This window comes from Lineus longissimus, chromosome 16 (assembly GCF_910592395.1).
Source record: "Lineus longissimus chromosome 16, tnLinLong1.2, whole genome shotgun sequence".
In the NCBI taxonomy this organism is placed as follows: Eukaryota; Metazoa; Nemertea; class Pilidiophora; order Heteronemertea; family Lineidae; genus Lineus; species Lineus longissimus.
The window spans coordinates 12,982,331-13,965,832 of NC_088323.1; the positions used below are offsets into that span (position 1 = coordinate 12,982,331).

At 41.1% G+C, this 983,502-nt stretch overlaps 15 protein-coding genes and 1 long non-coding RNA gene across 18 annotated transcripts; 8 read left to right on the forward strand and 8 right to left on the reverse strand.

Moving 5' to 3' along the window:
- Window positions 1-56,482: 56,482 nt before the first annotated feature.
- On the forward strand, window positions 56,483-63,470 carry LOC135500422 (uncharacterized). The gene is made up of 6 exons (XM_064791881.1): window positions 56,483-56,591; window positions 57,089-57,103; window positions 60,728-61,061; window positions 61,701-62,080; window positions 62,552-62,717; window positions 62,923-63,470. The coding sequence occupies exons 1-6, from the start codon at window positions 56,537-56,539 to the stop codon at window positions 63,074-63,076; spliced, it is 1,104 nt and encodes a 367-aa protein (XP_064647951.1). The 5' UTR covers window positions 56,483-56,536; the 3' UTR covers window positions 63,077-63,470.
- Window positions 63,471-82,846: 19,376 nt separating this feature from the next.
- Window positions 82,847-137,807, forward strand: LOC135500090 (beta-1,3-galactosyl-O-glycosyl-glycoprotein beta-1,6-N-acetylglucosaminyltransferase-like). Of its 2 annotated transcripts, none has more exons than XM_064791253.1 (4): window positions 82,847-82,942; window positions 121,728-122,803; window positions 123,764-124,023; window positions 125,404-137,807. In XM_064791253.1, exons 2-4 carry the CDS (start codon window positions 121,737-121,739, stop codon window positions 125,745-125,747), a joined length of 1,671 nt encoding a protein of 556 aa, XP_064647323.1. In that variant the 5' UTR covers window positions 82,847-82,942; window positions 121,728-121,736; the 3' UTR covers window positions 125,748-137,807. The 2 variants fall into 2 exon arrangements, with proteins under 2 accessions (XP_064647323.1, XP_064647324.1); XM_064791254.1 differs by lacking the exon at window positions 82,847-82,942 and adding an exon at window positions 111,664-111,715.
- A 16,065-nt stretch (window positions 137,808-153,872) lies between these two features.
- On the forward strand, window positions 153,873-163,775 carry LOC135500287 (uncharacterized). Its single transcript, XM_064791644.1, has 3 exons — window positions 153,873-154,142; window positions 158,171-158,244; window positions 159,894-163,775. Exons 1-3 carry the CDS (start codon window positions 153,966-153,968, stop codon window positions 160,108-160,110), a joined length of 468 nt encoding a protein of 155 aa, XP_064647714.1. The 5' UTR covers window positions 153,873-153,965; the 3' UTR covers window positions 160,111-163,775.
- Window positions 163,776-174,093: 10,318 nt separating this feature from the next.
- Window positions 174,094-175,569, forward strand: LOC135500411 (uncharacterized). The gene is made up of 4 exons (XM_064791869.1): window positions 174,094-174,109; window positions 174,340-174,507; window positions 174,625-174,985; window positions 175,457-175,569. Exons 2-4 carry the CDS (start codon window positions 174,389-174,391, stop codon window positions 175,523-175,525), a joined length of 549 nt encoding a protein of 182 aa, XP_064647939.1. The 5' UTR covers window positions 174,094-174,109; window positions 174,340-174,388; the 3' UTR covers window positions 175,526-175,569.
- Window positions 175,568-176,655, forward strand: LOC135500412 (uncharacterized). 2 transcript variants are annotated; one of them, XR_010449441.1, is made up of 4 exons: window positions 175,568-175,718; window positions 175,958-176,129; window positions 176,286-176,423; window positions 176,567-176,655. It is a non-coding gene; the product is annotated as an uncharacterized LOC135500412 (long non-coding RNA). The 2 variants fall into 2 exon arrangements; XR_010449440.1 differs by having other exon boundaries at window positions 176,289-176,423.
- On the reverse strand, window positions 176,440-178,028 carry LOC135500410 (P2X purinoceptor 7-like). Its single transcript, XM_064791867.1, has 3 exons — window positions 177,742-178,028; window positions 177,204-177,449; window positions 176,440-176,929 (listed from the first exon to the last, which is right to left on the reverse strand). The coding sequence occupies exons 1-3, from the start codon at window positions 177,906-177,908 to the stop codon at window positions 176,749-176,751; spliced, it is 594 nt and encodes a 197-aa protein (XP_064647937.1). The 5' UTR covers window positions 177,909-178,028; the 3' UTR covers window positions 176,440-176,748.
- A 6,978-nt stretch (window positions 178,029-185,006) lies between these two features.
- Window positions 185,007-930,861, forward strand: LOC135500409 (ankyrin repeat domain-containing protein 50-like). Its single transcript, XM_064791866.1, has 20 exons — window positions 185,007-185,252; window positions 223,886-223,970; window positions 227,648-227,822; window positions 228,022-228,148; window positions 229,336-229,428; window positions 229,724-229,816; window positions 230,112-230,204; window positions 468,569-468,649; window positions 470,100-470,210; window positions 489,804-489,902; window positions 533,602-533,700; window positions 563,656-563,754; window positions 596,961-597,059; window positions 726,267-726,365; window positions 762,995-763,093; window positions 792,840-792,938; window positions 812,423-812,521; window positions 885,004-885,102; window positions 920,288-920,386; window positions 920,983-930,861. Exons 2-20 carry the CDS (start codon window positions 223,952-223,954, stop codon window positions 921,070-921,072), a joined length of 1,872 nt encoding a protein of 623 aa, XP_064647936.1. The 5' UTR covers window positions 185,007-185,252; window positions 223,886-223,951; the 3' UTR covers window positions 921,073-930,861.
- LOC135500847 (putative nuclease HARBI1) lies at window positions 193,527-194,575 on the forward strand. The gene is made up of 2 exons (XM_064792512.1): window positions 193,527-193,704; window positions 194,075-194,575. Exons 1-2 carry the CDS (start codon window positions 193,563-193,565, stop codon window positions 194,569-194,571), a joined length of 639 nt encoding a protein of 212 aa, XP_064648582.1. The 5' UTR covers window positions 193,527-193,562; the 3' UTR covers window positions 194,572-194,575.
- On the reverse strand, window positions 194,767-197,357 carry LOC135500611 (myb/SANT-like DNA-binding domain-containing protein 4). The gene is made up of 4 exons (XM_064792162.1): window positions 196,734-197,357; window positions 195,505-195,612; window positions 195,199-195,282; window positions 194,767-195,031 (listed from the first exon to the last, which is right to left on the reverse strand). The coding sequence occupies exons 1-4, from the start codon at window positions 197,212-197,214 to the stop codon at window positions 194,790-194,792; spliced, it is 915 nt and encodes a 304-aa protein (XP_064648232.1). The 5' UTR covers window positions 197,215-197,357; the 3' UTR covers window positions 194,767-194,789.
- On the forward strand, window positions 241,374-244,021 carry LOC135500608 (uncharacterized). Its single transcript, XM_064792159.1, has one exon. The coding sequence runs from the start codon at window positions 241,887-241,889 to the stop codon at window positions 243,102-243,104; it is 1,218 nt and encodes a 405-aa protein (XP_064648229.1). The 5' UTR covers window positions 241,374-241,886; the 3' UTR covers window positions 243,105-244,021.
- Window positions 332,493-334,922, reverse strand: LOC135500764 (uncharacterized). The gene is made up of 3 exons (XM_064792415.1): window positions 334,792-334,922; window positions 334,114-334,393; window positions 332,493-333,695 (listed from the first exon to the last, which is right to left on the reverse strand). The coding sequence occupies exons 1-3, from the start codon at window positions 334,920-334,922 to the stop codon at window positions 332,493-332,495; spliced, it is 1,614 nt and encodes a 537-aa protein (XP_064648485.1).
- On the reverse strand, window positions 334,896-336,551 carry LOC135500898 (uncharacterized). Its single transcript, XM_064792616.1, has 4 exons — window positions 336,506-336,551; window positions 335,712-336,093; window positions 335,328-335,439; window positions 334,896-335,041 (listed from the first exon to the last, which is right to left on the reverse strand). Exons 2-4 carry the CDS (start codon window positions 335,983-335,985, stop codon window positions 334,933-334,935), a joined length of 495 nt encoding a protein of 164 aa, XP_064648686.1. The 5' UTR covers window positions 335,986-336,093; window positions 336,506-336,551; the 3' UTR covers window positions 334,896-334,932.
- LOC135500310 (uncharacterized) lies at window positions 375,812-379,944 on the reverse strand. Its single transcript, XM_064791699.1, has 2 exons — window positions 379,840-379,944; window positions 375,812-379,358 (listed from the first exon to the last, which is right to left on the reverse strand). Exons 1-2 carry the CDS (start codon window positions 379,927-379,929, stop codon window positions 377,478-377,480), a joined length of 1,971 nt encoding a protein of 656 aa, XP_064647769.1. The 5' UTR covers window positions 379,930-379,944; the 3' UTR covers window positions 375,812-377,477.
- LOC135500765 (BMP and activin membrane-bound inhibitor homolog) lies at window positions 438,079-446,908 on the reverse strand (the record flags this gene model as incomplete). The annotated part of the gene is made up of 3 exons (XM_064792416.1): window positions 438,079-438,629; window positions 446,286-446,588; window positions 446,848-446,908. Coding segments are annotated over 3 exons (861 nt in total), but the record flags the coding sequence as incomplete, so codon positions are not given.
- LOC135500766 (uncharacterized) lies at window positions 768,393-771,884 on the reverse strand. Its single transcript, XM_064792417.1, has 5 exons — window positions 771,759-771,884; window positions 771,227-771,338; window positions 770,691-770,940; window positions 770,013-770,292; window positions 768,393-769,595 (listed from the first exon to the last, which is right to left on the reverse strand). The coding sequence occupies exons 1-5, from the start codon at window positions 771,882-771,884 to the stop codon at window positions 768,393-768,395; spliced, it is 1,971 nt and encodes a 656-aa protein (XP_064648487.1).
- Window positions 930,862-932,821: 1,960 nt separating the features above from the next.
- Window positions 932,822-940,890, reverse strand: LOC135500362 (uncharacterized). The gene is made up of 3 exons (XM_064791793.1): window positions 940,817-940,890; window positions 935,773-935,890; window positions 932,822-935,292 (listed from the first exon to the last, which is right to left on the reverse strand). The coding sequence occupies exons 2-3, from the start codon at window positions 935,878-935,880 to the stop codon at window positions 933,412-933,414; spliced, it is 1,989 nt and encodes a 662-aa protein (XP_064647863.1). The 5' UTR covers window positions 935,881-935,890; window positions 940,817-940,890; the 3' UTR covers window positions 932,822-933,411.
- Window positions 940,891-983,502: the final 42,612 nt, after the last annotated feature.

A 983,502-nucleotide genomic window follows, 5' to 3' on the forward strand; every position in this document is an offset into this window, starting at 1 on the left:
TGCTTATGATTTTTATGTTATTTTTCATTCTACATGTAGTTGATTTTTGTGGGGAGAACGACCTGGTTATTGGAGGTACAATCTTCCATCACAAGCTCATCCACAAACAGACATAGACATCACCGAATGGTAGAACGACAAACCAGATTGGCCACATGGAAGCACAGATTCAAGACACTATGAATCCTAGATCTCGTATTTTTCTCGTAGATTTCGATCGTATTCTGTATCAGCATCGAAATCTCTCGTGAAACAGTAGAGGTTTCTAATCGCCTTAGACTCCCTGCGGCTAGAGATTCTCGTGGTGCAGATGTTGGCAGCGACCATTACCTAATAGCCGCACGTACACCACCTGAAAATGGACCACCAATCTTGGTTTGCGAACCAATGCCGCACCATCGAAAATCCAGCAAGCGTGTACACCAGCGCTGCAGCTAGTTATAAAATCCGGCAACAGATGGCGCGCAAACAATAAGCAGAAAGCGCCATTTCGAAAGCGCCGCCTGTCGCCGAACCATCTAACTAGCTAATTGCCGATCCATTTGCGCGTACACCACAACAAAGCCGAGCTTTTAACAAGCCGGGCAAATTCGCCCGGCAATTTGTATCGGCAATGGATTGCCGAACCAATTTGTCGCGGCAATGTGGTGGTGTACGTGCAATTGGTCCACCAATATTTCGTGGTGTACGCGCAGCTATTGATTGCCGAGCTTAAGTTGAAGCTTAGGAAAGTAAAGACAGGTAGTAAAACCCAGCCAAGATTTGACACTTAAAAGCTGAAGAACCCATTGGCAGCCACCCGACAGCGCTTCTAGACTAGCCTGAGGAAAAGTTTCAGGATCCTCCAAAATGAAGCGGAGATGTCTACTGGATTTCAACCAGGCGATGGAACAAACAGGGAAAAAAAATTGGGTGCAGACGATCAAAGAAGGGAGAATGGATATCTCAGTAGACTTTGGACCTAATGGGTGAGAGAAAAGACATCAAGAGCAAGATACTAAAACATTAAACAAAGTTTGAATCACTGTAATCAATGTATTTCTCATAAAACATACCGAATTTCTTGCTAGTGTCGTAGAGTTGGATATCCTTAGGGTAGTTACTGAAATCGAAATGGTCCTTAAGATTTGTCAGGTCTTTCATCAAATCATCAGTCTTTAACTTTAAGACAGAACTGTCAGTATCAAGATACAGTAGTTCCAAGTTCTTCTCACCAAAGTAAGGTTGAAGAACTCATAGTAGAACTCATACATTAATAACTTAGACAATTCCAAGACTGAAGTACCCATGTAAATTGGTTTGTTGAACCTCATAGATGTTTTCCTTATGCTAATAGCTGCGTTCTGTTCATCAGATATGCAAATTGAGGAAAACCTAGGATTGGCCATGAAGCTCCTGGCTCTTTCTCCGTCTGTGACCAATTCAACTTCCATCCTGTTCCTTATGTTTTCACTGGTCTTGCCGTAAAAAGAATTGTTCATCAGTTTACAATAGACTTTCTCGAAATTAGTAGTGGAATCCATCCTCCTTTTAGTGTTAAAATCAATGTAGGACGCCAACCACGTTGACTGCTTGAAACTGATCACAGAATTAACCTTCTTAAGTACCATTACTTTTTAAGTAAAACTGGAGCATCCTATAAAATGCACTATGTAGTTGGTTTTATCTGAGGTACAGTCAGTACTGACTTTTCTACACGAGATCTCTTCTCATCACCAAGTAATTCTCTCTGGTAAGGACTTAATTCCTCATCATCGATTGAGAGAGATTCAGGACAGAATGGAAAGTTCTTTGATTTGAACTTGTTGTTTTTCGGGATAAGCCAAGCCAACCTCTAAGAAGTAGCCTACTTCACTGTGCCTAGGAATTCCTAATACATGTACTAGTATATCTTCTGCAGTAATGTATCGAGCGAAGCTCTCTTGACTTTGTCCTGATCTGTCTTTAATCATCTCAAAACTGCCATAAGGCTGATGTTCCATCATTGCCCAACCATAAAGGTTATTTGAATCGATGTAAAGTAGTTTGTGGCAATCATCAGCCTTAACGTGTCTTGTTCCCATCACTCCTGAAATACCACCTCTTATTGCCTTTTCAAAAGTAAGTATGATGTTACTGTCTGTAAGAAGTTCGAGGTTTATCTCAGTGTATTTCAAACCAGCTTGCCAGGTTAAACCGGGTGCTGAGTAGCAGTGACAAGGGTCGATCTGAAAGTAGCTCAAATTGATTTCCCTGAATTTCTCAATAAATCAGCTAGAAGTAACACATCAGTTCTGAGGTACAAGTCAATGAACTCTCTGTGATCTCTGATTTTAGAATGATCCCATATCTTTTTTGCCTCTTCGTAAACTGAATCTTTCAACATTTCATTCTTTAACTCATCAAAGAACATAAACTTCTCTAAGTAAGTAACGTGGTAACTTTCATGTGATGTGTAAAAGGAATAAGGAACTGATCCTTTCTTTCTCAAGAGTTTGAAATCCTCATTAACAGGGAACATCCGTCTTGTTATTTTGAAATCATCGTCTGCCATTGATTTGGTTATGTTGTCTGAACTGGACTGAAGGAATCTGTAAGAGTCTAAAAACCTAAAACACCCAAATTGAAATGAAATGTATTCCTCTGCTGTTTCAGCAAGTATTTGAGGTTTCTTATGTTCAGGAAGTTTAGTCATTAATTCTTTAATGAATAGGTGTGAAACGTAATTACTGAGATTGTGAAAGAACACTGGAACAAACATGGCTCTCTTTTTATTCAAGTTACAGGAGTTGTGAGCAGCTCCTCTGAAACTACCATTGTAGTGATCATGATCCTTGACCTTGTCGTAACCTAGCAACTGATTGCAGTAGTAACAGTGCATTTCTTCCTGATATCTCTTCCAGTCGGACTCTGTCATCATTAAAGGAACCCCTTTTTTTTGCATGATAGATGCTTTTAGCTGATTCATTCTGTAACTTAAAAACATTAAGCTTGAGATTGTTGTCTTTCTCGATCTTGGAGATATCCTTTTGAATACATACAGGAAAGGAGTACATTTTGATACTACCGTTATCTAGTTTGGCTAGAGCTTCAGTTGTGACTATGACTTTGTCAATTGTGACTTTGTCAATAGAGCTATGCTCGACTGGTGTATCTTTGTAATATTTAGCAGCCAATAGACTCCATAGAAAACGTTTATGATCATTTGATTGTACATTGATTACAGCTTTTGTTTTGAATGGTAATTGAGTGTAATGCCCACCTTTACACTTTTTGTATGAACAGATTGTAAGGCCACAAGAATTTATCACAATGACAAACCATTTCCTTGAAAACACTTCTACTCAATCTGAGCCTTAATGTTATTTAACTGATTGGTTACGGCATAAATTGCCTGATTCCTTGAAATTATGCTTTCCATTAGAGACTGAATGGGATGAACAACACTTTGTCTGGATCGAACTCTGTTCTCTGGACTTTGTCCTGATCGAGCGAAGCTCTCTGGACAGTGTCCTGATCTCATGAATTCAGTAAAAACCGAGATACTAATTTTGTGATGGTAATCATTGAGTTTGAATAGGACCTCTTCCAACTTGTCTCTGTACTCATAAACCTGTTTTGCTTCTTTGTCAATGTTCAGGCAAATGGTGACAACAGGCTTACCGAATTCTTTTACCACTTCGATATCCTTAACTTTCCTTTTATTAACTAATTCTTCTGTTTCAAATGCAAGTTTCTTATTCAGTGACTTAAGACCTGAGAGAGGGTCATACATCTGAGGACCCTGTTGATGGCCCTGTTCCAAATGTTGCATTAATTTTGTCTGTTTATCCACTGAATTTGTCTTATAACCCTTGGTTTTATTTTGAGCTGCCATATTGCTGTATGAACTGCACTTGTAACACGTAACACAATGAACTTTCTGGCTTCTGGCCATTCCATTAGATTAAAAAGATTTATTTAATTACTAGAATCAATCTAGAAATTTACTAATCTGGTGTCGAGCTATGCTAGAGCGAAGCTCTCATGACGAAGTCAGGCTCTCTAGACGAAGTTTGTGTAAGGAGGTACTGATGGTAACTAATATTGACCATGGAAGTGATAGTTGTAAATGTATGTGTTTCCGTTTCCAGGTACTGACATTCCAGGAACTGGCATCACTGACATTTCAGTTTCTCTAACATCTCTGTATGTGCTAGTTTTTTTCTTCTTCTAAAAAAGTCTTCTTAAGTGACTCTACGACGACATTGGAACTGGTATCCCTTTGTTTCTTTCTAATGGCATTTTTCATGGAAATGTACTTCTCCTTCTCCTTTAGAATTAAACTGAATTCCACTGTAGACATGTGTGAATCTGTTAATGCTTTGCTAAATAAATCATTGATAATGTTAAGTTTGGATATGGCCAGCATACCTATCTTTTCATGTTTTTTCTATTTTCTTAAGAATGTTCTTTTTCTCCCAACTCAGACCTGACGAAACAAGGGCACTTCCTATTGTCACACCACCCAAAGCTAAACCTATCAGTGCAGTGATGACACCAGCTAATGCTGAAAAACCAAAAGAGCCTGCAGCCACACTGGTGATATTCAGGAAATCGCTGATGCCAGTAATCACGTCAAATGCTTTCTTGTATTTTGAAAATATCTTTCTTCTGCATTCAATTTTATCTTCAAAGAACTTCTTAACATCACTGATTTGATTGAGTCTGAAACACTGAGCTTTCAAGTTTTCCTGGTCGAGCCTGACTTTGTCACGCTCGAGCGAAGCTCTCTGATCATAGTTCGGGTCGCGCGAAGCTCTCTGGACATAGTCCTGGTCGGGCATCTTCAGATTATGAGTACTCAGATTTGGATAAAGCGTATTGCCTTCTTCCATTTAGTTAATGAGAAAAACTAGAATCAATTGTTCTAGGTTTGCTCTCAGGACGAGGTTTGTTCTCAGGACGAAGTCCGCTCTCAGGACGAGGTCACGTTCTATCAGTAATTGGTTTGGACAACGGTTTAGATAGTGGTTTGGTTACTGGAACGCTATATAGATGAACTAGATCCCTGTAAGTCAGGTTTGTCTTCTTCAACTATTCCAGTTCTTTGGTCTCTTGGTGTACCCCCAAGTTCTGTTCATTTATTTAGATAAATGATACCTACATCTGAAGGCTCTTTCTAGGTCTTCTGGTGTACATAAATTACTTTGAATTCAATTTCTTAATTCAACCATTAAATTAACAGTTTTAATGCTTATGCCATTTAGATACATTTCGTTGTTTAAAAGCCGTATCTGATTAAGTAGAGAAGCATTTTCATATTCAATGTACATGTAACCACCAAAATACTGATAAATGACTCTTTTCCAATCTGTTAACACATTCTGGTCTCGATAGACAAACCAACCTGAACTCTCGATTTCATACATGAAATTAATAGACCTATCTAACTGTTATTTAAAAAGACTCTAGTCTACTGTAGCACTCTTCTGTCTGTTTTCTTCCTTAGACATATGTCTCATGTTAAACCAAGAGAAACATAGTTCGGGGTAATCCTTAAATTCCTTTATTAGTAATACATGATCTAACTCTTCTTCAGTTATGGGTGCAATAGATCTTTGGTAGTTTAACCATTTTCTGAAGAAATCATCAGAGCAACCTAAACGTAATCCCGAATATGACTTCGTCACAAAGCTCGAATTGTCAACACCTTGAACTTTAGATATCCTATTTAAGCCAACTCTCACTTTATTTCTGTCTCTGTTGCCACTCTTGTCAAGGTAATCTTTGTAGTTTGAATTGAAACAAGACCTACATTTGCTTCTCTTACCATCTTTAGCGAATTCACCATCACCTAGTAATTTCTCTTCACCACATTTAGTGCATTCTTTGCTAATTTATTCGCCACATACTTTACAGTAATCTACTACTTTCTTTCTTCTATTCTTTTCGAATTCGCTCTCAGTCTTTGTTGTAAAACATTTTACCCAGTCCTTAGTCGAACTTTGCTCTCTTGACGAAGTCATAGTAGGGCATGACATAGTGTCCTGACAGGCCAGCAGAGCTGGGTAAACATTGACTGTACCATAGTTTGTAATGCTTATTTGACTCTCAATTTAATAGATGAAATGTTTTTTGAATTAAATTTTCAGAGACTTTATCTCAGAAACTGGTAACCATTCATTGAATTTGTCACTGCAACCCTTCCACCTCACTAATCCGTATTTCTCACCTTTACTGGTCTTGTACCTTAATATCTTCTCGATCTTGTACTCTAGCTGGTCAGGATTAGGAATGTAACTCAATTCCTGTTCGTAGAAGTAACCTTGAATTTCCTCTTTTTGATAATCTGAAAGATTGTAGACGATATGATGAGTGAAGATGATCTGTTTGATTTGGAATACACTGTACTTCTTCAGTGTAGTTGGGCAGATAACCTTTACCGAAAATAGACCTGTACTTCGAAATTCTTACACTGTCACCTACATTGTACTTTGGTTCACCGAAGGTTTCTTTGAGGTGAAGTCCGTAAAGGTTGTACCATACTGCTCCTTCGTTTTCCATCTTTCTGGCGTCTGTATGTTTCATACCTTTTGATGAGTGAAATGTATTATTGTAACCACTGACCAAATCATCCAGAACATCAATCCGCTTGTCGGTCTCCTTAGCAGTGAAATACCTCCACATTTTATCCTTTAAAGTTATGTTAAAAATTTCTACTACTGCTGCCTTCTTACTTGAAAATGTAGAGAACCATTCTATGTTATTTTCTGTTAAGAGCTCCTTGAAGTGTTTGTTGTAGAATTCAGTACCATCATAGAATTGAATCTTTTCTGGCATTGCCTCTCTGAAGATAACTCTAAATGCGCCTCTTATTTCTTCTCCTCTCTTATTCTTCACTGCCAGAGCCAAATCGTGAGAGCTGAATAAATCGATTACTGTCAGTATGTATCTGCATCCTTTGGTTTTACTCTCAAACTTCTGCATGTCAACCAGGTCGGCTTGCCATTGTTGATCGACGTAAGATACCATTGTCTTTCTAAAGGTGAATTTCTTAATGGCCGGTTTACGTAGTTGATGGGTTGGCATGCAGGGTGTATAGAAATTCTTTCACATCTTTGTACTTAATAAGTTTCTTCGACCCCGGACTACGTTCAGAGAGCTTCGCTTGGCTATGCTCTTGTCTATCTTCCTTTACCTTTTTCCATATTTTACTCAATGAACCGTAAGCCACATGACTTTCAGGGTTGTAGTACAAATCCCTCAGATACTGTTCGAACTTTGTTCTCAGGACTTTGTCTGGTTGATCTTTTTCAATCATTTAATAGATCTGAAATGGTTAAAAAACTGCTTATTTACGAGCCACATAACATGCTAATCTCTGGTGTAACCAATTGTGGTAAGACACATTTTGCTCTTGATACCAAAGAGATATCGTAATAAGTTCCAGAGCATAGTAATTTTCTGTCCAACATATTTCAGCAATAAGACATATGACAGGAAATGGATGCACACAGATAAAAATGTCTACATAGTTAATCCAGCAGCTGTGTCAAGTGACTTGAAGCTTGTGCTTAAATTTGCTACATTAACCTTTGAAGGATCAAGTACGTTATTCATTATCGATGATTGTACCAACTTGAGAGACACAAAGTAGAATGTTTCAGAGTTATGTCATTTAGCCTTTACCAGTAGGCACTTCAATCTGTCTGTTTGGTTACTTGTTCAGAAGTACAATTCAGTTGTTAAGGACTTCAGGGAGAACATCAGGATTTTAGTCCTGTTTTTTAACAAGGATCAAGGAGCCATAAAAGATGCCTTGGAAGAAAATAGTGTCATCCCTTGAGATAAAAGGCAGTATAACATAGAAGAAGTTACGTTGAAAAAGGGATCAAAATTAATCATCAGGTTGCAACATCCCCTTGGCTTTATTCATGTTTAAACTGAAATTTAAAACGATGAATGAATCTGACTACGTCATAAGAGCATGACTTCGTCAAGAGAACAAAGTTCGGCAAAGCTCGATCTAATTTAATTTAATTTGATTACTCTTTTTACCCATTAAGTAGTAAATCCCTAACCCTACAACACTTATTCCTAGGATAATCCAGAGGTACTCGTATTTCTTCATTTCATCACTTGGCTGGTAGTAGTCACTTAATTGAGGTCGTTTAGGAATTGTTACTGACTTATGTGGGTTCAAGTAATTGTACAATGAAAGTGCAGAGTCAGTATTTCAAAAATCTCCAGCAGCCTCGTTTTCTCTCTTCAATTCAAGGTTAACGAAGTCCATAATGTTTTTCTATGCTCCTCCCACTCTGCTCAGTCCTTCTGTAATTCTTCTTGAGCTTTATCATGTTTTTTTCATTTCAGCTAAGGAACCATCCTTGTCTAGTTTGTTAAAAAGGTAACTAGATCCGGTGAACGCGAATGCATTGATCACAGTAGAGCCAAGTACCATACCAAAACCTGCCATTTGATTCAATCTAATTTTACCTAGACTGGACTACCAATTGGTACTGTACATCAAAACCATTAAGCTCGATAATGTCACTGTGTTCATCTGTTAAGCGGATATCCAACTTGTTGAATCTCGATTTGTATGGTATCTCTATTGGTCTATCAAAGCCGTATGCTATCATTCTCCAAGGCTAGCTTCCTTAATCGGTTTTGTGGCTAGCACACCCGATGGTTCCCCGTTACTAAGTTCATACTAGAATTGATTATGTCACAGTTAAAAAAACAAAAAAGTTCATTGGTCTTAAATTGATTCGGGTATCGCTTATGAGCTCACCATCAAGTGTAGAATAAGGAGTTTAAGAATGTTCAAAGCCAAATAATTCATTGCTTTTACCCATAAACATAATTTGGTACCAATGATTTCTTTTCTTCATTAATTGCATGATAGCCTTACCAGTGGGTTCATGTAGATTAAATCGAACAGCACTTTAACTTACGTTCTGTTCTCTCAATTTATCTGCAAACATTATTGAAAAGCTTTCTAGGTAAAAGAGGTCATTGAGTATCGTAATTTTTTTCAACAGATGACAAATTAAGACCTTACATTTGTTATTATCCCTGACCTCAGTGATGTTGTAAAATGAACAAGGTATTCCCGCATACGTTATACTGATGCTACATGCATTCTGAATTTCGGTGCTGAGATTAACAGTTAAATCGCTTGAACTCTGTTCTGGGTGGTCTCTAGAATCAATGTTTAACACAAATATCATTTAATTTAAATTAATAATTCTATTTAATCTATTTCTTTATGTTTGTGGGTAAGATACCTTGGTCGTAAAGGTACTCTAATGTTAAATTACCAACAGCTACAGTTCCACCAAGTTTCAGAATCTCTTCAAGGTTGGCCTGACTTGGTGAACCAATGTAACCAATGGTTGTTGTTGCTAATAGTACACTTTGATACAGAGTATTGATGATGTCTTTCTTCCCTGGAGTATCCATTTAGGTAGAAGGAAATATAATGTTTTAAAGAAACAATCTGTGAATTCTGGATGTTAACTTGAGCATCAGAGACCACGAATGTGTGCATTTTGTATGGTCCCTTTCTTGTTTCTTTTGTTATCGATAATTGTATTCCATCCTTTGTGTTTTGAAGCTTTTTACCTGAACCATGGAGACGGTTGTCCTCTGTTGTTCTCAAGTCCAACCACAACCCGTAATGATCAGAGTCACCATAGTATTTCTCAATTGTCATGTAACAATCATAATATAATAATATAATACGAGTCTTATATAGCGCAGTATCCAACCATTATATAACTGGCCGCTCAAAGCGCTTGATAGGCCTCTTTAAAAAGCAAATGTTTAAGTTGTCCCTTGAAAGATAACAGAGAGCTGCAGTTCCTAACAGTTGAAGGAAGTTTGTTCCACAGCTGAGGGGCTCCAATTGAAAATGCTCTACCACCGACTGACATGACATTGGCCTTTGGGATAGACAGAAGAACGTATGCGTATTCTTCAAATCTTTAGACATGAAGTACTTCTTGATCTCCGCCCATCGTTCCATCATTCTCATTCCTTCAGAGAACACTTGATTCGAAAACCCTCCATTGTAATCTGTACTAGTGATATTAGGATTTTCGAACTTCTCAGCGTCTCTCGCACCACCAGCATAATCTGTCACGAATAGAAGCAAGATGCCTTTGATGGACATCCTTGGAAAATTGATGTTCTCGTTAATGAGGGTTTCATTGGAAGTAACATTGACCGTCTTGAAATGATCTATACAATCTTGATAGATTGAGAAGCCAGAATTGTACTTGTTACTGAGTTGACTTGCTATTGTCTTGTGAGTTACTGTGTTGTATTCAAAACAGATGATTATTTTCAAGTTTGTAGTTCATGGCTACAGTTGTGCCTGTTACAATGATTTCCTCCTTGGGTGCTAATGTAATCTCAATAATGATCACATCCTCGTGCATTTGAAACTTGTAAAATGGAGCATGAGTTTCAAACAATTTAATATCTAATGGATCTTGTATTTATTACCGAACACTTTCTTCAGTGTCTTTTCATCACTAGTTTCACTGGTAACATCAGCCTCAGCTACACCATATCTTAACTCCATTAGATTCTTTGATTGAATACCTTGAAACACCCTATCGTTTCTTTCCTCCTCTTTTAACCACAAATATTTAAATGTCGAATAATGACTGTATTTGTAGAGATCAAATATCTGTTCTGTTCCCCATTTAATCACCTTCTTGGAGATCAAGTTTCTACCAATTTCCTCAATACATATTTACCCCCAGTAGATCCTTTAATTGTTGATCTAGCTAGAAGACGACCATTCCTGTCCGTTATTTTAACCCAAACTAGTTCTCCATTTTTATCCTTACCAAGCATGAAGAGATCATTCTTAATATGTTGTATCTTCTTCTTCAGCGTTCGCTCTGCACTTGGAGGGGTCATTCTCCTAGGAGTAATCCTCCTCCAAGGCGGGATGAGCGTATCCTGCGTGCCACTACGGTTAGGCGTCAATTGGGTTTATTGGCCTAGTGGTCTGGCTTTGGCGAGAGAGATAGAGTCCACGCAAGCTACTCATGTTCCTCACTTGGTGGGGTCTTAGCTTGCCCTGGCATAGACACCACGTACAAGGAACCTCGGTTTTGAGTCTCATTCGAAGGACTGTGAAGAGCCAGGAATTTTATTTCCTTGAAAGCCACGCCGGTTCATCCAGACATACGATCATGGGTTCTCCCCGCGATCGAACCTGGGCCCTATTGCGTGGTGGCCAGCAGTGTAAACCACTAGGCCATGAGGCTCCTAAAATATGTTGTATGAATTCCCGATTTCCAGTTTCACTCATTTCTGCTAGAGTAAAAACGAGTTTAGACAGATTCTTTAATTGTCCGGGTGTAAACTTATATTTGCTGCCCTTTAGGAATTCAGGAGATCTTAGAACTTCCAATTTTTCGTTTATTGAAGCTTCAGCATCATAGCCCGATCTTGTCTTTCAATTCATTTCTAATTTCATCAGATTCGGTCTCCACTTCTCTCAACCAATTTTTACTAGGATCAGGATTACCACTGAATTCATTACCAGGTTTTAGTTTATCTAATAATTCTTAATCTAAATTTGTGTTGTATCTTACGTCAGTTCCTTCACTTCCATTTGTGTTCAATGAAGTTTCATTAATCTTCTTCATCAGTTTCCGATGAAGAAGATTAATGAAACTTCATTGAACACAAATGGAAGTGTGACTTCATTGAACACAAATGGAAGTGAAGGAACTGACTGGATTTTTAAAAAACATTTGACTCTCAAGATTAGTTCTAGTTTCATAAGCTTCTCTGTACACCAATGGCATACTTTCCTCTCCTTCTACTTCTCCTTCAAATATATTTATTTAACAAGTTAAACAACCAAACTACCAACCACTGTGTACAATAGGAATTTAATTGTATCATGTGTGTCATCTGGTTTATCAGTAATAGGGTTACCTTTAACAATAGTCTTGGTAGTAACCGGAGTCTTACCAGGAACAGTACTGTGGTCAGCATGACTGTGATCAACACTACTAACCGTTTTCTTCATAATTGCATCATTAGTCTTCACTCTTATTTTCTTAAACTCACTCAATAACTGTCCTAGTTTATTACGATTTATGTTATTGTTAACTTCGTTGAAAATTGCTTCACCTTTTGCTGGTATCTCTAGGTTTTTCATGATTTTACATATTTGATAATATGCATGAAATCTGTCAAATGATTTGATCATTGGATCACTGTGGTTAAAACGGTCTTTAATTGAAATCCCACAACCAGTTGTTGCAGACCATACAGCCGGATTTAATTGATTCTGGTCAATAATAAATAATAATGGGTTATTCATCAATCTTAAACAGTCCTTTCTATTTTTCAATCTTAATAACCCAGGAGTTATATTAAATTCTTTTAGAGTGAAAAAACTATCAGGGGTAACATAAACATCAAAAATAAAAACGTCACATATAAACATATCCTTATGTTGTGTTGTTAGTGGGTAATAAATCATTTATCTTGTGTTAATTTTACTATCAGTAACATAAGCTTTACCAAATGTACATAACAAGAATCGATACTGTGTTAGTAACGTAACCCATTGTTGCCGAGAATGCTGTTTACAGGGTGTTGTAGAAGGGTAATTGTGGTGTTTTGACAAGTTGAAATATGTGTGATTTGTGCAAGAAAACGAAGTTTTCTTAGGCTATTACGCAGATATTATTCGTATCAATTGTACATCCATTACCCTTCTACTACCACACTTTCACACTAAGGCAGATCCTGGAGCAATGCACTGAGTGGAACAGCCCAATATACACCATCTTCGTAGATTTCAGCAAAGCCTTTGACAGCCTGCACAGAGAATCGCTCTGGAAGATACTGCTGCACCATGGGATCACGACGAAGATGGTCAATGTCATCAAGCTTCTCTACCAGGAGATGCAGTGCCAAGTCATCTGTGATGGTAAACTCTCAGACAGCTTCGAAGTCAAGACAGGGGTGAAGCAATGATGCATCTTTTCTCCCCTCCTTTTTACCCTAGCTGTTAACTGGCTGATGACAGAGACAACCTAGAACTGCAGAAGGGGCATTCGCTGGACACTCACTTCTGTCTTAGAAGACCTGGATTATGCAGATGATATAGACCTCCTGTCGTCCCGACACAAAGATATGCAAGACAAGACCAGCAAGATGGTAGATACAGGTGGTTAAATTGGACTTGCAGTCACAATCCCCAAAATAAGATGATGCGGAAGAACCATACCAACCAAAATCTCATCACGATCAACAACGAGCAGGTGGAAGAAGTCAACTCAGCAGTGTACCACGGGAGCACCATGACCCCAGAAGGAGACTCCGAAAAGGATGTGGAGGCAAGAATCATCAAAGCAAACCAAGCCTTTCTGGTGGAGCAAGAAGATCAGCACCACGACAAAACTCATGATTTACAAGAGTAACGTACTCAGTGTTCTCCTGTATGGCGCCGAATGCTGGAAGGTGATGAGCAATCTCACACACAATCTTGAGACTTTTCGAAACAAATGCCTACGTAACATTTTGAACATCTACTGGCCTAAACACCATCAGCAATCAAGAACTGCTTCAGAGAACCAGCTGCGTACCAATGACCACTGTGGTAAGAAGGAAGCGCTGGATGTGGATTGAACATATCTGCCGTATGCCACCAAACAGCCATACAAGGATTACCCTACGTTGGACATCTGACGGCAAGCGGAAGGCAACTGGAATTACATGGGACAACATCACCACATTGGCCGAGGATAGGGGGAGATGGCGGGCTCGAGTGGATGCCTTATTCGCCAATGTGGCTCAGAAGTCAAGAGGATAAAGTAAGCAAGTATGGACTCTAAGATCTCTTGTGGTATTTTGTTCCAGACTGGTACTGATCTAGGAATGCAGGAATTCTTGAAGGTGTTCGTATTCGCACGTAATTTTTGGTTATATTCCGCGTGGTTGGTTGCTCGTGTTTTGTAGTTGATATATTCAATTAATCGATTCAGTTCGCCGGCACAGCCACCATCTCCTTGCTGATCTTGAATAGAAGAGTCAGGCGCTGCTCTTCCCTCCTTGATTGAAGGGTCCCCCATCCTAGGTCATTTGTAAGTTTCGACACACTTTCTCTTCTTTGTTAGCGGTTAGTTACAAACATTGCCGCTCCTCTTTGAACCATCTCTACTGATAAGTAACCCACAGGTGCCAGGGAGAATATGGATTCTTTGAGATGGTTTGTTAGAATTCAAAAAAATCTTCGACTTACCTTATGGATACTCCAGCATCGATGTAATAGATGCTTTCAGTGTTAACAAAAATAACGAAGGGAACTCTAATATCTAATAGATGCTTAAATGCTTGTAGTGTAAACAGAGAAAACGTTAGCATCTAATATATGCATTCGGTTTAGAAGGTTAAGAAAGACAATAAAGGCACTCTAGCATCTAATAGATGCTCTCGGTGTAAAGACGAAAAATAAAGGGAATTTTAGTTGCTAATAGATGCCTTTGGTGTAAAGGAAATAACAAAGGAAACTATAGCCTCTAATAGATGCTTCCGGGGTAAAGAAAAATTAAGGAAACTCTAGCATCTAATAGATGCTTTTGGTTTAAAGAAAATAACAAAGGGAATTCTAGCATCTAATAGATGCTTTCGGTGTAAAGACAAATAACAAAGGAGACTCTAGCATCTAATAGATGCTTTTGGTGTAAAGACAAATAACAAAGGAGACTCTAGCATCTAATAGATGCTTTTGGTGTAAAGAGAAATGATAAAAGGAAACTCTAGCATCTAATAGATGCTTTTGGTGTAAAGAAAATAACAAAGGGAATTCTAGCATCTAATAAATGCTTTCGGTGTAAAGACAAATAACAAAGGGAATTCTAGCATCTAATAGATGCTTTTGGTGTAAAGAAAATAACAAAGGGAATTCTAGCATCTAATAGATGCTTTTGGTGTAAAGAAAATAACAAAGGGAATTCTAGCATCTAATAAATGCTTTCGGTGTAAAGACAAATAACAAAGGGAATTCTAGCATCTAATAGATGCTTTTGGTGTAAAGAAAATAACAAAGGGAATTCTAGCGTCTAATAGATGCTTTTGGTGTAAAGAAAATAACAAAGGGAATTCTAGCATCTAATAGATGCTTTTGGTGTAAAGAAAATAACAAAGGGAATTCTAGCATCTAATAGATGCTTTCGGTGTAAAGACAAATAACAAAGGAATCTCTAGCATCTAATAGATGCTTTCGTGTAAAAAGAAATGATAAAAGGAACTCTAGCTTCTAACTCTAGCATATAATAGATGCTTTCCCTGACAAACCTCAAAGAGTGCATATACTTTTGTTTGTGGAAAAGTACCAGAAGATTTTTCAAACAACTATAAGCAACGTAATACGGTGTTGGGCAACAAATAACCAAGCGCACTTTCATGTGCTAAAAGAAAATTGCCTTACTATTATTATTGCAATGTGTTGTGTTACCGAGCCAAAAATAACTTGCAGGATCTAGCTTTAAATAGTCTAAATCTAATATGGATTTTGACCGTAAAAATAACCGTTTGATATCATTTGATATGATGCTGTATATGGAGGAGACATTATTTCTGATTATCTTGATTCATAATAATGGTGCGTTATTTCAATGTGCCTGTTCGATCAGTTTGTTGTTGGTTCCAGACACACTCTCGCACCAGGTCGTGACTAAGGACCAATCCACTCGCCCGATTTCATACCAATAGAAGAGCCACTGTCTAATCGTTGTTATTGTCGGCTGAGATAAACCCGTAGACTGCTCCTGCAAAGGTCTTTGAAAAAAATCAACACGTCCCCACTTGTTGTCGTATGAACACAGCCTCGCAGTAAGTAATATAAAGACAAATATTAAGGTAAAAAGATTTATTTTTCGTACGAAGAATATAATGGATCCACTCACCAATTAGATCCCAAGCCCGACAATACCCAATTTCTACTACTGTCTCGATGGGTAGAGCCTAAACAACCGGGAATTAAGCAAAGGAGGTGGGATATCTTGTCTTCGTTTCTTTCATTATTGGTCTTTTATTGTTATATGAAAAGTTCCGCTGTAGAGTCATGACTATTCATGACGATTACGTTGTTAACCCTTGAATAGATATCCCACACCTTTTATTGCTGCGAAAGGCCTACTATTGTGTTCGACTGTTTAGACACTACCAATCGAGGCGGTGGTACAAATCGGGTATTGTCGGGCTTGGGATCTTATTGGTGAGTGGATCCAGTATATAAATCAAGAAAAACAATACCTGACTGTTTGTATAAACCATTGTAAGGTTTTTATCATGTGCACTCCTTCAGTATAGATCTTTGAAAAATAAGTTATATTTAAGTTTGTCTCGTCAAACATTTTTTTATCTTATTATCCATTATCTTATTTTCTTTATTCTCAAAACATAATCCGTCGGTATACAATAGGACTGGACACATTTACCAGGTGGACGTTTTCTCATTCTACACCGGATCTCCAGCAATACTCTATTAAAGGCCCATTTCAGTAAGAAAAATTGTAAATAAGTCTGAGACGTGACAATGAACAAACATTTTAAGACTTTCTTTCTCGTCGTCTGCCAGATCAACCAGCAATTCGCCACACCAAATGCTACAAGATTGTTTAGAATTTCCTTTAAATTTTTTATTCGGCTTGACTACTTCTGAGTCATAAAAAGTGGTCGTTTTATTCTGTACCATCGGTCGACAAGTGAGTAATGGCCGGCATTGAATACACGTGGACGGAGTACAGCCAGAGTGTTGCATCAGGGGGTGGTCTTGACATCCTCATATATGCTATTGGCTTCTTCAGCGGTTACGTCATGCCAGCGATCCTCACACTCGGCATATTAGGAAATATCGGATCATTCATCATCTTTTTCCGGGCGAGGAAAAGGGCTGACGCGTGTGTTCAGTATCTCAGCTGCCTGGCACTCTCCGACACCGGGGTAATACTGTCAAGAGGTGTGGTCGAATGGTTTAACCGAGGACTGGGACACCTCACAGATGGAGGAATTTCAATTAATCTGTTTATTTACAGCTCCCTATCATGCAAGTTAGTTTCATTTTCCCAACACTTATTTATGTGTGTCTCCGCTTGGATAATTGTCTCGTTTTCTGTGGAGAGGACCTACGTCGTACTGTTCCCACTCAAAAGGAGGAACGTCACTTCAAGAAAAAGAAACATCGTCATCAAGTGTGTTTGCTTAGTTGTTTTGATACTTTCTCTGCATCAGTTGGTCCTCAACGATGTCAGGAGAATCAACCGGAGGTTCTCTACGTGTTATTACCAATCCATCGGACCCCGGGCAGCTGGAATCCTTTACCAGTTTGATGTATCTCTCTACATATACACACCATGCGTCATCATATTCGCTGCTAATATTCTAATAATTTTAACAATATTCAAATCTAAAGACCAGGACATCGGTCGTGTTGGTGAAGTTAAGCACAGTGAGGGTAGGGTTCTTCTTTCGCTGTTGCTGGTCTCAACTCTCTACGTTATTCTTCTTTTGCCATATTCCGCAGTAGCCTTATTGATGTTTAATACGAGTTCGAGGGCCAAACTTCTTACCAACTTAGCCAGACTTTTTACGCAAGTTGGCATGTTGAATTACTGCATTAATTTCATACTCTATGGTTGTACGCTGCCTTTTTATCGTGCAAAAGCACTGAAAATGCTTAGCTGTAAGTAATTCAACTGAAGCAATTGGTCACAAAGTCAAAGTCAGGCAGTTTAGTGACCATGAGGCCTATTTGCTTATTTGGAACAGATAGATATTTGTATGCTTACCCATACTACCCATTGTGTGCGTATAATTGTTTGCACAGATAGCAGAATATACAATGTTAGCCTGCGACGCATCTGCAGTATTATTGTAGACTCACTGATATAAGACCGTTTTCGAATATGCAAGCCAAGTCCCCATAGATATAATACCTTTTGTCGTTCGATGCCATTTAACATTGTTCAATTGAGATAGCCAAAAGCATAAATAGGGGGGGGGGGGGGGGGGACACAAAGCTATCTAACATTTCTGATGTTCATGACATCATGTCCTGCATGCCCTTGGCGTTTTTGTTTTTTGTGTCGATTTCTTTAAACTGGAAGGACAGGGAAATCAGGTATGAAGGGGCCTTGGCCTTTTCAATTCTTATTGTGCTTGGGGCGGCCATGCCCCGAGATAATGAACCGGTGTGCAAGGGATAGTAGTCCTAGGGCTGATAGTCCGTGTAACAATAGCCCGCATTGCTAAATGTTTTGGTTAGGGTTAGCGGTACAATAGATCATGCTGCTTAATTGGTCAAATACAATGCTACCGGACTATGACTCCAGGGGGACTATATCCGCTGTCACACCGGTGTTGGAACGGTGAGTCAAGAGTATATCATAAGCTTGTAGCCGGGTATGGGTGCAGTTTTTCAAAGGATGCACACAATGATCATTCAGTCTAGTAATCGTATACAGAACCCTCCGGTAACACAGCATTTGGTAAGCTACGGACGCAGATCTTTGCGAATTTTCTAAAAATATCATCCTGAGGAAATCAGAGGTTAATGTTCGCTTTGTGTGCAGGGCCGGAGAAGCAAACATTAACCTCTGATTGCCTCAGGATGAAAAATATAGATGATCGGATTAACGGAGAACCACAGATTTTAAGAGTCTCATAGTAAAAAGCTCCACGTTGGGCCTTTATACAGTGCAGAGTAACTACTACCAAGGATTCATAAAGACTAAGAATTTGGAACTTCAGAAATAAAAAAGGCAAGTTTTTTTCAAGAAGTTGTGTAAAAGTTTCCTGAACTCAGATACTAAATGTTATTTTTTCATTGTAAAGATATTACGAAGAGGAACAAAATGATACTTTAAGATAAAAGGAAATACAGAGCATTTAGTCTAAGAAACAAAATGGATTATTTAATTTCCCGTGCTATGGCGTGATGGTGGGCATTCTTTGTCTTAGAGGGGATTTAGAACCTTGTTGAAATACCATTTCCTTATTAGCCTAATAATCGCTTCTAAACGAGTTACACTATTTGAGTCATGCATTTTGTGACAAAAATCAAGCAACAACCAGTCAATAATAGTGATAGCCATTGAATAGAAGACGAATTATCTTGCAAAACCCCCTATTGTCTACATTTGGAACCTAGCGCTAGTTAAGATGCTGTAGTATTGGTTCCAAATTCTTAGTCCTTATTTATTCTTGCTACAGCCTAGTGCGAATCCTGAATGAGAGGAAGCTGCACGTTTGATAGTGGTGAAACTATCTGGGAATTTCAGTTTGTATGTTTGCGACTTCAGAAATTATGCCAGCTGATTTTCCCATGATAGCGGTTCTCAGCTATCTTCTGCATTGTCATTATGGAAGGTTACCATGCTGTAGATTTCAGATAAAGACAACCAGCTTGCCAAGTTTGTTCATTATTTCACCATCCCGTCTATGTCACACCAGAGTCTATCAGATAAAATTGTTTTGAAAGACTCTGGTCACACTGATGTTTTCTGAGTTCCAAGCGTATCCTATTTACCACTTTTTTCTTTTAACGTATCGACATAAGAGTCACAACTCGATACATTCTTGCTTGTGGCCCTGCGAAAATATAAAAATATAAATCTAAGTTAGCGTTTATCCTGAACCGTCTAAAAAATCAGGGCTGTTGTCAACATCAAAGGAAGTATACACGTCACCATGGCTACGATCGTCATGTTTATAATTACTACTACAATGGACGTAGACGTGTAATAGTTTGTAATCTACCTCCTCCGTCAGTTTAGATCGAGATTGATACAGAGTATGTCTTAAAATCTATAAGTGGTGTGTGGCCTGCACAGTCGACAGTCGTTGTTACGTCAAATCGTGACAACTGCGATACCGTGGCGAATTGTACTGCTTTCGGCCCATAAAAACTCATTTTATGATTGCTGCATCATTTTTTTAGTCGAAAATAGTGAATGTACTCATCAAAATGACACATAAATTTACCAGAAAGTATTCCCAATATAATTTTTTAGGCAGTGAATTGGCATGATCACTTTTTTAAACGATGTTCCCAATCAAGTGTAAATATCTATTGTTCTGACATTTTAGAAACACATATTGTGTAGATCTAAAAAGATTCATTCGCTTGGTGTTTTAGATTGATAAAATGTCTTTTATCACAAGCAGACGTATTTACCTTGTAAATATTTCGTCCTTACACTAAGGACTTCTATCGACTGACAGAGGTTGCACATATTGTGTGGTCTGGATGATTTTTAATGTGGTTCTGTATCGAAGATTTTCGGATCATGATTTTGTCAACTCCAGAAAACTGATTGACACATTCATATATATCTGGTCTTATTTTCTATTTATTGGTTTGACTTCTGAGGTTCTTGATCAGACCACGTGGCTCATCAAGAAAACGATGACGCCTGAGTTTGGAAATGGTCTTACTTTGGACGAGGCACTCTCTGGCGATTGGCGAAAACGGAACGAAGTTTAGAGATCGCGTTGTGGCATTGCGATGGATAACGTGTTATATGACGGTTGACATTTATCAACACAACATATCAGAAACCAAACCCTCCTGTAAAATTGTTATACTTGACACTCATACTTGATAGTTGTTTGCCCTGTATCTGTGAGGCTCGTGATGAGCATAAGGTAAGCGCCTATTAGCGTTTAACCGGTTGCTTTATTGGCTACACACCACCAATAGATTTTAAGCTATTTTCCTTTATACATCAACTGCCATTACTATTTCAAAATGTCTCACTCGAACCTAATATTTGCAGGGCAGAAAGACCTCACGCAGGGCATAAAATAAATCCATCGAATTTTTGACAGGTCATGACCATGATCATTTCAGGGTTTGGGGGGGGTCTGAAGTTTTTGGGGTCGTTTTTGTTTTAATTTCACGCATCCAACACGTTTCACAGCACAGCGAGTTAATTGGATCTCCAAATCCAGGCTGGTGAACATATGAGGCTCAAAGTTCATCAGAATGTTCGCCAGAAACAATTTAGAGAGAAACTACATTCTGATTGCACAGATAGCACCCCTACTGGACAGTGAGACCACGCATTGATTTCTTAAAGTACTACCTTCCTCGCGATCTACGCTGATTGGTCAATTAGTGATGCGGAGCCTTTTATGTCCCTAGAGTGATGAGGAGAAATACGTAAGTAAAAAAGTTGCACAGGAGGAAAATCATTACGTCTGTTATAAAAAATTGCTGATAAAACCAGCGCCTAGTGATCTATACTAACATTTTACGTGATCAGCAGAACTTAATATTGATTTAAAAAAAATTTCAATGCTCATATTGAATTCGAAATTAATGAATACCAAAGTGAACAATTATTATGAGCTATAGTGATATTTATGTTGAGCATGCCGCTTTCAATTCATTACCTTATAATCAATCACGTCAATATCGCCAGGCTGATCAGTTATGAGTTCCTGTCAAATTCTATGCATTCAAATAGTGCCAAAATCATGCTTGGGACTGATTTCAATTTATAAAGAGGAATATCATGACTTTTAAAAACGTCACCTAATGTGAATTCTGGAACTATTTTCGGGTCTGCGGGCGTCGAACTATGGTAGGTACTTCAAGCAAAGATACATCACATATGCTACGGGTTATTTAGTTGACCTTATTTTCACGGTCACAGAGGTCAAATGGTGTAATAATAATAATAATAATAACAATAAAATAATTTATATAGCGCCGCTTTAAATTAAATTGTCAGCGGCGCTTCACAATACATACATAGATATAAAACAATTTAACCATAAAACACATTGAATATAAAGCACTATCTAGTGGAAATATAAGTATGTTAAAAAGGTGCGTCTTTAAACATTTTTTAAAAGTTGCCATTGTTTTGAACAATCTAATTTTTTCTGGCAATTTGTTCCAGAGCTGTGGGGCGCTGACACTGTACGCCCTATCTCCGGCTGTCTTCTTCTTGGACTTCCATTGAGTAAGTTTCGGTGCCGCTCCTGCCCTGGTTATAGGGTCGAAAGAGGCGGCAGCTCGATTGTAACTATGGCACGTTTCTTAACCGCTAAAGCTATGAACTAGAAAATAGGTACACGTGACTCCCTATGTTATGTAACCTCTGACACCGAATTTCGGTTCGATCTGATTCTTGCCTTGGCCACCAGGGGGCCAGAAGTGGAAACCAAAAAAGTGTGATAACTCTTTGAGTGACTCGTTTTCGATAAACTTTTTATGGTAGGTTCTCCTAGCAAGGATACATCACATATCATACGGGTTTTTGATATGATCATTTAACCACCATACAATAGATATACATGTATATATATGTCACACAGGTTTTTAATTTCACCTGCTTTTCACGGTCACAGAGGTCATATAGCGTAAATTGGCCGTCAGGTTGTAACTATGGCAAGTTTCTCAACCGCAATGACTGGGTCTATTCGTCACAAATTGAGTACACATGTACGTTATTGCTTGGTCTACATCAGACTTAAGGGTTGACCATAGGTACCGCCATTTTGCAAGACCTCCAAATCCTAAAGCAATTAGAACTCTTTCAAAACGTAGTGAATGCTCATTTCAAGGGCGGGAGTCTGTTCTTTGTTTTCCAGAGAAAATATGATATAATTTCATACAAAATGGAACTTAATGAATTCATAAAGTTTTAATTTGTTCGATACGCCACAATGATTATTTGAAATCGCTTTTTACGGTCGCCATGACTCGCAATGAGGGCATGAAAACTGGTCTGTAGGGACAGTTTAGTTCAGTCGGTAGCCGTGCACAGCGCTGTATTACCGTACCTCCTTTCGTCTTCAGAGTTCAGGCATGGCGACGATCATCGCGACAAATACTGACTTTTCCAGGTGATTGAAGCCCAGAATCAGCTCATTCCGCTTAATCCGCTCATTCGGCTAATTCTACAAGGCCGCGGTCTTCAACGTTAGTGACCAGGTCAGGAAGAAGGAGTCCATCACAAAGCCACTTCTGCGTCAGAAAGAACCTGATGAGGGAGCTGTTATAAATAAGATTTCAGTTACATACATAACATTTCATAATAACATTGTTAAAATTAACATTTCAGTTGCATAAACTGGAGCATACTATTCTTCATTCTTTGCAGCGAGATGTCGAACCCATGGCTGCTCAAAAAGAAATATGAGATGTCCCAACTGGTGCGGTCTTTCCTCACACTCGTTTGTCTGTGGCAATACAGGCCAGAATGGGCAGAAGGAAAGGGTCATAATGGTCTGGCTCCAACAGGAGGTAATTTAAAGTTTTATGGTGCAAATCTTTGATGATTTGGCAGATATGTATTTTGTTCGTTATTCTATATTTCTAAACGCAATCATTATCCAATTTTACTTTTACCTTCTGATATGACTTAACACAGCTTGGTCAGGATTTACATTCAAACAATGGTTTTATGATTAGTATTAATAAGCATGTTATAGATGTAGGATTAGTCACTCCAAAACATGTTACTGTTTACAATTGTTTTGCATTGTTTGTATTTCTGTCTCTAGGTAATTTATGTCGTTAGTTACAAGTTTTCTTGGTGAATGTAATGTTATTGTGGAGTAATTCAGGCTTGGACTCCAAACTGGGAACACACATATTTGGACTTCCAATCTGTGTTTGTAATTGTAACTGTCAATGTTTTGCTTTCATGAAAGTTTATTGAATTAGAAGAAGTGAACAGAACCTACAGGACTCCAACTTATTTCTACCGCTAGTCTCTTTTCCCCCTCCTTCTGCTATGGAATGAGCTTCCAAATAGTGTTCGTGGCCAGAGTACCCTGGGTCGTTTTAAAACTGCACTAAAAACTCATATTTTTAAGAAATTCTTTTGAATCCTTTGCACGTTTTTTTTTTTTTTTTTTTTTTTTTTTTTTTTTAGTAATGACTTTTATTCTATCATGTATTAATGTTATGTTTTATTATAAATTGTAAAGCGCTTAGAAGTTTTAACAACGTTAAGCGCTATAAAAATGTTTTTAATAATAAAAATAATAATAATAAAAGCATACGCACTGAAAGAAACTACCATATATATACATATCATGGGAGTATATACATGTTAAACATTACCTTGAGAAGCTGAATTTGTTTCTAGAGAATACGCAGCGCACCTCCACATTGCTCTGTGAGGTTGAAATCTTGGCATTTTTGTGTGCATGGTGGACTCCATACAGATCATTGCAAGTATGAATTCACCGTTGAGGTATCGTTTGTCCTTGCCTGCAAGCGCACACCGTTGCAAAATGTCTTGTTTCGGTAAATACAAATTACATTTCGGCCAATTATTAAAAAGTCACCGTCCTTTTCATAAAACCACAAGGCACAGACAGTCAATACTAGCAGAAAATGTCATATCTTCAACCCACAAACATGCGTGTAATTTTATTTATTTATTCAAAATCCCCATAACTGAGGACATCACAGTAACAATAGCAGGACATACAAATATATATACAATCTTTTAAAAACCAGTTAAAAACATTGTACCCAACACCCCAGGGCCAACCAGGTGTGGCGGGGATAGTAGTCCTAGGGCTGATAGTCCGTGTAACAATAGCCCGCATTGCTAAATGTTTTGGTTAGGGTTAGCGGTACAATAGATCATGCTGCTTAATTGGTCAAATACAATGCTACCGGACTATGACTCCAGGGGGACTATATCCGCTGTCACACCGGCACAAGACATGACCATCGTAGGCCTATGAGGCCTTTACAAAGAGACAAACAAGCTTATGGTGCAGTGATGCTTTACGGTTGTAACTATCAGAGAAAATAAGAGACCGTATGGAATCTTCAATTCCATTAGGAGGTGAGGCTTCAACTTGATTATTATTTATGCCGAAAATAAGATCCAAGGGAGACTGACCACTTCCAATAATTCTGCCAAGCAACGTGTGAGGGTTGAACTGGCCAGTAATAAGCATGAAAACTATATTTTACCTTAGTATTTGTGTCAGGCATGTAAAATGCCAACTGTTTCACTGTTTCGACAACCAGTTGCTCTGGGTTGCCTGTACTTTCCGGAAAGTTGGAAACCTGGAAACCTGAAAAGTTGGAAACCTGGAAACCTGGAATGTGAACTTGGTCTTCCTGCTAGGTGGCGCTTGTCATTCAGCTGTATCATTTAAAGGGCTCCCTGGCTGGATGGATGATGTAACAGTACCCGCTAGACGGCGCTTGTCATCCAGCTCTGTCAGTTAAAGGGATCTTTGGCTGGATGGAAGATGTAACAGGGTACTTCCTGCTAGGTGGTGCTTGTCATCCAGCTGTATCATTTAAAGGGATCTTTGGCTGGATGGAAGAGGTATCAGGATACCTGCTAGGTGGCGCTTGACATAACAGGGTACTTCCTGCTAGATGGCGCTTGTCAATAACCTGTGTAGGTTAAAGAGATATTTGGCTGGATGGATGATGTAACCAGGTACTTCCCACGTGCCAAGTGCTGGGGGACCATCTCAATCATCACTGTATATGTGTGTCTATCCATATATGTGTAGGAACAGAACTCCCAGAGAGGAGAGTTTATGTTATGTAATGATAGGTGATAAAGATGTGATCCTTTGGCAAGACACTTTGCTGATGGATCACGGAGATAATTGTATGGGTCCTTTATTAGCAAGACCATTGGCAGCCAGATGGTTACTAATACTTGAGTAAGGTGTTGGGCAAGCGGCGGGTAGAAAGAAAATGCATGGTGCAGGCAGTCCGCAGAGCTGGGGTTTTCTCAAGCGTCAATAAAGGTCAAGGTCTGGAATTAAGGGACCATTTCAGCAGTTGCTTTTTGTTAACTTTTTTTTCAATATTGTTATTGTTTGTCACCTTGTTCCTACACACAGTTTTATTATATCTCAAATTTTCTTTTTCAAAGACACCTACTAATTAAAGACATGTGCCGTTCGTTAAAAAGTACGTTTCATATTGGAAAAGTCCAATTGCGATAATAGACACTGAATTTCAACTTCAGCATTACCGTTGTGTAGACTGATCTACAAACACCATGAATACCAAGTTTCAGCAAACGCATACGCATAATAACTGCACTACGGCATTGTGCACAAAGCTACTTATGTTTTATAGTGGAGGCAGGGGCGAAGTACAGTTGTAACGGTCGTCAGTGCCGAGTGTTGGCCTGAGTTCAGGATGCATTACTCAAGCACAAGTGCTGAATGCCAGGGTAAATCCATCTTGTCGTGACTCAAGTCTTTATTTTCGCCTGGCTGAACGTAGTAAAAAAACTAAATTTGAGATTACTTCTTATGCAGTTCATTGACTGGAGTCAGTAATGTTATGCAACGTTATGCAATGTTAGCCAAATGCACAGCTCGCATCATCGACTACCTAGCAGCTACTCCTAATATTTAACAAAGGAACAAAGGAAGCTTTATTCCCGCCTTAGGTTTTCACCGGAGCCGTTCAAGATTTATTACTGCCTGGCTATGTTCAACGGCAGTATAAGACCATGAGGTTCAGGATGGGGGTAAATCTGATTAAAAGGGCGTCTTTAAGGTCACATGGTTTTGGGCCGATGTAGAAGTTTAAAATGTCCTGGGATAGAATGTCCGGGAAACAATGGATTCTATTATGCGCTTTAATCTCTGAGCTATTGGCGGTCATGGCCTCTATAGAACCAGAAAGCGGAATACAATAGGGCTGGACACTTTTTCCAGGGGGACATTTTCTTCTTTTACACCGGGACGGCTTGTTGCGATTAGAAACCATTGGCAAGGGGGCAGATCGATGTGATGTATACGGCGGGTACAAAACGCAGGACGCAGGACGTCCTGCAGCGTCCTGCAGGACGGGGCCCATCTCAACAGCTGTTGAAAAGAAATGAGGCATTTTAGGATTCATCTCAGTAGTGTGATCTCGACATATTCAGAAAATGAAGCAATGAATATCGGGAACCATCTCAGCCGTGTGATCTGATTTTTACAGACATATTTTTGGTTGTTCATCGAGGAGTTGTGTACATAAAGGAGTCTGTTTAAAGGGGAGTTGTGTTGAGGGGATTGCTGGTTAATGCGAGTAGGCCCAGTGTGCAGGGCTTTGCTGAGGGGTTGGGTTTTAAAGGGGAGTTGTGTTGGAGTTGAAAGCAACACCCCCAACAGAAGTCCCAATTTAGATACCTAACCCTTCAAATCAGCTCCTCTATCAAACCACTAAACACAACTCCTCTTTAAGTACCAAACACCTAAATAACCCCCTTTAACGTAACTTCCCTCAACAAATCACCCATTCATACACCAAACCCCTGAATTCGAACATGACTCCTCCCCTCAACTCAACTTCCCTTTGATGTAAAACCAAATCCAGAGACAACCTTTTAGGTACACTACAGCTCCCTCATGAACAACCATGAAAAATCAGATCACAGATGGTCCCTAAAATTCCTCATTTCATTTCCTGCATCTGTTGAGATGGGCCTCGTCCTGCAGGACGCTGCAGGACGTCCTGCGTCCTGCGTTTTGTACCCGCCGGTGACGTATGCGTGCGTGGTGTTGCAAGTGTGGGGATAGTGTTGGTTGTACCCATAACACTCTCCATGAGTATCCACGGGGGGGGGGGGGGGTCAACTAAGTGAGGGGACTGTGATGGGAGTACACATTACAAGGCAATCAGATCAGGAACATTTAATTAAATTTTGTACATGTATTTACTTTTAAATTTATGACGCCCAACACAACAGGATATTATTTTGTAGCGAAGAATATAATTTGAGCGGGCGCATGATTAAGTCAATGATCTTTTTTTTTCTGATACACCACGTGTCAAACTTTCGTCAAGCCATTCCAGAACCCAGCCACTACAATCAGGCATATCAGGGAGCCTATCATTTACCACTGAATACTGGCTGGCTTAGCTGTATCCTTGGTATTACCGTAGAAGGGATTAAACTTTCATCGGAATTACATCATCATAATTACTCATGACCCATATCCTTAGCCGCAGGCTATCTCATTCTTAACTTCATGGTAAAAAAAACATTGCGGCCAAGATGGGCTATCGAGGAGCTATTCTAAAACCTAACATGTGGATGCCCTCATCATTCTGATGAGCAAGCAATTTCTGGAGGACATACCATCAGATGATACAGCACGTGGCTGGTGGCCCAGTGACACCAACAGCAGGGGGTTCATAATTATAATTACAAATGTATATAAAACATTTTTGTCAAGTAAATAAGAGTAGTCTGCAGTCTGCATTTGTCACGTGGTGACCGCTCGATCAAGTGTTGATGACGTCAAATGGCTTGCCATACATGTCCAATTATAAGGACTTTTCATGGGAGGACAACTTAAAATTAATCCAGCTAAACATCCCTTAATAAATGACACTGCTAGATGTCAAGCACCAAGTACCCTGTTTCATCATCCATCTAGCCAAAGAGCTCTTCAAATGACAGAGCTGGATACCAAGCGCCACCTAGCAGGAAGTACCCATCAAGCCAAAGAGCCTGTTACATCATCCTTCCAGTCAAAGATCCCTTTGACTGACACAGGTGGATGACAAGCGCCACCTTGCGGGAAGTACCCTGTTATGTCAAGCGCCACCTAGCGAGTACCTTGTTACATCATCCATCCAGCCAAAGATCCCTTTAACTGACACAAGTGGATGACAAGCGCCACATAGCAGGAAGACCTAGTTATATTCGAGGTTTCCAGGTTTCCAGGTTTCCAACTTTCCAGGTTTCCAACTTTCCGGAAAGTACAGGCAACCGTTGCTCTGTGAAGAAATCAAGCTATAATATGTAACGTGCAAGCTCTAGTGAACTCACACAACTTTTTGCTGCTTTGTGTGATTATTATATAACCAGAGGTGTATAAACAAGCCTAATTCTAAACAATGCAGTCTGTGTTACCCCAGGTAGAGATTGAGGGTTTCTTTTCTGCAAGTTGCAAGTTGCAAGTTAAAAATGCAAGTTGCAAGTTAAAAATGCAAGTTGCAAGTTGAAAATGCAAGTTGCAAGTTGAAAATGCAAGTTGCAAGTTGAAAATGCAAGTTGCAAGTTGAAAAAAACGCAAGTTGCAAGTTGAAAATGCAAGTTGCAAGTTTCAATCAATCAAATTGAAAATCTTATGCAATGTAGTACTCAAAGTAGATTGCTTATGCCATGTTACTGGTAGGCCTACTCGAGGTAGACTGTCTATAGATTGTCTATAGATTTGGAACCAAATGGCAGGAAAAGATCTGGTAGGCCAGTATTGGGTTTCTTCAGTAAACTCTTTAAACCCACATTTAAATATTGACGTGTCTATTCCATTTTCTATTCCATGGTCATTGTGAGGTGAACATGTACTGGGTTATTTTCTATGTTGTGTTCTCCATCTATCTATACTATTAAAAGAATAGACTACGGGACTTTGCGGAAATACCAATGGACCTGTGCTCATGAAACTTTCCCAACGTGTCAACTTGATAGGGGGTTGATACTGTGCTCTCGTGTTTAAAAAGGTCTAGCAGGCTTGGTCAAATCAATCTATCGTATAGTATGTACACCATATTATCAACAAGATTGGCGTATGATGCATATCTGGATTATAAGATGGCCATTGACGCCTTATTCTGTGACTCTGGCATGCAGTTCACCCTCCTAATCAAGGCAGCTGGCAACTTTCAGCATCTGAACACTACCCGTTAATCCAGTCGTCTATCCTCGCACCTACTCACACAAACAGGGGATAGAATGGGTTTTGCGGTGACCCCAGACTGAATTATTGAGTCTACTGAACACAGACTGAACAAAATCATGCAAATAATCATTTTTCAGTTTCCCTTTAGAGTAAATTCCTTGGATCTTCAATATGATTCCAGTGAAGAAACTGGTTCCTCGATTTAAAGTAACAGGAAGTACATGTACATACAAAAGAACAGAGCCCTCTCATAGAAATGACCCAAATATCCATTTGACCCCCATCCCCAAGGTACTAAGAAATTCAGATCTGTTTATACAAGGGTTTAATTCTAGAATGGATACCACAGTATGGTTACATAATGTAAGCATTTAATTGCCAAGATCAAATAAGATTAATTACCAGTATATATACTCTGCTAAATATATAGATCATTGTTTGGTGTAGCTAGGACTACTCTGACTGGAAGCATGGTTGATTTTTGAAAAGAGTGACTTTGATGAACAGAAATTTTACAAAAATTATAAAAGTTATTTTGTTCTTAGGACGCTTTCTGTTTGGGCCAATTTGGTTAGAACTTTGACAAACTGATTATTAGGTCTGTGACCACATGAATATATGAGCAACTTTTGCAGTGAAATGTCTCATCTTACAAAAAAGGAGATTTGTAAGCACTCTCTTACAATTAACCTACAAAATATAGTGTAAAACAAGCCTCATTCTACACAATACATTCTGTGTCTCCCCAGGTAGAGATTGATTACTTGTATGTATACAATACTTAATACATGTACATACATGTATATACATGTAGTTTTTTTAGTGTAGCTATAGGACTACTCTGACTTGAAGCATGGTTAATTTTTGAAAATAGTGACTTTGATGAACAGAAATTGTACAAAGATTATAAAAGTTATTTTGTTCTTAGGACGCTTTATGTTTGGGCCAATTTGGTTAGAACTTTGACAAACTGTGGCAACATGAATATATGAGCAGTTTTAGCAGTGAAATGTCTCATCTTACAAAAAAGGGGATTTGTAAGCACTCTCTTTGCATTAATCTACAAAATATAGTGTATAACAAGCCTCATTCTACACAATACATTCTGTGTTACCCCAGGTAGAGATTGATTACTAGTATATATAAAATACTTAATACATACATGTATATACTTTAATACCTTGCGAATAAGAACCAGCGGCCATTTTTGTCTGGGCAGATCCACCAATGTCATAATGCATACGACAGCCGCCCTTGCCATTCATATGCATATAGGCGAGACCAGGCCTAGCACCAGTTATTGCGTGACACAATCTGTGGTTTCTTCTGTGATGCAATGAGACATGTTAGTTACTGACATGCTGAAATGGTTATGTGGACCAGGATGAGAATAAAAGGAAGGGTAATTCTGGGATTGTCTGTCTGCACTATGGCTGAACATCCTAGAAGACGCAGGCGCTACACTCTGCGCGAAAAAGTAAAGCTTCTCGCTGACTTCCATGCCGGTAATGAAACCGTGGGAGCGTTTGCCATCACAAACCGTTTGCCAAAATCTACAATGATGAAATGGTTAATGAGTGAGGATGACATTCATCATCATAGAGCATCGTCAAAAGCCAAGGGTTCAGAATTAGCGTGGAGAGAACGTGGCACTGGTAAGTCTAGGGAACCATGGCAAAGCCCCCTGAACATTAAGGGTACAGCTAAAGTGAAGGGAAACTGAAGGATGCATTTTTGCATGGAATGTGGCAAAGAACAAATTTAGTGATTTACTGACAGAGTAAAATGAACTGTTATCTTTTAGGCCTATACGAAGAGATGGAGGCAGATCTAGCTGATTGGCTCGATGAGAGGCGTGCCCTGGGAATGGCGATATCACATCACAACATCAAAGATGCATCGAGGGAACTGTATCAACAGTGGTGGGTTGGATTGGCTATTGCAGAACAGACCCGTATATTGAACGATTACCCACGGAAATCTCACTTTACAGCATCAAATGGCTGGTTATCAGGGTTTAAGAAAAGGTACAGCATCTCCCTTAGAAGGAAGACCAAGGACAGCCGACAGGTGCCAGATAATGCTGACGCCCTAGTAGCTGCATTTAGGGAAAGCGTGCATGAACAGCATGAACATTATGAAGATTATCAAGTGGCAAATGTAGACGAGGTTTTCACCCTTTTTGACAACCATGGCAGTTATACCTACAACCGAACAGGGGCAACGCAGATTGATATCAAATCTTCGTGGGGCAATCCTAGGCTGGGATGTACCGTCACTTTAGCAGTCACAATGGCAGGGGGAAAATTACCCCCGCACATCACCTTCAGACGTCCAACTGCAGCCGCATGGCAAGAGCTTCAAGACAATCTGCCTGAAGATGTAGTCGTGGCACAATCACCAACGGGGTGGATGAGAGCAAATGTTATGTTAGATTACCTCGGAGAGGTGTTCATCCCCTTCATGCATCAGGACCAGGACGACCAGGAAGACGGGTATCTACCTTTCCTTCTCATATGGGATCGCTGCCGTGTGCATCTTACAGAAGAAGTTGCCCTTCTCATCATTGAGAATGGCGGTGTTATTGAGTTTATTCCACCAGGTTGTACCCCCATTGCGCAGCCCTTGGATGTTTCTGTCATCCACAGCTTCAAAGTCCGTCTTCGGCTGCTATGGAGATTGTGGAAACAGGAACACACGACGCCGGATGGAAATTGTCCAAGGATTTCAATTTTAGAAGTGACACGCCTTGTCCGAGACGCATGGCAGGAAGTACCCGAACAGGTGGTGCAAAATTCATTTCATGCTGCTGGTATTGGGCGTGGGGTTCCACTGGTTGGGGCAGAAGATCTCGAACAACCTGCTGGGGACGTCGATGAGGGACTAGAATTTTTTAACCTGCCAGAGGAAGACCTTGTCGAGGACCCTGATGAATAACAGGACCTGCAGGCTTCTTGAAGCCGTCTCATGCCATTACCTTTTTTGGGCTACCCTGTAGAAGTGTTCATTTTGCCATTAAATGACCACATCAAATCTTGTTTCTAGCAGGCATCCGCAAAACTTGCTTTTTTCTTAGAGGTTAAAATGCATTCAAAATTCCTTCACCGACGTCACCCTGCCGAGCATAAAATTGAAACAGTGTGTAACCATCTTTCCCATTATGGTATACTAAGGGTTAACATGGTGGGATTTGACCACAAGTCAACGACATCGATAAAGAATTCCCCTTTATGTCAATTCCCGAAGCCTATTCATGTAGTCAAATCAAGCACGCCTACTCACATGTCGTGGGCGGGACAAGTTAGGCCTCACTGGTGGCCAGGATCGGTTCTTATTCGCAAGGAATTAAAGTACACCGTAGTTTTTTTGGTGTAGCTAGGACTACTCTGACAGGAAGCATGGTTGATTTTTGAAAATAGTGACTTTGATGAACATAAATTGTAAGCGCGCAGCAGAAAGCCGAAGGCTTTTCTGCGAAGCGCTACTATGGTTAACGTGCATACGACGTATCCAATGTAAACAATGTCTCTCAAGTCCATGGATTCGTTTCAAATGGCTCAAATTTGACTTAAAATGGCCGCCAGAAGAGATAAACGCGCGAATGAAGCAACTCGACTATTCTGAGCTCCGAGAGAGAACCACATGAATATTCACACTGTTTTTTAATCACACTTCAATTTCAGAGGGTTTACCCCCCGACATATGTGTTTTGATTTTTGATACCTTAATGATAATCCAAAAGATGCTTAAAATGGATATAATCCCGAAATAATGAAACAAAAGACGGGCAGGCGTTTCGAGAAAAAAATTTTATTTTGAGATTTCAATAAACCTTTTGAACGAATTCCACATGGGCCGTGGTGGGATCCGAAGACACCTTAAGGAGGAATGTATGTTTTATGGGGTACCATTGGTTTTGCAGATCTTCTGGTTTTTTCTAAAGAATAATCAATATTCGCTAGCAGGCTTTTTATGCTCCCAGGTATGAAGAGGGTTCTATGTTCCTCAGGTTCTTTGTTCATCAGTCTGGTGTTCCTCAAGAGTCAAGTGTCTTCAAGTCTCTTGGCCTGCAAAAACCCGTTCCAACCAATTTTTTATGCATTAACCATTCGGCAACATGTTGGTGGGGGAAAACCTGATCCCTGACCCCTTGAATTGGTTGCCCAGGTACGACCACAAGCAATTGTCTCAAGGAAGCCACCAGTACGACAGTTGCCGACAGATGTCGACAGTTGCGTGAGTTCAATAGAGCTTGCGCTTTACATTAGAATCTGCCAGAGTGCCAGACTATCTAGTCCGGACACCTTTCGGGGGGGGGGCATTGTCCATTTCTTTGCCGGCTATTAATGATGATGGAGTTGAGTTACTGCTAAAGAGATACACGGAGAAAACTGCCTGTCAAATTAAAAAAATGGCGGAAGGAACTATTGCAGGTTCCCAACCAGGGGTTTGGGGATTCCCCCCCCCCCCAACCTAAAGGCGCTGCGCGCTTACTAGGGCACTGCACTGATAATATTACAAAGATTATAAAAGTTATTTTGTTCTTAGGATGCTTTATGTTTGGGCCAATTTGGTTGGAGCTTTGACAAACTGATTATTAGGGCCGTGGCAACATGAATATATGAGCAGTTTTTGCAGTGAAATAGCCCATATTTTGCAGCGAAAATCTCTTGCTTTTGGCTTGAAATCCCTGTCATTATTGCCATTTTTCCACAGAGGCACTGCATACAGCTTGGCCCAACGTACGTGTATACCCCGTGCAGTTAGCACTTATCATAATTACACCTGATAATCACACGTCTGGAATATTTTTTTGCTTAATTATTGCTCATTATTATGTTATTGTAGCGGTAAAACGGCTTATATATTTTGTCACCGTATAAACTTCACAACTCTTGACTAGAACCCAAAGACTAAACCAACTAAGATATATATTTACATTATTTATTATCCACGTCACTCTAACTTCTTATCTACAACCGACACTGAAACATTACAAAATTATGTGCACATCAAAGTATCAACAAGAGTTCATATAAAATAATCTTACCATACTATAAGGTCAAGAGTGAAGTCAATTAAATTGCTCTGGCGCTTTTCAAGAGAAATGTCTTGTTTAGCTTCAGAGTGTGAAGGCTGCTTTTCTGGATCTGCCAGAACTTACTTGAAACATCTTAACATCATCATTTATACGTAGTTACACACACCCCTAATGGGTAAATAGCCTAGCCCAAATATCAGGCTCTGAGCCAACTAGCACTCAGTAATTAAAGAAACAACCAATCAGCACACAGCTGTATTAATACAAGATTATCAGACATGGCCTAGGGCAGGGGCCTAGTAACCAGCTGCTAATCAGGAAGATCATAAAAGGGGTCAAACAGCCTTAGAGATAAAGATTATAAAACAATGGAAAGGAGCAATTAAGAAGGAAGGTGTTGAAACTTATAACGGTTAACGATCCTGGGTGTCTGGGTTCACCAGGGCTAGAGGGAAACACAGAAATAATAATTACAGATATAGTAAGCAATTCCTAATATTGTCTCATTATATAGGATACATCTGCACTACATTCCCCATACACTAAGAGCTTAGAGTCAAAATAGACAGTTAAAGTTTTCTTGGAAAAAAATTCTTCACTCGCGAAAACATTCTGCCGCTAATATGTCCATCGAGAGGCATTTGCGAAAATTTCATGCCGCGAATATTTTCCGTTCTACAGTAACAACTGCGCTCGGCAGCTGAACACGTTTGAATGATCAATCTGGATGCACAAAACACTGCGACTTGCTCGAGGCGGTACGCTAACTGATCGGCAAAGCCGCGGCGTTTCGTCAAACGATGAGAACCAGGCGAGATCGACAAAAATGCCTTACTCTTGTAGCTCTAAAGTCTTTATTCTTCAGTCAATTTTTCAACTTTCTGAGGAGAGAAATTGCATGCTTGTTAACAAAAATAATCATCTGCTTCAAAGGACTAGCTGCCCGGCAAGTGTGGAAATGAACAAGCTGTTGTGTTTTTGGGCCAGCCCCGCTTTGCCAGTTGCCAATCATTCCCGCTTCCACATTTTAGGTTGCTCCCAAGTTGAGAAACATAAAACATTGTCAATGAAAGAGATTATCATTTCAATAATTTGGCGTTTGATTAGTTTTTTGTAAATGTAAACTTCGGGGCAAAAATACCAACATTGACCTTTTTCGTCACGTCTTGTCCAAATCATACTTCCCCCTTTTTTGAATTTACCTTTCCGTCGCCACCGCAACTTGCTCCAGACGCTACCGGTACTTCGGTGTATTCCTTCTTTGTGTATTAAGAGGGGTGGGAGGGGACGGTAGCAGTGCACGAAATACCGGAGCAAGATTTCCTAAGGAGCTCCGAAAAAGATTTTTAGATTCATGGACATATGGATTAAAAATGAATTTTGTTTACATTTATGTACATGCACGTAACCATTAGACTCACACCTGGTGTGTGAGTTAATACTTTCATACCCAGCTGATGAATTACAGTGGAACCTCCCTTAGCGGATATTTCTCTATTGGGGACAACCTCTCTATAAAGAACACGAGTTTTGGTCCCAAATTGGTACTTTCCATTCAATGTCAGTCCCGAGGGTGTCCTTGATAGAGAGGTTCTACTGTAGTTCGCATGCTCTTTCAAATGTTCCATTGGCATGCGTCGGCTGTATTTGCGGGTGCTTTCATCATGGCCGCGCCTGTGATCGTTTAACGTAGGACGTTGTTCGAATGTCTTGCAGCGATATCACTTAGCCTACTCAATGGGAAGGATAAGAATATCAGGTAAGTTTTTACAGGTGCAATGCCATTTGCTAAATCATGCAGGATCCAGTTAGCAAACTAGGCCAATATACCTGTGCGTCCGATTAGCCTTTCATCCGTATTACCATGATCGCAGGAAAAGGAAAATGACGTTTAAATAACATATTGTTATGGACTTAGAATGCGTGTCTTGTTACGCGGGTCGATCACCTAACTAGTCATTGTGTCTCAAAAGTATGTCAACATGAAATTTTCGACATACAATAGTCGTGTAATTCTCTTTGTGATACATTTAGTCGCCTCGGTCATCAAATGAATGATTGCATCGAACAAAAAGAAATATATGTACTCATTGTCAATTACATGTCAAGTGTTCCCCCAAACTTGGTCACATCATAGTTTGATAAATATGCACACTTCACTTTCTAGAATTGCCGTGAAGCACCGAGTAAAATTCGTCCAGTGGGCATCATATTTAAGTCGGGTGTTATGGTTCTACCGCCGGCATCACCAAGTACGGTTACTCTCCATTGATCTCTCAAAGTATGAACGATTCTCGATTGCCGTTTATGTGCGACCGCAAACATTGGAGCTTAATTCTTTCAAAGCAATATTTTACACGCACCAGGAGAGCTTTAACTTTATTTTATGGATTGGACTTCACCGTCAAATAATTTTTAATTATTCTTTTGATAAAAGGCGGAGTTTTGCATTAAGTGGGTTCGAAGCACCCAAGCGTTCAATTCGGCCATGGAAATGGAGTTTTATAGTTGTTACTGCTGACCGTAAATGGGATGAACAACAGTTATTTATCAACGGTGTTAAGAAAAATGTTGAAAAAAAGGGGAAAAAAAAATGGTGGTGTCCAAGATATCATATATCAAATATTGGGTGTTACCAAAAACACGCCCGCACTCTAAAAGACTACTTCATTGGAGAGATGTCGTCTTTTCTGATCTACCCGTATATTCTGAATGCACTCCAGGTTGAACGCATGTACAGGGAAGGTATGTCAAACACATTTGCTTATGTGACGTGTCAAAACGTAACAAGATGGAGTTCAACTAGCAAAAAGAGAGTTTCTTAGCTTTTAAAATACTTTTAGGGTTTTTTCTGCCTACACAACGCACCCCCATAAAGGAGTATGTTTATCTGTTACCAAGCCTTCTTATGTAGGATAAAAGTGAGTTGCACCACTGACTACAGAGATAATCAATGAAAACAAGCATAGATTAATAAATGCCTGATTAAACACGTAATACTTTTGAAAAAATAAACTGCGAAATAACTTTTGAAACAAACAAAACGGGATGTAACTCGTAATCCGCCAAAATTACAATCATGAAAATCATGGAAAATGATTATAAAAAGGCGCGGAAATGCTGCGGTGTAGGCGTACAATACTAGTACATGTAGGTCAAATCGGATTATGGCATCGGTCAATGTGAACTGTGTCAGGTGATTGACCCTTTATCACCACATCAAAGGACTGTGTTCGTCGACGTGTATATCGAAGATTTAACAGTCGCACAAGTATAGTGTTGTGCGCATAATAAACGGAGTTGGCCAATATATCCATGGCGCCGTTTCGTACTTCACCAAAACATCGAAAGAAATTCCTACGAGCGCCAGAAAATCGCTGGTCCTGCTATTCCGATAATCCCAAGGCATCAAAGATTTTTCATCATATTTTTGAGACAGATCGCTATAATCGGTATCATTATTATTCGAGTGCATCAGGCATCGCCGTCAATTCGTCACCGGTGACGCGTCTCAACGTGCCTCAACGTGCCTTAACGTGCCTCAACGTGCCTCAACGTGCCTCAACGGGGTATTCACATTGACCGCTGCATACATTGTCAGTAACCAAAATAAAAATAGAATGTCTCCTCCACACCACAAACTATGGAGGGGACGTGCTATCATTCAATACACTTCTGCTTTCCAGAATGAAATGTTGGTATTTATTGTCAGGAGGAATATTTTTTCTTTGAAAAAAGATATTCGAACCCAGATCTTTTATGTCAGGGGATTACGCAAAGATGAGCGCCTCCTTTCCAACAAGAAATTCAATGAGGACTCTTTCAGCAGATACTTGAGGAGCCTTGGAACAATGGAATCGAGGACTGATTGTGCAAGGCATTGCCCAGCCGAGCGAGATTTCAAGGACACCTATATCTACGGGAGGCCGGACACTCACAGAATGTGAAGTCTATGATCTCGTGCTGAGCTGGTCAAGCCGGCTTACTGGACTTTGCGCAATATTTCGCCAAAAAAGTATTCTACGCAACGGTCCCTAGGTGACTTTTCCTATTCATAATACACAGCCTGTCCATCCTAGATCGTGGTTACATGGGGAGTAATCGTTGTAAAATTAGGCCAAACGCAAAGACAGTTTACCCGAATACCACTATGTTTACGATGCGAACAAGCCGTGTAAGCCATTATCCAGCATTTTTTTCATTGAACATTTGCGGGTACAGCGTCACAGGGAGCAGCATTGAACGGTAAACAGGTTCACAACTATTCGCTTGCTGAGAGTATACATTACGCGCATACATTACATTCAGACATTTGAGCTTCCAAGCTTTGAGAAATAACAGGTCATGTGTGAATTTGGCATGTAATTTTGGTAATTTACGTGAGTACATTTTCAACCCCGAAAAGTGTGATGAAGTTATGCTTTTATTTAGTAAAAATCGGTAGGCATGGCCAACAAGACATGTGTTTCAGCTGCCTGGGTGGGTGTGGGTCATCACCCCGGTCATCACTGAAAAGTCGTTCTCTGCAATGCATGCAAGCACTGCGTGTGTGTTTGATTTGTGTATACAATGTACATTACCCTCTCTACTTCAAATGAATGAACCTCATAAGGGTTTGATTAATTAATTGTTTGTCGTACCTTCTTCGATCGAGGTCCGAACAAATTTTCAGGCTAGAGTACCGGGGTAAAACATAATGGTCGCTCCCCCATTTCGCTCGTTTCGTTTCGTTGCGCAAAGTCCAGTAAGCCGGTCAAGCCGGTCACGAAGTCGATTTTTTATTTATTATACCACACATCCCCATAAATACCTAAAAAATGACGACCGTCGTGACTTCACGTCGTGGCTGAAAAAGCAATATTCTGGGTAAATTATACTTGATGATGGATTATTAAGACTCATTAGTTAGTTCTGATCTCCGGTTTGGATTCAAAAAAGGTATGAGTACTGCTAGCTGTAGTAATGTGATTGATGAGATCGTCAATTATTACTCTCGATAAGAAAACCACACTCGTGTGTTTCTTGAGTGGACAACCACTCATGTGATATTTCCACTCAAGAAACACACGAGTGTCTTTTTCTGTTTATCACATGCCACTACGGCGATTTTTTGAGGGATTTGTAGCTCGTCGAATCATCCATAAATCCAAGACCAAAAGTGCGCCTTGCGTCGCAATGACGTAAAATCCATGACCGCAATGACGCGATGACGTTACCACAACAGCGACAACGACGTCCCCCCGACCACCGTAATGTCAAGACCTCAACAATGTCGCGTGTCGTCACAGAGTTCACCCGTGTGATCCGTCCATGTGATCCGGTAAAATATCACACGGCTGGGTGGCACGCTTGACAACGCACAGAAACCATCGAATAAAGTTGTTTTGCCAAGTCTGAAATCGATTTTAATGGTGTTCAACCGAAAGATCATCAAAAGATCTAGGGTTTGGTCATCCTGAGGTAATCGGTGGTTTTAAATATACTCCGCCTCTCGATATTTCAACCCTGATGAAACCAATTAAATTTGCCTTTCTGTGGGGAGTTAGCGGAAGGAAAAAAAGCGCCCAATCAGAGCGTCGCTCTGTATAAAAGCGGATTTCGCTCGAGCAACATGCACAATGCCCTTCCCACGCCAGAATCATTATCAAAGCGATCTTAGACCAACCGTCATCAAGTTAAACGAGAGTTTCTGAGTGGAAGCCTATTGTCAATATGATCTTTCCTTGCTAGAGTAAGTGATCTGCACCCGAATTTTGAACAGGAATACTTGACTTGCCAAACTCAGCTCGACGCCGAACTGCAGCGCCACTCGCGGAAAAAGATAAAACAACTCGACATTTTTTTCACCGGTTTTCTCGCTGCGCATGCGTACCAGCGTCATCTTTTGTTGATTTCCGCTGGTACGCATGCGCAGCGAGAAAACCGGTGAAAAAAATGTCGAGTTGTTCTATCTTTGTCCGCGAGTGGCGCTGCAGTTCGGCGTCGAGCTGAGTTTGGCAAGTCAAGTATTAAGTGGGTACATTTTTAACGCCCGGGGAAAAGTACGGTAAGCTGTAGTATGGCGAAGTCCGCTTTTAAGCTTTAGTTATAGAATGCTCTCGCTTGAATTGCGTGTCCCCCGCTGCAAGTTTGTTTCATTTCGTAATAAATACACAATAAAAAGTATACCCCCAATCTGAACATAAACTCGTCAAGGTGTGAGAGTAATCGGAACAGCCACCCTTCCCAGCGGATTATACTGGATTTTCTAAGGGTTTTGTATACGAATTAGGAGTATCAAAAATCTGTATCTCAGGATGGGAGTTTGATATGATTTTCTGCCACAATTCATATCAGATTTGATTTTGAGACGGGTTTTCGCAAAACCTCGATGACATCTTGGCATGGATAGAAAATAGTACTCCTGTTTCTTGATGCGAGCAAGGCCTTCGATCGGGTCCATTTCGTCAAACTTTTCAGATTATTGCTCAGAAAGGACATTTTGCCCTTTGCTGGCTCGGCTCTTAACCATCCTCTAGAGCTCTCAGTCTGTTAATGTTAAGTGGGATGACTACATTTCCCCATATTTCAATGTTAGCAACATTGGTGTTAAACAAGTGGGGTGTTATCTCTCATTCTGTTTAATATCTATATCGATGTGTTACTGGAAAGGTTCCGTGCAAGCAGAGTCGGTTTTCATATTGGTGAGCAGTTCTGTGGAGCCTTAGCTCATGTCGATGATATCATTACTCTCACTTAACATGATGCTCCGTATAGCCTCGGGATACTCTATCGATTATTTCATACCTTAAATGAGAGCAAATGTAAGTTTCTTGTGCTTGGATTACGTATGAAGGTATTGAAATTGTTTTTAGTAACTCTATACTGCGAGCGGTTCCCGGGACGCGCATCTTGGGATTCCCTTGGGACAAGATATCGGAAGGACAAGAATTGAGGTCGCAATGAACGACCTTTACAGAAGGACAAATGTTCTGTTGTCACTTTTAGATATGCTAGTGTCTCTGTAAAGTAATCTATGTTCAAAATCTATTTTATGCCTTAAAACTCTTGCCAGATTTGGGACATATCTAAGCAGCAGTTTGCTGATTCCCTCTCTGTGGCAATAGCTGCGCGTACACCACGAAATATTGGTGGACCAATTGCACGTACACCACCACATTGCCGCGACAAATTGGTTCGGCAATCCATTGCCGATACAAATTGCGGTTCGCCCGCGGGCTTGTTAAAAGCTCGGCTTTATCGTGGTGTACGCGCAAATGGATCGGCAATTAGCTAGTTAGATGGTTCGGTGACAGACGGCGTTTTCGAAATGACGCTTTCTGCTTATTGTTTGCGCGCAATCAGTTGCCGGATTTTATAACTAGCTGCAGCGCTGGTGTACGCGCTTGGTGGATTTTCGATGGTGCGGCATTGGTTCGCGAACCAAGATTGGTGGTCCATTTTCAGGTGGTGTACGTGCGGCTATGGAGAAAATGACCTAATTCCATTTACATTCAGTGACGGGGATATCATTCATCACCTGGAGAAAAGGATTATCAAATTCCAATTAGGACAAGCTCCATGATATGACGTTCTAAACAACAAGACAGTTGTCAATAAGTGTTTCATGAAGCTAGACCACTCATCGAATACGTAGATCACATGGAAATGTGCACATTTCTTCGTTCAGATTATAGCGAAATAAATCGTTTTTAATAATAATACATGTACATTCAATACAAGGCTATGTTGGTCATGACATGACGACATGTACAACTGTATATGTATATGGGGACCATAATGGTAGTTTCTATGACATCGGGTTTGTGTAACGGTATGCCTGATCAGGGTATACCTGGTCTAATGAGCAGTTTCTTACACCTAAACATTGAAATGTTGCAAAAAGCGCGAATCAGACATGAAGAAGCTGCGTCTCAACTTCCTTCGTTTTGCAAGAAACTGTTGCACACATGCTTTAGAGGCATTCGAAGGTCTATGCATGCTTTTTAATACCGCCAAGGCATGGTTGCCTACTTCACTATTTATTTATATTCCAGTGGAGTACAAGGTCCTCTGTGGAGCCTCATTAAAGCGTGCTACTCGGATATTGAAAGCTGTGTGGTCGAAAACTGTGTACCATCTGATTGGTTTAACGTTCGCCAGGACGTCAGACGGGGGGGGGGAGGCATTCTGTCACCATGGCAATACATATTGTACATTAACCGGTTACTCGACAATTTAGACATCCTAGGTGACGGTGCTCAGCTCGGCGTAATCAACTGTGGATCTCCGTGTCATGCGGATGTCCTTGATCAAATACGGAATGGACCGCATGCTTCGTGCAGTTTACGATATTCGTTAAAATGGAGATATGACTTTAACCATGATAAATGTGCAATACTAGTTTTCGGTGAATCCCCGCAACAGTGGGCACGATCGAAAGAACTCCGTGCATGGTATCTGGGACCTAAGTCTCTCGCTGAAAGCACGTCCAGTGTGCACCTGGGAATAACACTGAATAAGTATCCGAAGGCGACCAACGTCGCAATATCTGCCGCTCAAAATGAATCAGTCCGGCACGTGCTGGCCGGGGCGCGTTACGTGCGCTTGAACAATTTTGACGGGTTTTGCCGAGGCCGAAATTAGGCCTATAAAAAGCTTATATACCCTTCAGTAAAACAAGGGTAACGGTGGTTTTGGTGAGAGGGAGGGGGGGAGCAAGCTTCAGGCGCGGCAAATCCATAGAACAAATCATCAACATCCTTCTTTAGTAACGAGCTAAATGATTGGATGTTAGTGATTATAAGAACTCACCCAATATAAAGGCCTAATGCCAATCGTACGGTGTATTCCTGTTTCGCCTATTCCTGTTCCGCCTATTCCTGTTTCGCCTATTCCTGTTTCGCCTAATTCCTGTTTCGCCTAATTCCTGTTTAGCCTATTCCTGTTTCGCCTAATTCCTGTTTAGCCTATTCCTGTTTCGCCTAATTCCTGTTTAGCCTATTCCTGTTTCGCCTATTCAAATGTATTGCTAACCTCCCCACAGACGTAGGAATATGAACCGTCCCTTACTGACCGACCAAACCCGAGGAGAGCCACATATGTACGCATTGACGAACGCATGTTACGCCTCAAAGAACAATACGTCAATGGAGAGAGGGACATAATGAGTTACGTTGATGCCATCAGTTACCTTGTCTGACATAATATCATGATATGTATTTTCCACCTTGTTTGACTTTATATGTGCTGTACCTACATGTATATTATGACATGGGTTTTACAGCTGATTTTGATCAAATAATTATGAGAATGTACAATATTATGTATTTTTATCAAAAACTCATGAATTCAGTTTTCATAAAATAAACGACTGCTTTACTCTACTTAATCTATTAGTTTTTACTGTGTGTCAGTATGGTCCTATGGTCCTATGGTCAAATAAGTCCCGGACTGTCCCCGCTTTCAAGGTGACTCTTTCAAAACGGTCATGGCATGGTTTGTTAACAAAGTTGATGGCATTTGATTAGTCAAATTGTCATCACATCGTTAACATCATCCAATTGTCCCCTCACATTTTCCCCATAAAATGGACATGCATCCCTAAGGTTCCCCGTGGGAGAGTCGATTTATTGTAGGGGTACTGGAAAGTAGGCGAAACAGGAATAGACGAAACAGGAAATAGGCCAAACAGGAAATAGGCCAAACAGGAAATAGGCGAAAAAGGAATAGGCGGAACAGGAATAGGCGGAACAGGAATAGGCGAATCAGGAATAGGCGAAACAGGAATTTTGTAGGCGAAACAGGAATAGGCGAAACAGGAATAGGCGAAACAGGCATAAACCAATCGTACATCATCAACAACCTGATTCAGTTGTGGTGTCCCGAGCGACCCCAGTCTGTCTTCGGCCCGTGTTGCGGCCGGGGCGAAAACGGTGCATTGTTGTTGTTATTGTAGTCGACGGGCGAGACGAGACAATAAAGTACGAGTTGAATTAAAGCCGATTTGCAAGTTCATTAGTTCACTATATCATGTATATCGAGTACCAAAGAAGGCAAATCAAAGGACATTACAGTGGTGACAGCGTATAGGATTTAAAAAGAACCCAAATTAAAATTTGAAGGCAGGAATGGTTGTGTCATCGCGCTCGGTTGCCGCGCTCGACCCGCGTATTGTGATGCAATGCATGTAAACATAATGGGAGACCACAGCTAGATTTGTCCTGTTTGTGCCGTCAAATACAATGAAGCAACGCGTATAGAAACTTGCTTACGGTAATTTAGCATGTGTACATGATGTGTAAGCTAGTTGCAGACTCGTGACAGCAAAAATAGAGCCGAAAACTGCGTTTGTAATTGTACGTGCGTTCGTATTGACCAACCCATGCTCGTTTTTGTACGGAGGCCGGTTAGGACAAACTGTTTTTGAACCCCATGCTTGTTTTTGTACGGAGGCCGGTTAGGGTGAACTGTTTTTGATATTATTATGCACTGTTCTGAGATCGTGGTGACCTAAGTTTCCGAAGTGAGTTCGATACGCTGGCATGTCGTCACAGATACATTGATAGTAGTATAGTGTGTCAGTGGGGAGCAGATTATTGCAAGATCAATAAATAAATTTTGGTCAGGTTAAGTCCACTGAGCTGTGGTTGCAGGCCTATTTTGTGGGAGTTCACAAGTCTGAAGGGTTTATTTTTGGAGACAGAAAGTGTGTTCTGTTAGAAAGTAGGTCTATTAGTGTGATTATGGATACTCCAATAGGACGTGGAAGGGGGGCGACTACCCCGAGGCAACTGATGAGGCCAGGTGGAACCCCTAAAGGGGCAGAGGCTAATCCTGATGCTATGACAGAATTTTTGGAAACATTCACCAACCTGATGAGGACCAAAATGGGGCCAGAAACAGTGAAGGCAACTACAGCTTCGACCACCGCCGTAAATGTGAAAATTCAGGCACCGAAAAATTTCCAGTTAAATCAAAACTTCCGAATTTGGCTGGAAAGGTTTGACAACTTTGTGAAGTTAGCCAAGATCCCTGATGAACAGCGTCGGGAACAACTCCTTTCAAGACTAGAACATCAGGCTTATGTTGCGGTCAACAATTTACACCTTGAGGAAAGCCTATCCTACGAGGATTTTTGTACTCGACTAATGAAGCGATTTCATAATACCTCAAGGGAGGATTACAAGTTACAGATGAGGGCCAGAGTACAGCGTGGAAATGAAACATATGAGACTTTCTCAGATGCCCTCCAAGAACTTGCCCTTAACGCGTACCCAAGTAGTGGGTTCGAACTACAACAAGAAATGGCCCTTGACCAGTTTCTTCTCGGAGTTACAGCAGAAGATGCAGTCAAACAGCAGCTGCTAATGAGTTCACCCGCCACCCTGAGCGAGGCCATTCGCAAGGTTAGGCAACTAGAGGCAGCCCAACTAGTGATGAAAAAGGGGGCAAGTGAGTCGAGCCAGCAGGAGGTGGCCAAGCCAAAACAGAAAGTGGCGAGCGTTGCGCCAAAGCCGGCGGAGAACTCCGATATGTCCGATATGTCCAAGGTATTAGAATTGTTGAGCACCATGAATGAGAGAATCTTGCGATTGGAAGGCCAAAAGGGAAACCACAGTACCAGTAAGGGAGATGGTTGCAAAACCTGCGGCGGTGATCACAGATTTCGGCGATGCCCTCAAAACGAGTGTTTCATATGCCACTTGAAAGGCCACATTTCCAAAGATTGCCCCAACAAGCAGGGAAACGAGGCGGCGGGATTGTCGGGGGGCAGCACAGTCCCGAAGAAGCAGTAGTGGCCCCACATGTAGATTCCGTTGTCCAAGAAGAAAACAAGGTTAGCCCAGCAGAAAATTCAACATTGGTGGAGAATTCAATGTTGAACCCCAAGGCGACAGTGTTTGAGCCCAAGCCTGGGCATTCACACGTCACTATTGGGAGTATACAGCTGGCTGACAGCAGCCTCTATTTGAGTGGTAAAGTAAACGACCAGTCAACGTCCATGCTTTTGGATACTGGAGCAGCAGTAACACTGATCAGTAGTGATTTATGGGACCGTCTCGATTCGGCCAAGAAAACCCTTGAACCTGCAATGGGATCCCTGATGTCAGCCACCGAGGAAGACTTGCACATTATGGGGATGGTTGATGCCGATTTACAGATTGGATCCAATGTTTACTGTCATCCAGTGGTGGTGGTCAAGAAGCTATGCCACTCGTGTCTTTTGGGAAGCGACTTCTTTGCAAAGCACCAGTGTACCATTCGATATGAAAGTGCTACATTGGAGGTTGGCAATGAAGAAATCCCATTGCGTCACCAAAGAGATGAACTTAAGATTTGTCGAGTCATCCTTGGGCGATCTGTGAAGATCCCAGCACAGACTGAGATGATTGTGCCAGGAAAACTTGCTAGGGGAGGTGAAGCTAGTCATCTGACACCAGGAATGATTGAAGCAAAAAGGGGCCCGACATCGTTCACGACAGGGCGTACTTTGGTGAAGTCAAACCATGGCAAACTCCCCATTCGTGTGGCCAATTTCACAGATAGCCCTATTAGGATGAGGACCAATCAGACATTGGGATGGTTTCACCCAGTCACAGAAATAAGTGGACATCAGGACGACAAACATGTAGGGGCCAGGGAGAATAGAGAGGAACAGGAACACTTGGCTGCAGCTGATATGGCAGCAACCAGTGCTGGGACGCTTTGTACCCCAGACCCTGTATACTCTCCCATACTCGGACAGGGACAATTGGCTGCAGCTTCCATAGCAGTAACCAGTGTTGGGACGCCTTGTACCCCAGACCCTGTCCAATCTCCTTTGCAATCAGAAAGACTTGGAAAACTGTTGGAAAAATTGGAAATAGACGAGATAGATCTGACTGGGTCACAGCGTGCCACGCTGATTTCCCTCATAGCGGAATATCAGGATATTTTCTCAATGGATGATCTGGATATTGGGCACACCACAGTGGTTGAACATCGGATAAACACCGGAGATGCTGTCCCGATAAAGCAGAGGCCGCGGAGGGTACCACCCCACCAACAACATTTTGTTGATGAGACAACCAAAGACCTCTTGGACAAAAATCTCATAAAGGAGTCTACTGGACCATGGAGCTCGCCTATCGTACTGGCTAAGAAGCATGATGGGAGTTTTCGCCTATGTGTAGACTACCGAAAGCTAAATGAGTGCACTGTGAAGTCAGCCCAACCACTGCCAAGAATAGATGATACACTTGGAGGACTGGCTGGGTCCTGTTGGTTCAGCAGCCTTGATTGTGCCAGTGGCTACTGGCAAGTGGGCGTGGCTCCCGAGGATCGAGAGAAAACAGGATTTGTGACAGGAGTTAAGCAATATGAGTGGTTGGCCATGCCATTTGGTCTGACTGGAGCCCCAGCAACTTTTACCAGGCTCATGAACATCGTGCTAGGGGGGGTAGAGTACTGTCTCGTGTACTTGGATGACATAATCGTACATACACCATCGTTTGACCGGCATATTCAGCAGTTACGAGAGGTTTTTGAGCGCCTCAGGAAGGCCAACATGAAGTTGAAGCCAGTGAAGTGTAAGTTGCTGCGACGGAGTCTGAAATGGTTGGGACATGTTGTGTCCAAGGACGGGATCGCCACTGACTCTGAAAAGATACGTCAGGTCCAAGAATGGCCAACTCCAAAGGATGTGGGTGAAGTAAGATCTTTCATGGGCTTGGCTGTATATTATCAAAAGTATGTCAAGAACTACTCAGAGATAGCAGCCCCACTTCACCAGTTGACTGGAAAGAATGCAATTTTCGAATGGACAGAAGCCTGTGAACAGTCATTTTCCAAACTGAAGAAAACATTGATTGAGGCACCAGTCTTAGCATACCCTGACTTCTCCGAAGATGCGGGTCTCTTTGTCTTGGACACTGATGCCAGTGACTTTGCTGTAGGTGCCGTTTTGTCCCAGCGTCAAGAAGATGGCTCTGAAAGGGTGATCGCATACGGCAGCAAGAGTTTGCAAGGTGGAGAAAATAATTACTGCACCACACGGCGGGAAATGTTAGCTCTCGTGAAATTTGTTAAGCATTTCAGGTACTTTCTCCTGGGAAAAAGGTTCTTGGTCCGAACAGATAACATTGCGCTCCGGTGGCTGCTTAATTTCAAAGACCCATCCGGACAGGTGGCCAGATGGCTCGAGTGCCTAGCCGAGTTTGATTTTAAGATTGAACATCGTGCAGGAAGGCTACACGGGAATGCTGATGCCCTGTCTAGAAAGCCCAGTAGAGTCAGACAACATGGAGATTGCCCATCATGTGGGCCCACTGACAAAAAGAGAATCGATCAGCAAACGCCAATGGACAGAAAAACTCAGTCGGTGAACCTAGCAAGTGTAGCAGTGACCCAGGCAAAACCAAGTGCAAAGTCCAAGCCACAGAGAAAAGTACCAACCCTAGTGGAACTGCCTATGGATTGGACCGCTGAGAAAATTGGACAAGCTCAGGTCAATGACCCTGAAATCAACGAAGTTTATCAGCATGTCCTTTCCAAAGAGACAATAATTCCACAAAGTGTTTTGCAAGGATGCAGTACTCGGACACGGGCAGTTTGGGCCCAGAGACAATTGTTGGAACTAGAGGAGGGAGTTTTGTATTTCAAGTCTCCGGATCAGTCAACCCAAAGCCGTTTGGTTCTCCCAGTAGCATTGATAAAGCCAGTCTTAGTTCAAGCTCACGAAGGCTTTGCTGGTGGCCATTTGGGAATGAGGAAGACCTATGCCAAACTTCGATCTCGCTGCTGGCGACCAGGCTTAAAGCGTTTAGTTGAAGACTTTGTTCGCACATGCCCCAAGTGTCAGAAATGCAAATCACCACCCAAGGGAATAAGAGCCCCCTTACAGAGTATTCCAGTGGGCAGACGAAACCAAAGGTTGCATATCGATTTTGTGGGGCCCATTAATCCACCCTCCAGAAGGGGAAACCGTTATATCATGGTGGTGGAAGATGCGTTCACCAAGTGGCCCGAGGCATGGCCAATGAAAAATCAGAAAGTCTCCACCTGTGCAAGAGTTCTAGTCAACGAATATGTCTCGCGTTTTGGTGCACCCGAGGGTATACATTCCGACAAAGGGGGGAATTTTGAATCAAAAATCTTCGGAGAGATGTGCAGCTTATTAGGCATTGAGAAGACTAGGACAACTGCATATCACCCGCAATGCAACGGTCAGGTTGAAAACCTGAATAAAAGCCTGAAGAAAATGCTAACAACCCTTGTAGATGAAAAGGGACGGGATTGGGATGACAGATTACCATCAGCACTCATGGCATATAGGTCCAGTATACATGAGTCAACAAAGGAAACTCCTTTTGCAATGACTTTCGGAGCTGAAATGCAAATACCTCTTGACCTTATGATTGGAACATCTACATGTGGCTCTGCTTCCCCAGAAACAACAGTATATGTGAAGGATCTCCGAGAGAAAATTGAAACATCATATCGAAATGCCAGGGACAACCTGAAGACGGCTCAGAGGCGACAGCGACAGTACTATGACCAGAAGATGAAAAATTCTTCTTTTTCCCAGGATGATTTAGTCCTCTTGAGAGACTATCATCTTCGGCCAGATGAGGTTAACAAGTTCCACAAGCCATGGAAGGGACCTTATAAGATTAAGGAAAAGATATCAGAGGTGAACTATAGGATTGTCCCTCTCGATGGGAACACCAAGCAAACAAAAGTGGTCCATCTGAACAACTTGCGGCGCTTCTACATTAGAAAGGAGGATGAGCCACGTCGGGTGGATGATCATCCTAATAAAACATCAGAGAAGAAGGATTTCATTGAGAAACTTGAAATGGAGTCAGCTGCTGAGAACTCTGAGACTGAGTCTGAAGAAGAGGTAGAAACTATGCCTTTAGAGTTTTTGAAACTGCCTATAGGAAGGTCTTGCGAAGAAACCCCAGAATCTCGTGGACAAGACAAGCTGATGTCAAGACCAGATTTGAGGGACCCTCTTGGTGCTGCTTTAGATACACCAGAAGGGAAGGGCCGCTTTGGTACCCCTAACTCTCAATCTGGTTCCCCCGACGTGCAACGTCCAGGGATGGGACCATCAGATGGAGCAGTAGATCCACCAGATGGGGAATCTGCAATAGATATTCCAAACCCAGACCTGGATGGCACCGCCTCTTCAATTGATTCATCTGTGTATGATCCAGCAGACGAAGTACCCATGAACAAATATTGCTTAAGACCACGTAATGATATGCAGAGGCCTGCACGTTTCCGTTTGTCAATCGATTGCGCCGCGCGTGACACAAACCAACGCGATTCCGCATCAATGCAACAGAACAAAATGCGATGGCTCAAGCGCGCCAGAAAGTTAAAATTGAACCGCATCTCAGCAACGACTTAATACTGAAAACCTGTTTGTAGCTTTAAACAATCCCTGTAAGGGAGATTTCCATTATAATCAATCTCTTAACTTTCAGTTGACAACAATGGATGGGGTGGTGTTGGATGCCCTACCAGATCAGGTAAAGGAGATGAAGAAGAAGGCCAGTGAAGCAGTCTTCACCTATATTAGATCGGGCCTACAGAGCTGCAGACAATGTACCGTACCAAGGACAGTCATCCTGGAGTTATGTCAAACATGTGAAGCCAATCTTGTAGACACTGGAAGGATGATAACCTCTGTTGTTATCCAAGCTCTAAAAATCTTCATCTTCCGCTTCAGGAATTCATGGAGGCCACGGAAAAGTAATTTGGTAACTGTGAAGGAAAAACTAGTCGAGTTAGTAACTAGTCATTCTAACTCAAGGGAAAATATTCGTGATTTGTTAAATTACTGGAACAGACTGACTCTGAAAATACAATCTTCGGATAAAGTATACCCAATTTTACTTCTTGGAGATTCCATGTTCAAGCAGTGCAAGCCATCCATTGACATTTACCCAATTGCCCATTCGGGAGAACGGATTGAACATGTAGCTGAGGCTGTCAATATCCTAAGTGTTAAAGCAAGAGCGGTTGTCCTGAATCATGGGTTAAACCACACAAGGAACTTAGGAGAACCACAAGAGTTGAAGAAGATTACCTCAGAATTATACCAGACACTCCATGCCAAGTATCCAAATCTGACATTGTACCATCTGCAGCCACCCATACCCCCATCCTTACGAGATAGGCAACACCAAGTTGAAAATGTGCGACGAATCACCCAAATGATGATAGATGCCGGGTTTGTTCCGATTCCACATCCAGATCTCCAAGGGAATGATTTTGGAGGTGATAGGTTCCACTATTCGAAGAGTGGATTAGCGAAGGTTTGTGAGCACATCATCTCATCTCTTCGTCCGAGGTAACTTGTAACCTGGCACCCCTATACCTGGGACGCTCTGTACTCCGGGAAGGGAGAGGTGTAGATTTACATTACCTCATGCCAGGGTACTAAGGTGCCTTTGATCTGCCGCTCACAGGAGGATTTTCGTTCTGAAGCAATAAGGACTTAGTAAATGGATAAGAGACTTTTAAATTCATTTAGTAGTGCACTGAGGGAAGCCTATAGAGACAATCTGTTCGTTTAGTGTGTTTGATCAACACATGTTAAGACTATTTTTGGATATATTTGTTGTGTTTGTATATCCTTGTTCTATGCAGAGAAATGGACTCAGGACTCATTTCATGTACTATTGCGTGTACTTGGATCTATAGTTTTGTGTATTTTATTGCTCAGGATCGGAGCTAGTAATGGTTTTTTTTTTATATTTGATAATTATAAAATCATTTCAGTATTATTATTATCATGATTTTGGAGAAGACAATACTGAGGATGGACATGATGGAGGATAATCCCTACCCAACTCAGCAAGACGCTAACTCTTATTAGCTCACCTCTTAGCAGAGGTGAGCTTATCCCATACCGTGGCGTCCGTCGTCCGTCGTCGTCGTCGTCGTCGTCGTCGTCGTCGTCGTCGTCGTCGTCGTCGTCGTCCGTCGTCCGTTAGCAGGGCACGTTTCGTAACTGTTAGAGATATTGAGTTGAAACTTGGTACACATGTACCCTTATGTAATGACACCTTGGAGACCAAGTTTCGGTCCGATTCGTTTCATGGTTTGGCCACCAGGGGGCCAAACGTTAAAAGTGAAAATATGCAATATCTCCCTTAATAGTAGTCGGGAAATTTTGAAAAAAATATGGTAGGTACTTCTAGCAAAGGTGCATCATATATCCTCCGGGTTTTTGATTTGACCTCCTTTTCAAGGTCACAGAGGTCAAATGGTGTAAATTGGCCGTTAGGATGTAACGATGGCACGTTTCTAAACTGCAATGACTATTGATACCAAATTTGGTACACATTTACCCCTTAGTCAGGTGATCTCAGGGACCGAAGTTTGGTTCAATATGATTCACCACTTGACCACCAGGGGGCAAAATCCAAAAACCTTAAAAATGTGATTATTCCTTAACTTCTTGCCCGATTGCCACCAATTTGATATCATGGGTACATCTAACCACCATACAGTATATGTCACACAGGTTTTTAATTTGACCTTCTTGTCAAGGTCACAGAGGTCAAATGGCGTAAATTCGCCGTCAGGCGGTAACTATGGCACGTTTCTTAACTGCAATGACTATTGATCACAAATTAAGTACACATGTACCCCTTGGTCAGGTGATCTCAGGTACCGAAGTTTGGTGCGATCTGATTTGCCGTTTGGCCTCCAGGGAGGGGGCCAAATCCTAAATTCTTCAAAATGCCATTATTCCTAGTAATGACTTGCCCGATTGGCACCAATTTTATATCATAGGTACATCTAATTCTAACAACCATTCAATGTGTCACCCGGGTCTTCTTTGATTTGACCTACTTTTCAAGGTCACAGAGGTCGAATGTACTGTAAATTGGCCATTTTGGGGAAATTGTAATTGCTTGGACCTACATCAAACCTAACACTACATGACACAATACCATGCTCTTTATCCATCTTTCCTTCACCTGAGGTGAGCACAATGGCCCTGGCCATTTCATTATTCATTTTTGTGTTTTATGTTTGGGTAACATATGAAAGCCCTGTTATGTTAGTGAATTGAATTCTGTAACATTGTGGTCAGTTACACACTGACCAAATTTTGTGGGGGATGGTGTGGTGTCCCGAGCGACCCCAGTCTGTCTTCGGCCCGTGTTGCGGCCGGGGCGAAAACGGTGCATTGTTGTTGTTATTGTAGTCGACGGGCGAGACGAGACAATAAAGTACGAGTTGAATTAAAGCCGATTTGCAAGTTCATTAGTTCACTATATCATGTATATCGAGTACCAAAGAAGGCAAATCAAAGGACATTACACAGTAACGGGCTTAATGTTTCGTCGAATACACACGTAATAAAGGACAGATGCCTCCTGATCTGGAGGATTCTACGTTTAAAAGAGAGACATGTGAGTTTGAAGGGGCCAGAAAGCCTATGAAAACCTCTTCATTAGGATACAGCTTTTAAACAGGGATCGGTAACGCTAAAACGAGACAAAAGTACAGTTGACATAATTTCATCAAGTGCCTAGTATTGTTTGGTTTGAATTGATCGACAACTTCATATCCTATATTGATGCAAATGATATATATGTATCAACTTCAGTTTGGTCAACTGCAGCTGCTGAGAGTAGACAATAGACAGTAACTGCCCAAAATGTGAATGCGTATTGAATTGGTGTCGAACTCCAAATCTGACAATCAGTCGGCAAAACGCTAGTATGTAAATGTCGAAACGAGCCAAATAAAAATAAGCCAAACTAAACGAACCAATTACACAATCTAAACATGAAATTGAAGATCACGTTTAAATGTAATATGTTTGCAGAGCGTTACGTTGATATTTGCATGAATGAAAAAGCACTTTTATTCACTCGATCAGGCCCGCTTAATTTGACACGTTTAAGTTTTTTAACAAGCCAATATGAACGAGTGAATGAAACGTTCGATAGTGCACCTTGCAAAGCTTAAAATGAACAAAATTGAATGGGACTTTGTGAATAATGTTATATTTCATGCCATAAACATACTTGCCCGAATCCTGCAATGAATATTACATTCAAACTTGATCTATTAGTTCAGGTTTAAAAACGTTTATAATTTTGGATCGTTTAGTTAGGCTTGTTTCATTTGGCTAGTTTCAACATTTAGGGTAAAATGGGGTATTTGTAGCCCCGCCTAATTGTAGCCCCTGGCAATGGTTTTGATTCATATTCCGGTAACCATGGCATTATTCAGCCAACCCAAGCATGGATATGAAAGAGGTGACTCTTGAGTATCACAACATAAACAGTTTTGGATCATGCAACATGTTATATAAGAGCTTTAGCTATAAGAAGTTAACAAATCAGACACATGCACAAAAAATGTTGGGATCGAACGTTTTATATGTCTGAATTTTCCACACTTGCAGAGCATTAATATATTTGGTTCAGGTGATCAGTATTGAGTGTAGAGAATGTTTATGGGGAATTTGATGTCATTATTAAAAGTAAATATTTCAGAGACACTTTTCTGACCAAGGTACCCTCGGGGTATTTGTAGCCCCTATAAATAGCTCAATGTATCTTGTCATAAATCATGAAAATGTTAGTTTTTTAAATTCTTATAGTACATGTATACCCGAATTAAATTATTTGATTATAAATCTATCCGAATTAGATAGGTACAATGTTAACCCTTTATGTACCAACAATGATATATTTGAGGTTTCATACTAGAGGTTTGACTAGATAGCAGCATTTCTCATTGAACATTGCATTACCATTAAGTGGTGCGAGCTACAGTTGGGGTTGATACATGACCCATAACAAACTAAAATTGGGCACTCAATAAGTCCTTCCGAGACGTGACGCTTACCCCGGGGCGATGGAGCTAAACCCCCAGACCATCTTGATGGTACAGCCCATTAGTATTCTTCACACATTAACACGGGCGAGGAAGGGGAACCACTTTGATGGTACCCTAACCCCAACCCTCAATCATCATTATATACCGTTCATTTTCACGCTATTGCTAACCTCAACCATAATCCTTCCTTTTCATGCTATTGATAATCTCAACCATGACACGTCCTTTTGGCAGGATCTTCTCATCTGCTAACTCCTCAGCTGATTCAGCTTTAACCCTGTGAATGTGACAGACGAAATACCTGAACTAGTGTCACCCATAGTGTCACCCACCACGGATCGTCTCAGAATAACCAAGGATGAAGTCAACTTGAGTTTGAAAATGAATGCCCCCCCCCCCCCGCCCAAAAAAGTGTCTTTCCCGCAATTTATGGTGACGGAAGGTATGGTTGTTATACAACCTTTTTTTTCTTCGTAGATAAAATCCATTTTCCAGGGGACATTTAAAACTGTTGTACCGTACTATTTGTAGTTGCAAAGGACTTTATTGGCTTGGTAGCTAAAACTACTGAACCGAATTGAGACATCTTGATATAATATTTCCCCCAGATGGTTGGCCAAATTTCAAATTTCATAACTGAATTGAAACTGAAGTTGATAACTCATACACAAGGAGACTTTGATAACCCTTACCGACAGCTGTGACCAAAGGATGGAGACAGAAAACGTAAATACTCCCGAGTGGATCTGTCGGAATACCGCTTCAACGCAAACTTCAGGAGAGGTGCGGGCTGTCACAATGGTGTACGCGGAAATCGAAATGTTCGAAAGATAAAGCGGTTAATTTGAAAGAGTGGTACTTGTTGATTCTGTTCAATAGCAATTCCAAACAGATGTGATGGAGCGATCAGTCTATATTTACCCAGGTGAAGCATCACCGCTCACAGACCGAAAATATACCAATTCAAGCGTTTACCTCATATTGTGCCCCAAATCCCACGAGATGAAGTTGATGTTAGGTTCTTTGGTGTTTTTGGTTCTTGCGGCCGTCATAGCTGGTAAGTAATGCCAAATATATTTTTAGATACGCGATGCTAAGCAGATAACTTGTGGGTCATACGTCTTCACTGCGGGTAGCTTTCGATTTCACTACCCCCTTGATACTGCCGCTTCCTTGATTGCGCATTACCATACCCAGACGATCAAAAAAATTGGAGTAATCTACTCAGGGCACTGAGCAGAATACGATGCAGCTATAACTACTGAGAAAAGCAATGTTAGGCCTATTTGAGTATGGATAATCGAAAATCGCAATATTCGACAATCTGCCATGTTAGACATTCTCTGGGTTACATTAAGACTATAGCCTTTATTTTATTTCTAATCTTGGTTAAACCTGAATGATTTCTGGCGATAGCGAAGATTTAAGATGGATTGTTTCCCTACTAGCCTATTGAATGTCAACTAAAGAAGAAAAACAGAAAAAAAATCCCGATTGTTGTTTTAACACTGTGTGATCCTTTGAAATAATGGACATCTTTATCTCATCCAACAGCTGATTGTCCAGCCGGTAAGTAATTCATTTTATTCTTCATGCCACCGACAAAAATCGGGCGCATTATTATTACAACTGTCTATTTTGAGAACAACGTTTCGTCTCATGATTTAGCTTTTTTTGTTTGAGCTGGGAGCGACTTGGGAGTGGTTCCATTCAATCGAAAATTGGCGCGATTTCCAGTGCTTTTGGAGCTTTTCTTAATGTGACATGCATGGGGTCATAAGATGGATCCACGGACCAAGATTGAAACAAATTGTGGTTAAAATTCCTCCTGGTAACTGTATGATTATCAAAATCGAATTAGCCATCACCTAAGCCGATTTGCTCATCCTAATTACGTAGACTGAGAATGTCACTCCCATTGGATGGGATTGGCCAATTGCAGGTTGACTCCCAGTTAAAACTTGCTCCTGGGTGACGAGAATCTCCTCACACATAATTTAGACAGCTGAGATCCACCAAGCGTAAAGATCATAGTAAAGGGGATTAGCGTTGAGCCCCCCCCCCCCGGCTGATCAATTGCAAAAAATGATGATATACCCCTTTTATCCTGGGATTTTCGCCTTACTCTTATCATACAGAGGGTGGTCTTTTGGATAATTACTGAAGTCGAAAATGTTCCTTCAGAGTTGTAAGGTCCTTTGTCAAATCGTCAGTCTTTAACTTTAAGAGAAAACTTCCAGTGTCGAGATAGAGTAACTCCATAATTTGTTCACACAAAATGTGGTTGTAAAATTTCTTAGTAGAATTTATACATAAGTCATTTAGATAGTTCTAGAACTGTAGACCCAATGTAAATTGGTTTGTTGAACACCATACTTGTTTTTCTCATCAGAATTGCAACCAAATCCTCGTCGAATATAATTTCCGAATCGAACTTAGGATTGGCGTGTCTCCTCAAGGCAATGTCACCAACTCAACATCCTTCCTGTTCCTTATGTTTTCACAGATTTTTCCATAGAAAGTGTTGTTTATTAGTTAGAAAAAAGTCGTTCTCAAAGTCTGTTTTGGCCACCATCCCTTGTAATTTTTTTTCAACACCATTCCTTGCTTGAGGTAAATTGTAGAATCCTGGTTCTGGGTCAAGATAAATTTCTCAACATTAGGCCTCTTCTCATCCCCAACAACTCCTTCTGGAAATCACTCAATTCCGCGTAGGAGATAAATGACGATTCCGGGCAGTAAGGAAAATTCACCGACTTAAACTTTATTTTTTTCTGGGTACTCAAGGCCGACTTCAAAATAAAAACCTCTTGGAGAATTTTCAGAAATACTCAATATATGATCTTCTGTTATTTCGGGTATTTCTTCATAAACTCTGAAATCAGACTCGGGCAACATTTGCATCATAGCCCAACCGTAAAGATTATTTGCATCAACATTCAGAAGTTTGTGTTGATCATCTGCTTTAAACTACCTAGTTCCCATCACCCCAGAAATGATTTTTCGAATAACAGAAAAGAGTCAACTTCAGTTAGTAATTCGAAATTGATATCTGTATATTTCAACCCCGCTTGCCAAGTGAGTCCAGGAGCAGATTGACCTGCGAACCACGGAAGATAATAATTTACATGGCAATTGGAGGGCGCTGCAAAACACAAAAGATGAATCCAGTTGGCTATCACAAGGTCCATACAAAATGCATATCTTTATTGTCTCAGATGCACAATTAAATGTTCATATTTCTCAAATCATGAGCGTCATGCACTAATAACGTTGTGTTAGGCGCATTGCATTTGGTGAAGCACGAAACCAGTACTAATTACATCACCTAATATTTGCGGTTTATAAACGGAGACAATAGACAAGAAAAATATTGTTAATATGATTTACAGAAGTTTTGTTTTGTCGGGAGTGACGATTGGTTACAGCGTTGAGATAAGGAGGTTTTTAAAAATGAAAATTGGTGATCCCAGCCAGGCAGATATCAATAAATTTCTAAAACTCGGTTCGGTGGTTACGATTGGTAATTTATTCGCTGAGTATCTATACAACACTGGTTTCATACTATGAAATCCCATGAAATAAATCCCTTTGATTGGCTCGGGTTTGGACTGTATTTTAGCTCCACCCTCGAGTGTCTTGGTAACTCAACCAAGGTCCGAAGCCGAGGGTTCAATTTCTATTCTAAAATACCTCAAACTTAAAAAGACAGGCTACGAAAATAACTTGAATATGTGCGAATTTGGCAAATTCCATCCATCGCCGGCCCAGAGCGCCGGTAGCGCCGTTGTTTACATTATGTTACGGCAACGTTACAGAAAATGAGACATGTACATTTTGTACAGCGCGCATAGGAAGTCCGAATCGGCTCGCTCAAGTGATGCTAAAATCCGCGCAAATGCGCAATTTGGAGCGTTTTTCTCGGCAAATATGTGTAGTGCTCATTAAAAAACTTAGGGTGGTTGATGCTTCCTTGGCTGATTTGTGTTTGAAGCAGTGTTTTGAGAGCCTCAAACTTCTGAAGTGAGCTGAAATTCCATTGACGTGACGTGTGCATGGCTTCCACATTTTAGTGCAACCCGAGGGAACTTTGGTAGAGTATCTTGGTTGCGTGTCCAAAACACTCCACTCTCAGAACGAGGCTTATGCATTTTTCATTAAAAAGTTGACTTTACGGTACCAAGGTATTTTAGAATGCAATTTCAGATCTCTTAAGAAAAAAATAAGTCATCTAAATTGATTTTACGTTTAGAATTTCCAAGATAATTTTTAGTTCTTAAATGAGCAGAGTAGTGGCCTCAATACCGACTAGCAGTCAGACTAGCAGTCAGACGAACAATCAACGAAAGTCAACTAAATATCAACTAAATCCGACTAGGTACCAGGCAGCTAGTCAAAACCCAGTCGCTCCATTTCAAGTCTTGTCCGAACAAGGTACACACGCAAAGGGAGATCTTGAGGGTTAAGTTGCCACTGGCAAGCCAAAAGAATTCACTGGGAGGAAATTCACTTTTAACGACCTTGACTATATGTCAGAAAAAGACATCTTAAACTCTCACAGGATCTATCAGAGTACTTTAGCCTCCAGAGTAGACGACACATTTAGCAAAACGGCCATCAAGGCTTATTCGTCCTTAGTGGGTTGGCTTTTACCAAATTGTGACAGAGATAATCTCTACGAGGATCTCAGGAACGATTACATCGTTATGAATGAGTTTGAGCGGTGGACTGGTGTTCTTAGTTTGAAAACGGGCGGGCTGATGGTAGTGGCTACCACGGGTTTGCTTACACTTAGCAACTGCAACAGATCGTCAGTTCCCACAGATAGCCAACCATTAAATTTACAGGAAATAAATGCAGAGTAGAGCGGACAACCTGCAGGAGACAACACCCCAAGAGAAAGATGTAACAGCCTCTGAACCGAATCGAAATGAATCGAATCGAACTGAGTCGACCGCGCGTCAGCTCCCTAAAAAGCAGAGATCACCTGAGGAGATCGCTTGGACGAGGGAGTTGGGAAGACGCTCCGATGCATTAAAAACAAAAGATGGATCGTATTAATCGAAAACTGGTAAAAGAAGGGTACATGGAGTTTTAGATAGAGCATTTGCTAGGTTTATTCATATCACCCATTGTGTCATTGATCTCCTGCCTAATCATTTAAGACTAAAATATATTATCCGACTATTTCAGCAAAGGGTTTCGAGGGCAAACCGACCGAAGCGTTTATCGCCTGCAACGCCACCTTTTGTAAGGATGCCGGAGACGTTTTGCTCGTTCCTGTAGGTGACGTCAATGACGATGGCTTCGAGGACCTGGTCTGCCACAAGGGCTCTGGTCTCATCCACGTCGCCTTAAATACCAAACAAGGCGGTTTTTCCAGCGATGGTAACCCTGCTGAGGGCATAGAGAACGGTTGGTGCAAAGGACCTAAGCAGGTGGTATTTGTGGGTGATTTTGATGGTGATAATAGAGCCGATCTGCTATGTCACAGCTACCAAACGGGATCTAAAGATGTCCGTTTAAGGTATGTCGTTGCTGATTTCACAAGCAAAACAATATGCCATTTTACCGAGGTCGAGGTATTGGCACCAAATAGCACGAGGCTGAAACTAAATGTAAATTCTTGGCCAAAACTAATCAGGGAGGCAGTTGAGGTTTTGGTGACCAAGATGACCAATACCGAGAGTGAAGTTGGGTATTACTTTCTGTTCTAAAACAAAAACTTGCTCTAGTTTTGGCATAATCAACCATGGGTCTGATTTTGAAACATTTTATACCAACCCATGAGTTAATGATTTCATCGGATTAACCTATGTGGTCAAAACGAGGCTCTACATAATCCATTTTAAAAACGATTCATTTTAGCCAAGGTGCTTTAGAATTATTTACCTAGATATCGGTGAAGAAACATGCATCTGCTTTTAATTATTGTTCGAAGGAGACGAATTTGAAGTTTGCCGATGTGACCACAAAATTATTTTATCCTGAAGCGCTCATGATCATCATGGCTCTTACATGTATGTACATGTGCTTCAGTGCGTCACCATTATCGTCACTAAAGCTTGAGGGGATGTGAAGTGATTTGTCCGGAGCATTTGCTTTTTAAGTACCATGGCTATGTAGTTGCGAACAATGTATGGTAATCCTATCGATTTCCTTGTAGGAACGAAAGTGGGAATTCCTACTCGAACCCAACGGTCGAAGAAGCAACTCTTGTTGGGTGGTGTATACTAGCAAATGCAGAACTCCATGTGGCCGACTTCGATGGTGATGGAAAGGCAGACCTCCTTTGCCATCATAACGGTACTGGGGCTAAGTGGTTGGCCAAATCAAAGCTGCCCCAAAATGGCTTTGTTCAAACGCAGTACGCCCCCATTGGTTGGTGTTTCCACGCAACGTCAAAACTCTACGTGGCGGACACTAATGGCGACGCATCCTCAGATATACTTTGTCATGATGATCAGGGCACGACCTGGATCATCAAATCAATTGAATGCAGCGACCAGACCGCCGCCTGTAGCACACAGTTTGATACCTCGGATGGTGAGTATTAAGGCGTGTTTAATTACATATCATTAGACAGGATTAGCAGCCCCCCTCCCCGAATTTTCTGATGTGTAGTATCCTCAGTTCACATATGGAAAACAAAAATTGTCCGTCACTGTGGTGGAAATACGTCTGAACTTGACCTTTCACCCCTGACCTTTATCGTGTTCGACTAGTTCCCTCGCGAAATTGTGGTGGCTTCTTGCATCTGCGGTTCGTTCATGAATCAATCGTGGATTCTTGTTTTATCTGAAAAAATTTCTTCGACCCAACAGGTGGCACCACTCTGCACTCGAGTTAATTTACCATCATACCACATGCGTACATTTATTCCCATGTACAAAACTGTGCCCCTGAGCCGCAAAAAAGGAGTCCCATCACATTAGTTTGAACATTTGCTCCGAAAATGGTCTAAGACAAATTTAAACTCAAGACTTGTCTCAAAATTATGGAAAACGTTGATTTCAGCACACACAATTAAAGGCCATGGGATTTGCCCCGGCAATACCTTAGGCCACATGCCAAGATACCACTTGATCGACTTCAACGGGGATGGGGAGGCTGATCACTACTGCCACAAGACTACGCCGGAACAAGACAACTGCGTTCTCACCGGCAGTCTAGCGGGATCCGGGTAAGGGTTTTTTGAGTGAAGCATTACGTTTATTTTTTTTTTCCGAATTGAACTTCTGAATTCAATTTTTTTTTGATTTTCTATTAACCAGCTTTAATCTACAGCCATCATGTAAGTGGACATACTATAGTAGAATAGTAAAATCGGCTGTCAACGACGAAGTATTGTTTTCAATTGTTTTCAATCATTTTTTTATTTTTTCCAGTGCAAATGAAGATTGTGCTTGGCAATCCGGTGCGAACTACTGCAACAACGAGGGCGACTTGCTCATCTTTGGCCATTTCTTCGGGACGAGACGAGACGATATATTGTGCGTCCGTGGAAATACATATCATCTCCTACGCAACCACGGCCTATAATGGGAAAGTTGATGCAAATTATACGCATTGTGTTAGAAAATATGTCTAATGGACTCTTCTGCTCGGTCATATGTCTATCATCTACACAAGAAGATCAGAAAATTGGGAACCACAGCTACCAGCCTCGAGAAAGAATTCTCAAAAGCATGTAAAAAAAACCCAATGAAAATAATGAAATTTTGGTCAAATAGGCATTTTCCTTATATGGGGGGGGGGGGGATCTTGTTTAAAGCATAACACAATGTCCAGTGTATGTGTTTCCATTGATTTTCAAGCATTATGCATGTGTAATCTGCCTTCATGTTCCTAGGAAACCAGACCCCCTGGAGAGGGGCATGTAACGATCGAAATTCTTTGCGTTATGGATTGAATAAAAATTTAAAAACTTATATGATGTATGTATTCAAGAGTTTTTGTGCATAATTGACAAGTGACTCCGGCTCCGACTCCGAGCAGAGTGAGGGCGACTCTCTCATCTTTGGCCATTTCTTCGAGACGAAACGAGAAGATATATTGTGCGTTCCTGGATATGCGTACCATCTCCTTCGCAACCGAGGCAGAGCCGAGGTTTGGCCAACATTTTAGCTCCACCGAAGCGGATTTGGTGAGACAATCAAAACCGACAGTAAGGGATCAATTTCTATTCTAAAATATCTCAAATTCAACAACTAAAAATGTGTTTTTTATTCGAATGCTTTTTGACGGCTTCCACATTTTGCATTTACCCAAAAATTATGGTTGCCTCACCATAACCGCTGAATTCAAAACGAGGCTTCGTTTGCGCATTATTTTAGAATATTAATATTCATCTGAAGCCTCGGAGACATGTAGGTACACAATCTCACAAAGACACTAACTTCCTGTTGCGGTATTAATTGGGTATTGTCATCATAGACGAGGCTAGGTGAGGTACAAATTACAACTGAAAATGACTATATTTCCGCGAACGTTTTAATTTTACGGATTTCGCGAATTGGAGATTTGTGATGATAGAAATTGCAAAAATAAGGAAGCTAATTTCATTTTCCGCTAAAACAAAAAACGTTGACGTTTTATGATATATATTTGCACAACGCAAGAGTAGAATTCAAGTGCAATAAATCACAGTGTATTCAAGTAGAATAAATCACAGTAGAATTCAAGTAGAATACATCACGTTTAATAAATGGATATTCTGAAAGTATTCGTTTCAGAAGAACAGAGTTTCAGCGGCATCAAAGTTCTAAACCTAATAATAAATAAATAAAATACCAGATATTATAGTGCTTCGATCATGCATTGCATGCTCCGAAGCACTTTACATAAATGTTGAAGGATTATGTATATATTATTTAAAAGAAAAAAAAAGAAACATTGATGATAAAAGATTATATAAAACAGTAGGCCTAGATGAGGAGATAAAAAAATATATAAACACAAGTAAGAGCGACTGTCCAATAGAATATGTCTAAAGAATTGACTAGATACCATAGGTGTTCTTTAAAAGAAAAGTTTTCAAAGCACGTTTAAAAGGTCCTATGTCGTGAATATCTTTTAAGTAAGATGGAATGGAGTTCCACAGTTTTGGGCCAGCCACCCGGAAAGACCTGTCGCCATACAGCTTTGTTTTGGACCGGGGAACAGATAAAACAACGGAGTTGGAAGATCGTAATGATCTGGTTGGTTTTAAAATGTCGATCATGTCGATGATGTAACCAGGTGCCTGATGATGTATGGCACGGAAAGTGTGTAAAATCAGTTTAAAATCAATGCGTGCTTTAACCTAATGTCCTATGGTTTAACATTTACGAAAAAGGGTGAAGTAAATAGGTGGTTGGTTAAGTGTGATATGACATACTATCAGAATCAGGTGAACTTTGCTGTTTATTGGGCCACAACGTTGTCTCGACTACCGGATGTGACAGAGGTTAAAATCTCACTTGTCAAATCCATCTACCAATTTCATGTTTACTATCAAGTTAGGAAGATACTTAAGCAAATGGAAGTACCCTACCCACGGAGGATGCATGTAACTCTGCTAACAATCACTACGGCATAACAGAATTCTTCAGATTATGTAATGAATTTGATGTATCTACAGACTTTGATTTTAGAACTGAGAAAGGAGACAATTACGGTTTAGGAACAGAATATTTACGGGGTGCTCTTCATGGAAATGGATTCTTAGATCATAGAAAGCACTATACTTTGCCTGATAAACATTACACCTTACGCTGAATCTTTACACATCGCTAAGATAGAGAGAATGGTTCAGAATGATGATGGTTGGAAATACTTCATTAAGTTTATTAAGAGAAGCTCTGATAAGAAAAACTCGGATAAGAGAAGTTTGACTGAGCCTAGAATTGTTAGACTCAACGACAGCATAAGAACTTATGTTTACTGTATTTTAGGAGCACAGGCTGAAGCAAGAACGTCGATAATAGGTAGTTTTGGAAATGAATTGGACGCACAGAAGCAATTCTTAAAACCCTTACAAGACTCAGTTGATCAACACGTGTATAGCCCAACTTCAATTGCAGGTACCAGAAAGCATTGTCTGACACTCATACAAAATGAGACTGTCATAGCCCGGGGATTGGATCTGACATGATCCTTAAGATTGGTAAGTTCGAGAATTACAATAACAATATCTTAGTTGCTCCTAGTCACTTAAAATCTGGTAAGAATGACATTATGATAAAAAGACTTTGCCTCCTCCAATGATTGAAGGCTCAGGGGTTAAGAAAATAAGAGTGAAGACAAATGATATCATTAAGAAGTCAACTGAATTAAAGGAACACAAGACTGTTAGTAGTGTTGATCACAATACTGAGTCTGGTAAGACTACTGTTACTAGTAAGACTGATGACTCACACGACACAATTAAATTCCTACTCTATTCCATGGTTGGGAGTTTGTTTGTTTTATTTTAAGTTAATTGTTTGTCCTGTTTTACCAGTGTAATTAATGTCAAATAAATATGGATGTAGAAGGAGAAACCCTCGAAACAAAGAAAAGTGAAGGAAATCCAACTATGAATGTTGATTCTATGAATCCGGATGAGTTGGAATTTGATGATTATGACCCAATGCCAAATTACGAAACAAATGTTGGTGAAGGAAGTTCAAGTCGGAATTTTGATGATGTGTTGGGATCATACCCCAAAACGCCACAATACAATACAGGGCAATCTAATCTAACACTCGAGAATGAATTGGCTGATAATCCTGATCCTGGTACAAATTGGCTGAGAGACATCGTGACTGAATCTATTGAATTTAGATATGATTTGCAACAAAAGCAAAATGACTATGATGTTGAAGCTGAAACAAACGAAAGATTGATAGTTCTAAGATCTCCTGAATTCCTAAACCGTAAGTTTAAGTTTACACCCGGACAATTAAAGAATCTGTCTAAACTCGTTTTTACTCTAGCAGAAACGAGTGAAACTGAAAATCGGGGATCCATACAACATATTAAGAAGGTTATCCTCATGTTTGGTAAGGATAGAAATGGAAAACTAGTTTGGGTTAAAATAACGGATAAGGATGGTCATCTTCTGGCCAGATCAATGATTAAAGGATATACTGGGGGTAAATATGTATTGAGGAAATTGGATGACATGAATATAAATTTTGAAAGTACAGGTGACATTGCTGATAGGAAAAAAGTACGAGAAGCTGAAGCTCAGAAGAATGAACAACCGAGAAAAGATGCAGCTGATTTCCCCAATGGACTAAGTGGTAGAGGTCATGAAACAGAACCAGAACCACTGCAGCAGTTTAAAATGCATGAGATGGTTCATGAATTACGACCACCTTCACCAACAAGAACCCGAATCAACAAGCCAACACTGCATAGATCAAATGTAATAAACCTAATCGAAGATACAATTAACAGTGATGATGGAATCAGTTCAGACCAACTAATCAATAAGTTGATAGACGCAAATGATGAAGAATTAAGAACACTAGATTTCACGGATAATACCTTGAGAGAAGTCAGAGCGTTAAAAAAGGTGGGAGATGAATAAGCAACAGTGAAGATGGATAAGAGGAGGAAAGAAACGATAGGTGTTTCAAGGTACTCAATCAGACAGTCTCAGGAAGTTAAGATATGGTGTAGGTGAAGCCCATGTTACCGATGAGACTTGTGATGAAAAGACACCGAAGAAAGTGTTCGGTAACAAATACAAGATACCATTAGATTTTGAACTGTTTGAAACTCATGCTCCATTTTACAAGTTTCCAATTCACGAGGATGTGATCATTATTGAGATTACATTAGCACCCAAGGAGGAAATCATAGTAACAGGCACAACTCCAAACATGAACTACAAACTTGAAAATATCTGTTTTGAATACAACACAGTAACTCACAAGACAATAGCAAGTCAACTCAGTAACAAGTACAATTCTGGCGTCTCCATCTATTACGATTGGATTGATCATTTCAAGACTGTTAATGTTACTGCCAATGAAACCCTAATTAACGAGAACATAAATTTTCCAAGGATGTCCATCGAAGGCATATTGCTTCTATTCGTGACAGATTATGCCGATGCTGCGAGAGATGCCGAGAAGTTTGAAAACCCTAATATCACTTAAGTACAGATTACAATAGAGGGTTTTCGAATCAAGATTTCTCCGAAGGAATGAGAATGATGGACCACTGGGAGAAGATCGAGAAACACTTCATGGCTGAAGATTTGAAGACAACATGACAATGGAGAAATACTATGGTTACTCTGATCATTACGGGTTGTGGTTGGACTTGAGAACAACAGAGGACAACCGTCTTCATGGTTCAGGTAAAAAGCTTCAAAACACAAAGGATGGAATACAATTATCGATAACAAAGGAAACAAGAAGGGACCATACAAAATGCACACATTCGTGGTTTCTGATGCTCAGGTTAACAGCCAGAATTCTCAGATTGCTTCTTTACAACATTAAACATTTTAGCTTCTATGTAACATTATATTACTTTCTAACTAAATGGATACTCCAAGAAAGAAAGCCATCATCACTACTCTGTACCAAAGTGTACTATCAACAGCAACAACTATTGGTTACTCCTACTTACTAAGAAGGTTTTTAAGAATTAACATCGGTTCCCCAAGTCGGGCCAACTTTGAAGAGGTTCTTAAACTGGATGGAACTGTGGCTGTAAGTAATGGAACATTAGAGTACCTCTATGATCAAAGTATCTTACACAGAAACATAATGAAGTAGAGTACCTTAAGTCGAGCTTTGTCGAGCTTTTCTCTTGTGACAAAAGTCATAGTCATAGTTTTAACTTAAATAAAATGAAAACTGTGATAAACATTGATTCTAGAGACCACCCAGAACAGAGTTCAAGTGATTTAACTGTTAATCTCAGCACCGAAATTCAGAATGCATGTGGTATCAGTTAAACTTATTCAGGAATACCTTGTACATTTTAGACATCAGTGAGGCCAGGAATAGTAACAACTTTAAGATATTAATTGGTCGTCTGTTGACAGAGATTACGATACCCGATGGCCTCTGTGACCTAGAAAGCTTTTCAATAACGTTTGCAGATAAATTGAGAGAACAGAACGTAAGTTAAAGTGCTGTTCGATTTAATCTACATGAACCCACTGGTAAGGCTATCATGCAATTAATGAAGAGAAGAAATTATTGGTACAAAATTATGTTAATGGGTAAAATCAATGAATTATTTGGCTTTGAACATTCTGAAACTCCTTATTCTTCACTTGATGGTGAGCTCATAAGCGACAGTCCAATTAATCTAAGACCAATGAACTATTTTGTTTTTCACTGTGACATAATCAATTCTCGTAATGTACTTAGTAACGACGAGCCATCAGATGTGCTAGCCACAAAACCGATTCAGGAAGCTAGCTTTGGAGACACGATAGCATACGGCTTTGATAGACCATTAGAAATACCATGCAAATCAAGATTCAACAAGTTGGATATCTGCTTAACAGATGAACACGGTGACATTATCGATCTTAACGGTTTTAATGTACAGTACCAGTTGGTAGTCCAGTCTAGGTAACTACCTGATTGGTTCTGCTGCAGTCAATGCATTCGCCGAACGAAGCTCTCTGGACGTAGTCCTTGCTCGAAGAAACTTAGCGAACACAGTCCTAAGAGCATAGCTCTTATTAAGTACAAGAAGTGAACTAATTTCTAGCCATCCTGCCAAATACCAACTACACAAACCGGCTATTAAGAAATTCACCTTTATAAAAACAATGGTATCTTACGTCGATCAACAATGGCAAACCAACCTGGTTGACATGCAGAAGTTTGAGAGTAAAAATAAAGGATACAGATACATATTAACAGTAACAGATTTATTCAGCCGTTGCACTTGGGCTATACCAGTGAAGAGTATTAAAGAGAGGAAAAGAAATCAGAGATGCATTTAAAGTGATCTTCAGAGAAGCAAAACCGGTTACGGCAAAACCAGAAAAGATTCAATAAATAATAAATAATAATAGTCGGCGCTTATATAGCGCTCGAATTACTCAATTCGATGATGGTACTGAATTCTACAACAAACTCTTCAAGGAACTCTTAACAGAAAACTTCATAGAATGGTTCTCTACATTTTCAAGTAAGAAGGCAGCAGTAGTAGAAAGATTTAACAGAACTTTAAAGGATAAAATGTGGAGGTATTTCGCTGCTAAGGAGACCGACAAGTGGATTGGTGTTCTAGATGACTTGGTCAGTAGCTACAACAACTCATTTCACTCATCAATAGGTATGAAACCAGTAGATACTAGAAAGATGGAAAACAAAGGAGCGGTATTGTACAACCTTTACGGACTTCAGCTCAAAGAAACCTTCAGTGAACCAAAGTACAAAGTAGGTGACAGTGTAAGAATTTCAAAGTACAAGTCAATTTTCGGTAAAGGTTGCTTGTCAAACTTCACTGAGGAAGTATTCTAAATTGAACAGATCGTCTTCACTCATCCTATCGTCTACAGACTTGAAGATTACTACAAAGAAGAAATTCAAGGATACTTCTACGAGCAGGAATTGAACTACGTTACTGATCCTGACCAACTAGAGTACAAGATCGGGAATATATTAAGGAACAAGACAAGTAAAGGTAAGAAATGCGGATTAATGAAGTGGAAGGGTTACAGTAACAAATTTAATGAGTGGTTACCAGTTTCTTAGATAAAGTCTCTGAAATAAGAAAAAAACATGAAAAACTTAATTTAAAAAATGGAGAGTCAAATAAGCATTACAAACTATAGTACAGTCAATGTTTACCCAGGCCCGCTGGCCTATCAGGACCCCCTCAGGACACGATGTCAGGTTCGGCTATGACTTCGTCAAGAGAGCAAAGCTCAGGTCATATCAAAGGGTCCACTCTCTCAGGTCTTCAGTCACTGGTTAAGAAACGTGCATTTAGTTTACATAAGAAAAGTCAAAGATATCGAAGTGGTAAAAGAATTCGGTAAGCCTGTTATCACCATTCGCCTGAACATTGACAAACAAGCAAAACAGGTTTATGAATGCAGAGACAAGTTAGAAGAGGTCCTATTCAAACTCAATGATTACCATCACAAAATTAATATCTCGGTTATCGCAGAATTTGGCAGATCTGATGAAAGTGTCACCGATCCCATTCAGTCTCCAATGGAAAGCATAATTTCAAGGAATCAGGCAATTTATGCTGTAACCAATCAGTTAAACTACATTAAGCAAAGCTCGAATACTATCGAAGTGATCCCTGTGATCCATAAGAAAGTCAAACAGACTCTGAAACTCTAGCCAAACTAGACGACGGCACTATCAAAATTAACTCATTTCCTGTATGTGTCCAAAAGGATATCCCCAAGTTCGAGCACGACAACAAACTCAAGATTAACGTGTTTAAGTTACAGAATGAATCAGCTAAAAGCATCTATTATGCACAACTAGAATCACTCTCAGTGGGTTATAACCATTAACACCAGTGGATGGAGAATCTTTCATGAAGAAGATTGATTCCAAAATCGACCGATTCCGTTCAGCAGTTTTTGTCGTAGAGACGTTTTTGTGAAGTAAGGTTGGAGTCCCTGGGCCAGGTTTAATGCAGAAAAACAGAACGCTTCTGTTGTAGGTTACAAACATCTCGGTGGTGTGCTGCGGCCTGGCCATGCTTTCACGATCATTACTCAGTTGCTAATGGTCACTCGGAACCTTGTCGACATTATCTCATTTCCGTATTATTACCTAACATTTAATCCACCTACCTACCATTAAAGTTCATTTACCGGCACAGTTTGACTTATCCCATGCCAGAATGAAGCCTGTCTGCTTCACAAAACGCCGCTATAAACAGCCAATGGATTTATTAAATGAGGGATTGTGGGATATTTCAGTTCGTATAGCACCGGTGCTATATTTTGTGATTGGATGTTTGGATGAAGATTGTGATAATTTTTTTGATATCTGCCCTTCAATACCAGTGGCCGTAGAATAAGGACACCGACCATATATCGTATCGAACTGGATAGAGCATTTTAATCCAACTACTATATTACAGATCTTGACTGGAACCAGATTCTAAGAGCTCAACTGGATTCCAACAAGTGTCATACAGTGTTCTTGAAGGGAGTCTTTGCAAAATTCTCACAAGATCTTGAAACATGTTGCCTTATTGGATATATATTAGGATATCATGATGAATCTGATCATGAGCATCTGATCAAATTTAGGAGTTGGCAAATTGGAGCATATAACTTCCAACGATGTAATAACACTATCAGAGGAAATCCATTTCAGTACATTCGCTTTAGGGAATGGTCTATATTTTGTGCAGTATGAATAACTTGCTTTTGAAGAAAGGTGTCTATTACCGTGATTTCTACTTTGATCCACCAATATTGATTTTAGTTTCATCATTGTCCTTTATTGCACATATCTCCTATAAATCATTGAAGAGCGCCGAATCGCCATGAAATGCTATATCCATGTTTGCCCATCACGTTTATGACAAATTGCTTTAACATAAATAACGAGTTTTGACGATCAACCGTTCAATTTTGATGCATTTTGAAGCATTTCAGTGTGATTCACCAAGAAGGATGCTGCCTGACCATTGTGATGATAACCAATGTCAATGATTACACACATTTAGCACGTCAGACGAATTAGTTATTTTGTAACCATTCGTGACCTGTGTTACATGTACGTTATGAAGGACAATCACACATACAACAACACAGCAACACATCCTTTCAGTGCAGAGGAGGTACTGGACGATGACCAATCGTTTATGTTGAATGTGATTGGTCAAATTATGACATACACCAACAAGTACGTGATGGGATTCGTCATAATAATCGGCATACTGGGAAATATTCTATCCATCATAGTTTTTGCAAGATGCAAAAAGCGAGATATGGTGACCGTCATGTATCTAACACCCCTTGCCTACGCCGACCTAATGACTTGCCTCTACGGAGCCTACTCGTGGGTCATAACGGGAGTGTTAGAAGAATCATTCGGCTATTTCTTCATTGAGGCCCGCTTCTCTTTAACTCCCATCGTATTGTGCAAAGTTTTATACTACGTTTACCGAACTTTTTCATGCTGTTCGTCGTACCTTCTTGTATTGTTTTCTTGCGAGCGGTGCCTGGGCGTTTGGCGCCCTATAAAAGTCCACCAGTTCGCTACGAAAAGGAGGCGAATTTTGGTGATTACCCTGACAATCATCCTCCAAGCTTTTCTAAACTCTCCTATCTTGATATATGTTTCGTTGTATATAATCCCTAATACAGATGTTATCAGCTGTTTCTACTACACTCCACATCTATCCGTTGTGGAGAAATATTGTCTCGTTAAGATCATGCATATGGTCATACCTCACGGCCTTCCCTGTTTGCTAATTCTGACATTGAGTATCCTGATTGTAATCGGCCTCCGCCGGGCCCAAAGAGAGACCGCTGCGGTTACGGGAGAAGTCCGGAGTGACCGGAACAGCTTGGTGAGTTTATTGCTGATCTGTCTGCTGTACATCGTGAGCACCATCCCTTATGTCTCAGCTTGGGGGTACTATGATTACGTCGAGGACTTCACCAGCCACACCCCACAGCAAATGTTAGTCCTATTCAAGGTTGGGATGCTTACTACGTCCATTTCCATGATGAATTACTGTTTTAATTTTCTGATCTACTCATTTACTTTGAAGGTATACAAAGAAGAGCTAAAATCGTTAGTTTCATCAGTCAATCAGTCCAGAACTCGACTCAAACAGTCAAAGAACCCAATGCTAAGGTTTCAAACTGGATTCTGAATAGGGCACGTGTGATGCTAATGGCCGGTGTAAAAGTAAAAAATGGATGTCCTCCCCGAACTTTTTTGCTGTCTTATTAGGGGGGATCCGGACATTTTAAACGGGCGGACACTTATTACTTCTACAGTTACGACAGTTGTAACTGTCCGCATAAAAAAATTGTCCGACTACGGATTCCAGATGCCGTGGTCTAAAAATAAATCCTTAATATTTTGGTGGTCGGTCAACGTCGGCTGGGTAGTGTGGTGGTGGAGATACGGGGCTTGTAAACCGAAGGTATGGAGTACGGCAATATTAATTTATCGGCCATCACATAATCATTAATATGCGAAATGACTTTCTCGATAGCATTAATATAGTTAACGAACGTGTCCAGTCGGTATTAGTATCAAGTACCCAGTGTATACTTCATTCAACGATTTGTGAGCCAACACCCAAAATGACACTAACACTTTAGGTAAAGGAGACATTTGACCTCTCCCACTACGATAGATTGAGAGACTGCAGAGTGACACCAGTGACGCCAGTAACCAGTTGGGACCATAAACTGGTCGTCTGCCAAGAAATAACGGCATCGTTAGTAACAGAGTGTGACAGACAAAAATCGACCTTCGATATATGAATTTTACAATGACCTGGATATCTGAAAACTGTCGATGATGCCATTCGTATCTTGTAAAGTTATATGCTAGGTTTTAGGTCGACTTTCCTCGGTTTTCGCTGCGAACAGGCACATGCAAGGCGTACGCACACCGACACACAACAGGCGCAAATACGATCTCACACATCTTATGCTCATTTACATGTAATATAGCACACCTTGTTTTTATCCCACAGCCAACGGCATTGCGTCTGTCTCCCCTCAGCGTCTAGTTGTCCTTCAGCCGCCCATCAAGACGACCGTAACGCTCTAACTTGAAACTACTTCGAGATGTTCAGTTCGAATGGTATGTCGTTTCTTTAGAATGCACACTACGAACACAGCTTCATCCCCGATCAGCTGATCTTTTTTACACGCATCCACAAAAAAATGTATTCATTATCAAAATATCTCAAACTTCAACTTTTCATCACCCACCTGACCTTACCTTGGGCTAAGGGATATCAGGTGCGAATAATCACGCTATTTGTTTACTCTGCATAGACTTTAAACGCTGATACATCGTGGAAAGATCGCAATATTTAGATTCTGTGAGTCACCTGGAACAAATCTAGCATCAAAATGACTAACAAAATGTCAAGATTAGCCAAATGGACACCAGTAGGTTAGCAGACCAAAACAATCTTAGTCAAAAGAGTCTGACGTCACTCGTTGACAAAAGTTGCAGAGGTCTGCGGACCAAAACTGATGAATGAACATTATGGTCAATAAATTGCCTAACTTGAACTTTGTGAACAAATACAGATCTTTTAGTGCTTACAGTTGAACATTTTTCGTGCTTCCGCGCGATAAAAAGGCAGCGTACAACCATAGAGTATGAAATTAATGCAGTAATTCAACATGCCAACTTGAGTAAAAAGTCTGGCTAAGTTGGTAAGAAGTGCGGTCCTATCAAGCGAACTGATATTAAACATGAATATAGACAGCGTAGAATAGGGCAACAGAAGGATAACATAGAGAGTCGAGACCAACAACAACGATACAATAATTCTACTCTCGCCCTTCTTGACGAGAGTAGCCCGACCGACATCCTTGCTTCGAGATTTAAGTATTGTTAAGATGATTAGAATATTAGAAACGAATATGATGACGCATGGTGCGTATATGTAGAGAGCTATATCAAACTGGTAGAGGATTCCAGCTGCCCGGGGTCCGATGGATTGGTAATAACACGTAGAGAACCTCCGGTTGATTCTCCTGACATCGTTGAGAATTAATTTAGGCAAACAAAGCAAGGTGATAGCTAAGCAAACAAACCCGATGACGATGTTTCGTTTTCTTGAAGTGACGTTCCTCCTTTTGAGTGGGAACAGTACGACGTAGGTCCTCTCCACAGAAAACGAGACAATTATCCAAGCAGAGATACTCATAAATAACAGTTGGGAAAATGAAACTAGCTTGCATGATAGGGAGCTGTAAAAAAGAAGATGAATTGAAACTTCCCCATGAGTGAGGTGTCCTAGTCCTCGGTGAAACCACTCGACCACACCCCTTGACAGTATAACCCCAGTGTCGGAGAGTGCCAGGCAGCTGAGATACTGAACACACGCATCAGCCCTTTTCCTTGTCCGGAAAAAGATGATGAATGATCCGATATTTCCGAAGATGCCGAGTGTGAGGACCGCTGGCATGACGTAACCGTTGATGAAGCCGACAGCATGTTCCAGTATGATCAAAGTACCTCCAGGTGCGGCACCCTGGCTGTACCCCGTCCACAAATATTGAATGCCTGCCATAACTCACTTTTAGGATTCACCCGAGTAAATTTGACCTGAGATCACCGACTTAAAATTGACATTTTTACATAAATTACGAGCGTTATTAATAGATAATGGGCCGATTTGTTCAGAGTTGTTGGTTTTTCATAAATCTAATTTTGGGACCAAGAGGATTTTCAGGTTTCAGTTCCTAAAGGTTACGATTTTTTTCTTCTATATGTACATGTGTTATAAATACATTGACGTAGCGCATTGATTTTGATATTTTCTCAACTGTGTACTGCTTACTTTTGGACGAATTGTGATGAAATCAGGTTACATTTTTTTTTATGTATGTACATCTTCAAATTTGCCAAGTTCCATTTAAAAATATCCGTAAAAAGACTATCGGCCCCTGTGTCCAGAGCCCCCAAAGTCGAGGGCTAAAAATAGTTTTTAATTTGCATATCTCTCACCTGGAAATTGCGTTTAGTCGCATAATAGATTGAAGAAAAAACAAACTTTGTTCCCATTCAAAAGTATCGGGTTATGTGGTTATTGGAGTGATCCTGAAAATCATGGCCGTGATCTATAACGTGTCAACCTTCTTGGCGAGATATTTATGCTCAAACACACTCGTGCACCAATGAGGACAGGTCCATTTAGAATTAGATTTATGGTCAAACGATGCCCGGCTATCAACTGTCCACGTTTATTACAACTTATCTTCTTTATTATCTCATCACGTAAAGACATCGATGCTGACAATGGTACTGGTGTACGTGCGAGATAACCGATTCACAACCTAGAAATGATACTCGAATGAGCTATTTTCTGGCCGGTGGACGTGGATATTCAAGTCAAGCCCTAGCGACCTTTTTCGTGCGAAATCACCGTATCCACGCGTGATTAAAGCGTCAAAACAGCTCCGTTTTCTACTTTCTAAAAAGGAAGATGATGACTTCACACTTAAAGGACCAATGGCATCATTTAAATGCATTATTGCCAAGCTGTCGTCTGTCGGAGTTGCGCAGTTGAAACATCCGCACCTGTGTTCGATTTCCGATCGGTCCCAGTATACTCGTGTGATAAAGAGGACGACTCTCTTCGACAGCGATGGGTTCCTCCGGGATCTCCGGTTTCCTCCTAATTATATTTCAATCACCCGAGCTAATAATGTCCTACCTGATGCTCAGCTGTCGATTCGATATTTCATTGCGTAGCTGTCGGCTGCCGAGTCACCTTCCATTTACAGTTGTACAGGTTCCCATCATTAAATAACACAAAGAATTGAAAAATTAAATAAACTGACTGAATAATCACGCTCTTCCGATTTTGATTCCAACTGGACCCGAGTGAGGCCTCCATGCAGAGATCATTATTGTGAGGATCGCTGCAAAGTGACGCGCAGCTCGGAGACGAAGTCGCGCTGTTAAATTGGCGCTCAATTCTGTAGCCCATTACTGCGGCGCATGGCGGGTGACATTATTTGTTATTTGGTGATAGGAACTGCTGGTGTAGAATGGACGATGAGCGGACAGGTGACAGCTTGGTGATACTGCCCTTTAGTAGTCCCTTGTTCCTTTAACTGTTCCCCTTTCGCTTCGACCATATCTCGTCCGTTACACCCACGGCAATATCCGATAGTGGCTGGTAACTATCCAATACCAGTCCGGTGATTGTGAGTTTCGTCCGCTGAATATTAGTTGTTCCTCTGTTCGAAAGGTACGGACAGGTTACGGACACGACTTCCATTATCGGCCCACTACCGAATATTCTTCTTTCTCGCTTCTTCCGTTTAAGGAGTGAGCCGTCTATTTCAGTATATGCTTGTTTTTCTTCTTCTGTTTCGTGACGGGAGCTGCTACTGTAGAATGGAAGGTGACTTAGCAGACGACAGCTTGGTAATAATGCTCTTAAAAATGCCATTGGTGCTTTGACGTAATCTAGCCAGGTGTGACTGGTGCTTAAAGAGCTGACACAAAATTTGAAGAAAAAAACAGTTCAATGCGACCAATGTCATATATGCCAAGGACAATAACGACAGTTTGGAGAGGCCAACCACCCCTCTGCTCGTAGCGTGGCATGTCATCACCATCACACAGGGCGAGCTCAAGACAGTCAAGTAAAATAGTGGCCTATACACCCATCGATATTTTTTCTCAGTTTCGGGGGGGGGGGAATCGCATCGTCTCTCAATTTGAGTCAGACTATTTTCAGATGAAAGTCTGAGTAACCTACCTGCTCAGCGCGGAGGATACTTCGGCAATGCACCACCGGCTCTTTAGCTGCGATGTCAAGTTGATACTCGTGCGGCTGTCGCGCTCACACGTTCGGACACGGCCCAGGTAACCGATCACGCTAGTGTCTGGAACCAACAGGGATATCAATAGAACACATCATACATCTGTACATGTATCGTTGCGAATCGTGATGTCTATAAACGTTGTCTTCTCTATTTCTATATCCAGAATATCGGATGATAACTTTTCAATCACAATCTTTATCTAAGTTAGTCTTTAAAAAAGCTTGATCAGTGATATTCAGATATCGAGGCTTCACACGAATCAATCTATATCTGCCATTTAGAAAGAGGTATTTTTGGCATTGAAACACATCAAATAGTACGTTATTCGTTTTAGTAGATGTATAGAGAGAGGGACTTTCGTACCCTTGACACTCCTAAAATAAAGGCTTTTGGAGCTTTTGAAAATTCTTATAGGGTGTTTCAACCAACAAAATTATGCAACCGCTAGAGGCTTGCAAGGAAAAGGAAAACACTTTTTGAGGTATCGCACACGCTCAAAGCCTTTAAGGATTATCCATTTTTCTGTAAAACCTTAACGGGTGCTTTATTTGTGTTGGCTAAAAATTCTGAATATTTTGCTACCGATGAAGTGTTATTTTCTATGAATTTTACACTCCGCTTTGTCTTCGCCGCAGTGGTTATTTGGTGTCGCAAATGTAACCATTTGGATTGGTACGAAATATGGCACCGTCAAAAAGCAGTTAAATCACATTTCAGTGGTCTGTTTGAGTGAGATTTATACGGTGTCGGTGTTTATCGTCCCACCAAACACCACTCAAACCATAAAACCTCGGCAACGGAGTCGGCTTGGACTTGGCCTGCATTATAAACCCCCTTGCGGTGTTTGGCGATTAATCAACAAAAAGTCTCAACGTAAGATGACTTCGCACAATTAACCGGTCGTACACTGCAGCATGAATGACTGCAGTGATTCGTCGTCGGTGTTCGTGAGGTCACCTCGCTAATCAGATCTGCATTCTGACGGGCGAACGCCACACTGACGATCTGCCAGAGTGATGATTTATATACACCACATGGAAAATGTTCTATGAAGTCTCATAAAATCGTATTGTACTGGAAGAAACTATTGTATCTTGTAATTTGAACGCTTGTATTCGGATCTAGGGAAGATTTGACACGCATTCATCCCTTATTCAGCCTATTTGATGGGATAATTTGCCAATTTATGGTCATTCAAATGATTGTGGATTGTGCCGATTTAAAATAAACAAATCAGTCTTATCGATCTTTGAACACGAGCATGCTTTTTGCCGTTATCTACCTTATTACTGAATCAAAATGTTATGTGTAAGATGTCAACCTCTTGGCATCCTCGGCACCCAGTGGTTTTCCATATGCTCCAGCTCTCGCTATTACAAACCCCTGGGGAAATCCATGCCCTTCAGACGGATTGTAGCGGTAGAAAAAAAAGCGCCCAATCAGAGCGTCGGTTGTATTTGAGTCTCGGAAATTCGTAAACCACGGACCCAGAAATGAATGCTCTCAGATGCACTATCAATTGTATAGTCTTTTGCGCCATAGGGCTCGGGTCCAAGGTAGGTTAGTTAAATTTCAATCAGCGCCATGAAACGCGTATTTTCATTAGCTGCTATTTTTAGAACATCCGGGTATTTATGAAAATTCTGAATTTTTCAGTGCTGTTCCTTCGTATTGCGCGCACCCCGCTGCAAATTTATTTCATTACTTAATTAAAACACAATTACACGTCTACACAATGTTTAACAGCATAGAATCGATGAAGTATAAAACGATTTAACGATAGGATTATCTTAAACTTTATTCATATACATTTTATTGTCATATAAAACACTATATATACATACATTACGCACAGTGTATCAGGTTATCAGAACAGCCACCCTTCGCTGTCGATTCTAATGGATTTTCTCAGGGTTTTGTACGGGACGTAGGAGTATCAAAAACCTGAAGCTCAGGATGACCTCTTGGTTAATGGTCGGAGATCCGAAGAGAGGCATTAACTGAAGAGGACTGTATGATGTCTGGTGTCCCAATAATTTGAGGATATCATATTACATGATGGTGTAAAAACCCAATATAAAACTGAAAAATCATGCTTTTTCGTGTTGTGTTGAAAGAGGAGTTGTTACTCTAATATTTTAACTGGTTGATTAAAGTTTTGTTTGAATATCAATACTTCTATCTTAATTTTTTTGTTTTTTTTCAAAGTGTCCCAATATTTTTTTTGCTAAACTGTATGTGAATAGCACAACGTGTCTTGTTAGCCTAGATACGGCTGGCTGTAATAGCATTCCGCGAAGTTACTATTTATAGCTCACAAGGTCATTTGCATAAGATATTGATGACGTTTTAGTCACGTGACAGTCGGACACTTATTTCTACGCATTTGAGCTTATTTCAAAGTCAATTATCTTTGACCCTGCATTGTTTTTAGCATGAATGATACCATAGAGTCAGAGAGAGAAATATTCAGAACAATTATGTAGTATTTCCAACACTCGGACATGTGCCAGATTGAATCTAACTGCCCTAGTTAGAAAGCCTGAATCCATTACGAAACCGCATGTTTGTCCGACATTGCCTGTAATTCAGCGATGGGGAAATAGAGGGCAGCAGCTGCAGTGACGTCATCTTCGCGGAATGTTATTGGAATAGATGAAACTGTAATAAACAAATATACACTATACACAGATGCTTTTGAAGAGACAACTTGCGCGTGGTAGTTACCTGGCCAGGAGGATAATGACCTTGCTTGACACCATGCGCCGCCACCAGTAGTATTATACTGATGACATTCTCTGATAACGATTTTCGCCAGTGTTGGAAGGCAGTATTGGGCATGGCTTGCGAATTTCAGGCAGGCCTAAGGTTACACCCCGTTCTATTGCAATGTTTATTGCAGTTCAAAAGTTTTCATTAATCCTGTTTGGAGAAGTTGCGGTCCTGTCGGAAGCCGTGTTTGTACAAAAAACCAACATATATTATGTCAAAGTTGGCCCTTTAATATTATATAGTGCTAACCCTATTCTTACCCCCAGCCCTAACCCTTACCCTAACCTTCCTGGGGTTGAGACGGGGCTGGGTAATCAGTACATCTTACCCACCGTGCGCGAATTTAGTTAATTATACGGCGCGATTATACGCGCGCCCTCTATATATACTATGTTGTAATTAAAAGTTACTGAGCTGTGATTGGCTAATTGATGTACACAATGGTACCAACTTACCTGTAAAAAAATCACGCAAACTGACACGTGCAGATAAACGCGATGTTCGCCACCGCTTGATCAACATGGGTTTTGATACGCATAACTATGTTGTTAACTTAACCAACACCAGATGTCTCTACCGTTGATCCAAAAACTGTTCTCGGGCAACATCGCGACAGCACGGTGTCACATGATTATTTTCTCTTTAAACATGAAAAACATTTCCTGAAAATATATCCATCGATGGACTTCATTACCTGGATCGATCGAGATATCATATCGCGATCGGTAGATCTATAGATAATCTATTTACATGTAGGCTATAGAGAAAGACTTAGCAGGGATTTTACGCGCCCTGTGAAGAGCCTTTTCGTATAACCAACCGATCTTACGATGTACATGTACTACAGGGTGGCAATAAAAAGTGATCGAAGCCAATGCCTTGCAGGAAAAGGGGTGGGGGTCGGTATGCCATTCCCGACGCCTCGCTTGGCTGATTTTGGAGTTTTAGAACGGTCCCACCGCCCTGCACAGCACAACAAATCAGGAGGGGGGGGGGGGGGGCGCAGCTAATACACTCATAAAGAAATTTTGCTTCAAAAATGAATACTCTTGTGTGGAAAAATATTTCTCCAGATCCCAGAAAAAGGTCAATCTACATGTACCCCATGAAAATAAAAAAAATTACTGTAGTTATATAACCTTCTTCTCCAAATTGCTTCGCGAAACAACCCCCCCCCCCCCGGCAGACCAGTCTACGCTCTTGCAAATCACTATGTGGAGCACCAATAGTTTGTTACCTAACTCCTCCCGTCAGTTTAGATTGGATTTCAACGAAACATAGCCTCAATCTATCGGGGGGGGGGGGGGGGGGTGCAAATGTCCAAAGACAGAGTATCCCAGGATTCGATTATGCACTTGCAATATGCCATGCATGCTGGATCTCGCGATACCAACACATCAGCACACTCGGTTGACTGTAAAAAATAATCAGTGTAAAAAGGAGCCTGCTGACCAAGGTGCGCGGCATATTTACATCGTCTCATATCGGACCAATTAATATACAACAGCACGTACGGGGGTCTGCGAACAATTGGTCTGTTTAAGTTCTCTCGGTCCCTTTGATATACTGAATTAGATTAAATTATTCCAATTCAATCTTTCGGCCCATGCAATTCAAGGTATAGCACATTTGAACCTGCCTGCGCTATGGGTATAATATTATAGATATATCGTATAGATCAATCCACACTTGGTTCAGGAGGACTATAGGCAGGAGCAGCAGGGTTGAATTGGCCATCTTCGAGTGACTAATATCCATAGTAAGGGCACTAGGTCATCTTAGATACAGCACTAAATATATTCATTGTACAAGCGTGATTAGTTTTGACGTGCTGTGAGATTGGAGAGACCCCTATTGGCGACACTGTGTAACTTTATCTTGCCTACCTAGTAACTGCCTACAGTGTCCCTTTGATAGATGAATATCAAGATAATAGCCAAGGACACAAAAGCTTGTCAGAATCCGCACACAAAGAGATCTTTCTCAGCAAGAGCTGCCCTCTATGAAAGCCGCCAGGAGCGGTCTATTCCACAATAGTTTAGTACGTGTAGGGGGCGGAGGATAGTCGTGGAGGATACACGGGGTTTAGGAAAAGGCTTGTACATGATGTGGCCTTTGACGACAAGCCATTTTAATGGATACTATGCTACGAGAGGGTAAGTTAGATTCTCTTCAAATATATCAAATTCTGTCTTTCAGTAATGCACTCACTGTCGTACGGCCTTTTTTGTCATTACAACCGTCAAATAAATCTCCTTCCATATTTAATGCTGCCGGCGCGGCTGTCATCGTCAAAGAAATGCGTATGTCCTAATATCAGCTTCTGCTCTCCACTAGAGTCCTGGAAGTCTTTATTGGAGCACAGTATTAAGATTATTATAGCCTTGACTCTTCTCCCAAATAAAGTCGCCACTCGATGCTTCTGAACTGCTTATTAAACGAATGGTTTATGCTAATAAATCGGTCGCGGAACAATATTACCGACTACAATGTATCCTGCCTGATCATTGGGATGGAGTTGCCAGCAGCTATAATATATATAGTCATGATGCTGGAGTCTGAAGTACACATGTACTGGTGGTATACTGATGTCTAGTAAGTGCATTTGCTCCATACAGTTGCTTTAAATAGCACACTGCATTTGCACGGTACCATTGTTTTTCAAGGGGTACGCCGTTCGTGATCACTGGCGCTCCAGGAAAATAGAAATGCAGTTAGACACAATGCCGTAGTCGAGTTACTATGCATATGAATTTGCTGAAACTCAGTACTGATGGGGGGGGGGGGGGGGGCGGTAGAAAAATGTTTAAACCCTATTGAAGAGGGGATTCCAAAAATAGTGAAAAATATGTGAAAAGATTGTATTTCATGAGCAACGCCCCCCTCCCCATCATGAGAAATTTTAGATTCTGAAGAACAAGAAATACTGACAAAATTATAAGCTCATATCCGGGTTAGGTTATGCACAAATTAAGGTCAGAAAGCTACAGTTACAAGTAAAGAACATCGCCAACGTCGTCAAGTTGGATGCCGAGTACGGACGTTCCTTGGGCTCACACTGGCATATAATGTAGGCCTACTTGAAGCCCGGCGGCGAGTCTATACGATAGAGCAATGTCCGGTGTCGTCGTCGTGAATACTGGCTGGTCTGATTCTTGAGAGGGCCGAAACTCCTGGAAACTGGAAAGACAAAAAGAGCTTCATAATTGGTTCATGACAAAAATACCGGCGATTCGGATTTAACCTATTCACAGAGTTGAATCGCTCAGGGTATGGAAACATCTTTGTGTGCATGATCTGCTTGGGTCAGATGGCCTCTGACAACGAGTTTCGCTCAGATCCTTTCAGCGGTGCCGCAGGAATTCTGTAGCCGGCTGATGGGATTGCCATAAGACTGACGCCGCACTGGGGCTCGCATCACCAAACTGCAGCCTCATCCCCTGCATATAGATGACTGAATATCGATCTGACTGGACCCGTATGAGAACAGTTTCTGTCGATCGAAACATTGTGTAGTATGTAGTGTGCATTACGGAATGCCCTTTAACATTCATGCGACGCAAATTGTTGTTAGCTGTCGAGTCCTCTGCCTATCCGCGCAGTTTAAATAAGAAGTAGCGATTAGACACGAGTTACCAGTGTTTCCTGTCCAGTCGGACCTTCTTTAAGGATGTTATTTGCAAGTTCTTAATCACTCGATCATGTCCGTAAGCTGGAGTATAATATATAAATATTGCACGTCAACCCATAGAATAGTCAACATTATTTGTCCGGTAAAAACATTATTTCACGAGGCTTTTGAGGTATGATAATGGGGAATATCCACATGATATGATTATCTTCCCAATCTGAATCGGTGTTGGACTCGAAACTTTTAGTCCGGGAGCTCAGCGACAGACAGACATTAGAGTGCTTAAACGCAATCAGCGGCTTTCTAAAGGTTTTACTGAGTCTTTTAAAACTGCGGTTACAATTGACCTCAGATTTAGTAGCCTACCCATGCACCTCTTGCTTTAGGTAACGGCAGGGATCGAAATTCGGTTCGATCTTATCTTATTGACCTCTTGGCCACCAGGGGGCCATATCGGGAAAACTCATTACTTTCCTTGTGAACTCTTGTCGGATTGTCGCTTGGCCTACATTGATTGTGACGAACTTGACATCATGGCCAGATCATACGTCATGTCACCTACTGACCTAGGTACTCGATTAGTTCATAGCCACTTTTAAGGTAACAGAGGTCATGCATTCTAAATTCAAATCTCTGGATTCATTATGAACCGCAGTTTAGAGTGTAAATGCACTATGCGCCTACCGTGCCTCGTGTTGAATTCAGCGGTTATGCTTAGGCAACCATAACCGATTGGGTTGGTGCAAAATATGGAAGAAGTCAAGAAGCATTTAAAAAGACCACATTATTCGTTATCAAATTTGAGATGTTTTAGAATAGAAATCTGTCGGTAATGATTGTCTCACCAAAAAACGCTTTGGTGAAGCTAAAATGTTGGCCAAAACCTCGGCTCCGCCTCGGTTTTGGTCTGCATTTTAGCTCCACCCTTGCGGTTTCGGTGAGACAACCAACACCTCAAGTTCAAATTGCCTATGACATTAAAACTATTAAGATTGAACACATATTCCTCTAAATACACCCTCTATAACAAATAACACAGCAGCTGAGCAGCCCATGTTTGGAACTATCATTATGTATACATTATTGAGGACGCGATATTGATAAGTGCTTATATTAATCATGAGTCAGAACAAACGGGAAAAAGTCATAAGTGGTCTGTTTTCGATGCAGCTCGATACTGTGATAACATGTACAGTCCTACCAGAAAGTAAATGTCCTCATGTTTTTTTTTCAATATCCCGTACAGATATAGAATAAGATAATTGAATGCGATTTTCAGCAGACAATGGTATTATTTAGTTGGTAAAGTATCTAGTTGTATTTGTGCCCAGCTAATCATGCCTCTTCATCCTGTAACAGGCAATTTTAAAAATGTTCAAAAGCTGACTTTTTATTTTCTTTTATGTTCGTTCTTTTTCGCAATGTATGAATGAACTATGTGTAACAATATCTAAAAATAGCATTGTGCTGTTATTCTAAGACTTGAGTGTGGTCCGGTAATGAAACAAGGACTCTTTGACTGTCAGTGTTGTGACCAACAGCTCTCAAAAAGAGGAGGATGTAACAATATCTAAAAATAGCATTATGTTAATTAGCCTGATGGGTTGAGGTGACTCAACTAAGATGTACGAATTGGTAGAATACATTATGACGTTATAGAAGTAACTCGTTCTCTCCGTGTCTGCCTTTGCTAAGGTCTTATAAACGTACTGGACAACTTTTACACTATGATGCAACAAACGTTTCTTTTGGTTTCATTCGAAATTCCTGCTGAATTCTTCATTTGTGAAGATTAGTTTTAGGTCGCTGTGGACGATTGCTTTTTCAGACAGCTGGTGACCTTTGCGAACTCCCTCGTGGTCAGCAATGCAGTCAGTCAGGGTCTTTATGTGTATTTGTCACTATCGAACACATTCTATGGAATTGCATCTGCCAAAAAATGATGGTCATAAAGCACAGTTCATAGACTTGTGTGAATTTTTGAAAAAACACATGAAATGGACCTTTTTTGAAACGTCTGTAACATAACGAGGGGATGGAATTAGGTACATCCAAATACGACAGATATATGACCAACTAAATATATTATTCTCTGCTGAAAACCGCATTCAAATATATAATTTTATCTCTGTGATATTTAAACGGTAGACATTTACTTTCTGGTAGGACTGTACATGCTGCACTGACCCCACCTTATTTGGCCAAGCTAGGGATGCACATGTTCATGCATGCTGCACCAGTCCACTTCAAGTTGGCCCAAAACTCTAGGCGTGTTGGACTGACCCGCCTGAACCAAGTGTTCTTGCTAAAACATCGAAAGAATAGGGGTGTGTACAAAACTAAGACCTAAGAACTAAGACCCCTCTAAGATCCCTGAAGTAAAAAACTAAGACCCATAATTTTTTTCTTCAAGTTTTGTGGCATGGATATGTTGCCTTTAAAGTATATGAAGAACTGATATATGCATGTAGGGGTGTTTTATTGCTGATGCGAACCACCAAGGAACCTGATTGATTGAGGCAAGTGTGACAACAAAGGGATCGGGAGCCGCTAGTATTTTCGGTATCCGCGTATAGAAGCACGATCATGTAATAGAGTCAGCGCCGATTGATGACGATGACAACATAGAAGCATGAATAAGTCTTGTAATGGGTTTTGTATTCAGCTAAGGTCCGCGTATAAGAATGTGACGGGTTGAACGCAAAAAATGACCCACAAAACCGGTGGTTTTTCTCTGTTTTATGGGTCGCTGTTGGCGGTGGTAATTAGGTATGAGCTAGTATGGTTTCCTTTCCTATTGGAGCTGTGTTATCTCAGACGTGAGTCAACAGCCAGAGCATTTTAATCCAGGCTGGAAGATTCGACTTATGTAGGGTAGTAGAATGGGGTAATTGTAGCCCCAGTTTATTTGTAGCCCCTGCATTGTTTGATGCATGGGGATATCAATCAGTATCATAGGCAGGGGCTATACAATCAAATAGGGGCTACAATTACCCCATTCTACCTTACAACTTATGATGGGAAAAAATCAGTCCCAAAAAATCAGTCCCATGTCTTATTTTGCAAAAACTATAAGTATACGTATGAGTTTTGCTATAAGTTGCCGATCTCAAACTCTCTAATCACACCAAAGTCTGTTATCCACGGCCTATATCTGATTATGACTTTGTCCTAAAAAGACCTGTCTGTGGCAATTTAATGGAAGTTAACACCTCTCATCCAGTGCAACATAGCAGTGATGAGTATTATTTGTTTTGTCATTCCATTACACTAATGGTCATTGTACTCAGCTATAGACCAATTTTTGAACATGTTGAAGGGATAGGATGTATTCGGTCCTTATTTTCACAGCCCATGAAAATGCACTTTGTCGAGTATTTGAATGGGGTAATACATATCTTACATTTTCGCCCGGACCCTGGTAGAAAAGTCGAGAAGGTGTTTAAATAATCAACATTTGTTGTACATGCACAAAGATTTGTTTTATATACACCAAAATAGAGACAGGTCTTGTTGAGCTGAACCGAGGTAAATAAGCATCCAGTAATCAAAACATTTCCATATATTTTTAGACGATTTGCCCCCAAAGTATTTCTTTAACGAAGTGTATCGCGTTGCAAACCTGGTGAACGAAGATTTCGAGAGAGTACCATTGAGCTCACATACTGAAGCAGAAAATGTGAGGTTATCAAGACACGAATCAAACAGTGCACCCTTTCCTTAAGATTTTAGCTTCCTTTATAATTGACGCATAGCCTCGCCATTTTTGTGGAGGAGGCCTACATGGCTAAATGAGCTAATGAATTTTACACGGACTGGTCTAACATTGATTCTAAAATCTCACAATGTCTAGTGTTGATGTGAATAACTCAGTTTGAGAGAGAATGAAGTATCTCTGTTGGAAATCTTAGAGGCTTTTTTTGACATTTTCCTTTTTATTACAGTGTATATTGTGACCGTGTATGAGCCTTGGCAGTCTACGAGTAAACTAGGCCAGAAATCTTGAGCATGAATTTTTTTTCGTACGTTGATGTACTATTTAACACGCTGTGCATTGCATTGTTGGGGATTCCCCTTTTCCAGTTTCAACCGGTGATGGGATTTTTTGCCTTGGTGTGTTTTAGTCCGTGTTTTACCCCTTTTATCTCTCCTCATCAGCCATCATCAGCCTCACTAGCTGCGACCCTCGAAGCCAACGGGCTTGTATTTTGTTTTGAACGAAGATTAGATCAGAAAAATATTCATCTGGCCTACACGATTGTGTTGTTAACGTACACTTCAAACGAATATTAGAGCTGATAAATGGGTGTACTTGGCCATAAGCAAGATGTCCTCATCGTAGCCATGTGTTTTCAAATACCCTACACCTCATATCAGAGCGGATAATATGGGTCAATCTGGACCAAGAGTCATAAAAGAACACCTGTCGCGAAACGCTTATAAAAATCGGAAGTTTTGAACGGCCCGGTTAAAACCTAAGGCGGGAATAAGCTTCCATTGATAAATCTTAGCAGTTTCGAGTTCCCCCAGGTAGTTGATTATGTGAGCTAGGCATCTGGGTAACATGGCATAATGTTGCATAACATTACTGACTCCAGTCAATGAACTGCATAAGAGGTTATCTCCAATTTAGTTATTTTCACTTCGTTCAGCTAGTCTATTTATAAAGACTTGATTAACGACTGGAACTCTTCAAACACGCCTCAAACGAAGATTAGGGCGGATGATATGGATTCATCTGGACCATGAGTCTTAAATACACCTCTAACGAGGACTAGAGCAGATAATATGAATTCATCCGGACCTTGAGTCTTAAATACAACTTGATCGAAGACTAAAGTGGATGATATGGATACATCTGTACTGTGAGTCTTAAGTACACCTCGAATGAAGATTGAAACGGACAAGATGGATTAATCATGCTGGATCGACGATGAGACTTGTGACTTTAGAGTACACCTCAGACGAAGATGCTTAGAATGTGAGAGATAGGTTTTACACTTGTTTGTGACAACCTTTCGCATTATTGAATTCGTTGCATTAGAAATCCATGAAATCCCCCGAAGCTAACGGCATCCTGGTCGTTGTACCTTACGTACCGACCTAGTGTTGTTTGTGATAATAATTGGCAGGTTGATCCGTCAACCATAGGTGAACATGTCAGCCGAAAGATTTGTTAGGACGGCATGCATGTCCTGGACCGAAGCAAGGTCAGTCGCCACTCGAAATGATACATGGATATAAAGCGATAGCGGTGTCTAACAATTTAATGCGCTGTGTAGTAAAAAAGCACTTCTTGTAGTAAAATTATAAAAACGACGTGCATTTCAGGTACACGGTACTTGATTTCACGTGTGATCAACATATTTCACCTTACATATTTGTAGCGAGGGTTGCTTGTTTTTCTCTACAAAATGACTTAGACTATACGTTTATATGAAAGGCGGTAGGCGACCAATATCATACATTTACGGCCGATAAAATGTCCGTCGCATACCTTCCGCAAAATCACGCAAATGTTTACCGTTAAATCTCCCCGTAAAATTCCGTCTTAGCCAATCAGGAGCATAGGACGCTTATAACTCACACAACGTAGTGAGTGTAATGGTTACGTATACACTGTATGTAAAGTGTAAACAAAATTCATATATCCATCATGTCCATCGAATCTGAAAAAAAATGTGCAGACCCATGACAGTACTTCTTCCGGTACAGTTTTGTCGCATTCCATATGGGCCGCGCGTTGGCCGATCCTGCATTCATGACGCACCGCACCCACAGTATTACGACGTCGGACGTGAATCCCATCTCTTCCTCGTGACGCAATTATTAGGGGGGGGGGGGGGGGGGCTTCACGTGATTTCTAGTAACTCTGCCAAACTCGACCCATTGCCGGAACTTTGAAGTAATAGAGGAATTCCCTGATGTAGGTCACGTGGTCAGGGTGCAGGTTTTCCCGTACCGCCTGGCTATCCGATTCAGCATCTACCGTGCCGGAACGACATCAGCGCCTCTAGTGTCAAGATTGTAAATTTGACATTCTTTATTTTGGCGCCAAACAAATAAAAAAAAACGCGTTTAAAACAATTAAGAATATACACAGTTGGGCAAAATGGTTGTCACCCCTAAAGAAAATTGTGAGTTTCAGGTTTATATCCATATTTCTCCACAATCATGGTCAGGTTTCTTTCATTCTTAGATTGAAATTGACATGAGTGACCTAATTCAATTTCGTCACAGGTTATGGCAGTCGTGTGATGTAATAAGACACAATAAAAGGAGTGTTTCTGCTGACCATGTCCTTTCGGCCCTATGCCTAGTCCACAGCCGACTAGGTGTTCGTGCATTCTCCTGGTTAACCAACACAATCCTATTGGATTTTCTTGACCAGCCAATGCAGAACTTGTCATGCCCGGCCCATACAGCCAAATTCAGCGAGGTGAGGCCATTGGAAGGTGGCGCAGCGGGCAAGGTCCTGGCGCCATTGCCGAAGTGATGGGACTTTCGAAAAGGACGGTGCAAAGGTGGATTTCGAAGTGGCGACAGGACGGTAATGTTAACGTTGGGGGATCTACTGGTCGTTCTCGCATCTCTAATGAAAGAGACGACCGTCATCTCTTGCGTCGTTGCCGTGCAGATCGTAAGAAAACGACGACACAGCTGCGCAATGACTGGCACAACCTGGATAATGTTGACGCTAGTCGGACAACGGTAATCCGTAGGCTGATTGCTGCCGGGTATTATGCAAGAAGGCAGGTAGTCTGTCAAAAATTGACAGATGCGGCAAAACGTCGACGACTTCTGTGGGCGAGAGCGCATGCTGACGTGCTGGACGAAATGTGGCGCCACATCGTCTTTGGTGACGAGTCCCGTTTCTTGCTGTTCCGTGTTGATGGCAGGGTCAGAGTTCGTCGATTACCAGGCGAGCAGCTTCGGGAAGACTGTGTAGGTCTGCGTGTTTCATTTGGAGGTGGTTCAGTCCATATCTGGGGCGCCATTCATTATCATGGAAAAACTGCAGTCCGCGTCCTAGAGCAAAATGTAAACGGTCTCCTCTACTTGGAGATCCTCCGAGATCACGTGCTGCCAGAAGCAAGGGCCCACTTCGGCAACAACTGGACACTAGCAGACGACAACGCCAGACCCCACAGAGCAGCAATAGTGAACAATTTCTTGCACGAACAAGACGTCAACCGTCTGGACTGGCCTCCTTACAGCCCGGATATGAACCCCATAGAGCACCTTTGGGACCATATCGGCAGAGAACTCGAAAATTTGGACCCTCAGCCTCAGAACCTTGCCGACCTTGGTGATGCAATTGTCCGTATTTGGGGCGAAATCCCCCAACGAAGGATACAAAGCCTCGTTACAAGCATGTCCCGACGAATTGCAGCGCTCATTGCACCCGATATTAGGTATGCAAGCAGTGAGAAATTACCCAATTGTGCAATTCCTATCAATTTGGACAATCAAATCTGGTCAGATGGAGAGAACAGAGTGAAACAATGACAAAGATGTTTTCCATAGTTTAGGTCCCTGATGAGCCTCCGTAGATAAAATGTCAATTAATAAGCAATTGATGGCAAACATGTGCAAGTTTGTGGTCCAAAAACACCCGCTAATACCATGTGTGTACAACTGCAAAGTTTCCACTCATTAATGTTTACCATATCAAAATAAATAAAAAATGGATATGAAATCATATCTGCCATCGCAGGGGTGACAACCATTTTGCCCAACAGTGTATAAGCTACCAAAATTTGTTATTAACTAACTGGTGAAGAAAGGGGGAGGGGGTTTGGGGGACTCATCCCCCCAATGTACTGGCTAAATATGTCAGAAGGACGGGGGTTTGAGGGGGGGGGGCTCCCCATGTCTAGCAGTTGTGTGAGTTCACTAGAGCTTGCTCTTTACATATTATAGTGTGGAAGGCGATAGGGGATATAAATCAGACAAATATGGCCGATTAAATACGTGCCGCAAAAACCTCCCGCAAAACACCTCCCGTTGCGGACAGTGTGATATTGGGTCAAAATCCCGTTTTAAAGGAATTCGGTGGAGACTGCACGGCCGGCGCGGATAACGACCAAATGAGTAAAATATCGTGCCCTATTGGATGACTAGCCTAATGTGGGCAGCTGGACTAAAATTCAGTAAATCTAACTTTGCTTGAGCAGAAGTGGACTGATGTATACAAACAGGAACGGGTATTAGTCGAAAACTTAATGAGCTTAGATTTAAAGGGAGTAAGACCAAGATGATGTACTGGTTTTCTAGTTTGAAAAATATGCCGCTCCGCATTTTCCTCACGGTTACTCACGACAAACAGATATACCGCACATCCCGACCACTCCCGGTAGAACATGCTTTTCGGAAAGAAGTCAAATGTACACTTATTTGCATTAATGGTTGATTTTTGGCGCTATTGACATATGGTGCATTTGGATGACATTGGTGATGAATGATATTTACTTGACCGTGATACAAGGTGGCATGGAAAGAGTATGCAACAATTTTAGCCGCGTGGTGTCCAAGAAGGATGGGAGAGCACCCAATTATCCACAAGCGTTCGTGTAAGGGAGGCAGTCTTACATTAGAGGGGTACTGGGGACGGCGAGGTTAGGGGACAGACGTAGTCTCTCTAATGCCATTCGACGTCGCCATTACGAAAAAAAGTCACTAAATGAAGATTGTGACGAGGTCGAGCACGTGGCAGAGTGAATTGGCCAAAATCTGTCCGGGTGCTCTAAAAGAAAAACGATTACCAACTCTGTTAATCTGTCCGGGTGCTAACTTTTTTTCCGGGTGCTAAAGGTGGGAAAATGGTTCTGTCCGGGTGCTGCGCCTGGACAAAAAGCATAGAGGAGAACCCTTGGCACGAACCCCAGTGTTTAGTTACCCTCTCGAGATTACCGACCCACCCGTCCATCTCTTCGCGAAACGAATATTTGACCGGAATTTTGTCTCGCCTATAGATCAGTACTAATATATATATATATTTGTGGGTGTGGTGCGCATCATATGAATATCAATCATAGAGATCGTTGTGCATTGCAGTATACACTATACACACAAGTGAAATCAGATGGCGTATCGCGGGGTTCCGGTTATAACCCATCATGTAGTATTATCAGTGCGCTTCATCATGACATTGAAACAAACCGTTTATAAAATGACGCTATACTGACATTAGATTAGACAACTCAATTTGGAGAGCGAGGAGCAATGCCCGACTGTTATGTTGCCACGTGACGGGCTGTCGTGGTGAGAAAACAAATAGTCATTAAACTTGAAATTTCAATTCCTCAAGAGCTTTCGCCCGAATTTCTTTGATATCATGCCTGTCACATTTCACATGAAATTCCGACCCTATGTCATCTGAGGTACAAAATGAACAAACTCGTTTTTCCCTGGGAATATTTTTCCTTCATCCAGACTCAATACCAAAGTTATGATCTAAAACGAACCTTAAAAATGGCTCTTCTAAAGTTAGCGTTAACCACTGAATCTTAATACCGTTCTCTTCCGAAATTGGCCTTAAGAGAAGAATACAACTCCAACTTACTTTGGCATTTAAGTTCATCAATCAAAGAACGTTTCTAACGAGTCCCTAATCTTCAACCTCGTTTTCCCCACAAACGAAGTGTTGATTGCATTTAAATCTTAATCTACCACGTCACCCCTATTAACTTAAGTATACCAGCTGGAAAGTCAAAATAATTGGATATTCGACATTACAAATTATTAAACTCAGCTCTCATAGGTAACTGAGCTAACTCATATTCTTTAATGTAATATTATGTATCAACTTTAAAACTGATACAAAAATAGTATAAGATAAATGAAGCTCAGCAAGAACAGCAACATTACACGTTTGACGCCGGACTCCTAAGACTGACTTAATACAAAACTTCATATGAACCAATTCACAGACAAAACGGCCACCAAATACCTGCTTTCTAATATGGTCAACTGTGAGCTTACGACAAAGATAAACACCCCAAACTTCAGAACCATACAGAAGTTGTGGTTTATTAAAGAATCAAATAACTGAGGAGTGTCTTTACTTCTGTACCCTGATAAATGTGAAAATGTTTATTCAATTGGTAAGCTGCCTGCTTTGCTTTGATTGTTAATGTTTGCTCTGCTTTCTTGAAGGTTCCAAGATGCTTAACAGATTCAACAAAATCAATGTCCGCATCACCAACTCTGAGGGAAAGACCCTATTTTAACATTTATTAAAACATATTGCATTTGCTTTCGATATGTTGACAACCAACCACCATCGCTTGCAAAACGCGGACACTTTGTCTAAAGCTCTTTATAAACCACTCTGAGACAAAATTAAGAGGTCACCCGCAAACAATAAACTAGAAACAATTCTCCCTTCAAATATTACTGGGTCCGTATCTGGCGAATTCAAGTAATCGGGTAAGTCATTAATGAATATATTAAACAATAATGGACTCAAAATACACCCTTGGCGGAGGCCAATATTCTGTTTAAAAAGATCTGAGAGTCTGTCATCCACTTTAACACAAGAAACATATTTCTCATAAATATCCTTTATCACTCTTACAAATTTCCCTCTTATTCCATATTTTTAGAAGCTTATAAAACAGGCAAGTATGATTTATCCGATCATAAGCCTTTGAAAAGTCTACAAAACATGAATACAATGGAAGATGCTTTCGCTTAAAACTTAAACGATAGAAGACAACACGAACATGTGATCAGCGGTTCTAAACGTCACACATTTAATCGGTCATTTAAAACCCCTGTAAAAACTTTACTCAAACAGCTTGAAACTGTCACTCCCCTATGATTATCTACCTCGGTGAGGTAACCACCTTCATGAATTGGGATAACAATACTCGTCCCCGAGCAGGGATATGATTCACTCTTCAACACAAAATTACAAATTTTCGTAATAGCCTCAATAATAGCTGAATGACTTGATTTGATCATTTCATTCAAAACCATGTCATTACCAGCCGCTTTACCGACTTTCATTTTCTTTACGAGTAGAATGAATAGAATGAAAGCGAACCCAGGAAGTCTCTTAAGTCAGCAGTCATGCAGAAGATGCGGAAGTAACATGTTCAATGCTATTCATCATGAACGCCCATCTTTAGTATGTGACCATGGCTGGGAACTCCCCTAGTACATTGGCTGTGCGATGTACACAGATACACATCAACCAGGTGAAACTCAGAACGAGGCTCTTATCAGTGAGTTGGGATAAGATTTGACTCGGTGTAACAGTAACAAATGCCCCCCTGGAAAAAGTGTCCGGCCCTTTTGTATTCTGCAATATGGTTCTATAGAGACCCTGACCGTCAATAGCTCAGAGATTGAAGCGCATAATAGAATCCTTTGTTTCCTGGGCATTCTATCCTAGGACATTTTAAACTTCTACACCGGCCTGTAGACTGCATGTACTCCATTTCAAGATGAAATGGCACAATGATTTCGCACAGAAAATGAAAAAAATCATACATCTGAAATTTCGATGTCCGAATTATCTAAATATACAGTTGTACTTACTTTGCCAGAATTGTACAAAGCAAGACCAAGAACGAGCAATTTCAAGCGAAAGACTGACACACTTTCCCAGCGCGCCATTATAGGCTAGACTCCCGGGGCAGTGAATTGCGTAATCCAAATTGGGTATCCTTATGTTGAGGAACGAGGCCGGTCCAAAGCGTCCGGAGTGTATTTTAGGCATGTTTTGCATGAAGTGCCATGTTTTTCTCGTGAGATTGGGTATAGTTTTGTCTGATCGCATAGATTTACCAATATCAGCAGATATCATTGTAATAATAATTAAGATGGGCCTGCCCTCAATGAGTTGAAGTGGTATTTACCCACAAAACACATGCAGTCGAACAATATAATAGCTACCGTTCTTCATGATCACTGTCATAACCTTGGTAAACAAGGAGCACAAATTACCTCGCCCTCCATTGTTGAATCGCACTCCACGAATACAACAGGTGCACGGAGCTGGTCGATACCCAGCACCATAGAAACAGGGTCCTGCTGTAATTTCCACGTACTTTCGTATCCAAATCATTACGTGGGAACAAGGTTTCGTTTTCACAGATGCCTGGTCGAATTTCAGCAGATCTTCAACTATTCGATTATTTTCATTGCATCAGTTTTAGAAAGAACAATTGTATTAGGCCTGCAGTTTATGTGAATGACGTTGACGTTTTCTCAACTTAGGTTACCTCGGAAACCTAAATAATTCAGTTACTTTGCGACTATGGAGGATTATTTTGTCACACTATCACAATTCAGGTAGGATTTATATTTATTGCAACATATGTTAAATAGAGAGGCTCAGATTTGAACCGAGAACGAGAGCCAAAACAAGGTAGGATTTGGACGACAATGGTCGTGTTGCCTGTTGTCGGAAATGCTTCGTGGGTCTTTGCTGTCGCGGACAGACAAAATCACCCCGTTCTTTGTTCTCGAAATAAAATCTGAGCCACTCCAACAAGGCGAGTAACCAATTACAATTATTACCTAACTGGAAGTGTTGGTTGTCTCACTAAACTAAGAAAGGGTCGAGCTGAAAAGTAACCCAAATATCGAGGCACCTGGCCGAGGTTTTGGCCGGCAAAATAAGCGCACAGACGAGCAGTGAGATAACCTATAACTCGGATGAGGTACCAATTTATTTTCAAAAACACCTCAAACTGAACAAAGAGGTGTGATTTTTGCTTCAAAGTTTTGCACCAACCCAAGTGATTATGAATGCCGCTGTCGCCAAAAGTGAGGCACAGCGCTTTATACACTGTCAACGGTGATCAATTGATAGCAAGGTGTTTTAGAATTTCACAACTTTGTGCTCGCATAACGATCAAATGACTTGTTAGTTAAGTACTCAGACCAGCGATTGAAGTTTCGGACATTTTCTTTATGAAATAAACTCATAAATGTACATGAGACATGGAGAGACATGATATTCTCCCCGGGCAAGTACCACTGTGAGGCACCTTCCCGATAGAGGTATACGGTATACTACACTATACGCGAACAATGGCTTCACAAAGGGTGCATGACCATGAAACTATTGTTCGCGTATAGTATAGTATAGGGTACAGCTCTATGGAATAGGTGCCTTTGGCTTTACAAAGGGTGCATGAGCATGAAACTATTGTTCGCGTATAGTATAGCTATACCCTATACTATACTATACTATACGCGAACAATAGTTTCATGGTCATGCACCCTTTGTGAAGCCATTGTTCCGTGAAGCCATTGTTCGCGTATAGTGTAGTATAGTGTAGTATACCGTATACCTCTATGGGGAAGGTGCCTAATGCCCAGAAAATCTATTGTCAGGACCATGAAACAAGATACGATGGCAAAGGAAACGCCAGCTTTGCTACCAATATATTTTGTCGACGTTCTGTCGTTTTAACTGCATACGGTATATACGTAAGGAGCGGCCCATATTGTTTGGTCGATAATAAGTGGGCCTATGCAGTCATGAATCAATGAAACGCACCTGTTGGTTGGAAAGACACTTGTAACTAGACGTTATAGTGTAGTTATTGTGATCAAATCTCTGGAGGCTGTAGTCGCTCGTCAAAAATGTGAAGTCTGTAATTGAATTTGAAAGTTTCCAATTGCGTAAAATATACCTACCGAATATAAATCTCGACATTGGCGTCTATTGTGCATATCTGTACATGACGATTCAACAAAGTTTGATGCATAGCTGGACTACTGCATAACTGAAGTTCTTTTTTCCTTACTCACGATTGAATACGAACGGCGTTCCTCTTCAAAGGACCAACTTGGCGATAAGATTTGTTAGTTTTCAATACAAAACTGGCTTCTAGCAGGACCTCTCCAAATATGAAAAATCATTGAACTGTAATAAATAATTCAATAGCATTCCGAAAAGATGACGTCACTGCAGCTGCTGCCCTCTATTTCCCCATCGCTGAATTACAGGCAATGTGGGACAAACATGCGGTTTCGTAATGGATTCAGGCTTTCTAACTAGGGCAGTTAGATTCAATCTGGCACATGTCCGAGTGTTGGAAATACTACATAATTGTTCTGAATATTTCTCTCTCTGACTCTATGGTATCATTCATGCTAAAAAACAATGCAGGGTCAAAGATAATTGACTTTGAAATAAGCTCAAATGCGTAGAAATAAGTGTCGATGTCCGACTGTCACGTGACTAAAACGTCATCAATATCTTATGCAAATGAACTTGTGAGCTATAAATAGTAACTTCGCGGGATGCTATTGAAGGAGGTGTAGGCTTAGGCCTGCCTGAAATTCGCAAGCCATGCCCAATACTGCCTCGCAACACTGGCGAAAATTATCAACGAAAATCAGCATTAGTGTGACGATACAAGTAGCGGCGCCTGGTGTCAAGCAGGGGTATTATCCTCCTGGCTAGGTAAATCCCATGCCCAAGAGTCCGTTAAAAGGAGATCTAGATGTTCCAAATCTTTACTGAAAATACCAAAATTGAACAAAAGCAGTTTTCCTGTGAGGCAAATACAGGCAAATTGACCTGTGTATTGTTTCCTAACGTCAAAACATCCAAGGTCCAATGGCTCTAATTATAATAGGTATCTGTTCATGTTTACTAAAATAAGGCGCAGTGGACACCAAATGTATAGGTATCATTCTTTGCCAACTGATTACAATAATCACAAACGGGTAATAAACGATGATAATGAATAATAGAAAATATTGGCCATTTTCCAAGTTGACTCATTGATGACGTCACATCACCGGCAGCCAATGATGTATCTGATCACGTTACTAGCCAGATCTGCTATAAAACCATCAAACAGATTTGGGCTGATATTCTTGCAGTTAAATCTTGAGTTTTTGTTGTTGTTTTTTTATGATCCCGAGGCTTTCAATCCAATAGTTACTGGAGTCACATTTTTAAAGAAAATAGTATATCCTCACTGATACTGTGATATTTGAGGCGTCCTACAAATGTCTTCACAGTGTATCAAAATAGCTTCAATAGCCACTGTGCTGAAATTTACACGCCGTATATAATTAAGTTAAACACGTAATCAGAGATGGATAAATCTTTTGACATTTTTTGTCTGTCCATCTCTTATACAGGACTTTAAAGGCAGACAGTTTTTTTCTGAATAACCGATATGATTGGCAACATTGTATGTGAAGTTTAAAACGATGTGACCGTGCTCGTACTGGTGAAATGTAAAACACAAACGTTCATATAATTAGTGTTGCCGCAATGAAAGGCATCCCAATGCTAGTCGCAATACTAGCCTAGTCAGTCAGGATAAGCAGACTGGCAGACAAGTCACCTGCTGGTAACCATGGCAACGTCTGTAGACAACTGGTCCAATTAGTTTGGTTCGATATGAAGGTCGCATGTTAAGTGGCTAAGATGGATGTTTGACTTTCATGGAAAGATATTAAAGCGGATTTCGCACAACCAACGTTTCTGTCAACCTTTTGCATTTTTTCGGGCGGTGAAAATGAACCTTCTCATTTCCTATTTATAAGTCTGGCGCAGATCAGTAAGCTCGACTCAACCTGATGAATTCCAAAGCTGAATTGTGGGCTCCTCGTCTCCGACGCATACGTGATACCCAAAAGCAACACCATATCGCTAACCGGATTTATTTATCAGTAACACATTACAGCTTAGAGATGACACTGACGAGATTTGTGTTGGCGAGAAAGATGGAGCATGGCAGTTTCCATGGTAACGTAGTACTTGTTAAAGGTCCAATCCGTCTTGCACGGGAATGTTGCATTGAGATGGGATTCCTTTGAAGTGTCGAGTGTGGCAAGATTCTGATATAGAAGATGTGATATTTGTCCATACTGTAGGTAGATTACTGAGGACATCACAATGTTACGCATACTACAATATACTTTTGAGCAGTACACGTAGAATTGTATTATCAAGCCATTTTCAATGGTTGCTATTGAAGACCCTAGACCTGTCTAGTACAAACAACATTTTACCTCCCTCATACTTGATATTACGGAAGCGTCAGAGATTTTTGTAAAAGGGAGTAAATTATGCAAATTTAGTATTCGCTCATGCTATAAATTGGTCACATTTTGGGCACGCGGCCTTTTTGATTTTTTCAAACAAATTAATACTTAATTGGCATGATGAACACATTATAAAGCTGGTCTTCAAAAATATAATTTGAATGTAGGAGCAAAATCGGTAGATGTAGATCGTAACCTTCCCGAGATTGACTACCTGGTGAAACTTATGGTTTTGTTGTACGCAGATGATACTGTAATTGTAACTGATTCTAATGAAGACCTTCAAGTAGCCATCCATGCCCTAGAAGTCTACTGTACGCAATGGAAACTGCATGTTAATCCTGAAAAAACTAAAGTCAGAATTTTTTCCAAGAGGGCCAAAGGGAAAAACCTTGAATTTATATTAAACGGCAATGCTCTCAAAATTGTAGATACCTTTATTAAAGTATCTTGGTGTTGTGTTCCAGAGAAACGGTTCATATAAAGAACATAAGAAGCATGCGTGTGATCAAGCCAGAAAAGCAATGTGTAGCGTTCTCCGTAAACAATGGTAAAGGGAGAGGACTTGCCTTGCCCGTTGATGTATTGATACAACTCGTTCTTTCTATGGTGGAACCAATACTCCTGTACGCATGAGAAGTTTGGGGAGATAATAGGTTCAATATGCACCAAGTTTTCCATCTAAAATTCCTAAAACAAGTGCTATAGGTTTGAGGTATTACACCGTCATGCATGGTGTATGGTAACACTGGGATAATATCCTATGCCACTTTCCATAAATGTCTGGATGATAAATCTTTGAGCAATTGTTCCTGGCCGTCAGGATAAATATACTTACGTACCTTATCTATAAGTGTTTACCCGAAGGTTTTTGATCGGGCCATTTTGTATCCCCCTGGCTTAACAAGATAAAGGAAATCCTAGATGAAGCAGGTGACACTGTGATTTGGTTAAACCAGACAAATCCCATTTTTAACACCACTTGGCTAACGGAGACGGTAAAAAGGACACTTGGAGACCAGTGGGTGCAGAAATGGTATACGGATATTCAGGAGTCACCTATATGTTTAAACTATAGAATCTACAAAGAGCGTTTTATCTTTGAAGACTACCTTAAATGTATTTTGTGTAATAATGGTGATGGTGACGAGTGTCATTTACTGCTTGAATGTAATAGCGTTACAAAAATTAGAAAAAAATGCCTGTCAAAGTATTATTGTTCTCGGCAACCAAAAGTCATCAAAATGAAAAGTTTGGTCAAAAGTATAAATTTTGTAAAATTAGCCAAATTCCTTCTGGCGTGCCGTAGACTGTTTAATATAGTGTGACTTCAAATCTATATCCCAAACCCCTTTACCTGTCAACCCTTGATCGACTATGTTGTGACGTCTTCCACCATTGTATACTATATCCGTTAATGTGTTTTTCTCTGTACTTTTAACTAAGTGGAGAATAAATAAAATTCAATTGAATTGAATTGAAATGGTATAATCTTTTACGTGTTAAGGTCAATAGTTTATTAATTAGAGCTAATTTAACAGAATGCTCCCTGTACTCATAATCACTACTAAGCGCCAGTCTATCTGGAACCAATTACCAGATGTTTTAAAATCCATAGCTAACATCAAAACTTTTAAGTCACACTTAAAAACATATCTTTTTAGGAAGCACTTTTTTTCGGTGACAATGCACTCTAGAATGTTTTATAGTCATCTTGTCTCCAATTGTCTTACCTAATGTCTTATAGTCTCAGTTTTATCTATTATTGTTTTACAGCAAAATTATTGTATGCAATGAATTTTTTTTTGTAAAGTGCCTTGAAGTGTTTTACAAAAGGCGCTATATAAATTGTTTTAATAATAATAATAATAATAATAATATCTAACCAACTCATAGCTACATGTAATTGGTAAATATTCTTCTTATCCACACTTGATATTATGTATATGGGATGTTAGAAGTATGTAAAATGTTTTTTATTTCTTGGAACAATTCTAGAAATCAAGGTTTTTCAGCTTTGAAAAAGCTGTAATGGTATTTCGGCCGACACAAACATGCCCACGTAGAGGTTTCTCAACGCAGTGAAAAACCCTTGACGCTTTCACAATCTCTAGAAAACAATTTATTTTTTTGATCAGTACCAAAAAAAACCTATGGGGTGCATATCTGAGTTGGTCGAAAAAACATGTAGGCCTAATGGATTTTTAGAAGCTCACAACATGTAGCTACACATTGAGCGATTAAACTCATGTAATAACGGGCGGGTAGCAGACACAATAGAGAAGATAAGATTATGGTCCGAGAACAAAAACCAGAACGAGAACGAGAACGAGAACGAGAACGAGAACGAGAACGAGAACGTGAACAAGAACGAGGAGTTTTTTTCTCTGGTTGATGACGTCATCAAGTCAAACTGATTAGTTTTTATTATCGTTTTCAGGCATACCAGGCATTACAAACACACACTGTTTAATTTCATTTCTGTGACAACAGGCAATACGGTATCTATCGTCAAAATACCACCTCCTCGTTCTCGTTCTCAGATCGAAAATCTTAATTAGAAAACAACGCCTGTTCTGTTACATGATAACATCAGAATCACTGCTTAGCTCTGGCTCTATAGTCTGATGGTTAGCTATGTTTGACATCGTTGACTTCTCTTTTCTTTGGGCACTTTCCTTTTTGGGAGCTGTTGTAAAAGTTCGAAATGTTCTCGGATAGCAGTCCGGGGAACAAGGATTCTTTTATGCGCAACTGATATCTGGGGTATTTTTATTGGCAATCATAGCCCCTATGTAGAACCATCCTGAGGAAATAAGGGCTTAATGCCCTGCACTCAAACCCCTGTGACCTTAGCCCTCCTTTGGTACATTCGAACATTGTACTTCTCTGGTAGCGTACCTGGGGACGGAAAAAGCTGAGGTTATTGACGTATCCAACTGCCACCACCAGGTGGCTCTGTACACAATTAAATCTGCTATTGGGTCAGTGTTCATTCTGTATACATACATTTTCGTGATTTAAAAAAAATCATTGCTGAGATTTTCATCAAACTTTGTTGAAGTGTAGTCCTATATCTTGTCAATGTCGTGAATGAATTTGAAAAAGCTCCAATTATTCTGAATAGTTTTATTAGCAGAGATATGTCAGAATTTGACACACAATACGCGGCCGTATTTACTGCCTGTGACAGAATATCTTTCCAACCTGTAAAATCTAGAAAAGGAGTTCCTATTTCAAAATCGACCAGAATTCTGTTAGTTGATATCATTCATTAAAGAAAAAACAAAATGATGTTTGCAAACCAAATAAACATTCCAGGCCGTATTTAGGCATGACAGGGCTTTCTAAGCATTTTGTCATTTTATACCACTCAACAGTTAATAGTGATCTCAGCCAGAATGCATCACATCAAAATGCTACGGACACTCCTGGCCGAAAAAAATTGGTCAATAATATCGACTGAATCATCAACAGGTGCATCTGACGTCGTTTATTGATACATTTCCCGATAATAATAGTTTCTCAAGAATCAATCACCTGCACTTTAGTCAATGTTCAATAACATGTCCTAAATTCAAGTGCGTCACGTACACATTTGTGCGCGATAATGAATTGTACTGAGACGGCATGATTGTCGATTTATTTATCAATTGATCTAACCAGGTTGTGCTAAACTGTTTAACACAATGGAATGCTCAAAGCACAATCCGTTGGGTTAATCATATTCCACCTCCCCCAAAATCAGGACAATGTACGCGTATTTGCAGTGTACATGATGCAGTTGGCAAATGTTTCTATCCTTGAATCATTGATGGGCCAATGATAGTTATCACTAACCACGTTTTACATCAAATCTCCCAGATAAGTTCAATGATGGGAATTTCGTCATAGATTTTATGACGTTGAGTCCGTTCATACTGCGCGTTAACATCGACGTATATTCTCTCCTTTACACATTAAGAGGTCAGTCCCAAGAGTGTGCAGAAAAGGCTCATGATGAAAGACGTTTGATGAAAGGCTTCTGATGAAAAACTTAAAAATGTACAGTGTACTCAAAATTGTCCCCCTCTATGTAATTCCGTCTGAGATGCATGCGTATGTATGCACACGGTCAACACAGTCACCATCCCCTAACTGTACATGTTAGTAAAATAAAGACTACCAATTTCCCCCCCCCCCCCCCCAGCCAGGCTACCTATAGTCCCTTTAAGAACAAAGTGGCTATTCTTACGACCAGTCGTAACTTAGGATTTAGGCGATTTCGGAGATTAAACTGAGGATTTAGGGAGATAAGACTAGTGTAAAGGAAGGGTAGGGTTAGGGTTGGCGCTAGGAGTAAGTGTTAGGGTCAGGGTGAGCGTCAGGGTTAGGATTAAGGCCGAAAAAGGTGAAAATGATCGTCGTAAGAATAACCAGTAGTTTGTATGTAAAATGCATTAGGGATCGTCGTAAGAATAGCCGCGGCCCTTTAAGAAACCCTCTTCAAAACACCGGGAAAACCCAACAAGTCCAGGAACCACTCACGTGCATTTTTTTGACATTCGAACTGCGCACGTGCGTTTGTTTACAATTTCATTTTCCGCGAAATCTCAACGATCAGGTGACCTGCAATCGTAGATTGAAAATAACATCCACCAAGAGGGGCGGGAAGGGTAGAAGCTAATTCCCCAAAGCGCCAGGGACCTTCATTAATATTCATGTCTGACGTCATATTAACTTTTACGCTGTCAATGAGATCACGTGCCATTTGTTTACACCCACAATGTCACATGGTCCCTGTTACTGCTATTTTTAGAAATCCACATGGATGAAGTACTATAGTATACTAAAGTAGTTATCTATGTTTAAAAGTTTGGGGGTAGCCAATGTTTTTTTAAATTTTCTTGTGGAAAGATTGACTGGTCATCTTAGTACTTTGTTCGCAGGGTAAAATAGTGGTTTAATTCTTATATCATGGGATACTTTGGGGCGTTTTGGGTCTGCCCAACCACAGGGAATAATCTTCGACTCCTGATCTGGGTATGGCCCAGTGGTAAGGTATCCAGAACTCAAGGCCTTGTAACTGGGAGTAGAAAGGTGTTAGGGACCTTAAGTTTGACACCAATTTTTACATCGGGGTTACTGAAGGCAAGTTGGGATTCAAGACTTGTTGTAACTCGAAAAAAAACAACAGTTGGTATTATATCATTGAATGCAATTTATTCCAACAGTTCAACATTCATTACTGTGGTCACTTTTCATAGTTTGATCATGTCGGCAGTATTCTGAGATGCAAATATAGATATACGATATAAATCTGATAACCAGCAAATAAGGCCCACAGAGTTTTCATGACTTTTAAAAACCATGCAAACCCCTCCGAAAAACAGACCTAGACCCTACAGTACAGGATTGGACTTCAGCAAGCTGCGTCTTGTGCAAGTATCAACCCCCCCCCCCCCCTCCGAAATCCACACCTCATCACTAAAATGCCAAAACAGTCCGTCAGAGCAGCGACAACTGAAAACCATGCAACATGTACAAAGTAGCCAATACACAAGATTTCGAAATACCATCACCACAAGTATTGGAAAGATTGTCAGAGTCACCAACCAATCATGGGGAGGGTAAAGATACACGTTGATACTTGCATATGCATGTAGGATTCAACAGATATACAGATCCAGAAGAATCCATTAATCATTGGATTGGAATATTTGCACAATATTGATGATACAGAGAATCACATCTGTCACACGCTCTAATCCTTTGTCGCTGTCCTTAGGAGCTGTCGAACTGGTAGTGTCAGCCATGTTGAAATTCCCGCCGGTGATGTAGAATCACATGATCTATGATTAATTCATGAATATTAATGAAAGAAAGGTCCCTGGCGCTTTGGGGAATTGGCCTCTACCGGGCGGGAAGCGAAATTTTTTTCTGCAGGATACTTCTGCCACAGTGTACATCTGACAGCCAATCACAATTGGCGCGATCTTTGACGTCACACTGTTTATTTATGCATGATAATTCAAATACAATGGACGATACCGAGTCGCATGCCGAGTGCCACTTCAACTGTGAATGTGACAATAGTTCATTGTCTGACCCCAATTATGCTCAACTCAAGGTTTGTGTCGTAGTGTTTAGGAATGAATTGCACAGATTCATTGTAAAATTGATGATATTATGCGTACGAAAGAGGCATCAGCTGATCTGATCGCTACATTGCAGTGCATGCATTGATTTGTGAAATTTTAAGGGGCAGTGACACTGACAGTGTTGCCAATGTTGATAATTATTAAAGGGACAGTGTATCCGATGTCTGCTGTTGAAGGTATCAGGCCTATTTTGGTAGTTTGAACATTGTTGAAGGGCCGTTGTATAAAACACACTTTGACAAGCAAACAAAATAAATTGAATGATGGCGCCACCTATGCATATACAGCAGAACTAGTTACACGGTTGACAGATAAACATTCAACCTCGGCTATTTTGCCGAGCACAGTGCGCCTTTAACAGACAAGTCCAATAAATACAGTCCACTCGACAATGAAAATACATGTTAAGATACTGCAAATAAATATATTTTAGCTAATATACTCCTCTAACCATTTTGCTAACTTGTTCTTTCCAAGATTATCAGAACACGTGGCATTGTTGACATTATTGCGCCATGTGGAAAGATGATGTCAACAAAGACACGTGCTTGCCTTGAATTCTGATTGGCTGTCAGATGTACACTATGGCAGAAGTATCCTGCAGAAAAAAATTTCGCGGGCGGGAAGAGGCTGCGTAACAAAATAAATCCAAAATCGAGATGAAATAAAATATTTTTTTCACAAACATCAAAAAGTTTAAGAAACGCGTGAAAATAACACCCAAACTTCATGCTTTATTATAAATCACTAAAAAATATTGTATATTTTGAGCAACCTTACGATTTTAGAAGGCGAAAGTATTTCATTACATCTCTATTTGGGGTTTGATCTGTTACCATTTCATTTTGGTAAAGGTTGTCTGCAGACTCCGGCGTGCGCGTCGGGCGTGATCGGGTGTCCGGGCGTCTTTCATCACAAATCATGATTAACAGGTAACACACCCCAATTTTATGTTCCATTAGCTACTAGAATTGTACATTTCCAATGGTGGTCATTACTAACAGGTGGTTATTAATCTTTTGATTGACCCTGGAATTGTACATGACATATCGGGCTTAATATTGCGCCTATATTGGTATATTTCCAATATCAATAGCGGGTGGTATTACCAAGTTTACAAGGACTGCTCCATGAACTCTTAATGTGTAAAATAGAGTATATAGATTAGAGTTACCATTAGAGCCACAGTCTTGACATTTCTGAGAAAGCTATATTATTAAACCCTTCTATGCAGCACATCAGAATATGTATAAATTATTCTGCTTTTTAAATTGCTCAAGCAAAAGTCAAACTAAAATCTGGTCTCAAGCCACCCACCATTGCTACTAATGTATCAGGTTTGCGTTTTGTTTGTGAAATGCGTTGCTGAGAAGACCCAGGCGATACGGGAGGCAGAACTTATCCGTGTTACAGAACAAACTTATTAGTGCTGTCTGATTCTTATCCTTCCCCTACCCCAGCTATCTTTGTCTTTTCTCTGTCCTTCCTCTTTTCACCATCTGGTAAATTCAGTCTTGTTTTGTAATCACGACAAACTACTAGTTTAAGTGAATAAAGGCATTATTGTTATTAGAAACAGTCAAATAGAATACATCACCGAAAAGAAATTCCCTGTACCGAAAGGGCTTTACACTTAGTCGCAGAAACTAGTGTCAAAACATGATCACCTCGTCGGGATATTGTCCCCACCCAATATCCCCAGGTCAATGACTCCATCAGTGGTCTTAACGGACACCGAAGCCTGTGTATTTCCCAACAATTCGAGGGGGGGGGGCAGATTATAAGTACTAGTGTACTCGTTATCTCTATCTTCGATCAGAACACATCCTAACACGTCTTCGTCAAATCATTGACGTATCAGTGACACCTAGAATGAATCATTGATAACTAAAACATTGATATACATACAATTATGCAGTCTAGCACAAAACGATAAACTTTCTGATAATGAGCCGTGCGTTAGTATGTGAGTACGTCGGTCACTTTAACCTAGTAGTCCAGTTTAATTAGTGCCTTATATTTCACCGAAGGAAAGTAGTTCATCGAGCTTATCCAAATTTAAGTTGACCTGATTGGACGAACTCGTCCCAAAAGTTGTTCCGGATGTAATTTTTGAAAAAAACTCACTTCTTCATCAAATCATTCAATGGTAGGTGTTTTCTTATCCAGAAATATTTCATTTTTGTTACATAAACACCACGTAGTTTCTTTCAGCGCTCCGCAAACGAGCGATACCAACAACCGTTCGTTTGCGGTGGTCATCGCAGGCGCATTCCTTTGACTAGTCGTAGAATTGGTGATGGTACCGACCTCGGATCAATATCAGCCAAACGATTACCAATTTTGCTCGTAGACGAATGATATTTTCGTCGCACAAAGCAGTGATTACATTTGCAGAGAGCAGCGACAAAAGTCACACGTTTGCGTGGCGCTCTAAAAAATGGTTCTGGCGTTGAGTGTTTCCAAAGAGCAGCTATTTCCTATTGCACCTTCTAGTGAAGGACGCCCAAAAAATGTCCCATCGGAGTTCAGTGAGATTGCAGGTATATGACCTCGAGGGATTGAATTTGTAATTTTCTTAGGTGTATACTTACATAAAAGGAAATTGCAATTATCGGAATGGGGCGTTTGAAAACATTGAGTGAGAAATTGAGCAAGTCATTGGTCGGCAGTGCAGAAATTTGTCGAAATAAATATTTATACAATGTACAAAGAGATAGCGTGTACATTCTCCATGTACCTACATGTCAACTTATAACTCCCAGATGTAGATTTGGTCATTGATATCAAGAGTTCATCGTGCAAGGAGCATGCATTTTATCTGTCGGGGGGCGTCAGAATGGTCGGAATTATGTAGTAGAGTGTTCGGCTCATGGGGCAGAGATTTATCAAAATTTAGTCGGTCCCCGTTATGGGTCTTGGGTTAGGCAGACATAAGGTTTATCCAGGCGCGGACTTCTGCCAGGCGGCCTAAGTACGTACTTCTGGAGCTCGGTATGCTTCCAATTGCAGTGAATTTACACCTCGTGCAATGGTCAATGATACAGGTTTTGGGTGTAGCTAATCCGCCTACATGGGTCCTGCAGCAACAGCTCATGTTTTAACACGGTCTTATTTTGTTGAGGAAACCTTGAAACATTGCAATTTGATACAATTAGCCCATGTAATTCAGCGTACAGCCCACGTCAATGTACATACATGACGGGTAATTTGCTAGTATACGTACAGATACTTCATACAACTTTTATGCATCGATCTATTAGTATGTGTTCATCTCGAACAACGGTTGGCACATATAACTGGGGGAAAGTTAACCACAGGCAAAACTATTCACGTTTCCTGCAAGTAGGCCCCGATGATTGGGTGAGCCTTGATCATTATGGTAATTTGACGAGACAGATTTGCCTAGCACTTCGATTTTGTCGGTCACCAGGACATTTCCAGTGCTCCTCCACCTCACATGCATAACTTCTTCAACCGAATACGAGGTATTCACATGACTCCTATCCTCGGTATGTTAGTGTAACATGTGATACGTGGATGGTAACATGACTGCATGCATCCTACCACACGACTGACGAAAGTCCTCTTGACCTCCATGTTTGACATTGCCTTCGATGACTGGAACATTAACATCCTGTTTGATCACTCTTGTTCGTCATCCACTTCGAATATAAACCCGGAAGGAATCATTCAAGCTATAATGGGTCACACCGTCGATACAACTGTCAGCACGACACCCTCACACAATAGACCAGTAATTAGGCGTCTATCTATCTGTCCCGCAGTCATGCGGCCATTGGGGCGACTCTGTGCAGTTGACTACATGGAACCATGCCGTCTACCCTCTGCGAGGCGGATCAGGTCTCCGGTCAGGTCTCCTGAGTTGGTTATTCTAGGTTTCTTTATGTTTTTGGAGGTGATATTATTGAGTAAATCGGTCATGAATTACTAAATTTATGATTAACTATATTTAAATGGTCAATAAAAAAAAGAGTTAAAATGCAGTGGAATTGCATGGAATGACATCAACTTCCATGTCAGGGTCTATAATGCTGGATAATGTGGCCGGATATAATTCACGGTTAGCTATCCTAATTACTCCAGGTAGGCCATCCGGCAAAACAGTTTTCAACTGTTCATGCATTGACCACATTGACCATAAAAAAAGTTTGTTTATTATAGTGTCACCCCTAATGCCAGCCAGCTTTTTGGCTTATGAGACACTCTTCACTTCCAAACTCCTATCTCTAATGCCTGGCGAGAAGGCAGTTTGTACCCTATATTTAACTAGCTGGCGGCTAACCAACCGGCCGCATCGGAAAGAGGTTACCAGCGGGCCTCGAACCTTCGACCTTCCGTTCACGAGGCGGGCGCCTTAACCACTAGGCCATCGAGATCGGAGCACAGGAATGGTAAAAAGACACCGAACCAACCCTCTTTATCTTGGTTCTGACCCTGATCGGCAATGACCATGTCCCTTAGCTAGGCTCTATCGGTAACCAAGATTCAACCCCATTCCTGTTATTTTGCATATCAGATACTCATTAACAAATAATAATGTAGCCTCTATCGTATTTGGGAAACGAAGATGGAGCCCAGGAAACATAGGAAACATATAGATCCCGGGGAATTAAGAAATACCTCCATAGAGACACTTGCCGCAGCTAAACCATTAGAAGTCAAGATGGATTATTGAGTGCTTCCTTGTATAATGACTTGCTCCTATCACATCTGTATCTACTCAATCAGATTAATACCTTGTAGAAGAAAAAACATCTTGTCAAACGATAGTAAGCCGGCGAGTAAACATGTACATGTATCAACTCAAGTGCGCAAGGCGCTTAGTTCTCCACACAATATTATTACTGTCTGATCGATGCAACGAGCTAAATCAATAAAACCGAGATGCTGGGAGCTACTCGGTATACTTGACCTTGACATTTGTGCGTCAGATTAGCATGGGGCCGCATGCACATCAGTTGGATGCAGAACAAGCGCGAGCCTGACCGGATTAATACAACGCCTCATCATTTTCAAAGACTTCGTCATATTTTATTCTCCCACGAAACTACTACTTGGCAAGTTGTGCGAATGCAGCGGTTTGAGTATTCAACTCTAAAAAGGTTAGTTAACGTTCCAGCCTTCTTACCAAATTGAATATCCTAAATTCGAACAGAGGGCCGGGCTTGGCAGTTTTGAACCGAACATCTGGGTGGGCCGAGAGAAATCGAGGTGGTGAAAACGAATGATTGAAAATTTAGCTTCCAAACCTGACCAGGGTCAAAAATCTTAGTCCGCGAATTATTACAACTAGTTTTACTACAAACTTCATGTTTTGCTTTACAATATTCACAATGGTTGATATACGACTTCTCTGTCTGGTTCTCGTTTGTAACTTTTGTTTTACTCTCATCTAAATACGATTTCTCTATCTAGTTTTTACTCAGTGCAATTACGAACTTTGACTCCAAATGGTCGACTTACAACTCCTCTCAGAAGTTCAATGGTTGATTTTCTTTTCGGTTTGAAGTTACTGAAGGAGTGGGCGAGAATGTTCAGCTGATGTAGCACATGCATTCGTGTAGTATGCACAAGAATTCTCGTTACCTGCTGGGGTAAAACCAGGCATACTCGGAATTCCACTTCACTGATTAGTGGTATACATTTGTAATGTCTGATATCTCATATCAAACAAGGCGGCAATGTTTAGTGCAGCTGCACTTGGTTAACAACTTGAAGTATAACCAGCTTGAAATAGCCATCTTCTGTTGACAACATGAAATATCGAGAAGCAGAGTACATTGAAAACCCCTGGTTTTCCACAACGGAAAACACTCATGAAATAATACGCGGTGTGTGTGTGGGTGTGTGTGGGGGGGGGGGGGGGGGTGGGGGGGGGGGGGGGGTGGGTATTGAGCTCTTATTTTCACATGCCTGTGGTTTTACGAGAGGGGTTGACGACATGGGCAGCAGAGAATCTCAAAATAGCATCAAAAGGGCAAGCGAAACACTTGTATTACGTAAAGCCATGACTAATAAATGAGAGAATTCGAAAGCCATCTATCTGATATGGGCGCATTGATCCGGTTCGTAACATCAAGACAACTAATTAACATTAACGAGGTCCAGATGTTCTATTTCTGGCTGTGGAGGTTTGTGATGTTCCACAGCTGCTGACTTTTGGGAGTAATTAGAATGGGCAGGAATGTGGGCACTGACCAAATTACTCTGTGTAGCGCGTCGTCACATTGCAATACCCAGTCTGCGGACGTGGTATATTGTCGACGTTGATTGGTCCACAGGACTGCGATATTTTGCCGAAAACAAATCCTGTACAACTGCGCGTACTGCTCTCAGTAAGTTCCTTCAGAGAGGATAATGATATGGCAATTTCGATGACAGTTATGGAATCTTAATCATCCTTCCCTTTAGGCTAATAGCATATTACTGTGTTTTTATGCACCAATATCTGCTTTCAATCGTTGCGAGACAAGATCGGGTGAAATTGCCCATGGAGGCAATGTTAGGCTACTTTTGGCTCCGCATCACTGATTGACCAATCAGCGTAGATCGCATAGGAAAGTAGTACTTCAAGAAATCAATGCGTGGTCTCACTGTCCAGTAAGGATGATATCTGTGCAATCAGAATGTAGTTCCTCTGATGTCATGAATCAAAGTTGTTTCTGGCTAACATTCTGATGAACTTTGAGCCTCATATTATGTTCACCGGCGCGGATTGGGGATCCAATGAACCCGCTGAGCCGAAAAACGTGATGGACGCGTGAAATTAAGACAAAAACGACCCAAAAAACTTCAGACCCACAAACCCTGAAATTATCATGTTCATGACTTGTCAAAAATTCTCTGGATTTATGCACTGGTTGAGGTCTTTCTGCCCTGAAAAAGTTATGGCGGTTGATGTCGATGCACGATGCTGAGCACGAATCGTTACTCGTGTGTTCAATCAGAGAAAGAACTCTGAATTGTATGCACAATATGATACACCTGTGACGATTATTTTTATACGCACATTAAGCCATGGCCTCTAAAAAAACCTTGGTTGGGAATGAACCGCACATTACAGTGTAAATGCACTATGCGCCAATGAAGCCTCTTTTTGAATTAAGTGGTTTGGGTTTGGCAACCATAACCGCTTGGGTAGGTGCAAAATGTGGAAGCATTTCAAAAGCATTTCAAACCACATTATTCGACATTTAATTTGAGATGTTTTAGAATAGGAATTGATACCTAATTATTGGTATTGATTGTCTCACCCAAACCGCTCGGGTGGAGCTGAAATATTGGCCAAAACCGAGGCGTGGAAGTTTTGGTCTACATTTTAGCTCCACCCTTGCGGTTTGGGTGAGACAACCAATACGTCCAGTTCGGCATCAAATCCTTAACCTCGGTGTATTCGAGTTCGCGTTTAGCCTAACTTAGGGCTATCGATTCCTGATCTTGGCTGCCGTTAGAATGATGTCTTAACCTCTTATATTGAAGTGATGTTTAGAATTTCTAGACGAGTCTCTCGGACTGGTATAGATCTACTGTTCAATCAGAAGTACTGGATCCACTCACCAATGAGATCCCAAGCCCGACAATACCCGATTTATACCACCGCCTCGATGGGTAGTGTCTAAACAGCCGAACACAATAGTAGGCCTTTCGCAGCCATAAAAGGTGTGGGATATCTATTCAAGGGTTAACAACGTAATCGTTATGAATAGTTATGACTCTACAGCGGAACTCTTCATATAACAATTAAATACAAATTGGAAGAAACGAAGACAAGATATCCCACCCCTTTAGCCTACTATTTATTATGCCCGGTTATGTAGGCTCTTTCCATCTAGGCGGTAGTAGAAATCGGGTATTGTCGGGCTTGAGATCGATTGGTGAGTGGATCCAGTACTATTTAATTCTGCATTTTTACCAGTAGCAACAAGTCGACAAGAGCCAATCCGCTAGCGCTACTTCGTAGAACATTACTTTTACAGGACAATTCAGGGCCTCCCAAGATTTGGCCTTATAGATAGTCGAGCATTACAATGGGGCATCAGCTCTCTGGGTTAGATAAAACGATGGACAGCGCGCGATATGAGCAACACTGGTCAAACGTAATAGTTACAAACTCGTTATTTTTCAATCACTTCTAAATTCTAAAAAGCTATTGCATTACTGTCTAGTTTTAAAAAGTATCGCAGCAAATTATTTGACCCTTTTTTCGTGACTGGACGATCACACAACTGATTTGCTTATCTGAGAATTATGAGACAAAATCTCGATAATTCAATTCATACCTTAGAGCTGTACGAATGGTACCGTTAACGTAATGAAACGTCCCGGGGTCAGATTTGGTAAAGGGAAAAGGGTGTACAAGCTCTCCCGACATGCTCGTCGACGGGATCGAGTACAAATATGTTCGGCACACAAACACGCGAACTGGCAGTTACGTCGCTAAACTTACTGGCAATACGGATGATCAGTTATTCAATAATCTGCAATAGATTATTCATAGAATATTTAGGGTTCGTCAGCTGTTCTCCCTTGCATAAATTTGGTGTATAAATAGGGGTCTACTACTTCTGATGTCTACATGTCGCAGTTTTAAGGGTGACCGCAGGGAACTACAATTCTGGCTCGAGCTTGAAATCCTTAGCACCTAATGTTCAGAACTCCTTCAAAATGAAGCGAATGCCTGAAATGTCATTGTGTGCACTGCATTGTGGCTGCCCTTGGCTCTCCAGAGACATGAAAGGTTTCTGTATAGGCTGGGCAATAATCTTATATTGGTGATGTGTATGGCTGGCGCGAGTGGACAAAATTCAGAATTATGCCACGGCATTAATAGGAATTGTGGTGCACCATAAATCAACCAATCAAAACATCGGATCTCGTGAATTATGCCGCGGCAGAATTCATAATTATGCCACGGCATAAATAGGAATTGTGATGTGGCATAATTAGACCAATCAGAAAGTGGCAATCGTTTTATTTATGGTGCAGCATAGATCGCACTTCCGACCACAATTCCTATTAATGCTGCGGCATAATTCACGAGATCCGATGTTTTGATTGGTTGATTTATGGTGAACCACAATTCCGATTTACTTCCGTCCTCCATAAATGACACTTCCGTCCGCAATTCCTATTCATGCCGCGGCATAATTCACGAGATCCGAGGTTTTGATTGGTCGAACTATGATGCATCACAATTTCGATTTATGCCGTGGCATAATTCTGAATTCTGTCCACTCGCGCCAGTCATAGCCGTGGGGTATAAAGTGTAAATCTATATGAATGACTTTTCCTCTATCATTGTTGATAAATCAAAGGCTGAAAATGAGTCGCTCACATTCAGAATGAAAAAGGTTCGTGTCGTAACGACTAGGCAACTTGATGTTTGTCAGTCACCTGATGATACACCGCGTGCCCCCCCCCTCTCTATGATTTTCCCAGTATACACGTATTTGTAAATTGATGAGCCTCGCGAGTGTCGCGTCATTTCATTATATACTACGCAAGAACAAAAGAAATGATGTTTTCATTAATTGCATTTAATGGAGTATGATTAATCTAAGTTTACATTATTTGATCTGATTTTTTTTCACTCGCGAATCTTTGACCAAGTGAAGTAATACATGAAGATAAGTACCGGTACATTATACATGATGCGTCATATATACTCAATTTGCAGTCAGTAGTCGATCTTGATCTGCCGGGCGTCCGACAAAAGTTAAGTCGGCAACCCTGCACCCGAGTTATGAAACAATCCAACAACCGTACGAACCAAATACGGATAGCGTCTTACGAGAGAATAGACGAAGCTTTGAATCATGCTGTAATATTGCGTTCGATAAATGCTTAAAATTTGAATAGTTAAACGAGTAAGACTAGCCAGTGGGTTCTCTGAGCTCTGAATGCACTCGTGTGGAGGTTTTTCAACGAAATAAACAACAAATTGCGGCACTTCACAAGCTAAAAAGCCTAGTGCCTGTTTGTGTGGCTGAATGCACTCGTGTGGAGGTTTTTCAACGAAATAAACAACAAATTGCGGCACTTCACAAATTAAAAAGCCTAGTGCCTGTTTGTGTGGCTGAAAAATCCTAATACATTTTTGAAAAGCCCCGAACCCGTATCTTGCAAGAGTGTACGAGAGATTTACAATTTACGGACCGGCTGAACTTTCCATCCTCTTGAGACCACTGTAGTCACACACGGTCACACCAACATGTCTCTTGTCATACGCTGAATCTATTGGCTATGCACACCTGATGTATGCCGATTGGAATAGAGGCGGCTGTGACAGAGACTACTGTGAATGCTCTCTGATGGTATGTAGCTGTGTGATTAATAATCGATAGACACAAAGTGATAGGAACATTGCGGTATCTGTTCTAACCGTTCGAATAAGTCACGAGTGGCGTGTACAAACCCGAGGTACAAACAACAGCTTTCATGTAGATGGACTCCCCAGTCGTCCCACCCGGGTGCCTTAGACTTGCCATTGTACTTTACGCCTCGATCAAATTTGGAACATCGCGTTTCGAATCACGAATTTCGAATTTGTTTGTTTGTCGCATTCTGAATTTCGAATCGCGAATTTCGAATTTGTTTGCCAAAACAAGGTGACAAACTAGGTAACATTGCCAGTTTACTTAGTTAAGATTTGGAATCTGATTGTTCCGCGTCGTAGGTAGGCTCATCTGGTGATAGGACCCGACTAAATTCAGAATTTCGAATCTCCCCGGTGTCTGGGGTTTCGCAGTCGGCTGGACCTAAAAGACTGCATGTCACTAAAATTGCTCAGGATATTCTCCCCAGCGTGATTAATATAAATTATTAATACCTCCATGGTTGATCCACTCACCAATAAGATCCCAAGCCCGAAAATACCCGATTTCTACTCTCGCCTTGATGGGTCGAGCCTAAATAACCGGACATAAATAGTAGGCCTTTCGCAGCCATAAAAGGGGTGGGATATCTTGTCTTCGTTTCTTCCAATTTGTCTTTAATTGTAATATGAAAAGTTCCGCTGCAGAGTCATGACTATTCATGACGATTACGTTGTTAACTCTGGAATAGATATCCCACCCCTTTTGATACAAATCGGGTGATACAAATCGGGTATTGTCGGGCTTGGGATCTTATTGGTGAGTGGATCCAATATCTTACCAGAATTCACTCTTATGTTATCAAGATGGATATCAACCGCAATGTTTGCCCGCCCGAAACGGCTGCATCGAGTTGCCTGATCATAAACATGTACTTAAAATATTGGCGAGAGTGAGCCTCTGGCCTGAAATAAGAATTTCATTGATCTCTACGGAGTTATCTCACGCAGTGAATGCTTCTGTTGAGTCCTTTAGCTTGTGCCGGGGAACATTATCTGGGTGAAGATGTACACACTGGACCGATTGGTAATGGGTGTAAATTGACGAGTGTGTGAGTCACTTCCCGATAATTCAAGGTCGACGCAACGCGTTGCCAGGTCGAGATCGATGAATGCCACTCTTGCTTCTGATGAAGTGACTAATGAATTACCCCCTTCAGAGCACATGTATTTTCCAGATCAAATACTTGTGCGGCTTATTCTGATTTACAGTATAGGCCTACAATATACATATGTGGCACGGATTTGTATCATCCATTACATCCCGTATATTTCAATTTATTTATTTCATCTTGTTAATGCCCGTGGGGCTGTTACAGATATATATGAATAGAAGACATGCAATGATACAAAGCAGTGAAAGGTATATACACATTAATAGGGGTACATATCATAAATATAAGCAGCAATGCGAACAAAAGCAGGGGTGGAAATACAGGTTAAGAGATATTTAAATTTGTCGATGTCGGGTAGATTTACAAAGCTTGTATCAACTGTAGAAATATATTTAAACGTTGCTTCCCGAGTGACGGAGTGCTGTGTGCAAACAATTAAAAAATGAAATTCATCTTCGACGTCATCTCCTTTGCAAAATTGGCATTTTCTTTGTCATGTACCAGCAAATTACGTGTTTTGTGGGCTTGTTGCTGATCGTTGAACTTCATTGGCTATAATGGTTGTCGAGGTTAGAAAAACAAGTGACTTGATCATAAGGCAATGAAACCTCAAAAATGATTGGCCCTTCAATCCTAGTATATACTCTAAATCCTCGAATACAAGAAATGAGGCTCCGCCTCCATTCATTACAATCACATCATTACAACGACACAATGGGTCTCTTTTATAAGAAGAAATGGGTCCACTATGACCAGTGGGGTTGATTTCGTTTCATTGTTAGTGTCAGCCAAGATCAGAGCGTGAATAAAACACATGCGTCTCCATTGGCCCATGCCATTGATAAAAGAACAATATCTGACTTATTGGCCCGTCCCATTCAAAATCATTGTAATGATTGGAGGCGGAGCCTCATTCCCTGTATTCGAGGTTTTAGAGTATACATTATGTTGCATTATTGGGTTTGGTAAAGGTGTTGTAATACAAGATGCTTCCGTATGTGGCTGGCGCGAGTGGACAGAATTCAGAATTACGCCACGGCATAAATCTGAATTGTGGTGTGGCATAATTCTCAATTATGGTGCACCATAAACCAACAAATAAAAACCTTGAAGGCGATTCCCGCGCCTCGAAGGCAAAAACGATCAACTATTGGTAGTAAAGTTACATTTTAGATTGGGAATTATGACTGTCTGGGCCATTATTTCCAGTGAAATGCGATGAATAGTTTTTAATCGTTGGAAAATATAACCCGTACACTTTCAGTGTGTTATGTTGCTAAACCAGTGTACAGTAGTATCGCTTAACACCGTACACTTTCATGTAGTCAAGATATTTTTCGGTGTATCTCCGCAATGCGAAATGCATATTACTTACTACTTCGTCAGTCTTTACTGTTGACATTGCAGTATAAGATAGCCCTGCAAGAATGGCGTCAATTCGAGAGGCTTCGCCATAAAATGATGTCTTTGAACATCATATCATGTTCACCTTTCAACGTGAATATTAGCTCCGTTTCTCGAAGTTACATCCGCATTGGCATACTGATGTAAACTACAACGACCGATGATGTATGCGTCAAAAGTAGAGCCGGTTTAAACAACAGTAACTTACCGAAAATTGTAAAAATATGTGCTACCTTGAAAATCATGGCAAAACGGAAGTTCGTTGAACCGTACACAGTGGTCGCTAAACCGCTACGGTTACCCACCGTGTAAACGCCAGGGATAAATGCTTCGATATTGATGTCAGATAGTCAAAGGATCAAAACTAGCTTCCGATTATCAAAAGGGCTTTGAGGGTCAGTGAGGTGAAATGTAGCTCGGAACGAGGTCGTTTTATTGAAAAAATGTGTCTCCATAACGGTCACGATTAATGAGAATTATTGCATGGCGTAGTTCAAATTATGGTGACCCCTAAATCAGCCAATGAAAACCTCGGCTATCCTGAATAATGTCTCACCATAAAGCTGAATTATGCCCCGCTGTATAACCTGGGCTTTCCTTTATTATGACATATGATCTGTCGTCCGTAAATGACACTTCCGTCCACAATTCACGACATGAGTACAATCGTTCAGTGGTCTCCGCTTTTCCCTCGGGTTGCCAGTGAGTGGGTTTGATATTACAAAAAGAAGATTTAGTAGCCGGGCAATCTTTGCAATACATTTATTTCGAAACCAGTAGAAGCTTATCGATCGTCAGTCTTGAAAAAGAGGCATATCTTCCCAGATGCCATTCTCCAATGGCAAATGTTCACAATAAGAGCATTGATACACACGGAGGGCCACGTAGAACGCATTCCTTGCAATGCTGTCGTGGAATTCTGCTAACATTCTTCAAACTGTAGGTACTCAAAACGTGCACTCGAATCATCTGCAATCGTCTTACGCTTCATTGGCGAGTAAGAGATGATACACCAGACTACTGGCCGCATCAATCTGATCAGCTTCTACTTAAGCAGTGCAGGCAGTTGCCATGGCAACAAGATTAGATATTCCATAGAAACTACCTAACGATTTGTTGATGAAGCAGCGTATTCTGTGAGGCTGTCAGCTGGGATTGATTCATTTCCTCTCAATATTTCTATCTTTTTCAGAAGTGAAGTTAATCGTGTACGGCCAGAATTTCAGCAGGAGCTCACTTGAAGCGGCCATAGTTAAGGCAATTCAAAGTTAGGAGAAATAATTGGGGCTCTTAAAATAATGTCAGTTCGGTATATACATGCATGATAATAACGGAAATCTACGAAAGCCCAGGAGGCTCATTCAAAATTCAAAATTCAACAAATATTGAACTTTGAATTTTGAACTGTGCTCTTCTGTGACTTCAAAATTCAAAATTCAACAAATCGAACTTTGAATTTTGAACTATGCTATTTTTTTACTTCAAAATTCAAAATTTAACAAATATTGAACTTTGAATATTGAAGTCAACCAATTTGCGTCTTCACAATTTTCAAATTTCAAATATTGAATTTTGAAGTCAGCCAATTGTGCTACTTCAAAATTCAAAATTCAAAAGTGTACAATATTGTTCTTTGAGGTACCACTAGATGGAGTACAGGGGCGTTACTCTGAGCCTCATCAGCATCATAAAATGGCAGCTGCCAAGATAACTGTGTACAGTGGTGAAAAGTCTTTTTTTTAAAGATGGTGAATTTTCTTTGAAAGACCTAGGTAAATTCAATATTTAAATTTTTTGAATTTTGAATTTTGAATTTTGAAGTCCATATATATTTGGTTGACGTCAAAATTTAAAATTCGATATTTGAAATTTCGAATTTTGAATTTTGAAGTCAAAGAAGAGCCTATTTCAAAATTCAAATTTCGATATTTGTTGGATATTCCGAGTTTTGAATATTGAATGAGCCTTCTGGGCTTTCGTAGAAATCTCCTTCAGTCACGCGAGTTCCAATTAAAAAGAAATACATGTGATGCCAAGGCTAGCTTATCAGCTCTTCTTTAAAACCATTTTAGAAGATCAACTTCACAACACAACGCTGCGTCCGATAGTCATGATGCCGTTACCTATTGAGCTACTGTCATTTCCCAAACCCTTACATGTACATTTACATGACTGTATTATCATAATAGTGCCTGATGCCATTTTGAATTTAATGTTCTGCAGGTGCTGAAAATGACGCACGCGCAGGAGGAGAGCGCCCAGGACCCAGAGAAAATGCCTCACCTATGCGACGAGGCCACAATCCAACTGGAACCAAGTCAGGACCTACAGGGAACATACAGAATCCTTATAAAAAATGACTCAATGAAAATGCCAATACTTGGGATAGGTCTACAGAAGAAAAAATTCATCCAAAGTTCGGTTCTTGTACTTTGTGTTTTGGTGCTTTTACTTTATATGGTGTTCACTTTTAAAATGAGCTTCGTGGCGCGGGCCCCAAAGATGTGTGAAAAAGTCAATGGGGACGAGATCATTGGGACGTTACGAGATTTTGCGAAAATATTAGATAAGAATTTACAACATTTAAAAGGAACGCAAAGTATAGCGGAGGAAACTAGGACGTTTTTCAATTCTGAATCAAAAATTAGGCGACATTTATCCGACCGGGATTACAGGATTCGTAATTTTTCCTATTCTAATATTTTGGATTACGTCCCAGAAATTTCGGTAAAGCATATCAGCTGTCCTAAACTGTTTAAAGGGGAAAAGGGTGAGCAGTTAAAAGCAATTGAATACATGCAAGATCATCCGAAAATGCCGATACCCGATCGTGACTACGTTTCCATGACAATGAATTGTGAGGACTTTAGGAAAAAGCGCGGTTACATCACACACCCCATGTCAAAAGAAGAAGAAGAATTCCCTTTAGCTTATAGCATCCTCATGTACAAACAAGCCGAACAGGTCGAGCGGCTGCTACGGGTCATCTACAGGCCTCAAAATTATTATTGCATTCACGTGGACAAAAAATCCTCGCAGGACACCCACGACGCGATGAAAGCTATTGCATCATGTTTCGACAATGTCTTTATTGCCTCGCGTAGTATAGACGTCTGGTGGGGGTGGTTTTCGGTTTTGGAAGCTGATTTAGTGTGTATGCAGAATCTCTGGCAGTATAAAAAATGGAAGTATTTCATCAACTTGACGGGGCAGGAGTTACCATTAAAAACAAACGGGGACCTTGTGAAGATCCTGAAGACGTATGCTGGTGCAAATGACATAGATGGAACCGTCAAACAGTAAGTTCATTACAACATGTTTGGTACTGGAGATTCTCAAAACAGAGAAACAGATTTTTGGTATCCGTACTTAGCTTGGTGAATTCTAATATTTCACTGAAACTGTAAAATCAGTATTTCCAAACACCGATCTTTTCGGATAATAGGTTATTCGAAATTTCGGTAAGACGCTAACAGGTAACGTTTGTTCCGAGGGAATGAGTGAATCGGTACTGCCCGATAAGGGATCACCTGTATATTTGGTACAAATGCAATGCACTACATGCAATACTAGGTCTCTCCTGTTAGGCCAATGGTTTTGCCCGTCTGGTATTTGTGTTTCATCCTGCTTGGAGAATCGGAGGAAGGATATCCTTTTTTGTACACGGTGAGTGCATTCCGGGCTGGGAACGCCCCCTTTAAAGCTAATAGCACGAAGAGGTATGAAATGCCTGCCTGTCATTTCGCTGAGCACATCTGGCTGAAGTAAAACCTATACTGCGTACTGTGTAGGCCTATTGTGAAAGGGCCATTTTGAGATTTCCAAAATCTAAGCATTTTAGCAACAGTCGCGAACATTGTCTGCGTTCCTTTTTTTGGTCATGGCACGAAGTGAGCATACCCGGTATCCAATATAACTGAGATAATCTCTGTGAGCCAAAATAGTGGGCGCTGAAATTTAAGAGCGATTTCTCTGTATTTCACAATGATCGCCCGCCAAACATTGAAAAAAATTATTGTCGCAGTCATTGAGAGGAGGTTAATTTGATGACATTGTTATTGGCGGATCAAGTAGAACCAACCCGTATGACGTCATCACAGTACACCACATTGCGCGATGGGATTCCCCGTTGGCTTCATCAGACGATCGGCTCCATCCACACAGGTTTATGGAGCCCACTCTGAGATCAGCTCGCATATGTGATCTCGCAGAGGTATATCTCTGTAAAGTTATTGACAAGTAAGCACCATTTCTTTCAGACGCAGCAAAATCCGCACTTCAGTATTCCACTTCGGTATGTGGCCAACCCCCATCTGGAAACCACCAACGTCCATCAACGTGACACTAACGAAAGGTGCCGTGCATATCACTGCCTCCCGTGCATTCGTCGATTATGTCCTACATAATGCAACTGCTAAGCTGTTCCTTGATTGGGTTAAGAATACGGGTATACCAGACGAAACGTTCTTCACATCGCTACACCATAGTCCGCAACTTGGAGTCCCAGGTGCTTTCAAAGGTCAGTATAACCAATGCTCTAGATAAAAGAGATATCTTAAAACTTCGCATTTTATGCTTGTATCTGTTAAAGGAGCATGAAGAATGGTCAATGCACCGCACGTGCTAATATACGCCTGGGGTATTGAAGGTTGAGAATATCGAGTTGAAAGATGAGCGTCAACATTATTAAATCTATAAACAGTATTGGGCGATTTTAATGTAAGTAGGAGGAAACTGGAGACCCCGGAAGAAACCTACGCTGTCGAAGAGAGTCGCCCTCTCTACTACATGGATTGAGGGCACCGGGACCTTAGAGGTGACAGATGCTGATCTTGCAACTGCGCCACACCGACAGCCCAAGGTCGTAGGTCTCGATTGAACTATGCCTTAATTCTTTGCCATACATGAGGAATGGATACATTTTCCTTGGGGAGATTTTAAAACTAACTTCTACACCATATCTTAGAACGCACTACTCTCGATTTGTGATTCGAGCGACTAATATAATTGATATGATAAATATGAATATGATAGGTATATCGATTTCAATGAAAATACTTGCAGCATCACGACTGCGTAATTTTGACTATTGATTGTAACAGATACAAAACAGTGGCAGCATCATCACATGGAATATCACAGACACCAGAATACAGATGATCTGATATCCGTAGTAGTAGTAACCGATATTGATCAAATTCAGCAGTGGTCTTTTTTATATGTGTATAGATTACTGCTCGACCAAGAAATTCATAATTTTACTCACTTTGTCTACATTTCTAATTTATTTGATGTGCTGTTACACGCGATGCAAAACAACATGTCTGCCGGCGTGAGTTCGTTATCAGGAGTTGCCATCACTACGATGACTATGTATTGTTTTAAGTCTAGTAACGCTTACATAACTGTACATTTTTATTACCTCGGACGAAGACCAACATTAGAAACGTGTCTATTCTGAAATCCCACCACTTCAAAACACTTGTTTGCTTGGCTTGTCGTCCTGATCACAGGCATCGTGCGGTCACCACCAATTCCGCACAACTCGAAAAAATGCTCTCCGTCTAGACTTGTGAGGACCTTTTAGGTCCCCGTTCACTGGTAAACGAAACCATGCTTTCCGTCTTGATTTGTGACGACCTTTTGTAGGTCTCCGTTCAACTGGTATACGAAACCATGCTTTCAATCTAGATTTATGAAGTCAGATCGATGATAATCGCAACCGTAGTTGATATCAGTCTTGAATAAAAGACCGAGAAAACCACGACTAGCTTTGTACCAACGGCCTCCATAGCGTTAGCCAATATCATAAGGGTAAGATGTGTTGATGGTTGTGGCACGGAGTCTGTCGATGCCATTCTTCCATTTGGAAGTTTCAAATTGTACTCTATCATTCCAGGGGAACCCGAACCAGACCCTGTCAACCACGCCTATCTAACCCGCTTTAAAAACTGGGGCTACTGGCCGTACGACTATCCCTGCGCCGGAAAACGAGTGCGTTGGATTTGCATCTTTTCTACAGGTGACCTGCCGCTGCTGGCTTCTCGATACGAACTATTCGCAAACAAATTTCACATGGATTACGAGCCGTTGACGTATGAATGCATGGAAGAGTTGCTCTTTACGAAAACCAGGGAAGAATATTCGAAGAAGCGGACGTTTAATACAACTTTTTATTCCCAGTTGCCTTTCGTGAAAAATAGTTACCAAGTACCGGAAAATTACTCCGCCTCCGCTTCATAGCGTTTCTCGATCCTGTCACCAGGGGGCTCTCCGCTATGAGAGATACCTGGTGTCTGAATTGAGGGTTTATTTGGCTTATTGGTTCCTTCTTGTCACGCCCGCTACCTAAAGTTTGTGAGGAGTAACTTCAGATGGTCATGGAGGAACGAGGGAAAGGAAACAGCTAACTTTTCTAACAGCTGGCTCATAAATATGTGGTGCTTAAGTTTGATGTGGTTGTCTAGGCAACGATGGTGTATCACTACCACTGTTGCCCGAACTATGCGTTTAAAGAATTCCTTTAGATTTGTCGAATTGTGACCTCATTAATGTACAGCAGAACCTCTCTATTAAGGACACCCTTGGGACTGACATATGCTGTCCTTATTAGAGAGATGTCCTGATTACAGAGGTCATTTTGAAGGAAAATGATAGGTTTGGAACCAAAGCCAGTGTCGTTTTTAGAAAGGGTGTTCTTAGTAGAGAGGTGTCCGCTAAGAGAGATTCGACTGTACAATTGGGGATTTAGGTGCCATATTATGCTGTCATTAGTTCATCAAAACGGTAATATAGTGTAGATGCACTGTTAAATAAGTCAGCACGCAAACCATCAGTTGTTATTGCATCACCTTTTGTAAAAAAAGGTATTCCTTATTGTCGGTTTCAGAAGTTTTTACATAATTCTTGGCGAAGAGACCACATCAATATTTCATCACTATGTCAATTTTTTTTGTCTTAGCCTTGAATGGGAACTGGTATTTGCCAGTCGAGAACCAAATACTAGAATTCAACCTCAGTCCGTGAATATTTGTGTTGTTGTAGGGTGTTTTCAACTTTTTGAGAACACGTTTTGTCATAATGAGTCCCATTGAAAATTGTCGGGTGGTTCTGTGAGAACAAAACATTTATTGACAAATGAAAACTTGCACAATGGAATGTGTTCATAGCAAAAATATACTTGATTATTAGGTCGATAACTTATTGTCGATAAAATACGCGAGAGAAAAAAGTAAAATGGAAATGAAAACATGCTTTATAGAAAACAAATTGATTGAAACTTTAAAACGTTTGCTGGTAGTGAGGTGAACATTTACTTCTGAAGCCGACCATAAATCGCGATGGCCTCCGACCAAATTTCCGGAGCCGAGTTTACCCTGATAAGACTATCAGATCTGAGGTGGACAACTGGGAGAATAGTTTAGTGCAGTCCAACTGATTGTTGATCTAAACTGTGCCCATGACCTCTGGGTTGGCCGGTCATTGTATCAAGATTCGATCTAGATACTTGGGGCCAGTTTTTTTGGCCATATTTTTGTTATAGCTGTTACATGTCTTGTATACTTCTTATATACATGGTATATGCATGTAGCTTCGTAGTATTCTCTCTCTTAAACAGTACACACATGTCTGTACATTCATTATGCATATCAAGGTCAACAAATGTTGCTCTCATCAAGGTCAAAGTTGAATGGTCGAAATTCAGATGAAAACCGACCTTCGAATTCGTTGGCCTGAGACAAAATGTCCTTAGACTGTTACAGACCCTTTACTCTTATAACTGATGATAGTCAATTGTGTCAGTCTAATCAATATACGTTTCATGATGGTTGTTCCATCTTTTGCTGATTTTAGTAACTTCGTTGCCATATCTCTTATCTGAGTCTATTTTTCTTTTAAATTATTGCATTTTCAACTTTTTAATTTTCTTTGGCATACATGTATAAGTCATACATTTTATGATTGACCGTCATTTGCAAGGTTCCCAAGCCCCTACATCTTTGTTTTCAGGTAAAGCGTTAAATTTCAATGTCAGATGACACTGTTGACCCGTTTTACAATCATTTGAAGTTGTTTCATGATAAGACATGAAACTGCACAATCGGGATCGGCCTTAAAACTAGCACATTGTCAACACGTAATGCATCAGTGAGTAAATTGCGCACTTTACGGGATTTAAAGGGAGAGTGCACGGAGTGTTACCTCATATCGACTAATTTACCCGGTGTTTACTGTAATTAGTGTAGTTAGGGTTTAGAACCAAGTGTGCGGCAAAACTAGTTTCTAGTTTCGGCAAATGTCCAACATCGAAAACTGGTGTTGACAGCCAGACACCGAGTATCTGTGTTAAAAAGGGGTGTATGAAGAGCTTGAACAGACACAATATACTTAAAGTGTCTGTCCCTGCTTGGAAGGGAACCTTGCTGTTTGACTGGAGGTTAGGGAAAGGGTTTAATCTAAGTGCTAAGGCACACGTACTTGCTTTTTTGCAAATGTAGCTTACAGGTAAGCAGCGCATTTTATTACTGCCGTACTAAAGCAAAAAGCTGTAAGTATACTTTATTTTCGGTTTTAAACGACCAGTCCGTTGGCCATGCCCTGGCAGTCCACGATTATAATACTGCATAGTCACATTTATGAATGTAGGTATGTTTTCAAGCGCGAATTCTGTCTGGATTGGCTAGTTCAGCAATGAATGACAGATTTGTCGTAGGCCTAACCGGCTGGTCATCATTATGGTCTTCTGACCAATCACCTGTAATCGACACCATTTCTTCAATAAGCGGCAAAGATAAGATTACACACTGCGGGCCTATGCTCCGGAGTGGCCTGAGCGTTTTAGCAATGCTAAATAATGACTGCCTCATTGTTCAAAAGGGGCTGGACATACAACGTGCTGAACTGGTCGTTTAAAACTGAGAATAAAGTATGTACTGATATTTGCGCAGTTGAATTTTGAATTATGCACGTCTCTTGATTTTTATTGAAAAATATGAAGGAAGAGAGTTTCTCCCTTTCATATTGCTCCAACATTTTCAGAACCAAAAAGTTTATCGATAAACAAAATATTCAGGAAATTCAGACAATCGGTAGTTTATTATAATTAGGTTAGTATTTCGGCACTCTTCGTCTGCCATCGGGATTGATGACGGAAAGACAGAGGAACTGCCTAACTTTACATTCGCGACTATCATGACATCTAGCGGTTAACATCTAGTCTATCGCTGGGCTCAATTATCCCTCATTTTGACCCAAATGTTTGTTACTGCATTTTGCTTCCATTAGTAGAGAAGAGGAGGCCGATATCTTTTATTTGTAATTATGAGGGTTACGATCATCATATGCATGTATACAATCCTTTTCTTGTTATTTCCGATTACGCCAAGAAAAAAACACACTGGAGTTGAACTAAATCACTCCCTTCACGCCAGGTTTCTAAAAATACAAATAGTTGGTAATTTCTGGCTGTGCATCTCCATGAACATTGTGTCAATTTGTTTAAATGACCAACTTGGGCGTAATATGTGTTTTTCACACAAAAATAGCTTCCATCAGGACCGCAATTTTTTAAAACAGGATCAATGAAAAGTCATTGAACTGCAATTAACAATGCACTAGAACGGGGTGCCTGAAATTCACAAACCATGTCCAAAACAGCCTCGCAACTCTGGCGGGTATCATTATCAAGGATCAGCATATAATAAGATAGCATAATACTACTAGTGGCAGCGCGTGGTGACAAGCAGGGGTATTATCCTCCTGGCTAGGTTAATCTCACGCCCAAGTTGACCCTTTAACACTCAAAAAAGGCAACACTCGTTATACCAGTTGCTCTCGGGATGTGCATGCCATGTTAATTTGGTGCAGGCTGTTGGAATTGGTGCTATTTTTTTATTGCACATTTTATTCCAAATTATACTTGTTTAGATTTGACAGGGATCGTTTTAACGTTGTGCGATATTGTATCAATACTTGTGCCGTATATCGCCATTTACGTGATATACGATATCGCGCAACGCTAGTCACCCAGAAACGAACTTTTTTGAAAATCCTCACATCAATGAAACAGCTATCGTAATTGGCCCAACTGAAGTGCTTATACCTGAGTTTAAAAATGTCAAAACAGGACTGATGAATGATCATTATCATTCAGAATTATTTGAATGGTATTCGTGAGGAAAGAGTTATCAAAATCGTATTAATATTTGGTTTCTCTCCCTCTTAGGGTTTTATAACAATTCTGCCAGTGTTTCCCAGGCTATAGAGAAGTATTAAAAACAATATAAAGTCAAAATATTTATTTGCTATCAATATTCTCATTCTGTTTATCTCCCAGTTCCCACCAAATCGTCATGGCTGGAAACGGTTTATACTCATGAAACGGGTGAAGAACATTAAAGTTAAAATCTAACTTACTCCTTTAAACAGCAGGCACTTGGCCTATAAATAGTGGGGCACGCTAGATGTTTGCAAATGGCTGAATACTAAAAGAGTAGAAAGAGCTCCTTTAGAATTTGAGTGAATTTTTTCATTTTCTTTTCATTACTATCCCCTTGGATCTATAGATTTGTCACAAGTGTCATGAATGTACCACGAAACATACCTGGCATTGCTGGATTTGATGTTGAAGATGAAGTGGCATATTTGATTGGAGAAGTTTGTTGCATTAGATTTTCAGTTGGGGCATTTGAAATTAATTCCTTGGTCATGACTGACTGATAGGTGGTGTCACATTTGTGGATTGTGTGTATACTAATTAAAGCCATAATGTGCTTTTTGCTTGAAAAGGACAGGATGGAAAGTGGTCATGTAATTAGTAATATATATCCAAGCAGTTATGATTTTGATTCTTTATTTAGATGGGTCCTACCTTTCTTGGATAGCTATTCTCAGTTAATAATAATAATAGGTTTTGGATCAGGATAGTACAAGGGTGAAATAACAATTTAGTTGGTGTGTACTACTCATCACTTCCGGTATTATATGGGTGAGTTAAGCCGTTAGAAAATGAAAGAGTGCCGATCAGGGAGATCTGATCATATCAGGACAGTGGCAAGAAGCCATCAATAAAAAAGTGCAAAATGTGAAAGAACTGTGGGACCTGAAAATGCTATTGTTATTGTTAGGATGGAATCCGTTGGGGGCATGGCCGGTGTGACAGCGGATATAGTCCCCCTGGGGTCATAGTCCGGTTGCATTGTATTTGACCAATTAAGCAGCATGATCTATTGTACCGCTAACCCTAACCAAAACATTTAGCAATGCGGGCTATTGTTACACGGACTATCAGCCCTAGGACTACTATCCCCGCCACACCGGTTTAAATATCAGCTGCCCGAGAGACCATCTTCTTTCCCGAAAAATAGAAAGCGAGATTATATAAGTGAGTACTGATAGAATTGCAATATAAATTAGGGACAAATTATTGAGCAGCTAAGCAACTCTAATAGAAAGCGAAAATAATGATAATAACATTATTATTTAAAGTGCTAACAGGGCTACTCTATGGTAAAGCCTTTCTAAACGCTGTACAATAAGTTTTACAAAACATCATGATGACACTGTAAAACATTGTGCGCAAATTTACAAAGTGATTGTAAACTTTTTTTGCAAGTTACAACAGGAAAAAATGTGTAGAGGTCACAAAATAGTTCCCATTGAAGAACCCGTCTCAAAAAACTAAAATTGACTCTTACTGAATAATGGTAGATAGTACGTGTTATACAAAATAGAATCCCTAGGTAAAACATTGTCTGAATAAATGCGTTTTAAGCGACTTCTTAAAATTGACCATTTCTGTAACGCCTTGGATAACGCCTCTCATTGGAATCGTCAGAAAGCCAACACTAGTAAAAAATTACTCATCTGAAGTAGACATGGTATGTCAAAGTTAAAAAAGACACTTGTTTTTCTCAAGGAAATCTCTGACAATTGACTCCCACGATCTGGAAAACACAAGTTTTTCCACTTCAGAAACAAACATTTTCAGCCTAAATGACACCATAAATTAAACCATCACCTCATCTGACCAAGCCATCCGATAATAGTTGATGACTCTTCTTCCTGATATCGACAAAAAACAATTACCGGCCAGAAATGTAACCAATCTGACTTGGTTCTGTTCAGACAATACCAAACACGTGGATTTCTCCCGCCATTTATTAATGAGCTTATTCATAGCACTATCACCAGCCACTCAGCGGTAAGTGTGTCAGTCAGTCTGCTACATTGTAGCTAATAGAATGATATCTACCCCATAATCCTGGGAGTTTAACGACTTAAAGGGGGACTACAGGCAGGAGCAGAGGGGCTACTTTGGCCATCTTCAGGTGGCTAACATACACAGCAAGGGCGCTGGGTCATGTCAGATTCAGCACTATATGTAATCCTCGTACAAGCGTGAATCACTTCGACGTACTGTGAGATGTGATACACCCCTATTGGCGACTTTGTGTAACTTTATCTTTCCTGCCTAGCTGCTGTCTATATTGTCCCTTTAAGAATGGCCATGAAAACACTGCCACACATCGTAGTAAGGTAATAAGGGGGAGAGTAACCATATATAAAACTGGTATATTATCATGTAGGTAATTTGATTTCATATTTTCAATTGTCAACATGCTGCAGTTCAGTTTAAGGTCAACACATTTCAAAACCAATTATTTATTTCTTAAATAATCTTACATTTCAATCTTAATAAGTTCACTCATAGACCGACCAAATTGGGCGGAGTTTTAATTGATATACTGATTGAAATACTATTGACCCAATAATGCCCGGGTCTGGCCGAGTACTTTTCTGGGCACCCAGTTCTACGTTATCATTGTAAATAAGGCCACATAAAAAAGAGTTGTTGATCGTCCCCGCCCGCCCCTACGGAAAAGGCCCGCCCCTAAGTTTGTTTTATTTTTCATAAAAAACACACATTAAAAACGATCTGTTTTTGCATTCAAATTGAACGAAATGATAACCCCTCTTCCTCATAAACCTCCTCCCGTTTAATTTACATGTTAATCTCATGAAACAAGTCCTTTTCCCCTAAAATATAAAACCATTCCACGTCGCAAATGAAGAGCTGGCCGACCGGCCGCCTTTGATCAACTCCATGTGGTTTGAGACAGCGTGGCCCAGATTCCTGCGGTATATTGATTCGGTGAATGATACCATCACAGAATCTACGGTATCTCTCACCTTTTAAGTCTCGCGCAGTAAAATACCAATGTGCATCAATTTAATGCATCATACTACGCATGCTTTGCTCGAGACTGGGAGAGATCGGAACAATACCAGTGATACTCGTCTCCAAGATAGGTTTGCGTGCATTGAATGCAAGTACTGGGTGGGTATTCTACACTGATAGCCGAGGTTGCTTTTATTTTGTCGTCTGCGGAAGAGAGAGATCGAGTATGTTTGCATTGTATGCTATTGTGCGTAGATTTTCCCGCATTGTCCCCAAACAAAACTCAATTAATTGCATAAAGAATAAAAATAAAAACCACCCACCCACCCCAAGATTTTTGAAAAAAAGGACGCTCAACAATTTTTATTTTATGTGGCCTAATGGTAGTGCACTTTAATACTGTTCAGAAACCGCCAGAATGCTCTCCTGTTATATTCATAACTAAAATGTGTTTGCAATATTTCAAGTGGGCCTGGTTAGCTTTATACTTATATCTTATATGTATCCCATTTAAAATGGTAACTATGTCTTTTTTATCATAATATATGAGTTGTACGTCATACGGAAAAATATTTTATACTAGAAATGAACCAAATATGTAGTGAAGCTGTCCTATGTTACATTTTTCATGTTCAAAGGCATGTTTACCTTTGTCAAATACCTACTGACAAAGTTCATAGCCAATACAGTTTCATAGTTTGTGTTCCTTGGAATGGAGCTTTTTAGACAGGGAATTATTTTTCTATCTAGAATAGCATTGTTGTTCAGTATATGTTGTTTGTATAACGTTAGTTGCTCCTTACCGCGCAGTTAAAAGAACTTAGGCCTAGCTCAGTGCACGGCCTATTGTCTTAAAGCCCGCTCGCACCGAGGGCGAAATTTCCAATGTTTTACGATCTTATCAACCGGTTATCACAGTTGATAACATCGGCCTTTCTCGAAACGGCTTTCATGGGGTTCGAGATACCATAACCGTCAAGAGACATGAACGTAATGCAACACAATTAATCATGTGATTCTTTGGTTAAAGAATTTGTGACAATTAGTACTCCTGTTTTGGTACAGATCAGCGAATGCGCCGATTCGTCCTTAATGTATATGGTATGTAATTGTTGTATCGAAGAAATCTGTAGGGGATTTCTAAAATCGGAGTCGCTGCCACTATTTGTTGATTCCATGCCAACGCGCCTTCTACAAAAATACAAAAGGCGTGTATAGGCTCGTGTGAAGAGAATTAATTTCAATGCGTCAAAATGGCGCCTGATTGGGTGATACTGGTGCGGTACCTAATGACATAGGCCAGGCAGGGGAGAAGCCTATTACCAGTAAAACATCAAGTGTTAGAATATTGCAAAATAGGAGGCGGAGAGATAGTTTCATTTCAGTTTGATTATGCGATCTGTAGATGGCGCACCTGGACGTGTTTCCTCCGAAGCAAAGACCGTCTCAAATAGACTTGAGCCAAATGAAACTGAATATTTTCGTTGGAAACCAGAAGGAGAGTCTTTTTTTCATATCGTGATTTTATTTTTTTGGATACCTTTTGGCATCACTTATGTGTGCCTTGTTAATTGTGTCTATCATATACCTTTTGTATCAGGTTTCCTGGTTGTTTGTTTTGAGCATGCATCTGCGGAGTAGGGCCAATGTGTATGTTTCGTTACCAGTCACTTGTTATCAGCCAAAACACTCTAGTTTTAGTTTTCGAATGCTAAAGAGATAGGGTCTATGTATGAAAAAAAAATTCCTTTCGACTTCGGTCACTTTTGAGATGATCCCTAAGACCTTTGGTAAAATGCTCTGTGTAGCTCGGTTGTGCGCTTTCTCATCTCGATGAGGTTACCTATATGCACAGTTTGATAATAACTGACAGCAACTTATAATTACACAGTATTACGTTATGTGTTTTGTACATGGATGGTGCTGAAAATGTTTCTTATTTCACAAACCCGCGTGACTCGAAATAGATAGATATCTTTATTTACAAAATGACTGACGTCACGCAAAACTTGAATTCTCCGTGTTCGCTTGCGCATATGACGCTTAACAGAGGATGGTGTGACGTAAAAATATCAACGTCGCGCGATTGTTGTTGGTTTCACCAGAGTCTTGTGTCGTCAACCACATCATAAAACATTCTGTGTATTCAATACATTCAGCTCGTCTGTAAATGGCACCTGGTAAATTGGTACTGGGCAAATTAGTACAGGGGTAATCGATATCCTTAGACGTCCGAGAATAAAGTGTGTGGGAGCAGATGAGTCGTACTTTATTGATGACGTATTGAGGTCATTGGTCTTTCTGGAACTACTTCTTAATCCACCACCACCTTGTTTTTCTATGCCTTTCAAGAACTTTCAGCCGACTTTTAGATGCTTTCAAGAAAAAGTGCCCATACTGCAGTCGAAGCTGTGCGATAAGTGAACGCATTCGGTTTGATAGATTGCACGCCTTATTGAAAAGTGCGTCTGCCCGTTGGACAAAAGCTCGTGGTTGTTATACAGTACGAGACAACTTCTCAGAGCTTGTCGTTTGCAATAGTATTATATGACGAGGTCTGAGACATTTCTTGCAACATGAATTTCCAGAAGATGCAATGGGAAAATACTCAATTGCATCAAATTTGTCGCCATATTACATATTGTGTGAGTATCTCACTGGAATCAAAAACTGTGCCATATAATATGGACGCGCTTATTAAATTTTGTACAAGCCTGTTCTCGCAGATTTACGTTCTGTCAAAAGTAAATATTCACCATAAAAAACAAAATTATTCATTCACGGTTTGAAAAATATGCATACATTGAGTCTGAACTCTTAGTGTGACATGTCCTCTAGCATGGAACTAGCCTAATATACTAGATATTGACTTGGTGATGATATTTTTAAAACGTGATGTTTTCACGACGATAATTTTTTGTCAATCATGTTTTCCATATAAACATGTCTGCAGCGATTTATTTGATGAACATGTCTCGTCATTACCCGAGAACAACGAACTAAAAATACAACCCACAGGCGATGTCACTATTCTGCAAAACAGAAAAACAACTGACTATTTATTTTTGACGGGACGGCATTACTCTTATTCCTGTTGGTGCTAAGTTTGGTAAATACCAACTATGGATGATGTCAGTTTCTGGTATAAGATTACGTAAAGTTTGCTCATTCGGAATTGGTTTTGGACAAGGACGACTTAAGAGACTGTGCTCACGTCAGTGTGGTAACTGCACGTGTCAAACCTGCATGAGTTCTTTCGTCATTTGATGTGTCTTTAACCCCCTGGAACATGCTCTGGTGTTAATGTTGCGCCGCAGTCTCCCGTATATAGGAGCTACTGACCACCAAGCCTCACGTTTTGTACATGTTTACACGGTAAATATATTTTGAACTGGCACTTCAGTTATATGTACATGTAACTGGCACTTCATTTCTCTTTCACTCATAACATTTATTTTGCCTCTATCCAAGCAGTTAAGAAAATACAGTCTTAGCCCAAATACACTGGCTTTTGTCTTTAAACAATGTCTGCTCGCACCTAGGTCTAATTTCCCTTTGCTCTATTGTCTTATGAAAGGGTTATCAGGGCATATAATCATGATATCGACCCCCACGTCACAGCTCTCATGGGGTCGATAATCCTTAACAGCCAGGGGAAAATAGACGTATTGATATTCAACCAAAGTGAATTGAGAGTTCTAATACTAAGTGATGAATCTTCACCATCTTGACTCGCGAATCGTGAAATTTGAGCGACTTCAACTGGCAGTAGGGGAATGCATAAATTCCAAAACCTATTCTATACCGAGCTACTTACTCTCAAGGTACTCCTCATGTATCCATTGTACTCCAAATCGGATTACAAATAGTCAATAAAGCACACATTTATCCCGAAACACCAAAGAAAGTTTATCGGGCGGCCATATGCATGAACACATTATGCTGTGACGTCACAACAAACCAGAAAGGTAGAGGTACAGAAAGAGAGCGTGCATGATCCATTTTGAAACATCGACGCGTATTCTCTGGTATCTTGGGATAAATGTGCGCTTTTAATGACATTTGTGATCCGATTTTGAGTACAATGGATACATGAGGGGTAACTTGAGAGTAAGTAGCTCGGTATAGAATTGACTTTGAAAATTATGCATGCACTGTCTGCCAGTTGAAGTCACTCAAATTTCACGATTCGAGAATGAAGACGGTGAAGATTCATCACTTAGTATTAGAACTCTACGGTGGCCCATAGAGGACATGCGTTTATTTTCAATATATTAGAATATTTTTTTTTACAATGCGTTTTTTTTCTCTCTAATTACAACCGCCGTCGGATTTATTTCTCACCGCCGAAAAAATAATTCCCACCGCCATGTTAAAAATAATAATTCCCACCACCGCCAAGGAAAATAATATCCACCGCGGTGGAAATTAATATCATATCCACCGCGGTGGAAATTAATATCCACCGCGGTGGAAATAATATGTTTACAACCACGATTGTGGCTGGACTAGTATCAGGTCAAGGAGAGTAACAACATAAGAAAGATCGGAGCGGGAGCTAATTCGTTATTGACACCGGGTGGATATTATTTCCGCCGCGCTGGATATTAATTTCCACCGCGGTCGATATTAATTTCCACCGCGGTCGATATTAATTTCCACCGTGGTGGTGGAAATTATTATTTTTTACCCGGCGGTGGAAATTATTTTTTCGGCGGTGAGAAATAAATCCGACGCCGGTTGTAATTCGAGAGAAAAAAACGCATTGTAAAAAGAAAAATATTCTAATATATTGAAAATAAACGCATGTCCTCTATGGGCCACCGTAGAACTCTACACATGTAGATATCAATTCACTGTGATTCGACCATACTGGTTCCAGTCAGTCTTTTAAAACCAATGAAACCCTCACACTATTATGACAAGCGCTAGACCAGAGTCTTTCGAAAGACTCTGTCTAGACGTAGTCTATCACAGCATGGGATCGAAACACCATGCTGGCAACTGTGGCAGACTGTATTTGCTACACTGGAGAACATTCTCGCGACGCATGCAAAATATATGTTCATACACAGTAGTGTCAACATAGTGTAATGTTAAAACCAAATAAAATTTGTTCGTTAATGAAGAGCTAGTTTGTTTTATTCGCCTTTTTTGGCCATGTAGAATTAGCGCGATGAGCGGAATGAGCGGAATAGCATTCCGCGAAGATGACGTCACTTCAGCTGCTACCCTCTATTTCTCCATCGCTGAATTACAGGCAATGTCGGACAAAATGCGATTTCGTAATGGATTCAGCCTTTCTAACTAGGGCAGTTAGATTCAATCTGGCACATGTCCGAGTGTTGGAAATACTACATAATTGTTCTGAATATTTCTCTCTCTGACTCTATGTTATCATTCATGCTAAAAACAATGCAGGGTCAAAGATAATTGACTTTGAAATAAGCTCAAATGCGTAGAAATAAGTGTCGATGTCCGACTGTCACGTGACTAAAACGTCATCAATATCTTATGCAAATGACCTTGTGAGCTATAAATAGTAACTTCGCGGAATGCTATTAGCGGATTGAGCGGAAATGAGTGGAATGAGCGGATTCTGTACAAAATATGATATAATTTCATACAAAATGGAACTTCATGAATTCATTAAGTTTTGATTTGTTCGATACGCCACAAAGATTATTTGAAATCGCTCTTTACGGTCACCATGACTCGCAATGAGGGCATGAAAACTGGTCTGTAGGGCAGTTAAGTTCAGTCGGTAGCCGTGCGCAGCGCTGTATTACTGTACCTCCTTTCGTCTTCAGAGTTCAGGCATAGCGACGATCATCACGACAAATACTGACTTTTCCAGGTGATTGAAGCCCAGAATCCGCTCATTCCGCTTAATCCGCTCATTCCGCTAATTCTACATGGCTGTCTTTTTTCTATCCCTCAGACAATTGAAATAAGGGGACATTCTTCATGGTTTGGTTCTCGTGAATTCAGTTTGCAAGGGTGTAGCGAAGGGGGGGGGACTTAAGTTTTAATTTCAAGACGTTGCAAATTTGCGCTAATTTTTCATTTCTCCGGGATTTATATACTTTTTTTCTGTCTGAGGGTAAAATGAAAGAGAATATGCAAATTTTCTCAAGCATATCTATATGAGTCCCACTGCAATTTAAATTAAATGGGATGTCATGATCAGTGGTTGCAATAAAGTGCTGAGAGCGCTGCCCTCATAATATGTAACTCGCAAATTGTCGTGTCATTCGCGGAGATAGGGATTAATCAACCTCTACATTGGACTTCGTCCGCAGTCTGCGATATTGCACTGGACGATGAATTTGAGGCGAGGTAAATTTGGCCGAACAGTTTAATTTCATCGGATCGATCAAAACATGCAAAACACGGATAGATAATTATTACCCTTGCTAATATCAAACCGGTTTACATTCCAGTAGACTCACGTGCGGTGGACACCAAAACTGGTAGACAAAGAATATGCCCGGGCTGAATTTCATGCCCCATGCCTTCTGGCATTTTGGAGAATGAGTAAGGTTTAGTTCCAAACAAAGCTGATGGAGAGGCTAAGATTTTGATCCGAGAACGAGGTGGTATTTGGATGATAGATACCGTATTGCCTGTTGCCAGAAATGAGGTGAAACAGTGTGTTTATAATGCCTGGCATACCTCAAAACAATAAAACAAAACAATCAGTTTGACTTGATGACGTCAACCAGAGAAAAAAAACCCAACTCGTTCTTGTCCACGTTCTCGGATCAGAATCTTAACCTCTATCAGGGCCGTTTACGCGGGAACAAATCAAACCCGAACAGACCAGATCAGATCACATCGATCACGACGTCACAAATGACGTACACTATAAGTCTCCAGTTAAATGACGTCAATATGTACATTGAACCAAGGCCCGGTTATTCAAAACCATTTTTGTCCCTAACGCTTGCGTTGAGTCCTATGGGCTTAACTGAAGGAGATAGCGTGAAGTTAAGTTAATGCCCGCGTTAGTGACAACATTTGTTTTGAACAACCGGGCTGAGACCATATTTTTACAGTTTGTAACCTAGTCACTCTGAACCTTCGACCTTTTAATCCAAGTATCTTATCTGGAATCAACCGGCTGATGCGATCCGTGTCTGTATGAATACAACGTGGACGAATTTCCGCCAACGCCAACCTTTGATGAGGGGCAGACTTCAGCATGAACCTCATCGTCCCCTGGTTAGGACTGTATGGGCGGTTATTACCGAAAATAAAGACAAACCAAAGCAAAGACACTTGTGTAGCATGTCAAGGACACGTAGATTGATACTCCTATGTGTGCCACATCAAAGACATCTGGAATGCATGTTTTGTTTTTGTTTGATACAGCATAGATAAAACTAGACCGCAACCTCTCTGGCATAGACAGTTGTTTTCATGAGCCATACACAGCACAGATAGGACATGACCGCAATACCTCTCTGGACTATACACCACGTCAAAGATAACGATGCGAAGTCAACAGACGGCGCCACCGTCTTGGGAAAAGTAAAAAGTTGAAGGAGGTTGACACAGTTTTCTAACCTCTATCCATGGTTATGATATACTAGTATGATTGATGATGTTGAAAAGAAAGGGGATCTCAAAATACGACAGTCTACTACGAATAGATGCAATAGTGACACAACAACACATGTGCATTTTCCCGCTAGTCGCTTATATCAACAAAAACCTGAAGTAGCCGATGTCGTTTTTACTTTTCCCAAGACGGTGGCGCCGTCTGTTGACTTCGCATCGTTAGATGTCTTTGATGTGGCACACATAGGAGTATCAATCTACGTGTCCTTGATATGCTGCACAAGTGTCTTTGCTTTGGTTTGTCTTTATTTGCGGTAATAACCGCCCATAGGACTGGTTGCGACAATGCTCTGTCCCTCAAAAGCCTCGTGCCCACCCATTGGTCGAAGAATGAACCCTGTTATCACTTGGTTAACGAACATTTCGATAAAACTATCGAAATAACCTGTCCGACCACATGTTAGCAGGGGATTACTTTTCGCGCCGTCCCATGCAGCCGCACTTGTCACAGCCGATGGAGGTGACAATACTATCCACGAGATGTCAGCATCCTGTCACAGCCGATGGAGGTGACAATACTATCCACGAGATGTCAGCATCCTGTCACAGCCGATGGAGGTGACAATACTATCCACGAGATGTCAGCATCCTGTCACAGCCGATGGAGGTGACAATACTATCCACGAGATGTCAGCATCCTGTCACAGCCGATGGAGGTGACAATACTATCCACGAGATGTCAGCATCCTATCACAGCCGATGGAGGTGACAATACTATCCACGAGATGTCAGCATCCTGTCACAGCCGATGGAGGTGACAATACTGTCCACGAGAAGGTAGCACTCTGTCACAGGCGACGGAGATGACAATACTATCCGCGAGAAGGTAGCACTCTGTCACAGGCGACGGAGGTGACAATACTCTCCACGAGAAGGTAGCACTCTGTCACAGCCGATGGAGGTGACAATACTATCCACAAGATGTCAGCATCCTATCACAGCCGATGGAGGTGACAATACTATCCACAAGATGTCAGCATCCTGTCACAGCCGATGGAGGTGACAATACTATCCACGAGATGTCAGCATCCTGTCACAGCCGATGGAGGTGACAATACTATCCGCGAGATGTCAGCATCCTGTCACAGCCGATGGAGGTGACAACACTGTTCACGAGATGGTAGCACTCTGTCACAGGCGACGGAGATGACAATACTATCCACGAGAAGGTAGCACTCTGTCACAGGCGACGGAGGTGACAATACTCTCCACGAGAAGGTAGCACTCTGTCACAGGCGACGGAGATGACAATACTCTCCACGAGAAGGTAGCACTCTGTCACAGGCGACGGAGGTGACAATACTCTCCACGAGAAGGTAGCACTCTGTCACAGGCGACGGAGGTGACAATACTCTCCACGAGAAGGTAGCACTCTGTCACAGGCGATGGAGGTGACAATACTCTCCACGAGAAGGTAGCACTCTGTCACAGGCGACGGAGGTGACAATACTCTCCACGAGAAGGTAGCACTCTGTCACAGGCGACGGAGATGACAATACTCTCCACGAGAAGGTAGCACTCTGTCACAGGCGACGGAGGTGACAATACTCTCCACGAGAAGGTAGCACTCTGTCACAGGCGACGGAGATGACAATACTATCCACGAGAAGATAGCACTCTGTCACAGGCGACGGAGGTGACAATACTCTCCACGAGAAGGTAGCACTCTGTCACAGGCGACGGAGATGACAATACTCTCCACGAGAAGGTAGCACTCTGTCACAGGCGACGGAGGTGACAATACTCTCCACGAGAAGGTAGCACTCTGTCACAGGCGACGGAGGTGACAATACTCTCCACGAGAAGGTAGCACTCTGTCACAGGCGATGGAGGTGACAATACTCTCCACGAGAAGGTAGCACTCTGTCACAGGCGACGGAGGTGACAATACTCTCCACGAGAAGGTAGCACTCTGTCACAGGCGACGGAGATGACAATACTATCCACGAGAAGATAGCACTCTGTCACAGGCGACGGAGGTGACAATACTCTCCACGAGAAGGTAGCACTCTGTCACAGGCGACGGAGGTGATAATACAATCCACGAGATGGTAGCACTCTGTCACAGGCGATGGAGGTGACAATACTCTCCACGAGAAGGTAGCACTCTGTCACAGGCGACGGAGGTGACAATACTCTCCACGAGAAGGTAGCACTCTGTCACAGGCGATGGAGGTGACAATACTATCCACGAGATGGTAGCACTCTGTCACAGGCGATGGAGGTGACAACACTGTTCACGAGATGGTAGCACTCTGTTCAAAAATGTATCGTGTAAATGAGGTCATGATTGCCTCTTAAAGAAATCCAGTATTGGCACAAGTCTTCCTAGCTAAATTGGTAATTACTTTGTTTGCAGCTCATTGGCTACATAATCAACTACCTGAGGAGCACTCGAAACTGCTGACATTTATGAATGGAAGCTGATTCCCGCCTTAGGTTTAAACCGGGCCGTTCTCCCCACTTTTTAAGTTTCGCTATAGGTTTCATATAAACAACGTGCCAGAGCCAAGAGCCATCTTGACTGACAGCATCGACTCACGGCCTAATTTAGGAGGATTATCGGAGATTGCATGATATCTTTCTTCCGAATGCGCTGTTGCTATACACCTTTCCAGAAATGGGGCGCTGAGTGTCCGAAATAGTGATGTCATAAGGGGAAAATAGGCCTTATGGTGGAGGGACAAAGGAGATAGTCACGGTTGACCAACACACTTGAATGCCTTTAATGACGGACAAGAGGGAAAAAGTTAGTTCCACAAGCCACCAATTTTTGGAAGCATGTATAGCTTGGTTAGCGTTCGTTATGCTCCTTGTAATAATCTCGATAATTATTGTATAGCACCATCAGGCTTTGGAAAGTTGAAGAAAGGGTTCACTACGTTATGCAAATAAAAGCAATCAGCGCTCGCACCCCATTTGTAATAAATTAAAACCACCAGTCTCACTTATCTCTTGCTTGTAGTTCCTGAGAACGACTGATGACGATGACTTTACAACCCATTGAGGAGTTCGGATCGTGCAGGCCGATCACCGTGGTTACTCGTCCCGAGGGAGAAACAGGGGAGTCCAGGCTAACGGCAACAATAAGTAACAGACAGGTCGCGTCATTGTTGAAAAAACCTGCTGCCTGCAAGAGCAGATTACGTTTTTTTTGCCTTTTGACCACCAGAGACTGGGGATTATGTATAATTATGGTATATCTTTCTTAGAGTACAGTTGGCCACCATAATAAAGTTTATCAAATAGATAGAAAATTGCGGTTTTTTGGCCTTGGCTTCGACCTCCCATGAAATATGTTTCGTTGGAGGCGGTTGCATGGTCTCTTAAACATGCTAAAACGAGTCAAATACTCCCCTCCCCCATCCCTTACGAGTCACCGTGTATGCAAATTCTGCCTAAAAACTGCGACTCGACGATGAACATGATAATGTTTACAGAGAATACGTGGCAGTATGTAAGGTGTAATGTGACAATTTTGTAATACTGCTGGTAATTAGCATGGAGTTAATGCGACGTACAACTGAAGGTTTTCGCGACATACAATTTTCGCAAATGCCGGGCGATGGACATTTTTTGCGGTAGAATATTTTCGAGAGTATAGTGATTTCTTTCCAATGAAATAAATGTTTTCTATTTTGTTAACCAAGAGCTTCTTATAGTGAATAGGTGCTGAAGTGCACGCGTCTACATAGTCAGAGTCTTTCAATTTTCACGGTAGAATATTTTCGCGAGTAGATATTTCTTTCTGATGAAATGAAAATAAGATTGTCCATTTTAACCAAGAGCTCCTAATAACAAGAATTCATAAAGACTAGTCCTAATAGTGAATAGTGTACGCATCTATATAGTCAGAGTCTTTCAATTGAATGACTCTGATATGCATGTAGCATACTCAAATCCACTGTCAAAAGGTATGAACTTTTGGAGTAATAAAGCTGGCAGCACACCTGACTCCGACTCTGGCGTCCAGAGGAGTTCGACTATACTCCGCTCGCCGCCACTTGCCGCCACTTGCCGCCGGAGTTGGCGTCAAAAGTATTCCGGTGAGCGCACACCTTGCTGCTTCAGGCGTTGACTGGCGCTCACCGGAGTCCAAAATCAAACCAGCTTGATCTCTGGCGTCGAGTGGAGTTCGCCAGTGGCCAGTGGCATCCAGCGGCGTCAAGTCGTAGCACACCTGGGAGTTTAATGGCTTTCAGACACTGCCGGCCAAAAAACTCCACTTGACGCCGATGTTGGAGTCAGATGTGGTGCGAGCTTAAGGTGACAGTTTTGTAATAATGCTGGTAATTGGCTTGGGAGTTAATGTACTCAGTATGCTGTTGTTATTGTGTGTTATATCGGGTAGTTTTCTAGAAGCTACACGAAGCCATTGATCAGAATCTATGATGCAACTCATATTTGGTAACGTTTTGTTTTTGTATTACGTAAGTTGGCGCGAGTTACGAGATCTTCATCAAATATCCATGTACATGTTTTATCCACTGATAATTAATAATTGGTTCTCATGCAGTGCTCGCATTACGACTGCATCATCTATGACACGTACATTTAGTCAACATAATTCATTGTATGGCCTTCCTCGTCCAAACAGGGAGAGTAGACTTTAGTTTCACCTAAGACTGGTTGATTAATTACAAAAACAAATTTGGAAAAAGGGCCAGGTTGAACATGACGTCATGACCATTAGACAACTAGCGCATCCAACCCTTTCTTTATGGAAATATAACATATTTGAAGCGGATGGCGATAGCAATGCAAGGCAGCCCTACTCTACTAAGATTCAAACCTAACTGAAACAACACAATGTTTTCAAAAGATTGTCTTATTTATCGTGGCAATAGCTTTCATCACCATTCTTTGCAAATGGATTGCTATTGATATTTCTATTATCGCCTCGGAGGATCGAAATACTGAACTGCGGGCATTACGTGCCGAATCAAGGTTCCGATTCATCACCTATGAGCTCGTTCACAGAAACAGTTTGTCATGACCAGAACACGTACGCACGCCTGATCAAACCGTCAATGTGCAAGAACCTTTTTTTCAATTAATACTTTCATTACGTTTTTTTTGCTCCTACCTTGCAGTTAAAATTCTTCAGGCCTGGCCAAATCGTCTTGTCATAAACAAAGCCCACTCGAACCTAGGTCTTTATTCCCACTGTTCTATTTTCTCAGCAACGGTTCACCGCAGAAAATCTTGATAACATCGACCCTCATGAACAGCTTTCATGGCGGTCGATAAGCCTAACCGGCAGGAGCAAGTAAACGCGATGTTTTTCTATCTATTTCATAGACAATACCATTATCTACATAATGCCAGTCTCTGGTCTCCACAAATGGTTAATACAATGTTGCAAGTGTCCATTTAGTACCACACGATATAGACAATATCATTATCTACATAATGCCAGTCTCTGGTCTCCACAAATGGTTAATACAATGTTGCAAGTGTCCATTTAGAACTGTTTACTCAGTCTGGAGGTACCACATGAAATAGACAATACCATTATCTACATAATGCCAGTCTCTGGTCTCCACAGATGGTTAATACAATGTTGCAAGTGTCCATTTAGAACTGTTTACTCAGTCTGGAGGTACCACATGAAATAGACAATACCATTATCTGCATAATGCCAGTCTCTGGTCTCCACAAATGGTTAATACAATGTTGCAAGTGTCCATTTAGAACTGTTTACTCAGTCTGAAGGTACCACACGATATAGACAATATCATTATCTACATAATGCCAGTCTCTGGTCTCCACAAATGGTTAATACAATGTTGCAAGTGTCCATTTAGAACTGTTTACTCAGTCTGGAGGTACCACATGAAATAGACAATACCATTATCTACATAATGCCAGTCTCTGGTCTCCACAAATGGTTAAAACAATGTTGCAAGTGTCCATTTAGAACTGTTTACTCAGTCTGGAGGTACCACACGATATAGACAATACCATTATCTACATAATGCCAGTCTCTGGTCTCCACAAATGGTTAATACAATGTTGCAAGTGTCCATTTAGAACTGTTTACTCAGTCTGGAGGTACCACATGAAATAGACAATACCATTATCTACATAATGCCAGTCTCTGGTCTCCACAAATGGTTAATACAATGTTGCAAGTGTCCATTTAGAACTGTTTACTCAGTCTGGAGGTACCACACGATATAGACAATACCATTATCTACATAATGCCAGTCTCTGGTCTCCACAAATGGTTAATACAATGTTGCAAGTGTCCATTTAGAACTGTTTACTCAGTCTGGAGGTACCACACGATATAGACAATACCATTTTCTACATAATGCCAGTCTCTGGTCTCCACAAATGGTTAAAACAATGTTGCAAGTGTCTATTTAGAACTGTTTACTCAGTCTGAAGGTACCACTCGAAAATATTTCGATCAAATTGAGTAAATATCATTGACATACTTAAGACTGATAAAAGCCTCTTGCTATTCGGATCGTGACATTTGAGGTCAAGAAAAATAACAAAGATAAACAGGGTGTATCAACAAATCCGAAATGGTTTTTGATCTAAATCATTGAGACGATGAACAAGAGAGGTGATTATAAGGAATGGAGCTGGTTGTGGTTCGTTGGTATTCCGCATCACTGGGCAATTACAATTGGAGTGAGATGACCAAATATCCATCGTATTGCAGCTTACCGCAATAATAGGTTTAATCCCAAGAAATTTTAGGTCGTCGTTAAAATCATTGTTTGGATGGATTACATGTATTTTAAATTCTTGGCAGTCCAAGGAAGCATCCAAAAGAGTACCCCATCTTGGAGTTCAGCCAATAATCTGATTTTTTGTCAGACTAGAACTGTATAGCTGCAATCTGTGAGAAAGAATGAAATGTTTTACACTCCTAAACCATAATTGTACCGTTGCTTCAACCATAGAGAATAAGCTAAAAACTAAGCTCCAACAATACCCCATATCTATCTCTCTTTTACCTTTTACAAACATGACGAAGTCGGCTACATAAACAAATAAATCATCCCCATAAAACGGGATGATGAATTTGACCTAGGCCGGCTGGAGCACATCGCTCCCTCGGATGTTAACTTGCCCTTCATTCTTGAAAGAACTCAATTCCAACTCAGGGTCAGTTACTGTATGACAATAAACAAAGCGCAAGGACAAACCTTTGACAAGCTCGGTATCTTCCTTCCGCAGTCAGTTTTCAGTCACGGACAACTATATGTTGCTTTTTCGAGGGCTAGACGTTTTCAGGACATTACTGTACAAATCAATACAACCACAAAACAAGGATTCCTAGCCGAAGACGCCGTCACACAGAATATAGTTTATCAACAAATACTGTGATCATTTCCGAGGTAAAAACACATATCACTGTTTTTAATGTCTTGACAATGCCCAGGTGACAATGTAACTGTTTACAAACATTCCGCGCGGAGCGCGGGTTATGCTAGTAGAGAATGAATGCGGAAGAATACCTCGAATGGTAACCGGGTGCAGACACATGAATAAGCTAGTGGCACAAATTTTAAACCAGTTAAACAATCTGTGAGAAATTTGTTGGCCTTTACCTTTACGAGGGGGGGGGGGGGTAAAAATATAAACTTTCTCCAAGGGTCAACATGACCTATTTATCAGGTGTAAGAACAGATGCCTAAAGGAGAGCACAATGGTCCATGATCATACTAGCGCCAGAGAGTGTTCTCCAAAGGGTCGATCGGTGTCCAAATATGATACGGGTGTATTCACATTGCACTTCATAGGGGTACGTCGTACGTACCTACTGGTGAGCAAGGAAATAGAAATGATGTAGGGCAGTTATCATGCATGCAACTTAACTGAAACTTGGTATGTATTTTGTTTCTACATCTGCCTACACCTCGGCAGTGTTGAAATTTATATTCAGCACAAGTAATAACGCAATTGGATATTTTCAAATTCAATAACAAAAAAATTCAATAACAAATTTAAAAAAAAAAGAAATGGTGTACGGGCCTTTCGAGGTTTACCTTTGAAGTCCGATCTCGACTTCAGTCGCCAAAGAAAAACCTCTCTGTTCGCCCGATCGCGACTAAATAGTCGCCATAACTCACTCGGCAACCCTTCACATAGAACACTTTCCACAGCTTTGTGCAACTGAGGTACTCCGGATGACAATTCTGGTTACTTACGGCGGTAGCTGAGCATGATTTTCATAATATAAGGTCTTCCAGGGTGAAAATTTGATTGTAGTTCTGAGAGTATTTGGCGTCAAATGTGATATGAACAACATTGTGATCCGGAAACTCGGGCTTTATTGGGTGGTAGGCCTATTTCTGTGGAAACTCGGGTTCCAAAGGGTTAAAAACAAATTTTCTCAATGATATCTTTATCACAAATAAATTTCAAATAACTAAGTAATTTTGTTTCATTGATTGAACCTTCCAGTCAGTTTAGCACAAGCTCTCTCTTGTCCAAATCCATGATGAGAGTTTCTCATCACATGCAATGTCGTTGTATTGTATCGTCTGTGAATAATGAAGTTAATTACACAATACTTATCTTGGTTAATTGACCTGCGATTACAATTAGCCTCTATATTAAGGCCAATGAGCGACTTGTTGGATTGATATTCTACCATTATTTCCTTTCAATCGTGATCAATGTAGAAATCATTACGCGCGTGAACCTTGTTTCCTCTCAGGAGCAGTGAAAAGTAATACAAAGCTCCATTCAGATTGATCCTCAGGGCTGAGGTCACTATTAACTGTTCAGTGAGATCATGGGTCAAATATGATAAAATGCTAAAAAGGCCCTGTCATGCTTGAATAAGGTGTGGAATGTTAGTTTTTTTGGTTTGTAAACATGATATAAGACTTTTTTGATTTGGAATAATGTTAACTAGCACACTACAGGTCGATTTTGACATAGGAACTCCTTTTCATGGTTTTCTTAGGGTGGAATGACACGGTCTTGCAGGCGGTAAAATGGCTCCACAGCGTGTCAAATTCTGACATGTCTCTGACAAATGTCAATAACACAAGTTAGAATAATTGGAATTGTTTTAAATTCATACATAGAGTTGTTAACATATAGGACTATACTCATGGAAAGTTTGAAGAAAAACACAGCATTGATTTTTTTTTAATGTATGTACATAGAATATTCAGGGAATGTATGTGAAATTTAATTGTGTACAGGGCCCCACAGCATAGTCATTACCTGGTTGTTGTTTGCATGCGCACCCGTTTAGACGCCTGTATGGCCGGTGCGTTCCGTCTTCCGTCAGGTTTTATTTTGGAGTTCCCGTCTCCTATAGTCCGGTTGCCATTTCCCAGCTGACGACACCAGACTACCATGACTACCTGGTTTCATTTCGGAGTTCTCTATATTGGTAGAACACGTGACTCGTTGAGTTGTCGCAGGCAACGAAATTATTAAGGACGCCTTATTTATGTTTGCATGTACGTATTATTTTAGGGGGGCTATTTATAAGTCCTCTAATAACAAGCCTCGTCCTAAGTTCTTGGCAGAAATGACACCTTAAGGCAGCGCGGAAATCGCTGCCGTGTGGCAATGTATGACTCAATAAGGATGCATAACACATAATGCATACGGGTGATACACTATGAGAACCTCTATCTTTGGTGCTCATGGAGTAAGGCGACTGAGCTTCAACCTGTGGTTTTCGAAGTTTTCTTGTCGTGTCAAAGACGCATAACAATGAAGGCCAAAGCATGAACCTGACACAAAAACACCGGACTATAGGAGACGGGAACTCCAAACCTTCCGATGTAGTGGCAACCATGCAGGCGCTTATCTTTGGAAGTATCGTCAGGAGACGGCGCTGACGGTAACATTCTGACGATTGACCAATCATATTCCTTAATGAAGTGTTGAGCATCACCTCCCGTAAGGCACTTCTTGATTTGATAAAAAATGTACAAGAAATATACACTGTACATTTTGTAAGATATTTCTCCGGTTCCACGATAAATCAGCATGATTTTGCAAGTTTGAAGGATGATGATCTTAATACTCCTTCTCTTTGGACGTTGTGGGGGCCGGCTAATTATATGATTTTATTTTGTCCATTGACCCAATAAATTAGGTCAGCAAATTGACGAAATCTACTGAATTAATTTAATTGGTCAGAAGCAGGCCGGGGTCGCACGCCGGCAAATGCCTTGGTGGGAATCACTGAATTAGTCTGATCGCCAAGTGATCGACTTGCCATTTAGTTTGGTGATATTACCGTTTCTGACCAAATCAAAGAAGTTTTGAGGCGCGGGTAAGCCAACGGATTAATCGACGAGTAACTGCGGAGGAGGACTTTAGTCACTGAAACTCGGCAAATACTTGATTTGAATTCACATCAGACACTCTAAACAACCTCGCTCGACAAACATAAGGGTTGATAACGAATGTGGGAATGGCCTAAATTTCCCGAATTACAAAACGTCGAGGGCAGCATGAGCATGTGTGTGTGTATCTTGTGATAACTTCTTAACCGATATTTCACAATGGCTCTCTGAAACCGAGGAACAAATAACACTTTTTTCTCACCAACGGTTGGGAAAAGTTATATTTAAAGCAAAATACTCTATAATAGCCTCTATGAGACTAATTGTCTGTATTCTTTTCATCCGAATTAGATGATGGTGTTTTTAGACTTTTACTCAGTAATATATTTCCGGTGTAAAAGTAGAAAATGTCCCCCTGGAAAAAGTGTCCAGCCTTATTGTATTCTGACGGATAATGTTGTATATTGTTCCATAGAGACCATGATCGTCTATATAGCGCATAATAAAATCCTCTGTTTTCTAGGATATTTTTAACTTCTACGCCGTCTTGCTCGGGAAGAAGCTTTAGACAGACCCATCTAATGCAATACGCAGTCTAGATCTACGGATGAGGTTATGCATGCAATATCGAGATTGGTTGGTCAACAGGACTGCGATACTTTGCACAAGTATCTCCCGCACACGTACGCGTACTGTTGAACCATAACCGTAGCTGGCACGGGCAAGCTAGTCTATCTGCTGCTTTTAGCGACGACTGACAAGTCAATGTGTCTATTTAGGAGAAGCAGACGGTTGGATAAAAGGATAATACAAGGATAACAAGAATAATGCGCGACCAGTAGCAAGCCGTCACACATACATCAGTGATTAGTGACACGATATCGGTGGTTAAAACAATGATTTCACGATCCACGTGGGTCACCGTGGTAGCAACATCAATCAGGAAAATAAGAAATAAGGGCTGTTTACACGGGACAATCAAACCAGACCATAGGCCTACAATACCAAATCAGATCACATCATTCTCGACGTGAGATTATGACGTGAGTCTCATAATGATGTCTGTTTTGTATATCGAACCAGACCAGAACACATTCGTGCGTGTTTACACGGCATAAAAATCTAGACCGATCCAGATCTATCTCGATCAGTTTGGTCCCGTGTAAACGGCACTATAGAGTCTGCTATTACATCTTGTTCGATATTGCCCCACTCTAAACTTGTCTGTATCAGGCCATGTGTTGTTTACAATATTTTCAGAAGGACGGATCCACTTCGGTATATTGAACGGTATGTGCACCGAACGCTAGACTACCGACCAAAACGCCAAGTATGCATATTTGCCAAAACGTAGGCCTGTTAAAGTAATGTGTTTTTGAAAGTTGCGGATATACGCTTATCAAGCATTCGTCTGTCCGAGTATAAAAATAATCAATGCACCAACTCTTCAGTTTGTACTAAGGCAACGATTCGAGCCTGTCTGGCCTACTTTCAAGATGTTTGCATTGATTCAACATTCCATCCACGATTCATACGTCGTGTATCAAAACATATGTAGACGATAATATACTGATCAGACGTCCAAACTCTCGTCACGTTATTTCATAGTATTATTTACCATGCCAACAGTTCACAATCAAAAATCGGCCTGCACTATCACAATAATGCCAGCGCCAGTGTTTGTGATGGCATTTTAGACGACCCCCTGAGGGTCAGGAGAGCGAAGGATTTGGAAAGTGGATAGTGCTTGCAAAGAACGCCAAACACGAATTCAGTTCATTGGTGGCCATTGTGCTTGTCATACCAACGACGGTAAACCGTATATGCACACGCGGACCATACCTCGCGCTGCGGCAATGGCCTTCTCTGCCAAAATATATGGAAAATCAATTATGTTGGCGAGGTAACACATACACTAGGTGATGTTGACTAGGTTACAGGCTATCTTGGGCTTTCTCATCAGCACTGGATTTGTGAAATTACCCCAACAAGAAGCTACTCCTGTGCATACAAATTCTAATTTAAATATCCACTAGGGGAAAGCTGGCCTGGACTGTACAGCGTCAATCATTTTGTCAAATGAGTTTCAACAAAATTAATAGCAAAATATAATAAATGGGGACACGTTTCCATTTAATGAATAGAAAATAGAAAATACGGACATATTTTCAAAGAATGAATAGCTTTAAAAGAGAAAATAGGGAATGATAATAACAAAATAGAATAATTTCTACAGAATTGATATGATAATAATAATAGCCAATTAGAAAATAGGGGCAGATTTCTACAGAATGAATAACAAGATGGAAAAACGTGACACATTTATTTTCTACAGGATGAAGAGCGAATAAGAAAATAGGGGCAGTTTTCTACAAAATTAATAGCGAATAAAAAAATAGGGGCAGATTTCTACAGAATGAATAGCAAGTTAGAAAATAGGGGCAGATTTCTACAGATTGAATAACGAATTAGAAAATAGGGGCAGTTTCTACAGAATGATTAGCAAATTAGAAAATAGGGGTAGTTTTCTGCAGAATGAATAGCTGATTAGAAAATAGGGGCAGATTTCTACAAAATGAATAGCAAAATAGGAAAAAGGTCACATTTCCAGAAAATGAATAGCATAGAAAACAAAACAAAAACAGTTCATTTTCTGGTCGCTTTTACCCCTGGCGGTACGTGATTAATTCTGATGATCTGGTTTTATTAAACATCGGATAGGCTTTTAAGACTTACTTTAACAATTGATAGGTCTGCATTTTCGTTTCGGGATTGAGACAAGGCAAGAAGAAATGAGAATATTCTTGGCTGTGTTTAATTGAAGATGGTGTCAATCGTAAATGGCAAATTTTGCGCAATGGTACATAAGTCATACACCCATCACAAAGTCTTATAAATTATGAGACCGCAAGAAAGCTGAAATGTTTACCTTCAGTTTGAGTTATTGGGTTATTTTTCTTCTATCTCGGCAACGATGGGAGGTCATAACCTTCCTTTCAGATAATTGCTCTGACATGCCACCATAGACGTTCCATAGAGTTCTACCAGGGCTTAAAGCAGTACAGTTGCTTATTTGTTATTCTGGGCGTGTAGACGAATTCAAGAAACAGGCCATTATAAGCCAACCCCGACCAAACTGACCTATTCTCAATCTATTGCAGTGCATAGTGTACACCCATATCATGTATACGACAAATGTGTTTGCGCAGCAACTGGTAGAAACGAGGTCGAAAACACCCCGGTCCCGCTATACTGTCGACATCGTCCCACCCAATATTATAATCAATAGAAATCTGGTGCTCGGCGCATTTGGGCAGACGGCAGCAGACGAGAATCATTCAGTGTAAACGTATTCACGAGGCGATACCTTTCAAGATGTGTGACGTTGACGACATTATGACAAAATGCGGCACTAATGCCGAAGCCTGCAAAAAGATTTGCGATGATGGTTGTGGAGCTTTTGATAAATATGATAAAGACAAAAATGGGAGTCTGTCCAAGGAAGAAATCGGCACCCTTCTTGCTGCAGGAGGCTCCAACATGTCTAAGGAGGTAGGGGAACATTTTCGTTAAATTCTATCGTGTCCCGTGCCCGGCATCTTGATCCATCGCACGAATACTCCTAATCATGTTAATCCAAGAGGAAATTTGGATGCGGGCACGAATGCACGCTATCGGTTTTGTTGTACTAAGCTTTAACATAACAGGTTTTCGGCCACTGCATGCTTCTTTTACTAGGCATCTTGCCAAATCTATTGCAGGACTTGGCCGATTATTAAGCAGAGGAAAATGATGGAGGCATGTGTCATAACTTTGTTCAGTTAAAGAGATCCAGTCGTAGCATAAGTCTTTATTTAGACCAGCTGAATTTGGTAAAAATAACTAAATTGGTGATTACTTCTTATGCAGCTCATTGGCTACATAACCAACTACCTGAGAGGAACTCGAAACTGCTTACATTTATCAATGGACGCTTATTCCTGCCTTAGGTTTTAACCGGGCCGTTTACAAATCCCCATTTTTATAAGTGTTTCGCTATAGGTTTCCTTTAATATACCCGGTTAAAATCCCAGCGATAAAACGTAACGCCGCACCGCCTTAATGAATAAATGTGCAACCATAGTCCCTCTTGGCCATCCATTAATATCTGGATTTCAAAAGAGCACAAAGCATACATGCAGTATATATTTGGCAGACTCCCTTCTCTTCCCAAAGCAGTTTAAAAAATGTATACTATTATTAAAAAGAAACATTTTGACTAAAACTTTAAAGGATTCATTTGCTATTGCCCCCCCCCGTCTACGCTTCGTAGGCCCACCCTTTAAAGATTACTGACGATTATATAGATGACCCTCAAGTGACCCATGCACAGGGTCATTCACTGCAACATTGTCAGGCCGGGCCAGGCTGACCTCAAGGGACCCTGGGCAAAGCATGTAAGTCCAGGCAACGGTTGGTAAGCGGGCATTTTCAGGAAATTAGGTCACATGAAATATCATTCCATGGCCAACATGTCGGTAGAAGGTAATCTGGTTACTTAATGCATTACTGTTCAGACAGTTATGGAGTGCCCTGCCGAAGCACATCAGAGAGGCTGAATCTATATTGGCCTTCAAGCGCCTCTTAAAATCTTGGCTGTTCAGTACTGCATTTGGGGAGACGTAGCTCTTGTAGCAGATTTCATATGGATTCTGCGCTCTAAGACATCATTGTATTCTATTGTATTACTATTTCACATGTCATGCATCATGGGCCCTGTTGTTGTCTGTCATAGGCTATTATTCCGGTCAAACCCGATGTAGTATCTGTGTCTAGTATCTGTGTGTCAGTGTTTCCCCGAGATTAGAGAGTTTTCGAAAATCGTGATTTTGTATAGTACTGTAGTTTTAAGCGTGTTTTTGTATAGTTGAACTGTTGAGTCACATGTCTGTTAACTATGGCGAACCAAATAGCACATTGCCAAATCCATCCAAGGGTATAAGGTGCAGATATTGAGATAATTGGCTTTGCCAATCTGTGGCGTTCAAAACTGGTTTTTCAATTTGCCCATTGATGCCCTTTGATGTCCATTGATGCCCATTGATGCCCTTTGATGCCCATTGATGCCCATTGATGCCCCTTGATGCCCGTTGATGCCGAGGTGGTTGCATCAAACAGATTCTGATCCGCGGTTGGCCCTCTAAATATGGATGATGAAAAAAAAACGTGCTCGGACGCCAAATCTACACTTAACCTTCAATAAATCTGTACGATCTGTGGTACGAATTAAACAAATATAAATCGGGTCTGACCACCGGTCTATAATTGGTTCTCAGTTATCGCCCTGCCTGAGGCAATTGTTGGGTAAAAAACAATGGTGTCTAAGTGCATTCCTTCGTCATTCGACAGTCGACACAATCGGACTGGTCTCCGGAAATGGGCTAGACAAAACTGGTATGAAAAAAATAATTGCCATGGCGATAACAAACTTAAAACAACGCAAGTCTTTCTTGGTACCCAAAACACATGAAGATAATTACAACGCATTTGTACATTTTCACCGCCCACAAAAATACACCTTCTTACTTAAGCGTATCCTGTTGCGCAGAAGTTATCTGCTCAACTCGTGGCTAATTAGTGTTTACCCAGGGGTCATTGCGCGCTCCTATGGTCACTTGCACTGTCCCTGGTATCATGTTGAGCTAAAACATATTCGATTGGTCAACGAATAACATTTGACATGCAAATAAGATGTAAATATTGTTTTGACACTTGGCATATTCATTATGTTGAATCGGCGAAAAGGGCGGCATTATTAGACTAGATAACCATTTACCCTAATGCGATCACAAATCAATTGATGGCATAATAGAACTTCATGGACACGGAAAATATATGAAACTAAATTAAATGCTGATATAAAAAATTAATTGCCTCTACAAGAATACCTGATCATTGCCTCTAAACGCAACAGCAGGAAACTGCAGCCACTCCTGAGCCTCAAAATTGGTTCTGCGATCATCCAGCCTACTACAGAAGTAAGAAATCTCGGTCCGCAGTTTGATAACTCAGTGACAATGACCCAGCAAGTGTGAGCAGAGCTATGTATTTCCAGATCTACAGGTTATCAAAAATTCTCAGGCACTTGGATGACGTCACATGTGCCCGGGCTCTTAATGCCCTCGTCACATCAAGACTTGATTTCCAGAACGGTCTATTGCTGGGACTACCCGACTGTGAAGTGTCTAGATTGCAAAAGGCTCAAAACTCAGCCGCCAGGTTGCTAACCAGAACAAGGGAGCGGGAGCATATCACTCCGGTGCTGAAACAGCTACACTGGCTCCCTGTGAGGCAGCGCATTGAGTATAAGGTACTATTGCTCATTCACACAGCACTGCATTGTTCGGCAATGCCCAGTGCACATCAAGGAGCTGTTCGCAACCAGGAACCCAGTGCGACAGCTCCGCTTAGCAGACGATCTATGGCTCCTCCATATTCCTCGTGCCAAAGGAGGACATGGGGATCGATCTGTTGGTGTCCTGGGTCCGAGGCTGTGGAATGAGCTGCCTTGAACTCTGCGCTGTCTCACATCTACAACAACTTTTGAAAACCAACTTAAAACTTTTTATTTTACCAGCACATTTTTATAAGTCATTCAATGCACTATGTCTTGGTCATGTGATTTTTACTACCTTGTTTTTACCATAATATCATCATTGGTCATTTTATGTACAGTGGTTAGGAAATGTTTTAACGCATTGATGTAGCACTTTAATGTGAATAAATTATCATTATTATTATTATTATTATTAAGAAAATTGCGTCATTTAGTCGGGCCATTCGGGCACTCCGAAAAAATTAGAACTGAGGAAGCACGTGTTACAAATGCCAATCGCGCGAGTACTGTGAAAATATCATTTCAAAATCCCTTTTGATAATTTATTTTATATCTAAGTATAAGGCTTCTTCATCTGTATTCACCCTGAGATAATTGCTCAATTTTACAATTATTTGGTCGGCTACAAACGGTTTTGGTCATGATGAAACAGTGCTGACACGTATTGCCCGAATAGACGGGTCATAGGTCAAACATTCTACGTCACCACCAGATTCTGGCGGTGACGGATATGGATATGACGGACACGAGTATCCAGGGTCTAGTGGTGCAGCCATTTTAAATGCTAATCTAGTAGACCCCGGATGTAGAGGTTGAGTAGTGTTCTATTCAGACTCGTGCTATGGAACGAACACGGTTCGTGCAGCAATTTGAGACTGTTTCTATCATGGTCGCTTTGAATTGACCAACACAGGCGAAGGGGGGGGGGCACTGCATGTGAGCAGGGGATATTCCCGTTAATAATGTATAAAGTCAATAAACTGTAATAACTCTTATCCCGAGCGTCATATTTCTTCATACTTATGGCATTTTTATCGAGTAAATATGTTCAAATCATCCCAGTCCCCCCCCCCCCCCCATGACTCTTCCTGTTGCACGTGCACGTGTACCTTCAAAAAACATCTGCCCCCCCCACCCGTGAAAAAAACTTAGAGCTCACTTATTCCATGGCACCAGCTAATTATTGCCTTATTCTACTTTTTAGACGGTGTTTTCATTTTGTGATCTGGATGCTGATAACAAAGTAACGAAGGAGGAATTCATCAAAGCATTAGTCTGGTATGTAGAAGTTTATGTCTCGATGCGGAATTTCAGTGCTGCCATCTGGAATCACGCGACAGCTCGAAGTGCATTGATCCATAATTCGTACCCGGTGTAAAATGAATGGACGTTCTAGGAATGCAGGACCCCGTACAATAGCTGTGTATTGTCAACGAATGTTGTTAATGGTTTGGTTAGGGTTAGCTACATAATCTTCAACAAAGGAACTCTGCGACTCTATTCACTTTAACAAAAGGACCGGACTTAGATTCCGGGGATTTTGCATTTCTATACACCTTACTCTAAAATAACTATGTTCTCTGTGTAAAAGCGCGTCATAATAAGATTCTGCTCTACTACGGGAAGTACATTCCAATGACCGAATTCTTTGTTGTATAGGGTGGGTAAGTGCACATTTTGATGCCCACGGGGTATAGCCCTTTGGAAAAATACCCGATTTGCTTTGAAATACCCCAACCTTCCTTACAAAAGATTTTATCAATGGACTCTTCTTTCGGAAGATATAACCATCCTCGATTATGCACTGAGATGTCAACAGACCAGAGTCAGTCGTATCCTCCTCACTGACCCTGGAATTCACCGATGATTATTCGCGGGATAAGACGGTCATATCTACTCCGCCGAACTCAGTTAATATTGCAAACCATCATCGCATCTTAAACGCGCTCTCATTGGCTGAAATTTTGAATTCATGGGACGCACCTGCGGAATTTCTTGTTATTGCACGATCTGGTAAGGAGCATTCATCCTACCCCCGCAATCGGAGATAGACGTGGATAAATACCACAAAAGAAAAATATAACAAGGAGTAAATTGATGATGATCTGGAAAGCAGTTTGTATTAATTTGAAAAGCGCTTTTGAAACCATGAAAGGAACAAATTCATCATCGCACGGCGTGTGTGTTGAGATGTTAGAACAGCCGACAATCCCACTGGAAGCCCGTGGGTTGATGTAGGGCATCAGCGCGGTATTTTCGCATGTGTTTGGTGGTTAACCTCAAGATCGATGTGAGCTTACACGACGAACGAAAATACATAGGTTATCACTCGACGACCTTTCCGTGTCCTACATCGATACATCATGATCGTTTGGGACTACGACTCGACTGAAGACGAGAGTTCGCGGGATAACGTTCGTAATAAAATCGGATGGCCAAGTAAAAACTATCGTCGTTACACGTTGATTTCAGATTGATATGTAAAGAACGAAGCCCTGTTTCAACCGAACATGTCCTGATTGACGCACAACGTCCATCTTTATCGACTCTTATGATCACATTTTCATGATAACAACATCTTTCTGACACTTGCGTGTAGCCAATCATACAACATGGCCGTTGCAACTTTGACAAGGATATACTTCCAAATATTTTGTTTTGATAATTATTCTATTTGCTGGAATACTTACATATAGCTTATATGAGGCTCTCGAGGAAGCTCTTAGATTTTAAATATACACCAACTTCCATTCCCAGGGGTCAATACGCTCCCCCTATATGCCTTCGTCGTCGTCTGATGTAGGCGATGTCGTCAGGCGTCCAGGGTCTACATACAGTGCAGCTATTTTGAATTGCTGATCAAATAGCCCCCTGACTACATTTACGCCATTAACTCGGTGACGTCCTGTATCCATTTCTACTTTTAGCACCTCCATCGAAGACGACATCAGGAGAGTGTTTAACGATTTCGACAAAAACAAGAACCACACCATTGACAAGGCGGAACTTGGGGCCGTGTCGGGGGAGTGCGCCAAGCAAGGCATCGATCAGGCGAGCCTAGCCAGGGTCATGGAGAAATACGATACTGATTCCAGCGGAGAAATTAGTTTTGATGAGTTCAAGGCGGCATTCTTTAGCAAATAATTTGCACATGCCGGTCATGCGTCTGTCAGGAGCCACCGTGGCCCCCTGGGGTGTGACCCGTGGCAGCGATGAAAAATTGATGAGGGAATTTCCAAACTAAGTAAACTTTCAAAGAAATAGATGGACTGCGGATGGTACGCATACAAGACGGCATATTCTTACCAGGTCTATTGCAAAGTCAGTCAGCAGCCGTCACGATTTTTTTAAGGCAGAGGTATTAAGAGGTACATTCCAATACCAAATTCGCACAGTGGCGACATTTCAGACATTTTACAAGAACTGCTATGTACCGCATTATGCATATCGGCCGTGCGGATATATGTTTTTAATTGTTCCTTCGTCAGAAAGAAGGGAGCACGAGTTTTGTGTGCTTGTAAGTAAAAAGACACACACACTTGTATGTATTGCATTTTTTAGCTTGGTAAGGCCAAACAATCGACTCCATATCGTTGGCCGTAGTGCATTCCTAGTACGGTGTAACGAGAAATTCATCGAGCTTTTCCATAAATAAACATAACGTCTGATGCGTTTGGAACTGTAAGTTATTTTGGTTTCGAACACCAGACCGGGCAAGGGATACCATTGATGAACAACTGTACAGGACTGGTGCTGCCATTTTAAATAAGCTTCAGCTCCTGGCCGGGTTCCCAGCAACGGGTATGATCCCCCCCCCCCCCCCCCCCACTCCCCTTATTTAGGGGGTACATAGGCTTGTTCCCAAGTTTTAAAATCACCCCCTAATGGAAGGAAACAGCATTTTTTTGTACCCCCTATTTGCGGGCTTTTGTGAGGAAATTGACCCCCTATTTGAAGGAAGGATTTGATCTTATTGAGGCCCGGGCGGAGTGTAGGAGTTGAGTGTAGCTCAACTACATGGAGAGGGAATTAACACGATTACCAACACCCCTGACGGACCCTATTCTCTCTGCAGCGTGGAAAGAGCGGAAAATAGCAGTAATAACACCCCTATTTATTGATTTTTCGGGGATTTTCCCCCGAAACAAGAGTGAAAATTAACCCCCTTTTCCCGAAAAATCGGGAACGCGCCTGCGGCCCCCTTGACTATGGAAGTGGGGGGGGGGGGGTATGATCGATTACATATCGTAAACGATTATGCCGTAAAATGCTGATAGTATATTAGTGCAGTCTTCAGAAGTTGGCTAGTAATGGCTAGAAAGACACAAGAGTGCGATTGTACTGTAGAGTGCAGGCCACTGTGTAAATTGCCACCGTTTCATTTAACATCGCTGCTTACGGAAACATTGAACAAATTACTGCTGTAAAGAGGACTAGGAGCCGTTGCGATTTCACACTAGGGAAAATGTTAAAGTTTTAGGGTCACGAAGGCACCTGGGAGATGCGGTAGTAATCAAGACATACATCTGCATCCAAAGTCATTTATATTCTTTCTTCTATACTAACTCAGGCTATAACCACTTTATTTGGTGTCGGTTTGACAGTTGGTCCGCTGCTGACAGACAGATGGCTTTCCAATCGTCACTATGGTCAACACTTGTTGAGGTTGATCTTCATGAATTAATTTTCTTTCTCCGGGTCTGGTGTATAGCAGTCTGAATTGCTCCCAGCAGGAAAATACAAAAATGTAATTGTCCGTCCCTATTGTATGGTGAATTATCATGTACATAGCTATTCAGATACCATGGCCGTTACCCCTAAGAGACTAACAGGGCATAGTAGCTTCCCTCGTCCCCTGGCCACTCTAGCCTAAAACAGTTCAGAGTCGTTGGGCCAATACCTAAGTATGACTGCGTTGATAGCAACATATTTTTGCTTTTATTGAACATTAACGGTTTTTCATAAAGTTGATCACATTGATTTTACTGGACATCGTCACAAAATGGCGGTTTTTTTACCTCTCCGTACCAATTGTTGTACCATCTTTGGTGGAAATTTACCTATGTATGCAATACGACCTGCAGTTTTAGAAATTTCTCTGTAAACGTAACCGTTTATGAATACAATAGGGAGTTTCCGCATCGCTTACGATTACGATTACGATTACGATTTCAAAGTCGTAATCGTAATACTCTCAAAACCGGCATGAACCAGAAATTTTGTTTCCGCATTCACATTAACGACTTGGTGCACTGTATAGTTTAGGCCCTTTACTCTGCTCTCATGCTCTGGGTGCACTTTTCTCGGCGCTAAAACATGATCAAAATCGCCGTTGATCACATTAAATGCGGTTCCTATGTTTGACAGATATGTTCTAAAGTATTATTCAATGAAAAGTTCACCTTGAATTTGATATGTAGCGTGGAAAATAGGCTTTTCGCTAATCCATGTAATCGTTTTTCGACTTACGAAGATCAGCCGGAATCCTCGTAAGAACGAGACGAAACTACCATCGACGATTTCGCTGGGGATGTCGTAGCACCAAAAATCGATGACGTCAAACACAAATCGTAATCGTAATCGTAATCGTAAGCGATGCGGAAACTCGCTAATAAGTTCGATATTGCATCGCAAGAAGATCGACCTCAACGGGTAGACTCTAGTATCACCGATCTAACACTGTTTCGGAATATGCACGCCAAGCCCACGAGAGATACAATGCCTTTTGTCGTTCGATGCCATTCGACATGTTCAATCGAGATAGGCAATAGGAGGGTTACATCAAATTGTCTGACATTTCTGTTGGTCATCATGCCATCATGTCCTGCCCTTGGTGTTTTTGTGTCGATTTCACAGCAGGGGTTCAGAATGACGGGCACAGAATGACAGGCGCTAAGCCAATCAGGTATGAAGGGGCTTTGGCCTGTTCAATGCACGTTGTGCTGGGGACGGTCATGCCCCGAGATAATGAACCGGTGTTAGATCGGTGAGTCTAGAGTATTTTGCTGCAAGGCTATATGGAGAAACTTAACTACAGGGTGGCCCAGAATTATTTTCCCTTGCACAATAGAAATCTATTGTGTATCTATCGTGTGAGGGAAAATAATTCTGGGCCATCCTGTAGAGGCAGCAAACATGCGGATGGCTACTTTTCACGTTTTGGCTTCATTTATATGATTCATGTTCTTGGCTGCTTTTCATTTTCAATAGATGTAATTTCTTGAAACAATGATTGCTCTACCCCTGTACGATTTTCCTTCTGAGACTAAGAGGCATCGAGCAACGACATGCAGTTTTTTTCCCTATGAACCATTATGTATAAATGATATTGGGACAGTCCAAAACTATCCCTTAGACTAGACTATCATTCGCGACCAATATCAAATAAGGATAGAAAATGTTAATCTCTAAAGTTCATGACTGTTTTTGGACACTCGACGTTTGTGTCAATCCTTGTGAATAAGACGCACTACCAATGATTTTCGATGCCGTTGTCTAATTTCGTTCATACATGTACACTTCTTTGATGAATCGACCGAGACTGCAGTTCGTGAAAAATTAAAGTGTTGTTGCGGAAATTATCGGCATCGGTTTTCGGGTTGAAATTGTAGGGTTCGTAGCAGGGTGATTTCCATATTCAAAGTAAACCACGTTTGTGTCTCCTTCACAAGCATCTCCGCGATATAAGATTGTTTTAAAAAAATAAGGCGTCTCCTAAGTAAGTTGAACAATTTAGAAAATGTTATTTCGATATCTTTATTTTAGCTATTCCCTCTTTTTGAAAAATAAAATGTATTTGCAACACTAAAGCTTTTTTCTTCAGTTATTAACTTGTGGATGACTGGCGTAATCGGCCGACTGACGAATAAAGCTTTTGCAAATAGTATATCATCAGTGCGTGCCAATGCAGAGTAAATGCAACGATTATAAAACGGGGTATTTGAATAACGGATGTTTTTCCCAAATGTACGCGATGATGACGTGCCCCATTAACAGGACGTAACATCTATTTTAAAATGCGTTTCCAAAGTGAATGCATGAGGACAATCCATTTAATAAGTGTCGTATATCACTGGAAACGCCCGATTCCCGTGAATAAGGACAATCACAATGTATTACATTACCAAAACAAAAATGTGTCGGAAGGAACTATATGGATGGTCCCATCGCACCCCCCCTCCAGCAGTATGACACAGAAGGGCTAGTTGACTGTCCACCGGGGGGGGGGGGGGGTTTGGGGGGAGCTTCCCCCCAACGCACTGGTAAAAACCTATGTCGACGGAGGGGGGTTTGGGGGGTGTCCCCCCATTGTAACAGCTGTAGTTGTTAGAGCTTGCACTTAACATATGCTCGTAGGGGGGTTCGGGGGAGCTCCCCCGACCTAAAGGGGGGCTCACTAAATCCTTGACTTTACATATTAAGCCCCCCTCTTAGGAGGGGCTCTTAAGATACACGTGTGTGCGGGAGTATATAATGAATGATTAGAAATAAAGAGAGTAACTATTGTATATCCTACAAACAATTTTTTTTGGTATTTTTCTGAATTAACTCCGTTGAGTTTACCGATTTCTCCGCGATCTTCCAGTGGTGGTTGCTATCCCATTGGTTGAAATTAAGTTAAATTAAATTTAAATCTTCATGGGAATTCGCTACATCATATGCCTAAGAAATTGGCCAATTATATTAATATTTTTATTAGAGAAATATCCGTCCTAAATAATGACAGAAAAGGGTGGTTTATTTCAATTTTGTGTCGACATGGTCGAGGTCACGTGACATAAAAACAAAACAATCGCACACACCCGTCCAAAAAAGGCACTTTAAGAAAAACAAATACGTTTTTCCTGCTTAAAACCACACTGACGACTAAGTTATTTTAGTCTACTACCCAAATCTGAAGTATCAAAATGAATTACAAACTAGAACTAGCTCTATTTAGCAAAAGTTGCGTGAAAAATTCGGGTGAGCGACATTCTGAACCCTAGCGGCCAATAATTAAACTACTTTCAGCCGTCTGCTCCGGTCTCGTTAGGGAGTTTTTCCCAAATGTACGCGATGATGACGTGCCCCATTAACAGGACGTGACATCTATTTTAAAATGCGTTTCCAAAGTGAATGCATGAGGACAATCCATTTAAGTGTCGTATATCACTGGAAACGCCCGATTCCCGTGAATAAGGACAATCACAATGTATTACATTCCAAAACAAAAATGTGTCGGAAGGAACTATATGGATGGTCCCATCGCACCCCCCCTCCAGCAGTATGACACAGAAGGGCTAGTTGACTGTCCACCGGGGGGGGGGGGGGGTTTGGGGGGAGCTTCCCCCCAACGCACTGGTAAAAACCTATGTCGACGGAGGGGGGTTTGGGGGGTGTCCCCCCCATTGTAACAGCTGTAGTTGTTAGAGCTTGCACTTAACATATGCTCGTAGGGGGGTTCGGGGGAGCTCCCCCGACCTAAAGGGGGGCTCACTAAGTCCTTGACTTTACATATTAGGGAGCTCTTAAGCGAGCTTTATGGTTAAGGGTCGAATGTGTGTGTGTATACCGTCAACGAAAAATACTTGACCCGGTTGACCGGAACCAGAAAACCTCTGCACCCAGGTGACATTTTTGCACGCGAATCGTATACGCTAATGCACAGCAATTTACCTGGGGAGAGATTTTCTTTTTCCAAACAATTCAGCGGGACGCTACGATGTTTACGCAGAGAAGTTGCTGTTCGGTTGAAGATTTCGTCAAAACAGGGCCGAATCAAAGTGTAACGATACCCTGGGGCGAATCGAAATGCATTAAACAACAAGCTGCATCGCTGCCAGAGATTATTTTTCTCTTTCCGCGAAGAAATCGTGCTTTGAACTGGCAACATTCCGCAAAAGATTTTCCGTCTGCTAACTTTTCCGTAGTTTCAAGCGCACCAACATGATCGGTCCGGGGCTGCCCGTTTCGACGACGATTTCGTCAATATCATGGGGTGTGACAATATGTCGACGGTCTGGTTCCATTAATAATGCAATAATATTGAAAGTACATTGGTCTCAATGTCTATTTCTGAGTTTCCATGACAAAATCCTACCTTGAAACCTGAAACCACTCGTCCACAACACAAGCCATTTCTATTTTCAGAAAGCGCATGCGTACTTACTCAAACGCACGCGCTGACCTCAGGTCTCACTAGCCGGTGCGGAGGCCAGGCCTACCTGCCTCCAAAAATGACGCGACGTCATTTCATGCATACCCCTGTTCCAGCGGCTGTAGACTTGGCAGTACCTTACTCTCACACAAACCTATACATTTCTGAATAGCATGTCTCTTGTAGAATACATCTGACCAAGTTTCAACGTCGTCTAGACTTTGCATAGACTGATGTAGCACAATGCATGAGACACCCTGTATATAATATGAGGAAGGCTCAGGCCTTGATAGGGAGCTCTTCGTTAATAGGGCTGGTGAGCGAGAAGACTCGGGGGGGGGGGGGGGGGGTATATAGTTAGGATGATGCCATCATGGCAGTTGACCGAAGAAGCAGTTGGCTAGCACACAATGTCAATGATTGATGGCGAGTAGTTGGTGGGTGGGAGAGGGGGGATATAGTTAGGATGATGCCATCATGGCAGTTGACCCAATAGACGCTGTCGCAGTATAGAAAATAAGTGGGGAGAATGTGGGAAACTAAACACAACAGGAGAAGGATAGGTATTTTTGCCCGGAGATAAGCATAATGATCCCAAGACCCAAGTGTAATTAAGATCTATATTCTCATTCAAAAAGACCTTAGCCGACCCCCTGTCCTGAATAGTTTGAGGTCTCACTAGCCAGTGGTGATCAGGTGTTAATCATGAAGTTATAAGGCATAGAGGTGACATTTTTCAAATTTGCGTTATACAGGGTGTCTCAAGCATTGTGCTACATCAGTCTATGCATGACTCTGTCTAGACGACGTTGAAACTTGGTCAGATGTATTCTACAAGAGAAAAGCTATTCAGAAATGTATAGGTTTGTGTGAGAGTAAGGTACTGCCAAGTCTACAGCCGCTGGAACAGGGGTATGCATGAAATGATGTCGCGTCATTTTTGGAGGCAGGTAGGCCTGGCCTCCGCACCGGCTTGTGAGACCTGAGGGTAGCGCGTGCGTTTGAGTTTGTGCGCATGCGCTTTCTACGGAAAATTGAAATGGCCAGTGTTGTGGACGAGTGGTTTCAGGTTTTACGGTAGGATTTTGTCATGGAAACGGGGAAATAGACATTGAGACCAATGTACTTTCAAGATTATTGCATTATTAATGGAACCAGACCGTCGACATATTGTCACACCCCATGATATTGACGAAATCGTCGTCGAAACTGGCAGCCCCGGACCGATCATGTTGGTGCGCTTGAAACTGCGGAAAAGTTAGCAGACGGAAAATCTTTTGCGGAATTTTGCCAGTTCAGAGCACGATTTCTTCGCGGAAAGAGAAAAATAATCTCTGGCAGCGATGCAGCTTGTTGTTTAATGCATTTCGATTCGCCCCAGGGTATCGTTACACTTTGATTCGGCCCTGTTTTGACGAAATCTTCAACCGAACAGTGGCTTCTCTGCGTAAACATCGTAGCGTCCCGCTGAATTGTTTGGAAAAAGAAAATCTCTCCCCAGGTAAATTGCTGTGCATTAGCGTATACGATTCGCGTGCAAAAATGTCACCTGGGTGCAGAGGTTTTCTGGTTCCGGGTCAAGTTTTTTTCGTTGACGGTATACTCTCTAACCATTAAGCTCGCTAAGAGCTCCCTATAACGCAAATTTGAAAAATTTCACCTCTATGCCTTAATATGTAAAGTCAAGGACTTAGTGAGCCCCCCTTTAGGTCGGGGGAGCTCCCCCGAACCCCCCTACGAGCATATGTTAAGTGCAAGCTCTAACAACTACAGCTGTTACAATGGGGGGACACCCCCCAAACCCCCCTCCGTCGACATAGGTTTTTACCAGTGCGTTGGGGGGAAGCTCCCCCCAAACCCCCCCGGGTGGACAGTCAACTAGCCATTCTGTGTCATACTGCTGGAGGGGGGGTGCGATGGGACCATCCATATAGTTCTTTCCGACACATTTTTGTTTTGGTAATGTAATACATTGTGATTGTCCTTATTCACGCGAATCGGGCGTTTCCAGTGATATACGACACTTAAATGGATTGTCCTCATGCATTCACTTTGGAAACGCATTTTAAAATAGACGTTACGTCTTGTTAATGGGGCACGTCACCATCGCGTACATTTGGGAAAAACTCCCTAACGAGACCGGAGCAGACAGCTGAAAGTAGTTTAATTATTGGCCGCTAGGGTGCAGAATGTACGCCGCTCACCCGAATTTTTCACGCAACTATAGCTAAATAGAGCTAGTTCTAGTTTGTGATTCATTTTGATACTTCAGATTTGGGCAGTAGACCAATATAACTTAGTCGTCAGTGTGGTTTTAAGCAGGGAAAACGTATTTGTTTTTCTTAAAGTGCCTTTTTTGGACGGGTGTGTGCGATTGTTTTGTTTATGTCACGTGACCTCGACCATGTGTCGACACAAAATTGAAATAAACCACCCTTTTCTGTCATTATTTAGGACGGATATTTCTCTAATAAAAATATTAATATAATTGGCCAATTTCTTAGGCATATGTAGCGAATTCCCATGAAGATTTAAATTAGATGTTCTCGTAACCTGTTACAACTGGTCTGATTTATAAATCAGCGCTACAACTGGTCTGATTTATTTATTCAGCGCCATTTTGAAAAACCAAAAAAAAATGTTTGTTGGATATACAATAGTTACTCTCTTTATTTCTCTTCATTCATTATATACTCCCGCACACACGTGTATCTTAAGAGCCCCTCCTAAGAGGGGGGCTTAATATGTAAAGTCAAGGACTTAGTGAGCCCCCCTTTAGGTCGGGGGAGCTCCCCCGAACCCCCCTACGAGCATATGTTAAGTGCAAGCTCTAACAACTACAGCTGTTACAATGGGGGGACACCCCCCCAAACCCCCCTCCGTCGACATAGGTTTTTACCAGTGCGTTGGGGGGAAGCTCCCCCAACCCCCCCCCCCCGGTGGACAGTCAACTAGCCCTTCTGTGTCATACTGCTGGAGGGGGGGTGCGATGGGACCATCCATATAGTTCCTTCCGACACATTTTTGTTTTGGTAATGTAATACATTGTGATTGTCCTTATTCACGGGAATCGGGCGTTTCCAGTGATATACGACACAAATGGGTTGTCCTTATGCATTCACGATGGAAACGCATTTTGAAATAGATGTTACGTCCTGTTGATGGGGCTCGTAATCATCGCGTACATTTGGGAAAAACTCCCTAACGAGACCGGAGCAGACGGCTGAAAGTAGTTCAATTATTGGCCGCTAGGGTTAAGAATGTACGTCGCTCACCCGAATTTTTCACGCAACTATAGCTAAATAGAGCTAGTTCTAGTTTGTGATTCATTTTGATACTTCAGATTTGGGCAGTAGACCAATATAACTTAGTCGTCAGTGTGGTTTTAAGCAGGGAAAACGTATTTGTTTTTCTTAAAGTGCCTTTTTTGGACGGGTGTGTGCGATTGTTTTGTTTATGTCACGTGACCTCGACATGTCGACACAAAATTGATATAAAACCACCCTTTTCTGTCATTATTTAGGACGGATATTTCTCTAATAAAAATACTAATATAATTGGCCAATTTCTTAGGCATATGCAGCGAATTCCCATGAAGATTTAAATTAGATGTTCTCGTAACCTGTTACAACTGGTCTGATTTATAATTCAGCGCTACAACTGGTCTGATTTATTTATTCAGCGCCATTTTGAAAAACCAAAAAAAATTGTTTGTTGGATATACAATATTTACTCTCTTTATTTCACTTCATTTACATTATATACTCCCGCACACACGTGTATCTTAAGAGCCCCTCCTAAAGGGGGTCTTAATATGTAAAGTCAAGGACTTAGTGAGCCCCCCTTTAGGTCGGGGGAGCTCCCCCGAACCCCCCTACGAGCATATGTTAAGTGCAAGCTCTAACAACTACAGCTGTTACAATGGGGGGACACCCCCCAAACCCCCCTCCGTCGACATAGGTTTTTACCAGTGCGTTGGGGGGAAGCTCCCCCCAAACCCCCCCGGTGGACAGTCAACTAGCCCTTCTGTGTCATACTGCTGGAGGGGGGGGGGGTGCGATGAGACCATCCATATAGTTCCTTCCGACACAGTTTTGTTTTGGTAATGTAATACATTGTGATTGTCCTTATTCACGGGAATCGGGCGTTTCCAGTGGTATACGACACTTAAATGGATTGTCCTCATGCATTCACTTTGGAAACGCATTTTAAAATAGATGTTACGTCCTGTTAATGGGGCACGTCATCATCGCGGGAAAACTGGGAAAAACTCCCTAACGAGACCAGAGCAGACGGCTGAAAGTAGTTTACTTATTGGCCGCTAGGGTGCAGAATGTCACTCACCCGAATTTTTCACGCAACTTTTGCTAAATAGAGCTAGTTCTAGTTTGTTATTCATTTTGATACTTCAGATTTGGGCAGTAGACCAATATAACTTAGTCGTCAGTGTGGTTTTAAGCAGGAAAAATGTATTTGTTTTTCTTAAAGTGCCTTTTTTGGACGGGTGTGTGCGATTGTTTTGTTTATGTCACGTGACCTCGACCATGTCGACACAAAATTGATATAAAACCACCTTTTCTGTCATTATTTATGACGGATATTTCTCTAATAAAAATATCAATATAATTGGCCAATTTCTTAGGCATATGTAGCGAATTCCCATGAAGATTTAAATTAGATGTTCTCGTAACCTGTTACAACTGGTCTGATTTATAATTCAGCGCTACAACTGGTCTGATTTATTTATTCAGCGCCATTTTGAAAAACCAAAAAAAATTGTTTGTTGGATATACAATAATTACTCTCTTTATTTCACTTCATTTACATTATATACTCCCGCACACACGTGTATCTTAAGAGCCCCTCCTAAGAGGGGGGCTTAATATGTAAAGTCAAGGACTTAGTGAGCCCCCCTTTAGGTCGGGGGAGCTCCCCCGAACCCCCCTACGAGCATATGTTAAGTGCCAGCTCTAACAATTACAGCTGTTACAATGGGGGGACACCCCCCAAACCCCCTCCGTCGACATAGGTTTTTACCAGTGCGTTGGGGGGAACCCCCCCCCAACCCCCCCCCCCCCCGGTGGACAGTCAACTAGCCCTTCTGTGTCATACTGCTGGAAGGGGGGGATGCGATGGGACCATCCATATAGTTCCTTCCGACACATTTTTGATTTGGTAATGTAATACATTGTGATTGTCCTTATTCACGGGAATCGGGCGTTTCCAGTGATATACGACACTTAAATGGATTGTCCTCATGCATTCACTTTGGAAACACATTTTAAAATAGACGTTACGTCCTGTTAATGGGGCACGTCATCATCGCGTACATTTGGGAAAAACTCCCTAACGAGACCGGAGCAGACAGCTGAAAGTAGTTTAATTATTGGCCGCTAGGGTGCAGAATGTACGCCGCTCACCCGAATTTTTCACGCAACTATAGCTAAATAGAGCTAGTTCTAGTTTGTGATTCATTTTGATACTTCAGATTTGGGCAGTAGACCAATATAACTTAGTCGTCAGTGTGGTTTTAAGCAGGGAAAACGTATTTGTTTTCTTAAAGTGCCTTTTTTGGACGGGTGTGTGCGATTGTTTTGTTTATGTCACGTGACCTCGACCATGTCGACACAAAATTGAAATAAACCACCCTTTTCTGTCATTATTTAGGACGGATATTTCTCTAATAAAAATATTAATATAATTGGCCAATTTCTTAGGCATATGTAGCGAATTCCCATGAAGATTTAAATTAGATGTTCTCGTAACCTGTTACAACTGGTCTGATTTATAATTCAGCGCTACAACTGGTCTGATTTATTTATTCAGCGCCATTTTGAAAAACCAAAAAAAATTGTTTGTTGGATATACAATACTTACTCTCTTTATTTCTCTTCATTCATTTACATTATATACTCCCGCACACACGTGTATCTTAAGAGCCCCTCCTAAGAGGGGGGCTTAATATGTAAAGTCAAGGACTTAGTGAGCCCCCCTTTAGGTCGGGGGAGCTCCCCCGAACCCCCCTACGAGCATATGTTAAGTGCAAGCTCTAACAACTACAGCTGTTACAATGGGGGGACACCCCCCAAACCCCCCTCCGTCGACATAGGTTTTTACCAGTGCGTTGGGGGGAAGCTCCCCCCAAACCCCCCCCCCCCGGTGGACAGTCAACTAGCCCTTCTGTGTCATACTGCTGGAGGGGGGGGGGTGCGATGGGACCATCCATATAGTTCCTTCCGACACATTTTTGTTTTAGTAATGTAATACATTGTGATTGTCCTTATTCACGGGAATCGGGCGTTTCCAGTGATATACGACACTTAAATGGATTGTCCTCATGCATTCACTTTGGAAACGCATTTTAAAATAGATGTTACGTCCTGTTAATGGGGCACGTCATCATCGCGTACATTTGGGAAAAACTCCCTAACGAGACCGGAGCAGCCGGCTGAAAGTAGTTTAATTATTGGCCGCTAGGGTGCAGAATGTACGCCGCTCACCCGAATTTTTCACGCAACTATAGCTGAATAGAGCTAGTTCTAGTTTGTGATTCAATTTGATACTTCAGATTTGGGCAGTAGACCAATATAACTTAGTCGTCAGTGTGGTTTTAAGCAGGGAAAACGTATTTGTTTTTCTTTAAGTGCCTTTTTTGGACGGGTGTGTGCGATTGTTTTGTTTATGTCACGTGACCTCGACCATGTCGACACAAAATTGATATAAAACCACCTTTTCTGTCATTATTTATGACGGATATTTCTCTAATAAAAATATCAATATAATTGGCCAATTTCTTAGGCATATGTAGCGAATTCCCATGAAGATTTAAATTGGATGTTCTCGTAACCTGTTACAACCTTCTGATTTATAATTCAGCGCTACAACTGGTCTGATTTATTTATTCAGCGCCATTTTGAAAAACCAAAAAAAATTGTTTGTTGGATATACAATATTTACTCTCTTTATTTCACTTCATTTACATTATATACTCCCGCACACACGTGTATCTTAAGAGCCCCTCCTAAAGGGGGTCTAAATATGTAAAGTCAAGGACTTAGTGAGCCCCCCTTTAGGTCGGGGGAGCTCCCCCGAACCCCCCTACGAGCATATGTTAAGTGCAAGCTCTAACAACTACAGCTGTTACAATGGGGGTACACCCCCCAAACCCCCCTCCGTCGACATAGGTTTTTACCAGTGCGTTGGGGGGAAGCTCCCCCACCCCCCCCCCCCCCCGGTGGACAGTCAACTAGCCCTTCTGTGTCATACTGCTGGAGGGGGGGGTGCGATGGGACCATCCATATAGTTCCTTCTGACACATTTTTGTTTTGGTAATGTAATACATTGTGATTGTCCTTATTCACGGGAATCGGGCGTTTCCAGTGATATACGACACTTATTAAATGGATTGTCCTCATGCATTTACTTTGGAAACGCATTTTAAAAAAGATGTTACGTCCTGTTAATGGGGCACGTCATCATCGCGTACATTTGGGAAAAACTCCCTAACGAGACCGGAGCAGACGGCTGAAAGTAGTTTAATTATTGGCCGCTAGGGTACAGAATGTACGTCGCTCACCCGAATTTTTTACGCAACTATAGCTGAATAGAGCTAGTTCTAGTTTGTGATTCATTTTGATACTTCAGATTTGGGCAGTAGACCAATATAACTTAGTCGTCAGTGTGGTTTTAAGCTGGAAAAACGTATTTGTTTTTCTTAAAGTGCCTTTTTTGGACGGGTGTGTGCGATTGTTTTGTTTTTATGTCACGTGACCTCGACCATGTCGACACAAAATTGAAATAAACCACCCTTTTCTGTCATTATTTAGGACGGATATTTCTCTAATAAAAATATTAATATAATTGGCCAATTTCTTAGGCATATGATGTAGCGAATTCCCATGAAGATTTAAATTAATTTCAACCAATGGGATAGCAACCACCACCGGAAGATCGCGGAGAAATCGGTAAACTCAACGGAGTTAATTCAGAAAAATACCAAAAAAAATTGTTTGTAGGATATACAATAGTTAATCTCTTTATTTCTCATCATTCATTTACATTATATACTCCCGCACACGCCTGTATCTTAAGAGCCCCTCCTAAAGGGGGTCTTATAAAGGGGGTCTTAGGCCCCCTATTACTAGCATATTTTCTTCATGCCCGTACATGTATTCTAGCTTGTAAGTAATGGGACCAACATTTTCTTGTTTTTATGTTTTCAATTATTACAATTTCAGAAAAGGTCCTATAGCAGAGAAGAAATACATCGTCTACCATTCCTGCCTCATGAACCTGTTCGCCACATGCCCTGTTTGCAGTTCCGAGTCGACTCGAACCATCAAGAAGATTGGCACCTTCATATCTGTCTCCCAGAGATGTGTCAACAAACATTGTGGATTTGAAAGGCAAGTCTAATACAACCACATTGAACTTTGAAGTTTGTTATGTAGGCCTACCCAAACTAATTGGACTTAGAGTTATTACATGTCTTATTAAACAAAAACATATTTCTATCATTACAGAACTTGGAACAGTCAACCAATGTACAATAGGATCACAGCAGGGAATGTTCTCCTATCAAGCGCCATTTTATTTTCTGGGGCGATTCCATCCAAAATCCTGCAGGTGATGAGAATCCTTGGTTGCCAGTCCATCCATAGGAACACTTTTTTCGTACATCAGTCACGGCTCCTCTGGCCAGCTGTTCAGGATGCATGGAGACAAGAGCAGAGAGAAATCTTGGATGCTGTGAAGGAAGCAGATTATTCCTTGGTGGTTGGAGGTGATGGGCGTTCTGATACACCTGGGCATTCAGCAAAGTATGGCTGCTATACACTCATGGATCTGGAGACGAAGAAAATCCTGGACATCGAACTTGTTCAGGTCAGTATTGCAATACATGAATATTCAATTGTTTTGTATTTGAGCACCTGGCAAATGCTGGCTATCATCTACATGTATCATTAATACACCTCATTACATGTACTACAACTAGTCTACTGAGGTGAAATCATCAGTTCACATGGAAAAAGAGGGTCTAATTCGATGCACCAAAGTTCTGCAAGAGGAAGGGATTGTTATGTACAGCATCATTACAGATCGCCACGTTATGATTGCGAAATGGCTGCGCGAGAACCTTCCTGAAACGAAACACTTCTTTGATGTGTGGCACCTTGCCAAGAGTGAGTCGATTATAGGCATACAGGCATGCCCCAAACGAACCCCTGCATGACTGCATGCTTTTCATCATGGCATGTTTTCTATGGCCACCAGGCCTACTAATCCAATAACCCATTCATTGATGCAAAAATATTTTTTATCATAAGGTGTGTTTTCCTTTTTTTATATTTCCAGATCTGGAAGAAGAAAATCCTCAAGATTTCAAAGGAAAAGGACTGCCAACTAGCAGCAGACTGGTGCTAGTCCATGATGAATCATGTGTATTTCATTGCATCAAAAACACCGGAAGGGGACAGCGCACTACTCAAGGCAAAGTGGTTGTCTCTGGATGACCACATGCACAATGTCCATACAGGCCATGGAAAATTATTCCCGAAATGTGCTCACAAAAGAATAAGGAAAAATGCAATGAGAAACAAGAAGTGGTTTGAAGCAGGTAAGACCTTGTGTCACTTTCTAATCTCCCTTTGCCCCAAGAGATAGAGACACCCCAAGTTGGTTCTGTCAGCAACTCTGAGAAATTGTCGATGTTCTAATGTTAGTATACAGATGGATGCAAAAATTATTTTATACCAAACTGTACATCTAAATTTATTAGCTGCCTAAGTTATCTCCATGGCAGAATTGCATCATAGTAATGTGGACATGATTGACCATTTCCCCTTTAAATTCCAGGAACCAAAGTGTCCACCAAAGTGACCAAGGTGATAACGGCAACCCGATTCGTGAATGATATTGGAAAGCTCTCATGTGGGAAGCAGACGTCCGGACTTGAGGCTTTCCATAGTGTCATAAACCACTTCGCCCCAAAGCAGCTGCATTTTCATCATGAAGGAATGAAAAGCAGGTAAAACATCCATTCTCTAACATTTAGGTGATGAAATATTTCATTACACAATACACCAATGAATACTGTAATATGAAGACACACACAACATGTCGCTTTTTTTAATGGTGCATCCTGTACTTACTTCTCTAACAATTACTTTCCGGTTGTACCTAGCAGGACTACACTACAATGAGAATGGAAACAAAGACCAGGCAGTAACAAGCACAGGTGATGAAAGATGGTCAATCATATTTCCAAAAGTCAAGAAGGGGGCTTACTCTGTTCGTCCCATCAAGAAAGCTAGCACACACGGTAAGGCCAAAAGAAATTAGTAATTACAAAATTATGACCATTTTATTAATAAATTTATTTAAATGCTTTCAAATATTAAAATTAATAATAATCTATCACAGTTAACACCAGTACAAATCTTACTCAGAATGTTCTATTCACAGATTATATCCAGAGATTACTTCCTGAAGTCCAACGAAGATGCATCAACAATATCCAACCTGAGAAGAAGAACAAGTACGAAGCACTGTGCGCAAGCTACGATCATCCAGACAAAGCCACTGCTGTTGAAAAGTACCAGACAACGTTCCGTCGTTTTAACAACAAATGAACTTTCAGTCTTTCACTAACTTGTGTCTTTCTTTTTCTTGAGAGTGGGGTATTTAAAACCTACAAGTTCTCCTTCAGCTGGAAATGTCTTTCGAATCACATCCAAAGCACAAGCTGGCAGCGGCACTCGATTTTCTTTCCCTAGGAAGCCCCAGCACCAGGCAACTAGCTGACGATATGCGATGTATCTGTATTTCCTGAAAGGTAGTGGCATTCATTTTAGCTTCTGGTGATGTACCGCTATGTGCAAATTCCGGAAAAATTTAAATGCTTAACTATAACATCATTTTGAATTGTTGAACTATCTTCTTCATCTTGTAAATAAATATATTGATTTGCATAACATAACAAAACCAACTTTACTCTGATTATTGTTTTGTATTTAGGGCTGACTATTGACTTGTAATGATATATGACTCTGGTTGGCTAAACCTAATTACAAAAGTATAATTATTTCTACGTTGAACTTACATATTCATATTGATCTCCCCGTCTATGCCCACTCGGTGTTTCTTTTGGTACAACCTGTAGGCCGCTTGTAGAACCCATACATCCAGGCAGTTGGAGCTGAACCCTGGATGCTTAGTAATGCATACGATGTCGCCACCGTGGTCGGCATTGAATTCTTCCATCTTGTTCAAAATGGGGACCTTTTCAGAGCAGCACGCATTTTCTTCAGGGAAAGGTGACTTCACACACACCTTTCCACAGTCGCACCTAGTAATTAGAAGAAAAATACTTGTAAATGTATGGAAGTCAAGTTTTATTTGGAAGCACTACAGCTATTTTACAGGTGCATTCACTTCACAGTGTTAGTCAAGCCAAGCCTGCATCTTGGACTTGGCATGTACACATGGATGGACTGTTCCACTGTACAATACAATAATAGGCTGGCAGGGTAGATTATCTGCATCGTTTTGGCATTTCTCGGAAATACATAGCACGGACCAAAGTTCGAAGGTTAACATTAGGCTAACTGACATTTTCAGACAATGTTTGACACACGTACCAATCCGTTGTGTTCATTCTTGATGCCCATCTGGCCTTCACCCCGTCCGGATCGTCAAAATGAGAATCTGACTCAGAAGCCGAAGTTTCCGAGCCAGACCCATTGCCACTGCCTTCGGAGTTGAAACTCGGCTCGAATTGGTACCCCTGAACCTCTCCTGCCACCATAACGCGATCCTCGAGTTCATCTCCCTTTAAATCAACCGATGATATTGATTCACTCGCTCCAGCATGTCCAGAACTTGCTAAATCGTCGTCACTCTCGAAATCGAAGAACTACTGATATTGTCCGCCATTGTTATTGCTAATGATACACGATAATACGTCATCAACGGAAGACGGCGCTAGTGGTCGTTTTTGTAGCAGACGATGTTTGTGGAGCCCGGTACAAGTAACAAAAAGCTCCAAAAAAAATTAATATGTAAAGTCAAGGACTTAGTGAGCCCCCCTTTAGGTCGGGGGAGCTCCCCCGAACCCCCCTACGAGCATATGTTAAGTGCAAGCTCTAACAACTACAGCTGTTACAATGGGGGGGGGGACACCCCCCAAACCCCCCTCCGTCGACATAGGTTTTTACCAGTGCGTTGGGGGAAGCTCCCCCCGAACCCCCCCCCCCCCCCGGTGGACAGTCAACTAGCCCTTCTGTGTCATACTGCTGGAGGGGGGGGGGGTGCGATGGGACCATCCATATAGTTCCTTCTGACACATTTTTGTTTTGGTAATGTAATACATTGTGATTGTCCTTATTCGGGAATCGGGCGTTTCCAGTGATATACGACACAAATGGGTTGTCCTCATGCATTCACTTTGGAAACGCATTTTAAAATAGATGTTATGTCCTGTTAATGGGGCACGTCATCATCGCGTACATTTGGGAAAAACTCCCTAACGAGACCGGACGACTGAAAGTAGTTTACTTATTGGCCGCTAGGGTTCAGAATGTCGCTCACCCGAATTTTTCACGCAACTTTTGCTAAATAGAGCTAGTTCCAGTTTGTAATTCATTTTGATACTTCAGATTTGGGTAGTAGACTAAAATAACTTAGTCGTCAGTGTGGTTTTAAGCTGGAAAAACGTATTTGTTTTTCTTAGAGTGCCTTTTTTGGACGGGTGTGTGCGATTGTTTTGTTTATGTCACGTGACCTCGACCATGTCGACACAAAATTGAAATAAACCACCCTTTTCTGTCATTATTTATGACGGATATTTCTCTAATAAAAATATTAATATAATTGGCCAATTTCTTAGGCATATGTAGCGAATTCCCAAGAAGATTTAAATTAGATGTTCTCGTAACCTGTTACAACTGGTCTGATTTATAAATCAGCGCTACAACTGGTCTGATTTATTTATTCAGCGCCATTTTGAAAAACCAAAAAAAAATGTTTGTTGGATATACAATAGTTACTCTCTTTATTTCTCTTCATTCATTATATACTCCCGCACACACGTGTATCTTAAGAGCCCCTCCTAAGAGGGGGGCTTAATATGTAAAGTCAAGGACTTAGTGAGCCCCCCTTTAGGTCGGGGGAGCTCCCCCGAACCCCCCTACGAGCATATGTTAAGTGCAAGCTCCAACAACTACAGCTGTTACAATGGGGGGACACCCCCCAAACCCCCCTCCGTCGACATAGGATTTTATTACCAGTGCATTGGGGGGGAAGCTCCCCCCAAACCCCCCCCCCCCCCCGGTGGACAGTCAACTAGCCCTTCTGTGTCATACTGCTGGAGGGGGGGGGGGGGGGTGCGATGGGACCATCCATATAGTTCCTTCCGACACATTTTTGTTTTGGTAATGTAATACATTGTGATTGTCCTTATTCACGGGAATCGGGCGTTTCCAGTGATATACGACACTTATTAAATGGATTGTCCTCATGCATTCACTTTGGAAACGCATTTTAAAATAGATGTTACGTCCCGTTAATGGGGCACGTCATCATCGCGTACATTTGGGAAAAACTCCCTAACGAGACCGGAGCAGACAGCTGAAAGTAGTTTAATTATTGGCCGCTAGGGTGCAGAATGTACGCCGCTCACCCGAATTTTTCACGCAACTATAGCTAAATAGAGCTAGTTCCAGTTTGTGATTCATTTTGATACTTCAGATTTGGGCAGTAGACCAATATAACTTAGTCGTCAGTGTGGTTTTAAGTAGGGAAAACGGATTTGTTTTTCTTAAAGTGCCTTTTTGGACGGGTATGTGCGATTGTTTTGTTTATGTCACGTGACCTCGACCATGTCGACACAAAATTGAAATAAACCACCCTTTTCTGTCATTATTTAGGACGGATATTTCTCTAATAAAAATATTAATATAATTGGCCGATTTCTTAGGCATATGTAGCGAATTCCCATGAAGATTTAAATTAGATGTTCTCGTAACCTGTTACAACTGGTCTGATTTATAATTCAGCGCTACAACTGGTCTGATTTATTTATTCAGCGCCATTTTGAAAAACAAAAAAAAATTGTTTGTTGGATATACAATAGTTACTCTATTTATTTCTCTTCATTCATTTACATTATATACTGCCGCACACACGTGTATCTTAAAAGCCCCTCCTAAGAGGGGGGCTTAATATGTAAAGTCAAGGACTTAGTGAGCCCCCCTTTAGGTCGGGGGAGCTCCCCCGAACCCCCCTACGAGCATATGTTAAGTGCAAGCTCTAACAACTACAGCTGTTACAATGGGGGGACACCCCCCAAACCCCCCTCCGTCGACATAGGTTTTTACCAGTGCGTTGGGGGAAGCTCCCCCCAAACCCCACCGCCGGTGGACAGTCAACTAGCCCTTCTGTGTCATACTGCTGGAGGGGGGGTGCGATGGGACCATCCATATAGTTCCTTCCGACACATTTTTGTTTTGGTAATGTAATACATTGTGATTGTCCTTATTCACGGGAATCGGGCGTTTCCAGTGATATACGACACTTAAATGGATTGTCCTCATGCATTCACGTCCTGTTAATGGGGCACGTCATCATCGCGTACATTTGGGAAAAACTCCCTAACGAGACCGGAGCAGACGGCTGAAAGTAGTTTAATTATTGGCCGCTAGGGTGCAGAATGTACGTCGCTCACCCGAATTTTTCACGCAACTATAGCTAAATAGAGCTAGTTCTAGTTTGTGATTCATTTTGATACTTCAGATTTGGGTAGTAGACCAAAATAACTTAGTCGTCAGTGTGGTTTTAAGCTGGAAAAACGTATTTGTTTTTCTTAAAGTGCCTTTTTTGGACGGGTGTATGCGATTGTTTTGTTTTTATGTCACGTGACCTCGACCACCATGTCGACACAAAATTGAAATAAACCACCCTTTTCTGTCATTATTTAGGACGGATATTTCTCTAATAAAAATATTAATATAATTGGCCAATTTCTTAGGCATATGATGTAGCGAATTCCCATGAAGATTTAAATTAATTTAAATTAATTTCAATCAATGGGATAGCAACCACCACCGGAAGATCGCGGAGAAATCGGTAAACTCAACGGGGTTAATTCAGAAAAATACCAAAAAAAATTGTTTGAAGGATATACAATATTTACTCTCTTTATTTCTCATCAAATCAGTATATACTCCCACACACACGTGTATCTTAAGAGCCCCTCCTAAAGGGGGGCTTATAACTCACACAACGTAGTGAGTGTAATGGTTACGTGTATGTATAAAGTGTAAACAAAATTCATATATCCATCATGTCCAGAGACAAGACCACTTATGAATATTCATAGGTTGGAGGGTCGAGGCCTATCAATTAGACGAGTGCATGTTTTTTACTCTCAAGTACATATTTGGAGAGGTATTGAAAAAATATTTGCTGTGGCAAGTCTACAGATATAAAGAAATTATTTGATGAAAAAATTTATTTCGAATTTTGCTAATTGGGTAATAGGGGGCGTGTTTTGAGTTTTTTCTGCCAGTTGGCTGAAAACAGTGGAAATATCAAAGTCTGTCTAATTTGTCGATTATAAAAAAATTTCCGTGGTCAATCACCAATTTCCATCGCACCAGTTACTCGCAAGACTAACCCGTATATCATATCCGAATTTCAGTTTCACTACTTGACGCGTTCTTTGATGCGTCGCGGTCAAACATTGACAATTTAACTGCTAAAAGGCTTAAAAAATCAATTGTGGTCTTGTCTCTCCATCGAATCTGAAAAAATTTGTGCAGACCCATGACAGTTCCGGTTCCGGTACAGTTTGTTGCATTCCATACGGGCCGCGCTTGCCGATCCTGCTTTCACGACGCACCGCAACCACAGTTACCATGATTCCCATTGTTTCCTTCCTCGTGATGCAATTATTTCATGACGTCATGAGCCATTGACCATTCACGCAAGTAGATTTATTCACACCGGCGCCACTGAAGTGCGGGTGTGGGACATCATGATTTTAAAAATCGTCTGCTAGGACATATGTACAGGACAACGTCGGCGGAGACAGATGTGACATTTTATTGCAGACCAAAGCAAACGTCCTCTTCTTCTCGATTTACGTACTTTACTTCAAAAAAGTCAGTTTTAACACTACTGCACAATTATAGAGTGGTCTTAAAGTTCCATTTGGATAGAGATTTGACGGACTGATTTGGAAATTCATTCCAACCATGCAACTGTTTCAGAAATGAGAAAAAGCTCCTGGGTGTCATGACACGCATGGTGTGTCTTGCCTCTGCATTTTTGTACTCGGACATGTCAGATGGTTTTCAACTTTCATATCATTGAAGAAATAATTCATTCCAATGGTATATCAATCACATCAATTATTTAAAAATCGTCTGCTGGGACATACAGGACAACGTCGGTGGAGACAGTTGTGACATTTCAATTTTCATTGCATAGAGATTTGACGGACTGATTTGGCAATTCATTCCAACCATGCAACTGTTTCAGAAATGAGAAAAAGCTCCTGGGCGTCATGACATGCATTCAATTATTATTTCACCACAAAGTGCTGTTTCTTTTAGCAGATATGAGACAGCTACCGGGGCGGGGACTATTTCTTTATGGGGCCTTATTGTTCAGCGTCTCCAAGGAATTCTATTTTTAGAGTCCAATGAGGGGGGGGGGGGGGGGGGGGGGGGGCTACCCCCCAATGTACTGACTAAAACCTGTCACTTTCAGAGAACGGGGAGGGGGTTTGGGGGACTCATCCCCCAATGTACTGGCTATATATGTCAGAAGGACGGGGGTTTGGGGGCTCCCCCATGTCAAACAGTTGTGTGAGTTCACTAGAGATTGCTCTTTACATATTAACTCACACAACGTAGTGAGTGTAATGGTTACGTGTGTATAAAGTGTAAACAAAATTCATATATCCATCATGTCCATCGAATCTGAAAAAATTTGTGCAGACCCATGACAGTTCCGGTTCCGGTACAGTTTGTTGCATTCCATACGGGCCGCGCTTGCCGATCCTGCTTTCACGACGCACCGCAACCACAGTTACCATGATTCCCATTGTTTCCTTCCTCGTGACGCAATTATTTCAAGACGTCATGAGTCATTGACCATTCACGCAAGTAGATTTATTCACACCGGCGCCACTGAAGTGCGGGTGTGGGACATCATGATTTTAAAAATCGTCTGCTAGGACATATGTACAGGACAACGTCGGCGGAGACAGATGTGACATTTTATTGCAGACCAAAGCAAACGTCCTCTTCTTCTCGATTTACGTACTTTACTTCAAAAAAGTCAGTTTTAACACTACTGCACAAATATAGAGTGGTCATAATGTTCCATTTGGATAGAGATTTGACGGACTGATTTGGAAATTCCAACCATGCAACTGTTTCAGAAATGAGAAAAAGCTCCTGGGTGTCATGACATGCATGGTGTGTCTTGCCTCTGCATTTTGTACTCAGGCATGTCAGAGGGTTTTCAATTTTCATATCATTGAAGAAATAATTCAGTCCAATCTACAAGTATATCAATCACATCATTTATTTAAAAATCGTCTGCTAGGACATACAGGACAACGTCGGTGGAGACAGTTGTGACATTTCAATTTTCATTGCATAGAGATTTGACGGACTGATTTGGAAATTCATTCCAACCATGCAACTGTTTCAGAAATGAAAAAAAGCTCCTGGGTGTCATGACATGCATTCAATTATTATTTCACCACAAATAGCTGCTTCTTCCAGCAGATATGAGACAGCCACCGGGGCGGGGACTATTTCTTTATGGGGCCTTATTGTTCAGCGTCTCCAAGGAATTCTATTTTTAGAGTCCAATGGGGGGGGGGGGGCCTTCCCCCCCAATGTACTGACTAAAACCTGTCACTTTCAGAGAACGGGGGAGGGGGTTTGGGGGACTCATCCCCCAATGTACTGGCTATATATGTCAGAAGGACGGGGGTTTCGGGGGCTCCCCAATGTCAAACAGTTGTGTGAGTTCACTAGAGATTGCTCTTTACATATTATCATTGAAGAAATAATTCATTCCAATCTACAAGTATATCAATCACACCATTTATTTAAAAATCGTCTGCTAGGACATACAGGACAACGTCGGTGGAGACAGTTGTGACATTTCAATTTTCATTACATAGAGATTTGACGACGGACTGATTTGGAAATTCATTCCAACCATGCAACTGTTTCAGAAATAGGATAAAGCTCCTGGGTGTCATGACATGCATTCAATTATTATTTCACCACAAAGAGCTGCTTCTGTCAGCAGATATGAGACAGCTACCGGGGCGGGGACTATTTCTTTATGGGGCCTTATTGTTCAGCGTCTCCAAGGAATTCTATCTTTAGAGTCCAGTGGGGGGAGGGTGGGGGGGGGGGCCTTCCCCCCAATGTACTGTCTAAAACCTGTCACTTTCAGAGAACAGGGGAGGGGGTTTGGGGGACTCATCCCCCAATGTACTGGCTATATATGTCAGAAGGACGGGGGTTGGGGGGGGGGGGGGCTCCCCCATGTCAAACAGTTGTGTGAGTTCACTAGAGATTGCTCTTTACATATTATTGCTAATTGTGACTTTGAATGATTTCATATGACGATCATGGAGCGATATATTCGAAGTTGTACCCTCAGATTGTGCTTTGCCTTTAACTCACCTGGGTCAGCAAAGAAAAGTGAGACACAAACATCTGATCTAAAGACAATGGACTGTGTGGCACACATTTGACATGTGTGAAACCATATGTCAGCCACGGCTAAGACGGAATTGGTGAAATACAACCGGCGAAATACAACCCAAACGATGTCCCTTGGGAATCCCCTTCCCTGGGGATTCCCCGCAAAAATCGTTATTTAAATGGGGTAACATCAGAAGGAAAACTGCCTTCAAAAACATCTTTCTCTTGCACTTTCAACCCATTTTAAGCACCGTAAACACACACACGTGTACAAACTACGTATTCACTAAGATTTCAACAGTGCAGACGGGGCAAATCTACAGAAGGAGTGTGTCAATAAAACGGCCTTCTCTCTTATAATATAGATGAGATTGAACACGACAACACCACAAGCCCGGAAATAACAAGCCTCGGTAAGCCTCGGTTTAGCAGCCATCTTTGAAAATATCAGTGTTACGTCTAGCAATACATATATCATCGCCATATCGTGCGTATTATCGCCATTTATGTCATGACGTTAATTCTCAATAAATACGCACAACTCCGACGACTTAAGGCCTGTGTACACTAGAAAATATATTAGCAACATTTTTACAACATTTCCAGCTGCAACAAATGTTGCAAAAATGTTGCGTAGTGTGTACAGAGCGTCTTACAACATGTTGTAAAATTGTTGTAAAATTGTTGCAAATTAAATGCAATACAAATCTTTGTTGCATGTTATAAAAATGTTGCAAACTCTTCAGCCAATCAGAAATAGGATTTGCGTCATGTGATCTACCTGAGGTCACGTGACTTGAACAAGAAGCTGGTATAGCAACTCTCAAGTGAGTGTCTTACTTCGTAATGGGTGGTGAAACCTTTTCAAGAAGTTTCATCCATTCACAGAAAGTTTTTGTATGATGGCTTGTCAGTCAGCCGCAACTCCTTTAACAGGCAGTGATATGCTACATGATCCACCCTCAATTTGATCCAGGGCCTGGTCCATATTCTCTTTGGTTTATTTCGCCGCCTCTTCCGCCTCTCAACAATGACAGCTAAAATTGCTGCAGAAGCACTCAAAAGACATCTTTTCTCCTTGGAATCATCCATTTTCCCCCTAAAATACCTATTTCCCTTTGTTCCCACTAAAAAGTGTGCAACAATTTACCAACATGTTGTAAAAATGTTGCTAATTTGTTGCTATTTTCTTGCTTGTGTACACAGGGCCTTGAAGGGCTTGTTGCTAAATTGTTGTAAAAATGTTGGTAAAATGTTGCTAATATTTTGCTAGTGTACACCCTGCTTTATGGTAACGCGAGTACAGCCTGGTCGACACCATCAAGCTTGTCCGAATCGTTCGTGAAGCTGCAACATGAAATTGATATCTTTTTGAAAAATTTCGCAGTCATTTCTAGTGTAGACAGGGGTGAAAAATGTTTGAAAAAAAGCAACATGTTTAAATAGTAAGTAGATTAGAGTCACACTGCTTTTCATTACTGTGGTCACAGCGAGCATTTAAAACGACCCGGAAACTTCTGAGCGGATATCAGGTCGTATCTGATTCTATGGGCCCATTTACGTTTGGCTGGCCATTCCTGCCAAAAATAGCTCCACATCACTAATTGACCAATCAGCTTACAGAGGAAAGTAGTACTCCAGAAATCGCGCATGCGCAGGGATGTATTGACCAATCAGCGTGCCCGAAAGCTGCCACGGTAGCAACAAGCCTCCTTTGTTTACCCAAAGCATGGTTTGAAAACTGTTTTCTGATTGGTTCTTATGTAGTTTATTCGAAGTGCCAGTGCCATATAAGGAAAAATTACGTCAAGACGATTTTTTTCAAGGTTTATATTATGATAATGCACCGAGTGGAACTGGGTCATAACAGACCGCAAAAGTTGGTGATTTTCGCATTGTTTTAAGAATTTTAATTCATTAAAATGACAGCTATCAGAATAGGTAGGCCTCAAAAACATCGCTTAAAATCATATTTAGAATAAGAATATCGGTTTGTCTTTTTGTGAGTCGAAAGTTTTATAGTTACACTATCGAATTTTGTTGGAAACTCACTTTTGATAAAAATTACCCCATCGACCTATTTTCCACTTTATCTCGAATCTGGTCCCAGCGAGAAGCGCCTGGTTTTGCCGGAGCGCCTCACATATACATGCAAGCACATACATAGGCATAACTAATAATTACAAATAAACATAAGAATAAATATGTATACACAGGAGACCAAGCAGGTCACAGTGACCTTGTAAATGGTCCCCAAAATGACATGGCGTCAATGTTGGCGACACGCCCACCATCACACCTAAACCGGCCGGCAGTCGTAACAACGACAAAAACTGACAAAGCTGCACATGTCGTCAACATTGAGCCGACCCATTCTGTGAAAATAAAACGTTTTAACATAGATTTAAAATTTAATCGACTGTCATTGCGCCTTATATTGAAAGGAAGAGATAAGAATTGCAAAGTTTGGGGGTACGGATAAAAAAGGAAGCCGCAAAAGTTTCAGAATAATATGTATAGTCACTGACTTAGTGCACCCCCCCTTATTTCGGGGGAGCTCCCCCGAACCCCCCTACGAGCATATGTTAAGTGCAAGCTCTAACAACTACAGCTGTTACAATGGGGGGGACACTGCCCCAAACCCCCCTCCGTCGACATAGGTTTTAACCAGTGCGTTGGGGGGAAGTCAACTAGCCCTTCTGTGTCATACTGCTGGGGGGGGGGGGGGGCGATGGATGTCATGATTGATGATGATATTATCCAGTGCAATGGGGGAGCCCCGCAAACCCCCCGGTGGACAGTCAACTAGCCCTTCCATGTCATTTACCGCTCGGGGGGGGGGGCGATAGATGTCATCTGTACTTGTGATAGTTGTGCAAATAAAGAATTTGAATTTGAATTTGATATTATCCAGTGCAATGGGGGAAGCCCCCCAAACCCCCCCCCCCCCCATTACCATTGGACAGTCAATTAACCCTTCCGTGTACCCACTCACTGGGTCATTTTGAGCCTATAGGCCTGCCATTATGACATCAAACTAAATTGGTTTAAATTGTCTTTGGACTTGGTTGTGACTGCCAAGTCAAGTGCCAGTGCCACAAAATGCCAAAAATAATTATTGCGAAAGGTCGTGTTATGGAAAAAGTCTCTATGTATGTTCTGAATGGTAATAATGATCAATTGAATTGGTTTACTGCTGTTAAAATTACTAAACATTGCAAGAAATTTGGGAAATTTGAAAGGAAGAATCGAAATCGTGTCTTCATTCGTGTGCGGACGCCACTGAAGCAGACGGCCGAAAGTAGTTTGTTCTCTGTCCGCTAGGCTGCAGAATCTAGATGGTGTATATTGAGAGTTCGGCCAATTTGCCAACTGAGACTTGTTTCACGAATAATCTGCGCGAATTATTAGGCCACGGCCGATGTTGAAATGATTCCGCAGTGGTGTATATATTGGCAAAAGAAAAAAAGTCAATGTCACGTGACCTCGGCAAAATCGAAACAAAACGTCGGCATTCTTGTGAGTAATGCGTGATTTAGACGGCAGTTTTTCTAATAAGAATACAAATAAATGTTTCCTGATTTTTCAGGCATGTGTCGGGGGAGGGGGGGGGAAGGCCCCCCGAACCCCCCTAAAATTGAAATTAATTCTTGAAAATCAGCCAATGGGGCGCGACTGGAGCAACGCACAGACAAATGAAACTACCCCGCATATTTATCAGCGCCATTTTTGGCCAAAAATTTTTGTTTCAAGCTATACAGAGAATTTCTAATGGAAATGCACTAAATTCCTTCACGCATGTATAGCTTACGCACCCCTACCTAAAGGGGGTGTAAAATCTTGATTGCCGCAACAACAAATTATCTCCCCTTTTCGTATATGGAAAAATAAAAACTGACGAGTCAAAATCCGGAAGATCATTAAAAAAATCATGCATAGAAACTAAGTCATTGATTTCCCGACGATATGAGAGAGCCAACAGGGATAAAATATGCAATCTATTTACATAAGGTATATCAGGGCCTAGAATGTGTCGCGTGACTATCCTTTGTACTCGCTCAATCGATTCAAGGTCACGTCTAATATGTGTGTCAAACATTATTGTACCGTATTCCAGGCGACTACGTACAAGCGATTGATAAAGCATTTTATACAAATTAACATTGGCATTACGTCCACAAACTCGGCGAATCATACCCCAAATTACAATAGAATCCATGTGGCTCGCCCATAACATGTCTGATTGGAAATGAACACCCAATACTCTGAATTTGTCAACTTTTGACAGAACATAACCATTTATATTATAATAGAACATGATGCGGTGTAATTTCCTCGTGATACTCATGTAAACACATTTATCAGGACTGAAGTTCATGCCCCATTTCTTGCTCCAGGCACATATATTTTCAAGGTCAGTTTGGAGCTGAAGAGAATCAGCTATTGACTTGATCTCCCCATACATTTTAGAGTCATCAGCAAAAATATCCAGGATTGATGAGTTATCAATTGCCTCAGCAAGATCATTAACATATGATAAAGATAAAAGAGGTCCAAAAATTGAACCTTTAGGGACGCCAGACATAACATTCAAGAGTGAAGATTCCGAACCACCTAAAACTCTCTGTCCCTTGTTACCTCGATACGATGACAGCCATGCCAATAACCGGCCACAAATCCCAAAAGATTGGAGTTATGTAACAGAAGATTGTGAGGTAACGAATCGAAAGCTTTAGCATAATCCAAATAAATAACATCTGTCTGACCACCATTGTCTAATATTTCACCAATTCTATGCTGTACCTGGACTAACTGGGTTGTGGTAGAACGTTTGCTACAAATACCATGTTGACCCTCGTCAAAAAGTGGATATAGTTTTGGGTAGATCCAATTGTATATGCATCGTTCCATGACTTTAGACACAACCCTTGGACACAACCGACAATAAAGATACAGGTCTATATACAGTAGTTAGAAATTAGTTGTTTCTCACCCCTTTTATAGACGGGCACAACATTGGCTATATTCCAAGCATTAGGCAAGACGCCAAGCTGCATGAAAATATCTATATATAATAATACTGGAAGGGGGACGAATAAAGTCACACTTAGAGGTGTTAGATCGCCTTGAAATTTTGCATGAATGGTGGTGACACCTTGCCCTGATGCAACGTCTTGGTTTTGTTCAAAAATTTACCTCAGCGGAGCAGTAATGAGGGCTTTTTAATCGGACACTGTGTGTCTATTCTCCTTACCACTCACAGAAGCCAAGCCATTGCTGTTAAGTTATGCAGGGGCTTAATCAATAGCATCCCGCGAAGTTACTATTTATAACCATCGATATTGCGGTGCCGAGCCCAGTATCCCGGATGTCGGACATTATTTTTGTTTGGATGCAGCTATGCACTGCCGGCTCGCGCTGATCGTCGAATAAAGTAATATTTCTTGCAATTTTCCCTTCGCAATATCGTCAGGAATACACGGAATGGTAACTACGAAACATTGCTGCTACGGCAGATGTAATAGTGACTCGAGATATGCAGATAGGCCAGATATGGAAGGGGTTAGATTCATCACATTCCCGAAACAAATTATGAAACCAGAAAAGTGTAATAGGTGGGCAAGACTGTGTGGTCGTGTGGGGTTTGATCATACTCGTGTGAAAAAGGATACATACATCTGTACAAAACATTTCATCGGCAAGGCTTACTGGACTTTGCGCAACGAAACGAAACGAGCGAAATGGGGGAGCGACCATTATGTTTTACCCCGGTACGTCAAGTTCGATACATGGTGTCAGTCACCAGTGAGTGATGACCCACATCCAACCAGGCAGCTGAGACACATGTCTTGTTGGACATGCCTACCGATTTTTATTAGCTCAGCTGACAAAGTCAGCGGAGCTAGTCAAATAGCTAATTGATTGGTGTTTGTCCTTCCATCCTGCCATCCATCTAGCCATGTTGGGCATTTTGTAACCGTACAGCCGAGGCACTTCAAATATGGTTTTGTATATAAACACCGCAGAAAATGTTGCTTACAGAAAAAAATTTGGGCGATTCGACTCAAATTCAGCTCCCCAGGGGGCAAAAGGCGTAAATGAAAAAACAATTTTTTGACGCTCCATTCGAGCAGATAAAAGCTTGAAATAAAGTTGAAAAGGTCTTCATGATACAGAAGTTTTGTTATTAAATAGATTAGTGTCGATTTATATCACCAGTTGGCGGTAGTTAGCAAAACTGTTGTTTGACCCCAGATGACCCCGCTTTAAATTTCCCGCCGCGAACTGACATGAAAACCTCGAACCAGGGAATACCGGACTGCTGGTATTGCCAGTGCATTCACTGTATGAACGGCTCGTCTGGGGTAAATTGACGAGGCGGCTCGACCCTCCACTGCGCGGTCGAGGTTACCTGGAGTACTATCATCAAGAAAATGGCGGTGACCTTTTTATTTCTACCGGAGCGATGATTTTGTAAGTGACAAATTTTCTTATTTAAGCCTTTACGGAAATGTATTTTGGTACGAATCTTCACACGTTTATAGAAAAGATCAACGAAAATGTGTTCAAATGCCCTCATAACGATGAGTTCAACGGAATTTGGTCAAAACAACCTTCGAATGGAGTCAACTTCCTTTGCGAAATTGAAGCGACGACCTCATTATTTATCGTAATTTATGCAGATCTGAGTCCAGCTGATGGGCAAAATTAGCGATGGTTTCAAAACAGTCTCCCAGACATGGGGCAATCTCTTCATTATCATAATGGGATTTGGAGGCATGTTTACAGATTTTACAAGTTCGAGACCTGTAGGACCTAAAACTCGCATTGATCCCCATAGATCCCCTCTATTTGTCGAGTTAGCGCCCCTGTAAAATCATGCATTTTCGGACACTAGAACGAAATCTTCCTGCGGATATCGCGGTTTCGGTGATGATTTAAGGAGAAATAGACTGTTCTTAGAGTTGTATAGGACAGAAATGAGTTCATACTTCATGAATACATGAATATATTATGATATGGGCGGGCTTCTAAGTCAAAACAATAACAAACTCAACTGCATCTCTACCGTGTATCGCGTAGTGCATTGCCTAGTGTATTTCGTAGTGTATTTTAGCGGAGACATTATTTCCACACTTTGGCCATGCCAAACGTCTTTTTTATTCGTGGAAGTTAATCTGCTCTGTAAATTTTATTTTACACAGGAAGAATCCATACAAGGTATTGCAATATTTCATGTCTATTGGTGTATTTGTGTACAGGAGCGCACCAGACAGTGAGACGTAGAGATGTGTTTAGTGCTGGTGCTGTCAGTACACTGAATCTGATTGGCCATAGCGATCAGTAATAGGGGTCGTGATCACGTGATGTGACGTCACCGCGGTATCCTCCTTGGCTGATGGGTGATGTTCTGAGTTGTGTTCAAACTATTGGAAACTTCGGAAATTAGTTCTATTAGTTCTACTATTCTGCAGGAGTATATTATAGCCATTGATGTTGACAGCTAAAAGCACGAAAACTTTGTTTATTTATCAAACTGTATCGAGTGTTATCGAATCGAATGGATGTGTCGATCGTCGGGGCGGATTGATATGTGGTTGTGCGTCCAAGGCGATTAGGTCATTCAGTTAGTTTGAGAAAGATCATGATCATGAAGATGCGTGTTGTGCTATCATAACCGGAAAATAATTTGAAGTTATTAGTGGTGTTGTCATTGCCATTTTTTGCATGGAATGATAGTTCGAGAGCTCTCATCGACGTATTCAGCATTGACGGAAAGTAGGTCCGGATTTGGCAAACACTGTACAATCACTTTCCATCTTGACGTCTTGTAAATGTAATAATCTTTGCCAAATCAGTGATTCTTATATTATAATTTACTCCATGATTACAATCAGCCTTTGTTAAATTCCAATCACCTGCAGGTCAGGGGCCGGTTGCACAAAAGAAAAAAATAGTTAAAAATCACTGTTAGTTTATCTTGGCGTTAACTTAACTCCAAAAAGTTAATTTGGGTTGCAAGAAAGAAAATTATTTAAAAGTAGCGTTAAGTTAACGCTAACTTTAACTGACCTCCTAACCCCAAGATAAATCCCTATTTTGGAGTTAGTTGAAACAAAATGGTGGACAACCAGGCCCTGTTTGTGGCTTTCCAGCCATTTTTTCAAGCTCCACGGCATTTTAGAGAAAGAATCAACCACTTGGAGTTCTTCAATGACAAAAAACTTTTTAAAAGATACCGTTTTTGCAGAGAAACCATTGTTTTGATAGTTGATATGCTCAGGGAGGACATTGAAAGTGCGACCAACAGAAGCCATGCAATTTCGCCTGAGGTGCAAGTCTTGATTGCTCTCCGTTATTTTGCATCTGGAGCTTTCTTTGAAGTTATTGGGGACACTTTCGGTGTAGACAAAGCTAGTGTAAGTCGTGTGGTGCACAGGGTGGCTGGCCTGTTAGATGCTGCACGGGTCGATTTTATTGTGTGGCCCCAGTCGGTGGAGGAGAGGCGTCAAATTCAAGCTGGATTCTATGCGATCTCACATTTTCCCAAAGTATTGGGATGCATCGACGGCACGCACATCAGAATAATATGCCCCAGTGAGCCACGTCCTGATGCTGATCACATCCCAGAACCAGCCAATGCTGCTGAGAATGACCAGGAGATGCGAGATGGCCAGATAGGCCTACATGCTCCTGATCCTGCACATGCACCTGCACTGCCCATGCCTGCAGATCGCGAAGGCGAAGCCATGGAAGAAGCAGAACAACCCGCGCAAGTTCCTCCAGCTCCAGCCTACGAAGCATCTTTTGTAAACAGGAAGGGATATCACTCCATCAACGTGCAAGCAGTGGTTGACGATAAGGGTAATTACTTTTATAATTATACCTGAAAACATGCTAAATACTAGGGCCAATATCCATGATATCACAACAAGCGCCACATCCTCGACATCATGACATGCACCATGACTGACATGCCTTTTTTGGTAAACGAACGTTGCCCAATTCCATGATTGCCTGACCAACAAAACATATGGAATGCCATTTATGCAAAAATTAGCTCTTGTACACTGTTGCTCATAAAGATAGAATACGCATAGTTTTTGTATTTTTTCATCGTTAATTGCATAGAAACTTGTTGATGCTGAAATATGTTGAATATAATAAAATACGGAGTGGTCGTGTAATAATGATCAATAGCCCTCCTAACTAAAATGATACATTTCCTTTTCAGGAAAATTCACCAATGTAGTTGCACGTTGGCCAGGGGCAACCCATGATGCCTTTATTTGGAGGAACAGTGACCTTAAAGAGCACCTGGAACTGACAAACCCCAGAGGTGAAGATGGACTGTTGCTAGGAGATAGTGGATACCCTTGTATGCCGTATCTCATCGTCCCGTACGGAGCACCCACAACAGAAGCCCAGCAGAGATTGAACACTTCGTTATGTGCCACAAGAGTGAGGAAAGAACATGCCTTTGGAGTGTTAAAGAGGAGGTTCCATGTTCTCCATGGGGAGATTCGTATGCAGCCAGACCGTGTAGTTAAGATCATCTCTGCCTGTTTTGTCCTGCATAATATTGCAAAGATGAGAGGAGAACGTGACCCCCGGCCAGAAGACGACGACAGTGATGACGAAGAAGATGATGAAGATGATGATGAGGAGTATGCTGGCCCAAACTCTGGCAGTGTTTACAGGGACTACCTCGCCAATCGCTACTTTGCTTAATTGACTGTGATCCATTGCAACCTGAGTGAGGGGATATATCAAAACAGTGGAAGCTACAGCCAGTGAATTTTCCAATTTCAAACTTAAAAACTATAACTATATGTATTGCATAATCAGCACTCGCGTAATAATATATATTAATATAATAATATATATTAATATATTTAATATTTAAAAAATTCAAATCCTATAAACATAGATACTATTTACACATAAATTTACAGTTCAATGCCCGACAGACCCAAGAACTCCTTTTCCTTCAGCAGAGCAATCTCCAGCTGTAGCTTTTCTATTCGAAGGCCAGCCTCTTTCTGAAGAACTTCCTGAGTACGTGTTGTGGCCTTCTGCGTAACAAGAGTTGCCTCAAGGACCTCAAGCTGCATGTTAAATACATCCTGCTGAGTCTTCTGTCGGCACATGGCGTCTGTCAGCAGACCCTTCGCATGTGCTTTCCTGGCACCTAGGAGAGAATGAAACAAATTATGACGGGTTAAATGGATCACACAGCACTTCAATTTTGTCACTTTGTGAATGGCCAGAGCTCATTTTAGCACATTTGATTGATTCATGTAGGGACTGCTTAAAATCAAGAAAGGCTTTCGCCATTCTAGAGTCCCAACTACTCACCAGTGACTTTGCACAGTTTGGCCTTCTTTTTGGCTGGAGATTTTGGGGCAGTCATTGCAGTGGCTGTCATCGTCTGTTGAGAATCTAGAATAAAAAATGACAGTTCGGCCTATATGATGATAAATATCAAATCACGAAAGGTCACAAAATGTTTTGCAACCAAAACTCTGGCAAATATAGATTCAAATATCCAAAATGCAAATGCCTTGATATATGAGGTGTGGGCCAGGCTATCAGCATCGATACAGTATTAGACCCCGGGCCTAATAGCCTACTGAAAGACCGAACCTGTATCTAATAGCATACCAAGAATTATTGTGGCTCCCTCTGTGTGTGTTTCCTGTGGTTGACGATCAAAGGTTGCCACAACCACTGCATCTGAGCAGTCGACATCAACATCTGCAGCTTGATTTACTGAAAAATTAAATGAAATTATCATAAAAAATAATTTTACTATTTCTAAATTAAAGACGCATGATGTCTAACCGGGTCACTACAGTCGCTTTCTGTTTCTCAGTAGGCCTACTTGTATTTCTTCCATTGTAAACCGGTACCAATGTAATGTATCATAGTCTAAGAAATACTCGGCTCTTAATTGACATGGGCATATTTATCATCGAGCTTCCAGCACCTTTAAATTGAACTTACCAGGAGTACAACCAGCCAGATCAGGTAATGTAGCAGGGAGGGAGACTGCTGCTGTAGCCTTTATAGGTGTGGTTACTGAAAATATTAACAAATGAAAGTTTTAAAGTTTAAAGGGAATGAATCACATAAATTGGCGGGGAAAATCAATAAATTCTAATTAAATCCATCGAAAATCCAAATTTCTATGATATTCCATTAAAACAGGGTGATGTCAGCTTAACAATAGGCCTAATGTGTACAATTGCGATCATTTTGTTAATTCTTTGAGGTAATTCACATGACTTATTGAATAAATTAAAAGTATTAACAAATATTTATATTGGAACTTATTTCTGTTTCACCCTGTATAGTACTATTTGCAAACTTTGCGTTCCATACACTTACTGGGCATGCTCAGTGCGTTTAGAAATATGGAGTCGGGAAATTTGCAAGCGCGTATTTGGAGCAGCGAATAACCACATTTTCTGTACTTTTGTGCAGTTGAACTACCTTATCTGTTGATGAATTTGATTTATAGAGCTATGAAGTCAACTACTATGGTACTATTTCTAAGTGACGGTCATGAAAAGCTGTACTTTCGGCCGCTTGAAAAATGCATGCATGCACTGTAATGTCAGCATGTACACATGGTCGCTATACACACAGGAAGTCCAACAGAAATGGCTGGCAGAGTGCCAATATCGATGCAGGCACCAGACGACATACTTTGAACTTAGCCAGGGTAGGGCCGAGTTGAGCTTAATTCCACCAATGTTTTTGAAGATTGACATCAGGCTATGAAATCTAGACCTATGTAAGGCTTAGGCCTATGTTCAGAAATATATGCTGGTAGAAGTAGATAGCGTTTTATGGCCTAATTAGGCTAAATCGGAGCCTGGTGTACCTACCTGCAGACTCAAATCCACCAGTGATGCCTCTGAATGCTGCGTCTTTTTCGAATGTTTCTATTATTCTCTGCAGTGTAGGGTCGGCCTGTGGCATCTTTCCCCCTCCGCCAGTCCCTCTCTGGTGTTTTTGCTGCAGGGAATGGATCTCTTTCGCCTTTGAAAGCTGCTGGTTCCATTTTTCCCTGCAGTTATCCCCGGTCCTTGTGGCCACTCCCAAGGAACTAACCATTAGGGCAATTTCATCCCATTTGTTTTTTTTCATTTTGTTTGTCACATCTGACGAAAACTTGGATCGCAAGATCCCAAGTTCATTTATAACAACATCGACTAAAACTTCGGCTTCTGAGTGTGAAAAATTTGGTTTTCTCTCCCTTTTTGTCTTTTGAGATGAATGATTCTCTATGGAGGCAGCCATCTTGCATGTCTTGCTTTCAATATGAGGACCAAATGCATTATGGGAAATGTCCCTAGCAACTAACATTGATTTACTTAAAAGTAGCGTTAGTTAACATTGGGCCTGACATTGATTTGTGAAACTCAATTTTAGCGTTATGTTAGCTAACGCTAAGTTAGGGACTTTAACATAAAAAGATAAACTAACATACTTTTATCACCATAACTTTTGTGCAAACGGCCCCAGGTCAATCTTTTAACAATAAAGTTAATTTTCTTAAGCACCTCCTTATCTTACTTCTTCACATACAGGGCATCCCAAACACTTTGCTAAATCCACTAACCCCCCCCCCCCCATTTCAAGTTGGTATTGCACCAGACCCAAGCTCAACGGTACAATGATCATGTAAGTGTCCAAATACCTTTTCAGGACATACTAGTATGAGGACATCAATTTTGATACCAGAAGGAAAACCAATCCTGTCTGTGTGTCACTGTGACATAGATCCTGGCTCTATTGGAAATGTCGCACTCGCACTGCATTACTTCATGTGATGTCACTTACATCTTTCACAGTTGACAAATTGAAGCATCCATGGTTATTGTAACTATATATAGTCCTTGCCAAATCTATCTAAAAGTATCAGTAAAACTGCTAAACTATGAATTGTATCTGCTTACTCAGCTGAGCGCCAGGCCCTTGGGCCTCTTGTTAAATAAAAGCATAACTTCACTTTACACTTTTCGGGGTTGAAAATGTACTCACGTAAATCACCAAAATTACATGCCAAATTCGCACATGACCTGTTATTTCTCAAAGCTTGGAAGCTCAAATGTCTGAATGTAATGTATGCGCGTAATGTATACTCTCAGCAAGCGAATAGTTGTGATCGTCGGTTTTTGATACGAATCGTTTCCTGTATGGCCGTTACAAGCCGTTGTCTGAATATGATGTGAACCTGTTTACCGTTCAATGCTGCTCCCTGTGACGCTGTACCCGCAAATGTTCAATGAAAAAAATGCTGATAATGACTTACACGGCTTGTTCGCATCGTAAACATAGTGGTACCCGGGTTAACTGTCTTTGTGTTTGGCCTAATTTTACAACGATTACTCCCCATGTAACCACGATCTAGGATGGACAGGCTGTGTATTATGAATAGGAAAAGTCACCTAGGGACCGTTGCGTAGAATACTTTTTTGGCGAAATATTGTGCAGAGTCCAGTAAGCCCATCGGCAATGCAGGTCCAACACCGGAGCATCCAGATCCTGTTCCTGCGCTTGCTTCTCCAGAACAGGTAAGCAAAACCATTGTGAATAATCAATCGATATCTACGTACCATGCATGCATGTTGTACTTATCTGTATGTCACTATGTGTATTGCATGTACTGGGGCTAGAACAATTAGGCTTGTGGTATTCGACTCGATGACTCGACGACGCGATGGCTCGATGACGCGATCGTTGCTATGGATTTTGCTAAAATACGGAATCCCATGATCCTGGTCTCCGGGCTACCGCTGCAACAGCAAAGGTTTTAGCTCGGCCTTCCCATACCCTGCTACGGTATGTGGAAGGATGTGCCCCCCCCCCCCAGCCATGGCCACTGGAGATTGGTCCCCGCGATTGATTTTGATATTTAAAGGACTCGCGGAAGTTTCATAGCATGCAAAATGACCGGAGATTTAATTGACAAACAAGCTTCTAGTGGCCATCGTCAGATGTCATGTGGTAGTCTGTCAACAATCGGAATTTCGCATATGTGCAGTTTTTTAGACTCAGTCCCTCAGTCCCTCTTCCGTCCCTTGACATCTGCCCCCCCCCCCAATACATCAGCCCCTATACATGCTTTCCGAAATTGGTGGCTTGCATTGGAACTAACTTTTTCCCCCCCCCCCCCCCCCCCCCACACACACACACTTCCATAGTCAAGGGGGCCGCAGGCGCGTTCCCGATTTTTCGGGAAAAGGGGGTTAATTTTCACTCTTGTTTCGGGGAAAAATCCCCGAAAAATCAATAAATAGGGGTGTTATTACTGCTATTTTCCCTTCAAAAACTGAAAATAGGGGTATATTTTCTAATGTTTTCCTTCCCTGGGTCTTCTTCCCCGAAAAGATTTTTAAAAAGCCCGTTTTACGGGCCGTTTTATCCCCGGTTAAAATTAATTGGAAATCTACAAGTTGGCCTGAGGACATGTATGGGCTGACCCTTCCTTTAGGGGGTAGGGATCCAAGACTCCCTTCAATTAGGGGGTAGGGATCCAAGACTCCCTTCAATTAGGGGGTAGGGATCCAATACTCCCTTCAATTAGGGGGGTAAGATCAAATCCTTCCTTCAAATAGGGGGTCAATTTCCTCACAAAAGCCCGCAAATAGGGGGTACAAAAAAATGCTGTTTCCTTCCATTAGGGGGTGATTTTAAAACTTGGGAACAAGCCTATGTACCCCCTAAATACGGGGAGTGGGGGGGGGGGCGGGCTTCTTCCCCCTTGTCCGTCATTAAAGGCATTCAAGTGTGTTGGTCAACCATGACTATCTCCTTTGTCCCTCCACCACAGGCCTAGTTTCCCCTTATGACATCACTATTTCGGACACTCAGCGCCCCATTTCTGGAAAGGGGTATAGGACATTTAATATTGCCGTGCTGAACGGATATCTAGAGCCAACCTTGTCTCCAGGAACTCGCGTGTCATTTTAACATTGGAATTTCTGCTCGTAAAGAACCTGGGTAGGAGGTTGATCTGAACCAGCTATATTTAGGTGTATTTAGCTGTATTGACGGTAAGATACCAGTGGCTTGCATAGCAACATGGCGCATGGTTTTATCAAAAATGCGAACTTGTAGGAAACGAAAAATGGTCGGATTAGATACGGTGAAAACAGCTGGAAAGGGGTTGGTAATGATCGGTTCTTTTTTATTTTCCTCCACTTATGATTCTATATATAAATTACAGTCCAAGCAGTGATATTCTTTAAGAAGATTCCAACTTGATCGCGTCATCGAGTCATCGCGTCGTCGAGTCATCGAGTCGAATACCACAAGCCGAACAATTAACACTGACAACAGTTTTAAAACAACTTTAATAGTATAACTCTGAATAGTTTTACAGTACACATTCAATTACATGTATTCTTCACCATAGTGGATTCTGACTTTGGGCGTCCTCAAACAGGCACTCAGCATTTGGAGAATGTGGGTTGTCGCATTCTGGGCAGCAGGTTGCATCACTGTCCCAGTTAAAGTTGAGGATGGAGCAACCAGATGAGAGCTCGTATGGTTTTCCACCATCTGGACAGCAGGTTACGTCACTGTCCCAGTTTCTTTCCTGGTGGTCGACAATGGAATCGGGATAACAAGATGTCGAACTGTCCTGGTCGGATTCAATTTTACTTCCCTCGCTGCTGTGCTAGAACCACAACGCGTTGCAAGAAGGACATCTGCCGGATGGGAAAGTGGCTGACTTTTCGGATGAAACTGAAATGTCATCCTCATGATCATCGTGATCATCATCTGGCATGTCTGCTTCTGAAATAAAGAAATTGAATAATATTTAATTTGAATTCTAAATCTTTTTCAGGTTGAGAAAATTGGCAGGAAAAGGAGTGGTCCGAAACCCAGGGCTATGCCAGTGAGTAAAAAGCAGAAACAAGAAGCAGCCCTTGCCTTATTGGACCTATCTGCAACGTTTACAAGCAGTGTTTTGGATGAAAATGATGCGTCTACAAGCAGTGTTTTGGATGAAAATGATGACACAAACAGTTTTGAAAATGCAACAGCCAGTTTTGAGGATGTTGCAGCACCAACGGTGATTACAGTAAACATGATGCATGTCGAGATACAGTGTTCACCCATTATGAGAGACGTCGGAACTCAAACTGTATATGAAAAGTACACTCTGGGTGCTAAAATTGAACATATTGTCCAAAAAAATGAAAAAGTTTTAGGGGCATGTAACATTACCCAACCATCTATTGTTACAGATTCTAAGCCTTGCATTGATGGCAATGCTGGTCAGATTTTGTCATTGGAATCAATTTGTGACAATGACAAAAAAATGAAATTCTTTACTGGTTTGCATTACTTTCAATTCATTGCCCTATTTCAATTTCTTGGGGATGCAGTGAACAATCTCAAATATAGATACAGGGATATCAGAACATGTTCAAGTGACAAAGGTGAGACTACTTCTAGTAAAAGTGACAGCACTGACAGTAGTAAGACTACTACTTATAGGCGAAGTCCAAATAGGAAAACTTCATCAAAGGAGGAACTTTTCATCATGCTTGTTCGACTACGCAGAGGCTATTCCTTTTTTGCAATGAACACTTTTTTCAAGTTATGTGAGACTAGATTAAGGACAATATTCACCACGTGGCTGCAGCTTCTACACTGCCATTTCAAAGATTTACGCCATCTAATGTTTCCTGACCGGGCTCATATCAAAAACAATTTACCACAATCATTTCAGTCATTCAAAAATATTAGGTGTGTGGTGGATTGCACAGAATATTTTGTGGAAATGCCAAGAGACTTTTCCAGGCAGGGAAATCTGTATTCTAATTACAAGCATCACCATACTTTTAAATGCCTCATAGCTGTTGCTCCAGATGGTGCTGGTGTTTTCATCTCCGATTTATTTGAAGGTGCCATGAGTGATAATGATGTATTTATGAAGTGTGGACTCATTGATTTTTTAAATCCTGGTGACTTGGTCCTTGCTGACAGAGGATTCACAGTCAAGGAAATTTTGAACAACCGAAATGTAGAACTTAACATTCCATCATTTCTGCATGGGCGAGCTAGGCTTACTCCACAAGAAGAATTATCAACCAGACGTATAGCTAAGGTCAGGATTCATGTTGAGCGCTATAACGAGCGTTTGAAGAAATTCAGATTAATAGCAGGTACAATACCAATGGTGCTTGCACCTTTGGCCAACCAAGCTGTATTTGTTGCCTGTTGCCTGGTGAACTTTCAAGATCCCCTTGTGATTTGAGTGAAATCTCAGTGAACAGAACACTGTCACTAGAATATACTAGTAATGACTGGAAAAACATGCTGTCTCTATGAATGATTAAAAGTAATTGTAATAAATTCTTCAAAAATATTTGTAAGTTTACATTGAATTATTTTGAAAAAAAATGTTTATAAAACCGAGGTTTGGTGTCGTATTCACTGTTCTACTTTAATTTACCCTAAACAGACCACACTGACTTTTAAGTCCTTTAATAATGAAAGCAATGTTTTACTGGCAAATACAAATTTACAAATTACTGGCCAAACCGTATACTTTCAAATCACCCTGCAGGGCCTTATTCATGTCTTAGGGATGATTACAAAACAAATGGTTTCAAATCACGTGGAATTCTCATTTCAAAAATTTCAGGAGCAAGAAGTCTGTGCCAAAGATAGCATATTGGCTTCACCATGTCACTAATGAATGCTTCATCCCTGTATATTCTTTCTATACTAGGGTCTCCCTTTTCTGAATACAGAACAAAGTCACACCAATGCCTTTCCATGACTCTCAGCTGGAATTGTACCTGATAGTAATATTGGTGTTACTTTCTCAGGAGGAGCTTTCCATCATCATTTAGCTTAAAACATGCTGAATTTAGTTTTTGCTTTTGAATCCGGCCATTATCAAGTGCTGATCTCAAGTCTTTTGGTGCATGGGACTGAAGTAACTTCAATGTTTTTATTTCTAGAATCCCATCGGGATGGGTTTCTGATGGGTCATAGACTAGCCCGGATACAACCAAGTTCTGGCATAGCATTGTTCACCCAGAATCCAGTGTCTTCCACTCTGTATCCTGGAATGAATCCATGTTTGACTTTCAAATATTGTTCTCTTGCTGGACCTTCTTTCTCCAAACCTTGCTGCATCCAGAAACTGGAGTAACTTTTTTTAAACCAGAGTTTCTCTCGAACAAATACTATGCGTTTTTCAGAAAGTTCGCCTAGTTGCAGGCTTTTACCAAGAGAGTATTGAGTTTTAGCAACTGATGCAGTCAGCCTGAATCGACGCTCCTGGTTCCAGACTGCCGACTCGCTTTGTCTTTGACTTCCTTGTACCATACATACCCTGGTCGTACCTGAGCTAGGGATGACACAGTTGTCTTTTAATTGCCATACCAGATTGTGAAGTGTTTGTTTTCGGGAGTCAGTCAGCTTGTAGTCTTGGTATGTGTGTGTCAACAAAGTACTCCACATGCTGCAAGACTCACCTTGACTCCCCATACCTAGATTTTTGAGAAATGTGTTGACACTTTCACTGGTGATATTTCTTAGGTGAGTTGGTCGGGGATCATATGTTATTGTATTAAGACGATATTCTGACTGTGCCTTTGAATATTTGGCTTCGTGTACAGCTTTGGGTGTTTTCCTTTTTTGTCCCTTGTTCCATTCACATGGTTTGTCTGTGCATGTTTTCGGATCATAGCCATGCTTCTTTACATGACTCAAGAGTGCCAGTAGCAGTGCAGAAACATGGCTGCACCTCCCTAGTGCAGATGCTTTGCACTCACAACTGCTGTCAAGCACATATCCACTGTCCTGAGATATTGTCACATGCACCTTGTATGGTGGCTGTGCATGCATTGAGGGTAACACACCAGCCTTAAGAAAAAAAAAATTGTCCTTTGAATTGTCTTTAATATTCACTACATTCCCAGAATCAACGTACTGTTGTCCCTTCGTAAATGGCTTTTTAGTCATATGACATAGGTCTGTGTCCTCTTTATTCATGTTATCCTTGTCTCCAACAACTTTATGCTATGGACTCCAGTAAGAAATAATGAATATGACCACAGTTAAACATATTCGGAACTTTTTTGGATGGAAACGCCCCCCATTTTGTTATTGGAGGTGGAGGAGGTGTGTTGGTCTTGGTAGCCTGTGGAGCAGCAGTTCCAGCATGTCCAGTACAAGTAGATGCTGCCTGGAAGTGTGATCGAACCTTTTCTGCATACCACTTACCATCATCTACTGTAATAGAAATCTTCGAGTGGTGTCCTGAAGCCACACAAGTCTTGCATCTGTAAAATATTGAAAAAGAACATAAGTCACCTACCAGTCGAGTAGAATCAAGGGATGATGGAGGTAAATAAAAGGAGAGGAGAGTAATTAATGTATTCAGAATGAATTACTATGACCAGGGGCTTCATTTATGCTTTAATTAAGCCCCCTCCACCCCCCCCCCCTCCATTTGCTACCAGAAATTTTGAGAATTAAAGACATTTGACTGCATTTGTACTGTATCACCCTGTATAATACAGCAGTTCTTTTGGTGCACCCTGTGGAATCATAGACAATCTGGGCATGCGCAGCTGACCGAAACATGGGCGGCATGTCAGTTCAGCTTGGAAGCGCACATGTTACTTCGGCCTATTGTCATCATCATTGTGAATAATTCTTCATGTGGAGTATTGTGTGAGGTGTTTTGTATCGCCTGGAGGCATTCAATTCGCTATTGAATCAATTCTTTTTGCCACGGGACCGTACAATTGGATAAAAGTGATTCATCATGCATTGTGACGGAGTGTCAGATTTTTTATTGTGAATGAAATTTAATCAGCCTACCTTTCAATTAAATTGGGCCGATTGCCAGAGACTTTGAGACCCCCACACTGCAGCCACCTCTTCAAGACAATATTGGAATATTTGTTAAAATCACTGGTGTCCAAATTTGCTCCAGGTACGTCTTTTTCATTTAAATTGATATGCGGGAAAGTTGATGTGCTAGCCATTATGTAATGCTAATGCGATGATGAGATTGTCCGACATCCGGGCATTACCTATCTATCCTCGTGGTAGTCTATTTTTAGCGCAGTGCGGTGACGTCATCTTCGCGGAATGCTATTACCTGCACTCCCTGTGGGGTGAATAACATTACCTTTTGAACAGCTGGCTGTAGGGGGATTTGGAACAGCCGGTATACCTGCTGACCTGCTGAACCCAGTTTAATGTTATTTTCAATCCACGATTGCACGTCACCGGATTTTCGAGATTTCGCGGGAAATGAAATTGTAAACAAACGCATGTGTGCAGTTCAAATGTAAACAAAAAACTATTTTTGGTACTTTTGGTTGCTGGACTTGGGTTTTCCAGCAGTTAGGAGCTGGGGTCAAATAGGTGGTCTATTGTTTATGGGTGCTGTTTTAGTCAGAGCTAGCCCTTGATTATGAAGGGATTTTCAAATTAAGGTGACCATGGTCTGTTTATGTGCTCACCACAGCTTTCAATACTTGATGTATCTGAAGAGGCGCGCTGAACCTGACATGGCTTTATCAAGGAGCTGCTCATGCTGCTGAACTTTTAGCTTGCCTGTCGACTAAGTGCCTTGCCCGAGACATTGCTACATGTAGGAAGAGCACGCATTTTAAAGTTATAGTAGTGATAGAACAATTGGTTCGAGCCATTTGGAAGCCGACATGTGAAGGCCTATCTGAGTTCTCCTTCTTCTTCTCTCTATAAAAAGGGGCTTATTGCTGACTAAGGAACGAGGCATATTGACATTGCCTCATCATCTCTATCGGACCAATTGATAAACTTTGTTATGCACGCATACATCACGCCACAGCTAGGTCCGAGTCTGTGGACAAATGGTTTGTTTAATTTGTCTCTTCGATATATCTCCTTTGATATTGCATTAGATTTTCATCGCAATTCAATCTATTCAAGATATAGCCCATTTGAACCTGCCTGCGCCACGGGTATAATGCTAGTTGAATAATATGCAAGAGAATGACTTGAAGCAGGCGCACACGCTTTAAGTGCAAGTCCACGATAGCACCAGGCAGTGGGTGATAAAGCAATTTCACAGATTTCATTGATATTTGGTGGGTGGAGCCCCTTAGGTGAGATATGAAATTGTGTCAAATATTTCACCGATCCCTCCAACAGGGGCTGAGATATGGGTCAGAGTTGATTTGGGGGTGATTTTGACCTTTTTTATAGAGATCTTAAGTGGGGATAATGAGTGACCCTGCACAGGAAATAGATAGAATATTGGATTGACCTGTTGTTATGAGTGAATGCATTACAAGAGCTACCCAAATACAAAAAAGCATAGCCAAATGACCTTCGATGTTGTTGTACTAGGCCTACCCCTACCCCTATCTCAAAGGGGTCAATGAAACATGGTGAACTTTCAGCCCGGATATCTCACCCTTTGCAGAGCGTTGGGCAATGATTCTTTGCCTGTCGGATACTTTATGATGTCAAGATTTAAAATCAAGAATAAAAACTTTGTCCGCTCTGTTCAGCTAGGAATGCCAAAGCTTGAAAGTTAGGCCAAATTTGATCATTTTGGGCTGTCGCCACCTATTGGGAATGACTTGAACTAGTATGATTTTCTACAGAAATTGATTATACATGTATCACCGATATCCCTGTGGGAGATATAAGCTTAGGGACCATCTCTACAGTATTTTGAGGCCAAGAAGACTAGGTCACCCAGTGTTGGGGTCTGACCCCCTCCCCCTCAAATTCCATTTATTCATCAAAAAGATCAGGTAAAAAATGTCAAGTATGCTCGAGGACAGAAAAAAAGAAACGTCAGTTCCAAAAGGGCAAAATAGACACGACAGTGGTGAATGGCACAGATGATTGAATGTAGTATTATAAACATTATAATATACTGTACTGCCTGGTCCTGGGTAAAGGTAGAGGAAAATGATAAAATGAACTTCAGCCCCATCCCCACTTCATATGGCAGAACACAGCCTTTCTTTCAGATTGTGCCCATTTTACTGCTGGGGTTAATCCATGCACATGCTACAGCTCGGAAGTATAGCTTTATATTCTATACCAAACTAGAAAGGATTATTTCGCTGAATGTCGCTTCTACTGTACAACATGTACATGCTACCAGAAGTACTTTTGGTGTCATCAGGGTGGTGAAAGACATGGAGCTGAACAGTCATTGCATCGGCAAAAATATCCCTGTTATGTCCAATCACAGGGCTAGATACCCATGTAATACAAGGTACAATGAAGAACTGTTTGAAGGAATAGGTAAGGCCCCCCTAAGCCTAACCTGAGGTAGCGTGGCCATCGGCTTCTCGTTTTATATTGTTAGTTTCAGCATCATTTCTTCATTTCAATACAAATCATGGCCTACTTCCAGCCTTATTGACAGAGATGGAAGAACAACGTGATGTATAAGATTATTTTCTTTTAATATGAAAATATAATGTTTATAGACTAATTACAAAAAAGATATCGCTGCATCGAGAAATAATACTCTTTACATGATGTGTACATGGGCATATACATGGATGTGGTATGTCACCATGGAAACAAAAAAATGGAATAACCACTTTGAATCAGACCAGCACTCACAACAGCATTAACCATGCCAACAAAGACTGGCTCACTATTCAGAAATTCTGAAACACGTAAAGTACTGTCAATGGTATTAATACTGCTGGGCAAAATCGGGAACATGTCTGAAAATTGCACAGATTCGTAACTGACATTCCTGATCGTCTTGACTTCTGAGGGTTACTCGGGTAGGCACCTGCCAGTGCAAAGAACCAGCATTATACTGAAACTTCCTCAGCCACTGTCCACCAAGAGATACTGGTCATTCATCGATACATGCACGCCCTTCATACTCACATTCTCAATTTTCAAATTTAAAACCAAAATAAGTGGAATTTGGGCTATGGATTTTCACAGCAGGCTTCAACTGTTCATCAACAATAAACCACCAGCTAGGCTATTCTAACCACTGTGAGGGGCAGTAGTCATGATCCTCTTATGGTACCGGTACCGTACATTACTATTGTTGGCTCGAAATGCTTTCTGAATACAATGCACATTATTATTGTACACTCAAGAGGATACTATGCTGATTAGTGCACCCATGATCACTTTAGTCAAGGGTATGGCAAGCTGCAACAAGATTGAGAGATTCACGCTAAATGCAGGGGCATGGCGATCAACCCATAAGCTACGCAGCTGAATGGAATGATAACGCTAGATCGAACGAAAAGACTTGACTGAAGACTAGCTGTCTGCAATCCAATCATGATAAAATGGTTCCAAACGAAGTCAGCAAAACCAATGAGTTCACAGGTGAAGTTGGTTATACTAGTATCCCTACTTCTGTCATAACCTTTCTACGAAGACTGTAGCGCTTGACTGTCTCCTGGTGTACCTCTTCTTGGGCATCCTCTTGTGCCTCATCTTCCTCGGAGTGGCCCGATACTTCTGAAAGCTGTCCCTGCTTTTGTTTTGCAGAGAGGCGACTGAAGTAGGACATGACCTGTGTTGAAGTCAGCCACTGATCTTTGGGAAACATCATCTTCAGGCGCTTTGCAACGTTAGTTGGATATTCTTTGAACCCAGTTACACCTTTCATAAATTCCGCATACAAATATCTTCGCACTTCTGCAGAAAACCGTCTTGAGGTATTCTGTCCTCGAAGAGCCCAGCCTGCAAAAAGCAAAGATTGTTCTGAATCTGCATCTGTCTTGCTCCGTACTACAACAGATCCGGAGGGTTGTCCAACTTTGGCTATGGCACCAACTCGCCCAGCCCATTTCCGCTTTACCTTGTCCATCACGGTTTCCTTGAGTGTCACACTTGTGTGGGAGCCATAGGCCAAATGTTCTGTCAGGTCCTCTTGTGATTTGAAAAATCGGTCACATCCATTTTCAGGGCTACACCAAGCTCGTCTCAAGGTCGATATCCACAATCACTGTACCCACTATTCTTTCCTCTGTACTAGAACATGGTAGAGGCTCATCATAGGCGGAGGAAGTGCCAGGCTGAAAAAACAATTGTGAACTAAAGCAAACAGTATGGACAACAATCTTTCAACATAAATGTACGTCACTGTATGTAGAGTAAACATGGCGTCTCGTCCAATCATCTCCATTGCAAGAATTTCCTATTGGCATGTCCAGCCCATGTCATGAATATCACTGGTTACAATGCAGATTTTCAATGCTTGAACTTTTACATTGTGATCTTGAAATTAATGAAAATTGAAGAAGGCATTTTTTTGACAAAATCACTCTCCTTTTATTCAAGGAAAACATTTATACTCATTTATACAGGAACATAGCAAGCCGGGTCTGGAGCTCCTTCAGCCACTTGCTTACCTTCTGTTCCGTTGAGATATTCGAAGAGGGATGAGGCCTGTGCTGTTCTTTGTTAGCTAATGAGCTGATGAGCCATTCATAATCAGAGCCAGATCTAACAGGCAAAAGAACTCTCCACTTCTCGAACACCATCCTGGATACTCTTGCTGAAACGCCACGATCTTTTTGTGGGCGTCTGGTGGAAGTGACTTTGTGCAGAGGATGTTCACACATTCTTGACGGAATCCAGCAAAGGCCCAACTTGTAGGGTGAACTGGGCATATCGTAGTGTCGAGATCTGGGGATTCAAAGTCGAACACTCCTGCTCGAAGCGCAATGAGCTGCCATTCGTACTCAACCACGTCACTGCATGCAATGCCCATGGTGCCAGCTTCAACATGTTCAACATGCACATGCCCATGCCTGCGCCTGCTGGATGACCGAACCTTTAGGCAGGTCAAATGCGCCTGAATATCTTTCTTGTAATGTTTCAGCCCAACTACACTAGTGTCCTTTGGATATTGGGTAAACGGACCACAATCTACCCCACAGCTTATAGCGGAAAATCCGCATTTTAATGATATCTTTGGTTTTTTGGGCTCAGGCTCGCAGGTGTCAATGATATCAGCCATGCTTGCTTGTGTCGTGTGGCCACCATGTAGTAAACTTGCATGATGAATTCCATGCTGGCCGTGGTGTTGCCCTGAATCACGCATTCATGAAGGCCTGCGGTATGGGGTGGGGGTGCCCTGGTACGCAATCACCAGTAGTCCTGAGCACCTGTTGCTGCTTATGTATATTCTTCCCAGATGTTAGGAGGATTATTTAGACAGAAATAAACCAGAAGAGACCAGAGGGCATCTTCCAAATCCATCATGGAATACAGTGCAAAATACAAAAAGCAGCAAACACCTCGCAATATACATGCAATCACAAAATCATCTTAAGAGCGGCCAACAATTTTATTTCTGTAACTGAAAATAGGGTCCCATATTGATCTCCTGTAGAAGTGGCGTTGCCCAACACCCTGCAAAGGGTGAGGTATACCCCGTGGAAATATGCTATCTTTTAACTTTTTCATGATAACGTACCCAAAACGTGTGCTCTTCCGCAAAAGGGGGTGAAATCTATGATAAAACAAAAATGTTCAAAAATTGTCCATGATGTCCCCTTTCCAATGATACCAAGCAAAGTGGACTTCTTTGTCCAGAAAGTTTTTTTTTTAAATAAAAACTTTTTGTCATTTTCATCAAAACTGTGCATTTTTTCTAATGGTTAATGCATAGAAAATAATAGGATGAGTTAATACCCCCCATTCCTGGCCAGTGTGATTTTTCGCCGAATGGCTTTGCCTGCCTTCATCCTACCCCAAGACCAGTCCATGGTAGGAATTTGAGCCAGAACTGTTGACCCCCCACTTTATCACTTTTTGCAGATATTGCCTGGTTGTACCGTGGACTCACACTTAAGTAGGAATGAAGAAACTTTGTCTGGTCCGCTGGCTTTTATCTTGTTAAGTTTGAGTAAAACCGACCTCACATTCGCTGACGAAGAAGTCACTGATTCAAGATCATGATTAGCATAAATAGGTATGTCAGGCATTACAGGGTGACGCTGGTCGGAGAAGCTAGAGTAAAAATACTCCTTCAAATGCTTTACACTGCGGATTGTCGTAAGTTTCATTGCGTAACTTGACAGTTTCAGGCACCGCGTTAGACTTAGTTTTTAAATGATAAAAGTTCCGGAAGCGTTTTGGGTTTGTGCGTACATCCGCCCCCAAGCTGTTGGGATATATGCATTGAAGTTATCACGAGTCATATCACTGAGCCGATTGCGCAGTCGCCTGTACTACTGCCAACTAGAGCTGAAAGGGTGGATGTCGTCCTGGGTGCCGACAAATGGTAACCAGGTTCGAGATCGACTGGACAATAAGCACCCTGGGTGCCATTACACTAGACAAACAGCACCCAGCTTCTTTTTGCCTGGCTTACGGATCTTAGGGACGAGGACGTTTCTTGCAATCTCGTTTTATCTCGCGCCGTGGTACCTGCGGCATTAGCAGTGCTCGAAATAAAAAGAACAGATAAACAGAAAAAAACGCGTTTAGGCCTATTGGTCATTGAAAGCACATTTCGGATATATCCCTCCTATACACCTTTTCTGAATAAATCATCCAAAACGTAGCCTCTGCTTCTCCTGCATGATCACATATTTATCCTCGAACGAACGGCACGTGGCTATTATTAGACCTGGACGATTGTTAAATGAGCGTTTACGTTCGGATTTGTTAATTACCACATCGTTCAGTTTGAGCCCTTCTCTCGCCAGTGCTGTTACCTTGTTAGAAATGTTCTCATTATGTCCCTTTGGCAGATTACGAATCACAAAGTTCAAAGCAGTATGAGACGCATTTGTATCACCGGGCACTTGTCTCTTACCAAGAAGTGAAACGATCGCACTGATTTTCGCAATCTGGGCCCGAGTGCACATACATGCATCCGCGACCTCCTCCATAACCTTTACTCTAACAATGTCACTGACCTTTCGTAAAATAGCAGCTTCGATTGACTGCTCGAGTTGAGTAATCCTCTCCGTAAGCTTCCTTTCTACGGCATGAACACCAGTCGTCAGATCCTTGATAGCGGCCATAATGTCGTTGGTGCTGAAAGCACTGGCTGACTCCTCGACAGGCCAACTACCCGACACAATGAGACCTGCTGACAGCGGATTTGAGTATTCTACTATAGCCATCAAAACTGTTCACTAAGAGCTCTATGTCAAAGCACAGAATTTCATTAGAAAAATATTCTGATTCGTGAAAATATTATGCCGCGAATATATCCATTGCTCGGCATGCGGAAAAATGTTATGCCGCGGAAATTGTCCGTTCTACAGTAATCAACTACCCGAGGGGAACTAGAAACTGCTAACATTTATCAATGGAAGCTTATTTCAGCCTTAGGTTTCAACCAGGCCTTTCAAAACTCCCAGTTAAAAACCGCGCACACCGGATATTGGATAAAAGAATAGTGAATGGTCCCCACTTATCAACAGTACGTTCCGCTGAAATCAAGGCGGAACCACACCGTTTTTTCCAGTAAGCCGTTTAATTGTAGCCCCTGCCTCTGCTAATGATTGATATCCCCATGCATCAAACAATGCAGAGGCTACAAATAAACCGGGGCTACAAACATGACAAATTCCCCGTTCTAACTTATTTTTATCAAAGCATTATTCATAGAAAGCGATTGATATCAGGCCACGCACGTTTGTATACATGCGCTTTACTGTTTATGATAGATATTGTTAATGAAAAACTGGACAACCAAGCAAAGCATTTCTTATTGTGCCAATGATAATACCACTTAAGTTACGCATGTGGACGGGTAGTATACTAGTCTACGATTACTTCATAATATCACAATCTACTTTGTATACTCTAAAACCTAACCTAAATACAGGGAATGAGGCTACGCCTCTACTCATTACAATGGTTTGAATAGAGATGGGCCAATAAGTCAGGTATTATTATTTTCTCAATGGCATGGGCCAATGGAGTCGCATGTGTTATAATCACGATTTGATCTTGACAGACATTGACAAGGAAACGAAATGTAAATATAGCAAAAAAGAAAAATGTATAATGTAAAATGTAAAATGTAAAAAAGAAAGTACTAGGGAAATAAAAATATATATTACAAAAAAAAGGAAACGAAATCAACATCGCTAGTTATAGTAAGCCCATTTCTTATCATAAAAGAGACGTTTCTTTAGAATTGATATTGAGGTTTTAGAATCCCTCCGCCATTGTAATTAATGGGGCGGAGCCTCATTCCTTGTATTCGAAGTTTTAGAGTATTACATGATTGTATGATATGTATACTTTACTGTAATAGCCATCATTGGGTTTTGATTAAATTGAATTGAATTGAATTATGTGAGCCTAATAATAACTAAGGGCTGGTCATAGCCTATTTGTTCAGTAACGTTGCTTATTTTATTGTTATTTCTTGAAAACAAACAGATACCGGGATTGTCACTGTTCTTTGTTGGTACAATGAGCGAGTTCCACTTCAGATCTGTCTTGACGCAAGGGCCCAACGCGCCGCGGAGCGGCAAAAAAGCGAAGCTGGCGAAACATTTATAACGGGTCACCGTCACTTATTATTGGACTTATAGCGCATTTACGGGGTTGCAACTATTTTGCTTTATAGTGTCACCAGGAAAGAAAAGCATGCGACCTAACGCCGATCTATTTGTATAAAGTGATAATTGGAAGGTATATAGTAGGAAATATCAATAAAATAATCATTCCATGTCGTCTTTTGAGGGCATTTTTGATTGTAAAAAATATATGTGCACGTCACCGTAGTCTCTGCAATGATAATTTTATCAGAGCAGTCTCGCGCAAGTAGAAGTTCTTTACCTATTAGTTCTTCACTTATTAGTCTCAACGTCTGGCGCAAAGCCAGACGTTTTCCATTACGATTTCACTACGATGTTTGACAAGAAGGAGCAGTGCGCGAGATATGCTAATGAGCAGACTTCCCTCACTTGAGTTTCTGAAGAATGTTCCATATCGCGCTAAGCTCATCACTGCTGATTATGACAGGCGTGCAACGGTAGGTATCTGCTCCCCAACTTCCACCCTAATACGGTACAATAAGTTACCATGATGGGAATGGGACAATGCCCTCACTGTGTATGGAGTCATAGGGATAAGAAGACATTATTCATTAGTGTTGATACAAGTGATTTTGCCCAAAAAGCATGCGCATTCAAAAAACAAAATATGCAAGGTATCACGTACATGACCATGACGACGTGCAGAAAGTGCACTGGCCAGTGCATACCCTATGGCTATGTACTAGTAAACATGGTAAACATGAACAACATCATTATTCATCGACAGTTCATTTTACTCCGAGCTTTTCCTGAAACATATAGCCATGATGATTAGGCCTACCATGTACCATGACCAATAACAGCACTAGATCATGTAGATGTCAACAAGTTCACATGAACCGTATAATCCCGCATGGCGCATGTGGGGCATGCGTCTAAACCAAAGCCCCAAAATCACTTGTTTTGGTCTATTTCACTTGTGTTTCCCCCGTCTCCCAGTCCATAATACATTTACAGTTTACAATCCCCGATCATGGCCCAACAAAAGGTCATCGGTTGACTAAAGGAACACAACTGTTCAATGGATTTATAGTTGAATGCGATCAAACTACGTCTTTTCAATCGTGGATTGTAAATTTAACCCCATGGGCCTAGGGAAGGCCCTATAACAATACTTTCGACACAGTTATTATCTCCGCTGCCTCCACCATGTTACACACAGTGCTCGCTGCTGATTCTAAAATGCGCCACCTAGTCAAAACAGGACATATGTTCTTCTAGGAATACTAGATCTCTTTCCAATATTTCGTCATTCCACTATCGTCATCACCTCATCATACTTTCATTGACATTACAGGCACACATCCACAGAGCACTCTTCAAATCATCTACACAGTGGTTATCCAACTAGGATTATAAAGGTAATTTCTTAGCCCCGCACAGTGGGTTTCAGTCTTGATAAAGGGGCACTATTGCTAGCAGCTAGGTAGGCAAGATAAAGTTAGCCGAAGTAGCCGATTGGGGTCTCTCACCCCTCAAAGTCCGTCACAACTATTCAAGCTTGTACAAGGAATACATGCAGCGCTGACTCTAACAAGACCCAATGGGAATGTAGCACAGTCATCTGTCAAAAACAAGACCTATGTTGTAGTATGATCTCTTGCCAATATTTAATAATTGCACTATCGTCATCACCTCATCATACTTCATTGACATTACAGGCACACATTGACATAGACCACTGTTGCAATCAACGACACAGTCGCTATCCAAGTCGCATTATAGAGGTAATTATCATTATCATACCTCATTAGCATGTGAACCAATCGCGTCGCGTCCTTTGCGATCACGGTAAAGCCTCATGGAATAATGTCTTTCACCGTTGAATAATTTTTCATATTCCATGCCTACAACTTCAATTTCTTCATATTCCATGGCTAGAAGTTCAATACTAATATAATATCCAAGATAAAGTTACAAGAAGTAGTCAATAGGGGTCTCTCACCTCTCACTGTATGTCCACACTATTCACATTTGTACGAGGAATACATTCAATGCTGAATCTAACAACACCCAGTGCCCTTACTCTGTATATTAGTCACTGGAAGATGGCCCATTTCACTCCTTGCTTCTACTTCACCTATAGTCTCATTGCAAACGCCTCAGTTCTGGTAAACACTGCTGGCTACCACGCAATAGGGCCCGGGTTCGATCCCGGGGAGAACCCAGGATTGTATTTCTGGATGAACCGGCGTGGCTTTCAAGGAACTAAAATTCCTGGCTCTTCACAACACGTACACTAACGTATGAAATACCCGAGGGTCTGTCGGATGAGACTAAAAGCCGTGGTCCCTTGTACCTGAGTGTCTATGCCAGGGCAAGTAAAAGATCCTACATAGGTGGACAGTAGCCTATAGTGGACTCCATACCTCCGGCAAAAATCCAATAGGGTTACGACGCCGGTAATGATATGATATGATGATATGATGATCACATTCACTTTCAGCTGTCATGCAACGCAACAACTGTGCTATCTGCCATCGCACATCAACGAAGAAGTGCAGCCGCCCACATTCCACCTCACGACTGTCCGACCAGCTGCAATCCTCGAGGACGCCCCACTGTACCACGATTTCACTACGATGTTTGACAAGAAGGAGCAGTGCGCGAGATAGGCTAATGAGCAGACTTCCCTCGCTTGAGTTTCGGAAGAATGTTCCATATCGCGCTAAGCTGACCACTGCTGACCATGACAGGCGTGCATTGGACTGGTACAGGTTGGAACTGAACATTGAATATGCTGGTGGTGACGCTTTCTGATGAGAAGTTGGTCGTGACTGATGCAGTATCCTTGGACTTGTCCACAGCATCGTTCAATCATTGCTCTCTGAGCTGCCTTGATTCTGTACTTACCCAAATACTAAGACCAAATGCCTGTTGACTGTGCTTTAAGAGAGACTGGCGCCATGCCTAGAGATATGACTGACCCCTATTGGCAAATTTGTATGACTTTATCTTGCCTACCTAGCTGCTGCCTATAGTCTCCCTTTAACTGCGGAACACTTCAAAGTCGATAAAATGCCATGTTCCACCTTTTAATGTGTTCAGACCGCCATTTTCAAAATAATCAAGTCAGGACACTGCCTTCTAGTCTCATAATAAATTTTGCTTTCCTCAATAATATTATTTCTTCTTCTTCAATGCTTTCATCATTCCAAACTTCTCCTCCTCTGACTTTTACAGGGGTACAGTCATGGCAATCAAAACCCAAATACTGAGACCAAATGCCTGTTGACTGTGCTTTAAGAGAGACTGGCGCCATGCCTAGTCTCTCTTAAAGCACAGTCAACAGACACCAACCCCCTCAGACTCAGAAACCACAAACGCCCAACCCTTCCTGCTACCTTAATACTTCTGGATATGCACTCTTAGATATTGGTGGGCAGATTTTACCGCCTCTAAGTCGGGGCAGTCCAGTGATGTGTCATCCTAATTGGGTCCACTGCGTCCGAAGTGTACCAAGTCTGTGCCATATCGACTTTAATTGTATATCAAATTCTTGGATGATTGTGCAAAAGGCAAAGTTTTACACTACATTCGCGGCTTCACCTTTTAGAGTCTTCGGATATTGGGCCATATGAATCAAAACTAGCATTTGCTCTCTCTACCGATTTTGAAGCATTTGCTAGTACGTACCCGTATGAATAAAACCGTAGCAAATGCTCGGAAATTTAAGTTCTTGTTACAAGTCAAAGCAAACGCTTTTTAGCATCTAGTGTTTACTTCAAAAGGGACAAATGATTGTCTTCATATGAATAAAGTGTAGCATAGGCTTTTAACTTAATAGGAAATGATTCGATTTTTCAATGTTGCTCCTGAGATGACTAGAAAGTTGAAGTAAAAGGTTTGTCATCTTCCGAATAGCTGTATGCGTTTTGGTCTCGAAAATTGTATTTGCTATGAAAGCCATGTCGTGTAAATACATATCATTCACTGCATCGATTTATTGAGGACACGTGTAGCGGAGGTCATAGCATTTTACAATTTATTCGGAAGACACTCGAGATGGGTCTTTGAGAGCACGAAAGACCAAATTTAAGTGTTTCTTCATAATCTGCAAAAACTCAGGTGGAGGACAAATTTTTCTATCAAAGTAATCATTCCAAAACAATTGCAAAGGTGCTCTCCCTTAGCAGTAGAAGCTCTTCCTTAACCTATGTCTATGATGTATAACGTGGCAAATTATTCAACGGATGCAGGACTTCCCCAGTTAGATGACAGATGAATCGGACGATGATGACGCAAGAGAGTGTGTCAACGAGGACAGAACACTAGCACTTTCGCCAACATATTTTCATCAGGAGACCTCTTCACCCCCCTATCCTCGCATACCAGGGTCAGTCGTGTGCTCCTCTTCCACACACGTAACTCAAAAAACATGGTCATATGTGCCGAGTGAAAGGCCCTGAATGCTATAACATTACCCAAACCACAAAATGAAATAGATTACCAGCACAGACCATTCATAAGAAATATGACATCGGGACTGACCTTCAAGCATTTGCTTGAAGATTATTAGCAAAGCATTTGCAGTGAATGGTCCACATTATTCACACGAAAACAAGCATAATCTTTTACTTTTAGAAAATACTGCTTCAATTCGGAGGATTTGCTTCCAAGGAAATGCTAGTTTTTATTCATATGGCCCATTGTTTATAAGGCTTCTCGCTATTGGTAATTGATGTCATTTGGCGATGGATGGTGATATCGACCGAACAGCCTAACCAGATAGAACCAGTTTTTTTTCGATGTAATTATTGAAGCTCTGAAACAGTGTCAGCCCGAGAACTGAACCTCTGCAGATGATCTTAAAACCCTTATTGTCAGCCCTTATAATCCATGACTTCGCTTCAAAGATAGTGCAACCCGTAGGCTCTCCGTTGGTATCGAGTGTCACGGCATATGCCTGGCCAATCTCCAGACATCTTGACACTCAAGCATTGGATCCAGTCCACCGACCCGGTGTGCAAGGGATAGTAGTCCTAGGGCTGATAGTCCGTGTAACAATAGCCCGCATTGCTAAATGTTTTGGTTAGGGTTAGCGGTACAATAGATCATGTTGCTTAATTGATCAAGTACAATGCTACCGGACTATGACTCCAGGGGGACTATATCCGCTGTCACACCGGACTCCATTACACCAACCCTTGACGCAATACGCATATCTGCCTGTACAACTTGATTCTGTTATTCCTCACTGGATCGCATGCTACCGCCGATATTAACCAATCAGAAGGCCTGTATCCAGAGCCCACTTTGATCATGATCAAAGCAACCTCGCTTCTAGTCTTCTACGTTCAAAAATGCTGTGGCGAAAGTGTATATTGGCAGTATGCCAAGACTGGAGGCGAGAATAAATGAATGACTCATTCATGAAAAATTACAATTTTGAACGCAGCGTTCTCATTGGCTCACCACATCGAGGCGCACGAGAGACAGAATTATGGCATGCTTTTCTTCAGAGGTATGAGGGGTGGTAACGGACCGATTATCGCTGATGGTTCAGAATGATCTCCAGAAGGAGTGTGACAAAGAAGCACACGTCCTCTCTTATTCTATAGATTTTCCGCATTGAGGAAATTAACACAGCAATTGTAACCAAGGTCAAGAGATTCATATGATTACCAGAAGCAAAATTAAAATTTCATGTGTTCATCATCATATGCTAATGAGAAAATGACATGTGTCGAAATTCTGGGGGTTTCTACTTCGGGAAAGAGGAGCGGTAAAAATCATGAAGTGACTCGGTTGGTTTCTATTATAACACTGAACTTTATTTGATCTCTCACTACCGTCATCTCATCGTACACAGAATATAATTTACAGCCCCTTACGGTGGACACATGTTTTGGAGTCTTTCTCAGCCCGGAGAGGTCATCGTGTCGAGCGAAAGAATAATAAAACTTGATACTACGCCAAGTGTTTCTGTGCCATTGAAGTCTGTAGAATTACCGACAACATGTGACAACGAGTGACGTCATCCATATTTATGTAAATTGACATTAACTAATCACAGAGCTTTTATTTTTAGATGTGTCCAGGGGTTCATAAGAGGACCACTTCAAGTGGTAATCACATTGACCCCTGGACGTGGAAGTTGCTTTCCCGCCACGCCTCTTTTCGGATATTTTGTGACCACCAAATCACCAGTGATCGGACACGGCAAAACAATGAGCACTGTAGATATAAACGATTTAGCTATATAGTTAGCCCGTACTGAATGGTCTAGGCCAGCAGCCCCCTCGAACAGTTGCTTTGCACACAAGCTAGTTGTCTGGCGCTGCAATGCTTCTTTGGCCTTGACTTCAGGTCGTCCTGATCATTTTTTGTCTGACAATTCCATTGCGCTCATTGGCCAAATTTGACTGACATCATGTTCTTGCGGAGAAAATCTGCCTACTAGGGCCTATCGCATGGTGCATGAGCATGAAGTCGCACGTGGCATCACAATTCATATGTGGTCAATTTGGTCATAGGGCTCTCTGATTTACCGTCCATGTAAGACAAAATTGCGTTTTCATTAAGATTATATCAGTGGGAAGGGAATGAATCTACCATAATTGGCCTCATGACCTGAGCACAAAGGACAAAAGTACGAAAGCCCAGAGACTCATTTCGAGAATCGAAACTCGAAATTCAATGCTAGACTTCGAGATTCAAAGTTGTCTTCGAAATTCAAAACTCGACCTCGAAATTCAAAACTTTAAAAAAATTAGCAATGACCGGTCGACCAATGGCTTCGTGTGTGTAATTTTGTTATCTGTGTATGTTACTCTGTACGCTATGAACATGCCCACAGGCAGATACAGCGATGTAGGTACATTGTAACGGTAGATCACAGTCTCATGATGTGTGCTCTTGGTGATATACGTTATGTGTACGGCCTGTGCTGATCTATACAGGTGCTGCTTGACGTATTTTCTTTCGTGACTAAAAGAAGGAGCTGGGAATAAAAGTTTCGATACTGTGAGATAGGAGAGAAAATTATTGGCGATTTAGTGCAGCTTGATCTCGACTAGCTGGCTGCTGCTTATAGATTCCTTTTAATGTAAATCAGGTTGAATCACTTGTATGCCCCTAGGGGTGGACTGAAATGTATGTAGGATGTACCCCATCAAGAGACTTCACAAAATGATGAGTTAATTACCAAAGCGGCGTTGAACGGTGTGTAATAGGGAAGTGATTTGATTGGCGAGCCAATTAATTCTTTTGTTCTAAGACGGCTTGTCATTGTTCAATTTTAAGTTGTGAATTTCGAAATCGAGTTGTTAATTTCGAAGTCAAGTTTTTATTCTCGAAATCGAGTTTTGAATTTCGAATTTCGAATCTCGAAATGAGCCTTCTTGGCTTTCGCACAAAAGACATTCAAGCTCCAAGCCCCAACTCTAACAATCACCGGCACGTTCTTTGTTCGTGCAATAAGCGTGTTTAACTTCAGATCTGTCTTGATGTGCACCCCAATATATTTGGCAGATTTTACCGCCCCCAAGTAGGGATATTCTTGGCTGATATTCTGATATGCAAGGGATTTCCATTTGCCACTCGTGGCGTCTCTGCATCGGCCAGGAAGTTATCATTTGACGATAGATGATGATGTCCTCCGGAAACAGTGGAGCAGTTTTCTGCGATGTAGTTGATGAAGATGAGAAACAGGGTCGGTCACATAACTAAACCCTGGGGAACACCCGAGGTCACTGGCTGGAAACACCCTGATCTTTTTCCTCCAAAACTACTACCCTTTTGGACTTTTGTGAGGTCAGGAAGCTTCGGATCCAGTGTACATACCTGCCCATTTTCAGAAGGAGCTTGTCATCCGGCACCCTGTCAAATTATTTTCCGAAAGTCTATGGCAATGGCATCGACTTGCCTTGCTCGTGCAGAGGTGTTAAGTCAATGAGTTTTGCAAGACAAACCCTGTATGTTGCCATGTTAAGTCTTGCGGATGATACGTTTCTTTAAGATACTTTGATATTGGTTAATTTTATGCTCCTAATTTTGCTACAAATGTAGGTTAGATAGACGGGTCCATAATTAGCCGGAAAGTTTTTCAATTTTTTGATAGATTGGGACCATATTGGCAGTTGTGAAGTCATTTGATAGCTATAGCCCGAAGTAAAGGACTTGTTCAAGATTTTAATAAGGATGGCTGCAAGTCTGAATCTTGTTCTTCAAGTAGCATCGCGCCAAGATAATCACATTACTGAACTTCCAGCGATATTGCCTCCGCATAGCCTCCGCCCATATTGACGGCGTTGTCTGGAAGCTGAGCAACGTCAATACATTAAGAGTCAATATGATGTATAATCAGGGCTCATATCGAATTGACGGAATGAACGGAATATGACGGATTGTGACCAAAACACACATGCCTAATCATCACCAAACGTTTTCAAATGGGACATAATAGAGAGTTTGAGATCCGCAACTTATAGCAAAACGTATACGTATACTTATACGCATCGGGGTACGTTGAAGCGTATAGAAAAATGACTTGAGAAAACCCAAACTTATGTTTTGACGTATTCGTACAACAGTGTAACATGAATGCGGGTTCGACTCCACCAGTGCCTTTGGACCAATTACAGCTCGCCTTACAAACACGCGATATTTTGGCGAACAATAACGCAAGAAATATGAATTATCATAGGCATTGTCGTTCGATACCATTCAATGTATTCAAACTCAATCTGGATGGTCACAAGTTGTCCGATGGTTATACCGTTACCGGCTGTGCCGTCTTCGCCTTTGTTTCGATTTCGATTAATCGACGAATATACGGGTCAATGTTGGCCAGCCCTTATTACTTATGAGCTAGATTTTGAAGGCACACTGTTGATCAAACTCAGTTTTCTACCAGACCTCTACTCTAGACGTAAAGGGTAACACGCTCAAAGTGTAAACTTAAACCCCGCATAAAATCTGATGTGAATGATTTTGAAATCAGAATGGAATGTACAAAAGAAAAAGCTTGTTTTGGTGGCAGTTTGTTTCATTTCCCTTAAAATCAACTTGCGTAGTAATTTTCGGTCTCCGCGTATAGAAACACGATTATGTAATAGACTCGGCGCCGATTGATGACGATGACAGCATAGAAGCATGGTAAGTCTTGTAATGGATTTTGTATTCAGCTGAGGCCCGCGTATAATAATTTGACGGATTGAACGCAGAAAAGGACCCACAAAACCGCCTTTTTTTCTCTGTCTGTGGTTATCTGTTGGCAGTTGTAATTAGATCTGAGCTAATATAGTTTCCCTAATTATTGAAGCTGTGTTATCTCGGTCGTGAGTTAGCCAGAGCATTTTTTCTCCAGGCTGGAAGATTCGACTAATGGAAAACTTATGATGGGAAAAAATCAGACCCATATTCGATGACGTATTTGGAAGAAACTAATAAGTATACGTATAAGTTTTGCTATGAGTTGCCGATCTCAAACTCTCTAATGCCAGACCGACGGCACTAATGGTAAAATACAATTCTTGCATGCATTAATCATGTGAACAAGATGTGTATCTACCCACACTTTGAGCCAGCTTACGGATGCATCGCTGGCGCCCTCTCCACACAAAACCTGCCACTATTCCCTGCAATTCCTACCTTTAACAGGCAAACCTTTTTGGGCTTGATTTTAGCACAATTTTCTATCATATTCCGTTCCGTCAAGTCCACGAGACGAGGTAGTGAGACCCCGAGGCCTATTTGGCTGTAGTGTGAGAAGGTTGGCAACAAACAATATCTTATCTCCTCCTTTTGAGGGTTAACTAGTGACATCTAGGTGTCCAGTTTTCAGTCTCACACAGTGATTTTGTTCAAACACAAATTGAATAATATAGTTTATTTCGTTCAGGTTGAAAATTAAAAGTAACCAAACCAGGGAAAGGTAAACGGAAACGGAAAAAGGTAAACATAATGTGTACTTTTGAGATTTGAGTTATATATGGAAGGCGAGGTTAACTACGCCCGCTACGTCACTCGTATCAGGGAGTAATGTCACCATCGCCTTAGTAACATGTTAACAAGACAAGAAAATGTATAAATCTGGGGGATTTCTTTCCCACGAGAGAGAACCTCAGAGAACCCCAGAGAGAGAGAGAGATTCAGTAGATCCTGGAACGTGCCTAGGGCTCCCAGAAGCAGTATCAGCAGATTGAAAGTAAAGAGTGTCAATCGGGAAATCATTGTGGAGTCTATTTGAGTACATGTAGTTCCCCAACACAAACTGTACTACAGCAGTTCGACAAGAGCTTTAGGACTCGTATTTTCTGTATTTAAAGCCCCAGGGCAGTTCCCCCCATTGGTTGAATTACATGGGTTTATTGTGTGCAGGGTCGTAGAAGAGTAACCCTTAATTTCTTCTCGATGGCATTGTCGAGCGCCAATTAGAGCAGGGGACGCCCACAATTCATGTCGCTCTGAAGCTGAATGTATGACATCCTTGTCTTTCGTGATCCCGAATGTGATCCGGATTTTAATCCATCTTTCAGGTGAATCATAATCCATTCGACAGATATTTGCAGTGGGAGACCCAATGTACATGTATTTAAAAAACTATGGCAGCTAAAAATATAGGTGAGTGCTCATTTTGTTATTGTGATCTCGTCTTCGAGTTCTTGTACTGTGCATGCTTTTCACAGTGGAAAGTTGTAGTGGTATCCACCCTGACTGAGAAATCCATGAAAACTGTAACATTTACTGAAAATAGAACGATAAGAAACAAAGTGTAAGTTTTTTACCCCTCGGCCAGCGGCATGGCCTAAGGGTATTGTCGTCCTCTTCGGCGTTGGTCTGTCGGCCCGTCCGTCGGGCCGTCCATCGGGGCGACGTAAAAGTTTTCTCCACCATGGGGAGGGGGCTTGTTGAAAACGGACAAATAGCACTTTATCCTTGCAACTGGAAGGCATTTTATTAAGTGTACATGGTAGGTTGCATCTGCTGAGTATACGAGGATACATCACATATCACACGAGTTATTTTCAAGGTCACGGAGGTCAGAGTTAAAATGTTCATCATTGGTCCTTTGCCTAACGACGACGTAAACGCTCTAACTTGAGAGTGCTTCGAGGTTTTCTTTTCATATACAGTAAATGTGTAGCATATCGGCTGGCACTGTTCACTATTGAAAATCACGTCTATCCGATTCACGCTTTCACCATCAGAGTGCGTTTGCTGAAAATGGAAACCTTGCACTTCCTCTCAAACAACTCAGCGGAATTTCATGAAATTAGTATGGTATGTGTGTCTGTTAAGCATACATCATACGGTGCACGAGTTTTTCGTTCCACCCAATTTTCAAAGTCACAGAGGTCAACGTTCAAATGTTCCTCATTGGTCCCTTGACTAACATGACTAATGACGTAAACGCTCTAATTTACTTCAGACTGCTTTAAGATTCTATTTTAATATTGACTAATAATAATAATAATAATAATTTATTACATTAAAAGTGCTTTTGAATGAAAATAATTTGCAAATCACTGTACAATTTAAAAAACAACACATAGTAAAAGAGAAAATTGTACATAGAGATTAAAACATTCATAGAGATTAAAACATTTAGGTGTTGGTGTCGAAGTGTTCAATAAAAAGGTGAGTTTTAAGATGTTTTTTGAAGGCGCTGGTGCCAATGGGATCACGCATCCAGGCCGGAAGTGCGTTCCACAGCCTGGGTGCCAAGTTCCCCAGGCAATGGTCTCCGAAGACGCCCCTTGTCCGTGGTATGGAAAGGAGCCATTGGTCCTCGGAAGACCGAAGCCTGCGGTCCGGGGCACGAAGACTGAGGAACTCCTTGAGGTACTCCGGGCTTTGGTCATTATGTAAGACTTGATGCGTCAGCAGTAGCACTTTATACTGGATACGTGATCTCACCGGCAGCCAGTGCAGCTCCTTAAGTACAGGGGTGATGTGTTCCCTCTTTTTGGTCTTACTTAGAAGCCTAGCAGCTGCATTCTGAACTTTTTGTAGTCTTGAAAGTTCACTATGTGTGTAGCATATCAGTAGGCGCTGTTCGCTATCGATCACGTTCACGGTTTCAAAGTTTTCTATAATTTTATCTGTCATTAGTGCATGGCTACATGCAGCACACAATTCCAGCATATCTTCCTCAATATGCATCTGCAAATGCACTGTTATCAGCATGACGCAATCAACGCACCACCTAATTCAACTTAGTCTTGGGCCGAGTGGTGTCACGTGCTACTGAGCATGGTATTTTTTGGAGCTACCTTTATGAACCACCAATCGAATAATAAGTCAGGCTTTCTGTTAAACCCTGTTATTCTATAGTCCACGTGGAGAATACTTCCGCCACAACGTTCACAAAATTCATTCACCCGAGCAAGTGCGTGCTTTTTAGCTCAGCTGACTAAGTCAGCCGAGCTTGTCAAATAAGTTGTTCAGTGGCGTCCGTCTGTCCATCCATCCATCCATCGGTCCGTCCATCCGTTAAACCCATGGTGCACATTTTGTAACCGTAAGACCTAGAGACTTCAATTTTGCATTTCTGGATACTTCTGGTCAAACTCTACTTTCAAAACAAAATTTGTCGCCATTCGACCTACTTCCTGCGAGCGAGAGTGCATGAAGGAAACTGGCCTATGTCGGCCTAGGAGCAGCAGAATTAGTAGAAATATGCTCTAATATTAAGATAAAATTCTTGAAAATCTATTTTATTGAGAAAAAAGTCAAAATTTTAACAGGAGAGGGCGCTACCTGCCTTTTGATTATTTCTGCCGATTCAAATTCCCGCCCGATGACGTCAGCCATCAATGAAGTCTCCTATTTGCCAGTTCTCAAAACATGGCAGCTACACAACAAAAGCAGTAGCTACAGGAATACATCACTGTTCACTTCAGCTTCGTAATCGATTGTACCCCCACTTTATTGTGTTTTGTGTGGTGTTCCTATTCAATCAACGATGTAAGGCCTTATTATGTTGGTTTTAATTGAGAAGGTGCATTATAAGCGGCGTACGAAATACCGAAGCGGAGACAAAATGGCGGCATGTTGTTTACGCCATGTGCAATAATATTGGAGCTCAATGACACTCAAGTACCCAATTTTCTGCTTAAAAAGTAGTCTGGGAGGCGATATTATCACCAGTTTGTTTCAGTGGTAGTCATAAGGTCTTTAGGGACTACTTTCAGAAATTAGTTCTTGAAAATTTGGCCACATTTCTGTGAAAACGATATCGGAAGTGCATGCTCTGTTCGCGATGACATCGCCGATGTATTTTGAAGTGGAGAATTCCCACAGTATGTGCAGTGAATTGGTATGATTCTGTTCGCCTATTAAGTTTTAGTTCTACGATTCTTTCATGAGTAAAAAGTAGACATTCTAAGCAATACAATAATGTCACTCCCATAAAAATTGATTGGAAATTGAGGGAGCTACGGCATTCTGTTCGGCAACTGGCAGCGCTGAAAAAATACATTGCATACTGTACAATACCAAATGGCACATTTTAAAAAGCGCTCATTGGACAACGTGGGGAATCACCAGAAATGACGTCATCGCTGGTCTAAATAGAAAACTACGGTGGCGCAGTAGAGCACAAGAAAAGGTTTAGCATTAACTTCGTCATGCAAGCTTCAGCAACAAAACGATTTCTCATGAATGATTTATTTGATCATCATCAGCTTGTTTCCCCTGATAGATAAAAAAATGATTTACAATTTCCATCAAAGTTTTCTATTTTGTGTATAGTCGCATGTTATTTAACTGGCAAGGAGCCAAGCAGTTTTGAATATTCGCGGGAAAATACTTACTTGTAAACGAGGCTATGACAATGAGTATCCTCATTCATGGCATAAACTTCATGTTTCGGTAAATATTTTCATACGATGATTTCACCCGAATTATGGTCAGGATTGAGGAATGAACAGTGGCATAATTATGTCAACCAAAAACATTGGTACCGTAGTGAACGCAAAAGGATATCAAATACCATGGAGCATGCCATTTTCATGCATAATGAACTAAACACCGGGAAGATATTAATGATATTAACTCAGCTGAGCGCCAGGCCCTTGGACCTCTTGTTGGTGTTGTTCCTTGGCTTTTAGTGTGTGGTCGAGGCACTTTCTCCGTTTGATCTGCAGTTCCCCCTGCTCCTGATTTCCTCTGTAGAAGCACCAGTTGACGCAGGCCTCTGCAGTCCTGAACGTGTCTGCCATTGTTATCCCCCAGGCTTTCTGTGGTTCCAATCATGCCAATATAGACAATATCAAATGCAATTTCAAATGTTTCAGGGGCAGAAAAAACGGACAAAAAGTGGCATGCACATCTGCTAAGTAAGTTGGATGGAAAGCTGACAGATGAGGAGGTGAGAAAACTGAAGCACTTTCTTGGGACTGCGGAAACGCTCACCCTCAATGAACTGGGGAAGTGCAGTAATTTTTGCGATGTGTGGAACAGTCTTGAAAGGTATGTGTACCACCAGACAGTGTGTTCACCCGACTTTCGTTATGTAAAAGCACTGACGACCTCGCCATAATCCGGTCGGTGCAGCAATTAGTAACTATCATGATGGTGATGCAAACCTAAAACCACATAACATTCATAATGCAAAAACCTGAAAATCAATTTGGATGCAACCGGAATATCATCGTTTTTTTAAATACAGGGCACGAAAGCTGGCAATCGGTGATTACGACGAACTGAGTGAGTTGATGGAGATGCTCAAACGCATGGACTGTGTTGGTGTGATCAATGACCACAAGGGCAGAATAGAAGATTACCGTGCAAACCAGGTAAACCCGACTTAAGTGCCAAAACATCACCTACATCATTCTCCGTATAGTTGGTGAAATTTACCCATTTTTATGGTGAATAACTACATGTACACCACTTTCTTCTAAAACTTCATTTTCCTTATCAGAGGTGTTGACCCGCAACTTTGTTAACTGATATTCAATATAAAATCCCGATTGTGACGGAGTTTTGTTTAGGAATAAAATATAAACTCTATTGGCTTATCTTTTGTTTTCTTCGGATAAAAATAATATTTCATGAACTAACCACTAGTATTTTCTACATTTGACTTCGTTCCTGACTTACTGAAAAAAATATTTTTTTTGGTTCAAATTCCTGCCCAGCAAGGGTCAATAATTATTTGGCACGAGTTGGGGTCGCGCTCAGAAAATATTCTGGATGTAAGTCTCATCAACTTTTCGATTAGCTGCATCGACATGCCCTGCCTGCGGAAAATCGGGAATTTCGAAAACAAATTGGTCATCTCCAAGTTCTGTGAGGCTGCTTTTCTAGGTGAAAGAATTATACAGTCTTGATGACTTGGCGATATGAATGAGTACCACGAAGATCAAACCATTGTGGTGCTTGTGCCTTAGCAACACTGTAAAATTTAAACCAACTAGCGTCGAGGTTTGATCACTTGACAGCCCGATGGTGTTGCTTTCGTCCAAGTAGCATAGAGAGAAAGCTGTGTATCTTTGGGTTCACACTGTAGCCTTGGGGGGGGGGGGGGGGGGGAGTAATCACTTTCATCCACCGCGCTAAAACAACGTCATGAGCTTACATGTACTGCAGGGCTGGCGAATCGAAACGTTCAGGAGAAATGTCGTGTTGGTGACTTCAGAAGATTGATCATACAAACTGATGATTTTTTTTAATATCTTGGGTTATTCATTGATGATAGTTGTTGGTAATATTTATATCAGCCATTCGTTTATTTTGTCATCATCGTCCTTTTGATTGATATATAATGAACAAAGTAATGCAACGCCCACTGGGTAAGTCATAAAACCACGCCTTCCATCAAGAACTTACGATAATGTTTCCCAATTACCACAAATACTTACACAAAAGCTGGCAACATTTGAAGTGCTCAGCAGTCACACCGGTTATGGTACAATGATGGTGTGGTCACAGAGAAAAAGACTTCGCCCCCAAATTAAAAACCTTTTATTCTTTTTCGTAGCATCTCTCACAGTCTCAGAAAACGTCTGTCGGTAGGCCTTCAGGTGGCGCAGTGCCTAAAACTACGGCAAGTGATGAGAAAGAATGCTCTCAGGTAAACTCCTCACTTTTTCCGAATATTTACATCGGCCATTCGTTTATTTTGTCCTTATCGTCCTTTTGGTAAATATATAATGAACAAAGTAATGCAACGCCCACTTGGTAAGTCATTAAACCACGCCTTCCATCAAGAACTTACGATAATGTTTCCCAATTACCACAAATACTTACACAAAAGCTGGCAACATTTGAAGTGCTCAGCAGTCACACCGGTTATGGTACAATGATAGTGTGGTCACAGAGAAAAAGACTTCGCCCCCAAATTAAAAACCTTTTATACTTTTTCGTAGCATCTCTCACAGTCTCAGAAAACGCCTGTCGGTAGGCCTTCAGATGGCGCAGCGCCTAAAACTACGGCAAGTGATGAGAAAGAATGCTCCCAGGTAAACTCCTCACTTTTTCCGAATATTTATATCGGTCATTCGTTTATTTTGTCCTCATCGTCCTTTTGATAAATATATAATGAACAAAGTAATGCAACGCCCACTGGGTAAGTCATTAAACCATGCCTTCCATCAAGAACTTACGATAATGTTTCCCAATTACCACAAATACTTACACAAAAGCTGGCAACATTTGAAGTGCTCAGCAGTCACACCGCTTATGGTACAATGATGGTGAGGTCACAGAGAAAAAGATTTCGCCCCCAAATTAAAAATCTTTTATACTTTTTCGTAGCATCTCTCACCGTCTCAGAAAACGCCTGTCGGTAGGCCTTCAGATGGCGCAGTGCCTAAAACTACGGCAAGTGATGAGAAAGAATGCTCTCAGGTAAACTCCTCACTTCTTCCGAATATTTATATCGGCCATTTGTTTATTTTGTCCTCATCGTCCTTTTGATAAATATATAATGAACAAAGTAATGCAACGCCCACTGGGTAAGTCATAAAACCACGCCTTCCATCAAGAACCGGCATAGGCGTGGTTCCAGGGTTTTTTGCACGGAGGTAGGGTGTCTCCAAGTTGCAACCACATGTGGGCTTTTCAGGTGGGTGCCAACGAAAGACCTGGAACCTCTCCCAGAACATTTTGAGAATTTAGATGCGATTTCCAAGCATTTCAGCATCAACCAGGAGTACGCTTCGCGAGAAATAATGATGATTCAGGAGGCAGTTGAAAATATGCAATTTTCAAGCATTTCTGCATCGAACACGACATTGCTCCCTCCCCCTCCCGAAAATTTGTAACTTTAAGAGGCCATATGAGATTTCCAAGCATCTCAGGATTGCCCTGACAACGGTGACTTGGCGGAACAAATAACGTTTTTCAGTGAAATTCAGATTAAGCAGTAAGTCGCTATGATATATATATTACACTTAAATTTCAGAGTCGGGGTAAATCTCTAGTCAATGCCTCCGGAGACGGAGATACTGCAGCAGTCCTCAAATTGCTATCAGATGGAGCAGATGTAGACTATATAGACTATGAGAGGCATAAGGTAAGAAGTAGCTTATTGGTAACCGCTACCTTAATTGTTGTCTCTCAGTGCTCATTATCCTGAGATTCAGGTTCTATATTGGTCCTACCTCGTGCTGAGAGACGAAGTATACTGAAAACCACTGATGCTAGGATGAGTGGTCATCTGAACTGTGATGCATATTTAGGGGAAAACTAGGACAATTTCATTAGATGAAAAAGCAAAGTATGTTGTTGTTGAATGAGATAACAAGTTTGAATGTCTTGAAATCATCTACACCTAAGACTCTTACCTTTTGATGTATTTCGATATTTGGTTATCGACAGTGTGTCTGTCTTGTGGCGCTTATGTTCGCCTCCAGGAACTGTCACCTTCATGCCGTAATCGCTCTATTGAACGTTGGAGCAGAGGTTGGCCAAAAAATGAAGGTAACACACCAATAGTTCCATTCATCCTAGCTAAGCTTTCTAAAATAATAAGATAAAAAAACAAGAACAAATGTTTTAATTGTTGAACGAGATAACTACATGTATTTTAAATCTCTTGAAATCATCTTACACCTCAGACCTAGAGGTTCCCGAGTGACTCTGTGCATCTCCCATCTCACGTTGACGATAGAGTAATACGGGGGGGGGATGACATTCGTCATCGAGAAACGAGAGATAACAAAAAAAACAGAAGGAGCAAAATGAAGGGGGAGGGGGCGATAAAAAGCAAAAAAGTTCCCAGTGCCCAGATAATTATATAGCCCGTCCACGACACCTTTAATGTTTCTCGCACAATCATAGGCCTGCAACTCTGGCAAGCATTTTTCACAAACCTCATTGACCCTGATGTTTTAGTGATAATCCGGCATATAAATCCATTAGCTTTACCCAATGATGAACTCAAACTTCAACTCGCGTATTCGCTTGTTCACCGACCAGCTGAACTTGATAACATAACTGATCGTGCGTCGTGGCGGAATTCCTCGGATGCCACAGATCGACCTGTTGCTGCTACACACCTGCTGCTGCAGGAAACATCGTCATCATCTTCGTCATCGAACTCTATCAGAAGACTAGAAATGGATAAATCTGCCACTCCGACCAAAGCCACGCCAGACGAGACTGATTCCCCACCCCCTCCACGCATTGAAACTCTCCTTGCAAGGAGCTGATTTACATGAGCTTCATAGCTAACAATGTTCGGTAGCGTTACAACACCGCAAAGACATGAGCAAACAAACTGCATGTAGTAACGAAACACTAACGTACAATGCTATCGTGACTTCTGCTCAAAATATCAAAAACTGACGCTCAACTTAACGGGTTAAAACACGAGAACAGCGTCCTTGAGTCTGAGTTAGACAAAAAGAATAAAGATATCTGTGAAATAAAGGGAAAAGAAAACCGAAAAGCTTAGAAAAAAGTGTAACGAGTATAACTCACTAAGGCGAGACTAAATCAATCTTGCATTTGAACGTAATGAAGGACATTCGGGTGTCTCGAAAATTCGTAATGATCTGAAGCAACTGAAAGTAGACGTCAATGCGATCGAGATGCCAGACACGAACAGGGAGTTAAATGACATTTGGAAAAAATATGAAATATTTACGCTCAAAACAGAACTCCTTTGATCGAGATATTCAAAACCGGTAATACGAATAAGGGTTCCTGTGCAAATCAGATGGGAAATCAACTTGATTCGCTTGCTCACAAACACCCTGAACTGGATATCATAACTGATCGTGCGTCATGGCGGAACTCCTCCGATGCTGCAGATCGGCCTGTTACTGCTACATACCTGCAGCTGCGAGAATCGTCTTCATCGTCCTCGTCATCGAACTCTATCAGAAGACTAGAAACGTATAACTCTGACTCCTCACCCCCTCGACGCACTGGAACGGTGCTTGCAAGCAACCAGTGCATGGTGAGAACCAGGGACTATGGTGGGAGTGACCAATGGGAGTGTCAGAATTTCGAGGTGTTGTGCCCAATCGCACTCGTCAGACACCTTGAGATGTGTGGTACTTAGGTCGTATATATCCAGGTGTCGAAACTCCGCACTTCGGGTTTTCTACTATACTTTTCTGGGGCGTTGCTGACTTGATTTTATGGCGAACTTGACTCTTTGATATCTTTTTAACAACTGACTTAATTACTACAAACTATTGATCAAAGCATACACATGTGGCGTAATTATGAGATAACAGATTAGCAGGAACCTCGGAGATTGACTCCAAAAGAAGCTACTACGATTAAATACGTAGGTTCATCCCACCAAAGGACTTACTCAGGGAACCACTGTAGCGGCAATAACATGACCCTTGACTCAGATTCAGGAAAGGCATAATTCCCCCTACGAGGAATTGGTTAATCTTTTAAAAGATGATTATTTAATCCATTTTTAGTAGTTCACAGTGATTGGCCCGTACTGGACTCTATCCAATCATCCTGGGTGGTCTATAATCAAGACTGGTGTTTTGATACTACAGGTATAACTCACTGATGCAATGCTCGGGAATTAGCTGGAGATGAACTTCGACTTCAATATTTTATTCCTAAAGTCAGTAATTGAATGCTGGGTCAACTAACTTTTCACAAGGGCCAGCTCCTGCACTCTATCACTTGTCGGAGTGACCACATGCATGAATTTATAAGAAGGCATGGGTTATCTGTTCATATGATTACAAGAAGCAAACTCAAAATTGTAAGTGTTCGTCATCATATGCGAATGAAAAAAATACATGTTAATTGTCAGTACCTAATCACAGAGCTTTTATTTTGTTATGTTTCCAGGGGTTAATTAGAGGACCACCGGGAGTGGGGAGCTCATTGACCCCTGGAAATAGAGGTTGCATAGGCCTCTGCTCCACATAATTGGTATTCACCTGCTATGAACCAGCGTTATAAAGTATTTTTTCTTGTAGTCCCGCGAGTGGTGGAGACAGTTGTGTTTTTTCTTGTCCTCAAGCTTGCCATTTGGATATAATAGCGGTTTTCAGGTTAGATCATATTCGCGAACTGATACCTATCCTGATCCTGATCCCGGAAACGGGCTGCTGTAAATGTAAACTAGCTGTCCATCCGCCTTTCTGTGGGACCGATAGGGCAAGAAACTCATTTATCCCCTCTGCTTGTTCCATTTGTGGAACGATTTACCCGCCGACGTGAAAGGGTCACCTATATTATATTCTTTCCAGCCAAGATATAAAATACACTACTCAAACAATGGAGCTGCTCACGGCTTACGTAAGATTGATACCCTACACAGTCGTTTTAGACTTGGTTAAACCAGAGTCTTTCAAATAAAGAGTCAGGTCACGGCAAGTTTCCTTTGATCCCACAGCTCTCTCGGGCAATTAACTGAAAGTCATGATGAAGCCCATTTTACTGCGCACATGCAGTAAACATAATATTTCTCGGATAACAAATACATACAATATATATTTTTTGGGCTTATATCGATGTGAACGTTCAAACGATTTAGGCAGATACGTTAGTTAATTTTTATAGGCAGCTAATTGCCAAACAAAACAATAGTAAAATCGAAATTAAGCTGCATGCATGCACCCACTGATCGGTTTGCAATATGTTATAAAAAGTCCATAATTGGGTTGTAATCAATGGCAAACTTGGGGCAGGCACATTATGAGACGACTCAGAATGTACACATCATGTTTGTAAGAATGGCGTGTTCAACAATATTGGATAGTATTCCTCACACCACTTTGCGTTTTAATGTTTGCCAAAACAAGCTCATCGATCGGAAAATGAAGCGTTTTCTAATCTTAAAAGGAAAGAAACTGGGCTTCAAAATAGCAGAGACATTGAATTAGAGAAATGTTGATTAAAAAAAATGATTTCTAAACATGCTAGCGTTTGACCACAAAACTCGAGTATTTTGCATGTTTTCATACTTTAGAAAAAATTTACCTCGAACGCAAAAAACTCGTTGCAGTTGGTCAACATTGATAAGATATGAATATCCCACTAGATGACAACAAATGGAACCATATGATGCCTTTAGATGGCCCATTTAGCACCGACAACATACCTAACTGCTTATTAACTGCTAATCACAACAATATGTGATGATCCGGTGAAGAAAAACGCATTTCGAAAGTTATTCTCAAATCAGTGCCGTCACTACTTCTCAAAACTGTCGAAAAGTAAAATATGAAACATATCGGTTTTTGTATCAACGTTGTCTTTGACACTATATCTGAATAGCTGTATAGAAATCAGTGCATTTGAAGCTGGCGTTTGCTCTAAAACGGAGGATTTGGCAATGTTCAGCTGATCGAAGAATAATTGTTCAAGTTCCAGTTGTGTAGAATTTGCCTGGGTCAACGCGTGACCCGAGAGAGCTCTGTCCCAACGCGCGTCTATTGGAACGGGCGGTGGCTTTGATGTTGAAACCATACGTTCCCTAGCTGCCTGACAGTTTATTTGAAAGACAACTCTCAAATCTGATCTCTACTCAAGGTCTATCATCGACACCTACTCTGTGCTCATATAGGCAAGAAGCTGAGATATATACTACCGTAACTTTATTAATTGCAACCTACATAACTCTCCTTTTACTCCAAGATTGAAGAGTGTTAATTGGTGCTGCAGGCTCGGAAACACAATGTTATTATGATTATTTGGGTTCAAGAAGTTTGTATAAGACCGGAAAAAGGGTCCCTGGACGGTAGCTACTCGACTCAGACCAACGTACCGCTGACAAATATGATATTATATGGATATCGCACGTAGTCATGGTTGTGCGATATTCATATAACATTATATTAACGTAGTGATTTGGTATGATAAAATATTGTAGTAACTGTTGTGCCCGGGGTTCGGTATAGAAGAAAACTGATGCCGTTTCATAGTTGAATATTTTTATTTGAAACCTGTAAAAAATATATGACATTTAGCACCGAATATAAATCATGAGTGATCAAGAAAAACAGAACTAATGCAACTATTATAAATCGTGTTAATTACAAAAAGCAAATAATTTACATGTTAAAATGAGCAATTATAATCCTAAATTCAAACGATAATCGTTAAGCTAATTAACAGTTACGTTGACATCAGGCTAACAGTCTGCAATAAGATAATTGAATTGAACACCAAACCGGGACGATTAACTAAAACATAATAAAGGGTGCAACTTGCTTGCCTATCGCTTCGTGACAAAGTGAAAAAAAATTGTTCCACATACGAAAAATCACGAGAGCCTAAAGAATACAATTGCAAAAGGTGCGAATCAAACTAGGCGCTAAATCTAAACGTGATAAGAAAAAAAGGAGTATTTTTCGCCGATATTGTTTTTTACGGTCTTATACAAACTTCTTGAAAGACTATATTTAACAGACTCAAACGTTGGACCAAATATAATAACATTGTGTTTCCGAGCCCGCAGCACCAATTAACACCCGCGTACCAAAAGAAGCGCGGACGCATTTCAACCGCTTTTGTTCTAGAGGAAACCATCCGACAAAACATGCTCAAAAGTCTACTCCTGTTTCCTTGACACAGTTAAAGCTTTTGACACCATGCGTGGCACAATGGCATATTCTACAATCTCTTCAATTTGGAGTAAAAGGACGAATCTTGTGGCCAACGAGAGCTTGCTATGACAGTGCTCAAAGTTGTACTGGTAGGCAATAATATAATGTCCCCTATAATGTCCCCCTGGTTTCCTCTACACCAGTCGGTCCGACAGGGTAAAGTTTTGCCAATCTGGTTGTATCTCCCGTCATAGATGAGTTGATTGATAACCAGAGCTCGGTTCTTCATAGCTCCGCAATCTGCAAACAGTGGCAGTAGCGGTCGCTAAACTAACCAGGCATTGAACAACCTGGCCCTGGACGCTTTAGGTGTCAGGGCCAAAATAGGAGAGGAAAGTGGAGGCATGATTACAATGGTGATAAATGCCTGGTTACTGTTTTCGGAGTAACGCCAAAACTCGGGGCTCTGATCAAGCCGAATCAGAAGTGGATACTTTGGGATTTAATAGTGGAGTTTCGAGTTTCAAGTTGGGACATTCTATCGGACAGCGAAATCATGGTACTTGGAAGAGTCCATAGATTCTGCATAAAAAGAATGCAAAGCTTTCCCCGCCATACACGAACTGGGATTACACAAGTCATGATTGGTTCGAATAGCTTTATAGACAAGAGGCGCCTACTAGCCCATTTATTCCTGCGCCAACTAGTGGCCATGGGGAGGATTCCTCGTCCGCACTCCTATGGAGGGTATTTAAAGATACATGTAACTTTACATCACTATATGAGCGTTGTATGAACGGTGACAAATGTATATTAGGCTTCCTTCAGCTGATAAAAGAGACTCTGGGACGCTATAATCTATCCGATTATTTAGCTGTAGCGGTTGATGATCCCGAACTCTTCCCTGCCAAAGTCCTATGTGTGCTGACCAGGGGCTTAGCTCGAAAATGCTGAACAACCATTCTTTCATATAATGTTCACTTATTATCTGCCCATTTAGGTTAATTCAGATTGACTGCAAAATACAAATTTAAGCAACCATGAGTGATAGAAAACTCATTATACAATAAGATTTTTACAATTAGTTCAACAACTCAAATAAAGAGGGCGCTGTGAACGTCATGTTTTTTCCAGCAGTGGTCTGTCAATGGCAAAACACGGCAACCAAATATGCCAGCATCACCAGGCCTGCTACACTAAGCTTGGGAATGAAACCCAAGTCAATCGCATGCACAACAATAGAAGCCTAGTTCACTATCAATACTGTCAACACACAAAGCAACCATTGTAGCTGGAAGATGACACATATACGCCCACTTGTCTTGCACAACACATACAACTTGAAACACCAATAAAACATTGTAGTCATCAAACTAAGACCAAGCATGGGATAAGGAAAACTCCAGAATAGCATTGAATGTGTTGTTAACTTCATGAAAAACTTAATGCTTCATAGCCAAATTATTGCTTAACAGACCCATTCATATAACTAGTTGTGCGAGACTACTCACAAATACTTGTAACCATCTTTAAGACAATGGCTGAATCTTCAACCCTCAGTTTAACTCCATAAGGCGCTCAAAACTAAACTAGAAGTTTTTCAAATATCACCTAATGGAACTTCAGTCCGCCTATTCAATCTTCATGGCCTGGCACTTAACATTATTTACTACAAGCTTTATCACCCTTTCTCAGTAGAAATCGACACAAGGTACGAGCTCTGATGCTCTTTGATGCTTGACGCAGACTCTTATGGGACCAACGACCTGTGTCTCACCTTGATTCTAAAGATAAACTTGACCTAAAGACAGTGACCCGGGTGCATATGAATATGTTTGTAAATAAAACTTAGAGTAGAGTTTTGGCCGTAACACTATCGAAAACAGTCGTCAACCGCTCCGTTGACAATACAGAATATATGAAATTCTTGGAGAATTGTGCAGATAATGTCTCCTTGCAACGCATTCTACATGTTGAAAAATCATTCGACTTTCCGTCCTTTCTTTGGACTGCGGCATTAGCCGACGCAACACACATAAACAAATATGCTGACATTCCTAGGCCGAATACGCTGATAATTGCTGTTCAAGCAATCAAATGAAAGAAATTCAGCCAAACCTTACTGACCAAGCGGTACACCTGTTTTGTGGCTGCTCAGGCTATTTGCTAGAGAACCGGCATGAATTCTGGGACACCGTTGTCAACGCGTTCCCAGTCGAACTTTGCGCCACACTGTGGAACATGGAAGATAGCCAGCTCACCGAGGCAATGCTCGGGAAACAGCTGGAGGTGGACTTCGACATCAGTAGTTTATTCCTGAAGTCGGCAATTGAATGCTGGGTCAACTAACTTTTGACAAAGGCCAGTTCCTGAACTCTATCTATCACTCGTCAGAGTGACTACATGCATGCACTGCACACTGTAGACCTATATTGATCATTTCCCTGTTGTGTGTGTGGGCGTGCATGCGTGAGCGTATGTGTTGTTTTGTTTTTGGTTGTTTGTGTCTGTATGGTTATTTTGTATATTGCACCTGACTGTTAGTTAATAATCTTTCGTAATCTGTAACCTCACATGTATTTTGTTAGGTGGAATCAAACTATATACCCTAAAGTCCTGCGAGAGAGAACGAATATTGCTGACATGTCCTTATTTAATAACTTGGGCTCGTGGTCATTCTTGCATGGATCACCCCTGCATAATGCCTCCCTAGTTCAATTAGCTAGCAAAATTGGGCTGGGTGTAACAATGGGGGCATTGACTTGGATTTGGCAACCACTGTAAAGGAAGAGCACCATGTTCTCTCTCACGGGATATTAGGGTATATCTATTTATTGTATTTCGATATTTGGTTATCGACAGTATGATTGTCTTGTTTCAGGACGGCTTGACTGCGCTAATGCTCGCCTCCCTAAACGGTCACCTTGATGTCGTAGATGCTCTATTGAAAGGTGACGTAGAGGTTGACAAAGAGCAAAAGGTAACACACCAAAAATTCCATTCATCTTAACTTACCTTTCTAAATCATAGGATAACAAAGCTCTGTATATTATTGTTGAATGAGATAACTAGTTTGAATCGCTCGAAATCATCTGCATCTCAGGGACCGTATTCATGAAGCCTTCTTAATAGAGCTTAGTAAGCATTTACGTATTACTAGGTGGTTCTTAGCGAGTTGCGTCATATTCACGAAGCACTCGTAACTACAATCGATTTCGTAAGTCGCTACTAGTGCTACGTGTTTTCGACTTCGTAGCGTTTTCTAGAGGTCCTTCGCGTGAGTTCACGACGTGACGTTTTGATGGTCACCTGCCAATGCATTTCCTTTACGTAAATTTTATTTCCTTTTCGTGTGACGGCCAATATGGCAGTGCAAAACAATACTCTATATTCCGACGTTAGATGGCGCGCCGATCGAATCTGACTTGACACTAGGTGGCAGAAGCTGACGGGTATAAAAAGATAAACAGACGTCACGCCCACAAAATGTTCGCGATCGATAAATTTGAACCCGCAATTCGCACACTTTGTGACCAATAACATAAGAAAAAAGATTCAAGTACAAAAATGCTCATTATGTAAACTATAAACAATAGACTGACATAATGGATTTTATGTGGGATAACCTAATCAACTTGTTCAGCCCTCACCACATGCTAATCAGCCAGGTCTGGGAGTGTCCAGGAATATGGCTGACCAATCAGATTCTAGCTAGGGTCCCAAGCTGGTTTCAAGGGGCTAGCTAGCTTCAAGGGGCAAGAGCTTTATTACTTGCCAGGTTGCAGTGAGACGAACAAGTTGTTTAATTATTTCGTTTCCAACATATTTCGTTCCTGAATTTATCCTTGGAGTACCGGTTTTTTATTCCAACGTTTTAACCTGGGGAGTATACTTTCTAGCTTTCTTGTATATAGTAGCTAGAACCATGACTGCGATTCAGCAGACCAAAGTAGCTATTGTAGGTCACAGTTACGTGCGTAGGTTGATGGAATTCTCACGAGATTTTCCATTTATGCAGCAGTTTAGTAATGTGGCTCCACCACTCCCCCGGCCAAACTGGTTAGACTTAGCTAATTGTAGTGTTAGTTGGCACCATATCGGTGGCGGTACTGTCGCAAGTTTGGGCTCAAATGCGACCATATGGGAGGAGCTGATGATTTTCCAGCCCCATGTGCTATTTCTGCAGATTGGTTCAAATGATCTAGATGCTCTAAGCTCTGCGTCCGCCCCCTTTACTGTAGCGTACTCAGTATCGGAGTTGGTGGAGTTATACATTTTAAAGATAACATCTTTAAGGAAAGTTTTTGTAGGCGGCTTAGTCAAGCGCCTTAAAACACGCACCCAAGACCTATCCGTTGAAGTGTACAATGACAAGGTCTTCAGAACTAATGGTTACTTGATAGATTTTTGTGACCCTTTGGGTCGCATACCGGTGAAGTTATGGCTTCATAAAGGCGTTTCCCAGCCTACTAGTAACATTTATAACAGGGACAGCGTCCATATGAACCCATTGGGAAACCTCAAATTGTACCGCAGCGTGCGTTCCGCTGTCACATCTGCTATGAGTAGCTAGGTTAGATGTCTTACTGAAGCTTATTGCTTTAGTTCGTTAGCTCAATAGCATACGGTTCATATGCTTATTAAGTTGGGTGCATGGGCCGTCAGGCACTGTGCGCTTGTTTACCTTGGGTGTGAGTCTTAGGCTCTGCTCATTTATGATGCCCTTGTAGTTGGATCATTGCTCCCAACCAATTTGAAGCCCGCCCTTGATATCGCGAACCCATAGTTGGTGCGATGTTATGGTTTCAACAGTTTGGGCTTTGATACCCTGCAATGGGCTGGTTGTGCTAGGAGGGAGCTTCCCCCTTTATTCCTGCACATTGTCTTGTGTATGTGTCTTGGGCACTCCACATATCTACCTTGTGTATGGGTCTTAGGCTCTGCGCATTTATGATGCTCTCAACTGTAGTTGGATCGTTGCTTATCACTTGACAGTGTGCGCTATCGATACCCTGCATAAGGCGGTATTGTGCTGAGGGCTATCTCTCCTCACCACATTGTCTTGTGTATGTGTCTTGGGCACTCCACATATCTACCTTGTGTATGGGTCTTAGGCTCTGCGCATTTATGATGCTCTCAACTGTAGTTGGATCGTTGCTTCTCACTTGACAGTGTGCGCTATCGATACCCTGCATGAGGCGGTATTGTGCTGAGGGCTATCTCTCCTCACTTGCACAATTGTTCGTATAGTGCATGAAGTTTCAGGCTCTGCACGTTAATTATGATGCTCTCAACTGTAGTTGGATCTTTGCTTCTCATTTGACTAAAAGCAATCTTAGATATCATGTACTCCTGTCTTGGTGTTCTGTGTTTTGAAACCAATAGACACCCGATGGGTTGGTATCTAGGTTGTTTATCAATGGGCGCTCTCGATACCCTGCATGAGGCGGTAGTGTGCTGAGAGTTATCTCTCCTCACTTGCACAATTTGTGGTGATGCTGTTTTCTTAAAGCTCATATATATTAACAATCACGCTGTTCTTTTCTAGACCATGGCGTCCAATACACAGAGGACGAGACAGAGCAAGCGACGTCGCCAAGCGGATGAGGAAGATACTCCATTGGTGCCGGTGCCAGCACCCGAAGGGGCAGCCCAAAATCCAACAGGTCCCAAGAGGCAGAAGAAAAAAGTCACTAAGAGGCGCAACGACCAAACGAATTCGGGACCGAGCGGAACAGACGTTAGTGCTATGTTTACTGAAATGAGGACGTTTATGTCCACCATGATGGACATGATGGCCAGGACTAACAATGTTACCACCAGCAATGCGTCTCTCGGTGCTACTGGATTACCGCTCAATAGTACTCAGCCGCAGTTACAGTATGGTCCGTCTTCGGGGGCGGTATCGGCTACCACGCAAGGAGTCATGCAGAACAGTCAGCTTCAGTCGAATCAGGGTCCGTCGTCGGCAGCAGGATCTGCAGCTCAGTTGGAATTGTCAAACCAACGCCAGACAAGCAGCGCCAATACTAACGGTGAGGGAGATATAGGCGAACCGTCGTTCACTGGTAGAGACATAAATGGTTCTCTTCTCTCGGTGGCCCGTCCGTTATATTACGGTGTCTCCGACAGGATCAGAGAGAAAGTTTGGGCCGGGAAATATGTGGATTTCCACAAGTTCTTGAAAACCTATAAGGACAAACCCAAGCCAACTGTCATATCAACAGATGAGGATGGGGTGCCCATCTCCTTGTCATTTGGTAAAGTAACTAAAGACAAGCCTTTGTCACTTATACAGTGGTTGTCGTGCTTTGATGTTTTCGCATCGGTCTATGGGATGAAATTCCCAAATGATGTATATAAATTGGTACGGTACTCGGCATTAGTGAAAGAGATTGCGCACGAGGGAGGGGATTGGTGCTACTATGACGAGAATTTTCGCAAGTGGCGTCAAGAGGAACCTCTTGACTGGTTGGAAGTGGTACACACCTTGTACATGAAGGCCCATACAAGAGGGAGTTCTGATCTTTCCGCCAGTGACAAAACCATTTCCGGCGGTAAGAATCAGCCCTTTCGTGCTAACAAAGCCTCCAACGGCTTACCCAAAGGCACCTGCTTTGTCTACCAAAATACAGGCAAATGCAACAGAGGCGCCAAGTGCAAATTCCAGCACACTTGCGCTAAGTGCAAGGGTAAACACCCTACCTCCAAGTGTTACACCCAAAAAGGCTCTTCAAAGCAAGGTGATACCACGACCAAAGAACATTAATGATCCAACCCTAAATATTAGTGCTTCTCATTCCGTTCTCCCATCCCCGGTCAAAGTTAACACCTTGTGTGCCTACCTCTCCGGTTATGACCCGGTGAAATTACATTATTTGAAGTCGGGTTTTTCTGTCGGGTTTCGTTTACACTATGCTGGTAACATGGAATCCCTCATTTGTGAAAATTTAAAGTCGGCAAAGCAACATAAACATATAGTATCCTCTAAAATTCAGAAAAAGTACAAGCCGGGCGTATTGCCGGCCCTTTTGATAGTCCACCTTTTCAAAATTTTCATGTTTCGCCTTTAGGGGTTGTTCCTAAAAAGACCCCTGGTGAATTCAGAATGATTCACCATCTTTCATTCCCTGAGGGGTCTTCGGTAAACGATGGCATTCCAGCAGATTGTAAGCATGTGCAATACGCGTCTATTCTTGACGCTATTGCAAGGATTAAAACGGTCCCCAACCCAGTCTTTTTGGCGAAAACTGACATCAAGTCAGCTTTTCGCATTATTCCCATTCATCCTGATGACTATCACTTGCTCGGTTTTACCTGGGAGGGCAAATATTATTACGATAAGGTTTTGCCTATGGGTTGCGGTAGTAGTTGCTCTATTTTTGAAGCGTTGAGTACGGCGTTAGAATGGATAGCCATAAAAAAGTTGCACATACAATCTATGGTTCACATTCTGGATGATTTCCTATTGATGGTGCACGGTTTTGCCAACTGCCAACGACAATTAGGGCTCTTCAAAAAGCTGTGTGATGACTTAGGTGTGCCCTTAGTTAGTGAGAAGACTTTTGGGCCCGATAGGGTTATGCCTTTCGTAGGCATAGTCTTGGATACCATTAAGTTTAAAGCAAGCTTACCGCCTGATAAATTACACAAATGTCACACACAAATATCCGGTTTTCAAGCAAGACGAACGGTCAGTCTCCAACAGTTGCAATCTCTGATTGGTTTGTTAAATTTTGCATGTTCAGTGGTGTTGCCGGGTCGTGCCTTTTTAAGACGACTCATAGATTTAACTGTTGGTTTCACCAACCCACATCACCACATTAGCTTAACTTTAGATGTCAAGGCTGACCTGTCAGTATGGGCTACTTTTATAGCAAATTTTAACGGTGTATCATTTTTTCATGGAGAAACATGGGTTTCCAGTAACAAACTAAAGCTGCACACCGATTCGGCAGGTAGCTTGGGATTTGCGGCCATTTTTGGCTCTCACTGGGTCGCTGGAGCATGGCCAACTCAGTGGAAATCTTTTCATATAACTCTGTTAGAACTGTACCCTATAGTTGCAGCCCTATTTGTTTGGGGCCATCTGTGGAGAAATAATTCCATCGTGTTTCTATGCGACAATGATGCAGTTGTTCATATAATTAACAAACAATCTTCTAAAGATAAGAGGGTAATGGTACTCATGCGTAAATTGGTGTTAAGATGCTTAGAGCTCAACATAAGGTTTCAGGCAAAGCATATTCCAGGGAAATTCAATTATTTACCTGATCTGATTTCCCGATTTCAGGTGGACAAAGCTCGTCGGTTGGCCCCTTGGCTAGACTCCTCCCCAACGGAGATTCCACAAGATATGTTGCCCGAGAGGTTACCGATTCATTGAATACATTGTTAGGGGCAGTTTTGTCCGAATCTTCCAGGCAAGGTTATTGTCGAGCCTGGTCAATTTATGTACAGTTTTGTCATCGGTCACTGCCCGGCCAACCTTTGGCTCCTCTTTCTGTCACCAACTGTTCACTTTTTGTGGCATACCTTTTTTCACAGAAATACGCCCCTGCGACCATAGCCAGTTATTTATCAGCAGTCTGTTTTTTCATGAAATGGGGGGGATACCCTGACCCATCTGCTTCTTTCATAGTTAGAAAGCTATTGGGCGCTGCTCAAAACCTGCAAGCTAGGGCTGACCTTCGTCTCCCTATCACGAAAAGCATCTTAGCTACGCTCCTGGCTTCGATTCCAAGGGTTTATTCTGTGCAGTACCAACAACGGCTTGTAGCCGCCATGTTTTCGACAGCTTTTCACGCATTTTTACGCATTGGCGAGTTGGTGCCTAAGTCCACACAAGCAACTGCGTCATGCTTACAATTTAGTGATGTTTCGACCACCAACAGCGAAGCTTTAATTTCAATCTTGCGCTTTAAGTCCAGTAAGGCCCAGGGGCCTCAATGTATCCACATTCAGGCATCTTTGCCCCCATGTCCGGTCTCAACTTTAACTCGTTTCATGGCAGTAAGAGGGCCAACTGCAGGCCCTCTATTTTTATCAGAGTCAGGCCGCCCGGTAATCAGAAGGGAATTTGATCTGATTCTTAAAACAATGCTTAATTTCTGTGGGCTTGACTCAAGTCGTTTCAAGGGACATTCTTTTAGAATCGGGGCGGCCAGTGATGCCGCCATGCAAGGTAAATCCGATGCACAAATCCGACTGCTTGGGCGTTGGTCCTCAGACACCTTCCGTAGATACATACGCATTAATTAGGCACTAAGCATACCATTTTTCGTGGTCAGATTTGTGGTTCTTGGGTTGTCAGTCTTAGGCTGCAGCTTATAGCTTTCAATTGTATATATAATTAAGGGTCAACTTGAGGTAATTGTCAAGTACATGTAAATTATAGGCTAATCTTAATCTTAAGTTGTCAGTCTTAGGCTGCAGCTTACAATTCTCAAATTGTGTATAACTACATCCTGTGTATAATTGCATCCTGTTTGTGGTCCAATTAGGGCCTTCCAGCAGGTTACCCTTAATCTCTTAACTACGTTAATCTGAGTTTTTAAAGTACTTTCACAGAGTTAAGGCACCTCACGGCTTAGCCTATTTATTTATGCTGCCCTTCATTTCCACTAACGGAAGTAAGCTTCCTGCTTGGGCTCCTGGTAGTCTACAATCGCTAACACGTAATCAAACGATTAGGGATAAGCTCTAGCCTCCCTTACTCATTCGCTTTTCTTTTTAGAGATGCCTGGGTGCCTCCAGCAATTTTGGCTAGCAACACAAACAGTGCCAAGTATTTCAATTCGGCTCTATAAGCCGTGGGTAATTATTTAAATTGTTACTTCTTACATTTGCTTTACTCTTGCGTTTCCTTAAAGGCCACAGTTTTCTATATTCGTTTTGACGGTATTTTCTTGCATCTGCTAACTATTTTCAAAAAAAAAAAAAAAAAAAAAATCTAAAGGCCAGAGTCCTCTATTAAAACATGTGTACATTACGTGTACATTGTTGTGCATAGGTTTTGGTGAAAAAAGTACTCATTGGACCAATCAATCTGCACAAAATTTTATACGTGTCAAGAAGAACCATTTGCCAATAGCATAATAAAGTTTAAAAAAATTCCAATACCGATTGCCTGAGAAAAAAAGATTTCCGTACACCATATCCATCAAAACGTCACTGGCGCATTGATATGGCCCTGTCAAAGTACAAGTTCTAAACTGACCAGTGAGACCACATTTTCTTAAATATATTATCAAAAAGCATATTTCTGTGATGGCCTGACTCTGTAGATTAAGAATCAACCACAGATTGAGAATTAATTCCACTTTGGTCCATCCCAGCCATGTATTTACCACAACTTGACATTTTGATAAGCTCTATGTGACTGTGCCACACTTCCGGTCGTGGATGAATACAGGTCTCTGCCCTAAAAATGAAAGTGAAAATATTTCTGGTACTGCGGTGGGGTGTGGCTTTGCCACTTGGGTGGTTGACCCCTTGCAGTTATGTAACATTTAGCGGATTACACTTCGCGCGTCAGCGAGTTGAGTCATGTCACGTGATTGGCTCTGTTAAGAGCACGTGGTATGTGAATATTTCACATCCTGTCCTCATGATGTTACGTCATCCGGACATTTACTCGTCACGTGATTTAGCTTGCTGATGCGTTTGTTGTGGCCGCTACATTTTGGGGGCACGCCCCTTCTATTGGTACGATGCAAGTAAAATCAGTCAAAATAAATTTGGCCAATTAATAATATATTTCGGAGTTTAGTTAGTTATTGGGAGACTGCATAAATGCTCATTATGTAAACTATAAACAATAGACTGACATAATGGATTTTATGTGGGATAACCTAATCAACTTGTTCAGCCCTCACCACATGCTAATCAGCCAGGTCTGGGAGTGTCCAGGAATATGGCTGACCAATCAGATTCTAGCTAGGGTCCCAAGCTGGTTTCAAGGGGCTAGCTAGCTTCAAGGGGCAAGAGCTTTATTACTTGCCAGGTTGCAGTGAGACGAACAAGTTGTTTAATTATTTCGTTTTCCACCTCCTCCACTCCTCCTCCAACTTGTATAGTGTCTCAGATGCTTATTTTTTATGAGTGGTGGTTGACCCCTTGCAGTTATGTAACATTTAGCGGATTACACTTCGCGCGTCAGCGAGTTGAGTCATGTCACGTGATTGGCTCTGTTAAGAGCACGTGGTATGTGAATATTTCACATCCTGTCCTCATGATGTTACGTCATCCGGACATTTACTCGTCACGTGATTTAGCTTGCTGATGCGTTTGTTGTGGCCGCTACATTTTGGGGGCACGCCCCTTCTATTGGTACGATGCAAGTAAAATCAGTCAAAATAAATTTGGCCAATTAATAATATATTTCGGAGTTTAGTTAGTTATTGGGAGACTGCATAAATGCTCATTATGTAAACTATAAACAATAGACTGACATAATGGATTTTATGTGGGATAACCTAATCAACTTGTTCAGCCCTCACCACATGCTAATCAGCCAGGTCTGGGAGTGTCCAGGAATATGGCTGACCAATCAGATTCTAGCTAGGGTCCCAAGCTGGTTTCAAGGGGCTAGCTAGCTTCAAGGGGCAAGAGCTTTATTACTTGCCAGGTTGCAGTGAGACGAACAAGTTGTTTAATTATTTCGTTTTCCACCTCCTCCACTCCTCCTCCAACTTGTATAGTGTCTCAGATGCTTATTTTTTATGAGTGGTGGTTGACCCCTTGCAGTTATGTAACATTTAGCGGATTACACTTCGCGCGTCAGCGAGTTGAGTCATGTCACGTGATTGGCTCTGTTAAGAGCACGTGGTATGTGAATATTTCACATCCTGTCCTCATGATGTTACGTCATCCGGACATTTACTCGTCACGTGATTTAGCTTGCTGATGCGTTTGTTGTGGCCGCTACATTTTGGGGGCACGCCCCTTCTATTGGTACGATGCAAGTAAAATCAGTCAAAATAAATTTGGCCAATTAATAATATATTTCGGAGTTTAGTTAGTTATTGGGAGACTGCATAAGAGTTTTTACACACAGGTCGTATATGGTCTATTGGAACGTCACCAAGAGGTTGACAAATAAAAGAGCAAAAAAAGGTAACACACCAAACGTCCCATTCATCCTAACTTAGCGCTCTAAAATCGTAAGATAATAAAGCGATGTATGTTATTGTTGAATGGGATAACTAGTTTGAATCTCTTGCGATCATCTACAGTTACAGATATAAGGTCACAATTGATAATGTCCATTAAATCTTGGTAACAAGCTACGACTTTTTATCCAAAGTTTAACATTGTAGATATTTCCTGATCAGTAGAATATAACGATAATTGTGGCCATTAATAAGTTAAACACCGTGTTTGTGTTTTTCGATCATTCACATGAGGGTTATAGCTCACACATTTTTACGTGGCGTTACAGCAATGCAAAAACATGAAAAAGCAAGCTGCATGTAATCACGAAAAACTATCGTACAATGCTATCGTGACTTCTGCTCAAAATCATCAAAAACCGACGCCGTTAACGACAGTCTGCAGACTCAACTTTACGAGTTACAACACGAGAACATCGTCCTTAAGTCTGAGTTAGAAAAAAAGAATAAATATATTTGTGAAATAAAGGGAAAAGAAAACCGAAAAGTTTAGAAAACGGTGTAATAAGCATAAGTCACTAACGCGACACTAATTCAAACTTGCATTTAAACGCAATCAAGGACATTCAGATGTCTTGAAACTTCGTCATGATCTGAAGCAACTGAAAGCAGACGTCAGTGCGATCGAGATGCCAGAGACGAGCAGGGATTTAAATGACATTCGGAAAAATACGAAAAAGGCCGATGATGAAAGTGATGTCCAGCCAAAGCTCTCCGGCATCCATAGGACCATGGTTGATGAGGCTATTTCGTCTAACAAAAGGAAAACACCCAACGCGTCTGAAAACTCGAAGGATACGAACAAGGGCTTCAATGCAAATCAGAGGGGAAATCAACTAACGTATTCGATTACTCACCGACCAGCTAAACTTGATAATATAACTGATCGTGCGTCATGGCGGAATTCCTCGGATGCCGCAGATCGACCTGTTGCTGCTACACACCTGCTGCTGCAGGAAACGTCGTCATCATCTTCGTCATTGAAGTCTATCGGAAGACTAGAAATGGATACATCTGCCACCCGACCGATACCCCGCCAGGCGAGACTGATTCCTCACCCCCTCCACGCATTGAAACTGTCCTTGCAAGCAACCAGTGCATGGTAAGAACCAGGGACTGTAGTATGAGTGACAAGCTAAGGCAGGTCAACCCGTCAGAATTTCGCGGTGTTGTGCGCAATTGTATATCTCAAGGATCACAGTTTTAACATAATGTCCAGTCACTTTCACCGCTGCCACCCTGTTTAGTGGAGTGTCCACGACTATGAAGATGAGAAATCAAGAGATAAACACAGATGTTAACTACAGGCTTTAATGCACAGAAGCCGTCTTACAAGAAGGATGAAACATGATCATATAATAAGGTAAAATGGGGTATTTGTAGCCCCGGTCTAATTGTAGCTCCTGGAAATGTTTTTGATTCATATTCCGGTAACCATGTAATTATTCAGCCAACCCAAGCATTGATATGAAAGAGGTGATTCTTGAGTATCGCAACATAGATAGTTTTGGATTATGCAACAAATTATGTAAGAACTTTGGCTATAAGAAGTAAACAAATCAGCCACGTCCACAAATAAAGTTGGGATCGAAATGTTTGCAGGTCTGACTTTTCCACACGTGCAGAGCATTGATATACATTTGAAACTTGGTTCAGGTGATCAGTATTGAGTGTAGAGAATGTTGTGGTGTATGCGGCATTTGATTTCATTATTAAAGGTAAATTTTTCAGAAACCCTTTTCTGACCAAGGTACCCTCGGAGTATTTGTAGCCCGTTAGTTCGGGATATTTGCATGTAGCCCCTATGAATAGCTCAATATATCCTGTCATAAATCATGAAAATGCTACTTTTTTAAATTCGTATACCCGAATTGTATTATTTGATCATAAATCTATCCGATTTAGATACAATGTTAACCTTTTATGTACCAACATTTGAGGTTTCATACTGGTTTATCTAAATTATATCGAAATAATGTTAATATTTTCAAAGTTATTGGTGTCTCTGGTTAGAGCCACACCATTGACTAGATAGCAACATTTCTCATGGTACATTGCATTGCCGTTAAGGAGTGGTGCCAACTATAGTTGGGGTTGACGCATGACCAATAACCACTGAAACTACAGTTTTTAATGGCACACGACAAGACCGTCAGTCAATTCAGAATTTCACAAGCTGTTGTCTGACATAAGGTGTACTGTACAGCAGAGGTGATAAAAAGAACTTTGTGTTTTTGCACCAGTTTAAAATCAGTCTGATTTGCGACGGTATTGTTTGAATTGTTGCGAAGTGATTGCATCGAATATCACTTAATGTGTTCAATAAATATCGTTTGATACCAGCAAAATCGCGTCATCAACCTAGATTGGAATAATATTGAAAGCTTTATTACCATTAAAAACCGTAAACCTGTGAACAAAATGTGTTCATGCATAAAAACATGCACTTTTAAATTTTCAGGGGCTACAAATACCCCAAGACCATGGGGAATTTGTAGCCCCTGACCACAAGTCTTGTGTTGTCTCTCAGAGGCATTGTTTTAGATTAAGTGCCCTAAATTACAGGCTGTAAAATTGGAAGAGGTGCCACTACAACATGCAGGCCAGATTTAGTGAATCTGCCTGGAAATCTCTCGCGTAACCAAAGTTATCGGTGAAAAAAGGACTCTAATAACCCAATTTTACCTTACATGAAATCAGGGGATGCTGACCAACACAATGTAACATACAAGAGTTTTATTTCCTCTCGACAGTTTGTTGACATAAGTCTTAGCAGGGACTGTAAGCGGTGCTACAATACCTAGCGGGTCGAAGATTGACGCGGTCCGAGAGGTTACTTTCCGTTTAGTAAGTTCTCCTGATGAGGTGAGATCCTTTTCCGCGATTTGGATTTGGTATTCCATTTTAATCCAAGCACCCCCACGATGATTCTTTGATCGAGTGTTTCCGAGTTTGAACTCAATTGGCGCAGATTAAACGACTCTCCTGGAAATAATCCAATGCTACCTGATCTGATTCGGTTTACATATCCTTGGCGACTTGGGTATCAACTTAACAGATACTTGTGAAAAGTAATAGCGAAGGCGAATGGGCGGGAAACATTTCCGAATGTCGCGGTATTACAGTGATTTACACTGAACAAGTTCTTTCGAGACATCATTATCTTTGTGCCAGAGGAATTGAACCCACTTCGTCTCCGATTCTAGTGACTGTATAGCCAAAAAGGCCCGAGCGATATCTGCAGACAGACCGATCTGTTTGGTCCGGAGGAGCATAAAAAGTTCAGTGAGATCCTGTAACATATTAGGTCATTCATATAAGCATGAGTTGAGCGATCGGCGGCCACTACTGGCGCTGAAAACTATTCTCAAGGGAGTGGTTTCACTGTGACGAAGTTCGGGAAAAAGAGCCAGGTACATGTAGTGACCGGTTTCACCATCATCTGGGTTGTCCTCCGAAATGAAGCCCTTTTCAGTGTTTTCCTGCATTACTTGGGTCAGAGTCTTTCAAATAAAAGATTCTTGTTATTCGAAAGACTCTGCTTGGGAATAGTTAAAGAGGTTTAACTTACGTAGTCTTGCCATGACTTGACGTAGCCTGGCTTTGCATTCCCTTTTGTTGGTGAGTAGCTCAGCGTAGTCTGATCTCCATTGTAATGGGACCAAATAGTGTCCATCATTGAACCTGATTTTCTGCATAAAGTCCGATTTAAACTGTTCATCGAAGTTTTTATCATTCTCATATGTTTGTAGAATAGTGCTGCCTTTGACGAAATCTTGGAGTACTTGAATCTCGGGATCGTTATTCTCGATGATATTCTCCTCGTTTTGTTTGATTTGATCTGCTGATTCGATTACGGAGTGTTCGAATTTGACGGGGAACAATGGCCCTGACACAAAACACCCTAAATTTGAATAATGTACTGTCGGCCCGTCCCCTTTCACTAATCGCTTCTCTAGGAACTGGAAAGCATGATCACATCCAATCATAATATCCACAGTCGTGAATTCAGCGTCACTGCAGTTATTTGCTAACTGGCTTTCAATGTCCGCTGTGTGTCTGTACTCCTTACATGTTCTCCATCCACGCTGGTTGATGGGGTCAGTAGTAGCAACCATTTGAGTTGTTTTGTCGGTTGCTGCGTGATGTCTTTTAACATGTAACCTACGCAGGCCAGGTGTAGTTTTCTTAGGGTTTTGACCAGATTGTTACAGTGATAGTTTTGTGGTCAACCTGTTGCCCTGGCCAACTCATGAGTACAAAATATGAGTTGTTTTGATGGATTCGGTTGCTGTGTGATGTCTTTGAACAGTTTGCTTAGACAGGCAGATTGTAGATTTCTTAGGGTTTTGAGCAGCTTGTGGCGGTGATAGTTTTGTTGTCAATGTGTTGCCCCGGCCAACTAATGAATACAAAATAGTTGTCTAGACAAAAGGCAGGCCATCACTTCGAAAGAATTTGCAATGGATGATGAATGGTCGACAATATGGAATCTAAACGAGGATGGGCAACCTTGGGACTTCAGAGCTGGTGACTGATTGCATGGATGGTTGCTGATTGCATGACAACACATAACGTGTACGCGTTGTCTTATTACTTCAGCGATTCCGACCGATGTCATTCTTTGAAAATCTGCGAATGTAAGATTTTGATTTCAAAGTCGGGGAGGGGTCAGATGATTTGCAGATGTTATCCTGCATTTCCCATTTTACAATCTTGCAATATACACATATCTTGAAAAAATTTGAACTGTGGCCTCCGAGGCATTAACACTGACTGATTGTTAATATAGTTAATATAGTTGAGTTTTTCTACTGTGTTCCTGCGAATGTATGAATATGTATTTCCTCTCTCAATCAACACTCCTACTTTGATTTCGATCGCCTTATTCTGCAAGGCAACATATCCGGTTTCCAACAGAAGTGAGGAAGGCCTATTGGCAGCGTATTTTTTAGAGTTCATGTTTGTTGTTTTAGATTCCGTGTGATCTTTGATTCTGATTTTCTGTACGTCTGAATACTCTTGAGATATGGCGCACATTACTGTGTAACTTGGATTTCCATACTTTTGTTTAAAAGATGCGTGAAAACTGCAGTGGGATTTCTTACCACAAGTGTGACATTTGCTCTGGTTGCTGCATTCCTTGGCGATGTGAGAGGTTCTGAGGCAGTTATTGCAAAGGCGTTCGTTGAAAACGGCACTGTATCAGTCAGCTGGCGATAGTGTACACTCAAAACAAGAATGACCGGAGTTACAGAACTGACACTTCTTGGGTCTGGCGGGAACACTTACAAATGAATCCACTGAAACTTTATTTCCGTTCTGGCTTGTATTTCGAATTTGCATACTTTTCCTATGAGTATCCGAATGTGAAGGAGCATCCGCGCGTTCTCCGACGTTCTCAAGCTTTCTGCCAATGAATTAATGAATCGCTTGAAGTCAAAGGCATCCTGTTGTCCCGAAGTTCTCATCTTTTCCCGGCAGAATTTTGGTAGTTTCTTTTTAATGATTGGTAAGATAAAGGGAGCGCATTGGTAGACATCAACGTTGAGGTTTTCAAGGGACCGTATGTCTCATCATTACTCGGTTGTGGAATGCCCGGAGAGCATTATTATGCCCTGCTGGGCCTGGCATTTCCAAGAGGTTATTCACAAGTGATCGAATGACTTTTCGGTGTTGTCCGAAGCGTTCTTTCAGGATTTTTACCAGTACTTTCAAGTTGAAGACCAGCAACGGCGTCTGTCGCTGTGCCCGTTAACTGTCCCTTGATGTAATTGCATTTCATGCGTAGTTTGCACGGAGAACATGCCGCTTCAATAGTGTCCCTAAAATGTTTCGATGATGTGCACGTCCCATCGAATGTTGGTAATTTCAACTTTGGCAGTTGAAATAAACGCTTCCTTTGGGTAAGGTTCGGGTGCATATATGTGGGGTGGATAAGAGGCTTCCGATAATTGACCCAGCTCGGCCATATCAGAGTCAGGCAACAGGCTAAGGGAACGTTTGGTTTCAACATCAAAGCCACCTCCCATTCCGAAAGACGCATTTTGGGACAGCGCTCTCTTGGGTCACCCGTTGACCCAAGCGAATTCCACACATTAACTGGAACTTCTTCGATCACCTGAAGATAGCCATTACAAATGCTCCGATTTAGAACAACCGCCAAATTCAAATTCACTGGGTAGCATAAGGTTTCAGTTGTCATCTAATGAGATATTCATATTTTGTCAATTTTGACCGACTACAACGACTTTTTTAGCAAATTTAATTTCACGTTTGGGGTAAAAAACAAAAATCGTAGGAAAAAATTAAAAATAAATCTTGTCGTTTGTGGTCAAACGTCAACAAGTTTAGAAATCACATTTTTGTTTTATTCACATTTTTCTAATTTCGTGTAATTGTTATCTAATTTGATATTTTTATAGTTTTGTGGTTTGGAACCGCAGTTTCTTGGTTATAGAGATTAGAAATCGGTTCATTTTCCCATCGATGAGTTTGTTTTGGCAAACATTAACCACCTGGAAAAAAGGATTATCAAATTCCTTAATCTTCTCATGAAATCCAACAATAGATTGATTCAGAAATGTCTAATGCTTACTTTTAATGGTGGCCGGTCCTCTCTTGGGAATACTTTCACCCATCTGTGTCACAAATATGGTTGCGATAGGAAGGTTCAGGATCTAATGCAAAAGCAGCTGGTTTATTATGCTCATGATGAATTGCTTAAACGGATGGGTTCACACCTGGGAGTTACTTGGTATGAGGGATACGGGCAATGAGATCTGAAATCGATCAGAAATTACTGACATAATTAGTTTATTGTGTATCGGGTGATTAGTGGTAGGTAGCAATATTGTATATGTTGTAAACAACTATGTACTTGTAAGTAATTTAGGCCCTTAAATGGGTTATTTCTTGTGTATTTGTTTCTCCTGCACCGTGCACTACCTTCGTATATGCACCACGAATTTCATGTACTTTTTGTAGTACGAAATAAACAGCTATATACTGTATATTAAGGCGCAAAGTGTTGTGAGGTATACAATTCCAATTGTTGAACACGCAATTTGGCCATACTTACATTGAGCCCCTCGATCAGGGCAATATAAATCCAGAGTGTGAAATCTCTTTGTGCAATAATGGTCTACATTGAATTTAGTTCCACTTAGGAAATATTGATGGCACCACTTATTTTCGTAGACAGTGCGATGTTTTTATCTACCTTTTCTCTTTCTAAACTGGTTGACTTTAGTTAATTAAAGTTATTTTTATGATAAATTACATGACTTAGTCCCACTCAATTCATAGTTCAAATGCCGAAGTGGTCGGTGCAATTCACACACAATTCACAAATTTTGGGCAAAAAATCAATCAAATTTTTTGAATACGGTTATTCAAATCAAAATGGATTCTTTGGCAGAGACAAAGGAAGTTCCAAGATTTCAAATTGTGCCAATGAGGATGATAATCATGGTCGGCTGTTTTTTCATGACCTCTAGACTTTGTCAGGCGTTTTCTCAAAACTACCAAAAGTGGAGTTAGACTTCTATTGTTCTGAGTTTGCCGTTGATTACGACCTGATTATGGACTTTTTTATGACAAATTGCAAACTGATCAGTGAGTGCGTACAGCTTAATTGCGGTTTGATTATGGTTGTTAGGCAATTAGCGGCGAATCAAAATTTATTAACACATCTGCCTAAAATGTTAGATCGTTCCCAACAATACAAGTCAACAATTCATATTCTACAGCATTACAAACGCGAGTTTCGAGCTGAGTTAAGAAATCAAAATACCGAAATGGAGACAAATTTTTACAAAGAATTAGTGTTTTGGTCGAAGTAGATCAAAATAGATTTTGGAAAATGCAAAACTGTCGTCTGCAAACGCCAAACAGACCCAAACCACCGATGCGGTTCGAGTGTAAAACACTCAACAATTCAAAAGACGTAGCCAACAATTTGGCAAGCTTCCTCGCTGATCTCTACTCTACTAAGTGTATGCAAAATAAGATGAGACATTCAGACGGGAAGTTGATAGCTCGGTGAAGGCTATGGAGGGAAAACCTAATGGCCTTGACCACACATTCACATTAGAAGAACTAAATCGCTGTATCCGTGATATAAAAAATAGCAAAGGCTGGGGGCACGAGTTAAATACTTACTGATGAACACTTGATATACGGTGGACTCAAGTGTCATGTGACGTTAATGAATGTGTGCAATACTTTTTCTTAATTCCGATCTTGTACCCATGATGGCAAGAAAGGAACAATACGATCGATCCAAAATGGAAAAGCGAAAGAAGGGTTTGCGCTGTGTAGCAACTAAACTTCATGCAAGACTAATGCCGATGGAACGAACTAAGTATTTCCGAGCCCGCAACAGAGGGCGTACCGACCAAAAGAAAAGTGGATGTGATTCAACCGCTTTTCTTCTGCAGGAAACCATCCGGCACAACATTGAAAGGCGCTCAAAACTCTCCTCCTGTTTCCTTGACATTGTCAGAGTCTTTCAAATAAAGAGTCAGGCAGCTAGACACACGCTGGCACAGAGGTCTCTCGGGTCTCGAGGTACGCCCAACCAATTCCCCACAACTGGAATTGAAATTTTTTTCGATCAGCTGAACATTGCCGTTACAAACACCCCGTCTTAAAGCAAACGCCTGCTTCAAAGTCACTGATTTTTATAAAACTATTTAGATATAATGTCAAAGATAACATTTATATGAAAAACGATATGATTCACATTTTGCTTTTCGACAGTTTTGAGGAGAAGTGATGGCACTGGTTTGAGAATAATTTTCGATGTGTGTTTTTCTACTCCACATCATCAAATATTTTTGTGGTTAGCAGTTCAGTATGTTGTCGGTGCTTAATTGACCATCTAAGGGTATCACATGGTTACTTACTAATTTTGACCAACTACAACTAGTTTTATATCAGGTTTAATTTCGCGTTCGCGGTAAAAAACGAAAAAAAACATGAACAAATGCTAAACGTCGCGTTTTTTGTGGTTAGATATTCATATGTTTAGAAATCCCATTTCATGTCAATTAGAATTTTTCAAATTTAATGTAACTGTTATTTAATGGGATATTTGATTGTTTTGCGATTATGTAGCCCAGGTTCTAGTTTAATTGTTTAAATGGTTCATTTTCCCATCGATGCACTTGTTTTGGCACACCTCTGAGCGCAAATTGGTGTGAGGTATACCGTTCCAATATTGTTGAACACGCAATGTGGCTTATACCTTAGAAAATGAAATGGCCAGGGCCATTGTGCTCACCTCATGTGGAGGAAAGATGGATAAAGAGCATGGTCTTGTGTCATGTAGTGTTAGGTTTGATGTAGGTCCAAGCAATTACAATTTCCCCAAAATGGCCAATTTACAGTACATTCGACCTCTGTGACCTTGAAAAGTAGGTCAAATCAAAGAAGACCCGGGTGACACATTGAATGGTTGTTAGAATTAGATGTACCTATGATATAAAATTGGTGCCAATCGGGCAAGTCATTACTAGGAATAATGGCATTTTGAAGAATTTAGGATTTGGCCCCCTCCCTGGAGGCCAAACGGCAAATCAGATCGCACCAAACTTCGGTACCTGAGATCACCTGACCAAGGGGTACATGTGTACTTAATTTGTGATCAATAGTCATTGCAGTTAAGAAACGTGCCATAGTTACGGCCTGACGGCAAATTTACGCTATTTGACCTCTGTGACCTTGACAAGAAGGTCAAATTAAAAACCTGTGTGACATATACTGTATGGTGGTTAGATGTACCCATGATATCAAATTGGTGGCAATCGGGCAAGAAGTTAAGGAATAATCACATTTTTAAGGTTTTTGGATTTTGCCCCCTGGTGGTCAAGTGGTGAATCATATTGGACCAAACTTTGGTCCCTGAGATCACCTGACTAAGGGGTAAATGTGTACCAAATTTGGTATCAATAGTCATTGCAGTTTAGAAACGTGCCATCGTTACATCCTAACGGCTAATTTACACCATTTGACCTCTGTGACCTTGAAAAGGAGGTCAAATCAAAAACCCGGAGGATATATGATGCACCTTTGCTAGAAGTACCTACCATATTTTTTTCAAAATTTCCCGACTACTATTAAGGGAGATATTGCATATTTTCATTTTTAACGTTTGGCCCCCTGGTGGCCAAACCATGAAACAAATCGGACCGAAACTTAGTCTCCCAGGTGTCATTACATAAGGGTACATGTGTACCAAGTTTCAACTCAATAGCTCTAACAGTTACGAAACGTGCCCTGCTAACGGACGACGGACGACGACGACGACGACGACGACGACGACGACGACGACGACGACGACGGACGACGGACGCCACGGTATGGGATAAGCTCACCTCTGCTAAGAGGTGAGCTAAAAATTATGATTTATACGTCCATTCTTGAGTTACCTCATCAGAAACAATTTATAGTATATGTTGCCATTGATTACAACCTAATCATGGATTTTTATAACAAATTGCAAAGAGATGAGAGGGCAATTTTGCTGGATGAGACGTATTTTCGACGCCTGTCGTCTTTTTCTCAACAATTTTTCTGCTAATCTCATCCTCAGACAAGTGATTTTTTGGATTTGATCTTCCATTTGTGAATAATAACCCAATGCTGTTGACCTCCGTCGAGGAATTTATCAAAAACTCCAAAAGATTTGCCTTCTATAGGGTAACTCGTGTAAAATTTCACCATATAATGTTTTAGCTGTTTTTGACAAATGACTACGTCACTTTCTCATAAATCGGTAAGGTTTTCGAATCGAAATGCACATTTTCTAGAAATTGATGGTTTAATCCCACCCGGACGGCTCGCTTCGATGCCGTTTTCGTTGATGACGTCACAACATGAACATTTTCGCGGTCGCGACGGTTTACATTCAGCGATCTTATAATAAAGCTAATCAAAAATGAACAATTTGAGCTTTACATTTGTGATCAACAATTAAAAACGGACGTATTGCCGCAAAGTTGTAAATCACATCATAGTATCACTTTAAGCCCGCCTGACCATACTGTAAATATACGGCTTCATAAATTATTGGGAAATTGGGAATTGGATTGTCAACATATCTATATTCACCTGCATTCTGCCACTCCAGTTGTAATAGGTGGCCATAAGTACGCGGCACCTTTTGTTCAATAAATAAAATTAGAGAGAAAAAACGAAAGATATTACGTGATCAGCCAAAATGATTATGTTTTTTTTCTCCAGAAATATTTGTTAGCTGGAAACATGAACCATAAGGCGCGAAAATTTGGCAGTTTTAAAGTAGTGCATGGGTTACAGCATTAAAATTGAATCTATTCAAAGTGATCTCGAATTCTGGCTCTCATCTTATTGTATACGTGTGCAATGTATTATGATATTTCGAAATTTGATTGTTGATACGGCGTGAATAGACAGCGCTGATGTTCACATTTCACAACGGTCACCTTGCTGTCGCAGATGCTCTATCATGCTATTGAAAATGGCGCAGATGTTGACGAAGGGAAGAAGGTAACACACCAAAAACTTTCTCAAATCATAAGATGATAAAGCAATATCAAAAATACGTTGGCAATGTGTATGTTATTGTTGAATAAGATAACTACATTTAGTTTGAATCTCTTGAAATCGACTACTTCTCGATCTATCTAGTCGTTTATTTTTATGTATTTCGATATTTGCTTATCGACAGTGTGTCTGTCTTGTTATAGAACGGCTGGACGGCGCTAATGAGCACCTCCAAAAACGCTCACCTTGGCGTCGTAGTGTACGGGGTTGTTATAAAACGGTTGATTCACATATTAAAGTGAATGGTATCAAGGTCTCCACCATATTATAGGGGGTTAAGTGGGCATTTGTCTTACGCTTGTGAAGTGGTAAAGACTGCACCAGCAATAGGGACAGTGTTCCAGGTAATAAATCTTACGCTTGTGGAATGGTAATAATTGCTCCAGTAATGGAAACTGTGATCTAGGGAACAACTCTTACACTTGTGGAATGGTAAGAGGTTTGCTCAAGGAATCACACAAGGTACAGTGACAAACAAATGTGACGACAGCAACACTTTTAATTGACACCTGTCATAGATAGTTATCTTTCACTGCTGGAGGTTTTATTGAGATCAATCAATATTTCCAGTATGGTTCCGATAGGTTGCTAAACACGCAGGGAAACGGAGTCCTAAATGCTAGGTATTTCTTTGTGTCAAGCTCTGCTAAACGTTACAGAATTGGGGTTGGGGTGGACTTAGCTACAAGAGTAAAGCACTACATTGATAAATGCAAAAAGGGGCGCTTGTTTAGAATCGTACTTCTTCGCTTGGAATCGGCCTGTTACTACTAAACACCAGCTGTTGCGAGAATCGCCTTCATCGTCTTCGTCATCGAACTCCATCTGAAGACTAGAAACGTATAACTCTGACTCCTCATCCCCTCGACGCACAAAAACTGTGCTTGCAAGCAACCAGTGCATGGTGAGAACCAGGGACTATGGTGGGAGTGACAAGCTACAAAAGGACAGCCCGTCAATATTCTGTGGTGTTGTGTGCAATCGCACTCGTCAGACACCTAGAGCTGTGTTGTACTTAGGTCGTATATCTCCAGGTGTCGAAAATCCGCACTTCGGGGTTTCCACTTTCTGGGGAGTTGCTGACTGAATTTTATGGCGAACTTGGTTGTCTGATATCTTTTTTACAACTGACTTTGTTACTACAAACTATCGATCAAAGCATACACATGTGGCGTAATTATGAGACAACAGATTAAAAGGAAGCTCGATGATTGACTCCAAAAGAAGCTACTACGATTAAGAACCTAGGTTTATCCCAAAGGATTTGATCAGGGTACCACTGTAGACATATTGGCTCCAGCGGCAATAACATGACCGTTGACTTGAATTCAGGAAAGGCATAGTTCCTGTCATTCCCCGCTGCGTTAATCTTTTAACATGTGATTATTTAAATCCATTTTTGATAATTAACAGTGATTGGCCCGTACTTGACACTATCCAATCATCCAGGGTGGTTTGTAATCAAGACTGGTGTTTCATACTTGCGTTTTCAAACGCAGACTAACTACTACAGGTGTAAATTCAAAGTGGTAGATAAAACTGGACATTTGAAGTTTATTAAAGAGATCAATCCGCGCTGTGATTCTAAAGCTTATTACTTGTTACTAAACATTCAAAATGACGATTACCAAAAACACGCTAAACTAGTCAAGTATTCCATGATAAGAGCGTCAATGTTCTAGTATTTCAATAAACATGTAGATGACATTCAGAATGTCACTTCGGTTGTCACTTCACCTTATAATGGCCGACAGGCGTCGTAACCCCAACGGAGGGAGTCGCAATGGCTGCAGGCGTCTTACCCTGACGGAGAGACATATCCAAACCACTGTACAATGCCCAAATGTATAAATAAATGTAGATAAAATAAAATGATGATTTTTGCGATATTCTGTAAACTTTTTACTGGCCGTAGTAATCCAAGTGTTCTCTGATTAATAGCCACGTAATAGCAGCGTTTGACCATTTTGGTCTCGTCTTCAGTTTTTGTACATAACTGATTTGTGAGGACCGTTCGATGCATTCATCAACGGTTAACTCAAGCGAATACAATTTTCCGATTGCACGGTTTGATTGCCCTGTGGCTGTTTTGACCAGTGCAGATCAGGTCAGCACTCGTCTTGGACTATCTATAGAGTTCTTCTACGATCGCCAGTTTCCAGTTTCTCCTGTTGGTGTCCTTGTCGCGAACGAGAATGACGTCATTACTTTCAATGATGTCGGATTTGGCATTTTGTTTGCTAAAAGTTCGTATTGGTGTCGTTCCCGCAACCTCGCGAGATACTGTCGAACTGAAAAATTTGGCGTTTCCCAAATTTCGCGAGTACGTCATGCTTGCGAATATATTCTGCCGCGAAAGTCTCTTGCTTTTCGGTGTATTCCTGTTTCGCCTATTCCTGTTCCGCCTATTCCTGTTCCACCTATTCCTGTTTCGCCTAATTCCTTATTCGCCTATTCCTGATTCGCCTACTTCCTGTTTCGCCTTATTCCTGTTTCGCCTATTCCTGTTTCGCCTAATTCCTGTTTCGCCTATTCCTGTTTCGCCTATTCAAATGTATTGCTAACCTCCCCACAGACGTAGGAATATGAACCGTCCCTTACTATAGTGATAAAGGCTATCATTAAGAATAAAGTCTGAAATAATGGATTTAGCGACATGTCAATTTTACAGCTGATTTTGATCAAATAATTATGAGGATGTACAGTATTATGTATTTTCATCAAAAACTCATGAATTCAGTTTTTATAAAATAAACGACTGCTTTACTCTACTTAATCTATAGTTTTTACTGTGTGTCAGTATGGTCCTATGGTCAAATAAGTCCCGGACTGTCCCCGGTTACAAGGTGACTCTTTCAAAACGGTCATGGCATGGTTTGTTCACAAAGTTGATGGCATATTGTCATCACATCGTAAACATCATACAATTGTTCCCTCACATTTTCCCCATAAAATTGACATGCATCCCTAAGGTTCCCCGTGGGAGAGTCGATTTATTGTAGGGGTACTGGAAAGTAGGCAAAACAGGAAGTAGGCGAAACAGGAATAGGCCAAACAGGAAATAGGCCAAACAGGAAATAGGCCAAACAGGAATAGGCCAAACAGGAATAGGCGGAACAGGAATAGGCGAAACAGGAATTTTGTAGGCAAAACAGGAATAGGCGAAACAGGAATAGGCGAAACAGGCATAAACCAAGTCTACAGCAGTGGACTTGAAAGCTGACAAGTCGTTAATCCGAACGTCTGGCGCGATGGGAGTCAGATATGGACGACCAGACACTTTCTTACAAATTACACAATGTCCGATGATTTTTTTAACGGTTTGGCGCATTCCATGTGACCCAATATTCTCCCAAAGATAAGCCATGGTGGACCATAAGCCGTTGTGTACCACATTGTGCTGGGCGTTCCGGATGATGGGCGTTGTTATGTAGGATTGATTAGGCAGGAGAATTGGGAACTTCCTGTCTGAGCTGACGTCTGAATTAGTTAGCCTCCCGGGTAGAGAGGGCAGCTTGCTCCTCCCCATTTGCTCCAATTTCAAGTAATCCTTAATCTTTAATAGTGTTCGTTTTGAAGATTCGTAATCCATTTTTCCTCTGCGTTAGCCATGCAGGTCCCCTAAGCCATGATCAAATTTTAGTTCCTGATATGTCTCGCACGACGTGATAAGATGTCGGCAGTGTTTTCCTTGGTTGACACATGATGCCAAGAAGCCAAGTCTGATTTCTGACGTATTGTTTGCACGCGGTTATGTACAAACTGCTTCAGTTTTTTATTGGATCGGAGCCAATAAAGAGCTATCTCCGAGTCTGTGCAATATATCGCTTGGATTGTTGGATACTGAGGGCTGTAGGGATTTCGCAAAGTCTTTGTATAATTTACTCCTAAGACCATGGCCATCAGTTCCAGCTAAGGGACTGTAAAATTCGCATTCTTCTCCGAGATGACTTTATTTTTCGAGACGATGAAGGCAACTTCATTGTTCTGTTTGGCATTATAATAAGCGACGCAGCCAATGACGGTGGTTGGACATGTTGCTGGTGTCACCTCTTTACCAGCAAGGAATAGAAGGCTTGTGCGTGAGAGAAAGGGAATCAATTTTAATGGTTTCCCACTCTTGATGTTCGGTAATTGACAAGTGTTCATCCCAGGTTTTATTTTCTCTCCACTGTTTGTTTACATAAGACTTAGCAGGGACTGTAAGCGGTGCTACAATACCTAGCGGTCGAAGATTGACGCGGCCTGAGAGTTTACTTTCCTTTTGTTAGTTCTCCTGATGAGTTGAGATCCTTTTCCGCGATTGGGAGCTAGTCAGATTTGGTATTCCATTTTAATCAAAACACCCCCAGGATAACCGATTTCGTTTGTAATCCTTCCGCTCTGATTCTTTGATCGTGTGTTTCCGAGTTTGAACTCCATTGGCGCAGATTGAACAAGACTCCTGGAAATAATCCAATGCTTTCTGATCTGATTCGGTTTACATATTCTCGGCGACTGGTGTACCAACTAGACCGATTTTAGTGAACTAGCTAAGGCAAATGTGCTGGAAACATTTCCGAATATCACGGTATTACAGTGATACGGAACAAGTTCTTTCGAAATATCATTGTCTTTGTACCAGAGGAATTTAACCCACTTCAGCTCCGATTCTAGTAACTGTACAGCAAAAAGGCCCGAGCGAGATTTGCGAACAGACCGATCCGTTTGGTCCGAAAGAGCATAATAAGTTCAGTGAGATCCTGCAACATATTAAGTCTTTCATATAAGCATGAGTTGAGCGATGGGCTCTCACTACTGGCGTCGAAGAAGATTCTCAAGGGAGTGGTTTCACTGTCACGATGTACGGGAAAAAGAGGCAGACAGTGACTGGTTTCACCTCCATCTAGATTGTCCTCCGAAATAAAGCCCTTTTCAATTTTTCCTGCATTACTTGGGTCAAGAGTCTTTCAAATAAAGAGTCAGGCAACTAGGGAACGTATGGCTTCAACATCAAAGCCGCTGCCCGTTTCGGAAGACGCACGTTGGGACAGAGCTCTCTCGGGTCACGTGGTACACCCACGCCAATTCTGCACAACTGGACTTTGAACGATTCTTCGATCCGCTGAACGTGGCCATCAAAGCAAACGCCTGCTTCAAAGTCACTGATCTCTATAAAACCATTTAGATATAATGTCAAAGATAACATTTAGTTTCGCATTTGCTTTTCGACAGTTGTGAGTAGAAGTGATGGCACTGGTTTGAAAATTATTATCGAAAAGCGTTTTTCTACCCCACGTCATCACACATTTTTTGGTTGGCAGTTAAGTATGTTGTTGGCGCTTAATGGACCATCACATGGTTCAATTTGTTGTCATTCATTGGAAAACGGAAAAAAGTGGGAAAAATGCGAAACGTCTCGTTTTTTGTGTTCAGATGCTCAGATGTTTAGAAATCTCATTTTATGTCTATCAACAATTTGCTTATTTGATGTAACTGTTATTAACCCATGGAAACATCAAAAAATAAAAGCTCTGTGATTAGTTACTGACAATCAACATAAATATCGATAACGTCACTCACTATCACACGTTATTTTTTCATTCGCATATGATGATAAACACTTAACATTTTGAGTTTCCTTTTGTAATCATATGAACATCTAACCCAAGCCTCCTTATAAGTACATGCATGTGGTCACTCCATGAGTAATAGAGTGCAGGAGCTGGCCCCTGTGAAAAGTTAGTTGACCCAGCATTCAATTACTGACTTTAGGAATGAAACATTGACGTCGAAGTTCATCTCCAGCTAATTCCCGAGCATAGTATCAGTGAGTTATAACTGTAGTAGTTAGTCTGCAGTTGAAAACGCCAGTATCAAAGCACCAGTGTTAATCACAGACCACCCAGGATGTTGGGTGGTGTCCGGTACAGGCCAATCCTGCTTTAGCTGGTCACTCCCACCATAGTCCCTGGTTCTCACCATGAACTGGTTGCTTGCAAGCACAGTTTCGGTGCGTCGAAGGGGTGAAGAGTAAGATTTATCCGTTTCTAGTCTTCTGATAGAGTTCGATGACGAGGACGATGAAGGCGATTCTCACAGCAGCTGGTGTGTAGTGGTAACAGGCCGATCTGCAGCATCCGAGGAGTTCCGCCATGACGCACGATCAGGTATGATGTTCAGTTCAGGTTGTTGGTGAGCAAGCGAATAGACAAGTTGATTTCCCCTCTGATTTGCATTGGAGCCCTTTTTCGTATCTTTCGAGTTTTCAGACGCGTTGGATGTTTTCCTTATGAAAGGCAAGTCGGCCTCATCAACCATGGTCCTATGGATGCGGGGAAGCTTTGGTTTGACATCATTTTCATCATCTGCCTCTTTGGTTGATTTCAGGCACATTGCATAACTTCCGCTTTTACAAAGGTTCTGAATATCTCGATCAAGGGAGTTCTGTTTCGAGCGTAAAGATTCCATATTTTTCCGAATGTCATTTAAATCCCTGCTCGTCTCTGGCATCTCGATCACACTGACGTCTACCTTCAGCTGCTTCAGATCATTACGAAGTTTCGAGACACCCGAATGTCCTTGCTTACGTTCAAATTCAAGTTTGATTTCGTCTCGCCTTAGTGAGTTATGCTTATCACACTGTTTTCTAAGCTTTTTTGTTTCCTTTTCCCTTTATTTCACAGATTCTTTATTGTTTTTGTCTAACTCAGACTTAAGGACGCTGTTTTCGTATTGTAAATCGTTAAGTTGAGTCTGCAGACTGTCGTTAACGGCGTCGGTTTTTGATAATTTTGAGCAGAAGTCACGATAGCATTGATTGTACGATAGTATTTCGTGATTACATGCAGTTTGTTTGTTCATGTTTTGCACTGCTGTAACGCCACCGAAAATTGTGAGCTATAAACCTCATGTGAATGATCGAATAACACAAACGCGGTGTTTAATTAATTAATCACTGCAATTATCGATATATTCTACTGATCAGGAAGTATCTACAATGTTAAACTTTGGATAACAAGTCGTAGCTTCTTACCAAAACTTAATGGACATTGCAAATTGTGACCTTATATGTTTACCTCTTTGACTTTTTGGAACTTTAACATTCGAGGCGCCACAGGATTCAAAATGGCCATTGTTTTCCTCTCGGAACAGCGGCAGTGCTACATGTATACAGTCATGTTCATGTATATAACAATTTAATGAGTATTCTATCGAGAAGCAAATATCGAAATATATAAATGGATAAGAGTCTGAGGTGTAGATGACCGCAAGAGTTATCCCATTCAACAATAACATACATCGGTTTATTATCTTACGATTTTAGAGCGCTAAGTTAGGATGAATGGGATGTTTGGTGTGGTACCTTTTCCCCTAGGTCAACCTCTGCGTCACGTTTCAATAGAGAATCTACGACCTGTGTATCAAGAATCTTTTGCATAATTATGATACTTTTCTCTTATGTTTTGGTCACAAAGTGTGTGAATTGCGGGTTCAAATTTATCGATCGCGGACATTTCGTTTATCTTTTTATACCCGTCAGCTGCTGCCACATAGTGTCAAGTCAGATTCGATTGGCGCGCCATCTTACGTAGGAATATAGAGTATTGTTTTGCACTGCCATATTGGCCGTCGCTCGTGGTCACGACGTAAAGGAAATGCATTGGAAGGTGACCATCAAAACGTCACGCCGTGAAGTCACGTGAAGAACCTCCATAGAAAATGCTACGAAGTCGAAAACACCTCACGTAGGGCTAGTAGCGACGACTTACGAAATCGATTGAAGTTACGAGTGCTTCGTGAATATGACGCAACTCGCTAAGAACCACCTAGTAAAACGTAAACGCTTACTAAGCTCTATTAAGAAGGCTTCATGAATACAGGTCCCAGAGGTGTGGATGATTTCAAGCGATTCAAACTAGTTATTCAACAATAAGATACAATGCTTTGTTAACTTATGATTTAGAAAGCTAAATTAAGATGAATGGAAGTTTTGGTGTGTTACCTTCATCTCTTTGTCAACCTCTGCGCCACCTTTTAATAGAGCATCTACGATACCAATGTGACCTTTTTGGGAGGCGCTCATTAGCGCCGTCCGGCCGTCCTGAAACAAGACAGACATATTTTCGATAACCAAATATCGAAATACAATAAATACATATATATATTTACGAAATATGATTACGAAAGATTAATAACTAACATTCTAAAATACCTTGGTACCGTAAAGTCAACTTTTAAATGGAAAATGCATAAGCCTCGTTCTGAGAGTGGAGTGTTTTGGACACGCAACCAAGATGCTCTACCAAAGTTCCCTCGGGTTGCACTAAAATGTGGAAACCATGCACACAGCTCACTTCAGAAGTTTGAGGCTCTCAAAACACTGCTTCAAACACAAATTAGCCAAGGAAGCATCAACCACCCTAAGTTTTTTAATGAGCACTACACATATTTGCTGAGAAAAACGCTCCAAATAGCCCATTTGCGCGGATTTTAGCATCACTTGAGCGAGCCGATCCGGACTTCCTATACGCGCTGCCGTAACATAATGTAAACAACGGCGCTACCGGCGCTCCGGGCAGGCGATGGATGGAATTTGCCAAATTCGCACATATTCAAGTTATTTCGCGGCCTATCTTTTTAAGTTTGAGGTATTTTAGAATAGAAATTGAACCCTCGGCTTCGGACCTTGGTTGGCGAGGGTTTGGACGAAATTTTAGCTCCACCCGAGAGTGTCTTGGTAACTCAACCAATGTCCTCCGCCTCGGGTTCAATTCCTTAAGTGAAGTGTAATATACAAAATAGCCATAAAGAAACAAACAACCAAAAAAACAACCAAACCAAAACACACACACACACGCACGCGCACACACGCATATACACGCGCATATACGCAGCCCCACACACGCGCACACCAGAGCAATGATCAATAGAAGTCTACAGTGTGTAGTGCATGCATCACTCCGACAAGTAATAGATAGAGCTCAGGAACTGGCCCTGTCAAAAGTTAGTTGACCCAGCATTCAATTGCCGACTTAAGGAATAAAATATTGATGTCGAATTCCACCTCCAGCTGTTTCCCGAGCATTGCCTCGGTGAGCTGCTATTTTCCATGTTCCACAGTGTGGGGTTCGGGATCATCACAGTGAGTTGGCCGCGCCCCCATTTCCGCGTAATTCTCTCTGCGCTATGACGTCACTGCATATCATTACGAGCTCATTATCGCGTACATTTAGGCGTGAAAAATATGAAGTCGGAAATCGATCCTAAACTTGCCAAAATCTTTCTGAATGACATGTAAACGGTACATATTATTCTGGATAAAACATTAATTAGTATTTTCATTCAGAAAAAAGTGTAAAAAGTCCTGAGGTTTGCTGTTTACGTGACTTTGAACAGCGGTCGTCGCCCGAAAATTTGCAATTTTTTCACGTAATTTAGTTGAATAAATGCTTCTAACTCATCAAAAACATCGCGCGTGCTCAGAAGTAATGACTGATATTTATTGTTATATGTATCTTTGACTGAATAACACGATAGTAAAAATTATTATTTCTGTCGCACGGCTGGAAAATACGTTTAAGTTGCCTCTGATTTTTGTCAGAAAATGTTGCAGCCGGATTTAGGTTCCGACCACACCCGAAGTTGAGCCGAAGAGGCCCGAACACTAGGATCGCCACCATCGCTACAAAACGTGTTCTAGAATCTTGTCCAATAGCCCATCCTGCCGTCCCATCCCTCCTTTCATGAGACCACCATTGTCCAAATTTAATGACAAAATGATGCAAAGAAGAAACTTAACATTAAAGATAACTAATCCTCTCTTCTGCATCTTGAAACTCTTTAACAGTGAAACGCTAACATTGAAACAAGAACACCAATAACAAACAGACAGTCAATTGTTGAAGGGTGTAAAACACAATGCCAAATTCAAATTCTTGCAAGTGGTGCTGTTGAACTTTTCAAGTGGAAGGAATCAAACTTATTTTCATTCGTGACGTTATTTGCTAATGATTGTTTACACCATTCAACAGCTTGACATGTTCATCAAACTCGATTGACTGGAGAAGTGAAAGTATTAGCTGAAAGATAAAGCAGATTTTTCCTGAATGACAACAGCATGGATGTACAATTACAACAGTTAAATTGATGACAAACTTCAAGTTAAACCAATCACAATCTTGCAGGAAGATGTCCTGTAATAGGTTAAGTTTACACCATTAACACTGGCATTGGTCATGCTGCTCAAATTACATCTTTATCAGCTTTTTGGTATTATCTTTTACTGATACAGCAACTCTAAAAATGAGATGATGGCAAGTTCTGTGCGCGATGTCTGGCACAAAATAACTCTTGTGGGGGTACTGATGAGGCTATTCCCGGCTTTATAAGCATCATTGATGGCTTGGAAGCCCGTTCAGACCCAGGCCAGGGTCAGGGAAAATAAACTATCCATCCAAAGGTCGTCCAAAATTACCAGACAATGCCTATTATTGAGCCATGTCACCTAGTAGGCCCTGGTGTTTTGGACCGTGAAGATCCACATTGTAATGTGTATATGATTTCTTTTCCTGAACTATGGCAGCCTTTTACAGGCAAATCTGGCAAAAAAGTGCCTAAACATAGGCAACTAAAATTACCAAACAAACAAAAGATATATCATTATGAGAAAGTTTATTTTCACAGAGGATAAACAGAGAAATTTCTGAAGAATCAGCCGGATAGCCCAACAGTAGTAGTAGACATCTCAGTCACCTGGATCTTTTCGGAAGTAAAGCATCATGGCTCATGCTTTACTGCTTGAGCACATCCACACAAATCGATAGTATTCCTGGTCAATATCAATGAGGATATGGTGGAACACATGACATACCTCCAGTCTCATAACATATAACACTCACTCAGTCAGTCGCTGACATTTCTGACGACTATTCTACCAGTAGCTTTATCAAAAGGCTCAAAATCATCTGGTCATTTGGCCACAAGTTGTAGAAATTATAGTCAGACTAAGCATATTCATCAACAGAACTCAAACAGGCTACCATCATGCCATTCTCACTTTTAACCACAATTTTTTTGAGACACGCTGTGCATTAAAATATTTTTACAATATCGCGTCGTGCACGCAATTGCCGCGAAAAACGGCTTGATTAACATCACGTGATCCAAAACGTCATAAATATTAATGAGATTTCTTCGAAAAATCACCAAATTAAGTGCCAAAAAAGAAATATTTAGGAAGCCGGGTGCTCAAATGTTTTAAAAGATATGAATTCATTTAGGATTGGTCAACCTATTCGCAAAAAAATCAATTTACCAAATATCGCCGCAAAGCTGGAAAATATCTTTGAGTGAGGTATGTTCAGCAAAGATTGCGAAAATATCATCTTTCAAAAAATTGATCAAACTCGGTTGATTTTGCTTGGAATTTGATGAAATAAACACCAATTTTTTCTTTCAATAACTCACAATTTCGCCATCTTTGATCAATCGCTCTCCCCGAACAGTCGTGCATGCTACAGAGGTTTTAGTCTCTGCCACAAATATGGCGCGAGTTAGTATCAAATATTTTCCGATAGGTGACAGTAGCAGCGCAACGCAGAGAGAAACGCTCTTTTGGCGCTGCGAACGGGGGCGCGGCCAACTGACTAACCGCTACAGCTAAATATTCTGATAGATTATAGCGTCCCAGAGTCACCTTTATCAGCTGAAGGAAGCCTAATATGCATTTTGCGTCAAAGCATGATGGCGTTGCTTTGAATAGCAGTATTTGATATGAGTTTTGAACTTCATTGTTATTTCGGGCAACAACGGATGTTAGCAAGTTGTTTACCAATAAGACAAGACTACCGCCAGCGGCATTCAAATTGGTGGTCGTAATAGCTTTGCACACTGCCGGACTTCAAATATTCGACCTGGCAATAACGTTCTCCACTGCTCTGCAAAAAAGTTGTTGAAAATTACCGGTACCGGGTTTGCAAATATATGTCTGGCGTTCTATACTGCCATTCTGACATCATAATCACAACTTGGAACGTTCTACACTGCTCCAGTTGCCAAAGTCTTATATTGCCACCAAATTCATATCTTGTCATTTGACCAGAATTGCTAATAACAGATGTCCAACCATTTGACTCATCAGGACAGGCCCGATTAGTTTTACCACAACGGGCTCTGCTCGTATCTACTTACCCTATTTCTATAATCCCAGGATGGAGTCACCCAATCAAAGCATGAACCATGATTAGGACACATGTTTGTCAATTCTACACTTGGGCTAACCATATCGATATGCTTATCGCATGCCAAAATTTATGGCCTCTAATTCCACATCTCCATCATTGAGGTAACGTCATTGGCAGAGTGTTGCAAGTGTTGGAATTGTCCCTAAGGATCGCAATTATCTCTTCTGCTATTTCATTTCCCACCTCTTTCATAAATTGTTGGGTAACATATTGGGCCTGGTCAGCGCCCTTATCAGCGTGGCTGATAACTGGTTAAGACCCCAACCCCCTTTTCTTCCCATTCTCTTTGCCAATATTAATTCGCTGAATGGTTTGCTGGGATTCGTGATCAGAATCACCACTTGCAGAAATTACTACATCGTCTGCAGTTTTAGAATGGCGCACTTTCGCTCTGCCTTTTCTTAGTGAACGCGTCTCTCTTAGTGCCTTAGATTATCTATAGTTGACAACAGCCTCATCCACTGTGGTTGGGCACTTGAGACATTCAACTTGATGTTGACATGCTTCGTCCCACAACCCATCAATAAACCGGTGGAGTATGTCCGCTGCACGGACTTCGTTGTCCCGATCTGGATAGGCTTTGTCATAAAACTTCTTCAAGTCTGCACAATAGACCTCTACAGATTCATTGGGTTTCTGCATTCTATTGGTAAATTTCTTACCATATGTCTTGTTGAGCTCTATCTTTTTAAATCTTCTATCCAATGCTTTGACTAACTTTTCATAGTCCTGGTGGGTGGCCTCAGACAATTGTCCAAACACAAACTCTCCTGCATCGCCTTCCAATTGGGGTATGAGCACATCTAGTTTTACCTCATCGGACCACTTCCCACGTTTGGCTACATCAGGGAAGCGATTAAACCAGATTTCCATAGTTTCTGATCATTTGCCTGTAAATGGCGACAGTTTTGGGTGTTTGTTCACTCGTGTTTATATCACTAAGATCAAGCTTTTGCACTAATTCAACATTTACCAACTCTGTGGCTGGCACTATTTGTAGTTTGTTATCGACTGACTGTAACTTGGCAAGTTCTGAACTGATCACAAGAGCACATTCAGTGGTTAGCTTGTTACTAATATCATTTGTTGACTGCTGCAAGTTATTAGTCACTACCTCTCCTTGTGCATCTACTGACATCCCTATTTCCCAACAAACTCTATCTAGCAACGCCTTTTGCTCGAATTTGACATCATCCAATGCGTCAGCTAATGCCGGGGTCAGTTCAGTAGTATCTTGTGCTAAACAACTACACTCGTGTACTGTACTCGTGTTTTGTAGCATTATACACCATCTTGATCTTTTTGCATACTGTTGATGACTGTTTTCCATAGGACTTTGGCAGGGAAGAGTTGGGGATCATCACCGCTACAGCTAAATATTTGGATAGATTATAGCGTCCCAGAGTGTCCTTTTTCAGCTGAAGGAAGCCCAATATACATTTGTTACCGTTCATACAACGCTCATTTAGTGATGCAAAGTTACATATTGCATCTTTTGCGGACGTTCAGGCAGGTGAACAATACCTCGTTGCACTGTTGGTTTCTGGTAATCCGAATCTTGAATGGGTCGAATAGATCTAAAGCGGTGTGCAAGAAGTGGGGCATCATCGGTTGCAATCGCAAGACTGGCAGATCTGACATTATCTCCGTCTCTGTTTGAGCTGCCATCTGTCGACAGAATATACAGCGATACTTCACCGTTTTTCCAATCCGTGTCACTCCTATTATCCAATATTTCCGTCTAACTTTCGCTGCTGAGTGGCAACTCCCGGTTGTCCAAAATGATGAGCTATGTGGACAATCAGGCGGGAAAACCAGTGGTCGTTGGGAAGGAGTACAGGATGCTGTGTGTCGTAACTCACCAGTGCTTTGTCAACTCGTCCGCCGACTCCGATGATCCTGCTGCTATCCATGTGTTACAGTTGGCTACTTTATCATGAATTTCATATGTATATTGTTAAACTATGTATTGTGTACAGTAGGTGTAACTTCTGTTTAAGACAGTCTAGGCTGACCGTGTGGATGTAATAACTCTTAATGCCGGACTTACTGTCCAGACAGGGATTTTAGGGCTTCATTAAGTAGTTTCACCGGGACGACCCTCGATTTTTGCGATGACGAATCGTGTTTGGTACCGATCTTATGTTTTCCATCGCATATACGCAACACTACCGAATTCACTTTCGCTTGTGTCGCAAAAGATGACCAGAATTGAATGTCCTGTGGATCCTGGTGGAGTTAAACATCTTTCGACTTTGAATGTTTTCAGATTCTGCACTCTTTTGAGCAAATCCATTCACTTCTGTGCGACAGGTTCGGGAAGGCTCTGGTCCCATCGGTATTTGTCTTTCCACACAGCTCCTGTAGCCAGTTTTTTTGCGACCATGATGACTGGCGCCACGAAGCCTAAAACATCGAAAATTCCCGCCAACGAGCTCAGAACCACCCTCTTGGTTAGATTAAGGTGTCCGACGCTAGAACAGCAGTTTTAGAGGAGTTGGAGCCTAAGCCAGCAACATGATGTTAGATGAAGACATACTGAGAGAGGGCCTCAATTTAGGTCCCAGCGAGGAGCCTGTACCGGAGAAACAGGTAGCATCAACTCCTAAATAAGGTTGTTACATTTGATGTAAAACAAAATAAAACATACACACAACATAGGTCTACGGTGTCTACAAATACATGCATGTAGTCGCTTCGACAGTGCAGGAGCTGGCCCCTGTCAAAGGTTAGTTATCCCAGCATTCAATTACCGACCTTAAGAATAAAATACATGTATTGATGCCGAATTCCACCCCAGCTGTGGCCCCTGTGAGCCGGCTATCGTCCATGTTCCACAGTGTGGTGCTAAGTCCGACTGGGAACTCGTTGAGAACGGTCTCCCTGAATTTATCCCGGTTAGCAGAGTAGCCTGATCAGCCGCAAAACAGGTGTACCGCTGATTCAGTAAAGGTTTGGCTGCACTTACTTCTTTATTTTTAACAGCAATTATCAGCATATTCAGTCTGGCAATGTCAACATATTTGTTTATGATCTTTGCGTCGGCTAATACCGCAGTCGAAAGAAGGGACGGAAAGTGTAGAAGTCCAGTGCGTTTTCAACATGTAGAATTCGCTGCAAGGAAACATTTTCTGCACTCTCCAAGAATTTCATTTATTCTGTATTGACAGAGGGGCGGTTGATGACCGTTTTCTGTAGGACTTTGACAGGGAAAAGTTCGGGATCATCACCCGCTACGGCAGCTAAATATTCGGATAGATTATAGCGTGCCTGAGTCTCTTTAATCTTAACGGAAGGAAGCCAAATGTTCATACAACGCTCATTTAGTGGTGCGAATCTATCATGGAAGTGCGGACGAGGACTAGTTTTCACAGGAATATGGTGTATTCCTGTTTCGCCTATTCCTGTATCGCCTAATTCCTGTTTCACCTAATTCCTGTTCCGTCTGATTCTGCTTCTCCTAAATATATTGCTAACCTCCCCACAGATATTGACCGTCCCATTATACAGTGTTTAGTTTGGCTATTCATTAAGAATAACTTCGAACTGTTTTTATGATCCTATGTCTACTGGTTTTACATGTAACTAAATCAATTATTTTTGTATTTTTCGGAATAACTTTGAGTAACTAGACTGATGTATTAGCTAATCGTAGTGATTTTAAAAAGGAAGAAATATAGTAAAAAGGTTTTACCCTTTCACACAAGGGCTGCGCTTAAAATTGTGGATTATCTTTCTTTGGTCTTAGTCAGTAACTGGCTTCTTCATAGAAAGAATACCTTAGCTTTACATTGTTCTTTTATTCCTCATTTCATTGCGTTCAACGGTGTGATGGCTTCCTATGAAAAATAAAATTTCTCGATGGTTTCATTCTATAATAAAGATGTCCTGCATTTGCGTTTCGCACTCACAACAACCGTGCATGATGGCTGATTTGAATCGAAGTTCAATTTATTCCGACCAAAAGAGGAGGGGGAGGGTCTGATCTGCAGACAATCTAAACTTCGATTGAACAGAAAAGGAAGGGATGGCAAAAGACGCTTGAAATGTATCGTAGGGACGTGTTGTGCTAATGCAGTTACTGCTGTAGCAAATAGGTAAGACTATGGTTCAGTCAGATACACATGACCCAATTTGATTAGACATACTCGACATACTCAGTAATCAAATAATAAGTTTGCTTGCTCTAGGTTGCTTTATGTAATTAACTTTGTTATGTGACATAACATAAGTTGAATGCTAAATTTGACGCTAGTTGATGTGTTTTCGATTTTCTTTTCTTTACTGAAAGGGATAATTATTACAATTTCGATGAAAGATATAAACATATGTTATCAAAAGTGTTCTTAGTGTCACCGTACTTAATTAATTAGCTGGAATATTATTTTAAAATATATTTGGTGAGGAACGCTACATCAGGTTAAGGCATCATCCTGTATGCACAAATCTAATCGCATGCGAAGTGTAAAACTGCCGACATTTCCAAAACGGCTAACAATTTTGATGCTTGTACCTAAAGACGTTTTATCTGTCGTTTAAGTGTTGTACGCGTACAAATTTGGTAAAACGCACGGTCATCGCGCTCTGAAAGTTAAACAGCAAATCACAACAAGTGATTATACTGCGTGCGGACAAGAATGTTTATATCTGCGACTATGCCAAAGCATTTCTCAGAGGCATACTTCTCATAGGCATACTGGTTATTTCCGAGAGCGTCAGTGCCAATGATGTACGGAATACTCGCGTTGTTTGAGCTTGCACAGGAATGGGCAGCTGCAGAAGAGCAGTTGCCCCACCCTCGTCCATAGAGGATTTACGAGGAACGGCTGGACCCTGTGACGAAATTTAGCGACAAGAAATTCGTAAAACGGTACATGATCTCGAAAGAAACTTTCCACTTGCTGCTCGGTGTGATAGAAAATGACCTGATGCCAGCAACAGACAAGAATCATGCGCTAACCCCAGCCCAACAATTATCATTGGCGTTACGGTTCTATGCAAGAGCATCATTCCAGAAAGGACATGTATGCGACATGTGTGGAGTATCGCAGGCTACCGTCTGTCGGGCTATTCATCGTGTCACGGCTGCAATTAGTGCAAGGAGAAGAGACTTCATACATTTTCCTGTCACCCCTGAGGAACGGAGAGCTGCTGCTGAATGCTTTTATGAAATTGCTGGATTCCCTGGTGTTGTAGGTACTAAAGATGTAAGTCACATCGCACATCCTCATGGCGACCGTGCATTACGTTACATGTGTCGAAAAGGCTACTACTGTTAATGTTTAATGTATGCTCCCTGATGTGACGTCAGAGGATCAGGTGTTGTGAAGAATATATGTGTTGTTTCGTATTTGTGTCGTCGTTGTAAGCGAGTTATCAATGGTAGCAGCAGCAAATAACGATTTGACGGTGTGGCGTAGTGGGTGAGTAAGGCGTAACAAACGTTTGAAGCGGGCAATGAGGTGAACACTGACATTTTGACTGTGTATTTGTGTGTGAAAGTGTAGTGTCCGAGAAAGGAGTCGAAGTCGTCCGAGATTTGTGTGTATTAAAAAAGGCGTATGGACAGTATGGAGAGTTGAACAGAAATTCTTTTAGAACCCTCATTAGCGACTCTGTGAACCAAGCAACAATGGGGACGAAAATCAACCCGCCGGATTATTCGAGCAAAACGTATGAAGAAACAATAAAAAATAGAACTCCAAGCATGGCAAAAAGTTACGTCATTGACCGATGAAAAGCAGGGCATAGTGATCGCTCTTTCTTTGCCAGAAAATGACAACACCGCTATTCGGCAACGTGTATTTGAAGAATTGTCGCTTGATTATTTAGGGAGTAAAGACGGTCTAAAAAACTATTGGCATTCTTTGATGAAAAACTGGCGGAAGACGATCTGGCCGACTGCCTAAAGAAGTTTGAGGACTTTGATGATTACGTGCGGTCAGGCCATTTTCAGACTTTATTACTAAGTTTGATCAGAAATACAACCGAATTATAAAGAAAGGTATGGCGTTGCCTCCGGAAATTCTGGCATTCCAACTCTTGAAACGTGCGAAAATTACGGCCGATGAGAAATTGCTCGTTCTCACCGGAATGGATTACAGTAAGAAGGAAACACTCTATGATCAAGCGAAAAGGTCCCTAAAGAAATTCAAGGGAAAAGAGACGAATTGTGGCGAGAGTAGACACCCCGCAATAAAGATAGAACCGGCATTTATTGCGGAGAATGACGACGCATTTGTTGTGATTGGATACAGAGTTGTTCCAGTTGACAAATCTCGCGGCTGGCGTGGTCGTAATATTTGAAACAGAGGGCCAACACGTGACGCAGGGGTCCAGCGAAAGGTGAACACCACGGGAAGAGACGGTCGACCGATCACTTGTCGAGCCTGTTGATCGTTTCGACATTAAAGGCCTGAACTCACTGTCGCGTTTTCACGCCTTGGAAAAAACGCTGCGATTTCACGCGACGGGAAAACGTTGCGACAGAGATTTCGTAACCTGTTCTCACTGAAGCGTGTAATCGCTGGCGGTGAAAGGGTGCAGACAAGGGTATAGACTTTCCATACCAAACAGCTGGCACAGACGTGTTGCAACAATGTCTGACTCGGATTCGGATTTTGCCGAAATCATGGTGTCGTACCTGTATGCGAAGAGAAAAAGAAAGCGAAGGCAATTTTTTTCTTCAGATACCTTCCTTCTTGTCAACATCTTTATATTCTGACAAGAATTTGTCATAAATCGAAGGATGTTTTTCGATTTGAATTATCAATCTCTCTATCAGGTCTGAAGACATGGTGCCAATGGGTTTGGGAGACAATTCCTAACTGCACGCATGTAACGGCACTGCAGTGACAAATGTCTATCTTAATTCCACAATTTAAACCTCTGTCAACCTTACAATTTATATCACGAGACCGCACGATGATGTTATAATTCGCGGCGATTATACGCTTCGGCTGCTAATTTTGCAACGTACTTTTGCCCGAGCGCGTGGAACGCCGCGTCAAAAACAAGGTATTTTGTCGCTTCGCCCAAGTGGGAACACATCAATGGAATTCAATGGATACCATTTGTGGCGCTAATCGCGGCGTTTTAACGCAACGTCGAACGCCGCGTAAAAACGCGACAGTGAGTTTAGGCCTTTACTCACCAACTGTCCTGATAGTTGGGAGAACCAACGAAAAGGGTTGTTTAACAGTGGTGTGTTGGTAAACGAAGTACTGAATACTGCAGTGCTATCTACGGGTGATAAGGAGGCTGACATTATGTGTCTTGGCGTGGAATCTCGGTGTTGTGCCGTGTTGGATAGCGCGTGTACCAGCACAGTGTGCGGGGTCGATTGGATGCGATCCTTCCCCGGGTGTTTGGCCAGTGTTGAGAGAGAAAAAGTGATTAAGAGGCCCGGATTGAAGACTTTCAAATTCGGTGGTGAGGAAGTGCTGAAATCAAAAGGAGCGTATGAAATCCTGGATACACTCGCAGGAAAAAAAGGTGTCTATTGCAACGGACGTTGTGGAATCAGATATTCCCCTTTTGTTGTCTGCAGAGACAATGAAAGCAGCCAAGGTCAAACTGAACCTTGAGGATGATACAGCGGAGATCCTGGGGACTGTAGTGGCATTAGACTTTACGAGCGCTGGTCACTACTGCGTTTTGATTGAGAATGTGAGTGACCGTACAGTGGAAAGTGAATGCACTGTGAAGTTGAGTGAATTGGACAGAGCGGAAAGGGTTAAAGCCCTTTTAAAGCTGCATCGTCAATTTGCACATCCGCCTACTCAGAAGCTGGTTAGTTTACTCAAGGACATAGGGGTATGGCAAGACGATTTCCTGCAACAACTCTATTCAATACAGGAGAAATGTGACTTGTGCAAAGTGTATGTTCGAACGCCGTCGCGGCCCTTGGTCGCAATGCCTATGGCCCATGACTTCAATGAGGAAGTATCTATGGACATGAAAAAGTGGAAGCATCGTTGCATTCTCTATCTAGTTGACATGTGGTCCCGGATGACTATCGCGGTGTTCATTGATAGAAAGACACCAAATGAGGTCATAGACAAAATCATGTTGCACTTAGGTGCTGGTTACGGTGTAATGCGAGGATAACTATATGATAACGGTGGCGAATTCAGCGCCGACGAAATCCGGGAAGTTGCGAGTGTGTTGAACATCCAAGTGTGCACGACGTCGGCGGACAGTCCTTTTCAGAACGGTCTCTGCGAACGTATCCATGGTGTGACTGACAATATATTACTCAAACTGACTGAACAGTATCCCGATACGCCTGTAGAAGTTCTCTTGAGCTGGGCGAATATGGCTCGCAATTCTCTTCAGATGTGGCATGTGTATAGTAGCTATCAGCTAGTTTTCGGCAAAAACCCGAACTTGCCGAATGTGATGTCAAAACAACTTCCTGCGTTGCAGGGTACTACAACTAGTGAGGTTCTTGCAAAGCACCTTAACGCTCATCATGCTAGCAGGCAGGCTTTCATCGAGTCTGAAGCCGAAGAAAGAATTCGCCGTGCTCTGCGAAACAAAATCCGCGCATTTGAGCAGGTGTTTCGCAATGGAGATCGTGTGTTCTACAAAAGAGAAGGCCAGGAACGATGGCTAGGACCAGGGAAGGTTGTACTCCAGGACGGCCGTGTAGTGTTTGTGCGACACTGTTGTACTTTTGTTAGGGTCAGTGAAAGCTTCAAGCGATCCAGGATGCGATTTTGGTAGTCCAAGGGGGTTAATAGGAAACTCCACGGGTAATCAAGGGAGTCGGAGAGTGTCAACAGAACACACCTCTGGTGAAACCGCATGTGCGAAACCTACACTGGTGGTTTCGGAGAACATTGACGTAGACAATACCGTGCAGAACGCTCCAATGAGCGAGCCAAGTTTGCACGTGCATGGTAAATCTAATCTGAAAAAGGACTCGAGGATACAATATAAGATAAAACCTGAGAATGACTGGACAATGGCTACGGTAAAAAGTAGGGCTGGTAAGGTCTGTGGACTATACAGTGACCGGTACAATGTGCGCGAGGATAACAGTGAGATTGATTCCAGCATTGACCTGAGGCATGTGTACACTTGGGACAAACTGGACAACATTGAGAATGTGAATGCGGTTGTGATCCCAAGGGCAAAGCATAATGATGAATCTTGTGTTCCAGCCAAAAAGGAAGAATTACAAAAGTTGAGAGATTTTCAGACATATGAGGGAGTCAATAATGTTGGGCAACCTAGAGTCTCTACCAGATGGGTGTTAACTGAAAAAGCCGGCAAAGTCAAGGCCAGACTGGTTGCCAGGGGCTTTGAGGAAGACGAATGCGCACAAAAAGACTCCCCAACCGTCTGCAAGTCATCAGTGAGAGTAATTCTTGCCGTTGCCGCAAGTAACCAATGGGCTGTTAAAACGACCGACATCAAATCTGCGTTCTTCAAGGCAAGGCTTTGGATAGGGAAGTGTTTCCAGAGCCCCCACAAGAAGCTCATGCGGAAGGGAAAATTTGGCGGCTCAAGCACTGTCTGTACGGGTTGAACGATGCTGCTCGGCAATTTTATCATAGCGTCAGGGATACTCTTCTGGGGATCGGATGCCAGCAGTCAGTGCATGACCCTGCCATATTTACCCTGGTGAAAGATGGGCGGCTACTAGGTGTAATAGGGAGTCACATTGATGACTTAATCCATGCTAGTTGCCTTGAATTTGACACGTTGGTGATGGACAAATTGCGTGAGCGCTTCCTGGCGGGTCGTATTGAAGACAGAGCATTTACATATGTTGGGTTCAAATTGGTTCAATCAGAATATGGAATTCTGTTGGATCAGAGCGAGTACACTGAAAGTGTTGATCCGATCGAACTTGCTGTTGAAAGACAGTGTAGAAAACAAGATGAGTTAGCAAGGACTAGCAAGGAGAAAACAATGTACAGAAGTGTTGTAAGTCGCCTAAATTGGGCTGTTCAGGGCGCTAGGCCTGATCTTGCATTCGAGATGATTGATCTCAGCACAAAATTTAACAAGGCTTAGGTGGTTGACATATTGCAGTTAGATAAGGCTGTGAAAAAGTTAAAATCAGAAAGATCTGAGCTGTGGTTCCCTGCGTTGGGGGATCAAAGAAAATGGAAGATTGCTGTGTTCTCGGATGCAGCTTTGGCTAACCTTAGTGACGGCATCAGCAGCACGGGGGCGCATATTGTTTTTCTGGTAGGAAAGGACGGAAAATGCTGTCCACTAAACTGGTCTGCTAATAAAATCAAAAGGGTGGTTAGATCTGCAATTGCTGCTGAGGAACTGGCTTTGCTAGAGGCGTGCGAGGACGCTATGTATCTCAGAGATCAGTTGCAGTGTATTTTTGGACACAGCTTAGAATGCGAATTGATTGCAGTTGTTGACAACAAGAGTGTAGTTGAGTCGTTGGGATCAACAAAATTGGTTGATGATAAGCGTTTGCGCCTGGATATAAGTGCCATTCAGCAGTCCATCGACTAAAAGGACAGAAACACTGTGAGGTGGCTCCCAGGAGATTACCACGTTGCAAACTGTATGACGAAGAAAGGCGCATCCGCTGATAAGTTGTTGCATGTATTGAGAACAGGAAAACTTAAAGACTACTGAGTGAGACAAAGTGTCAGTGAAGATTAAAGTGTGTAATAGACAATGCTTTGAAGTGCTGTGTAATTGATTATTCAATTTAGGTTACGTGTTTTAGAAGTTCACTGTTTTGAAATTTTAGCCTGCTTCACTTTCTTTTGGTGGTTATTTGTGCGCACGTTAATATTTGTTGACTTCTAAAAAGAAGGAAAAAAAGAAATTTTTATTAATGTTAATGTTTAATGTTTGCTCCCTGATGTGACGTCAGAGGGTCAGGTGTTGTGAAGAATATATGTGTTGTGTCGTATTTGTGTCGTCATGTAGTTTTATCAGCGAGTTATCAACTACTGCATCAACACTCAACTTACAGTTGACCATCAGCTGCTGTTCACCGACACTGACGCTAGATGGTATGGATCAGCCCATGACTCCAGGATATTTGAAGAATCTGAGATATTTCGCAAATTTTGAACAGGAGAGTATCAAGAGATTTTGCCTGGTGATCCAGCTTACACGTAACGGAAATTCATGCTAACCCCGGTTCGCAACCCAAGGACGCCATCAGAACATCGTTACAACAAATGCTCAGAGGTGTATCAAGGGAGTTATCGATAGGGCATTTGGGATTTGGAAGAAGAGATTCCCATGTGTGTCAAAGGGGATGCACCTGAGATGTTCGATGAGTATATTTTAATCGGTGCTATTTTATAACTGAATCCCTATTCATACTCAAAGGTATCAAAATCAGGTTGTTGGGACACGGGTGCTAGGGAAGCTGACCACTAATTTGTCTTTTTTTTCAATAAGTCTCAGGGTCATATTTAACTTATGATAGAATATCAGGTATTATTCTTGAAAACAACTTACAATAAACTTTGTCATGATTATAAAAGGTGTCATCTCGAAATTTCCTTATCGATACTAATAACCAACATTTCCAGTTTTATGTTTGAGATAAAATATTATCATGTGTATATATGCATTTGTTTTTAATTTTCAGTTGGATCACAATATGGCCACTATTGTTGCAAACGCATGCTTGCATAATTTGACAATAAGAATGAATGATCCCTTGCCAGAACCTGATCAAGACATTCCCAGACATGACTACTAGGAACCACAACGACCCGCTAACCAGGTAGAGGCTGATCTGAGAGGAAACCTATTCCGACAGAGATTCATAATGCAACATTTCTAGTAAGTGAAAGAAAAAAAAAAATACATATCTCTCATTTATTCAGTTTGAATGTCCAGGCGTTTTTTCTTTAACTACTCTTGATAATATTCGGTTTTCGCATCATACGCTCTTCTTTTGGATCGGGCCGCCTCTTTTGGAGTTCAATGAGTTCCATTTTTGCTTTGTGCTCGTCTTGCAGGCAAGTTTACGCCTCCGTTGTACCGGACGTGCAGGGGTAGCAGTAGGCTTATGCTGAGTGGCGATCTCCGGATGACGTTGACGGTGTGTGAATACGGTATCATTAACAGGACTACTGGGAGCACTCGCACTTGGTTGGTGTCTTTGAGGTGGAGCGGCAATTGTCACAAGAGGTTGACGACAGTGAGCTGTATTGCGGGCCTGTTGGTTGGGAGTGGTCAGTTTAGGCTGAGGATGAAAAGCAGGTCTGGTCATCTCTGAACGGGCTTTAGTAGGGGTCGACAATTGACTTTGGTAAGATGCAGGCTTCTTTTTTGTCTGAAACGAAAACGACATTGTGGTAAACTTAATCAAACATGTTGTGCGTGAATAGAAGGGTAACATTCAAATTTAGCATATTCTATAACCATAATTACATCTGTTTTAATCAAAAACCCTCGAATATGGAAGTGTACAATCTCAATTCGTAGATGTCAACAATGCGTATTTCTATTCATAATCTAAAGACAGGTACTATCATCTGGAAAGTAGCAATGTTAATTTATGTATATACCCTGAGGCACTGTCACTTACTCTATTGACATTCTAGTGCACTGGCCAGATTACTGTCGGTTCTTCTGCGTCATCTGAGAATCGACAATCTCATCATCTGTGTCCTAATCATCAGAAAACTGGTTATTACTGAAATAGAAATAAATCTTTACCAACAATCATGCCTATTGAAATCGTTATTTGTTACTGGTCGTTACCATTTTACATTATAAATGTCAGCATCTTCCGCTAAATTATTTTTTTACTCCACCTATACTGCTCTGATCTGATAAATGAAAATATATTTTGAAAATTTATATACATCGTACACATTACCAAACCCATGGAATAATAAGGATTGTTCTCTTCCAGATTTCTTTACAAATAATATACTAATACAATGAGCATCGATAAGAAAAGCTAAGACAAAAGCTGCAAGATGGTAATAGGTACCTGTCATTTTAGCATGTCGTGTTGCTGGTTGATGCGATCGCATCATCGCCTTCGTCTTCAGGTACAGTTGCTTGAGTGGTCACTTGAAGAGCATCATCATCATATGCGTTGTGAACTTGCTCAAGATCTCCAACGATGATGGCTAAGATAGCCCATGTTTCATCATCCACGTCGTTGACATCTGGTAATCCACCGCCGGTTTTCGCCATATCAATATTTTTGTCTCGTGCTATCGCCTTGGCCTTGATTTTTCATCCGTCGCCACAATTCTCAGAAATCTTTTCGGTCACTCTTCGGTCTCTCGGGGAAATTTGCAGCCATTTCGTTGGAAATGTCAACCCATGCCAGCTGTTTATTCTTGGTCATGCTTGCATCCGCCCGCTTACTTTCAATAACATTCTCCCGCAATCGTATCGCTTAAATGAGGCCCATCTTCTGCTCCACAGTGACATTTTCAGCCCTCTTCGTTTTAACCATGCTGGCAGCGTGTGAGTACCTGACTGTAGGCCTACTCTTATAATCTGCGAGTGACGTATTTCCATTGCGCGGTTGAACGAACAATGGTTCGATATGCATTTATTGAGCGATTAAACCAGCCTTGACCGCGTGCGGATAAAACATCCGTCATCGTGTCTTCAGAATAGCTGTTCAGACGACCGTTTATCCGTCCGTGGACAACACTGTTTTATCCACCGTGTATCAGATAATCGGTCTTTAATTGCACGCACGTTAAAATGCCTTGGTGAATTCCACCCAATTTGTTTGTTTCAGAACAAACTCGACCGCCATGTTAACATAAAACGAATGTTTAACTGAAAGGGAACGAGGTCTTAAACCTTCCTGCTCTATTTTGATAACATACGGTCAACACAAGTTTGTGCATTAGGCTACATTAGACTGAGGCCTTGTGGTACAAACATGTAACATGCATATACACGTATACATATGTCAAGTATAATTGAAGCCGTCCTGGTCCCACACCCTAACAGTGTTGAAATGGTTTATGCCTGTTTCGCCTATTTCCAGTTTCGCCTATTCCTGTTTCGCCATTTCAAGTTCAGCCTATTTCTGTTTCACCTATTCCTGCTTCGTCTATTCCTGTTTCGTTTATTCCTATTTCGCCTATTCCTTTTTCACGTATTTCCTTTTTCGCCTACTTCCTGTTTCGCCTATAATTGAAATATCCCTAAGTACAACAAGAACACTTTAAATAAAGCAGTCGGTCCATGGAATGCGCGCTATGGGTGTTGGAAAACCCGATATCTAGCTGGGGAGTCATGCGAGCTGACTGGACCGTTGGCCCTGTACTACATGTGTCTGCTGAGTTAAATGTCAAGACATGTTTAAGTCCCCGCCCTTCCCCTTCCGAGATATACGGATGTTCTGTACACATGAAAACTGTATTGGCTTCACCAGAGTTTTTCAAATAAAGAATCAGGTTACATCAAGTTTCCTTTGATCCCACAGTGCCCTCGGGCAATTAACAATCCAGCTACAAGAAGAGCCGGCGTTGCGAAAACACGGAACGGAATAATGTTACGGAATATGGTCTGCAGACGCCCCGTAATGATCATGCCAGTTGTTGTTGTTGTCGTTACAGTAAACCCCGGGTGATGGCCCGGTGCTAAGCGCCCAAAAAACTGACAATTGTCGGCAAGATTGATGAAAACACGACAAAATTATAACTTTGGTCAACGTTTGTTGTGTTTCATCACACTTTTCTTGGCTATGTAGCACCAGAGCTGGAGTAGAACAATGTGGGCCTGGCAAAGTCATCTCCGGACTCCCTCTAAGTGCTCCCCGCGGAGGAATACCTTATCGATCAATACTCATTTGCATACACATTTGCATAGAGTGTACCAGTTCCAGGAACCGGCTAGCCGGGGTATGAATAATGAAGAGAAAAATACAAGATTACTTTCTAATGTGTTTCACTTTATATTCAGATGGAAGGGGGATGCGAAAATACCTTTTAAGCGGGCAAAATTTTGCCTTTTTACGTAGTTATAAACTACAGACCGGATTTTCACCCTATTCCGTAACATTATTCCGTTCCGTTCCGTTCCGTGTTTTCGCAACGCCGAAGAAGAGCTGAGGTGCAAAACAATGATAGAACGACCAGAATTCAACGAAAATCTTACCCTGCACATGAGGTACACATATAATATATCGGGTTACAAATAAATGCAATATATGAATTATATTGATGAGAACGAGCTAAAAATTTAGGCAGATGTGTTGATTAGCTGCTAATTGCCAAACATAACAAAAATCAAACCAAAATTAAGCTGCATGCACTCTCATCTGTTGGCAATTTGTTTTAAAAAAAATCATAATTAGGATGGAATCAATGGCAATATATACTGTAAATAATTTCTAATGAGGTGACTTAAAAATTAATGTACACACCATAAATGTTTGTAAGGTTTAAACCGAAGTGCGTGTTCATCAAGTAACGATGGTATACCTCACACAACGTTGCGCTTGTGTGCCAAAACAGCTCATCGATAGGAAAATGAACTGTTTTCTAATCTGAATACACTAGAAACGGGGCTTCGAAATCACAAAACTATCAAATATCCCATTTAAAGGTCATATATCAAGGTTTGAAAACATGCTTGATACTCATGAAATATGTTGAGGGTTAAAAAAACAAGATCCCAGACATTAAAAAAATTCTAATAATAAAGTCATTATTTAGTTATTTCAATTTTCAATTTGAAACTATTTGAATTTCCCACCACACACAACTTTAGATTAGTTCCACATGTGGCCGCTAGGGATTTTTTGATGACGTAGGTCAGGTCAGTCAGAACAAAGCAAGATGGCTTCTGCATACAGTTCAGAGAGTGAGAGCAGTGAATTTGAGGATGTTTTGGTCGATACAGAAGGATATTTAAACGTTGAGCCATACATGTTCGAGCCATTGATAAACTTGATTACGATCGGGCATTGTGTTCCCGTGGTTAGCATTTCCTAAAGCGACAGTTTCAAAACAAGATATAAGATTCAAAATCAGAATACATTACATCACAATTCACATATTTTTAAAAATAATGTTTATTTGATTTTTAGTTGATAAAGCCATGCTAAATAAATATTCCTGAACAATATTGTTACAGGCTTTCAATGTCTGGCATTGTTTCATGGTTTCTTTAGGTGTATCAACAATGCAATCCATAACTCCTGAAACACTGTACTGATGTAGGCCATATTTGAATATGGTTTCTTTACCACACAAAACAATGAAACATTCAATAAGCCTGATTTTTGTTTCATGGATTCTATTATAAACTTTTAACAGATAAACCAGTCTACAGACATGGCAGATGAAAAGATGAAAATAAATATCACCTTTTCAACAACTGCAGGTTGCCGTCTGTCTGGTTCAACTTCTGTGGAAGCCTCAGGGAATGCAGCATCAATCCCCACATCAAAATGATCATCATCATCTTCACACAATACACCATAGTGAATGAAACACATTACTTCCAGGTGTGCATAATTAATTAAGGCCCTCCTGCTTTTATGATTGCATGACATGTACAGATGACCTGATCTACATCACAACTTTTGCTGAACCCGCCGCCTGGCTCTAACAAGCCAGTTGCTAGCCTGATCAGGTAATCAAGTTGTCAAACACATAATTGGCTATATCTTCAAAATGGATGGAGCTAATTGCATTTGGTTTTCTGTATTGTATAAAGTGTTAGGTACACTTTTGAAATCGTCTTACAGCAGAAAATGGCAAAAAACCTTGATATATGACCTTTAATTAGAGGATCACCGGGAGTGGGGAGCTCATTGACCCCTGGAAATAGAGGTAACATAGGCCTCGGCTCCCCATAATTGGTATTCACCTGTTATAAACCAGCGTTATAAAGTATTGTTTCTTGTAGTCCCGCGAGAGGTGGAGACGGTTGCGTTCTGTCTCTCGTCCTCAAGCTGGCCATTTGAATTATAGTTGATTAACCGAGACTTACCTGTAAGTTGAAGGTTGATTTTAATTCTATCGAACTATCAATCACGAGCGGGATCACATGAGATTCGCGTAGTAGATCAGCAGTAAGCCTAATGGCCGTGGCCACGCTAAATACCCACCATGAGAGTTCTGCCTTGGCCCCATCGGTCAAGCAGGTCTTTTTGTCATAGTCGCCAGTTTGAAGGTTGATTTTAATTCTATCGAACTATCAATCACGAGCGGGATCACATGAGATTCGCGTAGTAGATCAGCAGTAGGCCTACTTGCCCGGCCATGCTAAATACCTACCATGTGAGTTCTGCCTTGGCCCCATCTGTCAAGCAAGTCTTTTTGTCATAGTCGCCAGTTTGTAATTGGAGAGCCTGCATCTTAGCTTCCAACTGTCCGTAATAAAGTGGGCCATACATCACCCCGGGGGAAGCAAGACACCAAAGTACCGATAACATCAGCAAGTAATCTTATAGTAGGCCTCTCTTTTCTCAGTAGGCTTGAGCATATGGCTTTGACCTTTTTCCACTTTCTCTGGTGTGAGGAAAACGGCAATAAGTATTGAGTCAAATATGAATCCAATAAATTCCCTTTGTTGCATTGGTGGCCATCTTGACTTAATGGGATGGGGAATTAACCTATGGTCAGCTAGTATTGTAGTAGCCATCATTGCACTTCTGGCACATGCCAGTGTCATATCTTGCTTCAGCCACAGATCATCAACATATATGACCGATGGGATACCTTGCTGCCTTATGCGTGCCATAATCGGTTTCATTAGGTTTGTCCATACCCTTGGACACGGGCCAAGCCCATTCGGGGAGCATGTATACTGAAATAATCTCAAACTTTAAATATCTTTGTGAATTTCTGTGTATGAGGCACACTACAATTCGCATCTTTGATATCAATTGTGCATTGATAGCAACCAGGTGTCATCAAATCTACAACGGTCTTAATGCCCTCCATTTTAAAAAGGGCATCCATCAAATGCTTGTTCAAGATGGACAGATCTAGGATCATTCTATATGTTCCATCCATCTTTGGCCTCAGAAAAATTCCGGAAATAAACTATATTGGCTTTTGGTGACATTCTATTATCACTTTCTTCTCCAGAAGATATCTAATTCCACCATTAATGGCCTCAGTTACCTCTCTGTTAAATTTTATTTTGGATGGCACCCTAGTTTGTCGAGGCGAATCTCCATCAAACTCAAGCGGGTAGCCTTGACAATATTGAGGAGAAAAGGATCAGATGTTGATTCCTTCCAGTTTTCAAAATACATGTAATGTCGTATTCTACCTGCTTCAAAATGGCGAATATCGGCCTCCGATTTTGTCAACGGTTTGCTCAATGAACTCATTGAGACGTAATAACGACATTTTCATGAGCTCAGAAACTATTAATTTCAACTTAACCACGCAGCTATGAATAATTTGAATAATTTCCAACAGAAATCTATATGAAATATGCAATATTGGGGAACAGAGCGCCGTTTGAAACGACAGGGCGTCATCGTTTTCTTCAACGCATTTTCAGTATGCCCGCGGTGAAACTCGGCCCTTTTCATCAAATTTGGTATCTCATGACAACGGAGGTGTCCTCTAAGAGAATCCAGTCCGACTTTTTGCACATATTACAAAGAAATGGCTTGACTACCTGAAAATACAATCTGTTCGGCATTCCCAAGGTCAGTTTTGCTTGCAGCGCGAATTCAAAAAGACCAGTTGCGCTTAAAGGGGTACCTGTTTTAAGTGCAGTTTCCGCCAAATGTGAACACTGCGGTGGCACAAGGCATGAATTGCCTTGCCCAAGGACTAAACAAATATGCTTCTATATGATATAAGTTGAATATATGAAAAGCTTGATTCTTTCCGAATAAGAATATGCATGTTTTGCAGTACATGATTGAAGCTGAACGTGATTATTTTGCACAGTTGAGGCGTTCTATATATTTCGACGTATGGGATGCTAAGTATGACACAATTTGAGCAGATTGTCATAGTACATATGATATTTCTAGATGGTCGTTTCAGCCTTTCCTTTTGAGGAAACCAGTGTTGTCGGGTATCATGCAGGAGACTTGTAGGATGCTGCAGTTTTATCATATGTTAAAAAAAGGCTGTCAGGTTAATGTCAACCTTACCTTAAGGTCTCATTAGGGAGTGTTTTTTTTATTCATGCGCCCCCCCCCCCTTCACTGTAGTTCCTAAAATCATTGATTTTTCGGTCCTTACGGTCAGTGTTGATTTAGCAGCTGTTTTGGCAAAGACTTTTTTTTTTTAGTTTCTGAAACCTAGAGCTCTACTCAATAGGCGGCTAACAAGAAACTACGCATTTATACTGTTGTTGCCGACATATGTGTACACTGAACTTGGGATGTGCGTCGGCCCCGTGTTGAAATGCCGTCCAGTGCCAGTTGGTGGGTTTTTCGCTGATTTGTGCAATCTCAAAAGTTCAATGGTTGACCCTCGATTTTTTTTGATTTTTGTGTAGCGTAAGCAACTGTTTTTCATAGGAGAATGGTCACTCTAAGAATTATTCAGGAAAAAATGTATAATATTTTGGTTTTTTCGTTATTATCCGGCCTAATTGGCAAAATTGCCATTCGGGATGGTGAACAGAGCTAGGAGCAAGTGCGACGCTTCTGATTTATTTTAAGAAATAAAATGCCCAATTTAACATCCTGCAGAATCAGGGGAATCGGGCGTTTCCAGTGCTATACGACACAAATGGATTGTCCTCATGCATTCACTTTTGAAACGCATTTTATAATAGATGTTACGTCCTGTTAATGGGGCACGTCATCATCGCGTACATTTCGGAAAAACTCCCTAACGAGACCTGAGCTCTGCATCATTGAAGGAAGTTGTACTTATATGGTCAATATCAAGCTGAGAAGTGTTTTGAGGACCTACCTGATCTGGTAAACGTACTGTCTTTACTTTCCGTCCTCCCGTTTCTTCTTGTTATGGGAGTAGGGCTTCTTTCCCCTTCCGCCTTGGAAATTGCCACGGTATTATTGACGGGATTGGTAACTGTTGTGGCCGTGATGGAAAAACTATTTCCCCGCGGCTTCCACGAGTAGTTTTTTGACAAAGAGTATGAGTTTTTCGTCTCTTCCTCAACGTGTTTGGCCTCTTTTATAGCCTTGGAGATGGCGTCGCCAAATAATTTGTTGGTAACAGGGATTATACCTGTTTGGCAAAGGCTTTGATACTTTGCCCTGAGACCTGGCTTTATTGCTTCCTTACGTTTTATTGAGAGCTCCTGGTTTGCGTACCCAAGAAGAGCCAAAGCATCGGAAGCGATTTTGACTTTTTTCTGTTTGTCAATGTTCTCTTTGAGAATTGAATATGCGATGCTAGCCTAGCCACTGCGGCAGCAGCTTTGTTAACTGCCTTCTGGATATGAAATAGGAGGACATCACGCGATCGGGCAACAGAAGTGATCTGTGTCCTTATCTCATCGTTAAGCTTTGGGGTTTTTAAAGCCCAACAGTTTTTAGGAAAGGGATAGAGTTTTTCTCTATATAGTTCTCCTATGATCGCCAGTTTCCAGTTTCTCATGTTGGTGTACGAGAATGACGTCATTTATTTCAATGATGTCGGTTTTGGCATTTTGTTTGCTATAAGTTCGTATTGGTGTTGTTCCGGCAACCTCGCGAGATACTATAGATCGACAAAAAATTTGCGTGCAGTAATTTTTCTAAATTTTGCGAAAAGGTCATGCTCGCGAATATACTCTGCCGCGAAAATATCTTGCTTTTCAGCAAGAATTCCATGTCATTGATGCCATGCCTCCTCATGCAGTGCATCAAGCTAGGCCCTATGCAGCTCAAGCATACGAAACCATAAAAAAGGGGTTAATTGATACCGTGTATACCCCTTGCAATTACCACGTATATAATTACACCTAACAACCATAAATTCCACACTTCTTCAATGACTTTTGCCTGAATCAATGCTCATCTTTTGTGCTATCGGCTTAATTACTCTATACATTGACACCTGTTGACAGTGGATTTGAGTATACTGTATAGACACGTGCACTTCAGCACCTATTCACTAGTAGCAGCTCTTGGTCAAAATACACGATTTTATTTTAACAGAAAAAAATCGCCGTGTACAGTACTCATCAACATCATCATCAATAGCGGCTTCGTGGCCCTCTTGGGTCTTTGCCTCCTGTTAGTCGTCTCAAGTAAAACATATCTTTTTTGGGTGGAGTACGCATGCTAGTGCGGGTAAAGTGTCCAATAAACTTATGTACATATTTACACCGTCAACACATTTAAGTCAGTTTCCATATTACATAATAGCTAGAACTAAGAACAACCATTCCATCATCAGTACGAATATATGTCCTTCGCTGCCCAGTGGCTATCTAGTCGGCTTTTGAAGTATTCGATGGGTGGCGCCATGACTACCTCTTCTGACAGCTTATTCCACTCTGACACCGACCTGTTTGTGATGAAGTGAGACCTAGCCCTGGTTATGAAACGAGTTGGCTCCAGCTTGAGCGGATGGCCCCGGAGGTTTATTTTTGTGCTGTATGGTATTTCGAGCCTCGTCTCTAAGTATCCATGTGTTATTTTGAACAAGATAATCATGTCGCCCCTCAATCTCCTATGTCGAAGACTCGGCAACTTGAGGCGTCTTAATCGTTCTTTATAAGGCAAGTTTTTTAGGTTTCTAACAAGCTTCGTTGCCCTACGCTGGACCTTTTCTAGTTTGTCTATACAGCCTTTCTTCACCGGGCTCCATACTTCCTGTCCATACTCCAGATGAGTTCTTACAAGCGCTTTATATTGGAGGGTGAAAATACTGTGATTCATGTAGCTGAACGTCCTTTTCATAGTTCCAAGTGCTGCGTTTGCAGTCTTTACGATTTTATCAATATGTTGTTCAAATGACAGATTCGAGTCTATAATTATTCCTAGCTTCTTCTCCATCTGGACCGATTCTAGGTAATGTGGTGAGCCATCCGGGTTCCTTAAGTGATACTGACGTTGTAGAGGCCTGTTACCCAATCTCATATGTTTACACTTGTCCAGATTGTAACTCATCTGCCATATCCCTGACCACTTTTCCAATGATCCCAAGTCTGCTTGGCATACCGCCTCCGTTTCTACTGAAATTGCGACCCTATACGCCGTTGCATCATCTGCAAACATTTGTAATTCATTTGCCACTTCGTTCGGGAGGTCATTTACGTATATCACGAAAAGAAGTGGTCCTATCACACTCCCTTGAGGGACACCACTCAGTACTGGTCTCGATGAGGACGTACATGCTGCTAGTATTACCCTCTGCGTTCTCTCCTCTAAGAAACTCTTGATCCAGCCAATCGTGTTCGCCGAGAAGCCGTAACTCTCAAGTTTGGACAGCAGCCGTTGATGTGCCACTCTATCAAACACTTTAGCATAATCTAGGAAGAAAATGTCAACCGAGTCCCCATCCTCAAGTCGGTTGAGCCAGTGCTTCATTGACTCCAGCCAATTGGTGTTACAACCCTTCTTACGTCTAAGCCATGCTGTTGTTCGCAAATCAAAGAGTTGATAGTTAGAGGGTCCATCATTTGATCCCTCACTATACTTTCCAATATTTTGCATATCACTGAGGTTAAACTTACAGGCCTGTAGTTTGTTGTACTGTTTTTATCTCCTTTTTTGAATATTGGTGTAATTTGAGCCTCCTTCCAATCCTTAGGAACAATCATACTTTCTAAACTAAATTGAAAAGTAATGTTAATGGCGTAGTCAGTTCGTCACGCAGTTCGTGTAGCAGCCTTGGGTGTATCCCATCTGGCCCCTGGGCTTTTGAAGTGTTTAATAGCTGCAGTTTCTTGTGGACTTGCTCTGGGGTTGCTGACTCCCGGGTCATTTGAACGTTTACTGGCCGTACTGGTATCGATGGGACTTGGCTGGTGTCTTCCACAGTAAATACACTGGCGAAGAACTTGTTCCGTCTTTCCTTGGTCATCTTCTACTTTTTCCCCAGCTTCGTCCTTCAGAGTTGGGATCTATTGGAACTTATTGGTTTTGTCCTTGTAGTAACCCCAGAACGCTTTAGGGTTCCTTTTGCACTCCCTGGCTATACTCTTCGCCTGGGTCTTTAAGCATATAAAAATGTTATGCATGAAGAAAAATCTAACAAAACGATGTGAAAAGACAACAGAAATAAAAATGTTTTTCCATATCACAAATACGTCGTATATGAGTTGTCCTTTCTTCATGTGCGTGTCAAAATATCCACCCTTCCATCAGGAAAAGGGTGGCGCAAGAGAGTTGTCCTGTCCTCCTCTTCCCGCGCTGTACAAACCCGGCCACCATGCGAGACGAAGAGGACAGACCTCGTTGCTTGGGAGCTAAACGGACATTGAGGAGACGGGACCCCTAGAATGTAGCGACGACTCGAGGCAATTCGCGTCATAATTTTAGCTAGGATGAGCAGTCTCTATGCATAGTCGATGACAAGGATTGCCTAGACACTGATAACATCCCAGTTATAGCAACAGAATGCTTCAGTAGGCTATTTGCCCCGAACAGACTTTCCCGATGGTGGAGACCCTAATTGATCCACACTCTTCGCTCCGCTCGGCTTGTGACAGCAGCCCGTAAAACCTCAGGAGGAGCGCGAATAAGAGTGCACATTAATCTGTGCTCGTTGCGGCATCGGGCTGCTTGTACTCTGCTTCGCGACGAATGCACTCCCGTGGACAGCGCGGACGGATAGCGCCGAATTTTTGAGCGCTTACACGAAGCGTGGAAAAAATTCTTCAAGCACAATATCACGGGAGGGCATTTGTCGCGGGCGTCGAATGATGCACCTTTCAACGCCCCGGGACCCTCGGACTTTGGGCCTCGGATTTTGGGCGTTGAAAGGGACATTATACCTACTACTTGTATGAATATATATTATCTCTCTCAATCAACACTCCTACTTTGATTTCGATCGCCTTATTCTGCAAGGTAACATATCCGGTTTCCAACAGAAGTGAGGAAGGCCTGTTGTCAGCGCATTTTTTAGAGTTCATGTTTATTGTTTTAGATTCCGTGTGATCTTTGATTCTGATTTTCTGTACGTCCAAATACTTTTGAGATATGGCGCACATTACTGTGTAACTTGGATTTCCATACTTCTGTTTAAAAGATGCGTGAAAACTGCAGTGGGATTTCTTACCCCAAGTGTGACATTTGCTCTGGTTGCTGCATTCCTTGGCGATGTGAGAGGTTCTGAGGCAGTTATTGCAAAGACGTTTGTTGAAAACGGCACTGTATCAGTCAGCTGGCGATAGTGTACACTCAAAACAAGAATGACCGGAGTTACAGAACTGACACTTCTTAGGTCTGGCGGGAACACTTACAAATGAATCCACTGAAACTCCATTTCCGTTCTGGCTTGTATTTCGAATTTGCATACTTTTCTCCGACGTTCTCAAGCTGTTCTGTCAATGAATTAATGAATCGCTTGAAGTCAAAGGCATCCTGTTGTCCCGAAGTTCCCATCTTTTCCCGGCAGAATTTTGGTAGTTTCTTTGCAATTGTTGGTACGATAAAGGGAGCGCATTGGTAGACATCAACGTTGAGGTTTTCAAGGGACCGTATGTCTCATCATTACTCGGTTGTGGAATGCCCGGAGAGCATTATTATGTCCTGCTGGACCTGGCATTTCCAAGAGGTTATTCACATGTGATCGAATGATTTTTCGGTGTTGTCCGAAGCGTTCTTTCAGGATTTTTACCAGAACTTTCAAGTTGAAGACCAGCAACGGCGTATGTTGCTGTGCCCGTTAACTGCCCCTTGATGTAATTGTATTTCTTGTGTAGTTTGCCCGGAGAACATGCCGCTTCAATAGTGGCCCTAAAAGATTTCAATGATGTGCAAGTCCCATCGAATGTCGGTAGTTTCAACTTTGGCAGTTGCGCTGTTTTGGGTACTGACGCAGATTTTATGACCGTTTTCTGTGACAGTGTAATTCCGCAAACTTGCTTACGTGCACTACTTTGGTTCGATTGTCTATATTCCTCTGTTCTGTTCTAAAGACTTCTTCCTTGGTTAGTTCATCGTCCTTCTATTTCGTAACTAGCTTTCCTAATTCCGCGTTTAAACTTTGAAACTTGCCAAATGTTTCGTTGAGTTCTGTTGAACAAGCTTCGACTTTGAATAATTCGATTTTTTTTGGTATATCCTTTTCAATGATGGCAATTGCCTGGTCGAACCCTGCTTTAAAGGCATCTTGCAAAAAGTCTCTAGTTTTCCCGAGTTGATCGATTTTATCTATTTTGAAATCACTAGTGGTAAATGTAAATTGCGTTGTATTTTAACCGGTGAATTTCCCAGATCCTGGGCACGGAACCATTTAGAAAACTCCGCACTTCAGGTTTTCTACTTTTCTTGGGAGCTGCTGACTGAAATATATGGCGTGACTCTGATATCTTTTTAACAACTGCCTTCATTACTACAAACTATTGATCAAAGCATACGCATGTGCCGTAATTATGAGATTACAGATAACAGGAAACGCGGAGATTGACTTAAAGTACTTAGGTTTATCGCAAAGGATTTGCTCAGGCAACCACGGTTGATTTATTGGCTCCGGCTGCAATAACATCACCCTTGACCTAGGTTCAGGACAGGCATAATTCCTGACACTAGGTTCGACTCCATCCTGAGATAGAGGTTTTTGATACTCTTACCTATGGCAAGCCAAAGCGGAATTTATTCAAGACTTTAGAATTACCATTCAAGAAGTTAGATATAAGTTCAAGAAGGAATGTATATGTTCAAGACTAAAATATGTTCAACCTTGAATCAAATGTTTTCAACCTTGAATAAAATATGTTCAACCTTGAATAAAATATGTTCAACCTTGAATAAAATATGTCCAACCTTGAACAAAATATATTCAAGACTCACGTGACCATATTCAAGACGCACGTGACCACAAAATTGATGACGTAGTTGCTCATGTTTTGATGCTTTACGGACTTTCCCGAACCCGCGCCCGGACTTTCCCGAACCCATGGTACTTGTGTTGCGTTTCGGAGCTCGAATTGTTCGCACGAGGTTTTGACACATGGTTGTACACGTACCTAGCCGCCTACACCTGACATGTACTGTAATCCTACACATCATGACATGGATGCCGAGTGAATGTCAGAGTCGATACATGTTTCACAGACATATCAGGCAAATTATAGGTTCAAAATGCGCAATGCCTCTCACCTTTCATTCTTAAGGCCGACAACACTGTATCGGATTCTCGTTGTCTTTTGACATGTTTGAGTGTTTAGGCTATACAGGCAATCAATCATGTCGTGAAACAGAACGCATCAGAAGTACCACAGATTCTACGCTCTACGTCATCAATTTTGTGGTCACGTGCGTCTTGAATATGGTCACGTGAGTCTTGAATATATTTTGTTCAAGGTTGAATATATTTTGTTCAAGGTTGGACATATTTTATTCAAGGTTGAACATATTTTATTCAAGGTTGAACATATTTTATTCAAGGTTGAAAACATTTGATTCAAGGTTGAACATATTTTAGTCTTGAACATATATTTACTTCTTGAACTTATATTCAACTTCTTGAATGGTAATTCTAAAGTCTTGAATAAATTCCGCTTTGGCTTGCCATACTTACCTCGTATACAAGAACATATCGAGAGGTGGAGTATATTTAAAACCACTGGTTGTGTCAGGATGGTTCGATACCGGATTCAATCATAGACTATCTAATGTCATGGGAGGTCACTGCACTGAGAGTGAAGCTCCTCACTAGCAGAGTAAAAAACACAAATACGACTAAGGTGATAGCCTACGCAGAGGCTTGAAGAGGAATTCTGGCCAACTGACGTGTTCTGTCGGGAGTGGATTGACTAGTAGTATATACCGGTATATGTTAGCTTGGATCTTCGCCAATCGACAGCCTTCAAAACTACCGTTTATCCCAAGTATGCTGGGATGCTTGTGGAATAATGTATGGTTCCCTGTACGCCGAAGTGTTATCAAATTCCTGCAAGCTGGATATCCTGGGCATTTCTGAGCACTAGCTATTTCCTGACTTGACGCAATTCTTAGAATCTATAAACAGGATTTGTTTGTAAGTGATAGCCTGCTCAGAAGAAAAGTTGGTGTGGCCTTCCTCAGGCACAAGCGTTGGACGCATTTTATAAAAGATCTCTATCTAGAAAGTGATAAAGCAATCGGATGCAGGGTGCAGGGTGCTAATCCTCATCATGGTCTATCTTCCCAGCTAAAATCACCCTGATGAACTCTTTTTATAATATATTGATTATCTCACGCAACTTCATTTATACGAATACTACGCGCTTCAAGGCGAAGTAATTTTAATGGGGGATCTCAACGTGAAAATAGAGGGTCTATAAATCCAATCGTGGCACACGTGCCATGTCTTCATTATTGAGGAACTCAGGAATTTACTCAGTTCCGGTGAGTGTTTTATGTACAGCACCCGTTTACTCTTTGATCCGTTGGAAGGATCGCACAAAACCCTCAAGACCATAATTTATACTAGTCAGTGCCGCACTTTTGGAGCAACCTTGATTGCAAAATTCCTGTTTCAATACGTCCGATCATTTACCCTTGTGTGCAGTAATCGACCCACGTATGGAAATAATTTAAATTCTACCGCCGCCGATATTGTCGACTACAGGAATAAACGCTTCCTTTGGGTAAGGTGCGGGTGCAGATATGTGAGGTGGATAAGAGGCTTCCGATAATTGACCCAGCTCGGCCATATCAGGGTCTGGTTTCAACATCAAAGCCACCGCCCGTTCCGAAAGACGCGCTTTGCAACAGCGCTCTCTTGGGTCACCCTAGGACCCAAGCCAATTCCACACATTAACTGGAATTTCTTCGATCAACTGAACATAGCCATTGAAAATGCTCCGTTTTAGAGCAAACGCCAACTGCAAATTCACTGATTTCTATAAAACTATTTAGATACAGTGTCAGAGACAACATTGATATGATAAGCGATATGTTTATCCTCTACCCTTCGGCAGTTTTGAGAAGTATACGTAGTGATGGCACCGATTTGAGAATAATTTTCGAAATGAGTTTTTCTACTCCACATCAATACGTATTTTTGTGGTTGGCAGTTAATTGACCATCTATGGGTTGCATGTGGTTCCAGTTGTTGTCATCTGATGGGATATTCTTATTTGATCAACTTTGACCGACTACAACGAGCTTTTTAGCAAATTGAATTTCGCGTTTTGGGTAAAAAACGAAAAACGTATGAAAAAATACAAAATGTATCTTGTCGTTTGTGGTCAAACATTAACAAGTTTAGAAATCACATTTTTGTTTATTCAAATTTTTCTAACTTCGTGTAATTGTTATCTAATTTGATATATGATAGTTTTGTGGTTTTGAAGCCAGTTTCTTGGTAATAGAGATTAGAAAACAGTTCATTGACCCATCGATGAGTTTGACAAACATTAAGGCCAATAGCAGAAATACCGTGCGTGAAATCTTTGTGCAATAATGGTCTACATTGAATTTAGTTCCACTTAGGAAATATAGATGGCACCACTTATTTTCACCACTTGCACCACTTTTTATTTGAGCAAAACTGTCAGTGCAAGACTGGTCTATGAATTTCTTTTTGATACAAGAATACGGGTCCCGTATCCGTAGACAGTGCAATGTTTTTATCTACCTTTTCTCTTTCTAAACTGGTTTACTTTGGTTAATTAACGTTATTTTTATGATAAATTACATGACTTAGTCCCACTTAATTCATAGTTCATATGCCGAAGTGGTCAGTGCAAGAGAGTGGTCTCACTCACAAAATTTACAAATTGTAGGAAAAAAATCGATCAAAAATTTTGAATTCGGTTATTCAAATCAAAATGGATTTTTTGGCAAAGACAAAGGAAGTTCCAAGATTTCAATTTGTGCCAATGAAGATGATAATCATGATCAGCTGATTTTTTATGACCTCTAAAATTTGTCAGGCGTTTTTTCTCTACCAAAAGTGGAGTTTGACAACTATTGTTCTGAGGGGATCAATTTATGATGTATACATTTTAGTCATCTCATCAGATGCAACAGTATGTGCCTACCACAAGTTTGCCGTTGATTACGACCTAATTATGGATTTTTATGACAAATTGCAAACTTATCAGTGAGTGAGTACAGCATGATTGCGGTTTGATTATGGTTTGGTTAGGCAATTAGCGGCGAATCAAAATCTAACTACTAACACATCTGCCTAAAATGTTAGAGTGTTCCCAACAATACAAGTCAACAATTAATATGGTATGTATCTGTTATCCGAATAATCGTATCTACTCTATACCGCACGTGCAGAGCATTAACTTTCGTTGAATAAGTAGTTATTAACTATTGCTTTGCACTTCAGCTCAGTTTGAAGCTGAATTAAAATGGGCTTCGCCAGTTAATTGCCCGAGAGAGCTGTGTGTTCAAAGGCAACTTGTTGTGACCGGACTCTCTATTTAAGAGACTCGGGCTTTATCTCTTGGAGGTGGATGCGCTAAATGAAGCCGTCGTTAACGCGTTAAGGACTGCCTCTGAGCTTACGATCCCTAAAAGCAGTGCGCGCAAGAGATGCAAACCGAAATGGAAAGAAACACTATCGCCTCTACACCGCAAGATGAAAAATCTTCGCCGGCTCTGGATGTTGGATGGAAAGCCTAGATCCCCATAATCAAATGAACTACAGCAACACAAGTGCGTAACACGCGAGTTTCGAGCTGAGCTAAGAAGTCAGAATGCCAAAATGGAGACAAATTTAGTGTTTTGTTCGAAGTAGATCAGAATAGATTTTGGAAAATGCAAAAAAAACTATAGTCTGCAAACGACAAACAGACCCCAACCACCGATGCGGTTCAAGTGTAAAACACTCAACAATTCAAAGAACGTAGCCAACAATTGGGCATGCTTCTTCGCTGATCTCTACAAAGTGTAATGCAAAATCAGATGAGACATTCAGGCGGGAAGTTGATAGCTCGGTAAACGCTTTGGAGGGAAAATCTTTGGTGGATGGCCTTGACCACCCGTTCGCATTAAAATAACTAAATCGCTGTATCCGTGAGCTTAAACATGGCAAAGGCTGGGGGCACGACTTAATTACTTACTGATGAACACTTGAAATACGGTGTACACCAGTTTCATGTGACGTTAACGTTCTTAATTCCGATTCCGATTCCAATGACGCCAAGAAAGGAATAGATACGATCGATATCTAAGGGAAAAGCGAAAGAAGGGTCTGCGCCGTGTAGCAACTGTCCGGTGACACTTCTTCCGGTCTTATAAAAACTTCATGAGAGACTAATGCCGATGGAACGAACTAAGTATTTCCGAGCCCGCAACAGAGGGCGTACCGACCAAAAGAAAAGTGGATGTGATTCAACAGCTTCTGTTCTGCAGGAAACCACCCGACACAACATTGAAAGGCGCTCAAAACTCTACTCCTTTTTCCTTGATATAGTCAGAGTCTTTCAAATAAAAAGTCAGGCAACTAGGGACCGGCTTCAACATCAAAGCCCCCGCCGGTTTCGGAAGACGCGCGTTTGGACATAGCTCTCTCAGGTCTCGTGGTACACCTGTACCGTGAAGCCCTTAAAAGGTAGGCTTCACGGTGTTCATAGGGTTAACTCAACTCGTTTGAAGTCTACCGAACGTGCCTTATCAGGCTATTCGTCATTGTTCTTAGCCTTGATTAATATTATTATACAATATAAGCAGTGAGTCCAGGGGTCCGAGTCACGCGGTTCCAAGTCGGAGGACTGCGGTGACAGCAGTAAGTCCTTAAAGGGATGGCCGGTGATCTTGGCACAGTTAACGTTCCGATCATAGTCACCTGGTACGAGGCGTCCAATCATAGCTTCCCAATGGTCTTCAGCTACCAGGGGGAGGCACTTGACATTGTTAGGTCTCTCTCTGGACGGCCTCGTACCCTGGACCGGGTTGCTCCTTTAATTAGTATTCGTCTTCCGTAATCCTGGACTCTGAGCTCGTGACTTGGCGTCTGGGTATTTAAGTACTGGGCACGCCGGCTCTCTCTCTCTCTCTCTTTCCTCTCTTGGGCGGCCCAGCTTGCATCCAATAGTGTCTAGCTAAATCAGAAACTCCTAAATCAAGTAAGTACAAATAAACTATTATATGATTACTCCTGACTTCCGAGTTCATTCTCTGCTAAGTTAGTCTGTCTGCAAGTTCAGCATCGGTCTACGGCACCAGGTCTCTTGAGGGATGTTCGTTAACCTCAGGGACGCTGGGAACACACCCAAGCCAATTCGGCACAGCTGGCCTTTGTAAAGCTCTTCGATCAGCTGAACATGGCCGTTACAAACACCCCGTTTTAAAGCAAACGCCCGCTTCAAAGTCACTGACCTTTATAAAACTATTTAGATATAGTGTCAAAACATTTATATGAAAAACGATATGATTGAGGAGAAGTGATGGCACTGGTTTTAGAGTAATTTTCGAAATGCGTTTTTCTACTCTACATCATCACATATTTTTGTGGTTAGCAGTTCAGTATGTTGTCGGTGCCTAATGGACCATCTAAGGGTATCACATGGTTCCATTCGTTGTCATCCAATATTCATCATATCATATTAATTTTGAACGACTACAACTAGTTTTATAGCAGGTTTAATTTCGCGTTCGCGGTAAAAAACGAGAAAAAAAAACATGAAAAAATGCTGAACGTCGCGTTTTTGTGGTTAGATGTTCATATGTTTGAAAATTCCATTTCATGTCTATTAATTTTTTTTCTAATTTTAATGTAAGTGTTATTTGATGGGATATTTGTTAGTTTTGCGATTTTGAAGCCCAGGTTCTAGTTTATTTAGATTAGAAGACGGTTCATTTTCCTAACGATGCGCTTGTTTTGGCACACCTATAAGCGCAAAGTGGTGTGAGGTATACCGTTCCAATATTGTTGAACACGCAATGTGGCTTAAACCTTTCAAACATTTATGATGTGTACATCAATTTTTGAGTCACCTCACAAGAAACAATTACAGTATATGTTGCCTCTGATTATAACCTAATTATGGATTTTTATAACAAATTGCAAAGAGATCAGAGTGCATACTGCTAAATTATGGTATGATTATTTTTATGTTTGGCAATTGGCAGCTAATCAACACATCTGCTCAATTTTTTCGATCGTTTTCATCAATATAATTCATATTGTATGTATTTGTAAATCGATAAATCATACGTGTACCTCAGTTTGCAGCTGAATTAAAAGGGCTTCATCATGGCTTCCAGTAAATTGCCAGAGAGAAGTGTGGTATCAAAGGAAACTTACCATGACCTGACTCTTAATTTGAAAGACTCTGACATTGTTAAGGTTTCTGAAACCGTGTGCAACAATGGCATATTCTGACCCAGCGGTACACCTGTTTTGTGGCTGCTCAGGCTATTCTGCTAGAGAATCGGCTTAAATTCTGGGATACCGTTTTCAACGCGTTAGGCCTACCAGTCGAACTTTGCGCCACACTGTGGAACATGGAAAATAGCCAGATCACCGAGGCAATGCTCGGGAAACAGCTGGAGGTGGACTTCGACATCCATTTTTTATTCCTAAAGTCGGCAATTGAATGCTGGGTCAACTAACTTTTGACAGAGGCCAGTTCCTGAGCTCTATCTATCACTCGTCGGAGTGATTACATGCATGAACTGCACACTGTAGACTTAAGTATATTGATCACTGCTCTGGCGGGTGCATCTGTGTCTGTGTTTTGTTTTGGTTTGTTTTTTGTTGTTTGTTTCTTTATGGTTATTTTCTATATTTCACCTGACTGTTAGTTATTAATCTTTCGTAATCTGTAACCCCACATATCTTTTGTTAGGAGGAATCAACATATATACCCTAAAGTCCTGCGAGAGAGAAGGAATATTGCTGACATGTCCCTATTTAATAACTGGGGCTCTTGGTCAATCTTGGATAAATCATCCCTGCATCATGCCTCCCAAGTTCGATTAGCAAGCCAAATTGGGCTGGGTGTAACAATGGAGGCATTGATTTGGATTTGGCAACTACTGTAAAGGAAGAGCACCATGTTCTCTCTCACGGGATATTAGGTTACCGGGTATATCTATTTATTGTATTTCTATATTTGGTTATCGACAGTATATCTGTCTTGTTTCAGAGCGGCTCGACGGCGCTTACGATCGCTGCCGATAACGGTCACCGTGCTGTCGTAGATGTTCTATTGAAAGGTGGCGCGGAGGTTGACAAAGCGAAGAAGGTAACACACCGAAAGTTCCATTCATCTTAACGTCGTAGCTTTCTAAATAATTAATTAGATAGCAAAGCATTTTATATTATTGTTGAATTAGATAACTACTTTGAATCGCTTGAAATCATCCACACCTCAGCGACTGTATTCATGAAGCCTTCTTAATAGAGCTTAGTGAGCGTTTACGTTTTACTAGGTGGTTCTTAGCGAGTTGCGTCATATTCACAAATCACTCGTAACTTCAATCGATTTAGTAAGTCGTCGCTACTGGCGCTACTTGAGGTGTTTTCGACTTCGTAGCATTTGATAATTCGCTGATAAAAGTACATGACGACGCAAATACGACATAACACATATATTCTTTTCAACACCAGTCTCCCTGACGTCACATCAGGAAGCATACATTAAACATTAACATTAATCACAAAAAATGTTCTTTCCTTCCTTTTAAGTAAACAAATATTAACCTGCGCATAAATAACCACTAAATGAACTGACAAAAGAAAGTGACACACGTAACCTAAAATGAATCACACAGCACTTCAAAGCATTGTCTATTACACACTTTAATCTTCACTGACACCTTGTCTCACTCAGTAGTCTTTAGTTTTCCTGTTCTCAATACATGCAACAACTTATCAGCGGATGCGCCTTTCTTCGTCATAGAGTTTGCAACCTGGTAATCTCCTTGGAGCCACCTCACAGTGTTTATGTCCTTTCGTTCGATGCACTGCTGAATGACACTTATATCCAGGCGCAAACGCTTATCATCAACCAATTTTGTTGATCCCAACGACTCAACTACACTCTTGTTGTCAACAACTGCAATCAATTCGCAGTCTAAGCTGTGTCCAAAAGTACACTGCAACTGATCTCTGAGATACATAGCGTCATCGCACGCCTCTAGCAAACTCAGTGCCTCAGCAGCAATTGCAGATCGAACCACCCTTTTGATTTTGTTAGAAGACCAGTTTAGTGGACAGCATTTTCCGTCCTTTCCCTCCAGGAAAACAATATGCACCCCCGTGCTACTGATGCCGTCACTAAGGTCAGCCATAGCTGCATCCGAGAACACAACACTCTTCCATTCTCTTTGATCCCCCAACGCAGGGAACCACAGCTCAGATCTTTCTGATTTTAACTTTTTTACAGCCTTATTTAACTGCAATATGTCAACCACCTTAGCCTTGTTGAATTTTGTGCTGAGATCAATCATCTCGAATGCAAGATCAGGCCTAGTGCCCTGAACAGCCCAATTTAGGCGACTTACAACACTTCTGTACATTGTTTTCTCCTTGCTAGTCCTTGTTAACTCATCTTGTTTTCTACACTGTCTTTCAGCAGCAAGTTCGATCAGATAAACACTTTCAGTGTACTCGCTCTGATCCAACAGAATTCCATCTTCTGATTGAACCAATTTGAACCCAACATATATAAATGCTGTGTCTTCAATACGACCCGCCAGGAAGCGCTCACGCAATTTGTCCATCACCAACGTGTCAAATTCAAGGCAACCAGCATGAATGAAGTCATCAATGTGACTCCCTATTACACCTAGTAGCCGCCCATCTTTCATCAGGGTAAATACGGCAGGGTCATGCACTGACTGCTGGCATCCGATCCCCAGAAGGGTATCCCGGACGCTATGATAAAATTGCCGAGCAGCATCGTTTAACCCGTACAGACAGTGCCTGAGCCGCCAAATTTCCCCTTCTGCACGAGCTTCTTTTGGGGGCTCTAGAAACACTTCCCTATCCAAAGCCTTGCCTTGAAGAAACGCAGATTTGTTGTCGGTCGTTTTAACAGCCCATTGGTTATTTGCGGCAACAGCAAGAATTACTCTCACTGATGACTTGCAGACGGTTGGGGAGTCTTTTTGTACGCATTCGTCTTCCTCAAAGCCCCTGGCAACCAGTCTGGCCTTGACTTTGCCGACTTTTTTAGTTAACACCCATCTGGTAGAGACTCTAGGTTGCCCAACATCATCGACTTCCTCATATGTCTGAAAATCTCTCAGTTTTTGTAATTCTTCCCTTTTGGCTGTAACACAAGATTCATCATTATGCTTTGCCCTAGGGATCACAACCGCATTCACATTCTCAATGTTGTCCAGTTTTTCCCAAGTGTACACATGCCTCAGTCAATCTCAATGTTATCCTCGCACACATTGTACCGGTGTGACGGCGGATATAGTCCCCCTGGAGTCATAGTCCGGTAGCATTGTATTTGACCAATTAAGCAGCATGATCTATTGTACCGCTAACCCTAACCAAAACATTTAGCAATGCGGGCTATTGTTACACGGACTATCAGCCCTAGGACTACTATCCCTTGCACACCGGTCACTGTTTAGTCCACTGACCTTACCAGCCCTACTTTTTACCGTAGCCATTGTCCATTCATTCTCAGGTTTTATCTTATAGTGTATCCTCGAGGCCTTTTTCAGATTAGATTCACCATGCACGTGCAAACTTGGCTCGCTCATTGGAGCGTTCTGCTCGGTATTGTCCACGTCAATGTTCTACGAAACCACCGGTGTAGGTTTCGCACATGCGGTTTCACCAGATGTGTGTTCTGTTAACACTCTCCGACTCCCTTGATTTCCCGTGGAGTTTCCTATTAACCCCCTCGGACTACCAGAATCGCATTGTGGATCGCTTGAAGCTTTCACTAACCGGTTCGGCGACACCCTAACAAAAGTACCACCGTGTCGCACAAACACTACACGGCCGTCCTGGAATACAACCTTCCCTGGTCCTAGCCATCGTTCCTGGCCTTCTCTTCTGTAGAACACACGATCTCCATTGCGAAACACCTGCTCAAATGCGCGGATTTTGTTTCGCAGAGCACGGCGAATTCTTTCTTCGGCTTCAGACTCGATGAAAGCCTGCCTGCTAGCATGATGAGCGTTAAGGTGCTTTGCAAGAACCTCACTAGTTGTAGTACCCTGCAACGCAGGAAGTTGATTTGACATCACATTCGGCAAGTTCGGGTTTTTGCCGAAAACTAGCTGATAGCTACTATACCCATGCCACATCTGAAGAGAATTGCGAGCCATATTCGCCCAGCTCAAGAGAACTTCTACAGGCGTATCGGGGTACTGTTCAGTCAGTTTGAGTAATATATTGCCAGTCACACCATGGATACGTTCGCAGAGACCGTTCTGAAAAGGACTGTCCGCCGACGTCGTGCACACTTGGATGTTCAACACACTCGCAACTTCCCGGATTTCGTCGGCGCTGAATTTGCCACCGTTATCATATAGTTATCCTCGCATTACACCGTAACCAGCACCTACCAAGTGCAACATGATTTTGTCTATGACCTCATTCGGTGTCTTTCTATCAATGAACACCGCGATAGTCATCCGGAACCACATGTCAACTAGATAGAGAATGCAACGATGCTTCCACTTTTTCATGTCCATAGATACTTCCTCATTGAAGTCATGGGCCATAGGCATTGCGACCAAGGGCCGCGACAGCGTTCGAGCATACACTTTGCACAAGTCACATTTCTCCTGTATTGAATCGAGTTGTTGCAGGAAATCGTCTTGCCATACCCCTATGTCCTTGAGTAAACTAACCAGCTTCTGAGTAGGCGGATGTGCAAATTGACGATGCAGCTTTAAAAGGGCTTTAACCCTTTCCGCTCTGTCCAATTCACTCCACTTCACAGTGCATTCACTTTCCACTGTACGGTCACTCACATTGTCAATCAAAACGCAGTAGTGACCAGCGCTTGTAAAGTCTAATGCCACTACAGTCCCCAGGATCTCCGCTGTATCATCCTCAAGGTTCAGTTTGACCTTGGCTGCTTTCATTGTCTCTGCAGACAACAAAAGGGGAATATCTGATTCCACAACGTCCGTTGAAATAGACACCTTTTTTCCTGCGAGTGTATCCGGGATTTCATACGCTCCTTTTGATTTCAGCACTTCACCACCACCGAATTTGAAAGTCTTCAATCCGGGCCTCTTAATCACTTTTTCTCTCTCAACACTGGCCAAACACCCGGGGAAGGATCGCATCCAATCGACCCCGCACACTGTGCTGGTACACGCGCTATCCAACACGGCACAACACCTAGATTCCACGCCAAGACACATAATGTCAGCCTCCTTATCACCCGTAAATAGCACTGCAGTATTCAGTACTTCGTTTACCAACACACCACTGTTAAACGACCCTTTTCCTTGGTTCTTCCAACTATCAGGAGAGTTGGCGAGTAAATGTCGAAACGATCCACAGGCTCGACAAAGATCGGTCGACCGTCTCTTCCCGTGGGGTTCACCTTTCGCTGGACCCCGCAACACGTGTTGGCCCTCTGTTTCAAATATTGCGACCACGCCAGCCGCGAGATTTGTCAACTGGAACAACTCTGTATCCAGCCGTAACAAATGCGTCATCATTCTCCGCAACAAATGCCGGTTTTATCTTTATTGCGGGGTGTCTACTCTCGCCACAATCCGTCTCTTTTCTCTTTAATTTCTTTAGGGACTTTTTTGCTTGATCATAGAGTGTTTCCTTGTTACTGTAATCCATACCGGTTAGAACGAGCAATTTCTCATCGGCCGTAATTTTCGCACGTTTCAAGAGTTGGAATGCCAGAATTTCCGGAGGCAACGCCATACCTTTCTTTATAATTCGGTTATATTTCTGATCAAACTTAGTAATAAAGTCTGAAATGGCCTGATCGTCTGACCGCACGTAATCATTACAGTCCTCAAACTTTTCTAGGCAGTCGGCCAGATCGTCTTTCGCCAGTTTTTCATCAAAGAATGCCAATAGTTTTTAGCTCAGCTGACAAAGTCAGCGGAGCTAGTAGTATAGCTGTTCAAATGGTGTCCGTCCTGCAATCCATCCATCTAGGGACCCATCTGTGGACAAAATTAGACATTTCTGACCGGGAAGGCCTAGCCACTTCGTTGACGGTGCTAAATTAGGAGTTGCCCAAGGTGAACTCAAAAAACGAAAAATCGGCGCGATCCGACCTGTATTAAGAGAATGAGGTCATTTCGCGTTTAGATTTCTTTCCCTTTTTACCTCGGTCCACAGAGCAAATATTGTTTTCAAATGTGGCTGAATATTTTTAAATATTTTTTCATTTTTTACTTTTAATGGAATTAATATAGTTTTCACCGCCAGTTGGCGCTGCAGGCACATTGCCTGAATTTTGGCGATTTCAAATTTGGCGGTGGCTTAACTTTTTTGCAAGCAGTGCCGCTGATTGGCCGATCGATAGAAGAGATGCCACCATTTAAAAATGGCGGTAGTCGCTGCTTCAATGAAGGTGAGTGAACTTTCTCATGTTCAATCGGTTGATACTCTTTTAATCAACATGACCATGTACCTGAAATTTGTTTAGATACTGAAAAGAGTCTATATAATTCAGATTTATCAATAGTTTTTTATAATATTCCGGAAATTTTGTGCACAAATCAGCGGAAGTTGGTGCTCGTCTCATGTCATTTTAGAGCGAAAAATTTGTTTCCGTCGATCTCTACCACTGAAAAATCGCTTGCATAGCTTCGAATTTTTGTAAAAATAAGTATCTGAACTTGGTTTCAAATAGTCTAGAGAGTTACCTTTGTGGTGATACATATGGTATGTGATAAATATTTGTGGAATTTGTGAAATTCGGTTTTCAAACGTGCCGATGATGCAAGCGATCTCGCGTGAATTTTGCAAGTCCTGATATGTCGACCGGGTGTCAAAAATCACTCGCCTAAATTCAATTCAAAGATCGAAAATGACATCTGAACTTAGTTTCAAATAGCCTACGCAATTATCATTTCGGTGATATATAATGCATGCATGTAATAATTGATTAATCTACCTAAAACGCGCAATTAAAACGGCGAAAGATCGTGATAAACACTCTGGTGGCGGTCGCACTAAATAACGACCGGTAGGGCCCGGCGTGTGGCGGAGAAAAAAAGGTAGCGCCCGGAGGTTGAAACGGGATTTTTATGCACTTTTAACTGTATATATATGTTGTTTAGATGTATTTCTAACAGTTCTGTAACTTTTATGACCAAGCTTGCACCCAAAGTTGGTAAAATTGATGCTTGTTTATGGACTGCGCTAGCGACCGGAGAATTCGCCGTCGGCCATTTTGGGACGGTCAACAAATCTCGCCATTTACGTTTGTTTACAATTATTTTGAAAGTCACATTAGGCCTATGACATCGTAGTATGAATTCCACTGCAGTTTCCTTACGCAGCAATGCTCATGTTTTTGGTTGGCAATCCTGTACTGTCTGTACACTGCGCTGTGCAGGCTTAGAGTATAACTCAACAGGCCCTCATGATTCATTTGATGGACACCTTATTTGATAGTACCTCATCATTAAGTCCACTAGATCCTGTTCTGTCACATGATAGACAATTTTCAAAATGTAGTACACCACTCGCTCACGGCTCACATCATGTGGGCACGGTTGGCTGTTGAGTGTTATGGTTCAGTCTGTGAGACTAATTCAAAGAGGTTACACTTTTATTTTGAATTGGAAAACAACCCCCAGGACTGACTTTTCACTGAGTGATAAGTGTGCCCTTCGAAGGTTAAGTCTCTTTCTGGATTTGCTTCCATAGATGCCTTGTTCAGGATATCATCTGACCGATGCCTGATCAAGCACAGACTGTATCCGGTGGTGTACATTTCCCCGTCTATGTCACCCTTTTTTATTCAGTCAGTGTTAATTTCTCTTCTCTTTTTTTACAGATTAACTGTTGTTGGTTATTGCAAGAGGAGTCGTTGGCACATTTCAAGTCCAGGAAAGCACTTGCTGTTCCCACATTCAGAGTAAGGTGTGCTTACTCGTTTTACTGCTTTCCATTCCTGGAGAGCGTTATCAAATATCTGCCGCAAGGCAACAAATATCTGCCGCAAGGCGCTTCAATATCTGCCGAAAGGCATCAAATATCTGCCGCACCAATAAAGTTCATTTTGTTAACCAACTCTTTATCTTCTTCGTTGCCTCATAATAACGGTACCGACACACACTTGACCCTTGCCTTCACCTATCCATTTCAGCTGAGCGCCAGGCCCTTGGGCCTCTTGTTTAGACCGTCTTTACTCCCTAAATCATCAAGCGACAATTCTTCAAATACACGTTGCCGAATAGCAGTGTTCCGGCAAAAAAAGAGCATAATGTCAGCCTCCTTATCACCCGTAAATAGCACTGCAATATTCAGTACTTCGATTACCAACACACCTGTGTTAAACAACCCTTTTCCTTGGTTCTCCCAACTATCAGGACAGTTTGCGAGTAAAGGCCTGAACTCACTGTCGCGTTTTTACGCGGCGTTCGACGTTGCGTTAAAACGCTGCGATTAGCGCCACAAATGGTATCCATTGAATTCCATAGATGTGTTCCCACTTGGGCGAAGCGACAAAATACGTTTTTGACGCGGCGTTCCACGCGCTCGGGCAAAAGGACGTTGCAAAATTAGCAACCGAAGCGTATAATCGCTGCGAATTAAAACATCATCGTGGGGTCTCGTGATATAAATTGTAAGGTTGACAGAGGTTTAAATTGTGGAATTAAGATAGACATTTGTCACTGCAGTGCCGGTACATGTGTGCAGCAAGGAATTGTCTCCCAAACCCATTGGCACCATGGCTTCAGACCTGATAGAGAGATTGATAATTAAAATCGAAAAACGTCCTTTGATTTATGACAAATCCTTGTCAGAATATAAAGATGTTGACAAGAAGGAAGGTAGCTGAAGAAAAAAAATTGCCTGTGCTTTCTTTTTCTCTTCGCATACAGGTACGACACCATGATTTCGGCAAAATCCGAATCCGAGTCAGACATTGTTGCAACACGTCTGTGCCAGCTGTTTGGTATGGAAAGTCTATACCCTTGTCTGCACCCTTTCACCACCAGCGATTATACGCTTCAGTGAGAACAGGTTACGAAATCTCTGTCGCAACGTTTTCCCGTCGCGTGAAATCGCAGCGTTTTTTCCAAGGCGTCTAAACGCGACAGTGAGTTCAGGCCTTTAATGTCGAAACGATCCACAGGCTCGACAAGTGATCGGTCGACCGCCTCTTCCCGTTGGGTTCACCTTTCGCTGGACCCCGCGTCACGTGTTGGTCCTCTGTTTCGAATATTACGACCACGCCAGCCGCGAGATTTGTCAACTGGAACAACTCTGTATCCAGTCGCAACAAATGCGTCGTCATTCTCCGCAATAAATGCCGGTACTATCTTTATTGCGGGGTGTCTACCCTCGCCACAATCCGTCTCTTTTCCCTTGAATTTCTTTAGGGACCTTTTCGCTTGATCATAGAGTGTTTCCTTCTTACTGTTAATCCATACCGGTGAGAACGAGCAATTTCTCATCGGCCGTAATTTTCGCACGTTTCAAGAGTTGGAATGCCAGAATTTCCGGAGGCAACGCCATACCTTTCTTTATAATTCGGTTGTATTTCTGATCAAACTTAGTAATAAAGTCTGAAAATGGCCTGACCGCACGTAATCATCAAAGTCCTCAAACTTCTCTAGGCAGTCGGCCAGATCGTCTTTCGCCAGTTTTTCATCAAAGAATGCCAATAGTTTTTTTTAGACCGTCTTTACTCCCTAAATCATCAATCGAGAATTCTTCAAATACACCTTGCCGAATAGCGGTGTTGTCATTTTCTGGCAAAGAAAGAGCGATCACTATGCCCTGCTTTTCATCGGTCAATGACGTAACTTTTTGCCATGCTTGGAGTTCTATTTTATATTGTTTGTTCATACGTTTTGCTCGAATAATCCGGCGGGTTGATTATCGTCCCCATTGTTGCTTGGTTCACAGGGTCGCTAATGAGGGCCCTAAAATAATTTTTGTTCATCTGCTCTGTACTGTCCATACGCCTTTTTTAATACACACAAATCTCGGACGACTTCGACTCCTTTCTCAGACACTACACTTTCACACACAAATACACAGTCAAAATGTCAGTTTTCACCTCATTGCCCGCTTCAAACGCGTGTTACGCCATGCTAACACACTACGCCACACCGTCAAATCGTTCTTTGCTGCTGCTACCATTAATAACTCGCTTATAAAACTACATGACGACACAAATACGACACAACACATATATTCTTCACAACACCTGACCCTCTGACGTCACATTAGGGAGCATACATTAAACATTAACAGTAGTAGCCTTTTCGGCACATGTAATGTAATGCACGGTCGCCATGAGGATGTGCGATGTGACTTCCATCTATAGCACATACAACACCAGGGAATCCAGCAATTTCATAAAAGCATTCAGCAGCAGCTCTCCGTTCCTTAGGGGTGACTGGAAAATGTATGAAGTCTCTTCTCCTTGCACCAATTGCAGCCGTGACACGATGAATAGCCCGACAGACGGTAGGCTGCGATACTCCACATATGTCGCATACATGTCCATTTGGAATGATGCTCTTGCATAGAACCGTAACGCCACTGATAATTGCTGGGCTGGGGTTAGCGCATGCTTCTTGTCTGTTGCTGGCATCTGGTCATTTTCTATCGCACCAAGCAGCAAGTGGAAAGTTTCTTTCGAGATCATGTACCGTTTTACGAATTTCTTGTCGCTAACTTTCGTCACAGGGTCCAGCCGTTCCTCGTAAATCCTCTCTGCACGATGGTGGGGCAACTGCTCTTCTGCAGCTGCCTCTTAATGTGCAAGCTCAAAAAGCGCGAGTATTCCGTACATCATTGGCACTGACGCTCTCGGAAATGACTATGAGAAATGATTTGGCCTAGTCGCAGATATAAACATTCTTGTCCGCACGCAGTATAATCACTTGTTGTGATTTGCTGTTTAACTTTCAGAGCGCGATGACCGTGCGTTTTACCACATCTGTACACGTACAACACTTAAACGACAGATAAAACGTCTCAAGGTACAAGCATCAAAATTGTTAGCCATTTTCGAAATATCGGCAGTTTTACACTTTACATGTGATTAGATTTGTGCAACGAGGATGATGCCTTAACCTTATGTAGCGTTCCTCACCAAATATATTTTAAAATAATATTCCAGCTAATTAATTAAGTACGGTGGCACTAACAACACTTTTGATAACATATGTTTATATCTTTCATCGAAATTGTAATAATTATCCCTTTCAGTAAAGAAAAGAAACTCGAAAACACATCAACTAGCGTCAAATTCAGCATTCAACTTATGTTATGTCACATAACTAAGTTAATTACATAAAGCAACCTAGAGCAAACAAACGTATTATATGATAACTGAGTATGCTGAGTATGTCTAATCAAATTGGGTCATGTGTATCTGCATGACTGAACCATAGTCTTACATATTTGCTCCAGCAGTAACTGCATTAGCACAACACGTCCCTACAATACATTTCAAGCGTATTTTGCCATCCCTTCCTTTTCTGTTCAATCGAAGTTTAGATTGTCTGCAGATCAGACCCTCCCCTCCTCTTTTGGTCGGAATAAATTGAACTTCGATTCAAATCAGCCATCATGCACGGTTGTTGTGAGTGCAAATGCAGGACCTCTTTATTATTGAATGAAACCATCGATAAATTGTATTTTTTATAGGAAGCCATCACACCGTTGAACGCAATGAAATGAGGAATAAAAGAACGATGTAAAGCTAAGGTATTATTTCTATGAAGAAGCCAGTTACTGACCAAGACCAATGAAAGATAACCCACAATTTAAAACGCAGCCCTTGTGTGAAAGCGTAAAACCTTTTTACTATATTTCTTCCTTTTTAAAATCACTACGATAAGCTAATACATCAGCCTAGTTACTCAAAGTTAGTCCGAATAATACAAAAATAATTGATTTAGCTACATGTAAAACCAGTAGACATAGGATCATAAAAACAGTTCGAAGTTATTCTTAATGAATAGCCAAACTAAACACTGTATAATGGGACGGTCAATATCTGTGGGGAGGTTAAGAATATATTTAGGCGAAACAGAATCAGACGGAACAGGAATTAGGTGAAACAGGAATTAGGCGATACAAGAAGAGGAGAAACAGGAATCGGCGAAACACCATACACCATATTCCTGTGAAAACTAGTCCTCGTCCGCACTTCCATGATAGATTCGCACCACTAAATGAGCGTTGTGTGATCATTTGTCTTCCTTCCGCTAAGATTAAAGAGACTCAGGCACGCTATAATCTATCCGAAAATGTAGCTCTCGTAACGGGTGATGATCCCGAACTTTTCCCTGTCAAAGTCCTACGGAAAACGGTCATCAACTGCTCCTTTGTCAAAACAGAATATCTGAAATTCTTGGAGAGTGCAGAAAATGTTTCCTTGCAACAAATTCTACATGTTGAAAACGCACTGGACTTTCCGTCCCTTCTTTTGACTGCGGTATTAGCCGACGCAAAGAACATAAACAAACATGCTGACATTGCCAGGCTGAATATGCTGATAATTGCTGTTAACAATAAAGAAGTGAGTGCAGTAAAACCTTTACTGAATCAGCGGTACAGCTGTTTTGTGGCAGCTCAGAGGGGCCACAGCTGGGGGTGGACTTCGGCATCAATACATGTTTTTTATTCTTAAGGTCGGTAATTGAATGCTGGGTCAACTAACTTTTGACAGGGGCCAGCTCCTGCACTGTATCACTTGTCGGAGCGACGACATGCATGTATTTGTAGACACCGTAGAGCTATGTTGTGTGTATGTTTTATTTTGTTTTACATCAAATGTAACAACCTTATGGGTTGATGCTAACTGTTTCTCCGGTACAGGCTCATCGCTGGGGCCTAAATTGAGGCCCTCTCTCAGTATGTCCTCATCCAACATCATGTTGCTGGCTTAGGCTCCAACTCCTCTAAAACTGCTGTTCTAGTGTCGGACACCTTAATCTGACCAAGAGGCTGGTGCTGAGCTCGTTGGTGGGAATTTTCGATGTTTTAGGCTTCGTGGCGCCAGTCATCATTGTCGCAAAAAAAACCTGGCTGCAGGAGCTGTGTCGAAAGACAAATACCGATGGGACCAGAGCCTTCCCGAACATGTCGCACAGAAGTGGATGGATTTGCTCAAAAGAGTGCAGAATCTGAAAACATTCAAAGTCGAAAGATGTTTAACTCCACCAGGATCCGCAGGACATTCAATACTGGTCATCTTTCGCGACGCAAGCGAAAGTGAATTCGGCAGTGTTGCGTATATGCGATGGAAAACATAAGATCGGTACCAAACACGATTCGTCATCGCAAAAATCGAGGGTCGCCCCGGTGAAACCACTTACGTTTGCATCTGAAATCAAATACTAGTAATAAATACAGTGCTCTGCATAAGTTTTAGGAATACCTCCCCAAATCCCTCTCATTTCCAATTGAGTAATGTCCCTTCTTCTGTTTGCTCTCTTTGTGTGCTCCTCTATTGATAAAGAATTAGAGGTATCCAGTCAAACTGCAGACTTGCTTCATGTTAAAACACATAACACGAGATTTTTTAAATTATTCTTGGATGTTATGTAATCTCTCATTGTTTACTCCTGAGTTAGCAGTTAACGGGGATTGTCCTTAGTTTGTATGTCAAATCACACCGGACTTATAGCTATTTATCTTCAGTCTTGAGTTTGCTATTACATTTTGGATCTAATGACTTTGCAGATAAAGTGATCTTGTCGCCTGCATTCTGGTTGTTACTTTGTCCTCAAAAGACCAATTCGGGATGAATAGAGATAATAATTAAACACCACAGAATCTCTTTTCATGTAACAGCAATTATAAGGACATTTTGTCTTGTATTTCCATAACCACAATCATTATGTGATCAGCTAGGCCTGTTGTTGAAGGAACACAGCCCACGAAAATGGAGGACCCTTTAATATGAGGACTGAGTTGAATTCACATGATATTTATATCCCTCCCCCTTTAACTGATTCTCGCCCTTCCCCAACTGTGCTCCTTTCCTGAAAATTGCTTCGTTTGTTTCGCAAAACCTTTCACTCATTGCACCTTTCTTGAAAACAAATTATCCTGTCATAATACTGACTGTTCCCCGATTGCATGTGAAATCACCTGATATAAACCTTGCTTCTCCTGTGTTGTGTATGCTGTAATTCGTATCTCTTCGTGGTGTCTCCTCCATGGTTGAGACAGTTCAAACAGAGGTTGTGACAAGGACACCCATGTCCTCCAGTTTGTGACTGTCTCCTAGAAGACAAGTAAGACTGTTCCAAAATTGAGGCAGGATGTGCCACATGATAATTGGTTGAATGACAGGAACGGGAAAGGTGTTTGCAGTAAAATGTTAGCAATATGTAAATGGGCTAACTAGCCAAAAGTAGATAAACTGATATGGCCTAAGATTACGCTGCTAGATAACTATGGCAACACTTTCTTTGCACCTGCCATGAAAACAATGAGGCAGACGACAAGATATCCATCACAGATCACACCGACTCGGAGACGTGATAAAGACATGATAAAGACACTGAGCGACTTTTATCAGTGATAAGAATAATAATAGGCCCCAAAATGTAAAATTATGTAAAGACGATGCAGCGAAGATGCTTTGAGTATTAACAAGAAGCAGTTGTGTAATAAAGGGGCGATGAAAAAACATGGAGTGGGGCAAAGACCGCCTACGGATGCGACCCAGAATGGGAAAACGACACGGCACAACCAGGAGAGCAAAACAGGAAAGTGAGTGGAGGTGGGAAAGAACATAACAGCATGGCCTTGCTTTCAAGAAATAAATATTTGGAATGGCCCTGTAATGTGGGTCAAGAGATGCGAAGCAACACCCAAGTTTATTGGATCTCTCAGGTCATGAGCCTGAGAAAAGAAATTTAGTTGGTGCATGCATGTGCAGCCAGTGACCTGAGAGCGAGAATTTGCATGGTAATTAGCGATCTGGAAGGCCGCGCCAAATATACAATCCACAAATGACTTTTCTTTAGCAGGAGCTTGCACCATTCAATGCTAAATGAGCATTGTCCTCAGTTTGAATGTAAAACACATAAGATTTTTAATGTCCATTATTTGATTACTCTTGTTCTTTGCTCCTCAGTTAGCATATACATGTACAATGTACTTCAATAAAAGAACTGTCCTTAGTTGGCATGTGAAAACACATCAGAATATTTCTCTGGCTTACTTTGTGTGCACCTTACTTAAAAATAAATTTGCAGATAGTCAAAGGGAATACTGTCCTCTGTTTGGATTTAAAATCACCTCACATTTCTTCTCCTTCCTGTTTTTTTAGCAGATATCCAATCAAAGGATGACTTACCTTAGTTTCCATATCTCAATTCACAACAGATTAATCGCCCCTTGGCTCATACTGTGGGCTTCTTACTACTAGTATTAATTGATTCAAATATATCCACACAAAAGGACTGCCAGTTTAAAATCGCATCAGATGTTTGTCCCTTCGTCAGTGTTATATAAGCCCTCTTTGTTAGCATGGTTGGTTCCTTTTGAACAACAGTATGCAGAAAGCTACTCAAAATGTGTACTGTTCGCAGTTTGCATTCTGAACCTCATATTAATTTTGCTTTCATTAGTTTTTCTTAGCCATCATTGTTTGCTCCATTCTTGAACACCAGCTTGCAAAAATCAAAGCAAAAGGAGGACTGCCCTTAGTTAGCATTTTAAACGCACTCAATTGTTAATCTCCATTCTTGGATTTTTCTCTTAACTCTTATTGTATGATGCTGCGATAGCAGATATGCACTTTAATTAGGACTTTTAGTTTCCATGTCTAATCACACCTGATTGATCACCCTTCTTCAATTTTGCATTTTTCTAATTTTGCACTCCCGCCTTGAAAATATTTTTTTGTGTTTGCTTTCGCGATTTGCACCTTTCCTGAAAATGAATTTGCAGATATCTTGTCAAAATGTGGACTTACCCCATTTGCAGGAAAAAATATCTCATGATAATTTTGATTGCTGTGTTTTGCATTGTCTGTCACTGTTCACTCCTTCCTTGAATATCAGCTTGCGCGGGTCCATGCAAAAGGAGCACTGTCTTCAGTTTGAATGTGAAAACACATAAGATTTCTTATGTCCATTCTTTGATTACTCTTGTTGTTTTCTCCTCAGTTAGCAGATATCTAATGAAAGACAACTGCCATTATTGTGCATGTCAAACACTATCATCACCCTTCTCTAACATTTCATTGGCTTTAATTGTGTGCTACTCTCTTGAATATTCATTTGCAGTCATCGAGTCAAAATGTGGTCTGTCCTGCAGTTTGCTTGTCAAAATAACATCATATTGATTTTCCTTTCTGTTTTGTGTTAGATCTCAATGATTGCTCGTTTCTTGAATACATGCATGCAAAAGGAGGACGGTCCGCTGTTTGCATATGAAAACAAATGGACTTCTTAAATGTGCATTCTACGATTAATGGTTTCTCTCATTGTTTGCTTCTGAGCACCAGATATCCACCTAAACAAGGACAAGCTATGGTTTGCATGCCGAATTATCAGATTAATCACCCTTCTTCAGTTTTGCATTGGCTCAAAATTGTGTGCTACTTTCTTAAAAATGAATGGGTGGAGGTTCAATCAAAAGGAAAACTGTCCACAGTTTGCATGTGAAATCACCTCATACTTATTTTTTTACCTCAGTTCTGTAGTTTAAGTCTTGATTGTGCGCTGCCTTCTTGAACGTACATCAGCTTCACCAAATCCATGAAAGGAACGTTGTTGTCAGTTTGCACGTGAAAACGCATTGGATTTTTAATTCCTTTTTAAAGTATTGTACATATGTTCTGTAGTCTCTCACTGTTTCCTCGTGGGTTAGCAGATATGCTACTTTTTTTAAATAGTTTCCATGTCAAATCACTTCAAATTAATCAATCTAAGGCTCACTTTGCGCGCTCCTTTCTAATTAGTTTGTCAACTCGAAATGTGGACTATCTTTACTTCAAATTGCATCAGATTTATGCCCCCTCTTCAGTGTTATTTCAGCTCTCTTTGTTAGTTCCGAAATTGAGCCGAAATTTGCTTAAAAAAGAGACATGCTCTCAGTATGCATCATGAAATCTTCTCACTATAATATTTCGTCCACTGATTTCTGTAAGCTGTGCTTATTGTTCGATCCATTTTAACATCAGCTTGCACAAACCCATGAAAAAGGAGGACTGTTCTTAGTTTGCATGTGAAACACATCATATTAATCACCATCCCTTCAATGATTCTCTGGCTAACCTTGTGTGCTCCTTTCTTAAAATAATATCGGGTCAAGGCTCCCTTCTGGAAAACGACTTTCGTTGCCTAACTTTCACTCATCTAACTTTTCTCGAAAACGAAGTTGCAGATATCCCGTCTAAATGCGGACTGCATGTGAAATCACCTGATACAGATTTTGCTTTTTCTGTTTGTGTCAGCTGTAAGCTTGCACAAACCAATGAAGAAGGAGGACTGTCCTCAGTTTGAATGTGAAACACATAAGATTTCTAATGGCCATTCTTTGTTTTCTCTCACTGTTTTGCTCCCGAGTAGACCCTAGCAGATATATATCTACATTAAAATGACAGTCTTAAAAAATCAGTTTTAAAATGAGAACCCCTGATTTGTCCCAAACCAGAGGAAGTTCATTTCTAAAATTGATTAGCGCTGTCCACGGTTTCTACTTGAAATCACCGTATATTAATTTTTCATGTTTGTTCTATTCTTGAACATCATCATGCACAAAGCCATGGATGCGGAAGACTGCCCTCAGTTTACATGTAAAAATACATACAATTTTAACGTCCATTCATGGATTTTAGGTCACCCCTCATTGTTTGCTCCTGAGTTGGCAGATATCCACTAAGCTGCCGATTGTCCTTAGTTTAAATTCACATCAGATTAATCACCTTTCTTTAGTTTTGCATTTGCTCACATTGTGTACTCCTTTCCTGAAAATAAATTTGCAGAGGAAGAAGATTGTCCTATGACAGTTTGCGTGTGAAATAATGGTGAATCAATGTTGAATCAACGTATAGCCTATTCATTCATGATTTAGCCTACCTACTGTTATTTGCTGCTCTCTCAGTTGGCAGATAACCGCTCCAATATGGAGAGCTATCTTATAAGTTGATATCAGGTTAGACTAATGATCCATCTTTAGTCTTTTTTCTTCGTTTTCTTTGTTTGCAGGTTTCGGGGACATCAGTTGGCAGAAATCCCATTAAAGTAGGACTATTCTTAGTTGGCACATGGAATCAAATCGGACTGTTTCCGTTTTCTGGTTTGTGGTCACTGTCCTTGGGTTTGTTTTCCATTCTTAAAAATGAATTTTATAAGTTATCTACCAGTCAAAAGGAGGACCGTTCTTAGTTTGCACGTCGCATCAGATTTATGCCCCTTCTTCCGTGATATTTCAGCTCTCCTCATTTCAACTAAAATTTACTTAAAAAGGAGACCTGTTCTCAGTATGCATCATGAAATCACTTCACAATAATATTTCATCCACGGATTTCTGTTAGCTGCATTATGGTTTGATCCATTTTAACATCAGCTTGCAACCCATGAAAAAGGAGGACTGTTCTTAGTTTGCATGTCAAACACACCAGATTAATCACCATCTCTTCAATGATTCTCTGGCTAACCTTGTGTGCTCCTTTCTTAAAATAATATCGAGTCAAGGCTCCCTTCTGGAAAATGACTTGTGTTGCCTAACTTTCATTCATTTTACATTTCTTGAAAACCAAATTGCAGATATCCCGTCTAAACGCGGACTACTTGTGAAATCACTGGATACAATTTTTGCTTTTAGCTTTGTGTCAGCTGTAAGCTTGCAGAAACAAATGCAAGAGGAGGACTGTCCTCAGTTTGAATGTGAAACACATCAGATGTCGAATGCCCATGCCATATTTTCTCTCATTGTTTGCTCTCGAGGTAGCAGATCTACATTTAAAAAATAACAGTCATGTCAAAACACTTCAGACTTATCTTATCACCCTTCTTCAACTTTGCGATGGCTTTAATCGCGTGCTCCTTTCTTGAAATTTGAATGAATGCATTTGCGTGCGGTAGGCTATATTTAATTTAGTCAAAACGAAGACGGTCCTCAGTTTACATGTGAAATCCCATCACATCGATTTATTTACTGTATGTGGTGTTAGCTGCCATTGTTTTCTCCCTCTCGAACATCAGTTTACAATAATCTATCCGAAAAGATGTTTGTCCGCAGTTCGTACGATGAAACAAATTTGGCTTTTAATATCTATTCTACGATTTGTATGTCAACCTTCATCCTGACAAATCGGGGCATTTCCATTCCATTCTGCTACATTTCGTGTGCCGACGATGCCCTCCTTGATCGAAATGCTTTATTTGGCGCTACGATCGCTCCATGGCCGGCTGACTGAGGACAATTATTGTATCAATGCACACCTTCCATGGGCCTCCTTCATACCGAGGACGTCCTCGGTTTTTTTGTAGTCCACGTTTTTATGGGGCTTGACTAGGCTGACTCCACATTGCATAATATAACAGCAACTTTCAGCAACTAAAACCCCTTTAAATGATGTAGTGCGAGTTCAGCCTTTTCAGGCATCACTATTACCTTTTTGTAGCATGAGACCCCGTTAAATGATGAACTGAATTTGGAGGTCACCATTAGGAGAGAGTTGGGACACACTCAACCCAGTCTGATTTCACCTTTAAAACAAGATTTACAATTCTTCGTTTCAACTAAGCTATTTATCCGGTCCAGGTTTTATACCTAACCCAACTCATTTCTTGTTTTGAAAATCTCTTTTCTCATTTCACAAATTTCATTTCTCACTTTACAAGATTTCATTTCTTGATTTCTTGGTTTACAGACACCCAACTACATGTATGTCCTCGGTTATATTGTGAAATGTGCGTTTGGTCAGTGACCAGACCCTCACGACTATGTCGACTATCGCTAGCGGCAGTGGACAAAAGCTGGTACACGTTAGTATCAAGCAATTTTCCTTTACTGTGGCATCAGAAGGAACACGTTGCATCCTTCCTGGTAGAGTCAATCAACAATACTGGATGATGTCCCCCACTTCTTCGTCATTCCCCACTATAATATCTTTCCAATCAGTTCTGGTGAATGTTTCTTTCGTTCCTTCAGGTCACGATCAGCCCACTTCGCAATCAGATCACATACGGCAACTTTCCTGTATCCCGCCTTTAATTATTCGGCCAATTGCCAGTTATCAATCCGAAGAGATCCTTTCCGAGCTCATACTCATACACGGCAGGCTTTCTCTATCTCTTATCTCATCAATACATATTGGTGATGATATGTAGACCCTAAACTATTTAGTGTTGGACTCCTTCTGGTAAGTTGGAACCTTGGTGGGCAGCCAGATGCAGCTTTTTGACTGGACATCTAGTGCACAGGCTACGCTTTCCGAGAGCATATTCCACTGTTTGATGGTTCGTAGGAGGAAGCTGTTGCTATTTATAACACCAAGAAAGAATTGATTGGTAACACCATTTTTTGAGATCAACTGTATATTTTCATGAGTCTAGCTTGCGCCACTACCGTGTCTTCGTCAGGATTGAGGAAACGTACTACAACAGCCGATAAAAGAGTACAGGAATTACACAATAAACAAGATAAGAATGAAAAGAGTAGCCCAATACTCCATTACATCATTATTTTAATAGTCAACACAATACACTTGCCGGATTACATCAAGATTGCCTAGGCCACTACGATCCCAGTACGCTTACTGCGTCTAAGCACAGCAGATTCATCACGTGACTTATCATCCAACACAGTCTTTTTGACATTTGCTCTTACCTTCGAAGGGTACAGCTTTGAAATTGCTCTACTAGTGTAACCATTGCCACTTCTTATCATGGCCGCTCTGACTCTACCGTCAGAACCAATCAACAGTTCGGTTACTCTGCCTAATTTCCCCATGAGCGGGGAACGTTGTCTTCAAACACCTGCACGACGTCTCCTACGCTAAGTCTCACTAGCCGGTAAGGAGGCCAGGCCTACCTGCCTCCAAAAATGACGCGACGTCATTTCATGCATACCCCTGTTCCAGCGGCTGTAGACTTGGCAGTTACTCTCACACAAACCTTTACATTTCTGAATAGCTTGTCACTTTAAGAATACATCTGGCCAAGTTTCAACATCGTCTAGACATACAGTCATGCATAGACTGATGCAGCACAATGCATGAGACACACTGTATGTTAAGGCAAATTTGAAAAATTTCACCTTTATATGGCAAGCCAAAGCGGAAAAAATGCAGAACTTAATTTGTACGTTTAAGAACACAAATTAAACGTCAGGACCTTTAATTTTCTGATCTAAATTCTCCTTTTTCATTACTTAAAAAAATCATAATCATAAAAAAATTGAAGGGCCTACCATAGAATTAAAGTTTTTTCATCTTAGTTTCGTCATTTCATCCGTAAATTTTTCCATAAAGCGTTAAAAATATCATGTCAAAAATGTTTTTCACATAAGAATTTTTCATTTCATGAAAATATTTTTTTATAATAGGAAATTTTTCATTTAGGAAAAATATTTCATCATATCAGCAATTTTTCGTTCAGCAAAATATTTTTCACATCAGGACCGGAGCACGTGACCTTCCAGGAGCACGTGATCAGTCAGGAGCACGTGACCACAAAATTTGCTGACGTCACGTTTTGGGGGTTGCCTCGGCCGCAAAACGAGGCAGAGACAATAAGAATTGTATTTCATCGTGTGGATGTCGTTTTGTGCCAATAATACCACGTATATTATCGGTACACGACTTAGATTTCGGGAGGAATTGAATGATACAGGAGGATTACAGTATTAAGCATGGAATCATTTTTTCAACACGACAATAGTACCAAACGTGACGTCATCAATTTTTGCGGTCACGTGCTCCTGGAAGGTCACGTGCTCCTGGTATGAAAATGTTTTTACTGAACGAAAAAATTTCTGATATGATGAAAATATTTGTATGATAAACATTTTTCTATATACATAAAATGTATTTACTAAACGAAAAAAAAATTGATATGAAAATTCTTTTTACAGAACGAAATATTTTTGACATGATCGATGATAGTTTACGGATAGGAAAATATGAAGCCATGATGAATAAAAAGCTCTTTTAAAATTGTTTTATGATATGATTTTGTTTTAAAGTATGGAAAAAAAGGAGATTTAGATAAGAAAATGAAAGGTCCTGACGTTAAATTCGTGTTCTTATACGTACAAATGAAGTCCTGCATTTTTTCCGCTTTGGCTTGCCATACCTTTATGCCTTATAACTTCAAGATTAACAAGGATGGTGAAAAAAATTATTTTACACATCTACTCATCACCTTGAGAAAGCCAACTGACGACTGTTTCAAGCTTTTATATAAAAATAGGCTGTCGTTGCGGCTTTTGTTTGAGTTTTTGCCCTCGAAATTGTACCTTGAGAACATGTGCAATCTCACAGGAACCAGTCGATGTCAACATCCTGTTGAGCTATAAATGTCATGCGGGGCCTGCTCAACGCGTAAGTGCGCAGAAGAAACTGGTATTTTCCTCAAATAATCGTCAGAGCTACCCCTTCACAAAAAACATCGGACATTTACATTTAAACAAGTAGCAATAGGGATAGAGTAGGCCCATCTGTATCCATATTAATCACTCGAGATTGAAGAACTCGTTTTTTGGGAGGGTACAATCCCGACCCGATCACCACTGGCTAGTTAGACCTTAATGCACACATAATATCCTTCAAGCTGCATTTTATCTCAAATATGAAAACTAGATGCAATTACCAGCACGTTGATATGTCACACCATGGGTTAACAACAATAGAAGAGGATAATATATGAACCATTTCAAAGTTGTATGCGTATTGCGCGATCGATGGATGAGTCGTGAACAAAGGTGATTTTCAGTCAAAACTGTCAAAAGTCAGATGTGGGCACATTGACTTACAGTGGTCACACTGTGTGCATGTTAGTGTGTGTGTGTTTTGTTTTGGTTTGTTATTTGTTGTTTGTTTCTTTATGGTTATTTTTTATATTACACCTGACTGTTAGTTATTAATATTTCGTAATCTGTAACCTCACATGTATTTTGTTAGGAGGAATCAACTTATATACCCTAAAGTCCTGCGAGAGAGAACGAATATTGCTGACATGTCCCTATTTATAAACTGGGGCTCTTGGTCATTCTTGGATGGATCATCCCTGCATCATGTCTCCCTAGTTCAATTTGCTAACCAAATTTGGCTAGGTGTAACAACGAGGGCTTTGATTTAGATTTGGCAACATCTGCAAGGGAATAGCATCATTTTCTCTCTTGCGGGATATTAGGGTATATCTATTTATTGCATTTTGATATTTGGTTATCGACAGTATGTCTGTCTTGTTTCAGAACGACTTCACGGCGCTTATGATCGCCTCCGAAGAAGGTCACCGTGATTGCGTAGATGCTCTATTGAAAGGTGGCGCAGAGGTTGACAAAGAGACGAAGGTAACACACCAAAACTTCCATTCATCTAAACTTAGCTTTCTAAATCAAAAGGTAACAAAGAATATTATTGTTGAATGAGATAACTAGTTTTAATCACTTAAAATCATCTTCACCTCAGGGATCGTATTCATGAAGCCTTCTTAAGAGAGTCTAGTGAGAATTTAGGTATTACTAGGTGGTTCTTAGCGAGTTACATCATATTGTCAAAGCACTTGTAACTTCAATCGATTTTGTAAGTCGCTACTAGCTCTACGTGAGGTGTTTTCGACTTCGTAGCGTTTTCTATAGAGGTTCTTCACTTGACTTCATGACATGACGTTTTGATGGCCACCTGCCAATGCATTTCCTTTACGTCGTGACCACGTGTGACGCGGCAAATATGGCAGTGCAAAACAATACTCTAAATTCCGACGTTAGATGGCGCGCCGATCAAATCTGACTTGACACTAGGTGGCAGCAGCTGACGGGTATAAAAAGACACGCCCACAAAATGTCCGCGATCGATAAATTTGAACCCGCAATTCACACACTTTGTGACCAAAAACATTGGAGAAAAGTATCATATACAAAATAGTTTTTTTAAAAAAGGTCGTAGACTCTCTATTGAAACGTGACGCAGAGGTTTACCTAGGGGAAAAGGTAACACACCAAACGTCCCATTCATCCTAACTTAGCGTTCTAAAATCGTAAGATAATAAAGCGATGTATGTTATTGTTGAATGGGATAACTCTTGCGGTCATCTACACCTCAGACTCTTATCCATTTATATATTTCGATATTTGCTTATCGATAGAATACTCATTAAATTGTTATATACATTAACATGGCTGTATACATGTAGCACTGCGGCTGTCCCGAGAGGAAAACAATGGCCAATTTGAACCCTGTGGCGCCTCGAAAGTTAAAGTTCAAAAAAGTCAAAGAGGTAAACATATAGGGTCAAAATTTGCAATGTCCATTAAATCTTGGTAAGAAGATACGACTTGTTATCCAAAGTTTAACATTGTAGATACTTCCTGATCAGTAGAATATATCGATAATTGCGGTTATTAATTAATTAAACACCGCGTTTGTGTTATTCGATCATTCACATGAGGTTTATAGCTCACACATTTTTGCGTGGCGTTACAGCAGTGCAAAAACATGAACAAACAAACCGCATGTAATCACGAAATACTATCGTACAATGCTATCGTGACTTCTGCTCAAACTTATCAAAAACTGACGCCGTTAACGACAGTCTGCAGACTCAACTTAACGGGTTAAAACACGAGAACAGCGTCCTTAAGTCTCAGTTAGACAAAAACAACTGAGAAATCTGTAAAATAAAGGGAATAGGAAACCAAAAAGCTCAGAAAACAGAGTAATGAGCATATATAACTCACTAAGGCGAGACGAAATCAAACTTGAATTTGAACGTAATCAAGGACATTCGGGTGTTTCGAAACTTCGTAATGATCTGAAGCAACTGAAAGCAGACGTCAGTGCGATCGAGATGCCAGACATGAGCTGGGATTTAAATGACATTCGGAAAATGCTGGGTCAACTAACTTTTGACAGGGCCAGTTCCTGCACTCTATCACTCGTGGAGTGACCACATGCATGTATTTATAAGGAGGCTTGGGTTATCTGTTCATATGATTACAAGAAGCAAACTCAAAATGTTAAGTGTTCATCATCATATGCGAATGAAAAATTACATGTGATAGCGAGTGACGTCATCGATATTTATGTTGATTGTCAGTTACTAATCACAGAGCTTTTATTTTTTGATGTTTCCAGGGGTTAATTATAGAGGACCACCGGGAGTGGGGAGCTCATTGACCCCTTGAAATAGAAGTCGTATGGGCCTCGGCTCCACATCATTGGTATTCACCTGCTATGAACAAGCGTTATAAAGTATTGTTTCTTGTAGTCCCGCGAGAGGTGGAGACGGTTGCGTTCTGTCTCTCGTCCTCAAGCTGGCCATTTGAATTATAGTTGATTAACTGAGACTTACCTGTAAGTTGAAGGTTGATTGTAATTCTATCGAACAATCAATCACGAGCGGGATCACGTGAGATACGCGCAGTAGATCAGCAGTAAGCCTAATGGCCGCGGCCACGCTAAATACCTACCATGAGACAAGACCACTAATGAATATTCATAGGTTGGAGGGTCGAGGCCTATCAATTAGACGAGTGCATGTTTTTAACTCTCAAGTTCATATTTGGAGAGGTATTGAAAAAATATTTGTTGTGGCAAGTCTACAGATATTAAGAAATTATTTGATGAAAAAATTAATTTCGAATTTTGCTAATTGGGTAATAGGGGGCGTGTTTTGAGTTTTTTCTGCCAGTTGGCTGAAAAGAGTGGAAATATCGAAGTCTGTCTAATTTGTCGATTATCAAAAAATTTCCGTGGTCAATCACCATTTTATTTTTCACCATTTACTTGCCCGACTGTCCGGAATAACATAATCTAAATTTCAGATTCACAACACCACGCGTTCTTTGATGTGTAGCGGTCAAACATTGACAATTTAAGTGCGGGTCCATGATACCACCATTCAGAGGGTGGCAAGGTGGGGGTCAAAAGTTTTTTAATGAGATTTGGCATGCAAGACCCATTCACTAAGACAACAATCCACAGCAATTATGAGCTCAGCCAAGTAACTGGTTGCTGAACTAGGGGTGGGCCTATTTTTGGGGTCACGTTAAGCCATTTTTGGTAAATTTTAGGCCATTTCTGAGGGCGACTTTGGACATGCGTACCAGGACGAAAGAGCAATTCTGGACAATACCCTTTTGTGTGGTAGTAGTACATGGTCTGTTGTGTTCACCCAAGAGAAATCATAAAGCCATGGCCTCTGCCCAGGCTACTATAGGCCTAGAAAGATTATGTAATAGGTCATGGTTGCGGAAGAGGTCAATTCAGACCAATGGTTCTCAGCCATTGCAGGGCTCTGGATGTTGCAATATGCCTCATATTGAAGGTAATTACATCACCTTTCAAAATCCAAAAGAAAAATCCAGGGAAGTCCATGGGTTTGGTCAGGGTGTCCCAATAAAAAAGTGAGATTTTTAGCAAAAGAGGAGATTTTTCACTCATTATGAAGTGGCGCCGCCTATTGTGTATTTATGGATATAGTCTCTTCATTGCCCAAATTGGTCCTTGACCACAATTATTTCCTTTGTGGTGCTGTATGATGTTATGAAAAAGACATTTTGGGGCACCATTGCAATGCATGGGCGGGGGGGGGGGGCACTCAGTGATCTGAAGAGATTCCACTTCCCAGGGTGGTCGTGTACCTGAGCCTCCTCTTCGAAATTTCAATCCTCGGTTGGCGGATAAGGGACACTTTTCATAAATAATCCACTCCCAACGATGCCTGTAGCCAAGCTAACTTTTCAAACAAAATCTAAATCAATATCAATATCGTTGTATATAGGGGACATCCCCTCCTGATTCATGGTTGGTCTGCTTGGACCAACTATTTCTTTAGCGTTACATCCAGAAAAGTAAGGATTTTTACCTGCATGATCAGGCAACAAAGCCAAAGGTCAGGACAGACCTCTGCAGACAGCGAATTCTATCTAATCACACATGAACGAGAAAAGTGAACAAGCAGTCCACCAGAAATAATGAAAATTAGTACTACAATGTATAATGTACTATGACTTCTTTTCACTATATATGACTATTTACAACATGAACACATACAAACATACAATGGCCAGCCCCCCCCCCCCCCCCCCCACAGTTGAGTTTTAAAGCAGCTGACCTTTGACCTGGTAAATACACAATACATTGTATCTCAAAAACAAGAGCAGCCGTAATGACACCAAATGTCATCCTGGGTATACATTTATACCTAGTGTACACATGTACCAATGATAAAAACGGGGCAACAATAAGGATCCTCAACTTTGACCGGATACCAGGACCAAGTTTCTGATTTCTGTAGCATTTCTGAAGTTAGGCTGGTATGGCACTGAAAGCAGCCACTCACAAGAGTTCGGTCTGAATCTAAGCACCTAGTACCATAATTATATTGTACATGCAAGGTGTCCCAGAGAGTGCGCCAAAGGGCCCATTGGCTGTGATAACCATCCAGACTACAAGGCTAACAAGTTGAAAGGTCAACAAGAAACTCTATTGCCCCGTCTAAATATTGGATAATACCGTATCACTAGAGCTATCAGATTGGTACAAAAATAGCTTTTAGTCTCAGTATGAACATGGATTGATAATATTAAATACAGTCCAACTGGTGTCTCATCTGCTGTACATGTTCTAGGGTATACAAAAAAATCCAGTCGTCTTATTCAAAAACATGATGCATTCTACATGGAGGCCATGAAAAGAACTTCTCATTTCTCTTAAACATACAACGTACAGGTCAGCAATCCTCTTTTCAAAGAGAGGAATTGGAACAGATGCTTATGTCTAGGTCACCATTCATTTCATGCTTCAGTAGCAATATTCTAGGTTACAAGATAAAAACTGGCCCTGAGGTCAATGTTTGACTAGATTATTTGAAAAATTGGAAATTGGGAAGTTTTTTCCAGGGTCACTATGCAGATTCAATGATCACCAAGATCCAACGTATTAGAAACCTGCCTCCTGAGCAACTTTGTTTCTGAGTCTGCGTCGCACCACAGCAGCAGATACAGCAGCAACTTCCTCCTCTGTTGATTCTTCAACAACTGGCCCACCAGGGAGATGTCCACATTTCTGCTTTGTGGACAACCTACTGAAATAGCTCATCACCTGCTGTGATGTTAGCCAGTGCTCTTTGCTGAATGTAGCCTTCAGACGTGTGGCAACATTTGAGGGATTCTCCTTGATACCGGTGTTGACACCTTTCATGAACTCTTTCTCCAGGAATTCCCGCACCTCTGGGGCATTGCGCCGTGCAGTCCGTTGGCCACGCTGAGCCCATCCTATTTTAACGAGGCTGCTTCCAGACTCAACGGTGCCCGACACTTCAATAGCACCACTGGAAACAGAAGGCTTTGCAAGGGCATCGACTTTTTCAGTCCACTTCCTCTTGACTTTATCGATTTTCGTGTCCTTCAGTGGGAGGGCATCATGAGTACCGCAAGCCATGTGCATGGTGAGTGCCTCCTGGCTAGGGAACATCCTACCGCAACCATCTTCCGGGCATGGCACTTGCACCAACTGTGAGGAACTGTGGGCACTAAGACTTCCTGTGATTTGATCTGGTATAGTGTAATCACCTATGACTACACCAGATGATCCCTGTCTGGTCTTCTTCAGTACAACATTGTGGCTATGGAATTGGCCAACCCCGACACCATACGCTGTCCAAACCCGAATGCCTTCTTCCTCAAATTGAAAGTTTGTGTAAGACGTTATTCCTTGCCAAGTGCCCTTTTCTTTGGCTGCTCCGGGCTTTAGGGTTGCAACGGCAACATAGCAACCGCGTACTCCACCATACGTCTCAAGAGCATTCTTCATATCCAGGGCAGTCTGGACATCATGCCCCTCATTCACATATCGCTGCATGTGAGCCTTCATTGGGGCAATTTTTCTATCACATATATCTTTGCCCGATTGGGCCTCGCTAAAGTCATATCGTTTTATGAAAATCCCCTTGGCTTTAGACAGTGATGGCAGAGACAATAGCAGGGAAGCGTTGTGGTAACAACCCACATTGTCAGACCGAAGGAACAGCTCTGTCACTTGTGGCAATTCGACTTGAAGCTTTGCGATGCAGGCCTCAATCAACGAGTAGACACTGAACCAATCCTGCTTGCATTGAACGAGCACGTGGACAAAGCAGTGTATCTGGAAAAAAACAAAAATTACAAAACTTAAAAATGAGACGGTGAACGTAAGGAGGAATTCGTCTAGGGTGAGATACATGTATTGGCATGTATCACTTAAATTTGCTGTCACTTTGGGAAGAACATCAAACATCCATCATCAATTAGTATTGATGAAAGGACATCATTCCTGTGAAACAAATGAACTATACTTCCCTTGGCATTATAGTATCAATTGAAATAGGTGATCCTCTCCCAGCACACAGACTGTTTAGTTTTTGAGTTCTTCAGTCCAAATCACTCTGTGCATAGGCTACCACTTCTTTAAAAAGTTACACCAGCCTCTTTTCACTCATTCAACTGGAAGGTCCTTCAGTCACGCAGATTGGAGAACAGTGTCACACCGAAACATTCATACATGGAGGACCTCTGCAACTAACCTGGTACTCGTTTTCCATTGTCTTTGTCACCAACGCAGACACATGCCAGGAGATGCCTTTCTTAGCAAACCAGTCTTGCTGGGCCTCACGGAACTTCATCGGTAGGAATTTCATTGCCCAGTCCATGGTCATCAAGCATTGGTTTGGCAGCAGCTCATCAAGAATTTTGGTCTTGGCCCTCTCCTGGTTCTTTGCCCTCAGCAAATGTGCCTTCAGTTGAATGATCTTCTCCTTTGCCGCTTCAAAATCAAAAAGAAGCTCTTCCCTCTGTTTCTCATACCTGAAAACAAGACCGCATGATACGTTAGCACAAGCATAAGCATGGGGTGGCATAAGTCACTCAGGCAGTGTTTACTTTGAGCCTGAAATTTGGGATAGGGTATTGACATTCAATTGAGTTCTACACCACAGTAACAATATACAGATTGAGACACACCATCAGGCAGCAAATTGTTGGAACTGACAAATCACTGTTTGATTCCTGAGAAAGTCCATGACCACACACTTATTCTCAGAGGTGTGTGCTACTGAATCAAACTTGATGTAAGGCAAGTAGTTGAATGATGGTTCAGGAAACAATCAAGAAAACAGCCAGAAGATCATGATGGCATTGAATGTCATTCATCAACACAAATCCTAGGCATACAGAACATGCTTGGCATAAGAAAATATCCATACCTGTATGACACGTCTGAATCGCTGAAGGCTGACTCGATGGTATCAAATATATACGATATCTCGTCACATCGTTGACATGAAAAGTCATGTTTTTGGCTGCAAGGTGTTGTACCATCCCCCAAGGCATACATGATACAGTGGTCAGGGCACTGGCTGGCTTCGCTGACATGAAGTTTGAAATCCGTCTTTAGGTAAACCCTCGCAGACTGAATCTTGACATTCAAGTCCTCTATTGTTGCATGTGGATAACCTGAAATTAATGTGAAAAAAAAGTTAATTTGATAAGCAGGTTGCATGTGAAATTCTTTTGAGTTCACTATGAATATAATAGTGCTTGACTGATGCATGTGGGCCTATCTTTTCTTTTAGCAGATTGAGAAAAACAAAGAGTACAAGTGAAACAGAATGGGCATAGTTGGCTTGGCCGAATGGGTATAGCTGGCTTGGCAATGTGTTACAATCAGTTTAAGGCAGCCTATGTGACTGAATAATGCAGAAGACTCAACCGTATCAGTGTTTACATTTTTTATACATACCACAGTCTCCAAGGACTTCCAAAACTTTGAGTAGGGTATCGAATGCTTGAGATCCTTCTGCGGCAATGTTGTCTAATCCAGCCAGGGACTTTTTTTGAGATGCAGCGCACACCTGAATGAAAGACAATTTTATTTTACAACCAATATGTAAACAAGTTAGGAAAAAGACATGGAAGAAGTGTCATTAAACATGTCATATATTCAATAATACTACTAGGATGTACTTCTCCTCTTTTTCAATCAATAGACGGTCCAACTTTTCCCATACTTTCTCACGGAATACCCTTGAATTTCAACTTGTTTTGGGCAGACAAACACAATTTCCAAATCCACAGCAGAAGAACTCAAAATAAATCTTTGCCAAGGAGTTGCATTTGCCGTTACCTTTGGAAGTCGAACTCCAAATACCTGTAATTGGCATTCTTGCCTGAATTATTGAGAAGAGTGAGCTTCTTTTCAGTGGTTGAAAACCAATTTCCTCGCAGTATGCTAGGTACATCTGAATGAGTCTTGACACGATGGTAGTCCTCACAACATTTGGTATCTCCAGTTTCTCCCCATGGCTCAGCTTCATGGTACGAGTTCCATATGCTACATCTTGAAGAAATTCTGGTCTAGAGATGAAGTCGAGGAAGTGATCCACCTTCGCCTCATCCATACGGGATCGGGTGACTGGCTCAATATGCACAGGTTGGGCTTGACCAACTTCAGTAGCGTGTTTTCTTGCCTTGTCAATTCTGTAGATAGTCAATCCTGGGATTAGTTCCTGCAAAAAGGTAGACATTGAATACTAGGTATTTTTTTAACAATAGCAATTCAAAATGTATATGCACAGTGTAAATATGAGTGACAATGAGCAGGTCACTCAAGTTCAAGTGCATGTACATGTACATGTAAGATGTAACCTGGTTCCAACAACTGGAAATACCAGGGTCATTCTATTGTGATAGTTGTCCTTTCTCATACCTCTCATTCCACACATGACCCTGCTCATCAACCAACAGAACTTATTGATACAGCATAGCCTGAGGGGTTCAGTTGATAGAGTAGTGGGGACTGGCGGTAATGATGCTCAATTTTGTCGTCAATGAGGATGGGATACACCAACAGGGCTTGCCTACTACTACATGCCAATCCTTTGAACTGCGTGCAACAGCTAATGAAATCTTGAAACTAACCAGCAACTGTGCTTTAGTGCGATTCGTAGCAAGGATGGATAGGATTTGTCTTTTGGTAAACCATATTTCCGCCTCATTGTAGCACTTCACGACTGAAGCAGCTAAACTGTCATCCACTACCGATGGTGCAGGATGGACCAACGCCATCAATTCATCCTCTTGTCCAGGTGCGAGAAGATGAAGAACTAGACCAAGTGCTTCCCTTGCCTTCGATTTGTAATACCGTAGGGTTCTTTGTGAGGCACTGTCAATGGCAGTGACGAGCTGACCATCTACTGGAGCACATCCTCCTTTAGCAAGGAAACTATTCAGTGTTGCCAGTTCGACATTTCGTGGCGCTGGGGTAGGTGCCCAAGTCACATCCATCACATCACAACCATTATCAGTCTCTGTACTTGGTGTGGAGCTACCATTTCCAGAAAGCAAGTGGCCACCCTGAAATGAAAGAGGAACTTTAAATGGCCACACCAGTAATTACTTATGTGTGCAACAAGACAGCATAGCATCAATGAAATGGTCCATGGACGTGTTGTCACTTTAAAGCCTCGAAGTTCCCTTACAAGCCGGCTATGAAAATCCAAATTTGACTCAAGATAGATTTTCACTGCAACTCACCAGCATAGCATTAGGAGCAGTCATCCTACAAAATGTCTTTTTATTGCACAGGACACATTGGCTGTACCTCTTTCACCTAGCATCAATGCTCACCTTTATGATAACATTATCAGCTTCTGAGCATGATGATCCATTACCGGTACTCCCAGTAACAGGCAAAATCACTCGCCAACTCTGGTCCTCTCCATCTCCACCCTGAAAGAAACAAGCTTCCTTACAACTCAGAGTCAAAACACTGAAAAGCAAACTGTGAGTTCCATTGGCTAATAGATTAAAATACTAGCACAGCCCATGCCATGTATGATGGCTTAAAGGGCTGCGGTGCCAAGATTAAACGAGCTCTGGTTTAACAACAACAGACTAGAGCGTACGCTAGGATCAGAGTATCTCAACTCCTTTTGCACTAGATGTCGCGTCATTTACTGGGGCTACAATTTATTATAGAATAATAAATTTCCTTACATTGCACCGATGGGAAATTACCTGGATTCACTGAAGGAAATCTGACTGATTATTTATCAAATAATAAGGTACAAATTGTTGTGCCTAGACTGTGAAGCTAAGAACACATACCTCAAATTCCGTACCATCAGGTTCCTTCGATTTTTCCTCAGGTTGAATTTCAGAGACAGGGGACAACGAAACTGTAGATGAGGCAGGCTGAAAATTACAAACAGATAGCCAGTATTTTTCATGTACTTATAATCTATGCAACTGATGCCTAGAAACACAAAAGCTTTGTGACAGCTTCATAGAGAAATTTGAACATTTACTTGGACCTCAGCACACGTAAACTAAAAGAGCTGCTAACCCCGCCCCCTCTCTCAGTATCTTTTATCCTCTCTGGCCTGTCCATGAAAACATGTTTTTTTCTCCAACAACACCACATCACCACAGTCTTTATCAATAAACAGCATTTGCACGTACTGGACTTACCTCCGCTGCACTTGATCTAGTTTCTAAATTAGCCATGTATTCTTTGTGTCTAGCCACACAACTTTTGCAGAGAACTGAAATGGAGAAGAAAAGTATTGAAAACAATCAATCCCAATACCACCCCATAAGTTGGCATAAAGTGAATTTTGCCTACATGTGGGTGTCACGATTTGAATGGATCAGGAGCAGTCCTCATAAAGTGACAAACAAATGTTGTGCCCAACCGCTAGTACATGTAGTATGAAAACAAACTAGGCCTACCGTACCAGTATGCGAGTCCTGACTCGCTTTTAGTGAGACCAGTCACTCTCCGAGCCCTACTGTAGTCAATGGTGGGTAGTGTAAGCTCCATAAGACAAGTTTTTACTTGCGACTAGGGCCTGGTCCTGGATTGACAGAGCCTGGCACAACGCCTAGGCCTACATGTATTCATATAACAGCCCAGTACACTGCTGAGGCCCTAATAATAGGCCTAACATGTTCCAAGATGTACTGAACTACTGGCACTGCCTTACCTGATCCAACAGGTACAAACACGTCCCACTGGTTCCAAATTTCTTTGGACTTCTCTGGATGGACCTGGCCTCCTCCATATTGTTTAGCTCTCCGTGGCTTTTCCTTGGATTTGGGAGGGTGTAAAGGGTGTGGACATTTCCTGGACGAACTCCAAAACAAACTCCTCTGGTACCTGTGTTTTGGACAAATGGTGGTGTCCAACACAGAACTGTCAATATCGAACACACCAGCACGGAGTGCAATCAGCTGCCATTCTGTTTTGACCTGGGCAGCCTGATTTGGAGTCAAACAACGGCTCAAATGAGCGTTCACATCTTTCTTGCAATGCTTCAATGGGAGGACACAAGTGTCATGAGGATAACTTCCTACCAGTCAACATTGGAAATCCTTTATTATTTCAGAAAAACCGCACTTTAGTTGAAGTGTTCTTTCTTCCTCCATGCTGCATCCATGCACATGACCTGATAACATGTGCCATGCTTGTGTAACTGCTGTTGTTGTTGCATGCAGGACGGTTTCCAACCTAACCGCTTATCTCTCGAAAGGGCTACTCGGCCCCAAAGGGATTAAAATTGAGGGGTGGGCGGGGGAAATGGTAAATTTCATATCCTAAAGGTCTCACTAATACTCAGTAATATTTTGGGAGGGATTCATAAGGGGATCCAGAGATATATGCTTTATATGGTCTCCGGGAGGGGACCCCGGAGGGACGCGCAGTCGGGCCCGCTGCGAAAAAACCGGAAGAGTTCCCTGGATTTTTTTTTTTTTTAATTGAAAAGCAATATAGTAAGCTTTATCCATGTAAAGGTCACTTGCCAAAGACCTGCAATGGCTGAGGAATCTTGTCTCAAATATGGCACATTTTTCAAAAATGGGGTGTATAGCATTTTTGGGACACCCCTTACCCTCCTATAAGAATATTTTGGGGCAAATAAAAATTATGGATAATATGGCTCAAGGCCCCATCTTTCAATTCCACATCAATAGATTTCAACAAGAATTGGGGAACTGGTGCCAAAAATTAGCTGCAATAGGTCTAGTTTGGAGGTATTTTCTAATAGATAATGCATAGGAAAGGGGTAATGGTCGTACACCGGAACCATAGGGTGTATGGCCAAACGAAGCCACCAGCCTTCATACCTCCCCCAGTGTAGCCCATGGTAAAAATTGCAACCAAATCTGTTGACCCCCCATCTTGCCACTTCTGCATGATATTGCATGGTTCTCTCATGGACTGGCACTTAACTGCTAAAAGGCTTAAAAAATCAATTGTGGTCTTGTCTCCCATTTGAGTTCTGCCTTGGCCCAATCTGTCAAGCAAGTCTTTTTGTCATAGTCGCCAGTTTGTAATTGGAGAGCCTGCATCTTATTAGCTTCCAACTGTCTGTAATAAAATGGGCCATACATCACCCCGGGAAAGCAAGACACCAAAGTACCGATAACCTCGGCAAGTAATTTTATAGTAGGCCTCCCTTGGCTCTGTAGGCTTGAGCATATGGCTTCGACCTTTCCACTTTCTGTGGTGTGAGGAAAACCGCAATAAGTATTGAGTCAAATATGAATCCAATAAATTCCCTATGTTGCCTTGGTGGCCATTTTGACTTAATGGGATGGAGAATTAACATATGGTCAACTAGTATTGTAGTAGCCATCATTGCACTTCTGGCACATGCCAGTGTCATATCTTGCTTCAGCCGTAGATCGTCAGCATATATGACCGATGTGATACTTTGCTGCCTTATGCGTGCCATAATCGGTTTCATTAGGTTTTTCCATAGCCTTGGACACGGGCCAAGCCCATTCGGGGAGCACGTATACTGAAATAATCTTCCATTCCACTCAAACTTTAAATATCTTTGTGAATTTCTGTGTATAGGCACACAATAATTCGCATCTTTGATATCAACTGTGTATTGATAGCAAAACGGCGTCATCAAAACTACAACGGTCTTAAGGCCCTCCATTTTAAAATGGACATACATCAAATGCTTGTTCAAGATGGACAGATCTAGGATCATTCTATATGTTACATCCTTTTTTGGCCTCGGGAATACGGAAAATACAGGAAATACAGGAAATAAACTGTATGGGCTCTTGGAGACATTCTACTATCACTTTCTTCTCCAGAATAGATTTATTTTCAGCATTAATGGCCTCAGTTTCCTCTCTGTTAAATTTTATTTGGGATGGCACCCTAGTTTGTCGCAGCGGATCTCCATCAAACTCAAGCTGGTAGCCTTGATAATATTGAGGAGAAAAGGATCAGATGTTGATTCCTTCCAGTTTTCAAAATAATGTCGTATTCTACCTGCTTTAAAATAGCGAATATCGGCCTCCGATTTTCTAACGGTTTGCTCAATGAACTCATTGAGTTCTGCATAATTAAAGGAAGTTGTACTGGTCAATATCAAGCTTAGAAGTCTTTTGAGGACCTACCTGATCTGGTAAGCGTTCTGTCTTTACTTTCCGTCCTCCCGTTTCTTCTTGTTATGGGAGTAGGGCTTCTTTTCCCTTCCGCCTTGGAACTTACCGCGGTATTGTCGACGGGATTGGTAACTCTTGCGGCCGTGATGGAAACTCTTTCCCCGCGGCTTCTACAAGTAGTTTTTTGACAAAGAGTATGAGTCTTTCGTCACCTCCTCGACCTGTTTGGCCTCTTTTATAGCCTTGGAGATGTCGTCGCCAAATAATTTGTTGGTAACATGGATTATTCCTGTTTGGCAAAAGCTTTGAAACTTGGCCCTGAGACCTGGCTTTATTGCTTCCATACGTTTTATTGAGAGCTCCTGGTTTGCGTACCCAAGAAGAGCCAAAGCATCGGAAGCGATTTTGACTTTTTTCTGTTTGTCAATGTTCTCTTTGAGAATTGAATCTGCGATGCTAGCCTAGCCACTGCGGCAGCAGCTTTGTTAACTGCCTTCTGGATATAAAATAGGCGGACATCACGCGATCGGGCAACAGCAGTGATCTTTGTCCTTATCTCATCGTTAAGCTTTGGGGTTTCTAACGCCCCACAGTTTTCCGGAAAGGGATAGAGTTGTTCCTTCTCCATCGCCATATCTTTGGTCTTCCTCAGGCGAAATCGATTGTTCACAATTTCTGCCAGTTTATTTTCTTTCATTGTAGCAATGCGAAAATATAAGCAATTATGGTTAGGTCCGTCCAAGTAGCTTCTAGAGTGACTCAGCCACTCACTCTCTTGATTACAGCGGCCGCCTCAGCGCCACCACGCGGGGTCTATTGGTATTAGGCTTAGTAGCTTCGCGCGATATGCACCATTCTGGGAAAACTCAATGAGAAAGTATGCTCATTAGCATAATCTATTCTTAGCTCCAGCTCGAGGTAATCTTGTGCAGTGTTTCTTCGGGCCAGATGCATTGTGGTGGAAAACGTCTAGTACAAAGAACGGCTGTCTTGCGCCAGATGAATAAGTGAAGTAAGTCTGGCTACGCGTGACTACTGTAACAGAAATGACCATTACAGAGACTCTGTGACGTAGGTATATACTTAATAGAAGAACCATGCCGTCCCGAGTTTCGCGCTATATGGACCATTCTGGGAAAACTCAATGAAGAAGGTATGCTCATTAACATAATCTATTATTAGCCCCTGCTCGAGATAATCTGCGCAGTGTTGCTTTTGCCCACATACATCGTGCTGGAAAACGTCTCGAACACAGAAGGTCTGACATGCGCCAGACTAATAAGTGAAGAAACTCTGGCTGCGCGAGGCATCTGTGATCAAAATGACCATAGCAGACTGTGACGTAGGCATATATGTTTTATAATTAAAAATGTCCTCAAAAGACGATATGGAATGATTTTTTATTAACATTTCCTGAACTTCTAATTATTACTTTACATAAATAGGTCGGCGTTTGGTCGCGTGCTTTTCTTTCCTTGTGACAATATACAGCAAAATAGTTACAACTCCACAATCGCGCTATAAGTCAAAAATAAGGCCACGGTGACCCATTATGTTTCGCCAGCTTCGCTATTTTGCCGCTACGCGGCGCGTTGGGTCCTTGCGTCCAGTGAAGTGATTGATAGTGAGATAGAATAGCGGGCTTCAGGTTAGATCCTATCCGCGAACTGATACCTATCCTGATCCTGATCACGGAAACGGGATAGAAGAATCTCTCTAAATCATTTGGCCGTGCTGCTGTAAATGTAAACTTGCCACGTCATTTAGCTGTCCATCCGCCTGTAGGACCGATAGGGCAAGAAACTCATTTATCCCCTCTGCTTGTTCCATCTTGAACGATTTTTCCGCCGACATAAAGCAGTCACCTACATTATTTTCTTTCAAGATATAAAATACAATATTTCAAATAACGTGTTTTTTTTCGGAGCTGGTCGTTGCTTACGTAAGATTGATAACCTACACACTCGTTTTAGACTTGGTTAAACAAGAGTCTTTCAAATAAAGAGTCAGGTCACGGCAAGTTTCATCTGATCCCACAGCTCTCTCGGGCAATTAACTAGAAGTCGTGATGAAGCCCATTTTACTTCAGCTACAAACTGGGCTGAGATGCAAGACAATGATAAAACGACCAAATATTCAACGAAAAATATACTCCGCACATGCAGTATACATAAGATTCTCGGATAACAAATACATACAATATAAATTTTTTTGGACTTATATCGATGTGAACGATCAAACAATTTAGGCAGATAAGTTAGTTAATTTTCACTGGCTGCTAATTGGCAAACTAAACAATAATCAAATCGAAATTAACATGCATGCATGCACCCACTGATCAGTTTGCAATTTGTTACAAAAAATCCATAACTAGGTTGTGATCAATGGCAAACTTGTGACAGGCACATTATGAGAAGACTCAGAATATACACGTCATGTACGCCACTTTGCGCTTTAGTGTTTGCCAAAACAAGCTCATCGATGAGAAAATGAACCGTTTTCTAATCTTAAAGGAAAGAAACTGGGCTTCAAAATAGCAGAGACATTGAATCAGAGAAATTTTGATATAACAAAAATTTGATTTCTAAACATGCTAACGTTTGACCACAAAAGTCGAGTCTTTTGCATGTTTTCATACTTTTTTTCAATTTTTACCGCGAACGCGAAATTAACCTGCAATAAAACTCGTTGTAGTGGGTCAAATTGATAAGATATGAATATCCCACTAGATGACAACAAATGGAACCATATGATGCCTTTAGATGGTCTATTTATCACCGACAACATACCTAACTACATGTACTTATTAACTGCTAACCACAAAAATATGTGATGATCCGGAGAAGAAAAACGCATTTCGAAAATTATTCTCAAATCAGTGCCGTCACCACTTCTAAAAACTGTCGAAAAGTAAAATATGAAACATATCGCTGTTTGTATCAATGTTGTCTTTGACACTATATCTGAATAACTGTATAGAAATCTGTGCATTTGAAAATGGCGTTTGCTCTAAAACTGAGGATTTGGCTATGTTCAGCTGATCGAAGAATAGTTGTTCAAGTTTCAGTTGTGTGGAATTTGCCAGGGTCAACGCGTGACCCGAGAGAGCTCTGTCCCATCGCTCGTCTCTCGGAACGGTCGGTTGCATTGATGTTGAAACCATACGTTCCCTAGTTATCAAAAACTCCAAAAGATTTGCCATTTAGCCGGCCTCCTGATCATACTGGTAAGATTCGGCTTCATAAATTGTTGAGAAATTGGGAATTGGATTGCCAACCTATATTCACCTGCATTCTCCCACTCCAATTGTAATAGGTGACCATAATGTACCTTGGTACGTGGCACCTTTTGTTCAATAAATAAAATAAGAAAGAAAAAGCCGAATAATATTTCGTGATCAGCCAAAATAATTATGATTTTTTTCTCCAGAAATCTTTGTAAGTTGGAAACATGAATCATAAGGCGCGATAATTTGGCAGTTTTAAAGTAGTGCATAGGTTACAAAACTAAAATTGAATATATTCAAAGTGATCTCGACTTCTGGCTCTTATCTTATTGTATACATGTATTATGATAATTCAAAAATTGATTGTTGACGGCGTCAATGGGGCGCTGATGCTCGCCTCTCACAACGGTCACCTTGCTGTCGTAGATGCTCTATCATGCTATTGAAAGCGGCGCAGATGTTGACGACGGGAAGAAGGTAGCACACCAAAAGCTTTCTCAAATCATAAGATGATAAAGAAATATCAAAAATATGTTGGCAATGTGTATGTTATTGTTGAACAAGATAACTAGTTTGAATCTCTTGAAATCATCTACTCCTCTATCTAGTCGTTTCTTTTTATGTATTTCGATATTTGCCTGTCGACAGTTTGTCTGTCTTGTTATAGAACGGCTGGACGGCGCTAATGAGCGCCTCCCAAAACGCTCACCTTGGGGTCGTAGTGTACGGGGTTGTAATTAAATGGAAACTTCACCAATTAAAATGAATGGTATCATAAGTCAAAACAAGTTCTCCACCATATCATATAGGGGTTAATTGGGCGTTTGTCTTACGCTTGTGAAGACTGTGCCAGCAAAAGGGACAGCGATCCAGGGAATAAATCTTACTTTAGATAATTGGTAGTCTACAGACAATGAATCCATTGTGTCGCCAACTGTTAGTGGAATGTCGTGTTTTTGCTTAACCCGTGAAGTTGAGCAAATCAAATCGAACCAGTGTTCATTGAAGAAAACAGGCCAATGTCAAATCGAGAGCTAGAAAATAGACTGTCAAGCTTGTTTCGGTGTAGTGAAATAGGCACGACAGATGTTGTCACGAATGACATTGATGATGAACGTTTCAAAGCGGACTATCGTCAGAAAATAGAATTCAAAGACGGAAAATACTTTGCGCCATTGCCGTGGAAGGAAGATAACTATGATCTGCCTTCTAAACTGGAGCTTTGTAAGCAACGATTGTCACAGGTGACGAAACGTCTTGAGAAGTTGAACTTAATGGACTCATACCGTGATGTTATGCAAGAACACCTAGAAAAGGGATACATCGAAATGATACCGGAAGCAGATTGCCCATGTAGTGAAGAGCGTTGTGTTTGCTGCAAATGCCGGTCGGGTGAGTCTTAATGACTGTATTTTCAAGGGACCTTGTATGTTGAAAGGTTTGCATGAGTTACTACTGCGTTTTCGCGTACATAGATTCGCAGTCGTTGCTGACATTGCTCGCGCATTCCTGTCTGTTGAACTTGTTGAAAAGGATAGGAACTTCGACAAGTTTCTTTGGTTTCGCAACAATTACCCGAGAGAGGAAGTTATTGTTTATCGTTACACGACAGTTGTCTTTGGGAACATCGTCGCCGTTAGCGCTAGGCATGGTACTGGATAAGCATTGGAACTCCTACGAATCAAGCACATCAAGTGACCTAGAGGAGAAACTGTTCATGGATAATGTCTTGACTCGGGCTGATTCAGAAAAGGCTTTAGTGGTCAGGAGTACTATCACTCGGCACGCAGTATAATGCAAGACGGTGGATTTAATCTTTGTCAGTGGTTGTCTAATTCATCCGATCTCTCAAGAATTTAGCATGCTGATGGAACTCAGACACAGCAGACAACGGCCAGCGTGCTTGGACTGAAATGGAATGCGGGAACTGATGGTTGGGAATTCTTAAAAAGGAGCTACACTGTGACACATTTGATAGCATTACGAAGCGCCACGTGCTTTCGGTTCTGTCATCCCTGTTCGATCCATTAGGTTTTGTTCAACCAGTGACTGTTCAGGCCAGATTATTCATTTCGCATTTATAGGAGGCGAAACACGATTGGGGTACTCCATTGCCGTCAACTGAATGCCAAGCATGGTGCGACATTGTTCAGGACTTAAACTGTGTACATGAAATTGAGCACCCATGTTGGTATCAGTTGGACAGTTGTCGCCCTGTGCAGCTACATGCTTTCAGTTACAGCAGCTTGGTAGCAATGGGAACTGTTTGTTATCTACGACAAGATGATTACGTGGTTTTGATTGGCTCTAAGAGTAAACTCGTTGGTACAAAGGTAAAACCGACCGTGCCTCAACTTGAGTTCTCGGCGATGGTGATGTGTGCAAGATACGTGAGTACTCTTACGAAAATCTTTGCTAAGGATTACCCAGATCTCGAGTTGTATCATTTGACTGACTCTGAAATAGGACTTCATTGGCTGAATTCGTCAAAGCAACTGAAGCGGCAAACTGCAAACAAAGTCAACGTTTTCAAGGAACATTCGTCGGTTCGAAATTGGCGTCATGTTGCCAGCTGGGAAAATCCGGCTGATTGTGTGTCTCGTGGCTGTAGTACAGACACATTAAGATCGTCTGATTTGTGGAATCATGGGCCAAAGTGGTTGGTAACGGAAGATTGCTGGAACCATTTGAAGCCTGAAACAAGTGCCGATGTATCAGCTAGCGTTGCTCAGAGGAATTAGGTCCCAATGTAGGAAATGAAATGCACAATGTTGGCAATGTTGGCAATGTGATTAACGTATAAGGATACAGTGACATTGAGCACTTGCTTCGGGTGACGGTGTACGTAATGCGATTTGCCGGTCTTTCCGATGACAGAGACCCTAACATTGCTGCTAATAAAATAGAAAGGGCAGATATGCTATTGGTAAAATCTCTACAGGCAGAATACTTTTCTGAGGCTCTTGGATACTTGTCGCGAAAACAAGCAGATAAACCCGTTGACCCCTGCCGCAGCATCATTCGTCAATTGAATCTTGTTCTGGCTGAGAACGGACTAATTCGTGCTGCTGGTAGACTTGGGACGCGCACTGGTATGCCCATTTTGTTACCACGGAAGAGTTATTTCACGAAGTTGGTGATTCGCAGAGCTCAACAGCAGGTTTTTTATTCAGGACTCGGAGACAATACTGGATTCCATCCACAAGGGCGAGGTTAGAAATGTGCTCCGTTCTTGCGTAACTTGCAGACTAGTGTCTAGCTGGGCTTTTGTGTTGCCCCAGAGTCCCGATCTCCCGATCTTCCGTACTGATTCATCAGTTCCATTTGCTAACATGGGTATTGATTTGACGTGCGAAAAGTGTATGTATGTTTGTTTACTTGCCTTTGCACGAGGGCTGTAAACTTAGAAATTGTTACTGACATGACTGGCTCTCATTTATCCAGGCTTAATAGACGTCATTGTAGTGTATATTCCACTCCAGCTATGTGTTTATCAGACAATGCTAAAACCTTCAAGAACGCTTCAGAGGAAATCCTGAATTTGTTGAAGAATATTGCCAGTGACTCAGTTCAACGGCATTTTACTCAGAATAGAATTGAATTTCGCTACATTCCAGTTCAGAGTCCATGGTGGGATGGTTCATGGGAAAGGTGTTATGAAAATGTCAATTAAGAAAACTCTTGGTCGATCTTTGATTACACTTGAAGAACTGTATACACTGATCAAAGAGGTTCAATCAGTAATGAATGATAGACCTCTTACCTATGCTTCAGGTGTTTAGGATGAACTTAAACCCTTAACTCCTTACATGATAATTCTTGGTCACTGTGTTAGACCGTTGCCTCAGTTTCAGTTAGATGAGGATGATTCGGAGACATTCGGAGATATGAATCATATCAGACGTGCTGAAAAGAGGCGGTCTGAGTTGTATAGATACTTTCAGAATCGATTCCATGAGGAGTATCTATGTGCTTTGCGAGAAAGACATTCATATCAGACAAGGGCCCATGCTTCCGAATGTAATAGGATTCGTGCTGGTGATGTTGTACACATCCTTGATAAAGATCATGCGCGCACTCTGTGGAAGTTAGGTATTGTCATCGAACTACTGATGTGAGCCGATGGAATGACTCGCGCCGCAGTCTAAAAGACTAGTGGTAAAACTCGAACGACCAGAGCCATATCGAGGTTATACCCATTAGAGGTATGTTGTGGTTATGTTGAAAACATCTGTCAGTTAAAGTTGCCAGAGACTGAGGAAGCCCCCCTAAGACGAAGTGAGCGATTAAAAATGGTATAGATTATTTGGAGGGAGAATGTGGAATTCTATTGACTATTGTGGTACCAGTTCAATTTATGCATTGTGGTGAAGTGTTTGTTGGTTGATGTAGTGTCATTATGTGTGCCCAATTGGGATGTGTGTTGGCAAATAAATCAGACTTGTATATAGAACCAATGTGTTCGGATGTGTTTGTTGAAGCTCGAGAATTTCAAATGTGGAATGGTAAGATGTTTGCTCAAGGGATCACACAAGGTACAGAGAGAAGCAAATGTAAGCGTGTGACGATAGCAACACTTTTAATTGACACCTGTGATAAATAGTTAGCTTTCACTGCTGGATTTCTTAGTGACACAAATCAATATTTCCAGCATGGTGCCAGTGTGTTGCTTAAGGTTGCTAAACACGCAGGGAAACTGAGTCCTAAATGCGAGGTAATTCTTTGTGTCAGGCTCTGCTAAACCTTACAATATTGGGGGATGGACTTAGCTACAAGAGTAAAGCACAAGAATTATGATAGCAGAAAGGGGCGCCTGTAAAAATTGTACGTGACCTCTTCGCTAGAAATGAATTTTATACAATCAGTTGTTAGCGCAGCATACGTCCCCCGTTGAAACCGAAACTCAGCACTCCCGTGACGATAAATACGATGTCACAGACATTCAAGCACAAACGCCACGCCGGCAAAAACCAAAACAAGGAAAACATCTTTAGAATAGAAGATGATTTTGAAGTGTTTTGACAAAGCAGCACAATTTTATGTCCCTGCACAGGTACATGTACACGTATGTCGCGCGCCTAAAATGACGGAGCACCTAAAATGTCGGTTTTAAGGATCTAACAACGTCGGTGCCGCGTTTTGAAAAAATTATAATTTTTCGTGCCAAAAACATCGCTGGCCACGCCAAAAATGACGGTCCTGTAATCCTTGGCAGACGACAATTTAGATAGGCTAAAAACGTTCACTTTTTATAGTGGTCCCATATATCTTTGTCTACTGTTGGCCAGTTCGTTACGATGTGATCAGATTTGGGGATGCAAATATTAACAGACGTTCTGGAATCTCTATGAGCTCCGAACAATCAATGCCAATCTAGTCAAGATTGGGATCTGGCTCATCTCTGTTGTATTGCATCTTATGGGTCCTTATTGCATGTTACAGGTCCTTCCTATAAATAGCGAAGAAATGCTTTTCCTTTGGAACGTTTAAGGCTGTTACAGCGGCACTAATGACATTCGCTGATGAGGTTCTGTGCTGCGGACTGTCGAATCGGTTGGAACAAGGAATATAGAGCATGCGCAGTCTATTGGGAACAGGCAGTGCACATGGCAGTGTCCCATTTGAATACACCCAGTTTGCATACGTTCTTGAGTTTGTACATATTATGTTTATGATGCTTCCATTACAGTGCGGGCTGAATATCACAAGGCTCAGCTCGCACTCGTTTCGTCAGCACCCTGTAAACATATTTCATCGAAATTAACGGTTTGCATATATGGCTGCGATTAACGATACAAATACCACTCGTCTGAGGGAAAATCTGGCAATTGTTATGCAACTTTATAATTGCAGGGCGCAGCTATTAAATGGTGTATTCCTGTTTCGCCTATTCCTGTTTCGCCTATTCCTGTTCTGCCTATTCCTGTTTCGCCTATTCCTGTTTCGCCTATTCAAATGTATTGCTAACCTCCCCACAGACGTAGGAATATGAACCGTCCCTTACTGACCGACCAAACCCGAGGAGAGCCACATTATGTACGCATTGACGAACGCATGTTACGCCTCAAAGAACAATACGTCAATGGAGAGAGGGACATAATGAGTTACGTTGATGCCATCAGTTACCTTGTCTGACATAATATCATGATATGTATTTTCCACCTTGTTTGACTTTGTATGTGCTGTACCTACATGTATATTATGACATGGGTTTTACAGCTGATTTTGATCAAATAATTATGAGAATGTACAATATTATGTATTTTTATCAAAAACTCATGAATTCAGTTTTCATAAAATAAACGACTGCTTTACTCTACTTAATCTATTAGTTTTTACTGTGTGTCAGTATGGTCCTATGGTCCTATGGTCAAATAAGTCCCGGACTGTCCCCGCTTTCAAGGTGACTCTTTCAAAACGGTCATGGCATAACAAAGTTGATGGCATTTGATTAGTCAAATTGTCATCACATCATTAACATCATCCAATTGTCCCCTCACATTTTCCCCATAAAATGGACATGCATCCCTAAGGTTCCCCGTGGGAGAGTCGATTTATTGTAGGGGTACTGGAAAGTAGGCGAAACAGGAATAGGCGAAACAGGAATAGGCGAAACAGGAATTTTGTAGGCGAAACAGGAATAGGCGAAACAGGAATAGGCGAAACAGGAATAAACCTATTAAATACCAATTGTTGACCGACGTATTCGAGAGATTTTTCCGGCCTGCATGATCGGAGGTCGCAGCAACAAAAAACGCCCATTTGAAGGACGCTTTCGGTTGATAATTTGAAATTGGAAATGGATTTTATAGACTGTAAGTTTATGAAATTGTTTGCAATCGTATGAGTGATTTTATGTTATATGCAATATATACACAATTTACACAAAACACCGGAACTAAATAGTCATAATCATAGCTAAACAAGCCACGTGTACGAGTGCCTGGTTTACAAGGTGGCCTTCAGCGCGTTGCTGCTGTGATTTTAACATGTGGGAGATGCTCAGAGAGGTTCCTGTTACTTCCACATGATGTTTATAAAAGTAAATAATATATTACTTTTACACAGATTCGAATGCAGACAATCGATGCATGTAAGATGATACGCCCGAAGCTTCGTGTTTGAGATTAAGTACTGTAGCCTACTAAATGTTATGTAACAAGTGTGACCGCATTTCCTAAATAAGTTATTTTGAGCCAAAGGCTGAAGACCGGATATGTGTCAACTGTATTCATACACTTCACTTCACTTATAATCTGCAACCGCAGTCCTTGGTATTGCCAATAGTAACCTGCATGTTACGATGCGACACAAGCACGCCCCTTTTCTATATGAGCTCTGTCTAAAATGACCTTTCTTTGTGAGAAAATGAAAACAGGCGCGAAGAATCCGCCCAACTGTAATGAACATTCGAAATAAAGTATCACATTCACCGGACCAGAAGCGATAGATTCGTAGACAGATACTGCAATATACCAACATAGACATGCATGTAAAACACCCTGTCGACTTGCATATGAGTGTAACAACGGGACTCGAGCTGTTCATGTACATTTATATACCCAAATTCCAACGAAAATATGATGACGTCATGAGAACAGAATGTGTTGCTGAGTATGCAACCGTCATTTTTGGCGTGCCCACCGACTTTTTTGGTACGAAAAATTACTGATCTTTTAGGCGTGGACACCGACGTTTTTGAGGCGCTCCGTCATTTCACGCGCGCGACACACCTGGAGTGTGAGATGTTCGGACCACACTATTAAGCATTGTTGCCGTGCTCATCTCACGAACACGACGATTCTGCACAAAATGTTGCCTTTCTATGATATGTTTTAGTACAAGTGTCTTATCTCCAGTTAGAACTACATGTATGCGTGTCATTCGGCAACAACAACGTCATGTCGCAATATTCAGTGGACATTTTCGTCTCCTCACGCCTGGATTCCAACAACTGTCTGCTGTATGGTCTTCCCGAAAATTAATTACCATTGCTTCACTCCAACGAATCCAGAACCGAGCAGCCCGGATCATCAGCAGAACTAGAAAGCATCACCACATCACACCTGTCCTCAAAAGTCTCAACTGGCTCCCTGTTAAACAGAGAATACAGTTTAAGATACTCCTGCCTGATCTTGGGTAAACAAAAAAAAGGTTGGAAATCTATTTGAAAAAATACAATGAATAACACAGCGGTAATCGAACAACAGATGAAACATATTGGTGTTATTAACCCCAGTTCACAACAAGGGTACCAACAAGGATACCAACAAGGTTCGACTCCAAAGTAACAGAAACCAACTAACCCGTTGAACAGTTCAAATCTAGTTAACCCTAGTCAAGGGCTAGTGAACACTAGTCGTCAACTAGCCTCAACTAGCAGTCAACTATCCTCAACTAGCAATCAACTAGCCTCAACTATGACCTCGTCAAGAGATCAAAGCTCGACTACGACTCATCAAGTCTTAACTGATAGTGGTATTAGAGCCAAACAAGCCCTTGAAGTGTAAGTTGTTACTGGTAAAAGCAAGGATTTCCTGAATAAACATATTACCTTTAATGACTTAGATAGTATGACAGAGAAGGAAATCTTGAAACACCATAGAAACACCTAAGAGAAGATCAGTGGCGTAGTGGTTAGAGCACTGGGCTCACAATCAGGAGGTCCTGTATTCGATTCTCGGAAGGGTCACTGCTGTTTCGTCTTTGTGTCTTTGAGCAAGGCACTTAACCGTACTTGCTTCTCTCCGCCCAAGAGTAAATGGGTACCTAACTGGCAGAGTTGGCACACTATGAATGTTAGTCCTGAGCGCTGTATAGCTGCAGCTCGGACCTGTACTACTCCCAGAGAATAAAGCTTTAACCAAGAATGTACAGGCCAAGAGCTATGGGTAATAATGTGAAGCGCTTTGAGCGACTGAAACCAGTTGGATTTAGCGCTATATAAGTCTCATAATTTGAATCTACCAGACAAAGATGGCTACTAGGCTTAAAGGGTAAGTAGATTAGAGCCACAATGCTTTTCATTACTGCAGCGAGCATTCAAAACCACCCAGAAACTTCTTAGCGGATATCAGGTCGTATATGAATTATATGGGCCCATTTACGTTTGGCTGGCCATTCCCGCCAAAAAACCGCACTGGTCCATTAAGGCTGCCATTTACATCGTGTGACGTCACAAAATTGTATGTTACGTCATATCGACCTCTATTTCGCAAGTACCCGACCCGTCGGCGATACGAGGACGTCCTTATCGGATATAACATGGTATGACGTCATTTTCCAAAACATTGCCGATGTCTGTTTTGGGCACCAAGATATTTGCCCCTTGAAAGGCCGATTTAAATCTCTGATATAGGTCATGTGGCAATATTTCGGCACAGAAATGGTGTCACTTGTGATATACCGAGTTAATGTCTAACGGGTGAACTGTATTTCGAACGATTTTTAACGCTATTACTTTCTCTTTAACGATTCATTGGGTAAGATAGTCTTAAAAGCTTACACTAAATTGACAAAGATATTTTTGCCGCTTGATGACGCAGATGATCTTTATGAAGACTTAAGAAGTAATTACAATGAACTTTGCAAGTGGTTAGGATGGTTGAGTCTTAGGATGGGAGTATTAACCGCTTTGGCATCATCAACTCTTTTCACTTTAGGACTGTGTCAGGAGATTCAAAATGGGCAAAGCCAGAACAGACAAAGTCAGGAAAAATCAATTAAGATAAATGGATCAGGAGACTCTTGTAGCTCGGGTGACAGCCATTGAGAAGCCCAAAAAACAAAGATCAGAGAAGCAATTAGCATGGTCAAGAGAGTTTGGCAAAAGGTCACAAGAATTTAAGAGGTTAAAAATGATTACCAGACAACCAGAACCGGTCGAACCGAATAAGGTTGAACCACAGCCAATACCAGAGCAAAGTCCAGAGACAAAGTCCAGAGAGCTTCGCTCGAAGCAGAACCTGAACCAGAACCCAAACCAGAGGATGAATCAAATGAAACTGTATCTAAGACCTCATCTGGTATGATTGTAGCTGTGGCAGCAGTTGTTATTGTCACTATCATTTACTTTAAGTTAAAGAGTGTTAAAGAGAAGGTTGTGATGACAGATTACCAAGAATTGTAAAAAGTTATTGATTTCAAAGTAATGGATTTTATGTTTTATTGTTCTGTTAAGTACTCGAAGCTTTTTTACATTCTCGTTCTCTTATTATGAAGTCCATTGCTATTTAAATCTAACAAAAGTTAACGTCAAACAATCCGCATGAATTTCTTCCTATATAACCTCTTCCATTTTCTCTCTACCATTCAAAATGATAACCACACATGGTAAATCCTATTGGTTTTCAATGAATAAATTTTCATGAAGTTTGTGAATCTTCTTTAGGTAATCTAAACTAACTGATTTTTCTTCTGTACAATTTTTCTTTTTGATTCTTTCGTGACAAGCCATTGGATCTGTTCTGAGGTAAATTATGAAATTGGGTTTAACACACATATGTGACTCACCACAGTAAAATGAGTCACATGTCGCTTCGAGCTTGACAGGTTGAGACGGACTGGTTGTTCATTTCACAAGTGTCTGCCTGTTGTGAAGTCTAGTATGTATCAATTTCTTCTATTATGTCCTGGAGTCATTTGAGGCTCATCTTCTGTGAGACATGCGACACATTTTGCCGTGGTGGGTCACATATCTTTGTAGTGTTTGGAATATGTGTCATCTAGACTATCAAATTGACCACAAGTTAAATTCCCACTGAACCAACTCAGGCGTGAAAAGATATGGTGTATTGAGAAAATGCTTCTCTCCATAATAATAGTTTTACCTTCAGTTGAGTGCAATCTCTCAATGAATGTTTCCATCGCCATCATTTGAAATTCGTCAGAATATTTTTTCGCGTTGTTGTACATGTGTTCAAGTAGATTTTTCCCGTGATAGTTTCTCTACACCTCTAATGGTTCTGGTACTATTACTACGTCTGAGACTTCTTTAATGCCTTCGATTAACTCTGACGTCTCAGAGGCAATGTTAACCTCAGCAACAATTCCCGCCATTTGTTAAACACTAAATAGTAATTAGTATATAGTTTTTAGCTCACCTCTTAGCAGAGGTGAGCTTATCCCATACCGTGGCGTCCGTCGTCCGTCGTCGTCGTCGTCGTCGTCGTCGTCGTCGTCGTCGTCGTCGTCGTCGTCGTCCGTCGTCCGTTAGCAGGGCACGTTTCGTAACTGTTAGAGCTATTGAGTTGAAACTTGGTACACATGTACCCTAATGTAATGACACCTTGGAGACCAAGTTTCGGTCCGATTCGTTTCATGGTTTGGCCACCAGGGGGCCAAACGTTAAAAGTGAAAATATGCAATATCTCCCTTAATAATAGTCGGGAAATTTTGAAAAAAATATGGTAGGTACTTCTAGCAAAGGTGCATCACATATCCTCCGGGTTTTTGATTTGACCTCCTTTTCAAGGTCACAGAGGTCAAATGGTGTAAATTGGCCGTTAGGATGTAACGATGGCACGTTTCTAAACTGCAATGACTATTGATACCAAATTTGGTACACATTTACCCCTTAGTCAGGTGATCTCAGGGACCGAAGTTTGGTCCAATATGATTCACCACTTGACCACCAGGGGGCAAAATCCAAAAACCTTAAAAATGTGATTATTCCTTAACTTCTTGCCCGATTGCCACCAATTTGATATCATGGGTACATCTAACCACCATACAGTATATGTCACACAGGTTTTTAATTTGACCTTCTTGTCAAGGTCACAGAGGTCAAATGGCGTAAATTCGCCGTCAGGCCGTAACGATGGCACATTTCTTAACTGCAATGACTATTGATCACAAATTAAGTACACATGTACCCCTTGGTCAGGTGATCTCAGGTACCGAAGTTTGGTGCGATCTGATTTGCCGTTTGGCCTCCAGGGAGGGGGCCAAATCCCAAATTCTTCAAAATGCCATTATTCCTAGTAATGACTTGCCCGATTGGCACCAATTTTATATCATAGGTACATCTAATTCTAACAACCATTCAATGTGTCACCCGGGTCTTCTTTGATTTGACCTACTTTTCAAGGTCACAGAGGTCGAATGTACTGTAAATTGGCCATTTTGGGGAAATTGTAATTGCTTGGACCTACATCAAACCTAACACTACATGACACAATACCATGCTCTTTATCCATCTTTCCTCCACATGAGGTGAGCACAATGGCCCTGGCCATTTCATTAATTTCTATTTAGAATTTACTATTAAACATTAAAACATTCAACAAAGTTTGGATCACTGTAATCAATGTATTTTTCATAAAATCCTGAATGGCATCGCACAGATTCCATCTTCTAAGATGAATCATGTAGTCATCAAATGAGATGTCTCTCTGAACCTCATTCTTGGTAATTCCCTTCAGTTTCTTTGCTTTTGAATCTTTTGCTGTGTAAGCAAACATCTTACTTCTCAAGGCAATGCATTCTATCATCACTTCTCCTCCTAGCTCTTCCTTAAAGTAACCTGGTAACTTCTTCTTGATAGTGTCATAGGGTGGATGGGACTGCGTCTCGAGAGCTGACCTCGTGTGGGATTTCCGGTAGTTAATGAAGTCGAAAAAAATGATCCTTAAGATTTGTCAGGTCCTTCGTCAACTCGTCAGTCTTTAACTTTATTTATAAGTTTAAAATAATCTTTCTCGAAATCAGTAATAGAATCTATCCTCCTTTTAGTGTTAAAATCAGTGTAGGGCGCAACCACTTTGATTGTTTGAAACTTACCACAGAATGAACCTTCTTAAGAACCATTCCTTGCTTTAAGAAAAACTGTAGCATCCTGTATGCACTATGTAGTTGGTTTCATCCTTTTGTGTCAGTATTAACTTTACTACATTAGATATTTTCCCCTCCCTGTCATCACCAAGTAAGGACTTAATTCATCATCATCGATTAAGAGAGATTCGGGACAGAATGGAAAGTTCTTTGATTTGAACTTAATGTTTTCGGGGTAAGCCAAGTCTACCTCTTGGAAGTAGCCTACTTCGTTGTGCTTAGGAACTCCTTGTATCCAGCTTGACATCGTCCGAGAGCTTTTGGGTCTTTGGGTTCCATCATCTCAAAACTGCTGTAGGGTTGAAGTTCCATCATTGCCCGACCATAAAGGTTATTTGCATCGATGTAAAGAAGCTTGTGGTGCTCATCGGCCTTGACGTGTCTTGTTCCCATCACTCCTGAAATACCTCCTCTTATCGCCTTTTCAGAAGAAGGTAAAATGCTTCAAACCAACTTGCCATGTTAAACCAGGTGCTGAGTAACAGTGACAAGGATCAATCTGAAAGTAGTTCAAATTGAATTTCTCAAAGAAATCAGCTAGAAGTAACACATCAGTTTTGAGGTACAGATCAATGAACTCTCCATGATTCTTGAAATTAAAATTTTTCCAGGACCTATATCTTTTCAGCCTCTTCGTAAGCTAAATCATGTACATTTCATTCTTTAATTCGTCAAAGAACATAGTCTTCTCTAAGTGAGTAAGTAGACCCACCAAGGTAGTAACGCTGAAAGGGTGGATGTCGTTCTGGGTGCCGACAAATGGTACTCAGGTTCGAGATCGACTAGACAATAAGCACCCTGGGTGCCATTACACTAGACAAACAGCACCCAGCTTCTTTTTGCCTGGCTTACGGATCTTATGGACGAGGACGTTTCTTGCAATCTCGTTTTATCTCACGCCGTGGTACTTTAGGCCTATAGGTCTTTGAAAGCACATTTCGGATGATTTATTCAGAAAAGGTATGTAGGAGGGATATATTCAGAGAATGAAAAATTGTGTGATGACAAAATGAATGGATTTGCTGCGTATTTTTCTTGACAATCAGTCGATATTGCTCCATCTTGCAAAATGATGGTTATCGTGACACGTGACCTCCGTGAGCGTGGGGCCAAGCTCGGTTGTAGGTGTAGAAAAAGTGTAGAAGAAGAAGCTTGGTGCTGTTTGTCTAGTGTAATGGCACCCAGGGTGCTTATTGTCCAGTCGATCTCGAACCTGGGTGCCGACAAATGGTACCCAGACGACATCCACCCTTTCAGCAGTAGTAACTGTGTATTTCTTCGTGATATCTCTGCCAGTCTGACTTCGTCCCGAGAGCAGAGCTTGAATCAGACTCCGTCCCGAGAGCAGAGTTCGAGTCTGCCAATGTCATGACGAAAGTAACGTTGCAGTTCAGTCGATTAGATAAAAATTCTTCCATTCTGATTAACCAGTCACAGAAAACCTTTACAATATCAGAACCCATGTAACTCGTGTATTCACTATTGTAGAGTAACTGGTAGTCGGAGTGAACATCAGCTCCAACTGCAGATGCAACCAGTTTGAATAGCTTTTTGGTTACAGTGGTTACTGGGGATACAGGGTCAACAGGTTCAGTAACAACAGGAATACTTATGGATTCAAAATCAGCATAGATCATAAAGGGAACTCTGTTCTTGAATGAGTGCTTTTCAAATAGAAGTTGAGACCATTTACTATTCGGTGCAGGCAGAGTGGTCTTACATAATCGTGTTCACCACATTTCAGTTTATGTTTTTCTAGTGTTGATTGACGATAAAAGTAGTTCCTGCATCTCCTGCAGAGAAATACGGTATTCCTGGTTGTCTTGTAGAAAAAATTGATGTCTCTTATGTACATGAAGTGGTCCTTGAAGTAAAACAGATCGATAACATCGTCATCGTCATAGTGCTTTGACAGGTAGAGTGGTTCCAGTTGTGCATAATAGATGATTTTAGCTGATACATTCTGTAACTTAAAAACGTTAATCTTAAGAATGTTGTCTTTCTCCTTTTGGATACATACAGGAAAGGAGTTAATTTTGATACTGCCGTTATCTAGTTTGGCTAGTTCTTCTTAACTAGCTATAGTTTCAGGTGTGACTTAGTCGGTGTGACGTTGTAATATTCAGCAGCCAATAGACTCCATAGAAAACATTCATTATCATTTCATTGAATATTCATTAAAGCTTTTGTTTTGAATGGTAGTTGAGTGTAATGACCACCTTTACACTTTTGTATAAACAGAATGTGAGGTCACAAGACTTTATCACATTTAAAGACAAACCACTTCCTTGAAAGTACCTCTCCTCAATCTGAGCCTTATTGTAATTTGACTGATTTGTTACGGCATAAATTGCCTGATTCCTCGAAATTATGCTTTCCATTGGAGACTGAAATGGATGGGTCGTGCTATGCTCTCTAGACGTAGTCCGGATGACGCTTTCACCAGATCTCCTGAACTCGGCAAAAACGAAGATACAGTGGAACCCCGGTCGGCGACCACCTCAGTAACGCGACCACCCCGGTAACACGACCACTTCGGCTTAGTCCCTTGGGTGGTCGTGTTACCGGGGTTCCACTGTACTAATTTTGTGATGGTAATCATTAAATTTGAATAGGACCTCTTCCAACTTATCCCTGTACTCATGAATCTGTTTTGCTTGTTTGTCAATGTTTAAACGAATGGTGATAACAGGACTACCAAATAATTTTACTACTTTGATATCTTAATGTTATCTAAATCTTCTGTCTCAAATGCAAGTTTCTTATTTATTGTCGTAAGACCTGGGTCAGGTTTAATATACCCTTGTTTACTCAAATGTTGCGCTAAATTTAGTTTGATGATCCTTGGTTTTACTACGAGCTGCCATATTTGTGTAAGAAATGTCCTTGTCACATGTAGCACAATGAACCTTCTTGTTTCTATCCATTTAGATTAAAAATATTTATCTAATTTACAAGATTCCATCTAGAATTTACTAGACCGGGTGTAGAATTTACTAGACTGGGTCTAGAATTTAATATGGTGTGAAGGAGGTGCTGATGGTATTCCAGGAAGTGGTATTCCAGGTGGTTCTGAGGGTTTATCAGTAATCGACTGACCATGATAGTGATAAGTGTTTCCAGGAACTGGGATTCCGTGTAGTGACATTACAGGAACTGACGTTCAATTTCCAGGTACTGGTGTTACAGGGCTTACTGGCGTTCCATTTCCAGTTACTGGCTTTTCAGTTTCTCTAACATCTCTGTCTGTGCTAGGTTTTTTCTCTTCTAGAAAAGTCTCCTTAAGGGATTCTACATCAACCCCAGTCTGGCTCTCCCTTTGTTTCTTTCTAATACCGTTTTTCATTGAAATGTATAGTACTTCTCCTTCTCCTTGAGAATTAAACTTCTTCTTCTTCTTCTTCTTCAGCGTTCAACCTGCCTAAGTAAAACTATAACCTCAGTCCTGTGGCGGAGATGAAGCGGCTTGTCGCCCGAAGGTCCGGCTGTGTTCCCCACAGCTTTTCTTCGACCTTCGTGTCTTTAGGCCAGAATCTATCTCGTAAATCCTGGTACAGGGGACAGTCCTGTAGGATGTGCGTTGGTGTTTGCACTGCTGTCTGGCATTGGCATTCTGCTGTGTCTCTTACTCCTTTACGTTTAAGATGCCCACGTAGGCCACAGTGGCCTGTTCTTAGACGGTAGATGGTAGTAGCGTCTTTTCGGTCAAGTAGCCACAGCTGATCTGATTGGGGGGGGGGGGGGGGGGGGTGGTTTCCCTGGATTTTCTTCCGGTCATTTCTGCATTTCTGCTTCAGGAGTGTTGTTATTTCTCTGTATGACTGCTTCCCATTTGGCTGGATCTGTAGGCTTGCAAGACCACGTGGTGGTTACTGGTGAGATCTTGGAGGTGTTCTTTCAGATCTTTGATGTCTGACTCGATGTTTTCTGATGTTAGGGCTTGGAGTGTGGACAGTGAGTCTGTTAGAATGGCTATCAGTGGTGATGTCCTTTGAGACTGTGCTAGATGTTTCGCGGCAGTTGTTATAGCTAGCACCTCTGCTTTGAAGTTGCTGGAGTATTTTCCTCCAGGGACGGAGAGGGCTGAGCTTTCTCCACAAGGGTATCTTATGTAGATTCCACTTCCTCCGTTTTTCACTGCGCTTTCAGCTGATCCGTCCGTGTAGACTAGTGTCCATCTGTCATGTGGGTATTGCCGGTCAATATGTTCCATGATGAGAGCTTTTTGGATATCCGGAAGTTGGATCCCCTTGCTTCTCAGGTCTGGTACTGAAGGCTGGATTTCCACTCGGAGCTCTTGCTGGGACCACGCTGTTGGCTGCAGGTTTTCAACTGGATTTCCTGGCTGAAGCAATTCGGAAGCCGAATCTTGTAGACTCTTAGTCAGATGGTTTTGACTTTTGCGTTTTAGACGGTTCTTGGGCGTTTCCTCAAGCTTGGGATGGAGAATTAAACTAAACTCTTCTGTAGAGCTAGATGTGTGAATCGGTTAAGGCTTTACTAATTAAATCATTGATAGTGTTAAGTTTGGAAATAGCAAGCATACTTATCTTTTCATGTTTTTCTATTCTTCTGCCAACTTAGAAATGAGGAAAAAAGGGCACTTCCTATTGTCACACCACCCAAAGCTAAACCCATCGGCGGCGTGATGACTCCAGCTAATGCTGAAATACCAACAGAGCCTGCTGCTACACTTGTAAAATTAAGACCGTGGCTAATGCAAGTAACTGCATTGCATGCTTTCTTGTATTTTGAAAATATCTTTCTTCTGTTATTCAATTTCCTCCTCAAAGAACTTCTTGACTTCACTGATTTGTTGAAGTCTGAAACCCTGAGGCCCGTTCTCTGGACTTTGTCCTGTTCAAGCTAATCGATCTGATCCCTGTAAATTTGGACCAGGATAAAGCTTATAACTTTCTTCCATTTAGTTAATGAGTAAAACTAGAATCTATTGGCTTTCCAATAATGTGTTTACTAGTAGATCTAGGAACTGGTGTTACAGGTTTATCCGTAATGGGCTTAGCAATAATGGACTTACCAGTGGCTTCTTCTTCTTCTATTTTTACTTGCTTGTCTAACCTTCTGTAAAATTCTTCTAAAACTTCTTTACAGTTATTTGGTCTCTTTGAGTAACCCCACGTTCTGTTCATTTAGCTTAAGTAAAACTTACTGATCAATTTTAAACTATGACTTCGTCAAGAGAGCAAAGCTCGACTTATGTAAATAACTTTGACGAGTGTAGAAATCTGTACTTTAATTCATCAAGTGTTGTTAATTTACTTTGAAGTCTATTACTCAATTCGAGTTTCGCCCTTATGACAAAGTCAGATTCAATCATTAAATTAACAGTTTCAGGTTTTATGCCATTTAGAAACATATTGTTGTTTATCAGATTAAGCAGAGAAGCATTTTCATATTCAGGATAATAACCAAAATACTGTGTTATCACTCTTTCCCAATTTTCTATCACATTTTGGTAATAGTAGTAAAACCAATTTCCATTACTTTTGACTATCATGATATTGATAGACCTGTCTAACTGTTCTTTAAAAAGACCCCAATCTACTGTAGCACTCTTCTGTCTGTTTTTTCTTCCTTAGACACCGATCACATGTTAGACCAAGAGAAACATAGTTCTGGTAATACTTAAATTCCTTTATTGGTAATAAATGATCTAGCTTTTCTTCAACTATGGTTGTAATACATCTTTGGTAGTTGAACCATTTCTGAAGAATTCATCGGAGCAACCTAAACCTAATCATGAGAAACCAGTACCTTGTCCTTTAGATATCCTGTTTAGGCCAACTCTCACTTTATGTCTATCTCTATTACCACTCTGATCAAGGTAATTACTTTTGAAATATGAATTCCAACAAGATCTACATTTGTCTCTCTTACCATCTTTAGCGATTCACCATATCCAAAGTCAAGGACTTGGTGAGCCCCCCCCCCCCTCTTTAGGTCGGGGAGCACCCCGAACCCCCCCCCCCCCCCTACGATAGCGTAACGTTTTTACCCAGTACAATGGAGAGGAAACCCCCCCCCCCCCCCCCCCCCCCCCCCATGTTGGGACCATCCATAGTTCCTTCCGACACATTTTTGTTTTGGTAATGTAATACATTGTGATTGTCCTTATTCACGGGAATCGGGCGTTTCCAGTGATATACGACACAAATGGGTTGTCCTCATGCATTCACTTTGGAAACGCATTTTAAAATAGATGTTACGTCTTGTTAATGGGGCACGTCATCATCGCGTACATTTGGGAAAAACTCCCTTACGATACCGGAGCAGACGGCTGAAAGTAGTTTAATTATTGGCCGCTAGGGTGCAGTATGTCGCTCACCCGAATTTTTCACGCAACTTTTGCTAAATAGAGCTAGTTCTAGTTTGTGATTCATTTTGATACTTCAGATTTGGGTAGTAGGCCAAAATAACTTAGTTGTCAGTGTGGTTTAAAGCAGGAAAAACGTATTTGTTTTTCTTAAAGTGCCTTTTTTGGACGGGTGTATGCGATTGTTTTGTTTATGTCACGTGACCTCGACCATGTCGACACAAAATTGAAATAAACCACACTTTTCTGTCATTATTTAGGACGGATATTTTTCCAATAAAAATATTAATATAATTGGCCAATTTCTCAGGCATATGTAGCGAATTCCCATGAAGATTTAAATTAATTTCAACCAATGGGATAGCAACCACCACCGGAAGATCGCGGAGAAATCGTAAACTAAACGGAGTTAATTCAGCGCCATTTTGAAAAACCAAAAAAAATTGTTTGTAGGATATACAATAGTTACTCTCGTTATTTCTCATCATTATACTCCCGCACAGGCGCGTATCTTAAGAACCCATCCTAAGAAGGGGGGGGGGGGGGGCTTAGTAATTTCTCTTCACCACATTTCGTGCATTCCTTTCTTAGCGTTTCACCACATACTTTGCAGTAATCTATTTATTTCTTCTATTCTTTGCGAATTCACTTTCTTTGTTGAGGTGAAGCCCGTAAATGTTGTACCATCTCCTTCGTTTTCAATCTTTCTAGCATCTACTGGTTTCATACCTATTGATGAGTGAAATGAGTTGTTGTAGCCACTGACCAAGTCATCTAACAGGTCAATCCACTTGTCGGTCTCCTCAGCAGGCCTTGATCTTTGATTCAATTCAGATGCCTTCTCTTAGCGGCGCAAACCAGTTTTAACTTGATTCAGGCAATTTTCCGTTGCTCGCTCATGCGTGAAAAGCTGGGTGTGAAATTTTGTACAGATATGCATTAAACCCCTGCCTACTGATATCCGCCGTAAATATTTTCCAAAATTATAAAGTGCTATTTTAGGGGTAATTTATCAAACTGTATACTTTTTTTAAACACCCTGAATAGGCTAAGAAAATGTATTTCCAGGTTACCAGATGATCACGTAAATTTACTGTAAACGCATCCATCGGTGTACATACATGTACATCGGTACATTCGAGTTCATACATTCATGACATTACATGTGCTGATTTCTATCTGTATCCAGTGGTGTAAGTAGACTTTGACCTGATACATGTATACCTGACATGTGTCATTCCTGGAATGGTGGAATGGGTTCGTAAGGGGACTTTGTTCCATGCCAGACACCATTTCGTGCCCAGTTCAGTCATCAATGAAAGCGGAACCATACCGTTTTTTCCAGTAAGCCAGTGAGGCGCGCGATATACAGAAAAATGACACGTATTTCTCCAGTGGTATTGGCGGAGGTATAACGGAGGCAATACAACTGGAAGTTCAGTATGTCAAATCATAAGATAGTAAAGCAGTAGGCTGATGAAGCAGATATGGGATGATGTACTGGAAGCCACGAATGTTTTGCGGTCATTTTATTTTTTGCAGATTTCGCAGTCGACAAAATTCGTGAAAATAAAACTTGCGAAAAAATATTTTCTGATTAATAAAACGAAAGAAACTTTTTAATTTGACGAAAGAAGTTTGATTTTTTTTCCCGAAAAATATTTCAAGTTGCAAAAATAAATACATAGGCGCGAGAGTGGGTTAGTAAATTGAATCTATTCAAAGGTTATTCGACTTCTGGCTCTGATCAAATTAACATATTGTAGAGTAAAAGTATGGCCCTGACAGCGGAAGCAAGGATATACATTATCCTTAACGCACATGATTAAGCAATGTATACCATTTTTGAATGAGATAACTAGTTTTAACCTCTTTAAATTGACTACACCTCAGACTCTCATCTATTTTGCATCTGTATTTCGATATTTGGTTATCGACAGTATGTCTGTTTTGTTTCAGAACGGCTGGACGGCGCTAATGAGCGCCTCCAAACACGGACACCTTGCTGTCGTAGATGCTCTATTGAAAGGTGACGCAGAGGTTGACAAAATCGCCAAGGTAACATACCACGCACCTAAACAAGTTCAAGTATTCAACAAAAAATAATACTACGTTTATTCGAACTTTTCTAATTGTGATAAGGATGGGAGTCGTTTCCTCTTATGTGGCTGATATGTCAAAAGTAAAAAATTGTGTTTTTGACTTATTCGAGGGGCAGGAAGATGAAATAGCCATAAACAAGGTCTGTCTAATGCGAACATGTCGTCCCACTTACTGCTGACTTAATGACTGGGTTAACTGGAAGATTGCATGAGCTGGTGATGAAATAACATCCATGTCCATCATGTATGGGAATTATTCGAAACGCCACACCGCTTTGCCAAGTATTTATTAACATATCGTCGACTAAAAGCATGACCATGACGGCGGAGGCAATGATATACATTATCCTCAACGCACATGTGTGACGTGCAAAGAACTATACGGAATGGCTAAAATTCGCTTTTGGTCGTTGACAATCCTTCAGTGGAGTTGCAAAAACGTCGGTGTTTTTTTCGTATACTCTAAATATTAGAATGCTTGAATGGCCCATGGCTTCATATCACTTAGAAACTGGCGTCTGCATGACTTATTCTGAGCTTGCCATTTCTTACAGAATGGACGTTGGACCGCATTACAACAGGCAGAGCATGCCGGACACAAAGAAGTGGCCGAATTCTTAAAGAAGTCAGGAGCAAAACGATAGAAAGGGTGATCAAATATTGCCTTCCCAGTAACAGGTAAATAGGCAACGGCACAAAGCCAGGGCTGAAGAGTGACCACTTCATTTACCATCATCAGGGCCCTGAGGACTGGATCAGGTGGTCACCATCAATTGACACAGCACAGTTGAGGAACATAAGCCAAAGTGAAAACACCCAGCAGCTCGGAGACTGTCAACGTTAAATCCAATCTGCGATAGCAGGTCATGCGATCTTTGAGATTTCGTGGGAAATGAAATTGTTAACAAACTCACGTGCGCAGTTCAAATGTCAACAAATGCGCGTTTGTGATTGCGGACTTGGGTATTCCCGGTTTTTTGAAAAGAGTTTCTTCAATTGGGACTATATATAGGACCTAGGGGGGGGGGCAGATTTTTCATTTGGAATTAACGCCAATCAACAATAACATGGCACTACTTTGTAATTATAGATAAATACAACGAGCAGAGGCGATCGAAAAACCAACTTCTATTTATGCATGGCCTATATAGCCTCGCTAGGACAGGCCAAAGTAGCTAAATCTCATTGCATTTGCACAGTGTAGTGGGCTTTTTGTATGGACTAATGCATGAATGTATGGATGTATTATGTATATCATACAGAAGTAACTGAGCAAGCACTGCGCACAACCTGTCAAATTCCCGCATGAAATTCCCGGGAAAATCCATATCCATGGTATTGGAGTGAAAATTGTCGACCACGTGTGTTTATTTCCATCACGTTACCTGCTTTCGCGGATTGGATATGAAATTGATCATCTGCGAAAATGTTCATCTGACCATCTGCGAAAAATGTCCTTTGGAAAATGTTCAATAATGTTCAAATTGACTTTGCGTCTTTTTTGCGGTATAATTTTCTTCATAAGCGAAGCGCATACGACAAAGAAAATGACGACAAACATTTTTATCTTTGTCCGTCATGTGCAGATGACGAAAACTCTCCAGAACATATTTTTAACATGCAATATATTTTGTTCGGAACAATTTTTCTGTCTGTCCTGTAGTATGCGTGACGCGAAACATTTTGATAACCTTTCCTCATTGAAGCCAATTGTTAAAAGGCGCATTACACCTTTGGCCATCTCCCAACTAGCCATCGGTAGCGGCTGCTAAGTGATACATACACCGTGAACATTAGCGTACAGTCCTTCTAGAAAGTAAATGTCCACAGGTTTTTTCTAATATCACAGAGATAGAATAAGATAATTGAATGCGATTTTTAGCAGAGAATGGTATATCTAGTTGGTCATGTGTCAGATGTATTTGGACCCAACTAATCCTGTCTCTTCATTATGTAACAGGCAATTTAAAATATGTCCAAAAAGTAACTTTTTTATTTTATTTTATTTTCGTTCTTTTTCGCGATGTATGGGTGGGCTATCTGACGCAACAAAGGTTTTTTTTGCTTTCATTACTAGAAAAAATTCCTGCTTAACTCTTTCATTATGAAGAAAAGTTTTAGCTCACTACAGGTGATGTTTTTTTCAGACAGCTGGTGACCTTTGAGAACACCCCTCATTGTCAGCAATGCAGTCAGTCGGGGTCTTTATGACCAACTCAGCTCATACATGAAGGATCGGGGGGGGGGGGAGGGGGGTCTTTATCAAAGGTTATGGAAGAGATTTTAAAAATAACATAAAAATCCTAAGCAAAAATGTGCACTTGTCATGACTATCGAACACACTATCGAATTGCAAGTGTAAAAAAATGATGTTTATAAAGCACAGTTAATGGGCTCATTTGATTTTTTGAAAAGGCACATGAAATAAAAAAAGTGATTTTTGGACCTTTTTTGTGATGTTGGTTACATAATGAAGGGATGGAATTAGGTGCATCCAAATACAACAGATATATATGACCAACTAAATATACCATACTCTGCTGAAAACCGCATTCAAATATCGTATTTTATCTATGTGATTTTTTTTTAAACGGTGGACATTTACTTTCTGGAAAGACTGTGCATTTGGTTTCTTCCTCTGAAAGAGGCAAATGAAACGCGTCCTCTCATTGGGAGATTGCCCTGCTGGTTTTGACAGTATTGCGTCATTGTGTTCTTTATTTGCGGGTGACCCTGAAAACATTCTGAAATATATGTTTTGTATTCGTGGTCATTTTTTCCGTCGTATGCGCGTAGCTTTAGAGATCTTGTATACACAAACGCATCATTCTGTAAAATTTCAAAAAATGACTAAAACCATGGACTTACCCCTCAAATTCAGGTCAGGAACTTTTTAATAACGGGGGAGGTGAACTTTGCAAAGAAATATCTGATCTCCAAAACATTTGCCAATGACTGACTACTCTCAGCTTTGTTTAGACATGTTGAAGGGAGACTATAAGCAGTCGCTAGGTAGGTCTGATCAAAGTGGCAAATAGGGGCCCCTCCCATTTCGCCGTACATCGAAACTATTCGTGTTTGTAAGAGAATTATAAATCCTGAATGAACATTACGATTCCCCACACGGTGCGTCTGGTACGCCCGAATACCATCTTAGTGACCATCTCAAAATTAGCTGATGCCACGAAGACAAACCTCGGTCAGCATCTCTCACCCCCCCCCTCCCCTTGAAAGTCTAAATGCCAAGAGAGATTGTCATCAGAAAAATACATTGCTGATGACAAAAGAATATGTAAATCGTCAACCCCCGCAGACTTACCGATGTTCTTTTGTGACATCAGCTAATTTTGAGATGGTCCCTTAGCTTTTGCCTAAATCCCCACTTTAAAGTTCTGTACCCAGTTTTAGTTTGGCGCGAATTATCTGTTTCGGAGCTTATAAAAGTAGGGAGTTTTTGCAAATCCCTAGAAACGCTAACGTTAACGCCGATCTCATTGTTCGACCTCCTGATCGTCCTGATAATTGCATCAGATGATGGGATAGGCGTTCGCTTTGACGTTTCGGGGATTTGCGAAAACTCCCCAATACTTCATAAACAAAGCGTATCGCCTCCTCAGCGGAAAAGTTTCATAATTTAAATATGTGTATTTTCCTTTTTCGCCTCGGGGCATTATCGCCTGTGTTCTGTAGTTTCAGTTTAAGCTATCTTTGACTTTGTGGTTTCATCAAAATGGATGAAGCTCAGATGAAGCTGTCATTCTCTAAAAACCTTGGCTGTCTACTCGGGTTTGACCTCACTCCATGTTGGCGGTGTTTGGTAAGACAACCAATAACTCTTGTTCTGTATCAATGCCTTAATCTATGCAACGTGGCCTCACAACACAGTCAATGAACTTTGCAGTCCGGCAACGATCCCCGTTTTGCAAGTTATTACTGGGTCAGGGAAGACATAGCGAGTTACTGCCTCACCGGTGTGAAAAAGAATTGAGTCCCCCTGGAGAATTTGTCCTTGCCTTTTCCACAGGCCTTTTTCATGGCAAGAGAGACTGTAGTCCTTTTTGGAGTTCAGTGTAAAGGGCTAACTGAATAACATCCAATGTAATGCCAGGTTAAAGTTCGTTAAGTTAGGTTAATGGCATACCTTGTTTTGAACAACCTGACCTGGGATATGACTTCTCTTTAGGCTGTGGGAAGGACATCGTCGTCAAATCTATAGTTCTAATGTGAAAACCAATATTGTGTGTAAAACCATGTTTTGTTTTACCGTGATTGGTGATTATTGCGTAAGACACAGAGTTAAAGTACAGGCTTAGTGACAATGCTTGTTTGGAATAACCAGACCTGTGGTTTAACACCTCTTTCATGCTGTGGGAGGTACAACATAGACATCATTATCATCAGAAAGTTATAATGTGAACAAAATATTGTATGATATTAATATGTTATCATGTCTGGTGATTTTAATGTGATTCGTGATTACTGCTAAAGAGTTAATACTTAGATAACTTGTATTATCCAGGCCCAGGCCCAGCTCTCTTTAACTCCTGTGAGAGGCACAGTACTGTTATAATGCACTTGTAGAATCATTGTCAAAACTATGCATATAGTTCTAATCAAAAACAGATTAGTTCAAAAAAACATCTAACTTGGATTTCCTCAATTTCTGAATAAAATCGAACTTTTCAACCTCTACCTGGCAGTCGCAGTTTTTGGAGGATTGTAATGTTTAGGGCCTCAAAATGACGCTAATGCTTTCCTCTTACAGCCAAATAGGGCAATTTAAATATTGATTAAGAAAGTCTATCACCAGAAGACATTATATGCACATCTGTTTTTGGCCAAAACTGTCTGTCATGAGTAAGTGTGATGGTCATGAGGAGTAAAAGTGTCACAATATTCTAATAGAGCGCGCATAGATTGATTTGCATATATACCACAAAACCAACACACATAACTCCTCCCACCAACTAGCTGTGAGGTTTTGTCCCCACCTCACACCACCAAAATTGATGGTAGGCCTAATTAGCTATGCAAGTGGCATAAAGCTTCGATGAGCGGAAAAGTCATGTAATATGAATAACATGTCATTTCACCAAGCTCTTACATCGCAGTTCTTGGCCATGCTGGCTGTTAAATCACCATATTTTGGGATTATCTAATAAAATTCCTGGAAAGGCCACAGATTTGTCATAATGCTTTAACATATAAATTTGTAGGCCTATGCCCATGTCTGTACATTGGCCTTCAGTGCAAAATAAGTCCAAAACTGGTTCTTTTCAAAACCTCACGACTGAGCCCACCAGAAGAAATTGAAAAAGCTGCAAATAAAATCACCATTTACTCATAAACAATCTACATGTAGGGGATTTTTTTCTGCAAAATGCCAGCTTGCCCTAGCAATGACCCTTATTCACGCATTGATAAGGTTTAGGGCAGAGAAAAGTCAAAAGGTTTGCTTATTCCTTGCACAAATTCTTTTCTTTTTCTCATGCTTAGGAAGATTTGTCAACCTGAAAGACTGTTTCATATCTTCAATATTTGATACTGACCCTCGATATATCTTTACTATAAATAAGCAAGCAGCATTCTTTATTTTATTTCATATTTTATAGGTTTCGGACTTCTAAAATTTTAGAAAAATTCCCCCAGTATCTCTGCCTCTTGAAGCCCATCCTTCACAGAAGGTGCTTGTTGCTGACATTGATGATAACACAGTCACATTTTCTTTACAAAGGACACAGAGTGACTAGCCATCAAAAATTGCTTTGTTGGTTCAATCATCCATAGTAGAGTTGTCCTCTAAAGATTCTAAAATCCCATGTCAGGGTATGTCATGATAATAAAGAAAGTTTTGTGATAGGTCTTGTCAACAGGACGTAAGCATAATGTCTGATCATGTCACTCCGGTAGAAATTGGCAGATGTCATTTTCAGTGCTGTTTAAGATTTTACAGAGATGTAGGCATACAAAATCAAAATAATCCACATTACAGAGGAAAATATTGAAATCGTGTAAGTAAAATATGAATTTTGGCCGAGTTTGTCTACAGTTTGGCAAAATTAATATCCTAATTTTGTTGGCCACGGGCTGCGCAGTCATCCGACATGATAATTCTAACTGCTGCTCTAGTTGTTGGGGACATTCAGTTTGGGACATTTAGAGTGGATGAATTATATGCCCTTCTATCATATAATGACCAGGGCAATATGGCGTGTTATTTGGTGTAAATTCCCCCTCGTAAATCCGCCATGCGTGCGGATAAGGGCACAATCTCAACCCAAATCCTTTCGAACGTCATTCTATCATCCTTTCCAGCCATTAGCTTTGTTGTGGAATGGAACAGTTCAAGACCGATAGACTTTGGACAGTTCTAACAATACAGTAGAAGGGAATGTTCTGTCACTGTTCCAACCAACATCACATTCCAATGGTTACCTCGCCTGAAATGATTACGAGATGACAGATAGATCACGGTCATGATCAATAATAAACTGACACGCCTGCATCAAAGGGGTCTTATCCACCGAATACTACATGCACACACTAAAAAGTTTTCATATTTTACTTGTAACCTTGTTGTTGAACTTATCAAAGTAGATTCTATTTTCAAAAACTGTAAACTTTTATTGCTAATTTCCATATTACTACCCACCCACTGGATTGGCCCAAGCTCTACCATGGCAACACTCATTACTTATTCATGTGTGTGTGTACACTAGCGGCGCATAAGGGGATAAAAGAGCACAATAGGACCACTGTCTCAAAATTGGGCTCAGTTGTAAAAACAGCTGTACATACAATGCAACATTGTGATGAATTGTTTAACGGAAAGACTAAGAAGTAAATGCCATTGGGTAGTAGAGAGAAAATGCAGCGCAGTGGTACAAGAGTCGTCTGAATCGGTAGACTGGTGCCTGATCAACAGCTGCCGAAAGAATGGCTATATTAAGTTGGAGGTATTTTTGAACTAATCTGTTTTTGTTCTTTATGTAATGGAATTTTTATGTTATTCCTGATTGCTTGCAGATATACAGAGTTAAGTTGAAACTACATGTATTTGAAACCAGACCCTCTTTCACCCGGTGAGAGGTACATTTATTGTTGAATGCACTCGTAGCATCATTATCAAAACTATATGTCTTGTAATTCTAGTGTAAACGTAGAGATTGTACTGGCGCGAATCAAGGATTTTTCGTGGAGGCTTTATATCAAATGCAACCTCAGGCGAGCGCCGTCGGCGGCCTACCCAAGAAGATTTTGAACAATTAGAAGGCCATTAGATGCGATTTCCAACCATCTCAGCAACACTGTGCTGCCGGCCCACTGACAGAAAATGTTGGTATTTATCAATAAGAATGCTGTCGATTCGATTTCCCAGTATCCCTGCTTCTAAGGGCTCAAGTAGTGAACATCGACCCCCTAATGTCCTCAGGATGAACAGGAATGCGCTCCCAAGGAAATTTCTTTCTTCAGATGGCCGTAATTAGGCGATTTTCAAGCATCTCAGCATCAAGCATGATTAAGCTGACGGTGGTGACCTTTTGGCCAAACAAAGTCCTTTCGTGAACTTTATGACAAAGCAATGGGGACCTTAGGCTCCTCACCCAGAAGAAAAATCCCTTTTGGGAAAGTTAAGCGTAAATGCGATTTCTTGGCATCTGATATAAAACTTAAATTCACAGGAACTTTTGCAAATACTTCTTCACCAAATGTAGCATGTTTGTCAGGAGTCAACATGCATTTTAGGAGGGTGCGGGTCTGCTCACACGGGCCATGTTTAGTACCCGAGGTAAAGTGATATATAGAGACTGAGAGAAATGTGCAAAAAGAAAGCTTCCTTCTACCAAAGACGTTTCGTTTCCAAATGTCGGTACCAACTACTAAATCTTGTGAGAAGACGGCTCTAATAAGTACATGTAGTGTACATGTAGTGTGATTTTCAAATTAGGACGTTTGGACTCGATGTCAAGGGGAGGGAGTTTCACTTATTGTCTATAAAGGCAATAGGCTGTGGTACGGGTGTCTGCTGAAGAAATAACAGTCTATGCAGCATTGGGGCCGAATAATTTTCTTTACTGCAAAATGTCGAAAAATGGTTTGTTGGAAGTAGCGGGGTCATGACACCAATCCCCTTCCCCTGGATCCGCGCCAGTTACATGTATGCTTTTCTTATATCGTGCTTTATGATTTTTGTGTGATATCTGTTTAGCGTACAGTCAACCTCGCCTAACTCGACTGTGCTTAACTCGAAAACCAAGTCGACTGATACAAAAACCCGATTTGGCCAATATTTTCATTAAACTCGAATGTGCTCAACTCGAAAACCAAGTCGACTGATACAAAAACCCGATTTGGCCAATATTTTCATTAAACTCGACTATGCTCAACTCGAAAACCAAGTCGACTGATCCAAAAAAAAACTTATTTGGCCAATATTTTTATGAAATTTGACAATGCTCAACTTGAAAACCAAGTCAACTGATACAAATGGCTCGATTTGGCCAATATTTTCATTAAACTCGATTATGCTCAACTCGAAAACCAAGTCACCTGATACAAAATACCTGATTTGGCCAATATTTTCATGAAACTCCACTCTCCTCAACTCGAAAACCAAGTCAACTGATACAAAAACCCGATTTGGCCAATATTTTCATGAAACTCGACTGTGTTCAACTCGAAAACCACGTTGACGGTTACAGAAGGCCCGATTGTGCGAACATTATTTCCATAATAACTCACACCACTTGTGTCGATTTTTCTGACTCGTCAACGAGATGTTCACGGTACATTTGTAAAAATGTCATGTGAATTATTTTCTCGAAGTCAAAGCTCTGTGAATTGACTTTGCACATGTGCAGCGTGGTCAATAACACAAGACACTAGGGGCGTTGTGCGCAGGTTGTCAATCGAAGTTGCATTCACTGCGCATATGTGTTCGAATATTCAAAAGATTTTCGTTACGGTGGATTTTGAGCAAGTTAAGGACAGCTCCTATGCTTGGTCAGATCATGTGTTGTACACCGAAACCGCGTGACATCGATTGACAGACAACACGAAGAAATTCGATTTGGTGTATGTCGAAACTCATCTATGTCGAAGCTATCATCGGTGACCACAATCCGAGTGAGGCGAGGTTGACTGTATATATAACATTAGTTATTGTTATTCAAGACCGAAACAGAAATAAACCGTAATCTGATAGAATAGATTGTCGTTTGTGTTAACTTTATTCATTACAGTTAACAGACAGTTTATAATTTGAAGTGCACTTGGAACTAAAAACTAATTCCAGTCTTTTCTTGCATTGCTTGGGGACGATATGGTGCTCCGATGCGGTCGTAATAATTTTAGTATAAAATGATTCTCAGTTTAATAGTGTGATCTTGAAAATAATTCCAGTTCAACTAAAATAGGGCATCTGTGGCCGCATCTCAACGCCATGTCATATCGCTTTGCAAATTTGAGATAATCAAATTCTTCATTCCAGAAGTACTATACCCTTTCGTTTTCGATAGATTCCTCGATCCGTTGTTGAGTTAGAGGTCATCATAGATTGCATTTCTCACCAAATTTGACATGAAAGACCGAAGTTTCGCCAAAACTCAATACGACTCTCTCATCACCCAGCGCATGGTAATGTCATGGTCAATCCCTGGTTTAGGACCAGGGCTGATTCGAGTGAGTTCTGGAGTGGTACCTTGTATCAGTACAGAAGCCTTGAAAGTTAGAATATGTCCTGGCCGATCCCTGGTTAAGGGGCCACCAGGGCTGAGATTGGGCGTGTTATCTGGGTCACTTGAGCGGATCGGTAAGGAAGGCCAGAAGGTTCAGCTCTGTGCCTGCCGATTCCTGGTTCAGAGGTCACCAGGATATCGCCCAGTGTCAGTCTTATGTTTGGTTTTAAGTGCTTCTCCTTAGATCATACCAGAATCACCTCGTTCCTAGAGCAATATGAGTGCATAAGTGAGGCAATCTAAACGTAAGAGGGACTACATGGGGACGGGACTGACGGACATGATCCCTGAACCCGAACAATGCAAACTGGATTATACATGCACTGTTTCCAAGCTTCGATCCGCAACGCTGTACTTTTAGTTGGGCAGGCCAGCGCCAGTCTAGGCTACACCTACTGCCAAAGCGGTTCCAGTTTTCCTATCGGCGCGCTCCAGAGATACTGATAGTGAGTGTGATGATTTACCACCAACGCTGGATGCAGCTTAACTTGGCGTTATTTCCTTCAGCTCAACCCTTAGACTCCAAAGCTATGATAACGCCAACGATCAGTTGAGGACTGGACCCAAACAACGTTCAAGACGAAATTCTATTTCTTATCAAAATATTTCTTCTCGACTTTTCCTTAAAATGTTCAGCCAAACTATAGCCAAATTATTTAAACAACTGTAACAAGCACTCCTAGCTACATGTTGATGTAGCCAATTTCGAAAATGTGTTATTTATAAGACTTACTTCACTAATTGGTTTAGTAGTTTTTGTTTTAGAGCCTATTTTGTGAAACACAGACAGGCTTCATTCGCGCATAGGAAAAATCGAACTGTACCGATGAATTGAACTTAGTAGGTGGATTAAATGTAAGGTAATAATACTGATATTAGATAATATCGACAAGGTTCCTAGTGGCTACTTGCAGCTGAGTAAAGGTTGTGTTAGCATGGCCCGGCCCGAGATGTTGTAACCTGCAACAAAAGCGTTGTGTTTTCTGCATTGAACCTGGCCAAGGGACTCTACTCTTGCTTCAAAAAAATGTCTCTACAACAAAAACTACTGAACAGAATAGGTCGATCTTGGTATCATTCCTCTTCTAGGAAGATTCCCCGTCCACTGGTATCAATAGTTTTAACCCCCGTGTAGTGGAAGTATCCGCTGGCGTTTTTTCTGGACCACCTTGTATAAAGTGAGCAAGTGCACATACTAATGCGGTCGAGATAAGAACCCTCTTGATGGCAGATATTTCTCTGGGCTAGTGGAACTGACAAACTTAAATGTCAAATAAGATGATAAGGAGACTATTCTTTCCTGTGAAAAGCATCGTCCAAAGTAGATACAATGTAGTCTTGGACGACTTCCGGTTGTGCCAAGTACTTGACTGAATAAACTTGTTCAATCTAATGTCTCAGCCTGATGGCCTTACGTCACATGTGCAAGGGGAGGAGCATACAACTGACCCAGATATTCGAGGATGCATGAAAGGGAGTCGTGGGGATAACCACAAATAACAAAAAAAGGTAGGACTTACTTTCCAGGGATGGTATAAACAGACCTGGTGTAAATAGGAAGAGACAACTGCTGACCTTTTTTTTGTGATGACTTATATCTGAACTCAAACACAAAACGAGAGCTTCACTTTTGATAATCACTCCACCCCACACCCCCAAAAAAACCCACCTCAAAATGGCTTTCTGACCACGCGTAACCCACAGTACATTGTGAGGTTGGTGATATCCTCACTAGAGGGCAGGTTAACGACCTAGGAGAACAACCATGCCCGCCATTTAAGGCATCTCTCGCTCTATCTGCGTATTTTTGTCTGGAACACTGCATTGGAGCTTTTCACATCAATGTTATTCGTGAATAGATGGCCTTCTCTGACAATACTTAAAGTGGTACGCCTTTCGTTCACATATTTCAACTTTTGGTCCAACTGCATCTATTTTCTTTTTCTAACACCAGGTGACGCCGATAGTCAGTTATAATGCAAGCATATGTATGGATGCCCGTGCGTTATCTGTGTGCAATTGTTGTGTGTATCAATTTTCCCGTTCGCTACATGTACATTTAACGTATGTTTGTCATACGAGAATACAGCAAGGTAAACTGTATTGTTTCAAGCATCGCAAATCTGCCAAAAACGGCGATTTTACTAGCGCTGGCACCTCAATGGCGTGTGTCATATTCATGGAAACAACCGCAAAATTATACAAACGTCCTAGGCCTGTAAATACCATTTTCTTGTTTACACAATAGTGTCTACTTCAGCATATAGACGGCATAGTGATTTCCATCCGACAGAATCAAAGTGTTATTCTTAACGTCTAACCTTGTCCTTTTCTTGACCTTCTCGTTGATCAGGTAGGGCTCATAGGACCAGTCTGGTAGGCCGCCATTTCTTAGGATGCGAGCCACGAACACCTCCCGGCGCCTCCCGATCTTATGTCGATACGCCAAGTAGACATCGTCAGTGACTGTCGCAGCGATGTCGTCCAGCCCGTGCAGCCAGGTATGACCCGTGAAACTCGACTTCAACTCGAACCTTCCATTGTTGAAAGCATAGGCGGCGACACCGTTCTCACCCATGATATAGATGAACTGACCCCCGCAAGTGACTCTTGAAATGTCGCGAATCCCGTGCTTGTCGTTGTGGAGTGGGTGCGCGCGGTCTATTACACCTGCTGCGTTGACAGCGGAAATCCTCGGGCCGGCTTGGGCATCTTGGTCGAGGACCATGTACTGTCCTTGAATGTTCACTGACAGGGAGAGCGGGATGTCCATAGCGAAACCTTCAATCGAGCGCAGATAGCCTCTGCTGGCGTCGAACAAGCGGATACAACCTTGACCTTGGGTTTGCCCGTAGGTCAACGTGGCTAGCTTTCCGCCAGGGGTGTGGGCCATGTCAATTGCTGGGTGCACCTTGTCCTTCATCAGCTTGACGGAGCGCTGGCTGTGCCTGATCTCAATGGCATCCGTCCTCCGCACAGAGCTCGATGGCGCTGCAATGGCAAAGCAGTCAATGCCGAGGTTGACAACGCTGGAGATCACGTGATCTTCCTTTGTTTTGAAATACCAGCTCATCCCTGGAACCGTTTCAGCAGAGGTGAAAGTGGTATTGGCCACAGTGCCCAGCTCAATTTTCTGCTCACTAGGAATGAACGATGGAAAAGGCTGTTTCAACCTCTCCCAGTGAGCTGTCTCCATTTCCGTCTCTAAGACGATTTCCAAGTCTTCCTTCGCGTCGACGAGCCTGTCGTAAAATATTGGGTGGGTAGTGGTCTCCGTGAGCAAGAGCTCGGACTTCCCGATGCAGTTCTTAATCGTCTTCTGAATCTCCGGGATCTCAAGTATGGTCGCCGACATTTCGGCAATATCAAACCCTCCTCTGATCTTCTGCTTCATGGCGTCTCGTTGCTTGGTAATCTCTGTTATCAGGTCTTCAGCTTTCTTTTCAATTCGCCGCAACATCGTCTGCTTCCAATCCAAGATGGCCTCCTTGGTTGCCATGACATCCTTCTGCACGTGATCAAGATGGCGTATCTTCTGCTTCCCTTCGTCGATCTTCTTGCGGATATCTGTGACTTCGGTCCGAACGAGTTCGCCGATCTTCTCCGTGTCGTGCTCCACGTGATCTAACATCACGCACACATGGCAGACAGGCTGCCCGCACGTCCGACAGTAGCTTTTCAAGCGCTCGTGATGGGCCAGACAGATCCCACTATCCTGGATCACCTCAGTGATAGCATGAAGACTTGACAAAACATGTCCAGCGGATGCGAACTTCCTATTATGGACGTTGCTACAGTTCTCGCAGAGGAACAGATCATCGCAGTCCTCGCACCGGTTCTCAGCAGTCGAGCTCACGCCGCGGTGATGACACACGCGACAGTCCGTTGATTCGAATGAGCTGTCCCCAAAAGATTTATCACTCTCTGTCGTACTCTCCGGAACTCCCGAGTCCGCTGCCTCATCATCTGAGTCGGATCCGGTCACATCGACTAGGCCTTCGATGCCCTGGGCTGGCAAGGGACATTCGATCTTACAGGTGGGACAGGCAAAGACGCCGGGGCCTCCTGGATGGTCCTCTAAGTGAGTCGAGACGCAGAAGAGGCAGAACGCGTGTTTGCAGGCTCCGACAACCTGAAAAAAAACATGGAATATTAAAATGGGAAGACATGTTTTCAAAAGACAATCTTGTTTTTGGCTACAATTCACCTCAGTCAAAAATCTTTTTTGATATTTGAAAAAAACACTTGAGAAGTAATTGAAACCAAACATTTGCGATGCCAGCCAGGAAAACATGAATTTATCAATCATTGTTTTTTATATGCTACTGGGGACTGCTATATTTCACTGTCAGAAGTTAGAAACAAAGGACAAAATGTACGTAACTCTGGAAAAATAGGCAGGTTTCGCAGCCCCCACGAACCCCTTATCATTGAATCTTTGATGGCCAACCATAGAGTCTATGATGGGATCCATGCGCCAAACGTGGTTGTGATCATCATGATAATTCCGTCCATCGGCCAATCAATAGTTCTATATTGAACACTTTTGCCTGTGTTGCAGACAAAGTCACAACCAGAATGCAGAGACAATATCCCTAGCCCTATCAGTTTACCTTAAGGTTCATGGTTTCGTCGTAGCAGTTGGTGCATATCAGGCATTTGTGGGCTAGGCCTGGCTCGTGGTGGCTACTGGTCGTACTCATGCTGTCGCTGGTCGACATTTCGTCGTATCTGGAAGGATAAGATTCATATGACATCTTAATGGACTAATGGCATTATCATCGGTATTACCAAGCTGTCGGCTGTCCGGTCCAACTCTACAGTAACAGTTCCGAACACCAAATTCCTCATAAAATAGAAAACTTCAAAGCCTGACTGAATTATCACGCTATTCCGATGGCAATCTCTTCCGGAACCTCGCTGCAGCTATCATCTTTGCGCATGTCGATGCATTGACGACGATGTGCTGGTAGGCGAGTACCATCACCGTGGAGTCACTGTAAAGGTTACACACCAGTAATTCAGTGCGTAAGACTAGGTTGTATACGATGAAAATGATTTGAATTTCTGAAACATGGGGTGACATGAATAAAGACTAGCAAATGCTTTTACTTCAATTTTGTACAAAAAGGCCTAGTGTAAATGTACATGGAGTTTTAGATAAAAGCATTTGCTAGTCTTTATTCATATCACCCATGGTCTCAGTCAGCAGTATGGATATGTTTTCCCTTAGAGATACCAATTTTTTATGAATTGTGAATTTATTCTCTATAAAATGAAACTAATGATGCAGTTTCATGTCAGGGCCTGTTTGTTCAAAACAAATCTTGTTACTAACGCTGGCGTTAACTCAACCTGGCGTTATCTTCTTTGGTTTAGCCCTTAGACTTAACGCCAAGTTAAGATAATGCCAGTGTTAGTGCCAACACTGGGCCATTTACTTTACACCGGTACTAAAGTTACTCTAGACTCACTGATCTTACTCCGGTGTAGAAGGAATGGCCGTCCTAGGAATGCAGTCGACCCCATACAATTGCTGTGTATTGTCAACGGATGTGGTTAATGGTTTGGTTAGGGTTAGCTACATAATCTTCAACAAAGGAACTCAGGAACCCAGGGACTCTATTCACTTTAACAAAAGGACCGGACTTAGATTCCGGGGACTTGCATTTCCTTTACACCGGGTGTACATGTACATCATGAAAGACAGCACCCAGATTTGTTCCTTCTGCAAACAATGCAATGTTCACAAAGCTAAAAGTTTTCTGACTTTGCTCAGTTTAAATTGGCGAAAAACTGGCAATCAAGATTGCTGCCGAAATCTAACGGTTAATGCATTACAGTTGACGTTTTCACGCTTATTGCTCGCGTTTGACAGTGCAATCGCAAAAAAAATGAAAGACTCGCAAAAAAATTCGCTGGAAAATCCAGTACGGGCAATTTGCAAAGTTCGCCTGGAACAGATGTTTTTTTCCCACAGGCCTGTTGATAATTTGAAATTCCATCTCCCCTCTTATGCAGGCAAATACTTATTCAGTTCTATTCGACGGAACGCGACTCATCACCAAAAAAATGTTTACACAACTGATTCTATCTGGTCATTAACATTTTAAAACACACTTATCATTCATAACTGTAATCATCCATTGTCCCATAAACGAGAGGAATTTTAAAATCAAGTCGCCTGATTTTATGATAACAAAATTGGAGTGAGAAGACGAAATTCGTCATGAGCATTTCCGTATAAATCATCAGATTTGACGCGTGGGCAACGCGAACAATAGAGACTGCACTAAATATTTACAGTTTGTACGTCATTAGGTCGAATACCATTTGTAAACCACTTAATTTCAGATAGTCACTTATGGATGATGATAATAGATAAAGGAGATGAGCATTTCCAATTGTTTGATAGGCCTATTTTCTGATGATTACATTCTGAACTTCACATGTCGGCCATCTTTTTATTTCTTGTTCATGTCCTTGATGGCCGCTCATCACAAAAACAACTAAGGTCGTCGCCATCGTTTTATACAGTTCATTACGGCGATGTTTCAATGAAACGAGACTGAATGACTGGATTTAAAGGTCAAGATGTCTGGATGGTGTCTAAAATAAATTCTCCTCTAACCAATGCTGATACCGGTGTAATGTTTTTGAGTGTTTCTGTTTTTGAGTGTTTCCCCTCATTGTTTGGGAACGCCCAAAAATAGAATGACAAGTTTTTCTGTGTATCCCCCCTATTGAAAAGTCGTGGTCTCTCTAGCTGCCTATTGTTTGGAAACACTGACACATTCGAAACAACCACAGATGTTACACCGGGCCAGTCAGATCTGAAATAAAGTGTTCATCATCATTAACATCGTCGTAGGCTCGAGGTCGTAAAGCACATGCACAGATACACAAATATGTGCCTAATTACGTATCACGTACGCCTCAATAATTAATAGTCCTAAAATGTCATTGAAATGATTTTTTATCATTACATAGACATGGCCCAATAAAATTTATGGAGCTTCGCCATTTTTACATCCATGTATAACAAGTGCATATTAATACACTCCGCCTCTCGATATTTCATATTTTGCATAAATATAACGATGGCGTGAAAAGCTCTTAATCTCTGGATACAAGCGTTTGTAATTGAACCGGCTACCTTTTAAATGAGTTGGCGTTTTTTTGGGGTTTTTTGGGTTTTTTATTTTTATTTTTTTTATTTTCTTCTGTTCCATTTATATAGTAAAGGATTTTTTCAGTTTTAGAAAAATATCTTTCAAAGTTAAAAGAATATTTGTAAGAGTGTAGAGTGCAGAGAAAATGTTAGCTTTCATGTTTTCACATTACTTTTAAGCACACTTTAAGCACAGTTCTTAGTAAAAGCAACTAATTTGGTGGTTCCTATTCCATCGACTGTAAAATTAGTTTTAAAAAAGGAGTGAAACCAACTATAACTTAGTTGTTCCAGATAAAAGAATAGTGCTGTAGATGATGACCATGAAATTGGTTAAGAATTACTATTTTGATACTGCAGCTAAAACAACTAATTTCTAATTTCAGTCTGTGCAATAGAAACCACAAGACTAGCAAAAGAATACGATGAAAGAATTATTTTAACTAATCAGTTTTAAATGGTAATGACTTTTCCTGCATAAATGACGCATCCTAGGAAAAGTGTCAAAGGCCACAACGGTCAAGTAAGGGGCCTTGTCCAAATTATTCGCCGAAATTCGCCGGCGAATTTCTGGCGAATTTACGGCGAATTTAAGGCAAATGTTTACAAGTTCGCCAAAATTCGCCAAAACCTCCTCAAAAATCGTCAAAAATTCGCCGGAAAGTTCAACAGAAATCGCCTAGAATTCGCCATAAAATCGCCATAAATTCGCCGAGAATTCGCCATAAAATCGCCACAAATTCGCCGGAAAATCGCCACAAATTCGCCGGAAAGTTCAACAGAAATCGCCTAGAATTCGCCATAAAATCGCCATAAATTCGCCGAGAATTCGCCATAAAATCGCCACAAATTCGCCGGAAAATCGCCAAAAATTCGCCGATAATTCGCCATAAATTCGCCGAAATTCGCCTTCAAAATAGCCCAAACTTAGCCAAACATCGTCAGAACTTCGCCAAAATTCGCCGGAGACTTTCGGCGAATTTAAGGCGAATTTGTGGCGTTTTTGGGGCGAATTACGTTGAATTTCGGCGAATAATTTGGACAAGGCCCCTAAGGAAGAGATTCATTTTAAGTACTTAAGAAAGCGACATTATATTATTTTTTTCTCGAACAATATAGCAACCACAAACTCTAAATTGGGTAAACACCAAATTAACTACAACTTCTGCCGAACAAAAATATTATTTGGTGGTTTTAGTGACACTGGAGTAAACGACGAAAAAGAAATAGACGGAACAAAAACAAAACCTATTCGTCTTTTTTGAATCCTATTTGTGACCCGTCACAGCAAAATCAGGCGCACTCTGAGCTTGGCAGGTTGAGACGGACTGTTTGTTCATTTCTCTATTGTCTGCCTTTTGTGAAATACGAGCACACCTATTTCTTCCATTATCTCCTGGTGTCATTTAGGATCACCTTCTGTGCGACATGCGCCTGGTTTTGCTGTGACGGGTCACATTTGTATAAAAAAAACCCGACTAGTTCTTTCTGTCCACACCATTGTATCAAGCAAACAATGGTTTTGCCAATGTTGTGACCATTTCATCTTACTTAATCAACAAATACTATCATCATTATGTTAAGACAATCGCAGACGATATTTCAACACAGAGGCGAGAGTGAAAACAAACCGTGTAGTAGAAAGGGAATCCCCGATTAATATATACCGTTTTCTGCTTGAATATTCTGAATTGTTCAGACAACGATAGGTGATATTTCGCAACACTTGCGAGAATAACATCCCGTGCAATAAAAAGGGAACCCCCAAATCAAATAAACATATCCAATTCGTATTTTGTTATTTCAAACGATGACTGACTATAATATTCCAATACAGTGGCGAGAATGTAAACAAACCGTATAATAGAAAGGGAAACCCCGATTAATATATATTGCTTTCCTTTTTTAGACAATGGTGCTAGAAATTTTATATGCGAGAATATCAACAAATAAACCGTGTCATAAAAAGGGAAACCCCAAACAGCTCAGGCCTATGATAAACGTCTTTAATTCGTGTTTTGTAAATGTTAACAAACCGTTTTATAGAAAAGATACCCCGCTTAAAGACACTTTTTCCATCCATATATTTTTTTCAATTTTCAGATAATGGCAGACGATATTTCTCTACAAATGTGAAAATGTAAACAAACCGTGTACTAGAAAGGGAAACCCCTCTTTTTTTAGGACAATGCATTGATGGGTGATATTTTGTTACAAATGCAAAAAGGTCAACAAATCATGCCCCTACAAAGGAAAAAAGTTAAATCATTTGATGAATGGTGATGGCACAATATACGTCAAAGAACCTTTTTGAGGACAGAGCAACTGTAATTTTGAATCCGTTTCAATGTGAGCGGTTATTTTGAATATTGGAACGTAGGACAATCAAGTCCTATCGGTTAGACCAAGCATAAAGTAAAGACTTGCTGATTAGACGCAAGTACATTGCCCGTACCGGTGCCGGCCTATTGACCCCCTTGATGGTTGTTTCGTGGGGGACGATGTTATCAAGATTTATCCTGATGGCCCTCTGATAAGACAGTAGAACAATGGGCGGGCTTTGTTTGAAGACATTAGACTGATATTGGACTGTGCCTGAATTCGTATGAGATACCTATGAGATAAGGGACAAAGAACCTGATGTTTATTTTCAAGCATTAACTACTTTATTTGGAGAGGTATTCGAAAGACAATTGCTGTGTCAAGTCAACAGATATAAAGAAGTAATAAATGTATTTTATGAAAGAATAATTATTGATTTGCAATCATGGCAATTGTTTTTAAGATTTTGTTAATTGCTAAAACGGGTCGAGATATCAACTTTTCGCCAGTTAATGGCAAGACTGTGTCGAAAAATATCTTAATTTCATATCCAAAACCACGCGCGTTAATTGATGCGTGGCTGTCAGTTACTGTCAAGTATAATGCTAAATGGCTTAAAATTCAATGTTGGTCGTATCTCGCAACCTTTCCGACAATCCCGTCCTTTGAACATTTGCAACTGTAAGATCTAAATGTCCGATGATTTTCCGATGTTTTCTGATATTTTACAATTTTTTTGTATGCACTATCACTACCGGTATATTGGGCAGAGAAAAACCAAAATCGATATATATGACTTACCGCGTTTCAAATGACGAATCAAAAATTCTATTTACGCAAAATTTGAATAGATGTTGACCATCATCCGATTGTGAGCAAGAATGGCAATAATAAGCAATCAAGTGATTTATATAGGCCTGATTAGGCCTAATTATAGCAGTGAATCTGCCCGGTTTGCGAAAGAGTAGGTCACGTGCCTCGGGAGTTTACATCGGAACTGACGAAGAATTCCGTGACCTGCTTTGTTCGCAAAAAAATTGAAAATTGAACTTGAATTAGAAAATCTCCAATTGTGTAAATATGTACTTGATATAAATTTCAACAAATCCGTTGTGTAGAATGATATACAAATATATGTACGCATGCCAGTTTCAAAAACAAATTATTGCATACTAACTGGAGTACGGCAATGTTTATTTCTATATATCATGGAAACAGTAAGAAAGAAAAAAAATACACGAACGGCGTGGGCCTTACATGGGTACGGTAATCACCACCGACATCATTTTAAAAATATTTAGAAGGAAAATATTGAAATAAATGAAACTTATGATTTGAATTTGTAATTTATGAAATTTGTTTGATAGTCCAATCCTTTGAACATTTTCTAATGCATACCAGAGCTGCCCTATAAACTCGAACTGTATAGTACCTTCTATCAAATATAGATTTTAATCCATTCTTGTTACTATTAGTGAGCGTCAGGTATTATCTTCCTCTATTCCTTCTTTAAACCGGGCAATGATCATATTTCGTTCCATCATATTCCGTAAATTTCGTTTATAGATCGTGTATTGGGCTAGGCCTGAATTATTTTAATGGCGAGGCAAGGGACAAAATAACTTTATGATTATGACTACCATGGAAAAAAAAGAAGTGATACAAGCCTCTCAGGATGGTATCTGTTTGTGACAATATCATGACGTCATCAACATCAAAACAAAACAATGGCTGTTGTAAATTCGCTGTATAAACATGACGTAATGGATTTTTTGGCCGAATTTCTTTTGGTTTCGTTCCCAGTTTGTTGCGAAATCTGTTCTGCCATACGTTTACATCGCAACAGGAAATATCCAGATGACAATTTATTATTTATATTACAAAATATCTTTCAAAGCCTCGACCACAATATCTGGGCAAAACATGACGAAACTAAGGTTTTATGGATTGTTTCATTCTCGTCCCAGGTCCTCCTCTTATAGGGTATTTCACACTGGACCATCCCTATCTAGATCAAACCGGATCAATTTAGATTCGACGGTAGCGTAAACGTAACGTGCGCCAGTGTGATCTGGTCATGTCTGGTCCGATTCAATGAGGCCTAAGCCCGCAGCACACTAGCCGCCAACTTTGGCGACAAGAAGCGTTCAGCTGACGCCTCTCGACGCCGAAGTTCGCGGCCATTGGATCCCGGTCAGAGCACATCTGCCCAGAATTGGCGTCCGGTAGCGTCCTTTCCGCCACTTTAGGCTGCCATTTTGAAATCATGTGACATTAAGACGCAAGCTGATTGGCCACAGCCTCGCCGCCGACGCCAAGTCTGGCGGCCATCCGTAGCTCACCTGCCTTCTTCTTGCGTTCAAACGCGGCGACACGCGTCAAAAGTCAAACATGTTAGATATTTGGCGTTTAGTTGCGGCAAGTGGCGTCAAGTCGCGTTCGCCGACGCCGTTCGTAGCAGACTAGGGATTTTTCAGGCGTTCAGGACTCTTGCGGCAAAAAAACGCCTGTGAACGCCGAAGTTGGCGGCTTAGTGTGCTGCGGGCTTTCGGCTGACGCCTCTCGACGCCAAAGTTTTATGCCAGTGGATCCCGGTCAGAGCACACCTGCCCAGAATTGGCGTCCAGTAGCGTCTTTTCCGCCACTTTAACCCATCCTGGGCCATGCAGCGCGAAATCATGTGACATCAAGACGCAAGCTGATTGGCCATAGCCTCGCCGCCGACGCCAAGTCAGGCGGCAATCCGTAGCACACCTGGCTTCTTCTTGCATTCAAACGCGGCGACAAGCGTCAAAAATCAAACATGTTAGATATTTTGCGTTTAGTTGCGGCAAGTCGCGTCAAGTCGCGTTCGCCGACGCCGTTCGTAGCAGACTAGGGATTTTTCAGGCGTTCAGGACTCTTGCGGCAAAAAACGCCTGTGAACGCCGAAGTTGGCGGCTAGTGTGCTGCGGGCTCAGAGAGTGGGCCCTCCCTACTTTTGTTACACTGTTTTTCTTCATGTAAACACGGTACACATTTCTGAGACCACGACGTTCTTGACGTCGTGAGCACTGCGATATGGTCTTGTCTATCCTTGATTGTTTTAGTCCCGCGTTAACAGCCCCAGTATACATGGTTGAATGAGGCCCCGGTTTTGCCATCGAAGACTTCACTCGCGTGCTCGATTACTCTTACGGCTCTTCTTGTGGTAACTGGAGGTTGGTTGTGTCACCAAAATCGCGAGGGTGGAGCTAAAATATAGACCAACATTGAGGCGGAACCGAGGTTTTGCTTGATATGTACTGATATGTACATGTACATGTTTCTTATAATAGAGACATAATGTGTAAGACTACATGAATACAGGTATATTACGCTGAAGATTTGGTTAAAAAATGGCGTAGAAACCATCAAATTCGTTGGGGTCTGGAAACGTTTTATATTCCCTCCACTATGAATCAAATGACTTTCTATGGGACTTATTCAGCCATGCAGATTCGAGTCGAGTCGGTGTTAGCAACGGAATGTGGGTGATAACTCTGTCTGATTTTAGATTTTTCCGTTTACCATTTTATGTTATTTGATCTGTAGAGTGGAAGGTGACTGGGCAGCCGACAGTCATGTAATAATGCCCTAATTAATGCCATTGATCCTTCGAACATAAACGTCGATCGTGTCGTATACAGAATTGCCCTGTTCATTTTTATCTCGACTTAAATGCAAAATATTCCTACGTTCATCAATCATAACCTTTTTAAATTTAAGGTCATCAAGAAAGCCCTGACTTGACCTATCTATCCGTATATATATTTCTTGCGACGCTAATTGGTTGATATTCGTAAGAAATGAACTGTTTACAAAGCAACTTGCGTCAATGTCAACACTAAAAAGATGAACCGCGTCGCCTTGACGACTAGCGGCGAATATCATCAGAGAGTCGAAACACTCTTCATGAAGTCGCCCTACTCTTGACACGGAAAACGTTTGCCTTTTGTTTAAATCTTGCGATCTGTTGCGGAAGACTACCAACTTCCGGTAAAGAGGACTGACTTGGTAGACTAAATATGCGTCGGTCCTATAGAGCGGGAAGCAGCAGCCATGTTTCACGAAACGGACGAGACGCAGGAACGACACAGAGGTAGTGCGGTTCTCTATAAATTCATAGACGGAGTTATCACCTGTTGGCCTATTCTTCTTAACAGCATTGTAAAGAGTTACATAAACACATGTCCATAACCCGCGCAAGATATTACAAATATGAATTCATTAATGACATAAATGTCCAAGGAGGGAATTTGACATTTATCTTTGCGCGGAGGAATTAGACGTCTCACCAACTTCCCTGTTGATATATCGCGGAGCGTTATCTCAGCAATAGCTTTTCCTTTGACCGATCTCTTTATCCATTTTGTCATAAGGTATGTAGAAAATAGGTCTATGTCGCGATGGATGAATGATTGATCCCTGTTTAAGTAGTAAGTGCTGTTATGACACACCCGTGCATGTTGGTTATAACCGCTAGCATTGAACTTGTAGAAAAGTAGCCTATGCCAGGGTATTGGTTGTTCTATGTACAATACCATAATCAGTGGACGCGTTGGGTGAAATGAAAGCAACACATCATTTTTGTTCATCAATATTATTGGTGGTGAGAAAGGCACCTTTCGATACAGGTGATGATCATGTTTCTGGTTGACCTATATTAATCGCCGAGTGAACATTATATGTTAACAAACCATCAGGCCGGGGCATCCACTGATACCAGGGGCAGGCGCATTCTCCTCCAATCCCCTTTAACAGGTGTAGAAGTTTATAATGTCCCAGGATAGAATGTCTCGGGAACAAAGGATTATACATGCATCATGCGTTTAACTCTCTGAACTATTGATGGTAATGGCCTACCATAGACGTCAGAATATAATAGGGCCGGACACTTTTCCCAGGGGACATTTTCTAGTTCTACACCGGCAAGGGCAAATCAGCGTAATGTGTGGTTTCTATGCCGCATCTAACTTCATTGATTTAGAGTATCACCTTCTTATAAATTTCAACCGACATGAGACTGCCTGGAATGCTTAAGATGCAAAAAGAATCTCCCAATCGAATTGAATCGGTAATGAGCTCGTGTCACATCTCTTCGACTGTGGTGAAATGGAACAACCCGTTCCCGGATTTGAATTTTACCGGAACCTTTCCGGACGAGGCCATCTCTTGGGGTGTAGATGTTTTGAAACGCGACCGCAAATGGTCCAGGTAGGGCGATCATGAATACTGTATCGGACCAAGAACAGTATAAAATCAAGACGGATTGTTTTCTGGGGAAGCGTTTTATATTTTTAATCAAATGTTTCACAGGTTCGTATTGGTTTTCCTGTCTGAAAGCAATGAGATGACGGGTAGTGGCACTCAGCGTATACACATCCCTGCTTATGACATATATAACGTAGGGATATCCCTTCAGAGGAACAAAAGTGGCATTTCTAAGAATTACATCAAAAGCCCCACTTCTATTTTCATATTCGATTGGGTCATAAATGGTTACTATCTGTCGTCCTCGGATTTGGCAAAGGATTAGAATCTTGCCTTGATATCCATAAAACAGATTTAACCCTTTAACCCTGTAACAAAATTCTTTTCGTGGGATCATAACTTTTCCAGAGAAATTCCCACGTTCTGTGTCAAAGAGATGAAAAACAGTGATTTTTCGGATAATAAAAATAAATTGAAGAAATTTCTGCTTGTACACTAGGGTGTCACTATTCGCATATCCTATAAATCGCCTATAGAATTTGTGTCTGTACATGACACGGTATTGGCGTTTTTCTTGACCGTACACGAAAACATATTTGTATGGTGTGGAGGTTAATTGAAGTTGTATTAGTATAATTTTCCCCGATTTTCCATTGAAAAACCAGGCAACTTTTTTGTTTATAGCAAAAGGTGGTATAATTAACATTGCTTATTTGACTTTATATCGACTAATTATGATATTCTAGAAATATAACAGGCGCGGATCCACGGGGGCGCTCGAGACGCCCGCCCCCTCCCCCCGTATTTCATGAAAAATATTTGAAATTGACCATAAAATTTGAGAAAACACCAGGAATTTTGATGAGAAGTGCCGTGCCCCCTCATTTTCGGCTTCTGGGTCCGCCCTTGTACATGTATAAGGTATATGCCATAGCAGTGCAATAGCATTTACCGACGGCACATACTTTTCTCAATACCAACAACACACCACGCACTGATAACAACCATGTTGTCGTCAACTCGGTGCGTGCTTGATTATAAGGCCAAATATGTATCCTGTTATCAAGAATGATGAGGCTGATGTAGAAAAACCTAACACAGTTGCGCTAACCTGTCAAAGAGATTGTCGCCAGCAGTCCACGCATGCGCAGAAGCTATCGCTAAGTACAATTTGGGTATAATGAGGAATGATTAGGTTTTACGTCGAAGCTTACCCTCTTTTGGTACATCCGGGAACCTGGGTTTCTATACCCCTCCGCCTTCTCCATACACGTGCCCTTCTTTTTACTGATCTGACACAAAAACATTACATCATCAGGCTTAACAACCAAAGTAGAACACGACTGTTTAATGCACCGAACAGCACATGCTAGAACTGATACAACGTACTCGTTGCCCAAGTCTGGCTGAGAAATGCCCCAATCCAACACGATACTCCTGAAATATTCGTTTTGATATGCTGCGGCCATTTTTGTGCGTCACCCTGTAATATTCCATCCTCTGCCTAAACAATCAAAGAGAACACGCCTGTTTGATGCAGAGTATAGCACATACCACAACAGATATAACATATTATCGCCAAAGTCTGGCCGTAAAATGTCCTAGTCCAACAAAATCCTCTTAGAATACTCGTTTTGACATGCCGAGTCTATTTTTATTTGCGTCACTCTGTATTATTCAGTAAGAACATTTCATCTTCGGTCTCACAGTGAACAAGCAGAGTAGAACACGCTCTTTTAACGTAGAGTATAGCACATACCAGATAAGATATAACGTCTTATAGCCAAAGTCTGGCCGTAAAATGTCCTAGTCCAACAAAATCCTCTTAGAATACTCGTTTTGACATGCCGAGTCTATTTTTATTTGCGTCACTCTGTATTATTCAGTAAGAATAATAACATTTCAATAATAATGACATTTCATCTTCGGTCTCACAGTGAACAAGCAGAGTAGAACACGCCCTTTTAACGTAGAGTATAGCACATACCAGAAGAGATATAACGTCTTATAGCCAAAGTCTGGCTGTAAAATGTCCTAGTCCAACAAAATCCTCTTAGAATACTCGTTTTGACATGCCGAGTCTATTTTTATTTGCGTCACTCTGTATTATTCAGTAAGAACATTTCATCTTCGGTCTCACAGTGAACAAGCAGAGTAGAACACGCCCTTTTAACGTAGAGTATAGCACATACCAGAAGAGATATAACTTATTATAGCCAAAGTCTGGCTGTAAAATGTCCTAGTCCAACAAAATCCTCTTAGAATACTCGTTTTGACATGCCGAGTCTATTTTTATTTGCGTCACTCTGTATTATTCAGTAAGAACATTTCATCCTCGGTCTCACAGTGAACAAGCAGAGTAGAACACGCCCTTTTAACGTAGAGTATAGCACATACCAGAAGAGATATAACGTATTATAGCCAAAGTCTGGCTGTAAAATGTCCTAGTCCAACAAAATCCTCTTAGAATACTCGTTTTGACATGCCGAGTCTATTTTTATTTGCGTCACTCTGTATTATTCAGTAAGAACATTTCATCCTCGGTCTCACAGTGAACAAGCAGAGTAGAACACGCCCTTTTAACGTAGAGTATAGCACATACCAGAAGAGATAACGTCTTATAGCCAAAGTCTGGCTGTAAAATGCCCACAGTCCAATGCATTGCTGTTGAAATACTCGTTTTGACATGCTACGACCATTTTTGCGTCAATTTTGTGCGACACCCTGTTTACCGAGTAAAACTGATGAACTGAGTAATAGGGAAACGAATGTACGACTATCTACGACAAAACCTAGAATCATGGGTGAAAAACTTCACTCTTCATCATTATTCATGTACATTTGTCAATAATTCATTGTTTTAACCCACAAACACTACCAAAAACCCAACATGGAAAATTTCTGTAAACACTGGGGGTCTTTGGTTTTTTAATTTTTTTTTAATTTTTTTTTTCCCAAAAACTTACCAAATAAGTTAACAGTGTGCTATCTGATAACTTTTGGCCTAACCAAAATTCAAGGGAAATTCAAGGGAAAATTCAAGGAAAAATTCAAGTAAATTAAATGTATTACCCATTGGCAACGAAGCATAAGGATAACATTACATTTGACTTTTATCACTTTGATGCCTATGTTACCGCTAACAGATTTTTCAAAGTACAAGAGAGTGATATCACGCCAGAGTTTTTAAAATTGAAAAACAGAGATGATTGTCTTAGACTTGAAAAAAACCCACTGGCGTTCTACCAGAATCAGTTTAACATGGCCGTATGGTTCGCGACAACTGGATGTGGCATTTCACTAGAGCATCTGAACAGCAGCAATCAAATGATCAGATCACTTTACAGGTTCCACACTTACTATCAAATCAGAAAAATTATGAAAAACCTTGATATTCCCATTTTGGGAGAAAGCAATTTCAATGAAACAAATAATAACATTAACCGTAGGAAACTAGGCGAGTAACTAAGCGAATTTGGCTTAAAAGACGAGTATGATTTTTCAGTGTTTGAAAGTAATGAGGGGTGGACTTCCTGGAGTGAACCGGATTACAATCCAAACATAATTGATCCTGGATACTACATCAATGATTCTAAAATCAATTTCTTTCTGATGCAAGTTCACGAGAATAGAATGCCACCAATGTTTAAATCTGATTGGGACGCTGGGATGACTAATTTCAAATATCCAGATACTTTCATCAAGGATCATGTCAGTAGACACAATAATGTATTTGATGTGATAAAACAGAAACCATGCCAAACGTACCAACAATTCATGACTCTTAAGTCCTGAGGTTTCTCGAATCCAGGGATAGAAAGATTGAATGATTCCATCAGAACATATGTTTACTGTGTACTGGGGTCACATGCCCTTACTAGAACCCCGATTACTGGGACAACAGGAACTGAATTTGACGCCCAGAAGGAGTTCATCAAACTGCTAAGTGACTCAATTGAACAGCATGTGGATATCCCTACCTCAATTGCTAGATACCAGAAAGCACTGTCGGACACTCACACACGATTAGACTATGTAATTGCCCCATGTCTGTACATCATAGGGTCTGACATGGTACTCAAGATCGGCAAGATCGAGAATTACAACAATGGTATCCTGATAGCAACTAAACACTTGAAGCCTGGTAAGAATAACATTAACAATGAAAAGACCTTTCCTCCTCTATTGATGCAAGGTCAAACTTCTAAGAAGATAAGGGTTAAGGCTAATATCACTACCACACCAAAAGATGTGAAGACTGTTGTGTCCAGTAAAACTGCTGTAACAAGTAAAAATGCTGTAACAAGTAAAACTGCTGTAACAGGTAGGCCTACTGGGCAGGTCAGGCCTATTGTGCCCAATAAGATTGATGTGCCCAGTAAGACTGATGTGCCCAGTAAGCCTGATGATACCCATGAAACAATCAAGTTTATCCTCTATGCTGTTGTTGGAAGTTTAATTTTTATTACTGTAAAGTAAATGGCTGAAGGAGGAGAAGATATCCAAATGGATGATTTTAATGACTATCAATCTTTAGAAGAAAGCAGTAGATCTTCTGATACATCATTCATTACCCCAATTGATGATGATGACACAGATTACGAAACAGGTTCTGACAAGGATGTTTTGAATTTCTTAAATAGGATTCAAGATGAAAGTGTTAAAAATCTAACTACCGCTGATACATTTAACAATACACGTGTTAATGACCCTGCTGATGAAACAAATTGGCCTGATAGAAATGAAAAGGAATCTGAAAAAATGAGAAAGATTTTTGATGAAAGAGACAATAAAGAGGATGCAAAAGTTAACGAAAATAATAGATTGGAAGTGCTTAGATCTGAAAAATTTATTAATGACAAACCGAAGAGATTTACTCCCGGAACTTTAAAGACTCTTTTCAGACTTGTTTTTACAGCAGAAGAAGTCAGTGAACATATCAATGAAGATCTTAATCGTGATATCGTAATTTCTGGTAATGAGCTCTTAAAAGGAATAACAAATGAAACTCTCTACATGATAGGGTGCAATGGACAAGGAGAACTAGTTTGGGTTATAATAACAGATAAAAATGGTAGTCTTTTAGCCAATTCTGCAATAACAAGCTCTCCTGGTGGTAAATCAGTAATGGAGATAATAAATTACAAAAATATTTATTTTAAAGACACAGGACGTATTGCCGAACTAAGACGAGAACAAGAAGCTGAAGTTGAAAAGAAAAGACAAGAGAGAATAGAATTATCCGTTTTCTTTAAAAATCTAAGAGCTGATGATAAAACATCAACACCAAAAGAACAAATTCAAATGCAGGAAATTGTTCATGACTTACATCCGCCGTCACCGTCAAGAACACGAATCAATAGACCTACACTACAGAGAACAAATTTAGCAGCACAAATTACTGACGTAATCAATAGTGAAGATGGAAGTTACGATGGAAGTTTAGATGAAGATACGATTAAACAAACACTAATGGAAAAACTGATGGGAGCAACTGATCAAGTACTAGTGGAAGAATTTGGTGAGGAAGATGCTAGATAAATTAGAACAATGGAATTGAATGATAAAAAGATGGGTGAAACGAGAGGAAGACTCATCAGTAAGATTGCATTCCTTGATGAACAACACGACCAAGAAACAGATCCTGTTAAGAAACAAGAATTAAAGGATTTACTAGACCAAGAAAGGAAAAGTTTGAAATACCTTAATGATGAATATGTATCACAAAATGAAAGATGGAAGAGAATTTGGATAGACTACATTAAAAGACCAGATTCAGAGATTTTACTCAAGGACAGAATCAAGTTACTTTTTAAGATTGAAGGCCTTACAATTGCTGCAATAGTCGCTGCAGTGATTATGATACTGACAACTTTAGGTCTTGGTATCAGTAATGCTTTGAAACCTGTGCATAAACCAGTACCACCAAGTCCTACTCCGCCAAGTCCGGATAAACCATCATCAATTCCAGATAAAGTTAGAGAAGGACTAAAGAAGTTTGCTGAATGGCTAAAAGAACTAGCCAAGAAATCAGTTGCGGCTTTACCGGGAATCATCGGTTCTATCGTATCATTTCTCCTGAAAACAATTGGTGCAGTTGTTGGGTTCATGGCCGAACATCTAGTCATTTTAGTGATTGTTGTTGTTAGCTCCATAATCTATGGTTTAATAGAAGGTGTTAAAGCTGTTAAAGCTGTTAAAGCTGTTAAAGCTGCTAAGTAAAATCAATGATTGAATGATTTTCAAGTCAAATAAATAGAATGACAACTGGAGTACTGCTCAACACTGAAAGGAGTCATAAGATTCCACTCGGATTAAAGGCCGAGAGAAATCATCACATTATCACGCACAATCCGTCTTCTGCTAATCCAAAAGAAACATTGTACATTAGAATACCTGCTTTAAGAGAAAATACGTTCTTTGGACCCAGGTCTCTTTTTCTGTCAGCTGATGTCACCATTTCTGGTGATTCAAAGAACAGCGTGGTTACCAATCTCGGCAGAAACCTGTTATCCAAGATGGTAATTAAGTGGGGAACGGAACAGATATTTGATCTCAATGAATACAGTCATTATTCGACTTTTAAAGATCTGTGGTTAACACAAGAGCAAAGGAACGATAGTATTTTTCAAGGTATTCAGTCAGAAAATCTTAGAAAGTTGAGATCAGGTGTTGCAGAAGCCGATGTTACCGGTGAAACCAGCGATGAGAAAACACTGAAGAAAGTATTTGGAGCCAAGTACAAGATACCGTTAGATTTTGAACTATTTTTCAACTATGCTCCATTATACAAGTTTCCAATTCAAGAGGATGTGATCATCGAGATTACGTTAGCACCAAAGGAGGAGATCATCGTTACCAGCACAACTGCAAACATGAATTACAAACTTGAAAATATCAGTTTTGAATATGACACAGTAACTAACAAGGGATTAGCCAATACGCTTACAAACAAGTACAATTCAGGTTTCTCCATCTATTACGACTGGGTAGATCACTTCAAAACTGTCAACGTAACGGCAAATTAAACGCTGATCAACGAGAACATCAATTTTCCTCGAATGTCCATAAAAGGACTATTACTTCTATTCATTTCTGATTACACTGATGGTTCAAGAGATTCTGAAAAGTTTGAAAATCCTAACATCACAAAAGTTCAAATAACCATCGAAGGAGTTGCTAATCAGGTGTTTCCAGAAGGAATGAGAATGCTAGATCAATGGGAGGAGATCAAGAACCACTTCATGACCGAAGACTTAAAGAAAACTTACGACTGCAACATGTCTATGAAAAAGTACTATGGAGACTCGAATAACTACGGTCTTTGGTTGGACCTGAGAACTACTGAAGACAATAGATTACACGGATCGGGCAAAAAGCTTCAAAACACTAAAGATGGTATTCAATTGTCGATAACAAAAGAATCTGGAAAGGGACCATGAAAAATGCACATATTCGTGGTTTCTGATGCTCAAGTTAACATTCAAAATTCACAGATAGTTTCCTTGCAACATTAAGATTATTTTACTGTAAATATGAATCAATAGATTTCATTCTAAATAAATGGAATCACCAGGAAAGAAGGAAATCATCAATACACTGTACCAAAGTGTGTTATTGGCAACGGCAACAATTGGTTACTCATATTTACTTAAAAGATTCTTGAGAATTGCCATTGGCCCGCCAAGTCAGGCAAACTTAGAAGAGATTCTTAAACTTGGCAGAATTGTAGCAGTAAGTAATGTAACATTGGAATGCTTTAACGATCAAGGTATTTTACCCAGAAACATAATCAAGTAGAATTTAAGTACAGTAAATGAAAACCGTGGTGTACATTAATTCCAGTGACTACCCAGAACATAAATCACATGATTTAACCATACATCTTAACACTGAAATTCAGAATGTCATTAGCGTCCGTTTGACATATGCGGGAATACCTTGTACATTCTACAACATAAGTAAAGCAAAACAAAATAACGAAATTAAGGTGCGTGGATCTTCAATAGATGCTACAGAGATTAAAATACCCGATGGTCTCTATGACCTAGAAAGCTTTTCAAAGATGTTTGCAAATGAATTGAAAGAAAATAGTTTAAGCAAAAATGCTGTTAAGTTTGATGTTGATTAACCCACTGGTAGGACAGTGATGAAGATGCTTAAGAAAAAAATGGAGAGTTTTACCAGATTATGTTTTTTGGTAAAAGCAATGAATTATTTGGCTTTAAACCGGAATGGCCTTACCCAACATATCCAGTTTTACCAACAAATGGTGAGTTTGTAAGCGATAGGCCCATAAATTTTAGACCAATGGACTATTTTGTTTTCCACTGTGACATCGTCAATAATGTAATGAGCAATGGCAAGCCATCAGATGTCTTAGCCACTAGACCGATAAAAGAATCTAACTTTGGAGATATGATAGCATATTCCTTTGGGGATAACATGGAAATTCCGTGCAAATCAAGTGTTGGCAAGTTGAATATTCCCCTAACAGATGAAAACAATGTCATTATCGACCTTAATGGTTTTGATGTACAGTACCAATTGACCTTTACTCACTGCGCCTGATTTTTTTTTTACTCACTGCGCCTGATTTGTTTACTCATTTTGGCTAAAATCACACTAAACTAAATGGCAGTAATAGCTATGATGGTTGGTTCTGCGCTGGTTAATTGTTTAGCCTTTGCCGGTACTAGTCACCTTTTTAAAAAACTAGACAAGAATGGCTATGAGGATGAAATGAAGAGACACAATTTAGCTCAACAGCAATTGCAAAGAGCATCCACAGAATGGGATGAGCATAGGAAAAGTACCATTGACTTCGTTAACCTTGAATTAAAGAGAGAACATGAAGGGGCAATTGACTTAAAAAATGCTGACGCCTCACTTTCATTGTACAACAGTTTAAACCCACATAATAAAATTACCATTCCTAGACAACCACAATTGAGCGACTTCTACAAGCCCAGCGATGAAATGGATCATTTTAGGAATGAGCGTCTTGGGTTTTGGGATTTACTATTTTGTTGGAAAGAAGAAGAAAGACTAGGAAGAAGAAAGACTAGGAAAAAGAATAAGAAAAAAGAATAATGAAGAAGAATAAGAAAAAAGACTAAACGTGAATAAAACCATACGGGTGTTCTAGTCTTATGATTAATTTAGATCCTTTCGTCTTTTTAAGGGCATCTATGTATTTTTGCCTTTGGTCTTTAGGGATAACACTATTTTCTTCTAAGGCATCTTTCATTGCCGATTCATCCTTGTTGAAAAACAGGACTAAAACCCTTATGTTCTCTCTGAAGTCCTTAACAACAGAGTTGTACTTCTGAACGAGTAACCAAACAGTCAGATTGTAGTGCCTACCGGAAAAGGCAAGATTACATAACTCAGACACCTTCTTCTTTGTGTCTCTCAAATTAGCACAGTCGTCAATGATGAATAATGTCTGTGATCCTTCGAAGGCCATGGTGGCAAATTGAAGCACAGGGTCTAAATTATTGGCTACAGCAATTGGATTGACAATGAAAACATTCTTGTCTTCGTAAATCCATCTCCTATTGTACGTCTTGTTTCTGAAGTAAGTGGGACAGAAAATGACTATGTTCTGGAACTTATGACGATATTCCTTCTCTAAGAGGTCAAGAGCAAAATGAGTCTTACCGCAATTGGTGACTCCTGAAATCAACATGTTGTGTGGGCCGAAAACTAGTATGTCTTTTGCCTTCATTTAAATGAGTAAAACAGAATTTAAATTGCCCGATATCAATTCAGAATTTAAATTGCCCGATATCAATTCAGAATTTAAATGAGTAAAACAGAACTAAAAGACCCAGACAGTATCGAACGGTATATGAGAGATTTGTACTTCAATCCTGAAAGTCCTGTGGCTTACAGTTCATTAAGTAAGATATGGAAAAAAGTAAGGGAAGATAAAAAATTGGTCAGGTACAAGGAAGTGAACGAATTTCTAGACACACTACCAACTCACCAACTACACAAACCGGCCATTAAGAAATTTACGTTCCGAAAGATAATGGTATCTTACATCGATCAACAATGGCAAGCAGATCTTGTGGACATGCAATAATTTGAGAAACAGAATAAAGGCAACAGATTCATTTTGACAGTAATTGACTTATTCAGTCGCTATGCTTGGGCTATGGCCGTTAAGAGCAAGAGAGGAGAAGAAATCAGAGATGCATTTAAAGTGATCTTTGAGGAATCTAAACCAACGAAAATCCAATTTGATGAAGGCAATGAGTTCTACAACCAACACTTCAAAAAACTCTTGAGATAAAACAACATTGAGTGGTTCTCTACATTTTCAAGTAAGAAGGCAGCAGTTGTGGAAAGATTCAACAGAACTTTAAAGGATAAAATGTGGAAGTACTTCACCGCAAAGGAAACTGACAAGTGGGTAGATGTCTTAGATGAATTGGTTAGTGGCTACAACAACTCATTTCACTCATCAATAGGTATGAAACCAATTGACGCCAGAAAGAGAGAGAATGAAGGAACTGTCTGGTACAACTTTTACGGTCTTCACCTTAAAGAAACATTTGGTGACCCGAAGTACAAGGTTGGCGACAGCGTCAGAATTTCAAAGTACAAGACTATTTTCGACAAAGGCTACTTACCCAATTTCACTGAATAAGTCTTTCAAATAAGACAGATCATCTTCACTCATCCTATCGTCTACAAACTTGAAGATTACCAAAAGGAAGAAATTCAAGGATATTTCTATGAGGAGGAATTAAGTTATGTTCCTAATCCTGACCAAATAGAATACAAAATAGAGAAGATAATAAGGCGCAAGACCACTAAAGGTAAAAAATACGGATTAGTGAAATGGAAAGGTTACAGTGATAAATTCAATGAATGGTTACCAATTTCAGGAATAAAAAGCCTAAAAGACTAAATCCTAAAAGTCTAAAAGCCTAAAAGTCTAAAAAACCTTAATTTAAAAACTTTTTATCCTTTAAATGGAGAGTCAAATGGAAGGAGAGATATTTAACATGAACTATTATGGTACAGTGAACAACAACTATTGTACTGTCAATGTTAATCAGTATCCTGTTAATCAGTATCCTGTTAATCAGTATCCTGTTAATCAGTATCAACCAGTAGTTTCAGGGCCTACATTTAAATGTGTTAAGTGCAATGCAACAAAACCTGAAAGTGAATTTGATAAGAATAGAAGAGGCAATTTACTGGATTATTGTAAATTATGTGGTTCCACGTTAACCAAGAAATGCGGTAAATGTGGAGAAGTGAAATTACTAAGTGATGGTGAATTCGGTAAAGAAGGAAAAAGACGCGAATGTAGAGCTTGTTTTAAGTGTCAGTCCATGATACCACCATGCAGGATCATGCAAATGGTGGCAAGGTGGGGGGTCAACAGATCTAGTTGTAATTTCTACCACAGACCTGTCCTAGGGTACTATGAAGGCTGGTGGATTGGTTTCGAAAATAACCCCACAGTTTTGGGGTACGGCTGTTAACCATTTCCTACTCATTTTCCTTTTAAAAAAACATGCATTATCCCTCAAAATAGGCTAAGTCTTTTGTCAATTTTCGTGCATCAAACAGAATTATCACTAAACACCGCCTATTGAAATTGAAAGTACATGATCTGAGCTACCTTTTCATGCCTTTTGTTTTGCCCCAGGTACATTTTAATGACAGGTACAGTACGTCCCAAAAACAATGCAATCTCAAATTTCAGTAAAAAGGCAATTTTAACTCTCCTTTAGCTCCAACACTGCAGTTTTTTAGGTGATGCCACTTCCAGGTAAGGAAGTCAGAATGCTGTTTTTTAATTTGCAAAAGAAAAATATCCGGCCGCCCTTACGGTTTTCCGGTGAGGGGGTCAAGTCGCGCCCTTCTCACTGGTGCCCATTTTTTGCCCATTCCCTCAGATAACTGACGAAATACACATGCTTTCCAAATAAAATTACATTTTTAAATGTTAGTGAACCCCCCTCTCCCTTGCCCCTCCCACACACTCCCTCAAACAACCTAGAGGCCTTTATTACCCCTGTGGAGGCTTAGCGGTCTAGGCGGAAACGAACACCAGCAACGACAACAACAACAACAGTTACAGTTACAATGCATTGTGTACATGCACGTGTACATTGTGTGATAGTCTATTGAAAATGGAACCTGAAAAATCACAGTTGAAATGTGGATTTGCTGTCATATCCAAGGATATCGAGTGTGGTACTGACGCTTCATACCCCAATGACAAGAGTGTGATCCCCTTGAAACAATGTAAGAAGGACGTGCACTCCCATTTGATGCGTTGGATGTCCTCCAGGAAAGCCAGTCAAGTCAAAAGTGAATTGGAGCTCATAGCACTTCGTGCTGGCGTGTTTGATATGAGTTCTCCAGTTCTGGACACCACAATATGCCCGAACCACCGATACAAGTTGAGTTTATCATGGAATCAGCAAAGGAGATGCCAGCACCCACTTCATCAACCCTCTAAAACAAGTCGGAAGCCCAGAAAAGATGGTGGTTCAGTTCATCGAGTGATGTCTCGGGAAATATACATCAAGTGGGGAGTTTTTGTCCCAGTTGGCTCAGGTAAGGGATCAGTCTCAAAATCACTGAAGTAGAAAAGAAGCAGTAGGCCTGTAATGATACCCACTCTGACTAAACCTAACTTTGGTGCAAAACCAACTGAGTGATAACGATTTACCACTTCACTTGTGTTCTTCCTAGAAAGTTGATTGGAGCCTTGGCTTGATGATTAGGAAGTCCCATTTATGATTTCCTGCCAGTGCCACTGGAGGTGATGCTTCACTGCCGTACAAAATCAGCATGGCCGGTCGCATTATCAAAACAAGTCTATCATCATCATCATGTCCCCACACTATTATATTGTACATCATATTATCATTACCCCAATAATCTGGTGCCTTTTCAGCTCTGTGTAAAGGATGTGAGGCTAAACATCGAGTATCTGTGGCAAATGTAGAACCAGAAGTAGAACCAGCACCCATGGCTACAGAGGTGAGTTGAATGAAAAAAAGGGGAAAGATTCGGGGCAAGCCAAAGTGAATATCGGTTAATTCTGCCTGCAGCGACTGACTTACATGTAAGAAGGTCACTGATGAGAGAGGAGGGACTAAGCTGAAAACCTTGATGCCATTCTGGCTCCCATCTCCTTGGCAATGAGGGATTCTAAGCCAAACCTGATTCTCCATCAATATCTTTTTTCAGTCCGCTGTTGCCTCTTCCTCTGTTCAACCAGCCGACGCCTTAGAAAACCCAGCAGACGGGACAGAAGGGCAAATTTGATGGGTAATGTTGTTGCAACAGTATCATAAGGACTGCTGGTCAAGCACTCTTGAGCTGGGAGAGAGAAATGATAAGACGGTGGAGACAGATTTTCTGAAATGTTGGTCTTTGAGTCATGACTGGGCAGAATTAGCCCAGTGAAAGTTGTCAGCTACACATCAAGAATTCTTGATTTAGAATGAAAGGGTACGACTTTATTGGATGTACATTCATCAGGCTTGACCTGAGATTTTCCACGCCATTGATTGCAAATGCATTGTTCGCATTCTACAATACATCTCTCTTTTTCTAAAAAAAATACATGGTGAATTTCCTAAAACTGTTACATGCTGTGTTTTTGTCTCCCTTGACTAACATAACCTGCAATATGAAGGACATCCAGATTTGATGTTCTAGTATATCTAGCGGATGGTTCATCAGGTAAAATGCGGGGATTGGTTAAAAAGATGATTTTATAGCGATATCTTGGGATAAATTTGAACTTTGGCTTTCAGTAAACAATTGTAAATGCCAAGATAGATTTTTAATGTCAGTATACTTAGTAGCGCTAATGTCAGTTTTGAACAACCAAGCCTGCTACTGGAAAGTGGGACTCTCTCCTGATACTATCCTGCACTTGGGCCTGACATGTAGTACCGTAAATGAGGTGTTACTAGTATTGGTCCCTCCCTAGTAGTGGTTAGTAGTGGTTTGGCTATTGTCTGCAAAATAGCCTTTTTTCTATGTATCATTATATTAGCTTGTAAATAAATCACCCATTTGTAAAAAAAAAGTGTCCCTGCTTCTTAGGTGGCAGCACTGTCCTCTGCAGACAGGTACAAGTGTAGCATGTGGAAAGTTGTGATCTCTCCTAAGGGACTGGACAGTACCGTAACTCAGTTCATGAAAAACTTCTCCATTCCAGTACATGTATATGTACAATTTAACCAATGCTAGAGCAACTCCAGGAGAACATTTCACCGCCAACCAAGGAGCTAAAAACTTCCAATAGCAGTACTCTGACGGTGCAGCCAACTGCAGGGTTGTCCTCATCAAACAGTAATTACAGTAGGAACTGCACCTTTGGTCAATTGGCTCCTTAGCAATGGAAGGTGTTACTAGTATGTGAGAGCACTTCTGCAAGGTTCTTAGGAACAGGATGATCCCTGCATGGGTTGATAAAGATGTATTAGTAGGTCATACCACATGCCCTTCAGGTGCCTTAGCCATGGGGGGGGGGGGGGGGTCCAACCCTTACAACATGCTCTGGCAGCATGACACAGGCTAATGAATGGGTCAACATTAGCATCCTCACCAACAGGGGGGTTTCTTTAGGTTTTCGGACTGTAAGAAGGCTACATGTAGCTTATTCAATTACGTTGCCATCAGGTAGGCCAAGGCCGAAATGTTATTTGAAATTCAAATCAGCATTTCAGGACCTATGGGGCCCAATTCCCCAAAGGGCTTTCATCAAGGGCAAATTTGTAGTGATGAGCTTGTTCTTTTTTGGGGGGAAAAATGCAAGTGATGTTATTTACCGGTAGGCCTACTTAAAATAGGTTAGTAGGCCTAGGTATGGGGGGGGGGGGGGGGGGGTGATCATGGTGGTTGACAGTAACTACTAATCCTCATGGCCAGCACCAAGCATAAATTATGTGTTCATTATGCATTTATTTTATAATTCATCAAGTGTACACAAGGTGGCAGCACTAGCCAATGAGTCTCATTTTGGTGGAAAATAGCACTTTTTCCTTGGTTTATCCTGGGAAAACAGTAAAAGCGGCCGGAAATTTTATTTCTGATTTTGAAAGTAGGACTGGTATCGTTGCCTTTATCATGTGCAAGCCACAGCATTCAAAGACCTGCAGTGTTGGAGATATGAGCGTCGATAGAGAGATCTTCCTAAGCACTGCCCCTAGGTATGCATAATTACTAGGCCTAGCACGACCAAAGTATGAAGTGTTACTCAATGACCTGTTGCAGAATGGAAGATCTCATCAAATACTTCCATCATACAAAGGGGGAAAATCCAGCTATTTTTTTAGTCACTGCAGGAGTGCCCAACATTGACCCAAAAATACACAAAAAATAGGGGGAAAAAAGCTAAAACAAGCCCCCTAACTAGGCCTGCCCCTAACTCGGTTGCTAGTGATTTTTGAGAGTCATCAATTGCTGTGTAATGATGTCTTAGTGGAAGGATCTTGCATACCTAATCTCGTTAAAAACGGTTGACCCCCACCTTGCCACCCTCTGCATGGTGGTATCATGGACTGACACTTAATTCATACTACAAAGGTTATCTTGATAAAAATGGTAATAGAGACAGTCATAAAGTCAGAGTTGATCTAAACAGAATAGCCAAAGAAGATGTATCTAAAGTAGAGTGTACTGTTAACTCGGAATTACGTCTAGGTTGTTCCAATGATTTCTTCAGGGATTGGTTAGACTACCAAAGATCTATTAATCCAATAATTGAAGAGGAGTTGGATCATGTTTTACCAATCAAGGAATTCAAAGATCGCCCAGAACCGTGTTGCTCTTGGTTTAACATTCGACCAATGTCTAAAACACAAAACAGGCAGAAGAGTTCAACAGTCGACTGGAGTATTTTCAAAGAGCAATTGGACCGCTCAATTAACTTTATGGTCAATAAGCATAATGAAAACTGGTTTGACTATCGAGACCAAAACGTGGTAAACGAGTGGAAAAGGATAACAAACAAGTATTTTTGGAATAACCCAGAATTTAACGATATCCTTCTACTTAATGATTTTCAGACATTTTCAGGTATCTTCCTCTGAATAAATGAATAGAACTTGGGGTTACACAAAACGACCACGTAATTGGAAAGAAAGATTAGAACGATTTCACAGAGAATTAGAGGCAGAAGAAGAGTCAAAGTTGGAGCCTGAGCCCGAAACACCTTTAAACCCTGTTGGGCCTGCTATGGTCGAAAAACCTGCTATGGTCGAAAAACCTGCTGGGCCAGAAAAACCTTTAAAATTTAATGTACTTCAAAAACCTGTAGTGTCTGCAAGATCAACACTAAACACTAGAAATGACAGAACAACTGATTCTAGTTATTCCCACTAATTAAATGGATGGAGACAACAAGGTTTATCCAGATTTAAGTAATTTAAACTCTGAAATTCATTTAAACTCTGAAAGTCATTTAAACTATGAAAGGCCTGAAAAGCACACAGAAAGTAACCCTCAGGCTTTCAGACTACAACAAATATGTGAGGTTAAGAGTTTCTTAGAAAGCGAGATTGAATTTAGAAGAAAGATATTTTCAAAGTACAAAAAAGCATTTAGCGTAATTACTGGCATTAGTCATAGTCTTAATTTTGTAAGCGTTGCGGCTGGCTCAGTTGGTGTGTCTGCACTGGCTGGTGTCATCACAGCACCGATAGGTTTTGCACTTGGTGGAGTGACCATTGGTAGCGCCATTATCTCCTCAGCCCTAAGTTGGAAGAAAAAAGATATCCTGAAGAAAAATGAAAAACATGAGAAGATTGGAATGTTGGCAATTTCAAAACTTAACTCCATCAATGATCTGGTAAGTAAGGCCATGAGTGATTCGCGCATTTCAACAGATGAGTTTACCTTGATTCTCAAAGAAAAGGAAAAATACATTGCTATGAAAAATTCCATCAGAAAAACACAGAGGGAGGCAAGTTCAGCTGTTGATGTGGAATCTTTAAAGAAGACTTTTTTAGAAGAAGGAAAAAAACAGGCGCAAACAGAGATGATAGCGAAACTGAAGTCACAGTAATGGTGTCACCACTATTGGTGTTACCAATTATTAATCACCATTATCACTATTATCCTCAACCATTATCGGTACCACCATCACTGGGATCAGCATTATTACCATCAGCACCCCCGATGTATGTTGAAAGTGTCTGAAAATGTCTGAAAATGTCTGAAAATGTAATTTAATAATTTTTGTTATCCTAAATAGAAATGGTTGATAAAAATGAGAAAATACATTGTTCAACATGTAACAAGGAGATATCATACAGCAATCTTTCAGCACATAGGAAAACCAAAGGGCATCAAAGAATGGAAGAGCACAAAAGAATGGAAGGGCATCAAAGAATGGAAGGGCATCAAATGGAGTTAACAAGCCAGTCAGACTCGAGTTCTCGTTCACTATGTTTACCTAACCCTATTATACTACAAGATACCAAGAAACTTGAACTACAGGACAAAGTCCGATTCGAGGCTAAGGAATTGGAGAGCATAAATAATGTGAAGGATATCGAAGTGGTAAAAGAATTTGGTAAACCAGTTGTTACCATTCGTTTAAAAATAAGCAAACCAGCAAAACACGTTTTCGAGTACAGAGGTAAACTGGAAGAAATTCTCTTTAAGCTAACTGATTACCATCATAAAATAAGTATTTCAGTTAAAGCTGAATTTGACAGATCTCGCGAAAAGGCTATCTATGCCATTCAATCTCCAATGGAAAGCATAATTTCAAGAAACCAGACAATTTATGCCATAACTAGTCAATTGAACTACATAAAGGCCGCGATTGAGGAACGATACTTCGAAGGAAGCGGCCTGAGTTTAAATGAAATCAAGTCGTGCGATCTCACAATATGTTCCTACAAGAAATGTAAAGGCGGTCACTACACTAGTTTACCATTCCGAACTAAAGCTGTCATTAATGTGAAATCAAATGATGAGAAATGTTTTCTGTGGAGTATTTTGGCCGCCAAACACAAAAACGACATAAACGTCACTGAAATCTATCCCAATCAAAACAAGGAAAGCTCAATAAAGATCAAATCCTTTCTTGTTTGCGTTCAAAAGGATATCCCTAAGATCGAACAAGACAACAATCTCAAGATTAATGTGTTCAAGTTAGAGAACGAATGGGCTAAAAGCATTTATGCCGCAAAGCTGGAACCACTCTACCTCTCTAAGAACCACGATGATGATGATGTTATCGATCTGTTGTATTTCAAGGGTCATTTCATGTACATAAGAGACATAAATCTATTCTTCAAGACTGACAGGAATAGTGTGATCATTTGTAGGAGATGCATGAATTACTTTTACAAGAAATCTACACTAGAAAGACATAAATTGAAATGTGGAAAACACGATTACTGTAAGATCAGTCTGCCTCAACCGAATAGTAAATGGTCACAACTTAAGTTTGAAAAGCACTCATTCAAGAATAGAGTTCCCTTTGTAATCTATGCTGATTTCGAAGCGATAAGCACAACAGTCAATGATAATACAACTCAGACGGATACCACTAAAAAACTATTCAAACAGATTGCGTCAGCAGTTGGAGTTTACGTTCACTCTGACTACTCACAAATCTACCCCAGTGGGTATCTCTGTCACAGAGGTGCTGATGTAGTTGACGTTTTCTGTAACTGGTTACTCAGAATGGAAGAGACGTTCTCAACTCTACTGAAATACAACATTCCTCTCACCATGACAGACGAAGATTTGGTGAGATACTCACAAGAAACAAACTGTTACTACTGCAATGAATTGTTAGGCGAGGACAGATTTCAAGATCACAATCACTACAATGGAAAATACAGAGGTACTGCTCACAAAGCTTGCAACTTGAACGAGAAGAAAGCCATGTTTGTTCCAGTGTTTTTTCACAATCTCAGTAATTACGATGCTCACCTATTCATCAGAGAATTGATGTCTAGGTCAAACAAGAAACTGAAGCTTCTTGCTTAAAACGCAGAAGAGTACATTTCATTTGAGTTAGGTTGTTTAAAATTTTTAGACTCTTACAGATTCTTACAGTCTGGATTGGACAACATCACCAAATCTATGGAAGATGGTGACTTTAAGATAACAAGACAGTCTTACCCAAATCCTGACGATTTTAAACTATTGAGGAAGAAAGGATCAGTGTCTTATTCATTTTACACATCACATGAAAGTTACAATGTTACTCACTTAGAGAAGTCTATGTTCTTTGATGAATTGAAGAATGAAATGGCGGATGATTCAGTTTACCTAAAATCCAAAGACATATGGGATCATTTCAATATCAGAAATCATGGAGAGTTCATCGACCTGTACCTCAAAACAGATGTTCTTTTGTTAACTGATTTATTCGAGAAATTCAGGGACGTTAATTTAAACAATTTCCAGATCGATCCTTGTCACTGCTATTCAGCACCTGGCTTGACCTGGTTAGCCGGATTGAAACACACAGACATAAACCTCGAACTTCTTACCGATACCGATATCCTACTTACTTTTGAAAAGGCAATAAGAGGTGGAATTTCAGGTGTTATGGGAACAAGACATGTCAAGGCAGATGAACACCACAAACTACTCTACATAGACGCAAATAATCTCTATGGCTGGGCAATGATGGAAAGTCAGCCTTACGGCAGTTTTCAAATGTTTGACGATACCATGATCAAAGCAAACATAACTAATCAGGATATCATGTCAATTCCTAAAGACAGTGAAGTAGGATATCTTTTCGAAGTAGATTTAGGTTATCCAGAGGAAATCAAGTTCAAGTCAAAAAACTTTCCATTCTGTCCAGAATCGCTTTTCATAGACGACGAATTAAGTCCTTACCAGAAAGATTTACTTGGTGACGAGAAGATGTCAAAGGTAGAAAAATTGATCCTCACACAGAAGGACAAGACCAACTACATCGTGCATTACAGACTTTTACAGTTTTACTTAAAGCAAGGAATGATACTGAAAAAGGCCCATTCTTTCATCAGTTTCAAACAATCAAAGTGGTTGAAATCATACATCGACTTCAACACTAAAAAGAGGATGGCTTCTACTACTGATTTTGAGAAAGATTACTTCAAATTAATGAACAATGCTTTCTACGGAAAGACATGTGAAAACGTAAGGAACAGGGTAGAAATTGAACTGGTGACAGATGGAGAAAGTGCCAAGAACTTCATGGCAAGTCCCAGGTTTTCATCGATTAACATCTTTGACGAAAGTAGCGCGGCAATTTGCATGAGGAAAACATCAATAAAGTTCAACAAGCCAATCTACATAGGAGCTGCAGTACTGGAGTTGTCCAAGCTGCTGATGTATGAATTCTACTACAACATACTTCAACCTCACTTTGGTGAGAAAAACCTAGAACTTCTTTATTTGGACACGGATTCTTTCGGAGGAGACGAAATGATAGAATTTATTGCCTTGAGGAGTAAGATGTATGCGTACAGAACCAAGACTATGTCTGGAGAGCAAGGCGCGACTAAAAAATTCAGAAACAAAGAAATTGAAGGGAATCGCTAAGAATGTAGTGAATAAGTCTATTACATTTGTTGACTACGTTGATTGTCTTGAAAACACTAAGACTTTTAATCACAAAATGCGTCATCTGAGGTCAGAAAAGCATCAAATGTATATGGAAGAGATTGACAAGAAAAGCTTGAGTCCTTTCGATGATATGCGTTTCATCTTAGAGGATGGCATCTCTACATTGCCTTTCGGTATTTACTATGAAAAATACATTGATTACAGTAATTTAATTAATGTTTAATCTTAATGAATATTTAACCTTAATGAATGTTTAACCTTAATGAATGTTTAACCTTAATGAATGTTTAACTAATTAAATCACTTTAATTAAATCATTTTAATTAAATAGAAATGGACTTCATAATTTTTGATAATGAATGCGATGAAGCCATATTTGAGCTTAACTTAACAGACCCATTGAACATAAAATCGATCACTTTGAAATCGATAACTTTTTACAATTCATGGTGGACTGGTGATAACGTTCCGGGTATTACAGAATTGTTAAAAATGGAAATGACTCAGGACAACAATCCAATTCTTTGTATGTCCCTTTTGATGGTCATTTCAGTTTGTCAGAACTTTGCTCCTTTATCAATGAGCGTATCAAAAACCTTGCAGGACATGTTAACATCAGCTGTGAAAATAACAATTACCTTATCATTGAACTTACTGAGGACAAGTTGTTTATGCTGAAAGATTACTATCTCGGTGATGAATATTTTACAATAGTAAACACATTTTTTGGTTTTAAACAAACTAAATTCGCCAAGAAAGGAAAATACTACTCCACCAAGTGTTGTATTCTTCCACTGTGTTACGTTGCTTTACGGATCTAACCTGGCGAATCTAATCTAAAGGACGAATTTGATCAGCAGTGTAGAATACAATGTTCACTTTATTTCACTCGTGCTCGTAACAACCACGACAATTACTAATTCCGAATAGACCGTGTTAACAGCCGAAGACACGAACACGACACCAAGCCACTTAACTTTTACAGAAAAGAACTATTTTTAAGATCAAATTTGGTTGACAAAGCTAAGACCCTCTACAACAATAAACCTTCTGACATTTTATGTATCGTTCCTGTTAAAGATGGTGATCAGATACAATACCAGAGATATGAACTCAATTGTAAGAAAATAGTGAACAAAAAATGTACAAATCAAGTCAAATTTGAAATCACTGATGAGAATGGTAAAATAGTTAATTTCAGAGGTAGCTCAGTTACTTTAAATTTTTCACTTGAAACTAAGAATAGTGTGTTTGAGTAATTCTTGCTGTATCACTTGAATAAATTCTACTCCATTAAACTAAGATTACATGTTTTAGGAGTTGTGTAAGACCCTTCTGGTTTACTACCTTCTTGTTTACTAACTTTTAATTTGTATCCTTCTGTTTTACTACCTACTAGTACTTTCTTGTTAGTTTTAATCTTAGGATAGCAGTAAATGATGACTGCAAAACCAAATGCAGCTAAAATGACATACAGTGTTGAACTGCTGGAACTTCCAGTATTTGTGGTAACCTCAGGCTCTGGTTGAGTTAAACTTTGTTCGGGTTCATCGTCTTTCCTGGGTTCATCATCTTTCCTGGGTTCATCATCTTTCCCAGTAAACCTCTCCTTTTTTGACTTCTTGAATTCCTGAGATCTTTTACCTAATTCTCGAGACCATGCAATTTGTTTTTCTGATCTTTCTCTCTTAATGGGCTTTTCACTGTCTGTCACTCGAGCTATGCTCTCGGTCTCTGCTCTCTGAACTTTGTCCTAGATGTTGTACTGATCCACTTCCATGTTCGGTTCCACTCCCATTTAATCTTCTGAAATTTTCATTGGTGGCACCAATCGATTCACTAGCAGATTTTGTTTCTTGACAATGTCCTAAATTGATCAGTGTTGATGAGGCAAGAGCAGTTAGTGAACCCATTCTCAAACTCAACCATCCTAACCACCTGTCCAATTCATTGGTAACAATGTAATCATTTCTTAGGTCTTCGTACAGCTGATCTTCGTCATCAACAGGCAAGAAAAACTTTGTTAATTTAGTGTAAGTTTTTAAGACTGTCTTACCCAATGAATCGTTAAGTCTGGCAGCCATCTTTGTCTGGTAGATCCTATGGTGTTTCAATACTTCCTTCTCATTCATTGCGTCTAAGTCATTAAATGTAAACTGTTTATTTAAGAAATCCTTGCTTTTACCTGTTGCCACCAGAACTTCAAGGTCATGTTCGGCTTTGAGGCCAGTTTCAGTAAAATTAGCTTTAAGGCCACTATCAGTTGAATTTTGTTGAGAGCTAGTCGAGCTTTGTTGGCAACTAGGGTTAACTAGGCCTTGACGAGAACTGACTAAATTTGAACTAGTTAACGCCTTGTTAGAAGCTTGTTGCTTTGTTGTGTAATTCTGTTGGTAATTAGAAGTGTTCTGTTGAAAGTTAGTTGCATTCTGTTGGTAATTAGTTGAAATGGGATTAACTGAATTTAAACTAGAATTAACTGGGATTACTCCGATTTGCTTCATTTGCTGTTCAATTATCGTTGATGTCTGATTATTCATTTATTTGGAATGAAATCTTCATTGGTGACACTAATCGATTCATATTGAACGGAAAATCCTTTACAGGAAAAGTCCTACTTACCAGAAAGAGGATATCTAGGTCCTGTACAGAATTGCAAGGTCTAGACTACATGGTAAAGGGTAACATTTACTGGTATCTTGCACCTCTAATGCCTTCAATAAAATTTCACTTTGTTTATCGATTGCTTGTTCATTTTCATATTCAAGCCTGTAATTTTTGAACAAAATACTTCCTAAGAAACCAGACCATAGAGAGTTCAAATCATCCAGTCGGGCCTTATCAGTTGGATTCGGTTTCAATACTACATAATCAATTTTCAATGTTTTAAATGCTTGGTGTAAAAACAGCTTGTAATTTATGGTAATTTTAACTCCACTGTAATGAAGATATTTGAGGAATGCCAATAAAACCATTCTTAGATCTGTGAAATTGTCTTTGGTCAACTGAGGTTTACCAATTGCTCTGTTAATGAATTCAATTTCTAAATAAGTGTCACACTCTAGACCAGGTAAAACATCATTGGGTATGAGTTTAACGAGACCAAATCGTAAGGCATTCAGGACTGTTTTTTCATAGCTGGCCGAACAGAGCCATTTTCTTGGACTTGAGAAGTAAACCTTAATCCTACTTTCAACAAAATGTTTCAAATCATTTACCATTAAATCTGACAGACGTGTCTGGCCAAGGTTTATGATGACGTGGTCAAAGTAACGTGTTTTGTTCTCAATAGTGATTTCTGGATTCTTAAAGTCATCACTGTAAGTGGTCGAATTGCAATTACTGCAGTATGTGTAAAGTTGCTTGGCAGGCCTGTCAAAATTCATTTTTTTTCTGGCATTCAAAAAGTGTCCATCGTTTGCAGTTATGGCACAATTGAGCATCACTTCCTGTGAATGTATCATACTGTTTCATAGGTGTTACCTGAGTAATAGGTGTTACTGTAAGATCGAGCTCTTTGACCGGATCTTCTTCAGAGATTTTCGGTAACGATTCAACCCTTGGTCTAATGTAACCATTTTGTTTCATAGGTGTTCCCTGGTTAATTTGACTGAAATTACTTCTCTAAAGAGACATAACTGTACATTCTTTCACTCATGATTTAGAATAAAAAAAATCATTAAATAATAGGGAACCCTGTTGTTTTAACCATTTTAACCATTTTATCCATTTTATGTATTTGGTAAGTTTGGTATGTTTTTGGGGAAAAAAAATTAAAAAACCAAAGACCCCCTGTGTTTACAGAAATTATCCATGTTGGGTTTTTGGTAGTGTTTGTGGGTTAAAACAATGAATTATTGACAAATGTACATGAATAATGATGAAGAGTGAAGTTTTTCACCCATGATTCTAGGTTTTGTCGTAGATAGTCGTACATTCGTTTCCCTATTACTGAACTGGCCTACAATAAATAGGCAACATACAAATAAATGAAATTCATCATAAATGAAATTGTCCTGAAGCTAACGATACAGAGACAGTGGCCAACCTATTTGGTTATAATGCCGCGTATTACTCGGCTCGTCCTTTAACGTCGCCTCCATCAAAGTCACTCTATCGAGAAACTAGAAAGGCAGCATGGACGCATGACTTTATCGAAAGTGGGCTTCGAAATTCGCCAACAATTGATAAGGTCACACATGCATTGATCGGTCTCTGCACCCTTAACCCTTTCACTGCCGAAGCCTCCGAGGACTCAAAAAAATTTCTTTTTCACAAAAACGATCATCCAATTGCATTGCAGGATAGATATAAATGTTCTGCATTGAAAATGATAATGATTTTCATCACGTTTTGTATTCTCAATTTTTCACAAATTTTTAGTGGGGTTCTCTGGTGGGGGTGTGGGGGGGGGGTGGGGGCTGACATTACTGAAAAATGTCCAGAAAAAAGAAAAATGTTTCAGCGCCTTTTTTTCAAGCATAATTTGAAAGATAAGAGTATTATGATAAGGAAAAAAACACCATGTTTTATGAAATACCCTATAATTTTTTTCTGAAAATTCATTCATTCTCAAAACCAGCCCTAGTTGCCCTGAGCCCCTTTTACAAACTTCACCCTAACATCTTTGTCAAGGCCGATACCATCGCCATCTCTGACCATAGGCTCCACCATTTTGGCTATCACTTTTAGGATAGGATTTGTAAGTTCTAGTCGAAATTGTGGTACCTCAGGGCAACCCATAATGAATAAAACATTAACCTCAGTCAGTGACTGCTTCTTGAATTAGGCCATGTTTACTATGGTAATACGGGCGTCAGGCCGTAACCTCATCCCTTTGATAAGCACTGCCGATTCCACTCTGGTCATCCTGTAACTGGAACCAGGCGCCCACTTTTGTCTGCTGATATCATCTCCCAGGGCAGTATTGTGATGCAGGACGATAGCTTAAAGCTGACGGGTCAAATTCATACACGTGATATGATGGCGTGCATGCACTTGACGCGTCGACCCTCAATTCCAGCCATTACTCTGATCAGTCCATATTCCGGCGCACTGAAAGTAAGTGTGATGAGGCGGTCCTATTGTCGCTGCTGTTTGATTTGGGCGCCATTGAATCTGAATGTGCGGAAATCGCTCATCCGAATGTTGTGCCGTTGTTGTGCCTTCTGTAAAAAAAAACAACAAAAGGTTGTAATATTGCATTTCAATACTTCGGCTGAAATATCTCTTAAAGGGACAATATAGGCAGCAGTAAGGCAGGCAAGATAATGATATCCGAAGTCGCAAATAGGGGTCCCTCACATCTCACAGTACGTCGAAATGATTCACGCTTGTACGAGGAATACATATAGTGCTGAATCTGACATAACCCAGGGCCCTTACACTGTATATTAGTCGCCTGAAGATGACCAAATAAGCCCCTCTGCTCCTGCCTAAAGTCCCCCTTTAATGAAACGAAAGAAATTTGGCGGTTTTATGCGCACTATTTTTGTAGCGTATGGAAAATGTCTGTGTAATGAGGTTTCTTGTTGCAGAAGATGATTTGAAGCGCTTACTCTATTGTTCCGTCCGACAAAAAAACGGCTTTCTGTTTTCAGGCTCTTTTGGGTTAAAACAATGATATCTCTTCTATTGCATGATGAAGTTCTCCTCAATAGCTATTGATACACAATTTTCAAAGACTTCAGTTGAACAGATTGTTCACCAAATGTCGGGCGTAGGCTTGTCATGTGCAGACTCATGCACAACATTTGGGGGTCTGCATCGGGATTGGCTATTAGTGGCTACACTCACGCCACCTATCGGTATATTACAGAGTACGATCGTCGATTTTCGAACATGTATTTTTTATTGAATCAAATTTGAAAGTGTATAAAAATGATCAAATTGGTAAATTTGTGAATGGCCAGCTCATATGAAAAACTTACACTTATAGAATATCTAAAACTGATCAGTTTATTCCCATGCAAAGATCGTGCAACGACAGAATTCTGTCGGGGATAACATTAAATATAATCGTTCACAACTATAGGCCCACCGGCAGTTAATCTCCTAGCCTCGCTTTTGGTATAAACGGTTGCGTAGTTATACTTGCGCCGTGTAGTACTTGCGTAAATTTGGTCTCTTCCGGTTTAGGAGGCATATAAAGCGCGAACTTCGTTTACCCAGGGTCATTATGCGCGCTCCTATTGCTAATCATGTAGTTCCCGGATGTAGAGGTTGAATGAAGCACAGTCCTTTCACTAGGACAGTGACTGGCAGTGGTAAATCAACGCCACTCGTGGGGCCTAATAGTATTAGACTAATGTCGGACGCATTCACTTTTTAAAACTCGCTCTGTCATATAGTGTGTAGACTGGGTACCAATCTACGACGAAGATGGCATAATCAACCACGTGACCCGGACAGGAGAAGCAAGATACAAAAAACTGAATGAAGTCCAAGCCAATATTTACTGATAATATCATCGCTGCGTATAGCTATCCAATTATGTCCTATATTTTCACCAATATTTAATGTACGTGTCATGTACTTTGTATAACATGTGCAACAGCAACAAATAATACTACACATGTGTCACATTATGAATGCATGTCCTGTCGTAACTCTTTTGTATTTTTGTAACCGGCTCGAGTGTTTCAGAATTTTGAAGTGACGTACATGTACTTCCGTTATCCTTGATTTTTTGCTGCAGGAAACCAGCCTCGTTCCAAGTCATTGCGCCTCCGCCAATTCCTGACACAAGGTTGGATTGTAGCTGAGCGATCGACCACCCAAATATCAGGCCTATTTAGGCCTAGCCAAATACACGGTCCATTGTCTTTGAGTCCGCCCGCACCTGGGCCTAAATTCCCGTCTTATCAAAAAGGACCATCCAGAAGTATTAAGGTAGCAGGAAGGGTTGGGCGTTTGTGGTTTCTGAGTCTGAGGGGGTTGGTGTCTGTTGACTGTGCTTTAAGAGAGACTAGGCATGGCGCCAGTCTCTCTTAAAGCACAGTCAACAGGCATTTGGTCTCAGTATTTGGGTTTTGATTGCCATGACTGTACCCCTGTAAAAGTCAGAGGAGGAGAAGTTTGGAATGATGAAAGCATTGAAGAAGAAGAAATGTTATTATTGAGGAAAGCAAAATTTATTATGAGACTAGAAGGCAGTGTCCTGACTTGATTATTTTGAAAATGGCGGTCTGAACACATTAAAAGGTGGAACATGGCATTTTATCGACTTTGAAGTGTTCCGCAGTTAAAGGGAGACTATAGGCAGCAGCTAGGTAGGCAAGATAAAGTCATACAAATTTGCCAATAGGGGTCAGTCATATCTCTAGGCATGGCACCAGTCTCTCTTAAAGCACAGTCAACAGGCATTTGGTCTTAGTATTTGGGTAAGTACAGAATCAAGGCAGCTCAGAGAGCAATGATTGAACGATGGTGTGGACAAGTCCAAGGATACTGCATCAGTCACGACCAACTTCTCATCAGAAAGCGTCACCACCAGCATATTCAATGTTCAGTTCCAACCTGTACCAGTCCAATGCACGCCTGTCATGGTCAGCAGTGGTCAGCTTAGCGCGATATGGAACATTCTTCTGAAACTCAAGCGAGGGAAGTCTGCTCATTAGCCTATCTCGCGCACTGCTCCTTCTTGTCAAACATCGTAGTGAAATCGTGGTACAGTGGGGCGTCCTCGAGGATTGCAGCTGGTCGGACAGACGTGAGGTGGAATGTGGGCGGCTGCACTTCTTCGTTGATGTGCGATGGCAGATAGCACAGTTGTTGCGTTGCATGACAGCTGAAAGTGAATGTGATATCATAGAAGTGAGGCGTTTGCAATGAGACTATAGGTGAAGTAGAAGCAAGGAGTGGAATGGGCCATCTTCCAGTGACTAATATACAGAGTAAGGGCACTGGGTGTTGTTAGATTCAGCATTGAATGTATTCCTCGTACAAGCGTGAATAGTATGGACATACAGTGAGAGGTGAGAGACCCCTATTGACTACTTCTTGTAACTTTATCTTGGATATTATATTAGTATTGAACTTCTAGCCATGGAATAATGAAGAAATTGAGGTTGTAGGCATGGAATATGAAAAATTATTCAACGGTGAAAGACATTATTCCATGAGGCTTTGCCGTGATCGCAAAGGACGCGACGCGATTGGTTCACATGCTAATGAGGTATGATAATGATAATTACCTCTATAATGCTACTTGGATAGCGACTGTGTCGTTGATTGCAACAGTGGTCAGGTCTATGTCAATTTGTGCCTGTAATGTCAATGAAGTATGATGAGGTGATGACGATAGTGCAATTATTAAATATTGGCAAGAGATCATACTACAACATAGGTCTTGTTTTTGACAGATGACTGTGCGACATTCCTATTGGGTCTTGTTAGAGTCAGCGCTGCATGTATTCCTTGTACAAACTTGAATAGTTGTGACAGGCTTTGAGGGGTGAGAGACCCCTATCGGCTACTTCGGCTAACTTTATCTTGCCTACCTAGCTGCTAGCAATAGTGCCCCTTTATCAAGACTGAAACCCACTGTGCGGGGCTAAGAAATTACCTTTATAATCCTAGTTGGATAACCACTGTGTAGATGATTTGAAGAGTGCTCTGTGGATGTGTGCCTGTAATGTCAATGAAAGTATGATGAGGTGATGACGATAGTGGAATGACGAAATATTGGAAAGAGATCTATTCCTAGAAGAACATATGTCCTGTTTTGACTAGGTGGCGCATTTTAGAATCAGCAGTGAGCACTGTGTGTAACATGGTGGATGGTGGAGGCAGCGGAGATAATAACTGTGTCGAAAGTATTGTTATAGGGCCTTCCCTAGGCCCATGGGGTTAAATTTACAATCCACAATTGAAAAAACGTAGTTTGATCGCATTCAACTATAAATCCATTGAACAGTTGTGTTCCTTTAGTCAACCGATGACCTTTTGTTGGGCCATGATCGGGGATTGTAAACTGTAAATGTATTATGGACTGGGAGAGGGGGGAAACACAAGTGAAATAGACCAAAACAAGTGATTTTGGGGCTTTGGTTTAGACGCTTGCCCCACATGCGCCATGCGGGATTATACGGTTCATCATCATCATGTGAACTTGTTGACATCTACATGATCTAGTGCTGTTATTGGTCATGGTACATGGTAGGCCTAATCATCATGGCTATATGTTTCAGGAAAAGCTCGGAGTAAAATGAACTGCCGATGAATAATGATGTTGTTCATGTTTACCATGTTTACTAGTACATAGCCATAGGGTATGCACTGGCCAGTGCACTTTCTGCACGTCGTCATGGTCATGTGTGATACCTTGCATATTTTGTTTTTTGAATGCGCATGCTTTTTGGGCAAAATCACTTGTACCAACACTAATGAATAATGTCTTCTTATCCCTATGACTCCATACACAGTGAGGGCATTGTCCCATTCCCATCAAATGGTAACTTATTGTACCGTATTCGGGTGGAAGTTGGGGAGCAGATACCTACCGCTGCACGCCTGTCATAAATCAGCAGTGATGAGCTTAGCGCGATATGGAACATTCTTCAGAAACTCAAGCGAGGGAAGTCTGCTCATTAGCATATCTCGCGCACTGCTCCTTCTTGTCAAACATCGTAGTGAAATCGTAATGGAAAACGTCTGGCTTTGCGCCAGACGTTGAGACTAATAAGTGAAGAACTAATAGGTAAAGAACTTCTACTTGCGCGAGACTGCTCTGATAAAATTATCATTGCAGAGACTACGGTGACGTACACATATATTTTTTACAATCAAAAATGCCCTCAAAAGACGACATGGAATGATTATTTTATTGATATTTCCTACTATATACCTTCCAATTATCACTTTATACAAATAGATCGGCGTTAGGTCGCATGCTTTTCTTTCCTGGTGACACTATAAAGCAAAATAGTTGCAACCCCGTAAATGCGCTATAAGTCCAATAATAAGTGACGGTGACCCGTTATAAATGTTTCGCCAGCTTCGCTTTTTTGCCGCTACGCGGCGCGTTGGGCCCTTGCGTCAAGGCAAATCTTGATATCATCGACCCCACGAAATAGCTTTCGGGGTGGTCGATATAGCCCTTAACCGGTATTAAAGTTCAATCAGCGTTACGCATCATTTCAGTTTACAAATGAAATTCTTCTTAACAACGACGAGCACACAGCGTCGTATACACAGTGAAAACATGGGAATACAGAGTATAAGTACATCAGGCACTGTTGATTTATATCAATGCTGGTTGAAAACAAAGAGTGAATGTTTATGATCTTGTTGCGGTTTTTACATGTGCAAACGCGCTTCGAAACAAAATCGATCTTAACTTTTGCAGATTGTTTATTGAGCAACAGATCGATAAACAATTCGTTTTGAATTCGTTTACGAGCGTAACATTTATATGCAATGTCTTTACATCGGGTGGAGTAGAGAGTTTTTGCAAAGCATCCGAAACGCCAACTTGAACGCCTATCTCATTGTTTGACATCCTGGTAACGATGTCAAAAAAATGGGATAGGCGTTCACGTCGATTTTTGGGGGGCTTTTGCGAAAAAACCGTATGAAAGGCCTACTCGTGTATAGGATCATCACATTTTTAGATATTGATATAAACATTAAGACAAATAGATAAAGGAAAGTACAAAATTTTCTATAAAATATCTATATCACGAATAAATTAACTGAAACATGATGGTTTCAGTCGTCAAAAGTGCAATAAAAAATGGGCCCTGTCCAGACCCCAAAAACGTGTTGGAAGCTTTTCTAATTTTTGTTTCAGCTATTAAGCCCGGTCTACACTAGCCAACATGAACCAACAAATGTTGGCCAACATCGTGTTTGGCCTTGTTGCAGAGGCATGTTTGCTATTGTTTGCCAGTGTGGACGGGTCCAAAAACAAGTGAAAACATCAGCCAACTTGTAGGCCAATGTTGGCCTATGTTAGGCCATGCTACTTCTGAACAACATGTTGGTTGGTGTTGGGCAATCAGCAGCCAATCAGGGAACAGATTTGGATCATGTGATGGAGCTACTGGCACAAAATGGCAGCCTCAATGAAAGATAGAGAATGGCAATTTCAAGAAATTGAACACTTAATTTCAGAATACGAAAAGCTTCATCCATCCGCAGGAAATTCTTGAGGCTTTTGAAGTCTGATGTTGGCCAACAATTGTTGGCGAATGTTTGCTAGTGTAGACCAGGCTTTAGATAGTAGAAAAACCAGGCTAAGCCTGGTCTACACTAGCAAACATTCGCCAACAATTGTTGGCCAACATGAGTCAACATCATGTTGGCGAATGCTTGGAGACCCGTCCACACTATCAAACACAGGCAAACATTGCCAAACAAGTTTGGCTAAGTTTGGCCATGTTTGGCATGAATTTGAGGGCAATTTGGAGGGAAAATCAGTCATTTCTCTCCATTTTTCTTGAAAACAATGGAGAACCACAGGAAGAAAGCATGCCTAGGTGCTTCAGCAGCAATTCTTTCAGTTGTGATTAACCCCCGTCGCCGCCGCAACTGACAAAAGCCATACTTGTGGAAAAAGCATGCATGGTGCCTATCACTGCCTCCTTCAAGAGTTAAGGGCCACATACCCCAAAAGCAAGAATTTCCTGCGGATGGATGAAGCTTTTCGTATTCCGAAATTAAATGTTCAATTTCTTGAAATTGCCATTCTCTATCTTACATTGAGGCTGCCATTTTGTGCCAGTAGCTCCATCACATGATCCAAATCTGTTCCCTGATTGGCTGCTGATTGCCCAACACCAACCAACATGTTTTTCAGAAGGTGCATAGTGGCCTAACATTGACCAACATTGGCCAACAAGTTTGCTGATGTTTTCACTTGTTTTTCGACCCGTCCACACTGGCAAACAATAGCAAACATGCCTCTGCAACAAGGTCCAACACGATGTTGGCCAACAATTGTTGGTTCATGTTTGCTAGTGTAGACCGGGCTCGTTATTTCTAGTACGCACAAGTCCTGGCCGTGCGAAAGACATTTCACGTGAGTACACGCCGAGAACAGAGTTCACGTCACCCCGCTATTAAAGCTAAGCGCACACGGGCGACAAAATGACAAAAAAACTGAAAACATTTTTTTTCAAAAACAAATGTTTTTCGAAAACATTTGTTTTTGAAAGAGTTTTCGAATATTAAACATGCAATATATTTTTGACCTAGTCAAAATGTTTTTCGTCAAAACGTCGCCCGTTTGCGGGTGACTGCAACGAAACGTAAAACATTTTTTGCGTCATCATCGTCATTAGCCAATCACGTTGACGTTCAGCGTCATGTGATACCAACCAAGCCAGGTCAAAATGGCAGCGCCAATTTTAAACGAAATGGAGTTGATTGTGGATGAAGAATCAGAATTGCATGAATTAATATGGACGACTGAGCTCGAGGGCAGGTTACGAAGAACGAACAGAAATGCTGAAATTGTGAGGCGGTTGTTATGCATGGCGGCCGCCATCTTGGAATACGCGGATGTGACCGGGGGTGTGACGTATTGCGCAACCATGGTTACCCCTTGTTTTTGACGTGACCTGTGACGTGACCGTGTCATTTTGTCTCCCGTGTGCGGGTGATTGAAACAAACACGACAAAGACGCAAAACATTTCGAAAACAACTGAAAACAAATGTTTTCAGTTTCGCTGTCATTGTGTTGCCCGTGTGCGCTCAGCTTAAGACGCAATGTCATTTCCAATAATCCTCGCAGTTGCGGGATAATCAGGGGCATAAACGTGACGTCGTAAAAATCGATATCAACACCAAGACGACACAGGGTTGATTCATGGCTCCAGGAAACGCCTTCTCGTGCATCCTTCCACGAGGAAAGGGTCGTCGCATGGAGAAAATGTGGTCTCACTGGTCTGTTTAGAACTTGTATTTCAATAGGGCCATATCAATGCGCAAGTGACGATTTGACGGATATGCTGTACAGAAGTAATTCTTTCTCAGGCATTTGGTATTGGAATGTTGTAAAATTTTATGATGATATTGGTAAAGGGTTCTTCTTAACACATATACAATTTGGTGAGGATTGATTGGCCCTAGGGGTGCTCTCTTTACCAAAATCTATGTACAGCAATGTTCACGTCAGACCCGAGTCTGTCTGCTTGTGGCAGTCTCACATCTCTCACTGTGTTAGTAAGAAAGTTGGGGTGCCAGACCCGAGTCTGTCTGCTTATGACAGTCTCACATCTCTCACTGTGTTCGTAAGACAGTTGAGGTACCAGACCCGAGTCTGTCCGCTTGTGGCAGTCTCACATCTCTCACTGTGTTAGTAAGACAATTTAGGTGCCAGAGCCGAGTCTGTCTGCTTGTGGCAGTCTCACATCACTCACTGTGTTAGTAAGACAGTTGAGGTGCCAGACCCGAGTCTGTCTGCTTGTGGCAGTCTCACATCACTCACTGTGTTAGTAAGACAGTTGAGGTGCCAGACCCGAGTCTGTCTGCTTGTGGCAGTCTCACATCACTCACTGTGTTAGTAAGACACTTGAGGTGCCAGACCCGAGTCTGTCTGTTTGTGGCAGTCTCACATCTCTCACTGTGTAAGTAAGACAGTTGAGGTGCCACACCCGAGTCTGTCTGCTTGTGACAGTCTCACATCTCTCACTGTGTTAGTAAGAAAGTTGAGGTGCCAGACCCGAGTCTGTCTGCTTGTGGCTGTCTCACATCTCTCACTGTGTTAGTAAGACAGTTGAGGTGCCAGACCCGAGTCTGTCTGCTGGTGGCAGTCCCACATCTCTCACTGTGTTAGTTAGACAGTTGAGGTACCTGACCCGAGTCTGTCTGCTTGTGGCTGTCTCACATCACTCACTGTGTTAGTAAGACAGTTGAGGTGCCAGACCCGAGTCTGTCTGCTTTTGGCAGTCTCACATCTCTCACTGTGTTCGTAAGACAGTTGAGGTGCCAGACCCGAGTCTGTCTGCTTGTGGCAGTCTCACATCAATCACTGTGTTAGTAAGACAGTTGAGGTGCCAGACCCGAGTCTGTCTGCTTGTGGCAGTCTCACATCTCTCACTGTGTTAGTAAGACAGTTGAGGTACCAGACCCGAGTCTGTCCGCTTGTGGCAGTTGTTCGGTTGTTGGTCAAATAGGACCTGAGTTAATTATTTTGTTACAACATGTATGGTGCTGGCTTGTGGTGGACGCCATCAAGAGACTTGTTTACAAACACAGTTTATTTTAGGCCTATGCACTTACCTTCTTACGTAAGTGCATAGGTTCATTTTTCTATCAGTTTTCTTATACTTGCCCCATTCGTATACACAGCTGTGGTGTGAGAAGACCGGGAGGACGTTTGCTCCTGTGTTTTTATTCGTGTTCAAGGATCCGAACTTTGAGTATTTCTATTACATTCTTTCCACGGCTGATGGAAAGAAAGATTTACTGTGTGTCTCGAGCTTTGACAATTCTTTAATTCGTAACTATGCATAGAGCCAAGCACGTGTGTGCATAGACCATACATTTTGGCTACATTTCGTAGCACTGCTTACATCGTTCGTAACAAGTGTCTGTGGCGGCCGCAAGGAGCACCTTTACATGTAACCTTTATACGCAACGTTTTACGTGGATATAGGTCGGATATCTGTACTTCCTGTTTGCGCAATCGTGACTTGTCTTTTGTCACTCACTTCCGGTACCGGGCTTGCACTTTTTCTGTGACGTCATCGACATGTACATGACTGTGTTTCTACGTTCTACGAGTACATAACTGTGATTCTACGATTTGGAGTTTCTTTGGATATGTGTTTCTCAACCAGATTGACTGACTGATGTGTTTGTGCAAGTGTCATTCATAGCAGAGAGCTCTACATTGCCATCATATAGACCATTACCTAAGTTGCTTATGTAAATAAAGTGTGTTTGTGTATTTGTGTAAAACAGCTTCAGGGTTTGTGTTTCTTCTGGTAATTTAGTAGTGTTTTTTCATGTAGCTATGGTACAGCAGTCTCACATCTCTCACTGTGTTAGTAAGACATTTGAGGTGCCAGACCCGAGTCTGTCTGCTTGTGGCAGTCTCACATCTCTCACTGTGTTAGTAAGACAGCTGAGGTGCCAGACCTGAGTCTGTCTGCTTGTGGCAATCTCACATCTCTCACTGTGTTAGTAAGACAGTTGAGGTGCCAGACCTGAGTCTGTCTGCTTGTGGCAGTCTCACATCTATCACTGTGTTCGTAAGACAGTAGAGGTGCCAGACCCGAGTTTGTCTGCTTGTGGCAGTCTCACATCTCTCACTGTGTTAGTAAGACAGTTGAGGTGCCAGACCCGAGTCTGTCTGCTTGTGGCAGTCTCACATCTCTCACTGTGTTAGTAAGAAAGTTGGGGTGCCAGACCCGAGTCTGTCTGCTTATGGCTGTCTCACATCTCTCACTGTGTTAGTAAGATAGTTGAGGTGCCAGACCCGAGTCTGTCTACTTGTGGCAGTCTCACATCTCTCACTGTGTTAGTAAGACAGTTGAGGTGCCAGACCCGAGTCTGTCTGCTTGTGGCAGTCTCACATCTCTCACTGTGTTAGTAAGACAGTTGAGGTGCCAGACCCGAGTCTGTCTGCTTGTGGCAGTCTCACATCTCTCACTGTGTTAGTAAGACAGTTGAGGTGCCAGACCCGAGTCTGTCTGCTTGTGGCAGTCTCACATCTCTCACTGTGTTAGTAAGACAGTTGAGGTACCAGACCCGAGTCTGTCTGCTGGTGGCAGTCTCACATCTCTCACTGTGTTAGTAAGACATTTGAGGTGCCAGACCCGAGTCTGTCTGCTTGTGGCAGTCTCACATCTCTCACTGTGTTAGTAAGACAGTTGAGGTGCCAGACCCGAGTCTGTCTGCTTGTGGCAGTCTCACATCTCTCACTGTGTTAGTAAGACAGTTGAGGTACCAGACCCGAGTCTGTCTGCTGGTGGCAGTCTCACATCTCTCACTGTGTTAGTAAGACATTTGAGGTACCAGACCCGAGTCTGTCTGCTTGTGACTGTCTCACATCTCTCACTGTGTTAGTAAGACATTTGAGGTACCAGACCCGAGTCTGTCTGCTTGTGACTGTCTCACATCACTCAGTGTGTTAGTAAGACAGTTGAGGTGCAAGACCCGAGTCTGTCTGCTTTTGGCAGTCTCACATCTCTCACTGTGTTAGTAAGACAGTTGAGGTGCCAGACCCGAGTCTGTCTGCTTTTGGCAGTCTCACATCTCTCACTCTGTTAGTAAGACAGTTGAGGTGCCAGACCCGAGTCTGTCTGCTTCTGGCTGTCTCACATCTCTCACTGTGTTAGTAAGACAGTTGAGGTGCCAGACCCGAGTCTGTCTACTTGTGGCAGTCTCACATCATTCACTGTGTTAGTAAGACAGTTGAGGTGCCAGACCCGAGTCTGTCCGCTTGTGGCAGTCTCACATTTCGCACTGTGTTAGTAAGACAGTTGAGGTGCCAGACGCGAGTCTGTCTGCTTGTGGCAGTCTCACATCTCTCACTGTGTAAGTAAGACAGTTGAGGTACCAGACCCGAGTCTGTCTTCTTTTGGCAGTCTCACATCTCTCACTGTGTTAGTAAGAAAGTTGAGGTGCCAGACCCGAGTCTGTCTGCTTGTGGCAGTCTCACATCTCTCACTGTGTTTGTAAGACAGTTGAGGTGCCAGACCCGAGTCTGTCTGCTTGTGGCAGTCTCACATCTCTCACTGTGTTAGTAAGACAGTTGAGGTGCCAGACCCGAGTCTGTCTGCTTGTGACAGTCTCACATCTCTCACTGTGTTATTAAGACAGTTGAGGTGCCAGACCCGAGTCTCTCTGCTTGTGGCAGTCTCACATCTCTCACAATGTTAGTAAGACAGTTGAGGTGCCAGACCCGAGTCTGTCTACTTGTGGCAGTCTCACATCATTCACTGTGTTAGTAAGACAGTTGAGGTGCCAGACCCGAGTCTGTCCGCTTGTGGCAGTCTCACATTTCGCACTGTGTTAGTAAGACAGTTGAAGTGCCAGACGCGAGTCTGTCTGCTTGTGGCAGTCTCACATCTCTCACTGTGTATGTAAGACAGTTGAGGTACCAGACCCGAGTCTGTCTTCTTTTGGCAGTCTCACATCTCTCACTGTGTTAGTAAGACAGTTGAGGTGCCAGACCCGAGTCTGTCTGCTTGTGGCAGTCTCACATGTCTCACTGTGTTAGTAAGACAGTTGAGGTGCCAGACGCGAGTCTGTCTGCTTGTGGCAGTCTCACATCTCTCACTGTGTAAGTAAGACAGTTGAGGTGCCAGACCCGAGTCTGTCTGCTTGTGGCAGTCTCACATCTCTCACTGTGTTAGTAAGACAGTTTAGGTGCCTGACCCGAGTCTGTCTGCTTGTGGCAGCCTCACATCTCTCACTGTGTTAGTTAGACATTTGAGGTGCCAGACCCGAGCCTGTCTGCTTATGGCTGTCTCACATCACTCACTGTGTTAGTAAGACAGTTGAGGTGCCTGACCCGAGTCTGTCTGCTTGTGACAGTCTCACATCACTCACTGTGTTAGCAAGACAATTGAGGTGTCAGACCCGAGTCTGTCTGCTTTTGGCAGTCTCACATCTCTCACTGTGTTAGCAAGACAATTGAGGTGCCACACCCGAGTCTGTCTGCTTGTGGCAGTCTCACATCTCTCACTGTGTTAGTAAGACAGTTGAGGTGCCAGACCCGAGTCTGTCTACTTTTGGCAGTCTCACATCTCTCACTGTGTTAGCAAGACAATTGAGGTGCCACACCCGAGTCTGTCTGCTTGTGGCAGTCTCACATCTCTCACTGTGTTAGTAAGACAGTTGAGGTGCCAGACCCGAGTCTGTCTGCTTGTGGCAGTCTCACATCTGTCACTGTGTTAGTAAGACAGTTGAGGTGCCAGACCCGAGTCTGTCTGCTTTTGGCAGTCTCACATCACTCACTGTGTTAGTAAGAAAGTTGAGGTGCCAGACGCGAGTCTGTCTGCTTGTGGCAGTCTCACATCTCTCACTGTGTTAGTAAGACAGTTGAGGTGCCAGACCCGAGTCTGTCTGCTTTTGGCAGTCTCACATCACTCACTGTGTTAGTAAGAGAGTTGAGGTGCCAGACCCGAGTATGTCTGCTTGTGGCAGTCTCACATCACTCACTGTGTTAGTAAGACAGTTGAGGTGCCAGACCCGAGTCTGTCTGCTTGTGACAGTCTCAAATCTCTCACTGTGTTAGTAAGACAGTTGAGGTGCCAGACCCGAGTCTGTCTGCTTGTGACAGTCTCACATCTCTCACTGTGTTAGTAAGACAGTTGAGGTGCCAGAGCCGAGTCTGTCTGCTTGTGGCAGTCTCACATCACTCACTGTGTTAGTAAGACAGTTGAGGTGCCAGACCCGAGTCTGTCTGCTTGTGGCAGTCTCACATCTCTCACTGTGTTAGTAAGATAGTTGAGGTGCCAGACCCGAGTCTGTCTGCTTGTGGCAGTCTCACATCTCTCACTGTGTTAGTAAGACAGTTGAGGTACCAGACCCGAGTCTGTCCGCTTGTGGCAGTCTCACATTTCGCACTGTGTTAGTAAGACAGTTGAGGTGCCAGACGCGAGTCTGTCTGCTTGTGGCAGTCTCACATCTCTCACTGTGTTAGTAAGACAGTTGAGGTGCCAGACCCGAGTCTGTCTGCTTGTGGCAGTCTCACATCATTCGCTGTGTTAGTAAGACAGTTAAGGTGCCAGACCCGAGTCTGTCTGCTTGTGGCAGTCTCGCATCTCTCACTGTGTTATTTAGACAGTTGAGGTGCCAGAGACGAGTCTGTCTGCTTGTGGCAGTCTCCCATCTCTCTCTGTGTTATTTAGACAGTTGAGGTGCCAGACCCGAGTCTGTCTGCTTGTTGCAGTCTCACATCTCTCACTGTGTTAGTAAGACAGTTGAGGTGCCAGACCCGAGTCTGTCTGCTTGTGGCAGTCTCACATCTCTCACTGTGTTATTAAGACAATTGAGGTGCCAGACCCGAGTCTGTCTGCTTGTGGCAGTCTCACATCACTCACTGTGTTATTTAGACAGTTGAGGTGCCAGAGCCGAGTCTGTCTGCTTGTGGCAGTCTCACATCTCTCACTGTGTTAGTAAGACAGTTGAGGTGCCAGACCCGAGTCTGTCTGCTTGTGGCAGTCTCACATCTCTCACTGTGTTAGTAAGACAGTTGAGGTGCCAGACCCGAGTCTGTCTGCTTGTGGCAGTCTCACATCTCTCACTGTGTTAGTAAGACAGTTGAGGTACCAGACCCGAGTCTGTCTGCTGGTGGCAGTCTCACATCTCTCACTGTGTTAGTAAGACATTTGAGGTACCAGACCCGAGTCTGTCTGCTTGTGACTGTCTCACATCTCTCACTGTGTTAGTAAGACATTTGAGGTACCAGACCCGAGTCTGTCTGCTTGTGACTGTCTCACATCACTCACTGTGTTAGTAAGACAGTTGAGGTGCAAGACCCGAGTCTGTCTGCTTTTGGCAGTCTCACATCTCTCACTGTGTTAGTAAGACAGTTGAGGTGCCAGACCCGAGTCTGTCTGCTTTTGGCAGTCTCACATCTCTCACTCTGTTAGTAAGAAAGTTGAGGTGCCAGACCCGAGTCTGTCTGCTTGTGGCAGTCTCACATCTCTCACTGTGTTTGTAAGACAGTTGAGGTGCCAGACCCGAGTCTGTCTACTTGTGGCAGTCTCACATCTCTCACTGTGTTAGTAAGACAGTTGAGGTGCCAGACCCGAGTCTGTCTGCTTGTGACAGTCTCACATCTCTCACTGTGTTATTAAGACAGTTGAGGTGCCAGACCCGAGTCTGTCTGCTTGTGGCAGTCTCACATCTCTCACTGTGTTAGTAAGACAGTTGAGGTGCAAGACCCGAGTCTGTCTACTTGTGGCAGTCTCACATCATTCACTGTGTTAGTAAGACAGTTGAGGTGCCAGACCCGAGTCTGTCCGCTTGTGGCAGTCTCACATTTCGCACTGTGTTAGTAAGACAGTTGAGGTGCCAGACGCGAGTCTGTCTGCTTGTGGCAGTCTCACATCTCTCACTGTGTAAGTAAGACAGTTGAGGTACCAGACCCGAGTCTGTCTTCTTTTGGCAGTCTCACATCTCTCACTGTGTTAGTAAGACAGTTGAGGTGCCAGACCCGAGTCTGTCTGCTTGTGGCAGTCTCACATGTCTCACTGTGTTAGTAAGACAGTTGAGGTGCCAGACGCGAGTCTGTCTGCTTGTGGCAGTCTCACATCTCTCACTGTGTAAGTAAGACAGTTGAGGTACCAGACCCGAGTCTGTCCGCTTGTGGCAGTCTCACATCTCTCACTGTGTTATTAAGACAGTTGAGGTGCCAGACGCGAGTCTGTCTGCTTGTGGCAGTCTCACATCACTCACTGTGTAAGTAAGACAGTTGAGGTGCCAGACCCGAATCTGTCTGCTTGTGGCAGTCTCACATCTCTCACTGTGTTAGTAAGACAGTTGAGGTGCCAGACCCGAGTCTGTCTGCTTGTGGCAGTCTCACATCTCTCACTGTGTTAGTAAGACAGTTGAGGTGCCAGACCCGAGTCTGTCTGCTTGTGGCAGCCTCACATCTCTCACTGTGTTAGTTAGACAGTTGAGGTGCCAGACCCGAGCCTGTCTGCTTGTGGTAGTCTCACATCTCTCACTGTGTTAGTAAGACATTTGAGGTACCGGACCCGAGTCTGTCTGCTTGTGACTGTCTCACATCACTCACTGTGTTAGTAAGACAGTTGAGGTGCCAGACCCGAGTCTGTCTGCTTTTGGCAGTCTCACATCTCTCACTGTGTTAGTAAGAAAGTTGAGGTGCCAGACCCGAGTCTGTCTGCTTATGGCTGTCTCACATCACTCACTGTGTTAGTAAGACAGTTGAGGTGCCAGACCCGAGTCTGTCTGCTTGTGACAGTCTCACATCACTCACTGTGTTAGCAAGACAATTGAGGTGTCAGACCCGAGTCTGTCTGCTTTTGGCAGTCTCACATCTCTCACTGTGTTAGCAAGACAATTGAGGTGCCACACCCGAGTCTGTCTGCTTGTGGCAGTCTCACATCTCTCACTGTGTTAGTAAGACAGTTGAGGTGCCAGACCCGAGTCTGTCTGCTTTTGGCAGTCTCACATCTCTCACTGTGTTAGCAAGACAATTGAGGTGCCACACCCGAGTCTGTCTGCTTGTGGCAGTCTCACATCTCTCACTGTGTTAGTAAGACAGTTGAGGTGCCAGACCCGAGTCTGTCTGCTTGTGGCAGTCTCACATCTGTCACTGTGTTAGTAAGACAGTTGAGGTGCCAGACCCGAGTCTGTCTGCTTTTGGCAGTCTCACATCACTCACTGTGTTAGTAAGAAAGTTGAGGTGCCAGACGCGAGTCTGTCTGCTTGTGGCAGTCTCACATCTCTCACTGTGTTAGTAAGACAGTTGAGGTGCCAGACCCGAGTCTGTCTGCTTTTGGCAGTCTCACATCACTCACTGTGTTAGTAAGAGAGTTGAGGAGCCAGACCCGAGTATGTCTGCTTGTGGCAGTCTCACATCACTCACTGTGTTAGTAAGACAGTTGAGGTGCCAGACCCGAGTCTGTCTGCTTGTGACAGTCTCACATCTCTCACTGTGTTAGTAAGACAGTTGAGGTGCCAGACCCGAGTCTGTCTGCTTGTGACAGTCTCACATCTCTCACTGTGTTAGTAAGACAGTTGAGGTGCCAGAGCCGAGTCTGTCTGCTTGTGGCAGTCTCACATCACTCACTGTGTTAGTAAGACAGTTGAGGTGCCAGACCCGAGTCTGTCTGCTTGTGGCAGTCTCACATCTCTCACTGTGTTAGTAAGATAGTTGAGGTGCCAGACCCGAGTCTGTCTGCTTGTGGCAGTCTCACATCTCTCACTGTGTTAGTAAGACAGTTGAGGTACCAGACCCGAGTCTGTCCGCTTGTGGCAGTCTCACATTTCGCACTGTGTTAGTAAGACAGTTGAGGTGCCAGACGCGAGTGTCTCTGCTTGTGGCAGTCTCACATCTCTCACTGTGTTAGTAAGACAGTTGAGGTGCCAGACCCGAGTCTGTCTGCTTGTGGCAGTCTCACATCATTCGCTGTGTTAGTAAGACAGTTAAGGTGCCAGACCCGAGTCTGTCTGCTTGTGGCAGTCTCGCATCTCTCACTGTGTTATTTAGACAGTTGAGGTGCCAGAGCCGAGTCTGTCTGCTTGTGGCAGTCTCCCATCTCTCTCTGTGTTATTTAGACAGTTGAGGTGCCAGACCCGAGTCTGTCTGCTTCTTGCAGTCTCACATCTCTCACTGTGTTAGTAAGACAGTTGAGGTGCCAGACCCGAGTCTGTCTGCTTGTGGCAGTCTCACATCTCTCACTGTGTTATTAAGACAATTGAGGTGCCAGACCCGAGTCTGTCTGCTTGCGGCAGTCTCACATCTCTCACTGTGTTAGCAAGACAATTGAGGTGCCAGACCCGAGTCTGTCTGCTTGTGGCAGTCTCACATCTCTCACTGTGTTAGTAAGACAGTTGAGGTGCCACACCCGAGTCTGTCTGCTTGTGGCTGTCTCACATCTCTCACTCTGTTAGTAAGACAATTGAGGTTCCAGACCCGAGTCTGTCTGCTTGTGGCAGTCTCACATCCCTCACTGTGTTGGTAAGACAGTTGAGGTGCCAGACCCGAGTCTGTCTGCTTGTGGCAGTCTCACATCTCTCACTGTGTTAGTAAGACAGTAGAGGTGCCAGACCCGAGTCTGTCTGCTTGTGGCAGTCTCACATCTCTCACTGTGTTAGTAAGACAGTAGAGGTGCCAGACCCGAGTCTGTCTGCTTGTGGCAGTCTCACATCTCTCACTGTGTTAGTAAGACAGTTGAGGTGCCAGACCCGAGTCTGTCTGCTTGTGGCAGTCTCACATCACTCACTGTGTTAGTAGGACAGTTGAGGTACCTGACCCGAGTCTGTCTGCTTGTGGCAGTCTCACATCTCTCACTGTGTTAGTAAGACAGTTGAGGTGCCAGACCCGAGTCTGTCTGCTTGTGGCAGTCTCACATCTCTCACTGTGTTAGTAAGACAGTTGAGGTGCCAGACCCGAGTCTGTCTGCTTGTGGCAGTCTCACATCTCTCACTGTGTTAGTAAGACAGTAGAGGTGCCAGACCCGAGTCTGTCTGCTTGTGGCAGTCTCACATCTCTCACTGTGTTAGTAAGACAGTTGAGGTGCCAGACCCGAGTCTGTCTGTTTGTGGCAGTCTCACATCTCTCACTGTGTTAGTAAGACAGTTGAGGTGCCAGACCCGAGTCTGTCTGCTTGTGGCAGTCTCATATCTCTCTCTGTGTTAGTAAGACAGTTAAGGTGCCAGACCCGAGTCTGTCTGCTTGTGACAGTCTCACATCACTCACTGTGTTAGTAAGACAGTTGAGGTGCCAGACCCGAGTCTGTCTGCTTGTGGCAGTCTAACATCTCTCACTGTGTAAGTAAGACAGTTGAGGTGCCAGACCCGAGTCTGTCTGCTTGTGGCAGTCTCACATCACTCACTGTGTTAGTAAGACAGTTAAGGTGCCAGACCCGAGTCTGTCTGCTTGTGGCAGTCTCGCATCTCTCACTGTGTTATTTAGACAGTTGAGGTGCCAGAGCCGAGTCTGTCTGCTTGTGGCAGTCTCCCATCTCTCTCTGTGTTAGTAAGACAGTTGAGGTGCCACACCCGAGTCTGTCTGCTTGTGGCTGTCTCACATCTCTCACTGTGTTAGTAAGAAAGTTGAGGTGCAAGACCCGAGTCTGTCTGCTTGTGACAGTCTCACATCACTCACTGTGTTGGTAAGACAGTTGAGGTGCCAGACCCGAGTCTGTCTGCTTGTGGCAGTCTCACATCTCTCACTTTGTTAGTAAGACAGTAGAGGTGCCAGACCCGAGTCTGTCTGCTTGTGGCAGTCTCACATCTCTCACTGTGTTAGTAAGACAATTGAGGTTCCAGACCCGAGTCTGTCTGCTTGTGGCAGTCTCACATCCCTCACTGTGTTGGTAAGACAGTTGAGGTGCCAGACCCGAGTCTGTCTGCTTGTGGCAGTCTCACATCTCTCACTCTGTTAGTAAGACAGTAGAGGTGCCAGACCCGAGTCTGTCTGCTTGTGGCTGTCCCACATCTCTCACTGTATTAGTAAGACAGTTGAGGTGCCACACCCGAGTCTGTCTGCTTGTGGCAGTCTCGCATCTCTCACTGTATTAGTAAGACAGTTAAGGTGCCAGACCCGAGTCTGTCTGCTTGTGGCAGTCTCGTATCTCTCACTGTGTTAGTAAGACAGTTGAGGTGCCAGACCCGAGTCTGTCTGCTTGTGGCTGTCCCACATCTCTCATATTGTGGGCAAGACGGCGAAGGTGCCAGGCCCGAATCAGTCTAGTTGTCGCTGTATCATCTCTATCACTGGGATGACAACACGGTGAAGGTGCTAGGCCCGAGGCTGTGGCTGTGGCTGACCCGATTCGGTCTGGTTGTGACTGCCTCACATCTCTCGCTGTGTTAGCAAGACAATGGATGTGCTGTAGGCATAGACCTGATTCAGTCTGGTTGTGACTGTTTCATCTCTCTCGCTGTGTTAACAAGACAATGGATGTGCTGTTAACATAGACCCGATCTCTCTCACTTGGTTGGCAACACGGTGGAGGTGTCAGGCCCGAGGCTGTGGTTGTGACTGCCTCATATCTCTCGCTGTGTTAGCAAGACAATGGATGTGCTGTTGGCATAGACCCGATTCGGTTGTGACTGTTTCATCTCTCTCGCCGTGTTGGCAACACGGCGGAGGTTCCAGACCCGCGTCTGTCTGGTTTAGGCAGTCTCACAACTCTCGCTGTGTTGACAAGACAATGGATGTGCTGTAAGCATAGACCCGATTCGGTCTGTTTGTGATTTGTCTAATCACTCTGACCGTGGTGGCAAGTTGGTGGAGGTCCCAGACCCTATTAATCTGGTTGGGCCTGTCTTCCATCGTGTTGGCAAGGCGGTGGAGGTGCCAAGCCCGAATCAATCTGCTTGTGACTGTCTTGTCTCTCTCACTGGGTTGGTAATCCCGTGGTTGTGCCTGGCCCAAATCGGCCTGGTTGTGACTGCATCTCTCACTGTGTTGGTACGACGGCGAAGGTACCAGGCCAGATTTTTGTCTGGTTATGACTGTCTCTTCTCTCTCACAGAGTTAGTAAAACGGCTGCAGTGCTAGGCCCGAGTCGTAACGTGTTGTGTCTCTATCATATTTCTGGATGTGTTTACATTCAACCATACTGTACTGTGTCCCACCCCCTTAAGTAAGTGTAGCGATCGATGGGTACATCCCTGTCTCTTTAGTATTGGGCGAGACAAGTCACAGACGGACACAGTCACATTCTTGAGAGAAGGACACAAACATATTCTCGTGGCATTAAATCTTCCTGTATTTTACCTCTCCCTACCCAAACTTGGGTAGGGATCCCTACCCAAGCCACAGACGGTCAGAGGCTAGTTCTTGAGATAATACACTAAGATATTGTTTGGCATTCAAACTTCTTGTGTTGTACCAAACCCTACCCAAACTTGTGTAGTGGTCCCTACCCAAGGAAGGGTAGCGATGTGGTTCAGCTCAAGTCTCTGTAGTAGTGGACTAGACATGTCGCAGACGGTGAGAAGCACGTTCTGGGGTTCACGCCAATGCCAATCTTGTATCTTGTAGCCCTTCGAACAAAGGAATGGTAGGGATGTTTTGCAAAACCGTGGAAGTGCCCGAGTCTATTCGGTCTGGTTGTGACTGACTTGTCTTTCGAATATGTTGGAGCCCGACCCCAATACGGTCTGATAGTGACTGCCTCATTTCTCTCCCGGTAGAGGTGTCTAGCTCGATTAAGTCTGGTTTTGACTGCTGACCGTATTGCCAAGACACTGCAGGTATCTGGCCCGATTCGATTCGGGTGTGACTGCATCATCTCCCAGACCGTTTTGCCAAGACAGTTGAAGTGTTATGCCCGATTAAGTCTGCTTGTGACTGCTGACCTAATTGCCAATATGGTGGAGGTGACAGGCCCGATTCAGTGTGGCTGTGACTGTTTTGTCTCTCTGACCTTAATGCCAAGACGGTGCCAAGTGCCAGGCCCCATTTAGTCTGGTTGTGACTGTCCCATCTCTCTGACCGCGTTGGTCAATGTTCTCGGCCCGATTCGTTCTGACTTTGTAAAATGTCAATGTAGAAAGGTACTAGTAAAAATTCAATATCGAAATGATTTATATACCATTAAAATGACTTTAATAAATAATCCATTCCATTCACTGAAATATCTTACATCCACTTATTATCTTAGATCCTCATTCGTGAAAACGTCCAGCAACGTTCGGAACAACCGAAATTTCCCGAACGCTTTCCGAAGGGAGACTATTCAACTCTCAACATCGTAAATTTAACGATGTGAAATTATTTACAGACAACAAAATATTCTATTTTTTCAGAGCTACTCGGGTTTTTTATGTAAAATGTAGCTTACGGAAATACCCGAATAGTTCCGATCAGAGACATGGCACTCCAACGCCCTCTTTTTTTAAACTAGGGATGAAAGACGAAATTAATCCTTTTTTAAAGAATTTCGCGGACTACTAGTATTTCATATTGGTTTTTAACTCATGTCGATGAAGCAAAATATACTTCAAACTACAATACCGAGGTTTCGCCATCCCGTTCCGAGACAACCACACTTATGCGAATGACGTCATCAAATTTCAGCGGGTTTTCTCGATCTTTTAACTTTATTGTGAATGCCTACGCCTAATTCTATACAATTGAAATGCGAAATTTCGTACAACGAAAACGACCATCGTTCCCGGCGTAGCAGTTCTCGGGCGAGATAGCGAAACCTCCCTATTGTAAAGGTGTAATCTTCCTCTATGCGTTGAATTAACCATTTCATACTAGAATATTCGCAGTGTTTCCTTTGATACCCAGTATCAGAATGATGTCCACACTCACGCAATCACCGAAACGTCGACTGGTCATGGGGCGGGCCCGATATTCTGAACGGGTTCCTGCTTAACATATTTGAATCTTCAGGGATATTAGGTACGAGAAACTACCAGTGCCATCCTTTAAGTATCAGTCGCGCCACCTGCGAAACAGGAAGTGAACTACACACGTATGTGGAGTTTACACCTGATAATATCCATTCGATATCATTTATTTTAAAGATAAACAGCTTTTAAATGAATTCATACCTGTCGTTAGATTGTAGAAATAGTGACTTTTATGAGTGCAAAACTGACCTTATAGGTCTACGGATAGAGTATATTGAAATTCAATGTGTTGCTACATTTACAAAGCATACGACTCTATTCCTGGAGAGAATGTCTAAAAATAGATTCTTGTCCAAGAAAATGCCTTTGTTTCTACAGTCAGTGCCACTCAAACGAAAACGAAAATATCAGCACAAGTACTGCGCAGTATACACAGTATAATTAGTTTTAGTCCGAGTGACACCACGTTACCATAGAAACCATCACAGTTAGCAAAGAAGGTTCGCGTCTCCCTGAAAGGAGAGTGCATTAGTATACAATCCTGACACAAGAGGTCACTGCGCTGTACCAGTTGAAGAAGCAAGGCAAGCGATGAAACCTCTGACTCTGAGTCCGAGTCTCCATAAATTTTTACACAATGGATGTGTCTTTGATAATTGTCTCTGTCTTCGTTCCGCCCCATATTAATACTGAATCCCTCGTATAAGAACACCCATTTGAGCCATCTTTTGCCTTCTTGTCCGGCATTTTCACAAAAGTTGACACAGGACTTTGTTTATGTTTTTCTTTCGCTGTATAATTTTTTTCCGCAACACAGTTCGAGATGCCTTTCAAATGAGAACACTTCTCGTTTTTGTCAAGATAAAAATGATCCGTGACGTAAAGCTGCGCTTTCGTCAAGCTTCGATGATTCCTCATTTGCATAAGCCGATGATGACGTTTACTGTCTTGTCTGAGCATGCGCACAGCGAGTAGCACCAGGAGTATTAGGATGAATCCACCGGCGATCGGCACGGCAATGACAGCCGCTTTAAACCAGAGTTCTTTCTCGGAGGAGTACTCCTCGTGGTGGATCGGGGTGTCATGGTTGATAAGATGAACCTTGGTTTCGATGTCTTCTTGTATAACTGAAAAGATAGGACGGGAAAAATACATAAGCAGGGCTACCAAGAAACTTTTCAGGTTTCTTGAGATTACTCTTAAGTAATTCAACAGTGCTGCCACCGCCCAACAGACTCTGAAAGGCACAAAAATACTCTTACAAGAGGCATGAAAGTTGGGCTGGGCTAAGGCCCGTGGTCCCTTTCGTCCATAAGATACCGGTAGCACACTATTCATCTTGGGCAGGCGGGAGTGCTGCCACCTTCTACGAGATGGCGACACCTAGAAAAACCGCTCACCGCAGAAAAAAACTTCTTCTTCTTGCTTTCAACGTGTTGACAAACACGGCTGTCGGTAGCTCGTTAGTTAGATAAACTATTTGAGTGACTCCGGTTTAGAAAGACTAACAAAACCGCTTGAGTATCTAGCCGCCTTAATTTAATTGCTACCTGACGCCGCGCGTCTGAGGCCAACTGAGGCGGAGGTAGCTGCAACATGCGAGGCCGCGCCAGACTAAACTGACTCAGCCATATCAATGTTCTTACTCCACGATATCGATAGTACCGTACCATTACATGTACGTTTAACGCTTCAAAACATATATACATAAATATTCTGATTCCAGAGCTTTCAACCAGATTGAACAGGAATTACGAAATACGCACCATCCCGGCCATGCGAAAGTTGGGTTGTTATGAGGCACTGTTGCGGTGGCCCCGGGGAATTGATAGTCCCCTAGATATAATGCTAGTTTTAAAAATAAACAGTTTAATGCTACACAAAAACCGAGATAAGCTTCGGCGACTCGATCAACAGCTAAGCCGCCAAGTGCTACAGTCCCCACCTGATGTTCTTGCCGTTTCGTTCACTGATTTATTAAGTCGTTTGATGACTGTTTTAGAATCGGGTCCAAGAGGCACGGAAGCACTTTCCTCGTGTCTTCTTCCCCGTAGATGGGCAGGATCCTCCTTCCCAATCCTCTCCCCCACCCAGTCCCCAACCCGGTATACCTTTCTGCCTCTGGATCCAGCACTGCCACTGATTCTGGCTGGTCCAAGAGGCCCGGGAGAACTTTCTTCCATGTCTCCTTCCCCGCAGATGCGCAGGAGCCCACCCGGGAGTCCACCAGACACATGGTCTTGATTCAGCAGCCTGGCACCGCAAAACAACCGCTCAGTGACGTCTAGTCTCCGGCAATCTCTGTGTTTCGAAAGTAACTTTGTCGAACAAAGTTGTCAAATCATGGGCAGATTTGCCTTTTTTACTTTAAACGAGATATCTTTAATACTAACGTTAGGCCTTTTTACACGGTACTGGTTCGAGGAATTCCTCCTGAACCCTGCACCCGAGGCCTGTTCGGTAACAAGCAAGTTCGTTCGCTTTTACACGAACTGGCATCGATCCAGATCAAGGAGGGTTCGTTGGGTTCACAATATTTAGTGATTATTTCAAGACAGTTTTCACTCCTACGATGTATTTCTGCTTTAGTGAAAAGTTTACCGTTTGTGTCTTTTCGATGGTCATGCGAAACAATGATGTCGCTAACTCGTAACGTTGTGTTTTTGAACCGTTGAGTGTCTTTTAGAGGTCTCCCGTCTTCATACTGTTATAGGACCATGTCATTTCCTTGTAGCCGCTTTTAAATAATGCTTGTTCAAGCGGGATCAAGTTGACACTAGTATTGGGCAATTCGCCTAACAGCAAATTGCAGACCATATCCCTGGTGAAAGTATTTTGTCATGTTGAGAAATTAGGTTTGCACCAGGATATAACCAGATAACCTGAATAACCAGCTGAATTAGGTTGTGACAGTAGGTGCATCATAAATACTAGAATTAGCGATGGTTCTGGGACTGCAACAACTCAGCATATTGATGGTCAGAATCCAGCAGACAACAAGCAAATGTAATCTGAATCTCAACATCTTTCGTATCTTTTGATGAGTTTTCTGGTCGAGTGAGGGAAACCAGTTGGCCATCTGATATGGCTGGTGGGGATGAAAGCTCCCAATGTTGGGACGACCAATAATACATTGCGTCTCCACAGTATTTATATTATAATACCTCCCTCCATGCACACATGGTTCTGCTGCCAATTTTTTCTTCAAATGATCTAGGTGTCAATCATGTACTTGTGGGTACTGGCACCACGTAGGTAACTTCTGATCTGATCTTAAGTGGCAGGTTTTTGGTGCTTTGTCCTGGTGCCCATTTTTAAGATGACAAAACACTATCACCAGGGATATGGTCTGCAATTGCTGTTAGGAAAGTCACAACCTGGGGACAAAAAATAAATGTGATTTAGACTTCGCATTCCTTTGAAGTGTAGGTTGCAACATCCCAGGCCATTGATGCATGCATGGTCACAACATAGGGGCAACCGGGAATCATGGCAAGGATTTTTACAACCATTCTTTTGAGGTGTAGATTGTGATGTGAGGGAAGTGTCTTGATCTCTACATAAAATTCCTTCGACATGGTGCAACAAACCAGTCCAGTAGATATATACATGGTCATAGCATACGGCATCGAGACAACCAGTATGCAAGATTACGGCCAGGCCCAAGGGGTATGACCGATCAGCACTAAGAGTAAAAACGTAAAATGCAATAATATCTTTTTAAACTAACTGCCACAGTAGGTTTATTTATTCAGTCTTTTTGAAGTAAAAGTATTACAGTGAAAAGAACGAAATACGGCTGGAATATTATACTGGTTAGTCTTCGGACGGCAAATTCAGCACTGCACCGATGTCAAGGTTAAGACGGTTATACGACTTTGCCTCATCAGCTCCTCGTGGTCAAGGCTCATATATCCGTGACTGATGCGGTCGCAGAACAGAACAGATGCTGATCATCCCCGTCACTGCGTCAGGCTGTAAAACAGAGCGAGGAAATATTTTAACTTCACCAGAAGTTTTATCATTCATTATTCAGACCAACAGACACTGACTACCTGCTAATAGTCTATGAATTTCATTGTCATAATTCAGAACAAACACTAATTATCACCTTTGCTGACCAATATTTTCAGAAGGTGTGTACATTCGTGTGTCCATTTACACTGCACGTGTATACGTGCTTTACTGTACATTTCTACAGGAGTGAGCAGAATGTACAGAAAAACGATCTCCAAAACTGTTGCTTTCAGCACTCGCGACACGTTAAGCGAGGTTTTAGCAATTATTTTCAGTAAAGGTATATCTCATGTGTAGAGTCTGGGTGATTTTCAGACATTCTTAGGAGTTTAAGGCGCACAGTTTGATGAAACTTGCCCGAATTCGTAATTTTTTTGATGAATGTATATCCGCCATTACGGGGATCTGGAAACTTTCGGATGACAAGTTTGCCTCAAAAGATGGACGTGCTCCCTATAATCACCCAAACTAACAGCGAATATATATTCTTAAGATCCTTTTCTTGACCTCTGATGAGTTAATTTTGTCTGATGCAGTGTTTCAACACAAATTTGAGGGCGATTACAATCACGAAAAAATCACACTCACCCAGTCTAGAATGCGTAGACGAAATGTCTGTTGGCTCTTCCATGTAGCGGGTATCCTCCCACCTGTTCAGGTCGGGACAGATCAACGTTGAGCAACTTGCCTAATCGGTAAAAACGCGGGAGGCAGTGCTATTACCGGAACGGTTCAGAACCGGCGATTTTCATCAAAAATCACCCGAAAACTAAAAAAGTAAGCAACGGCTGCAAAAATAAAGTACACGTTGTTCGTTAGCAGGTTATGAAACGTAACCTAACCAAATTTCAGTACGTTCCGTGCGGCAGTTTTGGAGATACGTGTCGAAAACCACATCCCTCGGGTCCTGGCGATCGGCTCAGTAAAAACAATAGACCATATCCACGGAGTTGTGGATATGGTCTAATTAGATGGCTGGACTACCAACACTTCATTGACTGGACTATACGTGACTCTGACACCCCTGACAATCATCTTCAACAGACTCTGCAGGATAAAAACTAACAAGAAGGCTCCACTACATCTTAACTACACCCAAAAAACCTCCAAACCTTTTACGTTAGATGACTGGACTAACCAACCCTATATTGACTGTACAGACAACTCTGAAACCCTGTCAATCTATCCATCTTCGGCAGACTCAGCAGGATAAAAACTGACAAGCAGTCTGCGACATCATCGGTGAGACGCCAGCGGAGCTCATAACAGATTCTAAGTTTGTGTCATATGACTGGACTACTACACCTACATTGACTGGACTATACAAGACTCGAAACCGGTGACAGTCTATCCATCTTCAACAAACTACCGCAACAAACTCTGCAGGTTAATACTAATAAGCATCTTCGGTAACGAGATGCCGCAGGAACAACCAACAGTTGCCAAGTTCACCATGTGTTCGACCTGATTTAGCGTCTCCCCATGTTAACTTTATTCACATAATGCAAAATGACATTAACGAGGGTTCGATTACCGCTCAAATTGGGTCTGTGTACCTAGCTAAATGCGCTAACCGTGCTAACGAAGCTAGCAAACATTCATGTTGTTAACCCTCTACCATCTCGAACAGGCCGTTATTGAGAAAAACGTGCATGACGTGCAAGAGAGTTATCTTCAAGCAATCAAAGACAGAAGTCCAACCTCGCCATTAAGGACACTCTCGGGACTGACAAGTGCTGTCCTTAATAGAGAGATGTCCTGATTAGAGAGGTCAAATTGAATGGAAACAACCTGGTCATTTTGGACAAAAACTAGTGTCCTTGATAGGTAGTGTGACCTTTGTAGAGAAGTTTCTTCTAAAGGAAGGTTCAACTGTACTCATAATGGCTTGATCGCGTCTAACTATGGTCACGTGATAGCTATCCTACTCGATATTAGGGAGTTTTCGCAGAGTAACCAAAACGTCTATGCAGATGCCTACAGCACATTACGATATCCTGGTAATGACATTGGAATAGGCGTTCGTGTTGACGTTCCGTTGCGTTTTGCGAAAACACCCTATAATCAACAAATCCTGATGCCCCAAACTTCGCAATTCGCTATTCCTTTGCAATTTGTCGCTAAATGTCCAAGATAACCACTGGAAATCAGTCCCCATACCACGGACATAAAAGGAAGGAAACATAAAACCGCCGACAATACTGTAGATTTTTGCTACATAGACCGAAGGAGATTTGAATAAACTAACAAGAATAGACGGGCCTTATCACAAAGAAATCAACCTATAATTTAAAGTAATCATCTTGTCTTGATGAAAATAGGAGGTCAGGACTCGCAGTTGTGGAATGCGCATGCGTTACATTTGTATATGTGTTTTGCGCATGCGTTAGTTTTGAATGGCACCTGTAATATTTGGAGAATACATATTTTTCGTTTGCATTTAGAGACCCATGGCACAGGCAAACAATAGGCCAATCGCGAGCGTAAAATAAAATTCCTGGAGAATTATCGAATATTACGCGGGGAGTGTTTACCTGTAAGACGACACTGTTAACCCTCCAACCATACGGGGCAAGTTCTGTCAAAATTAATCACTTTTGCGATGTGTTCTACATCTCCGACAATCGACACAATCACTTCATCACTATCAGATCATGACATACAATTAAATACCCCAATAAATGTTAAAAAAGTGACACCAATATCTAGCACAAACAACTTGAAACACTTTCGGACAGTTTATCTGAAATTTTCCATTGATTATCTTTAATAAAACATCATTTGAACTAGGGCCTGTCAATCAAAGTCCTGATCATTAAGTCCATTCAGTGCAACAAGAACAATCTGTCGCGTGTATTAAGTACAGAAAGAGTATTGGTGACATTTCAAGATATTTTGTGATCAATCATAGTTGCGTTTTTAGTTAATTTGACCCAATATATCAGTGTATTGTATATGGTCTGTACACACCATTTTTTGTCATTTTGTGCTGGGTTTCTTAAAGGCGCCAATTGATTTTTCATGTTGTCATTTCGTCCAAAGATATCGGTCATCGATTCTCAAGTGGGTCGCATAGACGCCTTTTGTTTTATTTCTAGAGCATAAAAATACACCAATGCGGTTGACCGCAGCTAAGATGATATTATGAATGTGAAGGACCGGCTTAAATCCGTACTCACAGTATAAAGCGGTATATACAATTGTAGCAATAACAAAAATATAGCCCATACAGTGTACAAAACAGCTGGCAGTACAACGATTAATTGTACCACCCTACCTTATATATTTTTGGGTTGACTTTATCGGGGTTTTCAGCTCTAGATTCTATTTTTGTAGCAAGATAATTCTTTTCAGTACGGGTCTAAAATCTATCGGATACATAGCCAATTTTGTAAAAAGAGAGAGTAGACCTTGATTGGTAAATGTTTCATCCTAATGTTGCGCCATACTTTGTGTGCGTTACGAACAAAACTAAAAATAGATCAAGATAGTTTCAATTTCAGCCGCAGAGCGCTAGAGTCGCCCGTTGTTGTTGTTGCTGGTGTATTTGTTACGAATGGGCATTGGGCCGGGCCGCAACCTGCTCAATTGGAAGAATTCAAAGTCCATTTATCACGTGCTGTTTCAGTCCAATGAATTTCCCCGACAAAAACAAAGGCAGTATCTTGTCATGGCACCGTAACTCGTCCCCAGTGTCGCATGATGAGTCAGAATGTAAACAAAGAGATGAACAGTCTGGTGGCTGATAACATTTGATGCGAGACAGGTGCACCGACACTCCCAAGTGACAAAAGCCTTGTCTAGTACTTGTGTTGTTGTGTGATCGGGAAGGACTACAACTACACACAGGCGAGGATCCAAGAGCACAAGACGACCCCCCCCCCCAACCCCGCCCACCCCCATCTATTTCATGGAAATATTTTAAATTAATCATATTTTTTAACGAATTTTGCAGTACCACAGTGCACGCCCCCTCTTGTTGTGGCATCATGGATCCCCTAGGAGCAGCCACTTCTTTAAAAATATTGGAGGCGATTTCAAAATGGTTTTTCCGATCGAAATGATAGCCTCACTGACCAATTAAGAGACGGATATACAAAATGGAGTAAAGTAAAGTAAAGTTTGTTTATCATAGTGTCACCCCTAATGAAAGGACAAGCCAGCTTTTGGCTTATGAGACACTCTTTACTTCCAAACTCCTATCTCTAATGCCAGGCGCCTGGCGAGAAGGCAGTTTGTACCCTATTTAACTAGCTGGCGGCTAACCAACCGGCCGCATCGGAAAGAGGTTACCAGCGGGCCTCGAACCTCGAACTCGGCCTTCCGTTCACGAGGCGGGTGCCTTAACCACTCGGCCATCGCGATCGGTATATTCGTTTAAGATGGTGTGGAGCGCCACGTAGTGTCTAAACCTTGCACTATTGGAAAGGGGGAAACAACAACAAAATGGAGAATACATTCTAAATGCTTACTCAGATTAAATATCCGACAGAGTTTTAAGTGAATTGAATTACGAAGCTAGGGCAACTGGAAGCTGCTGAATGATATCATACCGTAAAGAGATAACTCCATAAATGAACGACTCTCACCCTTCTTCAGAGATGTACAATGTCAGGCATTCATTGCGGTTTGTTCGTTTGTTAACAGGCGGCAGGTCGATCGCCCCACGATTATCTGCATACACTGATTTAAATGTAGAAGAATAGCAACCTAAAAGAGTCTTTTTATGGTGTTATCAATTCATTCTGCTTAATAATTCCCTTTTTGAGTACGATTCTCCGCTTTTATTTCCATATCGACGCTGTCAACATTGTCCATATAATTACACATATCGTCTGGGCAGCACATGAGTATTGGCCACTCTTCCTGTCCGTTTCTGGCCTTGATAATATCTCCCCTCCCGCTGCACAAGTCCCTATCCCGCATCTGTAACAGGTCCACGCAACCGTGGGCGGAATTGGCGCTGTCACCTTCGTACGTCAGCAGACTGAAGCAGCGTCCCTCCTGTGACTTGCACATGTAACCCGTCTGAACGCATGATGGCGCGTTGCAGTAGCAACGTATTTCACCTGCAAAGATAAAGAATTCAGAAATGTAAGTAAAGCTTTCGTAGTCAAGGAATGTATTCTACATTTTCACTGAATATTGCCATTAACCTGGCTCGAAAATGCTGTAAACTCATTGAATATGGACATCCACCTGGCTCGCAAATGATGTAGACTCATTGAATTAGGCCAACCACTTGGCTCGCAAAAGCTGTAGAAGCATTGCATAAGGCCGTCCACCTGGCTCGCATATGCTGTAGACTTATTGAATATGGCCATCCACCTTGCTTGCAATTGCTGTAGACTGCGCTCACAGTTGAGCAGAGAGCTATACACGTCAGTTGGGATACAGATCACAAGAGTTCCGTTTCTATTTGCACTGCAGTGCATCTTCAGTTACTGTGAATCAACGTATGTTACATCATTGCTGTTTTCACGAAGTGGTCAATCTGCAAGATTTCTGCCGTGAATTTGAGATTTGAGTGACCCGAACACAAGAGACTCTCGCTCGGCAGGCACAGACTCCACATTGCAGTCCCGCACTAACTGGCAATCACGTGGTCACCGGCCTGTCAAACCCGAAATGCAATTTGAAATTCTGGTGAAACGAGTCGCCTTTGTTTCCTTTCTTGCCTGCCGTGCCAATCTGGCAGACGACAGCTGGCAGGAGACATGCATTGATAATTGGCCAATCATAATAATTTCATAGCAATTTTATAGATTATTGAATGCTTTTTATTCTTTTTCACATCGTGACATGATGCAATGAATCATCAAGAATCGTTTGGCGACATTTTCGAGCGGATATGCGCATTGTCTGAATCTCCAACACTTGCGCAGCAGAGCTGGTCGCAGGTCGGTTCACTTCACGGCACCTGTTTTGTCAGCCCATTTTTCACCAGACTGCATGACACGACTTTCAAAAAACGATTTCTGATGGTCACCCTAAAACAAAATAACCTTAAGAACACTTTAAAATACTCAACACATGTAGGCCGATATAATTTCGACCGTTTCTGAAACATAGACAAAAGAAAAAGCCCCCTACAAGTCTCGCCTCTTTAGCCAAGTTTGAGCTTACCGCATGTTTTCTCATAAACCATTAACAAACAACCGTTATTTATTTATTGTTTAATCCATATTTGGCATAATCGTCTGTCAACCTTGATGTTTGTCGCACAAATATGGCGGCAGGTTACTCCATTTTGGCGCCGCGAAGACGTCGTCGTAATTCTGTCGCTTCGGGTTGTGATATACAAGTTCGGCAGCGAAGCAGGCTAAACGAAGGGTATGAGAAGGCAAGGCCTGGTTTTTACACCGAAAACAGAGTTAGAATCTCCCCTCCCTTGGATTGATTGGCCAATGTGTGTGTGTGTGGGGGGGGGGGGGACTACGTACCAAGGAGCAGGGTGTCACCTATCTCCCCGAGCCGGTCAAGATTCCCTGGAGCCAAAGATACAAAATACAGAACATGGCATAAAGTCGTCAATCGGGAACTACAAACAAAGGAGCTTTGACACATCTCACCCCAGCATGTCAAAATTCCCATCTTAAAGGGCGACTCTAGGTAGAAGACATGGAGGCAAGATAAAGTTCACGAAGTCGTCAAGAGGAGTGTCTCCTATCTCACAGTTACATTGAAACTGTCCAGGCTCGTACAAGCAATATAAACACCTGAAGAAAACCCAACAAGTCCCCGAACCGCACATAACATTCACCTCAGGACGACCAGTTTGACCACCTAGCTCCTGCCCTTTAACCGTCATAAGCTTTGAAATCGTTAAAGGGGCATTGCCTTGTGTACCAAGATGCTTTCGCACTGGGGAGGTAGTGCTAAAAGATGTCGCGCACAGAAAGGATGCAGAATTGGTTTGGGAAAAAAGGTTCAATCGAACGGTGCTCAATCCTTCTGCGTCTTATCTGCAGTCGCAACGAAACGTAACGCGCCGACAGACAATCTCAACATTAAGCCCGGTCTGAAGTCTAGCGTAACACGGCATTATTTCTCTATATATCTCGTAACTTAATTGCAGCTGTATCAGACAAATATATTTCTTATCTCGTAATCTACCATTAGGAGTGTTACGAGCGATAAAAGACTCACAATACTGTAGTGGGATCAAACGGTATTATAAATACACTGCTAAGAGATATGCAATAATTTGTGCATCAACATTAGCGATATTTTCCAAGGCCATAACGTGTTCTGTGCAAAAAGGCATGGGTGGAAGGAGCCCTTTTGTTTATATCATGACGACAAACCGACAAACGTATTCTTCCGATGGTGCACAAAGCTTTTTACCCTCGATATACTCATCATCATCATTAACTAGGCCTCATCGTCGAGAATGTCTAACTCTCCAAGACAAATCCTGGGAGAAAAGGAGTTCCCCTGACAAAACCTTCGATTAAGCCGAAATAACTGCCATCCTAAGATTCCTGACGCAACACCAAACCACATCTGATAAAATCTCGGCCAAGTTCCAAACGAGCATGTTCTCCTGCCGAATGGATCATAGCAAGCCACGTTGCCGACAGCTTGAAGAAAAACATGGCTGGTACACCCCGAACTATTGTAAATAACCGTCTTTTAAGAGGGACCTGTTTCATAAAGCCTAATAAAGTACATTTAGCCCTAATGCTAGGATAAAGTCACTCCTTAAAGGAAAAACGCGTTTCATAAACGTGCCTTTAAAATATCTAGGTTAATGTTACCATTAAGAGTGTTTCAGGTAGTGGTTTTATCCTGTCTTTATTTTATTTGGTTCCTTTAAACCTGAAGGTAGTCTAGAGTTCCTTTAGTCGCGAGGACTTCGTCCAGGGTAGAAGCAGAATCACGTTGCGCTTGATTCAGGAACGGAATAGGCGAAACCTTCGACGGGAACGGGTATTCAGGGATCGATTCAATCCGCTGGATACCATGAGAGATGATTTATTCATCAATAGATATCGTTTCCCGAACAACATATGTTTCGGTTTTGTCGCCAGCTGTCGGAGGAGTTGGAGCATCCTACTCAGAGAAATGACGCCCTCCCAGTATCATTGCAAGTGTGTATAGCATTACGATATTTCGCAACCGGGCATGAACAATCTAGTATCAGTAATATTCATCATGTGAGCACTGCGACGATATCGAGGTGTATTGGCGCTGTGTCATCCGCGTTTGCAGCACGCATTGACCAACACGTTCACTTCGAGAGGGACCTCCAGAAGTTCAAAAGTAATTGGATCGATCGATGGGACCCATTGTCCTATACGCAAGCTTCACATCAACGAAAACGTGTATATCAATCGGAAAGGATACCACAGCATTAATGTCATGCTAGTTTGTGATTGGGATATGATCATAAATAACTGTGTGGCACGTTTTCCAGGAGGGTCTCATGACGCCTTCGTTCTGCACAGTTCAGCCTTTGGCCAGGCATTTGAAAACAATCCACCGAATGGTTGGATGTTGGGAGACTCGGGGTATCCTTGCAAGAGGTGGCTTCTGACACCTCTTGCCAATGCCCAAATCAGACAGGAAAGGGCATTCCAGCGGATGCAAATAAGAGCCAGATGCATCATAGAACGTTGCAACGATCTCCTAAAGCAACGGTTCAGATGCCTCCGCAAGGAGATTCAATACACACCACAAAAGGCAAGCATTATTATTCAGTCCTGCTGCCTGCTCCACAACATTGCTGTCCAGGATAGATTGCCCTTAGTGGAGGATTCAGATGACGATGACGATGATGACGAGGACTCTGACGATGACGCAGGGGATGATGACTTTCCTCCTCGAGACATGGATGTGAACGGCAATCAAATTCGCCAGCTTTTAATTGAGTTCTGAGTAGAACTCCACTAAAACATCAAATTCAGTATCAGTCCAATTGCGAGATCGCTGTCTCTTGGCCATGTTCCCGGTGTAACATCTGTGGTTGTTCCCCATGTTTCAGTGTTTCCAAACAATAGGCAGCTAGAGAGACCATGACTTTTCAATAGGGGGATACACAGAAAAACTCGTCAATCTATTTTTGAGCGTTCCCAAACAATGAGGGGAAACACTCAAAAACAGAAACACTCAAAAACATTACACCGGCACAGAGTTAATGCATGGAAAGGAAGTTTCGTATGTCGAAAGGGCATTCATATAGTGTATAGGAACCAAAGACACTGAAATTGACACATTTTGCCACGACTCGATCATGTATTACGAATCTCAACACAATAAATCACTCTGCGTTCGAGTTTGTTTTTTTTTCACCAATGAGGTACACCATACAATCATTTACTTATGGCAGGCCTGTTAAATTTAATGTTATGGCAGAGTAAAAACGAGTTATGAAACGCTTTTAATACGCAGCTTTAAATAGACGTTATATCCTTCCTTTATGGTACCTTGAAGGATGTCTGTTAAAAAGTTTTATGAAACAGGCCCCTGGCCCCATTGTTTGTGGTCGCAAACAAGACGATCTGGTTGTCGATCAGGGTTGGAGATAAAACCTGGCCTACTCGTATCGCTTGTCTTGAATATCGACACGTTCTCTGACAGGAATGTTGTTCAACTCGTCCTCAACAACTTTATCATTTTCATTCAAAATTAAAAATTTAGCGTCCCAGATGTCATATCTCATCACTTCTGATGCACATAGTAGTCTGCACTCAGCTGACCAACCTGTCATGCTTATCGTGCTGATTTGCCAAACAATAGCTTGTTCCAGTTCTCAGATATATGGAACTGACTAACGGCCTCAGCAAGACCTATTTTGACTTATCAGTATATCGTGACGTTGGTCTGGCGTCCTTGGCCTGACCACTTTTATCACTTCTTGTACCGACACGATCTCGTAAGATAGTTATATGTGTGCTTATTCTAAAACACTATCACAAGTAAGATCAGGATTGTGCAGGTGAGGATACAGGTATAGTTAGGACGGACTGTATTTCATTTGCAGACCAAAGTGATATTTTGATGCGTTGTGTAACAAGAAAACATAATTTCTGAACTTCACAAGACGAAGTCTTACCAAGGAATGTTTATCATGAGATTGAAGTCGATAACATCACAAATCAGGAAATAACAAGCCTCGGTAAGCCTCAGTTTAGCAGCCATCTTGGAAAATATCAGTGTTACGTCTAGCAATACATGTATCATCGCCATATCGTGCGTATTATCGCCATTTATGTCATGACGTTAATTCCCAATAAATACGCACAACTAAGACGACTTGGTGATAAAGTGGAGATTGACTGTAATGCCACTCGTTGGTGACTGCAGAGATAAGCCTAAGTGGTTATTTTTCTGGTACCGCGAGTACAGCCTGGTCTACACCATCAAGCTTGTCCGAAACTTTCGTGAAACTGCAACATGAAATTGATTTTTCTTTTGAAAATTTCGCAGTCGCTTCTAGTGTAGACAGGGGTGAAAAATGTTAGAAAAAAGTAACATGTTTAAAGAGTAAGTAGATTAGAGCCACACTGCTTTTCATTACTGTAGTCACAGTGAGCATTTAAAACGAAACAGAAACTTCTGAGCGGATTTCAGGTCGTATATGAATTCTATGGGCCCCTTTTACGTTTGGCTGGCCATTCCTGCCAAAAAAGGCTCCACATCACTAATTGACCAATCAGCGTAGATCGCATAGGAAAGTAGTACTTTAAGAAATCAATGCGTGGTCTCACTGTCCAGTTGGGGTGCCATCTGTGCTATCAGAATATAGTTTCTCTTATATCATGAATCGAAGTTGTTTCTAGCGAACATTCTGATGAACTTTGAGCCTCATATGTTCACCAGCGTTTATTTTGGGATCCAATTAACCCGCTGAGCCGTGAAACGTGATGGACACGTGAAAGTAAGGGAAAAACGACCCCAAAACTTCAGACCCCCCGAACCCTGAAATTATCATGGTCATGACCTGTCTAAAATTCTATGGAATTATGCCCAGCTGGGTGTGGTTTTTCTGCCCCGCAAATATTAGGTTCGAGTGAGATATTGGGAAAAAGTTATGGCAGTTGATGTCTAAAGAAAAATGGCTTCAAATCTATAAGTGGTGTGTAGCCAAAAGGTCACGCACCTGTAATTAAAGGTCCGGTCGAGGTTGTGTACGAAAATAGTCCCTTTAAACACATTTAATTCCCTAAGTATGGAGTAGATAAGGGTCTTATCATATTTTTTGAATGTTTTAAAAAATAACATTATAATTTAGTATGATATGTGGGGCTAAACTTGTTGACATTTTTAGATTACTACGCCTGCACAAAGGTTCATGTGAGTGTGTTGGAATCATACACTCCAAAAAGTAGGTCAACGGTGAAAATGATTGAAAAAAAGCGCACCCTATGTTCAGACCCCCCAAGCATTGAATTTATTATGCATAACGTACAACGAAAGTTTCATGGTTTGACAGGCTAGGATAGGTCTATTTGCCTGTTAAAGCGTTCCTCCCAGATTACGCCTGGGGAAATGTTATGAGCTAATGGATATTGCCTAAAACTGGAAAACGGCTTAAAACTCTATTACAGGTACGCGGCTTATAAGAGCTATTTTGAAAAATTGAGTGTTTTGTTCAAAGTACTGGCAAAAATTTGAAATTCTGTTTTTTTCCTCAATTTCTTTTGATTTATTTCATGTAGACTTGTCTCATCTTTTGAATTTCATTTAAAAAAATTGAAATTTGAATTAGAATTTGAAAAAATGATGGACGCAATGGCTATCCAAGGTTGTTTTTTTGGTCATTTTCATCATAATTTACCTAATTTCATCAGAGTTTTTCACATTCAGAACACTTTTTGCTATGGGTGATTGGAATGAGTATCTATTAGAGTGATGTGAGCCTGAGTGAGACTGTATGGTGTGGGTTAAGGCCCACACGAAGAACTTTTATGGTGCATGTAAGCCAAAGTTGCCGGGGGACTCGATCGGTAGCTACTTTCACCTATGCACACCATTTAGCGTACATGATTGCACACAACTGCACCCGACAAAACCTCAAAGGGAAGTCAGTGTCTCACTTATGTCATAACAGCCTGTGCGCTCGAGCTGATCACCTTTGCCTCGAACCACAAGATGTGAATAATTCAAGACAGTGGAGCAAGAATGAGAACCGATGCAGCCACCACCACCATGACAACTTTGATTATCAAGATTGTCTTCTCCCGGGTAAGGCCAAGATAAAATTGTCATTATAGGCCTACCGAGGTACATGTATTTTGAAGATTTCAAAATATGTCATACTGATACTAATGCATACCGTGCTATGGTTGGGGTGCTGACTGAGGCGGCTCTTCTCACATTCATACTTGAATATGAATGGTCACACGGCTAGGACGTCTTCTTCGACCTCTTCTTGGTAGGGTCTACGATGGCCTTGTGCTCTAGTCTCCCCTTCTTGTACGCATCTGCCTCTTCTTGTGGCCTTCTCTTCTTGTGGTGGGTGTATTCGCGAACCTGCAACATTTTCGTAGGAAGAGCTTGAGATTTGTGGGAGTTCTTATACTCAACCGAAAACTCATGCCTGTGTTGGATATCCTTCAGGGTTCTGACTGCAGCAGGACCAATTGAAGCCCCTACAAATTGAGCCTTTTTAATGACTGACTTGTCAAGTTTGTTGTTCAGTGAGTGTGCATTGCCATGAGCCCGACCAAACGCATTGAGTTTTTTTAAAAAGTACATTTTTTGGCGAACGTGCATTGAGACCTCGGTGGCTTCCCTCAACATTATTCGATGTTTGATTGGATTTCATTTCAGCCAAGGCACTCACACTTACTTTCATCTCTAGCAATGCCCTCAAGTACAACTGATCTGTAGTGGTCATGAATCTGGGCCCCACCGCATAGCAGAGAGGTGGGCGGACTTGCGCCACCAAGACCTTTTCTTACCTCCACTACAGCCAGTTACTTAGTACCTACACTTTGAGCAATTGCCAGAGTAGCATAAAATTATGCTGTCAACCGTTTTGGCAAGTTTGGCAGCAATCAAGTTGTTGTTGCCATTGAATTTCTTGAATAACTCGCTCATGACCAGTGATGTTCGGTTTTTTATATCTTTCGCGAAGTTTTTTTTCATAGCTGCATTTGTTAGTGTGCGCGTCGATTTTGCTAACATTTCGTTTGACCATTTGGCGCTTCCTGCACCGCGAATGATGGTCTGTCCGCGGTGGATAGGATCGGCTTGTTTTATGATTGCTTTTGTTTGTTTTAATAATCATTCTCCCATCCCTAAGGTGGATGTTGCATCGCCGTCAGTTACCATGTGTTTTACTTCCATTCCTACGTTATCAATATCTTGACCTATCTCGAAGGCCGTGCGGCGCTCTGTAATGGTCTCGCATGAACTGACATTCGCAAAGCACTCGACCTCGTGACCACCTGGGCACAAAACTTTGAAACCTTTACTTTTGTGACGCTGCCCTGTCGGACATAACTTGTTCAAAAGACAAAGACCGATGACCTTTTTTGGGCTGTCGTCGTCTCGCGCGCAACGCCCGCCGCTTGTGAGCAACTTTGACCTGCTTTGTGACGTACTCCGAATGTTACGCTGTTGCAGCGACTGTCGAAACACGGATTAAATTCATCTGGGCCCGGTTGTTCAAAGCACCGATAAGGTTATCTTTGAACAACCGGGCCCTGGATTGTCAACCGGTTTTGAATATCTCTCAATTCTGAGAGTCGGTTTTGCATATCGGTTTTGTCAAGAGAGGTGATCAGTTCAGAAAACTTGTTGGCCTGGTTTTGCATAGAACTGCTTGATGGGGGATAAATATTACCGCCCCAAGTAAAACCCGGCACTTTGAATTGTCAATGGCAGTTTCTTGTAAACCAGCTTGAATACCAACATTTACTGTAGCTGATTTAGCACCTCGACCTGTTTTTTCTACTTCTGTGTACATTGGATAGATTTTGGAGATAAAAGTGCAATTGGTGCACTTCAGAGATAACCGGTCGGTGACAGCTTTCTTGATAACCTTGTGAATGGCAAAATCAGCCAAGTCACAAACACTGTTCTCACGATGTTCAGTGAGTACACCTTTAAAACAAGCCGTAAGTTTCATGCGGTTTACCACAAAATGCTCATCAAAATCAGATGATAAAAGGATGAAATGGGGTCAACTTCAAGACTGGGTTGGGGTCTCTTTACCTTGAAATGAGCAGATTGGTTAGCGACTGTATTGGAACTTCGAAGGCGGCGTCTGGAACGAGAAATAAATCACTGTATTAAATTCGAAAGAACGACTTCACTTTCCAGTCTCCAAGAGAATTGTAAGTTTTCCGTGTCATTCTGAGCCAACAGAAGGTTCTCACAACAATATCAAAGGCCAGTTGGTTTCCAATGGAGATGTTGTCAAGGAAAATACATGTATTGCCAAGGAATAGATGAACATCTTTCCTTTCTAATGATGATATGGTTTTTATGAAGTATGAGTTAGCACATGTGACACTGTAATTCTGGTGAGCAAACTGCATTCTGTGTTGTGTCTCTCGCCATTGTTGGAGCGATTTCTCCATTGTTGGAGCGACTGAAGGCATTGTTGCATACCTGATTTTACTTAGTCGTCACCGCATCAAAACATTATGAATTATCATTATTGTGTGCAATGAGTGCATTGAAGACTTGCAAACTTTAAGGCTTGGAGATCTCATGACAATGAACGCCTTACCATCCTGTTAACAGTCTCCATTGTTGGGTTGCATTGATAACGTCACGAGAAAGGTGATTCTAATGTAATGATATTGAATAGTCTGATATGCGAAGACCTTTGATTGATGAAAGAAACAAGCACTATGCAGTATTTCACTGACATAGAAAACTTGTGTATTTTTTTCACATCAGATTTTCAACTGTTTTTAGTATAGGAAATGGAGGCTTTTTCACGATGTCGAGTATTATTTTCAAATTAGTGTAAATTTCTTGAAAATGACCGAAAAATTTTATTTCTGGTTTCCCGTTGCTTAGAATTGAGTGTACTTTCTTTGAGAATATGATTCGTTGTAACCACGACAAAAACCGCGTCACTAAGTAGGTCACGCACCTGTAATTAAATGAATAGTCCCTTTAAACAAATTTAATTCCCTTAGTATGCAGTGGATAAGGGTCTTATCATTTTGAATGTTTTTAAAAATATTATTAGAATTTAGTTTGATATGTGGGGCTAAACTTGTTGACATTTTTAGATTACTACGCATGCACAAAGGTTCATGTGAGTGTTTTGAAATCATACACTCCAAAAAGTAGGTCAACAGTGAAAATAATTAAAAAAAAGCGCCCCCTATGTTCAGACCCCCCCCCCCAAACCTTGACTTTACCATGCATAACGTACAACGAAACTTTAAGGTTTGACAGGCTAGGATAGGTCTATTTGCCTGTTGAAGCGTTCCTCCCAGATTACGTCTGGTAAAAAGTTATGAGCTAATGGATACTGCCTATTTAACTGGAAAACGACTTAAAACTTTATTATAGGTACGTGGCCAAAACGCACTGGTCCATGGAGGCCGACATTTACATCGTATGACGTCACAAAATTGTATGTTACGTCATATCGACCTTTATTGTGCCGAGGTGCGTAAATTTAGTACCCGACCGGTTTTTTTTCCATTTCTATACCAGCCTTTGCCTTGGGGGCGTGGGCCTCGCGTTCACCACACAGATGAGGCATACTCGTAATAATATGGAGGTCTGTAATTTCACATGAACTCAAACGGTGCTTTCTTTCATCAAATCTGGGAACTTGTCATCGCGAACAGCAGATAGGGAAGAATGGGGTATTTGTAGCCCCGGTTTAATTGTAGCCCCTGCCGATGATATTGCTTGATATCCCCATGCATCAAACAATGCAGAGGCTACAAATAAACTGGGGCTACAAACATGACAAATTCCCCATTCTACCTTATTTTTATCAAAGCATTATTCAAAGAAAGCGATTGATATCAGGCCACGTACGTTTGTATACATGCGCTTTACTATTTATGATAGATATTGTTAAAGAAAAACTGGACAACCAAGCAAAGCATTTCTTATTGTGCCAATGATAATGCCACTTAAGTTACGCATGTGGACGGGTAGTATACTAGTCTACGATTACTTCATAATATCACAATCTACTTTGTATACGTGTGTGAATGCTCTAAAACCTCGAATACAAGGAATGAGGCCTCGCCCCCAATCATTACAATGGTATTGGATGGGGATGGGCCAATAAGTCAGGTATTATTATTTTCTCAATGGCATGGGCCAATGGAGTCGCATGTGTTATAACCACGATTTGATCTTGACTGACATTGACAATGAAACGAAATCAACATCACTAGTTATAGTGAGCCCATTTCATCTCATAAAAGAGACGTTTCTTTAGAATTGATATTGAGGTTTTAGAATCCCTCCGCCATTGTAATGAATGGGGCGCAGCTTCATTCCTTGTATTCGAAGTTTTAGAGTATTACATGATTGTATGATATGTATACTTTAGTATAAGAGCCATCATTGGGTTTTGATTAAATTGAAATGAATTGAATTATGTGAGCCTGATCATAACGAAGGCCTGGTCATAGCCTATTTATTCAGTACCGTTGTTGAACTTATTTTATTGTTATTTCTTGAAAACAAACAGATACCGGGATTGTCACTGTTCTTTGTTGGTGCAATGAGCGAGTTCCACTTCAGATCTGTCTTGATATGCACTCTTTGATATTGGTGGGCAGATTTTACCGCCCCTAAGTCGTGGCAGTCCAGTGACGTAGCAAATGCTCGGAAATTTAAGTTCTTGTTACAAGTCAAAGCAAACGCTTTTTAGCATCTAGTGTTTACTTCAAAAGGGACAAATGATTGTCTTCATATGAATAAAGTGTGGCATAGGCTTTGATAGGAAATTCTTCGATTTTTCAATGTTGCTCCTGAGGTGACCAGAAAGTTGAAGTAAAAGGTTTGTCATCTTCCGAATAGCTCTATGCGTTTTGGTCTCGAAAATTGTATTTGCTATGAGAGCCATGTCGTGTAAATAAATATCCTTCACTGCATCGATTTAATGAGGACACGTGTAGCGGAGGTCATAGCATTTTACAATTTATTCGGAAGACACTCGAGATGGGTCTTTGAGAGCACGAAAGACCAAATATTAAGTGTTTCTTCATAATCTGCAAAAAATCAGGTGGAGGACAATTTTTCTATCAAAGTAATCATTCCAAAACAATTGCAAAGGTCCTCTCCCTTAGCAGTAGAAGCTCTTCCTTAACCTAGGTCTATGATGTATAACGTGGCAAATTATTCAACGGATGCAGGACTTCCCCAGTTAGATGACAGATGAATCGGACGATGATGACGCAAGAGAGTGTGTCAACGAGGACAGAACACTAGCACTTTCGCCAACATCTTTTCATCAGGAGACCTCTTGACCCCCCCTATCCTCGAATACCAGGGTCAGTCGTGTGCTCCTCTCCCACACACATAACTCGAAAAACATGGTGATAGGTGCCAAGTGAAAGGCCCTGAAGTTCACGATGCTATAACATTACCCAAACCACAAAATGAAATAGATTACCAGCACAGACCATTCATAAGAAATATGACATCGGGACTGACCTTCAAGCATTTGCTTGAAGATTATTAGCAAAGCATTTGCAGTGAATGGTCCACATTATTCATACGAAAACAAGCATAATCTTTTACTTTTAGAAAATACTGCTTCAACTTGAAGGATTTGCTTCCAAGGAAATGCTAGTTTTTATTCATATGGCCCATTGTTTATAAGGCTTCTCGCTATCGGCAATTGATGTCATTTGGCGATGGATGGTGATATCGACCGAACAGCCTAACCAGACATAACCAGTTTTTCTTCGATGTAATTATTGAAGTTCTGCAACAGTGTCAGCCCGAGAACTGAACCCCTGCAGATGATCTTAAAACCCTTATTGTCAGCCCTTATAATCCATGACTTCGCTACAAAGATAGTGCAACCCGTAGGCTCTCCGTTGGTATCCAGTGTCACGGCATACGCCTGGCCAATCTCCAGACATCTTGACACTCAAGCATTGGATCCAGTCCACCGACCCGGATTCCATTACACCAACCCTTGACGCAATACGCATATCTGCCTGTACAAGTTGATTCTGTTATTCCTCACTGGATCGCATGCTACCGCCGATATTAACCAATCAGAAGGCCTATATCCAGAGCCCACTTTGATCATGATCTAAGCAACCTCGCTTCTAGTCTTTTACGTTCAAAAATGCTGTGGCGAAAGTGTATATTGGCAGTATGCCAAGACTGGAGGCGAGAATAAATAAATGACTCATTCATGAAAAAATTCACAATTTTGAACGCAGCGTTCTCATTGGCTAACAACATCGAGGCGCACGAGAGACAGAATTATGGCATGCTTTTCTTCAGAGGTATGAGGGGAGGTAACGGACCGATTATCGCTGATGGCTCAGAATGATCTCTAGAAGGAGTGTCACAAAGAAGCACACGTCCTCTCTCATTCTATAGATTTTCCGCTTTGAGAAAATTAACACAGCAATTGTAACCAAGGTCAAGAGATTCATATGATTACCAGAAGCAAAATTAAAATTTCATGTGTTCATCATCATATGCTAATGAGAAAATGACATGTGACAGCGAGTGACGTCATCCATATTTATGTGAATTGACATTAACTAATCACAGAGCTTTTATTTTTAGATGTGTCCAGGGGTTCATAAGAGGACCACTTCAAGTGGGAAGCGCATTGACCCCTGGACGTGGAGGTTGCTTCATTCCCGCCACGCCTCTTTTCGGATATTTTGTGACCACCAAATCACCAGTGATCGGACACGGCAAAACAATGAGCACTGTAGATATAAACGATTTAGCTATAGTTGGCCCGTACTGAATGGTCTAGACCAGCAGACCCCTCGAGCAGTTGCTTTGCACACAAGCTAGTCGTCTGGCGCTGCAGTGCTTCTTTGGTCTTCCCTTTAGGTCGTCCTGATCATTTTTTATATGACAATTCCATTGCGCTAATTGGCCAAATTTGACTGACAGCATGTTCTTGCGGAGAAAATCTGCCTACTAGGGCCTATCGCATGGTGCATGAGCATGAAGTCGCACGTGGCATCACAATTCATCTGTGGTCAATTCCTAACCAGGTCATTGTGCCGTGTCATAGGGCTCTCTGATTTACCGGCCATGTAAGACAAAATTGCGTTGCAATAAATTTTCATTAAGATTATATTAGTGGGAAGGGAATGAATCTACTATAATTGGCCTCATGACTTAAGCACAAAGGACAAAAGTACGAAAGCCCAGAGACTCATTTCGAGATTCGAAATTCGAAATTCAAAACTAGACTTCGAGATTCAAACTTGTCTTCCAAATTCAAAACTCGACCTCGAAATTCAAAACTTTAAAAAAATTAGCAATGACCAATGGCTTCGTGCGTGTAATTTTGTTATCTGTGTATGTTACTCTGTACGCTATGAACATGCCCACAGGCAGCTGCAGTGATGTAGGTACATTGTAACGGTAGATCACAGTCCCATCACAGTCTCATGATGTGTGCTCTTGGTGATTTACGTTATGTGTACGGTCTGTGTTGATCTATACAGGTGCTGCTTGACGTATTTTCTTTCGTGACTAAAAGAAGGAGCTGGGAATAAAAGTGGGTCTTCATGCAACTAATATGCACATTTAGGGGACTGGGTGGTGTTTCATTCACCGATATATTCCTGGTGCAAACGAGAACAGTTTCGATATACTGTGAGATAGGAGAGAACATTATTGGCGATTCAGTGCAGCTTGATCTCGACTAGCTGGCTGCTGCTTATAGATATCGTTTAATGTAAATCAGGTTGAATCACTTGTATGCCCCTAGGGGTGCACTGAAATGTATGTAGGAGGTACCCCATCAAGAGACTTCACAAAGTGATGAGTTAGTTACCAAAGTGGCGTTGAACGGTGTGTAATAGGGAAGTGATATGATTGGCGAGCCAATTATTTCTTGTGTTGTAAGACGGCTTGTCATTGGTCAATTTTAAGTTGTGAATTTCGAAGTCAAGTTTTTATTCTCGAAATCGAGTTTTGAATTTCGAATTTCGAATCTCGAAATGAGCCTTCTTGGCTTTCGTACAAAAGACATTCAAGCTCCAAGCCCCAACTCTAACAATCACCGGCACAGTCTTTGTTCGTGCAATAAGCGTGTTTAACTTCAGATCTGTCTTGATGTGCACCACAATATATTTGGCAGATTTTACCGCCTCCAAGTAGGGATATTCTTGGCTGATATTCTGATATGCAAGGTTTTACACTTGAAGGGATTTCCATTTGCCACTCGCGGCGTCTCTGCATCGGCCAGGAACGTTATCATTTGACGATAGATGATGGTGTCGTCCGGAAATCGGCAGTGGAGAAGTTTTCTGCGATGTAGTTGATGAAGATGAGAAACAGGGTCGGTCACATAACTAAACCCTGGGGAACACCCGAGGTCACTGGCTGGAAACACCCTGATCTCTTTCCTCCAAAACTACCACCCTTTTGGACTTTTGTGAGGTCAGGAAGCTTCGGATCCAGTGTACATAACTGCCCATTTTCAGAAGGAGCTTGTCATCCGGCACCCTGTCAAATTATTTTCCGAAAGTCTATGGCAATGGCATCGACTTGCCTTGCTCGTGCAGAGGTGTTGTGCAGGTCGTTAACAATTTAAAGTCGAGGGGTTTTGCAAGACAAACCATGTATGTTGCCATGTTAAGTCTTGCGGATGATAAGTTTCTTCAAGATACTTTGATATTGGTTAATTTTATGCTCTTAATTTTGCTGCAAATGTAGGTTAGAGAGACGGGTCCATAATTAGCCGGAAAGTTTTTCAATTTTTTAATAGATTAGAGCCACATTGGCAGTTGTGAAGTCATTTGATAGCTATAGCCCGAAGTAAAGGACTTGTTTAAGATTTTAATAAGGATGGCTGCAAGTCTGAATCTTGTTCTTTAAGTAGCATCGCGCCAAGATAATCACATTACTGAACTTCCAGCGATATTGCCTCCGTATAGCCTCCGCCCATATTGACGGCGTTGTCTGGAAGCTGAACAACGTCAATACATTAAGAGTTAATATGATGTATAATCAGGGCTCATATGGAATATGCCTTATCATCACCAAACGTTTTCAAATGGGACATAATAGAGAGTTTGAGATCCGCAACTTATAGCAAAACTTATACGTGTACTTATAAACATCGGGGTACGTTGAAGCGTATAGAAAAATGAATGGAGAAAACCCAAACTTATGTTTTGACGTATTCGTACAATAATGTACCATGGATGAGGGTTCGACTCCACCAATGCCTTGGAACCAATTACAGCTCGCCTTACAAACACGCTATATTTTGGCGAACAATAACGCAAGAAATATGAATTATCATAGGCATTGTCGTTCGATACCATTCAATGTATTCAAACTCAATCTGGATGGTCACAAGTTGTCCGATGGTTATACCGTTACCGGCTGTGCCGTCTTCGCCTTTGTTTCTATTTCGATTAATCGACGAATATACGGGTCCATGTATAGGCCAGCCCGTATTACTTATGAGCTAGATTTTGAAGGCACACTGTTGATCAAACTCAGTTTTCTACCATACCTCTACTCTAGACGTAAAGGGTAACACGCTCAAGGTGTAAACTTAAACTCCGCATAAAATCTGATGTGAATGATTTTTAAATCAGAATGGAATGTACAAAAGAAAAAGCTTGTTTTGGTGGCAGTTTGTTTCATTTCCCTTAAAATCAACTTGCGTAGTAATTTTCGGTCTCCGCGTATAGAAACACGATTATGTAATAGACTCGGCGCCGATTGATGACGATGACAGCATAGAAGCATGGTAAGTCTTGTAATGGATTTTGTATTCAGCTGAGGCCCGCGTATAATAATTTGACGGATTGAACGCAGAAAAGGACCCACAAAACCGCCTTTTTTTCTCTGTCTGTGGTTATCTGTTGGCGGTTGTAATTAGATCTGAGCTAATATAGTTTCCCTAATTATTGAAGCTGTGTTATCTCAGTCGTGAGTTAGCCAGAGCATTTTTATCCAGGCTGGAAGATTCGACTAATGGAAAACTTATGATGGGAAAAAATCAGACCCATATTCGATGACGTATTTTGGAAGAAACTAATAAGTATACGTATACGTTTTGCTATAAGTTGCTGATCTCAAACTATCTAATGCAAGACCGACGACACTAATGGTAAAATACAACTCTTGCATGCATTTATCATGTGAACAAGATGTGTATCTACCCACACTTTGAGCCAGCTTATGTATGCATCGCTGGCGCCCTCTCCACACAAAGCATGCCACTATTCCCTGCAATTCCTACCTTTAACAGGCAAACCTTTTTGGGCTTGATTTTAGCACAATTTTCTATCATATTCCGTTCCGTCAAGTCCACGAGACGAGGTAGTGAGACCCCGAGGCCTATTTGGCTGTAGTGTGAGAAGGTTGGCAACAAACAATATCTTATCTCCTCCTTTTGAGGGTTAACTAGTGACATCTAGGTGTCCAGTTTTCAGTCTCACACAGTGATTTTGTTCAAACACAAATTGAATAATATAGTTTATTTCGTTCAGGTTGAAAATTAAAAGTAACCAAACCAGGGAAAGGTAAACGGAAACGGGAAAAAGGTAAACATAATGTGTACTTTTGAGATTTGAGTTATATATGGAAGGCGAGGTTAACTACGCCCGCTACGTCACTCGTATCAGGGAGTAATGTCACCATCGCCTTAGTAACATGTAAACAATACAAGAAAATGGGGGGGGATTTCTTTCCCACGAGAGAGAACCTCAGAGAACCCCAGAGAGAGAGAGAGAGATTCAGGAGATCCTGGGACGTGAGCCTAGGGCTCCCAGAAGAAGTGTAAGCAGATTGAAAGTAAAGAGTGTCAATCGGGAAATCATCGTGGAGTCCATTTGAGTACATGTAGTTCCCCCAACACAAACTGTATTACAGCAGTTCGGCAAGAGCTTTAGGACTCTTATTTTCTGTATTTGAAGCCCCAGGGCAGTTCCCCTCATTGGTTGAAATACAGGGATTTATTGTGTACAGGGTCGTAAAAGAGTAACCCCTAATTTATTCTCGATGGCATTGTCGAGCGCCAATCAGAGCAGGGGACGTCCACAAGTCATGTCTCTCTGAAGCTGAATGTAGGACATTCTTGTCTTTCTTGATCCCGAATGTGATCCGGATTTTAATCCATCTTTCAGGTGAATCATCATCCATTCGACAGATATTTGCAGTGGAAGACCCAATGACTTAAAAAAACTATGGCAGCTAAAAATATAGGTGAGTGCTCATTTTGTTATTGTGATCTTGTCTTCGAGTTCTTGTACTGTGCATGCTTTTCACAGTGGAACGTTGTAGTGGTATCCACCCTGACTGAGAAATCCATGAAAACTGTAACATTTACTGAAAATAGAACGATAAGAAACAAAGTGTAAGTTTTTTACCCCTCGGCCAGCGGCATGGCCTAAGGGTATTGTCGTTCTCTTCGGCGTTGGTCTGTCGGGCCGTCCGTCGGGCCGTCCATCGGGGCGACGTAAACGTTTTCTCCACCGGGGGGGGGGGGCTTGTTGAAAACGGACAAATAGCACTTTATCCTTGCAACTGGAAGGCATTTTATTAAGTGTACATGGTAGGTTGCATCTGCTGAGGATACGAGGATACATCACATATCACACAAGTTATTTTCAAGGTCACGGAGGTCAGAGTTAAAATGTTCATCATTGGTCCTTTGCCTAACGACGACGTAAACGATCTAACTTGAGAGTGCTTCGAGGTTTTCTTTTCATATACAGTAAATGTGTAGCATATCGGTTGGCGCTGTTCACTATTGAAAATCACGTCTATCCGATTCACGCTTTCACCATCAGAGTGCGTTTGCTGAAAATGGAAACATTGCACTTCCTCCTAAACAACTCAGCGGAATTTCATGAAATTAGTATGGTATGTGTGTCTGTTAAGCATACATTATACGGTGCACGAGTTTTTCGTTCCACCCAATTTTCAAAGTCACAGAGGTCAACGTTCAAATGTTCCTCATTGGTCCCTTGACTAACATGACTAATGACGTAAACGCTCTAATTTACTTCAGACTGCTTTAAGATTCTATTTTAATATTGACTAATAATAATAATAATAACAATTTATTATATTAAAAGTGATTTTGAATGAAAATCATTTGCAAAGCACTGTACAATTTAAAAAACCACACATAGTAAAAGAGAAAATTGTACATAGAGATTAAAACATTCATAGAGATTAAAACATTTAGGTGCTGGTGTCGAAGTGTTCAATAAAAAGGTGAGTTTTAAGATGTTTTTTGAAGGCGCTGGTGCCAATGGGATCATGCATCCAGGCCGGAAGTGCGTTCCACAGCCTGGGTGCCAAGTTCCCCAGGTAACAGTCTCCGAAGACGCCCCTTGTCCGTGGTATGGAAAGGAGCCACTGGTCCTCGGAAGACCGAAGCCTGCTGTCCGGGGCACGAAGACTGAGGAACTCCTTGAGGTACTCCGGGCTTTGGTCATTATGTAAGACTTGATGCGTCAGCAGTACTGTCAGTAGCACTTTATACTGGATACGTGATCTCACCGGCAGCCAGTGCAGCTCCTTAAGTACAGGGGTGATGTGTTCCCTCTTTTTGGTCTTACTTAGAAGCCTAGCAGCTGCATTCTGAACTTTTTGTAGTCTTGAAAGTTCACTATGTGTGTAGCATATCAGTAGGCGCTGTTCGCTATCGATCACGTTCACGGTTTCAAAGTTTTCCATAATTTTATCTGTCATTAGTGCATAGCTACATACAGCACACAATTCCAGCATATCTTCTTCAATATGCATCTGCAAATGCACTGTTATCAGCATAACGCAATCAACGTACCACCTAATTCAACTTAGTCTTGGGCCGAGTGTTGTCACGTGCTACTGAGTATGGTATTTTTTTGGAGCTACCTTTATGAACCACCAATCGAATAATAAGTCTGGCTTTCTGTTAAACCCTGTTATTCTATAGTCCACGTGGAGAATACTTCCGCCATAACGTGCACAAAATTCATCCACCTGAGCAAGTGCGTGCTTTTTGGTGTTGTTCCTTGGCTTTTAGTGTGTGGTCGAGGCACTTTCTCCGTTTGATCTGCAGTTCCCCCTGCTCCTGATTTCCTCTGTAGAAGCACCAGTTGACGCAGGCCTCTGCAGTCCTGAACGTGTCTGCCATTGTTATCCCCCAGGCTTTCTGTGGTTCCAATCATGCCAATACAGACAATATCAAATGCAATTTCAAATGTTTCAGGGGCAGAAAAAACGGACAAAAAGTGGCATGCACATCTGTTAAGTAAGTTGGATGGAAAGCTGACAGATGAGGAGGTGAGAAAACTGAAGCACTTTCTTGGGACTGCGGAAACGCTCACCCTCAATGAACTGGGGAAGTGCAGTAATTTTTGCGATGTGTGGAACAGTCTTGAAAGGTATGTGTACCACCAGACAGTGTGTTCACCCGACTTTCGTTATGTAAAAGCACTGACGACCTCGCCATAATCCGGTCGGTGCAGCAATTAGTAACTATCATGATGGTGATGCAAATCTAAAACAGTTTTTTTCGACCCTTGGGTTGGAACCACATAACATTCATAATGCAAAAACCTGAAAATCAATTTGGATACAACCGGAATATCATCATTTTTTTAAATACAGGGCACGAAAGCTGGCAATCGGTGATTACGACGAACTGAGTGAGTTGATGGAGATGCTCAAACGCATGGACTGTGTTGGTGTGATCAATGACCACAAGGGCAGAATAGAAGATTACCGTGCAAAGCAGGTAACCCCGACTTAAGTGCCAAAACATCACCTACATCATTCTCCGTATAGTTGGTGAAATTTACCCATTTTTATGGTGAATAACTACATGTACACCACTTTCTTCTAAAACTTCATTTTCCTTATCAGAGGTGTTGACCCGCAACTTTGTTAACTGATATTCAATATAAAATCCCGATTGTGACGGAGTTTTGTTTAGGAATAAAATATAAACTCTATTGGCTTATCTTTTGTTTTCTTCGGATAAAAATAATATTTCATGAACTAACTACTAGTATTTTCTACATTTTACTTCGTTCCTGACTTACTGAAAAAAATATTTTTTTTGGTTCAAATTCCTGCCCAGCAAGGGTCAATAATTATTTGGCACGAGTTGGGGTCGCGCTCAGAAAATATTCTGGATATAAGTCTCATCAACTTTTCGATTAGCTGCATCGACATGCCCTGCCTGCGGAAAATCGGGAATTTCGAAAACAAATTGGTCATCTCCAAGTTCTGTGAGGCTGCCTTTCTAGGTGAAAGAATTATACAATCTTGATGACTTAGGCGATATGAATGAGTACCACGAAGATCAAACCATTGTGGTGCTTGTGCTTTAGCAACACTGTAAAATTTAAACCACCTAGCGTCGAGGTTTGATCACTTGACAGCCCGATGGCGTTGCTTTCGTCCAAGTAGCATAGAGAGAAAGCTGTGTATCTTTGGGTTCACACTGTAGCCTTGGGGGGGGGGGGGAGTAATCACTTTCATCCACCGCGCTAAAACAACGTCATGAGCTTACATGTACTGCAGGGCTGGCGAATCGAAACGTTCAGGAGAAATGTCGTGTTGGTGACTTCAGAAGATTGATCATACAAACTGATGATTTTGTTTAATATCTTGGGTTATTCATTGATGATAGTTGTTGGTAATATTTTTATCAGCCATTCGTTTATTTTGTCATCATCGTCCTTTTGATTAATATATAATGAACAAAGTAATGCAACGCCCACTGGGTAAGTCATAAAACCACGCCTTCCATCAAGAACTTACGATAATGTTTCCCAATTACCACAAATACTTACACAAAAGCTGGCAACATTTGAAGTGCTCAGCAGTCACACCGGTTATGGTACAATGATGGTGTGGTCACAGAGAAAAAGACTTCGCCCCCAAATTAAAAACCTTTTATTCTTTTTCGTTGCATCTCTCACAGTCTCAGAAAACGCCCGTCGGTAGGCCTTCAGATGGCGCAGCGCCTAAAACTACGGCAAGTGATGAGAAAGAATGCTCTCAGGTAAACTCCTCACTTCTTCCGAATATTTATATCGGCCATTCGTTTATTTTGTCCTCGTCGTCCTTTTGATAAATATATAATGAACAAAGTAATGCAACGCCCACTGGGTAAGTCATAAAACCACGCCTTCCATCAAGAACTTACGATAATGTTTCCCAATTACCACAAATAGCGTCCTATTGTTTGGTGGGGGGGGGGGGGGGGAGCAATTGCCAAGTCCTGAGATATTTATAACTTCTTTGTGAAATCCTGTCCGTGTGCCAGTTCTTAAGGAGCTGTGGTCCTTCAGGGGGAAATTGTTTACAGTTTATTTTACAAGCATTATTACTATGATGTGAATTTTGAGGGCAAAGCCGAAGCTAAAAGCATCGAAGGCATCAAGCTCATCACATAGTGAATGATATGGGTTCCCGCTTCGGAAAAAAATATCATTTTGGAAACCGAAAATGTAATTTCCTGACCCAGCAGAAATAGATCCAAGAGGAAGTGTTGCCAACGATTTGACACCTTGCATTTTTGTCGGAAGTAAACAATTAAATGGGAGGGGAGGTTACTTACGCAGGCAATTAGGCTAGTAGTATATTATAGAGGGAGAGCAAGACATGGGAATGTTACAATCATGCACCATCACTCTTTTCTTTACAAATGTCGACCTAATCTTGCGACATTACAATTGACAATTATAATGGCGTAATTACAAGCGGGTTGGCACTTAAACGTGATCGAAGACACAATGGGGGACTTTTAGACCAAACGTTAAGCAAGAAGGACTGTCATCACAAGTGGCTGATACGCTCTTCGTTGTGGTATTGGGGATCCATTAAAGTGTTAACACAACATGATAAATAAAGTCTGTACATTGTTTTGATCGAAATGTTTGACTTATTCTAAAAAAACACGTTCACGACCCCCCCCCCTTGATCCGCCTGCCATTCTAACCAATTCTGATATGCCAATGGAAAAAAAAACGCCTCGGAGTCTGTTCCGGTGACCATCGGATCACCATTCATGAGTACGACCTAGACCGTGCCAGTTCGAACCCTGTACATGTTTTAACCCTCTCCACAGGCACGCGGAAATAAGAGCTCAATAGCCCCCCACATCACCTGGCCACGTAATCTCAAAATATCTTTTTCAAAACTTCAACTGTTTTGCATAGTGGGAATATTATATTTCATCATGACATACAGCAGTAATCTTTAATATCTACCTGTTCGCCGAAAATTGGAAAAGTTTCAGAAACTTTAGAAACCTGTGTTTGTCAGTCGATTAGGGGGCTATTGAGCTCTTATTAGTTCCATGTGCCTGTGCCCTCTCGTGAGTGTTGGGATATCAGCACCAAACTGCTGTTGGTTCAATATTATAAATATATCGTGTCAAATGTATTTTTCTTCTTCTGAAAGCTTCGGGAATAGGACGCTATGATGTTTATATTACACTTAAATTTCAGAGTCAGGGTAAATCTCTAGCCAAAGCCGCCAGAGACGGAGATACTGCAGCAGTCGTCAAATTGCTATCAGATGGAGCACATGTAGACTATGTAGACTATGAGATTTATACGGTAAGAAGTAACTTGTTGGTAACCGCTGCCTTAATTGTTGTCTCTCAGTGCTCACTATCCTGAGCTTCAGGTTTTTGATACCGGTCCTACCTCGTGTCGAGAGACGAAGTATACTGAAAACCACTGGTGCTAGGATGAGCTGAACTGTGATGCCCATTTAGGGGAAAACTAGGACAAGGGTCTAATGTTACAACATTTCTGTAGCAGACGATGTTTAAACAGAAATTTGTTATTGTAAAATGTGCGTGCTACGCACCAACTTACTGCATGGAAACATCCGTTCTTGGAAGATCAACTAGATTTCTCTATGCTCCTTCCGTGCAGCATGCTTGATTCATTGAAAATCGTTCATGTCAAGCTGATGAATGCAATTCAAGTGGTAAAACATATAAATACCGCAATGAATATATTGTCCCTGTGAGCGAATTCCTGATCATTAAAGTCCTTATTTATCGTCGAATGTAACACATATAACCTTTGGCTGATTCCTAATCATTACATACTGCTTAAACCTTAGGTTACAAAGACATTTGGCATACAAGTTGGTATAAACCCAAAAATTGTGCTTTTATTTATGATCCGAAGCGATATTCCGAAAACACTCGCCATCTTTGACCACCTCGCTCAACTTACGGAAGTGACGTTAATCTAGGGAGACGCGTTGTAAACAGATCAGTGCATGCAATGCCAATCTACACTGATTGTGTTTGATGAGAGAGGAGGTGATGAACCTGGTGAAGGTGCTCCAGCTACGGCAGACGAAGACGCGGTCTTTATTCAACCGTACATGTACGAACCGGAGGCCAACGACCCGGAGCCGCCGAACGATGCCAATCTTAATCAAATTGAAATGGACGTTGATAATGACGATGTAGAAGGCAGAATTGACCATACAGTTCTGGGAAATTGGTAAGTTGACAGTCCTAGGCATGAATTGTAGGCCATTGGTCTTGTAAAATGAGGGACTCTAGTGGGGAAGTCGTGTTTTTAAGCCAACCCTCTCAGCAGAGCATATGCCATGGGTGGTGCAGGGACAGTGCATTGCCGTGTACATCGATATACGTCATCAGCTGATCTTTGCACAAGCATCTCTGGCCATGCATACATACATGCAATCAAAATTTGCCACTAGTTTCTTCATGGTGACTAATATCTTTTATTGTTTTACCCTTTTAGGTGCACTTGTGGTTTTTGCCAGGTTATGCCAACAAGGGGAGAGTGCATCTGTTGTCAACAACTTGATGAAATCCGAATAAAGACTGGAACTGAACAAGAGGGGGTGGCCTGCATCACATGTCATGAAGGATTTGATCCAGTGTGTTTAAATACGCATGTTCTTGAAACTGCCTGGTTGCAGTACAAGCAACAGTATGGAAAGCAGGCTTATGAGGGACCAGCTCACAAGAAACTCCGCCACATTGCTTATCGCCAAGTTATTCGCTGGACCTATGGATATTTAGGAAAAGACATGCGTGTCGTAGTTCCTTCGTGTGTCGTTTCCAAAGTAAGAGCATTTTTTCCTCCACCTGGACTTGAAGAGGATGCCATATTTGTGGGTTTTCTGTTCAAGGAGTAACAACATATTCTTAATTATTCTGTGACTATGTCTCTACTCTTTGATAGTATCAAATAATACTACATGTCTATATCCATGTTTGAAAAACTACAACTTCTTGAATAATCAGAAAGTACACTGTGTTCTATACAGTTCTCGGTTCCTTGTCAGTACCATGGATAGTTACAATTCTTTCTACTGAAATGTACATTACATGAGAATAAATGATTTTACAGATATACAACTCAACACTTTTGTCAGTGTTCAACTTCGATTTCATGATTGACTGCTCCCCTGTTTCCTGAACAGGATTGATCATACATCGACTGCAGCAACGAAATACCATTATCTGCCTCACTTCCTTTTATAAAAACGTGAGAACCTCCGACGGTTGGCAACGGCTTCTTCCTTAGGTGGTCGTTCAAATTTGGCACATAGTGGTGGAGGGTTTTGTTCACTGATTTCGTGCAATTTACCACTCGTCACTAGCCGTCGGACCTCAGCTGCAAACTTCTCAACATATCCTGAAAGACAGAAGTGGAGACATTTTATCATTGTGGCTGACTGATGTTAACTGGCTGAAGAATATTTTAGACCCTGGGTATCATTATGCTTACCCCAAACTCAGCTGAAAAATCAAACCTCATGCAAGAAAACCCCAAGTTTGTTCCATCTGAAAACGGGAAAACTCAAAATTTCTGACAAGAAAGTGTTTATCCAATTTGATACTCCAGTTGCAACACTGTAACACACTAAATACTTACCAAACGTAGCGCTGTTTGCCACTGCTGCTACAATATAATCTCCACGCCTGTTCTTGGGGTTTCGCATGTTGTATCGGAGTGAACCATCTTTGTTCTTGCCTTGCGCTCTTCCTGCATTTTCATTGAAATGGAGTGCTGCCATTTGCAATCTGAAAGACAACAAATTGACACACTGTAGGCGAACATGATTACATGTATAATGATTTCAGAGAGTTGCTTAGAGCAAGAGGAGCAGTTACATCACTAGTAATTCAGAACAGTTAGTGTGTACCTACCTGCTTTTCATTCCATTGTAACCGAAGTGGAACATCTTTGGCGCAAAGTGGATCACAGTGCTGTGACATCCTTCCAACCCTGATGTTTGGCCATGGGAACTTAACATGGACACTGCCTTCAGCAACTTCGTATTCACAAGTATGTTGCAGACTTTGTCATACTCCTGGGAACCTGAAATGAATAGGATTAGTAAATTGAAATAGGAAGTTTCGATTCAATCTGAAACAATCTGATCTAAAATCTTACTTTGATGTAGCAAAAGGTTACTAGGAATACGTCCAAGTGTAGGGCACTTACTTTTCTTGAACCACTGCTTCCCCGCCGGACTCTTCTGTGGATGCATCTAGGGAAAAGTTCACTATCGTGCGTGTGAACGTTAGCAATGTGGTTAACCACGGACTTCCACTTGGCGATGATAAGTTCCTTGTCATTGTCACTTGTGACAGCACACCAGTACAAGTGGTTGATTATACTTCGAATCCACTTCAATACTAAGGGGAACTTCTTACCAAGCTTGGTTAACTTCTTCCGCAATCCTGAAAAAAGTATTTCGAGTTGCATGTAATGCTTCTAGTTGAAAACATCAATACTAACTGAGGTATCAAACAGCCCTCCCAGTAGAGAATGTGCTCAAGGAGAGACCGCCGTCGGCCGGGCTGGTCAAAATGTCGTTAGTTTACAGGGCTTGACACTGAAGGAGGCAACCAAGCAATGCCTCCGTACAGGTGACAGCATTTTGCCGTGATCACTGTGTAAATACCTTTTGCAACATGCCATATATCGAAGTAGTGCCTGATGTTCTTGGCCGGCTTCTCTCTCACCCACTTTGCAGCAGACATGTGGCCATCTGTAATAAGCTCCATCTTCTGGTTAGACAGTTCCTCCTCAACCTTGCTGACACAACGCTTCAGACCCTCCAGCTCCATGTGGTAGCTATTTTTTACCTCTGTTGACTGCAAAGATAATAATATGTAATTTGAGACAAAGCTGAAATAATTGAACCTGACAATTAAATAGTTTGCCAGGCACATGGGAACACTAATTTTAAAACTCTGTGACGCCTACCTTAGACTTAGTGAACTCAATATTAACCTGACAACTCTTCATTACACAGCTTTTATCATTTTTTTTACAAACTAAAATCTAGACTAAATATAAATTAAAAATCATTAGTTGTCCTCAAACTTCATCTGTAAACATGCAATGTGCATGTCTGTGATATGTCATACCTGTACTAGCTCTGTCACTACAAAATTGTTCGAATCTGTGTCGTGCAGGCTGTAGCTGTCGTACTTGGCACAATGGCCCATTGAGTCGCATCTTGCGTCTCCAGCGAGCTTGGGAACTTCTCCAAGAGACCTAACACTGCTGACGGACTCCTCCTCCCACACATTGCGAATCGCCTGGTGCAAGAAATTTCTCTGATTACCAAAATAAGTCATAGGAGAGATTCCCTGCACCCCCCCCCCCCCCCCACGACCAAGTCCACGACCCGCAGAGTCTTGCTCAGAATCGCTCCTGCAGCAAGGATTGCTGTAGAGAGTCCAATATTGCCGCAGGCGTATTTCCCCACCATGGACTGGTTCCTCCACTTCCATTCCTTGTCACATGAGAGGCAAGACTGAGTAATGTAGATCATGGAGCTCTTCCAATACAGCACTGCATGTTTACAAATGCTGGTCATCACCTTCCTGCGTGTTGAGTGTGTGCGCTATAGTAACACTCATAGTAAGCGCATGCCCAGGTCTTCCTACCTTGTTACTATGTATTACTAACCCAGGCTTGATTAAACAACTTCTATTACTGTGTGGAGACATACACCTCAATCCAGGGCCTATTGGGTTGAACGTTCTATATTCCAACGTAAATAGCCTAACTGCAGAAAAGGGTCAGCGATTTAATGACATGAGTCTTACACTCAAATCAGATGATATTGATGTGGCCTGTTTGTCTGAGACTGGTTGTAATCTAGATTTGGCAAGTGTTAAAATAGATGGCTATCATAGTATGGATCAATCACTATACAAGCCCAAGGGACGCGGTCTGCTTGTCTTTGTCAAAGAGTCTCTGTGTTTCAAGAGAAGAAAAGATCTCGAAAACCAGTTGGATGACTGTATGTGGTGTGAGATCAAATCCAGCTTTAATACCATATTAGTAGGGTTATTTTACAGATCTCCTTCGCAATCTGCTGTATTGAGGAATGAGTACTTTACCAATGTAGACGACAATATTGTGAACGCCTTGACCGGAGCCTCAGGCACGGTAATAGTTGGTGGGGACTTCAATGCCCGCAGTAAGTTTTGGTGGAGTGATGACATTAATACTGTTGAGGGAAACTTACTTTACGACATCTCTGTCAAACATTCACTTTTCCAGTTCATTGATAAGCCGACTAGGATCACAGAGGCAAGTAAATCATGCTTGGATCTTATTTTTTGTAATACAGCCGGCCAAGTCTCGAGTTCTGATGTTGGTATCCCGTTTTCATTGTCTGATCATTGTACAACCTCAATCTGTTTCGACTTCAAACGGTCCTTTCCATCTGATCCTTCCATCTTGAGAGCTTGAAAGTTTTCCCAGCTTGATCATGAAAGGTTAAATTCATCGGTTCGCAATCTCGACTGGGATTCGGTCTTTAGATCTGGCAATCCCGATGTCATTTGTAATCTTTTCGTGAGTACTCTGTACTCAATGTTCGAGGTCCATATTCCTCATTCTGATAGAGTCAGCAGACGTAACGATATGCCATGGTTCAACTTAGTGATTAGGAGAGCAATACAGAGGCGTACAAAACTTTTCAAGAAAATGACCAAGGTTAACAGTGCCGGTAATGTTTACCGCTTCAGGGAAGCAGTGAGGAACGTAAGGGAGCTTGTTACCGGAGCAAAGCGTACACATCACGATAAAGTCTGTAATTCGCTCAGTGAGCACTCAACAGGTTCGAAGAACTACTGGGCCATCCTGAAACAGCTACTGGGCAAAAAGGTCAGTGGTGGAATAGCGACCTTGGTGAGTTCCGGTGTTGTCCTTGACTCGGATGGGATGAAATGTGAGGCTTTCCTCAACCATTTCTCAGCTAAATTTCATCACAACTTCGTCACATCTACGGTTCCTGATTTTGGCAGAAGAACCGAGCGTTCGTTATCAGATCTACATGTCTCTAAGGAAGAAATCAGGAAGCTTTTGCTAAAGTTAGACTCATCAAAGGCCGGGGGCATTGATGGTATTACTAACAAAATGATAGAGCTGGTTGCTGGTTCCCTGGACGAACCGTTAAGTCGGTTATTTAACTTATTGTTGCTGTCAGGTCACTTCCCTTCAGCCTGGAAGGTGGGTATTGTTGTTCCCATATTCAAAAACAAGGGATCGAAATGTTCGACCGATAACTACAGGCCGGTAACCTTACTGAATTCGTTGTCAAAGGTATTTGAACGCACAGTGTATGAGGCTATCTTGAGGTACCTTCAGGAGGATAACTTGTTGTTTGAACGTCAATCCGGATTCCTGCCAGGTCACGATACTCAGAAACAACTTGTCGCCATTGTTCACAATATCTTGTCAAACAATGATGCAAAACGGGTAACAAGGGGCGTCTTTCTCGATATCTCAGGGGCATTTGATGCCGTACCACATTATCTCTTGCTAAAGAAGCTCAAAGGTTATGGCATTATTGGAAATATTTTTAATCTCCTTCAGTCCTATTTGAATGGTAGAGGTGTCAGAGTCAGGGTTAATAACACATTATCCAACCTGACCCAACCAGGCTATGTAAACTCAGGAGTACCCCAGGGATCAATACTGGGGCCTATCATGTTTCTCATTTACATTAATGATTTAAGTGAATATGTTAGGAACTGTACCTTGTATATCTATGCCGACGACTGCTCACTATTTCTGCCAGTAAGCTACGCAGAGGACATCAATCTGTCAACAAAATTAATTCAGGAAGACCTTCACAGTCTTCTTGCATGGTCGAAAAGATGGAAGCTAGACTTCAAAGCTGAGAAAAGCAAGGAGGTTATTTACCGCTCACCTCGTCGTAAGGTCCGCAACTTTGGCTATCTTGAACTAAAGGGGAGTGTTATCCCCCGTGGCCAGTCTCACAAACATCTTGGTATCATACTGGATGAAACACTGTCGTTTGAGCATCACATTTTGTATGTCGTGGGTAAATGTAACAACTTATTGAACCCATTAAAAACTTTGCAGGGTTCACTACAGTCCAAACACCTCGAGAAGCTTTATTTCTCATTCATATTACCTCACTCGGAGTATGGTTCTGTCATTTTCGACTCGGCAAACATCACTTTACTATCTAGACTCGATAAGGTTCATTATCGGGCTGCCCTGATTGTAAGTGGTTGCATATGGGGCACTAATACCATCAACGCTCTTGACTGTCTGGGCTGGGTGACCCTTGGAAGGCGGAGAACGGAGAAAAAGTTAATCCTGATGTACGATGTTGAACATAACAATATACCCACTTACGTTCACAATGAATTTGTTCAGTATCGAAACCCCGTCTTTGACGGGCGTCTTAGAAATCGCAGAACCTACAATCTTCCTAGAAACATGTCGCAGAATCTCACAAAATCCACAATACCCAGCTCAATTAGGCACTGGTCTTCCCTTCCAATAGATGTCCAAACTCGTTACTCTCGAAACTCTTTCAAATATCACTTAAGACTATTCCTAGGCAGGAATCAAATGTCCATGGATACGCCCAAACTAAACCTACCCCGTCAAGCTGAAATCGTTTTGAATAGGACCAGATGTGACCTTATATTCAAAAACCACCTGTTTTCTCATAACTTTGTAAATGTTAACGACCCTAACTGTAAATGCGGACACAAGGCGCAAACCACACGCCACCTCTTCTTCAATTGCCCTCTTGCCGACATGCTTAGGGTTGATCTTTTTGATGACCTGAATACGCTGCCATCATTCACCTTTATATTCTACAACCTTTGCCAAGAAGACAGGCTGCAGTTGTTATTGAATGGCCATTACAGATTGTCTATTGTAGACAATATCTTTATCGTTACTAGAGTCAGCACCTTTATTGCTGAACTCGCAATTCTTTAACTTATGAAGCCTGTTTTCAATTATCATATCCTTGTTTGTTTAATTCTTCTCTGCCATCATTCACTTTTCTCTATGTAATAATAACCAGGGCTAATAATGCTTGATAGCCTAGCCCTGGGATTCATCTGTATGTTACAATATTATTGAAAGTAATAAAATTATTTCAAACAAGAAACAATGGAGCTCTTCTCTGACGACACCCGTGCCTCTGCTCCAACATAACCGCATTGGTGACAACCATTGAACACGGATAGCAATTGTCCTTCTGACACAACATACATCTCCTCTAACCTGGCTTTCTTGCTCAACCTAAAATTGCAAAGGAGAATGCGGTTCGATAGACATGTATTCTTTTTATGATAAAGATGATTTAGATCCCCCAATGGTCCAAGCTAAATATTATTAAACCCCCCTGTTCTTTATTTCGTAGGTAGTAGGCCCACATCTTTGTAATTTAAGGAACTAAGTTGAGAGTCAGCATGACTGCAGTGCTTTGTACAAAGTGTATGCTCTTGACGCACACCCCATACAATGTGTAACTCATAGTAGACAGTGCACGACTGGGCTCTGTACAAAATGTATGCTCTTGAAGTGCACAGCATGCAATGTGTAATTCATAGTAGACAGTGCAACATTGAGAAATAAACACCACATTCGCATATCCAGACTTGTTGTTGTTATAACTAGGGGATCGACCCACGATTTTCGGATGTTACACTTGCGACGTCATTTAGCTGTCCATGCGCCTTTCTGTAGGACCGATAGGGCAAGAAACTCATTTATCCCTTCTGCTTGTTCCATCTTGAACGATTTACCCGCCAACATAAAGCAGTCACCTACATTATATTCTTTCAGGACAAGATATAAAATACAATACTTCAAACAACGTGTTTTTTTTCGGAGCTGGTCATGGCTTATGTAAGATTGATAACACTCGTTTTAGACTTGGTAGAACCAGAGTCTCTCAAATAAGAGACAGGTCACGGCAAGTTTCATCTGATCCCACAGCTCTCTCGGGCAATTAATTAGAAGTCGTGATGAAGAACGTTTTACTTCAGCTACAAACTGAGCGCAGATGCAAAACAATGATAACAAGATCAAATATTCAACGAAAAATATACACCGCACATGCAGTATACATAAGAGTTCTCGGATAACAAATACATACAATATACATTTTTAAAAATTTATATCGATGTGAACGATCAAACCATTTAGGTAGATATGTTATTTAATTTTTATTGGCTGCTAATTGGCAAACTAAACAATAAGCAAATCGAAATTAAGCTGCATGCATGCACCCACTGATCGGTTTGCAATTTGTTATAAAAAATCCATAATTAGGTTGTGATCAATGGCAAACTTGTGACACGCACATTATGAGAAGACTCAGAATATACACATCATGTTTGTAAGGTTCAGACCAAATGGCGTGTTTAACAATATTGGACAGTATTCCTCACGCCACTTTTGCACTTAAATGTTTGCCAAAACAAGCTCATCGATGGGAAAATGAACCGTTTTCTAATCTTAAAGGAAAGAACTTGGGCTTCAAAATATCAGAGACATTGAATTAGAGAAATGTTGATAAAACAAAAATGTTGATTTCTAAACATGCTAACGTTTGACCACAAAAGTCGAGATATTTTGAATGTGTTTTCATACTCTTTTTAAATCTTTACCGCGAACGCGAAAGTGATCTGCTATAAAACTAGTTGTAGTTGGTCAAACTTGATGAGATATGAATATCCCACCAGATGACATCAAATGGAACCTTATGATACCTTTAGATGGTCCATTTAGCACCGACAACATACCTAACTGCTTATTAACTGCTAACCACAACAATATGTGATGATCCGGAGAAGAAAAATGCATTTCGAAAATTATTCTCAAATCAGTGCGTCACTACATCTCAAAACTGTCGAAAAGTGACACTATATCTGAATATTTGACACTATATCTGAATAGCTGTATAGAAATATGTGCATTTGAAGCTGGCGTTTGCTCTAAAACGGAGCATTTGGCTATGTTCAGCTGATCGAAGAATAATTGTTCAAGTTCCAGATGTGTGGAATTTGCCTGGGTCAACGCGTGACCCGAGAGAGCTCTGTCCAAACGCGCGTCTTTTGGAACGAGCGGCGACTTTGATGTTGAAACCATACGTTCCCTAGTTGCCTGACAAGTTATTTGAAAGACCCTGTTTAGACAACTCTCAAATCTGATTTCTACTCAAGGTCTATCATCGACTCTCCTATGTACTCCTATAGGCAAGACTCTGAGACATACTTCCATTACTTTGTTAATTGCAACCTATATGACCCTCAGCGTGCAATTCTGCTGATATGAGACGTATTTTCGACGCGTGTCGTCTTTCTCTCAACAATTTTTCTCCCAATCTAATCCTCAGACAAGTAGTTTTTGGATTTGATCTTCCATTTGTAAATCATAACCCAATACTTTTTACCGTCGTCAAGGAATTTATCAAAAACTCCAACAGATTTGCCTTTTAGCCCTCCTGACCACACTGCAAAGATACGGCTTCATAAAGTATTGGGAAATTGTGAATTTGATTGTCAACCTATATTCACCAGCATTCTGCTACTCCAGTTGTAATAGGTGGCCATAATGTACCTTGGTACGCGGCACCTTCAATAAATAAAATCAGAAAGAAAAAAACCGAAGATATTTCGTGATCAGCCAAAATAATTATGATTTTTTTTTCTCCAGAAATCTTTGTAAGTTGGAAACATGAATCATAAGGCGCGATAATTTGGTGGTTTTAAAGTAGTGCATAGGTTACATAATTGAATTGAATCTACTCAAAGTGATCTCGACTTCTAGCTCTTACGTATACCTAATTATATACATGTATGGTGATATTTTAAAACTTGATTGTTGACGGTGCCAATGGACAGCGCTGATGCTCACCTTTCACAACTGTCACCTTGCTGTCGTAGATGTATTTTGGCAAAGCTTCATTTCTCCGCACAGGAACACGTAGAATGTAAGATGTACGGACCTCTCCGCTCAAGGACACGCCGATTCTACACAAAATTGAGCCTTTTTGGCTCACCTGTGAGCCTTTACCATCACGCAGTGTCCGTCGTCGACCGTCGTCGTCCTTCGTCGTCGTCGTCGTTAGACATGGGTGGCACGTTTTGTAACTCTTACTTGGGACACATGTACCCCTAGGTGACCGCTACTCAGAGACCGAATCGCGGCCTCATATGATACACGGTTTTGCCACCAGGGGGCCAGAGTTGAAAAATAGAAAAATTATGTTTTCTCCCTTATTACCGGTTTGAAAAATTTGAAAAAAATATGGTAGGTACTTCTACCAATGGGACATCACATATCCTCCGGGTTTTTGATTTGACCTACTTTTGAAGGTCAAAGAGGTCAAAGTTTGTCGGCAGCAACGCCGTTAGTCGGTGGTGGCACGTTTCGTAACCACTTTAGCCAGAGATCTCAAACTTATAAAAATGTACCCCTGGGTAACCCCTACACAGATACCGAATCTTGGCGTAATGCAATTCACGGTTTGGCCAATAGGAGGCCAAACGTTAAAAGTGAAAATATATGATTACTTGTCTGGTCCGAAAAATCTGAAAAAAAATATGATAGGTACTTCTTGCAGTGTTACATCATGTATCCTTTGCGGTTTTTTTACCTACTTTTCAAGGTCACAAGGTCAAGATCGTCCAGGGGCACTGCCGTTAGACAACAGTGGCACGTTTTGTAACCGCTGAAGCTATTGAACTCTAACTTGGTACACATGTACCCCTGGGTGATCGCTACTCAGACGCCCAATTGCGGTCTCACATGATTCATGGTTTGGCCACCAGAGGGCCGAAGGTCATAAATGAAAATATAGGGTTTCTCTCTTATTACTGGTCTGAAAGTGAAAGATTTGAAGAAAAAAATATGGTAGGTACTTCTGGCAGTGTTTCATCGTATATCCGCCGCAATGAAAACTTTAAAAATTTTCAAGCTGATCCAAATGTCCTTGCAGCCTCCATTGTTGCATTTGCAGAATCACGGTTAAACCAATCCAATTCAGACACTTGTCTCTCACTGCCTTATTTCCAGCATTTTCGTCATGACCAACCCCAGGTCCACGGCAACAAACGACTTCCACATGGTTTGATATTGTATGTAAAAGAAGAATTCAGATTTCTAGAAAAGATATTTTACAGAAACCAAAACTTCGAAGCTATATATACATGTACACGCTCCCGAAATTCTCCCGATATTTTCACATATTAATCGTTTATGCATCACCCATATGTTCATTTCAACATGTCACTGATAATCTCGCCACCTGCCTCCGATCATACCAGCCGACTGAAACATATGCCATTCTTGGTAACTTCAACATGAATTCAATAGTGGGAGGTGAAAATTTCAATGCCAAACTTGAAAAATTCCTTCTCCAGGAATATAACATGAAGCAAACAGTCACTGAAGAAACGACTGATTACCACACCAAATTAGACCTTGTATTTACAAATGCACATCATGTGGACCATACTGGGATCATTGACAATTGCTGGTCTGACCATAAAATGATATATACAGCTTTACCAATGTCAGAATCACTGACCCCATAGCCTTCCCTTTGACACAGGTGAGCACATGGTCCCTGGACCATTTCTATATATTTGTTTTAACACGAGTGTCTTATCTCAATTGCGTGTCATTAGGCAGCAACAACGTCATGTCGCAATATTCAGTGGACATGTTCGTCTCCTCACGCCTGGATTCCAACAACTGTCTGCTGTATGGTCTTCCCGAAAATACCATTGCTTCACTCCAACGAATCCAAAACCGAGCAGCCCGGATCATCAGCAGAACTAGAAAGCATGAACACATCACTCCTGTCCTCAAATGTCTCAACTGGCTCCCTGTTAAACAGAGAATACAGTTCAAGATACTCCTGCTGAGCTTCAATGTGGTTCATGGTAAGGCACCAGTCAACCAGAATCTAAAATGTGTGGACAGGCCGCGTGACACCAGATCGTCATCTGACACCAATTGGTGTGCACACGTTCAAGGACCAAGTTTGGTGACCGCTGCTTTTCATCATGCGACCCCAACTTATGGAATGCCCTGCCGAAGCACATCAGAGAGGCTGAATCTATATTTGCCTTCAAGCGCCTTTTAAAATCCTGGCTATTCAGTACTGCATTCGGGGGGAGGTAGAGCTTTGAGCGGTTGCCTGTACTTTCCGGAAAGTTGGAAAGTTGGAAACCTGGAAACCTGGAAACCTGGAATATAACTAGGTCTTCCTGCTATGTGGCGCTTGTCATCCACTTGTGTCAGTTAAAGGGATCTTTGGCTGGATGGATGATGTAACAAGGTACTCGCTAGGTGGCGCTTGACATAACAGGGTACTTCCCGCAAGGTGGCGCTTGTCATCCACCTGTGTCAGTCAAAGGGATCTTTGACTGGAAGGATGATGTAACAGGCTCTTTGGCTTGATGGGTACTTCCTGCTAGGTGGCGCTTGGTATCCAGCTCTGTCATTTGAAGGGCTCTTTGGCTAGATGGATGATGAAACAGGGTACTTGGTGCTTGACATCTAGCAGTGTCATTTATTAAGGGATGTTTAGCTGGATTAATTTTAAGTTGTCCTCCCATGAAAAGTCCTTATAATTGGACATGTATGGCAAGCCATTTGACGTCATCAACACTTGATCGAGCGGTCACCACGTGACAAATGCAGACTGCAGACTACTCTTATTTACTTGACAAAAATGTTTTATATACATTTGTAATTATAATTATGAACCCCCTGCTGTTGGTGTCACTGGGCCACCAGCCACGTGCTGTATCATCTGATGGTATGTCCTCCAGAAATTGCTTGCTCATCAGAATGATGAGGGCATCCACATGTTCATCCTCGGCACCCAGTGGTTTTCCATATGCTCCAGCTCTCGCTATTTTGTATGGGACGTAGGAGTATGGGACGTAGGAGTATCAAAAACCTGAAGCTCAGGATGCCACATGTTAGGTTTTAGAATAGCTCCTCGATAGCCCATCTTGGCCGCAATGTTTATTTGACCATGAAGTTCAGAATGAGATAGCCTGCGGCTAAGGTAAATAAGGTGAGGATATGGGTCATGAGTAATTATGATGATGTAATTCCCATGGAAGTTTAATCCCTTCTACGGTAATACCAAGGATACAGCTAAGCCAGCCAGTATTCAGTGGTAAATGATAGGCTCCCTGATATGCCTGATTGTAGTGGCTGGGTTCTGGAATGGCTTGACGAAATTTTGACACGTGGTGTATCAGAAAAAAAAAGATCATTGACTTAATCATGCCCCCGCTCAAATTATATTCTTCGCTACAAAATAATATCCTGTTGTGTTGGGCGTCATAAATTTAAAAGTAAATACATGTACAAAATTTAATTAAATGTTCCTGATCTGATTGCCTTGTAATGTGTACTCCCATCACAGTCCCCTCACTTAGTTGCCCCCCCCCCCCCCCCGTGGATACTCATGGAGAGTGTTATGGGTACAACCAACACAATCCCCACACTTGCAACACCACGCACGTATACGTCACCGGCGGGTACAAAACGCACTCAATAGGGCTGGACACTTTTTCCAGGGGGACATTTTCTTCTTTTACACCGGGACGGCTTGTTGCGATTAGAAACCATTGGCAAGGGGGCAGATCGATGTGATGTATACGGCGGGTACAAAACGCAGGACGCAGGACGTCATGCAGCGTCCTGCGGGACGGGGCCCATCTCAACAGCTGTTGAAAAGAAATGAGGAATTTTAGGATTCATCTCAGTAGTATGATCTCGACATATTCAGAAAATGAAGCAATGATTATCGGGAACCATCTCAGCCGTGTGATCTGATTTTTACAGACATATTTTTGGTTGTTCATCGGGGAGTTGTGTACATAAAGGAGTCTGTTTAAAGGGGTGTTGTGTTGAGGGGATTGCTGGTTAATGCGAGTAGGCCCAGTGTGCAGGGGTAGCTGAGGGGTTGGGTTTTAAAGGGGAGTTGTGTTGAAGTTAAAAACAACACCCTCAACAGAAGTCCCAATTTAGATACCTAACCCTTCAAATCAGCTCCTTTTCTATCAAACCACTAAACACAACTCCTCTTTAAGTACCAAACACTTAACATAACCCCATTTAAACGTAACTTCCCTCAACAAATCACCCATTCATACACCAAACCCCTGAATTCGAACAGGACTCCTCCCCTCAGCTCAACTTCCCTTTGATGTAAAACCAAATCCAGAGACAACCTTTTAGGTACACTACAGCTCCCTCATGAACAACCATGAAAAATCAGATCACAGATGGTCCCTAAAATTCCTCATTTCATTTCCTGCATCTGTTGAGATGGGCCTCGTCCTGCAGGACGCTGCAGGACGTCCTGCGTCCTGTGTTTTGTACCCGCCGGTGACGTATACGTGCGTGGTGTTGCAAGTGTGGGGATAGTGTTGGTTGTACCCATAACACTCTCCATGAGTATCCACGGGGGGGGGGGGGGGGTCAACTAAGTGAGGGGACTCTGATGGGAGTACACATTACAAGGCAATCAGATCAGGAACATTTAATTAAATTATGTACAGTGGAACCCCGGTAACACGACCACCCAAGAGACTTATGGTCGTGTTACCGGGGTGGTCGCGTTAGTGAATTTAAGAATCATAAGTTGGTTTTCCCGCCAAAACATCGTCCTAGCAGATATGCTGTGTGTACATTGACATGCATTAATGACTACGCCACCGGGTGATTCGATAATTTTGTGTGTATATTACGAATAAAAAATCATTTTCTTGAGTGTTTTGCGTTTAATTTGCAACTTATGTAAATGAGTAAATAAACTGACGAGAGCTAATTAGACCAAACATCAACCGGTCGTGTTAGCGAGGGCCAGGTAATGGGAATTAGAGAGAAAACCATTCGGGACCGGAGAATTTTGGTCGTGTTCGCGGGGTGGTCGCGTTACTGAGGTGGTCGCCGACCGGGGTTCCACTGTATATACTTTTAAATTTATGACGCCAAACACAACAGGATATTATTTTGTAGCGAAGAATATAATTTGAGCGGGGGCATGATTAAGTCAATGATCTTTTTTTTTCTGATACACCACGTGTCAAAATTTCGTCAAGCCATTCCAGAACCCAGCCACTACAATCAGGCACATCAGGGAGCCTATCATTTACCACTGAATACTGGCTGGCTTAGCTGTATCCTTGGTATTACCGTAGAAGGGATTAAACTTCCATGGGAATTACATCATCATAATTACTCATGACCCATATCCTTCATGGTCCAATAAACATTGCGGCCAAGGTGGGCTATCGAGGAGCTATTCTAAAACCTAACATGTGGATGCCCTCATCATTCTGATGAGCAAGCAATTTCTGGAGGACATACCATCAGATGATACAGCACGTGGCTGGTGGCCCAGTGACACCTACAGCAGGGGGTTCATAATTATAATTACAAATGTGTATAAAACATTTTTGTCAAGTAAATAAGAGTAGTCTGCAGTATGCATTTGTCACGTGGTGACCGCTCGATCAAGTGTTGATGACGTCAAATGGCTTGCCATACATGTCCAATTATTAGGACTTTTCATGGGAGGACAACTTAAAATTAATCCAGCAAACATCCCTTAATAAATGACACTGCTAGATGTCAAGCGCCAAGTGCCCTGTTTCATCATCCATCTAGCCAAAGAGCCCTTCAAATGACAGAGCTGGATACCAAGCGCCACCTAGCAGGAAGTACCCATCAAGCCAAAGAGCCTGTTACATCATCCTTCATGCCAAAGATCCCGTTAACTGACACAGGTGGATGACAAGCGCCACCTAGCGGGAAGTACCCCGTTATGTCAAGCGCCACCTAGCGAGTACCTTGTTACATCATCCATCCAGCCAAAGATCCCTTTAACTGACACAAGTGGATGACAAGCGCCACATAGCAGGAAGACCTAGTTATATCCAGGTTTCCAACTTTCCAGGTTTCCAACTTTCCAACTTTCCGGAAAGTACAGGCAACCGCTTTGAGCAGATTTTATTTGGATTCTGCGCTCTATATAAGGCACTATTGTAGGAAAGACTAATGCTTAACAGACTCAACTGATTGACCGAAGATAATAGCATAGTGTTTCCGAACCCGCAACGGAATGCGTACCAAAAGAAACACGGATGCGTTTCAACCGCTTTTGTTCTGCGGGAAACCATCTGACACAACATTGAAAGGCGCTCAAAAGTCTAACTCCGGTGTCCTTGACACTGCTAAAGCTTTTGACACTGTATGGCATAATGACATATTCTACAAACTGTTCCATTATGAGGTAAACAAACGATTCTGGTGACCAACGAGAGCTTGCAATGAAAATGCTCGATGCTGTGTAGTAGTCAATGATATAATGTCCCCCTGGTTTCCTCTACACCAGTCGGTCCGACAGGGTGGAGTTTTGTCAACTTGGTTGTATCACCTGTTCACAGATGGGTTGATCCCAGATAACCTGGACGTCCTAGGAGTCGGGGCGAAATTGGAGAGGAAAACTGCGGATCTCCATGCCGGGCTGACAATCTTACACGAGTAACGTTATGAAAGCATGATGAGCTATTGTCACTAGTATTCGATTAAGTGGAGGTATATGTACTTTAATGCGCGTTGTGGCCGCTAAATAGGAGGCGATTTTTGTTTCAAAATTGGGCCTCGGAAATGCGTCGAATTCTTGCAACTTTTGGCTTCGTAGGTGTGGATCATAAGTAAGAGTGTCACTGAGGGTGTCATACGTCGAATATCTTGGTGGTTTTGGAATAAATAACAACTTTGTCGAGATGACCTCAACTGGAGAGCTCCAAGTAATCTCTTCGCCGAGAAGTTCATCAGTAATCTCTCTGCATTATTACCGTCACGAAAATTGCCGAGCCACCTCCCACTTCCGCGATCAACCAATCAGATGTCCTGTTCAAATGGTCACTTCCATGCGCGCATCATCCACCAATCAAAATCGACGTCACTGACGCCAGCATGCAAGATGGCGGCGCCCATCTCTGAACATGCTGAAGGAAAAATGCTGCTTTTCCACGTCGAGACAGCCATTTATTCACAAATAGCTCATCTTAGGACACAATGTACCCAACGGGAGACAAGATTTACGCACACACCGGTAACTTAAACCATCCTGGCGCTAATCGCTGGCTGATATCGAGTACATCACCAGTCTGCACCATCTTCGTTTTCCGAGAATTGGTTTAGCATTGTGGACGCCTGTACATCATGTACATTGTTACATAGTTCCGTTTTCAAGAAGTATTACACTCATGAAAAAAAGTGTTACTCACAAACCAGCACCCCATTTACACCAAACCCACAACACACCTGCACCCACACAATCCGATTTTTATACCTCGAACAGCCCGCGCCTCGGGTATATGCCAGTTATTACAATGGTGATAAATGCCTTGTTATTGTTTTTGGAGAAACACTAAAACTGTGGGCTTTGACAATGTCTCATAAAGCCAAATCGAAAGTGGATGCTTGGGGATTCAATAATGGCAGAAAATACCTTTTGTGTTCACCGAGGTATCACGCACTCCACTCTTTTAAACCTACAATCGCCGCGGCGCAGAAATTAAAGAACACGCTAATCTGCATTCTTGGCCCAGGACTCATCAACCATCGGGCTTCAATCGAGTGTCGAGTTTCAAGTTGTTTACCTCGATCGCTTACGGAGGTTAAGGTCCTGATCATGAACTCTCTATCGGACAGCAAAATCATGGAACTTGAAGAGCCATTATATTCTGCCGAAAAAGAATGCAAGACCTTCTCCACCTACAAGAACCGCGATTCCACAAGTTATGATTGGTTCGAATAGCAAGGAGGCGTTTATAGAGAAAGAGGTGCATGCCTACTATTTCTGCGCCAACTAGTTGCCATGGGGAGGATTCCTCGTCTGCACTCCAATGGAGGGTGTTTAAAGATATATCCGCATCACTAAATGAGCGTTGAACAGTGACAAATGTATACTAGGCTTTTTTCCGCTGATAAAAGAGACTATCTCACGCTGTGATCTATCCGAATATTTAGCTGTAGCGGGTGATGATCCTGAACTTTTCCCTGTCAAAGTCCTGCGGAAAACGGTCATCAACCGCTCCTTTGACTATACAGAATATATGAAATTATTGGAGAGTGCAGAAAATGACTCCTTGGTACGAATTCTACATGCTGAAAACTCATTGGACTTCGATCCCTTCTTTCGACAGCGGTATTAGCCGATGCAGAGAACATTAACAAATATGCTGACATTGCTAGGCTGAATACGCTGATAATTGCTGTTCAAACAATAATGAAATAAATGCAGCCAAACCTTTACTGACCCAGCGGTACACCTGTTTTGTGGCTGCTCAGGCTACTTCGCAAACCCGGATAAAATTCTAGAAGACCGTTGTCAACGCGTTCTCAGTCGAACTGTGCGCCACACTGTGGAACATGGAAGATAGCCAGCTCACCAAGGCAATGCTCGGGAAACAGCTGGAGGTGGACTTCGACATCAATATTTTATTCCTAAAGTCGGCAATTGAATGCTGGGTCAACTAACTTTTGACGGAGACCAGTTTCTGCACTCTATCACTCCTCGGAGTGACAACATGCATGCATTAGTAGACGCTGTAGACTTATATTGCTCATTGCTCTGTTGTGGGGGGGGGGGGGGAGGGGGTGGGGGTGTGTGTTTTGTTTTGGCTGTTTTTTGTTGTTTGTTTCTTTTATGGTTATTTCGTATATTACACTTCACTGTTAGTTATTAATCTTTCGTTATCTGTAACCTCACATATCTTTTGTTAGGAGGAATTAACATAATCAATTGTATTTCGATGTTTGGTTATCGTCAGTATATCTGTCTTGTTTCAGAACGGCTGGACGGCGCTAATGTACGGCTCCAAAAACGGTCACCTTGATGTCGTAGATTATCTATTGAAAGGTGGCGCAGAGGTCGACAAAGAGACGAAGGTAACGCACCAAAAGTTCCATTCATCCCAACTTAGCGTTCTAAATCATAAGATAACAAAGCATTGTCTATTATTGTTGAATGAGATAACTACATGTAGTTTCAATCGCTTGAAATCATCTACAACTGAGGGACCGTATTCATGGAGTCTTCTTAATAGAGCTTGGTAAGCATACTAGGTGGTTCTTAGCGAGTTGCGTCATATTCACGAAGCACTCGTAACTTCAATCGATTTCGTAAGTCGCTACTAGCCCTACGTGAGGTGTTTTCGACTTCGTAGAGTTTTCTTTAGAGGTTCTTCACGTGACTTCATGACATGACGTTTTGATGACCACCTGCCAATGCATTTCCTTTACGTCGTGAACACGTGTGACGGCCAATATGGCAGTGCAAAACAATACTCTATATTACGACGTTAGATGGCGCGCCGATCGAATCTGACTTGACACTAGGTGGCAGCAGCTGACGGGTATAAAACGGTAAATAGACGATACGCCCACAAAATGTCCGCGATCGATAAATTTGAACCCGCAATTCAAACACTGTGACCAAAAACATATTAAGAGAAAAGTATTACATGTATATACAAAAGAGTTCTTACACACATGTCGTAGATGCTATATTGAAAGGTGACGCAGAGGTTGACCTAGGGGAAAAGGTAACACACCAAATGTCCCATTCATCCTAACTTAGCGCTCTAAAATCGTAAGATAATAAAGCGATGTATGTTATTGTTGAATGGGATAACTCTTTCGGTCATCTACACCTCAGACTTTTATCCAGGTATATATTTCGATATTTGCTTATCGATAGAATACTCATCAAATTGTTATATACATGAACATGGCTGTATACATGTAGCACTGCCGCTGTTCCGAGAGGAAAACAATGGCCATTTTGAATCCTGTGGCGCCTCGAAAGTTAAAGTTCCAAAAAGTCAAAGAGGTAAACATATAAGGTCACAATTTGCAATGTCCATTAAATCTTGGTAAGAAGCTACGACTTGTTATCCAAAGTTTAACATTGTAGATACTTCCTGATCAGTAGAGTATAACGATAATTGCGACCATTAATTAATTAAACACCGCGTATGTGTTATTCGATCATTCACAAGATATTTATTGCTCACTATTTTAGGATGCGTTTAAGTAGTGCAAAGACATGAACAAACAAATTACATGTTCTTGTTGAAACAAAATACTATCGTGCTATCGTGACTTCTGCTCAAAATTATCAAAAACTGACGCCGTTAATGAGATTCTGCAGCCTTAACTTAACGGGTTACAACACGAGAACAGCGTCCTTAAGTCTGAGTTAGACAAAACAATGAAGAAATCTGTGAAACAAAGGGAAACGGAAACCAAAAAGCTTAGAAAACGGTGTAATGAGCATATCATGTAACTCACTAAGGCGAGACTAAATCAAACTTGCATTTCAACGTAATAAAGGACATTGGGGTGTTTCGAAAGTTTGTAATGATCTGAAGCAACTGAAAGCAGACGTCAGTGTGATCGAGATGCCAGACACGAGCAAGGATTCAAACGACAAGCGGAAAAATATGGAATCTTGACGCTCAAAACCGAACTCCTTTGATCGAGATGTTCAGAACATTTGTGAAAGCGGTAGTAATGCAATGTGCACCGAAAACTACACCGAAAAGGAACCCGCATCCAAAGGACCATGGCTTATGAGGCTCACTCGCCTTACATGAGGAAAACACCCAACGCGTCTGAAAACTCAAAGGATACGAACAAGGGCTCCAATGAAAACAGAGGGGAAATCAACTTGCGTATTCGCAAATCAAGAGAAAAACACATATGTAAACTACAGGCTTTAATACACAGAGGCCATCGTACAGGGAGGATGAAATATGACCATATAAGTAAGCTAAAATGGGGTATTTGCAGCCCCTGGCAAAGTTTTTGATTCATATTCCGGTAACCATGTGATTATTCAGCCAACCCAAGCGTGGATATGAAAGAGGTGATTCTTGAGTATCACAACATAGATAGTTTTGGATTATGCAACATGTTGTGTAAGAGCTTTGGCTATAAGAAGTAAACAAATCAGCCACGTCTACAAAAAAAAGTTGGGATCGAACTTTTTACAGGTCTGAATTTTCCACACTTGCAGAGCATTGATATATATTTGAAACTTGGTTCAGGTGATCAGTACAGGTGATCAGTATTGAGTGTAGAGAATGTTATATGCGGCATTTGATTTCATTATCAAAGGTAAATTTTTCAGAGACACTTTTCTGACCAAGGTACCCTCGGGGTATTTGTAGCCCGTTGGTTCGGGGTATTTGCATGTAGCCCCTGTGAATAGCTCAATATATCCTGTCATAGATCATGAAAATACTATCCGATCATAAATCTATCCGATTTAGATACAACGTTAACCTTTTATGTACCAACAATGATACATTTGAGGTTTCATATTAGTTTATCCAAAATTATATGGAAACAATATTAATAATTTCAAAGTTATTGGTGTCTCTGGTTAAAGCCACACTGACCATTGACTAGATAGCAACATTTCTCATGGTACATTGCATTGCCGTTAAGGAGTGGTGCCTACTATAGTTGGGGTTGATGCATGACCCATAGCTACTGAAACTACAGTTTTGAACGGCGCACGACAAGACCGTCAGTTAATTCAGAATTTCACAAGCTGTTGTTTGACATAAGGTGTAATGTACAACAGAGGTGATAACTAGAACTTTGTGTTTTTGCACCAGTTTAAAATCAGTGATTTGCAACGATATTGTTTAAATTGATGGAAAGTGATTGCATCGAACATCACTTAATGTGTTCAATAAATATCTTTTGATACCAGCAAAATCGCGTCATCGACCTAGATTGGAATAATATTGAAAGCTTTATTACCAATAAAGACCGCAAACCTGTGAAAAAAAATGTCCTCATACATAAAAACATGCACTTAATTGCATTGCAAGTTGTAAAATTGGAAGAGGTGCCACTACAAGATGCTGGCCAGTTTTAGTGAATCTGTCTGGAAATCTCTCGCGTAACCAAAATTATTGGTGAAAAAGGGGCTCTAATAACCCCATTTACCTTACATGAAATCAGGGGATGCTGACCAACACAATGTAATGGACAAGAAGGTGCTGCCATCTGCACTAGGGGAAACTCACTAATCTTATGACGTGAATCAGCTGAGTGATCATGTCAGACATGTATAATCTCGGGTGTACAATGTAAATACTTTCATGTCTGATGAAACTGATCAATCTATATCAAAACTAACCACAAACGACTTCACAAACAATAGCCTGCGGTTTGGTCCATTCTATCCGACAATGCGGTGCTTTTTCAGTCTGTGCGTCTTATTGAGGAAACCCTCTCTTAGGTGAAACAGAGCCGAACAGAGCCAAACTGCATGTAGTAACGAAATACTATCGTACGATGCTATCGTGACTTCTTCTCAAAATATCAAAAACTTATGCCATTAACGACAGTCAGCAGACTCAACTTAACGAGTTACAACTCGAGAACAGCGTCCTTGAGACTGAGTTAGACAAAAAGAATAAATATATCAGTGAAATAAAGGGAAAAGAAAACCGAAAAGCTTAACGAGCATAACTCGCTAAGGCGAGACTAATTCAAACTTGCATTTGAACGTTATCAAGGATATTCGGGTGTCTCGAAACTTCGTAATGATCTGAAGCAACTGAAAGCAGACGTCAGTGCAATCGAGATGCCAGACACGAACAAGGATTTAAATGACAAGCGGAAAAATATGGAATCTTGACGCTCAAAACAGAAGATATTCAGAACCTTTGTAAAAGCAGTAGTTATGCAATGTGCCTGAAAACAACCAAAGAGGTAGATGATGAAAGTGATGTTCAATCAAAGGTCCCCGGCATCCATAGGATCATGGTTGATGATGCTGACACGTCTTACGAAAGGAAAACACCCAACGCGTCTGAAAACTCGAAATAACTAACAAAGGCTCCAGTGCAAATCAAATGGGAAATCAACCTGCCTATTCGCTTGCTCACCAACAACCTGAACTGGATAACATAAATGATTGTGCGCTGCGTCATGGTGGAACTCCTTGGATGCTGCAGATCAGCCTGTTACTGCTACACACCAGCTTCATCGTCTTCGTCATCGAACGCTATCAGAAGACTAGAAACGGATAAATCTGACTCCTCACCCCCTCGACGCACTGAAACTGTGCTTGAAGGCCACCAATGCATGGTGAGAACCAGAGACTATGGTGGGAGTAACACGCTAAAACAGGGCAGCCCGCCAGTATTCCACGGTGTTGTGCGCAATCGCACTCGTCAAAATTAGCTACTATGATTAAGTACTTAGGTTCATCCCAAAGGATTTGCTCAGGGAACCACTGTAGACATATTTGCTCCAGCGGCAATAACATGACCCTTGACTGAGATTCAGGAAAGGCATAATTCATGTCATTCCCCGCTGCGTTAATCTTATAAAATGATGATTATTTAATCCATTTTTAATAGTTCACATAGGGCCCTATGCAGCTCTAAGCTTACGAAGCCATAAAAAATGATTAATAAATATTGTGTATACCCCTTGCAATTAGCACGTATATAATTACACCTAACAACCACAAATTCCACACCTCTTCAATGACTTTTGTATAAATTAATGCTCACCTTTTGTGCTATCGGCTTAATTACTCATTATACATTGAGACCTGTTGACAGTGGATTTGAGTATACTGTATAGACACTTCAGCACTTATTCACTAGCAGTAGCTCTTGGTCAAAATACATGATTTTTATTTTAACAGAAAAAAATCGCCTCGTACAGTACTCGTCATGGGAAACGTTTCCTGAACGTTTAAAGACATTTCACGCATTTGTACATCAATTTCTCGACTTTATCTCTGCCGGCATAATGTTATATCCATGTCATCCTTAGTATTTTCGTGAGGCAACAATGACATATCATGTCCGTACATAAGATAGTTCGCGATAATAGCTTTCAGTTCAATTGGATCTGCTGACAGAAACGTGCGTGTTGTGCTATTTACCGTTTCTTGGATTTTTTTAACGAGATTTCGAAACTCGTCCATTGGAACAAGTGATTTGCGCAAAGTTTTTTAGCTCAGCTGACAAAGTCAGCGGAGCTAGTCAAATAGCTATTCGATTGGTGTCCGTCCTTCCATCCATCCTGCCATCCTTCCATCTAGCCATCTGTAGACAAAGTTGGGCATTTTGTAATCATACAACCGAGGCACTTCAAATCTAGTCTTGCTTATAAACAAAAAAAAATGAAAAAAATTTGGGCGATTCGACTCAAATTCAGCTCCCCAGGGGGCAAAATGCGTAAATGAAAAAACAATTTTTTGACGCTCTATTCCAGCAGATAAAAGCTTGAAATAAAGTTGAAAAGGTCTTCAATATACAGAAGTTTTGATATAAAATAGATTAGTGTCGATTTATATCACCAGTTGGCGGTAGTGAGCAAAACTGTTGTTTGACCCCGGATGATTCCGCTTTAAATTTCCCGCCGAGGTTACCTGGAGTACTATCATCAAGAAAATGGCGGTGACCTTTTTATTTCTACCGGAGCGATGATTTTGTAAGTGACAAATTTTCTTTTTTAAGCCTTTACGGAAACGTATTTTGGTACGAAACTTCACACGTTTATAGAAAAGATCAACGAGAATGTGTTCAAATGCCCTCATAACGATGAGTTCAACGGAATTTGGTCAAAACAACCTTCGAATGGAGTCAACTTTCTTTGCGAAATTGAAGCGATGACCTCATTATTTATCGTAATTTATGCATATCTGAGTCCAGCTGATGGGTGATGTTCTGATTTGTGTTCAAACTATTGGAAACTTCGGAAATTAGTTCTATTAGTTCTACTATTCTGCAGGAGTATATTATAGCCATTGATGTTGACAGCTAAAACTTTAAAAGCACGAAAACTTTGTTCAGGTTTCTCGTCCAATCACGTGACCTCTCCAACACTCGATAATGCACTCTTTTCTTCCACGTTTTAGGCCAATCTTCGGCATGAACATGAAATCTAATAAGCGCAGTACATAAATCAGATGTTTCTCTCGCCTTGAAAACATTTGCTGGGTAAAATTGATTAGCCGAGTTAATCTACTTTTTCCGTGCTTAAAATCTCGGCCGCTGAATTCTATAAATAGAAACTATTAACATCGCAGCAGTGTGGTTCCCATTGTGCGCCCTCCCACTTCACACCATGTCAGGAAGTTTTACGGAGAGGGAGGGCGTGCGGTAAGAAGAATGGCCAAAATGACGTCAGGTTTTCCTGGCAATGCCTCTTGCCAGACCAGTCAATCTTTTATTCAGACAACGTTAGAACTAGAAAAACGAATATGTTAATTTGCAAAATTAAAAGCAGATTTCACCACTAACCAGTCAAATCGGAATACGACGGCGCAAAATGTTCTCGCTTTCCTCCTGCTAAAAAAACCTTGTTCCCGCACTCCTATTTTAATTTATGCCAAGGAATATGATATGATCTGTTTTCACTTGTTTGTAATTAAATGGTATTCATATAATGAGATCAATAGTAGTGTCCGTGTCAGATCCCATCGTTCAATTACTAGTCTTCTCTCCCCAGGTGCCTCACACGGACCTTCAGGTGTCATACTCAAGAGTGACCAAATCTTACGATATCGCCCTCAAAACAACCCTGGAGTCATGAATTCACAGGTGCTCCTGTGAAATCTCAGTTCTAGTTTATTTATCAAACTTTATCGAGTGTTATCGAATCAAATGGATGTGTCGATCGTCGGGGCGGATTAGTCGGGTCAATATGTGAAAAAATACCCCCTTAATACCCCAAAGAAATTGAAACAAAAGAGTTCTCAACAGTTTTTGGTGCTATCAATGGTGGAGAATAACATATAAAAAGTCTACCAAAGTCTGACCCCCCGAAATCGTTTTTTTTTCAAGATGGCGTCCAAGATGGCTGCCATTAACAAAAAATGGACATATCTCACTTATTATCAATTGAACAGCCAATGTTTTGGTGCCTATACCCATGTTTTTGGGGTCATAGAAACCAATGGTGCCATCAAATTTACTGTCATGTGACTGGGTCACCTAGAAATCCAAAATGGCGTCCAAGATGGCCGCCATTAACAAAAAATGGACATATCTCCCGTATTATCAATTGTACAGCCAATGTTTTGGTGTCTATACCCATGTTTTTGGGGTCATAGAAACCATGGGAAGGCGGTCCAGCGTGCATTTCGAGGACACTTGTTGGTGAACAAATGCCTGAATAAAATGGTTGTCACAGAGATGGTCGATGAAGAACCAGACTTGAGTCCCCTTGTCAGCAGAGCAGAAGACATATACACAGCTTTGATTGAAGAAAAGATGACCATAGACAGTGCTACAACATCAGAGACATTGGCACAGTTGGCCACCGCTATTGACAAAAAGAGGGATGGTCTCCGTGAAAGATAAAAAACTAGTCAGCTGTGGTTGAATTATCAGGAAATGGTGAACGTATCGAAGTCTCTAATCAAAGCAGATCGCTCCGGCAATTGGCAGATGCACCTCCAGACCGTGTCCGAATGCTTGCCAATCTTCGCAGCTGCAGGCCACTTTAATTATTTGAAGTCTGCATATTAGGTGCAGGAAATGGCCCAACTTGAGGCACGACATCCATATTTGTTCGAAAGATTTCAGCAGGGACACCATGTCATTCGTCGTAGCAATAAGTTTTGGGCAGGACTCAGTGCTGACATCGTGATTGAACAATGTTTGATGAGATCACTCAAGACCTCTGGGGGGCTAACGCGAGGGAGTGGCATGAGTGAAGAGCAACGTGCCCTATGGACGTTGTCAGTAATAGGGAAACGAATGTACGACTTACCTACGACTTTTCTAGGAATTTGGGAAAAAAACTTCACCCTTCATCATTATTCATGTACATTTGTCAAGAATTCATTGTTTTAACCAACAAACACTACCAGAAACCCAACATGGAAACATTTCTGTTAACACTGGGGGTCTTTGGTTTTTTTAATTTTTTTAATTTTTTTTTCCCAAAAACCTAACAAACTTACCAAACTTACTAAAATACGTAACATGGATAAAACTACACGTTTCCCTATTACTTGAGTTATCCCTATTACTTACTTATTGTCTCTGCTAATTAAATATGAAAAAGATCTATTGCCTTAGATGTAAGGAAATTACAGGTAATTCGGGTAAGTTAACTCATCACATTACTTCAAATGGACACATATATCTACTGGTCAAGTGCTCGAAATGTCACAAGAATAAAAGCAAGTTTACTACTTAATGATTTTTTTATTCTAAATCATGAGTGAAAGAATGTACAGTTATGTCTCTTTAGAGAAGTATTTCAGTCAAATGCAGTATTCCAATACAATGAAACTTATGAAACAAAATGGTTACATTAGACCAATGGTTGAACCGTTACCGAAAATCTCTGAAGAAGATCCGGTCAAAGTGCACATGAACCAGATAACACCTATTACTCAGGTAACACCTATTACTCAGGTAACACCTATGAAACTGTATGATACATTCACAGGAAGTGATGCTCAATTGTGCCGTAACTGCAAACGATGGACACTTTTTGAATGCCAGAAAAAACTGAATTTTGACAGACCGGCCAAGCAACTTTACACATACTGCAGTAATTGCAATTCGACCACTTACAGTGATGACTTTAAGAATCCAGAAATCACTATTGAGAACAAAACACGTTACTTTGACCACGTCATCATAAACCTTGGCCAGACACGTCTGTCAGATTTAATGGTAAATGATTTGAAACATTTTGTTGAAAGTAGGATTAAGATTTACTTCTCAAGAAAATGGCTCTGTGCGGCCAGCTATGAAAAAACAGTCCTGAATGCCTTACGATTTGGTCTCGTTAAACTCATACCCAATGATGTTTTACCTGGTCTAGAGTGTGACACTTATTTAGAAATTGAATTCATTAACAGAGCAATTGGTAAACCTCAGTTGACCAAAGACAATTTCACAGATCTAAGAATGGTTTTATTGGCATTCCTTAAATATCTTCATTACAGGGGAATTAAAATTACCATAAATTACAAGCTGTTTTTACACCAAGCATTTAAAGCATTGAAAATTGATTATGTAGTATTGAAACCGAATCCAACTAATAAGGCCCGACTGGTTGATTTGAACTCTCTATGGTCTGGTTTCTTAGGAAGTATTTTCTTCAAAAATTACAGGCTTGAATATGAAAATGAACAAGCAATCGATAAACAAAGTGAAATTTTATTGAAGGCGTTAGAGGTGCAAGATATCAGTAAATGTTACCCTTTACCATGTAGTCTAGACCTTGCAATTCTGTCCAGGATCTAGATATCCTCTTTCTGGTAAGTTTCTGGTAAGTTTCTGGTAAGTTTCTGGTAAATAGGACTTTTCCTGTAAAGGATTTTCCGTTCAATATGAATCGATGATGGTGCCACCAATGAAGATTTCATTCTAAATAAATGAATAATCAGACATCAACGATAATTGAACAGCAAATGAAACAAATCGGAGTAATCCCAGTTAATGGAGTGACTCCAGTTAATTCTAGTTTAAATTCAGTTAATTCTAGTTCAAATCTAGCTAATCCCATTGCAACTAATTACCAACAGAATGCAGCTAACTTTCAACAGAACACTGCTAATTACCAACAGAATTACACTACAAAGCAACAAGCTTCTAACAAAGCGTTAACTAGTTCAAATTTAGTCAGTTCTAGTCAAGGTCTAGTTAACCCCAGTTGCCAACAAAGCTCGACTAGCTCTCAACAAAATTTAACTAGCTCTCAACAAAATTTAACTGATAGTGGTCTTAAAGCTAATTTTACTGAAACTGGCCTTAAAGCTAAACAAGACCTCGAAGTTCTGGTGGCAACTGGGAAAAGCAAGGATTTACATAATAAACAACTAACTTTTAATGACTTAGATAATATGACTGAAAAGGAACTCTTAAAACACCACAGAATCTACCAGACAAAGATGGCTGCCAGACTTAATGATTCTTTGGGTAAGACAGTACTTAAAGCTTACACTAAATTATCAAGGTGGTTATTACCAATAGATGACGAGGATGATCTTTACCATGACCTCAGAAATGATTACATCGTTACCAATGAACTTGACAAATGGCTTGGATGGTTGAGTTTGAGAATGGGTGCACTAACTGCTCTTGCCTCATCAACACTGATCACTTTAGGACATTGTCAAGAAACAAAATCTGCTAGTGAACATGAAAATTTCATAAGATTAAATTAAATGGGAGTGGAATCGAACATGGGAGTGGAACCGAACAAAGTCCAGAGAGCAGAGACCGAGAGCATAGCTCGAGTGACAGACAGTGAAAAGCCCATTGGACAAAGTCCCGAGAACAGAGTTCGCATTAAGAGAGAAAGATCAGAAAAACAAATTGCATGGTCTCGAGAATTAGGTAAAAGATCTCAGGAATTCAAGAAGTCAAAAAAGGAGAGGTTTACTGGGAAAGAAGATGAACCCAGGAAAGACGATGAACCCAGGAAAGACGATGAACCCGAACAAAGTTTAACTCAACCAGAGAGATGTATGCATACAGAACCTGAGGTTACCACAAATACTGGAAGTTCCAGGAGTACAACACTGTATGTCATTTTAGCTGCATTTGGTTTTGCAGTCATCCTTTACTGCTATCCTAAGATTAAAACTAACAAGAAAGTACGAGTAGGTAGTAAACCAGAAGGTGGTGTACCAGAAGGTAGTAAACAAGAAGGTAGTAAATTAAAGGGTATTAAACCAGAAGAGTGTTACACAACTCCTAAAACATGTAATCTTAGTTTAATGGAGTAGAATTTATTCAAGTGATACAGCAAGAATTACTCAAACACACTATTCTTAGTTTCAAGTGAAAAATTTAAAGTAACTGAGCTACCTCTGAAATTAACTATTTTACCATTCTCATCCGTGATTTCAAATTTGACTTGATTTGTACATTTTTTGTTAACTATTTTCTTGCAATTGAGTTCATATCTCTGGTATTGTATCTGATCACCATCTTTAACAGGAACGATACATAAAATGTCAGAAGGTTTATTGTTGTAGAGGGTCTTAGCTTTATCAACCAAATTTGATCTTAAGAATAGTTCTGTTCTGTAAAAGTTAAGTGGCTTGGTGGATTAGTACTTTCCTTTCTTGGCGAATTTAGTTTGTTTAAAACCAAAAAATGTGTTTACTATTGTAAAATATTCATCACCGAGATAGTAATCTTTCAGCATAAACAACTTGTCCTCAGTAAGTTCAATGATAAGGTAATTGTTATTTTCACAGCTGATGTTAACATGTCCTGCAAGATTTTTGATACGCTCATTGATAAAGGAGCAAAGTTCGGACAAACTGAAATGACCATCAAAAGGGACATAGAAAGAATCGGATTGTTGTCTTGAGTCATTTTCAATTTTTAACAATTCTGTAATACCCGGAACGTTATCACCAGTCCACCATGAATTGTAAAAAGTTATCGATTTCAAAGTGATCGATTTTATGTTCAATGGGTCTGTTAAGTTAAGCTCAAATATGGCTTCATCGCATTCATTCTCAAAAATTATGAAGTCCATTTCTATTTAATTAAAATGATTTACTTAAAGTGATTTAATGAATGTTTAACTAATTAAATCACTGTAATCAATGTATTTTTCATAGTAAATACCGAAAGGCAATGTAGAGATGCCATCCTCTAAGATGAAACGCTTATCATCGAAAGGACTTAAGCTTTTCTTATCAATCTCTTCCAGATACATTTGATGCTTTTCTGACCTCAGATGACGCATTTTGTGATTAAAAGTCTTAGTGTTTTCAAGACAATCAACGTAGTCATCAAATGTAATAGACTTATTCACTACATTCCTAGCGATTCCCTTCAATTTCTTTGATTCTGAATTTTTAGTCCTGTACGCATACATCTTACTCCTCAAGGCAATAAATTCTATCATTTCGTCTCCTCCCAGCTCATCCTTAAAGTGGCCTGGAACTTTCTTCTTGCTAGTGTCGTAAAGAGGATTATCCTTTGGGTAATTACTGAAGTCGAAGTGATCCTTTAACTCTTTGAGGTCTGCTGTTAAATCGTCTGTTTTGATCTTTAAAACGAAAGAATCCGTGTCCAAATAAAGAAGTTCTAGGTTTTTCTCACCAAAGTGAGGTTGAAGTATGTTGTAGTAGAATTCATACATCAGCAGTTTGGACAACTCCAGTACTGCAGCTCCTATGTAGATTGGCTTGTTAAACTTTATTGATGTTTTCCTCATGCAAATTGCCGCGCTACTTTCGTCAAAGATGTTAATCGATGAAAACCTGGGACTTGCCATGAAGTTCTTGGCACTTTCCCCATCTGTCACCAGTTCAATTTCTACCCTGTTCCTTACGTTTTCACATGTCTTTCCGTAGAAAGCATTGTTCATTAATTTGAAGTAATCTTTCTCGAAATCAGTAGTAGAAGCCATCCTCTTTTTAGTGTTGAAGTCGATGTATGATTTCAACCACTTTGATTGTTTAAAACTGATGAAAGAATGGACCTTTTTCAGTATCATTCCTTGCTTTAAGTAAAACTGTAAAAGTCTGTAATGCACGATGTAGTTGGTCTTGTCCTTCTGTGTGAGGATCAATTTTTCTACCCTTGACCTCTTCTCGTCACCAAGTAAATCTTTCTGGTAAGGACTTAATTCGTCGTCGTCTATGAAAAGCGATTCTGGACAGAATGGAAAGTTCTCTGACTTGAACTTGATTTCCTCTGGATAACCTAAATCTACTTCGAAAAGATATCCTACTTCACTGTCTTTAGGAATTGACATGATCTTCTCTTTGTTAATAGTATTATTACCGTCAAACATTTGAAAACTGCCGTAAGGCTGACTTTCCATCATTGCCCAGCCATAGAGATTATTTGCGTCTATGTAGAGTAGTTTATGGTGTTCATCTGCCTTGACATGTCTTGTTCCCATCACACCTGAAATTCCACCTCTTATTGCCTTTTCAAAAGTAAGTAGGATATCGGTATCGGTAAGAAGTTCGAGATTTATGTCTGTGTGTTTTAATCCGGCTAACCAGGTCAAGCCAGGTGCTGAATAGCAGTGACAAGGATTGATCTGGAAATTGTTTAAATTAACCTCCCTGAATTTCTCGAATAAATCAGCTAACAAAAGAACATCTGTTTTGAGGTACAGGTCGATGAACTCTCCATGATTTCTGATATTGAAATGATCCCATATGTCTTTGGATTTTAGGTAAACTGAATCATCCGCCATTTCATTCTTCAATTCATCAAAGAACATAGACTTCTCTAAGTGAGTAACATTGTAAGTTTCATGTGATGTGTAAAATGAATAAGGCACTGATCCTTTCTTCCTCAATAGTTTAAAATCGTCAGGATTTTGGTAAGACTCCCTTGTTATCTTAAAGTCATCATCTTCCATAGATTTGGTGATGTTGTCCAATCCAGACTGTAAGAATCTGTAAGAGTCTAAAAATTTTAAACAACCTAACTCAAATGAAATGTACTCTTCTGTGTTTTTAGCAAGAAACTTCAGTTTCTTTTGTGACCTAGACAACAATTCTCTGATGAAGAGGTGAGCATCGTAATTACTGAGATTGTGAAAAAACACTGGAACGAACATGGCTTTCTTCTCGTTCAAGTTGCAAGCTTTGTGAGCAGCACCTCTGTATTCTCCATTGTAGTGATTGTGATCTTGAACTCTGTCCTCGCCTAACAATTCATTGCAGTAGTAACAGTTTGTTTCTTGTGAGTATCTCACCAAATCTTCATCTGTCATGGTGAGAGGAATGTTGCATTTCAGTAGAGTTGAGAACGTCTCTTCCATTCTGAGTAACCAGTTACAGAAAACATCAACTACATCAGCACCTCTGTGACTGAGATACCCACTGGCGTAGATTTGTGGATAGTCAGAGTGAACGTAAACTCCAACTGCTGACGCAATCTGTTTGAATAGTTTTTTAGTGGTAACAGTGGTATCTGTCTGAGTTGTATTATCATTGACTGTTGTGCTTATTGCTTCGAAATCAGCATAGATTACAAAGGGAACTCTATTTTTAAATGAGTGTTTTTCAAATTTAAGCTGTGACCATTTACTATTCGGTTGAGGCAGACTGATCTTACAGTAATCGTGTTTTCCACATTTCAATTTATGTCTTTCTAGTGTAGATTTCTTGTAAAAGTAATTCATACATCTCCGACAAATGAACACACTATTCCTATCAGTCTTGAAGAATAGATTTATGTCTCTTATGTACATGAAATGATCCTTGAAATACAACAGATCGATAACATCATCATCATCGTGGTTCTTAGAGAGGTAGAGTGGTTCCAGCTTTGCGGCATAAATGCTTTTAGCCCATTCGTTCTCTAACTTGAACACATTAATCTTGATACCATTGTCTTGTTCGATCTTAGGGATATCCTTTTGAACGCAAACAGGAAATGATTTGATCTTAATCTCATTTTCATACATCTTGTAGGGGTTAATTTTTGTTGCATTAAAACCTTTTTGCCTCTCACACGAAATGCTGTCATGGTATTTGGCAGCCAAAAGACTCCATAGAAAACATTTCTCATCATTTGATTTCACATTTATTACAGCTTTAGTTCTGAATGGTAAACAAGTGTAGTGACCGCCTTTACATTTCTTGTAGGAACATATCGTGAAATCGCACGACTTGATTTTATTTAAACTCAGGCCGCTTCCTTCGAAGTATCGTTCCTCAATCTCGGCCTTTATGTAGTTCAATTGACTGTTTAGGGCATTAATTGCCTGGTTTCTTGAAATTATGCTTTCCATTGGAGATTGAATAGGATAGATAGCCTTTTTGCCAGATCTGTCAAATTCAGCTTTAACTGAAATACTTATTTTATGATGGTAATCAGTTAGCTTGAAGAGAATTTCTTCCAGTTTACCTCTGTACTCGAAAACATGTTTTGCCTGTTTGCTAATTTTTAAACGAATGGTAACAACTGGTTTACCAAATTCTTTTACCACTTCGATATCCTTCACATTCTTTATGCTCTCCAATTCCTTAGCCTCGAATCGGACTTTGTCCTGTAGTTCAAGTTTCTTGGTATCTTGTAGTAGAATAGGGTTAGGTAAACGCAGTGAACGAGAACTTAGTGAACGCGTGTCTGACTTGCTTGTTAACTTCATTTGATGCCCTTCCATTCTTTTGTGACCTTTGGTTTTCCTATGTGCTGAAAGATTGCTGTATGATATCTCCTTGTTACATGTTGAACAATGTATTTTCTCATTTTTATCAACCATTTCTATTTAGGATAACAAAAATTATTAAATTAAATTTTCAGACATTTCAGACATTTTCAGGCATTTTCAGACATTTTCAGACACTTTCAACATACATCGGGGGTGCTGATGGTAATAATGATGACCCCAGTGATGGTGGTACCGATAATGGTTGAGGATAATAGTGGTAATGGTGATTAATTGCTGTGACTTCAGTTTCGCTATCATCTCTGTTTGCGCCATTTTTTTTCCTTCTTCTAAAAAAGTCTTCTTTAAAGATTCCACATCAACAGCTGAACTTGCCTCCCTCTGTTTTTTTCTGATAGCATTTTTCATGGCAATGTATTTTTCCTTTTCTTTGAGAATCAAGGTAAACTCATCTGTTGAAATGTGTGAATCACTCATGGCCTTACTTACCAGGTCATTGATGGAGTTAAGTTTTGAAATTGCCAACATTCCAATCTTCTCATGTTTTTCAATTTTCTTCAGGATATCTTTTTTCTTCCAACTTAGGGCTGAGGAGATAATGGCGCTACCAATGGTCACTCCACCAAGTGCAAAACCTATCGGTGCTGTGATGACACCAGCCAGTGCAGACACACCAACTGAGCCAGCCGCGACGCTTACAAAATTAAGACTATGACTAATGCCAGTAATTACGCTAAATGCTTTTTTGTACTTTGAAAATATCTTTCTTCTAAATTCAATCTCGCTTTCTAAGAAACTCTTAACCTCACATATTTGTTGTAGTCTGAAAGCCTGAGGGTTACTTTCTGTATGCTTTTCAGACCTTTCATAGTTTAAATGACTTTCAGAGTTTAAATTACTTAAATCTGGATAAACCTTGTCGTCTCCATCCATTTAATTAGTGGGAATCTCCATCCATTTAATTAGTGGGAATAACTAGAATCAGTTGTTCTGACATTTCTAGTGTTTAGTGTTGATCTTGCAGACACTACAGGTTTTTGAAGTACATTAAATTTTAAAGGTTTTTCTGACCCAGCAGGTTTTTCTGGCCCAGCAGGCCCAGCAGGGTTTAAAGGTTTTTCGGGACCAGGCTCCAACTTTGACTCAACTTCTGCCTCTAATTCTCTATGAAATCGTTCTAATCTTTCTTTCCAATTACGTGGTCGTTTTGTGTAACCCCAAGTTCTATTCATTTATTCAGAGGAAATGTCTGAAAATGTCTGAAGATACCTGAAAATGTCTGAAAATCATTAAGTAGAAGGATATCGTTAAATTCTGGGTTATTCCAAAAATACTTGTTTCTTATCCTTTTCCACTCGTTTATCACGTTTTGGTCTCGATAGTCAAACCAGTTTTCATTACTCTTATTGACCATAAAGTTAAATGAGCAGCCCAATTGCTCTTTGAAAATACTCCAGTCGACTGTTGAACTCTTCTGCCTGTTTTGTGTTTTAGACATTGGTCGAATGTTAAACCAAGAGTAACACAGTTCTGGATGATCTTTGAATTCCTTTATTGGTAGAACATGGTCCAACTCCTCATCTACTATTTGTATTTGTGATAGTCCCCTTTGGTAGTTTAACCAATCCCTGAAGAACTCATTGGAACAACCTAGATGTAATTTCGAGTTATCAGGGCACTCTCCTTTGGCTATTTTGTTAAGATCAACTCTGACTTTATGACTGTCTCTATTACCATTTTTATCAAGATAACCTTTGTAGTATGAATTAAAACAAGCTCTACATTCGCGTTTTTTTCCTTCTTTACCGAATTCACCATCACTTAGTAATTTAACTTCTCCACATTTACCACATTTCTTGGTTAATGTGGAACCACATAATTTACAATAATCCAGTAAATTGCCTCTTCTGTTCTTATTAAATTCACTTTCAGGTTTTGTTGCATTGCACTTAACACATTTAAATGTAGGCCCTGAAACTACTGGTTGATATTGATTAACAAGTTCCCGATAAACAGGAGACTGATTAATAGGATACTGAGAAACAGGATACTGATTAACAGGATACTGATTAACATTGACAGTACCATAATAGTTGTTGTTCACTGCACCATAATAGTTCATGTTAAATATCTGTCCTTCCATTTCTAGCTTGATTTAAAGGATAAAAAGATTTTAAATTAAGGTTTTTAGTCTTTTAGGCTTTTTATTCCTGAAATTGGTAACCATTCATTGAATTTGTCAATGTAACCTTTCCATTTCACTAATCCGTATTTTTTACCTTTAGTGGTCTTGCGCCTTATTATCTTCTCGATCTTGTATTCTTTTTGGTCAGGATTAGGAACATAACTTAATTCCTCCTCATAGAAATATCCTTGAATTTCTTCCTTTTGGTAATCTTCAAGTTTGTAGACGATAGGATGAGTGAAGATGATCTGTTTGATTTGGAATACTTCCTCAGTGAAGTTGGGCATGTAACCTTTACCGAAAATGGACTTGTACTTTGAAATTCTTACACTGTCACCTACTTTGTACTTTGGATCACCAAATGTTTTTTTGAGGTGAAGACCGTAAAGATTGTACCACACAGCTCCTTCGTTTTCCATCTTTCTGGCGTCTACAGGTTTCATACCTATTGATGAGTGAAATGTGTTGTTGTAGCCACTGACCAAGTCATCCAGTACGTCGATCCACTTGTCTGTCTCCTTAGCAGTGAAATAACGCCACATTTTTTCTTTAAGAGTCCTGTTGAATCTTTCTACTACCGCTGCCTTCTTATCAGATTTTGTAGAGAACCATTCTATGTCATTTTCTGTTAAGAGTTCCTTGAAGTGTTTGTTGTAGAATTCTGTACCGTCATCAAACTGGATCTTTTCTGGTATCGCCGCAACTGGTAACACCACAACTGGTTTTGCTTCCTCAAATATCACTTTAAATGCATCTCTGATTTCTTCTCCTCTCTTGCTCTTAACGGCCATAGCCCAAGCATAGCGACTGAATAGGTCAATTACTGTCAAAATGAATCTGAAACCTTTATTCTTACTCTCGAATTTCTGCATGTCAACCAGGTCGGCTTGCCATTGTTGATCGATGTACGATACCATTGTTTTCCTGAAGGTGAATTTCTTAATGGCCGGTTTGTGTAGTTGGTGAGTTGGTAGTGTGTCTATAAATTCTTTAACTTCTTTTTGTTTAATAAGTTTACCATCTTCCTTGACCTGTTTCCACATCTTACTCAAAGAACTGTAAGCCACGGGACTCTCGGGGTTGTAGTACAAATCCCTTAGATACCGCTGTGTGTCATCCTTTACATCCATTTAAATGGGTGAAGTATTTATTTACGAGCCACACAACATGTTGATTTCAGGAGTCACCAATTGCGGTAAGACTCATTTTGCTCTTGACCTCTTAGAGAAGGAATATCGTCATAAGTTCCAGAACATAGTCATTTTCTGTCCCACTTACTTCAGAAACAAGACGTACAATAGGAGATGGATTTACGAAGACAAGAATGTTTTCATTGTCAATCCAATTGCTGTAGCCAATAATTTAGACCCTGTGCTTCAATTTGCCACCATGGCCTTCGAAGGATCACAGACATTATTCATCATTGACGACTGTGCTAATTTGAGAGACACAAAGAAGAAGGTGTCTGAGTTATGTAATCTTGCCTTTTCAGGTAGGCACTACAATCTTACTGTTTGGTTACTCGTTCAGAAGTACAACTCTGTTGTTAAGGACTTCAGAGAGAACATAAGGGTTTTAGTCCTGTTTTTCAACAAGGATGAATCGGCAATGAAAGATGCCTTAGAAGAAAATAGTGTTATCCCTAAAGACCAGAGGCAAAAATACATAGATGCCCTTAAAAAGACTAAAGGATCTAAATTGATCATAAGACTAGAACACCCGTATGGTTTTATTCACGTTTAGTCTTTTTTCTTATTCTTTTTCCTTATTCTTTTTTCTTATTCTTTTTCCTTATTCTTTTTCCTTATTCTTTCTTCTTCTTTCCAACAAAATAGTAAATCCCAAAACCCAAGACGCTCATTCCTAAAATAATCCAAAGGTATTCGTAATTCTTCATTTCATCGCTGGGCTTGTAGTAGTCGCTCAATTGCGGTTGTCTAGGAATGGTAATTCCATTATGTGGGTTTAAACTGTTGTACACTGAAAGTGCGGTGTCGGCATTTTTGAAGTCAATTGCCGCTTCATGTTCTCTCTTTAATTCAAGGTTAACGAAGTCAATGGTACTTTTCCTATGCTCATCCCATTCTGTGGATGCTCTTTGCAATTGCTCTTGCGCTAAATTATGTCTCTTTATTTCAGCCTCGTAGCCATTCTTGTCTAGTGATTTAAAAAGGTAACCAGAACCGGTGAAGGCTAAACCATTCACCACCGCAGAACCAATCATCATAGCTATTCCTGCCATTTAGTTTAGTGTGATTTTAGCCAAAATGAGTAAAAAAAATCAGGCGCAGTGAGTAAAAAATCAGGCGCAGTGAGTAAAGGTCAATTGGTACTGTACATAAAAACCATTAAGGTCGATAATGCCATTGTTTTCATCTGTTAGGCGAATATTCAACTTGCCAACACTTGATTTGCACGGAATTTCCATGTTATCCACAAAGGAATATGCTATCATATCTCCAAAGTTAGATTCTTTTATCGGTCTAGTGGCTAAGACATCTGATGGCTTGCCATTGCTCATTACATTATTGACGATGTCACTGTGGAAAACAAAATAGTCCATTGGTCTAAAATTTATGGGCCTATTGCTTACAAACACGCCCTTTGTTAATTCACCTACATCTAAGATATCAGCATCTAAGGGGTAAGGCCATTCTGGTTTAAAGCCAAATAATTCATTGCTTTTACCAGGAAAGTAGATCTGGAAATACTCCCCATTTTTTCTCTTAAGCATCTTCATCACTGTCCTACCAGTGGGCTCATCAAAATAAAACTTAACAACATTTTTGCTTAAACTATTTTCTTTCAATTCATTTGCAAACATCTTTGAAAAGCTTTCTAGGTCATAGAGGCCATCGGGTATTTTAATCACTGTCAACGAATATCCCTTTAACTTAATTTCGTTATTTTGTTTTGCTTCACTTATGTTGTAGAATGTACAAGGTATTCCTGCATATGTCAAACTGACGCTAATGACATTCTGAATTTCAGTGTTAAGATGTATGGTTAAATCATGTGATTTCTGTTCTGGGTAGTCACTGGAATTAATGTACACCACGGTTTTCATTTATTGCACTTAAATTTTAATTTACTGTACTTAAATTTTAATTTACTGTACTTAAATTTTAATTTACTGTACTTAAATTCTACTTGATTATGTTTCTGGGTAAAATACCTTGATCGTAAAAGTATTCCAATGTTACATTACTTACTGCTACAATTCCGCCAAGTTTAAGAATCTCTTCTAAGTTTGCCTGACTTGGCGGGCCAATGGCAATTCTCAAGAATCTCTTAAGTAAATATGAGTAACCAATTGTTGCCGTTGCTAATAGCACACTTTGGTACAGTGAATTGATGATTTCCTTCTTTCCTGGTGTTTCCATTTATTTAACTGTAAAATAATCTTAATGTTGCAGTCAAAATTAATGATCCTGATGTTGCAAGTCAAAATTAATGATCTTAATGTTGCAAGGAAACAATCTGTGAATTTTGAATGTTAACTTGAGCATCAGAAACCACAAATATGTGCATTTTGTACGGCCCCTTTCCAGATTCTTTTGTTATCGACAATTGAATACCATCTTTAGTGTTTTGAAGCTTTTTGCCCGATCCATGTAATCTATTGTCTTCAGTAGTTCTCAGGTCCAACCAAAGCCAGTTATTCGAGTCTCCATAGTACTTTTTCAAACATTGACAATTTATGTGCTAAAAGGCTTAAAAATGAATTGTGGTCTTGTCTCCATTTACACTATATTTTGGGTCAATTTAGTGAAAAATTTGAATGTGCTCAAATCACTCTAATTCATTTAGAATATTGTATTGCTGATGATTTAAGGTCAAAACAAGCTAAAATAATGAGAAAAAAACTTAATTTGACCCAAATAAGAGTCAACCTAACCCCGGTCTAAGTTCGGTTTCATTTTTACAAGTCTTGTTGTGTTGCCATTCATTTTGTAATTTCTTTGAAACTACTTTGGCTTTGATTCTGAAAGTTGTGCCCTAAGCAGCAAAGATATTCCTAAATCACATCCTAAATTTTCAGCTCCATAGCTTGCTTATTCTGGCCAGGGCAGGTCTTTGAATTTGGTGCTGTTGGCTGCAAAATCATGACTTTTTGTCCATTTTGTCCTCTTTCGTCGCTTTGGCACAGTTGTACCACTCTTTGAAATGTCTCTCATTTCTCCAAAAATGTCCAGATATGACTTTCCTTTGTTGGAGAGTTGTGGGATGTCATCTACATTAGTTTGAAAAAAATCTCAAAATGTTAACCCCTGAAATGTAACTTCATTGAGACAAGACCACTAATGAATATTCATAGGTTGGAGGGTCGAGGCCTATCAATTAGACGAGTGCATGTTTTTAACTCTCAAGTACATATTTGGAGAGGTATTGAAAAAATATTTGTTGTGGCAAGTCTACAGATATAAAGAAATTATTTGATGAAAAAATTAATTTCGAATTTTGCTAATTGGGTAATAGGGGGCGTGTTTTGAGTTTTTTTCTGCCAGTTGGCTGAAAAGAGTGGAAATATCAAAGTCTGTCTAATTTGTCGATTATCAAAAAATTTCCGTGGTCAATCACCATTTTTTTTTCGCCATTTACTTGCCCGACTGTCCGGAATAACATAATCTAAATTTTAGATTCACAACCCCACGCGTTCTTTGATGCGTCGCGGTCAAACATTGACAATTTAACTGCTAAAAGGCTTAACAAATCAATTGTGGTCTTGTCTCATGTTTATCATCAACATGGCGGCCGCCATTATCCTCCGAAAACGAGGCTGACATGGCTGAAGCACTCGGCGGTTTCGATTTTTCATGCTTTTCATCTGGCACTTTGCAAGTAGCCGAAGTTTTATGTCCTTTAGACAGACCGGGGTCAACTCTAGCCACGCTAGCCGCGCTAAACGGGGTATTGGAGGCAGCCTTATCCCTATCCGCCTTATCCTGCTTCGATCCTGGTTTCGAAGCCGGCATTTTTACCGCCAACTAAAAAAGTACACAAGTGTCAACAAAAACCGCTTCAAAGTCCCAAATTCAGCGGGAAACCACCGAACCGAGTAAATCCAGAAAGTCTATAGATACCACGAATATCCGAAATCACCGAATATCCGAATGAAAACAAAGTTTTATTCCATAATTGAGCAACTAATACGGAGCTCACGAAAGAATACTGACAGCGAGAGAAACTTGTGATGTACTGACGGCGGGAACCAGTGACGTCATCTCATGGAATTCCGTAGTATATTTTGGGAGTGAAGTGAAATTGGTAACTTCCTGTCTGAGCTGACGTCTGAATTAGTTAGCCTCCCGGGGTAGAGAGGGCAGCTTGCTCCTCCCTATTTGCTCCAATTTCAAGTAATCCTTAACCTTTAATAGTGTTCGTTTTGAAGATTCGTAATCCATTTTCCTCCGCGTTAGCCATGCAGGTCTCTGTAGCCATGATTAATCTTTCAGTTCCTGATGTGTCGCACAACGTGATAAGATGTCGGCAGCGTTTTCCTTGGTTGACACATGATGCCAAGAAGCTAAGTCTGATTTCTGGCGTATAATTTGCACGCGGTTGTGTACAAACTGCTTGAGTTTTTTATTTGATTGGATCCAATAAAGCGCTATCTTTGAGTCTGTGCTGTATAACACTTGGATTGTTTGATACTGAGTGCTGTAGATAGGTATTTCCCAAAGATGCTGCATAATTTACTCCTAAGACCATGGCCATCAGTTCCAGCTAAGGGACTGTAAAATTCACATTCTTCTCCGAGATGACTTTATTTTTAGAGCCGATGTGGGCAACTTCATTGTTCTGTTTGGCATAAGCGACGCAGCCAATTACGGTGGTTGGACATCTGTCACAGATTATTACGATTTGTAACGGTTTGCTGGTGTCACCTCTTTACCAGCAAGGAATAGAAGGCTTGTGCGTGAGAGAAAGGGAATCCATTTTAATGGTTTCCCACTCTTGATGTTCGGTAATTGATAAGTGTTCATCCAAGGTTTTATTTTTTCGCCACTGTTTGTTTACATAAGACTTAGCAGCTACTGGCGTCGAAGAAGATTCTCAAGGGAGTGGTTTCACTGTCACGGAGTACAGGAAAAAGAGGCAGATAATGACTGGTTTCACCTCCATCTGGGTTGTCCTCCGAAATAAAGCCCTTTTCAATTTTTCCTGCATTACTTGGGTCAGAGTCTTTCAAATAAAGAGTCAGGCAACTAGAGAACGTATGGCTTCAACATCAAAGCCGCTGCCCGGCTCGGAAGACGCGCGTTGGGACAGAGCTCTCTCGGGTCACGTGATACACCCACGCCAATTCCGCACAACTGGACTTTGAACAATTCTTCGATCCGCTGAACATAGCCATCAAAGCAAACACCTGCTTCAAAGTCACTGATCTCTATAAAACCTTTTAGATATAATGTCAAAGATAACATTTAGTTTCGCATCTTGCTTTTCGACAGCTTTGAGGAGAAGTGAAGGCACTGGTTTGAAAATTATTATCGAAAAGCGTTTTTCTACCCCACGCCATCACACATTTTTGTGCTTGGCAGTTGAGAATTTTGTTGGTGCTTAATGGACCATCACATGGTTCAATTTGTTGTCATACATTGGAAAACGGAAACAAGTGGAAAAAATGCGAAACGTCTCTTTTTTTGTGTTGAGATGTTCATATGTTTCGAAATCGCATTTTATGTCTATCAACAATTTGCTTATTTGATGTAACTGTTATTAAATGGGATATTTGATAGTTTTGTGATTTTGGAGCCCAGTTTCTAGTTCATTCAGATTAGAAAACAGTTCATTTTCCTATCGATGAGCTGTTTTGGCACACAAGCGCAAAGTTGTGTGAGGTATACCATCATTACTTGATGAACACGCAGTTCGGCTTAAACCTTACAAACATTTATGATGTGTACATTAATTTTTAAGTCACCTCATTAGAAATTATTTACAGTATAGTATGTATTGCCATTGATTACAACCCAATTATGATTTTTATATGACAAATTGCCAACAGATGAGAGTGCATGCAGCTTAATTGTGGTTTAATTTTGTTATGTTTGGCAATTAGCAGCTAATTAACACATCTGCCTAAATTCTTAGCTCGTTCTCATCAATATAATTCATATTGCATGTATTTGTAACCCGATAAATCATATGTGTACCTCATGTGCAGGGTAAGATTTTCGTTGAATTCTGGTCGTTCTATCATTGTTTTGCACCTCAGCTCTTCTTGTAGCTGGATTGTTAATTGCCCGACAGCACTGTGGGATCAAAGGAAACTTGATGTGACCTGATTCTTTATTTGAAAGACTCTGGTGAAGCCAATAAAGCTTTCATGTGTACAGATAATCCGTCTCGGGAGGGGAAGGGCGGAGACTTAAACATGTCTTGACATTTAACTCAGCAGACACATGTCGTACAGGGCCAACTGTCCAGTCAGCTCGCATGACTCCCCAGCTAGATCTCGGGTTTTCCATGTCCATAGCGCGCATTCCACGGACCAACTGCTTTATTTAAAGTTTTCTTGTTGTACTTAGGGATATTTCAATTATAGGCGAAACAGGAAGTAGGCGAAACAGGAGGTAGGCGAAAAAGGAAAAAGGTGAAACAGGAAATAGGCGAAATAAGAATAGACGAAACAGGAATAGGCGAAGCAGGAATAGGTAAAACAGAAATAGGCGGAACTTGAATAGACGAAACAGGAATAGGCAAAATTGGAAATAGGCGAAACAGGCATAAACCATTTCGACACTGATAAAGCCTCCCTGATTGAAACAATAGATTAGGGTGTGGGACCGGGACGGCTTCAATCATACTTGACATATGTATACGTGTATATGCATGGTACATGTTTGTACCACAAGGCCTCAGTCTAATGTAGCCTAATGCACCAACTTGTGTTGACCGTATGTTATCAAAATAGAGCAGGAAGGTTTAAGACCTCGTTCCCTTTCAGTTAAACATTAGTTTTATGTTAAAGGCCAGAAGCCCCACGCTCAGATTTACCCGGGTATGGCAATTATCTCAAGGTGTGACGTAGCACAGCAGGCCAGTCCCACTTGTCCTAGTTCTCTGTGCTATGAATACATTACACCTATTACTCACCCTTTGCCTTGCCTGTAAACAAATTATAACCCATGTGGAGTTCAGTAAAATTATCACTATAGTTATTTCCAAAATCCGGCAGTGAATTGAATCGCAAAAAAATACAAACACATTGTTTTTGAGTCGGTAGGAAAACAAGTAATCCAAGAGTATGTCATTGCTGTATTACAAACTGAATATTTGCAAACTGAATACTTTATCCATTAACTGAGTCCAAATGTTATCACGATAAGCATAGGTGAGCTTTTTGTAGCCTTTCTTCTGTCGTTGTCGTTGGGATGCACCAGTACCCCCAGTGGTATACACAGCAGTGTACTCTCTGTCGACATTTTCGTACATGGGACATATGTGGGAGTGGCAATAAAAGTTTTGTTTCAGAGACACCATGTGCAGCTATCATAAACCAGTGTATTGAAGGAGTGTATAGGAATCAACTTGTCTTATGTCGGCCTATAGGCCCTACCCAGTCACTACTACTAGTAAGACCCAGTCACTACTACTAAAAAGATTGAGAAAATGGATTCATTTATTTGATATAAGTGATTTGTATCAATAGGAATAATATCACTGATGGCTGAGCATTGACTTGGGTATGTTGTCTTTATTTTCTTATTGCATGTGATGAGTACAACATGAATACCTAATATTTGAACCAGACTATAGTACAAACCGGGATGTTGGGAATTCCCCCTCTGTAGAAATAACCTTAGCGTAAGAGATCATGTGACTGACTCATCTGTCAGTTGACTATCCAAATATGGCAGACTCCTCCCTCATCTGTCCATCAACCTGATGTACTAACGGTCATTACAGATAAAAATGTTTTAATATCTCATCAACTATACCAAAGGGAGGGCTGTATTTTGACAGACATGCAGATTAGATATTCATGAGTTTGGTAGACAAGTCTGAAGGAAAACTTTGGACTGGTGCCAGAGATATCTGTGAGATTGTTGGAGAAAGTGTCGGAGGTTTGAATGGCCCGGTTATTGGTCACGTGACTGGATGTCAGCCATTAGGAGCTCCTTTTATACCGGCTTCTGGCCTTTAACATCGCGCTCGAGTTTGTTCTGAAACAAACCAATTGGGTGGAATTCACCAAGGCATTTTAACGTGCGTGCAATTAAATACCGATTATCTGATACACGGAGGATAAAACAGTGTTGTCCGCGGACGGATAAACGGTCGTCTAAACAGCTATTCTGAAGACACGATGATGGATGTTTTATCCGCACGCGGACTATGCTGGTTTAATCGCTCAATAAATGCATATCGAACCATTGTTCGTTCAGCCGCGCAATGGAAATACGTAACTCGCAGATTATAAAAGTAGGCCTACAGTCAAGTACTCACACGCTGCCAGCATACGAAGAGGGCTGAAAATTTCACTGTGGAGCAGAAGATGGGCCTCAGTTAAGCGATACGATTGCGGGAGAAGGTTATTGAAAGTAAGCGGGCGGATGCAAGCAAGACCAAGAATAAACAGCTGGCATGGGTTGACATTTCCAACGAAATGGCTGAAAATTTCCCCGAGAGACCGAAGAGTGACCCAAAAGATTTCAGAGAATTGTGGCGACGGATGAAAACTAAGGCCAAGGCGATAGCACGAGACAAAAAGATTGATATGGCGAAAACCGGTGGTGGATTACCAGATGTCAACGACGTGGATGATGAAACATATACATGGGCTATCTTAGCCATCATCGTTGGAGATCTTGAGCAAGTTCACAACGCAAATGATGATGATGTTCCTCAAGTGAACATTCAGGCAACTGTACCTGAAGCCGAAGGCGATGATGCGATCGCATCAACCAGCAACACGACAGGCTAAAATGACAGGTACCTATTACCATCTTGGAGCTTTTGTCTTAGCTTTTCTTATCGTTGCTCATTGTATTAGTATAATATTATTTGTAAAAAAAATCTGGAAGAGAACAATCCTTATTATTCCATGGGTTTGGTAATGTGTACGATGTATATTTCAACATGTATTTTCGTTTATCAGATCAGAGCAGTATATGTGGAGTAAAAAAATAATTTGGCGGAAGATGCTGATATTTATAATGTAAAATGGTAACAACCAGTAACAAATAACGATTTCAATAGGCATGATTGTTGGTAAAGATTTATTTCTATTTCAGTAATAACCAGTTTTCTGATGATTATGACACAGATGATGAGATTGTCGGTTCTCAGATGACGCAGAAGAACCGACAGTCATCTGTCCAGTGCACTAGAATGTCAATAGAGTAAGTGACAGTGCCTCAGGGTATATACATAAATTAACATTGCTACTTTCCAGATTTAGATTATGAACAGAAATAAGCATTGTTGACATCTACGAATTGAGATTGTACACTTCCATATTGGAGTTGTTTTTAATTAAAACAGATGTAATTATGGTTATAGAATATGCTAACTTTGAATGTAACCCTTGTATTCACGCACAACATGTTTGATTAATTTTACCACAATGTCGTTTTCGTTTCAGACAAAAAAGAAGCCTGCATCTTACCAAAGTCTATTGTCGACCCCTACTAAAGCCCGTTCAGAGATGACCAGACCTGATTTTCATCCTCAGCCTAAACTGACCATTCCCAACAAACAAGCCCGCAATACAGCTCACAGTCCTAAACCTCTTGTAACAATTGCCGCTCCACCTCCACCAACCAAGTGCGAGTGCTCCCAGTAGTCCTGTTAATTATCCCGTATTCACACACCGTCAATGTCATCCGGAGATCGCCACTCGGCAAAAGCCTACTGCAACCCCTGCGCGTCCTGTGACATCAGTTCTGCAAAAAACCGCGGAAGCGTTAACTTGCCTGCAAGACGAGCACAGAGCAAAAATGGAACTCATTGAACTGCAAATAGAGGCGGCCCGATCCAAAAGAAGAGCGTATGATGCGAAAACCGAATATTATCAAGAGAAGTTAAAGAAAAAACGCCTGGACCTTTAAATTGAATAAATGAGAGATCTGTAATTAAACTCGTGTCTTGGTTTCACTTACTAGAATTGTTGCATTCTGTCGGAATAGGTTTTCTCTCAGATCAGCCTCTACCTGGTTAGCGGGTCGTTCTGGTTCCTCATAGTCATGTCTAGGAAGGTCTTGATCAGGCGCCTAATCATAAAGTATAATATAGTTCCATTAGTGCTAATGGCATCTTGATCATGGTCACTTCAAGAGCAGGGCATATCAAGAAGGTACCTTTAAAATATCTAGGTTAATGGTAACATTAAGCAGCGTTTCAGGTAGTGCTTTTATCATGTCTTTAACTAATAGGGCATCCTTAAATCTAATGGAAGGTTGGTGTTCCATTAGCCGACCTAAATACCGGATTTTTATAATGCGAGGGTCAGCATCTGAAACGTGGAGACTATCGTGGACACCTGAGAAACGGTTTACATATTATTATAACAGCAGCTGTGCAATTAAAGGACGTAAAAAGCGGCAATCTGAGTGTGTGTTAGTGTGGGGTGAGTCGGGGCAGGCAAAGGTAGGCCTATTGTCATTACTTGGGTAGAATATTTAACAGTATTTATCTTGGTCAGTTATAGACGGGACAGGGACGAATTTACAAAATACATCTGATGATATAACTGAATAAACTTCAGTTGGATCCAAATAATTGATTAAGTCGTTACCTAAATCCTTCTAAAATATACTTTTTTAAATTCAATTTACTAGTAATTAAATTGGCCAAAAAATATCATTGATCTATTTATTAGTTTCATTACTGACATTCTAGAAGGAATATACTTAAACTAGACCCAGCTTAACTTTGCCCACAACATTGGGATGATTTCTTTTCCTTTGCTATTTTCAATTTCTGTGCCTTGCTGTCCTTAATCTCAGACAGGACTCAAAGCAGAAGGTCGTTTTGATACGGAGTTCACCGATCAGTATCAAAATGTCTGTCACTAAATTTCTGTCGCACTAAGATTTTTAATCTATCGGTTGCTTCGGTTAAAACAAATAGAGGGTAGTAATTTCACGTCAAAATATCGTAGTAGACGAGTACATGTTTAGTATCAATACTCTTACTTCTTGCCTACAGCCATAGCGCCTATGGCAAGCGGAGTGTCCAGTAATTAAAAAAACCTAGATTTATTCAAAAAAATCTGGTTTTTTACCTAATAAACTAAGTTTATTTGGAAAAAATATAGTTTTTTTTAAACAACCTTGTTTATTAGCTAATAAACCGAGTTTCTTTAATAAAACCAAGTTGTTTTACTTTCTTTCCTAATAAAGTAGGTTTTTTAACAGAAACTAACATTTTATGCTAAAAAAACTGGATTATTACCTAAAAAACTTGGTTTTTTACCACATAATCGTATAAAATATAAGTTTCTGTACAGAAATGTCCATTTATTCAATAAAACAAGGTTTATTACCAAAACAACCTAGTTTATTTAAAAAAACTAAGTTTATTACTAATAAACCTAGTTTTTTAAAAATAAACCTGGTTTATTAGAAAACTTATATTTTTAAACCTCGATCCTACCTACATTGAGTTATTTGGGATGAGGTTAGGGTCTCACTAACTAGTTTACAGAGTGCAGTGCAGTGCAGCATTAGTACCACGTGGTGCCGAGGTTACCCATCCTCGTCCCGATAACATAGCGGATTTGTGTACATGGGGCGAGGTAGAAAATACAAGTTTCTCGATAGAAAGTAGGTTTTTGCACGCCGTTTGTCCAGTTATTCAAAACAACCTACATTTTTACAATAAAACCAGGTTTTATTGCAAAAAACTAAGTTGTTTTGTATAAAACCAATTTTTTTTACGTGAAAAGGTACGTTTATTACCCATTTGTCCAGTTATTGTTAATAAACCAAGATTCTTGGTTTTATTAAAGAAACTCGGTTTATTAGCTAATAAACAAGGTTGTTTTAAAAAAACCTATATTTTTTTCCAAATAAACTTAGTTTATTAGGTAAAAAACCAGGTTTTTTGAATAAATCTAGTTTTTTTTAATTACTGGACACTCCGCTTGCCATAAGCGCCAGCGGGGTGGTCTTAACCACTCGATTTTAAATCGAGGAATCATTCTATCAAACTGCAGCATTTTGCCTACAATAGTACATTAATTTTCCTACATCCAGACCCGCGTTTGAACAGAATTGTGTGCATTCTCATACTGGTACACCTTAGATTCGAAGAGCTGCTAAAGTTAATGGAATGACACGATAAAAACGCTATATGAAAGTATTTAATGACGTAGCATCCTTCCATTAAAGTACCATAATGGAACCTCATTAAAAATCTTTTTGATATAAGCGCCAGAATATGCATGACTTGCAGTTTGTGATTGACGCTGAACGTGATTATTTGGCATAGTTGAGGCGATCTATATATTTCGACGTATGGATGCTAAGTTTGACACAATTCAAGCAGACTGTCATAGTACATATGATATTTCTAGATGGTCGTTCCAGCCTTTCCGTGTGATTAAACCTGTGTTGTCGGGTATCAGGAGACTTGTAGGAGGTTGAAGTTTTATCATATGTTAAAAAAAGGCTGTCAGGGTAATGTCAACCTTACCTGAAGGTCTCATTAGGGAATTTATTTTGTATTCATGCGCGGCTAACTGTGGTTCCTAAAAAATAATTGAATTATCGGTCCTCACAGTATGCCAGTGTTGGTTTAGCAGTTGTTTTGGCAAAGACATGTTTTTGAAGTTTCTGAAAGCTGGAGCGCTACTCAATAGGCGGCTAACAAGAAACTACGCATTTTACAGCTGTTGCCGACGTATATGTACACTGAACTTGGGATGTGCGTCGGCCCCTTGTTGAAATGCCGTTCAGTGCAAGTTGGTGCGTTTTTTCGCTGATTTGTGCAAAATTCAACATATCTCAAAAGTTCAATGGTTGACCCCCGATTTTTTAATTTTTTGTGTAACATAAGCAACTGTCTTTAACGGGAGAATGGTCACTGTAAACATTATCCAGGAAGAAGTGTATAATATTTGGGGTTTTCCGTGATTGTCCGGCCGAATTGGCAATATTGCCATTTGGGGTGGTGAACAGAGCTAGGAGCAAATGTGACACTTATGATTTATTTAAAGTATAAAAAAGGCCGATTTAACATCCTGCAGAATCAGGGTAATCGGGCGTTTCCAGTGATATACGACACAAATGGGTTGTCCTGATGCAATCACATTGGAAAGTGTGTGGACAGGCCGCATGCCACCAGATCGTCATCTGACACCGCATTGGTGTTCACACGTTCAAGAACCAAGTTTGGTGACCGTTGCTTTTCCTCATGCGGCCCCCGCTTATGGAATACCCTGCCGAAGCAAATCAGAGAGGCTGATTCTATATTGCATTATTGTAGGTAAGACTAATGCTTAACCGATTGACCGAAGACTCATCAACCATCGGGCTTCAATCGAGTTTTGAGTTTCAAGTTGTTTACCTCGATCGCTTCACGAAAGTTAAGGTCCTGAGCACTCTATCGGACAGCGAAATCATGGAACTTGAAGAGTCCATAGATTCTGCCTAAAAATAATGCAAGACCTTCCCCCCCCCTTACAAGAACCGCGATTACACAAGTTATGATTGGCTCGAATAGCAAGCAGTCGTTTATAGACAAGAGGTGCCTACTATTCCTGCGCCAACGAGTGGCCATGGGGCGGATTTCTCGTCCGCACTCCCATTGTGGGTGTTTAAAGATAGATTTGCATCACTAAAAGAGCGTTGTACGAACAGTGACAAATGTATATTAGGCTTCTTTCCTCTGATTAAAAAGACTCTGGCACGCTATGATCTATCCGAATTGTAAGCTGTAGCGGGTGATGATCCCAAACACTTCCCTGCCAAAGTCCTGCGGAAAACAGTCATCAACCGCTCCTTTGACAATACAGAATATATGAAATTCTTGGAGAGTGCAGAAAATAACGTCCCTTCTTTCGACTGCAGTATTAGCCGGTGCAAAGAAAATAAACAAATATGCTGACATTGCTGGGTTGAATATGCTGATAAATTGCTGTTCAAACAATAATGAAATAAATGCAGCCAAACCTTTACTGACCCAGCGGGACACATGTTCTGTAGCTGCTCAGGCTACTCTGCTAACCGGGATAAATTCTGGGATACCGTTTTCAACGCGTTCCGAGTCGAACTTTGCACCACACTGTGGAACATGGAAGATAGCCAGCTCACATGCAATATTCGGGAAACACCTGGAGGTGGACTTCGACATCAATATTTTATTCCTAAAGCCGGCAATTGAATGCTGGGACAAACAACTTGACAGAGGCCAGTTCCTGCACTCTATCACTCGTCGGAGTGACTAAATGCATGCATTTATAGACACTGGAGACTTATATTGATCGTTGCTCCGTTGTGTGTGTGTGTGCGTGTGCGTGTGTGTGCGTGTGTGTGTGTGTTTTTGTTTTGGTTGGGTTTTTTTGTTCTTTGTTTCTTTATGGCTATTTTGTATATTACACTTGACTGTTAGTTATTAATCTTTCGTAATCTGTTTCGTAATCTCAGAGCGACGACATGCATGTATTTGTAGACAATGTAGACCTATGTTGTGTGTGTTTTATTTTGTTTTACATCAAATGTAACAACCATAGGAGTTGATGCTACCTGTTTCTCTGGTACAGGCTCCTCGCTGGGGCCTAAATTGAGGCCCTCTCTCAGTATATCCTCATCCAACATCATGTTGCTGGCTTAGGCTCCAACTCCTCTAAAACTGCTGTTCTAGCGTCGGACACCTTAATCTAACCAAGAGGCTGGTTCTGAGCTCGTTGGCGGGAATTTTCGATGTTTTAGGCTTCGTGGCGCCAGTCATCATGGTCGCAAAAAAACTGGCTACAGGAGCTGTGTGGAAAGACAAATACCGATGGGACCAGAGCCTTCCCGAACTTGTCGCACAGAAGTGGATGGATTTACTCAAAAGAGTGCAGAATCTGAAAACATTCAAAGTCGAAAGATGTTTAACTCCACCAGGATCCGCAGGACTTTTAATACTGGTCATCTTTCGCGACGCAAGCGAAAGTTAATACGGTAGTGTTGCGTATATGCGATGGAAAACATAAGATCGGTACCAAACACGATTCGTCATCGCAAAAATCGGGAGTCGTCCCGGTGAAACCACTTACGATGCCACGACAAGAACTACAAGCCGCGGTCAGGGCCAGCCGATTAAGTGACCATCCGAGCAGAGACCAGGTTCGTATTGGAAAAGACAGTCTTTTTTCAGATTCGATGATTGTCCTAGCATGGATCGAGCAGGAGGCACAAAGTTTCAAGACGTTTGAATTGCACCAGGTCGGAAAAATTCAGATGAAACCGAACCCCGAAGACTGGTTATATTGTCCGACTCACTTGAACATTGCCGGCGACCTGAGTCGAGGAAGCTGCGCAGATGGATTGACAGAAATTGAAAATACGGCCCAGAGTTCTTGAAACTACCAGACGACCAATGGCCCGCGATGGACATGATCGTGTGTCACGATCATTGCGAACGGAAGGTAACTTGTATGATTAATAAAGTCTCAGTGCAGATACCAGTCCTAGAGTGCATGAAAAAATTATCTTCCGAACGCGTGCGATTCGTGTCAATGCAACTTGGATGCGCTTTGTTTGGAATTTCTGCGCCAAGTGGGGCGGTAAAGGCAAACACGCGATGGACTGCTCTCGGTTGATGAACTCAAATCGGCTGAGATAAAACTGTTGTTGCATGATCAGTCTACGCTTCATCCACTTTTAGGAAAGCCGCCATTGTTATTAAACCTTTCGCCCTGCATGGATAGCAGCAGGATCATCGGAGTCAGCGGACGAGTTGACAAAGCACTGGTGAGTTACGACACACAGCATCCTGTACTCCTTCCCAACGACCACTGGTTTTCCCGCCTGATTGTCCACATAGCTCATCATTTTGAACAACCGGGAGTTGCCACTACAGCAGCGAAAGTTAGACGGAAAATTATTAGATTATAGAAGTGACACGGATTGCAAAAACGGTGAAGTATCGTTGTATATTCTGTCGACAGATGGCAGCTCAAACAGAGACGGCAATAATGTCAGATCTGCCAGTCTTGCGATTGCAGCCGATGATGCCCCACTTCTTGCACACCGCTTTAGATCTATTCGACCCATTCAAGATTCGGATTACCAGAAACCAACCCGACAAGTGCAACGGAGTATTGTTCACCTGCCTGAACTTCCGCGTCGTCTACCTTGACCTGACGATGAACTACTAAACCATGGAATTGCTCCATGTCCGGAGAAGATTCCTTTCCATTCGGTGAACCCCATTCCTGCGCCAACTAGTTGCCATGGGGAGGATTCCTCGTCCGCACACCCATGGAGTGTATTTGAAGATACAATAATATGTAACTTTGCATCACTAAATGAGCGTTGATGAACGGTGACAAATGTATATTAGGCTTCCTTCAGCTGATAAAGGAGACTCCGAGACGCTATAATCTATCCATATATTTAGCTGTAGCGGTTGATGACCCACAACTCTTCCCTGCCAATGTCCTATGGAAAACAGTCACCAACAGTATGCAGAAAGATCAATATGGTATATAATGCTACAAAACACGAGTAGTTGTTTAGCACAAGATAATACTGAACTGACCCCGGCATTAGCTAACGCATTGGATGATGTTAAATTCGAGCAAAAGGCGTTGCTAGATAGAGTTTGTTGGGAAATAGGGATGTCAGTAGATGCACAAGGAGAGGTAGTGACTAATAACTTGCAGCAGTCAACAAATGATATTAGCAACAAGCTAACCACTGAATGTGCTCTTGTGATCAGTTCAGAACTTGCCAAGTTACAGTCAGTCGATAACAAACTACAAATAGTGCCAGCCACAGAGTTGGCAAATGTTGAATTAGTGCAAAAGCTTGATCTTAGTGATATAAACACGAGTGACCACAATGAGACTCCCAAACATGTTAGTGTAACATCGACTCCATTGCCGAGTTCACAAATTCTTGCCAAAGAAGCAGTAATGAAAATTGGGACAAAGGTGAACAAACACCCAAAACTGTCGCCATTTACAGTCAAAGGATCAGAAACTATGGAAATATGGTTTAATCGCTTCTCTGATGTTGTTAAACGTGGGAAGTGGTCCGATGAGGTAAAACTAGATGTGCTCATATCCCGATTTGAGGGTGATGCAGGAGAGTTTGTGTTTGGACAATTGTCTGATGCCACACGCCAGGACTATGAAAAATAAGTCAAAGCATTGGATAGTAGATTTAATAAGATAGAGCGCAACAAGACATATGGTAGGAAATTTACCAAAAGAAGTAGAAACCCAATGAATATGTAGAGGTTTATTGTGCAGACTTGAAGAAGTTTTATGACAAAGCCTATCCAGATCGGGACAACGAAGTCCGTGAAGCGGACATACTCCGCTGGTTTATTGATGGGTTGTGGGACGAAACATGTCAACATCAGGTTGAATATCTCAAGTTCCCAACCACAGTGGATGTGGCTGTTGCCAACTATAGAGAATCTAAGGCACTAAGAAATGGCAGGGCGAAAGGGCGCCATTCTAAAACTGCAGACGATGTAGTATTTTCTGGAAGTGATGATTCTGATGACGAATCCCAGCAAACCATTCAGCGAATTAATGTTGACAAAGAGAATTGGAAGAAAAGGGGGTTGGGATCTTAACCAGGTATCAGCCACGCTGATAAGGGCGCTGACCAGGCCCAATATGTTACCCGACAATTTATGAAAGAGATGGGAAATAGCAGATAATTGCGATCCTTAGGGGCAATTCCAACACTTGCAACTCTCTGCCAATGACGTTACCTCAATGTTGGAGATGTGGAATCAGAGGCCATAAATTTTGGGCATGCGATATGCATATCGATATGGTTAGCCCAAGTGTAGAATTGACAAACATGTGTCCTAATCAGGGTACATGCTTTGATGGGGTGACTCCATCCTGGGCTTATAGCAATAGGGTAAGCAGATACGAGCAGAGCCCTTTGTGGTAAAACTAATCGGGCCTGTCCTCATGAGTCAAATGGTTGGACATCTGTTATTAGCAATTCTAGTCAAATGACAAGATATGAATTGGGTGGCAATATAAGATTTTGGCAACTGGAGCAGTGGGGAACTTACCAAGTTGTGATAATGATGTCAGAATGGCAGTGGAGAACGCCAGACATATATTTGCAAACCCGGTATCAGTAATATTCAACAACCTTTTTGCAGAGCAGTGGAGAACGTTCTTGCCAGGTCACATATTTGAAGTCCGGTAGTGTGCAAAGCTATTCGACCATTAATTTGAATGCCGCTGGCGGTAGTCTTTGTCTTATTGGTAAACAACTTGCTAACATCCGTTGTTGCCCGAAATAACAAGGAGGTTCAAAACTCATGTCAAATACTGCTATTCAAAGCAACGCCATCACGCTTTGACGCTGTGCAGCCGAGTGACGCATAAATCTGTCTCAGAAATATAAACATAGAGACATAGACCTTAACAAGAAGTGTCACAACAATATTCAGCCATGCAGTAGAAATATGAACAACCTGTCATGCAGAGATGAATATGATGATGATGTGTGACGTTGATTTACCACGGAATTGCAGACTAGATGAACCAAAGGAGCATAATAACACTGCTGTGTGCTGGAGCGATTTTGTGTTAACGTGGACACTTACTTTTGATACGGACAGTATTCTTCTTGGAAGCCATGTGTATTCTTGGTGTGGAGTGACTATAAAACTGGACTAAGTTTGCTTTAGATATACTTGTGAAATACACTTATATTCTGCACAGCCTGTATTGAGTGATGCAAGTGATTTTCTGCGATGTTTTGAACTAATTGTGAAGTGATGACAGTGACTTGATTTCGTAAGGATGAAGATGACATTAGTGTTGCAGTACGCTATATGCGTGTTGTCATTGGGGGGAGAGTGTTTCGCGCTGAAACAATATCGGCGAAAATTTTTTTTTCTTTTCTTATCACGTTTAGATTTAGCGCCTATTTTGATTCGCACCTTTTGCCATTGTATTCTTTAGGCTCTCGTGATTTTTCGTATGTGGAACCTTTTTTTCTCACTTTGCCACGAAGCGATAGGCAAGCAAGTTGCAGCCTTTATTATGTTTTAGTTAGGCGTCCCGGTTTGGTGTTCAATTCAATTATCTTATTGCAGACTGTTAGCCTGATGTCAACGTAATTGTTAATTAGCTTTTCGATTATATATATATAGTGGCTGATATGAATAAAGTCTAGCAAATGATTTTACTTCAATTTTGTACAGAAAGGCCTAGTGTAATTGTACATGGAGTTTTAGATAAAAGCATTTGCTAGTCTTTATTCATATCACCCATTGTCTTCTCCCACTTAACCGAGCGTGGCTGAATCGTTAAATGACTAAGTCCAAATGAATAGGCCGATTTTACTGGTGGCGGGCGAACATTAGAAAGAACAGCCACAGCTGATAATTGACTCCCTTTTCGTGGGCACTGCCAATGCCTCCCACGTAAGTGGATAAAAGACATGAACATTGACATGGGGTAGTCCTGTACTGAATGAATGAATACAATACAACTAGAGTCCTCATTGTATGACTATATAGTGTCGGTTGACCAGAAATTTCTAATCTAGGGTCTATGATAAAGCCAGCTTCATGGGTCTGCAGAATGTCCCAATAAAGAAGTCTTGCTGTCAACGAATAAATTAAAGAACAGATTTACTTATCAATTTACCAATCAATTTTATTATCCAAACGGGATTTACACGTCATCATCAAAAACATCATCATCCTCTTCTCCTTCCGAAAACTCAATCCCCTCAACAAACTGCTCAAGCTCATCATTTACCATCTCTACCCCCTCCCCGACTTCGTCATCGTCCTCAGGAACTAGGCCACTGGCTCTCCAACCCTTCATAATCGTCTGTTGTGTGACCCTTTCCCAGCCGAGGCTGATCATCCTGACCATATCCCGCCTGGTGATCCGCTCACAATGTCCTTGATCATCGGTGTGGCCGATTTTCCACACTTTCCAAATGGTCCTCAGGTGACACTTGAAGCTCCTGTTTACGGTTAAGTCCAAGGGCTGCAGCAGCGAAGTACATCGTCCTGGGATAAAAATGTCTGTCCCATTCTCTGCGGTGATTGCATCACGAAATTGCTGATTTCGATGCGCCGGATACCTGTCTAAAAGTAACAGGAACGTGGCCCCTGCTACAAATGGCACAATCAGGGCCTGCAACCACTCGATTAGCGATTGGTGTCGTGCCCAACCCTGTGGACTACCAGTTACCTGGAAAAGCAAACAACAAGTATGAACATTTAATACATTACTTTTCTGAACAGTCAGACACGCACAATGTTTTGGTTGCATCCATTACAAACCTACAACAATTTTAGTCATAGAAGTTCTGATTTTCCTAAAAAAATACTACCATTAACTAGAATGTCTGACCGTCAATGACAACACTGATGACGTCAGGTACATGTCCTGTACTACAACCACGGACTTGTATTCTATGCCAATACTCACTCGCACATTGTCTGGAGCATCCGCCTGAAGCTGCCGAATGACGTCACCATCTGGTGCCAAGCCTCTGAAGTTGAGCTCGGCTCGTCCTTTTCGTCCGTCTGTCGTAACTACTAGAGTCACCCTGCATCCAAGTTTCGGGTTGCCTTGGGATGATCTAATGTCAACATTCTGGGATCCAGTCGCTTCCATTGTTGATCTTGGCACCATATCAAACAACACGAACGTCTCATTCATGTTCATGATGACATCAAATCAGCGTCTCTGATGAGGTCGGCAAAATCTCCGGTAGTCGGCAACTAAAGCCTGGGCGTTGTCAGGTATCCCCCTTGAATCGTTGGTCTTCCTTCGATAGCTGATTTGTTTCCTGAAATGGAATTTGCACATTGTTAAAATTCACCGAATACAATCCATTCCGAACGTTAAGGCAGATCCATGCAACTGCGGAATAAAGCTCACCTTTCCATAAAGTTGCTAAGCCAATGTGCAGATGCATGGAACAGGTATCGCAGGGGTCTCTGTTCATGTCTTTCGGCCTTTGTTTCGTTCGAAGCTCTGCCCACCATTGCCGCAATTCTCTTCCAGCTTGCCCTTCAATATCCTCACCGGAAACAGGGAAACCAAGTCTTCGGCGCTCAAGGAACCAAGTGTTCAAATTGTTGTCCATTTCGGGCCACTATGCTGAAATAAAAAAGCTAACACGTTTAACATCTTTGGAAATATTGATTGGCGATAACCACAGGTATGAACGAAATGTTAGTCCTAGGAATAAAGGTCCCAGGAACAATAATACTGATATTGTTAAAGGCATGGTCAGGGTCAGTCGCTTTGATGTATAATGCGACTTATTCTTCCGTCCATGACACAGAAGCGGACTTATTCCGGTCGGTATAGGCCAACAAAGAAGGAAATTCATTTAGCGAGGAATATAATGCTTGTAGAAACACTACCTTGTGCATCAGTGCCGTGTTGTCGTTGTCTCCTCCGTCTTCTATGGTCTTGAGTTGATCTATCTCTGAGGGCAAACAAGTCATCCTGTGTGCTTATCCAACGTCTAAATGTCTGCGGTGCTATGCGGTGGTGTCTAGCAAAGGATGTCGCAGTTTCAGCATGACGTAATCCTATAGCATGCCCCAATTGGTATGTCTCGATAAGGTCAATCTTCTGATTGAGACTGTAGCTTTTCTGGTGCCTACGTGCACCAGGTACAGCCTGGTTAGCATCATCTACATCATCATCATCATCATCATCATCATCACCATCATCATCATCATCAGTAGTGGTATCAGGGTCAGGGCTGTCAACATCATCTCCATGCTCCATTCCATACGTTAAGATCACCAGGGTGCCTGCTAGGCCTACCCACAAAATCCATCGCATTGCGTGCATCTTACCAGAAGAACGTGGTCAAAGCAAGATGGCAGACAACAATTATGACATTTGACACGAAAGTGCCCTTTATTGGATTTCCCCCACAAGAAAACGATTTCATAATCGATTAGATAAAATAAATTCATTTGAAAGACTCTGGATTGGTTAACCATTTACATGGACTTACGTAACTTCAATAATCATAACGATACAACCATATATACGCAATGAAAGTTGCTAACATCTTCATGATGTAGACGTTTATTTACACTATATACATATTCCACGATCGATTTCAGTTCGCTCGAACCCTCATCAGGCAGTATACAAGACTGAATGAACCATAGACTGGTGACATACATACTATTATACATTATGCGATACAATAATCATAACCCTGACTGCAGGAATTACTGGCCCTGGCCGCGACCAGGCGTTATTGAATTGACAACATTTACAAGGTTGTCTTCATATAACCATTGATCAATATAATTGGCTGTCATATTGAATGTTTGCAGCCCACCGGTAAAAAACTACAGACTGCCATGTTTCTGGACTTAGCCATTTTCGAGCCATTTTCCTGGCGCTCGGTTAAGTGGGAGAAGACAGTATGTTTATCCGTACTATAAGTACAGAAATATTGTGAACGTGCATGAACATTTTGTGCGGGTGCCAACAGAAGAACAACCAATTTCTCGTCATAACTTTCTACACAATGACATCCTCTCCTAGTATTACAAGTATTAGAGCAAAAACAATCAATCAAAGTATTCACACTTACATTGTACACACAAAATCTAGAAGTATTTTTATTTCAGGAGACGACAAAAAGTTGCTCCCCTGATCCCTTATTTCTAAAAGTTCCCTAATTTGAAATCCCAACCTCGTTTGACCTGGCAATTTATAGACCTCATCTAACATATATCCTAAAAGTGGCAAATTGTACCTATTCCAATTATATTTATGAGTAATGAAGGTAAAAGTTTTCCCTAGTGGTGAACTGCTGCCTGCAACTTTTAACTGGATACATTTCCGAGTGTACTTGTTTTTTACAACAAACAAGCCACTTACGAATTTCACCATTCTCTTTTCCAATTGTTTTTGAATACAGCAATCTTGAATGATATCTGTTAATAGCTCATTATGTGTACGGTAAGAGAGACACAATACCTGTCTGATGCATTTACGCCATGCGATGTAGAGGTCTTTCATGTACGGTTTTGACATATCTAATAGTTGGTATCCATATAGTGACATACAGAAGTTTTTAAATAGTCTATATCTTGTGATGTAGTTTGGCAAATCTAAACTGAGACATTAAAAAATTAAAAAAATTATCGTTTGAATTTAGGATTATAATTGCTCATTTTAGCACGTAAATTATTTGTTTTTAGCTCACCTCTTAGCGGAGGTGAGCTTATCCCATACCGTGGCGTCCGTCGTCCGTCGTCGTCGTCGTCGTCGTCGTCGTCGTCGTCGTCGTCGTCGTCCGTCGTCGTCCGTCGTCCGTTAGCAGGGCACGTTTCGTAACTGTTAGAGCTATTGAGTTGAAACTTGGTACACATGTACCCTGATGTAATGACACCTTGGAGACCAAGTTTCGGTCCGATTCGTTTCATGGTTTGGCCACCAGGGGGCCAAACGTTAAAAGTGAAAATGTGCAATATCTCCCTTAATAGTAGTCGGGAAATTTTGAAAAAAATATGGTAGGTACTTCTAGCAAAGGTGCATCATATATCCTCCGGGTTTTTGATTTGACCTCATTTCAAGGTCACAGAGGTCAAATGGTGTAAATTGGCCGTTAGGATGTAACGATGGCACGTTTCTAAACTGCAATGACTATTGATACCAAATTTGGTACACATTTACCCCTTAGTCAGGTGATCTCAGGGACCGAAGTTTAGTCCAATATGATTCACCACTTGACCACCAGGGGGCAAAATCCAAAAACCTTAAAAATGTGATTATTCCTTAACTTCTTGCCCGATTGCCACCAATTTGATATCATGGGTACATCTAACCACCATACAGTATATGTCACACAGGTTTTTAATTTGACCTTCTTGTCAAGGTCACATAGGTCAAATGGCGTAAATTCGCCGCCAGGCCGTAACTATGGCACGTTTCTTAACTGCAATGACTATTGATCACAAATTAAGTACACATGTACCCCTTGGTCAGGTGATCTCAGGTACCGAAGTTTGGTGCGATCTGATTTGCCGTTTGGCCTCCAGGGAGGGGGCCAAATCCGAAATTCTTCAAAATGCCATTATTCCTAGTAATGACTTGCCCGATTGGCACCAATTTTATATCATAGGTACATCTGATTCTAACAACCATTCAATGTGTCACCCGGGTCTTCTTTGATTTCACCTACTTTTCAAGGTCACAGAGGTCGAATGTACTGTAAATTGGCCATTTTGGGGAAATTGTAATTGCTTGGACCTACATCAAACCTAACACTACATGACACAATACCATGCTCTTTATCCATCTTTCCTCCACATGAGGTGAGCACAATGGCCCTGGCCATTTCATTTGTGTTAAATGTTGAGTTAAAAGAACCACGCCCGAAATCAAAAGGTACCGTCAAAAGTGACCAAAAATAGTTGTATGTTGTTTGTATCGCACTAATTAGAAAAAGTAAATTAACACGATTTATAATAGTTCTCTTTCTCTTGATGACCCATGATTTATATTTGGTGCTAAATGTCATATATTTTTTACAGGTTTCAAATAAAAATATTCAACTACGAAACGGCTTCAGTTTTCTTCTGTGCCAAACCCCGGGCACAACAGTCACTACAATATTTTATCATACTAAATCACTACGTAACTTTAATGTTATATAAATATCGCACAACCATGACTACGTGCGATAGTCATATACATTTAATATTATATTTGTCAGCGGTACGTTGGTCGGAGTCGAGTAGCTACCGCTTTGTTTCTTTACGGTTATTTTCTATATTACACCTGACTGTTAGTTATTAATATTTCGTAATTTGTAACCTCACATGTCTTTTGTTAGGAGGAATCAACTTATATACCCTATAGTCCTGCGAAAGAGAACGAATATTGCTGACATGTCCCTATTTAATAACTGGGTCTCTTGGTCATTCTTGGATGGATCATCCCTGCATCACATCTCCCTGGTTCAATTAGCTAGCGAAATTTGGCTGGGTGTAACATCGGGGCTTTGATTTAGATTTGGCAACCTCTGCAAGGGAATAGCATCATTTTCTCTCTCGCGGGATATTAGGGTATATCTATTTATTGTATTTTGATATTTGGTTATCGACAGTATGTCTGCCTTGTTTCAGGACGGCTGGACGGCGCTAATGATCGCCTCCCATTACGATCAGCCTGATGTTGTAGATGTTCTATTGAAAGGTGGCGCAGAAGTTGACAAAGAGAAGAAGGTAACACACCAAAACTTCCATTCATCTGAACTTAGCTTTCTAACTCATAAGATAACAAAGAATATTATTGTTGAATGAGATAACTAGTTTGAATCACTTAAAATCATCTTCACCTCAGGGATCGTATTCATGAAGCCTTCTTAAGAGAGTTTAGTAAGAATTTACGTATTACTAGGTGGTTCTTAGCGAGTTGCATCATATTGTCAAAGCACTCGTAACTTCAATCGATTTCGTAAGTCGCTACTAGCGCTACGTGAGGTGTTTTCGACTTCGTAGCGTTTTCTATAGAGGTTCTTCACGTGACTTCATGACATGACGTTTTGATGGCCACCTGCCAATACATTTCCTTTACGTCGTGACCACGTGTGACGCGGCAAATATGGCAGTGCAAAACAATACTCTATATTCCGACGTTAGATGGCGCGCCGATCGAATCTGACTTGACACTAGGTGGCAGCAGCTGACAGGTATAAAAAGATAAAAAGACGACACGCCCACAAAATGTCCGCGATCGATAAATTTGAACCCGCAATTCACACACTTTGTGACCAAAAACATTGGAGAAAAGTATCATATACAAAAGAGTTTTTTTTAAAAAGGTCGTAGATTCTCTATTGAAACGTGACGCAGAGGTTGAACAAGGGGAAAAGGTAACACACCAAACGTCCCATTCATCCTAACTTAGCGCTCTAAAATCGTAAGATAATGAAGCGATGTATGTTTTTGTTGAATGGGATAATTCTTGCGGTCATCTACACCTCAGACTCTTATCCATTTATATATTGCGATATTTGCTTCTCGATAGAATACTCATTAAATTGTTATATACATTAACATGCCAGCTGTATACATGTAGCACTGCAGCTGTCCCGAGAGGAAAACAATGGCCAATTTGAACCCTGTGGCGCCTCGAAAGTTAAAGTTCCAAAAAGTCAAAGAGGTAAACATATAGGGTCACAATTTGCAATGTCCGTTAAATCTTGGTAAGAAGATACGACTTGTTATCCAAAGTTTAACATTGTAGATGCTTCCTGATCAGTAGTATATATCGATAATTGCGGTTATTAATTAATTAAACACCGCGTTTGTGTTATTCGATCATTCACATGAGGTTTATAGCTCACACATTTTTGCATGGCGTTACAGCAGTGCAAAAACATGAACAAACAAACTGCATGTAATCACGAAATACTATCGTACAATGCTATCGTGACTTCTGCTCAAAATTATCAAAAACTGACGCGGTTAACGACAGTCTGCAGACTCAACTTAACGATTTACAACACGAAAACAGCGTCCTTAAGTCTCAGTTAGACAAAAACAATTAAGAAATCTATGAAATAAAGGGAAAAGGAAACAAAAAAGCTTAGAAAACAGTGTGATAAGCATAACTCACTAAGGCGAGACGAAATCAAACTTGAATTTGAACGTAAGCAGGGACATTCGGGTGTCTCGAAACTTCGTAATGATCTGAAGCAACTGAAAGCAGACGTCAGTGCGATCGAGATGCCAGAGACGAGCAGGGATTTAAATGACATTCGGAAAAATGCTGGGTCAACTACCTTTTCACAGGGGCCTGCCCCTGCACTCTATCACTCGTGGAGTGACCACATGCATGTATTTATAAGGAGGCTTGGGTTATCTGTTCATATGATTACAAGAAGCAAACTCAAAATGTTAAGTGTTCATCATCATATGCGAATGAAAAATATACATATGATAGCGAGTGACGTCATCGATATTTATGTTGATTGTCAGTAACGAATCACAGAGCTTTTATTTTTTGATGTTTCCAGGGATTAATTATAGAGGACCACCGGGAGTGGGGAGCTTATTGACCCCTTGAAATAGAAGTTGTATGGGTCTCGGCTCCACATCATTGGTATTCACCTGCTATGAACAAGCGTTATAAAGTATTGTTTCTTGTAGTCCCGCGAGAGGTGGAGACGGTTGCGTTCTGTCTCTCGTCCTCAAGCTGGCCATTTGAATATAGTTGATTTACCGAGACTTACCTGTAAGTTGAAGGTTGATTGTAATTCTATCGAACTATCAATCACGAGCTGCATCACATGAAATACGCGTAGTAGACCTGCAGTCGGCCTACTGGCCCAGCCACGCTAAATACCCACCATGTGAGTTCTGCCTTGGCTCCATCTGTCAAGCAAGTATTTTTGTCATAGTCGCCAGTTTGTAATTGGAGAACCTGCATCTTATTAGCTTCCAACTGTCCGTAATAAAGTGGGCCATACATCACCCCGGGGAACCAAGGCACTAAAGTACCGATAACCTCAGTAAGTAATCTTATAGTAGGCCTATCTTTTCTCAGTAGGCTTGAGCATATGGCTTTGACTTTTTTCCACTTTCTCTGGTGTGAGGAAAACGGCAATAAGTATTGAGTCAAATATGAATCCAATAAATTCCCTTTGTTGCATTGGTGGCCATCTTGACTTAATGGGATGGAGAATTAACCTATGGTCAGCTAGTATTGTAGTAGCCATCATTGCACTTCTGGCACATGCCAGTGTCATATCTTGCTTCAGCCACAGATCGTCAACATATATGACCGATGGGATACCTTGCTGCCTTATGCGTGCCATAATCGGTTTCATTAGGTTTGTCCATACCCTTGGACACGGGCCAAGCCCATTCGGGGAGCATGTATACTGAAATAATCTCAAACTTTAAATATCTTTGTGAATTTCTGTGTATGAGGCACACTACAATTCGCATCTTTGATATCAATTGTGCATTGATAGCAACCAGGTGTCATCAAATCTACAACGGTCTTAATGCCCTCCATTTTAAAAAGGGCATCCATCAAATGCTTGTTCAAGATGGACAGATCTAGGATCATTCTATATGTTCCATCCATCTTTGGCCTCAGAAAAATTCCGGAAATAAACTATATTGGCTTTTGGTGACATTCTATTATCACTTTCTTCTCCAGAAGATATCTAATTCCACCATTAATGGCCTCAGTTACCTCTCTGTTAAATTTTATTTTGGATGGCAACCTAGTTTGTCGAGGCGAATCTCCATCAAACTCAAGCGGGTAGCCTTGACAATATTGAGGAGAAAAGGATCAGATGTTGATTCCTTCCAGTTTTCAAAATACATGTAATGTCGTATTCTACCTGCTTCAAAATGGCGAATATCGGCCTCCGATTTTGTCAACGGTTTGCTCAATGAACTCATTGAGACGTAATAACGACATTTTCATGAGCTCAGAAACTATTAATTTCAACTTAACCACGCAGCTATGAATAATTTGAATAATTTCCAACAGAAATCTATATGAAATATGCAATATTGGGGAACAGAGCGCCGTTTGAAACGACAGGGCGTCATCGTTTTCTTCAACGCATTTTCAGTATGCCCGCGGTGAAACTCGGCCCTTTTCATCAAATTTGGTATCTCATGACAACGGAGGTGTCCTCTAAGAGAATCCAGTCCGACTTTTTGCACATATTACAAAGAAATGCCTTGACTACCTGAAAATACAATCTGTTCGGCATTCCGAAGGTCAGTTTTGCTTGCAGTGCGAATTCAAAAAGACCAGTTGCGCTTAAAGGGGTACCTGTTTTAAGTGCAGTTTCCGCCAAATGTGAACACTGCGGTGGCACAAGGCATGAATTGCCTTGCCCAAGGACTAAACAAATATGCTTCTATATGATATAAGTTGAATATATGAAAAGCTTGATTCTTTCCGAATAAGAATATGCATGTTTTGCAGTACATGATTGAAGCTGAACGTGATTATTTTGCACAGTTGAGGCGTTCTATATATTTCGACGTATGGGATGCTAAGTATGACACAATTTGAGCAGATTGTCATAGTACATATGATATTTCTAGATGGTCGTTTCAGCCTTTCCTTTTGAGGAAACCAGTGTTGTCGGGTATCATGCAGGAGACTTGTAGGATGCTGCAGTTTTATCATATGTTAAAAAAAGGCTGTCAGGTTAATGTCAACCTTACCTTAAGGTCTCATTAGGGAGTTTTTTTTTTATTCATGCGCCCCCCCCCCTTCACTGTAGTTCCTAAAATCATTGATTTTTCGGTCCTTACGGTCAGTGTTGATTTAGCAGCTGTTTTGGCAAAGACTTTTTTTTTTAGTTTCTGAAACCTAGAGCTCTACTCAATAGGCGGCTAACAAGAAACTACGCATTTATACTGTTGTTGCCGACATATGTGTACACTGAACTTGGGATGTGCGTCGGCCCCGTGTTGAAATGCCGTCCAGTGCCAGTTGGTGGGTTTTTCGCTGATTTGTGCAATCTCAAAAGTTCAATGGTTGACCCTCGATTTTTTTTGATTTTTGTGTAGCGTAAGCAACTGTCTTTCATAGGAGAATGGTCACTCTAAGAATTATTCAGGAAAAAATGTATAATATTTTGGTTTTTTCGTTATTATCCGGCCTAATTGGCAAAATTGCCATTCGGGATGGTGAACAGAGCTAGGAGCAAGTGCGACGCTTATGATTTATTTTAAGAAATAAAATGCCCAATTTAACATCCTGCAGAATCAGGGGAATCGGGCGTTTCCAGTGCTATACGACACAAATGGATTGTCCTCATGCATTCACTTTTGAAACGCATTTTATAATAGATGTTACGTCCTGTTAATGGGGCACGTCATCATCGCGTACATTTCGGAAAAACTCCCTAACGAGACCTGAGCTCTGCATCATTGAAGGAAGTTGTACTTATATGGTCAATATCAAGCTGAGAAGTGTTTTGAGGACCTACCTGATCTGGTAAACGTACTGTCTTTACTTTCCGTCCTCCCGTTTCTTCTTGTTATGGGAGTAGGGCTTCTTTCCCCTTCCGCCTTGGAAATTGCCACGGTATTATTGACGGGATTGGTAACTGTTGTGGCCGTGATGGAAAAACTATTTCCCCGCGGCTTCCACGAGTAGTTTTTTGACAAAGAGTATGAGTTTTTCGTCTCTTCCTCAACGTGTTTGGCCTCTTTTATAGCCTTGGAGATGGCGTCGCCAAATAATTTGTTGGTAACAGGGATTATACCTGTTTGGCAAAGGCTTTGATACTTTGCCCTGAGACCTGGCTTTATTGCTTCCTTACGTTTTATTGAGAGCTCCTGGTTTGCGTACCCAAGAAGAGCCAAAGCATCGGAAGCGATTTTGACTTTTTTCTGTTTGTCAATGTTCTCTTTGAGAATTGAATATGCGATGCTAGCCTAGCCACTGCGGCAGCAGCTTTGTTAACTGCCTTCTGGATATGAAATAGGAGGACATCACGCGATCGGGCAACAGAAGTGATCTGTGTCCTTATCTCATCGTTAAGCTTTGGGGTTTTTAAAGCCCAACAGTTTTTCGGAAAGGGATAGAGTTTTTCTCTATATAGTTCTCCTATGATCGCCAGTTTCCAGTTTCTCATGTTGGTGTACGAGAATGACGTCATTTATTTCAATGATGTCGGTTTTGGCATTTTGTTTGGTATAAGTTCGTATTGGTGTTGTTCCGGCAACCTCGCGAGATACTATAGATCGACAAAAAATTCGCGTGCAGTAATTTTTCTAAATTTTGCGAAAAGGTCATGCTCGCGAATATACTCTGCCGCGAAAATATCTTGCTTTTCAGCAAGAATTCCATGTCATTGATGCCATGCCTCCTCATGCAGTGCATCAAGCTAGGCCCTATGCAGCTCTAGCATACGAAACCATAAAAAAGGGGTTAATTGATACCGTGTATACCCCTTGCAATTACCACGTATATAATTACACCTAACAACCATAAATTCCACACTTCTTCAATGACTTTTGCCTGAATCAATGCTCATCTTTTGTGCTATCGGCTTAATTACTCTATACATTGACACCTGTTGACAGTGGATTTGAGTATACTGTATAGACACGTGCACTTCAGCACCTATTCACTAGTAGCAGCTCTTGGTCAAAATACACGATTTTATTTTAACAGAAAAAAATCGCCGTGTACAGTACTCATCAACATCATCATCAATAGCGGCTTCGTGGCCCTCTTGGGTCTTTGCCTCCTGTTAGTCGTCTCAAGTAAAACATATCTTTTTTGGGTGGAGTACGCATGCTAGTGCGGGTAAAGTGTCCAATAAACTTATGTACATATTTACACCGTCAACACATTTAAGTCAGTTTCCATATTACATAATAGCTAGAACTAAGAACAACCATTCCATCATCAGTACGAATATATGTCCTTCGCTGCCCAGTGGCTATCTAGTCGGCTTTTGAAGTATTCGATGGGTGGCGCCATGACTACCTCTTCTGACAGCTTATTCCACTCTGACACCGACCTGTTTGTGATGAAGTGAGACCTAGCCCTGGTTATGAAACGAGTTGGCTCCAGCTTGAGCGGATGGCCCCGGAGGTTTATTTTTGTGCTGTATGGTATTTCGAGCCTCGTCTCTAAGTATCCATGTGTTATTTTGAACAAGATAATCATGTCGCCCCTCAATCTCCTATGTCGAAGACTCGGCAACTTGAGGCGTCTTAATCGTTCTTTATAAGGCAAGTTTTTTAGGTTTCTAACAAGCTTCGTTGCCCTACGCTGGACCTTTTCTAGTTTGTCTATACAGCCTTTCTTCACCGGGCTCCATACTTCCTGTCCATACTCCAGATGAGTTCTTACAAGCGCTTTATATTGGAGGGTGAAAATACTGTGATTCATGTAGCTGAACGTCCTTTTCATAGTTCCAAGTGCTGCGTTCGCAGTCTTTACGATTTTATCAATATGTTGTTCAAATGACAGATTCGAGTCTATAATTATTCCTAGCTTCTTCTCCATCTGGACCGATTCTAGGTAATGTGGTGAGCCATCCGGGTTCCTTAAGTGATACTGACGTTGTAGAGGCCTGTTACCCAATCTCATATGTTTACACTTGTCCAGATTGTAACTCATCTGCCATATCCCTGACCACTTTTCCAATGATCCCAAGTCTGCTTGGCATACCGCCTCCGTTTCTACTGAAATTGCGACCCTATACGCCGTTGCATCATCTGCAAACATTTGTAATTCATTTGCCACTTCGTTCGGGAGGTCATTTACGTATATCACGAAAAGAAGTGGTCCTATCACACTCCCTTGAGGGACACCACTCAGTACTGGTCTCGATGAGGACGTACATGCGGCTAGTATTACCCTCTGCGTTCTCTCCTCTAAGAAACTCTTGATCCAGCCAATCGTGTTCGCCGAGAAGCCATAACTCTCAAGTTTGGACAGCAGCCGTTGATGTGCCACTCTATCAAACACTTTAGCATAATCTAGGAAGAAAATGTCAACCGAGTCCCCATCCTCAAGTCGGTTGAGCCAGTGCTTCATTGACTCCAGCCAATTGGTGTTACAACCCTTCTTACGTCTAAGCCATGCTGTTGTTCGCAAATCAAAGAGTTGATAGTTAGAGGGTCCATCATTTGATCCCTCACTATACTTTCCAATATTTTGCATATCACTGAGGTTAAACTTACAGGCCTGTAGTTTGTTGTACTGTTTTTATCTCCTTTTTTGAATATTGGTGTAATTTGAGCCTCCTTCCAATCCTTAGGAACAATCATACTTTCTAAACTAAATTGAAAAGTAATGTTAATGGCGTAGTCAGTTCGTCACGCAGTTCGTGTAGCAGCCTTGGGTGTATCCCATCTGGCCCCTGGGCTTTTGAAGTGTTTAATAGCTGCAGTTTCTTGTGGACTTGCTCTGGGGTTGCTGACTCCCGGGTCATTTGAACGTTTACTGGCCGTACTGGTATCGATGGGACTTGGCTGGTGTCTTCCACAGTAAATACACTGGCGAAGAACTTGTTCCGTCTTTCCTTGGTCATCTTCTACTTTTTCCCCAGCTTCGTCCTTCAGAGTTGGGATCTATTGGAACTTATTGGTTTTGTCCTTGTAGTAACCCCAGAACGCTTTAGGGTTCCTTTTGCACTCCCTGGCTATACTCTTCGCCTGGGTCTTTAAGCATATAAAAATGTTATGCATGAAGAAAAATCTAACAAAACGATGTGAAAAGACAACAGAAATAAAAATGTTTTTCCATATCACAAATACGTCGTATATGAGTTGTCCTTTCTTCATGTGCGTGTCAAAATATCCACCCTTCCATCAGGAAAAGGGTGGCGCAAGAGAGTTGTCCTGTCCTCCTCTTCCCGCGCTATACAAACCCGGCCACCATGCGAGACGAAAAGGACAGACCTCGTTGCTTGGGAGCTAAACGGACATTGAGGAGACGGGACCCCTAGAATGTAGCGACGACTCGAGGCAATTCGCGTCATAATTTTAGCTAGGATGAGCAGTCTCTATGCATAGTCGATGACAAGGATTGCCTAGACACTGATAACATCCCAGTTATAGCAACAGAATGCTTCAGTAGGCTATTTGTCCCGAACAGACTTTCCCGATGGTGGAGACCCTAATTGATCCACACTCTTCGCTCCGCTCGGCTTGTGACAGCAGCCCGTAAAACCTCAGGAGGAGCGCGAATAAGAGTGCACATTAATCTGTGCTCGTTGCGGCATCGGGCTGCTTGTACTCTGCTACGCGACGAATGCACTCCCGTGGACAGCGCGGACGGATAGCGCCGAATTTTTGAGCGCTTACACGAAGCGTGGAAAAAATTCTTCAAGCACAATATCACGGGAGGGCATTTGTCGCGGGCGTCGAATGATGCACCTTTCAACGCCCCGGGACCCTCGGACTTTGGGCCTCGGATTTTGGGCGTTGAAAGGGACATTATACCTACTACTTGTATGAATATATATTATCTCTCTCAATCAACACTCCTACTTTGATTTCGATCGCCTTATTCTGCAAGGTAACATATCCGGTTTCCAACAGAAGTGAGGAAGGCCTGTTGTCAGCGCATTTTTTAGAGTTCATGTTTGTTGTTTTAGATTCCGTGTGATCTTTGATTCTGATTTTCTGTACGTCCAAATACTTTTGAGATATGGCGCACATTACTGTGTAACTTGGATTTCCATACTTCTGTTTAAAAGATGCGTGAAAACTGCAGTGGGATTTCTTACCCCAAGTGTGACATTTGCTCTGGTTGCTGCATTCCTTGGCGATGTGAGAGGTTCTGAGGCAGTTATTGCAAAGACGTTTGTTGAAAACGGCACTGTATCAGTCAGCTGGCGATAGTGTACACTCAAAACAAGAATGACCGGAGTTACAGAACTGACACTTCTTAGGTCTGGCGGGAACACTTACAAATGAATCCACTGAAACTCCATTTCCGTTCTGGCTTGTATTTCGAATTTGCATACTTTTCTCCGACGTTCTCAAGCTGTTCTGTCAATGAATTAATGAATCGCTTGAAGTCAAAGGCATCCTGTTGTCCCGAAGTTCCCATCTTTTCCCGGCAGAATTTTGGTAGTTTCTTTGCAATTGTTGGTACGATAAAGGGAGCGCATTGGTAGACATCAACGTTGAGGTTTTCAAGGGACCGTATGTCTCATCATTACTCGGTTGTGGAATGCCCGGAGAGCATTATTATGTCCTGCTGGGCCTGGCATTTCCAAGAGGTTATTCACATGTGATCGAATGATTTTTCGGTGTTGTCCGAAGCGTTCTTTCAGGATTTTTACCAGAACTTTCAAGTTGAAGACCAGCAACGGCGTATGTTGCTGTGCCCGTTAGCTGCCCCTTGATGTAATTGTATTTCTTGTGTAGTTTGCCCGGAGAACATGCCGCTTCAATAGTGGCCCTAAAAGATTTCAATGATGTGCAAGTCCCATCGAATGTCGGTAGTTTCAACTTTGGCAGTTGCGCTGTTTTGGGTACTGACGCAGATTTTATGACCGTTTTCTGTGACAGTGTAATTCCGCAAACTTGCTTACGTGCACTACTTTGGTTCGATTGTCTATATTCCTCTGTTCTGTTCTAAAGACTTCTTCCTTGGTTAGTTCATCGTCCTTCTATTTCGTAACTAGCTTTCCTAATTCCGAGTTTAAACTTTGAAACTTGCCAAATGTTTCGTTGAGTTCTGTTGAACAAGCTTCGACTTTGAATAATTCGATTTTTTTGGTATATCCTTTTCAATGATGGCAATTGCCTGGTCGAACCCTGCTTTAAAGGCATCTTGCAAAAAGTCTCTAGTTTTCCCGAGTTGATCGATTTTATCTATTTTGAAATCACTGGTGGTAAATGTAAATTGCGTTGTATTTTAACCGGTGAATTTCCCAGATCCTGGGCACGGAACCATTTAGAAAACTCCGCACTTCAGGTTTTCTACTTTTCTTGGGAGCTGCTGACTGAAATATATGGCGAATTTGACTCTGATATCTTTTTAACAACTGCCTTCATTACTACAAACTATTGATCAAAGCATACGCATGTGCCGTAATTATGAGATTACAGATAACAGGAAACGCGGAGATTGACTCCAAGTACTTAGGTTTATCGCAAAGGATTTGCTCAGGCAACCACGGTTGATTTATTGGCTCCGGCTGCAATAACATCACCCTTGACCTAGGTTCAGGACAGGCATAATTCCTGACACTAGGTTCGACTCCATCCTGAGATAGAGGTTTTTGATACTCTTACCTCGTATACAAGAACATATCGAGAGGTGGAGTATATTTAAAACCACTGGTTGTGTCAGGATGGTTCGATACCGGATTCAATCATAGACTATCTAATGTCATGGGAGGTCACTGCACTGAGAGTGAAGCTCCTCACTAGCAGAGTAAAAAACACAAATACGACTAAGGTGATAGCCTACGCAGAGGCTTGAAGAGGAATTCTGGCCAACTGACGTGTTCTGTCGGGAGTGGATTGACTAGTAGTATATACCGGTATATGTTAGCTTGGATCTTCGCCAATCGACAGCCTTCAAAACTACCGTTTATCCCAAGTATGCTGGGATGCTTGTGGAATAATGTATGGTTCCCTGTACGCCGAAGTGTTATCAAATTCCTGCAAGCTGGATATCCTGGGCATTTCTGAGCACTAGCTATTTCCTGACTTGACGCAATTCTTAGAATCTATAAACAGGATTTGTTTGTTAGTGATAGCCTGCTCAGAAGAAAAGTTGGTGTGGCCTTCCTCAGGCACAAGCGTTGGACGCATTTTATAAAAGATCTCTATCTAGAAAGTGATAAAGCAATCGGATGCAGGGTGCAGGGTGCTAATCCTCATCATGGTCTATCTTCCCAGCTAAAATCACCCTGATGAACTCTTTTTATAATATATTGATTATCTCACGCAACTTCATTTATACGAATACTACGCGCTTCAAGGCGAAGTAATTTTAATGGGGGATCTCAACGTGAAAATAGAGGGTCTATAAATCCAATCGTGGCACACGTGCCATGTCTTCATTATTGAGGAACTAAGGAATTTACTCAGTTCCGGTGAGTGTTTTATGTACAGTACCCGTTTACTCTTTGATCCGTTGGAAGGATCGCACAAAACCCTCAAGACCATAATTTATACTAGTCAGTGCCGCACTTTTGGAGCAACCTTGATTGCAAAATTCCTGTTTCAATACGTCCGATCATTTACCCTTGTGTGCAGTAATCGACCCACGTATGGAAATAATTTAAATTCTACCGCCGCCGATATTGTCGACTACAGGAATAAACGCTTCCTTTGGGTAAGGTGCGGGTGCAGATATGTGAGGTGGATAAGAGGCTTCCGATAATTGACCCAGCTCGGCCATATCAGGGTCTGGTTTCAACATCAAAGCCACCGCCCGTTCCGAAAGACGCGCTTTGCAACAGCGCTCTCTTGGGTCACCCTAGGACCCAAGCCAATTCCACACATTAACTGGAATTTCTTCGATCAACTGAACATAGCCATTGAAAATGCTCCGTTTTAGAGCAAACGCCAACTGCAAATTCACTGATTTCTATAAAACTATTTAGATACAGTGTCAGAGACAACATTGATATGATAAGCGATATGTTTATCCTCTACCCTTCGGCAGTTTTGAGAAGTATACGTAGTGATGGCACCGATTTGAGAATAATTTTCGAAATGAGTTTTTCTACTCCACATCAATACATATTTTTGTGGTTGGCAGTTAATTGACCATCTATGGGTTGCATGTGGTTCCAGTTGTTGTCATCTGATGGGATATTCTTATTTGATCAACTTTGACCGACTACAACGAGCTTTTTAGCAAATTGAATTTCGCGTTTTGGGTAAAAAACGAAAAACGTATGAAAAAATACAAAATGTATCTTGTCGTTTGTGGTCAAACATTAACAAGTTTAGAAATCACATTTTTGTTTATTCAAATTTTTCTAACTTCGTGTAATTGTTATCTAATTTGATATATGATAGTTTTGTGGTTTTGAAGCCAGTTTCTTGGTAATAGAGATTAGAAAACAGTTCATTGACCCATCGATGAGTTTGACAAGAGACAAGACCACTAATGAATATTCATAGGTTGGAGGGTCCAGGCCTATCTATTAGACGAGTGCATGTTTTTTACTCTCAAGTACATATTTGGAGAGGTATTGAAAAAATATTTGTTGTGGCAAGTCTACAGATATAAAGAAATTATTTGATGAAAAAATTAATTTCGAATTTTGCTAATTGGGTAATAGGGGGCGTGTTTTGAGTTTTTTCTGCCAGTTGGCTGAAAAGAGTGGAAATATCAAAGTCTGTCTAATTTGTCGATTAAAAAAAAATTTCCGTGGTCAATCACCATTTTATTTTTCACCATTTACTTGCCCGACTGTCCGGAATAACATAATCTAAATTTCAGATTCACAACACCACGCGTTCTTTGATGCGTCGCGGTCAAACATTGACAATTTAACTGCTAAAAGGCTTAAAAAATCAATTGTGGTCTTGTCTCTATTTACACTACATTTTGGGTCAATATAGTGAAAAATTTGAATGTGCTCAAATCACTCTAATTCATTTAGAATATTGTATTGCTGATGATTTAAGGTCAAAACAAGCTAAAATAATGAGAAAAAAACTTAATTTGACCCAAATAAGAGTCAACCTAACCCCGGTCTAAGTTCGGTTTCATTTTTACAAGTCTTGTTGTGTTGCCATTCATTTTGTAATTTCTTTGAAACTACTTAGGCCTTGATTCTGAAAGTTGTTCCCTAAGCAGCAAAGATATTCCTAAATCACATCCTAAAGTTTCAGCTCCATAGCTTGCTTATTCTGGCCAGGGCAGGTCTTTGAATTTGGTGCTGTTGGGTGCAAAATCATGACTTTTTGTCGATTTTGTCCTCTTTCGTCGCTTTGGCACAGTTGTACCACTCTTTGAAATGTCTCTCATTTCTCCAAAAATGTCCAGATATGACTTTCCTTTGTTGGAGAGTTGTGGGATGTCATGTACATAAGTTTGAAAAAAATCTCAAAATGTTAACCCCTGAAATGTACCTTCATTGAGACAAGACCACTAATGAATATTCATAGGTTGGAGGGTCCAGGCCTATCTATTAGACGAGTGCATGTTTTTTACTCTCAAGTACATATTTGGAGAGGTATTGAAAAAATATTTGTTGTGGCAAGTCTACAGATATAAAGAAATTATTTGATGAAAAAATTAATTTCGAATTTTGCTAATTGGGTAATAGGGGGCGTGTTTTGAGTTTTTTCTGCCAGTTGGCTGAAAAGAGTGGAAATATCAAAGTCTGTCTAATTTGTCGATTAAAAAAAAATTTCCGTGGTCAATCACCATTTTATTTTTCACCATTTACTTGCCCGACTGTCCGGAATAACATAATCTAAATTTCAGATTCACAACACCACGCGTTCTTTGATGCGTCGCGGTCAAACATTGACAATTTAACTGCTAAAAGGCTTAAAAAATCAATTGTGGTCTTGTCTCACAAACATTAAAGGCCAGAAGCCGGTATAAAAGGAGCTCCTAATGGCTGACATCCAGTCACGTGACCAATAACCGGGGCATTCAAACCTCCGACACTTTCTCCAACAATCTCACAGATATCTCTGGCACCAGTCCAAGGTGTTCCTTCAGACTTGTCTACCAAACTCATGAATATCTAATCTGCATGTCTGTCAAAATACAGCCCTCCCTTTGGTACAGTTGATGAGATATTAAAACATTTTTATCTGTAATGACCGTTAGTACATCAGGTTGATGGACAGATGAGGGAGGAGTCTGCCATATTTGGCTAGTCAACTGACATATGAGTCAGTCACATGATCTCTACACTGAGGTTATTTCAGTGAGTAATAGGTGTAATGTATTCATAGCACAGAGAACTAGGACAAGTGGGACTGGCCTGCTGTGCTACGTCACACCTTGAGATAATTGCCATACCCGGGTAAATCTGAGCGTGGGGCTTCTGGCCTTTAAGGCCAATAGCAGAAATACCGTGCGTGAAATCTTTGTGCAATAATGGTCTACATTGAATTTAGTTCCACTTAGGAAATATAGATGGCACCACTTATTTTCACCACTTGCACCACTTTTTATTTGAGCAAAACTGTCAGTGCAAGACTGGTCTATGAATTTCTTTTTGATACAAGAATACGGGTCCCGTATTCGTAGACAGTGCGATGTTGTTATCTACCTTTTCTTTTTCTAAACTGGTTTACTTAACGTTAATTAACGTTATTTTTATGACAAATTACATGACTTGGTCCCACTTAATTCATAGTTCATATGCCGAAGTGGTCAGTGAAGGAGTGGTCTAACTCACAAAATTTACAAATTGTAGGAAAACAATCGATCAAAATTTTGAATACGGTTATTCAAATCAAAATGGATTTTTTGGCCAAGACAAGGGAAGTTCCAAGATTTCAAATTGTGCCAATGAGGATGATAATCATGGTCAGCTGATTTTTTACGACCTCTAGAATTTGTCAGGCGTTTTTCACTACCAAAAGTGGAGTAGGACAACTATTGTTCTGAGGGGATCAATTTATAATGTATACATTTTAGTCATCTCATCAGATGCAACAGTATGTGCCTACCACAAGTTTATCGTTGATTACGACCTAATTATGGATTTTTATGACAAATTGCAAACTTATCAGTGAGTGAGTACAGCATGATTGCGGTTTGATTATGGTTTGGTTAGGCAATTAGCGGCGAATCAAAATTTACTAACACATCTGCCTAAATTGTTAGATCGTTCCCAACAATACAAGTCAACAATTTATATGGTATGTATCTGTTATCCGAATAATCGTATCTACTGTATACCGCACGTGCAGAGCATTAACTTTCGTTGAATTAGTCGTTATCAATTATTGCTTTGCACTTCAGCTCAGTTTGAAGCTGAATTAAAATGGGCTTCACCAGTTAGTTGCCAGAGGGAGCTGTGTGTTCAAAGGCAACTTGCTGTGACCCGACTCTCTATTTGAGAGAATCTGGCCTTATTCACCGTCGGAGGTGGATGCGCTATATGAAGTCGTCGTTAACGCGTTAAGGACTGCCTCTGAGCTTACGATCCCTAAAAGCAGTGCGCGAAAGAGATGCAAATCGAAATGGAATGAAACACTAGCGCCTCTACACCGCAAGATGAAAAATCTTCGCCGGCTCTGGATCTTGGCTGGAAAGCCTAGATCCCCATAGTCAAATGAACTACAGCATTACAAGTGCGCGAAACGCGAGTTTCGAGCTGAGCTAAGAAATCAGAATGCCGAAATGGTGGAAAATCTCTACAAAGAATTAGTGTTTTGGTCGAAGTAGATCAGAATAGATTTCGGAAAATGCAAAACTGTCGTCTGCAAACGACAAGCAGACCTTGCAACCACCGATGCGGTTCGAGTGTAAAACACTTAACAATTCAAAGAACGTAGCCAACAATTGGGCAAGCTTATTCTCTGATCTCTACTCTACTAAGTGTAATGCAAAATAAGATGAGACATTCAGACGGGAAGTTGATAGCTCGGTAAAAGGCTATGGAGGGGAAATCTAAAAAAATTTTGGTGGATGGCCTTGACCACCCGTTCACATTAAAATAACTAAATCGCTGTATCCGTGAGATTAAATATAGCAAAGGCTGGGGGCAAGACTTAAATACTTACTTATGAACACTTGAAATACGGTGGACACCAGTTTCATGTGACGTTAACGAATGTGTGCAATACATTTCTTTTAATTTTTCGATCAACTGAACGTGGCCGTTACAAACTTGAGTCTTAAAGCAAACACCTGCTTCAAAGTCACTGATCTTTGTAAAACTATTTAGATATAATGTCAAAGATATCATTTATATGAAAAACGATATGATTCGCATTTTGCTTTTTGACAGTTTTGAGGAGAAGTGATGGCACTGGTTTGAGAATAATTTTCGAAGTGCGTTTTTCTACTCCACATCATCAAATATTTTTGTGTTTAGCAGTTTGGTATGATGTCGGTGCCTAATTGACCATCTAAGGGTATCACATGGTTCCATTCGTTGTCATCTAATTGAATATTTATATCTTATCCATTTTGACAACTACAAAAAAAACGAGAAAAAAACATGAAAAAGTGCTAAACGTCGCGTTTTTTGTGGTTAGATATTCATATGTTTAGAAATCCCATTTCATGTCAATTATAATTTTTCTAATTTAATGTAACTATTACTTAATGGGATATTTGATTGTTTGGCGATTTTAAAGCCCAGGTTCTAGTTTATTTAGATTAAAAATGGCTCATTTTCCCATCGATGCACTTGTTTTGGCACACCTATAAGCGCAAAGTGGTGTGAGGTATACCGTTCCAATATTGTTGAACACGCAATGCTAAACGTCAAATGCGTAAAATAGGTCGATGTGTGATGTGGAGCACTCCGCGCCGACCCAAGTGTTTACAAATCGAACATGATGATTCGGGGGGATGATTTTTCTCCAAATTACTTACACTATACGCGTTTTTGGCCAAAACGACCGAAAAAAATCAAACTCCACCACTCTTCAAAGTGGTCTCGAGTTATTTTGACGAACTATTTCGCGAATGGTGAAGAGGCAATGGCGTGAAGTCACGAACCTAGTGCAACAAATGCCGCGAACATAGTGGGTGGCAGCACCAAACGGAGGGGGTATTTCGCCTAGGGTTTTTTCGACACCTTCCGCACGGACTCCACTCGTTCCGGAACACTCACTTACTTGTTAATCTGCAGTGGTTAGCCTGTTTTTATTGCAGTAAAAAAATTTTAATCGGGATTTTATGTTATATTTTATATTTTCCCCGGGTATTCATATAGGGAGCTGTGCGCTACTTCGCGCCCAGTGCTTGGGTCGGGTGAGGCGGTTTTGTTATTATGTGACGTGTATCACGTGATGAATTCCCATACGGTACTTCGAAAAATTAAGAGCAATTAACAAAATTAAGGGGAAAGATTGCGGAGATGGATGAATGTTTTAAACATATAGTGGCCCCAATACTTTCCCGGCTTATTTTCTTATATCGCACACGTTTGATTTAATAGATGGCCCCATATGTATATTCAGACCTGCGGAAATTGCCTCTTATGTTAATGAGTATGCCCATATATCGAAAGAACAAAAAATGCTTTTTCTCCGAGATCGCTGTAAAGTTTCCCATTTAACCCGGCGATGACCATCTCCATATCAACCACAACTTTCAGAAAAAGTTCCGAGGTCATCCGATCTGAACTGACGGAGGAAATGTGTGACAAACTATTTCAGCTCTACGTCCCTTATAGTAGTGATGTACATGTATTATGATATTTCAAAATTTGGTTGTTGATACGGCGCCAATGGACAGCGCTGATGATCACCTTTCACAACGGTCACCTTGCTGTCGTAGATGCTCTATCATGCTATTGAAAATGGCGCAGATGTTGACGAAGGGAAGAAGGTAACACACCAAAAGCTTTCTCAAATCATAAGATGATAAAGCAATATCAAAAATATGTTGGCAATGTATGTTATTGTTGAATAAGATAACTAGTTTGAATCTCTTGAAATCATCTACTCCTCGATCTATCTAGTCGTTTATTTTTTTTGTATTTCGATATTTGCTTATCGACAGTGTGTCTGTCTTGTTATAGAACGGCTGGACGGCGCCAATGAGCGCCTCCAAAAACGCTCACCTTGGCGTCGTACTGTACGGGGTTGTTGTAAAACGGTCGATTCACCAATTAAAATGAATGGTATCAAGGCAAAATAAATTCTCCACCATATTATAGGTGGTTAAGTGGGCATTTGTCTTACGCTTGTGAAGTGGTAAAGACTGCACCAGCAATAGTGACAATGTTCCAGGTAATAAATCTTACGCTTGTGGAATCTATACTATAATGCGCGTTGTGGCCGCTAAATAGGAGGCGATTTTTGTTTCAAAATTGGGCCTCGGAAATGCGTCGAATTCTTGCAACTTTTGGCTTCGTAGGTGTGGATCATAAGTAAGAGTGTCACTGAGGGTGTCATACGTCCAATATCTTGGTGGTTTTGGAATAAATAACAACTTTTCAGAGAGCACGTCGACTGGAGAGCTCCGCTCATTCTCAAAAGCATACACAAACTTCACGCATATTCTCCCTGCCACATCAATATTAGCTTCCAGCACGTATGTAGTGCTATACGACCTGGTCCATGGTGCAGGGTATTAGCAGGGAGATTAATAATTAGCCTATTCTATTTTAGTTCTATTCGAGAAACACTGACCTGAGTGATAAGGCAAATTCTGCAGAGTGGCCTGCCGGAACATGCAGTGGGCATCAATAAACAGTTATAACAGGATGGACAAAATATGTACAGTGGCCAGCGCCTGCTCTTTGATTTATTCTTTACTGACTGATGTTGTCAGTTTGAATTGTGTTCTGCATCTCTCCATGCGCCTGGCTTTGGTCCGACAGTGGCATTGGGTACGGGAGTGGGTAGGTGATATGCCTAATATGTGAGGGCCTTATTTAGAACAGGACCTGCTGTCACTGGTCTCAATGCATTGTGCAAAATAGCGTACTCCAATCAATCTATTGGGGGTTGCATGTAGATAGCAGCAATAAGTCCCTAAATGCAGTTCATTTCGTGTTTAACCTTTAATAAAACTTCAGTAACGTAAGATCTTTAATGTAGTTCAATCATCGTGCCCATTTAACTAAGGTATTACATTTCAACTTTGCCCGCTCCATGGGTATATGCTAGTGGTAATAATTGCTCCAGTAATGGATACTGTGATCTGGGGAACAACTCTTACACTTGTGGAATGGTAAGTGGTTTGCTCAAGGAATCACACACAGAAACAAACAAATGTAAGCGTGTGACGACAGCAACACTTTTAGTTGACACCTGTCATAGATAGTTATCTTTCACTGCTGGAGGTCTTATTGAGACAAATCAATGTTTCCAGTTTGGTGCCGGTGTAAAAGTAAAAAGTGTCCCCCTAGAAAAAGTGTCCGGGCCTATTGTATTCTGACAGATTATGGCATATGGTTCTATAGAGGCAATGACCGTCAATAGCTCAGCGCATAATAGAATCCTTTGTTCCCGGACATTTTATACTGGGACATTTTAAACTTCTACACCGGTAGGTTGCTAAACACGCAGGGAAACGGAGTCCTAAATGCGAGGTATTTCTTTGTGTCAGGCTGTTCTGAACATTACAGAATTGAGGTTGGGGTGGACTTAACTACAAGAGTAATATGGTGGGAGCGACAAGCTACGAAAGGACAGCCCGTCAGTATTCTGTGGTGTTGTGTGCAATCGCACTCTTCAAAAACCTAGAGCTGTGTTGTACTTAGGTCGTATATCTCCAGGTGTCGAAAAGACCGCACTTCGGGGTTTCAACTTTTCTGGGGAGTTGCTGACTGAATTTTATGGCGAACTTGGTTGTCTGATATCTTTTTTACAACTGACTTTGTTACTACAAACTATCGATCAAAGCATACACATGTGGCGTAATTATGAGACAACAGATTAAAAGGAAGCTCGATGATTGAATCAAAAAGAAGCTACTACGATTAAGAACCTAGGTTTATCCCAAAGGAATTGCTCATGGCACCACTGTAGACATATTGGCTCCAGCAGCAATAACATGACCGTTGCCTTAGATTCAGGAAAGGCATAGTTCCTGTCATTCCCCGCTGCGTTAATCTTTTAACAGATGATTATTTAATCCATTTTAATAGTTCACAGTGATTTGCCCGTACTGGACACCATCCAATCATCCACGGTGGTCTGTAATCAAGACTGTTTTGATACTTGCGTTTTCAAACGCAGACTAACTACTACAAATGTAAATTCAATGTGGTAGATACAACTGGACATTTGAAGTTTATTAAAGAGATCAATCTGCGCTGTGATTCTAAAGCTTCTATTACCATTGTTACTAAACATTCAAAATGACGATTACCAAAAACACGCTAAACTAGTCAAGTAATCCACGATAAGATCGTCAATGTTCTAGTATTTCAATAAACATGTAGATGACATTCAGAATGTCACTTCGGTTGTCACTTCACTTTCTAATGGACGACAGGCGTCGTAACCCCGATGGAGGGAGTCGCAATGGCTGCAGGCGTCTTACCCTGACGGAGGGAGACATCCAAACCACTATACAATGCCCAAACGTGTAGATAAATGTAGATACAATTAAATGATGATTTTTGCGATATTCAGTAATTTTTTTACTGTCCGTAGTAATCCAAGTGTTCTCTGATTTAGAGCCACGTTATAGCAGCGTTTGACCGTTTTGGTCTCGTCTTCAGTTTTTCTATGATCAGTTCTTCTATGATCGCCAGTTTCCAGTTTCTCCTGTTGGCGTCCTTGTCGTGTACGAGAATGACGTCATTAATATCACTTATATCGGTTTTGGCATTTTGTTTTCTATAAGTTCGTATTGGTGTTGTTCCCGCAACCTCGCGAGATAGTGTAGTGCGGAACAATTTAGCGTGCAGGATATTTTCTCAAATTTCGCGAGTAGGTCATGCTCGCGAATATATTCTGCCGCGAAAATATCTTGCTTTTCAGCTAGAATTCCATGTCGTTGATGCCATGCCTTCACATGCAGTGCATCCATTTAAGCCCTATGTAGTTCTAAGCTTACGAAACCATAAAAAAGTGATTCATTGATACTGTGTATACCCCTGGCAATTAGCACGTATATAATTACACCTAACAACCACAAATTCCACACCACACCATGACCTTTGCCTAAATTAATGCTCATCTTTTGTGCTATCGGCTTAATTACTCTATACATTGAGACCTGTTGACAGTGGATTTGAGTATACTGTATAGACACGTACACTTCGGTATACGGCAAAAAAGGTACAGAAAAAAAGGTACAGGAAAAAAGGTACAGGAAATAAAAGTACTGGAAATAAAAGTACTGGAAATAAAGGTACCGGAAAAAAAAGGTACCGGAAAAAAGTTACACAAATTGGCATAAATAGGTAAAAAAGTACAACATTTTTTTCTAGAATATTATTCTCTTCAACTGGTTCAGACTCGGCCTATGTATTAATCTTTTATTGCCCATTTTCTTCTTCTGTGACAAAGGTGGTGCCTTAAAATAGTTAAATACATTGCGGACAATTTTGTTACGGAACGAATTTGAGGAAAATTCATGGAAGAAGTTGCCCAACAGGGGAGCAGACGTTGTTTTGGTAATAACTACATTCATGTTCTTTTAAATTTTAAAATACTCGAGTCGTATTCTTATTCTTAGGGGCGGATCCAGGATCTCGGGAAAGGGGAGCGCACCTGGTATCCTAGTATACCTGGCTTGTGTTTGGTCTTAAATCTAGTAATTTGTCTACAAGACCAGGCACATTGTTAATTGGGTCCAGCTCTATGATGAATGTTAATTGATTAATTGCAATTTAACTTGAACATTGGTACATTTATCAGTTAACTCTTTTGCAGAGGGAATTGTCCTAAAATCTTTACAATCATCATGATCTTGATAGTCGTGTTTTCACTATTGAAAACCATAACGGTATACTGAAAATTTGATATACCTATTTCTAAGGCCTATGCAATGCCTACGCAACAAATAAAATTAAAGTTATGAATAGAAAAAGTCAGAATTCAGATGATTTTTTTTTTAATTGTGAACCTTTTTTACCTATTTATGCCATTTTTTGTACCTATTTTTCCAGTACCTTTTTTCCGGTACCTTTATTTCCAGTACTTTTATTTCCTGTACCTTTATTTCCAGTACCTTTATTTCCGTACCTTTTTTTCCTGTACCTTTTTTTCCTGTACCTTTATTACCTAGATTCGTACACTTCAGTACCTATTCACTGGTAGTAGCTCTTGGTCAAAATATACCATTTTTATTTTAACAGAAAAGAATTCGCCTTGAAAATATCATCTGTTCTACAATACTCGTCATCGGAAGCGTTTCCTGAACTTTTAAAGACATTTCGGGCGTTTGTATATCAATTTCTCGAGTTTACCTCTGCCGGCACAAGTTATCCTCAATATTTTCGTGAGACAACAATGACATATCATGTCCGTACATAAAATTGTTCGCGATAATAGCTTTCAGTTCAATTGGATCTGCTGACAGATACGTGAGTGATGTAGTGTTTACCATTGCTTGGATTTCTTTGACGAGATTTTGAAACTCGTCCATTGGAATAAGTGATTTGCGCAAAGTTTTTTTTTTGTGCAAGTTTCGTCACTATGAACAGCAAATGTCTGGGAGTTTACTTTCCGTTTTGTAACTTCTCCTGATGAGTTGAGATCCTTTTCCGCGATTGGCAGCTAGTCAGATTTGGTATTCCATTTTAATCAAAGCACCCCACGATATCCGATTTCGTTTGTAGTCCTTCCGCTCTGATTCTTTGATCGAGCATGTCCGAGTTCGAACTCCATTGGCGCAGATTGAACGAGACTCCTGGAAATAATCCAATGCTTCCTGATCTGATTCGGTTTACACATCCTTGGCGACTGGGGGTATCAACTGGACCGATGCTCGTGAACAGTGATAGCCAAGGCGAATGATACGAAACAAGTTCTTTCGAGACATCATTGTCTTTGTACCAGAGGAAATTAACCCACTTCGTCTCCGATTCTAGTAACTATAGAGCCAAAAAGGCCCGAGCGATATCTGCAGACAGACCAATCCGTTTGGCCCAAAAGAGCATAATAAGTTCAGTGAGATCCTGCAACATGTTAGGTTCTTCTTATAAACATGAGTTGAGCGATGGACTGTCACTACAGGCGTCGAAGAAGATTCTCAAGGGAGTGGTTTCACTGTCACGATGTACGGAAAAAAGAGACAGGTAGTGACCGGTTTTACCATCATCTGGGTTGTCCTCCGAAATGAAGCCCTTTTCAATGTTTTCCTTCATTGCTTGGGTCTAATTAAAAATGTTTAACTTACGTAGTCGTGCCATGACTTGACGTAGCCTGGCTTCGCCTTCCCTTGTGTTGATGAGTAGCTCTGCGTAGTCTGGTCTCCATTGTAATGGACCAAATAGTGTCCATCATTGAACTTGATTTTCTGCATGAAGTCCAATTTGAACAGTTCATTGAAGTTTTATCATTCTCATCTGTTTGTAGAATAGTGCTGCCTTTGACGAAATCCTGGAGTACTTGAACCTCCGGATCGTTATTCTTGATGATATTCTCCTTGTTCCGGTTGATTTGATCTGCTGATGCGAATACGAAGTGTTCGATTTTGACGATGAACAATGGCCCTGACACAAAACAGCCTAAATTTGAATAATGTATATGTAGTAGCGTTCCGTCCCCTTTCACTAAACGATTCTCTAAAAACCCACAAAAAAGAGGGACGAAGTCCGCGAAGACCTTCCCTGACAAATCGAAATGGCTGAAGCGCATGTTACGTCATTGCAACTCACGGACGCGGAGTTGTCTCAGCGCGCGCGCGCAAGTTAAAGTTAGCGAGGGAACATGTCAAAGGTGACGATAGGCAAATAACTGGGAAAATAGGCGCAATATTCAAAACATCCTCCGGGCGCCAAAGGACGAGCTTATGATTATAACGCGGACGCATCAATTTTTTATGATATAGAAATAGAAATGTCTATAATAGACTAAACTTGGGATGACGGAATAGGATGATGGAATATGGGGCGAGACCAATAGGCACAAAAACGCAATATCTATTGGTCCCCATGAACCACCTCGATCCTCACTTCCAACGAAATCACTGTCCTCACCATCACACTCTAGGATAGGAACACATCTCTGAATTGAACGTTTCCTGAAACCGGTCTTGACTTTGACGCGAACATTGCGGATGACACCGTCGTCTCCAGGGAATACTTCTTCGATTCGACCAAGCCCCCATTGACCGCGCACTGCACTTGGATCAACCAAAAGGACAATGTCACCAACCTGAACCTCTCTGTCCTTCCGAAGCCACTTAGACCTTCTTTGCAATGTGGGCAAATATTCCCGAACAAACCGTGTCCAAAACTGATTTACCAAACTCTGGGTAAATTCAAATCTCTTGTGGAGATTTTTGGTTGGGTTGAATGGACCTTGTGGCGTTTCAGCCGATGCTCTTCCAAGAAGAAAGTGGTTGGGCGTTAAGGGCTGTAAATCATTGGGATCATTTGAACTATAACCCAATGGCCTGGAGTTGACCAGATTCTGGACCTCCGCGAATACTGTGGGCATTTCATTCCACGTGAGGGTTTGTTGTCCAACAACTAACTTGAGACCTTTCTTGACCAATTTTACAAGTGATTCATAACATCCTCCCTGGTTTGGACTTAGAGGGGTTATAAAACGCCACTTGACTTGGTGGAGGACCGCAAACCTTTGAATTTGCTCTCGCCCTTCCTGTACAAGTTTTCTTAGCTCCTTCTCCGTGCTGATAAAGGAGCTACCATTGTATGAGATTATAGTTGACGGCCATCCATGATGCGAGACAAATCTTCTGAAGGTATGGAGAAATGCCTGAGTGGACAAATTTTCCACAATCTCAAGATGTACTGCCCTTACAGTACCACAGGTGAAGTTGGCTCCCCAAACCTTCGTGCTCTTATTTCTACCACATTTGAGGAAGAATGGACCAAACAGATCAAGGCCTGTAGTACTGTAGACTGGAGCAAACAATGCAAGACGCTCACTGGGTAGGTCAGCCATCCAAGGGACCAGTGGAGACTTGCGCAATTTCCTACAAACAGCACAATCTCTAACAATCTGACGTGCCAAATTCCGACCTCTCAGAAACCAGTACCCTTTTCGGCCATGGCAGAGAGTACTTTCAGACCCGCAATGTCCATTTATCTGGAAATGTGGCAAGATGCTGGGAGGAGAAAAGGATGATTTTCATCATATGACAGCGGAGACTTGCGAAGACGACCTCCTACCCTGAGCAAACCCTGATTGTCCTCAAAGGGAGCTAGATCCTTGCAACGAGTTTCCCAATCAATGAGCCCTCTCTGAGCAGTAGAAACCAAGTACCTTTCAGCTCCTTCTCGTTCTCCTGGTTTAAGCTCTCCGGTCTTCATATCCTCCTTTCTTGCCCTGGCCCTCAGATTACCAAAGAAGCGGAGGCACAATGCTGTCACATTGATGAGTCTAGGCCAACTTGAATAGTCTTCACACTTGATTGGTGGAATAATCTTCACAGCTGATGCAGACATCTTGGGGGGTTGTCTTTCCGGTCTCTTCTCACAATCCCTTTCAGCAATCTTCGACGGCTGAGCTGGCCAATGTGTCTCTCCTTTCCTCAGAAACTCTGGCCCCTCAATCCAGCGACCGGCCATCTCTTCTGGTGTCAATCCCCTGGTGAGATCATCCGCAGGATTCTGGGCTGTTGGGACAAACTTTCAAACTGAGGGATCCCAGGTTGCCTGAATTTCAGCAATTCTTACCCCAACAAATTGCTTCAAGGAGAGAGAGTCAGACTTGACCCAGTGGAGGACAATCTCAGAATCAGACCACAAGTGGACCTCAGGCTTGGTACGCAGCTCAGAATGAATAGTCTTAGCCAGACGTGAGGCAATGAGGGCTGCCATCAGCTCAAGGCGCGGAATTGTGGTTTGGTGGAGTGGGGCCACCCTAGCCTTAGACGAGAACAGGCGGACGCTAATACCATCAGCTGTTGGCCACAGCATGTAGGCAACAGCCCCATATGCATGAATGCTGGCATCCCCGAAAACATGAAGTTGGGGAATTCCAAATTCGTCGTCTGGTTTAACTGACCTAGGGACAGACACTGTCTCAAGTTGTTTGAAACTGGAGAAAATCTCATTCCATCGCTGAACCTGGTCGGGGGGAAGACCAGTGTCCCAACCAAAGTCCTTGAGTCTCCAAATGTCCTGCATGGCAATTTTGGCAGTGATTGTGACGGGGGTAGCAAGACCAAGTGGATCAAAGAGAGTTGACAGATGAGACAATACAGACCTCTTAGTCAAAGACGAGTCAGGTGGATCCTTCACCTTGAAATGAATAAAATCAGTGCTATGATCCCAAGAGACCCCAAGGGTCTTGACGCTATCGTTACCGCTACCTCCAAGACTAATAGACTCACCACTATGCACACTAGCTGGCTGACCTTCAGGTTTACCGATACCACGAGAAATGTACCACTCCTTGACTCTGAAGCTCCCTGTCGCTAGGATTTTATCAAGATCACTCATCTTGCCTCGGGCAACGTCTGTCTTTCCACAGGAATGTATCAGGTCGTCCACGTATCGATCTTCTTCTTGGACCTGGGCAGCCTCCGGATGAGACGTCTTGTGGCGCTCAGCTATCTTCAACATCACTAGGCTCGCCATGTCAGGGGATGATCGATCACCAAATGCAACTCTGGTCAGCTTGAAGATTTCAGGGTCTCTTGTGTCATCCCGGTTTCGCCACAGAAAACGATGCAGGCTTCAACAAGAGTGCATGCTCAATGCATAGATGTACGCATAGCACGAGGCGCGCACTCATCGAAACTTCTGGCGAAGCATTCAAGACAACGGACAATCAAACCTTGATTCTGATGTACACCTTTAACTATTCTGAATGACAGTGGGCTAGGGGTTTCTATACATATTTTGCTTTTACCTGAATCTTGAAACCTCCCGATTCAAACCATAAAGAGTTACAAAAAACCCACAAAAAGAGGGACGAAGTCCGCGAAGACCTTCCCTGACAAATCGAAATGGCTGAAGCGCATGTTACGTCATTGCAACTCACGGACGCGGGGTTGTCTCAGCGCGCGCGCGCAAGTTAAAGTTAGCGAGGGAACATGTCAAAGGTGACGATAGGCAAATAACTGGGAAAATAGGCGCAATATTCAAAACATCCACAGTGAATTCAACGGCAGTAAAGTTATTGGCTAACTTGCTTCCAATGTGCGCTATGTATTCTGTACTCCTTACATGTTCTCCATCCACGCTGATTGATGGGGTTAGTAGTAGACCGGGTAGTCTGGGACATTTGTTTTTTACCTTTTAAATTTAAATTTAATCAAAAAGTGCTCCCTTTTTCTCGTCCTGAAGTATAAGGTAACGTAAACATTGACAGGCAAAGGATCAGAAACTATAAAAATATGGTTTAATCGCTTCTCTGATGTTGCCAAACGTGGGAAGTGGTCCGATGAGGTAAAATTAGATGTGCTCATATCCCGAGTGGAGGGTGATGCAGGAGAGTTTGTTTTTGGACAATTGTCTGAGGCCATCCGCCAGGACTATAAAAAATGAGTCAAGCATTGGATAGTTAGATTTAAAAAGATAGAGCTCAAGAAGACATATGGTAAGAAATTTACCAAAAGAAGTAGAAACCCTATGAATCTGTAGAGGTCTATTGTGCAAACTTGAAGAAGTTTTATGGCAAAGCCTATCCAGATCGGGACAACGAAGTCCGTGAAGCGGATATACTCCGCCGGTTTATTGATGGGTTGTGGGACGAAACATGTCAACATCAAGTTGAATATCTCAAGTGCCCAACCACAGTGGATGAGGCTGTTGCCAACTATAGAGAATCTAAGGCACTAAGAGAGACGCGTTCACTAAGAATAGGCAGAGCGAAAGGGCGCCATTCTTAAACTGCAGACGATGTTGTAGTTTCTAATCTATATTGGGTGCTAAATGTCATATATTTTTTACATGTTTCAAATAGAAATATTCAACTATATAAATCACCACTACATCACTTTTTTTCATCGCACAACCATGACTACGTGCGATATTTATTCAATATCATATTTATCAGGGGTACTTTGGTCTGGCCGAGTAGCTACCGTCCATCCGGTGACTCTTCTTCCGGTCTTAGATAAACTTCTTGAAAGATTAATGTTTAACATACTCAACCGATGATAATAACCGTAATAACATAACCCATAGTGTTTCCGAACCCGCAGCACCAATCAACACCCGCGTACCAAAAGACACGCGGATGCATTCTAACCGCTTTTGTTTGACAGGAACAATCCGACAAAACATTGAAAGGCGCTCAAAAGTCTACTCCTGTTTCCTTGACACAGTTAAAGCTTTTGTCAACTGGAGACACGCGTTCACTAAGAAATGGCAGGGCGAAAGGGGCCATTCTAAAACTGCAGACGATGTAGTAGTTTTTAGAAGTGATGATTCTGATGACGAATCCTAGCAAACCATTCAGCGAAATAATGTTGGCAAAGAAAATGGGAAGAAAAGGGGGTTGGGGTCCTAACCAGTTATCATCCACGCTGATAAGGGCGCTGACCGGGCCCAATATGATACCCAACAATTTATGAAAGAGATGGGAAATAGCATGTGTAGAAATTGCGATCCTTAGGGACAATTCTAACACTCGCAACTCTCTGCCAATGACGTTACCTCAATGATGGAGATGTGGAATTAGAGGCCATACATTTTGGGCATGCGATAAGCATATCGATATGGTTAGCCCCAGTGTAGAATTGACAAACATGTGTCCTAATCATGGTACATGCTTTAATGGGGTGACTCCATCCTGGGATTATAGAAATAGGGTAAGTAGATACGAGCAGAGCCCGTTGTGGTAAAACTAATCGGGCCTGTCCTCATGAGTCAAATGGTTGGACATCTGTTATTAGCAATTCTGGTCAAATGACAAGATATGAATTTGGTGGCAATATAAGATTTTGGCAACTGGAGCAGTGTAGAACGTTCCAAGTTGTGATTATGATGTCAGAATGGCAGTGGAGAACGCCATACATACATTTGCAAACCCAGTACCGGTAATTTTCAACAACTTTTTTGCAGAGCAGTGGAGAACGTTCTTACCAGGTCGAATATTTGAAGTCCGGCAGTGTGCAAAGCTATTACGACCACCAATTTGAATGCCGCTGGCGGTAGTCTTTGCCTTATTGGTAAACAACTTGCTAACATCCGTTGTTGCCTGAAATAACAATGAAGTTCAAAACTCATATCAAATACTGCTATTCAAAGCAACGCCATCATGCTTTGACGCAAAATGCATTTAAGGCTTCCTTCGGCTGGGACGCTATAATCTATCAGAATATTTAGCTGTAGCGGTTGATGATCCCGAACCCCACACTGTGGAACATGGAAAATAGTCAGCTCACCGAGGCAATGCTCGGGAAACAGCTGGAGGTGGAATTCGACATCAATATTTTATTCCTTAAGTCGGCAATTGAATGCTGGGTCAACTAACTTTTGACAGAGGCCAGTTCCTGAGCTCTATCTATTACTTGTCGGAGTGATGCATGCGCTGCACACTGTAGACTTATATTGATCATTGCTCGGGTGTGTATATGCGCGTGTGTGAGTGTGTGTGTGTTTTGTTTTGGTTTGTTTTTTGTTGTTTGTTTCTTTATGGTTATTTTTTATATATTTACCTGACTGTTAGTTATTAGTATTTCGTAATATGTAACCTCACATATATTTTGTTGAGAGGAATCAACTTATATACGCTAAAGTCCTGCGAGAGAGAACGAATATTGCTGACATGTCCCTATTTAATAACTGGGGCTCTTGGTCATTCTTGGATGGAATATCCCTGCATCATGTCTCCCTAGTTCAATTAGCTAGCCAAGTTTGGGCTGGGCTTTGATTTAGATTTGGCAACCTCTGCAAGGGATTAGCATCATTTTCTCTCTCGCGAGATATTAGAGTATATCTATTTATTGTATTTTGATATTTGGTTATCGACAGTATGTCTGTCTTGTTTCAGGACGGCTTCACGGCGCTAAGGATCGCCTCCCAATTCGGTCAGCCTGGTGTCGTAGATGTTCTATTGAAAGGTGGCGCAGTGGTTGACAAAGAGAACAAGGTAACACACCAAAAGTTCCATACATCTTAACTTAGCTTTCTAAATCAAAAGATAACAAAGAATTGTATATTATTGTTGAATGAGATAACTAGTTTGAATCACTTAAAATCATCTTCACCTCAGGGATCGTATTCATGAAGCCTTCTTAAGAGAGCTTAGTAAGAATTTACGTATTACTAGGTGGCTCTTAGCGAGTTGCGTCATATTCACGAAGCACTCGTAACTTCAATCGATTTCGTAAGTCGTCGCTACTAGCGCTACGTGAGGTGTTTTCGAATTCGTAGCGTTTTTTATTGAAGTTCTTCACGTGACTTCATGACATGACGTTTTGATGGCCACCTGCCAATGCATTTCCTTTACGTCGTGACCACGTGTGACGGCCAATATGGCAGTGCAAAACAATACTCTATATTCCGACGTTAGATGGCGCGCCGATCGAATCTGACTTGACACTAGGTGGCAGCAGCTGACGGGTATAAAAAGATAAACAGACGACATGCCCACAAAATGTCTGCGATCGATAAATTTGAACCCCCAATTAACACACTTTCTGACCAAAAACATTGCAGAAAAGTATCATATACAAAAGAGTTTTTTTTAAAAAGGGCGTAGATGGTCTATTGAAACGTGACACAGAGGTTGACCTAGGGGAAAAGGTAACACACCAAACGTCCCATTCATCCTAACTTAGCGCCCTAAAATCGTAAGATAATAAAGCGATGTATGTTATTGTTGAATGGGATAACTCTTGCGGTCATATACACCTCAGACTCTTATCCATTTATATATTTCGATATTTGCTTATCGATAGAATACTCAGTAAATTGTTATATACATGAACATGACTGCATACATGTAGCACTGCCGCTGTCCCGAGAGGAAAACAATGGCCATTTTAAATCCTGTGGCGCCTCGAAAGTTAAAGTTCCAAAAAGTCAAAGAGGTAAACATATAAGGTCACAATTTGCAGTGTCCATTAAATTTTGTTAAGAAGATACGACTTGTTATCCAAAGTTTAACATTGTAGATACTTCATGATCAGTAGAATATATCGATAATTGCGGTGATTAATTAATTAAACACCGCGATTGTGTTATTCGATCATTCACATGAGGTTTATAGCTCACAGTTTTCGGTGGCGTTACAGCAGTGCAAAAACATGAACAAACAAACTGCATGTAATCACGAAATTCTATCATACAATGCTATCATGACTTCTGCTCAAAATTATCAAAAACTGACGCCGTTAACAACAGGCTGCAGACTCAACTTAATGATTTACAACACGAAAACAGCGTCTTTAAGTCTGAGTTAGACAAAAACAATAAAGATATCTTTGAAATGAAGGGAAAAGGAAACAAAATAGCTTAGAAAACAGTGTGATAAGCATAACTCACTAAGGTGAGACGAAATCAAACTTGAATTTGAACGTAGACAAGGACTTTACGGTGTCTCGAAACTTGGTAATGATCTGAAGCAACTGAAAGCAGACGTCAGTGCGATCAACATGCCAGAGACGAGCAGGGATTTAAATGACATTCGGAAAAATATGGAATCTTTACGCTCGAAACAGAACTCCTTTGATCGAGATATTCAGAACCTTTGTAAAAGCGGTAGTTATGCAATGTGCCGGAAAAAACCAAAGAGGCAGATGATAAAAGTGATGTCAAACCAAAGCTTCCTCGCATCCATAGGACCATGGTTGATGAGGCTGACTTGCCTTACATAAGGAAAACACCCAACTGAAAACTCGAAGGATACGAACAAGGGCTCCAATGCAAATCAGAGGGGAAATCAACTTGTCTATTCGCTTGCTCACCAACAACCTGAGCTGGATATCATACCTGATCGTGCGTCATGGCGGAACTCGTCGGATGCTGCAGATCGGCCTGTTACTACTACACACCAGTCCTGCTGTTGCGAGAATCGCCTTCATCGTCCTCGTCATAGAACTCTATCAGAAGACTTGAAACGGATAAATCTTACTCCTCACCCCTCGACACATTGAAACAGTGCTTGCAAGCAACCAGTGCATGGTGAGAACCAGGGACTATGGTGGGAGTGACCAAGCTAAAGCAGGATTTGCTTGTACAGGACACTATCCAACATCCAGGGTGGTCTGTAATTAAGACTGGTGTTTTGATACTGGCGTTTTCAACTGCAGACTAACTACTACAGTTATAACTCACTGATACAATGCTCGGGAATGAGCTAGAGATGAACTTCCACTTTAATGTTTCATTCCTATAAAGTCAGTAATTGAATGCTGGGTCAACTAACTTTTCACAGGGGCCTGCTCCTGCACTCTATCACTCGTGGAGTGACCACATTCATGTATTTATAAGCAGGCTTGGGTTATCTGTTCATATGATTACAAGAAGGAAACTTAAAATGTTAAGTGTTACCAAATGTGACAAAGTGCATCAAGGCTATTGGTTTAGGTTTATGCCTGTTTCGCCTATTCCTGTTTCGCCTATTCCTGTTTCGCCTACAAAATTCCTGTTTCGCCTATTCCTGTTTCGCCTATTCCTGTTTCGCCTACTTTCCAGTACCCCTACAATAAATCGACTCTCCCACGGGGAACCTTAGGGATGCATGTCCATTTTATGGGGAAAATGTGAGGGAACAATTGGATGATGTTAACGATGTGATGACAATTTGACTAATCAAATGCCATCAACTTTGTTATGCCATGACCGTTTTGAAAGAGTCACCTTGAAAGCGGGGACAGTCCGGGACTTATTTGACCATAGGACCATAGGACCATACTGACACACAGTAAAAACTAATAGATTAAGTAGAGTAAAGCAGTCGTTTATTTTATGAAAACTGAATTCATGAGTTTTTGATAAAAATACATAATATTGTACATTCTCATAATTATTTGATCAAAATCAGCTGTAAAACCCATGTCATAATATACATGTAGGTACAGCACATATAAAGTCAAACAAGGTGGAAAATACATATCATGATATTATGTCAGACAAGGTAACTGATGGCATCAACGTAACTCATTATGTCCCTCTCTCCATTGACGTATTGTTTCAATGCGTACATATGTGGCTCTCCTCTGGTTTGGTCGGTCAGTAAGGGACGGTTCATATTCCTACGTCTGTGGGGAGGTAAGCAATACATTTGAATAGGCGAAACAGGAATTAGGCGAAACAGGAATAGGCGAAACAGGAATAGGCGGAACAGGAATAGGCGAAACAGGAATACACCTTGGTACCTCCGGGCAAGAATTATAACAAAAGCTGGTTAAAATAAACTGAGTGATTATTTACAAATTAAACATATGTAACGAATATTAAACCCAAGAAAAATAGTTCATAGAAGCACGTCACTACTATTTCTAGCAACAGTCCAAAAATTCTTATAAAGATAAGTGTTCAGTGTTCAGCAAAAGGAATCTTACTCACGACAATGATCAACGTTCTGTAGATATCAAAGGGACAGTTCCGGTGGGGGTATGAGCAACGAATTATTAGAAAAACGGGATGACATTCGGCCGGCCGATCCTCGACGAGATACAGTGCAGGAATTGGGTCGCTTCGACCCCGTATGCCCTCAGGCAGGAAGATATTGAAAAGGATATCAACGGCAGCAACGCTAGGAACAAAATTCTGACCACGTCCACGACAGTGGTCTAGCCGCGTTTCACGACGACTCGTACGGCACCAACGCCAGGAACGGTACACTGCAGTCTTGCAGTCACAGCGGCACCAACGCCAGGATATCAGTCGGAGCTCCTTCCGTAAAACAGGTCCTGCACGGTCCTCGGTGACTTCCAAAGTGACCCTGCCTTCTGCTCACACACCCCACATGAGAGGTTGAGATCGACAAACTTATAGCAAAACTTATACTTATACTGATACACATCCGTATACGTTACAACGTATAGAACAATGAGTTGAGAAAACATCAACTTAAGTGACGACGTATACGTATAGATATTGTAACATGAATGCGAATTGGAGGTGCCAAGTGCTCCGTGGCCAATCGGAGCTCGCTTTACAAACGAGCAATATTATTTGGCAAAATGGCTGTTCCCTTGATGTGATGAGTTTGGCTATGTCCGAATCCGAAGAGGATGATTTTGCTCTAATGTTTTTGGCTAAGGCAGAGAAACCAACGAGAACGGGTGTGACTTTGTGTGAGCTAACGAATGAACAGTATAAGAGTCTGTTCCGTTTCGAAAGGGACGACATGGAACGGCTGGCCACCATTCTGAGAATGCCAGCGACCGTCAAGTGCCGCAACGGCACTGTAGCCGATGGTATGGAAGGACTACAACTGCTTCTGCGGAGGCTGTCCTATACGAATCGTCTAGTTGATATAGCGATCGACCACTGGAGGACTACAAGTGAGGTTTCGTACATTGTGAATGAAACATTGGACATCCTGTACGATGAGCACAGCCACCTGTTACGTGACCTCGACCAACCCTGGTTGTCGAAGGACCACCTACTTTAATTCGGTGATGCTGTCCAAGCGAGGGATGCACCGCTTCAACAGTGTTGGGGCTTCGTGGATGGGACTGCCCGACCAATAGCGCGACCCACCAGGAATCAAAGGATCGTGTACAGTGGCCACAAACGACAACATTGCATCAAGTTCCAGTCGGTGAGCATCCCAAACGGAATGATTACCAATCTCTATGGCCCCGTCGAGGGACGCCGCCATGATGCAGCAATGTTGCGTATGAGTGGCCTCCTAGAACAGCTACAGGAGTTGGATAGACGCCATCCAGGGTACAAAGATATACGGGGATCCAGCGTATCCCATCCGTCCCTTCTTGATGAGGCCATTTGCTGGGGCCCAACGTCAGGAGGCTGAATCCACCTTCAATCGGAGAATGTCCAAGGTCCGCGCCAGTGTTGAATGGACATTCGGGATCTTAAAAGATTGGGGGGGGGGGGGGGCTTGCCCGCCTAGTGAATTCCTGGTAAAAAGCAAAGATCGCCCTGCCCCTTCAATCGGCCCATAAGCCTCGAGACACGCAACACCGTCGATCACACACATGGTATAAGTCCTATGCATGCACCTGGCCTTATAGCAAAAAGCTGAATTTTTAGTGTACACTGTGATTCTAACTCACTTTTCAACTAGAAATCGTGTTGTCGGTGGAAGGACAGAACCTTCAAGTAGTGTGATATAGATACCCTCACGATCTAGTAAAAATGTTTCAAACCAGGGTGCATTAACTATAGCAAAATCGAGTTTTTGATAGCAGTAAAGCTCCACTTACCTTGAAATTCGGATGCGTTGTTTTCATAATATGTTCTCGCGTATGGAAAGATGATTACGTAATAGACTCGGCGCGGATCAATGACGATGGCCATGAACTACTATAGACAGGCTATATCATTCGTTTTGTATTTAACTAGGGGCCACGTTTCTGAAGGCGACTTATAGAGCACAAAAGATGTCCAACAAAATAGGCTTTTAGATGCTTATAAATCGCTTTCTCATTTTTCTAATTCCATGTCAGATAATGATCCATCCTTATCAGTTACAGCTGGGTTGTCGGATTTGTTACATAATAGCGATATGAGCAACGCCAGGGCATTTTAATGGAGCGAAAATTCAACTTTTGCTAGAACGTATCGGAGGGGAAAACTCCTCCCATATTTGATGACGTATTTGGCAAAAAATATAAGTATAGGTATCGGTTCTTGCTATAAGTGGTGGATCTCAACCTCACTCTTAGCTCATACCCCAAAACATTTCATAACAGGGAGTTTCCAGCACAAATCACAACAGGCCTAGTTGAATCCTTATTCCTCCTGAATCACCTAACAATGTTCCTACATGTAACAGAGAGTCAACTTGTAAAGCACAATTTTATAATATTTATAGGAAAGTCCATTACTGATGTAATAAGCACATAATTCATGTTGCCATAAAAGCTCTCAACTTCAACCAGCTTACCAATAAGAGGCCTATCTTAAAATAGGCTACATGGTGTCCAAAAAGAAAAGAAAAGAAAAGGCCACTTCGCCACATCCACATCATTGGTATTCACCTGCCATGAACAAGCGTTTATATCAAGTATTGTTTTTTGTAGTCCCGCGAGAGGTGGAGACGGTTGCGTTCTGTCTCTCGTCCTCAAGCTGGCCATTTGAATATAGTTGATTACAATACCTGTAAGTTGAAAGTTGATTGTAATTCTATCGAACTATCAATCACGAGCGGGATCACATGAGATACGCGTAGCAGATCAGCAGTAGGCCTACTGGCCCGGCCACGCTAAATACCCTCCATGTGAGTTCTGCCTTGGGCCCCATCTGTCAAGCAAGTCTTTTTTTCATAGTCGCCAGTTTGTAATTGGAGAGCCTGCATCTTATTAGCTTCCAACTGTCCGTAATAAAGTGGGCCATACATCACCCCGGGGAAGCAAGACACCAAAGTACCGATAACCTCAGCAAGTAATCTTAGAGTAGGCCTCTCTTTTCTCAGTAGGTTTGAGCATATGGCTTTGACCTTTTCCACTTTCTCTGGTGTGAGGAAAACGGCAATAAGTATTGAGTCAAATATGAATCCAATAAATTCCCTTTGTTGCATTGGTGGCCATCTTGCATTGGTGGCCATTCTGTGTATAGGCACACACTAATTCGCATCTTTGATATCAACTGTGCATTGATAGCAACACGGCGTCATCAAAACTACAACGGTCTTAAGGCCCTGCATTTTTAAAATGGACATACATCAAATGCTTGTTCAAGATGGACAGATCAAGGAACATTCTATATATTCCATCCTTCTTTTGCCTCAGAAAAATTTGGAAAATAAACTGCATGGGCTCTTGGTGGCATTCTACTATCATTCTCCGTCACCTCCTCCACTTTCTTCTTCAGAAGAGATTTGATTTCACCATTAATGGCCTCAGTTACCTATCTGTTAAATTTTATTTGGGATGGCACCCTAGTTTTTCGAGGCGGATCTCCATCAAAATCAAGCTGGTAGCCTTGACTATATTGAAGAGAAAAGGATCAGATGTTGATTCCTTCCAGTTTTCAAAATAATGTCGTATTCTACCTGCTTCAAAATGGCGAATATCGGACTCCGATTTTCTAACGGTTTGCTCAATGAACTCATTGAGTACTGCATAATTGGAGGAAGTTGTACTTTATGGTCAATATCAAGCTGAGAAGTATTTTGAGGACCTACCTGATCTGGTAAGCGTTCTGTCTTTACTCTCCGTCCTCCTGTTTCTTCTTGTTATGGGAGTAGGGCTTCTTTCCCCTTCCGCCTTGGAACTTACCACTGTATTGTCGACGGGATTGGTAACTCTTGTGGCCGTGATGGAAACTCTTTCCCCGCGGTTTCCACGAGTAGTTTTTTGACAAAGAGTATGAGTCTTTCGTCACCTCCTCGACCTGTTTGGCCTCTTTTATAGCCTTGGAGATGGCGTCGCCAAATGATTTGTTGGTAACAGGGATTATACCTGTTTGGCAAAGGCTTTGATACTTGGCCCTGAGACCTTGCTTTATTGCTTCCTTACGTTTTATTGAGAGCTCCTGGTGTGCGTACCCAAGAAGGAATCTAGGTAAAAAAAGCAAGGGAAAAAGACAACAGGTAAAAAAGACAACGGAAAAAAGACAACAGGTCAAAAAAGCAACGGAAAAAAAGCAACGGAAAAAAAGCAAAAATCTAGGTAAAAGAGACAACGGGTAAAACAGCAACGGAAAAAATGGCAACCATCTACATATAGGTAAAAACTCAGGCGCATCTCTCCAACCAAAATGGTGTTCGACCAAGGACGGGCCTACACTCGCCAAATAGAGCGATGATAAAAAATATTGAGTTGAGAGCTGAGCGTCAACTTGGACATTATTATCTCTCAAATCATATTGGGCAATTGTAAAGCAAACATGTATATGTACAATGTAGAAGGAAACCGGATACGACAGAGGAAACCGCCCACTCTATGACATAAAGTGCCGGACAGACCGGGAATTGAACACGGGACCTTGGAGGTGTGGTGACAGGCGCTGATGTTTCCACTGCACAGCCGGCACTCCGACAGCCCTATCATGCCTAGAGCCCTAGAGCGATGATGTTCCTCCCTTTAATGACGCTTTGTTGGCTAATAAGATGGAACCCTTCCTCTGGAAATGAGGCAATACTGAATACTAGTAAATCAGTACAACTAATTTGGCTGTAGTGTGAAAGTTAATTGGGTCCTCTTTGATAGTAGTCATCTTTTTTACCTGTTGTCTTTTTTACCTAGATGGTTGTCTTTCTTTCTGTTGCTTTTTTTACCCGTTGTCTTTTTTACCTTGAGGGTTGTCTTTTTTTCCCTTGCTTTTTTTACCCATTGTCTTTTTTACCGTTGCTTTTTAGCTCACCTCTTAGCAGAGATAAGCTCACGGTATGGGATAAGCTCACCTCTTAGCAGAGGTGACCTTATCCCATACCGTGGCGTCCGTCGTCCGTCGTCGTCGTCGTCGTCCGTCGTCGTCCGTCGTCCGTTAGCAGGGCACGTTTCGTAACTGTTAGAGCTATTGAGATGAAACATTGGTACACATGTACCCTTATGTAATGACACCTTGGAGACCAAGTTTCGGTCCGATTCGTTTCATGGTTTGGCCACCAGGAAAAAAAATATGGTAGGTACTTCTAGCAAAGGTGCATCATATATCCTCCGGGTTTTTGATTTGACCTCCTTTTCAAGGTCACAGAGGTCAAATGATGTAAATTGGCCGTTAGGAGTAACGATGGCACGTTTATAAACTGCAATGACTATTGATACCAAATTTGGTACACATTTACCCCTTAGTCAGGTGATCTCAGGGACCGAAGTTTGGTCCAATATGATTCACCACTTGACCACCAGGGGGCAAAATCCAAAAACCTTAAAATGTGATTATTCCTTAACTTTGTGCCCGATTGCCACCAATTTGATATCATGGGTACATCTAACCACCATACAGTATATGTCACACAGGTTTTTAATTTGACCTTCTTGTCAAGGTCACAGAGGTCAAATCGCATAAATTCGCCGTCAGGCCGTAACTATGGCACGTTTCTTAACTGCAATGACTATTGATCACAAATTAAGTACACATGTACCCCTTGGTCAGGTGATCTCAGGTACCGAAGTTTGGTGCGATCTGATTTGCCGTTTGGCCTCCAGGGAGGGGGCTAAATCCTAAATTCTTCAAAATGCCATTATTCCTAGTAATGACTTGCCCGATTGGCACCAATTTTATATCATAGGTACATCTAATTCTAACAACCATTCAATGTGTCACCCGGGTCTTCTTTGATTTGACCTACTTTTCAAGGTCACAGAGGTCGAATGTACTGTAAATTGGCCATTTTGGGGAAATTGTAATTGCCTGGACCTACATCAAACCTAACACTACATGACACAATACCATGCTCTTTATCCATCTTTCCTCCACATGAGGTGAGCACAATGGCCCTGGCCATTTCATTTTACCTGTTGTCTTTTTTTCCGTTGCCTTTTTTACCGTTGCCTTTTTTACCTGTTGTCTTTTTTACCGGGCTTTTTTTTCCGTTGTCTTTTTTTCCGTTGCTTTTTTTACCGTATACCCCCAAGAAAAGCCAAAGCATCGGAAGCGATTTTGACTTTTTTCTGTTTGTCAATGTTCTCTATGAGAATTGAATATGCGATGCTAGCCTAGCCACTGCGGCAGCAGCTTTGTTAACTGCCTTCTGGATATAAAATAGACGGACATCACGCGATCGGGCAACAGCAGTGATCTTTGTCCTTATCTCATCGTTAAGCTTTGGGGTTTCTTAAGTCCCATAGTTTTCCGGAAAGGGATAGAGTTTTTCTCTATATAATTCTCCTCTGATCGCCAGTTTTCAGTTTCTCATGTTGGTGTACTTGTCGTGTACGAGAATGGCGTCATTAATTTCAATGATGTCGGTTTTGGCATTTTGTTTGGTATAAGTTCGTATTGGTGTTGTTCCCGAAACCTCACGAGATACTATAGATCGAAAAAAAATTCGCGTGCAGGATATTTTCCAAATTTTGCGAATAGGTCATGCTCGCAAATATACTCTGCCGCGAAAATATCTTGCTTTTCAGCAAGAATTCCATGTCATTGATGCCATGCCTCCTCATGCAGTGCATCCAGCTAGGCCCTATGCAGCTCTAGCATACGAAACCATAAAAAAGTGATTAATTGATGGTGTATTCCTGTTTCGCCTATTCCTGTTCCGCCTATTCCTGTTTCGCCTAATTCCTTATTCGCCTATTCCTGATTCGCCTACTTCCTGTTTCGCCTAATTCCTGTTTCGCCTATTCCTGCTTCGCCTAATTCCTGTTTCGCCTATTCCTGTTTCGCCGATTCCAATGTATTGCTAACCTCCCTACAGACGTAGGAATATGAACCGTCCCTTACTATAGTGTTCAAGGTTATCATTAAGAATAAAGTCTGAAATAATGGATTGAGCGACATGTCAATAATTTCAGTATTATTCGGAATAACTTTGGAAAATTATACATAGCTTACATCGGCTTATGTTTTAGCTTATTTTAAAAGGCAAAAAATAAAATAGTAAGAAAGTTTTACCCTTTCATTAGATTTGAGAAAGGTTTCTTAGGCCTGCATTTTATATTGTGGATTCTCTTTCTTTTGTCTTAGTCAGTAACTGGCTTCGTAATAGAAAGAATACCTATAGCTACATTGTTCTTTAATATGACATGGGTTTTACGGCTGATTTTTATAAAATGATTATGAGAATGTACAGTATTATGTATTTTTATCAAAAACTCATGAATTCCTGTTTTTATAAAATAAGCGACTGCTTTACTCTACTTAATCTATTAGTTTTTACTGTGTGTCAGTATAATCATATGGTCAAATAAGTCCCGGACTGTCCCCGCTTTCAAGGTGACTCTTTCAAAACGGTCATGGCATGGTTTGTTAACAAAGTTGATGACATTTGATTAGTCAAATTGTAATCACATCGTTAACATCATCCAATTGTCCCCTCACATTTTCCCCATAAAATGGACATGCATCCCTAAGGTTCCCCCTGGGAGAGTCGATTTATTGCAGGGGTACTGGAAAGTAGGCGAAACAGGAAGTAGGCGAAACAGGAATAGGCCAAACAGGAAAAAGGCCAAACAGGAAATAGGCCAAACAGGAATAGGCGAAACAGGAACAGGCGGAACAGGAATAGGCGAAACAGGAATAGGCGAAACAGGAATTTTGTAGGCGAAACAGGAATAGGCGAAACAGGAATAGGCGAAACAGGCATAAACCTAATTGATACTGTGTATACCCCTTGCAATATACCCCGTATATAATTACACCTAACAACCATAAATTCCACACCTCTTCAATGACTTTTGCCTAAATTAATGCTCATCTTTTGTGCTATCGGCTTAATTACTCTATACATTGACACCTGTTGACAGTGGATTTGAGTATACTGTATAGACACGTACACCTCAGCACCTATTCCCTAGTAGTAGCTCTTGGTCAAAATACACGATTTTATTCTAACAGAAAAAAATCGCCGTGTACAGTACTCGTCATAGGAAACGTTTCCTGAACGTTTAAAGAAATTTCACGCGTTTGTATACCAATTTCTCGACTTTATCTCTGCCGGCCAAGACAAATGTTGTAACCAAGTCATCCTCAATATTTTCGTGAGGCAACAATGACATATCATGTCAGTACATAAGATTGTTCGCAATGATGGCTTTCAGTTCAATTGGATATGTTGACAGATACGTGAGTGATGTGTTATTTACCGTTGCTTGGATTGCTTTGACGAGATTTTGAAATTCGTCAATTGGAATATGTGATTTGCGCAAAGTTTTCTGAGGTGCAAGTTTCGTCACACCAATCAGTCTCTCATGAACACCAGCGAACCAGCTGGCCTGCATATTTGATAGCTATTCCTTTCTCAGAAAGTGTGGTTTTGAAATTGTTCTGTTCCAACAATTTTGTATAGCCGTTTCAACTCGGTGTCGGGGCTTGTAAACGTTTTAGCATTGTCACAGTAAATGAGGCTGGGCAGTGAAAGCGTTAAGTGAAACGTCTGAAAGCTCATAGAAATGATTCAACAGTTAAGTGTAAGTTGATTTCCTGATGTATGCCTCGCGTGGTGCAACACTTTTTGTGTCGAGTCCTTTATTCGCACGTAAGTCTATAGCAGTGGACTTGAAAGCTGACAAGTCGTTAATCCGAACGTCTGGCGCGATGGGAGTCAGATATGAACGTCCAGACACTTTCTTACAAATTACACAATGTCCGATGATTTTTTTAACGGTTGAGCGCATTCCATGTGACCCAGTATTTTTCCCGAAGATAAGCCATGGTGGACCATAATTAAGCCGTAGTGTACCACGTTGTGCTTGGCATTCCGGATGATGAGCGTTGTTATGTAGGCATGATTAGGCAGGAGAATTGGGTACTTCCTGTCTGAGCTGACGTCTGAATTAGTTAGCCTCCCGGGGTAGAGAGGGCAGCTTGTGGGTAGAGAGAGCAGCTTGCTCCTTCCTATTTGCTCCAATTTCAAAAACGTGTGATGTACTGACGGCGGGAACCAGTGACGTCATCTCATGGAATTCCGTAGTATATTTTGGGAGTGAAGTGAAATTGGTAACTTCCTGTCTGAGCTGACGTCTGAATTAGTTAGCCTCCCGGGGTAGAGAGGGCAGCTTGTGGGTAGAGAGGGCAGCTTGTGGGTAGAGAGGGCAGCTTGTTGGTAGAGAGGGCAGCTTGCTCCTCCCTATTTGCTCCATCCTCCACGTAATCCTTAACCTTTAATAGTGTTCGTTTTGAAGATTCGTAATCCATTTTTCCTCCGCGTTGCCATGCAGGTCTCTGTAGCCATGATGAATCCTTCAGTTTCTGATGTATCGCACGACCTGACAAGATGTCGGCAGCGTTTTCATTGGTTGACACATGATGCCAAGAAGCCACGTCTGAATTCTGACGTATTGTTTGCATGCGGTTATGTACAAACTGCTTCATTTTTTTATTGGATCGGAGCCAATAAAGTGCTATCTCCGAGTCTGTGCATTATATCGCTTGGATTGTTGCATACTGAGTGCTGTAGGCATTTCGCAAAGTCTTTGCATAATTTACTCCTAAGACCATGGCCATCAGTTCCAGCTAAGGGACTGTAAGATTCGCATTCTTCTCCGAGATGACTTTGTTTTTCGAGCCGATGAGGGCAACTTCATTGTTCTGTTTGGCATAAGCGATTGAGCCAATGGCGGTGGTAGGACATGCGTCACAGAATATTACCATTTGTAACGGTTTGCTGGTGTCACATCCAAACCAGCATGAAATAGATAGCATGTGCGTGAGAGAAAGGGAATCCTGTTTAATGGTTTCCCACTTTTGACTTTCGGTAATTGTAAATCCTGCAGCTCAAGATTCAAGGCTGACTACGAGGTTTTCTATTAACTGCCACTTGATGTGTCCTTTATTCTCGAACATCATAGTAGTACAGCAACAAGTGCCGTAAAAAACTGCAATTACAGAACAAGGAAAAGTCTTACATTTTGGCATAAAGTGAGAAGCTATAGCATCTTGAGGTTACAGATGACTCATGTAGATATTCAAGTATCCAAACATATCCTATACAGTGCTGCCATCTGGACTAAGCTAGACGAATTACATGTGGCTGGCTCTGTGATTTCACAGGCTCTAAAATAGCAGAAATCCAAATTAAATGCCACTTGAAACTTAAGGAAGGAAATCTAGCAATGGTCAAGATCATTCCTGTTTCGCCGATTCCAATGTATTGCTAACCTCCCTACAGACGTAGGAATATGAACCGTCCCTTACTATAGTGTTCAAGGTTATCATTAAGAATAAAGTCTGAAATAATGGATTGAGCGACATGTCAATAATTTCAGTATTATTCGGAATAACTTTGGAAAATTATACATAGCTTACATCGGCTTATGTTTTAGCTTATTTTAAAAGGCAAAAAATAAAATAGTAAGAAAGTTTTACCCTTTCATTAGATTTGAGAAAGGTTTCTTAGGCCTGCATTTTATATTGTGGATTCTCTTTCTTTTGTCTTAGTCAGTAACTGGCTTCGTAATAGAAAGAATACCTATAGCTACATTGTTCTTTAATATGACATGGGTTTTACGGCTGATTTTTATAAAATGATTATGAGAATGTACAGTATTATGTATTTTTATCAAAAACTCATGAATTCCTGTTTTTATAAAATAAGCGACTGCTTTACTCTACTTAATCTATTAGTTTTTACTGTGTGTCAGTATAATCATATGGTCAAATAAGTCCCGGACTGTCCCCGCTTTCAAGGTGACTCTTTCAAAACGGTCATGGCATGGTTTGTTAACAAAGTTGATGACATTTGATTAGTCAAATTGTAATCACATCGTTAACATCATCCAATTGTCCCCTCACATTTTCCCCATAAAATGGACATGCATCCCTAAGGTTCCCCCTGGGAGAGTCGATTAATTGCAGGGGTACTGGAAGGTAGGCGAAACAGGAAGTAGGCGAAACAGGAATAGGCCAAACAGGAAAAAGGCCAAACAGGAAATAGGCCAAACAGGAATAGGCGAAACAGGAACAGGTGGAACAGGAATAGGCGAAACAGGAATAGGCGAAACAGGAATTTTGTAGGCGAAACAGGAATAGGCGAAACAGGAATAGGCGAAACAGGCATAAACCTAATTGATACTGTGTATACCCCTTGCAATTACCCCGTATATAATTACACCTAACAACCATAAATTCCACACCTCTTCAATGACTTTTGCCTAAATTAATGCTCATCTTTTGTGCTATCGGCTTAATTACTCTATACAGTGACACCTGTTGACAGTGGATTTGAGTATACTGTATAGACACGTACACCTCAGCACCTATTCCCAAGTAGTAGCTCTTGGTCAAAATACACGATTTTATTCTAACAGAAAAAAATCGCCGTGTACAGTACTCGTCATAGGAAACGTTTCCTGAACGTTTAAAGAAATTTCACGCGTTTGTATACCAATTTCTCGACTTTATCTCTGCCGGCCAAGACAAATGTTGTAACCAAGTCATCCTCAATATTTTCATGAGGCAACAATGACATATCATGTCAGTACATAAGATTGTTCGCAATGATGGCTTTCAGTTCAATTGGATATGTTGACAGATACGTGAGTGATGTGTTATTTACCGTTGCTTGGATTGCTTTGACGAGATTTTGAAATTCGTCAATTGGAATATGTGATTTGCGCAAAGTTTTCTGAGGTGCAAGTTTCGTCACACCAATCAGTCTCTCATGAACACCAGCGAACCAGCTGGCCTGCATATTTGATAGCTATTCCTTTCTCAGAAAGTGTGGTTTTGAAATTGTTCTGTTCCAACAATTTTGTATAGCCGTTTCAACTCGGTGTCGGGGCTTGTAAACGTTTTAGCATTGTCACAGTAAATAAGGCTGGGCAGTGAAAGCGTTAAGTGAAACGTCTGAAAGCTCATAGAAATGATTCAACAGTTAAGTGTAAGTTGATTTCCTGATGTATGCCTCGCGTGGTGCACCACTTTTTGTGTCGAGTCCTTTATTCGCACGTAAGTCTATAGCAGTGGACTTGAAAGCTGACAAGTCGTTAATCCGAACGTCTGGCGCGATGGGAGTCAGATATGAACGTCCAGACACTTTCTTACAAATTACACAATGTCCGATGATTTTTTTAACGGTTGAGCGCATTCCATGTGACCCAGAATTTTTCCCGAAGATAAGCCATGGTGGACCATAATTAAGCCGTAGTGTACCACGTTGTGCTTGGCATTCCGGATGATGAGCGTTGTTATGTAGGCATGATTAGGCAGGAGAATTGGGTACTTCCTGTCTGAGCTGACGTCTGAATTAGTTAACCTCCCGGGGTAGAGAGGGCAGCTTGCTCCTTCCTATTTGCTCCAATTTCAAAAACGTGTGATGTACTGACGGCGGGAACCAGTGACGTCATCTCATGGAATTCCGTAGTATATTTTGGGAGTGAAGTGAAATTGGTAACTTCCTGTCTGAGCTGACGTCTGAATTAGTTAGCCTCCCGGGGTAGAGAGGGCAGCTTGTGGGTAGAGAGGGCAGCTTGTGGGTAGAGAGGGCAGCTTGTGGGTAGAGAGGGCAGCTTGTGGGTAGAGAGGGCAGCTTGTTGGTAGAGAGGGCAGCTTGCTCCTCCCTATTTGCTCCATCCTCCACGTAATCCTTAACCTTTAATTGTGTTCGTTTTGAAGATTCGTAATCCATTTTTCCTCCGCGTTGCCATGCATGTCTCTGTAGCCATGAGGAATCCTTCAGTTTCTGATGTATCGCACGACCTGACAAGATGTCGGCAGCGTTTTCATTGGTTGACACATGATGCCAAGAAGCCACGTCTGAATTCTGACGTATTGTTTGCAGGCGGTTATGTACAAACTGCTTCATTTTTTTATTGGATCGGAGCCAATAAAGTGCTATCTCCGAGTCTGTGCATTATATCGCTTGGATTGTTGCATACTGAGTGCTGTAGGCATTTCGCAAAGTATTTGCATAATTTACTCCTAAGACCATGGCCATCAGTTCCAGCTAAGGGACTGTAAGATTCGCATTCTTCTCCGAGATGACTTTGTTTTTCGAGCCGATGAGGGCAACTTCATTGTTCTGTTTGGCATAAGCGATTGAGCCAATGGCGGTGGTAGGACATGCGTCACAGAATATTACCATTTGTAACGTTTTGCTGGTGTCACATCCAAACCAGCATGAAATAGATAGCATGTGCGTGAGAGAAAGGGAATCCTGTTTAATGGTTTCCCACTTTTGACTTTCGGTAATTGTAAATCCTGCAGCTCAAGATTCAAGGCTGACTACGAGGTTTTCTATTAACTGCCACTTGATGTGTCCTTTATTCTCGAACATCATAGTAGTACAGCAACAAGTGCCGTAAAAAACTGCAATTACAGAACAAGGAAAAGTCTTACATTTTGGCATAAAGTGAGAAGCTATAGCATCTTGAGGTTACAGATGACTCATGTAGATATTCAAGTATCAAAACATATCCTATACAGTGCTGCCATCTGGACTAAGCTAGGCGAATTACATGTGGCTGGCTCTGTGATTTCACAGGCTCTAAAATAGCATAAATCCAAATTAAATGCCACTTGAAACTTAAGGAAGGAAATCTAGCAATGGTCAAGATCATTTAGGCCCAGTTTGAATGTTACTGAAACATTATATACATGAGGTAATTTTGAGACCAAAATCCTGGCCCAGTAAAGGGAGCGTATCTATAATGTAGGTCAGTCATAAGTTGAAGATGCTTATCATTGGCATCATTAAAACATTGATAATTCAGAAAGGAAATAATGCCAGTCAGTCAAGATGTGACTTGAAGGTGCTATAAACAATAAGTAAAGTATTTACCTCGTGATGACTATAAGCTTGAACTGGGAAGTACGAAAATCGAAATTAGGTAAGGAGGAAAGTATCGTAACAGAACACTCCTCCTAGCAGCTACATTGGCAAAAGCCCAGACTCCTTTGTTTTAGTGATCAAGTTTAAGCATAAGGTTCAATAGACAAGAGATGTTGCACAAAAAAGTGCCGAAATTATCACTCTACAAAAACCCTCTGAAAATATGAAACCTTAGACCGCATTTGCAATACTGAAGGCAATAAAACTTGGAACTAATTTGTAAGTGTAAAGATACACTGAATGACAAAGAAAACATAAGTGAGTGAACAGGCACCTGACTGGAGGTAGACTGTAGAGGTAACCTGTGACCATGGTAACAAAATGAAACAAAATATAAGAGCTGCAGCCACAGTAGTTGATAAGAGTTCATCCCAGGTTTTATTTCCTCTCTACAGTTCGTTGACATAAGTCTTAGCAAGGACTGCAAGCGGTGCTACAATACCTAGCGGGTCGAAGATTGACGCGGTCCGAGAGGTTACTTTCCGTTTAGTAAGTTCTCCTGATGAGGTGAGATCCTTTTCCGCGATTTGGATCTGGTCAGATTTGGTATTCCATTTTGTTCCAAGCACCCCCACGATGTCCGATTTCGTTTGTAATCCTTCCGCTCTGATTCTTTGATCGAGTGTTTCCGAGTTTGAACTCAATTGGCGCAGATTAAACAAGACTCCTGGAAATAATCCAATGCTACCTGATCTGATTCGGTTTACATATCCTTGGCGACTTGGGTATCAACTTGACAGATGCTTGTGAACAGTAATAGCTAAGGTGAATGGGCGGGAAACATTTCCAAATATCACGGTATTACAGTGATTTACACAGAACAAGTTCTTTCGAGACATCATTCTATTTGTGCCAGAGGAATTGAACCCACTTCGTCTCCGATTCTAGTGACTGTATAGCCAAAAAGGCCCGAGCGATATCTGCAGACAGACCGATCTGTTTGGTCCTGAAGAGCATAAAAAGTTCAGTGAGATCCTGTAACATATTAGGTCATTCATATAAGCCGCTACTGGCGCTGAAAACGATTCTCAAGGGAGTGGTTTCACTGTGACGAAGTTCGGGAAAAAGAGGCAGGTACATGTAGTGACCGGTTTCGCCATCATCTGGGTTGTCCTCCGAAATGAAGCCCTTTTCAGTGTTTTCCTGCATTACTTGGGTCAGAGTCTTTCAAATAAAAGACTCTTGCTATTCGAAAGACTCTGCTTGGGAATAGTTAAAGAGGTTTAACTTACGTAGTCTTGCCATGACTTGGCGTAGCCTGGCTTCGCATTCCCTTTTGTTGGTGAGTAGCTCAGCGTAGTCTGATCTCCATGGTAATGGGACCAAATAGTGTCCATCATTGAACCTGATTTTCTGCATAAAGTCCGATTTAAACTGTTCATCGAAGTTTTTATCATTCTCATATGTTTGTAGAATAGTGCTGCCTTTGACGAAATCTTGGACTACTCGAATCTCCGGATCGTTATTCTCGATGATATTCTCCTCGTTTTGGTTGATTTGATCTGCTGATGCGATTACGGAGTGTTCGAATTTGATTGGGAACAACGGCCCTGACACAAAACACCCCAAATTTGAACAATGTACTGTCGGCCCGTCCCCTTTCACTAATCGCTTCTCTAGGAACTGGAAAGCATGATCACATCCAATCATAATATCCACAGTCGTGAATTCAGCGTCACTGCAGTTATTTGCTAACTGGCTTTCAATGTCCGCTGTGTGTCTGTACTCCTTACATGTTCTACATCCACGCTGATTGATGGGGTTAGTAGTAGCAACCATTTGAGTTGTTTTGTCGGTTGCTGCGTGATGTCTTTTAACATGTTACCTAGTCAGGCCAGGTGTAGTTTTCTTAGAGTTTTGACCAGATTGTTACGGTGATAGTTTTGTGGTCAACCTGTTGCCCTGGCCAACTCATGAGTACAAAATATGAGTTGTTTTGATGGATTCGGTTGCTGTGTGATGTCTTTGAACAGTTTGCTTAGACAGGCAGATTGTAGATTTCTTAGGGTTTTGAGCAGCTTGTGGCGGTGATAGTTTTGTTGTCAATGTGTTGCCCCGGCCAACTAATGAATACAAAATAGTTGTCTAGACAAAAGGCAGGCCATCACTTCGAAAGAATTTGCAATGGATGATGAATGGTCGACAATATGGAATCTAAACGAGGATGGGCAACCTTGGGACTTCAGAGCTGGTGACTGATTGCATGGATGGTTGCTGATTGCATGACAACACATAACGTGTACGCGTGGTCTTATTACTTCAGCGATTCCGACCGATGTCATTCTTTGAAAATCTGCGAATGTAAGATTTCGATTTCAAAGTCGGGGAGGGGTCAGATGATTTGCAGATGTTATCCTGCAATTCCCATTTTACAATCTTGCAATATACACATATCTTGAAAAAATTTGAACTGTGGCCTCCGAGGCATTAACACTGACTGATTGTTAATATAGTTAATATAGTTGAGTTTTTCTACTGTGTTCCTGCGAATGTATGAATATGTATTTCATCTCTCAATCAACACTCCTACTTTGATTTCGATCGCCTTATTCTGCAAGGCAACATATCCGGTTTCCAACAGAAGTGAGGAAGGCCTATTGGCAGCGTATTTTTTAGAGTTCATGTTTGTTGTTTTAGATTCCGTGTGATCTTTGATTCTGATTTTCTGTACGTCTGAATACTTTTGAGATATGGCGCACATTACTGTGTAACTTGGATTTCCATACTTCTGTTTAAAAGATGCGTGAAAACTGCAGTGGGATTTCTTACCACAAGTGTGACATTTGCTCTGGTTGCTGCATTCCTTGGCGATGTGAGAGGTTCTGAGGCAGTTATTGCAAAGGCGTTTGTTGAAAACGGCACTGTATCAGTCAGCTGGCGATATCGTAAACTCAAAACAAGAATGACCGGAGTTACAGAACTGACACTTCTTGGGTCTGGCGGGAACACTTACAAATGAATCCACTGAAACTTTATTTCCGTTCTGGCTTGTATTTCGAATTTGCATACTTTTCCTATGAGTATCTGAATGTGAAGGAGCATCCGCGCGTTCTCCGACGTTCTCAAGCTTTCTGCCAATGAATTAATGAATCGCTTGAAGTCAAAGGCATCCTGTTGTCCCGAAGTTCCCATCTTTTCCCGGCAGAATTTTGGTAGTTTCTTTTTAATGATTGGTAAGATAAAGGGAGCGCATTGGTAGACATCAACGTTGAGGTTTTCAAGGGACCGTATGTCTCATCATTACTCGGTTGTGGAATGCCCGGAGAGCATTATTATGCCCTGCTGGGCCTGGCATTTCCAAGAGGTTATTCACAAGTGATCGAATGATTTTTCGGTGTTGTCCGAAGCGTTCTTTCAGGATTTTTACCAGTACTTTCAAGTTGAAGACCAGCAACGGCGTCTGTCGCTGTGCCCGTTAACTGTCCCTTGATGTAATTGCATTTCATGCGTAGTTTGCACGGAGAACATGCCGCTTCAATAGTGTCCCTAAAATATTTCGATGATGTGCACGTCCCATCGAATGTTGGTAATTTCAACTTTGGCAGTTGGAATAAACGCTTCCTTTGGGTAAGGTTCGGGTGCATATATGTGGGGTGGATAAGAGGCTTCCGATAATTGACCCAGCTCGGCCATATCAGAGTCAGGCAAGTAGGGAACGTTTGGTTTCAACATCAAAGCCACCTCCCATTCCGAAAGACGCATTTTGGGACAGCGCTCTCTTGGGTCACCCGTTGACCCAAGCGAATTCCACACATTAACTGGAACTTCTTCGATCACCTGAAGATAGCCATTACAAATGCTCCGATTTAGAACAACCGCCAAATTCAAATTCACTGGGTAGCATAAGGTTTCAGTTGTCATCTAATGAGATATTCATATTTTGTCAATTTTGACCGACTACAACGACTTTTTTAGCAAATTTAATTTCACGTTTGGGGTAAAAAACAAAAATCGTAGGAAAAAATTAAAAATAAATCTTGTCGTTTGTGGTCAAACGTCAACAAGTTTAGAAATCACATTTTTGTTTTATTCACATTTTTCTAATTTCGTGTAATTGTTATCTAATTTGATATTTTTATAGTTTTGTGGTTTGGAACCGCAGTTTCTTGGTTATAGATATTAGAAATCGGTTCATTTTCCCATCGATGAGTTTGTTTTGGCAAACATTAACCACCTGGAAAAAAGGATTATCAAATTCCTTAATCTTCTCATGAAATCCAACAATAGATTGATTCAGAAATGTCTAATGCTTACTCTTAATGGTGGCCGGTCCTCTCTTGGGAATACTTTCACCCATCTGTGTCACACATATGGTTGCGATAGGAAGGTTCAGGATCTAATGCAAAAGCAGCTGGTTTATTATGCTCATGATGAATTGCTTAAACGGATGGGTTCACACCTGGGAGTTACTTGGTATGAGGGATACGGGCAATGAGATCTGAAATCGATCAGAAATTACTGACATAATTAGTTTATTGTGTATCGGGTGATTAGTGGTAGGTAGCAATATTGTATATGTTGTAAACAACTATGTACTTGTAAGTAATTTAGGCCCTTAAATGGGTTATTTCTTGTGTATTTGTTTCTCCTGCACCGTGCACTACCTTCGTATATGCACCACGAATTTCATGTACTTTTTGTAGTACGAAATAAACAGCTATATACTGTATATTAAGGCGCAAAGTGTTGTGAGGTATACAATTCCAATTGTTGAACACGCAATTTGGCCATACTTACATTGAGCCCCTCGATCAGGGCAATATAAATCCAGAGTGTGAAATCTCTTTGTGCAATAATGGTCAACATTGAATTTAGTTCCACTTAGGAAATATTGATGGCACCACTTATTTTCGTAGACAGTGCGATGTTTTTATCTACCTTTTCTCTTTCTAAACTGGTTGACTTTAGTTAATTAAAGTTATTTTTATGATAAATTACATGACTTAGTCCCACTCAATTCATAGTTCAAATGCCGAAGTGGTCGGTGCAATTCACACACAATTCACAAATTGTGGGCAAAAAATCAATCAAATTTTTTGAATACGGTTATTCAAATCAAAATGGATTCTTTGGCAGAGACAAAGGAAGTTCCAAGATTTCAAATTGTGCCAATGAGGATGATAATCATGGTCGGCTGTTTTTTCATGACCTCTAGACTTTGTCAGGCGTTTTCTCAAAACTACCAAAAGTGGAGTTAGACTTCTATTGTTCTGAGTTTGCCGTTGATTACGACCTGATTATGGACTTTTTTATGACAAATTGCAAACTGATCAATGAGTGCGTACAGCTTAATTGCGGTTTGATTATGGTTGTTAGGCAATTAGCGGCGAATCAAAATTTATTAACACATCTACCTAAAATGTTAGATCGTTCCCAACAATAAAAGTCAACAATTCATATTATACAGCATTACAAACGCGAGTTTCGAGCTGAGCTAAGAAATCAAAATACCGAAATGGAGACAAATTTTTACAAAGAATTAGTGTTTTGGTCGAAGTAGATCAAAATAGATTTTGGAAAATGCAAAACTGTCGTCTGCAAACGCCAAACAGACCCAAACCACCGATGCGGTTCGAGTGTAAAACACTCAACAATTCAAAAGACGTAACCAACAATTTGGCAAGCTTCCTCGCTGATCTCTACTCTACTGAGTGTATGCAAAATAAGATGAGACATTCAGACGGGAAGTTGATAGCTCGGTGAAGGCTATGGAGGGAAAACCTAATGGCCTTGACCACACATTCACATTAGAAGAACTAAATCGCTGTATCCGTGATATAAAATATAGCAAAGGCTGGGGGCACGAGTTAAATACTTACTGATGAACACTTGAAATACGGTGGACTCAAGTGTCATGTGACGTTAATGAATGTGTGCAATACTTTTTCTTAATTCCGATCTTGTACCCATGATGGCAAGAAAGGAATAATACGATCGATCCAAAATGGAAAAGCGAAAGAAGGGTTTGCGCCGTGTAGCAACTAAGCTTCATGCAAGACTAATGCCGATGGAACGAACTAAGTATTTCCGAGCCCGCAACAGAGGGCTTACCGACCAAAAGAAAAGTGGATGTGATTCAACCGCTTTTCTTCTGCAGGAAACCATCCGGCACAACATTGAAAGGCGCTCAAAACTCTACTCCTGTTTCCTTGACATTGTCAGAGTATTTCAAATAAAGAGTCAGGCAGCTAGACACACGCTGGCACAGAGGTCTCTCGGGTCTCGAGGTACGCCCAACCAATTCCCCACAACTGGACTTTGAAATTTTTTTCGATCAGCTGAACATTGCCGTTACAAACACCCCGTCTTAAAGCAAACGCCTGCTTCAAAGTCACTGATTTTTATAAAGCTATTTAGATATAATGTCAAAGATAACATTTATATGAAAAACGATATGATTCACATTTTGCTTTTCGACAGTTTTGAGGAGAAGTGATGGCACTGGTTTGAGAATAATTTTCGATGTGCGTTTTTCTACTCCACATCATCAAATATTTTTGTGGTTAGCAGTTCAGTATGTTGTCGGTGCTTAATTGACCATCTAAGGGGATCACATGGTTACTTACTAATTTTGACCAACTACAACTAGTTTTATATCAGGTTTAATTTCGCGTTCGCGGTAAAAAACGAAAAAAAACATGAACAAATGCTAAACGTCGCGTTTTTTGTGGTTAGATATTCATATGTTTAGAAATCCCATTTCATGTCAATTAGAATTTTTCAAATTTAATGTAACTGTTATTTAATGGGATATTTGATTGTTTTGCGATTATGTAGCCCAGGTTCTAGTTTAATTGTTTAAATGGTTCATTTTCCCATCGATGCACTTGTTTTGGCACACCTCTGAGCGCAAAGTGGTGTGAGGTATACCGTTCCAATATTGTTGAACACGCAATGTGGCTTATACCTTAGAAAAAAATTATGATGTATACGTCCATTCTTGAGTCACCTCATCAGAAACAATTTATAGTATATGTTGCCATTGATTACAACCTAATCATGGATTTTTATAACAAATTGCAAAGAGATGAGAGGGCAATTTTGCTGGATGAGACGTATTTTCGACGCCTGTCGTCTTTTTCTCAACAATTTTTCTGCTAATCTCATCCTCAGACAAGTGATTTTTTGGATTTGATCTTCCATTTGTGAATAATAACCCAATGCTGTTGACCTCCGTCGAGGAATTTATCAAAAACTCCAAACGATTTGCCTTCTATAGGGTAACTCGTGTCAAATTTCACCATATAATGTTTTAGCTGTTTTTGACAAATGACTACGTCACTTTCTCATAAATCGGTAAGGTTTTCGAATCGAAATGCACATTTTCTAGAAATTGATGGTTTAATCCCACCCGGACGGCTCGCTTCGATGCCGTTTTCGTTGATGACGTCACAACATGAACATTTTCGCGGTCGCGACGGTTTACATTCAGCGATCTTATAATAAATCTAATCAAAAATGAACAATTTGAGCTTTACATTTGTGATCAACAATTAAAAACGGACGTATTGCCGCAAAGTTGTAAATCACATCATAGTATCACTTTAAGCCCGCCTGACCATACTGTAAATATACGGCTTCATAAATTATTGGGAAATTGGGAATTGGATTGTCAACCTATCTATATTCACCTGCATTCTGCCACTCCAGTTGTAATAGGTGGCCATAAGTACGCGGCACCTTTTGTTCAATAAATAAAATTAGAGAGAAAAAACGAAAGATATTACGTGATCAGCCAAAATGATTATGTTTTCTTTCTCCAGAAATATTTGTTAGCTGGAAACATGAACCATAAGGCGCGAAAATTTGGCAGTTTTAAAGTAGTGCATGGGTTACAGAATTAAAATTGAATCTATTCAAAGTGATCTCGAATTCTGGCTCTCATCTTATTGTATACGTGTGCAATGTATTATGATATTTCGAAATTTGATTGTTGATACGGCGTGAATAGACAGCGCTGATGTTCACATTTCACAACGGTCACCTTGCTGTCGCAGATGCTCTATCATGCTATTGAAAATGGCGCAGATGTTGACGAAGGGAAGAAGGTAACACACCAAAAGCTTTCTCAAATCATAAGATGATAAAGCAATATCAAAAATACGTTGGCAATGTGTATGTTATTGTTGAATAAGATAACTACATTTAGTTTGAATCTCTTGAAATCAACTACTTCTCGATCTATCTAGTCGTTTATTTTTATGTATTTCGATATTTGCTTATCGACAGTGTCTGTCTTGTTATAGAACGGCTGGACGGCGCTAATGAGCGCCTCCAAAAACGCTCACCTTGGCGTCGTAGTGTACGGGGTTGTTATAAAACGGTTGATTCACATATTAAAGTGAATGATATCAAGGTCTCCACCATATTATAGGGGGTTAAGTGGGCATTTGTCTTACGCTTGTGAAGTGGTAAAGACTGCACCAGCAATAGGGACAGTGTTCCAGGTAATAAATCTTACGCTTGTGGAATGGTAATAATTGCTCCAGTAATGGAAACTGTGATCTGGGGAACAACTCTTACACTTGTGGAATGGTAAGAGGTTTGCTCAAGGAATCACACAAGGTACAGTGACAAACAAATGTAAGCGTGTGACGACAGCAACACTTTTAATTGACACCTGTCATATATAGTTATCTTTCACTGCTGGAGGTTTTATTGAGATCAATCAATATTTCCAGTATGGTTCCGATAGGTTGCTAAACACGCAGGGAAACGGAGTCCTAAATGCGAGGTATTTCTTTGTGTCAAGCTCTGCTAAACGTTACAGAATTGGGGTTGGGGTGGACTTAGCTACAAGAGTAAAGCACTACATTGATAAATGCAAAAAGGGGCGCTTGTTTAGAATCGTACTTCTTCGCTTGGAATCGGCCTGTTACTACTAAACACCAGCTGTTGGGAGAATCGCCTTCATCGTCTTCGTCATCGAACTCCATCTGAAGACTAGAAACGTATAACTCTGACTCCTCATCCCCTCGACGCACTAAAACTGTGCTTGCAAGCAACCAGTGCATGGTGAGAACCAGGGACTATGGTGGGAGTGACAAGCTACAAAAGGACAGCCCGTCAATATTCTGTGGTGTTGTGTGCAATCGCACTCGTCAGACACCTAGAGCTGTGTTGTACTTAGGTCGTATATCTCCAGGTGTCGAAAAGACCGCACTTCGGGGTTTCAACTTTTCTGGGGAGTTGCTGACTGAATTTTATGGCGAACTTGGTTGTCTGATATCTTTTTTACAACTGACTTTGTTACTACAAACTATCGATCAAAGCATACACATGTGGCGTAATTATGAGACAACAGATTAAAAGGAAGCTCGATGATTGACTCCAAAAGAAGCTACTACGATTAAGAACCTAGGTTTATCCCAAAGGAATTGCTCAGGGCACCACTGTAGACTTATTGGCTCCAGCGGCAATAACATGACCGTTGACTTGAATTCAGGAAAGGCATAGTTCCTGTCATTCCCCGCTGCGCTAATCTTTTAACAAATGATTATTTAATCCATTTTAATAGTTCACAGTGATTTGCCCGTACTGGACACCATCCAATCATCCACGGTGGTCTGTAATCAAGACTGGTGTTTTGATACTTGCGTTTTCAAACGCAGACTAACTACTACAGATGTAAATTCAAAGTGGTAGATACAACTGGACATTTGAAGTTTATTAAAGAGATCAATCTGCGCTGTGATTCTAAAGCTTCTATTACCATTGTTACTAAACATTCGAAATGACGATTACCAAAAACACGCTAAACTAGTCAAGTAATCCACGATAAGAGCGTCAATGTTCTAGTATTTCAATAAACATGTAGATGACATTCAGAATGTCACTTCGGTTGTCACTTCACTTTCTAATGGACGACAGGCGTCGTAACCCCGATGGAGGGAGTCGCAATGGCTGCAGGCGTCTTACCCTGACGGAGGGAGACATCCAAACCACTATACAATGCCCAAATGTATAGATAAATGTAGATACAATTAAATGATGATTTTTGCGATATTCAGTAAATTTTTTACTGTCCGTAGTAATCCAAGTGTTCTCTGATTTAGAGCTACGTAATAGCAGCGTTTGACCGTTTTGGTCTCGTCTTCAGTTTTTCTATGATCAGTTCTTCTATGATCGCCAGTTTCCAGTTTCTACTGTTGGCGTCCTTGTCGTGTACGAGAATGACGTCATTAATATCACTTATGTCGGTTTTGGCATTTTGTTTTCTATAAGTTCGTATTGGTGTTGTTCCCGCAACCTCGCGAGATAGTGTAGTGCGGAACAATTTAGCGTGCAGGATATTTTCTCAAATTTCGCGAGTAGGTCATGCTCGCGAATATATTCTGCCGCGAAAATATCTTGCTTTTCAGCTAGAATTCCATGTCGTTGATGCCATGCCTTCACATGCAGTGCATCCATTTAAGCCCTATGTAGTTCTAAGCTTACGAAACCATAAAAAAGTGATTCATTGATACTGTGTATACCCCTGGCAATTAGCACGTATATAATTACACCTAACAACCACAAATTCCACACCACACCATGACCTTTGCCTAAATTAATGCTCATCTTTTGTGCTATCGGCTTAATTACTTTATACATTGAGACCTGTTGACAGTGGATTTGAGTATACTGTATAGACACGTACACTTCGGTATACGGCAAAAAAGGTACAGAAAAAAAAGGTACAGGAAAAAAGGTACATGAAATAAAAGTACTGGAAATAAAAGTACTGGAAATAAAGGTACCGGAAAAAAGGTACCGGAAAAAAGTTACACAAATTGGCATAAATAGGTAAAAAAGTACAAAATTTTTTTTAGAATATTATTCTCTTCAACTGGTTCAGACTCGGCCTATGTATTAATCTTTTATTGCCCATTTTCTTCTTCTGTGACTAAGGTGGTGCCTTAAAATAGTTAAATACATTGCGGACAATTTTGTTACGGAATGAATTTGAGGAAAATTCATGGAAGAAGTTGCCCAACAGGGGAGCAGACGTTGTTTTGGTAATAACTACATTCATGTTCTTTTAAATTTTAAAATACTCGAGTCGTATTCTTATTCTTAAGGGCGGATCCAGGATCTCGGGACAGGGGAGCGCACCTGGTATCCTAGTATACCTGGCTTGTGTTTGGTCTTAAATCTAGTAATTTGTCTATAAGACCAGGCACATTGTTAATTGGGTCCAGCTCTATGATGAATGTTAATTGATTAATTGCAATCTAACTTGAACATTGGTACATTTATCAGTTAACTCTTTTGCAGAGGGAATTGTCCCAGAATCTTTACAATCATCATGATCTTGATAGTCGTGTTTTCACTATTGAAAACCATAACGATATATTGGAAATTTGATATACATGTACCTATTTCTAAGGCTTATGCAATGCCTACGCAACAAATAAAGTTAAAGTTATGAATAGAAAAAGAGAGAATTCAAATGATTTTTTTTTTTTAATTGTGTACCTTTTTTACCTACTTATGCCATTTTCTGTACCTATTTTTCCAGTACCTTTTTTTCTGGTACCTTTATTTCCAGTACTTTTATTTTTTCTGTACCTTTATTTCCTGTACCTTTATTTCCGTACCTTTTTTTCCTGTACCTTTTTTTCCTGTACCTTTGTTACCAAGATTCGTACACTTCAGTACCTATTCACTGGTAGTAGCTCTTGGTCAAAATATACGATTTTTATTTCAACAGAAAAGAATTCGCCTTGAAAATATCATCTGTTCTACAATACTCGTCATGGGAAGCGTTTCCTGAACTTTTAAAGACATTTCGCGCGTTTGTATACCAATTTCTCGAGTTTACCTCTGCCGGCACAAGTTATCCTCAATATTTTCGTGAGTCAACAATGACATATCATGTCCGTACATAAAATTGTTCGCGATAATAGCTTTCAGTTCAATTGGATCTGCTGACAGATACGTGAGTGATGTGTTATTTACCGTTGCTTGGATTTCTTTGACGAGATTTGGAACTCGTCCATTGGAATAAGTGATTTGCGCAAAGTTTTTTATGTGCAAGTTTCGTCACTATGAACAGCAAATGTCTGAGAGTTTACTTTCCGTTTTGTAACTTCTCCTGATGAGTTGAGATCCTTTTCCCATTTTAATCAAATCACCCCACGATATCCGATTTCGTTTGTAGTCCTTCCGCTCTGATTCTTTGATCGAGCATGTCCGAGTTCGAACTCCATTAGCGCAGATTGAACGAGACTCCTGGAAATAATCCAATGCTTCCTGATCTGATTCGGTTTACACATCCTTGGCGACTGGGGGTATCAACTGGACCGATGCTCGTGAACAGTGATAGCCAAGGCGAATGATACGAAACAAGTTCTTTCGAGACATCTTTGTACCAGAGGAAATTAACCCACTTCGTCTCCGATTCTAGTAACTATAGAGCCAAAAAGGCCCGAGCGATATCTGTAGACAGACCAATCCGTTTGGCCCAAAAGAGCATAATAAGTTCAGTGAGATCCTGCAACATGTTAGGTTCTTCTTATAAACATGAGTTAAGCGATGGACTGTCACTTCAGGCGTCGAAGAAGATTCACAAGGGAGTGGTTTCACTTTCACGATGTACGGGAAAAAGAGGCAGGTAGTGACCGGTTTTACCATCATCTGGGTTGTTTTCCGAAATGAAGCCCTTTTCAATGTTTTCCTTCATTGCTTGGGTATAATTAAAAATGTTTAACTTACATAGTCGTGCCATGACTTGACGTAACCTGGCTTCGCCTTCCCTTGTGTTAGTGAGTAGCTCTGCGTTGTCTGGTCTACATTGTAATGGACCAAATAGTGTCCATCATTGAACTTGATTTTCTGCATGAAGTCCAATTTGAACTGTTCATTGAAGTTTTTATCATTCTTATCTGTTTGTAGAATAGTGCTGCCTTTGACGAAATCCTGGAGTACTTGAACCTCCGGATCGTTATTCTCGATGATATTCTCCTTGTTTTGATTTGATCTGCTGATGCGAATACGAAGTGTTCGATTTTGACGATGAACAATGGCCCTAACACAAAACAGCCTAAATTTGAATAATGTATATGTAGTAGCGTTCCGTCCCCTTTCACTAAACGATTCTCTAGGAACTGGAAAGCATGATCACATCCAATCATGATAGCCACAGTGAATTCAACGGCAGTAAAGTTATTGGCTGACTTGCTTTCAATGTGCGCTATGTATTCTGTACTCCTTACATGTTCTCCATCCACGCTGATTGATGGCGTTAGTAGTAGACCGGGTAGACTGGGTTTTTTACCCTTTAAATTTAAATTTAATTAAAAAGTGCTCCCTTTTTCTCGTCCTGAAATATTAGGTAACGTATACATTGACAGGCAAAGTATCAGAAACTATGGAAATATGGTTTAATCGCTTCTCTGATGTAGCCAAACGTGGGAAGTGGACCGATGAGGTAAAACTAGATGTGCTCATATCCCGATTGGAGGGTGATGCAGGAGAGTTTGTTTTTGGACAATTGTCTGAGGCCACCCGCCAGGACTATAAAAAAATAGTCAAGCATTGGATAGTAGATTTAAAAAGATAGAGCTCAACAAGACATATGGTAAGAAATTTACCAAAAGAAGTAGAAACCCAATGAATCTGTAGAGGTCTATTGAGCAGACTTGAAGAAGTTTTATGACAAAGCCTATCCAGATCGGGACAACTAAGTCCGTGAAGCGGACATACTCCGCCGGTTTATTGATGGGTTGTGGGACGAAACATGTCAACATCAAGTTGATTATCTCAAGTGCCCAACCACAGTGGATGAGGCTGTTGCCAACTATAAAGAATCTAAGGCACTAAGAGAGACGTGTTCACTAAGAATAGGCAGAGCGAAAGGGCGCCATTCTTAAACTGCAGACGATGTAGTAGTTTCTAATCTATATTGGGTGCTAAATGTCATATATTTTTTACAGGTTTCAAATAGAAATATTCAACTATATAAATCACCACTACATCACTTTTCTTCATCGCACAACCATGACTACGTGCGATATTTATTTAATATCATATTTATCAGGGGTACTTTGGTCTGCCCGAGTAGCTACCGTCCATCCGGTGACTCTTCTTCCGGTCTTTGATAAACTTCTTGAAAGATTAATGAATAACAGACTCAACCGATGATAATAACCGTAATAACATACCCCATAGTGTTTCCGAACCCGCAGCACCAATTAACACCCGCGTACCAAAAGACACGCGGATGCATTTCAACCGCTTTTGTTTGACAGGAACAATCCGACAAAACATCGAAAGGCGCTCAAAAGTCTACTCCTGTTTCCTTGACACAGTTAAAGCTTTTGTCAACTGGAGACACGCGTTCACTAAGAAATGGCAGGGCGAAAGGGGCCATTCTAAAACTGCAGACGATGTAGTAGTTTCTAGAAGTGATGATTCTGATGACGAATCCTAGCAAACCATTCAGCGAATTAATGTTGGCAAAGAGAATTGGAAGAAAAGGGGTTGGGGTCCTAACCAGTTATCATCCACGCTGATAAGGGCGCTGACCGGGCCCAATATGATACCCAACAATTTATGAAAGAGATGGGAAATAGCAGAAGAGATAATTGCGATCCTTAGGGACAATTCTAACACTCGCAACTCTCTGCCAATGACGTTACCTCAATGATGGAGATGTGGAATTAGAGGCCATAAATTTTGGCATGCGATAAGCATATCGATATGGTTAGCCCAAGTGTAGAATTGACAAACATGTGTCCTAATCAGGGTACATGCTTTGATGGGGTGACTCCATCCTGGGATTATAGAAATAGGGTAAGTAGATACGAGCAGAGCCCGTTGTGGTAAAAGTAATCGGGCCTGACCTCATGAGTCAAATGGTTGGACATCTGTTATTAGCAATTCTGGTCAAATGACAAGATATGAATTTGGTGGCAATATAAGATTTTGGCAACTGGAGCAGTGTAGAACGTTCCAAGTTGTGATTATGATGTCAGAATGGCAGTATAGAACGCCAGACATATATTTGCAAACCCGGTACCGGTAATTTTCAACAACTTTTTTGCAGAGCAGTGGAGAACGTTATTGCCAGGTCGAATATTTGAGGTCCGGCAGTGTGCAAAGCTATTACGACCACCAATTTGAATGCCGCTGGCGGTAGTCTTTGCCTTATTGGTAAACAACTTGCTAACATCCGTTGTTGCCCGAAATAACAATGAAGTTCAAAACTCATGTCAAATACTGCTATTCAAAGCAACGCCATCATGCTTTGACGCAAAATGCATATTAGGCTTCCTTCAGCTGATAAAGGAGACTCTGGGACGCTATAATCTATCAGAATATTTAGCTGTAGCGGTTGATGATCCCGAACCCCACACTGTGGAACATGGAAAATAGCCAGCTCACCGAGGCTATGCTCGGGAAACAGCTGGAGGTGGAATTCGACTTCAATATTTTATTCCTTAAGTCGGCAATTGAATGCTGGGTCAACTAACTTTTGACAGGGCCAGTTCCTGAGCTCTATCTATTACTTGTCGGAGTGATGCATGCACTACACACTGTAGACTTATATTGATCATTGCTCTGGTGTGTGCGTGTGTGGGGCTGCGTATATGCGCGTGCATATGCGTGTGTGTGTGTGCGTGTGTGTGTGTGTTTTGGTTTGGTTGTTTGTTTCTTTATGGCTATTTTGTATATTACACTTCACTGTTAGTTATTAATCTTTCGTAATCTGTTAGGAGGAATCAACATAAATATATATATGTATTTATTGTATTTCGCTATTTTTATTTATCGACAGTATGTCTGTCTTGTTTCAGGACGGCTGGACGGCGCTGATGATCGCCTCCCGACACAGTCACATTGGTATCGTAGATGCTCTATTGAAAGGTGGCGCAGAGGTTGACAAAGAGAAGAAGGTAACACACCAAAACTTCCATTCATCTTAACTTAGCTTTCTAAATCATAAGATAACAAAGCATTGTATATTATTGTTGAATAACTAGTTTGAATCGCTTGAAATCATCCACACCTCTGGGACCTGTATTGATGAAGCCTTCTTGATAGAGTTTAGTAAGCGTTTACGTTTTACTAGGTGGTTCTTAGCGAGTTGCGTCATATTCACAAAGCACTCGTAACTTCAATCGATTTCGTAAGTCGTCGCCACTAGCCCTACGTGAGGTGTTTTCGACTTCGTGGCGTTTTCTATAGAGGTTCTTCACGTGACTTCATGACATGACGTTTTGATGGCCACCTTCCAATGCATTTCCTTTACGTCGTGACCACGTGCGACGGCCAATATGGCAGTGCAAAATAATACTCTATATTCCTACGTTAGATGGCGCGCCGATCGAATCTGACTTGACACTAGGTGGCAGCAGCTGACGGGTATAAAAAGATATACGAAATGTCCGCGATCGATAAATTTGAAACCACAATTCACACACTTTGTGACCAAAAAAACATAAGAGAAAAATATCATATGCAAAAGGGTTTTCACACACAGGTCGTAGATTCTCAATTGAAACGTGACGCAGAGGTTGACCTAGGGGAAAAGGTAACACACCAAACGTCCCATTCATCCTAACTTAGCGCTCTAAAATCGTAAGATAATAAAGCGATGTATGTTATTGTTGAATGGGATAACTCTTGCGGTCATCTACACCTCAGACTCTTATCCATTTATATATTTCGATATTTGCTTATCGATAGAATACTCATTAAATTGTTATATAAATGAACATGACTGAATACATGTTGCACTGCCGCTGTCCCAAGAGGAAAACAATGGCCATTTTAAATCCTGTGGCGCCTCGAAAGTTAAAGTTCCAAAAAGTCAAAGAGGTGAACATATAAGGTCACAATTTGCAATGTCCATTAAATTTTGGTAAGAAGCTACGACTTGTTATCCAAAGTTTAACATTGTAGATACTTCCTGATCAGTAGAATATATCGATAATTGCAGTGATTAATTAATTAAACACCGCGTTTGTGTTATTCGATCATTCACATGAGGTTTATAGCTCACAGTTTTCGGTGGCGTTACAGCAGTGCAAAAACATGAACAAACAAGCTGCATGTAACCACGAAATACTATCGTACAATGCTATCGTGACTTCTGCTCAAAATATTATCAAAAACCAACGCCGTTAACGACAGTCTGCAGACTCAACTTAACGATTGACAATACGAAAACAGCGTCCTTAAGTCTGAGTTAGACAAAAACAATAAAGAAATCTGTGAAATAAAGGGAAAAGGAAACAAAAAATCTTAGAAAACAGTGTGATAAGCATAACTCACAAAGGCGAGACGAAATCAAACTTGCATTTGAACGTAAGCAGGGACATTCGGGTGTCTCGAAACTTCGTAATGATCTGAAGCAACTAAAATCAGACGTCAGTGCGATCGAGATGCCAGAGACGAGCAGGGATTTAAATGACATTCGGAAAAATATGGAATCTTTACGCTCGAAACAGAACTCCTTTGATCGAAATATTCAGAACCTTTGTAAAAGCGGTAGTTATGCAATGTGCCGAAAAACAACCAAAGAGGCAGATGATGAAAATGATGTCAAACCAACGCTTCCCCGCATCCATAGGACCATGGTTGATGAGGCTGACTTGCCTTACATAAGGAAAACACCCAACGCGTCTGAAAACTCGAAGGAAAGGAACAAGGGCTCCAATGCAAATCAGATGGGAAATCAACTTGTCTATTCGCTTGCTCACCAATATCCTGAACTGGATATCATACCTGATCGTGCGTCATGGCGGAACTCCTCGGATGCTGCAGATCGGCCTGTTACTACTACATACCTGCTGCTGCGAGAATCGCCTTCATCGTCCTCGTCATCGAACTCTATCAGAAGACTAGAAACGGATAAATCTTACTCCTCACCCCTTTGACGCACCGAAACTGTGCTTGCAAGCAACCAGTTCATGGTGAGAACCAGGGACTATGGTGGGAGTGACCAGCTAAAGCAGGATTGGCCTGTACCGGACACTACCCAACATCCTGGGTGGGCTGTGATTAACACTGGTGTTTTGATACTGTCGTTTTCAACTGCAGACTAACTACTACAGGTATAACTCACTGATGCAATGCTCGGGAATTAGCTGGAGATGAACTTCGACTTCAATGTTTCTGTTTCACTAAGAAATGGCAGGGCGAAAGGGCGCCATTCTAAAAATGCAGTCGATGTAGTTGTTTCTGGAAGTGATGATTCTGATGACGAATCCCATCAAACCATTCAGCGAATTAATGTTGGCAAAGAGAATGGGAAGAAAAGGCGGTTGGGGTCTTAAACAGTTATCAGCCACGCTGATAAGGGCGCTGACCAGGCCCAATATGTTACCCAACAATTTATGAAAGAGGTGGGAAATGAAATAGCAGAAGAGATAATTGCGATCCTTAGGGACAATTCCAACACTTGCAACGCTCTGCCAATGACGTTACCTCAATGGTGGAGATGTGGAATCAGAGGCCAGAAATTTTGGGCATGCGATAAGCATATCGATACGGTTAGCCCAAGTGTAGAATTGACAAACATGTGTCCTAATCAGGGTACATGCTTTGATTGGGTGACTCCATCCATGGATTATAGCAATAGGGTAAGCAGATACGAGCAGAGCCCGTTGTGGTAAAACTAATCGGACCTGTCCTCATGAGTCAAATGATTGGACATCAGTTATTAGCAATTCTAGTCAAATGACAAGATATGAATTGGGTGGCAATATAAGATTTTGGCAACTGGAGCAGTGGAGAACGTTCCAAGTTGTGATTATGATGTCAGAATGGCAGTATAGAACGCCAGACAAAGTCAGCGGAGCTAGTCTAATAGCTATTCGATTGGTGTCCGTCCTTCCATCCTGCCATCCTTCCATCTACCCATCTGCAGACAAAGTTGGGCATTTTGTAATCATACAACCGAGGCACTTTAAATCTAGTCTTGCTTATAAACACTGCAGAAAATCTTGCTTACGGAAAAAAGTTTGGGCGATTCGACTCAAATTCAGCTCCCCAGGGGGCAAAATGCGTAAATGAAAAAACAATTTTTTGACGCTCTATTCCAGCAGATAAAAGCTTGAAATGAAGTTGAAAAGGTCTTCATGATACAGAAGTTTTGATATAAAATAGATTAGTGTCGATTTATATCACCAGTTGGCGTTAGTGAGCAAAACTATTGTTTGACCCCGGATGATTCCGCTTTGAATTTCCCGCCGAGGTTACGTGGAGTACTATCGTCAAGAAAATGGCGGTGACATTTTTATTTCTACCGGAGCGATGATTTTGTAAGTGACAAATGTTCTTATTTAAGCCTTTACGGAAATGTATTTTGGTACGAAACTTCACACGTTTATAGAAAAGATCAACGAGAATGTGTTCAAATGCCCTCATAACGATGAGTTCAACGGAATTTGGTCAAAACAACCTTCGAATGGAGTCAACTTTCTTTGCGAAATTGAAGCGACGACCTCATTATTTATCGTAATTTATGCAGATCTAAGTCCAGTTGATGGGTGATGTTCTGATTTGTGTTCAAACTATTGGAAACTTCGGAAATTAGTTCTATTAGTTCTACTATTCTGCCATTGATGTTGACAGCTAAAAGCAAAAAAACTTTGTTTATTTATCAAACTTTATCGAGTGTTATCGAATCGAATGGATGTGTCGATCGTCGGGGCGGATTGATATGTGGTTGTGCGTCCAAGGCGATTAGGTCATTCAGTTAGAGTTAGTTTGAAAAATATCATGATCATGAAGATGCGTGTTGTGTTATCATAACCGGAAAATAAGTTGAAGTTATTATTAGTACTACGATTCTCACATGAGTAAAAAGTATACATTTTAAGCAACACAATAATGTTACTCCCATAAAAAAACTGTCGATTCTCCTTACCACTCACAGAAGCCAAGCCATTGCTGTTAAGTTATGCAGGGGCTTAATCAATTACCTGCACTCCCTGTGGGGTGAATAACATTACCTTTTGAACAGCTGTCTGTAGGGGGATGATTGGAACAGCCGGTATACCTGCTGACCTGCTGAACCCAGGTTAATGTTATTTTCAATCCACGATTGCAGGTCAGCTGATTTTCGAGATTTCGCGGGAAATGAAGTTGTAAACAAACGCATGTGTGCAGTTCAAATGTAAACACAAATGTATTTTTGGTACTTTTGGTTGCTGGACTTGGGTTTTCCTGCAGTTAGGAGCTGGGGTCAAATTGGTGGTCTATTGCTTGGGTGCTGTTTTAGTCAGAGGTAGCCCTTGATTATGAAGGGATTTTCAAATTAAGGTGACCATGGACATGGTCTTTTTATGTGCTCACCACAGCTTTCAATACCTGAAGTATCTGAAGAGGCACGCGGAACCTGACATGACCTTACCAAGGAGCTGCTCACGGTGCTGAACTTCTAGCTTGCCTGTCGACTAAGTGCCTTTTTGGCCGAGACATTGCTACATGTAGGAGGAGCACGCATTTTAAATTTATAGTAGTGATAGTACAGTTGGTTCGAGCCATTTGGAAGCCGACATGTGAAGGCCTATCTGGGTTCTCCTTCTTCTCCGTCTAAAAAGGGGCATATTGCTGACTAAGGAACAAGGCATATTGACATTGCCTCATCATCTCTATCGGACCAATTGATATATTTTTATATGCACGCATACATCACGCCATTTCAGGGTCCGAGTCTGTGGACAATTGGTTTGATTAATTTGTCTCTTCGATATTGCTCCTTTATTGCATTAGATTTTCATCGCAATTTAATCTATTCAAGATATAGCCAATTTGAACCTGTCTGCGCCAAGGATAGATTGGTTCCCGATCAACTCACTAGGGATACGCAGTAGAGCACAATGTCATGAAAAACGACCATTTGTATTGTAAATTCCAATCACCTGCAGGACAGGTCAATTTCTCTCAATGAAATTAATTTTGTTGACTTCTGTAATCTCTACCTTATTTAAAAAAAAGACAGTGGTATTAGTCCCAAACTGGTCATTTCTATTTATTTGACCTCTGTTAAATCAGGATATCTCTCAATTACAGACAGCATTTTGTATCCTTGTGCTGTACAACCCAGCCTGGACATACCACAGTTGTCCATGGAGAAGTCTCATCCTCTCTGACACTTCTTTTCTGTAAAGCTACCGATACAACATACTGAACTAGGGATATCTTCCGTTGCCTACTGTAATATTTACATACCATGGCTGATTAGTTCAATCATATTTCATCCAGCTGGCAGCTCTGCATTGGAAATTTTAGTGATATAACGTGATCTCTTGACCTTCAAACAGTAGTATAAAGCCGATATTTACTACTTTACACCCTCAGTCCTATGTTATTAGGTCATCCAGCTGAGCGCCAGGCCCTTGGACCTCTTGTTATTTCAGTAAACGACAAAAAGTTGCTCCCCTGATCCCTTATTTCTAAAAGTTCCCTAATTTTAAATCCCAACCTCGCTTGACCTGGCAATTTATAAACCTCATCTAACATCCTAAAAGTGGCAAATTGTACCTATTCCAATTATATTTATGAGTAATGTAGGTAAAAGTTTTCCCTAGTGGTGAACTGCTGCCTGCAACTATCAACTGGATACATGTACATTATAATAATAATAATAATACGAGTCTTATATAGCGCAGTATCAAACCATTAACTGGCCGCTCAAAGCGCTTGATAGGCCTCTTTTAAAAGCAAATGTTTGAGTTGTCCCTTGAAAGATAACAGAGAGCTGCAGTTCCTAACAGTTGAAAGAAGTTTGTTCCACAACTGAGGGGCTCCAATTGAAAATGCTCTACCACCGTCTGACATGACATTGGCCTTTGGGATAGACAGAGATGGAACGATCTCGGATCATTATATCATTATATCATTATATTATCTATATGTTCCATCCATCTTTGACCTCAGAAAAATTCGGGAAATAAACTATATTGGCTTTTGGTGGCATTCTATTATCACTTTCTTCTCCAGAAGATATATAATTCCACCATTAATGGCCTCAGTTACCTCTCTGTTAAATTTTATTTTTGATGGCACCCTAGTTTGTCGAGGCGGATCTCCATCAAACTCAAGCTGGTCGCCTTGATAATATTGAGGAGAAAAGGATCAGATGTTGATTCCTTCCAGTCTTCAAAATACATATAATGTCGTATATTCTAACTGCTTCAAAATGGGGAAGATCGGCCTCCGATTTTGCTAACGGTTTGCTCGATGAACTCATTGAGACGTAATGACGACATTTTCGTGGGCTCAGAAACTATTAATTTCAACTTAACCAGGTAGCTATGAATAATTTGAATAATTTCCAACAGAAATCTATATGAAATATGCAATATTGGTGAACAGAGCGCCGTTTGAAACAACAGTGCGTCATCGTTTTCTTCAACGCATTTTCAGTATGCCCGCGGTGAAACTCGGCCCTTTTCATCAAATTTGGTATCTCATGACAACGGAGGTGTCCTCTAAGAGAATCCAGTCCGACTTTTTGCACAAATTACAAAGAAATGCCTTGACTACCTTAAAATACAATCTGTTCGGCATTCCGAAGGTCAGTTTTGCTTGCAGCGCGAATGCAAAAAGACCAGTTGCGCTTAAAGGGGTACCTGTTTTAAGTGCAGTTTCCGCAAAATGTGAACACTGCGGTGGCACAAGGCATGAATTGCCTTGCCCAAGGACTAAACAAATATGCTTCTATATGATATATGTTGAATATATGAATAGCTTGATTCTTTCCGAATAAGAATATGCATGATTTACAGTATGTGATTGAAGCTGAACGTGATTATTTTGCACAATTGAGGCGTTCTATATATTTCGACGTATGGGATTCTAAGTATGACACAATTTGAGCAGATTGTCATAGTACATATGATATTTCTAGATGGTCGTTCCAGCCTTTTCTTTTGAGGAAACCAGTGTTGTTGGGTATCAGGAGACTTGTAGGAGGCTGCAGTTTTATCATATGTTAAAAAAAGGCTGTCAGGATAATGTCAACCTTACCTTAAGGTCTCATTAGGGTGGGTTTTTTTTATTCATGCGCGCTAGTTCCTAAAATCATTGATTTCTCGGTCCTTACAGTATGTCAGTGTTGATTTAGCAGTTATTTTGGCAAAGAAATGTTTTTTTGGAGTTTCTGAAACCTAGAGCGCTACTCAATAAGCGTCTAACAAGAAACTACGCATTTATACTGTTGTTGCCGACGTATGTGTATACTGAACTTGGATGTGCGTCGGCCCCGTGTTGAAATGCCGTCCAGTGCCAGTTGGTGCGTTTTTCGCTGATTTGTGCAAAATTCAACATATCTCAAAAGTTCAATGGTTGACCCTCGATTTTTTTTTGATTTTTGTGTAGCGTAAGCATCTGTCTTTCATGGGAGAATGGTCACTGTAAGAATTATTCAGGAAGAAATGTATGATATTTGGGGTTTTTCGTGATTATCCGGCCTAATTGGCAATATTGCCATTTGGGATAGTGAACAGAGCTAGGAGCAAGTGCGACGCTTATAATTTATTTAAAGAAATAAATTGCCCAATTTAACATCCTGCAGAATCAGGGGAATCGGGTGTTTCCAGTGATATACGACACAAATGGATTGTCCTCATGCATTCACTTTGGAAACGCATTTTAAAATAGATTATACGTCCTGTTAATGGGACACGTTATCATCGCGTACATTTCGGAAAAACTCCCTAACGAGACCTGAGCTCTGCATCATTGAAGGAAGTTGTACTTATATGGTCAATATTAAGCTGAGAAGTGTTTTGAGGACCTACCTGATCTGGTAAGCGTTCTGTCTTTACTTTCCGTCCTCCCGTTTCTTCTTGTTATGGGAGTAGGGCTTCTTTCCCCTTCCGCCTTGGAAATTGCCACGGTATTATTGACGGGATTGGTAACTGTTGTGGCCGTGATGGAAAAGCTCTTTCCCCGCGGCTTCCACGAGTAGTTTTTGACAAAGAGTATGAGTCTTTCGTCTCTTCCTCAACGTGTTTGGCCTCTTTTATAGCCTTGGAGATGGCGTCGCCAAATAATTTGTTGGTAACAGGGATTATACCTGTTTGGCAAAGGCTTTGATACTTTGCCCTGAGACCTGGCTTTATTGCTTCCTTACGTTTTATTGAGAGCTCCTGGTTTGCGTACCCAAGAAGAGCCAAAGCATCGGAAGCGATTTTGACTTTTTTCTGTTTGTCAATGTTCTCTTTGAGAATTGAATATGCGATGCTAGCCTAGCCACTGCGGCAGCAGCTTTGTTAACTGTCTTCTGGATATGAAATAGGAGGACATCACGCGATCGGGCAACAGAAGTGATCTGTGTCCTTATCTCATCGTTAAGCTTTGGGGTTTTTAAAGCCCAACAGTTTTTCGGAAAGGGATAGAGTTTTTCTCTATATAGTTCTCCTATGATCGCCAGTTTCCAGTTTCTCATGTTGGTGTACGAGAATGACGTCATTTATTTCAATGATGTCGGTTTTGGCATTTTGTTTGCTATAAGTTCGTATTGGTGTTGTTCCGGCAACCTCGCGAGATACTATAGATCGACAAAAAATTCGCGTGCAGGATATTTTCTAAATTTTGCGAATAGGTCATGCTCGCGAATATACTCTGCCGCGAAAATATCTTGCTTTTCAGCAAGAATTCCATGTCATTGATGCCATGCCTCCTCATGCAGTGCATCCAGCTAGGCCCTATGCAGCTCTAGCATACGAAACCATAAAAAAGGGGTTAATTGATACCGTCTATACCCCTTGCAATTACCACGTATATAATTACACCTAACAACCATAAATTCCACACTTCTTCAATGACTTTTGCCTGAATCAATGATCATCTTTTGTGCTATCGGCTTAATTACTCTATACATTGACACCTGTTGACAGTGGATTTGAGTATACTGTATAGACACGTGCACTTCAGCACCTATTCACTAGTAGTAGCTCTTGGTCAAAATACACGATTTTATTTTAACAGAAAGAAATCGCCGTGTACAGTACTCATCAACATCATCATCAATAGCGGCTTCGTGGCCCTCCTGGGTCTTTGCCTCCTGTTAGTAGTCTCAAGTAAAACATATCTTTTTTGGGTGGAGTACGCATGCTAGTGCGGGTAAAGTGTCCAATAAACTTATGCACATATTTACACCGTCAACACATTTAAGTCAGTTTCCATATAACATAATAGCTAGAACTAAGAACAACCATTCCATCATCAGTACGAATATATGTCCTTCGCTGCCCAGTGGCTATCTAGTCGGCTTTTGAAGTATTCGATGGGTGGCGCCATGACTGCCTCTTCTGACAGCTTATTCCACTCTGACACCGACCTGTTTGTGATGAAGTGAGACCTAGCCCTGGTTGTGAAACGGGTTGGCTCCAGCTTGAGCGGATGGCCCCGGAGGTTTATTTTTGTGCTGTATGGTATTTCGAGCCTCGTCTCTAAGTATCCATGTGTTATTTTGAACAAGATAATCATGTCGCCCCTCAATCTCCTATGTCGAAGACTCGGCAACTTGAGGCGTCTTAATCGTTCTTTATAAGGCAAGTTTTTTAGGTTTATAACAAGCTTCGTTGCCCTACGCTGGACCTTCTCTAGTTTGTCTATACAGCCTTTCTTCACCGGGCTCCATACTTCCTGTCCATACTCCAGATGAGTTCTTACAAGTGCTTTATATTGGAGGGTGAAAATACTGTGATTCATGTAGCTGAACGTCCTTTTCATAGTTCCAAGTGCTGCGTTTGCAGTCTTTACGATTTTATCAATATGTTGTTCAAATGACAGATTCGAGTCTATAATTATTCCTAGCTTCTTCTCCATCTGGACCGATTCTAGGTAATGTGGTGAGCCATCCGGGTTCCTTAAGTGATACTGACTTTGTAGAGGCCTGTTACCCAATCTCATATGTTTACACTTGTCCAGATTAAAACTCATCTGCCATATCCCTGACCACTTTTCCAATGATCCCAAGTCTGCTTGGCATACCGCCTCCGTTTCTACTGAAATTGCGACCCTATACGCCGTTGCATCATCTGCAAACATTTGTAATTCATTTGCCACTTCGTTCGGGAGGTCATTTACGTATATCACGAAAAGAAGTGGTCCTATCACACTCCCTTGAGGGACACCACTCAGTACTGGTCTCGATGAGGACGTACATGCGGCTAGTATTACCCTCTGCGTTCTCTCCTCTAAGAAACTCTTGATCCAGCCAATCGTGTTCGCCGAGAAGCCATAACTCTCAAGTTTGGACAGCAGCCGTTGATGTGCCACTCTATCAAACACTTTAGCATAATCTAGGAAGAAAATGTCAACCGAGTCCCCATCCTCAAGTCGGTTGAGCCAGTGCTTCATTGACTCCAGCCAATTGGTGTTACAACCCTTCTTAGGTCTAAGCCATGCTGTTGTTCGCAAATCAAAGAGTTGATAGTTGGAGGGTCCATCATTTGATCCCTCACTATACTTTCCAATATTTTGCATATCACTGAGGTTAAACTTACAGGCCTGTAGTTTGTTGTACTGTTTTTATCTCCTTTTTTGAATATTGGTGTAATTTGAGCCTCCTTCCAATCCTTAGGAACAATCATACTGTCTAAACTCTTATTGAAAAGTAATGTTAATGGCGTAGTCAGTTCGTCACGCAGTTCGTGTAGCAGCCTTGGGTGTATCCCATTTGGCCCCTGGGCTTTTGAAGTGTTTAATAGCTGCAGTTTCTTGTGGACTTGCTCTGGGGTTGCTGGCACCCGAGTCATTTGAACGTTTACTGGCCGTACTGGTATCGATGGGACTTGGCTGGTGTCTTCCACAGTAAATACACTGGCGAAGAACTTGTTGAAACATTCCGTCTTTCCTTGGTCATCTTCCACTTTTTCCCAAGCTTCGTCCTTCAGAGTTTGGATCTGTTGGAACTTATTGGTTTTTTCCTTGTAGTAACCCCAAAACGCTTTAGGGTTCCTTTTGCACTCCCTGGCTATACTCTTCGCCTGGGTCTTTAAGCATATAAAAATGTTATGCATGAAGAAAAATCTAACAAAACGATGTGAAAAGACAACAGAAATAAAAATGTTTTTCCATATCACAAATACGTCGTATATGAGCTGTTCTTTCTTCATGTGCGTGTCAAAATATCCACCCTTCCATTAGGAAAAGGGTGGCGCAAGAGAGTTGTCCTGTCCTCCTCTTCCCGCGCTATACAAACCCGACCACCATGCGAGACGAAGAGGACAGACCTCGTTGCTTGGGAGCTAAACGGACATTGAGGAGACGGGACCCCTAAAATGTAGCGACGACTCGAGGCAATTCGCGTCATAATTTTAGCTAGGATGAGCAGTCTCTATGCATAGTCGATGACAAGGATTGCCTAGACACTGATATCATCCCAGTTATAGCAACAGAATGCTTCAGTAGGCTATTTGCCCCGAACAGACTTTCCCGATGGTGGAGACCCTAATTGATCCACACTCTTCGCTCCGCTCGGCTTGTGACAGCAGCCCGTAAAACCTCAGGAGGAGCGCGAATAAGAGTGCACATTAATCTGTGCTCGTTGCGGCATCGGGCTGCTTGTACTCTGCTGCGCGACGAATGCACTCCCGTGGACAGCGCGGACGGATAGCGCCGAATTTTTGAGCGCTTACACGAAGCGCGGAAAAAATTCTTCAAGCACAATATCACGGGAGGGCATTTGTCGCGGGCGTCGAATGATGCACCTTTCAACGCCCCGGGACCCTCGGACTTTGGGCCTCGGATTTTGGGCGTTGAAAGGGACATTATACCTACTACTTGTATGAATATATATTATCTCTCTCAATCAACACTCCTACTTTGATTTCGATCGCCTTATTCTGCAAGGTAACATATCCGGTTTCCAACAGAAGTGAGGAAGGTCTGTTGTCAGCGCATTTTTTAGAGTTCATGTTTGTTGTTTTAGATTCCGTGTGATCTTTGATTCTGATTTTCTGTACGTCTGAATACTTTTGAGATATGGCGCACATTACTGTGTAACTTGGATTTCCATACTTCTGTTTAAAAGATGCGTGAAAACTGCAGTGGGATTTCTTACCCCAAGTGTGACATTTGCTCTGGTTGCTGCATTCCTTGGCGATGTGAGAGGTTCTGAGGCAGTTATTGCAAAGACGTTTGTTGAAAACGGCACTGTATCAGTCAGCTGGCGATAGTGTACACTCAAAACAAGAATGACCGGAGTTACAGAACTGACACTTCTTAGGTCTGGCGGGAACACTTACAAATGAATCCACTGAAACTCCATTTCCGTTCTGGCTTGTATTTCGAATTTGCATACTTTTCTCCGACGTTCTCAAGCTGTTCTGTCAATGAATTAATGAATCGCTTGAAGTCAAAGGCATCCGCTGTTGTCCCGAAGTTCCCATCTTTTCCCGGCAGAATTTTGGTAGTCTCTTTGCAATTGTTGGTACGATAAAGGGAGCGCATTGGTAGACATCAACGTTGAGATTTTCAAGGGACCGTATGTCTCATCATTACTCGGTTGTGGAATGCCCGGAGAGCATTATTATGTCCTGCTGGGCCTGGCATTTCCAAGAGGTTATTCACATGTGATCGAATGATTTTTCGGTGTTGTCCGAAGCGTTCTTTCAGGATTTTTACCAGAACTTTCAAGTTGAAGACCAGCAACGGCGTATGTTGCTGTGCCCGTTAACTGCCCCTTGATGTAATTGTATTTCATGCGTAGTTTGCCCGGAGAACATGCCGCTTCAATAGTGGCTATAAAAGATTTCAATGATGTGCAAGTCCCATCGAATGTCGGTAGTTTCAACTTTGGCAGTTGCGCTGTTTTGGGTACTGACGCAGATTTTATGACAGTTTTCTGTGACAGTGTAATTCCGCAAACTTGCTTACGTGCACTACTTTGGTTCGATTGTCTATATTCCTCTGTTCTGTTCTAAAGACTTCTTCCTTGGTTAGTTCATCGTCCTTCTATTTCGTAACTAGCTTTCCTAATTCCGCGTTTAAACTTTGAAACTTGCCAAATGTTTCGTTGAGTTCTGTTGAACAAGCTTCGACTTTGAATAATTCGAATTTTTTGGTAAATCCTTTTCAATGATGGCAATTGCCTGGTCGAACCCTGCGTTAAAGGCATCTTGCAAAAAGTCTCTAGTTTTCCCGAGTTGATCGATTTTATCTATTTTGAAATCACTGGTGGTAAATGTAAATTGCGTTGTATTTTAACCGGTGAATTTCCCAGATCCTGGGCACGGAACCATTTAGAAAACTCCGCACTTCAGGTTTTCTACTTTTCTTGGGAGCTGCTGACTGAAATATATGGCGAATTTGACTCTGATATCTTTTTAACAACTGCCTTCATTACTACAAACTATTGATCAAAGCATACGCATGCGCCGTAATTATGAGATTACAGATAACAGGAAACGCGGAGATTGACTCCAAGTACTTAGGTTTATCGCAAAGGATTTGCTCAGGCAACCACGGTTGATTTATTGGCTCCGGCTGCAATAACATCACCCTTGACCTAGGTTCAGGACAGGCATAATTCCTGACACTAGGTTCGACTCCATCCTGAGATAGAGGTTTTTGATACTCTTACCTCGTATACAAGAACATATCGAGAGGTGGAGTATATTTAAAACCACTGGTTGTGTCAGGATGGTTCGATACCGGATTCAATCATAGACTATCTAATGTCACGGGAGGTCACTGCACTGAGAGTGAAGCTCCTCACCAGCAGAGTAAGAAACACGAATGCGACTAAGGTGATAACCTACGCAGAGGCTTTAAGAGGAATTCTGGCCAACTGACGTGTTCTGTCGGGAGTGGATTGACTAGTAGTATATACTGGTATATGTTAGCTTGGATCTTCGCCAATCGACAGCCTTCAAAACTACCGTTTATCCCAAGTATGCTGGGATGCTTGTGGAATAATGTATGGTTCCCTGTACGCCGAAGTGTTATCAAATTCCTGGAAGCTTGATATCCTGGGCATTTCTGAGCACTGGCTATTTCCTGACTTGACGCAATTCTTAGAATCTATAAACAGGATTTGTTTGTAAGTGATAGCCTGCTCAGAAGAAAAGTTGGCGTGGCCTTCCTCAGGCACAAGCGTTGGACGCATTTTATAAGAGATCTCTATCTAGAAAGTGATGAAGCAATCGGATGCAGGATGCAGGGTGCTAATCCTCATCATGGTCTATCTCCCCAGCTCAAATCACCCTAATGAACTCTTTGTAGAATATATTGATTATCTCACGCAACTTCATTTATACGAATACTACGCGCCTTAAGGCGAAGTAATTTTGATAGGGGATCTCAACGTGAAAATAGAGGGTCTATAAATCCGATCGTAGCACACGTGCCATGTCGTCATTCTTGAGGAACTAAGGAATTTACTCAGTTCCGGCGAGTGTTTTATGTACAGCACCCGTTTACTCTTTGATCCATTGGCGGAAGGATCGCACAAAGCCCTCATAAACCATAATTATCCTAGTCAGTGCCGCACTTTTGGAGCAAGATTGATTGCAAAATTCCTGTTTAAAACGTCCGATCATTTACCCTTGTGTGCAGTAATCGACCCACGTATGGAAATAATTCAAATTCTACCGACGCCGATATTGTCGAGTACATGAATAAACGCTTCCTTTGGGTTAGGTTCGGGTGCATATATGTGAGGTGGATAAGAGGCTTCCGATAATTGACCTAGCTCGGCCATATCAGAGTCTGGCAACAGGCTAAGGGAACGTTTGGTTTCAACATCAAAGCCACCGCCCGTTCCGAAAGACGCGCTTTGCGACAGCGCTCTCTTGGGTCACCCTTGGACCCAAGCCAATTCCACACATTAACTGGAATTTATTCGATCAACTGAACATAGCCATTGAAAATGCTCCGTTTTAGAGCAAACGCCAACTTCAAATTCACTGATTTCTATAAAACTATTTAGATACAGTGTCAGAGACAACATTGATATGATAAGCGATATGTTTATCCTCTACCCTTCGGCAGTTTTGAGAAGTAGTGATGGCACCGATTTGAGAATAATTTTCGAAATGAGTTTTTCTACTCCACATCAATACATATTTTAGTAGTTGGCAGTTAATTGACCATCTAAGGGTTGCATATGGTTCCAGTTGTTGTCATCTGATGGGATATTCTCATTTGATCAATTTTGACCGACTACAACGAGCTTTTTAGCAAATTGAATTTCGCGTTTTGGGTAAAAAACGAAAAACGTATGAAAAAATACAAAATGTATCTTGTCGTTTGTGGTCAAACATTAACAAGTTTAGAAATCACATTTTTGTTTATTCAAATTTTTCTAACTTCGTGTAATTGTTATCTAATTTGATATATGATAGTTTTGTGGTTTTGAAGCCAGTTTCTTGGTAATAGAGATTAGAAAACAGTTCATTGACCCATCGATGAGTTTGACAAACATTAAGGCCAATAGCAGAAATACCGTGCGTGAAATCTTTGTGCAATAATGGTCTACATTGAATTTAGTTCCACTTAGGAAATATAGATAGCACCACTTATTTTCACTTTTATTTGAGCAAAACTGTCAGTGCAAGACTGGTCTATGAATTTCTTTTTGATACAAGAATACGGGTCCCGTATTCGTAGACAGTGCGATGTTTTTATCTACCTTTTCTCTTTCTAAACTGGTTTACTTAACGTTAATTAACGTTATTTTTATGACAAATTACATGACTTGGTCCCACTTAATTCATAGTTCATATGCCGAAGTGGTCAGTGAAGGAGTGGTCTAACTCACAAAATTTACAAATTGTAGGAAAAAAATCGATCAAAATTTTGAATACGGTTATTCAAATCAAAATGGATTTTTTGGCCAAGACAAAGGAAGTTCCAAGATTTCAAATTGTGCCAATGAGGATGATAATCATGGTCAGCTGATTTTTTACGACCTCTAGAATTTGTCAGGCGTTTTTCACTACCAAAAGTGGAGTAGAACAACTATTTTTTTGAGGGGATCAATTTATAATCTATACATTTTAGTCATCTCATCAGATGCAACAGTATGTGCCTACCACAAGTTTATCGTTGATTACGACCTAATTATGGATTTTTATGACAAATTGCAAACTCATCAGTGGGTGAGTACAGCATGATTGCGGTTTGATTATGGTTTGGTTAGGCAATTAGCAGCGAATCAAAATTTACTAACACATCTGCCTAAATTGTTAGATCGTTCCCAACAATACAAGTCAACAATTCATATGGTATGTATCTGTTATCCGAATAATCGTATCTACTGTATACCGCACGTGCAGAGCATTAACTTTCGTTGAATTAGTCGTTATCAATTATTGCTTTGCACTTCAGCTCAGTTTGAAGCTGAATTAAAATGGGCTTCACCAGTTAGTTGCCAGAGGGAGCTGTGTGTTCAAAGGCAACTTGCTGTGACCCGACTCTCCATTTGAGAGAATCTGGCCTTATTCACCGTCGGAGGTGGATGCGCTATATGAAGTCGTCGTTAACGCGTTAAGGACTGCCTCTGAGCTAACGATCCCTAAAAGCAGTGCGCGAAAGAGATGCAAATCGAAATGGAAAGAAACACTAGCGCCTCTACACCGCAAGATGAAAAATCTTCGCCGGCTCTGGATCTTGGCTGGAAAGCCTAGATCCCCATAGTCAAATGAACTACAGCATTACAAGTGCGCGAAACGCGAGTTTCGAGCTGAGCTAAGAAATCAGAATGCCGAAATGGTGGAAAATCTCTACAAAGAATTAGTGTTTTGGTCGAAGTAGATCAGAATAGATTTCGGAAAATGCAAAACTGTCGTCTGCAAACGACAAACAGACCCCAACCACCGATGCGGTTCGAGTGTAAAACACTTAACAATTCAAAGGACGTAGCCAACAATTGGGCAAGCTTCCTCGCTGATCTCTACTCTACTAAGTGTAATGCAAAATAAGATGAAACATTCAGACGGGAAGTTGATAGCTCGGTAAAAGGCTATGGAGGGGAAATCTAAAAAAATTTTGGTGGATGGCCTTGACCACCCGTTCACATTAAAATAACTAAATCGCTGTATCCGTGAGATTAAATATAGCAAAGGCTGGGGGCAAGACTTAAATACTTACTTATGAACACTTGAAATACGGTGGACACCAGTTTCATGTGACGTTAACGAATGTGTGCAATACATTTCTTTTAATTTTTCGATCAACTGAACATGGCCGTTACAAACTTGAGTCTTAAAGCAAACACCTGCTTCAAAGTCACTGATCTTTGTAAAACTATTTAGATATAATGTCAAAGATATCATTTATATGAAAAACGATATGATTCGCATTTTGCTTTTTGACAGTTTTGAGGAGAAGTGATGGCACTGGTTTGAGAATAATTTTCGAAGTGCGTTTTTCTACTCCACATCATCAAATATTTTTGTGTTTAGCAGTTTGGTATGATGTCGGTGCCTAATTGACCATCTAAGGGTATCACATGGTTCCATTCGTTGTCATCTAATTGAATATTTATATCTTATCCATTTTGACAACTACAAAAAAACCAGAAAAAAACATGAACAAGTGCTAAACGTCGCGTTTTTTGTGGTTAGATATTTATATGTTTAGAAATCCAATTTCATGTCAATTATAATTTTTCTAATTTAATGTAACTGTTACTTAATGGGATATTTGATTGTTTGGCGATTTTAAAGCCCAGGTTCTAGTTTATTTAGATTAAAAATGGCTCATTTTCCCATCGATGCACTTGTTTTGGCACACCTACAAGCGCAAAGTGGTGTGATGTATACCGTTCCAATATTGTTGAACACGCAATGCTAAACGTCAAATGCGTAAAATAGGTCGATGTGTGATGTGGAGCACTCCGCGCCAACCCAAGTGTTTACAAATCGAACATGATGATTCGGGGGGATGATTTATCTCAAAATTACTTACACTATACGCGTTTTTGGCCAAAACGACCGGAAAAATCAAACCCCACCACTCTTCAAAGTGGTCTCGAGTTATTTTGACGAACTATTTCGCGAATGGTGAAGAGGCAATGGCGTGAAGTCACGAACCTAGTACAACAAATGCCGCGAACATAGTGGGTGGCAGCACCAAACGGAGGGGGTATTTCGCCTAGGGTTTTTTTCGACACCTTCCGCACGGACTCCACTCGTTCCGGAACACTCACTTACTTGTTAATCTGCAGTGGTTAGCCTGTTTTTATTGCAGTAAAAAAATTTTGATCGGGATTTTATGTTATATTTTATATTTTCCCCGGGTATTCATATAGGGAGCTGTGCGCTACTTCGCGCCCAGTGCTTGGGTCGGGTGAGGCGGTTTTGTTATTATGTGACGTGTATCACGTGATGAATTCCCATACGGTTCTTCGAAAAATTAAGAGCAATTAACAAAATTAAGGGGAAAAATTGCGGAGATGGATGAATGTTTTAAACATATAGTGGCCCCAATGCTTTCCCGGCTTATTTTCTTATATCGCACACGTTTGATTTAATAGATGGCCCCATATGTATATTCAGACCTGCTGAAATTGCCCCTTATGTTAATGAGTATGCCCATATATTGAAAGAACAAAAAATGCTATTTCTCCGAGATCGCTGTAAAGTTTCCCATTTAACCCGGCGATGACCATCTCCATCAACCACAACTTTCAGAAAAAGTTCCGAGGTCATCCGATCTGAACTGACGGAGGAGATGTGTGACAAACTATTTCAGCTCTACGTCCCTTATAGTAGTGATGTACATGTATTATGATATTTCAAAATTTGGTTGTTGATACGGCGCCAATGGACAGCGCTGATGATCACCTTTCACAACGGTCACCTTGCTGTCGTAGATGCTTTATCATGCTATTGAAAATGGCGCAGATGTTGACGAAGGGAAGAAGGTAACACACCAAAAGCTTTCTCAAATCATAAGATGATAAAGCAATATCAAAAATATGTTGGCAATGTGTATGTTATTGTTGAATAAGATAACTAGTTTGAATCTCTTGAAATCATCTACTCCTCGATCTATCTAGTCGTTTATTTTTTTTGTATTTCGATATTTGTTTGTCGAGAATGTGTCTGTCTTGTTGTAGAACTGCTGGACGGCGCTAATGAGCGCCTCCAAAAACGCTCACCTTGGCGTCGTACTGTACGGGGTTGTTGTAAAACGGTTGATTCACTAATTAAAATGAATGGTATCAAGGCAAAATAAATTCTCCACCATATAAAAGGTGGTTAAGTGGGCATTTGTCTTACGCTTGTGAAGTGGTAAAGACTGCACCAGCAATAGTGACAATGTTCCAGGTAATAAATCTTACGCTTGTGGAATGGTAATAATTGCTCCAGTAATGGATACTGTGATCTGGGGAACAACTCTTACACTTGTGGAATGGTAAGTGGTTTGCTCAAGGAATCACACACAGAAACAAACAAATGTAAGCGTGTGACGACAGCAACACTTTTAGTTGACACCTGTCATAGATAGTTATCTTTCACTTCTGGAGGTCTTATTGAGACAAATCAATGGTTCCAGTTTGGTGCCGGTGTAACATCTGTGGTTGTTCCCCATGTGTCAGTGTTTCCAAACAATAGGCAACTTGAGAGACCACGACTTTTCAAAAGGGGGGATACACAGAAAAACTTGTCAATCTATTTTTGAGCGTTCCCAAACAATGAGGGGAAACACTCACACACGGGAAACACTCACATATATTACACCGGTGTAAAAGTAAAAAGTGTCCCCCCTAGAAAAAGTGTCCGGGCCTATTGTATTCTGACAGATTATGGCATATGGTTCTATAGAGGCAATGACCGTCAATAGCTCAGCGCATAATAGAATCCTTTGTTCCCGGACATTTTATCCTAGGACATTTTAAACTTCTACACCGGTAGGTTGCTAAACACGCAGGGAAACGGAGTCCTAAATGCGAGGTATTTCTTTGTGTCAGGCTGTGCTGAACATTACAGAATTGAGGTTTGGGTGGACTTAGCTACAAGAGTAATATGGTGGGAGCGACAAGCTACGAAAGGTCAGCCCGTCAGTATTCTGTGGTGTTGTGTGCAATCGCACTCTTCAAAAACCTAGAGCTGTGTTGTACTTAGGTCGTATATCTCCAGGTGTCGAAAAGACCGCACTTCGGGGTTTCAACTTTTCTGGGGAGTTGCTGACTGAATTTTATGGCGAACTTGGTTGTCTGATAGCTACTACGATTAAGAACCTAGGTTTATCCCAAAGGAATTGCTCAGGGCACCACTGTAGACATATTGGCTCCAGCAGCAATAACATGACCGTTGCCTTAGATTCAGGAAAGGCATAGTTCCTGTCGTTCCCCGCTGCGTTAATCTTTTAACATATGATTATTTAATCCATTTTAATAGTTCACAGTGATTTGCCCGTACCGGACACCATCCAATCATCCACGGTGGTCTGTAATCAAGACTGTTGTTTTGATACTTGCGTTTTCAAACGCAGACTAACTACTACAGATGTTAATTCAAAGTGGTAGATACAACTGGACATTTGAAGTTTATTAAAGATATCAATCCGCGCTGTGATTCTAAAGCTTCTATTACCATTGTTACTAAACATTCAAAATGACGATGACCAAAAACACGCTAAACTAGTCAGGTATTCCATGATAAGAGCGTCGATGTTCTAGTATTTCAATAAACATGTAGATGACATTCAGAATGTCACTTCGGTTGCCATTTCACTTTCTAATGGCCGACAGGCGTCGTAACCCCGACGGAGGGAGTCGCAATGGCTGCAGGCGTCTTACCCTGGCGGAGGGAGATATCCAAACCACTGTACAATGCCCAAATGTATAGATAAATGTAGATATAATTAAATGATGATTTTGGCGATATTCAGTAAACTTTTTACTGTCCGTAGTAATCTAAGTGTTCCCTGATTTAGAGCCACGTAATAGCAGCGGTTGACCGCTTTGGTCTCGTCTTCAGTTTTTGTACAGAACTGATTTGTGAGGACCGTTCGATGCATTCATCAACGGTTAACTCAAGCGAATACAATTTTCCGATTGCACGGTTTAATTGCCCTGTGGCTGTTTTGACCAGTGCAGACCAGGTCAGCACTCGTCTTGGCCTATATATAGAGTTCTTCTATGATCGCCAGTTTCCAGTTTCTCCTGTTGGTGTCCTTGTCGTGAACGAGACTGACGTCATTAATTTCAATGATGTCGGTTTTGACATTTTGTTTGCTATAAGTTCGTATTGGTGTTGTTCCCGCAACCTCGCAAGATACTCGAACGGAAAAAATTGGCGTGCAGGATATTTTCCCAAATTTCGCGAGTAGGTCATGCTTGCGAATATATTCTACCGCGAAAATCTCTTTCTTTTCAGCAATAATTCCATGTCATTGATGCAATGCCTCCACTTGCAGTGCATCGAACTAGAAAACATTCGCCGTGAAAATACTGTAGTTTCATGAAAATAACACCACTTCATTAACAGCCGGTGTCGCCGCCCCTGACTCATAGGGTGGCGAACAGAGCTATTGAGAAGGCCGATCATTGGCTGGGATTCCAGAGAGGGTTGTCCAGGCCTCATATCGAATATACATCAGTTTCGAGTCCAATCCTTATTGTTTGGGTTGTTGAAACCGATTCGTAGGTCTCCTTTTAATTGGATAATGGGATCGGGCCTTCGGCCATTGTACTGAGTGTGCCAGAACATTTTCAACTAATCGTCATTGGTAGTGTACAGGGTGTCCATGAAAAAAGTCCAACTGACATATTGGCTTCTGCTGGTTTTAGGGACTGACCTGCCCTTTCAAAGTGAGGCATTGCTCAGGGAGGTAATGGAGCATGTCTTCGGGTCTTATCATCCCTTACCAGCTTCGGGCTTTGAAAGATACTTTACAGTGCGAAATTGGTAAGAATGAGAAGTTGTCCGTCACATATCTGGAGACAAAACCGAACATCCCTCTGATGTACAGTCTTGTCCGAAGTGTTCAGTGAAGGAATAAAAAAGAACGATGCAAATCCCGATTCAATTTTTTTTCAAACCTAAAGATACACAATATTAGATTGTCCAGCGTTCAGAATCGTACACACAATCATTCACAACACCCACAGTCAATTCAAGTCGATCACAATGTCCTCCTCGAACAACATTCACGAACTCTGGTCCATCCACGGCAGTCTCCTCTTCTTCCTCCAAGATAGCATGTGGTCCAGCTTCGATTGGCCTTGGTCGAAACGATGTTTCAAATCAGTTGACGATAACGTCCTCATCAACACCATCCCAGGAATCTCTGATGATGTTGGTCACGTCTCTCAGGCCGATGTGAGGGCAGTCTCCTCGTTCGTCCGTGTGGTCCTTCTTCCACCATTTCCATTGTCGCCGTACGTGACATTTGAAGGACTTCATGACTGCAACGTCTAACGGTTGTACGAGGGATGTGCAACCAGCAGGTACGTAATCCAGGCTGCCTCTCATGTCGCGGACTCTCGTCCGTAAGTTCTCTGTCCGGTGGACCCGATAATGATCGACGATTAACAGGAACTGGTCGGCCTCGTTGTCGATGACGTGGGGTGATAGGACTTCATCTAACCAGTGGTGCGCCGTTTCCTCTCTCATCCAACCAGTTTCCGACTGGGTAATCTTTGCATCTACTGGTGGGTTGTCTTGGAGGGCTGCAAACACCCGGACGGCTGGGGAAGGTGATGTGCGCCGGCAACTTTGCTCCAGAGGCTGCGATGCAGAGGGTTAAGGTGTCTCCCAGCTTGGTATTGGACCTAGATGATCGGACGTCTATGGCCTTCTCCCCCGTGGTGTTGGCCGTGTACATGGTTCTCATATCAAACAGGACAAAGGTTTGGTCCATGTTAAAGAAGAACCGCATCTGTATATCAAGACGATCGATGCTCCCAGTAACCGCATCTCGGAAGGTCTGGATCCTTGCAGCAGCATCAGCGGGACGGTCGTTGTATTCTTGGTCACCTTCCGTAGGGACACGTGGCGTCTCTTCATCAAGCACTCCACCCAGCCTATGGATGGGTTGAAATCCCATAGCTGAGGGCGACAATGCTGAATCCCTTCTCTGACATTTTGGGCTAACGCATTCCACCAGCTTTGCCACACTACCAACGCCTTATCTTGAATGTCGAGAACGGAGACTGCGAGGCGACGCTCTCTCATCTGCTGCAGCCATTGGTAAAGCTGGTCCTCAACCTGTGGCCATAACGGATCACGGGGCTCCATCACCGTCTTCTTCCGGCCATGCCATTGTTCTTGCTTCTGCTCGAGGATGAGCTCCTCGTTTTTCTTCGGAATTTCGTGACTATTATCATTGCCTGAATCTCACTTTGCTTTACTAATGCAAGCATTCGTAGATTTTCCTTCAGAGTTTCAATAAGGACTTTTTTGTTTTGGGGGGTTTGGATCAATCTAAAAGGTGCTTCAGTTTTATGAGACAACCTGTACACACGGTCGGCGAGTGGCCTTACCATTTACGTCATTCCACATGCGCACTCATCGACCAGTAGGCCCACAACACTTCGAATCAATAGGGATGCGGTAATAAGTGGTTTAGCGTAACCGTGACAGCTCGGCTGAGCCATCACAAGGGCCAGCGAAGTCACTCATTGGTTAACTCTGGTGAATAGACTCGAGAGAAGAGGCCGGGCCTTGAATATCCCGAAGTGGTGTTATTTTCATGAAACTACAGTATTCTGTTCTACATTACTCGTCATGGGAAACGTTTCCTGAACGTTTAAAGACATTTCGCGTGTTTGAATACCAATTTCTCGACTTTATCTCTGCCGGCATGATGTTATATCCAAGTCATCCTCAATATTTTCGTCAGGCAACAATGACATATCATGTCCGTACATAAAATTGTTCGCGATAATAGCTTTCAGTTCAATGGATCTGCTGACAGATACCTGAGTGGTGTGTTATTTACCGTTGCTTGGATTTTTTTGCCGAGATTTTGAAACTCGTTTTTTAGCTCAGCTGACAAAGTCAGCGGAGCTAGTCAAATAGCTATTCGATTGGTGTCCGTCCTTCCACCCATCCTGCCATCCTTCAATCCATCCATCCATCTGTAGGCAAAGTTGGGCATTTTGTAATCATACAACCGAGGCACTTCAAATCTAGTCTTGCTTATAAACACCGCAGAAAATGTTGCTTTCGGAAAAAAATTTGGGCGATTCGACTCAAATTCAGCTCCCCAGGGGGCAAAATGCGTAAATGAAAAAACAATTTTTTGACGCTCTATTCCAGCAGATAAAAGCTCGAAATAAAGTTGAAAAGGTCTTCATGATACAGAAGTTTTGATATAAAATAGATTAGTGTGGATTTATATCACCAGTTGGCGGTAGTGAGCAAAACTGTTGTTTGACCCCGGATGACCCCGCTTTAAATTTCCCGCCGGTTACCTGGAGTACTATCATCAAGAAAATGGCGGTGACCTTTTTATTTCTACCGGAGCGATGATTTTGTAAGTGACAAATTTTCTTTTTAAGCCTTTACGGAAACGTATTTTGGTACGAAACTTTACACGTTTATAGAAAAGATCAACGAGAATGTGTTCAAATGCCCTCACAACGATGAGTTCAACAGAATTTGGTCAAAACAACCTTCGAATGGAGTCAACTTTCTTTGCGAAATTGAAGCGACGACTTCATTATTTATCGTAATTTATGCAGATCTGAGTCCAGCTGATGGGCGATGTTTTGATTTGTGTTCAAACTATTGGAAACTTCGGAAATTAGTTCTATTAGTTCTACTATTCTGTAGGAGTATATTTATTATAGCCATTGATGTTGACAGCTAAAAGTTTCTTGTCCAATCACGTGACCTCTCCAACACTCGATAATGCACTCTTTTCGTCCACGTTTTAGGCCAATCTTCGGCCTGAACATGAAATCTAATAAGCGCAGTACTTAAATCAGATGTTTCTCTCGCCTTGAAAACATTCCTGGGTAAAATCCATTGAGATTAGTCGAGTTAATCCACTTTTTCTGTGCCTAAAATCTCTGCCGCTGAATTCTATAAATAGAAACTATTAACATCGCGGCAGTGTGGTTCCCATTGTGCGCCCTCCCACTTCACACCATGTCAGGAACTTTTACGGAGAGAGAGGGCGTGCGGTAAGAAGAATGGCCAAAATGACGTCACGTTTTCCTGGCAATGCCTCTTGCCAGACCAGTCAAGCATTGGGAAAGCATCTTTAATTCAGACAACGTTAGAACTAGAGAAACGAATATGTTAATTTGCAAAATTAAAAGCAGATTTCACCACTAACCAGCCAAATCGGAATACGACGGCGCAAAATGTTCTCGCTTTCCTCCTGCTAAAAAACCTTGTTCCCGCACTCCTATTTTAATTTATCCCAAGGAATATGATATGATCTGTTTTCACTTTTTGGCTCAGTCACCGTAGGGGAGTCTATGCAATACTGCAGTGTCCGTCGTCCGTCTTCGTCGTTGTCCGTCGTATCCTAGTTCAAAAACAGTGGCACGTTTTTTAACCGCTAGGCCTATGAACTTAGAACTTTGTACACATGACCCCCTAGGTCAGATGACCCGTGACACTAAATTTCTGTCCGATCTGATTCTCTACTTGGCCACCAGGGGGCCAAATGTGGATATCTAAAAAGTGTGATATCTCGCTTATTAGTGACTTGTTTTCGATAAAACTTTTGTGGTAGGTACTCATAGCAAGGATACATCATATATCTTACGGGTTTTTAATTTGATCTACTTTTCAAGGTCGCAGAGGTCAAATGGCGTGAATTGGCCGTTTGAGTGTAACTATGGCCCGTTTCTCAACCACCAAAGCTATGAGCTTGAAACTTGGTACATATAACCCCCCTATATCAGATAACCTCTGGTGCTGAATTTCAGCCTGATCTGATTCTTGACTTTGCCACCAGGGGGCCAAAACAGAAAAAGTAAGAAGTGCAATAGCCTGCTTATTAGCAAATTGTTTTTGATGAAATTTTTATGGCAGGGACCCCTAGCAAGGTTACCTCAGATGTTGCACGATTTTTCGGATTTGACGTACTTTTTAAGGTCGCAGAGGTCAAATGGCGTAAATTTGCCGTTTGAGTGTAACTATGGCACGTTTCTCAACCGCAACAGTTATGAACTTGAAACTTTGAACAAATGACCCCCTAGGTCAGTTGACCTTTTACACTGAATTTTGGTTCGGTCTGATTATTGACTTGGCCACCAGGGGGCCCAAACTCAAAACTCAAAAAGTGTGATTTCTCGCTTATTACTGATTTGTTTTTGATAAAAGTTTCATGGTAGGTACTCCTAGCAAGGATACATCACATATCTTACGGGTTTTTGATTTGACCCACCGTTCAAGTTCACAGAGGTCAAAGTTGAAAACTTTACCGTTCTTGGTATGTTTTGTCGTTGTTCAATGTAAAGAGTTTTAATTTTGTGTAATGATGCATCTAAGAAGCCACTATTTGTATGCCAAGTTTCAGCCAGATCGGAATTCAAGTATGGCCGAAATTGCATGTTTTGTGGGTTTTTCCTCGTATTGTGGCAATCCAAAGGTCGTGAGTTCAAACCCCGGTCAAGGACAGCCAAAAATATTTTTATTTTTCATCTTTTCCTTTTTTCTTTTCTGAGTTCTATTTTACATTTTCTTCATTTTTTGATTTATTTGGTGCCATAGATTTAATTAGGCGGCCATCTTGGAAATCGTTTTTGCCGATTGCTGTAGTGTAACGAGTGATGGAATTGTTATGGTCGGGTGGATGTGTCTACATCACATATCACCCTGGTTTGTTATTTGACCTACATGTCAGGGTCACTGAGGTCAAAGTTAAAAATATATTCACCATTGTCATGGAGTGGCACATTTCTTCACTATCATTTTCACCTAGACTCTACAAGCTTGGAACCACAAGTCTCGGATTCACCACTTGGCCAGGGCCGGCTCTTAACTGGTCACAGATGCATGTATAAATTATGAGAGGCCTACATACTGTAGCACTTTCTGTAACTGTCTACTAAAAATACTTACGGTGAGCACAATGGCCCCTGGCCGTTTCATTTGTAATTAAATGGTATTCATATAATGAGATCAATAGTAGTGTCCGTGTCAGATCCCATCATGGAGGTATAAATAATTATTTATACCTCCATGATCCCATCGTTGAACTAGTCTTCTCTCCCCAGGTGCCTCACACGGACCTTCACGTCCCCATACTCAAGACCAACTCTTACAATATCGCCCTCAAAACAACCCTGGAGTCATGAATTCACAGGTGCTCCTGTGAAATCTCAGTTCTAGTTTATTTATCAAACTTTATCGAGGGTTACCCGGTTATCGAATCGAATGGATGTGTCGATCGTCGGGGCGGATCGATATGTGGTTAGGTTGTGCGTCCAAGGCGATTACTAATAGGTCATTCAGTTAGTTTGAGAAAGATCATGATCATGAAGATGCGTGTTGTGTTATCATAACTGGAAAATAAGTTGAAGTTATTATTAGTACTACGATTCTTACATGATTAAAAAGTAGACGTTTTAAGCAACACAATAATGTTACTCCCATTTTTTTCTGTAAAGCTATACTGAACTAGGGATATCTTCCGTTGCCTCCTGTAATATTTACACACCATGGCTGATTAGTTCAATCATATTTCATCCAGCTGGCAGCTCTGCATTGGAAATTTTAGTGGTATAACGTGTTCTCTTGACCTTCAAACAGTCGTATAAAGCCGATATTTACAACTTTATACCCTCAGTCCTATGTTATTAGGTCATCCAGCTGAGCGCCAGGCCCTTGGGCCTCTTGTTTAAGCGCCAGTTTGGTCACACCAATCAGTCTTTCATAAACGCCAGCGAACCAGGTGGCCTGCATATTTGAAAGCTATTCCTTTCTCAGAAAGTGTGGCTTTGAAATTGTTCTGTTCTCACAATGTTGTATAGCCGTTTCAACTCGGTGTCGGCGCTTGTAAACGTTTAAGCATTGTCCGCGATGACTTTGTTTTTCGAGCCGATGAGGGCAACTTCATTGTTCTGTTTGGCATAAGCGACGCATCCAATGACGGTGGTTGGACATGTGTTACAGATTATTACGATTTGTAACGGTTTGCTGGTGTCACCTCTTTACCAGCAAGGAATAGAAGGCTTGTGCGTGAGAGAAAGGGAATCCATTTTAATGGTTTCCCACTCTTGATGTTCGGTAATTGATAAGTGTTCATCCCAGGTTTTATTTTTTCTCCACTGTTTGTTTACATAAGACTTAGCAGCTACTTGCGTCGAAGAAGATTCTCAAGGGAGTGGTTTACTGTCACCGAGTACGGGGAAAAGAGGCAGATAATGACTGGTTTCACCTCCATCTAAGATGTCCTCCGAAATAAAGCCCTTTTCAATTTGTCCTGCATTACTTGGGTCAGAGTCTTACAAATAAAAAGTCAGGCAACTAGGGAACGTATGGCTTCAACATCAAAGCCGCTGCCAGTTTCGGAAGACGCGCGTTGGGACAGAGCTCTCTCGGGTCACGTGGTACACCCACGCCAATTCCGCACAACTGGACTTTGAACAATTCTTCGATCCGTTGAACAAACGCCTACTTCAAAGTCACTGATCTCTATAAAACCTTATAGATATAATGTCAAAGATAACATTTAGTTTCGCATCTTGCTTTTCAACAGTTTTGAGGAGAAGTGATGGCACTGGTTTGAAAATTATTATTGAAAAGCGTTTTTCTACCCCACGTCATCACACATTTTTGTGCTTGGCAGTTGAGTATGTTGTTGGTGCTAAATGGACCATCACATGGTTCAATTTGTTGTCATCCATTGGAAAACGGAAAAAAGTGGAAAAAATGCGAAACGTCTCGTTTGTTGTGTTCAGATGTTCAGATGTTTAGAAATCTCATTTTATATCTATCAACGATTTGCTTATTTGATGTAACTGTTATTAAATGGGATATTTGATAGTTTTGTGATTTTGAAGCCCAGTTTGTAGTTCATTCAGATTAGAAAACAGTTCATTTTCCTATCGATGAGCTGTTTTGGCACACAAGCGCAAAGTTGTGTGAGGTATACCATCGTTACTTGATGAACACGCAGTTCGGCTTGAACCTTACAAACATTTATGGTGTGTACATTAATTTTTAAATCAACTCTTTAGAAATTATTCACAGTTTGTATTGCCATTTATTACAACCTAATTATGATTTTTTGTATAACAAATTGCCAACAGAGGAGAGTGCATCTAGCTTAATTGTGGTTTGATTTTTGTTATGTTTGGCAATTAGCAGCTAATCAACACATCTGCCTAAATTCTTAGCTCGTTCTCAGCAATATAATTCATATTGCATGTATTTGTAACCCGATAAATCATATGTGTACCTCATGTGCAGGGTAAGATTTTCGTTGAATTCTGGTCGTTCTATCATTGTTTGCACCACAGCTCTTCTTGTAGCTGGATTGTTAATGGCCCGACAGCACTGTTGGATCAAAGGAAACTTGATGTAACCTGATTCTTTATTTGAAAGACTCTGGTGAAGCCAAGAAAGCTTTCATGTGTACAGAACATCCGTATATCTCGGAAGGGGAAGGGCGGGGACTTAAACATGTCTTGACATTTAACTCAGCAGACACATGCAGTACAGGGCCAACTGTCCAGTCAGCTCGCATGACTCCCCAGCTAGATCTCGGGTTTTCCAACACCCATAGCGCGCATTCCACGGACCAACTGCTTTATTCAAAGTTTTCTTGTTGTACTGAGGGATATTTCAATTATAGGCGAAACAGGAAGTAGGCGAAATAAGAATAGACGAAACAGGAATAGGCGAAGCAGGAATAGGTGAAACAGAAATAGGCGGAACTTGAATAGACGAAACAGGAATAGGCGAAGCAGGAATAGGTGAAACAGAAATAGGCGGAACTTGAATGGACAAAACAGGAATAGGCGAAATTGGAAATAGGCGAAACAGGCATAAACCATTTCAGCACTGTTAAAGCCTCCCTGATTGAAACAATAGATTAGGGTGTGGGACCGGGACGGTTTCAATCATACTTGACATATGTATACGTGTATATGCATGGTACATGTTTGTACCGCAAAGCCTCAGTATAATGTAGCCTAATGCACGAACTTGTGTTGACCGTAGGTTATCAAAATAGAGCAGGAATGTTTAAGACCTCGTTCCCTTTCAGTTAAACATTAGTTTTATGTTAACATCGCGCTCGAGTTTGTTCTGGCAAATTTAGCATTCAACTTATGTTATGTCACATAATTTAATTAATTACATAAAGCAACCCAGAGCAGACAAACTAATTATTTGATTACTGAGTATGCTGCGTATGTCTCATCAAATTGAGTCATGTGTATTTGATTGAACCATAGTCTTACCTACTTCCTCCATCAGTAACTGCATTAGCACTACACGTCCCTACGATACATTTCCAGCGTATTTTACCATCCCTTCCTTTTCTGTTCAATCGACGTTTGGATTGGAAGAAATAAATGAGGATCCATAGTTTAAAACGCAGGCCTTGTGTGATAAGAAACCTTTCTCAAATCTGATGAAAGGGTAAAACCTTTTTACTACATTTCTTCTTTTTATCACCACTGACGAGCTAAAACATAAACCTAGTTATGTACAATTCTTCAAAGTTATTCCGAATAATACAAACATAATTGATTTAGCTACATGTAAAACCAGTAGACATAGGATCATAAAAACTGTTCGAAGTTATTCTTAATGAATAGCCAAACTATCATAGAAACACTGTATAATGGGGACGGTCAATATCTGTGGGGAGGTTAGCAGCAATATATTTAGGCGAAACAGAATCAGACGGAACAGGAATTAGGTGAAACAGGAATTAGGCGATACAGGAATAGGCGAAACAGGAATTGGCGAAACAGGAATACACCATATTCCTGTGCAAACTAGTCCTCGTCCGCAATTCCATGATAGATTCGCATCACTAAATGAGCTGTGTATGAACATTTCGCTTCCTTCCGCTAAGATCAAAGAGACTCAGGCACGCTATAAAATATCCGAATATTTAGCTGTCGTAGCGGGTTATGATCCCGAACTTTTCCCTGTCAAAGTCCTACGGAAAACGGTCATCAACCGCTCCTTTGTCAATACAGAATACATGTATATGAAATTCTTGGAGGGTGCAGAAATGTCTCCTTGCAACGAATTCTACACTTTCCGCCCCTTCTTTCGACTGCGGTATTAGCAAAGACGCAAAGAACATAAACAAATATGCAGACATTGCCAGGCTGAATATGCTGATAATTGCTGTAAGAAATAAATGCATACCACAAATAGTAGAGGAGTAGCCATACTTCTGAGAAATTCGTTCAGTCACAATATTAACAAAACCATAATTGACCCAGAGGGGAGGTACATAATATTAGATATTACAATCAGTGATTACAGAATGACAATAGTTAACTTATATGGGCCAAATGAGGACACACCAACCTTATTCACAAATATAAAAACCAAAATAGGGGAGTTTGATCATAGCAATACAGTGGTGGGAGGGGATTTCAATGTAGTTCAAGACTACACACTAGACAACTACAACTTAATGAATAAAAACAACCCAAAGGCAAATGAAGCTGTAAATGAAATGAAACTAGATCTTGATCTGCACGATCCTTGGCGGGATAAAAACCCTGACACTCGCATGTACACATGGCATAATTCTAGGAATCAACTTAGTCGTCGAGACTACTTTCTCATATCGGACAGCATAAAAGACAAAGTAGAAAATGTTTATGTAAAACCTGGTTATAGATCGGACCATTCAGTGGTGGAATTAACTTTAAATCTATCAAATCAACAAAAAGGCCCAGGGCTATGGAAGTTTAACAACTCGTTACTAAAGGATGAAGAATACGTAGTGGAAATTAAAAGAGTCATAAATGATGTTACAAATCAAAACAATAACCTAAGTGATCAACTTGCTTTTGAGTTTCTAAAAACCCAAATAAGGGGAAAACCATAGCGTATTCAACGGCCAAAAAGAGGGAAAATCAAAAACAAGAGAAACTATTAGACAAAAAAATGGATGCTTTACATATAAAATATAATGCTAATCCAAATGCAGAAAACTTAACTAAATACATTGAAGTGCAAAATGAACTGAAGACACTAAGAGATAATAAAGTAGATGGGATAATAACAAGAGCAAAAGCAAAATGGCATCTAGAGGGCGAGAAAAACTCTAAATACTTCTGCAATTTAGAAAACAGACACTTTCAAGAAAAAGCCATTGCAGAACTGTTGTAACGAGCTAATTGAAATAAATGATATTCTAAAGGAGCAGCATGAAAATCTTTATAAACAGAAACAAACAAATAACACAGATGAAAACTTAAATATCTTTTTCCCAGAAGATGATACAATACAAAAATTAACAGATGAACAAGCAATGGAATTGGAAAATGATATTAGTGAGGCAGAGTGAAGCTGTGTTGAAGACAATGAAACTAAATAAATAACCTGGCTCAGATGGTCTTACCGTGGAATTTTATAATCACTTTTGGGGTGAATTAAAACTTGCAATGATAAGATCCTTCAGAGAGGCTTTTTTAACGGGCGAACTATCGGACAATCAAAAACTAGGAGTAATAACATGCCTCCCTAAACCTGGTAAAGATAAAAAACTTATGAAAAACTGGCGCCCAATTTCCCTTTTAAATGTCGATTATAAAATACTGTCCGGGGTTATATCTAGCAGGATCAAAACAAACTTAAATCAATTGATTTCAAAATATCAAAAGGGCTTTGTAAAGGGTAGGTTTATAGGGGAATGCACTCGTATCACATGGGATTTAATCTTTAAGATGAAAAAACACAATACACGTATGCCTGGTATTATACTGCTTATCGATTTTGAGAAGGCATTTGACTCTCTTGACTGGAATTTTGTAAATAGGACAATGAAGTACTTCAATTTTGGGGAAAATATAAGAACATGGATAAGAATCTTCTACCAAAACATCCAAAGTTGTATAATTAACAATGGGCACTGCTCCGATAGGTTTACATTAGGAAGAGGAGTCAGGCAGGGGGACCCCCTCTCCCCATATCTTTTTCTTCTGGCAGCAGAGATCCTTGCCAACTCCATCAACAACCAAGACATAAAAGGCATAAAAATCGACAACTCGGAATACTTAATTAGCCAACTGGCAGATGATACAACTCTCTTCCTCGATAATACAGAACACAACTACAGATCTTGTATGAACATCCTCGATAGATTTTCAGAAGTGTCAGGGTTGACAATAAATTACACCAAAACAGTAGCTATCAAGATTGGGCTCACTGAACAATTAAACTACAATCTGGGAAATGACAAGGATATAAAATGGCAATTAGAGGGAAAGTTCACTTTATTGGGAATAAAATACAATTTAGATGAGGAAAATTTTACTGAAAAAAACTATGTAGACAAAATCAGAGAAGTTTCAAAACTACAAAATATCTGGACAGGGAGAAATCTAACTATGTATGGGAAAATCTGTATCATTAAGTCACTAGCACTCTCTAAATTAATACACCTGTTTACAGCACTGCCAAATCCATCAGAGGAATGTTTCGGAAGGCGAGAAAAGATCTGCTTTAACTTCATCTGGGACAATAAAAATGAAAAAATAAAAAGAACAACGCTATGCAATGACTATGACAATGGTGGTTTAAAAATGATAAATATAAAATACTTCTGTATGGCCCAAAAATTGATATGGGTTAAGAAATTACACAATGATCTAAATTTTTCTGATTGGAAAACACTTATCCTTTCTGACACTACTAAGCATGGCGGAAATTCAATTTGGCTTTCAAGAGACCCTCATGCAACCTTTAAAAATCACCTAAACCCTTTCTGGCAAGATGTTTATAAATCTTTGATAACAATGGCTGAAGAAGAGCATCCCATAAAAAACATGATTTTTCATAATAAAAATATCAAAATAAACACCAAAACAATCTTCTACAATGAATGGCAACTACATGGTGTTAAATATCTGAATGATTTAGTTGACGAAACAGGGAACTTTTATACATGGGAACAATTCTCGACAAAATATGGAATTCAAAAAGAACCGTTCAAACTCTTAGCTGTGTTACATGCAGTACCAAAAAACTGGAAGAAAAGAATAAAAGATGGGGGATCAAATCTGACCGAAATTGTCGATCTTAGCATAACAAAGATAAAAAATCTTAAAAAACCGGGAAAACATTTCTATTGGCAAAAAATTAAAAGTACAAGTAAAAGACCTGAAAAATCAGAAACCAAATGGACAACCATAACTAACTGCAACCTCACTGAAGATGACTGGAGCGACATATACTGCCTCCCTTACCGGGCCACAATTGACACCAAACTAAGAATGTTGCAATATAAAATATTACATAGAACATTACCTGTTAATACTTGGTTATACAAATGTGGCCTAACAAACACCAATACATGTAGTTTTTGTTTAATATATAAAGAAACTTTACAACACCTGTTGTGGGAATGCAATTTAACCAAAACTCTCTGGCTAAACCTTTGTCAACATCTAAACATACCACTATTTAACATCAAAGACATCATTTTTGGAAGTCCAGGGCAGTCGCTTGCAATAGAACATATCAAAATTATTACAAAAGAATATATCTACAAAACAAAACTAAACATTAGACAACAAAACCTTCAACATCTCAAACAGACAATAAAACTTCAAATCAATATTGAAAAATGCCACAAAAAAAGAACAGACTTTTTGGGAAAATGGGGAAATTTCTTAAATGCTATCTAGGAAAAGACTAAGTTTCATGCACCTCTGCACTTTGCACACTGCACCGCACTGTAGAAAACTGTTGTAAACAAAATTGTTGGATTGAATACTTTGTGTAAATTTTTTTTGAGCGTTTACAATAAAAAGTATAAATTACAAAAAAAAAGAAATAAATGCAACCAAACTTTTACTGACCAAGCGGTACACCTGTTTTGTGCCTGATCAGTCCACTCTGCTAACCGGGATAAATTCAGGAAGACCGTTGTCAACGAGTTCCCAGTCGGACTTAGCGCCACACTGTGGAACATGGACGATAGCCAGCTCACAGGGGCCACAGCTGGGGTGGACTTCGACATAAATACATGTATTTTATTCTTAAGGTCGGTAATTGAATGCTGGGATAACTAACCTATGACAGGGGCCAGCTCCTGCACTGTATCACTCGTCGAAGCGACTACATGCATGTATTTGTAGACACCGTAGACCTTTGTTGTGTGTGTGTTTTATTTGTTTTATATCAAATGTAACAACCTTAGGAGTTGATGCTACCTATTTCTCCGGTACAGGCTCCTCGCTGGGGACTAAATTGAGGCCCTCTCTCAGTATGTCCTCATCAAACATCATGTTGCTGGCTTAGGCTCCAACTCATCTAAGAGTGCTGTTCTAGCGTCGGACACCTTAACCTAACCAAGAGGCTGGTTCTGAGCTCGTTAGCGGGAATTTTCGATGTTTTAGGCTTCGTGGCGCCAGTCATCATGGTCGCAAAAAAAACTGGTTACAGGAACTGTGTGGAAAGACAAATACCGATGGGACCAGAGCCTTCCCGAACCTGTCGCACAGAAGTGAATGGATTTGCTCAAAAGAGTGCAGAATCTGAAAACATTCAAAGTCGAAAGATGTTTAACTCCACCAGGATCCGCAGGACATTCAATTCTGGTCATCTTTCGCGACGCAAGCGAAAGTGAATTCGGCAGTGTTGCGTGTATGCGATGGAAAACATAAGATCGGTACCAAAGACGATTCGATATCGCAAAAATCGAGGGTCGCCTCGGTGAAACCACTTACGTTTGCATCTGAAATCCGATACTAGTAATGAATACAGTGTTCTGCATACGTTTTAGGAATACCTCCCCAAATCCCTCTCATTTCCAATTGACATGATTGACCCTTTCCATCCTCAGGCCATTGTGTAATGTCCCTTCTTCTGTTTGCTCTATTTGTGTGCTCCTCTATTGATAAAGAATTAGAGGTATCCAGTCAAACTGCAGACTAGCTTCATTTTGCATGTTAAAACACATAACACGAGATTTTTTAAATTATTCTTGGATGTTATGTAATATCTCATTGTTTACTCCTCAGTTAGCAGTTATCGGGGATTGTCCTTAGTTTGTATATCAAATCACACCAGACTAATTGCTATTTCTCTTCAGTCTTGTGCTTGCTATTACATTTTGGATCTAATGACTTTGCAGATAAAATGAACTTGTCGCCTCAATTCTGGTTGTAACTTTGTCCTCAAAAGACCAATTCGGGATGAATGGAGATAATAATTAAACACCACAGAATCTCTTTTCATGCAACAGCAATTATAAGGACATTTTGTCTTGTATTTCAATAACCACGATCATTGTATGCTCAGCGGCCTGTTGTTGAATGAACACAGCCCACAAAAATGGAGGACCCTTTAATGTGAGGACTGAGTTGAATTCACATGATATTTATATCCCTCCTTCATTTAACTGATTCTCGCTCTTCCTCAACTGTGCTCCTTTTTTGAAAATTGCTTCGTTTGTTTCGCAAAAGCGTTCACTATTTTGCACCTTTCTTGAAAACAAATTATCCTGTCCAAATACTGACTGTTTCCTGATGGCCTGTGAAATCACATGATATAATTCTTGCTTCTCCTGTGTTGTGTATACACGTGTATGCTGTAATTCGTATCTCTTTGTGGTGTCTCCTCCATGGTTGAAACAGTTCTAACAGAGGTTGTGACAAGGACACCCATGTCCTCCAGTTTGAGACTGTCTCCTAGAAGACCAGTAAGACTGTTCCAAGATTGAGACAGGATGTGCCACATGATAATTGGTTGAATGACAGGAACGGGAATGGTGCTTGCGGTAAAATGTTAGCAATATGTAAAGGGGCTAACTAGCCATAAGGAGATAAACTGATCTGGCCTAAGATTACGCTGCTAGATAACTATGGCAACACTTTCTTTGCACCTGCCATGAAGACAATGAGGCAGACGACAAGATATCCATCACAGGTCACACCGACTCGGAGATGTGATAAAGACATGATAAAGACACTGAGCGACTTTTATCTGAGATAAGAATAATACAGTCAGTTGGCCGCGCCCCCGTTCGCAGCGCCAAAAGAGCGTTTCTCTCTGCGTTGCGCTGCTACTGTCACCTATCGGTAAAAATTTGATACTAATTCGCGCCATATTTGTGGCAGAGACTAAAACCTCTGTAGCATGCACGACTGTTCGGGGAGAGCGATTGATCAAAGATGGCGAAATTGTTCGTTATTGAAAGAAAAAATTGGTGTTTATTTCATCAAATTCCAAGCAAAATCAACCGAGTTTGATCAATTTTTCGAAATATGATATTTTCGCAATCTTCGCTGAACATACCTCACTCAAAGATATGAAATGAATTCATATCTTTTAAAACATTTGAGCACCCGGTTTCCTAAATATTTCTTTTTTGGCACTTAATTTGGTGATTTTTCGAAGACATCTCATTAATATTTATGACGTTTTGGATCACGTGATGTTAATCAAGCCGTTTTTCGCGGCAATTGCGTGCACGACGCGATATTGTAAAAATATTTTAATGCACAGCGTGTCTCAAAAAAATTGTGGTTAAAAGTGAGAATGGCATGATGGTAGCCTGTTTGAGTTCTGTTGATGAATATGCTTAGTCTGACTATAATTTCTACAACTTGTGGCCAAATGACCAGATGATTTTGAGCCTTTTGATAAAGCTACTGGTAGAATAGTCGTCAGAAATGTCAGCGACTGACTGAGTGAGTGTTATATGTTATGAGACTGGAGGTATGTCATGTGTTCCACCATATCCTCATTGATATTGACCAGGAATACTATCGATTTGTGTGGATGTGCTCAAACAGTAAAGCATGAGCCATGATGCTTCACTTCCGAAAAGATCCAGGTGACTGAGATGTCTACTACTACTGTTGGACAATCCGGCTGATTCTTCAGAAATTTCTCTGTATATCCTCTGTGAAAATAAACTTTCTCATAATGATATATCTTTTGTTTGTTTGGTAATTTTAGTTGCCTATGTTTAGGCACTTTTTTGCCAGATTTGCCTGTAAAAGGCTGCCATAGTTCAGGAAAAGAAATCATATACACATTACAATGTGGATCTTCACGGTCCAAAACACCAGGGCCTACTAGGTGACATGGCTCAATAATAGGCATTGTCTGGTAATTTTGGACGACCTTTGGATGGATAGTTTATTTTCCCTGACCCTGGCCTGGGTCTGAACGGGCTTCCAAGCCACCAATGATGCTTATAAAGCCGGGAATAGCCTCATCAGTACCCCCACAAGAGTTATTTTGTGCCAGACATCGCGCACAGAACTTGCCATCATCTCATTTTTAGAGTTGCTGTATCAGTAAAAGATAATACCAAAAAGCTGATAAAGTATGTAATTTGAGCAGCATGACCAATGCCAGTGTTAAAGGTGTAAACTTAACCTATTACAGGACATCTTCCTGCAAGATTGTGATTGGTTTAACTTGAAGTTTGTCATCAATTTGACTGTTGTAATTGTACATCCAGGCTGTTGTCATTCAGGAAAAATCTGCTTTATCTTTCAGCTAATACTTTCACTTCTCCAGTCAATCGGTTTGATGAACATGTCAAGCTGTTGAATGGTGTAAACAATCATTAGCAAATAACGTCACGAATGAAAATAAGTTTGATTCCTTCCACTTGAAAAGTTCAACAGCACCACTTGCAAGAATTTGAATTTGGCATTGTGTTTTACACCCTTCAACAATTGACTGTCTGTTTGTTATTGGTGTTCTTGTTTCAATGTTAGCGTTTCACTGTTAAAGAGTTTCAAGATGCAGAAGAGAGGATTAGTTATCTTTAATGTTAAGTTTCTTCTTTGCATCATTTTGTCATTAAATTTGGGCAATGGTGGTCTCATGAAAGGAGGGATGGGACGGCAGGATGGGCTATTGGACAAGTTTTCATAATCAGTATTCTAGAACACGTTTTGTAGCGATGGTGGCGATCCTAGTGTTCGGGCCTCTTCGGCTCAACTTCGGGTGTGGTGACACAGTGGTGAAGAACCCCGAGACGTTTGTGCATAAAAGCGAGGACGTCCTTTGAAATTATAATGTGGCGTCCTCGATCTGCACCACGTGCACGTAAGAATGCGTGTGCGCGTGTGTGCGTGTGTGTGCGTGTTTTTGTTTTGGTTGGGTTTTTTTGCTCTTTGTTTCTTTATGGCTATTTTGTATATTACACTTGACTGTTAGTTACTAATCTTTCGTAATCTGTTTCGTAATCTCGGAGCGACGACATGCATGTATTTGTAGACAATGTAGACCTATGTTGTGTGTGTGTTTTATTTGTTTTATATCAAATGTAACAACCATAGGAGTTGATGCTACCTGTTTCTCTGGTACAGGCTCCTCGCTGGGGCCTAAATTGAGGCCCTCTCTCAGTATATCCTCATCCAACATCATGTTGCTGGCTTAGGCTCCAACTCCTCTAAAACTGCTGTTCTAGCGTCGGACACCTTAATCTAACCAAGAGGCTGGTTCTGAGCTCGTTGGCGGGAATTTTCGATGTTTTAGGCTTCGTGGCCCCAGTCATCATGGTTGCAAAAAAACTGGCTACAGGAGCTGTGTGGAAAGACAAATACCGATGGGACCAGAGCCTTCCCGAACTTGTCGCACAGAAGTGGATGGATTTACTCAAAAGAGTGCAGAATCTGAAAACATTCAAAGTCGAAAGATGTTTAACTCCACCAGGATCCGCAGGACTTTTAATACTGGTCATCTTTCGCGACGCAAGCGAAAGTTAATTCGGTAGTGTTGCGTATATGCGATGGAAAACATAAGATCGGTACCAAACACGATTCGTCATCGCAAAAATCGGGAGTCGTCCCGGTGAAACCACTTACGATGCCACGACAAGAACTACAAGCCGCGGTCAGGGCCAGCCGATTGAGTGACCATCCGAGCAGAGACCAGGTTCGTATTGGAAAAGACAGTCTTTTTTCAGATTCGATGATTGTCCTAGCATGGATCGAGCAGGAGGCACAAAGTTTCAAGACGTTTGAATTGCACCAGGTCGGAAAAATTCAGATGAAACCGAACCCCGAAGACTGGTTATATTGTCCGACTCACTTGAACATTGCCGGCGACCTGAGTCGAGGAAGCTGCGCAGATGGATTGACAGAAATTGAAAATACGGCCCAGAGTTCTTGAAACTACCAGACGACCAATGGCCCGCGATGGACATGATCGTGTGTCACGATCATTGCGAACGGAAGGTAACTTGTATGATTAATAAAGTCTCAGTGCAGATACCGGTCCTAGAGTGCATGAAAAAATTATCTTCCGAACGCGTGCGATTCGTGTCAATGCAACTTGGATGCGCTTTGTTTGGAATTTCTGCGCCAAGTGGGGCGGTAAAGGCAAACACGCGATGGACTGCTCTCGGTTGATGAACTCAAATCGGCTGAGATAAAACTGTTGTTGCATGATCAGTCTACGCTTCATCCACTTTTAGGAAAGCCGCCATTGTTATTAAACCTTTCGCCCTGCATGGATAGCAGCAGGATCATCGGAGTCAGCGGACGAGTTGACAAAGCACTGGTGAGTTACGACACACAGCATCCTGTACTCCTTCCCAACGACCACTGGTTTTCCCGCCTGATTGTCCACATAGCTCATCATTTTGAACAACCGGGAGTTGCCACTACAGCAGCGAAAGTTAGACGGAAAATTATTAGATTATAGAAGTGACACGGATTGCAAAAACGGTGAAGTATCGTTGTATATTCTGTCGACAGATGGCAGCTCAAACAGAGACGGCGATAATGTCAGATCTGCCAGTCTTGCGATTGCAGCCGATGATGCCCCACTTCTTGCACACCGCTTTAGATCTATTCGACCCATTCAAGATTCGGATTACCAGAAACCAACCCGACAAGTGCAACGGAGTATTGTTCACCTGCCTGAACGTCCGCGTCGTCTACCTTGACCTGACGATGAACTACTAAACCATGGAATTGCTCCATGTCCGGAGAAGATTCCTTTCCATTCGGTGAACCCCATTCCTGCGCCAACTAGTTGCCATGGGGAGGATTCCTCGTCCGCACACCCATGGAGTGTATTTAAAGATACAATAATATGTAACTTTGCATCACTAAATGAGCGTTGATGAACGGTGACAAATGTATATTAGGCTTCCTTCAGCTGATAAAGGAGACTCCGAGACGCTATAATCTATCCATATATTTAGCTGTAGCGGTTGATGACCCACAACTCTTCCCTGCCAATGTCCTATGGAAAACAGTCACCAACAGTATGCAGAAAGATCAATATGGTATATAATGCTACAAAACACGAGTAGTTGTTTAGCACAAGATACTACTGAACTGACCCCGGCATTAGCTAACGCATTGGATGATGTTAAATTCGAGCAAAAGGCGTTGCTAGATAGAGTTTGTTGGGAAATAGGGATGTCAGTAGATGCACAAGGAGAGGTAGTGACTTATAACTTGCAGCAGTCAACAAATGATATTAGCAACAAGCTAACCACTGAATGTGCTCTTGTGATCAGTTCAGAACTTGCCAAGTTACAGTCAGTCGATAACAAACTACAAATAGTGCCAGCCACAGAGTTGGCAAATGTTGAATTAGTGCAAAAGCTTGATCTTAGTGATATAAACACGAGTGACCACAATGAGACTCCCAAACATGTTAGTGTAACATCGACTCCATTGCCGAGTTCACAAATTCTTGCCAAAGAAGCAGTAATGAAAATTGGGACAAAGGTGAACAAACACCCAAAACTGTCGCCATTTACAGTCAAAGGATCAGAAACTATGGAAATATGGTTTAATCGCTTCTCTGATGTTGTTAAACGTGGGAAGTGGTCCGATGAGGTAAAACTAGATGTGCTCATATCCCGATTTGAGGGTGATGCAGGAGAGTTTGTGTTTGGACAATTGTCTGATGCCACACGCCAGGACTATGAAAAATAAGTCAAAGCATTGGATAGTAGATTTAATAAGATAGAGCGCAACAAGACATATGGTAGGAAATTTACCAAAAGAAGTAGAAACCCAATGAATATGTAGAGGTTTATTGTGCAGACTTGAAGAAGTTTTATGACAAAGCCTATCCAGATCGGGACAACGAAGTCCGTGAAGCGGACATACTCCGCTGGTTTATTGATGGGTTGTGGGACGAAACATGTCAACATCAAGTTGAATATCTCAAGTTCCCAACCACAGTGGATGTGGCTGTTGCCAACTATAGAGAATCTAAGGCACTAAGAAATGGCAGGGCGAAAGGGCGCCATTCTAAAACTGCAGACGATGTAGTGGTTTCTGGAAGTGATGATTCTGATGACGAATCCCAGCAAACCATTCAGCGAATTAATGTTGGCAAAGAGAATTGGAAGAAAAGGGGGTTGGGGTCTTAACCAGGTATCAGCCACGCTGATAAGGGCGCTGACCAGGCCCAATATGTTACCCGACAATTTATGAAAGAGATGGGAAATAGCAGATAATTGCGATCCTTAGGGGCAATTCCAACACTTGCAACTCTCTGCCAATGACGTTACCTCAATGTTGGAGATGTGGAATCAGAGGCCATAAATTTTGGGCATGCGATATGCATATCGATATGGTTAGCCCAAGTGTAGAATTGACAAACATGTGTCCTAATCAGGGTACATGCTTTGATGGGGTGACTCCATCCTGGGCTTATAGCAATAGGGTAAGCAGATACGAGCAGAGCCCGTTGTGGTAAAACTAATCGGGCCTGTCCTCATGAGTCAAATGGTTGGACATCTGTTATTAGCAATTCTAGTCAAATGACAAGATATGAATTGGGTGGCAATATAAGATTTTGGCAACTGGAGCAGTGGGGAACTTACCAAGTTGTGATAATGATGTCAGAATGGCAGTGGAGAACGCCAGACATATATTTGCAAACCCGGTATCAGTAATATTCAACAACCTTTTTGCAGAGCAGTGGAGAACGTTCTTGCCAGGTCGCATATTTGAAGTCCGGTAGTGTGCAAAGCTATTCGACCACTTATTTGAATGCCGCTGGCGGTAGTCTTTGTCTTATTGGTAAACAACTTGCTAACATCCGTTGTTGCCCGAAATAACAAGGAGGTTCAAAACTCATGTCAAATACTGCTATTCAAAGCAACGCCATCACGCTTTGACGCTGTGCAGCCGAGTGACGCATAAATCTGTCTCAGAAATATAAACATAAAGACATAGACCTTCACAAGAAGTGTCACAACAATATTCAGCCATGCAGTAGAAGGATGAACAACCTGTCATGCAGAGATGAATATGATGATGATGTGTGACGTTGATTTACCACGGAATTGCAGACTAGATGAATCAAAGGAGCATAAACACTGTTGTGTGTTGGAACGATTTTGTGTTAACGTGGACACTTACTTTTGATACGGACAGTATTCTTCTTGGAAGCGTTGTGTATTCTTGGTGTGGAGTGACTATAAAACTGGACTAAGTTTGCTTTAGATGTACTTGTGAAATGCACTTATATTCTGGACAGCCTGTATTGAGCGATGCCAGTGATTTTCTGCGATGTTTTGAACTAATTGTGAAGTGTTGATAGTGACTTGATTTCGTTAGGATGAAGATGACATTAGTGTTGCAGTACGCTATATGCGTGTTGTCATTGGGGGGAGAGTGTTTCGCGCTGAAACAATATCGGCGAATTTTTTTTTCTTTTCTTATCACGTTTAGATTTAGCGCCTATTTTGATTCGCACCTTTTGCCATTGTATTCTTTAGGCTCTCGTGATTTTTCGTATGTGGAACGTTTTTTTCTCACTTTGCCACGAAGCGATAGGCAAACAAGTTGCAGCCTTTATTATGTTTTAGTTAAGCGTCCCGGTTTGGTGTTCAATTCAATTATCTTATTGCAGACTGTTAATAGCCTGATGTCAACGTAACTGTTAATTAGCTTTTCGATTATATATATATATATATATACTGGCTGATATGAATAAAGTCTAGCAAATGCTTTTACTTCAATTTTGTACAGAAAGGCCTAGTGTAATTGTACATGGAGTTTTAGATAAAAGCATTTGCTAGTCTTTATTCATATCACCCATTGTCTTCTCCCACTTAACCGAGCGCGGCTGAATCGTTAAATGACTAAGTCCAAATGAATAGGCCGATTTTACTGGTGGCAGGCGAACATTAGAAAGAACAGCCACAGCTGATAATTGACTCCCTTTTCTTGGGCACTGCCAATGCCTTCCACGTAAGTGGATAAAAGACATGAACATTGACATGGGGTAGTCCTGTTCTGAATGAATGAATACAATACAACTAGGGTCCTCATTGTATGACTATATAATGTCGGTTGACCAGAAATTTCTAATCCAGGGTCTATGATAAAGCCAGCTTCATGGGTCTGCAGAATGTCCCAATAAAGAAGTCTTGCTGTCAACGAATAAATTAAAGAACAGATTTACTTATCAATTTACCAATCAATTTTATTATCCAAACGGGATTTACACGTCATCATCAATAACATCATCATCCTCTTCTCCTTCCGAAAACTCAATCCCCTCAACAAACTTCTCAAGCTCATCATTTACCATCTCTACCCCCTCCCCGACTTCGTCATCGTCCTCAGGAACTAGGCCACTGGCTCTCCAACCCTTCATAATCGTCTGTTGTGTGACCCTTTCCCAGCCGAGGCTGATCATCCTGACCATATCCCGCCTGGTGATCCGCTCACAATGTCCTTGATCATCGGTGTGGCCGATTTTCCACACTTTCCAAATGGTCCTCAGGTGACACTTGAAGCTCCTGTTTACGGTTAAGTCCAAGGGCTGCAGCAGCGAAATACATCGTCCTGGGATAAAAAATGTCTGTCCCATTCTCTGCGGTGATTGCATCACGAAATTGCTGATTTCGATGCGCCGGATACCTGTCTAAAAGTAACAGGAACGTGGCCCCTGCTACAAATGGCACAATCAGGGCCTGCAACCACTCGATTAGCGATTGGTGTCGTGCCCAACCCTGTGGACTACCAGTTACCTGGAAAAGCAAACAACAAGTATGAACATTTACATTACTTTTCTGAACAGTCAGACACGCACAATGTTTTGGTTGCATCCATTACAAACCTACAACAATTTTAGTCATAGAAGTTCTGATTTTCCTAAAAAATACTACCATTAACTAGAATGTCTGACCGTCAATGACAACACTGATGACGTCAGGTACATGTCCTGTACTACAACCACGGACTTGTATTCTATGCCAATACTCACTAGCACATTGTCTGGAGCATCCGCCTGAAGCTGCCGAATGACGTCACCATCTGGTGCCAAGCCTCTGAAGTTGAGCTCGGCTCGTCCTTTTCGTCCGTCTGTCGTAACTACTAGAGTCACCCTGCATCCAAGTTTCGGGTTGCCTTGGGATGATCTAATGTCAACATTCTGGGATCCAGTCGCTTCCATTGTTGATCTTGGCACCATATCAAACAACACGAACGTCTCATTCATGTTCATGATGACATCGAAATCAGCGTCTCTGATGAAGTCGGCAAAATCTCCCCGGTAGCCTGGGCGTTGTCAGGTAACCCCCTTGAATCGTTGGTCTTCCTTCGATAGCTGATTTGTTTCCTGAAATGGAATTTGCATATTGTTAAAATTCACCGAATACAATCCATTCCGAACGTTAAGGCCGATCCATGCAACTGCGGAATAAAGCTCACCTTTCCATAAAGTTGCTAAGCCAATGTGCAGATGCATGGAAAAGGTATCGCAGGGGTCTCTGTTCTTGTCTTTCGGCCTTCGTTTCGTTCGAAGCTCTGCCCACCATTGCCGAAATTCTCTTCCAGCTTGCCCTTTAATATCCTCACCGGAAACAGGGAAACCTAGTCTTCGGCCCTCAAGGAACCAGGTGTTCAAATTGTTGTCCATTTCGGGCCACTATGCTGAAATAAAAAAGCTAACACGTTTAACATCTTTGGAAATATTGATTGGCGATAACCGCATGTATAAACGAAATGTTAGTCCTAGGAATAAAGGTCCCAGGAACAATAATACTGATATTGTTAAAGGCATGGTCAGGGTCAGTCGCTTTGATGTATAATGCGACTTATTCTTCCGTCCATGACACAGAAGCGGACTTATTCCGGTCGGTATAGGCCAACAAAGAAGGAAATTCATTTAGCGAGGAATATAATGCTGGTAGAAACACTACCTTGTGCATCAGTGCCGTGTTGTCGTTGTCTCCTCCGTCTTCTATGGTCTTGAGTTGATCTACCTCTGAGGGCAAACAAGTCATCCTGTGTGCTTATCCAACGTCTAAATGTCTGCGGTGCTATGCGGTGGTGTCTAGCAAAGGATGTCGCAGTTTCAGCATGACGTAATCCTATAGCATGCTCCAATTGGTATGTCTCGATAAGGTCAATCTTCTGATTGAGACTGTAGCTTTTCTGGTGCCTACGTGCACCAGGTACAGCCTGGTTAGCATCATCTACATCATCATCATCATCATATCATCATCACCATCATCATCATCATCAGTAGTGGTATCAGGGTCAGGGCTGTCAACATCATCTCCATGCTCCATTCCATACGTTAAGATCACCAGGGTGCCTGCTAGGCCTACCCACAAAATCCATCGCATTGCGTGCATCTACCAGAAGAACGTGGTCAAAGCAAGATGGCAGACAACAATTATGACATTTGACACGAAAGTGCCCTTTATTGGATTTCCCCCACAAGAAAACGATTTCATAATCGATTAGATAAAATAAATTCATTTGAAAGACTCTGGATTGGTTAACCATTTACATGGACTTACGTAACTTAAATAATCATAAGGATACAACCATATATACGCAATGAAAGTTGCTAACATCTTCATGATGTGGACGTTTATTTACACTATATACATATTCCACGATCGATTTTAGTCCTCATCAGGCGGTATACAAGACTGAATGAGAACCATAGACTGGTGACATACATACTATTATACATTATGCGATACAATAATCATAACCCTGACTGCAGGAATTACTGGCCCTGGCCGCGACCAGGCATTATTGAATTGACAACATTTACAAGGTTGTCTTCATATAACCATTGATCAATATAATTGGCTGTCATATTGAATGTTTGCAGCCCACCGGTAAAAAACTACAGACTGCCATGTTTCTGGACTTAGTAATTTTCGAGCCATTTTCCTGGCGCTCGGTTAAGTGGGAGAAGACAGTATGTTTATCCGTACTATAAGTACAGAAATATTGTGAACGTGCATGAACATTTTGTGCGGGTGCCAATAAAAGAAAAAACAATTTCTCGTCATAACTTTCTACACAATGACATCCTCTCCTAGTATTACAAGTATTAGAGAAAAATCAATCAAAGTATTCACACTTACATTGTACACACAAAATCTAGAAGTATTTTTATTTCAGGAGACGACAAAAAGTTGCTCCCCTGATCCCTTATTTCTAAAAGTTCCCTGATTTGAAATCCCAACCTCGTTTGACCTGGCAATTTATAGACCTCATCTAACATATACATGTATCCTAAAAGTGGCAAATTGCACCTATTCCAATTATATTTATGAGTAATGTAGGTAAAAGTTTTCCCTAGTGGTGAACTGCTGCCTGCAACTATTAACTGTATACATTTCCGAGTGTACTTGTTTTTTACAACAAACAAAGTAGTACAATAATGACAGTTCTAACTCAAGCTCAAAATCTCCAAGTCAAATCCCAGTCAACACGTTCACAAAAGAATCTCAGTCAAATCCTAGTCTAAATAGTTTCCAGTCAAACTTCAGTCAAGTCGCTAAATCATCCAAATCATCCAAATTATCAAAATTATCAAAATTATCAAAATTTCAAAAATTTAAAAATTTAAAAAAAATAAAAATTTAAAAAAAATAAAAATTTCAAAATTTTCAAAAATTTCAAAACCTATATCTAATCAAAAATTATTTTCCTGTAAATAAAATGAACTTTCCGTCAAACGAAGAACTTGAATCAAGAGTCACAGAGTCAACAGATTATCTAAAATTTAAAGATCTTCCAGTGAACACATGGTATAGAATTAACTCATTCAGAACTATAAGCACAAAAATAGGAGAATCAACACTGCTTGAACTTGTTGACTCAGAATCGAAAGAAGTCACCGTGTGGGCGACGAGTGTCATCAAACAAAAAATAAATCGTGATCACAATTATATAAGGTTCACAGGAGTCAAGGAGACCAAACAGGGTAAGAAATTCTATGGATTTAACCTCTTGGACTAAACCTATATCTAAAGAAAATAAAAACATCATAAATGAACAAAACTGTGAAAGCTCTCATTGGCGTACTATGCTTGTCAATGACTGGAAATGTCATTTTGACAGGAATTAATTTTTTACCTGGACATACTCTCGCTCCGCTTGTGAACGTCACAGACTTTTCAATGAATTACACTTGTCTAATGGAGCACAAAAGAAAGTTGATTAAAAATCATATTTATGGACATGTATGTTATAATCCATGGTTAGATTTTTCTATCATAGACTTAAGGTATTACAAAGATGGATTTGTAAATCTGACTGATGTAAATTTATAAGCTAAAAAGCCTATAAATTTACTCACCCCACACTACTTTTGTTTGACTCGCTTTACAGCCCAAACTGATTATCTCAGATGAAAGTCATGTCATTTCGGATTCTAGGATGAGTTCAAATTCACTCGCAGAAAAAGTACCATTATCCATGAATCTGGAAAGTAAATTATCGACACTCCGTAAGCATGCTTTTTTCTTAATTAAAATATCTAAATGTTTTTTCTCCTTTTTCCTTAATTTAGGAACTACAATTTTTCCAACCAATCCTAGGAGTGTACAGGTAGCGGAAATTGGAATACTGATGACATTTCCAATCACTGTCGCCGCTCCAATTGATGCGACTGTGACACTGGTAATATACATACCAATTTCACAACCGTGTAAGATTTGACTAGCTTTTTTATAATTTTTATGTAATTTTTTTCTTTTTTCAATATTCAACTCTAATTCAGTAATTTTAGTCTAAAGTCTAAATTGTTCAGCATCATCCATTTATTCTAATCGTAAATCAATTGAAACTGGAGTTAAAAATTCAATAGGGTCATCATTCTGATCCTTGACCTGTAGTTCAATACTAGTATGATCGTGCTTTGCGATCTTTACTTTTTGAAGGGAGGTATATTCATGAATATCTCCATAATATTTACCCTTGGGAACAAATGAAGTAATAAGATCACTGCGCTTTCCATTCACTAAATTTTTATGTGTATCAACAATACTACAAGAAATTCTATACTCATGATAGGGTAGGAGTTTACAAGGTTTATTACCAGTAATTTCTGAGCTTATGAAGGTAATCTCTTCATGAGTCATTCCAAATATTTCACCTAGTTCTTTATGGAGAACTACAGCAAATGGTGGCTCAACTTTAATTTTTATTTTACCTTCATTGGGTAAATAAGTTAACTCAAATTTATCAGCATGTCCTTTTTCACTCAGCGCTTCATTTACTGCTTTATTATAAGTAGCTGGCGTATAAAATCCATCAGGAATAACAATTATATCCTGTGCTGTATATTCCTCATTGACCACAGTCGCTAATTGTAGATAATGATTATGTAATTCCCTTGAAAAATTATAGTAAGTCATAGGAATAATAGCCTTTTCAACCTGTACAGTTTCATACGACTGAATACTAACTGGAAGTAGAATCCTTAATACATCATGAAATCTAACGTTCATTTATTTTAGAAGAAATTTTATGTGCTTTTTGTTTAATACTTCCTATATTGGATGATAATACTTGAACAATCACTAAAATAGTGACAGCGACCATAATAATCAAATGCTCTGCTAAAAATCCTACAACACCAGCAGCTGCTTTTAAGATAGTGGACACAATGGAGCCTAAAATTCCAGGCAAAGCGACTAAAGCTTTTTTACCTAAAGAAAGCAGCCAATTTTTTAATTTGATCAAACCTTGTGTCATTTTACTAGGAGGTTTGCTAGGTCCTATAGGTTGACTAGGTCTATCAGGTCTTCCAGGTCCTATAGGTTTTTCAGACTTAGAAGGTTTACTTGGTTTTACTAAAGAACCTATAGTTCCACCAATGGCAGACAACGCTATAATAACTGCACTCACAATGCTTCCAAGTTTAAAACCTTTCAATTTGAATAATGCTTCAAGTCTTTCTCCTAAAGATTTAGTAACATCATTGACAGTTTTTCTATAGCTTTCAGCTACTTGTTCAAAATAAGGTCTTGACTTTTCTTTGAGTGAATCTAATTCATCAGCTTCTGCTTCATCCATTTCTTGATAATTTTGTTCTTCATGATCAATCAAATTTTCCATTTCAATATCATCACTTTGCCTCAATGTGGTTATCTTATCTTTTATTCTGTCACGTGCTTGCCTATATTTTTCTTTAATCGCTTTAGATTTACGTCTGAAATAGTCAATGACTTCATCTAATTTAGAATTCTTTGTTTTTATAGGTTCGTTTGAGCTAAAAGTGGCATCTTGAATGTTATCAACATCATTAGATTCAACCTGTACAACATTTGATTCACCAGTGTCAATATTTGTGTCCTGTACTCTCGCTTCCTCATTTGTATCCTGTACTCTCGCTTGTTCATTTGTGTCAATAATGTCAGGTTCCAGTGGATTTACGTTATCCAATGCATTAGATCCTGCTTCATTTTTTTCGAACAATTTCCTTCTACCTGTTTTTTCTTCAACATTTTCAGGTATTGGAGTATTTAAATTAATTTTTTTTTAAAATCTCATGAATTCTGCTTTTCCTCTTCCTTTTATAGAGCTAACAGTATAAGGTTCTTTATCAGCTCGTGTTAGTCTAATTTTATCTCCGTCTATTGGGTGGAAAAATACAGTTCCGCTTGGAGTAATTGTCAGTTTGTTACGTAATTCATTTCTATTATCATTTCTTAAATATAATTCATTTTTTTCCATATATTTGTTAATAAATCCATCTTTTTTGTCAATGATGATCTCTTTGTCCATTATACTAATACTTGGACGATTTGGACGACTTCCAGTCAATTCATCTATAAGATTACCATTATCCTCTCTTTGTTGCTCTTCCACATCCACCAAGTCATCTTTAACATTATCTTCAAATACTGGATTTTCAAATGTTGGATCATTATCTGCCATTTATATTAAATAAATTTTGACAAAACAGCTGATCCAATCACACTTCCTGCAATATAGGCTTGTTCATAATTTTTCTGACTCTGACTAGGTTTATAATAGTGAGTTAAATTTGGCTTAGGATGGATGCTGTCATAATAGCGGATAGAGTCTTTCATGTCTAACATGTCTGATTGTGCTTGATGTTTTTTCTGTCGTTGTTCTGCTAGGAAATCAAGATGTTTAATTCTATTGTGTGACCATGTTCCTTTTGTAATTTTTCGCTTGCTAAATCGTGTCTTTTACGCTCTTCTGCAGCATTCTTAGCATCAAATGCGTGGAACATGGCATTTCCCCCAACAAAAGCAGTCGCATTAGCTACTGCTCCAAAAATCGTTGTTAAAATCATGCCTGCCATTTATTTTATAAAAATTTTCGTTCAATATGTGAATATGCCGAAAATGGCACATTGATTTTTTTTTTTTTTAAATTTTCTTCTTGTTTAATTAGTGATGTTCTTTGGCAAACCTTGCTTCTCCAGATAACCTTTCGTAATAATAGCTAGTGACACTGCACCCATTAGCTTTAATGCTTCCATCAAGTCAGGTTTACTAGGATCTCCAATATTTGACTTGAGTAGCTTTTTAGCAGCCATTCCATAGCCAACAACAAGTGCTGCTAAAACTGCAGAATGGTAAATTGTGTTTCCAATATTTTTTGTGTCGATCATTGTGCTCATTTATTTATAGTAAATTTTTTTTTAAAAATTTATAAGATCAGATTGTCAGATTTTTGTTTAGCCTTAAGTTTTTTAACATCATTATGTAATTTTTCACTAAGATCAATAGGTGATGAATTTTTAGAGTAGAACCAAACAAAACCTGCTAAAGTGATGCCACTTATCAATATTAAAGGATAGTAAGGCAAATAATAATTTTGCTTAATGTCATCATCTGTTTTCACTTTTTTCTTTCCCTTATTCAACTGACCTAATTTTTTACCCCATTCAACTCTTTTATGATTCTTTGGCTTTTCTGTTGTTGTAATTTCAGCTGTTGTGTTATCTTTTTCTCCGTCCATATCTGTTTATTTTATAAAAAAATATTAGCGACTATTAAAGTTATTATTAAAGTCATTATTAGCGACTATTAAAGTTATTATTAGCGACTATTAAAGTTATTATTAAAGTCATTATTAGCGACTATTAAAGTCATTATTAGCGACTATTAAAGTTATTATTAGCGACTATTAAAGTCATTATTAAAGTCATTATTAGCGACTATTAAAGTTATTATTAAAGTCATTATTAGCGACTATTAAAGTCATTATTAGCGACTATTAAAGTTATTATTAAAGTCTGATGATAGTTGATTTTAATAAAAATTATGCCTTCATAAATAAAATGAAGACAGATGTTAGATTTGACAACTTTGAAGACATATATGAAAAAGTTGTTGAAGCATTAGAAAATGACGCAAGACACTATCAATATGACATGTCACTTGTTTCATACAATCGTTATTATTTGCGAGAGCAGCTTAAAATAGCTGGAAAATATGTCAATTTATATTGTAATCATTGGATTTGTCAAGATTGTTATTCAACAGATTGTACTATACTAGAGAATGAAGTCGTTTGTAATGATTGTGGCACTATAGACAATGCTTTTGATCCATACTCTTCTGATACACCAGATTTGTGGACAAATTCTATTCAAAAAACGTATATTTGTGGATCACACTATGGCATGGAAAAAACTCATAAGTATGTGATATCTAAATTTTCAAAATTTAAAGAACACTATAGAGATGAAGTATTGTTCAAAAGCGTGGACAATCATTTAATTGCCAAGGATGTGAAAAGGTTAGAAGACCTGTTTGAACAGAATAAGGATAAACTAAACAGAAAGTCCTTCTTTTTTAACAAACATATTTTAAGAAAATTAAATGAACACTATCTTTTAGCACCAGCAAGTATAAGCGCAGCGATGAGAAAAGAATTGAAAAAATTGGACGCAAAAGCAGCTGCATCAGCGAGTGTATTAACATCTTCTTTAGAAAAGGTGTATGAAGATTTTAAAAAATTAAATTGGCCTTAGATTTTATAAAGTCAGACTCTATAAAATTTAGGAATCCTCGCATGTGTCCTCTGCTTCACGCGTCATTGCAGTTTCAGCAGTATTGACTACAATTGTACCTGCAGCTAAAAGTGTTGGGTTCATATATTGACCCAGTTGTTTTTTTATTTCGTGGTTTACTATGATATTGTCATTTAATTTTTCATGTAATTTTTTTTGGTCTAAATTTGGAAATACAATTTTTACTGCTTGAGTATAACCAAATAGTAAATTAGATACTAAATCATCAGCAATCTGAGTATTATATTTGATGTTATACTCATTATGTAATTTTTCAATATTTTTTTGTGACGCTTTTTTAATCGTAGCCTCAGATGATTTTATTCCTAGTTTATTGAGTAATCCTGATTGATAGTGTGAAAGTAATTCACTTCGCATGTCACACTCGTTTTGTTCTTCTTCAACAATAGTTTCCATTTATTTATGATAAAAAATAATCAAAAGGCATCTTTCTGCGCAGTATAAGCTTCTTTCCTGCATCAATCTGCACAAGAACTGTGTCTTTTCGCTTTGTGAAATACAGCGATTTTCTTTGAAGATTTGATCCATAGATAATTGATCATTCATTGTATGAATCACCATGTGTTTACAATTTTCTCTAAAATCTTTTACAACTGCATTATATTTTTGTGTCAAAAGCCACACAGAAATGCCATAATGTCTTCCTGAGAAAGCTAGTTCAGTCAATTTTGTACACTTATTCTTTGATTCCCACAAATTAGCACAATCATCAATGATAAATAATGTTTGATGATCTTGACTTTTTAAATTTTCAATCGCATCTTCTAAGCATATATTTAAATCTGTAAGTACTAACTTAGATGGGTAAACAATTACACCCTTGTCTTGTGTAATCCATGCTCTATCTTGGTAAGTTTTATTCATGTCAATGGTTGGACAAAATATCACAATGTCATCGAATTTTTTACGAAATTCTTTTTCAAGTAAATCTAGTATAAAATATGTCTTGCCACAATCAGTCATTCCGACAATTAACATATTGAAAGGTGGATCACAATAAAATTCACTCACATTCATGTCTTGTTTATTTTTAACAACTCGGTCTTCAAATTTGAAGACCGAGAATATTTTTGTGGTTAGTGTACAATGCCCTTTACTCGTTTATTCTCAAGTCCTACTAATCCATCAGCTACAATATAGACAAGCATGTCATATTCTGTTTCAGTACTTCTGGTAAGTTCAAGTTGTAAACCATGTTTAATATTGCTCATGGCAGTTCCAGATCCATGTAAATAGTTGTCCTCTGTACTTCTCAGATCAATCCACAGAGCATATTTATGATTTTCATAGAATTTCTCGACATCCATCATGCAGTCTTCAGTTTGCTTAAGATCTTCTGACATATAAAGTCGTTTGACTTCATCAAATTGATTATAGGCTCTCATTCCTGACTTGTATATACAGTGAGAAATTCCTTCTGAAGTAATGGTCACATTAGTGATGTCTGGATTTTGAAAACTTGTATTTTCGGCATCATACTCAGCGTAATTTTTCTGGAAAAATATCAGAATACCCTTTGTAGAAGCGCGATTGACATCTACATTGATATTCATGCGTTTATTCTTTCCAATTGAATCTGTCCTCAAAAGATGCACGTCTTCATATCTAAATCTAGTATCAGCATATATTGCTTCGATTTCCTCACTAAGTTCTGTGGAAAAGACTGTTTCATACTCAAGTTGAATATCTTTCACAGCATACGTTTTTGATGTTGCAGTTCCTGTCACAACATACTTTGCATCATTGAATTTGATATTATATTCAATGGATTCTAAAATAGCTGATGGGTAAAAAGGTAGATGATCATCAAAAAGTTCTGACTCAATAGGAATACAATATCTGTCACCAAATGCTGTTTTAATAGCATCTTTTCGTTGCTCCTTGTCAATACCTTGCTGAACACGATTTTTCCTCTGCTTGTCTGTCAACCAAAAGTCCTTGAACGTATTATAGATGTAAGATTTGTCCACTTCACTCATTGTTTTTCCACCCAATTTAGTTGTAATTCTTTCTACAATATTTCGACCTACATTAGCCACAAATCCAGCTGCTGCAGCATTGGCTGCATTACTTGCTTTTGATGAGGTAGAAAGTTTAAATGTAAGTTTCAAACTTTTAGGAACAATCACTTGTCCTTTTTCAAGCTGAGGAATTTTCACATAAAGTGTTTCTCCAGGATTCACAGAATTAGGATTATGGGTAATGACTTCATAATTTCTTTTAGCTTTGAGCCCCTTGGCTATTTTGTTTGATCTATAAGGATCAAGATATTTACCAAATGATGTGTCCATTTATTTATAGGAAAATTTTTTTTAAAAAATCAATGTGCCAAAAATGGCATATTGAATTTAATCTTACTCAATCAATGTGCCGAAAATGGCATATTGAACAAGAAGAAAATTTTTATAAAATAAAATGGTCAACATGTGTGGGATTAAATACTTTTACCCAGCAGCTATTGAGGAACTAAAAGAGGACATTCAAAAAATAAAAAACAGTCAGTTGGATGCTGGTGTTATAACAGCGACTAAAGTCAATACTAAAGTGGATCAACTTGAGATATCAGTGAATGACAGTTTCACCAAATTAGAAAGATGGTGGACTATCGTTGGAACTTATTTAGACTATATGTTCACCCTTAGAAGATGGAAAAATGTACCCAAGGAGCTGAAAGAACTTCCTTCATTGCAAATTGAGTAAGATATTTATAGTGTGATTTTACATTATAAACATGTTACTTCTTTCTCAACAGTGAGTCAATAATATTTTTTTTATCAAGTCCTTCTTTGTGTTTAATTGTTGACTCAATTTTAGCTTCTTTATCTGCTTTCTCAACCTCTGAAGAATCAGCTTCTTCATCAATTGTAGCTAGCACTTGCTGCAAAGCATCAAGTCTAACTCTTTCATCATTATTTAAGATAGCATGAACACCTTCAATATTTTTGATAGTGTAAGTTCTATTGCTCCAAATCTGTTTGTAACCCTTTGTAAATATAGGTCTCTTCAATTTTTTTCTAACTAATTCTCCAATGTTAAACTTGTGTACAACAGGCATAGATTTTTCTACATTTAATTCAACTAATTCAGTAGCATGAAGGTTAGCTTCATTTGGACTATAGTCTAAAATGCCAGAATGAGGTCTTTCATTGTATGCACTAATGTAATCTTGCAAATGATCAACCCATTTGACTGTATTTTTCTCTGTGAAATCTTTGAAGACCATTTCTTTAATAGTTCTAGATAGTCTATCAATTAAGCCTAATGCATGATGATCACCAATATCCACTGTTCCATGTCTAATGTTTAATTCTTTGAATAAATCTTGTAGTGGTTTGTTTAAAAATTCATTGCCTGAATCTGTAATAATAAGTGTAATACTTCCAGTATCATTATAAATTTTTTCAAAGCCATTTTTCACTTCAAACTTAGTTTTATTTTTTAATGCTTCAGCATAAGCTTTTCTTGTAAATGTATCAATAGCAAGTAAAATCCATTTATACCCTTTGTTTTGTCTTGAATAATTACTCATGTCCAACAAATCCATGAACCAAAGAGCATTTTCACGATAAGCAATAATGTGACCTTGGATTTTATTGGACTGCTTTTTGTGAAGCTGATAGCTTTTCTGAGATTTTACAAATTGATCAATGTCATCAAATTTTATACTAGGATCCTTCTTTTTCATGATTTTATAAAATTTTAAAGCAGAAGGATATTTGTAACTTGCATATGCTTCTTGCACATTCATATTTATTTTAGAGAATAGTTTGAACTAAAAATCCAACAACAATTAATCCCATTGTAAAAGGTAGATGACTCGCTTCGCTCGTAGAAGTAGTTTGTTCATTCATCAAATTTGATGAATTAGTTTGTGGTTGTTCGCTCATCAAATTTGATGAGCGAGTTCGTGACACTTGTCGCTTTTTTCTGACATTGATATGTGAATTGATGCCAAAAGTTGTATTTTCTGTAGCGGTTAACAGAGAGTTATTATACCCTTCAATGATGCCAATATGTAATCGCATATGACTCGGAACAAGTTGTAATCCTAAACCTACGGCAAAATCTAATCGTGAACCTGCTTTTTCTAAAGCGTATGCAAGCGCTTGTTTTGAGTGAATGAGTACACTCGCTGACTGAAATGTTTTGATGGAATCGACTAACGTTTGACCTTGAATAGCATCTTCCACTAAAATTCCAAATTGTTTTTGCGTGTCCAATGAATCAAGAATATCCTGACGAATCATGGTTTGTGAACCTAGAATACAATAAACATAGGTTCTAATCGATTCATTGATTCTACTCATGCCCGCTTTAGTCAATCCTTGACTGTCTAGGGCGATAAAATTTGTCCAATCGTCTGAGTAAATGAACGATAAAGTGTCAATGTAGAGTCTATGATGGTCTGCATAGACATATCCTTGTTTATCTGCATTAAACGGAAACTTACTAGGATCATTCAAATAATAGTTGCCATTGTCCATGACAATGTCTAATGCTTGTATTTTCCCTTTGTGAAAATAGTTGAAGTCAACAGAACCAAATTCAAGTTTCAAATTTTCATAGGCTTGTTTATTGTAAGGATTTTTTGATGGATTAAAATCAGGATTTCCTGGTAAAGGAACTTTTAGCTGGTGTAATATCTTTCTGATGGTAAAATAGACATGGAATCTAAAAATACTTTGTACTAAAGGATCAGCATGATTAATATGATTGTGTCAGCTTACACCTGAACCTGATGTTGCGCAATATAGTGCAAATTTAAATTGGTTTTTCCAGTTATCCATGGTTGCATTTTTAATATAATCTTGTACTTGTGCATAAGTGGTAAATGTTCGTGGAATAACTTTATTTGGGAAAATATCAATTGTATTGAAATAAAAACTTTCATTTGGAGTGACATGAATTTTTTGATGAATGAAAGGATTCTTGGTTAAAGAATTATTCTTGTAAGTGACAGGATAGTTTACATTAGGACTCTGTTTTAAATAGTTTGGAAAGTCCATTTATTTTTATTTTTATTTTTTATTTTTTTTAATCAGGGCTACCAAATTGGTAGCCCTGTTGCCATTAACAGGGCTAGCAAACTGCTAGCCCTGTTTTATTTTTTAAATCCAAGAGCTTTAGTTGAGATGCCATCTTCCAATATTGTACGTTTATCATCATTCGCATTCAACGCACATTTAGTCACTTGCTCAGTGTAAATTTGATGATTTCTTGACCTAAACACATTCATCTGTTTTTCAATTGGAATTTTTTCCAAGAGCACAGACTTGTAATCTTCAATAGTGATTTCATTTTTGACTACGTTCTTCTTAACACCTTTACATTTTTTAACTTCATCATCTTTATCAGTTGTATAGGCATATAATTTAGAACGTAAAGCTATAAATTCAGTGATGACATGACCAGCTTCTCCGTCTTTAAACTTGCCAATTACTTTCTTGTTCGTTTCATCAAACAATGCATGGTCTTTTGGAAAATTTGAAAAGTCAAATAATTCAGCATCTTGTTTCATATCCTTATAAATATCAGGTGTTTCTATATGATAGACTAATGAGTCAGTATCAGTGTACAACAGTTGTGCTTTGTCACCATACTTTTTCATCATATGATTATAATGGAAATCATACATGTGTATTTTTGAGAGGTCTAGAATCGCTTGACCCATAAATATTGGTTTATTGAGACAAACTTCTACTTTTTGACTCTCAACCATGACAAGATCTTCACTGAAAATTTTGTGATCTTTATAGTTGTTCGAATTGACTAATTTTCGAAGCTGAGGGACATTTGTAGTCAATTTTATATTTTTTCTATCTCTGACTGATTCCATTGTCTTTCCAAAGCATGAATTGTTCATCAATTTGAAGAAGTCCTTTTCAAAGTCATTTTTTGCTTTGGCTCGTTGACTTGTGTTCAAGTCAATGTACTCTTTCAAAAAGTATGATTCTGTGTAGGAAATTCCTCTATGAATCTTAGTCAATTTTAAACCTTGACTCAAGTAGAACTTCAAGGCCTTGTGATGCACAATATAATTTGTCTTGTCTTGCAAGTTAGGAATCAACTTATCATTCAAATGTTCAGGGGCAAGTGGATAGGCATTATGTAGGTCATGTAATTCTTGAGGATATTCTAAGTCCACTTCTAAAGTACATGGAATGCTTTGCCACTTTTTTTAATTCTGATTGAGTCATCCATTTAAAATTAGAATGTGGTAATTTTTCACTCATGGATAATCCATACAAATTATTCGCATCGAGATAAGAAATATAACTTGTAGGTTGACCCTTGTCAAAATCTTTCAAATAGGGATTATTTGCTTTTGCATATCTGTGACTTGCTTGACAGATTCCTCCTCTAATGCCACATTCAAAGAAGTTGTAATGGTCCACATCTGTTAAAAGTTCAATTTTAACGTCAGTCTTTTTCAACATGGCTTGCCAAGACAATCCTGAGGCCGAATAAGCCCACACTGGATCTAAATTATAAATCTCCATGCATGTCTGTCTGAAATTTTCCAGAATGTCTGCTAAGAGTAGAACATCAGTTCTCAAATAAATTTCATGGTAATCTCTAAATGTTTGACAATTGAACCTATCCCACACATGTTGAGCGTGTAAGTATTCCTCTTGTGAAATTTTTGTATCATTAAATTTTGAGTCAAATGCTTCAATCGGAGGTAATTCTTTTTCTTCAAATTTATTGTGTGAGTCAACCCATTCATACGGATATATTCCTTTTCTAGTTACTAGATCAAATTGTTCACCTGTGAACTTTTTAGCAAGGTTTTTCTTTTCAGAATTGGGCAAATTATTTGCAAGATTTGCTAGAGATGACTGCATGAGTCTATATGAGTCAAGAAATCTGATCGATAGAGTCTTATGCTCGTCAACCTGTAACTCCTTGCTGAATGAAATATAGTTTTCAGAATTTTTCGCGATGACATTCAATCTCCCTTTTAAATTTTTCACAAACAGATGTGCATCATAGCCTGAAAGATTATGAAAATAGACTGGTATGAAATCAGGAGCTTGTAATTGAAGGTTACACTTATTACAGGCTGCTCCTCTGTATTTTCCATTAAAATGGTTGTGATCACGAACTTTATAATTTTTTTCTGTAAATTCCATGTCACAGACATAACATTTTTTAGCTAAGGAATATTCTCTCTGTTGGACTTGTGTTAAGGCTAACATAGCTTTAGGTTTGAAATGCTTGTCATGGATGTTATAGACAGCTTTTTCAATCTCTTCACAGAATCTTTCTCCGATATCTTCATTATGATCGTTGACACTATATTCTGTGAAGAGATTTTTAGCCTTGATTTGATCCTTGTCAAAACAAACATAGAAGCTGAATGAGTTAGGAATATGTTCTTGAATTTGAACAGTTTTTTCGCCTAAGGATTTGTCAATAGTTTTCAAAGATGATTCAAAGTCAGCGACGATAAAGACAGGATGTTTTTGCTCCATTTTTTTCTGATTGAATTGTAGGATTTTTTCATGATCCTTAGGCATGCTAACTTTGATACATTCAAACTGCTTACAGTTCTCAACATGTTGATTGTATCTTTTATTTAGAAGTTCGCTATTTGATGCTGAAATAACTTTCATACATCTGAAGCATACTTTGACCTGCCCATCGGTGTTTAGAATGTGAGGAAGAAACCAGCCTAGAAAAGTTCTTGATCCAAGCATAGTGGTAATTTGCATTATCTTTGACATCTTCAATCTTTTCACCTTCTGAAAAATCGTTCTCATCTTTGTAGTGCAGAAGATTAATATACTTGTCTTCTGCTAGAATTCTCTCAGATATTCTAACTGGGGAAATTGGGTAAACTGTAGTTTCATTTCCAAAGCATACTTTCTGTGTAGGAATAAATGTAAATACATTGACTGCTAAGTCAGGATTGTTCTTTTCAAATTTCTCAATATCCTTGATTTTGACTGGATATTCTAAATCTTTAAACATGTGGTCAAATTCAGTTTTGTTGTAATTTGACACTCGTTCTGTGTTCTTCTCTAAGTTTAAAAGATAAGCTTCAACTGAGTATCTGAAGCATTTTTGATCAGAATTTTGTACATTAATCACTGCTTTTTTATTTTGAATCTTATCTGGTAAAGGAATATAGCTTGATCCTGAAAGTGGCGTATATTTTACAGTGTGTAACTCAATCTTGATGACTTCTAAAAATTTCCAACCAGAACCTTCCTGAACTAAATTTTCCAGTTCTTTAAGGAAGTCTTCGATGAGAGTGTCATAATTAAGTTCTTGACCCACATAAATGATGTGTCTAGAACGAAGTTGAAATTCTTTAATGTCATTCTTCCTTTGCATTAGAATATGTAGAATGATTGAAATTTTTAATCCCTCTTTATTTTCCTCTTTAATTTTATCTTGCAAAACTGACTTAATTTTATTGAGATAGTTTTCAATGTCAATATGAGGCAAACCTTCCATTTGAAAATGATTAACAAATCCTCTGAAAGCGGAGTTGACTTTTTTGAACTCTCTTAACTCCACATGTTTTTCAATCAATTCCTGGATGACTCTCTTTGTCATGGAACTTTTAACATTGATGTCAAGTTCCTTCGCTTGTTTAAAAAGATCTGATTTTAATAGTCTTTTGACTGGTTCCTTGGTCAAGAGTTCTTTCAATTTCTCAATATTGAGATTCTGAAAATTTTTATGGCCAAGTTCTTTTACTTTCTGTAAAAGAGGTTTTCTGATTGAAATTTTTGCTTTCACAGGTTTAGGCTTGATGTCAATCAAATTTTCCTGTGAAATTTTGTTTTCTAAAATTGAATCCAGTTGTTCTTTTTTGAATTTTCTAGGATTTATACCTAGTCTTTGAGCTAGAACACGTTTCTCAATTTGTGACAAGTCAGAAACTGGCTTGTCAATTTTCACTTCGATGTCGTTGAAACTGTTTGGGACTTGTTGAAGTCCTTCAAGTAACTTTTCTCTTGATAAAGATCCATAATTCTTTACCTTGTTTCTGAAGGCTAGAATTTTCAATTCGTCAGTCGAAAGTCCCTCAGCTGGAAAAGCCAGGCCTGTTGGGATGTTTGTAGTTGGATTTGTTGTTGGATTCATGTCTTTATTTATATAAAAAAGTTTTTTATTTTCCGTTCTCTCCATTTATATTATGAAAAAGTTTGTTATTAGATATAAGCATGGGGGGAATCCCCTTTTTTAGTTTCGGTTTCAATAAGTTATTTTATAATCAAGTTTTTGATTATAAGATTCCAAATAAAGACATGTATACATAGTCAAATACAAATAAAAACTATATCAACCGATAAACTTAAATTTCTCGCATACAGAAATAAAGTAAAGAGATATGGTTCTCTTTGAAGTGAAATTTTAGATTTCTAGTTAATCACCACTTGGTCGAAAATCTAGAATTCAAGGCTCACCACACCTATGAGAATTTGTGAAAATCATCATGAGGTGGTCATATTTATTATAGGAAAAGTTTTTAAAATTCTTCTTCTAAAAATTCTGCTGCTAAGGATACATTTTGATAGTATAGTTCGTAGTCAATTTTATTTCCCTTTTCCATGTTTTCTTCTTTCGTAATAGGACGTAAATTTCTCCAGTTCCAACAAAGTGTAAGTTCTTCTTCAACAGTATGGTCAAAATGTGATTGTGGAAGAATATGATCAATATGCCAATAATCACCATAGTTTTCCCATGTCATATTTTCATCAAATTGAAACTCAATCCACTTGTACAGACCATCTAGAGAACAGTCCATAACTTTCTCAAGTTTGGATTTTTTAAATTTTTTACCAAGACATTGGTATAATATTGATGAAAGATTACTCGATATTTTAAAAGATTCGTCAATTGACCTTTTGTCTAGTTGATAGTTTGTCTCATATTTGTTTGTACATGGTTTACATCTATAACTTCTACCATATTTACATTTTTCAACTTTTTTAAAATCATCCAGTAATTTCTCTTGAGAACACTTTGTACACTCTCTAACAAGGGACTCCATTTCCAATAAAATAATTTGTATTAGATATAGGATGAGTATAAAATTAGTCCAAAAGATTAAATCCATAAAACTTTTTACCCTGTTTGGTCTCCTTGACTCCTGTGAATCTTATATAATTGTGATCACGATTTATCTTTTGTTTGATGACACTCGTCGCCAACACGGTGACTTCTTTCGATTCTGAGTCAACAAGTTCAAGCAGTGTTGATTCTCCTATTTTTGTGCTTATAGTTCTGAATGAGTTAATTCTATACCATGTGTTCACTGGAAGATCTTTAAATTTTAGATAATCTGTTGACTCTGTGACTCTTGATTCAAGTTCTTCGTTTGACGGAAAGTTCATTTTATTTACAGGAAAATAATTTTAGTTAAGTTCACGTTTTGTCATTTTTTGAAATTTTTTAAATTTTTGAAATTTTGAAAATTTTGAATGATTTGGATGATTTGGATGATTTGGACAAATTAGTGACTTGACTGAAGTTTGACTGGAAACTATTTAGACTAGGATTTGACTGAGATAAGTTTTGAAACGTGTTGACTGGGATTTGACTTGGAGATTTTGACTGGGATTTGAGCTTGAGTTAGAACTTTCATTATTGTACTACTAAACAAGCCACTTACGAATTTCACCATTCTCTTTTCCAATTGTTTTTGAATACAGCAATCTTGAATGATATATGTTAATAGCTCATTATGTGTACGGTAAGAGAGACACAATACCTGTCTGATGCATTTACACCATGTGATGTAGAGGTCTTCCGTATACGGTTTTGACATGTCTAATAGTTGGTATCCATATAGGGACATACAGAAGTTTTTAAATAGTCTATATCTTGTGCTGTTGTTGGCAAATCTAAACTGAGACATTAAAACATTAAAAAATTATCGTTTGAATTTAGGATTATAATTGCTCATTTTCGCACGTAAATTATTTGTTTTTTGTGTTAAATGTTGAGTTAAAAGAACCACGCCCGAAATCAAAAGGGCCGTCAAAAGTGACCAAAAATAGTTATCTGTTGTTTGTATTGCCCTAATTAGAAAAAGTAAATTAACACGATTTATAATAGTTCTCTTTCTCTTGATGACCCATGATTTATATTTGGTGCTAAATGTCATATATTTTTTACAGGTTTCAAATAAAAATATTCAACTACGAAACGGCGTCAGTTTTCTTCTGTGCCAAACCCCGGGCACAACAGTCATTACAATATTTTATCATACTAAATCACTACGTTACTATAATGTTATATAAATATCGCACAACCATGACTACGTGCGATAGTCATATACATGTAATATTATATTTCTCAGCGGTACGTTGGTCTGAGTCGAGTAGCTACCGCTTTGTTTCTTTATGGTTATTTTTTATATTACACCTGACTGTTAGTTATTAATATTTCGTAATCTGTAACCTCACATGTCTTTTGTTAGGAGGAATCAACTTATATACCCTATAGTCCTGCGAGAGAGAACGAATATTGCTGACATGTCCCTATTTAATAACTGGGTCTCTTGGTCATTCTTGGATGGATCATCCCTGCATCACATCTCCCTAGTTCAATAAGCTAGCCAAATTTGGCTTGGTGTAACAACGGGGGCTTTAATTTAGATTTGGCAACCTCTGCAAGGGAATAGCATCATTTTCTCTCTCGCGGGATATTAGGGTATATCTATTTATTGTATTTTGATATTTGGTTATCGACAATATGTCTGTCTTGTTTCAGAACGGCTGCACGGCGCTAATGATCGCTTCCGAATGCGGTCAGCCTGATGTTGTAGATGTTTTATTGAAAGGTGACGCAGAAGTTGACAAAGAGAAGAAGGTAACACACCAAAACTTCCATTCATCTTAACTTAGCTTTCTAACTCATAAGATAACAAAGAATATTATTGTTGAATGAGATAACTAGTTTGAATCACTTAAAATCATCTTCACCTCAGGGATCGTATTAATGAAGCCTTCTTAAAGGGAACTGGAACCGCCGAGCGATTTATTCAACTTTTCGACTTTCACCGCCCGAGAAAGTCAAACTTCCAACTTCCTATTCGAGTTCAGATTTGTAGCTCCGCTCCCGGTGCCCGAGCATGCGCAGTTCAATTTGTTATTATTGAGAATCATGTGAGAATCACGTGAGTCATGCGATCTTTCATTCATGAGTTTTCGTAGTAAATTCCATAGTAGTGACGTCACTCTATGACTGACAGCTAGGCGCCATGTTTCATTCTAGCCTCGTTCTGATCACCCGATACGCGGGAAATGAAAACGAGGTCATACGAACTGGCTTGGCGGTTTCAGTTCCCTTTAAGAGAGTTTAGTAAGAATTTACGTATTACTAGGTGGTTCTTAGCGAGTTGCATCATATTGTCAAAGCACTCGTAACTTCAATCGATTTCGTAAGTCGCTACTAGCGCTACGTGAGGTGTTTTCGACTTCGTAGCGTTTTCTATAGAGGTTCTTCACGTGACTTCATGACATGACGTTTTGATGGCCACCTGCCAATGCATTTCCTTTACGTCGTGACCACGTGTGACGCGGCAAATATGGCAGTGCAAAACAATACTCTAAATTCCGACCTTAGATGGCGCGCCGATCGAATCTAACTTGACACTAGGTGGCAGCAGCTGAAGGGTATAAAAAGATAAACAGACGACACGCCCACAAAATGTCCGCGATCGATAAATTTGAACCCGCAATTCACACACTTTGTGACCAAAAACATTGGAGAAAAGTATCATATACAAAAGAATTTTTTTTTTAAAAAAGGTCGTAGATTCTCTATTGAAACGTAACGAAGAGGTTGACCTAGGGGAAAAGGTAACACACCAAACGTCCTATTCATCCTAAATTAGCGCTCTAAAATCGTAAGATAATAAAGCGATGTATGTTATTGTTAAATGGGATAACTCTTGCTGTCATCTACACCTCAGACTCTTATCCATTTATATGTTTCGATATTTGCTTATCGATAGAATACTCATCAAATTGTTATATACATGAACATGACTGTATACATGTAGCACTGCCGCTGTCCCGAGAGGAAAACAATGGCCAATTTGAACCCTGTGGCGCCTCGAAAGTTAAAGTTCCAAAAAGTCAAAGAGGTAAACATATAAGGTCACAATTTGCAATGTCCATTAAATCTTGGTAAGAAGATACGACTTGTTATCCAAAGTTTAACATTGTAGATACTTCCTGATCAGTAGAATATATCGATAATTGCGGTTATAAATTAATTAAACACCGCGTTTGTGTTATTCGATCATTCACATGAGGTTTATAGCCCACACATTTTTGCATGGCGTTACAGCAGTGCAAAAACATGAACAAACAAACTGCATGTAATCACGAAATACTATCGTACAATGCTATCGTGACTTCTGCTCAAAATTATCAAAAACTGACGCCGTTAACGACAGTCTGCAGACTCAACTTAACGATTTACAACACGAAAACAGCGTCCTTAAGTCTCAGTTAGACAAAACAATTAAGAAATCTATGAAATAAAGGGAAAAGGAAACAAAAAAGCTTAGAAAACAGTGTGATAAGCATAACTCACTAAGGCGAGACGAAATCAAACTTGAATTTGAACGTAAGCAAGGCCATACTTCGTAATGATCTGAAGCAACTGAAAGCAGACGTCAGCGCGATCGAGATGCCAGAGACGAGCAGGGATTTAAATGACATTCGGAAAAATGCTGGGTCAACTAACTTTTCACAGGGGCCTGCCCCTGCACTCTATCACTCGTGGAGTGACCACATGCATGTATTTATAAGGAGGCTTGGGTTATCTGTTCATATGATTACAAGAAGCAAACTCAAAATGTTAAGTGTTCATCATCATATGCGAATGAAAAATATACATGTGATAGCGAGTGACGTCATCGATATTTATGTTGATTGTCAGTAACTAATCACAGAGCTTTTATTTTTTGATGTTTCCAGGGGTTAATTATAGAGGACCACCGGGAGTGGGGAGCATATTGACCCCTTGTAATAGAAGTTGTATGGGGCTCGGCTCCACATCATTTTTATTTACCTGCTATAAACCAGCGTTCTAAAGTATTGTTTCTTGTAGTCCCGCGAGAGGTGGAGACGGTTGCGTTCTGTCTCTCGTCCTCAAGCTGGCCATTTTAATATAGTTGATTAACCGAGACTTACCTGTAAGTTGAAGGTTGATTGTAATTCTATCGAACTATCAATCACGAGCGGCATCACATGAGATACGCGTAGTAGACCTGCAGTCGGCCTACTGGCCCAGCCACGCTAAATACCCACCATGTGAGTTCTGCCTTGGCCCCATCTGTCAAGCAAGTATTTTTGTCATAGTCGCCAGTTTGTAATTGGAGAACCTGCATCTTATTAGCTTCCAACTGTCCGTAATAAAGTGGGCCATACATCACCCCGGGAAACCAAGGCACCAAAGTACCGATAACCTCAGTAAGTAATCTTATAGTAGGCCTATCTTTTCTCAGTATGCTTGAGCATATGGCTTTGACCTTTTCCACTTTCTCTGGTGTGAGGAAAACCGCAATAAGTATTGAGTCAAATATGAATCCAATAAATTCCCTTTGTTGCATTGGTGGCCATCTTGACTTAATGGGATAGGGAATTAACCTATGGTCAGCTAGTATTGTAGTAGCCATCATTGCACTTCTGGCACATGCCAGTGTCATATCTTGCTTCAGCCACAGATCGTCAACATATATGACCGATGGGATACCTTGCTGCCTTATGCGTGCCATAATCGGTTTCATTATGTTTTTCCATAGCCTTGGACACGGGCCAAGCCCATTCGGGGAGCATGTATACTGAAATAATTGGCTCACTGTCTATAGTGACCATTAAAGTTGCATGGGTTTTTTAACCTCATTTTGCGATAACCTCGTTTGTCCATAAGGGCTGACCGATTCGGGCGCAATCGGCATCATTGGCTGTGTTTGGCATCATAGGTGTGTCTCGTGAAGTGATTTTGGACAACAAACCATCGTATATATCTGTTTTTTTCGTTTTTCCATGTAATTTTGCCACGCCCCTTTTCCAGGGTGTTATTCATATTGATTTATTATGGTCATATGTACGTACATTCGTACAAGGGGACGAGCTTACTATGTTCCAACAAATCGAGTACATTCGCAAAATGTTGATTTTTTGGAAGCGTGTGAGTAGTGCAAATCGGCCACAAACAATTTATTCCATTTGATTCCATTTGATTCCATTGATTCCATCGACAAATATTTAAAGAAAAGAACGAATATCGTGCCAGTTCGATAGTTTCAGGTTTGATTAGTAAGGTTTGATCCGGGGGTGTGATAATGATATGCTACATTAGCCGATAATCAACCTGGGATCGATGAAGTATTGCAGGTGTATGACTGTATGCAACTAAGCTTATGGTGAGCATTCGGAACGAGGTAATCACCGTAATTACTGTCATCCATTAATGTTTACATCGTTCACTGCTTGCTTTCCGTACAAAATCAGTAAGTTTTCAGATGTCGAGGTGATGGAAATACTCATCGAAGTGTCAATTAGTTGTCTGTGAATCGCTGGCAGCATTGGTATGACCTGGTTTGGGTGACACTGACTGACAGAGTTGCACTTGCAGCCTGATGCGGATGGCCGGTGAATTCTGAAGTCAACGTATACCGTACGTATAGGCCGGACATCCTAAACAACGTCCACCAGCGTCCACCAGCGTCCACCAGGTTTCAAAGTTATCAAAATTATATTTTCTTGACATAAATCAATAAAATAGGTTATTTAAAACATATTTTGCAAGTTTTATTGCAATATATTGAAAAATAAGTGAATTATCTGTGCTAGAAGGCTGTAGGAAAAACCCGGAGGAAAGTCTGGCGGTATGTTTCTTCTGGATTAGGCCTACCCACAAGTATGTCTGTGAATAATTTAACAATCTGTAATGAAAAAGGTGAATTCACTGATGACGGCTCATCCAAGGCAACCAATTTGGCCCCAGGCTTTGGCCAGGCTTATTTGCCTTCTCTTCCCAACAGCGATGGATATTAAAACTCCCTGCACTCCTTCGTGTACGTGGTGAAGTCTTTTCAATGTATTTCACTATTTTTAAACAAAGATTAGACTGCTTATGTAAACTCATTCTTATCATGTACATGTATTTTGCAATTAACGTAGCGAGAAGTCACCACTATAACAGATAAAACTTACATCAATACGCCTGCATATTTCACTGGTAGAGTAACCTGGCCCACTAGCACTGGCTCCACCATGTCCACTTGCACTGGAACGACTACAACAGTCGTTCGTGCCAACCAACAAAAAAATGTCCGAAAACGAAGACCATCTAATCCGCCGACATTTTTCTAACAAGCCGGCAGTTTCATAACCCTGGTATGCAAAAGTTATATGGCTCTTGAACGAACTCCCCAACGCCTCATTATCCACGTACTTTAAAATTGATGCGGAAAAAATTGCAGTACGCTTCTCATTCTCCGACACTCCCGCCATTTTGGTTTTTTTCTTCCATAACCTCGGCGGACTAATTCCACATCGCCCGCGGAATGCTGAAGACATTAGAAACCTGCACACCAAACGTCGTCGGCTAACTGTACACCTTGCGACTTTGCCTCCAGACGTAATATTATAGTAGGAGGAGTACACAGCTTCACACCACAAGTTTGTTGTGGCAATCTACATCATGTCTTTAGTGGCCGCATCAGGGACACCATGCTAAGTCACATAAAGTGTGTCGTGGAGGTGTGTCCGCCAGACTACCGCATGATTGGTTGACCTAGTTGATATCTGTGTCAATTCGTTGTTTTTGCGACGACCAATAATGACGAATCATCAGCAAGAGTATTGACCTGTCGTAGTGGCCGGTAAGGGCGATTGGACGAGGCCTTATCACTAAGTCCGTAGTGTAACTAGTTGTAACAACCCTTCTTGGTTTATGCACATTTTGCAGTATTTATACCCTTAAAGAAGCTAATGCTTTCAACACATATCATCTGTGCCTCTTAATGGTTCAGCGATGTCTAGAAATCATCACTTGCGTGTTTCCAGGGAATGTGAAGATTTTTTTCATATTTTTGCATTTTTCTCCAAATATAGAGTTTAAAATGTGCCTTAGCCTGATTATACTTCTAAGCTCTTCAATTGGTACTCGCATTTTAGTCTGGTGGTCCGCCATCTTGGATTCAGTAAGTGAACCAATTGGTCCAGTCCCTGTACACATTGACAACATTATAGCAATCATTTCTCACAGTGAGCCATTATCGCCGAAGGGCTTGTCTTCCATTCCACTCAAACTTTAAATATCTTTGTGAATTTCTGTGTCGAGGTACACTATAATTCGCATCTTTGATATCAATTGTGCATTGATAGCAACCAGGCGTCATCAAATCTACAACGGTCTTAAGGCTCTCCATTTTAAAATGGACATACATCAAATGCTTGTTCAAGATGGACAGATCTCGGATCATTCTATATGTTCCATCCTTCTTTGGTCTCTGAAAATTCGGGAAATAAACTGTATGGGCTCTTGGTGGCATTCTATTATCACTTTCTTCTCCAGAAGATATCTAATTTCGCCATTAATGGCCTCAGTTACCTCTCTGGTAAATTTTATCTGGGATTGCACTCTAGTTTGTCGAGGCGGATCTCCATCAAACTCAAACTGGTAGCCTTGATAATATTGAGGAGAAAAGGATGAGATGTTGATTCCTTCCAGTTTTCAAAATAATGTCGTATTCCACCTGCTTTAAAATAGCGAATATCGGCCTCCGATTTTCTAACGGTTTGCTCAATGAACTCATTGAGTTCTGCATAATTGAAGGAAGTTGTACTGGTCAATATCAAGCTTAGAAGTCTTTTGAGGACCTACCTGATCTGGTAAGCGTTCTGTCTTTACTTTCCGTCCTCCCGTTTCTTCTTGTTATGGGAGTAGGGCTTCTTTCCCCTTCCGCCTTGGAACTTACCACGGTATTGTCGACGGGATTGGTAACTCTTGTGGCCGTGATGGAAACTCTTTCCCCGCGGCTTCTACAAGTATTTTGTTTACAAGGAGTATGAGTCTTTCGTCACCTCCTCGACCTGTTTGGCCTCTTTTATAGCCTTGGAGATGTCGTCGCCAAATAATTTGTTGGTAACATGGATTATTCCTGTTTGGCAAAAGCTTTGAAACTTGGCCCTGAGACCTGGCTTTATTGCTTCCCTACGTTTTATTGAGAGCTCCTGGTTTGCGTACCCAAGAAGAGCCAAAGCATCGGAAGCGATTTTGACTTTTTAGCTCACCTCTTAGCAGAGGTGAGCTTATCCCATACCGTGGCGTCCGTCGTCCGTCGTCGTCGTCGTCGTCGTCGTCGTCGTCCGTCGTCCGTTAGCAGGGCACGTTTCGTAACTGTTAGAGCTATTGAGTTGAAACTTGGTACACATGTACCCTTATGTAATGACACCTTGGAGACCAAGTTTCAGTCCGATTCGTTTCATGGTTTGGCCACCAGGGGGCCAAACGTTAAAAGTGAAAATATGCAATATCTCCCTTAATAGTAGTCGGGAAATTTTGAAAAAAATATGGTAGGTACTTCTAGCAAAGGTGCATCATATATCCTCCGGGTTTTTGATTTGACCTCCTTTTCAAGGTCACAGAGGTCAAATGGTGTAAATTGGCCGTTAGGATGTAACGATGGCACGTTTCTAAACTGCAATGACTATTAATACCAAATTTGGTACACATTTACCCCTTAGTCAGGTGATCTCAGGGACCGAAGTTTGGTCCAATATGATTCACCACTTGACCACCAGGGGGCAAAATCCAAAAACCTTAAAAATGTGATAATTCCTTAACTTCTTGCCCGATTGCCACCAATTTGATATCATGGGTACATCTAACCACCATACAGTATATGTCACACAGGTTTTTAATTTGACCTTCTTGTCAAGGTCACAGAGGTCAAAAGACGTAAATTCGCCGTCAGGACGTAACTATGGCACGTTTCTTAACTGCAATGACTATTGATCACAAATTAAGTACACATGTACCCTTTGGTCAGGTGATCTCAGGTACCGAAGTTTGGTGCGATCTGATTTGCCGTTTGGCCTCAAGGGAGGGGGCCAAATCCTAAATTCATCAAAATGCCATTATTCCTAGTACCCGATTGGCACCAATTTTATATCATAGGTACATCTAATTCTAACAACCATTCAATGTATCACCCGGGTCTTCTTTGATTTGACCAACTTTTCAAGGTCAAAGAGGTCGAATGTACTGTAAATTGGCCATTTTGGGGAAATTGTAATTGCTTGGACCTACATCAAACCTAACACTACATGACACAATACCATGCTCTTTATCCATCTTTCCTCCACATGAGGTGAGCACAATGGCCCTGGCCATTTCATTTCTGTTTGTCAATGTTCTCTTTGAGAATTGAATCTGCGATGCTAACCTAGCCACTGCGGCAGCAGCTTTGTTAACTACCTTCTGAATATAAAATAGGCGGACATCACGCGATCGGGCAACAGCAGTGATCTTTGTCCTTATCTCATCGTTAAGCTTTGGGGTTTCTAACGCCCCACAGTTTTCCGGAAAGGGATAGAGGTGTTCCTTCCCCATCGCCATATCTTTGGTCTTCCTCAGGCGAAATCGATTGTTCACAATTTCTGCCAGTTTATTTTCTTTAATTGTAGCAATGCGAAAATATAAGTAATTATGGTTAGGTCCGTCCAAGTAGCTTCTAGAGTGACTCAGCCACTCACTCTCTTGATTACAGCGGCCGCCTCAGCGCCACCACGCGGGGTCTATTGGTATTAGGCTTAGTAGCTTCGCGCGATATGCACCATTCTGGGAAAACTCAATGAGAAAGTATGCTCATTAGCATAATCTATTCTTAGCTCCAGCTCGAGGTAATATTGTGCAGTGTTTCTTCGGGCCAGATACATTGTGGTGGAAAACGTCTAGTACAAAGAACGGCTGGCTTGCGCCAGATGAATAAGTGAAGTAAGTCTGGCTACGCGTGACTACTGTGACAGAAATGACCATTACAGAGACTCTGTGACGTAGGCATATACTTAATAGAAGAACCATGCCGTCCCGAGTTTCGCGCTATATGGACCATTCTGGGAAAACTCAATGAAAAAGGTATGCTTATTAACATAATCTGTTATTAGCCCCTGCTCGAGATAATCTGCGCAGTGTTGCTTTTGCCCACATACATCGTGCTGGAAAACGTCTCGAACACAGAAGGTCTGACATGCGCCAGACTGATAAGTGAAGAAACTCTGGCTGCGCGAGACATCTGTGATCAAAATGACCATAGCAGAGACTCTAGACTGTGACGTAGGCATATATTTTTTATAATTAAAAATGTCCTCAAAAGACGATATGGAATGATTTTTTATTAACATTTCCTGAACTTCTAATTATTACTTCACATAAATAGGTCGGCGTTTGGCGTGCTTTTCTTTCCTTGTGACAATATACAGCAAAATAGTTACAACTCCACAATCGCGCTATAAGTCCAAAATAAGGCCACGATGACCCGTTATAAATGTTTCGCCAGCTTCGCTATTTTGCCGCTACGCGGCGCGTTGGGTCCTTGCGTCCAGTGAAGTGATTGATAGTGAGATAGAATGGCGGGCTTCAGGTTAGATCCTATCCGCGAACGTATTTACCTATCCTGATCCTGATCCCGGAAACGGGATAGACGAATCTCTCTAAATCATTTGGCCGTGCTGCTGTAAATGTAAACTTGCCACGTCATTTAGCTGTCCATCCGCCTTTCTGTAGGACCGATAGGGCAAGAAACTCATTTATCCCTTCTGCTTGTTCCATCTTGAACGATTTTTCCGCCGACATAAAGCAGTCACCTACATTATTTTATTTCAAGATATAAAATACAATACTTCAAATAACGTGTGTTTTTTCGGAGCTGATCGTTGCTTACGTAAGATTGATAACCTACACACTCGTTTTAGACTTGGTTAAACAAGAGTCTTTCAAATAAAGAGTCAGGTCACGGCAAGTTTCATCTGATCCCACAGCTCTCTTGGGCAATTAACTAGAAGTCGTGATGAAGCCCATTTTACTTCAGCTACAAACTGGGCTGAGATGCAAGACAATGATAAAACGACCAAATATTCAACGAAAAATATACTCCGCACATGCAGTATACATAAGATTTCTCGGATAACAAATACATACAATATAAATTTTTTTTGACTTATACCGATGTGAACGATCAAACAATTTAGGGAGATAAGTTAGTTAATTTTCACTGGCTGCTAATTGGCAAACTAAACAATAATCAAATCGAAATTAACCTGCATGCATGCACCCACTGATCAGTTTGCAATTTGTTACAAAAAATCCATAACTAGGTTGTGATCAATGGCAAACTTGTGACAGGCACATTATGAGAAGACTCAGAATATACACGTCATGTACGCCACTTTGCGCTTTAGTGTTTGCCAAAACAAGCTCATCGATGGGAAAATGAACCGTTTTCTAATCTTAAAGGAAAGAAACTGGGCTTCAAAATAGCAGAGACATTGAATCAGAGAAATTTTGATATAACAAAAATTTGATTTCTAAACATGCTAACGTTTGACCACAAAAGTCGAGTCTTTTGCATGTTTTCATACTTTTTTCAATTTTTACCGCGAACGCGAAATTAACCTGCTATAAAACTCGTTGTAGTGGGTCAAATTGATAAGATATGAATATCCCACTAGATGACAACAAATGGAACCATATGATGCCTTTAGATGGTCTATTTATCACCGGCAACATACCTAACTACATGTACTTATTAACTGCTAACCACAAAAATATGTGATGATCCGGAGAAGAAAAACGCATTTCGAAAATTATTCTCAAATCAGTGCCGCCACCACTTCTAAAAACTGTCGAAAAGTAAAATATGAAACATATCGCTGTTTGTATCAATGTTGTCCTTGACACTATATCTGAATAGCTGTATAGAAATTTGTGCATTTGAAAATGGCGTTAGCTCTAAAACGGAGGATTTGGCTATGTTCAGCTGATCGAAGAATAGTTGTTCAAGTTTCAGTTGTGTGGAATTTGCCTGGGTCAACGCGTTACCCGAGAGAGCTCTGTCCCATCGCGCGTCTTTTGGAACGGGCGGTTGCTTTGATGTTGAAACCATACGTTCCCTAGTTGCCTGACAATTTATTTGAAATACTCTGATTAGACAACTCTCAAATATGATATCTACTCAATGTCTATCATCGACTCTCCTATGTGCTCATATAGGCAAGACGCTGAGACATACTTCCGTTACTTTATTAATTGCGTGCAATTTTGTTGATATGAGACGTATTTTCGACTCGTGTCGTCTTTCTCTCATCCTCAGACAAGTAATTTTTGGATTTGATCACCCATTTGTAAATCACAACCCAATACCGTTTACCTTCGTCGAGGAAGTTATCAAAAACTCCAAAAGATTTGCCATTTAGCCGGCCTCCTGATCATACTGGTAAGATTCGGCTTCATAAATTGTTGAGAAATTGGGAATTGGATTGCCAACCTATATTCACCTGCATTCTCCCACTCCAGTTGTAATAGGTGACCATAATGTACCTTGGTACGTGGCACCTTTTGTTCAATAAATAAAATTAGAAAGAAAAAACCGAAAAATATTTCGTGATCAGCCAAAATAATTATGATTTTTTCTCCAGAAATCTTTGTAAGTTGGAAACATGAATCATAAGGCGCGTTAATTTGGCAGTTTTAAAGTAGTGCATAGGTTACAGAACAAAAATTTAATCTATTCAAAGTGATCTCGACTTCTGGCTCTTATCTTATTGTATACATGTATTATGATAATTCAAAAATTGATTGTTGACGGCGTCAATGAACAGCGCTGATGCTCGCCTCTCACAACGGTCACCTTGCTGTCGTAGATGCTCTATCATGCTATTGAAAGCGGCGCAGATGTTGACGAAAGGAAGAAGGTAACACACCAAAAGCTTTCTCAAATCATAAGATGATAAAGCAATATCAAAAATATGTTGGCAATGTGTATGTTATTGTTGAACAAGATAACTAGTTTGAATCTCTTGAAATCATCTACTCCTCTATCTAGTCGTTTCTTTTTATGTATTTCGATATTTGCTTATCGACAGTTTGTCTGTCTTGTTATAGAACGGCTGGACGGCGCTCATGAGCGCCTCCAAAACACTCACCTTGGCGTCGTACTGTACGGTGTTGTAATTAAATGGTAACTTCACTAATTAAAGTGAATTGTATCAAGTCAAAACAAGATCTCCACCGTATCATAGGGGTTAATTGGGCGTTTGTCTTACGCTTGTGAAGTGGTAAAGACTGCGCCAGCAATAGGGACAGTGATCCAGGGAATAAATCTTATTGTAGATAATTGGTAGGTCTACAGACAATGAATCCATTGTGTCGCCAACTGTTAGTGGAATGTCGTGTTTTTGCTTAACCCGTGAAGTTGAGCAAATCAAATCGAACCAGTGTTCATTGAAGAAAACAAGGCAATGTTAAATCGAGAGTTAGAAAATAGACTGTCAAGCTCGTTTCGGTGTAGTGAAATAGGCACAACAGATGTTGTCACGAATGACATTGATGATGAACGTTTCAAAGCGGACTATCGTGAGAAAATAGAATTCAAAGACGGAAAATACTTTGCGCCATTGCCGTGGAAGGAAGATAACTATGATCTGCCTTCTAAACTGGAGCTTTGTAAGCAACGATTGTCACAGGTGACGAAACGTCTTGAGAAGTTGAACTTAATGGACTCATACCGTGATGTTATGCAAGAACACCTAGAAAAGGGATACATCGAAATGATACCGGAAGCAGATCGCCCATGGAGTGAAGAGCGTTGTGTTCGCTGCAAATGCCGGTCGGGTGAGTCTTAATGACTGTATTTTCAAGGGACCTTGTATGTTGAAAGGTTTGCATGAGTTACTACTGCGTTTTCGCGTACATAGATTCGCAGTCGTTGCTGACATTGCTCGCGCATTCCTGTCTGTTGAACTTCTTGAAAAGGATAGGAACTTCGTCAAGTTTCTTTGGTTTCGCAACAATTACCCGAGAGAGGAAGTTATTGTTTATCGTTACACGACAGTTGTCTTTGGGAACATCGTCGCCGTTAGCGCTAGGCATGGTACTGGATAAACATTTGAACTCATACGAATAAATACATCAAGTGACCTAGAGGAGAAACTATACATGGATAATGTCTTGACCTGGGCTGATTCAGAAAAGGCTTTAGTGGAGTACTATCACTCGGCACGCAGTATAATGCAAGACGGTGGATTTAATCTTTGTCAGTGGTTGTCTAATTCATCCGATCTCTCAAGAATTTAGCATGCTGATGGAACTCAGACACAGCAGACAACGGCCAGCGTGCTTAAACTGAAATGGAATGCGGGAACTGATGGTTGGGAATTCTTAAAAAGGAGCTACACTGTGACACATTTGATAGCATTACGAAGCGCCACGTGCTTTCGGTTCTGTCATCCCTGTTCGATCCATTAGGTTTTGTTCAACCAGTGACTGTTCAGGCCAGATTATTCATTTCGCATTTATAGGAGGCGAAACACGATTGGGGTACTCCATTGCCGTCAACTGAATGCCAAGCATGGTGCGACATTGTTCAGGACTTAAACTGTGTACATGAAATTGAGCACCCATGTTGGTATCAGTTGGACAGTTGTCGCCCTGTGCAGCTACTTGCTTTCAGTTACAGCAGCTTGGTAGCAATGGGAACTGTTTGTTATCTACGACAAGATGATTACGTGGTTTTGATTGGCTCTAAGAGTAAACTCGTTGGTACAAAGGTAAAACCGACCGTGCCTCAACTTGAGTTCTCGGCGATGGTGATGTGTGCAAGATACGTGAGTACTCTTACGAAAATCTTTGCTAAGGATTACCCAGATCTCGAGTTGTATCATTTGACTGACTCTGAAATAGGACTTCATTGGCTGAATTCGTCAAAGCAACTGAAGCGGCAAACTGCAAACAAAGTCAACGTTTTCAAGGAACATTCGTCGGTTCGAGCGTCATGTTGCCAGCTGGGAAAATCCGGCTGATTGTGTGTCTCGTGGCTGTAGTACAGACACATTAAGATCGTCTGATTTGTGGAATCATGGGCCAAAGTGGTTGGTAACGGAAGATTGCTGGAACCATTTGAAGCCTGAAACAAGTGCCGATGTATCAGCTAGCGTTGCTCAGAGGAATTAGGTCCCAATGTAGGAAATGAAATGCACAATGTTGGCAATGTTGGCAATGTGATTAACGTACAAGGATACAGTGACATTGAGCACTTGCTTCGGGTGACGGTGTACGTAATGCGATTTGCCGGTCTTTCCGATGACAGAGACCCTAACATTGCTGCTAATAAAATAGAAAGGGCAGATATGCTATTGGTAAAATCTCTACAGGCAGAATACTTTTCTGAGGCTCTTGGATACTTGTCGCGAAAACAAGCAGATAAACCCGTTGACCCCTGCCGCAGCATCATTCGTCAATTGAATCTTGTTCTGGCTGAGAACGGACTAATTCGTGCTGCTGGTAGACTTGGGACGCGCACTGGTATGCCCATTTTGTTACCACGGAAGAGTTATTTCACGAAGTTGGTGATTCGCAGAGCTCAACAGCAGGTTTTTCATTCAGGACTCGGAGACAATACTGGATTCCATCCACAAGGGCGAGGTTAGAAATGTGCTCCGTTCTTGCGTAACTTGCAGACTAGTGTCTAGCTGGGCTTTTGTGTTGCCCCAGAGTCCCGATCTCCCGATCTTCCGTACTGATTCATCAGTTCCATTTGCTAACATGGGTATTGATTTGACGTGCGAAAAGTGTATGTATGTTTGTTTACTTGCCTTGGCACGGGGGCTGTAAACTTAGAAATTGTTACTGACATGACTGGCTCTCATTTATCCAGGCTTAATAGACGTCATTGTAGTGTATATTCCACTCCAGCTATGTGTTTATCAGACAATGCTAAAACCTTCAAGAACGCTTCAGAGGAAATCCTGAATTTGTTGAAGAATATTGCCAGTGACTCAGTTCAACGGCATTTTACTCAGAATAGAATTGAATTTCGCTACATTCCAGTTCAGAGTCCATGGTGGGATGGTTCATGGGAAAGGTTGATTGGTGTTATGAAAATGTCAATTAAGAAAACTCTTGGTCGATCATTGATTACACTTGAAGAACTGTATACACTGATCAAAGAGGTTCAATCAGTAATGAATGATAGACCTCTTACCTATGCTTCAGGTGTTTAGGATGAACTTAAACCCTTAACTCCTTCCATGATAATTCTTGGTCACTGTGTTAGACCGTTGCCTCAGTTTCAGTTAGATGAGGATGATTCGGAGACATTCGGAGATATGAATCATATCAGACGTGCTGAAAAGAGGCGGTCTGAGTTGTATAGATACTTTCAGAATCGATTCCATGAGGAGTATCTATGTGCTTTGCGAGAAAGACATTCATATCAGACAAGGGCCCATGCTTCCGAATGTAATAGGATTCGTGCTGGTGATGTTGTACACATCCTTGATAAAGATCATGCGCGCACTCTGTGGAAGTTAGGTATTGTCATCGAACTACTGATGTGAGCCGATGGAATGACTCGCGCCGCAGTCTTAAAGACTTGTGGTAAAACTCGAACGACCAGAGCCATATCGAGGTTATACCCATTAGAGGTATGTTGTGGTTATGTTGAAAACATCTGTCAGTTAAAGTTGCCAGAGACTGAGGAAGCCCCCCTAAGACGAAGTGAGCGATTAAAAATGGTATAGATTATTTAGAGGGAGAATGTGGAATTCTATTGACTATTGTGGGACCAGTTCAATTTATGCATTGTGGTGAAGTGTTTGTATGTTTATGTAGTGTCATTATGTGTGCCCAATTGGGATGTGTGTTGGCAAATAAATCAGACTTGTATATGGAACCAATGTGTTCGGATGTGTTTCTTGAAGCTGGAGAATTTCAAATGTGGCATGGTAAGATGTTTGCTCAAGGAATCACACAAGGTACAGAGAGAAGCAAATGTAAGCGTGTGACGATAGCAACACTTTTAATTGACACCTGTGATAAATAGTTAGCTTTCACTGCTGGAGGTCTTAGTGAGACAAATCAATATTTCCAGCATGGTGCCAGTGTGTTGCTTAAGGTTGCTAAACACGCAGGGAAACTGAGTCCTAAATGCGAGGTAATTCTTTGTGTCAGGCTCTGCTAAACCTTACAATATTGGGGGATGGACTTAGCTACAAGAGTAAAGCACAATAATTATGATAGCAGAAAGGGGCGCCTGTAAAAATTGTACTCTTCGCTAGAAATGAATTTTATACAATCAGTTGTTAGCGCAGCATACGTCCCCCGTTGAAACCGAAACTCAGCACTCCCGTGACGATAAATTCGATGTCACAGACATTCAAGCACAAACGCCACGCCGGCATAAACCAAAACAAGCAAGTCTGGTGCCAGCAGCCACGGTAATTCCAGCTCCAATAGCGTATATTAAAGCTGTTGCAGTTAAAAAGTTCTAACATCGTTAGAATAGAAGATGATTTTGAAGTGTTTTGGCAAAGTAGCACAATTTTATGTCCCTGCACAGGTACATGTACACGTATGTCGCGCGCCTATAATGACGGAGCGCCTAAAATGTCGGTTTTAAGGATCTAACAACGTCGGTGCCGCTTTTTAAAAAAAAATATAATTTTTCGTGCCAAAAACATCGCTGGCCACGCCAAAAATGACGGTCCTGTAATCCTTGGCAGACGACAATATAGATAGGCTAAAAACGTTCACTTTTTATAGTGTTCCCATATATCTTTGTCTACTGTTGGCCAGTTCGTTATGATGTGATCAGATTTGGGGATGCAAATATTAACAGACATTCTGGAATCTCTATGAGCTCCGAACAATCAATGCCAGATTGACAACTGGCTCATCTCTGTTGTATCTTGCATCTTATAGGTCTTTATTGCATGTTATAGGTCCTTTCTATAAATAGCGAAGAAAGGTTTTTCCTTTGGAACGTTTAAGGCTGTTACACCGGCACTAATGAAGTTCGCTGATGAGGTTCTGTGCTGCGGACTGTCGAATCGGTTGGAACATAGCTGCTTTCACTATTTCCAAATCTGCATCCCCCTCTGCCTGCACCACGTGACAGTCCTTTTGCCTCAAGCGCACCGTGACCATGTCAATTAGTGACTTTTTATTTTTTTCATTTGAAAGGAAATCGTCTTTCTTCCCCACAAACTTAGTTGTCTCCGTGATATTGACTGTATTTTTCACATTTGTGGTCTTCCGTCGCTGGTGGGTGTTGTCCTTTGTGCTGGGTCCTCCATATCCGTCGAAGACTACGGTTGCTTTTCCATACAGATCTATCGTAAAAGATGCATAATTAGCAGCAATTGAACTGTAGGTGTTCCCTTCAGTCCAATCAGCCGATGTAGGAGAGAACCTCCATCCAACACGTAGTGCTCAGTCTTGGGAATAGGCTGAACGACAGCATCATCAACAGAAGTAGCATGGTTCCGAATAGCCTCAAGAAGGGCAGGTTTGTCCGGCTTTCGTAGTCGATGTTTGCCTTCAAACAAGGAGGGTGGATATGGGGAAAGTTCGTGCTTCATCACTTCATCTAAGCTAAGTTCTCCAGATTGCGACACTACCAGGAACCTCTGAAATAACAGAGCAGGATCAATTGTTCTGTCTTCAGCAACTTTGACAGCCCTTGCTGATGTCATGGTCTTCACCTTAGTGTTGCGTTTGTGGGAATACGAAAAAATCAACTGACTTTCCATATTGGTAACCGTGTCCCTGCCAACAGTGAAACTGTCATCTACATTCACGTCATCATCGGCATTTACCCCTGTAACAATGTTGCGCAATGTCGTTTCACCTGAGAACGGAGTATAGAGGCCAAGCATTGTGTCAAGCTTGGTCAGATCCTCTTTATCCCGGACTATTCTTGCGGTGGTGGCTTCTCTGTGCTGTTCGCTAGTTGTATATCGCATTTCACAAAATTCTTGCATGGCGTAGTTATAGGTAGATGATACGGGAGAAGACATTGTCCAGATAGCCCTTTGGTGTTCTGACATTCCACTTCCTCTTGTTAAACCCCCTGTACTTTTGAGTGATCTCATAAGAGTTTGTTCAATGACTAAGTCACATCCAAGTCCAGCCCAGAAGTTGTTGCTTCGCCGGATGACATGGTATCCACGCATGAATTTCTGAAACACTTCAGGGTTTTCGACCTCTAAAGCTGTCATCTTTTGGAGATACAGATAGGCAGACTTCAGGTAATTCGGATGACCCGCGGCAGCAAATATTGGCAGACAATCTGATACGGCATGAAGGTGCATCTGCCATGATCCTGTGCGATCAGCCTCAATCAGCTCCCGCGCAATTCCCAACATTTGCATATAGCTCAACCAAAGTTTGCTCATTTTGGAATTGTCCGACAATTCAGCTTTTATTGGTGTCATTGAACTAACAAACTCATCCATGCCATCAGATGCAATCACTCTGGCGACATCTATAACACCTCTCTCTGCTTGACAGTACAACTGCTCAAGTTCCTCTATGATGCCTTCAAATCGTTGTTCACGTTCGATGATCTTTGAGATGATCTGGTTTGTTAGACACTGGTCAACAAGCAGATGTCCACGGAGTGCGCGCTGTACCGCCTTCCCAGTCATCATGTGGATGACAGCGTTTTCCCCATAGATAGCCTCGAGCAAATATTTCATTCCAGTGCCTTCCATCAACGTCCCGATTGCACCTAACAGGTTCATCAGTGTGTGGAAGCTCCCAAGCAGTAGCACAATATCTTTAACTGGGCTGTCGTCTTCATTCACTATCTCCGAAGCTTTCCAAAAGAGCGGCTGGTCGAAGGTGACTACGGGTGAGATGCTGTGCTTCGATGCAAGCTTGCTTATGAACTCTAATGTAGACAGGATGCATGTCCGGTGTCCAGGGTACATATCAATCATTGGCAAGAAAAGCACAGATGATTTTCCTGGGTGGACACGCTCACTGGTCAGAGTGTGCATCATTCCTTGCCAATTTGGGGTAGGTACATGGAATCTAAAGGACATCTCCCACAGCAAATCGACTTTGCGGTCATCGTTTTCCAGCAATGGCAACGGCTTGAATTTGATGTGCGGCGCGCGTACTTTGCGAAGCGATATTCTTTGATAGGGACTTTCGTCTGCTCCATGATGTTCAGTTCACACAGTTTTTTTCCTAAGAATTATGTAGCTAACGTGACTGCCAGGGGTTGCAGCTGCAATCATTCCCATTCCATGGAACGTACCCTTCCCATCGAGTGTCACAATGTTGTGATCCACATTATCTGCGGCGAATAATAGCATCATATCATCTATGGTTGTTTGACCACCTAAGATATCTGGAGCAACTGAAGACGCCGCATTTTCTTCAAATCTTTGTACTTCTGAATATGATGCGCAATAACCCATTGCAGAAAGACTGTCTATAAGGAATCTAGACGCAAGGGCCCAACGCGCCGCGTAGCGGCAAAAAAGCGAAGCTGGCGAAACATTTATAACGGGTCACCGTCACTTATTATTGGACTTATAGCGCATTTACGGGGTTGCAACTATTTTGCTTTATAGTGTCACCAGGAAAGAAAAGCATGCGACCTAACGCCGATCTATTTGTATAAAGTGATAATTGGAAGGTATATAGTAGGAAATATCAATAAAATAATCATTCCATGTCGTCTTTTGAGGGCATTTTTGATTGTAAAAAATATATGTGTACGTCACCGTAGTCTCTGCAATGATAATTTTATCAGAGCAGTCTCGCGCAAGTAGAAGTTCTTTACCTATTAGTTCTTCACTTATTAGTCTCAACGTCTGGCGCAAAGCCAGACGTTTTCCATTACGATTTCACTACGATGTTTGACAAGAAGGAGCAGTGCGCGAGATATGCTAATGAGCAGACTTCCCTCGCTTGAGTTTCTGAAGAATGTTCCATATCGCGCTAAGCTCATCACTGCTGATTATGACAGGCGTGCAACGGTAGGTATCTGCTCCCCAACTTCCACCCTAATACGGTACAATAAGTTACCATTTGATGGGAATGGGACAATGCCCTCACTGTGTATGGAGTCATAGGGATAAGAAGACATTATTCATTAGTGTTGGTACAAGTGATTTTGCCCAAAAAGCATGCGCATTCAAAAAACAAAATATGCAAGGTATCACGTATACATGACCATGACGACGTGCAGAAAGTGCACTGGCCAGTGCATACCCAATGGCTATGTACTAGTAAACATGGTAAACATGAACAACATCATTATTCATCGGCAGTTCATTTTACTCCGAGCTTTTCCTGAAACATATAGCCATGATGATTAGGCCTACCATGTCCATGACTAATAACAGCACTAGATCAAACAAGTTCACATGAACCGTATAATCCCGCATGGCGCATGTGGGGCATGCGTCTAAACCAAAGCCCCAAAATCACTTGTTTTGGTCTATTTCACTTGTGTTTCCCCCGTCTCCCAGTCCATAATACATTTACAGTTTACAATCCCCGATCATGGCCCAACAAAAGGTCATCGGTTGACTAAAGGAACACAACTGTTCAATGGATTTATAGTTGAATGCGATCAAACTACGTCTTTTCAATCGTGGATTGTAAATTTAACCCCATGGGCCTAGGGAAGGCCCTATAACAATACTTTCGACACAGTTATTATCTCCGCTGCCTCCACCATGTTACACACAGTGCTCACTGCTGATTCTAAAATGCCCCACCTAGTCAAAACAGGACATATGTTCTTCTAGGAATAGATCTCTTTCCAATATTCTGTCATTCCACTATTGTCATCACCTCATCATACTTTCATTGACATTACAGGCACACATCCACAGAGCACTCTTCAAATCATCTACACAGTGGTTATCCAACTAGGATTATAAAGGTAATTTCTTAGCCCCGCACAGTGGGTTTCAGTCTTGATAAAGGGGCACTATTGCTAGCAGCTAGGTAGGCAAGATAAAGTTAGCCGAAGTAGCCGATAGGGGTCTCTCACCCCTCAAAGTCTGTCACAACTATTCAAGCTTGTACAAGGAATACATGCAGCGCTGACTCTAACAAGACCCAATGGGAATGTCGCACAGTCATCTGTCAAAAACAAGACCTATGTTGTAGTATGATCTCTTGCCAATATTTAATAATTGCACTATCGTCATCACCTCATCATACTTCATTGACATTACAGGCACACATTGACATAGACCACTGTTGCAATCAACGACACAGTCGCTATCCAAGTAGCATTATAGAGGTAATTATCATTATCATACCTCATTAGCATGTGAACCAATCGCGTCGCGTCCTTTGCGATCACGGCAAAGCCTCATGGAATAATGTCTTTCACCGTTGAATAATTTTTCATATTCCATGCCTACAACTTCAATTTCTTCATATTCCATGGCTAGAAGTTCAATACTAATATAATATCCAAGATAAAGATACAAGAAGTAGTCAATAGGGGTCTCTCACCTCTCACTGTATGTCCACACTATTCACGCTTGTACGAGGAATACATTCAATGCTGAATCTTACAACACCCAGTGCCCTTACTCTGTATATTAGTCACTGGAAGATGGCCCATTTCACTCCTTGCTTCTACTTCACCTATAGTCTCATTGCAAACGCCTCAGTTCTATGATATCACATTCACTTTCAGCTATCATGCAACGCAACAACTGTGCTATCTGCCATCGCACATCAACGAAGAAGTGCAGCCGCCCACATTCCACCTCACGTCTGTCCGACCAGCTGCAATCCTCGAGGACGCCCCACTGTACCACGATTTCACTACGATGTTTGACAAGAAGGAGCAGTGCGCGAGATAGGCTAATGAGCAGACTTCCCTCGCTTGAGTTTCGGAAGAATGTTCCATATCGCGCTAAGCTGACCACTGCTGACCATGACAGCCGTGCATTGGACTGGTACAGGTTGGAACTGAACATTGAATATGCTGGTGGTGACGCTTTCTGATGAGAAGTTGGTCGTGACTGATGCAGTATCCTTGGACTTGTCCACAGCATCGTTCAATCATTGCTCTCTGAGCTGCCTTGATTCTGTGCTTACCCAAATACTAAGACCAAATGCTTGTTGACTGTGCTTTAAGAGAGACTGGCGCCATGCCTAGAGATATGACTGACCCCTATTGGCAAATTTGTAGGACTTTATCATGCCTACCTAGCTGCTGCCTATAGTCTCCCTTTAACTGCGGAACACTTCAAAGTCGATAAAATGCCATGTTCCACCTTTTAATGTGTTCAGACCGCCATTTTCAAAATAATCAAGTCAGGACACTGCCTTCTAGTCTCATAATAAATTTTGCTTTCCTCAATAATAACATTTCTTCTTCTTCAATGCTTTCATCATTCCAAACTTCTCCTCCTCTGACTTTTACAGGGGTACAGTCATGGCAATCAAAACCCAAATACTGAGACCAAATGCCTGTTGACTGTGCTTTAAGAGAGACTGGCGCCATGCCTAGTCTCTCTTAAAGCACAGTCAACAGACACCAACCCCCTCAGACTCAGAAACCACAAACACCCAACCCTTCCTGCTACCTTAATACTTCTGGATCGAAAGTGGTGGTGCATTTGTACTGCGAGTCCTAGCTGTAGCGGGGCTATAACTGTCCTTGGACGTACTACCTGGCAATGAGGTCTATATGGGCTACAGTACACTCACATTAGGTACACATACATGTACATAAACGCACATGGGCTCAGCATGCATTGTTTTAATCAAGGGCCAAGGCATATAGAAGAAAATCACCATATAAAAATTGTTTAATCTTACCTGTAAGGTGTATCTTAGTCTATAAACATTTTGTTCTTTTCTGAATCACAATGACACACTGTGATTAGGTAAAATTTTGAAAAATCTGAATCACATTGAAAGCTGTTGTCTTATTCTGTCTAATCTGGAGATGAGAATGTTTGTTGGAGATGGCAGCACAATGGGCTGTCGCACCAAGGGCAATCAGTTTTTCAAGTACCCTCTGTTTTACTGGGGGTTTGACCGGGGTTGTCTACAAAATTGAATACTAGTATAGTACATATCTTAAACTGCCACAAAAACATGATAAAATGATAAATATGAGTTTCCGACATGACGTCATTGGTGACGTCAGGACGTCATGTTATGACGTCATGGCGCTATATGGAACATTACAGAATAATAAATTGACTAAGATAATGGTTATAAGAGTAATGTTTCACACATTAACTGGTTAAAATAGCAATATTATTAGGATATGAGCAAGATTTATGGGACTTTTTAGCGATGGCAGCCATCTTTTTTGACATCATATTTAGACCCTTTGCGGAGGCTCAATTTCTGCCAACTTTTGGTATGTTGTTCTCTGGACTAATATCTACAGAATAAGACCATAAAACGTTTTCTTGCAATTTTTTTGGGGTTGGCCTGTTTATTTCATATTTTGATCCTACTACCAGTCTAGTCAAGATTGGGATCTGGCTCATCTCTGTTGTATTGCATCTTATAGGTCTTTATTGCATGTTATAGGTTCTTCCTATAAATAGCGAAGAAATGTTTTTCCTTTGGAACGTTTAAGGCTGTTACAGCGGCACTAATGAAGTTCGCTGATGAGGTTCTGTGCTGCGGACTGTCGAATCGGTTGGAACAAGGAATATAGAGCATGCGCAGTCTATTGGGAACAGGCAGTGCACATGGCAGTGTCCCATTTGAATACACACAGTTTGCATGCGTTCTTGAGTTTGTACATATTATGTTTATGATGCTTCCATTACAGTGCGGGCTCCGCAATATCACAAGGCTCAGCTCGCACTCGTTTCGTCAGCACACTGCAAACAAATGATTTTCATCGAAATTAACGGTTTGCATATATGGCTGCGATTAACGATACAAATACCACTCGTCTGAGGGAAAATCTGGCAATTGTTATGCAACTTGATAATTGCAGGGCGCAGCTATTAAATACCAATTGTTGACCGACGTATTCGAGAGATTTTTCCGGCCTGCGTGATCGGAGGTCGCAGCAACAAAAAACGCCCGTTTGAAGGACGCTTTCGGTTGATAATTTGAAATTGGAAATGGATTTTATAAACTGTATGTTTATGAAATTGTTTGAAATCGTATGACTGATTTTATGTTATATGCAATATAAACACAATTTACACAAAACACCGGAACTAAATAGTCATAATCATAGCTAAACAAGCCACGTGTACGAGTGCCTGGTTTACAAGGTGGCCTTCAGCGCGTTGCTGCTGTGATTTTAACATGTGGGAGATCGTTGAAAGGGTGGATGTCGTCCTGGGTGCCGACAAATGGTACCCAGGTTCAAGATCGACTGGACAATAAGCACCCTGGGTGCCATTACACTAGACAAACAGCACCCAGCTTCTTTTTGTCTGGCTTACGGATCTTAGGGACGAGGACGTTTCTTGCAATCTCGTTTTATCTTGCGCCGTGGTACTTGCGGCATTAGCAGTGCGCGAAATAAAAAGAACAGATAATCAGAAAAAAACGCGTATGTCAACCTCCTCCAGGAACCAATGAAAATCCGTTATTATAATGAGGTAAACAATGACACGTGCTAGTCTTGTATACTATGTTGATATACACTATACAGCCGGCAGGACTGGACTATCAATGACAGCAGGGCAATTGGAGGACACTATATTGTTTTGAGGACCAGCTAAACTTGCTTTTAATGTTGTTTTTTTGCTCAGCCCCCCCCCCCCCCCATTGTTCCAAATCCGAACACAACATCGATCAGTAGAGCCTACACAGAGCACCGAGTGCAGCGTGACACACATATGGATGGACATGATACATGATGCGTGTCGGGATGATGGTAGGCCTAGTGCTGTTGCTGGAATCTAGGCCCTTGAGGGGCCTTATTAGCGCTAGCAGCCGATTTAGACCTACTAGCCTAGACCTTGTTATCAACATCGAATAGACTAAAATGTAGCATCTAGCACGATGTGATAACTTGATTATTCACCTTTTTTGCCTAAGCCGAAGTCCATTGTTTATTGTTTGATAACGGTTGTACAAGACACATGTGTCAAACAGCATGCAGTCACTCGCGGGTGAAGAATTTCGTGACCACGCCCACCTGATGTATGACGTCACAGTCATCGCTGCATGAAGATGGCAAACTACAAGACTAGCACGTGTCATTGTTTACCTCATTATAATAACGGGTTTTCATTGGTTCCTGGAGGAGGTTGACATACGCTCCCTAGCCCCATGTGATATGTACCACGGCGCGAGATTTATTAAAACGAGATTGCAAGAAACGTCCTCGTCCCTGAGATCCGTAAGCTAGGCAAAAAGAAGCTGGGTGCTGTTTGTCTCGTGTAACGGCACCCAGGGTGCTTATTGTCCAGTCGATCTCGAACCTGGGTACCATTTGTCGGCACCCAGGACGACATCCACCCTTTCAGCACCAATGACGATTAGTTGAAAATGTTCTGGGACACTCAGTACAATGGCCGAAGGCCCTGATCCCATTATCACATTCATAGGAGACCTACGAATCCGTTTCAACAACCCAAACAATAGGGATTGGATTCCAAACTGAAGTATATTGGATATGAGGCCTGGACAACCCTCTCTGGAATCCCAGCCAATGATCGGCCTTCTCAACAGCTCTGTTCGCCACTCTATGAGTCGGGGGCGGCGACACCGGCTTTTAATGAAGTGGTGTTATTTTCTTGAATTTACAATATATGCAATCTACACTATAATGCGCGTTGTGGCCGCTAAATAGGAGGCGATTTTTGTTTCAAAATTGGGCCTCGAAAATGCCTCGAATTCTTGCAACTTTTGGTTTCGTAGGTGTGGATCATAAGTAAGAGTGTCACTGAGGGTGTCATACGTCGAATATCTTGGTGGTTTTGGAATAAATAACAACTTTTCAGAGAGCACGTCGACTGGAGAGCTCCGCTCATTCTCAAAAGCATACACAAACTTCACGCATTTTCTCCCTGCCACATCAGTATTAGCTTCCAGCACGTATGTAGTGCTATACAACCTGGTCCATGGTGCAGGGTATTAGCAGGGAGAATAATGATTAGCCTGTTCTATTTTAGTTCTATTCGAGAAACACTGACCTGAGTGATAAGGCAAATTCTGCAGAGTGGCCTACCGGAACATGCAGTCAGGGTATCAATAAACAGTTATGCCAGGATGGACAAAATATGTACAGTGGCCAGCGCTTGCTCTTTGATTTATTCTTTACTGACTGATGTTGTCAGTTTGAATTGCGTTCTGCATCTCTCCATGCGCCTGGCTTTGGTCCGACAGTGGCATTGGGTACGGGAGTGGGTAGGTGATATGCCTAATATGTGGGGGCCTTATTTGGAACAGGACCTGCTGTCACTGGTCTCAATGCATTGTGCAAAATAGCGTACTCCAATCAATCTATTAGGGGTTGCATGTAGATAGCAGCAATAAGTCCCTAAATGCAGTTAATTTCGTGTTTAACCTTTAATAAAATTTCAGTAACGTTAGAAATTTAATGTAGCTCAATCATCGTGCCCATTTAACTAATGTATATTACATTTCAACTTTGCCCGCTCCATGGGTATATGCTAGTATACATAATTAACACAAAACACCGGAGTTAAATAGTCAAAGTCACAGCTAAACAAGCAATGTTTACAAGGTGGTCTTCAGCGTGTTGCTGATGTGACTTTAACAGGTGGGAGATGCTCCGAGAGGTTCCTGTTACTTCCACAGGGTGTTTATAAAAGTAAATGATAGATCACTTTTACACAGATTCGAATGCAGACAATCGATGCATGTAAGATGATACGCCCGAAGCTTCGTGTTTGAGATTAAGTACTGTAGCCTACTAAATGTAATGTAACAAGTGTGAACGCATTTCCTAAATAAGTTATTTTTAGCCAAAGGCTGAAGACCGGATGTGTGTCAACTGTATTCATACACTTCACTAAGACGCTTCTTAATCTTACAATCTGGTGGTGGCGATTAAAAACTTTCACTATCCCTACCGCGCTCAATAGTTTACCGCTTCCCTCTGAATGCATCTTGCATCTTGAACGCTCATGGACTCAACTCACAACATATTTCGTGTGAGATCGAGAGGCGAATGCGAATGCAACCGCAGTCCTTGGTATTGCCAATAGTAACCTGCATTTTACGATGCGACACAAGCACGCCCCTCTTCTATATGAGCTATGTCTAAAATGACCTTTCTTTGTAAGAAAATGAAAACAGGCGCGAAGAATCCGCCCAACTGTAATGAACATTCGAAATAAAGTCTCTCATTCACCGGACCAGAAGCGATAGATTCGTAGTCAGATACTGCAATATACCAACTAGACATGCATGTAAAACACCCTGGCGACTTGCATATGAGTGTAACAACGGGGCTCGAGCTAGCTGTTCATGTACATTTATATACCCAAATCCCAACGAAAATATGATGACGTCATGAGAACAGAATGTGTTGCAGAGTATGCAACTGTCATTTTTGGCGTGCCCACCGACTTTTTTGGTACGAAAAATTACTGATCTTTTAGGCGTGGACACCGACGTTTTTGAGGCGCTCCGTCATTTCAGGCGCGCGACACACCTGGAGTGTGAGATGTTCGGACCACACTATTAAGCATTGTTGCCGAGCTCATCTCACGAACACGACGATTCTGCACAAAATGTTGCCTTTCTATGATATGTTTTAGTACAAGTGTCTTATCTCCAGTTAGAACTACATGTATGCGTGTCATTCGGCAATAACAACGTCATATCGCAATATTCAGTGGACATGTTCGTCTCCTCATGCCTGGATTCCAACAACTGTCTGCTGTATGATCTTCCCGAAAATACCATTGCTTCACTCCAACGAATCCAGAACCGAGCAGCCTGGATCATCAGCAGAACTAGAAAGCATCACCACATCACACCTGTCCTCAAAAGTCTCAACTGGCTCCCTGTTAAACAGAGAATACAGTTTAATATACTTCTGCCTGATCTTGGGTAAACAAAAAAAAGGTTGGAAATCCATTTGAAAAAATACAATGAATAACACAGCGGTAATCGAACAACATATTGGTGTTATTAACCCCAGTTCACAACAAGGGTACCAACAAGGATACCAACAAGGTTCGACTCAAAAGTAACAGAAACCAACTAACATGTTGAACAGTTCAAATCTAGTTAACCCTAGTCAAGGGCTAGTCAACACTAGTCGCCAACTGGCCTCAACTAGCAGTCAACTAGCCTCTACTACCAGTCAACTAGCCTCAACTATGACCTCGTCAAGAGATCAAAGCTCGACTACGACTCATCAAGTCTTAACTGATAGTGGTATTAGAGCCAAACAAGCCCTTGAAGTGTAAGTTGTTACTGGTAAAAGCAAGGATTTCCTGAATAGACATATTACCTTTAATGACTTAGATAGTATGACAGAGAAGGAAATCTTGAAACACCATAGAAACACTTTAGGCAAGATCAGTGGCGCAGTGGTTAGAGCACTGGGCTCATAATCAGGAGGTCGTGGGTTCGATTCTCGGAAGGGTCACTGCTGTTTCGTCTTTGTGTCTTTAAGCAAGGCACTTAACCGTACTTGCTTCTCTCCGCCCAAGAGTAAATGAGTACCTAGCTGGCAGAGTTGGCACACTATGAATGTTAGTCCTGAGCGCTGTATAGCTGCAGCTCGGACCTGTACTACTCCCAGAGAATAAAGCTTGAACCAAGAATGTACAGACCAATAGCTATGGGTAATAATGTGATGCACTTTGAGCGACTGAAACCAGTTGGATTTAGCGCTATATAAGTCTCATAATTTGAATCTACCAGACAAAGATGGCTACTAGGCTTAAAGAGTAAGTAGATTATGCGTTTCATCACTGCAGCGAGCATTCAAAACCACCCAGAAACTTCTTAGCGGATATCAGGTCGTATATGACTTCTATAACTCCATTTACGTTTGGCTGGCCATTCCCGCCAAAAAACCGCACTGGTCCATTAAGGCTGCCATTGACATCGTATGACGTCACAAAATTGCGCCGAGGTGCGTAAATTTCGCAAGTACCCGACCCGTCGGCGACACGAGGACGTCCTTCTCGGGCCGACTTCGATTGCTTACTCTAGGGTAGAGTGCGAGTGCCCGAGCGTGACGTCACCGATGAGGTAATGCGTGCTCTGCGCATGTCGAGTGAGGGGAACAATCGAACGGCCCGCGAGAATGGAGTAGCGAATAATCATGGCGGCGCCGAACTTAAATCGTGAGTTTGTGATAAGTTTTTTCCAATTTGACGAGTTACTCCAGCCCCCAGACGGTCAATTCCTTGGCAAAACATCGTTCATGATCGCTGCTGCTCTGACATTATGCATGCGAAGGTCTAAAGTCCCAAATATCCAAGGATTCTGCGAAGATGTTGTGCCCATGTTCAGCCTGCGTGACTTTTCAATGCATTTTCGATTCAGCAAGGGCATATTTGTCTCTGTTCTGAATGAAATTCAGGAAGACTTGGTTAGCAACCACTTTGGAGGCAGGGATCCCGTCAGCCGTACAAACTGTGTTGTTTAGGCCCTTTCAGTGTCTGAGAACGCATTACAACCGATGTCAGCTAGCAATCCGATAACTATTGTTCTAGTTCTACTTCATTTAGGGATATTTGGTAACGAACAGAAGAAATACGGCCAAAAACAGGGGTTTTTTTCATCAGAAAACGTGCTTACAAGTTGCTGGCAGCCATGATTAATCACGTGTTCTGCGGGTAATTCAAAACCCACTCCTGTGCGGTCCAGGGTAGTCCTCGAGGAACTAAGTAGGTCAAATATGACGTCACTCGGGTAGTCACCCGAGCAAAATTCTATGTTCGATTGCTCCCTGAGTCACTCGGGGAGAACTCGAGTAAGCAATCGAAGTCGGCCTCGGAGTTTACATGGTATGACGTCATTTTCCAAAACATGGCTGACGTCTGTATTTGGCGCCAAGATATTTGCCCCTTGAATGGCCGATTTAAATCTCTGATATAGGTCATGTCGTCAATATTTCAGCACAGAAATTTTGTCACTTGTGATATATCGAGTTAATGTCTGACGGGTCAACTGTATTTCGAACGATTTTTAACGCTTTCTACTTACTCTTTAACGATGGGTAAGACAGTCTTAAAAGCTTACACTAAGTTGACAAAGTTATTATTGCCGGTTGATGACGCATATGATCTTTATGAAGACTTAAGAAGTGATTACATCGTTACCAATGAACTTTACAAGTGTTTAGGGTGGTTGAGTCGTAGGATGGGATTATTAACCGCTTTGGCATCATCAACTCTTATCACTTTAGGACTGTGTCGGGAGATTCAAAATGGGCAAAGCCAGAACAGACAAAGTCAGGAAAAATCAATTAAGATAAATGGTTCAAGAGACTCTTGTAGCACGGGTGACAGCCATTGAGAAGCCAAAAAAACAAAGATCAGAGAAGAAATTAGCATGGTCAAGAGAGTTTGGCAAAAGGTCACAAGAATTTAAGAGGTTAAAAAAGGATACCAGACAACCAGAACCGGTCGAACCGAATAAGGTTGAACCACAGCCAATACCAGAGCAAAGTCCAGAGACAAAGTCCAGAGAGCTTCGCTCGAACCAGAACCTGAACCAGAACCCAAACCAGAGGATGAATCAAATGAAACTGTATCTAAGACCTCATCTGGTATGATTGTAGCTGTGGCAGCAGTTGTTATTGTCACTATCATTTACTTTAAGTTAAAGAGTGTTAAAGAGAAGGTTGTGATGACAGATACTCATGTAATGGTAGATACCCCGGTGGTGAAAGAGGTGGTTAAAGAACCAAAATTATTTTGATGGAGTAGTCCTTTCTGGGTGAACTTATCTTGTCTAAAGCCAAACCACGTATGCCGCTTAGTGCGTATTGTATCACTATCAATTTCACTATGTTTAATTGTTCCTGAAATGGGAATTCTTTATCCTCTGTAAGTTCAAGGATTACGTAATTATTGTTATCACAGTTGAATTTGACATGATCAATTCCATTTTCTTTTAATTTATCTTGCCATTCTCTACAAATATTACTTAAACTAAAAAGATGAAAGTAGCTCAAATGAATAATTGATTTATTTACTGCTCTCGTTTATCCCTCACTAGTAAGCTTTGTGTTAAAAAATAGAACACTGATTTCATCTTTTAGAAAGTCACCTTGCTACCAAGAATTGTAAAAAGTTATTGATTTCAAAGTAATGGATTTTATGTTTTATTGTTCTGTTAAGTACTCGAAGCTTTTTTACATTCTCGTTCTCTTATTATGAAGTCCATTGCTATTTAAATCTAACAAAAGTTAACGTCAAACAATCCGCATGAATTTCTTCCTATATAACCTCTTCCATTTTCTCTCTACCATTCAAAATGATAACCACACATGGTAAATCCTATTGGTTTTCAATGAATAAATTTTCATGAAGTTTGTGAATCTTCTTTAGGTAATCTAAACTAACTGATTTTTCTTCTGTACAATTTTTCTTTTTGATTCTTTCGTGACAAGCCATTGGATCTGTTCTGAGGTAAATTATGAAATTGGGTTTAACACACATATGTGACTCACCACAGTAAAATGAGTCACATGTCGCTTCGAGCTTGACAGGTTGAGACGGACTGGTTGTTCATTTCACAAGTGTCTGCCTGTTGTGAAGTCTAGTATGTATCAATTTCTTCTATTATGTCCTGGTGTCATTTGAGGCTCATCTTCTGTGAGACATGTGACCCATTTTGCCGTGGTGGGTCACATATCTTTGTAGTGTTTGGAATATGTGTCATCTAGACTATCAAATTGACCACAAGTTAATTCCCACTGAACCAACTCAGGCGTGAAAAGATATGGTGTATTGAGAAAACGCTTCTCTCCATAATAATAGTTTTACCTTCAGTTGAGTGCAATCTCTCAATGAATGTTTCCATCGCCATCATTTGAAATTCGTCAGAATATTTTTTCGCGTTATTGTACATGTGTTCAAGTAGATTTTTTCCATGATAGTTTCTCTACACCTCTAATGGTTCTGGTACTATTACTACGTCTGAGACTTCTTTAATGCCTTCGATTAACTCTGACGTCCCAGAGGCAATGTTACCCTCAGCAACAATTCCCGCCATTTGCTAAACACTAAATAGTAATTAGTATATAGTTTTTAATTTCTATTTAGAATTTACTATTAAACATTAAAACATTAAACAAAGTTTGGATCACTGTAATCAATGTTTTTTTCATAAAATCCTGAATGGCATCGTACAGATTCCATCTTCTAAGATGAATCATGTAGTCATTAAATGAGATGTCTCTCTGAACCACATTCTTGGTAATTCCCTTCAGTTTCTTTGCTTTTGAATCTTTTGCTGTGTAAGCAAACATCTTACTTCTCAAGGCAATGCATTCTATCATCTCTTCTCCTCCTAGCTCTTCCTTAAAGTAACCTGGTAACTTCTTCTTGATAGTGTCATAGAGTGGATGGGACTGCGTCCCGAGAGCTGACCTCGTGTAGGATTTCCGGTAGTTAATGAAGTCGAAAAGAAATTATCCTTAAGGTTTGTCAGGTCCTTCGTCAACTCGTCAGTCTTTAACTTTAAGACAAAACTGTTAGTGTCAAGATACAGTAGTTCCAGGTACTTCTCACCATAGCAAGGTTGAAGAACATCATAGTAGAACTAATACATCAGAAGCTTAGACAATTACAAGACTGAAGCTCCGATGTAAATCGGTTTGTCGAATCTCATGGATGTTTTCCTCATGCTAATAGCTGCGTTCTGTTCGTCGAATATGCAAATTGAGGAAAACCTAGGATTGACCATGAAACTCCTGGCTCTTTCTCCGTCTGTGACCAATTCAACTTCCATCCTGTTCCTTATGTTCTCATTTTTTTACTATAAAACGAGTTGTTCATAAGTTTTAAATAATCTTTCTCGAAATCTTTAGTAGAATCCATCCTCCTTTTAGTGTTAAAATCAGTGTAGGGGGCCAACCACTTTGATTGTTTGAAACTTACCACAGAATGAACCTTCTTAAGAACCATTCCTATCTTTAAGTAAAACTGTAGCATCCTGTATGCACTATGTAGTTGGTTTTATCCATTTGTGTCAGTATTAACTTTACTACATTAGATATTTTCCCCTTTCTGTCATCACCAAGTAACTCTCTCTGGTAAGGACTTAATTCATCATCATCGATTAAGAGAGATTCGGGACAGAATGGAAAGTTCTTTGATTTGAACTTAATGTTTTCGGGGTAAGCCAAGTCTACCTCTAAGAAGTAGCCTACTTCGTCGTGCTTAGCCTACTTCGTTGTGCTTAGGAACTCCTTGTATCCAGCTTGACATCGTCCGAGAGCTTTTGGGTCTTTGGATTCCATCATCTCAAAACTGCCGTAGGGTTGAGGTTCCATCATTGCATGCCCGACCATAAAGGTTATTTGCATCGATGTAAAGTAGCTTGTGGTGCTAATCGGCCTTGACGTGTCTTGTTCCCATCACTCCTGAAATGCCTCCTCTTATCGCCTTTTCAGAAGTAAGTAAAATGCTTCAAACCAACTTGCCATGTTAAACCAGGTGCTGAGTAACAGTGACAAGGATCGATCTGAAAGTAGTTCAAATTAAATTTCTCAAAGAAATCAGCTAGAAGTAACACATCAGTTTTGAGGTACAGATCAATGAACTCTCCATGATTCTTGAAATTAAAATGATCCCAGGACCTATATCTTTTTAGCCTCTTCGTAAGCTGAATCATGTGCCATTTCATTCTTTAATTCGTCAAAGAACATAGACTTCTCAAAGTAAGTAACTTGATAACGTTCATGTGATGTGTAAATTAAAAGGAACAAGGAACTGATCCTTTCTTTCTCAATATATCTGAATTCCTCACTATCAAGGAACATTTGTATTGTAATTTTGAAGTCATCGCCCACCATTGATTTGGTTATGTTGTCTAAACCAGATTGAATGAATCTGTACGAGTCTAAAAACCTAAGACACCCGAACTGAAATTAAATGTTTTAGCAGGTATTTTAATTTTTTTATGTTCAGGAAGTTTAGTTATTAATTAGGTGAGAATCGTAATTACTAAGATTATGGAAGAACACCGGAACAAACATGGCTTTCTTTTCATTCAAGTTGCAAGAGTTGTGAGCAACTCCTCGGTATCTACCCTTGTAGTGATCATGATCATTGTCGTAACCTAGCAATTGGTTAGAGTAGTAACTGTGTGTTTCTTTGTGATATCTCTGCCAGTCTGACTTCGTCCCGAGAGCAGAGCTCGAATCAGACTCCGTCCCGACAGCAGAGCTCGAGTCTGCCTCTGTCATGACGAGAGTAACGTTGCAGTTCAGTTGATTAGATAATAATTCTTCCGTTCTGATTAATCAGTCTGAGCTGATTCATTCTGTAACTTAAAAACGTTAATATTAAGATTGTTGTCTTTCTCGATCTTTGAGATATCCTTTTGGATACATACAGGAAAGGAGTTAATTTTGATACAACCGTTATCTAGTTTGGCTAGTTCTTCTTAACTAGCTATAGTTTCAGGTGTGATTTTGTCGGATGTGACGTTGTAATATTCAGCAGCCAATAGACTCCATAGAAAACATTTATTATCATTTGATTGAATATTCATTACAGCTTTTGTTTTGAATGGTAGTTAAGTGTAATGACCGCCTTTACACTTTTGTATGAACAGATTGTGAGGTCACAAGACTTTATCACATTTAAAGACAAACCACTTCCTTGAAAGAACCTCTCCCCAATCTGAGCCTTAATATAATTAAACTGATTTGTTATGGCATAAATCGCCTGATTCCTCGTAATTATGCTTTCCATTGGAGACTGAATGTGGTGGGTCGAGCTATGCTCTCTGGACGTAGTCCGGGTGACGCTTTCACCAGACCTCATGAACTCGGCAAAAAACGAGATATTATAATTTTGTGATGGTAATCATTAAGTTTGAATAGGACCTCGTCCAACTTATCTCTGTACTCATGAAACTGTTTTGCTTGTTTGTCAATTTTTAAAGGAATAGTGACAACAGGACTACCGAATACTTTTCAGTTTCAGGTTTTATGCCATTTAGAAACATATTGTTGTTTATCAGATTAAGCAGAGAAGCATTTTCATATTCAGGATAATAACCAAAATACTGTGTTATCACTCTTTCCCAATTTTCTATCACATTTTGGTAATAGTAGTAAAACCAATTTCCATTACTTTTGACTATCATGATATTGATAGACCTATCTAACTGTTCTTTAAAAAGACCCCAATCTACTGTAGCACTCTTCTGTCTGTTTTTTCTTCCTTAGACACCGATCACATGTTAGACCAAGAGAAACATAGTTCTGGTAATACTTAAATTCCTTTATTGGTAATAAATGATCTAGCTCTTCTTCAACTATGGTTGTAATACATCTTTGGTAGTTTAACCATTGTCTGAAGAATTCTTCGGAGCAACCTAAACCTAATCCTGAGAAACCAGTACCTTGTCCTTTAGATATCCTGTTTAGGCCAACTTTCACTTTATGTCTGTCTCTATTACCACTCTGATCAAGGTAATTACTTTTGAAATATGAATTCCAACAAGATCTACATTTGTCTCTCTTACCATCTTTAGCGATTCACCATATCCTAAAGTCAAGGACTTGGTGAGCCCCCCCTTTAGGTCGGGGAGCACCCCGAACCCCCCCCCCCCTACGATAGCGTAACGTTTTTACCCAGTACAATGGAGGGGAAACCCCCCCCCCCCCCCCCCCCCCCCCCCATGTTGGGACCATCCATAGTTCCTTCCGACACATTTTTGTTTTGGTAATGTAATACATTGTGATTGTCCTTATTCACGGGAATCGGGCGTTTCCAGTGATTTACGACACATGTCCTCATGCATTCACTTTGGAAACGCATTTTAAAATAGATGTTACGTCTTGTTAATGGGGCACGTCATCATCGCGTACATTTGGGAAAAACTCCCTTACGAGACCGGAGCAGACGGCTGAAAGTAGTTTAATTATTGGCCGCTAGGGTGCAGTATGTCGCTCACCCGAATTTTTCACGCAACTTTTGCTAAATAGAGCTAGTTCTAGTTTGTGATTCATTTTGATACTTCAGATTTGGGCAGTAGACCAAAATAACTTAGTCGTCAGTGTGGTTTTAAGCAGGAAAAACGTATTTGTTTTTCTTAAAGTGCCTTTTTTGGACGGGTGTATGCGATTGTTTTGTTTATGTCACGTGACCTCGACCATGTCGACACAAAATTGAAATAAACCACCCTTTTCTGTCATTATTTAGGACGGATATTTTTCTAATAAAAATATTAATTGGCCAATTTCTTAGGCATATGTGGCGAATTCCCATGAAGATTTAAATTAATTTCAACCAATGGGATAGCAACCACCACCGGAAGATCGCGGAGAAATCGTAAACTAAACGGAGTTAATTCAGCGCCATTTGGAAAAAAACCAAAAAAAATTGTTTGTAGGATATACAATAGTTACTCTCGTTATTTCTCATCATTATACTCCCGCACAGGCGCGTATCTTAAGAGCCCCTCCTAAGAAGGGGGGGGGGGCTTAGTAATTTCTCTTCACCACATTTTGTGCATTCCTTTCTTAGCGTTTCACCACATACTTTACAGTAATCTATTTATTTCTTCTATTCTTTGCGACTTCACTTTCTTTGTTGAGGTGAAGCCCGTAAATGTTGTACCATCTCCTTCGTTTTCAATCTTTCTGGCATCTACTGGTTTCATACCTATTGATGAGTGAAATGAGTTGTTGTAACCACTGACCAAGTCATCTAACAGGTCAATCCACTTGTCGGTCTCCTTAGCAGGCCTTGATCTTTGATTCAATTCAGATGCCTTCTCTTAGCGGCGCAAACCAGTTTTAACTTGATTCAGGCAATTTTCCGTTGCTCGCTCATGCGTGAAAAGCTGGGTGTTTTGTACAGATTTGCATTAAACCCCTACCTACTGATATCCGTCGAAAATATTTTCCAAAATTATAAAGTGCTATTTTAGGGGTAATTTATCAAACTGTATACTTTTTTAAACACCCTGAATAGGCTAAAAAATGTATTTCCAGGTTACTCGATGATCACGTAAATTTACTGTAAACGCATACATAGGTGTACATACCTCGGTACATTCGAGTTCATACATTCATGACAATACATGTGCTGATTTCTATCTGTATCCATTGGTGTAAGTAGACTTTGACCTGAAACATGTATACCTGACATGTGACATTCCTGGAATGGTGGAATGGGTTCGTAAGGGGACTTTTTTCCATGCCAGACACCATTTTGTGCCCAGTTCAGTCATCAATGAAAGCGGAACCATACCGTTTTTTCCAGTAAGCCAGTGAGGCGCGCGATATACAGAAACATGACACGTATTTCTACAGTGGTATTGGCGGAGGTAACGGGGGCAATACATCTGGAAGTTCAGTATGTCAAATCATAAGATAGTAAAGCAGTAGGCTGATGAAGCAGATATGGGATGATGTACTGGAAGCCACGAATTTTTGCGGTCATTTTATTTTTGCAAATTTTGCAGTCTACAAAATTCGGGAAAATAAAACTTGCAAGAAAATATTTTCTGATTAATAAAACGAAAGAAAATTTTGTAATTCGCCGAAATAAGTTTGATGCATGTATTTGTAGACACCGTAGACCTATGTTGTGTGTGTGTTTTATTTTGTTTACATCAAATGTAACAACCTTAGGTGTTTATGCTACCTGTTTCTCCGGTACAGGCTCCTCGCTGGGGCCTAAATTGAGGGCCTCTCTCAGTATGTCCTCATCCAACATCATGTTGCTGGCTTAGGCTTCAATTCCTCTATACTGTTGTTCTAGCGTCGGACACCTTAATCTAACCAAGAGGCTGGTTCTGAGCTCGTTGGCGGGAATTTTCGATGTTTTAGGCTTCGTGGCGCCAGTCATCATGGTCGCCAAAAAAAACTGGCTACAGGAGCTATGTGGAAAGACAAATACCGATGGGACCAGAGCCTTCCCGAACCTGTCGCACAGAAGTGGATGGATTTTTTTTCAAAAGAGTGCAGAATCTGAAAACATTCAAAGTCGAAAGATGTTTAACTCCACCAGGATCCGCAGGACATTCAATACAGATCATCTTTCGCGACGCAAGCGAAAGTGAATTCGGTAGTGTTGCGTATATGCGATGGAAAACATAAGATCGGTACCAAACACGATTCGTCATCGCAAAAATCGAGGGTCGCCCCGGTGAAACCACTTTCGTTTGCATCTGAAATCAAATACTAATAATAAATACAGTGCTCTGCATAAGTTTTAGGAATACCTCCCCAAATCCCTCTCATTTCCAATTGACATGATTGACCCTTTCCATCCTCAGGCCATTGTGTAATGTCCCTTCTTCTGTGTGCTCTCTTTGTGTGCTCCTCTATTGATAAAGAATTGGCAGATATCCAGTCAAACTGCAGACTGGCTTCAGTTTGCATGTTAAAACACATAACACGAGATTTTTTAAATTATTCTTTGATGTTATGTAATCTCTTGTTGTTTACTCCTGAGTTAGCAGTTATCGGGGATTGTCCTTAGTTTGTATGTCAAATCACACCAGACTAATAGCTATTTCCCTTCAGTCTTGTGTTTGCTATTACATTTAGGATCTAATGACTTTGCAGATAAAGTGAACTTGTCGCCTCCATTCTGGTTGTGACTTTGTCCTCAAAAGACCTATTCGGGATGAATGGAGATAATAATTAAACACCACAGAATCTCTTTTCATGCAACAGCAATTATAAGGACATTTTGTCTTGTATTTCAATAACCACGATCATTGTATGCTCAGCTAGGCCTGTTGTTGATGAAACACAGCCCATGAAAATGGAGGACACTTTAATGTGAGGACTGAGTTGAATTCACATGATATTTATATCCCTCCTTCATTTAACTGATTCTCGCCCTTCCCCAACTGTGCTCCTTTTTTTGAAAATTGCTTCGTTTGTTTCGCAAAAGCGTTCACTATTTTGCACTTTTCTTGAAAACAAATTATCCTGTCCAAATACTGACTGTTCCCTGATTGCCTGTGAAATCACCTGATATAAATCTTGCCTCTCCTGTGTTGTGTATGCTGTAATTTGTATCTCTTTGTGGTGTCTCCTCCATGGTTGAAACAGTTCAAAGAGAGGTTGTGACAAGGACACCCATGTCCTCCAGTTTGGGACTGTCTCCTAGAAGACAAGTAAGACTGTTCCAAGATTGAGACAGGATGTGCCACATGAAAATTGGTTGAATGACAGGAACGGGAAAGGTGTTTGCAGTAAAATTTTAGCAATATGTAAATGGGCTAACTAGCCATAAGGAGATAAACTGATCTGGCCTAAGATTACGCTACAACACTTGGCATGGCAACACTTTCTTTGCACCTGCCATGAAGACAATGAGGCAGACGACAAGATATCCATCACAGGTCACACCGACTCGGAGACATGATAAAGACATGATAAAGTCACTGAGCGACTTTTATCTGAGATAAGAATAATAATAGGCCCCAAAATGTAAAATTATGTACAGACGATGCAGCGAAGATGCTTTGAGTATTAACAAGAAGCAGCTGTGTAATAAAGGGGCGATGAAAAAACATGGAGTAGGGTAAAGACCGCCTACTGATGCGACCCGGAATGGGAAAACGACATGGCACAACCAGGAGAGCAAAACAGAAAAGTGAGTGGAGGTGGGAAAGAACATAACAGCATGGCCTTGCTTTCAAGAAATAAATATTTGGAATGACCCTGTAATGTGGTCCAAGTTTATTGGATCTCTCAGGTCATGCGCCTGAGAAAAGAAATTTAGTTGGTGCAGGCATGTGCAGCCAGTGACCTGAGAGCGGGAATTTGCATGGTAATTAGCGATCCTGGAAGGCCGCGCCAAATATACCATCCACAAATGACTTTTCTTTAGCAGGAGCTTGCACCATTCAATGCTAAATGAGCATTGATAAATTGATAAATTGTTATTTGTAAATTGATCAATTGTTATTTGTAAAGCGCCTGTATCACTTGAAACAAATGTTCACCGGCGCTGGTGAGCTCTGTTGAAAAGAAGGGTCTTGAGTTCTTTGCGAAAGGTTGAGACATTCGATGTAGCTCTCAGGGTGGGGGAAAGAGAGTTCCACAGTTGAGGTGCTAACGTGGCGAATGCTCGACCTCCAAATGTTTTCAATCTATATATCCTGCAAATGAGAAGGTCCTGAGATTCAGAGCGAAGGTAACGAGGAGGCACGTAATGTTGGATGAGATCATTCAGGTAAATTGGTGCAAGCCGGTGGTATGCTTTGAAGGTCAGGAGGAGTAGTTTGAAAATTATACGCTCGCACACAGGCAGCCAGTGTAACTTGGCTAGCACCGGAGTAATGTGAGATCGCCGCATTGTCCTCAGTTTGAATGTAAAACACATAAGATTTTTAATGTCCATTCTTTGATTACTCTTGTTCTTTTCTCCTCAGTTAGCATATACATGTACTTCAATAAAATAACTGTCCTTAGTTGGTATGTGAAAACACATCAGAGTATTTCTCTGGCTTACTTTGTGTGCTCCTTACTTAAAAATAAATTTGCAGATAGTCAAAGGGAATACTGTCCCAAGTTTCGATTTAAAATCACCTCACATTTCTTCTCCTTCCTGTTTTTGTTAGTAGATATCCAATCAAAGGAGGACTTTCCTTAGTTTCCATATCTCAATTCACAACAGATTAATCGCCCCTTGGCTCATACTGCGGGCTTCTTACTACTAGTATTAATTGATTCAAAGATATCCACACAAAAGGACTGCCGGTTAAAAATCGCATCAGATGTTTGTCCCTTCGTCAGTGTTATATAAGCTCTCTTTGTTAGCATGGTTCCTTTTGAACAACAATATGCAGAAAGCTACTCAAAATGTGTACTGTTCGCAGTTTGCATTCTGAACCTCATATTAATTTTGCTTTCATTTGTTTCTCTTAGCCATCATTGTTTGCTCCACTCTTGAACACCAGCTTGCAAAAATCAAAGCAAAAGGAGGACTGTCCTTAGTTAGCATTTTAAACGCACTCAATTGTTAATCTCCATTCTTGGATTTTTCTTTTAACTCTTATTGTATGATGCTGCGATAGCAGATATGCACTTTAATTAGGACTTTTAGTTTCCATGTCTAATCACACCTGATTGATCACTCTTCTTCAATTTGCATTTTTCTAATTTTGCACTCCCGCCTTGAAAATATTTTTTTGTGTTTGCTTTCGCGATTTGCATCTTTCCTGAAAATGAATTTGCATATATCTTGTCAAAATGTGGACTTACTCCGTTTGCAGGAAAAAATATTTCATGATAATTTTGATTACTGTGTTTTGCAATGTCTGTCACTGTTCACTCCTTCCTTGAATATCAGCTTGCGCGGGTCCATGCAAGGAGCACTGTCTTCAGTTTGAATGTGAAAACACATAAGATTTCTTATGTCCATTCTTTGATTACACTTGTTGTTTTCTCCTCAGTTAGCAGATATCTAATGAAAGACAACTGCCATTATTGTGCATGTCAAACACTCTCATCACCCTTCTTTAACACTGCATTGGCTTTAATTGTGTGCTACTCTCTTGAAAATTCTTTTGCAGTCATCTAGTCAAAATGTGGTCTGTCCTGCAGTTTGCTTGTCCAAGTAACATCATATTGATTTTCCTTTCTGTTTTGTGTTAGATCTCAATGATTGCTCGTTTCTTGAATACATGCATGCAAAAGGAGGACGGTCCGCAGTTTGCATATAAAAACAAAATGGACTTCTTAAATGTGCATTCTACGATTAATGGTTTCTCTCATTGTTTGCTTCTGAGCACCGGATATCCACCTAAACAAGGACAAGCTATGGTTTGCATGCCAAATTATTAGATTAATCACCCTTCTTCAGTTTTGCATTGGCTTAAAATTGTGTGCTACTTTCTTAAAAATGAATGGGTGGATGTTCAATCAAAAGGAAAACTGTCCACAGTTTGCATGTGAAATCACCTCATACTTATTTTTTTACCTCAGTTCTGTAGTTTAAGTCTTGATTGTGCGCTGCCTTCTTGAACGAACATCAGCTTCCACAAATCCATGAAAGGGACGTTGTTGTCAGTTTGCACGTGAAAACACATTAGATTTTTAATTCCTTTTTAAAGTATTGTACATATGTTCTGTAGTCTCTCAATGTTTCCTCGTGGCTTAGCAGATATGCTACTTTTTAGTTTCCATGTTTCCAATAGTTTCCATGTCAAATCACTTCAAATTAATTGATCTTAGGCTCACTTTGCGCGCTCCTTTCTAATTAGTTTGTCAACTCGAAATGTGGACTATCTTTACTTCAAATTGCATCAGATTTATGGCCCTTCTTCAGTGTTATTTCAGCTCTCTTTGTTAGTTCCGAAATTGAGCAGAAGTTGGCTTAAAAAGGAGACATGTTCTCAGTGTGCATCATGAAATCACCTCACAGTACTATTTCGTCCGCTGGTTTCTGTTAGCTGTGATCCATTTTAACACCAGCTTGAACAAACCCATGAAAAAGGAGGACTGTTCTTAGTTTGCATGTGAAACACATCAGATTAATCACCATCCCTTCAATGATTCTCTGGCTAACCTTGTTTGCTCCTTTCTTAAAGTAATATCGAGTCAAGGCTCCATTCTGGAAAACGACTTTCCTTGCCTAACTTTCACTCATCTATTAACTTTTCTCGAAAACGAAGTTGCAGATATTCCGTCTAAATACGGACTGCATGTGAAATCACTGGATACAGATTTTGCTTTTTCTGTTTGTGTCAGCTGTAGGCTTGCACAATCCAATGAAGAAGGAGGACTGTCCTCAGTTTGAATGTGAAACACATAAGATTTCTAATGGCCATTCTTTGTTTTCTCTCACTGTTTTGCTCCCGAGTGGACCCTAGCAGATATATATCTACATTAAAATAACAGTCTTAAAAAGATCAGTTTTAAAATGAGAACGGTTCTCATTTGAACCCCTGATTTGTCCCAAACCAGAGGAAGTTCATTTCTAAAATTGATTAGCACTGTCCACGGTTTCTACTTGAAATCACCGTATATTAATTTTTCATGTTTGTTCTATTCTTGAACATCATCATGCACAAAGCCATGGATGCGGAGGACTGCCCTCAGTTTACATGTGAAAATACATACAATTTTAACGTCCATTCATGGATTTTAGGTCACCCCTCATTGTTTGCTCCTGAGTTGGCAGATGTCTACTTAACTGCATGCAGATTGTCCTTAGTTTAAATTCACATCATATTAATCACCTTTCTTTAGTTTTGCATTTGCTCACATTGTCTACTCCTTTCCTGAAAATAAATTTGCAGAGGAAGAAGATTGTCCTATGACAGTTTGCGTGTGAAATAACTGTGAATCAATGTTGAATCAACGTATAGCCTATTCATTCATGATTTAGCCTACCTACTGTTATTTGCTGCTCTCTCAGTTGGCAGATAACCGCTCCAATATGGAGAGCTATCTTATAAGTTGATATCAGGTTCGACTAATGTCCCGTCTTTAGTCTTTTTTCTTTGTTTTCTTTGTTTGCAGGTTTCGGGGACATCAGTTGGCAGAAATCCCATTAAAGTAGGAGTATTCTCAGTTGTCACATGGAATCAAATCGGACTGTTTCCGTCTTCTAGTTTGTGTTCACTGTCCTTGGGTTTGTTTTCCATTCTTAAAAATGAATTTTATGAGTTATGTACCAGTCAAAAGGAGGACCGTTCTTAGTTTGCACGTCGCATCACATTTATGCCCCTTCTTCCGTGATATTTCAGCTCTCCTCATTTCAACTAAAATTTACTTAAAAAGGAGACCTGTTCTCAGTATGCATCATGAAATCTTCTCACTATAATATTTCATCCACGGATTTCTGTTAGCTGTAATAACTGTTTGATCCATTTAAACATCAGCTTGCAACCCATGAAAAAGGAGGACTGTTCTTAGTTTGCATGTTAAACACATCAGATTAATCACTATCCCTTCAATGATTCTCTGGCTAACCTTGTGTGCTCCTTTCTTAAAATAATATCGAGTCAAAAGGGGGCTCCCTTCCGGAAAATGACTTGTGTTGCCTAACTTTCATTCATTTTACCTTTCTTGAAAACGAATTTGCAGATATCCCGTCTAAATACGGACAACTTGTGAAATCACTGGATACAATTTTTGCTTCTTGTTTTGTGTCAGCTGTAAGCTTGCACAAACCAATGCAAAAGGGGGACGGTCCACAGTTTGAATGTGAAACACATCAGATGTCGAATGCCCATGCTTAATTTTCTCTCATTGTTTGCTCTCGAGGTAGCAGATCTACATTTAAAAAATAACAGTCATGTCAAAACACTTCAGACTTATCTTATCACCCTTCTTCAACTTTGCGATGGCTTTAATCGCGTGCTCCTTTCTTGAAATTTGAATGAATGAATTTGCGTGCGGTAGGCTATATTTAATTTAGTCAAAACGAAGACGGTCCTCAGTATACATGTGAAATACCGTCACATCGACTTTTTTTACTGTATGTGGTGTTAGCTGCCATTGTTTTCTCCCTCTCAAACATCAGTTTACAATAATATATCCAAAAAGAGGTTTGTCCGCAGTTCGCACGATGAAACAAATTTGCCTTGTAATGTCCATTCTACGATTTGTATGTCAACCTTCATCATGACAAATCGGGGCATTTCCATTCCATTCTGCTACATTTCGTGTGCCGACGATGCCCTCCTTGATCGAAATGCTTTATTTGGCGCTACGATCGCTCCATGGCCGGCTGACTGAGGACAATTAGTGTATCAATGCGCACCTTCTATGGGCATCCTTCCTACCGAGGACGTCCTCGGTTTTTTTGTAGTCCACGTTTTTCCGGGGCTTGACTAGGCTGACTCCACATTGCATAATATAACAGCAACTTTCAGCAACTGAAACCCCTTTAAATGATGTAGTGCGAGTTCAGCCGGCCTTTTCAGCAAGCATCACCTATTGCAGGAAGTTAACAGCATTATCAACCTTTTCGGAGCATGAGACCCCGTTAAATAATGAACTGAGTTTGGAGGTCACCATTAGGAGAGAGTTGGGACACACTCAACCCAGTCTGATTTCACCTTTAAAACAAGATTTGCAATTCTTCGTTTCAACTAAGCTATTTCTCCGGTCCAGGTTTTATACCTAACCCAACTTATTTCTTGTTTTACAAATCTCTTTTCTCATTTCACAAATTTCATTTCTCACTTTACAGGATTTCATTTCTTGATTTCTTGGTTTACAGACACCCAACTACATGTATGTCCTCTGTTATATTGTGAAATGTGCGTTTGGTCAGTGACCAGACCCTCACGACTATGTCGACTATCGCTAGCGGCAGTGGACAAAAAGCTGGTACACGTTAGTATCAAGCAGTTTTCCTTTACTGTGGCATCAGAAGGAACACGTTGCATCCTTCCTGGTAGAGTCAACCAACAATACTGGATGATGTCCCCCACTTCTTCGTCATTCCCCACTATAGTATCTTTCCAATCAGTTCTGGTGAATGTTTCTTTCGTTCCTTCAGGTCACGATCAGCCCCCCTTCGCAATCAGATCACATACGGCAACTTTCCTGTATCCCGCCTTTAATTATTCGGCCAATTGCCAGTTATCAATCCGAAGAGATCCTTTCCGAGCTCATACTCATACACGGCAGGCTTTCTCTATCTCTTCTCTCATCAATACATATTGATGATGATATGTAGGCCCTAAACTATTTAGTGTTGGACTCCTTATGGTAAGTTGGAACGTTGGTGGGCAGCCAGATGCAGCTTAATGACTGGACATCTGGTGCACAGGCAACGCTTTCCGAGAGCATATTCCACTGTTTGATGGTTCGTTGGAGGAAGCTGTTGCTATTTATAACACCAAGAAAGATTTGATTCGTAAGACCATTTTTTGAGATCAACTGTATATTTTCATGAGTCTAGCTTGCGCCCTACCGTGTATTCGTCAGGACTGAGGAAACGTACTACAACAAACGATAAAAGAGTACAGTTATTACACAATAAACAAGATAAGAATGAAAAAAGAGTAATAAAAAGGCCACCGGTAACGGTCAAAACAAATAACCTCAGTGGGAAACATTGCGGCCAGCAGGGTAAGGCCTACAGAAAGGCGAGTAAATAGGAAGGTCCTGGTTAGGTGCTAGTTTATTGGAGGATACCACAAAACTGGTACCATAGGAAAAGTAAATGCTACTTGATGTAGCTAAAAACAGAGAGTACTCAAAAATTACATAATAATGTAAGCGAATTAAAGAAGACAGGTAGGCATAAAAAGGCCTATTGGTAGTGAGTGAGAAATACCTTGTCCGTCATTGAGACAGTGTAATTTTGCAATGAATTTAGCTACTTATACCTTCCATTCTGCAGGTTTGTTGTCAGTGTCTGTGGGCCATCCTCTGACTCTTTCCGGGCCACTCTTGTTGGTGTTCTTGAGGGATGCCCATGATGTTGTTAACGATTCTGTACATGAGGACGAGTGAATATTGGTGTCGTCGCTCTTCTAAGGTATCCCACTCGAGTGCCTTAATCGTGACTGGCTAATTCAAATTCAATTCTTTTATTACTCTAAAACGCCCACTAGGGGCCAACAGTAACATTAAATAATCAAAAAATATTCAACATAAAATTACAGGGTACAGTATACACGGAACCAAAATAATGTTACAAAGATTTGAATGCAAAATTATAATTTAATGGAAATCAGGGCAATATGGAGTTACAAAGTTTAAAGAACTCACTGATTATCTCAGCTGAGGGAGGTGAAGGATATTTGGCAATGTGGAATGTTACTTGGTTGATCATGTAACGATTTTTAATGGCAAAATGATAAAACATTGCGATTTTATAGCAAACTTCTTCACAAATATTGTACATTGTCAAATTTACAACTGAACTGAGATATAAGGCAGAGAAGAAAAAGATGGTCGCAAAATGTTACATCAAAAACAACTAGACAAACCGATCTTGAGAATTCTTACTGCATTGGATCTACACCCCCCACCATGCCTGTCTTTGGGGGAAATACCAAGACATTCTATTGAAAACAACATGGCCAGCAGTCAGCTGTTCGTAAAACTCGGGCTTCAATAATTTTGTTTAGCTGAGAATAAGTCTGCAAAAAATCGTTTTCTGCTTAAGCTTGGTTCTTGTTTCGCATCCATTCGAGGCATTATCAGTCACATTCTGAAGCCAAACATTTGTTGAAAGCTGTTTTTTTATTAATTGAAGATTAGCTACATGTTTACTTCTGGAGCAGTTCAATTTTGCAAAGATCTTACGTCGACTCGATGCCGAATTGGCGGCTACCTGGGGGGTGGGGGTGGGGATGGGGGTGGGCAAGCTTTTATTTAGGCGGATAGGCGAATAGGCGGTTAAGAGGGTCCTCTTTCAGAAAGGTAATGGCAGTTTATAGTGGGGTCCTCTGTTAAAGTTGATGGGGGTGGTGTCAACGCTTAAAAGGGCTAGGATGGTGTAGGAGGACCACTATTAAAAGTTGGCGCGTGTTCCTTGAAAAAGAAGGGACTTTCGGGAAATAAAAAAATCGCTTCCGTATGACGCATCCCTGTGGATTATGACACCTCAAATTCCAAAACATTATACGCAGAATTGATAGGGATACGTCATGCGGGAGCAATTTATGATAGGTCCAAAGTCCCTCGATAATGAGTTGTTCCACTGTAAGAAGATGATTTTGGTATGATTCTATGTTGTAAGTCCACTGTTACCATATCCTTAATAAATGCAGGCATTGTCGCCCACAACATTAATTAATAGTTTGTTGTTCTCTGTTGTGTCGTCATTTCTTCTCCCGAAAAGCACGTATTTTTCTTGGGCAAATAATTAGGGTTAGGGTTAGGTCATGGTTAGGTCCTCAGAGTGCATGTTTTGGGCGTATCACGTGTCAATTCCATATACAGCAGAGGTATGACACCTTACTTAGTAACCAGTTTTGTAGATTCCTCCTGGTATGTGGGACCCCGTCGCCAAGGTAATGGTTGTTTTGTTGCAAATCTTCCTCTGGTGGTGCAGATCGACCATTGATAATCCAATCGGAAGGTCATACATTTGTACACTGCCTTTTGTTATTGTATGATCGGCCACAGTGGTGAAGAACCCCGAGACATTTATGCATAAAAGCGAGGACGTCCTTTGAAATTATAATGTGGCGTCCTCAATCTGCACCACATGCACGTAAGAATGAGCTGAATTTGGTCTTTGGTATCGTCCAATCCAGTGGTTGTGGTCTGGGTACCCAGAAGTATTAAGGTAGCAGAAAGGGTTGGGCGTTTGAGGTTTCTGAGTCTGAGGGGGTTTGTATCTGTTGACTGTGCTTTAAGAGAGACTAGGCATGGCGCCAGTCTCTCTTAAAGCACAGTCAACAGGCATTTGGTCTCAATATTTGGGTAAGTACAGAATCAAGGCAGATCAGAGAGCAATGATTGAACGATGCTGTGGACGGATACTGCATCAGTCACGACCAACCTCTCATCAGAAAGCGTCACCACCAGCATATTCAATGTTCAGTAACCTGTACCAGTCCAATGCACGCCTGTCATGGTCAGCAGTAGTCAGCTTAGCGCGATATGGAACATTCTTCCATAACTCAAGCGAGAGAAGTCTGCTCATTAGCATATCTCGCGCACTGCTCCTTCTGGTCAAACATCGTAGTGAAATCGTAATGGAAAACTTCTGGCTTTGCGCCAGACTAATAAGTGAAGAACAAATAGGTAAAGAACTTCTACTTGCGCGAAACTGCTGTGATGAAATTATCATTGCAGAGACTCCGGTGACATACACATATATTTTTTACAATCAAAAATGCCCTCAAAAGACGACATGGAATGATTATTTTATTGATATTTCGTACTATATACCTTCCAATTATCACTTGATACAAATAGATCGGCGTTAGGTCGCATGCTTTTCTTTCCTGGTGACACTATTAAGCAAAATAGTTGCAACCCCGTAAATGCACTATAAGTCCAATAATAAGTGACGGTGACCCGTTATAAATGTTTCGCCTGCTTCGATTTTTGCCGCTACGCGGCGCGTTGGGCCCTTGCGTCGAGCTGTAAGATCGAGGACACACTGATAAAACTTTGATTCAATGTTAGTGTCTCTTCTCTTTTCAGTGGCATTGTTAACCAAATAGTGCTCGCCCTCGGTTGAACATTCGCAAAAATCCACTGGAAGGGTGAGATAACGCAGTGTCCTCCGTTTGTATGTTTCCTGCGGCAGGTGTGCAGGAGAGGGTAGAGTGTCCTTGATGCTCAGTTAATGAGTAAAATTTGTGACCCACGCAGATAGAGCTAATTTCATTGATGCATCATGGTTTACAGGCGCCGAAAAATGTGCATCACCTGGTATATATAAAATGAGGACGTTCTGAATAAGTTCGCGTTGTAATGGTGAGGAATCTGAGCTTTGTATTGAATTGAATTGAAATTGAAATTTACATTCATATACCGCAAAATCCAAATTTTGCTCTAATGCGGTGTTTCAAAATATCGTCTGAACAGATGGGTTTTTAGCCCGCACCTGAAAATAGCAACAGTCTTAGCCTTTTTAATCTCAATGCTGAGCTCATTCCAAAGTCTGGCCGCCAGTACAAGGAAGCTCCTGCCACCGTACGTCTCCAGGCGATACCTGGGGATCCTCAGGAGACATTTGTCTTCGGACCTCAGGGATCGCCAAGTGTCACAGGATGGGAGGAGCTCGGATATGTAAGCAGGGACAAGTCCATTTCTTGCTTTGTATATGAGGAGCATTGTCTTGAACTCTATACGTTCACGGATTGGTAGCCAATGTAGACTTCTCAGCACGGGTGTAATATGTTCACGTTTACGCGTCCCTGTGATTACTCGCGCTGTTTTTCAATATACAAAAATGTAGAACCGAGGACACACACCAAAACGAGGACGTCCTCGCTTGGAAAAGTCCTCAAAGTGCATGTTTTGGGCGTATCACGTGCCCATTCCATATACAGCAGAGGTATGACACCTTAATTAGTACCAAGTTTTGTAAATTCCTTCTTTCTAGTATATGGTACCCCCGTCGCCAAGGTAATGGTTGGTTTGTTGCCAATTTTCCGCTGGTGGTGCAGATCGACCATTAATAATCAAATCGGAAGGTCATACATTTGTACACTGCCTTTTGTTATTGTATGATCGACCACAGTGGTGAAGAACCCCGAGACGTTTGTGCATAAAAGCGAGGACGTCCTTTGAAATTATAATGTGGCGTCCTCGATCTGCACCACGTGCACGTAAGAATGCGTGTGCGCGTGTGTGTGTGCGTGTCTGTGCGTGTTTTTGTTTTGGTTGGGTTTTTTTGCTCTTTGTTTCTTTATGGCTATTTTGTATATTACACTTGACTGTTAGTTACTAATCTTTCGTAATCTGTTTCGTAATCTCGGAGCGACGACATGCATGTATTTGTAGACAATGTAGACCTATGTTGTGTGTGTGTTTTATTTGTTTTATATCAAATGTAACAACCATAGGAGTTGATGCTACCTGTTTCTCTGGTACAGGATCCTCGCTGGGGCCTAAATTGAGGCCCTCTCTCAGTATATCCTCATCCAACATCATGTTGCTGGCTTAGGCTCCAACATCTCTAAAACTGCTGTTCTAGCGTCGGACACCTTAATCTAACCAAGAGGCTGGTTCTGAGCTCGTTGGTGGGAATTTTCGATGTTTTAGGCTTCGTGGCCCCAGTCATCATGGTCGCAAAAAAACTGGCTACAGGAGCTGTGTGGAAAGACAAATACCGATGGGACCAGAGCCTTCCCGAACTTGTCGCACAGAAGTGGATGGATTTACTCAAAAGAGTGCAGAATCTGAAAACATTCAAAGTCGAAAGATGTTTAACTCCACCAGGATCCGCAGGACTTTTAATACTGGTCATCTTTCGCGACGCAAGCGAAAGTTAATTCGGTAGTGTTGCGTATATGCGATGGAAAACATAAGATCGGTACCAAACACGATTCGTCATCGCAAAAATCGGGAGTCGTCCCGGTGAAACCACTTACGATGCCACGACAAGAACTACAAGCCGCGGTCAGGGCCAGCCGATTGAGTGACCATCCGAGCAGAGACCAGGTTCGTATTGGAAAAGACAGTCTTTTTTCAGATTCGATGATTGTCCTAGCATGGATCGAGCAGGAGGCACAAAGTTTCAAGACGTTTGAATTGCACCGGGTCGGAAAAATTCAGATGAAACCGAACCCCGAAGACTGGTTATATTGTCCGACTCACTTGAACATTGCCGGCGACCTGAGTCGAGGAAGCTGCGCAGATGGATTGACAGAAATTGAAAATACGGCCCAGAGTTCTTGAAACTACCAGACGACCAATGGCCCGCGATGGACATGATCGTGTGTCACGATCATTGCGAACGGAAGGTAACTTGTATGATTAATAAAGTCTCAGTGCAGATACCGGTCCTAGCGTGCATGAAAAAATTATCTTCCGAACGCGTGCGATTCGTGTCAATGCAACTTGGATGCGCTTTGTTTGGAATTTCTGCGCCAAGTGGGGCGGTAAAGGCAAACACGCGATGGACTGCTCTCGGTTGATGAACTCAAATCGGCTGAGATAAAACTGTTGTTGCATGATCAGTCTACGCTTCATCCACTTTTAGGAAAGCCGCCATTGTTATTAAACCTTTCGCCCTGCATGGATAGCAGCAGGATCATCGGAGTCAGCGGACGAGTTGACAAAGCACTGGTGAGTTACGACACACAGCATCCTGTACTCCTTCCCAATGACCACTGGTTTTCCCGCCTGATTGTCCACATAGCTCATCATTTTGAACAACCGGGAGTTGCCACTACAGCAGCGAAAGTTAGACGGAAAATTATTAGATTATAGAAGTGACACGGATTGCAAAAACGGTGAAGTATCGTTGTATATTCTGTCGACAGATGGCAGCTCAAACAGAGACGGCGATAATGTCAGATCTGCCAGTCTTGCGATTGCAGCCGATGATGCCCCACTTCTTGCACACCGCTTTAGATCTATTCGACCCATTCAAGATTCGGATTACCAGAAACCAACCCGACAAGTGCAACGGAGTATTGTTCACCTGCCTGAACGTCCGCGTCGTCTACCTTGACCTGACGATGAACTACTAAACCATGGAATTGCTCCATGTCCGGAGAAGATTCCTTTCCATTCGGTGAACCCCATTCCTGCGCCAACTAGTTGCCATGGGGAGGATTCCTCGTCCGCACACCCATGGGGTGTAATTTAAAGATACAATAATATGTAACTTTGCATCACTAAATGAGCGTTGATGAACGGTGACAAATGTATATTAGGCTTCCTTCAGCTGATAAAGGAGACTCCGAGACGCTATAATCTATCCATATATTTAGCTGTAGCGGTTGATGACCCACAACTCTTCCCTGCCAATGTCCTATGGAAAACAGTCACCAACAGTATGCAGAAAGATCAATATGGTATATAATGCTACAAAACACGAGTAGTTGTTTAGCACAAGATACTACTGAACTGACCCCGGCATTAGCTAACGCATTGGATGATGTTAAATTCGAGCAAAAGGCGTTGCTAGATAGAGTTTGTTGGGAAATAGGGATGTCAGTAGATGCACAAGGAGAGGTAGTGACTAATAACCTGCAGCAGTCAACAAATGACATTAGTAACAAGCTAACCACTGAATGTGCTCTTGTGATCAGTTCAGAACTTGCCAAGTTACAGTCAGTCGATAACAAGCTACAAATAGTGCCAGCCACAGAGTTGGTAAATGTTGAATTAGTGCAAAAGCTTGATCTTTGTGATATAAACACGAGTGACCACAATGAGACTCCCAAACATGTTAGTGTAACATCGACTCCATTGCCGAGTTCACAAATTCTTGCCAAAGAAGCAGTAATGAAAATTGGGACAAAGGTGAACAAACACCCAAAACTGTCGCCATTTACAGTCAAAGGATCAGAAACTATGGAAATATGGTTTAATCGCTTCTCTGATGTTGTTAAACGTGGGAAGTGGTCCGATGAGGTAAAACTAGATGTGCTCATATCCCGATTTGAGGGTGATGCAGGAGAGTTTGTGTTTGGACAATTGTCTGATGCCACACGCCAGGACTATGAAAAATAAGTCAAAGCATTGGATAGTAGATTTAATAAGATAGAGCGCAACAAGACATATGGTAGGAAATTTACCAAAAGAAGTAGAAACCCAATGAATATGTAGAGGTTTATTGTGCAGACTTGAAGAAGTTTTATGACAAAGCCTATCCAGATCGGGACAACGAAGTCCGTGAAGCGGACATACTCCGCTGGTTTATTGATGGGTTGTGGGACGAAACATGTCAACATCAAGTTGAATATCTCAAGTTCCCAACCACAGTGGATGTGGCTGTTGCCAACTATAGAGAATCTAAGGCACTAAGAAATGGCAGGGCGAAAGGGCGCCATTCTAAAACTGCAGACGATGTAGTAGTTTCTGGAAGTGATGATTCTGATGACGAATCCCAGCAAACCATTCAGCGAATTAATGTTGGCAAAGAGAATTGGAAGAAAAGGGGGTTGGGGTCTTAACCAGGTATCAGCCACGCTGATAAGGGCGCTGACCAGGCCCAATATGTTACCCGACAATTTATGAAAGAGATGGGAAATAGCAGATAATTGCGATCCTTAGGGGCAATTCCAACACTTGCAACTCTCTGCCAATGACGTTACCTCAATGTTGGAGATGTGGAATCAGAGGCCATAAATTTTGGGCATGCGATATGCATATCGATATGGTTAGCCCAAGTGTAGAATTGACAAACATGTGTCCTAATCAGGGTACATGCTTTGATGGGGTGACTCCATCCTGGGCTTATAGCAATAGGGTAAGCAGATACGAGCAGAGCCCGTTGTGGTAAAACTAATCGGGCCTGTCCTCATGAGTCAAATGGTTGGACATCTGTTATTAGCAATTCTAGTCAAATGACAAGATATGAATTGGGTGGCAATATAAGATTTTGGCAACTGGAGCAGTGGGGAACTTACCAAGTTGTGATAATGATGTCAGAATGGCAGTGGAGAACGCCAGACATATATTTGCAAACCCGGTATCAGTAATATTCAACAACCTTTTTGCAGAGCAGTGGAGAACGTTCTTGCCAGGTCGCATATTTGAAGTCCGGTAGTGTGCAAAGCTATTCGACCACTTATTTGAATGCCGCTGGCGGTAGTCTTTGTCTTATTGGTAAACAACTTGCTAACATCCGTTGTTGCCCGAAATAACAAGGAGGTTCAAAACTCATGTCAAATACTGCTATTCAAAGCAACGCCATCACGCTTTGACGCTGTGCAGCCGAGTGACGCATAAATCTGTCTCAGAAATATAAACATAGAGACATTGACCTTAACAAGAAGTGTCACAACAATATTCAGCCATGCAGTAGAAGGATGAACAACCTGTCATGCAGAGATGAATATGATGATGATGTGTGAGGTTGATTTACCACGGAATTGCAGACTAGATGAATCAAAGGAGCATAAACACTGTTGTGTGTTGGAACGATTTTGTGTTAACGTGGACACTTACTTTTGATACGGACAGTATTCTTCTTGGAAGCCTTGTCTATTCTTGGTGTGGAGTGACTATAAGACTGGACTAACTTTGCTTTAGATGTACTTGTGAAATACACTTATATTCTGGACAGCCTGTATTGAGTGATGCCAGTGATTTTCTGCGATGTTTTTTAACTAATTGTGAGGTGATGACAGTGACTTGATTTCGTAAGGATGAAAATGACATTAGTGTTGCAGTACGCTATATGCGTGTTGTCATTGGCGGGGAGAGTGTTTCGCGCTAAAACAATATCGGCGAAAATTTTTGTTTTTTCTTATTACGTTTAGATTTAGCGCCTAGTTTGATTCGCACCTTTTGCCATTGTATTCTTTAGGCTCTCGTGATTTTTCGTAAGTTGAACGATTTATTTTAACTTCGCCACGAAACGATAGGCAAGCAAGTTGCACCCTTTATTATGTTTTAGTTAGGCGTCCCGGTTTGGTGTTCAATTCAATTATCTTATTGCAGACTGTTAGCCTGATGTCAACGTAACTGTTAATTAGCTTTAACGATTATATACTGTAGTTTCATGAAAATAACACCACTTCGGGATATTCAAGGCCCGGCCTCTTCTCTTGAGTCTATTCACCAGAGGTAACCAATGAGTGACTTCGCTGGCCCTTGTGATGGCTCAGCCGAGCTGTCACGGTTACGCTAAACCACTTATTACCGCAGCCCTATTGATTCGAAGTGTTGTGGGCCTACTGGTCGATGAGTGCGCATGTGGAATGACGTAAATGGTAAGGCCACTCGCCGACCGTTTATACAGGTTGTCTCATAAAACTGAAGCACCTTTTAGATTGACCCAAACCCCCCCAAAACAAAAAAAGTCCTTATTGAAACTCTGAAGAAAAATCTACAAATGCTTTATTAGTAAAGCAAAGTGATATTCAGGCAATGATAGTAGTCACGAAATTCCGAAGAAAAACGAGGAGCTCATCCTCTGTTTTTCTCCAACCCTCTTTTTGGCTCACCGTAGGGGAGTCTATACGATACCGCAGTGTCCGTCGTCCGTCGTCGTCCGTCGTCGTCGTCGTCGTCGTCGTCGTCGTCGTCGTCGTCGTCGTCGTCGTCGTCGTCGTCCGTCGTATCCTAGTTCAAAAACAGTGGCACGTTTTTTAACAGCTTGGCCTATGAACTTAAAACTTTGTACACATGACCCCCTAGGTCAGATGACCCGTGACACTAAATTTCTGTCCGATCTGATTCTCTACTTGGCCACCAGGGGGCAAAATGTGGATATCTAAAAAGTGTGATATCTCGCTTATTAGTGACTTGTTTTCGATAAAACTTTTGTGGTAGGTACTCATAGCAAGGATACATCATATATCTTACGGGTTTTTAATTTGATCTACTTTTCAAGGTCGCAGAGGTCAAATGGCGTGAATTGGCCGTTTAAGTGTAACTATGGCACGTTTCTGAACCACCAAAGCTATGAGCTTGAAACTTGGTACATATAACCCCCTATATCAGATAACCTCTGGTGCTGAATTTCAGCCTGATCTGATTCTTGACTTTGCCACCAGGGGGCCAAAACAGAAAAAGTAAGAAGTGCAATAGCCTGCTTATTAGCAAATTGTTTTTGATGAAATTTTTATGGCAGGGACCCCTAGCAAGGTTACCTCAGATGTTGCACGATTTTTCGGATTTGACCTACTCTTTAAGGTCGCAGAGGTCAAATGGCGTAAATTTGCCGTTTGCGTGTAACTATGGCACGTTTCTCAACCGCAACAGTTATGAACTTGAAACTTTGAACAAATGACCCCCTAGGTCAGTTGACCTTTTACACTGAATTTTGGTTCGGTCTGATTATTGACTTGGCCACCAGGGGGCCCAAACTCAAAACTCAAAAAGTGTGATTTCTCGCTTATTACTGATTTGTTTTTGATAAAAGTTTCATGGTAGGTACTCCCAGCAAGGATACATCACATATCTTACGGGTTTTTGATTTGACCCACCTTTCAAGTTCACAGAGGTCAAAGTTGAAAACTTTACCGTTCTTGGTACGTTTTGTCGTTGTTCAGTGTAAAGAGTTTTAATTTTGTGTAATGATGCATCTAAGAAGCCACTATTTGTATGCCAAGTTTCAGCCAGATCGGAATTCAAATATGGCCGAAATTGCATGTTTTGTGGGTTTTTCCTCGTATTGTGGCAATCCAAAGGTCGTGAGTTCAAACCCCGGTCAAGGACAGCCAAAAATATTTTTATTTTTCATCTTTTCCTTTTTTCTTTTCTGAGTTCTATCTTACATTTTCGAATCGAAGTTTCTAGGATTTGTGGTTTTCTTGAGGAATTCTAGGGCCTCTTAGGCCTATAAATGAAGCCCCACTGAGGGTACCCACATTGCAGACAACCTGTGCGACAATGGATGCTGTAGAGCTGCTGAGAAAACGACGCCGGCGCTACACCGTGACAGAAAAACTTGCCTACCTGAGAGACCAGAAGGACTGGTGAACGGTACGGTGCGCAGTATGAGAGAGTTCGCCGCCCACTATAACATCCCCTGGGAGACGTTTAGAAGGTGGAATCTCGAGGACCTCGAGCAGAAGCAAGAAGAAGGGCATGGCCGGAAGAAGACGGTGATGGAGCCCCGTGATCCGTTATGGCCACAGGTTGAGGACCAGCTTTACCAATGGCTGCAGCAGATGAGAGAGCATCGCCTCGCAGTCTCCGTTCTGGACATTCAAGATAAGGCGTTGGTAGTGTGGCAAAGCTAGTGGAATGAGTTAGCCCAAGATATCAGAGAAGGGATTCAGCATTGTCGCCCTCAGCTATGGGATTTCAACGCATCCATAGGCTGGGTGGAGTGATTGATGAAGAGACGCCACGTGTCCCTACGGAAGGTGACCAAGAATACAACGACCGTCCCCGCTGATGCTGCTGCAAGGATCCAGACCTTCCGAGATGCGGTTACTGGGAGCATCGATCGTCTTGATATACAGATGCGGTTCTTCTTTAACATGGACCAAACCTTTGTCCTGTTTGATATGAGAACCATGTACACGGCCAACACCACGGGGGAGAAGGCCATAGACGTCTGATCATCCAGGTCCAATACTAAGTTGGGATGCACCGTCACCCTCTGCATCGCAGCCTGTGGAGCAAAGTTGCCGGCGCACATCACCTTCCCCAGAAGAGGTTTCGTCCGGGTGTTTGCAGCCCTCCAAGACAACCCACCAGCAGATGTAAAGATTACCCTATCGGAAACTGGTTGGATGAGGGAGGAAACGGCGCACAAGTGGTTAGATGAAGTCCTATCACCCTACATCACCGACAACGAGACCGACCAGTTCCTGTTAATCGTCGATCATTATCAGGTCCACCGGACAGAGAACTTCCGGACGAGAGTCCGCGACATGAGAGGCAGCCTGGATTACGTACCTGCTGGTTGCACATCCCTCTTTGAAGTCCTTCAAATGTCACGTACGGCGACAATGGAAATCGAGGAAGAAGGACCATACGGACGAAAGAGGAGACTGCCCTCACATCGGCCTGAGAGAGACGTGACCAACATCATCAGAGATGCCTGGGATGGTGTTGATGAGGACGTTATCGTCAACTGATTTGAAGCATCGTTTCAACCAAGGCCAATCGAAGCTGGACCACATGCTATCTTGGAGGAAGAAGAGGAGACTGCCGTGGATGGACCAGAGTTCGTGAATGTAGTCGAGGAGGACATTGTGATGGACTTGAATTGACTGTGGGTGTTGTGAATGATTGTGGGTACGATTCTGAAAGCTGGACAATCTAATAATGTGTATCTTTAGCTTTGAAAAAAAATTGAATCGGGATTTGCATCGTTCTTTTTTATTCCTTCACTGATCACTTCGGACAAGACTGTACATTTAGAGGGACGTTCGGTTTTGTCTCCAGATATGTGACGGACAACTTATCATTCTTACCAATTTCGCACTGCAAAGTATCTTTGAAAGCACGAAGCTGGTAAGGGATGATAAGACCCGAAGACATGCTCCATTACCTCCCTGAGCAGTGCCTCACTTTGAAAGGGCAGGTCAGTCCCTAAAACCAGCAGAAGCCAATATGTCAGTTGGACTTTTTTCATGGACACCCTGTACACTATCAGCTATTAGCACTGGGACACCCTTTACACTACCAATGACGATTAGTTGAAAATGTTCTGGGACACTCAGTACAATGGCCGAAGACCCGATCCCATTATCCCATTCATAGGAGACCTACGAATCGGTTTCAACAACCCAAACAATAAGGATTGGACTCAAAACTGAAGCATATTGGATATGAGGCCTGGACAACCCTCTCTGGAATCCCAGCCAATGATCGGCCTTCTCTACAGCTCTGTTCGCCACCCTATGGCACCTATTCCATAGAGGTATACGGTATACTACACTATACGCGAACAATGTCCTCACAAAGGGTGCATGACCATGAAACTATTGTTCGCGTATAGTATAGTATAGGGTATAGCTCTATGGAATAGGTGCCTATGAGTTAGGGGCGGCGACACCATCTGTTAATGAAGTGGTGTTATTTTCATGAAACTACAGTATATACCGTCTTTTCATCGATGTAAGACCGGTTCATTAGGCTTAATGCATACGCCTACCGCGAGCACAGGGCACAATACCATTTCATTCATTGGGGGAAAGTTGAATGAAGTAGGTGTATTACTAGTAGAAGTACAGATTGGCCTAACAAGACACATAGGATATGCAAAGCGCTCGCGTTTATTGTGGTTTGCGGTCTGAGTTTGCGGTTTCAGTGCGGTTTTGCGATTTGGGTCTGTTTGATAGATCAACGTTAACCCTTTCTCCCATAAAACGCGTTGGAGTGGGCATCACAGGCCTTTTGGGGGCTCTACCAGCATCGCTTCAAGACAGCGACGCTTCATGCATTCAGGTTTATTCAGATTGGCTTTCATCCAATCTTTATTCATCTTTTGTTGCCTTTATTCATTGTTTTTATTTTTTATTTTTTATTTCTGTTTTTTTAATTTTTTTTATTCATTATTTTGGATTTTTATTCTGGTCCGGTTGCCGAATGTCTCTGTTGACCCGATTGCTTACTGCCCTGCTATCTCAGGCTCAAACTCATCAGGCAGATTGAGGAATTCTACCCCCTGTTCATCGTCATCGTCGTCATCTGGAACTGGGTGTGGACCTGCGTCTATGTTCTGTGGGCGTAACGCTTTCTCAAATCCATGCTCGACGACCTCTGGGCTGATCGCTTCCAAGGCACGCCTGACGATGTTGACAACATCTCTGAGTCCAATTGGATCACACTGGCCTGCTTCGTTGCTTGGTGTTTTCGGTCTTCCATGACTTCCATGCTTGTCTAGCGTGACATTTGAAGGATCTCATGACAGCCACATCCAGGGGTTGTGCCAAAGATGTGCATCTGGCCGGTACAAAGTTGAGTCTGCCCCCTTCTGCAGTGAGACGATTCCTGAAGTTCTCCGTTCAATCAGAGTCTTTCTATATGGGCCTCATGGACGTATGGTATGAAGATTTCGTCAAGCCAATGGTGAATCGTCTCCTGTCTGACCCATCCCGTGGCGGACGATGTGACCACAACGTTTTCGGGCAACTCGGCCTCTTCCAGAGCTCGAACAAGCGCGCGAACAAATCCTCTTCTTGGAAAGGTGATGTGGGCTCGCATCTTATCGCCATTCGCCGCCACGCAAAGTGTAACAGAACATCCCAGCTTTGCATTCTTCCAGGAGGTTCGTACATCAACAGCCTTGGCACATTTCTCATTGAGGGTGTACATTAGGCGGAGGTCAAAAAGGAGGAAAGTCTGGTCCATGTTGAAAAACAGGCGCATTGGTATACCAAAATTTTCGATGGTGTTGGTTATTTCATCGCGAAAGTTTCGAACCAGGACAACGGCGTTTTCTGGAATGGTGGTAGTGTTCTTCGTGACTTTTCGCAGGCTGATGTCCTTCCTCTTCATAAAAAGTTCCACCCAGCCGTTGGATGCATGGAAATCATGCATTAGTGGTTTTGCTTCTGTGGCGAGTTGTCGGCGCTCTTCTGGGAGGGCATCCCACCAGGTGTGGAATAGTTGCACGGCCTTCTCCTGGACATTCTGGATCACAACAGGTAGACGTCTTCGCCGAACATCCTGGAACCAAATTTCTAGTTGGTCTTCGACCTCAGGCCAGTAACCAATCAACCTCTGCTTCACCTTTCGGTCTTTGCCCCGGTTCTGCTCCTCCTTCAATTCCAGGTCATGACGGTTCCACCTGCGAAACGTCTCAAAAGGTATGTTGTGGTGGTTGGCAAATTCTGTCATCGTTCGCACAGTGCCATTTCCAATGGCAATCTCAAAGTCTTGCAGGTATCGCAGCTTCTCCGACACGGAATAACTACGCTTTCTTTTAGGTAGCTGCTCATCCATATTTCTACAAGTTGTAGGCAAGGCAAGAAGAGGTTTCCGACAGTACCCAAACTTTATATACGCCTGAAACCTCACTGATTACTCAATAGTTTTTGCCCTTTTAAGCCTACGTGGTGTCCCAACTAAAATGCTAAGATAATTCTCCCGGATTCCAAACTATGGACCAGACATTGTTGTTCGAAGTTCCTTTCTTTCAATCATCCATTACACCTAGCAAACAAGCCTTGATATGCCTTTTTTACGCTTTTTAAGGTACTCAAATTTTGAAATTAAACACCCCGTAAAAACCGGTGGAGTATTTTGTGGGACACCCCGTATTATTCCGCCGCGGCACTCGTCCGTACAAATGACGCAACCCTATTAGGTCACTTGTGAAACATACAGCAGCCCCTCTAAAACCTAGACCTGCCTTCCAAGTTGACAGTCTACTGCTATTGGTCGTTACCATGCGTGTATTGTGATCCTCTACTACGTACCATCATAAGGTGGGTTTGGCCTGAATATCAGGAACCGGTGGTTTGTCGATGAAAAGACAGTATATATACTGTAAAATCGGACTTAAGACATCACTTCTGGGTATAAGGATGTCCAGCCCACTTTGGCAAAGTGGGTTCGTTTGTCTATTGAATATGCATGGTTTCTCCAATCATTGTTCAAGACCAAGCATAAACACATTGAGGTTTAGTTTATTGACTGGGTCTTGGATGGACATGATCATGTAGGCCTAATCGTTTTCACTTTTCATAAAAGGAGTTTGTGTCATACCAGAATTGACCAGTTCTATATAAAGGGTGTCACAAAATAAAACGTTATTGTATTTAGTGCTTTATGAAAGCTGTTTTTCATCTAAGGATTTTTTGGGTGTTGACTGATCAGGCCTATGAAATGCTTGGTTTAGCAGGCTTCGTTTTCACACATCGTCTATACTGCAAGATGTACCCCAAATGCCAGAAAAGACAGAAAGTGTCGGAGAAAACAATCAAGTACGTGCGCGACTTCGAAGAAGCTTTGGTAAATGGTGTTGTCACCTCAATAAAAGAATAATAAGAATGTGCAAACCATTAAAAGATTATACGCCATTTCGACGCCTTGGAAAATGAGCAGTTGAAGTACACGTCTTAACAAACAGGGTGGATGAGGAAGGAGACCCTATACTTGACCACTGGGTACCTGAGGTTCTGCAACCATTCGTGGAAGGAGAGAACGTTGAAAATTACTTCTTGATAGTTGACCATTTTCGACCCCATGCACGTACAGGACAGAACATTTTGGATGCGGATTACTGAGATGTGGGGAATTCTGCAGTTGGTGCCAGTGGGCTGCACATCCCTGCGGCAGCCGTTAGACCTTACGGTGATGAAGTCGTTTGAGTCTAACGCGCGAAAGGCAGGGGAAGGCATGGAAGGCATGGAAAACAGCAAATACTGATGAGCAGGGCGGATGCGGAATGATTGGACTTTCAGATGTGATACGCGTTGTAAATGTTGCGTGTGAGGCTGCTGTAGTCCACAGGTCATCATCATTGGATTTGAAGCGGCATTTCGTCCTGGCCATGTTGATGCTGGGTCACTTCCAGTTGTCGATGGAGATATAATACTGAAGAGGATGGCAGAGAATTCCGAGATCTTCACGCGGACGAAGTGGAAGTTTATTTGGCATGATCAGGGTGTAATGAACCTTCAAAACTGTGGCTAACAGCTAACTTTAATCTTCTCCGATCTGTGTTGGACTCCTATAGAACAACCCTACAGACTCGTGGACCCACCATTTTAGACATCCAAGAAAATGGTGTGTAATTAGCAAAACCCAATTTAGTGAAAAAATCAATTAAAATTGGTCTTCGAATTTTTTTTTTATTGGGACAACCTGTACAAGTTTTTGTACGCGACCTTGAAATTCAGAAATGATCAGAGCTGGTTTTCTCTTCTCAATAATTTCAGAATAGGCCTACTGCCAATGTGACATTACTGGTGTCAGTTCTATGAAGTTCAAAGCCAATGACTACTAGGCCTATTTGCGTTGGTATAAAACCAATCAGAAAGCAGATAGTACATGTATTATTACAGATTATTACTGCATGTGCAGCCATGTGACCGTCATAGTAATGAAGTGGGCTGGTTTAAAGAAGTGATGTCTTAAGTCCGATTTAACAGTATGTTTATTCGTACTATAAGTACATAAATATTGTGAACGTGCATGAACATTTTGTGCGGGTGCCAACAAAAGAACAACCAATTTCTCGTCATAACTTTCTACACAATGACATCCTCTCCTAGTATTACAATTCTTAGAGAAAAATCAATCGAATTATTCACACTTACATTGTACACAAAAAATCTAGAAGTATTTTTATTTCAGTAGACGACAAAAAGTTGCTCCCCTGATCCCTTATTTCTAAAAGTTCCCTAATTTTAAATCCCAACCTCTTTGACCTGGCAATTTATAAACCTCATCTGACATATCCTAAAAGTGGCAAATTGTACCTATTCCAATTATATTTATGAGTAATGTAGGTAAAGATTCCCTAGTGGTGAACTGTTGCCTGCAACTATTAACTGGATACATTTCCGAGTGTACTTGTTTTTTTACAACAAACAAGCCACTTACGAATTTTACCATTCTCTTTTCCAATTGTTTTTGAATACAGCAATCTTGAATGATATCTGTTAATAGATCAGTATGTGTACGGTAAGAGAGACACAATACCTGTCTGATGCATTTACGCCATGCGATGTAGATGTCTTCAGTATACGGTTTTGACATGTCTAATAGTTGGTATCCATATAGGGACATACAGAAGTTTTTAAATAGTCTATATCTTGTGCTGAAGTTGGCAAATCTAAACTGAGACATTAAAACATTAAAAAATTATCGTTTCAATTTAGGATTATAATTGCTCATTTTAACACGTAAATTATTTGTTTTTTGTGTTAAATGTTGAGTTAAAAGTACCACGCCCGAAATCAAAAGGGACCGTCAAAAGTGACCAAAAATAGTTATCTGTTGTTTGTATCGCACTAATTAGAAAAAGTAAATTAACTCGATTTATAATAGTTCTCTTTCTCTTGATGACCCATGATTTATATTTGGTGCTAAATGTCATATATTTTTTACAGGTTTCAAATAAAAATATTCAACTACGAAACGGCGTCCGTTTTCTTCTGTGCCAAACCCCGAGCACAACAGTCACTACAATATTCTATCATACTAAATCACTATGTTACTATAATGTTATATAAATATCGCACAACCATGACTACGTGCGATATTCATATACATGTAATATTATATTTGTCAGCGGTACGTTGGTCTGAGTCGAGTAGCTACCACTTTATTTCTTTATGGTTATTTTTTATATTCACCTGACTGTTAGTTATTAATATTTCGTAATCTGTAACCTCACATGTCTTTTGTTAGGAGGAATCAACTTATATACCCTAAAGTCCTGCGAGAGAGAACGAATATTGCTGACATGTCCCTATTTAATAACTGGGGCTCTTGGTCATTCTTGGATGGATCACCCCTGCATCATGTCTCCCTAGTTCAATAAGCTAGCCAAATTTGGCTGGGTCTAACAACGGGGGCTTTGATTTAGATTTGGCAACCTCTGCAAGGGAATAGCATCATTTTCTCTCTCGCGGGATATTAGGGTATATCTATTCAGTGTATTTTGATATTTGGTTATCGACAGTATGTCTGTCTTGTTTCAGGACGGCTTTACGGCGCTAATGGTCGCCTCCCAATTCGGTCAGCCTGATGTTGTAGATGTTCTATTGAAAGGTGGCGCAGAAGTTGACAAAGAGAAGAAGGTAACACACCAAAACTTCCATTCATCTGAACTTAGCTTTCTAACTCATAAGATAACAAAGAATATTATTGTTGAATGAGATAACTAGTTTGAATCACTTAAAATCATCTTCACCTCAGGGATCGTATTCATGAAGCCTTCTTAAGAGAGTTTAGTAAGAATTTACGTATTACTAGGTGGTTCTTAGCGAGTTGCATCATATTGTCAAAGCACTCGTAACTTCAATCGATTTCGTAAGTCGCTACTAGCGTTACGTGAGGTGTTTTCGACTTCGTAGCGTTTTCTATAGAGGTTCTTCACGTGACTTCATGACATGACGTTTTGATGGCCACCTGCCAATACATTTCCTTTACGTCGTGACCACGTGTGACGCGGCAAATATGGCAGTGCAAAACAATACTCTAAATTCCGACGTTAGATAGCGCGCCGATCAAATCTGACTTGACACTAGGTGGCAGCAGCTGACGGGTATAAAAAGATAAACAGACGACACGCCCACAAAATGTCCGCGATCGATAAATTTGAACCCGCAATTCACACACTTTGTGACCAAAAACATTGGAGAAAAGTATCATATGCAAAAGAGTTTTTTTTAAAAAGGTCGTAGATTCTCTATTGAAACGTGACGCAGAGGTTGACCTAGGGGAAAAGGTAACACACCAAACGTCCCATTCATCCTAACTTAGCGCTCTAAAATCGTAAGATAATAAAGCGATGTATGTTATTGTTGAATGGGATAACTCTTGCGGTCATCTACACCTCAGACTCTTATCCATTTATATATTTCGATATTTGCTTATCGATAGAATACTCAGTAAATTGGTATGTACATGAACATGACTAAATACATGTAGCACTGCCTCTGTCCCGAGAGGAAAACAATGGCCAATTTGAACCCTGTGGCGCCTCGAAAGTTAAAGTTCCAAAAAGTCAAAGAGGTAAACATATAGGGTCAAAATTTGCAATGTCCATTAAATCTTGGTAAGAAGATACGACTTGTTATCCAAAGTTTAACATTGTAGATACTTCCTGATCAGTAGAATATATCGATAATTGCGGTTATTAATTAATTAAACACCGCGTTTGTGTTATTCGATCATTCACATGAGGTTTATAGCTCACACATTTTTGCGTGGCGTTACAGCAGTGCAAAAAGATGAACAAACAAACCGCATGTAATCACGAAATACTATCGTACAATGCTATCGTAACTTCTGCTCAAAATTATCAAAAACTGACGCCGTTAACGACAGTCTGCAGACTCAACTTAACGGGTTAAAACACCAGAACAGCGTCCTTAAGTCTCAGTTAAACAAAAACAACTGAGAAATCTGTAAAATAAAGGGAATAGGAAACTAAAATGCTCAGAAAACAGAGTAATGAGCATATATAACTCACTAAGGCGAGACGAAATCAAACTTGAATTTGAACGTAAGCAAGGACATTCGGGTGTCTCGAAACTTCGTAATGATCTGAAGCAACTGAAAGTAGACGGCAGTGCGATCAGGATGCCATGCTGGGTCAACTAACTTTTCACAGGGGCCAGCTCCTGCACTCTATCACTCGTGGAGTGACCACATGCATGTATTTATAAGGAGGCTTGGGTTATCTGTTCATATGATTACAAAAAGCAAACTCAAAATGTTAAGTGTTCATCATCAAATGCGAATGAAAAAAATACATGTGATAGCCAGTAACGTCATCGATATTTATGTTGATTATCAGTAACTAATCACAGAGCTTTTATTTTTGTATGTTTCCAGGGGTTAATTATAGAGGACCACCGGGAGTGGGGAGCTCATTGACCCCTGGAAATAGAAATTGTATTGGCCTCGGCTCCACATCATTGGTATTCACCTGCTATGAACAAGCGTTATAAAGTATTGTTTCTTGTAGTCCCGCGAGAGGTGGAGACGGTTGCGTTCTGTCTCTCGTCCTCAAGCTGGCCATTTGAATTATAGTTGATTAACCGAGACTTACCTGTAAGTTGAAGGTTGATTGTAATTCTATCGAACTATCAATCACGAGCGGGATCACATGAGATACGCGTAGTAGATCAGCAGTAAGCCTAATGGCCGCGGCCACGCTAAATACCCACCATGTGAGTTCTGCCTTGGCCCCATCTGTCAAGCAAGTATTTTTGTCATAGTCGCCAGTTTGTAATTGGAGAGCCTGCATCTTATTAGCTTCCAACTGTCTGTAATAAAATGGGCAATACATCACCCCGGGGAAGCAAGACACCAAAGTAGCGATAACCTTGGCAAGTAATTTTATAGCAGGCCTCTCTTTTCTCTGTAGGCTTGAGCATATGGCTTTGACCTTTCCACTTTCTCTGGTGTGAGGAAAACCGCAATAAGTATTGAGTGAATATGAATCCAATAAATTCCCTTTGTTGCATTGGTGGCCAACTTGACTTAATGGGATAGGGAATTAACCTATGGTCAGCTAGTATTGTAGTAGCCATCATTGCACTTCTGGCACATGCCAGTGTCATATCTTGCTTCAGCCGCAGATCGTCAACATATATGACCGATGGGATACTTTGCTGCCTTATGCGTGCCATAATCGGTTTCATTAGGTTTGTCCATACCCTTGGACACGGGCCAATCCCATTCGGGGAGCATGTATACTGAAATAATCTTCCATTCCACTCAAACTTTAAATATCTTTGTGAATTTCTGTGTCTAGGTACACTATAATTCGCATCTTTGATATCAATTGTGCATTGATAGCAACCAGGTGTCATCAAATCTACAACGGTCTTAATGCCCTCCATTTTAAAATGGGCATCCATCAAATGTTTGTTCAAGATAAACAGATCTAGGATCATTCTGTATGTTCCATCCATCTTTGGCCTCAGAAAAATTCGGGAAATAAACTATATTGGCTTTTGGTGGCATTCTATTATCACTTTCTTCTCCAGAAGATATCTTATTTCGCCATTAATGGCCTCAGTTACCTCTTTGTTGAATTTTATTTGGGATTGCACCCTAGTGTGTCGAGGCGGATCTCCATCAAACTCAAGCTGGTAGCCTTGATAATAATGAGGAGAAAAGGATCAGATGTTGATTCCTTCCAGTTTTCAAAATAATGTCGTATTCTACCTGCTTTAAAATAGCGAATATCGGCTTCCGATTTTCTAACGGTTTGCTCAATGAACTCATTGAGTTCTGCATAATTGAAGGAAGTTGTACTGGTCAATATCAAGCTTAGAAGTATTTTGAGGACCTACCTGATCTGGTAAGCGTTCTGTCTTTACTTTCCGTCCTCCCGTTTCTTCTTGTTATGGGAGTAGGGCTTCTTTTCCCTTCCGCCTTGGAACTTACCACGGTATTGTCGACGGGATTGGTAACTCTTGTGGCCGTGATGGAAACTCTTTGCCCGCGGCTTCTACAAGTAGTTTTTTGTCAAAGAGTATGAGTCTTTCGTCACCTCCTCGACCTGTTTGGCCTCTTTTATAGCCTTGGATATGTCGTCGCCAAATAATTTGTTGGTAACATGGATTATTCCTGTTCTGCAAAAGCTTTAAAACTTGGCCCTGAGACCTGGCTTTATTGCTTCCATGCGTTTTATTGAGAGCTCCTGGTTTGCGTGCCCAAGAAGAGCCAAAGCATCGGAAGCGATTTTGACTTTTTTCTGTTTGTCAATGTTCTCTTTGAGAATTGAATCTGCGATGCTAACCTGGCCACTGCGGCAGCAGCTTTGTTAACTGCCTTCTGGATATAAAATAGGCGGACATCACGTCACGCGATCGGGCAACATCAGTGATCTTTGTCCTTATCTCATCGTTAAGCTTTGGGGTTTCTAACGCCCCACAGTTTTCCGGAAAGGGATAGAGTTGTTCCTTCTCCATCGCCATATCTTTGGTCTTCCTCAGGCGAAATCGATTGTTCACAATTTCTGCCAGTTTATTTTCTTTCATTGTAGCAATGCGAAAATAAAGGTAATTTTGGTTAGGTCCGTCCTTTGTTATGACCAAGTAGCTTCTAGAGTGACTCAGCCACTCACTCTCTTGATTACAGCGGCCGCCTCAGCGCCACCACGCGGGGTCTATTGGTATTAGGCTAAGTAGCTTCGCGCGATATGCACCATTCTGGGAAAACTCAATGAGGAAGTATACTCATAAGCATAATCTATTCTTAGCTCCAGCTCGATGTAACCTTGCGCAGTGTTTCTTCGGGCCGGATACATTGTGGTGGAAAACGTTTAGTACAAAGAACGGCTGGCTTGCGCCAGATAAATAAGTGAAGTAAGTCTGGCTACGCGTGACTACTGTGACAGAAATGACCATTACAGAGACTCTGTGACGTAGGCATATACTTAATAGAATAACCATGCCGTCCCGTGTTTCGCGCTATATGGACCATTCTGGGAAAACTCAATGAAGAAGGTATGCTCATTAGCATAATCTATTATTAGCCCCTGCTCGAGATAATCTACGCAGTGTTGCTTTTGCCCACATACATCGTGCTGGAAAACGTCTCGAACACAGAAGGTCTGACATGCGCCAGACTAATAAGTGAAGAAATTCTGGCTGCGCGAGGCATCTGTGATCAACATGACCATAGCAGAGACTCTGTGACGTAGGCATATATTTTTTATAATTAAAAATGCCCTCAAAAGACGATATGGAATGAGTTTTTATTAACATTTCCTGAACTTCTAATTATTACTTTACATAAATAGGTCGGCGTTTGGTCGCGTGCTTTTCTTTCCTTGTGACAATATACAGCAAAATAGTTACAACCCCACAATCGCGCTATAAGTCCATAATAAGGCCACGGTGACCCGTTATAAATGTTTCGCCAGCTTCGCTATTTTGCCGCTACGCGGCGCGTTGGGTCCTTGCGTCCAGTGAAGTGATTGATAGTGAGATAGAATAGCGGGCTTCAGGTTAGAGCCTATCCGCGAACGTATATACCTATCCTGATCCTGATCCCGGAAACGGGATAGACGAATCTCTCTAAATCATTTGGCCGTGCTGCTGTAAATGTAAACTTGCCACGTCATTTAGCTGTCCATGCACCTTTCTGTAGGACCGATAGGGCAAGAAACTCATTTATCCCTTCTGCTTGTTCCATTTGGAACGATTTACCCGCCGGCATAAAGCAGTCACCTACATAATATTCTTTCAGGACAAGATATAAAATACAATACTTCAAACAACGTGTTTTTTTCGGAGCTGGTCATGGCTTATGTAAGATTGATAACATACACACTCGTTTTAGACTTGGTTAAACCAGAGTCTTTCAAATAGAGAGTCAGGTCACGGCAAGTTTCATCTGATCCCACAGCTCTCTCGGGCAAATAACTGGAAGTCATATATGAAACCCATTTTACTTCAGCTACAAACTGAACTGAGATGCAAAACATTGATAAAACGACCAAATATTCAACGTAAAATATACTCCGCACATGCAGTATACATAAGATTTCTCGGATAACAAATACATACAATATAATTTTTTTGAACTTATATCGATGTGAACGATTCAACAATTTAGGCAGATATGTTCGTTAATTTTTATTGGCTGCTAATTGCCAAACTAAACAATAATCAAATCAAAATTAAGCTGCATGCAAACATCCACTGATCGGCTTGCAACTTGAGAAGGCACATTATGAGAAAACTCAGAATGTACACATCATGTTTGTAAGGTTCAAACCGAATGGCGTGTTAAACAATATTGGACAGTATTCCTAATAAACACCACCTTGCGCTTTAATTTATGCAAAACAAGCTCATCGATAGGAAAATGAACCGTTTTCTAATCTTAAAAGCAAAGAAACTGAGCTTCAAAATAGCAGAGACATTGAATTAGAGAAATTTTGATAAAACAAAATTTGATTTCTAAACATGCTAACGTTTGACCACAAAATAGAAATCAGTGCATTTGAAGCTGGCGTTTGCTCTAAAACGGAGTTTTTGGCTATGTTCAGCTGATCGAAGAATAATTGTTCAAGTTCCAGTTGTGTGAAATTTGCCTGGGTCAACGCGTGACCCGAGAGAGCTCTGTCCCAACGCGCGTCTTTTGGAACGGGCGGTTGCTTTGATGTTGAAACCATACGTTCCCTAGTTGCCTGACAATTCATTTGAAAGACTCTGATAAGACAACTCTAAAATTTGATCTAGTCTACTCAAAGTCTATCATCGACTCTCCTATGTGCTCATATAGGCAAGAGGGTGAGACATACTTCCGTTACTTTATTAATTGCGTGCAATTTTGCTCATGTGAGACGTATTTTCGACTCGTGTCGTCTTTCTCTCAACAATTTTTCCCCTAATCTCATCCTCAGACAAGTAATTTTTGGATTTGATCTTCCATTTGTAAATCATAACCCAATACTGTTTACCTTCGTCGAGGAAGTTATCAAAAACTCCAAAAGATTTGCCTTTTAGCCGGCCTCCTGATCATACTGGTAAGATTCGGCTTCATAAATTGTTGAGAAATTGGGAATTGGAATGCCAACCTATATTCACCTGCATTCTGCCACTCCAGTTGTAATAGGTGACCATAATGTACCTTGGGACGCGGCACCTTTTGTTCAATAAATAAAATTAAAAAGAAAAAAACGAAAAATATTTCGTGATCAGCCAAAATACTTATGATTTTTTTCTCCAGAAAGCTTTGTAAGTTGGAAACATAAGTCATAAAGCGCGATAATTTGGCAGTTTTAAAGTAGTGCATAGGTTACAGAACTAAAATTGAATCTATTCAAAGTGATATCGACTTCTGGCTCTTATCTAATTGTATACATGTATTATGATATTTCAAAAATTGATTGTTGACGGCGTCAATGGACAGCGCTGATGCTCGCCTCTCACAACGGTCACCTTGCTGTCGTAGATGCTCTATCATGCTATTGAAAGCGGCGCAGATGTTGACGAAGGGAAGAAGGTAACACACCAAAAGCTTTCTCAAATCATAAGATGATAAAGCAGTATCAACAAGAGGCCCAAGGGCCTGGCGCTCAGCTGAAATGGATAGGTGAAGGCAAGGGCCAAGTGTGTGTCGGTACCGTTATTATGAGGCAACGTGACGCTATAACGTCTAGCACGCAGAAGTGCTGGTGCGAAATACCTTCTTGCTATATCAGTGCATGCTGAAGTACTGAGTTGACGTCACCCTGCTATTATGACGTAAAGTCATTCAACAGCCAACCTTGCCCACATGATGTGAGCCGAGAGCTGGGCTTAAAGATGAGCGAGTGGTGTACTACATTTTGAAAATTGTCTATCGTCTACTACATATGACAGAACAGGATCTAGTGGACTTAATGATGAGGTACTATCAAATAAGGTTTCCATCAAATGAATCATGAGGGCCTGTTGAGTTATCCTCTAAGCCTGTATCCTATAGGGCTAGGCTATCGTTTTGGTCTTTTTTACAGCCTACAGTACAGCCAAGCACAGCGCAGTGTACAGACAGTACAGGATTGCCAACCAAAAACATGAGCATTGCTGCGTAACGAAACTGCAGTGGAATTCATGCTACGATGTCATAATGTGACTTTCAAAATAATTGTTGTCACGGCCAATGACCAGACAGGGAGAAAACAAACGTAAATGGCGAGATTTGTTGCAAAATTGCCAACCACAACAACTCAGGGACCGTAGCCAAAATGGCCGACGGCGAATTCTCCGGTCGCTCGCGCAGTCCATAAACAAGCACCAATTTTACCAACTTTAGGTGCAAGCTTGGTCATCAAAGTAACATAACTGAAATACATCTAAACAACATATATATACAGTTAAAAGTGCATAAAAATCCCGTTTCAACCTCCGGGCGCTACCTTTCTTTCTCCGCCAGACGCCGGGCCCTACCGGTCGTTATTTAGTGCGACCGCCACCAGAGTGTTTATCAAGATCTTTCGCCGTTTTAATTGCGCATTTTAGGCAGATTAATCAATTATTACATGCATGCATTATATATCACCGAAATGATAATTGCGTAGGCTATTACAAACTAAGTTCAGATATTATTTTCGTTTTTGAATTGAATTTAGGCGAGTGATTTTTGACACCCGGTCGACATATCAGGACTTTCAAAATTCACGCGAGATCGCTTGCATCATCGGCACGTTGAAAACCGAATTTCACAAATTCCACAAATATTTATCACATACCATATGTATCACCACAAAGGTAACTCTCTAGACTATTTGAAACCAAGTTCAGATACTTATTTTCACAAAAATTCGAAGCTATGCAAGCGATTTTTCAGTGGTAGGCCTAGAGATCGACGGAAACAAATTTCTCGCTCTAAAATGACATGAGACGAGCACCAACTTTCGCTAATTTGTGCACAAAATTTCCGCAATATTATAAAAAACTATTGATAAATCTGAATTATATAGACTCTTTTCAGTACCTAAACAAATTTCAGGCACATGGTCATGTTGATTAAAAGAGTATCAACCGATTGAACATGAGAAAGTTCAATCACCTTCATTGAAGCAGCGACTATACTGCCATTTTTAAATGGTGGCATCTCTTCTATCCATCAGCCAATCAGCGGCACTGCTTGCAAAAAAGTTGAGCCACCGCCAAATTTGAAATCACCAAAATTCAGTCAATGTGCCTGCAGCGCCAACTGGCGGTGAAAACTATATTAATTCCATTAAAAGTAAAAAATGAAAAAATATTTAAAAATATTCAGCCACATTTGAAAACAATATTTGCTCTGTGGACCGAGGTTAAAAGGGAAAGAAATCTAAACGCGAAATGACCTCATTCTCTTAATACAGGTCGGATCGCGCTGATTTTTCGTTTTTTGAGTTCACCTTGGGCAACTCCTAATTTAGCACCGTCAACGAAGTGGCTAGGCGTTCCCGGTCAGAAGTGTCCAATTTTGTCCACAGATGGGTCCCTAGATGGATGGATTGCAGGACGGACACCATTTGAACAGCTATTCTACTAGCTCCGCTGACTTTGTCAGCTGAGCTAAAAATGTATTGGCATATGTATTTTTGTTGAATAAGATAACTCATTTGAATCTCTTGAAATCATCTACTCCTCTATCTAGTCGTCTCTTTTTATCTATTTCGATATTTGGTTTAATATCGACAGTGTGTCTGTCTTGTTTTAGAGCGGCTGGACGGCACTAATGAGCGCCTCCAAAAACGCTCACCTTGGGGTCGTAGTGTACGGTGTTGTTATTAAATGGTAATTTCACTTATCAAAGTGAATGGTATCAAGGCAAAATAAGTTTTCCACCATATTATAGGGGGGTCCAGTGGGCGTTTGTCTTACGCTTGTTAAGTGGTAAAGACTGCGCCAGCAATAGGGACAGTGATCCAGGGAATAAATCTTACGCTTGTGAAATGGTAAGAATTGCTCCAGTAACAGTGATCTAGGGAATAACTCTTATACTTGTGGAATGGTAAAATGTTTGCTCAAGGATTCACACAAGCTACAGAGAGAAGCAAATGTAAGCGTGTGACGACAGCAACACTTTTAATTGACACCTAATAGTTATATTTTACTGCTGGAGGTCTTATTGAGACAAATCAATATTTCCAGCATGGTGCCAGTGTGTTGCTTAAGGTTGCTAAACACGCAGGGAAACTGAGTACTAAATGCGAGGTATTTATTTGTGTCAGGCTCTGCTAAACCTTACAGGATTGGGGGATGGACTTAGCTACAAGAGTAAAGCACAAGATTTATGATAGCAGAAAGGGGCGCCTGTAAAAATTGTACGTGACCTCTTCGCTAGATATGAATTTTATACAATCAGTTTTTAGTGCAGCATACGTCCCCCGTTGAAACCGAAACTCAGCACTCCCGTGACGATAAATTCGATGTCACAGACATTCAAGCACAAACGCCACGCCGGCATAAACCAAAACAAGGAAACATCGTTAGAATAGAAGATGATTTTGAAGTGTTTTGGCGAAGCAGCACAATTTTATGTCCCTGCATAGGTACATGTACACGTATGTCGCGCGCCTAAAATGACGGAGCGCCTAAAATGTCGGTTTTAAGGATCTAACAACGTCGGTGCCGCGTTTTAAAAAAATTATAATTTTTGGTGCCAAAAACATCGCTGGCCACGCCAAAAATGAGGGTCCTGTAATCCTTGGCAGACGACAATATAGATAGGCTAAAAACGTTTACTTTTTATAGTGGTCCCATATATCTTTGTCTACTGTTGGCCAGTTTGTTATGATGTGATCAAATTTGGGGATGCAAATATTAACAGACGTTCTGGAATCTCTATGAGCTCCGAACAATCAATGCCAATCTAGTCAATATTGGGATCTGGCTCATCTCTGTTGTATTGCATCTTTTGGGACTTATTGCATGTTATAGGTCTTTCCTATAAATAGCGAAGAAATGTTTTTCCTTTGGAACGTTTACGGCTGTTACAGCGGCACTAATGAGGTTCGCTGATGAGGTTCTGTGCTGCGGACTGTCGAATCGGTTGGAACAAGGAATATAGATCATGCGCAGTCTATTGGGAACAGGCAGTGCACATGGCAGTGTCCCATTTGAATACACCCAGTTTGCATACGTTCTTGATTTTGTACATATTATGTTTATGATGCTTCCATTACAGTGCGGGCTCTGCAATACCACAAGGCTCAGCTCGCACTCGTTTCATCAGCACCCTGCAAACAAATGATTTTCATCGAAATTAACGGTTTTCTATATATGGCTGCGATTAAACGATACAAATACCACTCGTCTGAGGGAAAATCTGGCAATTGTTATGCAACTTGATAATTGCAGGGCGCAGCTGTTAAATACCAATTGTTGACCGACGTATTCGAGAGATTTTTCCGGCCTGCATGATCGGAGGTCGCAGCAATAAAAAACGCCCGTTTGAAGGACGCTTTCGGTTGATAATTTGAAATTGGAAATGGATTTTATAAACTGTATGTTTATGAAATTGTTTGCAATCGTATGACTGATTTTATGTTATATGCAATATATACACAATTTACACAAAACACCGGAACTAAATAGTAATAATCATAGCTAAACAAGCCACGTGTACGAGTGCCTGGTTTACAAGGTGGCCTTCAGCGCGTTGCTGCTGTGATTTTAACATGTGGGAGATGCTCAGAGAGGTTCCTGTTACTTCCACATGATGTTTATAAAAGTAAATAATAGATTACTTTTACACAGATTCGAATGCAGACAATCGATGCATGTAAGATGATACGCCCGAAGCTTCGTGTTTGAGATTAAGTACTGTAGCCTACTCAATGTTATGTAACAAGTGTGACCGCATTTCCTAAATAAGTTATTTTGAGCCAAAGGCTGAAGACCGGATGTGTGTCAACTGTATTCATACACTTCACTTCACTTATAATCTGCAACCGCAGTCCTTGGTATTGCCAATAGTAACCTGCATGTTACGATGCGACACAAGCACGCCCCTTTTCTATATGAGCTCTGTCTAAAATGACCTTTCTTTGTGAGAAAATGAAAACAGGCGCGAAGAATCCGCCCAACTGTAATGAACATTCGAAATAAAGTATCACATTCACCGGACCAGAAGCGATAGATTCGTAGACAGATACTGCAATATACCAACTAGACATGCATGTAAAACAACCTGTCGACTTGCATATGAGTGTAACAACGGGGCTCGAGCTGTTCATGTACATTTATATACCCAAATTCCAACGAAAATATGATGACGTCATGAGAACAGAATGTGTTGCTGAGTATGCAACCGTCATTTTTGGCGTGCCCACCGACTTTTTTGGTAAGAAAAATTACTGATCTTTTAGGCGTGGACACCGACGTTTTTGAGGCGCTCCGTCATTTCAGGCGCGCGACACACCTGGAGTGTGAGATGTTCGGACCACACTATTAAGCATTGTTGCCGTGCTCATCTCACGAACACGACGATTCTGCACAAAATGTTGCCTTTCTATGATATGTTTTAGTACAAGTGTCTTATCTCCAGTTAGAACTACATGTATGCGTGTCATTCGGCAATAACAACGTCATATCGCAATATTCAGTGGACATGTTCGTCTCCTCATGCCTGGATTCCAACAACTGTCTGCTGTATGATCTTCCCGAAAGTACCATTGCTTCACTCCAACGAATCCAGAACCGAGCAGCCTGGATCATCAGCAGAACTAGAAAGCATCACCACATCACACCTGTCCTCAAAAGTCTCCACTGGCTCCCTGTTAAACAGTGAATACAGTTTAAGATACTCCTGCCTGATCTTGGGTAAACAAAAAAAAAGTTGGAAATCCATTTAAAAAAATACAATGAATAACACAGCGGTAATCGAACAACATATTGGTGTTATTAACCCCAGTTCACAACAAGGGTACCAACAAGGATACCAACAAGGTTCGACTCAAAAGTAACAGAAACCAACTAACCTGTTGAACAGTTCAAATCTAGTTAACCCTAGTCAAGGGCTAGTCAACACTAGTCGCCAACTGGCCTCTACTAGCAGTCAACTAGCCTCTACTACCAGTCAACTAGCCTCAACTATGACCTCGTCAAGAGATCAAAGCTCGACTACGACTCATCAAGTCTTAACTGATAGTGGTATTAGAGCCAAACAAGCCCTTGAAGTGTAAGTTGTTACTGGTAAAAGCAAGGATTTCCTGAATAAACATATTACCTTTAATGACTTAGATAGTATGACAGAGAAGGAAATCTTGAAACACCATAGAAACACCTTAGGCAAGATCAGTGGCGCAGTGGTTAGAGCACTTGGCTCACAATCAGGAGATCCTGTATTCGATTCTCGGAAGGGTCACTGCTGTTTCGTCTTTGTGTCTTTGAGCAAGGCACTTAACCGCACTTGCTTCTCTCCGCCCAAGAGTAAATGGGTACCTAACTGGCAGAGTTGGCACACTATGAATGTTAGTCCTGAGCGCTGTATAGCTGCAGCTCGGACCTGTACTACTCCCAGAGAATAAAGCTTGAACCAAGAATGTACAGACTAAGAGCTATGGGTAATAATGTGAAGCACTTTGAGCGACTGAAACCAGTTGGATTTAGCGCTATATAAGTCTCATAATTTGAATCTACCAGACAAAGATGGCTACTAGGCTTAAAGAGTAATAGATTATGCTTTTCATTACTGCAGCGAGCATTCAAAACCACCCAGAAACTTCTTAGCGGATATCAGGTCGTATATGAATTCTATGGGCCCATTTACGTTTGGCTGGCCATTCCCGCCAAAAAACCGCACTGGTCCATTAAGGCTGCCATTTACATCGTATGACGTCACAAAATTGTATGTTACGTCATATCGACCTCAATTTCGCAAGTACCCGACCCGTCGGCGATACGAGGACGTCCTTCTCGGATATAACATGGTATGACGTCATTTTCCAAAATATTGCCGATGTCTGTTTTGGGCACCAAGATATTTGCCCCTTGAAAGGCCGATTTAAATAGGTCATGTGGCAATATTTCGGCACAGAAATGTTGTCACTTGTGATATACCGAGTTAATGTCTAACGGGTGAACTGTATTTCGAACGATTTTTAACGCTTTTTACTTACTCTTTAATGATTCATTGGGTAAGATAGTCTTAAAAGCTTACACTAAATTGACAAAGATATTTTTGCCGCTTGATGACGCAGATGATCTTTATGAAGACTTAAGAAGTGATTACATCGTTACCAATGAACTTTGCAAGTGGTTGGGATGGTTGAGTCTTAGGATGGGAGTATTAACCGCTTTGGCATCATCAACTCTTTTCACTTTAGGACTGTGTCAGGAGATTCAAAATGGGCAAAGCCAGAACAGACAAAGTCAGGAAAAATCAATTAAGATAAATGGATCAGGAGACTCCTTTAGCTCGGGTGACAGCCATTGAGAAGCCCCAAAAACAAAGATCAGAGAAGCAATTAGCATGGTCAAGAGAGTTTGGCAAAAGGTCACAAGAATTTAAGAGGTTAAAAAGGGATACCAGACAACCAGAACCGGTCGAACCGAATAAGGTTGAACCACAGCCAATACCAGAGCAAAGTCCAGAGACAAAGTCCAGAGAGCTTCGCTCGAACCAGAACCTGAACCAGAACCCAAACCAGAGGATGAATCAAATGAAACTGTATCTAAGACCTCATCTGGTATGATTGTAGCTGTGGCAGCAGTTGTTATTGTCACTATCATTTACTTTAAGTTAAAGAGTGTTAAAGAGAAGGTTGTGATGACAGATTCTCATGTAATGGTAGATACCCCGGTGGTGAAAGAGGTGGTTAAAGAACCAAAACTATTTTGATGGAGTAGTCCTTTCTGGGTGAACTTATCTTGTCTAAAGCCAAACCACGTATGCCGCTTAGTGCTTATTGTATCACTATCAATTTCACTATGTTTAATTGTTCCTGAAATGGGAATTCTTTATCCTCTGTAAGTTCAAGGATTACGTAATTATTGTTATCACAGTTGAATTTGACATGATCAATTCCATTTTCTTTTAATTTATCTTGCCATTCTCTACAAATATTACTTAAACTAAAAAGATGAAAGTAGCTCAAATGAATAATTGATTTATTTACTGCTCTCGTTTATCCCTCACTGGTAAGCTTTGTGTTAAAAAATAGAACACTGATTTCATCTTTTAGAAAGTCACCTGGCTACCAAGAATTGTAAAAAGTTATTGATTTCAAAGTAATGGATTTTATGTTTTATTGTTCTGTTAAGTACTCGAAGCTTTTTTACATTCTCGTTCTCTTATTATGAAGTCCATTACTATTTAAATCTAACAAAAGTTATGGTCAAACAATCTGCATAAATTTCTCCCTAACCTCTTCCATTTTCTCTCTACCATTCAAAATGATAACCACACATGCTAAATCCTATTGGTTTTCAATGAATAGATTTTCATGAAGTTTGTGAATCTTCTTTAGGTAAACTTACTGATTTTTCTTCTGAACAATTTCTATTTTTGATTCTTTCATAACAAACCATTGGATCTGTTCTGAGGTAAATTATGAAATTGGGTGTAACGCACATTATGTGACTCATCACATTAAATGGTCGCATGTCGCTTCGAGCTTGACAGGTTGAGACGGACTGGTTGTTCATTTCACTATTGTCTGCCTGTTGTGAAGTCTGTGTGTATCAATTTCTGCTATAATGTCCAGGTGTCATTTGAGGCTCATCTTCTGTGAGACATGCGAACCATTTTGCCGTGGTGGGTCACATATCTTTGTAGTGTTTGGAATATGTGTCATCTAGACTATCAAATTGACCACAAGTTAATTCCCACTGAACCAACTCAGGCGTGAAAAGATATGGTGTATTGAGAAAACGCTTCTCTCCATAATAATAGTTTTACCTTCAGTTGAGTGCAATCTCTCAATGAATGTTTCCATCGCCATCATTTGAAATTCGTCAGAATATTTTTTCGCGTTATTGTACATGTGTTCAAGTAGATTTTTCCCATGATAGTTTCTCTACACCTCTAATGGTTCTGGTACTATTACTACGTCTGAGACTTCTTTAATGCCTTCGATTAACTCTGACGTCCCAGAGGCAATGTTACCCTCAGCAACAATTCCCGCCATTTGTTAAACACTAAATAGTAATTAGTATATAGTTTTTAATTTCTATTTAGAATTTACTATTAAACATTAAAACATTAAACAAAGTTTGGATCACTGTAATCAATGTATTTTTCATAAAATCCTGAATGGCATCGTACAGATTCCATCTTCTAAGATGAATCATGTAGTCATCAAATGAGATGTCTCTCTGAACCACGTTCTTGGTATTTCCCTTCAGTTTCTTTGCTTCTGAATATTTTGCTGTGTTAGCATACATCTTACTTCTCAAGGCAATGCATGCTATCATCTCTTCACCTCCTAGCTCTTCCTTAAAGTAACATGGTACCTTCTTCTTGATAGTGTCATAGAGTGGATGGGACTGCGCCCCGAGAGCTGACCTCGTGTGGGATTTCCGGTAGTTAATGAAGTCGAAAAAAAATGATCCTTAAGATTTGTCAGGTCCTTCGTCAACTCGCCAGTCTTTAACTTTATTTATAAGTTTAAAATAATCTTTCTCGAAATCAGTAGTAGAATCTATCCTTCTTTTTTGTGTTCAAATCAGTGTAGGGCGCAACCACTTTGATTGTTTGAAACTTACCACAGAATGAACCTCCTTAAGAACCATTCCTTGCTTTAAGTAAAACTGTAGCATCCTGTATGCACTATGTAGTTGGTCTTATCCTTTTGTGTCAGTATTAACTTTACTACATTATATATTTTCCCCTCCCTGTCATCACCAAGTAAGGACGTAATTCATCATCATCGATTAAGAGAGATTCGGGACAGAATGGAAAGTTTTTTGATTTGAACTTAATGTTTTCGGGGTAAGCCAAGTCTACCTCTTAGAAGTAGCCTACTTCGTTGTGCTTAGGAACTCCTTGTATCCAGCTTGACATCGTCCGAGAGCTTTTGGGTCTTTGGGTTCCATCATCTCAAAACTGATGTAGGGTTGAGGTTCCATCATTGCCCGACCATAAAGGTTATTTGCATCGATGTAAAGTAGCTTGTGGTGCTCATCGGCCTTGACGTGTCTTGTTCCCATCACTCCTGAAATACCTCCTCTTATCGCCTTTTCAGAAGAAGGTAAAATGCTTCAAACCAACTTGCCATGTTAAACCAGGTGCTGAGTAACAGTGACAAGGATCAATCTGAAAGTAGTTCAAATTGAATTTCTCAAAGAAATCAGCTAGAAGTAACACATCAGTTTTGAGGTACAGATCAATGAACTCTCCATGATTCTTGAAATTAAAATTTTCCCAGGACCTATATCTTTTCAGCCTCTTCGTAAGCTGAATCATGTACATTTCATTCTTTAATTCGTCAAAGAACATAGTCTTCTCTAAGTGAGTAAGTAGACCCACCAAGGTTAGAGTAGTAACGCTGAAAGGGTGGATGTCGTTCTGGGTGCCGACAAATGGTACTCAGGTTCGAGATCGACTGGACAATAAGCACCCTGGGTGCCATTACACTAGACAAATAGCACCCAGCTTATTTTTGCCTGGCTTACGGATCTTAGGCAGACGTTACATAGAGCTTCACGCTTCACTCCTCACGCCTCATGCTTCACGGTTCACTCGTGAACCGAAGAATTAACAAGGTATTTCAATGAGCCCTGTTACATAGGAAAAAATGAGGGCCTCAGTTGAAATGCCTTGGAAATTCTTCGGTTCACGAGTGAACCGTGAAGCATGAGGCGTGAGGAGTGAAGCGTGAAGCTCTATGTAACGTCTGCCTTATGGACGAGGACGTGTCTTGCAATCTCGTTTTATCTCACGCCGTGGTACTTCAGGCCTATAGGTCTTTGAAAGCACATTTCGGATGATTTATTCAGAAAAGGTATGTAGGAGGGATATATTCAGAGAATGAAAAATTGTGTGATGACAAAATGAATGGATTTGCTGCGTATTTTTCTTGACAATCAGTCGATATTGCTCCATCTTGCAAAATGATGGTTATCGTGACACGTGACCTCCGTGAGCGTGGGGCCAAGCTCGGTTGTAGGTGTAGAAAAAGTGTAGAAGAAGAAGCTGTGTGCTGTTTGTCTAGTGTAATGGCACCCAGGGTGCTTATTGTCCAGTCGATCTCGAACCTGGGTGCCGACAAATGGTACCCAGACGACATCCACCCTTTCAGCAGTAGTAACTGTGTATTTCTTCGTGATATCTCTGCCAGTCTGACTTCGTCCCGAGAGCAGAGCTCGAATCAGACTCCGTCCCGAGAGCAGAGCTCGAGTCTGCCAATGTCATGACGAAAGTAACGTTGCAGTTCAGTCGATTAGATAAAAATTCTTCCATTCTGATTAACCAGTCACAGGAAACCTTTACAATATCAGAACCCCTGTAACTCGTGTATTCACTGTTGTAGAGTAACGGGTAGTCGGAGTGAACATCAGCTCCAACTGCAGATGCAACCAATTTGAATAGCTTTTTGGTTACAGTGGTTACTGGGGATACAGGGTTAACAGGTTCAGTAACAACAGGAATACTTATGGATTCAAAATCAGCATAGATCACAAAGGGACTCTGTTCTTGAATGAGTGCTTTTCAAATAGAAGTTGAGACCATTTACTATTCGGTGCAGGCAGAGTGGTCTTACAGTAATCGTGTTCACCACATTTCAGTTTATGTTTTTCTAGTGTTGATTTACGATAAAAGTACGTGTAGTTCCTGCATCTCCTGCAGAGAAATACGGTATTCCTGGTTGTCTTGTAGAAAAAATTGATGTCTCTTATGTACATGAAGTGGTCCTTGAAGTAAAACAGATCGATAACATCGTCATCGTCATAGTTCTTTGACAGGTAGAGTGGTTCCAGTTGTGCATAATAGATGATTTTAGCTGATACATTCTGTAACTTAAAACGTTAATCTTAAGAATGTTGTCTTTCTCCTTTTGGATACATACAGGAAAGGAGTTAATTTTGATACTGCCGTTATCTAGTTTGGCTAGTTCTTCTTAACTAGCTATAGTTTCAGGTGTGACTTAGTCGGTGTGACGTTGTAATATTCAGCAGCCAATAGACTCCATAGAAAACATTCATTATAATTTCATTGAATATTCATTAAAGCTTTTGTTTTGAATGGTAGTTGAGTGTAATGACCACCTCTACACTTTTGTATGAACAGAATGTGAGGTCACAAGACTTTATCACATTTGAAGACAAACCACTTCCTTGAAAGTACCTCTCCTCAATCTAAGCCTTATTGTAATTTAACTGATTTGTTACGGCATATATTGCCTGATTCCTCGAAATTATGCTTTCCATTGGAGACTGAAATGGATGGGTCGTGCTATGCTCTCTAGACGTAGTCCGGATGACTCTCTCCTGAACTCGGCAAAAACGAAGATACAGTGGAACCCCGGTCGGCGACCACCTCAGTAACGCGACCACCCCGCGAACACGACCAAAATTATCCGGTCCCGAATGGTTTTCTCTCTAATTCCCATTAACTGGCCCTCGCTAACACGACCACCCCGGTACCCAGACCGCGACCACCAGCTTGGTCGCTCCCAAACTGCAAATTAACCCCGCTAACGCGACCATGAGGCCAAATTGCCGTAATCAACCATGACCGCATCGCATCAATTGGCACCTTTTCGCAAATCCGTGTTGATAATTAGCACCTCGAATACAATGACCATGGGAATCCATATGAAAATAAATGATGTGTAAGTGAGTTTGATCAAATGTAAGCGCAAATAAAATGAAGAATAAACTTTCTTTTCGACTCACGGTTTGTGTTTTCATCATTTAGTATTAAATGATTTAGTATTAAATGATGTCAAGAGGCATGCACACGTAGTTTTTAGGACAAATAAATTATGTTGATTAGTAAGAGTACCGATACTCAAAGTAAAGAATGCTTACTACGTCGTAATGTTGATAAAATACGTTATTAAAAAGATGATTTAATCAGTACCAGTTCAAATTGGCTGAAGTTAAAGCAGGAAGACATCAGGAAGAATTCTCAACATCTTCTCACATCACCTCTCTCAATGTTAGCGGGAATATTAGCTTGACATTAAGAAGGGCAGCTGCCGATGGTGTGAATTACATGCTTGTTCTGATTAGCATGCTCAAGTTTTAATGTAATGTTTGGTCTAATTAGCTCTCGTCAGTTTATTATGCCTGTAGCTTGGATGCAGAAAAATGCTTTGACAGGATATGGCATGATGGTCTCATGTACAAGTTATTACCCCGTATCCCTCTTAATCACTGGCTCATTTTGTATGAGTGGTATTCCCGCCTGAGGGCACTGGTTGTGTGGAACGGTCAACACAGTGTTAAGTTTAGAGTAACCCGAGGCATACGACAGGGTAGTATACTGTCACCTCTCCTTTTTATAATGTTCACATATGACTTACTTAATGAACTCTCCAACTCTGGCCTTGGATTGCGTGTATCCCAGTATTTATTTAATAACTTCGCATATGCGGATGATGTTAATCTAATGGCGTTAAGTGCCCCAGGGTTACAGGGTCTAATTGACATTTGCTCAAGATTTGCCAATAGGTGGCGGTTCATCTTTGGCTTTAAGAAGACACGTTGTATAATATTTGGTAAAGAAATCTTATCCAAGACTCCAGTTTGGTATTTAGATGACAATGTAATTTCTGTAGATGACGAGGTAGACATCCTTGGTGTTAAGTTCTGTACAAGCCTGATATCACCATCTCATGTAGAGCAGAGGGTCTCTGCTGCTCAGCGTCGAGCTTTCAGTCTATTAAGTGCAGGTTTCAGTTATCCGGGCCTATGTTCAGCTGCCAAAGTGTATTTATGGAAAACCGCTATTTTACCTATTGCAATCTCTGGATGTTCTAGCGTGTATATGAACAAACACGATCTGACTATTTTAAACAGTTTTCAGAGTAATAATTTTAAACGGGTGCTCGGTTTACCGAAGCGATCACACCATGGCAAGCTTCTGAAAGCCATTTCTGTTAATCCTGTCTCCTCTGTGATCCTCAATAGTAAGTTATTACTTTTTAACCGTATTTTTAAACGTCGGTCCCCGGCTAGTGCTCTTAACGCTGTTCTTTTGGCTGAATTTTTAACGGGGCGTGGTTGTACTGCTGGTACACTGTTGCACGATGTCTCCCATCACGTGTCGCCTGCTGTTCTTGCTTTTTCAGACCGTCCCCGCTCGCTCTGCCCCGTTGGCGTGGCCTCTGTTGGCGAGGATGGCGTAGTTGACTCTCTTAGGTCTCTCCTCCTCGACGACAGATACTGCTCCCCGGGGTCGCGCGAGAGGGGGCTGGTCAAACTTTTGGTACGAGCTTTTTAATCATGTACTATTTTATATTTGTTGAACTTTTATGTATCTATTGTACTTGTCATTGTTCTCCTGTTTGGAGGTTTAAATAAATAAATAAATAAATAAATTAACTCATTTACATAAGTTGCAAATTAAACGCAAAACACTCAAGAAATGACAAAAGTATGCCTATGAGAAATGGTTTGGCCTAGTCGCAGATATAAACATTCTTGTCCGCACGCAGTATAATCACTTGTTGTGATTTGCTGTTTAACTTTCAGAGCGCGATGACCGTGCGTTTTACCACATTTGTACGCGTACAAAACTTAAACGACAGATAAAACGTCTTTAGGTACAAGCATCAAAATTGTTAGCCGTTTTCGAAATATCGGCAGTTTAACACTTTACATGCGATTAGATTTGTGCAACGAGGATGATGCCTTTACCTGATGTAGCGTTCCTCGCCAAATATATTTCAAAATAATATTCCAGCTAATTTTAAAAATTATGTACGGTGACACTTACAACACTTTTGACAACATATGTTTATATCTTTCATCGAAATTGTAATAATTATCCCTTTCAGTAAAGAAAGAACATCGAAAACACATCAACTAGCGTCAAATTCAGCATTCAACTTATGTTATGTCACATAACTAAGTTAATTACATAAATCAACCTAGAGCAAACAAACGTATTATACATGTATATATGTTTATTTCGTACTAGGTACAATCAGAGGTGCATGGTGTTGAAATACGTATATACAGTGCTGTATCACCCGAGTCCCTCATGTGAAGCAACTCTTGAATCTGAGTACACAGAAATGACGATGGGATTTTCCATGACTTTGTAAGACACACTCTCCTTATCAGATCCATTCTTTGTACTCGGTGCCTTGCACTAATTACAGTCAAGGACTTGCCAACAGACGATGTGCTGCCCGCCAGTACCATCTGTGTGCACATGTTGAGGAGTGAATTTGAAGATTGAGTAGAATTAGATATAAAGTTAATGAGGCGCTTTTCAAGGGTTATCATGATGTCATAATCATCAATGATAGCGGGAATAAGGTTATTGTGGGTTCTGGGTGAAATACCGAGAACCCTACGCACACACTTCCTCCACGCAGTGTAAACACGCTGTATTTGGGGGTGAGCCAAATCCAACACAGGGCTGCCGTAGAGGAACATACAGAAACTCTTGAATAGACCATATCTCACCACTGCAGAGGCATATTGAAACTGCGCTAGTAATAGATTTGTACGCTTGTACATATCCGATATTGTTGTTTCGATTCTCTCTCCCTCCATATTTGGCCCTATAGGAATTCCGAGATGTATTTCATGTAAACTAGGGATCATGTCGATACCATTAAACCGGACCACAATGCCTTCAGTATTCCTTAAGCCAAACACCAGCAGTTTAGATTTTCCAGCATTGGACTTGATCTTGTACTCTTTAGAATAGTCATCACACAGTTTAAGCATTTGTCGCAGAGCCCAGAGCGACGGGGCAAGAATGATGACGTCATCGGCATACGCAAAAGCTCCAGCAGAAATATGGCCTACACAGCACCCTACTTTTGAAGTCTTCAGCTTATCTAGTAGTTCCCCAATGTATGAATTGAAAAGGATCGGAGATAACACGCCTCCCTGTTACACTCCATTAGAAACAGAAAATGAGTGGGAGGTATAATCATCCCACCTAATATTCACTCTTTGAATGGTATACAAATTCGCTAGAAAGCGTGAAATAAGGGGGCACAACCCCTTGCGTTGCAATATCCTGAATAACTTGATAAAGTTGATACAATCGAATGCCTTGGATGCGTCCAGCATTACAGAATACACTGGGGTATCATTATTGATGTAATATCTTATCACCTCTTCCGTAACAAAACTACAAGAAACTGTAGAAAGACCCTTTTTGAATCTAAACTGACTGTCACTTGAAGTCAGAATATCACTATATCTATCAAGAATGATATAATCAAGTACTTTACCAATAACACTACTGAGGGCAATACCCCGGTAATTATCAGACTGATTTAGCGATTTCCTTACATTTTTAGGGATCGGGATAACGGTAGACATAGAAAAGTCGCTGGGGCAAGACCCATGGTATACCATGGAGGTCAGTAAGAACGACAGATGAACGTGCAGCATACGAGTGGCGTTAATGTAGTGATCAGATGAAACATTCCTAATGCTATCACTCTTTCCCTTGTTTAAGCGCCTGATACCGGCCAAAATGTCGTGAACATCGAAATGGTGAGGTTTCACACATTCACCTCTGCCACATCTACGGTAGATATCCTTTCTTATATCACCTTGCAACACTACAAGGTCTTCATCACGATATGACACAGAGTTATAGAGGGTACGGAATTTCTCAACAAACAGCTCCCCGATCTCAGCTTTACCTGATCTACCGTCCATAGTCATTATTAAATAATACGTTTGTTTGCTCTAGGTTGCTTTATGTAATTAAGTAATTATGAAATTAATTCAGTCAGATACACATGACCCAATTTGATTAGACATACTCAGCATACTCAGTAGTCAAATTTTGATTACTGAGTATGCTGAGTATGCTGAGTATGTCTAATCAAATTGGGTCATGTGTATCTGACTGAACCATAGTCTTACCTATTTGCTACAGCAGTAACTGCATTAGCGCTACACGTCCCTACGATACATTTCAAGCGTATTTTGCCATCCCTTCCTTTTCTGTTCAATCGAAGTTTAGACTGTCTGCAGATCAGACTCTTCCCTCCTCTTTTGGTCGGAATAAATCAGCCATCATGCACGGTTGTTATGAGTGCGAAACGTAAATGCAGGACCTCTTTATTATGGAATGAAACCATCGAGAAATTTTATTTTTTCATAGGAAGCCATCACACCGTTGAACGCAATGAAATGAGGAATAAAAGAACGATGTAAAGCTAAGGTATTCTTTCTATGAAGAAGCCAGTTACTGACTAAGACCAAACAAGGATAATCCACAATTTAAAACGCAGCCCTTGTGTGAAAGGGTAAAACCTTTTTACTATATTTCTTCCTTTTTAAAATCACTACGATTTGCTAATACATCAGCCTAGATACTCAAAGTTATTCCAAATAATACAAAAATAATTGATTTAGCTACATGTAAAACCAGTAGACATAGGATCATAAAAACAGTTCGAAGTTATTCTTAATGAATAGCCAAACTAAACACTGTATAATGGGACGGTCAATATCTGTGGGGAGGTAAGCAATATATTAAGGAGTAACAGAATCAGACGGAACAGGAATTACGTGAAACAGGAATTAGGCGATACAGGAATTGGCGAAACAGGAATACACCATATTCCTGTGAAAACTAGTCCTCGTCCGCAATTCCATGATAGATTCGCACCACTAAATGAGCGTTGTATGAACATTTGGCTTCCTTCCGCTAAGATTAAAGAGACTCAGGCACGCTATAATCTATCCGAATATTTAGCTGCTGTAGCGGGTGATGATGCCGAACTTTTCCCTGTCAAAGTCCTACGGAAAACGGTCATCAACCGCTCCTCTGTCAATACAGCATAAATAAAATTCTTGGAGAGTGCAGAAAATGTTTCCTTGCAACGAATTCTACATGTTGAAAACGCACTGGACTTTCCGTCCCTTCTTTAGACTGCGGTATTTACGAAAGCCCAGAAGGCTCATTCCAAATTCCAAATTCCAAATGCGAAATTCCAAATTCCAAATTCGACATAACCACGTGATATTAGCCTGGTACCGCCGGCCACCGTCTGAGGCGGTGTGGTATGAACGGACGGAGGCGCGGTTACACCGACCGTCTATAAATAGATAATGACGTCACACCACTGAGAAGACTGATAATAGATGCTTTTTTCGCTTTTATAACGCAGTTCTTCATGAATGATTGAATGATTGTTTTTCACAAAGCCCAATCAAAATGAACTGATGACAAAATGGATGAACAGCTGACGTTTGTTTAGCGCCGTCCTTTGATAATGGAGAGTTGGTCATAATGATACGTAAAAAACATTATCTCTAAAATTATTCTTTGAAAAATACTTTGGTATATATAAGTACACTTAAATAAGAAAATTATTAACAAGCAATACCCATGCACTCATCTCCATATAATACGATTTTGATATAAGCTATAAGGACGGTTAGAAATTAACGGATTTTAGGGGGGCAGAGACACGCTAGATTGGGTGTAACCTGGCCTCCGTCCGTCCATACCACAGCGCCTCAGTCGGTAACCAGCGGTACCAGGCTGAGGTCACGTGATTATGTCGAATTTGGAATTTCGCATTTCGAATTTGGAATTTGGAATTTCTCATTTCGAATTTGGAATGAGTGTTTATCCAGCCCAGGCATCAGATAGAGAGGTAATTAGCACTGATAAGATGTGTAAAATTACATTTCATCTAAATTAAGATTTGTTTTTTACATGGAGTGGATGCACATTGGCTATATGATGAGAGTAAGACGGAATTTGAAATTTAGAATTTGGAATTTCGCATTTGGAATTTGGAATTTCGCATTTGGAATTTGGAATTTCGCATTTGGAATTTGGAATTTCGCATTTGGAATTTGGAATTTGGAATGAGCCTTCTGGGCTTTCGGGATAAATTCTGGGAGACCGTTGTCAAAAACGACTTCCCAGTCGGACTTAGCGCCACATCGTGGATCATGGACGACAGCCAGCTCAGAGGGGCCACAGCTGGGGGTGGACTTCGACATAAATACATGTATTTTGTTCTTAAGGTCGGTAATTGAATGCTGGGTCAACTAACCTATGACAGGGGCCAGCTCCTGCACTGTATCACTCGTCGGAGCGACGACATGCATGTATTTGTAGACACCCTAGACATACTGTAAAATATGCGATAAGCGAACGGCCCACAAAACTGGTCGAGAGGAAATCATTGCGTATACATGTGCAGGTCCTTTGAAATAGGCCTACATGACGCTAATGACACGATTTATTGAGCATGTACATGTACCACAAAATCCATGTCTGATATCCCTTTGAATTTAGATGACATTGAATAACCGATTTAAAGCTGGCCTACTCGTGCATTTAAGATTGTCAATCGCAAGCGTCAGCAAGAAACCAAAATGATGTGCACTGTCATTTTTTGCATTTTGATAATGTTTTCTGATTTCGTTCATCCAATGGATAATGGCGACATCAATAATGTTGATGAAAATGTCGATGCCTCACTCCTGCTCGGCGTCACCGATCGTATTCACTGGCGGAGAAAATCCGTCTGCTCGATGACTATGAAAACGAAAACATCAGGCAGCCTCATGGGATTTCATCGGCCTAGTTTGCCAGGGAGCATAACATCCCCTCCGGGACAATGCGCCGATGGCTCCGCGAAGAGGATGACCTCCGAGAGAGACATCGCGAATCTACGAGCAGGCAGGTCAACAGGCGCAGACAAAGACAAATAGGCATTGGTGAGTGCTGTATTGTACTTTTAACAGAGAATTAACGCCATCTTCCATGTCATTTTCTTTTCAAATTTGATGTCCATGAGAACCTAGAACATTAAATTTGATATTGTTCTTTTCTAAAGTCCACATTTTTTTCAGCCTTATGGCCAGAGGTTGACAGGTCAGTTCGTGAATGGATGGCAACAAGGCGACAACATGGGGTACCTGTCTCGGGCGACGACATGATGATTAAAGCTGAACAGTCCTTCCGAACATAGTGGGCAGTGCTTCCCGAACAGCAGCAACAGGAATACCGGCAGCATCGGCCACAATTAACAGACTTCAGGGCGTCCAGAGGGTGGCTAACTGGTTTTCTCTCCAGGAACGGGATTAGATTTAGGAAACAATGCAAAAATGTTACGGCTATTCCCGAAAACGCGAATGAACTTGTGGCCAATTTTCAGCAAAATGTTGCCCAGACGGTTGATGAAAATGGTATTGAACTTGTGATAAACATGAATGAAACGTTTGCACTTTTTGACATAGCGCCACAATACACCTACAATGAAAAGGGGGCAAAACAAATTGATCTTCGCACGTCCCGAGGGAATCCGAAACTAGGATGTACCGTAACTTTAGGGATTACAAGGGATGGGAGAAAGATGCCTGCGAGTGTGATACTCCGAGGACTGAGGGCTGACGGGGAAGTAATCCAGGATTTGAGGGAAAATGCACCGGACAATGTCCGAGTAACCGGGTCTGAAACGGGTTGGGCAAACTGGCAGACACTACTATCGTAGGTTAATGACAGTCTTCTCCCTTTTGTAGGTGATGCCTTTCCATTTTTGTTGATATGGGACATGTTCCCAGCCCATAGAAATGACAAGGTTCAGCATCACATTGAAGATGCGCCTGGTTTTATCCAGTTGATTCCAGGAAGATGTACTTCTTTGGTCCAGCCGTTTGATAAAACTGTCATCCGTTCCTTCAAAATTAACATGCGTAAAATGTGGAAGGCCTGGAAGAGCCAAAGTAATGATGAACATGGTCGTTGTGAGCCAATTACTAGGGATACGCTTTTGCGCATTTTCAGCGACTCCTGGGCCCCTACAACGGAAGATGCAATCCATACGGCCTGGCGTGCGTGCGGACTGCTTCAAGGAGATGAGCCAGTGCCAGATCACGTTGATCAAGACATTATTGATTTTGATAACATTGAAATCGAAGACAATGGTATAGAATTTGTAGATTTGGACGAAGAATTGACTTAAACCCAGTATTAATCATCACATCCTGTTTGTCTTTCTTTTCATCCAATTCAACTCAATGAGCCCAAGTGCTTTTGCACGAACGCGGTAGAAGTCTACCACCAATAACCCCGAGGCTGTACACCTAACCACAAGAAAACGACACTTGTCATCAGCGTCATCTAGGCCTATTTCAAAGGACCTGAACATGTATACGCAATGATTTCCTCACGACCAGTTTTGTGGGCCGTTCGCTTATCACATATTTTACAGTATGTTGTGTGTGTGTGTTTTATTTTGTTTTACATAACATGTAACAACCTTAGGAGCTGATGCTACCTGTTTCTCTGGTACAGGCTCCTCGCTGGGGCCTAAATTGAGGCCCTCTCTCAGTATATCCTCATCCAACATCATGTTGCTGGCTTAGGTTCCAATTCCTCTAAAACTGCTGTTCTAGCGTCGGACACCTTAATTTAACCAAGAGGCTGGTTCTGAGCTCGTTGGCGGGAATGTTCGATGTTTTAGGCTTCGTGGCGCCAGTCATCATGGTCGCAAAAAAAACCTGGCTACAGGAGCTGTGTGGAAAGACAAATACCGATGGGACCAGAGCCTTCCCGAACCTGTCGCACAGAAATGGATGGATTTGCTCAAAAGAGGGCAGAATCTGAAAACATTCAAAGTCGAAAGATGTTTAACTCCACCAGGATCCGCAGGACATTCAATAATGGTCATCTTTCGCGACGCAAGCGAAAGTGAATTCGGCAGTGTTGCGTATATGCGATGGAAAACATAAGATCGGTACCAAACACGATTCGTCATCGCAAAAATCGAGGGTCGCCTCGGTGAAACCACTTACGTTTGCATCTGAAATCAAATACTAGTCATAAATACAGTGCTCTGCATACGTTTTAGGAATACCTCCCCAAATCCCTCTCATTTCCAATTGACATGATTGACCCTTTCCATCCTCAGGCCATTGTGTAATGTCCCTTCTTCTGTTTGCTCTCTTTGTGTGCTCCTCTATTGATAAAGAATTAGAGGTATCCAGTCAAACTGCAGACAAGCTTCAGTTTGCATGTTAAAACACATAACACGAGATTTTTTAAATTATTCTTGGATGTTATGTAATCTCTCATTGTTTACTCCTGAGTTAGCAGTTAACGGGGATTGTCCTTAGTTTGTATGTCAAATCACACCAGACTAATAGCTACATTGTATTTCCCTTCAGTCTTGTGTTTGCTATTACATTTTGGATCTAATGACTTCGCAGATTGCTTGTGAAATCACCTGATATAAATCTTGCTTCTTCTGTGATGTGTATGCTGTAATTCGTATCTCTTTGTGGTGTCTCCTCCATGGTTGAGACAGTTCAAACAGAGGTTGTGACAAGGACACCCATGTCCTCCAGTTTGTGACTGTCTCCTAGAAGACAAGTAAGACTGTTCCAAGTTTGAGACAGGATGTGCCACATGATGATTGGTTGAATGACAGGAACGGGAAAGGTGTGTGCAGTAAAATGTAAGCAATATGTAAATGGGCTAACTAGCCATAAGGAGATAAACTGATATGGCCCAAGATTACGCTGCTAGATAACTATGGCAACACTTTCTTTGCACCTGCCATGAAGACAATGAGGCAGACGACAAGATATCCATCACAGATCACACCGACTCGGAGATGTGATAAAGACATGATAAAGACATTGAGCGACTTTTGTTTGAAATAAGAATAATAATAGGCCCCAAAATGTAAAATTATGTACAGACGATGCAGCTAAGATTCTTTGAGTATTAACAAGAAACAGCTGTGTAATAAAGGGGCGATGAAAAAAACATGGAGTAGGGTAAATACTGCCTACGGATGTGATCCAGAATGGGAAAACGAAATAGCACAACCAGGAAAGCAAAACAGAAAAGTGAGTGGAGGTGGGAAAGAACATAACAGCATGGCCTTGCTTTCAAGAAATAAATATTTGGAATGACCCTGTAATGTGGGTCAAGAGATGCGAAGCAACACCCAAGTTTATTGGATCTCTCAGGTCATGCGCCTGAGAAAAGAAATTTAGTTGGAGCAGGCATGTGCAGCCAGTGACCTGAGAGCGGGAATTTGCATGGTAATTCGCGATCCTGGAAGACCGCGCCAAAAATACAATCCACAAATGACTTTTCTTTAGCAGGAGCTTGCACCATTCAATGCTTAATGAGCATTGTCCTCAATTTGAATGTAAAACACATTAGATTTTTAATGTCCATTCTTTGATTACTCTTGTTCTTTGCTCCTCAGTTAGCATATACATGTACTTCAATAAAAGAACTGTTCTTAGTTGGCATGTGCAAACACATCAGAATATTTCTTTGGCTTACTTTGTGTGCTCCTTACTTAAAAATAATTTTGCAGATAGTCAAAGGGAATACTGTCCTCTGTTTGGATTTAAAATCACCCCACATTTCTTCTCCTTCCCCTGTTTTTTTAGCAGATATCCAAACAAAGGAGGACTTTCCTTAGTTTCCATATCTCAATTCACAACAGATTAATCGCCCCTTGGCTCATACTGCGGGTTTCTTACTACTAGTATTAATTGATTCAAATATATCCACACAAAAGGACTGCCGGTTTAAAATCGCATCAGATGTTTGTCCCTTCGTCAGTGTTATATAAGCTCTCTTTGTTAGTATGGTTGGTTCCTTTTGAACAACAATATGCAGAAAGCTAGTCAAAATGTGTACTGTTCGAAGTTTGCATTCTGAACCTCATATTAATTTTACTTTCATTAGTTTTTCTTAGCCATCATTGTTTGCTCCATTCTTGAACACCAGCTTGCAAAAATCAAAGCAAAAGGAGGACTGTCCTTCGTTAGCATTTTAAACGCACTCAATTGTAAATCTCCATTCTTTTTTTCTTTTTTTAAAAAATCTTATTGTATGATGCTGCGATAGCAGATATGCACTTTAATTAGGACTTTTAGTTTCCATGTCTAATCACACCTGATTGATCACCCTTCTTCAATTTCGCATTTTTCTAATTTTGCACTCCCGCCTTGAAAATTTTTTTTGTGTTTGCTCGCGCGATTTGCACCTTTCCTGAAAATGAATTTGCATATATCTTGTCAAAATGTGGACTTACCCCACTTGCAGGAAAAAATATCTCATGATAATTTTGATCCCTGTGCTTTGCATTGTCTGTCACTGTTCACTCCTTCCTTGAATATCAGCTTGGTTTTTCTCATTGTTTGCTTCTGAGCACCAGATATCCACCTAAACAAAGACGAGCTATGGTTTGCATGCCAAATTATCAGATTAATCACCCTTCTTCAGTTTTGTATTGGCTCAAAATTGTGTGCTACTTTCTGAAAAATGAATGGGTGGATGTTCAATCAAAAGGAAAACTGTCCACAGTTTGCATGTGAAATCACCTCATACTTATTTTTTACCTCAGTTCTGTAGTTTAAGTCTTGATTGTGCGCTGCCTTCTTGAACTTACACCATCTTCCACAAATCCATGAAATGGACGTTGTTGTCAGTTTGCACGTGAAATCACATTAGATTTTTAATTCCTTTTTAAAGTATGTACATATGTTCTGTAGCCTCTCACTGTTTGCCTCGTGGCTTAGCAGATATGCTACTTTTTTAAATAGTTTCCATGTCAAATCACTTCAAATTAATCAATCTTAGGCTTACTTTGCGCGCTCCTTTCTAATTAGTTTGTTAACTCTAAATGTGGACTATCTTTACTTCAAATTGCATCAGATTTATGCCCCTTCTTCAGTGTCATTTCAGCTCTCTTTGTTGGTTCCTCAATTGAGCCGAAATTGGCTTAAAAAAGAGACATGTTCTCAGTATGCATCATGAAATCACCTCACAATACTATTTCGTCCACTGATTTCTGTTAGGTGTGATCAATTATAACATCAGCTTGCACAAACCCATGAAAAAGGAGGACTGTTCTTAGTTTGCATGTGAAACACATCAGATTAATCACCATCCCTTCAATGATTCTCTGGCTAATCTTGTGTGCTCCTTTCTTAAAATAATATCGAGTCAAAAGGGGGCTCCCTTCCGGAAAATGACTTGTGTTGCCTAACTTTCATTCATTTTACCTTTCTTGAAAACGAAGTTGCAGATATCCCGTCTAAATGCGGAGTACTTGTGAAATCACTGGATAAAATTTTTGCTTTTTGCTTTGTGTCAGCTGTAAGCTTGCAGAAACAAATGCAAAAGGAGGACTGTCCTCAGTTTGAATGTGAAACACATCAGATTTCGAATGCCCATGCTTAATTTTCTCTCATTGTTTGCTCTCGAGGTAGCAGATCTACATTTAGAAAATAACAGTCATGTCAAAACACTTCAGACTTATCTTATCACCCTTCTTCAACTTTGCGACGGCTTTAATCGCGTGCTCCTTTCTTGAAATTTGAATGAATGAATTTGCGTGCGGTAGGCTATATTTAATTTAGTCAAAACGAAGACGGTCCTCAGTATACATGTGAAATACCGTGACATCGACTTTTTTACTGTATGTGGTGTTAGCTGCCATTGTTTTCTCCCTCTCAAACATCAGTTTACAATAATCTATCCAAAAAGAGGTTTGTCCGCAGTTCGCACGATGAAACAAATTTGCCTTGTAATGTCCATTCTACGATTTGTATGTCAACCTTCATCATGACAAATCGGGGCATTTCCATTCCATTCTGCTACATTTCGTGTGCCGACGATGCCCTCCTTGATCGAAATGCTTTATTTGGCGCTACGATCGCTCCATGGCCGGCTGACTGAGGACAATTAGTGTATCAATGCGCACCTTCTATGGGCATCCTTCCTACCGAGGACGTCCTCGGTTTTTTTGTAGTCCACGTTTTTCCGGGGCTTGACTAGGCTGACTCCACATTGCATAATATAACAGCAACTTTCAGCAACTGAAACCCCTTTAAATGATGTAGTGCGAGTTCAGCCGGCCTTTTCAGCAGGCATCACCTATTGCAGGAAGTTAACAGCATTATCAACCTTTTCGGAGCATGAGACCCCGTTAAATAATGAACTGAGTTTGGAGGTCACCATTAGGAGAGAGTTGGGACACACTCAACCCAGTCTGATTTCACCTTTAAAACAAGATTTGCAATTCTTCGTTTCAACTAAGCTATTTCTCCGGTCCAGGTTTTATACCTAACCCAACTTATTTCTTGTTTTACAAATCTCTTTTCTCATTTCACAAATTTCATTTCTCACTTTACAGGATTTCATTTCTTGATTTCTTGGTTTACAGACACCCAACTACATGTATGTCCTCTGTTATATTGTGAAATGTGCGTTTGGTCAGTGACAAGACCCTCACGACTATGTCGACTATCGCTAGCGGCAGTGGACAAAAAGCTGGTACACGTTAGTATCAAGCAGTTTTCCTTTACTGTGGCATCAGAAGGAACACGTTGCATCCTTCCTGGTAGAGTCAACCAACAATACTGGATGATGTCCCCCACTTCTTCGTCATTCCCCACTATAGTATCATTCCAATCAGTTCTGGTGAATGTTTCTTTCGTTCCTTCAGGTCACGATCAGCCCCCCTTCGCAATCAGATCACATACGGCAACTTTCCTGTATCCCGCCTTTAATTATTCGGCCAATTGCCAGTTATCAATCCGAAGAGATCATTTCCGAGCTCATACTCATACACGGCAGGCTTTCTCTATCTCTTCTCTCATCAATACATATTGGTGATGATATGTAGGCCCTAAACTATTTAGTGTTGGACTCCTTATGGTAAGTTGGAACGTTGGTGGGCAGCCAGATGCAGCTTAATGACTGGACATCTGGTGCACAGGCAACGCTTTCCGAGAGCATATTCCACTGTTTGATGGTTCGTTGGAGGAAGCTGTTGCTATTTATAACACCAAGAAAGATTTGATTCGTAAGACCATTTTTTGAGATCAACTGTATATTTTCATGAGTCCAGCTTGCACCCTACCGTGTATTCGTCAGGACTGAGGAAACGTACTACAACAAACGATAAAAGAGTACAGTAATTACACAATAAACAAGATAAGAATGAAAAAAGAGTAATAAAAAGGCCACCGGTAACGGTCAAAACAAATAACCTCAGTGGAGACACATTGCGGCCAGCAGGGTAAGGCCTACAGAAAGGCGAGTAAACAGGAAGGTCCTGGTTAGGTGCTAGTGTATTGGAGGATACCACAAAACTGGTACCATAGGAAAAGTAAATGCTACTTGATGTAGCTAAAAACAGAGAGTACTCAAAAATTACATAATAATGTAAGCGAATTAAAGAAGACAGGTAGGCATAAAAAGGCCTATTGGTAGTGAGTGAGAAATACCTTGTCCGTCATTGAGACAGTGTAATTTTGCAATGAATTTAGCAACTTATACCTTCCATTCTGCAGGTTTGTTGTCAGTGTCTGTGGGCCATCCTCTGACTCTTTCCGGGCCACTCTTGTTGGTGTTCTTGAGGGATGCCCATGATGTTGTTAACGATTCTGTACATGAGGACGAGTGAATATTGGTGTCGTCGCTCTTCTAAGGTATCCAACTCGAGTGCCTTAATCGTGACTGGCTAATTCAAATTCAATTCTTTTATTACTCTAAAACGCCCACTAGGGGCCAACAGTAACATAAAATAATCAAAAAATATTCAACATAAAATTACAGGGTACAGTACACACGTAACCAAAATAATATTACAAAGATTTAAATGCAAAATTATAATTTAATGGAAATCAGGACAATATGGAGTTACAAAGTTTAAAGAACTCACATGGCCATCAGTCAGCTGTTCGTAAAACTCGGGCTTCAATAATTTTGTTTAGCTAAGAATAAGTCTGCAAAAAATCGTTTTCTGCTTAAGCTTGGTTCTTGTTTCGCAAACATTCGAGGCATTATCAGTCACATTCTGAAGTCAAACATTTGTTGAAAGCTGTTTTTTTATTAATTGAAGATTAGCTACATGTTTACTTCTGGAGCAGTTCAATTTTGCAAAGATCTTACGTCGACTCGATGCCGAATTGGCGGCTACCTGGGGGGTGGGGGTGGGGGGGGGGGGGGGGGGGGGGGCAAGCTTTCATTTAGGCGGATAGGCGAATAGGCGGTTAAGAGGGTCCTCTTTCAGAAAAGTAATGGCAGTTTATAGTGGGGTCCTCTGTTAAAGTTGATGGGGGTGGTGTCAACGCTTAAAAGGGCTAGGATGGTGTAGGAGGACCACTATTAAAAGTTGGCGCGTGTTCCTTGAAAAAGAAGGGACTTTTGGGAAATCAAAAAATCGCTTCCGTATGACGCATCCCTGTGGATTATGACACCTCAAATTTCAAAACATTATACGCAGAATTGATAGGGATAGGTCATGCGGGAGAAATTTATGATTGGTCCTAAGTCCCTCGATTATGAGCTGTTCCACTGTAAGAAGATGATTTTGGTATGATTCTATGTTGTAAGTCCACTGTTACCGTATCCTTAATAAATGCAGGCATTGTCGCCCACAACATTAATTAATAGTTTGTTGTACTCTGTTGTGTCGTCATTTCTTCTCCCGAAAAGCAAGTATTTTTCTTGGGCAAATAATTAGGGGTCGGGTTAGGTTAGGGTTAGGGTTAGGTCTTCAAAGTGCATGTTTTGGGCGTATCACTTGCCAATTCCATATACAGCAGAGGTATGACACCTTACTTAGTACCCAGTTTTGTAGATTCCTCCTAGTATATGGGAACCCCGTCGCCAAGGTGTGCAGGAGAGGGTAGAGTGTCTTCGATACTCAGTTAATAAGTAAAATTTGTGACCCACGCAGATAGAGGTAATTTCATTGATGCATCATGGTTTACAGGCGCCGAAAAAAGTGCATCACTTGGTATATATAAAATGAGGACGTTCTGAATAAGTTCGCGTTGTAATGGTGAGGATCTGATCTTTGTATTGAATTGAATTGAAATTTACATTTACATTCATATACCGCAAAATCCAAATTTTGCTCTAATGCGGTGTTTCAAAATATCGTCTGAACAGATGGGTTTTTAGCCCGCACCTGAAAATAGCAACAGTCTTAGCCTTTTTAATCTCAATGCTGAGCGCATTCCAAAGTCTGGCCGCCAGTACAAGGCAGCTCCTGACACCGTACGTCTCCAGGCGATTCCTGGGGATCCTCAGGAGACATTTGTCTTCGGACCTCAGGGATCGCCCGGAGTCACAGGATGGGAGGAGCTCGGATATGTAAGCAGGGGCAAGTCCGTTTCTTGCTTTGTATATGAGGAGCATTGTCTTGAGCTCTATACGTTCAAGGATTGGTAGCCAATGTAGACCTCTCAGCACGGGGGTAATATGTTCACGTTTACGCCTCCCTGTGATTACTCGCGCTGCGTGATTCTGAACCTTTTGTAGCTTATCAAGTACATTTTCATCGGCACCAACGAGCAGGCTATTACAATAATCCAGTCTGGATATGACAGTTGATTGCACTAGAAGTTTGTACTCGATTCCCAATCTTTGCAAATGCCATCGTGTGAAATCTAACGTTTTTTCTTCCATGCATGTTTTCCTTATACCTCTTCTACACGATTAAAAAGGCGTTTATATAGGGAGCAAAATCAGGAAATTTTTGAAGTTTTTCAATATACAAAAATGTAGAACCGAGGACACACACCAAAACGAGGACGTCCTCGCTTGGAAAAGTCCTCAAAGTGCATGTTTTGAGCGTATCACGTGCCCATTCCATATACAGCAGAGGTATGACACCTTACTTAGTACCCAGTTTTGTAGATTCCTTCTTTCTAGTATATGGGTCCCCGTCGCCAAGGTAATGGTTGGTTTGTTGCCAATTTTCCTCTGGTGGTGCAGATCGACCATTAATAATCCAATCGGAAGGTCATACACATTGTACACTGCCTTTTGTTATTGTATGATCGACCACAGTGGTGAAGAACCCCGAGACATTTATGCATAAAAGCGAGGACGTCCTTTGAAATTATAATGTGGCGTCCTCGATCTGCACCACGTGCACGTAAGAATGCGTGCGGGTGTGTGCGTGTGTGCGTGTGTTTTGGTTTGGTTGGTTTTTTTGGTTGTTTGTTTATGGCTATTTTGTATATTACACTTCACTGTTAGTTATTAATCTTTCGTAATCTTTTAGGAGGAATCAACATAAATATACATATATGTATTTATTGTATTTCGATATTTGGTTATCGACAGTATGTCTGTCTTGTTTCAGGACGGCTGGACGGCGCTAATGAGCGCCTCCAAAAACGGTCACATTGGTGTCGTAGATGCTCTATTGAAATGTGGCGCAAAGGTTGACAAAGAGAAGAAGGTAACACACCAAAACTTCCATTCATCTTAACTTAGCTTTCTAAATCATAAGATAACAAAGCATTGTATATTATTGTTGAATAACTAGTTTGAATCGCTTGAAATCATCCACACCTCAGGGTCCGGTATTCATGAAGCCTTCTTGATAGAGTTTAGTAAGCGTTTACGTTTTACTAGGTGGTTCTTAGCGAGTTGCGTCATATTCACAAAGCACTCATAACTGCAATCGATTTCGTAAATCGTCGCTACAAGCCCTATGTGAGGTGTTTTCGACTTCGTAGCATTTTCTATGGAGGTTCTTCACGTGACTTCACGACGTGACGTTTTGATGGCCACCTGCCAATGCATTTCCTTTACGTCGTGACCACGTGACGGCCAATATGGCAGTGCAAAACAAAACTCTACATTCCTACGTTAGATGGCGCGCCGATCGAATCTGACTTGACACTAGGTGGCAGCAGCTGACGGGTATAAAAAGATAAACGAAATGTCCGCGATCGATAAATTTGAACCCGCAATTCACACACTTTGTGACCAAAACATAAGAGAAAAGTATCATATACAAAAGAGTTTTTTTTTAAAAGGTCGTAGATTCTCTATTGAAACGTGACGCAGAGGTTGACCAAGGGGAAAAGGTAACACACCAAACGTCCCATTCATCCTAACTTAGCGCTCTAAAATCGTAAGATAATAAACCGATGTATGTTATTGTTGAATGGGATAACTCTTGCGGTCATCTACACATCAGACTCTTATCCATTTATATATTTCGATATTTGCTTATCGATAGAATACTTATTAAATTGTTAAATACATGAGCATGACTGTATACATGTAGCACTGCCGCTGTCCCGAGAGGAAAACAATGGCCATTCTGAATCCTGTGGCGCCTCGAAAGTTAAAGTTCCAAAAAGTCAAAGAGGTAAACATATAAGGTCACAATTTGCAATGTCCATTAAATCTTGGTAAGAAGATACGACTTGTTATCCAAAGTTTAACATTGTAGATACTTCCTGATCAGTATAATATATCGATAATTGCGGTGATTAATTAATTAAACACCGCGTTTGTGTTATTTGATCATTCACATGCGGTTTATAGCTCACAGTTTTCGGTGGCGTTACAGCAGTGAAAAAACATGAACAAACAAACTGCATGTAATCACGAATTGCTATCGTACAATGCTATCGTGACTTCTGCTCAAAATTATCAAAAACCGACGCCGTTAACGACAGTCTGCAGACTCAACTTAATAATTTACAACACGAAAACAGCGTCCTTAAGTCTGAGTCAGACAAAAACAATAAAGAAATATGTGAAATAAAGGGAAAAGGAAACAAAAAAGCTTAGATAACAGTGTGATAAGCATAACTCACAAAGGCGAGACGAAATCAAACTTGCATTTGAACGTAAGCAAGGACATTCGGGTGTCTCGAAACTTCGTAATGATCTGAAGCAACTGAAAGTAGACGTCAGTGCGATCGAGATGCCAGAAACGAGCAGAGATTTAAATGACATTCGGAAAAATATGGAATCTTTACGCTCGAAACAGAACTCCTTTGATCGAGATATTCGGAACCTTTGTAAAAGCGGTAGTTATGCAATGTGCCTGAAAACAACCAAAGAGGCAGGTGATGAAATTGATATCAAACCAAAGCTTCCCCGCATCCATAGGACCATGGTTGATGAGGCTGACTTACCTTACATAAGGAAAACACCCAACGCGTCTGAAAACTCGAAGGATACGAAAAAGGGCTCCAATGCAAATCAGAGGGGAAATCAACTTGTCTATTCGCTTGCTCACCAACAACCTGAGCTGGATATCATACCTGATCGTGCGTCATGGCGGAACTCCTCGGATGCTGCAGATCGGCCTGTTACTACTACATACCTGCTGCTGCGAGAATCGCCTTCATCGTCCTCGTCATCGAACTCTATTAGAAGACTAGAAACGGATAAATCTTACTCCTCACCCCTTTGACGCACCGAAACTGTGCTTGCAAGCAACCAGTTCATGGTGAGAACCAGGGACTATGGTGGGAGTGACCAGCTAAAGCAGGATTGGCCTGTACCGGACACTACCCAACATCCTGGGTGGTCTGTGATTAACACTGGTGTTTTGATACTGGCGTTTTCAACTGCAGACTAACTACTACAGGTATAACTCACTGATGCAATGCTCGGGAATTAGCTGGAGATGAACTTCGACTTCAAAGTTTCATTCCTAAAGTCAGTAATTGAATGCTGGGTCAACTAACTTTTCACAGGGGCCAGCTCCTGCACTCTATTACTCGTGGAGTGACCACATGCATGTATTTATAAGGAGGCTTGGGTTATCTGTTCATATGATTACAAGAAGGAAACTCAAAATGTTAAGTGTTCATCATCATATGCGAATGAAAAAATAACATGTGATAGTGAGAGACGTCATCGATATTTATGTTGATTGTCAGTAACTAATCACAGAGCTTTTATTTTTTTATGTTTCCAGGGGTTAATTAGAGGACCACCGGAAGTGGGGAGCTCGTTGACCCCTGGAAATAGAGGTTGCAGAGGCCTCGGCTCCACATCATTGGTATTCACCTGTTATTAACCAGCGTTATAAAGTATTGTTTCTTGTAGTCCCGCGAGAGGTGGAGACGGTTGCGTTCTGTCTCTCGTCCTCAAGCTGGCCATTTGAATTATAGTTGATTAACCGAGACTTACCTGTAAGTTGAAGGTTGATTGTAATTCTATCGAACAATCAATCACGAGCGGGATCACGTGAGATACGCGCAGTAGATCAGCAGTAAGCCTAATGGCCGCGGCCACGCTAAATACCCACCATGAGACAAGACCACTAATGAATATTCATAGGTTGGAGGGTCGAGGCCTATCAATTAGACGAGTGCATGTTTTTAACTCTCAAGTACATATTTGGAGAGGTATTGAAAAAATATTTGTTGTTTCAAGTCTACACTGAGATATTAAGAAATTATTTGATGAAAAAATTAATTTCGAATTTTGCTAATTGGGTAATAGGGGGCGTGTTTTGAGTTTTTTCTGCCAGTTGGCTGAAAAGAGTGGAAATATCGAAGTCTGTCTAATTTGTCGATTATCAAAAAATTTCCGTGGTCAATCACCATTTTATTTTTCACCATTTACTTGCCCGACTGTCCGGAATAACATAATCTAAATTTCAGATTCACAACACCACGCGTTCTTTGATGCGTAGCGGTCAAACATTGACAATTTAAGTGCGGGTCCATGATACCACCATTCAGAGGGTGGCAAGGTGGGGGTCAAAAGTTTTTAATGAGATTTGGCATGCAAGACCCATTCACTAAGACAACAATCCACAGCAATTATGAGCTCAGCCAAGTAACTGGTTGCTGAGCTAGGGGTGGGCCTATTTTTGGGGTCACGTTAAGCCATTTTTGGTAAATTTTAGGCCATTTCTGAGGGCGACTTTGGACATGCGTACCAGGACGAAAGAGCAATTCTGGACAATACCCTTTTGTGTGGTAGTAGTACATGGTCTGTTGTGTTCACCCAAGAGAAATCATAAAGCCATGGCCTCTGCCCAGGCTACTATAGGCCTAGAAAGATTATGTAATAGGTCATGGTTGCGGAAGAGGTCAATTCAGACCAATGGTTCTTAGCCATTGCAGGGCTCTGGATGTTGCAATATGCCTCATATTGAAGGTAATTACATCACCTTTCAAAATCCAAAAGGAAAATCCAGGGAAGTCCATGGGTTTGGTCAGGGTGTCCCAATAAAAAAGTGAGATTTTTAGCAAAAGAGGAGATTTTTCACTCATTATGAAGTGGCGCCGCCTATTGTGTATTTATGGAAATAGTCTCTTCATTGCCCAAATTGGTCCTTGACCACAATTATTTCCTGTGTGGTGCTGTATGATGTTATGAAAAAGACATTTTGGGTCACCATTGCAATGCATGGGCGGGGGGGGGGGGGGGCACTCAGTGATCTGAAGAGATTCCACTTCCCAGGGTGGTCGTGTACCTAAGCCTCCTCTTCGAAATTTCAATCCTCGGTTGGCGGATAAGGGACACTTTTCATAAATAATCCACTCCCAACGATGCCTGTAGCCAAGCTAACTTTTCAAACAAAATCTAAATCAATATCAATATCGTTGTATAGGGGACATCCCCTCCTGATTCATGGTTGGTCTGCTTGGACCAACTATTTCTTTAGCGTTACATCCAGAAAAATAAGGATTTTTACCTGCATGATCAGGCAACAAAGCCAAAGGTCAGGACAGACCTCTGCAGACAGCGAATTCTATCTAATCACACATGAACGAGAAAAGTGAACAAGCAGTCCACCAGAAATAATGAAAATTAGTACTACAATGTATAATGTACTATGACTTCTTTTCACTATATATGACTATTTACAACATGAACACATACAAACATACAATGGCCAGCCCCCCCCCCCCCCCCCCACAGTTGAGTTTTAAAGCAGCTGACCTTTGACCTGGTAAATACACAATACATTGTATCTCAAAAACAAGAGCAGCCGTAATGACACCAAATGTCATCCTGGGTATACATTTGTACCTAGTGTACACATGTACCAATGATAAAAACGGGGCAACAATAAGGATCCTCAACTTTGACCGGATACCAGGACCAAGTTTCTGATTTCTGTAGCATTTCTGAAGTTAGGCTGGTATGGCACTGAAAGCAGCCACTCACAAGAGTTCGGTCTGAATCTAAGCACCTAGTACCATAATTATATTGTACATGCAAGGTGTCCCAGAGAGTGCGCCAAAGGGCCCATTGGCTGTGATAACCATCCAGACTACAAGGCTAACAAGTTGAAAGGTCAACAAGAAACTCTATTGCCCCGTCTAAATATTGGATAATACCGTATCACTAGAGCTATCAGATTGGTACAAAAATAGCTTTTAGTCTCAGTATGAACATGGATTGATAATATTAAATACAGTCCAACTGGTGTCTCATCTGCTGTACATGTTCTAGGGTATACAAAAAAATCCAGTCGTCTTATTCAAAAACATGATGCATTCTACATGGAGGCCATGAAAAGAACTTCTCATTTCTCTTAAACATACAACGTACAGGTCAGCAATCCTCTTTTCAAAGAGAGGAATTGGAACAGATGCTTATGTCTAGGTCACCATTCATTTCATGCTTCAGTAGCAATATTCTAGGTTACAAGATAAAAACTGGCCCTGAGGTCAATGTTTGACTAGATTATTTGAAAAATTGGAAATTGGGAAGTTTTTTCCAGGGTCACTATGCAGATTCAATGATCACCAAGATCCAACGTATTAGAAACCTGCCTCCTGAGCAACTTTGTTTCTGAGTCTGCGTCGCACCACAGCAGCAGATACAGCAGCAACTTCCTCCTCAGTTGATTCTTCAACAACTGGCCCATCAGGGAGATGTCCACATTTCTGCTTTGTGGACAACCTACTGAAATAGCTCATCACCTGCTGTGATATTAGCCAGTGCTCTTTGCTGAATGTAGCCTTCAGACGTGTGGCAACATTTGAGGGATTCTCCTTGATACCGGTGTTGACACCTTTCATGAACTCTTTCTCCAGGAATTCCCGCACCTCTGGGGCATTGCGCCGTGCAGTCCGTTGGCCACGCTGAGCCCATCCTATTTTAACGAGGCTGCTTCCAGACTCAACGGTGCCCGACACTTCAATAGCACCACTGGAAACAGAAGGCTTTGCAAGGGCATCGACTTTTTCAGTCCACTTCCTCTTGACTTTATCGATTTTCGTGTCCTTCAGTGGGAGGGCATCATGAGTACCGCAAGCCATGTGCATGGTGAGTGCCTCCTGGCTAGGGAACATCCTACCGCAACCATCTTCCGGGCATGGCACTTGCACCATCTGTGAGGAACTGTGGGCACTAAGACTTCCTGTGATTTGATCTGGTATAGTGTAATCACCTATAACTACACCAGATGATCCCTGTCTGGTCTTCTTCAGTACAACATTGTGGCTATGGAATTGGCCAACCCCGACACCATACGCTGTCCAAACCCGAATGCCTTCTTCCTCAAATTGAAAGTTTGTGTAAGACGTTATTCCTTGCCAAGTGCCCTTTTCTTTGGCTGCTCCGGGCTTTAGGGTTGCAACGGCAACATAGCAACCGCGTACTCCACCATACGTCTCAAGAGCATTCTTCATATCCAGGGCAGTCTGGACATCATGCCCCTCATTCACATATCGCTGCATGTGAGCCTTCATTGGGGCAATTTTTCTATCACATATATCTTTGCCCGATTGGGCCTCGCTAAAGTCATATCGTTTTATGAAAATCCCCTTGGCTTTAGACAGTGATGGCAGAGACAATAGCAGGGAAGCGTTGTGGTAACAACCCGCATTGTCAGACCGAAGGAACAGCTCTGTCACTTGTGGCAATTCGACTTGAAGCTTTGCGATGCAGGCCTCAATCAACGAGTAGACACTGAACCAATCCTGCTTGCATTGATCGAGCACGTGGACAAAGCAGTGTATCTGGAAAAAAACAAAAATTACAAAACTTTAAAATGAGACGGTGAACGTAAGGAGGAATTCGTCTAGGGTGAGATACATGTATTGGCATGTATCACTTAAATTTGCTGTCACTTTGGGAAGAACATCAAACATCCATCATCAATTAGTATTGATGACAGGACATCATTCCTGTGAAACAAATGAACTATACTGCCCTTGGCATTATAGTATAATTGAAATAGGTGATCCTCTCCCAGCACACAGACTGTTTAGTTTTTGAGTTCTTCAGTCCAAATCACTCTGTGCATAGGCTACCACTTCTTTAAAAAGTTACACCAGCCTCTTTTCACTCATTCAACTGGAAGGTCCTTCAGTCACGCAGATTGGAGAACAGTGTCACACCGAAACATTCATACATGGAGGACCTCTGCAACTAACCTGGAACTCGTTTTCCATTGTCTTTGTCACCAACGCAGACACATGCCTGGAGATGCCTTTCTTAGCAAACCAGTCTTGCTGGGCCTCACGGAACTTCATCGGTAGGAATTTCATTGCCCAGTCCATGGTCATCAAGCACTGGTTTGGCAGCAGCTCATCAAGAATTTTGGTCTTGGCCCTCTCCTGGTTCTTGGCCCTCAGCAAATGTGCCTTCAGTTGAATGATCTTCTCCTTTGCCGCTTCAAAATCAAAAAGAAGCTCTTCCCTCTGTTTCTCATACCTGAAAACAAGACCGCATGATACGTTAGCACAAGCATAAGCATGGGGTGGCATAAGTCACTCAGGCAGTGTTTACTTTGAGCCTGAAATTTGGGATAGGGTATTGACATTCAATTGAGTTCTACACCACAGTAACAATATACAGATTGAGACACACCATCAGTCAGCAAATTGTTGGAACTGACAAATCACTGTTTGATTCCTGAGAAAGTCCATGACCACACACTTATTCTCAGAGGTGTGTGCTACTGAATCAAACTTGATGTAAGGCAAGTAGTTGAATGATGGTTCAGGAAACAATCAAGAAAACAGCCAGAAGATCATGATGGCATTGAATGTCATTCATCAACACAAATCCTAGGCATACAGAACATGCTTGGCATAAGAAAATATCCATACCTGTATGACACGTCTGAATCGCTGAAGGCTGACTCGATGGTATCAAATATATACGATATCTCGTCACATCGTTGACATGAAAAATCATGTTTGTGGCTGCAAGGTGTTGTACCATCCCCCAAGGCATACATGATACAGTGGTCAGGGCACTGGCTGGCTTCGCTGACATGAAGTTTGAAATCCGTCTTTAGGTAAACCCTCGCAGACTGAATCTTGACATTCAAGTCCTCTATTGTTGCATGTGGATAACCTGAAATTAATGTGAAAAAAAAGTTAATTTGATAAGCAGGTTGCATGTGAAATTCTTTTGAGTTCACTATGAATATAATAGTGCTTGACTGATGCATGTGGGCCTATCTTTTCTATTAGCAGATTGAGAAAAACAAAGAGTACAAGTGAAACAGAATGGGCATAGTTGGCTTGGCCGAATGGGTATAGCTGGCTTGGCAATGTGTTACAATCAGTTTTAGGCAGCCTATGTGACTGAATAATGCAGAAGACTCAACCGTATCAGTGTTTACATTTTTTATACATACCACAGTCTCCAAGGACTTCCAAAACTTTGAGTAGGGTATCGAATGCTTGAGATCCTTCTGCGGCAATGTTGTCTAATCCAGCCAGGGACTTTTTTTGAGATGCAGCGCACACCTGAATGAAAGACAATTTTATTTTACAACCAATATGTAAACAAGTGAGGAAAAAGACATGAAAGAAGTGTCATTAAACATGTCATATATTCAATAATACTACTAGGATGTACTTCTCCCCTTTTTCAATCAATAGACGGTCCAACTTTTCCCATACTTTCTCACGGAATACCCTTGGATTTCAACTTGTTTTGGGCAGACAAACACAATTTCCAAATCCACAGCAGAAGAACTCAAAATAAATCTTTGCCAAGGAGTTGCATTTGCTGTTACCTTTGGAAGTCGAACTCCAAATACCTGTAATTGGCATTCTTGCCTGAATTATTGAGAAGAGTGAGCTTCTTTTCAGTGGTTGAAAACCAATTTCCTCGCAGTATGCTAGGTACATCTGAATGAGTCTTGACACGATGGTAGTCCTCACAACATTTGGTATCTCCAGTTTCTCCCCATGGCTCAGCTTCATGGTACGAGTTCCATATGCTACATCTTGAAGAAATTCTGGTCTAGAGATGAAGTCGAGGAAGTGATCCACCTTCGCCTCATCCATACGGGATCGGGTGACTGGCTCAATATGCACAGGTTGGGCTTGACCAACTTCAGTAGCGTGTTGTCTTGCCTTGTCAATTCTATAGATAGTCAATCCTGGGATTAGTTCCTGCAAAAAGGTAGACATTGAATACTAGGTATTTTTTTAACAATAGCAATTCAAAATGTATATGCACAGTGTAAATATGAGTGACAATGAGCAGGTCACTCAAGTTCAAGTGCATGTACATGTACATGTAAGATGTAACCTGGTTCCAACAACTGGAAATACCAGGGTCATTCTATTGTGATAGTTGTCCTTTCTCATACCTCTCATTCCACACATGACCCTGCTCATCAACCAACAGAACTTATTGATACAGCATAGCCTGAGGGGTTCAGTTGATAGAGTAGTGGGGACTGGCGGTAATGATGCTCAATTTTGTCGTCAATGAGGATGGGATACACCAACAGGGCTTGCCTACTACTACATGCCAATCCTTTGAACTGCGTGCAACAGCTAATGAAATCTTGAAACTAACCAGCAACTGTGCTTTAGTGCGATTCGTAGCAAGGATGGATAGGATTTGTCTTTTGGTAAACCATGTTTCCGCCTCATTGTAGCACTTCACGACTGAAGCAGCTAAACTGTCATCCACTACCGATGGTGCAGGATGGACCAACGCCATCAATTCATCCTCTTGTCCAGGTGCGAGAAGATGAAGAACTAGACCAAGTGCTTCCCTTGCCTTCGATTTGTAATACCGTAGGGTTCTTTGTGAGGCACTGTCAATGGCAGTGACGAGCTGACCATCTACTGGAGCACATCCTCCTTTAGCAAGGAAACTATTCAGTGTTGCCAGTTCGACATTTCGTGGCGCTGGGGTAGGTGCCCAAGTCACATCCATCACATCACAACCATTATCAGTCTCTGTACTTGGTGTGGAGCTACCATTTCCAGAAAGCAAGTGGCCACCCTGAAATGAAAGAGGAACTTTAAATGGCCACACCAGTAATTACTTATGTGTGCAACAAGACAGCATAGCATCAATGAAATGGTCCATGGACGTGTTGTCACTTTAAAGCCTCGAAGTTCCCTTACAAGCCGGCTATGAAAATCCAAATTTGACTCAAGATAGATTTTCACTGCAACTCACCAGCATAGCATTAGGAGCAGTCATCCTACAAAATGTCTTTTTATTGCACAGGACACATTGGCTGTACCTCTTTCACCTAGCATCAATGCTCACCATTATGATAACATTATCAGCTTCTGAGCATGATGATCCATTACCGGTACTCCCAGTAACAGGCAAAATCACTCGCCAACTCTGGTCCTCTCCATCTCCACCCTGAAAGAAACAAGCTTCCTTACAACTCAGAGTCAAAACACTGAAAAGCAAACTGTGAGTTCCATGGGCTAATAGATTAAAATACTAGCACAGCCCATGCCATGTATGATGGCTTAAAGGGCTGCGGTGCCAAGATTAAACGAGCTCTGGTTTAACAACAACAGACTAGAGCGTACGCTAGGATCAGAGTATCTCAACTCCTTTTGCACTAGATGTCGCGTCATTTACTGGGGCTACAATTTATTATAGAATAATAAATTTCCTTACATTGCACCGATGGGAAATTACCTGGATTCACTGAAGGAAATCTGACTGATTATTTATCAAATAATAAGGTACAAATTGTTGTGCCTAGACTGTGAAGCTAAGAACACATACCTCAAATTCCGTACCATCAGGTTCCTTCGATTTTTCCTCAGGTTGAATTTCAGAGACAGGGGACAACGAAACTGTAGATGTGGCAGGCTGAAAATTACAAACAGATAGCCAGTATTTTTCATGTACTTATAATCTATGCAACTGATGCCTAGAAACACAAAAGCTTTGTGACAGCTTCATAGAGAAATTTGAACATTTACTTGGACCTCAGCACACGTAAACTAAAAGAGCTGCTAACCCCGCCCCCTCTCTCAGAATCTTTTATCCTCTCTGGCCTGTCCATGAAAACATGTTTTTTTCTCCAACAACACCACATCACCACAGTCTTTATCAATAAACAGCATTTGCACGTACTGGACTTACCTCCGCTGCACTTGATCTAGTTTCTAAATTAGCCATGTATTCATGGGCCGTATTCAATATGCTGTTTTAGCGACTGTTTAGTTAAACGGTGATTACCTCTTAAGCGCCGTTTAAATAGATGTTGTACGCGGGCGTATAAACGGAGGCCTAAACGGCCTTTCAAAAGTCGCGATCATCGGACATTTAGCTGTACGCGGTCAAATCCCCGATCATCGCGTAACTTTCATTGTCGACACCAGACCAAGTTTAATGAACTGACGTAATTCGAGACGGGTAGGGATATTTAAATGGGCTCGATCAGGCCTTGCACACTTTGTATGGTAGTTGCAACTATGGGACCGAAAAGAGCGGAAAATTTTACGCACGAGCAAAGGATGGGCCTCATCCAGCTCATTAGACTGCAGGTGAAGGTGATAGAAGACAAACGATCGGATACCTCCTCCAACAGAAAGAAACAGAAGGCGTGGGACGAAATCGAGAAACAAATGGCGGCGAATTTTCCCGAGAGGGCGAGGGCCTCTGCAAAGGACCTCAAGGAATTATGGAGAAGGATGAAAGGGAAGACCAAAACGGTCGCACGGGATAAGAAAATAGATATGGCCAAGACTGGCGGTGGAGCACCGGAAGTTGACGACCTCGACGAAGAAACAGTCGCAATTTTGTCCATTATAGCAAAAGATTTGGAGCAGATTAAGAACACTTACGACGATGATTGCACTGGAGCGGTCACCGACACTCGCGATGAGGATGTTACTGCAGGCACCAGTTCAAGCGGAAATACAAATAAGAGGCAAGTATGCCTTCTGATGATTATTATGAAAAATACACATTTCTGAGTTGCAGGAAGTGCGTGTATTTTACTGTCATTACAAGATACAGAGTGGCATCAGTATAAAACAAAAATATCTGGGATGGTTCTCGTGATGTAATGAACTGCAAAGCAAGTTACGAAAATTTACAAGCACTTGATTAACCAATGTTCTTTTACAGTGCATATCATTAGCCCACTGAATACGATGATGACACCGAACCAGATGTCGAGTTAGAAGAAGTGAGAAGCAACGAGGATCAATTGTCAGTTTGGTAAGAGAATCGTTGAAAATGGTGGATGAAAATTGTTGCCCTAATTTTCCTTTCAACAGTCATTAAAATGAAAAATTTCATTTCATCTTTTGAACACGATAGTCCTGTACTTTCTGATTTGTTAAAATGCCACTCCTTTTTCAGCGGGAATAACAAGTCCTCAACTCGTGGAAGGCTGTCGCCGTCCTCGACAATCTGCCGTGAGCAGACAACCCACACCAGTTCACGTCAGCAGACACTCGTTGCCACACATCAGCAGAGAGCCGTCGCTCCGAGACAGCCGACAAGTTCAGCATTACAGAAGACGACCGAAGCCTTGTCTTATCTGAAAGAGGAACACGACATGAAGATGGAATTATTGGAACTTCAGAAACAGGCAGCTATATGTAAACGAAAGGCCTATGAAGCAAAAACTGAATATTACAAAGAAAAACTTAAACAGAAGCGAATCGACCTTTGAATTCTGAAGGGACAAATCCACTTATTAATTCATCCATTTATGTTGCTCTTACTGATTAAAATGCTGCATGATGAATCGTTGTCGGAATAAGTTTCCTCTGAAATTTACTTCAGCCGGGTTGATGGGTCGTTCTGGTTCACCGATTTCACCTCGAGGAAGGTCAGCTTCTGGCTCCGGTACAGGATCATTCATTCGTGTGGCGAGATTATGTAAGCAGGTGGTCGCAACTATTATTGCCATGTTGTGATCCAACTGAAAAATGAAATTTAATATCAGAGTCAGTTTATCTGTGTTAACGTGTTTTTTTGGCAAAGCGTACAACACAAGGGGGAGTAAACCGTTTCCATCACCAGTGAACCGTTTATGATACTCACTGAACACCTCAGATGCATTCCCTTGGAGACGCAGGGAAATCTCTTTTTCCAAATCCCGAATGCTCGTTCAACCACTCCCCGGGTACGTCGTTGGGCATTGTTGTAACGGTTCTCCTCTGGTGTTGTTGGGTTGCGAACCGGGGTAAGCATGAACGTGCTGCAAGTGTAGGCCGGATCCCCTAGCAAAATGCCTCTGTATTCCCCTGCTTGAAATTTACGGAATAGTTGTGATTCTTGAAATATCCGCGAGTCATGTGCCGAACCGTACCATCTGGCAACAATGTTAGTGAAAAGAAGTTGATGGTCCACAACACCCTGGCAGTTGATACTATACCAACCTTTACGATTGATAAAATGGGCCGCACGCTCCCCACCAGGATTAACTATAGCAACATGGGAACCGTCTATAGCACCAACGACCCCAGGGAATTGGGCAATCTCATAGAAGCCTTCGGCAATAGTTCTCCTTTCTTCCGGTGTGGTTGGAAAGTGAATGAATTGCTGACGTCTGGCACAAATAGCAGAGGAAACGCGATGAACCACCCTGCAGACAGTTGCCTGGGATACGCCACACATATCACCAATGTCCATTTGGAATGATGCCCTGGCATAAAAGCGCATGGCAACCAGCACCTGCTGCTCCGGGTTCAGAGCATGATTACTCTCCTTTAGTGGCATCAAATCTGGGGCTAAGAAATCTACTAGCCAACGAAATGTGTCCTTGGAAACCCGGAATCTGCGGATAAATTTACTGTCGCTATACTTTCGGAGCGCATCCACTCGGACCTCAAATACTCTTTCGACACGAGGACGGCCCAACAGTACCTCCTCCTCCTCCTCCTCTTGTGCAAACTCAAGAATTTGTAAAACCGCCTCCATGATGTCTAAACCTGTGCTGCATGTACTTGCGTTCCACCTAAACGCGGACATAAACATGCCCAGCCCGGCGATTAAATTTTCTTTTGTTGCTTAGACGTCGGCTAACCGCATGTTGGATAATAGCTTATTCTGAATTGGCGTATAACTTTAGACAGGCGATGATCGGGCGATCAAGAAATTTGTACGCGCGTAACCCTTAAACAGTCGCTAAAACACCATATTGAATACGGCCCAAAGTGAATTTTGCCTACATGTGGGTGTCACGATTTGAATGGATCAGGAGCAGTCCTCATAAAGTGACAAACAAATGTTGTGCCCAACCGCTAGTACATGTAGTATGAAAACAAACTAGGCCTACCGTACCAGTATGCGAGTCCTGACTCGCTTTTAGTGAGACCAATCACTCTCCGAGCCCTACTGTAGTCAATGGTGGGTAGTGTAAGCTCCATAAGACAAGTTTTTACTTGCGACAAGGGCCTGGCCTGGATTGACAGAGCCTGGCACAACGCCTAGGCCTACATGTATTCATATAACAGCCCAGTACACTGCTGAGGCCCTAATAATAGGCCTAACATGTTCCAAGATGTACTGAACTACTGGCACTGCCTTACCTGATCCAACAGGTACAAGCACGTCCCACTGGTTCCAAATTTCTTTGGACTTCTCTGGATGGACCTGGCCTCCTCCATATTGTTTAGCTCTCCGTGGCTTTTCCTTGGATTTGGGAGGGTGTAAAGGGTGTGGACATTTCCTGGACGAACTCCAAAACAAACTCCTCTGGTACCTGTGTTTTGGACAAACGGTGGTGTCCAACACAGAACTGTCAATATCGAACACACCAGCACGGAGTGCAATCAGCTGCCATTCTGTTTTGACCTGGGCAGCCTGATTTGGAGTCAAACAACGGCTCAAATGAGCGTTCACATCTTTCTTGCACTGCTTCAATGGGAGGACACAAGTGTCATGAGGATAACTTCCTACCAGTCCACATTGGAAATCCTTTATTATTTCAGAAAAACCGCACTTTAGTTGAAGTGTTCTTTCTTCCTCCATGCTGCATCCATGCACATGACCTGATAACATGTGCCATGCTTGTGTAACTGCTGTTGTTGTTGCATGCAGGACGGTTTCCAACCTAACCGCTTATCTCTCGAAAGGGCTACTCGGCCCCAAAGGGATTAAAATTGAGGGGTGGGCGGGGGAAATGGTAAATTTCATATCCTAAAGGTCTCACTAATACTCAGTAATATTTTGGGAGGGATTCATAAGGGGATCCAGAGATATATGCTTTATATGGTCTCCGGGAGGGGACCCCGGAGGGACGCGCAGTCGGGCCCGCTGCGAAAAAACCGGAAGAGTTCCCTGGATTTTTTTTTTTTTAATTGAAAAGCAATATAGTAAGCTTTATCCATGTAAAGGTCACTTGCCAAAGACCTGCAATGGCTGAGGAATCTTGTCTCAAATATGGCACATTTTTCAAAAATGGGGTGTAGAGCATTTTTGGGACACCCCTTACCCTCCTATAAGAATATTTTGGGGCAAATAAAAATTATGGATAATATGGCTCAAGGCCCCATCTTTCAATTCCACATCAATAGTATTCAACAAGAATTGGGGAACTGGTGCCAAAAATTAGCTGCAATAGGTCTAGTTTGGAGGTATTTTCTAATAGATAATGCATAGGAAAGGGGTAATGGTCGTACACCGGAACCATAGGGTGTATGGCCAAACGAAGCCACCAGCCTTCATACCTCCCCCAGTGTAGCCCATGGTAAAAATTGCAACCAAATCTGTTGACCCCCCATCTTGCCACTTCTGCATGATATTGCATGGTTCTCTCATGGACTGGCACTTAACTGCTAAAAGGCTTAAAAAATCAATTGTGGTCTTGTCTCCCATTTGAGTTCTGCCTTGGCCCAATCTGTCAAGCAAGTCTTTTTGTCATAGTCGCCAGTTTGTAATTGGAGAGCCTGCATCTTATTAGCTTCCAACTGTCTGTAATAAAATGGGCCATACATCACCCCGGGAAAGCAAGACACCAAAGTACCGATAACCTCGGCAAGTAATTTTATAGTAGGCCTCCCTTGGCTCTGTAGGCTTGAGCATATGGCTTCGACCTTTCCACTTTCTGTGGTGTGAGGAAAACCGCAATAAGTATTGAGTCAAATATGAATCCAATAAATTCCCTTTGTTGCCTTGGTGGCCATTTTGACTTAATGGGATGGAGAATTAACATATGGTCAACTAGTATTGTAGTAGCCATCATTGCACTTCTGGCACATGCCAGTGTCATATCTTGCTTCAGCCGCAGATCGTCAACATATATGACCGATGTGATACTTTGCTGCCTTATGCGTGCCATAATCGGTTTCATTAGGTTTTTCCATAGCCTTGGACACGGGCCAAGCCCATTCGGGGAGCATGTATACTGAAATAATCTCAAACTTTAAATATCTTTGTGAATTTCTGTGTCTAGGTACACAATAATTCGCATCTTTGATATCAATTGTGCATTGATAGCAACCAGGCGTCATCAAATCTACAACGGTCTTAATGCCCTCCATTTTAAAATGGGCATCCATCTTCTTCTTCTTCTTCAGCGTTCAACCTGCCTAAGTAAAAGGGCATCAATCAAATGCTTGGATAATTATATATGTTCCATCCATCTTTGGCCTCAGAAAAATTCGGGAAATAAGCTATATTGGCTTTTGGTGGCATTCTATTATCACTTTCTTCTCCAGAAGATACATAATTCCACCATTAGTGGCCTCAGTTACCTCTGTTAGATTTTATTTTGGATGGCACCCTAGTTTGTCGAGGCGGATCTCCATCAAACTCAAGCTGGTAGCCTTGACAATATTGAGGAGAAAAGGATCAGATGTTGATTCCTTCCAGTTTTCAAAATACATGTAATGTCGTATTCAAACTGCTTCAAAATGGCGAATATCGGCCTCCGATTTTGCTAACGGTTTGCTCAATGAACTCATTGAGACGTAATGACGACATTTTCGTGAGCTCAGAAACTATTAATTTCAACTTAACCAGGTAGCTATGAATAATTTGAATAATTTCCAACAGAAATCTTTATGAAATATGCAATATTGGTGAACAGAGCGCCGTTTGAAACAACAGTGCGTCATCGTTTTCTTCAACGCATTTTCAGTATGCCCGCGGTGAAACTCGGCCCTTTTCATCAAATTTGGTATCTCATGACAACGGAGGTGTCCTCTAAGAGAATCCAGTCCGACTTTTTGCACATATTACAAAGAAATGCCTTGACTACCTGAAAATACAATCTGTTTGGCATTCCGAAGGTCAGTTTTGCTTGCAGCGCGAATGCAAAAAGACCAGTTGCGCTTAAAGGGGTACCTGTTTTAAGTGCAGTTTCCGCAAAATGTGAACACTGCGGTGGCACAAGGCATGAATTGCCTTGCCCAAGGACTAAACAAATATGCTTCTATATGATAGCTTGATTCTTTCCGAATAAGAATATGCATGATTTGCAGTATGTGATTGAAGCTGAACGTGATTATTTTGCACAATTGAGGCGTTCTATATATTTCCACGTATGGGATGCTAAGTATGACACACTTTGAGCAGATTGTCATAGTACATATGATATTTCTAGATGGTCGTTCCAGCCTTTCCTTTTGAGGAAACCAGTGTTGTTGGGTATCAGGAGACTTGTAGGAGGCTGCAATTTTATCATATGTTAAAAAAAGGCTGTCAGGGTAATGTCAACCTTACCTTAAGGTCTCATTAGGGTGGGTTTTTTTTATTCATGAGCGCTAGTTCCTAAAATCATTGATTTCTCGGTATGTCAGTGTTGATTTAGCAGTTATTTTGGCAAAGACTTTTTTTTTTTAGTTTCTGAAACCTAGAGCTCTACTCAATAGGCGGCTAACAAGAAACTACGCATTTATACTGTTGTTGCCGACATATGTGTACACTGAACTTGGGATGTGCGTCGGCCCCGTGTTGAAATGCCGTCCAGTGCCAGTTGGTGGGTTTTTCGCTGATTTGTGCAATCTCAAAAGTTCAATGGTTGACCCTCGATTTTTTTTGATTTTTGTGTAGCGTAAGCAACTGTTTTTCATAGGAGAATGGTCACTCTAAGAATTATTCAGGAAAAAATGTATAATATTTTGGTTTTTTCGTTATTATCCGGCCTAATTGGCAAAATTGCCATTCGGGATGGTGAACAGAGCTAGGAGCAAGTGCGACGCTTATGATTTATTTTAAGAAATAAAATGCCCAATTTAACATCCTGCAGAATCAGGGGAATCGGGCGTTTCCAGTGCTATACGACACAAATGGATTGTCCTCATGCATTCACTTTTGAAACGCATTTTATAATAGATGTTACGTCCTGTTAATGGGGCACGTCATCATCGCGTACATTTCGGAAAAACTCCCTAACGAGACCTGAGCTCTGCATCATTGAAGGAAGTTGTACTTATATGGTCAATATCAAGCTGAGAAGTGTTTTGAGGACCTACCTGATCTGGTAAACGTACTGTCTTTACTTTCCGTCCTCCCGTTTCTTCTTGTTATGGGAGTAGGGCTTCTTTCCCCTTCCGCCTTGGAAATTGCCACGGTATTATTGACGGGATTGGTAACTGTTGTGGCCGTGATGGAAAAACTATTTCCCCGCGGCTTCCACGAGTAGTTTTTTGACAAAGAGTATGAGTTTTTCGTCTCTTCCTCAACGTGTTTGGCCTCTTTTATAGCCTTGGAGATGGCGTCGCCAAATAATTTGTTGGTAACAGGGATTATACCTGTTTGGCAAAGGCTTTGATACTTTGCCCTGAGACCTGGCTTTATTGCTTCCTTACGTTTTATTGAGAGCTCCTGGTTTGCGTACCCAAGAAGAGCCAAAGCATCGGAAGCGATTTTGACTTTTTTCTGTTTGTCAATGTTCTCTTTGAGAATTGAATATGCGATGCTAGCCTAGCCACTGCGGCAGCAGCTTTGTTAACTGCCTTCTGGATATGAAATAGGAGGACATCACGCGATCGGGCAACAGAAGTGATCTGTGTCCTTATCTCATCGTTAAGCTTTGGGGTTTTTAAAGCCCAACAGTTTTTCGGAAAGGGATAGAGTTTTTCTCTATATAGTTCTCCTATGATCGCCAGTTTCCAGTTTCTCATGTTGGTGTACGAGAATGACGTTATTTATTTCAATGATGTCGGTTTTGGCATTTTGTTTGCTATAAGTTCGTATTGGTGTTGTTCCGGCAACCTCGCGAGATACTATAGATCGACAAAAAATTTGCGTGCAGTAATTTTTCTAAATTTTGCGAAAAGGTCATGCTCGCGAATATACTCTGCCGCGAAAATATCTTGCTTTTCAGCAAGAATTCCATGTCATTGATGCCATGCCTCCTCATGCAGTGCATCAAGCTAGGCCCTATGCAGCTCAAGCATACGAAACCATAAAAAAGGGGTTAATTGATACCGTGTATACCCCTTGCAATTACCACGTATATAATTACACCTAACAACCATAAATTCCACACTTCTTCAATGACTTTTGCCTGAATCAATGCTCATCTTTTGTGCTATCGGCTTAATTACTCTAGACATTGACACCTGTTGACAGTGGATTTGAGTATACTGTATAGACACGTGCACTTCAGCACCTATTCACTAGTAGCAGCTCTTGGTCAAAATACACGATTTTATTTTAACAGAAAAAAATCGCCGTGTACAGTACTCATCAACATCATCATCAATAGCGGCTTCGTGGCCCTCTTGGGTCTTTGCCTCCTGTTAGTCGTCTCAAGTAAAACATATCTTTTTTGGGTGGAGTACGCATGCTAGTGCGGGTAAAGTGTCCAATAAACTTATGTACATATTTACACCGTCAACACATTTAAGTCAGTTTCCATATTACATAATAGCTAGAACTAAGAACAACCATTCCATCATCAGTACGAATATATGTCCTTCGCTGCCCAGTGGCTATCTAGTCGGCTTTTGAAGTATTCGATGGGTGGCGCCATGACTACCTCTTCTGACAGCTTATTCCACTCTGACACCGACCTGTTTGTGATGAAGTGAGACCTAGCCCTGGTTATGAAACGAGTTGGCTCCAGCTTGAGCGGATGGCCCCGGAGGTTTATTTTTGTGCTGTATGGTATTTCGAGCCTCGTCTCTAAGTATCCATGTGTTATTTTGAACAAGATAATCATGTCGCCCCTCAATCTCCTTTGTCGAAGACTCGGCAACTTGAGGCGTCTTAATCGTTCTTTATAAGGCAAGTTTTTTAGGTTTCTAACAAGCTTCGTTGCCCTACGCTGGACCTTTTCTAGTTTGTCTATACAGCCTTTCTTCACCGGGCTCCATACTTCCTGTCCATACTCCAGATGAGTTCTTACAAGCGCTTTATATTGGAGGGTGAAAATACTGTGATTCATGTAGCTGAACGTCCTTTTCATAGTTCCAAGTGCTGCGTTTGCAGTCTTTACGATTTTATCAATATGTTGTTCAAATGACAGATTCGAGTCTATAATTATTCCTAGCTTCTTCTCCATCTGGACCGATTCTAGGTAATGTGGTGAGCCATCCGGGTTCCTTAAGTGATACTGACGTTGTAGAGGCCTGTTACCCAATCTCATATGTTTACACTTGTCCAGATTGTAACTCATCTGCCATATCCCTGACCACTTTTCCAATGATCCCAAGTCTGCTTGGCATACCGCCTCCGTTTCTACTGAAATTGCGACCCTATACGCCGTTGCATCATCTGCAAACATTTGTAATTCATTTGCCACTTCGTTCGGGAGGTCATTTACGTATATCACGAAAAGAAGTGGTCCTATCACACTCCCTTGAGGGACACCACTCAGTACTGGTCTCGATGAGGACGTACATGCTGCTAGTATTACCCTCTGCGTTCTCTCCTCTAAGAAACTCTTGATCCAGCCAATCGTGTTCGCCGAGAAGCCGTAACTCTCAAGTTTGGACAGCAGCCGTTGATGTGCCACTCTATCAAACACTTTAGCATAATCTAGGAAGAAAATGTCAACCGAGTCCCCATCCTCAAGTCGGTTGAGCCAGTGCTTCATTGACTCCAGCCAATTGGTGTTACAACCCTTCTTACGTCTAAGCCATGCTGTTGTTCGCAAATCAAAGAGTTGATAGTTAGAGGGTCCATCATTTGATCCCTCACTATACTTTCCAATATTTTGCATATCACTGAGGTTAAACTTACAGGCCTGTAGTTTGTTGTACTGTTTTTATCTCCTTTTTTGAATATTGGTGTAATTTGAGCCTCCTTCCAATCCTTAGGAACAATCATACTTTCTAAACTAAATTGAAAAGTAATGTTAAAGGCGTAGTCAGTTCGTCACGCAGTTCGTGTAGCAGCCTTGGGTGTATCCCATCTGGCCCCTGGGCTTTTGAAGTGTTTAATAGCTGCAGTTTCTTGTGGACTTGCTCTGGGGTTGCTGACTCCCGGGTCATTTGAACGTTTACTGGCCGTACTGGTATCGATGGGACTTGGCTGGTGTCTTCCACAGTAAATACACTGGCGAAGAACTTGTTCCGTCTTTCCTTGGTCATCTTCTACTTTTTCCCCAGCTTCGTCCTTCAGAGTTGGGATCTATTGGAACTTATTGGTTTTGTCCTTGTAGTAACCCCAGAACGCTTTAGGGTTCCTTTTGCACTCCCTGGCTATACTCTTCGCCTGGGTCTTTAAGCATATAAAAATGTTATGCATGAAGAAAAATCTAACAAAACGATGTGAAAAGACAACAGAAATAAAAATGTTTTTCCATATCACAAATACGTCGTATATGAGTTGTCCTTTCTTCATGTGCGTGTCAAAATATCCACCCTTCCATCAGGAAAAGGGTGGCGCAAGAGAGTTGTCCTGTCCTCCTCTTCCCGCGCTGTACAAACCCGGCCACCATGCGAGACGAAGAGGACAGACCTCGTTGCTTGGGAGCTAAACGGACATTGAGGAGACGGGACCCCTAGAATGTAGCGACGACTCGAGGCAATTCGCGTCATAATTTTAGCTAGGATGAGCAGTCTCTATGCATAGTCGATGACAAGGATTGCCTAGACACTGATAACATCCCAGTTATAGCAACAGAATGCTTCAGTAGGCTATTTGCCCCGAACAGACTTTCCCGATGGTGGAGACCCTAATTGATCCACACTCTTCGCTCCGCTCGGCTTGTGACAGCAGCCGGTAAAACCTCAGGAGGAGCGCGAATAAGAGTGCACATTAATCTGTGCTCGTTGCGGCATCGGGCTGCTTGTACTCTGCTACGCGACGAATGCACTCCCGTGGACAGCGCGGACGGATAGCGCCGAATTTTTGAGCGCTTACACGAAGCGTGGAAAAAATTCTTCAAGCACAATATCACGGGAGGGCATTTGTCGCGGGCGTCGAATGATGCACCTTTCAACGCCCCGGGACCCTCGGACTTTGGGCCTCGGATTTTGGGCGTTGAAAGGGACATTATACCTACTACTTGTATGAATATATATTATCTCTCTCAATCAACACTCCTACTTTAATTTCGATCGCCTTATTCTGCAAGGTAACATATCCGGTTTCCAACAGAAGTGAGGAAGGCCTGTTGTCAGCGCATTTTTTAGAGTTCATGTTTGTTGTTTTAGATTCCGTGTGATCTTTGATTCTGATTTTCTGTACGTCCAAATACTTTTGAGATATGGCGCACATTACTGTGTAACTTGGATTTCCATACTTCTGTTTAAAAGATGCGTGAAAACTGCAGTGGGATTTCTTACCCCAAGTGTGACATTTGCTCTGGTTGCTGCATTCCTTGGCGATGTGAGAGGTTCTGAGGCAGTTATTGCAAAGACGTTTGTTGAAAACGGCACTGTATCAGTCAGCTGGCGATAGTGTACACTCAAAACAAGAATGACCGGAGTTACAGAACTGACACTTCTTAGGTCTGGCGGGAACACTTACAAATGAATCCACTGAAACTCCATTTCCGTTCTGGCTTGTATTTCGAATTTGCATACTTTTCTCCGACGTTCTCAAGCTGTTCTGTCAATGAATTAATGAATCGCTTGAAGTCAAAGGCATCCTGTTGTCCCGAAGTTCCCATCTTTTCCCGGCAGAATTTTGGTAGTTTCTTTGCAATTGTTGGTACGATAAAGGGAGCGCATTGGTAGACATCAACGTTGAGGTTTTCAAGGGACCGTATGTCTCATCATTACTCGGTTGTGGAATGCCCGGAGAGCATTATTATGTCCTGCTGGACCTGGCATTTCCAAGAGGTTATTCACATGTGATCGAATGATTTTTCGGTGTTGTCCGAAGCGTTCTTTCAGGATTTTTACCAGAACTTTCAAGTTGAAGACCAGCAACGGCGTATGTTGCTGTGCCCGTTAACTGCCCCTTGATGTAATTGTATTTCTTGTGTAGTTTGCCCGGAGAACATGCCGCTTCAATAGTGGCCCTAAAAGATTTCAATGATGTGCAAGTCCCATCGAATGTCGGTAGTTTCAACTTTGGCAGTTGCGCTGTTTTGGGTACTGACGCAGATTTTATGACCGTTTTCTGTGACAGTGTAATTCCGCAAACTTGCTTACGTGCACTACTTTGGTTCGATTGTCTATATTCCTCTGTTCTGTTCTAAAGACTTCTTCCTTGGTTAGTTCATCGTCCTTCTATTTCGTAACTAGCTTTCCTAATTCCGCGTTTAAACTTTGAAACTTGCCAAATGTTTCGTTGAGTTCTGTTGAACAAGCTTCGACTTTGAATAATTCGATTTTTTTGGTATATCCTTTTCAATGATGGCAATTGCCTGGTCGAACCCTGCTTTAAAGGCATCTTGCAAAAAGTCTCTAGTTTTCCCGAGTTGATCGATTTTATCTATTTTGAAATCACTAGTGGTAAATGTAAATTGCGTTGTATTTTAACCGGTGAATTTCCCAGATCCTGGGCACGGAACCATTTAGAAAACTCCGCACTTCAGGTTTTCTACTTTTCTTGGGAGCTGCTGACTGAAATATATGGCGTGACTCTGATATCTTTTTAACAACTGCCTTCATTACTACAAACTATTGATCAAAGCATACGCATGTGCCGTAATTATGAGATTACAGATAACAGGAAACGCGGAGATTGACTCCAAGTACTTAGGTTTATCGCAAAGGATTTGCTCAGGCAACCACGGTTGATTTATTGGCTCCGGCTGCAATAACATCACCCTTGACCTAGGTTCAGGACAGGCATAATTCCTGACACTAGGTTCGACTCCATCCTGAGATAGAGGTTTTTGATACTCTTACCTCGTATACAAGAACATATCGAGAGGTGGAGTATATTTAAAACCACTGGTTGTGTCAGGATGGTTCGATACCGGATTCAATCATAGACTATCTAATGTCATGGGAGGTCACTGCACTGAGAGTGAAGCTCCTCACTAGCAGAGTAAAAAACACAAATACGACTAAGGTGATAGCCTACGCAGAGGCTTGAAGAGGAATTCTGGCCAACTGACGTGTTCTGTCGGGAGTGGATTGACTAGTAGTATATACCGGTATATGTTAGCTTGGATCTTCGCCAATCGACAGCCTTCAAAACTACCGTTTATCCCAAGTATGCTGGGATGCTTGTGGAATAATGTATGGTTCCCTGTACGCCGAAGTGTTATCAAATTCCTGCAAGCTGGATATCCTGGGCATTTCTGAGCACTAGCTATTTCCTGACTTGACGCAATTCTTAGAATCTATAAACAGGATTTGTTTGTAAGTGATAGCCTGCTCAGAAGAAAAGTTGGTGTGGCCTTCCTCAGGCACAAGCGTTGGACGCATTTTATAAAAGATCTCTATCTAGAAAGTGATAAAGCAATCGGATGCAGGGTGCAGGGTGCTAATCCTCATCATGGTCTATCTTCCCAGCTAAAATCACCCTGATGAACTCTTTTTATAATATATTGATTATCTCACGCAACTTCATTTATACGAATACTACGCGCTTCAAGGCGAAGTAATTTTAATGGGGGATCTCAACGTGAAAATAGAGGGTCTATAAATCCAATCGTGGCACACGTGCCATGTCTTCATTATTGAGGAACTCAGGAATTTACTCAGTTCCGGTGAGTGTTTTATGTACAGCACCCGTTTACTCTTTGATCCGTTGGAAGGATCGCACAAAACCCTCAAGACCATAATTTATACTAGTCAGTGCCGCACTTTTGGAGCAACCTTGATTGCAAAATTCCTGTTTCAATACGTCCGATCATTTACCCTTGTGTGCAGTAATCGACCCACGTATGGAAATAATTTAAATTCTACCGCCGCCGATATTGTCGACTACAGGAATAAACGCTTCCTTTGGGTAAGGTGCGGGTGCAGATATGTGAGGTGGATAAGAGGCTTCCGATAATTGACCCAGCTCGGCCATATGAGGGTCTGGTTTCAACATCAAAGCCACCGCCCGTTCCGAAAGACGCGCTTTGCAACAGCGCTCTCTTGGGTCACCCTAGGACCCAAGCCAATTCCACACATTAACTGGAATTTCTTCGATCAACTGAACATAGCCATTGAAAATACTCCGTTTTAGAGCAAACGCCAACTTCAAATTCACTGATTTCTATAAAACTATTTAGATACAGTGTCAGATACAACATTGATATGAAAAGCGATATGTTTTATCTTTTACCCTTCGGCAGTTTTGAGAAGTAGTGCACGGCACCGATTTGAGAATAATTTTCGAAATGAGTTTTTCTACTCCACTTCAATACATATTTTTGTGGTTGGCAGTTAATTGACCATCTAAGGGTTGCATATGGTTCCAGTTGTTGTCATCTGATGGAATATTCTTATTTGATCAATTTTGACCGATTACAACGAGTTTTTTAGCAAATTTAATTTCGCGTTTGGGGTAAAAAACGAAAAACGTATGAAAAAATACAAAATGTCTCTTGTCGTTTGTGTCTCACATTTTTATTTTATCCAAATTTTTCTAACTTCGTGTAATTGTTATCTCATGGGATATATGATAGTTTTGTGGTTTTGAAGCCCAGTTTCTTGGTAATAGAGATTAGAAAACGGTTCATTTTCCCATCGATGAGTTTGTTTTGACAAACATTAAGGCCAATAGCAGAAATCCCGAGTGTGAAATCTCTTTGTGCAATATTGGTCTACATTGAATTTAGTTCCACTTAGGAAATATAGATAGCACCACTTATTTTCTTTCTATTTGAGCCAAACTATCAGTGCAAGACTGGTCTATGAATTTCTTTTTAATACAAGAATACGGGTCCCGTATCCGTAGACAGTGCAATGTTTTTATCTACCTTTTCTCTTTCTAAACTGGTTTACTTTGGTTAATTAACGTTGTTTTTATGATAAATTACATGACTTGGTCCCACTTAATTCATAGTTCATATGCCGAAGTGGTCAGTGCAAGAGTGGTCTAACTCACAAAATTTACAAATTGTAGGAAAAAAATCGATCAAAATTTTTAATACGGTTATGCAAATCAAAATGGAGTTTTTGGCCAAGACAAAGGAAGTTCCAAGATTTCAAATTGTGCCAATGAGGATGATAATCATGGTCAGATGATTTTTTACGACCTCTAGAATTTGTCAGGCGTTTTTTCACTACCAATAGTGGAGTTAGACAACTATTGTTCTGAGGGGCTCAATTTATAATGTATACATTTTAGTCATCTCATCAGATGCAACAGTACGTGCCTACCACAAGTTTACCGTTGATTACCACCTTTATTATGGATTTTTATGACAAATTGCAAACTTATCAGTGAGTGAGTACAGCTTGACTGCAATTAGCGGCGAATCAAAATTTACTAACACATCTGCCTAAATTGTTAGATCGTTCCCAACAATACAAGTCAACAATTCATATGGTATGTATGTATCTGTTATCCGAATAATCGTATCTACTGTATACCGCATGTACAGAGCATTAACTTTCGTTGAATTAGTCGTTATCAATTATTGCTTTGCACTTCAGCTCAGTTTGAAGCTGAATTAGAATGGGCTTCACTAGTCAATTACCCGAGAGAGGTGTGTGTTCAAAGGCAACTTGCTGTGACCCGTCTCTCTATTTGAGAGAATCTGGCCTTATTCACCGTCGGAGGTGGATGCGCTATAATAATCGTTAACGCGTTAACGACTGCCTCTGAGCTTACGATCCCTAAAAGCAGTGCGCGAAAGAGATGCAAACCGAAATGGAAAGAAACACTATCGCCTCTACACCGCAAGATGAAAAATCTTCGCCGGCTCTGGATGTTGGCTGGAAAGCCTAGATCCCCATAATCAAATGAACTACAGCATCACAAGTGCGCGAAACGCGAGTTTCGAGCTGAGCTAAGAAATCAGAATGCCGAAATGGAAGAAAATTTCTACAAAGAATTAGTGTTTTGGTCGAGGTAGATCAGAATAGATTTCGGAAAATGCAAAACTGTCGTCTGCAAACGACAAACAGACCCCAACCACCGATGCGGTTCAAGTGTAAAACACTTAACAATTCAAAAAACGTAGCCAACAATTGGGCAAGCTTCCTCGCTGATCTCTACTCTACTGAGTGTAATGCAAAATAAGATGAGACATTCAGACGGGAAGTTGATAGCTCGGTAAACGCTTTGGAGGGAAAATCTTAAAACGTTTTGGTGGATGGCCTTGACCACCCGTTGGCATTAAAATAACTAAATCGCTGTATCCGTGAGCTTAAACATGGCAAAGGCTGGGGGCACGACTTAATTACTTACTGATGAACACTTGAAATACGGTGTACACCAGTTTCATGTGACATTAACGAATGTGTGCAATACCTTTCTTAATTCCGATTCCGATTCCAATGACGCCAAGAAAGGAATAGATACGATCGATATCCAAGGGAAAAGCGAAAGAAGGGTCTGCGCCGTGTAGCAACTGTCCGGTGACACTTCTTCCGGTCTTATAAAAACTTTATGAGAGACTAATGCCGATGGAACGAACTAAGTATTTCCGAGCCCGCAACAGAGGGCGTACCGACCAAAAGAAAAGTGGATGTGATTCAACAGCTTCTGTTCTGCAGGAAACCACCCGACACAACATTGAAAGGCGCTCAAAACTCTACTCCTTTTTCCTTGATATAGTCAGAGTCTTTCAAATAAAAAGTCAGGCAACTAGGGACCGGCTTCAACATCAAAGCCCCCGCCGGTTTCGGAAGACGCGCGTTTGGACATAGCTCTCTCAGGTCTCGTGGTACACCCAAGCCAATTCGGCACAGCTGGCCTTTGTAAAGCTCTTCGATCAGCTGAACATGGCCGTTACAAACACCCCGTTTTAAAGCAAACGCCCGCTTCAAAGTCACTGACCTTTATAAAACTATTTAGATATAGTGTCAAAACATTTATATGAAAAACGATATGATTGAGGAGAAGTGATGGCACTGGTTTTAGAATAATTTTCGAAATGCGTTTTTCTACTCTACATCATCACATATTTTTGTGGTTAGCAGTTCAGTATGTTGTCGGTGCCTAATGGACCATCTAAGGGTATCACATGGTTCCATTCGTTGTCATCCAATATTCATCATATCATATTAATTTTGAACGACTACAACTAGTTTTATAGCAGGTTTAATTTCGCGTTCGCGGTAAAAAACGAGAATAAAAAACATGAAAAAATGCTGAACGTCGCGTTTTTGTGGTTAGATGTTCATATGTTTGAAAATCCCATTTCATGTCTATTAAATTTTTTTCTAATTTTAATGTAACTGTTATTTGATGGGATATTTGTTAGTTTTGCGATTTTGAAGCCCAGGTTCTAGTTTATTTAGATTAGAAGACGGTTCATTTTCCTAACGATGCGCTTGTTTTGGCACACCTATAAGCGCAAAGTGGTGTGAGGTATACCGTTCCAATATTGTTGAACACGCAATGTGGCTTAAACCTTTCAAACATTTATGATGTGTACATCAATTTTTGAGTCACCTCATAAGAAACAATTACAGTATATGTTGCCTCTGATTATAACCTAATTATGGATTTTTATAACAAATTGCAAAGAGATCAGAGTGCATACTGCTAAATTATGGTATGATTATTTTTATGTTTGGCAATTGGCAGCTAATCAACACATCTGCTCAATTTTTTCGATCGTTCTCATCAATATAATTCATATTGTATGTATTTGTAAATCGATAGATCATACGTGTACCTCAGTTTGCAGCTGAATTAAAAGGGCTTCATCATGGCTTCCAGTAAATTGCCAGAGAGAAGTGTGGTATCAAAGGAAACTTACCGTGACCTGACTCTTAATTTGAAAGACTCTGACATTGTTAAGGTTTCTGAAACCGTGTGCAACAATTGCATATTCTGACCCAGCGGTACACCTGTTTTGTGGCTGCTCAGGCTATTCTGCTAGAGAACCGGCTTAAATTCTGGGATACCGTTTTCAACGCATTAGGCCTACCAGTCGAACTTTGCGCCACACTGTGGAACATGGAAAATAGCCAGATCACCGAGGCAATGCTCGGGAAACAGCTGGAGGTGGACTTCGACATCCATATTTTATTCCTAAAGTCGGCAATTGAATGCTGGGTCAACTAACTTTTGACAGAGGCCAGTTCCTGAGCTCTATCTATCACTCGTCGGAGTGATTACATGCATGAACTGCACACTGTAGACTTATATTGATCATTGCTCTGGCGGGTGCATCTGTGTCTGTGTTTTGTTTTGGTTTGTTTTTTGTTGTTTGTTTCTTTATGGTTATTTTCTATATTTCACCTGACTGTTAGTTATTAATCTTTCGTAATCTGTAACCCCACATATCTTTTGTTAGGAGGAATCAACATATATATCCTAAAGTCCTGCGAGAGAGAACGAATATTGCTGACATGTCCCTATTTAATAACTGGGACTCTTGGTCAATCTTGGATAAATCATCGCTGCATCATGCCTCCCAAGTTCGATGAGCAAGCCAAATTGGGCTGGGTGTAACAATGGGGGCATTGACTTGGATTTGGCAACCACTGTAAAGGAAGAGCACCATGTTCTCTCTCACGGGATATTAGGTTACCGGGTATATCTATTTATTGTATTTCTATATTTTGGTTATCGACAGTATATCTGTCTTGTTTCAGGACGGCTCGACGGCGCTTACGATCGCCACCGAAAACGGTCAGCCTGATGTTGTAGATGCTCTATTGAAAGGTGGCGCAGAGGTTGACAAAGCGAAGAAGGTAACACACCGAAAGTTCCATTTATCTTAACTTAGCTTTCTAAATAATTAATTAGATAGCAAAGGATTTGATATTATTGTTGAATTAGATCATTAGTTTGAATCGCTTGAAATCATCCACACCTTCTTAATAGAGCTTAGTAAGCGTTTACGTATTACTATGTGATTCTTAGTGAGTTGCGTCATATTCACGAAGCACTCGTAACTTCAATCGATTTCGTAAGTCGTCGCTACTCGCGCTACGTGAGGTATTTTCGACTTCGTAGCATTTGATAATTCGCTGATAAAAGTACATGACGACGCAAATACGACATAACACATATATTCTTTTCAACACCAGTCTCCCTGACGTCACATCAGGAAGCATACATTAAACATTCACATTGATCGAGAAAAAAAAATTATTTCCTTCTTTTTAAGTAAGCAAATATTAACCTGAGCACAAATAATCACTAAATGAACTGACAAAAGAAAGTGAAGCAGGCTAAAATTTCAAAACAGCAAACTTCTAAAACACGTAACCTAAAATGAATCACACAGCACTTCAAAGCATTGTCTATTACACACTTTAATCTTCACTGACACCTTGTCTATCTCAGTAGTCTTTAAGTTTTCCTGTTCTCAATACATGCAACAACTTATCAGCGGATGCGCCTTTCTTCGTCATGCAGTTTGCAACCTGGCAATCTCCTGGGAGCCACCTCACAGTGTTTATGTCCTTTCGTTCGATGCACTGCTGAATGGCACTTATATCCAGGCGCAAACGCTTATCATTAACCAATTTTGTTGATCCCAACGACTCAACTACACTCTTGTTGTCAACAACTACAATCAATTCGCATTCTAAGCTGTGTCCAAAAATACACTGCAACTGATCTCTGAGATACATAGCGTCCTCGCACGCCTCTAGCAAACTCAGTGCCTCAGCAGCAATTGCAGATCTAACCACCCTTTTGATTTTATTAGCAGACCAGTTTAGTGGACAGCATTTTCCGTCCTTTCCCACCAGAAAAACAATATGCGCCCCCGTGCTGCTGATGCCGTCACTAAGGTTATCCAAAGCTGCATCCGAGAACACAACAATCCTCCATTCTCTTTGATCCCCCAACGCAGGGAACCACAGCTCAGATCTTTCTGATTCTAACTTTTTCACAGCCTTATTTAACTGCAATAATGTCAACCACCTAAGCCTTGTTAAATTTTGTGCTGAGATCAATCATCTCGATGCAAGATCAGGCCTAGTGCCCTGAACAGCCCAATTTAGGCGACCTACAACACTTCTGTACATTGTTTTCTCCTTGCTAGTCAACTCATCTTGTTTTCTACACTGTCTTTCAGCAGCAAGTTCGATCAGATCAACACTTTCAGTGTACTCGCTCTGATCCAACAGAATTCCATCTTCTGATTGAACCAATTTGAACCCAACATAAATAAATGCTGTAACTTCAATACGACCCGCCAGGAAGCGCTCACGCAATTTGTCCATCACCAACGTGTCAAATTCAAGGCAACCAGCATGGATGAAGTCATCAATGTGACCCCCTATTACACCTAGTAGCCGCCCATCTTTCACCAGGGTAAATATGGCAGGGTCATGCACTGACTGCTGGCATCCGATCCCCAGAAGAGTATCCCTGACGCTATGATAAAATTGCCGAGCAGCATCGTTAAACCCGTACAGACAGTGCTTGAGCCGCCAAATTTTCCCTTCCGCATGAGCTTCTTGTGGGGGCTCTGGAAACACTTCCCTATCCAAAGCCTTGCCTTGAAGAACGCAGATTTGATGTCGGTCGTTTTAACAGCCCATTGGTTACTTGCGGCAACGGCAAGAATTACTCTCACTGATGACTTGCAGACGGTTGGGGAGTCTTTTTGTACGCATTCGTCTTCCTCAAAGCCCCTGGCAACCAGTCTGGCCTTGACTTTGCCGGCTTTTTCAGTTAACACCCATCTGGTAGAGACTCTAGGTTGCCCAACATTATTGACTTCCTCATATGTCTGAAAATCTCTCAACTCTTGAAATTCTTCCTTTTTGGCTGGAACACAAGATTCATCATTATGCTTTGCCCTTGGGATCACAACCGCATTCACATTCTCAATGTTGTCCAGTTTGTCCCAAGTGTACACATGCCTCAGGTCAATGCTGGAATCAATCTCACTGTTATCCTCGCGCACATTGTACCGGTCACTGTATAGTCCACAGACCTTACCAGCCCTACTTTTTACCGTAGCCATTGTCCAGTCATTCTCAGGTTTTATCTTATATTGTATCCTCGAGTCCTTTTTCAGATTAGATTTAACATGCACGTGCAAACTTTGCTCGCTCATTGGAGCGTTCTGCACGGTATTGTCTACGTCAATGTTCTCCGAAACCACCGGTGTAGGTTTCGCACATGCGGTTTCACCAGAGGTGTGTTCTGTTGACACTCTCCGACTCCCTTGATTACCCGTGGAGTTTCCTATTAACTCCCTTGGACTACCAAAATCGCATCCTGGATCGCTTGAAGCTTTCACTAACCCTAACAAAAGTACAACAGTGTCGCACAAACACTACACGGCCGTCCTGGAGTACAACCTTCTCTGGTCCTAGCCATCGTTCCTGACCTTCTCTTTTGTAGAACACACGATCTCCATTGCGAAACACCTGCTCAAATGCGCGGATTTTGTTTCGCAGAGCACGGCGAATTCTTTTGTTCGGCTTCAGACTCGATGAAAGCCTGCCTGCTAGCATGATGAGCGTTAAGGTGCTTCGCAAGAACCTCACTAGTTGTAGTACCCTGCAACGCAGGAAGTTGTTTTGACATCACATTCGGCAAGTTCGGGTTTTTGCCGAAAACTAGCTGATAGCTACTATACCCATGCCACATCTGAAGAGAATTGCGAGCCATATTCGCCCAGCTCAAGAGAACTTCTACAGGCGTATCGGGGTACTGTTCAGTCAGTTTGAGTAATATATTGTCAGTCACACCATGGATACGTTCGCAGAGACCGTTCTGAAAAGGACTGTCCGCCGACGTCGTGCACACTTGGATGTTCAACACACTCGCAACTTCCCGGATTTCGTCGGCGCTGAATTCGGCACCGTTATCATATAGTTATCCTCGCATTACACCGTAACCAGCACCTAAGTGCAACATGATTTTGTCTATGACCTCATTTGGTGTTTTTCTATCAATGAACACCGCGATAGTCATCCGGGACCACATGTCAACTAGATAGAGAATGCAACGATGCTTCCACTTTTTCATGTCCATAGATACTTCCTCATTGAAGTCATGGGCCATAGGCATTGCGACCAAGGGCCGCGACGGCGTTCGAGCATACACTTTGCACAGGTCACATTTCTCATGTATTGAATAGAGTTGTTGCAGGAAATCGTCTTGCCATACCCCTATGTCCTTGAGTAAACTAACCCGCTTCTGAGTAGGCGGATGTGCAAATTGACGATGCAGCTTTAAAAGGGCTTTAACCCTTTCCGCTCTGTCCAATTCACTCAACTTCACAGTGCATTCACTTTCCACTGTACGGTCACTCACATTCTCAATCAAAACGCAGTAGTGACCAGCGCTCGTAAAGTCTAATGCCACTACAGTCCCCAGGATCTCCGCTGTATCATCCTCAAGGTTCAGTTTGACCTTGGCTGCTTTCATTGTCTCTGCAGACAACAAAAGGGGAATATCTGATTCCACAACGTCCGTTGCAATAGACACCTTTTTTTCCTGCGAGTGTATCCGGGATTTCATACGCTCCTTTTGATTTCAGCACTTCACCACCACCGAATTTGAAAGTCTTCAATCCGGACCTCTTAATCACTTTTTCTCTCTCAACACTGGCCAAACACACGAGGAAGGATCGCATTCAATCGACCCCGCACACTGTAATGGTACACGCCCTATCCAACACGGCACAGCACCTAGATTCCACGCCAAGACGTATAATGTCAGCCTCCTTATCACCCGTAAATAGCACTGCAGTATTCAGTACTTCGTTTACCAACACACCACTGTTAAACGACCCTTTTCCTTGGTTCTTCCAACTATCAGGAGAGTTGGCGAGTAAATGTCGAAACGATCCACAGGCTCGACAAAGATCGGTCGACCGTCTCTTCCCGTGGGGTTCACCTTTCGCTGGACCCCGCAACACGTGTTGGCCCTCTGTTTCAAATATTGCGACCACGCCAGCCGCGAGATTTGTCAACTGGAACAACTCTGTATCCAGTCGTAACAAATGCGTCATCATTCTCCGCAACAAATGCCGGTTCTATCTTTATTGCGGGGTGTCTACTCTCGCCACAATCCGTCTCTTTTCTCTTTAATTTCTTTAGGGACTTTTTTGCTTGATCATAGAGTGTTTCCTTGTTACTGTAATCCATACCGGTGAGAACGAGCAATTTCTCATCGGCCGTAATTTTCGCACGTTTCAAGAGTTGGAATGCCAGAATTTCCGGAGGCAACGCCATACCTTTCTTTATAATTCGGTTATATTTCTGATCAAACTTAGTAATAAAGTCTGAAATGGCCTGATCGTCTGACCGCACGTAATCATTACAGTCCTCAAACTTCTCTAGGCAGTCGGCCAGATCGTCTTTCGCCAGTTTTTCATCAAAGAATGCCAATAGTTTTTTATACCGTCTTTAATCCCTAAATCATCAAGCGACAATTCTTCAAATACACGTTGCCGAATAGCAGTGTTCCGGCAAAAAAAGAGCGATTGCTATCCCCTGCTTTTCATCGGTCAATGACGTAACTTTTTACCATGCTTGGAGTTCTATTTTATATTGTTTGTTCATACGTTTTGCTCGAATAATCCGGCGGGTTGATTATCGTCCCCATTGTTGCTTGGTTCACAGGGTCGCTAATGAGGGCCCTAAAATAATTTATGTTCATCTGCTCTGTACTGTCCATACGTCTTTTTTAATACACACAAATCTCGGACGACTTCGACTCCTTTCTCAGACACTACGCTTTCACACACAAATACACAGTCAAAATGTCAGTTTTCACCTCATTGCCCGCTTCAAACGCGTGTTACGCCTTGCTAACACACTACGCCACACCGTCAAATCGTTCTTTGCTGCTGCTACCATTAATAACTCGCTTATAAAACTACATGACGACACAAATACGACACAACACATATATTCTTCACAACACCTGACCCTCTGACGTCACATCAGGGAGCATACATTAAACATTAACAGTAGTAGCCTTTTCGGCACATGTAATGTAATGCACGGTCGCCATGAGGATGTGCGATGTGACTTCCATCTATAGCACCTACAACACCAGGGAATCCAGCAATTTCATAAAAGCTTTCAGCAGCAGCTCTCCGTTCCTCAGGGGTGACTGGAAAATGTATGAAGTCTCTTCTCCTTGCACCAATTGCAGCCGTGACACGATGAATAGCCCGACAGACGGTAGGCTGCGATACTCCACATATGTCGCATACATGTCCATTTGGAATGATGCTCTTGCATATAACCGTAACGCCACTGATAATTGCTGGGCTGGGGTTAGCGCATGATTCTTGTCTGTTGCTGGCATCTGGTCATTTTCTATCGCACCAAGCAGCAAGTGGAAAGTTTCTTTCGAGATCATGTACCGTTTTACGAATTTCTTGTCGCTAAATTTCGTCACAGGGTCCAGCCGTTCCTCGTAAATCCTCTCTGCACGATGGTGGGGCAACTGCTCTTCTGCAGCTGCCTCTTAATGTGCAAGCTCAAAAAGCGCGAGTATTCCGTACATCATTGGCACTGACGCTCTCGGAAATGACTATGAGAAATGCTTTGGCCTAGTCGCAGATATAAACATTCTTGTCCGCACGCAGTATAATCACTTGTTGTGATTTGCTGTTTAACTTTCAGAGCGCGATGACCGTGCGTTTTACCACATCTGTACACGTACAACACTTAAACGACAGATAAAACGTCTCAAGGTACAAGCATCAAAATTGTTAGCCGTTTTCGAAATATCGGCAGTTTTACACTTTACATCTGATTAGATTTGTGCAACGAGGATGATGCCTTAACCTTATGTAGCGTTCCTCACCAAATATATTTTAAAATAATATTCCAGCTAATTAATTAAGTACGGTGGCACTAACAACACTTTTGATAACATATGTTTATATCTTTCATCGAAATTGTAATAATTATCCCTTTCAATAAAGAAAAGAAAATCGAAAACACATCAACTAGCGTCAAATTCAGCCTTCAACTTATGTTATGTCACATAACTAAGTTAATTACATAAAGCAACCTAGAGCAAACAAACGTATTATATGATTACTGAGTATGCTGAGTATGTCTAATCAAATTGGGTCATGTGTATCTGCATGACTGAACCATAGTCTTACCTATTTGCTCCAGCAGTAACTGCATTAGCACAACACGTCCCTACAATACATTTCAAGCGTATTTTGCCATCCCTTCCTTTTCTGTTCAATCGAAGTTTAGATTGTCTGCAGATCAGACCCTCCCCTCCTCTTTTGGTCGGAATAAATTGAACTTCGATTCAAATCAGCCATCATGCACGGTTGTTGTGAGTGCAAATGCAGGACCTCTTTATTATTGAATGAAACCATCGATAAATTGTATTTTTTATAGGAAGCCATCACACCGTTGAACGCAATGAAATGAGGAATAAAAGAACGATGTAAAGCTAAGGTATTATTTCTATGAAGAAGCCAGTTACTGACTAAGACCAAAGAAAGATAACCCACAATTTAAAACGCAGCCCTTGTGTGAAAGCGTAAAACCTTTTTACTATATTTCTTCCTTTTTAAAATCACTACGATAAGCTAATACATCGGCCAAGTTACTCAAAGTTAGTCCGAATAATACAAAAATAATTGATTTAGCTACATGTAAAACCAGTAGACATAGGATCATAAAAACAGTTCGAAGTTATTCTTAATGAATAGCCAAACTAAACACTGTATAATGGGACGGTCAATATCTGTGGGGAGGTTAAGAATATATTTAGGCGAAACAGAATCAGACGGAACAGGAATTAGGTGAAACAGGAATTAGGCGATACAAGAAGAGGCGAAACAGGAATCGGCGAAACACCATACACCATATTCCTGTGAAAACTAGTCCTCGTCCGCACTTCCATGATAGATTCGCACCACTAAATGAGCGTTGTGTGATCATTTGTCTTCCTTCCGCTAAGATAAAAGAGACTCAGGCACGCTATAATCTATCCGAAAATTTAGCTCTCGTAACGGGTGATGATCCCGAACTTTTCCCTGTCAAAGTCCTACGGAAAACGGTCATCAACTGCTCCTTTGTCAAAACAGAATATCTGAAATTCTTGGAGAGTGCAGAAAATGTTTCCTTGCAACGAATTCTACTTGTTGAAAACGCACTGGACTTTCCGTCCCTTCTTTCGACTGCGGTATTAGCCGACGCAAAGAACATAAACAAACATGGTGACATTGCCAGGCTGAATATGCTGATAATTGCTGTTAACAATAAAGAAGTAAGTGCAGTAAAACCTTTACTGAATCAGCGGTACAGCTGTTTTGTGGCTGCTCATCAGTCTACTCTGCTAACCGGAATAAATTCAGGGAGACCGTTGTCAACAACGACTTCCCAGCCGGACTTAGCGCCACATTGTGGAACATGGATGACAGCCAGCTCAGAGGGGCCACAGCTGGGGGTGGACTTCGGCATCAATACATGTTTTTTATTCTTAAGGTCGGTAATTGAATGCTGGGTCAACTAACTTTTGACAGGGGCCAGCTCCTGCACTGTATCACTTGTCGGAGCGACGACATGCATGTATTTGTAGACACCGTAGAGCTATGTTGTGTGTATGTTTTATTTTGTTTTACATCAAATGTAACAACCTTAGGGGTTGATGCTAACTGTTTCTCCGGTACAGGCTCATCGCTGGGGCCTAAATTGAGGCCCTCTCTCAGTATGTCCTCATCCAACATCATGTTGCTGGCTTAGGCTCCAACTCCTCTAAAACTGCTGTTCTAGTGTCGGACACCTTAATCTGACCAAGAGGCTGGTTCTGAGCTCGTTGGCGGGAATTTTCGATGTTTTAGGCTTCGTGGCGCCAGTCATCATGGTCGCAAAAAAAACTGGCTTCAGGAGCTGTGTGGAAAGACAAATACCGATGGGACCAGAGCCTTCCCGAACCTGTCGCACAGAAGTGGATGGATTTACTCAAAAGAGTGCAGAATCTGAAAACATTCAAAGTCGAAAGATGTTTAACTCCACCAGGATGCGCAGGACATTCAATACTGGTCATCTTTCGCGACGCAAGCGAAAGTGAATTCGGCAGTGTTGCGTATATGCGATGGAAAACATAAGATCGGTACCAAACACGATTCGTCATCGCAAAAATCGAGGGTCGCCCCGGTGAAACCACTTACGTTTGCATCTGAAATCAAATACTAGTAATAAATACAGTGCTCTGCATAAGTTTTAGGAATACCTCCCCAAATCCCTCTCATTTCCAATTGACATGATTGACCCTTTCCATCCTCAGGCCATTGTGTAATGTCCTTTCTTCTGTTTGCTCTCTTTGTGTGCTCCTCTATTGATAAAGAATTAGAGGTATTCAGTCAAACTGCAGACTTGCTTCAGTTTGCATGTTAAAACACATAACACGATATTTTTTAAATTATTCTTGGATGTTATGTAATCTCTCATTGTTTACTCCTGAGTTAGCAGTAAACGGGGATTGTCCTTAGTTTGTATGTCAAATCACACCAGACTTATAGCTATTTATCTTCAGTCTTGTGTTTGCTATTACATTTTGGATCTAATGACTTTGCAGATAAAGTGATCTTGTCGCCTGCATTCTGGTTGTTACTTTGTCCTCCAAAGACCAATTCGGGATGAATGGAGATAATAATTAAACACCACAGAATCTCTTTTCATGCAACAACAATTATAAGGACATTTTGTCTTGTATTTCCATAACCACAATCATTATGTGATCAGCTAGGCCTGTTGTTGAAGGAACACAGCCCACGAAAATGGAGGACCCTTTAATATGAGGACTGAGTTGAATTCACATGATATTTATATCCCTCCTTCCTTTAACTGATTCTCGCCCTTCCCCAACTGTGCTCCTTTCCTGAAAATTGCTTCGTTTGTTTCGCAAAACCTTTCACTCATTGCACCTTTCTTGAAAACAAATTATCCTGTCATAATACTGACTGTTCCCCGATTGCATGTGAAATCACCTGATATAAACCTTGCTTCTCCTGTGTTGTGTATGCTGTAATTCGTATCTCTTCGTGGTGTCTCCTCCATGGTTGAGACAGTTCAAACAGAGGTTGTGACAAGGACACCCATGTCCTCCAGTTTGTGACTGTCTCCTAGAAGACAAGTAAGACTGTTCCAAGATTGAGACAGGATGTGCCACATGATAATTGGTTGAATGACAGGAACGGGAAAGGTGTTTGCAGTAAAATGTAAGCAATATGTAAATGGGCTAACTAGCCATAAGGAGATAAACTGATCTGGCCTAAGATTACGCTGCTAGATAACTATGGCAACACTTTCTTTGCACCAGCCATGAAGACAATAAGGCAGACGACAAGATATCCATCACAGATCACACCGACTCGGAGATGTGATAAAGACATGATAAAGACACTGAGCGACTTTTGTTTGAAATAAGAATAATAATAGGACCCAAAATGTAAAATTATGTACAGACAATGCAGCGAAGATGCTTTGAGTATTAACAAGAAGCAGCTGTGTAATAAAGGGGCGATGAAAAAACATGGAGTGGGGCAAAGACCGCCTACGGATGCGACCCAGAATGGGAAAACGACATGGCGCAACCAGGAGAGCAAAACAGAAAAGTGAGTGGAGGTGGGAAAGAACATAACAGCATGGCCTTGCTTTCAAGAAATAAATATTTGGAATGACCCTGTAATGTGGGTCAAGAGATGCGAAGCAACACCCAAGTTTATTGGATCTCTCAGGTTATGCGCCTGAGAAAAGAAATTTAGTTGGAACAGGCATGTGCAGCCAGTGACCTAAGAGCGGGAATTTGCATGGTAATTAGCGATCCTGGAAGGCCGCGCCAAAAATACAATCCACAAATGACTTTTCTTTAGCAGGAGCTTGCACCATTCAATGCTAAATGAGCATTGTCCTCAGTTTGAATGTAAAACACCTAAGATTTTTAATGTCCATTCTTTGATTACTCTTGTTCTTTGCTCCTCAGTTAGCATATACATGTACTTCAATAAAAGAACTGTCCTTAGTTGGCATGTAAAAACACATCAGAATATTTCTTTGGCTAACTTTGTGTGCTCCTTACTTAAAAATAAATTTGCAGATAGTCAAAGGGAATAATGTCCTCTGTTTGGATTTAAAATCACCTCACATTTCTTCTCCTTCCCCTGTTTTTTTAGCAGATATCCAATCAAAGGAGGACTTTCCTTAGTTTCCATATCTCAATTCACAACAGATTAATCGCCCCTTGACTCATACTGCGGGCTTCTTACTACTAGTATTAATTGATTCAAAGATATCCACACAAAAGGACTGCCGGCTTAAAATCGCATCAGATGTTTGTCCCTCCGTCAGTGTTATATAAGCTCTCTTTGTTAGCATGGTTGGTTCCTTTTGAACAACAGTATGCAGAAAGCTACTCAAAATGTGTACTGTTCGAAGTTTGCATTAATTTTGCTTTCATTAGTTTCTCTTAGCCATCATTGTTTGCTCCATTCTTGAACATCAGCTTGCAAAAATCAAAGCAAAAAGGAGGACTGTCCCTAGTTAGCATTTTAAACGCACTCAATTGTTAATCTCCATTCTTGGATTTTTCTTTTAACTCTTATTGTATGATGCTGCGATAGCAGATATGCACTTTAATTAGGACTTTTAGTATCCATGTCTAATCACACCTGATTGACCACCCTTCTTCAATTTTGCATTTTTCTAATTTTGCACTCCCGCCTTGAAAATATGTTTTTGTGTTTGCTTTCTCGATTTGCACCTTTCCTAAAAATGAATTTGCATATATCTTGTCAAAATGTGGACTTACCCCATTTGCAGGAAAATTTATCTCATGATAATTTTGATTCCTGTGTTTTGCATTGTCTGTCACTGTTCACTCCTTCCTTGAATATCAGCTTGCGCGGGTCCATGCAAAAGAAGCACTGTCTTCAGTTTGAATGTGAAAACACATAAGATTTCTTATGTCCATTCTTTGATTACTCTTGTTGTTTTCTCCTCAGTTAGCAGATATCTAATGAAAGACAACTGCCATTATTGTGCATGTCAAACACTATCATCACCCTTCTCTAACATTTCATTGGCTTTAATTGTGTGCTACTCTCTTGAATATTCATTTGCAGTCATCGAGTAAAAATGTGGTCTGTCCTGCAGTTTGCTTGTCAAAATAACATCATATTGATTTTCCTTTCTGTTTTGTGTTAGATCTCAATGATTGCTCGTTTCTTGAATACATGCATGCAAAAGGAGGACGGTCCGCTGTTTGCATATGAAAACAAATGGACTTCTTAAATGTGCATTCTACGATTAATGGTTTCTCTCATTGTTTGCTTCTGAGCACCAGATAGCCACCTAAACAAGGACAAGCTATGGTTTGCATGCCGAATTATCAGATTAATCACCCTTCTTCAGTTTTGCATTGGCTCAAAATTGTGTGCTACTTTCTTAAAAATGAATTGGTGGAGGTTCAATCAAAAGGAAAACTGTCCACAGTTTGCATGTGAAATCACCTCATACTTATTTTTTTACCTCAGTTCTGTAGTTTAAGTCTTGATTGTGCGCTGCCTTCTTGAACGTACATCAGCTTCCACAAATCCATGAAAGGAACGTTGTTGTCAGTTTGCACGTGAAAACGCATTGGATTTTTAATTCCTTTTTAAAGTATTGTACATATGTTCTGTAGTCTCTCACTGTTTCCTCGTGGCTTAGCAGATATGCTACTTTTTTTAAATAGTTTCCATGTCAAATCACTTCAAATTAATCAATCTAAGGCTCGCTTTGCGCGCTCCTTTCTAATTAGTTTGTCAACTCGAAATGTGGACTATCTTTACTTCAAATTGCATCAGATTTATTCCCCCCTCTTCAGTGTTATTTCAGCTCTCTTTGTTAGTTCCGAAATTGAGCCGAAATTTGCTTAAAAAAGAGACATGCTCTCAGTATGCATCATGAAATCTTCTCACTATAATATTTCGTCCACTGATTTCTGTAAGCTGTGCTTATTGTTCGATCCATTTTAACATCAGCTTGCACAAACCCATGAAAAAGGAGGACTGTTCTTAGTTTGCATGTGAAACACATCAGATTAATCACCATCCCTTCAATGATTCTCTGGCTAACCTTGTGTGCTCCTTTCTTAAAATAATATCGGGTCAAGGCTCCCTTCTGGAAAACGACTTTCGTTGCCTAACTTTCACTCATCTAACTTTTCTCGAAAACGAAGTTGCAGATATCCCGTCTAAATGCGGACTGCATGTGAAATCACCTGATACAGATTTTGCTTTTTCTGTTTGTGTCAGCTGTAAGCTTCCACAAACCAATGAAGAAGGAGGGCTGTCCTCAGTTTGAATGTGAAACACATAAGATTTCTAATGGCCATTCTTTGTTTTCTCTCACTGTTTTGCTCCCGAGTAGACCTTAGCAGATATATATCTACATTAAAATAACAGTCTTAAAAAAATAGTTTTAAAATGAGAACCCCTGATTTCCCCCAAACCAGAGGAAGTTCATTTCTAAAATTGATTAGCACTGTCCACGGTTTCTACTTGAAATCACCGTATATTAATTTTTCATGTTTGTTCTATTCTTGAACATCATCATGCACAAAGGTCACCCCTCATTGTTTGCTCCTGAGTTGGCAGATATCCACTAAGCTGCCGATTGTCCTTAGTTTAAATTTACATCAGATTAATCACCTTTCTTTAGTTTTGCATTTGCTCACATTGTGTACTCCTTTCCTGAAAATAAATTTGCAGAGGAGGAAGATTGTCCTATGACAGTTTGCGTGTGAAATAATGGTGAATCAATGTTGAATCAACGTATAGCCTATTCATTCATGATTTAGCCTACCCACTGTTATTTGCTGCTCTCTCAGTTGGCAGATAACCGCTCCAATATGGAGAGCTATCTTATAAGTTGATATCAGGTTAGACTAATGATCCATCTTTGGTCTTTTTTCTTCGTTTTCTTTGTTTGCAGGTTTCGGGGACATCAGTTGGCAGAAATCCCATTAAAGTAGGACTATTCTTAGTTGGCACATGGAATCAAATCGGACTGTTTCCGTTTTCTGGTTTGTGGTCACTGTCCCTGGGTTTGTTTTCCATTCTTAAAAATGAATTTTATAAGTTATCTACCAGTCAAAAGGAGGACCGTTCTTAGTTTGCACGTCGCATCAGATTTATGCCCCTTCTTCCGTGATATTTCAGCTCTCCTCATTTCAACTAAAATTTACTTAAAAAGGAGACCTGTTCTCAGTATGCATCATGAAATCACCTCACAATAATATTTCATCCACGGATTTCTGTTACTTGTGCTTATTGTTCGATCCATTTTAACATCAGCTTGCACAAACCCATGAAAAAGGAGGACTGTTCTTAGTTTGCATGTCAAACACACCAGATTAATCACCATCTCCTTAATGATTCTCTGGCTAACCTTGTGTGCTCCTTTCTTAAAATAATATCGAGTCAAGGCTCCCTTCTGGAAAATGACTTGTGTTGCCTAACTTTCATTCATTTTACATTTCTTGAAAACCAAGTTGCAGATATCCCGTCTAAACGCGGACTACTTGTGAAATCACTGGATACAATTTTTGCTTTTTGCTTTGTGTCAGCTGTAAGCTTGCAGAAACAAATCCAAGAGGAGGACTGTCCTCAGTTTGAATGTGAAACACATCAGATGTCGAATGCCCATGCTTAATTTTCTCTCATTGTTTGCTCTCGAGGTAGCAGATCTACATTTAAAAAATAACAGTCATGTCAAAACACTTCAGACTTATCTTAGCACCCTTCTTCAACTTTGCGATGGCTTTAATCGCGTGCTCCTTTCTTGAAATTTGAATGAATGCATTTGCGTGCGGTAGGCTATATTTAATTTAGTCAAAACGAAGACGGTCCTCAGTTTACATGTGAAATCCCATCACATCGATTTATTTACTGTATGTGGTGTTAGCTGCCATTGTTTTCTCCCTCTCGAACATCAGTTTACAATAATCTATCCAAAAAGATGTTTGTCCGCAGTTCGTACGATGAAACAAATTTGGCTTTTAATGTCTATTCTACGATTTGTATGTCAACCTTCATCCTGACAAATCGGGGCATTTCCATTCCATTCTGCTACATTTCGTGTGCCGACGATGCCCTCCTTGATCGAAATGCTTTATTTGGCGCTACGATCGCTCCATGGCCGGCTGACTGAGGACAATTATTGTATCAATGCACACCTTCCATGGGCCTTCTTCATACCGAGGACGTCCTCGGTTTTTTTGTAGTCCACCTTTTTATGGGGCTTGACTAGGCCGACTCCACATTGCATAATATAACAGCAACTTTCAGCAACTAAAACCCCTTTAAATGATGTAGTGCGAGTTCAGCCTTTTCAGGCATCACCTATTACCTTTTTGTAGCATGAGACCCCGTTAAATGATGAACTGAATTTGGAGGTCACCATTAGGAGAGAGTTGGGACACACTCAACCCAGTCTGATTTCACCTTTAAAACAAGATTTGCAATTCTTCGTTTCAACTAAGCTATTTCTCCGGTCCAGGTTTTATACCTAACCCAACTCATTTCTTGTTTTGCAAATCTCTTTTCTCATTTCACAAATTTCATTTCTCACTTTACACGATTTCCTTTTTTGATTTCTTGGTTTACAGACACCCAACTACATGTATGTCCTCGGTTATATTGTGAAATGTGCGTTTGGTCAGTGACCAGACCCTCACGACTATGTCGACTATCGCTAGCGGCAGTGGACAAAAAGCTGGTACACGTTAGTATCAAGCAATTTTCCTTTACTGTGGCATCAGAAGGAACACGTTGCATCCTTCCTGGTAGAGTCAATCAACAATACTGGATGATGTCCCCCACTTCTTCGTCATTCCCCACTATAGTATCTTTCCAATCTGTTCTGGTGAATGTTTCTTTCGTTCCTTCAGGTCACGATCAGCCCACTTCGCAATCAGATCACATACGGCAACTTTCCTGTATCCCGCCTTTAATTATTCGGCCAATTGCCAGTTACCAATCCGAAGAGATCCTTTCCGAGCTCAAACTCATACACGGCAGGCTTTCTCTATATCTTCTCTCACCAATGCATATTGGTGATGATATGTAGGCCCTAAACTATTTAGTGTTGGACTCCTTCTGGTAAGTTGGCACGTTGGTGGGCAGCCAGATGCAGCTTAATGACTGGACATCTAGTGCACAGGCTACGCTTTCCGAGAGCATATTCCACTGTTTGATGGTTCGTTGGAGGAAGCTGTTGCTATTTATAACACCAAGAAAGAATTGATTGGTAACACCATTTTTTGAGATCAACTGTATATTTTCATGAGTCTAGCTTGCGCCACTACCGTGTCTTCGTCAGGATTGAGGAAACGTACTACAACAGCCGATAAAAGAGTACAGGAATTACACAATAAACAAGATAAGAATGAAAAGGGTTTATGCCTGTTTCGCCTATTCCTGTTTCGCCTATTCCTGATTCGCCTATTCCTGTTCCGCCTATTCCTGTTCCGCCTATTCCTTTTTCGCCTATTTCCTGTTTGGCCTATTTCCTGTTTGGCCTATTTCCTGTTTGGCCTATTCCTGTTTCGCCTACTTTCCAGTACCCCTACAATAAATCGACTCTCCCACGGGGAACCTTAGGGATGCATGTCCATTTTATGGGGAAAATGTGAGGGGACGATTGGATGATGTTAACGATGTTGTGACAATTTGACTAATCAAATGCCATCAACTTTGTTAACAAACCATGCCATGACCGTTTTGAAAGAGTCACCTTGAAAGCGGGGACAGTCCGGGACTTGTTTGACCATAGGACCATAGGACCATACTGACACACAGTAAAAACTAATAGATTAAGTAGAGTAAAGCAGTCGTTTATTTTATGAAAACTGAATTCATGAGTTTTTGATAAAAATACATAATATTGTACATTCTCATAATTATTTGATCAAAATCAGCTGTAAAACCCATGTCATAATATACATGTAGGTACAGCACATATAAAGTCAAACAAGGTGGAAAATACATATCATGATATTATGTCAGACAAGGTAACTGATGGCGTCAACGTAACTCATTATGTCCCTCACTCCATTGACGTATTGTTCTTTGAGGCGTAACATGCGTTCGTCAATGCGTACATATGTGGCTCTCCTCGGGTTTGGTCGGTCAGTAAGGGACGGTTCATATTCCTGCGTCTGTGGGGAGGTTAGCAATACATTTGAATAGGCGAAACAGGAATAGGCTAAACAGGAATTAGGCGAAACAGGAATAGGCGAAACAGGAATTAGGCGAAACAGGAATAGGCGAAACAGGAATAGGCTAAACAGGAATTAGGCGAAACAGGAATAGGCGAAACAGGAATTAGGCGAAACAGGAATAGGCGAAACAGGAATTAGGCGAAACAGGAATTAGGCGAAACAGGAATAGGCGAAACAGGAATAGGCGGAACAGGAATAGGCGAAACAGGAATACACCATGAAAAGAGTAGCCCAATACTCCATTACATCATTAACTTAATAGACAACACAATACACGTGCCGGATTACATCAAGATTGCCTAGGCCACTACGTAGCATTTCCCTGTTTATTGCAATCATTCGTCTAATAGCTTCTATCCCAGTACGCTTACTGTGTCTAAGCACAGCAGATTCATCACGGGACTTATCATCCAACACTGTCTTTTTGACATTTGCTCTTACCTTCGAAGGGTACAGCTTTGAAATTGCTCTACTAGTGTAACCATTGCCACTTCTTATCATGGCCGCTCTGACTCTACCGTCAGAACCAATCAACAGTTCGGTTACTCTGCCTAATTTCCCCATGAGCGGGGAACGTTGTCTTCAAACACCTGCACGAAGTCTCACTAGCCGGTGAGGAGGCCAGGCCTACCTGCCTCCAAAAATGACGCGACGTCATTTCATGCATACCCCTGTTCCAGCGGCTGTAGACTTGGCAGTTACTCTCACACAAACCTTTACATTTCTGAATAGCTTGTCACTTTAAGAATACATCTGGCCAAGTTTCAACATCGTCTAGACATACAGTCATGCATAGACTGATGCAGCACAATGCATGAGACACACTGTATGTTAAGGCAAATTTGAAAAATTTCACCTTTATATGGCAAGCCAAAGCGGAAAAAATGCAGAACTTCATTTGTACGTATAAGAACACAAATTAAATGTCAGGACCTTTAATTTTCTGATCTAAATTCTCCTTTTTCACTACTTAAAAAAATCATATCATAAAAAAATTGAAGGGCCTACCATAGAATTAAAGTTTTTTCATCTTAGTTTCGTCATTTCATCCGTAAATTTTTCCATAAAGCGTTAAAAATATCATGTCAAAAATGTTTTTCACATAAGAATTTTTCATTTCATAAAAATATTTTTTTATAATAGGAAATTTTTCGTTTAGGAAAAATATTTCATCATATCAGCAATTTTTCGTTCAGCAAAATATTTTTCACATCAGGACCGGAGCGCGTGACCTTCCAGGAGCCCCTGATCAGTCAGGAGCACGTGACCACAAAATTTGCTGACGTCACGTTTTGGGGGGTTGCCTCGGCCGCAAAACGAGGCAGAGACAATAAGAATTGTATTTCATCGTGTGGATGTCGTTTTGTGCCAATAATACCACGTATATTATCGGTACACGACTTAGATTTCGGGAGGAATTGAATGATACAGGAGGATTACAGTATTAAGCATGGAATCATTTTTTCAACACGACAATAGTACCAAACGTGACGTCATCAATTTTTGCGGTCACGTGCTCCTGGAAGGTCACGTGCTCCTGGTATGAAAATGTTTTTACTGAACGAAAAAATTTCTGATATGATAAAAATATTTGTATGATAAACATTTTTCTATATATATAAAATGTCTTTACTAAACGAAAAAAAAATTAATAAGAAAATTCTTTTTACAGAACGAAATATTTTTGACATGATCGATGATAGTTTACGGATAGGAAAATATGAAGCCATGATGAATAAAAAGCTCTTTTAAAATTGTTTTATGATACGATTTTGTTTTAAAGTATGGAAAAAAAGGAGATTTAGATAAGAAAATTAAAGGTCCTGACGTTAAATTCGTGTTCTTATGCGTACAAATGAAGTCCTGCATTTTTTCCGCTTTTGCTTGCCATACCTTTATGCCTTATAACTTCAAGATTAACAAGGATGGTGAAAAAAATTTTTTTACACATCTACTCATCACCTTGAGAAAGCCAACTGACGACTGTTTCAATCTTTTATATAAAAATAGGCTGTCGTTGCGGCTTTTGTTTGAGTTTTTGCCCTCGAAATTGTACCTTGAGAACATGTGCAATCTCACAGGAACCAGTCGATGTCAACACCCTGTTGAGCTATAAATGTCATGCGGGGCCTGCTCAACGCGTAAGTGCACAGAAGAAACTGGTATTTTCCTCAAATAATCGTCAGAGCTACCCCTTCACAAAAAACATCGGACATTTAAACAAGTAGCAATAGGGATAGAGAAGGCCCATCTGTATCCATAGTAATCACTCGAGATTGAAGAACTAGTTTTTTGGGAGGGTACAATCCCGACCTGATCACCACTGGCTAGTGAGACCTTAATGCACACATAATATCCTTCAAGCTGCATTTTATCTCAAATATGAAAACTAGATGCAATTACCAGCACGGTGATATGTCACACCATGGGTTAACAACAATAGAAGAGGATAATATATGAACCATTTCAAAGTTGTATGCGTATTGCGCGATCGATGGATGAGTCGTGAACAAAGGTGATTTTCAGTCAAAACTGTCAAAAGTCAGATGTGGGCACATTGACTTCCAGTGGTCACACTGTGTGCATGTTAGTGTGTGTGTGTTTTGTTTTGGTTTGTTATTTGTTGTTTGTTTCTTTATGGTTATTTTTTATATTACACCTGACTGTTAGTTATTAATATTTCGTAATCTGTACCCTCACATGTCTTTTGTTAGGAGGAATCAACATATATACCCTAAAGTCCTGCGAGAGAGAACGAATATTGCTGACATGTCCCTATTTATAAACTGGGGCTCTTGGTCATTCTTGGATGGATCATCCCTGCATCATGTCTCCCTAGTTCAATTTGCTAACCAAATTTGGCTAGGTGTAACAACGAGGGCTTTGATTTAGATTTGGCAACATCTGCAAGGGAATAGCATCATTTTCTCTCTTGCGGGATATTAGGGTATATCTATTTATTGCATTTTGATATTTGGTTATCGACAGTATGTCTGTCTTGTTTCAGAACGACTTCACGGCGCTTATGATCGCCTCCCAAGAAGGTCACCGTGATTGCGTAGATGCTCTATTGAAAGGTGGCGCAGAGGTTGACAAAGAGAAGAAGGTAACACACCAAAACTTCCATTCATCTAAACTTAGCTTTCTAAATCATAAGATAACAAAGAATATTATTGTTGAATGAGATAACTAGTTTGAATCACTTAAAATCATCTTCACCTCAGGGATCGTATTCATGAAGCCTTCTTAAGAGAGTTTAGTAAGAATTTACGTATTACTAGGTGGTTCTTAGCGAGTTGCATCATATTCACAAAGCACTCGTAACTTCAATCGATTTCGTAAGTCGCTACTAGCGCTACGTGAGGTGTTTTCGACTTAATAGCGTTTTCTATAGAGGTCCTTCACGTGACTTCATGACATGACGTTTTGATGGCCACCTGCCAATGCATTTCCTTTACGTCGTGACCACGTGTGACGCGGCAAATATGGCAGTGCAAAACAATACTCTAAATTCCGACGTTAGATGGCGCGCCGATCGAATCTGACTTGACACTAGGTGGCAGCAGCTGACGGGTATAAAAAGACACGCCCACAAAATGTCCGCGATCGATAAATTTGAACCCCCAATTAACACACTTTCTGACCAAAAACATTGCAGAAAAGTATCATATACAAAAGAGCTTTTTTAAAAAAGGGCGTAGATGGTCTATTGAAACGTGACGCAGAGGTTGACCTAGGGGAAAAGGTAACACACCAAACGTCCCATTCATCCTAACTTAGCGCTCTAAAATCGTAAGATAATAAAGCGATGTATGTTATTGTTGAATGGGATAACTCTTGCGGTCATATACACCTCGAACTCTTATCCATTTATATATTTCGATATTTGCTTATCGATAGAATACTCATTAAATTGTTAAATACTTGAACATGACTGTATACATGTAGCACTGCCGCTGTCCCGAGAGGAAAACAATTGCCAATTTGAATCCTATGGCGCCTCGAAAGTTAAAGTTCCAAAAAGTCAAAGAGGTAAACATATAAGGTCACAATTTGCAGTGTCCATTAAATTTTGTTAAGAAGATACGACTTGTTATCCAAAGTTTAACATTGTAGATACTTCATGATCAGTAGAATATATCGATAATTGCGGTGATTTAAGGAATTGAACCCGAGGCGGAGGACCTTGGTTGAGTTACCAAGACACTCTCGGGTGGAGCTAAAATACAGTCCAAACCCGAGCCGACAGGACGAAATTTTAGCTCCACCCGAGAGTGTCTTGGTAACTCAACCAAGGTCCGAAGCCGAGGGTTCAATTTCTATTCTAAAATACCTCAAACTTAAAAAGATAGGCCACGAAAATAACTTGAATATGTGCGAATTTGGCAAATTCCATCCATCGCCGGCCCGGCCGGAGCGCCGGTAGCGCCATTGTTTACATTATGTTACGGCAACGTTACAGAAAATGAGACATGTACATTTTGTACAGCGCGCATAGGAAGTCCGCATCGGCTCGCTCAAGTGATGCTAAAATCCGCGCAAATGGGCTATTTGGAGCGTTTTTCTCGGCAAATATGTGTAGTGCTCATTAAAAAACTTAGGGTGGTTGATGCTTCCTTGACTGATTTGTGTTTGAAGCAGTGTTTTGAGAGCCTCAAACTTCTGAAGTGAGCTGAAATTCCATTGACGTGACGTGTGCATGGTTCCACATTTTAGTGCAACCCGAGGGAACTTTGGTAGAGCATCTTGGTTGCGTGTCCAAAACACTCCGCTCTCAGAACGAGGCTTATGCATTTTCCATCTAAAAGTTGACTTTACGGTACCAAGGTATTTTAGAATAATTAATCAAACACCGCGATTGTGTTATTCGATCATTCACATGAGGTTTATAGCTCACAGTTTTCGGTGGCGTTACAGCAGTGCAAAAACATGAACAAACAAACTGCATGTAATCACGAAATTCTATCATACAATGCTATCGTGACTTCTGCTCAAAATTATCAAAAACTGACGCCGTTAACGACAGGCTGCAGACTCAACTTAACGATTTACAACACGAAAACAGCGTCTTTAAGTCTGAGTTAGACAAAAACAATAAAGATATCTTTGAAATGAAGGGAAAAGGAAACAAAATAGCTTAGAAAACAGTGTGATAAGCATAACTCACTAAGGCGAGACGAAATCCAACTTGAATTTGAACGTAGACAAGGACATTCGGGTGTCTCGAAACTTGGTAATGATCTGAAGCAACTGAAAGCAGACGTCAGTGCGATCAACATGCCAGAGACGAGCAGGGATTTAAATGACATTCGGAAAAATATGGAATCTTTACGCTCGAAACAGAACTCCTTTGATCGAGATATTCAGAACCTTTGTAAAAGCGGTAGTTATGCAATGTGCCGGAAAAAACCAAAGAGGCAGATGATGAAAGTGATGTCAAACCAAAGCTTCCCCGCATCCATAGGACCATGGTTGATGAGGCTGACTTGCCTTACATAAGGAAAACACCCAACTGAAAACTCGAAGGATACGAACAAGGGCTCCAATGCAAATCAGAGGGGAAATCAACTTGTCTATTCGCTTGCTCACCAACAACCTGAGCTGGATATCGTACCTGATCGTGCGTCATGGCGGAACTCGTCGGATGCTGCAGATCGGCCTGTTACTACTACACACCAGTCCTGCTGTTGCGAGAATCGCCTTCATCGTCCTCGTCATAGAACTCTATCAGAAGACTTGAAACGGATAAATCTTACTCCTCACCCCTCGACACATTGAAACAGTGCTTGCAAGCAACCAGTGCATGGTGAGAACCAGGGACTATGGTGGGAGTGACCAAGCTAAAGCAGGATTTGCTTGTACAGGACACTATCCAACATCCAGGGTGGTCTGTAATTAAGACTGGTGTTTTGATACTGGCGTTTTCAACTGCAGACTAACTACTACAGTTATAACTCACTGATACAATGCTCGGGAATTAGCTAGAGATGAACTTCCACTTTAATGTTTCATTCCTATAAAGTCAGTAATTGAATGCTGGGTCAACTAACTTTTCACAGGGGCCTGCTCCTGCACTCTATCACTCGTGGAGTGACCACATGTATGTATTTATAAGGAGGCTTTGGTTATGTGTTCATATGATTACAAGAAGGAAACTTAAAATGTTAAGTGTTACCAAATGTGACAAAGTGCATCAAGGCTATTGGTACCTCCGGGCAAGAATTATAACAAAAGCTGGTTAAAATAAACTGAGTGATTATTTACAGATTAAACATATGTAACGAATATTAAACCCAAGAAAAATAGTTCATAGAAGCACGTCACTACTATATCTAGCAACAGTCCAAAAATTCTTATAAAGATAAGTGTTCAGTGCTCAGCAAAAGGAATCTTACTCACGACAATGATCAACGTTCTGTAGATATCAAAGGGACAGTTCCGGTGGGGGTATGAGCAACGAATTATTAGAAAAACGGGATGACATTCGGCCGGCCGATCCTCGACGAGATACAGTGCAGGAATTGGGTCGCTTCGACCCCGTGTGCCCTCAGGCAGGAAGATATTGAAAAGGATATCAACGGCACCAACGCCAGGAACAGTTTCTGACCACGTCCACGACAGTGGTCTAGCCGTGTTTCACGACGACTCGTACGGCACCAACACCAGGAACGGTACACTGCAGTCTTGCAGTCACAGCGGCACCAACGCCAGGATATCAGTCGGAGCTCCTTCCGTAAAACATGTCCTGCACGGTCTTCGGTGACTTCCAAAGTGACCCTGCCTTCTGCTCACACACCCCACATGAGAGGTTGAGATCCACAAACTTATAGCAAAACTTATACTTATACTGATACACATCCGTATACGTTACAACGTATAGAACAATGAGTTGAGAAAACATCAACTTAAGTGACGACGTATACGTATTATAGTAGATATTGTAACATGAATGCGAATTGGAGGTGCCAAGTGCTCCGTGGCCAATCGGAGCTCGCTTTACAAACGAGCAATATTATTTGGCAAAATGGCTGTTCCCTTGATGTGATGAGTTTGGCTATGTCCGAATCCAAAGAGGATGATTTTGCTCTAATGTTTTTGGCTAAGGCAGAGAAACCAACGAGAACGGGTGTGACTTTGTGTGAGCTAACGAACGAACAGTATAAGAGTCTGTTCCGTTTCGAAAGGGACGACATGGAACGGCTGGCCACCATTCTGAGAATGCCAGCGACCGTCAAGTGCCGCAAAGGCACAGTAGCCGATGGTATGGAAGGACTACAACTGCTTCTGCGGAGGCTGTCCTATACGAATCGTCTAGTTGATATAGCGATCGACCACTGGAGGACTACAAGTGAGGTTTCGTACATTGTGAATGAAACATTGGACATCCTGTACGATGAGCACAGCCACCTGTTACGTGACCTCGACCAACCCTGGTTGTCGAAGGACCACCTACTTCAATTCGGTGATGCTGTCCAAGCGAGGGATGCACCGCTTTAACAGTGTTGGGGCTTCGTGGATGGGACTGCCCGACCAATAGCGCGACCCACCAGGAATCAAAGGATCGTGTACAGTGGCCACAAACGACAACATTGCATCAAGTTCCAGTCGGTGAGCACCCCAAACGGAATGATTACCAATCTCTATGGCCCCGTCGAGGGACGCCGCCATGATGCAGCAATGTTGCGTATGAGTGGCCTCCTAGAACAGCTACAGGAGTTGGATAGACGCCATCCAGGGTACAAGATATACGGGGATCCAGCGTATCCCATCCGTCCCTTCTTGATGAGGCCATTTGCTGGGGCCCAACTTCAGGAGGCTGAATCCACCTTCAATCGGAGAATGTCCAAGGTCCGCGCCAGTGTTGAATGGACATTCGGGAAAGTAATTTCAAACTTTGCTTTCGTCGACTTTGACAAGAACCAAAAGCTGTATCTCCAGCCTGTAGCAAAGTATTATATAATGGCTGTAATTTTAACCAACTGTCACACATGCCTGTATGGAAGCCAAACAGGAATATACTTTGGCCTCGATCCTCCCGCATTAGAAGACTATCTTGGACGCCAATAGGCAATAGTGATAAAGATGTGTGGTGGACATCCTTTTTCAGGCACAAACACAACAAAACTTGTGAAGGACAAACTTATGTAACAAAATGCTTTATTTGGTCAACAAAAACAGATAAAATACGTTACCGGTACAAAACGATTTCGCTTTAAAACTAAAAATATGTCCAGATTTGTAAGAACAAGTAAAAAACAATCTTACGTAAAATACGTTTGCAAGAGAAGGTGTTTTTGAGAGGAACAAAAATAACAGAATAAATAAATAATTTCTTACACGATTGTTTGTTTTGTCCGTCAATCACCGGAGATGGCTATTTGTGACTAAACGGGAAATAAAACCACAGATTTTAACACACGAAAAGGAAAGGTCTCATTTGGGCCAGGTTTTGAAATAAGAATGACGGTCATCCTCGAGCATCAAGCCGAGCTTAGGTTGGATTGTTCTCCATCTAAAATACTTCACCACATGGTGTATTCAGTTTATTTGTCCAGTACAAACTTGTCCATCATTTTGAACCAAAGTTGCTTCTCCTGGTCCTCCCTTTCCATACGTTTCTGTCGTTCTTCCCGATCCAATTTGAACCTTTCCTCTTCAAGCTTAAGTTGCTGCTTCTTCAATTTAAGCTCTTCTTCCTTTAATTCGTGCTCACGACTTGCTTTCTCCGCAATGAACTCGAGTACCTGGCCTGAGGTGGTCTTCTGGCGTTTCGGTGCAGGCTTAGTTTCATCGTCACCTCCATCTGCAAAAAAATAAGCTACGTTTATATTTCAATGAACCAGGTACAAAAATGTACATTGTACAGGAGGAGAGATCACCACTTCCCAGATGCCAACACCTTCAGGTTTTTAAGAGGACGAGAGGGTGCGCAAAAAACTGGCCATTTTTTCATTAGGACCTTTTGGACTTCCAAAAACATTCCAAAAAAATGTATCATTGAAAAATAATAACTGGCTTTCCTGTTACCTTTTCGTTCTGTAAGCGTCTCCAAAGCTTTTTTCCTGATTTCCTTTCCTCGGGTCTCATCGTCTGTTTTCTTCTTTGTCTGCTTCATATCTTCGTCCAACTTCATGTCCAAGATGTCCCTAAGTAACTGTTCGTTCTCGGTAAACTCGTGTTCTACGCCGGAGCTGAAAACAAGTTATAAATGAAGCTACAGGCATGTGTATTCTGAGGATCCTAAATAGTAAATACATAATGTATGTATATAATACTGCAGTTTGGACACCCAGTCGAGCGTGATTCATAGAATCATAAACTTTCATACTCACGCCTTCATGTCTTTTTTGTCATCCTCTTCAAATTTATCCAGCAGCAACTTGGTCCTCTCCCGCACGCGTCTTGAATCAACTTCCAACTTGAAAGAATCAGCCTTATTCAAAGCATCTGCGATCTGGGCCCAACTGTTTCCTTGTGTGTACGGATTTTGAGCATTTACTTCTCTGAGCAGGAGGGTATCGTCTTCATCTGGGAAGTTGACCCTTTTTTTCTGGTGGCCTGTTGTGCTACCTGGTTTGTATTGTCCATGCTGAAAAATGAAGAACAAAAAGTGAAATTTCACGTCATAGACTCATTGCGGACAAATTTAATGGTCTGTCCAAGTGGTGGATTCGAGATCTTAAAAGATTGGGGGTGGGGGGGGGGCTTGCCCGCCTAGTGAATTCCTGGTAAAAAGCAAAGATCGCCCTCCCCCTTCAATCGGCCCATAAGCCTCGAGACACGCAACACCGTCGATCACACACATGGTATAAGTCCTATGCATGCGCCTGGCCTTATAGCAAAAAGCTGAATTTTTAGTGTACACTGTGATTCTAACTCACTTTTCAACTAGAAATCGTGTTGTCGGTGGAAGGACAGAACCTTCAAGTAGTGTGATATAGATACCCTCACGATCTAGTAAAAATGTTTCAAATCAGGGTGCATTAACTATAGCAAAATCGAGTTTTTGATAGCAGTAAAGCTCCACTTACCTTGAAATTCGGATGCGTTGTTTTCATAATATGTTCTCGCGTATGGAAAGATGATTACGTAATAGACTCGGCGCGGATCAATGACGATGGCCATGAACTACTATAGACAGGCTATGTCATTCGTTTTGTATTTAACTAGGGGCCACGTTTCTGAAGGCGACTTATAGAGCACAAAAGATGTCCAACAAAATAGGCTTTTAGATGCTTATAAATCGCTTTCTCATTTTTCTAATTCCATGTCAGATAATGATCCATCCTTATCAGTTACAGCTGGGTTGTCGGATTTGTTACATAATAGCGATATGAGCAACGCCAGGGCATTTTAATGGAGCGAAAATTCAACCTTTGCTAGATCGTATCGGAGGGGAAAACTCCTCCCATATTTGATGACGTATTTGGCAAAAAATATAAGTATAAGTATCGGTTCTTGCTATAAGTGGTGGATCTCAACCTCACTCTTAGCTCATACCCCAAAACATTTCATAACAGGGAGTTTCCAGCACAAATCACAACAGGCCTAGTTGAATCCTTATTCCTCCTGAATCACCTAACAATGTTCCTACATGTAACAGAGAGTCAACTTATAAAGCACAATTTTATAATATTTATAGGAAAGTCCATTACTGATAAGCACATAATTCATGTTGCCATAAAAGCTCTCAACTTCAACCAGCTTACCAATATGAGGCCTATCTTAAAATAGGCTACAGGGTGTCCAAAAAGAAAAGAAAAGAAAAGGCCACTTCGCCACATCCACATCATTGTAATTCACCTGCCATGAACAAGCGTTTATATCAAGTATTGTTTTTTGTAGTCCCGCGAGAGGTGGAGACGGTTGCGTTCTGTCTCTCGTCCTCAAGCTGGCCATTTGAATATAGTTGATTAACCTTACCTGTAAGTTGAAGGTTGATTGTAATTCTATCGAACTATCAATCACGAGCGGGATCACATGAGATACGCGTAGTAGATCAGCAGTAGGCCTACTGGCCCGGCCATGCTAAATACCTACCATGTGAGTTCTGCCTTGGCCCCATCTGTCAGGCAAGTCTTTTTGTCATAGTCGCCAGTTTGTAATTGGAGAGCCTGCATCTTAGCTTCCAACTTTCCGTAATAAAGTGGGCCATACATCACCCCGGGGAAGCAAGACACCAAAGTACCGATAACCTCAGCAAGTAATCTTATAGTAGGCCTCTCTTTTCTCAGTAGGCTTGAGCATATGGCTTTGACCTTTTCCACTTTCTCTGGTGTGAGGAAAACGGCAATAAGTATTGAGTCAAATATGAATCCAATAAATTCCCTTTGTTGCATTGGTGGCCATTTTGACTTAATGGGATGGGGAATTAATCTATGGTCAACTAGTATTGTAGTAGCCATCATTGCACTTCTGGCACATGCCAGTGTCATATCTTGCTTCAGCCACAGATCGTCAACATATATGACCAATGGGACACCTTGCTGCCTTATGCGTGCCAGAATCAGTTTCATTACCTTTGTCCATACTATTATGTAGCGTATTTTAGAACTTTTTTCACGATTTATTGTGTATAACCTTTAACAAATTTTCTTACTTATTCATAGAACTGTCAAGATTATTAGGTATGCTTATCAATGTTTACGAAACTACTTTTCACCAATTTAAGCTAAACAATATTGTCTGGGACACGTCCAGTAACTCGCCTGAACGTGAACGTCCACCTCACTCTCTTTTAATGACAAAACTTTTAATGACATAACTCCCTGTCATCATAGACTGAACAACGGCACGTCATTTACTTGAGCATTTCGAAGATTGGTGTAACTCTGGATTAATCAGCCGCTTCGGCAAAGATCAATCAAATCTCTCTGCCACGATCATTAATTAGATACTACGTGCCCAAACAAACCATAGGGACCGGTCAACATTTTATTAAAAACGGCACGTTTCAGATTAACGAGACCGTCCGATTTACAAGTTATATAAATTCTTAACTTCGCGTCTGGGCACCACAGGGTCCAGCCAAAAATGTCCCTTTCCAACCGTCCAAACGTGGAGGACGTCGATTGGTCATCCTAGTGAGGGTCATAGGATGTCGTTTGTGGTTCGAGCATTTTGATTGGCTCCGGGCGTGGTCTAGGCCTGCATTATAACATCTTGACCCAGGCCGAATCGTCAGATCATACTTCAGGAGAAAATTAAACTTCATCTAAGCATAATTGATATTCTTGTCTCCTTTTCTACAGAGTCTCGTTATAATAATACCCTTGGACGGCAGTATCTAAAACCATATACCAAATACCACATACCCACATACACTGTACCCGCACGCCAATTTTTTCCAGGTGGGGCAATCCAATGACGGTTAAAGCTTTTTCTTCACAACTATTGTTAAAGAAAATCTGTCGATCTTTCGACCTTAGAGGGCACCACCGCCAGTAACTTATGTTAAAGGGGAAGTCTATTGTTAAAGGGGAAATTTGTCGATATTACCACCGGATTTTGTACTCTGCCAAATGGGAATATCTGTCGATATAAAGGGGGATATGGTGATATTTGAATCCTAGAGGGCGCCTCCATCACTTTCTCGAGTTAAAGGGAAATATGTCGATATTTCAATCTGAGAGGGCGCCACCGGATGTCATTGTTAAAGGTGAATCAAAACGATATTTTGAACTTATAGGGCGCCACCGCAAGTAATTTCTTTTTAATGGAGAGTCTGCAGCTTTCTTCTGCTAAAAAAGAAATTTGTCGATATTTCAATATTTGAAGGCGCCACCGGATGTGGTACTCTGTCAAATGGGAATACATGTATATGTCAATATTTCGACTATACTTAACGTACTCTTGTTAAAACAGCTTCAACCGTCATTGGATTGCCCCACCTGAAAAAAATTTGCATGAGGGGATGTGGGTGTGTGGTATGTGGCTTTAGATACTGCCCCCTTGGACACGGGCCAAGCCCATTCGGGGAGCATGTATACTGAAATAATCTTCCATTCCACTCAAACTTTAAATATCTTTGTGAATTTTTGTGTATAGGCAGACAATAATAAGCATCTTTGATATCAAATGTGCATTGATAGCAACACGGCGTCATCAAATCTACAACGGTCTTAAGCATTGTTAAGGCCTTCAATTTTAAAATGGACATACATCAAATGTTTGTTCAAGATGGACAGATCTAGGATCATTCTTTACATGTATGTCCCATCCTTTTTTGGCCTCGGGAATACGGAAAAATACAGGAGTGAAACAAACTGTATGGGCTCTTGGTTTCAGCATTAATGGCCTCAGTTTCCTCTCTGTTAAATTTTATTTGGGATGGCACCCTAGTTTGTCGAGGCGGATCGCCATTAAACTCAAGCTGGTAGCCTTGACAATATTGATGAGAAAAGGATCATATGTTGATTCCTTCCAGTTTTCAAAATAATGTCGTATTCTACCTGCTTCAAAATGGCGAATATCGGCCTCCGATTTTCTAACGGTTTGCAAAAGGAACTCATTGAGTTCTGCATCATTGAAGAAAGTTGTACTGATATGGTCAATATCATGCTGAGAAGTATTTTGAGGACCTACCAGATCTGGTAAGCGTTCTGTCTTTACTCTGTCCTCCCCTTTCTTCTTAGGGCTTCTTTCCCCTTCCGCTTTGGAACTTGCCGCGGTATTGTTGACGGGATTGGTAACTGTTGTGGCTGTGATGGAAACTCTTTCCCCGCGGCTTCCCCAAGTATTTTTTTGACAAAGAGTATGAGTATTTCGTCACCTCCTCGACCTGTTTGGCATCGTTAATAGCCTTGGAGATGTCGTCGCCAAATAATTTGTTGGTAACAGGGATTATACCTGTTTGGCAAAGGCTTTGATACTTGGCCTTGAGATCTGGTTTTATTGCTTCCTTACGTTTTATTGAGAGCTCCTGGTTTGCGTACCCAAGAAGAGCCAAAGCATCTGAAGCGATTTTGACTTTTTTTCTGTTTGTCAATGTTCTCTTTGATAATTGAATATGCTAGCCTAGCCACTGCGGCAGCAGCTTTGTTAACTGCCTTCTGGATATAAAATAGGCGGACATCACGCGATCGGGCAACAGCAGTGATATTTGTCCTTATCTCACCGTTAAGCTTGGGTTTTTAAAGCCCCACAGTTTTCCGGAAAATGATAAAGTTTTTCTCTATAGAGTTCTCCTATGATCGCCAGTTTCCAGTTTCTCATGTCGGTGTACTTGTCGTGTACGAGAATGGCGTCATTGATTTCAATGATGTCGGTTTTGGCATTTTGTTTGGTATAAGTTCGTATTGGTGTTGTTCCCGCAACCTCACGAAATACTATAGATCGAAACAAAATTCGCGTGCAGGATATTTTCCAAATTTTGCGAATAGGTCATGCTCGCGAATACACTCTGCTGCGAAAATCTCTTGCTTTTCAGCAAGATTTCCATGTCATTGATGCCATGCCTCCACATGTAGTGCATCCAGCTAGGCCCTATGCAGCTCTAAGCTTACGAAACCATAAAAAAGTGATTAATTGATACTGTGTATACCCCTTGCAATTACCACGTATATAATTACAACTAACAACCATAAATTCCACACCTCTTCAATGACTTTTGCCTAAATTAATGCTCATCTTTTGTGCTATCGGCTTAATTACTCTGTGCATTGACACCTGTTGACAGTGGATTTGAGTATACTCGAGGTAGCCCAGTTTTTGCCTGCAGTTTGGACGCTGAAAAGTGTTTTGACCGAGTGTGGCATGACGGTCTTTTCTACTAACTTTTGCCAAGGATTACTTTTATTCATTGGCTTACTCTCTATGAATGGTATTCTAAGTTAAAAGCTGTTATACGATGGAATGGGACTGTGAGTGACCCTTTTACAGTCACTAGAGGTATCCGTCAGGGTAGTCTTTTATCTCCTATATTATTTACTATGTTCGTTGATGATTTATTATTAACTGAACTAAGTAACACTAATTGTGGATTAAGGATCGACCATTTTCTTTTTAATAACTTACGCCTACGCCTACGCAGACGATGTGAATCTTTTGGCGGCTGCCGTTCCTGGTCTTCAATGATTGATGGACGTATGTTATATCTATTCTAAGAAATGGAGATTTGTATTTGGGTTTGCGAAAACCAGATGTACGGTGTTCGGTGATGCCAAATTTTACAGTCCGCCAACTTGGACTTTCGGCCATGATGTTGTGAATACTTCTGATAATTTGAACATTCTTGGCGTTAATCTCCGTGCTGATTTTAAGTCCTCCACACATGTTTCGAATAGAATTTCAGCTGCCAGGGGGAAAGCGTACAGTCTCTTGAACATACAGTCTCTTGAGCATACCTGGGTCTTAGCACCGAGGTTAAAGTTTATCTTTGGAAAACGGCAGTGTGCCTGATTCTTACCTTTGGTTGCCATATGTTATCACTCGGAAAAAGCGACATTGCCGCCATGGAGGCATTCCAAAGCAATAACATTAAACGTATTTTTTTGATTTCCGAAGAGATCGCATCATTCTAAATTATTGCTCGCTCTCGGTATAAAGAGCATCTCATCTGTTTTAAATGATCTCAAAATTTCACTTTTCAATCGTATTGTTAAAAGGGACTCCCCAGTTAGAGACCTTAATGTTGCTCTTTTATCTCGAAATATTTGTAAGGGTCACCCGATGGATGGCACCCTCAGTGAGTCCATCTGCACCATGGGTCTCGATCTCCCCTTCTTTGGTTGCGTTCGCACGGACGGCCAGGGGTGGTGGACTCTCTGAGGGAACTACTCTATTCGGAGAACTTTGTTTTTAAATCTTCTGACACATATCTCTTAGCGAGGCTCTTAGTGAAAGCGTTTTAGCTGTGTTATTTCTATGCAACAAATGAATGCATTATTTTTATTTTTGCTAAACGAACTGTGATGTATGTGTGTACTGTTTCTCCTGCAAAGGAGGTTTTAATAAATAAATAAATAAATAAAATACTGTATAGACACGTACACTTCAGCACCTTTTCACTCGTAGTAGCTCTTGGTCAAAATACACGATTTTATTTTAACAGAAAAAAATCGCCGTGTACAGTACTCGTCATAGGAAACGTTTCCTGAACGTTTAAAGACATTTCACGCGTTTGTATACCAATTTCTCGACTTTATCTCTGCCAGCATAATGTTACAGTATATCCAAGTCATTCTCAATATTTTCGTGAGGCAACAATGACATATCATGTCAGTACATAAGATTGTTCGCAATGATGGCATTCAGTTCAATTGGATCTCCTGACAGATACGTAAGTGATGTGTTATTTACCGTTGCTTGGATTGCTTTGACGAGATTTTGAAATTCGTCAATTGGAATTTGTGATTTGCGCAAAGTTTTCTGAAGTGCAAGTTTCGTCACACCAATCAGTCTCTCGTGAACACCAGCGAACCAGCTGGCCTGCATATTTGATAGCTTTTCCTTTCTCAGAAAGTGTGGTTTTGAAATTGTTCTGTTCCAACAATGTTGTGTAGCCGTTTCAACTCGGTGTCGGGGCTTGTAAACGTTTTAGCATTGTCACAGTAAATGAGGCTGGGCAGTGAAAGCGTTAAGTGAAACGTCTGAAAGCTCATAGAAATGATTCAACAGTTAAGTGTAGCGTGATTTCCTGATGTATGCCTCGCGTTGTGCAACACTTTTTGTGTCGAGTCCTTTATTCGCACGTAAGTCTATAGCAGTGGACTTGAAAGCTGACAAGTCGTTAATCCGAACGTCTGGCGCGATGGGAGTCAGATATGGACGTCCAGACACTTTCTTACAGATTACACAATGTCCGATGATTTTTTTAACGGTTGAGCGCATTCAATGTGACCCAATATTCTCCCGAAGATAAGCCATTGTGGACCATAAGCCGTAATGTACCATATTGTGCTGGGCGTTCCGGATGATGGGCGTTGTTATGTCGGATTGATTAGGCAGGAGAATTGGAAAATTAAAGGAGACTTACCTTGGTAAGGTGAACTTTGATTTCAATTTCACGAACGAACAAAATACGGAGGAATTACATGAGATGACGTCACTGGTTCCCGCCGTCCGATTTTAGAGAAAATTGATGTCATGATAACACCAAATATCAGACAAACAAAATACTTCAAACAATCGGGTGGGTTCATAGAGGAGGGCATGTAATTCCTCCGTATTTTGTTCGTTCGTGAAATTGAAATCAAAGTTCACCTTACCAAGGTAAGTCTCCTTTAATTTTCCAAATTCACTTCACTCCCAAAATACTGTCTTCTCCCACTTAACCGAGCGCCAGGAAAATGGCTCGAAAATGACTAAGTCCAGAAACATGGCAGTCTGTAGTATTTTACGGGTGGGCTGCAAACATTCAATATGACAGCCAATTATAGTGATCAATAGATATAAGAAGACAACCTTGTAAATGTTGTCAATTCAATAACGCCTTGTCGCGGCCAGGGCCAGTAATCCCTGTAGTCAGGGTGATGATTATTGAAGTTACGTAAGTCTATTACAAGTCCATGTAAATGGTTGACCGATCCAGAGTCTTTTAAATGAATTTATTTTATCTAATCGATTATGGAATCGTTTTCTTGAGGGGAAAATCCAATAAAGGGAACTTTCGTGTCAAATGTCACAATTGTTTTCTGCCATCTTGCTTTGACCACGTTCTTCTGCTAAGATGCACGCAATCCGATGGAGTTTGTGGGTAGGCCTAGCAGGCACCATGATGATCTTAACGTATGGAATGGAGTATGGAGATGATGTTGACAGCCCTGACCCTGATACCACTACTGATGATGATGATGTAGATGATGCTAACCAAGCTGTACCGCGTGCACGTAGGCACCAGAAAAGCTGCAGTCTCAATCAGAAGATTGACCTTATCGAGACATACCAATTGGAGCATGCCATAGGATTACGTCATGCTGAAACTGCGACATCCTGTGCTAGACACCACCGCATAGCACCGCAGACATTTAGACGTTCGATAAGCACACAGGATGACTTGTTTGCCCTCAGAGATAAATCAACTCAAGACCATAGAAGACGGAGGAGACAACGGCAACACGGAACTGATCCACAAGGTAGTTTTTCTTCAAGCATTCTATTCCTCGCTAAATGAATTTCCTTCTTTGTTGGCCTATACTGACTGGAATAAGTCCGCTTCTGTGTCATGGACGGAAGAATAAGTCGTATGATACATCAAAGCGACTGACCCTGACCATACCTTTAACAATCAGTATTATTGTTCCAGGGACCTTTATTCTTAGGACTAACATTTCGTTCATACCAGTGGTCATCACCAATCAATATTTCCAAAGATGTTAAACGTGTTAGCTTTTTTATTTCAGCACAGTGGCCCGAAATGGAAAACAATTTGAACACCTGGTTCCTTGAGCGCCGAAGACTTGGTTTCCCTGTTTCCGGTGAGGATATTAAAGGGCAAACTGGAAGAGAATTTCGGCAATGGTGGGCAGAGCTTCCGAACGAAACGAAGGCCGAAAGACAAGAACAGAGACCCCTGCTATCCCTTTTCCATGCATCTGCACATTGGCTTAGCAACTTTATGGAAAGGTGAGCTTTATTCCGCTGTTGCATGGATCGGCCTTAACGTATGGATTGTATTCGGTGAATTTTAACAATATGCAAATTCCATTTCAGGAAACAAATAAGCTATCGAAGGAAGACCAACGATTCAAGGGGGTTACCTGACAACGCCCAGGCTTTAGTTGCCGACTACCGGGGAGATTTTGCAGACCTCATCAGTGACGCTGATTTTGATGTCATCATGAACATGAATGAGACGTTCGTGTTGTTTGATATGGTGCCAAGATCAACAATGGAAGCGACTGGATCCCAGAATGTTGACATTAGATCATCCCAAGGCAACCCGAAACTTGGATGCACGGTGACTCTAGTAGTTACGACAGACGGACGAAAAGGACGAGCCGAGCTCAACTTCAGAGGCTTGACACCAGATGGTGACGTCATTCGGCAGCTTCAGGCGGATGCTCCAGACAATGTGCGAGTGAGTATTGGCATAGAATACAAGTCCGTGCTTGTAGTACAGGACATGTACCTGGCGTCATCAGTGTTGTCATTTACGGTCATTCTAGTTAATGGTAGTATTTTAGGAAAATCAGAACTTCTATGACTAAAATTATTACATGTTTGTCATGGATGGAACCAAAACATTGTGCGTGTCTGACTGTTCAGAAAAGTAATGTAAATGTTCATACTTGTTGTTTATTTTTCCAGGTAACTGGTAGTCCACAGGGTTGGGCCCGACACCAATCGCTAATCGAGTGGTTGCAGGCCCTGGTTGTGCCATTTGTAGCAGGGGCCACGTTCCTGTTACTTATAGACAGGTATCCGGCGCATCGAAATCAGCAATTTCGTTGATGCAATCACCGCAGAGAATGGGACAGACACTTTCATTCCAGGACGATGTACTTCGCTGCTGCAGCCCTTGGACTTGACCGTAAACAGGAGCTTCAAGTGTCACCTGAGGACCATTTTGAAAGTGTGGAAAATCGGCCACACTGATGATCAAGGACATTGTGAGCGGATCACCAGGCGGGATGTGGTCAGGATGATCAGCCTCGGCTGGGAAAGGGTCACACAACAGACGATTATGAACGGTTGGAGAGCCAGTAGCCTAGTTCCTGAGGACGATGACGAAGTCGGGGAGGGGGTAGAGATGGTAAATGATGAGCTTGAGCAGTTTGTTGAGGGGATTGAGTTTTCGGAAGGAGAAGAGGATGATGATGTTTTTGATGATGACGTGTAAATCCCGTTTGGATAATAAAATTGATTGGTAAATTGATAAGTAAATCTTTTCTTTAATTTATTCGTTAACAGCAAGACTTCTTTATTGGGACATTCTGCAGACCCATATAGGCCCTAGATTAGAAATTTCTGGTCAACGAACACATAGGCATAAAATGAGGACGCTAGGTGTATTGTATTCATTCATTCAGTACAGGACTACCCCATGTCAATGTTCATGTCTTTTATCCACTTACGTGGAAGGCATTGACATTGCCCACGAAAAGGGAGTCAATTATCAGCTGTGGCTGTTCTTTCTAATGTTCGCCTGCCACCAGTCAAATCGGCCTATTCATTTGGACTTAGTCATTTTACGATTCAGCCGCGCTCGGTTAAGTGGGAGAAGACAGTATACTACGGAATTCCATGAGAGGTTTAGAGCTCATGGCATCAATTTTTAAGACCCAAAAGGTACCAGAACAACCACAACCCACAATAAAACAACAAACAGTTTAATAATCATTATACTCTTGACACTACCTATCAAGAACTGACAGAAAATGATTTGTATCCTGCTCGGACAACAAGTGAACCTCAACCATTAACATGGAAACAACTTAGTTAACTTCTCTCAACTTGATAACATGACATAACAAGAGCGTCACTAAAGATAAACAAAAAACTGCTTTTACCAACTTGATCAAATTCTACTATACATCAACCACAAACATATAAATCGCCACAAACATTTATAAAAACCACATATGCAAGGTATCCCAATCAATCACAACCTGCCCCCCCCCCCTTTTTCCAGCTCTGGAAGGGAGGCTACACTCACAGTCTACAATAACATAAGGTGAAAAAACCTATTTCACCACAGAATTTAAAATGGTCATAGAAAATTTCGTCTCATCAGACACCGGTTTATCATAATATTTCCGAAACACACACAGTTTCTTCCACCCAGCAGTTTTCAAAATAGTGTCCAAAGGCACCTGTGCTTTTTGAGCACATGAAGTTGCTTCCGACCGAGTAGAATGCGGATCAAACTGGGAAATGTCTACCCCAGAATCAGACATGACCTGTTTAATCCACCTGGAAACCGTATCTTTAGATGCTGGTTTGAACGGTTTTATAGTAGTTATAAACAACTGAGTCACATCATTTCTAAGATCAAGGGTCCGGTCTAAGGCCTTCAATACAGTTATTACACACAAACGCCGATCGGGCGCAAACGCAAATATCACTCTCTGACCCATATGACGGCCAGGCTTTGACTGTTTTACAAGATCACCTACAGAGAATTTTACTCTTGAATCAGTAATATTCATATTCCGAATGTCTAATAATGGGAGCACTTGTCCCCTTTGTCCTGACAACAACAACAGTAACATTGCCAATTTCTGTGAAAGTTTGAGTAATGAAAGCTTCCTAACTGGAGCAAGTGACTTAAGATACTGTAATACTAAGGAAACATCCCAAATGACATTATACTTCGGCAAAGCTGGCATCAATTTAAATACTCCCTTCAGAAACCTAGACACCAAATCATGCTGACCAGTAGGAACACCATCAACCTTCACAAAAACAGACAAGGCTGAACGTGCTGTGTTTAAGGCACTATAGCCCAGCTTATCCTTATGAAACAATTCCGTCAAAAACTCGAGCACCACCGTGAAGTGGACTATATGCTTTTTCACCACAAAATTGCAACCATCTCTTGACATATACACAGTACTGTTTTGACGTTCCATCACTCCATGATTTAAGAAGGATGTCGGTAGTGTCCTCCGAAAGTCCTTGGCCGATGAAAGCAGACCGGATAAAGCCACCACAGCTAATCGAAGTTTCGGTTGCAGTCGATGTTGTCGCTCTGGGACCTGAGGCAGAAAAAGAGCGTCCTTTGGTAGAAGTTTCGGACTTGCTACTACCATCTCCAAGAGGTTTACGAACCAGGGTTTTGTCGGCCAGACTGGAATGACCATCAGAACGTTTGCTTCCTCCAACATGATTTTCTGCAGGATCTTGTCGATCAAACTGAAAGGAGGGAAGATGTAAGAATAATACTGAGACCAATTTTGTGTGAAAGCGTCAGTAGCAACAGCCAATGAATCTGGTCGCCATGAAACAAACTTTTTTTTAACTTGAAATTATTTCTAGTCGCAAATAAGTCAATTTCTGGTTGTCCAAATTTTACACAAAAATCTTGGAAGACTTCATCTCTGATAGACCACTCCATATCATCATTCACCTTCCTAGATTCTGCATCAGCTAAGGTGTTCTGAACCCCTGGCAGGTGTTCAGCTGATAACCAGATTTCTCTTTCAAGACACCACAACCAGATCTCTCTGGTTAGTTCAGACAGTTGCCATTTCATTGAACTCTGTCTTGTAACACATGCCACAGCTGTAGAATTATCCATTTGCATTCTAATGTGCACCTTTCTACACGCACTACAGAAGGTTTCAGGGTTAGGAAACCTGCCAAAAGTTCAAGAAAATTAATATGATTTTGTGCTTCCTGAGAGGTCCATCTCCCCCCAGTTGAAAGACCACCAACTTCAGCCCCGCCCCAGCCAACTTTTGAGGCATCAGATTGCAAAACTATAGTAGGACCTGCTCTCCTAATAGGAGCTGTTGCATTATCTACATTAGCAATCCACCATCTCAAGTCTTCATGAATCTGGGTGGGGACTGTCATAACAGACTCATAATTACCCTTGTTATCTTTCAATGCTGTATTTCTGACCAACTCCATTCTTTTATAAAACAAGGGGGCAACTGGAATGGCAGGTTCACAAGCAACCAGATTTCCTATCAAACTAGCAAATTCCCTAATCACAACAGTATTTCTCTTTAGGAATGACTGACACAATTGTTTGATTTTGTCCTTCTTTCTCTGAGGAAGTGAAACTATCATTTTTAAGGAATCCAAAAAAAATCCAAGAAATTCTAGCAGCTGGGTAGGTGTCAACATTGACTTCAATTCATGGATAGTGAAACCCAAAAGATCAAGAAGAGTTGCAGAATTCAACACATTCTCAAAGGACTCTTGCTTGGAGTCATAAACAGTGATCGAATCGTCGATGTAACCGACAATGGAGTGACCCATCCGACGCAAATGAGCAAACACTGGTTTCATCACCTTCGTGAATACTCTCGGCGAACTACGCAAACCTTGGGGCAAACAAGTAAATTGCATACACTGATTTTTCCAGAAAAAACGTAAGAATCTACGGGATGACTGATGAACTGGTATAGAAAAGTATGCATCCCTCAGATCAACTGAGGTGAACCAAGATCCAGGTTTAATTAGAGACAGAACATCCCTGATTGTATCCATCTCGAAATGAACCTGATCAACATTATCGTTGAATTATTTCAAATTCAAAATCATGCGGTAGGAACCGTCACGTTTAGCCACCAAGAAAACATTGGAAATGTAACTATCTGAACTGTCTTCACAATGTTCAATGACCCCTTTCTGTAACAGGCCAGCCAATACCACATCTAAAAGTTCAGCAGACTTAACATCTAACCTGTTTGGCCTGGGTCTAGTCATTTGTACTGGTGGCATTCTGGTTTCAAATTCTATTTCATACCCCAAAATGGTAGCCAAAGTCGAGGGGTCAGAGGTTATCTTTTGCCAATTGGTAATATTAGAGGCAACTTTCCCTGCCGCAAAATTTTGAATTGTATTTGATAACTTCAGTGCATGTTCACCAAGAGAAGGAACTGGACATGTATGCACACTCACCTCACCTTGCTCTACTTTTTGTCTTTTTGCTGACCTCTCTTGAATTGGCCGCGGTAGGGCTGATTCTGCCCTGGACGCCAGTAAGGATGTCCTAAAAAGGCATCTGTGCTGGTCTGACGTTGTAAGGGTGATATCCCTGAGGTCTGGGACGATACAGCTGATTCAGCGGTGACCTGTGGGCGAAGACACCTGCCCCCCCCCCAGCGGCGTGACTTGGGTAGCGCCCCCTGCGACACTGCTGATTTGATCTGCCAAGTTTCCTTCCAATAGAATCGGCTTCCGAAATATCTTTAATGTCTTTTGTCACCTCATCCCCAAACAAAAGGTCCTTGGACACTGGCTGATCCGATGAGCAGAGTTTGGTGTACGGGACATGTAGGTCCCCTTTTATAGTTTCCCGTCGGGCCTGGCACAGCTTCATAAAGAGGGAAGCTAGCATACGAATCGAATCAGTGAGGGGGCTCAATAGAGCTAGTCTACACGCCTCTGGTAAGCCATCTTGGCGTTTTTCCTCTGAGATCAGAAGATCATCCACAACACGAACTACCGGCACCAGAGCATGGAGCAACAGCCTCTGATGCTTCTGCATGGCATTGTCGTGCATTCTAGTCGATTGGCCTATCTTGTCCCAAATAAGTGGGTTTGTTTTAGGTACAGTCATATTCTCACAGTTTTCTGGGATGAGAAATTTAGCCAATGTCTTATCCAGTGCAGCCTCATTCGGTTTTGTACGTAAACCAGCATTAATTCTTTGCGCCAATTCCTCAGACACATTAAGACCAGGAGCTGTTTCCGGAAGAAAAAACTGTTTTAGTTGTGCTAAAGGATCATCATCAAGTGCTGCACTCACAGACTGATCAGGAGGTGGCATGGGCTTAGCTGAAGCAGAGACCAATTTCTGCAGAGGGTCATCCTCCATGTCTTCATCATACCCCACAGACACAACACCAGACGAATCACCAGGATCACCTTGCCCATCCACGAAATATTCCTCTTGTTCTTCTTCAAGAACCCGAACTCTATCCATGAGTTCCTGAAACAGAGCCCGATCGTCCTGAACAGAGCTCGAACTGGCCTCCGATCTTCTATGTGAGACAAGACCACAATTGATTTTTTAAGCCTTTTAGCAGTTAAATTGTCAATGTTTGACCGCGACGCATCAAAGAATGCGTCAAGTAGTGAAACTGAAATTCGGATTTGATATACGGGTTAGTCTTGCGAGTAACTGGTGCGATTTAAATTGGTGATTGACCACGAAAATTTTTTTTTAATCGACAAATTAGACAGACTTTGATATTTCCACTCTTTTCAGCCAACTGGCAGAACAAACTCAACTATTACCCAATTAGCAAAATTCGAAATTAATTTTGTCATCAAATAATTTCTTTATATCTGTAGACTTGCCACAGCAAATATTTTTTCAATACCTCTCCAAATATGTACTTGAGAGTTAAAAACATGCACTCGTCTAATTGATAGGCCTCGACCCTCCAACCTATGAATATTCATTAGTGGTCTTGTCTCAATGAAGGTACATTTCAGGGGTTAACATTTTGAGAATGTTTTCAAACCAATGTACATGACATCCCACAACTCTCCAACAAAGGAAAGTCATATCTGGACATTTTGGGAGAAATGAGAGACATTTCAAAGAGTGGTACAACTGTGCCAAAGCGACGAAAGAGGACAAAATGGACAAAAAGTCATGATTTTGCAGCCAACAGCACCAAATTCAAAGACCAGCCCTGGCCAGAATAAGCAAGCTATGGAGCTGAAAATTTAGGATGTGATTTAGGAATATCTTTGCTGCTTAGGGAACAACTTTCAGAATCAAGGCCTAAGAAGTTTCAAAGAAATTACAAAATGAATGGCAACACAACAAGACTTGTAAAAATGAAACCGAACTTAGACCGTGGCTAGGTTGGCACATATTGGGGTCAAATTAAGTTTTTTTCTCATTATTTTAGCTTGTTTTGACCTTAAATCATCAGCAATACAATATTCTAAATGAATTAGAGTGATTTGAGCACATTCAAATTTTTCACTAAATTGACCCAAAATGTAGTAAATGGAGACAAGACCACAATTGATTTTTTAAGCCTTTTAGCAGTTAAATTGTCAATGTTTGACCGCAACGCATCAAAGAATGCGTCAAGAAGTGAAACTGAAATTCGGATATGATATACGGGTTAGTCTTACGAGTAACTGGTGCGATTTAAATTGGTGATTGACCACGGAAATTTTTTTTTAATCGACAAATTAGACAGACTTTGATATTTCCACTCTTTTCAGCCAACTGGCAGAAAAAACTCAACTATTACCCAATTAGCAAAATTCGAAATTAATTTTTTCATCAAATAATTTCTTTATATCTGTAGACTTGCCACAGCAAATATTTTTTCAATACCTCTCCAAATACGGGAGAATCCAACTTACCTCGACGCGAGTCCATGTCATAAAATTTTCTAAGTTCTGATAATACCGTAATATAGTAGGGGTAGCAAAATAATAGATGGAACAGCTTGTATTACCTGTACGAATGGTGGTATTTTGTAGGCCTTCAATCAGCCCCTCAATCAATCGAATGATGTGAGGCCTAGAAATGTCTATAGGGCATGACACGCGCCTGATCAAGGCCCACACTGCAAAATTTGTTTTCCAAACGAAGACGAATGATCTGCTTTTGAATTATTTTGGTTCTTTCCTCATGCTGTTCAAATACGGCGATTGACGAGGCTGGGGGACCGCCAAGGCGACGGCTTCAGGCATACTCCTTACAGCAAAAAATCGAATATTTGGACGAATATTGGTTAGCTCATTTAGAAGGGCCGGAACATGGGCAGACACCAACTCATTTTGCAAGATTCCGAAATATTCGGGCGCCGACATTTCGGGACTGGATAAGAAACGAAGATGACATTAGAACTGAAGTTGTAGAGGGTCAACGACGACGACGACGAATGAGAAGATACCGGCAACTTGGCAATGGTAAGCAATCGATTTCCACAGGCTAAAGGAAACCTATCGCGAAACGCTTGTAAAAATGGGGAGTTTTGAACGGCCCGGTTAAAACCTAAGGTGGAAATAAGCTTCCATTCTTAAAATTTAGCAGTTTCGAGTTCCCCCGGGTCGTGAGCTGGCATCAAGGTAACATTGCATATCGTGCATAACATTACTGACTCCAGTCAATGAACTGCATAAGATGTAATCACCTATTTAGTTATTTTTACAACGTTCAGCCAGTCTAAATAAAGATTTTGATCTCTCTAAGCATAAGCTATTTGCTTGTTCACAGAAAAGTCATATGATTGTATACAGCTGATAATTAGGCCATTGTTTGTGCTTAAAGGTTTCTTGCCCGAGGTGGAAGATTCTCTAGCAGACTAGTATCGAAATAGAAGGGCGCTGGGTTTTCCCGTAGCTGGGCAAGATCTCACAGGACAAGCAACAAGGGAATTTAGTCAGTGGATCGGGGAATTGCCAGATGGAGATATGGAACTTTTACAGAGGGACCGCCCCCATAGACTGGACTTTCGGGCATCACAGTCATGGCTGAAGGGATTCATGCAAAGGTGAATCATATTAATGTATTACGTTTCTATTGTTCGTTGACCCTAACGACGTCGTCCCATTTCTATCGAAGAACGCAGGCACAGTACCATTCACTTTCGGTCAGTGTAATAGACATGCTTATTTCATTTCAGGCATCGAATAAGTTACAGGCGCGCCACAAAGGACTCCAAAAAGATACCACCGAGTGCTGCAGAACTTGTTGAAGCATTTCAGAGACTAGTTGCGGACACGTTACGAGAAGAGAACAATCAACCAGATCATCTTTTCAATATGAATCAAACGTTCGTCCGTTATGACTTTTCTCCGAACTACTCGATGGACAACAAAGGAAACCGCGACACCGATATCCCATCTTCCAGGGGCAACTTGAAAGAAGGATGTACAGTCACTTAACTGATTGCGGCTGATGGGAGGAAAGGAATTGCCGAGATTAATTTCCCTAGACTAGTTCCGCACGGACGTGTTATGCAAGAACTGAGGGAGCATGCACCTGAAAACGTTAGGGTAAGTCATATCAACACAAAATCCTACTAGGTAAAAATCCGCTCTTTCCTTGTGCCTATTGGAGTAGTAACTGAGAAAGCTGTAATCTAGTAAAACTTTTTAGATTTCCGTCGATGAAGAACTGAACATTTTGCATATTTCTCTTCAGTTAACATCCAGCCCAAATGGATGAGCTAGAATCGAATCGTTAGTTCACTGGGCTGAAACAGTGCTCACCGACTTCGTTGATGGAGCTGCATTTTTGCCAGTTGTGGACCGGTATCCCGCTCACCTTAATGGACTGTTTCGAGAAGCAGTAGAGAACTTGGGTGGCGGCATGGACTTTGTTCCCGGAGGTTGTACTTCGCGTGTCCAACCACTGGATTTAACGATCATGTATGCTTTTAAATCGAGACTGAGGGCGATCTGGAAGGCGTGGAAGGTAGGAAATACCGACGATGACGGAAACATGTCCGCCTATATCGCGTAGAGAAGTTGTAAGAATGATTGGACTAGCGTGGGAGAGAATTGTTGATGAGGCAGTGCGTGTTGCCTGGCGTGTAAGTGGCCTTGTGGCAGAACATGCTAAGATCGGTATCAATGACCTAGTTATTGAAGATGAAGAGCAAGTTGATGGTTTAGAGTTCCTTTCTGACCCCGAAAATGACGAGTACACGTAGTCTGCTCAGTACATGTTAAATGATTTCGTTACCGTACATTGTGTTTGAATAAAAGGTTAATAGTGTATTACAGAATAAAGTAATCCCACTACAAATTGTGGCTTACGGTTATTCACTATAATTATTTCATCTAGTCGTCCTAATACCCAAGCCTCGTACCTAAAGCTTTTACGATCGTTTACGATTATTATACCCCTCAATCTTGCGCGCTGGACAAGTTGAAGTCCTGCCCCATAGAAATGTCTAGCCTTCACTTCATTCTATTGAGGGACTAAAGGCCTACAAAAGGCAGGCCCATGAAAACCACCATTAGGTAATACAAGCTGTTCGATCTACCATGCTAGCCCTACTACATTACGGTATTATTAGAACTCAGAAAAATGTTTATGACATGGACTCGCGTCGAGGTAATTTGGATTCTCCCGTATGTACTTGAGAGTTAAAAACATGCACTCGTCTAATTGATAGGCCTCGACCCTCCAACCTATGAATATTCATTAGTGGTCTTGTCTCAATGAAGGTACATTTCAGGGGTTAACATTTTGAGATTTTTTTCAAACCAATGTACACTCATGGTCAAAAGTAAATGGACACCAGTTTTTCTTGAATTTCTCAAAAACTAGGCTAAGCAGACACATTCACCTAACACCGATTGTAGCAAACGATCTTGGCTATTGAATAATGCTAAAATTTTAAAAATCTGTTTAGTTTTTGAAATAATTCAAACTAGAAATGTGGTTTTTGGCCAGTTTTTGACTCTGTGCTCAAATCACTCTAATTCATTTAGAATATTGTATTGCTGATGATTTAAGGTCAAAACAAGCTAAAATAATGAGAAAAAAACTTAATTTGACCCAAATAAGAGTCAACCTAACCCCGGTCTAAGTTCGGTTTCATTTTTACAAGTCTTGTTGTGTTGCCATTCATTTTGTAATTTCTTTGAAACTACTTTGGCTTTGATTCTGAAAGTTGTGCCCTAAGCAGCAAAGATATTTCTAAATCACATCCTAAATTTTCAGCTCCACAGCTTGCTTATTCTGGCCAGAGCAGGTCTTTGAATTTGGTGCTGTTGGCTGCAAAATCATGACTTTTTGTCGATTTTGTCCTCTTTCGTCGCTTTGGCACAGTTGTACCACTCTTTGAAATGTCTCTCATTTCTCCCAAAATGTCCAGATATGACTTTCCTTTGTTGGAGAGTTGTGGGATGTCATCTACATTAGTTTGAAAAAAATCTCAAAATGTTTACCCCTGAAATGTACCTTCATTGAGACAAGACCACTAATGAATATTCATAGGTTGGAGGGTCGAGGCCTATCAATTAGACGAGTGCATGTTTTTAACTCTCAAGTACATATTTGGAGAGGTATTGAAAAAATATTTGTTGTGGCAAGTCTACAGATATAAAGAAATTATTTGATGAAAAAATTAATTTCGAATTTTGCTAATTGGGTAATAGGGGGCGTGTTTTGAGTTTTTTCTGCCAGTTGGCTGAAAAGAGTGGAATATCATAGTCTGTCTAATTTGTCGATTATCAAAAAATTTCCGTGGTCAATCACCATTTTATTTTTCACCATTTACTTGCCCGACTGTCCGGAATAACATTATCTAAATTTTAGATTCACAACACCACGCGTTCTTTGATGCGTCGCGGTCAAACATTGACAATTTAACTGCTAAAAGGCTTAAAAAATCAATTGTGGTCTTGTCTCATGTTTATCATCAACATGGCGGCCGCCATTATCCTCCGAAAACGAGGCTGACATGGCTGAAGCACTCGGCGGTTTCGATTTTTCATGCTTTTCATCTGGCACTTTGCAAGTAGCCGAAGTTTTATGTCCTTTAGACAGACCGGGGTCAACTCTAGCCACGCTAGCCGCGCTAAACGGGGTATTGGAGGCAGCCTTATCCCTATCCGCCTTATCCTGCTTCGATCCTGGTTTCGAAGCCGGCATTTTTACCGCCAACTAAAAAAGTACACAAGTGTCAACAAAAACCGCTTCAAAGTCCCAAATTCAGCGGGAAACCACCGAACCGAGTAAATCCAGAAAGTCTATAGATACCACGAATATCCGAAATCACCGAATATCCGAATGAAAACAAAGTTTTATTCCATAATTAAGCAAATAATACGGAGCTCACGAAAGAATACTGACAGCGAGAGAAACTTGTGATGTACTGACGGCGGGAACCAGTGACGTCATCTCATGGAATCCCGTAGTATATTTTGGGAGTGAAGTGAAATTGGTAACTTCCTGTCTGAGCTGACGTCTGAATTAGTTGGCCTCCCGGGGTAGAGAGGGCAGCTTGCTCCTCCCTATTTGCTCCAATTTCAAGTAATCCTTAACCCTTTAATAGTGTTCGTTTTGAAGATTCGTAATCCATTTTCCTCCGCGTTAGCCATGCAGGTCTCTGTAGCCATGATTAATCTTTCAGTTCCTGATGTGTCGCACAACGTGATAAGATATCGGCAGCGTTTTCCTTGGTTGACACATGATGCCAAGAAGCTAAGTCTGATTTCTGGCGTATAATTTGCACGCGGTTGTGTACAAACTGCTTGAGTTTTTTATTTGATTGGATCCAATAAAGCGCTATCTTTGAGTCTGTGCTGTATAACACTTGGATTGTTTGATACTGAGTGCTGTAGATAGGTATTTCCCAAAGATGCTGCATAATTTACTCCTAAGACCATGGCCATCAGTTCCAGCTAAGGGACTGTAAAATTCACATTCTTCTCCGAGATGACTTTATTTTTGGAGCCGATGTGGGCAACTTCATTGTTCTGTTTGGCATAAGCGACGCAGCCAATGACGGTGGTTGGACATCTGTCACAGATTATTACGATTTGTAACGGTTTGCTGGTGTCACCTCTTTACCAGCAAGGAATAGAAGGCTTGTGCGTGAGAGAAAGGGAATCCATTTTAATGGTTTCCCACTCTTGATGTTCGGTAATTGATAAGTGTTCATCCAAGGTTTTATTTTTTCTCCACTGTTTGTTTACATAAGACTTAGCAGCTACTGGCGTCGAAGAAGATTCTCAAGGGAGTGGTTTCACTGTCACGGAGTACAGGAAAAAGAGGCAGATAATGACTGGTTTCACCTCCATCTGGGTTGTCCTCCGAAATAAAGCCCTTTTCAATTTTTCCTGCATTACTTGGGTCAGAGTCTTTCAAATAAAGAGTCAGGCAACTAGAGAACGTATGGCTTCAACATCAAAGCCGCTGCCCGGTTCGGAAGACGCGCGTTGGGACAGAGCTCTCTCGGGTCACGTGATACACCCACGCCAATTCCGCACAACTGGACTTTGAACAATTCTTCGATCCGCTGAACATAGCCATCAAAGCAAACACCTGCTTCAAAGTCACTGATCTCTATAAAACCTTTTAGATATAATGTCAAAGATAACATTTAGTTTCGCATCTTGCTTTTCGACAGCTTTGAGGAGAAGTGAAGGCACTGGTTTGAAAATTATTTTCGAAAAGCGTTTTTCTACCCCACGCCATCACACATTTTTGTGCTTGGCAGTTGAGAATGTTGTTGGTGCTTAATGGACCATCACATGGTTCAATTTGTTGTCACACATTGGAAAACGGAAACAAGTGGAAAAAATGCGAAACGTCTCTTTTTTGTGTTGAGATGTTCATGTTTCGAAATCGCATTTTATGTCTATCAACAATTTGCTTATTTGATGTAACTGTTATTAAATGGGATATTTGATAGTTTTGTGATTTTGAAGCCCAGTTTCTAGTTCATTCAGATTAGAAAACAGTTCATTTTCCTATCGATGAGCTGTTTTGGCACACAAGCGCAAAGTTGTGTGAGGTATACCATTGTTACTTGATGAACACGCAGTTCGGCTTTAACCTTACAAACATTTATGGTGTGTACATTAATTTTTAAGTCACCTCATTAGAAATTATTTACAGTATAGTATGTATTGCCATTGATTACAACCTAATTAGGATTTTTTTATGACAAATTGCCAACAGATGAGAGTGCATGCAGTTTAATTGTGGTTTAATTTTGTTATGTTTGGCAATTAGCAGCTAATCAACACATCTGCCTAAGAACTTAGGCAAATTCTGGTCTTTCTATCATTGTTTTGCACCTCAGCTCTTCTTGTAGCTGGATTGTTAATTGCCCGACAGCACTGTGGGATCAAAGGAAACTTGATGTGACCTGATTCTTTATTTGAAAGACTCTGGTGAAGCCAATAAAGCTTTCATGTGTACAGATAATCCGTCTATTTCGGGAGGGGAAGGGCGGGGACTTAAACATGTCTTGACATTTAACTCAGCAGACACATGTCGTACAGGGCCAACTGTCCAGTCAGCTCGCACGACTCCCCAGCTAGATCTCGGGTTTTCCATGTCCATAGCGCGCATTCCACGGACCAACTGCTTTATTTAAAGTTTTCTTATTGTACTTAGGGATATTTCAATTATAGGCGAAACAGGAAGTAGGCGAAACAGGAAGTAGGCGAAAAAGGAAAAAGGTGAAACAGGAAATAGGCGAAATAAGAATAGACGAAACAGGAATAGGCGAAGCAGGAATAGGTGAAACAGAAATAGGCGGAACTTGAATAGACGAAACAGGAATAGGCAAAATTGGAAATAGGCGAAACAGGCATAAACCATTTCGACACTGATAAAGCCTCCCTGATTGAAACAATAGATTAGGGTGTGGGACCGGGACGGCTTCAATCATACTTGACATACGTATACGTGCATGCATGGTACAAGTTTGTACCACAAGGCCTCAGTCTAATGTAGCCTAATGCACCAACTTGTGTTGACCGTATGTTATCAAAATAGAGCAGGAAGGTTTAAGACCTCGTTCCCTTTCAGTTAAACATTAGTTTTATGTTAACATCGCGCTCGAGTTTGTTCTGAAACAAACCAATTGGGTTGAATTCACCAAGGCATTTTAACGTGCGTGCAATTAAAGACCGATTATCTGATACACGGAGGATAAAACAGTGTTGTCCGCGGACGGATAAACGGTCGTCTAAACAGCTATTCTGAAGACATGATGATGGATGTTTTATCCGCACGCGGACTATGCTGGTTTAATCGCTCAATAAATGCATATCGAACCATTGTTCGTTCAACCGCGCAATGGAAATACGTAACTCGCAGATTATAAAAGTAGGCCTACAGTCAAGTATTCACACGCTGCCAGCATACGAAGAGGGCTAAAAATTTCACTGTGGAGCAGAAGATGGGCCTCAGTTAAGCGATACGATTGCGGGAGAAGGTTATTGAAAGTAAGCGGGCGGATGCAAGCAAGACCAAGAATAAACAGCTGGCATGGGTTGACATTTCCAACGAAATGGCTGAAAATTTCCCCGAGAGACCGAAGAGTGACCCAAAAGATTTCAGAGAATTGTGGCGACGGATGAAAACCAAGGCCAAGGCGATAGCACGAGACAAAAAGATTGATATGGCGAAAACCGGCGGTGGATTACCAGATGTCAACGACGTGGATGATGAAACATATACATGGGCTATCTTAGCCATCATCGTTGGAGATCTTGAGCAAGTTCACAACGCAAATGATGATGATGTTCCTCAAGTGACCACTCAGGCAACTGTACCTGAAGCCGAAGGCGATGATGCGATCGCATCAACCAGCAACACGACAGGCTAAAATGACAGGTACCTATTACCATCTTGCAGCTTTTGTCTTAGCTTTTCTTATCGTTGCTCATTGTAGTAGTATAATATTATTTGTAAAAAAATCTAGAAGAGAACAATCCTTATTATTCCATGGGTTTGGTAATGTGTACGATGTATATTTCAACATGTATTTTCGTTTATCAGATCAGAGCAGTATAGGTGGAGTAAAAAAATAATTTAGCGGAAGATGCTGATATTTATAATGTAAAATGGTAACGACCAGTAACAAATAACGATTTCAATAGGCATGATTGTTGGTAAAGATTTATTTCTATTTCAGTAATAACCAGTTTTCTGATGATTAGGACACAGATGATGAGATTGTCGATTCTCAGATGACACAGAAGAACCGACAGTAATCTGGCCAGTGCACTAGAATGTCAATAGAGTAAGTGACAGTGCCTCAGGGTATATACATAAATTAACATTGCTACTTTCCAGATGATAGTACCTGTCTTTAGATTATGAATAGAAATACGCATTGTTGACATCTACGAATTGAGATTGTACACTTCCATATTCGAGGGTTTTTGATTAAAACAGATGTAATTATGGTTATAGAATATGCTAAATTTGAATGTTACCCTTCTATTCACGCACAACATGTTTGATTAAGTTTACCACAATGTCGTTTTCGTTTCAGACAAAAAAGAAGCCTGCATCTTACCAAAGTCAATTGTCGACCCCTACTAAAGCCCGTTCAGAGATGACCAGACCTGCTTTTCATCCTCAGCCTAAACTGACCACTCCCAACCAACAGGCCCGCAATACAGCTCACTGTCGTCAACCTCTTGTGACAATTGCCGCTCCACCTCAAAGACACCAACCAAGTGCGAGTGCTATTGGAGTAGTAACTGAGAAAGCTGTAATCTAGTAAAACTTTTTAGATTTCCGTCGATGAAGAACTGAACATTTTGCATATTTCTCTTCAGTTAACATCCAGCCCAAATGGATGAGCTAGAATCGAATCGTTAGTTCACTGGGCTGAAACAGTGCTCACCGACTTCGTTGATGGAGCTGCATTTTTGCCAGTTGTGGACCGGTATCCCGCTCACCTTAATGGACTGTTTCGAGAAGCAGTAGAGAACTTGGGTGGCGGCATGGACTTTGTTCCCGGAGGTTGTACTTCGCGTGTCCAACCACTGGATTTAACGATCATGTATGCTTTTAAATCGAGACTGAGGGCGATCTGGAAGGCGTGGAAGGTAGGAAATACCGACGATGACGGAAACATGTCCGCCTATATCGCGTAGAGAAGTTGTAAGAATGATTGGACTAGCGTGGGAGAGAATTGTTGATGAGGCAGTGCGTGTTGCCTGGCGTGTAAGTGGCCTTGTGGCAGAACATGCTAATATCGGTATCAATGACCTAGTTATTGAAGATGAAGAGCAAGTTGATGGTTTAGAGTTCCTTTCTGACCCCGAAAATGACGAGTAGTCTGCTCAGTACATGTTAAATGATTTCGTTACCGTACATTGTGTTTGAATAAAAGGTTAATAGTGTATTACAGAATAAAGTAATCCCACTACAAATTGTGGCTTACGGTTATTCACTATAATTATTTCATCTAGTCGTCCTAATACCCAAGCCTCGTACCTAAAGCTTTTACGATCGTTTACGATTATTATACCCCTCAATCTAGCGCGCTGGACAAGTTGAAGTCCTGCCCCATAGAAATGTCTAGCCTTCACTTCATTCTATTGAGGGACTAAAGGCCTACAAAAGGCAGGCCCATGAAAACCACCATTAGGTAATACAAGCTGTTCGATCTACCATGCTAGCCCTACTACATTACGGTATTATTAGAACTCAGAAAAATGTTTATGACATGGACTCGCGTCGAGGTAATTTGGATTCTCCCGTATGTACTTGAGAGTTAAAAACATGCACTCGTCTAATTGATAGGCCTCGACCCTCCAACCTATGAATATTCATTAGTGGTCTTGTCTCAATGAAGGTACATTTCAGGGGTTAACATTTTGAGAATTTTTTCAAACCAATGTACACTCATGGTCAAAAGTAAATGGACACCAGTTTTTCTTGAATTTCTCAAAAACTAGGCTAAGCAGACACATTCACCTAACACCGATTGTAGCAAACGATCTTGGCTATTGAATAATGCTAAAATTTTAAAAATCTGTTTAGTTTTTGAAATAATTCAAACTAGAAATGTGGTTTTTGGCCAGTTTTTGACTCTGTGCTCAAATCACTCTAATTCATTTAGAATATTGTATTGCTGATGATTTAAGGTCAAAACAAGCTAAAATAATGAGAAAAAAACTTAATTTGACCCAAATAAGAGTCAACCTAACCCCGGTCTAAGTTCGGTTTCATTTTTACAAGTCTTGTTGTGTTGCCATTCATTTTGTAATTTCTTTGAAACTACTTTGGCTTTGATTCTGAAAGTTGTGCCCTAAGCAGCAAAGATATTCCTAAATCACATCCTAAATTTTCAGCTCCACAGCTTGCTTATTCTGGCCAGAGCAGGTCTTTGAATTTGGTGCTGTTGGCTGCAAAATCATGACTTTTTGTCGATTTTGTCCTCTTTCGTCGCTTTGGCACAGTTGTACCACTCTTTGAAATGTCTCTCATTTCTCCCAAAATGTCCAGATATGACTTTCCTTTGTTGGAGAGTTGTGGGATGTCATCTACATTAGTTTGAAAAAAATCTCAAAATGTTTACCCCTGAAATGTACCTTCATTGAGACAAGACCACTAATGAATATTCATAGGTTGGAGGGTCGAGGCCTATCAATTAGACGAGTGCATGTTTTTAACTCTCAAGTACATATTTGGAGAGGTATTGAAAAAATATTTGTTGTGGCAAGTCTACAGATATAAAGAAATTATTTGATGAAAAAATTAATTTCGAATTTTGCAAATTGGGTAATAGGGGGCGTGTTTTGAGTTTTTTCTGCCAGTTGGCTGAAAAGAGTGGAATATCATAGTCTGTCTAATTTGTCGATTATCAAAAAATTTCCGTGGTCAATCACCATTTTATTTTTCACAATTTACTTGCCCGACTGTCCGGAATAACATTATCTAAATTTTAGATTCACAACACCACGCGTTCTTTGATGCGTCGCGGTCAAACATTGACAATTTAACTGCTAAAAGGCTTAAAAAATCAATTGTGGTCTTGTCTCATGTTTATCATCAACATGGCGGCCGCCATTATCCTCCGAAAACGAGGCTGACATGGCTGAAGCACTCGGCGGTTTCGATTTTTCATGCTTTTCATCTGGCACTTTGCAAGTAGCCGAAGTTTTATGTCCTTTAGACAGACCGGGGTCAACTCTAGCCACGCTAGCCGCGCTAAACGGGGTATTGGAGGCAGCCTTATCCCTATCCGCCTTATCCTGCTTCGATCCTGGTTTCGAAGCCGGCATTTTTACCGCCAACTAAAAAAGTACACAAGTGTCAACAAAAACCGCTTCAAAGTCCCAAATTCAGCGGGAAACCACCGAACCGAGTAAATCCAGAAAGTCTATAGATACCACGAATATCCGAAATCACCGAATATCCGAATGAAAACAAAGTTTTATTCCATAATTAAGCAAATAATACGGAGCTCACGAAAGAATACTGACAGCGAGAGAAACTTGTGATGTACTGACGGCGGGAACCAGTGACGTCATCTCATGGAATCCCGTAGTATATTTTGGGAGTGAAGTGAAATTGGTAACTTCCTGTCTGAGCTGACGTCTGAATTAGTTGGCCTCCCGGGGTAGAGAGGGCAGCTTGCTCCTCCCTATTTGCTCCAATTTCAAGTAATCCTTAACCCTTTAATAGTGTTCGTTTTGAAGATTCGTAATCCATTTTCCTCCGCGTTAGCCATGCAGGTCTCTGTAGCCATGATTAATCTTTCAGTTCCTGATGTGTCGCACAACGTGATAAGATGTCGGCAGCGTTTTCCTTGGTTGACACATGATGCCAAGAAGCTAAGTCTGATTTCTGGCGTATAATTTGCACGCGGTTGTGTACAAACTTCTTGAGTTTTTTATTTGATTGGATCCAATAAAGCGCTATCTTTGAGTCTGTGCTGTATAACACTTGGATTGTTTGATACTGAGTGCTGTAGATAGGTATTTCCCAAAGATGCTGCATAATTTACTCCTAAGACCATGGCCATCAGTTCCAGCTAAGGGACTGTAAAATTCACATTCTTCTCCGAGATGACTTTATTTTTGGAGCCGATGTGGGCAACTTCATTGTTCTGTTTGGCATAAGCGACGCAGCCAATGACGGTGGTTGGACATCTGTCACAGATTATTACGATTTGTAACGGTTTGCTGGTGTCACCTCTTTACCAGCAAGGAATAGAAGGCTTGTGCGTGAGAGAAAGGGAATCCATTTTAATGGTTTCCCACTCTTGATGTTCGGTAATTGATAAGTGTTCATCCAAGGTTTTATTTTTTCTCCACTGTTTGTTTACATAAGACTTAGCAGCTACTGGCGTCGAAGAAGATTCTCAAGGGAGTGGTTTCACTGTCACGGAGTACAGGAAAAAGAGGCAGATAATGACTGGTTTCACCTCCATCTGGGTTGTCCTCCGAAATAAAGCCCTTTTCAATTTTTCCTGCATTACTTGGGTCAGAGTCTTTCAAATAAAGAGTCAGGCAACTAGAGAACGTATGGCTTCAACATCAAAGCCGCTGCCCGGTTCGGAAGACGCGCGTTGGGACAGAGCTCTCTCGGGTCACGTGATACACCCACGCCAATTCCGCACAACTGGACTTTGAACAATTCTTCGATCCGCTGAACATAGCCATCAAAGCAAACACCTGCTTCAAAGTCACTGATCTCTATAAAACCTTTTAGATATAATGTCAAAGATAACATTTAGTTTCGCATCTTGCTTTTCGACAGCTTTGAGGAGAAGTGAAGGCACTGGTTTGAAAATTATTTTCGAAAAGCGTTTTTCTACCCCACGCCATCACACATTTTTGTGCTTGGCAGTTGAGAATGTTGTTGGTGCTTAATGGACCATCACATGGTTCAATTTGTTGTCACACATTGGAAAACGGAAACAAGTGGAAAAAATGCGAAACGTCTCTTTTTTTGTGTTGAGATGTTCATGTTTCGAAATCGCATTTTATGTCTATCAACAATTTGCTTATTTGATGTAACTGTTATTAAATGGGATATATGATAGTTTTGTGATTTTGAAGCCCAGTTTCTAGTTCATTCAGATTAGAAAACAGTTCATTTTCCTATCGATGAGCTGTTTTGGCACACAAGCGCAAAGTTGTGTGAGGTATACCATTGTTACTTGATGAACACGCAGTTCGGCTTTAACCTTACAAACATTTATGGTGTGTACATTAATTTTTAAGTCACCTCATTAGAAATTATTTACAGTATAGTATGTATTGCCATTGATTACAACCTAATTAGGATTTTTTTATGACAAATTGCCAACAGATGAGAGTGCATGCAGCTTAATTGTGGTTTAATTTTGTTATGTTTGGCAATTAGCAGCTAATCAACACATCTGCCTAAGTTCTTAGCTCGTTCTCATCAATATAATTCATATTGCATGTACATGTATTTGTAACCCGATAAATCATATGTGTACCTCATGTGCAGGGTAAGATTTTCGTTGAATTCTGGTCGTTCTATCATTGTTTTGCACCTCAGCTCTTCTTGTAGCTGGATTGTTTATTGCCCGACAGCACTGTGGGATCAAAGGAAACTTGATGTGACCTGATTCTTTATTTGAAAGACTCTGGTGAAGCCAATAAAGCTTTCATGTGTACAGATAATCCGTCTATTTCGGGAGGGGAAGGGCGGGGACTTAAACATGTCTTGACATTTAACTCAGCAGACACATGTCGTACAGGGCCAACTGTCCAGTCAGCTCGCATGACTCCCCAGCTAGATCTCGGGTTTTCCATGTCCATAGCGCGCATTCCACGGACCAACTGCTTTATTTAAAGTTTTCTTGTTGTACTTAGGGATATTTCAATTATAGGCGAAACAGGAAGTAGGCGAAACAGGAAGTAGGCGAAAAAGGAAAAAGGTGAAACAGGAAATAGGCGAAATAAGAATAGACGAAACAGGAATAGGCGAAGCAGGAATAGGTGAAACAGAAATAGGCGGAACTTGAATAGACGAAACAGGAATAGGCAAAATTGGAAATAGGCGAAACAGGCATAAACCATTTCGACACTGATAAAGCCTCCCTGATTGAAACAATAGATTAGGGTGTGGGACCGGGACGGCTTCAATCATACTTGACATACGTATACGTGTATATGCATGGTACATGTTTGTACCACAAGGCCTCAGTCTAATGTAGCCTAATGCACCAACTTGTGTTGACCGTATGTTATCAAAATAGAGCAGGAAGGTTTAAGACCTCGTTCCCTTTCAGTTAAACATTAGTTTTATGTTAACATCGCGCTCGAGTTTGTTCTGAAACAAACCAATTGGGTTGAATTCACCAAGGCATTTTAACGTGCGTGCAATTAAAGACCGATTATCTGATACACGGAGGATAAAACAGTGTTGTCCGCGGACGGATAAACGGTCGTCTAAACAGCTATTCTGAAGACATGATGATGGATGTTTTATCCGCACGCGGACTATGCTGGTTTAATCGCTCAATAAATGCATATCGAACCATTGTTCGTTCAACCGCGCAATGGTAATACGTAACTCGCAGATTATAAAAGTAGGCCTACAGTCAAGTACTCACACGCTGCCAGCATACGAAGAGGGCTAAAAATTTCACAGTGGAGCAGAAGATGGGCCTCAGTTAAGCGATACGATTGCGGGAGAAGGTTATTGAAAGTAAGCGGGCGGATGCAAGCAAGACCAAGAATAAACAGCTGGCATGGGTTGACATTTCCAACGAAATGGCTGAAAATTTCCCCGAGAGACCGAAGAGTGACCCAAAAGATTTCAGAGAATTGTGGCGACGGATGAAAACCAAGGCCAAGGCGATAGCACGAGACAAAAAGATTGATATGGCGAAAACCGGCGGTGGATTACCAGATGTCAACGACGTGGATGATGAAACATATACATGGGCTATCTTAGCCATCATCGTTGGAGATCTTGAGCAAGTTCACAACGCAAATGATGATGATGTTCCTCAAGTGACCACTCAGGCAACTGTACCTGAAGCCGAAGGCGATGATGCGATCGCATCAACCAGCAACACGACAGGCTAAAATGACAGGTACCTATTACCATCTTGCAGCTTTTGTCTTAGCTTTTCTTATCGTTGCTCATTGTATTAGTATAATATTATTTGTAAAAAAATCTAGAAGAGAACAATCCTTATTATTCCATGGGTTTGGTAATGTGTACGATGTATATTTCAACATTTATTTTCGTTTATCAGATCAGAGCAGTATATGTGGAGTAAAAAAATAATTTGGCGGAAGATGCTGATATTTATAATGTAAAATGGTAACAACCAGTAACAAATAACGATTTTCAATAGGCATGATTGTTTCAATAGGCATGATTTATTTCTATTTCAGTAATAACCAGTTTTCTGATGATTATGACACAGATGATGAGATTGTCGATTCTCAGATGACACAGAAGAACCGACAGTAATCTGGCCAGTGCACTAGAATGTCAATAGAGTAAGTAACAGTGCCTCAGGGTATATACATAAATTAACATTGCTACTTTCCAGATGGTAGTACCTGCATTTAGATTATGAACAGAAATAAGCATTGTTGACATCTACGAATTGAGATTGTACACTTCCATATTGGAGGTTTTGTTTGTTAAAACAGATGTAATTATGGTTATAGAATATGCTAACTTTGAATGTAACCCTTGTATTCACGCACAACATGTTTGATTAATTTTACCACAATGTCGTTTTCGTTTCAGACAAAAAAGAAGCCTGCATCTTACCAAAGTCTATTGTCGACCCCTACTAAAGCCCGTTCAGAGATGACCAGACCTGATTTTCATCCTCAGCCTAAACTGACCACTCCCAACAAACAAGCCCGCAATACAGCTCACAGTCCTAAACCTCTTGTAACAATTGCCGCTCCACCTCCACCAACCAAGTGCGAGTGCTCCCAGTAGTCCTGTTAATTATCCCGTATTCACACACCGTCAATGTCATCCGGAGATCGCCACTCGGCGAAAGCCTACTGCAACCCCTGCGCGTCCTGTGACATCAGTTCTGCAAAAAACTGCGGAAGCGTTAACTTGCCTGCAAGACGAGCACAGAGCAAAAATGGAACTCATTGAACTGCAAATAGAGGCGGCCCGATCCAAAAGAAGAGCGTATGATGCGAAAACCGAATATTATCAAGAGAAGTTAAAGAAAAAACGCTTGGACCTTTAAATTGAATAAATGAGAGATCTGTAATTAAACTCGTGTCTTGGTTTCACTTACTAGAATTGTTGCATTCTGTCGGAATAGGTTTTCTCTCAGATCAGCCTCTACCTGGTTAGCGGGTCGTTCTGGTTCCTCATAGTCATGTCTAGGAAGGTCTTGATCAGGCGCCTAATCATAAAGTATAATATAGTTCCATTAGTGCTAATGGCATCTTGATCATGGTCACTTCAAGAGCAGGGCATATCAAGAAGGTACCTTTAAAATATCTAGGTTAATGGTAACATTAAGCAGCGTTTCAGGTAGTGCTTTTATCATGTCTTTAACTAATAGGGCATCCTTAAATCTAATGGAAGGTTGGTGTTCCATTAGCCGACCTAAATACCGGATTTTTATAATGCGAGGGTCAGCATCTGAAACGTGTAGACTATCGTGGACACCTGAGAAACGGTTTACATATTATTATAACAGCAGCTGTGCAATTAAAGGACGTAAAAAGCGGCAATCTGAGTGTGTGTTAGTGTGGGCTGAGTCGGGGCAGGCAAAGGTAGGCCTATTATCATTACTTGGGTAGAATATTTAACAGTATTTATCTTGGTCAGTTATAGACGGGACAGGGACGAATTTACAAAATACATCTGATGATATAACTGAATAAACTTCAGTTGGATCCAAATAATTGATTAAGTCGTTACCTAAATCCTTCTAAAATATACTTTTTTAAATTCAATTTACTAGTAATTAAATTGGCCAAAAAATATCATTGATCTATTTATTAGTTTCATTATTGACATTCTAGAAGGAATATACTTAAACTAGACCCAGCTTAACTTTGCCCACAACATTGGGATGATTTCTTTTCCTTTGCTATTTTCAATTTCTTTGCAGCCTATGCCCACAAATTACATCGTGTTCAAAGTTTGTTTGTATTTGGTTAATAATAACTCAGTGCTTGCATGTCTATTCTAAAAAGGATCCATAGCCGTATGTGCCTTGCTGTCCTTAATCTCAGACAGGACTCAAAGCAGAAGGTCGTTTTGATACGGAGTTCACCGATCAGTATCAAAATGTCTGTCACTAAATTTCTGTCGCACTAAGATTTTTAATCTATCGGTTGCTTCGGTTAAAACAAATAGAGGGTAGTAATTTCACGTCAAAATATCGTAGTAGACGAGTACATGTTTAGTATCAATACTCTTACTACTTGCCTACAGCCATAGCGCCTATGGCAAGCGGAGTGTCCAGTAATTAAAAAAACCTAGATTTATTCAAAAAAATCTGTTTTTTTACCTAATAAACTAAGTTTATTTGGAAAAAATATAGTTTTTTTTAAACAACCTTGTTTATTAGCTAATAAACCGAGTTTCTTTAATAAAACCAAGTTGTTTTACTTTCTTTCCTAATAAAGTAGGTTTTTTAACAGAAACTAACATTTTATGCTAAAAAACCTGGATTATTACCTAAAAAACTTGGTTTTTTACCACATAATCGTATAAAATATAAGTTTCTGTACAGAAATGTCCATTTATTCAATAAAACAAGGTTTATTACCAAAACAACCTAGTTTATTTAAAACTAAGTTTATTACTAATAAACCTAGTTTTTAAAAAATAAACTTGGTTTATTAGAAAACTTACATTTTTAAACCTCGATCCTACCTACATTGAGTTATTTGGGATGAGGTTAGGGTCTCACTAACTAGTTTACAGAGTGCAGTGCAGTGCAGCATTAGTACCACCTGGTGCCGAGGTTACCCATCCTCGTCCCGATAACATCGCGGATTTGTGTACATGGGGCGAGGTAGAAAATACAAGTTTCTCGATAGAAAGTAGGTTTTTGCACGCCGTTTGTCCAGTTATTCAAAACAACCTACATTTTTACAATAAAACCAGGTTTTATTGCAAAAAACTAAGTTGTTTTGTATAAAACCAAGTTTTTTACGTGAAAAGTTACGTTTATTAGCCATTTGTCCAGTTATTGTTAATAAACCAAGATTCTTTGCTATAAAACTAAGTTTATTACCAGTGGATGAAAAACTTATATTTTAGGGAATAAAACCAAGTTTATTTGTTAAACTTGACATTTGTGGATAGAAACAAGGTTTATTAGGTAAAAAACTTGGTTTTATTAAAGAAACTCGGTTTATTAGCTAATAAACAAGGTTGTTTTAAAAAAACCTATATTTTCTCCAAATAAACTTAGTTTATTAGGTAAAAAACCAGGTTTTTTGAATAAATCTAGGTTTTTTTAATTACTGGACACTCCGCTTGCCATAAGCGCCAGCGGGGTGGTCTTAACCACTCGATTTTAAATCGAGGAATCATTCTATCAAACTGCAGCATTTTGCCTACAATAGTACATTAATTTTCCTACATCCAGACCCGCGTTTGAACAGAATTGTGTGCATTCTCATACTGGTACACCTTAGATTCGAAGAGCTGCTAAAGTTAATAGAATGACACGATAAAAACGCTATATGAAAGTATTTAATGACGTAGCATCCTTCCATTAAAGTACCATAATGGAACCTCATTAAAAATCTTTATGATATAAACGCCAGAATATGCATGACTTGCAGTTTGTGATTGACGCTGAACGTGATTATTTGGCATAGTTGAGGCGATCTATATATTTCGACGTATGGATGCTAAGTTTGACACAATTCAAGCAGACTGTCATAGTACATATGATATTTTTAGATGGTCGTTCCAGCCTTTCCGTGTGATTAAACCTGTGTTGTCGGGTATCAGGAGACTTGTAGGAGGTTGAAGTTTTATCATATGTTAAAAAAAGGCTGTCAGGGTAATGTCAACCTTACCTGAAGGTCTTATTAGGGAATTTATTTTGTATTCATGCGCGGCTAACTGTAGTTCCTAAAAAATAATTGAAGTGATGGTACTGGTTTGAGAATAATTTTCGAAGTTCGTTTTTCTACTCCACATCATCAAATATTTTTGTGGTTAGCAATTTGATATGTTGTCGGTGCCGATCTAAGGGCATCACATGGTTTCATTCGTTGTCATCTAATCGGATATTTATATCTTATTAATTTTGACCAACTACCACTAGTTTTATATCGGGTTTAATTTCGCGTTCGCGGTAAAAAACGAAAAAAACATGAAAAAATGCTAAACGTCGCGTTTTTTGTGGTTAGATATTCATATGTTTAGAAATCCCATTTCATGTCAATTAGAATTTTTCAAATTTAATGTAACTGTTTAATGGGATATTTGATTGTTTTGCGATTATGTAGCCCAGGTTCTAGTTTAATGGTTTAAATGGTTCATTTTCCCATCGATGCACTTGATTTGGCACACCTCTGAGCGCAAAGTGGTGTGAGGTATACCGTTCCAATATTGTTGAACACGCAATGTGGCTTAAACCTTAGAAAAAATTATGATGTGCACGTCCATTCTTGAGTCACCTCATCAGAAACAATTTATAGTATATGTTGCCATTGATTACAACCTAATCATGGATTTTTATAACAAATTGTAAAAAGATGAGAGGGCAATTTTGCTGATATGAGACGTATTTTCGACGCCTGTCGTCTTTTTCTCAACAATTTTTCTGCTAATCTCATCCTCAGACAAGTGATTTTTGTGAATCATAACCCAATACTGTTGACCAGCTCCGTCGAGGAATTTATCAAAAACTCCAAAATATTTGCCTTTTATAGGGTAACTCGTGTCAAATTTCACCATATAATGTTTTAGCTGTTTTTGACAAATGACTACATCACTTTCTCATAAATCGGTAAGGTTTTCGAATCGAAATGCACATTTTCTAGAAATTGATGGTTTAATCCCACCCGGACGGCTCGTTTCGATGCCGTTTTCGTTGATGACGTCACAACATGAACATGTTCGCGGTCGCGACGGTTTACATTCAGCGATTTTATAATAAATCTAATCAAAAATGGAAAATTTGAGCTTTACATTTGTGATCAACAATTAAAAACAGACGTATTTCCGCAAAGTTGTTAATCACATCATAGTATCACTTTAAGCCCGCCTGGCCATACTGTAAATATACGGCTTCATAAATTATTGGGAAATTGGGAATTGGATTGTCAACCTATCTATATTCACCTGCATTCTGCCACTCCAGTTGTAATAGGTGGCCATAAGTACGCGGCACCTTTTGTTCAATAAATAAAATTAGAAAGAAAAAACGAAAGATATTACGTGATCAGCCAAAATGATTATGTTTTTTTTTTCCAGAAATCTTTGTTAGCTGGAAACATGAATCATAAGGCGCGATAATTTGGCAGTTTTAAAGTAGTGCATGGGTTACAGAATTAAAATTGAATCTATTCAAAGTGATCTCGAATTCTGCCTGTCATCTTATTGTATACGTGTGCAATGTATTATGATATTTCAAAATTTGATTGTTGATACGGCGAGAATGGACAGCGCTGATGCTCACATTTCACAACGGTCGCCTTGCTGTCGTAGATGCTCTATCATGCTTTTGAAAATGGCGCAGATGTTGACGAAGGGAAGAAGGTAACACACCAAAAGCTTTCTCAAATCATAAGATGATAAAGCAATATCAAAAATATGTTGGCAATGTGTATGTTATTGTTGAATAAGATAACTAATTTGAATCTCTTGAAATCATCTACTCCTCGATCTATCTAGTCGTTTATTTTTTTTGTATTTCGATATTTGCTTATCGACAGTGTGTCTGTCTTGTTATAGAACGGCTGGACGGCGCTAATGAGCACCTCCAAAAACGCTCACCTTGGCGTCGTACTGTACGGGATTGTTATAAAACGGTTGATTCACTTATTAAAGTGAATGGTATCAAGGCAAAATAAGTTCTCCACCATATTATAGGGGGTTAAGTGGGCATTTGCCTTACGCTTGTCAAGTGGTAAAGACTGCACCAGCAATAGGGACAGTGTTCCAGGTAATAAATCTTACGCTTGTGGAATGGTAATAATTGCTCCAGTAATGGAGACTGTGATCTGGGGAATAACTCTTACACTTGTGGAATGGTAAGAGGTTTGCTCAATGAATCACACAAGGTACAATGACAAACAAATGTAAGCATGTGACGACAGCAACACTTTTAATTGACACCTGTCATAGATAGTTTTTTGTTTGTTTTGTTTGTTTTTTTTGTTTTGTTTTTTTTTGTTTTTTGTTTTTTTATTTATTCGTGTAAAATACATGTGCAATATTTGATATAACATGACAAGACATTGAATTATGAACAAAATAAAACGTACATGCATTACACTGGTAACCATGTAGGTCGAGACCTATTATATGGCACCAGATAATATGGGTTGTGTCGTCGGGGTGCCGGCGACATGCGCACTAAGTGGGCCGACAGTTTGCACAACGGCAGAAAGTGACGAAAGTGCACATGTCGTCGACATCCAAACGATCCAACCTGTCAAAATAATAAACATTAAGGGACGATTTAAAATGCATTTTTTTCAAATTATGTAATTGGACCGGGAGGCTGTTCCACAGCTTCGGTGTCCTCACCCAGTATGAGGCACCGAACGTCTCCGAGTGGAATCTCGGCTGCGCCAGTCGTAAACCGTCGCCCCTTACAGCCGGGGTTATATAAAAACGTGCATTAAAATCCAGGACATTATGATAAGAATCGTGCATAAAAACTAGATCCTTGATTTCCCGACGGTACGACAGGGGCAGCAGAGACAACGCTCGCAGACGCTCCACATATGGCATATCAGGGCCTAAAATGTGACGAGTCACCCTCCGCTGGACACGCTCTAAAGTTTCAAGATCACGTCGCACATGTGTGTCGAATACCACCGTACCATATTCAAGGCGACTACGCACAAGTGATTTATACAACATGATATTCAAATTAACGTCTGCAGTACGCCCGCATACACGCCTGATCATACCCCACATTCTACTTGCACTGCTTGCAATACCATTTATCTTTCACTGCTGGATGTCGTATTGAGATAAATCAATATTTCCAGTATGGTGCCGATAGGTTGCTAAACACGCAGGGAAACGGAGTCCTAAATGCGAGGTATTTCTTTGTGTCAAGCTCTGCTAAACGTTACAGAATTGGGGTTGGGGTGGACTTAGCTACAAGAGTAAAGCACTACATTGATAATGCAAAAAGGAGCGCCTGTTAGAATCGTACTTCTTCGCTTGGAATCGGCCTCTTACTACTAAACACCAGCTGTTGCGAGAATTGCCCTTATCGTCTTCGTCATCGAACTCAATCTGAAGACTAGAAACGTATAACTCTGACTCCTCATCCCCTCGACGCACTAAAACTGTGCTTGCAAGCAACCAGTGCTTTGTGAGAACCAGGGACTATGGTGTTCAGTTGCCGATGGGCGTTCCGAAAGAAGATAACGATGGATTTAAACTATGAACACTTGAAGTATATTTCTAGAACATGACAGCCATTTTGTACAGTACCCTAATCTATCCCGAGGTGGCAGCACCTCAAACTCTATGACCCATTTATTCAGATTACACTACATCCCCCTTTTAGTCCTTTGAAAGTCCAATTTCCAATAACCCAGGATGCATCACAACCTAAAGTCTGGTCAAGGCAAACTATGTGTACAAACATACAAACACGTAGAAAATTAGCTTAACTAAGTCAAAACTAAAATGCTGTGGAAATATATCTCAAATCCTACTCGGCTACTACTGACTCCTGTCTATACTTAAGACAAACGAAAGTCCAAAATACGTTGGAGAGTAAACACTACTTATGTGAAAGATATTGAAACTCTAAACATAAACATTTTAACTCGATAACTTCCAACTAATCCGAATATGAAATCACATCCTCAAGTATAGAGAGAATACCACAAAAGCACTATTTGAAAATCATTACTTAGATTTCTCTATGAAATGTCACTGAAATTTCAGATTAACCCTCGGTCACTCTCACACCCTAAAGATCTAGTTTAATGACAGATTTTGAAACCCTGCCTGACCTGGTTACATATTGATCAGAACAACTAGCAGATCGTCCTGGAGAATTATTCACAGTCGTGCTAGAGACACTTTGATCTGATTGAAACTTATTCTGGCCATTCTCAGAAGATTGTCCAGCATTTGGCAACACAATACTCTGTCTCTCTGGGGGAGGCAAAATGTTCTCCTGCACTGATTCATCAGCTGGATTGTCCTGGAGATTCAGTCTCGGAGCAAGCCGACGTAGACTCCTGCGATTTCGTCTCAAAGATGATCCTGTTTCAGTCTCCAGAGTATACGACCGCGGTGTTTCAGCATTTCCCGTGATTATGGCGGGAATGTTTTTATCGCACACCCAAACTTTCTCTCCTTCGCAAAGATCTGACAACACCTGTACACCATGACGCCTGTCTGCGTTTTTTGCCATTTTCATGCGATAATCCTGTTCTGTTTGTACAAGATTGTTTAGATCTGGCCATGCTGGGGCCAGCATATTTGGATGTTGCGGTAAGTTCGTACGAAGACGTCTCCCAAACAAAAGTTCGGCGGGACTGTTCCCATGGTACAGTGGTGTAGCTCTGTAAGTCAGCAAAGCTAAATATGGATCCTTGCCTTTCTTCACTAGTTCTTTAACAGTTTTTACAGCGCGTTCAACTTCTGCATTCCCTTGCGGGTAAAGCGGGGAACTTGTAACATGTTGAAATGTGTACACATCGGCAAAGTCTGCGAAGTCCTGCGCTGAATACTGAGGGCCATTGTCAGAACGTACCCGTTCTGGCACACCATGTCTAGCAAAGATCGATTTAAGATGATTGATAGCAGCCCCCGACGAGAGCTCGGTCAGCTTAGCAATTTCGATATAGCGAGAAAAATAGTCCACCACTACTAGATAATGGCGCTTTTTAAACTCGAACAAGTCAGTGCCAACAACCTGCCATGGTCTCTTAGGGAATTCGGTGGTAATATTTGGTTCATGCCTTACTACCCGCTCTCGAGCACAAATGTTACAGTTCTGGACTAGTGACTCTATTTGTGAACTGAGTCCCGGCCACCAAATTGATTCTTGGGCTCGCCTTCTGCATTTAGTGATACCTTGGTGGCCCTCATGGATTTTGTCCAACAGTTCTAAGCGCATACATGTAGGAATGACTATTCTGGTTCCCTTCATCAATAGTCCATCCATAACAGTCAGTTCACCGGCAACCTGGTAATATGGCAGTATTGCCCCTTTAACAAATGGTCTGTCCGGCCATCCATCTTGACAATACTTGACAACCTGACGGCAAACTTCGTCTTCTTCCTGTTTTTGACGGATTTCCTCGAGCCTTTTCTCCGTCGCAGGTAAGTGTTCAACAACCATGTCAACATACGCTTTTACATCCTGCGCAAATCCTTCCTCGACAGTAGACAATGGCGAAGATATAGGTGCCCTGGACAACGTATCTGCAGTATAAAGTTCTTTCCCCGGAACATGTACGATGTCATATGAGAAACGCATCATACGCAGTTTAAAACGTTGAACTCTCGCAGGCAATTCATCGACACTCTTCGAACCTAGTAGCGCAACAAGCGGTTTATGGTCCGTTTCTAGGGTAAAGCGCTTACCCAGAAGATACACTTGGAATCGGTCGCAGGCCCAGGCTGACGCCAATGCTTCCTTTTCCACCTGCGCATACCTTTTCTCAGTGTCCGATAATGATCGCGACGCATATGCAATAGGCTTCCACATATCGTCCTCCTGCTTCTGTTTTATCACGGCACCTAACCCGAAAGAGGATGAATCCGCAGAAACAACAGTGTCCCGGCTTGGGTCGTACATTCCGAGTACCGTTGTAGAAGACAAACATGCTTTCAAATCCTGGAAAGCATGGTCCTGAGATGACCCCCAACACCATTGATTCTTCTTGCTGAGAAGAGACCTAAGAGGCTCGGTTTTGTCCGCTAAATTAGGAATAAACTTTCCCAACTGATTTACCATGCCAAGGAAACGCCTAATGTCCGACACATTTTGCGGTTTTGCCATTTTCTGGATAGCGTTTATCTTGTCACTATCTGGAAATATTCCCTCGGCTGTGATCAAGTACCCAAGATACTTAACCCTGTCAACTGAAAACTCACACTTGGCCTCATTAAGTGTGACACCAGCATCTTTAAGTCTCTGAAGAACAGCTTTGAGTCTCTCATCATGTTCTGCCTGATCAGCCCCAAACACTAGAATATCGTCCATGTGGCACACTACCCCTTCCAGACCATCTAACATCTCCTGCATCCTGCGCTGGAAGATTTCAGGAGCTGATGAAATCCCGAAAGGAAGGCGGTTGAAAACAAATCTCCCGAATGGCGTTATGAAACAGCAAAGACGGGACGACTCCTTGCTAAGAGGAATTTGCCAAAAGCCAGAATTTGCATCTAGCTTAGAGAAAACTTTGGCTCCACTGAGCCGCGCTAGTGTAGAGTCAACTGATGGCAGAATGAAATTCTCACGTTTTACACTCTCATTTAACTTGGTTAGGTCCACACAGATCCTAACAGTTCCATTGGATTTTGGAACAACGACTATTCCCGCGCACCAATTGGTAGGCTCAGTTATTCTTGAGATCACCCCTAATTTTTCCATACGTAACAGTTCGGCTTTCACTTTATTATAGAGCGGTATGGGAACTCTACGTGGTGATGAAATTGCGTACGGATTCGCACTGTCTTCCAACTTGATCTCGTACTCACCAGTCATTTTCCCAAGATTTGCGAAAGGTTCTGGGAACTGTTTTTTCCATTTGGTGAGTTGACTTTTACAAACGGCGCGGACTACTGACACAAGATTTAGCTTACGAATCGCTTTATCTCCTAGCAACGGTTTTGCTAGGCCGCGCACAACATACACCTCTGCCAATGTGGCGTGCTGCCCTTTAGCAAGCTTAGCATGAAACATTCCAAGAACATCAAGCTTGTTACTGCCAGCTCCAACTAAGACTTTATTGGACTTGTGAAGTTTTCCGAAACTCTCACGATAATCGCGTAGCGGCAGGCATGTTACTTCAGCGCCTGTATCGATTTTCCAATCAAGCTCATGACCAGAAATTTTTACACGACTCGACCATAAGTTAAAATCGTCGTCCTCAGATTCCACGTTTACCGATCCTAGAAATGCGGTTTGCTGATCTTCCGAAATCTGGATTTCGTTGACCCGTTTGCGCGTTCTACAACACTTCTTGTAGTGACCTACTTTCGCACAAAAATGACATTCCGCGTCCTTAGCTGGGCACGGCCTTTTATCATGGTTGAGACCGCAGTTCTGACACGATTTACCCTTTCCTTTAGGCTTGGCCTGAGGTTTACCTTCAGCTGGCCTGCTTGGTTTGTCCTGCTGTTTTGCTTTATGACTGCCTGACTTTTTTCCTTTTTGGAACCCAACTTTGGCCACAACAGCCGGAGAAGTTGCTGCACGAAGAACACCTTGTTGCTTCTTGATTGATTCACTCTGGCGAGTTTTATCCATGGCCGTCTTTAACGAGAGGTCAGCGTCAAGTTGCAACCGTTCTGAAAGTTTACTGTCCCGTAACCCAACGACAATTCGATCGCGAATTAATTCATCGTGCAAAGTTCCAAAGTCACATTTCTCCGCGAGTGTATGCAAGTCGGTTATGAAAGTATCGACACTTTCACCTTCTCGCTGGAAACGTTGGTTAAATTTCGCCCGTTCAAAGATCACATTTCTCTTAGGTTCAAAATAACCTTGTAATTTGGTTTTGATTACTTCGTAATCTTTCTTCTCGTCATTAGTGAGTCTCAACGAGGTCAGAATGTCCTCTGCCTCATCTCCCATGGAGTACACCAGCGTGTTGACCTGCTCCTCTCCCGACTTGGCAGCTAGGCCAGACACCTGTCGAAATCTGTCAAATCGCCGGATCCACTTATTCCACCCTTCAGGCTTACCAAAGTCAAAAGACTCAGGTGGCTGCACTTGGAATTGTGCCATTGTTGTAATAACAGTAACAGGGAAGGGCAAAATGTCACGAAAGTTCCTTAGATTATCTTCAGATTCATCATTCATGGGCGCAACTCACTGTTCAGCACATGAAAAGTCACTGCACAGCACCTTTATACACATGATGCACACGAGATGTACATGCAGTCATCAGAAACATTTCCTCTGACTGGGGAAAGATTCACGAATCTTGGCTCAAAGCTCATCAACATCGACATCTCTCAACAAAATAACAGTCTCTCCCAGTTCATGAGAGTCTTCTTTAACTTCTGACACCATGTTCAGTTGCCGATGGGCGTTCCGAAAGAAGATAACGATGGATTTAAACTCTGAACACTTGAAGTATATTTCTAGAACATGACAGCCATTTTGTACAGTACCCTAATCTATCCCGAGGTGGCAGCACCTCAAACTCTATGACCCATTTATTCAGATTACACTACATATGGTGGGAGTGACAAGCTACAAAAGGACAGCCCGTCAGTATTCTGTGGTGTTGTGTGCAATCGCACTCGTCAGACACCTAGAGCAGTGTTGTACTTAGGTCGTATATATCCAGGTGTCGAAAACTCCGCATTTCGGGGTTTCCACTTTTCTGGGGAATTGATGACTGAATTTTATGGCGAACGTGGTTCTCTGATATTTTTTTTACAACTGACTTTGTTACAACAAACTATCGATCAAATCATACATTAATCTTTTAACAGATGATTATTTAATCCATTTTTAATAGTTCACAGTGATTGGCCTCTACTGGACACCATCCAATCATCCACGGTGGTCTGTAATCAAGACTGGTGTTTGAAACTTGCGTTTTCAAACGCACTTACTACTACAGATGTAAATTCAAAGTGGTAGATACAACTGGACATTTGAAGTTTATTAAATATATCAATCCGCGCTGTGATTCTAAAGCTTCTATTACCATTGTTACTAAACATTCAAAATGTCGATTACCAAAAACACGCTAAACTAGTCAGGTATTCCATGATAAGAGCGTCAATGTTCTAGTATTTCAATAAACATGTAGATGACATTCAGAATGTCACTTCGGTTGTCACCTCACTTTCTAATGGCCGACAGGCGTCGTAACCCTGACGGAGGGAGTCGCAATGGCTGCAGGCGTCTTACCCTGACTGAGGGAGACATCCAAACCACTATACAATGCCCAAATGTATAGATAAATGTAGATAAAATTAGATTATGATTATTGCGATGTTCAGTAAACTTTTTACTGTCCGTAGTAATCCAAGTGTTATCTGATTTAGAGCCACGTAATAGCGGCGGTTGACCGTTTTGGTCTCGTCTTCAGTTTTTGTACAGAACTGATTTGTGAGGACCGTTTGATGCATTCATCAACGGTTAACTCAAGCGAATACAATTTTCTGATTGCACGGTTTGATTGCCCTGTGGCTGTTTTGACCAGTGCAGATCAGGTCAGCACTCGTCTTGGACTATCTATAGAGTTCTTCTATGATCGCCAGTTTCCAGTTTCTCCTGTTGGTGTCCTTGTTGTGAACGAGAATGACGTCATTAATTTCAATGATGTCGGTTTTGGCATTTTGTTTGCTATAAGTTCGTATTGGTGTTGATCCCGCAACCTCGCGAGATACTGTCGAACGGAAAAATTTGGCGTGCAGGATATTTTCCCCAATTTCGCGATTAGGTCATGCTTGCGAATATATTCTGCCGCGAAAATTTCTTGCTTTTCAGCAAGAATTCCATGTCATTTATGCGATGCCTCCACTTGCAGTGCATCGAGCTAGAAAACATTCGCCCTGAAAATATTATGTTCTAGATTACTCGTCATGGGAAACGTTTCCTGAACATTTAAAGACATTTCGCGCGTTTGTATACCAATTTCTCGACTTTATCTTTGCCGGCATGATGTTATATCCAAGTCATCCTCAATATTTTCGTCAGGCAACATATCATATCATGTCCGTACATAAAATTGTTCGCGATAATAGCTTTCAGTTCAATTGGATCTGCTGACAGATACCTGAGTGGTGTGTTATTTACCGTTGCTTGGATTTTTTTGCCGAGATTTTGAAACTCGTTTTTTTAAGCGCCAGTTTGGTCACACCAATCAGTCTTTCATAAACGCCAGCGAACCAGGTGACCTGCATATTTGAAAGCTATTCCTTTCTCAGAAAGTGTGGCTTTGAAATTGTTCTGTTCTCACAATGTTGTATAGCCGTTTCAACTCGCTGTCGGCGCTTGTGAACGTTTAAGCATTGTCCGCGATGACTTTGTTTTTCGAGCCGATGAGGGCAACTTCATTGTTCTGTTTACATAAGAGTTAGCAGCTACTTGCGTCGAAGAAGATTCTCAAGGGAGTGGTTTCACTGTCACGGAGTACGGGAAAAGAGGCAGATAATGACTGGTTTCACCTCCATCTAAGTTGTCCTCCGAAATAAAGCCCTTTTCAATTTGTCCTGCATTACTTGGGTCAGAGTCTTACAAATAAAGAGTCAGGCAACTAAGGAACGTATGGCTTCAACATCAAAGCCGCTGCCTGTTTCGGAAGACGCGCGTTGGGACAGAGCTCTCTCGGGTCACGTGGTACACCCACGCCATTTCCGCACAAATGGACTTTGAACAATTCTTCGATCCGTTGAACAAACGCCTACTTCAAAGTCACTGATCTCTATAAAACCTTTTAGATATAATGTCAAAGATAACATTTAGTTTCGCATCTTGCTTTTCGACAGTTTTGAGGAGAAGTGATGGCACTGGTTTGAAAATTATTATCGAAAAGCGTTTTTCTACCCCACGTCATCACACATTTTTGTGCTTGGCAGTTGAGTATGTTGTTGGTGCTAAATGGACCATCACATGGTTCAATTTGTTGTCATCCATTGGAAAACGGAAAAAAGTGGAAAAAATGCGAAACGTCTCGTTTTTTGTGTTCAGATGTTCAGATGTTTAGAAATCTCATTTTATATCTATCAACGATTTGCTTATTTGATGTAACTGTTATTAAATGGGATATTTGATAGTTTTGTGATTTTGAAGCCCAGTTTGTAGTTCATTCAGATTAGAAAACAGTTCATTTTCCTATCGATGAGCTGTTTTGGCACACAAGCGCAAAGTTGTGTGAGGTATACCATCGTTACTTGATGAACACGCAGTTCGGCTTGAACCTTACAAACATTTATGGTGTGTACATTAATTTTTAAATCAACTCTTTAGAAATTATTCACAGTTTGTATTGCCATTGATTACAACCTAATTATGATTTTTTTTGTACAACAAATTGCCAACAGAGGAGAGTGCATCTAGCTTAATTGTGGTTTGATTTTTGTTATGTTTGGCAATTAGCCGCTAATCAACACATCTGCCTAAATTCTTAGCTCGTTCTCAGCAATATAATTCATATTGCATGTATTTGTAACCCGATAAATCATATGTGTACCTCATGTGCAGGGTAAGATTTTCGTTGAATTCTGGTCGTTCTATCATTGTTTGCACCTCAGCTCTTCTTGTAGCTGGATTGTTAATGGCCCGACAGCACTGTTGGATCAAAGGAAACTTGATGTGACCTGATTCTTTATTTGAAAGACTCTGGTGAAGCCAAGAAAGCTTTCATGTGTACAGAACATCCGTATATCTCGGAAGGGGAAGGGCGGGGACTTAAACATGTCTTGACATTTAACTAAGCAGACACATGCAGTACAGGGCCAACTGTCCAGTCATCTCGCATGACTCCCCAGCTAGATCTCGGGTTTTCCAACACCCATAGCGCGCATTCCACGGACCAACTGCTTTATTTAAAGTTTTCGTGTTGTACTTAGGGATATTTCAATTATAGGCGAAACAGGAAGTAGGCGAAATAAGAATAGACGAAACAGGAATAGGCGAAGCAGGAATAGGTGAAACAGAAATAGGCGGAACTTGAATAGACGAAACAGGAATAGGCGAAGCAGGAATAGGTGAAACAGAAATAGGCGGAACTTGAATGGACAAAACAGGAATAGGCGAAATTGGAAATAGGCGAAACAGGCATAAACCATTTCAGCACTGTTAAAGCCTCCTTGATTGAAACAATAGATTAGGGTGTGGGACCGGGACGGTTTCAATCATACTTGACATATGTATACGTGTATATGCATGGTACATGTTTGTACCGCAAAGCCTCAGTATAATGTAGCCTAATGCACGAACTTGTGTTGACCGTAGGTTATCAAAATAGAGCAGGAATGTTTAAGACCTCGTTCCCTTTCAGTTAAACATTAGTATTATGTTAACATCGCGCTCGAGTTTGTTCTGGCAAATTTAGCATTCAACTTATGTTATGTCACATAATTTAATTAATTACATAAAGCAACCCAGAGCAGACAAACTAATTATTTGATTACTGAGTATGCTGCGTATGTCTCATCAAATTGAGTCATGTGTATTTGATTGAACCATAGTCTTACCTACTTCCTCCATCAGTAACTGCATTAGCACTACACGTCCCTACGATACATTTCCAGCGTATTTTACCATCCCTTCCTTTTCTGTTCAATCGACGTTTGGATTGGAAGAAATAAATGAGGATCCATAGTTTAAAACGCAGGCCTTGTGTGATAAGAAACCTTTCTCAAATCTGATGAAAGGGTAAAACCTTTTTACTACATTTCTTCCTTTTTATCACCACTGACGAGCTAAAACATAAACCTAGTTATGTACAATTCTTCAAAGTTATTCCGAATAATACAAACATAATTGATTTAGCTACATGTAAAACCAGTAGACATAGGATCATAAAAACTGTTCGAAGTTATTCTTAATGAATAGCCAAACTATCATAGAAACACTGTATAATGGGGACGGTCAATATCTGTGGGGAGGTTAGCAGCAATATATTTAGGCGAAACAGAATCAGACGGAACAGGAATTAGGTGAAACAGGAATTAGGCGATACAGGAATAGGCGAAACAGGAATTGGCGAAACAGGAATACACCATATTCCTGTGCAAACTAGTCCTCGTCCGCAATTCCATGATAGATTCGCATCACTAAATGAGCTGTGTATGAACATTTCGCTTCCTTCCGCTAAGATCAAAGAGACTCAGGCACGCTATAATCTATCCGAATATTTAGCTGTCGTAGCGGGTTATGATCCCGAACTTTTCCCTGTCAAAGTCCTACGGAAAACGGTCATCAACCGCTCCTTTGTCAATACAGAATACATGTATATGAAATTCTTGGAGGGTGCAGAAATGTCTCCTTGCAACGAATTCTACACTTTCCGCCCCTTCTTTCGACTGCGGTATTAGCAAAGACGCAAAGAACATAAACAAATATGCAGACATTGCCAGGCTGAATATGCTGATAATTGCTGTAAGAAATAAATGCATACCACAAATAGTAGAGGAGTAGCCATACTTCTGAGAAATTCGTTCAGTCACAATATTAACAAAACCATAATTGACCCAGAGGGGAGGTACATAATATTAGATATTACAATCAGTGATTACAGAATGACAATAGTTAACTTATATGGGCCAAATGAGGACACACCAACCTTATTCACAAATATAAAAACCAAAATAGGGGAGTTTGATCATAGCAATACAGTGGTGGGAGGGGATTTCAATGTAGTTCAAGACTACACACTAGACAACTACAACTTAATGAATAAAAACAACCCAAAGGCAAATGAAGCTGTAAATGAAATGAAACTAGATCTTGATCTGCACGATCCTTGGCGGGATAAAAACCCTGACACTCGCATGTACACATGGCATAATTCTAGGAATCAACTTAGTCGTCGAGACTACTTTCTCATATCGGACAGCATAAAAGACAAAGTAGAAAATGTTTATATAAAACCTGGTTATAGATCGGACCATTCAGTGGTGGAATTAACTTTAAATCTATCAAATCAACAAAAAGGCCCAGGGCTATGGAAGTTTAACAACTCGTTACTAAAGGATGAAGAATACGTAGTGGAAATTAAAAGAGTCATAAATGATGTTACAAATCAAAACAATAACCTAAGTGATCAACTTGCTTTTGAGTTTCTAAAAACCCAAATAAGGGGAAAACCATAGCGTATTCAACGGCCAAAAAGAGGGAAAATCAAAAAGAAGAGAAACTATTAGACAAAAAAATGGATGCTTTACATATAAAATATAATGCTAATCCAAATGCAGAAAACTTAACTAAATACATTGAAGTGCAAAATGAACTGAAGACACTAAGAGATAATAAAGTAGATGGGATAATAACAAGAGCAAAAGCAAAATGGCATCTAGAGGGCGAGAAAAACTCAAAATACTTCTGCAATTTAGAAAACAGACACTTTCAAGAAAAAGCCATTACAGAACTGTTGTAACGAGCTAATTGAAATAAATGATATTCTAAAGGAGCAGCATGAAAATCTTTATAAACAGAAACAAACAAATAACACAGGTGAAAACTTAAATATCTTTTTCCCAGAAGATGATACAATACAAAAATTAACAGATGAACAAGCAATGGAATTGGAAAATGATATTAGTGAGGCAGAGTGTAAAGCTGTGTTGAAGACAATGAAACTAAATAAATAACCTGGCTCAGATGGTCTTACCGTGGAATTTTATAATCACTTTTGGGGTGAATTAAAACTTGCAATGATAAGATCCTTCAGAGAGGCTTTTTTAACGGGCGAACTATCGGACAATCAAAAACTAGGAGTAATAACATGCCTCCCTAAACCTGGTAAAGATAAAAAACTTATGAAAAACTGGCGCCCAATTTCCCTTTTAAATGTCGATTATAAAATACTGTCCGGGGTTATATCTAGCAGGATCAAAACAAACTTAAATCAATTGATTTCAAAATATCAAAAGGCCTTTGTAAAGGGTAGGTTTATAGGGGAATGCACTCGTATCACATGGGATTTAATCTTTAAGATGAAAAAACACAATACACGTATGCCTGGTATTATACTGCTTATCGATTTTGAGAAGGCATTTGACTCTCTTGACTGGAATTTTGTAAATAGGACAATGAAGTACTTCAATTTTGGGGAAAATATAAGAACATGGATAAGAATCTTCTACCAACTCCATCAACAACCAAGACATAAAAGGCATAAACATCGACAACTCGGAATACTTAATTAGCCAACTGGCAGATGATACAACTCTCTTCCTCGATAATACAGAACACAACTACAGATCTTGTATGAACATCCTCGATAGATTTTCAGAAGTGTCAGGGTTGACAATAAATTACACCAAAACAGTAGCTATCAAGATTGGGCTCACTGAACAATTAAACTACAATCTGGGAAATGACAAGGATATAAAATGGCAATTAGAGGGAAAGTTCACTTTATTGGGAATAAAATACAATTTAGATGAGGAAAATTTTACTGAAAAAAACTATGTAGACAAAATCAGAGAAGTTTCAAAACTACTAAATATCTGGACAGGGAGAAATCTAACTATGTATGGGAAAATCTGTATCATTAAGTCACTAGCACTCTCTAAATTAATACACCTGTTTACAGCACTGCCAAATCCATCAGAGGAATGTTTCGGAAGGCTAGAAAAGATCTGCTTTAACTTCATCTGGGACAATAAAAATGAAAAAATAAAAAGAACAACGCTATGCAATGACTATGACAATGGTGGTTTAAAAATGATAAATATAAAATACTTCTGTATGGCCCAAAAATTGATATGGGTTAAGAAATTACACAATGATCTATATTTTTCTGATTGGAAAACACTTATCCTTTCTGACACTACTAAGCATGGCGGAAATTTAATTTGGCTTTCAAGAGACCCTCATGCAACCTTTAAAAATCACCTAAACCCTTTCTGGCAAGATGTTTATAAATCTTTGATAACAATGGCGGACTCAAAAGAAGAGCATCCCCTAAAAAACATGATTTTTCATAATAAAAATATCAAAATAAACACCAAAACAATCTTCTACAATGAATGGCAACTACATGGTGTTAAATATCTGAATGATTTAGTTGACGAAACAGGGAACTTTTATACATGGGAACAATTCTCGACAAAATATGGAATTCAAAAAGAACCGTTCAAACTCTTAGCTGTGTTACATGCAGTACCAAAAAACTGGAAGAAAAGAATAAAAGATGGGGGATCAAATCTGACCGAAATTGTCGATCTTAGCATAACAAATATAAAAAATCTTAATAAACCGGGAAAACATTTCTATTGGCAAAAAATTAAAAGTACAAGTAAAAGACCTGAAAAATCAGAAACCAAATGGACAACCATAACTAACTGCAACCTCACTGAAGATGACTGGAGCGACATATACTGCCTCCCTTACCGGGCCACAATTGACACCAAACTAAGAATGTTGCAATATAAAATATTACATAGAACATTACCTGTTAATACTTGGTTATACAAATGTGGCCTAACAAACACCAATACATGTAGTTTTTGTTTAATATATAAAGAAACTTTACAACACCTGTTGTGGGAATGCAATTTAACCAAAACTCTCTGGCTAAACCTTTGTCAACATCTAAACATACCACTATTTAACATCAAAGACATCATTTTTGGAAGTCCAGGGCAGTCGCTTGCAATAGAACATATCAAAATTATTACAAAAGAATATATCTACAAAACAAAACTAAACATTAGACTACAAAACCTTCAACATCTCAAACAGACAATAAAACTTCAAATCAATATTGAAAAATGCCACAAAAAAAGAACAGACTTTGTGGGAAAATGGGGAAATTTCTTAAATGCTATCTAGGAAAAGACTAAGTTTCTTGCACCTCTGCACTTTGCACACTGCACCGCACTGTAGAAAACTGTTGTAAACAAAATTGTTGGATTGAATACTTTGTGTAAATTTTTTTTGAGAGTTTACAATAAAAAGTATAAATTACAAAAAAAAAGAAATAAATGCAACCAAACTTTTACTGACCAAGCGGTACACCTGTTTTGTGCCTGATCAGTCCACTTTGCTAACCGGGATAAATTCAGGAAGACCGTTGTCAACGAGTTCCCAGTCGGACTTAGCGCCACACTGTGGAACATGGACGATAGCCAGCTCACAGGGGCCACAGCTGGGGTGGACTTCGACATAAATACATGTATTTTATTCTTAAGGTCGGTAATTGAATGCTGGGATAACTAACCTATGACAGGGGCCAGCTCCTGCACTGTATCACTCGTCGAAGCGACTACATGCATGTATTTGTAGACACCGTAGACCTTTGTTGTGTGTGTGTTTTATTTGTTTTATATCAAATGTAACAACCTTAGGAGTTGATGCTACCTATTTCTCCGGTACAGGCTCCTCGCTGGGGACTAAATTGAGGCCCTCTCTCAGTATGTCCTCATCAAACATCATGTTGCTGGCTTAGGCTCCAACTCCTCTAAGAGTGCTGTTCTAGCGTCGGACACCTTAACCTAACCAAGAGGCTGGTTCTGAGCTCGTTAGCGGGAATTTTCGATGTTTTAGGCTTCGTGGCGCCAGTCATCATGGTCGCAAAAAAAACTGGTTACAGGAACTGTGTGGAAAGACAAATACCGATGGGACCAGAGCCTTCCCGAACCTGTCGCACAGAAGTGAATGGATTTGCTCAAAAGAGTGCAGAATCTGAAAACATTCAAAGTCGAAAGATGTTTAACTCCACCATGATCCGCAGGACATTCAATTCTGGTCATCTTTCGCGACGCAAGCGAAAGTGAATTCGGTAGTGTTGCGTGTATGCGATGGAAAACATAAGATCGGTACCAAAGACGATTCGTCATCGCAAAAATCGAGGGTCGCCTCGGTGAAACCACTTACGTTTGCATCTGAAATCCGATACTAGTAATGAATACAGTGTTCTGCATACGTTTTAGGAATACCTCCCCAAATCCCTCTCATTTCCAATTGACATGATTGACCCTTTCCATCCTCATGCCATTGTGTAATGTCCCTTCTTCTGTTTGCTCTATTTGTGTGCTCCTCTATTGATAAAGAATTAGAGGTATCCAGTCAAACTGCAGACTAGCTTCATTTTGCATGTTAAAACACATAACACGAGATTTTTTAAATTATTCTTGGATGTTATGTAATATCTCATTGTTTACTCCTCAGTTAGCAGTTATCGGGGATTGTCCTTAGTTTGTATATCAAATCACACCAGACTAATTGCTATTTCTCTTCAGTCTTGTGCTTGCTATTACATTTTGGATCTAATGACTTTGCAGATAAAATGAACTTGTCGCCTCAATTCTGGTTGTAACTTTGTCCTCAAAAGACCAATTCGGGATGAATGGAGATAATAATTAAACACCACAGAATCTCTTTTCATGCAACATCAATTATAAGGACATTTTGTCTTGTATTTCAATAACCACGATCATTGTATGCTCAGCGGCCTGTTGTTGAATGAACACAGCCCACAAAAATGGAGGACCCTTTAATGCGAGGACTGAGTTGAATTCACATGATATTTATATCCCTCCTTCATTTAACTGATTCTCGCTCTTCCTCAACTGTGCTCCTTTTTTGAAAATTGCTTCGTTTGTTTCGCAAAAGCGTTCGCTATTTTGCACCTTTCTTGAAAACAAATTATCCTGTCCAAATACTGACTGTTTCCTGATGGCCTGTGAAATCACATGATATAATTCTTGCTTCTCCTGTGTTGTGTATACACGTGTATGCTGTAATTCGTATCTCTTTGTGGTGTCTCCTCCATGGTTGAAACAGTTCTAACAGAGGTTGTGACAAGGACACCCATGTCCTCCAGTTTGAGACTGTCTCCTAGAAGACCAGTAAGACTGTTCCAAGATTGAGACAGGATGTGCCACATGATAATTGGTTGAATGACAGGAACGGGAATGGTGTTTGCAGTAAAATGTTAGCAATATGTAAAGGGGCTAACTAGCCATAAGGAGATAAACTGATCTGGCCTAAGATTACGCTGCTAGATAACTATGGCAACACTTTCTTTGCACCTGCCATGAAGACAATGAGGCAGACGACAAGATATCCATCACGGGTCACACCGACTCGGAGATGTGATAAAGACATGATAAAGACACTGAGCGACTTTTATCTGAGATAAGAATAATAATAGGCCCCAAAATGTAAAATTATGTACAGAGGATGCAGCGAAGATGCTTTGAGTATTAACAAGAAGCAGCTGTGTTATAAAGGGGCGATGAAAAAACATGGAGTAGGGTAAAGACCGCCTACGGATGCGACCCAGAATGGGAAAACGACACGGCACAACCAGGAGAGCAAAACAGAAAAGTGAGTGGAGGTGGGAAAGAACATAACAGCATGGCCTTGCTTTCAAGAAATAAATATTTGGAATGACCCTGTAATGTGGGTCAAGAGAACCGAAACAACATCCAAGTTTATTGGATCTCTCAGGTCATGCGCCTGAGAAAAGAAATTTAGTTGGTGCAGGCATGTGCAGCGAGTGACCTGAGAGCGGGAATTTGCATGGTAATTAGCGATCCTGGAAGGCCGCGCCAAAAATACCATCCACAAATGACTTTTCTTTAGCAGGAGCTTGCACCATTCAATGCTAAATGAGCATTGATAAATTGATAAATTGTTATTTGTAAATTGATAAATTGTTATTTGTAAAGCGCCTGTATCACTTGAAACAAATGTTCACCGGCGCTGGTGAGCTCTGTTGAAAAGAAGGGTCTTGAGTTATTTGCGAAAGGTTGAGACATTCGATGTAGCTCTCAGGGTGGGGGAAAGAGAGTTCCACAGTTGAGGTGCTAACGTGGCGAATGCTCGACCTCCAAATGTTTTCAATCTATATATCCTGCAAATGAGAAGGTCCTGAGATTCAGAGCGAAAGTAACGAGGAGGCACGTAATGTTGGATGAGATCGTTCAGGTAAATTGGTGCAAGCCAGTGGTATATGCTTTGAAGGTCAGGAGGAGTAGTTTGAAAATTATACGCTCGCGCACAGGCAGCCAGTGTAACTTGGCTAGCACCGGAGTAATGTGGGATCGCCGCATTGTCCTCAGTTTGAATGTAAAACACATAAGATTTTTAATGTCCATTCTTTGATTACTCTTGTTCTTTGCTCCTCAGTTAGCATACACATGTACTTCAATAAAATAACTGTCCTTAGTTGGCATGTGAAAACACATCAGAATATTTCTCTGGCTTACTTTGTGTGCTCCTTACTTAACAATAAATTTGCAGATAGTCAAAGGGAATACTGTCCCAAGTTTCGATTTAAAATCACCTCACATTTCTTCTCCTTCCTGTTTTTGTTAGCATATATCCAATCAAAGGAGGACTTTCCTTAGTTTCCATATCTCAATTCACAACAGATTAATCGCCCCTTGGCTCATACTGTGGGCTTCTTACTACTAGTATTAATTGATTCAAATATATCCACACAAAAGGACTGCCGGTGTAACGTCTGTGGTTGTTCCCCATGTGTCAGTGTTTCCAAACAATAGGCAGCTAGAGAGACCACGACTTTTCAATAGGGGGGATACACAGAAAAACTTGTCAATCTATTTTTGAGCGTTCCCAAACAATGAGGGGAAACACTCAAAAACAGAAACACTCAAAAACATTGCACCGGTTTAAAATCGCATCAGATGTTTGTCCCTTCGTCAGTGTTATATATAAGCTCTCTTTGTTAGCATGGTTTGTTTCTTTTGAACAACAGTATGCAGAAAGCTACTCAAAATGTGTACTGTTCGCAGTTTGCATTCTGAACCTGATATTAATTTTGCTTTCATTAGTTTTTCTTAGCCATCATTGTTTGCTCCATTCTTGAACACCAGCTTGCAAAAATCAAAGCAAAAGGAGGACTGTCCCTAGTTAGCATTTTAAACGCACTCAATTGTTAATCTCCATTCTTGGATTTTTCTTTTAACTCTTATTGTATGATGCTGCGATAGCAGATATGCACTTTAATTAGGACTTTTAGTTTCCATGTCAAATCACACCTGATTGATCACCCTTCTTCAATTTTGCATTTTTCTAATTTTGCACTCCCGCCTTGAAAATATTTTTTTGTGTTTGCTTTCGCGATTTGCACCTTTCCTGAAAATGAATTTGCATATATCTTGTTAAAATGTGGACTTACCCCATTTGCAGGAAAAAATATCTCATGATAATTTTGATTCCTGTGTTTTGCATTGTCTGTCACTGTTCACTCCTTCCTTGAATATCAGCTTGCGCGGGTCCATGCAAAAGGAGCACTGTCTTCAGTTTGAATGTGAAAACACATAAGATTTCTTATGTCCATTCTTTGATTACTCTTGTTGTTTTCTCCTCAGTTAGCAGATATCTAATGAAAGACAACTGCCATTATTGTGCATGTCAAACACTATCATCACCCTTCTTTAACATTGCATTGGCTTTAATTGTGTGCTACTCTCTTGAATATTCATTTGCTGTCATCTAGTAAAAATGTGGTCTGTCCTGCAGTTTGCTTGTCAAAATAACATCATATTGATTTTCCTTTCTGTTCTGTGTTAGATCTCAATGATTGCTCGTTTCTTGAATACATGCATGCAAAAGGAGGACGGTCCGCAGTTTGCATATAAAAACAAAATGGACTTCTTAAATGTGCATTCTACGATTAATGGTTTCTCTCATTGTTTGCTTCTGAGCACCAGATATCCACCTAAACAAGGACAAGCTATGGTTTGCATGCCAGTTTATCAGATTAATCACCCTTCTTCAGTTTTGCATTGGCTCAAAATTGTGTGCTACTTTCTTAAAAATGAATGGGTGGATGTTCAATCAAAAGGAAAACTGTCCACACTTTGCATGTGAAATCACCTCATACTTATTTTTTTACCTCAGTTCTGTAGTTTAAGTCTTGATTGTGCGCTGCCTTCTTGAACTTACACCAGCTTCCACAAATCCATGAAAGGGACGTTGTTGTCAGTTTGCACGTGAAAACACATTTGTAATTCCTTTTTAAAATATTGTACATATGTTCTGTAGCCTCTCACTGTTTGCCTCGTGGCTTAGCAGATATGCTACTTTTTTAAATAGTTTCCATGTCAAATCACTTCAAATTAATCGATCTTAGGCTCACTTTGCGCGCTCCTTTCTAATTAGTTTGTCAACTCTAAATGTGGACTATCTTTACTTCAAATTGCATCAGATTTATGCCCCTTCTTCAGTGTTATTTCAGCTCTCTTTGTTAGTTCCTCAATTGAGCCGAAATTGGCTTAGAAAGGAGACATGTTCTCAGTATGCATCATGAAATCACCTCACAATACTATTTCGTCCACTGATTTCTGTTAGCTGTGATCCATTTTAACATCATATTGCACAAATCCATGAAAAAGGAGGACTGTTCTTAGTTTGCATGTGAAACACATCCGATTAATCACCATCCCTTCAATGATTCTCTGGCTAACCTTATGTGCTCCTTTCTTAAAATAATATCGAGTCAAAAGGGGGCTTCCTTCCGGAAAATGACTTGTGTTGCCTAACTTTCATTCATTTTACCTTTCTTGAAAACGAAGTTGCAGATATCCCGTCTAAATGCGGACTACTTGTGAAATCACTGGATACAATTTTTGCTTCTTGCTTTGTGTCAGCTGTAAGCTTGCACAAACCAATGCAAAAGGAGGACTGCCCTCAGTTTGAATGTGAAACACAAAATATTTCGAATGCCCATGCTTAATTTTCTCTCATTGTTTGCTTTCGAGGTAGCAGATCTACATTTAAAAACTAACAGTCATGTCAAAACACTTCAGACTTATCTTATCACCCTTCTTCAACTTTGCGATGGCTTTAATCGCGTGCTCCTTTCTCGAAATTTGAATGAATGAATTTGCGTGCGGTAGGCTATATTCAATTTAGTCAAAACGAAGACGGTCCTCAGTTTACATGTGAAATCCCATCACATCGATTTATTTACTGTATGTGGTGTTAGCTGCCAGTGTTTTCTCCCTCTCGAACATCAGTTTACAATAATCTATCCGAAAAGATGTTTGTCCGCAGTTCGTACGATGAAACAAATTTGGCTTTTAATGTCTATTCTACGATTTGTATGTCAACCTTCATCCTGACAAATCGGGGCATTTCCATTCCATTCTGCTACATTTCGTGTGCCGACGATGCCCTCCTTGATCGAAATGCTTTATTTGGCGCTACGATCGCTCCATGGCCGGCTGACTGAGGACAATTATTGTATCAATGCACACCTTCGATGGGCGACCTTCATACCGAGGACGTCCTCGGTTTTTTTGTAGTCCACGTTTTTATGGGGCTTGACTAGGCTGACTCCACATTGCATAATATAACAGCAACTTTCAGCAACTAAAACCCCTTTAAATGATGTAGTGCGAGTTCAGCCTTTTCAGGCATCACCTATTACCTTTTTGTAGCATGAGACCCCGTTAAATGATGAACTGAATTTGGAGGTCACCATTAGGAGAGAGTTGGGACACACTCAACCCAGTCTGATTTCACCTTTAAAACAAGATTTACAATTCTTCGTTTCAACTAAGCTAGGTCCAGGTTTTATACCTAACCCAACTCATTTCTTGTTTTGCAAATCTCTTTTCTCATTTCACAAATTTCATTTCTCACTTTACAAGATTTCATTTCTTGATTTCTTGGTTTACAGACACCCAACTACATGAATGTCCTCGGTTATATTGTGAAATGTGCGTTTGGTCAGTGACCAGACCCTCACGACTATGTCGACTATCGCTAGCGGCAGTGGACAAAAGCTGGTACACGTTAGTATCAAGCAATTTTCCTTTACTGTGGCATCAGAAGGAACACGTTGCATCCTTCCTGGTAGAGTCAATCAACAATACTGGATGATGTCCCCCACCTCTTCGTCATTCCCCACTATAATATCTTTCCAATCAGTTCTGGTGAATGTTTCTTTCGTTCCTTCAGGTCACGATCAGCCCACTTCGCAATCAGATCACATACGGCAACTTTCCTGTATCCCGCCTTTAATTATTCGGCCAATTGCCAGTTATCAATCCGAAGAGATCCTTTCCGAGCTCATACTCATACACGGCAGGCTTTCTCTATCTCTTCTCTCATCAATACATATTGGTGATGATATGTAGACCCTAAACTATTTAGTGTTGGACTCCTTCTGGTAAGTTGGAACGTTGGTGGGCAGCCAGATGCAGCTTAATGACTGGACATCTAGTGCACAGGCTACGCTTTCCGAGAGCATATTCCACTGTTTGATGGTTCGTAGGAGGAAGCTGTTGCTATTTATAACACCAAGAAAGAATTGATTGGTAACACCATTTTTTGAGATCAACTGTATATTTTCATGAGTCTAGCTTGCGCCACTACCGTGTCTTCGTCAGGATTGAGGAAACGTACTACAACAGCCAATAAAAGAGTACAGGAATTACACAATAAACAAGATAAGAATGAAAAGAGTAGCCCAATACTCCATTACATCATTATTTTAATAGTCAACACAATACACGTGCCGGATTACATCCAGAAGTATTAAGGTAGCAGGAAGGGTTGGGCGTTTGTGGTTTCTGAGTCTGAGGGGGTTGGTGTCTGTTGACTGTGCTTTAAGAGAGACTAGGCATGGCGCCAGTCTCTCTTAAAGCACAGTCAACAGGCATTTGGTCTCAGTATTTGGGTTTTGATTGCCATGACTGTACCCCTGTAAAAGTCAGAGGAGGAGAAGTTTGGAATGATGAAAGCATTGAAGAAGAAGAAATGTTATTATTGAGGAAAGCAAAATTTATTATGAGACTAGAAGGCAGTGTCCTGATTTGATTATTTTGAAAATGGCGGTCTGAACACATTAAAAGGTGGAACATGGCATTTTATCGACTTTGAAGTGTTCTGCAGTTAAAGGGAGACTATAGGCAGCAGCTAGGTAGGCAAGATAAAGTCATACAAATTTGCCAATAGGGGTCAGTCATATCTCTAGGCATGGCGCCAGTCTCTCTTAAAGCACAGTCAACAGGCATTTGGTCTTAGTATTTGGGTAAGTACAGAATCAAGGCAGCTCAGAGAGCAATGATTGAACGATGCTGTTGACAAGTCCAAGGATACTGCATCAGTCACGACCAACTTCTCATCAGAAAGCGTCACCACCAGCATATTCAATGTTCAGTTCCAACCTGTACCAGTCCAATGCACGCCTGTCATGGTCAGCAGTGGTCAGCTTAGCGCGATATGGAACATTCTTCCGAAACTCAAGCGAGGGAAGTCTGCTCATTAGCCTATCTCGCGCACTGCTCCTTCTTGTGAAACATCGTAGTGAAATCGTGGTACAGTGGGGCGTCCTCGAGGATTGCAGCTGGTCGGACAGACGTGAGGTGGAATGTGGGCGGCTGCACTTCTTCGTTGATGTGCGATGGCAGATAGCACAGTTGTTGCGTTGCATGACAGCTGAAAGTGAATGTGATATCATAGAACTGAGGCGTTTGCAATGAGACTATAGGTGAAGTAGAAGCAAGGAGTGAAATGGGCCATCTTCCAGTGACTAATATACAGAGTAAGGGCACTGGGTGTTGTTAGATTCAGCATTGAATGTATTCCTCGTACAAGCGTGAATAGTGTGGACATACAGTGAGAGGTGAGAGACCCCTATTGACTACTTCTTGTAACTTTATCTTGGATATTATATTAGTACTAGCATTGTACCCGTGGCGCAGGCAGGTTCAAATGGGCTATACCTTGAATAGATTGAATTGCAATGAAAATCTAATGCAATATCAAAGGAGCAATATTGAAGAGACAAATTAAACCAACCATTTGTCCACAGACTCGGACCCTGTGGCGTGCTGTATGCGTGCATATAAAAGTAAATCAATTGGTCCGAATGAGATGATGAGGCAATGTGAATATACCTCGTTCCTTAGTCAGCAATATGCCCCTTTTTATATTTATATTAGTATTGAACTTCTAGCCATGGAATATGAAGAAATTGAAGTTGTTGGCATGGAATATGAAAAATTATTCAACGGTGAAAGACATTATTCCATGAGGCTTTGCCGTGATCGCAAAGGACGCGACGCGATTGGTTCACATGCTAATGAGGTATGAAAATGATAATTACCTCTATAATGCTACTTGCATAGCGACTGTGTCGTTGATTGCAACAGTGGTCGATGTCAATGTGTGCCTGTAATGTCAATGAAGTATGATGAGGTGATGACGATAGTGCAATTATTAAATATTGGCAAGAGATCATACTACAACATAGGTCTTGTTTTTGACAGATGACTGTGCGACATTCCCATTGGGTCTTGTTAGAGTCAGCGCTGCATGTATTCCTTGTACAAGCTTGAATAGTTGTGACGGACTTTGAGGGGTAAGAGACCCCTATCGGCTACTTCGTCTAACTTTATCCTGCCTACCTAGCTGCTAGCAATAGTGCCCCTTTATCAAGAGTGAAACCCACTGTGCGGGGCTAAGAAATTACCTTTATAATCCTAGTTGGATAACCACTGTGTAGATGATTTGAAGAGTGCTCTGTGGATGTGTGCCTGTAATGTCAATGAAAGTATCATGAGGTGATGACGATAGTGGAATGACGAAATATTGGAAAGAGATCTATTCCTAGAAGAACATATGTCCTGTTTTGACTAGGTGGTGCATTTTAGAATCAGCAGTGAGCACGGTGTCGAAAGTATTGTTATAGGGCCTTCCCTAGGCCCATGGGGTTAAATTTACAATCCACGATTGAAAAGACGTAGTTTGATCGCATTTAACTATAAATCCATTGAACAGTTGTAAACACAAGTGAAATAGACCAAAACAAGTGATTTTGGGGCTTTGGTTTAGACGCATGCGCCACATGCGCCATGCGGGCTAAACGGTTCATGTGAACTTGTTGACATCTACATGATCTAGTGCTGTTATTGGTCATGGTACATGGTAGGCCTAATCATCATGGCTATATGTTTCAGAAAAAGCTCGGAGCAAAATGAACTGCCGATGAATAATGACGTTGTTCATGTTTACCATGTTTACTAGCACATAGCCATAGGGTATGCACTGGCCAGTGCACTTTCTGCACGTCGTCATGGTCATGTACGTGATACATTGCATATTTTGTTTTTTGAATGCGCATGCTTTTTAGGCAAAATCACTTGTACCAACACTAATGAATAATGTCTTCTTATCCCTATGACTCCATACACAGTGAGGGCATTGTCCCATTCCCATCAAATGGTAACTTATTGTACCGTATGGGCGGTATTAGGGTGGAAGTTGGGGAGCAGATACCTACCGTTGCACGCCTGTCATAATCAGCAGTGATGAGCTTAGCGCGATATGGAACATTCTTCAGAAACTCAGCGAGGGAAGTCTGCTCATTAGCATATCTCGCGCACTGCTCCTTCTTGTGAAACATCGTAGTGAAATCGTAATGGAAAACGTCTGGCTTTGCGCCAGACGTTGAGACTAATAAGTGAAGAACTAATAGGTAAAGAACTTCTACTTGCGCGAGACTGCTCTGATAAAATTATCATTGCAGAGACTACGGTGACGTACACATATATTTTTTACAATCAAAAATGCCCTCAAAAGACGACATGGAATGATTATTTTATTGATATTTCCTACTATATACCTTCCAATTATCACTTTATACAAATAGATCGGCGTTAGGTCGCATGCTTTTCTTTCCTGGTGACAATATAAAGCAAAATAGTTGCAACCCCGTAAATGCGCTATAAGTCCAATAATAAGTGACGGTGACCCGTTATAAATGTTTCGCCAGCTTCGCTTTTTTGCCGCTACGCGGCGCGTTGGGCCCTAGCGTCAAGATTGCCTAGGCCACTACGTAGCATTTCCCTGTTTATTGCAATCATTCGTCTAATAGCTTCTATCCCAGTACGCTTACTGTGTCTAAGCACAGCAGATTCATCACGTGACTTATCATCCAACACAGTCTTTTTGACATTTGCTCTCACCTCCAAAGGGTACAGCTTTGAAATTGCTCTACTAGTGTAACCATTGCCACTTCTTATCATGGCCGCTCTGACTCTACCGTCAGAACCAATCAACAGTTCGGTTACTCTGCCTAATTTCCCCATGAGCGGGGAACGTTGTCTTCAAACACCTGCACGACGTCTCTTACGCTAAGTCTCACTAGCCGGTGAGGAGGCCAGGCTTACCTGCCTCCAAAAATGACGCGACGTCATTTCATGCATACCCCTGTTCCAGCGGCTGTAGACTTGGCAGTTACTCCCACACAAACCTTTACATTTCTGAATAGCTTGTCACTTTAAGAATACATCTGGCCAAGTTTCAACATCGTCTAGACATACAGTCATGCATAGACTGATGCAGCACAATGCATGAGACACACTGTATGTTAATTTGAAAAATTTCACCTTTATATGGCAAGCCAAAGCGGAAAAAACGCAGAACTTAATTTGTACGTATAAGAACACAAATTAAACGTCAGGACCTTTAATTTTCTGATCTAAATTCTCCTTTTTCATTACTTAAAAAAATCATATCATAAAAAAATTGAAGGGCCTACCATAGAATTAAAGTTTTTTCATCTTAGTTTCGTCATTTCATCCGTACATTTTTCCATAAAGCGTTAAAAATATCATGTCAAAAATGTTTTTCACATAAGAATTTTTCATTTCATGAAAATATTTTTTTATGATAGGAAATTTTTCGTTTAGGAAAAATATTTCATCATATCAGCAATTTTTCGTTCAGCAAAATATTTTTCACATCAGGACCGGAGCACGTGACCTTCCAGGAGCACGTGATCAGTCAGGAGCACGTGACCACAAAATTTGCTGACGTCACGTTTTGGGGGTTGCCTCGGCCGCAAAACGAGGCAGAGACAATAAGAATTGTATTTCATCGTGTGGATGTCGTTTTGTGCCAATAATACCACGTTTATTATCGGTACACGACTTAGATTTCGGGAGGAATTGAATGATACAGGAGGATTACAGTATTAAGCATGGAATCATTTTTTCAACACGACAATGGTACCAAACGTGACGTCATCAATTTTTGCGGTCACGTGCTCCTGGAAGGTCACGTGCTCCTGGTATGAAAATGTTTTTACTGAACGAAAAAATTTCTGATATGATAAAAATATTTGTATGATAAACATTTTTCTATATATATAAAATGTCTTTACTAAACGAAAAAAAAATTGATATGAAAATTCTTTTTACAGAACGAAATATTTTTGACATGATCGATGATAGTTTACGGATAGGAAAATATGAAGCCATGATGAATAAAAAGCTCTTTTAAAATTGTTTTATGATATGATTTTGTTTTGAAGTATGGAAAAAAAGGAGATTTAGATAAGAAAATTAAAGGTCCTGACGTTAAATTCGTGTTCTTATACGTACAAATGAAGTCCTGCATTTTTTCCGCTTTGGCTTGCCATACCTTTATGCCTTATAACTTCAAGATTAACAAGGATGGTGAAAAAATTTTTTTTACACATCTACTCATCACCTTGAGAAAGCCAACTGACGACTGATTCAATCTTTTATATAAAAATAGGCTGTCGTTGCGGCTTTTGTTTGAGTTTTTGCCCTCGAAATTGTACCTTGAGAACATGTGCAATCTCACAGGAACCAGTCGATGTCAACATCCTGTTGAGCTATAAATGTCATGCGGGGCCTGCTCAACGCGTTAGTGCACAGAAGAAACTGGTATTTTCCTCAAATAATCGTCAGAGCTACCCCTTCACAAAAAACATCGGACATTTACATTTAAACAAGTAGCAATAGGGATAGAGTAGGCCCATCTGTATCCATAGTAATCACTCGAGAGTGAAGAACTCGTTTTTTGGGAGGGTACAATCCCGACCCGATCACCACTGGCTAGTTTGACCTTAATGCACACATAATATCCTTCAAGCTGCATTTTATCTCAAATATGAAAACTAGATGCAATTACCAGCACGTTGATATGTCACACCATGGGTTAACAACAATAGAAGAGGATAATATATGAACCATTTCAAAGTTGTATGCGTATTGCGCGATCGATGGATGAGTCGTGAACAAAGGTGATTTTCAGTCAAAACTGTCAAAAGTCAGATGTGGGCACATTGACTTACAGTGGTCACACTGTGTGCATGTTAGTGTGTGTGTGTTTTGTTTTGGTTTGTTATTTGTTGTTTGTTTCTTTATGGTTATTTTTTATATTACACCTGACTGTTAGTTATTAATATTTCGTAATCTGTAACCTCACATGTATTTTGTTAGGAGGAATCAACTTATATACCCTAAAGTCCTGCGAGAGAGAACGAATATTGCTGACATGTCCCTATTTATAAACTGGGGCTCTTGGTCATTCTTGGATGGATCATCCCTGCATCATGTCTCCCTAGTTCAATTTGCTAACCAAATTTGGCTAGGTGTAACAACGAGGGCTTTGATTTAGATTTGGCAACATCTGCAAGGGAATAGCATCATTTTCTCTCTTGCGGGATATTAGGGTATATCTATTTATTGCATTTTGATATTTGGTTATCGACAGTATGTCTGTCTTGTTTCAGAACGACTTCACGGCGCTTATGATCGCCTCCCAAGCAGGTCACCGTGATTGCGTAGATGCTCTATTGAAAGGTGGCGCAGAGGTTGACAAAGACAGGAAGGTAACACACCAAAACTTCCATTCATCTAAACATAGCTTTCTAAATCAAAAGGTAACAAAGAATATTATTGTTGAATGAGATAACTAGTTTGAATCACTTAAAATCATCTTCACCTCAGGGATCGTATTCATGAAGCCTTCTTAAGAGAGTCTAGTGAGAATTTAGGTATTACTAGGTGGTTCTTAGCGAGTTACATCATATTGTCAAAGCACTTGTAACTTCAATCGATTTTGTAAGTCGCTACTAGCGCTACGTGAGGTGTTTTCGACTTCGTAGCGTTTTCTATAGAGGTTCTTCACTTGACTTCATGACATGACGTTTTGATGGCCACCTGCCAATGCATTTCCTTTACGTCGCGACCACGTGTGACGCGGCAAATATGGCAGTGCAAAACAATACTCTAAATTCCGACGTTAGATGGCGCGCCGATCAAATCTGACTTGACACTAGGTGGCAGCAGCTGACGGGTATAAAAAGACACGCCCACAAAATGTCCGCGATCGATAAATTTGAACCCGCAATTCACACACTTTGTGACCAAAAACATTGATGAAAAGTATCATATACAAAATAGTTTTTTTAAAAAAGGTCGTAGACTCTCTATTGAAACGTGACGCAGAGGTTAACCTAGGGGAAAAGGTAACACACCAAACGTCCCATTCATCCTAACTTAGCGTTCTAAAATCGTAAGATAATAAAGCGATGTATGTTATTGTTGAATGGGATAACTCTTCTACACCTCAGACTCTTATCCATTTATATATTTCGATATTTGCTTATCGATAGAATACTCATTAAATTGTTATATACATTAACATGGCTGTATACATGTAGCACTGCGGCTGTCCCGAGAGGAAAACAATGGCCAATTTGAACCCTGTGGCGCCTCGAAAGTTAAAGTTCAAAAAAGTCAAAGAGGTAAACATATAGGGTCAAAATTTGCAATGTCCATTAAATCTTGGTAAGAAGATACGACTTGTTATCCAAAGTTTAACATTGTAGATACTTCCTGATCAGTAGAATATATCGATAATTGCGGTTATTAATTAATTAAACACCGCGTTTGTGTTATTCGATCATTCACATGAGGTTTATAGCTCACACATTTTTGCGTGGCGTTACAGCACTGCAAAAACATGAACAAACAAACCGCATGTAATCACGAAATACTATCGTACAATGCTACCGTGACTTCTGCTCAAAATTATCAAAAACTGACGCCGTTAACGACAGTCTGCAGACTCAACTTAACGGGTTAAAACACGAGAACAGCGTCCTTAAGTCTCAGTTAGACAAAAACAACTGAGAAATCTGTAAAATAAAGGGAATAGGAAACCAAAAAGCTCAGAAAACAGAGTAATGAGCATATATAACTCACTAAGGCGAGACGAAATCAAACTTGAATTTGAACGTAATCAAGGACATTCGGGTGTTTCGAAACTTCGTAATGATCTGAAGCAACTAAAAGCAGACGTCAGTGCGATCGAGATGCCAGACATGAGCTGGGATTTAAATGACATTCGGAAAATGCTGGGTCAACTAACTTTTGACAGGGCCAGTTCCTGCACTCTATCACTCGTGGAGTGACCACATGCATGTATTTATAAGGAGGCTTGGGTTATCTGTTCATATGATTACAAGAAGCAAACTCAAAATGTTAAGTGTTCATCATCATATGCGAATGAAAAATTACATGTGATAGCGAGTGACGTCATCGATATTTATGTTGATTGTCAGTTACTAATCACAGAGCTTTTATTTTTTGATGTTTCCAGGGGTTAATTATAGAGGACCACCGGGAGTGGGGAGCTCATTGACCCCTTGAAATAGAAGTCGTATGGGCCTCGGCTCCACATCATTGGTATTCACCTGCTATGAACAAGCGTTATAAAGTATTGTTTCTTGTAGTCCCGCAAGAGGTGGAGACGGTTGCGTTCTGTCTCTCGTCCTCAAGCTGGCCATTTGAATTATAGTTGATTAACTGAGACTTACCTGTAAGTTGAAGGTTGATTGTAATTCTATCGAACAATCAATCACGAGCGGGCTCACGTGAGATACGCGCAGTAGATCAGCAGTAAGCCTAATGGCCGCGGCCACGCTAAATACCCACCATGAGACAAGACCACTAATGAATATATAGGTATTGAAAAAATATTTGTTGTTTCAAGTCTACAGATATTAAGAAATTATTTGATGAAAAAATTAATTTCGAATTTTGCTAATTGGGTAATAGGGGGCGTGTTTTGAGTTTTTTCTGCCAGTTGGCTGAAAAGAGTGGAAATATCGAAGTCTGTCTAATTTGTCGATTATCAAAAAATTTCCGTGGTCAATCACCATTTTATTTTTCACCATTTACTTGCCCGACTGTCCGGAATAACATAATCTAAATGCAAGGAGGATACCGCGGTGACGTCACATCACGTGATCCCGACCCATATTAGTGATCGCTATGGCCAATCAGATTCAGTCTACTGACAGCACCAGCACTGAACACATCTCCACGGCTCACTGTCTGGTGCGCTCCTGTACACAAAAACACCAATAGACATGAAATATTGCAGTACCTAGTATGGATTCTTCCTGTGTAGAATAAAATTTACAGAGCAGATTAACTTCCACGAATAAAAAAGACGTTTGGCGTGGCCAAAGTGCGGAAATAATGGGAAATAATGTCTCCGCTAAAATACACTACGAAATACACTAGGCAATGCACTACGCGATACACGGTAGAGATGCAGTTGAGTTCGTTATTGTTTTGACTTAGAAGCCCGCCCATATCATAATATATTCATGTATTCATAAAGTATGAACTCATTTCTGTCCCATACAACTCTAAGAACAGTCAATTTCTCCTTAAATCATCACCGAAACCGCGATATCCGCAGGAAGATTTCGTTCTAGTGTCCGAAAATGCATGATCTTACAGGGGCGCTAACTCGACAAATAGAGGGGATCTATGGGGATCTATGCGAGTTTTAGGTATTACAGGTCTCGAACTTGTAAAATCTGTAAACATACCTCCAAATCCCATTATGATAATGAAGAGATTGCCCCATATCTGGGAGACTGTTTTGAAACCATCGCTAATTTTGGAAGATCGGTGCCGGCTATTTGGTTTAAAAAAACCTATTTTTCCCCATCAAAACAGCACTTTTCATTATTCAAATGATAGCTTATTGTCTGAAGATTTATTTCATAGCAGAAAAGTACTAATAACTCTGATTTGATGCGAAAAATCTAACTTTTTTGATGACTTGATTTTCCCTTGGCCGTGGATCGAGTTTGTTTACAATATGAAGCGCCATCTTGGAAAAGCCGTGACGTCACCGCGGTATCCTCCTTGATCTAAATGTCAGATTCACAACACCACGCGTTCTTTGATGCGTCGCGGTCAAACATTGACAATTTAAGTGCGGGTTCATGATACCACCATGCAGAGGGTGGCAAGGTGGGGGTCAAAAGTTTTTAATGAGATTTGGCATGCAAGACCCATTCACTAAGACAACAATCCACAGCAATTATGAGCTCAGCCAAGTAACTGGTTGCTGAGCTAGGGGTGGGCCTATTTTTGGGGTCACGTTAAGCCATTTTTGGTAAATTTTAGGCCATTTCTGAGGGCGACTTTGGACATGCGTACCAGGACGAAAGAGCAATTCTGGACAATACCATTTTGTGTGGTAGTAGTACATGGTCTGTTGTGTTCACCCAAGAGAAATCATGGCCTCTGCCCAGGCTACTATAGGCCTAGAAAGATTATGGTTGCGAAAGAGGTCAATTCAGACCAATGGTTCTCAGCCATTGCAGGGCTCTGGATGTTGCAATATGCCTCATATTGAAGGTAATTACATCACCTTTCAAAATCCAAAAGAAAAATCCAGGGAAGTCCATGGGTTTGGTCAGGGTGTCCCAAAAAAAAGTGAGATTTTTAGCAAAAGAGGAGATTTTTCACTCATTATGAAGTGGCGCCGCCTATTGTGTATTTATGGAAATAGTCTCTTCATTGCCCAAATTGGTCCTTGACCACAATTATTTCCTTTGTGGTGCTGTATGATGTTATGAAAAAGACATTTTGGGTCACCATTGCAATGCATGGGCGGGGGGGGGGGCACTCAGTGATCTGAAGAGATTCCACTTCCCAGGGTGGTCGTGTACCTAAGCCTCCTCTTCGAAATTTCAATCCTCGGTTGGCGGATAAGGGACACTTTTCATAAATAATCCACTCCCAACGATGCCTGTAGCCAAGCTAACTTTTCAAACAAAATCTAAATCAATATCAATATCGTTGTATATAGGGGACATCCCCTCCTGATTCATGGTTGGTCTGCTTGGACCAACTATTTCTTTAGCGTTACATCCAGAAAGTAAGGATTTTTACCTGCATGATCAGGCAACAAAGCCAAAGGTCAGGACAGACCTCTGCAGACAGCGAATTCTATCTAATCACACATGAACGAGAAAAGTGAACAAGCAGTCAATAGAAATAATGAAAATTAGTACTACAATGTATAATGTACTATGACTTCTTTTCACTATATATGACTATTTACAACATGAACACATACAAACATACAATGGCCAGCCCCCCCCCCCCCCACAGTTGAGTTTTAAAGCAGCTGACCTTTGACCTGGTAAATACACAATACATTGTATCTCAAAAACAAGAGCAGCCGTAATGACACCAAATGTCATCCTGGGTATACATTTGTACCTAGTGTACACATGTACCAATGATAAAAACGGGGCAACAATAAGGATCCTCAACTTTGACCGGATACCAGGACCAAGTTTCTGATTTCTGTAGCATTTCTGAAGTTAGGCTGGTATGGCACTGAAAGCAGCCACTCACAAGAGTTCGGTCTGAATCTAAGCACCTAGTACCATAATTATATTGTACATGCAAGGTGTCCCAGAGAGTGCGCCAAAGGGCCCATTGGCTGTGATAACCATCCAGACTACAAGGCTAACAAGTTGAAAGGTCAACAAGAAACTCTATTGCCCCGTCTAAATATTGGATAATACCGTATCACTAGAGCTATCAGATTGGTACAAAAATAGCTTTTAGTCTCAGTATGAACATAGATTGATAATATTAAATACAGTCCAACTGGTGTCTCATCTGCTGTACATGTTCTAGGGTATACAAAAAAATCCAGTCGTCTTATTCAAAAACATGATGCATTCTACATGGAGGCCATGAAAAGAACTTCTCATTTCTCTTAAACATACAACGTACAGGTCAGCAATCCTCTTTTCAAAGAGAGGAATTGGAACAGATGCTTATGTCTAGGTCACCATTCATTTCATGCTTCAGTAGCAATATTCTAGGTTACAAGATAAAAACTGGCCCCGAGGTCAATGTTTGACTAGATTATTTGAAAAATTGGAAATTGGGAAGTTTTTTCCAGGGTCACTATGCAGATTCAATGATCACCAAGATCCAACGTATTAGAAACCTGCCTCCTGAGCAACTTTGTTTCTGAGTCTGCGTCGCACCACAGCAGCAGATACAGCAGCAACTTCCTCCTCAGTTGATTCTTCAACAACTGGCCCACCAGGGAGATGTCCACATTTCTGCTTTGTGGACAACCTACTGAAATAGCTCATCACCTGCTGTGATGTTAGCCAGTGCTCTTTGCTGAATGTAGCCTTCAGACGTGTGGCAACATTTGAGGGATTCTCCTTGATACCGGTGTTGACACCTTTCATGAACTCTTTCTCCAGGAATTCCCGCACCTCTGGGGCATTGCGCCGTGCAGTCCGTTGGCCACGCTGAGCCCATCCTATTTTAACGAGGCTGCTTCCAGACTCAACGGTGCCCGACACTTCAATAGCACCACTGGAAACAGAAGGCTTTGCAAGGGCATCGACTTTTTCAGTCCACTTCCTCTTGACTTTATCGATTTTCGTGTCCTTCAGTGGGAGGGCATCATGAGTACCGCAAGCCATGTGCATGGTGAGTGCCTCCTGGCTAGGGAACATCCTACCGCAACCATCTTCCGGGCATGGCACTTGCACCATCTTTGAGGAACTGTGGGCACTAAGACTTCCTGTGATTTGATCTGGTATAGTGTAATCACCTATGACTACACCAGATGATCCCCGTCTGGTCTTTTTCAGTACAACATTGTGGCTATGGAATTGGCCAACCCCGACACCATACGCTGTCCAAACCCGAATGCCTTCTTCCTCAAATTGAAAGTTTGTGTAAGACGTTATTCCTTGCCAAGTGCCCTTTTCTTTGGCTGCTCCGGGCTTTAGGGTTGCAACGGCAACATAGCAACCGCGTACTCCACCATACGTCTCAAGAGCATTCTTCATATCCAGGGCAGTCTGGACATCATGCCCCTCATTCACATATCGCTGCATGTGAGCCTTCATTGGGGCAATTTTTCTATCACATATATCTTTGCCCGATTGGGCCTCGCTAAAGTCATATCGTTTTATGAAAATCCCCTTGGCTTTAGACAGTGATGGCAGAGACAATAGCAGGGAAGCGTTGTGGTAACAACCCACATTGTCAGACCGAAGGAACAGCTCTGTCACTTGTGGCAATTCGACTTGAAGCTTTGCGATGCAGGCCTCAATCAACGAGTAGACACTGAACCAATCCTGCTTGCATTGATCGAGCACGTGGACAAATCAGTGTATCTGGAAAAAAACAAAAATTACAAAACTTAAAAATGAGACGGTGAACGTAAGGAGGAATTCGTCTAGGGTGAGATACATGTATTGGCATGTATCACTTAAATTTGCTGTCACTTTGGGAAGAACATCAAACATCCATCATCAATTAGTATTGATGAAAGGACATCATTCCTGTGAAACAAATGAACTATACTGCCCTTGGCATTATAGTATCAATTGAAATAGGTGATCCTCTCCCAGCACACAGACTGTTTTGTTTTTGAGTTCTTCAGTCCAAATCACTCTGTGCATAGGCTACCACTTCTTTAAAAAGTTACACCAGCCTCTTTTCACTCATTCAACTGGAAGGTCCTTCAGTCACGCAGATTGGAGAACAGTGTCACACCGAAACATTCATACATGGAGGACCTCTGCAACTAACCTGGTACTCGTTTTCCATTGTCTTTGTCACCAACGCAGACACATGCCAGGAGATGCCTTTCTTAGCAAACCAGTCTTGCTGGGCCTCACGGAACTTCATCGGTAGGAATTTCATTGCCCAGTCCATGGTCATCAAGCATTGGTTTGGCAGCAGCTCATCAAGAATTTTGGTCTTGGCCCTCTCCTGGTTCTTTGCCCTCAGCAAATGTGCCTTCAGTTGAATGATCTTCTCCTTTGCCGCTTTAAAATCAAAAAGAAGCTCTTCCCTCTGTTTCTCATACCTGAAAACAAGACCGCATGATACGTTAGCACAAGCATAAGCATGGGGTGGCATAAGTCACTCAGGCAGTGTTTACTTTGAGCCTGAAATTTGGGATAGGGTATTGACATTCAATTGAGTTCTACACCACAGTAACAATATACAGATTGAGACACACCATCAGTCAGCAAATTGTTGGAACTGACAAATCACTGTTTGATTCCTGAGAAAGTCCATGACCACACACTTATTCTCAGAGGTGTGTGCTACTGAATCAAACTTGATGTAAGGCAAGTAGTTGAATGATGGTTCAGGAAACAATCAAGAAAACAGCCAGAAGATCATGATGGCATTGAATGTCATTCATCAACACAAATCCTAGGCATACAGAACATGCTTGGCATAAGAAAATATCCATACCTGTATGACACGTCTGAATCGCTGAAGGCTGACTCGATGGTATCAAATATATACGATATCTCGTCACATCGTTGACATGAAAAGTCATGTTTTTGGCTGCAAGGTGTTGTACCATCCCCCAAGGCATACATGATACAGTGGTCAGGGCACTGGCTGGCTTCGCTGACATGAAGTTTGAAATCCGTCTTTAGGTAAACCCTCGCAGACTGAATCTTGACATTCAAGTCCTCTATTGTTGCATGTGGATAACCTGAAATTAATGTGAAAAAAAAGTTAATTTGATAAGCAGGTTGCATGTGAAATTCTTTTGAGTTCACTATGAATATAATAGTGCTTGACTGATGCATGTGGGCCTATCTTTTCTTTTAGCAGATTGAGAAAAACAAAGAGTACAAGTGAAACAGAATGGGCATAGTTGGCTTGGCCGAATGGGTATAGCTGGCTTGGCAATGTGTTACAATCAGTTTAAGGCAGCCTATGTGACTGAATAATGCAGAAGACTCAACCGTATCAGTGTTTACATTTTTTATACATACCACAGTCTCCAAGGACTTCCAAAACTTTGAGTAGGGTATCGAATGCTTGAGATCCTTCTGCGGCAATGTTGTCTAATCCAGCCAGGGACTTTTTTTGAGATGCAGCGCACACCTGAATGAAAGACAATTTTATTTTACAACCAATATGTAAACAAGTTAGGAAAAAGACATGAAAGAAGTGTCATTAAACATGTCATATATTCAATAATACTACTAGGATGTACTTCTCCTCTTTTTCAATCAATAGACGGTCCAACTTTTCCCATACTTTCTCACGGAATACCCTTGAATTTCAACTTGTTTTGGGCAGACAAACACAATTTCCAAATCCACAGCAGAAGAACTCAAAATAAATCTTTGCCAAGGAGTTGCATTTGCTGTTACCTTTGGAAGTCGAACTCCAAATACCTGTAATTGGCATTCTTGCCTGAATTATTGAGAAGAGTGAGCTTCTTTTCAGTGGTTGAAAACCAATTTCCTCGCAGTATGCTAGGTACATCTGAATGAGTCTTGACACGATGGTAGTCCTCACAACATTTGGTATCTCCAGTTTCTCCCCATGGCTCAGCTTCATGGTACGAGTTCCATATGCTACATCTTGAAGAAATTCTGGTCTAGAGATGAAGTCGAGGAAGTGATCCACCTTCGCCTCATCCATACGGGATCGGGTGACTGGCTCAATATGCACAGGTTGGGCTTGACCAACTTCAGTAGCGTGTTTTCTTGCCTTGTCAATTCTGTAGATAGTCAATCCTGGGATTAGTTCCTGCAAAAAGGTAGACATTGAATACTAGGTATTTTTTTAACAATAGCAATTCAAAATGTATATGCACAGTGTAAATATGAGTGACAATGAGCAGGTCACTCAAGTTCAAGTGCATGTACATGTACATGTAAGATGTAACCTGGTTCCAACAACTGGAAATACCAGGGTCATTCTATTGTGATAGTTGTCCTTTCTCATACCTCTCATTCCACACATGACCCTGCTCATCAACCAACAGAACTTATTGATACAGCATAGCCTGAGGGGTTCAGTTGATAGAGTAGTGGGGACTGGCGGTAATGATGCTCAATTTTGTCGTCAATGAGGATGGGATACACCAACAGGGCTTGCCTACTACTACATGCCAATCCTTTGAACTGCGTGCAACAGCTAATGAAATCTTGAAACTAACCAGCAACTGTGCTTTAGTGCGATTCGTAGCAAGGATGGATAGGATTTGTCTTTTGGTAAACCATATTTCCGCCTCATTGTAGCACTTCACGACTGAAGCAGCTAAACTGTCATCCACTACCGATGGTGCAGGATGGACCAACGCCATCAATTCATCCTCTTGTCCAGGTGTGAGAAGATGAAGAACTAGACCAAGTGCTTCCCTTGCCTTCGATTTGTAATACCGTAGGGTTCTTTGTGAGGCACTGTCAATGGCAGTGACGAGCTGACCATCTACTGGAGCACATCCTCCTTTAGCAAGGAAACTACTCAGTGTTGCCAGTTCGACATTTCGTGGCTCTGGGGTAGGTGCCCAAGTCACATCCATCACATCACAACCATTATCAGTCTCTGTACTTGGTGTGGAGCTACCATTTCCAGAAAGCAAGTGGCCACCCTGAAATGAAAGAGGAACTTTAAATGGCCACACCAGTAATTACTTATGTGTGCAACAAGACAGCATAGCATCAATGAAATGGTCCATGGACGTGTTGTCACTATAAAGCCTCGAAGTTCCCTTACAAGCCGGCTATGAAAATCCAAATTTGACTCAAGATAGATTTTCACTGCAACTCACCAGCATAGCATTAGGAGCAGTCATCCTACAAAATGTCTTTTTATTGCACAGGACACATTGGCTGTACCTCTTTCACCTAGCATCAATGCTCACCTTTATGATAACATTATCAGCTTCTGAGCATGATGATCCATTACAGGTACTCCCAGTAACAGGCAAAATCACTCGCCAACTCTGGTCCTCTCCATCTCCACCCTGAAAGAAACAAGCTTCCTTACAACTCAGAGTCAAAACACTGAAAAGCAAACTGTGAGTTCCATGGGCTAATAGATTAAAATACTAGCACAGCCCATGCCATGTATGATGGCTTAAAGGGCTGCGGTGCCAAGATTAAACGAGCTCTGGTTTAACAACAACAGACTAGAGCGTACGCTAGGATCAGAGTATCTCAACTCCTTTTGCACTAGATGTCGCGTCATTTACTGGGGCTACAATTTATTATAGAATAATAAATTTCCTTACATTGCACCGATGGGAAATTACCTGGATTCACTGAAGGAAATCTGACTGATTATTTATCAAATAATAAGGTACAAATTGTTGTGCCTAGACTGTGAAGCTAAGAACACATACCTCAAATTCCGTACCATCAGGTTCCTTCGATTTTTCCTCAGGTTGAATTTCAGAGACAGGGGACAACGAAACTGTAGATGAGGCAGGCTGAAAATTACAAACAGATAGCCAGTATTTTTCATGTACTTATAATCTATGCAACTGATGCCTAGAAACACAAAAGCTTTGTGACAGCTTCATAGAGAAATTTGAACATTTACTTGGACCTCAGCACACGTAAACTAAAAGAGCTGCTAACCCCGCCCCCTCTCTCAGAATCTTTTATCCTCTCTGGCCTGTCCATGAAAACATGTTTTTTTCTCCAACAACACCACATCACCACAGTCTTTATCAATAAACAGCATTTGCACGTACTGGACTTACCTCCGCTGCACTTGATCTAGTTTCTAAATTAGCCATGTATTCTTTGTGTCTAGCCACACAACTTTTGCAGAGAACTGAAATGGAGAAGAAAAGTATTGAAAACAATCAATCCCAATACCACCCCATAAGTTGGCATAAAGTGAATTTTGCCTACATGTGGGTGTCACGATTTGAATGGATCAGGAGCAGTCCTCATAAAGTGACAAACAAATGTTGTGCCCAACCGCTAGTACATGTAGTATGAAAACAAACTAGGCCTACCGTACCAGTATGCGAGTCCTGACTCGCTTTTAGTGAGACCAATCACTCTCCGAGCCCTACTGTAGTCAATGGTGGGTAGTGTAAGCTCCATAAGACAAGTTTTTACTCGCGACAAGGGCCTGGTCCTGGATTGACAGAGCCTGGCACAACGCCTAGGCCTACATGTATTCATATAACAGCCCAGTACACTGCTGAGGCCCTAATAATAGGCCTAACATGTTCCAAGATGTACTGAACTACTGGCACTGCCTTACCTGATCCAACAGGTACAAGCACGTCCCACTGGTTCCAAATTTCTTTGGACTTCTCTGGATGGACCTGGCCTCCTCCATATTGTTTAGCTCTCCGTGGCTTTTCCTTGGATTTGGGAGGGTGTAAAGGGTGTGGACATTTCCTGGACGAACTCCAAAACAAACTCCTCTGGTACCTGTGTTTTGGACAAACGGTGGTGTCCAACACAGAACTGTCAATATCGAACACACCAGCACGGAGTGCAATCAGCTGCCATTCTGTTTTGACCTGGGCAGCCTGATTTGGAGTCAAACAACGGCTCAAATGAGCGTTCACATCTTTCTTGCACTGCTTCAATGGGTGGACACAAGTGTCATGAGGATAACTTCCTACCAGTCCACATTGGAAATCCTTTATTATTTCAGAAAAACCGCACTTTAGTTGAAGTGTTCTTTCTTCCTCCATGCTGCATCCATGCACATGACCTGATAACATGTGCCATGCTTGTGTAACTGCTGTTGTTGTTGCATGCAGGACGGTTTCCAACCTAACCGCTTATCTCTCGAAAGGGCTACTCGGCCCCAAAGGGATTAAAATTGAGGGGTGGGCGGGGGAAATGGTAAATTTCATATCCTAAAGGTCTCACTAATACTCAGTTATATTTTGGGAGGGATTCATAAGGGGATCCAGAGATATATGCTTTATATGGTCTCCGGGAGGGGACCCCGGAGGGACGCGCAGTCGGGCCCGCTGCGAAAAAACCGGAAGAGTTCCCTGGATTTTTTTTTTTTAATTGAAAAGCAATATACATGTAGTAAGCTTTATCCATGTAAAGGTCACTTGCCAAAGACCTGCAATGGCTGAGGAATCTTGTCTCAAATATGGCACATTTTTCAAAAATGGGGTGTAGAGCATTTTTGGGACACCCCTTACCCTCCTATAAGAATATTTTGGGGCAAATAAAAATTATGGATAATATGGCTCAAGGCCCCATCTTTCAATTCCACATCAATAGTATTCAACAAGAATTGGGGAACTGGTGCCAAAAATTAGCTGCAATAGGTCTGGTTTGGAGGTATTTTCTAATAGATAATGCATAGGAAAGGGGTAATGGTCGTACACCGGAACCATAGGGTGTATGGCCAAACGAAGCCACCAGCCTTCATACCTCCCCCAGTGTAGCCCATGGTAAAAATTGCAACCAAATCTGTTGACCCCCCATCTTGCCACTTCTGCATGATATTGCATGGTTCTCTCATGGACTGGCACTTAACTGCTAAAAGGCTTAAAAAATCAATTGTGGTCTTGTCTCCCATTTGAGTTCTGCCTTGGCCCAATCTGTCAAGCAAGTCTTTTTGTCATAGTCGCCAGTTTGTAATTGGAGAGCCTGCATCTTATTAGCTTCCAACTGTCTGTAATAAAATGGGCCATACATCACCCCGGGAAAGCAAGACACCAAAGTACCGATAACCTCGGCAAGTAATTTTATAGTAGGCCTCCCTTGGCTCTGTAGGCTTGAGCATATGGCTTCGACCTTTCCACTTTCTGTGGTGTGAGGAAAACCGCAATAAGTATTGAGTCAAATATGAATCTAATAAATTCCCTTTGTTGCCTTGGTGGCCATTTTGACTTAATGGGATGGAGAATTAACATATGGTCAACTAGTATTGTAGTAGCCATCATTGCACTTCTGGCACATGCCAGTGTCATATCTTGCTTCAGCCGCAGATTGTCAACATATATGACCGATGTGATACTTTGCTGCCTTATGCGTGCCATAATCGGTTTCATTAGGTTTTTCCATAGCCTTGGACACGGGCCAAGCCCATTCGGGGAGCACGTATACTGAAATAATCTTCCATTCCACTCAAACTTTAAATATCTTTGTGAATTTCTGTGTATAGGCACACAATAATTCGCATCTTTGATATCAACTGTGTATTGATAGCAAAACGGCGTCATCAAAACTACAACGGTCTTAAGGCCCTCCATTTTAAAATGGACATACATCAAATGCTTGTTCAAGATGGACAGATCTAGGATCATTCTATATGTTACATCCTTTTTTGGCCTCGGGAATACGGAAATTACAGGAAATACAGGAAATAAACTGTATGGGCTCTTGGAGACATTCTACTATCACTTTCTTCTCCAGAAGAGATTTATTTTCAGCATTAATGGCCTCAGTTTCCTCTCTGTTAAATTTTATTTGGGATGGCACCCTAGTTTGTCGCAGCGGATCTCCATCAAACTCAAGCTGGTAGCCTTGATAATATTGAGGAGAAAAGGATCAGATGTTGATTCCTTCCAGTTTTCAAAATAATGTCGTATTCTACCTGCTTTAAAATAGCGAATATCGGCCTCCGATTTTCTAACGGTTTGCTCAATGAACTCATTGAGTTCTGCATAATTAAAGGAAGTTGTACTGGTCAATATCAAGCTTAGAAGTCTTTTGAGGACCTACCTGATCTGGTAAGCGTTCTGTCTTTACTTTCCGTCCTCCCGTTTCTTCTTGTTATGGGAGTAGGGCTTCTTTTCCCTTCCGCCTTGGAACTTACCGCGGTATTGTCGACGGGATTGGTAACTCTTGCGGCCGTGATGGAAACTCTTTCCCCGCGGCTTCTACAAGTAGTTTTTTGACAAAGAGTATGAGTCTTTCGTCACCTCCTCGACCTGTTTGGCCTCTTTTATAGCCTTGGAGATGTCGTCGCCAAATAATTTGTTGGTAACATGGATTATTCCTGTTTGGCAAAAGCTTTGAAACTTGGCCCTGAGACCTAGCTTTATTGCTTCCATACGTTTTATTGAGAGCTCCTGGTTTGCGTACCCAAGAAGAGCCAAAGCATCGGAAGCGATTTTGACTTTTTTCTGTTTGTCAATGTTCTCTTTGAGAATTGAATCTGCGATGCTAGCCTAGCCACTGCGGCAGCAGCTTTGTTAACTGCCTTCTGGATATAAAATAGGCGGACATCACGCGATCGGGCAACAGCAGTGATCTTTGTCCTTATCTCATCGTTAAGCTTTGGGGTTTCTAACGCCCCACAGTTTTCCGGAAAGGGATAGAGTTGTTCCTTCTCCATCGCCATATCTTTGGTCTTCCTCAGGCGAAATCGATTGTTCACAATTTCTGCCAGTTTATTTTCTTTCATTGTAGCAATGCGAAAATATAAGCAATTATGGTTAGGTCCGTCCAAGTAGCTTCTAGAGTGACTCAGCCACTCACTCTCTTGATTACAGCGGCCGCCTCAGCGCCACCACGCGGGGTCTATTGGTATTAGGCTTAGTAGCTTCGCGCGATATGCACCATTCTGGGAAAACTCAATGAGAAAGTATGCTCATTAGCATAATCTATTCTTAGCTCCAGCTCGAGGTAATCTTGTGCAGTGTTTCTTCGGGCCAGATGCATTGTGGTGGAAAACGTCTAGTACAAAGAACGGCTGTCTTGCGCCAGATGAATAAGTGAAGTAAGTCTGGCTACGCGTGACTACTGTAACAGAAATGACCATTACGGAGACTCTGTGGCGTAGGTATATACTTAATAGAAGAACCATGCCGTCCCGAGTTTCGCGCTATATGGACCATTCTGGGAAAACTCAATGAAGAAGGTATGCTCATTAACATAATCTATTATTAGCCCCTGCTCGAGATAATCTGCGCAGTGTTGCTTTTGCCCACATACATCGTGCTGGAAAACGTCTCGAACACAGAAGGTCTGACATGCGCCAGACTAATAAGTGAAGAAACTCTGGCTGCGCGAGACATCTGTGATCAAAATGACCATAGCAGACTGTGACGTAGGCATATATGTTTTATAATTAAAAATGTCCTCAAAAGACGATATGGAATGATTTTTTATTAACATTTCCTGAACTTCTAATTATTACTTTACATAAATAGGTCGGCGTTTGGTCGCGTGGTTTTCTTTCCTTGTGACAATATACAGCAAAATAGTTACAACTCCACAATCGCGCTATAAGTCAAAAATAAGGCCACGGTGGCCCATTATGTTTCGCCAGCTTCGCTATTTTGCCGCTACGCGGCGCGTTGGGTCCTTGCGTCCAGTGAAGTGATTGATAGTGAGATAGAATAGCGGGCTTCAGGTTAGATCCTATCCGCGAACTGATACCTATCCTGATCCTGATCACGGAAACGGGATAGAAGAATCTCTCTAAATCATTTGGCCGTGCTGCTGTAAATGTAAACTTGCCACGTCATTTAGCTGTCCATCCGCCTGTAGGACCGATAGGGCAAGAAACTCATTTATCCCCTCTGCTTGTTCCATCTTGAACGATTTTTCCGCCGACATAAAGCAGTCACCTACATTATTTTCTTTCAAGATATAAAATACAATATTTCAAATAACGTGTTTTTTTTCGGAGCTGGTCGTTGCTTACGTAAGATTGATAACCTACACACTCGTTTAGACTTGGTTAAACAAGAGTCTTTCAAATAAAGAGTCAGGTCACGGCAAGTTTCATCTGATCCCACAGCTCTCTCGGGCAATTAACTAGAAGTCGTGATGAAGCCCATTTTACTTTAGCTACAAACTGGGCTGAGATGCAAGACAATGATAAAACGACCAAATATTCAACGAAAAATATACTCCGCACATGCAGTATACATAAGATTCTCGGATAACAAATACATACAATATAAATTTTTTTGGACTTATATCGATGTGAACGATCAAACAATTTAGGCAGATAAGTTAGTTAATTTTCACTGGCTGCTAATTGGCAAACTAAACAATAATCAAATCGAAATTAACATGCATGCATGCACCCACTGATCAGTTTGCAATTTGTTACAAAAAATCCATAACTAGGTTGTGATCAATGGCAAACTTGTGACAGGCACATTATGAGAAGACTCAGAATATACACGTCATGTACGCCACTTTGCGCTTTAGTGTTTGCCAAAACAAGCTCATCGATGGGAAAATGAACCGTTTTCTAATCTTAAAGGAAAGAAACTGGGCTTCAAAATAGCAGAGACATTGAATCAGAGAAATTTTGATATAACAAAAATTTGATTTCTAAACATGCTAACGTTTGACCACAAAAGTCGAGTCTTTTGCATGTTTTCATACTTTTTTTCAATTTTTACCGCGAACGCGAAATTAACCTGCAATAAAACTCGTTGTAGTGGGTCAAATTGATAAGATATGAATATCCCACTAGATGACAACAAATGGAACCATATGATGCCTTTAGATGGTCTATTTATCACCGACAACATACCTAACTACATGTACTTATTAACTGCTAACCACAAAAATATGTGATGATCCGGAGAAGAAAAACGCATTTCGAAAATTATTCTCAAATCAGTGCCGTCACCACTTCTAAAAACTGTCGAAAAGTAAAATATGAAACATATCGCTGTTTGTATCAATGTTGTCTTTGACACTATATCTGAATAACTGTATAGAAATCTGTGCATTTGAAAATGGCGTTTGCTCTAAAACTGAGGATTTGGCTATGTTCAGCTGATCGAAGAATAGTTGTTCAAGTTTCAGTTGTGTGGAATTTGCCAGGGTCAACGCGTGACCCGAGAGAGCTCTGTCCCATCGCTCGTCTCTCGGAACGGTCGGTTGCATTGATGTTGAAACCATACGTTCCCTAGTTGCCTGACAATTTATTTGAAAGACTCTGATTAGACAACTCTCAAATATGATATCTACTCAAGGTCTATCATCGACTCTCCTATGTGCTCTTATAGGCAAGACGCTGAGACATACTTCCATTACTTTATTAATTGCGTGCAATTTTGCTGATATGAGACGTATTTTCGACTCGTGTCGTCTTTCTCTCATTCTCAGACAAGTAATTTTTGGATTTGATCATCCATTTGTAAATCACAACCCAATACTGTTTACCTTCGTCGAGGAAGTTATCAAAAACTCCAAAAGATTTGCCATTTAGCCGGCCTCCTGATCATACTGGTAAGATTCGGCTTCATAAATTGTTGAGAAATTGGGAATTGGATTGCCAACCTATATTCACCTGCATTCTCCCACTCCAGTTGTAATAGGTGACCATAATGTACCTTGGTACGTGGCACCTTTTGTTCAATAAATAAAATAAGAAAGAAAAAGCCGAATAATATTTCGTGATCAGCCAAAATAATTATGATTTTTTCTCCAGAAATCTTTGTAAGTTGGAAACATGAATCATAAGGCGCGATAATCTGGCACTTTTAAAGTAGTGCATAGGTTACAGAACTAAAATTGAATCTATTCAAAGTGATCTCGACTTCTGGCTCTTATCTTATTGTATACAGGTATTATGATAATTCAAAAATTGATTGTTGACGGCGTCAATGGGGCGCTGATGCTCGCCTCTCACAACGGTCACCTTGCTGTCGTAGATGCTCTATCATGCTATTGAAAGCGGCGCAGATGTTGACGAAGGGAAGAAGGTAGCACACCAAAAGCTTTCTCAAATCATAAGATGATAAAGCAATATCAAAAATATGTTGGCAATGTGTATGTTATTGTTGAACAAGATAACTAGTTTGAATCTCTTGAAATCATCTACTCCTCTATCTAGTCGTTTCTTTTTATGTATTTCGATATTTGCCTGTCGACAGTTTGTCTGTCTTGTTATAGAACGGCTGGACGGCGCTAATAAGTGCCTCCCAAAACGCTCACCTTGGGGTCGTAGTGTACGGGGTTGTAATTAAATGGAAATTTCACCAATTAAAGTGAATGGTATCATAAGTCAAAACAAGTTCTCCACCATATCATATAGAGGTTAATTGGGCGTTTGTCTTACGCTTGTGCATTGGTAAAGACTGTGGCAGCAAAAGGGACAGTGATCCAGGGAATAAATCTTACTTCAGATAATTGGTAGTCTACAGACAATGAATCCATTGTGTCGCCAACTGTTAGTGGAATGTCGTGTTTTTGCTTAACCCGTGAAGTTGAGCAAATCAAATCGAACAAGTGTTCATTGAAGAAAACAAGCCAATGTCAAATCGAGAGTTAGAAAATAGACTGTCAAGCTTGTTTCGGTGTAGTGAAATAAGCACGACAGATGTTGTCACGAATGACATTGATGATGAACGTTTCAAAGCGGACTATCGTGAGAAAATAGAATTCAAAGACGGAAAATACTTTGCGCCATTGCCGTGGAAGGAAGATAACTATGATCTGCCTTCTAAACTGGAGCTTTGTAAGCAACGATTGTCACAGGTGACGAAACGTCTTGAGAAGTTGAACTTAATGGACTCATACCGTGGTGTTATGCAAGAACACCTAGAAAAGGAATACATCGAAATGATACCGGAAGCAGATTGCCCATGGAGTGAAGAGCGTTGTGTTTGCTGCAAATGCCGGTCGGGTGAGTCTTAATGACTGTATTTTCAAGGGACCTTGTATGTTGAAAGGTTTGCATGAGTTACTACTGCGTTTTCGCGTACATAGATTCGCAGTCATTGCTGACATTGTTCGCGCATTCCTGTCTGTTGAACTTGTTGAAAAGGATAGGAACTTCGTCAAGTTTCTTTGGTTTCGCATAATGACCCAAGAGAGGAAGTTATTGTTTATCGTTGCACGACAGTTGTCTTTGGGAACATCGTCGCCGTTCGCGCTAGGCATGGTACTGGATAAGCATTTGAACTCATACGAATCAAGTCCATCAAGTGACCTAGAGGAGAAACTATACATGGATAATGTCTTGACTGGGGCTGATTCAGAAAAGGCTTTAGGGGAGTACTATCACTCGGCACGCAGTATAATGCAAGACGGTGGATTTAATATTTGTCGGTGGTTGTCTAATTCATCCGATCTCTCAAGAATTTAGCATGCGGACGGAACTCAGACAAAGCAGACAACGGCCAGCGTGCTTGGACTGAAATGGAATGCGGAAACCGATGGTTGGGAATTCCTAAAAAGGAACTACACTGTGACACATTTGATAGCATTACGAAGCGCCACGTGCTTTCGGTAATGTCATCCCCGTTCGATCCATTAGGTCCTGTTCAACCAGTGACAGTTCAGGCCAGATTATTCATTTCGCATTTATAGGAGGCGAAATACGATTGGGATACTCCATTGCCGTCAACTGAATGCCAAGCATGGCGCGACATTGTTCAGGACTTAAACTGTGTACATGAAATTGAGCACCCATGTTGGTATCAGTTGGACAGTTGTCGCCCTGTGCAGCTACATGCTTTCAGTTACAGCAGCTTGGTAGCAATGGGAACTGTTTGTTATCTACGACAAGGTGATTACGTGGTTTTGATTGGCTCTAAGAGTAAACTCGTTGGTACAAAGGTAAAACCGATCGTGCCTCAACTTGAGCTCTTCGCGATGTTGATGTGTGCAAGATACGTGAGTACTCTTACGAAATTCGTTGCTAAGGATTACCCTGATCTCGAGTTGTATCATTAGACTGACTCCGAAATAGGACTTCATTGGCTGAATTCTTCAAAGCAACTGAAGCGGCAAACTGCAAACAAAGTCCACGTTATCAAGGAACATTCATCGGTTCAAAATTGGCGTGATGTTGCCAGCAGGGAAAATCCGGCTGATTGTGTGTCTCGTGGCTGTAGTACAGACACATCAAGATCGTCTGATTTGTGGAATCATGGGCCAAAGTGGTTGGTAACGGAAGATTACTGGAACCATTTGAAGCCTGAAACCAGTGCCGATGTATCAGCTAGCGTTGCTTTCTAGGAATTAGGTCCCAATGTAGAAAATGAAATGCACAATGTTGGCAATGTTGGCAATGTGATTAACGTACAAGGATACAGTGACATTGAGCACTTGCTTCGGGTGACGGTGTACGTCATGCGATTTGCCGGTCTTTCCGATGACAGAGACCCTAACGTTGCTGCTAATGAAATAGAAAGGGCAGATATGCTATGGGTAAAATATGTACAGGCAGAATACTTTTCTGAGGCTCTTGGATACTTGTCGCGAAAACAGACAGATAAACCCGTTGACCCCTGCCCCAGCATCATTCGTCAATTGAAACTTGTTCTTGATGAGAACGGACGAATTCGTGCTGCTGTAGACTTGGGACGCGCACTGGTATGCCAATTTTGTTACCACGAAAAAGTTATTTCACGAAGTTGGTGATTCGCAGAGCTCACCAGCAGGTTTTTCATTCAGGACTCGGTGCCACTGTAGTAGCAGTTAGGAGACAATACTCGATTCCATCCACAAGGGCCGAGGTTAGAAATGTGCTCCGTTCTTGCGTAACTTGCAGGTTAGTGTCTAGCCGGGCTTTTGTGTTGCCCCAGAGCCCCGATCTGCCGATCTTCCGTATTGATTCATCAGTTCCATTTGCTAACGTGGGTATTGATTTTACGGGACACTTGTTGGTTAAAGACAGTGGAAAAGTGCGAAAAGTGTATGTATGTTTGTTTACTTGCCTTTGCACGAGGGCTGTAAACTTAGAAATTGTAACTGACATGACTGCGCTCTCATTTATCTAGGCTTAATAGACGTCATTGTAGTGTATATTCCACTCCAGCTATGTGTTTATCAGATAGTGCTAAAACCTTCAAGAACGCTTCAGAGGAAATCCTGAATTTGTTGAAGAATATTGCCAGTGACTCAGTTCAACGGAATTTTACTCAGAATAGAATTGAATTTCGCTACATTCCAGTTCAGAGTCCATGGTTGGATGGTTCATGGGAAAGGTTGATTGGTGTTATGAAAATGTCAATTAAGGAAAACTCTTGGTCGATCTTTGATTACACTTGAAGAACTGTATACACTGATCAAAGAGGTTCAATCAGTTATGAATGATAGACCTCTTACATATGCTTCAGGTGTTTTGGATGAACTTGAACCCTTAACTCCTTCCATGATGATTTTTGGTCACAGACCGTTGCCTCAGTTTCAGTTAGATGAGGATGATTCGGAGACATTCGGAGATATGAATCATATCAGACGTGCTGAAAAGAGGCGGTCTGAGTTGTATAGATACTTTCAGAATCGATTCCATGAGGAGTATCTATGTGCTTTGCGAGAAAGACATTCATATCAGACAAGGGCCCATGCTTCCGAATGTAATAGGATCCGTGCTGGTGATGTTGTACACATCTTTGATGAAGATCATGCGCGCACTCTGTGGAAGTTAGGTATTGTCATCGAACTACTGATGTGAGCCGATGGAATGACTCGCGCCGCAGTCTTGAAGACTAGTGGTAAAACTCGAACGACCAGAGCCATATCGAGGTTATACCCATTAGAGGTATGTTGTGGTTATGTTAAAAACATCTGTCAGTTAAAGGTACCAGAGACTGAGGAAGCCCCCCTAAGACGAAGTGAGCGATTAAAAACGGTATAGATTATTTAGAGGGAGAATGTGGAATTCTATTGACTATTGTGGGACCAGTTCAATTTATGCATTGTGGTGAAGTGTTTGTTGGTTGTTTCATTATGTGTGCCCAATTGGGATGTGTGTTGGAAAAATAACTCAGACTTGTATATAGAACCAATGTGTTCGGATGTGTTTGTTGAAGCTGGAGAATTTCAAATGTGGCATGGTAAGATGTTTTCTCAAGAAATCACACAAGGTACAGAGAGAAGCAAATGTAAGCGTGTGACGACTGCAACACTTTTAATTGACACCTGTGATAAATACATGATGTAGTTAGCTTTCACTGCTGGAGGTCTTATTGAGACAAATCAATATTTCCAGCATGGTGCCAGTGCGTTGCTTAAGGTTGCTAAACACGCAGGGAAACTGAGTCCTAAATGCGAGGTAATTCTTTGTGTCAGGCTCTGCTAAACCTTACAGGATTGGGGGATGGACTTAGCTACAAGAGTAAAGCACAAGAATTATGATAGCAGAAAGGGGCGCCTGTAAAAATTGAACGTGACCTCTTCGCTAGAAATGAATTTTATACAATCAGTTGTTAGTGCAGCATACGTCCCCCGTTGAAACCGAAACTCAGCACTCCCGTGACGATAAATTCGATGTCACAGACATTCAAGCACAAACGCCACGCCGGCAAAAACCAAAACAAGGAAAACATCGTTAGAATAGAAGATGATTTTGAAGTGTTTTGGCAAAGCAGCACAATTTTATGTCCCTGCACAGGTACATGTACACGTATGTCGCGCGCCTATAATGACGGAGCGACTAAAATGTCGGTTTTAAGGATATAACAACGTCGGTGCCGCTTTTTAAATTTTTTAAAATTTTTCGTGCCAAAAACATCGCTGGCCACGCAAAAAATGACGGTCCTGTAATCCTTGGCAGACGACAATATAGATAGGCTAAAAACGTTCACTTTTTATAGTGGTCCCATATATCTTTGTCTACTTTTGGCCAGTTCGTTATGATGTGATCAGATTTGGGGATGCAAATATTAACAGACGTTCTGGAATCTCTATGAGCTCCGAACAATCAATGCCAATCTAGTCAAGATTGGGATCTGGCTCACCTCTGTTGTATTGCATCTTATATGTCTTTATTGCATGTTATATGTCCTTCCTATAAATAGCGAAGAAATGTTTTTCCTTTGGAACGTTTAAGGCTGTTACAGCAGCACTAATGAAGTTCGCTGATGAGGTTCTGTGCTGCGGACTGTCGAATCGGTTGGAACAAGGAATATAGAGCATGCGCAGTCTATTGGGAACAGGCAGTGCACATGGCAGTGTCCCATTTGAATACACCCAGTTTGCATACGTTCTTGAGTTTGTACATATTATGTTTATGATGCTTCCATTACAGTGCGGGCTCTGCAATATCACAAGGCTCAGCTCGCACTCGTTTCGTCAGCACCCTGAAAACAAATGATTTTCATCGCAATCAAGGGTTTGCATATATGGCTGCGATTAACGATACAAATACCACTCGTCTGAGGGAAAATCCGGCAATTGCCATGCAATTTGATAATTGCAGGGCGCAGCTATTAAATACCAATTGTTGACTGTCGCAATCGACAGATTTTTCCGGTCTGCATGATCGTAGGTCGCAGCAACAAAAAACGCCCGTTTGAAGGACGCTTTCGGTTAATAATTTGAAATTGGAGAAGGATTTCATAAACTGTATGTTTATGAAATTGTTTGCAATCGTATGACTGATTTTATGTTACATGCAATATATACACAATTTACACAAAACACCGGAACTAAATAGTCATAATCGGGTTACTTTCACAGGATATTTATAAAGTAAATAACATATTAATTTTACACAGATTGGAATGAGACAATCGATGCATGTAAGATGATTCGTGAAGAAGCTTCGTGTTTCAGGTTAAGTACTAGAGCCTACTAAATGTTATGTAACAAGTGTGACCGCATTTCCTAAATGAGTTATTTTTAGCCTAAGGCTGAAGACCGGTGTGCAAGGGATAGTAGTCCTAGGGCTGATAGTCCGTGTAACAATAGCCCGCATTGCTAAATGTTTTGGTTAGGGTTAGCGGTACAATAGATCATGCTGCTTAATTGGTCAAATACAATGCTACCGGACTATGACTCCAGGGGGACTATATCCGCTGTCACACCGGATGTGTGTCAACTGTATTCATACACTTCACTAAGACGCTTCTTAATCTTATAATCTGGTGGTGGCGATTAAAAACTTTCACTGGCACCAAAATGAATGGCCCAAATTGTGGCGTCGGCATCGATCAAACAACCGTTAAAATCGAGTTATCGCCCTACCGCGCTCAATAGTTTACCGCTTCCCTCTGAATGCATCTTGCATCTTGAACGCTCATGGACTCAACTCACAACATATTTCGTGTGAGATCGAGAGGCGAATGCGAATGCAACTGCAGTCCTTGGTATTGCTAATAGTAACCTGCATGTTACGATGCGACACAAGCACGCCCCTCTTCTATAGGAGCTATGTCTAAAATGACCTTTCTTTGTGAGAAAATGAAAACAGGCGCGAAGAATCCGCCCACTGTAATGAACATTCGAAATAAATTCTCTCATTCACCGGACCAGAAGCGATAGATTCGTAATAAGATACTGCAATATACCAACTAGACATGCATGTAAAACACCCTGGCGACTTGCATATGAGTGTAACAACGGGGCTCGAGCTGTTCATGTTCATTTATATACCCAAATTCCAACGAAAATATGATGACGTCATGAGAACAGAATGTGTTGCTGAGTATGCAACCGTCATTTTTGGCGTGCCCACCGACGTTTTTGGTACAAAAAATTACTGATCTTTTAGGCGTGGGCACCGACGTTTTTAGCTCACCTCTTAGCAGAGGTGAGCTTATCCCATACCGTGGCGTCCGTCGTCCGTCGTCGTCGTCGTCGTCGTCGTCGTCGTCGTCCGTCGTCCGTTAGCAGGGCACGTTTCGTAACTGTTAGAGCTATTGAGTTGAAACTTGGTACACATGTACCCTTATGTAATGACACCTTGGAGACCAAGTTTCGGTCCGATTCGTTTCATGGTTTGGCCACCAGGGGGTCAAACGTTAAAAGTGAAAATATGCAATATCTCCCTTAATAGTAGTCGGGAAATTTTGAAAAAAATATGGTAGGTACTTCTAGCAAAGGTGCATCATATATCCTCCGGGTTTTTGATTTGACCTCCTTTTCAAGGTCACAGAGGTCAAATGGTGTAAATTGGCCGTTAGGATGTAACGATGGCACGTTTCTAAACTGCAATGACTATTGATCCCAAATTTGGTACACATTTACCCCTTAGTCAGGTAATCTTAGGGACCGAAGTTTGGTCCAATATGATTCGCCACTTGACCACCAGGGGGCAAAATCCAAAAACCTTAAAAATGTGATTATTCCTTAACTTCTTGCCCGATTGCCACCAATTTGATATCATGGGTACATCTAACCACCATACAGTATATGTCACACAGGTTTTTAATTTGACCTTCTTGTCAAGGTCACAGAGGTCAAATGGCGTAAATTGGCCGTCAGGCCGTAACTATGGCACGTTTCTTATCTGCAATGACTATTGATCACAAATTAAGTACACATGTACCCCTTGGTCAGGTGGTCTCGGTACCGAAGTTTGGTGCGATCTGATTTGCCGTTTGGCCTCCAGGGAGGGGGCCAAATCCTAAATTCTTCAAAATGCCATTATTCCTAGTATTACTTGCCCGATTGGCACCAATTTTATATCATAGGTACATCTAATTCTTACAACCATTCAATGTGTCACCCGGGTCTTCTTTGATTTGACCTACTTTTCAAGGTCACAGAGGTCGAATGTACTGTAAATTGGCCATTTTTGGGAAATTGTAATTGCTTGGACCTACATCAAACCTAACACTACATGACACAATACCATGCTCTTTATCCATCTTTCCTCCACATGAGGTGAGCACAATGGCCCTAGCCATTTCATTGAGGCGCTCCGTCATTTCAGGCGCGCGACACACCTGGAGTGTGAGATGTTCGGTCCACACTATTAAGCATTGTTGCCGTGCTCATCTCACGAACACGACGATTCTGCAAAAAATGTTGCCTTTCTATGATATGTTTTAGTACAAGTGTCTTATCTCCATTTAGAGCTACATGTATGCGTGTCATTCGGCAACAACAACGTCATGTCGCAATATTCAGTGGACATGTTCGTCTCCTCATGCCTGGATTCCAACAACTGTCTGCTGTATGGTCTTCCCGAAATTACCATTGCTTCACTCCAACGAATCCAGAACCGAGCAGCCCGGATCATCAGCAGAACTAGAAAGCATCACCACATCACACCTGTCCTCAAAAGTCTCAACTGGCTCCCTGTTAAACAGATAATACAGTTTAAGATACTCCTGCCTGATCTTGGGTAAACAAAAAAAAGGTTGGAAATCTATTTGAAAAAATACAATGAATAACACAGCGGTAATCGAACAACAGATGAAACATATTGGTGTTATTAACCCCAGTTCACAACAAGGGTACCAACAAGGATACCAACAAGGTTCGACTCGAAAGTAACAGAAACCAACTAACCCGTTGAACAGTTCAAATCTAGTTAACCCTAGTCAAGGGCTAGTCAACACTAGTCGTCAACTATCCTCAACTAGCAGTCAACTATCCTCAACTAGCAGTCAACTAGCCTCAACTATGACTTCGTCAAGAGATCAAAGCTCGACTACGACTCATCAAGTCTTAACTGATAGTGGTATCAAAGTCAAACAAGCCCTTGAAGTGTAAGTTGCTACTGGTAAAAGCAAGGATTTCCTGAATAGACATATTACCTTTAATGACTTAGATAGTATGACAGAGAAGGAAATCTTGAAACACCATAGAAACACCTTAGGCAAGATCTGTGGCGCAGTGGTTAGAGCACTGGGCTCATAATCAGGAGGTCCTGGGTTCGATTCTCGGAAGGGTCACTGCTGTTTCGTCTTTGTGTCTTTGAGCAAGGCACTTAACCGTACTTGCTTCTCTCCGCCCAAGAGTAAATGGGTACCTAGCTGGCAGAGTTGGCACACTATGAATGTTAGTCCTGAGCGCTGTATAGCTGCAGCTCGGACATGTACTACTACCAGAGAGTAGAGCTTGAACCAAGAATGTACAGGCCAAGAACTATGGGTAATAATGTGAAGCGCTTTGAGCGACTGAAACCAGTTGGATTTAGCGCTATATAAGTCTCATAATTTGAATCTGCCAGACAAACATGGCTACTAGGCTTAAAGAATAAGTAGATAAGAGCCACACTGCTTTTCATTACTGCAGCGAGCATTCAAAACCACCCAGAAACTTCTTAGCGGACTTCTTAGGTCGTATATGAATTCTATGGGCCCATTTACGTTTGGCTGGCCATTCCCGCCAAAAAACCGCACTGGTCCATTAAGGCTGCCATGTACATCGTATGACGTCACAAAATTGTATGTTACGTCATATCGACCTCTATTGCGCCGAGGTGCGTAAATTTCGCAAGTACCCGACCCGTCGGCGATACGAGGACGTCCTTCTCGGATATAACATGGTATGACGTCATTTTCCAAAACATTGCCGATGTCTGTTTTGGGCACCAAGATATTTGCCCCTTGAAAGGCCGATTTAAATAGGTCATGTCGCAATATTTCGGCACAGAAATGTTGTCACTTGTGATATATCGAGTTAATGTCTAACGGATGAACTGTATTTCGAACGATTTTTAACGCTTTTTACTTACTCTTTAACGATTCATTGGGTTAGATGGTCTTAAAAGCTTACACTAAATTGACAAAGATATTTTTGCCGCTTGATGACGCAGATGATCTTTATGAAGACTTAAGAAGTGATTACATCGTTACCAATGAACTTTGCAAGTGGTTAGGATGGTTGAGGCTCAGGATGGGAGTATTAACCGCTTTGGCATCATCAACTCTTTTCACTTTAGGACTGTGTCAGGAGATTCAAAATGGGCAAAGCCAGAACAGACAAAGTCAGGAAAAATCAATTAAGATAAATGGATCAGGAGACTCTTGTCGCTCGGGTGACAGCCATTGAGAAGCCCAAAAAACAAAGATCAGAGAAGCAATTAGCATGGTCAAGAGAGTTTGGCAAAAGGTAACAAGAATTTAAGAGGTTAAAAAGGGATACCAGACAACCAGAACCGGTCGAACCGAATAAGGTTGAACCACAGCCAATACCAGAGCAAAGTCCAGCGACAAAGTCCAGAGAGCTTCGCTCGAACCAGAACCTGAACCAGAACCCAAACCAGAGGATGAATCAAATGAAACTGTATCTAAGACCTCATCTGGTATGATTGTAGCTGTGGCAGCAGTTGTTATTGTCACTATCATTTACTTTAAGTTAAAGAGTGTTAAAGAGAAGGTTGTGATGACAGATACTCATGTAATGGTAGATACCCCGGTGGTGAAAGAGGTGGTTAAAGAACCAAAATTATTTTGATGGAGTAGTCCTTTCTGGGTGAACTTATCTTGTCTAAAGCCAAACCACGTATGCCGCTTAGTGCTTATTGTATCACTATCAATTTCACTATGTTTAATTGTTCCTGAAATGGGAATTCGTTATCCTCTGTAAGTTCAAGGATTACGTAATTATTGTTATCACAGTTGAATTTGACATGATCAATTCCATTTTCTTTTAATTTATCTTGCCATTTTCTACAAATATTACTTAAACTAAAAAGATGAAAGTAGCTCAAATGAATAATTGATTTATTTACTGCTCTCGTTTATCCCTCACTAGTAAGCTTTGTGTTAAAAAATAGAACACTGATTTCATCTTTTAGAAAGTCACCTGGCTACCAAGAATTGTAAAAAGTTATTGATTTCAAAGTAATGGATTTTATGTTTTATTGTTCTGTTAAGTACTCGAAGCTTTTTTACATTTTCGTTCTCTTATTATGAAGTCCATTACTATCTAAATCTGACAAAAGTTAACGTCAAACAATCCGCATGAATTTCTTCCTATATAACCTCTTCCATTTTCTCTCTACCATTCAAAATGATAACCACACATGGTAAATCCTATTGGTTTTCAATGAATAAATTTTCATGAAGTTTGTGAATCTTCTTTAGGTAATCTAAACTAACTGATTTTTCTTCTGTACAATTTTTCTTTTTGATTCTTTCGTGACAAGCCATTGGATCTGTTCTGAGGTAAATTATGAAATTGGGTTCAACACACATGTGACTCACCACAGTAAAATGAGTCACATGTCGCTTCGAGCTTGACAGGTTGAGACGGACTGGTTGTTCATTTCACAAGTGTCTGCCTGTTGTGAAGTCTAGTATGTATCAATTTCTTCTATTATGTCCTGGTGTCATTTGAGGCTCATCTTCTGTGAGACATGTGACCCATTTTGCCGTGGTGGGTCACATATCTTTGTAGTGTTTGGAATATGTGTCATCTAGACTATCAAATTGACCACAAGTTAAATTCCCACTGAACCAACTCAGGCGTGAAAAGATATGGCGTGTTGAGAAAATGCTTCTCTCCATTACAATAATTTTACTTTCAGTTGAGTGCCATCTCTCAATGAATGTTTCCATCGCCATCATTTGAAATTCGTCAGAATATTTTTTCGCGTTATTGTACATGAGTTCAAGTAGATTTTTTCCCATGATAGTTTCTCTACACCTCTATTAATGGTTCTGGTAACCTCAGCAACAATTCCCGCCATTTATTAAACACTAAATAGTAACTAGTATATAGTTTTTAATTTCTATTTAGAATTTACTATTAAACATTAAAACATTAAACAAAGTTCGGATCACTGTTATCAATGTATTTTTCATAAAATCCTGAATGGCATCGTACAGATTCCATCTTCTAAGATGAATCATGTAGTCATCAAATGAGATGTCTCTCTGAACCACGTTCTTGGTAATTCCTTTCAGTTTCTTTGCTTCTGAATCTTTTGCTGTGTAAGCATACATCTTACCTCTCAAGGCAATGCATTCTATCATCTCTTCTCCTCCTAGCTCTTCCTTAAAGTAACCTGGCAACTTCTTCTTGATAGTGTCATAGAGTGGATGGGACTGCGTCCCGAGAGCAGACTTCGTGTGGGATATCCGGTAGTTAATGAAGTCGAAATGATCCTTAACATTTGTCAGGTCCTTCGTCAACTCGTCAGTCTTTAACTTTAAGACAAAACTGTCAGTGTCAAGATACAGTAGTTCCAGGTACTTCTCACCATAGCAAGGTTGAAGAACATCATAGTAGAACTAATACATCAGAAGCTTAGACAATTACAAGACTGAAGCTCCGATGTAAATCGGTTTGTCGAATCTCATGGATGTTTTCCTCATGCTAATAGCTGCGTTCTGTTCGTCGAATATGCAAATTGAGGAAAACCTAGGATTGACCATGAAACTCCTGGCTCTTTCTCCGTCTGTGACCAATTCAACTTCCATGCTGTTCCTTATGTTCTCATTTTTTTTACTATAAAACAAGTTGTTCATAAGTTTAAAATAATCTTTCTCGAAATCATTAGCAGAATCCATCCTCCTTTTAGTGTTAAAATCAGTGTAGGGCGCCAACCACTTTGATTGTTTGAAACTTACCACAGAATGAACCTTCTTAAGAACCATTCCTTGCTTTAAGTAAAACTGTAGCATCCTGTATGCACTATGTAGTTGGTTTCATCCTTTTGTGTCAGTATTAACTTTACTACATAAGATATTTTCCCTTCTCTGTCATCACCAAGTAACTCTCTCTGGTAAGGACTTAATTCATCATCATCAATTAAGGGAGATTCGGGACAGAATGGAAAGTTCTTTGATGTTTTGAACTTAATGATTTCGGGGTAAGCCAAGTCTACCTCTAAGAAGTAGCCGACTTCGTTGTGCTTAGGAACTCCTTGTATCCAGCTTGACATCGTCCGAGAGCTTTTGGGTCTTTGGGTTCCATCATCTCAAAACTGCTGTAGGGTTTGGGTTCCATCATTGCCCGACCATAAAGGTTATTTGCATCGATGTAAAGTAGCTTGTGGTGCTCATCGGCCTTGACGTGTCTTGCTTCCATCACTCCTGAAATACCTCCTCTTATCGCCTTTTCAGAAGTAAGTAAAATGCTTCAAACCAACTTGCCATGTTAAACCAGGTGCTGAGTAACAGTGACAAGGATCGATCTGAAAGTAGTTCAAATTGAATTTCTCAAAGAAATCAGCTAGGAGTAACACATCAGTTTTGAGGTACAGATCAATGAAATCTCCATGATTCTTGAAATTAAAATGATCCCAGGACCTATATGTTTTTAGCCTCTTCGTAAAGAGGCTAAAACACCTCCTCTTATCGCCTTTTCAGAAGTAAGTAAAATGCTTCAAACCAACTTGCCATGTTAAACCAGGTGCTGAGTAACAGTGACAAGGATCGATCTGAAAGTAGTTCAAATTGAATTTCTCAAAGAAATCAGCTAGGAGTAACACATCAGTTTTGAGGTACAGATCAATGAAATCTCCATGATTCTTGAAATTGAAATGATCCCAGGACTTATATCTTTTTAGCCTCTTCGTAAGCTGAATCATGTGCCATTTCATTCTTTAATTCGTCAAAGAACATAGACTTCTCAAAGTAAGTAACTTGATAACGTTCATGTGATGTGTAAATTAAAAGGAACAAGGAACTGATCCTTTCTTTCTCAATATATCTGAATTCCTCACTATCAAGGAACATATGTATTGTAATTTTGAAGTCATCGCCCACCATTGATTTGGTTATGTTGTCTAAACCAGATTGAATGAATCTGTACGAGTCTAAAAACCTAAGACACCCGAACTGAAATTAAATGTTTTAGCAGGTATTTTAATTTTTTTATGTTCAGGAAGTTTAGTCATTAATTAGGTGAGAATCGTAATTACTAAGATTATGGAAGAACACCGGAACAAACATGGCTTTCTTTTCATTCAAGTTGCAAGAGTTGTGAGCAACTCCTCGGTATCTACCCTTGTAGTGATCATGATCATTGACGTAACCTAGCAATTGGTTAGAGTAGTAACTGTGTGTTTCTTTGTGATATCTCTGCCAGTCTGACTTCGTCCCGAGAGCAGAGCTCGAATCAGTCTCCGTCCCGACAGCAGAGCTCGAGTCTGCCTCTGTCGTGACGAGAGTAACGTTGCAGTTCAGTTGATTAGATAATAATTCTTCCGTTCTGATTAATCAGTCACAGAAAACGTTTACAATATCAGAACCCCTGTAACTCGTGTATTCACTATTGTAGAGTAACAGGTAGTCGGAGTGAACATAAGCTCCTACTGCAGATGAAACCAGTTTGAATAGCTTTTTGATTACAGTGGTTACTGGGGATACAGGGTTAACAGGTTCATTAACAACATGAATACTTATGGATTCAAAATCAGCATATATCACAAAGGGAACTCTGTTCTTGAATGAGTGCTTTTCAAATAGAAGTTGAGACCATTTACTGTTCGGTGCAGGCAGAGTGGTCTTACAGTAATCGTGTTCACCACATTTCAGTTTATGGTTTTCTAGTGTTGATTTACGATAAAAGTAGTTCATGCATCTCCTGCAGAGAAATACGGTATTCCTGGTTGTCTTGTAGAAAAAATTGATGTCGCCTATGTGCATGAAATGGTCCTTGAAGTAAAGCAGATCGATAACATCATCATCGTCATAGTTCTTTGACAGGAAGAGTGGTTCTAGTTGTGCATAATAGATGACCTTAGCTGATTCATTCTGTAACTTAAAAACGTTAATATTAAGATTGTTGTCTTTCTCGATCTTTGAGATATCCTTTTGGATACATACAGGAAAGGAGTTAATTTTGATACAACCGTTATCTAGTTTTGCTAGTTCTTCTTAACTAGCTATAGTTTCAGGTGTGATTTTGTCGGATGTGACGTTGTAATATTCAGCAGCCAATAGACTCCATAGAAAACATTTATTATCATTTGATTGAATATTCATTACAGCTTTTGTTTTGAATGGTAGTTAAGTGTAATGACCGCCTTTACACTTTTGTATGAACAGATTGTGAGGTCACAAGACTTTATCACATTTAAAGACAAACCACTTCCTTGAAAGAACCTCTCCCCAATCTGAGCCTTAATATAATTTAACTGATTTGTTATGGCATAAATCGCCTGATTCCTCGTAATTATGCTTTCCATTGGAGACTGAATTTGGTGGGTCGAGCTATGCTCTCTGGACGTAGTCCGGGTGACGCTTTCACCAGGCCTCATGAACTCGGCAAAAAACGAGATATTATAATTTTGTGATGGTAATCATTAAGTTTGAATAGGACCTCTTACAAATTATCTCTGTACTCATGAAACTGTTTTGCTTGTTTGTCAATTTTTAAAGGAATAGTGACAACAGGACTACCGAATACTTTTCAATTTCAGGTTTTATGCCATTTAGAAACATATTGTTGTTTATCAGATTAAGCAGAGAAGCATTTTCATATTCAGGATAATAACCAAAATACTGTGTTATCACTCTTTCCCAATTTTCTATCACATTTTGGTAATAGTAGTAAAACCAATTTCCATTACTTTTGACTATCATGATATTGATAGACCTATCTAACTGTTCTTTAAAAGGACCCCAATCTACTGTAGCACTCTTCTGTCTGTTTTTTCTTCCTTAGACACCGATCACATGTTAGACCAAGAGAAACATAGTTCTGGTAATACTTAAATTCCTTTATTGGTAATAAATGATCTAGCTCTTCTTCAACTATGGTTGTAATACATCTTTGGTAGTTTAACCATTGTCTGAAGAATTCTTCGGAGCAACCTAAACCTAATCCTGAGAAACCAGTACCTTGTCCTTTAGATATCCTGTTTAGGCCAACTCTCACTTTATGTCTATCTCTATTACCACTCTGATCAAGGTAATTACTTTTGAAATATGAATTCCAACAAGATCTACATTTGTCTCTCTTACCATCTTTAGCAAATTCACCATCTCCTAGTAATTTCTCTTCACCACATTTCGTGCATTCCTTGCTTAACGTTTCACCACATACTTTACAGTAATCTATTTATTTCTTCTATTCTTTGCGTATTCACTTTCGTTGTTGAGGTGAAGCCCGTAAATGTTTTACCATCTCCTTCGTTTTCAATCTTTCTAGCATCTACTGGTTTCATACCTATTGATGAGTGAAATGAGTTGTTGTAGCCACTGACCAAGTCATCTAACAGGTCAATCCACTTGTCGGTCTCCTTAGCAGGCCATGATCTTTGATTCAATTTAAATGCCTTCTCTTAGCGGCGCAAACCAGTTTTAACCTGATTCAGGCAATTTTCCGTTGCTCGCTCATGCGTGAAAAGCTGGGTGTGAAATTTTGTACAGATATGCATTAAACCCCTACCTACTGATATCCGTCGTAAATATTTTCCAAAATTATAAAGTGATATTTTAGGGGTAATTTATCAAACTGTATACTTTTTTTAAACACCCTGAATAGGCTAAGAAAATTTATTTCCAGGTAACTCGATGATCACGTAAATTTACTGTAAACGCATACATCGGTGTACATACATCGGTACATTCGAGTTCATACGTTCATGACATTACATGTGTTGATTTATATCTGTATCCAGTGGTGTAAATAGATTTTGACATGATACATGTATGCCTGACATGTGTCATTCCTGGAATGGTGGAATGGGTTCGTAAGGGGACTTTGTTCTATGCCAGACACCATTTCGTGCCCAGTTCAGTCATCAATGAAAGCGGAACCATACTGTTTTTTCCAGTAAGCCAGTGAGGCACGCGATATACAGAAAAATGACACTTATTTCTCCAGTGGTATTGGCGGAGGTAACGGAGGCAATACAACTGGAAGTTCAGTATGTCAAATCATAAGATAGCAAAGCAATAGGCTGATGAAGCAGATATGGGATGATGTACTGGAAGCCACGAATTTTTGCGGTCATTTTATTTTTCCAGATTTCGCATTCTTCAAAATTCGGGAAAATAAAACTTGCAAGAAAATATTTTCTGATTAATAAAACGAAAGAAAATTTTGTAATTCGCCGAAATAAGTTTGATTTTTTTCACGAAAAATATTTGCAAGTTGCAAACACAAATACATAGGCGCGAGAGTAGGTTAGTAAATTGAATCTATTCAAAAGTTATTCGACTTCTGGCTCTGATCTAATTAACATATTGTAGAGTAAAAATATTGCGTGACAGCAGAAGCAAGGATATACATTATCCTTAACGCACATAATTAAGCAATTTATATCATTTTTGAATGAGGTAACTAGTTTTAACCCCTTGAAATTGCCTATACCGCAGACTCTCATCTATTTTTATCTGTATTTCGATATTTGGGTATCGACAGTATGTCTGTCTTGTTTCAGAATGGCTGGACGGCGCTAATGAGCGCCTCCCGACGAGGACACCTTGATGTCGTGAAAACTCTATTGAACGGCGGAGCAGCGATTGACAAAATCACCAAGGTAACATACCACGCACCTATACAAGTTCAAGTATTTAACAAAGAATACTTCTAAGTTTATTCAAACTTTCCTAATTGTGATAAGTATGGCAGTATTTTCCTCTTATGTGGCTGATATGTCAAAATTAAAAAATTGTGTTTTTGACTTATTCGAGGGGCAGGAAGATGAAATAGCCATAAACAATGTCGGTCTAATGCGAACATGTCTTCCCACTTACTGACGTAATGACTAGGTTAACTAGACGAATGCATGAGCTGGATATGAAATTACATCCATGTCCATCATGCTTGGGAATAATTCGAAACGCCACACCGCTTTGCCAAGCATTTATTAACATATCGTCGACTAAAAGCATGACCATGACGGCGGAGGCAAGTATATACATTATCCTCAACGTACATGTGTGATATGCAAAGAACTATACGGAATGGCTAAAAATTCGCTTTTGGCCGTTGACAATCCTTCAGTGGAGTTGCAAAAACGTCGGTGTTTTTTTCGTATACTCTAAAAATTAGAATGCTTGAATGGCCCATGGCTTCATATCACGTAGAAACTGGCGTCTGCATGACTTATTCTGAGATTGTCATTTCTTACAGGATGGACGTTGGACCGCATTAGGAGAGGCAGAGGATGCTGGACACAAAGAAGTGGCCGAATTCTTAAAGAAGTCAGGAGCAAAACGATAGAAAGGGTGATCAATGATTGCCTTCCCAGTAACAGGTAAATAGGCAACGGCACAAAGCCAGGGCTGAAGAGTGACCACTTCATTTACCGTCATCAGGGCCCGGACTGGATCAGGTGGTCACCATCAATTGACACAGCACAGTTGAGGAACATGAGCCAAAGTGAAAACACCCAGCAGCTCGGCGATGGTCAACGTTAAATCCAATCTGCGATAGCAGGTCATGCGATCTTTGAGATTTCGCGGGAAATGAAATTGTCAACAAACGCAAGTGCGCAGTTCAAATGTCAACAAATGCGCGTTTGTGATTGCGGACTGGGTATTCCCGTTTTTTGAAAAGGGTTTCTTAAAGGGGGACTATATATAGGACCTGGGGGGGGGTCATGTATCAGATGTATTTGGACCCAACTAATCCTGTCTCTTCATTATGTAACAGGCAATTTAAAAAATGTCATAAAGTACCTTATTTATTTTATTTTATTTTCGTTCTTTTTCGCAATGTATGAGTGGACTTTGACGCAACACAGGTTTTTTGCTTTCATTACTAGAAAATTCCTACTTAACTCTTTCATTATGAATATAAGTTTTAGCTCACTACAGGTGATTGTTTTTTTTCCTACAGCCGGTGACCTTAGAGAACACCCCTCATAGTCAGCAATGCAGTCAGTCAGGGTCTTTATGACCAACTCAGCTCATACATGAAGGATTGGGGGTCTTTATCAAAGGTTATGGAAGAGATTTTAAAAATAGCATAAAAATCCTAAGCAAAAATGTGCACTTGTCATGACTATCGAACACACTATCGAATTGCAAGTGCCAAAAAATGATATTTATAAAGCACAGTTAATGGGCTCATTAGATTTTTTGAAAAGGCAAATAAAAATAAAAAAAGTGATTTTTGGACCTTTTTTGAAATGTTGGTTACATAATGAAGGGATGGAATTAGGTGCATCCAAATACAACAGATATATATGACCAACTTAATATACCATACTCTGAAAACCGCATTCAAATATCGTATTTTATCTATGTGATATTTTTTTTAAACGGTGGACATTTACTTTCTGGAAAGACTGTGCATTTGGTCCTATCCGCTGAAAGAGGCAAATGTAGCGCGTCCTCTCATTGGGAGATTGCCCTGCTGGTTTTGATAGTATTGCGTCATTGTGTTCGTTATTTTCGGGTGACCCTGAAAACATTCTGAAATATATGTTTTGTATTCGTGGTCATTTTTTCCGTCGTATGCGCGTAGCTTTAGGGATCTTGTATACACAAACACATCATTCTGTAAAATTTCAAAAAATGACTAAAACCCCTCAAATTCAGGTCAGTAGCTTTTTGATAACGGGGGAGGTGAACTTTGCAAAGAAATACCTGATCTCTAAAACATTTGCCAATGACTGACTACTCTCAGCTTTGTTTACACATGTTGAAGGGAGACTATAAGCAGTCGCTAGGTAGGTCTGATCAAAGTGGCAAATAGGGGCCCCTCCCATTTCGCCGTACATCGAAACTATTCGTGTCTGTAAGAGAATTATAAATCCTGAATGAACATTACGATTCCCCACACGGTGCGTCTGGTACGCCCGAATACCATCTTAGTGACCATCTCAAAATTAGCTGATGCCACGAAAGACAAACCTCGGTTAGTATCTCTCACCCCCCCCCCCCCCCCTGAAAGTCTAAATGCCAAGAGAGATTGTCATCAGAAAAATACATTGCTGATGACAAAAGAATATGTAAATCGTCAACCCCCGCAGACTTACCGAGGTTCTTTTGTGACATCAGCTAAATTTGAGATGGTCCCTTAGCTTTTGCCTAAATCCCCACTTTAAGTAGGGAGTTTTTGCAAATCCCTAGAAACGCTAACGTTAACGGCGATCTCATTGTTCGACCTCCTGGTCGTCCTGATAATTGCATTAGATGATGGGATAGGCGTTCGCTTTGACGTTTCGGGGATTTGCGAAAACTCCCCAATACTTCATAAACAAAGCGTATCGCCTCCTCAGCGGAAAAGTTTCATAATTTAAATATGTGTATTTTCCTTTTTCGCCTCGGGACATTATCGCCTGTGTTCTGTAGTGTCAGTTTAAGCACGCTATCTTTGACTTTGTGGTTTCATCAAAATGGATAATTCAATTTTCATTTGCACAAAAAACAACGTGCCACTGTAAATCCTAAGTATCTCCTATTCTAAAATACCTTTATTTTTTTCTTAAAATTGATAATGTGGTAGTACCATTTTGACACAGAGGCCTCGGCTGGACACAACCAAAACCTCTTGGGCTTGTATAAAGTGTGTCAAAAGCATATCGCGGTGGATTATGCCTAAGATAGATCAAGTTTGAGATTTTTTCATGAATGGGAGTTGATACTTCTGTGTCGATATTGGTTGTCTCACTAATCACTGCTCAGATGAAGCTGTCATTCTCTAAACACCTTGGCTGTCTACTCGGGTTTGACCTCGCTCCATGTTGGCGGTGTTTGGTAAGACAACCAATAACTCTTGTTCTGTATCAATGCCTTAATCTATGCAACGTGGCCTCACAACACGGTCAAGGAACTTTCCAGTCCGGCAACGATCCCCGTTTTGCAAGTTATTTCTGGGTCAGGGAAGACATAGCGAGTTACTGCCTCACCGGTGTGAAAAAAAATTGAGTCCCCCTGGAGAATTTGTCCTAGCCTTTTTCACAGGCCTTTTTCATGGCAAGAGAGACTGTAGTCCTTTTTGGAGTTCAGTGTAAAGGGCTAACTGAATGACATCCAATGTAATGCCAAGCTAAAGTTCGTTAAGTTAGGTTAATGGCATACCTTGTGTTGAACAACCTGACCTGGGATATGACTTCTCTTAAGGCTGTGGGAAGGACATCGTCGTCAAATCTATAGTTCTAATGTGAAAACCAATATTGTATGTAAAACCATGTTTTGTTTTACCGTGATTGGTGATTATTGCGTAAGACACAGAGTTAAAGTACAGGCTTAGTGACAATGCTTGTTTGGAATAACCAGACCTGTGGTTTAACACCTCTTTATTGCTGTGGGAGGTACAACATCGACATCATTATCATCAGAAAGTTCTAATGTAAACAAAATATTGTATGATGTTAATATGTTATCATGTCTGGTGATTTTCATGTGATTCGTAATGACTGCTACAGAGTTAATACTTAGATAACTTGTATTATCCAGGCCCAGGCCCAGCTCTCTTTAACTCCTGTGAGAGGCACAGTACTGTTATAATGCACTTGTAGCATCAATATCAAAACTATAAGTAGTTCTAATGTAATGCAATTTTTGGCTCACCTGTGAGCCTTTACCATCATGCAGTGTCCGTCGTCGTCCGTCGTCGTCGTCGTTAGACATGGGTAGCGCATTTTGTAACCGCTCAAGCTTTTGAACTCTAACTTGGTACACATGTACCCCTAGGTGACCGCTACTCAGAGACTGAATCGCGGCCTCATATGATATAGGGTTTCACCACCAGGGGGCCAGAGGTCAAAAATGGAAAAATAGTGTTTTCTCCCTTATAACCTGTCCGAAAAATTTGAAAAAAATATGGTAGGTACTTCTACCAATAGGACATCACATATCCTCCGGGTTTTTTATTTGACCTACTTTTGAAGGTCACAGATGTCAAAGTTTGTCGGCAGCAACGCCGTTAGTTGGTGGTGGCACGTTTTGTAACCGCTCATGATATTGAACTCTAACTTGGTACACATGTACCCCTAGGTGACCGCTACTCAGAGACCGAATCGCGGCCTCATATAATACACGGTTTTGCCACCAGGGAGGCAGAGGTCAAAAATGGAAAAATTGTGTTTTCTCCCTTATTACCTGTCCGAAAAATTTGAAAAAATATGGTAGGTACTTCTACCAATGGGATATCACATATCCCCCGGGTTTTTGATTTGACCTACTTTTGCTGGTCACAGAGGTCAAAGTTTGTCGGCAGCAACGCCGTTAGTCGGTGGTGGCACGTTTCGTAATCACTTTAGCCAGAGATCTCAAACTTGGTACAAATGCACCCCTGGGTGACCCCTACTCAGAGACCGAAACTTGGCGTAATACAATTCACAGTTTGGCCAATAGGAGGCCAACACCACCTGCCTCCGATCATACCAGCCGACTGAAACATATGTCATTCTTGGTAACTTCAACATGAATTCAATAGAGGGAGGTGAAAATGTCGATGCCAAACTTGAAAAATTCTTTCTCCAGGAATATAACATGAAGCAAAGTCACTGAAGAAACAACTGATTACCACACCAAATTAGACCTTGCATTTACTAATGCACATCATGTGGACCATACAGGGGTCATTGACATTTGCTGGTCTGACCATGAAATGATATATACAGCTTTTCCAATGTCAGAATCATTGACCCCATAGCATTCCCTTTGACACAGGTGAGCACATGGTCCCTGGACCATTTCATCGGTTTATTCGTGATTATTGCTTTAGATATACAGAGTTAACGCTAACTTAAAATAGCTTGTTTTATCCAGCCCCAAGCACGTCACGGCCCTCTTTCATTTTGTGAGAGGTACATTTACTGTTGAATGCACCTGTCGCATCATTGTCAAAACTATGCATATAGTTCTAATCAATAACAGATTAATTCAAAAAAACCTCTAACTTGGATTTCCTCAATTTCTGAATGAAATTGCAACTTTTCAACCTCTACCTGGCAGTCGCAATTTTTGGAGGATTGTAATGGTTAGGGTCTCAAAATGACGCTAATGCTCTCCTCTTACAGCCAAATAGGGCAATTTAAATATTGATTGAGAAAGTCTATCACCAGAAGACATTATATGCACATCTGTTTTTGGCCAACACTGTCTGTCATGAGTGAGTGTGATGGTCATGAGGAGTAAAAGTGTCACAATATTCTAATAGAGCGCGCATAGATTGATTTGCATATATACCACAAAACCAACACACATAACTCCTCCCACCAACTAGCTGTGAGGTTTTGTCCCCACCTCACACCACCAAAATTCCTGGTAGGCCTAATTAGCTATGCAAGTGGCATAAAGCTTTGCAAACCATCGATGAGCGGAAAAGTCATGTAATATGAATAACATGTCATTTCACCAAGCTCTTACATCGCAGTTCTTGGCCATGCTGGCTATTGAATCACCATATATTGGGATTATCTAATAAAATTCCTGGAAAGGCCACAGATTTATCATAATGCTTTAACATATAAATTTGTAGGCCTATGCCCATGTCTGTACATTGGCCTTCAGTGCAAAATAAGTCCAAAACTGGTTCTTTTCAAAACATCATGACTGAGCCCATCGGAAGAAATTGAAAAAGCTGCAAATAAAATCACCATTTACTCATAAACTATATACATGTAGGGGATTTTTTTCTGCAAAATGGCAGCTTGCCCTAGCAATGACCCTTATTCACGCATTGATAAGGTTTAGGGCAGAGAAAAGTCAAAGGTTTGCTTATTCCTTCCACCAAAAATCTTTTTTTTTTTCTCATGATCAGGAAGATTTGTCAACCTGAAAGACTGTTTCATATCTTCAATATTTGATACTGACCCTCGATATATCTTTAATATAAATAAGCAAGCAGCATTTTTTATTTTATTTCATATTTTATAGGTTTCGGACTTGTAAAATTTTAGAAAAATTCCCCCAGTATCTCTGCCTCTTGAAGCCCATCCTTCACAGAAGGTGCTTGTTGCTGACATTGATGATAACACAGTCACATTTTCTTTACAAAGGACACAGAGTGAATAGCCTTGATTTTTTAAGACATCAAAAATTGCTTTGTTGGTTTAATCATCCATAGTAGAGTTGTCCTCTAAGGATTCTAAAATCCCATGTCAGGGTATGTCATGATAATAAAGAAAGTTTTGTAATAGGTCTTGTCAACAGGACGTAAGCATAATGTCTGATCATGTCACTCCGGTAGAAATTGGCAGATGTCATTTTCAGTGATGTTTAAGATTTTACAGAGATAAAGGGCATACAAAATCAAAATAATCCACATTACAGAGAAAAATAATTAAATCGTGTAGGTAAAATATAATTTTGGCCGAGTTTGCAGTTTGGCAAGATGAATATCCCAATTTTGTTGGCCACGGGCTGCGTAGTCATCCGACATGATAATGCTAACTGCTGCTCTAGTTGTTGGGGACATTCAGTTTGGGACATTTACAGTGGATGAATTATCTGCCCTTCTATCATATAATGACCAAGGCAATATGGCGTGTTATTTGGTGTAAATTCCCCCTCGTAAATCCGCCATGCGTGCGGGATAAGGGCACAATCTCGCAAAGAAGAACCCAAATCCCTTTGAATGTCATTCTATCATCCCTCCCAGCCATTGGCTTTGTTGTGAAATGGAACAGTTCAAGACCGATAGACTTTGGACAGTTCTAACAATACAGTAGAAGGGAATGTTCTGTCACTGTTCCAACCAACATCACATTCCAATGGTTACCTCGCCTGAACTGATTACGAGATGACAGATAGATCACGGTCATGATCAATAATAAACTGACACGCCTGCATCAAAGGGGTCTTATCCACCGAATACTACATGCACACACTAAAAAGTTTTCATATTTTACTTGTAACCTTGTTGTTGAACTTATCAAAGTAGATTCTATTTTCAAAAACTGTAAACTTTTATTGCTAATTTCCATATTACTACCCACCCACTGGATTGGCCCAAGCTCTACCATGGCAACATTCATTACTTATTCATGTGTGTGTGTACACTAGCGGCGTATAAGGGGATAAAAGAGCACAATAGGACCATTGTCTGAAAATTGGGCTCAGTTGTAAAAACAGCTGTACATACAATGCAACATTGTGATGAACTGTTTAACGGAAAGACTAAGAAGTAAATGCCATTGGGTAGTAGAGAGAAAATGCAGCGCAGTGGTACAAGAGTCGTCTGAATCGGTAGACTGGTGCCTGATCAACAGCTGCCGAAAGAAAGGCTATATTAAGTTGGAGGTATTTTTGAACTAATCTGTTTTTGTTCTTATGTAATGGAATTTTTATGTTATTCCTGATTGCTTGCAGATATACAGAGTTAAGTTGAAACAATTTGAAACCAGACCCTCTTTCACCCGGTGAGAGGTACATTTATTGTTGAATGCACTCGTGGCATCATTATCACAACTATATGTCTTGTAATTCTAGTGTAAACGTAGAGATTTTACTGGCGCGAATCAAGGATTTTTCGTGGAGGCTTTATATCAAATGCAACCTCGGGCGGGCGCCGTCGGCGGCCTACCCAAGAAGATTTTGAACAATTAGAAGGCCATTAGATGCGATTTCCAATCGTCTCAGCAACACTGTGCTGCCGGCCCACTGACAGAAAATGTTGGTATTTATCAATAAGAATGCTGTCGATTCGATTTCCCAGTATCCCTGCTTCTAAGGGCTCAAGTAGTGAACATCGACCCCCTAAGGTCCTCAGGATGAACAGGAATGCGCTCCCAATGAAATTTCTTTCTTCAGATGGCCGTAATTAGGCGATTTTCAAGCATCTCAACATCAAGTATGATTAAGCTGACGGTGGTGACCTTTTTGCCAAACAAAGTCCTTTCGTGAACTTTATGACAAAGCAATGGGGACCTTAGGCTCCTCACCCAGAAGAAAAATCCCTTTTGGGAAAGTTAAGCGTAAATGCGATTTCTTGGCATCTGATATAAAACTTAAATTCACAGGAACTTTTGCAAATACTTCTTCACCAAATGTAACATGTTTGTCAGGAGTCAACATGCATTTTAGGAGGGTGCGGGTCTGCTCACACGGGCCATGTTTAGTACCCGAGGTAAAGTGATATATAGAGACTGAGAGAAATGTGCAAAAAGAAAGCTTCCTTCTACCAAAGACGTTTCGTTTCCAAATGTCGGTACCAACTACTAAATCTTGTGAGAAGACGGCTCTAATAAGTACATGTAGTGTACATGTAGTGTGATTTTCAAATTAGGACGTTTGGACTCGATGTCAAGGGGAGGGAGTTTCACTTATTGTCTATAAAGGCAATAGGCTGTGGTACGGGTGTCTGCTGAAGAAATAACAGTCTATGCAACATTGGGTCCGAATAATTTTCTTTACTGCTAAATGTCGAAAAATGGTTTGTTGGAAGTAGCGGGGTCATGACACCAATCCCCTTCCCCTGGATCCGCGCCAGTTACAAGTATGCTTTTCTTATATCGTGCTTTATGATTTTTGTGTGATATTTGTTTAGCGTACAGTCAACCTCGCCTAACTCGACTGTGCTCAACCTCAAAACCAAGTCACCTGATACCAAAGGCCCGATTTGGCCAGTATTTTCAATAACCTCGACTATGATCAACTCGAAAATCAAGTCGACTGATACAAAAACCCGATTTGGCCAATATTTTCATAAGAATCGACTGTGCTTAACTCGAAAACCAAGTCGACTGATACAAAAAGCCCGATTTGGCCAATATTTTCATTGAGCTCGACTATGCTCAACTCGAAAACCAAGTGGACTGATACAAAATACCTGATTTGGCCAATATTTTCATTAAATTCGACAGTGCTCAACTCGAAAACCAAGTCGACTGATACAAAAGCCCGATTTGGCCAATATTTTCATAAAAATCGACTGTGCTTAACTCGAAAACCAAGTCGACTGATACAAAAAGCCCGATTTGGCCAATATTTTCATTAAGATCGACTATGCTCAACTCGAAAACCAAGTCGATTGATACAAAATACCTGATTTGGCCAATATTTTCATTAAGCTCGACTGTGCTCAACTCGAAAACCAAGTCGACAGATACAAAATACCTGATTTGGCCAATATTTTCATTAAACTCGACTGTGCTCAACTCGAAAACCAAGTCGACTGATACAAAAAACCTGATTTGGCCAATCTTTTCATGAAACTCGACTGTCCTCAACTCGAAAACCAAGTCAACTGATACAAAAGCCAGATTTGGCTAGTATTTTCAATAACCTCGATTGTGCTCAGCTCGAAAACCAAGTCGACTGATACAAAAACCTGATTTGGCCAATATTTTCATGAAACTCGACTGTCCTCAACTCGAAAACCAGGCCAACTGATACAAAAGCCCGATTTGACTAGTATTTTCAATAACCTCGACTGTGCTCAGCTCGAAAACCAAGTCGACTGATACAAAAAACCTGATTTGGCCAATTTTTTCATGAAACTCAACTGTCCTCAACTCGAAAACCAAGTCAATTGATACAAAAAGCCCGATTTGGCCAACATTTTCATTAAACTCGCCTACGCTCAACTCGAAAACTACGTTGATGGGTACAGAAGGCCCGATTGTGCCAACATTATTTCCATAAAAACTCGCACCACTTGTGTCGATTTTTCTGACTCGTCAACGAGATGTTCACGGTACATTTGTCAAAATGTCATGTGAATTCTTTTCTCGAAGTCAAAGCTCTGTGAATTGGCTTTGCACATGTGCAGCGTGGTCAATAACACAATACACTAGGGGCGTTGTGCGCAGGTTGTCTATCGAAGTTGCATTGACTGCGCATGTGTTCGAATATTCAAAAGATATTCGTTACGGTGGATTTTGAGCAAGTTTAACACAGCTCCTATGCATGGTCAGATCATGTGTTGTACACCGAAACCCCGTGACATCGATTGACAACACGAAGACATTCGATTTGGTGTATGTCGAAACTCATCTAAGTCGAAGCTATCATCGGTGACCACAATCCGAGTGAGGCGAGGTTGACTGTATATATAACATTAGTTATTGTTATTCAAGACCGAAACAGAAATAAACCGTAATCTGATAGAATAGATTGTCGTTTGTGTTAACTTTATTCATTACAGTTAACAGACAGTTTATAATTTGAAGTGCACTTGGAACTAAAAACTAATTCCAGTCTTTTCTTGCATTGCTTGGGGACGATATGGTGCTCCGATGCGGTCGTAATAATTTTAGTATAAAATGATTCTCAGTTTAATAGTGTGATCTTGAAAATAATTCCAGTTCAACTAAAATATGGCATCTGTGGCCGCATCTCAACGCCATGTCATATCGCTTTGCAAATTTGAGATAATCAAATTCTTCATTCCAGAAGTACTATACCCTTTCGTTTTCAATAGATTCCTCGATCCGTTGTTGAGTTAGAGGTCATCATAGATTGCATTTCTCACCAAATTTGACATGAAAGACCGAAGTTTCGCCAAAACTCAATACGACTCTCTCATCACCCAACGCATGGTAATGTCCTAGTCAATCCCTGGTTTAGGACCAGGGCTGATTCGAGCGAGTTCTGGAGTGGTACCTGAGATTGGGCGTGTTATCTGGGTCACTTGAGCGGATCGGTAAGGAAGGCCAGAAGGTTCAGCTCTGTGCTAGCCGATTCCTGGTTCAGAGGTCACCAGGATATCGCCCAGTGTCAGTCTTATGTTTGGTTTTAAGTGCTTCTCCTTAGATCATACCAGAATCACCTCGTTCCTAGAGCAATATGAGTGCATAAGTGAGGCAATCTAAACGTAAGAGGGACTACATGGGGACGGGACTGACGGACATGATCCCTGAACCCGAACAATGCAAACTGGATTATACATGCACTGTTTCCAAGCTTCGATCCGCTACGCTGTACTTTTAGTTGGGCGGGCCAGCGCCAGTCTAGGCTACACATACTGCCAAAGCGGTTCCAGTTTTCCTATCGGCGCGCTCCAGAGATACTGATAGTGAGTGTGATATAAAAAATATAGCCAAATTATGTAAACAACTGTAACAAGCACTCCTAGCTACATGTTGATGTAGCCAATTTCGAAAATGTGTTATTCATAATACTTACTTCACTAATTGGTTTAGTAGTTTTGTTTTAGAGCCTATTTTGTGAAGCACAGACAGGCTTCATTCGCGCATAGGAAAAATCGAACTGTACCGATAAATTGAACTTAGTAGGTGGATTAAATGTAAGGTAATAATACTGATATTAGATAATATCGACAAGGTTCCTAGTGGCTACTTGCAGCTGAGTAAAGGTTGTGTTAGCATGGCCCGGCCCGAGATGTTGTAACCTGCAACAAAAGCGTTGTGTTTTCTGCATTGAACCTGGCCAAGGGACTCTAATCTTGCTTCACAAAAACGTCTCTACAACAAAAAGTACTGAACAGAATCGGTCGATCTTGGTATCATTCCTCTTCTAGGAAGATTCCCCGTCCACTGGTATCAATAGTTTTAACCCCCTGGTAGTGGAAGTTTCCGTTGGCGTTTTTTCTGGCCCACCCTGTATAGGGTGAGCAAGTGCACATACTAATGCGGTCGAGTTAAGAACCCTCTTGATGGTAGATATTTCTCTGGCCTAGTGGAACTGACAAACTTAAATGTCAAATAAGATGATAAGGAGACTATTCATTCCTGTGAAAAGCATCGTCCAAAGTGGATACAATGTAGTGTTGGACGACTTCCGGTTGTGCCAAGTACTTGACTGAATAAACTTGTTCAATCTAACGTCTCAGCCTGATGGGCTTACGTCACATGTGCATGGGAAGGAGCATACAACTGACCCAGATATTCGAGGATGCATGAACGGGAGTCGTGAGGATAACCACAAATAACAAAAAAAGGTAGGACTTACTTTCCAGGGATGGTATAAACAGACCTGGTGATACTGGTGTAAATAGGAAGAGACAACTGCTGACCTTTTTTTTGTGATGACTTATATCTGAACTCAAACACAAAACGAGAGCTTCACTTTTGATTATCACTCCACCCCACACCCCCCCCCCCCCCAAAAAAACCACCTCAAAATGGCTTTCTGACCACGCGTAACACACAGTACATTGTGAGGTTGGTGATATCCTCACTAGAGGGCAGGTTAACGACCTAGGAGAACAACCATGCCCGCCATTTAAGGCATCTCTCGCTCTATCCGCGTATTTTTGTCTGGAACACTGCATTGGAGCTTTTCACATCAATGTCCTTCGTGTATAGATGGCCTTCTCTGACAATACTTAAAGTGGTACGCCTTTCGTTCACATTATTTCAACTTTTGGTCCAACTGCATCTATTTTCTTTTTCTAACGCCAGGTGACGCCGATAGTCAGTTATAATGCAAGCATATGTATGGATGCCCGTGCGTTATCTGTATGCAATTGTTGTGTGTATCAATTTTCCCGTTCGCTACATGTACATTTAACGTATGATTGTCATACGAGAATACAGCAAGGTAAACTGTATTGTTTCAAGCATCGCAAATCTGCCAAAAACGGCGATTTTACTAGCGCTGGCACCTCAATGGCGTGTGTCATTTTCATGGAAACAACCGCAAAATTATACAAACGTCCAATAGGCCTGTAAAGACCATTATCTTGTTAACACAATAGTGTCTACTTCAGCATATAGACGGCATAGTGATTTCCATCCGACAGAATCAAAGTGTTATTCTTAACGTCTAACCTTGTCCTTTTCTTGACCTTCTCGTTGATCAAGTAGGGTTCATAGGACCAGTCTGGTAGGCCGCCATTTCTTAGGATGCGAACCACGAACACCTCCCGGCGCCTCCCGATCTTATGTCGATACGCCAAGTAGACATCGTCAGTGACTGTCGCAGCGATGTCGTCCAGCCCGTGCAGCCAGGTATGACCCGTGAAACTCGACTTCAACTCGAACCTCCCATTGTTGAAAGCATAGGCGGCGACACCGTTCTCACCCATGATATAGATGAACTGACCCCCGCAAGTGACTCTTGAAATGTCGCGAATCCCGTGCTTATCGTTGCGGAGTGGGTGCGCGCGGTCTATTACACCTGCTGCGTTGACAGCGGAAATCCTCGGGCCGGCTTGGGCATCTTGGTCGAGGACCATGTACTGTCCTTGAATGTTCACTGACAGGGAGAGCGGGATGTCCATAGCGAAACCTTCAATCGAGCGCAGATAGCCTCTGCTGGCGTCGAACAAGCGGATACAACCTTGACCTTGGGTTTGCCCGTAGGTCAACGTGGCTAGCTTTCCGCCAGGGGTGTGGGCCATGTCAATTGCTGGGTGCACCTTGTCCTTCATCAGCTTGACGGAGCGCTGGCTGTGCCTGATCTCAATGGTATCCGTCCTCCGCACAGGGCTCGATGGCGCTGCAATGGCAAAGCAGTCAATGCCGAGGTTGACAACGCTGGAGATCACGTGATCTTCCTTTGTTTTGAAATACCAGCTCATCCCTGGAACCGTTTCAGCAGAGGTGAAAGTGGTATTGGCCACAGTGCCCAGCTCAATTTTCTGCTCACTAGAAATGAACGATGGAAAAGGCTGTTTCAACCTCTCCCAGTGAGCTGTCTCCATTTCCGTCTCTAAAACGATTTCCAAGTCTTCCTTTGCGTCGACGAGCCTGTCGTAAAATATTGGGTGGGTAGTGGTCTCCGTGAGCAAGAGCTCGGACTTCCCGATGCAGTTCTTAATCGTCTTCTGAATCTCCGGGATCTCGAGTATGGTCGCCGACATTTCGGCAATATCAAACCCTCCTCTGATCTTCTGCTTCATGGCGTCTCGTTGCTTGGTAATCTCTGTTATCAGGTCTTCAGCTTTCTTTTCAATTCGCCGCAACATCGTCTGCTTCCAATCCAAGATGGCCTCCTTGGTTGCCATGACATCCTTCTGCGCGTGATCAAGATGGCGTATCTTTTGCTTCCCTTCGTCGATCTTCTTGCGGATATCTGTGACTTCGGTCCGAACGAGTTCGCCGATCTTCTCCGTGTCGTGCTCCACGTGATCTAACATCACGCACACATGGCAGACAGGCTGCCCGCACGTCCGACAGTAGCTTTTCAAGCGCTCGTGATGGGCCAGACAGATCCCACTATCCTGGATCACCTCAGTGATAGCATGAAGACTTGACAAAACATGTCCAGCGGATTCGAACTTCCTATTATGGACGTTGCTACAGTTCTCGCAGAGGAACAGATCATCGCAGTCCTCGCACCGGTTCTCAGCAGTCGAGCTCACGCCGCGGTGATGACACACGCGACAGTCCGTTGATTCGAATGAGCTGTCCCCAAAAGATTTATCACTCTCTGTCGTACTCTCCGGAACTCCCGAGTCCGCTGCCTCATCATCTGAGTCGGATCCGGTCACATCGACTAGGCCTTCGATGCCCTGGGCTGGCAAGGGGCATTCGATCTTACATGTGGGACAGGCAAAGACGCCGGGGCCTCCTGGATGGTCCTCCAAGTGAGTGGAGACGCAGAAGAGGCAGAACGCGTGTTTGCAGGCTCCGACAACCTGAAACAAAACATGGAATATTAAAATGGGAAGACATGTTTTCAAAAGACAATCTTGTTTTGGGCTACAATTCACCTCAGTCAAAAAACATTTTTGATATTTGAAAAAACACTTGAGAAGTAATTGAAACCAAACATTTGCGATGCCATCCAGGAAAACATGAGTTTGTCAATCATCGTTTTTTATATGCTACTGGGAACTGCTATATTTCACTGTCAGAAGTTAGAAACAAAGGACAAAATGTACGTAACTCTGGAAAAATAGGCAGGTTTCGCAGCCCCCACGAACCCCTTATCATTGAATCTTTGATGGCCAATCATAGAGTCTATGATGGGATCCGTGCGCAAAACGTGGTTGTGATCATCATGATAATTCCGTCCATGGGCCAATCAATAGTTCTATATTGAACACTTTTGCCTGTGTTGCAGACAAAGTCACAACCAGAATGCAGAGACAATATCCCTAGCCCTATTAGTTTACCTTAAGGTTCATGGTTTCGTCGTAGCAGTTGGTGCATATCAGGCCTTTGTGGGCTAGGCCTGGCTCGTGGTGGCTACTGGTCGTACTCATGCTGTCGCTGGTCGACATTGCGTCGTATCTGGAAGGATAAGATTCATATGACATCTTAATGGACTAATGGCATTATCATCGGTATTACCAAGCTGTCGGCTGTCCGGTCCAACTCTACAGTAACAGTTCCGAACACCTAATTCCTCATAAAATAGAAAACTTCAAAGCCTGACTGAATTATCACGCTATTCCGATGGCAATCTCTTCCGGAACCTCGCTGCAGCTATCATCTTTGCGCATGTCGATGCATTGACGACGATGTGCTGGTAGGCGAGTACCATCACCGTGGAGTCACTGTAAAGGTTACACACCAGTAATTCAGTGCGTAAGACTAGGTTGCATACGATGAAAATGATTTGAATTTCTGAAACATGGTCTCAGTCACCAGTATGGATATGTTTTCCATTAGAGATACCAATTTTTTATGAATTGTGAATTTATTCTCTATAAAATGAAACTAATGATGCAGTTTCATGTCAGGGCCTGGTTGTTCAAAACAAATCTTGTTACTAACGCTGGCGTTAACTCAACCTGGCGTTATCTTCTTTGGTTTAGCCCTTAGACTTAACGCCAAGTTAAGATAATGCCAGTGTTAGTGCCAACACTGGGCCATTCCTTTTACACCGGTACTAAAGTAACTCTTGACTCACTGATCTAACACCGGTGTAGAAGGAATGGACGTCCTAGGAATGCAGTCGACCCCATACAATTGCTGTGTATTGTCAACGGTTGTGGTTAATGGTTTGGTTAGGGTTAGCTACATAATCTTCAACAAAGGAACTCAGGAACTCAGGGACTCTATTCACTATAACAAAAGGACCGGACTTAGATTCCGGGGACTTGCATTTCTTTTACACCGGGCGTACATGTACATCATGAAAGACAGCACTCAGATTTGTTCCTTCTGCAAACAATGCAATGTTCCAAAAGCTAAAAGTTTTCTAACTTTGCTCAGTTTAAATTGGCGAAAAACTGGCAATCGAGATTGCTGCCGAAATCTAACGGTTAATGCATTACAGTTGACGTTTTCACGCTTATTTGTTTGCGTTTGACAGTGCAATCGCAAAAAATGAAAGACTCGCAAAAAAATTCGCTGGAAAATCCAGTATGGGTAATTTGCAAAGTTCGCCTGGAACAGATGTTTTTTTCCCACAGGCCTGTTGATAATTTGAAATTCCATCTCCCAATTATGCAGGCAAATACTTGTTCAGTTCTATTCGACGGAACGCGACTCATCACCAAAAACATGTTTCCACAACTGATTCTATCTGGTCATTAACATTTTAAAACACACTTATCATTCATAACTGTAATCATCCATTGTCCCATAAACGAGAGGAATTTTAAAATCCAGTCGCCTGATTTTATGATAACAAAATTGGAGTGAGAAGTCGAAATTCGTCATGAGCATTTCCGTATAAATCATCAGATTTGACGCGTGGGCAACGCGAACAATAGAGACTGCACTAAATAATTACAGTTTGTACGTCATTAGGTCGAATACCATTTGTAAACCACTTAATTTCAGATAGTCACTTATGGATGATGATAATAGATAAAGGAGATGAGCATTTCCAATTGTTTGATAGGCCTATTTTCTGATGATTACATTCTGAACTTCACATGTCGGCCATCTTTTTATTTCTTGTTCACGTCCTTGATGGCCGCCCATCACAAAAACAACTCAGATCGCCGCAATCGTTTTATACAGTTCATTACGGCGATGTTTCAATGAAACGAGACTGAATGACTGGATTAAAGGTCAAGATGTCTTGATGGTGTCTAAAATAAATTCTCATTTAACCAATGCTGATACCGGGCCAGTCAGATCTGAAATAAAGTGTTCATCATCATCAACATCGTCGTAGGCTCGAGGTCGTAAAGCACATGCACAGATACACAAATATGTGCCTAATTACGTATCACGTACGCCTCAATAATTAATAGTCCTAAAATGTCATTGAAATGATTTTATCATTTCATAGACATGGCCCAATAAAATTTATGGAGCTTCGCCATTTTTACATCCTCGTATAACAAGTGCATATTAATACACTCCGCCTCTCGATATTTCAAATTTTGTATAAATACATGTATAACGATGGCGTGAAAAGCTCTTAATCTCAGGATACAAGCGTTTGTAATTGAACCAGCTACCTTTTAAATCAGTTGGCGGTTTTTAATTTTTTTAATGTTCTTCTGTTCCATTTATATACAGTAGTAAAGGATTTTTTTAGTTTTAGAAAAAGATTTTTCAAAGTTAAAAGAATATTTGTAAGAGTGTAGAGTGCAGAGAAAATGTTAGCTTTCATGTTTTCACATTACTTTTAAGCACACTTTAAGCACAGTTCTTAATAAAAGCAACTAATTTGGTGGTTCCTATTCCACCGACTGTAAAATTAGTTTTAAAAAAAGGAGTGAAACCAACTATTACTTAGTTGTTCCAGATAAAGGAATAGTGATGTAGATGATGACCATGAAATTGGTTAAATTACTATTTTGAAACTGCAGCTAAAACAACTAATTTCTAATTTCAGTCTGTGCAATAGAAACCACAAGACTAGCAAAAGAATACGATGAAAGAAGTATTTTAACTAATCAGTTTTAAATGGGAATGACTTTTCCTGCATAAATGACGCATCCCAGGAAAAGTGTCGAAGGCAGCAACGGTCAAGTAAGGAAGAGATTCATTTTAAGTCCTTAAGAAAGCCTGTTGACTTCGCATCGTTATCTTTGATGTGGTGTATGGTCCAGATGTCTTTGATGTGGCACACATAGGAGTATCAATCTACGTGTCCTTGATATGCTACACAGGTATCTTTGCTTTGGTTTGTCTTTATTTGCGGTAATAACCGCCCAGGAGTATCAATCTACGTGTCCTTGATATGCTACACAAGTGTCTTTGCTTTGGTTTGTCTTTATTTGCGATAATAACCGCCCAGGAGTATCAATCTACGTGTCCTTGATATGCTACACAAGTGTCTTTGCTTTGGTTTGTCTTTATTTGCGGTAATAACCGCCCATAGCAACGGTCAAGTGAGGAAGAGATTCATTTTAAGTCCTTAAGAAAGCGACATTATATTTTTTTATCGAACAATATAGCAACCACAAACTCTAAATTGGGTAAACACCAAATTAACTACAACTTCTGCCGAACAAAAATATTATTTGGTGGTTTTAGTGACACTGGAGTAAACGACGAAAAAGAAATAGACGGAACAAAAACAAAACCTATTCGTCTATTTTTGAATCCTATTTGTATCAAAAACAAAAACCACTATTTCTTTCCGTCCACACCATTTTATCACGCAAACAATGGTTTTGCCAATGTTGTGACCATTTCATCATACTTAATCAACAAATACTATCATCATTATGTTAAGACAATGGCAGACGATATTTCAACACAGAGGCGAGAGTGAAAACAAACCGTGTAATAGAAAGGGAATCCCCGATTAATATATACCGTTTTCTGCTTGAATATTCTGAATTGTTCAGACAACGATAGGTGATATTTCGCAACACTTGCGAGAATAACATCCCGTGCAATAAAAAGGGAACCCCCAAATCAAATAAACATATCTAATTCGTATTTTGTTATTTCAGACGATGACTGACTATAATATTCCAATACAGTGGCGAGAATGTAAACAAACCGTATAATAGAAAGGGAAACCCCGATTAATATATATTGCTTTCCTTTTTTAGACAATGGTGGTGGAAATTTTACATGCGAGAATATCAACAAATAAACCGTGTCATAAAAAGGGAAACCCCAAACAGCTCAGGCCTATGATAATTGTCTTTAATTCGTGTTTTGTAAATGTTAACAAACCGTTTTATAGAAAAGATACCCCGCTTAAAGACACTTTTTCCATCCATATATTTTTTTCAATTTTCAGATAATGGCAGACGATATTTCTCTACAAATGTGAAAATGTAAACAAACCGTGTACTAGAAAGGGAAACCCCTCTTTTTTTAGGACAATGCATTGATGGGTGATATTTTGTTACAAATGCAAAAAGGTCAACAAATCATGCCCCTACAAAGGAAAAAAGTTAAATCATTTGATGAATGGTGATGGCACAATATACGTCAAAGAACCTTTTTGAGGACGGAGCAACTGTAATTTTGAATCCGTATCAATATGAGCGGTAATTTTGAGTATTGAATATTAATAGGTTGGACGTAGGACAATCAAGACCTATCGGTTAGACCAAGCATAAAGTAAAGACTTGCTGATTAGACGCAAGTACATTGCCCGTACCGGTGTCGGCCTATTGACCCAGTTGATGTTTTTTTGGTGGGGGACGATGTTATTAACATTTATCCTGATGACCCTCTGAAAAAACAGTAGAACAATGGGATTTTAGGCCTAGGTGCGAGCGGGCTTTGTTTGAAGACATTAGACCGATATTGGACTGTGCCTGAATTCGTATGAGATACCTATGAGATAAGGGACAAAGAACCTAATGTTTATTTTCAAGCATCGACTATTTTATTTGGAGAGGTATTCGAAAGACAATTGCTGTGTCAAGTCAACAGATATAAAGAACTAATAAATGTATTTTATGAAAGAATAATTATTGATTTGCAATCATGGCAATTGTTTTTAAGATTTTGTTAATTGCTAAAACGGGTCGAGATATCAACTTTTCGCCAGTTACTGGCAAGACTGTGTCGAAAAATATCTTAATTTCATATCCAAAACCACGCGCGTAAATTGATGCGTGGCTGTCAGTTACTGTCAAGTATAATGCTAAATGGCTTAAAATTCAATGTTGGTCGTGTCTCGCAACCTTTCCGACAATCCCGTCCTTTGAACATTTGCAACTGTAAGATCTAAATGTCCGATGATTTTCCGATGTTTTCTGATATTTTACAATTGTTTTGTGTGCACTATCACTACTGGTAAATTGGGCAGAGAAAAACGAAAATCGATAAATGACTTACCGCGTTTCAAATGACGAATCAAAAATTCTATTTACGCCAGATTTGAATAGATGTTGACCATCATCCGATTGTGAGCAAGAATGGCAATAATTAGCAATCAAGTGATCTATATAGGCCTGATTAGGCCTAATTATAGCAGTGAATCTGCCCGGTTTGCGAAATAGTAGGTCACGTGCCTCGGGAGTTACATCGGAACTGACGAGGAATTCCGTGACCTGCTTTGTTCGCAAAAAAATTGAAAATTGAACTTGAATTAGAAAATCTCCAATTGTGTAAATATGTACTTGATATAAATTTCAACAAATCCGTTGTGTAGACTGATATACAAATATATGTACGCATGCCAGTTTCAAAAACAAATTATTGCATACTATAAACTGGAGTACGGCAATGTTTATTTCTATATATCATGAAAACAGTAAGAAAGAAAAAAATACACGAACGGCGTCGGCCTTACATGGGTACGGTAATCACCACCGACATCATTTTAAAAATATTAAGAAGGAAAATATTGAAATAAATGAAACTTATGATTTGAATTTGTAATTTATGAAATTTGTTTGATAGTCCAATCCTTTGAACATTTTCTAATGCATACCAGAGCTGCCCTATAAACTCGAACTGTATAGTACCTTCTATCAAATATAGATTTTAATCCATTCTTGTTACTATTAGTGAGCGTCAGGTATTATCTTCCTCTATTCCTTCTTTAAACCGGGCAATGATCATATTTCGTTCCATCATATTCCGTAAATTTCGTTTATAGATCGTGTATTGGGCTAGGCCTGAATTATTTTAATGGCGAGGCAAGGGACAAAATAACTTTATGATTATGACTACCATGGAAAAAAAGAAGTGATACAAGCCTCTCAGGATGGTATCTGTTTGTGACAATGTCATGACGACATCAACATCAAAACAAAACAACGGCTGTTGTAAATTCGCTGTATAAACATGACGTAATGGATTTTTTGGCCGAATTTCTTTTGGTTTCGTTCCCAGTTTGTTGCGAAATCTGTTCTGCCATACGTTTACATCGCAATAGGAAATATCCAGATGACAATTTATTATTTCTATTACAAAATATCTTTTCAAAGCCTCGACCACAACATCTGGGCAAAATATGACGAAACTAAGGTTTTATGGATTGTTTCATTCTCGTCCCAGGTCCCCCTCTTCTAGGGTATTTCACACTGGACCATCCCTATCTAGATCAAACCGGATCAATTTAGATTCGACGGTAGCGTAAAAGTAACGTGCGCCAGTGTGATCTGGTCATGTCTGGTCCGATTCAATGAGGCCTAAGCCCGCAGCACACTAGCCGCCAACTTTGGCGACAAGAAGCGTTCAGCTGACGCCTCTCGACGCCGAAGTTGGCGGCCATTGGATCCCGGTCAGAGCACATCTGCCCAGAATTGGCGTCCAGTAGCGTCTTTTCCGCCACTTTAGGCTGCCATTTTGAAATCATGTGACATCAAGACGCAAGCTGATTGGCCACAGCCTCGCCGCCGACGCCAAGTCTGGCGGCCATCCGTAGCACACCTGCCTTCTTTTTGCGTTCAAACGCGGCGACACGCGTCAAAAGTCAAACATGTTAGATATTTGGCGTTTAGTTGCGGCAAGTGGCGTCAAGTCGCGTTCGCCGACGCCGTTCGCAGCAGACTAGGGATTTTTCAGGCGTTCAGGACTCTTGCGGCAAAAAACGCCTCTGAACGCCGAAGTTGACGGCTTAGTGTGCTGCGGGCTTTCGGCTGACGCCTCTCGACGACAAAGTTGGAGGTCAGTGGATCCCGGTCAGAGCACACCTGCCCAGAATTGGCGTCCAGTAGCGTCTTTTCCGCCACTTTAACCCATCCTGGGCCATGCAGCGCGAAATCATGTGACATCAAGACGCAAGCTGATTGGCCATAGCCTCGCCGCCGACGCCAAGTCAGGCGGTAATCCGTAGCACACCTGGCTTCTTCTTGCATTCAAACGCGGCGACAAGCGTCAAAAATCAAACATGTTAGATATTTTGCGTTTAGTTGCGGCAAGTGGCGTCAAGTCGCGTTCGCCGACGCCGTTCGTAGCAGACTAGGGATTTTTCAGGCGTTCAGGACTCTTGCGGCAAAAAACGCCTCTGAACGCCGATGTTGGCGGCTAGTGTGCTGCAGGCTTAGAACGTGGGCCCTCCCTACTTTTGTTACACTGTTTTTCTTCGTGTAAACACGGTAACATTTCTGAGACCACGACGTTCTTGACGTCGTGAGCACTGCGATATGGTCTTGTCTATCCTTGATTGTTTTAGTCCCGCGTTAACAGCCCCAATATACATGGTTGAATGAGGCCCCGGTTTTGCCATCGAAGACTTCACTCGCGTGCTCGATTACTCTTACGGCTCTTCTTGTGGTTACTGGATAACATCGAGGCGGAACCGAGGTTTTGCTTATATATGTACTGATATGTACATGTACATGTTTCTTATAATGGAGACATAATGTATAAGACTACATGAATACAGGTATATTACGCTGAAGATTTGGTTAAAAAATGACGTAGAAATAATCAAATTCGTTGGGGTCTGGAAAAGTTTTATATTCCCTGCACTATGAATCAAATGACTTTCTATAGGACTTATTCAGCCATGCAGATTCGAGTCGAGTCGGTGTTAGCAACGGAATATGGGTGATAACTCTGTCTGATTTTAGATTTTTCCGTTTACCATTTTATGTTATTTGATCTGTAGAGTGGAAGGTGACTGGGCAGCCGACAGTCATGTAATAATGCCCTAATTAATGCCATTGGTCCTTCGAACATAAACGTCGATCGCGTCGTATACAGAATTGCCCTGTTCATTTTTATCTCGACTTAAATGCAAAATATTCCTACGTTCATCAATCATAACCTTTTTAAATTTAAGGTCATCAAGAAAGCCCTGACTTGACCTATCTATCCGTATATATATTTCTTGCGACGCTAATTGGTTGATATTCGTAAGAAATGAACTGTTTACAAAGCAACTTGCGTCAATGTCAACACTAAAAAGATGAACCGCGTCGCCTTGACGACTAGCGGCGAATATCATCAGAGAGTCGAAACACTCTTCATGAAGTCGCCCTACTCTTGACACGGAAAACGTTTGCCTTTTGTTTAAATCTTGCGATATGTTGCGGAAGACTACCAACTTCCGGTAAAGAGGACTGACTTGGTAGACTAAATATGCGTCGGTCCTATAGAGTGGGAAGCAGCAGCCATGTTTCACGAAACGGACGAGACGCAGGAACGACATAGAGGTAGTGCGGTTCTCTATAAATTCATAGACGGAGTTATCACCTGTTGGCCTATTCTTCTTAACAGCATTGTAAAGAGTTACATAAACACATTTCCATAACCCGCGCAAGATATTACAAATATGAATTCATTAATGACATAAATGTCCAAGGAGGGAATTTGACATTTATATTTGCGCGGAGGAATTAGACGTCTCACCAACTTCCCTGTTGATATATCGCGGAGCGTTATCTCAGCAATAGCTTTTCCTTTGACCGATCTCTTTATCCATTTTGTCATAAGGTATGTAGAAAATAGGTCTATGTCGCGATGGACGAATGATTGATCCCTGTTTTAGTAGTAAGTGCTGTTATGATACACCCGTGCATGTTGGTTATAACCGCTAGCATTGAACTTGTAGAAAAGTAGCCTATGCCAGGGTATTGGTTGTTCTATGTACAATACCATAATCAGTGGACGCGTTGGGTGAAATGAAAGCAACACATCATTTTTGTTCATCAATATTATTGGTGGTGAGAAAGGCACCTTTCGATACAGGTGATGATCATTTTTCTGGTTGACCTATATTAATCGCCGAGTGAATCTGTTAACAAACCATCAGGCCGGGGCATCCACTGATACCAGGGGCAGGCGCATTCTCCTCCAATCCCCTTTAACAGGTGTAGAAGTTTATAATGTCCCAGGATAGAATGTCTTGGGAACAAAGGATTATACATGTATCATGCGCTTTACTCTCTGAACTATTGATGGTAATGGCCTACCATAGACGTCAGAATATAATAGGGCCGGACACTTTTCCCAGGGGACATTTTCTAGTTCTACACCGGCAAGGGCAAATCAGCGTAATGTGTGGTTTCTATGCCGCATCTCACTTCATTGATTTAGAGTATCACCTTCTTATAAATTTCAACCGACATGAGACTTTGCCTGGAATGCTTAAGATGCACAAAGAATCTCCCAATCGAATTGAATCGGTAATGAGCTCGTGTCACATCTCTTCGACTGTGGTGAAATGGAACAACCCGTTCCCGGATTTGAATTTTACCGGAACCTTTCCGGACGAGGCCATCTCTTGGGGTGTAGATGTTTTGAAACGCGACCGCAAATGGTCCAGGTAGGGCGATCATGAATACTGTATCGGACCAAGAACAGTTTAAAATCAAGACGGATTATTTTCTGGGGAAGCGCTTTATATTTTTAATCAAATGTTTCACAGGTTCGTATTGGTTTTCCTGTCTGAAAGCAATGAGATGACGGGTAGTGGCACTCAGCGTATACACATCTCTGCTTATGACTTATATAACGTAGGGATATCCCTTCAGAGGAACAAAAGTGGCATTTCTAAGAATTACATCAAAAGCTCCACTTCTATTTTCATATTCGATTGGGTCATAAATGGTTACTATCTGTCGTCCTCGGATTTGGCAAAGGAATTAGAATGTTGCCTTGATATCCATAAAATAGATTTAACCCTTTAACCCAGTAACAAAATTCTTTTCGTGGGATCATAACTTTTCCAGTGAAATTCCCACGTTCTGTGTCAAAGAGATGAAAAACAGTGATTTTTCGGATAATAAAAATAAATTGAAGAAATTTCTGCTTGTACACTAGGGTGTCACTATTCGCATATCCTATAAATCGCCTATAGAATTTGTGTCTGTACATGACACGGTATTGGCGTTTTTCTTGACCGTACACGATAACATATTTGTATGGTGTGGAGGTTAATTGAAGTTGTATTAGTATAATTTTCCCCGATTTTCCATTGAAAAACCAGGCAACTTTTTTGTTTATAGCAAAAGGTGGTATAATTAACATTGCTCTTTTGACCAAGGAGGATACCGCGGTGACGTCACATCACGTGATCCTGACCCATATTAGTGATCGCTATGGCCAATCAGATTCAGTCTACTGACAGCACCAGCACTGAACACATCTCCACGTCTCGCTGTCTGGTGCGCTCCTGTACACAAAAACACCAATAGACATGAAATATTGCAATACCTAGTATGGATTCTTCCTGTGTAAAATAAAATTTACAGAGCAGATTAACTTCCACGAATAAAAAAGACGTTTGGCGTGGCCAAAGTGCGGAAATAATGTCTCCGCTAAAATACACTACGAAATACACTAGGCAATGCACTACGCAATATACAGTAGAGATGCAGTTGAGTTTGTTATTGTTTTGACTTAGAAGCCCGCCCATATCATAATATATTCATGTATTCATGAAGTATGAACTCATTTCTGTCCCATACAACTCTAAGAACAGTCAATTTCTCCTTAAATCATCACCGAAACCGCGATATCCGCGGGAAGATTTCGTACTAGTGTCCGAAAATGCATGATCTTACAGGGGCGCTAACTCGACAAATTGAGGGGATCTATGGGGATCTATGCGAGTTTTAGGTATAACAGGTCTCGAACTTGTAAAATCTGTAAACATGCCTCCAAATCCCATTATGATAATGAAGAGATTGCCCCATATCTGGGAGACTGTTTTGAAACCATCGCTAATTTTGGAAGATCGGTGCCGGCTATTTGGTTTTAAAAACCCTATTTTTCCCCATCAAAACAGCACTTTTCATTATTCAAATGATAGCTTATTGTCTAAAGACTTATTTCATAGCAGAAAAGTACTAATAACTCTGACTTGATGCGAAAAATCTAACTTTTTTGATGACTTGATTTTCCCTTGGCCGTGGATCGAGTTTGTTTACAATATGCAGCGCCATCTTGGAAAAGCCGTGACGTCACCGCGGTATCCTCCTTGTCTTTTGACTTTATATCGACTAATTATGATATTCTAGAAATATAACTAGCGCGGATCCACGGGGGCGCTCGAGACGCCTGCCCCCTCCCCCCGTATTTCATGAAAAATATTTGAAATTGACCATAAAATTTGAGAAAACACCAGGAATTTTGATGAGAAGTGCCGTGCCCCCTCATTTTCGGCTTCTGGGCCCGCCCCTGTACATGTATTAGGTATATGCCATAGCAGTGCAATAGCATTTACCGACGGCACCTACTTTTCTCAATACCAACAACACACCAAGCACTGATAACAACCATGTTGTCGTCAACTCGGTACGTGCTTGATTATAAGGCCAAATGTGTATCCTGTTATCAAGAATGATGAGGCTGATGTGGAAAAACCTCACACAATTGCGCTAACCTGTCAAAGAGATTGTCGCCAGCAATCCACGCATGCGCAGAAGCTATCGCTAAGTACAATTTGGGTATAACGAGGAATGATTAGGTTTTACGTCGAAGCTTACCCTCTTTTGGTACATCCGGGAACCTGGGTTTCTATACCCCTCCGCCTTCTCCATACACGTGCCCTTCTTTTTACTGATCTGACACAAAAACATTACATCATCAGGCTGAACAACCAAAGTAGAACACGACTGTTTAATGCACCGAACAGCACATGCTAGAACTGATATAACGTACTCGTAGCCCAAGTCTGGCTGAGAAATACCCCAATCCAACACGATACTCCTGAAATATTCGTTTTGATATGCTGCGGCCATTTTTGTGCGTCACTCTGTAATATTCCATCCTCTGCCTAAACAATCAAAGAGAACACGCCTGTTTGATGCAGAGTATAGCACATACCACAACAGATATAACGTCTTATAGCCAAAGTCTGGCCGTAAAATGTCCTAGTCCAACAAAATCCTCTTAGAATACTCGTTTTGACAAGACGAGTCTATTTTTATTTGCGTCACTCTGTATTATTCAGTAAGAACATTTCATCCTCGGTCTCACAGTGAACAAGCAGAGTAGAACACGCTCTTTTAACGTAGAGTATAGCACATACCAGAAGAGATATAACGTCTTATAGCCAAAGTCTGGCCGTAAAATGTCCTAGTCCAACAAAATCCTCTTAGAATACTCGTTTTGACATGCCGAGTCTATTTTTATTTGCGTCACTCTGTATTATTCAGTAAGAACATTTCATCCTCGGTCTCACAGTGAACAAGCAGAGTAGAACACGCTCTTTTAACGTAGAGTATAGCACATACCAGAAGAGATATAACGTCTTATAGCAAAAGTCTGGCTGTAAAATGCCCCCAGTCCAATGCATTGCTGTTGAAATACTCGTTTTGACATGCTACGGCCATTTTTGCGTCAATTTTGTGCGACACCCTGTTGACCGAGTAAAACTGATGAACTGGCCTACAATAAATAGGCAACATACAAATAAATGAAATTGTCCTGAAGCTAACGATACAGAGACAGTGGCCAATCTATTTGGTTATAATGCCGCGTATTACTCGGCTCGTCTTTTAACGTCGCCTCCATCAAAGTCACTCTATCGAGACACTAGAAAGGCAGCATGGACGCATGACTTTATCGAAAGTGGGCTTCGAAATTCGCCAACAATTGATAAGGTCACACATGCATTGATCGGTCTCTGCACCCTTAACCCTTTCACTGCCGAAGCCTCCGAGGACTCAAAAAAATTTCTTTTTCACAAAAACGATCATCCAATTGCATTGCAGGATAGATATAAATGTTCTGCATTGAAAATGATAATGATTTTCATCACGTTTTGTATTCTCAATTATTCACACATTTTTAGTGGGGTACTCTGGTGGGGGGGGGGCTGATATTACTGAAAAATGTCCAGAAAAAAGAAAAATGTTTCAGCGCCTTTTTTTCAAGCATAATTTGAAAGATAAGAGTATTATGATAAGGAAAAAAACACCATGTTTTATGAAATACCCTATATTTTTTTTCTGAAAATTCATTCATTCTCAAAACCAGCCCCAGTTGCCCTGAGCCCCTTTTACAAACTTCACCCTAACATCTTTGTCAAGGCCGATACCATCGCCATCTCTGACCATAGGCTCCACCATTTTGGCTATCACTTTTAGGATAGGATTTGTAAGTTCTAGTCGAAATTGTGGTACCTCAGGGCAACCCATAATGAATAAAACATTAGCCTCAGTCAGTGACTGCTTCTTGAATTAGGCCATGTTTACTTTGGTAATACGGGCGTCAGGCCGTAACCTCATCCCTGTGATAAGCACTGCCGATTCCACTCTGGTCATCCTGTAACTGGAACCAGGCGCCCACTTTTGTCTGCTGATATCATCTCCCAGGGCAGTATTACACTGTGATGCAGGACGATAGCTTAAAGCTGACGGGTCAAATTCATACACGTGATATGATGGCGTGCATGCACTTGACGCGTCGACCCTCAATTCCAGCCATTACTCTGATCAGTCCATACTCCGGCGCACTGAAAGTAAGTGTGATGAGGCGGTCCTATTGTCGCTGCTGTTTGATTTGGGCGCCATTGAATTTGAATGTGCGGAAATCGCTCATCCGAATGTTGTGCCGTTATTGTGCCTTTTGAAAAAAAAGCAACAAAAGGTTGTATTATTGCATTTCAATACTTCGGCCGAAATATATCTTAAAGGGACAATATAGGCAGCAGCAAGGCAGGCAAGAAAAATGATACGCGAAGTCGCCAATAGGGGTCTCTCACATCTCACAGTACGTCGAAATGATTCACGCGTGTACGAGGAATACATATAGTGCTGAATCTGACATAACCCAGGCCCTTATATTACACTGTATATTAGTCGCCTGAAGATGACCAAATAAGCCCCTCTGCTCCTGCCTAAAGTCGCCCTTTAATCAAACGAAAGAAATTTGGCGGTTTTATGCACACTATTTTTGTAGCGTATGGAAAATGTCTGCGTAATGAGGTTTCTTGTTGCAGAAGATGATTTGAAGCGCTTACTCTATTGTTCCGTCCGACAAAAAAACGGCCTTCTGTTTTCAGGCTCTTTTGGGTTAAAACAATGATATCTCTTCTTTTGCATGATGAAGTTCTCCTCAATAGCTATTGATACACAATTTTCAAAGATTTCAGTTGAACAGATTGTTCACCAAATGTCGGGCGTAGGCTTGTCATGTGCAGACTCATGCACAACATTTGGGGGTCTGCATCGGGATTGGCATAACATAACATAACATAACATAATTTCACGCCACCTATCGGTATATTACAGAGTATGATCGTCGATTTTCGAACATGTATTTTTTATTGAATCAAATTTGAAAGTGCATAAAAATGATCAAATTGGTAAATTTGTGAATGGCCAGCTCATATGAAAAACTTAAAATTATAGAATATTTAAAACTGATCAGTTTATTCCCATGCGAAGATCGTGCAACGACAGAATTCTGTCGGGGATAACATTAAATATAATCGTTCACAACTATAGGCCAACCGGCAGTTAATCTCCTAGCCTCGCTTTTGGTAACGGTTGCATAGTTATACTTGCACCGTGTAGTACTAGCGTAAATTTGGTCTCTTCCGGTTTAGGAGGCATATAAAGCGCGAACTTCGTTTACCCAGGGGTCATTACGCGCGCTCCTATTGCTAATCATGTAGTTCCCGGATGTAGAGGTTGAATGAAGCACAGTCCTTTCACTGGGACAGTGACTGGCAGTGGTAAATCAACGCCACTCGTGGGGCTTAATAGTATTAGACTAATGTCGGACGCATTCACTTTTTAAAACTCGCTCTGTCATATAGTGTGTAGACTGTTTACCAATTTACGACGAAGATGACATAATCAACCACGTGACCCGGACAGGAGAAGCAAGAGACAAAAAACTGAATGAAGTCCAAGCCAATATTTACTGATAATATCATCGCTGCGTATAGCTGTCCAATTATGTCCTATATTTCCACCAATATTCAATGTACGTGTCATGTACTTTGTATAACATGTGCAACAGCAACAAATAATACTACACATGTGTCACATTATGAATGCATGTCCTGTCGTAACTCTTTTGTATTTTTGTAACCGGCTCGAGTGTTTCAGAATTTTGAAGTGCCGTACATGTACTTCCGTTACCCTTGATTTTTCGCTGCAGGAAACCAGCCTCGTTCCAAGTCATTGCGCCTCCGCCAATTCCTGACACAAGGTTGGATTGTAGCTGAGCGATCGACCACCCAAATATCAGGCCTATTAAGGCCTAGCCAAATACACGGTCTATTGTCTTAGAGTCCGCACGCACCTGGGCCTAGATCAAATACACGGTCCATTGTCTTTGAGTCCGCCCGCACCAGGGCCTAAATTCCCGTCTTATCAAAAAGGACCATCAAGGCAAATCTTGATATCATCGACCCCACGAAATAGCTTTCAGGGTGGTCGATAGTTCAATCAGCGTAACGCATCATTTCAGTTTACAAATGAAATTCTTCTTAACAACGACGAGCACACAGCGTCGTATACACAGAGAAAACATGGTAATACATAGTATAAGTACATCATGCATTGTTGATTAATATCAATGCGGGTTGAAAACAAAGAGTGAATGTTTATGATATTGTTGCGGTTATTACATGTGCAAACGCGCTTCGAAACAAAATCGATCTTAACTTTTGCGGAGTGTTTATTGAGCAACGGATCGATAAACAATTTGTTTTGAATTCGTTTACGAGCGTAATATTTATATGCAATGTCGTTACATCGGGTGGAGTAGAGAGTTTTCGCAAAGTATCCGAAACGCCAACTTGAACGCCTATCTCATTGTTTGACATCCAGGTAACGATGTCAAAAAATGGGATAGGCGTTCACGTCGACGTTGTGGGGCTTTTGCGAAAACTATTTTATGCCAACTGTCAAAGATTGGTTTAAGTTACCCTTTAGTTCCATAAGTCACCTTAAGGTGCTGCCATCTTTCTTTCAATTAACGTAATTCCACGCTCTCCCAATAGATGGTGCTATTTTATTATGTAAATAAATCGTCTGCTAACTTTTACTTGATTTCGTTGTTCGTATGACTTTGCTCGCCGTCTTTTTACGCCCTAAATGTCGAGACCACAGATCATCCTCGATATTTTGGTACCGAAACCCGGGAAAATAACATCTTCCGAACAAGTAGGGGCGTAAAAAACCAAGTAAGATGCCTCAGGCGAACGAAGAATTGAAAGGACTTCTGAAGTCGCGAGCGTCGGCACGAAGTTGGCTGACCCGTGCAGCAAGTGCATTGGACGATGCATGTAGCGATGCACGTAAAGACACTGCAGACGCCGATGATGATTTTTCGGCTGTGATATTGGTTGTAGAGGAGGCTATTGGGGACATTGACAAGCGTCTCGCTGCTCTGAAATGTGTCCAGAGGGATGTTGAAGAATCCCCGCCTGAGGAGCATATGCCAATTGGAAGTGGACATTGATGACGCTTTTCGAATAGTTTCAAAGGCTAAAAGAGTCCGAACCGAGGCCATGGTTTTGGTCAACAAGTTGAATCAGGAAGTCAACGTGAATAGAGACAATAGTGGGCTTAGCCCAAGTAGTCATAGCGACTTGGAGTCGCCAAGTGGCGCCGTTAGTCGAAGTAGCAGCGATGTTGATGGTGTAGGTAGTGTCCGATTGCCAAAACTGCAGCTGTCAAAGTTCAGAGGTGAAATAACCGAGTGGCAAAGTTTCTGGGATCAGTTTGAGGCCCTGGTCGAGAACTCTTCAATCCCTGTTATTAGTAAATTTTCTTCCTCCAGTCGTTGTTGGAGGGGGAGGCCCGAGGAGTGATTCGAGGACTGGCTGCGACCGAGGGTAACTACTCTGTTGCACGCAGACTTCTAGTCGAGCGTTATGGGCGCAAGGAGCGCATAATATTTGTGCATATTCAGTCTCTTCTACAAACGAGTATGTCGGCTCATAGCAGTATAGGCAGTCGAGTGTCACATCTCTGGAAATTGCAAGATGAGTTGATGTTGCACATCCGTAGTTTGGAGTCTTTGGGCATACGAGGACAGGAGTATGGGTTCTTCATGACGCCACTGATTCTGTCACGACTTCCAACTGACATCCGACTTGAATGGGCTCGGGATGGTGATGGAAGCTGACTTAGAGTTTCTTCTTGAATTTCTACGGAAGGAAATAATGTGCAGAGAACGATCCGAGACTTTCAAAGTGCTCGCCCTGGGCAGTGGTGGTTCTGGTAATGTCAGTACACCAGGTCAAACTTTTCCTGAAGAAAAGTCTGTTGCTACTGCGTCAGCATTGCAGACTAGTTCTAGTGATACCAAGAACTGTGGGTTATGTAGGAAACCTCATGCTTCAGGGAAATGCTGGGAGGTTATGAAACTTTCTCCGAAAGGCCGCCATAAACGTGTACTGTCTGCAAGATTGTGTTTTCGGTGTCTTTTAGCAGCTCGCATGTAGATAAGCAAGGTGGTGCCAAGTGCTCCAAGTGTAATGGTCGCCATCACCTGATTTTGTGTGAGAACAAGCCTGGTAGTGGTAATGGTAGTGGTAGTGCCATAAGCGGCAAAAGTAGCGGTAAACCCAAAGTTGGTAACCATGGTAACGAAGGAGAAGTTTCTTCTTCTCAGTCAGGCATTTTGCAGACAGTAACTTCATCTAAGATGTATACAACTAGTACAATGCTGCAAACAGCAAGAGTTAGGGTACAAGGTGAACATGGGTTTACGGAAGCAACCGTGCTTTTTGATAGTGGGGCCGATAGGTCATACATTTCCTCAAGTCTAGTAAAAAAGGTTAAGATAAGATAAGATAAGATAATTTATTAACCCCATATTTGGGGAAAATAATGGAATTACATGTACATAAAAACGTAACAAAACACTGGCAGTTACAAGTATCACAGACAAAAGGGCATCCGGCTACGGACGGCCGAAGTCTACCCTCAGCAGCTGGCACGCCACGCGGTGAGACTCAGACCCGGGAACGCAGTAGTCGTCGCGCTGGAGCAGATCAGCGAGAGTGTCCTCTACACCGTCTACTCCAGCTCGGCGACCACCCAAAGTCACCCGGGGAGTCCCCCGCAGAGCAACACCAGCAGCCGAGAGGTTGAACTGGTGAATATCGTCAAGCAGGGTGCCCTTGATCACAACCCCAGTGGCCAGAAAGTTTCCTAACAGTTGAATATTAATAATCACCAAAATATGACGAAAAAAATTTGGTTATTTTTCGAGAAAAAAAAAGTAATGCATTTTTGCATTAGCAGTTCCCCCAACTACCATTGTGACCTATGTGTCACATATGTGTCACAATGTTTGTGGACCCGTGGTCAAAGCTGTTTGATTGATATCACCATTATTTTCATCATTGTTAATCTGTCATATGCAAATTAATAATTTTTAGCTACAATTAATGCACTATGCATGTTTTTGGCATGATCCACGATTCAACCCGTGGTACCCCCTAGTCCATCCCGGCCGACCCCAGGAAAGGTGGGGATGCTGCTATCCTGAAGGCTTAGCGAAAATGATTTCTGAGATATACGTTTTGATCTACACGTGGAACACATATGTCACAATGGTTATTAGTGATAAATCTATCACATCTGACAAAATTAGGGGTGTTTGAATTGGGTGTGACACCGGTGTCACGTTGGTAACTAGAGGGTTAAGTTGGCGCACTGGGGAATCATACTTAAAAATCCTTGCATATAAATAAGGAGACCTTGTTTCGTTTAACTACATCTGAGATACGGGGTATATCCAATGCACGTAATAATTTGGAATGGCGGGATCGTTTCCCTATACCATTAAGACATTTGATAAAATTCCCCTGAGTGGTGTTCAGCCTTCGAAGGTATGTTGAAGAGATGTATTGGCATTCAAGACCAAAAGTGAGAGAGGTAACAGCCACGGATTTCCATAACAGCATTTTTGCCTTAGTCGAGAGGGGGCTGGGGTATCTCATACCACTGGACGAAAGGCCAAAAACGGCTCTACGACAACGAGACATTCTATCGTTGACATGCGATGTACTCTTTAGGTCGTTACATAGCTTGCTCCCCAGAACGATGAGGCTGTCTGAATTTTGGATGGTATCTCCACCAAGGTTCCAAGTTGGAACTTTATACAGTATATATTTTTACCAATACACATATAGTGGGTCTTCTTCAGACCAAAAGAAAATCTCCAAGTATTGGAGTATTTTTTACATACATAAATAAGCCTCCGAAGGCCTGGCGCAGTAGCGCAAAACAGGTCGACATAATCGGCATAGGCCATGGAGTTGAATAGGGAACTGCCAAAACGAAGGCCATCCTTCATTTCTGATAGAGAGAATAAAAGATCGTCGAGAAATATATTAAAAAGCACCGGAGAGAGGACACTGCCCTGTCTAATACCCCTCTCAACGCTAAAAACCGAGCTAAAACAGTTATGCAATTTAACAACAGCTTTGAGTTTCTTGTACCAAGTAAACAAAAGGAGCAATGTAGACTTGGGGATTCAACCCTAGAGTTTCAAAAATAAACCTGAGTGCCAAATAGAATCAAAGCACTTCTAGGCATCTAAGCTACAAAAATACACAGCAGACCCACCACTAGTAAAAGTTTTACACAAGTCGTTAATAAAATTAGTCGCCATAGAGGTACCGCGTCCCTCCCGGAACCCAAACTGATTCCTATGACTAGTATCAGGCGGTAAAAGGAACCTTTCCAACATCTTAGACAAGATAGGGCTCAAAGTTATTGGCCTGTAGCTACCCTCGTCATAAGGATCGGCAGAGGTCTTCTTTAGAACGGGGACAATAATTGTCTGTATTGTCTTATTGCACCTTATTTTTTGTTATCTGTACAACGGAAAGTAGTACGAATAAACATATATATATATATATAATAATACCAGTTAAAAAAGTGTCCGGAAGGACATGCCAGCTAACCATGACAGAGAATAAATGAGCTAAGCAGTCCCACATTACATAAGACTCAGCATACAAAAAATGCTCCGTCGTGACGCCATCGCACCTCGGAGCGGAGTTACGCTTCAGTTTCTTTAGAATGCCACCAATCTTCTCTGGGTTGATGCTAATCAACTCATGATCATCGACAGAAGTCTCATAAATCTCATCCACAGTTGGGGAGATACGCCTTTGTTCATCGTTCAAAACACCATTTTCACTCATAATATCACCATAATTTTTCAGACACCAGCTTAAAATAGGCCTCATTCGCCTTGTCATTTTTCCAGATGGCCGGGGGTACAGCAAAGGCAGGTTTATAGGCGTTGGCATCACAGGGAGTAGGACTGGGCGGTTCACACGCATCAATACTCCAAACGGCTTTCACAGTGAGATGATCGCTGACATTACCACTTTCCTCGGGTACAATTTTACAGCAAGAGACAGAGTCCCTGTACCTGGAGGGGACCAAAATATGGTCAATCCAGTACTTAACATTTCTAGCGTGATAGAAATATGTGTAAGCACCGGGCTTTTCATACAGAATATCCGCAGATAGAAGGTCGTTAGCCAACAGGAAATCAAACATTATACTCGAATGAGAGGTAAAGCCTTTGCCTTTATACCATTTGTTCCTCAGTTTAGCGGATGCAGGCAACCGGAAATTTAAGTCTCCAAGAAAAATACCGGGACTTTACTACCGAACATGTCAAACAGGAGCTGCAAGATTTCCAGGGTTTCCATAAACAGCGAAGTCTGGCCTGAATTCCCATTATAATGGGGCATATAAACCGAGACAATAACTTGACAGACATTACCCTGGCTGTCACATACACCGACTGCGACAACCCGGTCACTTTCAACGGAAATTTCACGATATGTGTAACCAGGAATCGATTTACAAATCATGCAAACGCCACCGTAGGGGCGACCTTTCCTTTCACAGTCATCAACGACGTCTGACATTTCTGACTTGGCAAAGACCGAGATGCCAGTAACAGCGCTAGCATCGCAGGATCCAAGGACATCACCAATATTCTTTAGTTCATGCGGTCGGAGCCAAGTCTCTTGTAGACACAGAATATCACAGCGCCAACAGCGACAACATAGTCCGCACACTGTTTCAGGCCTTTACAGTTAAAGGACTCGCAGGCCAGCGAACGACCGGATTTAGATGTACCTATGTCCGTAGCCGTATCCCGGTTCGTCCCATTGCCACCCGTCTGAGTCCCTCCAGTCCTCGCGGTCCCAGGAGTCGAATCTGGGACTGTCACTGCGCGGGCGCCATCTCTGATAGTGGCGCCTGTTCTCAGTATACTGCGGCCTCTGGTGTGGTGGCCTGGCTGCCCTGAGCCAGAACTGGCCAGGGCTCGGCTTGTTCGCCGGACGCAGTTTCTTTTCCACACGAAAGGGCCGAATAGTAACACCGGCCGGCCAGAGATTTTTCGCCAGCAGGCGGTCAGAGACCGAGGCTGGTGAGTCGAGACGGAACGATTTGTACTCCAGTTTTGATGCCAGTAGCGAAACACTAATATCCTTCGTCCAAGCACTCTGCGCAGCCAAGAACCGACGAATGTCAGCTGCGGAGTGACTAGGGTCTATCTGGCCGAGATAGGCAGAGCGAGTTTTCTGCACATCGACGGCCGGAGATTACCCGTAGTCTTGGGCTTCTTCTTTGCGTTCAGATTATGGGCAGCACTAACAGCTCCATCCTGCTCGTTTCGGTTTCGGGCAGCAACGTTCGAATTTAAACCAACATCCTGTTGCCTACGATGTCGCTTACGGCGAAGTTTACGTTTCTGAGCGGCAGGTAAAGCGAAACCATCAGCGTCAACGTCACTATTTCTCGCATTTTCCTCAACGACAGGAGGAGCAGCAGCACCAACGACATTATTCGACACATTCGACACATCATCCAGTTCAGAATCAGACGAACTATCCTCTTCCGCAGCCTGGCCAAGCACAGAACTGTCATCCTCACTCACCCCCACCTCCTCTGAGATCTCATCGATGACATCACCCAGCGACAGACCCTGGGAGGGGGTGCCATCTAAGGAGCTCTGGGCGAGCGACACTTTCAGTTGCTCGTTTTCGGTTTTCAGAGCGCGTATATCGCTTTCTAAGACACTCACTTTCTCTTTCAACTCAAGAACCGACGCGATCAGGTCCCTGAATTCTTGACCATCAATCGGTTTAGATTGCGAAGAGTCTGTGAGACGTATCGGACTTGAAGAGTTTGTCAAGATCTTAACACGGCGACTTACTCACATCACTAAACTCCATGAGGAAGACGTCATCACACAGGGTCTGTTTTACCTTACGAGTAATCAACCGAACTGGCCGAGACCCCTGGGGAAGAAGTGGGACGCACAGTGGGCTCAGGCTCTTACGAATTTCTGCCAGAGATCCCTGATCCAGTTTCGAGAGAAATGTTTTGATGTCAGACTGTCTGTAGGAGAATATATTCTCAATGTCCTTCATGAATTTATCTGGAAAGTCTGTACAATCCTTCTTTTCCAGCAGGCTTTCGAGATCCGAAAAGTGCTCAGAGTTTTTATCGCCTATTGGACTTCCACCGAAGCTTGGAAATCGAACCCCGAAACAGTGACCACAAGGCCACAGGTCACAATGCCTCCATTTAATGTCTCCAACGTTGTGTTGCGCAATCGGGCACGGGTCCGAGGGCAGACCTCCACACTTAGTTGTCATATTTGCGTATGAATAGGAGCAACGAGTCACTGCACTTAATCTATGTCCACTAAGGAAGTTCAGCTAAATGCACAGGCCAGATGCACAGTCAAAATGTACATGCACTCGGGAGGTAGAAAGGGAGGGCCAAGAAGACACAGCGTAAAAGCATAAAACGACGACTTAGCTGGGGTCTAACGTCACACGAATATCGTTAAGACTAAAAGAATCCTCCGGGGCAGAATCTCGTCTAGTTTCTCCGAATATATCACGAGAAATTATGGAAAGATTGTTCGAGCTCCGTAGAACGTCTGACCTAGGCCGACATCTTAGATAGGTTAAACCAAAGTGAGTCTCTTCGGAGCCTATATCATATGCTGCCTTTGGAGGTAGCAGAAATACTGGTAACATGAGTAACTTGTATAATGTGTCATTACAGGATTACTTTGGAAAGACGGGTGTGTCCTTGTGTGCTGCTGAAGTTCCAGTCATCTGCTGTTCCCTTCTTAGACCCTCTCTACCACAGGATATTCTGAGAAGTTTTGGCCCTGATGTAGTCTTGGCTTACACGGTGTGTGAGGATGGGCAGGTTTCGATTGATATTTTGATTGGGCTTGATTTCTACAGGAAGTTTATCAAAGACCAAAATGTCCGTCAGGTGGGTAGTTTAGTAGCACAGGAGTCTTTTTTTGGTTGGATTTTGTCTGGTTCTTGGACTGAGCCGTCATGCCAGTCACCTAGTTTAGTAACAGTGTCCCCTCAGCTCTTGAGTTTAGAGAACGGGCCAGAGTCTGTGCTTCGAAACTTTTGGGATTCGGAGTCGATTGGTATCGCACCCTTCCCCCCTGATTCTGATGATTCTAACCCAAAATTTGACCCAGTCTTTCAGCAATTTTCAGAAAAGGTCGAGAGGTCCGAAGGTCGATATGAGGTGGCGTTCCCATGGAAATCAGAGGTTGCGAAGAAGAAGCTGTTAGATAATGAGAGTCCAGCAAGGGAGCGTTTGAGTAGCCTGGTACGTCGTCTTGATAAGGATCTGGTCTTGCATGAGAGGTATGATAATGTCTTCAGGGAGTATGAGGCTAGTGGATTCATAGAGGAGATCCCAGACAATGAGTTGGCTGTTCCTTATCCCACATTCTATCTGCCTCACAGACATGTTTTTCGAGAAAGTAGTCTAACCACAAAAGTGAGACCGGTTTTTGATGCCTCGGCGGCTGGTCATAATGGCATATCTTTCAATGATTGCATTGAAACCGGCCCCTGTTTGATTCCAAGTCTTGTTGAAATCCTGATCCGATTCCGTAGGTGGCCAGTTGCATTGACTGCAGATGTCACTATAAAGGTTTTCTTGAACATTGGTGTACAGAGAGAATGTCAGGACGTCCATCGTTTCCTTTGGGAAATGGAGGGAAAAACCAGAGTCATGAGATTTTTGAGAGTTCCCTTTGGGAATAGGTCCAGTCCCCTCCTACTGAATGCTACAATCAAACATCATCTCGAGTCATACCCTCCCTCAGTAGTAGTGGATTAGTTGAAAGACAATCTATTCGTGGATGATTGGTTGTCAGGCGCAGACTCAGGGTTAGAAGGTTGTGACATGTTTGATGAGGCACGAGACATCATGAATGATGCCAAAATGCCTTTGGCTAAGTGTTCGTCCAACAACAAGGATTTGGTTGATAAGTTCAACGTTGATTTCGGTTCAAAGCATTTGGTTGAAGAGTCTGTCAAGGTACTGGGTCTGAAATGGCTGTCCCGTGAATACTGTTTCTAATACAATGGAGTGGCAATCCCGTCTCAAGACATAGGTTGTACCAAACGCGTTGTACTGAGTCTGATTGCCAGGCTTTTCGACTCCTTAGGCTTTGTTAGTCCCTTTCTCATGGCAGCTAATATCTTGTTTCAAGAGATTTGCCGTTTAGGTTTAGGTTTGGATAATGAGTTGCCTGAAGAGATGAAAAGTCGATTCATTGCTTGGTGTGCTGGCATTGAAGTTATCAACGCATGGACAATACCAAGATGCCTGCTGGAAAAGAAGGATTGTACATACTTTCCAGATAAATTCATGAAGGCCATTGAGAATATATTCGCCTACAGACAGTCTGACATCAAAACATTTCTCTCGAAACTGGATCAGGGATCTCTGGCAGAAATTCGTAAGAGACTGAGCTATCCAAAGCTGAGTTTGAATTGGTCAGGAGTGCACAATAGGCACATTATTCGAAGCAAATAGAGGTCCTTAAGCAAAACGAACCAAGGGTTCTCCATTGACTGATCTTGACCCTTTTCTGGGAAAAGATGGTCTCCTGATCGAGGATTAGAGGACGGTTACAATTCTCAAACTTGTCCTATGATAGCAAGCATCCCATTATCTAACCCAAGTGTCACGTGAGCTACTTGCTGATTCATTTTTCATCATTTTCATTTGTGTCATGCAGGTGTTAGCACAATCATCACCACTCTCAGGTCAAGATATTGGATAGTGGGTTTGAGACAGATTGCGAAGGGGGGTGGGGGGTGCAAACAATGTGTCCGCTGTCGGATTGTGGAAGTAAGAAGGTGTAATCAGCGTATTGCTCCTTTACCAGGTCTCAGAGTTGAGTCTGCCCCTTGTTTCTCAGTCCCTGGTTTGGATTATGCAGGACCACTGTTTTGCATTGAGAAGAAATTCTACATTCTTTTCTTCACCTATGCTGCTGTGCGAGCCATTCATTTGGAGTTGACTAATTCCCTGAATCTCCCTGACTGTGTCCTAGCTATGCTTAGGTTTACAGCTCGCAGGAGATTACCCAAGGTGTTTTATTCAGATAATGCTCAGACATTCTCAGGTGCAGACAAGCTGTTACGGCGGTATTTTGGACCACATAGTCCAGCATGGAGGTACATTGCCCCACGGTCCCCATGGTGGGGAGGCTGGTGGGAAAGACTTGTTGGGTCAGTCAAGCGTTCTCTTAGGAAAACCCTAGGTCGTCGACGGCTCACCAGGGGGGTCCTCACTCGTTCAATTCAAAAATTGCATGACACAGAGGTTGTCCAGGAGGAACAAGCTAAAGTTGTGTCAAACAGGTCAAAGCTAACAAAACAGAAAGTCACTAGCGAGTCTAAGGTTGTTGAAAAGACAACAAAATCACATGTAACTCCTGATTGTAAGGTTGCTGAAAATCATTTAGAACAAAAGGTCACTGATGTTAGTGGTGAGCCTAAAACTACTAGGATAGCTCGGATAATCAAACCTATCGAGAAGCTTGATCTTTGAATCAACTCAGGACACTCAAAAGACAATGATGTTCATCTGTCAAATGGCTCAAGTAACCTAAAGACACTGATGTCCATGTTATTAGTTCAGAGTTGGGTTACACGATTTACAGTTCGGTATTTCATCCAATTTGGTTTTTATTGTATGTTTGTATGTATTGTTTTGAAATCATTGGAATTTCTAGTAAGTGGTTTACTTAAAGTAGATGTTATAGTACAATTTTGTACTGTGTGTGTTACCAAAAGTGGTCTGTTTAATGTTATAGTTGATGCAAGTCTGGTTGGATTGGATATAGTTACAATATAGTTAACACGTTTATTGTTGGAAATGTTTACAGAGTTTATGGTCAGTTTTAGCGGTGTTTCAAATGTTAGTGTGTGTTGGTTTTTTGGTGTTTTTAGCATGATGTTTAACTTTCCAATACCGAATTCGCACAGTGGCGACATTTCAGACATTTTACGAGAACTGCTGTGTACCGCATTATGCATATCGGCCGTGCGGATATATGTTTTCAATTGTTCCTTCGCCAGAAAGAAGGGAGCACGAGTTTTGTGTGCTTGTAAGTAAAAAGACACACACACTTGTATGTATTGCGTATTTTAGCTTGGTAAGGCCAACAATCGACTCCATATCGTTGGCCGTAGTGCATTCCTGGTACGGTGTAACGAGAAATTCATCGAGCTTTTCCATAAATAAACATAACGTCTGATGCGTTTGAAACTGTAAGTTATTTTGGTTTCGAACACCAGACCGGTCAAGGGATACCATTAATGAACAACTGTACAGGACTGGTGCTGCCATTTTAAATAAGCCTCAGCTCCTGGCCGGGTTCCTAGCAACGGGTATGATGGATTACATATCGTAAACGATTATGCCATAAAATGCTGATAGTATATTAGTGCAGTCTTCAGAAGTTGGCTAGTAATAACTAGAAAGACACAAGAGTGCGATTGTACTGTATAGTGCAGGCCACTGTGTAAATTGCCACCGTTTCATTTAACATCGCTGCTTACGGAAACATTGAACAAATTACTGCTGTAAAGAGGACTAGGAGCCGTTGCCATTTCACACTAGGGAAAATGTTAAAGTTTTAGGGTCACGAAGGCACCTGGGAGATGCGGTAGTAATCAAGACATACATCTGCATCCAAAGTCATTTATATTCTTTCTTCTATACCAACTCAGGCTATAACCACTTTATTTGGTGTCGGTTTGACAGTTGGTCCGCTGCTGACAGACAGATGGCTTTCCAATCGTCACTATGGTCAACACTTGTTGAGGTTGATCTTCATGAATTAATTTTCTTTCTCCGGGTCTGGTGTATAGCAGTCTGAATTGCTCCCAGCAGGAAAATACAAAAATGTAATTGTCCGTCCCTATTGTATGGTGAATTATCATGTACATAGCTATTCAGATACCATGGCCGTCACCCCTAAGAGACTAACAGGGCATAGTAGCTTCCCTCGTCCCCAGGCCACTCTAGCCTAAAACAGTTCAGAGTCGTTGGGCCAATACCTAAGTATGACTGCGTTGATAGCAACATATTTTTGCTTTTATTGAACATTAACGGTTTTTCATAAAGTTGATCACATTGATTTTACTGGACATCGTCACAAAATGGCGGTTTTTTTACCTCTCCGTACCAATTGTTGTACCATCTTTGGTGGAAATTTACCTATATATGCAATACGACCTGCAGTTTTAGAAATTTCTCTGTAAACGTAACCGTTTATGAATACAATAGGGAGTTTCCGCATCGCTTACGATTACGATTACGATTACGATTTCAAAGTCGTAATCGTAATACTCTCAAAACCGGCATGAACCAGAAATTTTGTTTCCGCATTCACATTAACGACTTGGTGTACTGTATAGTTTAGGCCCTTTACTCTGCTCTCATGCTCTGGGTGCACTTTTCTCGGCGCTAAAACATGATCAAAATCGCCGTTGATCACATTAAATGCGGTTCCTATGTTTGACAGATATGTTCTAAAGTATTATTCAATGAATAGTTCACCTTGAATTTGATATGTAGCGTGGAAAATAGGCTTTTCGCTAATCCATGTAATCGTTTTTCGACTTACGAAGATCAGCCGGAATCCTCGTAAGAACGAGACGAAACTACCATCGACGATTTCGCTGGGGATGTCGTAGCACCAAAAATCGATGACGTCAAACACAAATCGTAATCGTAATCGTAATCGTAAGCGATGCGGAAACTCGCTAATGAGTTCGATATTGCATCGCAAGAAGATCGACCTCAACGGGTAGACTCTAGTATCACCGATCTAGTTTCGGAATATGCACGCCAAGCCCACGAGAGATACAATGCCTTTTGTCGTTCGATGCCATTCGACATGTTCAATCGAGATAGGCAATAGGAGGGTTACATCAAATTGTCTGACATTTCTGTTGGTCATCATGCCATCATGTCCTGCCCTTGGTGTTTTTGTGTCGATTTCACAGCAGGGGTTCAGAATGACGGGCACAGAATGACAGGCGCTAAGCCAATCAGGTATGAAGGGGCTTTGGCCTGTTCAATGCACGTTGTGCTGGGGACGGTCATGCCCCGAGATAATGAACCGGTGTTAGGTCGGTGAGTCTAGAGTATTTTGCTGCAAGGCTATATGGAGAAACTTAACTACAGGGTGGCCCAGAATTATTTTCCCTTGCACAATAGAAATCTATTGTGTATCTATCGTGTGAGGGAAAATAATTCTGGGCCATCCTGTAGAGGCAGCAAACATGCGGATGGCTACTTTTCACGTTTTGGCTTCATTTATATGATTCATGTTCTTGGCTGCTTTTCATTTTCAATAGATGTAATTTCTTGAAACAATGATTGCTCTACCCCTGTACGATTTTCCTTCTGAGACTAAGAGGCATCGAGCAACGACATGCAGTTTTTTTCCCTATGAACCATTATGTATAAATGATATTGGGACAGTCCAAAACTATCCCTTAGACTAGACTATCATTCGCGACCAATATCAAATAAGGATAGAAAATGTTAATCTCTAAAGTTCATGACTGTTTTTGGACACTCGACGTTTGTGTCAATCCTTGTGAATAAGACGCACTACCAATGATTTTCGATGCCGTTGTCTAATTTCGTTCATACATGTACACTTCTTTGATGAATCGACCGAGACTGCAGTTCGTGAAAAATTAAAGTGTTGTTGCGGAAATTATCGGCATCGGTTTTCGGGTTGAAATTGTAGGGTTCGTAGCAGGGTGATTTCCATATTCAAAGTAAACCACGTTTGTGTCTCCTTCACAAGCATCTCCGCGATATAAGATTGTTTTAAAAAAATAAGGCGTCTCCTAAGTAAGTTGAACAATTTAGAAAATGTTATTTCGATATCTTTATTTTAGCTATTCCCTCTTTTTGAAAAATAAAATGTATTTGCAACACTAAAGCTTTTTTCTTCAGTTATTAACTTGTGGATGACTGGCGTAATCGGCCGGCTGACGAATAAAGCTTTTGCAAATAGTATATCATCAGTGCGTGCCAATGCAGAGTAAATGCAACGATTATAAAACGGGGTATTTGAATAACGGATGTTTTTTTTAGATGATCACAATTTGGTCAATAGAGAAATATATATGTCACATAATATCCTCCATCTAGACATTCATTCACACACTGACATGTTTGTTTAAGTGAAACTAACTGCCCTCGACAGTACAATCTATGGAATATCGCATCGTTATACGGTAATGTTGTAAATCGCGGAAAAAACTTTTTACTGCATTCAAATGGATGACTCATTCCAAAATGGAGCACAAAGATCGTAAGAACGTCCAGCTGTATTTTGTATGTCACAAGCTAGTCTCTCATGCGAACAGACTCGCGAATCAGTGAGTTTTGGCAAATCCCCTGAAGCGCCCACGTGAACGCCTATCCTGTTGTTCGACTTTGTTATCATGATACATAACCAATGTCATGATACAATACCACGACGTTAATGCTGTGGCCGATATCTATGATACATAACCAATGAGGTCAAACAATGAGATAGGCGTTCATGTTGGCATTTCGGGGGATTTGCGAAAACTCCCTGTTCCCGAGTCTGCCCCGAAACTACATCCTGGCATAACCAGTGGTTTTCAATATACTCTGCTTGTCGATAGTTGAAACCCCTGGTGAAATCCATACCCTTCATACGGATTGTGGCGCTAGAAAAAGCGTCCAACCTGACCGAGTGTTACAATCAAACGTTGCTGCATCGTTATCTAAACACGCGTTTTCATCGGTTGCCGACGTAAGAGAAAGCATCTACGTATTGCGTCCCATTGGTTCCCATTCTGGGATCAGCGAATGCCATCCATACTATAATGCGCGTTGTGGCCGCTAAATAGGAGGCGATTTTTGTTTCAAAATTGGGCCTCGAAAATGCGTCGAATTCTTGCAACTTTTGGTTTCGTAGGTCTGGATCATACGTAAGAGTGTCACTGAGGGTGTCATACGTCGAATATCTTCGTGGTTTTAGAATAAATAACAACTTTTCAGAGAGCACGTCGACTGGAGAGCTCCGCTCATTCTCAAAAGCATACACAAACTTCACGCATATTCTCCCTGCCACATCAGTATTAGCTACCAGCACGTATGTAGTGCTATACAACCTGGTCCATGGTGCAGGGTATTAGCAGGGAGATTAATGATTAGCCTGTTCTATTTTAGTTCTATTCGAGAAACACTGACCTGAGTGATAAGGCAAATTCTGCAGAGTGGCCTACCGGAACATGCAGTCAGGGTATCAATAAACAGTTATGCCAGGATGGACAAAATATGTACAGTGGCCAGCGCTTGCTCTTTGATTTATTCTTCACTGACTGATGTTGTCAGTTTGAATTGCGTTCTGCATCTCTCCATGCGCCTGGCTTTGGTCCGACAGTGGCATTGGGTACGGGAGTGGGTAGGTGATATGCCTAATATGTGAGGGCCTTATTTGGAACAGGACCTGCTGTCACTGGTCTCAATGCATTGTGCAAAATAGCGTACTCCAATCAATCTATTGGGGGTTGCACGTAGATAGCAGCAATAAGTCCCTAAATGCAGTTAATTTCGTGTTTAACCTTTAATAAAACTTCAGTAACGTTAGAAATTTAATGTAGCTCAATCATCGTGCCCATTTAACTAATGTATATTACATTTCAACTGTGCCCGCTCCATGATGCTAGTGATACATAACCAATGTTATGCTTCCCATCCACTGCTTGTTTGATCAATTCACAATAAACACTCTAAAGCAGTAGTGTTCACTGATGAAGCGTAAATTGGTATGGAATATTAAACCAAATCGTAAGGAATGTGTTAACTTTTTAGAACTTGTTTCAAAATCGATTTGATAGAATTATGGAATTACACGTGTACAATACAGGTACGTGTTCGATAAGTTCAACACTCTGATTTGATGTATTACAATGTGGTATGTTCAGCTAGGTCGTTGGTAAAACCTGGATGCAGATTTCGGACGCTAGGTGCTGGCCGGTAAGTATTGCATTATTGAATTGCACCTGCAATCTCGCCTCCCATAATATGACCTGCAGTGGGCCTTATCGAATTGACGGAACGGACTTGACTGAACGGTTTTGCACTTTTAGTACCATAAAAGACAACAGAATACAGGCCGGACTCGATTACCGATGGACCACGGGAATGTTCAATCTGGTGTTGGTGACGCTGACCTTAGGGCATCTCAGAGTGGAGCTGAAGAATCCAGCCGTGAATAACTCTCCTTGTCCCATCGCAGTTGCCCTCGACCTTGATGAACACGGTCGACAAACGTGTACAGGATTTGAAAAATCGAACAGAATCGAACCAATAACCACAACAAAGCACTACACCACCAGCAAGAATGTGTATAACATTGCCAAGTTCATCAACAAAAAGACCTGTGCAAATCTATTATCAGTAAGTTGCGTTCGGATAAGTACGGTTACATCATTAACCGCCCCGAATGTTTGACGTCATAGCCATTCCAGTCAAGTCCGTTCCGTGAAATCGATGATGCCCCGTCGGGCCACATGTGTCCCTTTGATGTCAGTGCTTTAAATAATATTTGAGGAGGTTCGATAAGGGATGGTCACAGCTATAAACCTTCATTGATTCTGTGTGAGTGGAAGTGTAAAGCTCTGTACACACTGACAACATTTTGGGAAACATGTTGGCCAACATGTTGTCCAGGTGCGATGTTATCGAAAATGTTGGCAGTGTGTACAGTTCGGAAACATTCGGAAACATTCGGTAACATGTTGGCCAAATGTTGCTCAAATGTTGTCGAAATAATACAAAATCAATTTTGTTGCCGAGTGTTGTCGAGTTTTATCCAATCAGAAATAGGCCACAAATCACATGATCTACCTGAAGCCATGTGATGTAGTCAAAATAGCAGCCTCCAGCAAGGAATCGTTATTGAGTGAAGTGGAACAACTTATCGCAGTATGGGAAAGTTGTGCCTGTTTATGGGATGACAGTAGACAGGAGACAGTGGTAGGCCCCATGCTGGTCTCTCATATATATCCATGGTCTTGTCCACACTCTTTTCTCATCTTTACGTCTTCTTTGCCTCTTTCAATCAGGATACGTAAAATTATGGCAGAGCCCCCGACAATGCATCTTCTTCTCTTGGAATCTTCCATTGTTTATGAATTTCCCTCCAAAATCCTCATTTTCTCAGAAACATTCGATAACAAGTTGCCCAACATGTTGTCGAATGTTGTCATGTGTATACAGGGCCAAATTTTCGATAACATCGCACCTCGACAACATGTTGGCCAACATGTTTCCCAAAATGTTGTCAGTGTGTACAGAGCTTTAGACAAGACGGGATACCGGGTAATGGTTATAATCTCATAGGGTACAACCATCAGCCGATACCCAGCCCGGCCGCAAGTGTGCCCCTCCAGAGGCTGTAGATCTTGACCTTGCAGTTTAGATAGAATAGTGACTGCCGGTCATTCAACAGAGAGAACTGAAAGTACCAAGCCAAGACTTGATGTAGGTTTCATAGGGATTCTTAGGTGAAGTTACAATCTTAGGATAATCGATAGATAGAAGAATTGCGCATACGGCTTACAGTAGACAGAAGCGAAGAAGGGATATGACCTACCTTGGCTATGGAGCCATATCAGGAACGGGACCATGAAATACATGACTGGACCAGTAACTTTCAGCACCACTAGCTGATGAATATTCGGAATTAAGAGTTTACCTCAGAAACTACCCGCGCCCCTGATATGCGTCCATTGCCCAGGATGGTCGAAGGGAAAAAGCCTCTCTCCTTAGTTCGATGACCACAGTGTTATTTATCACATATTAATCAGACCATAGGAAATGGCCAATCGCAATAACGTATTGGACGAATCGCCTTCGTGATGGACACATGTTGTCCTCTTACGGCATGTCCACAAACCTTGAAAGATAACATACTAGTATTGCCAAAGTGCATTGTCACAAGGCCTAGAAAGTCAATGTCCAAATATATATAATGATATACAGTGTTTCTTGACACACTGTAACACATGCACTGACCCCCTAAATGCCAATTAACTACCTGACCCTCATGTACAGGCCTAGTACCATTGGACACCTAAGATAGCCAACACAGCGGATCTAGACTGAGCTTATCTACTCTCCTGCACTGCATCTCCGCGCTCCTTCATAAAACAACGGCGGGAAGACAAAACTTCTACAGAAACAATTTATTCACTATTTCTTACAAAATTGCATACTCTAATCTCCCACTTACCTGTCCCATTCCTGAACCCGGAAAATCATCAGAAAATCCTAAGTCCAATAAAATGGGGTGGGGTATGGTCGGAAACAGAATGCCCTGGATCAATATTATAATTGTTCTGTCGACTTCCTTGTCACACCCCAGAGCCTGGCAAAGAATTACACTAGGCCTAATCGGGTGAGGTTACGGATGACCTCAGTGACATAACAATTACGTATTCTCCAAAACAGTATAAGAGAAGTTGGACAGTTCTTGTGTGCTCATTGATGTTTTTGTCAGAGGTTCGATTTGTTAATCGACGAGATGCGTTTGTTTTGGATTTTTTGCTTTACCATTGGATTTTGGGTCGTGAATTCGATGGATAACGGTGACGACGGTGATGGTGGCGGTAATGGTGGGCATGGTGATGGTGGTGACGACGGAGGTAATAATGGTGCGGCTAACGAAGGCCAAGAAAGGAGACATCTTCATGGCTACAGCTTGAATCAGCGTTTGGACTACGTGGATACTTTTAGGCTGCACCATGCGATGGGCATTGCGCATGCCCGGTCTTGTCGTTCTTTTGCCGTACATCACCGCATCCATCCAAGGACATTCTCAAGATGGCTAGACCAGTATGAAGAGATGTCGGAACGCCGCGACAGGTGCACCCAAATTGAGAGGAGACGGCGGAGGATTCGGCAGCATGGCAATGATGAACAAGGTAACTCATTTTTGTCAGGAATTTACGAAAGATGTACAATTTTAAGTGAAGTAGGCCCATAAGATTAAGGCCTGTACTCACTGACGCGTTTTTCCGCCGCATTTTCACCGCCGGGCGGGGAATCCTTTGTTCACCTAATGAATAACAATTGATTTCCGCGCCTCGGTGAAAACGCGGCGCAAAAGCGCGACAGTGAGTTCAGGCTTTCACTGTGAAATGAGGTTTTATCCATAGTTCGACATTATTCAGGGACTCTTCTTAGATTTCAGGCATACTCTACTCTTCTCCCCCTCCGATTCATCCCTTCACCGTCTGCTTGATAGGCCTACCGTTTGTCCTTTTCAGCGTTTTGGGCAGACATGGAAAATCAGCTCAACGACTGGTTTATTCAACGCCGCCAGCATGGAATTCCAGTATCCGGGATCGATCTCCAGTCACAAGCAGCCAGAGAATACAGACAATGGTGGACTAATCTGACGGAGGAACAAAGGCAGCAGACGAGAGCGCAAAGGCCTCGCAATCAGGATTTCCGAGCGTCAGATCACTGGCTGACCCTATTCAAAGAAAGGTAAAAACAACGAAGCCATTTCGTAAATTGGTATCTCACTTGGGTTGGGTTCTCTCACAACTTTTGTTCTGCCATAATGGAATAATGGGCCCAATGACCAAGAAATGGACAGAAATGGGGGAGTAAGCTACGTTTTTCAAAGCTAAAAGTGGTCTCCTTTTCCTTTCAGAAAAAGAATAAGCCATCGAAGAAAGAATAAGGACACGCGAACCCTCCCCGACAACGCTATGGAAATAGCGGCCGTCTATCGTAGGGAAACGTCTCAAATCATCCAAAATGGAAATTTCCATGTGATCATCAACATGGATGAAACATTTGTCAACTTTGACATGGTGCCGAAAACCACAATGGCTACAACAGGATCACATTCGATCGACATCAGATCCTCAAGAGGGAACGGGAAGATTGGATGCACGGTAACCTTGGCCGTCTCCAGCGATGGACGAAAACTACCAGCTGAGGTCAACTTTAGGGGCTTGGATGCTGAAGGCGAAGTTATTGCAGAACTGCGAGCCCATGCTCCCCAGAACGTGCGAGTAAGTAAACCTTTTCATTAACTAATCCTGGTTTATTAGCTGTTAGATGACCATATCATCTTCAACTGCCAATGGAGCTAGCTCTATGATCTGCCTGCTCCTCGTGTTTAATGGTCTTTTTACGAATCCTGTTCTATTTTTAGAATCATTGCAGTACGTTGATCTTTGAAACCATTTCCCAAAGCTATCAGCTGGCTGAGCCACAATACAATCGGAGAATGAGTCATACATTTTCATGAATTGCACCGATTTATTCTTTATTTCTAAACGAAACGTTTTAATCTTAGGTTACAGGTACTCCGAATGGCTGGGCAAGACATCAGTCATTGATCGAATGGTTGCAAGCCATTGTTGTGCCATTTATTGCCGGAGCAACCTTTCTCCTCATCTTGGATCGCTACCCTGCCCATAGACATCATCTGTTTACGGAGGAAATTCCGCGGCAAAATGGACAGGATTCGTTCATTCCTGGACGATGCACTTCAATTTTGCAACCTTTGGACTTAACTGTAAATCGCAGTTTTAAATGTCATCTCAGATTGGTGTGGAAAGCCTGGAAGATTGGACATACCGAAGATGATGGACACTGTGATCAGATTTCCCGCCAGGAAGTAGTACGTATGATCAGTCTCGCCTGGGAAAGAGTGGCATTCCAAGTGATAGTCAGTGGGTGGAGACTAAGTGGACTTCTTCCGGACGGGAATGACGACCCAGTGATCCCGCATCCAGCAGATGGGGAACTTGAAGAGGTTAATGATGAGCTTGAGTTTGACCCTGATGACGCTGATGTTGACTTTCATGATGAATAAAACCTTATCAGAATGTTAATCTTCTGTTCAATTTTTTCTTTAATGCCCATTATCAGGCAGTAGATCACCCTGTTCTTTCGTCCCAGTTCCAATCTAGTGACTTTACCCTTCCATGTCAAAGACGAGGCCACTCTTTTTAACTACAGGTGATGAAATCAACAATCAGGCCCGATCACAGTTTAAAGACTCCTTGTGGGTGTTCCTAGACCACTTCACTGCTTAACTGCAGAATAGCCAGGACTCTTCTATAATCACCCTTATTCCATTGGGCAATTGATCGGTTGTAGTAGCTCCCATTGTGTAAATACAGTGTGTTAAATGGTGAACGAATCGCCACAGTGATCTTGAGCTGTTACGAAACCGTGACCCTAATTGCCCCGGTCGCCCAGCCGCAGTACACGTAAACGACTACGTGACTAGGCAAGATTGTCGTAAAGCCTTACAGTGTCCATTGTCATGTCACTACTCCAGGCTGTTCCATAAATTGAGCTCTGCCCCAACCAAAATTAGCAATATTCGGACTTAGTCACTTGCGATAGGGTTTGGAAATGGGACAGGTAAGTGGGAGATTAGAGTATTTCTCCGGTAACTCCCTAAAACAGTACACACCAAACAGTTACCTCAATACCAGAAATAATGCCTGCCCATCGTCCTAACCCCTCAGTCCTAATGCACCTCATATGCCTAAGCACTACCTAAACCGCAGAAAACAAAATTCCTGCCAGTGGCGAGCCCTGCTAAAATAGTATACCCCTCCTAAAACGCTTTTTTCAATGTTGAGAGCTCCACATATCCATCACCAGTCATCCTGGCCTCGCCTCTAGCCATATTCTGCACCACCGCCGACGCCTGGTCCACTTAACCACTCCTGGTATAGTGTTTAACCGAATGATCGGAGAACCAACCCACGTGCGCACCAACCACTGTGTTCCTACTTGGTGCAACCGAGGATGGCAGTAACTCTGCCGAAGACCTAAGTGAAATTGCACACCCCGCTCTAATACTGTGCGGCGTCTCTCCTTCATAACCCTAGGATATTAAGGTAATGCCTCAACCGATCGTACGTCGCCGCATACGAAAACGGAGTATTCTCCACTGACCCGTCCGCCGCAATGGGTCGGAAAAGGTACCCACATGATAAATCTAGCCCGATCGCCTTGGCCACCTGTATACACCTCTCGATACCCCGTACCGGGCAAATCATCTCATCATGAAATTTGAAAAGAGAGAAGACATTTGGTCGATCAAAACGAAAAGTCTTCCCCCACGTGGCCACCTGTATATACCTCTCGATACCCCGTACCGGGCAAATCATCTCATCATGAAATTTGAAAGAGAGAAGACATTTGGTCGATCAAAACGAAAAGTCTTCCCCCACGCGGCCACCTGTATATACCTCTCGATACCCCGTACCGGGCAAATCATCTCATCATGAAATTTGGAAAGAGAGAAGACATTTGGTCGATCAAAACGAAAAGTCTTCCCCAACGTGTGCTTTATCATTAGCCCATCGCCACCCGGCAATTGCCTAATCTCCTGGGTCAATATGATACCTGCGTCATGTGCCCTGTCCCCCCCCCCCAAAAAAAACCCAATAAATTTCAGAAGGGCCTGATCCCGCGCCCATATGAACCTCAACACCAGCTTATTACTGACAGTTAGCAACTGCCTGTCGATGTACATCGCAATTAACCGCAACTTGTCTGCAAATAAAGGGATCGCCTGCTCAGGGGCAGCCGGAGCCTTACTCTGTTCTTTGCGAATCTGTCCTAAGTAAATAGATACCTCCTCCGAATCCACCGGATTTCCTACACTTCTATATTTGTCCCATGGTTCAATAGCACCCCGCTTACAAAATAAAATCTTGAGTTGGGAGACCTTCCCTACCACCGTACCAAATGCGAGCCTCCTAGGACAGGAACAGGTTGGATTTCTATCAGTTATGTCTGGACACAGTAAACCGTGTACTGGGGTTTTCCCCTGATTATCTTTCCATGCTAAGTATAAACAAATATCTCCCTGCAAACACGAGGTCATCGACCTTCCCAGGCACGACAAGAACTTGTCAAGATCGACCTCGATTGCTGACTTCCTTTTCTGATAGGACGACGCCAAGTGCTCTGCTTGCAACATCTGCACTCTCGAATTGAGGCTAACTAAGTCAATTGCGACAGCTGCCTAGAAGACAGAAATACCATGCACCACAGTATTAGCTCGCTGCGACCCTAAAGTACTATTCTGGCTCACCACAGTGGTTGACCTACAGGCCTGATCTGTTAGCCTGCTCTAGACTGCTCAATTACCGCACACTCCCCTTCCACCGCCAGCGGTCGCATTTCTGCTAGCGCCTGTAACACCGGCCACCAGCTGGGAAGGGTTGACGCACGTGGCACCACGAGAGTGACAGTCAGAGGCCTGCATTTCGCTGCACACAGAAAACCTACAAGAGCTTGAACCAGACAAAACGGGGGAAAACAATAATAATTTTCACTAGACTTCAGTTCCTGCGCCAAGCAATTCACTCCTGATGATAAGGGCAAAGGACATGGAGTATAGTGCGGGAGGGAGCCCCCTCCCCATCCCTCTGAACATTAGAATCTAGCGCCATGAGATCAAATGTGTGGGGACCATACATGGCTTGCACTGCGTCCCATGATTTTGGGGCCAACATGGCGTCGCTGGAGGAAAGCAATCTGGAAGGTGCATCTGCCGGATTGTCTGCTGAGTGGACATAATGCAATGTTAACTCGCAGTTATATGCGATAGTAAGCGCAAAAATTATCTTCAATATCTCATTCAATCTAGTATCCTCCGCCCCCTCATGCTCCCAGGCCCGCGGCAACGCCATGTGCCACATACGCATCCACCCTCAAATCCCGCACTAGGTGTGGCACTGCTAGCAGAGTTTTTTCCAGGGCCTCTGCCTCCTTTATATGGATAGGCCTATCATCTTTGTTAGCAAACATGTCCCTGACCGTGACCTCTCCGACCACACCTCCTCATGCAAATGTGCTAGCATTTGTGGACAAAGGAATGGAGACATGTCTGTCCTTTCGCCACGGCAATCATTGCACCTCCTCCATTTCAATGAATTGTCAGGTATTAATTTCATCCGCCAATTGTGTATCCACTACCACCATTTGTGACGACCGGGTGGCCTTGGATATAGCTCTTGCCATTTGTCGCACATAAAGTTTTGCCGCCGGTACACAAAGACAAAATGATATGCACTTCCCCATAAGCCTTTGTATTACTTTGATGTGAACCCTGCCCACTGCCAGGACCTGATGTCTTAGGCTGGCAAAAGATTCAATTTTTTCTTTCGGAATGGAGAAGTGTTTGCTATCCGCATGCACATAGAAACCGAGGTGTTTCATAGACACTTGTGGCCTCCACAGAATTGTGTTGTATGCAAAAGTGTACCCCAGACTAGTCAGGCAAAAGCATGAGAAATATAGCGACAAGCCTGCCTGCACTGGCGTAGCAGACGCGCAGAAATGGGAGGGGCCCAGGAACCTATCGTCTAAGTACTGCGTAGTCACGACCGACTTGGTCCGCAAAAACTAAGTCACTTGCATGCCCACTGTCTGATTTATAATGGGCGACAATTTCCAACCAAATGGCAACGTAGTGTATGTCATATACCACCCTGCCCACTCCAAACCAAAATATGTGGACGACGCAGACGTGAGCTTTCACGCCATCATACGCCGATATTTCATCCGTACTCGCTATTACGTCACCCTTGGATATGAACCCAGGGACCACTGACAACGTCTCTAAACTAAATGATTAATTCTTCATGAACAAATTCAGAAACCGTTCATCGTTGCATAATCTATTCTTTTTGGTGCCTGGGACCATGACTAGGGGCATTACTAACATAGGTGGTTCCACCTCCCCCACTCTTCCTAGTAGATTCAAGGAGCCATTTCTCAATCTTTCCTCCAACTGTCTGGAGATCTCCCTACTATACTGCGCACACGATTTGTGGTTCTAAACCTGCTCGAAGGTGGCATATCATGATTGTACGTCTGGCCTTGGAAATTTCCGCTAAATCGCTGAAAGAATTCCGCTACATTCACCCACCTTTCTATCCAACCCAACACTCTTTTAGAATCCCTGTTATCTACTAAAAAGCAGTAAGCTTTTGCCAGTTCTCAACATTTTCGTGAAGTTGGCCCGCGACGAACGGATCAGGGTCCCTTAGCGGCAAGCTGGACAACAATTCCTCCCATCTCGATCCCTCCTGACACCACGGACCCTCGAAGAGGCCCGCCGGCGACGTCGGGATAGGGAGGGGGTTTCCCTTTCAATTTATCCACTTGACCATATTTTTGCTATTCACTGCCTCCACTGGATTGAACTCAGAATCAAGTTCCCACTGAGGAATTTCGCCGTACTGAATAGCCTGAAAGAGATAATCAGGCTTGGTATCTCGTTTCAGACTCTGCCCGAGAATTGCAAGGGAACCCCCTCCCCATCCCCACGTGGCGAACCACTAAGACTTAGATGTCCCTAGGGATACGGAGGAGAACCCATTTATTACGATACAATTTTTCCAAAGCAGTACACTGCTACCCAATACATTAAAAAAATCCAGAAGTATTAAGGTAGCAGGAAGGGTTGGGCGTTTGTGGTTTCTGAGTCTGAGGGGGTTGGTGTCTGTTGACTGTGCTTTAAGAGAGACTAGGCATGGCGCCAGTCTCTCTTAAAGCACAGTCAACAGGCATTTGGTCTCAGTATTTGGGTTTTGATTGCCATGACTGTACCCCTGTAAAAGTCAGAGGAGGAGAAGTTTGGAATGATGAAAGCATTGAAGAAGAAGAAATGTTATTATTGAGGAAAGCAAAATTTATTATGAGACAAGAAGGCAGTGTCCTGACTTGATTATTTTGAAAATGGCGGTCTGAACACATTAAAAGGTGGAACATGGCATTTTAACGACTTTGAAGTGTTCCGCAGTTAAAGGGAGACTACAGGCAGCAGCTAGGTAGGCAAGATAAAGTCATACAAATTTGCCAATAGGGGTCAGTCATATCTCTAGGCATGGCGCCAGTCTCTCTTAAAGCACAGTCAACAGGCATTTGGTCTTAGTATTTGGGTAAGTACAGAATCAAGGCAGCTGAGAGAGCAATGATTGAACGATGCTGTGGACAAGTCCAAGGATACTGCATCAGTCACGACCAACTTCTCATCAGAAAGCGTCACCACCAGCATATTTAATGTTCAGTTCCAACCTGTACCAGTCCAATGCACGCCTGTCATGGTCAGCAGTGGTCAGCTTAGCGCGATATGGAACATTCTTTTCCGAAACTCAAGCGAGGGAAGTCTGCTCATTAGCCTATCTCGCGCACTGCTCCTTCTTGTCAAACATCGTAGTGAAATCGTGGTACAGTGGGGCGTCCTCGAGGATTGCAGCTGGTCGGACAGACGTGAGGTGGAATGTGGGCGGCTGCACTTCTTCGTTGATGTGCGATGGCAGATAGCACAGTTGTTGCGTTGCATGACAGCTGAAAGTGAATGTGATATCATAGAACTGAGGCGTTTGCAATGAGACTATAGGTGAAGTAGAAGCAAGGAGTGAAATGGGCCATCTTCCAGTGACTAATATACAGAGTAAGGGCACTGGGTGTTGTTAGATTCAGCATTGAATGTATTCCTCGTACAAGCGTGAATAGTGTGGACATACAGTGAGAGGTGAGAGACCCCTATTGACTACTTCTTGTAACTTTATCTTGGATATTATATTAGTATTGAACTTCTAGCCATGGAATATGAAGAAATTGAAGTTGTAGGCATGGAATATGAAAAATTATTCAACGGTGAAAGACATTATTCCATGAGGCTTTGCCGTGATCGCAAAGGACGCGACGCGATTGGTTCACATGCTAATGAGGTATGATAATGATAATTACCTCTATAATGCTACTTGGATAGCGACTGTGTCGTTGATTGCAACAGTGGTCTATGTCAATGTGTGCCTGTAATGTCAATGAAGTATGATGAGATGATGACGATAGTGCAATTATTAAATATTGGCAAGAGATCATACTACAACATAGGTCTTGTTTTTGACAGATGACTGTGCGACATTCCCATTGGGTCTTGTTAGAGTCAGCGCTGCATGTATTCCTTGTACAAGCTTGAATAGTTGTGACGGACTTTGAGGGGTGAGAGACCCCTATCGGCTACTTCGGCTAACTTTATCTTGCCTACCTAGCTACTAGCAATAGTGCCCCTTTATCAAGACTGAAACCCACTGTGCGGGACTAAGAAATTACCTTTATAATCCTAGTTGGATAACCACTGTGTAGATGATTTGAAGAGTGCTCTGTGGATGTGTGCCTGTAATGTCAATGAAAGTATGATGAGGTGATGACGATAGTGGAATGACGAAATATTGGAAAGAGATCTATTCCTAGGAGAACATATGTCCTGCTTTGACTAGGTGGCGCATTTTAGAATCAGCAGTGAGCACTGTGTGTAACATGGTGGAGGCAGCGGAGATAATAACTGTGTCGAAAGTATTGTTATAGGGCCTTCCTAGGCCCATGGGGTTAAATTTACAATCCACGATTGAAAAGACGTAGTTTGATCGCATTCAACTATAAATCCATTGAACTATACCTATTCCAAGTGGTGCGCCATCACATGCATGTTATGCTGATAAGATTGGGGGATGTTGCGAATCGCAACTTGCACAACATGCAGAGAGAGCGCACTTGAGTCCCAAGCAGACAAGGGAGGGCGGGTTGGGTAAGATCACACTGTCCTTGGAATAGAATCCCTCATCTGGAGCACAGTTTGTTCCTCTCCGACATCCGTTCGTCACATCTGTCCCTGTCGTGTTCCAAACAATAATGACATTTCCGCTCAGCTCACGTGCACATGACGTCACCCCACTTTGGAAATATACCTATTCCAAGTGGTGCGCCATCACATGCATGTTATGCTGATAAGATTGGGGGATGTTGCGAATCTCCACCCACACAGACTGACTACGCTAACCCCTGCCCAGCAGGTATGCGTGTTTTATACAGAGTTTTATCCCAAACTCATCCCCAAACTCATACATATAAACAAAGCATAGAAAAACAGGAAACAAGTAAATCAACTATATTTTGGCTTTATTACGAAATAGGTTTTAACACAAAATAGAATTACAACTGCTCTATATATATATGTACTGGACTGCCTGGGAAGACTGCATGCAATTACTGCTCCAGAGACCGTATTAATCTTGACTGTGGGTAGCCTGTATAACTGCATGACACCGGATACCCAGGCCTGTACTCGAGAAATTACAAACGTGGTAAGGCATTTGGTAGACTTCTCTCATTGACAAAAATCCTGTTCAGCCTGAGAAACAATATTTAGATTGTGCATAAGCCTGGCATTCAAACGGGTCTGGTTAGAGCAATCTGCCCTGGTATAATGCTTAGCTGATGCCTCTGAAGCCCAGCCAATATGTTGCATCACGGCGCCTAGGTCCCTCCCATCACCTGTGGCTGCGTGAAGAGATATTGCGCAACCTCCTCTGAAGCTGTGAGGGGTTTCCCCCTCGTCAATACCAAGGGAGCGCAAGTAGAATTTAAGTCTAGCGTATATCGCTTCGTATGAGAGTGGCTTGTTTAACACTTGGCCTTTCCACACTGGACGGAACAGGAAACCACACCCAAGATTGATACCAATGGACTTTGCCACAGAAAAATACCTTTCTATAGCCTCCACTAGGCATAAAGATTTGTCCTGACACCTTAGAACCGAGAAAACCTTGGGCCTATCAATTCTGGCTGTTTTACCCCAGGTGTGCCTGATAAGGAAGCCCTCATGGTTTGGGAGTTCCTTCAGTTCTTGACAGAGCATCAGTCCAAGATCGTGGGACCGGTCGCCCCCAAAAAATAAAAGCTTGAATAGGGCCTGGTCTCTAGCAAAGATAAATGATTCGGAAGATTCCGATTCTGATTCCAAGTGACGCTCTTAGTAGAGCGCCAACAACCTTAGCTTCGATATGAAAATGGGTTTGGCCTGTTTGGAGGTCACATGAGCCTTGCTCTGTTCCACTTTGACTTGTTTCTGATAAATGGATATATCCTCGGAGATAGCCGGGTTACCAAGGATCTGACCCCAGGGGCGGCATCTACCCAAAGCTATGAAGATGGATTTCATCTGGGAGATTTTACTTACAACTGTGTTATAAGCCAAACGTAGAGGGCATGCGCAAAGAGGTTTCAGGTCCGTCATAAATTCACAGTCAACGTGATGAACCGGAGTTTTACCCTGGGAATCACATGCCGCCAGGAAAATGTTGATCCCTGTTCAAAGTTATCGATGCAGCCCCAGAAGAGAATTTCTTCCCTAAGATCGCCCTCAAATTTTGATGGGGGACCCTGACTTCAAAGCCTTTGAAATGCTGGCAGCCATGATCCGGATGTATAGCCTTGCGACTGGGATACACAACTTAAAAGACATACATTTGCCCATGAATTTTTCCATAGTTTTGACATGCACAGCTTCCGACTCTAAAATGGTTTCCCGTAAGATCTTGAAATTCTCCCGTTTAGCCTCTGGGATGCTAAACTGTCTCAAATCAGAGTGAATACAAAGGCCAAGGTGGATCATTGCTAAGACAGGGAACCAGAGGGACTTATTCTGTTCTATGAAGAAACCCAAGAGGTCAAGGATGGCTGCATTGAAATAAATGGACCATCCGGTCTGATTCAATTTAGATGCAATGATGGATTTCAACGGGCCAAGGAATCTATCGTCGAGGTACTGAGTTGTAATCATTCCACGGAGACGCAGGAATGACGGAACCTGCATCCCAATGGTCTGGTAGATGTATGGCGATTCCGACCAGCCAAATGGCAGAACCGTGTACCTAGGTACCATCCAGCAAACTGTACCCCAAAATAGGTTCGCGAAGCTGGAGATAAGCGAACTCCTTAGTAGGCTGATTTTTCGTCAGACGACGCCATAAAATCCCCTTGATCCAGTAGGGAAGGAAGGAGAGAGAGACCCTCAAGAGAGAACGGAATGTGACGCATCCATAAGTTCAAAAACTGCTCATTATGGCAGAGCCTCTTTTTCCTTTTGCCATCAACCATCAGGAGAGGCATCACAAGATGAGGGGGGTCTACTTCTCCAACCTTTCCTACTAGCTCAAGCGAACCATTACGCAAACCTTCCTCTAGATGACTCACGATATCCTCTTTGTGTTGGGCACAATTTGGCGCGTTATGAAAGACCATTGCCGGGGGAAGCTTTGAGTCATAGAATTCCCCTTTGAAGTAACCCTTAAAAGGTTGAAAGAAATCCACTATTTCAACTTCGTTGAAAATCCACTTTTCCACCAACTTAGAATCTTTATCATTAACCTGATCGAGCAGTATGGACCAGTTTTGCTTTTCTGTGTGTAGCTGCCCCGCTACGAACGAATTAGGGTCTCTTAGGGAGAGTGAGTCAAGACAGTCTTGCCAGTTTTTACCTTTGACATCCCAAACTTTTAGTAACAGCACAGTGGGCGAAGAGAGAGAGAGGGCACCGAACCCCGACACTCGGTCCGCCTTGGTGACCTACGTTCGGAAGTAGCTTTTAGAGGATCGAATCCGGTGTTGAGTTCCCATCTGTCGGGTTGGAACCTCGACTGAAATTCAGAACCAGGAAAGGTCACCAAAGCGAGTGCCAGGGTCCGACCTCTCTCTCCCGCTCACCGGGGTTCAGTGTGACCCCATAGAACAGGAAAAAGAAATCCAACCGAAACACTACCTTAAAGTTTACTGAAAATTTTCCCAACTGAGGCACAGTGGTATCAAGACATTAGGCACTATGTAGTTTTACTTGAAGTGATGACGTTTGAAGTCAACAACCAGAGGCGCTTACTACAAAATTTGTTTCAACATTACTTCTTCTTTTGACAGAATTGAAACCAATTATTTATGCTCAGATTTGACTTTCGATTGGAGATTTAGGGGGCAAGAGGCCAGAAAATGCTCAGATGACCTACAGAGGTAACACAGCCTAGAGAATCCCCTGCCCCTGCCCCTGCCACGACCTCTAAAGGATGAACCACCATTATTTTGAAGCAACAAAGGTATAAGTTGCATAAGAACGTCACTGCTTTCTTTTGGCTTGTCCTTACTATTCTTGGGATCGTTATCCTTATCAATATCTTTGTCTTGAGGCTTCTCCTTGGCATCTTTCTGGCCCTTTTTTAACAGACTTCTTCCAGGCGTCAACTGCAGATTGGGCTTTCTTAGCACCCTCAGTACCCAAAAGCCGTGTTACAAGCCCATGTAAGTTACCAGATTTATCGTTCTCCCTACTGACCTTCAGAGCCATCTTGTACAGCTCCTTGTCAGTATGATCAGAGGCTACAGCCGTGTCATAAAGGCTTTCGAGGGAGGCTAGGAGGACGCCATTTGGGGTTGTGGTCCGCAAAGCCAAGGTTCTCACCTGAGAGAGGGCTGTTTGGACTGATGTGCCTTCTTGCGTCTGTCTTATGCGCTTGACCTCCCCTTCTAGGAGTTTTAGACGTACTGCTGGATCCTCATTATCAGCGTGAGGGGCCGGGACATTGTTATTGTCAGCTCCCTGCTCCACGTTAGGGGGTGCCCCTGCAGTGGCTTCTGGGGCTTTCTAAAGGAACGAGAGAAAGATCAGTTACTAATGATGTTTTGTATTGACATTACATTATAAGTAGGAATCCTGCTCGGGGTCCTGCCCGACATGTCCTTCATAGATTGGGAGAATAATATATCCCCAGGAAAAGGTGTTTTACCACGGCATATATTACCATAAGGCCAGAGTCCTCTATTAAAACATGTGTACATTACGTGTACATTGTTGTGCATAGGTTTTGGTAAAAAAAGTACTCATTGGACCAATCAATCTGCACAAAATTTTATATGTGTCAAGAAGAACCTTTTGCCAATAGCATAATAAAGTTTTAAAAAATTCCAATACCGATTGCCTGAGAAAAAAAGATTTCCGTACACAATATCCATCAAAACGTCACTGGCGCATTGATATGGCCCTGTCAAAGTACAAGTTCTAAACTGACCAGTGAGACCACATTTTCTTAAATATATTATCAAAAAGCATATTTCTGTGATGGCCTGACTCTGTAGATTAAGAATCAACCACAGATTGAGAATTAATTCCACTTTGGTCCATCCCAGCCATGTATTTACCACAACTTGACATTTTGATAAGCTCTATGTGACTGTGCCACACTTCCGGTCGTGGATGAATACAGGTCTCTGCCCTAGTAGAGAGCCAGTGTTGGCCCCAGGTCAAATGTTCTGCTGTTTTCAGATTCCCCTAGATGTCCACATTACTGTGCAAAAGGAATTTTTGAATTATATTGAATTGTAAAATTTTTATTCGAGTTCATCTTCTTGCTATGTCCGGCC

Bases quoted from the DNA above. Each gene is read 5' to 3' on its own strand.
- LOC135500422 (XM_064791881.1), top strand. From the start codon at position 56,537: ATGAAGTTGATGTTAGGTTCTTTGGTGTTTTTGGTTCTTGCGGCCGTC. The intron at 62,081-62,551 runs GTGAGTATTAAG...CGTTGATTTCAG, and splicing joins ACAGTTTGATACCTCGGATG to CACACACAATTAAAGGCCAT. The intron at 62,718-62,922 runs GTAAGGGTTTTT...TATTTTTTCCAG, and splicing joins GGCAGTCTAGCGGGATCCGG to TGCAAATGAAGATTGTGCTT.
- LOC135500090 (XM_064791253.1), top strand. From the start codon at position 121,737: ATGACGCACGCGCAGGAGGAGAGCGCCCAGGACCCAGAGAAAATGCCT. The intron at 122,804-123,763 runs GTAAGTTCATTA...CATTTCTTTCAG, and splicing joins ATAGATGGAACCGTCAAACA to ACGCAGCAAAATCCGCACTT. The intron at 124,024-125,403 runs GTCAGTATAACC...CTATCATTCCAG, and splicing joins AGTCCCAGGTGCTTTCAAAG to GGGAACCCGAACCAGACCCT.
- LOC135500287 (XM_064791644.1), top strand. From the start codon at position 153,966: ATGTGTGACGTTGACGACATTATGACAAAATGCGGCACTAATGCCGAA. The intron at 154,143-158,170 runs GTAGGGGAACAT...TCTACTTTTTAG, and splicing joins GCTCCAACATGTCTAAGGAG to ACGGTGTTTTCATTTTGTGA. The intron at 158,245-159,893 runs GTATGTAGAAGT...TTCTACTTTTAG, and splicing joins TTCATCAAAGCATTAGTCTG to CACCTCCATCGAAGACGACA.
- LOC135500411 (XM_064791869.1), top strand. From the start codon at position 174,389: ATGAACCTGTTCGCCACATGCCCTGTTTGCAGTTCCGAGTCGACTCGA. The intron at 174,508-174,624 runs GCAAGTCTAATA...CTATCATTACAG, and splicing joins AAACATTGTGGATTTGAAAG to AACTTGGAACAGTCAACCAA. The intron at 174,986-175,456 runs GTCAGTATTGCA...TTATATTTCCAG, and splicing joins TGGACATCGAACTTGTTCAG to ATCTGGAAGAAGAAAATCCT.
- LOC135500410 (XM_064791867.1), bottom strand. From the start codon at position 177,908: ATGGTGGCAGGAGAGGTTCAGGGGTACCAATTCGAGCCGAGTTTCAAC. The intron at 177,450-177,741 runs GTACGTGTGTCA...TCTAATTACTAG, and splicing joins AGAATGAACACAACGGATTG to GTGCGACTGTGGAAAGGTGT. The intron at 176,930-177,203 runs GTAAGTTCAACG...ACTACCTTTCAG, and splicing joins GGGGAGATCAATATGAATAT to GAAATACAGATACATCGCAT.
- LOC135500847 (XM_064792512.1), top strand. From the start codon at position 193,563: ATGCCTGCAGATCGCGAAGGCGAAGCCATGGAAGAAGCAGAACAACCC. The intron at 193,705-194,074 runs GTAATTACTTTT...TTTCCTTTTCAG, and splicing joins AGCAGTGGTTGACGATAAGG to GAAAATTCACCAATGTAGTT.
- LOC135500611 (XM_064792162.1), bottom strand. From the start codon at position 197,214: ATGTTAGTTGCTAGGGACATTTCCCATAATGCATTTGGTCCTCATATT. The intron at 195,283-195,504 runs GTATGCTATTAG...TTTTTATTCTAG, and splicing joins GGGAGCCACAATAATTCTTG to ATTCTCAACAGACGATGACA. The intron at 195,032-195,198 runs GTGAGTAGTTGG...ATTCTCTCCTAG, and splicing joins CAAACTGTGCAAAGTCACTG to GTGCCAGGAAAGCACATGCG.
- LOC135500409 (XM_064791866.1), top strand. The intron at 229,429-229,723 runs GTAAACTCCTCA...ACTTTTTCGTAG, and splicing joins ATGAGAAAGAATGCTCTCAG to CATCTCTCACAGTCTCAGAA. The intron at 885,103-920,287 runs GTAACACACCAA...GTCTTGTTTCAG, and splicing joins AGGTTGACAAAGACAGGAAG to AATGGCTGGACGGCGCTAAT.
- LOC135500608 (XM_064792159.1), top strand. From the start codon at position 241,887: ATGGCGTCCAATACACAGAGGACGAGACAGAGCAAGCGACGTCGCCAA.
- LOC135500764 (XM_064792415.1), bottom strand. From the start codon at position 334,922: ATGTATGCCTTGGGGGATGGTACAACACCTTGCAGCCAAAAACATGAC. The intron at 334,394-334,791 runs GTATGGATATTT...TCTTGTTTTCAG, and splicing joins GATTCAGACGTGTCATACAG to GTATGAGAAACAGAGGGAAG. The intron at 333,696-334,113 runs GTTAGTTGCAGA...GTTTTTTTCCAG, and splicing joins CAATGGAAAACGAGTACCAG to ATACACTGCTTTGTCCACGT.
- LOC135500898 (XM_064792616.1), bottom strand. From the start codon at position 335,985: ATGGATGAGGCGAAGGTGGATCACTTCCTCGACTTCATCTCTAGACCA. The intron at 335,440-335,711 runs GTAACGGCAAAT...TCTTTCATTCAG, and splicing joins TTGGAGTTCGACTTCCAAAG to GTGTGCGCTGCATCTCAAAA. The intron at 335,042-335,327 runs GTATGTATAAAA...CATTAATTTCAG, and splicing joins GGAAGTCCTTGGAGACTGTG to GTTATCCACATGCAACAATA.
- LOC135500310 (XM_064791699.1), bottom strand. From the start codon at position 379,929: ATGAGTACGACCAGTAGCCACCACGAGCCAGGCCTAGCCCACAAATGC. The intron at 379,359-379,839 runs GTAAACTGATAG...GTTTTTTTTCAG, and splicing joins ACGAAACCATGAACCTTAAG to GTTGTCGGAGCCTGCAAACA.
- LOC135500766 (XM_064792417.1), bottom strand. From the start codon at position 771,884: ATGGATGAGGCGAAGGTGGATCACTTCCTCGACTTCATCTCTAGACCA. The intron at 770,941-771,226 runs GTATGTATAAAA...CATTAATTTCAG, and splicing joins GGAAGTCCTTGGAGACTGTG to GTTATCCACATGCAACAATA. The intron at 770,293-770,690 runs GTATGGATATTT...TCTTGTTTTCAG, and splicing joins GATTCAGACGTGTCATACAG to GTATGAGAAACAGAGGGAAG.
- LOC135500362 (XM_064791793.1), bottom strand. From the start codon at position 935,880: ATGTCGACCAGCGACAGCATGAGTACGACCAGTAGCCACCACGAGCCA. The intron at 935,293-935,772 runs GTAAACTAATAG...GTTTTGTTTCAG, and splicing joins ACGAAACCATGAACCTTAAG to GTTGTCGGAGCCTGCAAACA.